Below are 1,153,433 nucleotides of genomic sequence, written 5' to 3' on the forward strand. Positions count from 1 at the left end.
GTCAACCCGATCTGGTACGGATCCCACACTGATGAGCAATACTCAAGTATAGGTCGAACGAGCGTTTTGTAATCCACCTCCTATGTTGACGGACTACATTTTCTAAGGACTCTCCCAATGACTCTCAACCTGGTACCCGCCTTACCAAAAAATTAATTTTATAAGACCATTCCACTTCAAATCATTCCGCACGCATACTCCCAGATATTTTACAGAAGTAACTGCTACCAGTGTTTGTTCCACTATCATATAATAATACAATAAAGGATCCGTCTTTCTAAGTATTCGCAATACATTACATTTGTCTATGTTAGGGGTAAGTAGCCACTCCCTGCACCAAGTGCCTATCCGCTGCAGATCCTCCTGCATTTCGCTACAATTTTCCAATGCTGCAACTTCTCTGTATACTACAGCATCATCCGCGAAAAGCCGCATGGGACTTCCGACACGATCTACTAGGTCATTTATATATATTGTGAAAAGCAATGTCCCATAACACTCCCCTGTGGCACGCCAGATGTTACTTTAACGTCTGTAGAGGTCTCTCCATTGATAACAACATGCTGTGTTCTGTTTGCTAAAAACTCTTCCATCCAGCCACACAGCTGGTCTGATATTTCGTAGGCTCCTACTTTGTTTATCAGGCGACAGTACGGAACTGTATCGAACGCCTTCCGGAAGTCAAGGAAAATAGCATCTACCTGGGAGCCTGTATCTAATATTTTCTGGGTCTCATGAACAAATAAAGAGAGTTGGGTCTCACACGATCGCTGATTCCGGAATCCATGTTGATTCCTACAGAGTAGATTCTGGGTTTCCAAAAACGACATGATACGCGAGCAAAAAAACATGTTATAAAATTCTACAACAGGTCGACGTCAGAGATATAAGTCTATAGTTTTGCGCATCTGCTCGATGACACTTCTTGAAGACTGGGACTACCTGTGCTCTTTTCCAATCATTTGGAACCTTCCGTTCCTCTAGAGACTTTCGGTACACGGTTGTTTGAAGGGGGGCAAGTTCTTTCGTGTACTCTGTGTACAAACGAATTGGTATCTCGTCAGGTCCAGTGGACTTTCCTCTGTTGAGTGATTCCAGTTGCTTTTCTATTCCTTGATACTTATTTCGATGTCAGACATTTTTTCGTTTGTGCGAGGATTTAGAGAAGGAACTGCAGTGCGGTCTTCCTCTGTGAAATAGCTTTGAAAAAAGGTGTTTAGTATTTCAGCTTTACGCGTGTCATCCTCTGTTTTCATGCCATCATCCCGGAGTGTCCGGATATGCTGTTTAGAGCCACTTACTGATTTAACGTAAGACCAGAACTTCCTAGGATTTTCTGCCAAGTCGGTACATAGAATTTTACTTTCGAATTCACTGAACGCTTTACTCATAGCCCTCCTTACGCTAACTGTGACATCGTTTAGCTTCTGTTTATCTGAGAGGTTTTGTCTGCGTTTAACCTTGGAGTAAAGCTGTCTCTGCTTCCGCAATAGTTTCCTAACTTTGTTGTTGAACCACGGTGGGTTTTTCCCGTCCCTCACAGTTTTACTCGGCACGTACCTGTCTAAAACGCATTTTACGATTGCCTTGCACTTTTTCCATGAGCACTCAACATTGTCAGTGTCAGAACAGAAATTTTCGTTTTGATCTGTTAGTTAGTCTCAAATCTGCCTTCTACTACTCTTGCTGAACAGATAAACCTTCGTCCCTTTTTTTATATTCCTATTAACTTCCATATTCAGGGATGCTGCAACGGCCTTATGATCACTGATTCCCTGTTCAGCAATTACAGAGTCGAAAAGTTAGGGTATGTTTGTTATCAGTAGGTCAAAGATGTTATCTCCACGAGTCGGTTCTCTGTTTAATTTGCTCGAGGTAATTTCCGGACAGTGCACTCAGTATAATGTCACTCGATCCTCTGTCCCTACCACCCGTCCTAAACATGTGAGTGTCCCAGTCTATATCTGGTAAATTGAAATCTCCACCTAAGACTATAACATTCTGAGAAAATTTATGTGAAATGTACTCCAAATTTTCTCTCAGTTGTACTGCCACTGATGCTGCTTAGTCTGGAGGTCGGTAAAAGGAGCCAATTATTAACCTAGCTCGGTTGTTGAGTGTAACCTCCACCCATAATAATTCACAGGAGCTATCCACTTATACTTCACTACAGGATAAACTACTACTAACAGCGACAAACACGCCAACACCGGTGGCATGCAATCTATCCTTTCTATACACCGTCTGTGCCTTTGTAAAAACTTCGGCAGAATTTATCTCTGGCTTCAGCCAGCTTTCTGTACCTATAACGATTTCAGCTTCGGTGCTTTCTATCAGCGCTTGAAGTTCCGGTACTTTACCAATGCAGCTTCGGCAGTTTAAAATTAAAATAACGATTGCTCCTTGGCCCTCGCATGTCCTGACTTTGCCCCACACCCTTTGAGGCTGTTGCCCTTTGTGTACTTGCCCGAGGCCATCTAACCTAAAAAACCGCCCAGTCCACGCCACACAACCCCTGCTACCCGTGTAGCCGCTTACTGCGTGTAGTAGACTCCTGACCTATCCAGCGGAACCCGAAACCCCACCTCCCTATGGCGCAAGTCGAGGAATCTGCAGCCCACACTGTCGCAGAACCGTCTCAGCCTCTGATTCAGACCCTCCACTCGGCTCTGTACCAAAGGTCCGCAGTCAGTCCTGTCGACGATGCCGCAGATGGTGAGCTCTGCTTTCATTCCGCTAGCGAGACTGGCAGACTTCACCAAATCAGATAGCCGCCGGAAGCCAGAGAGGATTTCCTCCGATCCATAGCGACACACATCATTGGTACGGACATGAGCGACCACCTGCAGATGGGTGCACCCTGTACCCTTCATGGCATCCGAAAGGACCCTTTCCACATCTGGAATGACTCCCCCCGGTATGCACACGGAGTGAACATTGGTTTTCTCCCCCTCACTTGCTGCTGTACTTCGTGGTATGATGACGATCTTCATAAACTGAAACCAGTTACCATGAATTAAATAATCCGTGATCAAGACTGATTACATCATAGAATTGAATTGAGGTCGCTGTTTTCCAACCATGTTATCGAAAATCATCGAATATACTACATATAGTCAATTTTATTAATATGAATTAGCCTATTCCTAAACTTATACATCAGTCTTGCGTGTACAGTACATGAAGAAATAAGTGTATATGACTGATGCACTCACATATGCCAACATTGGTAAAATTGTTTAATGATTCTCGCATCAAACAAAGCAGAGACTCACAAGGAAATTGGTCTCGCTGCCAGACCTCTTATCTATAAAAATAAATGGAAATATTACTTAAATTTATGTTATAAACCTAAGGCAATCCAGTTGGCCAGAAGCAAGAGGCTTTTACTGCGTCGCCTATATCGAATCTGTTATTTCTGGCCGGTCGCGGTGGCCGTGCGGTTCTGGCGCTGCAGTCCGGAACCGCGGGGCTGCTACGGTCGCAGGTTCGAATCCTGCCTCGGGCATGGGTGTGTGTGCTGTCCTTAGGTTAGTTAGATTTAAGTAGTTCTAAGTTCTAGGGGACTTATGACCTAAGATGTTGAGTCCCATAGTGCTCAGAGCCATTTGAACCATTTTTTTGTTATTTCTGGAAGCTAGGAGAAGGGCTCTTGGGTAGATACCCTATGGACGCTGAACGCTCGGACTTCCTTTAAAAGCCGGCCATTGTGGTCGTGCCGTTCTAGGCGCTTCAGTTTGGAACCGCGTGACCGCTACAGTCGCAGGTTCGAATCCTGCCTCGGGCATGGATGTGTGTGATGTCCTTAGGTTAGTTAGGTTTAAGTAGTTCTGATTTCTAACGGACTGGTGACTTCAGATGTTGAGTCCCATAGTGCTCAGAGCCTTCCTTTAACAGTCCGTCGTGGAGCACCTTGTCAAATGCTTTCCTGAATTCTAGGAATATGGAATAGTTCACAGGGTATCACGTGAGCAAAGAGCAGGTACAGTTTGGCACTAGAAATTCTTTCGCAATCAATGCTGATTTGTGGACAGAAGCTTCTCCTTCTCAAGGAAATTTAGTATATTCGATGATTTTTGATAACATGGTTGGAAAACAGCGACCTCAATTCAATTCCATGATGTAATCACTCTTGATCGCGGATTATTTAATTCATGGTAACTGGTTTCAGTTTATGAAGATCGTCACCAGATCATGAAGTCACGTTGAAAATTTAACATAAATTTTCTTCAAGGGGACATCAGGAACATTTAAACACATAATTAATGTACTAAAACGATGCTATCTGCAATAATAAAAATGTAAAACCGTCGTTTTTGTTTGTCGCTGAACACGGTAATCTCCAAACCTACTGGACGTACTTTCATGGGGTTTTCGTGCTAACGTGAGCATAGTTTGGGACACTGCAAGCCTACATTCTTCAGTTCATCAACATCGGATCACGGTAAAAATATATTGTTTTTTAAAGTTATACTATAACGTTCTTGTCTGTCTGTCTGAACACGCTGATTTTCAAGGCCACTAGATAGGTTTTCGTGTGGTTTTTCACTGGCAACTCCAGCGTAACTCGGGGCATAGTAGATGTCACATTTCATCAAAGTAGAGTCACGAAAAAGAATTTATACATACCATAAAAATGTATGTATGTATCCTCCTAGGCCACTGAACCGACTTCAACCAAATTTGCCACACGGGTTACGTATTGTCGAGAGAGAGTCGTTGTGGGGGTAAGAACAACCTAATTATCTAAGAGGTGTTGGAAGAGGTTCAAAAATAATTGTAGGGCGCGACACACGAATACCCACATTTTATTCTTCAGTTTTTGAAAAGGAGAGCACTTTGTTATTTGCAATATACTTTACAGATAATTTCAAACGTTTACGGGATTTTTTCTCGCTGACACCCGCCATATAATGATGAAAGGAAACCGGTTTGCCGCTTACTACATTTTCGATTTTCACTCCTACATCAGGCATGACGTTTTAATTTACTACTCATACACTACTAACTCTATTCGCGACACTGTTTGCGGACGGTATTTACATATACCACTGAATGTACCTGAAATATTACATCTATATGCGAATCAAAGTTCAAGAAATATGACTTCATATACACTTAATTTCGTGAAAAATTGACGCATCATTTGTGACTTTTACTTTTATTATTACTGACATGCTGAACCAATTTCCATAAACTTTTGTACGGTGATAGTTTGAACCATGAAGAAGAACGTAGTCTACATCAAAAGTGTTACGCCCATTAGAAAAACTATGTACCCTCTGACTTTTGAACTACATTATATTTGTGAAAATGCTTTTTTTTTGGGTTGATATGTGTGACATGATACGATTTAAAGAGATGAATGCAATGCTTACACGTACTTTAAGGTGTTTATTCCATACTTCTACACTGTTTGTCACATAATGTATACGTCGCGCAATGTATAGCTATTACCAGTACTACCCAGTCTTTGAGAATGAGAGAACTTAATGACTTAGTCTAAATTTACACATAATTTCAAACTTGTTTGAAGCTTTCTCTCGATAACACTCACCGCTAAATGTTGAAAAGAAAAAGGTTTATCCTATACTACATTTTCGCCGTTCATGCAGTATAACTGTTGCATCCAGCATGATGTTATAACGTTTAAATTTACTGCTTCTTTGCTGCTAACTCTATTCGCAACATACGTCGTAGACAGCATCCACATATGCTGCTGAGTGTACCTACAACATTATGTCACTGAATGACTCATAGTTCAGGAGGCAGGGAGGAAGGAGGAGATGGACAGAGAGAGGGCGAGGAAGAAACTGACCGAGATTGGGAGAAGAAGAGATGGACAGAGAGAGAGGGAAATAGCGGATACACAGAGAAAGGGTGGAATAGTAGATTGACAGAGAAAGGGGGCAATAGCAGATGGACAGAGAGAGGGGGGAATGGCAGAGAGAAGGAGGAATATCGGATGGACAGAATGAGGGGGAGGTGGTCAGAGAGAAGTGGGAGGAGATGGACTGAGAAGGGGGGACAGAGGAGATGGAGAGAGGCAAAGAGAAGATAGACCAGTAGAATTGAAATAAATACATGCCAAGGAAACGCCAGGTACTCAGCTAGTAGATAACAAAAGTTATCACAGACTACAAGAGATTTACACCCTTTAGTGATCTCCAAAGTCGGCGAGCGGGGCCAAACATGGTACAAAATTGATAGACTGCCAACTACCGTAAAAGAGCTACCACATATTATGGTGAAGCTTCGCCCATTGTCTGTCGCATGATCGCGGAAGGCTCCAATAAGAAGCATACATTGTTAATATATGCAAATGCATCAAAAAAAGTCATGTAAATAAGCGGGTTAAAATGCAACCCAAGACAAAAACGATGCATCACGAAGAAAGTATCCGAATGGGACATAAATTGGTAGATCGATATACATATACAGACAAAGAGAAGACTATAATTTCAGAGAAATTGGATGATTTATTCAACAGGAAGCACTTCAGAAATTGAGAAAGTCAGTAATATACATTGGTCCACCCCCTACACTTATGCAATCAATCATTCGATTTGGCACTGATTGGTAGAGTTTCTGGATGTCGTAAAGGATATCGTACCAAATTCTGTTCAACTGACACGTAAAGCCATAAAATTCCGAGATGGAAATGAAGGTGCTTAATGTTCTCTATCTGGGAGGCACATCTTGATGTCAAAGGTAAGATTTGGGAAACACGAAGACAAGCAGTAGAAACTCTAGCTATGTGCGACCAGGGATTATCCTGCTAAAATGTGAGCCCAAGGACATCGAAACGGTGCCCAGAATGACTTCAACGTACCGCTATGCTGCAAGGGTGCCGCAGATGCAAAAAAAACCTTCCTGCCATGAAAAGACATGGCACCCCACACCATCATCCCTGGTTGTCGAGCCTTGTGGCAGGCGACACTGGTTGGTATCCCACCACTGTGCCAGGCGCCTCCAAACTCGTTTTGGCCCTGAAATCTCGTTGTGTGGAGTAGACTACTCTTCAGTGCTGAATACCGCTGCGAACTGACCCGATGACATTGCGTCTGGAAACAACCCGAATAGTGGTGGGACACCAACCTGCCTGTCACCCGCCATGTGGCCCGACAACCACCCAGTGACAGTCTGGGGTGTCCGCCTCCGCTGCGTAGCCGCAGCGTTAGTGTTTACCGCGCAGGGGGCTCGGGTTCGATTCCCGCCGATGTGGCGTCAGCTAGGGAGGACTTGCAATACGGCGGCCGAACTCCCTCGCATGGGGCCTCCCGGCCAACAATGGCATACGATCATAACTTTTCAGCCTGGCGTGTGATTTATTTTCCGAAATGGACTTCTTTGGTTGTCATCGATATCGTTACATCTCAGCGGTACGTTGACGACATTCTACACCCAGTTTTGTTGCCCTTCATGGCAAGAAATGATGGGTTTTCATTTCAGCAAGGTAAAGACTGCCCGCACCCGGTGATAGTTTCTACTGGTTGCCTTCGTCCTTCTCAAACCCTACCTTGCCCAACAAAATCGCTGGATCTGTCCCCAATTGAGAACTTTTGGAGCGCTGTGGGCAGGTACCTGCGAGCAGCTCGGAATTCTGACGACCAAACGTGTCGGTAGAGCAGAGTTTGGTACGATATCCCTCAGGACGACATCCAGAAACTCTGTCATTCAAAGCTAAGCCCAATAACTGCTTGCACAAGGGCCAGAAGTGGACCAAACCGCTATTGACTTGCTCAATTTGTGAAGCTCTTTCTCTGGAATAAATAACTCAATTTCTCTAAAATTGTAAAAATTTATTTGTCTGTATATGTACACCACATATAACAATTTCTATCCCATTCGGATTAATCCTTGGTGGTATATCGTATTACTCGTCAAACACATTAAACACATTTATAAAAAAAAACTGAAAAAGAATAAGAAGGACGATGAAAAGCAATTAGTTACGGTAACCTGAAGTACGTCCTGCAGGCAATTCGTGAAAGTAACAGATCGTAAAAGCTTAGTAAAAGAGTGGAGGAAACTAGTCAATGCAACGGCGTATACAAACGACGCCATCAGGCGCCATGTACGCCAGCGGCCTAGAGATCATTAGCGAAGGACGCGCCAGGAGAGACGTCCGCCCAAAAACGTACCGACAATCGACGCTGTCAATCGCTGTGGAGATGAAAGCATCCAAGCAGGCCGACATAGCTTCAGTTTCCATAGAAATAGCTTGCCTGATACTCAAACATGTATGTGCTGTGTGGTTCTGATGTTGTCCATTCAACGATATGTCGCCACAAGACGCCATCAGTCACCAAGGGTACAGAAGGTAACGTAAATAGCAGTAATTAACTTAGCGTCATAACACAGTTCCATTTCAACCAGAACGACATGTCTTACATCCAGTTATCAGGGAGTGACATCTTACAATAAACTGGCAGTAACCTGACAAGAAAATAAAATTTAAAACTTAATTGTCTAATGTCAGATTCTTCAGTGTCAAGGAGTACAACAATAAGAAAAATGTGTGTGGTAAAAAATGTACTAGTTTAGAGAATAAAAAATCAAAATACATTAAAATATAGTAAGTGCCCCAAATGCTATATGAATACATCATCATGAGACTTTTTTCTGTTTCAGTAAAACAACAAAAGAACAAACAAGAAACAAAAAAGCTGTATTGTTCTAAATGAGTCGGTAAAGGGGAAATAAATGTATTTCCTTCTCAAATTTCTTCATGCAGCAAATTTGTGGGCTAGTACTTATGGCGAGCATAAGTTTCGATTTCGTCGAGGGTATCTAACAACTGCGAATATGTTCAAGAATTCTGTAACACACCACTGTCAATGATACTGGTCTGTAATTTTGAGGGTCCGTTCTTATACCCTTCTTATATACACGAGTCACCTGAGCTTTTTTCCAGCCTTGTTGGTCTCTGCACTTGGGGAGAGATTCGCGATAAATGCCATGGAATACTCTCTGTAAAACCAAACTGGGATTCCCTCCGGAAATGAGAATTGTCTTGTTTTCACCCCTTTCTGTTGCTTCTGCCCGCCCGGTATGCCTTTTACGTTCTCCTCCACATGGAAGTGGGCGCAACAGTCAAACTACGGTATACGAGAATTTGGACGACCTCTTGTGTGATGATTTCTTAAATGCGAAATTTAAGAACTTCAGCTTTATTTTCGATATTATCTGCTTCCACAATAGACTTGACAACAATTGTTGGATAGAAGCCTTCTACTTGCTTAGTGAAATTACGTAGCACCAGAAATTACACGGGTTCTAAAAAAGATCTTTGGTAATATACACTCCTGGAAATGGAAAAAAGAACACATTGACACCGGTGTGTCAGACCCACCATACTTGCTCCGGACACTGCGAGAGGGCTGTACAAGCAATGATCACACGCACGGCACAGCGGACACACCAGGAACCGCGGTGTTGGCCGTCGAATGGCGCTAGCTGCGCAGCATTTGTGCACCGCCGCCGTCAGTGTCAGCCAGTTTGCCGTAGCATACGGAGCTCCATCGCAGTCTTTAACACTGGTAGCATGCCGCGACAGCGTGGACGTGAACCGTATGTGCAGTTGACGAACTTTGAGCGAGGGCGTATAGTGGGCATGCGGGAGGCCGGGTGGACGTACCGCCGAATTGCTCAACACGTGGGGCGTGAGGTCTCCACAGTACATCGATGTTGTCGCCAGTGGTCGGCGGAAGGTGCACGTGCCCGTCGACCTGGGACCGGACCGTAGCGACGCACGGATGCACGCCAAGACCGTAGGATCCTACGCAGTGCCGTAGGGGACCGCACCGCCACTTCCCAGCAAATTAGCGACACTGTTGCTCCTGGGGTATCGGCGAGGACCATTCGCAACCGTCTCCATGAAGCTGGGCTACGGTCCCGCACACCGTTAGGCCGTCTTCCGCTCACGCCCCAACATCGTGCAGCCCGCCTCCAGTGGTGTCGCGACAGGCGTGAATGGAGGGACGAATGGAGACGTGTCGTCTTCAGCGATGAGAGTCGCTTCTGCCTTGGTGCCAATGATGGTCGTATGCGTGTTTGGCACCGTGCAGGTGAGCGCTACAATCAGGACTGCATACGACCGAGGCACACAGGGCCAACAGGTGTAAGTCAACTACCCTGGCCAGCAAGATCTCCGGATCTATCCCCCATTGAGCATGTTTGGGACTGGATGAAGCGTCGTCTCACGCGGTCTGCACGTCCAGCACGAACGCTGGTCCAACTGAGGCGCCAGGTGGAAATGGCATGGCAAGCCGTTCCACAGGACTACATCCAGCATCTCTACGATCGTCTCCATGGGAGAATAGCAGCCTGCATTGCTGCGAAAGGTGGATATACACTGTACTAGTGCCGACATTGTGCATGCTCTGTTGCCTGTGTCTATGTGCCTGTGGTTCTGTCAGTGTGATCATGTGATGTATCTGACCCCAGGAATGTGTCAATAAAGTTTCCCCTTTCTGGGACAATGAATTCACGGTGTTCTTATTTCAATTTCCAGGAGTGTATGATGATGGAAGTCGCTGTATGTTTCGCGCATGGATCTCTTTGTAGTCGCACGAATTTCTACCACCTTTGGCCTGGCGTCACTTGCACGTTCTTTTTAGAACCGAGAGTGTAACAATCTCTGCTTCCTCAGCATTTTCCGAGTTTTATGATTAAAAGCTATTTTTAGCTCTACTGACGTATGATAAAGTTTCAACACTGTCTATAATGCATGTGTCAGAAATTACGTTAACATATTAGATTTGATATCTTTTCGTTATTGTGTGAAACCTTCACGTGCTGCGACCAGGATCTGTTAGAGATATGATATAGAATTTGAGGAACACTGATATGTTCTCAGTGAATTTGGCCCAATGGTTTGTATGCAACTCCAGAAGTCGACAGCAGTGGTTACCGCAGGACTCAGACGTATAATCTACGGTTCACCAACATCCCAGATATTTCATTGGATGACGTATCAGGGGAACACATAGATCTGGTACAATGTGGCACCAGTCACTCTTCGAAGGCCATTTGCAGATTCCTCCTCACGCCGTTGATCTTTAACCTGGTTAGGTATGAAACTTGGTTTTTTGCATATAGGATAAGCAGTTACTCGACCCTAAATCACGCCTGATGCAGTGGCTGCTGTTCAGAACGATCTACAACATGTTGTGTACCATGGCGTTCCAGTCCATCTCTTTAAACTCTACGAGCTTCTGGTTTCTGTATGAAGTAAGAAAAAATTCGTGTGACTAGGGCGTCACATCGGGTAGACCGTTCGTCGAGTGCAAGTCTTTCGATTTGACGCCACTTCGGCGACTTGCGCGTTGATATGGATGAAATGATGATTACTAGGACAACACAACACCCAGTCACTGAGCGGAGAAAATCTCCGTCGAACCCGGGCCCTTAGGATTGACATTCTATCGCGCTGACCATTCAGCTGCCGGAGGCGGACTCTGTATAAAGTATCAAACTGCAAAACGTGTACGCTAGCAGACCAAACTGTTTCCAGTTGTTGACATTTACAAGTACACGAATGTTATAGAGCTCCAACGAAAGACATAAGGCTGTCTCAACATAAGATGTACACTCTTTGAAACTGAATATCACTTTAATTGAAGCATATGGAAATGAAAATTTTTGGCGTAACATACATTAATGTATGACTTAAGATGACATATGCTCAAAATGACCACTCTCCGCCACAATTCATCGTTGACAAAAACTTAGAACGGAGCGAAATACCTACAGCATGGTTTCAAATGGTAAAGCTTCCTACACTTATCCAATTTCCTCTTTTACATCATCCAGTGTTTTTTGAGCCCAAAAGAAGTCCAAATGGGATTACACCGCTGACTAACCTGGATTCTCCACTGCACTTTCTGTACGTCCTCCCCATCTCGAAAGGAACGTGCGACTAAGGAATTCCCTCACATAAAGTTGAAAGTGAGGTGGAGCCTCAACCTGTTGAAAGCAATGTACTTCATTGTCAACAATGTCTTTAAGACGTGGAGTTATCACTTGCCAAAACTCTAGATCCCACCTGTGAAATTCTCTTCAAAGAAGTACGGCCCTATAGACGACACCCCACACCAGGCGGATAATCCTGATTAAATTTAACACATCTTCTTTCAGTTACGTATGGGTTTTATTTAGCCCAGCGCACACAGTTGTGGTGGTTAATTTTCCCGTAACGTTTAAAGATCGCTTCATGCGGCCAAAGAATTAGCTCCTGCAAAGGTTGATCTTCTTCAAACACCCGTATGAGCCACTCACAAAACTCAGGAGCTTCCTTGTTCAGAGCACGTAGAAGTGTCGGAGTGTAAGGCTTCTGTCTCTGAGTCTTCAAAATTCTACGAACGGTGATTTTGATAATCCCAGTTTCATGCGATGGTTGTCCCACAGACTTACTCGAGGACGCCTGAGTCACTGCATTAACACTTTCACTGACTGCCGAATATCTCCTTCGGCTACGTGCATTCTTCACATCGTGCTCAGTTCCACCGACTTAAAATTTGTCTCAGATTCTTATAATTGTTTAGCGTCTTCCAGACTGAAATCGCCATTGTTGTCGTACTTCACTAATATTTTGTTTTCACGTGGTACCCACTGTCGCTCTTCAAGCGGATACGGCATCTTTATTTCCAGTTCAACTAACAAATGGAAGACGCTAGGTTTTTCACTGTCTTCTGAATTATTAGCCACAAAAATATTTCCTTCTGCTTTATTAAAGCAAGATTCTGTTTCACGGAGTGTATAGATCATTTTTGGACATTCTGTATGCTATGGACGCCAGATGGTCAATCACAGTCATGCAGACAAAATGGTTGGAGTCCGATGTTTAGATAACTTTTGGTGGTGCTGTTCTTACTCATCGTTTATTACCCTCAAGGCACGTGCAAGCCGGATTCAGGTAATTCTTCCCTGTTCGAACTTGTACTCTTTGGCATGTGAGGAGGAACCGTAACACCCGTTTTCAGATGAACGTTTAGTGTGTCGGTTCTTCAGGAAAAGAAATTTGTACGACAATGACCCTTGTGGTCACCAGAGGGGAATTTGTTATCACTTCTAAGCTCCCTCCTGAATTTTAGAACATTTATTGTTGTGGTTTATATGTATTTTCTAACATTATAATCTGTCTAAGATAAATGAGATTAAATTGTATTAGAAAGATTTACTACAGTTCTTGTGTATTACTCATTAACACCATGTCGTTGGATTTTATTTGCAGGCATCTGTGTTGTTAATTGTTGTTGTTGTCGTCATTGGAGTCAACAGGAAATTTCACAAACGGATGCAAGATTCTAAAATCCACACTTTTATTATAGTGAATTCTGTTAGAAACGTGTAGTCACTCAAGAACTGAATCTGAACAGCTGCATATAAAACGAATTGCATCCTCGCTGTACCTTGTGCTACGTATCTTCCGTCATGATGATGGGCCAATTGCTTTCTCCAGCTGACTAGATGCTTCACTCGTAGTAACAGAGAAAAGACTGGCTTTATTTTAAAACAGTTCTGTGCAGATTCTCAACCAATCTGACTGCAAAAGACCGCCGAAACCGCCGTCGCATCAACATACCTGCAAAATGTTCTGTGGTCAATGACAACCAAAAACAGCCAAGACATGTAATGACTGCTAAAGTCACTGTACTTCTATCGCACTTGTGGATGTTAAATCTGTAGTTTAGTAGATTCGCAGTCCATCATTGCTATAAATGTGTGAGAAATTTGTAATGAACAAAAGGGGTAGTTGTCCCCTCTCGCCACCAACTGACGACGCCTAAGGTTGTGGCAGTCTTCAGTTCGAAGAACAGTTAGATGAACATCTTGTTTGTTACCTAATTTCACAATAAGTAACACAACTAGGCAATTGAAATAAAGAATGAAAAAGCACCGTCTTGATCAGTATTGTTTTTATTAATGATTTCCGGTTTCTATCCAGGAGATCTCCTTCAGATATGGTGGCGCAGTTTACAGTTCGTCAACAGGGTTCAGAATGACATGAGTCATGCCATTCATACCACTGCTGACAAACTGCGCATTGTGCCGTCATATCTGAAGGAGTTCTGCTGAGCACATCTAAGCCAGTAATCATAAGAAAAGAGGTAATGACCTAGACTATTAAGGCTTCCGTGGCCACTTCCTCACGAACTGCCTGTTGGCTTCTGTCTGGTGTTCTTCGGCCGGCGTTCATCTGATGATTTTTCTGACGTTTCGCCAGCACAAATGTCTGGCATTGTCAAAGTTTAACCCTCCATTGTTGGTGGTGGACTAGAGCCGACCTCGCGGCTGCACACTATATGTATCTGGCGCATCACTGTCCAAGGGCTTCTCACCGGTCATTTCCGGTGCGGTTCTCTTGCTACCTGTGACGGTTGTTCGCTGCAGCACGAGAAGCAAGATTAGTTTACCCTCAGACTTTCTTCTTTCTGTTGCAGCTATTCTCGTGTTTATGTATTACTATAGTTTCTCTGAACAAGCGGGTGTGGTAGTTCTATACAGTCAGGACTTCCGTGTCGGCGAATTTTACCACGTGGTCGGCCTCACACAGCTCGTGCTCTGCCACAACCAATTTCTCCACCTGCCTCAACATGCAATGTCTCTTATGTTCTGTAATCCTAGTGTTGATTGATCGTCCAATTATTCCAACACAGAGTTCTGTGCATAAAATACGGTATATTCCCGACATTGCAAGTGGGTCCCGTCGGAAAAATCATCAGACGAACGTCAGCCGAAGAATTCGAGACAGAATCCAATAGGCAGTTTGTCAACAAGTGGCCACGAAAGCCTTAACAATTTTGTATTTTGCCTCTATGGGGAGGAGATTGTACCGACTCCTTGACCAACGACGGAAGAAGAAAGAACGATTGATGTCCTGTCTCGCCTTTCTGTCGCAGTGCCGGGATGAAGGTGCTACACCGAAGTTTTTGAAATGTAACCGCTTTTTCACCACTGCCCAAGCACACAGCATCTACGACAGAATGGAACGAGGTTTTCTTCATGAGCGGATTCGTATAATACGGAGAGACTTGGCAAGAATGGATGAGGAACTTTTGGACATTTTCTATCAACTGTGTAGAAGAATGCACCGAGACGACTGGGAAAAGATCGACGGCATCTTCCGCAGAAGCATGCAGAACGAACTACAGAGCTGCACTGCATTCGTACCCTTCCTTGTGACAGAGCAGATGAAATACACACTGAAACAGCTACGGTACTGTGTCGAACAAAACCAGCAACTTGTAACCTGGAGAAAGAAGAAGTAGAAGCTATTAAGATCCTTGTACCGACAAGAATACATTGATACTGCCTGCCGATAAGGGAAATCCGACCGTCGTAATGAAGACCGAAGACTATGAGCAGAAGATCCGAGAACTATTAGATCCGACTAAGCGCAGAACCGACGCGACGTATCGCACGGAATAGGAATCGGTTTATCAGGGCGTCTTCTTTCCCGGTGGACATTCAGGGCAACCTGCGCAACACAGAAGCCCTAAAACCTTGGCTGTGTAGATTACCTAAGATCCCTAAGAATAACGTTCCACTAAGACCTACACTCGTGGAAATGGAAAAAAGAACACATTGACACCGGTGTGTCAGACCCACCATACTTGCTCCGGACACTGCGAGAGGGCTGTACAAGCAATGATCACACGCACGGCACAGCGGACACACCAGGAACTGCGGTGTTGGCCGTCGAATGGCGCTAGCTGCGCGGCATTTGAGCATCGCCGCCGTCAGTGTCAGCCAGTTTGCCGTGGCATACGGATCTCCATCGCAGTCTTTAACACTGGTAGCATGCCGCGACAGCGTGGACGTGAACCGTATGTGCAGTTGACGGACTTTGAGCGAGGGCGTATAGTGGGCATGCGGGAGGCCGGATGGACGTACCGCCGAATTGCTCAACACGTGGGGCGTGAGGTCTCCACAGTACATCGATGTTGTCGCCAGTGGTCGGCGGAAGGTGCACGTGCCCGTCGACCTGGGACCGGACCGCAGGGAAGCACGGATGCACGCCAAGACCGTAGGATCCTACGCAGTGCCGTAGGGGACCGCACCGCCACTTCCCAGCAAATTAGGGACGCTGTTGCTACTGGGGTATCGGCGAGGACCATTCGCAACGGTCTCCATGAACCTGGGCTACGGTCCCGCACACCGTTAGGCCGTCTTCCGCTCACGCCCCAACATCGTGCAGCCCGCCTCCAGTGGTGTCGCGACAGGCGTGAATGGAGGGACGAATGGAGACGTGTCGTCCTCAGCGATGAGAGTCGCTTCTGCCTTGGTGCCAATGATGGTCGTATGCGTGTTTGGCGCCGTGCAGGTGAGCGCCACAATCAGGACTGCATACGACCGAGGCACACAGGGCCAACACCCGGCATCATGGTGTGGGGAGCGATCTCCTACACTGGCCGTACACCTCTGGTGATCGTCGAGGGGACACTGAATAGTGCACGGCACGTCCAAACCGTCATCGAACACATCGTTCTACCATTCCTAGACCGGCAAGGGAACTTGCTGTTCCAACAGGACAATGCACGTCCGCATGTATCCCGTGCCACCCAACGTGCTCTAGAAGGTGTAAGTCAACTACCCTGGCCAGCAAGATCTCTGGATCTGTCCCCCATTGAGCATGTTTGGGGCTGGATGAAGCGTCATCTTACGCGGTCTGCACGTCCAGCACTAATGCTGGTCCAACTGAGGCGCCAGGTGGAAATGACATGGCAAGCCGTTCCACAGGACTACATCCAGCATCTCTACGATCGTCTCCATGGGAGAATAGCAGCCTGCATTGGTGCGAAAGGTGGATATACACTGTACTAGTGCCGACATTGTGCATGCTCTGTTGCCTGTGTCTATGTGCCTGTGGTTCTGTCAGTGTGATCATGTGATGTATCTGACCCCAGGAATGTGTCAATAAAGTTTCCCCTTCCTGGGACAATGAATTCACGGTGTTCTTATTTCAATGTCCAGGAGTGTATTTTTAGCGCTCCTGGCTCACCGATGTATGAACTGGCAAAACATTTGCCCCTCTGCTCCAGCCGCTCGTCAGGAGGACTGACACTAACCTAAAGGACTGAGGACATTTCATCGAGATGCTGAAGAAACTAGAATTTTCACCAAACGACATCCTGGTCAGCTTTGATGTTCTTTCTTTGTTTTCGAAAGTGCCACTCAGTGACCCCCTCGAGCACATCGGTTCCAGCTTCCCGCAAGACGTCACAAAGTTTTTCGATGCATGTTTCACCCCGAGCTATTTCACGTGGAACTGCAACTTCTGCGAATAGTTGGCAGGGGCCGACATAGGTAGTCCTATTCGTCCAGTCATGTCCAACTTCTTGCCGCAACATTTCGAAGAACGGGCACTGGACTTGGCACCTTATAAACCCAAGGTGTGGTACAGATATGTCGATGATACCTTCGTTGTGTGAGCCAAGATGAAGGACGTTTCGGTGACTTACAAAGACACTTATGCAGCCTCCATGACAACATAAAATTTAACATGGAAGTAGAAAAGGACAAAAAACTACAAGTCCTAGATGTGCAAGTTACAAGGAATGGTGAAAACTTGGGGCACAGCGTGCATCGAAAACCGACATACACCGACAGATACCTGCACAAACTATGAAATCTCCACCGGAGCCAGAAAACAGGCATGGTTAATACACTCATAATGCACAAGGCGAATGTGTGAGCCGCAGCACTTCAGACGCTAAATACAGCACTTGGAAAGTGTTCTCAGGAGCAATGGTTACTCCGCAAGTTATATAAGAAGTACGACAGAACCAATCAGAAAAAGAAATGACGGGTACGGTCTTTCTGTCATACATTCTCAGAGTGACGGACCGAATCGGCCGTATACTGCGCAAACACGTCTTAATGACTAATTATAAAACGATAAAAAAGATCAAAGCGTGGTTCAGATCGCCAAAGGAGAAAAAGCACGCACTTGCAGTGTCAGTGCATACCATGCACATGCGGTATAGTTTGTGTATCACTGACTGGACGATGTCAACACCAGAATCACAGTACACAAGCGACATTGCAGGTTGGGGCAGGTGGAGAAATCGGCTGTGGCAGAGCGCTTTGCTGTGTACGACCGACCACGTAGTCCATTTCGCCGACACGGAAGTTCTGACTGTAGAGAACTATCACACCAGCTTATTCAGAGATCCTACAGAAGTAAATAAACATGAGAATAGCTTCAACAAGACACAAGAGAGCCTTAAGGTAAACGGATGCTGGTCTCCTGTGCTGCAGCGAACGACCGTCGTAGGTAGCAAGAGAACCGCACCGGAAATGACCATGGAGAAGTCTTTGGACGTTGGCGCGCCAGGTACATATAGTATGCTGCCCAAGAGCTCGGCTCCAGTTCACCACCAGCAGTTTGTCAGTGATCTACACTGCCGTTAACTCATTATGACAACTGATGTAATGGGTCCTCAGACATGACGTTAGTTCTGAAATACTGAAACAGCATTGGTATCTCAAAGTTACTTTAAGGATCACGTCTTATTTAGGATCAAAATAGAGTGATAACACTGTCCTAAAACCAGTAACATTTGAGAGTTATGATTTGGTTTTACTCGGGTGAGACTATTGCAGGACTGTAAATCCTAACAGGAAGGAAAAAAGTTGTGCTGTGTGTAGGAAGTTTAATGATCGTTATAAAGTTAATTTTATTGTTGATGATATTTGTCAATCATGTATGGTTAACAAACCTATTCACAAATTAACTATTGGCTGTTAAAATAAATTGTGTTCGCTCTGTGATATTGCTTTAATTAATTAAACCTTACTGGAGGCTAACAGTTCTCTATAGATATCGATATACATGCGACAGCACGCGCATCCAATAAGTTCGGAAACACCGCGCGTGAAAACGTGGTTTTCCGGTGCTCATATCTCAGTTTCTGTTGTTGGTAAAAAGATCTGGAGAACCGTTTTGCATAACCCTTGGGCTAGGGAACATTTGCATACCTTACAAGAGGTCGTCTCAGTATACTAAGTACAGGGTGAAACTATGAATATTACACACTTCCTACTGCTTAGACAAATGGAGAAAATCCGTTGTTTCTGTTTGCATGTGATGTGGTTTGCGATGGGCTTAATTGGACTTACGGAGGCACTGTTACTTCGTGGGCCGTTCATCAGAAAACCCCACAACAATTTTTTTATCATATTTTCACTGTTAGCAGCGGACCAAAGGCTATCCTAGCAGTCCAAGATGACTATGTGTATAAAATGGCTGAAATTTCTATGATATATTTCTAAGATTCCGACACCGAGCACAAAAGAAAATTCTCTTGATACCTTTATCCATTTCCAAGATACAGAGGTTCAAAATTATCCTTCATTTACACGTAAAAATCGGGATGAGACGAAATAATTACCATACTTCTACACGTAAAATCGGTATGAAGCGAAATATAAATAACAAAAAACTACAGTAAGCTGCTCAAAATTCATCGGTACTGTTTCCAAGCATTTATGTAGAGGAACTATCTCCCCGTTTTCAAAAGTCTTTGTCCACTAACAAGAAACACTGCAGAAACTTGTTTTTGGGGTAGCAAACTTAAGCCGCGGGCTCCGAGACCCCTATGCACAGCAAATACATGTATTGTTTTCGATGCGTTCCTAATATCCCTATCTCGAAGAGCATCTAAAAGTTTCTTCACATTTTTATCCGTTTCCGAGTTAGAGAGGCTCAAATTATCCTACATGTACACGAAAATAGGCACGTGATACCCTTTGTGAGGCGACAATGTAGTTTATAAAGTGACGTAGCACGGAGAAATATGTTGTAACGTCTATCCATTATCATCTGGGAATCCCATATTGTAATGTTAAACCACAAATAAATTTTTTTCCACGTAAAATCCGCTCTGAGGTACAAATTAGTTTTACATATTTCAGTTTCACATTACTAAATCGTTTAACTTATGATGATCAGCACATTTCATTACATATGAGTTACGTGTCCTGCTGCAGCAGGGAAATGAAGGTAACCAGAGGAAAGATGGTCCTCTCACAGTACAAGAAATGCGAACATGTACCCGTTTATTTGACAGACTGACTGAAAAGTGGGGTACTAGCTGCCTCATTGACTCTTCCTCAGCACCTTCAAAAATTTCCCTGCTTTTCTATGCTGAAACAGAAGAGGAGGAGGTGGAGATTAGTGTTTAACGTCCCGTCGACAACAAGGTCATTAGAGACGGAGCGCAAGCTCGGGTGAGGGAAGGATGGGGGAAGAAATCGGCCGTGCCCTTTCAAAGGAACCATTCCGGCATTTGCCTGAAGCGATTTAGGGAAATCACGGAAAACCTAAATCAAGATGGCCGGAGACGGGATTGAACCGTCGTCCTCCCGAATGCGAGTCCAGTGTGCTAACCACTGCTCCACATCGCTCGGTCTGAAATAAAAGAAGACAATGGTAATGGGTAAGAGGCGAAAGAGTAATTAATAGTGAAACATAGTACACTGTGGTTGTGCTATAGATAGGGTGTTTTCTACCACGGTTACTGACGTCACGAGGTGTACGGCGTACCTATAATGTGAAAGAAGGCACAAGTGCATCTTGAACTACGCGAAGGAAAACAAATTTTCAGAGTGCTGGATGAAGCATGACACTCAACATGTCAGTAAATGCTGTTGTAGTGCTTGGGGCAACTGCACTAAGTGAGCTCGCGTCGCCACAGCTGACTACACAGTGGCGACAAGCGGACGAACACATCGCGTCACACGGCCGGCCGGCCCCTGTGTGTGGGCCTAATTGCATTCCAGCCAGGCGACAAACGCCACCACAGCCCCAGGCAACAGGTAGCCAAGCACCCAGTACCCTGCATGGTAATACGACCGCAGTGACTACTTAGGTCACTGCAGCATGCATGCGTCTTGACGTTAGAGACTTGTGACATTGTAAGGTGTCAGGCAAATCCAACACCTTCCATGAAAACCCTGACGTGATAAGCAAATCCAGTAGTATGTCGCATAGCTCAGAAGAAATCGTGACATTAAATTAACCAAAGTAATACGAGTAACGAGTGAGCAAATGGATTACCACAGACTAACACAAAAATGCCTAAATGCATGTCATACCTTCCCACCGTGAGACAGACGCAGTTCCGAGGGGAGAAACGAGAACAGAAGCCGACAGCAGAACCGTGTTAAGCTGGAAGGCCCTACGATAAGGGACGAACACCCACGTCGCCAGCTAACCCCTAGGACCACACCCCAGCCGCAAGTTTTAGGGTGAGACTTTTTCGCGTGTCTGTTACGTCAGGATCACCCCCAAGCCCACGTTAAAAGATAGAGCCCTCCAGAAGAACAGTATAGATCTTACGATAACGCTAAAAGGACCACACCAGCTGCACGTTTAGCGTGAGACTTTTTCGCCTCTCTGTTACGTTGCAAACTTTAAAAACATTGGCCCACCACGAAAAGTATAACGTTTCTCATTGGATAGACAGAATTCTTGTAGGCGGAGCTTAAGGTTAACATTGAGACCCTAATTGTTCAGATGAAAACACAGCCAGATAATTTTCTTAAACCAACTTCGGTAAATTGTAATAAGGAGAAGTTAGGAGAGAGTTGCTTCCGAGACGGCGAGGTGAGCGGAGCTGTGCTGCCCCCTGACGAACACCGACAAGGTAATGAACGCACACGATGCCGCATAACAGAGCACTCAGAACTGCAGAAGACTCATCTGTTACACCCCCTTTATTCGTAATACTAGTGTGGATCGTTAATTAAAACTCATGGTGTTCACAGTTGCCACTTGAAGTAAAAATTTGAAACGCCATGATTTTTCTGTTATATAGTTATTGAGAAGCCACATCAGCCACTGTAATTTACGACAAGTTAGATAAGTAATTAAAGATAATTGAAGGTCACTGTAGACCATTTTGATTTAAACCTAGATTATAGATGTGATATGGCATAGGTCACCCTTCGATCCATTGTAGAACTTGGAAAACCATTCAGGGTATATTCGTTCACATTTTTGTTGAACGCAGTGCTTTTTACCATCCTGTATTAAAACATTTCCTTTTATCAATAGTGCAATTTATAAACAATGTTTTGTAAGTAGAATAAAATTTCCAATGGTAAACTTAACTGCTTTTTAGACATTATTTTACCAGCTAACGAAAAATAGGAAAGCCTTGAACCCCTCCCACTAAATTTAGTTAGTATTAAGATTCTTTTACAGGGAGTGCAGTGAAGCTGACGCTGAAATCATTAAGTATTTGGTTATATCATCGCTAGTCTCACTGAACTCTTCTGAATTCTACATGTCGTGTGCGGTCTGGCGTCTCCTTACCAGCAACAGGTCCCAGGTTCAAACTAGTCAATTCCCTAAAAAACACGCTCAGACCGTCGTTGCGCGAAAGTGGTAGGGAGACAAGATATAGAACAAACAGTCGCAGAAACCACGCAGAATGTTAGAGTATCCCTCCCAAACCATCCCAGGACGTCCGACCTCACTCAGTATCAAATTATCCTAGGGTGTCAGTTCTCACTCAGTACTCCGTGGGTTACCACGCATATCACTATAGTTGGACGCGACCTTCCACCTAGATTACCTTCTGCATCGTACGACACAAATATAGAAAAGCGTGTAGTAATACTCTCTGAAACAACTACTGCCAATAGTGGATTTGTGTAGAAATCCGTAACAAGACAAAAAAAATAGAAAGCTCTAACGAAGAACTACCTGAAAAAAGAATCAATATTACAGGTTGAGTTGATGAACTCATTGGTTCCATCACAATTCTCATATAACAGGCTGAATCGCCCGCCATGTTTTCTCCTACTCAACGGCTCGGGAAGGTTTACCTAGCGCGTGGTTAAATTATTCACGTAACTTTTCACGATATTTCTTAAAAAAATTTGAGGTACTGCATGTACAGAGTGAACGGAACAGTAAGTAAATCAAATAACAGAAAACTGATGTGTAAAGTTACACGGATGTAGAAACGTAGGGTTCAAACTTGCGTGCTACTTTGTAAATATTAAATTTACTGAGTTAAGAACTCGGTTCCGTGTCTTCAAATATGAGTGCTATGCACTAAAAATTAGTGACCTGTTACTGGTTTTTGCCCATATATAGGCACTTTCAAAACCGGTGTTTATCTTTTAATCATTTGTAGGTACTTTAGGAAATGGGGTATTCATTTTGGCCTACTTCATAATAGGTCAGAGCAACTCAGTGAAGAAGTTCAAAAATGAAAATTCCTGGCAGATTAAAACTGTGTGCCCGACCGAGACTCGAACTCGGGACCTTTGCCTTTCGCGGGCAAGTGCTCTACCATCTGAGCTACCGAAGCACGACTCACGCCCGCTACTCACAGCTTTACTTCTGCCAATATCCGTCTCCTACCTTCCAAACTTTACAGAAGCTCTCCTGCGAAACATGCAGAACTAGCACTCCTGAAAGAAAGGATATTGCGGAGACATGGCTTAGCCACAGCCTGGGGGATATTTCCAGAATGAGATTTTCACTCTGCAGCGGAGCGTGCGCTGATATGAAACTTCCTGGCAGATTAAAACTGTGTGCCCGACCGAGACTCGAACTCGGGACCTTTGCCTTTCGCGGGCAAGTGCTCTACCATCTGAGCTACCGAAGCACGACTCACGCCCGCTACTCACAGCTTTACTTCTGCCAATATCCGTCTCCTACCTTCCAAACTTTACAGAAGCTCTCCTGCGAAACATGCAGAACTAGCACTCCTGAAAGAAAGGATATTGCGGAGACATGGCTTAGCCACAGCCTGGGGGATATTTCCAGAATGAGATTTTCACTCTGCAGCGGAGCGTGCGCTGATATGAAACTTCCTGGCAGATTAAAACTGTGTGCCCGACCGAGACTCGAACTCGGGACCTTTGCCTTTCGCGTGCAAGTGCTCTACCATCTGAGCTACCGAAGCACGACTCACGCCCGGTACTCACAGCTTTACTTCTGCCAGTATCCGTCTCCTACCTTCCAAACTTTACAGAAGATCTCCTGCGAAACATGCAGAACTAGCACTCCTGAAAGAAAGGATATTGCGGGCACACAGTTTTAATCTGCCAGGAAGTTTCATATCAGCGCACGCTCCGCTGCAGAGTGAAAATCTCATTCTAGAAACATCCCCCAGGCTGTGGCTAAGCCATGTCTCCGCAATATCCTTTCTTTCAGGAGTGCTAGTTCTGCATGTTTCGCAGGAGAGCTTCTGTAAAGTTTGGAAGGTAGGAGACGGATACTGGCAGAAGTAAAGCTGTGAGTACCGGTCGTGAGTCGTGCTTCGGTAGCTCAGATGGTAGAGCACTTGCCCGCGAAAGGCAAAGGTCCTGAGTTCGGGTCTCGGTCGGGCACACAGTTTTAATCTGCCAGGGAGTTTCATATCAGCGCACACTCCGCTGCAGAGTGAAAATCTCATTCAGTTCAAAAATGGTTCAAATGGCTCTTAGCACTATGGGACTTAACAGCTGTGGTCATCTGTCCCCTAGAACTTAGTACTACTTTAACCTAACTAACCTAAGGACACCACACACATCCATGAGCGAGGCAGGATTCGAACCTGCGGCCGTAGCGGTCGCGCGGTTCCGGATTGCGTGCCTAGAACCGCGAGACCGCCGCGGCCGGCCCAGTGAAGAAGTGATAGAGAAGTATTAGGAAACAGTTTTGTATATCTGCCTTTTATGTGATTACAAGTAAGCGAATAATATATACTTACAACACACAACTGAAAGCCTGTTTCTGGTTCCCATTGGCCTCTGCGGCCATTTACGGCCAAAATTTTTCTTCGACATGGGTCACTTGGAAATCTAAACATACGAAAATCATTTTTGCAATGGGTAGTCTAGTAAACAGCTGAGCAGCCACCTATATTTACGACAAATTCTTCAGTAAATTACTTAGAAATTTCCACTCGCATCGTGACTCACATGTAAACAAGTACGAATATCCTATACTTTGGGGTAACATGGACTTTCAAAGGGACGACCGCTGCATTTCCTTGAAGCGATTTAGGAAAATCACGGAAAACCTAAATCAGGATGGCTGGACGTGGGTTTGAACCAGCTTACTCCTGAATGCGAGTCCAGCGTCCTAACCACTGCGCCACCTCGCTCGCTGCGGGAGGGTCAGATCCAGGTATAGGATTCCGTACTTACGTGTGATGTACACTTCAGATAAGTTCGGATGCATTCGACACATCAATATTTCTACTTATATTCTTTCGGAATACTATGGAAAGAAGTTGGGAGAGATTGCCACGTGTTTCCTCTCTTGCCACCCTAAACAGTAAACAAATAAGTTAATTGAACACCAGTTTCATGGAAAATAGGCTCGTGCCTTCTCGTAAGTCTGACGGTTGAAAGTAGTCTGTCCACATGTGACATTCATTAATCAGTGATTCACACCAATATTGATGAAGACGTCGAGAGTAAACAAATGTACTTTCTTTTACCGGGAGACGCTGATAATCCTCGTCAAGCGTGTATGGGCTCACAAGTATATTTATGATTTTGTGGATCATATCCTATGATGGAACTGAAACTGCGTCACATGTTTATTAGTATCTGCATTTTTCCTTTTTTACGCGTATGCAGTTAGGGATAAGCGATTGCCTGTACCACAGTGTATATCCCTTAATATTGTCCTACGGGTCTTGAGCGAAAATGCTCCAGAAGCGTTGAAGGTTATCTGAAATAGCGATTTATAGAAATTTAAACTATTATTTTAAAATAGATAACAGTTGCATCATTTCAGACAGTTCTTGCCTCAGTTGCTTGAGTAATTCCGTGATACATCCATATGCACTACGAGCAAGTCTGAATTTTAAAACCCTGACGTCATGTCTAGTAAATAGTCCAATCACAGCCTCAAAACACACTCGTCGAGAAATCCACAACAGTCAGTGCTGCTGAAAAGGAACTCTTACGTGCTTTTTGTTATTGACAGCGCAACATTAAAGGAATTTCGGCAAAACTGATCTGACGTAACTTTCCAATATTAAATCAGTGATTGAAGATGGGTTGAACGCGGGACGCATGTATACTATCTGAGAAAACAAGTGAGACACCCAGGTACGGTGGAAGTGGAGGAAACGAAATGATTATCTTGGGACAAAGGATTAGTCAATTAACTACGTCAAAACAATTTTTATAGTCTCACCGTGTCAAGTAATCGAACCGTTCTGGGTATCGGACTCGATCGCATTCAGTGTTTAAAATGTGAAGAAAAAAAGTCTTTAGCAATGGCGGCCGAAGATATCCTGTACAAGGAGTTACATTCATTCCGCCAAGGGCCAGGTGAAAAAGGTCGGAGGAGCGGACAAAATGGTGGAAGAATTATCAATGATCAGCGGCATGACGATGCAAAGGCATTGGAAAGTACTACTTTATAGCACAAATCACTTACATCTATAGAACATATGGACTGTAACTGAAAAAGTCACAATGATATCTCCACTGGCAAAAGGTTCCTGGTTAGTCCCAATTTGGGTCTGTGGAAAGGTACTACCAAGCGGGATATGATAATGAGAATATGATCAACCAAAGAAAGGGTAACATTCTACGAGTCGCAGCGTGGAATATCAGAATCTTGAACATAAAATATCTGAACATGGTAATGCTAAGACCCAGTCTAGACGTAGTGGGAATCAGTGGAGTGAACTGGAAAGAAAATAAAGATTTCTGGTCAAATGAATATAGTGTAATAACAACAGTAGCATAAAATTGTGGAAGGGGAGTAGTAAGGTAGGGCAGAGAGTGAGTTACTACGAAGATTTCAGTGACAGTGTTGTTCTCGAGTGAACACTAACGAAAGTACTTCACGTACACATGCCGACGTCACAAGCGGGAAATAAAGAGCATGATGGATTGGAAAACGGTAGTAATGGAGTAATAAAGGCTTGGTGGTAGCTATCAAAGAGGAGAGAAACTAGAGTCTTGCAATAAATTTCAGCAATCAGTAGTGAATATATGATAACGTAGATTTTCCCGGCGTATCAAATACTGTCAGTATCAGTAGTGAATATGCTTTTCAAGAATCTCAGGAGAAGGAGTTATATATGAAAAACATATACTCAGATTACAATTTAGCAATTTAGTAACGATGGAGAGTAGAGAGAAGTGTAAGAGTGTAACCCAGAAGAAAAACGGTTGAGAGAAATTTGATACTTGGAGTTCTCTAAGGCGACAATAATGGATACCACAGTAGACATGTCAGTGGGAGAGGAATTAACGTCTAGAAATAGGGCAATTACAGAAGTTGGACGGACAGATATAGGCATAAGTAAGTAATTGTGAAGAAACCTAAGACAGCAGAAGAAAATCTGCAATTGCTCGACGAAAGAAGGAAGTAGAAAGAGGTTGGGTGAAAGACAGGAGTAGACCAACATGCCGCCGATGACTGAAATCTTTAGCAACTGCAAGGATGCTTTAGCGAAATGGATGCCGGAAAAACTCTTAGAAATCGAGAAGGTTACGGTCGTCGGATAGGCTGCTTCATTACATAGAGAAGTCAACCTTCCGTGAAATTAAAGGCAAAGACGTCAATCAGTATTAAGAGTGTAAAACTAGTTCCAGTGTTAACCGCTGAAGAGACAGCTGGTAGATTGAAAGAGTACACTGAAGACCTCTTCGAAAGAAAAACGAAAGAGGATTTGAGTTCAACGCGTCCTCGCCAATGACGTTATTAGAGATGGAGCAGAAGCTCGGACTGAGAAGGAATGGGAAAGAAATCGGCCGTACTCTATTCAAAGGAATCATCCTGGCATTTGTCTGGAGCCATTCACGGAAAGGGCGAGACATCTAAACCAGGATGGTCGAACACCGAATTGAACAGTCGTCTCAAATGCGAATCCAGGCCAGTTCGAGGCGGTGGACTTAACTGGTGACCTGATGCAAGAAGAAATGGTAGTGGACATTGGGAGGAAATAATATTAGAGTTTAAATGAGCTTTGGAAGCCTTGTGGTTAAATAAGGCATAATATTCTTTCGGAATTTCTCAACTCGTTGTGGAAGGAGGGAAAGAATAGTCTAGTCAAACTGGAGCGTAGAATACATGACACGGAAGACATACCATAGTATTTCCCGAAAAATACTGATCACGAAAGTGGCAAGGGTAGATTAATGAGAGAACCATCTCACAGTCAGCTTAACGTTTCTTGCATTCGAGCTGCTGACGATGATTATATACACAACATTGGAAAAGAAAACTGAAGCTCTGGTGGACGTCTACCACTTCGGCTTTCGGAAAGGTAGAGACAGCAGAGAGGCTGTTGTGATATACCGCTTGACAATTGAAGCACCATTTACGATAAATCAATACACTATAGAAGGTTTTGTCGACCCTTTCTCTTCCTTCTTGCTCAATCTATACGTTGAATAGCCCATGGTGTTAAAGACGCCCTTTGTAGCACTGTATGTCATGTTAACGTCACGCTTCTTTACTTGCTTTGTCATTAAGAGAGCTAAGTATGGTAACAACATCGTTTTTCTTAGGAACATAAGAGGCTATCATCACATCTGGTTGAAAACCAAATAATGCGGAGTATGATTCATGTCTTGTAGGTATAATAAAATCGGCAGGAAGTTCACCGTCGGTTTTTTTTTAATATAGTACCGTCTAGTGTCAGATCTCTTGACAACAAATAATGAGCTAAATCGAGAGATGTAAAAAAATTATCACAGGTGATATTACGACCAGACTTTTCAAGTTCAGTCACCAGGGTTTTCCCACATTATGCTCAAGTCGCACGGCTCTGGTTACTTCCTCCTTCCCCAAAAACACTTTCAAAATGGTTCAAATGGCTCTGAGCACTATGGGACTTAACATCTGAGGTCATCAGTCCCCTAGAACTTAGAACGAATTAAACCTAACTAACCTAAGGACATCACACACATTCACGCCGAGGCAGGATTCGAACGTGCGACCGCAGCAGCAGTGCGGTTTCGGACTGAAGCGCCTAGAACCGCTCTGCCACTCCGGCCGCTAAAAACACTTTCATCTTCCAGCAGTAGCCTGTTACACTGTCACAAATTACCCAGAACTTTATCATGTATCTAGCGGGTTTTGACGAGATGTTCTGTCGAAATGGGCAGCGACCTCTAAATATGACCAACTGCTCATCCACTGTCACGTACGATCTTGGAATGTAGGCATCCTTAACGATAATTTCCTACACCTGAAAAACTTATCTGATTGGTTCCAATTTGTCTTGGTCTATGTTCACTTCCCGTTGCTCCATTTTCAACGAGCAATGCCCTCAGAACAATACTGAAGGGGTTGCGAGACATAATTTCATTGAATAGTGGTAGGCCACTTCCAACACTCCAAAGCTATATGATATCTTTATTTCTTGACACGTAAACTCCTGTCAGGATCAGAACACCCCATGTTATGCATCTCTATATCCACTTAGTTCTCGTAAATGATTCGATTTTTCTCGTTGGTCCACACATAAAGTTTGTCAGTAAGGGATACACGAAAGACCAATATAAACTAAGGTTCTTCATTATCACAGTTTATAATCGAGTAACTCATAGGTTCCTGGTGTTCTTTCAATGTGTCCTTTTTACTCTGCTTACCAGAAATTTCATCTTCAAGAGTTGTAGCCGTTTTTCATTCCCATTACAAGAAAACAATAAGTCCCACTGAATAGAGTTTGCACTAAATTGCTCTTCTCTATCTTCGCAAAGGGATTCTTCATGATACCCATCTTTTTGTAGGACTATAGGTATGTATCTCACCATCATCAACACTGTAAGACTCACATTCAATAGGTAGTTTTCAGAATCAGAAGACTGCCCCAAAAGTTCCCTGATCTCATCATCTGTAGCCCTCCCTCCGCAACATTTTCTCTTTGTATAACAGACAACTGTTATGAAACTTTGGACCAATATAAATATGTTTTCTGATCACGTGGAGGGCCATTGAACACTGAAAGAATAACAGCGCACGTCAGCAACGGCAAATGACGTAACAGACGCAGCGGAGACAGACTATTTGCTGAAAAATTGTTTCTAACCTCTCCGATACGCGGCTCGTTAGGGAGGGACAGGGCACCAACACTTTAACGCAAATACATAGGTAAATTTTTATAATTTTTGTAAAAAATCAAGACTAAATGACAAATTACGAACAGACATAACTTCAATAGAATAAAACATATTGTTACTAACAGAGCAGATATTAAACATCATCCGGCAGCTGTGAACGATCGATTCTAGGCTCTTCAGTCCGGTACAACCGCTACTGCTATGGTTGCAGGTTCGAATCCTGCCTCGGCCATGGATGTGTGTGATGTCCTTAGGTTAGTTAGGTTTAATTAGTTCTAAGTTCTAGGGGACTGATAACCTGAGATGTTAAGTCCCATAGTGTTTAGAGCCATTTGAGCCTTTAAACATCACGGACTGGTCTCTGAGGTCCGATGCTAGGTAAACGATTAAGAAATTCTGCTACCCTGGAATCACAGTAACCCATGACGGACGAAACAAGAACATAAAAAGTATACTAACAAAGGGAAAGAGAGCATTCCCGGCCAAACGAAGTGTATTGCACTAGAGCGCCAAAGAAACTGGTATATTCGTGCCTATTCAAATACAGAGATATGTGAACAGGCAGAATACGACACTGCGGTCGACAATGCCTGTATAAGACAAAATGTGTCTGGCGCAGTTGTTAGATAGGTTCCTGCTGCTACAGTGGCAGGTTATCAAGATTTAAGTGAGCTTGAACGTGGTGTTATAGTTGGCGCACGAGCGACGGGACACAGCATCTCCGAGATAGCGATGATGTGGGGATCTTCCCGTACGACCATTTCACGGTGTAACGTAAATATCAGGAATCTGCTAGAACATCAAATCTCGCACATCCGTGCTGCCGGAGAAGATCCTGCAAGAACGGGACCAATGACTACTGAAGACAATCATTCAGCGTGACACAAGTGCAACCCATCCGCAGATTGCTAGAGATTACAGTGCTGAACCATCAACATGTGTCAGCGTGCGAACGATTAAACGAATCATCATCGATATAGACTTTCGGAGACAAAGGCCTACTCGTCTGCACCACACAAAACCTTACGCCTGTCTGGGCCAGTCAACACCGACATTAGACTGTAGATGACCTGAAACATATTGCCTGGTCGGATGAGTCTCGTTTCAAATTTTATCGAGCTCATGGACGTGTACCAGTATGGAAAAAAGCTCACAAATCCATTGATCCTGCATGTCAGTATAGGGTTGTTGAAGCTGGTGGACATTCTGTAATGTGGGCGTGTGCAGTTGGCTTGATATCCCAGATAGATCTAGATACTACTGACAGGTTACACGTGCGTAAGCATCCTGTGTGATCACCTGCAACCCTTCTAGCCTCATGGGACTCCGCACACGTTCAAGTGTTCTGCTGTCACACGTTATATGTCCATACGCCAATATACTATTTAACACATGAACCAAAATTTTTATGACACTTTCGTCTGTCGAGGTTTCGCAGACATTATCGTTTTGTTAGCACTCATTCATAGAGAATGTCTAATTCCGCCGGTCGCTTTAATTCTATTGCTTCAATTTTTGGTAAAAAGAGGTTTAGTAATGTGCCTCTTTTTAAACGATGTCGTTTCGTCCGCGCATGATAACTTCTTTCTACTGGCATCTTTTGAAACTAAATTCCATAGACATAACTACTTTACTCAGTGTTTCTTTTCTAGCTTCGTATACCTCTTCTGTGCGACAAAAACTAGGAATTATTCGTAAAATTCGTGTTCTCCTAATATTATTCATAATATCGCAGAAATTTTTTCGCATTAATAGATGTAGCTAGACGACCAATAAGACAGACATTGCGTGAAGTTTGCTGCTTCTTATTCGCCGTAGATGCATCAGTTCCGATCTCAGTATCGTGTCCATTATACGGTGATATGCACACCATCCACTTATTAAACTTTAGCATTTTTCTTGCATTTTCCATCACCTTTAGCGTCTGCTCTATTATTTCTAACTCCTCGGAATCTGCAGTAAATTTAATTACGGTGCAGCATTCCGCCGCAACTGCCCGGGAAGGCATTTTCCGCGATGACTTTCCTTGTTTGCTCTGCGAGGCAGCTACACGCGAGACTACAATTCGGCTGTACCTAGTCACATGACCTGTTTAGTACCTACTAATGCCTTATCTGTGAATCGCTTTGGCGATAAACACAGGAATACGAATATCGCGTTCACTGAAGCACACTATAGGTAAAGCCTGGTGGGTTTAAGTCCTTTCGCTTTGATAACTGCTCAAACATTAGATATAGTTTGTTGCCAATATTCTTCGTTTGGACGAAGCACCATGAAGCTTCGGTGTCCTGACTCTTTAAGCTATAAACTAGTTTCGTGTTAGTTTAGTTCAATGTGTCGTTTGTGACTTCCAGAGATGCAGCAATGTTTGTATGTCATTTGTTTTCTGTACATGTCAAAACGGCAGCCCGTAAAAGAAAGACAGTGCAAAAAGGATAGTTACTTTTTTCTCTTTTTATTCCTAGAATATAACTAGTTGACTCTGTTAGCTGTAAAACTTTGTTGACGAACAGTGGGTTACCCAGAGCAGTTATACGTGTTACTTCTCCTTTTCCTGCCGTGGGTCCAGGACGCTAGTGATACAGTCATATGGAACGTTTCACAATTTCGTGTAGTACTAAAACTGCCGTTCATAAGGTTGAAACCTTCCCGTCTCCTCTGTTCTCCTTTTTTTCGCAACCTTCACTTTTACAATATCCTATGAAACCTTTCCTTAGGGTTTCTCTCTTGCTTAATAATAACAAATGAAATCTTCCCTTTGAAATTTAATCTCTTTCTCAGTCTTCGCATACAAATTTAATTGCTGCTTATTAAAAGTGATTTTCTCATTATTTCGACGAAACATAGAATGTGTCGTCGTCGTGGCCCTCAGTCATTATCTGCAATAACCCAAAACTGTTCCTTACCTTTTTTACTGTTACTGGATCGCCATCAGACTGCTACATCGAACTGTGACATGAATATACTTACTCTGGTTTACTATACTCTATTAACTGCTGGTAGGCTGTCATAATAAGTGACTGTATTTATTACCAAAGCTGACGTTATTCTTTAATAGCAATGCTGACGTTATTCTTTAATTAATTTGACTGAAGTTACGTAATTCATACTTACACTTTTTCTTGACAACAATAAAATTTTTGAAAGTTTTATGTTGATGGTTTTTGGGATGGATTATAATCAGTAATGCAACATTGCTGGCAAACATTTATTATATTGTGAAAACGCTCCAAATATTTACTGTTGGTAATGAAATGATTTTACAAACGTTCAACTGGGACTTAGTTTTTTACAATAATCTTACAACTAGCATTGCGCAAACATACCTTCAGTTATCTTGAGTTTGGCAAAGAAAATAATTCAATAATATTAGTTCCTCTTATGATAATAGTTAGTTGATGTCTCTGTACATCCGTTTATAACCTTTTGTAAATCATAGCTGGTGGCTGGCAGGCACACCGCTCCTCTCAACCTCTCGCTTCAGACCTGCTACTGACTCGCTTCAGTTCTCGCTTACTGCTGACTCCCTACGAATGTTAAAGTGCGATCTGTCCTGCCAACAATGCTTTCTGGTACAGACAATCCCTGCTACCATTACAAAATGTATCAATGCGCGGTCGTTCCCGCTCTTTTATTAAAATGTATCCATACGCTGTCTGTCACTCCTTTTTTAAAATTATATCAACGTGCGGTCTCTCTAGCGAACAGTACCTACGTGTAGACATTCCCTACTACCACAATTATTTCCAACATGACAAACATTAATTATTCCTGCTTAATCCCCTTAATAAAATATAAACATCTTTCATAAATTGTGGTTTCACAATAGACAATAGAAATATACACGTCTTAGAAGGTGGAGTTGTATAGAATGGTACCGACGAGGACATGGTTATCATTGTCATGAAGAATAGCTGCTACTAGCACTTCTATGGTCACGTTTCCGTCACGCTGGCAGTGAAAACTTGGAAGCGTCGGTTTTCCGTTTATACGCTGACCTTTCGCTCTGGCAAAAGGCCACTGCTGCCTACACGGGATCTGAATGGACTTCAGCGCCTCGCGGGACAGATGATGCAACACGTCTGTCACGTTTTCCAGTCGGGAGAGCGCCGCCCTTGTTGGCAGAGGCGCCTTCCCGGGCAACAGGTCCTCCAACTACCGGGCCGGCTCGGGGGTGAGGACCGTACAGGAGGCGCCGGTGGTATCTCCTTCCTTAGCCGACGCACGTCCGGCCGCACAGCGAACCGGATGTTTTCTGGGCAGTGGAGGCGGCCGCCGGCGAAAGGACGGCCCGCCGCGCCTCCTTTCATGTCCAACGGGGCGTGGCCGACGCGCGGCCGCTTCTCCGCCTGCCTCGCAGCCGACAGGAATGCACGCGGAAAACGACGGAGCCGACCTCTGCGTTCGTACCTGTGCGGTAGTTCGATCACATCAGATGAAATACGAACGAAAGAGTGGCTGTTGGTTAAGTAGGATGACTATCAACGCTACCAGAAAGCTATAGCAGACTGATGAGGAGTTCTAGCTGTCTATACAGCCATAGACAAACCTGACTACAGTGTGATACCCAGATGTCAGCCGATATGCCATTTTGAGGTTATGTTTCTTGGTTGTTACTTGATAAAAAGTGAACAGAAAGTTTACCACCAACATAATTTTTTTTTTTTTTCCATCACGGTGGAAACATAACGATAGGCGTCCAGAATGGGATTTTCACTCTGCTGTGGAGTGTGCGCTGACATGAAACTTTCTTGGCAGATTAAAACTGTGTGCCGGACCGAGACTCGAACTCGAGACCTTTGCCTTTCGCGGGCAAGTGCTCTACCAACTGAGATACCCAAGCACGAAGTTTCATATCAGCGCACACTGCGCTGCAGGGTGTCAGTTCTCACTCAGTACTCCGTGGGTTACCACGCATATCACTATAGTTGGACGCGACCTTCCACCTACATTACCTTCTGCATCGTACGACACAAATATAGAAGAGCGTGTAGTAATACTCTCTGAAACAACTACTGCCAATAGTGGATTTGTGTAGAAATCCGTAACAAGACAAAAAAATAAAAATAGAAAGCTCTAACGAAGAACTACCTGAAAAAAGAATCAATATTACAGGTTGAGTTGATGAACTCATTGGTTCCATCACAATTCTCATATAACAGGCTGAATCGCCCGCCATGTTTTCTCCTACTCTACGGCTCGGCAAGGTTTACCTAGCGCGTGGTTAAATTATTCACGTAACTTTTCACGATATTTCTTAAAAAAATTTGAGGTACTGCATGTACAGAGTGAACGGAACAGTAAGTAAATCATATAACAGAAAACTGATGTGTAAAGTTACACGGATGTAGAAACGTAGGGTTCAAACTTGCGTGCTACTTTGTAAATATTAAATTTACTGAGTTAAGAACTCGGTTCCGTGTCTTCAAATATGAGTGCTATGCACTAAAAGTCAGTGACCTGTTACTGGTTTTTGCCCATATATAGGCCCTTTCAAAACCGGTGTTTATCTTTTAATCATTTGTAGGTACTTTAGGAAATGGGGTATTTTTATTGTACTGAGGGAAAAAAGCATAGTTTCACAGTGAACGAATTTTTATTAATAGTTTCGTCTATCATTTAACAAGTATTCATTTTTGCCTACTTCATAATAGGTCAGAGCAACTCAGTGAAGAAGTTCAAAAATGAAAATTCCTGGCAAATTAAAACTGTGTGCTCGACCGAGACTCGAACTCGGGACCTTTGCCTTTAGCGGGCAAGTGCTCTACCATCTGAGCTACCGAAGCACGTCTCAGGCCCGGTGCTCACAGCTGTACTTCTGCCAGTATCCGTCTCCTACCTTCCAAACTTTACAGAAACTCTCCTGCGAAACATGCAGAACTAGCACTCCTGAAAGAAAGGATATTGCGGGCACACAGTTTTAATCTGCCAGGAGTGCTACTTCTGCATGTTTCACAGGAGAGCTTCTGTAAAGTTTGGAAGGTAGGAGACGGATACTGGCAGAAGTAAAGCTGTGAGTACCGGGCGTCAGTCGTGCTTCGGTAGCTCATATGGTAGAGCACTTGCCCGCGAAAGGCAAAGGTCGCGAGTTCGAGTCTCGGTCGGGCACACAGTTTTAATCTGCCAGGAAGTTTCATATCAGCGCACACTCCGCTGCAGGGTGAAAATCTCATTCTGTAAACATCCCCCAGGCTGTGGCTAAGCCATGTCTCCGCAATATCCTTTCTTTCAGGAGTGCTAGTTCTGCAAGGTTCGCAGGAGAGCTTCTGCAAAGTTTGGAAGGTAGGAGGCGAGATACTGGCAGAAGTAAAGCTTTGATGATACGGCGTGAGTCGTGCTTGGGTAGCTCATTTCATAGAGCACTTGCCTCCGAAAGGCAAAGGTCCCGAGTTCGAGTCCCGGTCCGGCACACAGTTTTAATCTACCAGAAAATTTCATAATGATAGTGGAGTTTTTGTTCTGTTTCTGGAACTTTATAAACACCCATCCTCTGTCTCGACAAGGAATTCACAAATTAAATGTAAGATTTAAATAGGTAGGATCGGTTGCTGACTGAATCGTTCAAACAGACCTACTTAGCTTATGATCTGGACAGGCGTAGGGAATTCTGCAAGTTGTACAAAAAACCGACAAGAAGCCTACCTCAAGTTTTACAAAAGCATTACTGGAGTGGCGAAGCAACTTGTAAGGTGAATGGCAGAGTAAATAGACACAACTGGTCACTGGTTATATTCAGCCATAATGGCTATGTTTGTGCACCGTGACTGTGCGGGATAATTATTTATTTCAAGTTTCTGCTATCAGTCACTTTTTGTATTATGCTTAATATAACATAATGCAACGCGTTTCGAACACGTTCTGCTCATCTTTAGGCGTTTATACATACATACATACATATAGAGAAATGTTACTTAAAATTAAAAAGTTTACACTAGATTAATCTAGAGCTCTTTGTCCATTATTTTTTACTGTAGCTACTCGTGTGGCATTTGGGGAGGGGGGGGAGGAGAAGGAGTGGGGCAGTGTATGGATAGAAATCGAAATAAATGATGTCTTCCGCTGGCTTTCTTCCTTGTGGTTGACTATGTATATCAAAGCAATTTCATCATCTTGTTGCTTCACTTGCTTCATGGCCGAGCGGTTCTATGCGCTATAGTCTGGAACCGCGCAACCGCAGCTTCGAATCCTGCCGCGGGCATGGATGTGTGTGATGTCCGTAGGTTAGTTAGGTTTAAGTAGTTCTAAGTTCTAGGGGACTCATGACCTCAGACGTTAAGTCCCATAGTGTTCAGAGCCAATTTGATCAGCTCAACCATTACACCAGTGGTGCAAGTGAAGCATCAAGATGATTAAATTGCTGTGATATACATAGTCAACCACAAGGAAGAAAACCAGCAGAAGACAACACTGATTTCTAGCCATACACTGCCCCCTCCTCCTCCCCCCTCCAAATACCACACCAGCAGCTACAGTAAAAAACAATGGACAAAGAGCTCTAGATTAATCTAGTTTAAGACATTTTAATGATAAGTAACATTTCTCTATGTGTATGTATGTATGTATGTATGTAGAAAACGCCTGAAGGTGAACAGAACATGTTCGAAACGCGCTGCATTACGTTAGATTAAGCATAAAATAAAAAGTGACTGGAAGCAGAAACTTGAAATAAATAATTATCCCACACAGTCACGGTGCACAAACATAGACATTATGGCTGAAAATAACCAGTGACTCAGTTTTGTCTTCTTTGGCAATTTATAGTTACAGTAAATAAATTTCCACCACTGCCACTATTTCTTTATTAAATGCTACCTGTTTCTGAGGATTTATCTTCTGGTTTCTTAACTTGGACAATTACAGGTTCATGGGATAAATTGGTAACGGATCCTCAATCTTACTAGTGCTTTTAAAAACAAGGCCCAAGTTACTTTAACACATGATACCATATTTGCACTATCGATATAAACGTTTCTGATAGTATATTACTGGCTACCTGGCTATCCTGTGATTGTAAACTACCAGCATTTAAATGTCTAAAGATGTAAAATGAATTCTCCCAAACAGAAAGCTGTAGAACTTAGTTCGTTAGAACCAATGACGAAACTGACGTTGGAGAGTCATTAGCAGTACTGACCTGATAACGTGGTCCCAGATTGGGAAGTAAACATTCCAAAATGAATCTTTCAGTCTGCAGCGGAAAGTGCGCTGTCACTGGACTTCCTAGTTTATAAAAACTGTGCGTCGGGCCAGGAATAGAACACGGAACCTTGCCAGTGGCCCTACCAATTAAGCTGCCCAGTTTCTCCTAACGAACCTGCCAGGACCTCTCCACACTTCAAAGAAGTTCTCCTGCATACATTGTGGGACTGCACAGACTGGGCTGTGCTTAACACGTCTCTCAGTAATGTTTTTTCTTCTAGGAGAGGCAGTCCTGAAACGTATGCCGCAGAACTTTGAAGTTTTGATAGTAGGAGAAAAGTACTGACAGGTGGAAATTTGTGGAGTGGTTCGTGAGTCATACCAGAGTATCCCAGCACAGCTCGCGCAATGAAGTTTCCTTGCTCGGAACGTGGTGTGGAATGTGGTTTTAATCTTAAACGAAGTTTCAGGTAAACATTAACCAGATAACACAGATGTCACGACAGTCGCTGACAACACCAGGTAATGAAGTAAGTCTTTTCTAAATGTCCAACGTCACAAGTTGTTTCAGCGACAAGAATTTCCATTCCAATTAACTTTTATGCCACCATCAAAAATACAGACAGAACTCATGTATAATCAAATGGCCCTACAGTAACAGGGCTCTAGATGATTAATTATGTGCCCGAACCCGCAGATAAAATAAGCAAGTACTAAGCTGGTAGAAGAACAGCGAACAGTTGAGAGTTACAGTTAAGACAAAAAAAATGGTTCAAATGCCTCTGAGCACTATGGGACTCAACTGCTGTGGTCATCAGTCCCCTAGAACTTAGAACTATTTAAACCTAACTAACCTAAAGACATCACACACATCCATGCCCGAGGCAGGATTCGAACCTGCGACCGTAGCAGTCTCACGGTTCCGGACTGCGCGCCTAGAACCGCGAGACCACCGCGGCCGGCACAGTTAAGACCGTAGAGACCATGCACCAACGCCGTGTAACTGTCATATCGTATCTATATTGTCAGTAGGAGTCTTTCAGACTTTGCCGGCCGTTGTGGCCGAGCGGTTCTAGGCTATTCAGTCCGCAACTCCGCTGCTGTTATGATCGCAGATTCGAATCCTGCCTCGGGCATGGATGTCTGTGATGTCCTTAGGTCAGTTTGGTTTAAGTACTTCTAAGTCTAGGGGACTGATGACCTTAGATGGTAAGTCCCATAGTGCTCTGAGCCATTTGAACCACTTTTTTTTCTTTCAGACATTGAAGGGAGAGCACCAAAAAGGGGAAATATCGAATGAAGACACTTCGTAATTACTGAACAATCCAAATGAAATTTTCTTTAGACGTTTTTCAAAAAGAGGATAAGAGATTAGCCTCTGATTTCGTTTAAATACTTCTGTTAATATTTTCTTAAACACGTCATACCACTTTTCTTCTTTCTACTGAATTTAGAGCATCCTTTGAAGATTCAACAGAACAGAAGCGATTCAGATGACTGTCTATACTAAATATATGGAGATCGAATACATACTATTATCCTATAACTGAGGTATGTACTACTAGATGATTGTTTCCTTCCTCTCATTTCTTCCGAGTACACGGGTCAGTTTTACACAAATATCAGAACTTTCCCGTATTGGTAATACTAAGACGTACGCATGTAGTGAACGCCGACAGTTTCTCAACACGTTATAGAAGAGTACACATCAAAAAAGTTTCTTTAATTAGCGTGTTCAACCTGTCAGCGGCCATGATGAGGACTTTGTACAGTGATGCATCACGGAAACACGGGATAACCTGCTTTAACGTACCGTTCAATGCACTGCAAGATGCTTACAACAATCGAAGGAACGACGTCAATACTGCAGAGTGTTTGAAACCGACCGTATGAGAAGAAGTCCATTAGCGTCATGCCTGGTGACGGAAGTGGCCATGGAACAAGAGTACCACAGCCCATCCATCATTGCCAAACTCTGCTTGAGTGTGATTCCTAGACTTCAAAGCGCTAGATCGTCCCAACACATATTCTAACGTATTCTGTCAAGTATGAGGGTACATGTCATGCTATTAATTTCATGGTTTCAGGATGTGTGGAGAGAACATGGCACAATTTCTTTTAAAGTAAACCTTAAAACGGTATTTCTTAGTCATCAAGGATGCTAACGATACCACTTTATTGTAAGAGCTACTACGTGAAGTGTATTTAACAAAGACGGTATAACGAAAATGAAAGCTCCTAAACTAACTGCAATAAGGTTATGTTTATAATACTTTTCCCGTCACGCTTGCTTCGGCTTAATTGCTTTTATCACGTGACCTGCGAAAATGATATTGCTAGGATTATCTTCAGGTAAATCGTGGCTATTTTATGTTTACACTTGCATAAGTACTTACCTCTAGTTGGAAGTGACGAAGTGACGATCATATTGCACCTATAGTAAATTTTTTATGTCACGTCGTCATAAATATATTTTTACAGTTTCTTTTACAGTTCTTTAGTACTTGTTTACAAAGTATATACAGTTTACTAGAGATTACCTTACGTATCGCTGTTTTCATTTTCCTTTAATTTTATTTGTGGTTTCCGTGTATTTTCTTTTCCAACAATTTCTGTATTGGCAAAACCGGACGAAATTTTAACTTTTAACACCAGACTTAGAAAACACACTAGAAAGAGTGACTGTGGCATGTCAACCTTCTGTTTACATCTGAGAACTCAACGCTACAAATCCGAGAAAATTGAAGCTACATTAGAAATATTACACAGAATACCGAAAGGACATTCTCGAAGAACTGGAAATATGTATTCGCACAAGTAAATATGAACACAGACTTCTAAGTGCACACAGACTTTAAACATAAATACTATCACGAAAAATTCACTCACATAATACAATACGAAAAGATATAGTCATATGCAAAACAAATCAGACACAGACCATCGGTTAAATTCAAAGGAAAATAAAAACTATCAAATGTAAAATCGTTTTTGATAATCTCTATAAATTTTAACATATAGTAGTGTAGAACCGTGAAAATAATAAACTTTCAAAATATCTGTCAAACCATATATTTTACATTTTGTAACTACCAACAACCTCCCTCCATGAAGCATGGACCTTGCCGTTGGTGGGGAGGCTTGCGTGCCTCAGCGATACAGATAGCCGTACCGTAGGTGCAACCACAACGGAGAGGTATCTGTTGAGAGGCCAGACAAACGTGTGGTTCCTGAAGAGGGGCAGCAGCCTTTTCAGTAGTTGCAAGGGCAACAGTCTGGATGATTGACTGATCTGGCCTTGTAACAATAACCAAAACGGCCTTGCTGTGCTGGTACTGCGAACGGCTGAAAGCAAGGGGAAACTACGGCCGTAATTTTTCCCGAGGGCATGCAGCTTTACTGTATGATTAAATGATGATGGCGTCCTCTTGGGTAAAATATTCCGGAGGTAAAATAGTCCCCCATTCGGATCTCCGGGCGGGGACTACTCAAGAGGATGTCGTTATCAGCAGAAATAAAACTGGCGTTCTACGGGATCGGAGGGTGGAATGTCAGATCCCTTAATCAGGCAGGTAGGTTAGAAAATTTAAAAAGGGAAATGGATAGGTTAAAGTTAGATATAGTGGGAATTAGTGAAGTTCGGTGGCAGGAGCAACAAGACTTCTGGTCAGGTGACTACAGGGTTATAAACACAAAATCAAATAGGGGTAATGCAGGAGTAGGTTTAGTAATGAATAGGAAAATAAGAATGCGGGTAAGCTACTACAAACAGCATAGTGAACGCATTATTGTGGCCAAGATAGATACGAAGCCCACACCTACTAAAGTAGTACAAGTTTATATGCCAACTAGCTCTGCAGATGACGAAGAAATTGAAGAAATTTATGATGAAATAAAAGAAATTAATCAGATAGTAAAGGGTGATGAAAATTTAATAGTCATGGGTGACTGGAATTCGGCAGTAGGAAAAGGGAGAGAAGGAAACGTAGTAGATGGATATGGACTGGGGCTAAGAAATGAAAGAGGAACCCGCCTGAAAGAATTTTGCACAGAGCACAACTTAATCATAGTTAATACTTGGTTTAAGAATCATGAAAGAAGGTTGTATACATGGAAGAACCCTGGAGATACTAAAAGGTATCAGATAGATTATATAATGGTAAGACAGAGATTTAGGAACCAGGTTTTAAATTGTAAGACATTTCCATGGGCAGATGTGGACTCTGACCACAATCTATTGGTTACTACCTGTAGATTAAAACTGAAGAAACTGCAAAAAGGAGGGAACTTAAGGAGATATGACCTGAATAAATTGAACGAACCAGAGGTTGTACAGAGTTTCAGGGAGAGCGTAAGGGAACAATTGACAGGAATGGGGGAAACAAATACAGTAGAAGAAGAATGGGTAGCTTTGAGGGATGAAGTAGTGAAGGCAGCAGGTAATCAAGTAGGTAAAAAGACGATGGCTAGTAGAAATACTTGGGTAACAGAAGAAATATTGAATTTAATTGATGAAAGGAGAAAATATAAAAACGCAGTAAATGAAGCACGCAAAAAGGAATACAAACATCTCAAAAATGAGAGCTACAGGAACTGCAAATTGGCTACGCAGGGATGGCTAGAGGACAAATGTAAGGATGTAGAGACTTATCTCACTAGGGGTACGATAGATACTGCCCACAGGAAAATTAAAGACACCTTTGGAGATAAGAGAACCACTTGTATGAACATCAAGAGCTCAGATGGAAACCCAGTTCTAAGCAAAGAAGGGAAAGCAGAAAGGTGTAAGAAGTATATAGAGGGTCTATACAAGGGCGATGTACTTGCGGACAATATTATGGAAATGGAAGAGGATGTGGATGAAGATGAAATGGGAGATACGATACTGCGTGAAGAGTTTGGCAGAGCACTGAAAGACCTGAGTCGAAACAAGGCCCCCGGAGTAGACAACATTCCATTGGAACTACTGACGGCCTTGGGAGAGCCGGTCTTGACAAAACTCTACCATGTGGTGAACAAGATGTATGAAACAGGCGAAATACCCGCAGACTTCAAGAAGAATATAATAATTCCAATCCCAAAGAAAGCAAGGGTTGAAAGATGTGAAAATTACCGAACAATCAGTTTAATAAGCCACAGCTGCAAAATACTAACAAGAATTCTTTACAGACGAATGGAAAAACTAGTAGAAGCTGACCTCGGGGAAGATCAGTTTTGATTCCGTAGAAATGTTGGAACACGTGAGGCAATACTGACCTTACGACTTATCTTAGAAGAAAGATTAAGGAAGGGCAAACCTACGTTTCTAGCATTCGTAGACTTAGAGAAAGCTTTTGACAATGTTGATTGGAATACTCTCTTTCAAATTCTAAAGGTGGCAGGGGTAAAATACAGGGAGCGAAAGACTATTTACAATTTGTACAGAAACCAGATGGCAGTTATAAGAGTCGGGGGACATGAAACGGAAGCAGTTGTTTGGAAGGAAGTAAGACAGGATGGTAGCCTCTCCCCGATGTTATTCAATCTGTATATTGAGCAAGCAGTGAAGGAAACAAAAGAATAATTCGAGGTAGGTATTAAAATCCAAGGAGAAGACATAAAAACTTTGAGGTTCGCCGATGACATCGTAATTCTGTCAGAGACAGCAAAGGACTTGGAAGAGCAGTTGACTGGAATGGATAGTGTCTTGAAAGGAGGATATAAGATGAACATCAACAAAAGCAAAACGAGGATAATGGAATGTAGTCCAATTAAGTCGGGTGCTGCTGAGGGTATTAGATTAGGAAATGAGACACTTAAAGTAGTAAACGAGTTTTGCTATTTGGGGAGCAAAATAACTGATGATGGTCGAAATAGAGAGGATATAAAATGTAGATTGGCATTGGGAAGGAAAGCGTTTCTGAAAAAGAGAAATTTGTTAACATCGAGTATTGATTTAAGTGTCAGGAAGTCATTTCTAAAAGTATTTGTATGGATTGTAGCCATGTATGGAAGTGAAACATGGACGATAAATAGTTTGGACAAGAAGAGAATAGAAGCTTTCGAAATGTGGTGCTACTGAAAAATGCTGAAGATTAGATGGGTAGATCACATAACTAATGAGGAAGTATTGAATAGGATTGGGGAGAAGAGAAGTTTGTGGCACAACTTGACCAGAAGAAGGGATCGGTTGGTAGGACATGTTCTGAGACATCAAGGGATCACAAATTTAGTATTGGAGGTCAGTGTGGAGGGTAGAAATCGTAGAGGGAGACCAAGAGATGAATTCACTAAGCAGATTCAGAAGGACGTAGGTTTCATTAGGTACTGGGAGATGAAGAATCTTGCACAGGATAGAGTAGCATGGAGAGCTGCATCAAATCAGTCTCAGCTACCAACAAATTGTACTTACCACGATCTGACAGAAAAAATGCACTGTAGATGCAATCTTATTTTCGTAAGTACAGTGTAAGTACAGTTCTAAGTACAGTGGAAAGAGAAAACAGCCACAATATACGTACAGATCGTCTTACGAATGTTCATTCGGGAGGACGACGGTTCAATCCCGCGTCCGGCCATCCCGATTTAGGTTTTCCGTTATTTCCCTAAATCGCTCCAGACAAATGCCGGGATGGTTCCTTTCGAAGGGCACGGCCGACTTCCTTATCCGTCCTTCCATAATCCGATGAGACCAATGACCTCGCTGTCTGGTCTCCTTCCCCAAACCAACCCAACTTTTGCGAATGTTATTCACCGGTCGTCTGATAATGGCAACCAAGGGAAAACAAGTCCGTCGTGTAAAGTATTAAATATATTACCTTACTGCAGCTAGTTTTGGAGCTAGAATGATATTTTAACTCTGCAGCAGAGTGTGCGCTGATATGAAACTTCCTGGCAGATTAAAACTGTTTGCCGGACCGAGACTCGAACTCGGGACCTTTACCCTACGTGGGCAAGTGCTCTGCCAAGCACGACTCACGCCCCATCCTCACAGCTTTACTTCGGCCAGTACCTCGTCTACTACCTTCCAAACTTTTCAGACGCCCTCCTGCAAACCTTGAAGGAAGGTAGCCGACGGGGTTCCTGGCAGAAGTAAAGCTGTGAGGACGGGGCGTGAGTCGTGCTTGGTAGATCACTTGCCCGCGAACGGCAAAGGTCCCGAGTTCGAGTCTCAGTCCGGCATACAGTTTTAATCTGCCAGAAAGTTTCAGTTTTGGAGCTTTCGTTTCCATTCTTATAATGACGTTTACATTTGTGCAGGCCCAACGGAACGTGAAAAATGGTATAGTTTAAATGACGCTTATATATACCACTTTGTCTGTCATTTAGATAATGTCAGGTATGAGCGATTATTTCCTACACTAATGCTTTTAGTCATTATTTAGATTAGCATATCGAAAATTGAGGATGCAACGCTACTGGATGTTTTTAGAAAAAAAGTTCTTTGGCATTTGCATTTGCAAGGAGTGTAGCACCAAATAATGAAACAGTTTTGATATATCGCAACAAATGACACTGGATACATTTGCTACTAATAAACGTCCATTACATCTTCTGGAATTCTTCGAACTAATATGTCTCCCTATGTGCTGGGGACCATAGAAATTTTTTGCGAAGATTTCTTTACTTTCTTTCTTTCTTTCTAGAGAAAGATCAGTTTGCCTCATTCTTCCCTTCGCTGGGTATTGCCATAATACAAAAAGAATAATGCGGAGGCATGGGGCACAACAAATTTTTTTGTCACTGTAGTAATGTAATCTGTAAAGTAATGATGACGCCACTAATATTCCTGCACAGTGGTCAATTTTATCCACAAATTATATACAAGGCAATAAAAATGATTTGAGCAGTAGAAATATATAAAATTTATGACTTTTAGTGTTCATTGTAAAACTAACCGTCCGCTTGCTATACTGAGAACTAAATTCATGGCGTTGTGGACGTGGCTATGTTCCAATGGAATTCACCTCGACACTGATTGTATCGAATCTTTTATCTATTGACACCAACCGCTATTGAAGCGAGGAGAACAGGCTGCTTCCTAACTTTATTGCAACCATGTTCTACTGGAGGATTGTTTGGCGAACGTGGAGACGAGGAATGCAGAATATGCACATCACTCCAGCACAGGTCGAAATAGAACTGAAGTTCTCATTTCAAGCTACATTTGCACACAGCTCGTTAGCGAGAGCTTTCGTGTTACCGTTGTACACTGCAGCATTGTCGTTCACGTACAATAGAACCCGACTTCAAAACATGAGTGCCACTGATCAATTATGCAGAACATAGAAACTCACTGTTGGAACGTTCACACCAGAGCCGTTTTCCGGTGCGAGCCAACAACGTGGGCAAAACCGTCCGCACACTTACATCTATGCGAATGAGATGGCCCTAGCTCTGCGTTCTCATAGCATGTGTTCGTGTATGACACACCTCTATCTCAGATAGAAATTATTAGGGTATGTCGAAACCCACCGCCAACAATGTACCTTTGGAAGCAAATGCCGTACACTGGCACTCCTCTGTTAGTCTTCACTTTGTATTTTTGGCTGCCCGACACGCAACCTCACCTGCCCTTTTCGATGATTAATCCATGACGGAATCAACCCACTGCAACTATACCTGGACGTACGGTCTTGGTTGATGCACGGGTGCCAATGAAATTGTGGCTCCATATAGTCAAAAGGTCGCGCCTTACCCATCTCCTTTCATGCTCCAGGCTAATTTAAGTGTAGATAGAACGGTCAAATAATCGAAGTCAAATGGCAAGAATCCGGGGCTTCGAGATTAATAGACTGCCAAGCTTCCTCTGAGCAAAATCAGACGCGACAATTTATTTCACACCAGCAGTTATATATAAGGCACACGCTGTTAACTTCATCATACTTGACTATTAGACAAAACACTCGTAAGGTAATTACTGAGTCGGTTGAAACCACCAACATAAATCAGATATTATTTAACATCAAAACGCTTTCCCCTAAAAGGACCTCTGTACCTCAGCGATTAATTAATTCAAAACTATTAACGGAAGGATTTCCAATAAGAAGAGTTAAATTACAGTCCACAATTGTGTTGTTGTTGTTGTTGTTGTCCTCAGTCCTGAGACTGGTTTGATGCAGCTCTCCATGCTACTCTATCCTGTGCAAGCTTCTTCATCTCCCAGTACCTACTGCAACCTACATCCTTCTGAATCTGCTTAGTGTAGTCATCTCTCGGTCTCCCTCTACGATTTTTACCCTCTACGCTGCCCTCCAATGCTAAATTTGTGATCCCTTGATGCCTCAAAACATGTTCTACCAACCGATCCCTTCTTCTAGTCAAGTTGTGCCACAAACTTCACTGCTCCCCAATCCTATTCAATACCTCCTCATTAGTTACGTGATCTATCCACCTTATCTTCAGTATTCTTCTGTAGCACCACATTTCGAAAGCTTCTATTCTCTTCTTGTCCAAACTAGTTATCGTCCATGTTTCACATCCATACATGGCTACACTCCAAACAAATACTTTCAGAAACGACTTCCTGATACATAAATCTATATTCGATGTTAACAAATTTCTCTTCTTCAGAAACGCTTTCCTTGCCATTGCCAGTCTACATTTTATATCCTCTCTACTTCGACCATCATCAGTTATTTTACTTCCTAAATAGCAAAACTCCTTTACTACTTTAAGTGTCTCATTTCCTAATATAATTCCCTCAGCATCACCCGATTTAATTTGACTACATTCCATTATCCTCGTTTTGCTTTTGTTGATGTTCATCTTATATCCTCCTTTCAAGACTGTCCATTCCGTTCAACTGCTCTTCCAAGTCCTTTGCCGTCTCTGACAGAATTACAACACAACTATGTTACAATACCATAACAGCACCCGCCTCAATAGTCGATTTCGGTATCGCAGTTTGTGCTGTTGCGATCGACCTGGCTACACGTCAGTCCCAATTCTGTCTATGTCAAGAAATTTCTCTGCCAGTATTTGGGTCGAAAAGCAGGAGAGGTGGTGATGTAAGGCTCCTGATCGACGCACTTTGCGCCAATGTCCTAATTTAAATACGTAGCATGCCTACAGTGATAGATGAAAAACGACTGTCGTAAGTCCATTGGATGGTAACGTTAAACTGGGCGGTCCTCTTGGTGCTACTCGTTAGGAATAGGCTATGTCCTGGTACCTGGTTTCACCTTCTAATCGTCTTCATCATCGTCGTTATCATCACCATCATAGAATGCAAACATTACACTCCACTCCACACACACACACACACACACACACACACACACACACACACATACACACATACAAACATACACAAACGCAAACGCAAACACAAACACGTGTAGTACTAAAAATTGTATTGGAGAATGTTGTAAATAAATGAATAATACGAGGGTTATTTGGAAAGTAAGGAACGATGGGTCGCGAAATGGAAACCACAGTGGCAATTTTCTACTCTGGACTGCAGCTCGTTGTCTGTGTAAAAATATTGTCTTGATAGCCAGCGGTTCATTTGGGCAGAGATGAACGTCATGGTAGCAAATTACGAGCTGTATTGTGGGTTATCAAACACCTATCGAAAACGCTGCAGGAGCAGTTTCATTGCCCCTGCAGAGTGCGGCCGAAAATTGTCGTGTAGAACGTGCCGCATGACAGTTAAGTTATGTGGACTGCATAGCTTCAGGCCCTCATATTTGGCGGGAGACGCTAATTTCTAGCCATCTTTAATTTCTCACAGTGAGCTCAGAACTGAAAAGAGCGACATGATGTGATCTACGGGCGTACTAGACACAGTGCCCAACACATCTGTGGAAATCTTCATCAGATTTTCACTGTATTTTCCATTTCGCGACCGATCGTTCCTTACTTTCCGAATAACCTTCGTAAATACCAAAAACTCTCATTATGGGCCTTGTTCAGAAGCTGGTACAAGAATCATTTACATTCGGCACAGGACTCAACAGCGCTCCCCAACACATTTAGGCAGGTACAATGAAAAAATTATATTTTAAAACTCTAAAACACAAAAGAACAATATTAACACACTGGTGATAATGCTTTCAAACAATTACATATAATACATATAATTTAAACGATGGCATCAGAGTTCCGTCTTTTCCCCAAAATCAGCAGCGTAAGTCAGTATATCATACTTGTGTTTCAGTAACTCAGTTGACTACAGGGCATCTATGGCCCAGTCGCACACACTTAAACCGACTACCAGCTAGTACCTAGGGAACCAAACCTGAGAATTTACTCTTAACTGTTGTCAAATAAATTCAATCCCAGTGAGCACCTATATCCACAAAAGACACCATAATAAATAATTTTACCACAGTCTACAGATGTCTTAACCAGTTCAAAACGAAGTTATGTCTGCTGCAATATCCCTCTCTGGGTCTGCTATTAATAGATGAAATTAAATAACAGAAGCCCACGAGTACCGCTTGTCATCAATGTGGAATTTTAAATGAAAGGGTCACATAAATTTAACATATTGTGTCAGCATTCTAAACATTGCATACAAAATTTTCGTCGACTCGTAGATCATGGGGCAGCACATTACGAACGAGAACTATCAAGACTTACCAACACAAGTAGTATGTTCATTCTCTTTAGTATAACTAAGCCCCGTTAAGAGATAACTCAGCCGTCGCAAGCGCATCACTATCTTGCGTTGCACGAGAGGGAATAGATCTCTTCTAAACAGGACGTTGCAAGGCCTCCCAGATATGGTCCATAATGTTCATGTCTGAGTAGTTTGGTGGCCAGCGGAAGTGCTTAAACTCAGAAGAGCGTTCCTGAAGCCTCTCTGTAGCACCTCTGGACGTTTGGGGTGGCGCATTGTCCTTCTGGAATTGCCCAAGTCCACAGAATGCACAATGCACACAAATGGATGAATGTGATCACACAGGATGCTTACAAACGTGTAAGCAATAAGAGTACTATCTGGACGTATCAGGGGTGCCATGTCATTCCAGCTGCACGCACCCCATAACATTGAAGAGCCTCCACAAGCTTGAACAGTCCTCTGCTGATATGCAAGGTCCATGGATTCATGAGATTGTGTCCATACCCGTACACGTCCTTCCGCTCGATACAATTTGAAACGAGACTCGTCCGACCAGGAAACATGTTTTCAGTCATCAACAGTCCAATGTCGGTGTTGACAGGCCCACCGCCAAGAGAAGCGCTTTGTGTCGTGCGTTCAGCAAGGGTACACGAGTGGGCCTTTGGCTCCGAAAGTCCATACCGATCATGTTTCGTGGAATGGTTCGCGCGCTGACACTTGTTGATTTCCCAGCACTGAAACCTGCGGCAATTTGCCGAAAGAGTTGCACTTCTATCACGTTGAAAAATTAGCTTCAGTAGTCGTTAATTCCGTTCCTGAACAATATTTCCGGCCACAGCGATATCGGAGATTTGATGTTTTACCGGATTCCTAATATTCACAGTACACTCGTGAAATGGTAGCACGGGAAAGTCTCCACTCCATCGCTACCTCGGAAATACTGTGTCCCATTTCTTGTGCCCAGACTGTAACACCACATTCAGTCTCACTTAAATCTTGATAAACTGCCATTGTTGCAGCAGTAGAACAGTAACCGATCTAGTAACTGCGCCAGACGCTTATTGTCTTATATAGGCGTTGTCAGTGGCAACGCCGTATTCTGCCTGTTTACAGAGCTCTGTATTTCAATACGCATACATATTCCAGTTTCTCTGACGCTTCAGTTTATATGTGCCTACCAGTCACAGACACAGCTCCAAAGTGAAAAGTCAGCCGCTACGCGAAGGTAGCATTGTCCCTGTACTTGGGCTATGTTGCCATGCTCACCGCTGACAGGTGACTACGTGGTCAATGTACTTTGAAAGCCTTTCCGGAACGCACCCGCGCACAGTCATAAAACTGGCTCATAAGGAACTCGTGTCCTGTCGCCATAGCAAAGAAAACTCCTTTCATCACAAGTCAAGGCACCGATTTTATCTTACAATGTATCTTTATCTTATGTACTACGTGATATGTAATATTTATATTACTGACACTGTACTTCCACACTATTCAAAATAAAAGGTCAAAACTAATTATATTCTTTTAATAACTAACTTGATGAAACATTAAATCAGGAATTTTTACTAGTTTGTCGTTTTGTGTATTTAAAAAGAATGGTTTTAGAAGTAATTTTTTCTCCTAGTAATTTAATTACATATGATATGCTGCAGCTTAAAATATTTAATATGTTCTTGAATAATCTGGTTCACTCTACTGGATGGACTACCGATATCTAAGTACGCAAAGACTTTGGTTACTGGAAACTGATACTAAAGATTTGCATGTCATTTTCTTCTCAATGATAACATGCCGAAACCTTCCAGTTCCGCAATCTTGTGGGGATTCCGACTGCCCTTTTAATCTTCCTTGGTTTTGTTTCTTTTCTTTTTTATAACTCCTTTCTCATGTCTTAGCAGTTTTTTCAGGTTCAGCGACACGTCGCTTTTCCACTTATAGCAGTAGATTTTCACGTTGTCCCCATGGCGTCCATCACACCAATCTGAAAAGGTGTCACGTCAACAAAAACCGTTTTTGGTAAGCGTTACTAAATGCAAACACTGAAGGTTTTATTCGGATTCTGTGATTTGCCACGTGACCTGCAGGATAAATTGTTTCCATTTGGCCAGAGACTACGCTGTGGATGTTTATCAATAGATATTCTGGGAAACAGAGTTTCCTATATTGTTTTCTTCACCTCACTGACATTTTCGCTGTTTCTCCTGATGACTAGACTATAATATTCGGTGAGGTTTTGTGTCTCTGATTTCATGAGTCTGCCTTGTGCACCAATTGCTTTGCCAACATGGAGCGTTTCCTGTCATGTCCCTGCAGTCTTGCCCCATTCACGTCTGCACATGTCCTATACATTCCATTTTTTACATTTTAGTTTTGCCACATGTTTTCGCAGCCGCAACACTATTGAAGCCTTTAGAGTCACCATCACCAAGCTAGTGAATGTATCGCACACAACGACCTACTAAAAATACAGACTGCCTTCTTTATTTTCATACCACGAATGAAAAGTTTTGTCGCATTTCTGTTTATTTTCGTTCATGACACAACATTGTAGGTGTTTTGTCACGCATTCATATTCCAGCACGTTGCTGTATCTACAGAGGTAACTGTTGTAACTCAATTCGGCTATGTATGGCCTATCTTCTGTCAGGAAACGTCCAATGCGAAAACAATACTAGCAGATTGACGAGTACCTACAGTTTTTTTGCTGTCTTCTGCACAGATGCTTCACTGACTTCTGTTAGGCTGTTATGAAAACTTTTATAATACTTCTCAAATTTGACGGGTGGCGGTGGGAAATTTACCATAGCACAGAATAAATGGGCTACTTTTCTTTCCTTCCTAAGGGATAAACAAGGGTATTCGCTTCATTATATTTTATGCATGTCACAGGAGATGTCATTCTACATTTCTACACTTTAAACACTTGTCATTCCACTAAAATTTTCACGGATACGCCTCTTCTCTAACTTATGTCGCCACTAAACGTAATGAATTTTTCACTTTTATAGTGTTTACATTTAGCAACAGACAAACTGAATTATGAAAGCTTGCATCTACTAATTGAAATATAACCATTATTTCCAGTATTTACAACAGTTAATTTTCAATAAGACATTTCAGCTTTCTAAAAAAATTTCTGTAAAAAATTCAGTCTTGAACACACCACGTATGCTTCAAGAACATAGGTGACCGGTTTCGGTCATATCACATGACCATCATTAGACCTGCAATTTAATTTGGAAAGTAATAGAAACCTTTCCAGATTGACAATAAAATGTTCTAAAATGCTTATAAGGATAAAATACAATAAGACTTGTTATACCCATGGCAACCTTCGAGGATGGTAGATGGATCACTCTTCTCAGCTTCTGTGATGTCAACTGGTGCCAGCAAGTGACGGGCATACGCTTAAATACGAAGATGCTCCGCCTACCTCTCCTACATCTACCTCACGTCAACCAATCAGTGTAAAACGGGTTCACAAAATCGTCAAATACAATATTTACAATATTTAAGTAGTTCCATGGTTGTAAAGAGATATTTTGTACATAACTATTTTTATGTTATTATTGTACTTATTTTACGTTTTGACGATTATGTGAACCCGTTTTACACTGATTGGTTGACGTGAGGTAGAGAGAGAAGAGGTAGACAGAGCATCTTCGTACTTAAGCGTATGCCCGTCACTTGCTGGCACCAGTTAACATCACAGCAGCTGAGAAGAGTGCTCCACCTACCATCTTGGATGGCTGTCATGGGTATAACAAGTCTTATTGTATTTTATCCTTATAAGCATTTTGTCATACTTTATTTTCAATCTAGTAAGGTATCTATTACTTTCTAAATTAAATTACAGGTCTAATGATGGTCATGTGATATGACCGAAATCGGTCACCTATGTTCTTGAAGCATACGTGGTGTGATCAAGACTGAATAATTGAAAGAAAAATTTTTAAAAGTTATTTGATCACTATTCCAAAATGTTTATTAAAATTTCAACTTTCGTTTTGAAGCACTACCAACGAACTTTGAGGACTCATCAATTTCTGTATTACGATTTATCACAGCACGCTAGAGTTCATAACAGTAAAACTTACGACTAAAATTAAAATTCTTATTTTTACCATTTTTCGACATAAAATGGTTGAAATATTCAATCATAGCAACAAATTTACAACTCTGACGCACGCAGTAAACATAAGTAAACACGAGTGATCTACTTGTATCGACAGAGGAATCGATTGCAATACATTCCTGCTTATAATACAGTCGATTCGTTCTTCAAAGATATTATACAAAGAAATTGCTATGGAAGTAGCGAACCCAAAATGTCATAACGAGACATTGTAGACAAGAATTTGTATTGGGCAGTAGTAGGAAAAAAAGGCATTCACGCGCCGCGTCTGTTTTAGAGAGGCAAAGCATTAAAAACGAAATAGTGAGGTACTATACATAAAGTATATAACCTTAGGATCAAGAAGAATCAAAGAATTTCATTTCTCCTTAAGCAGTAACAACTTGCAATGAAAAGCTTCTGGGTTCAAGTCCTTGTTCGACACAGGGTTTTAATCTGCAACAGATTTTGATGTCAGCGGAGATTCTGCTTCGGAGTGACAATTTACTCTAGAAAAAATATCTAGATAGTGACTAAGACCTTTCTCCGAAGCATCCTTTGTACCAGGAGTGCTAGTTCGATACACTACGCGGAACAAGGTCGGTTGAAGAAAAGTTGTGGACGCCAGGAGGCGGGTTGTGCCTCGACAACTCAACTGTAGAATATCTGTCCATGGATGGTAGAGGTTCCGGGTTGGAGTCCCGATGAGACACACAGTTTTAATCCGCTAGGGAGTGTCATTACTGGACATGATGGTAAGCCCGTTATATCCTATATCGAATATAGTGAAGAAGAGGCCCCACTTCAAGGAAATGTTTATCGTAGGTTACGCAGTGTGCCGCCTAGCCGAAGGAAGTTGTAGGTCGTTACACTCTGCTAGTATAAGAATAGTCTCAAGACGTCTACGTAGAACTATAGATCTATTTCAGCGAGGTCAATGTGTTGCAGAACTAAGAGCTGCCAAGTGCTGCAAGTAAATGACTAAGATGGAGACTTAATATTCGATGAGATATGTGACTGGACTGAAGAATTCCTAACAAACAGAACAACTTTCTTAATGAGATATTCTCACCAAGCGTTAATATTAAACTCTTATTATTTTGCTGTAGACGGTTTAAGGGGTGAGAGATACTATTCAACTGGACAGCAAGTTCACTTTCTAAAGAAATTTGTCTTAGCTATCTGTCTATCAGTAGTTTTCTTCTCATTACTCTTCGACGTGTGTCACAGAGGAAGATCTAGACGCAAGAAGATAATTTAATTTCTGGTTCAAACTGATGTAGCAGCTTACGTAATCATTTGAATATCGATATTGTTCAGATAGCGTTTGGTCTCTGAAGCAGCTGTTAACAGGGTACAACTGAGTCTTCTATTCCTGTTTCAGGTAGTGTGTACTAGGTACCTATATTACTTTTTGCCATTAGGATCGCCATCCAACACCTCATACCCCGTATGTATTAGTATCTTCGACGTCAAATCACTGTGACAGGACGGTGTTTACAAATAAAGCGATAGTATACTGGTGTCGGCCATGTGGACACCAATACTAGCCAGGAAAATCGCTTTAGCACCAGATCGGCGTGTTCAGGAACTGTGGGCTGCGTTCTACCAGTATCCTGGCGAGAGAAGACTCCAGAGAGCTCATTGAGTATGAACATACTTTATTCAGCAAGACTTCGCTACAAGGGGTTGGCGTCCCAGCGGCGCGTGTGATGTCGAAGCAAATGGTATGCTACCTCAGCATAACTCGCTGACGGCGTGCGTGTCTCCACGGCAGCGGATGTGCATACCAGACAGCGAGTGCATGTATTGGGTGTAGCGGAGAAGTAGTAACTAGTAAGCGGCCATATTTATGCAACGATGCCGACAGGCGCCCAGCAGGTGAAAAGTGCACGCTGGAGAGCCAGCAGGTGTCAACAGTTGGTCAGGCGTGCAGACCCCTGGCACCGAATCCAGGACCCTAAGATTCAAATGAAGTGTCAGGCCGTGTCACCCTAGACGTGGCCTCTGCTCGGCAGCACTGGCTTGAGACCCAGAACCATCAGAGCTAGCTAGGAGCTTGTAGACCAGCAGCTATCTGATGTCAGTGCTTGGTGAGGTGGAGGCTTCTCAGCCCCACATTGGACAGATAGCTGGCGTGGAGATTGTTATGGTGGCAGCCAAAGTTGTAAGTCGAGGATGCTGTCCAACTGCAAGTGCTGTTGATGGCTGAGAGGCGAGCATTTATAATCGGCCTAGACAGCTATGTTATGAAAGTACTCTGGCTGCGGTCACGTAGGTGGCTTCGTGTCACGGCATGTGGAAACCCAGTCCGCTGCTATGGAAGACTACTGTATTGCAGAGTGTTACCCAGCAGCAATCTGGCAACTAGCTGCAGGTTTCCACTGGCGATGATGCTAAACTATACGGTAAAAGCATTCAAGAGCATCTGTAAGAGAGCCTTTCTTACGAGAGGCAGGACTATATGTGCAGTAGGCACGGCTTCATAGCTGCGAAGGAACAACTTACACTTGCTAACGAATATCTGACAAATGTCATGGTCAACCGAAAATTAGTTCGGAATACCTGAACAATGACAGTAAAAGAAAAGGTAGCGCATGGAACGTGTTGGTTGCAGCGAAGTCTGTGCACGACCGCTCTGTATGCAATGCGCAGCTCATGCAGTACTATTTTTGACGAAGGTTCTTGTAGAAACGATTAGTGAGGCGTACAGTGTGGTACGCAACATGTCATCGCTAGTGCTTACGATCGTGAGAGCAGCTGGACAGCTCAAACCTGGTCAACGTGTCAACCTCTACCTGTACACGTGCCCTGACACAACAATTTCGCAGCCATTAAATACGTCTGATTTGTATGCTCGGAAACCTGTTAAATGCATCCCTCTTCAACCACTCCGTCGTCGAGAAAGAGTTCGTTGGTGTAGGGAGCATGTTAGCTGATGTCACCAACAGAGTGATGTTCTCCAAAGAATCCCGCTTCACTATGGCATTGGATTCTGCCACCAGTTACTATGAATAGAGAAGAGAACACGTTACATACCACAGAATGTTCAAGAACATCAGTATCGGTTAGTCAATATGGTATGGGCAGGTATTATGGAAAATGGCTGAACACTGCTGCGTAACTTTGCGCGAGGTACCATTACAGCACAGGGATACTGTAGGGAGATAACTGTGAATTATGTCTATATGTTCAAGAGTGCGTTAAGTCCCTAATTTCTGTTTATGGACGACAATGCCCCCCTCCCCCTTCCTACACACACACACACACACACACACACACACACACACACACACACACACACAGGACAGCTGAGGTTTCGGAAAAAACAGAAATTGAAGATATCGGAGGTGTATAAAGGCCCGCGTATTCCAATGACCTAAACCCTAAAGAACATGCCTGGGTTACCCATGGCACACCTGTTTCTCAACGAACATCTGCTCCCCGAAAAGTGCAACAAAATGAAAATCCCTCTAGACACTAGTTGGACAAGGACTCCTCAACTATATTCAAGCCAGAATACACAACAGGTGCAAAATGTGCATTAGTGCCTGAGGAAGACATGTTCCTTACTGGAAGACCGATATGAACATTTACTTTTGGAGTCCGATTTATGTCAAGCATGAACGGTATTTGCGTCTTGGTCTGCTTTCCCACTGGGTGAAATCTGGACCATCTTTCGTTATGAATGTAGCATTCCATCTCTATTACGTGTGTGCTGAGTTTCATGTCGTCCATCATTGCCTATGATTAATCCTGTCCAACAATATCTATGCTCCTTAGGAATTTTTAAGCAGCGTATCAAGAAGTATTTGAACGTCACATACACCAGTAACAGGTAATCATAAGATCACAGTTTCGGCATGATACCGGGCAAAATAGCAGCTATTTAATTTGACATACTTTATCTCTGTAATAACGCCATACGAATAGGTGTAGTTGCAGATACTGTGTCTTATCAAGGTACAATGCTACTTGGCTCTATTCCTTCGTACGTTTATCCTAGAAAACAATTTAATACAACGAAGTGTCATACATTCTCTTTGCAGTTGAGTCTCGATGTTATCCAGGACAGAAAGGAAGAATCCTTTTGTTATAATATGGCCTTAGGCAGCAGCGTAGTGCACATGACCGACTTACTGAATGTCTGAAAAAGACATCTTACTGAGATAGTACGGGCCATTATGTTAGGAGCAACAAGGAGAACTGTAACCCCAGCAAGAGTGACACCGCCGACGTGTTTGCTTCAGGCAGCGAAAGAGACAGAGACAGAAACTAGTATGATCTCGTAACGTTATAAGTGAACCACTATAACACTCCAGACAAGTAATGTCATTGAGTGCCATAACGATTTAAATGGGCACTAAAAGATGTCTTCTTTGCAAGATATCAGACATCAGCTAAGATGAAGTGACGGCGATTTTATCTAAAGATCCTCAGTAATTCATATTTACACCACTGCTAGAGATAACTGTGCTTTCGTCTTCTGGTGATTGTAAGAACACTGAAAATAAAAACGGGACTTGGTTGAGAAATGGTATTCTCTTCCTAACCGCTCATTTGTCCACACCGACGCTTCCAGTCTAAGAAATATCTGTTTACGTGCATCATGTCGGAAATGACGCAATGTGAAATTGAACGAACATATAAGGATTGTAGTGGCGAAGGCAAATGGTTGAGATTTGCTTTATTGCCAGAGATTTAGGAAAGTGTGATTCATCTGAAAGAAGATCGCATATGGAGCACTTGCGCGACCCACTCTTGAACATTGCTTCAGTGTTTGAGATCCCCAGCAGGTTTCATTAAAGGAAGACCAGTAGGTTCGATCAACAAGCGTGTTTAAGGAGATGCTTCGGGGACTGAAAAGGAAATCCCTAGAAGAAAGGCAACGTTTTTTTCCAGGAACGCTATTGAGAAAATTTAAAGAACCAGCATATGCAGCTGACTATAAAAGCATCCTACTGCCACCAAAGTTCTTTTCGCCTAAGGGCTACGAAAATAAATTAACAGAATCTGGGGCTTGTACTGAGGTATACACTCCTAGAGAGCCGTTTTCCCCTCGCTTTGTTTGCGAGTGGAACAGGAAGGGGCATGACAAGTAGTGGTACAAGCTACCCTCCTCCACACACCACGCACTAAGTACGTAGATGTACCGACGAGAGGGATATGGAAATCAAATCTGTCTTACGGAAACAATATGTGGCACACTGAATTTATAATCTCTTTTAAAGTATTTCATAATAACATTACACATAATTTTAAGTACTCCTTTGGTCACTAAATACAACAGTACATTGCAAACCACCACTTTTCATGAGCCAGCTAACTTCGATTGATCCATCTAGTGAAGGCTGACATCTGATCAGTAGCTTCTATGTATTTACCTCCTCGTTCTATAGGAACCAGATTCATCCGTAAACAGTACGTCATACAGGGAACGATGGTTTTCGTCCTGCTTGCTTGTCACCAGTTCTACAAACTGAACCCAACGATAGAGACTGCCTTCGGTGGAATGTTGTAAGATTTGCATTCAACAAACATGTCGTTAATATGTAGTCAAAATTCTTCTTATAGTTAATCTTACTGAACGATGCCAGTACAGCGTTTGCTCTTGCTTCATCCACAGCTGTTTTCGATCGTCCCGGCCTCGGTTTGTCTGTGACAGATCCATTTTCACACAATTTCTCGATATGTTTCACCACCACGTGGTAGGTAATACTTGGCTCGTCTGGGTGACGTTGGTCGAAATTCTCCGTGATAACACGGGTTTACTCACTTCTTATTACATTGATCTCTATGGATTTTACTTCTGTTTACGCCACCGTCTTTCACGTCACGTGTAAGGAAGAAACATCAGTCATAACGCGAGGATGTGTAATGCTCTGCTCAAATGAAATGCACCACTGTTTTTCTCACGCATCTCTCTCTCTCTCTCTCTCTCTCTCTCTCTCTCTCTCTCTCTCTCTCTCTTCCTCTTTGAGGCTCCACATGACCGCCTTTTATGCTACAATATTACTGTTACCAACACGTCTTCCTTTTACAAGTGTGGTTCCACATGGTTGGAGCACCCTGTATTAACCATCCGCACAATGGATAGCCTCAAAATACCGCGTATCTGTAGACGCATTCTGGGCTAACATAGCTAGTTCTGCTGAAAACTCAGTGCTGAGTTTGGAAACCAATTTATCTCTCGCTACAACAGCATTGGTCTTGCTTGCATCCAACAGAACTGTGACGTCACATCGTCTGAGAGCGCGAATAAAAGGATTCGCGCAGGAGATGTCAGAGATAGCGTCATCTATACTGCCACCAGTGACTTTGTTTTAAGTCAAAGATATTACTAGATTTGGCGCCCGAGGAAGGATTGAAGATAGCAGCTGATATAAACACTTTTTGTCGGATCAAAAACGACTGCTCCCTTAAAGTAACTTATTTTTACTATGCTGGACTCATCAAACGATACAGTATATATATCTTCGTTTCGACGAATCGTTCATGAATAAAATAATGTCTTCACATCGATATGAACTGCATCAGAGTACGTCTCCATTGGTTAGTCACCCTTCGACACATGTAACGTCGAGTAATCGTCGTACAGATAAGTAAAGCAAGGAATTTGGTTCACAGTTATCACTAACTGACACTAAAATTACAGTGTCATGATAAGTCATTCGTCATCGAACCGTAGATAAAGGATTGCTCAAGGCTTCTTCGTACTCTACGCTTCCATATATTTTTAAATATTGACAACAAGGGTGCTTGGGTTGGTAAGAACCTATCGATCCAGGAACCTTTGTGAGTGACTGTTTTCGTCCTTAAACTATTTACTTCCTGTATAGCAAGCTTCATAAAAGAAATTCATTTTCTCAGTAGGTTTCTGAGGGAGGTTTATTACAGTTGCATTCTTGTAAGCCAGTAGAAAATGTGTATGAAACCTGAGACGAAGAGACGAGACTGGTACTGCACATACGTGAACTTGCGAGATACGTTCACGATAGGAAAACAGTCGCACACTAATAGGTAATGAAAAATAAGTCTTTGATGCGACCAGTGTCGTATTAATTTGATTTTAATTTATTAACACACGTAAAATTTACGAACCCTTTAAGACTTGTAATGCCTGTGGGACTCAAGCGGTCCAGGTGCCAATTACACGTAATTTCATTTACAAAACTGTGTCTGAGTAAAGTGTAACTTGCAAATGATACTAGGTCGAAATCGGCCGTATAAATAAAATTACTACATAAGTGACAGATGTAACACATGATTTTAATAATCGCATCGTCAACAGTTTCAGATGACATAAAGTGTAACTCATGAACAACACAATAAAACACTGTATCTCTTTATAAGAGAGACAACCACGTGATTTGTTTCTGGAAGTTTTCGCAGCGGATGGAATATTCCATCATTTTTTTGGTCATGCTTCCAGAATAGTGTTAATTCTTATTCCGATATCACAGCTAATAGCCTTTCAGCCATTCTCAAGGTGCGTCACTTGCAAGCTTCATCTCACTTAACACTGTAGTGTATATTACTGTACACTTAAGTGTTGCGTAAAATGATTAAAAATCTTGCAGGAGACTAATCTCGAGAATGACTGAAAGGCTGTCAGCAGAAATATCGGAACAAGAAATAATGATATTCCGGATTCACGCCCGAAAAAGATGGAGTAGCTATCAAGTCGCTCGAGAATTTAGGCTGCTCGTTATTAAAAATTTGTCCACCATGGACTTTCAGTAAGCAGGTAGCCGCAGCTACTGTCTTCCCGTTCTGTACTGACTCAAATTATGATATTACGGACAGCAATCGTTTTAGGGCACTGACATCTTCTATCTGACAATCGCTTAGAGACGTTGGAAGAGAGTAGGTAAGATGGAGTGGCGCTGGGAGGAATGCAGGAAGGAAAAAGAGAGTGAGAGATGCAAGTTTGGAACAAATGTCAATTAGTGCTTAACGTTCCCTCTACTGCATTGGTACAAGTGAGGGAAATAAGAAGGAATATAACAAGTGTAGAGCGCTTTAACCAATATGATGTCCTATTGAAAATGTAATTCCAGTAATAACCCATAATCGCACTCACTGAAATAAGATACTCTTCGCTTTTATCTCTGTCGTCATAATGATTAAACTCGGGAAGCGTGCTTCGGCGATGGAGAACGTACACAATTTGGTAACTGCCACAAAATCCAGAACATGTATTGTTTGATTAATTTCGACTAATTTGGTAGACGCGACCATCTTCATATCTATGCCGATTAAGTATATAACAACGGAATTAAATAAAGTTGACCATTAAAAATCGAATAACAATGTAGTAACTCTGGAGCAAGACTTAGGTGAGAGTGGAGTTTGGCAGGGATTGTACAAGACTGGCTTATTAAATAATAGATAACAGTACCCAACATCATGCATAAATGGACACAGTAGGCGTTGTATTCACCCTCTTAAGACCATTAACTTCAGATACCAAATGCCATAAGAATCCAAAACAATTATTCGCCACATAATAATGAAATAATAGCATCTGCTAAAGGGGCAACCATATCATACAATACAATAAAACCTTATCCTCAAGTCGAAGTATATATATATATATATATATATATATATATATATATATATATATATATATATATATATATATATATGAAACAAGCCGGCCGGTGTGGCCGAGTGGTTTTAGGCGCTACAGTCTGCAACCGCGCGACCGCTACGGTCGCGGGTTCGAATCCTGCCTCGGGCATGGATGTGTGTGATGTCCTTAGATTAGGTAAGTTATTAAGTTCTAAGTTCTAGGGGACTGATGACCTTAGAAGTTAAGTTCCATAGTGCTCAGAGCCATTTGAACCATTTTTTTTATAAAAACAACATTGCTTCTTTCCACTGATGATCTTAATAGGCGGCACCAAAATAAAATAACAGCGCGTAGAGTAGCACACTGGACTAATCGACACCTCAGCTAAATCCCGAATTGACGACGCAATCAACACATACGCAGAATATACTGCAGAATCCACAAAGAAAGTTACAAGAAGTAATCATTAAAGCACAATTTCCTCGCAATGGTTTCGCGATATTGTCAAATTCTACAACAACAACATTACAATGAGACTGCATAATAGCCTCGCAAATAAATTGAGTACAAGCACGACAGAGTCTAAACTCGCACAGTCAAGCCTATACAAGCGGTTAGATCCAGGTACACAACCACCACATTGTATTTTGACAGTTGAGGTCAGTGACAACTACCAGTGCCTGGTGCTATATTTACATTACACTCAGTACACACTCCATTACGGAAACTCTACTGAGCGCATCCTCCGTCTCTATCAGTTGTCTTCTCTTCTGGATTCTGGAAGCGAAACCCCGTCTGCTGCCAAAGCTCTACGGGGCCTGCGTCACAGCCGGCTACATCTCACCTGTGCCTGTCGTAGGTATCACGTGACTGTACCTTACTTTCAGAGAGATGCATTCCAACAGCGGCGGCAGCATATCTGTTGCAAAATGTACATACTTGTAGCTATTAAAGTCATACCATTAAAAAACAGAAATCATTGATGCAATTTTTGAAAAGCACACACTGCAGGTTGCTTACCCAGGTGTCTCAGCCAGCGTGGAATTTCATCAGCGCATCAGTGCAAATTGTGAAGGGTGATTTCTCTATGGTTTGTAAACACTTCAACCGTAACCAAATATCGCATAGAAATGGCGCATCAATTCACAGTACTCTTAAGACCCAATTGGAGAACTGAAACTGATATTGAACATCATTGCCATGAAGCTATTCATGAAAAGAGATGAAAAAATGAAATGAAATGAAATATACTGTTTGCAGAAAACACCTTTGCCTGACACCTCTCTCGCTCACTCAGACTACGTCATAGTGACACGGTGATTGTGTGACACTGTTTCTAAATTGTTGATTGTATTTTCGTTATCAGTTGATGACGCATTTTATCCTTCATACTTTCAGTGTCTAAAAGTCTTTAAGTTGTTCGCAGAAAAGACATCGTTAGGACTTATTACCAGGATATCTTTCGGCATGCTGCTTTAACATTCGCCGTAAGCCTAAATCAGCATCACTTTTTCGTTTATCCAAATTGCTTATCGAGCAAGCTGTCTGGTCGCTACATCTTCAATCCACCGACTTACGGCCTTCAAAGTCACAAGTGAACGCACGGACCGTAAATGTGTTTTGTGTTTGTTTACGACTTGTACGGTAGGGAGGACGTCGTTGGCAGCTCTTCTGCTGACAGCGGCACACAGGGTGCGGCGCTGCTGACTTATTACTTCGTTATCTAGCTCCATTCGAATTATCTCTCTGAAGGGTCGTCGTCTGATCGTTTCAGTGATACAGAAAAAAGTATGTAGTTCCCCTAAAGAAAACAAAGTCGATGTCATATTTCTACAGCTACCAACGTTAAAAGTTATTCGATACGTCAGAAAATTACCAATATTGTTCTCTGTAACTGAGGGAAACTTCACTAGGCTATATACACTTTTTCGGAATATATTTGGGTGTATTCCAATTTCCTAAACCTGTTGAAAACCATTGCCGAAAGTTTAGCCCTTTTCAGTTAATAACTTACGCGTCAAACAAAATATGAAACTTAAATTCAATAAGGTGCTTATATTTTTTCCATAAAATTAAACTCAGTTCTTCATCTCTTTGGTCACACTTCTACTTGAGGACAAGTACACATTGAACATGACAGCAGTAAGAAAGCGACCGTGCCCTTTCCAAAGGAACGGTAGTGAAATTAACCTTGTGTGGTCTGAATAGACCACAGAAAACTTTAAACTAGTTGCAGAACTTTTAATGAAATCCGATTATTTCTGAGTGCAAGTTTGGGGCTTAAACTTTCAAGACACCTCGATCGGTACAGGCAACAAGTCACTAAGACTGCAGACTGCAGAGCTGTCTTCCACGAAAAGCTCACCGAGCCTTCTTCTTACAGGCGTCACACCAAGAGATCTTTTACTGCTTTGTCATACAGGTAAGGCCTCATATGTAATGGCAAAGTTGTTGCCTGCAGAGTGGCAAACATCAACTGTGAAGGTCTGTCGATGTTGGAGGTTACATACCATCTCGACTCCTACATTAAAGTGTCAGTGTATACAACAACCACCGCTTCATGGTGGTGTCATGGTGTCAGAGTTAGAGGTGCAATCCGACACACCGTATTTTTGAAGAAAAACGTCGGTCCATACGAGAACACACTCCTCCTTCAAACGACGTCTGCGCGTTCATGTGATCTGCATGGAGATGCAACAGCCAATTTTTTTTCCTTTGACATGCATTAAGAGCTGAGGGTTTTTTATGGTTTCGCATAACAAACTGCTCATCAACATTTACAGCAGCACACTAAAATAATGCACAAACAACTTTTAGACACCGCAGTTGATCCACATGGGGTTTTTACAGCGCACCCGATTCTCAAACCACTTTTAATCATTTGTCTATTATGCTCTTGATACGTAGTAAAAAGTGTTCTCTTTTCAGTCACTTGAATCGTCGGTACTGCGGTATACACAAACAGCGGAAAAACGTTGTAAAACTGGAAAAGAAAACGACGCACCACGATGGATTTATCCGAATGAGACTAAAATCGGTAGATGTACTGTACATTTACCGACAAACAGATGATCACAGTATTACAATAATTGGATGATTTGCTCAAGGGAAAGAGCACCACAAACTGAGCTAGTCAGTAACGCTTTGGTTCACCCCTACCCCTCATGCAAGCAAATATTCGGCTTGGCACTAATTACTATAGTTGTCGGATGTCCCCCTGAGAGATACCGTGCCAAATTCTGCCCAGATGGCGCGTTAGATGGTCAAACTCCAGAGTTGGTTGGAGGGCCGTGCTCATAACGCTCCAGGCCAGTGTCCAGAGCGCCTACAGACAAGTCTTTGTTGGTCATTGGCGCTCAGTTCCTCATCAGTGAGGACAATGCTGCTCCTGTCAATAAGATTCCAGGCCGAGGATTTGCGCTGCGGTTGGATATCAACCTGACTGTCGCCGGCCATACGGTCCGACAACTAGGAGTGATGATCTGGGATACCATTTTATCTCATAGTAGGACCACCTTGGATGCCATCCGCGGTGTCCTGACAGCATAGCGGTACGTCGACAACGTTCTGTTGCCCTTTATGGCAAGCCATCCAGTGTATACCTTCCAGCAACATAACGTCCGTCCGCCCACGGCGAGAGTCTCTACTGCTTGTCTTTTTGCTTGCCAAACCCTACCTTCGCCAGCAAGGCTATTGAATCTCTCCCCCCAGTTCAGAACGTTTGGGGCATTATGGGTAGGTCCTTCCAACAAGCACGGGTTTTGACCATCTAACGCGCCAGTTGGACAAAATTGGGCATTATCTCTCTCAAGAAGACACATAACAAATCTGTCAGTTAATGTCAAGCCGAATACCTGCTTGCATAAGGACTAGCGGTGGCCCATCGTACTTTTTGACTTGCTCAATTTGTGATGTTTTTCTCTTGAATGAATCATCCAATTATTGGGCAAACTGTAATTATTTGTTTTCCTGCGCATTTACTTCACATCCACCGACTTACGTCCCTTTAGAATAATTCCTTCGTGATGAAACTTTCGTCTCTCTCTCTGTCTCTCTGTCTCTCTCTTCTTTTAATGAGTGTATTGAACATAGGTGCGTTTAAATGGTCTTTCGCAAATCTCTTTTTCCTAGCTAGTTGCTTTTGCCATTTTTCTGTATTAATTCCTACCTTACAATACCCCTAAAATACTTCAACCGCATGCGTATCACACTCACAGTATATCCATATCTACATCATTATCCTAACAGAGAGGAGAAACTTAGCAGCTGCGTACTCGAGTCCACTTAGAATGGGATTTTCAGTCTAGATGCGTTTTCTGCTAAACAAATATCATGATTGTTTACAAAGAAAATGTATAGTAACATGATTTGTAATAATGCTGGGACGTAATGTTATAGGTCGCCACAACTTGACCTTCTAACGCAAACGTTGCTGTAGCGCCAGGGATTCATGGTGCAAGAATAAAGTTTGCACAACACACGGGTTAATCGACCTATACAGCTCATCAGTAGAAGAAGATAAAGTGACGGTAAAATCGGTTCGGAATGCAACCTCCTTTTGATTGTAAATAAAAAACTTGCATGGAAAAAGAAATTGCTATATACATCTTGAAATGATAGGTATTTGTTGTTTCTCAACACAGGAATTACTTACATTTAAGCATTATCATAGCGTTTTGCTAATTTATAAATTACTTCTTCATAAAGTTATGTCACTTGAATCGTAGACAATTGTTTCACAGCATTCTGAAGCTCATCGCCTTCATCGAAATGCTGCGACGAATGCCATTCCTTCAAGTGAGCGAATAGATGAAAATCACTTGGCGCCAAATCTGATCTTTATGGGGAACGATCAAAGAGTCTCGTTCTAATTGCTTCAAAGCCTCTTGAGTTTTTGGTGTACTGCGAGAACTAGCGTTGTTATGCGAAAACACAACACCGAATGTCGGCGTAAAACGACGTTTGCTTTGATTGGCCCGCTTCATTTTCTTCGAAATTTCACAGTAGACGCCTGAAATGATCGTCGTTCCACGTTCCGTAAATTCAACCAGCGAAACTCCCTCAGCCTCGCAGAAAACCATAACCATAACCTTCCTCGATGACAAAGTTTGACTTGCTTTCTTCGGCTTGCAAGGAGAACTGGTATTCCCACAAGCCTTCGTCAGTTACTTCATTTCGGGGTTTACAGGTACCACCACTATTTCACCAGTTACAGTTCTTTTCAAAAAAAATCTTCTACTTCGGCGTCGTAGCGTGAAAGGAAGTCTGAAGCAGAACCAATTCCTTTAGTTTTGTGAACCTCTGAGAGCAATTAACGGTACCCACCGTGCACCGAACATTGGCGGCCTATGTTATCAGTAACAGCCGTAAAGAAAACCGTCCGAGAAATTTGTGGGAGTTCTTTGGAAAGTTCAGAGATGACAAACCATCGATTTTCACGAGCTGTTTTATCAATTTTCTTAACGAGATCGGTACTTACAACTACGCCTCACTTCAACATGAATGTTGGTTCCATTATTTTTAAAAAAACGGACTCATTGACGCACAACACCTTCACTAATAACGTTTAAAATGTAGGATGATGGACACCTGTTGCTGAAATGTTTTGTGCTGCAATAAATGTCACTCGACTGCCCGCAGCTGGCATTTCGCGTGATTTCGTTTACATCTCTCGTGCTTTGACGTTATTACAAGCGAATGTGTGAAAGGACGAGGTTTGTATTTCCACAGCTGTAAGCTCACTCAATCGGAGAACATGCAGATGTCACAGTGGTAGCGCTCCGTGTGTAATTGAGAGGGTGAGTCAATAAATAAGTCGCTAACTGGGATAGAGACATTAGAGACGCGTGCACCTGTCTGAATTATATTTTCTTTTTCAACATGACTCCCTTGTAAGCTTAAACATTATCCCATCGTTCGACAAGGAGTTAAGAGCATAAAACTCGGAATTTTTGTGGTATCCTTGGCATCTATCGAGTGATCTCTCCCGATGTAGGAAGTACATTTGGTTCCTTAAATTGCTGCAACCCACAAGACCGATCTGTCTTTGGGGGTACAGAAATACCTATAGACGGGAAAACCTGCGCGGAGAGGACGCTTCTGTTTTTTGCAACTTTTTCTTGTTCTTTGCTCAACTCCTGCACCTCACTGGAGACAACTTTCAGTGGAATAAAGCTGTAACCATGTATGGGACGGGATTCGCTTTGAACGTCCCCTGCGGTCAGTCCCCCGACTAAAAAATCGTCTTGTTCTATTTTGGTACACACAGATAGCATGCCGACCATCTTGGTCTCAGGCGACAGCAGAGCATTAAGCACTGCCTGTGGAATACTTGTATTGGCTATTTTCCACGCGACATTTGCTGCCCCCTTTCAGATACTAAAGACGCTAAATTTAAATCGATATGCGGTATTTTGGTGTTTGCAACGTTTTTACTGACTCACCCTCGTACTACCGGCACACTAGAGTGGTGGTTAACTTTCAAACCGCCCTCGTATTATGATTTTATGTTTGTGGAATCCACACTCTCAACGTGTTTTGAGGATGAAAACGTGGTCCAGGTGGGCTGTATTCTAATTTTAACCTATGCGATTCACCATTTTCAGCTTTTGGTCATTTTCAGGTACTAATCTTAAGTTTCTCCCTTCATTTTAAGTTATAATATATCGCTGGTGCTTCTGGACAGAAAGACATCTTACTTCTGCGCATATGTCACCCAAGAACAATACACTGCTTTGCATTGTTACGTCTATTAGCCAACACAACAAGAAAGATGTTTCTATTTCTGTCAGCTAATACATCTAACCATGTCCAATAGTGTATTTTTTGTATGTTGTTGTTGTATTCAGTCCTGAGACTGGTTTGATACAGCTCTCCATGCTACTCTACCCTGTGCAAGCCTCTTCAGTTCCTACTGAAACTTACATCCTTCGGAATCGGCTTAGTGTATTCATTTCTTGGTTTCCCTCTACGATTTTTACCCTCCACGCTGCCCTCCAATACTAAATTGGTGATCCCTTGTTGCCTCAGAACATGTCCTACCAACAAATCCCTTCTTCTAGTGAAGTTGTGCCACAAGCTCCTCTTCTCGCCAGTTCTATTCAGTACCTCTCCTTTAGTTATGTGATCTACCCATCTGATCTGTAGCACCACATTTCGAAAGCTTCTATTCTCTTCTCCTCTAAACTACTTATCGGCCACGTTTCACTTCCATACAAGCTACACTTCATTCAAATACTTTCAGAAACGACTTCCTGACACTTAAATCTATACTCGGTGTTAATAAATTTCTCTTCATCAGACACGCTTTCCTCGCCATTGCCAGTCTACATTTTATATCCTCTCTACTTGGACCATCAACAGTTATTTTGCTCCCCAAATAGCAAAACTCCTTTATTACTTTAATGAGACCATTTCCTAATCCAGTTCCTGCAGCATCACCCGATTTAATTCGGCTACATTCCATTATCCTCGTTTTGCTTTTGTTGATGTTCATCTTATATCCTCCTTTCAAGACACTGTCCATTCCGTTCAAATGCTCTTTCAAGTCCTTTGCTGTCTCCGACATAATTACAATGTCATCGGCGAACCTTAAACTTTTTATTTAATCTCTATGGATTTTAATGCCTAATCCGAATTTTTCTTTTGTTTACTTTACTGCTTGCTCAATACACAGATTGAATAACATCGGGGAGAGGCTACAACACTGTCTCACTCCATTCCCAACCACTGCTTCTCTTTCGTGTCCCTCGACTCTTATAAATGCCATCTGCTTTCTGTACAAACTGTAAATAGCCTTTCGCTCCCTGTATTTCACCCCTACCACCTTCAGAATTTGAAAGAGAGTATTCCAGCCAACATTGTCAAAAGCTTTCTCCAAGTCTACAAATGCTAGAAACGTTGTAGGGTCAGTACTGCCTCATGTGTTCCAATATTTCTACGGAATCCAACCTGATCACCCCCGAGGTCGGCTTCTACCAGTTTTTCCATTCGTCTGTAAGGAATTCGTGTCAGTATTTTGCAGACGTGACTTATTAAACGGGTAGTTCGCTAATTTTCACATCTGTCAATAAATGCGTTGTTTGGGATTGGAATTGTTATATTCTTCTTGAAGTCTGAACGTATTTCGCCTGTCATATACATCTTGCTCACCAGATGGTATAGTTTTGTTAGGACTGGCTCTCCCAAGGATGTCAGTAGTTATAATCGAATATTGTCTACCCCCTGGGACTTGTTTCGACTCGGGTATTTTAGTGCTCTGTCGAACTGTTCAAATGGTTCTGAGCACTATGCGACTTAACTTCGGCGGTCATCAGTCGCCTAGAACTTAGAATTAATTAAACCTAACTAACCTAAGGACATTACACACATCCATGCCCGAGGCAGGATTTGAACCTGCGACCGTAGTGGTCGCTCTGTTCCAGACTGTAGCACCTAGAACCGTACGACCACTCCGGCCGCCTCGAACTCTTCACGTAGTATCATATCTCCCATTTCATCTTCATCTGCATCCTCTTACATTTCCATAATGTTGTCCTCAAGTACAACGTCCTTGTATAGACCCGCTATATACTCCTTCCACCTTTCTGCTTTCGCTTCTTTGCTTAGGACTGGGTTTCCATCTTGAGTTCTTGATATTCATACAAGTGGTTCTCTTTTCTCCAAAGGTGTCTTTAATTTTCCTGTGGGCAGTATCTATCGTACCCCTAGTGAGATAAGTCTCTACATCCTTACATTTGTCCTCTAGCCATCCCTGCGTAGCCAATTTGCAGTTCCTGTAGCTCTCATTTTTGAGATGTTTGTATTCCTTTTGGCCTGCTTCATTTACTGCGTTTTTAAATTTTCTCCTTCCATCAATTAAATTCAATATCTCTTCTGTTACCGAAGGATTCCTCACAGCCCTCGTCTTTTTACCTACTTGATCCGCTGCTGCCTTCACTACTTCATCTCTCAAATCTACCCATTCTTCTTCTACTGTATTTCTTTCCCCCCTTCCTGTCAACTGTTCCCTTATACTCTCCCTGAAAGTAAGTACAACCTCTTCCATAGTTATTTTATCCAGGTCCAATGTCCTTAAATTCCCACATTTTTGCAGTTTCTTCAGTTTTCATCTACAGTTCATAACCAATGGATTGTGGTCAGAGTCCATATCTGCTCCTGGAAATGTCTCGCAATTTAAAACCTGGTTCCTAAATCTCTGTCTTACCATTATATAATCTATCTGATACCTTTTAGTATCTCCAGGGTTCTTCCATGTATACAACCTTCTTTCATGATTCTTAAACCAAGTATTAGCTATGATCAAGTTATGCTCTGTGCAAAATTCTACCAAGCGGTTTCCTCTTTCATTTCTTTCCCCCAATCTATATTCACCTACTATGTTTTCTTCTCTCCCTTTTCCTACTATCGAACTCCAGTCACCCATGACTATTAAATTTTCGTCTCCTTCCACCATCTGAATAATTTCTTTTATCTCGTTAATCTCTTCGTCATCTGCAGAGTTAGTTAGCATATAGACTTGTACTACTTTAGTAAGAGTGGGCTTCATGTCTGTCTTGGCCACAATAATGCGTTCACTATACTGTTTATGGTAACTTACCCCCACTCCTGTTTTTTTTAAATTCATTATTAATCCTGCATTACTCATTTCTGATTTTGTATTTATAACCCTGTAATCACCTGACAAAGTCTAGTTCCTTCTGCCACCGAAATTCGCTAATTCCCACTATATCTAAATTTAACTTATCCATTTCCCTTTTTAAATTTTCTAACCTACCTGCCAGATTAAGGGCTCTGACATTCCACGCTCCGATATGTAGAGCGCCAGTTTTCTTTCTCCAGGTAACGACGTCCTCTTGATTAGTCCGTACCCGGGGATCCGAATGGTGGATCTCCGGAATATTTTACTCAAGAGGACGCCATCATCATTTAACCATACAGTAAAGCTGCATGCCCTCGGGAAACATTACGGCTGCTTTTTCCCCTTGTTTTCAGCCGTTCGCAGCACCAGCGCAGCAAGCCCGTTTGTGCTAGTCAGTCAATCATCCAAACTGTTGCCCTGAAAAGGCTGCTGCCCCTGTACAGGAACCACACGTTTGTCTGGCCTCTCAACAGATACCCCACCGTTGTGGTTGCACCTACGGTACAGCTATCTGTATCGCTGAGGCACGCAAGACTCTGCACCAACGGCAAGGTCCATGGTTCATGGGAAGGATTTTTTTGTATTTACATTTTTTGTATAATGTATATAAAATAATGCAATGTGGTTAACACACTTAACCATGTTCAATAGTGTATTGTTTTTATTCCCCATCGCACAAAAGCAAGGTGTCCTCCTGCCCAAATGCACCAGCAACATATTCCAATGTAAAATGAAACGGGAAGCTTCAGATACGTGCTTGAAAATGATCGAAGCTGAAAAGGACGAGTTGAATATATAATATAATAAATACCCTAATAGGCTGTACAAAGATATTCAGTTTTGAAATTCTAATCATCCTCAATGAATGAAAAACGAGTACATAGGATATTCAAGAGCAAACATCAAATGGAATACCTGCGTTTGTAAATATTTTTCATGGCAGTTTTTATGAAAGTGAAGGTATGAAATGACCATATTTTCATTCTCGTTTTATGAGCCAAGAAGTTTTAAATAATTGAGGAGTGTGCAATGAATCTTCAGACCTTAAGAAGCTGTCTGCCTCTCGGAACGAATACCGACCCTGAACTATTTTTCTGTCTTCTCCTCGGAAACTTAGAATACTTTAGTGCCGCACTCGTTTGGAAAGACTGAAGTGTTTTTCGTTTTTCCTTCTTCCGGGTTGCGATAGCTAGGTATGACATAGCCGCAAGTGAAGTCCAAGTGAGAAAGAACTAGTGGTCACCTGACATGTCATTCGCAGTATACATCTCGAAATAACTGTACAGCAATGTAGTAAAGAATGGTTCTCGTGTGCTTGCATATTTTAAAAGAAGCTTACTCAAGATAATTTCGTGAGGACATCGTTTTGATATGAACGTTTTAGTTGTGAGCCCCTCTCCTTGAGGATGTACGGATTTGCAAGAACTGCACATGCGTTTGAGGTGCGTCACTTCGGCAACAATCAGTCAATCGCCAATATTTGTACGTAGTCTGCGATTACGAATCACGAATGCCTAGAAATGTTGTGCGTAACAAAAACGCTTCCAAGTGTGGTATATTGTGCTAGATTTTTTCTGGTATCGACTTTGGAGAACATATTTGTGTTAATTGCATTTGTTAATTACAGACAATGCAGCTGAATGCAGCATTTAAAAACTATGAAGTATAAGTGTGGGCTATGTCAGTTCAGGATTTTAATTAAAATGAAACACAATTTTTTCTGTTTCCACAAAATTGCTCATTTTCGGCTATGGCTACGATAATGATAATTAACACTTACAAAATTACGTAATGTCTTACTCGGAAGTGTTTGTACCAAAGGAATTAACGATTACCATTACACACCGAGATTTACAATAACGCACCATTCTGTTACTTTTAATTTTGAGGTCAGTCTCTTGCTCATAAATTATTTTGAAACAAATTAGCTGACAGATTTTTCTATGCCAAAGTAGAGTTATTCACTAAAATCTGATAATGAACCAGTTTACTAGTTTCAGGTAAGTCAAGGCGTTCGTACCGTATGTATGAGATGGCAGAAAGTGACTGTCGTGTCAAAGACAATACACACCGAAAGAATACAGAGACCCGCTGCTACGTTCTAAAAGTAGGTGTAGCCCACACAAAAGTACTACAGAAATGCTTTAGTGGAAACGTAAACGGGAATCCTTGGAAGAATCACGTCGTCGTCCTCCCGAAACCCTGTTAGGTAAGTTGAGAGAATCCGTATTCGAAGAAGATAGTACTTTCACCAGCGTACATCTCGCCTAGCGGTCATGAGAATAGGACACGACAGATTAGCATGGAAACAGAGACATGTAGGGAGTCATTTGTCCTTCGCTTAAAATGCGAATGGAATAGGACCGAACATCGCTAATATAGGTAAAACGAACCTTCCAGCATGTACTGCTCAGTAGCTTGTGGAGTACGTATGCAGATGACGAAGACATAAGGGAGGGGCATGAATACCTGTCGACGAAAATTGTGATACATGACTATGATGCTAACACAACATGGGAAAGGTTTGCTCGATGTTGAACGCTGAATGAATTATCTATAATTAATTAAATTATTTGTTTAAACAATATAAACATGACCTCTTCTACGTACGATTATTGTCACCAACAAACAGTGTTCCCATTGTCACGATTACTGCACCCTGCTATTGCATAAACTGTGCGATAGACTTTATAGTGTATTGCTGAAATACACAGTTCTGATGACACAACGTAACGTTTGTCGAGAATGTCAACTATGGACCTCCTAACTAATTAATTAAGTAAGTTACATGTATATAATATTATACCTGAGATGGCAATTGCAAAGAAATAATTTCTAGCCATTAATATCGAGGCAACCATTGAGCGGTCTGTCCATGAAGAATGCATCCATCAATCTTGCAAAGATGAGTTCCTCTTCTGTAAAAAATTTTAAGCAGACGATTTATCCCAATAAGCTGTAATTGATTTTTGGTATGGTCCCAGCGTCAGATAAAAGTTGGAAGACATTTCTTGATGATCTAGATGTTAGAAGGATTTTGACGACGTTAGGGAACATTTTGTAAATATGTTACGCGTAAACAAATACCTTAGCCACGCCATAGCTGGTTGTTGCCAAAATGAATATTTCACTCTCCGGCGTAAGGTTCTGTATTTTATGATGTTCCAAGTGTTAGTCTTTCAAATTTGATAACATTTTGGAAAACGGGGGACATTTCACTGCTTGAACTCTGAGGGGTGAACCATTTTCAGAAGAAGTTCTGGATTCCTGACAGTTAGAGATTTGGGAGCATCTTACCAAAATAAGTTTCATGAACACCGAACTGTAGGATGGTGGCATGTGTTCTCCGATGAAACAACTATTAAGTAATTATATCATGCAGCAAAATCGGTGCGTTGCAAAATGGTTGCGTTACAAATAACTTGTATTCGTGGCTAGTCTCTAGTCACCTAATTATATGTAAGAAAACACTGAATACCGATGGATATAATCACATTGTATAGCTTTGTGTACAGTAGATGAACAGTTCGGAGACGATGATTGTCAACATGACAGTGCATCAAATGATTGCATGACACTGCAGCGTGTCAAAGCAGAATCTGTGAGGCAGTGGTGGCCTTCCCGACGACCTGATCCAAACCCAATCCTTTGGGATAGGTTAAACGTAGATATCATTCCAGACACCAGCGTCACTGCTATCTTGTTTTCTTTCAGGCACTGAGGAATAACAGGCCGCCACCCATCCACAGATATTCAGACACCTCGATGAAACTGTCCCCGGAAAAGTTCAAGCCGTCATATAGACGAAGGGTGGACGCATTTCGTATACATGTCCTCTAATAGTGTAAACAGTGTAGATACTGTGAACAAGTGATATGATTTCTTCTGGCAAATAATAACCAATAGCTTAATGTCCGTGTTTTCTGATGAACGGTTCATGAACTAGTGCCTTTCGTATCGGAATTAGTTCCACAAAATTGACCATCTGTGTTGAAATATATCCTTTTTGAAGTTTTTAGAGGCCAACAGGAAGTATGTCATAAATATATTATAAAAGTCAATTTCGTTTAAATTTCTTACAGAACTATTTTAAAAATGTCTAATTGTTGGCATTGTTTATGAGTTTAGCGTGAGATCCAGCTGTTGGACTAGAAAACAAGTCGAAAGAGATCAGAAGTTTAACGGTTGAACGGCTTATTCCATTGTCTAACGAGGAAATTGTAGCGTATTATTTCTTTGTTGCTCATGTACTCCTTTTCAGATGCCCTGTCCGGTTTCCATCTGCAGGGGACAGGGTTTTTGTTCGGCCTGAATATGATGGACTGGTTTTTCCTATTCCTTGTGAATGGATGGTCGTCGAAGCCGATTATGCTGATTTTAGGGATGCATGTTTCTCGACAGACACCGCTCAAACAGTTCTGAAAACCTAGCAGGAAACACCATTTTACAAAAGTTCTATTAGCAGGAAACGGCCAATAAAATTATCTACATTCTACTCATTATTCGAATTGGCTGGAAGGCCTGTTCAGATAGGCTGGAAGGCCTGATCTCGTGGCACAATTTTGAGCTCCTAAATTGAGAAGTCGGACGCCTGCCCTCATATGGGATGGCAGCCGTGCGCCACCTGGGGCAAAGTTGCTGTTACCGTGGTGTGGTGGTGGTGGTTAGTGTTTAACGTCCCGTCGACAACGAGGTCATTAGAGACGAAGCGCAAGCTCGGGTGAGGGAAGGATGGGGAAGGAAATCGGCCGTGCCCTTTCAAAGGAATCATCCCGGCATTTACCTGAAACGATTTAGGGAAATCACGGAAAACCTAAAGCAGGATGGCTGGAGACGGGATTGAACCGTCGTCCTCCCGAATACGAGTCTAGTGTGCTAACCACTGCGCCACCTCGCTCGGTACCGTGGTGTATTACAGAAGTTGTAAGAGGGTGTCCCTCGTCATCAACCAAGCTCTTTGGTTCAAATGGCTCTGAGCACTATGGGACTTAACTTATGAATTCATCAGTTCCCTACATCTTAAAACTACTTAAACCTAACTAACCTAAGGACATCACACACATCCATGCCCGAGTCAGAATGCGAACCTGCGACCGTAGCGGCCACACGGTTCCAGACTGTAGCGCCTAGAACCGCTCGGCCCCGCCGGACACCAAGCTCTTTCCTTCAACACTGAAAATTTAGGTATTCCAAAAGTGAGTTCCTACGTATGCGCGTGGATTACAGACTGAACATCCCGGTATTCCACGTGAATGTCTCTTTCAAGTGAGCGCGCACGCACAGCTTAGGCACAGCCCTTACATCAGATAGCAAAGCTAGTAGCAAGTAGCGATCAGAAACGACTTTCAGACTCCCCAGAGTGTGCTGTCACGTCACTTCCGAACTCACCATCTCCGTCAGCGCGTATATTGGACACGTAGGTCTATGCCGCTGTCCCATATTTACTTGCTTTTGTTATCTGGTGTTAGAGTGCTGCAGAGTTCAATGTTTGAGCGGTTACGGCTCGTCTGCTGAAGGTGTGGCCGACCCGCTAGTGTCCAGTCCCACACTCAGATTGGTCATGTACTCACTCCATGAGTGTTGTCTCTACTCTGGATACTCGAATAACCGATCATGACCTATCACAGCTGACATGTCACCTCGCCGCACCACAAAAACCAACGCCCCCTCCCCTCTATTTCTTTCTTTATTTCTTTCTTTCTCTCCCTCTTTCTTAACACATCGTCAAGTACGGTTTTAAACATGGCCGTTCTTAGGAGCCAGGTTATAGTTTCAACATGGAATCATAGAACCATCTGGTTGCACATAATTGGCATTTGCGTTGACCTAGGTTTCGACATCTACCAGGGATGTCTTCATCAGAATGACACAAAGATAAATCGTAGAATTACATTGCTAAAATGCAATGGTCAGATTTAGAGCATCTGTGCTCATGTCAAACGTGAAATAAATAAGTCTCCGACGATTGTCTGGGTGATGGTATATGCGACAATCATCGGTGAAGAGAAAGTGATACCAGTCCTGAGCGGTCCATTCGGCATGTTGTTGGGCCCATCTGTACCGCACTGCAAGGTGTCGTGGCTGCAAAGATGGTCCTCGCCATGGATGTCTGCGGTGGCTCTGAGCACTATGGGGCTTAACATCAGAAATCATCAGTGCCCTAGACGTAGAACTACTCAAACCTAACTAACCTAAGGACATCACAAACATCCATGCCTAAGACAGGATTCGAACCTGCTACCGTAACGGCAATGCAGCTCCGGACTGAAGAGCCTAGAACCGCTCGGCCATAGCTTCCACCTCGGGAGTGAAGTTGCGCATCATGCAGTGTATTGTGCACAGTTTCAGTATTAACCAGCGTATTGTGCACAGTTTCAGTCGTAACGTGTCATGTGGCTACACGAAAAGCATTATTTTATTTAACATGGTGGTGTTGCTGTCACGATTCCTCCGAGCCATAATCCGTAGATAGCGGTCATTCAGTGCAGTAGTAGCCCTTGGACGGCCTGAGCGAGGCATGTCATCGACAGTTCCTGTCTCTCTGTATCTGCTCCATGTCCGAACAACATCCCTTTGCTTCACTCCAAGACGCCTGGACACTTCCCTTGTTGAGAGCCCTTTCTGGCACGAAGTAACAATGCGGACGCAACTGAACCGCGATGTGAACCGTCTAGGCATGGTTGATCTACAGACAACACGAGCCGTGTACCTCCTTCCTGGTGGAATGACTGGAACCGATCGGCTGTCGAACCCTATCCATCTAATAGGCGCTGCTCATGCATGGTTTTTTTACATTTTTTTTTTTTGGGGGGGGGGGGGGTTGCTGACATCTCTGAACAGTCTAAGGGACCCAAGGGACTGGTTTCTGTGACACAATATCCACAGCCAACGTCTTTCTGCAGGAGTTCTGGGAACCGGAGTGATGCAAAACTTTTTTTGTTGTGAGTAAAATCTAAACCATTGCCCACTAGCAGCGCTTCCTATAGGGTTACATAAAAGATGTCACATAACTGCAGTCATCACTGGTAGATCCTTTTCATGTCTGCAAAATTACTTTAACACGTCATTATCATCTTAAACATGCATTAAAATATAAAGATCTATTTCATCTGCATCGGAGATCATGTAATTCTCCCAGTCCTTCAAACGGTCTCTCTTTCTGGGTGGCGATGACTATGTCTTGGAGGGCCTATGGTAATAAACATCAGAGGGAGAAGTGATAGAACTGCATGATAGGGCACTGATGATGAAGCCGAAAGAAATATATTTTACAAACATAGAACGTTATATGAATTAAAATACTTCCGTTTGGCTATAAGGCACTATGCACTAACTACACAAAACGATTACATTAACGATTCCATGAAGTACCTGCACAACTGACACACTGTTATCGCACACTGCTAAGAATCTCAAGCATACTGACATCACGGAAAGATGAGCAATGAAACGTAGCAGTTTAGCAGTTTTGTATTTCGAAGTAATTACAACCTTCTAACATACGAATGTCACGGTTTGATTTTTAAACCATTGTACTTCGTGTTTGCAAATACACGTCTGTCAGTACACATCAGCTAGGCTTTTTAGTTACAGATCGATCCTTCCGTCATCATAGTAAACAGTAGTTGTAACTACAATAATATTTATCTCACCTCACAGTTCATTGACTCCGCAGATTTGTTGTCAAACCAAAGAAGAATTGACGATTTTAGGCTTTTTTGTCGCCCACCCATTGTCAGCCTATCAACTACCTTAGCCTAGGATAATATCAAAGAAACGTTTACTTCGAACAACAGAACCTTTAAGACCCGCTCTCGACAAAGCAAAAGTTTCTCTAAGGAAATCCGTGCAACAAGACTGGATGCAACCTCGATAACACCTTCCGGCCCCCCACAAGGAGGAGTGGAGGAGTGGTGTGTTTGCAGGTCCCTTAACCGCACTGGAGGACGACAGTTCAATCCCGCGTCCGGCCATCCTGATTTAGGTTTTCCGTAATTTCCCTAAATCGCTCCAAGCAAATGCCGGGATGGTTCCTTTGAAATGGCACGGCCGACATCCTTCTCTAATCCGATGAGACCGATGACCTCGCTGTCTGGTCTAATTCCCCAAACAACCTAACCCAACCCTTAACCGCACAAAATCCTCCGTTAGTGGGGTGAAGTTCGTCTCTTAAACTATCGCCTTTCACATCGGAGGATAACAAGAATAAGTGTGGAGATGAACAATCTGTGCAGCACTTGTACTAGTGCCCTCATTGCCCATTTATCTCTTGACTGGAAGCCAAATGCTTGCCTAGGTCTACATCTACAACTACATCTACATCTACATGACTACTCTGCAATTCACATTTAAGTGCTTGGCAGAGGGTTCATCTAACCACAATCATACTATCTCTCTACTATTCCACTCCCGAACAGCGAGCGGGAAAAACGAACACCTAAACCTTTCTGTTCGAGCTCTGATTTCTCTTATTTTATTTTGATGATCATTCCTACCTATGTAGGTTGGGCTCAACAAAATATTTTCGCATTAGGAAGAGAAAGTTGGTGACTGAAATTTCGTAAAAAGGTCTCGCCGCGACGAAAAACGTCTATGATGTAATGACTTCCATCCCAACTCGATTATCATATCTGCCACACTCTCTCCCCTATAACGCGATAATACAAAACGAGCTGCCCTTTTTTGCACCCTTTCGATGTCCTCCGTCAATCCCACCTGGTAAGGATCCCACACCGCGCAGCAATATTCTAACAGAGGACGAACGAGTGTAGTGTAAGCTGTCTCTTTAGTGGACTTGTTGCATCTTCTAAGTGTCCTGCCAATGAAACGCAACCTTTGGCTCGCCTTCCCGACAATACTATCTATGTGGTCCTTCCGACTGCAGTTGTTCGTAATTTTAACACCCAGGTACTTAGTTGAATTGACAGCCTTGAGAATTGTACTATTTATCGAGTAATCGAATTCCAACGGATTTCTTTTGGAACTCATGTGGATCATCTCACACTTTTCGTTATTTAGCGTCAACTGCCACCTGACACACCATACAGCAATCTTTTCTAAATCGCTTTGCAGCTGATACTGGTCTTCGGATGACCTTACTAGACGGTAAATTACAGCATCATCTGCGAACAGTCTAAGAGAACTGCTCAGATTGTCACCCAGGTCATTTATATAGATCAGGAACAGTAGAGCTCCCAGGACGCTTCCCTGGGGAACACCTGATAACACTTCAGTTTTACTCGATGATTTGCCATCTATTACTACGAACTGCGACCTTCCTGACAGGAAATCACGAATCCAGTCGCACAACTGAGACGATACCCCATAGCTCCGCAGCTTGATTAGAAGTCGCTTGTGAGGAACGGTGTCAAAAGCTTTCCGGAAATCTAGAAATACGGAATCAACTTGAGATCCCCTGTCGATAGCGGCCATTACTTAGTGCGAATAAAGAGCTAGCTGCGTTGCACAAGAGCGATGTTTTCTGAAGCCATGCTGATTACGTGTCAATAGATCGTTCCCTTCGAGGTGATTCATAATGTTTGAATACAGTATATGCTCCAAAACCCTACTGCAAACAGTCAATGATATAGGTCTGTAGTTAAATGGATTACTCCCACTACCCTTCTTGAACACTGGTGCGACCTGCGCAATTTTCCAATCTGTAGGTACAGATCTATCGGTGAGCGAGCGGTTGTATATGAGTGCTAAGTAGGGAGCTATAGTATCAGCGTAATCTGAAAGGAACCTAATCGGTATACAATCTGGACCTGAAGACTTGCCCGTATCAAGCGATTTGAGTTGCTTCGCAACCCCTAAAGTATCTACTTCTAAGAAACTCATGCTAGCAGATGTTCGTGTTTCAAATTCTGGAATATTCCATTCGTCTTCCCTGGTGAAGGAATTTCGGAAAACTGCGTTCAATAACTCCGCTTTAGCGGCACAGTCGTCGATAACAATCTGGCGCAGTTTCGGACAAATATCATCTTATTCGCAAATTTGGTTGACGATATTACTGTATGTTGATTGTTTATGAATATGTGTGCGCTGTGTGTACTGTATGGGCGGGCTGAGATGAATCAATCAATAAATTACATAATCAGAAAAAGAAATTAATGGAGGACGGGTAAACGTGGATGGATTCCGGTAAGGGTCAGTCACGAGTGGACTAGTCCTCGAAGATGAACGGGTTTGATCGTCTCTAGTCGGCGTGCAGCTCGGCCTCTACAGCAGCAGCGGCAGCAGCAGCAGGCACTCGCAGCCCCACGGCACCCGGCTCGCTCCCTAGCTAGGCGCGCGCGGCTGCGGACGGCGTTGCAGAGCGCGTGTGGCGGGTTGCAGGCCTCCGCGGCGCGCGCCATGCGGCCCCGGGCCGGCCCCGGCCCCCGAGCTCCCGCCCCCGCCGCCGCCCGCGCCGCCCACGCCGCCTCCCAGCGGGGACCGCCCGTAGCAGCGGCCGAGCTGCAGCCGCCAAGACACCCACCGCACCCGGACACCGCGCAATAACACAGACATGTCCGACCCCGACAACAACTTCGACGATGAGGTAAGCGTCGTTCTACCCCCAGCTTTCTTGGGCCCGTATTACACTGATAAACATCTTTGACAATTCTTTTATAAAATCTAGGGTTTAGCTCTTTCATAACAATTATATAGTACCATCACCAAAGAACTGATAAAACGGCTTTTGTAAAAGACATTTTGCAAAGTTCGTTTACAGTGTAATACGAACCTAACAGGCTTGGACCGTTTCTCAGCAAAGACACATAGTTCTTCAAAATAATTGTCTGATAGAAATGGATTTTGATAAATAGGAATGTTTGAGTCGTTTAGAAAACATCAAAAGTTACCAACAATAAGACGAGCTACTTAGCTACGTAAGGATCCTAAACAATCATCCCCTTATCTGAGTTATATAGAAACAGAAAGAAGACAAATAATACATTTAATACATTTTATCAAGTTATTGGTGAGACAGGAACCATTGCTTCAGTACGCAATTTCCTATACGGCTATCATGTTGGAAATAGTCATTCTGATTTAGATTAGTTCTTGTAACGTCAAATGAGATATAAAATGCTATCATAGGGAATAAAAAATATATTCCCTATTATAGCAGAAAACACATCATTAAGTCCTGCTTCGTTACTACATAAAGACCATGTGAGGGAGTTATATTGTAACGCTCTAGGGGATTACTACTTCAGTAACTCCACTCTAAAATCCCAGTGATCGTATATCCACAGGAAAGAAATCAAGCACAAATTTTTCATACATTCCTTACCTATTGAAATGATACTATTTTATTTGAGCGAGAATCGAACCTACGGTACTCGTACCAAATCCTATTACTCCACAAAGTCAGCAGTTCTTTTAATTACCTTAATTAATGACGTAATCACTTCTACTTTCTCGTAAAAGGACTGTTAGGAGCATTCTTACAACAGAAACAGTATTCTACACTAGTGACCATTAAAATTGCCACACCTAGAATAAATGCAGATGATAAAAGAGTATTCATTGGACAAATATATTATACTAGAACTGACATGTGATTACATTTTCACATAATTTGGGTGCATAGATCCTAAGAAATCAGTACCCAGAACAAACACCTCTGGCCGTAATAACGGCCTTGATACGCCTGGGCATTGAGTCAAACAGAGCTTGGGTGGCTGCCCATGCAGCTTCAACTCGATACCACAGTTCATCAAGAGTAGTGACTGGCGTATTGTGACGAGCCAGTTGTTCGGCCACCATTGACCAGACGTTATCAGTTGGTGAGAGATCTGGAGAATCTGCTGGCCAGGGAAGCAGTCGAACATTTTCTGTATCCAGAAAGGCCGGTACAGGACCTGCAACATGCGGTCGTGCATTATCTTACTGAAATGTAGGGTTTCGCAGGGATCGAATGAAGCGTAGAGCCTCGGCTCCTAACACATTTGAAATGTAACGTCAACTGTTCAACGTGCCGTCCATGCGAACAAGAGGTGACTGACCCTCAGAATCACACCGGGTGATGAGCCAGTATGGTGATGACGAATACACGCTTCCAATGTGCGTTCATCGCGATGTCGCCAAACACGGATGCGACCATCATGATGCTGCAAACAAAAGCTGGATTCATCCGAAAAAATGATGTTTTGCCATTCGTGCACCCAGGTTCGTCGTTGAGTACACCAACGCAGGCACTCCTGTCTGTGATGCAGCGTCAAGGGTAACCGCTGCCATGGTCTCCGAACTGATAGTCCATGCTGCTGCAAACGTCATTGAACTGTTCGTGCAGATAGTTGTTGTCTTGCATACGTCCTCATCTTTTGACTCACGGATCGATACGTGGCTGCACGATCCGTTACAGCCATGCGGATAAGATGCGTGTCATCTCGACTGCTAGTGATACGAGGCCGTTGGGTCCAGCAGGGCGTTCCGTACTATTCTCCTGAACCCACCGATTGCGTATTCTGCTAACAGTCATTGGATGTCGACCAACGCGAGCAGCAATGTCGCGATACGATAAACTGCAATCGCGTTACGCTACAATCCGACCTTTATCAAAGTCGGAAACGTGATGGTACGCATTTCTCCTCCTTACACGAGGTATCACAACATTTCACCAGGCAACGCCGGTCAACTGCTGTTTGTGTATGAGAAATCGGTTGGAAACTTTCCTCATGCCAGCACATTGTAGTTGTCACCACAGGCGCTAACCTTGTGTGAATGCTCAGAAAAGCTAATCATTTGCATATGTCAGCATCTTCTTCCTGTCGGTTAAATTTCGCGTCTGTAGCACGTCATCTTCGTGGTGTAGCAACTTTAATCGCCAGTAGTGTAATAAAAGGAACAGTATTCTATCTAGGTGAATGACTTAGAATAAAACATGGTTCCTAAAACAAATTTAGTCTGATGCAATTATTGTTTGGACTTTATCAAATATTGTTCCATGTCTACATTTACAAACGTAAGTAAAAAGACTTGCACTAGCCTGCAAGCCAAAAATGTTAGACAATCATTTCATTTCATTTACAAAATTGAGCAATATATTCTCTGGCGATAGATTAAATGTCCACTGTACAACATCTTCTTAGGGTCGTAAATACCGTTTTGGGGGCAACCCAATAAATGCGATGATACATCGGTCAATAACAATCCACATCCCGGACGTAATTACTACGCTTTTCCAGAAATTGTACACTCACTGTTCACTCCGGATATAGCTTCGTTGAGAGCTACCCGCTCACTCCATGTGCCTCAAAGACTTCTCGCACCACATCGCTCCCTTCCTCCTTTTAGATCCCCGCCTAACACTTCTCGTTGCGGAGTTAATTACTGCAGTATTTCCATCTTCTACAAACCTACATTCCCTTAGCATGAACCTGTTATTTATTGCATGTCATACATAAAACGACACAGTTTCAGAAACGACATTTAAAAAATACTTCCGTGTTACATCAAATTATAGAACGAGAACAGATACTTAATTAGATTTCAGGTCAAGTAAGTTATATGATACAAATATTATAGTCTTGATAGTTACATGTTGCGGTAATCACGTAAAATATTAACAGAAACATACTTCTTTATTACTGTATCTGTACGAAACATTTCTATCACGGACGAATAACAATTTTTTCAAGAAAATATGGATACACCAAATGGCACTATTTGAGATGCAGTGACGACTAATCTATTGCAGAGTACTACAAGGCTACCCTCCTCACGTTCTAACAAAGTTTGACAGGAATGTTGTTTCAATTCCAAACTTTTGTAGCAATGAAAACTGATGAGCTTCCACTAGAGTCTCATCATTCACTCCCCAATCTGGCACGAGTTCATTGAATATCATAGCAATAACAAAGTAACGTTCAAAACAAACAATGAAGCGACATTATTTTATCAGGAGTAAGACGGAGGAGTGATGAAACTATTTAACTAATGGTTACATTACAGCCATTAAGACGTCTAACTCCCCAGCTGTAGTTACTCAGCACAGTGTCCCAAAAATAAGGCAGGAACTAAAGTATATTATTACAAAGTCCTACTGTATTTTACTACCAATTAAATAACATGTCGGTCGCATGGCCATCAGAAAACGCCATTGCGTATCACACACTTCTTCTGATTTCGACTACAAGAAGAATAAATAATTGTTATTAGAACCAAGTTATCAACGGTAAGAGAAGGAAACAAATTATTTACAACATAAACCATGTCATTACAGCATAGACGTTTTTCGTCGCGGCGAGACCTTTTTACGAAATTTCAGTCACCAACTTTCTCTTCCGAATGCGAAAATATTTTGTTGAGCCCAACCTACATAGGTAGGAATGATCATCAAAATAAAATAAGAGAAATCAGAGCTCGAACAGAAAGGTTTAGGTGTTCGTTTTTCCCGCTCGCTGTTCGGAAGTGGAATAGTAGAGAGATAGTATGATTGTGGTTCGATGAACCCTCTGCCAAGCACTTAAATGTGAATTGCAGAGTAGTCATGTAGATGTAACACACTAGGTTTTTCGCTCTCACATAATGTGTGATAACCATTAACTGAGCAGAACTTGCATATAGAAAACGTAATCAGCACACAACAAACGTCATACGTAATTAACTATGAGAGTACATAAGGTTTCACTTTTGAATGCTAGCAATAACTTCGAACTGTTAACGGTACTTCATACCAAATTTCGTAGGAAAGAAAATGTATTGTGAGATTGGTGTTGGTATAATCTTTTTCTAAACAATTACGTTCTTGTCGATTGACGAAGGACGCAAGATATTATCCTTTCAGCCTGTTTTTGCACAGTTAACGCTTTGCCTGAGAGTGTAAAATGGCTAGAGAGTTTTCGACGATGACATTAATGAATTGCACTGTGGAAGTTAAGTCAAGATTCGGATGCATCCAACACCAAAATTAGCAGTTGCGTGCAGGGTAAGTGTTGCTGAAAAGGCATTTGAAGAAATCTATAGCTCCTCAATTCAGTTCAAGAAATCGTAATGACATAATACTTCCCCTCGTAGTAATTTTATTGCTGAGAGTGTATCTTCCCGTGAATTTCAGGGACTGTGTTTTCCTTTTCTAAGGTACGTAACAAATAATTTGCCAGCAAAATATCAAATGAATCTTTGATGTATTGTTATTCCACTGTCACCACTTCCACTGAGAATGACTATGAAGGTTCCGTCGCCAGTGAAGAACGAAATTTCTGTTTGTTGGCTTTGTTAACTTTACGTTTTGTCTCTTATACTGTTTCTCAAAGATAGACAGTATAAACACCCACATTTGCGAAAATTGAGTTTATTTCAGTCTTGTCGACAGTAGCTACAGGTGGTAAACTCACATGGTATTTGGCAGACTGAAAGCTTCAGATCGATGGTACAATTAGAGGTAAGGGAAGGATAGGGTTTATATCACGAATATACTCTTCTTCATTTAACTCTTTACTGGTTAACAGGATGTAACTGATTCCAGATAATGTCCGCCCAGGCATCTAGGTTACTGACATAGTCATTAAGTGAGATGTACGTTGATGAAAGTAATATGTAACTATTTTTGTAGCGTACACTTCCAGAATATTGAAACCATGTCTTCCAGTAACGCATTTGCTTCTGTTAGCGTCATAGCAATTGATTCTTTAGCGCTGTGCAGGTGGCTAAACAAAGCTACGACGAACTGTGCAACTCTTCCTTCAGTTAATCAGGTTTCTAAGATCACGGGCACGAAAATACTGAAAGTCAGTAGTACGCTTGTTTTGTATATACCACCGTCTATGGGTGAATTAGAATTTCCTGTGAGCCTGTCAATAAGTTTATACTGGCACTGTGCTTCCCTAATGCATGATTTATATCATAATCTCAAATCAATGGCCACTGTGGTTGTATAGTATCAGATATTTGACGGTGAAACTCATTTCAGAGGATGAGCATTGATGGAACAATAGTTCCTATGCAGTGATTGAAACTGACTTACCTTGACTTATATCTTCCAACAGCACGGTAATGGATGGCGCCTTACCAAGAACAATGAACCGATTCCATCGCATAATGGAACAGTGAATCTGAAACAATATCCTGTTAGTGTTTAGTCGCTTTGATCCCGTATAACCAAGATCCGTGTCAAATTTAACGAGACGGAGGTGAAGCTTGAAAACAAGATCGCGCATTAATAAAACATGAAGACATAGTTGGAGACAAAAAAGTATACTCAGCATTAACAAGTATCTCACTTGTAAGGAATAGAAACTGCAGTTTCGTACGGCAAGAGAACCGCCATTGAAGAGTGCTATTACTTCAAACAATGGTACATTGTTTATAGTTACGTGTCACGCTGTTGTTGATGCCACCTATGAACTCTCGGCATTAAATATCGTTTCATTCGCTGAACTGCATGTTGCTGGAGTTATCCCTCCGCAAGCCAAACTGTAATTGACCATGTGCTGTCATTTTATAGGATAAAAATCGTCACTTACTACACTCTCAAATATATATAACACAACAAGTATGTGATTGCGAGGCCTGTGGCCTCATAGTTCAGTAGTGTATACTTGCCATACTACCCAAAACAAACATACAGTCTCTTCCGAAAGCATCCCGAATTTAGACCTTTCACCATATAAAATTATGTGTAGTTAAGGTTTACTGCTCCTGATAGTATTTGTAAACTGTGAATGTGTTAAGTTCATAGCAGGATTTCCCAGCAGCAATACATCTGAGCAGAACACCGATCATCCGGAATAGATAGAAGACGTCGTAAATATTTTTAAAAAAAGAAGAAACAGCTTAAAATTTGTTGGTTGGTTAAGTTATGTTTTCATTTATATTTTGAACCTTGCATGAAAGTCTTCATTAAAAGATTTATTCGTAGCCTTGTGATCTAATGCACAATGTTGGTTTATATTTTGGTAATACACTGAACTACTTTTATCTGGTCATCATTAATCCGAATATTTTGTAGTAACTGTATATTATTTTTTACTCCAGAAGTAACAGGGGCAACAATTGACAACTAGAATCACTAACATTAAATTCAGCCAAACATGATGCTCAGATTCCGCCAACGTGTCAGCTAACAAATTGACACTGAGACCTACAGCGCTTTACTGTTTCTGGTTGTTGCGAGTGTAAAATGACACAGATAATGATGACGTTCGGCTTGTGGGGCGCTGAACTGCGCGGTTATCAGCACCCGTACAAATTTTCAACCTTTGCTCAGTCCAATCTCGCCACGCGCATGAATGATGATGAAACGATGAGGACAACACGAACACCCAGTCACCTCGAGACATGTGAAACCCCACCGGGAATCGAACCCGTGACCCCGTGCTTAGGAAGCGAGAACGCAACCGGTAGACCACGACCTGCGGACTACAATAACAGTGAAGAGGAAGATGTTACTATCTATGAATGGAGTAGTACTGGTAAACGATTATTGTAGAAAAATATTGCAGCTAAATCTGGGGTCGAAGTGTTTGCAAAGATTCCAAGATACTGAGAAGCAAGTGTTATAGACGTAAACAACAGGCTGCGGAATGACAATGATTTCTGATGAGAAAGTTATTTGCATTTGGTCGTCTATAATGTCGGTAATGATAATGGATCAGCGGACGAAATTGGTTCTCAGTCTGAAGACAAAATGACACATTGAGAGACAACACTGCAGCTTGACAAAGCATTAGGTGCTGTAAGTGGAAACAAGTTCAGCTAAAGTGCTGCTGGTGAAATGGCTGCGTGATGGTGCTGCACATAAACGTCATACGAATCTAGCTCAAGAGAAACTTATAATTACATTGGCATTTAGACCTGACCGCCCTTTCTTTTTCAATATTTGGTCAATTTATGTGTGAAAATAAGTTTAATCTTTACCTGAAATAATTATATTGTTTGTGTTTGTAGCTTTTAACCACCTTTTATTTTTTCATACTTCACGGATTATGTGGGTTTTGTATTGACCTGATGATGTAGAGTTCCGCCTAGCACTGATAAACGAGATTCCTCCGTGAAACTTTGATTACTTTGAAATTGTGTAGTAAACGTCTTTCCAATGATGCGTTAACATTCTGGTAGGGGACAATAACTTATTCGCTGCCCTTGTCTGTTTTCATCTGTATTGTGGTCAAATATCCAGCTGTGATCCCGAACACAAAAAGCCTACTTTATCGTTAGCGGTCATCGTCCTGCAGGTAGCTCATGGCAGCGCTGGTCGCTGGGTGACGCAGCGTTTCGCATTGCAGCTATTCGCCCGCAGTGCAGCCTGCGCTTACGACACGTAATCGCCTCTCCGGAGCTTCCAGTAGTTACCTTCGCCACAAAGCACTGTCTCTCTGTGTTGCGCTCACCCTCATGGCTTAAAATACGTGTAAAGCGACCAGGAACACGTGTCCAGTGCGGACTGAAAAAATAAGTTAATACGTGACAGCATTCCATATTTTCGAAACAGCTTCTGCGAGCGCAGAGTGAAACTCATACGGCATTGGCTTCTGAATTTCTGCGCATGTATCGAAATTGTTCAACTGTAACAAACTTTAGGAAACAGAACGTAGCTTACAGGAGTACATCACAAGGGTGCCTGAGGTGATGCAAGGTTATTACATGTCAATGAACCTAAAGCAGCAAACATTACAAGTACCCTAGACGCCAGGGTTAATTTGTAGGGTGTAGAACGTACTGGTTTCCACAAATCCACTATTTGTACACTTTCAAAAAATGGCTCTGAGCACTATGGGACTTAACTTCTGAGTTCATCAGTCCCCTAGAACTTAGAACTACTTAAAGCTAACTAATCTAAGGACATCACACACATCCATGCCCGAGGCAGCATTCGAACCAGCGAGCGTAGCGGTCGCGCTGTTCCAGACTGTAGCGCCTAGAACTGCTCGGCTACTCCGGCCGGCTGTACACTTTACTGCACGCTTTAAATTCTATGAAAATAATGTCACAGATCAAACAACACTATAATAACTGTCTTCATTTTCGATAATTGCTTGTTTAATTTATCGTTCTTTATTCTCCACATTTTGAGACATGGCACTGCTTTCGCATCGTAAGTTGAGCTTGTCAGCCAAACGGGTATTCTCAAGACAGTTTCTGCGGCAGAATAAATTTGTAGCTAACCGCGCCCAAATTGTTGTATTATTTCCTACCGGTCAAGCTGAACTGATACAAAAGTCTACTTAAGACATGAAGGCAATATTTTGCTCGATATGCAGTTTCAAATGTCCAATAATAGCTTTCGGTAACGGCGGCGCTGCTGTCACTGGCCCAGATTTTAGTGATATGCCTCCCGTGTTCGGGAACCAACACTATATCTTACAGAAAATTTACAAAAGTTTTATCCATTAGCTTTCACAACTGTCGATGGACTCTATAACTGATTTGTTATAATATTTACCAATTAAGAGCGTTAAATAGTTCTTTTCATTCTGTGGTCCGCAGGCCACCAAAAACAAGGAAACACATTATTAAAAAAAGGCTTAAGCACTACGGCACTTAACATCTGAGGCCATCAGTCCCCTAGACTTAGAACTACTTAAACCTAACTAACCTAAGGACATCAGACACATCCATGCCCGAGGCAGGATTCGAACCTGCGGGGACGGATGACTATAGCAATCTGGTCCCTTTAATCTCCCAAACCAATCAATCGAACCTGCGACCACATAAGCAGCGCGATTCCGGACTGACGTGCCTAGAACCGCAGGGCCACAGCGGCCGGCAACACATTGTTCTGCAAGGTTGTTTTTCTACACTGTATTTTATTTTTTCCTGTTGCCCATTTTCGACACATGGTAATTTCCAAACTGTCACGTACATGTTATCGGAAGTAGTATGTTATCCGATATTAAACGGGGTCAAAACGGAGATCTGCTAGTACTAACGAATAGAGGATGTAAGTGCTGCTTGTTCCGCCCCATTTAAGATCTGGCAATGTATTATGTCCCAGCGGATGTAGATAACGGCTTTAAAGAGGCCATGCTGTCAAACTTGGCCACTAACTGAAAGTAAATTATGCTACAAAAATCAAGTCTCTGTTGAACCAAAACTTCCTTCAATAGCGTTGTCTTCGTTGCTGACAAATTGTCTGTAGACCCAGATCTGTTAAGCCGCATCTGTGTCGATGTATGTGGATCAGAGTAAATTGTTGTTAACCTTTTGGATTTTAACTGAAACAAACATTATGAAAATAATCCCGATTGCGACACCTACGTCAAATTTTGTTAAAGTCTCAAATTTTTCACGATTACCATCCCTTTCTCCAGGCAAATACGTACAGGTACTGAATGACGGATCTGTATTTGCGTTCTCTTTTTGCCGACGAACCACTAACCGGTCTGAATAACAAATCATAATGACGACTTATTTCTACATTGCCGAAAAAAATTGAACCACCTCAAGAATAATAATTTATTGACATCTGAGCTGACGAATAGTTCATCATTGAACTAGTGCATACAGATTCGTCAGATACAGTCTGAAAAGCTTGTAAAGGTGTCGCAAACTAGGTTTTTGGTCCATTTACGATATAATTAGCATTGAATTTTCCGATTAGGCCGTTGCGCGCGCTACATCAAGCGGGCCACTGGAGACGGTGTCGTCACACGAGTTCTTCATCTGGTTTCCTAAAACCGAACAAGAGGACGATACAGAGATTGGACTTGCGACGGTAGTAAGAATCTAACCCTAGCTTAAGGCTGAGCAGTCTCATGTGCTGTCATCACCTAGTGGACGCAATTGCATGTGGGAGTGCAGTGGCTTGATTGGCTAACTTCAGTGTCAATTAACTCTGAAACGACACCAAGTATCGAATTTTCCTCTTAACAATTGTTTCTAAGGATATCCTACTCTGCCCTACCTTGACATGGCTTTCAGGTTGTTTCTGACCATCTTCTAGAACAAATTCAGACCAAATGTAACTCACATATCCCAATGGAGCATGCTCAAATAGTCGCATCAACAGTATAACAAATTCAGACCAAATGAAATCCACATGACCCTATGACGCATGCCTGAACAGTCGCATCAGCTTACAGTGCAGTCCCTATCCCCTTCATCCTGGCAACTACACAGTCGTTTATTCTCGCATACAAACGATCATAAACGTGCCGAATGGCATCCTGCGATAGAGTGAGCCAAGCATCTTTCGCCTTAAGTTGCAATTCAGTAACGGTTCTTGCAGGCCCTCTACCAAGTATGCTCCCGCTTCATCAAGTCCTGTATGTGTTTAATTAGTGACAAGTCTGGTGATCGTGCTTGGAAACTCGGTTGTTGTACACTACGAAGAGAAAGTTGCCTCGCACCAACCGTATGTGAATGTGCGTTGTCCTGCTGAATAAGCTCATTCGCTTCATATGGAAGAAATGGCAGGAACTCGCTTTACAACGCGGAAACACCAAGTATGACAGCGAGTTGTAACTGACAGCTTTGCACTCCAAGAAGCCTGCAGTGTAGAGGGCGAATGAACCTCTGGAACGCTCTGGAAATGACGTGTCACCAGGTCTAAAAAATGTTCAAACGTGGGTGAATTCCTGAGGGACCAAACTGCTGAGGTCATCGTTCGCTAGACGTACACACTACTTAAACTAAATTGTGCAGAGGACAAAACACACACCCATGCCCGTAGGAGGACACGAACCTCCGGCGGGAGGGGCTGCGCAGTCCGTGACATTCATCAGGTCTACTCCATTCAAATAAATATACGTCCATCATACGGACAGAAACTGCTGTTACCGCTGTAGGCAACTTGTTAAATACTGCCTAGTCGTCGATTATGAGATGTCTTTATCAGAACGCTAGAGATCAATTCAAGCAGATCGTATTACTAAAAAGTAAGTGACAATACTTAACTTTGAGAATTACATAGATGTGTCGCAAGCAAAGGGGGACAGACAAAATAACAAGCTTCTTCAGTCAATACAGTTCCTAATACAAGCAAAGTAACACGGCTGACACCTCTATTCAGGTCGCTAGTCTCGAAGCTTCTCTTCGACTGGACCGCGAACAATCGGGCGCGGCTCTTACGTCTTCTTCGCTGCTGTCGCCTTGTCGTCCTGGAGAGGGGTTGGTCAGCATGAAATTGGCTGACGTCTTTTCACAGCCCACTCTGCTATATCGCTCCCGACTGCCTTGCCGGCGACTGACTTTAAGCAGTAACACAACCGAGTACAATTCTACTCTCCAGAAACTCTTTCACGACATCAAAGTAGTCATTCTAGGCAGTGTCATGGTGTCAGTCGTGGCCTGGCCAGAGATTCATATAATCTTAGTCCTTCTGCAAGTGGACGGGTCCCAATGGACCCTGATGACACATTGGGCGCAGCAGGCGCCTGGGTCTCGTCCCTGGATGACGTTCGGTCTGCAAACATTGCTCGCACTTTGAGTCTGTCTCGTCGTGCGAACTGTACTACGCGGACGTCCAGGACCTGGTCCACTGGTGTGGAAATATTGCACAGACCACAGATGTCATCATCTGTACAAGACAGATACATTGTGCCCAACATGTGCAGCAATCTATCGATGTGCCCCTGGAGAGCCAAAACAGAGGGTACATTGAAAGGCCACCTAAATCCCATCTGATGTCCGATGAGGTTGACAAATGAATCACTAGCGCTACGGCCCTTCAGTACGGACGCATTATACTCTGATGCCACTAACACACCCCTTGAGGGTGTTGCATTTTTCTCCAGCCATTGTATAACGAGACACTGCGTCAGGCTGGAATTTCTATACTTGTTTGATATAGATAAATCATGAAAGTTGTCTCTCAATACTTCTTCAGTGAAGTACAGCGTAAGAGCTGTTGACTGTCAGTTCTTCTGAATGATGCTGGGCTTTAGACTTAGATTTTATTTTTCCGTTGTAGCTACAGTTCTTAGGACTTCGAGGCGCTGATCGTTAAATATTGAGATATAGCTACAGAATCGTAATTCACTGTTTTTAACGTAAAGCTCTTATAACAAAGATTCTATTCACTGAACATAGTTTAACTCTTTCAAGTATCACGGAACTTATTTGTTTCCTTTGTGATTCTGAAAGCATAAGTGGCTACATTAATTTCGAACCGTCATTTATTTTGTTTCACTTACTGAAGAACTAGCAGGCATTTTGTTTTACTTACTAAACAAACATCCTTATTTAGTTTTGGAGAATTTGTCTGTGGAAATTTTGTTGAATAAACCTTTCCCATACCTAGGCTGCTTACCTGTACATACCGGAAACAATGCCACGAAAGGCATAAGCAGAGGGAAAACATGCTTACGTCCCTCCACCCTCCAGTCATCCCAGTCTTTTTTATGTAATCAATCAAAATTTGCTAAAATTTTACGCAATGAAACTAAGGGCCACTTATTCAATATTATAGAAGAGGTGGAAATGATGTAATGCCTTAAAATTATTTGTTACTTTACATCCTCCGATAGCCCACGAGCAACAAGCCGTTTGTGGTCCGCGTGCAACCTGTGCTGGAGTCACCTGGTGTGGAGCATTACAACCCCAGCTCCAGGATTTTAACCTCCTGCAGGCCTGGTTACCGCAGAGGACCAGAATAAATTTAGATTTAGAGCAGTACAGGATAGGTTGCACTCCTGCAAATGCTTTTAACACACTATTTTTTAACATTTAAGCTTAACAGCGCATCATTCTAGTTTGTGTATGGTTGGAGCTAACCAGGGGGATTCTATTGGTTGCTCTGTTTTCCCTGATCGTGTCCTCAAGATCCAACTGTCTGAAGACTTTACTCATAATTATGCGCGATCTTGCGGACAGTGGAACAGATGAAACATGGTCCTACTGCTAAATTCCTTGTCTGTTCCGGTTCCCTGAGTGTCTCTACTCTCTACAACGCTTGTACCCAACTGATATAGTCCAGAATATCCACGACGCCCTCTTCCAACTACAAAGGCTGGGGAAGGATCTGTCTTTTGCTGGGTACCAGGGCACAAGGGGAGCGAAAGGTCTGATTTAACAGCCAAGGAGACGTGTCGTGATCCTCAGTTAGATCAGTGTGTCATTCATCTGCATGCTGTAACCTCGCTGTTGATGTACAGGTTCCGTTGTCGACGGGAAGAAGAAGGCTGGAAGTAACGGACAATAAGCTGCGTCTAGTAAAGTCCACAACGGGGACGTGGCGTATTCCTTTCCAGCCACATAGAAGTTCATAAAATAAAATAAACTTCTACAAATCATACGACTGTTGGTAAATTATTGCATCAAGAATGCCTGATAGAAGGTTGTATGTCGGAAAGTACAGACCATCACTTGTACTTCTTCTCGCTAATGAGTTTCTGCTGATGGAGTTCTTTCACAGAGCCTGTTCCAAGCTTCCCTCCTTCTCACGCAGTCTATCATGTAGCTAGGCTTTGGCAGGTATTTTCTAATTATATTCGATATATGATAACAAAATTTCTATTCTCTCCGAAATTTCTTCTTTCATGTTTCGTTTCTTAGTTAATTTAGTTCATACTTACTTGGAAGCATCTACTTCTTCAGTAATTTTTGCATTTACAGTTGCATTCTTAATTTTTTCTTTCGTTTATCCTATTGATGACGTGTTGTTTGTACTTTAGTGTATTCGCATAAGTTCCAGGTGTTCCAGTTTTAATGAACAGCGATGTATTTGTCGAGAGACCTCATGTCGGACAGTTCACGGCATTGGCTGCAGCGCCGGGCTGGGCCGGGCCGGGCCGTGCTTTACGGCGTACGCCAACTGGAGAGGAACGCCGCACTCGGAGCGCACATTCTCGTGACACGGCCGGCGCTAGCGCTGCGCCGCGCCGGGTAATTGCCGGCAGTAGGGCGGCGCCAAATGGCAATTTCCGCCGCGTTACGCGCGTCACGCTGGCCACGAGCAGCACTCCCCCCCCCCCCCCCCCCGTCCCCATCCCCCGGCCATTCGTCCACATCCCTCCACTACTCCCCTCCCCCCCTCCAACCCCGTCGTCCTGTTTATAAATAGGGCCGGCAGATATTAAAACCCAAGCACGGCCGTCACGCAGCGCCGCCGCAGTGTCCTCGTAAAAGCGGCGCTTAAATCTTCGTCACCTCAACTGGGCCCGCCTCCGGGCGCGCCGCACGGGCTAATCTCCGCTACGCCGCAGCCGGCGCTCAGTGAGGCACTTCAGCAGCCGCCGTATCCGACACGGCACAGCCCGACGTGCGAGCCACGTTCCCCGGCCCTGACGGACTCGCAAGATGAGCCACCTGACAAGCGCTTTACGGCCAGGACGCTAGAACGGTCTTTTTCTGCTCTCACGTAAACACTTTACACAGATTTTTTCCTTCAGCCGTATGTATGATAAAGCCCATTACATTCATTCCAGTACCTACCACTTTCCTCTGTACAGAATGCTCCCCAGCTCTATAGCCGACGGGTAGTCATAAAGTTTTAATTACCACCTAGGAGAAATGAAGCATCCACCAGAAACTTCGTGGTCATACCAGTCTTTTTCTAAAACTCATCTTTAATGTAACACATTTTTCCAAGAACAGGTAGCGTGGAGGAGATCTTGACCGCAGCAGAGTGCATTTTTGCTCTACAGAAAGTATTCCACCTCAAAAATCACCACTTCATCGGTCTGGAAAAGCCTTCCCTCCAATGGTTTCTTCATCTGAGGAAAGAGGAACAATGTGAGTACCATGTCAGGAGAATACGGGGGTTCAAGCAAAATTCGATAGCCCAAACACAGAGCATTCCGTGACTGTGAACTGTTGATTGCAACCTCCATTAGTTAGGGAAAACGAAATTTCCCCTCACTAAATTTTATGAAACGAAGACTATTTAAATGCGACTGTGTTCTCTGCATCCCATCAACAACGAAAAGCTATAACACACAGGTTGTTAGACTGTTATATGGACAAACAAAAAGTGCTGGTAGAGGACAATTAAGAAAGCAAATAATCGTAATATTTGGATGATGATATTAATAGTGCTGTAACATCGACATGTCGATACTAGTGTATATGCCGTATCACTGAAATCATCAGTTTCCGGATATATCTTTATTAGGATTATTTGCTTCGTTCATAGTCCCCACTCGCCGGTTTTGTTTGTGCCTATAACACTGAACCACCCTGCCCACACTCCTTGGACAGCCTCCTGAAAACCATCGATCCAGCAGCCTCCCTTTATTCGTCAGAATAATCGGTAGTAGGCTCCTTTGACTGTTTAACCCTTACAAGACTAACCTCTTGGTACCATAACATGGCACTCCTAAAGAAACAATAGTCGTTGATTTGTACAAACAGCCAAGAGGTTGCAGAAAGATTTAATTTGATCTAGTTCTGACACCAAATAAGGGAGCCTTCATTAGAAAAAAACCGGAAACAGTTGAAAAACAGATTTATGATCAAAACTATCTACGAATATTGAAGAGCTTCTTAAAATCATATTTAAAGTTATATAAAAATTAAAGTTGTTGGAACTGACATAACAATTGTACTTGTCACTAAAAATTATAACTACACGACGTACCATACCGTAGGCTGCTAAGGGCTGTACAATATGCTGCGGCATGTGGGATAATTTTTACTGACAAGTACATTTGTTATGTCAGTTCCAATCGCTTTAAATTTTATATGGTTTTCGATATGATTTTAAGAAGTTATTTTGTATGACAAGAGCAATTTTCTTGCAAATCTGTTTTTCAAATATCACTACAGGTAATTGTTGTTTCGTTTTTTCTGATGAAGACAACCCATAGGCGGTGTCCAGACCAGAATAAGATAAATCTTGTTGCAACCGATTGGCTATATTATATAAATCATATTCTTGTACAGTTGCTGGCTCACAACCATGTTTAAAATTGTAATACCGACTTTTTCTTGTCGTTAGTGAATCCACATGTTTCCATAGCTTTACTCCTTCATCTAGCGATAGTAGTGATAAGCCTAGCACCCGCCCATAGCGAGTGTGATGATACAAAAGTCATCTAAAGTGCGTGACTAACCTGCAAACTTTCTGCTCCTGACGAAAACGAATTAACCGTAAGGTCATACACTTTTCAGATGGGCTACTCTACTTTGTTTAGGCACTTTCGGTGTAGTGCTGAGCTGTTGTGACACACGGATCTCTATTTGTACCTCTATTCCAAATATATACCTGCAAGCAAATACAGAGCCAGTTAAGATAATGGTCATTGATTGTTCAGTCTCAGTTAAAATTTTTTTATTTAGGTTACATCTTTCGATCATCAGGATATTACTTTAGAGTGGCAGTCTGATATGCTGTTTTGAGTAGAAAATAGGGGTTGCTGACGCAACTACTTTCGTCTGAAGATGAACCACAGTTATCGAAACAACAGGTGCAAATTAAACGAAACAGTACATGAGAATTACCTTAATTATATAAACAGCTGTTGGAACTCTCAGGCACGGTTATGTAGACTATTAGTAAATAAAGAGCCAATTATTTGAGTTTATTTTACTTTTCAATAACACTTTACAACTACGTCCCATATGCTGCTCGACAACAGGTAGTCCTGGTATAGAATTCTAAAACCCTGGTGTTTGATCGGCGAGGGGAGTGGAGATGGTGCCGTAAATATTTTGATGACTAGACTTCGTGCGAAGGTCCTGGATTAAATACCACATCTCTGCGCAATGTCTCACAGTGTGAAACTGTTCATGGGGTTACGTCTGTCTGTCTGGGAAGCTACCCTATTCGTTAAGCTATCGAGAAGAGTAGGTCGACAGCTTGCAGCACTCACACACACCCATTACAGTCACCTACAGGCAGCAGATGCACTTAAGACATAATCACTTCATTTCGAGAAGGGCGAGTACCACATTGTGAGAAGGAATGGAAACATTCCCAGTAAAGGGGCTGAATCAACTGTCCGGGATTCCCCAGCCAGCTTTATTTCAATGGAATCTTACGTCCACAGAGGCAAAGACCGAGAAAACAACTTTCAGCAGTACTTCCTCTATGCGTTTAACAAACTGCTCAAAAATTTGACCAATCATCTTGACGATTCTGATGCCCCAATTTAGATTTCTCGTTCTACAACTAATCAAATGAAGTACGAGAAACTGTGACGAATACGTGATAGAAAACTTAACTTGAATACGCAACACAAAGCCCAAAAACACCAATAACAAACCGAATATGGGTTCTGTACCAACTGTTCGTCTGTGATCAAGTGTAGTCTTAAATTGTCGGAGAGCAGGAAAATGATACCATAAATCTCATAAAACTAAAACAAACAATATTTACAGTGAAACAAAAATAAATACGTACCAAAATAAAGTTGTCTATACCACAGTGCAACTTTCTGTACTCAAAATCTGCTGCTGGTAAACTTTTAATACAATTTTGCTATATCTTTTGCTTTGCTACATGGTTGGATTCTCCTTGTCATCCTGTACGCACTAGACGTCACGGCTCAGACTGTTCCACTCTTCGATGGCATGCTTTCTGAAGGGTTTCTGCGAAAACGCGCTCCAAGTATGACGAGATTTCAAAACCGTTCTTTCCGTCTCCTGTCAGAAGATATCAACAGCAGTTCCATTCGTTTGACTTCTGTCTCCTGGAAGAATGTGTTGACAAGGTGGAGGAGCTGGCCGCGGTGGTCGTGCGGTTCTAGGCGCTCCAGTCAGGAGCGGCGCTGCTGCTACGGTCGCAGGTTCGAATCCTGCCTCGGGCATGGGTGTGTGTGATGTCCTTAGGTTAGAAATGTTGGCTTCAGGGCTGGAGAACAGGTCGGAATGTCACGCCCGATACTACACAGCCCACAAATTACGCTAGACAGCCATAAGAGGTACCCGACATCTGTAATTTACACCAGCCGAAAATGTGGTTCACAGCCTCTATACTGAATCCGTGCGTTGCTGCCTGCCCACCTGCACACACTAGTAGACTCCTCGTTGAATGTCAGGCCAACCCACGCACTTGTGATTGGTGAACGAAATCCGACGCTATATATCATGGCATCTCCTCCCACGTGTCCCCTTGCCCACCTCTTCCGAGTACCGTAGCACTACGCTGGTACATTTCTATTGTTCCTCGTAATTGACATCTACATGCCAAACTGATAGTGTGGAGCCTGTTGTGTATTGCCTGGATCGACAAAACTCCTGCAGTTGCCTCCACGTGACAGCACGAACTCTCTAGTAAATTTCTCGGGATATCTATGAGCATTAATTTGTAGGCATCCAAAACCTGCTGAAGTTATTGACCCCGAGAAACAATTACGATGCAAGTCTTCAAAGTAGAGCAGATAAATTGCGCTATGAGTTCTTGAATAGGTGATAAACATGTTTCTCACTAAAGGGGAGAAATATTGCATCAATAACATTTGTTTTCTTTGCTGATATGACACCTCTTCCAGCAACATATCCAACCCGTTGATCAGAAAGTTGAATGTTAGCATCATTTGTTTCCATGTGTTGCATGTAGTTTGCAGTCCGACATTACTTACTATATCCCCAAAAACGAATACAATGCTTTTTATACATCAGGAAAGAAACTGATCACAATATCATCGTATACGCTGAAAGACCAGAATGTGTGGCCTCTGTATTGCAACGGAATACCGTCACAATGAAACAGACAAATTATAAATGCAGATAAACTGCCTATATCGACTGTTTAGAGGGCTGCATACTAGGTGCAGCTGCAGGGCCGTAATTAGGTTCTGAGATTCAAATCAAGTCTTAATAACTCTAAGATCTCGACACATGCCAGATTAAAATGATTAACTTTCCAATAAAATGCGCATAAATTCTCGTAAAACTGACTTAGAAACTGTTCCAACACAATTTGCACAGAGTCACATAAAATACTGAAACATAAAGCCCTCTAGAACCTCAGTTTAATCAAGAATGTTTTGCTAACACTGTTGGAAGTTAACTCATTTACGTAGAAGACGCTGCAAACTTTCCTACTCGGAGCAGTTTGCAAATGGGAAGGAAACGAATCCAAGACCCACTAACCAATACAATTAATGAGACAACGCAAATTGGGTAGCAAATTTCTACAAAGTGTGAATTGGTCGGGGAGCGGAAAGCGCTAATGAGATTTGCAACACTTACTCGAAATTAGGCAAACGTATGTCAGACGGCCCCGATCGCCCCTAGATAAGGATCACCCTAGTCGGTGTCAGCAGACACGTACCTCAGGATCAGACATCTGTCTTCCTCCACGGTAGGACCACAAGTATCCGAAATTTGCCTCCTCCAAATATAAAACCTTATTTTTAGAAGACTCCGCTTGGAAAAGAGAACACAATGCCACTGCTAACGTTATCACCGACAAGTTGCTGTTTACGTGAATACTATAGATCCCTGCAGAATTTCCAGTCATTGACTTACAGAAAGAAACTTAACATGCAGAAGAGTGTTATCGGGTGCTGCCACGCTCCAAGCATTGGTTGTGCACTTTGGGCAGAGGCACGGGAAACCCTCATTTGACTGGATTACAAAATCCGGAGGGAAAAGCAACGAATTTTCTCACGGTGCATGAACATAGCCGTAGCGGCCAGTTCTTTGCATCTGCCTCTTCCAAAGTGAATTTTTCATGCTCAGTGATGCACTAGGGACATGCAGTGGCTTAGTGGAAATCTGCCTTCAAAGCTGAGAACAACATTTGCCGGCAAAGCTCGGAAAAGGAGCTTGCCGCACCCCACTTCCACAAATTGTGGTCTCATGTGAACTCACGTCCCTTCTCCAGGGCCTGTACAACTGACCCCTTCTGTAGCTGATCTCCTGCGGTCAAGCTGGACCACGGCACGATCACCTGGGCCCACTCGTTTCTAACAAGATAATTTGAAGCCTTGTTCCTGAGTTAGCAGCTCTTGTACCTTCCTCAAAAGCCACCAAGAAATAAGCAGAGAAATATTCAAACTCCGTGGTATCGACAATCCCTTTTGGTCCATCGCCAAGGACACCTCCACATACGTTGACTGAGAAATCGTATGAATGGCCTCTTCATGAGCACATTTTCATGAAGGAAATTCGTATTACAATCTCTTAAGAATTCAGCATCAACAGTCAATAAACTCATCGTTATATGTAATTTGTGTACACCACAGCTTATTGTCCACGTTTTCGTGAACAGCTTATTATACAATAGTACACATTAATACGACTGAAAGTGCACGGCAACACAAATCGAAGAACGCAGCTGACTGTAGGCTATCTAATGTGCTGCCTACTGGAGTTCTGTGTTACAGATGGATTTCAAAGCACCTTGTTGATGGAGGTACTGTTCGAAAACAAACGACTTTCAACCCCTCCTATTACAACCGTCCAGATGTCAGACGTTTGTTTATTCAGCTAGTTAGTTTCGATCGTTTGTCAAAGGTATTAGTCACTTTCCTCATACTCTGGGGACTGATATCTTTTACCCGGTCGGAACTGCACTACTAATTGGTCTACAGCCGTCAAAATAGACTCATCGTTTTGCGACCATGGTTCAACACCTACCTGCTGCCAAGGATAAATATGAGCATTAATGGATTGCTCTTGCCACGTGTACTTGGAGACATCACCCAACCTAAAATCATACGTCTTGTACTAGCTATAACTGTTAATCTGCTGACGACGTAAGCAGTGACGCATTGTTGTTTAGTACACTGTCCTCCGTCACCAATGAAAATGTCTTCATTTATTCCCGCTGTGCCCTGGATATTTACAGTGAAACGCAGAAGCGAGTTGAAGGATTCGACACTGAATTTGATGAGTACATAGATTAATTCAATACAGTCACAGCGCAACAAGTTAAATAGTTCGCAACCAGTCCGTGCCGAGTGAAAGCTGGCAAGAATCAAAACGTAACGATACAGATCAATCATAACAGCCAGAGATTCAAAGCCAAGTCGTTGTATGCAATAGTGAAATCCTCCAGCACAATCCGGCACATGTCCAATCCACAGGACGTCCCTCGTTCGATTCGGACAACGTTATTATTTACCGGTAACCCCAAGTGATATTGGAATGGCTGAAGCAGGTTCCTATCCACTGACTTGACCAGAGTTATGGGATACATTCTAATATCATGTCGGACCTCCTTTTGCCTGGTGTAATTCAGAAACGTAACTTAGCTTGGACTCAACAAGTTCTTGGAAATTCTCTGCAGCAGCATTGACCTATGCTGCCTCTGTAAACATCCATAACTCCGAAAGTGTTGCCGGTGCAGGATTTTGCGTACGACCCAACCTCTACATTATGTCGCACAAATATTTGATGGGATTCAGGTACGGCTAACTGTGTTGTCATCATCTGATCGAACTGTCCAGATTGTTCTTCAAACCAATCGCGGACAATTGTGGCCCAGTGATGTGGTGTATCGATGTTTGGAACATGAAGTCCATGAATGACTAACAGTGTCTATAAGTAGCCGAACATGACCACTTCCACTCAATGAACGGACCGATACATTCCATAGAAACACAGTCCACACCATTACGGAGCCACCACGAGCTTGTACAGTGCATTGTTGAGAACTTGGTTCCATGACTTCGTGGAGTGTGCGCCACACTCAGAGCGTACCATCAGCTCTTGCCAGCTGAAATCGGCTACAGGCGATGTCCTGCTGTTAGCAAATGCATTCGTGTCGGTTGTCTGCTGCCATAGCCCATTAACGCCAAATTTCGACGCACTGTCCTAACGGATAAGTTAGTCGTACGTCCCACATTGATTTCTGCTGTTATTTCGTGCAGTGCTGCTTGTCAGTTAGCACTGACAACTCGACACAAACGCCGCTGCTCCCAGTCGTTAAGTGAGGGTCGGAGGCCAGCGCGTTGTCCGTGGTGAGAGGTAATGCCAGAAATGTGGTAGTCTCAGTACACTCCCGCCATTGTTGATCTCGGAATACTGAATTCCCTAAAGATTTCCGAAATGGAATGTCGCAGGCATCTGGCTCCATCTCCCAGTCCACGTTCAATGTCCGTTGATTCCCATTTTGTGGCCACTGTCACGTCGGAGACTTTTTCACATGAGTCACCAGACTAGGAATGACAGCTGCGCCAACGCACTACCCTTTGGGGGAGGAGAACGTGCGATCGATGAATTCTCTTAGTTTTATTTATCCAGCTGGAGAGAGTTTGTCTTTTTCTCTCATTGTTCCTCTCTTCTTCCTCCGGTATTGATGCTGATCGAGTTGTACGAAGATATTGTGCTAAGTATACAAAATTGTGTAACTTATTTCATAATAAGCAATAACTCATGCTTAGAAGAATTGATAATACTGTTCCTTAGTAATTTTTTGCGTCGTCCCATTGCTTTTCTGTAAGCCCATTTAACCATTCTTGTTTAGCGAGGGAAGTGCAAGAGCGTTGCATACCCACTAAAAAGGTTGTGTTATTTAGGACGCAAACGTTTGAAACATCATGGACAGTTACAGTGTACAGTGGTGTGGGATTTCCGATGCGGCATATGTTTTACTACATCTTTTTAGAATGTATATTTTTACAAAACTTATTTTAATATGTTGATACTTTATAATTATGGTTGTTGTATAGATGACATGTGGCAGTGATGCTGTGCCGTCGAATGACATTTTTATTCCATTTACTGTTGTGTCAGCCGGCCGGGGTGGCTGAACGTTCTAGGCGTTACAGTCTGAAACCGCGCGACCGCTACGGCCGGAGATTCGAATCCTGCCTCGGGCATGGATGTGTGTGATGTCCTTAGGTTAGCTAGGTTTAAGTAGTTCTAAGTTCTAGGGGACTGATGACCACAGAAGCTCTCGTCTAGCGGGCGTGTTCCGTGTGCGCATTGTCCACATTTGAAAGGCTTTCATTCGCGAAATGTGATGCTTTCTGTAATTAATTTGTTTCGATACTGCAAAGAAACTGCATAATCTTCAAACATAGATCTTTTTTTTATACTGCCTACTTTCTCATTGAATTTGTTATCTGATGTAATGTATAAGCACAAACATTTCCGTTTTATCTTATACATTTTCTTTTACAAAATGTAAACAAAATTTCTTCATATTTTTGAGTATAAGGAATGTACTTATTTGAAATTATGTAAACTGACTGAAGCGGTGACATCTAACAGGCTTGGATGGAGGCACGTTTCTTGCCGCTGCACGGCAGTATAGCTGAGTCTCTCTTCATGTGCGGCATTTACGCGTCACTGGTGCTCTCTACAGACCAAAATGTTATCTGTTTGGCGAAGCCATAATGGCTAATATTTTAAATGCACCATGACATGTAATGGCGTGGTGTCTGTAATGCAACACGTTTTTATTTGGGTGAGGATACATTGTAACAGTTTTTTGAGAATACTTTCTGATTTATATTCGTATTGTTAGGAATGTTTTGTAAATTAGGCTGCTTTCATGTGCCTGTATTTTCTAGGTCCGAAGATGGTCATTAGCGACCAAAATTAATAAAGTGATTACAAATGAACACTGTGAACCACGACTGGATTTATGATAAAGCAAACAGTCCTCAGTAACCCACTACCTCTGTAAAGTACAGTGAAGAGTCAGTCTGGCTTAAAATTTCTCCATAGCAGCGCACCCATACCAGATGGAATACAGAGTAAAAAAAAAAAAAAAAAAAAAAAAAAAAAAAGTTTTATGCGAATATTGCAAGATTTCTGGTGCCAAAGCGCAAAATTGTTAAAAACATTGATATCTTTTACATTGGACTCGACAACAGGAGTGAACCTAATGGCAGTATTGCCTTCCACTTCACAGAGAAAGGAGCTGACGTCTGCGAGAATATTGCACGTCTGTCTTGGTACGTATTTCATAATACGTCTGTGCAGCGTCCCTTGAAAATCCTGAACCACAAAACCGCGTCGAGCGTTGAGTGGTACTGAAGGCAGGAAGAGCTTGTATTACTTTCCAAGGCTGTCGTATTTCATACTTCTCTGTGGAGCTGCTCTGCCTCATCTGTTCCAATAAAACTCTCTGACGAAAGATTTAGGAACTACCGAGAGAGAAGCCTGGAAGACAGAGACTTTTCGCTTTATCACAAAAGGCGGTTTCATATTGAGCGATGATATTGGCTGGAGGCTGCAAATCCAGCTTGCGTCCCCATTCCGCAAGAACTTTCTGTCTCCGAGTCTGAGATTAATTGTACTCGCTCTCCAGATGAGTGACACGTCATTTGCAATAAAGGGTCACCATGTTTTTCATTCGTCTAAATATGTCTGTGAAGTAATATTAAACATGTCAGTCAAAAATAATAATCAATAATAATTATATGCGTTGTGTCCGTCAGAAATGCCCGAAGGACACATAATTTATTCGTTTCGATGAACAATATATACACAACCTTCAGGGCGGACGCACATTTACATTCTATCTCCATGAAGTATCTAGAATTAGTAAGCATGGTTGGGGACTGCTGGCAGTGAGAATCAGCTGGGCAGAGTGCCGAAATAGTCCTCACAGCTGCGATAAACACTGTGTATGGGTGGCGCAGTTAACAAAACGACCTAGTAATCATGGTATCCCTTGTTCCTGTCCTCGTTCGCCACAGATTTTCACTCGTCTGATTCTGCATCCGTGTGCACCTTCCCTTTGGCTTCCTTTCTCCCCCCCCCCCTCTCTCACCAATTTACATAATAAAAAATAATACCATATCAGAAATTGGTGTATTTATGCTTCATAGTACCTCATCAATACCTCGTCATGAACACAGCTAAACAGAGAAATAATTTGGAGAAGAGCGAAAGAAGTATAATTCGAAAAATTTTGGGTCCCGAATATGAAAATACTCAATGAACTCCGTCTGAACAGGCCTCGGAAGGCCGAATGGTACCGACCGACCGTCGTGTTGTCGTCACCCTATAGACGTCACTCTATGCTATGCGAATACAGAGGGCCATGTGGTTAGCACACCGCTCTCCCACCCGTTGACAGCTTTCGTGACCGGAGACGCTACTTCTGTCAAATAGCTCCTCAGTCGGCCTCACAAGGGCTGACCAGGGGTATATGAACCTACCCTCACTGATTTAATTCATCTCGACGGGCTGTGTAGGACACTACTAGGACGTCAACGTATGTGAAAACTAAGAAACAACTCTCAACAGTTTTCGAGGGAACAGAGTTTGAACATTGTACACATGCGCATATACTTCGTATGGCTATTAGTAAGCAAGAATTTCGCAGCCAAGCGAGCAACCGCTTAGTTTCAAAAGAACGAGGTTTTTGGATCGAAGCTTGCTTCCGGTATCTTTTCTTTAGCTTTTTTTCCACATTATTCAACAACAGGTAGGAGTGATAAGCTGCTAAATTATATGATGACCAGGAACCAGTTACGAAAATAATGCATATTCGTTTTGCAGTACATGCACTGAGAAAACCACGCACAAAGAAATATTCAGCGTTCATTACAAGTACTGTATGTCGCAATAATTATTATTTCATAGGTTTTTATGATCAGTTTCATCCTGATTCACACAGTACGCCATAGGTTACACATTATAACTGCCACACACAATCTAAATAAAACGACTACTTTGAGTCGAGTGAAAGATAAAGGGAAGGAATGCATTTTACGATCAGCAGTGTGATGGTTACTAATTTATTACTGAATATGCAAAGTATACTGGCAAGAGTGCTCAGATGATGCAGTTCATATTCCCATCAAATTAAATTGATTTTTATATTGAGGCCGATCATTACTAACTTACAGTACTTACTTATTACTCACAAGTTTATTGCTTTAATGGGCCTCTTATTGTAGATTGAAGCTTTCCACATTTTGTACATCTGTGCTCCAAAAATTTATTCCATAGCTTACGACTGACTGTACACAGAAGTAGAATGTAATAAGAAGCATCTGGTTATCGACACTCGTTTATTCGTTTGATATAACAATTTCCCTGATAATCCATAAGATTTCTTGTATGAAACCACTGAAACCCTATCTCATCACTTGATGTTATGCCGTGTATCTTTCGGGCGACAGACTGTAGCAGCAATGCCCGTTCGGCCTTTTAAACAAGTGTATTACTCCCTGCGTATTCTGCCACAGATGCTGCTCGATAATGAAGATATTTTGACGTCAATGCTGAGTGTGAACTCCATGGTGAGGTTAAATTACAGGAATTTTAAAACATTTAATTTAATGCGTATAAATATTCAATTTACAATAGAAATTTAAAACCTGCGATGCCTTCCACTCTTGGATGTTTTGGTTCATTGCATGGATGATGGGTGCCACCGACCCCAATGGACTTAAATTTTTGTGTAAATAACTGCTTCCATCCTTCCCCGACAATGGGTGTTCTCATAATAGTGGTTCATGGAACAAATAACATTGCTGAAGAGGGCAGTCTGCAGGATGGTATTCAACACTTCAGAAGAACTTTAGGTACTCTCCACGGCGTATACGTTAGGCGCTGCGGATAAAACCAACGGTGGACTGAAATAATGAGGAAGATAAAATAGTGAGATTCGAATCTATGGCTACCCTGTTGGGAGTCCGTCGTCAAAAATATGTTGGGTCATCATGCAGACCAAAATGAAAATGAATTTTCGCCCTCCAACGAAGAGAGTAGCCATTGTGGGTTCCATTAAAGATGACTCGAAGCTCTGAAAGGTTTCAATTTTTCAATAATCTAGTTGCGATTGTGATCTTTCGTACATCGGATATATCGGACAGACAACGTGTACGGTCCATGAAAGATGCAAGGAACACCAAAGGTGTACCTGGCCCTTGCAACGCAATATATCAGCTGTGCCGGAGCACTTCAAACACATCACTCTATCAGGTAGTCCAACTTCTAAATTCTGGAATCTACTTTATCTGTCTGTGGTGAACAAAACAGTAGAAATTCTTCTGGTAACAGTGACATCGATTTCAGCTTGAACAGAGCTTTGAATCTGTCGCTTTCCTTAATAAGCTCTTTAGAACCTCGCTACACGGCAGCAACTAATGACACATATACATTCTAAGATGGATCGACCAGCTAACCACTGATTCAGTTTACGCGTATCTCTTGACGGCCTAACGATATCCTCAGCACTTCTGTATCTGTGACTCCTCAGACTTTTGGCTCATTCTGAGGTTGCGCCGAAGGTATACCGATGTATGTATCGGGTGATAAGAGTTTCAGTGGTTGAACGTCAGAAACATACTGGATTTTTCATTACGTCGAGGAAACTAGAAAATGCACATCAGTTTCCCTCCTCTCTCAGGCTGTCCTTTATTCTGATTAAATTGCAGTAAAAACTAATTACTAATCTCAGCATGAAGGACTCGCCTTTCTTTTCCACCGTCTCCATCACATATCTGCTAATTCCAGTCACATATATCACACCTTTATACATATGTTATTAACTTGTATTTTAACTTTCAAGAAAATTTGAAAGATTATCAAAGAGTAAGAAATTCACCACTGTGCAGACTAACGGTAATATTGTGGCATGACTCAAATCCAGAAATGTACCACCTATTCAGTTCGAAAGAGCCGCTACTATTGTCTTCCCGTGCATATAGGAACGCTAAATTTTTTTATCATGATGCGATCGGATGAGAAATTAAAACCACACTGAAAATCCTGTGAAGCCTGATGTGTCGCGCAGTGTCTTTACTATGCCCGTCGATCGCGTCACGCCGTCCTTTTCAGTTCCGAGCGCACAGTGAGCCCTTAAAGAACCACCAACAGTAGTTTTGTGCTAGGTGTCAAGTGCGTGCTGTCATTCGATTTGTTCATGATGAGGGGCTCTGCCTGATTTCACGCAGCACACATAACGTAACTGCTATGCATGACAGCAAAGTGCTGCGTTGGTGCAGGAATTTTGAATAATTTGCAGAATTTGAAGTGGAATACAATTTATAAAAACGAATCTCCCAGTAAACTTTAATTCAAAAGCCTAGGGACGCAACTGGGCTGGGTATGAGGGTATGATATGAGAAAGACGTGCACCGATCGCCCGAAAGAAATAAAAAAAAAATACATAACATTTGAAATGGAAGTATTAGTAAAGTTGCTCACTCAACTGATGTCCCTTCTCTAAATTAAAATAATCAAAGTTTGTTTTGGAAATCATTCTGACGAAAATATATTCCAATCACTTAGTGAATCTTAGCTGGCAAACAATTTTGTGTTGAGTACGTCTATGTATTTGTAAAGGAAGACATTCGGAACATTTGGAGTTAAACATTATAGAAATGTTATATATAGCGGACTCAACTTTAAATAATTCAACTTTATTGATACGTTCAAACAATAGACTCGTTTCATAGAATTGTTGAAACCGGTTCTCTTGAATTAAAAAAAAAGTATTTTGTGCGATCTGGGCTTGATCAACTTTAGTACTCTCATGATGAGAATATTAAACAAAATTTTCAATGCTAAGTTTGGTAAGACTGGGAGCGACCATAAACAAGTGAATGTGAGTCCAATGGCATACACAGTCTCTCGACTTCAATCAAAACAGCTACTAGCGTCAACTCTGCTGAGAGGGTCTTCTCAGATCGAAGGATTAATGCTTCTTGTCTCAGTTCAGTGGGCACAACGCCGTCATAGGTCACGTACATATCACACTCACTGTTATAAATTACTTACTGTAAAAATGAAACATAGCATTAAACAACTATATTGTCTGCTCTATTACGTGCAGTGTCATTTGATCGCCAAAGTTAGGAGCAAGAAGTGAAACATCCCCTTTGTAAAATTTATACAAGACTGTGCTTAAACTGAAACACAATATTTTTGGCGCAACGCAATCTGACTTCCAAAAATCCCTACGAAAGAATGGTCCTGACTAGCATTAACCTATACGTTTCACAAATCACTTACCTCACAAAAATCTTCGTTACTCAAGCTACTGCAATACAGCGAGCGCCACTACTGCCAGCTAAATAAAAGATTCAAACTACTGAAGGCACTAACTGCTGATAGGTATAGTTAGCAAATGAAATATTTTAATAGAGAACAAACAATGTATTTACCTCACTAGTCATAATATATATAGCAGTTCATGACACCAATTCTTACAAATTTCAAAACTCCGCCATCTCTCTCCCCACGTCCACCACCGCTGGTGGCTCACCTCCAACTGCGCAACGCTACGCGCCGCTAACAGCCAACTGCCCGACGCTATAATGGCAGACAACAATGCAAACCAGCCACAGACTGCACATGGCACAGCCAGTGATTTTCATACAGAGTGCTATGTGGCGGCGGCGTTACCAATAAAAAAACCTAAACAGCCTACTTACATAGCCCCCATGCTCTCCACAAAAAATTTTACAAATTGTTTTGGGCACTGGCCAATAATGATTTGAAATTTTTTTTCATAATTACAATAACAAAGATATCAAATGCACATACTTATTGATACAATGTTGGTCAAAAGCTAAAATTTTCTCACAGTCCATAAAGACTGTCCTGATCGTTCATCACAGTAAAATTGCAGTGTTTTCTCAAAGTCTGAGCAATAAAAGAAATTGCACTTGGAAGTAGTGGATTTCTAAGCAGTCTTGAAGAAGTAGTGTTGTCCTTCCAACGGAAAGACAGTGCTGACTCTTGGCATGCAGACAGGTAATGGGCCACAACAGAGGAAACCCACAGCAGAGTCAGTTGAAGTTTTGAACAATATTGGTAGGTACGTCGCCACAGAGTAGACCCACTGTAGTCCTGGTAGAGAGTATGGTAGTGGTGGGTCATCACAGGTGCAGACCCATTGTAATCCTTGTAGAGACTGCCAGCAGCCATCTGTTGCGACTGTGCAGGTTCACAATCACCATCGAAGAGTCTTTCGGAGAATATAGCAAGTCCATCAACCACCACTTGTGCACGCACAAAGTTTTTGGAATTGTCCTTAGAACCAGCAACGCTATTAACCAGTCCCTTGCTGAATTATCAACACATGTGTAAACACTAACAGTCCCTACTTCTCAATATTGTCCATATACTATGACCAACAGAAACGTGTGCAGTGAAATGATACTTAATTTGAAGAACTGGTGTCTATACAATTATAAATTTACAACGTAAAAATACAATTACAAAGGCACAAAATACATCATTAAAGAACATAACAATACAGATAACATTTGTAGTAAAACGGGCTTTACAAAAGAATAGAAATAAACATATACATCAGTGTTAGAGGAATTATGACATAAGTAAATACATAAAAGATCAGAATAACTTTTGAAACATCAACTTCACACATGAGCATTAAAAAAACAGAATAAATAATGTGTAAACATCTTTACCAAGTAAATAACATGTTATTAATGCAAATTATATTTGAGGATAACAGTATTCCTCATCATAGTGAATGTAGCTTAGTATTAGAAGAGAAAAAATTCTATGAAACAGCACACAGAGACAGGAAGAAAACAAATACACAAGGGTACACAAACACATAGTGGGATAACACAAAAGGAAAGGACAGGATTTGTTTTACTGCAGTACTTTGCAAACAAAACTTTCTTTACTTCTCGGAGATCTCCCTTTGTTCTTCATTATTTCCAAAAGTCCTATCTATACCTGCTTTATGTACTTTTCCCGTATAACCTCTCAGTGCATTTCTTGAAATTCATCACAACTCATTCTCTTATATAGGCTACCCCCTATTAAGCTAACTTAAATCTACTGAGCTCAGATGCTTAACTAAGGGACAAGGCAGCAGCAGCAGCAGCAGCAGCACAAAACAATTAATACAAACAGCAATGACAAAAAAACGCAAGTAAGCATAGCGAGCAGCAATAAATGTAATAATTTATATCTAAACATGACAAAGCAGAAGCAGAAAAAATATTACAGTAAAAATGATTAATACCTATGTCACATCTTAACACTAGAGTGATGCATCACGAGAACATACGCTAGCAGATAAATTACCAAATCGTAAAAAAATTATTTTTGCAATTCCCGTGAAGGGAAATGTCTATTTGTGCTCTCTTTTCCAAGAAAGTAAATCATAAAATGATTCTTTACTGGGTCTGTTGACAGAAAATAGTGATATTAGTACATCTATTAAATTTTATTTTAACCAATGCTGCAGTGCAGATAGAAACTGAATATTAAACAAAATGAGCAATCTCTCAGCTAGAAAGACAATAGATATAAAATGTTTCCAATCATTTCATTTCAGTAAATATCATAAATTAAGAACTCTACATTGTAATCATGTTTTCAAGTTTGAGGGTGCGGTATTTACGATGCTTTCTACAAAGGAATGTCAATAGCGAGGATAATGGCCTCTTTTTCACCTGTGTCTCTGACAGGCACACACTGGCTTTCTTTTGTCAGGTGGTTGTCGCGCAGCTGGGTGCCCACGACGCATTACGTGCAGGTGGTCACTTAACTGTCTTATCGAAATATTTACGACACCAGTTTCCGCTACGGTGGCAGTCTCATATAAAAAAAAAATTCACAGGTCAAGAATTTCCGTTACAAATCTGTAGAAATAAAATCCTATTGATATAACAGTGTCCAAAAAATTTTCGACGGCATTGTAATACATTCACGCATTTACATACATTTCATAACTCTTACAGTACGATTCTCGGTTTCCAACATCCTCTTTCACAAACTAGAGTCCCTAACCACTACTCATTATTCTTACCTTATTACACATATACATATTCGTCGACACTTCTTCAATATTTCATCATAAGAAATACGTAGCATAATCAAATTCCTCATATACGGTAGCATCATCTTATTGACCATAAACATACCGCAGCAGCATAATACATATAGTTATCGTAATAATAACATCATAACACCTCAGTCAACTCTCAAAATCGTCGTAGCTTCCTCCAATAATTTCAAAACCTAAAAAAATTCTCTGCTCATGTCAAAAGTGTCATCTGCCTCAAACGTACTTTAAAAATCATGATCCCATATCAAATACATCATTCATAGCTCTCATAGTATCACGATGGTTCTGAAAAAATATGAACAGTTCACAAAGTACAGACAAAATACAATTTCGTAAGTGTTAAGTTATCCAACTGTGTAATTACGTAAACATCTGTCACTGATGTAGTATAATAAATGTTTGTTTCTCTCAGTTAAATGATCAGATAGCTGTGTAATTTATGTGTTAGAGAAATATGGTACCGATGTGTAAAGTTGTATAAGCAAATACCATATTAGCTAGGGCTCCTTGAGCTTGCCAAACACATGGTACACAAAGTAAGCGTGTACCCCCCTGAGGATTAATGTAAGTATACCCTCAGGTGTTACAGATTACAGCAATGGAATGAAATGTATCACAAAAAACTTTCTTTTTAATTCAACAATATTAATAAATAAAAGGTTTAAGTACCAAATTAATCACTCAAATGCGTGCCCTATGTTGCTAAATGTGCGTTTTGCTGTAAGATAATTCTGTGGAATTGTCGTAGTTATCGTCCTCTGTAAGCAAAGTTCTGCTAAAGTAAATGTACTTACCTCATCATAAACGAAGGTGAAATGCTTTCCGTATAGATATCGTAGTTATTACGTACCTTACCATGATCAAGAAAGTACTATAATGTAACGTATTGTTGTGCTACGATAAAGGCTGTCTCATTGTAGCTATACCACAAAGTTACTACTAAAACATGTTTTCCTTTCCAGAAGAATTTAGAAAAAGTGTGCAGATATAAAACAGATACACCGCAAAAGCACAATGTAAATTGTGTCACACATTAGTAGCGTCGTGATATAATCGTGTAGCTATCAAAGATACCAAATGCTAAGTCATCTTTAATCTCACAGAAAGTACTTCAAATAAAGAATGTCTTTTCAACTGAACCAAAATGATGCATTAAAACCTCATTAACAGTATATGTTCTAAGTATGTAAGCCTTATAGTCGTTACGTAATCGTGCAACTAACAAGCAAGAATGTACAAACAACAACACTGTGTCGTCTGTTCACTATAACAATGCATTCGTAATTTCTATTTAAAAATGTTCCCTAGGTTCTAGACTGGATAGTTAACTTCAAAACATTGTTGCATGTTAACAGTTTCTCAGTGTGACAAAGCATACTAGAAATGTGAAGTGAAATGTTTTATGGCAAAGACAAAGTTAAAAAGCAGATTATATTTCAATAAACGGTTTTACATGTGAAATGTGGTGTAAACCTTTACTATTCCTAGTACGCAGAGTTTCAACTTCAACGCAATTATCATGTGGTATACGTCGGATTCTGTGAGGTCCATTGTAAACTAGAAAGAATTTGTGACTCAAGTGTTTCTTCTTATGTGACAATGAATAAGCTTTAATGAGAACTTTCTGACCAACATATAATTTCTTTGCATTTGCTTTACCGTGCAATTTTCTCCTTTTGACTGCAGCAGAATTTATATTTTTAATAGCCAAATCAATTATGTCTTTGTGTCGAAGTTTACGTGTATTCGGAAAAGGTACTAGCTCTCTGATTCTGTTCGGTGGTTCTTTATTCTTCAGTACAAGAACAGGTGGTAAAGCAGTGGAGTCATGAGACATTTCATTCAGCACGTTTTGAAATAAGTGTAAATATCTGTCCCAATGCTGATACTTTCTGTGACAATAAAGTCTGCAAAGCTTATTGATTTCTTTCATAATCCGTTCAGATGGGTTACAATGTGGTGAGTACAATGAAATAAAAACGGATTTAATTTTATGGTTAAGAAGCATGCGTGACCAAACAGCAGATCTGAATTGCGGTCCGTTATCTGAAATTACTTTACTAACGTGTCCAACTTCACGTAAGTAATTTTTAACAAGGGCGTTGGATACAGACCGTCCAGTGGCTTTACGTAACGGAGTGAAAGAAACAAATTTTGAAGTAAGTTCAACAGCGACTAGAACGTACGAAAATTCATTAGATGTTCTAACAAGCGGTCCCAAGAGATCAACAGCAGCAAATTCATGAAACATCCCCTTTGTAAAATTTATACAAGACTGTGCTTAAACTGAAACGCAATATTTTTGGCGCAACGCAATCTGACTTCCAAAAATCCCTACGAAAGAATGGCCCTGACTAGCATTAACCTATACGTTTCACAAATCACTTACCTCACAAAAATCTTCGTTACTCAAGCTACTGCAATACAGCGAGCGCCACTACTGCCAGCTAAATAAAAGATTCAAACTACTGAAGGCACTAACTACTGATAGGTATAGTTAGCAAATGAAAGATTTTAATAGAGAACAAACAATGTATTTACCTCGCTAGTCATAATATATATAGCAGTTCATGACACCAATTCTTACAAATTTCAAAACTCCGCCATCTCTCTCCCCACGTCCACCACCGCTGGTGGCTCACCTCCAACTGCGCAACGCTACGCGCCGCTAACAGCCAACTGCCCGACGCTATAATGGCAGACAACAATGCAAACCAGCCACAGACTGCACATGGCACAGCCAGTGATTTTCATACAGAGCGCTATGTGGCGGCGGCTTTACCAATAAAAAAACCTAAACAGCCTACTTACAGAAGAATCAACTCTTGCTCCAACGACCTATACCGTCTTAGGATTAGGAAATAGCGAAGAAAATGTGTACGCAGTGTACTGTGATTGGGAGTACTAATTCTACTGCATAAAGACGACGACTGTCTCACCTCAATTAATTATACGTATGTAGAAACAGCCGTTTCCAGTCACATTTCATTGTGCGTAAATGACAAACATGAATAAAAAAGTAAATATCTTTCCTGACAAAATAGAGTTTAATGTTTGAAATTCCTGTACAACAGTTAGAAATTCTTATAACAGAGTATAATTCCTTACGACTCGTGCATGGAAAACACATGTTTCAAAACACCATGGCAACACAATTTTGGGAACACTGTCTATACGAGTGAAATCAGAGGTCACCTAGCACGGAAAATTAATAGGATGATGTTCAATACTGGATTCCCTATATTCTTTTAATTATAGAATTTATAAAATTCATGGCCCCCCAACACAAATCCCCATTAGACAAACGTTGATAAACAGTTGCTATGACTGACTTACAAAATCAAAACGCTTGATTAAATATACAGGCCTCTGAGAGTTCATGTTATGTATTGGCAAAGAACGGGCGACCAATTAGGTAAGTGTGATATGGCGCCACACACTGGCAGAACTAAAAACTTTGTTGATAGCTTACCTTCGGACGGCTGTCGTTGATCCATTTTCTTATTGTTTTACAGGTTTTCTTAAGATTTTGCAGATTTGTGTCGGCTTATTTATCATGCTTGCTAGTCGTCTCGTCTTAGACTGATTCTATGTAACAGTGTGTATCGCTGCAGACATCCCTATATTGTAGAGAACTGCGTCACATCGTGATAAGTCCCTCTAAGACCAGTCAGCTGGGCAACACCCTCAGTGCCACCCACCCTCCCCCTTTCCCCACCCCTCTTTGTTGAGAACATTTGAACTCTATCCTTTTATCTTCATGCGACGGCAATTTGCTGTTTGAAGAATCGCTGGGCACGAAGGCTATGTCGCAATGCCCCAAGGTTTCGTACCGATACAGAGGAAAGTTGTCGTAGCCTTTGAGCGATATTTCACTCCTCCTGCGTCGCAATGGGAACGGTGAGGATGGGGTTGGGGTGGGGGGAGGGGGGGGACGTTGGGATAGAGGGTGACAGGGTTATAAAAAGTGACGTTTTCATTCTTTTGCGCAGTCTATATGGAATAGTGAGTAAACGTAACAAGTAACGTAGACGCTATTTGGTAGCTGTATAGGATCTGATCGTCAAGAAAAATTTCATCTGAACATGGCCAATCGATAGATATGTTTGGACTCTCTTCCACGCAGAATTAAGGCTTTACTAGTTTGTGCTCCGCATAAAATGATCTCTTTAGCGATGGGGCATTAAAATTACATCGTACTTATTTTTTGACAACGCTTCTATCAACGCGTAGATGAAAACTTTGTAGCGGACCGAACGGTAATAGGTTAGGTGTACTGCAGGTGGTAAATTAGACGTTTTATCTGAAAGCTACCGAAAATATTTGTGTCTGAAAATTATTTAACTTTACTTTTGCAAAGGCCAATGACTAAGACAAAAATTATAAATAAACTTACCAATTTTCTGTATTTTATTTCATTTTTATCCAGACACTTTCACATCGATATTTGCATAAGGTCGGCTACCCCACATAACTTTTAAGTTTCACATTCCACATTCAAAGGAGCCGACTTGAGTGCAATAAACTTGCTAGCTGCTAGCAAAAATTGGATAAGCGAGCATGTATTCCGACACAGGCGGCGCAAATTGAATCAGGCGGAAAGCGTATTACACCCCTCTAGAGCAGAGAGCGCAGACGTCGTGTAGTAGGTCCCAAGTGCTACTTCTGTAAAACCAGCCTTCTGATTAAATGGCGTACTTCAAGAAGCGCTCTGCAACTGTGAAAACGCTTCAAAATGACCTTAGAATCTTATCTACATTTAGATGTTCTTTTATATCAAACTGGCCATTATTCGACTTACGCTATGCATCTGCACATACTCTTGTCAAGAGTATTGTAGTACTTATGGGAGTGTCTGTGTGTGTGTGTGTGTGTGTGTGTGTGTGTGTGTGTGTGTGTGTGTAAAACCTTCTGGAAATAAACATTGCACTGGATACACCACGAAAGCGGAAAAAGAATTCTAAAATTCTTTCCTATGATCATAACTGTAATCCTTGTCACTGTAGCCAGAAATTTCAAGTACAGATGACACAGCACAACGTTATACTAAAAGCTTTTCTACATAATTTCTTAGACAAGACTTTAGGCAATGTCAATTTCGCGGTGTTAGCAGAGTAGACACCCTGTGATGTTTACATCGCGATGCGCGCGGCACAAGTAAACTATTTCTTCGTGACGATTTCCATGTTAGTGGCATATGCTGATAATGAAGAGAAGCACAATTTTCATAAACTACACATCTCGCCACTGCCGTATTTATTCTACTGCTTGGCTGACCACTGTCCACGCTGATGTATTCTGCATGGTGTTTGTGAAGGATCGTAGTTACTAATTATTCTTTATAAGTGAAAGGGAAAACAACAAGCATAAGTAAAAGCAAGTACGGACTTCTTAGACAGTGAAACAAATTATCCTGGTAACGAGGCGTACACATTGCGAATGGTGCTCAGTAAGGTTTAATGAAATTAATTTCAAGCACGCTTATCAACGTCTCCTCCGCGGACTCTATGTTGAAATGGGTGCTGAGTCTGACCACAAAAATTCACTATTATTCAAATCTGTTAATTGTCGACACCTAATAATCATAAAGCAAAATCTAAATTTCCAGCCATCAAGACCTGTCAGTGGGACAAAACACATGCAAGAGTGTTAGTCACACAGGGTGCAGACTAGTATCTTGGCTAGACGCCTGCAGTGCAATCAGTGCTCTCTATGTAGGATATACATCTACATCCACTATGCAAGCCGCGGTTTGTTCCTTGAAGTACTCTGCCCATTTGACTTTCTTTTTCACTCGCCAATGACGCTAGGGACAAACGACTGTGTCTATACCTCTGTACCTGTCCTAATTTCCATATCTTATCCCCGTGGTCCTTACTCGAAATGTACCTGGGAGGCAGTAGGATCGTTCTGCAGCCAGATTCAAATGACAGTTCTCTAAATTTTCTCTCTAATGTTTCGCGAAAATAACATTGTCTTCCCTCGAGATATTCGCGTCTGAATTCAAGAAGCATGTCCGTAATACTTCCGATAAGAAACATAGCAGCCCGCCTCGGAATTACTTCGATATCTTTCTTTAATGCGACCTGGTGAAGACTTCAAAAATCGATCATTACACAAAAATTGGTCGCAGTCGCATTCATTACCGGGAAACCTCCGTAGCTCAAAGTTATCCTAATAAGCCACGATAAGCCTAGATATTTAATCGATGTGACCTGCCATTCATCGCATGAACTAGAAGCTCTAAGTCATCTTGTATCCTCCGACAGTCACTCAAATATGACACTTCTCCATACACCCCAACGTCATTGACAAACAGGCACACATTACCCATAACACTATCCACCCGATCATTTATGGACACAGAGAACATGTGCGATCCCATCACGCTTCCCTAGGCCACTATGATGAACACTCGCTACCGAGGATAATGTACTGGGTTCTCTTACTTGAGCAGTCTCCGAGCCATTCGTGTATTTCAGAAGCTAATCCGTACGCTCGGACGATCTTTAACTGTCTGCAGTGGGCACAGTGTCAAACTCTTGCCGTAAATCCAAGAACATGGAACCGGCCTGTGGCCCTTCATCCTCGGGTCGCAGTGAAACACATGGTAGAAGAGCACGTGCAGACCCACATGAGCGACGCTCTCTAAATCCGAGATGATTTGTGGAAGGAAGCCCTTCAGTCTCAAGAACACTTGTTATATTGGAAAGCAGAATATCTCTAAGAACTCTGCTTCAAATTGATGTTAAGGATATTGGTCTGTAATTTTACTGGTACGTTCTTATACACAAGAATCACATCTGTTTTCTCGCAGTCGCCTAGAATTTTGCGGTGGGTGAGAGATTCGCAATAAATGAATGCAAAATAAGGGACCAGTTCTCCAAAGTAGCCCTTGTAAAATCTGGCTGGGATTCCATCCTGACCTGGAGACTTTTCTGTTTTCAGTTCTTTCAGTTGCCTCTCTGCGTCACCGATGCTTATTACTATGTCCTCCATAGGGGAGTCTGTGCGACAGTCCGACCACGGTATGTTTCCACCATCCTTCTGCATTAAAGAATTCTTAAATGTGCAATTTAGAACTTTATCTTCCATTTTTCTGTCCATTATTGGCACACCAGTCTTGTAATTTTACGTAGGACCAGACTTTTCTCGGGTTCTCCCCAAAGATCTTTCTCCGAGATTTGACGATGTAAAGTCTATGCCTCACGCATCAGTATTTTTTCAGAGGCACAAATTTCTTCTGATATTTGCCTTTTTATTCAACTGAGAGTGCAACAACATCTGCCTCCTCAGCTATTTCCGAATTTCGTTATTGAACTACTGTGGATCTTCCCTGTTAAAAAATGGGTCGATGTCGTCTGCTTTACGGAAGAACCTCTGTAGCTCAAAATTATCCTAATAAACCACATTATTCCCTTAAGCGGGATTTGAAATCCAAGCCGTAAATCACACTCTGTGAGAAATATGAACTGAGTAACTGACTAAGGAGGAGAAAGACCCACCGTGATTTAATAGTGAAATTCGGAAAATTCTGAGGAAAATAAAAGACTGTCCCAGTCCCGTTTCAAAAAGAAGGCGCGAAGAATGGTAGGCAAAACACGGAAGAAATTCGTGCGTCCGGACGACAAATCGATGCGCGAAGCATACTATAACTTCCACCGTCATACGTTAGCAAAAGATCTTTTTGCTCATGATTCCTCTACGTCCGTCATATTGGAACTTTATGGTATGAGATGGTAACGACTGCTTATCTGATCTTTCCAGCAAAAATGCTCTGCTCTCCTTCTTAATGGATTTATTAACTTTAAACCATCGGTGCTATGACGACGTCATTTATGTCCTCCAGTCGATCTTGTACACTAATAATGAACGGAAGTGGCCAGGTAGCCAAAGAACATTGGAACTTAATTAACACAAGACATCAAACTAGTTCGGTTCGAAGCAGCGTCAGAGTAACCCAATGAAAAGGTCGACCAGATATGTTATGAGAATGACACAATATACAATTTTACAAGGTGCGAGCCGTATTGTTTACGCTAGCCAGAACTACTGAGTTAAGCATACTGTTTCGTCCTGACAGGTATTACTTGACATAGCCCGTAGCTGATACACTCACAACTATTCAGCGGTCTGGCGATGCTACGCGAGACAGTAGTCTCCGAGTTGTGGTCCAAGAACGTGGCCAGTCTAAGGCACTGAATGTACCGCGAAACCCGCAGTTGGAAACTCTGACTGAGGAGCAGCGTAGCGGTCGGCATTTAGCCTCGAGAATTGTGAAGTGTGAACTTTCGGTATGGACTCGCTAGAGCTGCAGGGCAGTGTAGTATGACGTCGGGTGGCAAAAAAACCATGGAAATGCGGCGGTGGCACGTGACTAGTGGAAGCGAGATAGTACTCACGATTGCAGCGTTGCATACGGCGAACGTAGCGGCACCTAGCGACTGCTGGGGTGTGATGTGCCGCAGGGGTGTTCCTGGGGTCCTGGAAGCGCGAGAACTCGCGACACAACGCTGTAGGGTTGGTGGCTGGACACTAGGCGACAACCGAGGTTACAGCAATATCATTATCTCGATCACTAACCCCTGTTTTTATACTGACATTGTCGATAAGGTCAGACCTGTTTGTAAGTACAAAGTCTAAAATATTTACTTTGCTTGTGTATAGATCGATCATCTATTCACAACATACATAGCAGTGAATACAATCACTAAATGGTCTCATTTAGTTTACTAATTACCCTCCCTTTATTTTGATCATAGAGCTTAAAGAAAATCGTGGCTTGACTGCTAGAAACTTAGGTGGTATTTGTGTGAATTCCTAAAGGACCAAATTTCTTAGGTCATGGGTCAATTTAGGCTGAATTGAGCTGGTTGGATAGGGGTTAGGTACTGAGTCAACAAAAGTATGTATACCTCAGGAGTAGTTTACTATCAAAAAGCAATCGAAAATTTTCCATCAAATTTTTAATTGTGTGTTTGTGTGTGTGTGTGGGGGGGGGGGGGGGGGGGGGGTGGCTGGGTGGGTGTTCGAGCAGGGAAGGTCGGGAACAATCATATAAAACTTTTGGAAAGAAATGTTCGCCATTTGACTGTAAATTACAATATATTTATTTCATACAATAGCGGAAAGGTCGGGGAAGAAGGCCAGTGTTCACTCTGTCTGCTTGCCTGGAGGTCTCATCCGACATGTGGAGGAGGCCCTACCGGCGGCGATAGAGAGCACTCAGTGCACCCGACTGCAAATTGTTGCTCATGTCGGCACCAATGACTCCTGCCGTCTGGGTTCAGAGGTCATCCTCAATTCGTACATGGGGTTGGCGGAATTGGTGAAGACGGAAAGCCTCGCTCGCGGGGTGGAATCAGAGCTAACTATTTGTAGTATTGTTCCCAGAACCGATCGCGGTCCTCTGGTTTGGAGCCGAGTGGAAGGCTTAAACCAGAGGCTCAGACGATTCTGCGGAGATCTGGGGCGCAAATTTCTCTACCTCCGCTATCGGGTGGATAAATGTAGAGTCCCCCTGAATAGGTCAGGCGTGCACTACACGCCGGAAGCGGCTACAATGGTAGCGGAGTACGTATGGAGTGCACATGGGGGTTTTTTAGGTTAGAAACTTCCCTCCCTAGGCCTGACAAAACGCCTCCTGAGACGCAGCAAGGTAGGAGTAGGCAAAATGCAACAGGGAATGACAATATATAGTGCAAATTAGCTAAGTTCGGCGGCAGGAGGAACAAGACTTCTGGTCAGGTGAATACAGGGTTATAAATACAAAATCAAATAGGGGTAATGCCGGAGTAAGTTTAATAATAAATAAATAAAATAGGAGTGCGGGTAAGCTACTACAACAGCATAGTGAACATTTTAGTGTGGCCAATATAGACACGAAGCCCATGCCTACTACAGTAGTACAAGTTTATAATCCAACTAGCTCTGCAGATGACGAAGAAATTGAAGAAATGTATGATGAGATAAAAGAAATTATTCAGGTAGTGAAGGGAGACGAAAATTTGATAGTCATGGGTGACTGGAATTCGACAGTAGGAAAAGGGAGAAAGGAAACATAGTAGGTGAATATGGATTGCTGCTAAGAAATGAAAGAGGAAGCCGTCTGGTAGACTTTTGCACAGAGCATAACTTAATTATAGCTAACACATGGTTCAAGAATCATAAAAGAAGGTTGTATACATGGAAGAATCCTGGAGATACTAAAAGTTATCAGATAGATTATATAATGGTAAGACAGAGATTTAGGAACCAGGTTTTAAATTTTAGGACATTTCCGGGGGCAGATGTGGATTCTGACCACAATATATTGGTCATGAACTGTAGATTAAAACTGAAGAAATTGCAAAAAGGTGGGAACTCAAGGATATGGGACCTGGATAAACTGAAAGAACCAGAGAATGTACAGAGTTTCAGGGAGAGCATAAGGGAACAATTGACAGGAATGGGGGAAATAAATACAGTAGAAGAAGAATGGGTAGCGCTGAGGGATGAAGTACTGAAGGTAGCAGAGGATCAAGAAGGTAAAAAGACAAGGGCTAGTAGAAATCCTTGGGTAACAGAAGAAATATTGAATTTAATTGATGAAAGGAGAAAACATAAAAATGCAGTAAATGAAGCAGGCAAAAAGTAATACAAACGTCTCAAAAATGAGATCGACAGGAAGTGCAAAATGGCTAAGCAGGCATGGCTAGAGGACAAATGTAAAGATGTAGAGGCTTATCTCACTAGGGCTAATATACACTCCTGGAAATGGAAAAAAGAACACATTCACACCGGTGTGTCAGACGCACCACACTTGCTCCGGACACTGTGAGAGGGCTGTACAAGCAATGATCACACGCACGGCACAGCGGACACACCAGAAACCGCGGTGTTGGCCGTCGAATGGCGCTAGCTGCGCACCATTTGTGCAACGCCGCCGTCAGTGTCAGCCAGTTTGTCGTGGCATACGGAGCTCCATCGCAGTCTTTAACACTGGTAGCATGCCGCGACAGCGTGGACGTGAACCATATGTGCAGTTGACGGACTTTGAGCGTGGGCGTATAGTGGGCATGCGGGAGGCCGGGTGGACGTACCGCCGAATTGCTCAACACGTGGGGCGTGAGGTCTCCACAGTACATCGATGTTGTCGCCAGTTGTCGGCGGAAGGTGCACGTGCCCGTCGACCTGGGACCGGACCGCAGCGACGTACGGATGCACGCCAAGACCGTAGGATCCTACGCAGTGCCGTAGGAGACCACACCGCCACTTCCCAGCAAATTAGGGACACTGTTGCTCCTGGGGTATCGGCGAGGACCATTCGCAACCGTCGCCATGAAGCTGGGCTACGGTCCCGCTCACCGTTAGGCCGTCTTCCGCTCACGCCCCAACATCGTGCAGCCCGCCTCCAGTGGTGTCGCGACAGGCGTGAATGGAGGGACGAATGGGGACGTGTCGTCTTCAGCAATGAGAGTCGCTTCTGCCTTGGTGCCAATGATGGTCGTATGCGTGTTTGGCGCCGTGCAGGTGAGCGCCACAATCAGGACTGCATACGACCGAGGCACACAGGGCCAACACCCGGCATCATGGTGTGGGGAGCGATCTCCTACACTGGCCGTACACCTCTGGTGATCGTCGAGGGGACACTGAATAGTGCACGGTACATCCAAACCGTCATCGAACCCATCGTTCTACCATTCCTAGACCGGCAAGGGAACTTGCTGTTCCAACAGGACAATGCACGTCCGCATGTATCCCGTGCCACCCAACGTGCTCTAGAAGGTGTAAGTCAACTACCCTGGCCAGCAAGATCTTCGGATCTGTCCCCCATTGAGCACGTTTGGGACTGGATGAAGCGTCGTCTCACGCGGTCTGCACGTCCAGCACGAACGCTGGTCCAACTGAGGCGCCAGGTGGAAATGGCATGGCAAGCCGTTCCACAGGACTACATCCAGCATCTCTACGATCGTCTCTATGGGAGAATAGCAGCCTGAATTGCTGCGAAAAGTGGATATACACTGTACTAGTGCCGACATTGTGCATGCTCTGTTGCCTGTGTGTATGTGCCTGTGGTTCTGTCAGTGTGATCATGTGATGTATCTGACCCCAGGAATGTGTCAATAAAGTTTCCCCTTCCTGGGACAATGAATTACCGGTGTTCTTATTTCAATTTCCAGGAGTGTAGATACAACCTACAGGAAAATTAAAGAGACCTTTGGAGAAAAGAGAGCCAACTGTATGAATATCAAGAGCTCAGAGGTGAAAGCAGAAAGGTGGAAGAAGTATATAGAAGGTCTACACAAGGGCGATGTACTTAAGGACAATATTATGGTAATGGAAGAAGATCTAGATGAAGATAAAATGGGAGATACGGGACTGCGTGAACAGTTTGACAGAGCACTGGAAGACCTGAGGCGAAACAAGTCCCAGGGGGTAGACAATATTCGATTAGAACTACTTACTGCCTTGGGAGAGCCAGTCCTGACAAAACTCTACCATCTGGTGAGCAAAATGTATGAGACAGGCGAAATACCCTCAGACTTCAAGAAGAATATGATAATTCCAATCCCAAAGAAAGCAGGTGTCGACAGATGTGAAAATTACCGATCTATCAGTTTAATAAGTCACAGCTGCAAAATACTAACGCGAATTCTTTAAAGACGAATGTAAAAACTGGTAGAAGGCGACCTTGGTGAAGATCAGTTTGGATTCCGTAGAAATGTTGGAACACGTTAAGCAATACTGAACTTACGACTTATCTTAGAAGAAAGATTAAGGAAAGGCAAACCTACGTTTCTAGCATTTGTAGACTTAGAGAAAGCTTTTGACAATGTTGACTGGAATACGCTCTTTCAAATTTTAAAGGTGGAAGGGGTAAAATACAGGGAGCGAAAGGCTATTTACAATTTGTACAGAAACCACATGGCAGTTATAAGAGTCGAGGGGCATGCAATAGAAGCAGTGGTTGGGAAGGCAGTGAGACACGATTGTAGCCTCTCCCCGATGTTACTCAATCTGCATATTGAGCAAGCAGTAAGAAAAATTCGGAGTAGGTATTAATATCCAGGGAGAAGAAATAAAAACTTTGAGGTTCGCCGATCACATTGTAATTCTGTCAGAGACGGAAGAGGACTTAGAAGAGCAGTTGAAAGGAATGCACAGTGTCTTGAAAGGAGGATATAAGATGAACATCAACAAAAGCAAAACAATGACAATGGAATGTAGTCGAATTATGTTTGGTGATGCTGAGGGAATTAGATTAGGAAATGAGACACTTAAAGTAGTAAAGGAGTTTTGCTATTTAGGAAGTAAAATAACTGATGATGGTCGAAGTAGAGAGGATATAAAATGTAGACTGGCAATGGCAAGGAAAGCGTTTCTGAAGAAGAGAAATTTGTTAACATCGAATATAGATTTATGTATCAGGAAGTCGTTTCTGAAAGTATTTGTATGGAGTGTAGCCATGTATGGAAGTGAAACATGGACAATAAATAGTTTGGACAAAAAGAGAATAGAAGATTTTGAAATGTGGTGCTACAGAAGAATGTTGAAGATTAGGTAGGTAGATCACGTAAGTAATAAGGAGGTATTGAATAGGATTGGGGAGAAGAGAAGTTTGTGGCATAACTTGACTAGCAGAAGGGATCGGTTGGTAGGCATATCCTGAGGCATCAAGGGATCACAACGTTAGCATTGGAGGGCAGTGTGGAGGGTAAAAATCGTAGAGGGAGACCAAGAGATGAATACACTAAGCAGATTCAGAAGGATGTAGGTTGCAGTACGTACTGGGAGATGAAGGAGCTTGCACAGGGTAGATTAGCATGGAGAGCTGCATCAAACCAGTCTCAGGACTGAAGACCACAACAACAACAACAATAGTAAACTGCAGGAACGTCTATAGAAAGGTCCCAGAACTGCTATCATTAATAAACGGTCACAACGCCCATATAGTACTAGGGACAGAAGTTGGCTGAAACCATACGTAAACAGTAATGAAATCCTAAACTCAGATTGGAATGTATACCGCAGAGACAGGCTGGACAGTGAAGGGGGAGGCGTGTTTACAGTGATACGAGTGCAAGGAAATTGACGGAGATCCGAAATGTGAAATGATTTGGGTGAAGGTCACGGTTAAAGCACGCTCGTACATGGTAATTGGATGTCTCTATAGGCCCCCGGGCTCAGCTTCTGTTGTGGCTGAGCACGTGAAGGATAATTTGGAAAATATTTCGAGTAGATTTCCCCACCATGTTATAGTTCTGGGTGGTGATTTTAATTTGCTGGATACAGACTGGGAAACTCAAACGTTCATAACGGGTGGCAGGGACAGGGACAATGAATCCAGTGACATTTTTTTAAGCGCTTTATGTGAAAGCTACCTTGAGCAGTTAAGCAGAGAGCCTACTCGTGGCGAGAACATATTAGACCTTCTGGTGACAAACAGATCCGAACAATTTGAAACAGTTAACGCAGAACAGGGACTCAGCGATCATAAAGCGGTTACGGCACCGATGATATCAGCCGTAAATAGAAATATTAAAAAAGGTCGGAATATTTTTCTGTTTATCAAAAGAGACAAAAAGCAGATTTCAGAGTACCTGAAGTACAGATAGTGTTGAGGATCACTGGACAAACCTCAAAACCATCGTACAATATGATTTAGACGAGTATGTGCCAAGCAAGATCGTAAGAGATGGAAAAGAGCCACCGTGGTACAACAGCCGAGTTAGAAAACTGCTGCGGAAGCAAAGGGAACTTCACAGCAAACATAAACACAGCCAAAGCCTTGCAGACAAACAAAAATTACGCGAGGCGAAATGTAGTGTGAGGAGGGCTATGGGAGAGGCGTTCAATGAATTCGAAAGTAACGTTCTACGCACTGACTCTGCAGAAAATCCTAAGAAATTTTGGTCTTTTGTCAAAGCGGTAGGTGGATCAAAACAGAACGTCCAGACACTCTGTGACTAAAATGGTACTGAAACAGCAGGTGACAGACTAAAGGCCGAAATACTAAATGTATTTTTCCAAAGCTGTTTCACAGACGAAGACTGCACTGTAGTTCCTTCTCTAGATTGTCGCACACATGACAAAATGGTAGATATCGAAATAGACGACAGAGGGTTAGGGAAACAATTAAAATCGCTCAAAAGAGGAAAGGCCGTTGGACCTGATGGGATACCAGTTCGATTTTACACAGAGTACGCGAAGGAACTTGCCCCCCTTCTTGCAGCGGTGTACCGTAGGTCTCTAGAAGAGCGAAGCGTTCCAAAGGATTGGAAAAGGGCACAGGTCATCCTCGTTTTCAAGAAGGGACGTCGAACAGATGTGCAGAATTTATAGACCTATATCTCTAACTTAGACCAGCTGTAGAATTTTGGAACACGTAATACGTTCGAGTATAACGTCTTTTCTGGAGACTAGCAATCTATTCTCTAGGAATCAGCATTGGTTTCGAAAAAGATGGTCGTGTGAAAACCAGCTCGCGCTATTCGTCCACGAGACTCAGAGGGCCATAGACACGGGTTCACAGGTAGATGCCGTGTTTCTTGACTTCCGCAAAGCATTCGATACAGTTCCCCACAGTCGTTTAATGAAGAAAGTGAGGGCATATGGAATATCAGATCAATTGTGTGATTGGATTGAGGAGTTCCTAGGTAACAGAACTCAGCATGCCATTCTCAATGGAGAGAAGTCTCGGGAAGTAAGAGTGATTTCAGGTGTGCGCAGGGGAGTGTCATAGTACCGTTGCTATTCACAATATACATAATTGAGCTGGTGGATGACATCGGAAGTTCACTGAGGCATTTTGCAGATGATCCTGTGATGTATCGAGAAGTTGCAACAATGAAAAATTGTACTGAAATGTAGGAGGATCTGCAGCGAATTGACGCATGGTGCAGGGAATGGCAATTGAATCTCAATGTAGACAAGTGTAATGTGCTGCGAATATATAGAAAGATAGATCCCTTATCATTTGGCCACAAAATAGCAGGTCAGCAACTGGAAGCAGTTAATTCCACAAATTAACTGGGAGTACGCATTAGGAGTGATTTAAAATGGAATGATCATATTGAGTTGATCGCCGGTAAAGCAGATGCCAGACTGAGATTAATTGGAAGAATCCTAAGGAAATGCAATCCGAAAACAAAGGAAGTAGGTTACAGTACGCTTGTTCACCCACTGCTTGAATACTGCTCAGCAGTGTGGAATCCGTACCAGATAGTGTTGATAGAAGAGATAGAGAAGATCCAACGGAGAACAGCGCGCTTTGTTACAGAATCATTTAGTAATCGCGAAAGCGGTACGGAGATGATAGATAAATTCCAGTGGAAGACTCTGCAGGAGAGACGCTCAGCAGCTCGGTACGGGCTTTTGTTAAAGTTTCGAGAACATACCTTCACCGAAGAGTCAAGCAGTATATTGCTCCCTCCTACGTATATCTCGCGAAGAGACTATGAGGATAAAATCAGAAAGATTAGAACCCACACAGAAGCATACCGACAATCCTTTCCACGAACAATACTAGACTGGAATCGAAGGGAGAACTGATAGAGGTACTCATGGTGCCCTCCGCCACACACCGTCAGGTGGCTTGCGGAGTGTGGATGCAGACTTAGAAATAGATTTGGGCTTTATAACCATCCTCAAGTGCAAGCTGAAATGTCACAATATATCTGACCTGTCTAGATGACATGTTATCGTCTGTTGTTGTTGTGGTCATCAGTCCTGAGACTCGTCTAAGACAGCGTATTTCTGGCCTCATACACCAGTTGTTGTATTACAGGATATGTGCAGATAAGTAATAAAACTTTAGTAAAATACACAATTTAACACAGGGAGTACTGATGACTAGAAACTAAGCAGTTGAACCCAAGGCTCGCCACATCAATAAATAAAATCCTTAAAATTCATGGGTGCAAGATGAGAACGAAAGAAAAAAATGCCTCGCTTTTGCGGACTCAAAATAAAATCCTCTTCGTCTTCTCGTGAAAATAATATAAAGCACTATATCAAACAATACACAATTCCAATGAGAATTATTAATTTCCATGCAATGTTACCCGTTAACAGACAATTATAGGCCAAAAACTTGAACTGATCACACAAATAACTACACTTAGCTGCACGTCAGAATAAGGGGTCAGCCATCTCCCTCTGTTGTGTCTGTGTGATGAATGAGCTGTGTAAGGTGTGAGACGTGCGAGGTCCCTTGAAGGTGAATATGGCACATCAAAGTAGTGGTGACACACACTTTATGTATCGACATATACCAAGCCCACTATCACGATTCGTGAATTCTGAATATACAAAGAAGCACAGAAATGTCAAAGTCTTGTTTACCCTACACGTATGACACCATAGTGTACTGCTATCTGATAGGCCCAGAAACTCGCATGGTTTCCCTCTCTTTGCAGTCTCTTTAACATAGCGGTTAATGAAAGGGCCGCTCTCAGCATTTGGTATAGAGTTGACGCCTCTATGACGTCCCTTTGATCACTTGCGTCTATCTGCTGGCGTGGCATGTACTCATGACCTATAGATAGCGCTTTGCCACTGTAGGTATTTACATTAGCCGGATTATCTGGTTTCGAATTAAAAATCGTCGATAACATACATCGTACATATCGGTGCCACATTGGATGTGTCAAGCGCTCTGAAGGTCATGCGTGATCAGTTGAATCATAAACTACTCCTGTGTATGAAACAGAATGCAACAGACACAAAAAATTCAATGTGTCACGTTCTAACATTCATGGTGGTGTCTGTTTGTTCTATATCGTGTTCTGAGTGAAGCTTTATGCGCTGTTATGATGCATCGCGTGCGTTCATTACCTTGTCGTTGGTTAGGCAGGTTCAGGGGGGCAGCGGCCGGCGCAGCAGCCATCCAGTTCGCCGTCTCGGAACTAACCTCCCTTAACTTCTCCTTACTACCATTTTCCGAAGTTGGTTTAAAAAAAAAAAAACTATCGGGCTGGGTTTTCATCTGACCAATCAGGGTCTCAATGTTAACCTTAAGCTCCACCTACAAAAATTCTGTCCATCCAACGAGAAACGTTATACGTTTCGTGGTGGGGTGATATTATTAAAGTTTGCAACGTAACAGAGACGCGAGAAAGTCTCACGCTAAAACTTGCAGCTGGTGTGGTCCTTTTAGCGTTATCGTAAGATCTATAATGTTCTTCTGGAGGGCTCTATCTTTTAACATGGGCTGGGGTGGGGTGGTCCTAATGTAACAGAGACGCGAAAAACTCTCACGCAAAAACTTGTGGGTGGTGTGGCCCTTTTTGTGTTATCGTAAGATCTATACTGTTTTTCTGGAGAGCTCTAGCTTTTAACATGGGCTCGGGGGTGGTCCTTGACGTAACAGAGACGCGAAAAAGTCTCACACTAAAAATTGCAGTTGGCGTTGTCCTAGTGGTTAGCTGGCGACGTGGGTGTTCAGTCCGTCCCTTATCGTAGGGCCTTCTAGCTTAACACGGTTCTGCTCTCGGCTTCTGTTCTCGTTTCTCCCCTCGGAACTGCGTCTGTCTCACGGTGGGAAGGTATGACATGCATTTAGGCATTCTTGTGTTAGTCTGTGGTATTCCATTTGCTCACTCGTTACTCGTATTACTTTGGTTAATCTGATGTCACGATTTATTCGGAGCTATGTGACATACTACTGGATTTGCTTTTCATGTCAGGGTTTTCATGGAAGGTGTTGGATATGCCTGACACCTTACAACGTGACGGGGAAATCGTCAGAACATCTTCTGAGCGATATAATGACTTCAAATACCTGCCCTTCTCCCTTCTTCCCACGCACCCTTTAGTGCCCGCTAATAAGAGCTGTCAAAGTAGATGGGGGTGTGGTGTTTCTTGCGTTTAAGGTAAGAGGTATATTTTGAGTTCGTGTAGGGACTGGACGAGTAATGTATATACCAAGGTGACAAAAGTCGTGCGGTATCTACCAGTAACGTGCCAGACCTCTTTGTCATGGCATAGTGCAGCAGCTCGAAGAAGGACAGATTCAATAAGTCGTCGGAAGTCCCCTGCAGAAATACTGAACCATGCTGCCTGTTGCTGGTGCAAGACTTCGCGCACAGACCGCACCATCATGGAGCCATCACCACCTTGCACAGTGCCTCTCAGACAAACTGGCCTCAGCGGCTTCCTGGGGCCTGCTCCACACTCTTACCAACTGAGATCTAACCAGGCCACGGTTTCAAAGTCGCCTAGGGTCCAACTGGTATTGCAGGTGATGGGCCGTTGGCGAAGGTACTCGCGTAGGTCGTCTTCTGCCACAGCCCAAGTGACGCCAAATTTCACCGCACTGTCCTAACTGATCTGTTTGTCGTACGTCCCACATTGATTTCTGAGATTGTTTCACAAAATCTTTCTTTTCTGTTAACACTGGGTACATTACACAAACGCCGCTGCTCTCGGCCGTTAAGTGAAGGCCGTTTGCCATAGCGTTGACCACGATGAGAAGAAACGCCTGAAATTTGGTAGTCTCGTCACATACTCATAACTATGGACGTCGGAATACTGACTCCCCTAACGATTTTGGGAATGTAATGTCCCATGCGTCTAGCCCTAAGTATCATTCCACTATCAGAGTCTATTAATTCCGGTCGTGCTGTCATAATCATGTCGGAACGCTGCTCACTTCAATCACCTGAGCTCAAATGACAGCTCCCCCAGTGCACTGCCTTTTTACCTCTTGTGTACGCGATACTAACGCCAACCTCATATGTACATATCACTATTCCATGACTTTTGTTACCTCATGGTATATAGAACTGCGTACAGTATTCATCTTTTGTCCATTGTCGTATAGGGTAAGGCTGGTAATGAGAAGCGAGTGTGTGGTTTAGAGAGAGTAATTTCTGCATATCTATTTATATTTTCATTTTTCGTTCTCAACTCGTAACAACAGCGTGGGATGTTCTAGAACCTTGTTCTTTTTAGCAGAATATACCACCAGTGTGACAGTGGGACACATGGATTCCCCTGCGATATTTGGGAGAGAATTTACGAATCTGGTCTCTGCCAGTGAACAATGAAAACTTCCCGAAAACCTTGGTCGGCCTTAGGAATTAGAACTATTGTAAGTTATTTCTGAGACAATATTATCCTCAAGTCTCAAACAAACAAAAAATCTATGTACAGGGTGTTAAATTATCATGGGTGCGAAAAAACAGACAGCTAGAGGAGAGTGAATGAAGTAAATAACTCTAAGACACACAGGTTCGGAAACACATCATTTCCCTAACGCAACGCTTTACGACTGAGTCCATGCATCTTATAACAGAAATCTCTGAAGATCCAAATTTCAGATGTGCGCTTGAGGACAAACACATTACAGGAAAAGTTCAACATGGCCACCGTTAATAGGTAGGTGGGCTTCAGCAACTCTCATCATTCATATCTGCACATGTTAAAAAATTTCAGACGTCTTTCGTGTTCAGAGTGAACTGACAATCCGCAATGCGTTATCGGAGGTCATCGAGGATGAAACAGACCAAAGGTTTTTAGTATTGTCTAAAATAAACAAACAAAAATGCCTGTTGCTTTTAAGTCGAGTGAACTGGGAGGCCAATGTTTAGTGAAAGCTATTTAACAGGGGTCTTTCGAAATAAACGCAGCTTTCGAACTCTCAATCTTGTGACGTTGGCAAGACTGCACTTGTGCATAAGTCGTATCGGGGAAATCATTGTTTCCTGGACGAATTTTTATTTCAATTAACTGCTTGTTTGATTCTCCTCTTCCATCTGTTTTGTATTAACACGCATCCGGTATTATATATGTAATGAGTATGTATGTACGTATTTATGTCAGTTTATTGTGTGCTGTGTGTGTGTGTGTGTGTGTGTGTGTGTGTGTGTGTGTGTGTGTGTGTGTGTGTGTGTGTTTGTGTGACAGAAAAACTGGTAGGCGAGCACATTTCAAACAACCGATGATAGGATGATACATAGCAAATCAAAGAACGATATTGGGTCTGATTAGTTAACGTCACCCACTTTGCGGTAGACAACAGCTCCGTTACAAACTCCCAACCCCTGACATGCAAGACGTACGTTAAAACTAGTTTTATCACGGGTAGATAATGGCAAATGGATGCTATATTACGTCCATTTCTCCCTATTTAGGAGTTTCAGTTATGTGCAAAAGCACATCTCTATGATCTTTGGGGCTGTAACCGCATAAACAGTTCAGAAGCTATAGCTCCATAGGTTGTAGCTCTCAGAGATAGTTAACATAAAAGTTTTCTGCGTATGATACAGCTTCATACTTTAAATAACTATCGCTGATAAAATCAGCGTTTCGGTAACCATAATATTCAAGTTCCGGAGAACCGGGATCAGTTCCCCGTCCGAACACACAGCTTTAGAATTTCCGTTGTTTCCCTAAATCGTGAATCTCAGGTTAGCTACTTCGTAAGAGACACACCCGAATTTATTTCCGAAGATGAGCTTGTGACCTAGTGGTAATAATAAAACCCTCATTAACTTCCGATATTCAAGCCTACTGTGGGAACGTGATGCCAAAATACACTCCTGGAAATGGAAAAAAGAACACATTGACACAGGTGTGTCAGACCCACCATACTTGCTCCGGACACTGCGAGAGGGCTGTACAAGCAATGATCACACGCACGGCACAGCGGACACACCAGGAACCGCGGTGTTGGCCGTCGAATGGCGCTAGCTGCGCAGTATTTGTGCACCGCCGCCGTCAGTGTCAGCCAGTTTGCCGTGGCATGCGGAGATCCATCGCAGTCTTTAACACTGGTAGCATGCCGCGACAGCGTGGACGTGAACCGTATGTGCAGTTGACGGACTTTGAGCGAGGGCGTATAGTGGGCATGCGGGAGGCCTGGAGGACGTACCGCCGAATTGCTCAACACGTGGGGCGTGAGGTCTCCACAGTACATCGATGTTGTCGCCAGTGGTCGGCGGAAGGTGCACGTGCCCGTCGAGCTGGGATCGGACCGCAGCGACGCACGGATGGACGCCAAGACCGTAGGATCCTACGCAGTGCCGTAGGGGACCCCACCACCACTTCCCAGCAAATTAGGGACACTGTTGCTCCTGGGGTATCGGCAAGGACCATTCGCAACCGTCACCATGAAGCTGGACTACGGTCCCGCACACCGTTAGGCCGTCTTCCGCTCACGCCCCAACATCGTGCAGCCTGCCTCCAGTGGTGTCGCGACAGGCGTGAATGGAGGGACGAATGGAGACGTGTCGTCTTCAGCGACGAGAGTCGCTTCTGCCTTGGTGCCAATGATGGTCGTATGCGTGTTTGGCGCCGTGCAGGTGAGCGCCACAATCAGGAATGCATACGACCAAGGCACACAGGGCCAACACCCGGCATCATGGTGTGGGGAGCAATCTCCTACACTGGCCGTACACCTCTGGTGATCGTCGAGGGGACACTGAATAGTGCACGGTACATCCAAACCGTCATCGAACCCATCGTTCTACCATTCCTAGACCGGCAAGGGAACTTGCTGTTCCAACAGGACAATGCACATCCGCATGTATCCCGTGCCACCCAACGTGCTCTAGAAGGTGTACGTCAACTACCCTGGCCAGCAAGATCTCCGGATCTGTCCCCCATTGAGCATGTTTGGGACTGGATGAAGCGTCGTCTCACGCTGTCTGCACGTCCAGCACGAACGCTGGTCCAACTGAGGCGCCAGATGGAAATGGCATGGCAAGCCGTTCCACAGGACTACATCCAGCATCTCTACGATCGTCTCCATGGGAGAATAGCAGCCTGCATTGCTGCGAAAGTTGGATATACACTGTACTAGTGCTCACATTGTGCATGCTCTGTTGCCTGTGTCTATGTGCCTGTGGTTCTGTCAGTGTGATCATCTGATGTATCTGACCCCAGGAATGTGTCAATAAAGTTTCCCCTTCCTGGGACAATGAATTCACGGTGTTCTTATTTCAATTTCCAGGAGTGTATGTTCGAGGATAATGACTTTTCTGGAGACTAGAAATCTACTCTGTAGGAATTAGCATGGGTTTCGAAAAAGACGGTCGCGTGAAACGCAGCTCGCGCTATTCGTCCACGAGACTCAGAGGGCTATAGACACGGGTTCACAGGTAGATGCCGTGTTTGACTTCCGCAAGGAATTGACACAGGTCCCCACAGTCGTTTAATAAACAAAGTACGAGCATACGGACTATCGGACCAATTGTGAGATTGGATTGAGGAGTTCCTAGGTAACAGCACTCAGCATGCCGTTCTCAATGGAGAGAAGTCTCGCGAAGTAAGAGTGATTTCAGGTGTGCCGCAGGGGAGTGTCATAGAACCGTTGCTATTCACAATATACATAAATGAGCTGGTGGATGACATCGGAAGTTCACTGAGGCTTTTTGCAGATGATGCTGTAGTGTATCGAGAAGTTGCAACAATGAAAAATTGTACTGAAATGTAGGAGGATCTGCAGCGAATTGACGCATGGTGCAGGGAATGGCAATTGAATCTCAATGTAGACAAGTGTAATGTGCTGCGAGTACATAGAAAGATAGATTCCTTATCATTTAGCCACAAAATAGCAGGTCAGCAACTGGAAGCAGTTAATTCCATAAATTATCTGGGAGTACGCATTAGGAGTGATTTAAAATGGAATGATCATATTGAGTTGATCGCCGGTAAAGCAGATGCCAGACTGAGATTAATTGGAAGAATCCTAAGGAAATGCAATCCGAAAACAAAGGAAGTAGGTTACAGTACGCTTGTTCACCCACTGCTTGAATACTGCTCAGCAGTGTGGAATCCGTACCAGATAGTGTTGATAGAAGAGATAGAGAAGATCCAACGGAGAACAGCGCGCTTTGTTACAGAATCATTTAGTAATCGCGAAAGCGGTACGGAGATGATAGATAAATTCCAGTGGAAGACTCTGCAGGAGAGACGCTCAGCAGCTCGGTACGGGCTTTTGTTAAAGTTTAGAGAAGATACCTTCACCGAAGAGTCAAGCAGTATATTGCTCCCTCCTACGTATATCTCGCGAAGAGACTATGAGGATAAAATCAGAAAGATTAGAACCCACACAGAAGCATACCGACAATCCTTCTTTCCACGAACAATACTAGACTGGAATCGAAGGGAGAACCGATAGAGGTATTCAGGGTACCCTCCGCCACACACCGTCAGGTGGCTTGTGGAGTATGGATGTAGATGTAGATGTAGATGTAGACTATCGCAGTCCACTTCACCCCTCCGACGCCCCGCACCGAAGCCAGGGTTATAGTACGGTTCGGGCCCCGGTGGACCCCCCAGGGAATGTCTCACACCAGACGAGTGTAGCCCCTATGTTTGCGTGGCAGAGTCATGGTGGTATACGCGTACCTGGAGAACCTGTTCGCGGAGCAATCGCCGACATAGTGTAGCTGAGGCGGAATAAGTGGAACCAGCCCGCATTCGCCGAGGCAGATGGAAAACCTCCTGAAAACCATCCACAGGCTGACCGGCTCACCGGACCTCGACACAAATCCGCCGGGCGGATTCGTGCCGGGGACCAGACGCTTCTTACCGCCTGGAAAGCCGTGCGTCAAACCACACGGCCTTCCGGGGGGCTGAAGATAGGGTGCTCTGAGAAACTCTTTGTAGCTTTTTATTTTTAAGTAAGGTGTATTTGCGGGGTGTTTTACGAGCAATAGCAAATAATTTTAGGAGGTAGTAGTGTATATTAATCCGAAAAATAATTCCATATATCATGTGTCCAAATGCCGAAAAAGGAAGGGCCTTACTAAATACTCTGAATGAAATGGAAATTTTCGCATATGCAGTGAAACATAATGACATTATTTTGAACGAACACACCACTAAAAAAAAATACAGCTATGGTGAATATTGCACTAGTACTTTTGAACAGTTCAGAAATTTCTTTATTCTGTTAACAAAGGAAACAGTAATTATAGTAGTTACTTTATATACGGTATATAACAAATGGTGATTTTTGCATGTACAGCAGTTGCCACTGACAACTACAAATTCTCGTTTAAATTTCTTAGGCTGATTGATTATACATGGAAAGTTTGGTATTCCCGCTTTTTTGAGCTGAAAGGGAGAACCAGAATGTCAGTGACAGTGGAAAAGAGGACACAGTGCCAGTGGAAGAGAAAAGGGGGGTGGCAGTGTTGGTGGGAGAGAAGAAGAGATAGTGAGAGAGAAAGAGAGATGGATAAAGACAATGGCAGTGGGACCGAAAGAGAGACGAGATACCTACGGTTAGTGAGAGATAGTGGCAGTAAAAGGGAAGGAGATGGATTGAGATAGAAGCAGCGTGACGAAAAGAGAGAATAGTTAGTAGAAATGAAAAATAGGAATGAGTGGAGACCATATATAAGTTTGAGAGGTCTAGTCTTTTCCTGACCGCTGAACTTTAACATATAGGTATAAGAGAGGGCACATTTTGGACCGAAATTTTAAACACGTGGCCTTCTATGTGCAACAAAAGGGACATTTTTCCGCCGCTTCCCTTCTTTACCCTTTTACAGGAGACATTGCTGATTCCGTAAAACGAATTCTGCAAGTCAGTAAAGTTTATTTGTATACTTCAACATATTTATATACATTGACATCAGCAAACAACAAATAAGTACACATAATATAAAGACAACACAAAAAACTTTGCTTTATATTTCCTCCTCCCTTCTTTGCTCGTCGTTCGCAGTTCACTGAAAATGCCTGGATTATGATTTGTGTCTTAAAAGAGCAAAACAATTATTACAATTATTTCACTGATTTTGCAATCACTGCAGATTTAAATAATTTTTTCAGTCATTATATATTATTTTCTGGCGTTTTAGGACCCTTTTTAAGTCACTTTTTGGCATTGAGTACTACTTTGCTCATGTTTATATAGGACTAAAACACAGAGACAGAGCTTCATAGAGTTTTACTGGTGAAAAAGTGCTCACCAAAAAATAGGTTGGCGACCTCACCCTGAAACCCATACCGTATGTTTAATACGTCTGTGAAAACTAAATTAGCAACACAGACCGGATATTACGTGCATATTTTATATGAATAAGTATGGTAGCATTGAACCTCTGGATCTGGCAAGGAAAAACGTTTAAAAGTTCCCCGAGAACATCATCTTACGAATATACGGTACAGATTTCGACGCTTTGCCTTGAACGAATAATATATATTTGACTTCCTCATAATAGGTACTTTTCGTAACAGAAAATCTAAGTTTTTCGGTGTTTCCTCAGTAAACAACCATGAAAAAATGGTGCTTTCATGAGCCACCTAAGGCCACCGTAGACCGCACTGATTGGCTCAATTTGCCTGGTCTCGGGAAGTGTGTAATAATTGAATTTATACCCAGTGCGGCAAGACGGCTGCACCTATGAAATTTCTTCTGATAGGTATAGAAATGGTCACTAGGCCAAGGGCTATCAGAAACACTTGATTCCTTATCTCTGTGATCAATAGAAGCATAGATATACCTCCCTGAAAATTAGCATTTTCGAGTGCGGCATTTCGGAACATATGGGATTGGTGCACTATCGTGCACCTGATCGACATGATTATTACGGAACATGATCTTCGACATACGTTAAAAAAAGGTAGGAACGAGTACTATGCAAACCATGTTACGATAATTAGGAAAACCACATAAAACGCTATATAACGTACGTGTACCAAATAAGGCCCTACTAACATTTAGGAAATTCGTATTCAGCATGTGTAAGTAGTAAGATTTCGACATCGTACGTGCAACATCCTACAACTATATTCAGTTAAAAATAACTGAACATTGGAAGTTTATTTTATTAATATCATCACTTTAAAGGAAATGTTTAACTCTTGCAAGTGGGCCATGGTAGGAGACCCTGTTCCTAACACGGCCCGTAGCCACATATTTTTCATATTAACATTCTGGGGCATGTAAATGGTAGGAAATGTATTTGAATAAACTGCAAGAGTTGTAACGTAATTTTATTTTAGAAATAAGTGGAATGAGATAACACATAGAGTTTTATAATTACTTATTTTCACGAACCCTTCATACAGAAATGTTAATATTTACTGCTTATTAACTCTTCAGATTATTAAATTTAAGCAGCAATCAAAATTCTTCTGACAACAGTAAGTTTCGTTATCGTAATCGGAACAATAATTGTAATCATTACATTTTCCATGAAAAAATTAATAATGATTCGTGAAACTGGTTTACCTCATTTAAATAATTTTTTACGGGTGGGGCACACGAAATTTCACATTTTGTCTTTGGGTGTGAACCCTAAACATATTTCATACATTTTTGCAAAGTCTCATGTCGAAATTCTGTCTTCACAGCACACGCGACATAACTAGCCAACCTCTTACAACTCTTTCTTAGAGGCAGAGTTGCTGCTTGCTTCAGTGGAGCCTTTATTTTTGTATTTTTCTTTTGAATATTCTTTACTGACAGTGAAATTCTTTTGCAACGTGTATCTACCTTGCTTTCGTTGGTACCATTTTTCTTTTGAGTCTGCGTGAACAGTGCCTTTCATACCACTGGCGCCTTGTAATTTAATACCTTCTTCTGTAGTGTTTTTTTTTTCTTCAGCTTTGGGGTTTTGCAGAATTTCCTTGAAAGAACAATCGAGATGTTCAGCTGCGTCACTATCTTCAAGATTAAGTCATTACTGAATATGTCTCGCTTCTGATAAACTGTAATCAATGAACTGGCGTCTCTTTTTTCGGGAAGCCTTTGGAACTTATTGAGTCTCTGGCAGTTTTCTTGTTTCAGGGGCAATTGTCATATCCTGTCAGGTTACTCTGATAGACGAGAGGGAGCAAATGCAGTGTCTGGAATAGCTTCTGGGTCAAAAGGGTAAATTCTTGTTGCACTGACCTCAGACATGAAATTTACTGGGGATGCTGCTTCTGGCCACACCTTCCTCAAAATTTTTTCCAAACACAGGTCTATTAATTCCTGTGTTTTCTTCCCTCTCATGTGTAGAACAGTACAGCTAAACTTCGTCATCCCAGCAACACTCAAACAGCTTAAATACTAATTTATCCATGGGTTGTGTTGCTGAGCAAGCAGTAAAGTCTGATATTGTGCACTTCAGCAACGCCGCAAATTTCAGGATTTAAATGTGACGATGCTCCATCAAATATCAAAGTAACATCTTTTGCAGACTTAATGAGTATCACAGTATTCATTCAACCCTTATCTGTCATTCCTACTGCTGTCCCAGATGGCAGTCTTCCCATTCTGGCTTGCGTCGCTTTCCTTTGAAAAGTATCGTAGGAGGAATAGACTGTACAAGTCCATTCCCGCATGAGACATTGGTAACATTTGCCACATGTACTGGGGGAACAAAGTGCAAGCGTTTCTCAACTTTCTTCGATAAAACTTCAAGAGACTTGTGGCGTGATAGGCGACATCCCTTTTCGTCCATTTGTAGATAAGGTGGGGTTTGTCAAATAACTCCAATTCGGACAAGAACGTTTTCAGTTTCGGAAAATGATCATTTACAATAATCTTGTTTAGCTTTGCAGCTCTTCCTGGATTCGAGTGTTGTGCCATCCTTATTCCAATATCTGCATGTCTTTGTAGGAAGAACTTCAGCCACTTGCGTCCAGCCAATCTATTCATCCCATTACATGGATTCTGCTCACTATTCTTTTCACAATATACATATATATATCTTCTGACCACTTCTACTGTAATTAGATGATCAGCAAGTTGAAAACTTCTTTGGAAAATTTCTCTTTCCTGAGCTTCGTCGAAACAAGCTTTTGTCCCAAACTTCTGGTTGGTAGTCCAGAACTTATGTGGTTGCGTAACGTAGGTCGAAGAATCCCGTATGTTTTCGAAGCTCTGATAGGCATCCCTTCATCAACAGCTTCCATAGGTCGTTTTAAATTATCTGCATCCCATGTTGCTCTTTCTTTCTGTGACTCCATCTAAAAACAAAAATTTCCAGTTTGCCAAACGTTGCTGAATTAGGGCTGTAAAACTGTGATTATATACTTTTTAAAGTACTATACTTCAAATTTAGATAGTAAAAATTATTGACCTAAATGAGGATTCCCTGTTTCAAAGATTACCAAGAAGGAATTTAAAATGTTTTCTTTTGACATTTGTTGCGACGAGCGCCTAATAGCTCAGTAAAAATGAATAAAATAATTTAAATTTAATATAGAGATAGTAAATACATGTTACATGAGGTTTCCAAGGATACGCTAAAATTAAATATGCATTGTCGTTATGCACAGATCTATACAACAGGGTGCCTATCAAGGCCCACCCAGGCCTTGCTTGGAGTGCCATTGATGGGCCTCATTGGGAATAACCAGCTTAAAACCCTTGTGCGTTTATTGTTTAAAAAGAAACTTATTATTAGGAAAGTAATGCCACGATCCTAATACAGCACAATTTTGTGTCCATAAATACTTACTAGTAAAAATGCTTCATAACTGAAACGATTGCATTAGATGAAACATACCGTGAAAGTAATAGCTTGAACGCCGTAGCGCAACTGAATGTGAAATGGCCGCTACGAGAGCAGGTGCGGAAATAGTTGTTGCCTTGGCCACTGGATGTCACAAGTTATTACTGCCGAAGACATTTAGCACTGTTTCAAAGCTTTCTATGTTATAAAATGAGAGTGGGTCTTATTAGGAACTGGGCCTTCTTTGGTATTTCTTCGATACTGTAAATAATATAAGAAATATTTGTCTTTTGTAATACGAGTATCTACGATGATGAGCAAAAAGTCCAAAACTAGTCCAACAAAGTAAACTACGAACAAAAAGCAGCTTACATGAAAACAAAATCATTACTATGATATATCGGCAATTTTTCCAAGCTGAAGAGTGCCAAATTTACAACAAGACTGTTTGTCTGCTCCCATACAACCTTTGATCTGTCTTCTCTTCACTGTCCTCACGCGAGATGTTTGTCTGATCCATTCTCAATGGTGTTTTGAGAAAAGAATATTTTATTGCCTCCACGGATACTCTCTTAGGTTCATTTCCGTAATATTTTGATTTTGACCCAATCTACCGGTAACTAATTTAACAACTCGCTTCTGAATAGCTTTTATGTTTTTATTAGCCGTCCTGGTGGAGACCCCAAACACTCGAGCTGCACTTAAGAATGGGTCGCAAAAGTGTCCTAATATCCTGCCAACAGTTCTAGGTATACTGTTCCCTACAAATGGATCCGAAGTACTCGTTCATTTAAATATCGCTTTTCAGCGTTCACCTAGACATTAAATTAAATGTATCAAGCGTAAACCAACAGTACTGTTTCCTGTAGTTCATGACTCTCTGCCATACAATGCTATACTCCAAGCGTACATTCTCAGAAATCTATTTCCAAAATTAAAGCCTGTATTTGATATTAGTAGACTTTTTCCCAGGAATGCCCTCTTTGCCTGTGCTAGGCTGCTTTTTCGTCCTCCTTACTTCATTCGTAATTTGTTATTTTTCTCTCAACTTAGTTAAGCTCCTTAACAGTGTCTACATCATGAACATCAAATTTATGGCTGTTCTCGTTTCTGTTTATGCTCGTTACATTCATCTTTCCTCTGTTTACTCACAATCCTACTCTGTATTTATTTGACTATTCCGCTCAACTGATCCTGTACATCTTCTTCACCCTCACTGAGGATAGCCATCTCATCAGTGAACCTTATTATCGATATATTTCACCCTGAATTTCAATCGTATTCTTGAACATTTCTTTTTGTTTTTCATCTTTGCTTCTTCGACGCATAAACTGAAGATTGCATCCATGTGTTACCGCTCTTTAATCCGAACGCTTCATCTTTGATCATCCACTCTTATTGTTCTCCTGCTCGTTCTTATACATTTTGTATAGTACACGTCTTTGCCTATAGTTTACTGCTATTTTCATCAGAATTCCTAATACATTGCACCGTTTTACATTGTCGAACTCTGTTTTCAGGTCGACAAATCGTATGAAAGAGTCCTCATTTTTAAGTACCCCATCATCAGCAAACACTCCCTGACTACTGTCCACCAAGTCCGTGATATCACTCTGTTCTTGGAGAAGAGTATCAGTCCTATCACCTTAAATAAATTGTGATGTCTGCAATATCTGACACTCAAAGAACATACACAGGGGCTGGTCAATAATGTCCGAAAACAGCACGAAAAGCATGCTTGTCAGTAAATGCAGATGCTAGCCAAGCTGCAGGTGGCGCTGTCGCCCTTGACCACTAAAGGCACCTAAGTGCAATATTCTCTATACGTTGCACATGTAAGAGGTGACCAGAATAGTGTTTTGCGTTTAAGAAGGGTGAAATAGTTACTACGAAGCTGACAGTGATTAAAGGTTGTGAAATTTTGTAAATACCATTACAGTGTCTGATCTCAAATATCTGCTACTTCAGTTACCAGTTTCAATCATTACGATCATCCTCAAATTGACCTTCCTGAATTTAAAAGAGTGAGAAAATGTAGCTGTGAATGCATTATGTCGGTGCTAAATAAATTCGAATGTCGCCAAAGTATTTGTTTTTTTATGGAGGGTGCTTTTGTGCCCAAGGCAGTGAAATCTTTGGCATTTCAAAAGGCAAAGTATCGAATACGCTTAAACATAGTTCGGTGTAGTAATGTGTTGCGGGTTTAGTGTTTCCAGATTTTTGTGCAGTCCCTGTAAACGCACTGAAGAATGAATGTACCCACTCCACGCGCTAGATTTCCAAGACCATCTAATAAAAGAAAATCACCATCACACTGGCCAAAAAATAGACATGGCAACCTTATACCACCACAACAAAATAAAACTAATGCTCACACTACAGGAAGAATATTTCATACAGAAGGCCATAAATTAAAGTGAAACATGCAAAATGACAAAGAAAATAGCAGAAGAACAATATCATGATTAATTCATAACTAACAACAAAAAACAAATACAGAGAAACACACACACACACACACACACACACACACACACACACACACACACACACACACACGCGCGCGCGCGCGCGCGCGCGCACACACGCACGCACGCACACGTAAACACTCACACAATCGCACACAGTGCCTCACCACCCGCCAGTTTTCCCTACATGCCCAATCCGTTACCCCACTATCACCCCCTACAGCTCCCATGGTCCCTCACGCAACTCCACAGAATCTAAGCAAGCCCATGTGCAGTACGCTGCAGTATAGTTATGTGGACTGCACTGTTCAAATGTGAATATCTATTCTATACTGTGTATTACTTTCGCGTCAGTCGAAGACATGAGTATAAGACAAGGACACAAAAATGGATGCAAATGTACAAAACACAACAGTATATGTGTAAATAGTTAAATAATTTAGATAAGCTGGCAACAATCACTACAGATTTACTATTAAAATATGTTTAATTAAATAATTTTCATTACATTATGGCCATTGATGATGCCCAGCGTGATTAAGTGAAACATGTTTCATATAAACAAAGGAAACACTCTAAAGACGAATTTTTTTCTCATCGGTATGATGAAGCATAAGCCAGGAAGCGTCTACAGAAAAATTGCTGCACGGATTAACAGTGGCAGTTCTTAAGATGTTCTTCTCTAACAATATATGTGCTTTCTTTCAACCAACAAGCATGTTTGGGATTAGATGGCGAACACAGTGTCGACAGGTAAACTGGGGGTAACAAACATCCAGGACACGATCCTATAATACACCTGAGTAAAACACAAATCTGTGCTAGCTTTTCACTGAAGTTATGTGCTACATGAGATATGGCAGCATAAAATCTTTGGACCAAAGCCAGGCTGACGAGTGGAAGAGATGCCATATGAAGCCCGAACTATAATTAAAGCATAAACTCTGTTCGCATGTACATAGAAAATTCTTTTACATCGCTATGCTATTAGTTCTAAAACCATTTAGTCGTATATCATACACCCATGATATAGAACTAAGATAGTGCACAATAAAATCCAGGAGAAAAGCACTGAATGGTACAGCAACCGCCTCGTAGTGGCTCATTTACCGCAGTTACACTCCTATGAGACCCATTAAGCGCCAAAGCGCGAGCCTAACATCATCATCGAGAAAATGGTCTTCTAAAACTTTCATTAGCAGCTCTTACCGCTCCTCATCAGAGTTTATTGTCTCCCAAGTGAAAGAAGCATTATTCTGTATGTTTGCATTAACAGATTACTTGCCAGAATGTTATGTTTCGAGATACTGTGTCGATTCTTTTAATTTGTGACACCTTCTACAGCAATTTAATCATCGTATCGTTCCTCGTGTCATAAAAGTATAAAGTATTCTGTGTGCCTTTATCTATAGGCACAGTTTTCTATAGCAATGTGGGAAAAGTAGATATTTCTGACATATGTTCCAGGATTCTGAGGAAGAGGGAGAATGAATACATTGCAATGTAGCTGGAGCTAAAAAGAGAAGCTTATGTATTAAATATATTAACGGAAAATTTGCTGTAGGGAGATAATTTTATGAAACATTACGTAACTACTCTACCACCATAGCGGACTCTGAGTGAAGCAGAAATGTCGACAGATCAAATAGAAAACGGGTTGAACAGATACAAAACTGAAGTAGTAATGAGTTATGAAGATTGATACAGGATAGAAGAGAAAGAAGAAGAAGCGTGGGGTGGAGGAGGGATAAGAAGAAGAAAGAGGTGAAGGAGAAAAAGGAGAAGAAGAGAAAGAGGAGGAATCAGTCGAAGGAGGTGGTGCACGAGTAGAAGATGGGAATAAACAAATGTTATGATGTGAGTGTGTGGCTGTAATACAACGATCAGTCTTCTTTTTCTTTTTTTTTACGAAAGATGAAGGCAGTAGAGAGCAGCTGTAACGGTTCACTTGATAATGGAAGGAAGGCTTAAGATAAATAACTGTTTTGAGGGATTAGTTAACCTAGCTTGTTCGACAGTGTTAAGTGGTGCAAGGTGAATAAATTCCTTGAAAAATAGTTGGGAAAGACAGGTACCACAGATAAAGACAAAAACCGAGGGAAGCAGTAAAAACGAAAGACCATGGAAGAAGTACTCTTGTTAAAAATATGGTACTACGAGGATGAAGACTTTTCTTCTGCTGTTCAAGCCATACGTTGAAGAAGCAATAAGGATACGAGAGTGTGATGCAGAAATGGAATTAAAATCCTGGGTAACGTAGCTGTGGTCTCTGAAAGTGAGGAATAGAAACAGGATATGTTCAGTGTGTTGAACAGTCTACTGAGCACAGAATACAGACAGAAAATAAAACAAACAAAAAATACAGTCATAATCAGCGGCAAAATGTGATAACAGACAAACGTAGCATGAAAATTGCGATCACATGGTACACAAATTCAAGGTATTCTGCTGCAATAATATCAAAATAATGTACGGCTGATGACGCAAGGGGGATGAAAGAAGTCCACTAATATTTCGCACAGGTGTTAATTTCAGAAATAAAATATGAAAATGTACGTCAGAAGCGTAACATTGTAAGGAAATAATTCATGGACTTTGTGAAACCCGGACAGGAAGCGATTAGAAGCGTTTCTTATGGCCCTACTACAGTTCAGGTAGAATGATGAGAAATTAGTAGACCTTCCTTAGACTGGACGAGGAAAAAAATAGAGAAACACTAACAATAAGAAGAAGCTAGGTGATAGTCATATAGCGTTGTTGGTTGGTAGAATCGGATTGTTAGCAAAGAGCACCCTTCCTATGCTGTGTATAGCCGTTGTGTGTTAAAGCATCTGGTGAACACAGGTGTCTGTCAACGGACCAGAGAACGAATTACATGATACTAGGAGAAATCGCACAGGGAAAAACTGGTGGGAGAAGACATAGATGAAAATACACACAACAAATTAGTGAGAACATTTCGTTTTAGTGTTAGTCTGATTTGAAGAAACTGTGACAGAAGAAAAAATCGTTTCAGGTCACATCATATCAGGCAGCTTGTTCTTCTGAAACTGGAACTAAATATTTTGAAGGAAGAGAGATCCTTTTGTTTATATAGTTTTCGTTCTAGAAGCAGATGGCACTGTAGTGCCAGGAATTTTCAGCTATTTGACAGGCGAACTAGTAGTGGGGCAGTAGGAGTCCCGGTTGGATATACTAGACTAGTGATTTCCAGTAGCGTCATTTGCATAACAACCAAGGGAAACCTCCCATCAATACTGACCCCATCTGATCAAGATTTTTGGACACATCCCTTGGTTATGGCAAATGACGCAAATGAAAATCGCCAGGGTAGTGTACGCGACAGGCCTCTAATTTAACTCTGAAACAATAGGCACTCAGACAAAGAATTGAAAGCCTGATTTATGTGAAAGTGCGTATACACTATTTGAGGCGGCCGTGGTGGCCGAGCGGCTCTAGGCGCTACAGTTTGGAACCGCGTTACCGCTATGGTTGCTCTACCGACAGCATTACCTATTTGATAGTTACAATTTATATTATTTGTAGCCCGCCGCCATGGCCGAGCGATTCTAGGCGCTTCAGTCCGGGAACGCACGACTTCCCCGGTCGCAGGTTCGAATCCTGCCTCAGGCATGGATGTGTGTGATGTCTTTAGGTTAGTTAGGTTTAAGTGGCTGGCTCCGAGCACTATGGGACTTAACATCTTAGGTCATTAGTCCCCTAGAACTTAGAACTACTTAAACCTAAATAACCTAAGGACATCACATAACACCCAGCCATCACGAGGCAGAGAAAATCCCTGACCACGCCTGGAATCGAACCCGGGTACCCGGGCGTGAGAAGCGAGAACGTTACCGCACGATCACGAGATGCGTAGGTTTAAGTAGTTCTAAGTTCTAGGGGACTGATGACCTCTGCAGTTAAGTCCCATAGTGTTCAGATCCATTTGAACCATTTGAACACTATTTGATCAGAAGTATCCCGACACATATTAGTGGACATTAATAATTGGTGTGTCCACCGTTCATCTTTATGATGGTTCGAAAACCTCTGGGGACGCTTTCAACGAGATGCCTGAATGTCTGTTGAAGAATGGCCATCTATTCTTCCTCTCGACTTGAAACCAGAGAAGGTACTGATACCAGACGCTGGGACTGTGAGTGAAGTTGACGTTCTAGCTCATCCCATAAGTGTCCCACTGGGATGATGTCGAGACTCACGGCAAGCAGTGCATTTCAGGCACCTCATCGTCCAATAACCATTGCCTCACAGATGCTAATCTCCCGTTCACTAGACCTCGACCATACGCAATGCACAATGCTGTACAATATATTTGTGTCCCTCCGCATTTAGTGTTTCCTTAAGCTCAGTAGGTGGCCCGCACCTAACCGCGAAAAACACCCCATACCGTAACAACACGGTCTCTGTTACTCATTATTGGTACTACACATGATGGCAGGTAACGTTCTCCAGGCAATAGTCAAACCAAAACCCTCCCATGCGATTACCACGGGGTATAGCGTAATTCTTCACTCGAAATCAATTGTTTCCAGTCATCCATTAGTCAAGCCAAACCCAAAGCCTTCCATATGATTGCCAACATATTAGAGCGTAATTCAGCACTCAGTCATTGCAGTCGTCCATTATCTCAAGCGTAACGTAGCGATGACTACAGAAATGTATCGATTATGAGAAGGTGTTCCACTATTGGACTCCGTTGTATTTCCTCACAAAGTACAATGATTGTGCTGGTGGAGCGCGGAATTCGTTATTTCCACTGATTTCATGCAATTTTACAATCAACCTGCGTGATGTTCGACGGTGGCTTTGTGTCAGTACATAGGTCTCTACAGTTAAGTTACCAACAATCGAGTGTGCAGCAGTAGAAAGGCTGAAAACTCTTTGGTGGATTTACTGCTCAGTTGACATCCAATGACTACTCCACGTTCGAAGTCGCAGAGCTATCCTCACCGACCAGTTCTGGTGTTGCTGCTACACTAGTGACGATACTCCCTCTCCGTCCACTTTTGTATTGCCGGGACCGTCTCTCGTGGTATCGAGTGATTAATTCAACATTAAATTGGAGGTATCCAGGTACTTTTCATTAGCTAGTGCATTTACTTGCATATTAAGTAAAGTTGATGTATGCATCAGGGTCGTTATTGCAGTGTGCTGTGCAATAATTTTTTTTTTTTTTAATATTCTTCATTCTCTTTCACTAAACGTGATTGCTTGATAATTCACACAGTGAACAGTTTTTTAAATGCAGGCGCTAAAACTATTAAAATGAAACTGGATGAAATGTCCAATGGTCAGCTCTATCTGTATTTTTTCAGGTCACTTATAAATCCACTCGATTCTTAAGTTGCATCTTCTGGTGCAAATATATGTACAAACAGTTCTTTTTAAAATTTGGCAGTTATGTAAGGTATCGTAAAGTACTGAATGAGTAGACTTAAACACAGAAGTAAATATTATTTATCAAGCTAGTAAACTGGTGTGGATCACATACTTGCACTTAATAAATGCAACTTGTAAATTCATACCAAAAGGAAGTTAGTTAAAAACGCTATGTCACAGGTTACGGAATGCCGCAGATGGTAACAATTGGGATGGCTAAATAAAGTGTTCAGCCCTCATCAGTTGACGAAAAACCATCGTCAATTGATAAAAAGTCCATCCTTAATTATGAATGTCACGTTTTCAACGAAAGAATACAATTACGACTGAGAGCTGATCCTTAATTGGAAAACATTACCTCAAATGAAAAATAGATGTGGACCATTCCTATGGGACGTGGATCAGCTGCCAAAAACGGGACTGACCTGTCTTCAGTCGCGAGCTGTGCACTTTCCGATTGAAATACGCCCTTGTCAGTCTATGTCATGCAAGAAAACTACCCTCATATATGTTATTCAGGGAAGTAGTGGGCCCTGTAATGGCTGAAAAATAAAATAAAGTTAGTGATAGAATGTAGTAAACTTAATTCATTGAAATCTATTGAAAATTGTTTTAACTGTTATTGGGGGGGGGGGGGGGGTGTATGCTGCCGGCTAAACTCACCAAAAGCCGACACACTCCTGTGTATTTGCCACCAACATAGCAGCCACCCTAAAGGTAGAACGGGATATTCAAGTCACGATTCACAGGGACTTTGCAACCAAATATCAGGGGAGACGGTAGCAGGACAGAGAAAGTCTTGATTGGAAATATTTCGGATGGGATCTCCAGTTCCAGCATTTCCATTACAACGTACATAAAACCCTGGTAATAACTAGGGCGTGGAAATAATTATTAATTTAATTCTGGAATATTGCGTCCCATAAAAGAATAGGAAAGAATAGTGCGTGAATTTTTTTTGTGTGTGTAGAGTCGATGACTTGCTCAATGGGGGTAGCATGTCATAATGTGCAGCGGCAAGCAGACAAGAAGTTCAAATTTACAACCAGTGACGTATCTGTCTGCGTGATGTGTTGGGACGTAGGTCTGCTGGAGCTATTTGGTGCGTGGTATGACTCCATTGTAGGGTTAGGCATTACTTCCGTGTCGGAACGAAGCTGTCATTTGTGTAAACTCCTTACCCTCCCCCCCTCCCCACTCCCTCTGTTATTCACCTCCTAAGCATTCATACAAATCCCCTGTCAATATCCTTGCTGAGAATGAGACACGAGCAGCGCGAGACAAGGTGCATCGTTGCGATCTAAACGTTTCGCCTTAAACGGATTCTTCTAAAACAGTGATTTCTTGGGTGGATTCTCCAGGGATAGATGTAGAACTTTCCCACTGAGTACTCCCAATTTCTCGTTTCTTGTCATCAACAGGTAGCAGAACGTTGACAACCGTGCCAGTCACTCAGCTGCTGCTGATGGCCACATTCCAGTATCAGGGTGGTGGGGGTTGGGGGGGGAGGGGGTTCAAAATGTTTCAAATGGCTCTGAGCCCTATGGGACTCAACGGCTGTGGTCATTAGTCCCCTAGAACTTAGAACTACTTAAACCTAACTAACCTAAGGACATCAGACACATCCATCCTGCGACCGTAGCAGTCGTACGACGGGGGGGGGGGGGGGGGGGGGGGAGGGGAGTGGGGGTGCTGCGTCGTACTCTTAGTGAAAGTCGACCACCATTTATGTCATTTTCTCGGTGATACAAATAAAATTGGGAGATATCACTTAATTCTTATTTAATTTGTTGGAATCATAATACCTGCTCTCTTACGTGTCTAAATTAGGTCTAACTTTCCATTCAGCACACTGAAAATTCTGTACATAATGGTATAACGTTTCTTTAATATTGTAATATTAATATATTAATTGATACTATACGACTTAATAAAGAGTATTCATATATAATGACGATATAAATCGTCAGAAAGTATATGAAGCGAAGACACGTAATGAAACAAAACAAGAGAGTCTATTGTACGTATTACCTTGAACTGCGGGCAACAGCACCTAAATCTCTAAATTTTTATCTGACGGCAACAAACAATTCTGTCGCTGTAGAAAGTTCATTAAAACCAAAATGGGTTTCACGCCAGTTTCAGTGCAACCTCAGGTGATATAATTATATCTGCAATATTATTTAACCTTTTTCTGGAAGACACTACCCGTCCTTCCAATCACTGTTGAAATTAAAAACGCATAGAAGAGTTTATCAAATAGATGAAACGGGTTGTCACATAATATCAGGTGGAGAAGATGCGGGCTCGCGCATAAGGGACACTGAACTGGCGTGAATCGGTTATGGTTTTAATAAACTTTCTGCTGCAAGAGTGGTATCTGTTGCCTTTAGATAAATATATGATCTTCCTTGTTATATAATTACCTGTAGCTGATCTAATCTGTTGATTACTTACATTGTGGTACCTTCTGAGCAGGAGTATTAACAGACTATTAACTTATAAAATCTTTTCCCCAAATACCATCCTTCATCTATATATGAATTTGTGTGTTCTGCCCCATCGGTTTAAGGCAACTCGTAGCTCCAATGGTTGGGAAAGTGGTGACACTTATTTATGAACAGCCGAAATTAATGTAGAGTCCATTCTTGCTTGAAGATAGGGCCGATGACATTTGACCTTCATGGGCTATGCTGTAAACGGAAAAAACGCGAAATGTAAAAGCAATGAAAAAGGGAAGTTATTTAACATGTATTTAGTTTTCTTGAGTTATTTGCATAATTGAAGAAGGTCACGATGTTTATAAATGGAAATAATTTTTCAAAACATTACATTGTAAATTTTACAACCTATTAATTTTTCTGAAGACATATCTAATAAATTAGTTTCCTGGTAAGCTGTATATTTATTTCCTTTTTTTGTCTAGTAGAACTAAGTTACCGAAAACGCCAGGTATTCGGCTAACACTAATTACTAATAAACTCTTAACTGCTTGACGACTAACAGAACGCAATAATTTTGCCGTTTTCAAGAAGGAAGGACACTTTCCCTGATGCTATTCATGTGAGACTGGTTACTGTTTTAATATGTTTGTCAGTTATGCTAGTGATAAAATTTTCATTTGGTGTTCACGTTGTCCTGTTTTTCCATAAACCTTCGACGTGAAATATCACTTTCTAACAGATGTCGCACATAGCATATGATAGTTCCAACTTACCAACTTCTAGCAGATCTAAGTCTAAATTTACGTTACATAAGTCACATATTACTTAACTGGTATGTGTGTGTGTGTGTGTGTGTGTGTGTGTGTGTGTGTGTGTGTGTGTTTGTGTGTGTGTATGTGAGAGAGAGAGAGAGTGTGAGTGTATGAGGGTGAGTGTGAGTGTGAGTGTGTGTGGGTGTGCGTGTGCGTGTGTGTGTGTGTGTGTGTGTGTGTGTGTGTGTGTGTGTGTGTGTCAATCATTTTTCGAATGAGTCCCTTGCTAACAGGTCATTTACTACTTTGAAAAATTCGAAGATGTATTTGTGACTGTTTCTGTGAATGCAAGTACGTGTCCGCTTGTTATATTATTGGGGGAACCGAAGAGAAGTTGTAAGTGGCATACGAAGTCAAATTTTTCTGTTTTCTTTTACGTCATTTTTTAAAGAAATTCTTCTTAAGAGCACAGTATCACATGATCTTTCCGTGCAGGGGAACTGTCTTCAGAATCGTGAAAAGCGCAAGCCTCTATTAAAATGAAATCACACTATTCCCTCAGGTTTAGTACTAAAATCTTTGTTTCTGACCATCATTGTGCCTTACAGGTGTGCAGAGGAAAGTCGATTGGTAAGCAGTTATTCATAGGCCCACATGGAACATCCATCCCTTTAATTTTTAATGTACAAATTGCCTATGAGTACGTTAAGTTTACTGGATCCACATTTTTCTATGAATTATTTGTCTATTTATTCGCTTTCATTTCTTGTGTGGAATAGTGAACGCAATACTTTTTGCATTAGGAAAAGACTATTCTGCATTTTTCAACACTATAATACAATGCGATCGTATCGAATTTGAACTCTAAAGGAATTTTCATTAAATGTAGCCTGTGCGTAATGAATAAATACAGTTCTGTGACTATCTCTCAAGTATCCACATAACCTAACGTCACTCTTGCTCTGTGGATTTAATTTCGTGTACTAACCAATATCACTGAAGACTACGTTAGAACTATCCACCCACTGATCACATCGCATAACATCACCGAATAAATTCGTTGACCCTTGCTAAACGGTTTAAGCGCCACTAGATAACACCTAAACGTCCAGCAGTAATGAGCTGACTGTTCCCAACCTCCACAACCCTACTGCTCATGCGAGGTTTGCAGACGCTGAAGATTGGCAGAGTGCGAGCGGGCACCGGTCACCTAAGAGCTTCAGGTGTGAGATGCATGCAAACGCATCTCCATATGCCAACGCCGTACAGCAAGTAACCAGTCATAACAATATGAAGATATGTAAGATGATGAAACGATGGAGTACATAAAAAATATGGGCCGTAGAAAAGCGAACGAAAATAATAGTGAAATTTTTTTGCCTAATTCTCGTGGATAAACAGTGATCATTTAGCACACATGAATGGTTTCCATTCTCGCCTACAGCAAAAGAGTCCTGAGGGACTGAATTGTATAGCACAAAATATTGCTTTACACAATGGCAGAAGGGTTTCGGAGACAGGGATATTTGAGATGTCAAGTCGTGTAACGTGATGATGGAGTCACAAGTTTTAAAGCGTCCTTGTGGAACACTACGATGCCACTTGCCTGCCAATACGAAGTTTTCTCTAAAGTGGTCCAGTCCAGCAAGTTACATGTTGTTAGGGATTATGTCTTATTATTCAAAGGCCAGTCGTTCGAGTATCTTTATTTTTCTCGACTCAAGTCTTGTGCTTCTTCCAGTTCATTCATCTTCCTGGTAGATGAGTGAAGGTACGTTATGACCAGTGACCTAAGGAATTGATTAGGATGTAAATTGGTGCCTACAAAGAAATAATTATGTATGTAGTATGAGAATGGAGAAGGTAAACTTGGTGGGCTTTCCAAAGGAACAATGTTGGCGTTTGACTTGGAGTAGATCGGGGGATGATGCCCAACTTTATATTTGGAGGATGGAAACGTTAGATAGAACTGCGAGTTCAGATTTGAGATAAATTTTTGTTCATGGAGGAGCCTTTTGTGTGTACATGTCAGTTAGTAGTACGCTAGCATTACTAATTATGTACATTTTGACTTTTTTATTAACAGTGTAGATTATGCATCTCACCCTGAGCACTGGGGTTAAATGTCAGTTACATCGGAAGCAGACACTAGTGTTAGTTTTGTGAATTTCTGATTCAAGTAGCTAAATACATTACTCGAAAAGCACAGTTATATAAAATTACATATAAATGAATTCAGGAAACTAGCAAATAACATAATTTCTTCCAAGTGAAATAAGGATCTTTGGCACAGTTATTGCATACGTTTTCTTCGCCTGTACAGATTTCATGCAACTACTTTTTGCACATGGCACACTGAGTCTACCTGTGGTCCATTTTTAACGTAGCACACTGACCACAAAAGTAACTGTCATTTTGTGACTGCCTGTTTCGGTAATCCTTGACTGATTTTAGACCTAATCAGCTGTGGCATAGTTCTTGCCTCTTCGGTTAGACTTGTTCTGTGAGAACTTCGACCACTTTCATCTTTCTTCACCATACATCGTTTCAGAGTTGTGTGTGAGCTGCCATATTCTTAGGAAGCTCTAAAACAATTAATTCTCCCAGTCCACAGCCATTTGTAGTGTTTTTTGAGACCAGTGACCTCCTTATGTTCTTACATAAGTTCTACGCATTTCCTATGAACATAACGTCTATATACGTCAAGAATAAAATACGCCACCTGACCTCCAGCAAAACGGTGGAATCTCTTCCGACAATCGGGGTGAGATGCCACTTTTTATAAATAACACAATATGTCCACCACACGGAAACTGCGGCTGGCAATATACATCACTAAGTACCCTCTGTGCTCAAGATCCGTAACATTTTCATACCGTTGTAGGCACTTGAAAACATCTGTGCAGCATTAAGAAGCCGTGCACTTTGTGTGTTGGTTTAACAGCGGAGAAACAATAAACACACCGACATACGAAGCTGCCTTCCCGTCACACTACAGTTAGAACGGGCCCTACACTGTGGTGTCGACATTAGTCTTTGTATCGGAATGGCAGCATTAGGCATCTCGCCCCTATAGGCATATTCCCCCGATCCACTCTAATGGATTTTTTAGAAGCCAGAAAAACATAGCTCTGTGTTGCCACATATGATTTCGAAACTAATGGTAACCCACTGTTTTGTATAATGAAGGTTCCAATATGACAGCGATAGGATCATGAACTGCATTTTGTTTTTCACGAAAGAACGAGACACCATTCAGCAAACAGTCCTACTAAATTTTTCACACTGAAATTCTAGATCATGTATCTATTACCGCCTTCAACGCACGTCTTCAGTTTGCAGTCCGATTCCCTCAGACTTTGTTCATAAATTTATCGAAGTATGAAAATAGGATTCCTTCTCCGCTACACAGCATTGTAACTCATCATGTGAAAAGGTAACTGTCGTATGAAATTGTTGACAGGGATATACAATGGGCTGCCTTCAGCCGCCTGTCGAGATGGGTGTTCTTCTTCGGCGCATATTCATCCCCTTCCTTATGGATATTTGCGATTTATTTCATATGTGTATTTCTAGAACGTAGCTGGCGTTTGTATAGTGTAGTGTTGTGTGATGGTGGTGATGATGATGATATGATGATGATGATGATGATGATGGCGAGCGAAGGGAGGGAGTGAAACATAACGTCCCACTCCGACGGACATGTCACCATCAACAGTGTCACATACCTTCGCTTTATGAGACCTGTAGGGAAAATCAATCCAGGACATTGACAAAAAGACTGGACAGCTCACAATGACGCACCACGAAGGCAGATAGCTCTGACTGTGCTTCTCTATAGCCCATTGTTGTCTGTCACCGATATACATTGCTTATTATTACTGCAGCTAGCTATAATTGTAGTGCTATCGCGTACCTGTCACTGATACCCAACTGAACTCCATAATAAATGAAAGTAAGTAGGAATATGAATTGTAAGGGTACTTCTCTCTTACGAAGTCAAGTGGGACGCTGTACTAAAGTTTTCCATAATGACCTGTACCTTCTTATTCAAGACATGTTAGGCGAAATTCCCCATGTATATTCTGAGAAAATGAACAGATATGATTTCGAAAAGTGTGCCCTGTAATAATCATGTATAGAAATCTAAGAATTCTTCCAAACACATGAATTCATTAGTTGCTTCGCGTTTCTGTCTCTCTCTTTCTCTTTCTCTCTCTCTCTCTCTCTCTCTCTCTCTCTCTCTCTCTCTTTCTGTCTGTCTGTGTGTGTGTATGTTTGTGTGTGTTTGAGTGAGCGGAATGGGTGCTTGCTATTCATATGTTGCCACCATCTAACTGAAAATCACATCGATGCTGTATGATGTATGAATCTCACCCTGAGGTCTTCAGTAGAAGCCAGCCAAGAGTTTCTTTCCGCGCGGAGACCGGAGCAGCCGACGCAGCCATTGGATTCCTGAGGATGCCGGGGCGGGCACGTTCTCCTGTGGTGTTGCCAGCTGGCAGCTTCTCTCGCGCCTGATTTATCGCGGGATTCCGGCCAGCCGGTGATAAATCTCCGCAGGAAGCGGCCTCCCAACCTGGAGCCTGTGGTCGCCTCCTCTTCCCCCCTCCCTTCTGCCAAATGTCTGCAGCATCCATTAACACCCGCGGCCTGCCCCTGAACGTATGTCCAGGCCCATCCGTGGCGCGGAGCTGGCCAATACCGACAGCAATTTCCAAGCTCACCGCACTTTCCGGCCCAGTGGAGCCCGCGCCCCTGTCAACACTTGTTTCGCGCCGCTTTCATGTGCTGTGGCTGGCAGTAACTGGAGTTGGAATCACGAACAATGGCAGTCGAGTTTAGGCATGTTCTGCGCTCCTACGTCACGCATTCTCTGTTAGACAGTAAGCTTTGAGTAGTATAACTGAGCGCTCTGCTGTGAATATCATAGCCAATGTGTGTATCAAACGTGATCGTAGCCAACAGTTTTTGATGTAGCTGAGCTGCAGTCATACAGTACTTTTTAGAGGAACACAACGCCATTTAACTGTTCTGTTGTTTATTTAAATGCAACCCAGGTTTCGGCCTTTTGCAGCATTTTCAAGTATTTGATTTTATGTCTTTAACATTTATTTCAGGACACTTAACATGTTGGCAAGCTCAAAGTTAACCAAAAATTAAGTAAAATATTGGGTCCCCACGAAATTTCAGATGAAAAGTTAGTATCTTGTAACAGATCGGTAATAAACAAATACTTACCAACGTAAGAGTATTTTTACTAAATATGACGTGCTCTCAAGATTATTTACTAATCTGTTACAAGATGGTGTTCTACATCTGACATTTCGTGTGGCACCAATATTTTTCCTATTTTACGGCCAGCTTTTAGTGCGACAGTATGTGAAGTGTCCTGCAGTGCATCTTAAAGTCATAAAGTAATATACTTGAAACTGGCACAAAAGACCGAAACCTCGATTATACTTAAATAAACAATAAATCAGTCAAATGGTGGTGGTTTCCTTTAAAAAAATTATCGTTACAAGTTATTTAGTGAATTTTTATTATACTTATTGCGAGTAGTTACCGCTGATGGTCGTAGTAAGCGTATAATTCCATAGGGGGCAAGCAAATGAAAACCAGACAGTTGAAAAAAGTAAGTAAACAGTTTATTATTTCAAAAATGATTTCCGTAACTGTTAACATAGGGCCGGCCGGGTGGCCGAGCGGTTCTCGGCGCTACAGTCTGGAGCCGCGCGACCGTCACGGTCGCAGGTTCGAATCCTGCCTCGGGTATGTATGTGTGTGATGTCCTTAAGTTAGTTAGGTTTATGTAGTTCTAAGTTCTAGGGGACTGATGACCTTAGAAGTTAGGTCCCATAGTGCTCAGAGCCGTTTGAACCATTTGTTAACATAGGGTTTCGCAAAATAGGTGTTAAAAAGTATTTGTCTTCTGTCGCTTAATCGTATGCTGTAAATGAGTCTCGTCGTCATTTTTTTCTGTTGTAGCTCTTAAAATTGAGTAGTGTTCGTTTATTTCTACGACATTTTACACTAATTCTGGACGTATTGTAATGCTCAGGCATGCATTCAACAGCACGTTTCTTCCAAGAACAACACTATCCGTAACGATCACTTCTCCGTGACATTACAGTACTGAAATGAAGTTCAGTCCTGATGAGAAAATTTAAGCATATCTTGATATGGGTTTTTTATATCGTTCCTTGTTTTTCCAGGTATATGAAACGCTTTGAAAGGACTAGATCCCAACAAGACTCAGGGAAGGGTGACTCAGAACGATCAGCCTCAGCTGCACTCTGGACAGTGTGGCAGTAGTGTGAACCATATTCAGTGATGAGCCAAATCCATCAGAAAGACATTCAGCGCAGCAACTCAGGATGTCACGACTGTCCCTCCTGAGGATACAAAAAGAGAAACTTCACCTATTCCATTACAGAGTTCGATTGTGTCATCCTTTGAAGGACAGCGACATAGAGCATTGATATTCTTTTGGAAATGAGACGATTGCGGTATCTGGAAATGAAGCAGTTGTTAAGGATCAGGTTAAGTGATGAGGTACACTTCTATCTCCATAAATACGTGAACAATCAGAACTAATTCCACTGGGGTACACGTTCAACCTCCTGGATGTGGTATGCGATGGCCTCCGTGTAGTCGCGATCTCAACCCGTATGTTTATTTCTTTAGGATTGTCTTAAGGGCAAAGTCTTCGAAGATGTACATGCAGCACTCCAGGACCGGAGCACTGCAATTTCCAGAAATATCCGTGCAGTATAAAATGATGACAGTCAGTAATTCATCACGGAAATCAGTTCAAGACATTGCATATTCATTGCTGCAGATGGAAAGCAATTTGAACACCTTTTCTATTAAAAGTCAGGTTGTCTGCTACATCATAAATATGATAACAAGCATCTATCATCATTTATTATGCCGTAGTAAACAGAAACTTTATAACACCGATTTTGCGCCACCTTGTACGTTGATCCCACTGTAAGACTTGACGGTCATTGGTTTCACAGAAAAATGTTTTCACTTGCAACAGAAACGTCATTCTAACCAGTCGTGTATCGCTTCGTCCACAGCAATCTGACAGCCACGAATGACTTTCTTAAAGCCTCCCGAAATATGGAAATCGCACTAGGAAGAGATCTGAACTGTGTGGAAGATGTGTAAGGATTTTCCAGCGGAACTGGTGCAGCGTAGTGAAAAGTGGGTCGGCCCACTTGTTGCTAAAATAGTTTAGATTGCGCTGCAGAAGTTTCCTTGTCAAGCCCCCACACGTGCTCCACACAGTCCCGATCTCTCCCCATACGATTTCCGTATTTTTGACGCTCTGTAGAAAGATATTCGTAGCCGTCGAGTTGCTTCGGGTGTTGAGGTGTACACCATGTTTCCGTAGTCCATCACAACCACTCTTCCACGAAGGCATTGATCGTCTTGTTACTCGGTGTGATAAATGTATTAACAGCTATGGCGATTGCTTTTGAAATAACAGTTTACTTACTTTTCTTCACCTGCCTGGTTTTCATTTGACTGCCCCTTATAAATAAGCAAGCTGGAGACGTGATTTACAGGATACACGCTTTCTTCAAGCAACTGTCGCTTAAAACCGGCAACGCTCCAATCTCTGTCCACGCCTCAACCTTCGGAATTCGCCATCGTTCGTGATTTAGACTATAGTTTGTGTTTAAACTATGCACTTGAAAAAAGGTCCACAGCCACCACAAATTGTGTGATTAACAGTATTCTCTCCTAGAGCCTTCCAATGGACGATTTAAAATATTCCTTTATTTGGCTTTCATTACAATGTAGTTCCAGTTGAAGGGCCGTTTCCAAATGATAGTGTAGTATACCGAGAAACCAGACAAAAAATTAGATCAAGAAATGTGTGACAGATAGTTACTTACGGATGCATATTGATCAGAACTAAAGTGTTCATAAATATACTGAAAGTTTCTGCCAATCAACTCAAAGTCCGGTGAACAAAATTCCAAGGATTGGCCAAAAATAGATCCCTCTACTTGTAAACCTCATTACAATATTATTATGAGGCTGAACTAATCTCCACAGAGCGGTACGCTGCAAGTGTGTGCACGCTTACGTAGGGCACGACTATCTAAAGCTGAACTATAATGCAGCCGGCGAAAGAAGGTCCAGGACACCAGGCGAAAGTTGTAGTTTTCTACTGCGGAACGCAAACAACTGCAGGTTAGCGTCGCCTATAGAACAGCGACTTAAGTGGGGCGTTGCCATAGAAATGTCTACAAAATCATGTTACGTGATTGAGGAAGACACACGAACCAGCTGCGACAAGCCCATTACAGTAGCCAGAAACCTTCATTCGGCGACAGTGCCGTAGTAATAAGCATATGTTCATGTCACAAGACCAGAGTCATGCCACAGTGGTTTGACGAGCAAGGTGGTGAACTAACGTTGATGTGTTAGCCGCACAGTTCGTCCGCTCTGAGCTCAGCTGAATACGTCTGGGACACTGTCGGACGTCAGCCTCGCACCTATAAAACATCGCATAGCCTGTACGTAGCATCTGATGCCACGTTCCTCAAGAAACCTACCAAGGACTTTTCGTATCCATTCCACGAAGAACTGCTTCTGTGCTGTATTCCAAAGGTGGACCAACACGATATAAGCTGGTGGCTATAATGTTTTGGCTCATCACTGCATCACGTTCGTCGAGGAAGGTTTGTTTAACACTGCTTTATAGCATTTGTGTAATTTCTTTTCTGAGATGGTTATATCTGTGTTGCTCATTTAATGTTTAGCATAATTGTATATCCAGATACATTATGCTGCACCATCTAATTTAAACCTGGTACCTATACCATTCCACGTAGTCCGCTTATGACGAGTTTTCGTACCATCCATTACAAGAACTGATATTCCTAACTAGTCTGTAAATTCAAGTTCTGCTTTATATCAGTGAATAGTTTTTATCAGATTGCACTTCTTGTTAGAACGCGATATCTCTTTTTAAGTTGCGTATGAATCCGTAAGACACTGAATGGCGCCCTCACTCAGGATGGATCAAAATGGGCACCAACTCTAGAGCAGAATTTCACCCAGACTTCTACCAAGGATATGGCATAATCACAGTTTGCACGTTGTCTTTCCGTAAAACGTCTGATTTTTCTTCATTTGAAGGAATGGCCCTGTCTCCATATGGCTGGCGTCCAGTACTTTATCTCTTCACATCAACGTCGAGTTACTGAAATTCACAAGTGCCTGTAGCACCAAGTGCGACAACGATTGTAAAACTTCCTTTCGTCCAGTATGGTGAAAACATTTGCCAGAAATTGACGGTTTACTGAAAATTACGTGGGACAACATTCCTTGTAATTTGAACATCTGTGTACTTTATGCTCACCCCATGCACCAGGCTTGCGTGTCTCCGCGATAAAGATAATCGCACTGTAGTTGCAACCACAACGGATCTGTTGAGGGGCCAGACAAACGAGTCGTTCCTGAAGAGGAGCAGCAGCAGCCTTTTCAGTAGTTGGAGCGGCAACAATCTGGATGATTGGCTGAACTGGCCATGTAACATCAACAAAAACGGCTTTGCTCTGCTCGTACTGCGAACGACTGAAAGCAAGGGGAAACTACAGCCGTAGTTTCTCCCGAGGGGATGCAGCTCCACTGTGTGGTTAAATAATAATAGCATCCTCTTGGGTAAAATATTCCGGCGGTAAAATAGTTCTCCATTCGGATCTCCGAGCGGGGTCTACCCAGGAGGACGTCGTTATCAGGAGAAAGAAAACCGGTGTTCTATGGGTCGGAGCGCGGAATGTAGGATCCCTTAACCGGGGACGAAGGATAAAAATTTAAAAGAGCAATTGGATAAGTTTAAGTAGCATATAGTTGGAATTAGTGAAGTTCGATGGCAGGAGTAACAGGACTTCTGGTCCCGTGAATACAGCGTTATAAATACAAACTCAAATAGGGGTAATTTAAGAGAAGATTTAATGATTAATGAAGAAATAGTAACACGGATAGGCTACTATGAACAGCATAGTGAACGCTATACTGTAGCGAAGATAGACATGAAGCCCACACCCACCACAGTAGTACAAAGATATATGCCAACTAGCTCTGCAGCTGATGAAGAGATTAAAGAAATGTGTGATGAGATAAAAGAAATTATTCACATAGTTAAGGGACATGAACACGTAATAGTCATGGTGAACTGGAAATAGATAGCAGAAAATGGAAGAGAAGTAAAAGTCATAGGTGAATTTAACTGATGAAACGAGAAAATATAAAAATGCAGTCTATGACGCAAGCCAAAAGGAATACAAAAATCACAAAAACTAAATCGACACGAAGAGCAAAATGACTAAGCAGGAATGGTTAAAGAACAAATGTAAGAAGTAGGAATCAGATAGATACCTCCTACAGGAAAATAAAAAAGACCTCTTTCGAAGAAAGAGAACCACTGTATGAATGTTAAGAGCTCAGATGGAAAACCAGTCCTATGCAAGTCAGGAAAGTGGATAGATTACATAGAGGGTTTATAGAAGGGAAATATACTTGAGGAAAATATTATAGAAATGGATGAGGAAGTTGATGAAGATGAGATGGGAGATATGATAGTGTGTGAAGTATTTGAAAGAGCACTGAAAGATCTAAATCTAAACAAGGCTCTGGGAGTAGACAACATTCCGTTAGAACTCCTGACTGCCTTGGTAGAGCCAGAAATGATAAACCTCTTCCAACTGGTGAGAAAGATGTATGAGACAGATGAAATATTCTTAGACTTCAGGAAGAGTATAATAATACTAATTACAAAGAAATTAGGTGATGAAACATATGAAAATTGCCGAACTACGAGTTTAATAAGTCACCGTTACAAAATACTAACACGAATTCCTTACAGACGAATGTAAAAACTGGTAGAAGCCGATCTCGGGATGTTCAGTTTGGTTTCCGGAGAAATGTAGAAACGCGCGAGGCAGCACTAACCCTACGACTTCTGATAGAAGTACGGTTAAGGAAAGGCAAACCAACATTTAAAGCATTTGTAGACTTAAAGGAAGCTTTTGACAATGTTGACTGGGATACTCTCTTTCAGAATCTAAAAGTGATAGGGGTAAGATACAGGGAACGAAAAGCTGTTTACAATTTGTACGGAAACCAGATGACATTTATAAGAGCCGAGGGTCACGAAAGGTAAGCAGTGGTTTAGAAGGGAGTGAGACAGGTTTGTAGCCTATCCCTGATGTTATTCAGTCTTTATATTGAGCAAGCAGTAAAGGAAACAGAAGAAAAATCTGAAATAGTAGAGAAGAAATAAAAACTTTGAAGTTTCTCGATGACATTGTAATTCTGACAGAGACAGCAGAGAGCATGGAAGAACAGTTGAACGGAACGGGCACTGGCTTGAACAGAGGATATAAGATGAACATCAACAAAAGCCAAACGAGGATAATGGAATGTGGTGAAATTAAATCAGGCGATGCTGAGGGATTTAAATTAGGAAATAAGACACTTAAAATAGTAGATGAGATTTTATTTTGACAGCAAAATAACTGATTGTGGTCGAAGAAGAAAGGATATAAAATGTAGATTGGCGATAGCAAGAAAAGCCTTTCTGCAGAAGAAAAATTTTTTAACACCGAGTATAGATTTAAGTGTCAGGAAGACTTTAAAAAGTATTTGTCCGGTGTGCCGCCATATACGGAAGTAGAACATGGATGATAAACTGTTTAGACGAGAAGAGAAAAGAAGCTTTTGAAACGCCGTTCTACAGAAGATTGCTGAAGATTAGGTGGAAGATGATGTAACTAATAAGGAGGTACTGAACAGAATCGGGGAGGAGTTTGTGGTCTAACATAATTAACAGAAGGGATCTGTTGGTAGAACACGTTCTGAGGCATTAAGGGATCACCAATTTAGTAACGGAGGGAAGCCTTGAGGGGAAAATTCGTAGAGGGGGACCAAAAGATGAATACAGTAAGCAGATGCAGGTGCAGGTTGCACTAGTTACTCGGAGATGAAAAGGCTTACACAAGATAGAGTAGCATGGAGAGCTGCATCAGACCAGTCTTCCAACTGAAGACCACAACAACAACATACACTTTATTTGTCAGTAGTCTTCTAAAAATAGATTTTGTTGTGGACAGTATTGAAGTGACAAAAGAAATCACTTCCATGTTATTGATCACTGTTCCACATAATTAATGTATAGTCAAAGTATAGCTTGCAATGTCATTACAGAGTGTCTAAAAATGCACCTAATTTTAAACAGCTGTGAGAAAAAAAATGACATAAACCGGTCACTCCAATGGTTTACAGCTAGTGTTCAGACTGAGGTAGAATACATTCTTGATGTTATTAGGAAAAGTAGCGCAGATCAATTCCATGAGGTCTCTTGGAGGCCTATTTCTGAAAACGTATATACGTCGAAACTGGTAGTTATACAGGGCGGTCGTAAACAGCCTAAAAAGCATTTAAGGGTGCTGCAGGGTGGGTTCTGCTGAGAGTTAATTTATTAAAAAATCGATATTTTGCAACATTCCCGAATTATTTATCATTTAAGTTATCCAATCAAGCCGTTGCACACGCAGACACAAGTTGCCTGCAGAGACGGTGTCGTCAGACGTTCTCTCCGTTTGGGTTCCTAAAACCGTACAAGAAAGTGATACAAAATTTTAAAATGGGACTGTAGTAAGTATGGCTGAGAATCCTCGTGTGCTAACATCTAGGCTTTGAGAACAACTGATGCTAATTGTATCTGGCGGTAGGCTTTAATCTGCGTGCGCAACGTGCCGAGTATTTTCTTAACAGTTATTTCTCACCACAGCGTACATTGCAGTATCCTTACAAGCTTCTCATATTGTTTCTGGCCACTTGTATAAGTCAGGCTGGAAAGATATTAATTTTGTCAGTAGAGCGCTCCAAATGTTTGCTGTGAGGAGTAAAGTTTCTGACGTGTGGTTCCAATAGTGTAGGAGAGGCTAGAGTATCCATCGGTATAACAGGGGTATTGTAAACACATTTTAATGACTGCTGACAATCATTCTGTTGAGATCCAGGCTCTTATGAACTCTAAAGGATCTTTCGATTTGTTTTCGGCTGGAAAGATGATTTGGGCACGTTTGTGGAATGTACTAGGTAACATCTGACTTAATTTACTTGTATGAGGTGTGCAAATAATGTGACTGAATTGTTATTTTATTAGGTCACAGTGTAATGTAAATTAAAACTTTAATACGGTGCCTATCTTAATGCCCTGATTTCATAAAAACTCCTAGGCATACACATAGAATTCACTGCCATTATTTAACGTCAACTGTAGAGGATGGCATGACCACGTCATACCATCTGCACATCACCTACAGCTCTCCAAATCAAGTAGTGTATCCTTTTCAAGGTCTATTTACATCTTTTTCCAGTCTCTGCGCTATTCTATAAGTTTACCCCCAACGACCCTGTTTCGTATCAACGTTATTCCCTGGCGTCTTAACACACTTCCTATGGTCTCGCATCTTCCTCTGCCGATTCTGCGGAACAACATCTTCTTTCTTATCTTATCAGTGCCCACAGTTTCACCATCCTTCCGTACCACCACATCTCAGACCCTTCGATTATCTTCGTTTCCGTTTTCCTCTGCTCATGATTCACTTACATATAAAGTCTTGCTCGATACATACATTCTCATAAATTTCTTTCCTTTTGGGAGGAATGCTGTCATTGGCCGTGGTACTCTACTTACGTCGTCCTGGCTTCCTCCGCTAGGCGCTATAGTGTATGTAATGTACCACAGTTCCTTCATTTCATCTACTGGGCGGTGCCCAGATAAAATCTTGAGTATGTTGCTAATTTGCTTTCTGCTGCTTTTCAGTACTTTCGTTTTTATTTGCTTTACTCTCAGTCAACATTCTGCACTGAGCAGACTGTTCATTCCATCAGTAGCTCACGTAATTCTTCCTCACTTAAACTGAGATAATAGCAATAATATCAGGTAACTTCGATTCAGAGTTCCTTCATCTTCTCATGCTAGCTAGCATAAGTCTATCTGCGATTTTACTTTATAATGTGAAGAGAAACTTTGTCTTATTGTTTTGTTAGTGACATTTTGGTGATGGCTCAAGCCGATAAGCAGTAATTCGACAATTTATCAATTTACATACATAAATTTTTCGATCATATAATGAAAACATTTGCTCTGATTGTAATAAGATGGGGAGCTATTAATATCAATGGATGCTACTCTGTGAAGAAGGTAAAGCTGCCAGAGGGTGCAAGTAAGATGGGGCTCGACGTTCTAGCTGTTAGTGACATTCGGGGAAGGGGTGAGAAAGAAGAGGAAGTGGGAGAATACAAGGTCTACCTGTCAGGAGTCAAAGGAGGAATAGCACAATGGGGTGTAGGGCTTTACATCAGGAAAGAAATGGAACCCAGCGTAAATGCAATAAGGTATTTAAACGAACGACTGATGTGGATAGAAATGACAGTGTCTAGCAAGAAAATTAGGATTGTGTCAGTATATTCGCATTGTGAAAGGGCAGATCGAGATAAGATGGATAGTTTTTATGAGGCACTCAGTGATGTAGTTGTTAGAGTAAAGGACAAGGACAGTGTTCTGCTCATGGGTTATATTAACGCCAGGATTGGAAATCGTACTGAAGGGTATGAAAAGGTTATGGGTAAATTTGGAGAGGATATGGAGGCCAAGAGGAACGGGAAACAACTCTTGGATTTCTGTACCAATATGGGCTTAGTAATCACAAACTCCTTTTTTCAACATAAGAACATTAACCGGTATACTTAGGAAGGCAGGGGAACCAGATCTGTCATTGACTATATAATAACAGATCAGGAATTCAGGAAGGCTGTGAGGGACACACGTGTATTCAGGGGATTCTTTGATGACACTGATCATTAATTAATCTGCAGTGAAATTGGGATTGTGAGGCCGAAAGTGCAGGAGGTCAAGTCCTTTTGTAGGAGGATAAGAGTGGAGAAGTTTCACCGATCTCAGAAAGGCACCAGTTAGTTGAATGTAGTCAATTACAGTCACTGGAAAAGGAATGGACAAGGTACAGGGACGCAGTACTAGAAGTGGCTAAAGAATGTCTAGGAACAGTAGTGTGTAAAAGTAAGATGAAGCAAACAGTTTGGTGGAATGACTCAGTCAAGGTAGCATGTAAAAGGAAAAAGAAGACGTATCAAAAATGGCTACATACTAGAACTCAGGTAGACAGAGAAAGTTATGTTGAAGAAAGAAACAAAGCCAAACAGATAATTGCAGCATCCAAGAAGAAATCTCGGGAAGGCTTTGGAAACAGGTTGGAGACTCTGGGTCAAGCTGCTGGAAAACCATTCTGGAGTGTAATTAGCAGTCTTCGAAAGAGAGGTAAGAAGGAAATGACAAGTATTTTGGACAGATCAGGAAAACTGCTGGTGAATCCTGTGGATGCCTTGGGCAGATGGAGGGAATATTTTGAAGAGTTGCTCAATGTAGGTGAAAATACGATCAGTATTGCTTCAGATTTCGAGGCAGAATGGGATAGGAATGATGATGGAAATAGGATCACATTTGAGGAAGTGGAGAAAATGGTCAATAGATTGCAGTGCAATAAAGCAGCTAGGGTGGATGAAATTAAGTCGGAACTCATCAAATTCAGTGGAATGTCAGGTCTTAAATGGCTACACAGGATAATTGAATTGGCATGGGAGTCGGGACAGGTGCCATCAGACTGGACAAAAGCAGTAATCACACCAATCTTTAAACATGGAAACAGAAAAGATTGTAACAACTACAGAGGTATCTCTTTAATCAGCGTTGTGGGTAAAATCTTCTGAGGTATTGTTGAAAGGAAAGTGCGAGTATTAGTTGAGGACCAATTGGATTAAAATCAGTGTGGGTTTAGGCTTCTTAGAGGTTGTCAGGACCAGATCTTTAGCTTACGGCAAATAATGGAGAAGTGTTATGAGTGGAACAGGGAATTGTATCTATGCTTTATAGATCTAGAAAAGGCATATGACCGGGTTCCTAGGAGGAAGTTATTGTCTGTTCTGCGAGATTATGGAATAGGAGGCAAACGTTTGCAAGCAATTAAAGGTCTTTACATGGATAGTCAGGCAGCAGTTAGAGTTGACGGTAAATTGAGTTCATGGTTCACAATAGTTTCAGGGTTAAGACCAGGCTGCAACCTGTCTCCACTGCGAAAAAACCTGAGTTCCATGTTCTTTAGGGAGGATTATTTTCCTTCGCCATGGGGAACAGGAAGTAGTCATACAGGTCGAGGTCAGGTGAACAGTGTGGCCGCAGTAACACCCGCTCCCTTTCCATTATTCTGCAAGCTGTGTGTACGGTGCAGTTTTCGTAATGCAGAACAAGGCGACCACTATTCGATTTTGAGTGCGTGTCCTCAATGTGGTGATGATCTTCGGCAGACCTTAAGCCACATACCACTTAGCACTGACTGTGCTACGTGTGTCAAAGGTAACAGAAGTGAGATGACCCATCTTCATGAATAAAGTGGTCACCATCTTCCTTTTCTGAGATCCTGCTTCTCCGAACTTCGGTAGGTGGTTCCTCACCGGCAAACCTTAATAATGAAGACTGCCTCTTCGTTTCCTGTTAGTATTGGTTCACTCGTTTGTGTCACCAATGATGATATTGTGTCTTTAGACCGATCTTCGTTGCATTTTGCAATCATAAAACGACAAAAATCCATTCTTGTGTTTCATTGGGGCTTTAGCACTCAATGTGGTATTCAACTGGGATGTCTCCGAGCCCTAAATGATCAAAGCTTTCGATCCAATGATTACGTTCCCTTCAATGGCACAAAATGTGAGACGAGGATCATCTTCGATAGTTCTCCTCACAGCACTACCGGTGGTTGAACAGCACCGCACACGCTCCTAGGGCGACAAACATCGCTCTTTCAAGCTGTAACAACCCTCATAGTCGTTATAACCGTTTTATTCTTTTTTTTTGTGTCGTCTTCTGACTGGTTTAATACGGCCAGCAGCGGAGTGTTCAGCGTGACGGATTGCCGTCCTACGGGCCCGGGTTCGATTCCCGGATAGGTTGGGGATTTTGTCCACTCAGGAACTGGGTGCTGTGCTGTCTTCATCATCATTTCATTACCGCCCGGCGCTCAGGTTACACAACGTGGCGTCAAATGTAATAAGAACTGCACCAAGGCAGCCGGACCTGCCCTGCAAGGGGCATCCCGTACAATGACGCCAAACGCTCATTTCCATTTCCAATGCGGCCAGCCATGAATTCCGCTTTTGCACCATCCCTTTTATCTAAGAGTATCAGTTGCAACCTTCACCCTCAATTATTTACTGGATTTGCTAGATGTATTCCAATCTTCGTCTTCCTCTACAGTTTCTACTTGCTAAAGCTCTCTGTGATACCACAGAAGTTATTACCTATGTCTTAACAGATACCCTGACATTGGCGGTCCCTTATTTTTAACAGTGTTTTCCATAAGTTCCTTTCCTTGCCGGTTCAGCGGGGAACCTTCTCATTCCTTTCCTTATCAGTCCACCTAGTTTTCAACATTATTCCGCAGCGCCAAGTCTCAAACAATTCCATTCTCTTCCGTTTTTCCCACAGTCCACGTCTTATTACCATACAATGCTGTGCTCCGAGGGTACATTCCCAGTAACTTCTTCCTCAAATTATAACCTATGTTTGATACTAGCAGGCTCCTCTTGTCCAGGAATTCCCGTTGTGACTGTGCTAGCATACTTTTTACGTCCTCCTTGCATCGCTTGTCATGGGTTATTTTGCTGCCTAGGTAGCAGAATTCCTTAACTTCGTCTACCTCGTGAGCACCAATTCTCTCTCTTCTGGTTTCTGCTACTTCTCATTACTTTTGTCTTCCTTTGATGTATTCCCAGCCCTTATTCTGTACTCATTAGTCCGTTCATTCCATTCAGTACATCCCGTCCTCAGACCTGCTAAAACCTTTCAACACAGCCCTCAAGAAATTATCCGCTGTTCTGATACAAGTGATGGTTCGTTTGAGAAGTGGCTGGCACAAGCTGCGAAATTCGTGGCTCAGAAGGGGGAATGAAATCGGAAGAGGGAGCGAATCGACATGGACACCGACAGTGGCGACAGGTACAGCCCTTGTGGGGCTGGAGTTCATTCAAATGTAGAGTGACTGACAGATAGACAGGCAGCGGGGATTTCCTCCATGACAGTGGTAGTAGTAAAACCCAGGAGGAGCGCAGCCGGGACAGTGACAATAGCGCGCGCTGGGTCCCACTCGGGGTGTCCCTGCGGCTTCGCAGTGGCCGTACCGCGTATTGACCGCAACAGCGGACGCCGTCGAGAGGCTGCAGTCTGCGCTCCGACGCGCAGCTCAGCCGGCCCACCTGCCCACTGGCGACCGTGCCAGGATAGCGCAGGCGATGGACTTCGCCTGAGAGCAGCTGAGCCGAGGAAATGTAGGACAATGATAAGGTTAAAAAAAGGAGAGAATGAATTAAATTACAATAAGAGCCCTCTCTTTTGGGCTACAAAATATTTCCTATGTTATATCAAGTTTCATATTGCCAGCTGGCTAGTAAGTATCTCCTGGAAATTCATTACAATTTCTCTGTAGTTTTTAATGTTGAAAATTTCTTACATTTTGACATAACTGTGTTTCACTGATGGAATACTTAAGAGAATCTAACTTTTGACATCTAACAGCTCCCAATCTGCTCGATTACTGCGAAGTAAGTTTCCATCCATTGAGCAGTTGAACATACATGGTCATCTGACAGAGGGTGATTTCGTGATGATGTTATCAACTTTGAGGACTGATGGAGAATTACAAATATATCAAGCTGAGGTAAGGGATCCTGGTCCAGAAACGATCGAATCGAAAGTAATGAGCGAAAGTTTTCCTGACACCTTTGACTGTTGAATACATGCACTGGTATTTTCGTTGCTAGTACTGTACGTTAGGTGATTTTCAGAGGTTGTAGTATCGACCAAAGTCAACAACCTTGCTGCAGTGTTCACAGCAGTTCCCATCAGATCACTGAAGTCAAGCAGTGTTGGGTTTGGCTACCTCATGGATGGGTGACTGTCCAGGTCTGTTGAGCGCCTTTGGCAAGGGGGTTGCACTCAGCCTTTGTGAGGCCATTTGAGGAGCTAGAGCCGGCCGGGGTGGCCGAGCGGTTCTAGGCGCTACAGTCTGGAACTAAGCGACCACTACAATCGAAGGTTCGAATCCTGCCTCGGGCATGGATGTGTGTGATGTCCTTAGGTTAGTTGGGTTTAAGTAATTCTAAGTTCTAGTGGACTGATGACCTTAGAAGTTAAGTCCCATAGTGCTCAGAGCCACTTTTTTTGGAGCTAGCGGCTCCAGTCGCGAAAGCTGACAACAGCCAGTAGAGCAATGTGCTGACTACATGCCCCTCCATATCCATACACAGTGATGCCATATACAGTGGCACGGCGATCGATCGCTAGCGTTGAGACTTCCGATTCCTGTTCGGACATAGTACTGGTTTAGTATGGACCAAAACAAGAGTAAAACATGAGGTAGAAAATGAATAACTTAAGACCTATGGGCACTCGTTCAGTGGAAGAGATGTGTTCCACTTTATCAAAGATTAATAAGAACTCATTCTTCTTAACATATGTATTTCAGATATAATATTTGTTGAATTTAAATTTTTTTTTAGTTGCACGCTGCTACCACCCGTCAGAGTTGCCGAAACTGCAATCTTGGCAATAACAACACCGATACCTGTATTCCACTATCAGCGTCTCAGCGGTATCAAAGCGATTTTCGGTTCTAATTTTCGATTCAGTCATTTCTGACGAGGGTGCCTTTTTTTTACCACAAACTGATAACACTAGCTCTTCTCCATCACTCCTGGAAGTTTGTAACTGCATCACTGAATATCTTGTATGGGACGCACGCATCAGGCACATCATATCAGAATTATTTATTCAACTGTACCTTCACATTTTCGGTTGTAAACAGACCAGGAAATCATATAGAGCAGTGGAGCAGGATCACTGCACAAGAAGCTCGTACAATTGTGTGTGTGTGTGTGTGTGTGTGTGTGTGTGTGTGTGTGTGAGTGGTTTATGAAGTGGTGAAACATGAATACCCCGAGTTTCCTGCTGCTGTTTTGTGTTGGCTTGGTGGTGCCTCACCGGCTTTGATGACGGTGTACGCAAGAACTCCCTGCACAGCTTGGTCCTCCATCATTAAAGCATTTCCAAAACCTGCATAGGTTTATAACCACAGTATCATGACTTACTACTTATCATAGATGGAAAGATGCTCATATATTTATTAAATCAGACATACACTGCTGGCCATTACAATAGCTTCACCAAAAAGAAATGCAGATGATAAACGGGTATTCATTGGACAAATACACTCCTGGAAATTGAAATAAGAACTCCGTAAATTCATTGTCCCAGGAAGGGGAAACTTTATTGACACATTCCTGGGGTCAGATACATCACATGATCACACTGACAGAACCACAGGCACATAGACACAGGCAACAGAGCATGCACAATGTCGGCACTAGTACAGTGTATATCCACCTTTCGCAGCAATGCAGGCTGCTATTCTCCCATGGAGACGATCGTAGAGATGCTGGATGTAGTCCTGTGGAACGGCTTGCCATGCCATTTCCACCTGGCGCCTCAGTTGGACCAGCGTTCGTGCTGGACGTGCAGACCGCGTGAGACGACGCTTCATCCAGTCCCAAACATGCTCAATGGGGGACAGATCCGGAGATCTTGCTGGCCAGGGTAGTTGACTTACACCTTCTAGAGCACGTTAGGTGGCACGAGATACATGCGGACGTGCAAGTTTCCTTGCCGGTCTAGGAATGGTAGAACGATGGGTTCGATGACGGTTTGGATATACCGTGCACTATTCAGTGTCCCCTCGACGATCACCAGAGGTGTACGGCCAGTGTAGGAGATCGCTCCCCACACCATGATGCCGGGTGTTGGCCCTGTGTGCCTCGGTCGTATGCAGTCCTGATTGTGGCGCTCACCTGCACGGCGCCAAACACGCATACGACCATCATTGGCACCAAGGCAGAAGCGACTCTCATCGCTGAAGACGACACGTCTCCATTCGTCCCTCCATTCACGCCTGTCGCGACACCACTGGAGGCGGGCTGCACGATGTTGGGGCCTGAGCGGAAGACGGCCTAACGGTGTGCGGGACCGCAGCCCAGCTTCATGGAGACGGTTGCGAATGGTCCTCGCCGATACCCCAGGAGCAACAGAGTCCCTAATTTGCTGGGAAGTGGCGGTGCGGTCCCCTACGGCCTGCGTAGGATCCTACAGTCTTGGCGTGCATCCCTGCGTCGCTGCGGTCCGGTCCCAGGTCGACGGGCCCGTGCACCTTCCGCCAACCACTGGCGACAACATCGATGTACTGTGGAGACCTCACGCCCCACGTGTTGAGCAATTCGGCGGTACGTCCACCCGGCCTCCCGCATGCCCACTATACGCCCTCCCTCAAAGTCCGTCAACTGCACATACGGTTCACATCCACGCTGTCGTGGCATGCTACCAGTGTTAAAGACTGCGATGGAGCTCCGTATGCCACGGCAAACTGGCTGACACTGACGGCGGCGGTGCACAAATGCTGCGCAGCTAGCGCCATTCGACGGCCAACACCGCGGTTCCTGGTGTGTCCGCTGTGTCGTGCGTGTGATCATTGCTTGTACAGCCCTCTCGCAGTGTCCGGAGCAAGTATGGTGGGTCTGACACACGAGTGTCAATGTGTTCTTTTTTCCATTTCCAGGAGTGTATATTATAACAGAAATGACATGTGATTACATTTTCATGCAATTTGGGTGCATAGATCCCGAGAAATCAGTATCCAGAACAACCACCTCTGGCAGTAATAACGGCCTTGATACTCCTGGTCATTGAGTCAAACAGAGCTTGGGTGTAGTGTACGGCTGCAGCTGCCCATGCAGCTTCAACACGATTCTACAGTTCATCAAGAATATGACTAACGTTTTGTGACGAGCCAGTTGCTCGGCCACCATTGAACAGACGTTTTCAATTGGTGAGAGATCTGGAGAAAGTGCTGGCCAGGGCAGCACTCGAACATTTTCTGAATCCAGAAAGGCCCGTACAGGAGCTGCAATATGCGGTCGTGCATTATCCTGCTGAAATGTAGGTTTTTCGCAGGGATCGAATGAAGGGTAGAGCCATCTGAAATGTAACGTCCACTGTTCAGAGTGTCATCAATGCGAACAAGAAGTGACCGAGACGTGTAACCAATGGCACCCCATAACATCATGCCGGGTGATACGCCAGTTAGGCGATGACGGATACGCGCTTTCAATTTGCGATCACCGCGATGTCGCCAAACACGGATGCGACCATCATGATGCTGTAAACAGAACCTGGATTCATCTGAAAAATGACTTTTTGCCATTTGTGCTCTCAGGTTCGTCGTTGAGTACACCATCTCAGGCGCTCCTGTCTGTGATGCAGCGTCAAGGGTAACCGCAGCCATGGTCTCCGAACTGATTGTCCATGCTGCTGCAAACGTCGTCGAACTGTTCGTGCAGACGGTTGTTGTCTTGCAAACGTCCACATCTGTTGACTTAAGGATCGAGACGTGGCTGCCCGATGCGTTACAGCCATACGGATAACATGCCTGTCATCTCGACTGCTAGTGATAGGAGGCCGGTGGAATCCAGTACGGCGTTCCGTATTACCCTCGAGAACACACCGATTCCATATTCTGCTAACAGTCATTGGATCGCGACCAACGCGAGCAGCAGTGTCGCGATGCGATAAACCGCAATCGCGATTGGCTACAGTCCGAACTTTATCAATGTCGGAAACGTTATGGTACGCATTTCTCCTCCTTACAAGAGACATCACAGCAACGTTTCACCAGGCAACGCCGGTCAACTGCTGTTTGTGTATGAGAAATCGGTTGTAAACTCTCCTCATGTCAGCACGTTGTAGGTGTCACCATCGGCGCCAACCTTGTGTGAATGCTCTGAAAAGCTACTCATGCATATCAGAGCATCTTCTTCCTATCGGTAAAATTTTGCGTCTGTAGCACGTCGTCTTCGTTGTATAGCAATTTTAATGGCCAGTAGTGTATCATTTGTGAAGATGTCCTCAGCAAATGAAGGTTTGAATGTACACTGTTTTGTTTCATGTATATATACATCAGTAGAGCTACAGCGATTCACATATTGAATGACCAAGATCTGCAGTGTCAGAAAAAAATGGTTCAATTGGCTCTGAGCACTATGGGACTTATCATCTGAGGTAATCAGTTCCCTAGACTGCTTAAACCTAACTAACCTAAGGACATAACACACATCCATGCCCTAGGTAGGATTCAAACCTGCGAGCGTAGCAGCAGCGCGGTTCCGGACTGAAGCGTCTGGAACCACTCGGCCACAGCGGCCGGCGCAGTGTTAGAATATCGATACATATGTAAGAAAGTAAATCAGTAATGTCTGCGACTATGAATATAGTTTCTACACACCTAGCTGCAAAATAAAGCAGCGAAATCAGACTACCCAAAAAATATCCAGTCCCCGTAAATATTCCGAGGTGAGGTTTTCGCTGTTACGTTACAAGATATTTCGATAATCCTGGCGTACGTAACTCGTATGAAATGTTTACAACTGTCGAATTATGACCCCGATTTTCATAATGAAACGGTATATCTTTTTCCGCTAGGATTTTAATAATCATTCGGGCAGAGCTTCAAGAACGCAACGTCAGCGTAATTTGGTCACATAGTAACAAGATAACAACGACGAACACCACTGTCCCGCCGTTACGAGAACACGCCCCACCAGAAACATCTGATCCCACTGTAACACACAGCAAGAGCGCGCTTTCCAGTGCTGTAAAGAAAGAGGGAGGGAGAGTGATACAAAATTAATTCAGAAAATCAGATTACATATTCAAATTGCCGTCGAGTGGGCGAGTTTATTGATACCGACCGTGGACCTATCAAGTGAGTAATTAGAAGTTAATTAAATCATTCAATTTGAGCAACAAAACTATATATCTCTGACCAGAAAACCACACAGACATCAAGCCTTCCACTACCGAGTGGTGGGGGCAGAACACGTTTCCTGTTCACCGTTTTAATCAATACTAAATTCTCTCGTGATGGTGGGTAGTTTTCAAATTTGTAGCCGTCAGATTAAAATATGACGAGAGGGTACGCAGTCACGCAGAGATTCCAGCTCATCGCGCGCTTCGGTAACCTTCGAACAGCCGAGCCGCACCTGCTGTCAGGCAGACAATAAGTCGTAGCGCCTCCCACTCCAGTTATAATAGCTGTGGTAGCTCTTGGCCTACCACGGAAGTGGAGAGATGCCGTGTTTAAAAATGTCCTGGAAGATCATCCTTCAGACCCAGTCGTACACAGCTGCTTGAAAGATCCTAGCGCGTCGCTCCTTGAGTAGCAATAAGGCGGGAAATGTCGCCATCTTAATTCAGAGATGACTTTCCAACACACTGGAAGCAACATTCTATTAGTATCAAGTATCATAAATACCGATCGGTGGCTCACGCGACGTTGCGTGAAATGTCCCATGATCGCTTCCGGTTTCGAGAGTCTGTCGACTGTAAGCAGTTACAAAGCGCAGACCTTGTTTCCGCTTTGCAGTTCTGTTCCCATGATTTGTTTTGACTATGTTCGAGGTAATATTCCCCTAATCACTTTTTCCCTCTCTCACTCTCTGGGTATTAGCTCTCGATTTCATTTCTTTCACTGAACTTATTATGCGTTTGTCTGCTATACACCATAGCACGATGGAAGCTACTAATTTATGCCAATATTTTCAATTGAACTACTGTAAGTTCTGTTACAGGGTCACTTCATCTGTGTCCTGTTTCGTTGAAGTACATCTTCGATTTAACGTCTCCCAAATATATTTTACTGACTGTAGCTTCACTCTGTCCCCTTTTTATTAATTCTGTCAACTTATAGAGAACCAGCACCCTTCTCAGTACGAGAAGAATACGGGTGCCTACGCGATCAAGACACAAATGATCAGCAGGTGAATGACTGTCTCTCAGTTTGATAGGGAAAAGTTCTGAGGTCAGTTACCAATCGTCAGTCTCAGTTGCTACAGAATCGCTGACTGCGTCGACCACAATAAGATTCCATTGAGTCCAAGTGTTTAACAAGTCCCAAGTCGCTACACTCTTTTCAAATGGTTCAAATGGCTCTGAGTACTATGGGACTTAACATCTATGGTCATCAGTCCCCTAGAACTTAGAACTACTTAAACATAACCAACCTAAGGACATCACACAACACCCAGTCATCACGAGGCATAGAAAATCCCTGATTCCGCCTGGAATCGAACCCGGGAACCCGGGCGCGGGATGCGAGAACTCTACCACACGACCACGAGCTGCGTACCATACACTCTGTGTCAAATGTAAGTAAACATGTACCACAGGTAGAGTTCGCATTATTCTCATTAGAATCACGTCACGTTTTCAAAATGTTGTCCTGTAGCACTGATATCTTCAATAAAGTGATTCCAGACGTGCATTGCTGCATTTTAATTTCTTATGGACTGCACATGACCGTGTTATATGACATTTCAAGTAAGCCGAAGACGATATGAGTTGCCTGAACGACTAATCTAACGATATCCCAAATTTGGGCTAAGGCCTGTAATTGTATGTCCACTGCCGGAACGACATCCGTCATGTTGTCGTCACATGAATTTCGTTATGTCTAGTGGGATTTCTTCCAGTAGCTGTGGCAGTGTGTTTGTTTGGAACCTGGGGATCGCTGGTGGTTGTAGCAGTGTGGGACCTATCAAACATTTACTTCTGGAGCGGAGTTTCCCCCTTACGGAAAGTTACTTGAATCTGCACTCAAACTACTTCTACACCGCTAATTAATTAAATTCTGGCCCTATAGTGAATCTCAACTTGGCACTTCGATATAAACTGAAGAGCCAAAGAAACTGGTACACCTGCCTAATATCGTGTAGGGCCTCCGCGACCACGCAGAAGTGCCGTAACAAGACATGGCATTGACTCAACTGATGTCTGAAGTAGTGCTGGAGGGAAATGAGACCATGAATCCGGTGGGGAGGTCTATAAATCCGTAGGAGGAGTTAGGTGGACAGCCGAAGTGTTTAACCTCATAAGAGAGTTGCTGGAGGCACTCCGTAGCAATTCTGGACGTGTTCGGTGTCGCATTGTCCTGCTGTAATTGCCCAAGTCCGTCGGAATTGACAATGGACATGAATGGACGCAGGTGATCAAACAGGATGCTTACGTAAGCGTCACTTATCAGAGTGGTATCTGGATGTATCAGGGGTCCCGTATCACTCCAACTGCGCACTCCCTACACTATTGCAGAGCCTCCACCAGCTTGAACAGCCCCTGCTCACATGAAGGGTGCATGCGTTCCATACACGTACACGTCCATCAGCTCGACACGATTTGAAACGAGACTCGTCCGAGCAGGCAACATGTTTCCAGTCATCAACAGTCCAATGTCGGTGCTGACGGGCCCAGGCGAGGCGTAAAGCTGACGCTTGTTGATGAGCCAGCATCAAAATCTGATGCAGTTTGAGGAAGGGTTGCATTACTGCCACGCTGAACGATTCTCTTCAGTCCTCATTGGTCCCATTCTTGCAGGATCTTTTTCCAACCACGGCGAAGCCGGAGATCTGATGTTTTATCGGAAATGTGAAATGGCGGTATTGGAAAATCCCCATTTCACCGTTACCTCGGTGATGATGTGTCCCATCGCTCGCGTGCCGACTATAACACGACGCTCAAACTCAGTTCAATGTTGATAATCAGTCACTGCAGCAGCAGTAACCGATCTAGCAATTGCACCCAGATACACGTCTTTTATAGGCGTTGGCAACCGCAGCGCCGTATTCTGCCTTTTTACGTATCTCTGTATCTGAATACGCATGCCTATACCAATTTCTTTGGCGCTTCAGATTGAATCAATATCCATCATGTGAAATATTCCACAAATGAAATTAGAATTGCAAAATGAAATGACTAGAGGAGTTATTAACGGTAAATTGAGAGACGTTTTACTGTCCAAAAACATGTAAAAGTGGTGTTTTATCATCATCAAAATAAAGCAGAATTAGTTCAGATCAATGAATCACGTTCCTGGGGACTGAAGTTTTCAGATAGTAATGCTGACATGAAAATGGCTTATGTTAGAAGACTGTACACTGTATGACCTACTGTGAGTACTATAGGTAACGCTTTCTGACTGATTTTACTCCACAAGACGCTTATTGTGATCTGCAGAAGTTGTCAGATGCTGTACGTGCAACAACTGATCGACTGCTGCCGCTATATATGAAACATAGTACGGTGGGCGTTGAAAACAAAACTGCCGTATTCCCTAAATGCTCCAGCTGCGGGTATGTTTATCAAAAACGGTTGTCGTCCTGTGGACTTGCTGCTCAGCGCTGCAATGAACTGCAAATCTACATTAAGTGCCGCATGCATTCAGTCATAAACTACGTACTGTCTTCACCATGGACTCTCCGTCACGGCTTCTCGTCACTGACAACTCGCCTCTAACTCACCCACTCACCCACAAATAATTCCAGGTGGACTCCATCAGAAAAGTTGTGTCAACCAATAGCAGGGGGTAGTATCTCTACACGACTCTAGCATAAACAGACATTCCCGGTACATCACATCAGACGAAGTTTCTCTCCTAGTAGAGTTACATGCTGCCGAAAAGTTACATGTTCTTTTAGGTTGCTTTCCAACCAAAAAGCTAGCCAGTTACGCTCGTGGAACCAAAAAGGAGGAAAAATATTCTGTTTACGTAGGCAACACACTGTCGGCGACACTGCTTCGTGGATCCACATTTTACTTGGAAAGGGACCTTTCACAATGTCTGCAGTTACATATTTCCGAAGCCAGGCGTTAGGCAATCAGCCGGCAGTTTGAAAACAGTCGTGTTTTGGCATAAAACGTTTTGGCATTCGCCTCCCCAGCGTTGGTTGTGACCGTGTGGCTTGCTATAGACACCTGCCAGCTAGACTGCTCTTACAACAGCCATTCCCAGGTCACGTCCGGCCACGCTGTAGACTCTCCCTCTGGCGTGAGATCGACTTTGAGTGAAAGAGCCACCCAGCCCTTACCTGCTATGCGGTCGACCTGTCCTGCTGTGAACACTCGCTCATCTGTCGCCCTCCGAAACACCTCACGGTAACGCGCTTCCCTCTGCATGTAGCAGCAGCCAAACAGGCCAGTTAAGTAACAGTCAAATTAAGGAAGGACTTCTATCCCCTTGATTAACAAGAGCAATTAAATATCGACCCTCTGAGTAAGCAGTCACTATTAGATCAAACATACTTCATCAATTTCGTAATAAGCAAACCCTTAATGATCATAATTACGAAAGGGCAGTAGTTCAGATGGACCTGCCATCTCTCAATCTGTAGAAACATGCGATTACTCAGAGCACAACCATTAAAACGTGCAACAGTGGTATGATTATTGGAAAGCTCACCACACATTGCCAGCCCACACTCGTTGTTCATCTACCTCTCTTATGAGAAGCTTAAGGGACCACAGTCCCGGGCACAGACGTTCCAAGTGACCTCGACCAATCATCGTGCCATCCTCAGATAATGGTGTTTTCCGGATACAGTGTAGGGTCAGCATGCCACTCACAGGGCCGTTTTTGAGTTATCACTCCTGGTGCCACGGCTTATCATTCACGTAGCTGTCCATTTACCATCACAAGGTTGAGAGGACCCCGACCAACTCCTTCCACTAATGAAAAATCTCTGGCAGTACCGAAAATCGAACCAGTGTTTCCAGCATGAGAGTCAGCCGTACTGACGCATCAGCGACGGAGGCGGACACACTTCTCAGCCTGCGAAAATTTTCACCTAGCAGTAATACATATTGTGAAGCTTGACTTGCCTATGGTTTGCTTCATTCATAAACAAATTCTTGCACAGAAACGCCTCATTACTTTGCAGTTTCCACACGCACATTTCGGATATTTGTAACTGGGTTTGAGAGCCGTTGTCGTAACTGTTGACGGAGCGAAATGTGAAAAGGATGAAATGCAGCCGAATGCAGTATTCACATAAAACTTCTTGGATGATCGCACTCGAACATTCAAGCTACCTCACAGTGAGATAGGGATTTTGTGTTAGCGCTTTTAAAATGTTAGTTTCATTTCTCAAATCAGTTTTTTTCTTTCGCTGGCGTATTTAAGTCCCCACATTTCTAGGTGCATGAATTTTTCTTATTATTTTGTTGCGATAACAGATCGTGAGAGGCAGACAAGAAAATACTACCTTTCAGCCTACAACCATGCCACTGATGACTGCGTACATTCGCCTAAAACGAAAACGTTATCCGTTTCTCAAACTGCCTTATAGATTACTAAAGCCTGATAAGCTTCACGGGCAAGTTACAACAACAAAGCACAGTGAAGGGCACCTAATGCACAAGTGAACTCACGAACCATACACGAGTTACTTGCTTGCCCGAAGGTTTGTTTGAACACTACAGTGCCTTGCTAGACATGTCCTTATTGAAGATGGTGCTGCCTTGCCTTCCCTTGACATTTGAACTTATTTAACCGCCAGTTTTGGGAGAGCTACGCTTCAGCGTGGACGATGACCTAGGGTGTACCTCGGCATTTTTAACAATGCCAGACTTTACAAGAACCACAGATAAATTCCTAATACCAACTGGGTATCGAACCAGAGATCTCTCTATCCACACTCTCGCAGTTAACCAATATGACAGATGTACGTGAAACCCATCATCTCAGAATGAGACACTGGATAGCGGTGCTGATATCTTGTTACTATTTGATACGGTGCTATGTATTATGTGTCGTTGAAGTCCTCTTGGAACGTTCTTCCAGGTGCCGTATAAAAATAAGTCCATCTGTAAGTCACTGGATAGATCAGCGGAAAGAAAGGATGTTATAAGTACAAAAATTAAGGACAGTATAATTAAGTAATGTAGCATATTAATTACTCGTTGGAAATGAATGAAAGTGCCGGAACATTTTTCAGGAGGTCTTCCTGTCGTATGCAGAACCATGGACGTCACATAGCGTGATGCCAGCGTGACACGAGGCAGTTGAAGGAACGGGAAATGATAGTGTGTACCAGTCAGCGAGTAGTTCCTGTGCATTGTGTTGTTCTTCATTACAACTTGCCCTGAAGAAGTCATGTGGATGGCTTCAAGCGGGGAAGAATCATTGGGAAACTGGAAGCTTTGGGACTGGATCAGCAAGGAGAGTGGTTTCGCGCTCATCTCGATTCAGAACAGATCAGCCTGCGTAGTGATTCTGGACATATCCTGAAATGGTGAGAGCCGGACACACGTAATATACCCAGCAACGTTGTCGAACATGATCGTTTTCGTAGTATAGCTGTTTTGGTAGAGTGTTTACTGACATCCAAAACTTTTAACACAGTACACTCACCGATCAGCATCATTGTGACACTGTATTCGTTGCCCATTTACGTCTTTTCAGGGCTGCATTCGGCCTGCCGTTATGTTTCTGGATGACAGTGCGCAACCACATCGAAGAGCGCAGGTCTAACTTACATCCCAACGATAACGAGTGGTGGGGTGCAGTGGGGACACGTATTGCCGTACATCCCCATGCATTAACAATCTTCTAGCAGTTGCCAACCGCACTGTTGGAAAAATGGAACGTCCTATCATAAGAACTCCTGACTCGTCATCAGCACTCAGGTCCTGGTCTAGCGGCTAGCGTTACTGCCTCTGGATCACGGGATCACGGGTTCGATTCTCGGCCGGTTCGAGGATTTTCTCTACGCAGAGACTGGGTGTTTGTGTTGTCCTCATCATTATATCACCATCATCATTATCCATGATAGTGGCTCGATGACACTGTGAAAGGAATTGGACTGTTTAAAACTGGAACTTTGTACGAGCGCTGACAACCATGCAGTTGAGCGCCTCACAGATTGAACATCCTCATCATTACTAATCTTCCGGGCAGGATGGGAGCACGACGCAGAGTATTTGTTGCTGTCCGTAGTGATCACACAGCTTTCGTGATGTCTGGGAGATCACCATAAATCGCAGTGACTTCAGTGAAATTTTATCTTCGTACGAGATTTGCTCATAAAGCAATACACCGAATTTTTTCCTCTGGCGGTAACAATGCTAGGAATGCGAAGCGTTATAATTCTTTGAAGTCTTCCTAGTGAGCCAGCCAGGTTTTCATCACTTCCAACAGATAGCGTATCGGCAGGACAGTTTCAAAAATGGCATCTGTAGGTGATGTACGTTTCAAGCAAAGTGCAGTCATTGAATTTCTCACTGCAGAGAAAGAAGCGGTGGGGAATATTCACAAGTCTACGGATCATCTGCTGTCGACAGAAGTACAGTTAGTCGCTGGGCACGGAGGGTGAGGTCATCAGAAGGCGATTCGGCGGAGCTCCACTATTTGCAGCGGTCGGGGAGACCACTCACGGCTGTCACACCTGACATGTTGCAGCGAGCTGATGTTGTCATTCGCGAGGAGAGACGCATAACGACCCGGTATTTTGAACAACGATGAGGAGGTGATTCACACAGTGAAGCGCTGGCCCCGCCACCAGGACAAGCATTGCTACCGACAGGACATACGCGCCAATGTTTCGCGCTGGAGCAAGGCTATATAATGGGATGGAGATTACCTGGAAAAATATGGTGTGCAGATATAGCACCATTCTTTCGTGTGTGTATTTCTCATTATGCTCAATAAAGAATAGTTGAAGAAAAAGAAAGCATTGCTCTCTGCACAACCCTCGTATAAAAGTTAGTTTCCTTCACCTTCTGTACCAGACTGTAGCAGTTCCTTCTAAGTTTTCACCCCAGATGTACAGTAGGATAACACCGTGTGAGAATGAAGCCACAATCCGAATTGACGACCTGTTAACATGTAGTATGATTACAGAAAGTACGTTACGGTAAAGGAAAATTTATGCCACGTTGTGTGCATAATATTAGTTTCTTAATTACACAGTACAGTAAAATATAAGTAACGAACTTCAAATACCACGAGTGCTTTAATAAAGTTTGTAACTTCTGCTTTCATATCAGTCTAAATCGACGCCAAAGTGGAATAATGTCAAGCAGGCACAAAACAGCTGAGATGAAGAGTTTGCGGAGTGAGCGTATCTTCCCGTGTGTGGAATAAATAAATGCTGAGTACGATTAAAGCAGAAGGTGTCACAATACACAAGTAGTGACCTCTGAAGCACCGGCACCATGCTGAAGAACACCACGACGAACGTGTGTTCCTGAAATGATCGAAAAGTTTCCGCGTTTATGTTGGGCAATGGAAGCGAAAAACTGTACATGATTACAGAAATGTCGCAGACCTGCATGTGCCTGAATATTTAAAACGAATTTTTCTTAAATAATTGAAGAAACATCCTGATGTTCAGCTCAATGATCATATTTAACAAAGCTTCATTCGAGATGTAAACTTTTCTCGAAACTACCAAATTGTAATCTATGTCAGAATAAGCTAAATAAAACATCAATAAAGAATGAAACAAAAAAAATGATTTAAAATCCACTTTTGGGTGCAATTGCTACAAGAAACGCTTTGAAATCAATCGAAAATGGCAACAAAAAGTTTCGGTCGTCACCTACAGTAAAAATTTCGTGTAATTTCACCGACAGCATTACTGAGCGTGGTCATGGTGATAAAACTGGGCGTTAAAACCGGGCAGAGCAATGAAAATATAAGTACTAGCCAGTCTCGATTAAATTACCACGTCTGCTCAGCATGAAATTCTGTAATTCCGTTAGTGGTTCCTGTTTCTGCAGATACGCTAGCTTGTATGAGATCGGCGCTAATGAAGGCAATCCAATATGCATGAAGGGCTTTTATGGACTCACGAAAATGTACGCACTCTTCTCTATCGGCGCTTAAGCTACAATATCCCTCATCTATGGCGCTTCTGATGTTACGAGGATTATATCAGCTGCGCAAAGTTCAGTAACGACGAACAACGTAATTTCCATTCTGATCACGTACGTAAGGACCATGAAATATACAACGATGTGTTAACTGAAGTTACTGGAAAAAGCGATTCAGTTGCCACAAACTTTAGAAGCACTTCACTGTCAGCTGTATCTAATTAGGGAATTCCTTCCTCTTAAATATCGAGCAATTCATTGATAATATTGTAGACGACTAGTAAACGAACCGTGACAGCTGTAATTTGTCAGTTTCTGAAAATTAAATCTTCGTAGTACAGTTAATTGTTACATGTTCAGTTGAGCTGGATATTAAATTCGTTCAGGCACCTGTTCCATTGGCAGTTATCCTCACTTAGCTTTTATTTTCCAAGAAATGAGTGAACGTTTGGTACTTACCAGTCACACTAAATTCAACGTATCACGTCTTTCAAGTTATTGTACACAATTTTCATTCCACAAGATAACTTGTTTCAATGCCCATAGCATTCGAGATCAGACAGGTTAAACACACCTGAAAATAAGTTCCACATCAATGATCAATTATGATCGTCGGGGTATGCGTCGTCTCTACAACTAAATGAAGGCTTTTTGTTTGTTGCCATACGCGTTTCGCTTCATTTATGTGGAAAGCATAGTCAGTGGCCTGATATACATGTTTCTTTTTATACATACAACAAACGTATTATGTGATAGATATAATGTGCTGCTATGCAAGTATTTGTTGTGTTTCTATCTTGTTTTCAAGGTTAGAAGCAACGTTTGTAGCACAAGTTTCGTATTGTAAATGTATAGTTTGGTGTTACTTAAGATTCCCAGCTCTGTTAACACATGTGTGTGTTCCTGGAGATGTATTTGTTGTTCTTCATACTCCAGGTGGGCGATTTCTGGCGTTGTTTCATACACACTTGTAACATCACATGGTCCACTTTCACTTCCATTTGCTGATCAACATACACTCCTGGAAATGGAAAAAAGAACATATTGACACCGGTGTGTCAGACCCACCATACTTGCTCTGGAAACTGCGAGAGGGCTGTACAAGCAATGATCACACGCACGGCACAGCGGACACACCAGGAACCGCGGTGTTGGCCGTCGAATGGCGCTAGCTGCGCAGCATTTGTGCACCGCCGCCGTCAGTGTCAGCCAGTTTGCCGTGGCATACGGAGCTCCATCGCAGTCTTTAACACTGGTAGCATGCCGCGACAGCGTGGACGTGAACCGTATGTGCAGTTGACGGACTTTGAGCGAGGGCGTATAGTGGGCAAGCGGGAGGCCGGATGGACGTACCGCCGAATTGCTCAACACGTGGGGCGTGAGGTCTCCACAGTACATCGATGTTGTCGCCAGTGGTCGGCGGAAGGTGCACGGGCCCGTCGACCTGGGACCGGACCGCAGCGACGCAGGGATGCACGCCAAGACTGTAGGATCCTACGCAGGCCGTAGGGGACCGCACCGCCACTTCCCAGCAAATTAGGGACACTGTTGCTCCTGGGGTATCGCCAAGGACCATTCGCAACCGTCTCCATGAAGCTGGGCTACGGACCCGCACACCGTTAGGCCGTCTTCCGCTCACGCCCAAACATCGTGCAGCCCGCCTCCAGTGGTGTCGCGACAGGCGTGAATGGAGGGACGAATGGAGACGTGTCGTCTTCAGCGATGAGAGTCGCTTCTGCCTTCGTGCCAATGATGGTCGTATGCATGTTTGGCGCCGTGCAGATGAGCGCCACAATCAGGACTGCATACGACCGAGGCACACAGGGCCAACACCCGGCATCATGGTGTGGGGAGCGATCTCCTACACTGGCCGTACACCTCTGGTGATCGTCGAGGGGACACTGAATAGTGCACGGTACATCCAAACCGTCATCGAACCCATCGTTCTACCATTCCTAGACCGGCAAGGGAACTTGCTGTTCCAACAGGACAATGCACGACCGCATGTATCCCGTGCCACCCAACGTGCTCTAGAAGGTGTAAGTCAACTACCCTGGCCAGCAAGATATCCGGATCTGTCACCCATTGAGCATGTTTGGAACTGGATGAAGCGTCGTCTCATGCGGTCTGCACGTCCAGCACGAACGCTGGTCCAACTGAGGCGCCAGGTGGAAATGGCATGGCAAGCCGTTCCACAGGACTACATGCAGCATCTCTACGATCGTTTCCGTGGGAAAATAGCAGCCTGCATTGCTGCGAAAGGTGGATATACACTGTAGTAGTGCCGACATTGTGCATGCTCTGTTGCCTGTGTCTATGTGCCTGTGGTTCTGTCAGTGTGATCATGTGATGTATCTGACCCCAGGAATGTGTCAATAAAGTTTCCCCTTCCTGGGACAATGAATTCACGGTGTTCTTATTTCAATTTCCAGGAGTGTATGTGTGTTTTCGGTGTGTAGTGTTGAGAACTGTTGTTGCGTGTATTTTGTTTCTGTTGTGTCTGATATTTTACATTTGTTGTGTGTGTGTGTGTGTGTGTGTGTGTGTGTGTGTGTGTGTGTGTGTTCGTGCACGCGCGCACTCACGCGCGCGCGTGTCTGTATTCTGCTCTTTTTTATGATAATTGTGAGTGTGTGTGTGCGTATGTGTGTGTAATATGCTGTGTGCAAATTTATTATTATTCTTGTTTTTATTTAAAAAATATAAGTTTGTGTAAGTGGGTGTGGCTGTGTGTGTAAATAGCTGTGTGCAACTGTTTTTTTGTTTGTTTTTTGTTTAATATGAGTTCATGTGTCTCTGTGTGTGTGTGTGGGGGGGGGGGGGGGTGGCGAGAGAGAGAGAGAGAGAGAGACAGACAGAGACAGAGAGAGGGGGGGAGGGGGGAAGGAGGGGATTCATTAATTAGTTATCCTGGTTACATTTCGGTCTGTTATTGTTTTCGTGGCTAGCGTGATCAGGGAGTTATTGTTTGTATGGATTTGGTCATGGAGTACCTTCTTTTCCATTGCAATGGCTCTTTGTATGTGAGAGTTTTCTTGCAATGTCAGGAGCTTTTTGTTGTGATTGTTCACTCTGATAACTGTGATGTCACATTCCATGTTGGTTGGTTCATGTCCATGTCTCATGAGGTTTTCAGCGAAGGTAGAATGACATATTTCCAGCTGCTTATATGTTCTTTATATCTAGTTTTAAATTCCTGTTTGTAATCCCCAGAAGTACTGATTTACATTCCTGGCAATCTAGCTCGTATATGCTTGCTCCTTGGTGTTTATCGGGTTTTTCTGTTGTTTGTAAATGTGATTGGAGTGTGTTTCTTGTTCTATAAGCTATTCGTAATCCCTGTTTCTATAGTACCTTGGCTATCTTGTGTGTTGCTTTGTGTTTCTGTGTAAGAGTATACCATTTCTCCTGTTATTCATCTCATGAGTGTTATTGCTTTGTGTTTCCGTGTGTGCTGTAGTGTCTGTGGGGTTATGTGCTCTCTGCTTGTTTTGATTTTTCTTCAGGTGTGTTTTATTTTTTGAGTGAGTTTTTGTACTAAATGTGGGATGTAACCGTTGTTTGTGGCTATGAGTTGTATTGTTTGTAACCGTTTTTCATAATTTTATTTGCATAGTGGGATGTTATTTAGCCTGTATAACATGTGTCGTAGGGGTGCTAATTTTTGATTTTGTGGGTGGTTGGATGATTATGTCTGTGGCTGTTGGCTTTCTGAAGATGTCAATACTGTGTTTATTGTTCTCTCTTTTTGTTGTTATATCCAAGAAATGTATTTGCTATTGTGTTTCTTTTTCCATGGTAAATTGAATATTTTTACGTATGTGGCTTATATCTCTATGAACTTTATCAATTTTCTCTGTTGGTTCATCTACCATACAGATTATGTCGTCCACCTTTCTGTACCAGTGAACAATTTTGTACCCTTTCTTTGTGATGACTATATCAGAGATTGTGTTTTCTATGTGGCTGATTAATATGATTGCCAGAGTTCCTGAAATTGGGGATCCCGTTGGAAGCCCATCTTCTTGTAGGTAAAATTCCTTTTCAAATTTGAAGTAATTTTGGGATGTGACTGCTTTGAGGGTTTTTGTTATTTCATGAATATTGTCTGCAGGTAGTTTGTTGTATGTCAGTAAGTTTTCTTCTATTAGTTTTACTGTCTCTGTAGTGGGTATTGAGATGTACATGTTCTCCATGTCAAAAGAGATGGGTGATACTGTTTGTGGGATGCGTAAGTATTTTATTTATGTTATGAGTTCATCTTTGTTTTTCACCGTTCTGGTGCTTTTCATTTTATAATGTTGAATTATGATTTTGTTCGTGTGTTTTGCCACGTGGTATGATAGTTCACTCATGAAATTAGTATTTGGTGCTAGCCAGCCCCGTATAATGCACCAGTCATACGTAGAGAGCTAGAGCGTCACGTCTTAGCAGTAGAGACCAGGTTTCTTGGAGACGACGACTGTGCTAACACATATTGCTTCAGGGAACGGTTTATGAATCCCTGTCCTTCAGAATCTGAAGTCAATAACGTAGCGAGGCATCTGTTTAGCTTGTTATCATCTAACAGTAACAGCAGGGGTCCTTGTGTAGACAGAAAATTGGCTAAAATGAGCCCAAAGACTTCGCACGAGGAATGTTGGAAGCGGTCACATGAAAATATTTGTATTGTAACATGTCTAGAAGACAATTCAAGACATTTGTTACTTTTTCATAATACATGCTATATAATGGTTATTTTTATAATTTTTAATAAATTGAACCTCTCTGTGAATGGAACAATGTCGCAAGATACGCATTCAACACACTCAAAACTTGCTGCAAGGAAACAGAAAGGAAATTAAATTCTACACTCCTGGAAATTGAAATAAGAACACCGTGAATTCATTGTCCCAGGAAGGGGAAACTTTATTGACACATTCCTGGGGTCAGATACATCAGATGATCACACTGACAGAACCACAGGCACATAGACACAGGCAACAGAGCATGCACAATGTCGGCACTACTACAGTGTATATCCACCTTTCGCAGCAATGCACGCTGCTATTCTCCCACGGAAACGATCGTAGAGATGCTGCATGTAGTCCTGTGGAACGGCTTGCCATGCCATTTCCACCTGGCGCCTCAGTTGGACCAGCGTTCGTGCTGGACGTGCAGACCGCGTGAGACGACGCTTCATCCAGTCCCAAACATGCTCAATGGGGGACAGATCCGGAGATCTTGCTGGCCAGGGTAGTTGACTTACACCTTCTAGAGCACGTTGGGTGGCACAGGACACATGCGGACGTGCAAGTTCCCTTGCCTGTCTAGGAATGGTAGAACGATGGGTTCGATGACGGTTTGGATGTACCGTGCACTATTCAGTGTCCCCTCGACGATCACCAGAGGTGTACGGCCAGTGTAGGAGATCGCTCCCCACACCATGATGCCGGGTGTTGGCCCTGTGTGCCTCGGTCGTATGCAGTCCTGATTGTGGCGCTAACCTGCACGGCGCCAAACACGCATACGACCATCATTGGCACCAAGGCAGAAGCGACTCTCATCGCTGAAGACGACACGTCTCCATTCGTCCCTCCATTCACGCCTGTCGCGACGTCACTGGAGGCGGGCTGCACGATGTTGGGGCGTGAGCGAAAGACGGCCTAACGGTGTGCGGGACCGTAGACCAGCTTCATGTAGACGGTTGCGAATGGTCCTCGCCGTTACCCCAGGAGCAACAGTGTCCCTAATTTGCTGGGAAGTGGCGGTGCGGTACCCTGCGGCACTGCGTAGGATCCTACGGTCTTGGCGTGCATCCGTGCGTCGCTGCGGTCCGGACCCAGGTCGACGGGCACGTGCACCTTCCGCCGACCACTGGCGACAACATCGATGTACTGTGGAGACCTCACGCCCCACGTGTTGAGCAATTCGGCGGTACGTCCACCCGGCCTCCCGCATGCCCACTATAGGCCCTCGCTCAAAGTCCGTCAACTGCACATACGGTTCACGTCCACGCTGTCGCGGCATGCTACCAGTGTTAAAGACTGCGATGGAGCTCCGTATGCCACGCAAACTGGCTGACACTGACGGCGGCGGTGCACAAATGCTGCGCAGCTAGCGCCATTCGACGGCCAACACCGCGGTTCCTGGTGTGTCAGCTGTGCCGTGCGTGTGATCATTGCTTGTACAGCCTTCTCGTAGTGTCCGGAGCAAGTATGGTGGGTCTGACACACCGGTGTCAATGTGTTCTTTTTTCCATTTACAGGAGTGTAGAATGAAACTAATTATTAGAAGATTAATATTTTTATTAATTATTTCATTTGACAATTAACAATGAGGAGAGGAAGAGGAATTTCTTGGCTATGGTTATCAAACTGAAGGATCCCAGTAATCACTTGGAATGAAAATGGAAAACCCCAGAACAAAATATGATGGTACCAGCCCTCCGTGTGTAGCCGTATCCAACCAGTCCTCGAAATGAAGGACACAAAAACTAGATTAATAAGGAGTGTGACATTTATTCATGTTTTATTATCAAGTCGTCATGACACGAATTCTAATATGATTTTTTTTTTAATTTGTGGTCATGTCCTATGGGACCAAACTGCTGAGGTCATCGTCCCCAGGGTTAGACACTACTTAATGTAACTTAAACTACCTTACGCTAAGGACAATACACGTACCCATGCCCGAAGGAGGACTCGAACGTCGAACGGGAGAGCCGAGCGAACCGTGGCAAGGTGCCCCAAACGCGCGGTCTTATACAAAATAATGTGACACTCTACTAATGGTAGATATACATAATTTTCCTCGCATGTTGTTTATAGGGAAAGCAGGAAATTGAATTCTTGGAACAGTTAGCCAGTTATTATCAATAATTATCCATTAATAAGAGAATCTTCTTCATCAAAATTATATATTAATTTTAAAATCTACTTTACAGCTTTTACATAAACGCAGTCTTACACTGTAAGATCCTAGAAGCGTGCGGACGCGTCTAAGATGCATCAGTGAGAAAGGCCAACGAAAGAATCCTGACGTTATTCATGCAATGAGGAGATGGGATGAAAGAGAAAAAAGCCTTCGGGTTAACTTTCAAAACCTGCAACTTGTGTGAAACGTCTACTGCAGGATGCTACTTATGGTGCAGAATGCTACACAATCTTTCTGAACAGCTTTTTAGGAAGTGCTCGTAACATAAATACGGCTCATCGGCGAGTGTTCAGAGAAAAGTCGCTGCTACTCCTTTCGAAAAAGTTAACGTTAATAGTAACCAGCCTCCTAAATAATTATATGTCTACAGTCTTCATTACGTTAAACAGGTGTTTAAATGAACTTGAAATAAACAAGTGTTTTCCTTTTCATTGATGAAGATTGTGGACAATTTTCTTGTCGTGGAGGCACCCACTTTCAGCTTTTAATCGTCAGAATGAATCTCGCTTTTACCTCGCAAGTTACGATCACCAAAACGTGCGTCAATACTCAATCTCGCTACCCAGTGCAAGAGTTTTAACCCACGAATCCACGAACTGTAACACACGATAGTTAACATTGAATCGAAGTTTTGCTAACATCCAGAGTTAGTTCAAGCCCTGATATGGGAGCAAACTATTTCACGTGGGAAAATGGAAGCCAAATTATCAGCAGACAGGACGAAATGTCGTTGTCAACTAAGTACTTAGAGTCCGAATCGTATGTAAGTCGACACAGAAAAGCAAGGCGCAGTTGTCTACACAGTACTACCATCGCACGAAGGTGTAGGTTTCGTAGGCGTGTGCCGTGCACGTACCCTCCGCTCTTAGAGACCCGTCCATTGGGGTAGTCTGCCAGGCAGGATAGGTGTACTTGGCGCCCCCGTCCCCCCAACACTAACCGTCCAATGCCCAGAGTGCCACGCCCCACAAACGCAACCTCCAGTCTTGTTCTTCCACTTTGCTGCCCAGATATCGTTTAAACGATTCTCCTTCCGAATCGCAGTAAATTCTATCAGAGCTTCCCATCTGGGCTGTCCCAAGAAAGCGGTCTCCTTTATTTCTCTAATCAAATCACCACGAAAAGAAAGCTGAATATTAGAGTTAAGTTTGAAGCTGAAAACGTCAGCTCTGGACCGCCATTTACTCGTGTATCAAACATACGAAAGTTACTACAGGTGTGAATACACGTACTTGTACATGGCAGCTCTGAAAATCACACTTAAGAACCTGGCAGAGGGTTCATCGAACCACCTTCAGATAATTCTCTATCATTCCACTCTTGAACGGTGGGCGAAAAAGACGAGTGTCTATACCTTTCCGTGCAATCTTTGACTTCCCTTACTTTATTATGCCGATTGTTTCTCCATTTGCATGTTGGGGTAAAAAAAAATATTTTTGTATTCGGGGAAGAATTTGGTGATTGAAATTTCGTGATGAGATGCCACCGCAACTAGAAGCGCCTTTCTTTTAAAGATGCCGACCCCAAATACTGTATCATGTGCATGACACTGTCTGCCCTAGTTCTCAGTAGTACAAAACGTGCTGTCCTTCTTTCAGCTTTCTCGGTGTACTCCGTTAATCGAATCTGATAGGGATCCCACACTCCAAAAGAGAAAGGACAAGCCTGGTGTAGGCAGCATCTTTAGTAGATCTGTTGCATCATCTAAGTGTTCTATCAATAAATCACAGCCTTTGTTTCGCCTTCCCCACAACATTTTTTGTGTGTTCTTTCCTATTTATGTTGTGTGTAATTGTAATTCTTAGGTATTTAGTTGAATTTACGGTCTTTAGATTTGATTGATTCATCATGTAACAGAAGTCTTACGTATTATTTTTAACATTCATTTCGAGGACCTCACACTTTTCATTATTTGTGATCAAATGCCAATTTTCGCACCATACACATATCAAATCGTTTCCCAATTATTTTTTATCTTTGATGACTTCACTAGACGATAAATGAGAGGATCATCTTCAAACAACCTAATACGGCTGCTTAGATTACCTCCTAAACCTTTTATGTAAATAATGAGCAGCACAGGATCCACAACATAACGTTTTGGAGCCCCAGAAATCACTTCTGTTTTACTCAGTGACTTTCAGTCAGTTAATACGAGCTGTGACCTCTATGACAGGAAATCAAGAATCCAGTGGCATAACTCAGACTATGTTACATAAGCACTTAATTTGATTACAAGTTGCTTGCGAGGAACAGTGTAGAAAGCGTTCAGGAAATCTAAAAGAAAATACGGAATCAATTCCAAATCCGTTGTCGATAGCACTCAACACTTCGTGTGAATAAAGAGCTAGTTGCGTTCCTTGAGAACCATTTTTTTTCTAAATCCGTAGTGGCCATATGTCAATAGAGAGTTCTCCTGGAGGCAATTCGAAATATTTGAATACATTATATGTTCCAGAATCCTGCTGCATATTGACGTTAATGACAGGGACCTGTAATTTAGTGGATTATTTCTATCGCCTTTCTTGAATATTGGTGTGACGTGCAACTTTCCTGTCTTTGGTAACGAGATTGGTTGTTTATTATTATGAAGTATGCATCAGCGTTCTCTGAAAAGGCCTGTATAGGTATACAGCCTGAACGGGAAGGAAAGCTCTTGGTTTAAGTGACTTCACGACTCCGTGGATATATACTTCGAAGTTAATCGTATTGGTAGCTGTTCTTAATTCGAATTCTGGAATATTTACTACCTCCTGTGTGGTAAGGGAACATCGGAAGGCTATATTTAGTAACTCGGCTTTGGCAGCACTATCGCATAGAGAGGGCATTGATTGTGCCTTTCCGATAGCATACTTTATATACGACCACAATCTTTTAGGATTTTCTGACATGGTTCGAGACAAAGTCTCGTTGTCGGAACTATTATAATCATCTTGCATTCAAGTCCACGCTAGATTTCGAGTGTCTGTAAAATATCGCCAGTATTGGGGATTTTATGTATGTTTAAATTTGGCATGCTGTTTTCGTTGTTTCTGCAGTGCTTTTGGCCATTTTTGGGTAACATGGGGATCAGCTAAGTTGTTTTTTATTTATTTCGTATGAACATCAAAATTGCTGTCGATAGTATTTCTTTGAATTCATACCACATCTGGGGTACACTTACATTGATAATTAGGAAGAAGTAGAGTTTAACTTTCAGGAAGACATCAAGCGAAATTTTATCTTCTTTTTTGAACATATATGTTTTTCGTTTATTTTTAGTGGGTTTGGGAGTTACGATATTCAGTCTTGCTACGACAAACCTGAGTTCACTAATCCCTGTCTCCGTTTTGATGTTCGTTATTAGCGCAGGATTATTTGGTGCTAAGTGGTCAAGTGTGTTTTCATTACTCTTCACTATTCGATTGTGCTCATGGACTAATTGCTCAAAATAATACATAGTTCATCAGGGAAAATGATAGTAGAGTTGCTAGGTCGAAGTGGCAAGTCATGAACCGTAGCAAGTCGTCAATATCACAGTTATAGCCAACCTAAATGAGGTCGAAGAATATGAACCGCGTAGCACAAGCGGTACTGTCAGCAGAAGAGTCTGGAGGAGTGGAGGGAGGACTGGTGATGACTAAGTTTTCCGGGAGCGTCGGCGGCGGCTGCGCCTTATAACGGCTGGATACCGTCGCAAGGAGTGGCCCACCGTTCGTTGTGTGGCTAACGATACGCTGCCCTCTGATGGGAGACAGCCGAGTGTGCGTCGAGCCAGGTCACATTTGGCTGCACTGACGTTTAGCGACCGGCAATTGAGATCAAATGACCTTCCCGTTTATAAATGCCTGTTTCGTATATTGTACATGAATGGCTGAAATATGCGACGGAACTCAGTGGAAGTAAGCTATGCAGCTTGTCTGGACTCAAGTATGTAGTGTTTCTTAATGTTGTCGTCAGGGGAGGGATTGTAGCGTAAACTGTCATTGCAACCAAGAGCACACTGAAGGTACGGGCTTGTGATTTCAATTTCTGTATACTGGACGTCTAAGTAAGAAAGTACGTACTGTAGCGAGTCACTAGCCCAGACCTCCACCCACGAACTGAATCTCTCTCTGGTGATGTGCCAATATCGCCCATCGATCCCTTAGGTCTAAACGTGTTGCAACGGAAGTTAGTCAATTAGCAGGGAACGAAGAGTTGCCTCTCTTCAGAGCATGAGTTGATATATCGTCCAGTACGTGACTGCAATATGTAATATTTATTTTATGTAAAACCTTTCTGTGTATGGTGCCGTATTACAGTATAAAATAAATTAACAGATACTGAGTGAAAAAAAGGTTTAAGCTACGGTGACCTCCTGCTGGATTTACATGTGCAGTGCGTGTTGAAGGTTCACTTATATTTTGTCATGACTCCTCTAGTCAATACGGTACTAAGCCACAATTTACGAAAAATAATGTTACTCTAATGAGTCTCTTATGGTAAAAGGAAATGGAAGCTTTATTAGAATGCCCTCTTGGGTTGGAAGGAGTGGGGAATCACCCGTTGTCTATCGCCCTATTGAGTAGAGTTATAACTGGCAGTCATTGGAGAATGAAGGTAAATATTCTTGTTTTCTTCATGAGGGATACTGGATTCACCGGAATTACAATCATCTCAAGTTGTCAGTGCAATACGTTCCGCTCTGTTCGCTAATTCCTTGCTTTATCGTTTAATTAGAGTTATAGTGTTTTACAAAATGATTCCGACCGCTTCAGTCCGGAATCGCATTGCTGCTACGGTCGCAGGTTCGAATCCTGCCTCGGGCACGGATGTGTGTGATGTCCTTTGGTTAGTTAGGTTTAAGTAGTTCTAAGTCTAGGGTACTGATGACCTCACATGTTAAGTCCCATATTGCTTGGAGCCATTTCAACCATTTGTACAAAATGACGCGGCACGATATTCGTGAAATGTTAATGACAACCGACTCCAGCCGAGGAAGAACAACACTTTCATTAACAGCGATCAAAAAAGTTGTAGGAGTATCCACCATGACATTAATCATATCAGTGTGTATGGGGAAAAGAAGCAACGGCAGTATGAAGTACAGAGCTCTTTGTTCACGACGAAGCCAAGTAAACAGCTGTCGATCCCATCACCTGCTCTCCCTGAGGTTCGGTCTCATTCTCTTTCAAATGGACAAACAGTCGTTGAATGTGACTCGACAGTGGCATGTCTGTTCCACGCAGTTAGGAAACACGGCGGTTAGCTACTTCACAACGCAGCGTGAGGCGTAGACGAAGATCACATATCCTGCGCACACTGCAGTTTCGCCATCTGCACTGGTGTGCAGCACTTAGGGCAACAATAACTTTCACATGACATGTCACTGCCAAGTAAGTTCTATGAAACGTGAATTATACACAGAAAAAAGCTGCTACAGTATAGAACAGAAGACAACTGAAAAAATGAGGAATAAGTCGAATATAAATTGTAATTATATTCAAAGATAGTATTTACACTGAGGCCACCACGGTTCGACGGTTCGTGATCGTTCCCTGCACATTATAAGCACCGGGATGTGGTTCTTAATGGATTGTATCACCACAGATGGCAATGCATGCTGCGCAGCGTGCTCCCATACTGGCACAAGGCTTGTGTGGATTACTTGTGGGAAAGCATTTCATTCCTTCACCAGTGCGGTTGATAACTTCTAGATGAAGGTTTGAGCGTGTGTTACAGTGCGTCTTCACACGGCATCCCACGCGTGCTCATTGGGATTTAAAAAAGGTTCAAATGGCTCTGAGCATTATGGGACTTAACATTTATGGTCATCAGTCCCCTACAACGTAGAACTACCTAAACCTAACTAACCTAAAGACATCACATAGCACTCAGTCATCATTGGGACTCAAAGCCATTTCAGTCGCCGCTTATCCTCTTGACCCTAGAGGTCCTCTGGCTGCACAGTCCCGTGTGCTCACGCATTGTCATGCATAAAAATAGAGTCAGGGCCGAATGAACCCCTGAAACGACGCACATGGGTACAGCGTCACAGTAACGTTAACCAGTGGGTGTGTACATGCTCGAAGATTTGGAGGTAAGTAGATCCATGATACATCATACTTACCGACACCACAACACCCCTACCGAAACTCTCATGTTCGAGACCGTTCCACTGTATATTACCTCTCAAACAAGGCCCAAGGCAGGCACAAGGAATGCACCCAGAAAAACTGTCGAGCGAGATCGTTTTGTTAAGGTGTTGTAGTGTATGTTCGTGTGGGATGGGGTTTTGGGGATAGGCTCCATAATGTTGCATGGGCACACTGACTTCCATATCTTTTAGTACCATACACTCACAGCTCAAAGTTCTTGTGACACCGTACTGCTTCCCCATGAGCGTTCTTTCAGGGGTGCATTCGGCCCTGACTCCAATTTTGTATACGACAATGCGCGATCGCATCGAAGTGCGTGTGGGGAGGAGCTCCTGTATTCAGAAGATATTCGCTGAATTGACTGAGTTGCTTCCCATCTAGTCCTTCCGACAATTATTTCTCTTTCGGTCTCTACGCATTTTTCCGCAGCCATTTCGTCGTAGGTTTTCTGGACTTCCTATTTATTTAATTTCTCGGTGACTTGTACTTCTGTATTCCTGAATTCTCCTAAACATTTTTGTATTTCCCTCGTTCATCCATTAACTGTAGTGTTCCTTCTGTTACCCAAGGTTTCTTCGCAGGTACCTTCTAGATATCTATGTTTTCCTGTCCAACTTCTGTGATTGCCTTTTTAGAGATGACCAATCCTATTCATCTGTACTGCCTACTGAGATATTTCTCATTGCTGTGTCTATAGCCTTAGAGAACTTCAAGCGTACGTCGTCATTTCTTACTACATACATACTCCACTTCTTTCTAGATTGGTTTTTCCTGACTAATCTATAAAACTTCAGCCTACTCTCCAGAACTACTACATTGTCATCTCAGTCTATACCTGCTTCTGGGCACGCCTTACAATCCAGTATCTGATATCGGGAACTCTGCCTGATTATGATGTCATCTAAATGAAATCTCCGGTATCACAAGGCCATTTTCAGGTATAACTCCTCCTCTTGTGAATGTTGAAGAGTAATCACTATTACTGTGGTAGACAGAGATTGTAATACATCCATCAAGTTACTGAGGACGTATGTTGCAAGTGTTAGTCTAAGATGAAGATGTTGCACACAGGAGAGAAATTCGTGGCAGGTGACATCACACCTGTCAGAACACCGATAGCTCAGAGAAAAGGGGGGGGGGGGGGGGGGGAAAGAAAGCATACGCATCATGCGGAAGTTACTTCCCCCCTTAAGTTTTGCCACCCATATATGTGTTGCACTTTAGTTCCACGTGACCATACACGTCAAGCAAGTGGCTATGTCATCAGGGAAGTTAGTGTGTCCAGCAACTACCGACAAACTTTACGAAGTTTGTTATCTTCTCTCACACACCGCAGCCGTCTGAACACCACGCGGATTGGGAGAAACTCTAGTATGAACGACTAAGAAACACGCCTCGTTACAGTATACCAGTTTAATGCTAGCTCATTTTTTGTTTTGTGGGAGATGCATTTTTGGTTTCATCTGCTGAGATAAGATCGAATGCTGCATCTCTAATTCCATAATTTTCTGTTGTTTTGTGGTGTCACCGCCAGACACCACTCTTGCTAGGTGGTAGCCTTTAAATCGGCCGCGGTCCGGTAGTATACGTCGGACCCGTGTGTCACCACCATCAATGATTGCAGACCGAGCGCCGCCACACAGCATGTCTAGAGAGACTTCCCAGCACTCGCCCCAGTTGTACAGCCTACTTTGCTAGCGATGGTTCACTGCCTACTTACGTTCTCATTTGCCGAGAAGATAGTATAGCATAGCCTTCAGCTACGTCATTTGCTACGACCTAACAAGGCGCAATTATCAGTTACTATTGATATTGTGAACTATGTACTCTTAAGAGCGACGTTCATCATTAATGGATTTGAGTTAAGTATTCCACCAGCTACGTCCGTTGTTTCTAAATTCTAATTTCCTTGTCCTGTTCCAGACCTCACGCCAGCCTGCGTGAGATAAATCGCGTGCCTTTCGGCCTCCTCTAGTAACACGGTGTTGGCTCTCCTGCCAACCACAACATTTGCTAATCCAATGTGCTTTGCACGCGTGGGTTCGAATCCCATCCCCGTCGCCGATGTTGTGGTTGGCAGGAGAGCCAACACGTATACTACCGGATCGCGGCCGGTTTAAAGGCTACCGCTTAGCAAGTGTGGTGTCTGGCGGTGACACCACATGTTTAGCAATAAATCAAGCTGTACACAGTCGAAAGCCTTTGTTAAGGAGATGACTGTACATTGCGTGATTCAGCTGCCTCTGACTATGGATTTTGTGCAACCCACTCATCCTTCAAATACAACGTGCTAATTTTATACTCTTTTGCTCTCTAGGCTCAAATTGTTAGTCTTATAGAAATAATTAACAGGATTTTTCTGCGGAAATTTAATGTAGTTACTTTTTATAGTGGGATACGTTTTCACTCTAGGCCTATGTTTTCGAATTATTCATTAAAACATCCAGAAGTGACTATCAAACACGTTTTTCTTGGATAACTCCAAAATCGTGCCCCCCACCCCCCACCCCTCCCCAAGTGAACACGCATTGGAGCACAAAATTTAAATACATGAAGTTTCCTACAAAAGTAGCCTATTCATGTTTCCTGTAGGACTAATGGTTTCAGCATAATAAGCGAGAGAATACGAAAATCTCGCGTGTGGTATATGAAGGAGTTGCGGGTTGCATAAAACTTATAAGTAGAGGCAGCTGAATCACTCCGCATATTTATTAGCAACTTCTACTATACTGTTAAAGGCGAACTATATTGTTTACGAAACTGAAGAACAATTCTTAATCCGAACTGTGAATTTGTCAGAAATATGTGTTCATAAATATACAACAACTGTTTTTTGAGTTACTTTGTTGCCGTACGGTGTTCAACGCGAATTAATTATCGGACGCTGTGTGAGGAAGATGGTTGCTGTTTCAATTGCACCAGGGTGCGCTGCACTAAGCCAGCCAGGCCGCTGATGAGCTTGCTCCGTAAATACCGCGGCCGTAGCGCAATGACTCTGCTGCCAACCAAACGTCGTTAGGCGGCGGTCCGTTAGGACACTGGATGGAGCGGCGCGTCAGCCTATATGGCGCGACAATCAGCTTAGTCGCCAGGAAATGAGGCCGCCAACGACACACGCGCCGGGGACAGCCTTTTCCCTCGCGTGACAACGCTGCGCACAGCCCAGCACTGCAATACCCGCTCAGTCTCTGCGCACCTCGAAAATAGGTGGCTCATACAGTTCTGGTTCTTATAGGACCTGTCATTAGTTCACGTTAGTTTCCTACCTGGTACAGCAATCACAGATTTGCCAATCAGCACCCACAAAAGAGACTACTGATGAAGTCATCGGCTTCATAAGTCACATCAGTTTGCAATCGCTGCCCTTAACCATTTTAATTGGAGCGATTAAATACCTGAAGATACGTCCACTGGTATCCATACGTTTATGCACCATCAAGAGGTTCGAGTCTCTTCTTCTCCAGTTTCCTCAAAGTTCATGATTTAATTCCGTACAATGTTGTGCTTCTAATTTAGAATGTAACAAAAATAAATGGCTCTGAGCACTATGGGAGTCAACTGCTGTGGTCATTAGTCCTCTAGAACTTAGAACTACTTAAACCTAACTAACCTAAGGACATCACACACATCCATGCCCGAGGCAGGATTCGAACCTGCGACCGTAGCAGTCGCACGGTTCCGGACTGCGCGTCTAGAACCGCGAGACCTCCGCGGCCGGCTAGAATGTAACACATCCCTTCATAAAATTAACGTCTATGTTTGATACCACTAAATTTCTGTCAGCGAGGAATACTCTCTTCGCTTGTAACAGACTACAATGTTATTATAAATGACTGAAGCGATTTCGTAGATTTGCTGTAGCTATATTATCTGATATATTATATTACAAGTGTTCTATATGTGCGTTCTTACTGACTCTGCAGACATAAAGTCGATATCCAGTTCTTAACACGTTCAGCAAAGCGTTTACCTATCAATCTGTTCAAAAACACTGTTGGTACGAGCTCGTACTTCTAGTATGTTTGCTGGGAGACGAGGTCTCAATATTGAATCTTTCACGTTACTACCCATAAAAAATCTGCATCAAGTTTCGTCGACTATGACATGAATTTCTTCACTCACTGCACGCCGACAGGCCGTTTTGTTACTGCAGAGGCATCCTGAAGCTTTAAACTGCGAATAACAGCTCCGAACGAAGTTGATAGTTGGCGGATCTTCGTTGAAATGTCCTTGCGCTGTTGCGACAGACTGATGTTAATGCATTTCAAGCGCAACACATTCCTTGCCGCGCGGGATTAGCCGAGTGGTCTACGGCGCTTCAGTCATGGACTGTGCTGCTGGTCTCGACGGAGGTTCGAGTCCTCCCTCGGGCATGGGTGTGTGTGTTTGTCGTTAGGATAATTTAAGGTAAGTAGTGTGTCAGCTTAGGGACTGATGACCTTAGCAGTTAAGTCCCATAATATTCCACACACATTTGAACATTTTGAACATATTCCTTCTAGGTTCCTATTGCCATCTTGCCTAACTACTTAGTGCAGCGCTCTTCTGGCAGAGATCTCAAGTTCGGTTGCAACATTACAAAACTTTTTGAATTTTTATAAGTGTTGAATTTTGTGAAAATTTGTCTGTTGATGTAGCTATAGTAAATTTATGAAATCGCTTAAAACATTTATGATAATCTTGTAATTATAATTCCTCATTTCTTCGTCCCTTTGGTACTGTACTTACAAGGTATCAAAATTCCTTCACTTCATGTCCTACGTAGTCCCTAGTTTCATGTTTAGTTTATCAGTAAATTCATTCATGCTCCTCTTCATTACTTTCGTCTTTCTTTGATTTACGCTCGTTCCTTCTTCTCTATTCATTGTTCTGTTCTTTCCATTTGTGAAACAACAAACTTACCCAGGAATACCACAAGGCGATGCAACTGTTTAGGCAGCTGCACCAGGCAGCAAAAAAGGAGGCGTCAAGTAAGAATATTGCTGAAATTAACAATACAGCTTTATACAAAATCCGCAATTCCTGGTTTTAAAACATATTTATAACTAATAGAGACAAGAAGGATAACAAATCTATTTGAAGTAGGTATTCATATAAAATCAATCAGGCGATAGATTTAGCATCAATTGGTAACGAACAACACACTACTGTATCCAAAATATTCCTATCAATTACATGGCGTTTTAAAGGTTTAAGTTCCAATATTTCCATTGTTGAGTGAAGACAGTGTACTGAAGAATAGTACATCAGTATTCAATTCACCAGCAGGCTAATAATTGTAGCTCTTACGAGTAGTATGTTTTTAGGTTAGTTAGGACCTCCAAGTATGCACGGCACAAGCAACGCACTAATGTTTATTTTTCCCTGGCGTACAGGTCAAGTACTGATGAGTGAAGACGTGGACATAAAATGGAAAGGCTATAGTGACACACATGGTCCACTTCGTGGAGCAGTTATGACCGTGCACAAAATTATGTGGTGTTTTTGTGGGAAGACTGTTAGTTGCAGAGAATAAACAACTAAAACACCAAAGTGGGATCATATTAAATACCAATTATCATATTATCTGCACCTAAGGCCCGCCACAAATTCGTCTCCCTAACACCCAGTATTTTCAGTTCCTTCACAATTCTGTCTCGATTTAAACCAATAATGAAATTTCCAAGAGGTAAGAAGCTACACGATAATGGCTCTGAGCACTATGTGACTTAACATCTAAGGTTATCAGTCCCCTAGAACAAAGAACTACTTAAACCTAACTAACCAAAGGACATCACACACATCCATGCCCGAGGCTGGATTCGAACCTGAGACCGTAGCGGTCGCGCGGTTCCAGACTGAAGTGCCTAGAACCGCTCGGCCACTCTGGCCGGTACACAATAATGATTCATTGGAAACAGATCTACTGAAAATGGCGACAACTGTTAATAACGATGACGTTTTGAACGGTAGTTCTTCTTCCTCGTGAAGACCCAGGAATACAATATGAACCGCCTTGACGACCATTGGCAGAAGTCCAGAATAGGAAACCTCCGTTGGCAAAATGACATGCTCAGTTCCTATATCTCTCAACAGGCAAGCTTTGGTCACTGTCCTTCAAAATGAGATGCAGCGGCTCTATTTTTTGAAGTCAGACTCTCGCAGGGGTGTGGCACCGGCTAAATCATTAAATATATTTCCAGAAGGTTTTTCCCAACAGCTCTTACACAGGTGACAGTGACCAGGCCAAATACCTCACGAAATAAGCATCAAACGCAAAAACTACAAAGAACGAAACACGTCTAGCTTTAAGGGGGAAACCAGATGGCGCTATGGTTGGCCCGCTAGATGGCGCTGCCATAGGTCAAACAGATATCAACTCATCATCATCATCATCATCATCATCATCATCATCATCATCATCATCATCATCATTTTAGACTGATTATGCCTTTCAGCGTTCAGTCTGGAGCATAGCTTCCTTATAAAATTCCTCCACGGTCCCCTATTCAGTGCTAACATTGGTGCCTCTTCTGATGTTAAACCTATTACTTCAAACTCATTCTTAACTGAATCCAAGTACCTTTCCTTTGTCTGCCCCGTCTCCTCCTACCCTCTACTGCTGAACCCATGAGTCTCTTGGGTAACCTTGCTTCTCCCATGCGTGTAACATGACCCCAACATCTAAGCCTGTTCACCCTCACTGCTACATCTATAGAGTTCATTCCCAATTTTTCTTTGATTTCCTCATTGTGGACACCCGCCTGCCATTGTTCCCATCTACTAGTACCTGAAATCATCCTAGCTACTTTCATATCCGTAACCTCAACCTTGTTGATAAGATAATCTGAATCCACCCAGCTTTCGCTCCCATACAACAAAGTTGGTCGAAAGATTGAACGGTGCACAGATAACTTTGTCTTGGTACTGACTTCCTTCTTGCAGAAGAGAGTAGATCGTAGCTGAGCGCTCACTGCATTAGCTTTGCTACACCTCGCTTCTAGTTCTTTCGCTATGTTGCCATCCTGTGGGAATATGCATAGTAAGTACTTGAAAGAGTCCACCTGTTCTGACTTTGTTCCTCCTATCCGTTTCTATTCCTTTCTCACTGACATTACTTTCGTTTTGGAGATGCTAATCTTCATACCATAGTCCTTACATTTCTGATCTAGCTCTGAAATATTATTTTGTAAACTTTCAATCGAATCTGCCATCACAACTAAGTCATCCGCATATGCAAGACTGCTTATTGTGTGTTAACATATCATAATCTCACCCAGCCAGTCTATTGTTTTCAACATATGATACCGAGCGAGGTGGCGCAGTGGTTAGACACTGGACTCGCATTCGGGAGGACGACGGTTCAATCCCGCGTCCGGCCATCCTGATTTAGGTTTTCCGTGATTTCCCTAAATCCCTCCAGGCAAATGCCGGGATGGTTCCTTTGAAAGGGCACGGCCGACTTCCTTCCCCGTCCTTCTCTATTCCGATGAGACTGATGACCTCGATGTCTGGTCTCCTTCCCCAAAACAACGAACCAACCAACCAACATATGATCCATAAATAATAGGAACAACAGTGGAGACAGGTTGCAGCCTTGTCTTACCCTTGAAACTACTCTGAACCATGAACTCAGTTTACCGTCAACTCTAACTGCTGCTTGACTATCCATGTAAAGACCTTTAATTGCTGGCAAAAGTTTGCCTCCTATTCCATAATCTCGTAGAACAGACAATAACTTCCTCCTAGGAACCCGGTCATATGCCTTTTCTAGATCTATAAAACACAGATACAATTTCCTGTTCCACTCATAATACTTCTCCATTATTTGCCGTAAGCTAAAGATCTGGTCCTGACAACCTCTAAGAGGCCTAAACCCACACTGATATTCATCCAATTGGTCCTCAACTAATACTAGCACTTTCCTTTCAACAATACCTGAGAAGATTTTACCCACAACGCTGATTAAGGAGATACCTCTGTAGTTGTTACAATCTTTTCTGTTTCCATGTTTAAAGATTGGTGTGATTACTGCTTTTGTCCAGTCTGATGGCACCTGTCACGACTCCCATGCCAATTCAGTTATCCTGTGTAGCCAATTAAGACCTGACATTCCACTGAATTTGATGAGTTCCGACTTAATTTCATCCACCCTAGCTGCTTTATTGCACTGCAATCTATTGACCATTTTCTCCACTTCCTCAAATGTGATCCTATTTCCGTCATCATTCCTATCCCACTCTACCTCGAAATCTGAAACATTACTGATCGTATTTTCACCTACATTGAGCAACTCTTCAAAATATTCCCTCCATCTGCCCAAGGCATCCACAGGATTCACCAGCAGTTTTCCTGACCTGTCCAAAATACTTGTCATTTCCTTCTTACCTCTCTTTCGAAGACTGCTAATTACACTCCAGAATGGTTTTCCAGCAGCTTGACCCAGAGTCTCCAACCTGTTTCCAAAGTCTTTCCAAGATTTCTTCTTGGATGCTGCAATTATCTGTTTGGCTTTCTTTCTTTCTTCAACATAACTTTCTCTGTCTACCTGAGATCTAGTATGTAGCCATTTTTGATACGCCTTCTTTTTCCATTTACAGGCTGCCTTGACTGTGTCATTCCACCAAGCTGTTTGCTTCATCCTACTTTTACACACTACTGTTCCAAGACATTCTTTAGCCACTTCTAGTACTGTGTCCCTGTACCTTGTCCATTGCTTTTCCAATGACTGTAATTGACTACATTCAACTAACTGGTACCTTTCTAAGATCGCTGTTATGTACTTGTGCCTGATTTCCGTATCCTGAAGTTTCTCCACTCTTATCCTCCTACATTTGGACCTGACCTAGTGCACCTTCGGCCTCACAATCCCAATTTCACTGCAGATTAAATAATGATCAGTGTCGTCAAAGAATCCCCTGAATACATGTGTGTCCCTCACAGCGTTCCTGAATTCCTAATCTGTTATTATATAGTCAATGACAGATCTGGTTCCCCTGCCTTCCCAAGTATACCGGTGAATGTTCTTATGTTTAAAAAAAGGAGTTTGTGATTAGTAAGCCCATACGGGCACAGAAATACAAGAGTTGTTTCCCTTTCCTGTTGGCCTCCATATCCTCACTAAATTTACCCATAACCTTTTCATACCCTTCAGTCCGACTTCCATTCCTGGCGTTAAAATCACCCATGAGCAGAACACTGTCCTTGTCCTTTACTCTAACAACTATTCATTGAGTGCCTCATAAAAGCTATCCATCTTATCTTGATATGTCCCTTCACGATACGAATATACAGACACAATCCTAATTTTCTTGCTAGACACTGTCAAATCTATTCACATCAGTCTTTCGTTTACATATCTTATTGCAACTACGCTGGGTTCCATTTCTTTCCTGATGTAAAGCCCTACACCCCATTGTGCTATTCCTGCTTTGACCCCTGACAGGTAGACCTTGTATTCTCCCACTTCCTCTTCTTTCTCACTCCTTACCCGAATGTCACTAACAGCTAAAAGGTCCAGCCCCATCTTACTTTTGCAGCCTCTGCCAGCTCTGCCTTCTTCCCAGAGTAGCCCCCATAGATATTAATAGCTCCCCATCTCATTACCATTTGTTTACCAAGTCGTATATTAGGAGTCCCTGGTTTGTCATTTAAAGGTGGGACTCCGTCATCTCCAAAGGTCCGAGGCATTTTGCTCTGATTGTTGCCAGCATCATATTTAAAGTACCAGGGAAGCAGGTTGCTAGCCTTACTTGCCCCGAGTCCTATTGGGTATTACCCCTAACGGTTGAGGGACTAACTGGTGGATTTGGTAGTCTTTGCCGTATGAGCACAAAGGTGACCACGACTCAGAATATGTCCAAGATGCCCTGTCTTATTTCGCAGTAACTCATATCCCGACTGTCTGGACCACTTACTTGGCCACACATACGTTGCCCGTGGTTCATGAACTAGGACATGACTACAGGAACCCACACCATGAACCACACAGATATCAACTGCGTTTAAAAAAAATATTAACCCACATTCTCTATTACATATTCGTGTAGTACGTGAAGAAATATGAATGTTTTAGTTTGACCACTTTTTTCACTTTGTGATTAATGGCGCTGTAATAGTGACAAACGTATAAGTACGTGGTATCACGTAACATTCCGCCAGTGCGGACGGAAATTGCTTCGTGACACCGTTTACCAACTGCGGGAAAGGTCGATATCGTGTTGATGTATGGCTATTGTGATCAAAATGCCTAAAGGGCGTGTGCTATGTATGCTGCTCGGTATCCTGGACGACATCATCGAAGTGTCCGGACCGTTCACCGGATAGTTACGTCATTTAAGGAAACGGTAAGTGTTCAGCCACATGTGAAACGTCAACCATGACCTACAACAAATGATGATGCACAATTAGGTGTTACAGCTGCTGTCGCGGCTAATCCGCATATCAGTAGCAGACAAACTGCGCGAGAATCGGGAATCTCAAAAACGTCGGTGTTGAGAATGCAACATCAACATCGATTGAACCCGTACCATATTTCTATGCACCAGGAATTGCATGGCGACGACTTTGAACGTCGTGTACAGTTCTGCCACTGGGCACAAGAAAAATTATGTGACGATGTCAGAGTTTTTGCACCCCTTCTATTTAGCTACGAAGCGTCATTCACCAACAACGGTAACGTAAACCGGCATAATATGCACTATTGGGCAATGGTAAATCCACGATGGCTACTACAAGTGGAACATCAGTGTCTTTGGCGGGTTTATGTATGGTGCGGAATTATGTGAGGAAGGATAACTGGAACCAATTTTATCGATGGCTATCTAAATGGTACAATGTATGCTGATTTCCTACGTAATGTTCTACGGATGTTACTACAAGATGTTTCACTGCATGGCAGAATGGCGATGTACTTCCAACATGATAAATATTCGGCACATAGCTCGCATGCGCTTGAAGCGGGGTTGAATAGCACATTTCATGACAAGTGGATTGGTCGTCGAAGCACCATAACATGCTCGCACGTTCATCGGATCTGACGTCCCCGGATTTCTTTCTGTGGGAACGTTGAAGGATATTTGCTATCGTTTTCCACTGACAACTCCTGACAACATACGTCATCGCATTGTCAATGCATGTGCGAACATTAAGGAAGGCGAACTACTCGCTGTTGAGAGGAATGTCGTTACAAGTATTGCCAAATGCATTGAGGTTGACGGACATCATTTTGAGCATCTATTGCATTAATGTGGTATTTATAGGTTATCACGCTGTAACAGCGTGCGTTCTCAGAAATGATAAGTTCACAAAGGTACATGTATCACATTGCAATAACCGAAATAATATGTTCAAACGTACCTACGTTCTGTATTTTAATTTAAAAATCCTACCTGTTACCAACTGTACGTCTAAAATTGTGTGCCATGTGTTTGTGACTATTACAGCGCCATCTGTCACAAAGCGAAAAAAAGTGGTCGAACTAAAACATTCATATTTCTTTACGTACGACACGAATATGTAGTAAAAAATGGGGGTTCCTATTTTAAAAAACGCAGTTGATATCCGTTGGACCTATGGCAGCGCCATCTAGTGGGCCAACTTACCCCTTCAAGCTAGACAAGTTTCCTTCTTTGTTGTTGTTTCGTTTGACGCTTATTTCGTGAGATATTTGGGCCGGTCACTATCAATGCAGCCCTCTGTATATTTGAAAAATGTCATATAACCAGCTTGTGTTGCTGGCAAAATATTTTATTTGTGCGAGCAGTTTCAGTCGTCAGACTATCATCAAGTTAATAAATGTATTCACAGAATCACGTTAGGCGAAATATAAAATCTTTATCGTCAGATGATAGAACTATGAATAACATGCTGTTATCATATCGTATTAAAAGTTAGGTCGTCAGTCTACAAAAACTGCGAACTGCGTTAACGTCGAATACTGTTTCAACTTGAGTAAGTACACTCCATATCACAGTTTTATAGATTGACGACGTAATTTGTACTAATATGCCAAGAGCGTATGATTCATAGTTCTATAATCTGACGATAAACAAATTTAAATTTCGTCTAACTTGATGCTATGAACCCTTTTATGGACCTTATGATGCTCAGACGACTGGAACTGGTTGTATTAATAAATCGTTTTACCTGCGACTCAAGCCGGCTACATGACTTTTTCAAATAAGCCATAAAAATTCCAGCTGTCCTCACATCCTGCCCATTAAGTTTGAGCTTCGATACGGCCTTGCATCAGCTGCTTGAGCGTTTTGCTGCAGGCATTTACCACTTTGCAGTTAATAGCACTTAAGCTGTTTGTAATGTTGAACACAACACAGCAACGTCGCTCACGTATGCACAGCTTCTCGCTCGCCCGGACAGTGCCAACATCTCGCACTACGACCACAAACTATTGGCGATAGCTACGTCGAATGGTTCACCGGAACAACCCTCATCTGCTCTCTTGATCAGTAGTCTCTCTATCAAGATTGATCGCTGTTTTGTGTGCTTCACTAAGTTTTCATTACACGTGCTCAGTGAGCTTTATCATTGCGTCACTGATGGCCACTACTACCACTCCACCCGAACAGGCCATGACAGCCCAACGGTACCGACCGGTCGCCGTGTCATTCTCAGCCTACAGGCGTCACTGGATGCGGATATGGAAGGGCATGTGATCAGCACGCCTCTCTCCCGGCCGAATGTCAGTTTACGAGGCCGGAGCCGCTACTTCTCAGACAGGTAGCTCCTTAGTTTGCCTCACAAGGGCTCAGTGAACCCCGCTTGCCAACATCGGCGGGCACAACGGATTGTCGCTCAGTCACCAATCCAAGTGCTAGCCCAGCTCGACAGCACTTCGGTGATTTGACGAGAACTGGTGTTACCACTGCGGCAAGGCCGTTGGCGTCACTGATTGCTACTATCGGCTAACTCCGGTCTTTCTGGTTGATACGTTAACATTTTCGTTACTCAAGCTAACAGTTTACTGCGGCCGCCATCGATGGCGAAGACATAATACATTCTGCAGTGCTCTAAGGTGTATGGGAGCCTGTGGCCTACCTGCTTGAAGAGCTTGTCTTTCTACACACAACTCTTGAAAAATATGTCTTTCATCAAGTTTTCTTCAAGTCCCTAAGCCTTTCAGCATAACGCCCATTTCCCTGAATTACTTGACTTGCTATACTTCCAAAATATCTTAAACATGAAAGATGACATTGTCAAGTTCCTGGGATATTCTTCCGCATTTTAACGCCACTTGGAAAGCCCGTCCTGCTTCAGTTTACTCATACTCCTATATTATTACTTGAAATACACGAATATGCTAAAGTCGTGGGATAGCGATAAGCACACATGTATACAGATGGTACAAGTATCTCGTACAGAAGCTATAAAAGTGCAGAGTATTTGCGGAGCTCCATTTTTACTCAGGTGACTGGCGTGTAAAGGTCTCCGACGTAATCATGGCCGCACGACGGGAATGAACAGAATTCGAACGCGAAATGGTAGTTGGAGATAGAAGTGTGGGACAATCCATTTCGGAATTTGTTAGGGAATTTAATGTTCCGAGAGCCACAGTGTCAAGAGCGTGACGAGAAACCCAATTTTCAGGCATTAACTCTCGCCACGGACAACGCAGTGCCCGATGGCCTTCACTTAAAGACCTATAGTAGCGGCGTTTGCTTAGAGTTGTCAGTGCTAACAGTAAAACGCCATTGCGTGAAATAAGCACGGAAACGAATGTGAGACGTACAACGAACGCACCCGTTAGGACACTGCAGCGAAATTTTGGGTTCATGGGCAATGACAGCAGACGACTGACGTGACTGCCTTTGCTAACAGCACGACATCGCCTGCAGTACTTCTCCTGGACTCGTACCACATCGATTGTACCTTAGACCACTATACAACCGTGGACTGGTCAGATGAGTCTCGATTTCATCTGGTAAGAGCTGATGGTAGGGTCCGAGTGCGACGCAGACGTCACGAAGCCATGGACCTAAATTGTCAACAAGGCACTGGGCATTCTGGTGGTGGTTTCGTAATCGTGTAGGACGTGTTTACTATCAATGAACTGAGTCTTGTGGATCTTGGACTACGTGCAGACCATTTGCAATCATTCACGGACGTCATGTTCCCAAACAACGATGGAATTTTTATGGCTCACATTGTGCCACATCATCGGGCTACAATCGTTCGTGATTAGTTTGAATAACATTCTAGACAGTTCGAGCGAACGATTTGGCCACGCAGGTCGCCAGATATGAATCCCATCTACCATTTATGGGGCTTAATCCCGAGGTCAGTTTGTGGACAAAATCCTATAGAGCCAGCATGACTCTGTTTCTGCAGAGGACTTCTAAAGGTTTATTGAGTCCATAAATGTCGAGTTTCTGCATTACGCCGGACAAAAGGATGTGCGAAACGAAATTAAGAATATTTCATTACTTTCGTCCCGTCAGTGTAAACGAACAATTTATACCACATTTTCACATAAGACAGAACAGTAAGATAGAGTCGTCCACCGCCATTGACTTCTATTGCTCAGTACTGCTCTCGCACATTGATATTCAAGTTTATGGTCGCGAAACTTGCACTGCTTCTTCCACCGAAGTAGCTACCAAAGGCCGAATAGTATCGTGAATAAATTTAGTATTGAATCGGGAGCTTGTTATGCTTAAAACTTGATCCAGCGCTCGTTCTCAGCTCACGTAAGTAAGAAAAAAGGATTTCTTTGATAGTTAAAACTTTCACATACAGTTTAAGCGATATTTCAGAATTTCTAAAACGGTTTTAAAGAACAATAGATTTTCTCTGTGAATATATGGCTATATGTTGACCTTACATAAGGGTTGTGAACACGCTACCAGACAACAGAAGTGAAGCACCCAGAAGAAATGGTCGGATGTCAATGTAACTTCATACACGCACTTACCTCCGGAGGGTGAGCAGGTGATTAAAGATGAATTTGGCTGTGACATGTCGAACTGTCGGTAACAGTGTAATAGCGTTGTTCATGTTTAGCGTTGTCACAGGGGTGACAAGATATATAAAGGGTCTAAGCAGCATGACGTGGTGAGTCATCACTGACAAGGATACATAAATTCCACAAACTCGGGTATCCTACCGTTATCAGTTCTTGATGTAGATTGAAAATTCAAATTTTTGGGCCCTTCGGACGTGACAGTCGCCCGACGTCAGACTATGAAGACGTGGGAGGTAGGCATCGTCGTTGTCAAAGTTCCGATCGACCATCACAAGGGAGGATGCTGTAAAGTGAACCAGTCACACGATAACTGCCTTCACATATGCACCTGCCAATCGAAGACAGTAATGGACTCCATGCAACATTCCGTGGCAGTCTCCACCGCTAATGACGGTTTCACAGCAGCTGGACTAGGGAATTACAGTCACATAAGTGGAAATGAAAGACCAAGAATGAAGCGCTCGGATTAAAAAAAAAAAAAAATGTGCCAGACAGGGATACCGGCTTTCACCCGTACTGCACATCGAAGAAGCAACGACGAAAAGGGAAAAAAGGTTCAAGGGTGGCATTAAAATTCAAAGTGAAAGGGTATCATCCGCTGGTGACATTCCTATCCTCAGTGAAAGTGGAGAAGAATTAAAAGACCTGCTGAATGGAATAAACAGTCTAATGATTATAGAATATGGATTGAGTGTAAATCTAAGAAACACCAAAGTAATGATGAGTGGCGGAAATAAGAACAGTAAGAAACTTACCATAACAACTAGTGATCAAGAAATAGATGAAGTTAAGGAATTCTGCTACCTAGGCAGCAAAATAACACATGGTGTACGGAGCAAAGGGAACAAACTGTTGACTAGCTTTGGTAAAAATCGGATCCCTTGATAAGAGAAGTCTGCCAGTACCAAACATAGGCCTTAGTTTGAGGAAGACTGCTGCGTAGCACTATATGGTAGTGAAACATGGATTGTGGGAAAACCGGAGAAGAAGAGACTCGAACCATCTGAGAATGTGGTTTTGCAGAAGAATGCTGAAAATTAGGTACACTGACAAGCTAAGGAATGAGGAATTTCTCCGGAGGTCCGGCGAAGAATAGAATATATGAAAAACACAGGAGGAAGGGTTAGGTTGGCAGGACATCTGTTAAGACATCACGTAACGGTACTAGAGGGAGCTGTTGAGTGTAAAAACTGTAGAGGAAGTCATAGAATGGACTGCAGCCGGCAAATAAATGAGGACGTAATAGCGTGGCATTGGGTTCAAAGATGAATCGCGGTTCTGCTCGCCCTGGATGACCTTCGTCGATGAGTATCACGGCCACGTGGGCAGACGTCCCATTCTACGAGTGTTCTGAAGCGACATAGCGTTGTTCCTGCTGGTGTCATACGTGAGTGGCCATCGGATGTGACTTCAGGTCACAGCTAGTAGTGACTGAAGGGGATCTAACGGCCCGAGGGAACGTCACGAATATGATACACCATCTTTTGCTGCCTCTCATGAGACAATTTGGTGGTGCCACTTTTCAACAGGACAATGCTCGTCCACACTTGACACGTGTCTCTGCGAACTGTCTGCGTGATATTGAGGCAGTGCCGAGGCCAGCAGGTCCTTAGATCTGTTCCTAATAGAATATCTGTTGGTCCAGTGCTTGTCTGGATATAAGAATTCACCTACAACAGTTGTGAACAAGCTTGCCTCAGGAGGGAATACAACAGCTTTGTGACATACTTTCCAACCGAATAAGTGTACGCATCCAGGCCAGAGGGGGTGAAATTTCTTTTTGATAAGGGAGCTAATACTGCCAAATCCTTTTTAACTTTTGCTCGATACTGTAATCACTGAAATAACATCACATATCCGTTCGGCTCTTGTAGTTTCAGTTCGTTTTCTGCCAGCATTCTGGATGTTCCATTTTTTTATTCTTTGTCAGGCAGTGTATTATTTTTGCCAGTATGAAGTTGGGACTAGGTTTTTCTCTATCTAATCTTAGTGTGTTATTGACGTTTGGAGAGGCTATTGGTTCGTATCGTTCTAAGGAAGTGATTTAACCAAACTTGGAGACCACTGGTCTAGCAGCGTCTTGAAGTTACTAGAAAGATGATGGTTTTTTTAGGTGTGAGATCATTTCTTTCCAGTTAATTTAATTTTTTTTTAGACGGTTTAAACATGTGTAGAATAAATTATCCTTATCTCCTGTTACATGATGCCAATACTTACACCTAATTAAGAACTTTCCAAAGGATATTATTTCATATAACATCAATGTTGAAATTTCTCAAATAGCAATTAGAATCCCATGATATCTGAAAATATGTTGCGTTAGTCTTCATGACATTGTCTAAGTGTGACCCTCTCCAATGGAGACTAAGTAATAGTCCTTCTTCGAACATGAAATTTCGAAATGAAATATCCCGTTACGTCTTATTTCCAACTACATCTCCTGTGCTTTCCCAATCACTTTTACATCTGCAGAACACATCTTAAATCATCGAATGTCTCTTTCAACAGGCACAGAATATAGTCAGCCATCCCTCTTTCTTTGAACTATTTCTCTGTCCCTATATAAACGACACATAATGTTAGCTGCCGTAATTTCAGTACTTAGTTATTTCTGCATTCTGCATCATCAAGGTACACAGTCGACACAGACAAACAGGACGCGATTGCAGTTGGAGGATCACGCCTTGCCGTACAATAGCTTAAGGCATCTGTTGCTGTCGCAGTAGAGTAGCAGGTAGAATTCACCACGCTCCGATCTGGGTTGTTATGCACCGAACGCTCGACACCCACAGGAAGCCGTACTTGGTAGCGCGAGACGACGCTATCGGAAAAATAACAAGAAGAACCTCGCTACGGGAGCGCCTCCACAGGAGATCGCCGTTAAAGGTCTTCTCTCACGTTTGCAGAAGTTTTTGCCGAAGTCAGCATCTGGGAACAGGGCACAACGTGGCGAGTTTGAATGCATTCCAGTATCCTCCGCGAGTTCGCATGCTTTTCAGAAACCGTGTGGTTCCTATCTTGCCGTGAGCAACAATGGTAGATTTATAGTATGGGCTTTTATAGAATTTTGGACGCTGATTATGTATACCAGAATAAAAACTCTTCCGTTACATATTCTTCGTTTTGCTGTGATGTAACAAGAAATATTTTTAGACTCCCGAAAGTAGTCTTTGAGAAACTGGCTGGAAGTTTTGGAGAAGGTGGTGAAACGTTTATGCTCACATTCTTTTTTGACTTGAATTTTACCTTCGTGCAAGACTGATATTATTTTAAATGTTACTCGATTAAAAGTGTAGAAACATTCTTTATTCTGTGCTATGCTCTACATATTTTGATAAGACATAGCAATCGAATGAATAGTTCTTGTCACGGGCAGAATATACGTACATTGCATTCCACCCGAAATACAGTCCACGATTATGACTTATGAGAATCAACTTATAGCACTGACAAAATGAATTTCGTAAATGATCGTAAATGTTATTGAGGGTTAATACTTCATCCTTAGGTACATTTTATTAATGAAACAAGACCAGGTGACGTTATAGATACATTACGAAACACGCTTTATTTTTCAGTCCTATAGGGCTGTAGACACGTAGCAACTTCACTGATAGCCTTCGCTCTAACAGAGTGTGTTTCTATGTACTCTGTAGTTTTCAGGAAGCTCCACATACTCTCATCATCGTTATCATCGGCATCATCATCATCATCATCATAGCCTAGAAGTATTTGGAACAGAGACATGTATTTAGAACTGGGCGACAGTCAAAAGTATACTCTCGAGAGGTTGTTCTCAATAATTGTTTACAACGTAATTTGATTTTCTATCGGCTGAAGCCGCACTCATTTTGTTTTTCAGCGATCGTTCATATAATGATCAATTAATTACTGTACCTTACAATAACTTTAAATTAAGACGTTCCATAGGCGTGACAGGATATCCAGTGCATCAAAGAAAGATTTATTTTTGAAACAGCCACCAGACTGTCACAAAATCAGTATTCGTAATTTTTTTTTCCCAGGCGTGATAGTCTAAGACAGGTATTAGCGAATTATTTACTCTAACTTAGTGGCTCAATCCTCTGTGATTCAGCGATCTGAATAACAGAAGACAAATTGAAGATAATGATATTCATTGCTCATTGTCTTCGCTGTATGTGTACTATGAAGTGAGAGCTTTGAAAGCAATCCGAGCTTATTCAAGCATTACGTTTCCGTACAAAGATTCTTTATCAAAACTTTACCTGATAGTCCCTCAACAACAACACGGAGCCTGTAATCATAAATGTGGTACAACCAATATGTGAGACAAGTTAAGCTGCTAAACATCTTGATGTCACTAGTGACTGGAGAGGAAAGGGAAAAAAAATGAAGTCGTAACGTTCAAATATAGCTCTGAGGCCGTGAAGGAAACCAATGACCACAATATAATGACTCAGATTTTTTTTACTATTTTTTACCAAAATTGTGTTACACGTCTTATTTTCTCCATTAGCTAACGTATTTCAAAGACGAGGAAATGTATACGCAATTAGAGAACACGATTATACATCTGCTATAGAATTTTGGTTTGAGAATCATGAAAGAAGGTTGTATACATGGAAGAACCCTGGAGATACTAAAAGTTATCAGATAGATTATATAATGGTAAGACAGAGATTTAGGAACCAGGTTTTAAGTTGTAAGACATTTCCAGGGGCAGATGTGGACTCTGACCACAATCTATTGGTTATGACCTGTAGATTAAAACTGAAGAAACTGCAAAAAGGTGGGAATTTAAGGAGATGGGACCTGGATAAACTGAAAGAACCAGAGGTTGTACAGAGTTTCAGGGAGAGCGTAAGGGAACAATTGACAGGAATAGGGGAAAGAATTACAGTAGAAGAAGAATGGGTAGCTCTCAGGATTGAGGTAGTGAAGGCAGCAGAGGTTAAAGTAGGTAAAAAGACGAGGGCAACTAGAAATCCTTGGGTAACAGAAGAAATATTGAATTTAATTGATGAAAGGAGAAAATATAAAAATGCAGTAAATGCAAAAAGGCAAAAAGGAATACAAAAGTCTAAAAAATGAGATCGACAGGAAGTGTAAAATGGCTTAGCAGGGATGGCTAGAGGACAAATGTAAGGATGTAGAGGCTTATCTCACTAGGGGTAAGATAGATACTGCCTACAGGAAAATTAAATAGACCTTTGGAGAGAAGAGAACCACGTGTATGAATATCAAGACCTCAGATGGCAACCCAGTTCTAAGCAAAGAAGGGAAGGCAGAAAGGTGGAAGGAGTATATAGACGGTTTATACAAGGGCGATGTACTTGAGGACAATATTATGGAAATGGAAGAGGATGTAGATGAAGACTAAATGAAAGATACGATACTGCGTGAAGAGTTTGATAGAGCACTGAAAGACCTGAATCGAAACAAGGCCCCGGGAGTAGACAACATTCCATTAGAACTACTGACGGCCTTGGGAGGGCCAGTCATGACAAAACTCTACCCACTTGTGAGCAAGATGTATGAGACAGGCGAAATACTCTCAGTCTTCAAAAAGAATATAATAATTCCAATCCCAAAGAAAGCAGGTGCTGACAGATGTGAAAATTACGAAACTATCAGTTTAATAAATCACAGCTGCAAAATACTAACGCGAATTCTTTACAGACGAATGGAAAAACTGGTAGAAGCGGACCTCGGGGAGGATCAGTTTGGATTCCGTAGAAATGTTGGGACACGTGAGGCAATACTGACCTTACGACTTATCTTAGAAGAAAGATTAAGAAAAGGCAAACCTACGTTTCTAGCATTTGTAGACTTAGAGAAAGCTTTTGACAATGTTGACTGGAATACTCTCCTTCAAATTCTAAAGGTGGCAGGGGTAAAATACAGGGAGCGAAAGGCTATTTACAATTTTTACAGAAACCAGATGGCAGTTATAAGAGTCGAGGGACATGAAAGGGAAGCAGTGGTTGGGAAAGGAGTGAGACAGGGTTGTAGCCTGTCCCCGATGTTATTCAATCTGTATATTGAGCAAGCAGTAAAGAAAACAAAAGAAAAATGTGGAGTAGGTATTAAAATTCATGGAGAAGAAGTAAAGACTTTGAGGTTCGCCGATGACATTGTAATTCTGTCAGAGACGGCAAAGGACTTGGAAGAGCAGTTGAACGGAATGGACAGTGTCTTGAAAGGAGGATATAAGATGAACATCAACAAAAGCAAAACGAGGATAATGGAATGTAGTCAAATTAAATCGGGTGATGCTGAGGGAATTAGATTGGTAAATGAGACACTTAAAGTAGTAAAGGAGTTTTGCTATTTAGGAAGTAAAATAACTGATGATGGTCGAAGTAGAGAGGATATAAAATGTAGACTGGCAATGGCAAGGAAAGCGTTTCTGAAGAAGAGAAATTTGTTAACATCGAATATAGATTTATGTATCAGGAAGTCGTTTCTGAAAGTATTTTTTTGGAGTGTAGCCATGTATGGAAGTGAAACATGGACGATAACTAGTTTGGACAAGAAGAGAATAGAAGCTTTTGAAATGTGGTGCTACAGAAGAATACTGAAGATAAGGTGGATAGATCACGTAACTAATGAGGAGGTATTGAATAGGTTTGGGAGAAGAGAAGTTTGTGGCACAACTTGACTAGAAGAAGAGATCGGTTGGTAGGACATGTTTTGAGGCATCAAGGGATCACAAATTTAGCATTGGAGGGCGGCGTCGAAGGTAAAAATCGTAGAGGGAGACCAAGAGATGAATACATTAAGCAGATTCAGAAGGATGTAGGTTGCAGTAGGTACTGGGAGATGAAGAAGCTTGCACAGGATAGAGTAGCATGGAGAGCTGCATCAAACCAGTCTCAGGACTGAAGACAACAACAACAACATACAATTTCTGCAGGACCGGGACTCTGACCCTGATTTCTCGCTTGTCGCGACTGGCCACCTTAACCATAAACCCTTTCCTTCCTTAACAAACGATTACGATCAATGTAGGATGGTCTCCAGGCCAAAAATAATGAAATTTGACTATCTCAGAACAACATGAGGCATTTATTATTATAATAATTACTTTAAGCAAATGCTTCTTATGGTGAAACAGTGACTGTCTAAAAGATAAACGTCAATGTGCGATTAGCATAGTAACAAACAAAACTAAAATGGAACGAATAAAATTGCATCCGCACGCCGTCAACTTGTGGGCACATATACTCATGCACTCAGAATACTAAATTCAACAGGCGTGTTCCGGGCATGTCTTCTGCAAGGATATTCCATTTTGCCGGTAAACTGGCCCATATCCTGGTATTACACCCTCACATCCAAATCACCTTCTCATACACTGGACACCCCAGCTGCGGGTCGGGTGGTGGGTGTGTTGGTGGACAGGAGTTTCCTCCTGCCAAGTGATACGTCTTTTCAATTGGCGCCACATTGGTCGATCTGCCAGTTGATGATGATGAAATGATAATGAGGACAGCATAACGCCCAGTCCCTGAGTGGTGAAAATCACTGATCCAGCCGGGAATCGAACCCATGAACTGTTCAGTCTTCATAGGGACAGCAGCAGATGTCTGTGATGAGATTCCTCCCTCCAATGGGATGCGGGATTGTGGTTTTGTCACAGAATCGTCAATCAGGAAATGATCGTCATCATCTTGAGAGTATACAATTCAGGCGTCACGACGTGGCAACCCAACGTTTCAGACGTCTCTTCGGCGACCATTGCTAGCGCCCAAAATGGGGTTTATAGAGTCGAGGTGCATCCCTTCCCCACCAGAGGTTTCACCAGCGCACAGGACTGGTGATGCAGGAGGGGATAAAAGCGTAAGTGTGGTTCCGTCCGCAACACTCTGAAGTCCACGGGAGATGGCGATGGTTAAGTAGTAGGGGTCATGACGAACCATAGCAAGTGGTTGTTGTAGAGAATCTCAACAAATGGCGATGGGAGCAATATCAATGTGGCCGTGATTCAGTAGTCACCAGGTGGTTACTGTATGACTCTCCGTTGTAGTACAGCTGAAACGAAGGTTTTCGCGTCCCAGGTACGTCTTTAGCTGTCCGTCATAAATTGTAATGGCAAAACATCCGCAAAAATATAAGCAGGATGAAACATGTTTTGTTAGCTCGATGCGGATATTCCATATCCCGTTGATAACATGGTAAGTGATAAACTGATCCTGCCTTTCAGCTGTATGGCTAATCACCTTCCCATTAGGTAGAATGCAGATACCACCTACCTGAAGGGACCTACAAAGGCAGTTGAAATACATTAATTACCCCCTGTCCAAGTCCTACATGTTCCACAGTTACATCCCCGCTGTGTTCATCCAGATGACAGAATTGAAGAGCACATCTAGATGTATGTAGAATTCTATCACACACCTCGTCATTAATTAGTTTCACAAACACCACACTGCTCACTGTTGACAGGTGGATTCCAGTAAGCTCATTATAATCAACCTTTACATCATTTCTTATAAACTGTCTGATTTCAGTCGGCTTTGATCATGCATATTTGGTCGAAAAGCTGATCTTCAGTGTCGAATTCCGGTGGGCATAAGCCATTCTCCAAGAAATATAGCACCGAGCGAGGTGGCGCAGTGGTTAGAACAATGGACTCGCATTCGGGAGGACGACGGTTGAATCCCGTCTCCGGCCATCCTGATTTAGGTTTTTCGTGATTTCCCTAAATCGCATCAGGCCAATGCCGGGATGGTTCCTTTGAAAGGGCACGGCCGATTTCCTTCCCCATCCTTCCCTCACCCGAGCTTGCGCTCCGTCTCTAATGACCTCGTTGTCGACGGGACGTTAAACACTAATCTCCTCCTCGTCCAAGAAATATAGTGCGGCCAGACAGCTGAATCATGTAAACAAGTTCGTGCACAAGCTGCATGGCCAGGACATAAACGAGACATCCACATTGCCGAAGGCAGACTGAGCGTTTTAGCTGTATATGGACGCCTCCCTGACTTACCCAAACTTCCGGAAAACCCTGTGTCCATGTCCTATGCTCGCACACCTATTCGTTTGATTCCTACACAGGTTGCTATTCTCGTCGTATTTCCCTTGCTCTGCATGCAGTACAAATTTTGCAGTGTCTGTATTTTCCATTGTCTGAGTAGAATTGTACAAATATCCTTCGAATATGCACGCATGCAAAGGCAATCCCTTGTTATGAGAACGAAATCAAGGCTAAGCCGTGTCTGACATGAATTTTCATGAGCCACTATTCATTTCTGCTGCTGATGTATAATAGTATACGCATTTCTTCGATTTAATATTGCTGTAGATCGTCGGCTGTGTCTGTTCCTTCGGGAATTCATGAATATCCGAATGACTTAAAATGGCTCTGAGCACTATGGGACTGAACTTCTGAGGTCATCAGTCTCCTAGAACTTAGAACTTCTTAAACCTAAGTAACCTAAGGACATCACACACATCCATGCCCGAGGCAGGATTCGAACCTGCGATCGTAGCGGTCGCGCGGTTCCAGACTGTAGCGCCTAGAACCGCTCGGCCACCCCGGCCGGCCCCGAAGGACTTAGTATAGTACTAATCAGACACTGCAAAATGGTGATGTTGCAAGACCAGTAACATATTTCCATATTATGATCTCTCACTAGAGTATCTGAACAGAATTTATTTAAGGTAAGTTATATTATGGAATTTACACAATGATTGTAAAATGACCTATGTTCACTGCCACATACAGTTCTTTGGTTAATCACCGTTTACGTCCTCACTCACTTATGAACTGCCGTTACATCTCGTCTCTCTTCAGATGCATTTAACTCTAGAGAGTGCAGTTTATGTAGCTGCATGTTGCATCTGCGATGACTCGCTCTTTCGCCTTCTGTCAGCGCTTTGAAAAATATGAATCTTAACTGCACGGCAACCACCCATTTACAATTTATGGTCAAAGTCGACATTACAATGCTGGAAGAGGAGGGAGAACAGATGAAAAGAGTTACGTACTAAACCCAATATTTATGTTTTAATTTCAAGAATTTAATTAAAGTTGCCCGGATAAATTGTCTCTGTGGGATTATCCTCGACCAGTACCGCACCGTTCTACTGTGTTCCGATTATTAAACATGTCTCGTAACGGAGCTGATAACACATATCCCGATCACAATATTACTGTGAGCCCAGCGGATATAAGGTAATCCGTATTAGTGCATTCGTTCCATTGCACTGTTTGTACAGAAACATGCACAGCGGGTATTTGCTACATTTCATATTCGAAAGGTCGCTCAGTCGGAAAAGTTACTCCTAATAAAATAAGCTTATTTTCTGTTAACTTGCATTATTTTACAAATAACATTTTCCGTCTGAACACTTATGAAATGCATTTATCCACGGTCGCGTCGCCGGCCCACTATGACATTTTACTTTGAAGTGCGTCTGTACATCGACATCTCTTTTAACAGGACATTGTTCTTGCGTCAACCTGGTTTACATGTTGCATATGCATAATGAGATAAGAGAGGATGACTCGTGTCTTATTATGCATATAGAATCCCTAAACATGGCGGACACAAGGAAAGTAGCCACTCAAAAGGAACGATAATCCCCTGGTGTACATCGTGATGAATTGTCACTTGACAAAGGCATAATGGGCCGACGTCTCTATCGTTAATAAAATTAATTTATTTAATAACAGTGCATACGGAAAATGACGCCATTAATAGATATCAGAAAGGCCACAATCTCCTGTTCTTTTCAGTGCTATACGACAGCATCTGGAGGAAGAATGTGAGCATCCTGGCACAAATAAATTACTTCTGGAGATTGTTACTGTCTTATCTATGGCGCACAGCTTTGGCCTCTGTTGTACGTTGTGCCATAACATATCTTCCTCAGCAACTATTAAATAGTAATTATTCCGTGAGCCGAATTTTCCCTCGGTGCTTAGCAGTACATGACAACAATATTAACAAGGAAACAGTTCCGAATGATAAACAAAATTATCTATATTTGGTAACGAACCGGCTTTCGACTTCTTAAGACTCAAAACACGAGCGATGGATCGCTTCGTAGATAGCACGCGTGTGGGAAAATCGCATGGATCGTCGCTGATTGCTGGTCGCTTTGCATTTACAGACAATCTAATGAATCGCATGCGATTCGGGCAGCAGTATGGTTGACCATCTGGTTGTCAGCCGTGTGTGGCAATATGGCTGCGATTCATTTCTCTAAGATTGTCCAGCTTTGTTTCCTTTTACTTTGACCACGTTGACCAAGATCTAACTACTCTAAGACGCGAAATGGGGGCTGTAGTTGGCATTTATAAGAAGAAGTACTACAAAATACATCTCAGGTTCTGTAGTGATTAGCATTTTGTAGCTTATGCTGAACAACTAGAACTGATGGGAGGTTCATGGTAATAGTCATTATACAATGGGCTCCATCTAATTATTTTGAACTATTTATGAAACAATTACATGTGAAACTTCTAAACAGAATGCCGCATAGCTACAGTATTGTTAAGTGGACATTTGAATTTAAGTATTCAAGCCAGTCTATTATACTGCTACACCAAAGACCCGTGTCAACCAAATTCTCCCATCTACAGTTCTTTACAAGTGTTATGGTAATCAGCAGTGTTACTATGGATAACATTTCTAACGACACGTCGAGACTCCAAAACAAATTGTGTACTATGCTTCCTTGAAGTTAAAATGTCTATAAACATAATAAATTTAAATGCCAATGTTTTAGACTTATTTTTTTGCAAGTATTTGTGGAGATACAAATACGGATCAGCTGCGACTGCTACTAACCATATCTGATCCTCTGCCACAGCAAAACGTATCGACTCAGTGGCGTTCGTGATAATGGTCGAAATTGCTGGGCTAATCGCTCGCGTGTGGCAGGGTTGCTGCAATCTTTCTCTTGTGTGTCGGGCCCCTTAGGGTATAATCAGCAGACAACGGAATACTGTAAAGGCAGATAAAATGACGGACGAGCTACATAGATATTGTTTACACAAAAGATACAAAGTGACATATAGCAGGGAAGTGTTACATCGCTTATGTCACGTAGAAATAGTTACATTAACGAAAAAGGAAATAAACGTTTGTGTGGAGATAATTTAACGATTTACGAAAAATAAACTTGAATTTAAAATTTTAACGTATTATTTGTAATTAAAATTTAATTTAAAAGGGGGGGGGGGGAATAAGGAAAAAGAATTTGGTCATTTAATTGTAAGGTAGCATTGTGTTCTTTTGTCTGTTGATTAGATATGTGGCAGACAGAAATCCAGCATGGAAAAACATCAAACAAAGCAAAATGTACGAGGTACGATAAAAATCACGGTGAATTATTTTATTAGAAACAAAGTAATAAGCTTACATGTAATTTGATTTAATCTTATTCAAAATGCTGACAATGGCTAGCAATGCATTTATCCCAACGCTGAATCCATAACTGGAAGTATTTTTGGAAGGCATCTGCTGGAGGAGCGTTCAGGTGCTTCTTTGTGTCCCTCTCAACGACAGGCTTGGTGATAAAACGTTTTCCTTTAAGCACGGTTTTAATTTTTGGGAACATCCAGAAGTCTCATGATACTAATTGTTGAGAGTAAGTTGTATTTGTACCGAGAGGAACGATTTTTCTGGCTGGAAGCTAACGAATCAAAAGGGAGCTGTGCCCTGTCGTGTTGTGACTAAGAAGAAAGTCATTGGCCTATTTTTCTAGTCTCTTTCTTCGTACAGCGTTCTGCAAACGCTGCAGTAGGCTCTCGTAAAATTCGGCGTCCCTTTGTAACGAACTCTGATCGCACTCTGCTCTCAGTATTGAAAAAAAAGCAATGAGCATAACTATAATATTCGCTTTTGACTGGCATAGCTTTTTAGGAAGAGGAGATTCAATGATTTTCCATTGACCCGTGGACTCAAGTTTCATCTCCAGTTACAATTTTGGACATGGAAGAGCGAATCGGACGATCCTTAAACTCTTCAACACTCAAAAGTTAGGGATTAAGTTTTGCACTTAGTAGTCTCATTTGAAAATTATCGGTTGTAATGCTTTGCACGGGCCTGTAGGAAATGCTAAGTTCTTCCGTAAGCTCTAGAATAGTTATACATCTATCTGAGCGAATAGCGTTTGCAGCTTTTTGTCCATTTTCGTCTGTTTTTGAGGTTATTGGACGTCCCGAACGTTACTTGTCTTTTACCGGTTCGATTCCGCTTTTAAATCACTCATACCAGTTGTAAACAGTCTTCAAGAGTTACAGCATTATCACCATAAAACAATTTCAACATTTCATGAGATTCTTTGACAGTTTTTTTGCAGCTTCATATAGATAGATAATAATGTTCACGCGTTCTTCGAAATCTACGAAGCGCGACAGATACGGTAAACACAATCCCACTGGAGGCTGAATGACACGTCAGAACGTTTCCAGAATAAGATTTTCACTCTACAGTGGAGTGTGTGCTGATATAAAACTTCCTAGCAGATTAAAACTGTGTGCCCGGCCGAGACTCGAACTCGAGACCTTGGATTTCGCGGGCAAGGTCCAGAGTTCGAGTCTCGGTGGGGCATACAGTTTTAATCTGCCAGAAAATTTCACGTCACAACGTGTTCCAACTTGATGATGCCTTTCTCAACGGATCAGACTGTCGGACAAATATACAGGGTGTTCGGAAATTCCCATTACAAACTTCTATGACTTTTAGAGGTGAGTGAGTACATAACGTTTTGAATACGAGCCCGTGTCGGGAAACGTACCGTTTCCGTGCAACGCAACAGCCGTTTTGAAAAATGTCTGCTAGGAAGGTATGCAAACACGCTGGACATGGTAGCGGTTCCTTACCTCGGCTCGGACGATGTCATTTGACGTCTACCATACCTCTCTGATCTGGTTAGAGCCTCATTCATGGGTCTGTGAGTGTTAGAGTTGCATGGTTAAGTACATTTTTGCAGAATAGACCGACATGATCTTTCCATATGGTGAAGCTCACGGTAATTGATGAGCTGCTCGTCGGCTTTATCAAAATCATTCTCCACAACGTCCAACTCCATCGTATACCCTCTCCGCCACAATTACGCAACGGCCCCGAGAAGGAATTCCTTCACCGTCAGCAGACGTAACTATAGTGCATCAAGTAGACGCCGCACATCCGAATGTGAAGAGGCCGTAATTCATCACGTTAAAGAGAACCTGCCAAAGAAAACAACAGCAATTTCTTTGGCTATTAATGAGAGCCACTCTAAAATTCCTAAAAATTTGACACGGGAATTTTCCAACACCCTGTACCTCAAATGGCTGTAGCGTCAGTAGTTGCTGCCTGCTAAAAAAAAAAAAAAAAAAAAAAGAGAGAGAGAAAATCATTCACAGTATTTTTTGTCACACCTCGTGTACAAGTTGCAAAACACTGACGAAGGCTCCTTCAACGTTGTACTTGCGGAAGGATTAATAACAGATTCTTTACCTCGTATCGGAACCCGCTCTTTAACACCAGAACTTCATGTGAGACACACCTAAGCAACTCAAAGTTTCCCATAAATTAACCACCTTAAACTTCGCGACGCTAAGTGAAAAAGTAATTATGAAAGAACTGCACGGTCGCTGTGAATGATAAACAAAATCGTATTGCAAGTGTGCTTCTTCTGCACACAGCAAATTATGTGGAAAAACTACGTCGTGCCGTAAACAGCTAACTGTACCATCAAACTCCAAACTAGACCCTCTAATCTCGCCAAGCACAGGTTTCTTCAAACTACCGACTATAACTTGTCATGGGGCGGGTTGTATGTAGGCTGACAGGTTAGCTCAGCTGAAACTCAAAGAGCACGTCCTGTACACCTTTCAGACTGACGCCGAGAACAATCACGTACTTCACAATCGATATGTAGGCACAGAAATGTATCTTCGCAGTAGACCGGGTTATAGATCCAAAATACTCTTGAAAATGAGATGATGGCAAAGTAGGGACTTCAGTGATCAAACCATTACAAAATTGACCAACGCAAACACATAGTTGGCCTACGAAGAGTGTATATCGTCACTGGAATTTATCGCGGGGCAGTGTCGAATATAACAAACAGCGTAGTATCAGGACGGTTTTGTTCCAATTATAAACGACTTATGAGCTTCTTTGACCGTTTTGATGGTCATGTCGCTGCTTTCGGTCGATTCTATGGCCAAAAGAGTGAGATCGTAGCTGCTAAGTTTATTCTTGTTTGCCATTCAACTGGTAGGGACCAACGGATAGTAATTCTTAAATATACAATAAATTTCATTACAGTGAATTTTTTGCATAAAATATACTCTAACTCACGAGGGATCTATTTCAGAAAAACTGGATGATTTATTCAAGAGAGTGACTTAGATAATTGAGGAAGTCAATAATAAGTTGCTCCAACTCTGGCCCTTAGTAAGCAGTTATTCAGCTTGTCATTGATTGACATAGTTCTTGGATGTCCTCCTGAGAAACATCTTACCAAATTCTGTACAACTGGCGCGCCGGATCACCAAAATAACGAAATGGTTGGTAGACCCTGCCAACAATGCTCCAAACGTTCTCAGTTGCCGTAGGATCCAGCGACCTTGCTGATGCAGGAAGACAAGCAGTAGAAATTCTCACCGCATGCGGGCGGGCATTATCTTGCCGTAATGTAAGATCAGGCTGGCTTGCCATGAAAGGCAACATAATACTGTTGTGGTCTTCAGTCATGGGACTGGTTTGCTGCAACTCTCCATGCTACTCTATACTGTGCAAGCTTCTTCATCTCCAATACCTACTGCAAACTATATACTTCTGAATCTGCTTAGTGTATTAATCTCTTGGTATCCCTCTATTATTTTTACCCTCCACGCTGCCCTCCAATACTAAATTGGTGATCCCTTGATACCTCAGAACATGTCCTACCAACCGGTACCTTCTTCTAGTCGTGCCACAAACTCCCCTTCTCCCCAGTCCTGTTCAGTACCTTCTCATTAGTTTTGTGATCTACCCATGCAATCATCAGCATTCTTCCATAGCACCACACTTCGAAAGCTTCTATTCTCTTCTTGTCCAAACTATTTATCCTCCATGTTTCACTTCCATACATGGCTAAACTGCATATAAACACTTTCAGAAACGACTTCATGACACTTAAATTTATACTCGATGTTAACAAATTTCTCTTATTCAGAAACGCTTTCCTTTGCATTGACAGTCTACATTTTATATCCTCTCTACTTCGACCATCATCAGTTATTTTTCTCCCCAAACAGCAAAACTCATTTACTACTTTAAGTGTCTCACTTCCTAATCTAATTCACTCAGCATCACCCGACTTCATTCACATACATTCTATTATCCTCGTTTTGCTTTTGTTGATGTTCATCTTATATCCTTCTTTCAAGACACTGGCCATTCCGTTCAAGTTCTCTTCCAAGTCCATTGCTGTCTCTGACAGAATTACAATGTCATCGGCGAACCTCAAAGTTTTTATCTCTTCTCAATGGATTTTAATACATATTCCGAATTTTTCTTTTATTTTCTTTACTGCTTGCTCAATATACAGATTGAATAACATCGGGGAGATGCTACAACCCTGTCTCACTCCTTTCCCAAGCACTGCTTCCCTTTCATGTCCCTCGACTCTTATAACTGCCATCTGGTTTCTGTACAAATTGTAAATAGCCTTTCGCTCTCTGTATTTTACTCCTGCCACCTTCAGAATTTGAAAGAGAGTATTCTAGTCAATATTGGCAAAAGCTTGCTCTAAGTCTACAGATACTAGAAACGTAGGTTTGCCTTTCTTTAACCTTTCTTCTAAGACAAGGCGTAAGGTCAGTATTGCCTCACGTTCCAACATTTCTACGGAATCCAAACTGATCTTCCCGAAGTCTGCTTCTACCAGTTTTTCCATTCACCTGTAAAGAATTGGTTGTTAGTATTTTGCAGCTGTGACTTACTAAACTAATAGTTCGGTAATTTTCACATTTGTCAACACCTGCTTTCTTTGAGATTGGAATTATTGTATTCTTCCTGAAGTCTGAGGTTATTTCGCCTGTGTCGTACATCTTACTCACCAGATGGTGGAGTTTTCTCAGGACTGGCTCTCCCAAGGCCGTCAGTAGTTCTAATGGAATGTCCATCCTCTTCCATTTCGCCGGCCAGAGTGGCCGGGCGGTTCTAGCCGCTTCAGTCTGGAACCGCGCGACCGCTACTGTCGCAGATTCGAATCCTGCCTCGGGCATGGACGTATGTGATGTCCTTAGGTTAGTTAGGTTTAAGTACTTCTAAGTTCTAGGGGACTGACGACCTCAGATGTTAAGTCCCACAGTGCTCAGAGCTACTTGAACCATTTTGAACCTCTTCCATTTCCATAATGTTGTCCTCGAGGATACCGCCCTTTTAGAGACCCTCTATAGACTCCTTCCACCTTTCTGCTTTCCCTTCTTTGCTTAGAACTAGGTTCCCATCTGAGCTCTTGATATTCATACAAGTGGTAGTTCTCTTTTCTCCAAAGGTCTGAAAGGCAACATAACAGGGCATAAAATATTGTCGACGTACTGCTATGCCATAAGAGTCCCGCAGATGACAACCAAAACGAAAATAAATGGCACCCCATACCATCAGCCTTAGTTATTTGGATGTATGGTGGTCTGGTATCCCATCTCTGTCTGGAAGATCTCCTGACTCGTCCTCGCTGGTCATCACAATTCTACTCCATTCAATGAAATTCCAAGCCGAAGACGTGTCAGGAGACACCTGGGCAGCGGTAGGCTGCCAGCCTGACTGTCACCCACCATACGGCGTGATAACTGGGAATGATGTTCAGGGGTGCTATTCTTTTCGCAACAGGACCCCTCTGGTTGTCATCCGGACATCCTAACAGCACAGCAGTACGTCGACGATATTCTCCGCCCTCTTTTGTGGCCCTTCATGTCAAGCTATCCTGGACTTATATTTTAGCATGATAATGCCCATCCTTATACGGATAGAGTTTTTACTGCTTGTCTTCAAATTTGCCAAACGATATCGTAGCCCAAAAGGTGGTAAAAAGAATTTGGCACGATATCCTTCAGGAGCACGTCTAAGAACTCTATCAATGAATGCCAAGCAGAATAACTGCTTGCATAAAGGCCAGAGATGGTCCAACGCGTTATTGACTTCTCCAATTTGAGAAGCTGTTTCTCTTGAATATATTGTCCAGTTTTTTCTGGAATTAGACTAATTCGTTTTTCTGTACATGTACATCTACCGGATTCCGTCGTATTCGGATAATTCGTTCGTGGTGCTTCGTTTGCTTTTGTCTTACAGTGTAGTTATGCATTGTCTCAGGAATGAATGTGAATAGCTTTTAACTGCCTGCGTTCTACTCATAAATATATGCTATATATAGAACCTTAACCTGAGATCTATTAGTTTTCACAAGGCACTCTATAAGATACCTTTATAGTGCCTATTGACACTTGTGACGCGTTTTCATGTCATTATGTGAGTGAACAAAAATACGAGTAGTTTGTGGGAAGCCTTGATTTGAATTGTGCAGTCAGTTTCATACATAATTTCCTTAAAAGTTGCATACTGCGGAAATATGACTCATATTTATCATCTGGCTTCTGTCATTACTTGTAAGAAGTGGATAAAGCACTCGTCTCCTTGCATGTCATCCATTTTTACACTGTGACAGTTTTCATTGTTTCATAATCATTGTGCCACACAGTGCCATGTTGTAATCTTATTATTCCAGTAGGGTAACCGTTGTCACATAATAATCATAGCGAATGACATCCGATAATCACTGAAGGGAATAGCGGTTAAGGCTCTCTCAGTGTCATCATGACTGCTATCAGTGCTTGCCGCCTCAACGTCTGAAAAGCTGGCAATCACTAATTGAATTTAGGACGTTATTTTAAAGCGGTTGTGAATTTATGTAATTTGCTCACGCCTATACAAGCGCTAAGTTTTAACCACGTTTATGGCGTCGTCAATGCGTGCTTCACTAGCCTTACTATTTTCCTTCTTGTTTCATTTAGTTTGAAATGTATTACGTTTTTATGTCCTGAAGACCCATAAGATTCACATAAACGCTGTCGCTATGTTTAGAAATGTGTGTCTGCCACCCTCACCATATCTCCGCCCCCACTCCCCCCCCCCCCCCATCCGTACCCCAATGCTCACAAAGGGGCGATTCTGTGCCACGTGTATGCCGCCAGCAGTGCCAGTGCTAATGATCTTACTCTTTGTCGTCTTTCTTAGATGTGAAAGTTTCATGTAACTTGAAATTTATTACGTTCATGAGTACTCGGATATATATATATATATATATATTCCACTCTAATGAGAGGAATCATGTACTATAACTAGGACGTTTAATTCATGCTTATTTATAATATAGTTGATTTTAATCACAGTAACGAGTTGCACACATGGCACTTGTATATTAAGTGTCGGTTATGATCTCAGTTTGCAGTTTTACTATGTAATTTCAATTTGATTTTAATAACTGGTTACGAATTTTACAGAGGCATCAATTTGCACCGATGAAAGCGGGTGGTATTTGTGACAGTTTAATGATTACGTTTCTGTATTACACTGGGTTTTATGGAGTAGTGCCCAGCTAAGCGTATATCGATAGCGCTTTGACTCGCTGAATAAGGTTTGGTTGCTTTTATTTATATTAGGGATTGAAAACCCATGACGTCAAGATCGAACATGAAATCTTCTTTATTTTGATAGATTGCTAGTTTCGGCTATCAATCCATCCATCTTCAGACCAAAAAACATTCTCTATTAGTGTTGGTGCCGTAACGGTTTCACACATCGTTGAAAACTTTCTGAAAATGACAACATTCATATATGACACAATTAAAAACAGCTTTTCGTCGTTCTAGGGCATCTGTAAAGCTGATGTCAACCATGGTATGTATTGATGATTCAATTTATGAAGCACTAGACGATGTGTGAATCCACAATGACACCAGCACTAATCAAGAATGTTTTATGGTCTGAACATGGCTAGATTGTTAGCCGAAACTAGTCTTCATTCAAATGAAGCTTTCACGCTCGATTTTGACTAATTCGTTTCCAGGCCCAAATATAAATAAAAGAATTAAAACAGATCGCTTATCTCCTGTTTGACAATGTAAACAAGCTTGAAGAACTGTTTAATATTGAAATGTATCTGACCATAGAGTTTACGTTAAGTGCACACTCCATTTTATGTATGACGGCGGTGCTAGTCACAGCCAGAAATATTCCGATTCTGCCCCTTGCTACATAATGTTATTCCTCAAGTTGAATTTGAATCTGTAATTTTTTTTCATTTAAGGTACTGCGGCCAGTTGCCATACCACGGCTGTGAAACTGTTCGCATCAGTTGAGGGAAACGCGTCAATAAATGTAAGGTACATGAGAGTAGTAAATTAATTTAATTGCAATAAATTACAATACTTTAGCTTCACTCACGTATGCCCACTCTCTGTCGACCGGCAGCAGTGTCTCCCTCTGCCATACTGTGCGTCATTCCGATGCAGTCTAGAGGGCATGGTACCATGGTACCAGCACACCCCTCTCGCAGCCGCTGTCAGCATTCCAGGCCTTATAGCTGCTATTTTTTGCTGAAGTATCAATTATATAAGCCTTACATGGCTAACTAATCCCGGCTCCAGTTTTCCCACTAGAGCAACGGGAATTGAACCAGGCTTCTCCGCACGACACGCTCATTTCTCATATTTGGAGGCGGCCCACCATTCTTTAGCTTTCTACGTAAGATCAACATCACTGTTAAAAGCAAGTCGTAACTCCACGCCTATGTGCTCCACTCGCATTAGTACACTGACGGAAAAAAATTGCAAGAGCAAAAAATCAAGTAATGTACGGTAATGAAATTTCGGGAGTAGATCTGTCCAGATATTTAAGTGATTGGCATTGCAAGATCACTGATTAACGAAAGCGCAAGGTAAGTCATAGCAAATGTGAAACGCCCTTACATTAATAGCTGATGTAATAGCGCGACTGTTGCATGCGAGCGTCCAAACATGGATGCATTGTGCTCTACAGGTGTCGGATGTCAGTGTGTGGGATGACGTTGGATGTCTGTTGCACTCGGTCTCTCAGTACAGGGACGACTAATGCTGTTTGTGACTAATGCTGGAGTTTTTGTACGATGATGTCCCATGTCTGCTCGATTTGAGATAGATCTGGTAATCGAGCAAGTCAACGCAATATGTCGACGCTCTGCAGAGCATATTGGGTTACAACATCGTCACGTGTGGAAACACCCCCTGGAATGCTGTTCAGGAATGGGACCACAACGGGTCGAATTACCAATTTGACGTACAAATTTGCAGTCAGGACGTGCGAGATAACAACGAGAGTGCTCCTACTGTCACACAAAATCACACCCCAGACCACAACTCTTGTGCGGAACACGGTTTTCTTGCGACTGTACATTCTCGTGATCACCGCTGCCAACAATCATGTACAGTGGCTACATTCATGTCAAGTCTTTCATCATTGTCGCAGAAGGAACGACCAGCTTCTTGTAGCCCTGTCACACGACCTCGTTCAAACTCAGTGAGGTGTTGATAATGGCGCCTCTGTCGCCGTAAAGGCATTCTTGACTAACATCAACTCACCGCGTCTAATCTCAAAGCTGACTAGCACTCACGACCTTTATGTAAAGAAAACTTAATTTTATTCCTCATAGTACCATGTAGAAACACGCCTACCAACTATCGTTAATGTCGCACAACTCCTTCTTGGTGTTACCACTTTTTTCCGCTAGTGTCTTATCGATTTTGCCGGCCGCGGTGGCCGTGCGGTTCTGGCGCTGCAGTCCGGAACCGCGGGGCTGCTACGCTCGTCGGTTCTAATCCTGCCTCTGGCATGGGTGTGTGTGATGTCCTTAGGTTAGTTAGGTTTACGTAGTTCTACGTTCTAGGGGACTTATGACCTAAGATGTTGAGTCCCATAGCGCTCATAGCCATTTGAACCATCTTATCCATTTTTCAGTACTACAAAAATAATTAATAGCTCCAGTCATAATCTGATGCTATGATAATCTCAGTTTCTTTGTGTTATGATGACGACGAACGAGTCGTCGCCAATGTTGGCTGGTGGCCAATGCTAAATAGAAACATATAAATCACAGCAGGTTTGTCTGTAACGTCGATAAGGTGCTCGCTGCAGAGTCTTTATCTAAAATAATTGGAAGTCCTTGGTAAAAAATAATATACACTACTGGCCATTAAAATTGCTACACTATGAAGATGACGTGCTGCAGAAGCGAAATTTAACCGACAGGAAGAAGATGGTCTGATATGCAAATGATTAGCTTTTCAGAGCATTCACAAAAGGTTGGCGCCGGTGGCGACAACTACAACGTGCTGATATGAGGAAAGTATCCAACCAATTTCTCATACACAAACAGCAGTTCACCGGCGTTGCCTAGCGAAACGTTGTTGTAATGCCTCGTGTAAGGGGTAGAAATGCGTACCATCACGTTCCGACTTTCATAAAGGTCGGGTTGTAGTCTATCACGATTGCGGTTTATCGTATCGCGACATTGCTGCTCGCGTTGGTCGAGATCCAATGACTGTTAGCAGAATATGGAATCGGTTGGTTCAGGAGGGTAATACGGAACGCCGTGCTGGATCCCAACGGCCTACTATGAATAGCAATCGAGATGACAGGCATCTTATCCGTATGGCTGTAACGCATCGCGCAGCCACGTCTCGATCGCTGAATTAACAGATGGGGACGTTTGCAAGACAACAACCATCTGCACGAACAGTTCGACGACGTTTGCAGCAGCATGGACTATCAACTCAGAGACCATGGCAGCGGTTACCCATGACGCTGTATCACAGACAGGAGCGTCTGCGATGGGCTACTCAACGACGAACGTGGGTGCACGAATGGCAGAACGTCATTTTTTCGGATGAATCCAGGTTCTGTTTACAGCATGATGATGGTCGCTTCCGTGTTTGGCGACGTCGCAGTGAACGCACATTGGAAGCGTGTATTCGTAATCGCCATACTACCGTATCACCCGGCGTGATGGTATGGGCTGCAATTCGTTACACGTCACCAGCACCTCTTGTTCCCATTGATGCCACTGTGAACAGTGGACGTTACATTTCAGATGTGTTACGACCCGTGGCTCTACCCTTAATAAGATCCCTGCAAAACCCTACATTTTAGCAGGATAATGCACGACCGCATGTTGCAGGTCCTGCACAGGCCTTTCTGGATACAGAAAATGTTCGACTGCTGCCCCGGCCAGCACATTCTCCAGATCTCTCACCAATTGAAAACGCCTGGTCAATGGTGGCCGAGCAAGTGGCGCGTCACAATACGCCAGTCATTACTCTTGATGAACTGTGGTATCGTGTTGAAGCTGCATGGGCAGCTGTACCTGTACACGCCATCCAAGCTGTGTTCGACTCAATGCCCAGGCGTACCAATGCCGTATTACGGCCAGAGGTGGTTGTTCTGGGTACTGATTTTTCAGGATCTATGCACCCAAATTGCATGAAAATGTAATCACATGTCAGTTCTAGTACAATATGTCTCTCCAATGAATACCCGTTAATCATCTGCATTTCTTCTTTGTGTAGCAATTTTAACGACCAGTAGTGTATATTGTACTTAACTGGTTGTACAGGATTCTTCTTGGCTGCATACATACAATTATAAACAGACAGCTAGTGAGTCCTCACTTACGCCATACGTCACTACTCGCCTTGTTAGAGGTTGCTTCCTATCATCTGAAGGCTATACTATTTTACTACTAGACGTCCGGACATTTATAACCTCCGTTATTATAAAACAGAGCAGAGTATCGCAGAAGGCATCCCACAGATTCTTCCACACGTCTTTCGTTACAACTTTTGTAAGCAAGAATACTGCGGTATCATTCATTTCGAAGTGCTGCCAACCAGGGCATCATTTATGAAGTGAATCACATACATTAAAGAAAGGACGTCAAGATTTCATTTCCCGTCGATGACAAAGGTCATTGGAGCCGGAGTAATGATCAAACACAACAACAATGGAAGAGGCTATGGGCAGTATCTTTTTTAGTGAAGAACACCGAAAACCACTGGAGACTTGGTTCCGATTGGTAGGAGATGGTTTGAAACCTGCTACTCCCGCATACGACACAGTAACTTCAGTACTTCTCCACCTCGCTCTGTTTCGAGACAAAGACCTTTGGTACCCCAGGTATTAGTTTTAAAATATGCAGTCACAACGTAATTCCAACATCACAGTATGTGATCCTCCGACTGATTTGTAGTTGAGGTTCTTCAGGTAGAACTCCATTATGAATGAACTGGAGTGTGTGAGTGGCATAACGCTCCAAAGGTATTATACTATTCCAAAAAGTAACGTACAATTGGTAGGTGGAAAGACGTGTGAATTGCTTACGTACAGAAGGTATTATCTGAAGATGTCCCCTGTATTTTTAAGCCGAGTAAGCGGATTTACTACCAGACTTCGCACTACAAAAGCAGCTGAACAAGAAAGAAATATGAAAGGGAAACTTCACAAACAAGCTAGCCGGTAGGTCCACGGGCCGGACGCGTGTAATTCCACTAGAGGCGCTCTCTATTGTAGTCCAGAGAACAAAAGACAAAGAGGTGCCGGCTCACAATTCTAAATGGCTCGCGGCCAACGTGCTCTGTTCCCAACTGAAATATGGCCACGAAGGATATTACGACACCAAATTGAAGTTTATTAGCTCTTCTGAGATTGCTATGCAAATGAACACCACAAAAATTAAAACAACTAATCAAAGGGGAACAATAATTGCTTTTAGTTTTTTAATAGTTATTTTTTTTCGAAACTGAAACTGCAAGAGCAGTCCAGTTTCGAGGCATGACCTGTAGAAATGAAGAAATAAGCTGTACATATACGCAACAATTGCATTCGAGCATTTTGTTGCTGTGGTGAATAAGTCGGACTGTAACACGCCCAAGTATCATGATTTACTTATACCCTGATTTCCTTAAATCGTTTTATGCGAACACTAAGGCCGTTCCTTAATTGAGTCAGGGACCTGTTCCTTCGTACACCATTTTTCACCTGACTCAATGGACTGAGCCTAATTTGCCTCACGTCGAACAGACTTCGTACTTTCACCTTAATCAACTTCCTGTACGCTGAGATGTATTTTCACACCGCCACATCTCGTCAAAATACTGTTTTGAGTAACGAAAGAGGCCAAGATTAATTTATATGTCAATGTATAATATTTAACTATGCATTTCAATGATGTATTTTGACGATTTACAAGGAGAAATGAATCCAGCGCCACTGTCGCGCCTAAGAAGCTATAGACTAATTCAGCGCGCATGTAAAAATATCCATATTAAATACAGAATCTGAAGACGTTTGAATATTTAAAAAAAAAAAATGAAGAGTGCAACCCATCGTCCACTGCCGGATGATATCACTCTCTTCTTATTTCCTGTGTAATACGGACGCACCATTACATAGGCGTCATTATAAGAGTTGTAATTTGTTAAGACTTTGAGATAAATAATTTTGTTGCATGTGGGACTAGCATGTGTGAAAGTCACAGAGCGGTTAATGGATGGACATTTCTACGTGATTTCTAAACTTTTCAAACCACTCAAGCATTTGTGTTTACTTAATCATTTTTCTATGTGCCAAGTTTTTTTTTTTTTTTTTTTTTTTTTTTTTTTTTACGGAGCTAACTTTGTCCGACGTGTTATTGTGCGAGAACAGTCGAGGCAGACGTTTAACATTCTGCTTTTATTCCCCCTTATCCTTCAAACTCAGTTTTAAACTGGTTCTTAGCTATATATTCAGTGCGAGTGACGTCCGGTAATTTCTTAGTTAACTTTACTTCTCCAACCGCATTTCGCTCGCACAAAGCCCCGCTGTTCCATAATGGAACGCTGCACTTTTTAAACGGGAAAGGGAGCCACGCAAGTATATGTTGCTTCCCCTCCTCAATCTGATACTTTATAATAATAATAATAATAATAATAATAATAATAATAATATTTCCTTACATCAGAACGCACATCTCCGATATAGTGAGAAGTAGTCTTTCAAACACACAAAATATCAAGATGAGGATAAACATTGTTAAAAATGGTTCAAATGGCTCTGAGCACTATGGGACTTAAATTCTGAGGTCATCAGTTCCCTAGAACTTAGAACTACTTAAACCTACCTAACCTAAGGATATCACACACATCCATGCCCGAGGCAGGATTCGAACATGCGTCAGTAGCGGTTGCGCAGTTCCCGACTGAAGCGCCTAGAACCGCTCGGCCACTTCGGCCGACCTAAACGTTGTTATTTTCTACCTATCGGTTAAGGAAGAATCGAAGGTTCTGTGTGTCCTTACAGCATACACAGAGCAGGAATTACATGGTGTTACCTGGTTTCTTGCAAATTGACTGCGAGGGCACATAAAAATTGTGCGGACCCAGGAATAAAATCCGAATACATGTCTTTCATGACAGTCAGCTGTCAATTGCACTATCCCAGACCGACGTGCATCTCCACACCCTCTAGGCTCGACATAACCGTTCATTGCATATACAATTACGTGCAAAACGTGAGGACGAAATTAACTTTCCTATGATATGTCGATTCCAAGTAACATAACCCGATGAAACTTCGGCCACACGTAAAATGAACAGCTAAAGTATAGCACTGAAGGTAACGAAAAGAAATACGCGACAAGACGAACAGGAATGATACTTACTTTCAAAGACTATAATTATACTGAAGTAATCGCCATTTATGATGATCCTTCTCTAAACAGGATGTGATCACCGGATGCAGCAATGCATCTGATGCTGGCCACGAGGCTGATAAAGAGTTCTCGTGGTAGGGCGTTCCGTTTCTCCACTAGTGCCATTCCAAACTCATGGGTAGACGTTGCTGCATATGGACGTGCTGTAGCCCTTCTTCCCAACGCATCCCATACGTTCCCTATGGAATTCAAGTCGAAGGAACGGGTAGGGCAATCTCTTCGCAGAATATGATCTTGTTCCAAGAACTCCTATACCTGAGCTTTTCGATGTTGTCGCGCATTGTTACCCATAAAAATGACGTCAGGGTCGAATGCACCCCTGAAAAGACGCACATAGGGGAGGCGTATGGCGACGTAGTTCAGTTGACCAATTAGTGTACAGTGTTCAAAGATGTCGAGGTTAGTACGCGCATGCTATATTGTGCCCCACATCACAACACCTGTATCATTAAAATTATAATTTTCTCGCCAGATGATGGTGCGTCCAGAATCACTACTCAGACTGAATCTACTCTCACACGAGTTAGTTAGTTACCTAGCTAGTTGTTTACGTGTTCCACTGATCAATAGCCCGAAAAGACGGTTATGATGTGGAACGTGTCAAATACACAAGAAATGCGCACAAGAAACAAGTTTATATTGCATTATAGCGTTATACCTAAATATTTCTATTATCTATCCCATTCCCTTAAGTGGCACAAAATGCATATATTATATCTCCAGATTTATTTACTCATATTCAAGAATTCATCTATGGTACAGAAGGAGTTGTCAAGGAGGTATGATTTCAATTTGTTTTTGAAACTATTACTGCTGTCTGTCAGACATCTATTTCGTCTGGTAATTTACCAAAAATTTTTATATCAGCAGAATTTAGCCCTTTCTGTGCCAAAGATAGGTTAAGTAAAGGATAGTATAGGTCGTTCTTTTTTCTGGTATTGTAATCATGAATGTCGCTGTTGATTTTAAATTGGTCGACGTTGTTGAGAAAAAATTCATTACTGAATAAATGTACTGTGAAGTAGTTGTAAGAATTCCTAACCTTTTAAACAGGTGCCTACAAGATGTGCAACTTTTGAGCAGTGAATACCTTTTGCCTAAGTGTTGAGTTGCCCCAGAATATTATTCTGTATGAAATCAGAGAGTGGAAATATGCAAAGTGTGTTAGCTTACTAATTTCTACATCCTCAAAATTGGCAACGTACCGGTTGTCGGACAGAGATCCACACCCATACAGTCATTGTTCACTGTGGAGCGTGACCTGTGTGCCTTGCAGTACTGTTAAATGTGGTTGCAATGGCACACGCTGTGTAACGTGGCTCCCTTCTTGCTTGTTGCACAGTGTACCGATCATCTATTGACCATGTTCGACAACATTCTCTCCCCTGGGAAACACTGTCTGTGGTTCGGAACGCTCCCCGTGCATGTGAAACAATGCTATGAGCATTACCAAACTACTAAGCTAGGCTCGTAGCACTTCGTCTTTCTTCCAGTTTCCCGATGATCCTTGACTCAAATGTTGTCTCTGGACTTTGGTATGATGAAGAACACCACCACATTGTACCACAACTGCTCACTGAGTAATTCACACCGTTTTCTTCCTTTCCCTCAGCTGCCTCATGTTGCACAACTGAAGGACAGACCTCTGACGTTGTACCCTCGCCCTTCCGTTGATTTCCAACGAGTTGTTAATATTTTACGCTTCTTCATCTACCTCGTCCTTAAGAATTATAGAAAAGATAGGGTGGCACAGTCATGGTACCGCAGAACATGAACACTGTTAGCACTAAAAAATAAATCGGCGATAGCGAAACACAAGCGCGACTGTGGACAGCCTATCTTGTTCCCTTAAGCCTGTGTGCTGGAGAAAGAGTCATGGACACACCAACGCAAAATTCGAGATGTAATTGAAATTATTAAGCCGCCAGGAAACATCAGTAGAGAGGACGGCTACAATCTTCCTGCGTCCTGGCTGCCTGCCATCCTTTTCCAACGGGGGACGAGCCGTCATGGAGCATAAGCCTCGCCTGGTACTGATACGACAGCCTAAGGAATGGCTATGGTCGGGAGGGTGGACTGTCAGTGCATTTCCACGCACACCAGGCAGAAAACAGGCTCAACAGAAACGAAGTGATGATTTACAGACTGTCGCCGATTGCTGGCAAGCCGGCTAGCCCACGAATAGCTCTTTTCCTATCCTCTGCACTTCGTCATGTCTATCCTATTATATTTTAGGGCCAACGAAGTTTCACAAATGACGTATTGTCACCGAGCGTCTGTAATAAATAGAGCAACTCTCCCCCACCAAAACCAGTCTTGCCTGAGGAAGGCCGTTGTAATTCGGTCGAAAAGTTCGTTTAACAGTTTATAATTAAAGTATTTTATACAACGACGTGGTGCCACACCCTGAAGAATTTTAGTCATAATGACGTCAGCAGTGACCGCCTATGTAGTTTTGACAGTGTGTTCTAAGTTTGAAAGTATTTCACAACTCTATTAGGAAGATAGTACACTCCTGGAAATGGAAAAAAGAACACATTGACACCGGTGTGTCAGACCCACCATACTTGCTCCGGACACTGCGAGAGGGCTGTGCAAGCAATGATCACACCCACGGCACAGCGGACACACCAGGAACGGCGGTGTTGGCCGTCGAATGGCGCTAGCTGCGCAGCATTTGTGCATTTGTGTCAGCCAGTTTGCCGTGGCATACGGAGCTCCATCGCACTCTTTAACACTGGTAGCATGCCGCGACAGCGTGGACGTGAACCGTATGTGCAGTTGACGGACTTTGAGCGAGGGCGTATAGTGGGCATGCGGGAGGCCGGGTGGACGTACCGCCGAATTGCTCAACACGTGGGGCGTGAGGTCTCCACAGTACATCGATGTTGTCACCAGTGGGCGGCGGAAGGTGCACGTGCCCGTCGACCTGGGACCAGACCGCAGCGACGCACGGATGCACGCCAAGACCGTAGGATCCTACGCAATGCCGTAGGGGATAGCACCGCCACTTCCCAGCAAATTAGGGACACTGTTGCTCCTGGGGTATCGGCGAGGACCATTCGCAACCGCCTCCATGAAGCTGGGCTACGGTCCCGCACACCGTTAGGCCGTCTTCCGCTCACGCCCCAACATCGTGCAGCCCGCCTCCAGTGGTGTCGCGACAGGCGTGAATGGAGGGACGAATGGAGACGTGTCGTCTTCAGCGATGAGAGTTGCTTCTGCCTTGGTGCCAATGATGGTCGTATGCGTGTTTGGCGCCGTGCAGGTGAGCGCCACAATCAGGACTGCATACGACCGAGGCACACAGGGCCAACACCCGGCATCATGGTGTGGGGAGCGATCTCCTACACTGGCCGTACACCTCTGGTGATCGTCGAGGGGACACTGAATAGTGCACGGTACATCCAAACCGTCATCGAACCCATCGTTCTACCATTCGTAGACCGGCAAGGGAACTTGCTGTTCCAACAGGACAATGCACGTCCGCATGTATCCCGTGCCACCCAACGTGCTCTAGAAGGTGTAAGTCAACTACCCTGGCCAGCAAGATCTCCGGATCTGTCCCCCATTGAGCATGGTTGGGACTGGATGTAGCGTCGTCTCACGCGGTCTGCACGTCCAGCACGAACGCTGGTCCAACTGAGGCGCCAGGTGGAAATGGCATGGCAAGCCGTTCCACAGGACTACATCCAGCATCTCTACGATCGTCTCCATGGGAGAATAGCAGCCTGCATTGCTGCGAAAGTTGGATATACACTGTACTAGTGCCGACATTGTGTATGCCTGTGTCTATGTGCCTGTGGTTCTGTCAGTGTGATCATGTGATGTATCTGACCCCAGGAATGTGTCAATAAAGTTTCCCCTTCCTGGGACAATGAATTCACGGTGTTCTTATTTCAATTTCCAGGAGTGTTTTTTAATTACCAAACTTAGTAGTTATTAAAACCAGCCGTTACTTTCATTTGGTATTCTGTGATACCAAAATGTTCATCGTGCATCTAAGACTACAAAAAAAGGCATGTGTGAATCAACAAGAGACGTGTTGTTGGACTACATATCCAATGTTTGTTAACTGTAGCGTAGATTAACTGATGTAACCACAACAGATAATTTCAAGAAATGTGTATGAAACGTTATAGTACTGTTGAAAATGCAAATCAGCTAAATAAGCAAAATTATATCATGCACTTATTTATGCAAGCAAAGTAATCAAAAATAAACAAAATCCGTTTATGGCATTATTTGTCTACATTTTCCTGAGATGGCGAAATGTTAGGAAAATTTTCTATTACAAATTTTGATTCGTAAAGTTAGTGCAAAACAACATTTGTGTATATGTTATTCCCACCCTGGAAGTAATTTACTGAAGGAGATGCAGTAATTAACTATCTACATTCATTGCGAATTTTAAACATAATTCAAGTAAATTCAGGTTTTCTCAACAATCTTCTAACTTAGTTTTCTCACTCACTTTAAAAACTTAGACACTAAATATTTATGAATACTCTGCCCTGTTACGCTATTTGATGACTTCAATTATTTTTTCGTTATCTACTGGATATAATGAAATAATAATACATTCTTGTATAGTGTGCAGATATGACACCTACATGATCACACCATATATGTACCTTGCTGCTCCTAGTGTACATCGTTAGTAACTTTGTGAAAGGAAGTTAAATTCCCTATTAATACTACCAAAAAAGAAAATCAACACAAACATAATACTACGGTATGGTAGGACGCTGTACTTGAATCATTGTGTACGTAGGCATTCCTTCTTGATGTTTCAATACAATGAATGATTTTAGAATCACTCGGATGAATGTGCACTAGAAACTGCCATAAGCGTTTTCAAACAAATTCTGCTTTCTTTAAATTTTGATGTGTGGTTTGAAGTAGTGCTTTCTGCAGCATTTCTAAATTTTACGACTTATTAATATTTCAGTGTTGTGTGATACATAAAAGCTACTTGGAGGATGATGCTAGTTCTTCAGTTACAGAGATTTTTTGCGGTTAAAGTTTTGTATACTTTTCTACAGAAATCTTGTTACATAATAAGTGAACAGTAGAGTCAAACTTCATCAACCATGCATGATCTTGTACAGGAGAAGGGCTTCTACCATGGATCACATGATATTTCGAACCGAATTTAGTTGCTTTCATGTTTTAAAAATTTTCCCTTCTTGGAAATGTAAATTTGTGTAGCATCTACTTCAAAATGTTTTTAACTTGTGACTGGTTTTGATAAAGCGTCTTCTTCATTTGGTGTCACTTATCGGTTCTTGGAGTGCAGCAGAACATAGATGTGACACAGAAAGTTGTATACAGCATGCACAACATTTTCTCAATTGTAACACTTTGAGATCTGAATAGAATATCAATTTGTAGGTACATAGACACTTTGTAACTCGGAACTGTTTTCCATATTTTGAAAAACTTACTTCTCAAGAGTAATTTCTGTAATATCAAAAGAAGGCAGCAGAACACATAAAGTAGTGCTACCATTTCATAATGGAATCAAAAAATACGTTAAATTTATATTACAGGGAAAAGTTGGAAATGTGCTCCACAGTACAACACTCTCTTCTACATATGCATCCATTTTATGCAATTACACTTGACAAATACGTATACAGCACAGTTCTCACAGACCCACATGGAAATGAGCCCATTTTCTTACAAAAGAAAAAATGTATTAACTTTTCAAAAGCAGTAGGTATACTAATAAGTATATGTGGAATCGTAAAAGTATATCTCAAAGAAGATCAATCGAAACTGTTTGTGAATGTGTATTAACTTAAAAATTTAAGCATTGTGTTTAACAGACATACTGAACAACAGCAACTGCAGGTGATGCCAGAATAAATCCTTTTGGTTATACATTTAGAAAAATGTACTATACTAGTATGTGATGCTAAAAATAAGAGAATCAGTCGGTCTGACCTTGGTGTATAATGAACTGGAGCGCACAAGACAAAATTAAATATCATGAAATGTATCGATCAACGTCTGACTATAAGAAACATGTTCTTGTACTTCATTTTATTGAAATAAATAAATGTTAAACTATGTCAGCTTCTCCCTTGTCACAAACAGATGCTATCACAGATTCATGAGATAATTTTTTTATAAACGTTAAGGACATGCTGATAGCTTTTTGGAGGAATGTAAGACATGGTTCAGTCTAAATATGGATTAAAAGTATAAAACCATAAAGTTCACGAAGTGTAAGCTCTTGAAACCTTAATTCAAATATGTCTACGAGTATGAGTATGATTGTAACTTGGCTTCGTATTTGGTTGTAGGTTATTTCTAATTAATATCACCAAAAGAAATATATTCATATAATTATAATTACTATATATGTGGGAAATGTTAATTATTTACCCAACATGATGAATCTATATCACATCAACTGAAATTTAAATAAGATAAATAACTGTACCAACCTCACCAGGTTGTATAGAAACTTGGTGCAATGAAGACCCTAAGAGTGACAGATTAACAAATCCATAATGTTTATTAACTTCAACTTCTAGTACCAAAACAAATTAATAACTATTACGAAGACGATGAAGTCCCTAATGAATGTTGATTTGAATATGACAAACAAAATTTATCACAGACATGTAAAAAATGTATTAGTTCCTAAAAGTTGTTGGAATAACTATGAATCCACTGCAAGGCCGATAAATTTAATAAAATTGATATCATTAATTTAATTATTTACATATAGGAGAGTATCCAAATTAAGAGACCCTAAATCATTCACTGAAATTAAAGTTTTTGAATTATCTTCAAAAAGAAAGTGTGATTTTAGAACCTAATATCTGACGTGATCAAATTGTTTTTCAGCTGTTGTTAATAGACTTGTTGGTAGACAGCCTGACGATAGTGAGTTTAGAATAGCCTCACAAACTGAAATACGTGAAAATGTCTCAGGAAATTATGTAAGCGCTGGGACATTCAGAGGCGACAAGTGGAAACGTCTGCCAGACTGAGACTCGAACCATGGATCCTTCTGCTTACTAGGCAGCTGTTAAGACAATGTTTATTTCAAATGTCTGGACTTTTTTTCCACAGGCTCCCCGACCAACTCATATTCTCAGCTATCGTCACTTATCCAAGGTCCCCGTCCGGCCGGCCGGAATGGCCGTGCGGTTTTAGGCGCTACAGTCTGGAGCCGAGCGGCCGCTGCGGTCGCAGGTTCGAATGCTGCCTTGGGCATGGACGTGTGTGCTGTCCTTAGGTTAGTTAGGTTTAAGTAGTTCTAAGTTCTAGGGGACTGATGACCTCAGATGTTAAGTCCCATAGTGCCTAGAGCCATTTTTTGTCCCCGTCCGTGTCCTCCACGAAAGCTAATTTTAGATTCTTGCTGGAGGTCACTGTAAATGTGCATCTGCGCAGAAAGTTGTGGTTTCATTGCCCAACAAGGTGAATCGACTATATGAATGCATGGCGTCTGTTCTTTCAGATATTTCTCAAAGAGCAGACACCACCCATTTACATAGATGTCAGGAAATTACAGTTAAACTTAACGTTGAGTGAGTGTACAGGTATCAGTTTCAAATTAGTTAAACAAAGATGGAATGACAGCTTAAGAGGAAACACCTTACTGGTGAAACTTACGTGTTTGAAATGCCGCACGCAAATCTTTCAACAAAGTCTGCGTAAAGTCGTTACTTTTGAAGAGATTTGTAACGTGTCAGTCACCACACATGCATTCAGCATTAATGGGAGACGAAGTAAGAACTTATTACTTACGATGGACTTGTGTATAGACATCTGAATTCTCTCTCTGTATATCTGTTGTTCGTAACGCCTTTCTGCATCACATGTTGTTGTTGCGGTCTTCAGTACAGAGACTGATTTGATGCAGCTCTTCATGCTACTCTACCATGTGCAAGCTTCTTCGTCTCCCAGTACCTGCTGCAACCTACATCCTTCTGAATCTGTTCTGCACATTCATCTCTTGGTCTCCCTCTGCGATTTTAACCCTCCACGGTGCCCTCCAATACTAAATTGGTGATCCCTGAATGCTTCAGAATATGCCCTACTTCTAGTCAAGTTGTGCCACAAATTTCTCTTCTCTCCAATTCGATTCAGTACCTCCTCATTAGTTATGTCATCTACCCATCTAATCTTCAGCATTCTTCTGTAACACCACAATTCGAAAGCTTCTATTCTGTTCTTGTCTAAACTATTTATCCTCCACGTTTCACTTCATACATGCTTACACTCCATACAAATACTTTCAGAATCGACTTCCTGACTCTTCAATCTATACTCGATGTTAACAAATTTCTCTTCTTCAGAAACGCTTTGCTTGCCATTGACTGTGTACATTTTATATCCTATCACAAATAGCAAAACACATTTACTACTTTAAGTGTCTCATTTCCTATCCTAATTCCCGCAGCATCACCCGATTTAATTCGACTACATTCCATTACCCTCGTTTTGCTTTTGTTGATGTTCATCTTGTATCCTCCTTTCAAGACACTGTCCATTCCGTTCAGCTCCCCTTCCAGGTCCTTCGCTGCCTCTGACAGAATCACAATGTAATCGTCGATACTGAAAGATTTTATTTCTTTTCCATGGATTTTAATTCCTTCTCCGAATTTTTCTTTTGTCTACTTTACTGCTTGCTCAATATACAGATTGAATAAAATCGGGGATAGGCTACAACCCTGTCTCACTCCCTTCCCAACCACTGCTTCCTTTCATGTCCCTCGACTCTTATAACTGCCATCTGGTTCCTGTACCAATTCTAAATAGCCTTTCTCTCCCTGTATTTTACCACTGCCCCCTTCAGAATTTGAAGGAGAGTATTCCAGTCAACATTGTCAGAAGCTTTCTCTAAGTTTAGAAATGCTAGAAACGTAGGTTTTCTTTCTTGAACCTATTTTCTAAGATAAGTCGTAGGGTCAGTATTGCCTCATGTTATCCAACATTTCTAAGGAATCCAAATTGATCTTCCTCGAGGTCGGCTCCTACCAGTTTTTCCATTCGTCTGAAAAGAATTCGTATTAGTATTTGGCAGCCGTGGTTTATTAAATTGATAGTTGGGTTATTTTCACATTTGTCAACACCTGCTTTCCTTGGGATTGGGATGATTATACTCTTCTTGAAGTCTGAGGGTATTTCACCTGTCTCATTCATCTTGGTCACCAGATTGTATGTAATCTGCAGCTCTCAGGTAGGCCGGCCGGAGTGGCCGAGCGGTTCTAGGCGCTACAGTCTGAAACCGCGAGACCGCTACGGTCGCAGGTTCGAATCTTGCCTCGGGCATGGATGTGTATGATATCCTTAGGTTAGTTACATTTAAGTAGTTCTAAGTTCTAGGGGACGGATGACCAGAGCAGTTAAGTCTCATAGTGCTCAGAGCCATTTGAACCATTTTTTGAAGCTCTCAGGTAGGGCAGCAATGCAGTACTGTGGTGTTGTACTGTAAGCCACAATGGTGGTTACATTACAATGAGCTGCAAAAGGGCAGCGTTTCCTGTTCTTCCCTTTCCGGGTGCACAGAGATTTTCCTGAGTACACACATTAAAACAAAAGAGAAAGAAGGCATAAAAGCACTGCAACAAGCAGGTCACAGCTCCGAACTACATTTGTGCTAAGTCCATTATGTTAGCTGTTCTTTTATCGACACTGCTTTCGTCCGCTGTCGTGGAAAGTGCCACACAAAGGAGAGGAGACTGCGCCGTGCCAGAGACAATGCGCGCTCGGAAGCAGCGTCCAGAAACGCCGGCCTTATCGCCGACAGCGCCGGCCGGCCGGGCCGCATTGTGTCTGCCGGACAGATAGCGGCGCGGTCTTCCCCAGGGAGCGCCCGAGTGGGTGGCGCCCGGCGCTGCGGAAACGCCCACGCCGGCCGAAACCAGGGCCTGGGGCTCTACTTGTTACACCGCATGCTCCAGGGAGCTGTCAGGTAACATAGGACATCCCAGATACCTTAATGAAGACACGTAGCGTGAGCCAGCTAAAGGGGTCCTCATACGTTCAACAACATTCTCAAATCGGCAACATATTGATCGTTTCTACATCTACATCTACATATATACTCTGCTAGCCACTAAGCGGTGAGTGGCGGAGGGCACAATTCGCGCCAAAGTCATATTTCCACCCCTCTGTTCCACTCGCGGATCGTGCGAGGGAAATACGAAAGTCTGAACGCCTCAGTACGAGCTCTTATTTCCCTTATCTTTGAATGATGATCATTACGCGATTTGAAAGTTGGTGGTAATAATATATGCTCTGCATCCTCGGTGAAGATTGGATTTCGGAATTTAGTGAGCAGCCCCTTCTGTTTAGCGAGTCGTCTATTTGCAAGTGTGTCCCACTTCAAACTTTCTATGAGATTTGTAACGCTCTCGTGATGACTAAATGTACGTCACGAATCTTGCCGCCCTTTTTTGGACCTTCTCAAACTCTTGAATCAGACCGAACTGGTAATTGTCCCACACAGATGAACAATACTCCAAGAATGGACGAACTAACGTATTGTAAGTTATTTCCATTGTTGAAGAACTGCATCGCTTCAAGATCCTACCAATAAACCGCAATCTATAGTTCGCCTTACCCGTTACTTGTGTATTCTGATCATTCCATTCGAGATCATTTCGAATAGGCACACCCAGATACTTGACTGATGTTACCGCTTCCAAAGACTGATCATCTATTTTATACTCATACATTATTAGTGATTTTCGCTTTGTTGTACGCAGTAGGTTACACTTACTAATATTGAGAAATAACTGCCAGTCATTACGCCACGCATTTGTGTTCTTCAAATCCTCATTGATTTTCGTGTCATACTACTTTCCTGTAGACTACAGCATCACCGGCAGTCTAAGGCCGCTGTCAATACCATCAACCAGCCCGTTTATGTAAATCGTAAAAAGCAGAGGACCTATCACGCTGCCCTGGGGCACACCTGAAGTTACTCTTGTTTCTGTTGAAGTTACCACGTTCAGGACGACGTACTGCTCCTTGTCTGTTAGAAAACTTTCTATCCAACCGCATATGTCATCGGATAGACCGTAAATGTGCACTTTTTGTAGCAAGTGACAGTGCGGAACTGAGTCGAATGCCTTTCGAAATATTGCAGCAACCTGGGAGCCGGTATCTAGAGCCTGTTGTATATTATGCACAAAGAGGTCCAGCTGTGTCTAGCGTGACCGCTATTTCCTAAAACCCTTCTGGTTTCTGCAGATGAGCTTCTCAGTGTCTAGAAAGGTCATTATGTCTGAACACAAAACATGTTCCATGATTCTACAACAAATCGATGTCAGTGAAATTGGCCGGCAATTATGTGCATATGATTTTCTACCCTTTTTATAGATTGCTATGACCTGGGACTTCTTCAAGTCCCATGGAACTTTCCGCCGTTCCAATGATCTCTGATAGATGATGGTTAAGAATGGTGCTATATTTGTAGAATAGTCAATATAAAATCTTACGGGTATATCGTCTGAGCCAGATGCCTTTCTGGAGTCCAAGGATTTTAACTGTTTTACAATCCCAGATACACTAAACACTGTCTCAGCCATCCTTTCGTTTGTTCGATGATTGAAAGGGGGGATGGTGCTGAAGACCTGTATCGTAAGCGAGTTTTTGAAAGCTAGATTTCAGAGCGAGTACTGTCAATTCTAGAAATAGAGGGTGGGTATACAAAGATCTGACGAAAGCAGTGGGATACCTCCTAATTTCGTGTCGGTCCTCTTTTGTAGGCCATGGTGTAACAACTCGACATGGCATGGACTCAACAAGTCGTTGGGAGACCCCTGCAGAAATATTGAGGCATGCTTCCTTTGTAACTGCCCATAATTATGAAGGTGCTGCTGGAGCAGAAGTTTGTGCACTAACTGACCTCTTGATTATGTCCGTAAATGTTCGATAGTATTCCTGTCGGGAGATCTGTGTGGTCAAATTACCCGCTCAAATTGTCCAGAATGTTCTTGAAACCAATCGCGGACAATTATGAGCTGAAAACATGGTGGATTATAATTCACAAAAACTACATTGTTGTTTGGAAACATGAAGTCTATTAATGGCTAATAGTCTTTAAGTAGCAGAACGTAATTAGGACCCTGTCCGTACCACGTAAACACAGCCCACACCATTACGGAGGCACCAGCGTCTTGCATTGTGCCCTGTTGACAATTAGGATCCATAGCTTCATAGGGTCTGCACCGTAATCGAACCCTACCAACAGCTCTTACTAACTGAAATTGGGACTCATCTGACTAGGACACGGTTTCCTTTCGTTTAGGGTCCAACCGATACGTTTACGAGCCCAGGAGATGCGCTGCAGGCGATGTCGTGCTGTTAGCAATCTCACTCGTGTCGATCGTCTGCTGTCATAGCCCATTAGCGCCAAATTTCGTCGCTCTGTCCTAACTGATACGTTAGTCGCGCGTCCCACATTGACTTCACATAATGTCACTTGTCTATTAGCACTAACAACTCTCTGCAAACGCCGCTGATTTCGTCGTTAAATGGAGGCTGTTGGCCACTGCATTGCCCGTGGTGAGAGGTACTGCTTGGTATTCTCGACACACTCTTGATACATTTTGTCTCAAAATGCTGAATTCCCTAACACTTTCCGAAATGGAACGTCCCGTGCATCAAGCTCCAACTAACATTCCGCGTTCGAAGTCTGTTAGTTCCCTTTATCCAGTCATCATCACGTCGCAAATCTCTTCACATGGATCACCAGAGTACAAATGACAGCTCCGCCAATGCACTGCCCTTTTATACTTCACGTACGCTATATTACCGTATATGTGCCTCTCACTATCCAACGGCTTATGTTGCCTCGGTGTAATTAATGTGCACTCACTCACGAAGGTCCAGCTGTAACAATAGTATGGCAGTAACGCATTAATGCGTAACTGATTTACGCTGGAAAAAAGTAGTTCCAATTTTTACACCAGTTGCAAATCGGGCGCTGCGCAGCATCTCGTCGACCTCTCAAGTGCTCATAGCGAACAGACTGCTGATAATAATAAAATCATTATTTGCTTTTCTCATTTGTTTGACTTTTTCTGTCCATGTCCTGTTCATAATTCATTACATATGGGAACTTTTCTATATTTATTTCTTGCATTCGTAGTGCCAGATATGTACTAGTGGCTAAAACTGGAACTAATTTTTTTTTCAGCATAAATCGGTTGTGCAACGCACTATCATATCTACCAAGCCTCGCTACTATACAGTAGTTACAGCTCACACTGAACGTTTGTTACGAACTGCACTTTGCCGGCCAGTGTGGCCGAGCTGTTCTAGGCGCTCCAGTCTGGAACCGCGCAACCACTACGATCGCGGGTTCGAATCCTGCCTCGGCCATGGATGTGTGTGATGTCCTTAGGTTAGTTAGGTTTAAATAGTTCTAAGTTCTAGGGTACTGATGACCTCAGATGTTAAGTCCCATAGCTCTCAGAGCCATGTTTTGAACTGCACTTTTATTGTAACCACGTGGTATTAACCAGCAGTACTGTTGGCCCTCAAAATAATGTCACTATTGTCGATACACACGGAACGTGTGAAGTTTGACAATTTTGTCCATTCATATGTTGACAAAGGTTCATGAACCAGCCACATGGAATTAGTGCGAAATCTTTACGTTTTCACTTCGCCTTTATGGGTATCATGTCTCAGATTCAGTTTTCCAGATAGCCTTTTAACACAAAACGGTTTAACAAGTCTATGCAAGGACAATCGTTCTGACACAAATTAGGATGTTCAACGAAAGATTCTGTATGACTCGGCTTAATTCATTAAGTATATAGCGTTTAGGACAAAGGCTTCCACTTCAAAAAATCCTATATACCTACAATAACTAGTAAGAGATCAGCGAAATGCCTCTTAGTTTCATTAAAAAAATTTACAAACCGTAAAAAAATAATTTGGGTTAATTACCTAAACATACCCTTTCCTGGCGGATATAATTGTTTGACAGGTTTCCACAAATTTTACTAATTGTGTTTGCTGATACTGCAGAGCTATACTTCAAGCATTTGAATGACTTGATGGCACCATAAATCTTAATCTTTATCTCTCTTCGGCAGCGACTGATCTCCTTCAACGTACCTTCTTCTGTATTTTATAATGTATCAACCTTAATAATTCGTCGTACGATCCAGGAGTGATAAAAAATATTTTATGGAATGTTTCGGCCACGTTGTTCTGATTTCATCCAGTAAATTGATATGCGAGAAGTCCTTGTCAGCCATTTTGTGATCAGTCACTTATTTAGTTGTTTTCTAGTATTACAGGTAGTGTCATTGCGGCCCACGCTTTTTTGGTTTCCGACCTCTTAACGTTGTAAAATCTCGTTTCCAACTGACAGTATTGACAACAATATTGATGGTTTATGGATATCTTCTATATATTGACCGTTTAACAAATTAGAACCGTCAATAAGCACTGAACGTGAATAGGTCCCATGAGACACGTCACCTCTAATATATCCAATTATCGAGGCATTGTTTTCGCTAAGTTGTAGCGGACAATGTGACGAATCTTCTTATGTACGCAAGTAATTTTGTACGTTAAAAATACTATAAGGTTTTTTTTTTTTGGATTTGGAAAGAGCCTTCGAAGAAGACTGTATGAACATAACATGTGTGCATCTTGATGAAAAATTTAGAAAATAATATAGACGCAAACCACTGTCCCGCCGTCAAAAGAAAATGTTCGAAAAATATGCCCCCTACTGTATCAAAAGTAATCAGTAGTAAAACACTTGATCATAAACATCAACATACCACTGTTAATAATGCTATTTATCGGGAACAAACAACATCGTTGCTGGTTTCGGACAGACAGATCTATTGTCAGAACACCACAAATTCCGTTCAGTAATTTTTGATGTGGCACAAGTTTCTTAGGATGATGTTGTCCTAAAGCAAAAAATAAAAAAGCGATAATTTTATTGTTACTGAAAAAATATGTAAGGGAAGCTATTATTTTACAGTAACTAAAAATTATGTAACAGGAGCGCTTACTTTATTGTAATTAGACGTAACAGCTGAGTTACATTCATCTGACTTACAATGAAAATGCTGTGTTTTTTTATTGGACAGTTGACTGCTCTAGAAATGCATATTTTGCCGAAAGGCTTGTAAGACTTAACGCTTTGACGAACTTTGAAGACGATAACAGAGTAGTTGACCTCGCATGCCACTAAATACAGACCGTTTAACAGCTTCACCAACGAACTTTGAGGGCTAAGATATCACACAATGACGATAATTTTATGTTGGGAAACATATCCTTGTTGGTCAACCGTTTATGAGCTATGCTCGTTGTCAGGACGCGCACCACGACCTAGTGACCTGCTGCGCAGCTCCAGGCGAGGTTTTTGTCTGGAGTCGCACCGGTCCTCCAACTCAGCCTGTGTTACAATACTGTATCTTCAGTGGCCTGGTTACCTGTGCTGCATTCAGCTTTTGCCGTTGTCTTACTGTACCTACACTAGCATATGTTTTCTTGCTATTAGTATCCAATGAAGCATGGAGTATAGATCCAATGAGCTAAGTGACATGATTATGTGTTACGCTCAGGCGAGGGGAAATGGTACTGAATCTCTTCGCAACTACGTAAATTGGTTCCCTAACTGAAGACGTTACAGTATCTTTGCTGCAAATCGCGGACACTTACGACAAACAGGGGTTTGCATCCTCAGCATATTGGTGGTAGGAGTGACGTGAGGACAACAGATTTTGAGCGTGAAGTGATCTGTAGATTTAGCAATAAACCTTAAAGCAGCATATGCGTGCTGTGGGAAACCATCACATATCTATTTGGAGAGTACTCCAGGAATACAACCCACACACGTACCTTTTTCGAAGTGTGAATGTGTTAGGACTAAATGATTACCCACATCATAATCCGATTGTGCTGTGGTTCGTACACCAGAGAGTGAATTATGCTGCCTCCCACTCACATATTTTATTTGCAAATCAGGCCTCCTTAACACGTGACGGATATCTGAACAGCAGGAACAGTAACATCAGTGAGTACGAGAACTCGTACGCAGTTGCTGTTAGATCGTACCAACGAAGGTTCTCCATAAGCATGTAGGTGGGAATTGGGGATCATCATCTTCTAGGGCCTGTAATGCTGCCACCGAAGTTGACCTGAGCACCTTACTTACAGTTATTGGAGAACACACTTCTGGAACTGCTGGACAAACTATTACTTGCTGTGTGAAGAGGTCCCTGGTTCCAGCACGATAGAACTCCAGCACACTTCATTGTTGATACATGAACAGTTTACTGGCGATTTTGGGGAACGCTGGTTACGATGAGGAGGTCCTGTTAGCTGGACAGAGCGTCCGCCTGACTCGACACCCCTTGATCACTCTGTTTGCGTACACGTCAAAGTATGGTTTACGTTACTCTAATTGCCGCTAGATCTGTGCTGAAAACCATAACCAATGATGTATTCCATCGAATCCGGCAGAATCTTGACATGCACTCCAGAATTGGACGGGCACTGGTATGGAGGTGTGCAGCATTTATTTAGGCACGTGGCGGATTGGTTGAACCATAATGTAAATTACTGTCAGAATATGCCTAACAATAAGGAACGATACTTTTGCGCCGTTGTAGTTATTCATTATTATAAACTTCTGGACGCGTTGAAGCCTGTATGTTCCTTAATAACACAAATGATCACTTTTGTGTGACCTGTCTTCCTTCAAAATTCGTCGGTGAGGTCCTGAAACACCCTTCATTTCGTATATTTATATACAAAGATGATTTACAAAGACAAGGGTGCCAAAGGAAACGTCTGTCAAACAAGTTACAGAACTATATTAAGGTTATGACAGAAAATACGTAGGACATAAATGTTATAGTAAAGACAATATGCACTGAATGAGCTTTAATTGTAACTAACGTGAACAAGTAAAGGAACATACTTCATCGCAATATAGCGGAAATAAAGGTACAATTACATTATGCGAAAGACAGAGGCAAGTATGTTAGAAACTTGTGTTTTTTTTGCATCTGTCTTCTGACTGGTTTGATGCAGCCCGCCACAAATTCCTCTCCTGTGGTAAACTCTTCATTTCAGAGTATGACTTCTTGCCACCTACATCGTCAATTATTTGCTGGATTTATTCCAATCTTTGTCTTCCTCTACAGATTTTGCCCTCTACAGCTCCCTCTAGGACAATGGAAGTCATTCTCTCATGTCTTAACAGATGTTCTATCATCCTGTCCCTTCTCCTTATCAGTGTTTCTTTCGCACATGTTCCTGTCCTCTCCGATTCTGCGCAGAACATCCTCATTCATTACGTTATCAGTCCACCTAATTTTCAACATTCGTCTGTAGCACCACACCTCAAATGCCTCAATTCTCTTGTGTTCCGGTTTTCCCAGAGTCATCTTTCACTACCATGCAATGATGTACTCCAGACGTACATTCTCAGAAATGTCTTCCTCAAATTAAGGCCGATATTCGATACTAGCAGACTTCTCTTTGTCAGGAATTCCATTTTTGTTAGTCTGCTTTTGATGTCTTCCTTCCCCCGACCGTCATTGGTTATTTTATTGCCTAGGTAGCAGAATTCCTTAACTTCAGCTACTCTATGATCATCAACCCTGATGTAAAGTTTCTCGCTGATCTCATTTATGCTACTTCTCATCACTTTAACCTTTCTTCGATTTACCCTCAATCCATACTCTGTACTCATTAGACTGTTAATTCCGATTAGCAGATCATGTAATTCTTCTTCACTTTCCCTCAAGATAGCAATGTCATCAGCGAATCGTATCATTGATATCCTTTCACCTTGAATTTCAAGTCCACTCTTCAATCTTTCTTTTATTTCCATAATTGCTTCCTCGATCCACAGTTTGAACAATAGGAGTGAAAGGCTACTTGCTTGTCTTACACCAGCTTTAATGCCTTCACTTCGTTCTTTGTCGTCCACTCTTGTTCTTCCCTCTTGGCTGTTGTACATATTGTATATGACCCGTCTCTCCCTATAGCTTGCCCCTACCTCTTTCAGAATTTCGAACATCTTGCACTATTTTACACTGTCGAACGCTTTTTCTAGGTCGACAAATCCTATGAACGTCTCTTGATTTTCCTTTGTCTTGCTTCCATTATTAAACGCAACGTCAGAATTTCCTCTCTCGCGCCTTTACCTTTCCTAAAGCCAAACTGATCATCATCTACTGCATCCTCAATTTTCTTTTCCATTCTCCTGTGTACTATTCTTGTAAGTAAGTTGGATGCATGAGCTTTTAAGCTGATTGTGAGGCAATTCTCGCACTTGTCAGCTCTTGCTGTCTTCGTAATTGTGCGGTTGACATTTTTCCGAAAGTAATATGATATGTCGCCAGACTCATACATTCTACACAGCAACGTGAATAGTCGTTTTGTTGCCACTCCCCCAATGATTTTAGAAATTCTGATGGAATGTTATCTATTTCTTCTGCCATATTTGATCTTAAGCCCTCCGAAGCTCTTTCAAATTCTGATTCTAATACTGGATCCCCTATCTCTCCTTAATCAACTCATGTTCCTTCTTCTATGACATCAGATAAATCTTCCCCCTTATAGTGGCTTTCAATGTATTCTTTCTACCTCCGCTCTCTCGTCTGAATTTAACAATGGAATTCCCATTGCGCTCTTAATGTTATCACTCGTGCTTTTAATGTCACCGAAGGTTGTTTTGACTTTCCTGTGTGCTGAGTCTGTCCTTCCATCAATCATTTCTTTTTCGATGCCTTCACATTTTTCCTGCAGTCATTTCGTCTTAGCTTCCGTGCACTTCCTATTTATTTATTTCCTCAGCGACTTCTATTTATGTATTCCTGAGTTTCTCGGAACATTTTTATACTTCCTCCTTTCATAGATCAACTGAAGTATTTCTTCTGTTGCCCATGGTTTCTTCGCAGATACCTTCTTTGTACCTATGTTTTCCTTCCCAACTTCGGTGATAGCCCTTTTTAGAGACGTCAGTTCCTCTTCTACTGCACTGCCTACTGAGCTATTCCTCATTGCTGTATCTATTGCCTTAGAGAACTTCAATAGTATCTCGTCATTCCTTAGTACTTCATTATCCCACTTCTTTGCGTATTGATTCTTCCTGACTACTGTCTTAAACATCAGCCTAGTCTTCATGACTACTATATTGTGATCTGAGTCTATATCTGCTCCGGGGTATTCCTTACCATCCAGTATCTTGGAACGTCTCCTTAGAAAAATTAATGAATTACTCTACTGGTTAACCCCTTGCGTTATTTGAACATACTCAGACGTTTCGCTCTTTACTTATTCTGATCAACACTAAACTGACACACAAAAATTTTAGCGCAACGCAATATGACTTTCAATAATCCCTACAAAAGTATAGCCCTGACTTACATTAACCTATACCTTTCACAAATCACTTACCTCACAAAAATCTTCGTTACTCGAACTACTGCAATACAGCGAGCGCCACTACTGCCAGCTAAATAAAAGATTCAAACTACTGAAGGCACTAACTACTGATAGGAATAGTTAGCAAATGAACGATTTTGATAGAGAACAAACAATATATTTACCAAATAGTGTTCAAAAGTCATAATATATATAGCAGTTCATGACATCCAGTCTTACAAATGTACTGTCTCTGATGGACACACGTCCAGATGATCCGCTCTCGAAACTCCGCCATTTCTCTCCCCACATCCACCACTGCTGGCGGCTCACCTCCAACTGCGCAACGCTACGCGCTGTTAACAGCCAACTGCTCAACGCTACAAAAGCGACTATCGCCACAATGTAAACCAGCCACAGGCTGCACACAGCACAGCCAGTGATTATCATACAGATCGCTACGTGGCGTTACCAATTAAAAACCTATACAACCTACTTACAATCTGATTTCGGAATCTTTGTGTGGCCATTATGTAATCTGATTGAAATCTTCCCGTATCACCCGGCCTTTTCCAAGTATACCTAGTCCTCTAGTGATTCTTAAGCAGAGTATTCGCCATTACTAGCTAAAACTTGTTACGTAACTCAATTAGTCTCTCCCCTCTCTCATTCGTTGTCCCAAGTCCATATTCTCCTGTAACCGTTTCTTCTACTCCTTCCCCTACAACTTCATTCCAGTCTCCCATGACTATTAGATTTTCATCCTCCTTTGGCTACTGTATTACCCTCTCAATATCCCCATATACTTTCTCTATCTCATCATCTTCAGCTTGCGACGTCAGCATGTATACTTGAACTATCGTTGTCGGTGCAGGTTTGGAGTTTATTCTGATAAGAACAACCCTGTCACTGAACTGTTCACTGTAACACTCTCTCTGCACTAACTTCGAACTCATAACGAATACTACACCCGTTATACCATTTTCTGCTGCTATTGATATTACCCTACACTCATCTGACAAGAAATCCTTGTCTTCTTTCCACTTCAAATCACTGACCCCTACTATATCTAGATTGAGCCTTTGCATTACCCATTTCATAGTTTCTAGTTTCCCTACCACGTTCAAGCTTCTGACATTCCACACCCCTACTCGTAGAATGTTATCCTTACGCTGATCATTCAATCTTTTTCTCATGGTAACCTCCCCCTTGGCAGTCCCCTCCCAGAGATCCGAATGGGGGACTATTCCGGAATCTTTTGCCAATGGAGAGATCATCATGACACTTCTTCACTACAGGCCACGTGTCCTGTGGATACATGACAGAGGCCATCGAAAAGGTTCAAAGAAGGGCAGCTCGTGTTGTATTACTACGACATAGGAGAGAGAATGCCACGAATATGATACATGAAATGGGGGTGGCATCAAAGGCGTTGCGGGCTGTCGAATTATTTTTACTTTTTGTCCATCGTAGCAATAAGGCGAAGGTCATTTAATTTTTAGTTCTGGACCTCCGTTTCTCTACAGCGTATTTTATAGACCTTTCTCCACGTCCCTGTTTTTAGCTGTCTTCTCTTCCGTTGATTTGGATTGAATTTAGTCGTTTTTAACTCCTCTTTGTCTTCGTGTTCTACAGTTTTAACATGGGCGCGTATGATCCTAGTTCTTTTTGCACTCTAAAACAAAACAAAACAAACATAACAAAGGAGTTTTCCGTTGCGACAGATTCTGCTCGTGAAATTTCAATCACAAACTCTCTTCCCCGATTGCAAAAATATTGTGTTGGAGACCACGTACATAGAAATAAATGATCATCGCGATAAAATAAGAGAATTCAGAGCTCTCACAGTAAGATTCAAAAGCGCGTTCTTTCCGCGTGTCGTCCGAAAGTGGAATGGCAGAGAAACAGCTTCAAGGTAGTCCGACGAACCCTCTTCCAGGCACTTAATTGCGAATTGCAGAGTAATCGCGTAATGTAGACGCAGATGAAGTTAATCACATGAACTACACTCCTGGAAATGGAAAAAAGAACACATTGACACCGATGTGTCAGACCCACCATACTTGCTCCGGACACTGCGAGAGGGCTGTACAAGCAATGATCACACGCACGGCACAGTGGACACACCAGGAACCGCGGTGTTGGCCGTCGAATGGCGCTAGCTGCGCAGCATTTGTGCACCGCCGCCGTCAGTGTCAGCCAGTTTGCCGTGGCATACGGAGCTCCATCGCACTCTTTAACACTGGTAGCATGCCGCGACAGCGTGGACGTGAACCGTATGTGCAGTTGACGGACTTTGAGCGAGGGCGTATAGTGGGCATGCGGGAGGCCGGGTGGACGTACCGCCGAATTGCTCAACACGTGGGGCGTGAGGTCTCCACAGTACATCGATGTTGTCGCCAGTGGTCGGCGGAAGGTGCACGTGCCCGTCGACCTGGGACAGGACCGCAGCGACGCACGGATGCACGCCAAGACCGTAGCATCCTACGCAGTGCCGTAGGGGAACGCACCGCCACTTCCCAGCAAATTAGGGACACTGTTGATCCTGGGGTATCGGCGAGGACCATTCGCAACCGTCTCCATGAAGCTGGGCTACGGTCCCGCACACCGTTAGGCCGTCTTCCGCTCACGCCCCAACATCGTGCAGCCCGCCTCCAGTGGTGTCGCGACAGGGGTGAATGGAGGGACGAATGGAGACGTGTCGTCTTCAGCGATGAGAGTCGCTTCTGCCTTGGTGCCAATGATGGTCTTATGCATGTTTGGCTCCGTGCAGGTGAGCGCCACAATCAGGACTGCATACGACCGAGGCACACAGGGCCAACACCCGGCATCATGGTGTGGGGAGCGATCTCCTACACTGGCCGTACACCTCTGGTGATCGTCGAGGGGACACTGAATAGTGCACGGTACATCCAAACCATCACCGAACCCATCGTTCTACCATTCGTAGACCGGCAAGGGAACTTGCTGTTCCAACAGGACAATGCACGTCCGCATGTATCCCGTGCCACCCAACGTGCCTTAGAAGGTGTAAGTCAACTACCCTGGCCAGCAAGATCTCCGGATCTGTCCCCCATTGAGCATGTTTGGGACTGGATGAAGCGTCGTCTCACGTGGTCTGCATGTCCAGCACGAACGCTGGTCCAACTGAGGCGCCAGGTGGAAATGGTATGGCAAGCCGTTCCACAGGACTACATCTAGCATCTCTACGATCGTCTCCATGGGAGAATAGCAGCCTGCATTGCTGCGAAAGGTGGATATACACTGTACTAGTGCCGACATTGTGCATGCTCTGTTGCCTGTGTCTATGTGCCTGTGGTTCTGTCAGTGTGATCATGTGATGTATCTGACCTCAGGAATGTGTCAATAAAGTTTCCCCTTCCTGGGACAATGAATTCACGGTGTTCTTATTTCAATTTCCAGTAGTGTATAAGTGCAAACTGCTTTACGTGTTGCTATGAAACTACAAGGAAAGCAACTCCACTAGAAGGCTGTAATGTACAAAAATGGCATTTTCTTGCAACGAAAATATATTTTTTGGTTTACAAAAATAATAACAACAAATAATACAACCAAATAAGCACATTAGCCTAAAAGTGAACGTTTAATGTCTTATTCATAGTTTTACTTTAAGTACAGAAGACATTAACTAAAGTAAACATTTTCTAGTACGACTATAGATAGGCTTCTACTTTACCTATACCAGTTTTTGTATGTTTATGTAACAGGTAATGCTTTCTGTAATTCAATTAAAGTATAAATAAGAAGTTAAATGTACGCTTATACACTAGTGTGCTTACTTGATTGTAAAATGTACAAGCCTGAAGGAAAAGCCGTCCGTACAGCAACACAGTCACTCTGCTGGCTAGACTGGTTTCACTCCACGTGGCTCCCACCGTCGCACTGACCTGCGTACAGAAGCGAGCTAGGCTGCGCACTCGTAGGCCAGCTTATGAACGGCCACACAACCGCCAGAACAGGGAATGTGATGGCCCTCACGATGTGACGAGTGCAGCAGGTGCCGTGTCATCTTACAGACGGAACCACCGCCTATAGAGACTACGTGAGCAATGACAGCGCCGCTCTACCAGGCTGCTGTTAGTGGAGTCACTAACTTGCAACTTCTCACATACGATAAGTGCCTACAAAATCAATTTTTAAGACCTAAAGGTGACAGCGACGTTGACCGAAATCCATTGTTTTAAATAAAGAAATATTTATGCGATATTGGCTTCAGAATGTTTTTAACAGTTATGTTGATGCAATGAAGGAGCAGGCTGTCATGTAAAAATATTTTTGATACCGTTTGGTCTTTTATTTTATTTTAAAATTGTTCTTATTTTCATAGGAAAAACACCTCCGCCAATCATCGTACATATTGCGACAGTGCCTAACAGTTACTGCTGAGTAGTTGCTGTCTTAAGCAACAGTCCCAAATGTGCAATCTATTTGCGTCATTACCTGTAGGTACTTGCGCTATGCACAACTCTGTGTAAAAAGAACATCTCGATGAAGTCATAGGGTGGTGCTGCGCACGTGTGCTTTCATGCCCCACAGTTAATTCGTGGCAAATAGTAACCAGTAGCTGTGATCGTGTATACAAATAGTGTAGGGACTGGCTGTAATTGCGAGTTAATAAAGTTTACAGAAATGCAAAATAAAAGTTAAATGAAGAATTTAATAACAAGGGTTCTATTGTAACGTCTGTAATTGATTTCGAACACAAAGAATTATGTCTGGATGATGTTTATTCAATAAAGGACATCTCAACTAAACGAGAAATGCTCCCATAATATTCAGTTAAAATACAGAGAGAAAATACCATTATCAATTGCAGTTATTTTGATAGCGTTATGAGAGTGGTATTCATCAAACATAAACGAAAAGTAAATCCGTTTTGTAACCACACGACAGTAAATTTTCAACAGCTCAAAATAGTTCAGATTACAAACTGACAGTTCATATTAAAAATTAACTGTTGCAAATTAACACACATGGTACAAATAATAATAACTCATGCTCTTTCTATCTTCAGTCCTGTAATTCAAGCAGAGAAAGTTAGAGTTCTACTCTAGTGCACATTCAGACCTCTCGAAGTATGAAGTCCTTTGAGAAGTTAAAGGATTATAACGGAAATTCACCGCCCGGAATCAAACATGTATATGACTTAATCATGTACAATATGTGATCAAAAGTATCTGGACACTTGGCTGAAAATCACTTACAACTTCGTGGCGCCCTCCATCGGTAATGCTGGAATTCAATATAGTGTTGGCCCGCCCTTAGCCGTGATGACAGTTTCCACTCTCGCAAGCCTACGTTCAATCAGGTGCCGGAAAGTTTCTTGGGGAATGGCAGCCCATTCTTCAGGGAGTGCTGGACTGCGGAAAGGTCTCGATGTCGGTCCGTGAGGCATGGCATGAAGTCGGCGTTCAAAAATATCCCAAAGGTGTTCTATAGGTTTCAGGTCAGTACTCTGTGCAATCGCCATCCCCGAACTGCTCTTCAACAGTGGGAAGCAAGAAGGTGCTTAAAACATCATGGTAGGCCTGTGACGTGATAGTACAACGCAAAACAACAAGGCGTGCAAGCCCCCTCCAAGAAAAACAAAACTACACCATAACACCACTTCCTCAGAATTTTACCGTTATCACTACACCCGCCTGGCAGATTATGTTCACCGGATATTCGCCATACCCATATTCTGCCATCAGATGGCCACCTTGTGTACCGTGATTCGTCACTCCGCACAACGTTTTTCCACTGTTCAATCTTCCAATGTTTCGCTCTTTACACCAAGCGAGGCGTCATTTGGCATTTATCACGTGATGTGTGGCTTATGAACAGCCGCTCTACCATAAAATCCAAGTTTTCTCACCTCCCGCCTAACTTTCATAGTATTTGCAGTGGATGCTGATGCAGTTTGGAATTCCTGTGTGATGGTTTGGATAGATGTCTGCCTATTACACATTATGACCCTCTTCAACTGTTGTCAGTCAACAGACGAGGTCGGCCTGAAGGCTTTTGTGCTGAGGGTGTCCCTTCACGTTTGCACGTCACTGTCACATCGGAAACAGTGGTCCTACGGATGTTTAGGGGTGTGGAAATCTCGCACAAGTGACACCCAATCACCTGACCATGTTCGAAGTTCGTGAGTTCTCTGGAGCGCCCCATTCTGCTCTCTTACGATGACTACTGAGGTCACTGATATGGAATACCTGGCAGTAGGTGACGGTACAATGCACCTAATATGAAAAAGATAGGTCTGCCTTCTTCCAGAACTCGCTTCAAAGTGTCTCATAACCTTACCTTGAACTCTTCTCTCGAAAAACCCCAGTCTCCACTTGACTTCCATAGTGTTCTGCTACTGTCTGCTTTTCCATTGGCTGAAGGCCATCCCGAACCGAAAATACGTTGTTCTTACATGCGGCAGACAGGATCTGACTGAACTTTGACTACTTTCCCGTACTAAACTGATACGGTACAACAATATGTAATTAAAGGAAATGTTTTAAGCATTTGCTCACACTCAGACCACTCATATTAAATGTAAGTAATAGTTGGTTCGTAAATAAAGAAGTCAGCATTCATGTGCCAAGTGTGCTCACGATAAACGACAACAGATTGTTAATAAATTTTGTGTAAGCAATATTTATGACTTTCTTACAAAAAAGTCTTTTGAGTCTCTATCCAACCAAGGGGATCACTAGTACATGTGACTGACCACTTTTAAATTAGCCCAGTTTCTTAACCGCACTTGCAATCAGTATTTAGTATAAAGTCACTGGCAAAAATGGTAAACTGTTCTTTAAACAACTACACACGTATGGCAGATGGGGTATCGAGGCTGTGTTCATTTTCTGTGTAAATGTGGAGGATATGATGTTCCGTCAAACATTCTCATAATGAAAAAGATATAAACGCCTTCATTAATCAACAACAACAAAATGGATACAGATACGTATCTTTCAGGGATGACAATTGTAGTGTAATAAGATACAGTTTGTTGAAATCGCAAGATGTGATTAAAATATGTTAATTCAGAGGTTCAGAGGTTTAGTGTGTTAATGTTTACTCCCAGTGAAACATTAACTTCTGTAGCTTTAAAAGTATTGAAATTATTGTTGAGTCACTGGATTTGTATCGCTTTTTTGTTTTTTTGTTGGTTTTTTTTTGGGGGGGGGGGGGGTGTTCGTCAGTGTATTCAGATTTGCTTTAGTGTTTGATCTGAATTACTGCAGACTCTCAAAGATATCTTTCATGTTGTCTGACACTCCACCACGTCTTGGATCATAGTCTCCTGCACATATGTCTTCCAGGCGACAGCAGTCAAAATTTCTTGTGGTGGGATTTTCCCTGTTTCCAGCGACGCCGCTGGTCTTTGTACCTGGACGCACTCGTACCTGCCACGTAGCTGGCAGCTGGAACTGAAGTGGCGTACGCTGAGCCCTCTAGCATTCAGCCATACAACAAATTTATCTCTCCTCTATTCCAAGCCTATGTGGACGAATAACTCGGCACATACTTATATCATTACAACATGCAGTTTCATAATACATCAGTAAATATTTTTATGCAATGTTTTATGATCGATCGTCAGATTTTGGCCGTTATTTGATATATGGAGATGAGGACACTTGCTACTTTTTTTAACTCATAAGGAGACCACCTGGCAACTGGATTTTCCAATTTTTTTTATGTTTATGGTACTTGAAGTTGAGAATTCAAATTTCTGTCAACCACAGAATTTCGATGTATCTCTCAAAAACTCTCGAGAGAATCAGCTTATAAGTTCTCCAAGTGTGTTTAATAACCTAGTATGAGGTCGTCGTTTCCAAGGGGCAGTGTTGTTTTGTGGCAGAGTGCTTGCCTCCCACGTGGGAGGCCCAGGTTCGATTCAGGGTCAGCATGGATATTTGAACAAGGTCCAGATTTTCTCGAAGAGTCAAATACATTAAAATGTAACTATTTAATTTTTGATGTTGTTTTCTAATTTAAACAATCTATGTTAAAATGTTCTATAAAAGATAGGTAATTAAAATTTTTATTTGCAGAAAAAGTGGATTTTTGGGTGCGATTGGCAGTTAGAAATAAGAATCTGCGGATTTTTCATTCAAATGACAGATGTGTGTTAACCAGCTTATATTTGATGTATTTTGCATTTAAATGTCGTAAATAGTCGAAGTGAAAGGAAAAATTAAAGATATCAACTAAATGGAAACGAGACTTGAACCAGCTATGTAGTGATAAACAGATTCGAGCACTGCCAATTTTTTCCTTATTTACGTATTGTATGCTTCACGGAAATGCTCTTAGAGCATGCTCATTGTCTAAAAATCATTGTCAGACGAGGACCGAACCCAGGTTTCCCATATCGGAAGCAAACATTTTCCCATACAACCACATTCCCTATCGAAATATGGGCCTTACTGTGGGTTGTTAAATACTCTCGGAAACCAAGGTGAATTTCCTCGAGAATGTTAGAGTGTTACATCGAACTGCTGTGGCTGACTGATATAAGAGTTTTGAACTTCAAGTACCACAACCACAACAAAATTACAAGACTGCATTTCTCGTGTTGTCTTCTTGAAGCCTGCATACAAGAAAGTGGTGCAAAGCTATTCGGCGACCATAACAGACTAGAATAAATTACCATTAAGAGCACTGACTGGTAGAACAAGCAAAAACGCCGGCTGACCGATTGTTAGCTCTCGAATGAAATTGCATATCATTAAGGTTTCAGTGGTGCACTGATGAGCTTGGATAAAGGAGTGAGGCCCTCCGTTTCCGAATGAACCTTTGAGATTCGTGGATTAGATTGAAGTGTTCACGGTGCATCCACAAGAAGGACAGAGAGAATACATTTCAGAGTTTTTGCCGAGAAAAACCAATCTGGCAGAGGAATGAGGAAAAGCTTCGCTTTGCATACTCATTACTTCCTTGATACGGTTTCAGAGGATCTAGCGGATTACTTGCGTCCGCTCCTAACAGCAAATGCACACGTATCATCAGAGCTTGAGAGAAATGTGCTGCTATGAAATTGTTAGTGGGGAGGCCTTCAATGGTTGCTCAAATTAACCACGCAACGGAAGGTAATAGAAAGTTGGACGGCTTCTTAGTTGCATAAGCCGCTTCGTTACCGTACAACAGCAAGAGAAAAATGAAAAAAAAATATTGAAAAATAGTGGAGAATGTTGATGATGTAAATCATATTATGCTGAACACTTTTCAAGGAATGTGTTCTCGAGGAAGTGAATCCGATCTGCAGGAAATGTTATAATCAATGTGTCAGAATACAGCAATTCAAGGTGGATACGAATAACGGTGGGAAAAGTCATGGGGGACGGAATAACAACGTTGTTGATACTGTTGTCGTTGGTAATGTTTTTTTCATAAACTTGTGGTAAGATCTACCGAGGTCTTCAGTCCCTAAGCTTAAACACTAATTGAACTAACTTAAGCGAAGGACAACACACACACCCATGCCCGAGTGAGGACTACCTCCGACGGGGATAGCCGCGCTAACCGTGACAAGACGCCCAAGGCCACGCGGCCATCCCGTGCGTCTCTCTTTGGTCCGAAGACCCGAAGACTTGTGTGATGCAGCTTTCCGCACTGCAATGTATCCTGTGCGAGCCTCCTCATATCTTCATAACCACTGAAAACTGCATCCATTTGTTTATCGTAATTCAAAAAATGGTTCAAATGGCTCTGAGCACTATGGGACTCAACTGCAATGGTCATTAGTCCCCTAGAACTTAAAACTACTTAAACCTAACTAACCTAAGGACATCAAACACATCCATGCCCGAGGCAGGATTCGAACCTGCGACCGTAGCAGTCACACGGTTCCGGACTGCGCGCCTAGAACCGCGAGACCACCGCGGCCGGCTGATCGTAATTGGATAGGACAAAAATATCAAAACACGAAATAAGTGCATGCTTGAATATTAATGCAGATGCTACACAAGCCTGAAGGTTGCGCTGTCGTATTTGACAACGAACTACACCTGTGCAACATTATCAACACGTTGCAACTGTGAATCGTTGTAAGAAGTGTTCTGTGTAGCTGTGAGGGCATTACGTCGTAGCTAAGTGAATTTGAATATGGGCAAATTGTTGGTTCTCGTATGATATGCACTTCCGTAGTCAAGAGAGCCAAAGTACTTGGTAATTCAAGAGGTACCTTATCGAAAATTTATACCGCGTGCAGGGAAAGGTGGAAAACATCATCCACGTGGATGAAAGTGTATGTTGAGTGATTGCGAAGACGGTCATTGAGACAATTGTGACAGTAAATAAAAGGACAACAGTGGCAAAAGTTACTTCAGAATTGATGTTGAGCTCCGATCCGTGCGACCACCGAAACAACAGGAAGGCAGCTCCATCATCTAACACTTGCTGGGCGAGCTGGAATTGCAGAACCACTTCATCGCTGTTCCATAACAGGAAAACGTGGTGCCGAAGCCATGAAATCCGGAAGCAACGGGTTGCTACGGAGCAACGGAAGAATGTCGTTTGGTTCAAATGGCTCTGAGCACTAAGGGACTTAACATCTGTGGTCATCAGTCCCCTAGAACTTAGAACTAGTTAAACCTAACTAACGTAAGGACAGCACACACATCCATGCCCGAGGCAGGATTCGAACCTGCGACCGTAGCGGTCACGCGGTTCCAGACTGAAGCGCCTAGAACCGCACGGCCACACCGGCCGGCTATGTCGTTTGGTCGACTGAGTCTTGTTCCACACTGTTTCCAGCTTCTGGCCGAGTTTACGCCTCAAGAGTGAGTCATGAAGTGGATTTGGTGATGATTTGTTCAGCAATATCGTCGTGTAGCATGGGTCGAATTTCTGCCGAGGGTTATGCAACCGTTTTGGCTAATCAGATCGATTCCACATTATAGTGTTTTCCAATGGTGATGCTGTGTACGAAGACAACAGAACCCTGTTCACACAGTTCGCACCAGCCAGGACTTGTACCGTGAGCACGAAGATAAAATGCTGCATCTTCCCTGGCCGCTAAAGTCACCACATCTCAGTATTATTTATCCTTTGTGGTCTATCTTGGAGAGATGGGTGCGTGATCGCTTTTCATTAATTGTAGAGACCTGAACTTGCCACTGTTTTGCAGAAATATTTGTATATTATTCCTGTGAAAAACATATTTATCAGTTTTGAAACGACTTGAAGCTGATTTGAGTGCCAACAGGTTTCCTACACAGTACTGGTCGTAGTAATAACGTGTACTTTTGATGTTTCCATATTCATGTCCAACATCTGTAGTCAAGCCTACATACAATTTTTACAAGTTTCATCCCTCCCACTATAATTTTTGTCCCTCCCTCTCTTCTATTACTAAATTGAAAGTTTCTCGTTGTCTCATGATATGTCTAATCAACCAGTTTTCTTCAAGCTGTACCACAAATTTATTAAATTGCAGTTGTTTCAAAAAGAAAAAAATACGTTTTGCATGCTGCACATCAAAATTTTTATTTATGTCAACCTGGTTGCCAATGAGAAAAAGCAATTTGATTAGATGCAGTGAATTAGAAGTTACCTGTAAGTACCTTTCCATATCGCAAAAAAAAAACGTTAAGGAACTGTTTTTAATCTATAACCTAGATGTGAAACCGTAACCTATGTGTAAAAAGGACAAATCATGTAATATTTCAGGACATGTACTGAATATGTCTTGTATAAGAGGGGGAACCGCGTCTGGGTGCATAAAAAAATTACGATGCGCAACATGCAGAATGCTTTTCCTTAGAAACAACTGCAATTTATATACAGCTGCTGCCAAAATGGACACTACAAGAAACAAATTTATTACATTTTTTTTCGATCCAATACCCCTTCATTATTCCGCCTCAGCATCTGAGTGGTGTTAATAGCTGCCATCAAGATGATACTTGGTGAGGGGACTGGTACGTGATGCCGAATAGCTACTTTAATGAGAAGTAGGGGTTTTACCGTCTGGAAAGTCGGCAAAACGGCGGGGAGAGCGGTGTACCGACCATATGCTCCTACAAACTGCATCCGTCTCACGGCAGAGGATGACACATTGGCCAGTCAACAGCTCTTGGGCACACAAAGACCTCCTCGTTAGTAATTCGATCCACCCATCTAATTTACAAGATTGGTCTGTGGCACTATATTTCAGAATTATCGTCAACGTTATCACGCTAAACTACAGACACATGCGTTAACCCTTAAATTTATATTCGATGTTAACAAAATTCTTTTTCTCACAAAGTCATCTCACAAATTCTGTCTGCATTTTATATCTATCAAAATTTCAAGGAGAAGATTGCAGTAAACATAGTCAATCGATTTCTCTAAACAAACAAAAGCTGTACATGTAAGTTTCCCTTTCGTAAGTCGGTATTACCTGCCGTATTCCTAAATTTCTCGGGAACACAACCCGAGGACGGCTTCCGCCACTTTTTCCATTCTTCTGTAAATTATCCCTATTTTGCAGCCATGACTTACTAATCTACTGGCTGTACATTATTCATTCGTGTTATCATTTAAGTCTATGTAATAGCAAATACTACTTTGTTCTTGAAGTCAGAGGGTATTACTGCAGTCTCGAATACCCTGCATATCCGACGCCGTACCTGACTGGTCAGAGGATCGGGATTCAATTTCCGATACTTCCAGAGAATTTCCGTTAGTGGGAGTTCACGCAGCCTCTTGATGACTGCTGAGCAGCTGCTTCAATTGAAAGCAATGGCTCCCAGATCTGCGAAGCAAACGATGGCCGGGAGAAAGTTGTGCTTGCCACATGCCGGTCGATACCCCATCCGATGTCTCCTTTGGCAAAGCGTGATACGGCTGCCGATTGGTAATGAATGGTCCGTCAGAGCTCGATAGTGAAGCTAGCAGCAACAGTACATATATTTCATATCAGATGGAATACTTTTTCGCAAATGATCTCCCAAAGATGTCAAAAACTCTAACGAAAATTTGTTTCGAGTCGAGTGTTTGCCCGCATCTCGTGGTCGTGCGGTAGCGTTCTCGCTTCCCACGCCCGGGTTCTCGGGTTCGATTCCTGGCGGGGTCAGGGATTTTCTCTGCCTCGTGATGGCTGGGTGTTGTGTGATGACCTTAGGCTAGTTAGGTTTAAGTAGTTCTAAGTTCTAGGGGACTGGTGACCACAGATGTTAAGTCCCATAGTACTCAGAGCCATTTTCGAAAGTTTAATACTCTGTCAAATGCTTCTCGTAGTATCATAAATTCCATCTCATCTTCATCTATTTCCTTTTTTATTTCGGTAACGTTGTTCCCTCGTATGTTGTACGCTGTGGCGCCGTTAGAAGTAGGCCGCCTCCCCTTTGAATGCGAGGGGAATATTTCGACTTCTGAAATAGAGTAAATAGCTACAAAAATTTACAGTTTTATGCAATAATAGATTGTTAGCATTCTTCTTCCACCAAATCAGTTTATTTCATCGGTGAATTTAGACGTTTCTCTTTGCGGTCTGTAAAATGACTTTCTCGTTAGAAGAAAGAATTGAAACTGTGGAAGCGTATGTGAAAACAGGTTCGATTAAGGAAACTCCAAAATTTTTCAGGGTCAAGAATCCGGATAGAGGACTACCAGAAAAGAGGGCAATACAGAGACAGTTTAAAAACTGGTGCACCTGTGAATGTGTGCATAACATAAACCGACAAAATATTCCTTCAGTTCGCAAACCAGAAGTTATTGCAGATATTCACCGAAGAATTATTCAGAGCTGAAAGGAGTCTACATACGCATGTAACTAGGAGGAGCAGCCAGCGGATATTTAAACGTCTTAATTTGAAGCCCTATAGTGCGATGGTTGTGCAGCAATAACGACAGGATGATTGAAACCTGTAGATTACTGCCAGTGGCTTGTGAGTAACATCAACGATGGTTTGTTAGACGCTTCCCATTACATCATGAGCGATGAAGCTTGGTTTTATTTTTCGAATCATGTGAATTCACAGAACATGGGGTGAGAGCCCTAACATTGTGCGTCAGCAACCACTCCATGATCAAAAAATCTGCGTTTAGTTCAGTGTAACAGGAACGCGCATCATTGGACAGATATTTTTACACTGCCCGCAACACGATTGCATATGTGGAAATTTTTGATACATTTTGTGCTCATCTCACTAAATATGAAAGACAATACTGCTTCTTCCAGCAAGGTAGGCAACATGCCACATGTCTAATTTATCAGCTGAGAAGTTGCTCCACCGATATCCCAATTTTACGCCGAGGATATGTGAATATGCTTGGACGTGCACTGCTGTACATTAATGTGGCAGAGGTTGTCTTTCAACATCTTCTACGAAAGTATTTTTCACTGTGTTTTTCATTGTGAATAAACGGTAAGTCTATTTCAGCTCTTCGTTTCTGCAGTTTAATTGCATTTCCTCAATACGTACACGGGCTACTTTTATCCACGCCCCTGAACATTTCTTTCACATTTTAGTTTTCCCTTCCTTACTTAGTCCAAATGGCTCCAAGCACTATTATGGACTTAATATCTAGGGTCATGAGTCCCCTAGACTTAGAATTACTTAAACCTAACTAACCTAAGTACATCACAGACATCCATGCCCGAGGAAGGATTCGAACCTGCTATCGCAGCAGCAACGCCGTTCCGGGCTGAAGCGCCTAGAACCGCTCGACCAATCCGCTCGGCTCTTTCTTACTTAGTACTCCATACAGTCTGAATTCTTGGCATTCATACAGATGTTTAACTTTTACGAACCGGTATAATTTTCCTATAATCAACAATTTGAACTGTCTCCTCTTGCTCTTTCTACTTCAATATTTCGTACTACTCCTTCTCAGTCTCATTGTTTGGCTCCGTTGCTGCATTTTTATTATTTCTCCTTTCATCAGTTAAATTTAATATCTCGTGAGTTATTCAAGTAGTTGTACTGGACCTTGTTGCAATATTCTCTCATGGATCTCTAACGTTTCAAACGAATCCCAGACATGTGAGTAAAGTCAGTGAGAAACTGGTACTGAACATATTGTATTTGCACCTTTCTGTCCTATTCCACTAACGTGTGAGACGAAGAAAACGTTTCTACATCCTTCGGTACACAGTGCAGTTTCCTTTGTATAATGCTAGTGGTAATTCTGAATACTTACATTTACGAGCTCCACGACAATGAATAGCTTCTGGTTTCGTTGTGGGTACATTACGCGGTAAGGAAGGTACTCACATGGAGCAGAAACGAATGGGAAATCGTTCTAGTGACGATACTGGACGAAGGTGTGGAAATACACTAACATAATTGACTTCAACAATCGGCAGATGGATATGTTGCCCTAGCGGCAGTGTGAACGAGCATCTCGAAAACGGCTGTTCGCGTGCTACTGCCGTGAGCATCTATGGAAATTGGTTGAAGGCAGATACGGCATGACCATTTCAGATCACAGAACGCGCAGGTCAAAGGTTAACTCACTATGTGAAGCATGATATGCGGCGATCTATGAAAGATCTGACGGTGGAGTACATTGTTAGCGCAGACACAAGTATTTCGCAGCACACAGTTCGGTTCACACTTGAAGCTCTGCTGCAGAAGACCCGTACATGTTGCCATTTGACTCGACTTTATCATATGTTGGGACTGCAGTGGGTACGGTATCATCGAGACAGAACCATTTAACTATGGAAACGCCTCATCTGGTGGGGTAAGCCACGTTTCTTGCTACAGTAGGTCGATGGTAGCGTTAGGATACGCAGTCTAGTCGAACAGCTGATCTAAACGTGCTAGGCATGGGGCACTGGGGCAGTATTATGACATGGATGGGGAATACTCACCTTCGCTGCCACAGGACCTGTGGTAGTATTTGAAAGGACCGTGACAGCTCTAGAACACATGAACATTATTGCAGACCACCTGCATCCGTTCGTGCCCGATGTCATCCCTATGTAGCATCTCCCAGCAGCAGGATGCACGAGGCCAATATCAAGCTACAGTTGTGTGAGGATCATAATATTGAACTAATGTCAATGTATTGACCATCTAGTTCACCTGAGATTAATCTTAAGGGGAGCACCTAGGGTGCCATAGGGACCAGTTTTGTCCCTACAAACCATCGGCCCGTAAGTTTTGGGAAGTACGTGAACTGTGTGAGGACATTTGTCGTCACGTATATCCGTCACATATCAGTAACTTGGCGAATCCATGCAATGTAGAATTTCTGCTGTATTGTGTTCCAAAGTTGGAAGACCACGCCTTTACGTATGTAAAAAATGATAATGCCTTATGGCATAGTTAACTGAGCTACTCGACGGACTGGGTTCAGAGGCGTGTCGAAAAGCGTTTTCTTCTCCATGCCTCTTTCCTTCCTGATATGTGGGAGTTGTGTCTTATGTGTATGTATGGATCGAAAGTGAGAGTAATGGAGACGTGTATAAAGTAGCGTTTTTCTGTGTTGCATTTTGATGGTGAGAGAAGCAGTGCCACTACACATTCCTCTCGAATAATAGTAAGTAGGCTGCTGGGCCTGACGTCTCCATCCGACGGACAAATCACTTTCAACAGTGCCACAGGCCTCCACTTCATGATACACTACGGAGATGTTTAGAATTTAATTCAAGACATAGTGCGTAGACTGGTGATCAAGAGCTTTACGCCACCAACTCTCGTCGTCCTGCCGGCCAAATATTATCAGTGAAAATTTCATCCACCACCAGCATTGGAACCTGTTCACCTGGGGGTCGAACGCCACCGCAGTCGTGCATTAGCGACCTACAGAGACGAGTACTAAGCAGGTTCCCTTAATGTTTCGGCTGATCAGAGTAAGAACAGAGTTGTTGCATAGTTTTCCTCGAACATTGTTATTCTGTAATTACTGGGGGCTTTACTAGAAAAATTGTTTTTCTTTAAAAATGTCCCCATTGGGTTTCATGCGTATTTTCATTTCACTTCGGTGTGTGCTACATTAACCTTTTACGTTACTACATTCCTTCGACATTGCTATTACGCTCACTTGATAAGAATAAACGTTGGAAAAACACTTATAGAACAAGTAGTTCCTGCTTCTATAGGGCAAGCCGTTTGCATGACAGAGGCATAGAAATGCCCAGTTTCCTAAAAATGTCTAACTCTTCCATTCGTCTTTCCTGTTAAGAATTTCACAGTGCCAAACGGTACGAAATTCAGGATCCTACGTGCCATCACGACCTCCTTGATAATTGTAAGATTTGTGATTAATGTTCTATCTGTATAAGGACGGTTTCATTGTCCTCGTTAGCAGCATTGCCTTGAATTTCTTCGCGTTTGAATAGAGCACCATTTCAACGTACATAGTGGGGATGTTCTCGGTCCTCCATTTGCTTAATTCATAAAACAGTTATATTTTTCTATGTGCTACAGAATCATCAATGAATTAATTGAAAGTGCTGCTTGAGCTATTTGAGAAATCATTTATTTACAATGGTGCATCAAGTTTCTTCACACTGCATGTGATGGTATCTTTGTTATAAATCGCTTATCGTCACAGTATCAAATGCTATCAGAAATCTAGTAAGGCGGCGCTGACTGTTAACTGTAGTGTGTCCGTCCGACACTGCTCGACACAGCCGAACTGAGTAAAGCTGCCAACGGATCGCTGAAAGGCGTATGTGTTATTCCTTCGATCAGAGGTCGACATTGCGTTGCTACGCTGTACCCATCATAGCTCTCATTTTGCTTGCACAATCAACCCTATATTTGTGTTCTGTAATAAACGAACTTTAATTTACCTGAAATTGTTCCCATACAACGCTGTTAAAATTGCATAAAAAGTTGCTTCATTTCTGAGCAAAAATTAATTTGCCAAGTAATTAAAACATATAGATTATGTGGTCTACTTGGAGGTTTTGGACGTGGCAATGTCTGTCTGAGGTGAAAGAAATTAAAATATTTTCAGAAAATATTGTATTTATTTTTCATCAAAACCTTTTGTTATTTAAATTGAATTCCAACACTTAAACATAATTTTAATTAATTCACGTTCTTGAAACACAGGATTCAATACAGAACTGTGGTCAGGAAAACACGATACACAAGTTCTGTGTCATATTGTAACAAACGCAGCTACATGAAAGAATATGTAACTGTTTGTTTCGATGTTCTGCATTTTATACATTTGGTTGCTGTTTCTGGTACTGTAATATTTCACTCTAAACCGATATCAGCATATTAGCTTTTGGACGCTCAAGATAATTTTTTGCTGTAACTTGTGTTCTTCTATCTTTCTTTTATGTTATCTACAAACTCAGGTCTTTGCTTCATTGTATACGATGATAGAAATTCATCTACAGTCTTATTATGTGTGGCTTCATTTTCGGCGTAGTGTTATTTACTACATCTTCATATTATGTTAAATAATTTGACTGGCTATTTTCTGAATCACTCATGGTGAAATTACTACTACCATAACTCAATGAACCCTGAAAACTGACATAGAAACTCTTTATAGATAAATGTAGCTATGAAAAGAACATTTGAAAAAGTCAATTTCTTCTCACAGTAGTGGGTCTTCTTCATTTTGGTGAACTCGTCACATCCGTTCAGACGTAAGCTTGTTGCACATATTGACTCCAAAACTATGTAATAATTGCTCAATAGATTATTTTTAACAGTGCGGCATCAAAATGTCACAAACTTGTTATGCAATCATTCGTGGTGGCTCATAAACGTTGAAAAATCGGGTATTCCTAAGAACGCCAAGTGTTCGGCTCATCCTCATCTCAGTGGCACCGATTATGAATAAAGGAGTCATATAGCAAAACCCTAAAAGAATAAAACATAAAAGAATGCCACGTATGACAGCAGTAATTCACTAGAAACAACATACATGCAATGCCTTAGAATATGGGGCTGTCCCGGGAGAAACATAATTTCTCCGAAAACTGTAACAATAAAAGTTATTTTTAACTAACTGAATAACCCCTGTTTTTTGCCAAGTTTCACAAATTTTATTATGGTTACTTGACAACCTAGGTTAGGGTTAAAAGGCTATTTTCAAGCACATTACCTATTTAAAAGATGATAAAGCAAAGTTAAATACGACGACAAGGCAAAGATAAACACCTCAGCTTCTTAACTTATCGATCCTTGTCTTAATGTAAAGTTACTTCAACGACCAAAAAAATGGGTCTGAGCACTATGGGACTTGACTTCTGAGGTCACCAGTTTCCCAGAACTTAGAACTACTCAAACCTAACTAACCTAAGGACATCACACACATCCATGCCCGAGGCAGGATTCGAAACTGCGAACGTAGCGGTCGCGCGGTTCCAGACTGTAGCGCCTAGAACCCCTCGGCCACCCTGGCCGGCTTCAGTGACCACTCTTTTGACAAATTGCATATGGAATTAAACGATTCAGCAATTACACTAACATGAGTAAACATAAATAAGAATAAAGTTACGCAACAGACTACAACTTTTTATCTACTGATGGATTCAGGCCCAATGTTTTACTTCTGTCTAGGAGTTGGGACATCATCTAAAACAGGTGATTTGTAGGATTAAGTTTACTTATTTAGTAATAGGTGTGGGCTATACATTCTAAAAACACTGTTTGTTTAGTTAACTTACAATATTTCACCAACAACTCACAGCTGATGCAATTAAAATGGTTATTTTTAATAAAAAATGGTCATGTTATAACATGATTGAAGTCGGTGGGACAACATACTTCTGCCATTGTCTTAGAATTGGGTAGACGCGACTTCCATCACATAGCGTGTACCTACTCAGTTAAACTTTGTTCAACATAATACTGGCCACCTTTATTTAAAAAACTTAATTATTTATTTTCCACGTACCTCTATTGAGTAACTGCTCTCTGTATCAATGTTTCTACTTAAGACTTTTTATATACGAACTATTTCAGATGTTTAGTTTCGTACAGAGATTTACTGAATTCCGCAGCTTACTCGTTTTCAGTCTGTATTAAAAGCTCAAAGTTCACAGCCCGCATGTGGCAGCTACTAGAGCTTCATCACGTTTCATTACGCTCAGCATTTTACTAGCTGAAAATTAAAGTGAGTAAATAAATCTAAACACACGGCATCCTGTGGCAACTCTTTTCACACACTTAGTACACTTTCTCGATGATATGGTATGTAAGCTCGCAGGAAAAAAGTTTTATTCATCCACATAAAAGAACACAATTGTCGCCGTTGAGTACTGTAGATGATATAGGAGCTGATAGCAGGCGTCTGAGCGTTCACCGCTGGCGTAAGCCATAGCAGTAGTGTGATGTGAACACTCAGGTGATAAAAGTCATGGAATATCTACTAGTATGTGTCGGACCTCTTTTTTCTCGCGCGTAGTGCTTCATCTCGAAGTGGCATAGCCTCAACAAGTCGTTGGAGGTCCCCTGCAGAAATATTGAGCATGCTGCCTCTATAGCCGACCATAATTGGAAAATTTTGCCAGTGCATGATTTTCTCCACGAACTGACCTCACGATTACGTCCCATAAATGTTCGATTGGATTCTCTTCTGGCGATCTGGATGAACAAATCATTCGACCGTATTGACCAGAATGTTCTTCATACTAATCTCCAGCAGCTGTGGACCAGCCCAAGGGGGCACTGTCGTCGATAACATCAACTCAACTAACAACTGCTAGAAGTCTCCACGTAGCCGAGCATAACCATTTCCAGTCAATGATCGATTCATTTGGACCAGAGGACCCTGTACATTCCATATAAACACAGTCCACATCAATATGGAGCCACCACCAGATATACAGTGCCTTGTAGATAACTCCATGCCTTCGTGAGGTTTGCATCACTCTCAAACCCTACTATCAGGTTTTACCAATAGAAATGGGGTTCTCATCAGAGCAGGCTTCGGTATTCCAGACGTCTAGGGTCTAACCGATGTGGTAACGAGCCCAAGAGAGAAGCTGCCGGCGATGTTGTGCTGTCAGCAAAGACACTAGCGACGGACGTCTTCTGCCATAGCCAATTAACGAGACGTTTCAACATATTGTCTTTTCAGATACGTTAGTCCGATATTCCACATTGATGTTTGCGGTTATATCACTCAGTGTTGCTTGTCTGTTAGCACTGATACCTCTTCACAAGCGCTGCTGCGCTCGGTTGTTAAATGAAGGCCAAAGACTGCAGAGTTGTCCGCAGTCAGAGGTAATGCCTGAAATTTGGTATTCTCGGCCACTCTTGGCACAGTGGATCTCGGAATACTGAATTCGCTAGCGATTTCTGAAACGGTACGTCCCATGCGTTTAGATCCAACTACCGTTCCGCTACAAAAGTCGTTAATTTCCTTCACGTGGCCATAATCACGTCGGAATCATTTTCACGTGAATCACCTGACTACAAATGACAGTTTCGCCAATTCACTGCCCTTTTATACCTCGTGAACGCGATACTGCTGCCATCTGTACATGTGCCTATCGATATCCCAAAGGTTTTGTCTCTGCTTAGGCTGTCATCATTTATTTTGCTGCTCAAATAGCAAAATTCATTTACCTCTTTAAGTGCGTCGTTCCGTAATCTAATATCCATATCATTACCTGATTTAATTCGACTACATTCCATTATCCTTGTTTTTCTTTTCTTGATGTTCATCTCATGTCCTCCTTTCAAGACACTTTCCGTCCCATTCAACTGCTCTTCCAAATACTATGCCGTCTGTGACAGAATTACGATGTCATCGGTAAACTTCAGAGTTTTTATTTCTTTTTCCTGCACTGTCATTCCTACCCCACATTTTTGTTTTGTTTCCTGCACTGCTTGTTCAGTATACAGATTGAGGTTACAATTCTGTCTCAGTCCCTTCTCAACCACTGCTACCCTTTCATGCCCTCGACACTTATAACTGCCTTTTGGTTTCTGCACATGTCGCAAACAAACTTTCGTCGCCTGTATTTTATCCCTGATACTTCCAGAATTTCAAAGAGAGTATTCCAGTCAACATTGTCGCAAGTTTTTTCGAAGTCTACAAATGCTATGAATATTGGTTTACATTTCCTTAACCTATGTTGTAAGGTTAGTGATTGAGTCAGTATTGCCTCTTGTTTTCCTACATTTCTCCTGAATCGGACCTCATCCTCCCCGAGGGCAGCTTTTACCAGTTTTTCCATTCTGCTGTAAAGAATTCGTGTTAGTGTTTTGCATCCTTGACTTATTAAAGCGACCGTCCGGTAACGTGGTGATATCTAAGCATCAAGAAATGGCTTAAAGTCTATATCGTATATCTGAAGAAACTTGTGAACTCCCTTTCTCGTTGTTTTCCGGCCATCGTCAATACCAGACTGGTGTTACACAACATTAGTTTGATGAATGGGGGGGGGGGGGGGGGGGGCAAGGTTTCGTTCGGTGTGCTTACTAGCACAGAGAAATGAGGACCGGCAACTCGAAGGATTTACACGAGTATCTGGAACAGAGACTGACAGTCGTGTCTCATACATACCCACTATACCCCGATGCTAAACCGCGGACTTTGAGAAGAGCTTTCGCTGGGCGGTGTAGCCGACGCCAGAACGACGTTCTTTGATGTGCGAGGGCGGCTCGTTAGCTGGCCGCGAAATGTGTGTGGCGTGGTGTGGTGTGGTGTGTGACGGGCGGCCCGCATGTTCCGCCTGCCTCAGCCCGCGCCGCTCTGCCCCAGTTGAGCGCCACCAGGCTAATTGTCGGCGAACCGCGAGTCCGCCGGCCCGGCTTTCCTGCGGCACTCCGGCAGCTCTACGGCGCCTCTCAAAGCGGAACTTCGTAACGAGTTGTCTGCCCTAGCCAGTTGGCGCCCGAAAAAGGAAGAGCGGGGTGAATGCGCAGGGGCGGGAACTATTTTTTGCGAAGTTCAATTACTTTTGTTCCGTGGGTGGATGCCACACTAGAAACTTTGCCGTGAGGTGTCTACAAGAGAGTGATTTAGCAGCTTCATTCTGCATCTGGAACCTCTTCACAGCAATCAGAACTACACTGTCATTCATTAACACACAAATTATGTGATTCATATAAATATTTGTTTTTTGAGTTTCACAATTAGCAGGAATTCACATGTACACCGGTTTATCTTGTAAATTCCTTTGGTATGAATGTTTCCTAAACCTGAATCTGTGGCCACGATTACTGAATCGCAGATGGTCAAAATGGCTCTGAGCACTATGGAACTCAACATCTGAGGTCATGAGTCCCCTAGAACTTAGAACTACTTAAACCTAACTAATCTAAGCACATCACACACATCCATGCCCGAGGCAGGATTCGAACCGGCGACTGTAGTGGTCGCTCTGTTCCAGACTGAAGCGCCTAGAACAGCTCGGTCATAGTGGCCAGCTCGCAGATGGCGTTCTCGCCCCAGAGTGTAGGTTGTAATGAAACTTCTCAATAGAACCCATTCTTTACAAAGTATCGAAGTAGACGACACAGCGCAAATTAAAGTAATGACTAATACGACACACTATTAATATTATCGTTTTCTGTTACCATTAAAAAAGATAGAATAAAATTGTTCCCTTTTGTTAATGAAATACTAGGTATGTTTCACTTTGGCGAACAAATCTCGATAATGTTATAGTATTGACCTATATCTTTGCGAGTGAATTTCTATATATCGAAGGAGCTGTAAACAATGACGATGATGATTTTTCGTCTGTGCGGTGCTCAACTGTGTGGTTATCAGCACCTGTAGAAATTCCCAATATTTTCACTGTCCAGCCTCGCCATTTTCCTGAATGATAACGAAATGATGATGAAAATACAAAGACCCAGTCTCCAGGTGAAAAGAATCCCCGACGAGACCGGAAATCGAACCTGGGAACCAGAGGCAGCAACGCTAACCAGTAGAAGACGAGCTACAGACTAACTGCAAACAAGGAACAAGGAGTAGGAGTCTGAATGTGTGAGGTCATCAGATTTGGAGACTGATCTGTCTAATGTTTATTTTGCAGCATAAGTTTAATAAGACAATTGATGAAGAAGGAGATGCAAGCAATATCAGAATTATTTTGTCAAGCTGATGCAAGAAATTTAAGAATTATTTTGCCAACGCTAGGAACGTGCCGTTTTACTTACACACACACACACACACACACACACACACACACACACACACACATACACACACAGGTTTTTCCACGTACAAGAAATTCATCAATCAGCTGTAAGAAAGAGGTACTGAGAACTTATGTATATGAAGATAGTATCTGTTCTTTCGGACATGTACGAAAGAACAGATATCATAGTTAGGGCTCACGGGCCATTTGACCATCTTCTTCTGCTGTGCAGATGCACAAACAGTGCCCCAACTCTTAAGGGAATCGGTAAAAAGCCGCGAGTAATGAGTATAATGCCCAGGGGCACTATGAATATAGTGCGGGACAATAATTTGAGACTGTTGCCCTCACGGGAGGCGTGCCAGAGATAATTCCCTGCAGTCGCACTATTCTCTGTGTCCTCCGTGGCTCAGATGGAGCCGGCACGGTGGCTCAGCGTGTTCGGTGACAGAGCTAGTTGGCCTCTGTACTAAATAACTGAGTAGAAGGATCAACAAATAAACTTGACCGGATGTCAATACACAACGATCATCAAAGAACAAAAAAAGAGGGATAGAGCATGTGCCATGTAAGCAGAATATCTCGGGTTCGAGTCGCGGTCAGGGTACACATTTTCAACTGTCCCCGTTCACTTATCTCAACGACTATACGCAGCTAGGGGTATTAATTGTATTGTAATACTGAGAACTTACCCTCCTCGCACAATAATTAACTGGATGCTTATCGACAGAAGCTAAATATAGGCACTTAATTTATGTCTTTTGTTGATTCGATTATAGAGGAGGGTGTCTTAGGAAGCACGACTCGAAATTACACTAACGGCCAAAAGTATCCTTACACCCCAATGCTGCGTGGGGTAGCCGCGCGGTCTAGGAGGCCTTGCCACGGTTCGCGCGGCTGTCCCGTCGGAGGTTCGAGTTCTCTCTCGGACATGGGTGTACGATATGTCCCTAGCGTTCGTCGGTTTAAGTTAGATTAGGTAGTATGTAAGGCTAGGGACCAATGACCTCAACAGTTTGGTCGCATAGCAACTTATCACAAATTCGCACACCAACTGATCTCTAGATGTCGCGACAGGCGCACACATCGTTATAAAAGGCGGGAGAGAGTACTGGGTTGTAAGTAGACAAAAAGTAACAGGAGAATGGGTCGCCAGGAGTACTCACTAGCTCCAAAAGGCGACTAGTCATTGGATGTCACCCTGTGTAACAAATCGATCAGAGCATTTCAGCCATTCTACCCAAGTGGTTTGTGATGTGATTGTGAAGCGGACTACCCACCGCAGACGAAAGAACAAAACCAAGCGGATCTCGTGTAGTGACTGACAAAAACTGCCAGCGTTTGCGAGGATGGTTGTAAAAAAAACGCATCAGATCAGCAGAAGGAATCGTTCGTGAGCTCCAGTATTCTGCGAGCAGTCCAGCTACCATAACGACCGTGCTTATAGGGTTTAAAGGAATGAAGTACAATGGCAGCGCTTCTCCTCATAAGCCACACGATTCTGTAGAGAGTACCGTGTGCCGCTCTAGGTAGTGTAAAGAGGAACGCTACTGGATAGTGGATGGCTGAGAACGAATTATTTGGAGTTATGAATCACGCTACACCCTGTGGCAATCCGATGGAAGAGTTTGGGTTTAGTGACTGCCTGGAAAACACTACTTGTCTTCATGTGTGATGCCCAAAGCGAAGTACGGAGGCTGTGGTTTTACGAGATGGTGTTTTTCGTAGTTGGTGTGTAATCTCCTCAATACTTTAAAAAAAACTCTAAATGCCGAAGGATACTAGCGAAGTTCATATCATCTTCTGTGCAATGGCTTGTGGACAACAACATTCCTAAAATAGTCTGACCTATCAACAGTACCAATGGAATACCTTTCAGAAGAGTTAGAACGTCGATTTAGATCCAGATCCCAGCGTCCAAAATCAGTAGTCTGTTTCGGAATTTAATTTGGAAATTTGTTCTATGGAACCAAACTGCGAAGATCATTGGTTCCTAGGCTTACACACTACTTAATCTAACTTAAAGTAACTTACGCTAAGGACCTCACACACACATCCATTCCCAAGTGAGGACTCGAACCTCCGACAGGGGGAGCCTCGCGAACCGTGGCAAGGCGCCCTAGACCGCACGGTTATCCCTGTTTCCTTTCTTGGGGAAAAATGAGGTGCCTTTGCTCCACAGTCATTGAGACACAGTGTTAAAAGCGTTCCCAGCAGAGTTCAAGCTGTGATAAAGGGTGTGTGTGGAGATTACGGGCGCTCAACTGTGAGATTATAAGCGCCCTGTCATGAAGGCGAAGGGCGGACATATCCCATACTAATGCTCACTCATAGATGTCAGATTAGATATCTATTTGGTACAGTACATGCAGATTGCCCATAGCTGAACAGACGGCATATTGGAGGGACGGTAGAAGTGGTAGGGATTCCTTTGCGTATGGCAACTGCGAGTTATGGAAGGTAAAAAAAAAATAAAAAAGGAAAAAAAAAGATGTTCAAATGTGTGTGAATTCCTAAGGCACCCAACTGATAAGGTGTTCGGTCCCTAGTCTTACACACTACTTAAACTACACACACACCCATGCCCGAAGGAGGACTCGAAACCCGGTGGGTGCGGCCGAGCAATCCGTGACATGGTGCCTCGCAGGCACTGCAGTTTGGCACTGAAGCCTATTGTTATGAACAGCGTAGCATACAGGAACTAATATTAGGAATGTAATCCAAACCAATGCGTTTCCTGAGTCACGCTCCTATCATCTAGCTGTCTAAGATAATCGTAGACAAAATACACTTCAAAGCACTAAAGGGCAACATATAAAAAAACTTTCAGATTCCCCAATCCGCTTGTCCATATTGCCGCACATCCTCCAAAGCATTGCTTCCGTAAGGCGGTGAACACCTGTCACGTCAGAAGTCTTTCCATCGACCACCAGTTAGAAAAAATATTTTCATCTCTGACAGACTACACTGACCCTTCATCCATTGCATAACATTCCAAAGATGTTAGAAAAGGAATGGAGAGACACCATTTTAATAGTTATCTGTGTCAAATCGTCTACATTTATCGTACTAACGCTAGCCTTATAAGATATCTAAAAACCACCGAAGAAGGCACTACCATTCTTGCAAGATTCTATTTACGTACATTATTAACTGAACCTGGTGGATTACTACACATAGAGGCAAGAAGAAATGGAAATAGGAAGTACTAAGTGATAAGAAGATTGGCACTGGACTATATTTTGGCAAAATTTCACAGAAACTGGGCAATATTTTTCAGCCATTCAAACGTTCCGTTGGATTTCACAGCAAACAACTTGATCAGATATAGTTTAAAGTACGAAGCTGGAAACATTATAAGTAAATCTAAGCAAGCAGGCGTTAATAAAATACAGTGCACATAACGTGAAGTATATAGGAAAAAGAGTTAGTAAATTTTCGAACATAATTATAATGAGCATACCGCTGCTTTTAGACTGGACAATTATTGCAGACTGGTAGTTGCCAAACATATACATGAAACTAGCCACCGCCTGAAAGGATAGAAAAGGTCTTAGAGGTGATACATGAGGATAAAGACATACAAACTGGCGAGAATGGTAATACCTTCTTCACAGAATAGGTCTTTTTTATGGTTGGCGTTAATACGACAATTGTGAGCAATTGTGCGCAGATAACCATTAGTATAGTGCCTCTTTCCTCTTGTGAACATCTTTTGGATGTTATGGAACGGCCGACAGCTCAGTGCAGTCCGTCAGAGCCGTATATACGTTTACGATCCAGCGTGCACTCAGAGGTATCAGACATGATTGGTGTTCATCGACTTACGAAAGTAACGCTTTGGTAGATGTCTGTTAATATGAATAAGCGGATTAGGGACTCCGGGGCTACCTGTTTCAAAATAAAATGGAGACTTCTTTGCTTTTGTATTTTGACCTACAATGCTTTCGAAGTGTAATTTGTCTAGTACTGACTTAGGCAGCTAGATGACAGGAACTTCACTCTCGAAACGGGTTTGCAGTCGATTTATGTCCCTAACATTAAAATATTTAAGGCTATCAACAACCGCTAACAGCTACTTCCGGTCCTTAAGATGGACAATATTAGAAAGCTAAAGCATTTTCACAATCAGACCTTGTACGCTATAGCCGATGACTTTTCAGACGATCGTGCCAACAACCTGATCAAAGTACAGAGTACGAAAATAAGAACGTACAGAACTCAGATGACCGCTTCTAATGGACGAAGCATACAGCTCAACAAGCGATAGCAAACTATAGTGCACGCCTCTTCCAAACAATAAGGTGGACGCCCAGCGCTGAGAAAGAGAATACATTTCTCGGTGTGTGGCAAGTTAATTTCTGCGAGAAAGAAAGAATAGCAGTTTGTAATTAAGGTTTACGAGTCATCTGATAGATATTTTACAGACGATGTAGCACGAAGGCAACTGTGTTAAGGCTGTAACAAAAATGTTGAAATGCTGTAGAGTGTGTCTCGAGGAACAACTTTTAATTGGGAAAAACTGTCTAGAGCATCATCCAGTGACGCTACGGGCCAACAACTTGGGCTATCCACTCCTTCGGCTGCAAACACGAGTTACTATGCAGACACGTGCTACATCATCTAGCATCCTTTCGTCAGCGTGTAAAACTAATTTTTATAACGAGGGTGTGTCATGTGCAGCATCGTTCCAGAGACAGATTATGTGCTCACTTTGTTGGAGACGAATTACTGTCAATTTTTTATTTGTCGATTGTTCCATGTTAGGTGCGAGATGGTGGATGAAACATAGTATATGTCACCCGTAAAGATGGCCATCAGTAAGCTTCCCACCGTCTCCTTGGTGGGGGCGAAGTTCACACATGAGTTGAGGAGCGATATCAGTTCCTTTTTTCATACATTGTGGTTCACCAAACTATTGAATCATAGGTCATAGCAGTAACCTTACTTCATACTTATTGTACTTTCAACCAGTTCATACACATTAACCGTTTGACACAGCTACTAACAAACTATTATTATGCTGTTAGAGTGTATATTACACAATTTAAACATTTTCCTAGAATCAAAATGCAGTTCGTGGCCACTCACGGTGTGAAGTTGCAGTCGATGATAATGCTCAGCGTTTACTTGTTTTTATTGTTTACGCAAGTTGTAGTATATTAAGGCGGCGTGCTGAAAAGTAATGCCTCCAAACATTTTGTGTAAAAATTCTTAAAGATTTTTAAATAAAACAAACTTTGTTAACATTCTACACCTTTATTATTAATGTCTACAAACTTATTTCTGAACGCAATCACCCTGGCGAAGGACACATTTCTCCCAACGAGAGATCGGTTTTTTGATACCGTCGCTGTACAATGTTTGACTTTGTTGACGGAGCCACAACCTCACCTCCACTTGCATAGCTTAGTCAGTATCAAAGAGTTGTCCTTGAAGATGTTCTTTAAGTCTTGGAAACAGATGGAAATCAGATGGGATCAAATCGGAACTGTATGGTGGATGATCGATGCAAGTGAACCCGAGTCGTCGGATTATTGCAGATGTCGCTGCGGTCGTGTGTAGTCAGGAACTGTATTGCTAAAGGAGAGGGTGCTTTACGTGTGGATGAGCTCTTCCTATTCGTGCTTTCAGTTTTTTGAGGGTCTCACTGTATTTGCAGAGTTTATGGTAGTGCCTTCAGGTATGAATTCCAAATGCACCACACCTTAATCAACCCAGAACATTGTGAGCAAGACTTTGCCTGCTGCTAGCATGGTCTTGAACTATATTGTCGTCGTTCATCCATTACAGCGGAGCTCTTGTGATGCTGCCTTGCTTTCAGGATCAAAATAGTTAACCCAGTTTTCACCACCTGTCACAATATTGTTAAGGAACCCATCACCTTCAGCTCAGAAAGCAAAATAAATTCTTGACAGACGCCAAATAACCTCTATTTAAAGTCAGGAGTGAACACTCGGGGCACCCATCGTGCACACAGTATTCTGCACCGCATTTCTGTAATGATGGCCTGTACACGCCACACTTACCCGAGAGCCTTGTTTGTGTTGTTCGATGCTTTTCAAAAGAGTTCATTAACAAAATTCTGAGTAGTCTCATTGGTTGCCGTACGCAGCCATACAGTCCGAAAACTGTCACACGTTGGCGTTAGCACCACGAATCCTTCATTACGAGCACGAACAACCCGACGCCGCACATTGATAATGTCGATACAATAATCACAGACTTCATTCTTCTGTGGGCTTCAACTGGAGGCACGTTTTCTGCGGTTAGAAACTTAACTGCAGCGCGCTGTGTTTCATACCTCGACGTAGTTACATAACACAATACGATGTTGCACGTTACAATTCGGAGCCCTCTAGTGGCAGAGGGTTGCAACTTGTGTCAGCGAAACGTGAAAGACGATGAAGTAATACGCATGACATGTAACACCTCAGCATGTATTGCGAACACAATAAAAATTTAGAGGAATTACCTTCCAGCAAATGCTCGTAACTGTTAGTTTCTAGGTTAATTTACAACCGGTAGTGTTTTATTTGAAACGCAGAAAAAACCTACGGTATTCTCGCACCTTCACACGCGTTGAGGGATTTGATGGAAGATAAATGATAGTGCCGATTAGAACCATTTTTTAAATCCTCAACCTTCATATTCTTGATCATTATATTAGGAAGTGGTAGGGAATGACGATATATCGTGCTGTGCTGAGATTTTACCCGATCGTGTTAAACATGATTGATTGTATAAACGTTTCAGCTCAGCTCATTCAGAAATCAATATTCCAAACCGGTCGCCTCCGAGACGCAGTCAGTTCTAATAATGGATTCCAAATGATTCTCTAGCGATCATTACAATACTTCCCATACAGTTACAGATAGTAGCGGTCTTTCAGACCTTATCTGATCAAGCAACTGAGGCGGCATTTATCCGATTACTCCATATGTGCACTAAGCTCCAGCATTTGTAGTTGATGAAGAATTGACGAAAGTTTCCAGCATACTTCCGTTTCGCAAAAGGACAAGCTACCAGATTAACAATAATGACTTTACGATTCGTAACCGGTATAGAACAGAGAAGATTATGAATGTATTCCCAGTATTTGGGATTTTAGTGAAGTCTTTTAACAAGACGTTCACGTTTTTGGAACTACAAGTAATTAAACCAGAAGATCAAAGAGACAAGTTTAGTCTTGAGAAGAATCTACATTAAGATCGGAAACAATTTCAGCTGTCTACCTTCCCCCATCTCGTGGTCTTGCGGTAGAGTTCTCGCTTCCCACGCCCGGGTTCCCGGGTTCGATTCCCGGCGGGGTCAGGGATTTTCTCTGCCTCGTGATGGCTGGGTGTTGTGTGATGTCCTTAGGTTAGTTAGGTTTAAGTAGTTCTACGTTCTAGGGGAATGACGACATAAGATGTTAAGTTCCATAGTGCCCAGAGCCATTCGAACCATTTTTTTAGCTGTCTAGCTTGTATACAGTACGTGGAATAAATACTGAAAGAACCTAAAGATAATTGGACAGTAGTAGACTGAAATGAAATGAAATGATCGTATGGCATTATTGGCCGGGAGACTCCATTCAGAGGAATTCGGCCGCGGTATTGCAAGTCCTCTTTATGTGACACCACATCGGCCACTTGCGAGTCAGTGATGAAGATTTCTAGCTCTTTGAATAAGTGTCTGCACGATGATCTTGGATGAGCTCCAGCAATTATTCTAATTACACGCTTTTGTGCAATGAACAATCTTTTACTCAATGATGAGTTACCCCAGAATATGATGCCATACGAAAGCAGAGAATGAAAATAGGCGTGGTAAGCTAATTTAATCAGATGTATATCGCGAAAATTTGCAATGACCCTAATAGCATAAGTAGCTGAACTCAAACGTTTCAGCAGATCCTCAGTGCGTTTTATCCAGTTCAACCCCTCATTGACTGATTATGCCTTTCAGCGTTCAGCCTGGAGCATACAACTACAAATTTTGAATATTCTACGTTAGTTATCGATTTCTGATCGAAATCTATATTTATTAATGGGGTCATTCCATTTACTGTGTGGAACTGTATATACTGTGTCTTGTCAAAGTTTAATAAGAGCCCATTTGCAGAGAACCACTTAATGATTTTCTGAAATACATCGATTACAATTTCACCAGTTGTATCATCGGCAAAAAGGACCAGCTTTGCCTCTTCTTGAATATAAAATGGCAAGTCATTAATTTATATTAAGAACAGCAGAGGACCCAAGACCGAACCTTGCGGCACCCCCATTCTTGATTGTTCCCCAGTTTGAGAAATCACCAGTTTTTTGTATACTATGTGAACTGCTTCTTTCAACTTTCTGCACTCCTCCAGTTACGTATGATTTAAACCATTTGAGCACTGTCACATTCATACCATAGTACTTGAGCTTATGCGATCGTCGCATGTCCCACACTGCTTTCTGCTGTACTTTCACGCATTTTTCCTTGTCAGTTAGCAGTGACAACTCTAGACAACCGCCGCTGCTCCCAGTCGTTAAGTGAAGGCTGTCAGCCACAGCATTTTCCGTGGCGAGAAGTAGCGCCTGAAACTAGGTTTTCTCGGCATAGTCTTGACAATGTGAATTTCAGAATACTGAATATTAGTGGAAGCTCTTTTATTTGTCTGACAATTTTCAGGAAGTCTTGGCCGCAAATGTGAGTAAAACTGCGGATTTGATAAATGTACTGAACCTGTGCAATATCGATATAATCATATTATTCGTAAATCTGTCCCTGACCATTGATCTTGATCACAGAGGTTACTTGTACTTTGTCAGAGCAGCGTTAGTGTGTGCTAGACAGTCTGGCTATGTACTTGCTTTGAGAAGATTGGAAGCTGAATGACGTGCAGTGGAGCACCGTTATTTGAGAAGTATTTTGTACTAATTTATTCCAAGGAAAAATTTTGTGGAACTGAAGTGGTATTAATTTTTTTAGATATACTTGTGTGTAGATCTCTTTTTCAGAATATTGAGTATGATTAAATTTTACTTTCAGAAGTTTAGTAGTGGGGCATATCGATTTGTTTTATAATCGAAATAACTGTGAAGGAAAGTAATTGCACAAAGGAAAACTATTGAATAAATTTTTCTGTCTTGTCTACTTGCGAGAACGTTATATTATTGTTAATGAAGCATAGGTATGCTGCATTCTCATTTATCAATCGTTAAGTTTAGTTTCTCACTTTTCAGTCTTTACCTATATGAGTGTGTTTCGTAAACTCGCATTGCACATCGTGAGTTGTGTGCTGAAGGAAAATTTTTATGAAAAGTGATAAGATACCGCCTTGCATTGCACATCGTAAGTACGGTAACTGAAATTTGAGTTTTGGCAGTTTCTTAATCATCTTAATACTAACACGTTTCAGGACAGACGAGCGTTCCGTGTTCACTTGTAGGCCAGTGAATTTAATTACCATCAAGATCCATGTACATTGTAGGACACAGTGATCGTCAGAGTGTTTTGTGAGAATATTAGTACTTGTTCTGAGGATTAATAGCAGAAAAAGATTTCAGTAATGTGCTATCATCTGAATTTTCAAGTAGTTTTGTCGCACTGTCGTATGCGTTAATTATTATCTTTATTTTCTCTGTAATTACAAAAACAATTCTGGTGTAGCGATTGTTCACAACATTAAGATAAAAATTGGCTATATTTAGGGACAATATGCAGTCAGCATATGTTAATTCTTTGTAAACGGAGTCCTCTGTCAAAGGCGAACTGTCTGATGTACTGGCTAGCATGGATTTCGCATCATGTAGCGAGTTCGTCATATACTTACGTTAAAAATTTAATTTTGACAGTTATGTTGCCCTCCACTGAGATTTCCATATTTTGGCATCAAAATAAGCTTTATACATTTATCAGATAGCAAAGAGACGCATGCAAACTCGAGTTTAGAAGATTAATATTAAACTTTCAAATTCAGAAATTAAATGTCCGATGCATCTAGCTTCAACTACCAGCTACGCGTTCAAAGTGCGCAAATTCCTGACGTGTGCCCATAACCAAGTCGGAAACCTTTTCACTTCCGTCGCTCTAACACAAGGCAGCTCCGCCAAGTACTGCCCTTGTTTACTTCGTTTACGCGATACTACCACCACTTTCGCTTGACCAACGTCAGCTTAGTGTATTCTGACGAATGTAGCTTCAAAGATATATCATTATTTGACACGTAATTTAGGAGATATGTAATCAAATATTGAGATACATGAAAAACTAATACATCATGAAGTTCATATCTATCTATTCGCAACGCACTTAATTCACATACGTCGCTGAATGCACCTACAGAAACATATTATTTTCGAACACATAGTACAGGAAATATGACGTCAAATACTGAGATCCGTGAAAACAGCCGCAGCATGCATGGCGTTTTAAATGATTCAAATGGCTCTAAGCACTATGGGACTTAACATATGAGGCAGTCAGTCCCCTAGACTTATAATTACTTAAACCGAACTAACCTAAGAACATTACACACAAACATGCCCGAGGCAGGATTCGAACCTGCGACCGTGACAGCAGCGTGGTTCCGGACTGGAGCACCGAGAAGCGCACGGCCACGCCGGCCGACAAGGCGTTTTAAGTTATTGCTTCTTTACTACAGACTCTATTCACAACCCATTACTCCGACAGTAGCCACATATGATTTCAAAAGCCATCCAGTAGTATATCAGTGCACAGCACATACGTGTTATGGAGATGCTTTGGGAACTGAAATGGGAATCCTTGGCGGGAGGGGGACGTTCTTTTCGAGAAACACTACTAAGAACATTTAGAGATGCTGACTGCAGAACATTGCTATTGCAACCAACATACTCTGCGTGCGAAGACCACGGAGATAGGATACTAGAAATTAGGGCTCATACGAAGGCATATAGACAGTCGTTTTGACAATGGAACTGGAAAGGAAATGACTAGTAGTGGTACAGAGTACCATTTGATACACCTCTCATGGTTTCATGCGCCGTATCTTTGTGGATGTACACTCCTGGAAATTGAAATAAGAACACCGTGAATTCATTGTCCCAGGAAGGGGAAACTTTATTGACACATTCCTAGGGTCAGATACATCACATGATCACACTGACAGAACCACAGGCACATACACAGGCAACAGAGCATGCACAATGTCGGCACTAGTACAGTGTATATCCACCTTTCGCAGCAATACAGGCTGCTATTCTCCCATGGAGACGATCATAGAGATGCTCGATGTAGTCCTGTGGAACGCCTTGCCATGCCATTTCCACCTGGCGCCTCAGTTGGACCAGCGTTCGTGCTGGACGTGCAGACCACGTGAGACGACGCTTCATCCAGTCCCAAACTTGCTCAATGGGGGACAGATCCGGAGACCTTGCTGGCCAGGGTAGTTGACTTACACCTTCTAGAGCACGTTGGGTGGCACGGGATACACGCGGACGTGCATTGTCCTGTTGGAACAGCAAGTTCCCTTTCCGGTCTAGGAATGGTAGAACGATGGGTTCGGTGACGGTTTGGATGTACCGTGCACTATTCAGTGTCCCCTCGACGATCACCAGAGGTGTACGGCCAGTGTAGGAGATCGCTCCCCACACCATGATGCCGGGTGTTGGCCCTGTGTGCCTCGGTCGTATGCAGTCCTGATTGTGGCGCTCACCTGCACGGCGCCAAACACGCATATGACCATCATTGGCACCAAGGCAGAAGCGATTCTCATCGCTGAAGACGACACGTCTCCATTCGTCCCTCCATTCACGCCTGTCGCGACACTACTGGAGGCGGGCTGCACGATGTTGGGGCGTGAGCGGAAGACGGCCTAACGGTGTTCGGGACCGTAGCCCAGCTTCATGGAGACGGTTGCGAATGGTCCTCGCCGATACCCCAGGAGCAACAGCGTCCCTAATTTGCTGGGAAGTGGCGGTGCGGTCCCCTACGACACTGCGTAGAATCCTACGGTCTTGGCGTGCATCCGTGCGTCGCTGCGGTCCGGTCCCAGGTCGACGGGCACGTGCACCTTCCGCCGACCACTGGCGACAACATCGATGTACTGTGGAGACCTCACGCCCCACGTGTTGAGCAATTCGGCGGTACGTCCACCCGGCCTCCCGCATGCCCACTATACGCCCTCGCTCAAAGTCCGTCAACTGCACATACGGTTCACGTCCACGCTGTCGCGGCATGCTACCAGTGTTAAAGAATGCGATGGAGCTCCGTATGCCACGGCAAACTGGATGACACTGACGGCGGCGGTGCACAAATACTGCGCAGCTAGCGCCATTTGACGGCCAACACCGCGGTTCCTGGTGTGTCCGCTGTGCCGTGCGTGTGATCATTGCTTGTACAGCCCTCTCGCAGTGTCCGGAGCAAGTATGGTGGGTCTGACACACCGGTGTCAATGTGTTCTTTTTTCCATTTCCAGGAGTGTATATGTAGGCGTAGATCTAGGGAGTTCAAAGGATATGACGTTATAAACATTGAGTTTTGTGAAAACGAAACTACAAAGCGAAACTGGATAGATATAATGTGAAATACGTGTACAACCACGTGTCAAATATATCTGACGTGTGCGTGCTTTGGCAAAGCAAAACGGTGGAAAAGTATCTGATCCTAAACCGCAGGACCGATTTTAACGAAATCAGATACACATGTTAAATACGATCCAGAAGGAAATACACTACTCGCCATTAAAATTGCTACACCAAAAAGAAATGCAGATGATAAAGGGCTATTCATTGGACAAATATATCATACCAGTACTAACATGTGATTACATTTTCACGCAATTTGGATGCATTGATCCTGAGAAATCAGTACCCAGAACAACTAACTACCTCTGGCCGTAGTAACTGCCTTGATACGCCTGTGCATTGAGTCAAACAGAGCTTGTATGGCTTGTACAGGTTCAGCTGCCCATGTAGCTACAACACGATCGCACAGTTCATCAAGAGTAGTGACTGGAGTATTGTGACGAGCCAGTTGCTAGGCCACCATTGACCAGACGTTTTGAATTGGTGAGAGATCTGGAGAATGTGCTGGCCAGGGCAACATTCGAACATATTCTGTATCCAGAATGGCCCGTACAGGACCTGCAACATGCGGTCGTGCATTATCCTCATGAAATGTTGGTTTTCATAGGGATCGAATGGAGGGTAGAGCCACGGGTCGTAACACATCTCAAATGTAACGTCCACTGTTCAAAGTGCCGTCAATGCGAACAAGAGGTGACCGAGACGTGTAACCAATAGCACTCATACCATCACGCCGGGTGATACGCCAGTATGGCGATGACGAATACACACTTCCAATGTGCGTTCACCGCGATGTGGCCAAACACGGATGCGACCAAAATGATACTGTAAACAGAACCTGGATTCATTCGAAAAAATGACGTTTTGCCATTCGTGCACCCAGGTTCGTCATGGAGTACACCATCGCAGGCGCTCCTGTCTGTGATGCAGCGTCAAGGGTAACCGCAGCCATGGTCTCCGAGCTGATAGTCCATTCTGCTGCAAACGTCGTCGAACTGTTCGTGCAAATGGTTGTTGACTTGCAAACGTCCTCATCTGTTGACTCAGGGATCAAGACGTGGCTGCACGATCCGTTACAGCCATGCGGATGCCTGTCATCTCGACTGCTAGTGATACGAGACCGTTGGGATCCAACACGACGTTCCGAGTTACCCTCCTTACCCCACCAATTACGTACTCTGCTAACAGTCATTGGATCTCGACAAACGGGAGCAGCAATGTCACGATACGATAAACCGCAATCACGATAGGCTACAATCCGACCTGTATCAAAGTCGGAAACGTGATGGTACGCATTTCTTTTCCTTACATGAGGTATCGCAACACCGTTTCACCAGGCAACGACGGTCAACTGCTGTTTCTGTATAAGAAATCGGTTGGAAACTTACCTCATGTCAGCACGTTGTAGGTGTCGCCAACGGCGCCAACCTTGTGTAAATGCTCTGAAAAGCTAATCATTTGCATATCACAGCATCGTCTGCCTGTCGGTTAACTTTCGTGTCTGTAGCACGTCGTCTTTGGGTGTAGAAATTTTAATGGCCAGTAGTGTACTATGGGGGTAAGAACCACAAGACTCAAACATGTGGAGACAGGAGGAGGGAGAAGGAAATGGACAGAAGCGAGAGAGAAGGCGGAGATGGAAGCAGACAGGAAAGAAGAGAAGTTAGATGCACATGGGGAGGTTGACACTGTCAGAGAGAGGGGCTGAGAGAAGTACAGGAGAGGATGAACAAAAGAGCAGGAGGAGGAAATGGTTAGAGAAAGGGAAGAGAAGGAAGTGTTGGGAGATAGTGGTGAGGAGGAGGTGGTCACTAAAAGGAGGGAAGAGGAGTTAGTAAAGAGAGGGGGTGGAAGAGATAGACAGAAGGGCAATGGCCTGATGGACTGAGAGAGGGGGAGGAGCAGATGGACAGAGAGATGGGGCGGAGGAGGTCGACAAAGAAAGACGCAGTAGCAGGTAGACAAAGGGTGAGTGTTACGGAGGTGGACCGAGAGACAGGTGGGGGAGATAGAGTGGTGATGAAGGTTGAGATGAACAGAGAGAGGGGGGAAGGAGGAGATGGGCTAATAAAAGTGAAATTCGATGCTATCTACATAATGTCAATGGAAGGGTTTTTCGAAAAGGAAAAGATATGGAAAGCCGCAAATAGTTTACTGGGACACATTCTATAGTATCCAAGAATAGTTAACTTCGCTCTTTAAGAAACAGTAGAGGAGCGGGCAGACGTAAAGTGATAATAGCAACATAACTGTTGGAAGAATAATGCCTTTGATAAAGAGGTAAAGAAAATAAGAGGTTAGTGTTAACCAGGAGCAGTAAACCAGGGAAGCAGTGTGTCGTTGTGTTAATAGGGTGAGGGCCGAGAAAAAGTTCTGAGAGGCAGCTGGGAGAGGCTGGTGGGAACGAAAGCAACGGACAGCCAGCCTATGACGCGGATTCCCGGAAGTGCGGATGGAGGCTAACGTCAATTACGTCCTCTTTCAGGCGACAGTTCCGCATCTTCCCTTCCTGCGAGGCCTCACAAAGCTGCGCGAAGGCCAGACGTAGCGAACCTCAACCCTCCCCCTTGCTCCATTGACCACGGCCATTACTGACCTCCGAGACGCCACTAAAGACGTCACTTGAAAGAACACCAGCGGATAGGAACCACTTACGCGTCTCTCTCCCTCCCCCCCCCCCCTCTCTCTCTCTCTCTCTCTCTCTCTCTCACACACACACACACACACACACACAAGCACAACACACACGTGCACGCGCACACACTATCTAAGTTTACAAGTGCACCGTGTGCATCAAGTAATATTAAGTACAACCACTGCAGCACTGCTCATCGTTCACAAATAATTTAACACTTCTCAAGTTTCGTGTCATAATGATCATAATATTGTTTTTGTTGCTGAGCAACAGTCATACAGTATATTTTTATGGGAACACACAGCAATTTGACTGTTTCATAATTTATTTAAATACAGCTCAGGTCAAATGACGGTGGGTTCCTTTGAAAAATTAAAAACTAATCAATATTTGTTTAAAATACATGAAAAATGCAGACAGCCCCTTGAACACAAGGAAAATTGAACATAATTCTTTTTAGCTAGATCGCTTAAGGACATTATAGTAATTACATGAGGCAAGAATATACATTTCCCAACTTCGAATGCTGCTGTCATTATTTCTAAGTTTCAGGATTAAAATGTATTCTAATTTCATAATATTCATTATTAACACAGGCTCCTTTTTTTCATTTCGTGCCCTGTCGATTTGGATGATTCACTAAATTATTTCTATTGTTTCCAGTACCACTTTTATGCTGAAAATGTTGCATATTTTATGCTTTACATAGCGGTACTCACAAAGTCTCCTTTTTAAATTATGTTTTAGGAATTCGCGTAAAAGGTTACTGCAGGAAACCGTTAAATCCCGTGGCTAAGGCCGCTAGCTCAGGTCTGTAGAATGGTGCTCGACTTGGCGGCAGCTGGTTCGGATCCTCGTGATAAAAGAAAATTTCACCATGAGAAATTGGCCAGTATGGACAACAGAAGTATGATGCGGTCACCAGACTTTCCACTAATCTCCTGGATTAAATTTGATACGTCTCATGGTGTGAGCACACGTGAAATAACTGATGTGATCCGCCCGTCGGTTGGGGACATTAAACTTGGCGCTCCCTTGGTGCTATTTATACCACACTATACTTATCTCCATTACTCAGTTTTACTCGATGCATGTATTTAAAGTACAATGTGAAAATGAATAGCCACGCAGGGAGAAAAACCTTGCCGATTAATGGTTGAACCGTCCCATTGCTTTGATGTATCAGACAATATGACATCACGACACTTTCTGCACTACAGTAATAAGAATTATTCCTTGTTCTAAAATTTAAAACCAATATTTGGCCAGTCAATTTGTGTAGCCTACTATTTAGTTGGAAAATGTATCCTTTTTTTTCATAACTGGACTACTTTAGGGTAATTCCTTTTCTGATGAATTTACTAAAATGATTAAGAATACAAAGCCGAACTACTTTTTTGAGTCAACGGTATTCAGGCTGGCTTGATACTTTAAATCCTCACCTGTGCCAACCTTCCCATCAGAGAAGAGCAATTCCAATTACACCCTCAGTTATTTGTTGGATATATTCCTGGGATCTCTGACGTCCTTTACAATTTTTACCCTCGACAGTTTCCTCTAGTACTACGGAAAACAGAATTAATATCCGGCGTTCCCCAAGGAAGTGTTATAGGCCCTGTATTGTTCTTGATCTATACTAACGACATGGGTGACAATCTGAATAGCCATTTTAGATTGTTTGCGGATGATGCTGTCATTTACCTTATTGTAAAGTCATCAGATAATCAAAACGACTTGCAAAATGATTTAGATATCTGTATGGTGTGAAAAGTGGCAATTCACCCTGAATAAAGAAAAATGTGAAGTTATTCACATGAGTACTAAAAGAAATCAGCTACATTTCGATTACGCGAAGTCACACAACTCTGAAGGCTGTAAATTCAAGTAAATACTTAGTGATTAGAATAACAAATAACTGAAATTGGAACGATCACATAGATAATGTTGTGGGTAGAGCAAACCAAAGCCTGCCATTCATTGGCAGAACACTTAGAAGGTGCAACAGGTCTGCTAAAGAGACTGCTTACACCACGCTTGTCCGCCATATTCTGGAGTATTGCTGTGCGGTGTGGCATCCGCATCAGGTGGGACTGACGGATGACATCGAAAAAGCACAAAGAAGGCAGCTCGTTTTGTATTATAGCGAAATACGCGAGATAGTGCCACAGACGTGATACGTGCATTGGAGTGGCAATCATTAAAACAAAGGCGTTTTTTGTTACGACGGGATGTTCTCATGAAATTTCAATCACCAGTTTTCTCCTCCGATTGCGAAAACAGTCTGTTGCCGCCAATCTAGATAGGGAAAATGAAAATCATGATAAAATAAGAGTAATTCGGGCTCGCAAAGAAAAATTTAAGTGCTGGTTTTTCCCGCGTGCCGTTCGAGAGTGGAACGGTAGAGAGACAGCTTGAAGGTGGTTCATTGAACCCCTCTGTCAGGCACTTTATTGTGAATAGCAGAGTAATCAAGTAGATGTAGATGTAGATGGAAGTTACTTTCTAATGTCTTTACAGATATCCTATCATCATATCCTCTATTTTGTCAGTGTTTTGCTTATAATTACGTTCTCACCGATTTTGCGGAGAACCTCCTCATTCCGTAACCTATCAGTCGACCTAATTATCAACAATATTCTATAGCACAACATCTGAATTCGACGATTCTCCTCCGTTCCAGATTTACTCACAGTCCATGTTTAACTACCATACAATGATTGCTCCAAATGTGCATTCTCAAAAATTTCTTCCGCAAATTAAGGTCAATATTAGTAGACTTGTCTTGACCAGGAATGCGTTTTTTGCCAGTGGTAGATTGCTTCTTATGTTCTCTTTACTCCGTTTTTACGGGTTATTTTGCTGAAGAGAGAGAATTCTTTACTCCGTCTGCTTCGTGATAACCAATGTAAAGTTCTCGCTGTTCTCATTACTGCTGCTTCTCTGTACTTTCGCCTTTCTTCGACTTAGATTAAATCCATACACTGTACTCATTAGACGGCTCATCCCATTCAACACCTGCTGTAATTCCTCTTCACTATCACTGAGGAAAGCATTGTCGTCAGAGAGTCTTATCGTTAATATTCTTTCACCCTGAATTTCCAGTCCACTCTTGAACCTTTCCTTCATTTCCGTCATTTTTCTTCGATGTATAAATTGAAAAGATTTTACATCCTTTTTAATCCGTGCACTTCGTTCTTGTTCTTCCAGTTTTACTGTTACCTCTTGGTTCTTGTACATATCGTACGTTGGTGGTCTTTGCATGTAGCTAACCTCTATTTTTCTCAAAATTTCGAACATCTTGTACCAATTTACATTGTCGAATGCTTTTCTTAGACCAATGAATACGACGAACGTATGTTGATTTCTTTTCAGTCTTGTTTCCATTATCAACCGCAAACTGCCTTTACCTATCCCCAAGCCAAACTGATCGTCTAATAACAAGTCTTTAATTTTATTTTGCCACTTTTCTGTATATTATTCCTGTCAGTAAGTTAGACGAATGAGCTGTTAAGGCGATGTGCGATAACTTTCGGGTTTGCCACTTGTTGCTATCTTCGGAATTGTGTGGATGTCGTCTTTCGGAAAGCCTGTTGGTATATGGCCAGCCTGATATACTATGTAACTAACCGTGAAAGGTCGTTTTGTTGCCATTTCGGCAAATGATTTTAGAAATTCCGAAGCAATGTTAGCTATTCCTTCGGCCTTAAGTAGTCCAGAGTTCTTTTAATTATTATTCTAATACTGGGTCCCTTATCTCTTCCCTGCGGTTCCTGTTTCTTCTTCTATCACGTCACCACACAAGTTCTCTCCCCCCTTAGATTCCTTCAATGTACTCTTTCCACCTATCCTCTCCCTCCTCTGCTTTTAACAGTGGAATTCCCATTCCGGTCTTAATGTTATCGCTGTGGCTTTTCATTTCACAGCAGGATGTTTTGACTTTTCTGTCTGCTGGGTCAGTCCTTCAGCCAATCAATCCTTTTCCAATTTCTTCAAATTTTTCATGCAGCTATTTCGCTTTAAGTTCCCTGCACCTCCAATTGATTTCATTCCTAACTGACTTTGTACTCTCGATGATTGAGAAATGCGCACGTAACACATCTAAAATTGATAAAAGATGGTGCATTATTCTTCTACATTAAATTGTGATGATTTCTGTTTCTTTATTCTGTGGAGATAAAAAGATATTGAAATAGTTTGACACATATTTTTATTTGGCAAACACTTCCACAATATCAACCTTTGGAAGACGCTCGGAGCACAATTTTAGCTGATATTGATGATAGTAATTCATTAATTTGGGCTAATTTAGTATGTTTCAAAGACTCAAAACTTGTACCATACCGTCTGTATTATTTACTTATTAAATAAATCATAGTGTCGTGCCCTGTTTAGATCGCAAATTTACATTACGTAATGAAAATGGAAACAAAGGAGCCATGAATAGGTTTACACGAACACTAGGCGTCCAGAAACAATGTTGTGCTGCGGTGTATTCAGCTTTCACCTGGAGAATAAAACTGCGGAGTTGCGGCGTAGCGCCTGCAGTCTCTTGTTTATGCAGCCCAGCGCGCTCAGTTGTGTCAAGGGCTGCTTAAGCATGCGGCGTTATGCCTCTCGTTGGTACTCGAGTTTTTCCGACGTCGGCCTTAATAACGGATCCTGCGTCTCCCTCCGTATCTAGGTCACAGGCCAGGCATGTTCCTCACACTGTAGTAATGGAGAAAGGTGTCATTTCAAACTAAAGTTCTTGATCTTATAACACGTATCGTTCATTTTATCATTTACTAGCTGACAAACTCGTCAGTGAACGTTTATTCACTTTACCAATTTTCTATTAGAAACGAAACCAAAAAATTGACGGTATTCCTAGCGTAATATCCTAGACAGTTTCTGGAAGCTGGGCGCAACTGCTTCACGTATCTACAACGCGTTTTTGTAAACGTTATTATGTCAAGTCTCTCCGTAAAACTATATATTCGACTATAGCCGTTTCCGCAGTCAAAATCGATGCCAGGTGCCAAAGATTTCCTTAAGATGACTCGACTGTAGGAGTGTCATAGTGTTCCAGAATGACAACAGTCTTGGTAGCGAAATTATTTAATATCGGTGACGCGTATTATCGTTTTCGAGCATCCTCAGATTTTGACTAAGAAATCAATTAATTATAAAGATACGGACGAAGGGGGCATGGTCCTATCATGAATGATTACACATTGTAAAGTGAACCAAAATCAACAGAAACTTACTTAAAAGGTGCTGGATATATAACCTATCTATCATAAAGCCACGTTAAATGGAAAATGGACGCAACAGTAAACAGATATGTAACCCATCTGTCATGAAAACATAAAAAAAACGCTAGGTGGATCTAGTTAAAAGAACGTAAAACCGGTAGTATACCATCAATTAGGTACAGGAATGCTGCGGAAAAATTTCAGCAAATGTTGCATGTCACCTTGAGCACATCAGATTACTCCACAATAGGGCCACCCCCGTGTAAATCAGAAAAAATAGGTAAGATGAGGACATATAAATAGCAAGTCGAAATACATCACTATAACTGTCATTCTCAGTAACAAAGCTGGGTTCAGAAGTCCTTGCAAAGCGTATGCATACAACACAAACAACACAAATATCCAGGCACCCGTATGTATTGCAAACTAGGCAAGGACCTACTTTTAGTTATTAAAATAAAAAGTACAAATCAAAGAATATAAATAGGTAAGCCACCTACAATAAAAAATGGTAGTCACCTAAGAAGCTGTGACCATAATGGGGAGCTTAACTACTTAGACTTGTAACATCAGCTTGCTGGGAGTGTTATTCGGTTCGACATTCGTCGTTCCGTTGTACCAGCTTCCCAGTACCCTCGTTATAGAAGGCAGCCGCCTGTGCTCTCCTCCAATTCCATACGCCAGTATACACCTCGTTGTCTGTGCCAAAATGTTGTTTTCATAGCCAGTGGTTCGTGCTGGCAGAGATGACTGGCAAGGGCAGCCAATTACGGGCTGTATTGTGGATGATCAAATACTTTTCTTCGAAAACGCTGCAGGAGCGTCTTCATTGAACCTGCAGAGTGCGGGCAAGATGAAAAACGAAACGCATGGCAGCTATGTTATGTGGGCTGCATAACATCCTGCGAAACCTCACCTTGCCCTCAAACTTGGCGGAACACTTCATTTTTCTAGTCGTCTTTTTGTACTCACTGTCCTCTCAGAACTGAAAAGAGCGACGTGACGCGATCGACGGGCATTCTAGAGACACTGCTCAACAAACCTGTGCAAAGCTTCCATTTCGCGCCCCATCGGACCTAACTTCCCGAATATCCCTCGTAATTCGAAACTGATTGCAGTAGCACCTTGCCACCATGGAATGGAATAATTTTTAGTTTCTTTGCAGTGAAGAATAAATGTATTACAATTTCATGCATGCTGCGGCATTTTTTGACACATGACGTCTTACCTTTTGAACTATGTGTCATACAATGATGTATTTGTGTAAGTACATTCAGCGGCATATTTGAGTACTGTCTGCGAAACGCATTGCAAATGTGGTTAGTAACAAAGAAGTAATAGCTTTAAACTTCATTCACAATACGGTAGCTTTTGCACATCGCAGTGTTCATGAGTCATATCGCATGAACTATGTGTGGTATCGTGATATAATTTTGTAGCTGTATTTCGCTGCATATGTAAATAATGTTTGAGAAATTTATTGCGAACTGCGTTAAAAGCACAAATGTACTAATAATAAATTTAAACGTTGTACATGATGCGGCCGTCCTTCACGCTTCTCATTGTTAATGACATCACATCTGATGAACAATTACACGTATGTGGTTCTTACCCAGATAGCGATTGTTGCCAGATAGTGAGGGATATATACACAGAGGATGGTCAAAAACGGTCAGGTAGTTAAGGTGGAGATGTGTAACAAACACACACACACACACACACACACACACACACACACAAACACACTATTTTATAATATGTATGGATACTATTGGTTCTTCTACATATTGTATATGACCCGTCTCTCCCTATTGCTTATCCCTCCTTTTTTCAGTATCTCGAACAGCTTGCACCATTTTATATTGTCGAACGCTTTTTCCAGGTCGACAAATCCTATGAACGTGTCTTGATTTTTCTTTAGCCTTGCTTCCATTATTAGCCGTAACGTCAGAATTGCCTCTCTCGTGCCTTTACTTTTTCTAAAGCCAAACTGATCGTCACCTAGCGCATTCTCAATTTTCTTTTCCTTCTGTATATTATTCTTGTAAGCAGCTTCGATGCATGAGCTGTTAAGCCGAATGTGCGATAATTCTCGCACTTGTCAGCTCTTGCCGTCTACGGAATTGTGTGGATGATGCTTTTCCGAAAGTCAGATGGTATGTCGCCAGACTCATATATTCTACACACCAACGTGAATAGTCGTTTTGTTGCCACTTCCCCTAATGATTTTAGAAATTCCGATGGAATGTTATCTATCCCTTCTGCCTTATTTGACCGTAAGTCCTCCAAAGCTCTTTTAAATTCCGATTCTAATACTGGATCCCCTATCTCTTCTAAACCAACTCCTGTTTCTTCTTCTATCACATCAGACAAATCTTCACCCTCATAGAGGCTTTCAGTGTAATCTTCCCACCTATCTGCCCTCTCCTTTGCATTTAACAGTGGGATTCCCGTTGCACTCTTAATGTTACCACCGTTGCTTTTAATGTCACCAAAGGTTGTTTTGACTTTCCTGTATGCTGAGTCTGTCCTTCCTACAACCATATCTTTTTCGATGTCTTCACATTTTTCCTGCAGCCATTTCGTCTTAGCTTCCCTGCACTTCCTACTTATTTCATTCCTCAGCGACTTGTATTTTTGTATTCTTTATTTTCCCGGAACATGTTTGTACTTCCTCCTTTCATCAATCAACTGAAGTTTTTCTTCTGTTACCCATGGTTTCTTCGCAGCTACCTTCTTTGTACCTATGTTTTCCTTCCCAACTTCTGTGATGGCCCTTTTTAGAGATGTCCATTCCTCTTCAACTGTGCTGCCTACTGCGCTATTCCTTATTGCTGTATCTATAGCGTTAGAGAACTTCAAACGTATCTCGTCATTCCTTAGAAAATCCGTATCCCACTTCTTTGCGTATTGATTCTTCCTGACTAATGTCTTGAACTTTAGCCTACTCTTCATCACTACTATATTGTGATCTGAGTTTATATCTGCTCCTGGGTACGCCATACAATCCAATATCTGATTTCCGTATCTCTGTATGACCATGATGTTTGTTGTTGTGGTCTTCAGTCCTGAGGCTGGTTTGATGCAGCTCTCCATGCTACTCTATCCTGTGCAAGCTTCTTCATCTCCCAGTACTTGCTGCAACCTACATCCTTCTGAATCTGCTTAGTGTATTCATCTCTTGGTCTCCCTCTACGATTTTTACCCTCCACGCTGCCCTCCAATGCTAAATTTGTGATCCCTTGATGCCTCAAAACATGTCCTACCAACCAGTCCCTTCTTTTTGTCAAGTTGTGCCACAAACTCCTCTTTTCCCCAATTCTATTCAATACTTCCTCATTAGTTATGTGATCTACCCATCTAATCTTCAGCATTCTTCTGTAGCACTACATTTCGAAAGCTTCTATTCTCTTCCTGTCCAAACTAGTTATTGTCCATGTTTCACTTCCATACATGGCTACACTCCATACAAATACTTTCAGAAACGACTTCCTGACGCTTAAGTCTATACTCGATGTTAACAAATTTCTCTTCTTCAGAAACGCTTTCCTTGCCATTGCCAGTCTACATTTTATATCCTCTCTACTTCGACCATCATCAGTTATTTTACTCCCTAAATAGCAAAACTCCTTTACTACTTTATGTGTCTCATTTCCTAATCTAATTCCCTCAGCATCACACGATTTAATCTGACTACATTCCATTATCCTCGTTTTGCTTTTGTTGATGTTCATCTTATATCCTCCTTTTAAGACACTGTCCATTCCGTTCAACTGCTCTTCCAAGTCCTTTGCTGTCTCTGACAGAATTACAATGTCATCGGCGAACCTCAAAGTTTTTATTTTTTCTCCGTGAATTTTAATACCTACTCCAAATTTTTTCTTTTGTTTCCTTTACTGCTTGCTCAATATACAGATTGAATAACATCGGGGAGAGGCTACAACCCTGTCTCACTCCCTTCCCAACCACTGCTTCCCTTTCATGTCCCTCGACTCTTATAACTGCCATCTGGTTTCTGTACAAATTGTAAATAGCCTTACGCTCCCTGTATTTTACCCCTGCCACCTTCAGAATTTGAAAGAGAGTATTCCAGTCAACATTGTCAAAAGCTTTCTCTAAGTCTACAAATGCTAGAAACGTAGGTTTGCCTTTTCTTAATCTTTCTTCTAAGATAAGTCGTAAGGTCAGTATTGCCTCACGTGTTCCAACATTACTGCGGAATCCAAACTGATCTTCCGCAAGGTCCGCTTCTACCAGTTTTTCCATTCGTCTGTAAGGAATTCGTGTTAGTATTTTGCAGCTGTGACTTATTAAACTGATAGTTCGGTAATTTTCAAATCTGTCAACACCTGCTTTCTTTGGGATTGGAATTATTATATTCTTCTTGAAGTCTGAAGGTATTTCGCCTGTCTCATAAATCTTGCTCACCAGATGGTAGAGTTTTGTCATGACTGGCTCTCGCAAGGCCGTCAGTAGTTCTAATGGAATGTTGTCTACTCCCGGGGCCTTGTTTCGACTTAGGTCTTTCAGTGCTCTGTCAAACTCTTCCCGAAGTATTGTATCTCCCATTTCTTCTTCATCTGCATCCTCTTCCATTTCCAGTACATCGCCCTTGTATAAACCTTCTATATACTCCTTCTACATTTCGCCTTCCCTTCTTCGCTTAGAACTGGGTTTCCATCTGAGCTCTTGATATTCATACAAGTCGCTCTCTTTTCTCCAAAGGTCTCTTATTTTCCTGTAGGCAGTATCTATCTTACCCCTAGTGAGATAAGCCTCTACATCCTTACATTTGTCCTCTAGCCATCCCTGCTTAGCCATTTTGCACTTCCTGTCGATCTCATTTTTGAGACGTTTGTATTCCTTTTTGCCTACTTCGTTTACTGCATTTTTATATTTTCTCCTTTCATCAATTAAATTCAATATTTCTTCTGTTACCCACGGATTTCTATTAGCCATCGTCTTTTTACCTACTTTATCTTCTGCTGCCTTCACTACTTCATCCCTGAGAGCTACCCATTCTTCTTCTACTGTATTTCTTTCCTCCGTTCCTGTCAATTGTTACCTTATGCTCTCCCTGAAACTCTCTACAACCTCTGGTTCTTTCAGTTTATCCAGGTCCCATCTCCTTAAATTAGCACCTTTTTGTAGTTTCTTCAGTTTTAATCTACAGTTCATAACCAATAGATTGTGGTCAGAGTCCACATCTGTTCCTGGAAATGTCTTACAATTTAAAACCTGATTCCTAAATCTCTGTCGTACCATTATATAATCTATCTGATACCTTTTAGTATCTCCAGGATTCTTCCATGTATACAACCTTCTTTTATGATTCTTGAACCAAGTATTAGCTATGATTAAGTTATGCTCTGTGCAAAATTCTACCAGACGGCTTCCTCTTTCATTTCTTCCCCCCAATCCATATTCCCCTACTATGTTTCCTTCTCTCCCTTTTCCTACTGACGAATTCCAGTCACCCATGACTATTAAATTTTCGTCTACCATGATGTAATCTAATTGAAATCTTCCCGTATATCCCGGCCATTTCCCAGTATACCTCCTCCGCTTGTGATTATTGAACAGGGTATTCGCTATTACTAGCTGAAACTTGTTACAGAACTCAATTAGTCTTTCTCCTCTTTCATTCCTTGTCCCAAGCCCATATTCTCCTGTAACCTTTTCTTCTACTCCTTCCCCTACAACTGCATTCCAGTCGCCCATGACTATTAGATTTTCGTCCCCCTTTACATACTGCATTACAATTTCAATATCCTCAGAAACTTTCTCTATCTGTTCATCTTCAGCTTTCGACGTCGGCATGTTTACCTGAACTATCGTTGTCGGTGTTGGTCTGCTGTCGATTCTGATTAGAACAACCCGGTCACAGAACTGTTCACAGTAACAAACCCTCTGCCCTACCTTCCTACTCATAACGAATCCTACACCTGTTATACCATTTTCTGCTGCTGCTGATATTAACCGATACTCATCCGACCAGAAATCCTTGACTTCCTTCCATTTCACTTTACTGACCCCAATTATATCTAGATTGAGCCTTTGCATTTCCCTTCTCAGATCTTCTAGTTTCAGAATAATAAGAGTGGACGATCAAGAACGAAGTGCTCGTATTAAGAAGGGTGTAAGGCAAGGCTGTAGCCTTTCACCCCTACTCTTCAATCTGTACATCGAGGAAGCAATGATGGAAATAAAAGAAAGGTTCAGGAGTGGAATTAAAATACAAGGTGAAGGGATATCAATGATACGATTCGCTGATGACACTGCTATCCTGAGTGAAAGTGAAGAAGACTTAAATGATCCTCTGAACGGAATGAACAGTCTAATGAGTACACAGTATGGTTTGAGAGTAAATCGGAGAAAGACGAAGGTTGAGTAGTTGTAGAAATGAGAACAGCGAGAAACTTAACATCAGAATTGATGGTCACGAAGTCAATGAAGTTAAGGAATTCTGCTACCTAGGCAGTAAAATAACCAATGACGGACGGAGCAAGGAAGACATCAAAAGCAGACTCGCTATGGCAAAAAAGGCATTTCTGGCCAAGAGAAGTCTACTAATATCAAATACTGGCCTTAATTTGAGGAAGAAATTTCTGAGGATGTACGTCTGTAGTACAGCATTGTATGGTAGTGAAACATGGACTGTGGGAAAACCGGAACAGAAGAGAATCGAAGCATTTGAGATGTGGTGCTATAGACGAATGTTGAAAATTAGGTGGACTGGTAAGGTAAGGAATGAGGAGGTTCTACCCAGAATCGGAGAGGAAAAGAATATGTGGAAAACACTGATAAGGAGAAGGGACAGGATGATAGGACATCTGCTAAGACATGAGGAAATGACTTCCATTGTACTAGAGGGAACTGTAGAGGGCAAAAACTGTAGAGGAAGACAAAGATTGGAATAAATCCAGCAAATAATTGACGTGTAGGTTACAAGTGCTACTCTGAGATGAAGAGGTTAGCACAGGAAAGGAATTCGTGGCGGTCCGCATCAAACCAGTCAGTAGACTGACGACAAAAAAAAAATTTAAAAAAATGGATACTATTTTCCCGCCTCATCTCTGTTGATCCTTTATACACTCCTGGAAATTGAAATAAGAACACCGTGAATTCATTGTCCCAGGAAGGGGAAACTTTATTGACACATTCCTGGGATCAGATACATCACATGATCACACTGACAGAACCACAGGCACATAGACACAGGCAACAGAGCATGCACAATGTCGGCACTAGTACAGTGTATATCCACCTTTCGCAGCACTGCAGGCTGCTATTCTCCCATGGAGACGATCGTAGAGATGCTGGATGTAGTCCTGTGGAACGGCTTGCCATGCCATTTCCACCTGGCGCCTCAGTTGGACCAGCGTTCGTGCTGGACGTGCAGACCGCGTGAGACGACGCTTCATCCAGTCCCAAACATGCTCAATGGGGGACAGATCCGGAGATCTTGCTGGCCAGGGTAGTTGACTTACACCTTCTAGAGCACGTTGGGTGGCACGGGATACATGCGGACGTGCATTGTCCTGTTGGAACAGCAAGTTCCCTTGCCGGTCTAGGAATGGTAGAACGATGGGTTCGATGACGGTTTGGATGTACCGTGTACTATTCAGTGTCCCCTCGACGATCACCAGAGGTGTACGGCCAGTGTAGGAGATCGCTCCCCACACCATGATGCCGGGTGTTGGCCCTGTGTGCCTCGGTCGTATGCAGTCCTGATTGTGGCGCTCACCTGCACGGCGCCAAACACGCATACGACCATCATTGGCACCAAGGCAGAAGCGACTCTCGTCGCTGAAGACGAGGGAATTCGTCCCTCCATTCATGCTTGTCGCGACACCACTGGAGGCGGGCTGCACGATGTTGGGGCGTGAGCGGAAGACGGCCTAACGGTATGCGGGACCGTAGCCCAGCTTCATGGAGACGGTTGCGAATGGTCCTCGCCGATACCCCAGGAGCAACAGTGTTCCTAATTTGCTGGGAAGTGGCGGTGCGGTCCCCTACGGCACTGCGTAGGATCCTACGGTCTTGGCGTGCATTCGTGCGTCGCTGCGGTCGGGTCTCAGGTCGACGGGCACGTGCACCTTCCGACGACCACTGGCGACAACATCGATGTACTGTGGAGACCTCATGCCCCACGTGTTGAGCAATTCGGCGGTACGTCCACCCAGCCTCCCGCATGCCCACTATACGCCCTCGCTCAAAGTCCGTCACCTGCACATACGGTTCACGTCCACGCTGTCGCGGCATGCTACCAGTGTTAAAGACTGCGATGGAGCTCCGTATGCCACGGCAAACTGGCTGACACTGACGGTGGCGGTGCACAAATGCTGCGCAGCTAGCGCCATTCGACGGCCAATACCGTGGTTCCTGGTGTGTCCGCTGTGCCGTGCGTGTGATCATTGCTTGTACAGCCCTCTAGCAGTGTCCGGAGCAAGTATGGTGGGTCTGACACACCGGTGTCAATGTGTTCTTTTTTCCATTTCCAGGAGTGTATTCTGAATCAAGTACTGTAAGTCGCCGTTGCTTAGGAAATGGTTGTTTGAAATGCATTTTATATTCGCTTACACGCGAATAACTCACGCTCTTGTATTTATTCGCTAATTGCGCACAGTTATTTCCTTAATAACCAATCGAGATTCGGTGTAGAGATTGCGTACAAGGACGATCGAATCAAGTGCCTCTTGTATTCCGTGAGCATTTACATGCACTCAGTAAGAAAGAATTTATAATGTTAACTACGGTGGTACGTGGTACCACAAGTTCTGCCAATCAGACTTCTCTGCTAAAACGTATGATTAAATAAGGAAGGCAAAGTTCTGTCGCACTACTGATGCAACTGTCCAGTAACATTTTAAGTAATGAAACATCAGCTTCATGTACCAGTTTTGCTACGTGTGCGACCCAGGTGACATTGAAGAATTAAAAAGATAAATCATCATTATTTTATCCCATACTGGAAGAAGTTTCCAGTCAGTTATGATTTCATTGGTATCTTCATCTGTCAATTTCTCTCCTTTCCCGTTGTGTTGACACTGTTTCAAGTAGACCACCTTCAATCAACCCTTGTACATCTTGTCACTAACCGAGACCGGTAGGCTGAAATCAGGCTTCACTCTGTTTAGAAATTTAGTTCTTTCGTTGTGTCATTATTTAGGATGTAATCAAAGATTATTAACAGTTTTACAACCCTCATTTATTTCAGCTAACTTAATTTTACTCTCACGATTCTCGCGAATGTATTAGTATCATACAGAAATGTTTTATAGGTGTAGCACGCCATTTATTTAATTTCAATGGTACCTCAGTAATTTCAATATTACACGTATATCTTTAAGGTGAATGGTTTGTAGTGCATCTTCTAGTCCGCGTAGCATAACTGATAGATTTTACTTTTATGCTTGCTTTTGGATTTAGGGCTCTCTGAAGATATACCTGAAACTAGAGTATTGACGTTCATGATGATTATCATCATTATTGTGATGATCACATTGCTTGACGAACGACATGTTGGTCTTACAAAGATCCATCAGTATGGTTAACATAAACCATAAAAGTTTCGACATTAAATTAATCATACTAGTTCTCTAAAAATCAAGATCAGAGTCACACACACAAACAAACACACACACCCAAACACACACAAACAAACACACACACCCACACACAAACAAACAAACTTACACCCACACCCACACACAAACAAACAAACAAACACACACCCACACACCCACACACAAAGAAACAAACACACACCTACACCCACATCCACACACAAACAAACAAACACACACCCACATCCACACCCACACACAAACAAACAAACACCCACCCACACACACAAACAAACAAACAAACAAACAAACACACACACACACATCCACACCCACCCACACACACACACACACACACACACACACACACACACACACACACACACACACACACACACACACACACACACACACACACACACACACACACACACACACACACACACACACACACACACACACATTAAAATCAATACAACCTTTATTTCTCAGGCTATTAATGAAGACAAAGCCAATGAAAGATATAAAACAGTAGACCAGAAACTGTTGGTTGTCATCACTAGACTAATAAACAATGAACCATCTACTGGCCACAAACAATCCAGAGCTGATAGAGAGCATCATGACTGATACAGGGATTAGTGATCACAAGGTCATTGTAGCTAGGCTCAATACCATTTCTTCCAAATCCATCAGAAACAAACGCAAAATAATTTTATTTAAAAAAGCGGATAAAGTGCCACTAGAAGCCTTCCTAAAAGACAATTTCCATTCCTTCCGAACTGACTATGCGAATGTAGACGACATGTGGCTCAAATTTAAAGATTTAGTAGCAACAGCAATTGAGATATTCATACCTCATAAATTGGTAAGAGATGGAACGGATCCCCCGTGGTACACAAAAAAGGTCCGAACGCTGTTGCAGAGACAACGGAAAAAGCATGCGAAGTTCAGAAGAACGCGAAGTCCCGAAGATGGGCTAAAATTTACAGACGCGCGAAATTTGGCACGTACTTCGATGCGCGATGCCTTTAATAGGTTCCACAACGAAACATTATCTCGAAATTTGGTAGAAAATCCGAAGAAATTCTGGTCGTATGTAAAGTAGACAAGTGGCAAGACGCACTCAATACCTTAGCTGCGCAGTGCCGATGGTACTGTTATCGACGACTGTGCCGCTAAAGCGGAGTTATTGAACGCAGCTTTCCGAAATTCCTTCACCAGGGAAGACGAATGGAACATTCCAGAATTTGAAACACGAACATCTGCTACCATGAGTTTCTTAGAAGTAGATACCTTAGGGGTTGCGAAGCAAGTCTTCAGGTCCAGATTGTGTACCGATTAGGTTCCTTTCAGATTACGCTGATACTATAGCTCCCTACTTAGCACTCATATACAACCGCTCGCTCACCGATAGATCTGTACCTACAGATTGGAAAATTGCGCAGGTCGCACCAGTGTTCAAGAAGGGTAGTAGGAGTAATCCATTTAACTACAGACCTATATCATTGACGTCGGTTTGCAGTAGGGTTTTGGAGCATATACTGTATTCAAACATTATGAATCACCTCGAAGGGAACGATCTATTGACACGTAATCAGCATGGCTTCAGAAAACATCGCTCTTGTGCAACGCAGCTAGCTCTTTATTCGCACAAAGTAATGGCCGCTATCGACAGGGGATCTCAAGTTGATTCCGTATTTCTAGATTTCCGGAAAGCTTTTGACACCGTTCCTCATAAGCGACTTCTAATCAAGCTGCGGAGCTATGGGGTATCGTCTCAGTTGTGCGACTGGATTCGTGATTCCCTGTCAGGAAGGTCGCAGTTCGTAGTAATAGACGGCAAATCATCGAGTAAAACTGAAGTGATATCAAGTGTTCCCCAGGGAAGCGTCCTGGGACCTCTACTGTTCCTGATCTATATAAATGACCTGGGTGACAATCTGAGCAGTTCTCTTAGACTGTTCGCAGATGATGCTGTAATTTACCGTCTAGTAAGGTCATCCGAAGACCAGTATCAGCTGCAAAGCTATTTAGAAAAGATTGCTGTATGGTGTGTCAGGTGGCAGTTGACGCTAAATAACGAAAAGAGTGAGATGATCCACATGAGTTCCAAAAGAAATCCGTTGGAATTCGATTACTCGATAAATAGTACAATTCTCAAGGCTGTCAATTCAACTAAGTACCTGGGTGTTAAAATTACGAACAACTTCAGTTGGAAGGACCACATAGATAATATTGTCGGGAAGGCGAGCCAAAGGTTGCGTTTCATTGGCAGGACACTTAGAAGATGCAACAAGTCCACTAAAGAGACAGCTTACACTACACTCGTTCGTCCTCTGTTAGTATATTGCTGCGCGGTGTGGGATCCTTACCAGGTGGGATTGACGGAGGACATCGAAAGGGTGCAAAAAAGGGCAGCTCGTTTTGTATTATCGCGTTATAGGGGAGAGAGTGTGGCAGATATGATACACGAGTTGGGATGGAAGTCATTACAGCATAGACGTTTTTCATCGCGGCGAGACCTTTTTACGAAATTTCAGTCACCAACTTTCTCTTCCGAATGCGAAAATATTTTGTTGAGCCCAACCTACATAGGTAGGAATGATCATCAAAATAAAATAAGAGAAATCAGAGCTCGAACAGAAAGGTTTAGGTGTTCGTTTTTCGCGCTCGCTGTTCGGGAGTGGAATAGTAGAGAGATAGTATGATTGTGGTTCGATGAACCCTCTGCCAAGCACTTAAATGTGAATTGCAGAGTAGTCATGTAGATGTAGATGTAGATGTAGATGTACTCTGTAACACAATAAAACCTTCGGCCTAAAAGTTCAGGGTGTAGTGTGGACAATTCACAAAATTATAAAACTTGGTTCGCACTCGTCTCTTCATTGCCAACAAATACTGCCACTCTGTCATCATAACATAAAACGCAAGAAAGTTTCCAAGAATCTGCAGAGATGTTACGGAGATAACAGGTTAGCTGGTCAGAACTTGGAAAGACTATTAGTAAAATTCCAACTAGAGTGTATTTATTAATAGATACTGTCTATCTTAGGGCGTAGCTCATCGTCTATTGCCAGCCTATTTATAGAATGACATTCATATGCACTGTCTTTCCTAACATGAAATTGTATAGTTACGATGAGTATTTTAATCACAGCTGATAATGAGAGAGAAGGGTAATTGTGAACTTCGGTAGCGGTCCTAATCCTCGTGAATTACACAAAGAGGCCATCCAGTTCAAATGGCCACTCTGACAAACGGGTCATCATCAGTATTGTCATTCAATGAGTACCCGTGGAATTCAACACGACGTTGGGCTGAAGTGGCAAAGTACGAAGCTCAAGACCCCCCTTCCCCAATACAGGAAATTATACTTGCAGATTAAAATTTCCCCAAAACGTACGAATCGAATTCAATCTCATAATGGTAGGTTACTGCAGTGAGCTATGCAGGATAAATATAGTATTAAATAAACAAAGTATTATGTATTAGTCTTAAAGCATTTACTGTCACCTCGTAAATATCAAGTTATGTACAGTAATTATTTTGCGGCTGGTTTGCATGTAAATCTCCTCATTGCTGGTAGACATCGAGGTCCCCATGTTATATTATCGTAGCACGCCGCTACAGAACTCAAAACTACGCGGCATATACCACTGATAAAGTTGAGTAACATTCCATAATTCTTACTGCACTTAAAGCGGGACAAAGGTGCGACAACCCAGGATGAGTTGGCAGATATGTACGAAAATGATGTTACATCAAATGGCCCATTATGCGAGTTAGTTAAGTATCACAGGTTTTTCCATCGTCGTCTACCAAGTATGAATGGCGAAGAACGAAGTGGCAGACCACTTTTCGCTGAATAACCGGGAATCTCGAGACAAGTGCAAGCTCTGTTGCTCGAAGACAGCGTATCACAAGCGAAATACTATGGAAACAGTAAAAATTAATCATGGATTACTTTTCAGTATTTTAAAAACATTTTGAACATTACAAAGGTCACCATCCTCTAGGTTCCACGAATGCGCATATCCATTCTAAAATTTCACCGATCCCAAGCAGCAGTGCAAATGTTGCAGCTGTGCCTAACTAATCAAAAGGATTTTCTTTGCCGACGGAACACCAAGCAGGAATGCTGCATACACCACTATGGCCTCGACACAAAGGAAGATAGCATGCAATGTAAACATTACCGAGAACACAGGAGATCTATCCGTGATGGGAGAAGGTGATGCTGGATGTTTTTGGGACTGCCACGGTGTGATGCTAGCAGATTATGTTCGCAAGGTGCCAACAGTCACAGGAGCATACCACACAAATCTTAGTTTCTGAACGAAGAGTTGCGGCAAGCTGTCCGAGGAGGTACATTTGCTCCACGACAGAGTCCAGCTCATTCATCACATGACACAGTCACACATGCTGCTTTGCCCACATGTCATATTTTGTCTCACCTTCCATATTCTACTAACAAGGCACCAAATGAGATTAACGCATTCTGCGGATGAAGAAACCGTTGTGGATCGGGAGTTCTCAGAATGCGACGAACTGATTTCCGAGATGGAACGTCTCCTGAACAGCCTATCTAGAAAGTTCTGCAAAAGAGTCCCCCCACCACGTCACCTCTCGTTGGGAAAATAAGTTTCGGATTTAAGGATTATTATGCAGAGAATCACGATTAGAATTATCAATTTTGTCGAGATAATAGTTAAAGCTTGACGATTACACTCATAAAACCCCGCATTATCAAACAATGTTTAATGCGCATCAAGAGTCGTGACATTGGTAGAATTATTAAATTTGTATACAATACTGTGACAACATTCTCCTACATTTCACCGAAGAAAGTAACATCAGACGATTGTTAAGTCGTACTGTGACGGAATTCACACCACCATATTCAAATACCTCTCAGCGTCATTTAGATACAAGTACAAAATGATTTCACATAAAACGTTGAAAACCCTGAACATTATGGTAGGGAAATGTATGTTATTGATCTCATGGAATTACAATTTCCTTGTCAACTTTATCTTCCATAATGGTAGAAGCTATGCCAATACCGGAGAGCATCGGCGATACTGACGATTTAATAAGAGGAAAATGGACTGAAGGCGTGAATTGTGATTTGTGTTAGTAATGGCATTGGCCTAAGGTAGTCCATACAGGTATGTTGGCTGTACTGCTGGTGCAATCGTCAGCTGTACTGTCACAGTGATCTAATGGCTAGTAAATCTGCCAAGTAAGCAGATCATCTCTGTTCAAGCCCTGGCTATGGCACAAGTTTTAATTGAGTTCTCTGACTACTATCATTATCGAAAATGTATACTAACTACAACTAGGCGATGTTTCAAGTGGGGCTAATGAGGTCATGACACAGCTGCCCCACTGTGCCCCCCCCCACCCCCACCCCCACCCCTCTCCCACAAAGTATAAAGAGCAATCAAATGAAGTATAGACAGATGGACAAAGTAAGAAAACTGTTCATTATTTCAAAATTTATCACCACAACTGTTAATACATTTATGCCGCTCTGAGGCTATGTTGACAATGTCTTCATGCACCATTATCCGCAGTTGACTACGGTTCCTTAATTGTACCCATGCGTACGTCTCTTCGTGCAAAGCAATTTGACGGCGAAGAATTTGTTCACGGCTACAAAGCCACGGAAGTCGAATGAGTAGATATGGGCTTGTGTGGAAGATGTGTAATGGCTTCACAGCAAAACTTCCGCAGTACAGTCGATAAAAAAACGCTGGCAGCATGTGGAACCGTTTTCATTTAACTGTCCCTTATATTTCGTGTGTTAGGGGTATCAAATTCCAAATTTCATAGCTGACTTTTGTGAAGTAAAGTAGCCTGAAACCTTAGAGTATCTAAAAAGGCAAGGAATGCCGGAAATTACAAGGATACTTTTCTTTTGCTTGCGTAAGAGGCTGCTCAGGAGAATATTTTTTTGCCCTCACCACTTGCAACCAATATTGTAACCGGAAAGGCACACATTCAGAGGCTGAGAATGCTGTTTTCCTACAACTACCCGAAAATATTTGTGAATCCAGAGGTAGAGGCGGAAAACAACAGGAAACCGAGATAGAATGGAAAATACCTTCGACAAAGGAAAAAATAACAGAAAGTCTGTCTTCGGAAACGAGTGAATGAAAATTCTTGGTGAAATACTGACAATTGAGAGTGTGCGATCATGTTTGATATAGTGGAATTCATAACGTTCACCACGTGTCCAAGAAGTTTGTACACTGATTTCATTCCTCGTCCGTATTCGACGTCAGCTCTGTAATTTCTGTGGCAGCTTGAACTGACTAAACAGCAGATGTCCATTCGACCAGTCATTTGTCAACAGACGCCGTTACGTAGTGGACGTGCGGCCGTAGTGTGTCAATGTTGTGCTCAAATCACAATGGAGAAAGGAAATCAGCATCTCTAAATCAAGTAATTAAGACATAATACAGAGTGGTTTGAAGAAGAGAAAAGCTATGGGCCAGGTTTGTACCGCATAACTTGACACCCTAGCAAAAAAGAACGACGCAAGAACGCCCGCAACGACTTCTTCGTAATGCAAAACGCGGCCAGATTTTTCTGGTGAAAATCGTACTGGTGAGGGGATATAGTGTTATCATGAAGAATCTACCATAAAGCGACAAAGTGCAGCAAATCACATGAAGGCCCATCTCTTGGATGGGATAACCGGCATTCAAGCTAAAGTGAAGCGCTATTTGAACAATATCCCACAGAAGGACTTTTCTGACAGTTTAACACAGCTGTATGAACTGTATGAATGTTCTCTGCGCTGCACGCAACAGGGTGTTGGAGGGGGGGGGGGGGAGGGAGGGTGGGAGGGAGGCTACGTGGATCACCTGAACCATTAAAACCACTTTCTTAACTTTTTGTCTCTTTTATCAATCCAGACTGGAAACTTTAAGAGCTGTCGGTTAGTCCAAGTTGTGGGTATTTGTTGCCATTGTAGTTGTTAAATTAACTGCAAGAAAAATGCGTTTCTAATATTCAAACTACACCTTTCAAATGTTGTGTTTCTCTACATTTCAATTTCTTGGATTTTATGCTCAAGTTGTGTGCTAAACATGGATGTGAATCAATTATTATTATACTAAGACAGTTTATAAATATTATTGTTCTAATTCTGAAGATCGTAAGCATCTGTGGCATGTTAGTAATAATTCTTGCGAGTTGCTCAACGATTTGGTGTATCTTTCCGTTAGGCGCCACTTCGGAGTCTTTTGAGCCCTTAACCTTCTCCGAGTGGTTCTAGAGGCTACAGTCTGGAACCGCGCGGCCGCCACGGTCGCAGGTTCGAATCCTGCCTCGGGCATGGATGTGTGTGATGTCTTTAGGTTAGTTAGGTTTAAGTAGTTCTAAATTCTAGGAGACTGATGACCTCAGAAGTTAAGTCCCATAGTGCACACAGCCATTTGAATCATTTGAACCTTAACCTTCTACTGTAATACCATTGGGGAAAGGGGACCTACGGTTTAACGTGGAATCTGAACCAAATATTTTTCCTGGCGAATCTTCACATCGTTGTGATATGAAAGCCAGGTTAAAGGCAGAATGAAACCTTGTGTGGTCCGAACAAGATTCGACATCTTTATTTTTGTTTTCCAACACGCGTCTTACCATTAGGTCACCAGGTGCGCCTGGAGAACGTCAAAAGTAAGTGTGATGCCAGCTTAGAGTGGTGCATAGGTTTGTAGCGTTTCACCATAAGATTAATAAACATAACCGTTACACATAACAAATACCTTAGTCATCAATAATGTATTCGCCTTCACTATTTCCAACTGTTTACCAACGCCGGGGTAAGTTCTCATTCTTGACCGCAGAAATCACGTTGTTCTGATGGGAAAAACTCATCGAGCCATGTCCAAAGCGCGTTTTCATCCGGAACGAAAGTTGCTTGAAGATTATTCAGCAGAGCACGAAAAAGACGACAGTCTAAGTGTACAAGATCATCGGAACGAGGAGGGTGCGGAATGACTTCCCAGCCCCACTCCTGTGTATTATTTTTTTGTAAGTCTAGCAGAATGCGGGAAGTTGTTACCGCGGAGTCTTCCTGGTCGTTGTTCTTGTACAGCGTCCTCAAGACATCTCAGTTTTCGATATTAAATGTCAGCAGTGATGTTTACACCTCGAAGAAACAATTCGTAGTACAGAACCGTAATATCGTTTTTTTGTGGATGCGTGCAGGTCTATGTAAGGGAGTTGCTGCTTTGTTTGGGCTCAATCATTTCATCCCTACCCCATTTCTCGTCACCAATAGCGATACAGGATACGAATGGTTGGTGTTGTTCACGAGCCAATTGATGCTGAGCAAGCAGAGATGCACATATGACTACCCACTGATATTTGTGATTTTGTCTTAGAACATGTGGTACCCATGTGAACCTAATCAATTGGATGCAAATGTCGTACGATGGTGGAGTGATCTCAGTTCGTCACATTTGCCAGGTCTCGAGCACACTAACTTGGATTATAGTGAATTAATGCGTTTATACGATGTTCAAACCGTGAAAGTCGTGCCGAACGCTGGGAATAATTGATGTCGGAACGATCCACCTTGAAACGAGCAAACCATTTTCTTCCCATGCTTTGTCCAGTTTCATTATCCCCATACACAGTGCAAATGTTTCTGTCACCCCTCCATTGAACGCGAAATAATATATCGAAAATGTAACGATTTCCCCGCTTTGCACCCCATTTTATAGCATCCACAGCTCCAGTCACTACCTCCAAATGACAAAATTAGAATATTTAATCTCAGATAGCAACAATGAACTACAAATAAAAAGTGAAATCGATAAATAAACCAATAGCAAGAGGAATATCATCATGAAAAAACACCTCCTACAAACTTAAGCACCAATCTAATATTTCGGGTGGTGGGGAGGACGCAGTAAGGGACTGTGACAAAATACAGATCCAAACTCTGGATCCGCGTCTGGGTGCGTCGTTAATTGTTCGCGAGTAAGTGGTCGACAGACTGCAACGCTGTGGCGGCTATCACTCTGCTTGATGTCGACAGCATAACCGGTGTGCGCCGTTGCAACAAGTCACTCGCCGCGCGGGCCGTTTGTCGCAGCACGGCACGTAAACACGCACACAACTTGTTGTGACGGCGCGGCGGCCGCGGAAGTGCCAGATGAGGCCGTGGGCGTCTGCGAGCCCGTCATCACTCCCCGGGGGAATCTCCGCGTCTGCTCGCAGGAAGCACCCCGCCGCTCCGGCGGAAAATTTACGACCGGCCGTAACTCTACTTTACTTAAAACAATTCCGGCGTACTTTACGCTGAGGCAGGGTGTGCCAGTGTGGAAGTACTCGCTCCCGCTGGGAAAGAATTTCGCAGCAACACAAAAGCAGTATTCTGTCCTTTTTTATCTTTTCAGAAATCTGCTACCACGTAAAATGTACAGATGGACTACTACTACTCAATATTTTAGTTCTATTTAGCGGCTAATTAACTCAGTGATAAATCGTGCACCGACGGTATAATTTCTAAGAAGTTTAATAATGACAGTATTCAATACTTGCTACGTATGCCATCGATTACAGTAAAAAATCCAATAGAAAATTCAAAACGAATTATTTCTTAACATATGGCGGAAGATTATTCACATTACACATCACATGTCTGTTTTGCCATTGGCCACTGTGGCCGAGCGGCTCTAGGCGCTTCAGTCCGGAACCGTGCTGCTGCTACGGTCACAGTTCGAATCCTGCCACGGGCATGGATGTGAGGTGATGTCCTTAGGTTATATAGGTTTAAGTAGTTCTAACTCTAGGGGACTGATGACATCAGATTTTAAATCTTATAGTGCTTGGAGATATTTGAACCATTTTTAGGTTTTCCTTATGCTATGTGAGAATGAGGCTTTCTTGGGCTCTGCAAAAGTTTCTTATGGAGGTGATCTAGTCTTAGAAATCAAATTACCGAGTAATAAAACTGGATTAAACGAGATGCGGGCTTATAAGGTGATTAATATGAGAAGAACCAATTCTGTTCCAAGTTGTTCTCATGTTCTACCTGCTTATCTGCTAGCTGAGATATTGTACAGGTGAAAAAAAATTCTTAAATATTCACTTATTAATAATTGTGTCGTTAATAAGATGAGAGAATGAGAGTCCAGGAGAATAATTGCCATCACCAGTCCACGTAAAAATGATCATCATGAAAATGTCCACAATCTGAATATTACATAGATTTACGACACATAGCTTACAAAAGCTCTCTCGCAACATTTTTCACAAACAATATCGTGTAGTGTCGAATAGATATGCCTACAATATGACCTAGTATATGCATTTCGTAATTGTCAGTCGCTATATCTTAAACGTATTTAGTAGTTTTCGGTATGTGACTTGAAGTGCCAAGTCACAATCCAGATAATGATATACACATTCCCCATCTCAACTCTGACCCCTACCTCCCCCTCTCCCGAGCCAACCGCCTACGGCTTCAGCATAGGAATAATCTTCTAAACCAAAAGTAAACAATCTTATACTATTCCAGAGTCCACCAGATTTTAATGTAATTTTGTTTGGGTTTATGCAGCTGTCGAACTCGTAACTGTAGGGAACTTTTTCTTTTCCCCCTTTGCTGTATGTGGTACCAAACAATCGAGATGACTGACAAAACTACAAGCTTATGTCGTGCCCTTCGAAACTTGAAGCGAAAGTTTGCAAACAGCAGGTTTAGCAACACATGCCTTTGCCTAGTTGCTTGCGAGAACTGTCAATACAAGAAAACAGCGCAGCAGTTAATTATCTGAATAAAAATGCTATAAACCATTGATGTTAGGAATCCTCGTAGTAGGTTTCGGATATTTCGTCCAGTCACGAATCCCGAGGACAGAACACCATTTATATTTAATTATATTATGTGATATCTTTGTGTAACGGTATCGAAGGTATCACCAACTCAGCGGCTAATTTAAAAATTAGAAGATGCTTAATGAATATTCGGGAATTGAACATTGTTTATTTTGTCTTTGTATTCTGAAGTTTGTGCAGTCACTAAAGCCCGTTTTTTCTGAATTTATCAGTTTCGTTTCATTATTCCTTGAATGCGTCTTGAGCTGAAGTGTCCTCAACTGCAGATTTTTGGTTTTGCGCTTGCATACTTTTGTTATTAACATGTTACTTGGTCTCTCTTCCGTTCTCTTCTTTCTTCAAAGCATTTCTCTGTTCTTTCTAAAGTAATCTTGTGAAAATCTTGTTCCGTCTCGAATAATTTCTTCCTCCTCGTACACTTCATCAGCTCTCAATATCTCCTCCATACAACTTCTGTAGAGCAGAAGACTATTCGACATTATAAAATTTTGGTATTATATTCGCAACTTACATTCTGCATGAAAATTAACTTATGAGGAGAACACGACAAGTGCAATAACCCGATTTCCCAGAAACTTCGCCAAGGAAACAAAGTAAGTGAATACGTATCTCAGCTTAACCGTAGATACTTGACTGTATCTGCGGAAACGACAGTCAAAGTTTTCGACGTAATTAGATACCTTTTAGCAGGCGATATTCTTAACCGAAATGGTGCCACAGTTGCTAGCGTCGCGGCCTCTCACTTTTGCGTCTTGTGTTCGAGAACCGGTTATTGTTTTTATTTATTTCATTTATTCATTAATTTCGTTTATCTACCCATAACCGTAGAGGGTTACTACAAGCACGTTTCTTATCAAGTTTGGACGTTATATCAACTGTAAAACTACAGCTGGTTTTCGCAATAAATGTCATAGATTTACCATGTGATATGTGTGTGTGTGTGTTTGTGTGTGTGTGTGTGTGTGTGTGTGTGTGTGTGTGTGTGTGTGTGTGTGTATGTGTGTATGTGGCTGGGTGGTTGGGTGGTTGGGAGGGAGTATGTACGTGGTACTTTCAGGGCTTACAATCTTTTTAAATTCTCATATTCTTATGTTTAAGTCTGGTATCAATTATTATATTAATTATTACAGTTTATTCTTGCGTCTTTTCTTCAGGAATGTTTGATGCATTCACTTGGATGGTACCGATCACAGAAACATTTTAAACGTAGAAATTCCGAACACCACGAACGTCCTGGAAAATATAGGGTAGAATTCTTCTCCGGCATGGATAGATAAACGAGAAACAAAAATAGAAATAATAATTCGGTTTCGAACACGGGGCACAAAATTGTGAAGCAGCGACACTAACTACTGTGCTACAACTCATGTTTAGTGACGCTAGCTAAATCGTACATAACATATCTCGAAAACTTTGTCCATTATTTTCTCAGAATGGTAAAGTTTCTACAGATAATCCGACATACGTGTGCGCTTATACTGAGTCCTCTTCCACAGAGTGAAATTTCTGTGATAACGTGTAATGGCCATTGCCGCATTGTCCTCGTTTGTATTGCCACATCTCTTCTTTTACGACCGAACAGTTATACCAGTTTCGTTCATCGAGGAAACACGACTCCAGGTTCATTTATAAAATTGACTGTAAGTTTTACACAGATGTTGACATTGCTTGACCATGGAAAACAGCGAAGAGGAACCTAGTCATGATAGGAGAAACACTTCAAAACATCACGTAGGTATCTCTGATCGGAACTGCACACTTCACATGTGAGGCTTAAACGCATCCTTGGCCAGTCGGTGCATTCGATCTCCAGTTTCTGTGCTGTTCTTCTTTTCTGCCGCTGTTAGCAATGACTTTTTGTGAGATATCTTGATCGAAACATTCATAGTATTCAGAGATTCGCAGTATTCGCTATGAAACCGGTTTAGATGGGCCTCCATTCACGTCACAATCAATTTCTTTGATTTTGAAACCTATTGTTTGGCTATAAGTGACAGTCGTCTCCGGTCCTTGTGCGTTAGGATGCTTTTACGATCATTGGTATTGCGCCGTGTTACATGTCTACGATTCTTATACCACCTGTTGTACACTTGTTGGACTGGCCGTGTTGATAGACCAACAAATCGGTCAGCTTCGTTCACGGTGTGGACATAGGCACGTCCAAAGACGATGGCTTCTCTCCGTGACGCTTCCACATCGATCCATGTTGCTTCGTTGTTCCCATAAAACAGGCAGTCACCGCTGCGGGATCACATGATGAACGTGTAGTTCTAGTTTGACACCAATTTTAATGAACTGATAACCATGCAGTTTAATTCTTTTAATCCACAAACCAACCAGCGTACCAAAACATTTTTATCAGTCTTCTTGATACTTTTGATGCAATTTATCGCGAATTCATCTCAGAATACCACATCCACTGCACAGAGTACAGCTCGCCAAATCGATTGTTGTTCTGCTCTAAGTGGTGAATTATACTTTCTACGGTGAGTTATTTTGGAAGTAACATACATGAATGTAACGCAAAGAGAATACATAGTCTCACGGAAATGGCTCTGTCGGAAACTATCGCCAGGGCTCGTACCCGTCTGATGTCATATTCAGTTTTTCTAAAAATTGCTGGTAACGTTTTTAGGGCATAAGATACATTTAACGAATTTTTCTACTGCGTAGCCTCAATTAATACAACGACTTCGGGTTAAACTGCCTGAAATCGGTGTCCACATCCTTGGTCAACATTTTTATGAAGATAAAAGGATAAGATACAATATGTTTTTCTGTTGCTGAGTTAGGGGAACCAGATTAATACCGATATCTGAAGAAAACTTTTGTGTTTTGGAATATGTCAGTGTCATGGAAAAATTCATGGCACACTGTGTGATCCAGGACTGTTAGACGCATAGCCGTATCAGAAAAATAGAAAAATATTGAATACTTTCGACCTATGTAAATACTTACTTAAACGTCCAGCCTGTCGGTATTGCCTCGAACACCGAGGTAATGCCAGTATCCTTACAGGGTAGTACCTGCGGTATGAAATATAAACAGAATAAAATTCCCTTTCTAAGAAAGCGACACATTTGCTAGTATAATCTTAACAAATGCCAAAATACGTTACTCAAAATGTTTTTCGAAAACAGTTTCCAAGATGGAAAAAATAATCAACATCAGCTTTATTGAAACATGGGTATGCGTTTTTACATGTTACTGGTGGTATTCTTTAGCTTATTTCAGGATCTTAGTTTTTAAAAACAGAAACTGTGTGTGTCTTCTCTGATCATTTTGGTGATTTTATTAAAATTTTGGCTAACTTCTGGTTTCTGGACAAAATCATAAGCAGTTCACCACAGCTTAACAAGGGGAATACGATAGAATAATTGGGTCAATTTAGTCACTTGCTTGACTATATACTATTGTAATAAATAAATAAAAACAGAACTTCTCCCTAAGCAAGGTTTCGTGTCTGAATTTGATTTTAATCCATAATAAAGCTCACTTTTTTTTTAAGTTCCTGTGATACACTATTCAGTTATCTCCCTGACTTCACTAAGTTTAACGTCCTTTTTTTCATTTTCTTTTTTTTTAAGATTTCCTCCATCCGTTTATCCCTAACTGCTATTCTTTATCTGTCCTCGTCATTGGATAGAAGATCTTATTTAAGTGTAACCTACTTTATTCTGCCGGCCGCTGTGGCCGAGCGTTTCTAGGCGCTTCAGTCCGGAATCGCGCTGCTGCTACGGTCGCAGGTTGGAATCCTGCCTAGGGCATGGCTATGTGTGATGTCCTTAGGTTAGTTAGGTTTAAGTAGTTTCTAAGTCTATGGGACTGATGACCTCAGGTGCTAAGTCCCATAGTGCTTAGAGCCACATGAACCATTTCTACTTTATTCTGAGATTATGGTACCTTGTCGATATTGCCTAGTATTCGTCTTTCGATACTACCCCACTCACACATCATGGCCGATACCAGTCTTTAATTCCTTGGCTAATGTTCGAAAACTTACAAAACCCATGCTAGAAGACGCACTAGAAAATATACTATCTACCTTCATTCTAGTTTTTACAGTAAAAAATACCGAAACGCTTACCTCCGTTTACGCATAAACTACAGATGACATCAGAATTCAAGAAGAATTAATTTTAGGGCCACAAAAAGACTACCGTTTACAAGAATTCCTGGTCTCTGCACACTATTTCAGATATCTTCCGCTACGCTGCAGTCCTAACACCCAAACCTTCATATGTCAGTCAGTCAGATTGGTAGCAAACGTTACATATTGAAGACTATCAACCAGAATGACGTAGATTGTGCTGTGTCGTATCGTCTGGGAGAACATTCGTAAACAGTACGTAATGAGTAATACAAGACCTAAGGAAAAACACGACTGTGAGCATTTCCCTTTCAGACCTCCCGTGGAGAAGTTGGCAGAGCGTTAGTTTCTCGTACCAAGGGTCCAGTGTTCGAGCTCTTGTCGTGCAAGTTTTTGTACTGTAGTACGTGTGAAACTGTTTTTTAGGACAACATGTTTCTGGCATGTAAAAGGACCGGTTGGAGTGTATAGCAATGTACCATTGAAAGCCCTCTTCCGCTTCGTTTATTTGAAAGCGGCAAACCTATAGATTGCGTTTGCAGTTTCACAGAATAAACGTAACCAATCGTAACGTAAGAGTAGAGAAACAATTGCATCAGGCGTGTTGCAGTATTAATAGTAATAACAGTAACAATAATGCTAATAATAATAAAAATGGCATAATAAAAATTGTAACAGTACAGTACAAAAACATGTATGACCACGGCTGGAGTCCAGGACTCTTGCTATGAAAAACTAAACGCTATATTGACGATACCAAACTACACAAACTGTACCAGAGTTTTGGTTGATACTCTGTCGATATATAACGTTTGGTACCGAAATAACTGTCTTTTTGGCTGTCTTGCATACAGTGGGTTGGGCGTGAGGAAACGATGTTGGCGGTATAGCCTGATACGTTGGTGTTCCCCTCCGCTGACCTACCATTGTACCCGCAGCAACTATAAAGGTACAAAAGCAAACAGAAATTCAAAGCTGATTAACGTCCATACTGAGTCTCCTTCAATTTATACATATAGGAGCGTTTTTCTGAATTCAATCATACTTCTGTTGTAGATAATCCAAGTTAAAGAAACGCTGAAATGGGAATAAGGGACTAAAACATCAAGAAACAGCACAGTAGTGTACTATGTTATAGATTGTTGATGTTGGTCCGAGGTTCTTGAATACCAATGGAATATAAATGTAATTTCTCATTTTTCGTAAATGCCTGAACGTAGATATTCCACTTCGCGCCAAATACAGCAATCAGAATAATAGCTGGAAATCGATGGCCCTGCACCGAAAGCTCTGAATATCTTCTTATTTGCTGGAAATTTTATGTATGGTATATATCTGCAGTGCAAAAGAGTTTCTTGTAATTCAATATCTTACAAATTACGTAACGATAATGCGAATACTACTCAAGTCTTTTGGATCACCAAAGATGACCAAAGAAAAAGAAACTGTAGCTCATCAAGAAAATGTGTCTGCCCACTATGTACTTTGGCTAAGAGAGAACTGACGGGGGTCAAGCGAAAAGTAGACCTCCTATTTTCCAGCCTCTGAACTATTTACTCTTACATATAAAGAAATTCGTTGTAGGAAACATTTTGAGTGCGATGGAAAGATTATGCTACCGTTGATACGTATTTTACGGAATAATCTCGGACAAATTTCTTCACGTAACAAGGTGGCAAAGTGTAAAAATTTTTAGTTTTATCCCTAAAATAGTCTTTCTTTACTGGACATCTTTACTTTGACCTTCCACTCATGTTCACTTTAGAGCAACAAAAACGTGACGCCTCCGTTCCAACAAAACTATGTGATTTCGAGTTTAGTGGTTTCAATGGAAAAAGGATTGAACGTAGCACTCACTGTATTAAACATGAAGATCCTGATAAATAGCTTATAAATATTCATCCGTTTCTTCCCAATCTAAGTCCCACTTTACGTGTTTTCGTAACAACAATTCTGTAACATGAATTTCTAAAACGACTCAACAAAATGTTTTAGCACGTCAGTGTATTTTTAAGTTTATACTTAGTTATCATTAAAATGTTATTCTTCAAATAAAAAAAGATCTAAGTGAGGTTACGACGTAGTATTATGTAAATTTATCCCCGCACAACTATGAATGTTGTGGACAGTAATTAGATGTGCAGTTTGTAACTCAAACCTTTCATCTTTTTGTGTAACCTGACCGTTTTTCCTCATTTGTTACTTATTTTTTACTTCACAGTTTATTCCTCTTCATTCCCCCGTCATCGTTATTACTAAAGGCATGTATTTAATTTGCGCTTTCATCAGCTTCCTTTGGAAACTCACACACGATGCATTTTTGAAAACGCCGACTAATAAGTTGCCCATTTAGCTCATTTTGTGCATTATTGCTACGAAATGGTTGCTATTCACATACCTATACTCATATATTGGTATATGTAGTAAATTTTAGAACGTTAGTTAGGTTTAGTCAACGGCCTTGTCGCAGTTGTAACGCCTGTTCCCGTCATATCACCGAACTTAAGCGTTGTCGGACTTGGCTGGCACTTGGATGGGTCTCCACCCTGGTCTGCCGAGTGCTGTCGACAAGCAGAGTGCACTCAGCCCTTGTGAGGCCAATTGAGGATTTACTTGACTGAGAAGTAGCGGCACCGGTCACGAAAACTGATGACGGCGAGGAGAGCGGTGTGCTGACCACATGCACCTCCGTATCCGAATCCGGTGGCGCTTAAGGGCTGAGGGAGACACGGCGGCCGGACGGTACCGTTGGGCCTTCAGAGCCTGTTCGGATGGTGTTTGTTTTAGTTAGGTTTAGTCTGAACCATTTGCTAAAAGTTCTCCTCTTGCAACGTTACTCCGTCAACATACCAAAATACCTACATATAGGATGTCAATCTCATACATTCTATTAATGTGTCAAGTTTTCTCTAATTTACGCCCAGAAGGTACTTTGCCTCTGCCACTCCTATGCCTGCACGGCGTTCACACACACGGTGACGCCAATAGAGCGCACGCACCTTTATGGCTGTCTGTAAACTCTGGCTGAAGCGTCATTTTGAAATGAGTGTCTCTAATCCGAATCTCGTCAGCTGCGAAGTGATTGGCGTAGCTCGGTTTTTTCTTGTAAAGACAAACACATCGGTCTAGGTTTTAACTAAATCAAAACTGTTCATTGGAACAGTGAGACGAATCGTACAAATGTGCACGATTTGCTTGTGTTTACAACTGGTTGAACGGGTTTTCATGATGAAGAAAGGAGTGGGCGTCCCTCAGTCGTGACTGACCAGATAGTGAACAAGGTCGAAGAAATGACTGGTGGAGACTGTCATTGGACTAGATTAACACAATTTTTCCAGAAATTTTCAAAGCGTTTCTGCAAGAAATCATTACTAAAACTATGTTCCGGAACTGTGTGCGAGGTAGGTAACAAAATAACTCACAGATCAACAAAAAAGTCAATAGAATCACATCATCAAGGAAATTCCTAGGGCACTTAGATCCGTAAGGTGAGAAAGTCCGTGATTCGGTTGTTACTGGGGAGGTTACATGGGTGCCTACATACCCCTAAAAGAAAAAGACAGTCAATGCAGTGGCGACATCCCACCTCACAATCAGCGAAAAAACTCAAAACAGCTGTTATACAGCCAGAAACCATTACCTCTATCTTCTCATTGAATTTCTGCCCCACGGGGGAACCCTGAATGCTGCGCGGTACTATGAACCCCGAACAAAAAACGAAAGGTGGCAGTGAATAAAAGAAGAGAAATATTAACGAAGGCAGCCAACGCCACAGTGAAACTCTTGGATTCATGTGACTGGGGCACAGACAACCACACACCTCGCTGCCCTGACCATCGGATTTTCATCAAACCACCTCTCTGAAGTTGTCTAATGGTAAAAAAAAGATTTTGTGCCACCGAGGAGGTCCATAATGGTATCAAACAGTAGGCCAGAGAAATAGTTCAAATGGCTCTGAGCACTATAGGATTTATCAAAATGGTTCTAATGGCTCTGAGCACTATGGGCCTCAACTGCTGTGGTCATTAGTCCCCTAGAACTTAGAACTACTTAAACCTAACTAACCCAAGGACGTCACACACATCCATGCCCGAGGCAGGTTCGAAGCTGCGACCGCAGCAGTCGCGCGGTTCAGGACTGAAGCGCCTAGAACCGCTAGGCCACCGCGGCCGGCCAGTAGGCCAGAGAGAAACCGGAATTTTAACTGATATGTGACTAGTGTACCAACCATCGACTCACAAAGTGCATCGAGAACCAGGGCAACTACGTCGGAAACTGTATTGGACGCACACGTATGTGTGTAAGTCGTTCTTAAAAATTTAGATCTTTGAACTCTTCAATTCCGGACGCCTCTCACTTATTCCAAGAACGAATGCAAATCGTCCTTTTCGTCGAAAGATGTTCACTTGTATTTACTTTTTATTTTTGCTTATACATGGTCCCTCTGCGAAGGAGTTTATGTTTGATTTTGAACCCAGTACAGTTCCACATCTGATGGGAAAATTTTTTTTGTAACATCCTAATACCAAATAATTCCTATTCCAGGGGAATAACTTATACGGAAGCTACGGTTTGGAACGTCTGCGAAGTTTGGAGGGCTCTCTCAATATTCTGGGGTACTTGTCTTATTCTTCCGTCTCAATGGAAGAAATAATTCAAGTCCGCTCTTCAATTCGCCACATTGAACACAACCCCTTCGCAGCCGCTAAGTTTGTTTCAACTTAAGACAAACACGACTAATTATCATTGTAGCAAAAGCGGACTTGTCACAAAATAAGTGACAGATTACTCTCCTTGTTAAGGCGTCAGTTTTGTTTCTCTTCTGTTAAAGTAAACATTAATTGCTACAGATGTATCGTTGACATCCATTTCAATTTCTGAACTTTGCAGTCGTTTAACTTTTGTGGCGAGCATAAACGAAGAGGGGTGTGGCGTAGGAACGTCCTAGAAGGAAGAAGTAGGTCTTTGTTGATCGAATAAACTGTCCGAAAACTTTGGATTCTAAATTCCTTACTTTGTTTCTTCCGTAAGTGTATATTACAGTTGCCACCCGTTTGCAAGAAAACTACATGTGGTGCTGATTAAACGCTCCCTCACGTTCCTATTTCAACATTTCACGTCTCACTAGGCTTTAACGAGGTGTTAAACACGGCCGCCGTCGTATCGTAGTCTGTGTGTCTCATTACAATGCTACGCATATTACTGTGCTGCTCAGTAGCAGCATTTCTTTGTTACAATTAACAACCCGAAATGCCGTGTGATTTCCTTTACACAACGATTCCATCTATACAATTTCGTGCTATTATAGAAAACGTGTATAATTTTGTGAGGCAGTATTACAAATTCATGGATGAGTTTCTTTTATGTTGGTAACTAGATTTGGGGGATGGGGAGGGTAGAGAATGTCTATAATACAGCAGTCCAAACTTAGTGACACTATCCCCTATCAACTGTGCAACATTCCATCTGTTTAATTTATCAAACGTGCCTCTTCACGCATTACAGAACTAATCATTATTGTGGGTGCACCCCCTATAATTAAAAGCAGTTGTTTTCAAAGTCTGATATGTTACTTACCCTTTGTTGACCGGAAAGCAACACAGTAACTTAGCATTTGACGCTGTACGGCATATTGTCTTTCTCTTCTTCTTCTTCTTCTTCTTCTTCTTCCACTTCTTCTTCCTCTTCCTCTTCCTTTGAGAACTGAGGCAATACGTCTGTTCCGACTTCACATAATTAACTCCATAGTTTTCTCAGCCGTCTTACATACCTTCTTCTTGAAGATTGTACTTGTTCACAACTGCTGGAATTCTGTCTTCATCTACCCGCTTGAGGTGTTGTCTCCATTCCTTCTTGAATTCTGTAATCTTTTCATTTCAATTACAAATCCCAGTTCTTCATTTTCATGTGGTTTCTCCTTGAGTAACCTTTAACAGTTCTTAAAAATCTCATTTTAACTGGTTGCACGTCATTTTACCTCCATTCTCTCAACCCATAAGGCAACATACGCACTGCACTGTTCTGTACAGTTTCAGTTTTGTGGCTTTGGTAAATTTCTTTTTAAAATTTTGTTCGTAGTTCCACGTCATGTTGTAAGGTGTTGGTTATCTTTTTTATGTCTTTCCATATCTGTAGACTTATTTCACTGCCTACATAATTGGAATTGGAGGGTTGGCCGCGCGGTTAGAGGTGCCATGTTACGGATTGCGTGGCCCCTCCCGCCGGAGGTTCGAGTCCTCTCTCGGGCATTGGTGTGTGTCTTGTTCTTAGCACAAGTTAGTTTAAGTAGCTTGTACGTCTAGGGACCGATGTCCTCAGATGTTTGATCCCTTAGGAATTCACGCATATATCAACATTTATTTATTTATGCCATTACTTTTGTTTTAGTAGCAGATATTTTTGGATTGTAATGTTGTCTTCCTGACTCATATAACTTATACACAGAGTGTTGTATGTCTGCCTCTATGTTTTGTAATAAACTTACATCTTCTGCATACTGCATAGCATTTAGATGGTAGTTACCTTTTGCAGTTTCTTATGTTTTTAGTATAAATGATAAATACAGTTGATGACACGCTACATTCCTGCCTAAGACCATGAATTATTTTTGTGTTATCTTATCTAAAGTGCCTGTATTTATGATAATTTTCATCTCTTTACGTGTGTTCGTGACTACATGTATAAATGCCTAAGATGTTCTCGCTTGTCCATTTTAGTCCATAGTCTCTTTCTGGTGATCGAGTCAAAGGCTTTTTAGAAGTCAATGATAGCAACATGTGTTTCTAAACTGAGTAATAGTGGTTTTCCTAAAATTCTGTTGATGCTAAAAATATATAACCTCACGAGAGTCCTCTCCTAAACGAACTTTGCTGTTCTCCAGAACGTGTATCTGTTACTATTTTCAACTGATTTTTTTATTATTTATATGTAAGAATTATAAAACGTATTTGTGAGACTTATACTCCTGTAATTGCTATCGCTTTTCTTTGGCCCTTTATAAAAACAGAAATTACTTCGACGCTTCTTCAGTCATTACGGATTTTTTAATTTCATCACCATTCATTAAATAAATCTAGCAGTCTTAGTTCGCACAGCATCTCTCCACACTTTATAAGTTCAGCAGTTATTTCAGCTGGACCACAAATTTTGCCATTTTTTCAAACTTATCAAAATCTGATGAACCTCATGTAAGGCTGTTGAATCAACTTTCATGTTATAGCTAGGTGTTGTGTTTTCTGTATATATTGCAGCGGTTTCACATTACCATTAACTTTTATAACGTTGTATCCACTGTTCCTCAATAATTGGATAATTCTAGCATTATCTCTTTCCTTTTTCTCATTGATTTAAGTTCTTTGATATTTTGTTGGCAAAGTTCTGTTTTCTAAGTAGATTATGTTCGATATTTGTAATTAATTTTTTTGAAAGAGATTTGATATGCTTTTCTTATTATCTTCATAGCATAGTTTCACTTTTCCTTATACTTCTTCGTTTCTCGTGTTTTCTTTTGTAGAAGGAGTTCATAAACATTTTGATTTTGCTTCCCAGCCTCTTCAATTTCTGTATTTCATGCTTTTAACTCTCTTCTTCTTCTTAACATTTAGTAATGGCAATTGCTTCAAATGCTCAATTGAATATATGTAAGGAAAAAGACATTCTTAATTATACGTAGATGGCACGAAATTAAACCAGTAATAGATCATCGTGAACTTTAAAATGACGAACCAGGTCAAGAAGCAAAGATGCAGAGAGAAACAGATATACAAGGGGATGTAAGTGCAGTTATTTTTATTGGTTTCTAAGGAAAATATTCTGATTAGACCAGTATTTACTTCATTTACAGACTAATAATAATAGATATTAGGAGTAGAGTGTTGTTAGGTTGCTTAGTACCTCCAAGTTCTTATCTCAAAATAAAATCATTAATGCTTAGTTTCCCCTGGGCAGCAGGTCAGGTGTTCAAGTGCAGACACGTGGTCGCAATATGGTTAGTCTATGCCACTTAGTGATGTAGTTACGACTGTGCAGAAAAACGTAAGGTAGTAAGTTATGTGACGTGTAAGCGGGAAGACGTTTACTGCCTTAGCGTAGTAACCAAACTGGGAGCCGACTACTTTTCTTTATTTTTGTTTGTTTGTTTTACACATAAATAGAACCGAACAGCATTCAGTGTTAATCCACTGTGTATTTTATATCCTTAAACAGCATAACCTGTATGTTATAAGTAATGAAAGTTAGCTGATCACATGCCTCCTGCGCCTTTGTGTAATGAAAGAAGTTACTTTTAACTCAAGTAGAGTGTCCATACGGAAACATAAAAAGATAAATGTAATTATCGTTGTTATTTTGCACTCAGTAAAACATTTTTCATCATCATGAAAGGAAACAGTTTTCTGTTACTGTTGACAAATGCGAAAGTTATTTATCAAGAAAAGGAGCATGTTTTATTTGAGTTCGACGAAGTATTGAAGCGATGCTCTGTTTTTGTTTTGTGGTGTCCTTTTTAGTTTGCCTTCTTGTTGATGAAATTACATTCCCTAAAGCTACACGATAAATCTGTATTGTTTTACTTTTATTACGGCATTCCTCTGTTTCACTATACAAATCAACAATTTTCGAATAAAAGCCGAATTAAATATTGACAATTTCAGTTTTGGTATAAATACTGTTTATTTGTAAGTAACAGCGAATAGAATATCTATATTGGTCAAAAATGTTCCGCAGGTTACCTGGCCGCTTATATATCCTCATTCAGTTTTTGAACAGTTCACTGCTTCTGGCTTTTACAGGAATCTAGTAGGAGACTGACTTTTCTCTTCTTTTTTCTCACAGCAGTAGAAGGTGTAAATTTCTCTTTACTTCTGGGCAAAAAAGGTGTTGAGTGCTAGATCTATTGGTCCTGCTAAGGTGTTGGTTTCTCTATTGCATAAATTTAATGTTACATATTATTCCAGTTGACTTTACATTTTTGTTAGGACACTGACCGTATACGCAGCGAAAGCGATAGCTATGAGGTAACCTTCGATAGGTTCGCAAGACACCTAACGTACAGGTAACGAGAGTACGACGGTAACGGATCAAAGCTGCTAGTAAAACAGCCGCAGTCCACTCTTACTTACGGTAGTTTACGGTAGCCTACGGTAGTTTACAACTCTGCCCACAGGACATGAAAGCCCATTGGTCCTACTACAGTTCCACCAAACGGCCAGCAGCGCCCGCAGAGCAGCGCGGGCACTTTGCGCGATTGGCTGCAAAGCAGCTGCGCTCACACACGGGGCGGTATTACCTGGCGGCGCGATGTCACGTGACGTGCCTCTGACCCGGAGTGGGAATAGTCGTACGCGCCACCGCCCTGTCCCGGAACGGCAGCGTGGCTATAAATAGAGGCTGCTGGCTGCTGTCCGGTGACGGGTGATCGATGGCTCAGAGCCGATCCTAGCGTGCAGTGCGTGCGGGGCCGTGGGACAGCTCGTGGGAGGGGGCAGCCGCCAGACACTGCATGTCAATTAGCAGCTGTCTCGCACAGCGGGCCTTCAGACGGTGACCGGAGCACCGCGCATAGGCATCGAAAGCGTCGTCTCGCTATTACCCCTCCCGTTTTGCGAATAACTAACACAAATGAGTGGAAGCACTGCCGGATCAATGAATGTGGCGAAAAAGTTGAACTGCACAAAATATTAGGGTAAGGTTAGCACGTGAAATGAAATGATCGTATGGAAGTTACAGCCGAGAGTCCCCAACTCGGCCGCTAAGTTGCAAGTCTTTTTAGTTGACCTCGCACTGGGTGACTTACGTGTCGATGATGATGACAGCACAGCACTCAATCCCTGAGCGGGGCCAGCCGGGGTGGCCGAGCGGTTCTAGGCGCTACAGTCTGGAACAGCCCGAACGCTACGGTCGCAGGTTCGAATCCTGCCTCGGGCATGGATGTGTGTGATGTCCTTAGGCTAGTTATGTTTAAGCAGTTCTAAGTTCTAGGGGACTGATGACCTCAGAAGTTAAGTCCCAAAGTGCTCAGAGCCATTTGAACCAACCCCGAGCGGGAAAATCTCCGATCCCCCCGGGTACGAACCCGTGCCCGCAGCATGACAGTCAGTCGCGCTGTTTACTCAGTTAATGGGGGCGGACTGTTTAGCAGTTCAGACGGGATATGGAAGGCAGTGAGGAAAACATTTACAATCTGACAGAGATACAGGTTCCCTGATGCATACGCCGAGAGGATAGTTACGCCGACGATAATAGAAAACATTTTTATCTCCTCGTGAATGCAGAGTGGTTTTGGTTAAAACGCAAGTTACAGGGTAGTTTGTATTATGTAAGGCTGTTTATTGTATTGCTGACGTTGAGATGAAACTGGAGAAATATTTAGCGTTATGCAAATGTATAGCCTAGAAAATGGCACTTAGACTCGCAAATACTGGGACTATTTTATTCGCCAAAAGATACACGACTGAATTTATTATACTGTATCGTGGGAATGAGTCTGACATAAAATACGTCGCGAAGAAGACTGCACGAAAGGAAAGACTAGTGGTGGGTGATTTCGGGGAAGATCTGTTTCGGTTCTAAACGGTTGTATGAATACGGGAGACAATACGGAACCTACGGCTTATCCAGGAAAGTCGATTAAAGAAAAGCCAATCTAAGTTTATAGCATTTCTAGAGTTACAGAAAGATTCTGATAATACTGAATGGATTGATGAAAGAAACAAGGGTTGAAAACCGGCGTACAACGTTTTCTTCAACTTGTGCAGATACCAGACTGCAAGGTCAAGAGTGGAAGGATATGACGGAGAAGTTCTTGAGAAGGGATTGAGATAGGATTGTAAAGTATCTATGATGTTATACAGTCTCCACATAGAGCAAGCAATTAAGGGACACATGGAGAAATTTAAGAAGGAAATTAAACTTTAAATATAAGAAATAGAGCTGTGAGGTTTGCCGATGACGTAATTCCACCAGGGACGGCAAAGGACGTGGAAGATCAGCTGAACGAAATGAATGGTCTTGGAAAGGTGTTATAAGATCAATGCCAACAAAAGTACGGACAGTAAAAAAAATTTTCGAATGAAATCAGGTGATATTGAGGGCATTAAATTAGATGTGACACTAAAATTATCAGATTATTTTTGCTGTATGGGCAGCAGATAACAGACCATTGTCGTTGTGGGGAGTGGGGGGGGGGGGGGGATATCATAAGCAGATGGGAAAAAGAAAAATCTTTATCAGAAAAAGATAAATTTCTTAAAAGTGAATATAATATTAAGTTTTATGAATTCCTATCTCAAAATATTTGTCTAGGTCTTAGCGTTTTACGAAACTGAAACGTGGACGATAAACAGTGCTCTCAAGAATAGAACATGAGCTTTTGAAAATTGACGCTACAAATGAATGTGGGAGATTAGATGGATATATCAAACAACTAACGAGGAGACACGGAATCTAATTCTAGAGAAAACAGGGTTGTGGCACAAAATGACCAAAACCGGGGAACGGTTGATAGGACACAACCTTATTCATAAAGAAATCGTCTATGTTGGAAACGGGAGGGCATGGGGTATAAAATAAGGCGCTGTCGAACAGAATTAAATACCTAAATTACTGTGTAATCAAGCGATGGTTTAACCTCGTTATGTTACAATGAACGAATTAAATATGTTATTAACAGCAGCTTTGATGTGAAAAGAATAAAATAAAATTTACTGCGCAACACAAAAGCAATAAAGCTGAGCTCATATACTCGCCCTACAACTTTCCCGCAACATACAAATACCACTATCAAGAAAATTAAATAACATGATTCCCTGGCATTAAATATAGTTGTCACTAATGTACAGTACCAAAATTTTGGAACAATAAGCATGTATGCTCCCAGAATTGCATTTAGTTATTCGAAATACACTGACGCACCCAACGCACGATGGCGTAATATTATTAATAAAACAGCCTCTTAAAGGTGTGCACCTGTTGTCAAAACTGAATACCGTGCTGACTGCGCTTCTCATCCAGTCAGAACATAGGGCATATGTAATAGGTTCGCATATACGTCTTATAGCGGCGTTTTGTATATCTGCGCAAAACTAAAAGTTACTTATTTATAACAAGAGACATCAGAATCTTCGAAGCATGTAAAATGCACTAAATGAATGGGAGAATATGTGACTACTAGTTTAAAATTATGACACAAAAATTTGTAGGGAAGAATGTGGAGCAAACGCTACATTTATAGGTACAGTTCCACTGACAATGTTGTCGTAGATCGAGAAATTGCAACTGGAACACATTTTTATTTAAGGAGAGAACAATACAGGGCTTTTGTAATTGAGAGCCAGATCTTATTTAGCAGGCCGTTTCCTTGATTTGGGAATACCTCACTTCGTTGAAAGCTTCCAATATACCTTGTCAACGATCGAGAACGATTAAGGTATTTGTTATTGGTGCTTTGAAAAAAATTTGTGTCCATATGGTTGCGCTCAATGATAAGACTCCTGTACTGTTTCAGCTATCGTTGTGTGTTTCATATCGTAGGACTGCAGTTCTAGACCGAGTACAATCTGAATAAGCGACACTGACGCAGACTTTCGCCACTTTAGAGGCCCCCATGAAGAGCGAGTGATTGTAAGACAGTGAAGCTTTGAGGAAAAATTCGGAAGTACATGGGGAAGAGAAATAAACGATTGAATGAAGTACGTTTTAATTTCTATATGAGGATACAACGATTGTTAATTGCATACCATGTTTATTTTCCAATTCAAAAGTTGCTCAGTGTGACATCCTTCTGCATGACAGCCTGAAAGCGCACTAAAGAATATTCCATTGCTGCCCAAAACGACGATGAGGCGTTGGGAATTTCCAAATCGCCAGTTAATTTGGATTTCCGAATAATATTCTTCAGCCTCAGTGAGGAAGGAGGATCTCTCCGTACTCCTCTACTGTTTCGATACACGCGAAGAACAGCAGCAATATTGCTATTATTTTGATAAAACAGATTTACAAGTTAAGCCCTTCTCACCTTGTCCAGACCCATGTTGACTGTCTGCAACTGGAATTCACATTCATGCTTGTGTTTCAGCCCTTCGTCGCCATACCAGTAGCGAAGCTTAACTACATATCATGACAGTAACATTACTAAGGCCGAAGTCCTAGGGCGCCCAGTCTAAACATCTTTCCTACCTACAATGTTGAGAACCCATAGGGTAAACAGTGTTCTGTCTACAATGGCAGTGGCGGAAGTTTAATTATAATCACACGGCCTAACCATCAAAACAAGATCCTACTCTGTGGCACCAGAGAAACAGTTTCAGTCAATAATTCATACGACAAAGCAATAATTCACTACAAAGCACAGCCTCCGAAATGCTATACCCCGCTATCGTGCAAACACGTTGTTTTATCAGTGAGCAACAGATTTGCGTACACATCACACGCGAAATCAGTCATAGATCATCCACAAATAAAAATGCATCGCACAAATGCACTGATAAGCCACTACATTAGCCGGCCGCGGTGGTCTCGCGGTTCTAGGCGCGCAGTCCGGAACCGTGCGACTCCTACGGCCGCAGGTTCGAATCCTGCCTCGGGCATGGATGTGTGTGATGTCCTTAGGTTAGCTAGGTTTAAGTAGTTCTAAGTTCTAGGGGACTAATGACAACAGCAGTTGAGTCCCATAGTGCTCAGAGCCACTACATTATGACCAATAATCTACTGTCGTAATGTACCCGTACAGGCGATAGCAGCGACATCTGGCGAGACACACGCAAAGTGCTTGTAGTATGAGTGAGCATGATATCCGTGTGTAGACTGGGGAAGGGACGCAGTCTATCTGAGTTTGACCGAAGGCAGATTGTGATGGCCCGGAGACTCGGCAGGAACATTTAGGAAATGGCACGACTTGTCGTGTGTTCGAGGAGAGCTCTGGTGTGTGTCTTCAACACATAGCGAACCCAAGCTAGAACAACGTCCAGACGTGCGCTTAGGCGGCTTCCCCTTACGAGATAAATTCAAGTTCTAAGGCCTCCGATTTGTTTTCTAATTAACTGCTCGCCCGAAATCAATGAAACTGGCGATACTTCTCGACGTAATCGCCCTGCAGATGTACACATTTTTCACAACGCTGACGCCATGATTCCATGGCAGCAGCGAAGGTTTCTTTAGGAGTCTGTTTTGACCACTGGAAAATCGCTGAGGCCATAGCAGCATGGCTGGTGAATGTGCGGCCACGGTGAGTGTCTTTCATTGTTGGAAAAAGCCAGGTCAGGTGAGTAGGGAGCATGAGGAACCACTTCAAAATTGTTATCACGAAGAAACTGTTGCGTAACGTTAGTCGATGTGCGGGTGCGTTGTCTTGGTGAAACAGCACACGGGCAGCCCTTCCTGGACGTTTTTGTTGCAGTACAGGGAGGAATTTGTTCTTCAAAACATTTTCGTAGGATGCACCTGTTACCGTAGTGCCCTTTGGAACGCAATGGGTAAGGATTACGCCCTCGCTGTCCCAAAACATGAAAACCATCATTTTTTCAGCACTGGCGGTTACCCGAAATTTTTTTGGTGGCGGTGAATCTGTGTGCTTCCATTGAGCTGAGTGGCGCTTTGTTTCTGGATTGAAAAATGACATCCACGTCTCATCCATTGTCACAACCGACGAAAAGAAAGTCCCATTCGTGCTGTCGTTGCGCGTCAATATTGCTTGGCAACATGCCACACGGGCAGCCATGTGGTCGTCCGTCAGCATTCGTGGCACCCACCTGGATGACACTTTTCGCATTTTCAGGTCGTCATGCAGGATTGTGTGCACAGAACCCACAGAAATGCCAACTCTGGAGGCGATCTGTTCAACAGTCATTCGGCGATCCCCCAAAACAATTCTCTCCACTTTCTCGATCATGTCGTCAGACCAGCTTGTGCGAGCCCGAGGTTGTTTCGGTTTGTTGTCACACGAAGTTCTGCCTTCATTAAACTGTCGCACCCACGAATGCACTTTCGACACATCCATAACTCCATCACCACATGTATCCTTCAACTGTCGATAAATTTCAATTGGTTTCACACCACACAAATTCAGAAAACGAATGATTGCACTCTGTTCAAGTAAGGAAAACGTCGCCATTTTAAGTATTTAAAACAGTTCTCATTCTCGCCGCTGGCGGTAAAATTCCATCTACCGGACGGTGCTGCCATCTGTGGGATGTATTGACAATGAACGCGGCCTCATTTTAAAACAATGCGCATATTTCTATCTCTTTCCAGTCCGGAGAAAAAAAATCGGAGGCCTTAGAACTTAAATCACCCCTTATACAGACGGCGGACTTCGTAGGCCATCCGGTCTGGAGAAACAGGACAGTGGTTGAACTGTGGAAGAACTAACATCAGCCTTTAATACTGGACGGTGTATGAGTGTGTCTGAATACACAGTGTATCGATCACTCCCAACGGTGGCTCTCCGCAGCCCATGACGTGCATGTTTATATCACCTACTCGGCAATTACGACTGAAGTGGGCACATGACCTTAGTCACTGGACGTTGGCGCAGTTGCAGAGCGTCGCATGATCTCATGAATTCCGATACTTACTTCATCATACCGACTGGAGGGTGCGAATCTATCGCTTTCCAGGGGAACAGCTCTTTGACTCCTGTACTGTGACACAGAGATGAGCTGGCAGTGGTTCCATTATGCTCTGTGGAAAATTTACGTAGGCATCATGGGTCCAGTGGAGCTCGTGCAAGGCACCATGACGGCCAAGGAGTATCGCACACTGTTTGCAGACCACGTTCACGCCTTCATGACGATCGTGCTTCGTGACAGCAGTGGCATTTTTCATCAAAACAATGCGCCATGTCACTTGGCCACGAGTGTGATAGAGCGGTTCGTGGACCACAGTGGCGCTTTCCAGGTGATGCGCTGGCCCCACAACTCTCCAGAGATTATTGGACACATCTTGAATGTGACTGGACATGGAGTCAAAGCCCATCGCCCCCTCCATGGAATTTATGGGAATTAGGTGATATATGTGTGCAGATATAGTGCCAACTTCCTCTAGGGACCTACCAAGGCCTCATTGCTTCCATGTCACGACGCGTCGTCGCTGTTATTCGTGCCAAAGGCGGACATACCGGTTATTAGATTGGGGGCCATAATGTTCTGTCCGATCAATGCATTAACTCAAATGTGTTATTTGTGTCTTTACGCACGGGAACCCAACCCACCAGCCATTCTGTTACGTCAACAATCAGCATATCACACTCGTCGCAATCATTCCATTCGAATGTACACACTCAATAGTCGAAGAATATTATGGCGAAGATACATAGAGAAAACATCTATTTTCTTGTGATATGTAGATGTATTGTTATTTATTATTAAACATATCGAAATAATAATAATAGACTCCGTAAAGGTATACCTTTACGGGGGGGGGGGGGAATTGTAGAGAAGATCAAGCTCGAAAACGGCAAAATTTCATGTCGATGGAGATTTCAAAAGGTAAGCAGATATGAAGGGAGCTGCACAGGATAGACTAGCGTGTGGTGCTGCATATAAAGTCAGTCTTCGAACTGAAGACCACGACACATCAAAAAACGAGTTGTAAGCAATTAGACACGCAGTTTCCAGCAGAGGAACAAAGTGATGAATGCATAAAGCTTCCTATATTTAAGGGGGAGTATCGATAAGTAACGCACAATAATTTTTACTACGCTGGCATTGCAGCTGGAACTTCGAAATTTCACGAGAATATAGTCTGAAGTTTGCTGTACAGAGATTATTTCGTTTTCACGTGCGGCTCTAGCAAGAGAAGCCTGAAGTATAAAACAAACTTGGCTCTCATGTTGCTGTCGTCACCTTGTGAATAGCAGCGAAATGTGGTTCGTTATTTGTGGGACAAAGGGCGTAAACAAAGTGAAATTCACAGGGACAAGCGGCACATGAATGGGGACGACTATATGGACGTAGAAATGTCTCCAAACGGTGTGTGAAACGGCGTGCGAGCCTTAGTGGTTCGCAACTTGCGGGCGGTCGGTAACAGTCGCAACCCCACAGAATGCGGAACCATCGACGTAGCAATTTTGAACGAGCGACGTGTGCAGCTGTGAACCATAACGAAGCAGTTCAACATCTGCTGTCATATGTTGTATGATATTGTTCATGACGAGATGAAATTTTGTAAAATTAGCAGTCACGGAGTACCTAAGAACGTGACAGGCAACCACAGGGGTCAGCGAATCATGACAAGCTTGGATTACTTAACGCGTTACGCCGCAGAAGGGAACTGCTTACTGAAAGGAAATATCACTAATGGTGAGTCGTGGACGTACCACTATACTCCAGAAACAAAGCAGGCACCTATGGAGTAGAAACATCCTGCTCCCTCAGTACGAAAAAAAATTCAAAGTGACTCAATGTGCTACGAAACTGCTTCTGACCGTGTTCTGGTATGTGTAAGGTGCGTTATAGGTAGCCGGCCACTGTGGGCGAGCGAGCGGTTCTGGGCGCTTCTGTCCAGAACCGTGCTACTGCTACGGTTGCAGATTCGAATCCTGCTTCGGGAATTGTTGAGTTTGATGTCCTTACGTTAGTTAGGTTTAAGTAGTTCTAATTCTACGGGACTGATGACCTCAGATGTTAAGTCACATAGTACTCAGAGCCATTTTGTTATTGGTGGACTTCGCTGAACGGGGGACCATGGTGAATGCTGCAGTCTACCTTAAACCTTTGCTTAAGTTGCGCCGTGCCCTTCAAGAGAAATACCACAACATTAATGCAGACGGTGGCAATCTTCCTTATGAATTTTATTTTAGAGATTCTTACTAGGTTCCCTTTCAGCAGAAGGTACGTTGTTTCTTGAAGTGCTGGAGACAATTTCACACTTCGACTCCAGCCACCAAGTTCGTGGAGCGCCACATTACATTTGTCTTCTATAATTCTTCTGGAGACAGCACTTGCAACAAACAGCACGCCATCCGCATATGCCACAAGTCCGCTTACGTTACCGCTGTCATGTAACTTTTGTACCATGGGCTCCAGATACCAGCGGACAGCTCTTTATTACTGTCTTCGTTATCTTCTTTTCTGTACATGTTAAAGAAGCATGTCGACCTTGACAGAAATCTCTCAGGCAGTTGTACAGCGCTATTGGACACTCCAAATCCCTAAGGCGACCAAAGAAAGACGGCCACCTGTTTATTAAAAGCGCCAGCTATATCGATTATCATCCCCAGAGTGCACGTGGAATGGGTATCTGTGGCTAGCGAAATCGTCTTATTAATTGCGTCTCCATTTGGCTTACCTCTTCTAGACCCATGCTGGTGAGGTCTCATCCCGAGTAGCAGTCAATGATTTTGTAAGTTTTTTCATAATAGCTTTTCAGATATCTTTGGGGAACGTTCAAAAGACGTAAGTGTACGAATAGGTGTTAACTTTATGGGAAAGGCTTCTCGGACGAAATTAACGATTGAATAAAGTGTTACCAGTCGTTACTTTCATTTGGACACGAAATATTCGACTGAAGTATTGACGAAAGATTTCCAAATTGATACTTTTACTTCAAATGATTTAACTTTTTTATACATGCACTACATGACTCAGGTGATAGATTTTGTGATTCAAAGGTTTATTAAGCTAGTAAATATTTTATCATATGGGATTAGAAAACAAACCACATAATGTTATTTTTTACATTCTTGCAAATAGTACGCTTAATTCTGGTATGTTCATTGGCATACTCGGCGACTTACATTACTTGTCACAACTTTCTACTTCCATTGATAAGTACGGACTTCAAATTTTCTACCATGTAATAACGAGGTATGTGGTATTTTGCTTCACGGAAGTAGGTAAAGCCAATCGAAATACCCTACTACAGAGATGTGCCAGTGAGTGTGCTATGAAGGAGGAGAGGGCAGGGCGACAAGATTGGAGAAGGGGGAGGGGTTGCAAACTGTGGAAGAGAGAGGACATCGGAAAAGAAGAAAGACATTTCTTCCAGTCATTCATTCTTGTGAGTCTGCTGCCTGACAGTCAATTATGAATATATGAAGTATTCAATTATAGTCCCTCTCCGTTAATTTAGCATGTGTCTATATTGTCAATTTATTTCTACCACCTCTAGTATACTGTTTTGTGTTTGAAGATTGTCTATAGCAGACCGTGAGGTTTTAACACTGCGTAACTGCTCGTCAATGAAGAAGATGAAAATTTCAAGTCGTAAGAAGGTAACAACTAACAGTTGTTTGATGTTTTTTTTTTCTTCTGAGCCACTTTTCTCGTAAAACAAATAACTGTATAGTTCATCCGCTTCTGGGTGATAAACTGTAGCACATGTAACTTCCCGAAACATCAGTCAAGGCCTTGGAAAGCAGCGAAACCCGTTCGACTTAAATGGAAAAATAAGATATGACAGAACGCGACATTTTACAAATATTATTATTATTATTATTATTAGTCGTAAAGCTCCCATGTGGAAGACGCTAAGTAAACTTGGTTCACTTCCCGTTCTTCTTTAATATTGTACATTACAATCGCAGCAAATGCATGATCAAAAGACTGTTTGGGCAATAAAGCGAATGTCGCATTCTATAGAAATCTGCAGTAGATGAATACAGAAATGTTGCTTCCGTTGCTGATGTGAGAATGGCGGTTGGAAACAATGAACGTTAAAATATGTAGAAAAGGCTTTGAAGATCTTTTGTAGGTTCTGTACGACATGCGATGAATAAACAGCAGTATAGCAGACATGAAACCAGTAAAACACACACTTTAGCAAGATTTGGCGAGGGCGTATAGTGGGCATGCGGGAGGCCGGGTGGACGTACCGCCGAATTGCTCAACACGTGGGGCGTGAGGTCTCCACAGTACATCGATGTTGTCGCCAGTGGTCGGCGGAAGGTGCACGTGCCCGTCGACCTGGAACCGGACCGCAGCGACGCACGGATGCACGCCAAGACCATAGGATCCTACGCACTGCCGTAGGGGACAGCACCGCCACTTCCCAGCAAATTAGGGACACTGTTGCTCCTGGGGTATCGGCGAGGACCATTCGCAACCGTCTCCATGAAGCTGGGCTACGGTTCCGCACACCGTTAGGCCGTCTTCCGCTCACGCCCCAACATCGTGCAACCCGCCTCCAGTGGTGTCGCGACAGGCGTGAATGGAGGGACGAATGGAGACGTGTCGTCTTCAGCGATGAGAGTCGCTTCTGCCTTGGTGCCAATGATGGTCATATGCGTGTTTGGCGCCGTGCAGGTGAGTGCCACAATCAGGACTGCATACGACCGAGGCACACAGGGCCAACACCCAGCATCATGGTGTGGGGAGCGATCTCCTACACTGGCCGTACACTTCTGGTGATCGTCGAGGGGACACTGAATAGTGCACGGTACATCAAAACCGTCATCGAACCCATCGTTCTATCATTCCTAGACCGGCAAGGGAACTTGCTGTTCCAACAGGACAATGCACGTCCGCATGTATCCCGTGCCACCCAAAGTGCTCTAGAAGGTGTAAGTCAACTACCCTGGCCAGCAAGATCTCCGGATCTGTCCCCCATTGAGCATGTTTGGGTTTGGATGAAGCGTCGTCTCACGCGGTCAGCACGTCCAGCACGAACGCTGGTCCAACTGAGGCGCCAGGTGGAAATGGCATGGCAAGCCGTTCCACAGGACTACATCCAGCATCTCTACAATCGTCTCCATGGGAGAATAGCAGCCTGCATTGCTGCGAAAGGTGGATATACACTGTACTAGTGCCAACATTGTGCATGCTCTGTTGCCTGTGTCTATGTGCCTGTGGTTCTGTCAGTGTGATCATGTGATGTATCTGACCCCAGGAATGTGTCAATAAAGTTTCCCCTTCCTGGGACAATGAATTCACGGCGTTCTTATTTCAATTTCCAGGAGTGTATTTGACAAACTGTTCCGTAAACACCTCGAAAACACATGTAAGACTGAGAGTCCTTTATATCTTTATAAATTATCCTTGTAATTCTCTCTAGACTGCAATGAATTCTTCATACCTCGCATTTTCTTTAACGCCAGTGAACTTAGGGAACTGAACTGTCTTTGTGAGAATGTTTTCCTTCTACAAAATGATTTTCTTTTTAAATGCATCCCCATCAAATCAGAAAGATGTTACCTTACAAAGTATTACTGTAAGCAGTGTGATGTCAAGTCCACGTACAACAAGAAGGCTGAATTCCAATCTGGGTACTGGAATTTTTGTTCCTACACTCCTTACTCCTTCACAAATTCAACAGTAGCGATTTTAAATTGAAAAATTCTTCTACGCTCGCCCCTTGAATTAATCTACGTACTTTGCAGTAACATATCAAGTCTCCATGTTATTTGTATAGTTCCATTGAAAACTGCTGCAACTGACAATGGGATAAAGCGTGCGACTTCATAAATTTTAATATTCGTACCATCAATTTTTTTTATGTGCTCCACGACCACAAATTTAGGAAAAAATTCTTTTTTATATACTAAACACTGAAACCTCTCTATCGATATTTGTAATTTTTTGCTCTTCATTGTCAACTAAATTTTTAAAAACTTTCTGCAAGTTTTTTTATGTCATTTCATAGTGGATGTGCACTACCTGTCACTTACGCGAATTGAGAATTCTCATCCCTCTCTTCTGTCATTACCATTTATTTTAAAAGGCTCCAACGATAGACTGACTCTTTTGTGCAAACAGTTACTGTATCAATGACCGTCCTTCACACCGGGAACAAACAACCAAGTTTAAATAGCGCCGACAGCACGATTCTGCCGAACTGAAGAGAATTTTGCTGACCGAAAAATGCCGCAGCGGAATGAATAACGAAATGTCGCCCTGATCCGGGTACTTTCGAGAAGGACTCTCGAAAGTGGCCTGCCCATCCCTAAGGCCTCTTATCGCGGTGCCGCTCTGCCCGAATTCGCCACAATATATACTTTCCGGAATGTAATGTCGTGGTCCAAGAACTTTTCTCCTCCTTACGTTTCGTCCAGGACTGCGCTGGACTTCCTCAGAGGCGCTGCTCCGCTGAGTCTTGCCGACTGATTGGTCGGGTGTCTGAGAGCGACTTATATATTGTGAGAAAGGGGGCGTGGTTCAGGTGACACGTGATGAGCAGTGATAATCCATAGCAAAGATAAGGTTGACTATCGATTACCACCTTGTCAAAGATAAAAATTGTTAGCAATTTTGTAGAGCCACTGTCCATATATCGCTAAGTTTCATAGCCTCCTCTTTCCTATTAAAATTATCGTGATGCTTATAAATTTCAATAGCTGCTCTATTTAGCCGTGGATCGTAATTTAACGTTGTGGGTAAAACTTCGGTATCCGAAAACTTCACTTGGTGGTAGCCTGGTTGAAGAGCATGTTCCGCTACAGCTGATTTTTCTATTTTTCCAAGTCGACAAAGACTTTTATGCGCTTTCAGTCGCGTATTTACGCTTCTTTTGGTAGTACCAATATAAACTTTACCACAGGTACATGGAATTTTATACATACCACATGTCGACAGGGCAGCGCGTTTATCCTTCACAGATCGTAGTACTTGACTTATTTTCTTTGTTGGTTTAAATATCGGTTTCATGTCATGTTTTTGTAAAATATTACCGATCCGATCTGTTACTTTTTTAATAAAAGGGAGAACTAATGTATTTTTCTGTCGTTGTGGTTTATTCTTATCTTTTGGTCTTCTGTTCCTTGGCCGCAAAAGTCTATTTATCTCTTTTCTTGAGTAGCCGTTTTTTTCAAAAGCCTGCTTCAGATGTTTCACTTCAGCATCCAAATGTTCAGGTGTACATATCCGTTCCGCTCGATCGACAAGACTTTTTATGACACCCCTTTTTTGCTGTGGATGATGATTAGAATTTTTATGTAAATATCTGTCCGTATATGTTGCCTTCCGAAAAACTTTATATTCCAAGCTTCTATCGGACCGTCTCATAACTAAGACATCCAAGAAAGATATTCTGTTAGCCTTTTCTATTTCCATGGTAAACTGTATTTTTGGATGAATTTTATTTACATAATCAAAGAAATCGTCCAAGGCCTTTCTGCCATGGGACCAAACCACAGATGTGTCATCTCCATATCGATACCAACGATTGGTTTGTTATTAGCTTTGTCTGGAGCTGATTGTTCAAATTTCTCCATGTAAAGATTGGCAATCGCAGGGCCTAATGGATGCCCATTGCTTGATGAGTCACCCGGTCGTGAAAGGCTTCATTCTACAATAGTGAACGTTACCTGTCAGTTTCTGAGCAGAGGTCAACGGAGTAAACAGCAGAGATCAAGCAGTTATAAAGGCTAACTCACACCTGTTTTGCCTCAGATGGAATGTAATTTAGTTAAGTAATACGTATCCATTGCAAATAAAAGAGAAAATTAGCAACCATAAATGTCTTACGATTTTAAATATTGAAAACAAATTAATACTAACCTATTACTGCTGTGACATCCAAATAACATACTAAAACGACACATACATTGCTCACATAATGTGGCAAGCCACAGAAGTCCTGAATACTGTCTGATGGTCTTAACGGCGATGTCAGACGACAATGACGTGAGCAAAAGGTCTCTGCCTTACGGGATCTGGTAAGGATGAACGCCAGCGTTTCCGGGGTGATGCACATTGATAACAGTTGAATGGAGATGTCTTCTACGAATATTACCGTTTCCGTAGGGACAAATGAACATTGCTTATCTGTGTCGTGACCATTGAACTAAATGATCAGCATCCACACATGTGGTATAAGTGTGTTGTATTACTCAAGAAGTGAGTTGCGTATTTCAATCACCACTGATACGTGACTCTCGGTCTTGTTGGTGCCAAAATGATTACTCCATGGCGGTGTGTGCTACAACTGTACAAACGTAAGTACGATCTACTTACTAAACTAAAATCTAAGACAGAGATATACACAAACAAGGGTGGAGGGGAGGGAAGAGATGTAAAAGAGTGGTTTCTGTTGCTAGTGCTTGAAAATTAATCATATAACTGTTTTTCACGGAGGTCAGCGTGTTCGTTTAGTAAGTTAACCTCATTATTTTTATAATTGCTGTAATTTCTGTTTCTTCTGGAGTCCCTAATGGACACATTCATCGCACCCCCCAGCCCCCACCCCTCGGCCAAAACGTTGATTTCTGCATATATTTCTTGCTGTTTTGCTTGTCTGTTAGCACTGAGAACTCTAGGCAAACGCCACTGCTCTCGGTCGTTAAGTGAAGAAGTTGTAAGAAGTAATGGATGAAATTTGGTATTATAGACACACTCTTGACACTTGATATTTCTGAAATGGAATGTCCCATGCGTGTTGCTCCAACTGCCATCCCGCGTTCAAAGACTGTTAATTCCCTGCATGATCACGTTGGAAACCTTTTCACATGAATCATCTGAATACAAAGGACAGATCCGCCAATGCATTGCCCTTTATACTTTGTGCACGCAATGCTACCGCCATCTGCATATGCACATATCGCCATCTCATGCCTTTTAATGGCTGCACTTCGAACTCAACCACTTTACTAATTAGGAAAATAAAAAAAGATTGGAAACTGGTATGGAATGCTGTAAATGTATTATTTAACGTATCATATAAGCCACAGCAACTATCGCTGTAGAGAAAACTGGCCCACTGGGGTAATAAAAAAACTCTAAAAGCCATGAAAGTATTTCCCGACATATAAAATAAGAAAACAAGGAATTCCACAACTGTTGCTACGTAAGAACCAAAAACAGACACGAAAACTCCAGAACCTTCGACACAGGTAGCTTTTGAGTATGAAGTAATTAGATTCAATAAAATTATTCGGACCTTGGAAATTCTTTGAAGTATAAATATATGTGAATCGTTAGACTTCGTGCAAAATTATTATCTGATAAGGAAAGTGCTTACCATAATAAGAACAGAAAGTAATTAATTTCAAGAAACCGAACCGAAAAGAGATAATTTTATTAAAAAAATAAAACCAGGTACTTAAAAAAAGATTATACTAACAGGTTTGGGCTGTTAATTTATTAGGCATGTGTTTAATTTTTTTCTGTTTCTAGTTTCTTCCTTGCTTTACAGGCACACTTTGCCCGTGTTTTGCTGTTTGACCATTGACTGAGAATTGTTTTATGTAATATGTCCAATTATGTTCACTGTAACGTAAGCTGCTTATAACAACGAAGATTTAATCATAATTCTACGTTTAATTAAAAAACCTTACAGAAAAAATAAGACAAAAGTAGTTTGCAACAGGCTTCCTAACGATTAAAAAGTAGAATGGAACGTCGTGTAATGTGCAAGTCATTTTTACACATGTAACTTCAGGTATATCGTTCGTATGTAGGAAAACCTGTGTTTATTTTCTCTTTTTTTATGCCAGTTAAACTGTAATTAGGTGATTTCATTCACGAGTTTTTTCTCTATTTTCATTTATCTTACGGTCACTCGTTTCTCTTGATATTTTATTACCAGTGGGACCGGCTTGGAACCCTAAAGAATTCTGTTCCATAAATTACGCAAAAAGAAAATTGAAAACAATTGTCACAGTGAATATGGCTTTAATAAATGGAATACTTTTTCGTCGCTAGGGGCGCTAATGTGTCTTCAACAGCATCCACAGCGTTATTGAAAAGACAACGGACGAATTTCACAACAAAATTGCCCATTACGAAGGAAGAGTGTTTCACCGAGAGGATAGTGTACCTAGAAACGCGTTTTCTGTCAGAGTTTCGATCTATTCATCGATCTTAAGATTCACGTAAAGTAGCCAGAGACTGCTATAAGCAGTTTCTTACATTTTCTACTGTTTTTGCTGTTGTGAGACATAAAGCTATGTTTTGTGCAGCTCTGTAAATATGAAATCACCGTATGACATTTTAAACGTGTTTTGAAAATAGTTTTGTTCCTTCAGTCGAAAAAGCTAATAGTGAGTAACATTCTATATATTTTTGAAGCTAGTTACATAACGTACAGACGTTTTAAGCCACATATCGTCAATCGAGCACCATCATGTACCTTGAAAGAGGTCCCTTTAACGAGGAACACTTAATATCTACAAATGAAGTGAGTTTCTTTAATGTCCTAAAATTAACAAAATTTGTGTTAGCCGTCAATAGGTACTATCTCAAAATGTTATTAACCTGCAACTAGTTTTCCATAATATTGCGTAATATGGTTTCACTTACCATTTATTGTATGTAGTAGGATAATAGTGTAATACAAAGACTATTAAATGCAGTGCTGACAAGAATTTTCGATTGCAAAACTCTTAAACTTGAATGCAACATTTATTCCTAGGTAAATGGCCACGTTGTACCTTGGTACAGCTTTTCACATTTGAAAACTTTTACTTCCCCAGAGCACTTCTTTTTTAATTTCAGAAAAAGTTTGTAGCTCACATAAAGCGGTTGCTGTCATTTAAGAACTAATTAGGAAAATATATTAAACTTGTACTATGGAACTGGCTGGAGGCTCAAGTATGAAAACTGTTCCAAGGTTGTCTCTCCCTACGAATAATTTGCAGAGAACTGACGTAGTCTTTTCAACCTCTTGAGAAGACATAGGACGCTGTTTCAACGGATCTATAGGACGTAAGAAGCTCGAAATACGTCCTTAAAATTCTGATATATGTCTTAAAATTTCCTCCAAATATTCAGTTGAAAAATATATGATCCATGCGATAGTATTTAATGTGTTCAACAGATTTAGATACTCCGACTGTGCACACAGTATCTTTTTTACGGCTGCAATTCACCAGAGGCAGACTGTGCGTTTTAGTCACTTCATAATTCCTCGATGTGGCTCATCGGTTCGGCGTGTTTTAATGATATCCGACCCGGTAACCAGTTCTGATGCGGGGCGAGATTTGATTTCTGCCAGCGGAGTGACATTTCCAAACAAGGTTATATCATTACCGAACGCCGGATAATCGCAGGTATGGGGCATATAACGACTTTTACGTTCCATGGCGTGCAGATTCGTTTACGCGTTTAGATCTGCAAACGAGTTGGCGTTTATGATAAACTTCGAAAATGATACGTATTTTTGTAATCACATCTTTTGGATTCGAATCATCACAGTAAAATAGGCACAACTATATACTGCCCAGTTCCTCCAAACGTTATTTTTAAATTACGCCAGTAGCTGTAAATTACTATTTCTGATTCTGCTTAAGTGACTAAGTTTACTGTGATAATTTCGGAGATTGTCGATCAAAATGTTAGGAGCATATGTATAGTATATCAGATTTGCTTCACCCTATCAGTGATGACCAAGTGTTCGTAACTCTTAAGGTATACATTTTAAATCCCCTATTTACTAGACTTTTTTTTTCTTAAATAGGGGTACATATTTTCGTCTAAAAATACAAAAACGTTACAGGCATAAAATAACACACTTTTTTCCACATATATGTCCACAAAATAGCTCAACTAGCAGTGAAAGCTAAAATATCATTATGTCGATATTACAGAGAGGTAGTTTTTAAATTTCTTCCAACAGTCCTCGATTTTGTTTAAAATACGGACTTCGTTAATGCTTCTCTTTATTTAGATGACCATATGTCGACCGGAGTTGACTTTTTAGCTGTTTCTGATAATATTTTTTTCTTTCCCAAGCTTAACCTAGAACGTTAATCTGTGTGATGCAGCGCGCCGATTTCTTGGACATACTGCACAAGTGAGGGCCAGAATATCGTGACAGTTCACTAAATGAATAGCGTTAATGGATTACTCTCATATGGGTTTTGGTTTACTGCGGATCCAAATATTACTATCAATGATAATAATAATAACACAGAATTGTATTTTGTCCGTCGGAGAGCAGATATTGTTAAACTTCACGCATTTTGCTTTTTAATCTGAACAGTAACTTCAGTGGTCGTTCTGAAAATTTTAATTAACTCTTTTCATTCTATCTTTCACAAAATCAGCAAAACGAATCACCTTTCGACAGACGTTTGTATACTGTACATAAAATAAGGTAAAGAAAACTAAAGCAATTTTAGTAAAAATCTGCCGTGAATGGTCTAAAATAGAATGAATGTGTAATTATTATTCTGAGTAATAATTATAAATATCATTAGTAATTATATACAGAAAAGAGACTATAAATTTCATCTTATTTCATGTAAGAATACAGTCAGGAGCCTCTTTTTTCGACGAAATGATAAACAAATATACTTTATTGATAGGTGTGTCTTGTTTGTAAGGTTTTTTAAGAACTATAGTTCCATCGACCAACAAACTTTACTAGTACAGTCCACTTTAAAATCGATGCATTTCGAAATTTTAGTATGAAGCCTGTACTTCGATTATTAAGAAGTTGTTCTTGTGGAAACCGCCAGGATTAGTATGAATATCATACAGCTTTTATAGCTGTATGGTTGAGCTCAGATCTAGCTGCTTTCTCCGCCACAAATTCTTCTCCTGTGCCAACGTTTTCACCTCAGAATAGCATTTGCAAACTCCGTCCTCAATTATTCCCTTGATGTTTGATACTAGTTGACTTCTCCTGCCAAGGAATGCCTCTTAGCCAGTCCAGGTCTTCTGTTCATGTCGTCTCTGCTCCGTCCATCATGAGTTATTTTGTTGCCTTCATAGCAGAAGACCCCTAATTTTGATGTTAATTATATCATTCTTCTCAATTTTACTGCTTCTCGTTATTTTCGTCTTTGTTCGATTTACTCTCAGCGTCTATTCTGTACTCATTAGACTGTTCATTCCATTCAACAAATCCTTCTTCAATTTCACTGAGGATAGAAGTGTCATCAGATAATCTTACCATTGATATCCTTTCACCTTGAATTTTAATTTCACTCTTGAACCTTTCTTTTATTTCCACCATTCCTTCTTCGATGTATAAATTGAACAGTAGGGGCGAAAGACTACCTACCTATATTATACCCTTTCTGATTTGAGCACTTGGTTCTTTTTTTTTCCCTCATATTATTCCCTCTTGGAGATTGTGCAAGTTGTATATTACGCTTCCCACCATACAGCTTACCCCTATTTTCCTCAGAATTTCGACCATCTCGTACCATTTGACACTGCTCGCTCTTATTAAACAGAATTCTTATATTCTTTGCAGATTGTAAAAATTGTTGACAATTTGTAACAAGTTTCCTTTCTTCCTGGCGTAATCACCTCTATGGCACACTCATTTTCAAGTAAAGGAACTTAACTGTTAAGGCCCACGGACCCTTAAGGATAGGTAAGGATTTTATAAAAGGGTTTAAAATTGTAACCTGGAATAAATTCCTGTTAAGCTCAGTTTTGACTAACAAATTTTTGATCAGATATATGCAACTGGTTTGTTTCAACGTGTGGCTGCTAACGTTACTATCTGAAAGAGGCTACATCTACCTTATGCCATTCCTGTATTATAAAAGTTTTTATTTGTGTTGCCCTGTCTGGAAAAGGGCTCACCAAATTAGAGGTCGTGAAAGTACTTCGATTACTTGATGCAAAGAGGGATAGGAAAGCAGAAAATGAATTTACCGAAATGGAAATTATTTTTGCTGGCTTTTTCATAAATTCAGTATTACATGTTCCATGGGTTCTGGCGGAGTTAGTCACCTGAACGAACAGAGGCATTCAGCGAGGCGTATAATGGGGTCCAGCAGGTGTCATCAGTCGCGTCTGTGCCGCCCACACGGCCTAACTTTGCTCCCGCTTCCGTCTGCTCAAATGTTCCTGCGTCCAACGTCAGCAGCCGGAGGTGAACACCGGCTCTTTGAAATGCAAATCTTCTCCAAAACTTCTGCATGCAGCTTCACATTGAGGGAAGTTCTGGGGAAGGTTAATTTTACGTATATATTCAGGCTAAGTTACACACCGATAGCGCTTCTTCACTAAAAGAACGAGGGAATCTTATTTGTTACAGTATTACGTGAAGTGACCTCGGAATGCACGTGATGAGAAACATGTATATGTTGCACATGCGGGACTAAACAGTAGGATTATCCCTGTATTTACCGAGTCACGTCAAGAACAGAACAAAGGTAAAGGTTCCCTTCTGCTTCAGCAAAGCGCTCACAGGAGCGTTGACGTACAGTTTGAACATGCGAGCGTTATAATTATCATAATTATTTAAATCTGACCTAGAAACTTAAAGACGTTTACTGGCACCGACAGGTGTTTTCTAAACCGAAATAATTCTGCAGAACGGAACAGTCAGCATGTTTTACGTCTCCTGGGACATGTTAGAAGTCTTCTGGTTCAATTTTTTACTAAAATAATGTTAAAGGTCCTTCAGAAATAAGACTTTGATTCAATTTATGTTAGTATGCTGAAGAGTATGTACATTAGTCACAGTACTTCATAATGATTTTGAAAACTCGTAACTAAATCCAGTATATCACGAAACTACCATCCTCAGCTGCCCTAGGGGTGTGTTACGATATCGGAAATGGAAAAAAGACGAAGCAACAGGCCCTCTTTTTTGGTGACTGTATTGTATTTTTGGCCTGTAGTGCAATAAATGTCAACATCAAAGAACATAACTACACAGAATAAGTTTTAAATGAAGCATCAGACTTATAAAACTTTGACAGTATTGGAAGGGAGACATTGACTTACAGTGCGAAAGCCTTGAAAATCTACTCGGAAGTCAATGGAGATGTTACTTATGGAAATTACTGAGAGACATGGTATGATAAGTCTATCTACCCATCTAATCTTGAGCATTCGTTTATAGCACCATATTTGAATAGCTTATTCCTGACCAGACTGTGTAGACAAATACTAAACAATTACATATTTATTCCACGAGGTTTTTTTTCCTTCCCTTTCATAAAACATTTTATCACTATTACCGGTCAACATGTTATATCTTCTCTATTTCTTCCATCTCATTGTCAGTTACATTGCCACCAAAAACAACTTCATTTTCAACTTCCAGTGTCTCGTTTGGTAAGCACCTTAACAGTTCTGACTATAGCGGAATTCAAATGCAAGTGGCCAAGAAACGTAAACAGGCGAATGGATGGATAATGGCCCAAGCAAATACCTTTGTAGGGACAACAATGGGTGTAAGGAAAGTGGTAAGAGAATGTATGTGTTTCATGTAAGGTGTTTTTCTCTGTAACTTACAAAATAATATGTGAAGTAAACATTTATTTAGATACGTAAACGTAATAAATCTACTGTTTCCTCAGTGAACACAGCTTATAGTTATTTTCTAGAATGTTACAGTGAATACTTACAATTCTTTTTAAATAAAACATTTCTTTTCTAACTTGTAGCTGTAGTATTTAAACCCAATTTTATCAGCCCGGGAACTAGGTGTTTGTGTTGTCCTCATTATTCCATCATCATTCATTCAAGAGGCGAGATTGGACTGTGTTCAGATTGGGAATGTATGCGGGAGCTGATGACCGCGCAGTTGAGCACCTCACAAGCCAAACATCATCATCGTCATCATCATCAAATAATTTAAATGAAATTATTATTAATTTTAGTTGGGGAGCTAGAAACGTTCACTGTTGTAGAAGGAGCTCTCCCTATCCTATAATATATTCAGTCATCAATTTTCTGAGTAGTCCTTGCTCACAGTCCACCTCTGGGAAGTGAATATCACGGTTTTCTATTTGTCCAGGCGTTTGTATGTAGCTTGCCTTACATTAAGTCGCTGGTATCATGCAGCGACAAGCTTCCTCGATACGCTGAAGTCATATTCGGTTATCGTGTAGACTTTATCCTTACACTGCCTTATGGAACGCAGTGTGAAATGTACAAAGAAAGGGGATTTTGACTGCCACAAATGATGAAATGGAAGAAACATAGGTACGAATACGAGTACATTGATACGTTGCTGATGTTCGGCGAATGCCGATATGATGCCAATGCAGCAGCCACGCCTCATACAGTCAGATACCCTGCTGGAACCTTGTAAAGAATATGTGAAAAGAAACGATCTGGAGACAGGCATACCTGACGAAATAATCGAGTGAAATCGTTTAACATAACAAGGATTCAGCCTAGGACGAAATAAATATGTGTAACAGAGGAGAAAATGAAACGTGTAGGTGTCATGAAATTGCTTAGTGGTGAGGTGTGAGAAAGTTGTTTTTGTACACAGATCAAAAAAGTTTTGCATCACCTCGGTTCCGAGAGTTCCGAAACCTGTACAGAGAAATGGAATAGAGATCAACATAAATATCATTTCCTCCCTTTTTATTGATCATGAAATCCACACAATGCATGTTATACCACCATACAGTGAGAGCTTCAGAGGTGGTGGTCCAGATAGCTGCACACACCGGTAACTCTGATCCCTAGTAGCACGTTTTCTTGCTCTGATGCATGCTTGTATTCGTCGCGGTATACTATCCACATTTTCATCAAGGCACTGTTAGTCCAGATCGTGCCATTCCTCAACGGCGATTCGGCGTAGATCCCTCAGAGTGGTTGGTAGGTTACGTCGTCCATAAACAGTCCTTTTCAATCTATCCCAGGCATGTTCCAGAGGGTTCATGCCTGGAAAACATGCTGGCCACTTTAGTCGAGCGGTGTCGTTGTGCTCAAGTAAGTCATTCATAAGATGTGCACGAAGGAGGGCGCGAATTGTCGTCCATAAAGACGAATGCCTTGCCAATATGTTGCCGATATGGTTGCACTAACGGTCGGAGGATGACATTCACGTATCGTACAGCCGCTACGGCGCTTTCCATGACTGCCAGCGGCGTATGTTGGCCCCACATAATGCCACCTCCAAACAGCAGGTAACCTCCACCTTGCTGCACTCGCTGGCCAGTGTGTCTAAGGAGTTCAGCCTGACCGGGTTGCATCCGAACTCGTCTCCCACGATTGTCTGGGTGAAGGCATATGCGACACTCATCGGTAAAGAGAACGTTATGGCAATCCTGAACGGTCCATTCGGCATGTTGTTGGGCTCATCTTTACCGCGCTGAATGGTGTCGTGGTTGCAAAGATGGCCCTCGCTATGGATGTCGGAAGTGAAGTTGCGCATCATGTAGCCTACTATGGACAGTTTGAGTCGTAACACGACGCCCTGTGGCTGTACGAAAAGCATTATTCAACATGGTGGCATTACTGTCAGGGTTCGTCCGAGCCATAATCCGTAAGCAGCGGTCATCCACTGCAGTAGTAGCCCTTAGGCGGCCTGAACGAGGCATGTCATCGACACTTCCTGTCACTCTGAATTTCCTCCATGTCCGAACAACATCGCTTTGGTTCACTCCGAGACACGTGGACAGTTCCCTTGTTGAGAGTTCTTTCTGCCACAAAGCAACAATGCGGACACGATTGAACCGCGTTGCTGACCATCTATAGACAACACAACCGTGAACCTCGTTCCTGGTGGAGTGACTGCGACTGATCGGCTGTCGGAACCCCTCCATCTAATAGGCGCTGCTCATGCATGGTTGTTTACATCTTTGGGCGGGTTTAGTGACATCTCTAAACAGTTAAAGGGATTGTGTCTGTAATACTGTGTCCACAGTCAACGTCTATCTTCAAGAGTACCGGGGTGAAGCAAAACTTCTTTAGATGTGTATATGTATGGATTAAACTTCGGACGTAGAAAGACGGAGAGGCTTCGTCCCACCGCTGCCCTCAGTGGTTCATAGCCCTACAACAGGCTACAGCAGTCCACCCAGCCCACCGCCACCCCACACTGAACCCAGGGTCACATCTACATCTACATCTACATTTATACTCCGCAAGCCACCCAACGGTGTGTGCCGGAGGGCACTTTACGTGCCACTGTTATTACCTCCCTTTCCTGTTCCAGTCTCGTATGGTTCGCGGGAAGAACGACTGCCAGAAAGCCCCCGTGCGCTCTCGAATCTCTAATTTTACATTCGTAATCTCCTCGAGAGTTATAAGTAGGGGGCAGCAATATACTCAATACCTCATCCAGAAACGCTCCCTCTCGAAACTTCGACAGCAAGCTACACCGCGATGCAGAGCGCCTCTCTTGCAGAATCTGCCACTTGAGTTTTCTAAACATCTCCGTAACGCTATCACGCTTACCAGATAACCCTGTGACGAAACGCGCCACTCTTCCTTGGATCTTCTCTATCTCCTCTGTCAACCCGACCTGGTACGGATCCCACACTGATGAGCAATACTCAAGTACAGGTCGAACGAGTGTTTTCCAAGCCACCTCGTTCGTTGATGGACTACATTTTCTAAGGACTCTCCCAATGATGCTGAACCTGGCACCCGCCTTACCAACAATTTATTTTATATGATCATTCCACTTCAAATCGTTCCGCACGCATACTCCCAGATATTTTACAGAAGTAAATGCTACCAGTGTTTGTTCCGCTATCATACAATCTTACAATAAGGAATCCTTCTTTCTATGTATTCGCAATACATTACATTTGTCTATGTTATGGGTCAGTTGCCAGTCCCTGCACCAAGTTCCTATCCGCTGCAACTTTTCTGTATACTACAGCATCATCCGCGAAAAGCCGCATGGTCCTTCCGACACTATCTACTAGGTCATTTATGTATATTGTGAAAAGTAATGGTTCCATAACACTCCCCTGTGGCACAACAGAGGTTACTTTAACGTCTGTAGACGTCTCTCCATTGAGAACAACATTCTGTGCTCTGTTTGCTAAAAACTCTTCAATCCAGCCACACAGCTGGTCTGATATTCCGTAGGCTCTTACTTTGTTTATCAGGCGACAGTGCGGAACTGTATCGAACGCCTTCCGGAAGTCAAGGAAAATGACATCTACCTGGGAGCCTGTATCTAATATTTTCTGGGTCTCATGAACAAATAAAGCGAGTTGGGTCTCACACGATAGCTGTTTCCGGAATCTATGTTGGTTCCTAAAGAGCAGTTTCTGGGTTTCCAGAAATCACATGATACGCGAGCAAAAAACATGCTCTAAAATTCAACAGATCGATGTACGTCTATAGTTTTGCTCATCTGCCCGACGACCCTTCTTGAATACTGGGACTACCTGTGCTCTTTTCCAATCGTTTGGAACCTTCCGTTCCTCTAGAGACTTGCGATGCACGGCTGTTAGAAGAGGGGCAAGTTCTTTCACGTACACTGTGTAGAATCGAACTGGTATCCCGTCAAGTCCAGTGGACTTTCCTCTGTTGAGTGATTTCAGTTGCTTTTCTATTCCTTGGACACTTACTTCAATGTCAGACATTTTTTCGTTTGTGCGAGGATTTAGAGAAGGATATGTAGTGCGGTCTTCCTCTGTGAACAGGGTTATTGTGCGGTTTCGCCACCAGAGGACTCCTATCGCCCCCCTCCCTCCCGCCCCACAGGAACGTCTCACACCAGACGAGTGTAACCTCAGACCTGTGAAACATATTTAATTCTAATAAAACATTATTAGAGTTTAATTATTTTTTAATTATTTTTCCCAGGGCTTACAAGCCGTCATTCTACTGCACCAGCCTTACCTACGTATTGGACTCTAGCTGTCCTCTGTCCAGTCGGCTCAGCAGTTGCCCGTTCAGGCGAGGTTTTGCTGGCGAGCAGGTGCAGCCTTCGCCCACCACGAAGCGGCCTCAGCCTGGCTGCTGGAGGTTTCCCGTCCCACACTACACTCTGTGGTGACCCTTGATCACCCATCCGTGATATTCCTGGTCGTGGTAATCGTGTGGTCAGTTTCTCCATCAGTATATGGTAGGCAGTGAGCAGCATGAAATTCATTAGGTGAAGCCCATCACGTCGAGTCCATCTTCAGCTAATTCTGAAGAATCTAGGAGATACAATCGCTAGAGTATTCTAATGATAGAACGAGTGATATTACTGGGAATACCATCAAGCCAATGCTCATCTCCTAACGAGAGCTGGAGAGCTGGATTGTTTAAAGTGAGGCTGTAACACGAGGCTTGTTCACAATGTCCGCATGTGTCCTCACTCTGTTGTATTCACTTGACAGGTAGTTTTATGTCAGTTTCTCGCTGTGCACTCTTATGAAAGAGATGGAGTTTCTTGCAGCAAGTCTGGCAAGCTAACGAATACGCTTGCCTTAATTCCTTTGGTTTTTTGTCGCAACTCCTTTTTACTGAAAGCCTGTCATCTTCCAGCAGACTGTGTCGTAATGTGACATATTGTCTTGCTTTCTTCTTCTGCCTCTGTCTCTGGCATGACGTGAATTCACCAGTGACAGTGTGAATGAGTTTTAATAAAATTTTCTAGTTTCTACCTCTTATTATTCTATGCCATAACAATACCAACCAAACATATTCACACATGCATAAATAAGTAAATATGCACAAATCTGCTAGGGTGAGCTTAATAGAGGGTTGTAACGAAAAACATTGATTTTTTCTTCCTCTTTCCTATCCATCTTGATCTGTATGCGTACTCCATAGTCTTTCGTTCTCTCTCCCCATTTACTTCACATGTGCTTGAGCAGATAGACAGGAAAAAGTATGCAGATGAACAGCTCTTTTACAATTGAGGAAATGATGCCGCACGTGTCACTCTTCCTGATCCCAGCTGTTCGATGCTTCGACCAAAGTCTTTTACAGCTCTCATACTTGCAGCTGCTTAAGGATGTTCCCAAAGCGTGATGTTAAAGAACTTCCTAAAGAACGTTACCACCTTACAGATATAGCAGCAATGAAACAAGAGCAGACTCTAAAACAAAGTATATGCTAGATAAGGGACCATGGTCCCAACCTGGAGAAAGATAAAAACGTGATATTCACATAATAACTACTCAGCGAATGAATGACTGAATATATTCTAGAATAAGGCGATCTCCCTCTACAACAATCTAACAGCTTTCTAGATTGTAGGTGATGACGTAGGCCCCTTTATCCTTAGGGCGGGTAAGTTCCCGCAGAGTTTCATGAGCGACCAGGCGGCATAAGATAGACAAGGCAACGAAAAATCATTCAGTTAATTATGTAATCATCTAAAATCCGTTGAATGAACGTGTTTCCGTAGGTTTTGCTGTCGACGAGACAGCGGTAAACCTATCAACCAATGTCCGGACTGAAAACTAAAGCAAGCGAGGAGGCTATGAACTACCGCCTTATATGCACACACAGTACATTTTTGTTGCTGATACGGTTTGCCGCGATATCTGAGTGGTCAGCGCGACGGACTGTTATGCCAAGGGGCCCAGGTTCGATTCCCTGCTGGGTCGAAGACTTCCTCCGCTCAAGCACTGGGTGTTGTGTTCTCTCATCGCCACCTCATCCCCATCGACACGCAAATTGCCGAAGTGGTGTCAACTCAAAAGACTTGCACCATGCGACAGGTCAACACGACGGGAGGCCCTAGCCACACATTTCCATTTCTTGCAGATACGCATAGGTTTCACTCGGTGGTGATGTGTATCGGCTGTGTGGCGTAGCGCGATGGTCCGCGGAGTTAAGATAACTCTGTGTCTCGGACGGTGCAGTGGTTACCTCACCTGCCTAGTAAGCAGGAGATCCCGGGTTCGAATCCCGACTCGGTACACATTTTCGCTCGTCAGCGCTGGTTATGCTTAATGTCCTGGTGCAGCTGACAGCAGTGATCCCTTCAAGTTACGTATAGTACATTTTCATTTGGCACTAACTCTGGAATCATAAAGTGTTATTGCCGATGTACTGTCAACACGGCAATCAATTCAGTTTGTAATCTTATTAAAACATACAGAAATATAAAGCTGTATACAATGCTCTTGATCCACGAACTAAGTCTGGAACTAAATGTTGTTACATCCTACAGGTCGGTCAATAATCTTACTGTATGAGTGAGAGCGGCTTATAATTTTTTAGAAAAATTATTACTGAGGTAACTTACAATCCGTAAGACGACCCCTATTGTTCCTACTTTATCAACGACATCATTAATTAAAAATCCTCTCATAGCCACTTCAAAACGTTCTCATTACCATCAAACCTAATGTTAAAATCTCCCCCTTCTGTACGAGTGTGCATTAGCAATCAGTGATGCTATACTGGGAACGTCTGAAGGATTCCTTTAATGAACTCTGCCCGAGTCGTTAGAAACATAAAAGTTACTGAGAGCCATTGAGATACGCTTTAGTCAGTCTTGCTTTGATACCTCGGTGTGATGTCACGCCCTCATTCTACAGCAATAGAAGATAAGGGATAGTGCAAATCGAAGATGCTTCTTCATTTCTGAAACACTAATTATATTGTTTTGCTTCTTGTGTCAATGATAACAGCGCTACTAAAAGGCTTACAGCAGCCAAATAACAGCAATCGCAGTAACGGAAGCACGAAAGGAAAGGATGAAAGACAGTGCCGGAGAGCAACGTCGATAGGATCACGTTTGATACGATGTGCCCATGCTGAAAGGTATTCAGTCTTCCTGAGAGGTCTTTCTTCTTTCTTTTCTTTTCTTTTCTTTTCTTGGTTAACTAGTCTTCAGGCTGGTTTGATGCGGCCCGCCACGCATTCTTCTCTTGTGTAACTACCTCTTCCTCTCAGAGTAATACCTGCATCCAACTTCCTGTATTACGAGTATTTCTTGGATGTATTTAAGACTCTCTCTTTCCATACAGTTTTTATCATCTACAGCTGCCTCTGGTACCATAGAAGGTAATCTCAGATGCCTTAATGTCCTTCTTGCCCTTCTGTTTGTTAGTATTTCCCGCTTGTTCCTTTCTTCGCCGACACTGCAGACAACTTACTCGTTCCTTATGTTATCATCTACATCATTTTCAAAATCCTTCCCTAGCATCACATAGAAAACGATTCCATTTCCTTATTTCTCGATTTTCCCACAATCCATGATTCACTACCATACATCGCTGTTCTCCTGTCGTACATTCTTTAATATTCCTTCCTCAAATTTAGGCCGATGTTTGATAATAGAGAACTTCTTTAGGCCACGAACGCCCTTCTGTGCTAGTCTGCTTTTCATGTCCTTCTTGAGTCATCCCTCACATGCTAGCTTGCTTCCAAGGTAGAAGAATTGCCTAACTTCGTTTCACTCTTGCCGCTTTACTCTCAATCCATATTGTATACTCATTAGAATGTTCATTCTATTCAGCAATTCCTGCCCTTCTACAATTTCAGTAAGGATAGCAATTTCATCAGCGAATCTTATCAATGACACCGTTTTAATATCAATTTTGCCGATTTAATTTAATTCTGTCGCAGTTTCTTTGATGTATGAATTGAACAGTGGAGGCGAAAGACTGTATCTTGATCTTCAATTGTTATTGTTCCTTCATGGTTCTGGCATAAAATTGTATATTACCCGAATTTGCTAATAGCTTACACTGGAGTAAGAATTTCAAATATCCTGCACAATTTTACACGGGCGAACAGTTTTTATAGGTCGACAAATTCGTTGAACGTGTATTGATATTTTTTTTACGTTTTGGTCATTTATCAAGCGCGACATCAAAACTGCCTCCCTTATGCCTATACCTTCTCTACAGCCAGCTTAATCGTCATCTATATAATCTCACCTTCCTTTTTCATTCTTTTTTACCGTATATTATTCTTGTCAATAACTTGGAACTGACAGTGCAATAATTCTCTCTCTTACCTTCTCTTGCTGTCTTTGGAATTGTATAGATGATATTTTTTTATAAAGCCTGATAGTATGTCTCCCCTCTCATACACTCAACACACACACATTTGAACAGTCGTTTTGTAGCCACTTCCCTCAATGATTTAATAAAATTCCGAAGGAAAAATTATCTATCCCTTCTCTCCTGTTTGGTCTTCCAGAGCTTCGTAAGCAACCAGAAAAGAGAAAGGACTTACTATATTTGTGAAATGGGGTAGTTATTAAACATTGAAAACTAAATAATACGGAAACATGTCTCGTCATACATAAAATTGGAATAATTGTCACACTGCATATTCGTACTATTTTTTTCAATGTAAGTGCCGAAAATCTTAAAGTATATGAGTTCTGAGCACCACACACCACTATGGAACTTCTCTGTATAACGATTCCAAAGAAGCGGAAATCGTTAATATTACTAAATCTCCGCGTAGGGGTCACTGACTTGTAATAACGAAGCTTGATCGAAACCATCATCAAACAGGCTTACAGTCCAGCGTAGCCGTTTAATGTTGCTCTAAAGCAGTATATGTATGGGGAGAATGGTGAAATACGATAATTGTGTACGGTTAAATGTGACAATTGGAGAGCTAGAAGAACACTGATTTTTCGGCTTATATGGACTAGGTCATCGAAAATAAATGAATGGATAACAAAGCTGTAGTATACGAAATAATAAACGGGTAAGCACTCTAATCTTTCAGAAAAATATCCATAAAGGAACGATAGTTCGTTTCACAGTAAAGGCAATCTTAATGTACGCCCGGAAAAAAAAAATTAGATCCACAAGAAAACTGCGTCTGATCTGTTTGACGTCGCTGGTAGTGTAAAACCTACCTCCTGTAAATCAACTTAACACAAGTTCTATTTCCCTAAGTTTTAATATTTCGTTATGTAATCTGCTGGTGAAATAACTGGCGTTATATTTTTTGAAGATTAAGTTTTCTTCATCAGGAAACAAATATTAGCCGTCAAGAAGCTACACTTCAGTAAAAGTAATTGTAAGATGAGTGAACTACATCATGGCTGAAAATGTAGAAGCCATTTACTGAAATGTAAAGGATACGTATTTACGTCGATAGTAGCTATGTCATATTCCTTTAATAATTAAGACATAAAGTAATAAACTAAAAGGGAGACCATATAATGATATGAGACACTGATTTTTCTTTTTTTAAATAACTGTGAAATAAATTCCGAATTGCCTTTGAGATCTACCATGGTGATATACAAATTCGTTAACAACAGTTCAGTAGAAATGAGGTAACGTAAGGAGTACGAAAGTCGTTTTAGATCTACCAGCGTAGAGAAGAAGGCTGCTTATGCTCAAAAGAAGAAATTCAAGGCACAAACAGGGCACACACATGTTACATGGGCCAGACCGGATAGCTCTCGAATCATCATAAACCTCTCATCACGGCCGACAGCGCCGCAACGACGACTGTACAGCGTGGCCACGAAGTCTCGTTACCCCCTATAACAAGCAACATAAGCACCGAAACTTAAACGAAAAACATGCACAACAGTTGTTTAGAGGAGTTTGCTTGGCATGTAAACTATTACCTCTCCAAAGTATTAGGCTGTACGCCGTCATTCACATGACGATGTATAATGTGCTGCCTGGTTGTGTACGATATTTGTCGGAGCATTGCTGGTGCAACTTGAATGAAACCTTGTCACACAGCATCTTTCCGACCGTCATAGAAGACTCAGAATTGATCACGATGCAGTCAGGGTCTCATTACAAAATTCTCTGTAAGTGCAGTTATGCCTGTTATAAACCTACCCGTGCTGACATGGTAAATATTACGAACTCATTCCAATAGAAGATGACATCTTCATACAAGTTTTTTAGCAAACTTCATTAGGCCCTGTGCAGTTCCGCTCACGCTGTTGGCTCCGATACGTGGATGATACTTTTGTCATTTTGCTGCACGGAGAAGCAGACCTGTGTAAGATCTATCAGCGTATTAAAAATTTTCATAAGAACAATCAGTTTACACGAGTACAGAAAGCAATGGTGCATTTCCGTTCCTGACTGGGAACCGATTCCCTCCATTATCCACCTCAGAACTATTCCATTCTACAAGCGCTGACCACCCAAGGCCACGGCATTATCAATGCAAACGTCGTACACACCAACGGCCATTTGGCCGATGAAGTACGAAACGTGATTCATCTGAAAAGACCACCAGTCGTGTAAATTTTAGCCTTCGTCGCCGATGAACAACAGTTGTATGAACCAGGCACCTCCAACGTCTGCTGAACGGTCGTTGAGGGGACACTGTTCGTAGCCCCTTGGTGCATCTGGGCGGCCAGTTGCTGAACGGTTGCACGTCTATTCAGCCATAACCGTCTCTGCAGCCGTCGCTTACCTCTGTCATCCACGACCCATGATGCACCACATCTGCCTCGCCACCTGTTTTGGATAGCGCCATTTGGCCATGCACATTATAATTTAACCATGGCAGCACGCGAACATTTTACAAACTTAGCCTTTTCGTAAATTTTTCCACATTTGGCTCGAAACCCAGTGGCTCTGCCCGTTTGAACGTCAGACAACTCACTTCTTCTTCGCATTACAACAACGACTGCACTTTGTTCCGTGTACCCCCGACACGCTTTATCTATCCTCCACTGCCGCTACTACTACCTGCCACCCGTGAATGGTTACGGCATATTGACGTCGAACAGACACGGTGACTAGATTAATGTGACAGAATCGTGTAGTATTCTAGCTTTTTAGTGTTTTATATATAAAATGACACGGCAATACCCCCAGAATAATATTAATGAGACTTGGATGTTTATGTGACTATATTATATCATAACGGCAGTCCAATTTATAGATAACCTTTCACTCAGTGGATTTTATCCATTATAACTTCAGAATTATAGAGGATGTATTACAGGCAACTTTGTCGTAAGCTCTTTATAAATATATAAAAGCTGTAAATTCATTAGCTCTTACCTATCTGGTAAGACACGTCGTAGGATCAGTATTACGTCATGTGTTCCTCAGTTTTTTAGAAACCGAAATTTGTCTTCCCCTACTGATCGAGTATTACCAGTCTTTCCACACTGCTGTTGATAGTTCATGTTAGATTTAGAACCCATGTCTTATTAAAACAATGATTCGGCAGTACACACGCTTGCCAGCTACTGTTCTTTTTGGTATTTGCATTATTACATTCTCCTTGAAGTGTTATTCGGTCTGTCTTACACAGTCTCCATACCAGGTTGAAGTAGAGCACTTTTGTCATAGTTGGTTCCCAACGAACTTAAAAGTGTGAAGGAAATGTCGTTTGCTTTTGATGCCTCTTATCGTATTTGATATTTGAGTCCCCTCTTCTCCGCATTTTGCTATACTGGTTTGCCGTCAGAGCTCTTGGTGTTTATACAGCTGCTTCTATTTGGCCCAGATGTCTCTTTAATTCTGTTTTATGTAGGTTAACTTCTTCAAAATTCAATTGTCTTGAAACATCTTCATTATTATCGTCTTCACTTTCAGATATCAAAACAGGCGCCTCGTCCTGTTTGGTGTGTCATCCACATTCATCTCTTTTTGGATCTCCCCAGACCTCTTTCTTCATGTGTGATTGTTTGCTGTGGAAATTGCCACTCTGATATTCATTCCACATGGTCCAGCTGTTTATTTTCATCTGTTCGACCGTTGATTGATTAGACTCTCGAATATTGTCTTTTTTATTTTATTTTATTTTATTTTCTACACCTTTCACAGCTCTTACGAATACTATTCCAGGTGTTTGAACTTTATTGCTGATGTTTAGTAACAGTACAGGTGTCACTGTCAAACTGAACGAAAGGAACTCCCACTGACTTACAAAATTTAATTTTAGTTCATTTCACCGTCTTTTTTTTCTTAAGGTTCCAATTACAGCGCCACGATAGCGCAATTATTCACATTTTTAACAATACCTTTTTCTTATAAATAATGTATTACACTTCTAGAAATAGGTAAAGGTTCTAATTCTTTTATCTTCTCATAAATGACAATGCTTTATCGTACATGTTCGTATTATCTAAAATCCATAGTTTTTGTTTTATAAATGGAGACACTAATATATTTTGGCTACAGTAAGCACAGCTTGCGCATGACGGTTTGTAATTTATCTTCATCACCGTATTTAATTAATTTCTCGTCAGCGAATAAACGCTTGCTATCGTTCCCTATATCACAGGGAGGGTAAAATAAAAATTTACTCTTCTATTTTTGAGCTAATTTTTATTTTTTCGTTTCTGTATACGTATCTTCCAAATCAATTATGGTATACCAGTGACACCATCTTTCTTCCAATGTGCTCCAGAGAAATAGTCTACCTTTTCTTTTAAACGCCTTAATGTGGTCTATAAATGCTATATCGCCTTCATTACTTTACTTTTCTTTCTGTGGGTTGACTGGGTGTTGTGTGATGTCCTTAGATTAGTTAGGTGACTGATGACCATAGCTGTTAAGTCCCATTGTGCTCAGAGCCGTTTGAACCATTTGTCTGTGGGTTGTCCTGTAAAGATTACGTTGAAACATGTAACGTAAAATGACTGTGCCACGTTATCTTCAAGTTGTTAAGCCTCGTTACTTCAAGGAATATGTTGACTGGCAGACGACATTTGGAAAAAATACTTGAGGGACAAATATGGAACAGATCACCTCTATTAAACTTTTGACTATTAGTTAAGAATTTAAATTAATAGCTAGGCTCATTTCACGGACAGCTGAAGGAATTACAATTCGACAACGATATCTTTATGATTCTGAGAAAATGAAGAGCTGTCATCCATGTTCCTGGAAGTTATCGCCCAGCATTAACTTATTTAAGAAATTATCTAAGATGGTGGAAAACTTCTTCGTTCTTAGACAGGCGATGACTGTGGCGTAGAGGGATTTCCTGGGGATTTCCCTTTAAAAATTAGCTTGATGTTTCCAAACAAGTAAAACTGCACTGCCACCCAATCTGTGACTCGTGTCTGCCAACCTCGGAAAGCAGACTAATCCCCGCTGTCCCTCGGCAGTTCCGTTGGCTTCTGGACGAGACGGACGGGATGACATCTTACGTCACTCCTCCAGGTCCGAAATAATAACAGAAGATTTGATTCCCATTTTATTCCCCTTCATTGTCTGTAATGGCTCCGATCACATTCGGCACATCAAATACTTCTTACGTCAGTTATTTCGTCACTGAAGATTGAGCTAGACGACGAAGCTTCCTTCAGAACAACGATGGACAGCACACAACAGCCTTTGGTTTTCTGTAATAGCCGGATTCGCTGTCACGCACGTGCTCCACTGGTGTTGCTACAGAGAGTGTATGGAAGGTTTTGGCTGTCATGTCTGAAGCCCTACAGATGAAATATCCATGGTTTTGTATCCCGCCTGGAAGGCGGCGCGTGGGTAGGAGCAGAAAAAGGTGAAAATCTCTCGGTACTGCAGTGTGAATTAAAATCACCTTTACTTTAGCAACAAGAGTAAAACATAACTTTGCCCTGAGGTGTGAAGTTGAAGCGAAATGTCCCGGCCGTCCTCTCTTGATCAAATGGGCAGAATCAGGAACGGAGCTCGTAGATCTCTTCCGCTCCATCTAGAGTGCGCTGTCGTCGGTGTCTGCCGTAGTGCCAACTTTAGAACTTGTATTTATGCAGTGACATCGTTGCTATCGATACCACACATGGGGTAATATTGCTGTCCGTTACTAACCCGTGGTCATGGTAACTTTGTCTGCGCAATCCATAGTCAACAATGATTCCGGTATCTTTGTGGGTACTTTCCCTGAGAACTGTTTCATTTCTTCTGTATGCGTACTCATTCTGCTAAGTAAAATCCTGATTTAGTAATTCAATCTCCTGTAATATCTACAATTGATCAACAATGTTATTGATTCGTAAGTATTCTACAGTGCCAAAATTGAATGTCGTATCTGATTCGATGGTTCTCAACCCTTTGTACCCCCGGATGGATTCAAAGTATTCAGTATTATCTGACTAACGGGGTGAGGTTACCGCGTCTTTTTTCTTGCATGCGAGTGTATTGTCAGTTTTGCGGAAGAAAATAATTAAATAGGTGCCAAAAACATGGTCCCTTGCCCAATCGATTGCGAAATCTTGATCGACACCGAGAAAAACAATCTGAATTCTTCATTTTAAGAAGATCAGACTAGTTTTCTCGTTCTCACAACAAAGAAAAAGTGTCTTCAGCAGCACATGGCAGCACAAAATTCTTGACCTAAGTTCAGAAAGAAGAAATACCGGTTTTGCGAGTTCTCGGTCCAGAGAGTGAGTTCCCCACCCGGTTGGTGTCAGCCACGGAAACATGCCAGCAGTGTCTAAGATTTACGGCTGACGAGTGCTGAGACGGACTTTAATAAAACCCGAGAGACTGCGTTATTGGTTCTGCTGCAGACAGCTGGCAGAGGCGGGCGTGTCGCCGTCCCAGCCGTGTGGGAGGGAGCGGTTTCAGTCTCGGAAACGGTACAGCTACCTCCAAGACAGGCAACCCAGATATCGTACCAAAGAGGCTGCTGCGAAACCGCTCTGTCGCCACTATATGTGGTTACACCTATTCCTCCAGAGGTACAGTTGGTTGTGAGACAGACCGAAACGCCGGCATCTGGTGTTTATGACGATATTGGCCCATTTATATCCTGTTGCATAGTGCGGGCAGTTCGTCATATTTTTCTTTTGTTGAGCTGTTTGCCCTACAGTAATAAATGTCGAAACTGGAAGTCCAATATTAGCAGCAATCGGACACTGAAGTATATTCAGTGGAGAACAGTGAAAATTTGTGGTCGATGAATTTCCCGCCTTACGCAAGCTGCCACCTTAATCGACTAGGCTATCCGAGCACGCTTCCCGTCCGATCTCGGACATGTCCGAAAGAACAGACATCGCACGTATAAGTACAGTGACACGCTCATTTCCCACAAGGACTGTGAGATAGGTTATCTGAGACGGATTTTTGAAACTTAAGGCTCCACTACAGAGCACAATGTGCTACAAAAGTGATTGCTTACCAAATGCGTGTTCACCTGAATGTGGAATACTGCATGAATGAGTCGGGCTCATACCACGTCCGACTAAATCGAGTGCTGTAGAATAAATTCAAAGGTGAATGGGGCAAATGTACGAGAGCAAGTGTTACTTTCATTTGGGGCCACTGACTATACGGGCCATGGGAGGACTTTAATTTCATACACATTCTCGTCAAACAGCGTTTCTAAGTAACGTGTATTGTGAGCGTGGCAAACTTGTACCTCTCTGGCCTCCTCTAAAAAAGAATTATATTCATGATAAAAAGAATTTCTGTACCGCCACACAAAGATATGTTACAATTCGGTACCAGCTTGAAGCAAGGCACAATGTGTAATGGGGCAGGTGCACCTGGAACTATTTATCGTTAAATCTGAATACTGTTTATCCATTCGCTGCTATTCTACTCGAATCTAATGGCTGAGGGTTCTAGACGTTCCAGCAGAATTGTGTCTTCATTTCAAGTGTTTGTTCGTTAATATCGTACTGTGAGTTATTGAACAGCTAAGACTGTCACACGGTCACCTAATCCCAGTTACAGATTTACCCTATCCAACGGGTTCCAGGTGGAATAAAAATTTAATTTTCCCTATTTCATATAGTTGCAGATAGAATTTAACAGCATGATATGCTCTCATAGTATACTCATTAAGAGGCATAAACTTACGGTAAGAATTTAAGACACTAAGACATGTTAAGACAGAATGTATGTACGTGTCTCGAGCCAGCGTAACGCACGGAATTCTTCCAATATTTGAGAAGGAGAGCATTTGGCGACTTCCAATAAAGTTTACACACAATATCAAGCGTTTTCGAATTTTTCTCTCTCGCTGATATCCCCACAAAACAATGAGAGCAAATGCGTGTATCGCTTATTATATTTTCGCTGTTCATCGAATTGACCTTGAGCGTCAGACATGACGTTTCCATTTATAGCTTTTTTATTACTAAATGAATTCGCAAAGCATTTTGCAGACAGCATCCACGTATACCACTGAATGTACCTGCAATTATATCATCGTACGACACATAGTTCAAGAGATAATCTAGCTCCTCTTAAAATGGACGTCAAATTACCCGGACTACATTCGTCCAGTGTTTGATAGTAAAACACTTAGCAACTTCCAACAAACTTTAAACGCAGTTTCAAACATTTTATAAGCTTTTGCTCTAATTCAAATTAAAACAGACGCTTTCAAATTATGCACAAGAATATATTAAAGGGTTATCACTTTTTTGGTATACCTGTTTCGATCTTGACTTGTTCATAAGCCTAAGGGATCATATCATGAAACTAATAAAAACAACACACTTAGTGTTTTGCGTCTCCAGCCATAAAGATTTTTCGTGCATAACGTCAAGTATTAAAATCATTAACTATTTTGTAAATTGATCAGACGTTGGAGATGTTCAGTACGTTGTAGTTGGATTCTGGTTAATGTGTAAGACCATTATCAATGTGAATACAGGATGTATTCGCACGTTTCTGAACGTTACTTGCCTGACATGAAGACCATATACACAAACCTGATGCAAATTCCATTCTCTTAGCCAAGTACAGGATGCGCGAAAAGTCTCGTTCCCGTGTAACCCTTGTTTAGTATCAGACGTTATTAAGCAGGTTGGTAGCTTTGTTACTTCTTGTCAGTTGTTTGAACCAGTTGTGGGAATTCATGTTCATGTGTTTTCGCAGTCTCAGTCGCGTTATCAATTGCAGATATGAGCGGTCATATTTACACTATTGGAGAGCGCTTACTGACAATTGTGCAGGTGTACGAACGTCAATATATAGGACATACCCACGAACCTACTATGCTCTCATAGTAGGAGGAGAGTTGATACTCCTACGTGGTGCGTCCCAGGTGGCGGATAGGGAAGTCCTCACCGGTTTACTGGCGGACTTGAGTGAAATATGCCGTTAACAACCGTAGTTGTAAATCAGAGCTTGCTCCAACTAAGGTTGGCAACCTTAGACAGTCAAAAATGGAAAGGTCTTTTAGGAAAAAAATTCAACCGTCCTGCTCAAAAAGGCAGGAAAAGGCTACAACGGATTCGGTGGGTAGTCAACTAGAAGACAGCAACGAATCGGAGCGCTTGCAACCATCGAAATACACACTAAACCACAAAAAGAAGATTAAGTATGAGCAAATAAATTATATAGCAACACACAACATAAACTCACTACTTCAGACCGGAAAACTCAATGAGCTCACAGATGAACTAAATAAACAAAAAAATTAAATAACAGGGATCCAAGAAATGAGAAATACCACTGAGGACCCATTCAAATCACAAGGATACAGAATTTATAATGGGAAACCAGGACTGAGGGCAATGAAACAATGTCCCCTGTTAGGAACAGGGTTTTTAGTAAACATAAAAATAATAGATTCAGTAACGGATTTCGAAGCAGTATCACCAAGAATTGTGACTCTAAGCTTTAAAACAATGAATAAAACCTATACAATAATAAATGCTCAGCTCCAACAAATGAAAAAATTGTCTAACAAAAACAAAGGAAGAGGTAGATAAATTTTGGGACCTTCTAGAACAAAGTGTGAACAGAGTAAATAAAAAGAATATAAAAATCTAATTGGGAGATTTCAATGCTCAGTTGGGAAAAGAAAGGAAATATAAAGATATGATTGGAAAATGGAGGCCACATAAATTTACAAACAAAAACGGTCAAAGACTTGTAGAACTCTGCAGAGAACACAACCTTATATCTAAATCAACTTAAAACATGGAAACATCCAGACTGGAGGAAGGGCGAGTGGCAGCTAGATCATGTATGTATGGACAAAAATTTTCATAAGGAGATCCACAATGTTAAAGTACTGAGATGAGTAGACACAGGCTCAGACCATTATATGGTTAAAATTAAAATCAAATTCACTCCATTAAAGAAGAGGACCGGAAAAACTAATAAAATAAAAAGGAGGTTTGACCCACATCAGCTAATTAAAAAAATAAGTACCAACAAATAACACAAACCATCAAATTAACAGATGATCTAGAACAACTAGTGCCTAATCTTAAGAAAGAAGCAGAGAATCTAGCTCCCTTGAACCCACGAAGGAAACATGCATGGTGGACATCAGAATGTGACAAATTCCATGAAGATAGACACCAAGCATGGTTAAAGCTTCAAACACACAAAACTGAAGAAAATGCCCCCAACCTATAAAATGAAAGAAAAAGTTCACTCGAAATATTAGAAGAATCAAGAGAGGACTTCATAAAGATATTACACAGTCTGTAGAAGCTAATTGTCATAAAACCAACTCCAGGAACTACTACGAAATCTTTGGGAAACAACTACAACAATATGAGGCCCCTACACTAATACTGAAAGATGAAGATAGAAGAATGACACACAGTAACAAGGAAAATGCAGAAATCATGGCAAAAGCATTTAACAAACTTCTGAATTGCGAGGAACCCAAAGAACCCTTACAAATCAACATAAACACCCCAATAAAAACCAAACCTAACAGACTAGACCCTCCAACTTTCCAACAAGTAGAAAAAATTCTTAAAGAACAAAAAAACTATAAGGCATATGGAGCAGATCAGGTTTTCGTTGAAATGTGGAAATATACAAGTGACACAGTCAAGAACTCCTTACACATGGCTCTAACAAACATTTCGGTAACAAAACAATTTTCTCAAACACTGGATCGCAGCTATGATCCACCCACTACACAAAAAGGGAGATAAGGGCAACCCAGACAACTACAGAGGAATCTCTCTCCTAGATTGCACATACAAAATTCTATCCAAGACCCTATATGAAAGAATCAAGGATAAATTAGAACAGGAGTTAGGGGAATATCAGGGAGGTTGCAGACCATGGAGAAGCTGTGCAGAACAGATAATTAGTTTAAAACTGATTATGACATACTACAAGAAACGGAACAAACCTCTGGCAATAACATTTGTAGATTTTAAGAAGGCATATGACTCTCTCCACAGATCTTCAGTATTGAAAATTTTAAGAAATCTAGGACTCCATCGAAAACTAATAAAACTAATACAACTCACTCTAACCAACTCCAAATCAAAAGTGATGTTTAGAGGAGAACTTTCGGAACCATTCCTCATAAAAACAGGCTTAAGACAAGGTGACTGCCTATCACCATTTCTTTTCAACTGTGCACTGGATTACATAATGAGAGAATGGGACAATGACAATCCAAAGTGGATAAGAATTGAAAGTTCAAAAGATGATATTAGCTTAAACTACTTGGGATTCGCTGATGATCATGTTCTCCTAGCCAACACCGTTCAAGAAGCCAGGCAACAAGTGAAATCACTACAAGAAATAGCAGAGAAAGTAGGCCTTAGAATATCATTTGAAAAAACGGAGATTATGCTAACTGATCCACCACTTGCAAACAGAATTACAATAGGAGAACAGGAAAAACTGTTGATAAATTTAAATATTTAGGCGAAATAATAACATACAATCTAAATGAGAAGCCATCATGGCAGAATAGAATAAAAAAACTGAACTATTCAAATTACATTAACAAAACTACATACAAGAAAAAAAGCCTATCTATAGATGCAAAATTAAAACACTATAAAACAGTTACATAACCAGAAATAACGTATGCAGCTGAAACTATCTTCAAAACAACTAATACAGCAGAAATTGACAGAATAGTAAAAATAGAAAGAAGAATAATTAGGACATGTACAAATAAACAGTATAAAATAAACTGACATTGGAGAATAGCATCAAATGAAACAGTATGTGAGAAAATACACTCCTGGAAATTGAAATAAGAACACCGTGAATTCATTGTCCCAGGAAGGGGAAACTTTATTGACACATTCCTGGGGTCAGATACATCACATGATCACACTGACAGAACCACAGGCACATAGACACAGGCAACAGAGCATGCACAATGTCGGCACTAGTACAGTGTATATCCACCTTTCGCAGCAATGCAGGCTGCTATTCTCCCATGGAGACGATCGTAGAGATGCTGGATGTAGTCCTGTGGAACGGCTTGCCATGCCATTTCCACCTGGCGCCCCAGTTGGACCAGCGTTCGTGCTGGACATGCAGACCGCATGAGACGACGCTTCATCATGTCCCAAACATGCTCAATGGGGGACAGATCCGGAGATCTTGCTGGCCAGGGTAGTTGACTTACACCTTCTAGAGCACGTTGGGTGGCACGGGATACATGCGGACGTGCATTGTCCTGTTGGAACAGCAAGTTCCCTTGCCGGTCTAGGAATGGTACAACGATGGGTTCGATGACGGTTTGGATGTACCGTGCACTATTCAGTGTCCCCTCGACGATCACCAGAGGTGTACGGCCAGTGTAGGAGATCGCTCCCCACACCATGATGCCGGGTGTTGGCCTTGTGTGCCTCGGTATTATGCAATCTGATTGTGGCACTCACCTGCACGGCGCCAAACACGCATACGACCATCATTGGCACCAAGGCAGAAGCGACTCTCATCGCTGAAGACGACACGTCTCCATTCGCCCCTCCATTCACGCCTGTCGCGACACCACTGGAGGCGGGCTGCACGATGTTGGGGCGTGAGCGGAAGACGGCCTAACGGTGTGCGGGACCGTAGCCCAGCTTCATGGAGACGGTTGCGAATGGTCCTCGCCGATACCCCAGGAGCAACAGTGTCCCTAATTTGCTGGGAAGTGGCGGTGCGGCCCCTACGGCACTGCGTAGGATCCTACGGTCTTGGCGCGCATCCGTGCGTCGCTGCGGTCCGGTCCCAATTCGACGGGCACGTGCACCTTCCGCCGACCACTGGCGACAACATCGATGTACTGTGGAGACCTCACGCCCCACGTGTTGAGCAATTCGGCGGTACGTCCACCTGGCCTCCCGCATGCCCACTATACGCCCTCGCTCAAAGTCCGTCAACTGCACATACGGTTCACGTCCACGCTGTCGCGGCATGCTACCAGTGTTAAAGACTGCGATGGAGCTCCGTATTCCACGGCAAACTGGCTGACACTGACGGCGGCGGTGCACAAATGGTGCGCAGCTAGCGCCATTCGACGGCCAACACTGCGGTTCCTGGTGTGTCCGCTGTGCCGTGCGTGTGATCATTGCTTGTACAACCCTCTCGCAGTGTCCGGAGCAAGTATGGTGGGTCTGACACACCGGTGTCAATGTGTTCTTTTTTCCATTTCCAGGAGTGTATTAACTAAATTTCCAAATACAGTGATATGTGCCAAGATTATCATTTGAGAAATTTACCTTGGCTCATTTGACAGAAATATTATCGTTCGGGACAAAGATAATAGCCACCACGCTGTCGAGTTAGAAAGGATGCGTCTAACGTAATGATATGGGCGATGGGCGGAGATGACATCAGGAACATCTGCTTGGACAGTACGTTTTTCTTGAAGAGATTCTGAATGGCCCAAATTATTTATACATGTTAGAAGCATGGTTAAGACTTCAGCTTGAGGAAAGGGGCCTCACAGAACGCATATTGCTGCAGCAAGACGGAGCGCTTCCTCACTACGTTCCTCAAGAGCCCGAGTTCCTAAATGAATGCTTTCCAGGAGCGTAATAAAATGAAATACGTGCAGGAGTCGTACTGACGTTATTTGTTGTACTGCAAGCAGTTTGCTGACTCAGTACACCATCTTCAGTCCTGTACTCGTACACAGTAGTGGCAGCAACATCAACTTACCAACTGTGCAAATACAAAGAGAGATTAAAAATAGAATAGGAATCAAGAACGACACTATATAATTAAAGCCACAGTTATCATTTGATAAAACCCAACACATACATCCACTGTTACATATCTAAAATCTTCCTGGCAGATTAAAACTGGTTTTAGAAGTTGTGCAGAAGTTGGTGTAAGCTATTGTCTTACAACTTCACACATTTTTTCGACATTACCCGGTAGTCAGTGTTGGTTCCAGACAGATATTTCATTTTTTATTTTACGATATAAGAATTATTTTCACATAAGCAGGCCACATATGACATTATTCGGTACAGTACAAGGTATATATATATATATATATATTGGTTTTTGACAGCTTTGTCTGGAAACAATTAGAGGATTAATTACACATTTCTAGGTATAATAAGGTTTTTCGTCGATATCTAATTCCTCAGTATAACGCTTGGTACATATGAAATTTTTTCACCTTTGATGTTACTGTTAACTTACAATTCGATCTACGGGTACTATATGTTATGTGGATGTATATTATTAGTTTCTGACATCTGCACAAGTTACATAGCAGTTCTTCTTTGATATTTGTTTCATGACAGTATATGATATATGGAGGCATTCTTACATGAATGTTGTTTTCCTGGAATAATATCTTGTGTGGTTTTTTCAAGTGTTCTGTATATGTTATGACATAGAATGTATTCTACATTTGGTCTTTTGACACATTTTGGACATTCAGTTTTTGTATATGACATAAGTAGGCCACTCTACAGTTTGCACCTTAACATTTGATAACTGTGACATGACATAAATATATTTACACTGTGATTTCCGTATCTTTAGCTATATTGACATTCAGATTTTGTTGATGCTGTCCTTTTGCAAGGACTGCTTGCACACCTATGCGTATTTCTTTTGTTTACGTATTTCTTATGATGTAGTTTCTTTCACACATCTATCATTTTCTACAGTTATTTTTGTAGATCGGTAGGTTACTTCAGGATTTTGCAGTTTAATGTTTCATATAACTGACCAGTTTATAATCATGCTATATTTAATTAATGATTTTATTAATAAATAGTACATTTTTACAGCGTATAGAGTGGAAATTCGTTGTGTTGTACTACATATAATTGTATTTTGGATATCAGAATGAGATTTTCACTCTGCAGCGGAGTGTGCGCTGATATGAAACTTCCTGGCAGATTAAAACTGTGTGCCCGACCGAGACTCGAACTCGCGACCTTTGCCTTTCGCGAGCAAGTGCTCTACCATCTGAGCTCTACCATCAGGCTGTGGCTAAGCCATGTCTCCGCAATATCCTTTCTTTCAGGAGTGCTAGTTCTGCAAGGTTCGCAGGAGAGCTTCTGTAAAGTTTGGAAGGTTGGAGACGAGATACTGGCAGAAGTAAAGCTGTGAGTACTGGGCGTGAGTCGTGCTTCGGAAGCTGTTATATAGTATTCTTCTTGATCTTATTCTTTTTTTAATCTGTCTTTTTATTTGCGTAGTTGGTAAGCTGATGATGCTATCATTACTGTTTATGCATAGAGATCTGAAAATGGTGTACTGATTCACCGTCACTAGTTGCAATACAATAAAATAACATCAAAACGACGATTGTAAGTTCAAATGGCTGTGAGCACTATGGGACTTAACCTCTAAGGTCATTAGTCCCTTAGAACTTAGAACTACTTCAACCTAACTAACGTAAGGACATCACACACATCCATGCCCGAGGCAAGATTCGAACCTGCGACCGTAGCGGTCACGCGGTTCTTGACTGTAGCGCGTAGAACCGCTCGGCTACTCCGGCCGGCTGACGGCTGTGAGTGTTTCATTTTATTACGTAAGTGAACGGCCGAAGTCCCGCAGACCACCAGGCCAGTCACTAGTATGGGCATACAAAGACTTTCCAGGAGAGTGAATAGCCAACTCCCTTGAAATGGCCACCAAGAAGCTCTGACCTCACTCATTATGGGGAGTCATTAAGGCGCATGTATTTGCCCGTCTTTTATGCTACAAACAAAGAACTGCGCAGTGCTGTTGAGGCTGAATTTCGCACTAAAGCACTGAACTTGCTCAAAAATATGTCAAGAAGAACATGGAGGCGTATGGAAATGTGTTTACAGCATGATGAGGAACATACCGATATACGAGTACATTACACTTAAAACGTAATTAAGTACTCGTGGTAAAACAAATCAAATCAATTAGCATTCGGTACTAGACTGGACTTCTTGCCCACCCCATACGTTGTAGGCAGTAGGTACCTATTAAAAAGTGGCAGTATTATTCTGTCAGGTGATTAACTAACAGTGTTTTTCAATAGCCTTGAGTTGTATTTTGCAACAAACTGTGCTTCATCGCATCCAACCTTCTCCTTCTCTGGAAAACTAATATGTACAGCCTCCTAGTAGTACAGTTACTGGTCACACTCTAGAAACGTCGGCATTGTTATCTTATAACTACATCTGTAACACAGTATATATGCGAGCACGTCAATTATAATGAAGCTGCTTTGGGAGAAACAGTTTGAATTACGGCATATGGAGAGGCTAATCTACGCAATAAACGAATAGTGTTCAACTAAAGAACTCAAAAACTCATATGTTTCTTGTCAGCGAGCGCTACACCTTAAACCGAATTAATATAGAAACCACTATGAACAAGGACGCGTTAAGCGAAATAATTATCTTGCTCTCATCACTTGCCTACTCATATGGACCGGATCCACCACTGGAATCTCAACTGATTAAAATTCCTTCAAATGCGCGAACTCGTTATAGAAGCAAATTAACAGCTGCTCTCGCACGCTGTCTTCTCTGGAAGGTTCAGTGAAGACTGTACAATAGCTATATAACGATGAAATTATTTTCGACTCCTGTAACATCTAATTGTCGTTCTATCTGTGGCAAAAAAATACTGATTATAGTACGGATATTTACCAGCACTTACTAACGGTTACAATATCTATGCCAGGTTGCCTGTTACTGACCTGTTAAAACATGTCGGAAACAGTGATTTGTGTGTAAAAACTTCTTTGTTATCTTCAATGTGAAATAACTAATAGCCATTATCGTATGTGTTTCTCCAGCAGGGAATATAAGTTCATAAACATGAAACATATACCGTTATTGATTTCATATGTCCGCCCCGGTAGCTGAGTGGTCAGCACGACAGACTGTCAATCCAAAGGGCCCGGGTTCGATTCCCGGCTGGGTTGGAGATTTTCTCCACTCAGGGACTGGGTGTTGTGTTGCACTAATCATCGTCACTTCATCCCCATCGACGCGCAAGTCGCCAAAGTGGCGTCAAATCGAAAGACTTGCACCAGGCGAACGGTCTACCCGACGGGAGGCCCTCGTCACACGACATTTCATTTCATTGATTTCATATGACTTATTCTGAAAGGTAGGATGCATAACTTCGAAAAGGTATAGTTTGAAGAATGACTTGACACAGGAGCCGGCCGGAGTCGCCGAGCGGCTCTAGGCGCTACAGTCTGGAACCGCGCGACCGCTACGGTCGCAGGTTCGAATCCTGCCTCGGACATGGACGTGTCTGATGCCCTTAGGTTAGTTAGGTTTAAGTAGTTCTAATTTCTAGGGGACTGATGACCTCGGAAGTTAATTCCCATAGTGCTCAGAGTCATTTGAACCATTTGAACTTGACACAGGAATGCAATTGCTGAGCACCAAAAACTACTGGAGTCCGCTATATAAAAAATGGAATCGCTGAAAGTAAACCCTTTGGGGTAAGGCCTGCCCTTTCCAGAAGTTTCGTAACCTTCGTCGTAGTTTCCCTGTTCTTTTTGGATTGCGCGTGTTGTCAGAATTGATTCTACATCAGTACTATAAAAGAGTAGGTCATACAATAGTGTACTGTATTTTCCACACGTGTGAAATTATTTTACTTTTAACTACTTGATGAAGTTGACCAGAATGGCAGCTGACGTCCGTCCACTAGTCACCAACAGAAATCATATGGTAAATATTAACAGCAATATTTCCAGCATGCAGACAGTCGACGTTCGTTCTATACCAGCCACAAAATGATGCAGTCGTATTTTGCAAACGAAACGGTTTATAAGTCGGCGTGCACTTGGTACTGATTTGGAATCTTCTTCAAATATGTTACAAGAATAGTCTTATCGTAAAAGGAGTTAAAGAAGAAATTCGAAACTTACAATAGTCATGTATCATAATAATAATTGATCCTCAATGACTATCCTGCTTAAATACCTAGTGTATTACCTCTGATGTGTGTATTATCTTCTCAAGGACAGAACCACGCTGTTTCACAACACTTAAAGAGAAGAAAGGTGATTTACGTCTCAGCATTGTCATGATAGCACGATAGCGCTAAATGTTGGGCGACTTATGTTTGTTGGCTACAGAAAGAGGCTAGATACGCTACATGGGGAACTGAATTGAGACGTCTTGCACTCGCCTGAGGAAGAAAGACTGCCGTAAATGGGGAACTCATTCCGCGGCAACCGATAGGTAACGATCATCTGAATAGCAGACGACAGGAAACTGTTGCTGTATTAATAGCTGGAAATGTTACTTCCTTTGTTGCTGTTGGTCTGAATGAAAATTTAATGACAGGAAACGGGGAAAATATTGTGCTCGCACTTGTCCTGCTTATCTCCAACACACAGCGCTTACCACCGGATACCGGAAAATTAGACACCACTCCCATCAGATAAAGAATAATGAGGAAAATGTACATTTTAAAATGATCTTTCCGCCATGATAAACACTGTGCTCCTTGCACACGGAATGCAAATATTACTTGAATGAATGAACTGTTCGAAGGTCGTGTTGTATAAAGAGTCATTTTTGTTAGTAAATGTCAGTGTCGGTATTCAGTAAATTAATTAGTGAAATTTATCTGGTCATACTGCAGAATTCTACGGCCACAGTAATTTTGAGACCTACTTGAACCGAAGCATTGTAATTATCTCTCCAGCTTCTGTTGGACATTCTATTTTCTGAATTTTCCGTTGAATAAACTTTACACCAAATTAGCTTTTTGCTGCCGCAAACGAACTACAAAGTAGTTTAACATATTGAAAAATATGATGAACGGCCTATATGACGGATTTGTATCACTACGACAGGTCTTATGTGATCAGTGCTCCTGGTATGAAGGTTTTTTTTTTTTCTTTTCTTTCTGTAGGGCCAGCAGCATAATGTATGTCAGATAGTGACATCGTTATTAGAAAGATGCACCAGGATAGTCGCTTATAATAATTAATCTCTATTAATGATAGATTGTTTCGACATACATTGTCATTGTCAAGTACTTGCGAGTACAATTTTGGTGAGAATTCCCATAAATGTGAATGTTATCTACATTATAGTGGCTATATTGTACCCACGTCTCGAATGAGGTCCATATTGGATGTTAGTGAAGTGTCTTGAAACTTCAGTCTTTTGAGTAGATGCTAAATGGCGTAAACATGTTGAAAATAATACGTTAATTATGGTTTGACACATCTACTTTTACGACGTTATATGTTTACAAAGATTATGCAATTGAACACATAGATTATTTTACTAACAAAATTTTGTCATGATTATCTTTTATTGTTGCATACATTTTTTGCAATTTATCGTGTTTTAAAAGTTCAGTAAGTATTTTTGTCCAAATTCTGTATGCTGGTTTAATATTTCTTTTATTTCTCGCGTGTATATAGATTTTCAATTCTTCAACAATGTTCATTGCAAAACCTTTTGGTATTGCGCAAGGAATTTGGGGATACAGAGGAGTCTTCGACACGAGTCGTTGGCCTCGGTGAGTGACGTAAAACACACGTGACAAACTTCGTAATTTTTATGTCCTATGTGACGTCATATCCATGTGGATTTCTTCAACGTTATAGACAGAAACAGTGAGTAAAAATAAACAATGTCGCAAAGCAAACATTTCTGATTACGAATACTGTAATGGAAGACATAAATTTGAGAACGAATAAGGGATAGATCAGGTGCTATCGCAAAAACACACACTAACACTATAATGGACGTTAGAACAAAAAATATGAAATGGAAAGAAATGATTCTGGTAAAAAGGGAAAGTATTCGCAAAAATACTTCAATTGTGTATTTTCGAATACTTTCCATTTTTACCGGAATCATTTCTTTCCACTTCCTATTTTATGCTCTGACATCCGCCACAGTGGCAGAGTGTGTTTTTACGATAGCGCCTACTCGTTTCCTTTTTCGTTCACAAAACTATTTCATTCATTAGAATATTCTTAGTCGAAAGCGTTTGTTTTGCTCTGTTGTTTTTTTTCTCACTCTTTCTCTTATGATCATTTAATTACGAACTAACAGATACTGTAGATGAGGTTTTGGACACTAAACTGAATCATAACCGAGAACTATAACTGCAGGCATCTGTCGAAAACGCCAGAAACTACAAAAATAAAAACATACATTAATTTTCTCCAAATACAGTCCATGTAACTGAAAAAAAAACATGCTACTATACGAAAAAGTCAATACCACCACACGAAAAAGAAAATAGTTCATATGGCTCTGAGCGCTATGGGACTTAACTTCTGAGGTCATCAGTCCCCTGGAACTTAGAACTACTTAAACCTAACTAACCTAAGGACATCACACACACCTATGCCCGAGGCAGGGTTCGAACCTGCGACCGTAGCGGTCGCGCGGTTCCAAGTGTAGCGCCTAGAACCGCTCAGCCACGCCGGCCGGTCCACACGAAAAAGTAAACTAGAAATAAACTTACAGACTCAGCTACTTTTCTAAAATCTGCTACTGTTGACTATGGCTCCCATGATTCTCGGATATAATATTTCCTTCCCGAATAACCTCAACTCATATTACACTCAGAAACAGCGAAATATTTCGTATAAATAAATCCTCGTCAATCGAATCATATTCGGAACTAAGCCAAACAAGCATCACAACGAACAAACTAATAACGTTAAATCGTCAGTAAGTTGATAGCAAATGAGAACAATACTTATTCTTATTAATACCAGCTGCAGGTTATTGCTCGTAACTGAACCGTACAGTCCAGATATCGGCAATGTTGTAAATACAAGTAGGATATCACTAAGAGCATCATACATCACGACATACGATATAGATCAACCAGGCACCGTACCTTCGTATTGTCATTCGTTTCCTTTGATACCTAAATCAAGTTTTCCCATTACACCTAACACAGATCTCCTGCTAGACTACAGATGAGTCTCTTACCAAATGTAGTTTTCTTGACTTCGACGAGAAAACTGTTGAATTACAACCTAAGGTAGACCTCACGCTACGCTACAGATCAGCCTGTCACCAAAGAAACTTTTTCCGCAATCACATCCGTTGGCTTCGCCAACTCGCAACCAGACTGTTGCATTTCAACTTAACCTAGATCTCAAGTTACGCTACAGAGCATTGTGTCATCAGAGACACCTTTTTCACTGCAATGTTTGTTGGCTTTGTCAACTCATTTCCCAATCGTCAATTCCATCCTAGCCTAGATCACCTGCTAAACCAGTCCATTATCCTGACATTAAGTTGTTCTATTAACTCACGAGGTAACCATTCTCTCCGAATTTTTTAACTTATTCAGTAATTCCAAAAAATACATCTTTCTTTTCATTCCACGTCCTCCTCGACATCTAAAATTTCGCTAACACTAACGTCAAACAATTGCCAGCATCAGCACAATGCGAGCACCATCACACAGCAAGTCACTGCTAGAAAAAACTAGTATAGAAATGAAAACTACAACAATAGTGCATGCACCAATAGGTTGACTTCCAAGAAAGCGAGGCTATCTATGAAGTATTAAAATAAACCATGCTAATACTTCAGAACCAAACAAGAAACAAAATGAATGAAACAAAAGTAACTGCAAACATTAAAATAACAAATGATAAATGGACCACCATTCACAAACAGAAACATAACTCTCTTCCTTTGGAAATACAGCCTCCGCACACCTTCCAAAAAAAAACACCGGTTTTGAGGAACATCCTTCGTCGAGACATACTCATTTAAATGACAATGTAGTACTCAAAATGCGCCTTTTCCCTCGCCTAACAATACTTTTCATTGGCCACCCTCACAGTCTTCATTTTCGTTTGTATCAGCCTCCAATTTTTGTCCCTAAAATCAACGGAATGATTCACAGACAAATGCATCTACCCAATTTCGTCTAGTCCCTTGTAACTAGCCCACCCATGTGACATTGTGATTGACCCATCTGCTACATAACTTTTTACTAACTGAAACATAGGGCAAGCTGTTATGTCTTTCATTACCTTAAAAATCATGTCTGGAGAAGAGTGATTCTCTGAAACAACTGCTCCCCCTACTTTATTTCTTTTTTTGCAAATTGTAATTATTAAATTTCTGTAATAGCCCCCGGCTTGCCATTGTTGCCCTTCTCATAACAAAATCCGATCAAACTTCCCGCAAAACGAATACCAGTCAATAAAATTTTTACGGCCTGTTTCTGTCTCATGAGCATTAATATAAATAGGAGGTCTGAAACAAAAAAGTAAGAAAGTAATAAAATACTTTTCATAGGAAGCCTTGATTTCCCAAAAGACGTCCCTCCAACGGATAGATCGACACATACGATCTTTCGTACATTGCCCCATAAACAAATCGTTCTGTGTTTCTGGGAAAATATCAAGTGGTTGCCACAAACACTACCAAGCAATAAAATTGTACTATCTGGTAACACTGATGATATTCACTTTTTCCCTCAATTCATCAGATAATTTCACAATAGTGAAACAAACGTGAGGAATATGTTGTTCCCTATTCCCATTATTTTCCAAACCCTCAAAATGAGAAGCAGAACTTGGTTCCGCATTTGCCTCATATTTCGCGATGATACTAATTCTTGAAAAGCAATTTTGAATCTCGCACAAAGATTAACAAATTAATTTCTGTATAAACCAAAGACATTACGACTGATAGACTGCAAGGCAGTTATGTAAGGCTACACAGAAATTCTTTTGAAAGTGCTTACCAGAAGGTAACGTCACAGCATCCATTACGTCGCAGGTCAGAGCGGAAGAAAAGTTTCGAACATTCCTCTAGACCAGGACTTCGAGTGTATTTCCAATTGTATAAGAAGTATGGTTTTGAATTTTCAAATTTATATAGAAGGCCGACTGATTGTTCTTGCTGTCTCTAATACGTTTCTTATATCTGACGTTATAATTTGTTCCTGTTTGGCCAAGTTATTACAGCTGCCACAAGTGATTTGACATGTACCTGAATTATCACACTCGGATGTTGGAAGTTTGTTATTGATTTCAAAGGCTAGTTGAATATTTGCGGCTGCCAGAAGCACACTAATTTTGTTGGATAGTCTACCAAGGTAGACGGCTGGTACGTATCTTATTCTTTTAGTTATGCTATGTTTCTCAAGTCAGGTATATCTCGTTACGTATTGTTTTCTGCTTCGGTGTTTTACACTTCTAGTATACTTTTGTGAGAATGTTGGGGTCAAAGTCATTTGTATGGGCTATATAATGGTCTTTAACTTCTAGTTTTTCTAACAGTAGGTTACTGAATCTGTTAGTTAGTGAATGGAATAACTATAGTTTATGTGACATTAGGTGATAGAAATAGGAATTTATAATGTTGTCACAATTGGTGTCCTTCCTATAGATATCAAATATTACATGATTATTATTTTTCCCAGTTGTAAGACCTGGATATTTAATGATATTGTTTTCCTCAATTTCCGTAGTAAAACTAACTGTAGGGTGTTGTTGGTTGTTGGTGGGTATTTTGGATGTCTGTGTGGCTGACATCAACCAAAATGAGGGTATCAACTACGTACCTAAAATACTATACAATATGGTTGAGGACAAGTCAATTTGAATTAAAGAATTCTCGTTCCGGACAATTTAGGAAGATTTTGGCTAATATGCCTCTTACACTATTACCCATGCTTACTCCATCATAATAACGTTATTACTGTATTTGCGAGTCTTCACTGAATAATATTCAACTTTACTGTACAACGTCCTTAGAATCTTTGGATAAATTTTAGGCTGTCAAAAGAAGGTGTCACATACGAAAGAGTTTCATCGCTATACATTAAAACTTTGCATAACAATGATTTTCTTCTAGAAATTTTGCGACATTGACTATTTGTAGTAAACTACGAGTGGTTCAAATGAAAATAACCTCTAACTCTCAAATGTTTTTGAACTTGGAAAAACATTAAAATTATATTTCGAACTAATTTTACTGAAAATACGAATGCTACGCCCTGCATTTCTAGAGTACATGTGTTAGTCCTTAAATGTTTCTGTGCCATTGGCTGAACTTATGCAACTGAACTGAGGTAATATATGCTCCGTTACTTTATTTTCTCGCCATTTCGTGCTAGCCTGCTCCGTGACTGCGCATTTAAATTGCTCTTCACTCTGGCATTTCGTGTTCGTTTCCAACTTCGGGGTGCCCGTGAAAGGGAAGCAATTACAGCTGTGGCGCGGGTCGGCCTCTTTTATACATGACGGGATCGGCGGCACAGCCAGTCTAGGAACAAGCTACAGAAAATGAAAAGAAGGGAGACGGAGTCCGAAATTAGATAAATAACGGCCGAGTGCATTATCCACTGATAAGTGGCTAATATGGTTGATTATACAAGCTATGTAAAATGCTTCATTTTACGTGAAATAATAAAATCAGACTTACAAATGTTTTGTTTATGTAATATCTATATTTTCCTTTGGTCTAGGGCAACAGTACAGTCAAAGTTTGGGGGTAAGAAGTTTCTGTATGTATTTAGAATTTCATGCGTTAGCTTTTGGCATTTTAAATAGCGTAGAGATGTTAAAAATTCATCTGACTGAATGTGATCACCACTGCGTTGGACCATTAGCCTATTATACATCTGCTATTAGTATTGATGATTCTTTAGTTATGAGGCACTTTGTTGCCGCACGTAGCACCTCATGTGTTTTCAAATCTTTCCAGTCCTTCCAGTCTACATACAGACCACAATTTTTTCTCTATATTCTTACTTTTCTCTCTTACAAATCTTCCTCTTCATTTTTCATCTACTTGTGAGTTAAACATTCATAAATCATTACTGCTTAGTAATTATTTACAAAATTGCTATGTAATATTCTTCATGCAGTGCTGTACACGTTTGTAATGTGTTATTTACAGGTATTTGCGGAAAGGTCTGTTATCTAAAAAAATTGGTTACTTTAAGAATTCTGTTATATTTATGACAACTACTTGTGGTATATCTAAATTTCTTTATCAAGTCTAACTCGAAACACAATTTTATATAAACCTCTAGTTTTTGGTATCTTATACTGTGAAATATTAATAACTACAATTAAAAATTGACTATCACTGACTACTGATGGATTTCGACACATCCATATGCTTCTTTTATCAGATTCAGTCTGATGTCATGGGTTTTGTCCTTAGATTTGTAAAAATAAAAGCTGTTTCTCTACCTCTAATCTATTTCTTTTCCCGTCCCGTACTTTACGTTCATCATCATTGTCATCGTCTTCTTTTTCATCTTCTTTTTCTTCCTCTCTTCCCTAAAGTTAAAATATTTAACATGCTAACTTCACAGTTACTCACAGCACCACAGTCGTAGCTGCTACACGCTTTCAAAAATCTCTATACTCCTGAAAAACTCTGAGAGGCTGTGAAAGAAGCATAAATGCTTTTTACAATACTTAAGCTGCTTCAGGTGTCCGTTCACCTTTGCAGGAAGAACATCATCTTCTGAATGTTCCATCAATATTTCAGGATCTGTCTTTTAAGACTAATGAGCTGCCAAACCTAAATACGAAAATCAGCCATATGAAATAGGTGTGATACTTAATAAAGTCTATACACAAAGTGGCGACATTTGATAAGGCGTAGTCTGGGTTTATACCAGCAGAGTTTACCAGTTAAATCGTGAAAATTTTTCTCTTAAGGCAATGGTCAACACTGAATCTCAACCTAACATATAAACAGTACCAAACGTAGGACTGGAGGATGAAGGAAGCAATGATCTACCCATACCACCCATACGTGAAAACAAAGAATTAGCATCAATATGATAAGTGGCTGAAAAATTTAGATCTACTGCACCATCGGCGTTGAAATCTCTCCAAAGAAGCCACTGAAAGAAAAAGTTGAGGAGATATCCCTAACTTCCTCTACATCTAGCAACTGTGAGGCTTCTAAGTAAAGAAAAACGTAAACTCAGGAGGAAAGTAACACTTCATAGGTTTGACGGTTAAACCACACAAAAAGTTCGAGTACTAAACAGGAAAAATGTGAAGATCGAAAAAAAAAACACAAAATTAAGAAGAACGAAGCAGGTTCTGCTGTGAGAAAACATAGAAATTACAAGAGGAAACTGAATTTTCACTGTGTCACTCTGAATGCCATTATTAACATTTAAAATATCACCATTTCTAAAAAAAAGAAATGCACTGTGCTTGATTTTTATAGGTACAAGAGAAAAGGGTGAGTAGATGACAATGAAACAAGCACATAATCCTAAGAAACATAGGTCGGCAAGCTAATTCTTTCCACGATACGACGTTCCTGACACCTTATAACAGAGGCCATGAGGATCTATAGCGCAGACAGTCACTTTAGGAGAAACACATTACGAAATGCTCCACAAGGTCAACGTTCAAGTGAAGGCAGGCCTCAATACGTCTTCTCCTCAGTGCATATACACGTTCAAAACTCGCACTGACGACCATCCACAATGCGTAACATAATAAAACTATCAAACGTCGCCACGCACGAAAAGTCAGGATACCAGGCAGGCAACGGTATTGGAGAGCCATGTCCGATACATCTGTTGTCGAAAATTCGTGCTACGTATTTCTGAACAGATACATGAAGGTGTACCAGTGTATTATTTTACACATACAACATACACATCCTGTTACCATTTTGTGAATGAGAAATAGTGTTTCACGGACTGACTACATTTGAGTTTAATAAGACTATGTTAAACTACATGTAAATTTTAATGGATTTAGCTATTCAGAATGCGTTATGTCTATATGTAGAGGGAGATTGCTCTAAATTATGTATTGTGGTGCCGGCAGATCTCGGAAGAGGAGCATATTTCGATAACGCCAATGTAAATATCGTACTGACAGTGATACGTAATTTGATTAACGGGTGCTGACAACGAATAAAATGTCAGTAACAAGCAGCGTATAGGGAAGGGAACTCTACAAGAGACATTCGTCCATAGCGAAATATAATAGACAAAATTTAACGAAATGGAATATCTGGATAGTGTAGCGGCCCAACAGCCAATCCTATGAATTAAACTCCTGGAAATGGAAAAAAGAACACATTGACACCGGTGTGTCAGACCCACCATACTTGCTCCGGACATTGCGAGAGGGCTGTACAAGCAATGATCACACGCACGGCACAGCGGACACACCAGGAACCGCGGTGTTGGCCGTCGAATAGCGCTAGCTGCGCAGCATTTGTGCACCGCCGCCGTCAGTGTCAGCCGGTTTGCCGTGGCATACGGAGCTCCATCGCAGTCTTTAACACTGGTAGCATGCCGCGACAGCGTGGACGTGAACCGTATGTGCAGTTGACGGACTTTGAGCGAGGGCGTATAGTGGGCATGCGGGAGGCCGGGTGGACGTACCGCCGAATTGCTCAACACGTGGGGCGTGAGGTCTCCACAGTACATTGATCTTGTCGCCAGTGGTCGGCGGAAGGTGCACGTGCCCGTCGACCTGGGACCGGACCGCAGCGACGCACGGATGCACGCCAAGACCGTAGGATCCAACGTAGTGCCGTAGGGGACCGCACCGCCACTTCCCAGCAACTGTTGCTCCTGCGGTATCGCCGAGGACCATTCGCAACCGTCTCCATGAAACTGGGCTACGGTCCCGCACACCGTTAGGCCGTCTTCCGCTCACGCCCCAACATCGTGCAGCCCGCCTCCAGTGGTGTCGCGAAAGGCGTGAATGGAGGGACGAATGGAGACGTGTCGTCTTCAGCGATGAGAGTCGCTTCTGCCTTGGTGCCAATGATGGTCGTATGCGTGTTTGGCGCCGTGCAGGTGAGCGCCACAATCAGACTGCATACAACCGAGGCACACAGGGCCAACACCCGGCATCATGGTGTGGGGAGCGATCTCCTACACTGGCCGTACACCTCTGGTGATCGTCGAGGGGACACTGAATAGTGGACGGTACATCCAAACCGTCATCGAACCCATCGTTCTACCATTCCTAGACCGGCAAGGGAACTTGCTGTTCCAACAAGACAATGCACGTCCGCATGTATCCCGTGCCACCCAACGTGCTCTAGAAGGTGTAAGTCAACTACCCTGGCCAGCAAGATCTCCGGATCTGTCCCCCGCAGAGCATGTTTGGGACTGTGTGAAGCGTCGTCTCACGCGGTCTGCACGTCCAGCACGAACGCTGGTCCAACTGAGGTGCCATGTGGAAATGGCATGGCAAGCTGTTCCACAGGACTACATCCAGCACCTCTACGATCGTCTCCATTGGAAAATAGCAGCCTGCATTGCTGCGAAAGGTGGATATACACTGTACTAGTGCGGACATTGTGCATGCTCTGTTGCCTGTGTCTATGTGCCTGTGGTTCTGTCAGTGTGATCATGTGATGTATCTGACTCCAGGAATGTGTCAATAAAGTTTCTCCTTCCTGGGACTATGAATTCACGGTGTTCTTATTTCAATTTCCAGGAGTGTATGTTGGATCCAGAGACACTGTGCAGTGAGACTGGCCAATATGCTAAATGTTTTACTTTTTAATACACCTCTGCAAGTAATCCCTAAGCGGAAATATTGTTAGTTTTTACTTTCATATGTATGCGACAACACTAGTTTCAAATTTTTCATAGATATATGAAAATAGTATATATAAACAAGGAATATGAAACAAAAAATCGACATACTGTACAGTATTATATGGATTGTGATTGTGTGCCAATATGGTACACTATGACATCAAAAGTATCCTGACACCTGGCTGAAAATGACTTGCAAGTTTGTGGTCCCTCCATCGGAAATGCTGGAATTCAAGATGGTGTTGGCCCACCCTTAGCTTTGATGACAGCTTCCACACTCGCAGCCATACGTTCAATCAGGTGCTGGAAGAAAGGTTTCTTGGAGAATGGCAGCCCATTCTTCACAGAGTGCACCACTGAGGAGAGGTATTGATATCGGTCGGTGAGGCCTGGTACGAAGTCGGCGTACCTAAACATCCCAAAGGTGTTCTTTAGGATTCAGGTCCGGGCTCTCTGCAGGCTAGTCCATTACAGGGATGCTATTTTCGTGTAACCACTCCGTCACAGGCCGTGCATTATAAGCAGGTGCTCGATCGTGCTGAAAGATGCAATCGCTATCCCCGAATTGCTTCTCATCAGTGGGTAGAAAGAAGGTGCTTAAAACATTTATGTACACCTGTGATATGATAGTACCACCCAAAACAACAAGGGGTGGAAGCCCCTCCATGAGAAACATGAGCACACCACAACACCACCGCCTCCTAATTTTACTGTTGGCATTACACACGCTGGCAGATGACGCTCACAGGTAATTCACCATACCCACATCCAGCCATCGGATCGCCACATTGTGTACCGTGATTCGTCACTCCACACAACTATTTTCCACTGTTCCATCGTCCAATGCTTACGCTCCGTCCACCAAGCGAGGCGTCATTTGGCATTTACCCGAGTGATGTGTGCCTTACGAGCAGTAGCTTGACTATGAAATCCAAGTTTTCTTAGCTCCAGCCTAAGTGCCATAGTACTTGCAGTGGATCCTGATGCAGTTTGGAATTCCTGTGTGATGGTTTGGATAGATGTCTGCCTATTACACGTCAACTGTCGGCGGTCTCTGTCAGTCAACAGACGAGGTCAGCCTGTACGCTTTGTGCTGTATGTGTCCCTTCACGTTTCCACTTCAGTATCACAGCATAAGCAGTGGACCTTGGGATGTTTAAAAGTGTGAAAATCTCGCGTATAGACGTATGACAAAAGTGATACCGAATCACCTGACCACGTTGGAAGTCCGTGAGTTCCGTGGAACACCCCATTGTGCTCTGTCACGATGTCTAATGACTACTGCGGTCGCTGATATGGAGAACCTGGCAGTAGGCGGCAGCACAATGCACCCAACATGAAATAAGTATATTTTTGGGATGTCCGGATAATTCTGATCACATAGTGTAGTTGTTGTACTGTGTGGGTATAATTTAAGTGCAGCTACTCACAGAGGTCCAGTTGTGGGCTGTAACTATCGAGTGGCAGCGAAACTTGATAGATACCCTAGTGCGTTAATGCTGCACCGATTCGCACTGGAAAAAAATTGGTTACAATTTTGGCCACCAGGTGCAAATCCGGCGCACTGTTTGTACGACGATATGATATCCACACAGTCATTTGACAAGCAGCAATGTGAATGAATAGTATGGCTATCGGGAAGAGAGATTGTGCGCTCTTAGTAAAATTGTTTAATTTGAACGGCGGCAATTACAGTGCTGCGTTGAGAAAGTATCACCCACTGGAGGGCCCGAGGACAGACCCGATGTCATTAAATGGTATCAAGAAGATAACAATGAAAGTCGAAAACACGAGTGAGCTCGTTGTGGCACCTGGAAGAAGAGGACGTCCTATCCGAGTGGAAGCTACTGACAAGGTGGTTGTTCCTGTATCTGACCACGCAGCATTGGCGCTGGCAGGGTGCTAGGGCTCGTTCAGTTTCACTAGAATTGTCCACAACACGGTCAACAACACGAAAAGTTGTGCGTTCTGCTTTACAGTGGTATCCGTATAAGATCCAGACTGTGCAGAACACGAGACACCTCATGATCCGTAGGAACTTTCTGAATTTGGGCTTTGATTTCTGACAAGGACTGTACGTGGCAGGACAATATTTTATGGAAGGAGTAGTTACATTTTACCCTTGAAGATGTAGTTAATACGAGAGCAACTGTGGGGAAACCACTATTTTCAGAAGATTGGGTAACCTCTCTTGTCCTTCACTCAGTGAAAGATCTTCTTAATGCAACCTACCAAATGGCCCAAATGACTCATAGCACTATAGGACTTAACATCGGAGGTCATCAGTCCCCTAGAACTTAGAACTGCTTAAACCTAACTAACATAAGGACATCACACACATCCATGCCCGAGGAAGGATTCGAACCTGCGACCGTCGTAGCAGCGCGGTTCCAGACTGAAGCTCCTAGAACCACTCGGCCACACCGGACGGCCTACAACCTACCACGAACGTGTTATCTACATTGGTTTTACAGAGGCAAGATCACCTGATCTGAATCCATGTGACTTTTGGCTCTGTAGATATCTAAAAGAACTCATTTATCAGTGAGGCCAGATCACCTGATCTGAATCCATGTGACATTTGGCTCTGGAGGTGTCTAAAAGAACGCATTTACCAGTGAGACGTTCAGTCTCTACGGATCTGAAAGCTAGTATGCAGCAGCACGTTGCTCAAATTTCACCGGAACTGCTGCGAGCAACTATTGATCACGTCATTTTCAGGATGCAGCATCTCGTCAACGACTCCAGTGCTCTTGTTCAACAAAATGAATATGCGGCGGTTAACGATAAAATCAGTATTGTATTTTTATCAGTAATTTGACCTTTCGTATCGACCTCTCGTTGCTAATGCATTAGACATGGAAACATTTATGTACTCTTTTCTTGCATTCGCAGTGTCAGATTTGCACCTGGTGGCCAAAATATGAACCAATTTCTCCCAGCGTAAATCGCTGGAAATTCTGAGGTTTTTGATGTCGGTGAAGAGGAGTGTGGATTTGATGATATGATGCAGGATCCAGATTGGCGCAAGTAAGTGGATGTGGAAAGCGAAACGGTGTGCATGGCGTTCGAGGGATTGGAGGTCTAAACATTCATGGTGGTGTCTGTTTGTTCTATATCGTTTCTCCCTACCACTTTCGCGCAACGACGCTGTGAGCGTGTTTTTTAGAGAATTAACTAGTTTGAACCTGGGACCTGTTGCTGGTAAGGAGACGCCAGACCACACTTGACATGTTGAATTCAGAAGAGTTCAGTGAGACTAGCGATGATATTACCAAATACTTAATGATATCAGCGTCAGCTCCAGTGCACTCCCTGTAAAAGAATCTTAATACTAACTAAATTTAGTGGAAAGGGTTTTTAGTTAGATGGTAAAATAACGTCGAAAAAGCAGTTAAGTTTACCACTGGAAATTTTATTCTACTCACAAAGCATCGTTTATAAATTGCACTATTGATAAAAGGAAATGTTTTAATACAGGATAGTAAAAACCAACTGCGTTGAACAAAAATGTGAACGAATATTCCCTAAATGGGTTTCCAAGTTCTACAATCGATCGAAGGATGACCTATGCCATATCACATCTATAATCTAGGTTTAATTTAAGTTTCACAAAAGAGAAAACTATCAAAATGGTCTACAGTGACCCTCAATTATCTTTAATAACTTATCTAACTTGTCGTAAATTACAGTGGCTGATGTGGCTTCTCAATAACTATATAAAAGAAAAATCATCGCGTTTCAGATCTGTTCTTCAAGTGGCAAATGTGAACACCATGAGTTTTAATTAACGATCACCATTAGTATTACGCAAAAAAGGGGTGTAACAGATGAGACTTCTGCAGTTCTGAGTGAAGCTTTATGCGCTCAAATATGCGGCATCGCGTGCGTTCATTACCTTGTCGGTGTTTAGGCAGCGTCAGGGCGGCAGCGGCCGGCGCAGCAGCCATCCAACTCGCCGTCTCGGAACCAACCTCCTAACTTCTCCTTACTACAATTTACCGAAGTTAGTTTAAAAAAAACTATCTGGCTATGTTTTCATCTGACCAATCAGGGTCTCAATGTTAACCTTAAGCTCCGCCTACAAAAATTCTGTCTATCCAATGAGAAACGTTATAATTTTCGTGGTGGGGCAATGTTTTTTAAAGTTTGCAACGTAACAGAGACGCTAAAAAGTCTCACGCTAAAACCTGCAGCTGGTGTGGTCCTTTTAGCGTTATCTTGAGATCTATACTGTTCTTCTGGAGGGGTCTATCTTTTAACATGGACTGGAGGATTGTCCTAATGTAACAGACACGCGAAAAAGTCTCACGCTAAAACTTGCGGGTGGTAGTGGCCCTTTTTATGTTATCGTAAGATCTATACTGCTTTTCTGGAGGGCTCTAGCTTTTAACATGGGCTGGGGGTGGTCCTTGACATACCTGAGACGCGAAACAGTCTCACGCTAAAACGTGCGGGTGGTAGTTGTACAGGTAGGCTGGGCCGTCCGTTCCTTATCGTAGGGCCTTCTAGCTCAACACGGTTCTGCTCTCGGCTTCTGTCCTCGTTTCTCCCCTCGAAACTGCGTCTGCCTCACGGTGAGAAGGCACGACATGCATTTAGGCATTCTTGTGTTAGTCTGTGGTATTCCATTTGCTCACTCGTTACTCGTATTACTTTGGTTAATTTAATGTCACGATTTATTCGGAGCTATGTGACATACTAGTAGATTTGCTTATTATGTGAGGGTTTTCATGTAAGGTGTTGGATTTGCCTGACACCTTACAGAGGGACTTACAGAACTTTGGTGGGGCAGAGACCCAAGCAACATTGGCACAGCAGAGGAGTGGTCGGATCAGGATTTTATAGTTGTAGAGAGTAGTGGAGGGGTTTAATGGCCATGCACGACCTGTTAATAGTTTTAGTACTTTTTGTCTATCGTGAGCTTCCTGTTGGATGGTTAGTAGGAGCGGTTTCCATGTTAGTTGTTGGTCAAGGGCGAGTGAAAGATAGTTTAATGTGTTGGAAACTGGATAGGACAGATGTAGATGATAAGGTAGAAGCCACGATGGTTGAAGGTGCTGGTGGTTTGTGCTATAACTGTTGCCTTGGCTTGGGATGTGCTGATCTTGAGGAGCCATTGCTTACACCAGGAGGTAGCCTGACTGAGGTGGATTTGGAGGGATTGTTGGGATTTCCAGAGTGGAGGGTAGAGGACGAGGAAAGCAGTGTCATCAGCAAAGTAGCAAATTGATTCATTTGGCAATTAACGTCAACCAATCTTTCTCTTAATACAGACCACCTGGTACAACTGAAGTTCGAGGGAAGTTTGTCTCAAAGGGAATGAACTGATGTAGCTATATGTGGGGTTGCGGTCGGCTGGCCAGGTGCCAACCAGCCCAGCAGACAGGTGTCACAAAATAAACTGTTTAGGAGCTGACGTGTAAACTAAAGAACCATTTGATGCAGACGTGACTCAGTACAGGAATTAAACGCGAGGGGCGCTGCAGTAGCCGGCCTTGTCATGAGTAATCAATTGAGACAAGAAATTCGGTTGAGTGAAAGGTGCTTCACACTTTCAGGTACACCCAGACTCCTCTACAGGATGATAAAACTCGCCTCCAGTTTGGGCGTGCTTCTATTTTTCACTCGTCATAGCATGTTTAGTGGGTGGTAACTGACGTTGTGCCCGTGCCAATTAGAGAGGGCAATCCTGTACGAGACACGCCTAGTGAGCTGCCTTGGTGGTAGACGCAGTGCCTACCAGTCCACTCCACACATGAAGTGGTCAGCGGCGGTGCAGGCAGTACCGGTACGCCAAGCAGTGGTCGCTTCGCCACGCGCGGGCAGCCATCCACGGAGAGGGCAACGCGTCGCACCGGTCGTTTCCGAAGCACTGTTCGCGCCCGGGAATGGCCCATCGCTGCTGATTAAAACGTGTCCGCCGAATTACTCCTGCGCTGCTCTCCGTCGTCCTTTTTCTACGGTTGGCCGTTTCGCAGTAAGGGAGTTGGCAGAACAGCCAGCCTGCCAGCAGACGTTTTCAATGCACAGCCCCACATAACTTCACGCATAAAAAGGCTCCACACATCAAAAGGAGGGTGACGTATTGAACGTCAGGTGGTCAGGGAACGTCAGAGAAATCGAAACTGCGTTTCATTGCGTATCGGCGACAGTAACTTTCAGAACTGTGTGTTTCTAAGCTGACAAAGAGAGGTCTCCAGCGGTGCGATCGACTTTTTGAAACCAACTGAATGGTGATGTAGGTTAATATCCCAGCTATCACACTCTGCAGCCATTCACCCTGGTTACTGACGAAAACAAAATTCAGAATTTTGCGTAAAGCTCAACAGCATTAAAGTAATAAGTAATAGCATGAGATTGACTGGTTAAGTGTTATAATGGATGTGGTAAGGCAAAAGACAGTGATTCGAATATTTTTGTTCTTAAATTTTTATCGAAATTATTTTGATCTTTGTTTTTATTCAGTTAATCGGTTTAAAAGTAACTTTTATTATTATTCCTTTGTCACATCGTTTTATTCATCACATTGACTTTTTCGTTTGATCTCATTTTACTTCCTATCATTGTCTTTCTGCTTGAAACCTTTGTGCGACGTTAATTAATTTTATGTGTTAATATTGATTTCATTTCTTTCCTTTTATCATCCAATTTTTGTCCATGTCATTGCATTATTATTTATATTCCTCATTTTGCTTGAATTTCGTTTTACTTATAATCTCTTGTTTGAAAAAAAGTGCACGTCTTATAACGAGAAATACATTTTTGACTCTATTGCTCAGTCAATATAAGTAGACTACTTAATCTTTTTTTACGATATATCGACATTTTCAAACATTTAAATATTCTAATAGACGAATATTATTAAATTCACATTCACAAAAATTCCATGTAGACAAATGATGATAAAAAGAAAAAATGAGTACAAATGAAGAAATTAATAAGATGATTAAAATGTGACTAACGATCAGAAACCAATTAACTGAAAACAATAATGATCAAAATCATTTCAATATAGATTCAAAAACGAGAAATTCAGAGCATTGATGAGATTTGTACCCACAACCTTCACTGTATGTAGTTTTTACTCTAGCCACCAGCCACAGAATGAGCCATCGGGAGCCTCCTCATTTGCCGCTATTGGGCATCATGTCAAATTCAATTTTTTTTTCGTAGATTACTCGCAAACGACAGCTCGCCAGGGTGAATGGATGCAGGTGTGATACCTGGGCTCTTAACCTACATCACTATATAGATGGTTTTAAAAGGTCGATCTCGCCGCTGGAGGGAGAGGTCTCCTTGTGAAAATGGCACTGCTCATTCTTGGCTAAGGAAGGCTAAAACTTATATTCAAACGAGGCACTTTTTCCTTCTTAAAAAGAAATCGCTTTGACTGTTAGCTTTGCTTTAGACATCAATATTGCAGTTTGTAAATGTCCTCAGCTAGAGTTTAACATTATAAAGAGGAAATACCTATGTGTGTCAGAGGAAGTTTGAATTATTAGGCATATGCACAGGCAAAAAATATTCCGCTTGAAGACTACGGCCGGCAGAAGTGACCGAGCGCTTCTAGGTGCTACAATCTGGAACCGCGCGACCGCTACGGTCCCAGTTTCGAATCCGGCCTCGAGCATGGATGTGTGTGATGTACTTAGGTTAGTTAGGTTTAAGTAGTTGTACGTTCTAGGTGACTGATGGCCTCAGGACTTAAGTCCCATAGTGCTCAGAGCCATTTGAACCATTTTTGAGGACTACGCTATAACGTGTCTTGTATTTGACCTAACTAAAAACAAGCTGGCGCCCAGTGGTGGAAATGTCCTTGAAAACTGTGGCCGAGCGGTTATAGGCGCTTCAGTCTGGAACCGCGCGACCGCTACGGTCGCAGGTTCGAATCCTGCCTCGAGCATGGTTGTGTGTGATGTCCTTAGGTTAGTTAAGTTTAAATAGTTCTAAGTCCAAGGGACAGATGACCTCAGATGTTAAGTCCCATAGTGCTCAGAGCCATTTGAACTTACAATCCAAGGAAACATCTTCGCAAAAGTCCCATGAGATTCAAACTGCCAAGTTGACTCAATAGGACAAACTAGTTAGTCACTTTCGGACCGTATTCACGTTGCAGATTAACGACAATGGGCTGGTACACTGGCAAGCTTGAGTGTGGTTTTGTAGGTGGTTTCCAACACACGTTGGAGATAACGATGCGACTGCCTCGCAAAACTGCCTCAGAAAATAAGACACACAGACAGTTAAGCTACGATAACGCACAGAAAGAAGTGCACAAATGTTCAAATGTCAGTTACTGTCTAGTCTGTGTGATCTTTGGCGCGTTGAAGACCCTCAGTTTTGTTTACCGCGTTTAGTAATAGTCCCTTCCAAGGTAACGTGTGGTTGTAATCAAGGTACACCTACTCCCAGAGGTCCAGTATGGGCTGTAAGTACCTGATGGCAGCGAAACGTGGTAGATAATCAAATACGTTAATGCGGAACCGATTTATGCTGCAAAAATCGTAGTTCCAATTTGGCCACTAAGTGAAAATCTGGCGCTATGTGTGCAAGAAAGACGTAGTGAAATGTTTCCACATGTAATGAATGACGAATGGGACGTGGCCAAAAAAGCTCAAACAAATGAGACAGACATAATGATTTCATTATTAACCGCCGCTTGTGGAACGTTTTCAGTATGAGCACCTAAGATGTCGACGAGATGCTGGATACTTAAAACAACCTGGTCAACAGTCACCCGCTGCAGTTCCAGTGGAATCTGAGAAGCGTGTTCCTGGATACTGCCGTGCAAATCAGGTGGAGAATGAACGCTCCGTGGTAAACGCGTTTAGATATCCCCAGTGTCACATGGATTCAGATCAGGTTATCTAACAGGCCGTGCATCTGGAGAACCTCTGAAAACAACACGTTCAAGGAAGGTTGCATGAAGCAGTACTTTCAGTAGGAGGGCAACGTGAGGTGTTGCCCCATCTTGCATTAAAACAGTGGTCGCCACAAAGCTGGCCTCTTCCAGAGGAGGAGCAGCATGCCGTGTAGGGATGTCTCTAACACGTACAGACGTCATGGTAAAGTTGAGAGGCACTCTGGGTGTATTTTTTTAAAAAAGGAGTAGACCGAATTAAGGGCTTGTGAATAAGCACCTAACAGTCACATATGGCGATTACAGTGGCTCTTCGTACACAACACTCGGTTTAATGGTACTCCATTCGGCATTTCCATGTATTCACTGCACTGTGTAGCGTAACAAGTGCCTCGTTACTCCACCGAACATTCCCCGGCCACAAGTCATCAACTTTGGCCTATGTCAGAAACTGAAGAGCGGATTCACATCATTGTTGCGGATAGTGAGGGTTAAGTTGCTACACCGTCTGAACCTTGTGCGGGTACCAGATTGAAACAAACCGCAAAAGTTCGGTGCTGTCGAGTATGCGAAGGACAAATCTCGTGCGACCGCATGAGCACTAGCGAAGCCTGGGACATGTGCTGCATTGTCAGTTACAGCAACAACAAACTCGTCAACAACTTACACCGGAATAGCACGCCTTGCTCTTCCAGGTGTCACACCAAGCGCACTCGGTTTTTCGATATTCAGTCGATGTTAATTCCCATAGTTTTTACACCATGTAATGACATCGGGCCTCTCCTTAGATCTTTCAGTCGACGATACTTTCTCAATGCAGCACTCTGATTGCTGCAGTTCGCATACAAAAGTTTCACTAACAGCACACGGTTTCTCTTCTAGTTGTTACGATTTCTGCACCACTTGTTAGCAGCAAACACAGTGGCCGCGCCAAAGACTGAGACGGCGTGGATTTTTTTTTTTTTTTTTTTTTTGTGTCATCAGTCTACTGACTGGTTTGATGCGGCCCGCCACGAATTCCTTTCCTGTGCTAACCTCTTCATCTCAGAGTAGCACTTGCAACTTACGTCCTCAATTATTTGCTTGACGTATTCCAATCTCTGTCTTCCTCTACAGTTTTTGCCCGCTACAGCTCCCTCTAGTACCATGGAAGTCATTCCCTCATGTCTTAGGAGATGTCCTATCATCCTGTCCCTTCTCCTTAACAGTGTTTTCCACATATTCCTTTCCTCTCCGATTCTGCGTAGAACCTCCTCATTCCTCGCCTTATCAGTCCACCTAATTTTCAACATTCGTCTATAGCACCACATCTCAAATGCTTCGATTCTCTTCTGTTCCGGTTTTCCCACAGTCCATCTTTCACTACCATACAATGCTGTACTCCAGACGTACATCCTCAGAAATTTCTTCCTCAAATTAAGGCCGGTATTTGATATTAGTAGGCTTCTCTTGGCCAGAAATGCCTTTTTTTGCCATAGCGAGTGTGCTTTTGATGTCTTCCTTGCCCCGTCAGTCATTGGTTATTTTACTGCCTAGGTAGCAGAATTCCTTAACTTCATTGACTTCGTGACCATCAATCCTGATGTAAAGTTTCTCGCTGTTCTCATTTCTACTACTTCTCATTACCTTCGTCTTTCTCCGATTTACTCTCAAACCATACTGTGTACTCATTATACTTCATTCCGTTCAGCCGATCATTTAATTCTTCTTCACTTTCACTCAGGATAGCAATGTCATCAGCGAATCCTCTGCCCTACCTTCCTATTCATAACGAATCCTACACCAGTTATACCATTTTCTGCTGCTGTTGATATTACCCGATACTCATCTGACCAGAAATCCTTGTCTTCCTTCCACTTCACTTCACTGACCCCTACTATATCCAGATTGAGCCTTTGCATTTCTCTTTTCAGATTTTCTTGTTTCCCTACCACGTTCAAGCTTCTGACATTCCACGCCCCGACTCGTAGAACATTATCCTTTCGTTGATTATTCAGTCTTTTTCTCATGGTAACCTCCTCCTTGGCAGTCCCCTCCCGGAGATCCGAATGGGGGACTATTCCGGAATCTTTTGCCAATGGAAAGATCATCATGACACTTCTTCAACTACAGGCCACATGTCCTGTGGATACACGTTACGTGTCTTTAATGCAGTGGTTTCCATTGCCTTCTGAATCCTCATGTCGTTGATCATTGCTGATTCTTCCGCCTTTAGGGGCAATTTCCCACCCCAAGGACAAGAGAGTGCCCTGAACCTCTATCCGCTCCTCCGCCCTCTTTGACAAGGCGTTTTACAATTATTTATTGAACTTCCTTTACAATTTCTCTCTCGTCGTCAGTGCCAACCCCGCGGGATCCCTCCGCCTGTCTGTGTAGGTTCTCCGACAATTTTCTCGTTTCCCTACCACGTTCAAGCTTCTGACATTCCACGCACCGACTCGTAGAACATTATCCTTTCGTTGATTATTCAATCTTTTTCTCATGGTAACCTCCTCCTTGGCAGTCCCCTCCCGGAGATCCGAATGGGGGACTATTCCGGAATCTTTTGCCAATGGAAAGATCATCATGACACTTCTTCAACTACAGGCCACATGTCCTGTTGATACACCTTACGTGTCTTTAACGCAGTGGTTTGCATTGCCTTCTGCATCCTCATGTCGTTGATCATTGCTGATTCTTCCGCCTTTAGGGGCAATTTCCCACCCCAAGGACAAGAGAGTGCCCTGAACCTCTATCCGCTCCTCCGCCCTCTTTGACAAGGCGTTTTACAATTATTTATTGAACTTCCTTTACAATTTCTCCCTCGTCGTCAGTGCCAACCCCGCGGGATCCCTCCGCCTGGCTGTGTAGGTTCTCCGACAATGCGCGCAACGTGCGCCGCCGATCGCACTCAGGAGCCTCAGGCCACCAGTGCTCCGCTGAAGCCAGGATGCCCTGTGGTTGAGATGAACTCGTCGCCGTCCGACGCCCCAGTACGGCACACCCACAGAGCAGCCTCGCTGCGAGGTGAGGTCAGCTGCCGACGCCTGCTGCACCTGCGGCTGGGAAGCCGTTAGTCGTGATGTCCGTGAGGACCTGTCATGGACGGACCACGCGCCTTGGGGCCGGGTTGCCGTGAAGTCCGGGCGTCAGTTCCCGGCGGCGCCTGTGACCGAGACCGCGCTGCAGTCGGTCCTGCTGGAAGTTCTCGCTGTAGTCAGCCATGGTGCTGACCGAACTCGGACCGACCTCTAGAGCCGAAGTTGACATCTGGCGGCGAACGGATGACTCCTGCGAGCTGGAACAGACTTCCGGAATCGTCACCTACGAAAACTGAACATTCGGACACGGACCACGTCCTTCCTCAGATCCGAACTGCTTCCTAATGGCTTCTGTCCGTTGCTGCCTGCACTCCACTATTTATATCCGGCAGGAGGACGTTTTTAACCTCGGTGGTAGCTTTTTGTTATTACTCCCGCAGTATATTGCAGCGTAACTTAGCATGCTGGCCCCACTTCCCCTAACTCAGCACTCTCCAGGCTTCGCTCAGCGCTCGGTCTGTGTGCGTCCTTGCGTCAACGTGTTGGTAGACTGCTGCTGTCAGCAAGGCTATCTGTCCTGTCTACTTCGCAACGCCTCAGTCGCCGGCGTGTCTCTGTTTTGCTATTCTCCACTGCATGAAGCAACGCTTACTACATGTCGCCGCAATATAGCTATCTATAGTGTTCACTCACGTTATGGCTTGTCAAATGACAACGAGGATGTCAATCGTCATATGAACAGTGTACAGCTCCAGATTTTCACCTAGTGTCCAAATTTGGAACGAATTTTTTTTTTCAACGTAAATCGGTTGCACGTTAACTGACTAGTATAATTATGAAATTTCGATTCAAAAGAGAACGTTTTTCTATGTGGCACGTTCGACTGTTACGAAGGACTGTATAAGATGATGACCTGCAGCTTCGGCATAAGTTTTTAGCGGTACAGCTCAGCACAAGGAGGAGCGTTCTCCTGAAGATAACAGACAGCTGGATCGCCGAAATATTGAATAAAGTAGATTTTAGGGTCCGCGAGGAAACCCAAGGAGACCTTCAAGACTTATTAGACCGGAAAAGCCTAGAACGTCTTTAATGCGATTCTGTCTGTTTTGATTATTCTATAGTTGACCGTCTGGTTTTGAACCTTCTTTGCTTTTTGCGTTTAATTTGAATGAGAAATCGCTGTGATTGAACTTAACATATACATGGATGGACATGAGAAATGAAAGGTTGCAATAAATTTTTCATCTGTGAGTATTACTTTGCGTGTGAAATATTCTGTTGCAGATTAAAAAAATGAATTTCTTTGAATATTCCAAAATAATTATTCAGGTTTTACTTTTATTCCAGTACTAAAGTCGTTTGTGCAAGAAAGAAAATATTATTGTCCATCGAACGTAGCAAACATTTTCAAGTTGCAGTGGATTTTTGTTTTACTGTATAGATCCCGACTAGCTTTGAAGCATAAGACTATCGTTATTGTATGAAAATGTTTTCTTTTTTATATTGCTAAGCTCTCATGAAAATTATCCACTTTCAAATACACTTTACGATGTGTTCAGAATTTATCACTTTCTTGAACGAAAATTTACAATTTACAAAAGCTGCAGCTTGTATACAACTGTGAATGCACAAGATAAAATCTACTATCTCTTTTTATTCTGCGTCTGCAATGTGTGAAAAGAAACACTTTATTATTTTCGTTCACTTCTACCTGTACCCTTTTTAGGATGTGGTCGTTATAGCGATCATATATTTAAATCTGCCGCTGCTGCAGACTGCTGGCTCGCGGCGCATCTCCGCACCGCCAGCGATATGCAATAAAATTCTGACATTTCTTAAATAGAAAGGGTAATGTCCGGTGCGAACTTTGCAGTAATTGTGAGAAACTGATTTTACTAGATAAATATATTTTAACAGAAACAATTAAAATCTTTAGACACCTTTTACAATCCCAGCTACAAATGGCGTCGATCGGCGACTTACGAGAAATGAAGACTACGTAAGAGCGAAATGCAACGTCACGGGTTCCTCTCCCATTCAGTCCATGCGGAAGGCAAGCGATTCTATTACAATATATTGCTTATTTATATCTTAACTAATTCTTGTACAGTCTTTGTCATTTTCAATACATATCGTTTCTTCTGTGGCGATTTTCACATCCTCCGCTACAGTCAGTATTTCACATTCTTTGAATAATCATTTATAGTAACAAAATTTATAATTCTATTTTTCCTCACAATATTAAGTGTTCTTTTGAAATTCAATTAACAGAAACACATATAATTTTTTTTTTTTGTTTCAGTGAGTACTATACCGGGTGATCAAAAGGTCAGTATAAATTTGGAAACTTAATAAACCACGGAATAATGTAGAGAGAAAGGTAAAAATTGACACACATGCTTGGAATGACATGAGTTGTTATTAGAACCAAAAAAATACAAACGTTCAAAAAATGTCCAACAGATGGCGCTTCATCTGATCAGAATTAACATTTCACTATGCACTTGAGAATGGCCATAAATCCGAAAACATGACTGTGCAAAATAAATGAACAATTACCAGTCAAATAGCGGAAATTTCTTTCTGAAAAAAAAGACGAGAAAATGCCTCGCCTAAATTGTAAAAGACGTGACGCACTGTACGCAGTGCTTCCTGTAAGGAGTGAGCAAAGACGAGACAGGCCTGCACGCAGCAATCGTGGAGCTTGGCACGCCGTGGCCGACCCCGGTTTAGTAACATCAATTGGGCTACATGCAGCGTGCCCACGGGCGACGAGGTGCTTGCACTGTACACGCGTGTGCCGGCGCCACTGGAGCGCGTGTCGGATCGAATGCCAGGGTCGCCGTTCACGGAGCACGCGCAGAAGACAATGGCAGAAGACCTCACTATCTATACTCCTGGAAATGGAAAAAAGAACACATTGACACCGGTGTGTCAGACCCACCATACTTTCTCCGGACACTGCGAGAGGGCTGTACAAGCAATGATCACACGCACGGCACAGCGGACACACCAGGAACCGCGGTGTTGGCCGTCGAATGGCGCTAGCTGCGCAGCATTTGGGTACCGCCGCCGTCAGTGTCAGCCAGTTTGCCGTGGCATACGGAGCTACATCGCAGTCTTTAACACTGGTAGCATGCCGCGACAGCGTGGACGTGAACCGTATGTGCAGTTGACGGACTTTGAGCGAGGGCGTATAGTGGGCATGCGGGAGGCCGGGTGGACGTACTGCCGAATTGCTCAACACATGGGGCGTGAGGTCTCCACAGTACATCGATGTTGTCGCCAGTGGTCGGCGGAAGGTGCACGTGCCCGTCGACCTGGGACCGGACCGCAGCGACGCACGGATGCACGCCAAGACCGTAGGATCCTACGCAGTGTCGTAGGGGACCGCACCGCCACCTCCCAGCAAATTAGGGACACTGTTGCTCCTGGGGTATCGGCGAGGACCATTCGCAACCGTCTCCATGAAGCTGGGCTACGGTCCCGCACACCGTTAGGCCGTCTTCCGCTCACGCCCCAACATCGTGCAGCCCGCCTCCAGTGGTGTCGCGACAGGCGTGAATGGAGGGACGAATGGAGACGTGTCGTCTTCAGCGATGAGAGTCGCTTCTGCCTTGGTGCCAATGATGGTCGTATGCGTGTTTGGCGCCGTGCAGGTGAGCGCCACAATCAGGACTGCATACGACCGAGGCACACAGGGCCAACACCCGGCATCATGGTGTGGGGAGCGATCTCCTACACTGGCCGTACACCTCTGGTGATCGTCGAGGGGACACTGAATAGTGCACGGTACATCCAAACCGTCATCGAACCCATCGTTCTACCATTCTTAGACCGGCAAGGGAACTTGCTGTTCCAACAGGACAATGCACGTCCGCATGTATTCCGTGCCACCCAACGTGCTCTAGAAGGTGTAAGTCAACTACCCTGGCCAGCAAGATCTCCGGATCTGTCCGCCATTGAGCATGTTTGGGACTGGATGAAGCGTCGTCTCACGCGGTCTGCACGTCCAGCACGAACGCTGGTCCAACTGAGGCGCCAGGTGGAAATGGCATGGCAAGCCGTTCCACAGGACTACATCCAGAATCTCTACGATCGTCTCCATGGGAGAACAGCAGCCTGCATTGCTGCGAAAGGTGGATATACACTGTACTAGTGCCGACATTGTGCATGCTGTGTTGCCTGTGTCTATCTGCCTGTGGTTCTGTCAGTGTGATCATGTGATGTATCTGACCCCCAGGAATGTGTCAATAAAGTTTCCCCTTCCTGGGACAATGAGTTCACGGTGTTCTTATTTCAATTTCCAGGAGTGTATATTATTCCGTTATTTAATGAGTTTTCAAATTTATACTGACTTTTTGATCACCCGGTACATCGAAATGTTCTTTTAACTTTCACTTTGGACGCGTGCTGCCAGAGAACGTTACAAGTCACACTGCAGTTCTTGTTATGTGAATGGGCACTGATACAATGCTGATTCGCTGTGTAGTTAATCTATGAATGTATTATTTGTTGACATTTCTAGTCCTCAGTAGCTACTGGACGGTCGAGTATGCCAGACGCCCAAAGTCATGGTCCACTAATTCCTTCGAACACCGTATTTTGTCCGGATAACTAGCTCCTTTCCCCTTATGGTGTGCTGTAGCATAGGTGCGGAAGTAGAGTGCTACTGCGACAGTGAGAGTCCTCTGTGTCAGGAGCTGGTGTCGGCGAACCCGAACCAGCGCAACTGGCGCGGCATCCTGATCGCGCTGCTGGTGATCGTCGTGGTGCTGGCGCTGATCGTGACGTCGGTGGTGGTGCTGACGCCGCCCGACGAGGGCCCGCGCGTGCGCGGCCGCCGCTTCCGGCTCGCCGACATCCTGGGCCACGAGTTCGCCGCGCTGCGCTTCAACGGATCCTGGGTGTCGGGTGAGTGCCGGCCGCTCCGCGCTCCTCCACTCTCTGACACCCTCCCGCTCTAAACGTCAACAATTCCTATTTCTGCAGTGTCCTTGTACTGATGCTGAGAGCAGTCACTTCTTTCACATATTCTCCTAGCAATTAAACTTTGAGCCACTGAAACACGTTTGCCTTACACGTTTTCAAAAGGTGACGGAATAAACTTTCGTACTTTCTCTTCAGCATGAAAAAACCGTTTTCTCCTCATATTACACGCGACGGTTTCTCATTTCTATACTCTATTCCACAGGTGCTCTAACTCTCCACTCCTGAGACCTACTACATGCAGTTTCGTCCATTTAGAGTTCTACTGGCATAAACATTCATGGAGGCTTAAGCACAAAACAACACCGTAGCCAAAATTAACCATTATACACTACTCGCCGTTAAAATTGCTACACCAACAAGAAATGCAGATGATAAACGGGTATTCGTTGGACGAATATATTTTACTACAACTGGCATGTGATTACATTTTCACACAGTTTGGGTGCATAGATCCTGAGAAATCAGTACGCAGAACACCCATTTCTGGCCGCAGTAACCGCCTTGATACGCCTGGGCATTGAGTCAAACAGAGCTTGGATGGCGTGTACTGGTACAGCTGGCCACGCAGCTTCAACACGATACCACAGTTCATCAAGGGCAGTGACTGGCGTATTGTGACGAGCCAGTTGCCCGGCCACAACTAGCCAGACATTTTCAATAGCTGAGAGATCTGGATAATGTGCTCGCCAGGGCAGCAGTCGAACATTTTCTCTATCCAGAACGGCCAGTACAGGATCTGCAACATGCTGTCGTGCTTTATACTGCTGAAATGGACGGTCTCGCAGAGATCGAATGAAGGGTAGAGCCAAGGGTCGTAACACATCTGAAATGTAACTCCACTGTTGAAAGTGCCGTCAATGCGAACAAGAGGTGACCGAGACGTGTAACCAATGGCATTCCATACCATCACGCCGGATGATACGACAGTATGGCGATGACGAATACATGCTTCCAATGTGCGTTCACCGCGATGTCGCCAAACACGGATGCGACCATCATGATGCTGTAAACAGAACCTGGATTCATCCGAAAAATGACGTTTTGTCATTTGTGAACCCAGGTTCGCCGTTGAGTACACCATCGCAGGCGCTCCTGTCTGTGATTCAGCGTCAAAGGTAACCGCAGCCGTGGTCTTCGAGCTGATAGTCCATGCTGCTGCAAACGTCGTCGAACTGTTCGTGCAAATGGTTGTTGTCTTGCAAACGTCCCCATCTGTTGACTCAAGGATCGAGACGAGGCTGCACGATCCGTTACAGCGATGCGGATAAGATGCTTGTCATCTATACTGCTAGTGATACGAGGCCGTTGGTATCCATCACGGCGTTCCGTATTACCCCCCTGAACCCACCGATTCCATATTCTACTAATAGTCATTGGATCTCGACGAACGCGAGCAGCAATGTCGCGATACGATAAACCGCAATCGCGATAGGCTACAATCCGACCTTTATCAAAGTTGGAAATGCGATGGTGCGCATTTATCCCCCTTACACAAGGCATCACAACAACATTTCACCAGGCAACGCCGGTCAACTGCTGTTTGTGTTTGACAAATCGGTTGGAAACTTTCCTCCTGTCAGCTCGTTGTAGGTGTCGCCACAGGCGCCAACCTTGTGTGAATGCTCTGAAAAGCTAATCATTTGCATATCACAGCATCTTCTTCGTGTCGGTTAAATTCCGCGTCTGTAGCACGTCATCTTCGTGGTTTAGTAATTTTAATAGCCAGTAGTGTAATTTCTAATTTCTAAAAACTCATAAAAACTGCAGGCCTACTACTCAATTTTCAAGATATTGCACGAGTGTACAAAATTAAAATGCACACTATGACAAATTTTGAGAAACATTTGGTGTGATATGTGGCTCTGCATATTGCTGAGCAGTTTTGATTGTGATAGTTTCCGAAATGAGTGATGGTGCAGTTATTTGACGTAATAGAAACAGCAATCGCAGTTTTGATAACACGGAATCTATAATTGAGTATCAATTCATCATGCACTTAACTGTTTTGTGGAAGCTCGAAAACAAACGTTTGTGTTGCGTTCTGCAGGCAGAGCCTGTTCTCGCCACAGAAATGTATCCATAGATCAGCCAGACCGTGCTATTAATTACACTGAATGGACCGTTACTTACCATAGTCTCTTCCGAAGAATTATTCTCTATATTTTGCAAGTTCGTATTTTCAAAAATGACAAACGAGCACTAATAGATTTTACTCTCTTAAAGATTAATGTTGGAAATATTGATTTCAAGCTGCTTTTTCTATTCGAATATACTGCAGTTAGTTTCTGTTGCCAAGACAACCAGAGATGCTCGTTCGTATTACGAAACAGACAAGCACACAATAGAATGAAGCTAATCTCTGACTTGTGTAGTGTAACTGTCAAAATATTTGTCTTTTTACTATTAACTCTCAATAAACTTTTAAAACTGTCAAGAATTTTCAGGTTAACTTCAACTATTACCACTGTTTTCTAAAAAACTCATTCATAGTCATGAGATCAAATTAACGACATCTTTCAAAAAAACTGAGCAATCCTATGATTTTTCAATGTTCCTTGGTTGCGTATTATTTTTCCGTTTCTCTCTCCTTTTCAGCTGATGAGGATCTTCATACAGTTTTGATAACCCACTTCAAGCATGCACACTTCCAAAATAAAAATCTTCAACAGCAGCTTTTTTTCTTTTCACAGTAATTATCTTCTTTAGTGGTTTTCTGATAATTCTTTACAATGCACATAGTATGGCATACATTTCCATCTACAGACTGACTTCCTGGAACACAGGCATGAACAGAACAAAATTACAGTTGTAACAAGTCCTTTTTCGTATTATCAATGTTACGATTTATTCTGTGTCGATTCTGCTGGCCCAACAACGCCGTCCACTGACGAGACTTGGTTGCGGCTCGGAGCGTTCAGCGACCAGCTTCTGAAGCTGCCGTTGCCGTTCTGCTACCAGTCCGCCGTCGTTGTTTCAGCGAAACATAAGAACACAAAAAACACTACAAGCGATACATCCTTTACATAATTTTAACCTATTCCGTTTACGAATATTAGCCACGAAACTCGTAATGCTAATTCATATATTACATTATTCTTACCGCAAGATCATACATAGAACATCGTTCTTGAACGAAGACAGTGCTGATCGTCAAAAGATGTGCGATATTCACCAAAGGAGTGTAGGGGACTGGGTGTCCCCTTCCTTCCCGTTATTTGTACTGACCTGCATTTGTCGTAAGCAATCATATTCACTTGTTTAGCCACGTACTGGAGTAGATGAATCGTAATATTTGTAGTTTTTCGATTGTCTTAATTTGCGAGTAATCTTTTCATGACCATTTATTTAAAAAAAAAAGGAAAAAAAAGAAAAAGGAGTGCTGTGGGACTCCCATCCTGCTTCGCCTATTCGCCTGAAGAAGCCGTTAATGCAGCTGCTACTCTGTTGGAGTTTCTGGACAACAGGGGTTTGGATTCAACACAAGATTAGGAATGCAACAATTCTATTGAGACATGCGGTTCAGTTCCTTTAAATACCACGGCCGCGTTTTGAAGCATGGGTCCATGCGCACATGTACATTTTTAGGAAGAGAAGCTACGAGTGAAAACAAGCTGCTGTTGGTGAAGTTAACTACTAGCTCTTTCTGAACACTGAAGTGGGGTAACAATGTCAATAATTTACCTCCAGGATGATCATGACCAGCTGACGCATAGATTATTCTTGCGACTGGTGTATCCATCAGTGATTGATTTTGGTGCCATGTGTGTAACTATTCGTCATATTTTGGGAGAAACGAAGGTTATCGTCTAATATGCTGTAGACGATAAAGCACTGTAGTTGGTCAAAGACTGGAAAGGAAATGGGTATGAGGCAATCTAAGGAAATTTCGATTAACCAAAATCGTGGAGGCAAATCAGGATATACAACCCACCGCTTCTTGACACATGTCCAGTGTCGTTATCAATACCCCACCACGGTCGTTTTCGAAGAGTGCACACAGTCTGCTCAAGTTATGGCAATAAAATAAAAAAATTCAAAAAAAACAACAAAAAACGTCAAATTTCTTGTACAAACTGAATGAGACGGCTGCAACGTCCAGTCCAGCACACGCTGTGCATATTAATTCCTCCCCTTCCGTGTGTTAACATAAGTAACTAGTAACTGTACCATTTACACAGGAAATCTAAGACGTGCCTATTTGTATTCTGAATCATCAAGGAAAACAATGAGATTCTGTTCTTCTCTACCCTTCGATGTCTTCTGAAGAAGTCCTTGTGACTGTGCAGACGTAGCATTGAGATAGCGGCTCAGTTGTTCCGAAGTATGGCTGTGAAATTTAGCAGTAAGTTGACTAAGGGCTCTCTACGCTATCAGACGAGTTTGCTAAGTTAGTTGGGATGGAAACAGCTTTTTATTAAATTGTCACAACACATAAAGCCACATGCTGCTAATAACACCTATAAAGTCACAAGTAGTACGGTTTACGCACGTAGCACTTACAATCCTAGTACATAAAATACATTGCAGAAGTCATATTCATAGATTAGTACACACATTCCACATTTTATTCTTCTCTCGAATGCTCACAGAGTCGCGGTTATTTAAGATCATTCATTAATGCCCACTACCGACTTATGTATTCGAGAATTCATACTAGATCGACTCTAGCACGAATTGCCTAGCTCGGCGTGCCTTTTTGGCAGAAGGTGACGATTCAGAGAATTATTCGTCTGCTTATCGTTATTCTGTCATTACAGAAACCCGTTATTAAAATGAAATTTGAACTGACTGGATGATACTTTACTATTGAGAGCGTGGTTAGCATGATAGGCAATTAAATCTGATTAATATGATTCAAATGGCTCTGAGCACTATGCGACTTAACTTCTGAGGCCATCAGCCCCCTAGAACTTAGAACCACTTAAACCTAACTAACCTAAGGACATCACGCACATCCATGCCCGAGGCAGGATTCGAACCTGCGAACCTAGCGATCGCGCAGTTCCAGACTGTAGCGCCTAGAACTGCTCAGCCACTCCGGCCGGCTCTGATTTATACTTTAAGAAATATTAATGAACGAAAACTGGAAATATGGCGTGCTGGCTCCTGCTATGGCCGTCAATCTGACCATAAGTTTACCAAACTGGCGCAATTTCTCACAGAATCGGTAACCTCTGTACCATCTGTTGTCTGGATCTTACTACACTTCTTACAACACACATTGGCAAATGTAATCACATCCGAAATATGAATTGAAGCGTCGGGTAGAATATTACTGCTACAGCAGCCACAAATATTATAGTATTGGAGCGAGATGCTTTCGGCGGGTCCTTGACTTATATTTTGAGTAATAGCACTGCAGATGTAGAACAGTCTTCAAGCTTCTATTCCCATCTACGAAAACTATTACACAATAATTTTTAAATTTTTATTGATATAGGTTCCTTATGTTTCCTTTGCCAGCAGTTTCCCAATTAGGTATTTTACTTTTTCATTGTTTTTGTAATATTCCATTTTTTAGGCAATTTATTTGTTATGAGATTTTAAATTTTGAATCTGAGTGGTAGTAGCATTCTCCTGTTAGCACTTATTTCTGATTGTCACAACAACAACAGTTTAAAATTTATCTGTAACCTTATTTTTAGTACGTAAATTGGAAATAACGCATTGGCCTTTTTTAAATTACATATTAAACGTAAAATTAATTGCCTCCATAAACAGAGTGATAGCATTAATTGAATGTATGGTCCTATAGGTGAAAGTCTGACTTTGAGTCTGTGAAATTATTTGAAAATAAAATAAAAGAACTAAGTAGAAAAGAACATCAATTTGCGTTTCTGAAAAATATGTAACCTTTCTCGTGTGTACATCTTCTGGGCGAATAGAAATCGGAGACTTATAATCAAATGAGTTACATGAAAATTTAAGATTCTTTGGAACTCTTTTTTTCTTTCGTTCTTCTGTGGTCTCAAAGTTATAACCCACGATCTGTACAGAAAATTGCACTTCAGAATATCGTGAATACGGTAACCATTGAAACTGCCCCACTCCCCCTCCACAGGCTTTATTTGGTATCTCCGAGCACAGTCTAAGAAAAATTCATTTAATCATATGACCAGAATAATAATTGCATAATATTTGGCACTTACAGTTATTTCACTGGAATGTAGCTCTATAATAGCATTCGAGTTTCATGAATGTGAACTTTTGAGTGACCCATATGTAAATTTCTGCCTATCTCTCAAGATTCAGTTTCTTTGTTACTGGTAAGCACTTCGATCTACCATTAGTTGTATGCGAAGACTAGAAAGCCATTTTTCACCGTGACTGTACTGTTTATGCTGTTCAGGGAATTTAAATCACTTGCAGTGACGGCACATTATCGGAAATCGATAATACCGAATTCAGATAGGGAGCTCCCAACCAGCAATGGAGAATACGTTCCACTTCCAGTCTGCATCGGCTGTTGAAGACTGACTATGTGGCTTATGTCGTTATTGGTTTTCTCTCTCTCTCTCTCTCTCTCTCTCTCTCTCTATTTATCTATCTGTCTATTTGCGTATATGTTGGAAGACTAGAAAGATGGGAGAGAGATGTTTAAAATTTAGCGAATTAAAAACTGTAACGGAAATCATTCAGAATATCTAATCTCAATTGTTTTTAGTTTATGATGGGTCCGCATTGTTTGGAAAATTGTTTCTTCTTAAATAAAGTAAAATACTCTTCCACTGACGTCTTAATTCATAGCGTCTTTATCCAGAAACGAGCGAAAAAAATAAAGCAAAATAAAGTCCTACACCGGAATGGCATTCCTCTTGCTCTAACAAGTCGGGAGCATTGGAGTTCATCAGGCATGCAAAGTTGCGTGCAAGTGAGAACTTTTAACTGATGTCCTTACATCTAAGTAACCGTCGCATTCCACGAGATATACTGCTGAATCCTCGTAACAAGTTGTGAGAAAACAAGAGAAAAGTTGCAGTGGCACGATTTTACATGATGATGAACAGCTGGGAAGATGTTATCATCTGATTAATTACAGAGACTCTGCGATTCCTTGACTGCCTTGAAATAACTAGTTGGGAAGGCAAAATAGGTTTTAGAGCACATCTTTTGGAAAAATAACTCGTATTCGTTCAATCGCAACCCGGTGATAAATACGGCCAGCCTTAAGTGTTTCAGCAGCATTGTCTCTCTCTGTCTCGTGTGTCATTTCAAATCTTCTCATTTGTGCTAAGTAAATGGGCAAACTTTATCGTCTGAAGACGTTTTACGGAATACAGAACCTCGTGGTAAGAGCTACGGAACTTCATTTGATTTGTTCAGACTGTGTAAATTCAGACATGATTTATTCTGAATTGTCGAGGACATCTTGTATAGACGCATAGCAAATTCTTATCATGCAACATGAAAATATAAAAACAGAGTCCCAAAAGTACAATTTCACGTACACGTTTGGTACAAATAGCCTAATTTTCATATTAATCTTTTGTCTAGAAGGTGAATGACACAATCACATTACCTTTCAGATTTCCACAAGTAACAGAAATTTCACTGTTCGGGAGAATGACGACAATAACACTCTTTCCTGCATTAATTTTGGAATTTGAGACACTGAGGCAGTTGATGACATCTGTGTATTTCGACAGTTTCCTAGCAACAGAGTTATATCAGCGTAAAGGGAAACTCCCCCCTCCCCCCCCCCCCTCCTGCCACCCTAATGTCAGCATTTTTGATCCTATTGACATCCTCTCCAGGAATTATTTACTGAAACCATAATTGGATGGAGCTATCACACACGATACTATCAAACGCTTTCAGGATGGTGGAAAAAATGCACCTTTCAATGCGTATAATCTCTCGCTTTACATACATGCTCAAGAAGATGATCTTCGAAAGAGACAGCCTACACGTCGCTTGTCCGTCTTCATTTGGAGTACTGTAGCGCGATGTGAAATCCTTACCAGATTCAATGAACGGAGCACATCGAGAAAGTTCAAAGGATAGCACGTTTTGTAGTATCGCGAAATAGGGGAGAGAGTGTCCCAGACATTGCCAGATTTGAGGTGGAAATCATTAAAATGAAGTCGATTTTCGTTTCTGTGGGATATTCTCAGGAGCTCGGAAAATGGAGCAAAATTCATTTTTGCGCAGTTTCCTCACAGCCAAGAAGTACGCCCTGTAGAGCGCGAAGAAAATAATTTGGCCCCTAGCTGCACATACAGCGCTGTAAGGGAGGGGACAAGAGTGATCGCTGGGACTGTGTTGCGAACGGCCAGCGCGTATTGGGTGACATGTAGTTCGATAGCTGAAGTCTATGCACAAATGTATATATCGCGTTATTTGTAAGGTACACATAATTACTGTGTGGACGATAGCATTAACTGGTTATGTCAACACGACCAAAAATTCGACATACATGTGAATTCAAAGTTTCCAGCTAGTGTATCAAGAGCGAATTAGTCACATAAATGATCAACCAAAGCAAGATAATAATGAAAAGATGTAACATGCGGATAACGTCACTTACTACGACTCTGACAATTAAAGTGAATAACCAACTTTGATTCCATGAGGAATTTTTGTGCACACTAGCCGTAGGCTGTAAGGAATTAGATGCACACTGCAATCAGTAACAATCCCATTAGTTGTTATTACACTTGCGTATCTAGATTTCGGCTATAAATGGCCGTCTTCAGTGCGTATGAGTTACAGAAACTCGATGCGGTACATGTCACCATACTATGTTACAGCTGTATGGGAGCAGGAATCTCTGCTTCTACAGCAGTAATAACGTATGGTGAGATATACTGCCGCGAGCATGTTGGACTGTAATTCAGATGCACTGGAAATGGCTGTTAGTATGGAATCAAGATAGGCAAGAATAATTAAAAACTAATGGGATTACAAGTGATTGTTGCGTGCTTCTACTTCCTTAAATGGATAACAACTGCAACATCGTCATTATGTTTCAGTTCTCTGATAACTTGTTCGTCAATAGTACCAAAGCGCAAACTTTACTTCCATGTGTTTACAAATCAGTCAAATCTTGGAAGGTTTTTGAAACTAGGCTTTTCTCCTCCTTTTTTAGTACCTGTATTGCGCTGCTGGTATAGCTAACCCTCTCACGCACAGTTTCTAGCTTTTTTGGTTGCCTCTTCCAATAAACATTGATAGCAGTGAATATAATCACGCGTCTTTGATTTTCTTGTTGTACGAAAACTGCTGTGTCATGCTATTTACACTGCCTGTCAAAAAAAGTGAAACACACAGAGGAGTAGGAGGAATAGAAGTAAAACTTCACTACAAAGTCGAGTGAAATTTACCTCGGACTTGGCAGTATTAATCCTGTTAACAGTATGAATTTACATCCCATCTTGCCTGGATGAATGCACTGATTCGTTTGGGAAAAGTGCCACATAGCCGTTGCACCCTTTCTTGAGGCAAGCTCGCTCGTAATTGGTTGTAATCGGACGAGCGTTATCCTGTTGAATAATGGCACCGCAGTACTGTGGCTCGAAAGATAATACATGAAGACGCAGTATGCCCATGACGTAGCATTGTGCCATCAGAGTTCCATCATTTCTATCAGCCGTAGCATGATGTCATATCCACTCGCTCCGCACAACACGACTCAACGAGTAATACCATTATGACCCTCCAAATTATTGGAAGAATAGGATCTCTCCCAATGACACCACCATACTCACAGATGATGATCATCTAGGTTAGTGAAGAACCATGATTCAACATTGAAACAAATGCTGTTCCATCCATGAGTACTCCATGATTGTCACATAAGTCACCATTCCAAACGTAGTTATTCGCGTTTTTGTGTTCACGACAGCCTACCCAGCAGGCAATAATTCTCCAGTCCAGTACATGTTCTCAGATAGCAAGCACAGATGTAAACGAGACACAGTGTTCCCTCCCCCTGCCGATTTGGTGGTTAGAATAGACTTGAGGTATTCCTTCCTGTCGTAAGACGCGATTAAAAGGAGTCTCCTACTTCTTGGCCTTCAGTATCATTGTCTCCTTTCGGGTTTGACCTCCACGCTTTCCAAATTTTTCCTAAGTGTGGTCAATTTAGGACAGCAGACTTTACATGTTTCACCATATATCCATCGCGAGATTAGACCTTCTGTGCCTCTTATTGTCACAGTGCTTCAATTCCACCCGCAATCCACCTATTCGGGAGAGCATCTTACGGAGTGCGTCATCTACTTCTGTTGTACAATGTCCTGTTGCATTGCCATGACAATACTGGACCTCTCCGCACCCAATATCCAGCATGGAAGTCAGTCTATCGTGGTGGGGCTGTCATGGGCCCACTCGGTTGTAGTCCCCTGGCAATACAGGGATCACACTGCTGATTCTGACCTTCAAAAACCCGATGTATGCCAAGGAGTAGATTCCAATCTTGTTGAGGCATCACAACTTGCCAGGTGAACGTTGTTGTGGGTGGATGACGCCCGTGGGGAAAGTCCTTGATTGGAGTGGCTGGCATCAGGGCAGATGACTCGCAATGAAGCGGTCCGCCTTTTGCTGGGGACCGAATAACCCCTAACAGTCTCTAAGAAATGAAAGGTTAAATGAATTGCAGAGAAGTATGACCCAAAATCGTTCCCCTCTAGCTTCACCATGGGAGGAACGTTGGGTTACACAAAGGAGAGAGCCGTGCCCGCTTTGTTATTTAGTGTGCATCAGAATTGATGGGGACTACTTTATTGCTTCAAATCCTGTATTTTTCGTAGAAAACCAGTAGGGTAAGTTTGGGGAAGTGGCGGCGCTGTCCAAAATGCGCCATGGGTCAGTCCTGATTCAAATAGCATCCCCAGTCCAGTCATAGCTCTTACTCGCCTGTTTTGGTCACTCTCCATACTAGCCACAACATGGTCCAGGTGATTATTTTTCATCGAGTATTTTTCATCGAGTCCTGATGCAGCCCGACGACGAGCTACGCACCAATATAGAATGACGGGGTGTTCAGATCATCTCGCGCGTCTATATGGGACCTAAGGATAACAGGGTTTCTACCAGTGCCTTCATCTTCGCCTTTGAGGGTAATTGGCGACCTGAAAAGTCAAGGTGATGGTCTACCAGTGTGACTAAAACCATATGTCTAACCCCCAATGAGGTGCTTTAAGTGCTGGAAATTAGGGCACACATCTTTCCTATGCACTTCCAGTGCCACAGATCGAGAGTGCACACGTCCACTGCATCTGAATACTCCATGTGCTCCTCCTCTCACCTGTTTAAATTGTAGAGACCACTACTATCCCTGCTCATTGGACTGGATGCTACTCCAAAGCGAGAGAAAAATTATGGAGTAGAAGAACCCGGATAGGCTGACTTGCCAGGAGGCTAAAAAGAAATATCACCACTCACACCACATTTGCTTCATATCTTCATACGCTGCAGCTACAACAATATTTCCCTCAGTGTAGACGGTATTTCCCCCAGCTAAGCCTCCTACAGTGGGCCTTCACAGCTGTCCAACTACTCCCCTCACCTACTTTGGGAGAAATCCGACCCCCCGCTCAGACACTGGAGATATTGGACCCCACCTCAAGCCAGAGAAGTAACAGCCTACTATGGCTCCTCTCACACAGACACCAACCAGTAGCTGAAGGAGCCAAAATCTGCTGGTCAAAGGGCTTCATGGTCTTCCTCTGTACCTGAAGCTGCCTCAAAGGAGCCTTCCCAGAAAGTCCCTATGGAGCAGAGAGAGGGAAAACAGTCCAAAAAGAAGACAGTTAAGATCCTTCAGGCTCTAGTGTCCCTCGCACCATCACCACAGCCACCACCACTATCACGCCACTGCTCCTTGATAGTTCTGTGTCTGTGGATGAAGTGAGGATTTTAATGTCCCCCAAGGACTTTGATCTCGCTGACGCCTCGGCTGTAATGGATATGGGTTCCACTACTCACCTGGTAGCAGCAGGTGCCACTGAGGCGTAAACTGCCTCCTTGGTTTCATCATGCCGTACATGGCCACAGATAGCATCATCCTCCAGTGGAATTGCGGCGGTTTCCCCCCGACCTGGCTTAGTTATGACAACTCATAAGCATTACACCCTGATTTTTGCATTGCCCTTCAGGAAACGTGGCTTTCTGCAATGTGTACCCCTGCCTTTCCTGGCTACCATGGGTATTACAACAATCGCAATGACTGTAACAGGTTAAGCCCCTTCAGCTGTGGCTGTCAGGGTAATGACAATGCAGGAAGTTACCTTCTGCAATATCAACCTTCCTCCATATGTGACATACCACAACATGCATTGGCTGCATTAATTTCTCAACTCTCCCAACCTTTCCTGCTTTTGGGAAATCCATAATCCTTTCTGTGGTGGAACCAGGACTACTGGATTTGGTAAAGGTTTCCAGAATCTACTAACTCAACTGAACCTTTGCCTGCTAAATACAGGTACCTCCACTTATTTCAGTGTGGTACATGGCACATACTCGGCCATTGATATCTCAGTTTGCAATCCTGGCCTACTATCATCTATCCACAGGAGAAGTCACACAACTTGTGTGGTAGTGGCCACTTTCTGCTCTTTCTGTCACTCCCTCGGTGTCATTCACTTGAACTCTTGCTCAAATGGACCCTTACCAAGGATTACTGGGACACTTTCACCTACTACCATTGGATCTCCATCACAAGGCAACATCGGTAAGGTGATCCAAATCATTACTGCTACTATTGTGTCTGCAGCTGAATGGGCAATCCCTTTTCCTAAGGTTGCTCTCGGCAGAAGACACTGCCCTGGTGGCCATTAGAGATCGTTGGTAGGCCCTATAACATCGTAAGCGGCAACCATCAATGGAAAACCTTATTGTTTTCAGCTCCCTGCCCACGTTCACCATTTAATCAAACAATGGAAGTGGAAGTGTTGAGAACAATACGTCTCCACCATCAGTGTATGAACCTCTCCTTCACAGGTTTGGACAAGACTAGATGGATATCAGACCCATGCAGGTAAACCTGGGATTTCCACACATGGAGCTGTTTACACCGACTCAGACGCAATCGCAGTGCATTTTGCCGTGCATTATACTTGAACCTCTGCTTCTGAGAATCACCAGCCTAAAACAACGGGTAGAACGACAACACCTATATTTTACTACAAGAAACCCTGAGCTGTATAACGCTTCATTTAGTGAGTAGGAGTTTCTCAGTGCTTTTGTAGATTGTCTTGGCATACCGCCTGGGCCACATGCAACCTTCACCAATGATTAAACATCTGTCAGCTGATTACAAACGCCACCTCCCTGTCATCTTCGGCTAAATCTGGAGCAATGGTGAATTCCCGCAGGAATGGCTAGACAGTATCATCGTTCAAGTGCTAAAAGTAGGTAAAAACTCGCTAGTTACGGATGGCTATCGCCCTATGAGCCTCACCAACGTTCCGTGCTTGCTGCATGACCATATGGTGAGTTAGCGGTTGCGTTGGCTCCTTGAGTGTCAGGGCCTTATTGCTCCATCCCAGAGCGGGTTTCGCCAAGGTTGCTCTACCGCTGAGAACTTTGTATACCAGCAGTCTGCTATCTGAAATTCCTTTTCCAGCCGTCATCACCTTATTGCCGTCTTTTTTGACCTGACAAAAACATATGATACCATCTGGCGCCACCATATCCTCGCTACTCTGCACGAATGCGGAGATTTTTATACAGAACTTTTTGCCACTCTGCACATTCAGGGTTCGAATCGGTGCTTCAAACAGTTTCCCCCATATCCAAGAGAAAAGGGTCTTGCACGGCTCTGGGCCGTGCATCCCACTCTTTTTAACTACCATTAATGGTCCCACTGTAGCAGTGGCGTCACGCTTCTTATATTCAGACAACTTTGGTATTTCGTTTTGCTTATCTACAGTTGGTGTAGCTAGCCGCCTTGAAGAGGTCTTTTACCCCTCCTGGCTCACTCCCTACTGTGTTAGGCGACAGTGCCTCAACGGCTGATGTAGTTTTACAATTTCCTCGACAGGTTTTTTTTTATCACTTAGTCCATGGGTTGGAATACTCAATCCAGTGGTGATATTGTGACCTTCTCTACCAGGCCTTCGCTCTCCCTCCAATTTAACTCTTCCTGTTTGCTCCTGCGTTGTTCGTCTTTGCACTATCGGTGCTTCTCTAGCCTTGTGTTTTCAGGCTGAAGGTTTTCTGTGTTGTAGAGTGAGTGGATCATCCTATTTTTATTGTTGTGATCAGCCAGTCCAGACCATCTGTTGTCTTATTTTAATACTGTCTACAAATTTATTTTTCCTACTGGTGTAAGTTATCTCCTATTGGCTTGCTTCTTTCATTTCCTCTTTCACTGTGGTTCCATGTTAGTTATACGCCAGTTTTACTTTCCCAGACTCTTTTTGGGAATGGTTTTAATCCGAATCCTGTTTGAATGATAAAAAAGGGACTGATGACTCTCCAGTTTGGTCCCTTTACTCTCCAAACCAACCAACCAACAATGTTCTTGGTGTATAAGACAGTGACCCTCGCTTTTGTCTTTCGATGGTCCGCCGTAGTCGATCAGAACTTTGTCAATGAGTATACCTGCCCTCATGTTCCCATACGATCCAGAATCAGGCAAACGTCACCTCTGAAAGCTCCACAAATATGGATATTCTATGTTTCGTGCAGCTGGCCAATTTGAGTCCCACAATGAGGCCTTTTTGAACTCTGTAAGGTTCTGAGAACACTGTCACATTAAGGTACACAGAGTGTTTATGAACATTTGAATTATCGCTCAAAATCTGACGCTGCTCACGCCCCTTAAATAGCCTACGAGGCCTGGTAAAAACACTGAGCTCAAACAACACTAATGACCTTGTTGACCTTTCTACCTGTCACAGAAAATTGCAGTTCTATTCACGTAAATTCCTTCCAGTGGTGTGTACGTTTACGAAGTTACATTGACATCCGACCATGCATTTTGGGTGCTTCACGCTTACTGTTGGGCAGTGTATTAGAGAGCGAAGTGTGCAGGTCTGCAGACGGTAGTCAACTGGGGCGCCGCCCCCTCGAGACAAAGGGATCAGATAGTCCAGCGCTCACGACTGGAATTCTTTTCCTCACTGACGCCACATTATTTTGCTCGACTTATAGCTTACTCTCATCACTTACAGCCGAGTGAGTTCATCATTTATTGTGCCCATCAAGAAGTTTCTAACACTCAGGATTTGACTTTCCGTTTGCACATTCATCTGGAATGGTTTGTCTGTCTTCTGAATTTTTCTTAACGTCCTTGAATTGTTACTGTAGTTGCCAGGTGCTCTCTGCTTGTCTTCCCGGCATAAGCCACTGGGCTCTTGTAATCTGTGATTCGCCTAGCCTTCCGGAACACTAGGTAATCGGCTGTCGATAAGTTGGAATTTGTAGCCACTCTCTCAGCATGCAGCGTTCGGTGACTTCACAGTACATCACAGATGTCTGGAGGCGCGTTCCACGCAACAGGGTCGGCTTTCAGTGAGGAGCTCGTCTCATTAGCGCTGGTGCGGAGTACGTTTGTGAGAGTACTAAAAGGCGACTATCTTTAAAACTAGGTAAATACGAGATAATACCCTGCGTAAAGACATGAACAAAGATTTTGATCGTTTGTAATAACTTCTGTTTTCAAGGCGTGGATTCGTGGGCAGTAGTGTCTTCTGAAACGCAAGTAAGGTGTTATCCGATGATAGCCCACTAAGCCGATAAATTATTCGTACTAAGCAAATATTAGTACTAACAAAACACAATTTGTGTGCTTTTTCACCATTGAATGTAAAATGGTTTTTCCTGGTTTGACGGACACTTCTTTTGGAGCGAAATCCTATAGATAACACGAATGGAAGATAAGACGGATGGAAGACAGACAATCTTTAGAGGAATTTAGGAAAATGCAGTGAATCCATCAAGGAAATCACGTACAAGATAATTTTATATTGCTCTAGTACATCGTGCTTTATCAAGTAAACCGGACAGCAGATGAAAGAAATTTGTGATACATAAGAGGTCGGTTGAAAGACTGAAGAGAGGAATATTAGGGTTAACGTCCCGTCGACTATCAGATCTTTGAGACGGATCAAAGACCCTTTTGGGGAAAACATAGGAAGTAACTCAAAGGTACCATCCAAGCATTTCCCTTAAGCCATTAAGAGAAATACCGAAAAACGTAGATTTGGATGGCCGAAAGGGGATTTGAGGTGATATCTTCCAAAATGTGCTTAGTGCAGTAGAGCCCACCCAAGAAAAATGAGAAAAGTAAATTAAATGGGAATTATTGGAAGAAAGACACCTTTGTTCTCAATGAACCCTTCTGGAGCAGCGGTGTATAAAAGTGAAATTTCCAACAATTATACAGCTTTAACGTCAAATGTGCAACTATTCTACAGCCTACACTGTACATGTCGTGCAGGTATCATGAAATAAGATAACGGGAGTTACGCTCAGCACAGACATACATTGACCATCATTGTGCATGTCATTCTAAGATCGAGCAGAGCATGAAACTGTGTGCTAATATTGTACCTTCGTATCAGTGGTGCGCAGTGACGAGCGGATCATATACGTAGTCATGCATTAGAGAATAGAATACGTACAGGGAACACTAACTCCTGACAACCTTCCCATTTATTTGCGTCGCTCCTTTCAACTTACTGTAATCTCCTAACATAAACTTTCGCTCAGGATGCATTGTTGAAGGTTATCACCTGTTTATTTTCATGTAGGGCTAGGTAAAATGTCTTCTCGTGTCGCGTTCACATGGCCGAAACCTGATTTTCCCTCAGATTTTCAATGAAGGTGGTTCATGTGGTTGATGATATTTTCCTAGGTGAGCAGTAATATTAGAACTGCTCGCAGCTGATGGTTCAACCTACTGTTTCTTGATATTTGGAAATGAGCCTGGCGTATAAGTCGTGAATTATGGTTAAGACAAGAACTTAATTAACATCTTCACAACATCCTAAAACTCACAATTTAGCAACTAAACAAATTGTTAAAGAACGGTTTCCATTAATCTGAATAATCCATACCTACTATAAAAATGAATGTACAGCATGTATCTGTGTGTTTATGGGTATCTTCGACATCTCCTGCGAAACCACTGGACCGATTTGAACCAGACGTGGTACTCATATTCCTTACTCTCAGGAAACAATCGCTGTGGGGCTAAGAAACTTCTACCTACAAAGACGTGGGGGTGAGAGTGGGAAAGATGCGTATACCACAACGCCCGTATTCCCGGACTACATTACTTCATTATTTGAGAATGAAAACACTTAGCGAATTGCCAGCAGTTTTGCACATGATTTCAGACCTTAACCAGGTTTTTCCTCGCTACCAACCACTGCAAAATGATAAAAGGAAATATGTTTATCTCTTACGACCTACTTGTTATAGTTCAGAAGATATGTAGTAGCAAACAATGCGATGCGTGAAAAACTGCCGCATCATGCATGAAGTTTTAAAGCAATTATTCTTTATTACTTAGACATTCCTACAGTCGAATCAAGTCAAGGAAATCACTGATATCTGCCAGCGCTTTTGACAGCTTTCGGCTGCAGAGCTCGAATGGCTGTAGCTGAAAACGATAGCCATATATAAGGATACGAAGTCACGTTGCCACTGGGACGTTTACAAAATGGCACGAAGCAGTTGGCCATGCCGCTAGAAATATTATTTAAAGTGCAGTTCTGACTTAAATATTGCCGGTACAGAGAAATTGTATTTTGCATACTACGTTTCTCAATTTAGTTACTGTCCGTAACACTTGTGCAGCACGTATATTTCTTTGTATGACTGATAATTTCAAAAGGTGTTTTCACGAATACATGGAAATGAAATTCTTTTGATACTGCACTACAAAAACAGGTCATTTTTTGTTTTAATTTTTAATAGAAAATTGGCAGATTTAACACCCGAACAGTGCTGGGTTTGACAACTAGTATCACATGAAAGACAGTTTTCTGTGTCATATTACGGGAGGAGCCCGCAAATTTTTCATAAAAATAAATTCTTCGATCTGAGGATGGGCACAGGGTGTATAAAGTATTTTTTTTTTTCGTCTTCTGACTGGTCTGATGCAGCCCACCACCCGTTCCAACTTCTGAATCTCAAAACAGCACCTGCAACCAACGACCTTAGTTCTTATTTCATACTTCCAATCTCTGTGTCCCCCTGTAGTTTCTGTTTTTGCGGCTGCCTCTATTACCATGGACATATTCCCTGATATCTTGACACACTTCGTATCATCTGCGATGTTGCCTAACATCCTACCTGTCCTAGTGCGTTTCCAAAGCCTTTATCAGTTCTGCGAAAATTATCATCATTTGTTATCTTATTAGTCCACCCATTTTTTCGCATGAAGCCCCATCTCATACGCTTCGAGTCTCTTTTCTTTCGATTTTCATATCCTCCAACTAGAAAAAAGTGGGCCATTCATTAAAGAAAACTGTGTTTTGTTTCAGTATCCCTCCCTCACTACCCTTCATATAGTGTGAAATCTGTGATGCACTCATGGACATCTTCACGGCGGTGGAAGCACCGGAATCATTTGTGGATTGTAGTTAGTTAATCAAGCAGTCAGTTAGAAAACCCCTGCCTATTAAGAAATTCTACAGCTGCGATCGTGATGAACTAATACTGATAATAAATCGTCACATCAAAACAGGTATACATGTCGAAAGATAGAGACTGTATATCGCACCGTATTGTACGTGAATAGATCTATGTATTCACTGTGGTGACAAGAGTCATGGGATAGCACTATGGACACATACAGATGACGGTGGTATCGCGTACACAAAGTATAAAAAGTCAGTGCATTGGTGAAGCTGTCATTTGTACTCTGGTGATGGATGTGAAGAGATTTCCGATGTGATTGTGGCCTCACTATGGGAATTAACAGGCTTTGAACCCCTGACTTGTAGTTGGAGGGAGACACGTGGGACATTCCATTTCGGAAATCGCTAGGGCATTCAATATTCCGAGATCAACAGAGTGAAGAGTGTGCCGAGAATACCAAATTCTGTACTACCTCTCACCATAGACAACGCAGTGGTGGACGGCCTTCACTTAATGTCGTCTTTGTAGAGTTGTCAGTGACTGACACTGCGTGAAATATCCGCAGAAATCAGTGTGGGACGGACGACGAACTGTCTGTTAGGAGAATGAGGCGAAATCTGGCGTTAATAGGCAATCGCAACAGATGACGATCGACGCTACTGCCTTTGCTAACAGCACGCATCGCCTGCAGCACCTCTCCTGGGCTCGCGACCGTATCGTTTGGAACCTAAACCACTGGAAAACGGTGGCCTGGTCGGATGAATCCCGATTTCACAGGACGGTTCGAGTGTGTCGCAGACCCCAAGAAACCATGGCACTGTGCTAGCTGGTGGTGGCTCCATAATAGTTTGGGCTGTGTTTACAAGGAATGGACTCTTGTCCAACTAAAGAGACCATTGCTTGCAAATGATTATGTTCGGCTACTTGTTCTAAAAAGAAAAAAAAACAATGGGATTTGAATGGATGACAATGTCCCATGTCACCTGGCAACAAATATTCCCGATTGGTTTGTTCTTCTGGACAATTCGAGCGAATGGTTTGACCTCCCATACCACTCGATATGAATCCCATGGAACATTTATTGGACGTAATAGAGAGGTCTGTTTGTACACAAGCTCCTGTACCCGCAACACTTTAGCAATTATGGACGGCTACAGAGGCAGCATAGCTCAATATTCCTGCAGGAGACTTCCAACGACGTGTTGAGTCCATGCCGCGTCGATTTCCTGCACTATGCCGGGACAAAGGGGGTCCGACACGGTATTACGGAGTATGCATAGGCTTTTGTCACCTCACTGTATACTCCGCAAGCTCCTTAGTTAAAAACAGTCTTGGTTGCAATTTTAGTTTTTTTTTATTTATTTATCAACTACCCGTTTCACCCTATTTAGGCATCTTCAGGCTGATCTTAATTTGGTATTTCCTTGGACAATCCATTATACAATTTAGCTAAAGGGCATCGTCGAGTACATCAGGCCATCATCGCCTTCGTTAACCTCAGTAGATACTTTCTAGATGGACGTGAGTGACTTCAAGACCTGCATAACGCGTTCGCGTACACAGGAGCAAGTAATAGAATAAGATGGGGCTTGAGTGTTGCGGTGCTTGTGGTACCACTATCTTAGCCACCCTATACCTAACCATTTCTCGGAATCATTTCTAAATAGGACGAGGGACGAATGATCGTCAGTAAAGCTCCGTACCCGCTCTAGTTCCTCTGATTTTCTGGTCGTGGGTATTTCGTGACATGTGTATGCGAAAAAGCAATGTGTTGATAGATTCTTCTTTGTAATTACGCTCTCGAAACTGAGACAACAATACTTTCCGCGAGAGACAACGTCTCTTTTGTAGCGTCTGCCATGACTTTGTTGAGCATCTGCATCACGCTCTCTGCCCGATTCAATCATCCGGTCGTGAAACGCCCCGCTCTACTGTATATCTTCACTACTTCGCTATAAATCAATTTTGGTAAGGGTCTCAGACTGAAGAGCAATACTCGAGAATCGGTCGAATAAGCGTTTGGTAAGCCTTTTCCTCCGCGGATAAATTACGGTTTCAAAATAGTCTTCCAAATAAAACCTGTCTAGTATCATTTTCTTCTACTACTTGTTTTCTGGATCTAGATGATTACTCCTATGCATTTTACGGCATTTACTGTTTGCTGTGATTTGTTGCCAGTAGTGTACTCAAATAGTAGTGATTCGCTCCAGCTGTTTACGAGCAATATCTTACAATTTCATAGGTTCAGCGTCAGAAGCCAGTCCCTGAACCATAGACGTTCTATGCAGGTTTTCATGCAGTTCATCGTCCATATAGATAGCAATACCGTCCTCTAATAGTCCGGCGGAGCCCAAAACGTTATTAATTAATCATCAACATAATTTGTGAACTTCAACTGTCCTGTCTCGCTTCTGTGATATACTCCGAAATTACAATTGTATCTGACAATTTCTTCCCATAAGAGCTTTAAGTTGAGTTCTGTACTGTGCCATATAATCAGATGAAGTATTTGCTCTTAGTTTTGGGCTTCAATTACCATACAGACTAAGTATGGCTTCTCATTATTTTCTCTGCGTCGGTGGCGACAAGCTTTTTCCTCTCTGGTTCTGCCATTGATAGTTCCAAGCGGTTTCCACGCACGATGTTAGTTGTACGATGCGATCTCGGAATCTCTCAAGCCATCACGCATAAAAGTTTGGCACACTTTTGTCCTACCCATGCCATCCAGGAGAACGATGTATGCGTCCCCTCTGCACATATTATGTTGTGTCAGTTTTCTTCAGAAATGATTTGAGAACTATTCAAAATGTGTAACCTCAATTATGTACACTTGTGTTAAACGACTTAACTTCTAATTTATCGCTTCTCTTCCTGTCACAAATTTCATGTAGCACAAGATCATCCAACAGCCTTTTTACTGTCCAAAAAATATTTATTGACTGCTGTGAAGAAAAATTTAACTGCGATAATTTTAATATTTTCCTGTTCTATATTGTGAATGTTCGAAGCTACACTGGTACATCCAGAGGCTCTAGCAACTTATCTGTAGAAAAGACGTTTTTCAGAACCGGCTGTTAATGAAAATTAATTTATCAGCACCTCTAGGCGCTTTGAAAAATGACATTTTCAAGTATCTGTGAGGTATGGAGTACTGGATGCTTAAATTTACTTTCTGTGAAAGCCGTTTCGCAGTGGCTGCGACAAGCGTTACGTAGCACAGCCGAGCGGGGCTGTAGTAAGCTCCCCCTCCGTTAACCACGTGATCAGAAACAGAAAGCGACCGCTGCGTGCTTCCGTCACGCGATCGTTACAAAAGCCGCACCGCGCGTGCGCCACGCACCACAACACCGGAACACAGCCGCTTCCGAGTCTCGTCGCATCCCATCGCCCACGTCCGCTCTACTCGGCCAACGCTGTAAGCGACGAGTTCAGTCTGGCCAAATGTGTCTTCAGTTTTGCATTCCATTTTTATTGGATACAGGGGGTGGGGGCCAGTGTACCTCTCACATATACGATGCGACCCGCCAAGACTTCCTCTTCTGTCCCTACCTCTTCGTCTTACCTTAGCACTTTCTCAGATAGCTGCTGTGTATATTCGATACTTCCTCTTTCTCTTCGATTCTGTTTCTCCACTGCTTCCTCTAGCACCATGGAAGTTATTCCCTGATGCTTTAACACGTTTCCTGTTACCTCGTTTTAAAATGTACCTTTACAAAGAAAACCCCATAGGAAGTGCCTCAAGTTAATCCTCGTTGGTTGGATGGCTGAATGATATTTGGAGGGAGGGGGGAGGGGACAAAACAGTGGGGTTTCGGCCCCATCGGATTAGGGATCGATGGAAAAGGAAGTCGGTCGTGCCCTTTCAAAGGAATCATCCTATCATTTTCCTTAAGCAATTTAGCAAAAACACGATGGCGGGACGCGGCTTTGAACCTTCGTCCTCCCGAATGCGAGTCCAGTGTGCTGAACACTGCCCACCTCGCTCGGAACCAATTTAAACCTCCTATCACTGAAAATATGACGAAAAAGTTATTAGTGTCAGGGGTATTGAGAAACTGCTGAAATCATTAGAATTGAACAAAGTTCCAGGGCCCTATAGAATCCCTATCAGATTATATACTGCATTTGCGTCTGAATTAGCCTTTCTTCTAACTGTAATCTATTGTATATACCTCGAACAAAAAACCGTGCCCATTTCTTGGAAAAGAACGCAGATCGCACCAGTCTACCACAAGTGTAGTAGTTGTCATCCACGAAACTACCGCCCATTATCCTTGACATCGATTTGTTGTAGAATCTTAGAACATCTTCTGAGCTCAAACTTTATGAAGTTTCTCGAACAGTATGACCTCCTGCATGACAATCACCATGGATTCCGAAAATTTCAGTCATGTGAAACTCTACTCACACTTTTCTCACATGACATACAGAAAGCTCTGGATCGAGCCAGGCAGGTAGATGCAGTATTTCCGCGTCACCGAAAATCATTTGACTGAGTACCACAACTATGATCAATGTATGGTAAGCTGTTTATGGTTGCCTAGGGAACCAGAATTCTCCCTAGGCGTGCATCTCTTGCTCCTAAGCAAATAGAATGCTACAAATGTCTTTCTTCGGGGCTCCAGAAATATGGAAATCGCATGGGGAGAGATAGGGACTTTATGGAAGCTTTGTAAGCTCTTCCCAGCGAAACTTCTGCAGCGCATTCGAAACAATCTTGACAAAGTGCGTAGGCCTTATCCTGGACTAGAATGATGAAGTCCATCAACGTTCCTGGGACTCCTGACTTGATGTCTTGCATCAGTGTTTGCAAAGTGTCACGTGCCGCACTCGATAACCGAATCGCGCCATGAACTCCAGAAGCCCAGGAATGTTGACGGACGCCTCATTCTATTGCACGATAATGCCCGTGCATGTATTGCCAAGACTGTTTCGACTCGCTGGACAAGTTTCGCTGGGAAGCCCTTACACACACCTCATACAGTTCAGATATCTCATCATGCGATTTCCATATTTTTGGAGCCACGAAGAAAGGCGCTCATGGATGCTGATTTGCTTACAACGAAGAGATGCACGTCTGGATACAGTCATAGGAGGCAAAGGTAAATATTTTTCCACAAAGGCGTTGAAATGTCTCACATCCGTAAAAAGAGTAAATAGTTATGGTGATTATTTTTAAAATAATAAACCTTTCCTCGACTGTCTTGTTTTCATTTGACTGCACTTGTTGTTGTTGTGGTCTTCAGTCCTGAGACTGGTTTGATGCAGCTCTTCATGCTACTCTATCCCGTGCAAGCTTCTTCATCTCCCAGTACCTACTGCACCCCACATCCTTCTGAATCTGCTTTGTGTATTCATCTCTTGGTCTCCCTCTACGATTTTTACCCTCCACACTGCCCTCATGCCTCAGAACATGTCCTACCAAAAGATCCATTCTTCTAGTCCAGTTGTGCCACAAACTGCTCTTCTCCCCAATTCTATTTAATACCTCCTCATTAGTTATGTGATCTACCCATCTAATATTCAGCGTTCTTCTATAGCACCACATTTCGAAAGCTTCTATTCTCTTCTTGTCCAAACTATTTATTTTGCTCCCAAAATAGTAAAACTCATTTACTACTTTAAGCCTCTCATTTCCTAATCTAATTCCCGCAGCATCACCCGATTTAATTTGACTACATTCCATTATCCTCATTTTTCTTTTGTTGATGTTCATCTTATACCCTCCTTTCAAGACACTATCCATTCCGTTCAACTGCTCTTGCAAGTCCTTTGCTGTCTCTGATAGAATTACAATGTCATCAGCGAACCTCAAAGTTTTTATTTCTTCTCCATGGATTTTAATACCACACCAAAGTTTTCTTTTGTTTTCTTTACTGCTTGCTCAATATACAGATTGAATAACATCTGGGAGAGGCTACAACCCTGTCTCACTCCCTTCCCAAACACTTATGTCCCTTACTCTTATAACTGCCATCTGGTTTCTGTACAAATTGTAAATAGCCTTTCGCTCCCTGCCACCTTCAGAATTTGAAAGAGAGTATTCCAGTCAACATTGTCAAAAGCTTTCTCTAAGTCCACAAATACTAGAAACCTAAGTTTGCCTTTCCTTAACCTTTTTTCTAAGGTAAGTCGTAGGGTCAATATTGCCTCACGTGTTCTGACATTTCTGCAGCCCTTAAGATTTACAAAGTTTTAAAAAGACTATCCCTGATACGCACAATCAGCGATGCATTTCGTTCCGAAGACAAGCTATTAAGCAGGTGGTCATAATGTTTTGGCTCATCCGTGTATACCCTGCAGATTTTGATAAGCCCTCACTCTAAGTTTGATAATTTCAGCTGATTCTCAACGCCACTGACAAGAATATCTACATCACTCCTCCTTGCAGGGAAGTGAGAAGAACGCTGGGGCAGTACTCCTGGGTCGTCTTTTTCCTTTCTGCTTCGAATCAGATAACCACACAGCTAGAGACTGCTCTGGGTTCTGACTGCGCGGCCATCTCCCACGCATCTACACCGTCACCTAGTCCACACCGCCCGCGGCAACCTCATCTTTCTGAGCCTCCAGCCACTAGCGATGCCTGGGCCCCTCTGCAGGTGTTCTGTGAACTCACCCCCCTCCCTCGGCCCCTGTCTCCCAGAGGCTTTTGCCTCGCTTATCAGCCATCTGGGTCCCACGGCACAGATGGTAAGGCCAGTAACGACATTCTGTTTCCTCTGCTTCCTTCCTCACTCCCTTCCTCACTTCCTTCCTTTATGCCTTCTCCCAAACCTCCGTGCCTCCTTGGACTCGCACAATCCCTTACACCGCTCTTTATTTCCCTCAAGCCGCTACACCTGTGCCGCTCCCGGCGTATCGACAGCTTCCAAGACCCACGGCAAGGGCCTCGCCTTCCCCTCCACCTCTCTGTTCACGAAGTTCTCACTGAAGACTGGTCCTTTCACTCCGACGAACAACGATTCTATAAATATTTCCGATAGGCACTGTAGTCATATGTTTCTTTATTTCACTACGTAACAATTCTGATTTCACAAAAATTGCAGCCGGCCGTTGTGGCCGAGCTTTTCTAGGCGCTTCAGTCCGGAACCGTGCTGCTGCTACGGTGCCAGGTTCGAATCCTGCCTCGGGCATGGATGTGTGTGACGTCTTTAGGTTAGTTAGGTCTAAGTAGCTCTAAGTATGTGGGACTGATGAGCTCAGATTTTAAGTCCCATAGTGCTCAGAGCCATTTTTGAACAAAAATTGCATCTTTCCTCCCCTGGTCTATGCAGTACCTTTAAGTAAATATTATATGTAGTTACCGCTTAATTAATTCAAACAACAAGTTTAATGTGATTCTTGAGTTTCTCCCGGCGTATTTGATAATCAAAATATCCACGGGTGTACTGCCGGTCCATAGTGTCCAACGGGCACAATATTTCGGCGATCAAACATGTCGCCATCATCAGGTGAACTGACGGACTGAGCTTCTGTGAACGTGCCGGCACGGAGATCCGTACGCTATGGCTGCTCAGGGGGAACTGGGTTCGGTCGCGGCGGCGGCCGATTTAAATACCCTCCGCCCGCGGATCGCTCCCTCCGCCGTCCGCGCCCCGCGCCACGGTAGCGCGGTGGAACAGATTGCGACGGCGTCTGACATGACGTCGATGTGATGGCTCTGTCCGCCGTGCTCGTCGCAACTATGCGTTTGCTCGATTTACTCTTGATTAACCCAATCGCTGGTTCCCAAGCCTTGCTAAGATTATAGCCACAGTCACGGTTTATGAGGTCGTCATTGGTGCGAATTTCGATGGCCTCTCTAACAACGCTGTCCCAGTATCTCGACGTCTGTACCATAGCGTGATTTTCCGACAAACAATGTTCAGCGACCGCCGACTTGCTCGGATACATCAGTCGAGTGTGCCTCTGGTGTTCACGGCATCGATCCTCGACGGTACGCATCGTCTGACCAATATACGACTTGCCACATTGACACGGAATCTGGTACACGCCGGCCTTCCCCAAACCGAGGTCATCTTTGGCGCTCCCCACCAGTGCACGAGTTTTATTCGGAGGACAAAACGCAGTTCCGACCCGGTGTTTCTTCGGAGTGCGGGCGATTTTCCCCGAGAGTGCGCCTGTGTATGGAATAAATGCAGTGCCTACCTCCTCCCTCGTGGCTTCATCCATCTCAACAGGTTGTGCTGCAGTGGTTGGGTGGAGAGCACGTTGGATCTGCCACTCTGAGTACCCATTTTTTCGAAACACAGTTCTCAGATGTTCCAATTCCTGGGGTAGACTCTCTGTGTCAGAGATAGTGCGCGCCCTATGTACTAGAGTTTTAAGTACCCCATTCCTCTGTGAAGGGTGGTGGCAGCTGTCTGCGTGCAAATACAGATCAGTGTGTGTTGTCTTTCGATACACCCCATGACCTAGGGTGCCGTCAGCCTTTCTCCTGACCAAGACGTCAAGGAAAGGTAATTTACCCTCCGTTTCAGTCTCCATAGTGAATTTGATGTTGGGGTGTATGGAGTTTAGATGTGTAAGGAAGTCAAGGAGTTCGTCCATACCATGTGGCCAGATGACGAACGTGTCGTCCACGTAACGGAAAAAGCAAGTAGGTTTCCATTCGGATGATGACAGGGCTTCCTCCTCGAAGTTCTCCATGTACAAATTCGTTACTACCGGTGAGAGTGGGCAACCCATGGCGACTCCCTCCGTTTGTTCGTAGTATTCTCCATTAAAAAGAAAATACGTGGAAGTCAAGACATGTCTAAAAAGTTCAGTGGTATTCTCGTCAAACCTCTGACCAATCAACTCTAGCGACTCTCGCAGGGGTACCCTCGTAAACAAGGAAACGACGTCAAAACTCACCATGATATCTGACTCATCCAACCTGAAGCTATCAAGGCGTTTTAACAAAATCCACGGAATTAAGGATGTGATGAGAGCATTTACCCACATAAGGACTTAATATTTCCGTCAGGTATTTGGCCAACAAATATGTAGGTGCCCTGATGTTGCTGACAATGGGTCCTAATGGTACCCCCTCTTTGTGAACCTTCGGGAGTCCATATAGTCTAGGTGGTACCGGACCTTGGGGTAACAATTTCTTAGCGTCACCCTCCGGTAAATCTGCGTCCTTGAGAAGAACCCTCGTCTTGTTCTCCACCTTCTTTGTAGGGTCACCGCTGATCTTCCGGTAGGAATCGTCATTTAGCAGGCCGCCGCCGCGACCGAACCCAGTTCCCCCTGAGCAGCCATAGCGTACGGATCTCCGTGCCGGCACGTTCACAGGAGCTCAGTCCGTCAGTTCACCTGATGATGGCGACATGTTTGATCGCCGAAATATTGTGCCCGTTGGACACTATAGACCGGCAGTACACCCGTGGATATTTTGATTAACAAGTTTAATGACACCAATCAGTATTTCTTTTATTTCCACTAAGTATTTCATTAAAAAAATGGCTCTCAGCGCTATTGGACTTAACTTCTGAGGTTATCAGTCCCCTAGAACTTAGAACTATTTAAACCTAACTAACCTAAGGACAACACACACATCCATGCCTGAGGCAGGATTCGAACCTGCGACCGTAGCGGTCGCGCGGCTCCAGACTGTAGCGCCTAGAACCGCTCAGCCACTTCGACCGGCCTAAGTATTTCATAGGTTTAAATCTTTACCACATCAGCAGTAGGATTACAGCCTCTTCCGCCCTCACTAAACGAATCAGTTCCTTTGTCTTCCTGTATCTCTCTTTTCCGTATGTTCGGTAGCCTGTTATAAGTATGACTATTGTTTCCGCCCTCAGCCACCCCCACCTTTCCACAGCCCTCCAGTTCTTTCAATATGATTATATAATTTTGTTGTCCTGTATTCCATTCTTTCATTCATGCATTATATATTTATTGCTTTCCCTGATCTCTCTGAGCACAATCTTTTACTTTTCCCTAAAAATTTCATTTCTGCTGACCGAATCCGTCCATGGTCTTCCTTAGTTATTCTCCAGGACTCATGTCTGTACGTGAGCTTACATGGCATCCTAATGGCTGAGACTGGGATACATGTCTAAATGATTTTCGATTTAGCATTGTTTTAGAACGTACAGCGTGCTCTCGGTGCTCTCCTTTAGAAGAACTCATAAATCACCCGGCATCTTTTGTAAAAGTATTCTGTTTCTAGCAAAGAGTGGAGAATGTAAATGTGTGTTTCTAGAAATTAATTTTATGTTTGAGTTAGCTTCACTTTTTCACTAGGTAACGTTGTCGTCATTATATACAACACATTATATAAAAAAGGAGAGACACTGCTCGCCTGTAGCATTCCTGTGTTAATTGTTATTTGTACTAAACTCTCTTTGATACTTTATTTAAAATTTCCTTATTTAAATACAATTTTCTAACAATGCCATCAGCTTTTTTTGTCTTATTTGCGTTCGCTATACTTCATTCGATATTCTGACTCCTTTTCTTCTCCAAAATTTCTCTTTCTTCCCTATTGCAGCAGTCACCGCTTAGATCACACATATTATACGCTTCTAAATTCTGTATTTGTGTTATTTTCCCTCTGTCATAACAGACTTCTTAAACTGCCTTGTTGTAGATAGTAGACTTTGGAAACTTCATCTATGACTTTATATCTCGTAATACTTTCTTTCTTCCGTCTAATATTCAGATTTAACATGGCAATCATCAGGAAAAGAACTGACGACGTCACTACTTCTATGTAATCTAACGTACTTTATTACGCCATGTACTAGCCGTGCAAGTTTTCTGTTTACTATGACGTAGACAAAAATCTATCTAGAGTTCCTTGTATCCATTGCGAATTACTGAATATCTTTCTTTCTAAAGAAACTGTTGATAATTTTCATTTCATTAAATGCTACAAAGTCAGGCAATTCGTGCCTATTGTTATGTATTACCTGCAACCCAAATATTCCTGTTGTGGATTTATCTTAATTAATTCTTCATATCTGTCTCACCCCCTCCATGATTACCAATAATTAGTTATTTACATGTTCCCATGGTAAGCTGTGTAACGGGCTTGCTGAGCGGTAACACCGGTTCCCTTCAGATCACTGAAGCTGAGCACTCTCGGATTTGGCTACACTTGGGTGGCTCAGTGTCTGGATTTGCCGAACGCTGTTGACAAGTGGCATGCTCTTTTGAGGCCAACTGAGAAGCTACTTGATTGAGGAGTAGCAGCTCCGGTCACGAAACCTGCCAACGGCACAGAGCGGCATGCTGACCTTATGCCCCTCCATATCAGCGTCCATCGATTAAAATCACCTGAGGATGACACCGTGAACCCACAAAACGCAACTGATCCACCCACGTAACAACAGTTTGTACTCTCTACCATCTTAAGAGATTTTTTTCCGACAATTTTCCCACTGGTTTGATACTGCCAGACACAAATTTTTTCCTCGTGCGCCCTCTTCATACCCTACACTCTTCCTCGTCAATCCAAAAAGTTTCGAGACTGGATTGAGAAAGAAAACAATATGCAACTTCAGATGGTGGTTTTAATGTTTCAGGTATTCTATATAGTCCGGCTCCACTTGAGAACGGTGCACAGGATCTCAGAAAAAAGCAACGTGTAACTATTAGCAAAGTCTGTCTTTAAGCGTCACATTATCCAGGAAGTAGGTTATTCCGTCAAAGGGTTGACCCTCCATGGGAATTTAAGGTTTTTTGGCGGCTTCTTGTTGACGACACCACGTCTCGTCACTCATCATTGCCTTTTTATGGAAAACAATTGTAGGCATTTTACATTTCAGTCAAGTTGCGGCAGGTGTCGAAGCAACGCTGTTTTTGTACGGCAGAGGAGATGTGCGCGACAAACCTTGCTAACACTTTTCTATTCTTGAAAGTATTATGAAGGACACACTGCACTCTTGACTTAGAGATGTTGATCCACTGAGATTTGTGACAAAAGAACGTTGCAATACTACAGCCGCACGTCTACACTGCCAACTGACAACTAACTGGTCGAATGTACATCTATTGTTTGCAGCTGTCAGTTCAAGCTGCCAAAACACAGATGGGTCCAAAGAAACGTATCCACTGTTTAAAAATCCATAACTTGCAAACTAATGGACGGAGTTGTCTAGTTTTTGGTGAAAGTGTAGCTGAAAGTCCAACTTAAAGAAATAACTGTAGGTGTTCGAAATGGCCATCATTGATATCCACACACATACGATGCCGCCGAACTGCAGCTCGAACTACTGACTGCAACGTGTTCAGTTGGATATTTGCACATGAATGTACGATGGATTCTCGAAGTTCATCCAATGTGCGTGGCTTTTGTGGATAAACGACGTCCTTTAGTGTTCCCCACAGGTAAAAGCCCAAAGGAGTTAGGTCTGGGGAACGTGGTGGATACTCCACAGCACCTCTACGGCCTATCCATCTTCCTGGTACATTTTCGTTGAGATACGCCCTAACAAGATTTTGGTAGTGGGCTCGGGCACCATCTTGTTGAAAGTAAACTCTTCCATCTCCATACAAGTCTTGGATGGAGGTAAAATGGATGTCTGAAGCTTCTGAAGGTACACCTCACCGGTAACTGTGACGTCAAAGAAGAATGGCCCAATCAAGCCCCGGTAAGACAACCCACACCACACATTTATTCCTGGCAAATTTACGGCTTTGTCTACTTGGACGTTCGGATTTTCGGCAGCCCAGTAGATGCAACTGTGGCGATTTACTGTACCGGTGAGTTTGAAGTGTGCCTCATCAGACCACAAAATCGTCTCTGCAATCTCTTCATCGTTGCGCACCATGTCAGTAAGCCACTCGCAGTACTCCATTCTACGATCTAGGTCGTCCTCGTTCATTACGCGTAGCAATCGTAGAATGTATCACTTCCACTTTGCTGTCTTCAAAATTCGCCGAACACTTGAGCGACTCACATGAGTTTCACGGGCACACTGTCTCACAGACTTCTGTGGTGAGCGAGTGAATTGTTGTAACACAGGACGGGAGTTAGCTGGACTGTTACTGTTACAGTTCGTCCAGATCATTGTTTGTGTACATCTTTAACACAGCCTTCGGCTTCAAATTTGTCTCGAATGCGACGAATCGTTAAACGTGTCGGTGGCTCTGCTTGATACTCATTTCGCCATTGCCATTGAACCTCATTAATGTTTTTGTACATAAAATACCACTCCAAAACTGACTTCCTTTCATCGAATGTAAGCCTTGTGACAGCCATGTTTACTCGAGTAACTAGGTGCAACTGAGAACAGAACACTGACTACCTGGCAACTGTCATCTGCCAAAACAAAACAACGCAATTCAACGCTTGTGTGGCGATTGCCGGAACTACAAACTATTACACTACCAAAGATGAGACAACTACGTCAATTAGTTTCCTAGTTATGGACTTTTAAACAGTGGATACATTTGTTGGACCTCTCTGTAGTTACTAAGCTGACGTCATTTATACGTCAGAAGTAAATTCGGCCACTGAACTTTTTCAGACTGATGGTGTATGTCCTCCGTTATTTGTTGGATGTACTGCTATCTCCGTCTGCCCGTCAGTTTGTACCCTCAGCGGTTCCCTCTAGTAGCATGAAACACAGTATTTGATGTCTCAACATATCCTGTCATCCAGTCTCGTACCACTTTTAACGATACGTTACTTTTTATTCACCGATTCTGTAGAGATCCTCCTCACTCATTATGATATTATTCCACGTAATTTTCGATATCCTTCTATAGCACCAAATAACAAATGTTTCGATTGTCGTTTTTTCTATTCAGCCCATGATCCATGATTCAGTATCATATAATGTTGTGCTCCAGTCGTACATGCTCAGGAAATTCTTCCTCAAATTGATTTGACACTACAGACTTGATTTTTTTTTTCAGGAATGCCCTCTTTGCTTATGCTAGTCTACTTTTATGTCCTCCGTGGTTCATCAATCAAGTGTCATTTAGCTTATCTTAAGACCATAATGTTATTCATAAGTACCTAGTGGGTTTCTGAAGACGACTCCATTAAACCTACAAGCATGCAAAAATATATACAAGTGGATGGAGTATCCCTCCAACACTTTAACTTACATTACAGGTGCTCAATATGGGCAATGTCTGTGAGATGACAAATGTCAGTAAGTGCATGAAATTCATTGAAGCCACTGCAGATTACCAAGGAAGGAGGAACGTTACCATCCTTGTTTATTGGGTTGTTTATGTGCAGACATCAACTACCCCGACGTTCAAATATAGCACTGATGATTTGTTTATACGTTCTGACACGTGTGGCCCCTATAGGTGAGCTCTACATCTACGCCATGGCGAGTATTAAGAATAGAAACTGGGATAAATTTCTTATATACAGCATTTTCCAGTTGAAAGCCTGCAAACCCATAGTTATAACCAGAATTGTTCTCTCTCTCTTTTTCTCACTCCCTCACTCTCTCATTCTCACTCCCTCACTCCTTTCTAACCAATATCTCGCCCTCCGAATCACACTGTTTTCCTACAGCGCATTCCCCGTTAATTTCTGACCGACTTGATATCAAGCGCCTACTACCTCTACACAGGTTGATTAAGCCAAGCTGCTCACACCAAATAATCCTGAACCTTTTAAGGTATCGTAAATCTTTTTTCACCCAAATTAAATAACAGGCAGTCCTCAGCAAACTACATATAGTCTCTTTTCAAAGTGAAATTAAAGACACAGAAACCAGTATCAACTTTGCTTTTCCAAATGAAACCGTAATAATACCTGCTGTTAGCATTTTTAGGGCAAAAGAGACAAATTCAACGATGTTTCGCTCTTCAAAATCGATTAGCAGTTTGAGAGGAATTACAATATTCAGAACTCAGTAGTTATCTGTTTTGAGCATCAAGCTGATTGCTGCCTTAACGGAAGTTAGTGCTGTTATACAAAATTGTAGTGTCAGGCTCACTGCGGCCACACACTGTGTAATCCTGAAGCCTGACTAAAAATGACTAGAATAATGACACCCTCGATCAATGCAGAATAATTTATTTTTACAAGTCGATCCCTCTGCTCAAAGGACACCTTGATGGAATGTTGGTTTTCCCATGTATCACTTTTCCTAGAAAACCCAAGAGTGCTTCACTTGTCGGGAGATATTCATCTCTGATTTCTCGTGAGAAGCTCAGAGGTAGTTTGTTATTAAAACTTTTTGCTTCTGCTATTGTGGAGGAGGAAAGGCAGAAACAGGATGTCGCTCCACGTAGAGTGAAAATTTGTCACTCTTGCAAGGTGGGAGAGTATCTCGTCGCGCTATCTAAAACAGGAAACAGTAAATGGGCATTCAGGACGCCGTTTTCTAGAAATTCAGACAAGGGAAAACAAACCATTGGACAGCGTCAACCTATTTGGTAGTGAAGTGGAAGTTTGGAGCTTAGTTTTTCGGCATTGTACAAAAAGTCTTGTGTAATTGTTTCAAAATCGTTGGATTGGACGGCCCATTCCCCGGATTAGACTACTGGATACTCTTTTCTTATAGAAAGGCTGGAAGATGCTGTCTACAAGGACATACCAGCTACATCCAACGACATGCAACGACGTGTTACTGCAACTTGCTCTGACGTCTCCACTGAAATACTAGCAGTCGTTCCATACGCACCTGGAAACATGTACTACACTGCTGGTGGTCATTTTGAACGCAACCTATGATGGTCAGTTGTCTATCTACTGGTCAGAACCCATATTTGGTTATTTGATTTGTGGAGCGCTCAACTGCGCGGTTATCAGCGACAACCCACATAACTAGTGTATACACTTCTGCTGTACTTTACTGTGTATTACCCCTAGAATTTTACCAGGGTCAAAATTGGAACTATTCAAAATACGATATCTCATAAATGACTCGCACTAGAATTCAGCAGCAAACACCACTGACATTCTAATTTACCCTACTTTTGTTTGTTAACGTCATAAGGCACCATTCCGGTTAAAAAGTGTATATTTGCACAAAAAATAGACTTTGTAAGTATTATTACAATCTGTAGACTGGCTAATAATACGAGCCCCTGACTATCAAACCATTCTGTGAAAACCACACATCAATAGCACTTTCCATTTCTGCAGTATCTGCGGTGCAAGCTTTAGATGATTCACCCTGCATACGGCTTTCGATGAGCATTTTCTCATAATTCAACAAAGTGGAAACAGAATTACATCTGAACACGTTCCAGAGGTATATGACATAACCAGCATAGCTGACTAGCCCTGTAGCATTGAAAGAAATTCTAATTCTTTAGCCTCTCTCTCCCTCTCCTACATGAACAGTAGTATTATCAATCTGCCTATTTATCTCTCTCCCTCCCTTCTGTTCTCCCTCTCTTTCTCTGTCACACACACTCATATACAGACACATGTACACACAAACCCTCACCCTCAGGAAGCAGCTAACACTGTGCAGAGCCACTCCGCCACGAGTCGCCACTGAGGCTAAGCAGACGGGAAAGCCAGCGGCCGAAATTGCGCCCTCTGGTAGCGGCGCTAATCGATGACGGTAGCGGCTGTCCGGCGCGGGAAGTACGTCGTCCACTCCGTGCCGCAGCAGTGGCGTCGTGCGGTTGCCTGTAATTAGGAGCGACCCCTAGCTGGCTAGCCTTACCGCACGACTGCACTGCGCTGCGGCCGGGCATGTTTCCGCCTGGCCAGTTTAATCCATAAGTCATCCAGAGTTTTTTTGACTTCATGTTGTACCAATGGCCAAAGGTACTGCCAGTGTTTTCACACTTACCAGAGTCATATAACAGTACTAATATTTTTACGATATACAGATATCCTGTCTATGGAGACCACGAAATTTTTGGATATCTACACAGTGGACTGTAGGTGTGCAAGTACCCTCCTAAAACAACAGTAGATTGGAAAACACACATGGCAGCTATTTATGATGCCAGCATCTTGGATGAAACTCTTAATTTTCAAATGGAAAGAAGATCATATCACCCGACAGAAAGAGAGCTAGACACGAAAAATGTTGCTTTCCTTTATCTGAACATTACTTTCTTCAGTCTCAAATTATCCCACGAGAAGTAATTAATTATGATAGAAATGCAAATATAGTATGTCCTTGTCAGATGGTATTACACATGGGTTAGAATCTGCACCTGTCGAAAAAGGAAGATCTTCATCCACGTAGATAGGCTCCTTTTCTTGTGGATATCTTAGAGTTGTGTGGTAAATGAATTTGTAGAGAGGGATTAACTTTAATGGGAGTACGTATAGTGTTGTACGAGGATGATTATGATGATGATGGTTATGAGAGAAGCAAAAGGGTGAGACCTGGTGCTAGCACTAAGAGATAACCTGAGTTTATCGTCCCTATCCGACAGATTTATCATCAACAGTGTCATATGCCTTCACACCACCAGACACTGTGGAGACGTTTGAAATTTAATCCATGACATTGACGCAAGGCTTAGGACACCACCATGTCATCTCTCTCTTTTTCTGTCATCAGTCTTTCGACTGTTTTGTTGCAGCACGCCACGAATTCCTCTCCTATGCCAATCTTCTCACCTTTGGATAGCACTTGCGACCTATTTTCTCAACTATTTTCTCGATTTATTACAATCTCTTTCTTCCTCTACAATTTTACTCCTTTCAGCTTCCTCTAGAACCACAGAGTTACTTTTTCCCTGGTGTCTTAGCAGATGTTTTGTCATCCCGTCCCTTCTTCTTGTCAGTGTTTCTCATACATTACACTGCTCGCCGATTCTGCAAAGTATCTCCTCATTTCTTACCTTATGAGTCCACCTAGTTTCAATATTTTTCTTTAGCACGACATCTCATATGTTTTGACTCTCTTCTGTTTTTACGCAGTCCATTTTTCATTACCACACAACGTACATTCTCAGAAATATCTTCCTAAAGTTAAGATATTTGTTTGATACTAGCAAATTCCTCTTGTCCATTAATGCCCTTTTTAATGAGGCTAGTCTGATTTTTATGTTTTTCTTGTTTCATCAGTCATGGGTTATTTTGCTGCCTAGGTAGCAGACTTCATTAACTTCATCTACTTCCTGACCACCAATCAGGATGCTGGGTTTCCCGATTTTCTCGGTTTTGTTCGTCCTCATTACTTTCGTCTTTCTTCTATTTGCTCCCAGTCCGTATTCTGTAACAATTAAACTATTCACTCCATTTAAAAGAACCTGTAATTCTTCTTTATTTTCACTCGAGACAGCGATGTCATCATCGAATCTGTCATTGATATCTTTTCACTTTGAATTTTAATCCAATCCTCGAAACTCTCTCTTATTTTTGTCGTTGCTTCTTGGACGCATGGACTGAACAGTGGAGAGCGATAAATCAAACCCCTACCTTAGACTCTTTTTTATCCGACCACTTTGATCTTGGCATTCCAGTCTTATTGTTCCCGCTTGGTTCTTGTACATATTGTATGTTACCCTTCCTTCTCTACAGCTTACCGCAGTTTTTTCTCAGCATTTGGAACATCTTGCACCATTGTACAACGTAGAACGCTTTTTATAGGTCGACAAATCCTATGAACATCTCTTTATTTTTCTTCATTATTGCTTCCAACATCAAGCGGAACTCTCGAACTACCTCTCTGACGCCTTTTCGTCTCCTGATTGTCATATGACAGATCCTCAATTCTTCTGTATATTATTCATGCCAGGAACTTTAATGTATAAGCTGTTAAGCTGCTTGTGCGACAATTTTCGCACTTGTCGGCACTTGCACTTTTCGGAAGTAAGTGTATGATATTTTTCCGTAAGTCTGATGGTATATCGTCAACTTCAATAGTAATTTTGTTGCCACTTCTTCCAATGATTTTTCAAAATTCTGATGGAATACTATTTATCCCTTCTGTCTTATTTGAGCTTAGCTCTGTCAATGCTCTTTTAAATTCTGACTCTATTACTGGCTCCCCTATATCTTCTGTGTCGACTCTCGATTCTCCTGTCATCGGGCAATTCCTCTCCCTCATAGAGGCCTTCAGTCTAAATTTTCCACCTATTAACCTCCCTTTGTCGGCCAGATACTGGAAGAGAAAATTTTATCCACCACTACGTTCGAACTGACTTAACATCGGATCGAGGGCTACTCCTTTGGCATATGTTAGCGACCTCGGCTGGCTGTGCGGTTGAATGCTGTTATAGACACAAAATAATATGTTCGATATGCTACACAGCACGTTGGACGGTTGTATTTATCTGCTCCATCCATTCCTCAGAGACTTTAACCAGCACAGGTAGCGGACTCTGAGGACATGCAACAACTTTTCACACCATGAAGTGGGCAAGGGTCCTTTTCCCTACAGTATACACAACTACGATCACAAGTCCCCAGAGAGATGAGGCTGTTTGTGTTAAAACCAGGAAACTTGGCGGCCGCTCCGCGGGCCTCTACGATCCATCCATTTCCAGGGAAATTGGATATCCAGGCATACCAGGACAATTAGACGCAAAAAGGTGAGATACAATCGTGCTAAAAGATAGCTGGAAATGCCTCTCTCGAGACAGCATCGCTGGTGGTACGTCTTTGTCTACTGTCTGCACATAATGGGCTTGTGTTAATGCACCCAACGATAAGAGAATCCCACGTGTCATATGAAACCATCACTTTCGATGTGCTAACTGCCTTCGATGGACAGGTCTAGTGGCTTCTGAAAATCATTTGTGATTCTGTTTCTTTACCTCTCCGTTCACATAGAAAATAGCTTCGTCTGTGAACTGTACACTGTAGAGCAAACGACGGTTTTCATCCAGCTAGGGTGCCTCCCACTTTGCAAACTGAACCCCAGGATTGGGCTCGTGCTGGATGAGCTGTTGTAACATTTGCATTTTGTAAGGGTGCCAATTATGCGTGCCGAAATTCCTCATTATTGATTTACCGCTGACTCCGAATCGTTGCAAAATGCGGCAAGAATTGAGCTGTGTTCTATCATCGAGCTTCCGGTACATCTGCGACACAGCAGTTTAACGGAATTTCGCGAGACGTTTCACCACCGCACTGTGGGGTGGTCTGTCTGGCTGGCGTTGATTGACGTCCTTTGTGATGAGACACCTGTTCCTCTCTCTTAATATCAGAATGAGCAATGATTTTCGCTTGTGTTAACGGCACCAACTTTCGCATGGCCTGTAACGGAAAACCATCACTCATAACCTCAAGAATGGATAAAGCTCAAATGAACAGCAAGCTCAGATCAACAGCACCATTGTTTTTGCCTATCTCGTTGACATGTCGCATTATCTCCTTTCCATTTGAAAATTACAAATTATTTCCGAGATGGAGGCTTCCAAAATGGCCACAACTTTGGTAACAGAGCGCCATAGTACACCCCCTCCCCCATCCGACATAATATATTATTTAACATAGTTAATCATTAACGGTTTCGGAAAGCACGAATCATCTTCAGATATGGAAGTCTAAGATACAACTGTAAGTGCAACATACCGAAGCTACAACGTGGAATTTTATATCCGAGAAAGCCTCCATTGAATTTAAAATGGGTACGCTTAACTGTGTCCATTCAAACAATTTATTAACATACTTATTACACTATTAGGTGAATATCACTGGTTAAAGTCTCATGGTATACAATTTTAGTAGCACCATCCCCCTGAAGCAACGTTACCATCTTTTTTTCTAGTCATCGTTAGACGAAATGTCGATCTGTGTTGCAAGGCATGTGCTATAAACGGTGGATGGGACCAGCACCTAATAGCTAGAAGCTGCCACCATCTGGATCAAACAGTCTGATTCGCAGAACTCCTTCCTTCTGCGAAAAGAAGAGTCTATCTGCCGAGTTAATCTACCTGTGCAAACCTATCTGCAAATTCGATTACGTGGCTATGGGAATGAATTTAATTCCTCAGACGAAAAGGAAAAAGAAGAAACGAACGAAAAACACTCTAAGACTCTATCTCTTACTGTATGCAGGCCAGCACTTCGATTAATTTCGTAGAACCTGCGGCGGCGCGGATCTTTCCGTCCCATTAGGACGAACCTGTACCTACCTGTGAACATTGTCTCAGCATATCATCAGGGAAGCCGAGCCAAACCTACTGTACTTCGACGTGAACCACGCTGCAATTAAAGTCAGTAATATACTTTTCGGGAGAAAATTGTCACACGAAATGAAAGGTTGAAAATTTTGCCCTAAATTAATATATTCTGAAACTTAGGTGAACAAGTATCACTGCCAAGCCCGTGCTAGTCTTAACACAGTCACTCACAACCCCTTTCACTCACGTTACCAAGTTCATGTTGTTGCTTTTGCCGAAAACGTAATAGATACAAAAAATACTGATTGTTTTTTATTGAGAATGCTCGCCAAATATTAAGTCTGTCGCTAGCAAATGCAGTCACAGTTTTTAGCCACAGACCTGCTCAATACGCCACGCGGAATTTATGTCTTTTCTCGTCTCAAAATTCACTTAAAAATTCTGAGATTTCTACACACCCATTAGAATAATTCTGCCGTTACATTACAACACTTTTGATGTATGAAACACTGCGAGATCCGGCAACTTATCATTTCGATCGCAACTGCTGCTACACACGTCCGAATTGTTTCATGGCTAGGCTCCGACTCTTCTGTAGAATACTCTAAGTCTTGTCTACCAGCAGAGAAAGGCGTGCGAAGAATATTGCTTTACCATTAGTCAGTTTACTCAACAGCCAATAGCAAAACATCATTCTCCGGCGTCAGTCTATGCTTTTCATGAATAACCAATCGCAAAATAGTAAACCTAACGACTGCACTTCTTACCGACGTAATTATCTAATGTGCTGAAGTTTTGCTTATGCATAAAGTTATTTACTATTGTTATTTATACTTGAATTAACTTTCCCTTTACCATAAACTTGCTTTACAAATCTATTATACAAAAATCCCCTTTGTCCACATCCATACTTCTTCGAAATGTTTTCACACTAAATCCCACTACATAACTCGTTAAACAGTTATCTTGATATTAACCTTAAACCACACTCGCGCATCATTCAAATTGCTAAAACACATTTATAACATTTTACATACACAAAAGACATAATAACACTTTATGAAAACACTAGAACAGTTCATGAAAAACATTCTATTACTTTAGTGCAAACTAAAATCACAGTCCCCCTAGCCAATATTGTCCTCTATCGGCTGATACATAAACTACGCGCGCGTCCAGTCTCGCGTCACCATCTGTCACTATCCAGCTCTATTCACAGCTCCCACTTAACCGCCTCCAAGGCGAGATTGTTATACGGCGCTACGCCTCAAACCGACAAATGCAAGGTCATGTTTATGCGTAGTTGGTGCTTCAGGGCCTCACCCACAATCTAAGGAACGTCAGCTCACATAAGAAATGCGATTTCCTTGTTGAGCAACACATTCTAATTAACGGGCTGTCTGAGTTTTAAGAATGTTACTGACATAGAGAAACAGAATGAAAACAACGGTTGAACATCAGTTATACATTATTACAGGCAAGATCAAATAAATTAACGAGAGATGTTCAATTTCCGCTGAACATCCTTACATGTTGGTCACTCGGCAGTGGTGACTAACTCGCGACGATTTCCTCTACTCTTCATCTCAGAGTAGCGCTTACACCCATAGTCCTCAATTATTTGTTAGATGAATCAGAGTCTGCGGCAAAGTTTCACCCTCTGCAGCTTCCCCTCGTTATTCCTGATATATTTACACTATCCTAACTATCGTATGTCTGTCTCTGTAGCTAAGAGGTTAGCGTGCCTGACAGGTATATGGACGATCTACTTCGTCAGGCCCTTCAAGAATAAGCCTGACATTAGACCATAGAACAACAGTTGTGGAAACCTCTCACCATATGTTTGCAGCTTAAAGTGGTGCACCTTAGGAAATCGTTTTCAATTTTGTTCCAAGTGAATTTCGTCAACATATTTTAATGGAAATTGTTGTTGAAGGTGTGTATAATGTATTTCGTATGTTGTGTTAAATACTTTATTTTTCATGAGTATAAACGTTGACATCAAAATTGACATTTTTATTGCTATTATGCATCAATTTTTTTGAAACTGAACTATACAGTAGTATTGTCAAGTTTGATGGCTTACATTACTTTAAGATGTGTTTTAGGGTACCGTATTCAGATTATTTTTCGAGATCTGGTACTACAAGGCACCACTGCGTTTCTACAAATTAGGGCGCTATAGAGTTAGGGAAATTAAGCTGATTTCATTGTCTAATAGTAAACTGAAGCTAACTATGTTTGAGTCAGTTTCAGGTACAAATGATAAACGTACCAGTTTTTAAAAGTAGGTGTTAAATATTTCAATGGGAAATCTTCGGTGTTTTTTACAAGCAATTTCATTTGGAACACAGCGAGAAAGTTGAAAATATGGAGTAAATGTTCTCTACCAAGATAAAAGAAACATTAAAGTGTAACGCACACATCATAATCTGAGTTCTTTCACGTGAATTTGTTGTTAATCTAAAAGTGTTGCGAAAATGTTAGGAATTTTCCTTGACATTGTATCCCTACGTTAACTCATTCAGTTCACGGTCCCCTCACTGTCGAGTGGGCACCACTGCGCAAGAATCGCGAAACGAAGACATGAAAAAGTCGAGAAAGTTATTCGCTGGAAACTTCTAAAGAAAATGCGAGTTCCGCTGAGCGTCATTACATCTTTAATACCCCGCCGCAGTGACAGATGTTCTAAATTGGTCGCTTGTTTCATCAGTTAATTTCAAGTTTGGAATTAAAACCACCAAATAAATGTAAGCATTTTCGTTGGAGGCTGTACAGTTATTGTTATCGTATTATGCCCACGCATTAGGAAGGAAGAGAGATAGATGTTTAACGCCCCGTTGACATCGAGGTCATTAGAGAAGTTCGGAATGTTTCAGTGATGAGGAAGGATTTCAGCTGTGCCCTTCCAAACGAAACAGTTCCGGCATTTGCCTGGAGCGATTCAGGGAAATCATGGAAATCTTGAATCATGATGGCCGGATGCGGATTTGAACCGCCGACTTTCCGAATGTGAAACCCAATGTGCCGACCACTGCTTAATCTCGCTCTGTCACATTTAGTAGCTCAATATTCATTGAATAACTTCGACGTTAGCGAGGTTACAACAGATGTTTGTACCTACAACGAGTGTAGTTAATTGATGATTTATCATACAACAAATTGTAATATATCATATTTCAAGTAAATTGTAGAACACAACGAATAAAATATTTTCCCGACAATAACAACATTTCGAACCATTAATGAACCTATTTTTTTCGAATTAATGAATTTTCGGTGGAAAATAAGTTTTGAATCTTGAGAACATAACATCAAAATAATAATGAGCAATGCTCAAAACCCGTAAATAACAATTTCTATTTAAATTCAAATCTTTCTTATTTCCTTAGGCCTTTTCCACGAAATGGGACATTGTACAGCGTTTAGAAGTCACTAAACCAAAAAATTATTAATGTAGAGTAATGAAATTTTGGGAATACATTTCTCTAGGTAACATATGTATGTGGTTAACACTGAAAGATTCTAGGTTCATGTAACCGTGAGATATAACATTGCAAATCAGGAATTTTGGTACATTAATAACCGGTGTAACCGTCACAATGCTGAATGCAAGTACGGAGACATGCATGTCTTATGTTTTACAAGTGCCGGATGTCAGTTTGTGGAATAGAGTTCCATGCTTGTTGCACGCGGTCGTTCAATACAGCGACGATTAATGCTGGTTGTCGATGTCGCTAAAGTTGTTATCTGATCATGTCCCATTTGTTCTTGATTGAAGACAGATTTGGATTGAGCAGACCAAGACAACGTCTCAACACTCTGTAGGGTATGTTGGGTTGCAATAATGGCATTTGGGTGGGCGTTATCCTGTTGGAAAACACTCCTTAGAACTATGTTCATGAACGATAACACAACAGACTGATTCACGAGACGGGTACAAATTTGCGTCTTGGTGCGTGGGACCCAGCTTTCATCAGAAAATGCCCTCCAATGAGCCCTCACTTGACTCCACTGAAGTCGCAAATCGCGGTGGTTCGGAGCCGGTGTAATGCACGTTAGAGGGCATCCGGCTCGGTCCTGTGCTTGAAGTAACCGATTTCTAACAGTTCGTTATGTCACTGTGGTGCCAACTGCTGCTCAAATTGCTGCTGCAAGCGCAGTATGGTGCGGTAGAGTCGTCCGCCGAACATGATGGTCTTCCTTTTCGGTAGTGCCACGTGGCCGTCTGGAGTTCGGTCTTCTTGCGACTGCGCATTCTCGTGAGCAACTCACGTACAGTGGCTACAATCCTGCCAAGACTTTGTTCAATATCGGCGAAGAAACATCCAGTTTCTTGTAGGCCTGTTACATGACCCCATTCGATCTCAGTGAGGTGTTAACTGCACCAGTGTAGCCTTAAAGACATTCTTTACTGACATCTACTCACCATGTCCAGTCTCAAAGGTAACGTAATGCTCGAGACCTTTAAAGCGTATCAATAAATTAAACCTGGTATGCATCCTCATAGTGTCGCTACTAGCTCCACTCATATGTTACTAGGATGAGATCTGAATATACATCATATTTCAAACGTTGAAACACGCCTAGCAACGTAGGTTTATGTCGCACAGCTGCTTCTTGGTTTTGCAACTCTTTTCCGTCATTGTATGTGTGCTAACCTGCTTCAGTTAAACACGTAGGTAGGTGTACGGGTCCTAGAAGATCATTCTGAACCATTTCAGCCAACACAAATACAACTGAATATCTTTTTTCGTTCCTCCTGAACGTTAAAATTAAAAGCACAATATTGCACATTTTCTAAAGTATTAATTTAATTCGTTAACCGGGTTTAGGCTTGAAAGGTAACCATCAGGCTCTCTTTGAAGATTTTTGTCAGTTATAATCTTGCAAGTGTGGAGTTCTCATAGTGAAGAGTGACGGAAGAATCTGTTAACTTGGTTCTCAAAGTCTTATGTCAAAGTATCAAAATAACCTTCACGGATAACGTGGCCCCACTTGTTATTTACATGTTGTGTCTATAAGACATTTTTAGGAGGAAACGCAGCACAACTCCCATTTGAAACAATCTCGTCGTCCCAGTGCTCGCCTCTTACTTAGGTGGTAAGTATGTACAAAGTATTCAGGAAAAACCACACGTTTACACTGCTAGTGGCTAAAAGTACGTTACTAGGCGTGCTGTAGCACCCTCAAAATCTGGAGTCTTCTTATCACGCCTTCTTCGTCTTTGAAAAACAGAATGAGCACTCCCTGTTTCTCTAGGGTGCAGATTAACAACACGCAAAGTGCTGTTAAGTGGGCGTCTACACTTATGACAGATCAAAGTGGGAAATGGATAACGCAGAGTTCATGTGGTAGGTGCATCATTCAGATGATTTTCTGTTTTCAAAACCGGCACACATTTTAAGTCATTATCCTTTCAACTTAGTTAAAGCTATTTTATCCTATGTTGTTATGCTTTTTTCATCTCGGCACAACACACTCTGTAATCAAAATTTTGCGTATTATTGTCTTCGTCTCTGCCTACTGTTTTTCCATCTATTGCTTCTACCAGTGTCAAGATAACTATTCTTGGATTGAACAGCAGATGTCCCACTTACTTGACGAAATAATTCCTGGGTGAACGGCAGATGTCAGTTTCCAAGGGGCACAAGGTTTCGTCAAGTAACCAAGTTGCCACCGTCAATTGCTGCCTAGAGCTCGTGACGAAACATGCAACTCTTCATTGAGTCTTCTCTATCAGTCCTACCTGATAGCGATGCCATATAGATGAACAGTACTCACGAATTGGGTAAACAAGTGCCTTATAAGCCACTTCTTATGTTGATGAGTTACATTTCCTTAAGATTCTTCCGATGATTCTGATGAATCCGAGTCTGATGTCTGCTTTTCCCACTACCTGTTTTATATAGTCATTCCACTTAGGTCGCTCTGGATAGTTGTGCCTAGATATTTTACGGCAGACACTGCCTCCAGCTGTTTGTCATCAATAGTGTACCTCTACAGTAGTCGATTACTGTTTCTATCTGTGCACAGTGTGTTACATTTATTTACGTTAGGGACAACTGCCAGAGTCTGCACCATTCATCAACTCTCTGCAAGTCGTTCTGCAAATTATTGCTATCTTCTGGTGTTGCTACTTTGATATAAACAACTGTATCATCTGCGAATAGCCTCAAAGAGCATCCAATGCATACTACTACATCATTTATATATATTGTGATTAGCAGCGGTCCTATCACACTTCCCTGTGGCTGCCTAGAGACCAGCACAGCACTTTTACACCTCCCTCTCCTCTGTCCCACTGACATGCCCCCCTCTGCGGCGCTCGCGCCCATAGTTCTCTACCCTTCTCCTCTCGCTAACGTATTGCTCTGTCCATCACTCACGCCCCAGGTACGTGTGTTGGCACCACATCTGCCTGTCACCGAAGATGTGACCATCTGATCATGACAGCTTGTCCGCTTGCAGATATACACTGAGGCGACAAAAGTCTTGGGATACCTCCCAATAACGCGTCGGGCCTACTTTCCCCCAGCTCAGTACAGCAGCACAAAGTCGCAAGGACTCATCAACTTGTTGGAAGTCAGCTACAGAAATACTGAGCCATTTTGCCTCTATAGCCGCCCATAATTGAGAAAGTGTTGCAGGTGCAGGACTTTGTACACGAACCGATCTCTCAGTTATGCCCAATAAGTGGTCGATGGGATTCATGTCGGGCAACATGGATGACCGAATCCTTCGCTAGAATTGTACGGAATGTTCTTCAAACCAATCGTGAACAGTTATGGCCCGGTGACTTGTTTGGGAACATGAAGTTCCATGAATGTGTGCAAATGGTCTCCAAGTAGGCAAGCATAACCAACTCCACTCAATGATGGTTCAGTTGGACCATAGGACGCATTCCATTCCATGTAAACACAACCAACATTATTATGGAGCCAATAACAGCTTCTACAGCGCCTCGTTGATGAGTTTTGTCCGTGATTTGGTTCTGTGTGTGCCATACTCGAACCATACTATCAGTTCTTTGCAAGTTAAAGCGAGATTTATCTGAGCAGGCTATTGTTTTTCAGTCGTCTAGGCTCCAACCGATATGGTTACGAGCCTAGGAGAAGCGCTGCAGGCGATGTCGTGCTGTTAGCAAATGCACTTAGGTCTGTCGTCTGCTGCTATAACCCAGTAACGCTAAATATTCAGCACTGTTTTAATGGATACGTTCGTCGTGGGTTCCACTTGATTTCTGCGTTTATTTACCCGCTGTGTTGCTTGGTTGTTATCACTGGCAACACTACGCAAACACCGCTGCTCTCAGTCGTTCAGTGAAAGCCGTCGGTAACTTCGTTGTACGTGGTGGGAGGTAATGCATGAAATTTGATACTCTCGGCACACTCTTTACGCAGTGGAACACGGAATATTGAAATCCGAAACGATTTACGAAATGCAATATCGCATGTGTCTCGTTTTAACTACCTTTCGGCGTTGAAAGTCTGTTAATTCCCGTCGTGTGGCCATAATCACGTTGGACGCCTTTTCAGATAAATCAACTGAATAAAATGACAGGTCTGCCAGTGCATTATCCTTTTATGCCTTGTGCACGCCGTACTGTCGTCGTCTATGTAAGTGCACATTGTTATCCCATGACTTTTTGTCTCCTCAGTGTATTGTACCTGATAGACAGTGACATTCAACTGTTCACCGGTGAGCTGTTTCCTCGTGAAGTACCGTAGGGGAGCTAACCATTCACGTCACCCTGTACGGTTATTCCAAAAACTACTTCCCTCAGACTTTCGCTTTATTAATGCTACTTTAGTGCTTTACAAGTCCACAAATTGTTTCGAATGGTTCCAGTTTATTCTTCTCTAGGTTTCGGATGAAAATCCGACGGTCTGACCTCTAGAAAATGCTGTGATTCGGGCTTACATTTCCAAAGACTTTTTCCTCTTCGCCAGGCGACGTCTGAATCCAGTAGTACTCTTTTACTGAAGACAACTTTCTATTGCAATTGTTTTCCTCCGCTGCATTCTCCTTGAACAGGACGTGCTTCAAATTTTCTTTTTTTAATTCTATGAATACTTGCCCTGTATTACTGCTAGTATGTAGGTATTGAATCTCTTAGTTTTAATTGATCCTTATATACCCACCTCTACATTTAATATTTGTCGTTTCATTGATGAGTTATCCACTTTCGTTTAATGAATCGAGACTGCTGAGATAAAACGTGATTGCAGCGTGGTGGTACACGTCTCAACACAGCTTAGCAGCCTTCCTGCGTAGCATGGATTCGACATGTCGTCGTGGGTTTTCGGACCCGGATGTGTAAAATGGCTCTGAGCACTATGGACTTAACTGCTGTCCTCATCAGTCCCCTAGAACTTAGAACTACTTAAACCTAACTAACCTAAGGACATCACACACATCCATGCCTGAGGCAGGATTCGAACCTGCGACCGTAGCGGTACCGCGGTTCCAGACTGTAGCGCCTTGAACCGCTCGGCCACCACGGCCGGCCGGATGTGTAATCACAGATCACAGAATTCCCGTAAATTTTGGTGCTGTGGTTTGTGGATATGGTATCGCGCTCTTTGTGTTCAGTCCAGTTCAGACCCTGTGAATTTGGTGACCAAGACATCAACTTGAGTCCATTATTAGCCTTTCAAACAACTGCAGCGCGAGTTTCTAGCAGCTGTCCGCTTGAATGACGACGATTCAAGACACGACCATCTGTCTGCTGCGACAAGAAACGTGATTCTCCCGACATGACTCGTTTCCGTTGGTCAACGGTTCAGTCTCGATGATCCCGTGTCCACTGCAATTTCAGTCGTTCTGAATCAGTATAGGAATACATATGGGGCGTCGGCTGCGGAGCCGCATATTCAACAACAGCGCTACACGGCATCTTCCGGAACACTTGAGCTTGTACCAGCATTGCACTCGGTCGACAGATCCGGTGCATATCTTCGCCTATTCTGCTTCAGAGCCTCTGACCACCAATTTCTGTGCTGAGGCATGGACGTCCACCACCTTGCCGCCTACGGGTGGTTTCTCGATTCGACAACCACTTTCCTCCCTCGTTCACGACAGTAGCGCGTGGAGAGCCAACCGCGTTCTGCCGTTCCCGAAATACTCGTTCGCGAAAGCCGGGCTATAACAATCTGCCCTTTATCAAACTAACTTATGTCAGTACATTTCCCCAATTACGGCCACTATTTTCGCTGGAATCTTTTTTCATTCACCCCTGTTCCGATTACACAATTTCCTTACGGTGTCACGTGTCCGCAGGGTCCTCAGGCGGCATTCATCCTCACCTTCGGCAGTGGCCATAGTGTTTTAGGTCATCAGTGTTTCACTGTTACTGAGGTACAGCTGCAGCATAAGTAGACACCTTCAATAATAACGGCTAAGCAGCGGTTCGGTAGCCCAGAGACCAGATCATCGGCTTCAATGTGGTGAATCACGACATTAAACTTGCAACATGGAAGGATCCTAACATTCCTTGTCAATTAATAAATGACGCAATTAGCGAATCGTCAGGTAAGGTGATCTCACACTTCCCACAGACTTTACGATCAGCTAATTTCGTCATTTATTCATAGACAAGAAATATTCGATCACGTCTATGTTGCAACTTTAATGTCATGGTTGACCATATTCAACGAGATGATGTGGCTTGTAGGCTACGATAGCCGATCCTTAAATTACTTACCAAAACAGCAAATTTGGAAATTTGTGATAAGGTCCTGTGGGACCAAACTGCTGAGGTCATCGGTCCCTAGGTCTACACACTACTACTTACTCTAAATTAAGCTAATTTACGCTGAGGACAACGCACACAACCATGCACGAGAGAGGACTCGAGTCTCCGACGGGGAGGAACCGCGCGAACCGTGCAGGACGCCTGAGACCACGCGGCTACCCCACGTGGCTAACACGAAAACAATCAAGGCTTTCACCACCGGATGTTTCAGCTGCCTAGAATTCTTCCGGGTTATATGGCCGTGGTCCAAAGCTTTGGACGAAACGTCAGGGATAGAAGAGTTCCATGGACCACTTGAAAATAGCCTAACGTCTTGAGGCAGTTTATACTCCAGTTGATTTTTCGATGTATAAGGAAAAATGAGACGACGGGCAAATAATTCTGAAAATTTCCATAGTGAATTTCCACTCCACAGTGAAGTGTGTGCTGGTATGAAAATTGTACCAAATTAAAGCCGTTTGGGGATTGGGGCTCCAACCTGGGACCACAGCCTTCCGCGGGTAAACGCTTTGGAAGGCAGGAGGTGCAATGGTGGAAATAAAGCTGTGAAGACGGGTCGTGAGTTGTGCACGAGTAGCTCAGTTTTTCGACACACAGTTTTAATCTGGCAGGAAATTTCATATACAAAAAGATCATGTGTAATGATTAGAGGAGTTTCTTGGTTCAAAACAAAACATGCTGGTCGCAAAACGCACGAAAAGCTACAATAGCGAACCAAGCGAAAGACTTCGTCCTGGCTTGGTCTGTGTCCACAGTTGGCGAATGTATCGAGATACTGTGACGTATATGTATTTTACATAGGGATAAGGTATTAGGGAAGATGAGTAATATACAATATGTACAAGAACCAAGAGATCACATTAACGGTGGAAAACCAAGAACGAAGGGTTCGGGTTAAAAAGGGTGTAAGACAGGTATGTAGTCTTTCGCCCCTACTGTACAACCTGTACGTCGAAGAAGCAATAACGGAAATGGAAGAAAGAATCAAGAGTGTGATTAAAATTCAAAGTGAAAGGATGTCAATAATAATATTCTCTGATGACAGTGCCATCCTCTGTGAAAGTGAAGAAGAAATAAAAACATATGAAATTATCGTATGGCATTGATGGCCAGGAGGCCCCACCCCTAGAAGTTCGGCCGCCGAGTGCGAGTCTTGCACTCGACGCCACGTTGGTTGAGTCACGTGCCGGTGATAAGGACGAAATGATGGTGGGGACAACACAACACACAGTCCACGAACGAAGAAAATCTCCAACCCGGCCGGTAATTGAACGCGCACCCGCTGCATGGGAGACAAGCAGGCTACCAGTATTTTCCTTTTTTTATTATTTTTAAATGGATCCTACGACCTCCACCAGAAACATCCGAGTCGTCTTCGCCGAATGAATATGATAGGGATTCCCTCTAAAACGTTTTCTCGGAAGATCAAACATGTGACGTGAATCATTGTCAAGCCAGTCAGCTAAGCAGGCGGACAGAAGAAGTACAGTTTCTGTTGAATGTAATGAACAGTCAAATGAGTACAGAATATGGATTGTAGGTAAATCACAGAAAGACGAAAGTAATAAAAAGTAGCGGAAATTAGCAAGAAATTTAACATGAAAATGAGGGGCCACATAGCAGACGAAGTTAAAGAATTCTGCTACCTAGGCAGCAAAATAGCCAATAGAAGTCCACTAGTATCAAACATAGACGTTGATTTGAGGAAGAAATTTCTAGGAATGTACGTTTCAAACACAGCATTGTATGGTAGTGAAATATGAACTGTCGGACACCGGAATAGAAGAGAATCGAGCATTTGGGATGTGGGGTTTCAGAAGGATGTTGAAAATCAGATGGAATGGTAATGTAAGGAATGAGAAGGTTCTCTGCAGAATCAGCGAGGAGCGGAATGTAATAGAAAACACTGGTTAGAAGAAGGCGCAACGTGATATGACACCTGTTAAGACCATAGAGAATGGTCTCTGTGATACTAGACAGAGCTGCAGACGGTAAAAATTGTAGAGGAAGATAGAGCTTGGAATACATCCAGCAAATAATTGAAGATACAGGTTGCAATTGCTACTCTGAGATGAAAATGTTGGCACAGGAGAAAAATTCGTGAAGGGCTGCATCAGACCATTCAGCACACCGGTGACTCAAAAACGAAAACACACATTTCCGTGTAGGTATAGGCCGCAAGCTATCGGCGCGAATCAGCAAGTTTCCCATGCAGCTGCTTTCTGACCCACGCGCAGCTGCTTGTTTCCACCGCACACATTTTCCAATTTAGTTCCTATAAATAAAACAAAATTGTTAATGATCAACTAAAACATTGCCCAAGCAGAGATCGATGAGATAGTTTCGCATGCAAATTATCTGCACCTTCTCCAGGCAATATTCATGAATGCATCCAGGCCACCGTATGCATGCTGAACCGGAACTACGCCGACAAAATTTCGGACGTTGTTCAGGAATATTCACTGAGTATTTTGGTATAAGTGATCAGTGGTCTACTTCATGTATTACCTTTAATATCTTAACAGCAGGAAAAAACAGTGAAAAAAACCTGTAATATATAATGAGTAAAAAGTAAAACACCAAATAGGAGTAATAAAACAACACCGAAGCGGTGCAGAGTGAGCCTGATCTGGATGACATAGTAGGCATTTTTGACTGTGCGGTTTTTTTGTGTTTTTTGGGGGGGGGGGGCGCTCAACGGCGAGGTCATAAGCGCCCGTACAAAGTCCCAATTTTTACAGAATCCAATCTAGCCACTGTCATGAATGATGATGATGATGATGATGATGATTAAATGATGGGGACAACACAAACACTCAGTCATCGGGCAGAGAAAACCCCCAAATTGGCCGGGAATCGAACCCAGTCACAACATTTCGAGTTTCATAAACAAAAAGGATATTCCGGACGCAAAGAAGGCCAGAATCGGTGGTAATGTTATGTGTCTTTCTTACTGAATTGCTGATACAGATTTTACCTGACATTGCAGCCATCATCAGTGCTATAAATATAAAGAATACAAGAATCCGACATAGAAACAGCAAATTGATCAAGCGCCTTGTCCATAATTACCTATTTTTGTGAGTAGGCATGTACACTGCAAGTAATTGTAACGACACACATTCCAATCTAACTCAGGAATTGATAAGCATTAGTCCAATTGAAGCTGCTGTTTCCAGAACCATATGGCTAACCTCGGTTTACGTCTTATTGGAAAATCAACGCCTTCTGTTTATAGCCCATATTTAACAGAATGTGGTAAGCTTAATTATTTTTGTACATAAAATACAGGAATTCAAACATTAACTATAATGAAATACAATTTTGCTTGGGGAAACACAAATTGAAAGGTCATTTTAACAAGCAATATATTACGTCATACAGGACAACCAATGCCCTTTACTTTTTTGCCCATTTGTAAAAGAATGGGTTAAGCTAAAAATACACTCCTGGAAATGGAAAAAAGAACACATTGACACCGGTGTGTCAGACCCACCATACTTGCTCCGGACACAGCGAGAGGGCTGTACAAGCAATGATCACACGCTCGGCACAGCGGACACACCAGGAACCGCGGTGTTGGCCGTCGAATGGCGCTAGCTGCGCAGCATTTGTGCACCGCCGCCGTCAGTGTCAGCCAGTTTGCCGTGGCATACGGAGCTCCATCGCAGTCATTAACACTGGTAGCATGCCGCGACAGCGTGGACGTGAACCGTATGCGCAGTTGACGGACTTTGAGCGAGGGTGTATAGTGTATATGTGGGAGGGTAGCTGGACGTACCGCCGAATTGCTCAACACGTGGGGCGTGAGGTCTCCACAGTACATCGATGTTGTCGCCAGTGGTCGGCGGAAGGTGCACGTGCCCGTCGACCTGGGACCGGACCGCAGCGACGTACGGATGCGCGCCAAGACCGTAGGATGCTACGCAGTGCCGTAGGGGACCGCACCGCCACTTCCCAGCAAATTAGGGACACTGTTGCTCCTGGGGTATCGGCGAGGACCATTCGCTACCGTCTCCATGAAGCTGGGCTACGGTCCCGCACACCGTTAGGCCGTCTTCCGCTCACGCCCCAACATCGTGCAGCCCGCCTCCAGTGGTGTCGCGACAGGCGTGAATGGAGGAACGAATGGAGACGTGTCGTCTTCAGCGATGAGAGTCGCTTCTGCCTTGGTGCCAATGATGGTCGTATGCGTGTTTGGCGCTGTACAGGTGAGCGCCACAATCAGGACTGCATACGACCGAGGCACACAGGGCCAACACCCGGCATCATGGTGTGGGGAGCGATCTTCTACACTGGCCGTACACCTCTGGTGATCGTCGAGGGGACACTGAATAGTGCACGGTACATCCAAACCGTCATCGAACCCATCGTTCTACCATTCCTAGACCGGCAAGGGAACTTGCTGTTCCAACAGGACAATGCACGTCCGCATGTATCCCGTGCCACCCAACGTGCTCTAGAAGGTGTAAGTCAACTACCCTAGCCAGCAAGAATTCGGATCTGTCCCCCATTGCGCATGTTTGGGACTGGATGAACCGTCGTCTCACGCGGTCAGCACGTCCAGCACGAACGCTGGTCCAACTGAGGCGACAGGTGGAAATGGCATGGCAAGCCGTTCCACAGGACTACATCCAGCATCTCTACGATCGTCTCCATGGGATAATAGCAGCCTGCATTGCTGCGAAAGGTGGATATAGACTGTACTAGTGCCGACATTGTGCATGCTCTGTTGCCTCTGTCTATGTGCCTGTGGTTCTGTCAGTGTGATCATGTGATGTATCTGACCCCAGGAATGTGTCAATAAAGTTTCCCCTTCCTGGGACAATGAATTCACGGTGTTCGTATTTCAATTTCCAGGAGTGTATATGTACATAAAACACACGGAAATCATGTAGTTATTATAATAAAACACAATTTTGTCTGGAAGCATAGAAAATCAAAATATCATTAGGAAAATCATTTTTATTATATCATACTGGACTTGGCTCGGGAAACAGCGTCCTCTGCTGGACTAATGCTTGTACAAAATCACCCTGAGCACTATGGGACTTAACTTCTGAGGTCATCAGTCCCCTAGAACTTAGAACTAATTAAACCTAACTAACCTAAGTACATCACACACAGCCATGCCCGAGGTAGTATTCGAACCAGCGACCGTAGCGGTCGCGCAGTTCCAGACTGTAGCGCCTAGAACCCCTCGGCCACACCGGCCGTCTAATGATTGTACATGCCTGAGTTTGATTTGAATATGTGTCGCCATGATTACGTTCAGCCTACATAGCTGTTTATAACGGTATGTAATCGTGGAATTGTAATTGTATACGACTGTAACATGACGTTTGATCAGTGTGCTTTTTCTGTTTATGAATGTTGTGTTGTTTGTATTTATTGTGGCTGTACTATCAGTTTAAATCTAGAACTTCAATACGATAAAAAGACATGTGACATCACGAGCAATGCTGATATTCCTTCTGTGATGGCGGCACAATCATTCCCATGGAATCGAACATGAGAAGTGATATTTGATGCAGATTCGGAGTGCAGATGGGCCCATGAAAATTTGTTTGCAAGGTGCCAGCTAGTCACCATGGGGCCGAGAGATGATTAGAAAATTAAACTGGTCACTGTGGAGCTGAAATCCGCAAAGGAGTTAGGAAGGAAACACCCTGGGAGTCTGTGCCACAAAGAGCTTGTGGCTTGTGGCCGACGCACCCGGTCCGTGGACAGTGGTCAACACGTGGTCCCTCTCCCACGCTCCCTACTGGCTAGACACAGGGGATGTGTAGTGAACCGGATGTTAGCAGATCACGTTCCACAGGAGCATACAAACTCTGTCGAAGTGACGGTCCAATTTGCCACGCAGACCTCAATGGGTTACAGTGGACTTTAAACGAAAATATTAAAATGATATATTGGAAATAACACTATGTGATCAAAAGTACCCGGACACATCTAAAAACATACGTTCACATTATGTGCATTATGTTATCACCTACTGCCAAGTAATCCATATAAGCGACCTCAGTAGTCATTAGATATCGTGAGAGATTAGAATGGGTTGCTTTGCGTAACTCACGAACTTCGAACGTGGTCTGGTGATTGCATGTCACTTGTGTCATACGTCTGTACACGAGATTTCATGGTCGAGCGGCTGCTCACAAGCCACACATCACGCCGCTAAATTCCAAAAGACGCCTCGCTTGGTGTAAGGAACGTAAACATTGGACGATTGAACAGTGGAGAAACGTTGTGTGGAATGACGAATCACGGAACACCATAAGGTTATCAGATGGCAGGCTGTTGGTATGGAGAAATCCCGGTGAACGTCATCTGCCAGCGTGTGTAGGGCCAACACTAAAATTCGGAGGCGGTGGTGTTACAGTATGGTAGTGTTTTTCATGGAGGGGCACAGCAGAGGCCCACATTGATGTTTCAAGCATCTTCTTGTTTCCCGCTATTGAAGAGCAATTCGGGGATGGCGATTGCATCTTTCTAAACGATCGAGCACCTGTTAATAATGCACGCCCTGTGGTGGAATTTTTACACGGAAATAACATCCCTGTAATGTATTGGCCTGCACAAAGTCCTGGCCTGAACCCTAAAGAACACCTTTGGGATGTTTTGGAACGCCGACTTCGTGTCACGCCTCACCGACCCCTCTTCAGTGCAGCCCTCTGTGAAGAATAGGCTACCATTTCCCAAAAATCCTTCCAGCACCTGTTTGATCGTACGCCTGCGAGAATGGAAGTTGTCAACAAGGCTAAGGGTGGGCAAACACCGTATTGAATTCCAACATTACCGATGGAGGGCGCCACGAATTTGTAAGTCATTTTCATCCAGGTGTCCGGATACTTTTGATCACATAGTGTCTAACTAGCTGGGTGGCTTGTACAACGCACAGGCGAATCACGTCCACTGTAATGTGGTTGCCTTCGCTGCTCTTTGAGCTCAGCGTAGTGTCGTTATACTGTTCTTAAATGGGTTTCAGTGAACCCATATACTACTCAACTACGATAACTGTTGCACCTGGACTCCCGTGGCCGTTATCTGAAACACACGATGACGTTACAGTAAACTTGTGTGTGATGATCAGGGAAAACTAAGGGCACTGTCAAAGCGTTCAGGTACTTGCGCATATAATGTCAAGTTGTTTGGCGTATCCTCGTGAAATATCGTCAGTAATGCTGCTCTCTGTTACCAATAATCATGAGAAACCTGGAGAGATGGACACGGAGAAAGATATTCCAAAAGTGGACTAATTTAGGCGAGAAAGACCTTAAATTTAAATTTGTATAATTGTACCAGGAAGAAAAAGCAGTATTAGGTAATGATCTCTCTACAGAAAGCAATCTTGCGGGCAGCAGGAATGGTAGAAAAATCAGATAGTACAGTGAATTATGTTCTCAAAGACTTTATGAAAGTGGAAAATATCTGGTAAAAAGTTAAAACTCTGTGAAAATGAAGGAGTTCCACAATAGTAGTTCCTCTATATGATTTCGATAAAGCATTTATCTGAAGAAAGTTTTTGGAGACATAGAAGTAGAAAAAGAAATCTTAATGAGAAAGCTGCTTACAGTGTATCCTTAAAAACTGAGGTAAATTTTAAGGGAGAGTGGAAACATTTAGGAAAATTTTGAAATGGATGAGATTTCGTTTCAGAAAATATAAAAATAAGAGAAACCTCGTAACAGAACTGCCCGACAACGTTGTAAAGTGTGCCGAATACTTGAGCGCAATCAGAAATAATGAAAAGAACCAAAATAAATTTGTAGCGTTCATGAACGAAACGTGTATGCATGGAAAATTTATAACAGCAGCGCAGGATGAAGAGCTGTTGTCACCAATACTGGAGAAGCAATGGGTTCAATAGACGACGTAGAGTTAACTTATGATTCGAAATATAAATGCCAATTTTACCACTATGACATGAACGGGGATAATGATTACAAATGGCTAAAAGAGAAACTGACTCTTAACATTCCTGCTGGTAGTATTGTTGTTTTCGATAAACTGCCGTATCATACAGGACAGACAAATAAAGCTCCCACTATTGAAACTCGTAACTGAGTAGCTCATTCAGAACGAAAATCAGATTTGAACCGAGCTTCATAAGAAACGAGTATTTACAAGTGTACCTCATTATATGCCAAATTCTGTTTTCAAGCGGGTGCAGTTTTCACAGAATAAGCGATATACCGTTCTGAGATTCCCACCATACCACAGTGATCTCAATCCTACAGAGCTGATGAAAAGAGAAAAGAACGTTTCTTTCATTAACCACCCTAAAACAAATATCCAAAGAGTCTTTATAAATGATTACACAACGTGAATCGTTAAAAGTTTGTGAACATGTGAAAATAATCTAAAATGAATGTCAGGGCAGAGATTGGTTAATGGGGGATGCGCAATAATATAATAATCAATGTTGGTCTAGAGAGTGCAGATTAATATGCAGGAGTCGATGACGACAGCGATATGTTTCAAATGGCTCTTAGCACTGTGGGACTTAACTACTGAGGTCATCAGTCCCCTAGAACTTAGAACTACTTAAACCTAACTAACCTAAGGACAACACATACATCCATGCCCGAGGCAGGATTCGAACCAGCGACCGTAGCGGTCGCGCGGCTTCAGACTGTAGCGCCTAGAACCGCATGGCCACTCCGGCCGGCGGACCGATATGAAAGCTAATAGGAATGGGGGATTTGGAAAGAATTCCATTGAAACAGAGTGGATAAAATCTCGGTGTTTATCCCTTGTGTGATGGACTATCCACTTCATTACACTAATCACAAAGTTTAGTGCAGTTTTCATCGCGTACCTGTAGTTGTACCGTTCTTGCTTTGCTCCGCAACTCTGATTACGCGCTGACTAACGACAAGCTGACTGAAGTGGCATTACTGCTAGATGCTTTAATATGGTGGTCAACACGACGTGCGCGTGTGTCACTTAGTCGGCAGTAAACTTATTCACACTGTTGTGCAACTGTTTACACTGTTAATTTACAAATAACACCGCCGAAAAATTCAATCGAGGCAGAACCGAACGATGGTGGACGCTAGCTTGAAAGGGACGAAAAAAGTGGGCATTATGGTTGTCAACAGCAACTATCGTGAGTGGTATAGCAAGTTGCTTTTCAACAAAGACAAACGGCACGTGCTGTCGACATTTAAACTATCGTGTAGTTATTTTTAAGTGCAGCACAGACACAAAGATAATTGGGAGTAAGGAATTAAAACAAATGGAATCACTTCGTCCCTTATTCCAAGATCCTCACACTCAAGTAACATTGAACACCTCCACAATTTTCTCGGCGGAGCTCGGATTGGGCTAGTATCTACATCACTGTGTAGTTTTCTGTGTACAAATTATCTGTCGATTTAGTAGTCTGCTATATTACATTAAATACTTTGTATTATTAGTGAGACCTTCTTTTCTTCTATTAACTTCCGACATTCTGTGTACTAAGTATGCTTCGTTGCCTTCTGCATTAAGTTTTAGTTTATCTTCAAATTTTAAGGAAGTATTGCCAAGAAAGAAGAATGTTTTTCATTATGATTTTTTATCAGAGGCTCTCAAAATTCTTGTATTTCAATACAACGAAAGGTCCTGATATTAACCCAAGATCGTTCTAAATATCGTTAGTGTCGTACCAGAGTTGCACACTACTCGTGTGCCTTATTCAAAGCGTTTAATGTTCCAATAGTCTATCTAAATGTAATAATCGCCGAAAATTAAATTTCCTTTTCTGTAATTTAGTGACAGAATGGTTGTGTTGAGTGGAAGTGTAAGCTTATAATTTTAGAGAAATAAAAGAAATGGAGTGAAGCCAAATTATGCGCTAAGTATTTCGCATTTTACTGACAGGTTAAACTTATGATACAGAGCGACTGGAGCACATAATGCCTGTGATTGTTCCTGTTACTAGTGTACATCAGCAGTCTAAGAACAACGAGAAATTTTTCCAGCACAGAACGAGCAACGTAAAACCAATAAAGGAAACGAAAGCTAGCAGAAAGATCGCCAACTTTTGTTCACGGCGCAAGTAAGTAATTGATGAAAACAGAAATGCCACACGACTGGTAATGTACTCATCCAGTTACTTCGTGATAGTTGCAGAGTCAGAATAAGACTAAAACCAGGGCCTATAGAAGATCTAAGCGTTCCATCACTTATAACAGGAAATAAGAAGATGGGACTCTCATTGGCCAAGGGTCATCGTGAGTCTTGGGGAGAAGGTGCACTGACTGAGTTTCGTTACTGTTGTGTAATTATTTGTATATAATTGACTCCGTAAACTTTCAAGTTCTGTGGAAGATTTTAGCTCTTCATGATTTTCCACAGAAATTTATTGCCATCTTGAAATTGCTCTAGACAGATATTACAGCAACAATGTAAGGCCTCTGTTGCTGAGTCATTCCATACCAATACCGGTGTTAAACATGGATATGTGATTGCACCTAAGCTATTTTCTATTTATGTTGCCACTGTCGTACGGTTATTCGAAGATGAATAAGTTAACGTGCAGAATGAATGGGAAACTGTTCAATCTGAGCTATCTACATTCATGCTCATAAATTAAGGATAATGTTCATACATAGTGAAACAATGCTCTGGTGGGCGGTTTGCGGGTTTAATCACGTCGGGGTATGACCATTCGGTACATATGACCTGCGGTCGTCGCACGGTGGTATCTCACTATCAGTGCCCGCATACAGTCACGGAATACTGTAGTTAGCCTTGCTCGGCACCTTACCGCAGCCACTGAAACAGACGACCGAACAGACGACTGAACAGACATGATTTATTCGCCCAGAGACCTGCAAGGTGCATTCCACTGACTCCTGGTCACAGGAGAGCCCTTAATGCCTGGTGTCAAGAACACAGTTCATGTCATTGGAACAGTGGTCCCAAGTTATGTTCACTGACGCATCCAGGTATAGTACGAACAGTGATTCTCGCCGGTTTCTCATCTGGCGTGAACCAGGAACCAGATACCAACCCCTTAATGTCCTTGAAAGGGACCTGTACGTAGATCGTGGTTAGATGCTGTGGGGTGCGATTATGACTGGCGCCCGTACACCCCTACATGTCTTTGACAGCGGAACTGTAAGAGGTCAGGTGTATTGCGAAGTCATTTTGCACCGGTATGTCCGCATTTTCAGGGGTGCAGTGGGTCCCACCTTCCTCCTGATGGATGATAACGCACGGCCCTACCGAGCTGCTATCGTGGAGGATACCTTGAAACAGAAGACATCAGGCGAATGGAGTGGCCTGCCTGTTCTCCATACCTAAACCCCATCGCACACATGCGGGATGCTCTCCGTCGACGTATCACCGCATGTCTTCAAACCCCTACGACACTTCAGGAGCTCCGACAGGCACTGGTGCAAGAATGGCAAGCTTTACCTCAGCAGCTGCTCGAGTAGCTGATCCAGAGTATGCCAACCCGTTTTACGGCCTGTGTACGTGTGCATGCTCATCATATCCCACATTGATGTCCGGGTACATGCACAGGAAACAGAAGAGTTTTCTAGCACATGTGTTTCGGGACGGTTTTATTAATTTATCACCAATACCGCGGAATTAGAGATCTGTGTGGTGTGTGTTCTCTATGTGCCTATGCTATTTGCAACAGTTTTGTGTAGTACCACGTTGTTTGGCACCACATTCTGCAATTATCGTTAATTTATGAGCATGAGTGTAGAAGCAAGTTCTCTAACATTTTCTGCAGAGTTAGCTGAGTTGCAGTATGCTGATGATAATTCAGTTTTAACTCATTCCGAGAAGCATCTAGTGTTCACCCTGAATGCCTTCTCCAGAGCATACAAAAAGATTGGTCTCAAACTGAATACCGGAAAACCACAGATACTTCAAAGACCAGCGCCTCGGGAAGGGCAAAGAAGTATCAGAGTTGCCATCAACGGACTGGGTCGTCAAGTAGTTGACACCCTTCATTACCTAGGCAGCATTCTCTCACCAAGGACAAATATAGATTCAGAAACTCTTTACAGATTTAGCCGTGCTGAAGCTTTCTTAGCCCCACTAAGATCTCGAGTACTTGACAACTACGATTTCAATCCTGCAACAAAAATCTTCTTGTACTATTCAGCTATAATTTCCACCCTGCTGATTTTGGATCCTGGACGTGTTGCGGACGGCACTTTAAAAAGCTAGAATGACATTTTCAGCTATGTCTGAGGGGGATTCAGAACATAAAATGGCAAGATAGACGCATAAATCCTTGAAGAGGAACGTACAGCCAGTATAGAAACGATGAGCAGGCCACACAGTCATCATACCCAATAATCACATTCTTAAACAAATGTTTTGCTCTGAGTTAACAGTGGGCATGTGATGTATAGAAGGCCAGAGGCCAGGATTTAAAGTTGTCACTACGGCTAACATGAACATGTGCCACATTTAGGTTAACAACTGATAGATCTCAGCCCTCTACTGTTCACCTCTGATATCATCAGTTCATTGCCGGGCATTTCTTTGTGTATCATAATGACTTATAGGAAGAAGCGTAAAAAATTAAACGAAACGCTGAGACGAAGGACAGAAGGTTGTAAGTAGGCTGTTTAGGTTTTCTTACTGGTAACGCCACGTAGTGCTCTGTATGAAGATCACTGGCTGTGCTGTGTGCAGTCTGTGGCTGGTTTGCATTGTTGTCTGCCATTGTAGTGTTGGGCAGTTGGCAGTTGGCAGTTGGGCAGCGGCGCGTAGCACTGCTGTATATATTATGACTTTTGATGATATTAAGGTAAATACATTGTTTGTTCTCTATTAAAATCTTTCATTTGCTAACTATGCCTATCATTGGTTAGTGCCTTCAGTAGTTTGAATTTTTTATTTAGCTGGCAGTAGTGGCGCTCGCTGTATTGTAGTAGTTCGAGTAAACAAGATTTTTGTGAGGTAAGTGATTTGTGAAACGCATAGGTTAATGTTAGTCAGGGCCATTCATTTTTAGGGATTTTTGAAAGTCAGATTGCGTTGCGCTAAAAATATTGTGTGTCAGTTTAAGCACAGTAATTCATTAATTTTTCTAAGGGGACGTTTCAAGGTGCTCCACCTGGCACCCGCTGTCATCTCTGTGGCAAACTGGACAAGTCTCGCATTGGATTACGCAGTCACCTCCGGCCTCACAGACGACTGGAAGACAAACGTACTCGACCACGAGTGTTTGCTATGAATTATATGAGACAGTGAGCGAGCGTAGCAAATTGCTTGCTATATATTTTTATTCTGTTTTACACATCCTAAGTGGCTAATATGAGCTATAATTTTCAATTCAAAGTTTCCCGTTATGGAAGACCATTTTTCTGTGTGTTTCGATTACAGTGAAGCTATCACTGCAAAGTAGCAGTTCTCACAATGTTTGAATCCAGCAAATCCCAAAGAGGAGCTGATATAAAAGGCTGTGTGGTAGTAGGAGGCGTTTTCGGCGTCACAAAACGAAAGCGGCGTGTTTACGACTACATTCATTTTTTCGAAGGAAAAAATCACTCAGGAGCATCATCAGAATCTTTTTATTATCACTCCGAAAAAACTTAGGATACGTACATAGTAAATTCCTTGTTTATCTGCTAGCAGCACGCTTGTGAAGTCGTCAGAACAAACCAATAGCTTCCGACTACACGCCAGCATTACGGAAATGCTTCGGGAACTCAAATGGGAATCCCTAGAGGGAAGGCGACGCTCTTGTCGAGGAACGCTATAGAGAAAATTCAGAGAATCGACATTTGAAGTTGACTGTAGAACGATTCTATTGTCGCTAACATAAATACTGCTTAAGGACCACAAAGATAAGAGGAATTAGGGCTCCTCTGAGGCATACAGATAGTCGTTTTCCCCTCGCTCTGCTTCTGAGTCGAATAGGAAAGGAAATAACTAGTAGTGGTACGAAGTACCCTCCACCAAGCACCGTATAGTGGCTTGTGGATCTTATATGTAGATGTAGACGCAGACTGGTAAATCCTGTAGTTCCATCTTGTGTAAATGGAATGAGACTGCGGCTGATCGAAGACTCGAAGAAAATGAGGCACCTATTCTGGTAACTAAATAAAATTACGCCTGTTGCTATCTATTTTCCTCAAGTCATTTCTTAGCTGCTTCAGCGGGGTGCTACTGTACTCATGCTCGGAGATAACAATGTGTACCAGGACTGCAGACATGTACCTGAAAACAAACAAACAATTATATAACTTTATTTTTTTCAGATGAGAATTAAAACTTAATGATCAACGTAGCAATTACTATAGCCACTCTTTGTTTATTCTTATGCTGCTTTTCCGGCAAGAAATTACATAACTGTTCCACACAAACCGCGCCTCGGCACTGACAGCACCTTAGTTAGCTCACTCCGTTGAGTCATGCGCGGTATTCTCTCGTAATTGGGCCTTATTACATCACATTACATGGAGTGCGAGATAACGGTGGTGTGCGCATACGCCGTAGCACCCACGCCGCAGATGCCCTGCGAAGCGCGACGCGCTGCTTCACAAAGAGGACGTTAATTAAAACTTGTAAAGTTGATTTAATATTTCTTGGGGAGGCATAAACAGGGGGCTCCAAAATTTATTGAAATTATGCAGGCCCTCAAAGTTCCAGCGCCGAGCTTGTATAGGCAGCGCAGAGCACAGTCATTCAGGCGGTATCAAAGTCTTCCCACACCCCCACATTCCCCCAACTCGGATGCCATTCTGCCGCAGCGCTCTTTTAGCGTGTCGCCTACGCTTAAAAGCGGATCAGCCTTTATCTATACACCACGACACTCTCTTCACGATAACCGCCAGCGACTTTCAGCGTTCGCTTCCCCAGTCCCAACACCTCATCTGCTCACGTAATTCAGCACCTTTCAAGGGGATTACTGACATAGTCAGCACTATTTCTTCCACAGCTTCTCTCCCTCCTTGCATCTGCACATTAAGATAATCATTTATTTGGAGACGTTGTGAAAATGTCAGTCTCGGGCTCTTCGAAAGAATATAATGAAGGCAAATTACCGTTGATTGCCTCGTATACTCAACTTGACGTACCCCTCATTCTCACTCGATGTCAGATTGTGCCATCTCATTTATTTCCTCAGATGATTAGTTCTTGTAGACCATCCCTTACATCAGAGCAGGAACTGTTATGCAGGGTGGTGAAATTAAAATTGGCCCGAAAATTGCGCTCTTTTGACATTAAGTAACAGCTCTTCCATGTGCTGATCAAGCTTTTTCGTTGCATAATGACACGCTGTCTGTTAGTTTACATGCGCCACCAACCTCAACCAAGCATGTTCCAAGAACACGAAAAGAAATCCAAATTTCCCGATTCCATTTCATCTAGAAACCAGTAGTAGAATTTAACATGTGCAGTCTACCCTGGGAGTCTTCAGTGGAGCACAAGAAAAAATTCTAAGCATGGCGGCGACCGTTTGCTACTGTCTACTTTTCACTGAACTAAATCTTAAAGACACTCCCAAATACAAACACTAACAAATAAAAGCTGAAATATGTTTATAGCTTTTTGTTTTTCTTGTTGTTAACTTTTGTAGTAATGATATTATAAATGAAAAGGTTGTAAACAGTTAAACAAAAATGGTTCAGATGGCTCTCAGCACTATGGGACTTAACTTCTGAGGTCATCAGTCCCCTAGAACTTAGAACTACTTAAACCTAACTAATCTAAGGACATCACACACATCCATGCCAGAGGCAAGATTCGAAACTTCGACCGTAACGATCGTGCGGTTCCAGACTGTAGCGCCGGCAAAGAGTTAAACACTTTTTGTTTTATTATATGTGTCTTTTATTCACAGTGTAAGCTAGTAATCTATGTTCTTTGGCTTGAAAGGCATTGCGATTCCAATCGCGTAAAATCTCTGGACTGTTTACGTTGTTAGTCCGTGTTTTTGTGACATCTAAAGATGAAAATCTATATTTATGACGAGCCTCCGAGTTCTTTCTGCTTTAACATAATGTAAGTAGCTTTATTATTGTTCAAAATGTGTGATCCTAGTTTCACAATACGGCGTTAAGTGCTGATTATGCTATTTTAACAGGGAAATTAAACTCAAAACAGACAATAGGTTAGATCCAGAAACAAAAATGTAATGTAACCCAGTGACCCACCTGAAGATGAATGAGGGTGTAAGCCCTCGAAAAGAATTGTGGGAGAAAAAGCAAGTATGTTTTGATAATCTCCTGACACAACGAATGCCTCTTACACATCTAATTGGCGTTGATTGCTTTTTTCTTTTATTTTAGTTTTCCCGCTGGCTACCTTTCAACTGAGGACATTTTTCTGGTGTTCGGATGTTTCCGCCCTGTCGGGTTTCTACAGATGTCGTAGCATCCCACGTATCTGTCGTCATCGGTTTCTATCTCCCCAGGCTCCTTGTCTTCTATTCTCTCTTTCTCTTCGCCTCATTTGTCCCTGCTAAACGGGCAACTGTCAATCGCCCTCCACTCCTTCTTCCACGATGATGGTACATCAAAATCTTCTTTGGGCATTTATCATCTATCATTCCCATTGTATGTTCATACCAGACAAGCTACCGTTCTTCTATTAAATTTTTCATGCTTTCTGGAGTAGAGGTCATTTCTCTAATGGTTTTATTTCTTGCATGGTCTCGCCGAGATAATTTGCAGGATCTACTAAGACAGTTAATTTGTACAAATCTTAATAAACTTTTAGTTTTTATAGTAAGCTCGCAACACTCACACTCTAAAATACTTCTGTGCATCATCTTCTGTACTTTCCTATTTATCTTAAAAGACCTTAAGAGAGGGTTTATCTTCTGGATTGGTGCTTTGTTACGGTCTACCGTTGTTGCATTTTCCAATTACTTGTCCCGTCTTCCGACAGGATGTTACTCAAATATTAACATTTTTCGCATGCATTGATGGGATAGCACTCTACAATTAAGTTGCCACATTTTTACCATTGATGGGTATTCATTCATTTGAAAATTTACTTTCAGTCCCTAATTATCATAATCTATTATGTCAGAATACTCATATATTTTCAATTTCGATGAGGATAATTTCGTAACGATTTCCTTGCTGTGAAATGTCATATTTTCATGGCTTAATAATTGATCCATAGAAGTTCGAGAATTTAGCCGTACCTGCGAGCGGACAGCGTTTATCACCCTGTGCAAACTAATACCATTTGAACACACAGAGCATACATAACTGTTGATAACTGATATCTACAGAAAGACATTTTAAAAAGATAATGTCTTCCCTCTATGGCAGGGTTTGAGATTCAAACCGAATTTGACAAGGAAAAGTTCCTATCGTTCGTAGGGAATCTGTGGTCTACAGCAGCTCATATCCTCTCTAAACATAAAGTCATGCTTATTTTTCTACCAGCATCCTCGTAGGCTCTTGGAAAAATAACTTGATTCTATGGAAAGCAGGCGTGTATAAGATTCCCCTTTTAGTGTGGTTTGTCATATACCGAAAATATTTTACTTTCACTTCACGAACGTTGCGTGGAACATTGACGCTACACCCACCTGCTACAACCTGATGAATCTCCTCAGTGAAGCCAATGAAATAAATTTAGAGAGTGATATAATTAATCGTGACGACGGATTCAGACTTCATAAAACTTGGTGCCAACAAGAGTGTATTCTCGTAGAGAGCTTTGCTGTTCCCCTATCGGTCAGAGTTTGTGACACCACATTCTTTAAAGAGGGCGTCACTGTAAAGTATATCTCTGCCACTCGTGGGGCATGTCTTCCATTACGATGTTCCGCATGCGCATGCCCAGTTGGCTTGCCGTTCGAGTACATATGGTTGACGAGAGCATTGTATTTTCAGTCATTACGGCTTGCTGCGAAGGCAGTTGAACCGTTTGCATCCAAAATATTAGCATAAGACATAGTTTGGTTACCGCCGAGTTCCGGAGTTTTGAGGAAAGATATCTTTGCTGTTTAGATTGCGTCTTGACAAAGGGCCAGGAACATTTTACTGTGTGTGTGTGTGTGTGTGTGTGTGTGTGTGTGTGTGTGTGTGTGTGTGTGTGTAGGACGACATCCGGCTTTGACGTTTCCAAAGAGTGACGTCTAAAGAGATAGATCTTCACAATATATGGCCTATGTTCAAAAACGAGGAAGAAAGGAAACACGCCCTAGCTAGCTGAATGACAGTGGCTGAGAGAGTTTACGGCCTGTCTGACGTTCTTCGGCACCAGTCAGTAGTCAGCTCGTAATTCCTCTCGCACGTTCCCTATAGGCTACAGTATTCGATTACGTGGGGCGTATTTACGTTGTCAGTAGTTCAGCGAAACAAACGTCTACCAAGACAAAGGTCTTACTCAACAAGTAGGACACAATGAATTATAAGTGAACAATGCAAGACAATGAAACAACTTCAATAAGAACATTAACAGTAACAGTAATATGATAAGTTCGGGTTACTGGGCCATGAATCTACAACGTTAATACACAGTTTGTAACTCTTATTTGTCCATGAATCACTATAAAATGCTATTAAGGCCAAAACATACTTTGTATATAGCACAATATGCGGCGTTCAAGCATACAATATTTCATTACTGTCTCCTCCATTGCTGAAACTGTACAGAAGTTAAAGCCTAATGAGCCGAGTTACGTCTTTATAACTGGAGTACACGGACCAGAAGAGTCTGCGATTATTGTAATCTGACGCTGAATGAATTGAAGTAAGTGGACCTGTTAGTAAACGTAAAAACACACAAAAAATTACAAGAATTCATTTGATCTACACCATAGTAGAATTTCTTCGAATCATCGATAACTCCTACGTACTTGCACAAATGTTTGTAGGTGAGGTCTCGCGTAATTTGGTAAAAAACTACTCCTATTATTCAGTAGTAATCGGTTTTTCAAAAAGGCATGGTACCACACCCAAAATACTTTTATGTCAACTGACTCTCACCACGGAAACATACGCAGTGACAGCCCCCCATTGAGCATGTTTGGGACTGGATGAAGCGTCGTCTCACGCGGTCTGCACGTCCAGCACGAACGCTGGTCCAACTGAGGCGCCAGGTGGAAATGGCATGGCAAGCCGTTCCACAGGACTACATCCAGCATCTCTACGATCGTCTCCATGGGAGAATAGCAGCGTGCATTGCTGCGATAGGTGGATATACACTGTACTAGTGCCGACATTGTGCATGCTCTGTTGCCTGTGTCTATGTGCCTGTGGTTCTGTCAGTGTGATCATGTGATGTATCTGACCCCAGGAATGTGTCAATAAAGTTTCCTCTTCCTGGGACAATGAATTCACGGTTTTCTTATTTCAATTTCCAGGAGTGTATTTCTGTATCTCAACACGCATGCCTACACCAGTTTATTTCGTGCTTTAGTGTATATTCAATGATTGCGCTTAACATACCGAAACTTTAGGAAGTTCTTAGAGTGGTTACAATAAGGTCACTGAGAAAAAAGAAAGAGCGCTGTTTTTGTTTCGGCTTCCTGTTGTACTATCGCCTTTTTATCATCGGAGCTCCAGCTGAGAGAATGTCAGCGTTCTAGATACATCTGTATTTTTGTGATGAAGGTTGTTTATAGTATTTGTTGTGTCGGCTCTGTTATTAATTCAAACAACTGCATTGTCTTTCAATCATGGATGCTGTTTCTCCACTTGTTACGGGCAGACAAAGGCGAGGTTTGTTGCGACCTTTCGTTAATTATTTTACAGTTAAGAGCCCGAACCCACCTGAGATATTCATTCCTATCGTTTCTCGGCTGTACGCAATATTGTGCAATTAAAACTTCGCCGCTCTGATCGCTTTCCGTTTCCGAATTTGGTAAAAAACTACTCCTATTATTCAGTAGTAATCGGTTTTTCAAAAAGGCATGGTACCACACCCAAAATACTTTTATGTCAACTGACTCTCACCACGGAAACATACGCAGTGACAGCCTTTTTAATGATTGATTAGAAGAGGAATTAAATTTTGGGATGACACAGCTTTTATTAAGGAACAAGTAATACCAGAAAAAAATAGCAACACGTGAATAGATGTTTGACAAGTGACTGAAAATTAGTGAAGTTAATTATATTTTTGGGTCAGGTAAAACTATTTTTAATGGGTTGTGAGAAACTTCTTTGCGTTTTTATTTATTTTTTATTTTTTTAAGCTCTTCTTTTGTTGCCGTAAAGTAAATTGCTTGTTAATGACATGTGAAAACCATATTTTGATTTATAAACATTTACAACACTTGATTTTTTAGTAATGACATGCGAAAAACCTAATTTTGGCTTATAAAAATTTACAGCACAATATTCACTCACATCCATCGAGTTCATCTTATACCTCATTAGCATGTCTTATTAAAGCGCAACTGCCATCACTTTCACACAATAACTAATGACTATCTTGTCTCATATTCAGTATTATTTTAAATTTGTTTCTTTTATCCCAGGCCATCCAAGATACTGTTAGATCTGACCCATTTAACTCATTTTCCGCCGGCCCCAAAAAACCCGACGTGCAACGCACTTTGATAATGATATTTCTAGGTTCCATTATCATACTGACTTACGCTACAGTAATGGTAACGTTTATAACGCATGCGGCAAACCTGAGGATAATTCGCCGGCCGGTGTGGCCGAGCGGTTCTAGGCGCGTCAGTCTGGAACCGTGAGATCGCTACGGTCACAGGTTCGAATCCTGCCTCGGGCATGGCTGTGTGTGATGTACTTAGGTTAGTTAGGTTTAAGTTCTAGGAGACTGATGACCTCAGATGTTAAGTCCCATAGTGCTCAGGGCCATTTGAACCATTTGAGGATAATTCGTTATCGATGATGGAAACTGGAAAGAGCTCAAAAAAATCCTTCAAAAAATCCACAACAGTTAGAGAGATAAGACTGAATGTTGAAGGAAAATTCCATTTTTGTTCATTGGTGCCAACTACTTGAAGTGAAATTACGAACTGTATATTTTGTAGCAATCAGTTACGGCTCCCTAGGCTAGGTAGCTCAATTGACCTTAACAATAGCAACAGTAACAGTTTAACAGCAACAATACAAATACATGAGAAAGAGAAAAAACAGCAGATAGAGATGTATTAATATATAAGGAAACGAATAGAACTCAAAATATCTAAGGATGTAGAGTTTAAAACGAAAATATGCGAGATGGCATTAGAGTTGTTTATAACATACGATCAGTGTCCATCAGGTTGATGTAACACTCATTCAAACGAAATGTAGGCATTAACTGCCATTGGGCCTTGTAATACGTGAATGGGGAAAGTTAAAACTTGTGCCATACCGCGACTCGAACCCGGAATTTTCCCTTTCCTCGCAAACGGTCATCTTGACTACCAGTACCATCCGGACATCCTCCGAGACCGATTAAAATTTCCAACTTATCCAGACACTGCCGACGCCTGCCCTTATCCATTACCCTCATTACTCGCAGCATATTGCTTCTGCCGTAAGAGGTCGAGCGTCTAGTGCATCCGAACGAAAGGGATCATTGGGCCACCTCGCCCGAGATACATACAGGGTGGTCCATTGATCGTGACCGAGCCAAATACCTCACGAAATAAGCGTCAAACGAAAAAACTACAATGAACGAAACTTATAGCTTGCCCCCCTTCTAACAGCCGTTTACCGCAAGTCTCTAGAGGAACGGAAGGTTCCAAATGATTGGAAAAGAGCACAGGTGGTCCCAGTCTTCAAGAAGGGTCGTCGAGCAGAGGCGCAAAACTATAGACCTATATCTCTGACGTCGATCTGTTGCAGAATTTTGGAGCATGTTTTTTGCTCGAGTATCATGTCGTTTTTGGAAACCCAGAATCTACTCTGTAGGAATCAACATGGATTCCGGAAACAGCGATCGTGTGAGACCCAACTCGCTTTATTTGTGCATGAGACCCAGAAAATATTAGATACAGGCTCTCAGGTAGATGCTATTTTTCTATACTTCCGGAAGGCGTTCGATACAGTTCCGCACTGTCGCCTGATAAACAAAGTAAGACCCTACGGAATATCAGACCAGCTGTGTGGCTGGATTGAAGAGTTTTTAGCAAACAGAACACAGCATGTTGTTATCAATGGAGATACGTCTAATGACGTTAAAGTAACCTCTGGTGTTCCACAGGGGAGTGTTATGGGACCATTGCTTTTCACAATATATATATAAATGACCTAGTAGATCGTGTCGGAAGTTCCATGCGGCTCTTCGCGTATGATGCTGTAGTATACAGAGAAGTTGCAGCATTAGAAAATTGTAGCGAAATGCAGGAAGATCTGCAGCGGATAGGCACTTGGTGCGGGAGTGGCAACTGACCCTTAACATAGACAAATGTAATGTATTGCGAATACATAGAAAGAAGGACCCTTTATTGTATGATTATATGATAGCGGAACAAACACTGGTAGCAGTTACTTCTGTAAGATATCTGGGAGTATGCGTGCGGAACGATTTGAAGTGGAATGATCATATAAAATTAATTGTTGGTATGGCGGGTACCAGGTTGAGATTCATTGGGAAAGTCCTTAGAAAATGTAGTCCATCAACAAAGGAGGCGCCTTACAAAACACTCGTTCGACCTATACTTGAGTACTGCTCATCAGTGTGGGATCCGTACCAGATCGGGTTGACGGAGGAGATGGAGAAGATCCAAAGAAGAGAATTTCGTCAAAGGGTTATTTGGTAACCGTGGCAGCGTTACGGAGATGTTTAACAAACTCAAGTGGCAAACTCTGCAAGAGAGGCGCTCTGCATTGCGGTGTAGCTTGCTCGCCACGTTTCGAGAACGTGCGTTTCTCGATGAGGTATCGAATATATTGCTTCCCCCTACTTATACTTCCCGAGGAGATCACGAATGTAAAATTAGAGAGATCAGAGCGCGCACGGAGGCTTTCAGACAGTCGTTCTTCCCGCGAACCATACGAGATTGGAACAGGAAAGAGAGGTAATGACAGTGGCACGTAAAGTGCCCTCGGCCACACACCGTTGGGTGGCTTGTGGAGTATAAATGTAGATGTAGATGTAGAAGGGGGAAACCAGATGGCGCTATGGTTGGCCCGCTAGATGGCGCTGCCATAGGTCAAACGGATGTCAACTGCGGTATTTTTAAATAGGAACCCCCAGTTTTTATTACATATTCGTGGAGTACGTAAAGAAATATGAATCTTTTAGTTGGACCACTTTTTTCGCTTTGTGATAGATAGTACTGTAATAGTCACAAACATATGGCTCACAATTTTAGACAAACTGTTGGTAACATGTAGGTTTTTTAAATTAAAATACAGAACGTAGGTACGTTTGAACATTTTATTTCGGTTGTTCCAATGTGATACATGTACCTTTGTGAACTTATCATTTCTGAGAACGCATGCTGTTACAGCGTGATCACCTGTAAATACCACATTAATGCAATAAATGCTCAAAATGATGTCCGTCAACCTCGATGCACTTGGCAATACGTGTAACGACATTCCTCTCAACAGCGAGTAGTTCGCCGTCCGTAATGTTCGTAAATGCACTGACAATGCGATGACGCATGGTTGTCGGTGAATCACGATGGCAAATATCCTTCAACTTTCCCCACAGAAAGAAATCCGGGGACGTCAGATCCGGTGAATGTGCGGGCCATGCTATGGTGCTTCGATGACCAATCCACCTCTCATGACATATGCTATTCAATACCGCATCAACCGCACGCGAGCTATGTGCCGGACATCCATCATATTGGAAGTACATCGCCATTCTGTCATGCAGCGAAACATCTTGTAGTAAAATCGGTAGAACATTACGTAGGAAATCAGCATACATTGCACAATTTAGATTGCCATCGATAAAATGGGTACCAATTATCCTTCCTCCCATAATACCGCACCATACATTAACCCACCAAGGTCGCTGATGTTCCACTTGACGCAGCCATCGTGGATTTTCCGTTGCCCAATAGTGCATATTATGCCGGTTTACGCTACCGCTGTTGGTGAATGACGCTTCGTCGCTAAATAGAACGCGTGCAAAAAATTTGTCATCGACCCGTAATTTATCTTGTGCCCAGGTGGCAGAACTGTGCATGACGTTCAAAGTCGTCGCCATGCAATTCCTGGTGCATAGAAATTTGGTAAGGGTGCAGTCGATGTTGATGTAGCACACTCAACACCGACGTTTATGAGATTCTCGATTCTTTCGCAATTTGTCAGCTACTGATGTGCGGTTTAGCCGTGACAGCAGCTAAAACACCTACTTGGCCATCATCCTTTGTTGCAGGTCGCGGTTGACGATTCACATGTGGCTGAATACTTCCTGTTTCCTTAAATAACGTAAGTATCCGGAGAACGGTCCGGACACTTGGATGATGTCGTCCAGGATACCGAGCAGCATACATAGCACACGCCCGTTGGGTATTTTGATCACAATAGCCATACATCAACACGATATCGACCATTTCCACAATTGGTAAACGGTCCATTTTAACACGGGTAATGTACCACGAAACAAATACCGTCCTCACTGGTGGAATGTTACGTGATACCACGTACTTATACGTTTGTGACTACTACAGCGCCATCTATCACAAAGCGAAAAAATTGGTCCGACTAAAATATTCATATTTCTTTACGTACTACACGAATATGTAATAAAATGGGGGTTCCTATTAAAAAACAAAATAACGCAGTTGATATCCGTTTAGCCTATGGCAGCGCCATCTAGCGGGCCAACAATAGCGCCATCTGGTTTCCCCCTTCAAGCTAGACAAGTTTCGTTCTGTGCAGTTTTTTCGTTTGATGCTTATTTCGTGAGTATTTGTCCCGGTCACGATCAATGGACCTCCCTGTATATATTCTTTCAGACATGTCTGGAGAACAGTCACCAATTATTGATATAGGATACCCAGGTTCTGTTTACTGATCTGGAACCTTGTAAGATTGCTTCCTTATGAGAATGGAAATCAAAGATAGCTGACTGCTGCAAAAATGGTTCAAACGGCTCTGATCACTATGGGACGTGACATCTAAGGTCATCAGTCCCCCAGAACTTCGAACCACTTAAACGTAACTAACCTAAGGATGTCACACACATCCATGTCCGTGGCAGGATGCGAACCGGCGACCGTAGCGGTCGCACGGTTCCAGACTGAATAGCCTAGAACCACTCGGCCACACCGGCCGGTGATTGCTGCAAAACATCTACTTGTTTCTTCGTAGCCAGTAACTGTTTCCCATTAGCTGTTATTTTGTGAAAACTGTAACATCAAGATAAGAGTTACAGAGCTACGTGCAGCTGCACAAAGAAATAGTTTGCGACTTCAAGAATCGCAATGGTACTGATCTGCCCTGGGTAGGTAGCTAACGCGTGCCATTGATGTTATCCACGTCCAAGGGGTATCCGGTTTTAATTTTTCGTATCTAAACTTACGCTAAACAAGGACTAAGAGGGGTGGACTTAAGTTCCGATTATGCACATCGTGAGTCAGTATCCGAATATTGTCACAGTGCTGTTTGTCTTGTATATACGAACAACCGTCCCTCGTGTTTTGCAACTGTTTATATGTGTTTAACCAAACGCGTTTCATGTATTTTTTGACGTGTCTTCGAAGGAAATCAATGATGTAATTATTTTCTTGAGTATTAATATTTTGTTTTGAGAAACGTATTGTTTCTTACAAGCACTTTTACAAGATCTTAATCTTCATAGTATTTTGCAAGTAGAATAAATTGAGCACTTTTCATTATGCCTACTATGCATTCATCACAGTGCCTGATGAAGTGTGGTATCGCTGATGATAAACAATCTGTCGTTAAACCCTTTGGAAAGCTTGAGACGGTCAACTTCTGTGCCGGTATTACATTACAGATTTTATAATTAAAAACGTAAGCCGAACAGAACATTCTAGATGAACACCTGAGTTTATTGTACTCAATACACACATCTTGTTGTTGTTGTTGTGGTCTTCAGTCCTGAGACTGGTTTGATGCAGCTCTCCATGCTACTCTGTCCTGTGCAATCTTCTTCATCTCCCAGTACCTACTGCAACCTACATCCTTCTGAATCTGCTTAGTGTAATCATCTCTTGGTCTCCCTCTACGATTTTTATCCTGCACGCTGCCCTCCAATGCTAAATTTGTGATCCCTTGATGCCTCAAAACATGTCCTACCAACCGATCCCTTCTTCTAGTCAAGTTGTGCCACAAACTTCTCTTCTTCCCAATTCTATTCAATACCTCCTCATTAGTTACATGATCTATCCACCTTATCTTCAGCATTCTTCTGTAACACCACATTTCGAAAGCTTCTATTCTCTTCTTGTCCAAACTATTTATCGTCCATGTTTCATTTCCATCCATGGCTACACTCCATACAAATACTTTCAGAAACAACTTACTGATACATAAATCTATACTCGATGTTAACAAATTTCTCTTCTTTAGAAACGCTTTCCTTGCCATTGCCAGTCTACATTTTATATCCTCTCTACTTCGACCATCATCAGTTATTTTACTTCCTAAATAGCAAAACTCGTTTACTACTTTAAGTGTCTCATTTACTCATCTAATTCCCTCAGCATCACCCGATTTAATTTGACTACATTCCATTATCCTCGTTTTGGTTTTGTTCATGTTCATCTTATATCCTCCTTTCAAGACACTAACCATTCCGTTCAACTGCTCTTCCAAGTCTTTCGCCGTCTCTGACAGAATTACAATGTCATCGGCAAACCTCAAAGTTTTTACTTCTTCTCCATGAATTTTAATACCTACTCCGAATTTTTCTTTTGTTTCCTTTACTGCTTGCTCAATATACAGATTGAATAACATCGGGGAGAGGCTACAACCCTGTCTCACTCCTTTCCCAACCACTGCTTTTCTTTCATGCCCCTCCACTCTTATGACTGCCATCTGGTTTCTGTACAAATTGTAAATAGCCTTTCTCTCGCTGTACTTTACCCCTGACACACATATAAAACACTTATTTCCCCAGGAATAAGCATGCAACGAGAAATGTTTTCCAATAAGGTTACGAGAGTCTCCCAACCATTGAAGTCAAACTTCTTTTTCTTGCAATGCCGTATAAAGCGATAGGACAAGAAAATTTTGTTGGTTTTCAGATTCGTTTTGAACCCTAATCAGGTACAACACTGTAATGATCATTGTCGTCCATATGAGTATTATCAGATACACATTTAGCACTCAATTGACGCACAAACACTTTCACTAAGCTCCTAGCATAAGTATAATTGTAGAATTATTTCATTGATCCTAATGCATAATGACGACTACGAGATTGAGTTTCACTGTTTGACAGTTATTAGAAAACTTTCAGGCGTTTCTATTGTTTGGAGCCCTCTGTTGTGTAGTATTTCGCATTTTCTTTTCCTTTTCTTTTTCATACATGAGCACAGTTTAACGAATTTAGTTTTTTTTTCCTAGCTATTTTGTTGCTGAACCTTTTAATGGTTCATATTAGTCGAAACTGGGATGAGAAATTGATGACAATCAGAGAATTTTTTCCCAGTAAATTTCATAGAGAAACCATCGCCTAAAATTCGCTACTAGTCTCTGACTTCACTATGCCAACTGTCTCATGTTCCACCTGCTTCCTTCAACACTTAAAATCCAAGACGCTAAAAATAAAAACAATAAGTAAAGAATTAAATACACTATTTTACTGGTTACATTGAAGACTATGTCTGTACTGATCATCAATACACGTTCTTATATACGCTGCTGGCCTTTAAAATTGCTACACCACGAAGATGAAGTGCTGCAGACGCGAAATTTGACCGACAGGATGAAGAATCTGTGATATGCTAATGATTAGCTTTTCAGAGCGTTCACACAAGGTTGGCGCCGGTGACGACACCTACAACGTGCTGACATGAGGAAAGTTTCCAACCGATTTCTCATACACAAAAAGCAGTTGACCGGCGTTGCCTGGTGAAACGTTGTTGTGATGCCTCGTGTAAGGAGGAGAAATCCGTACCAACACGTTTCCGACTATGAAAAAGCTCGGATTGTATCCTATCACGACTGCAGTTTATCGTATCGCGACATTGCTGTTCGCGTTGGTCGAGACCCAATGACTGTTAGCAGAGTATGGAATCGATGGGTTCAGGAGGGTAATCCAGAACACCGTGCCGGATCCCAACGGCCTCCTATCACTAGCAGTCGAGATGCTCCCTGCCGCCGTTGGATAAGCAGCTGCAGCAGCAAGTCGTATAACCCTAGCTTACTTATTTGTTACATAGTTTAATTAATTTCTTTGCGTGTTTTTGGGTACTTGCATTGTTTAATTCGTATATTTCGGGCGTATTATAGTACTTGACAGTTGTAGCATCGCGCTTTAGTGTTTACTTCGTAGATTCTTATTTAAATTGCGTGTGAGTTTTGTATAGGAGGTGCAATTTCGAGTTTTAGTTACTGTAATCGTAAATTCAGCAGATTGTAGCGCAGTCGTTAGGCATTTGTACAGGTTAGTTGATACATTCTTTGCGTGTTCCGCTTGCGTTATCTAGGCACCGACTCGTGTTTCAGTAACTGTTGTTAAACATCGATTAGAATGGACAGGGACTGCGATTGCTGTGTTCGGATGAGGGCTGACTTGGCATCCCTTCGCTCACAGCTGCAATCGGCGCTGACTTCGGTCGCGCAGCTTGAGGCTGTTGCCAATGGGCACCACTGTGGGGAGCCGGACTCGGGTATGACGGGGATGTCAACCTCATCCCGTCTGTCCCCAGATCGGTCTGCCGCTGTGGTTGCCCCGGTTGCTGCCCGCAGTGGGGCTGAGCCCTCGCCTGTGGTTGATTGGGAGGTCGTTCCAAGGCGTGGCAGGCAGCGAAAGGCGTCCCCGGAAGCTGACCAGAAAGCCTCCCCGGTGCGTCTGACAAACCGGTTTCAGGCACTGTCTCTGGCTGAGCCAGATGCAGCTGCCTGCCCTGTTTCAGAGGATCATTCTCAGCCTTCAAGGTCCGGGCAATCGCAGAGGTTGGGCTTACTGGTAGTTGGGAGCTCCAATGTTAGGCGCGTAATGGGGCCCCTTAGGGATATGGCGGCTAAGGAGGGGAAGAAATCCAGTGTGCACTCCGTGTGCATTCCGGGAGGAGTCATTCCTGATGTGGAAAGGGTCCTTCCGGATGCCATGAAGAGCACAGGGTGCAGCCAGCTGCAGGTGGTGGCACATGTCGGCACTAATGACGTGTGTCGCTTTGGTGAAGGCTGCCGGTCTTGCTTACGAGATGAAGGCAGAGCTCACCATCTGCAGCATCGTTGACAGAACCGACTGCGGACCTTTGGTGCAGAGCCGGGTGGAGGGTCTGAATCAGAGGCTCAGACGGTTTTGCGACCGTATTGGCTGCAGATTCCTTGACTTGCGCCATAGGGTGGTGGGGTTTCGGGTTCCGCTGAATAGGTCAGGAGTTCACTACACTCAGCTGGCGGCTACACGGGTAGCGGAGGCTGTGTGGCGTGGACTGGGCGGTTTTTTAGGTTAGAAGGCCTCGGGAAAGTGCGGGATGGGCTGCAATGTCAAAGGGTGCTTGGCAATTACAGGACGTGCTTGGATCAAGGAACAGTCGGAATTATAGTTCTAAACTATTGTAGTTGCGCTGGAAAAGTCCCTGAGTTTCAAGCGCTAATAGAAAGCACAGAAGCTGATATCGTTATAGGTACAGAAAGCTGGCTAAAGCCTGAAATAAGTTCTGCAGAAATTTTTACGAAGTCTCAGACGGTGTTCAGGAAAGACAGATTAGGCAGAATTGGTGGTGGAGTGTTGGTGTCTGTCAGTAGTGGTTTATCTTGTAGTGAAGTCGAAGTAGATACTCTGTGCGAATTGGTGTGGGTGGAGGTTATACTTAACAGCCGAATTAAGTTAATAATTGGCTCCTTCTACCGACCCCCAGACTCCGATGATACAGTTGCGGAACAGTTCAGAGAAAGTTTGAGTCTCGTAACAAATAAATACCCCACTCATACGGTTATAGTTGGTGGGGACTTCAACCTACCCTCGGTATGTTGGCAAAAATACTTGTTCAAAACCGGTGGTAGGCACAAAACGTCTTCCGAGATCGTCCTAAATGCATTCTCCGAAAATTATTTAGAGCAGTTAGTCCACGAACCCACGCGAATTGTAAATGGTTGCGAAACACACTTGACCTCTTGGCCACAAACAATCCAGAGCTGATAGAGAGCATCATGACTGATACAGGGATTAGTGATCACAAGGTCATTGTAGCTAGGCTCAATACCATTTCTTCCAAATCCATCAGAAACAAACGCAAAATAATTTTATTTAAAAAAGCGGATAAAGTACCACTAGAAGCCTTCCTAAAAGACAATTTCCATTCCTTCCGAACTGACTATGCGAATGTAGACGAGATGTGGCTCAAATTCAAAGATATAGTAGCAACAGCAATTGAGATATTCATACCTCATAAATTGGTAAGAGATGGAACGGATCCCCCGTGGTACACAAAAAAGGTCCGAACGCTGTTGCAGAGGCAACGGAAAAAGCATGCGAAGTTCAGAAGAACGCGAAATCCTGAAGATGGGCTAAAATTTACAGACGCGCGAAATTTGGCACGTACTTCGATGCGAGATGCCTTTAATAGGTTCCACAACGAAACATTGTCTCGAAATTTGGTAGAAAATCAGAAGAAATTCTGGTCGTATGTAAAGTACACAAGCGGCAAGACGCAGTCAATACCTTCGCTGCGCAGTGCCGATGGTACTGTTATCGACGACTGCGCCGCTAAAGCGGAGTTATTGAACGCAGTTTTCCGAAATTCCTTCACCAGGGAAGACGAATGGAATATTCCAGAATTTGAAACACGAACATCTGCTAGCATGAGTTTCTTAGAAGTAGATACCTTAGGGGTTGCGAAGCAACTCAAATCGCTTGATACGGGCAAGTCTTCAGGTCCAGATTGTATACCGATTAGGTTCCTTTCAGATTACGCTGATACTATAGCTCCCTACTTAGCACTCATATACAACCGCTCGCTCACCGATAGATCTGTACCTACAGATTGGAAAATTGCGCAGGTCGCACCAGTGTTCAAGAAGGGTAGTAGGAGTAATCCATTTAACTACAGACCTATATCATTGACGTCGGTTTGCAGTAGGATTTTGGAACATATACTGTATTCAAACATTATGAATCACCTCGAAGGGAACGATCTATTGACACGTAATCAGCATGGCTTCAGAAAACATCGCTCTTGTGCAACGCAGCTAGCTCTTTATTCGCACAAAGTAATGGCCGCTATCGACAGGGGATCTCAAGTTGATTCCGTATTTCTAGATTTCCGGAAAGCTTTTGACACCGTTCCTCACAAGCGACTTCTAATCAAGCTGCGGAGCTATGGGGTATCGTCTCAGTTGTGCGACTGGATTCGTGATTTCCTGTCAGGAAGGTCGCAGTTCGTAGTAATAGACGGCAAATCATCGAGTAAAACTGAAGTGATATCAGGTGTTCCCCAGGGAAGCGTCCTGGGACCTCTACTGTTCCTGATCTATATAAATGACCTGGGTGACAATCTGAGCAGTTCTCTTAGGTTGTTCGCAGATGATGCTGTAATTTACCGTCTAGTAAGGTCATCCGAAGACCAGTATCAGCTGCAAAGCGATTTAGAAAAGATTGCTGTATGGTGTGTCAGGTGGCAGTTGACGCTAAATAACGAAAAGTGTGAGATGATCCACATGAGTTCCAAAAGAAATCCGTTGGAATTCGATTACTCGATAAATAGTACAATTCTCAAGGCTGTCAATTCAACTAAGTACCTGTGTGTTAAAATTACAAACAACTTCAGTTGGAAGGACCACATAGATAATATTGTCGGGAAGGCGAGCCAAAGGTTGCGTTTCATTGGCAGGACACTTAGAAGATGCAACAAGTCCACTAAAGAGACAGCTTACACTACACTCGTTCGTCCTCTGTTAGAATATTGCTGCGCGGTGTGGGATCCTTACCAGGTGGGATTGACGGAGGACATCGAGAGGGTGCAAAGAAGGGCAGCTCGTTTTGTATTATCGCGTTATAGGGGAGAGAGTGTGGCAGATATGATACACGAGTTGGGATGGAAGTCATTACAGCATAGACGTTTTTCTTCGCGGCGAGACCTTTTTACGAAATTTCAGTCACCAACTTTCTCTTCCGAATGCGAAAATATTTTGTTGAGCCCAACCTACATAGGTAGGAATGATCATCAAAATAAAATAAGAGAAATCAGAGCTCGAACAGAAAGGTTTAGGTGTTCGTTTTTCCCGCTCGCTGTTCGGGAGTGGAATAGTAGAGAGATAGTATGATTGTGGTTCGATGAACCCTCTGCCAAGCACTTAAATGTGAATTGCAGAGTAGTCATGTAGATGTAGATCTTATCCGCATGGCAGTAACGGATCGTGCAGCCACGTCTCGATCCCTGAGTCAACAGATAGGGAAGTTTGCAAGACAACAACCGTCTGCACGAACAGTTCGACGACGTTTGCAGCAACATGGACTATCAGCTCGGAGACCATGGCTGCGGTTACCTTTGACGCTGCAACACAGACAGGAGCGCCAGCGATGGTGTACTCAACGGCGAACCTGGGAGCACGAATGGCAAAATGTCATTTTCTCGGATGAATCCACCTTCTGTTTACAGCATGATGATGGTCGCATCCGTGTTTGGCAACATCGCGGTGAACGCACATTGGAAGCGTGTATTCGTCATCGCCATACTGTCGTATCACCCGGCGTGATGGTATGGAGTGCCATTGGTTACACGTGTCGGTCACCTCTTGTTCGCATTGACGGCACTTTGAACAGTGGACGTTACATTTCAGATGTCACGACCCGTATCTCTACCCTTCATTCGATCCCTACGAAATCCTACATTTTAGCAGGATAATGCATGACCGCATGTTGCAGGTCCTGGGGCCTTTCTGGATATAGAAAATGTTCGACTGCTGTCCTGGCCACCATATTCTCCAGATATCTCACCAATTGAAAACGTCTGTCAATGGTGGCCGAATAGCTGGCTCGTCACAATACGCTAGTCACTACTCTTGATGAAGTGTGGTATCATGTTGAAGCTTCATGGGCAGCTGTACCTGCACACGCCATCCAAGCTCTGTTTGACTCAATGCCCAGGCATATCAAGGCAGTTATTATGGCCAGAGGTGGTGGTTCTGGGCACTGATTTCTCAGGATCTTTGCACCCAAATTGCTTGAAAATGTAATCACATGTCAGTTCTAATGTAATATGTTCGTCCAATGAATACCCGTTTATCGTCTGCATTTCTTCGTGGTGTAGCAATTTTAATGGCCAGTCGTGTATCTTGACCTCACATAACCTCCAGCCACTGGCGGAGAATATCGTTTTGATCCTTTATGGATAACTCTCTTCCTGCATCCTTTTAGGATATTAATTAACGTGTTCCACACCAAAATATCTTGAAACTGATCAGTTAGTTAATACAAGCTGTTACAAAAACGTGACTGCGCCTCCCTTTGAGTCACTCAGTGTAGAGGGTGAGGCAGGATTTTACCCTACCCCGATGTCAATCAATCTGTCTATTGAGCAAATAGTTAAAAAAGAAAAAAGATTGAGAACGAATTAAAACCCTGGGAGAAGCAATAAAAAACTTCAAGGTTGGTTAATGAAATTATAATTCTATCAGAAGCGGCAGAGGACTTACAAGAACAATAGAACGATATAGATAGAGTCTTCAACAGAGGTCATGAGTACCACCAATTAAAAAATAAGTGGAGGGGAATGTAGTCGAATGAAGTCAGGCAATGCTGAGGGAAGTAGACTACCAAATGCAACACCAGATATTGCTGAGTACATATGTAACTCGTGTAATAGAATCGCAGATGATGGCCAAAGTGGACAGGCTATAAATGCAAGAAAAGTATTTTTGAAAAATAGGAATAATTTGTTATAATTGAATCTAAATTTAACTGTTAGGAAAGTTTTTTTCTGAAAGCATTAGTATGGGGTGTAGCCTCGTACGGGAGCGAAACATGGACGATTAGCTATTCACACAAGAAGAGAATAAAACTCTTGGAATTCAGGATTGAAGAATAAAGCTGAAGATTTGATGAACGGATCGCGTAAGAGCAGTTACTGAATAGAACTGGAGAGACAAGTAATTTATGGTACAACTATACCAAAGAAAGGGTACGGTTGATACGATAAAGTGTGCGGCATCAAGGATCTATCGATATATGTAGGGAAGTGTGTGTGTGTGTGTGTGTGTGTGTGTGTTTGTGTGTGTGTGTCTCTGATGGGTGGGAGGCTGTGGTGGGGTGGGGGGATTAATTGTGGAGGAAGATCAAGCGATGAATATAGCATGTATGGTCAGATTGATGTAGGTTTCAGTAGTTATTCGAATATACAGAGGATTCCACTTGAAGCATAGAGAGCTGCATCGAAGCAACGTGAAGACGGGGTAAAGCTAAGCGCCGGCATGCCTGGCAGAATGTTAGAGCAGAGAGGGCTGTGAAACGACGTCAGTCAATTGCATAATGACGGACCCCTCTTCAGGACGATAACGCGACGGCAGCGCCCTCTACACGAAGAGGACTTAAGTGCAGCGGCGCCTGGCCGCGGCCCGAGTTCACCGAGTACTACAGACGCGTCAAAACAAGCGACCTTGGGAGAAACAGAAACTGTCTTACTTCACTTGTATTAGGAACTGTTGTACTGGAAGACATTGATTATATTGCATGTCACATATGCAAATTCTCGAAGTTAAGGATTTTCTTTTATCTTATTGTGATAAAAGCTGATTAATACGATTTACTTGAGCTGTTATCTAGCGATCCGAGAAAGCAGGTTTCCTAGGCACCCCATATTTGACGAGTAGGCAGGATACAACCAAGATCACAAAAACATCAAATTGAAGACACCTTCGCCGTTGGGTAACTCTTTAGCAACCTTGTTGACGACCGAGTTCTATTAGGATGGCGCGGTTATATTGCATAGAGTGGCCCGCCTTAATGCAGCGTTCGGATAGAGCTGTTTCGTAGGGCTCTATGAGACGAGTGTATTTGTAAGATTTACAGACAGCGACAGGCGGCTAGCACTGGTCACTACGTCAATTGTCTAGTTTCCAGGCGGATGATGTTTAGAGGATGACCTATATTTCCTAACACCTGTTTGAAAATAAGCTTCCGAGGCTCTTAGCACGATGTAGTACCATACAGTAAGGACTATGAACGTTAACAGGAAATGGCCAAAGTAAATGCCAAAATTCTGCTCTGGAGGCCGACTGACCAAAATGTTTGCTTGTTAAAATACACAGTCGACTCACAATGATGCGATCACCGCTTATATTCGACGTAATCCCCTCTCAGACGGCACGTGAGAGCACTCTTAGTGGAGGGTATATATAGCGTGTTGGCGGTACATGGGAAATAATGCAGTCATTGGATAACGCGGATACATAGCAATTTATCTGCTGTAAAAAAGAGCATGGTCATTGGCTTTCGGGCAAGGGCGTAAGCATTTCCAAAACGGTTGACGTGCCGCCGTGGATAAAGTATACTGTGCATCGCAAAATGGCGCTATCCTAAAGCGGCGCCAGGGCCACTGTGGTGCATCAGGGGCCACAGATGACAGGGGCGAACTACGGTTGTGGGGATGTGTACGGGCAAATAGACGTACAACTGTTGAACAACTGAACGTCCACATGAAACAAAAGGCTACCAACAGTGTCTCCTCAACGACCGTTCAGCGAACGTTTGTGCATATGGACTTGTGCAGCAGGTGCTCGGGTCATGCACCCATGCTGACAGCTGTTCATACGTCAAATGGACGTCTACCTAGCGACTACGGCTGGCCTTTTCAAATGAATCGCTTTTTATGCTCCTTCAGACAAATGAGGCAGATGGATATTGGTGTGTACGACGTGGAACGTCGAACGTATAAACACACTGAAAACATCGTCGGAAGGATCCAGGCTAGAGGGCTTTTCATTGGTGATTTATGGTAGGCACAGTGGATCAACACAAGTACGCATCTACACTTGGGGACCATGTCTATCTCAGCATGCAGTTTGTTTTTCTTTGCAACGTGACACACAGCTCGCAGTGGACATGTGTTGTTCGAAGAGCACAACGATGAGTTTATCGTACTCCTCTGGCAACCCAACTCCCTGGATTAAAACCCAATCGACAACATGAGAGACCTCCTCGTTCGGGCTGTTCGCGACACGGATCGTCAACCGAGAAACCTTGCGCACCTGGCCACGGCACTGGAGTCAGCTCCACATCCCTGTCGGAACCTTCCAGAACGTCGTTGGCTCTCTTTCTGTACGCCTCGCAACTGCGTGCACTGCAAAAAGTGGTTACTGACGCTTTTGGCAGGTACTCACGTTACTGTGAGAGGACAGTGTAATTTCATGGAGTGGTTTGGTAGCTCGTAATGCAGAACTCAGACAGCAGCACTCGTGAGTGTAGGATGTGAGTCATAAGCCATGCGGGCCTGAAGTTTGAAACTCTTTTGTGCATGAAGTCGGGAGTGAATGATTCTAAGGAATCGGTGCAGCTGTTTTCGTTTTTTGTCGTAAATGGAGTGACTGTTTTAACCAGCACAGCTAGATGGATTGAGATCTTATAACATGGAGACCTCACCTAGCTGGAGATAGTTGCTTGATAACAACGAGGCGGATTTACGAGGTTTTATGAAGGACAATGGATTCCATTTTTCCCAGTGAAACCTTGCAGTGATTTGTGTGTGTCGTTCTCCCTTTTAACCTTAGGGTATATTCCAATTTGTTTATGGAGAAGATGATATAAAGAAATTGGAGACGGTGGAGTGACTCTTTTCAGGGCTCGTTCTAAAATATAGTTGTCTGATCTGAGAATCGTTTGAAAGTAATTGGACTGCTACAAGTCACTGTTTTGTGATGACCAGGAATCGACTATTTTAAACCAGTCTCACGGATAAAAGCGAAGCCGATGACCCTTATTTAGTGCGAAAATAAATGTGTAGTAAAGCTTAGAAGTTATCCGAGCCCGCCAACAATAGTTTCGGATGCAGTCTACGGGGCAATGCTTTGCGTGGTTTGTCTCGCGCACCGCACAACGCGCAGAGTGTGTAGAGTCTGACCGTGGCCGTGAATGGGACTTCGCCCGACGCTACGAAACTTCGAGGCGTTCCGTGTTGTTCTTGTCGTTGTCGTTTTTCCTCACCTCGTTCGCAGGAGGCTCATGTCGTTTGTCCAGATTCACTCTGGATCGAAACACACTACATTATTTCCACAGAACTGTACTGAGCAGGCAAGTTACACTCCTGGAAATTGAAATAAAAACACCGTGAATTCATTGTCCCAGGAAGGGGAAACTTTATTGACACATTCCTGGGGTCAGATACATCACATGATCACACTGACAGAACCACAGGCACATAGACACAGGCAACAGAGCATGCACAATGTCGGCACTAGTACAGTGTATATCCACCTTTCGCAGCAATGCAGGCTGCTATTCTCCCATGGGGACGACCGTAGAGATGCTGGATGTAGTCCTGTGGAACGGCTTGCCATGCCATTTCCACCTGGCGCCTCGGTTGGACCAGCGTTCGCGCTGGACGTGCACACCGCGTGAGACGACGCTTCGTCCAGTCCCAAACATGCTCAATGGGGGACAGATCCGGAGATCTTGCTGGCTAGGGTAGTTGACTTACACCTTCTAGAGCACGTTGGGTGGCACGGGATACATGCGAACGTGCATTGTCCTGTTGGAACAGCAAGTTCCCTTGCCGGTCTAGGAATGGTAGAACGATGGGTTCGATGACGGTTTGGATGTACCGTGCACTATTCAGTTTCCCCTCGACGATCACCAGAGGTGTACGGCCAGTGTAGGAGATCGCTCCCCACACCATGATGCCGGGTGTTGGCCCTGTGTGACTCAGTCGTATGCAGTCCTGATTGTGGCGCTCACCTGCACGGCGCCAAACACGCATACGACCACCATTGGCACCAAGCCAGAAGCGACTCTCATCGCTGAAGACGACACGTCTCCATTCGTCCCTCCATTCACGGCTGTCGCGACACCACTGGAGGCGTGCTGCACGATGTTGGGGCGTGAGCGGAAGACGGCCTAACGGTGTGCGGGACCGTAGCCCAGCTTCATGGAGACGGTGGCGAATGGTCCTCGCCGATACCCCAGGAGCAACAGTGTCCCTAATTTGCTGGGAAGTGGCGGTGCGGTCCCCTACGGCACTGCGTAGGATCCTACGGTCTTGGCGTGCATCCGTGCGTCGCTGCGGTCCGGTCCCAGGTCGACGGGTACGTGCACCTTCCGCCGACCACTGGCGACAACATCGATGTACTGTGGAGACCTCACGCCCCACGTATTGAGCAATTCATCAGTACGTCCACCCGGCCTCCCGCATGCCCACTATACGCCCTCGCTCAAAGTCCGTCAACTGCACGTACGGTTCACGTCCACGCTGTCGCGGCATACTACCAGTGTTAAAGACTGCGATGGAGCTCCGTATGCCACGGCAAACTGGCTGACACTGACGGCGGCGGTGCACAAATGCTGCGCAGCTAGCGCCATTCGACGGCCAACACCGCGGTTCCTGGTGTGTCCGCTGTGCCGTGCGTGTGATCATTGTTGTACAGCCCTCTAGCAGTGTCCGGAGCAAGTATGGTGGGTCTGACACACTGGTGTCAATGTGTTCTTTTTTCCATTTCCAGGAGTGTATATGGGTTGGTTATATCCCGGCCGATTTTGAGAGATGGGTGTTGTGTACAGCTTCGTACACAGCGGTAAGGAGAGGTGGGATACATACAGGTGCGGCAACTGCCATTGCGGAAAGCTGGACAGGAACAGAAGTGATTAGTGAAAAAATAATATAGCATACAGAAGATTTCTCCCAATGTACGAAGAATCTTTACAAATGAGGCAACGAGAACTGCAGTCCAGCGGTTTCAATGTCAGCAAGGTTGAAGACCGCTGCACTAGGCATGAACTATGATGTCGGTGTGATGAGGCTCCAAACACGAGTGGGCTGTGTGGATGCCGCCGGCCAACCTATATCGTGGTGGCAGAGGGCGCTCATTGTACATAGCTGTTGGCCACATGGCTCAGTGGGCAAGCGCTATTGGGTCCTCCAGATCCAGCGCGACCACTATCGGCGTTGGATGGAAACTTCAAATTTCGTTGCCAGCTGTGTTACGCCGGTATGGTAATATCGGTACATGACAGCTCAACAGGCATGCAGGAGGGTTGCACCATTGATCTTACGGGTCACTGAGCTTTGGTGTAATGCTCCCACCGAAATAGCACTGTTTCATTAATCCTCTTCACTTCTGAAATTCCAACCGACATAACGGCGTAATTCGAAACAAAGATAATCCACAAAACACGTCGGAAAGCAAAAATTACTTTTCATCTCTGGGCATAGGTAATCAGCTGTTTCTCTACGAATGTCGATCCAGCCCACTTGTCAAGCAACTGCACGAAAGATAAACTTAAAATTGTCAACAACAAAAAAATTGTGGAATGCAAGGGTATAGGATCATCATAGAGGGAAGAAGATTTTGCAGCTGAAATATCAGAAGAGCAAAACAGTTTCTTAATTTTTGTGCCAAAACAAATGGTTCAAATGGCTCTGAGCACTATGGGACTTAACATCTGTGGTCATCAGTCCCCTAGAACTTAGAACTACTTAAACCTATCTAACCTAAGGACATCACACACATCCATGCCCAAGGCAGGATTCGAACCTGCGACCGTAGCAGTCGTGCGGTTCCGGACTGAGCGCCTAGAACCGCGAGACCACCGCGGCCGGCAATTTTTGTGCCCCAGAACTTAATGGACGAAGAAATATATCATGGGAACGCGAGACAGAACGCTACAAATTAAGGAGAATGATACAAATTGAAACGAAAAGTATAAGTATACCTGTAAATAATGCGAGATGACATCACAAAGTTGTTTGGGCTCACATGCGGTTCCTCTTCGTCGAAATGTCTTGGCTCAAAATCGTCTAGGGGTTGAAGGGCAGGTGTAGCATTAGACGGCCTAAATTAGACGCTTTTGACCCTTGAGTTAAAATCTCTGGCTGATGGAAAGTTGTCAAATACAGAGTTAACATAACATATAACAACAGTAATAATAATATTGGGAACTAAATTAACGACTCACAAATCATGCAGGCCGCACAGTTGTTTGAATAATGTTTATTCAGAAAGCAAACTAATAGCGTTGAATAATGTTTATTCAGAAAGCAAACCAATAGCGTTTAAGTGGTAGTATTTAGAGCTACTGTTACACTCCATTTGACACAGTCAGTTCATTCACAATCTCATCGCTGAACACAATACTGCACCTCGTTTCACTTCCTAGCTGCCTAAAGACAGACGTCCGCTTTCGCGCCTGCATCCGAACCGTACCCTTTGGTGTCTCCAGCGGAACTGGCCGCTTTCGCGTCTGTACCAGCACTGCACCTTTGGTGTCTCGGGCAGAACTGCCCTCTGCCAGTCTCCGCCCGTGTTTCCCGCGCACCGACCACCTTCGCTCAACTGACTAGCGCAGTTACCTTTCCTGAAGCCGTCCATCAGATTGGCTACAGCTTATTCTACATTACTTTACATTTTAATCAAAGCTTGACCAATTTCACGTTGTAAATGAAGTAGCAATAATATCCATTACACAATACACGTTAAATTCTTTTCCGTAAAACCAATACAATTTGCTTCTTAACTTTGAATGTCACGGACAGTAGCCTTGCAGCAATGTGCTTTCTGATGAATAAGTAAAGAACAAAAGTAACTATTATGCACTAAAATTTACAACAAATATTCTATTACCTAATGATTCAATAAGGTGTCATGCTGTCATCGTTCAATATGTTTTGCGTAGAGCAAATGATGATCTGATGCTTAACTGAAAACATCGATAATTTAAATTTACTATGGTATATCTTTTAAACAAATAAAGTTAGAGAGTTGATATTTACTACGTTTGTCATTTTAATGATGCGCTTCTATATGGAATGTCGATCGTTAGGATCGACCAAAGCGTTCAGATTTTAGCATTTAGGTCTTTGTTACAAAACTTGTTAATTTCACTATAACAGTAAATCCTAAACTATTATACATATGATCAATATTCAAGTTTTATTGGGATCACCGTGAAAATTTATGGAGAATAGATTAAAGATACTGTGACTTCATTCCCTGCATTACTACAGTATTAAATAGTTTTCATAAATGTTTCCGATCTCAGGTCCGCCATATCTAATACTCCTACGTCTCCTTGGCTACTGCGTTTCCCTATGACGTAGGTTCTCGTCTGTCTGATTCGCACACTACGGCGCCTAAGCCTCAGTACGTGATAGAGGTCTGAGTTTCCCCATCTGATGATGAATCTGCGCCCTTTGTGGCACTCAGTCCTGGACGACAGTGTTCGTTTCACAATTCCTGAAGGCTGACTCTTTCGGCCATATACTTAAATGAGAGCGAAATGCTCGTTAACTCACAATCAGCATTTTATTTATTGCAGTATTATGTCAGCACATAACTTAATAATTTACACAGTAGAATTTCACAGGAGGCCGTTTTCAGGGCTTACAAGTGAAACTCCCCATCTCACATCCCTCAGACCTGTAGTTCAATTCTTTTATCTTGGTGGTTGGCGCATGCCCGCCCAGATGCGGGAGACTGCTCCGTTGCCAGCTGTAGGCGCCAAGAGAAGCAGCGCCATAGTGTAGTATAGTTCGCAAACTTACGTTTAGTGGGGGGGGGGGGGGGGGGGGGAGCGCGCAGTTTATGAAGTAAAGACACCACGTCCGCATTAATCCTTTCGCTGCTACAGAGACGTACTCCCCGCATTCCGCAATGTTGTTATCATTGCACTGCTCGCCTGTGCAGACACATGGTGTTTCGACTGCTTGGACATACTTTATCTTTCGATTTCACGAAATCTATTTTGCCGAAAAATTAGTTTTTTTACAGATCTTCTTGACTGATACCTTCCCCCCATAAATGACTTAATTTTGTTCCGATGTTCAACGCAGTTATTGTGCAGCATAGATGTAGTAAACCGTTGGACGACATTTTGAATAGTTTGCAGAGGTAAAAGTCCATAGCGTATACTTTCCGTATGGTCGATTTTAGTTACCACTAGAAATTTCAAAAAATTACATTCAAACAAATAAAATTCATGAAGTAAGACACTTCGATATTGTATTCAAAATATAGAAAATATTAAGCACCGCACAAGGTTTGAACTCAGAACATTTCACTTAGCAGCCATACACTATAACCATTACGCTAACACAACTCGTCACTCAATATATATCCTGGAGGATTTTAAAATCTCACGCAAAATACAGACATACACTGTTTGTATGATTATGAATTACTCACGTTTCGTCGAAGTACAATAGGAAATAAACAATTACCGCTGTTCTTTATTGCGAAAAAGCGGTTAGTGAGAGGGATACAAACACCTTTCCGTGCTATCGCCTCAATTAGGAGGCTTATTGCTTGTTTGGTTTAATTAATTAATAGAATACGAAGCAATTGGTATAAAGAATGCTTTTTCCAAACTCTCTATAAAGGAAAGTCTGCTATCAAGACATTGCTTTTGCTCAATTACTTTATTTATGACTAAACATTTCTAAAAGTGAAGACACGCGTCCGTGCATTGCACTACAGTCGAGTTCTGGCAACGTCGTTCTCTGTTTATTGGGTGACTGTTTTGTGGCGTCAGAACGAACCTAAACTCGGCCGCCGCCATAAATGACGCGCACTATAGTGGTAAGATGGCCCAGTGGATAGTCCGTCAAGAACTGAGCACTGATCAAGCATGAAAACAGGAAAAAGGTGTACTGGACTGTGAAAAAAGACGCAAAATAGAAACAGTGAGCGGTCCATGTGCAACGTCCAGTGATTGTGAGTAGCAGTGGGGCCGTGTTTCTGTGATCAAGGTGTGAGACTGCGGAAGAGGAGATCCGCATTCAAAGCTGCCTCGAGCCACCCCCTTTTCCTTTTCTTTTTCACCAAATTACGAACGATGTGTCCGGTCATTGATGTTTCTGTTCGCTGTATTCAGATCTTTATCTGTGCCGAGGTGTAACGTCTGTTTGCAGCAGCGAGCTGTAAAGAAGGGACCTCCAGACGTACGTACCTCCTATTTGTCCTACACGGGTTCCACATATTATGAGTCTTGCGTTTCGTTTTGGAAGTTTTGACTTTTGAATTTCTTTGTTGTAACATAGTTAACACCCCTTTATTTGTTGTTTGTTTTCATTTCTACGAGAGGTCTATGCGGCATCTCGCCTGTTCTCACTACTCATCAATTTCACTTGCAACAGTAATAGATTCTTACCACATGATTCGCATTCTGTAACCAAAATATAGTATCACAACTACCAAGACTATAGAAGAATGACAGATAAAACTAATGACCGGACCGAAAGTTCATAATCTTGTGAAAAAAAAAGACACGAATGAGATCTGAACACGGATCTCGCACTTACCGATCCAACATCGTGACCTCTCGACCACGTCGCCGTCGTTTTTGCAATTCTCTCGGTGTTGTACATCCTGACCTTGGACTGTTCTCTGATTCTATTTTGCTTTTTCACAGTTCAGTACACCTTCCTCCTCTTCTTATGCTCGATTTGCGTTCAGTTTTTGACGGGCTATCCAGTGGGCCGTTTCACGACTAAATCTGAGAAGCGTTCGGTGGAGAGCCCCCCTTGTTTGAAACGATTACCGATACCGTCCTCTTTTGCTTTTAAGTTAACTGTGCATTCATTTCACCATGACACAGTGAAACAAGGTTTTTCCTTATAATTTTCCGATATGCATTTAAAACGAATTGGTGATGTTATAGGTTATTATAAATAAAGAAATACATTCTTAGTTGAAACTTCGTGGCAGATTAAAACCTGTGTGCCGGGCCGAGACTCGAACTCGGGACCTTTGCCTTTTGCGGGCAAGTGCTCTACCAACTGAGCTACCTAAGCACGACTCACGCCCCGTCCTTACAGCTTTACTTCTCCCAGTACCTGTCTCCTACCTTCCAAACTTTACAGAAGCTCTCCTGTGAACTTTACAGAAGGTCCCGAGTTCGAGTCTCAGCCCGGCACACAATTTTAATCTGCCAGGAAGTTTCATATCAGTGCACACTCCGCTGCAGAGTGAAAATCTCATTCTGGAAACATTCTTGGTTCTTAAAATGTTTAGCCTTGAATTCCTTTCTATAAAGCCCATAGCGCATATAATCCTCGCAATTTTCTGCTCGTTTCGATTTGAAGGGTATAGTATTTTTGCTCACCGTTGCATTTGCTAACTTCTTACATTGTTAAACTGAAATCCTAAAAGATATTTCTGAATTCTATGAAATGTAATGCACTCTTAGTTGGGCCTAAACGTAAGTTTCCTATGTTCATCAGTATGCATTTTTAGCCTTATGCATATGTGCAAGACTGCTTGATAATTCTCTCCTTTCATTTTAACTGCTCTGTAAATACTCACTCCATTATGAACAAGTCTGGAGGCCTCTTTTTGTGAATCTTCAGGAAGTAACTGTATGACCATAGTCTTTTCACGACTACGACCCATTCACCACAAAAAAAAAGAACAGGTGACTTATCGTCCTCAAGTTTAGAACGTACGTACCTAGACATGTTTCAGTTTTGTGAGGTAGCGTTTGACTGCCTCATTGACTCACATTTGACTGTGCCCCAGGTGTTAGGTAAATCAAAATTATGTTGTAACACAATAACAAAGAGAGGAGGGCTAATGCCACCGAGCTTTTTTGTCTTTTACGTTACTTTTGGTTTAAAATAAATAACACAATTTTATAAACCTACCAGTAAGCAACAGACTAAAACATAAGGATGCGGCACAAATTTAGTTTCCACTACTAAAACAAACACTCAGAATAAATGAAACGCTGCGCTATGGCAGGTATATTGACACTGGGTCCACAGCAGGCCAAAAAGACCAGCCATAGCCACTAGCGGCACTACCACTCAAATCTCTTCTTTTCTTTTATTGCATTGTTTCACTAAGCCCAAACATCCACTACTCTTAATTCCAGTTTTTCAGACTAACTTGTTGTACGAAAACCATGGAGAACTGCACTACAAATATTTGCAGCTCTAAAAACGAGACTGTTGATTACGAGATGCCTGAGGAGACGGCACGAAGTAGCGAAACGTCGCAGCCTGTTGCAGACATGTGGCGACCGTGCAGTGTCGCGGAGCCTCCTAAGGCCCTGCTCGGTGGCGGCAACGCTGATGCCCCGCTATCGGATGTCGATACCGCATTTCGCTGAGTGCTCTTGTGACGATGGCTGGCGCTCCACATCAAGGATTAAATAGCGCGTTATTAAGCACGGCGCGCTCCCAGAGTAAACGAATAAATCACGGCCCACCGCCGGGCGCTTCGTCTCGCGCACACCTGCCGCCCGGCGTCTCCTGCCGCCTCTTCGCGCACCGAGATTTATCGACATCCGGAATATCGATTCCTCCAGGCACCCGGACCTTCCCGCTCTCAGTCTGCTACCGGCGCTTATACCGCTGTTATAGACAATTTCCGTTTTCCATTTCCTGTCTTGCGGCTCTTTGCCCATAAATCATAATTGCCAAAAGTAGATTCTGTTTTCCAAGGTTTGCCTATAGACTTTCAACAACGTACCTCTCGTCGTCGAATAATAACCAGCTGTCGACTACGTGGAAGTATCCCTTTAATTTCATGTAATTAAGAGTCGTGAAGTGCTTCCGAGTGTTCCAATCGAATTGTTGCCCCTCCCCTTCCCCCTCCCCCCTACCCCTCTCATGGACACAACCAGGGTGTGAAGTACTGTCGATTTCGCGCCACTGTTTAAGGGTCCTACATTCGCACCACCACAGACCAATTAACCAACTTCGTGAGCAGCGTACACAGGTCGCGAACGAATTTACTCTTCGAGTACAGCGCCGTCCCATCTGGTGTGACAGAAGAAGATAACCGAAGTAAAAAGTCGAAGTTTTAAGTTTCGCATTTAAGAAACCGTTCATGCAGCAGAATCGTACAAACATAACGTCGTTTGGCCATCGCACAGACTCCCGTATGGAGGACGTGGTAATAAACATCGCTGGTGTAGAGAGCAAGTGTAGTGTACAACTGAAAGAGTTGAAAGCAAGAAAGTCGCCTCGTCGTGGTGGAATCTCAGATCGGTTTTATAAAGAGTACTCTGCAGCACGGCCCTTCACCTAGCTTGCATTTATCGCGAATCTCTCGTCCAGCGCAAAGTCCCAAGCGACTGGATGTGTATAAGAAGGCTAAAAGAACTGACCCGCAAAATTACAAAAAAATGGTTCAAATATGTCTAAGCACTAGGTCATCAGTCCCCAAGACTTAGAACTACTTAAACCTAACTGACCTAAGGACATCACACACATCCATGCCCGAGGCAGGATTCGAACCTGTCACCCTAACAGCAGCACGGTTCCACACCGAAGCGCCTAGAACCGCTCGGTCACAAGGGCCGGCGCGCAAAATTACAGATGAGCATCCTTAACACTGGTTTGCTGCAGAATTCTAGAACATATTTTGAGTTCAAATACAATAAATTTCCTACAGGCCGAAAAGCATATGTCCCTGAACCAGCACGGTTTTAGAGAGTATCGATCGTACGAAAATCCATTTCCCATATTCTCACGAGATCCTGCGAACCACGGATAAAGGGCAACAGGCGGATTCCATATTCCTAGATTTCCGTAAAGCGTTTGACACGATACCATATCGCTCACTGTTAACGAAAGTACTAGCATATGCAATAGGTTCCCGTATATATCAGTGGTTCACTCAACGGGGAGTCTTCATCAGAGACAATGGTACCGTCAGAAGTGAACCAGAGAAATGTGACACGACCGCTGTTATTTTCTATATACATAAATTATCTGGCGAATAGGGTAGGCAGAAGTCTGGGGTTGTTTGTTGATGATACTGTGATGTATAGCAAGGTATTGTTGTTGAGTGACTGTAGGAGGATATAAGCTGACTTAAAGTAAGTTTGGTGTCATAATATCAGTTTTCACTAAATATAGAAAAACATAAGTTAATGCAGATGAGCAGGAAGAAGCAGTCCTGTGATGTTCATATAGTGTATTAGTAGTGTGGTGCTCGACACAAAATGGTTCAAATGGCTCTGAGCACTATAGGACTTAACTGCTGTGGTCATCAGTCCCCTAGAACTTACAACTACTTAAACCTAACTAGCCTAAGGACATCACACACATCCACGCCCGAGGCAGGATTCGAACCTGCGACTGTAGCAGTCGCACGGTTGCTCAACACAGTCACGTCCTTAAATATATGGGTGTAACGCTGCCAAGCACATTATGGACTGCAGTAGCGAAGGCGAATGCTCGACTCCGTTTATTTTTTTTATTTTTTTTGTCGGCGTCTACCAATTTTTCCGGATGTTGAGAAATCAGTAGGCAGATAAGCGATTCTTTGCTTTTGTTTCTCCGTATCAGTCTCAACTTCTGTCTCAAGAATTCTCGATTTGTAGCTGCAACGACCGCTCCGTTTGACATAAAGCGCATGAAAGGGCATGGTGGTTCTAGGCGCTGCAGTCCGGAACCGCGCGGCTGCTACGGTCGCAGGTTCGAATCCTGCCGCGGGCATGGATGTGTGTGATGTCCTTAGGTTAGTTAGGTTTAAGTAGTTCTAAGTTCTAGGGGACCTCAGATTTTAAGTCCCATAGTGCTCAGAGCCATCTGAAGCATTTGAAGGGCGGAGTGGTCGTCGTGAAACCAATCCCGTTATAAATAGAGGCGTGAAGCCAACAATAGTTCACAGTATAGTTAAGAGTCCCGGCTGCGACTAAACAAAGTGGCTCGCAGTATCTGAAGAGACGATTAGATTGGTAGTCGACATTTTGTGAATAAAATGGAGTCAACATTCTCGGCTGAAGGTCTGAAGGCACACCATTGATTATTCATCGTGAGTTTACCTTAGAGATCACAATTTTTTACTTTTAGAAACCGAAACGTAATGTCGTCGATGAATTTTCAAAAGAAACGAAAGTAACTTCGGAGGTTTTCCAAGGAAGCGTAACAGGACCTCTCTGGTACGCACTTACACACTTCGCTGACGATACCGTTGTTCTCAGTAAAGTATCCTCTTTGGACGATGAGAACGGAATGCAAAGACACAAGGACATGATATTTAAGACGGTATCGCTAATGACAGCTCCCTTTAAAATCGTTGTAAACTGACAGTGCTTACAATAAGAAGAAAGAACCCGATAGTATCTGATCAGAAGTTTACTGAACATCGTCTAGAGTCGTTTAAATGTCAAGTCAGTATCAGGGAAGATGAATGGAAGACTTAGATTTGCGGAAAGGTTTCCGGAAAAGTGCAGTGCATCCACATGTAAACTACATCAAAACTCGGCTGACGAGTTCTGGACAAGAGCTCCAGCTGTTGGAATCCTCACGTGGACATGACTGTATACATCCTAATGAATCCGGAGACAGTATGAGAGTACTGGAGTTCATACTACAAGTGAAAATGTTTAGAGAACTGAGAAGCGTATGTTTGAAACAATCGCGACCTTCTTCTCGCCGTTAGCTACGTACAGGGAACCGATATTACAATACGATCTTACGACAGTCCTGCAGCGACCACCGTACACCTTGCGTAATGATTGTACGTGCAATAACTTTTCTTAACTCAATACTCTGGTACAATACGACAAAATTCGCATATATAGGTATAAAGCGCCTTCGTCAGACACTGAATGTAGCTCTATCTTGCAGGGCATAACTTCTTTTCCATCTTCGCTTCCCGCGTTGTTGGACTATAGGACGAGGAATAGACAACAACCACGGCGCCAATCCTCACTCAATGGAATGCTAGAGCACAACGGCAAACGTGTCTATTCATACGTTAACTGCACTGAGATCAAAGTCCCGAACAGTCATACAGATCATAGATAACTGGAAACGTTTTGAGAGTTTTTATAATCTGCCATTTCAGTGTCATAATTAAGAGGTACATTTCATGAAAACGAGGTGACAGAGCTTTTATTTTCTTGAACTATAGAAAAAAATTCCTCATAAGTTGTTCGTAAGCATTCGTTATGCACTTATCAGGTATATAATTTTCTCTAGATACGTAGTAAGACTATCACTAACACTTTTAGAAGAATTTGACGTGAACGTGATTTACAGTAATTTGAAACTACACTTCGGTGGTGCTGATGCTCGAAATCTATGAACCGCTTGCACCCCAAGTTAAGCCTGAAAACAATAAATTATACAGTGTTTCACTTATTCCTGTAATAGCACATAACTGTGGAATCCCCGCATCTCGTGATCGTGCGGTAGCGTTCTCGCTTCCCGCGCCCGCGTTCCCGGGTTCGATTCCCGGCGAGGTCAGTGATTTTCTCTGCCTCGTCATGGCTGGGTGTTGTGTGTTGTCCTTAGGTTAGTTAGGTTTAAGTAGTTCTAGGGGACTGATGACCGTAGATGTTAAGTCCGATAGAGCTCAGGGCCATTTGAACCATTTTTTTAACTGTGGAATTTTCAGTTGATTGTTATGAGAGTTTGTTTTACATTCCCCTCTTTGGATTTTCGAATTGTTTAAAATGGTTCTAATAAAACCGACGATCGTTTTACTTACGAACTTTCCTTCTTGCATTTTAACACTTTTCCAGTATTTTAGCGTGTATCACCTTTATCTGGTAACATAATTTCATCTTTCATTTCTGATTGAAGTAACTAAAACGGTAACATTACAAGAACTTACTTGAGCTGACGCAGTTCGCGGCAAATCTCGCAGAGCAGTTGCAGTAAATTGAATCGAAACTCGGTCCCCAGTAAAATGATTCCCTTCACGATATATCCGGCGGGCCGTTGTGCGCCAGACGATTCTGTTGAAATTTCGCAAGGGAATATTCCGAGATCACATAACGAACCGTCCTAACATTCAAGTTAATCTATTCAAGGCAATCACAAGGGATACGAAGTCGGAACGGAAGTACGGGATGCAGTTACACTCGCAACGTTAAGGCAGCTTACCGTAGACAGTGAGCACTCGCAGAGGGGAGAATGTCGTAAGTGGGACGACGTCTTACTTGGTTCAAATCGTTGGTCTATATATGTTCAAACTTCTGCACTGTAAACTTTTTTACGTAATACTGTAATCGTACTGGCTACTGGTTTCGTCGTTCAGATGTAGTTTAAGGAGATCGGTGCAATCTTAATCACAAGATACAAGCCAAGCCATGTCAAGTATTTGATTTCTTCCTTTCTTTTTGCTTATCTTGGCTGTAATATAGCGTACACAGAAAATAAAATGAATTATTTCAGTAATATCTGTGGAACAAACAGCATATATACGGCAAATAAAACTCTCAAATATAAGCGATTAAAGTTTTTAAGACTGTTGCTGTTCCGTTACCGTTACATGGAAGAGAATCATGGGTGGTAAATGAGAAGTATGAACTGCATATCCAGAACATGAAGATGACGTTTATAAGAAGTGCCAAGTGATGTACAAGAACAAATAAAATCACAAATTTATTAAACATATACTGCGTAAAAGACGAGTTAGAAAAAATTAAAGGAAGTGAATTTAGCATGTACAAATATTATGTCTTGATATGATACCAGTAAAAAAAATTAAATAAAAACAAGACTTTAAGAGAGCACAGAAAAAAAATGCGAACCACAACAGGCAGTAAACCAAATGGTTGAAATTGCTCTGAGCACTATTGGACTTCACATCTGAGGGGCCACGCGGGATTAGCCGAGCGGTCTTGGGCGCTGTAGTCCTGGACTGTACGGCTGATCCTGGTGGAGGTTCGAGTCCTCCCTCGGGAGTGGGTTTGTGTGTTTGTCCTTAGGATAATTTAGGTTAAATAGTGTGTAAGCTTAGGGACTGATGACCTTAGCAGTTAAGTCCCATAAGATTTTACACACATTTGAACATTTCTTTTTATTGAATATCTGAGGTCATCAGTCCCTTAGAACTTAGAACTACTTAAACCTAACTAATCTAAGGACATCACACACATCCATGCCCAAGGCAGGATTCGAACCTGCGACCGTAGCTGGCCTAGAATCGCTCGGCCGGCGTCAGTAAACCGTATGAAACGAAAAGCGACAAAGTACAGAATGCATCTTTCACAGTGCTTGGTAACTAACTCAGCTACAGCACTTGGACTGTAGGCTGTAGTTTTAGGCACAATTTTCTACATATTATTTCGCCTCTTGTGACGGAAAAAGTCACCAAAAGCTATTGCTTAATGTCTTCGAAGACTCCGATTTCTACGAAAATGAATGAAAAGCAGAATTTCTATAACCTAAAGCAACAAACGACGTGTAAAGCATTTAGAATGGTCTATGTATGCCGGCCTGTGTGGCCGAGCGGTTGTAGGCGCTACAGTCTGGAACCGCGCGACCGCTACGGTCGCAGGTTCGAATCCTGCCTCGGGCATGGATTTGTGTGATGTCCTTAGGTTAGCTAGGTTTAAGTAGTTCTACGTTCTAGGGGACTGATGACCTCAGATGTTAAGTCCCTTAGTGCTCAGAGCCATTTGAACCATTTGGTCTATGTATCAAGTCAACGGCTGCTTATCCAGTGCCTGGGTTTAATGATGGAGTTTCTCCCCTTCGTATCTCATAAACCAACGGTCTATGTACTGCTCTGTACGTGAAGACGTCTGGTCTTATACGACTTTTAGCTGTCATTAATCGTGGAGGATAAACCGTGTAGCAGTGAAATGGGAGAGAAATTAAGGAAATCGATTCGAATTCGTAAACGCTGTGATTAAATATTTTGTTGATCGCTAATAGAACTAAAAGCGGAGGAAATAAACCGCCTAGCACACAGATTCCCGTCAGAAAAGGAGCGATGTGGGTGGCAAAGGCAGCACATGGTCATGCAAACCCTCCCACGATACGAGTGGTTACTAACACGGTACAGTGCCTCCATGCTGACTGTGGAGAGTAACAAGGTGGGCTATGTAGCGCCACCAATGGACAATGCCTCAGCGCGACCGCCAGTACAAAGTACAATTTCCTCTCAAGTAAGTCTTCACAGGTCTACAGGCCAGTTTCAGGTCTTGATATTATACTCTTTTCTCTTCCGTTCCCTCACAGATTCAGTTCGTTGCTTTGTCCTCTCCTCTGAGAGTTCTGAATCTATTTCATGTGATTCTGCCTTGGAATCATTAGATCTGCAACATTTTCATTCTGTGACTGCCACTACCTATACTTACTTCTTTCTTCATGCTGTGTCAATGAAAATCGTTTTAGATCTGTTGAATTCAGCATGTAGCTGACTTATTGCGCAAGAGATATTTCAGGATATGTTTAGTTAATTTCTTGTCATCAGCTCTGTATAAATGACCAAGGAATGTCAGTCTTCTGTTTCCTATTTTTTTTCTGCTACATTTTCTGCATTCCGATATCGTCGAGTATTAATTTTTTAATTTCCATGAATTTGCCGCTTTCTGTTCAGCCAGTATTTTCCTTATAATTCTGCTCTCAAATGTTTGCAGTTAACCCACATTGTAACTTCATGTTCATTTATTTACTTTTACCTGTTACTCCTACCCGTAAGTGTGTGGTGAGTTGTTGCAGCAGTTAAATCTTGCAAGCATCTTGAGTCGGGAATCGTATTTGAGAGTATTTGAGGGTATTTGAGATTTCCATCTCCAGCCTTCACCTGTTACCAAACGAACATTTCCATTAAACCTTGGTATGGAATGAGAGACAGAAACTACTTTTAATATTGTCACGTCGTAGTCAGAATCCAATCTAAATGCGAAAGGAGGGCTGTCAATGAAATACAAAAGTTATAAGGGCATCACAAGGCTATCGAATTTTTGTAACTTCTTGTATTTATGCTGCATGAAGTTCACTACTCAAACATGAATCCTCCGAAATACTTCGACGTAAATCACAAAAATAATGGGTAAAATCGAGTTTGAAGTTTTCTAGTCGGCATTAAAACGCTAGTTCGAACTTTCTCGACAGGCTGCTGTGCGGCAATCCATGATGCGATGTGTGGACGCGTGCGCTGCATCCGATAGAGGCCGCTTTGAACATGTGTTGTGACCTGGATTCGATGTAGCTCTATACTGTGTTCCAGGACGATTTGTTCTCGTTGCAAACACACCGTCCGTTTCCGGAAACGTGTTCAAAGGATCTTTTGTCTACCATTTGCAGTCAGGAATCCGTTCCTGCAGTTTATCGCTTTTATTATTGTTCCCCCTATGTACACTACTGGCCATTAAAGTTGCTACACCAAGAAGAAATGCAGATGATAAACGGGAATTCATTGGACAAATATATTACACTAGAACTGACATGTGATTACATTTTCTCGCAATTAGGGTGCATACATCCTGAGAAATCAGTACCCAGAACAACCACCTCTGGCCTTAATAACGGCCTTGATACCCCTGGGCATTGAGTGAAACAGAGATTGGATGGCGTGTACAGGTACAGCTGACCATGCAGCTTCAACACGATACCACAGCTCATCAACAGTAGTTACTGACGTATTGAGACGAGCCAGTTGCTCGGCCACCATTGACCAGACGTTTTCAGTTGGTGAGAGATCTGGAGAATATGCTGACCACGGCAGAAGTTGAACATTTTCTGTATCCAGAAAGGCCCGTGCAGCACATGCAACATGCTGAATTGTAGGGTTTCGCAGGGATCAAATGGCTCGGAGTACTATGGAACTTAACTTCTGAGGTCATTAGTCCCCTAGAACTTAGAACTATTGAAACCTACCTAACCAGTCGCGCGGCTGCAGTCGCATGGATCGAATAAAGGGTATAGCCACGGGTCGTAAAACATCTGAAATGTAACGTCCACTGTTCAAAGTGCCGTCAATGCTCACAAGAGGTGACCGAGACGTGTAACCAATGGCATCCCATACCATCACGCCGGGTGATACGTCAATATAGCGATGACGAATACACGCTTCCATTGTGCTTTGACCGCCATGTCACCAAACACGGATGCGACCATCATGATGCTGTAAACAGAATCTGGATTCATCCGAAAAAATGACGTTTTGCCATTCGTGCACCCAGGTTCGTCGTTGAGAACACCATCGCAGGCGCTCCTGTCTGTGATGCAGCGTCAAGGGTAACCGCGGCCATGGTCTCCGAGCTGATAGTAGATGCTGCTGAAAACATCGTCGAACCGGTTCTGCAGATGGCTGTTTTGTAAGCGTCCCCATCTGTTGACTCAGGGTTCGAGACGTTGCTGCATGACTCGTTAAATGCCTGTCACCTCGACTGCTAGTGATACGAGGCCGTTGGGATCGAGCACGGCGTTCCGTATTACTCTCCTGAACCCATCGATTCCATATGCTGCTAACTGTCATTGGATCTCGACCAACGCGAGCAGCAATGTCGCGATACGATAAACCGCAATTGCAATAGGCTACAATCCGACCTTTATCAAAGTCGTAAACGTGATGGTACGCATTTCTCCCCCTTACACAAGCCACCACAACAACGTTTTGTCAGGCAACGCCGGTCAACTACTGCCAGTATATGAGAAATCGGTTGGAAATGTTCCTCATGTCAGCACGTTGTAGGTGTCGCCACCGGCGCCAACGTTGTGTGAATGCTCTGGAAAGCTAATAAATTGCATATCACAGCATCTACTACTTGTCGATTAAATTTCGCGTCTGTAACACGTCATCTTCGTGGTTTAGCAATTTTAATGGCCAGAAGTGTATCTGGTCACCAGTGACGGATTTAATATAGTGAATGAAGGACAATTGACAATTGCTGGCTTGACTAAAGAAAGAACTCACTGGCGACGTCGACAGCGTGTGACAACGTGCACAGTAAAACACCTGTTAGACTCTGGCACGCGAGCCGGCGCGTGCGCATCGACTGCCGCAGTGCTGTAGCCCAGCCGCGATGGGGCGGCCAGAGTGGAGAGGGGCGTGCAGCGCAACACTTGTTCATGCAAATGCGGCGCTGCCAAACACCGCGCCCGGATCGGCCGGCTTCTTGAATTATTCATGGCGCGCGCGCCGGACGCGCTCCCACCGCTAACAATTGCGCCGGAAATTGGCGAACGCCGCCCGTACAGGCCGTATCGGAAAGGACGCACTAGGCAACGAGCTATACGCGAGCACTTCGGGCTCTTCCGATTGCGGGGAACTTGGTTCAAAAGCAGTGAGCCACGTAACAAATCTGAGAAGGGATTCCTCTCATTGGCTAAGGTTTGGCACACATTGTATCAGATTGTCGGTTCCAGTGCGTAACCCTCAATGTTTACATTGCTTCATTTATAACTTGTCCCACCCAATCTCGCGGGGTTACGTTGACTCATTAAAGTACATCTACATCTGCATCTACATCTACATGATTACTCTGCAGTTTACAGTTAAGTGCTTGATGGGGTTCATCTGACGACCTTTCAACTATTTCTCTACCGTACCACTCTCAAACAGCGCCGGGGGACAACGAACACGTAAATCTTTTCGTATGCTTATATGGATATGGTGTCTGTTCTTTCGGACGTGTGAGCTTTGATTCCTCTTGTTTTTATCATGATGATCATTCCTTCCCATGTCGATGGGCGTCAAAGACATATTATCACACTCTGAGGACAAAGCTGGTGGTCCAAATTTCACGAAAAGATACTGCCGCAACATGACTGAAAGAACAGACACCTTATCCATAAGTGTATAGTGGATAGTGTATAGTGTATAAATGTATAGTTCTGGTAACACCGGCCATGACCTCTTCGTGTGCGGATGCACACAGATTCCCCGAACTCTTACGGGACTTGGTAAGAATATCTTCCACGAGTAATGAGTGCGTTGGGGTAGGACACCACGAATGTAGTGTGTGTACATACAAGGTGAGAATGTGGGTCTCGCAGGAGGCGTGCGCGAGTTAGTCCCTGCAGTTGCCCTATCCTCTGTGTCCTCGATGTCTCACATAGATGCCGGCACGGTAGCTCAGCGTGTTCGGTCAGAGGGCTGCGTGCTCTCTGTAACAAAAAAATATCCACGATCAACTTAAACAGTTGTCTTGTGACGTCCGCCGAGACCAAACGCAACGCAACAAACAATATCGAACAAAATGATTTTTAAAAAATGGATAGAGCGTCTGCCATGCAAACAGGAGATCCCGGGTTCGAGTCTCGATCGGGGCACACATTTTCACCTGTCTCCGTTGATATATATATATCAACGCCCGTCAGCAGCTGAAGGTGTTAATATAATTCCAATTTAAATCTTTTCGTGTGAGCTTTGATTCCTCTTATTTTATTATGATGATCATTCCTTCCCATGTCGCTGGGCGTCAAAAACCTATTTTCACACTCTGAGTACAAAGCTGGTGGCCCAAATTTTAGGAAAAGATCCTGCTGCAACGTTAATCGCCTTTGCTTTAATGATTGCCACTCCCAATTCGCGAATCATATCCGAGTTAGTCTCTCCCCTGTTTCGCGATAATACAAAACGAGCTGCCTTTCTTTGATTTTTTTCGACGTCCTCCGTCAGTCCTATCTGTGTGGATCCCACACTGCACAGCAATACTCCAGAAGATGGCGGACAAGCGTCGTGTAAACAGTCTCTTTAGTAAACCTGTTGCATTTTCTAAGAGTTCTGCCGATCAATCGCAGTCTTTGTTTGCTTTCCCCAAAACATTATCTGTGTGATCGTTTCGATTTGTTATTCTTAATTCTAATACCAAACCATTTAATTGCATTTATAGCCATTAGATTATTGTCTTTTTTCCTGCAACCTAATTTAGCGGATTTCTTTTAGTACTCATGTGGCTAACTCCATACTTTTCATTATTTAGAGTTAACTGCCCTATTTCGCACCATGCAGATATATTGTCTAAATGGTTTTGCAATTTGTTTGGATCTTGTGATGACTTTATAACAGTAAGTGTATTGTTAATGCACACTTCCTAGGGTGATGACCAAAAGCTCCACGTATCGAACACTATTCAGCTAATAACCATCCTGAGTTTCCAAAACACTGAATCAGAAAACTGGCTGTACGTTGTCTAGAAATAACAGCGATTTTCTTTTATATTTTTGTGAACCAAGCAAATGTGGATCACGTATTTCATATTGTAATCACCTTCCTCGATGAATTAGTCGCTCTTGTAAGCCGTCTATATTATAAAACTGAATCTAGCGGATGCTGCAATACCACAGAATGTTGCGGTGATGTAAATTCCCTTTTTTTTTCTCTGAATGTGACCCACACAAAAACTATTAGAACACTATTTGCCTTTACTTCACGAATAATTTAACAAATAGAAACGTATTGAACACATAAGTGAAATCCGGCATCTAGATTACCTAAAACTGTGTAACGAATAAGAAATGGCCTTGTCAAAGGGATCAGAAGAGCGGTCGTAGGTTCAGGCACTCTCTTTCCCTTGGGGTGTAAAACTTCCCCTAAAGGCTGAAGAATCAGCAATTATCAACTGCATGAGACTGCAGAAGGAAATCGAAAACACTGCATTAAAGGCACATGTTTCGCCTAATTGAAAGAACTGTCCTGATGATCTCGCCATTGGCAAAGGTTGCGAATTCCTATCGGATCTCCAAGAGTTGACTTCCAAGGCGGAGGTGGCCATGAGAAGAAGACTGAATAACCAACGTTCAGCAAGTTAGAGTGTGGAATATAATGAGTTTGAACACGGCAGGGAAACTACAACATCTGGAAAGAGACATGTAAACAAATGCAGATATAGAGGGGTCAATGAAGTAAAACTGGAAGAGGACGCGGTTTTCTGGTCACATGAGTATAGGGAAGCTATCAGTTAGATTACATCATATCAGTTGGATTACATTAAGGTCAGGTAGATACTCTGAAATCGGATTTTAGGATGTAAAGCGGACGCGAGATCAGATATAAACTTAGATCACAATTTAGAACAGGATGAAGTTTAAAACACTAGTCGTAAAGACTCACTGCGCAAAGAAATGGGGTCCGGAAGCACTAAAGAATGAAGAGATACTCTAAGATCTCCAAAGCTATAGTTACTGTGATAAGGAATAGCTTAGTAGACAATTAATTTGAAGAGGAGTAGATATCTCTAAAAACCGCCATCACAGAAGTTGTAAAGGGTAACATAAGTTCTGGGAAAGTAACAGCGAAGAAACCACGGATGACAGAAGCAATATATCAGATGATAGCCAAAAGAAGTAGTACAAGAATGTTTAGGGGAATAACAGAAGCAATACATCAGATGATAGCCGAAAGAAGGAAGTAGAAGAATTTTTAGGGAAATTCAGGAATACGATAATAAGGTCACTATGGAATTAAATAAATAGGAACTGCAGGGAAGCTAAGGAAAAGAGGCTATATGAAAAATGTGAAGAAATAGAAAAAGGAACGACTGTCGGAAGCACTGATTCTGCGCACAGAAAAGTCGAAACGAAACTAAAAGTAAGTTTGGTAACATTAAGAGTGCAACTGCAATTCCACTGTTAAATGCAGAGAAGAGAACGAATTAGTGGAAGGAGTGCACTGGAGGCCTCTAAGATGATATGAACTTGTCTGATGACATAGCAGAAGAAAGCGGGCTCCATAGGGAAGAGAGACGGGATCCAATATTAGATTGAGAATTTACAAAGACTTTGGAAGACCTAAGTTCAAATAATGCAGGAGGGATGGATAACATTCCAACGTAATTTGTACAGAAAGTGGCACATAACGACTATCCAGGGTGGTGTGGCGCTGCTTCGCGAGCGGGTAGGTGCGCCGGTCTTCAGCGCAGTCCTCTGGGGGCCGAACCGCACAATAACCCTGGGATCGGTGTGGGCGGTGGTGGGCTGAGTGGACTGCTGTAGCCTGATGTTGGGTTGTGAACCACTGAGGGCTACGGCAGGATGAAGCCTCTCCGCCGTTTCTTGTCCTCCGTTCAATACACACACACACATACACACACACACAGGGTGGTGTGCCAGAATGTAAGAGGCTGGCGATGTACCATCAGATTTTCGGAAGAACATCATCCACAAAGTTCCAAGGATTGCAGGAGCCGAAAAATTCGAGAATTATAGCACAAACAGCTTAGCAGCTGACAAGAATCGTATACGAAACAAAGGGAAAGAAAACATAAGGTCTGACAGATGACTATCTGTTTGGCTTCTGGGAAGCTAAAGCAACAGAGAGGCAATTCTGACAGGCCATTTGATAATGGAAGCAAGACTTAATAAAAATCAGGACACCTTGATAGTATTTGTCGATCATGAAAAAGCTTTAGAAAGTATAAAATGGTGCAAGAACTTCGAAATTTTGAGAAAAATATGGGTAAGCCATATGGAAGGATGCGTGAAATATAATACGTATAAGAATCAAGAGGGAACAATAAGAGTGGAAGACGAAGTACGAAGTGATCGGATTAAAAAGGGTGTAAAACAGGATGTAGCCTTTCGGCGGTACTGTTATCTCTATACTGTATATCGAAGAAGCAATGGGGAAAATAAAAGATACGGAATGAACAGTCTAAAGAATACAGAATATGGATTTGAAAGTTAATTGAAGAAAGACGAAAGTAACGACAAATAGCAGAAATGAGAACAGCGAGAAACATAACATTTATTTATTTATATAATTGCATGGCTAGTGCCCCCCGTCGGGCAGACCGTTCGCCGGGTGCCGATAGTTTAATTTTACGCCACTTTGGCGATGTGCCGTCGATGACGATGATAGGAGGATGATGAGGACAACACAACACCCAGTCCGTGGGCGGAGAAAATTAGGCTACCCAGCCGAGACTCGAACCCGGGCCCAGAGGATTGACATCCTTACCCTGACCGTCCAGCTACCGTGGGTGGACAACTTAACATCAAATTTGTTGATTATGAAGAAGATGAAGTTACGGAATTCTGTTACCTAGGTAACAAAATATCCCATAACGGAGGGAGCAAGGAGGATATAAAAAGCAGACTACCGCTTGCTAAAGGGGCATTCCTTGCCAAGGTAAGTCAGCTAGTATAAAGCACAGACTTTAACATGAGGAAGAAATTTCTGAGAATGTAGGTTTGAAGCACAGGAATCTATAGTAGTGAAGCATGGAGTGTCGAAAAACCGGAACTAAAGAGAGACTAAGCATTTCAGACGGGGTACTGCAGACGAATGTTGAAAATTAGGTGGGCTGATAAGGTAAGGAATGAGGATGTAGTCTGCAGAATCGGAAAGGCAGGAAATGTATTGAGAAGTTTGAGAAGAAGAAGGAACAAGATGATAGGACATGTGTTAAGACGTCAGGGAATAAGTTCCACGGTACTAGGGAAAGCTGTAGAAGGTAAAAACTGTACAGGTTGGAATGCATCCAACAAATAATTGTGTACGTGGATTGTCAGTGCTACTCTGACACGAACGGGTTTGCACATGAGAGAATTCGTGATTGTGAAACATGAGTACTTTTTCTATCATTAAACTTCTGCTTTGAGCATGCTAGGCTCAACACTTCATAACACTTTTCTATCAAGATCTTAACTATACAGAATTTTCGTAGAAACTGCATGGAACCTGGAATATTGACTACTGGTTCGAAGATTTCGACAGAAACCTACGTTCTGGAATCTGGAAGAAGTCTACTGAAAATGCTGAACGCAAACTCATGCTCTCTAAATGTCTGTATCACCTTAAAAACAGTTCCCATTGGAGAGATAGACAGCTGAAGGCCAAAGATCAGAGTAGGATCCCCTTAATGAATAATATGTAAGTCTGTTGCCATACTTCAACTTGACAATAATCAACATGTTATTGTTGTTGTTGTTGTTGTCGTTGTGGACCTCAGTCCGAAGACAGGTTTGATGCCACTCTTCATGCTTCTCTGTCTTGTGCATGCCTCCTCATCTCCGTATAACTACTGCAACTTACATCCTTCTGAATATGCTTCCTGTATATATCTCTTGCTCAGTTTCTACAATTTGCACTCCCCACACTTTCCTCCAGTGCTAAATTGGTGATTCCTTGATGTCTCAGAGAGTGTTTTATCAACCGATCTCTTTTTCTAGTCAGGTTATGGCACATGCTTGTATTCTCCCCAATTCAGAACCTCCGACTTAGTTCCGTGATCTACCCATCTATCCTTCAGCACTGTTCTGTAAGCATTTTTTCAAAATCTTCTATTCTCTTCTTGTCTAAAATGTTTATCGTCCATGTGTCACTTCCCAGAAAAGTCTTCCTAAGACTTACATCAATATTCGATGTTAACAAATTTCTTTTCTTCAGAATTGCTTTCCTTGCTATTGCAGTCTAACTCCATTTCTCTCTACTTCGACCATCATCAGTTAGTTTGCTGCTCAAATAGCAAAGCTCATCTACTTTCAGAGTCTTGCTTCCTAATCTAATTCCCTCAGCATCACCTGATTTAATAGGACTGCATTCCTTTACCCTTGTTTTGCTTTTTTCGATGTTCATCTTATTTTCTCCTTTCAAGACACTGTCCATTCCATTCAGCGTCTCCTTCAAGTCCTTTGCTGTCTCTAACAGAATTACAATGTCATCGGCAAACCCCAAAGTTTTCATTTCTTCTTAATGAGTTTTAATGCCTACAACAGATTTTTCTTTTGTTTCCTATAGTGTTAGCTCATTGTACAGATTGAAGAACACTGATGATAGTCTACAATCCCCTCTAGCTTCCTTTTCAACCACTGCTTTCCTTTCATACCCCACAACTCTTATAACTGCCGTCTGGTTTGTGTAAAAGTTACGATAGTGTTTCGCTCTCTATGTTTTACCACTGCTACCTTCAGAATTTCAAAGAGTGTGTTCCACTCAACATTGTCGAAAACTTTCACTGTGTCCACATATACTATAAATTTAAGTCTGCCTTATCTTCTAAGAGAAGTCGTAGGTTAAGTATTGCCTGACGTGTTCCTACATTTCTCTGGAATCCAAACAGATTTTCCCCATGGTCAGCTTCTACCGATTTTTCCATTATTCTGTACAGAATTTCTGTTATTATTTCGCACATGAATTATTAAAATGATAGTTCGGTAGTATTCAAATCTGTCAGCAATTGCTTTATTTGAAATTCGAATTATTACATTCATAGGACGAAGGCTTTCACGACCGGATGACATAACTGCTGGTAAACCTTTCGGGACGTAAAGTCATGGGTCAAGAAACTCTACCGCTCATCACGTGTTACTTTGACCCCTTTCCTCCAGTATTTACGTCGCTTTCGGACGGCCGACCGGTCAGCCGGCAAGACTAAGCAGAGGAGCGCCTCTGAGGATGTCCAGCGCAGTCCTGGACGAAACGTGAGGAACAGAAGAGTTTCTTGGACTACGACTATACATCCCGGAAAGCTTACCAGCAATTATGACATCGAAGTAAAAATCTTCTGCGTTATTGGGCCGCGTCATATTTTACTTGAAAGAATCTACGTTTCGACCCCTCTGCTGGGATCTTCCTCAGGATCTTCTGGTGTCCAATGCTGCTAGAACACTGTCAAGACGAGTGTCGCGTCGTCTTATAGAGGGTAGTTTTCCCTCGTTCCTGCTGAAGAAGTGATGGTATTGGTTAAAATTCATATGGCTACCAATGGTGGGCCATAGTCATAGGCTAATATTCCCGCTCTGATCCAGAAGAAGGGGCATTGTTCGCTAATCCCCTGTGGATACCATTGGCGGCTCATCGTCATTGGATAGAAAGGCAGTATTCCACACTTACACTGGAGAAGAGTTACTGGTTGAAATTTCTGCTACTGCTATTGGTTGGTCATCATTGGTTATATTCGAAGCGGACAGAGCAAGAGAGGGGGAATGTTTACCCAAAATATTGTCCGCAGAGTTGATTTGCAGCGCGTTGTTTATGTCATTCGCACACCGCGGCCGCGTATTCACTTCCTTAATGGCGGGGATGTTTGTTTTCTTGTCCAGTACACGTACGTTGTTAGATACACAGTTGTCATGATGTTAGCTACTGCCGATTTTGCACTTTGTTTTAGCAGCATGTGCCGTTCGTGTTCCTCAATGCGTTCCTTAAAAGTTCTTCCCGTTTCGCCTATATACAATTTGCCGCAGTCACATGTCACTTGATAGACGCCTGCATTGAGCTCAACATTCATCTTCCCGGTTCCTAATTGCCGCTTTGAGTTCTTTCAGAGTCTCACAGTACCTGTCAGCGTTAATTGTGACTTAGCTAGTACACGGCAACATTAACGCTGACAGGTACTGTGAGACTGAAAAAACTCAAACGGGTAATTCAGAAATGGAAAGATGAATGTTGAACAAGGGTGTACACAATGTCCATGACAACGCTCGCCCACACATCGCTCGGCAAACCGTTGCCCTCCTGCAACAGTTTCAGTGGAACATAATCACCCACCCACCCTGTAGTCCTGACTTGGGGCCCAGTGACTATCACCAGTTCTCTAGGTTAAAAGAACATTTGGCCGGAAAGCGATTCAGCTCCGACGACGAGGTGAAAGGAGAGGTTCATAACTTTCTGAACAGCATGGCGGCAAGCTGGTATGACATGTGCATACAAAAACTGCCGCAGCGTCTACAAAAATGCATCGACAGAAATGGTGATTATGTAGAAAAATAGCTAAATGTTCAAGCTGTAAAGTGATGTAAATCATTGTAGAAATAAACTGGTCTATGTACTTATAAAAAAAGTGGAGACCTTACTTTTGGGATTACCCTCGTAGCATTCATCCGTAATATTTTTCCCGATCACAACTCAACAACGCGTTTCGAGAGACAATGTTTTCATCGTAAGGTTATAAAAGGAAAAAAAATAGTGGTTGAAAGCTGCCAATTATTACTGTGTAACTCAAAAATATAATTACGCCAGTACAGAATAAGGAAGCAACGCTCTCACCAGAACTCATTTAAGTTGCAGTTTAGAAAAGCCTATGTCAAAAAAACCTTACTTTTATCTGAGCTTTCCCTTTGTCATCAGCATGCAGCGCGTTGTAAAACAGTACCACGCTCGCTGCAGGCATGGAATTAGGCGTATAAATTGCTTTCCTACAGAAACTCGGAGGCAAGCCACCTTATTGGTTGATAAGGCTCTGCGCACAAAGTATTGGTTGCACATACACCCATGCGCTGCACTATACAACGAAAGATAGTGTTTCCTTGGCTGATGAGAGAATGGAATAGCCATGCAAGAGACTAGCAACTTGAATATCGAGACATGTTATGAAAGACGTTTCTAAGAAACGACTTTCACGCTCTATGGGAAAACTGAGAATTGTGTTGAAAGAAAAACAGTTTACTAAGAATAAACGTTTACTTCTTTGGTCACTGATGGCTGTTTCTTTTTCCTTTATACAGAAGGTAACACGTTCGTTGAATTTGTTCGTAAGACATTCATTATTCCAATTTTCCCTTGCTGCACGATGTTCTCTGTATTCATCGAAGATTATATGGTAACTTTCAGAACTTGACTGATTTTGGTCCTCCATTACTTGTTAATCGTCAGTAAACAGCAGCATTAGTAACTACGAACCTACATAAGGATTTCATTAGTGTCTATTAATTGAAAAATGTCTACAAATTACTTGTTCTCTCAAACCCGATTGAACGTGATGTTGCTGCTCGAGCTTTCATAGAGATCGAAATATAAATTTCCTATTGTCTCTTCCCTTAGAAGGAAATACGGTATTAAAATGAATAGTCTTTCTCGAACTTCGTTCATAGTAATGGAATTCCACAACAGTAGGAAGAATACGACCAGAGAACAAGCTACCAAATGTTGCTAGAAATTTAAGACATATAGTCACAAGCAGGCAGAACTAGTTTCTCTACCCCGGTAAAATGACGTTTTAGAAAGATTTACAACTGCAGAGTTTTGTAAAAAAACATCAGCAGCATCCACAAATAACTGTCAGCGACAGTTACGGGTATCGGATAACCAGCGCAGTTACGTTTTCCTGCTATGAATGAATGATTCCCCAGGGCCTAAAACGCTAATAGTGCCCGATCAAATCCGTCGGAATACCAGAAACTATAGTTACATAGAAGATATAATGGTGATTATTTGGTGCTGTTTGCATAGTGCTATGATGTGCTCGCTGCCCGGATTGCAGCTAGACTATCACCATACTACATTTAGGAAAGAATCCTAATCCCTCATCAACGTCACGTTAAATACAATCTGCCGGCGCTGTTTTTTCCTGTGGGACGTTTGCAAAAAGTTGGTCTCGGCATGTAAGCTAATGAAAGTGGACGTTTACTGCTCAAGAAGAAGTCTGATGCCACATTGCGTGTTGCACGCAAGAACTGCTGGAATGTTTTCAGATGAAATGTTTTCACGCATGCAAGGAACAACGCAGTTCTCATTTGTTACCTTAATTAAGGAAAAGAACTTTGTAGACAATTATGATATCCAAAACGCTTTCATAAAGTAGTTAACACAACAGCTGGAAACCTCTTTAATTTTTACTAGATTAGTTTCACTGCAGACGTATGGAACATACACGAGCAGCGCAATATATGTAAATGTGGAAAGAGATGTTGCAATCAAATTCGAAATCAGTACGAAGAAACTCCAACAGAGTTCTTCATTGTTTGTTTGATTTTCGTGATTTTTAGGAACATATAAGATCAATTAATGTGATAGAATTACATTTACCTGGAGACGTATGAGTCTCAACGTTATCTTTCGTAAGGCTAGAAGCCGAAGTAATGAAATAAAACCTGTGCTAAAGCTGAGACTTGAACCCAGGTCTCCTGCTTACTGGACACCAAGGCATTGTGGCTTCCACAGCTCCACAGTCTACTCTAGTGCAATGCCGTCTATAAACACAAATTCGAGTTGAAGCATTGAGCCAAATTTCCGCTTTTCAAATCATCTGTTATTTACGTGACATACCACCGCAAGTATAATCTGTTAACGCACTCCAACATCTTGTGGGTCAGTAACTTATAAGAGCGGCAAGTTCATCGACGGCGACATGTCAGCTAATACTGGAGTACAGTGACAGACACAACTGTGGTGGCATACCACACTCATGAGGCAGTAGTTAAAACGGAGTCGATAGCAAATAAACAAAAACCGAACACAGCTGAGTGGAGAAAAAATGAGTACAGCCTTTATTCTCCAACACAGAAAAAAATTAACGACTTCTGTCCCAAATTTCCAGCACTGAGCGAGCAACAACAAATTTGTTTCATTTGAAAGTTTACCGTCCACCTCCTTGCCTACGGACGCCAGATGAAAGTTGATGTCGTCAAGCCCTGAATCAAAATTGCGTAACGGATAACCGGGGAGGGGAGCTTGAGAGCGCTACCTAGAGAGCGTGCCGTTTCTGTACGATACTAGGCAAGGGGCTTACACGCTGATGTGTGGGTCCCTGCATTCTATATCTTTTATTTTAAATGAATTCCTTTAACTTGACTTCTTTGTGATTTTTAAGGTATGTTAAAGATTGATGACAATTTATTACGCATGTATTTTGAATATTATCACTCGATTTTACAGCGATTGCAGCAATTGTTCCAGTTTACAGATATTATAATTTTACAACTTATAGCTCGGGTATATTATATACTAATGTGCACGCACATTTCTACGGGAAAGACGGAATTGCGTTGGCCAAATGTCTACCACCAAAATCTCCCAATATTTTACATAGGACATTCACTATGTGACGAGGATAACGGGCAAACTAAGGACCAGAAACTTTAACACAGGGGGTCAAATTTCCGGAATTAAACGAGCACCTTCATTTCCTTACCAATCCGAAGCTGGAAATAAAGGAACTAGTACAAATATTCAAATACCTCTCTTCGATGCGTGAACATTGAGACAGACGCACTGAGGGCACGTCTGCTCACTTACCAATCTTCTGTAACACTCCTGGAATATGGCGGGCACACGGAGGTCTTCCTGGTGCCCGGAGGGAGGGGGGGGGGGGGAGGGGTGGTCGAACCACTTGGCTGTGACCAACCTCTCCACCCCAGATCTTGTGACACTGGAAAGTCTTTGACTTTTACCTCCCTGTGCTGTCTCTCTGATCCCCTACCCAGGAGTAAGTTTGGCACTGCTATACTACAGAACTACATCCCATCAAAGATTCGGCAACGCTTTACGGAAAGGTGTGAGGAGGATTAGGAAAGTTCGTGTACAGATTCCCATTCACGTACAAGAAATGCATAATGCATGACACATATAAATACGCATTATGAAGCCTGACACATTTCTTTCCTCCCGTCCACGTGGGTTCTGTTGCACCCGTGGCCGTCGTGTAATAACATTGGCTGCGGAGCCGCCTCTGTTTCTATTTCCCGGTGCGAGCGAGCAGCGAAACCTGCTGCTTATTGAGCGGAAACTACTGTACCGTTTCACAGTGATCTATCATTCAAGGGATTTTTCTAGTGAAAATTCAGTTTACGAGTGTTAAAATTAGTCTTCTATCCTTATTGGGTACTCTTCCATATTTTCTTCCAGCCCTTCGTAGATGATAGAGAATGTATCTTAATCAAGAGCAAAACATGTAATCCAATTACACTAGAAGCCGGAACGCCAGCATAACTATATCTTGTTAATAGAAGCCGCTAAAGTCGTATCAAAATGAGTCGTAAATTTGCTGAGCTGCCACTTCTCGGTAAGTAACGGTAAGGACCGGCCACAGCGTTGAATGTACCGTTGACGATATTTCGCCGCGCGATGGCGCCGAAGCGCGCGGCAACCGTTGGCCACCGTCCAAGGCACGGAAATCACCACTTGCCGACCCGACAGCCCTTAATACCGTGCCACCCGCCCACGCTGCCCCTGGAGCCACAACCCCTTCCACGCCCACCGCTCTTCACCCTCCTCATCCGATTTAGCCCCTGGGACCTGCAGTTTCTGGCCGTCACCCAGATCATAAGTTAGACGCCTGTTTACTTTGAGACACATTACGACGCTGGCCCTATCGCTAACGTCAGCTTAAGTTGAAGATTTAGTAGATAAATTATTACTCTGATGATACTGCGCTCCACCTTCGACCCTGTATACGTCCAGCCAGCCCCTCTTTTTTTTGCTACTAGTCTGCATCGAAAGAGGATCTGTAACGGTGAGTAGTCGATCGTAAAACAACTTATCTGGCTTTCTGCGTTGTGCCAACACAGAGTATAGGGACGTCTCGTAAACATGTTGAGTACTTGGCGCAAAAACGATCCTTTGTCACGAGTTAAAAATGTGTGCCTAGCTAGAGCCATCTGAAGAATACTTTGCTGAGTCAAAGTTCGGAGGAAATAGATGTAACAGATTAAAACTTTAACCTGATTCCCATCGTACATTTATCTTATTTCTGTGAAAGTAATACAGTTTTTTTTCTGTCTTATGGGTCTTAACTGCTAAGGACATCAGTCCCTAAGCTTACACACTACTTAACCTAAATTATCCTAAGGATAAACACACACACCCATGCCAGAGGGAGGACTCGAACCTCCGCCGGGACCAGCCGCACAGGACATGACTGCAGCGCCCTAGACCGCTCGGCTAATCCCGCGCGGCACTAATACAGTTGATATGCAGGCTGTACCACTACTGATTCGTTTATTTCAGAAACGAGTGAAGCACCAAATTTGTCAATTTAGGGAAAACAAAAACCCGTCCAGCCTAAGAGCTGATGTTTTGGAACGGACTTCCGTATTTTTTTAACTGTTTATATTCTTACCCGTTTTACCAAACAAAAATTATTTTGAGAATTCTATCATTCAAGTAAACAGCACGAAACATTGTTTTACTAAACTGGTCTGCGCAGTAAACGAGCGGAGTAAACCTATTTTAATGATATACTTATAGAGTTTTTAGGATTTTGTAATAAAATGTGTATATACTAGAAAGAGGACTATATTTTTAGTTAGCTTTATGCTACATTGTTAATACAATGTAATTAAAAAGACAGAATATTTGTCTATGCAGACTCACCACGGTAGGTGCTAATCAATGGTCTTAAACAAACTTCAGATCACATTCAGCTTATTTAGCAGGCCATTGTAAAATGTCATAAAAGTGTTTATAGCCCATCAAACAAGGATTTAGGGCGTTTAGATTCTGCGGCTTCTTGGTATTTACGAGAACCTTAAACGGTAACGAAGAAACTAGGACTCAGACCTAAGCTTGAATGGAGAGTCGTCAGCAAACAATTATATCCGGCTGCAATGTAACACTCTATTTAAGCTTGTGAACGAAAGAATACAGCTTCACATAACCTTGAATGATAATTTTATAGTACATCAATTATGCACTGGAGTGCAAAATTTAAGGAATTGAGTAACTTCCGCATGATGTGTTACTGCCAAGTAACAGCTGGACATAGAGCGGTTTTACATCACGGCACAATTTAATGTGCATTCACATTTGCTCACAATGGCCAAAAAGTTAAACAAATCATTAGTCTTGCCAACAACAAAAAACATAACTTATATCTGCATGCCTTTATAAAACCTCTTCGATACATACAAAAAACATACATAAAAACATGTAAAATTATGTCCTAGCTATTAACCGTTTCAAATAGCCATAATGCAAGAAGTGCTCTAAACCTTAATACAGTCGAAAGGTAACCAAAGCAATTACGTTGTGGCCATCAAAATAAACTTCGAATCATGATAGGTCTTTTATACAGGGTACTCGGGAATTACCATTAAGAACGCCTAGGACTTGCAGAGAGGAGTGAGTACATAACATTTTGAACAGACGGTGTCAGTTCGGATGTTTAACTTAAGAACATCTCTTGAGGAATTAAATGACACGTGACGCACCACAATTATTATTTAACCATTCGAAAGGAAACATAATGAAACAACTATTTATCACTTAAGCACGTTTGTCTGTATTAACCCGTAAGCGTTGCGTTATGTAAGTACAGAATGCTGGGTTCTTTTGTTGTTTTGTAATAATGGAAACACTTTACGTTTCCGTCTTAACACGAAAAAGCGCTTATGCGAAAAATCTATGTTTAGGTATGTTTCCCTTAGAGCCTTTACCTAACAGTTGTACTGCGTTGAGCCTAATTCAACACCAAAACATAAGTAGACGAATTAAACATCCGAACTGAAGCCGTCGTAGAATGGAAACGGTAAGTTTTCGGACATGGGCTCCTGTTCAAACTATTATGTAGTCACTCCCCATCTACAAGGCCACGACGTTTATAACGGGGCTTCCCGAATGTTCCGTATGCGTGGCACCATCTGAACACATTCTCAGGACTACCAGCACACAAAAAATTTTAAAGAAACAAGTAGAGACTCCCTCCATAACTCAAGAAACATCAGATTCTTTTTACATCACTTAAAGACATGCGTAATAAGCAACGGAAAATCAAATTAAAATAAGGAAATGGACAGGGGAAAAGCTTGCCATTTTAAACAAATCCCTTGCTTGCACTAGATCCAGTTACACCAATATATATATATATATATATATATATATATATATATATATATATATATATATATATAGAGAGAGAGAGAGAGAGAGAGAGAGAGAGAGAGAGAGAGATATCAACAAGACATGAATTAGCAGTATGAGAAGACACTAACGTGGTGCGATACTGGACACAAATGTCTAAAAAGACAGCGACAAAACAGTGTCACCCATACATCCATGAACCAGATTGCCTCCTTAGCAGTGACACAATAGCTATCACAGAACGCCGCTTAAACACTGTCAGTACACGTCACACTGCTGTACCATCACGCAACAGTAAAGAGGACAACAAACAAATAGTCTCTCCCAGAAGAGATGGTCTGTGAACCATAACAACAGATCGTGGTTTCACTCAGGCGATCAGAGATGAGCCGGTTATTTGTCTCCTTGCAACAATAGCACATGATTCGTAAGGAGTTCTTGTGGTAGGGTCTTTCATTCGCCACTAGTGCGGTTGATAGCTACACTCATGCTCATAAATTAAGGATATTTTCAGAATGTGGTCCCACACAACGTGGCACTACACAAAACTGGTTCTCATAGCATAGGCACATAAGTAACACATAAGACACACATAAGTTGATGAAACCATCCCGAAACACATGTGCTACAAAACGCCACTGTTTCTTGCTCATGTACCCCGACATCAATATGGGATATGATCACCATGCACACGTACACAGGCCGCACAACGGGTTGGCATACTCTGTATCAGGTGGTCGAGCAGTTGTATGGCCTCCCATTCTTGCACCAGTGCCTGGCGGTACTCCTGATGTGTCCTAGGGGTTTGAAGACGTGCAGCGATATGTCGACCGAGAGCATCTCATACGAGCTCGACTGTGTTTACGTCTGGAGAACAGGCAGGTTACTCCATTCGCCTGATATTTTCTGTTTCAAGGTACTTCTGCACGATGGCAGCTCGTTGGGCCGTGCCTTATCATTCATCAGGAGGAAGGTGGGACCCACTGAACCCCTGAAAAGGCGGACATATTGGTGTGAAATGACATCCCGATACACAGGGAGCACGTGCACCGATCATAATCCCACACCACACCATCAAACCACGACCTCCACACAGGTCCCTCTCAAGTAAATGAAGGGGTTCGTATCTGGTTCCTTGTTCACGCCAGATGAAAACCCGGCGAGAATCACTGTTCAAACTATAATTGGACCAGTCTGTAAACATAACCAGGGACCACTGTTCCAAGGACCATGTACTGTGTTCTTGACACCAAACTTTACGGGCTCTCCAGTGACCACGGGTCAGTGGAATGCATCTTGAGGGTCTCCGGGCGAATAATCCATGTCTGTTCAGTCGTCTGTAGACTGTGTGTCTGGAGACTTCTGTTCCAGTGGCTGCAGTGAAGTTCCGAGCAAGGCTACCTGCTGTACTACGTGGCCGTCTGCGGGCTCTGATGGTGACATATCGGTCTTCTTCTGATGTTCTACACCGTGTACGTCCCGTACTGTAGCGCCTAGACACGTTTCCTGTCTGCTGGAATCGTTGCCATAATCTTGAGATCACACTCTGTGGCACACGGAGTGCCCGTGTAAATGCCTGCTGTGTTTGGCCAGCCTCCAGACGCCCCAGTGTTCTACCTCTCATACCGTCATCAATGTGTGTTCTTTGAGCCATTTTCAACACACAGTCACCATTAGCACGTCTAAAAACGTCTGCACACTTACTCGCTGTAAGAATGATTTCTTTCAAAACTGCCTTCACTAGGCCACCACTTCCTTTTTTTTTAATCTTTGATGGATCTTTTTCTCCCCACCTTCAGTAATCTCAACCAAAGTCTGAATATACGTATCTAGAGAAATTTATCATCAAGAGAATCAGAATATTTGCATGTTTAATTCATGTTGTCCTCGACAACGTTTAAATAACATTTTGCTTTGGACTTGAAACTGAGAGCTCTGGGCTTGGTTTCCTGAGGTATTTCCCTGTATGAGTAGAAAACATAACACATACCATTGTATGACATACCGATACCACCCCACGGGCGTCAAGCAGTTGGTGACGGAATTGCAAGTTTCGGTACGAAGAAAATAGTTGTCACTCGGGATCTGGCGGGCCCATTGGCGTGAACCTGCTGAGACACGCCTCCTGGGGCTTTATACCACGAGCGCCCTCTGCCGCCGCAATATAGGACGGCCGGCAACACACACACACACACACACACACACACACACACACACACACACACACACCCGCACGCACACACGCACACAGCCCACTTGCACTTGGAGCCTATTCGGTACGACACCATTGTTTGTACTTTAGTGCAAAGAACCTCATCATCTTCGCTATTGTAATAGCTAGACTTATTTCTTCCTGCATTATTTCCAATGAGTCTTCATATGCTTCAAGAGATACAAGGAAAGTAATTTTTCTGTTTACATTGCGCTAATCATTTGTGCTCCTGTCCAGCTTTCCTATGACAGTCTGTAGCTCACCTGTCCTTAGCATTGTGGAAGAAGCCGCAGAAAACATTTTCAAGTAAACATGTGTCCACTAACGAGCCGTTTCATAGATAACTGAAAATGTGTGGGTACGGGTCACCCCTGACCTCAGTATGAAGGACTGACCCACCTAGTACAAATTTATTTGAAATGTAGCCTTTTGGATTAAGTCTATATCTAACTAGGTTCAAATTTCACACGCAGGCCATATTTGGGGAATAATATAGATGCACCATGGAACTTCAGGACATTTTGTGCCAGTAGCTAGTATTATCCAAGATGAATGGGTCGAGCAGGACCTTTATCTTAGCCTCCGATACAACCAGAAAGCAGTCCTCTTTTCTATTTACTTACTTTTTTTTGTAAGGTCATCCCATAATTGAAATGAACAGCACTTTCGTAGATACGGTTGAATAACTGGAGCAGCGAACTGTCAGTCTTGACAAAATTTGCCAGATGATCGCAGTATGTTCAGGAAAATTCGCAACGGTAAATTGTAGCATGTGACGAGTTGAAGGAGCTTTGTTAATTCTTGTTAACGCAATCTACAGGGAAAATTTAGCCCTATTAAATGGAGCTTCAAGGAAAGGAAGGAAGATTAAAGTCTCGTCGACAGCACGGTCATTAGAGATGAAACACAAGCTCAGACAACTAATGGACGAGGAAAGAAATCGTCTGTGTCCGTTTCAGAGGAACTATTCTAGAATTTACCTCGAAGAGTCACGGGAAACCTTAGCTTGGGATGTCTGGAAGGGGATTTGAACCGTCGTTCTCCGGAATGTGAGTCCTATGCGCTAACCACAGGGCCTTTTGACCGGTCTTAACATAACAGTTTACATTTACATGTGTACTGAGTAGAAACCATGTTAACTGCTTTCTGCTTCTGTTACGGTATACATTCAATGGACTCATTTTCCGCTATTAATTACATCACGTGGACGGGTGCTGTTCCCACATACCTCAACGGAGGAACTCTGGTAGTTGTGTTCGGAAATCATAGACGGAGTATCAGTGGCTGAAAAAGACGGGATGAGGCTTGAAGTTGGGCTCAGAATGTCCAATTGTTAACGCGTCTGCTTGTGAAGAAGAAGAAACCAGGATCCGAATCTTGATCCGGTGCAAATATTGGTCACTTCATTAAAGATAAGGGTCCTCTCGTCGGAGCTTAATCGCATGGCCCGACTAACATCGGCAGGTGTCATAAAAGTTTCTTCCATAGAACGATTGAGAATGTGGCAAAATTTAGACAGCTCTTATAATTGCATGTAAGGTTCCAACTCACAAACGCGAAACTGACACTCCAATAGAGTGTCTTTCTTCTAGTTTTCACGCACATCATCGTGAGAGCCGTCACACTCTCTGTTATCCAATAATGATATTAGCCATCAGTCGAAAAGTCTAGTGTCAATTATTTACTTGAGTCAACAGTGCTGCAGTAGTTTAGATATGACAACATATTGCGTATACACTGTTACTAAATGTATTCATTTATTTACGATCCCCATTTTGGCTACTGTACTCTTTTCAAGTTTCAGATCACTGTAAAGTGCGTCAGTGCTTATTCATTATTCTCAAGAGCACCTTACCACCTGCCAGACATGTTTACCTGTTTTATGTGTATTCAGTGCCGTCAATACATATCACACCAGTTCGTATAACAGTTCCTATATAACTCACTTCATATTGCATACTCATTCAACACAGTGTGTGCAGCAGATGTAAAATTTTTAGAATACAAGGGCACAAATATTCAGTACCTAGTGCACAGGCGCGATCAAGTATGCGGTATGGATGCAGGGTGATCCCCGAGAGGTCATAATTCAGTTGGACATGCTTGCCTCCACTGGGCTACGTTGATTCGTAGAACAGAAGAATCCAACACCATTATACGCCTCTCTCACCTGATTTACTGATTTTCGACCAGTTTTCAGATTGATTTGTAATCTTAAAATATTAAAGTATGGCGCAAATTTATCCTACTAACTCAAGCTATTAAGCTGACGATGAATCAGTACGGTTTCCGAAAGCATCGCTCGTGCGATATTCACCTTGCTCTTTTCTCACATAATATCCTGTGAACCGTGGATGAAGTGCGACAGGTAGATTCCATATTCCTCGAGTTCAGAAAAGTATTTGACACAGTGCCCCAGTGAGGGACCTTAAGGAAGGTACGAGCATAGGTTCACAGACATGTGAGTGGCTCGATGATTTTTTAAGTAACAGACCCAGGACGTTCTCCTCGACGGTGAGTGTCCGTCAAGGACAAGGCTACCTCCAGGAGTACCCCAGGGAAGTGTAATAGGACCGCTTTTATTCCATATATACACAAATGATCTCGCGGAGGGGGTGAGCTGTAATCTGCTGCTATTTGTGAATGATGTGGTGAACGATGTTCGGTTTGTGGGGCGCTCAACTGCGCGTTCATCAGCGCTCATACAAAACCCCAATTTTTACACAGTCCATTCTAGCCACTGTCTTGAATGATGATGATGATGATGATAATGTTGATGATGATGACTATGAAATGTTGAGGACAACACAAACACTCAGTCCCTGGGCAGAGACAATTCCAAACCCGGCCGGTAATCGAAGCCGGGAGACCGTGATCCAGAGGCAGCAACGCTAGCCATTAGACTACGAGCTGCGGACGTGATGATGTGGTGGAGCGCGGGAAGGTTTCACCGTTGAGTGACTAAGTGGACACAAGATCACCCAGACAAAATTTGTAGTTCGTGTAATGAATGGTAGCTAGTTCCAAAGTAAAAAAAAATGTAAAAAAGCGTGAGTAGGAGAAACAAACCTGTAATGTTCCAATACAGCATTAGAAGTGTCCTGCTTGACACAATGACGTCATTTAAATATCTAGGCATGACGTTACAAAGCGATATGAAATGAAACGGAGGAAGGTGATGGTCGACTTTGTTTATTGGGAGAATTTTAGGAAACTGTGGTTAATTTATAAACAAGACCACATCTAGAACACTAGAGCGACCCTTTGTTGAGTTCTGCTAGAGCGTTTGAGATCTACGCCAGGTCGGGTTGAAGGAGAACATCGAAGCAGTTCAGTCATGGGTGGCTACATTTCTTACCAGTATGTTCGAACAACAGGCATGTACTACGAAGATACTTCTGGAACTAAAATGCGAATGTCTGGGAAGGGAGGGGTGGAGAGAAGTGAACGTTCTTCTCGAGAAAATTTAGAAAACCGGCATTTGAAGCTGACTGCAAAACGATTCTAATGCCACCAACGTACGTTTCGCGTACGGACCACGAAGATAAGAGAAGAGAAATTAGGGCTCTTACGGAGTCATATAGATAGTCGTTTTTCCCTCTCTCCGTTTGCGAGTGGAACAGGAGAAGATATGACTAGTAGTGCTACATGGTACTCTCAGCCACGCACCGTAAGGAGGCTTGCGGGATGTCATATGTAGATACAGATGTAGATCACGGTGCATTTGAGCATCACAGCTCATCTAAACGGATGGTCCAGAATTTCCCCACTTGACAATGACGCTTGTCGTCCAAGCTTGAACATTTTATTATGTGACCGTCTTGTCTTCAGTATAAACAATTAATACACTTAAAATTACGTAACTGATTATAAACCAAAAGTACCACTGTAGCTCATTTGTGAACTAGAGCGATTGATTTCAATAAAGATTAACTTTTTAGACTTATCTAGAATATTGGCAGCAGCCAATTGAAAGTAAGTCAGAAACGATAACAAAACAGTAAACAAAATGCACGTTGATTCCACGAAGAATACTGTAGACCAGAAGTAGTGATCTGAAGCTATCTTTCGCATCAACTAACACTGGAAGTACCGAGACCTAAATTAGGTTTGTTCCATTTTTTCACGTTTCCGTTTGTGCAGTTCATGACGATTAACACCGAAATTAGGATTCCTCTTTGTGTTCTATAACGAAGTGAACATTGGTGTGCCGCGCCTGTTCTCACATACCCTAAGTTCTACATCTACATCTACATCCATACTCCGCAAGCCACCTGACGGTGTGTGGCGGAGGGTACCCTGAGTACCTCTATCGGTTCTCCCTTCTATTCCAGTCTCGTATTGTACGTGGAAAGAAGGATTGTCGGTATGCTTCTGTGTGGGCTCTAATCTCTCTGATTTTATCCTCATGGTCTCTTCGCGAGATATACGTAGGAGGGAGCAATATACTGCTTGACTCTTCGGTGAAGGTATGTTCTCGAAACTTTAACAAAAGCCCGTACCGAGCTACTGAGCGTCTCTCCTGCAGAGTCTTCCACTGGAGTTTATCTATCATCTCCGTAACGCTTTCGCGATTACCATGTTAATGTTGTATTGTGAGGGTGAAAAAATGCGTGAATATTTTCGAGATAAGACAGACCTTCCCTACTTCTGTTTTGGGAAATGTCAGCTTTCAAGGGTCACTGTACCCACATCTTAATTTCGCGAAAAACTTCTTGAGTCCACTTTGTTGTTACAAGTCTTCTCTGTTTACTGGTGTAATCTCGTCGTGTTCCGGCTGGTTGTTTCATTGCAGTGGCATCGAGCATAACAATCTGTTCTCGGCTTACCACCGTAATTATTGCAACAGTGAAAACGCGGCTATGAAGCTTCAACTTTTCTTACCAGAGTAATACTGTCATTGATGAACAATCGACATACTAATCTGACATCTGAAGATGACAGCGCGTTTCTGTCGAAACTAGTAGTTGGAATAAATCTCTTAAAATCAAGTGACCTTGGTTTTCGCAAAAAATGTATATAACAGGAAAGGTCTCATCATGGAGGAAATTACCCATCATCTTCGTACAGATGTCCGGAATGGTCATCTGCGTCAGCATTTTGTTCATGAGATTGTCCTATAAAATCCTACTGTAAGGGTTTTGCAGGTCCTGGAAACTAGCTGCTGTCAACATGGAGGATTTAAAGTACTTGCTAATGTGTTTTGTGGCCTTAAGAACTTGCTGTTCGGCTGCCAGTTGGGAAGTGAAACGGAACTGTTCTACATAGATAGTCCCAGCTGCCGCCAGAGGTTGGGAAATGCGGTGGAGGATCTCAAAATTCCAGGACCTTTGGTATGGTATTCAAATGGCCTGTTGCTGGTAGGGAGTGTAGGATCCTTTGAAGGCTTCAGGGTTGAAATCAGTTTTGTTTGCTTCCACTGTGGAGGGGAAAGGCCAGTAGTCAGATAGCGATTTATAATGTGATGAGTAAGGCCAACGGCTTGTGCAGAAACTTCAGAGGTGCTCATTTAAGATGCCATCTAATCCGGTAGTCAACTGCCCACATTTACACCCGAGGACCAATTGGGTTTCCACCACAGACATAAACTGAGGACAGTAAGAGGAGGTCTATATCTGAAAGCAGCAAAAGCCATCATAATATTGTGTTCATCCTGGAGTTTATCAGGAGTGAGGTCCTGGATGAGCAGTTAATTTTGGGTTTCAAATGTACCGGCCACAGTTTCAAACACATGGATGAAACCATAAGTTAATCCGTTCGCCATACAGCTGGGATAGTTAGTCCTCACTCTGGAGCACCTAAGGGCTCAGAAAACTGCTCATTCTGACTTATGTTGGAGGAGACAGATGGACATCTTGTCCTCCCATTATTCCAATTCCCAACTGACGATGGTATGGTGATGACAGAAATCATGCTTGAGGCACTTCATTTGATGCTTGTCCCAAGGGTCACGAAACAGCTTCCACTCCTGGAATAGCAATTCTGGATTTTTTATTCACGCAATAGGAGAGGCAAGTCATCAAGTGGGGTTAAAGCACTAAGTACAATGGGAATAAAGGCGTTCATAGTCATTTAGTTCTTTTGGTTAGGTAATCGACAGTGCTAACAAGATTGGCAGGCACTGGCTGGTCGAGGTTGTGCCAGGTTGTGTTGTGGATAGCCTCATGACTGTGAATGAACGTCTTATGTAGGAACACTGCTGCGACCCCACTTTGGTGATGGAGCTGGTCTGTGCAATAGCAAGTCATGTCGCATAGAAGAAAATGATCCGCCTGTTCAGGGAGGTATTTTGTAGCAAGTGTAAAATCTCTACAGGGTGGTCATAGAGGAAGACGTTCAGTTCAGTCTTTATTTGTTTAATGCAATTTGTATAAAAAAACACAGACAACTAGACACCAAAGACATTCGTGTTTGTACATCAGGCGATTCACCATTATAACAAAATCTGACTGAGCTCTTCAGTCAGGCTAATGACCTTCGTGAACCTGTTCTCTGGTCAATGGATTTTTTGAGCTGTTTAAAGAATGACTGCCTTGATATGGGGCTGCACGAATAACGGGATGACCTGGAGGATCTTTTGCACGTCATTCCAAAACAAAGCATCTATCTCCACAACTGATGGGATACCCCAGGTGTGTTCCTTACCTCTTCAACGGGTAGTGGTGGTGTCTGTTGTGATAGATGGAGAAGGTGTAGTAATGGAGGGTTGGGACACTTTGGCAGGTGGGCCTGACCAGATTACACATGGCCTTTCTGTTTAGTGGACATTGGCATTCGTCACAGGAAATGGATGAGCAGGAGCAGGCTTAGCTACAGTGCCAAAGGCGGTCACGGGGATTGAGCCGAGGGAGTCCCTGTGCCACAGAAGTGTTTGATGCTTGAGCTCCCACAGATTGATGATCTTTGGATTGGCCCTGGAATATGGAGAAATGGGTGCAGTCATGCAGTGGCGGGGGTGGGTGATTCGACCTCGATTTCGTTTTTAGAGGGCGGAAGACTTTATTACCTTGTGACAATTAGGACAACCCTTCCAAGAGGCCAGATAGTGGAGTTGGCTTTCCTGAGGCTGGGATTTTGCAGTCCTCCAATGCATGCTGTCCAGCACAATGCAAGAGCAGTGAGCAGTACATGTTGGTCCACTATAGACTTTGACATTTACGAAGTATTGATGGACGCTAGCAGAATTCACATGATTCAATATACACCTAGGTGCGCAGGAGATATCTGATATGGTGGATATGTTCGACACCGCCTGTCCTAATAAGGGAGGCCCCGTGGTATGGTTAACAGATTAACTACCGGGTATCAGCGTCCTTCTTGTTGTACTGGTGAACCAAAGAGCCCAGAAACTTGAGACGCATCAGGCCATCCCTGACGTCTGTTTCCATAATTTGGAGGATATGTCTTCGACTACAATTTTCGGTCTCTATCGTCAGAAGCTTGATGTGTGTAGTACTACACGGCTGTTGACTTACGAAGTTTAAGATGATTACGTAATCGTCCTTTGAATCGAACAGGTACTTGAGGTGATCGTTCTGGTAAACTGCCCACAATTCGCGTATAATAAGGCATTACAGTTTAGTGATCAGATTAGTGTAATTCGTCGGATTGCAAATCTCGATAGGAGGTATCTTCTTCTTTGGCGGACACATTTCCTGGTCCATGGCATCAACAGGTCCTTATTGGGAGTCATCCGAATCAGAACTACAGCCAATGTGATAGGCAGAAGCGAATGACCATTTGGATGTTCAGCCAGGGAGGGGAGGGGAGCGGACAGGAAGACTAAGATGATGCAGACGAAACACAGTCGACGGTGCGTGTTTTGTTGCTTCAGTGTCTGCTGTCGACATGGCATGATACTTGTTGGGTAAGGTAAATCGCAAGGCGGTCATGGGAATAGTTGGATGAGATGGAAGAATGGTCCCTTACGTTCGGCTGTGGACAAGGCTTCTGTCAGAAGTTACTGTTGACTTGTGGCGGGAGTCAAAGTGCACTTGGTCCTTAGTCTGTTGAGTGGTGTCGGTATCGGCGCCCCTGGCATCAAGCCGGGTGGGTCGTCGGTATTCAGGCGTCACATTACAGCGCTGGAGGGCGAGGGGGAGGGGGGGGGGGGGGCAGAAGATTCGCCTAGCTGCAGAGTCCTGTCCCAGGCCCTATCCATAATGAGCCTCGGTCCAACTGATGCAACCAGGTCATGTCCGACAAATTCCTTAGTTCATACCTCTTATACATCCCATGTAGTCTTAGACACTTACAAGAAACAACAGCTCCCTAAAAGGCAGATGGCTCCAACACTAGGACTAGCAACGCTGAGCGGAATTCGCGTCTAGTACGAACGACGCCGACCTACACGCAAATAAACGCTGTCAGAGCTCCAACCTGACTGAACTCACCTGCTTCAAGTCGAAAAGTGCCTTTGATAGACAGCAGGTGGAAGGATATTAAATTTCATTTAAGCAGATTTTTCGAGAAAATACGGTATGGCTTCCACCGCTCAATGCTCTCCCACCCTTCAAAACAATACGCTTTCACGCAAATATTATTACGATTAGTGGAGAATAGAAAAAAATCTGTGTGATGTGCCTGAATGACAAGCCCCAAGCGGTGGTCTCGCGGTTCTAGGCGCGCAGTCCGGAACCGTGCGTGCGACTGCTACGGTCGCAGGTTCGAATCCTGCCTCGGGCATGGATGTGTGTGATGTCCTTAGGTTAGTTAGGTTTAAGTAGTTCTAAGTTCTAGGGGACTAATGACCACAGCAGTTGAGTCCCATAGTGCTCAGAGCCATTTTGAACAAGCCCCAAAATCTGTTGTTCATGAGACATTAGCGACAACCAATAACCCCACAACCCCTGATTCTTTAAAGAATCGAGCCCCCGTGAACAAAACGCCATATCTCCTGAAGTGTGTGCCGTACGAAGATATAATTTTGTATGCTCATTCAGTGGTATACGTGGATACTGTCTGCAAAACGAACTGCAAATAAAGGTGGGAGTAAAGAAGTAATAAATCAAAACATTGGGTTTGCTGCGGAAGTTTACTGTGTAAACAGCGAAAATATAGTAACGATTAAACTATTTTTCCTGTATCATCATATGCGGGAAGAGTAAATGAGGAAAAGCTTTGCAAATGTTTGTAATTATATTTAAAGTTTGTCAGAAGTCTACGTGCTCTCATTCTCCAATACTATAAAAATATATTCTGGGTGATTTGCGAGCCGTGAGTGAAGCTGTCTCAAGATATATACATGGTCTCCAACTGTAATACTTGACTTATTGCGTTAAACATGAAATATAAGATTATAGTTGCTAACGAGTAAATTCTGATAGCATGTTAATTCTTAAAATCGGTCAGTAACTATGAGAAATATTGAAAATCAAATTTTTGTTGTCCCCTGGAACGTGTTAGATAGGCAGCCAGCGACTGAGACTGCGATACGGTTTAGCGGTAATATAGACGAAGGATTGAGTCAGGCCTGGAGATGTGTTCAGGTAGCCTAATGGTTGAGACAACTGTTCGCGGAAAGCAGGGAATCTGGATTCGAGTTCCGATATGGTACAAATTTCAACTATCAAACATACGCAATAGTGTTAAGATACGTTCTACTTCAGTTACGTTCATTCGCACAAACCACAAATGAAACGAGGAGCCGGGGAAAGGAGCCTGGTACACAGCCCACCCTCCACCACGCACTGTACAGAGGCTTGCAGAATACTTATTTAGATATATAAAGGTATATTATATGGAACAATACTAAGGTAGTTTTCGTCAGTTCAAAAATGTGTGAAATCTTATGGGACTTAACTGCTAAGGTCATCAGTCCCTAAACTTACACACTACTTAACCTAAATTATCCTAAGGACAAACACACACACACCCGTACTCGAGGGAGGACTCGAACCTCCGCCGGGATCAGCTGCAGCGCCTAAGACCGCTAGGCTAATCCCACGCCGCTTTCGTAAGTATTCCAACTGCTAAAGTATACTGGTGTGCAAAACGGAAGGACGAAAGTAACTCTCGTATGATGTTCACTGCCAAATAACATAGCTCGATTAAAATAGGGTCATAAATAGAAACAACTGTTACAGTACAATGCAGTAGAGGGAGTAACTGAAAGAAATTCGCTATGAGACGACCAGTCATGTCTATTCAAAGACAATAACTGTACTGTAGCAACATGATTTATGTTGTTCTCCTGGACATTAAAAATTGTGAAACATGGTTCTTAACATGGTGTGTGATCAACACGCATGGTAATGTCAGCTCTGCAAAGTGCTCCTATGCTGGTGACAAGGTTACAAGGTTGGTATGAGGTTCTTGTCACACAGCGTTCCATTCTTCCACCAGTGCGATTGACAACTGCTGGATGATTGTTGGTGTCATGTGCAAGTGTTCAAATACGTCTCTCGGTGTGCAAAACGGAATCCGCACCGCCGAATTAACCACTGAAAAGATGAACATTGATGGCCCAGATGTTACGGTATTGAGATGCGCAACATAGCGTGAGCTCTCTCTCTCTCTCTTTCTCTCTCTCTCTCTCTCTCTCTCTCTCTCTCTCTCTCTCTCTCTTTCTCTCTCTCTTTTTCCGCCAAGAATTCATCGTCCCCTTTACCAACCTTTTATCTCTTTTCATGACAGAGTAGCAGAATAGCACTTGCAACCTACGTCCTCATTTTTTTCTGGATGTGTTCCAGTCTCTGTCGTCCTCTACAGCTTTTACTTTGTGTTATTCCGTGATGTCTTACAGAGATATCTTCTCAGCTTGCCCATTCTCATTGTTAGTGTCTTTTATACATTACTTTCATCACCGATTCTGCGGAGAACCTCTTCATTCCTTATATTATCAGTCCAGCTGATTTTCACCATCCTTCTGCAGCTCCACATCTCAAATGCTGCGATTCTGTTCTATTCCGATTTTCGGACAGATCATATTTCACGGTGCTTCAAACGTACATTCTCAGAAATTTCTTCCTCGAATTAACATGTATGTTTGATACTAGTGGAGTCTTCCGGGCCAGGAATGACCTCTTTGGCAGTGCTAGTGCACTTTTATCGCATCCTTACTCCGTCCATCTTGCGTTATTTTGCTGCCTAGGAAGCGTGGACGTAGTGACTACCAAATCTCAGAGGTAAACGTTATTGTGATAGTGTACTTATTCCCCATGTGCCTCATTTCAGGCTTGTATTCGGCCCTAACTACGTGTTTATGGATACCAATGCGCGTTCGCATCGAACAGTGCTGATGGAGGAGCTCTTGGAGGTAGTGGATGTTCGGTAAACCCACCGAGCGTGTGTGGAATGCGTTGGGGAGAGGTTCTGTAGCACGTCCACATGCACAAACAACCATCGAGCAGCTAACAAACATACGGACTTCTTTCTGATCGTGTAGTCAGTATAGAAGCACATTTCAGAGGATACATTGCCGTCTGCGGTGTTGAGAGGCCCTATTAAGCATTGTGTCGCACTTTCCTGAGCATACATTGCCTTCCATGTTAATGATATACCCTATTAAGGATCATGTCCCGTCTTTTGTAATGTCCAGGGGATTATCACTAATTACAGTGGCTTCAGTGTAATTATTATCTTTGAATAAAAGTGAAGCATCTCTGCTAGCAGAATAGAAATAAGGAAAACACAAGTCTGAAAGCAATTTATTGGGCTCACCAAAACGAAAAAATAATACAATATCCGAAAGAACAACCGACTCGATCCCAATTGCGGATCGACACAATTAAAAAACAACAACAAATAATAATAATAATAATAAAGACGCGACTCTTCACGGGGAGCGAACACAAACGGTTCTACAACGTCCAGAAGTTCGACGACTATACCAAGAGATCGGCCAACTGGAAGAGACAGATCTGTACCCTTCCGAGTGCCGTGTCGAACTGCCTTTTGCCGGCAGTGCGCCCCCTTATAAAGCTCGTTGACGGATGTACCTGCGGGAACTATTTGCGAACACGTGCTCAGTGTAGCAAAGTAGATCTTAGGCTAGCTGCGACCTCCGGTGAAGCTGTTCTGCAGGCTCCGCAAACTTGTAGCGGTCCCTGGCGGGCGTTGGTGGAGAGCTGGTGGTGTGTTGTGTTGTGGCCGCCAGTAAGTCTTTGTTTTGACAACACAGACGACGTAGGTTTTCCTGCTGAATATACACTCTGTAATTCAGGCATCTCGTGATGGTTCGATGTAAAGTGGGATGCCGAAGCAGTAGGCGCAACGATGTCAGAAGTCTGCGGCCACAGCAAAAAATTATCATTGCAGTTCGCCTCATTCGGTATTTCTTTTTCTTCTGTTTCATAGGGTAGAAGTTTTCTCTCTGCATGGGCGAGTTCTATCGAGCTGTGGTATTTGGCTGTGCCACATCATGCGAAAATTACTTGGTCCTTAAGTTTTGCATAACACGGCCTAGTGGCGTGTTAGAAACGCTGTCGATGCAGATCAACACCGCCTCGAGCAAGAAGGTGCCATTCCCTGGAGCACAGCTGGAGAGCTTGTAACGACCGTAAACTGCCTGCGTTCTCTCGAGGGCGGCAATAACAATTCCGCGTGGGTGATGGGTGCCTCCTGTGGGTTTACCACCGTGACAGCGCGCCCTGCCGTTAACGGCGTGAGCCTACTGCTGCCCTCGCCAGTGGCCACTTCGACCCCTTCCACCTCTAGTAGCCCCTGGTCGCAGCTGGACCCGCTCTACCGAGGCCGCCCTCCGGCCCCCTAATTTCGGTCTCCGACTGCCACGTGTGTGGCAACCCTCATAAAGCTGTAATGTCTCATTTCCGCCTCTAACACAACGGCCTGCGCATATGACATTTTGCGAGATTTTTTTCTGCCGCCCCGGAATACCCTAACTAAGCAGGACTGCAACGTTGCCCTTCACGATGTATTCCAGAGACATAGAACATAACGTTGTCAGCTCTCTAACCAAATAATTGGCTGGTGTTGTCCAGAATGTTCTTCAAATCAGTCACTAGTGGCCTGATGTTACGGTGCTGTCATCCACAAAAATTCCATCGTTGTTTTGAATATAAAGTCCACGAATGGGTGAAAATGATCTCCGTGTAACTGAACATAACCAGGACCCTCTCCATTCCATGTAAAGACATCCGACGCCACTACGGATCGACCACCAAGTTGCAAAATGCCTTGTTCACAGCTTGGGTTCATCGCCTTGTGGGGGTCTGTTCTACACTCTAAAGCGACCATCAGCTCTTAACAACTGAAATTATGACTCCGCTGACCCTGGCAATGTTTTCCAGTTGCCTACGTTCCAACCGAAATGGTCACGAGTCGAGGAGATGCGTTGCAGACAATGTGCTGTTAGCAGGGGCACTCGCATCAGTTAGTTGCTGCTATAGCACTTTAACGACAAAATTTTGCCTCACTGTCCTAACGGATACCTTCGTCGTACGTCTCACATTGATTTCTGGAGTCCTTCACGCAGTATTGCTTGTCTGTTAACAGTGACAACTCTACGCGAACGGCACTGCTCTCGCTCGTTAAGTGAAAGCCGTCGGCCACTGAATTGTCCCTGGTGACAGTTAGTGCTTGAAAACCCGGTATTCTCGGCACACTCTTTGACACTGTAACTCTCTAAATATCAAATCCTGTAGCGCTTTCCGAAATGGCATGTCGCATGCGTCTACCTCCAAGTACCATTCCGCGTTTAAAGTCTCTAGGGTTGATTTCCTAGTCTGTGCAGTACAGAGCTTACAGATCGCTATTTCTTTTATGTTCTCTAGAGTTCGTTGATATGTCATTGAGATGTCGCTTAATGTCTAGCTACGAACACAAAAATGTGTAGTTGCTAATATAGGCCTATAATCTCCACAAATATGCACATCTGCTGATTATACATGATCTAGTACATTCAGTCGTGACGAAGGAACGGAGTCATACAACATGCTACCATATTTCGTCTGTATCCTAATTAACAGTCTGGACGGATGTAAGCAGATTCTAGGGATGGTTTCCTAGTCTGTGCAGTACAGAGCTTACAGATCGCTATTTCTCTTATGTTCTCTGGAGTTCGTTGATATGTCATTGAGATGTCGCTTAATGTCTAGCTACGAACACAAAAATGTGTAGTTGCTAATATAGTGCCGGCCGCGGTGGCCGAGTGGTTCTACGCGCTTCAGTGACTTCTACGGTCGCAGGTTCGAATCCTGCCTCGGGCATGGATGTATGTGGTGTCCTTAGGTTGATTAGGTTTAAGTAGTTCTAAGTTCTGGGGGACTGATGACCTCGGATGCTAAATCCCATCGTGCTCAGAGCCAATTTGCTAATGTAATATGGTTATTAAATAGGAAGCAAATTGCTTCTGTTTCCACCCTGTGTCTAGAAAAGAATGCTAGGTGGCACTTGTCAGACACTACATCCATTCCTATCTCAATTAACCCAGTTGCCACAATGTTAACACCCGGTTCAAGTATTTCAAGTCAGGGTTCTAATCTGCCGCAATGTTAACACCTCGTTACAAGTGGTTCAAAACAGGTCTTGTACTTGTCACATACAGATGTTGGACAAAAATATGAAAACACGACATTAAATTCGCGGATGAACATAAACGCCGATGCTAGCACAAGCGGCACCGGTGCAATGTTCTAGAAAATTGCAGGTGTGAGGCGTAATCAGGACGGTGGTGAGTGCGTTATGTCGGACCACAGTGAATTCGAACTTGGCAAATTGTTTGTTGCCGCATGTTGGGTGTTGCCGTAAGCAGGGGAGCAGTGTTTCAAGAGGCACCGTACCGAAGATTTATACTTCATGTATGGAAAGTGGAAAAACATGAGCTGCTAAGTCACACCGGGGACGAAAGTGTGTTTTGAGGGAACGTGATTAATGGTGATTGAATAATGTGCCGTAGTATCTACACTAGGTGTACCTCTGGCTCGTTGCATGGAGACCAGAGGACGCTTCGCAGCGAGAGCTCGTAAACTGCGGCGGATGGGATATAAGCCCGTCCTCGGCTGCCTATTAGGGTGACTAGCTCGCAGCAGTGGCAGTTGTACTTTCGTGCTAATTCAAAACGTTTGAGCGGTCCGCGTTGTCCGAACGCTGTTGAACTGGGGCCGCCTCGCCTTTATAGTGTTATCGGTGCCACCATGCCGGTTGGGAACTTAACTGTACTTCCGTGTTGGATGACATTCTGGGGGTCTATTAAGTGCCATGAAGTACGCGTTAGACTTCTGTAAGCGGGGTCACAAGGTACTAGTGAAACGAAAAAGGGAATACTGCCTTCTGGGATCGCTCGCGATCTTGCATCAACCAGTATTAAGTGAAACGGTTGCCTTCATGGTTAAGTCTGAAGCCAAATAATTACCGCTGCTGTCGTCGGTGGGGAGGATCCGAGTACTATTCCTGTTTCCAACTCAGACTTTTTATGTTGTAGGGAGGTATGGTATGGTGTCCAGTCAGCCCTTAAAGGCTAAATGGGGGACTACTTTAATAAAGACGTAGCGGCGTAATTAAAATTTATCTACCAACAATAACGGCTGGAAGGGCCGGTGACATGCCGATCTGATGTCTTCCCACTTTGTATAGTTTCGTTGGCAGCAGTCGGCCAGCCAGAACAGGCGTAACGCTTAGTCTGCGAAACGTGTTTACGTTATGTTTAACTTTCTTGATCACGCTGTGGTTGGGGGTGGTACGCTAGCTTACGAAGGAGCTAGTAGCTGGCACCGTAATGAGCAATGTGGAAGCCTAGGTGCAAGATTCACTGTGATGAACTCCACTCGCAAAACGTCAGAGGGGAGAAAAATTAAAACGGTAATGAACAGGTCGAATATCACTGTGAGGCCCCTAATGTGAGTCCTTTTTGATTAGAGCTACATCCTAAACACTTTTCACTGAAATTTAACGCCAGCGTGAAGCATAAATTACAGATCAAGCGTCCAGAATAAGTGACCGCGTGTCGCAACTTGCAAAAGTGTCTCGCTCCAACGCCAGCGGACGAGTGTAGAGTCGGCAGAAGCGTCTCATCGAAGAACTCGAAAAAAGAGTGACTAGAAAAATTCTGTCTCTCGACTCCTGGCACTCCCGTGGATCAAGCAAGCGCGTCATATCTTCGCCCAGTCAAAGACGGAGGCTGCTTGTCATCTTATAAAACAAGAGGAAATTGTCATTTTGGTCGCCATTCTCCTCGGGCATGCCCGAGAAAACAGAGTGCCCAAAACTGGCGTTGGCCAGTCAACGTCCGTAACCAGTGGTCGTCGAGAGGAAAATTCCCTTCCCTTGCAAACATTTGAACTAGCCGGCCACGCCATTTATAGCGAAAAATAAAGCGTTTCTTAGACGTTTATGCAACGGCTATCCGCGACGCCAAGCTGTCGCCGATCTACCACGTAGGAGTGTACGTTACACACGTAATGTCAAGATAAGGGACCATACTATTGCCGTTAAGGGTTTAGATGAAGACACCGCATTCCAAAGTCGCTTTTGTCCAGAAATTTTCACATACAGCGGACAAAGACGAGACACCACAGAGCAACGGCGCCCACACAATGGAGAGGGCCAGAGGCGGCACTCCAGAGTTCTCACTCCAGAAGACTACGAAAGCAACCGACAAAAAAATGACATACAAGCCCTAATGTTACTAAATGGTGTAACGTTTATTACATCAGTGAAAGCAGTATTTCTCTCATGTTGCAATTAAGAGATACACCAAACTCCACAGAAAAGGGCGCGATGATGGTACTAGCAATTTGTTACTTCGCTATTATTTTTGCATATAAATGAAAGTAATGTTAAATAGTAGCTGAAACTGATTAGTCATGAAATGAGCGAACATGTTTCACCCATCCCTACTTTCTGCGGCTCCTCTGAATTGCTAGTCAGTCGCATATGCAAGTATGCCAGTCTGGCGTTTGTTTGATTCTGCCTTCATACTGATAATTTTAATACTCATCAGCGTAAATAAATGTCTTGCAAGTAACTACACTGAAAAACTCCATATCGTTTAACTACTCAATTGTAATTCAGCCCGTGTAAGTATTTCTATATCAGGACATATAATTCCTGATAACCTACCTCAGTCCAAAAAGAAAAAGATAGATGGTTAGAGTTCTACGTCCCGTCAACAACGAGGTCTTTGGAGACGGAGCATAAGGTCGGCCTGTGGAAAGATAGTGAAGAAAAAGGAGCGTTCTTTTGTAAAGGAACCATCCAAGAACTTGCGTTAAGGCGATTGAGAGAAATCACAGAAAGCCAAAATTTGGATCATGGGAGAGTTTGGACCGCCGTCACCCCTAATGCGAATCAAAGGGTGCAAAAAAGGGCAGCTCGTTTTGTATTATCACGTTATAGGGGAGAGAGTGTGGCTGATATGATACACGAGTTGGGATGGAAGTCATTACAGCATAGACGTTTTTCGTCGCGGCGAGACCTTTTTACGAAATTTCAGTCACCTACTTTCTCTTCCGAATGCGAAAATATTTTGTTGAGCCCAACATACATAGGTAGAAATGATCATCAAAATAAAATAAGAGAAATCAGAGCTCGAACAGAAAGGTTTAGGTGTTCGTTTTTCCCGCTCGCTGTTCGGGAGTGGAATAGTAGAGAGATAGTATGATTGTGGTTCGATGAACCCTCTGCCAAGCACTTAAATGTGAACTGCAGAGTAGTCATGTAGATGTAGAAGTAGTTTTTTCCTCCTTCCTCTACTTCAGTCCTTCCTTTCGCTCGCAGAAGACGGCTCTTCTGGTCTCGCTTCTTCGTCACCTACTTAAATTGTATGTTGGCCGAGAGTACAAAATTCTTCTAAACTGACAATGCTTCGCTTAGAAGTGACAACAGATTAAAATTGTAATGTAATGATATTCTCGGCTTGTAAATGACTTTCTTCAAAATAAAACCAACTCTGTATTCCTGGAGAGACTGTGTAGTTAACGATGGTTCAAAAATGGTTCAAATTGCTCTGAGAACTATGCGACTCAACTTCTGAGGTCATTAGTCCCCTAGAACTTAGAACTAATTAAACCCAACTAACTTAAGGACATCACACACATCCATCCCCGAGGCAGGATTCGAACCTGCGACCGTAGCGGCCTCCCGGTTCCAGATTGCAGCGCCCAGAACCGCACGGCCACTTCGGCCGGCAGTTGACGATGGCACTAAATGAAAAAGTCTCAGCATCAGCTTAAAAGCCGTCGGATTTCCGTCTGTTCTCAAACCTGAATATCTTCCTTGCTGGTTAGCACTTCTCGTCCAATCAAAAACCCATTGCCGGCTTTAGATGGCTACTTTGCAGCACTTCCGGAGGAACGCTACAGAGAGGGGGTAATGGCATTGTGTCACCGCTGAACGAAATGTACTAATGTTAGAGAACGTTATGTTGAAAAATAAAACTTCTTTGGAAGCATAAATTGTCGTTTTCACTATCAGGCCAAGAACGTTCACTCGTAATAAATGTCCTTGAGACAGAGAAGATTCTGTCCACGAATCAGCACGATTTTAGAAAGCATCGCTGGTGCGAAACTCAGCTTGCCCTTTCCTTACACGATGTACTGTGAAGTATGGATGAAGGGCACAGGCCGATGCCATATCCATAGATTCCCGAAAAGTATTTGACACCGTCCTCCACTAAATACTGTTAGGGAAGGTTGGACCATGTTAGTGGCTTAAAACTAGTATCTTCGTTGACGCGATTATTCATCAGAGACAAGGACATCGCCAGGAGTGTCCCAGGGATATATGATGCGATCACTGTTATTTTCTACGTACATAAATAACCTGGCACACAGGGTGAGCATCAAACTGTGGCTGTTTGCTGACGATTCTGTGGTGTACGGAAGTGTGTCGACGTTGAGTGATTGTAGGGAGATACAAGATCACTTAGCCAAAATTTCTAATTGGTGTGATAAATAGCAGCTAGCACAAAATGTAGCAGAATGAAAGTCAATGGAGATGAATAGGAAAAAGTAACAGGTAATTTACAAGCAAAGCATTAGTAGTGTACTGCTTGACGGAGACACGTCGGTCAGATATCAGTGTGTAACGTTGCAAAGCGATATGAAATGGAACGAGCATGTAAGCATTGTAGTCCGAAGGCGAGCTGCCGAATCCACTTTATCGAGAGAGTTTTAGGAAGGTGTGGTTCATCTATAATGGAGTCCGCATACAGGACACTAGTATGACCCATTCTTGATTACTGATAGCGTATTTGGGATCCGCCCTTAGTCGGATTAAGGGAAACGCCGAAGCAGTTCAGAGTTGGCTACTAGATTCATTATCGGAAGGTTCGAACAACACGCAAGTATTATGCAGATACTTCGCTTACCAAAGTGTGGGAATTTCCGGAGGGAATGCGACTTTTCTTTAGGGGACACTGTTAAGAAAATGTAGAGAACCGGTATTTCAAGCTGACTGCACAACAATTCTACATTTGCCGAGGTACATTTCACATTAAGGTCAGTACATTTCGTGTAAATTTCACGAAGATAAGAGAAATTAGGTCTCCTCTGGAGGCATATAGATAGTCGTTTTCCCTCGCTCTATTTGTGAGTGAGACAGAAAAGGAAGTAACTAGTAGTGGCACAGGATACTCTCCATTATGCAGAGTACTGTGGCTTGCGCAGTCTGTGCGTAGATATAGACTTCTTCTTTAAACTCTGGCAGATTTAACTCGATTCACTTATTTCTGGTAACCTATGAACAAGTAAATTTTGAAATTATTGTTTGTATTTATGGAATTACTTCAATTTAAAATTCTGCGCTACCGCATGAACTGTATAGTTTCAAGATTTGCGGCAATGTTTCAAATTTTATAGTTTTCGAAAGATCTGAGCAGCCGGGTACAATTTTTTTCCCCCCCGTGCTGGGCACAGTGAGACAGTCTGCATCGAGAACCTGATGAATGGTGGCTGTGGTTGCAAACGTTCTGTCAATAACTGCTATGTTAGTTTCTGATGTATCATCTTAGTACCATATGTGCAAGCAAAAGTACCTGTTAGCGTGTCTACCAGTTGGTAGTGATAACAGCGTAGGCCAAGTTTTAGTGGAATCTTTTACAATTTTTCTCCCATTAGAACTTACTTGCTGAAAATGTCATACAACGACGGATCTTATGTCTGACGTGAATATGTTGCTGTTGCTGCTGTTAAACTTTTCGGGGTATAAGGTCGCGCTTCACGAAACTCTTCTCTTCCTAACGTTTCGTCCAGCGTAGTTCTGGACGAAACGGTAGGAACAGAAGAGTTTCGCCGACCACGACCTTATGCGCCGGAAGAATTACCAGCAGCTGTGTCGTCTGATCGTAAAACCCTTCATTCTATATTGCTGCTTATGTTATTCCTTGTATTTTTCCAATTTTTGCCTCCATATTTGAGCTAAATAGAATTTTGTAGTGGTTCTCTAGTCGGTCAGAGCAGCATCTTGAAATTATTGTAACAGTGAGGAGCTTCTTGTAAGTAACTGAATTTCGTATGGTATTTGCGGACACGTGCTGCATGAAGATTAATGTACCCCAAGTTAACTGGCGCCATTTCGTCTTTGGGGCTAGGATAGTGAACAGGTCATTGGCTGTTTCTATGAGATCACTGCGCAACATTTCGGAGGTTCGCTTCAGAGATATTTCAGTACACTGTGACGGACATTCATGACACCTTCAATGCCGTCAGTGTGAGCCAACGTCTACATCTGAAATGGAACACTGAAACTATTGTCAGTTCATATATATACCAGTAAATGACAGTCAAAATTTTATGTATGATGTCAAATGGAATAGGTGGCACCGCTGCCATGTGGTACGTTTTGCTGAGAATATAGGCATTTATAAACAGCACTCTGCAGACCACTTAGTGGCAGTTCCTATGCTCTTTCAGCGTGGCTCTTGAAGCATTTAGCTTGTACTCCCAATTTAACTAATCCATGTTCTGCGGATTCAGTGTTAAGGTTCAAAAATGGTTCAAATGGCTCTGAGCACTATCGTAATTCACATCTGAGGTCATCAGTCCCCTAGACCTTAGAACTAGTTAAACCTAACAAACCTAAGGACATCACACATATCCATGCCTGAGGCAGGATTCAAACCTGCGACCGTAGTGGTTGCGCGGTTCCAGACTGAAGCGCCCAGAACCGCTCGGTCACAGGGGCCGGCTAGTGTTAAGGTGATTCCTAGCTTGTTTATCTTATTGGTCCTCTGTAACCAGGATGTTTCCATATTGCCGTTGGATGCCATGGACATAATCTCGTATTTATGCTCGTTCAACATCCCATTACCTTCCCACCGCAGGAATTGGTATAGCTCATAATATCCTATAACAGTTACACCATTTTGATTAGTGTTTTTAAGAACGCTGTCATCTGCATACGCTTTTGTAGCTGAAAACTTCTATTACTTTTAAATTTAGGACTAGATTTAAAAGTAGTGGTTCCACAGCAGTGCTAGATAAAGTCACAGTCTACAGCCTTGTCAAACAGACAGGTTGGTGGACACAAGGATTGTTAACTGACCATTGGTCTTTGTTCTGAAGTGCATCCCGACTACGTATTTCTATATCAAAGATGAGAACCGAGCATTAAAACTCATTTACACATCAGACTTGTGGTAATATGGTTTTATTTCAGGATGTTGATACAACTCTGTCCACGTCAAATATACTGATGACCAAAACATTATCATCAAATGTTTAATAGCATGTCTATCTATCGCTGGAATGCAATACAGTAGCGATCTGCATGACGTGGTTTCGAAATGTCTTTGGTCGGTTTGCGGGGCTACACGACACCAGATATCTACTCACAGGTCACGTAACTCTCGTAAATTTGTGGGGGCGGAGCTGACGCCGCACAGCGTCGCAGATGTGTCCGTTAGTTTCAGATCAGGTGAATTTGATGAGGAAGGTATCATCGTCAGTTCACGTAGTCCACAGATGCCAATGTGTTTTCAGTTACTACCAGAGGTCACATGGAAGCACGGATGAATGTCCTCTATAACACAGTGCTGCCCCCACCCGCCTCTGTTCGTGGCGTGGTGCATGTTTCTAGCAGACGTTCGCCTGGACGGCGTAGTATGTAGGCATACCCATCGACCTGGTTTAACAAAAACGTGATCTATCTGTCTAGGTAACACGTTTCCGTGGATCGATTGCTCAATCTCGATTATCCGTTGCGCAATGCAATCGTAATTGACAAAGTCGTTAGTTCATCTTGCTAACAGGTAGTGGTCGTCTGCTGATAAACTCACATACGAGTACAACAACGGGCGTTGAATGGTGAGCAGCAGAAGATTTGTTGCAGCATTTCCAGATGCTCATTCCCCATCGCCTCACCATATGAATGTGTCCTTTGCTAAAGTCGCTTGTATTTTTGTACTAGGCTTGTTTTTAAGTGAGGTCCGTTTCGTCGGAGACACTAGTAGTTCCCGCGCATACCGCAACGAGCGCATGCGTCGTGTACCGCCATGCCTCGGGAACAGCTGTGCTCAGTTTCAGCTCTGTAGCTAAGCTCTACGGTTCAGTTGTGTGCTTTCAAAAAATTTAAGACTGTCAACTAGCCCGCCACATGTTAGGTTCGCTCAGTGATACGGTTTTTGTCAGCAGGGAACCTCTCTGCTGCAGAAATTCATCGACAGATTCGCGAAGTGTATGGTGATACTGTCTTGAGTGAAAGCAAAGTGCGTAAGTGGGTACGGAAATTCAAAGATAGGCACGACAACGTCCATGATGAGGAATACTCCAGTCGCCCTTCTTTGATTACAGACGATTTTGTGACTTCAGTTGAAGCGAAGATTGGTGAGAACAGGCGCTTCACAATAACAAGTCTCTCAAACGAATTTCCTGACGTGTCGAGATCAGTGCTTTACAACATTGCTTCTGAACACTTTAAGTTTAGGAAACTGTGCTCCCGTTGGGACCCAAAACTCCCAACAGAGGACCAAAAAAACAAAGATTTGAGTGGGTGATGAAGTTCTTGACTCGTTATCATGAAGAAGGTGACGGCTTCTTGAGTCATATTGTAACTGGAGATGAAACATGGGTTTCGCACATCACGCCTGAGTCGAAGCAACAGAGCATGGAATCGAGACACACACACTCGCCTGTAAAGGTGAAGGCCAAACACACTGTCCCAATCATGGCGTCGGTGTTTTGGGATGGGCACGGTGTTTTGTTGGTCGACTTCATATAACGAGAAACCACTATCAATGCAGAAGCATACTGCCAAACCCTGAGAAAGCTACGGAGAGCGATTCAAAACAAAAGATGTGGGATGCTGACAAAGGGAATTGCCCTGCTCCATGATAATGCAAGACCTCACACTGCAGGTGGGACTCGTGATTTATTGGACAGTTTTGGCTGGGAAGTTTCAGTTTTGGCTGGGAAGTTTCACACTGCCCACCCTACAGTCCTTATCTTGCAGCGAGCGATTACTATCTGTTCCTCCACCTTAAACAACACCTTAGTGACAACCGTTGCAATGATGACGGTGACTTGAAAACGGCAGTAAACTCTTGGTAATCAGAGTAGGCGGCTAGTGTTTATTAAGAGGGTATTTTAAAATTGGTTGAGAAGTATGATGCGTGTTTCAACAAACTTAGCAACTATGTCGAAAAATAGAGTGAATTATGTATTTTCTGAAAATAAATGTACTTTTTTTAAATAACCTTCTGTTGTGTACTTATGTTCAAATGGACCTTACTTCCACATTTGTAGCCTGTACTGTAGGTATAATGACTATTCAATCATCTCTACTCCGCTTGTGTGTTTTCCTTAGCACATCAGGTGTCCAATACCGCCACCAAACGGTATTCAAACCCATGGTAGGCACTGGTCATAATGTTGTGAATCATCAGGGTACGTTTCAGATCAAAAGAATCTTTTCATGTGAAGATTAATCCCTTCAGCGGCCTCCGATAAGCATATAGAGATATAGCATTTGCGAGTGTTTAAAGGTCAACAGCCCCAAAACCGACCTGGAATATGTGCTGAGCGACTGGCTGAAGTCTGATGACAAGACGAAGTTAATTACCAAATTCATATCAGTTCAGCCCTTGCCATACTTTTAAAGCGTCACTCAAGTATTTATGAGTCAAACTGTACACCAAACACTGACAGGCCTGTTCACACCACACGCATTTATTTCTTGGTTGTCGAGCAAAGTGCCGCAATGGTGTGACAGTGCATCTATATTCGACGCCGGTTCTAAACTCCCTCAAGCGATCCACATTTAGGCAATACGTGGTTTCGATGCATCGCTGAAAGCAAATATCAGAACAGTTCCATCGATAAAGACACGACCGAGTTTCTTCGCCATTTTTCCTTGACCGTAACTATGTAGAAGACCGCATTGTCGACGGAACGTTAAACTCTAACCTCCCATGAATTTTCTCCTTGCCCTTCGAAGTGTCGTTCCATTTTTAAGTTTTCGTACCTGAATCGGTAAAAGCGGTACCCTCACAGGATCACTTTGTTATCCGCCTGTCTGTTAAGGGGAGACGGAAGACAGTTTTTATCCCTGTTCTGCCAATGGTATTTTACCCTTAGAATAGGTACACTTTCAAAAGAACTATAAGTGATAAAACAATAAAATCTTTACTGCGTATATATAATATATACGCCTCAAGTTTCAAGTAAAATGAACATAATACCTCTTATGGTTTTGAAGGAAAAAATATTATTCTTTCACTTGTAAAATTTAATTTCTCTGTACATTAATCATTATAAAACAGTTTCTGAGTGTTTGGTGGTTCTCGATTTACTTGTAATAACTTATTATCATCTGCAGTACAAATTGACCAAATTTCATGTGCTAACTTCATTACTTTATCAAATAATGGTACCTGAAAATTAAAAAAAAATTGTTTTGAGAAAAATCCATTTAAAGTTTAATATTGCATTTCTAGTATAGGTATTGACGAGAATTACTTACCACTAATACTTTCCTGCACAATATTGTGCATCATCTGAATCATACTGATCTGTTCTTTTCTTGGTCCCTCTTCTTTTCTGTCTGGCTTCTTTCATACATTTTAAATTACCAATATCTGCTTAGTAGTTTCTGTCTCTCCGTCTGTTTGCACCAAGTATTTTGCTGTATTTCCACTAGATTTTATGCCCAAGAGTTCCAAAACATCCAGTTTCCTAATTACGCCATCACTGAAGCATAAAGTAGCATCATAAACACCATATTTGAGGGTTGTAAGCTGAAAAAATACAGTTTCTGGTAACCGGTTCCAAATGACAGAATTCACATATTCATTTAAATTTTGGGTTTTCTCTTGAAGAAATTTCTTTACCAAGATATCTTTACAAACGTCTTTAAATATGGGTTTAATTTCCTTCATTACTGATGAAAATATGTAATAACATACAACTAGTAAAAGAATGCTTTGCATTATCTCTGCATCGCGCAAAAAGGAAGGCGTGGCATTTAAATGTCAGATTGCACAGTGCGTCAGGAAAACCATCATATCTCAAGAAAAAAAAATTGTCGTATTTATATGACACAAAAACTGTTTCACATAGGAAATACCAGGAGTTTCAAATATGCTAAAACCTAAAAATCGAATTTTTGAAGCCCACTTTCGTTCCGTCTATCCTTAAGACAACTTTTTCTTAGGAATGCGTAACGGTACCAATCTGTAATTTGTGTCAAATACTAAGATCTACCGTACCTTTGTGCCGCAAAATATTTAAGCTTATAAATCAAAACAGTTAAAAGATACAGCCTATTAAGTCACATATTTTGATACTCGCAAGCTCTGTCATCAAAACATGTAAGAATACTTCCCTTTGAACTCGAAGAATGAAATTTGGCAAAAAGAAAGGCTCCACAGTACGAGAAAGGAGAAAATCGGGGTATCGTTACTTTGTAATTATATATATTTTGGGGATTTGTTGTCCATCTGTGTGTACGTCTGTTAAGACCCCTTTTCTCTAGATAGGTTAGAGGTATCAAGTTGGATATTATTTCAGACACTAAGGCCTACACTCACTTGGCGGTGTAAAATATTAAAACTTCTAATTCAATGCCTGAAACACATCTCAGCAAGCAGTTTGAAACTAACTTCTTCCACAAAAACGAAAATATGCAGAATATTAGCGTCTAACTGTTCTTTAATTCCGTTCTTACGTACCAAGGAAACGTTGGTTGTCTGCTTTCTTGCAGTCTGTTTGTTCTTATTTGTCTGTGATTATGGCCAGGACGTGGTCTGTACATACCCAGTTAAACGCAAACTACACACCGCCAAATGAAAATGCCTTGGCAGTCTCGTTACAGTGAGATAGCCGTTGCTGATAGTAGCGTAAATGCGAGCTCGAAAACAAGCAGAGAGCACAGACTACGTCTATTGACCTCTTAGGGTCAGCTATCAGATCTTGCTTGCTTGCACGCGACCGTTGCGTTAACTGAGACCGCCGCACTGGGGGCATAAAATTATGGTCGCCCTTCCTTCACGTGGCACGACCCTGCCTGGCGACCTCAGATAAAGCTCTTCCTAATTATCTCGGGCTATAAAAACGGCACTTACGAACTGCAAAGGGCACAAGCGCGCATTGCAGCACAGTGTAATCACTCACAAGTGTCTTAGGTAATGGGAAGCGGAGCAAAAGGGAAAAATTTATAGCATAAACGTTATTAATTCCTTCACAGCTAGTTTTCATGTTGGTAGCTGCATATTGTGCTGAAATTATATTAATGACAATGTTATAAACTGCGTCAATAAAAAAAACTGAAACCGTCAAATATTCCTTAATTTATCCATTGCTGTCAGTGTTCCTTCCATGACAGCATTAGACCTACTTTCGTAAAAAAAGATTAACTGCATTCAGTCACCACCGTGATTTTATTTTAGTGTACGATGCTTATCGGGCCTTTGGGGTTCATCTTCAAGTGCTTTCATAGCCTACATCGATTTTTTTCAGATTTAAGGTAATTCTGGTCCTAGTAAGATAACAATGGTACAAAGCAAATATACCACTGTGATCTTACCAGGGCCAGAATACATTTTGTAAAATAAGATTGTAATCTTGCAAAGACAAGAATTTACCTAAATCAGAAAAAAATCGGTGTAGACTGTGAAGGCACCAGAAGATGAGCCCCCAGGGTTCAAAATGCGTCGTACATTGAAATAAAATCATGATTATGACTGATGGTGCTCAAATGTTTAGTGAAATTATTTGTCTGAATTAAGAAATAAAATAGATAAAACATTTGTTGTACCTTTGAATCAAGCTCGAAATCACTTATAGCAAATGAGATGCTGATTGAGAGTTTACAGTTCAATGTTTAAGTTATAATCTTAGCATTTTAAAGAGTACTTGAGGATATTTGTGTGGTTTACTATGTACAAGCTCTGTCCAGGAAGTAACCAGCCTAACATAGAAAACACAAAAATTTTGGAAAAAAATTGTTATTTCTCTTCTTAATCTCCTTCCACCTCGATAAATTTTTCCAGAGATGTTCAGTAGCTTCGGTAGCCTGCGTATAGTGTGCAGAACCTAGTCTACAAACTTGAATGTGTTACGCAAACCTCTGCTGAAAGCAGCAACACACCGTCGACATATTGTGCCCAACATATGAACCAATCCGTCGCTATGTCCATCTAGCTTCAGACACGCCTATGATGGGACTCGGTACAATTGGTTGAAATTATTCAACACTTGTTGGTGGGGCATGGTTGTACCCTAGAATGAATGTTGCCAACACTGTTCACTTCCGAACACGGCACCGTTACTGTCTACAGAGTCAAAACACAGTGTGTACAGACAGGCCTCCGAAGCGCCACCCACAAAATATTTAAATTATACTCTGGTCCAAAGAACGTAGTTCCTGAGGGTTTAGCAATTTTTTTCAGCAGTGTAGAAATGGGTCTAGTGCGTGCAGGGACACGCCCCAGCACATTCGGCCACCACCAGAACCACGGATTTACTTCGTTGGTCATGTACAGCCTCTGTTTCATCTTGGGGGTGAACCCTGTCTTGCAGGATCTACATGTGGACTGCACGAGAGCTCAGTATCCCTTGGGACCGTGTCGTTATGGCACGTTGCTGCTAATCGGTTGAGTGCTCACGATCTCTAAACGTGGTGGAACTGTGTCGTTACTCATCTACAGCACCTTTGTGCTCCTTACCGCTTCCAAGTTCTTGGACTTCCTCATGGTAGGCACTTGTTACCCATCGTCTAGGAGTGAAATTGAGTTATTATTGTAAAGTGTGTATTACACTTACTGACAGTTACATCACGCTTAAGAAGCACATAACTATAGGTACTCGTAAAATTTTCCTAGAAAAGTACGTCGCGAAATGTAAACCACAGTGAAAATCCTATGAAGTTTTACACAGGTGTGTTGGGCAGTGTCTCTAGTACGCCTGTCGATCGCGTTACGTCGTTCATTTAGTTCTGAGCACACAGGGAGTATAAAGATACCTAGAACAATAGTGTCTCCCGCCAAGTACTAGGGGCTGGTGAGAAATTTCGCCTGAAGCTATGTAGCCAACATTACATTACTGTCGTGCGTTTTCTTCTTCAACACTCTTCTCTTAAAGACAATTCACAAGACAATTCAATCAACGCCAATGAAGATCTTTCTATATCGTTTTTAATTGTTTGATTACCCACAATACAGCCCGTAATTGTCTCCCCCTGAGTTTCATCTCTGCTCACATGAATCGCTGGCTATGAAGACAACACTGGCACAGACAACGAGCTGTAGGCCAGCGTAGAGAAATGACGGAGAGCACTGGCGGTTGCCTTCTATAACGAGGGTATTGGAAAGTTGGTACAACGCTACGACAAACGTCTAACTCGGATCGGCGACTATGGAGATAAGTAGCTGGAAGTTGTAGCTAACTGTTGTAAATAAAACAGTTTTGATTTTCACTGTGATTTCCATTTCGCAACCTATCGTTCCTTACTTTCCGAATAGCCCTCGTATGTCCAATAACTAGCATGTTGAATGTCAAACTATACGACATACAAAAAATACAGGATATTGCGAAGATTCTGAAGAGTAGCATCACAACAGAAATCAAAAAGTATTTTCCACCAACTGAACGTGTAAACACATTAGCCATATCAATGTTGCTAGAACCTAAATTAAAGAACATGCACTATCAAGACGCATTAGCTTGTTAGAAGACAGCCAAAAGCATCTGGGATGTCCTTGAAGCTGTTCAGGTGACTCAATGGGGTTGAACAGTACGTTGATACAACACAACAAAACGGAGTAATTAAATTAGTTTTACAGAACGTACATTATAAAATAGCACAAGCAAATTACAATCCTCAGACAGGAACAGAAACAGACCTACCACCACAACTGAGTTGTTATCTGAAAGACTGCCTTCTGTACCTTAACCAAGTCTCCCGACTGGTCTGATGCGGCCGGCTACGTATTCCTCTCCAGTGACAAAACTCTTTATTTTGTAGAACCACTTAGAACCTACGCCCTCAATTATTTGCTGGTTGTATTCAAATCTCACTCTGACTCTATAATTTTTATCCTTTACAGCTGCCTCTAGTACCATGGAAGTTAGTCCGTGATGTCTTAACTGGTGTCGCACTATCCTCTTCCTTCTTGTCAGTGTTCTCCATATATTCTTTTTATCACCGATTCTGCGCGGAACTTCCGCATTCCTGACCTTATCAGTCCACCTAATTATCAACATTCTTCGGTAGCATCACATCTCAAATTCTTAGAGTCTCTTCTTTTCCGGTTTTCGTGCAGTCCATTCAATGCTGTGCTCCAAACGTACATTCTCAGAAATTTCTTCCTCAAATTAAGGCCTATATTTCATACTGGTATATTTCTCTTGGCCAGGAACGCCCTTCTTGCCGGAGCTAGTCTGCTTTTGATGTCCTCCTTCTCTGTGGAGTTATTTTGCTACCTAGGAAGCAGTTTTCTTTAACTTCACCTAGTTTGTGACCATCAATCCTCATGCTTAGTTTCTCGTTGTTCTCATTTCTGATACTTCTCACTATTTTCGTATTTCTTAGATTTACTCTGAATCTATATTTTGTATTCATTAGACTGTCCGTCTCATTCAGCAAAACCTGTAATTCTTCTTCACTTTCACGAAGGATAGCAATGTCATCTGCAAATCTTATCACTGATATCCTTTAACCTTGAATTTTAATCTCACTCTGAAACCTTTCTTTTGTTTCCATCAGTGCTCCTTCAATGCATGGATTGAACAGTAGAGGAGAAAGACTACATCCCTGTCTTACATCTCTTTCAATCCGTGGTGTTCTTCCACCCTTATTGTTTCCTCTTGGCTCTTGCACATGTTGTATATTACCTTTCTCTCACTGTAGATTACCTTCCGTTTTCTCAGAATATGGTCCATATTTCACCATTGTGCATTGTCGAACGCTTTTCCCAGTTCAACAAATCCTTTGAAGGTGTCTTGATTTTTCTTGACTTTTGCTTCTGTTGTCAACCGCAACGTCATAATTGCGTCTATGGTGCCTTTGCCACTCCTAAAGCCAAACTGATCGTCACCTAGCACATCCTCAATTCTCTTTTCCATTCTTCTTTATATTATTTTCCTCAACAACTTGGATGCATGAGCTGTAAGGCTGACTGTGCGATAATTGTCGCAGCTGTCGGCTCTTGCAGCCTTCAGAATTGTGTGGAAGATATTTTTCCAAACGTTCGATTGTACATAGCCAAACTCATACATTCTACACACCAACGTGGTCGTTTTGTTGCCATTTTCTCCAAAAATTTTAGAAATTCTAATGGAATGTTACCTATTCCTTCAGCCTTATTTGATTTTAAGTCTTCCACAGCTCTTGTAAATTAAGATTCTAATACTGGATCCCCTATTTCTTCTATATCGACATCTATTTCTTGTTCTATCACGTCATCAGACGAGTCTTCCTCCTCATATAGGTCTTCAGTGCATTCTTTCCACCTATCTGCTCTCTCCCCTGCATTTGACAGTGGTATTCCCACTGCACTCCTAATATAATGCAATTGCTTTCAGTTACAGCGAACGTTGTTTTGACCCTCCTTATGACGAGTCAGTCCTTGGGGAAATCATTTCGTTTTCGGTTTCTTCAGATCTTTCATGTAGCCTTTCCTCTCCTGCACTTTCTATTTATTTGATTCCTCAGTGATTTCTATTTCTTTATTCTCGAGTATCCCTGAACAATTTTTTTCCTTCCTTCTTTCATCCAGCAACTGAGATATATCTTTGCCCCTGTATTTTTCCTGCAAAATTCTGTGATTGCCCTGTTTAGAGACGTCCATTCCTCTTCCACTGTACTGCCTACTGAGCTATTCCTTGTTGCAGTCTCTGTAGCCTTAGAGAATTTAAAGTGTAACTTTTCATCCTTTAGCACTTATTTATCCCACTTCTTTGCACATTGATTCTTCCTTGATTCTTCCTAACTAGCCTCTTAAACATCATCCTATTTTTCATCACTACTGAATTGTGATCTGAGCCACTACCTGCTTCTTGGTAGGCCTTAAAATCCAGTATCTGATATCGGAATCTCGCCCTGCCATGACGTAATCTAACGGAGACCCTCCGTATCTCCCGCCTTTCGAAGTATGTCTCCTCCTCGTGTGACTGCATTCGGGAGGACGACGGTTCAATCCCGCGTCCGGCCATCCTGATTTAGGTTTTCCGTGATTTCCCTAAATCGCTCCAGGCAAACGCCGGGATGGTTGCTTTTGAAAAGTCCCCTTAGAAAAATTATACACGACTGTGCTTAAATTGACACACAATATTTTTAGTGCAACGCAATCTGACTTTTAAAAAATCCTACGAAAGAATGGCCCTGTCTAACATTAACCTATATCTTTCACAAATCACTTACCTCACCAAAAATCTTCGTTACTCGAACTACTGCAATACAGCGAGCGCCACTACGGCCAGCTAAATAAAAGATTCAAACTACGGAAGGCACTAACTACTGATAGGCATAGTTAGAAAATGAAAGATTTTAATAGAGAACAAACAGTGTATTTACCTTAATAGTCATAATATATATAGCAGTTCATGACATCCAGTCTTACACATTTCAAAACTCCGCCATCTCTTTTCCAACGTCCACCACTGCTGGCGGCTCACCTCTAACTGTGCAACGCTACGCGCTGTTAACATCCAGCCGCCCAACACTACAATGGCAAGTATTACAACAATGCCAACCAGCCACAGACTGCACACAGAATAGCCAGTGATTTTCATACACAGGTGGTGTTACAAATAAAAAAACCTAAACAGCCTACTTACATAGCCCCCACGCTCCCCACAAAAAATTTTACAAATTGTTTGGGGCACTGGCCAATACAGATTTGAAATTTTTTTTCATAATTACAATAACAAAGAAATGAAATGCACACTCTTATCGATACAATGTTGGATAAAAACTAAAATTTTCTCACAGTCCATAAAGACAGTCCTGATCGTTCATCACAGTAAAATAGCAGTGTTTTTGGTCAAAGTCTGAGCAGTAAAAGAAAATGCACACGGAAGTAGTGGATTTCCATGCAGTCTTGAAGAAGTAATGTTATCCTTTCAACGGAAAGACAGTGATGACTCTTGACATGCAGACAGGTAATGGGCCACAACAGAGCAAACCCACAGCAGAGTCAGTTGAAGTTGAAGACTATTGGTAGGTAGGTCATCACAGAGCAGACCTACGGTAGTCCTAGTAGAGATTATGGTATTGGTGGGCTACCAGAGGTGCAGACCCACTGCAGTCGTAGAAATAATGGTATTGGTGAGTCATCAATGGTGTAGACCCACTGTAGTCCTTGTAGAGATTACAGTATTGGTGGGCCACCAGAGGTGCAGACCCACTGCAGTCCTTGTAGAGATGGCCAGCAGCCATCTGTTGCAACTGTGCAGGTGCACAATCACCCTTGAAGAGTCTTGCAGAGAATGCAGCAAGTCCATAAACCACCAGCTGTCCACTCACAAATAATTTGTTTGAAATGTCCTTAGAACCAGCAATGCTGTTATCCAGTTCCTTGCTGAATTATTAACACACCTGCAAACACTATCAGTGCCTACTTCTCACATATTGTCCATATACTATGACCAACAGAAACGTGTGCAGTGAAATGTAATTTACAAGTTACTTAATTTGATGAACTGGTGTCAATTACAATTTTATAACATGAGAATACAATAACAAAGGTACAAAATACATCATTGAAGAACATAATAGTACAGATAACATTTGCAGTAATACAGGCTTTACAAAAGAATCGAAACAACAAATACATCAGTGTTACAAACATTATGACATAAATACATACATAAAAGATCAGAATAATTATTGTAACATCAACTTCACACATGAGCATTAAAACAGAACAGAATAAATAATGTCTAAACATCTTTACAAAGAAAATAACATATTATCAGAAAAATTCTATAACGGAAATCTTATTACCTAAACACATAAAGACAGGACAAACACAGATTCATATAGCGTAATAACACAAAATACAGGACAGGGTTTGTTTTCAGTGTGACATTTGGTACTGCAGTCCAACCCAAAACGTCATTCTGTAGATCTTTCGTCTTATTTCAACATTTGTTTCCACCAAAAATACCCTATCCAAGCATTCTTTCTGTATTTTGTTCATATCCTCTTTCAAAAATAGTTTTCCTCCACTGTACACTACTTTTTTGGCCAAATCATTTTCTTATAGCTTCTCAATGCATTTCTTCCAGTTCATCACAATTCGTTCTCTTTTATAGCCTACCCCATCTTAAGCTAACTTAAATGTACTGAGATCATATGCTAAACTAAGGGACGAGGCAATGCAGCAGCACAAAACAATTAATACAAACAGAAATGAAAAAAAAATGGAAGATGTCAAAGGAAACAGCAGTATTACAACTAATATAAGGCAAACAAGAAAAATAAATCCGTAGTAAAACTGACTTAGCAGAGTAATACATAGTCAAATTCAGTAACATTATGCCTGGCAAACAGCAGCAGCAAATGCTATAACTTATATCTAAACATGACAAAGCTGCAGAAAAAATATTACAGTAAAAATGTTTAATACCTGTGTCACATCTTAACACTAGGGTGACGCATCATGAGAACTTGCGCTAGCAGATAAGTTACCAAATTGTAAAAAAAATTATTTATCCAGTTCCTGTGAAGGGAAATGTTTATTTATGTGCCCTTGTTTTCTTGGAAGTAGATCATAAATTTATTATTGACTGGATCTGTAGGCATAAAATAACTATATTAGTACATCTATTAAATTTTATTTTAACCAATGCTGCAGTGCAGCTAGAAACTAGATATTAAACAAAATGAGCAAATAAATACATAAAGCAAGCCATATGGCATTTCTCTCAACTAGAAAGACAATAGCCTTGAAATGTTTCTCATCGTTTCATTAGGCATTTCAGTAAGTATCATAAATTAAGAGCTCCACAGTATATACATATGTTTTCAAGTTTGAGAGTGTCGTATTTGCGATGCTTTCTACAAAGGAATGTCAATAGCGAGGATAATGGCCTCTTTTTTTTTTCTCCATCTGTGCCACTGAAAGGCACACACTAATGCTTTTTTTCCAGGCGCCTGTCGCGCAGCTGGGTGCCCATGACGCATTACGTGCAGGTGGTCACTTACCTTTCTTACTGAATTATTTACGACAGCAGTTTCCGCTACAGTGACAGTCTCATATAAAAATATTTTCACAGGTTGAGAATTTGCGTTACAAATGTGTAGAAAATAAAATCCTATAAAAATAACAGTGTCCAAACACTTTTCATCGGCATTGTAATACATTCACGCATTTACATACATTTCATAACTCTTAAAGTACGATTCTCGGTTTCCAACATCCTTTTTCACAACCCAGAGTCCCTAACCACTACTCATTATTCCTTACCTTATTATACATATACATATTCGTAGACACTTCTTCAATATTTCATCATAATAAATACGTAGCATAATGAAATTCCTCATATAGAATCAGCTTATTGATCATAAACATACCGCAACAGCATAATACATATCGTCATCATAACATCATAAAACCTCAGCCAAATCTCAAAATCGTCGTGGCTTCCTTTAATAATTTCAGAACCTAAAAGAAAATTCTCTGCTCATTTCAATAGTGTCGTCTACCTCAAACGTAGCTTAAAAATCATGACCTCATACCAAATGCGACAGTCAAAGCTCTCATAGTATCACAATGGTTCCGAAAAAATAGGAACAGTTCACAAAGTGCAGACAAAATACAATTTCATAAGTATGAAGTTATCCAATTGTGTAATCACGTAAACATCTGTCACTGATGTAGTAAAAAAAAAATGTTTGTCTCTCAGTTAAATGATCAGATTGCTGTGTAATTCTGTGTTAGAGAAATATGGTACCGATGTGTGAAGTTGTGTAAGCAAATACCATATTAGCTAGGGCTCCTTGTGCTTGCCAAACACATGGTACACAAAGTAAGCGTGTACCCCCTGAGGATTAATGTAATTATATCCTCAAGTGTTACAAATTACAGCAATGGAATGAAATGTATCACAGAAAACCTTTGTATCATTGTAGTTCAAATATCTTTAAAAATAAATGTTTTAAGTACAAAATTAATCACTCACATGCGTGTACTGTAGCCCTAAAGTGTGCGTCTTGTTGTAAGGCAATCTCTTTGGAAGTGTCGTAGTTATCGTCCTCCGAAAGCTAAGTTCTGCAGAAGTCAATGTACTTACCTCATGATAAACAAAAGTGAAATGCTTTGCGTATAGATATCTGAGTTATTACGCTTATTGCCGTAATGAAGAAAGTATTGTGCTGTAACATATTGTTGTGCTACAGAAAAGGCTGTCTCATTGTAGCTATACCACAAAAGTTACTACTAGAACACGTTTTCCTTTCCAGAAGAATTTAGGAAAACTGTGCAGATATAAAACAGAAACACTGCAAAAGCACAATGTAAATTGTGTCACACATTAGTAGCGTCGTGATATAATCGTGTAGCTATCAAAGAAACCAAATGCTAAGTCATCTTTAATCTCACAGAAAGTACTTCAAACAAAGAATGTCTTTTCAACTAAATCAAAATGTTGCATTAAAATCTCATTAACAGTATATGTTCTAAGTATGTAACCCTTATAGTCGTTACGTAATCGTGCAACCAACAAGCAAGAATGTAAAAACAACAACACTGTGTCGTCTGTTCACTATAACAATGCATTCGTAATTTATGTTTAAATATGATCCCTAGATTCTAGACTGGATAGTGAACTTCAAAACATTGTTGCATGTTAACTGTTTCTAAGTCTGACAAAGCATACTAGTAACGTGAAGTGAGAAGTTTTATGGCAGAGACTAAGTTATAAGGCAGATTATATTTCAATAAACGGTTTTACATGTGAAATATGGTTTAAACCTTTACTCCTCCTAGTATGCAGAGTTTCAACTTCAAAGCAATTATCATGTGGTATACATCGGTAAAGAATACTGGAGTTTTTCTCAAGGTTAGCGTCTATGTTTTTCGTTAAGCCAGCCGGCGCACGCGGCTGCCTGGGGTGCGAGTCATTGTCTGCCTCTTTGTTGGCGCGCGTCGTTATTGGGATTAGGAGACCTAACTTCTACAAATTCACCTTGTTGAGAAGGCCCTGCTCTATTTGAATCCCGCCAGTTCTGCTGCAATTCAGGTCTGTCGTTACGATCATATCGTCTGTCGTAATGTCGGTAGATTCCATAGTTTCCTTTTTGTCGGTGACGTGGTGGAGAATTTCTCCCGGAATCGTAACTGCGCGCTGGACCGTTGCGTCTTAAATTATTCTGTCTCCCGTGATAATAATAGTTCTGGTTGCCATATTGACTGTTTCTATGATTGTCTGTGTAATATTCATTACTACGGAAATGCGATCTTTCTCTGTAACTATTACTCTGCCACTGGTTGTCATATGGGTGGTGTCTGTTTTGGTCTCGATTTGTGTTTTGAGAATGGCCTTGTCGTGTCCAGTTATTGTTTCTTTCATCGCGGAATTGCGACGGATGTGACCTGTAGTGATTGTTTTCATGTTTTCGCATCCCGCGACTGTCTGTGTCAGTTTCTAATTCTTGTAAGAGTCCCTGAAAAGCTTCAATATCGTCTTTGCAACGCCCTGCCAAAATAATATTCCTTAAATGTTGCGGCAATTTCATTAAGCAAATGGGGATGAGTTCTGAATGGCTGTATGGGTTTGAAAGATATTGATTCTTATGCAACATGTCTTCAAAATATTTGACAAGACTGGAAAATTCAGATTGTTCAAAGTGTTTCATCATCATGATGCTATGTTCTACTCGGTCTTGTGTAGCTTGAGACCAATATGCTGAGAGAAAGGCATGATAAAATTCTTCTTCACTGTGACAATCGTGAATGACCGATCGCATTCTTACAGCTGGTTCATTCTCCAAGTAGCCACACATAAATTCTAAACTGTGCTCTAATGACCAGTTTGGAGGAAAACAATGAGAGAATTGATGGAGCCACGCTTGTGGATGAATGTCGTTGCCAGAATTCTTAAATGTTTTGAATTTATGGGCACTAATGAACAGCTTATAGTCAAAATCATCGTGTCGGCGTGTAGCATATCGGTCATTGTTACGTCGTGTCGGCGGTTCCATCTCAAAATTCGGTGTACCTTGCTAATATCTTTCATAATTTCCGATGTGTCCTGTGTTATTATTTTGTGGATGTTCCGTATTCCTATGTCCCTCTTCCCGTACTGGAGCGCGAGTGTCCTCTGAAATATGTAATTCTTGTATTACCTGCGTCAACTGATCTTGTACTTCTCGCATTTCTCTTTTGTACTGTGTGTTGATTTGCTTTTGATTCTGTTTGAATTTTCTAATTGGTTCATACTCTTCAGTGTCAGTGAAGGCTACAGGTTTTGTGTCATTCAGATCATCATCTAGCTTTGTAGACAAGTTAGTGAACTGATCTGAAAGTTCGGCTACTTTATCCGATAGTGAAATTATTTCCTCTATGTGTTTTTCTCAACAGAGTTTCAGAGTTTCCATTTGTGTTGAAATCGTATCTACTGTGTCCTTTAAGTTTTCCTGAGTTTTTGCAAGTTGCGTAACCGAATCGGTAGATGCAACTCAGTGAAGTTTAGCTTGCAAGGTCTCATGATTTTCATGAACAATAGTTTCAGTTCTTTTATGGCTGCTTCGTGATTCTGTAATGCATTTTCATGCAGCGAAAAAATAGGTTGAAAACGCTCACAAATTTGTGTTTTTACGTCATTACATACTTTTTGACATTTCGATGCAATGTTATTCAACTCATTAGTTAAATCTTCATGTGTTTGTTCAAGTGCGGTGTCTAACTGTTGAAGCTTTTGTTCCATTGTGTCTAACTTTTGAAGATTTTGTTCCATTGTGTCTAACTTTTGAAGATTTTGTCCTATTTGTTTCTGATTCTGTTCCATTTGTTGCATTAATTGCAATAATAATGTATTAGTGTATGGCATCTGTTTCTCTATGCTTTTTGTCAGTGCATTGTCACCGGCAACATTCACATTTTGACAGGCAGAAAATGTGTCTTGACTCATTTGAGAAAACGGCGAGGATCCAAAACCTAAGTCTACGGTATTTGCAATATTGTGTTCTGTCATTTCGGATTCCTGGGGCGAGCTGTTGCCGACCGATCGATCGATAATGCTTCCCTGTTCACTACCTGTTTCACTGTCTACACCATTATTTGACGCCCGCTCCATTTCCCTATGCATAGTTACCAAATTACAACTTTGAATGTCTGTTAATTCATTACACAGTGGTACTGGTAAGCTACGCTCGTCGTCACTATTATTTCTCAGTTTACTTTGGAGCCTAGTGTTTCGTTTGTCACACGCCATTATTGTCACAATATTTCACACGATAACACATAAAAGCACAATTTGAAGAGCAAAAATAAGAGAACACATTAACATAGCACTAAAACTAATATCTAGTTAATTGCAAGCGCAGCTGCGAAATACTTCGTGCAAAACTACATGCATGCCACAACTGTTTTAGTGTACAACAATGAAAGACTGCAACTACAAAGGAAATTCTCTCTATCATTACGCGCTAGCAATAAACAAAAGCTACACTAATTACACAAACTACAAGAAAAAATCAGAAGATTCAGGTGAGGTATCCTCGGCTAAGGGTCGACATATGAAATGTCCCCTTGGAAAAATTATACAAGACTGTGCTTAAACTGACACACAATATTTTTAGCGCAACGCAATCTGACTTTTAAAAAATCCTACGAAAGAATGGCCCTGACTAACGTTAACCTATACCTTTCACAAATCACTTACCTCACAAAAAATCTTCGTTACTCGAACTACCGCAATACAGCGAGCACCACTGCTGCCAGCTAAATAAAAGATTCAAACTACGAAACGCACTAACTACTGATAGGCATAGTTAGCAAATGAAAGATTTTAATAGAGAACAAACAATGTATTTACCTTAATAGTCATAATATATATGGCAGTTCATGACATCCAGTCTTACAAATTTCAAAACTCCGCCATCTCTCTTCCCACGTCCACCACTGCTGGCGGCTCACCTCCAACTGCGCAACGCTACGCGCTGTTAACATACAGCCGCCCAACACCACAATGGCGAGTATTACAACAATGCCAACCAACCACAGACTGCACACAGCACAGCCAGTGATTTTCATACAGAGATGGTGTTACAAATAAAAAAACCTAAACAGCCTACTTACACTTTCAAAGGACACGGCCGACTTCCTTCCCTGTCATTCCCTAATCCGATTGAGACCTTTGACATCGCTGTCTGGTCTCCTTCCCCGAAACAACCAACCAACCTCTTTTGATTCCTGAATGGAGTATTCGCTATTACTAGCTCAGCTTTATTGCAGAGCTCAATGTTTCTACTCTCTCACCCCTTCAACCAAGCCCAAATTCTCACTTCCTTCTACTCTTACCCTGCAACCGCATTCCAACCCCACAGGACTATTAGATTTTCATCAACCATTACGTGCTGAATTATCGTTTCAAAATCCTCACATATTCTCTCCATCTCTTCATCTTTAGGTTGCGACGTCGGCATGTACACCTTAACTATCATTGACGGCGATCGTTTTCTATTGATTCCGATGAGAATTATGGTGCTACTGAACTCTTCACTGTAACTCTCCCTCTGCCCTATCTTTCTATTCATATCGAATCCCATTCCCGTTTATAATTTTCTGCCGCTGTTGATATTACTCTATACCCATCTGGTCAGAAATCCTTATCTCCTTTAAAGTATCACTTCACTGGCCCCACTATGTCTAGATTGAGCTTTAGAATTTCCCTTTTCAGATTTTAGAGCTTCCCTACCACGATCAAACTTCTGATATTCCACGTCCCGATGTGTAGAACGTTATCCTGTCGTTTGTTATTCAGTTTTTCTCTAATGTTCACCTCCCCCTTGGCAGTCCCCCCTTAGAGACCCATATGGATGACTAGTTTGGGACCTTTTGCCAGTGGAGAGATCATCATGACTTTTTTCAAGTATAGGCCGCATGCCCTATGATATACATTATGTGTCTTTAACGCATTGGTTTCCACTACCATCTTGACTCTAATGCCGTTGATGATTTCTGATTCTTCCGCCCTTAGGGGCAGTTTCCCACACCAAGGGTAAGAGAATGTCCTGAACCTGTGTTCTCTCCTCTGAGCTCATTTACAAGGCCATTGGCTGAATGGGGGATAACTTTTCACGATGGAAGTCTTCGGCCGCCATCACTAATGATTTTTGTTCCAAATTTAACTCGTGGTGGAGTTCGAATCGGGGACTGAGGATGTTTTGATTGCTAATCCAAGACGCTACCTCTAGCCCATGACATGAAATCAAAAAATTACAAAATTTGCTTTGAAATATTTAAACCATATAGCCGCATCATCAGTTTCTGAACCACTGTCCTCCAAAGGAACAATGCAACAGATTATCGAGAAAACGTCTCTAGAAAACATGGTTTGTTCTGTACAAAAAAAAATTTTGGAATTCGTAATGTTAATTACTGCCAACTGTCTTGCCGCAGTGGTAACACCGGTTCCCGTCAGATCACCAAAGTAAAGCGCTGTCGGGCTGGGCTAGCACTTGGATGGGGATCACCATTCGGAACCGTCGAGTATAGTTGGCAAGTGTATTTCACTCAGTCCTTGTGAGATCAATTAAAGAGCTACTTGACTGAGAAGTTGCGGCACCGGTCGCGAAAGCTGACAACGGGCAGGAGAGTGGTGTGCTCATCCCATGCCCTTCGGTATCTGCATCTGGTTGAGGATAACGCTGCGGCCGGTCGGTACCGTTGGGCCTTGAAGGGCTGTTAGGACGGTGTTTGTTTTTTGAATGTGAAATTACTGCAGCATTTTATGATTTGTAAAGGTGACATTAGATGCCTTTGTACGTTCCTCTTTATCTCGTTCTATACATTCATGAATTAACATCAATGTTAGAAACACCTGAACTTGTACCTGCCTTTGCTTCTCTCCTGCCCTTCCTAATTATTCAGACGTACTAGAAATATTTATAGGTCTAAATCCTACTGTAGCGTGAGCTCTTTCCTGAAACTACATTAAGGTTAAGGAGGAGGAGGAGGAGGAGGAGGAGATTAGTGTTTAACGCCCCACCGACAACGAGGTCGTTATAGACGGAGCACAAGCTCGGATTAGGGAAGGACAGGGAACGAAATCGACCGTGCCCTTTCAAAGGAACCATCCCGGCGTTTGCCTGTAGTGATCTAGCGAAATCAAGAAAAACCTAAATTAGGATGGCCGGACGCGGGATTGAACCATCGTCCTCCCGAATGCGAGTCCAGTGTGCTAACCACTGCGCCACCTAGCTCGGTCTTAAGGATAACGGCAGTGTCCTTATCATGTTGTCCAAACCCTACTAAAGACGTATTTTCGCAATTTCAGTCGTGTCTCCAGTGGAGCGCCTATGTTCCAACATTCACAACTTTCATTTAAAGCAAGTCGTATTTGGATAGCTTAGTGGATAGTCGTATTTGCCAGAAAATGGCATACTTTCACGTCAGTTTTGAGTACTGGTGGTTCGACACACATCTTTTTAGGTCAAGACATTTCACCCCAGCAATAGTTCTTCAGCGTAAAATCTTATTTTATACGTAGTGTACACTCGCGTATCATTTCCTAGCGTAGAATCTAACATTCACTATCCGTATCGATTCATTAAAGATTACTAAATCTTAGGAAGCTCAAGACTTCCCTTGTATTCATAGGACTCATCATTGCTCACGAAATAGTTCTTTATCAAACACTAGCTGCACTACCGTCTGTTTCCAGGGATTATTTTGCCGATAGTGTATTCGAACAGCAGTGGATCTCTTCGCCTGTCTGCGCACAGCACGTTATATTTATTTAAGTTCAGGTCTTCTTTTAAGACGTTGAGGGGCAATTACCAATCACTGCGTCAATTATCGATTCTTTGCAGAGTCATCCTGCAGTTCGCAACAGCCTTCTTGGCTTCCTAACCTTCATATCCGCGAATAGCCTCCAACTTATCCACTACTAACGTCCGCGAATAGCCTCCAACTTATCCACTACTACATGACAAACCAGGCGTTATCCGGTTATTCGTTTTGTCAGTTTCCTATGAGAAAAAAAACTGTATTTGCTGAGAATTGGCCGTGTCGAAAAAATCTCATTTCAATTTGCTCACGAAAACACCTTTGAAATTATGAAATAGTTGTACAAAAAACGTACAAGCGTATAAGTATATCCTAAATAAGAAATATGATACTGTACAGTTTCTGTAGGCTGGGCGCAGTTGGAACGCATGTCTACAAAGCGATTTTGTAAACATCCCTAAGACGTCACCTCTTCATAGCTCTAGAGACAACTACCGTATTCACACTCGGGCGTTTGCGCTGCGCAGTTGAAATCGTTGTCAGGTATCAGCGATTTCCTTAAACCGACTCGACTGTAGGAGTGTCTTAGTAGTAAAGAGTAAATGTATTATAACTTCATTCATGATTTGACATTTTTTTTCACATATCTCTGTGTTTATGAAATCACATCTATTGAACTATTTGACGAATAAATATATAGTTAGGTATGTACGTTCAGCGGAATATGTGAATACTATCAGCGAAATATGTCGGGAGTAAGTTAGTAGCACAGAAGCAATGAACTTATACGTCCGCCTCGATAGGTGAGTGGTCATCGTGGCGGATTGTTGACCGAGTGTGACCGGGTTCAATGTGCGACCGGGTTGAAGAATTTTCTCCCCTGGAGCACTGGGTGTTGTGTTGTCCTCTCGTGCGTATCGTTACAGGTGGCCTTCCGATTTTGAGATCGCTGTATAAGCACGTCCTCAAGGCCAATAAATTAAAAAAAAATTATGTCATGCATGTAGCGGCAGATTTTCACGCATCTCAGTCTGTGTGACACCATATCTCCTGATCTATATGCCGTACTATAACATAAAATTGTAGGTACATTCAGCGGCATATCTGGATGTTGTCTGCGAAATGTGTTGCGAATAGAAGTAGCATATAAGACGTGATAAATTTAAACGTCATTTACAACGCGGCAGGTTTTCACACATCCCGGTGTTTGTGACGAACTATGGTAGGTAGATGGTTCTTACCCCGATAAAAATTGTTGCCAGGCAGTAAGGGATGTGTTACCAAATTTAGCTGAAATCGGCCCAGTGGTTCAGAAGGAGATGTGGATCTTACATACATATTTTTTTACAATAAATACGGGTATATATAATGTAAACTGCAAAGCAGTAGACTTCTAACACATCCTTCGGGTATTCCCCAGAGTTTTTTCCCTTAATAACGGTGTGTTGAATTCTGTTTTCAAGGAAGTATTGTATTCAATCACAAAACTGCTCCGATACTCCCTAATATCGTGTACAATTGACTAAACGACAGTGCAGAACTTTGTTGAATGCATCACAGAAGTCTAGCAGTACAACGTCAACCTGAGAACCTTGCACTGACAGTACATACATTAAACCTTTTTATTTTCTTGCTTAATAAGTAAACTTGAACACTATCATACAATTTTTTCTACTACAGTTGCTAGGACTGGAGAAAGAAATCTTGTGGCTCCGTTTCGTTAATATTCTCTCTCTCCCTCTCTCCTTCCTAATAAAATATTTAATTATTAAATGATTTAATTAAATAATGTAGTTCACATCAACATATTTAAAACTCGGCAATTTATTTTACAAACATAGTACAAAGACGTGAGCGCCTCTGTCCAAGTATTTGCTGAATTTCACAGCTACCAGGAGAACAGGTCTGGATTCGTTCATCTATTTTCAGACAGGTTAAAATGAGACCCCGGGAGATCATCTGTGGAAAAAGATAAAAATATTGAACGTCTGATGTGTTGAAATGCGATGTGGGCTGAGATTAGGAATGTCAGTCTCCTGTTCAAACAGTCTCGTGCTCAAGTGTGAATTCATCCCAACAGAATGAGAACAATAACTTAGCAAACGGCCTTCGGAGAGCCAGTCATGACAAAACTCTACCATATGGTGAGCAAGATGTATGAGACAAGCGAAATACCCTCAGACTTCTAGAAGAATATAATAATTCCAATCCCAAAGAAAGCAGGTGTTGACAGATGTGAAAATTACCGAACTTCCAGTTTAATAAGTCACAGCAAAATACTAACGCGAATTCTTTACAGGCGAATGAAAAAACTAGTAGAAGACGACCTCGGGGGTGATCAGGTTGGATTCCGTAGAAATGTTGGAACACGTGAGGCAACATTGACATTACGCCTTATCTTAGAAGAAAGCTTAAGGAAAGGAAAACCCACCTTTCTAGCATTTGTAGACTTAGAGGAAGCTTTTGACAATGTTGACTGGAATACTCTCTTCCAAATTCTAAAGGTGGCAGGGGTAAAATACAGGGAGCGAAACGCTATTTACAATTTGTTCAGAAACCAGATGGCAGTTATAAGAGCCGAGGGGCATGAAAGGGAAGCAGCGGTGGGGAAGAGAGTGAGACAGGGTTTTAGCCTCTCCCCGATGTTATTCAATCTGTATATTGAAGAAGCAGTAAAGGAAGCAAAGGAAAAATTCGGAGTAGGTATTAAAATCTATTGAGGGGAAATAAAATCTTTGAGGTTCGCCGATGACATTGTAATTCTGTCGGAGACAGCAAAGGACTTGGAAGAGCAGTTGAACGGAATGGACAGCGTCTTGAAAGGAGGATATAAGATGAACGTCAACAAAAGCAAAACGAGGATAATGGAATGTAGGCGAATTAAGTCGGGTGATGCTGAGAGAATTAGATTAGGAAATGAGACACTTCAAGTAGTGAAGGAGTTTTGCTATTTTCGGAGCAAAATAACTGATGATGGTCGAAGTAGAGAAGATATAAAATGTAGATTGGCAAGGGCAAGGAAAGCGTTTCTGAAGAAGAGGAATTTGTTAACATCAAGTATAGTTTGAAGTGTCAGGAAGTCGTTTCTGGAAGTATTTGTATGAAGTGTAGCCATGTATGGAAGTGAAACATGGACGATAAATAGTTTGGACAAGAAGAGAATAGAAGGTTTCGAAATGTGGTGCTACAGAAGAATGCTGTAGATTAGATGGGTAGATCACGTAACTAATGAGGAGGTATTGAATAGAATAGGAGAGAAGAGGAGTTTGTGGCACAAGAAGAAGGGACCGGTTGGTAGGGCATATTCTGAGGCATCAAGAGATCACAAATTTAGCATTGGAGGGCAAAAATCGTAGAGGGAGTGCAAGAGATAAATACACTAAGCAGATTGAGAAGGATATAGGTTGCAGATGAAGAAACTAGAATAGCATGGATAGCTGCATCAAACCAGTCTCAGGACTGAAGACCACAACAACAGCAACAACAACTTAGACATCTCCAACTGAGCAAGTTCGACGTCTATTGAGTTGCTTTTGGTTGAAACTTTCTTTTTTCTGTCACAACAAGACAGCAAGACATACGTCGGAAAGGTGTTTCCTGTCATGTGTGCAAAACTCCTCTGCCTGAGTGGCATTTCGCCTACTTTCAATTACAATAAACGAAAAATAACTATACTACATTTTTTAACCAAGGACTGCCTTTACTGCAGAAAATATATCGTTTAGAAACACTACAGCAGTGTAGTACATGTACACATACTGTGTATCTCACATTCTCCACAGTTCTCACTTCTACCATCTCTTCCGTGGTTTAAATTGCACTCACAAAAGCCATCAACTGAAGAAGGTTCACTAAACGACCAGTGTGCATTAATTTTTTGTTTGTATTTCTTTACTATTAAATCCAGCAAAAGGAGGTACCTGCAATGAACACTTATAAACGAGAGTCGAAGCATATTTGTGTTACGTTTTATGTAACGGCATGATTATGTAAATAGTACACTGAGGTAAGTTTTTGAACTGGTTCTGTAGAGAGTCAGTTGATAACCAAATAAAACATATAAGGTGCTATTAAAAACAACGTGCTGCTGTTCGTTTTTCTTAAAAAGTAAATTTGCACGAAAGGCAGTCATGCTGGATTATCTTCTCCCTGGTATCTGAACAAAATTTAAATGATACATTTTCATTTTTCTTCTCGACCAAAGTTATCTGGAGTAGCCAAGATAAGTGAAACACCCTGTATAAAATGCTCAGAAGTGACTAGGATGCGCCCAAGATTATTTGCTTACTTCGGTCATCCAGGTGGCTATTCGGAGAACATTTCACATCTTGTAATATAATGTCGTTCCCTGTTTAAACATTACGCCAGTCTTTATCTCTTTCCTACTACTCTTCATCGTCTTCGCTCTGTTTATCCTTAATCCATAAACCATATACACTGAGGTGACAAAAGCTATGGAATATCTCCTAATGTCGTATTGGACCTCTTTCTGACTGGTGTAGTGCAGCAACCCTTGCGTGATAGGTTGTCAATATGTCGTTGGAAGTCCCCTGCAGAAATACTGAGCCATGCTATAGTCGTCCACAATTGAGAAATACTTGGAAGCGCAGGACTTTGTGCACGAACGGACCTCTCGATTATGTAACGTTAATGTTCGGCGGGCTTCATGTCCCGAAATCTGGGTGGCCAAATTATTCGCTCGAATAGTCTAGAATGTTCTTCAAACCAGTCACGAACAAATGTGGCCACTGTGGCATGTCTCACTGACATACATAAAAATTCATCGTTGTTTGGCTGCAGTTGTCTCCAAATAACCAAACACAGACATTTCCACTCAATAATCGGTTCACCTGGACCAGAGGACCCAGTCCATTCCATTTAAGCGCAGCCCACACCACTATAGAGCCACCAGTAGCTTGCACAGTTCCTTGTTGGGTCCATGACTCAATGGGGTCTGCGCCATACTCGAACGCTACTATCAGCTCTTAGCAAGTCAATCGGGACTTATCTGACCAGGAAACGGTTTTCCAATCGTCTAGGATCAACCGATATGGTCACGAATCTAGGAGAGGAGATGCAGGCCATGCCGTGCTGTTATTAGTCACTCGCGTCCGTCTTCTGGCATAGCCCATTAACGCCAAATTTCACTGCACTGTCCTAACGGATATATCCATAGTAAATTCCACATTTATTCCTTCGGTTATTTCAGGTGATGTTGCTGGTCTGTTAGCATTGACAATTCTACGCAAACGCTGCTGTTTTCGGTAGTTAAGTGATGGTCGTCGTCCACTGCGTTGGCCGTGGTGAGAGGTAATGCATGGAATTTTGTATTCTCGGCACCCTCTTGAGACTCTGGATCTCGTAATACGGAATTCTCTAGTGGTTTCCAGAATGGAATGTCCTATGCGTCTAGCTCCACCTACCATTCAGCGTTCGAAGTCTGTTAATCCCCGTCGTGCGGCCGCAATCCCCTCGGAAACCTTTTCGCATGGATCACCTGAGTACAAATAACAGCGCCGCCAATGTGCTGGCCTTTTGTACCTTTTGCATGCGATATTACCGACATCTGTATATGTGCATATCGCTATCCCATTACATTTTCTCACCTCAATGTATTAAGCATTCCGTTCATTGCTATTAACATGTCTTTCAATCTTTGTGTACATATAGCCAAAAGCGATGATAAGTCATATTTTCTTCGTCTATTTTCCAGGAATAGTCGACTGTTCACACCACCTTACAATTTCGACGGTTTTAAGTCCGCAAATGCTGTCGTTATAGGTTACGCGTCTTATAATTTTGAACTTGATCTCAAATGCAGTGTTTCGAAGAGACTCAGTTTACATTTTGTTACAGGGGACGAACTTGTGTTCCGGGACCAATGGGGAGGCATCAGCCTGTTCAATGCTGCCAACCTTACCAGCCGAAGCATTATGTCCAACCAAACCTTCGTAAGTACTCCAATATTTTTGATAATCTTTGTCGAGAAATAACTGAATAATTTTATACATCCAACAACATTTTCATTACATAATATTAATTTTGTACCTGCATTGTACGAAATTGATATTTAGTTAAATTCTTTTACCAAAATGAAGAAGACTGTAGCAAAAAAGTCTACGGCGACCACAACCTCTCCATTGGACTTCAAACGTTACCCAGACAAGTTCTTTAGGTGTGAGAACGGGACTAGTTCAACAAGTGCCAAATGGAGTGACTCGAATACGCCAGCCAACAATTCGTATTTCGAATCCCTCATTTTCACCATTGTTATGGTACCTTTACACTGTCCTGAGGGAAGTGTATAAAGGAGAAACTGACATATTGTTAAGGAATGAGTCCGTGACTGATTCAGTTAATACATGGTGTTACTGCCAAATATTAACTTTGTTCAAAGTTTACTTGTTGTAATCATCATTGCTCATTCTAGATTCAGGAAGCATCGTGCTGTAACAGCTATAACTACAGATCGTCGACACCCAGCCTGTGTTGTACCTATAAAAATGGAGGATTATTTGCTTTTACTTCCTTTCTAGGCAGTTCTCTTGAATTTTTAGTTCCGTGAGTCCAGGACTTCGAAGTACCCAAGAGCTGTCTGTATTGGCATTCCTTGGGTACTCACTAAGAAAATCACTTTTGCAGGCCAGATACATATGGTATGTCATTTTGAGCATGTGAAATCTTTTTTATCCAGGGACATAAAGTTTCACACACAAGTTTGAGTTTAGTTTCACTTTTGTGTCTTTTGTTGGATAAACATCTCATTCAGACTGGTACACATACTGTGATCATTCGTACCTTAGTATGTGAGTCAGTTGTTTTTCTCTGCGTATAACTGTACTCCCGCAAATGCATAACATAATGTACCACCTAATGTTTTATGCACAGTCATAACAGCACTACTAATTGGACTACGCCTTTCAGTATAGATTCATTGTTTTGTTTCTACGTGACCACACTTTAACACCTGGCCCGCTGCCTGGGGAAAAATAAACCTTAACGGCTTGCTTTTGCCATGTATGTTTGGAGGTACTAACCAACCTAAAACCATACTGCTCCTAATACCTACAGTTATTAGTCTGCAAATGAAGAAAATATTGGTGTAATGTTGTTCAGCACGCTGTCCTCAATAACCAATAAAAGTATCTGCGTTTGTATGCCTTGTCTATCTGTAGCCAGTAATTGATGATTAGATTCCGTACTGTTGCCAATTAGGGAAATGTTCACTGCTACGTTTTACGCGCTATTCCAAATATATCAGATATTTTCTATGAGGTTAGCCGTTTCAGACCCACTGGCTGCAATTGTTTAAATTAACGTTTACTGTATATTAGCTGCAACAGAAGTATTTTTCCCCAATTTAAACCTGAGGTATATATTTGCGAATGTTCAGAATTTTCATTAGGTGCAAGTGCTGCCAACTGTTTGGTACCACTATGAAAATATCAACACGTCAATGGAGCACTGCGCAGCACCTCGTACACACCTGAATACACGGTTGTGGTTGGTTCGCTATATTTCCACTGCATAATTGAATATTGTTGTTCTTAGCATAAGTTAGTTTACGAAGTGTGTAAGACTAGGGACCGATGACCTCAGAATTTTGGTCCCTTAAAAGTTCACACACATTTGAACATTTGTAAACACAACTGTCAGCTTCGAAGACAGGAATGTCCACAGCATACTCATCTTGAAGGTGTAGAAGAAAGAGCGATACTTGGTCATCAAGTATGTTGAAATGATAACCGGTGTTCACTATTATGGTAACCTGAATCACTGGGCCTAAGCCATTGTACAAAAACCACCACCAAAACATCGCAGCACCACTTCCGCCCTGATCTAGCGTAGTCCCCAACTGTCTGAACACAGTATACGCTCCATGTCAGTTACTGACCAATTTCCGTGTGCTCTGGTTCACTGAAGACGTGCAACATTACATGCCACTGGGAGCAATAGCCTTCTGCAGGGTAGTGAACACCGGGGCAGGTTGGCCCACTTTTATTTCTAGATTTTTTTCAGCTTGTATTACGAAAGTTTGCATTGAACTTTTTATTTGGAGACATTGGTACATTGTTTCACCACCTTGAAAATTCAGTAGTTATGACGTATCACTGATTGTCTATTCATAAAAAAAAATACTCAGTGCAATAACACCACTTGGGCCAACCTACCCCACCCATTGGATAAGTGCGCCCATCAGTTGGGCAAGTTAGCTCGTACGATTTTTATCATTTAATTAGTTACGACAACGGTTATTTAACTGAAAATATATCGGCTTAATATACAAAGATTATTTTAATATAAATTTCGACAGTTTGTGACTTAAGCTACAATCGTACATGGTGTTATCATTGTTAGAACAACAGTTTGACGGAAAAGAATGTCCACAACTTTTATCAGACTTCCGAATGTTCTATAGGATCTTCACAGTTCAAACATTTTAAAAAGAGTTCTTTCACTTCACTTGTAGCACGTGACATGTTTGCTCCCCACTTGCAGCTTGTCCATTATATCCTTTCATCACGTTAATTGCTGTGAGAAAGTAGTTTAAGACCCCTAAGACTTCGGACATCCTCATCTTCTCCTTCTTGAAGAACCTTCTTAGGAATGCTTACTCCCTTACTGCGTTTCGTATGAGGAGTTTTATCGTGTTATTCAATTTGACCATGCCAAAAATTTTAGAAAATAGATTTCTACGTAGAACATCATATTTCTGTTAAGAGAGTTTCCTTTTCTGATTGTGGAGGGGTTGTTGTTCGCATTGTAACGTATCTTTCACTCCAGTGTCTATCAGAATTGCTGAAGTTTTTTATCTTAGTTTTCTGTCTTTTTTTTTTTTTAGCTGCCGTTTGTCAAATGGCCGGACTTCTTCAGGCATTGATAGTATGGTTGGTCATCTAAAGTGATGTTCAACTGAGTAGGAGTTGCTTTGACACCATAGGCCTAGCACTGTCTTTTTGGCAACTGAAGGCCAGCTTCAGCAATGAAACCACAAACCGCAGCATTACGCTCTGGTTTATCTGTTATGTACGAAGATGTCGGTGAAAATCAAGAAAATAAACAGAAATAAAAACCAAAATCACTGTCCATTGCACCCAATCGCCAAATTGGATTTATCTTAATTCGCTTAAGAAAAAGTTTTAAACATTTATCGCTGCAAACAGTATCAAATCAATCCTGAAATTATGGACTTTAATCGTTGTATTTTCTTGTTTAGTCACAGAATTTTCTTCAAATACACAAGAAAATATATTGAGTAAGCGTAATTTTGTTTCAATAACAAGAAAACATAAAACCTCGATACGTCAACTGCACTAACTTGTTTGTGGAAAGACGACGGTATTGTTGCTACCAAGCTCCTTGGTCGGTTGCGTAATTTGACGGCAATTTAACGAAATAGTATCAGCTGGCCATCGTGACCCTAGGAGCAAAGTGCTCCTGTCTCGCTTACCTGACGCTTAATGTACATTACATGTTCGTTAGGAAACTGCAGTCACTGACAGAGCAAGTTCGTGTCAGGTTTGAAAATCAGTTGTCACTGGTACGGCGCGATACTTGTTTCCGGTACCTTTCGACGATCATATGCCTACGAGCGGCACGTGTTTCTTTGTAGACACTTTGGACAGTCCACGTTTATAGACTAATAAATCGAGCAGCTTCATTTGCTCTATGGTCATGGGCGACCGCAGGAATTTAGCCAAGAGAGACAAGGTTCCAATAGCCAGATTTTTATACAACTTCTTAGTTGAGTGCGGGAAAGCGTTGTGCACCAAGAAACAAATTTTACAGAAGACACAAAGATTATTGTATCTTAAATGGTTGATAGTTTTTCAGTCTCTATTTTTTAAGGTAGATTACGAGTGTAACTTAAAGGTAAACATATTTCATAAATGTATACAAAGTACATTTTTTGTGTTATTAATATTAATATGGGTGTAAAAAACGTTCGAAAACAGCCATGAAATTGGTCGGTAGAACCAACTCTCAATAGTTTAGGAGTCTAGCAAAATGTTCTTCATCTCCCTGGCTTGGCACGTTATTATGACAACTGGATTAAAGAACTCATAACGCACTGTTATTCAGCGTATGCTTCAAGAACCATACAGTTTAAGAACGTCCAAACAGTTTTAGGTTCTGATACTTCCATCTCATCGAGTGCAATTTCTTTTTTTCTGTATGTGGACCTGCAGATGGAGTCTAGTTTAACACACCTGCAAAGTAGCACAATGGAGTTCTTCGCGTTATACTACAAGTTGAGACCTTAGTTTATCTCGGCGCTTACAATCTTTTAATAAATTTCAACAGCTTCCTTAATAATACTACCCCAACAGCTGGAAATGCATGCCAGAATCTCCGAGTTATTATATCCCACAATATGACCGGTAGCAAGACAATGTTCTGCAACGGTGGATTTGCTAGTCTATTATAAGAGGGTGTGCTGCTTATGCTCAGTACAGTGGTCCTCCACAATCCTGATAGTCTGACCATTATATGACATGCCACAACTGAGAGGAATTGTTTACAATGTGTGTGTGTCTGTGTGTGCGTGTGTCTGTCTTATCTTCACTGAGTTTCTCTGAAAATCGAGGCTTTAAAGTCGCTTGCACAGAACATACTTGCTCCCGTTTTGCCTCTAAATTGGCAGGACGTCCTCCTTTCGAAATATCGGTGGTTGTCGGCGACCTCACCCGGCTACATTCCCTAAGCTATTTGAGTACACTACTATTGCTCTTTCCTGTAAAACTGAAGCAGCTTGGTTTGACAGCTCAAATGCAAGTTCACTGTTGAGATTAAGATGTGCCAAAGTGAATGGGCTGGTTTTGTGGGAATTATTGACGGGTTTCGGGCAGGTATAACGCATCCAAGCTTATTTTGTGGTAACTGCTGTAACTCCTTCACTGCTGTAGAAAGAAGTGACAGACAGAGATCGGGTACTGTACTTCTACAAAGTTCTGTAGAGACTCACATCTCACAATACTGAAAAACAACGCCGAAACCACCAACACAACAAGAAAACGGAATAGTATCTCCTGACAATCAAACGATGTAGTATTCACCAAACGCATCGTGTTACCATTGAATACAACTGGGGAGTATAAGAGATAATCATTTCTAGAAATACATGTGAATTTTGGAATTAATAAAAATTCTACCTCAGACGCCATGCCCTTGCCCCTGCTTGGGGACGTCTAAGGCTATGATCATGGCAACGCCAGAAGATGATAATTGCTTTCTGCCACTTCTCCACATCGATCCATCTTACTGTACTGATACCGTACAACCGAATGGTTCTTATGCACCACTTAACTACCATGGCTTATGTCGGCGGTGATGGACCACATGAGCACCTGGTACCAGTTCTATACTGCACACATCACTGGCAGGCGACCAGAGTGCTCTTTTAAGGGGCTGAATAACATTTTGCCTAATAAGATTATGATTTTTGTTTTCAGTCATCGGTCTTCTGACTGGTTTGATGCAGCCCGCCACGAATTTCCCTCGTATGCCAATCAAGGCCTCAGCTATCAGCTGGATGTATTCCAATCTCTGTCTTCCTCTGCAGTTTTTACCCTCTACAGCTCCCTGTAGTACCATGGAAGTTATTCCGTGATGTCTTAACAGATATCCTATGATTCTGTCCCTTCTTCTTGTGTTTTTCATATGTTCCGCTCCTCTCCGATTCTGAGCAGAACTGCATCATTCCTTACCTTACCAGTCCACCTAATTTTAAACATTCTTCTGTAACACCACATCTCAACTGCTTCGAGTCTCCTCTGCTGCGTTTTTTCCACGGTCTATGTTTTACTGTGCTCCAAATGTACATTCTCAGATATTTCTGTCATTAGTTAAGACCTATGTTTGATGCAAGTACACTTCTCTTGGCCAGGAATGACATTTTTGACAGTGCTGATCTGTTGTTATGTTCTCCTTGCTCCGTCTGCCATGTGTTATTTTTCTCGCTAGGTAACAGAATTCCTTAACTTTATTCACTTCTTGACCATCATTCCTGACGTTAAATTTCTCGCAGTTCTCATTCTGTTACTTCTCATTACTTTCGTTTTTCTTCAATTTTCTCTCAGCCCACGTTCTATAGTCATTAGGCTGTTCACTTCATTCAACAACTCCTGTAATTCTTCTTTACTTTCACTGAGGACAGCAATATCATCAGCGAATCTTATCATTGATATCCTTACACATTCAATTTTAAGTCCACTCCAGAACTCTTCTTTTATTTTCGTCATTGCCTATTCGATGAATAGATTGAACAGTAACGACGAATACCTGCATCCCTGTCTTACTTTATATTCGGAGAACATCGTACTTGGTCTTTCAATCTTATTATTATCTCTTGGCTCTTCTACATCTTGTATATTACCCGTCTCCCTCTGTGTCTTACCCTATTTTCCTCGGAATCTCGAACATCTTGCACTATTTCACATTGTCTAACGCTTTTCCTCGGTCGACAAATCCTAGGAAAACGTCTTGATTTTCTTTAGTCCTGTTTCCACTACCTTATGAAAATTAAGAAGTACTTGAAAAGAGGTGAGTAGTCGTCAGAAACCACGGAAACGCCAGTGACAATATTAATTGACGAAGAATCCAGTTTAATCTCTTCATCATCCTTAACTTAGTTCCAGCATTACCATGCACTTCCAGCAGTACGTAGGTCCTCCTCTGAGAATAGTATTTGGTCTGTTTGGAAACGTCCTACAGGGACAAACATTCTGTATTGACTTACAAAAGAAGTTAACCACACCGGAGCGGAGTAGGAAAAATTACTAGTTGAAACGTTATGTAATATTATTTCAATGATACCAAAATTGAGTCAGATATGCAAAGAACTTGGTAGTATGAGCACACCTATCAGTATAATGTCGTACCCTGTCTGGCCTAGAAGCCTGCACCTATTCTGTTGGTAAGGATACCATCAAGCAGTTGTAGCCGCTTCTAAAGCAAGCTGTTGCACAACTGTAACATTTTCTTGATATCCTTGATACTGTCACTGAGACGGAGTTGACGTCCTAACTGCTCCCACACATTGTAACTATCTGTTTCTGAAACGTATGTGAAAGAGCAGCTGCCGAACTCTCGTAAAAAGAGTTGTTGCTTAAATATCGAAATAAATCGCCGATTACAGATATTATTTGAATAGCTTGTTTGTGAAAGCGACAACTCACGATTGATAAAGTATTTAGGAAGGAGTAAAAACATTCTACAAAGTTATTAACACCTTCATGGCAAATTTGCTTCCACTATGTGGGACTATTCGCTTTCTGGAACTCATAAGGCTAGTATTACCTACTTTGAAAAACATTTGAAGCTCCTTCAGAGATTTTTATCACCGGGAGTAATTCTCGACCAACAATAAGTGACGAAGCAAATATATTTTAAGACACATATTTAGGTTGTATTAAGGAAGAACTTACAATTAATTAACGACAGTGCTTCAAGGTCAATAAATGTAATGTGAAGTAAATTTGTTTATCTTGGGCGTGCGATTACACAGAAAAATCAATTGTTATGGTACATAATCATGTTATGAAGTACATTTCAATTTTAAGTTAGAAACTTGTTCTTTCTTTTGAACTTAAACCACTCAACATATTTAATACACGCCTTTTAACTTGGGGGGGGGGTCACAAAGCTACCTTAAATAAGTACGAAAACGACTAAAAACATGTTAAAAAGATGATTGACCACTTCTTCACAAAACAGTCGTATGTAAAAACAAAAATGAATACAAAGTATGTTACAGAAGATGATTGGTCTAGTCACTTACCAGCTGTCTTCACTTCTGTAGTGGTCACGAGTTTAACTGTTTATAAAAGACTTGATACTTTGGATCTCTAATATACTTAAGTAGTTTCTCAATATCATATTTCTTCTTCTTGTTTATGCCATCTTTCCCCACACTTGCTTCTGTTGGAGGTGGCCTAAATGTTCTTGTTAGGAACATATATTCTGGCTTTTACCAGTATAAAGGTGTGGACATCGAGTTCTGATGTAGGACTTAGCAAATGCTTAACCTTTCTTTCTTGAGCTGTACTCATAGTAGATAAACTGCTGGGGAACAAATGATACTGTGTCCTACTTTCCAGAGCCTCTTCTCAATGTTTGAGTCGGAATGATGGCATTTTTGTATAAAGGTTCCACCATATTTTAAAATCCAAAATGCAATTCATTTTGTTGCATAAACTTTAAAGTGTCCGAGGCAGCTAGATTCGGTGGTAAGTAACATACACTGAACCACAATAAACATTTGGTGGTATATTCGTAACTTTCTTTCTGAGACAACTAAGTCAAGGTCACATACTAGATAAGAGCGCCCTCTAAAGGGGAAATAATGGTAGATTTTGTCAAATGTGCCATTGGTTTTTAAAAGCAATAACACTAAGACTACTATTTCGGCCTCTGCACGCATCAGTGAAAAATTGCAGTCCTCTTATGATTTCGGCGACAAAGTACTCAGTATAATGTAACAGAGGAGTGCTCCCCTCATTAGCATCTTTCTTACCATGGCCTTCATGATAACAATGGAACATACATTCATCTGTTTTCATGTTGTGCTTCTCAAAATTAAAAGTCCCTAGCATATAAAAAAGTAATCAAGCTTACCTTTTTTTCAGATTCCTTGGTTTTTCTTCATTATTTGAAGGTTCAGACTCTTAGTTATTCACTTTATCATATAAGTGCAAGAGTTAATCAAAGTTTTCAACAAAAATTACCACATGGTTCCGCATGATTCCAGATCTGATACAAGTTTATTTCTAAAATGTGACAACTCCTGGAGTTCTCCTTCATCACAAACAACTGCAGAGTTGAACCCACTGTCTACAAGTAGCAATGAGACGATGGCCTCCCCTTTTAGTCTCAGTCGATACATCTATGTCCCAAGAAATCGTAACGGACAAAATCTGATTTTCAGTCTTTGCCGAGATACCCCATTTTAGTAATCAGCGTTTCAATTGTGAATCGCTGGAGCACATAGTCAGCCCACTGTGTACTCTTTCCCATTTCTACTGCCACTGCACGTAGCGCGGCCTTAATAACACGTTCATTTGAGTAAACAGTTATGCTGTGAATAAGTGTGGGAAAGCTGGCCCGGAAGCCTCAGACCTCAGACAAGGTAAAAAAAAAAAAAAAAAAAAAAAAAAAAAAGGTGCCAATTTTGGCCATTAACCAGAGGGATGCTCTACAGTTTCGACAGCCTAGTCCCAGAGGCCCCTAGCATTATACTGCTCCCCTTCCTTCGGCACTACTTAGCTACATTTTGCCAACCGTAAGGGACACCGCACATTGGCATCACCTAGGGAAGCATCAGGGACGTCTCTCGGAGGTCACCCCTCTTGTCTTGGCACAGAAGCCAGGTCGTGCGGACCAGGCTCAAAATTCGAAGCACGATTGTTTAAAATCACCAGCATCCTGTTGTTCTCTCTTTTTCTTTGTCGCAGCTTTTCGCGGACGTTAATCGAGTTACGTGAAAGTCTGCGGTTCGTCTCCGCCGCAGGTGCGTCGACATGTAAGCTGCTTCCAGGAGTTGAACCTTTCCGTCACAACTCTCACTGCGGCACTCCCAGTCGTTTTCCTCGGTTTAGGCCCTTCATAGAAGAATCACCAGGGTGATTAGTTACAGTCGTGATATGTTCTGCTTCTAATATTTCCTATTTTGCGACGTGTATGCGTATGTGTGTGTGTGTGTGTGTGTGTGTGTGTGTGTGTGTGTGTGTGAGAGAGAGAGAGAGAGAGAGAGAGGGAGGGAGAGAGAGAGAGAGAGAGAGAGAGAAGAGAGAGAAGGAGAGAGAGACAGACAGACAGACAGACAGACAGAGTTCCTTCTAACGTTTTTTTATTTTTTCATAACACTTTTGGTCAACAGTTATAAGATAAGATAAAGATAGTGAACATGTTGATGGTAATCCAAAGCTGCACTTTTGTCAAAAGTCTGTAATAAACTTCAGGCAACTGTTTCTGAATGAAAATTTAACCTCACTACCGTGTTCAGTAACGTTGGTAAGGAGAATGTACCTGATATCTGCACATGTTCAACAACGGTTAAATAATTAGAAGACACGGATCCCTCGTGCAAGTAGGCTAGTAAGTCTGCACTGTCAGGCCAAAGGAGCAAACATTTAATCAAACCAGTTACCTGTGGACTGCTTTCAAATGTAGAGCACTTTTCCACTTACCAGCTACCAAATGGAATCGATTCCTTCCTCCACCCAACTACACCCTACTGCAAAATATTCTAAAGCGGACAATTCTGACGATCTTTCTGGCCACGTTAGTACTTCATTATCACGATCACGATTCATAGAGATATGTGCATACGCGGACGAGCATTGTCCTATTGAAAAACGGCGCGACAACAGTGTTGTATCAGAAGTAACACATGAGGACACAGGATGTCTGTGGCGTACCTTTGCGCCAACACAGTGTCTCCAGTGACTATCAGCCGTGATCTGACGTCATATGCCATGGCCCATCACATCATAACATAAGGGGTAACACCACTGTGCCTCTTCGAAACACTGCAAGAATTGGAACTCTCCACAGGGCGTCACCATACTCGCCGGCGATTTTCATTCATTGTACTGCAGACCTGCGGGATTTCGCTGAACACAATAAAACGCCGTCAGCAGTCCATGGTTCTCGGTCACGCCACCAATCGAAACACAGCCGTTCGTGTTGTGGTCTTAGCGGCAGTCTATGTATGGGATCATAATGTCCTGTTCCTGCTGCTAGTCATACGATCGTGTGAGATGAAACAAAATGTTGCAAGAACTTCAGTACTTGTAGAATAGCTGGCGCACATTTGGTTACGATGTACTTGGTGCACAAAAGGGCGAGCTTCCTTTGTTTGGTGAGTTGTGGACAATGGATACCGTGACGATGAGTACGCGTGCCCTCACCTTCCCACGTACTCCAACGTCTCTCACATCCAAATGCCCACAAATCTTGATATTGCACGATTCAACGAGCTGACCTTGTGAAGATCCACAATTAGGCCGTTTTAAACTATGCCAGATGCTGAAAACGCTTTCCCACGTAAGTAAATGGTATCTCCGTGTCCTTCACGGTGATCACTCAACGTCTGACGCTTTTTCTTTTGATGCCCTTTGTACACATTACCAGGCCTGGTATCGACATTAGTAGCAATGCTGCTGTGTGAATGTCGTGGAGGCGTATTCCGACGTTGTACCTTATGTGATTGATGTTGGTGTTGTCTGTGGAATACGTCAAGTATTTTCTGCATCAGAATTGCCTAAGATGATTCTTTATTTCGCTGTGTTTCACTACATCATTCGTAGAGGGAATACGTCAAGGTGGCGGGCATATCGACAATTCCCAATATAGGGTTACAAGCCACACGAAGAATGTCGCACTTATCGCTCATACACGAAAGTCCTTTCTCAAAGTGTCTCTGTAAGGACAGTGGTCTGAACGCTCTATCATCAGTCACCAAACGACCTTCAGTCACCAAAACAGTCGTATGTAAAAACAAAAATGAATACAAAGTATGTTACAGAAGATGATTGGTCTAGTCACTTACCTCGTTGTACTTTGTATTTTTTTATTCATCCGATTATTGCGCTTGTGGATGAAACGACTGGGGTATATCTTCATTAAGTGCATCGCTAATCATCGGGCATTGAATCCTTAGGTGAGAAAGAAGAAGGAAGAAATATAGAAATCTTCCCGCATGCCGAAAGTATTGAGAAAGTTTTAAAAGTGTTGAGGGTTGAGTGAGTCACTGGTACCCCACTTTTTATTCATAGTGCTCTGAACAGGGGCGTGTTCGCCTTTTTGTGCTGCGATAGGAGCATTTTCCGCTGGTAGCAGAATACGGGATGTTCTTTTGCGACTTGCACAAATATTTCACTACGAGTTGAGACTTTATCCGCTCTGACTGTAGTAGTTTTCACTCTCTTCTTTTGCCTTTCACATAATGTACTCCTGTTAGCCTAGTATCGTTCTCGAGAATAATTTCCCTACTTTATTCGGCAAACAAAGACGGAAACGTCCTCTATCCCCCTCCCTCCACAGCGACGATAGTTTCATTTCCGACGCGAGCGGGAAAGATCTAGAGCGAAAGTTTTCGCCTATTCTCTGGCGGCGGCGATGGATTCGGCAGGAGGAATTCATTTCCAGTGTAGAGCGATACAAGGAGAGAGCTGGGCGGGGAGTTTCCTCGGGCTGGGGCGGTGCTGTGGCCCGGCTGCCGATATTAAAAGCGGCCGCTTTCATTTCCTAGTCGAGAGGCGCGCGCCGGCCTCGGCGGGCTTTTGTGCAGTGTCGGCTGGAGAGCCCGCCGCGAATGCAGCTGCTGCCGCTGCCGTGGCGGCCACGGCCGGAGCAATACGGCGAGGATGCCTCGCTGAGCAGCCGAGCGTCCGCCCGCCAGAGGGATGCCGAGGAGTAATTTACACTTGCTGCTGCATACTACACAATGGCAGCTATTGTTAATAACAGACCGAGAAACCGAGTAGCTACACTTGGAGGCTGCTCGCGGGAGATACTACTGCATCGGATATACGCAACGTCATAAAACTGCAGCGAAATGAAGGAAGACCACCAGAGGTTCGACGTACGTTGAAGAGACTGGCAGCTGGCGCTCAACCTAAATAGCTCTAGCATTCAAACAAATTTCGGGCGTGGAGCCTGAATCAGCTATCATTAAACGAAATATCTTGGCGAGGTATAGGGACAAATACTTCCATATTGTAGCCTCACGCAGAAGATAAACATATGGAGTTTCTACATCACCTAGGCTCCACTCATGGCACCAATTGGTTTACTTTGGAAATAGATAAAGTTGGTTACTACCTTTCTTGCATGTCTTGATTACACGAAAGGATGATGGCTCTCTGGGGCATTCACTGTGCTGTATGCCCCCTCATACTGAATTGTATATGCAAGTGTCAAGTCGACATCACCCGTCGCAAACTGTGAGTGTGCTTGAAACATTCGAGCTCGCACTATCTCAGATCAAGGTACTTAGTCGGAAGAGCTGGCCCACATAAAGACAATGTTCCGAAAAATGGATATTCCACTTAGCAGATTTACAGGACACTGTCATTTAAAACCAAGAATCAAAAAGTGAATAAAGAAGAGAACAAGCTGACAAAATCTTAATCTTTTCTTTCTCTTGTGTGCAACATTTCGTTAAAAGTAACAACAATTCTATGTAGATTTCAGGTGAAAGTGATGTTCATTCCACGCTCTAAGATTGCAGATCTTTTGGGATCAGTGAAAGACGACTTGCTATTGCAGAAGGCCGCAATTTACAAAATACCTTGTCAGTATGGTATGGCTTACATGCACTTTGAAAAAAACGCTGCCCTGAACGTCAACGTTGCACACACCTTCTACAGCCAAGCAAGTCTGCTATTGCTTAACACTTTATCTCCACTGGACGTGCAATGGAGCATGACACAACTACGACTTTGACCGCAGTAACATCTTTTTGGGGCTCCGTTACTAAGGAATTCTTGGAAATACACCTGGCAGTAAAACTGATGAATGATGATAGTGGCTAACAGCTGGACGGTGTATATACTAAGATGGTATCTGTTCTTTCGGACATGTCCGAAAGAACAGATGCCGTCTTCGTATATACACTCCTGGAAATGGAAAAAGGAACACATTGACACCTGTGTGTCAAACCCACCATACTTGCTCCGGACACTGCGAGAGGGCTGTACAAGCAATTATCACACGCGCGGCACAGCGGACACAACAGGAACCGTGGTGTTGGGCGTCGAATGGCGCTAGCTGCGCATCATTTGTGCACCGCTGCCGTCAGTGTCAGCCAGTTTGCCCTGGCATACGGAGCTCCATCGCAGTCTTTAACACGGGTAGCACGCCGCGACAGCGTGGACGTGAACCGTATGTGCAGTTGACGGACTTTGAGCGAGGGCGTATAGTGGGCATGCGGGAGGCCGGGTGGACGTACCGCCGAATTGCTCAACACGTGGGGCGTGAGGTCTCCACAGTACATCGATGTTGTCGCCAGTGGTCGGCGGAAGGTGCACGTGCCCGTCGACCTGGGACCGGACCGCAGCGACGCACGGATGCACGCCAAGACCGTAGGATCCTATGCAGTGCCGTAGGGGACCGCACCGCCACTTCCCAGCAAATTAGGGACACTGTTGCTCCTGGGGTATCGGCGAGGACCATTCGCAACCGTCTCCATGAAGCTAGGCTACGGTCCCGCGCAACGATGGGCCGTCTTCCGCTCACGCCCCAACATCGTGCAGCCCGCCTCCAGTGGTATCGCGACAGGCGTAAATGGAGGGACGAATGGAGACGTGTCGTCTTCAGCGATGAGAGTCGCTTCTGCCTTGGTGCCAATGATGGTCGTATGCGTGTTTGGCGCCGTGCAGGTGAGCGCCACAATCAGGACTGCATACGACCGAGGCACACAGGGCCAACAACCGGCATCATGGTGTGGGGAGCGATCTCCTACACTGGGCGTACACCTCTGGTGATCGTCGAGGGGACACTGAATAGTGCACGGTACATCCAAACCGTCATCGAACCCATCGTTCTACCATTCCTAGACCGGAAAGGGAACTTGCTGTTCCAACAGGACAATGCACGTCCGCATGTATCCCGTGCCACCCAACGTGCTCTAGAAGGTATAAGTCAACTACCCTGGCCAGCAGGATCTCCGGATCTGTCCCCCATTGAGCATGTTTGGGACTGGATGAAGCGTCGTCTCACGCGGTCTGCACGTCCAGCACGAACGCTGGTCCAACTGAGGCGCCAGGTGGAAATGGCATGGCAAGCCGTTCCACAGGACTACATACAGCATCTCTACGATCGTCTCCATGGGAGAATAGCAGCCTGCATTGCTGCGAAAGGTGGATATACACTGTACTAGTGCCGACATTGTGCATGCTCTGTTGCCTGTGTCTATGTGCCTGTGGTTCTGTCAGTGTGATCATGTGATGTATGTGACCCCAGGAATGTGTCAATAAAGTTTCCCCTTCCTGGGACAATGAATTCACGGTGTTCGTATTTCAATTTCGAGGAGTGTATATACTTAAGGCTCACCTGCCGCTTGACCATCTTCTTCTTCTGTGCGAATGCACAAACAGTGCCGAACTCTTACGGGAATCGGCAAGTAAAGAGTATAATGGGCGGGGGCACTATGAATGTAGTGCGGAGCAATACGTTGAGAATGTGGGTTTCGCGAGAGGCGTGCCAGAGATAAATCCCTGCAGTCGTGCTGTCCTGTGTCCTCGGTGGCTCAGGTGGATAGGGCGTCTGCCACGTAAGCAGGAGATTCCGGGTTCGAGTCTCGGTCGGGGCACACATTTTCCTCTGTCCCCGTTGACGTATGTCAACGCCTGTAAGCAACCCAGGGTGTTAATTTCATTGTAATTTCAGCTGGACAGTGCATGGAACTCCATCATGTCCGCTGTTGGTTCTAAACGAAGACTACAGAATGCGCCAACAGCGGCGACGAGCGGTAATGCTGGATACAGCAGAGTTCCGAGGTTCCACCAGCGAGGGCGCTTTCGCCAGGAAGTGTGGTCCGTCTGTCAACTTGATATCGACGCATGGAGCGGATCACTCGCAGAAGGCTATATATTGCGGAACGGAGCAAGTCATCGTCGTCCCCCCTTTTTCCTATGTCCTCCCGCTCCATCGGTTCCCCCCTCCCATTACCTTTTCTTCTTCTCATCCATTTCTCCCCCTCTCTCTCCTGTCTGGGTCCCCCCTCCCCCATGATCTACCTTGGTGTCTACTTTATAGTGCAGTGTTTAAGTGATGTGTCAAAGTTGTGTGTCCTGCATTTTTTCTGTCTTACGAGTTGTAAACAGACACTATCCTGTCATTAGGTGTGTTTTTAAGCCTTGCGAACAGAAACCACGCTGTCACCGTGTTCTTTTAATCGTGCCTGTCTAGTTACTATGTGTATTAATCAGCATCACCAACCCTTTGTTTTTATCTTCTAACTTCCGCTACTTTTTGCCCTGTTACTGTTTTACATCTGAGTCGATATGGATTCTCTGCAAATCACATTTAAGTGCTTGGCAGAAGGTTCATCGAATTGCCTTCGCAATTCTCTATTATTCCAATCTCGTATAGCGCTCGGAAAGAACGAACAACTATATCTTTCCGTACGAGCTCTGATTTCCCTTACTTTATCGTGGTGATCGTTCCTCCCTATGTAGGTCGGCGTCAACAAAATATTTTCGTATTCGGAGGAGAAAGTTGGTGATTGGAATTTCGTGAGAAGATTCCGTCGCAACGAAAAACGCCTTTCCTTTAATCATTTTTAGCCCAAATCCTGTATCATTTTTGTGACACTCTCTCCCACATGTCGCGATAATACGAAATGAGCTGCCTTTCTTTGACCTTTTTCGATGTACTCTTTTAGTCCTATCTCATCCCACACCGCGCAGCAGTATTCTAAAAGAGGACGGACAAGCGTAGTGTAGACAGTGTCCTTAGCAGGTCTGTTACATTTTCTAAGTGTCCTGCCAATAAAAGGCAGTCTTTGGTTAGTCTTCTCCCACCACATTTTTTATGTGTTTCTTCGAATTTAAGTTGTTCGTAAATGTAATACCTAGTTATATAGTTGAATTTACGGCTTTTAGATTAGACTGATTTATCGTGTAACCGAAGTTTAACTCGTTCCTTTTAGCACTCATTTTTTATGTGTTTCTTCGAATTTAAGTTGTTCGTAAATGTAATACCTAGTTATATAGTTGAATTTACGGCTTTTAGATTAGACTGATTTATCGTGTAACCGAAGTTTAACGCGTTCCTTTTAGCACTCATGTGGATGACCTCACACCTTTCGTTATTTAGGGACAATTGCCACTTTTCTCACCATTCAGATATTTCTTCTAAATCGTTATGCAGTTTTTTTATCTTCTGATGACTTTATTAGTCGATAAACGACAGCGTCATCTGCAAACAACCGAAGACGGCTGCTCAGATTGTCTCTCAAATCGTTTATATACATAAGGAACAGCAAAGGGCCTATAACACTACCTTGGGGAACGCCAGAAATCACTTCTGAATTACTCGATGACTTTCCGTCAATTACCATGAACTGTGACCGCTCTGACAGGAAATCACAAATCCAGTCACATAACTGAGACGATATTCCATAAGCACGCAATTTCACTACGAGCCGCTTGGTGGTACAGTGTCAAAAGCCTTCCAGAAATATGTAATCGTTCTTAAATCTCTTGTCAACATCACTCAACACTTCATGTGAATAAAGAGCTAGTTGTGTTTCACAGAAACGATGTTTTCTAAACTCATGTAGACTGTGTGCCAATAAACCGTTTTCTTGGAGGTAATTCATAATGTTCGAACACAATATATGTTGTAATAGTTGCTGCATATCGACGTTAGCGATATGGGCCTGTAATTTAATGGATTACTGGTACTACCTTTCTTCAACAGTGGTGTTACCTGTGCAGCTTTCCAGTCTCTGGGTACGGATCTTTCGTCGAGCGAACGGTTTTATATGATTGTTAAGTATGGAGCTAATGCATCACACATACTCCGAAAGGAACCTAATTGGTATACAGTCTGGACTAGAAGACTTGCTTTTTTTAGGTGATTTAAGTTGCTTCACTACTCTGAGGATATTTACTTCTACGTCACTCAGTTTGGCAGCTGTTGTCGATTCGAATTCTGGAATATTTACTTAGTCTTCTTTTGTGAAAGCATTTCGGAAGCCTGTGTTTAGTAACTCTGCTTTGGCAGTACTGTGTTCAATAGTATCTCCATTGCTATCGCGCAGAAAGGGCACTGATTGTTTCCTGCCGCTAACATACTTCACATACGACCAGAATCTCTTTGGATTTTTTGCCAGGTTTCATGACAAAGTTTCGTTATGGAAACTGTTATAGACATCTCGCATTGAGATTGAACCATTCGCCGTTTTATCACCTGTTTTTGTTGTTTATTTCTCTACTCATCGTGTTTTTAAATTCTTCTGTACGCTGCAGAGCGGCATATTAAGCTGCTGCTAGCCCACACACACACCCCTCTGGTAGGGGTGGGGGGGGGGGGGGCGAGGGGGGTGAGTGAAATCAAAATTCAATAAAGAAAAAAAAACGTCCTCGTTCGTCTTTGATGTTTCATCTAAAAACAGTCGGCAACCCGCCGTGGTCGCGTGTGTCCTGTTTCACCCGCTGGGAAACGCTCTGCGAACAGAGCTGTTTACTTCTGCGTCGCCGTATTTGGTTGAGTGTTTGATTTGGTGGAGAGGCCAAACAGTGAGGTCATCGATCCCTTCAAAAAATTCGCATTAGGGAAGGATGTAGGGCAATCATCAACAAGTTAAATCACAAAGGCCAGACGCGGTTTTGAACCGTCGTGCTACCGAATGCGAGTCCGGTGAGCTAACCACTGCTCCACCTCACTCGTTGCGGTATTTGTGTTGTACAGCGTCCATCAATATACTACCCCGTGGAGCACTCTTACAGCCTAGCGACACTTAAAGTTACATTCCAAACTAAACATGCACGACTACGCACTTATGAAATTCAACAATTCATTTGCGAAGAGCTACACCAGGACCCACAAGTAGGGATAGGTGTTCACTTTTCTATCACCAGCCGCTTCATCTACATTAAAGTGACAACGGAAGAAGCAAACACATACGTAGTTCGACAGCACGCACAAGGACTGAAATTCGAATACTCTAATGGATGTATTGTGGAGGTGACGGTATATCACGCTGGTTTTGGTCTTCAAACAATTCGGGTGTTCGAGCTCCCTTTCGAGATGCTCCAAAAGGTGGTAGCTGAAGCCTTCCACCAGCCGGTGTGACCGAGCGTTTCTAGGCGCTTTAGCCTGTAACCGCGTGACTGCTACAGTCGCAGGTTCGAATCCTGCCTCGGACATGGATGTGTGTGATCTCCTTAGGTTAGTTGGATTTAAGTAGTTCTAAGTTCTGTGAGACTGATGACCTCAGATGTTAAGTCCCATAGTGCTCAGAGCCATTTGAAGCCTTCCGACCCTACGGCAATGTTGTGAGCCATATCGCGGAAAATGTAGACGTTCACGACATGCCACATGTTCAATGATGTCCGACAGATCATGACCGGACTGCCCAAACACGTATCATCCTATCTGTTGATAGGGGTGGTGTGCAAGCCATCGTTGTGTATGATGGGCAACTGTGGATATTGCAAGATGTCGATAAGAGTTCTATGTTAGGTCTGATTGCAGCAGTCACCATTTCTTCCACATCCCAATCAGTGATGCAGCTTCCAAAGTGACGAACACTTCCTTACCAGACACTTACGCTTAGGCTGTGTGCAGCCCAGGCATGACACTTCAGGATGCACCTGTTCTCCTGCTGGCTCTCCTCCCTCAGGAACGATGATGTGGACAACACCTCACCTGTACTAGGTCCTGTGAGGGCAACGAGACCAACAACTCACCAGAGTTAGAACTGTTGGATCTCTGAAATGGACATCGAACTGAGGATGGTACTTACTTTTGCTCTCCTTCAGACGGGCATGACGTCAGACGACGAAGAACCATATTTCACCACAGAACAGCCCCTCCAAAAATGGAAGAAGCGAAGTCGAATGCCCTCCAACAGCACACTCCTCCATACAGCATCATGGGTGGTGGACAAGATACCAATTAGTGATCTCCATATGCATACCCCAACAACAGGAGTAGCCACTCCCGATTTCCCATTTGTGGTGCATCCTTTACATCACTTGCGATCCTGCCCAACAGCCCCATAGGAGAGGTTCCCCATATCTCACCATGGCACCATCGCCACCCATAGCCCTCAATGGCCGCGACATTCAACAACCACCACAGTTTCGATCCCCTGGGATGACAATGTCGATGATGGAGCAGATCGTGATGCTGGCTCATCCATTGGGGAGTGCCCCATGGTGGCACCCTATCCAGCTTCCACCCAGTGATTTTGGCCACAATGGGGCTGCATTGGATGTTTCATGCCAGCTGGACATCTCCACAGGATCCTCCATGCCAACAGGAGGAGCACATCCACAACACTACATCATGTTGATGAATTTGGGCACTATTTAGGCTCCAAATAAACTCTCATTGTTTAGAAACACTATTTACTTCCAAGAAGTACTTGTCGCTGATTTCTACATTCCCACCAGCTTCACAGCCCACATCTCCCAATGCCTCTGACAATGGTAGCGGAGTGGCCATCCTACTCTGAACAGCACTCTGCAGTGAAGATTTAGCATTCCTTCTCAATGATAGGACTGTGAACCTCACGCTACTTGGCTTCCACATCCTAAATGCATGTGTACAGTCTGGCCCCAGCTGACATCACGAACGACTTACCTTCATTGCTAACCAGATAAAGCTGGTTTTTAGGGTACCCTGTATGACCTGGTTGTCTGTGGGTACTGCAACTCCACAGGAGGACCTAATGATCAACTCCCTTGACGTTTCCTTTGTGCAGCATTATCTGTCATCATCGACTGACTTCAGCTCATCAACACATGCGTGAAGGTTCATGGCACCCATGTTGGTTTTTCATATTATAAGTCACATTCGTCCAGTCGCCTCGACCGTATCTACCTCATACACTCCCTAGCTGGCGACTGTCGATATACTGAAGTTTGGCCTCTGGTTCTTTCTGACTACAATGCTTTCATCTGTGTCTCCCTCACCCACCAACTGGTGTGGCACTGTCTTGGCCTGTAGAAATTAAACGTTGATCACCTGTCTGCACCTGATTTCTGATGCATCATTGAGGATGCATGGACCCTCTGCTGTTGAAGTCATCCCACCTAGACATCCACTGTGTCCTGGTGTCTACCTATTATGAAACCAGCTCTAGTAGAGCACAGATGGTCTAAGGCAGAAATGTGAAGGCTTGGTAAGTGAGCAATATGGACTTTTATTACGCATTCCTACATGGCTGTTCTTCGATGGAATTTTCTCCCATCTGTTAGGTGTTAATGCATCATGCTAAAATGCGCGTGACTTCACTCATATGACGACACTTGGAAAAGACCCTTGTCTGGCTCCACGTTCATGACCATATGCCTCATAAAATACCATCGATGTACAACCTCCTCACAGAGCGCTGACGTCATCAATGAACTCTCATACACAACCTCACTGATGAGGAAAGTTGACGATATACTATGCAGAGCACCATTGGTCACACTTTCGATTGGCATTTCACGCAGCTGTAGGCTGCTATCCCATTCCACCCAACATTGATTGAGGAGGTGCTGGCATTCACCATAGACACCATAACGGATGACATGGCTCAAAAAATTCAGGAAAACATAACCACAGATAAAGTCCTAGACGCTATTAAGGTAGGAGCCACCAATATGTCCTCTGGACCTGAGGCCTTCCTCTAGAATTTTACAAGTGTTTCAATTATCTGTTGGTACATACTCGGACATTGGTCTGTCATGAAATTCTCTTCCCAAGAGTGATGATCCTAGCTACTTCCTCAGAAATATGTTGGCACCATGACTGAAGAAGGCAGCACAATACATCACATGCCTTGATCAGACTTCCATGGACGATGACAACAATGTCCATATGTCCTTTTACCATTACAGGAACATAATTGTAGGCGCCAGGTCGCGACATCTGCCTGGTGCAGTGGCACTTGACCATGTCCACTGCATCTTTTTGAAAATGGTACTCCAACACATGAGCTTTCTGGCTCATACAGTAACAGTGGTAATGAGCCGAATATTGGACATATCCGTTGGCTCTGTGCGTAAAATCTTACGAAACATCCTTCTTTGCTATCCATTCAAAATGACCCAAGTGAACGAGTTGCTTCGTGTTGACCTGTCAACAAAAGAAACCTTTCCTTTATAATTTCTTGATCGCATGGAAATGGACAATTATTGGTCGTGGAATATTTTGTGGACAGACGAAGCACAATTCCATCTGACAGGATATGCCAATATACAGGATTGTCGAATATAATCAACGGAAAATTCACACCCAAATCAACTAATACCACTTCATCTTGAAAAGGTCACTGTATGGTGTGGGTTTGCGGCATCATTTATCATAGGTGCTTCTAGTCCTTTTACCTGTACCGTCATTGGTAAGCGCTAAGAGTGTCTTTTGCGGAACCACGTCGTTCCATCTCTCCAACAGCATGGATGTGTGAATGGGGTCATTTTTAAGCAATATGGCGCCCCTCTGCATATTGCAAATCCAGTTAAGCAGCTGCTGAAGCGCCATTTCCGAAATGCTAGAATTATCAGCCGCCATTTCCCTACAGCCTGGCAGTCTCGAACACCTGATCTTAATCAGTGTTACATCTGGCTGTGGGGCTATTTGAAAGATGTTGTGTTCAGTGTTCCGATTGCAAACTTACCTGCGTTGAAGGCACGCATTGCGAAACACATTCTCAACGTGACCCCAGAAACGCTTCGATCAGTTGTGGAACAAGCTGTCGATTTCAAGCTGTCGATTTCAAGCTGTCGCAAAAAAAAAAAAAAAAAAAAAAAAAAAAAAAAAAAAAAAAAAAAAACCGGTGGACAGCATATTGCGCCAGTAACGCGGAAATTAACAATCCGATTTGGTTTTGATTGCTGCTTTTTATGCGGTTTTTGCCCACAGGACAATTAAAAACCGACGTGATTGATGCTTTTTATGCTGATTTTGGCCTCAGGATAGTTAAGAACCGAGTTTTCGCATCCGATGTGATATGGCCTTGCAGCGGTGGATCGGCTTACATAACTAATAGTATCACATCTGTATACCCATATTCACCGAGTAGTGTAGTTTTTTTAACGTCAGACATACACCTCAGGCAGAGTTGTATGATTCATTTGGCATTTGTAGTTGACCATTATTAAATTTTGAAGCCTACAGTGCTACATTTCTACATTTTGTAACTATTTATTTTTCTTCTGCCATACGTTTTCTCCCTTCTCCTATAATGTTGCTTTGCAATTTGACATAATTCTAACCAGTGGTGTTATTTCTACAGTGGTTTGCCAGTTTAACTTTAATTATAATCACCCTACATATATTAAAAAATAAGTAAAAAATAATAAAAGAAGTCTCTACACAAGTACTTCTCTGTGTCTCCACTCCCCCTACTCTCTTCTTTCCCTACCCCACTTTAGTATTACATTAGTTGTCTTGGGGATACGTATAGACAGGCACCAACGCCTGGAGAGGTACAGTGCTCATTTTTCTTAGGACACAAGTGGCAGTGGCTAGTACATCTTTTTTCTTTCTTACTTTCTTTTTTTTAGTTCAACTTTCCTGTCTACAGAGGATTAAAAAACAGGCAAGAAAGTGATTGATTTCATAAAAGTGACGTTCATAGATCGCATATAGTTCCCTGTACTTTCACTTTTTTCCTTCCTTTTCAAACTGCTTACTACATTCCAGCCTTGGTCTCCCTCTACTATTTTTGCCTGCATAATTTCATCCTTTAGCAAAATGATTTCTTGATGCCTCATGACGTTTTCTATGAACTGAATGCTTGATTTAATCAAATTTCCTCCATGAATTGCGACATATTCGTAATAAGGTACCATTTTTATTCTGAAAACATTTATTTTATTATAAATACAGCCACGCAGCACAAAAGTTTATTAACATGATTAAGAAAGTTTTGTGACCCTTCGCTAGGTGTATAATAAAATAAATTTCCTTTCTCCCCAGTTCGTTTCAGTATATCTTCATTATTTATCCTGAAACGTCCCCTTAGAAAAATTTATACAAGACTGTGCTTAAACTGACACACAATATTTTTAGCACAACGCAATCTGACTTTCAATAATCCCTACAAAAGAATGGCCATGACTAACATTAACCTATACCTTTCACAAATCACTTACCTCACAAAAAATCTTCGTTACTCGAACTACTGCAATACAGCGAGCGCCACTACTGCCAGCTAAATAAAAGATTCAAACTACAGAAGGCACTAACTACTGATAGGTATAGTTAGCAAATGAAAGATTTTAATAGAGAACAAACAGTGTATTTACCTTAATAGTCAAAATATATATGATAGTTCATGACATCCAGTCTTACAAATTTCAAAACTCCGCCATCTCTCTCCCCACGTCCACCACTGCTGGCGGCTCACCTCCAACTGCACAACGCTACGCGCTGTTAGCATCCAGCTGCCGCTGCCCAACACTACAATGGCGAGTATTACAACAATGCCAACCAGCCACAGACTGCACACGGCACAGCCAGTGATTTTCATACAGAGCGCTACGTGGCGGCGGCGTTACCAATAAAAAAAACTTAAACAGCCTACTTACATAGCCCCCATGCTCCCCACAAAAAAATTTACAAATTGTTTTGGGCAGTGGCCAATACAGATTTTAAAATTTTTTTTCATAATTACAATAACAAAGAAATGAAATGCACACACTTATCGATACAATGTTGGTCAAAAGCTAAAATTTTCTCACAGTCCACAAAGACAGTCCTGATCATTCATCAAAGAAAAATTGCAGTGTTTTTTCTCAAAGTCTGAGTAGTAAAAGAAAATGCACACGGAAGTAGTGGATTTCCATGCAGTCTTGAACAAGTAGTGTTGTCCTTCCAACGGAAAGACAGTGCTGACTCTTGACATGCAGACAGGTAATGGGCCACACCAGAGCAAACCCACAGCAAAGCCAGTTGAAGTTCTGAAGAATATTGGTAGATAGGTCAACACAGAGTAGACCCATTGTAGTCCTCGTAGAGATTACGGTATTGGTGGGCCACCAGAGGTGCAGACCCACTGCAGTCCTTGTAGAAATAATGGTATTGGTGAGTCATCAAAGGTGTAGACCCACTGTAGTCCTTGTAGAGATTATGGTATTGGTGGGCCACCAGAGGTGCAGACCCACTGCAGTCCATGTAGAGATGGCCAGCAGCCATATGTTGCAACTGTGCAGGTGCACAATCACCCTTGAAGAGTCTTGCAGAGAATGCAGCAAGTCCATAAACCACCAGCTGTCCGCTCACAAATAATTTGTTTGAAATGACCTTAGAACCAGCAATGCTGTTATCCAGTTCCTTGCTGAATTATTAACACACGTGCAAACACTATCAGTCCCTACTTCTCACATATTGTCCATATACTATGACCAACAGAAATGTGTGCAGTGAAATGTAATTTACAAGTTACTTAATTTGATGAACTGGTGTCAATTACAATTTTATAACATAAGAATACAATAAGAAAGGTACAAAATACATCTTTAAAGAACATAACAATACAGATAACATTTGCAGTAGTACAGGCTTTACAAAAGAATCGAAATAGCAAATACATCAGTGTTACAAAACTTACGACATAAGTACAAACATAAAAGATCAGAATAACTTTTGAAACATCAACTTCACACATGAGCATTAAAACAAAACACAATAAATAATGTCTGAACATATTTACAAAGAAAATAACATAGTATTTGAAAAATTCTACAACATAAATCTTATTAGCTAAACACATAAAGACAGGAAAAACACAAATACACAAGGCTACATAAACACATAGAGGGATAATACGAAAGGAAAGGACAGGGTTTTGCATAGAGATCTCCCTTAATTCATCACTATTCCCAAAAAGTCCTATCTAAACCTGCTTTCTGTATTCTGTTCACATCCTCTTTCAAAAATAGTTTTTCTCCACTGTACACTACTTTTTGGCCAAACCATTTTCTTAAAGCTTCTCAATGCTCTTCTTCCAATTCATCATAGTTAGTTTCTTATATAGTCTACCCCCTCTTAAGCTAACTTAAATCTACTGAGCTCAGATGCTAAACTAAGGGACGAGGCAATGCAGCAGCACAAAACAATTAAGACAAACAGCAATGATAAAAAATGAAAATTGGCAAAAACAGGCAGCAATATTACAACTAATATAAGGCAATGCGCAGAAAACAAGAAAAAATAAATCCGTAGTAAAACTGGCTTAACCTAGTAATACAAAGTGACATTCAGTAGCACTATGAATGGCAAACAGCCGCAGCAAATGCTATAGCTTATACCTAAACATGACAAAGCTCAAGCAGAAAAATGTTACACTAAAGACAAGAATGCAGATAAGGACAATGTCTATTCACATCTTAATGTCTATGCAATTAAAGTGGTGCACCACAAAAACTTATTGTAAAAAAATATTACCGTGTACTTGAAAAGAAAATTTTGTATTCAGTTACTGTGATTAATCCCTTCTTGTTGTTCTTTCTATTCAAAGTGCTCCTTTTTCGAAGAATATGGATTATTATTTAATAGATCTGTTGGCAGAAAGTGTTCACATTAGCTAATGCATTTAATTTTATTTTATAAAATCAATGATGCAACACAGCTGGAAAACAGATATCAAATGAAATAAGCAACTATGGACAAAGCATAAAAATATCATTCAATAGTCATGTGACATTTCATAAGTTAGTAGAATTCTCTCAACTCTCGTAGAAAGACGTTTGTTATAACCAGGTGTCAGATGTAAGTATCTTTCTCAGTAATGAGCATGTCGTATTTGCGGTGCTTTCTACAAAGGAATGTCAATAGCGAGGATAATGGCCTCCCCCCTTTTTTTTTACCTGTGCCTCTGAAAGGCACACACTAATGGCTTTCTTTTGTCAGGTGGTTGTCGCACAGCTGGGTGCCCACGACGCATTACGTGCAGGTGGTCACTTAACTGTCTTATCGAAATATTTACGACACCAGATTCCGCTACAGTGGCAGTCTCATATAAAAATATTTCACAGGTCAAGCATTTGCGTTACAAATATGTAGAAACAGAATGCTGTAAATATAACAGTGTCCAAAAATTTTTGCCGACCTTGTGATACATTCACGCGTATACACACATTTCATAACTCTTAAAGTATGATTCTTGGTTTCCAACAACCTTTTTCACAAACCAGAGTCCCTAACCACTACTCATTATTCCTTACCTTATTCGTCAACACTTCTTCAATATTTCATCATAACAGATACGTAGCATAATCAAATAACTCTTATACCATCAGCTTATTGATCATAAACATACCGCAACAGCATAATACACATTTTCATCGTCATAATAACATCATAAAACCTCAGCCAAATCTCAAAATCGTCGTGGCTTCCTATTTCAAAACCTAAAAAAAATCTGTGCTCATGTCAAAAGTGTCATCTACCTCAAACGTACTTTAAAAATCGTGATCCCATACCAAATACATGATTCATAGCTCTCATAGTATCACAATGGTTCTGAAAAAATATGAACAGTTCACAAAGTACAGACAAACACAATTTCATAAGTGTGAAGTTATCCAACTGTGTAATTACGTAAACATCTGTCACTGATGTAGTAAAAAAAAAGTTTGTCTTTCAGTTAAATTATCAGATAGCTGTGTAATTTATGTGTTAGAGAAATATGGTACCGATGTGCAGAGTTGTATAAGCAAATACCATATTAGCTAGGGCTCCTTGTGCTTGCCAAACACATGATACACAAAGTAAGCGTGTACCCCCCTGAGGATTAATGTAATTATATCCTCAGGTGTTACAGATTACAGCAATGGAATGAAATGTATCACGGAAAACCTTTCTATCATTGTACTTCAAATATCTTTAAAAATAAATGTTTTAAGTACAAAATTAATCACTCAAATACGTGTACTGTAGCGATAAACTGTGCGTCTTATTGTAAGATAATTATGTGGAAGTGTCGTAGTTATCGTCCTCTGTAAGCAAAGTTCTGCTGAAGTCAATGTACTTACCTCGTAATAAACGAAGTGAATTGCTTTGCGTATAAATATCTTACAATCCTATCTGCCGATCAGACCTTCAGCATTATTCTGTAGCACCACATTTCAAAGCGTTCTATTTACTTCTTGCATGTCCTGTTCATCGTTCATGTTTCACTTCGTTCAAGGCTACTCTCGAGACAACTATCTTCAAGAAAGACTTGCTAGTAGTATTTCAATTCCTTATTAGCAAGTATTACGCACTGCACCGAAATACACAGATGGATTCATAATTATTCGGTTACATTACACCGACGGAAAAGATTGCAACATAGAGGAAACTTGGTAGGCGTGGTTGTACGTCTGAAAGACGATGCCTGTTCAAATTTCGTGACAGTCGTATACAAGTAGCACTAGTATTGTCACCATGAGGATGCAAAAGATGTGTGCTTTCAATAAACGCTGTCATGATCGTGAGCGATACTAGCGTTTGAGACTGGACGTGGTGAGTCGGTGTCAGTCAGGAACGTCTTTAAGGCGAAGAAGACGCCATTATCAATGAGGTCATGTAATAGGTCACAAGAAGATAGGGCTCTTGACGCTCACGTGACACTACCAAGAGTGAAGACGATGGTGTTCGGCGTATGACACGGGGGCATCGTACTGCATCTGCAGCAGCAATTTCAGCAGAAGTAGGCACAAGAGTGGCACAAGGAACCGTTACAAACCTCTTACTTCAAGGATCGCTCCGAGCAAGATGCCTTGAAGGGTGCAGACCACTGACCACACGCCACCGCCATTTGTGACTTGAACGGAGTCAAGCTAGAGCTCATTGGAAGGCAGGGTTCTGCCTCTTTGCCAGTGATGGCCATGCGTTGGTTAGAAGGAGGCCAGCTGAGGGCTTGCAACGAACCTGACGGCGTCCCAGACACATTGGATCTACACTTGGGGTTATGGTAAGGGATGCGATTCAGTAAGACCCCAGGACCACTATTGTGATTATCACCTTGACTGCAAACCGTATGTCAATCTGGTGATTCGACCTGTTGTGCTGCCATTCATAAATAGGGTTCCAGGTGGTGTTTTCCAACAGGATAATGCTCGTCCACAGACCATTGTTATAAGCCAACATGCTCTACAGAATGTCAACATGTTGTCTTGACCTGCTCCATCAGCAAATCTGTCTCCAACTGAGCACATAAGGGACATCACCGCACGACAACCTACATTAAAAGTTCTTGTGTTGACTTACCATTTGCAACAGGCTTGGAACGTCATCCCACAAACTGACATCCGGCACCTATAAAATACTACAAGTATGCACGATGACGTGCTTACATTCAACGTTCTGGCGGTTGCACTGGTTATCAATGTAGTGGCCTTTCGAATTTGCAGTGACTTATCTCGCACTTACATTAACCTGCTATTTTGCAATGTTAATCTCTTAACTATATCCCCTATACTAATGTATTTCCGAAATATCATTACTCTACATTTATAATTTTTTGGTGTTGCCATTTTTTTCCGTCAGTGTATTTTTAATAAATCACTGGAATCACTAACGGCCACAGACTGTCTAGGAGTAACCTTCTAGAGAAAAATAAAATGCGATAGTAATGTAAAATTACTTGCAGGAAAACCAGGTACCAGATCGAGATTGCACTGATCAGATAGTACCTTTTACTTCAACATACCTTCCGTCTCATAAAAAAAGCCTTTATTCATTCAGCTGTCCATAGAGCAATTTCTGTTTCCTTCTTCAATAAAAATCATGAAGCAGAAATAAATTTGATCAAAACTATTGCAGTTTATAATGGCTATGAACCCAACATATTAACATTTAAATAATAAAACGGAGAACAGAAACACCACTCTGTGAGTTTCCATCAATGAGCGAAATGAAAAGGAAAATGTTATTTCCACACCATTTCTTGAACCTCTGTCTTACAGAATACAGCTTCTTCTGCAAAACAAATATCGCGGCAAAGTAGCTTTTTCCATCAATAATTCTCTGAAAAAATAATCTTATTCACAATCTGGATTAAACACTGTCTCATTCGCAAAAGTCAGGAGTTTATAAAATCGTCTGTGACTCTTGTCCAGCCTATTCCATAGGATAAACAGGGCGACCTACAGCTGTAAGATTTATATAACATATTCTGGGGAAAAAGGGTGTTAATGGTCATAATTCATCCTTTGCCGACCACTTGTTAATCACAGGCCACAAAATGAAGGAAATGAAAGATGTCAGTATCCTACACTCCTATACAAAAAGGTCTCCGACTCGATAGCCTTGAAGAGCTGGAAATTTTCAAACACCTGTCGCTTAAAGGCGGTTTTATTCTTAACAAACAATTGCAATTGCGTAATAAAAAATTCTATCAAGTTTTAGAGCCATTATTTAGAACTGCCTGGGTTTTGGAATTTTCTTCACAGTAGCGTCGGGAATGTCGGTTTCCCTTATTCAATTGTCGTTGTCACACTTCTACTTTATCTAAAACTACATGCAAAAATGCTGATTTACTATTTTTGAACTTTCATATTACCTTTTATCTGGGTAATATATGTCACTAATATATACCTACAGCAATGTAATTTTGCTCTTCACGTAGATTTTTATACGTTTGTCGTTGTTTTGTTACCGCACTCATAAATTAAGGATAATGCTGATACATGGTGAAACAACGTTCTGGTGGGCGGTTTGCGGATTTAAATCACCTCGGGGTATGACCATGCGGTGCATTTAACCTGCGGTCGTCGCACGGTGGCGCTGGCAGCAGTCCACATATGCAGAGGTGGATTAGTGCATGTCAGAGTATGGCGCAGCGAGTAAGTGTGCAGACGTTTTCAGACGTGCTAATGGTGACTGTGTGTTGGAAATGGCTCAAAGAACACATATTGATGACGGTATTAGAGGTAGAATACTAGGGCGACTGGAGGCTGGTCAAACACAGCTGGTCGTAGCATGGGCGCTCCGTGTGCCACAAAGTGTGATCTTAAGATTATGGCAACGATTACGACAGAGAGGAAACGTGTCCAGGCGCTACAGTACGAGACGTCCACAGCGTACAGCATCACAAGAAGGCCGATATCTCACTATTAGTGCCCGCAGACGGCCACGTAGTACTACAGGTAGCCTTGCTCAGGACCTTACCACAGCCACTGGAACAGCTCTTTACAGACACACAGTCTACAGACGACTGAACAGACATGGTTTATTCGCCCGGAGACCTGCAAGGTGGATTCCACTTACCCCTGGTCACAGGAGAGACCGTAAAGCCTGGTGTCAAGAACACAGCACATGGTCATTGGAACAGTGGTCCCAGGTTATGTTCACGGACGAGTCCAGGTATAGTCTGAACAGTGATTCTCGCCTGGTTTTTATCTGGTGTGCAACAGGAACCAGATACGAACCCCTTAAAGTCCTTGAAGACCTGTATGGAGGTCTTTGTTTGATGGTGTGGTTTGATGGACTGGTGCACGTACACCCCTGCATATTGAAACGTCCCCTTAGAAAAATTATACGTGACTGTGCTTAAACTGACACACAATATTTTTAGCGCAACACAACCTGACTTTCAAAAATCCCTACAAAAGAATGGCCCTGACTAACATTAACCTATACGTTTCACAAATCACTTACCTCACAAAAATCTTGGTTACTCGAACTACTGCAATACAGCGAGCGCCACTACTGCCAGCTAAATAAAAGATTCAAACTACGGAAGGCACTAACTACTGATAGGCATAGTTAGCAAATGAAAGATTTTAATAGAGAACAAACAATGTATTTACCTTAATAGTCATAATAGATATATCAATTCATGACACCAATTCTTACAAATTTCAAAACTCTGCCATCTCTCTCCCCACGTCCACCACTGCTGGCGGCTCACCTCCAACTGCGCAACGTTACGCGCTGTTAGCATCCAGCTGCCGCTGCCCAACACTACAATGGCAGACAACAATGCAAACCAGTCACAGACTGCACACGGCACAGCCAGTGATTTTCATACAGAGCGCTACGTGGCGTTGGCGTTACCAATAAGAAAACCTAAACAGCCTACTTACAATATCTTTTACAGAGAAACTGTAACAAGTCAGGTGTATCGGGACGTCATTTTGCACCACTATGTCCGCCTTTTCAGGGGTGCAGTGGGTCCCACCTTCCTCCTGATGGATGATAACGCACGCCCCCACCGAGCTGCCACCCTGGAGGAGTACCTTTAAACAGAACATATCAGGTGAATGGAGGGGTCTGCCTGTTCTTCAGACCTAAACCCCATCGAGCACGTCTGGGATGCTCTCGGGTCGACGTATCGCTGCAGGTCTTAAAACCCCTAGGACACTTGAGGAGCTCCGACAGGCACTGGTGCAAGAATGGGAGGCTGTACCCCAGCGGCTGCTCGACCACCTGATCCAGAGTATGCCAACCCGTTGTGCGGCCTGTGTATGTGTGCATGGTGATCACATCCCATATTGATGTCGGGGTACATGCGCAGGAAACAGTGGTGTTTTGTAGCGAGTGTGTTTCGGGACGGTTTTCTCAACTTATCACCAATACCGTGGACTTACAAATCTGTGACGTGTGTGTTCCTTATGTGAATATGCTATTAGCGCTAGTCTTATGTAGTGCCACGTTGTGTGGCGTCACATTCTGCAACTATCCTTAATTTATGAGCGTGAGTGTAGATAGGACTACTAATCCTCGTGTCCATCTAACGGCAGTGTCAGCTTACATGCCGTTTTGTCTGACTCCTCTCGCTTGTGCCGCTGCCTGCAACTCTGATTGTATTACTTTGTGGTAACAGTCTGTAATTTTTATTATGACATATATTCTTGACTCATGGAACAAAATCGTGTCATTTGACGATAGCACTTTTGCTGAAAATTTGAAAGTTGTCATGTGAGTTCATGGAAGTACATTTTTCTGGTTTTTAGTTGAGAATTTTCACATATATGAATACTTCATGTATACTACATGTACCTTATAAATTTTTCTGGGTACCATTTACCATTCTGATGAAGATATTCTTAGAGCTATCGAAACCTAGTGAATGTGTTTTCAAAGAAAGTTGTGTGCAACCAGTTGGCTGACTGTTACATTGTATATATCTGCAACACGGTTCCTAAGCGCACAGAAACATTTTTAAAATATTTGTAGATTTTATTTAAATGAAATAATTGCGTGACTAATACAAATATTGTGGTTGTTACGTTCAAACATCAACACCAAAAGCTGACGTCACGTAACGATCACAGATTGCTGTACTTATGGCGGGCTGCCTCAAAATCAGTTATCTCAAGACCAAGATACGGTTGTCCTCTACGTGTCGCTGTCCTTTTAATCAATCTGCTACGTTACACGTTATCTTCTCTTAAGTTCTGTCTTACCTGTCATATCCTGGCGGTAGCTTAAGCCGGAACGTGTTACGGTGTCTAGTTTGTAAAATAAAGAGATGGAGCAATATTTTAGTAGTGATGCAACAATCGTATCCTCGTACAATATTTGTGTTATTTACTGACAACATGTAACTTGTTGCGGAGAGAAATGGCTATCAAAACACTCACTCGACATCGTCTTAAATAAAGCTTGTGAGTCTTGGACCGCTAACAGGTACGTTCAATAGAGGACATCGACAAGAACGAAGAACGGTGCGTTTCATTCCGAGTTCGTTTAATAACTACGAAAGCATGACGGCTACGGTCATCGAGCTGCAATGGCTGACACTACAAGAGAGACGATGTACTTCACGAATGACTGATAGTTAAAAATTCTCCAGCAAACCTTTCAATAAGAGTCGGTCAAAACATTGCTTCCTCCGACATACACCTCGCAAAAAGACCATGATTGGATAATCAGAGACGTGGAAGCTCAGGCAGTCGGTTAGCCGATGCACTATTTAAGAAAGGAACAGGAATTCTGTATCCTCAGCTGTATGCCGTAAAGTAGCTTCAGAAGTTTAGAGATAGAGATCTACGACTAGCGATCGCCATCATCGGCGCTATATGTGATGCTGCAGCATGAACTTTGTGTTCTTTATGTTGTTACTGAATCTAAAGTTCCTTTGCTGCCGGCGTAACTAACCACTTTCATAACGCACGGATTTAGGCTGTTGAATGGTGAGCCCACCATAAGTGTCTAGAGAATGCAGCCTGTTTCTGTCACAAGACCAAATTCAGACAGGCCATTTTTGAGCAAAACAAAAGCGTTAGCGCAATGATGAATGATACAAATATATTCGAAACAGCACTGTCTGCTTTGCCCCATGTGTTTTATACGTTCTATTTTACTGTGTTGCTGTTATCATTTGTTTCAATTACGCTCTTATGCAGCTAGTGGATTTGTTTAGTAGGCCTAGTTTCCTTTGTACGCAATGCTCTTTTATGGTATTAATTCGTGTTTTCCACCGGCTGCGGCAAATATTACATGTTACCTTAAACAAAATATTTTGAAAGAAGGTATCAATGGTCGCAAACAAATATCAAGCTACAGAAGGTCTTCAGTGAGCAATGTGTGAGAGAATGAGTTTCTTACAGGTTAAAACTGTGTTCTGGACAGACACTAGCCCGGAACCATCTTTCTTGGGCAAATGTTGTGCATATGTGCTGCCTGGGCACAACTTTCAACCTGTCATCACAGCTCTAAATCGGCCAGTGGAGAGCTGTTTTCGCAAAGTATGCAGAAGACCTTCGTTCTCTGAGACTCGAAATGAACCGTTAATTTACTTTCATTATCTTTTCTTAGAGAATTTATTTTATTTACTAGTGATTCATCAAGAACATTAACACATTTAATCACACTAGATGAGCGTGGAAGTAGTTGCCAGGGAGTAACTGATGAAAATGAAATTACCTTTAACAAGTGGGAATTTTATTCATAAAAGCCTTTTCAAAAACCTATTTAAAATTCATAAGCAGAAAAGCACCCTCGAAATATCAAGTTACAATTTTATTTGGAGGCAGAAAGAACAATGTTGACAGTATGAGGCTTCGGGCTGAGAAGCTTGTCGCTCCCTTTCAACATGGCCGTAGTCACGACCACTCACAACAACCTCTGAAAGACTACACTGCTGCAATCTGCAACACACCAGCTTACTTTAAACTTAAAATTTTAACAACTCACACAAACACATTAACTATGCACCCCGTAAGAGGGATTGAAATGGTACAACACTCAAATTATTTGCCACCGAAAGTGCAATTTGTTTTTAAAAGGACTCCTACGGCGGAAGGGTGGCAACTTTATAAAAATGAATATTTAAATAAAACCCATGAAATTCAGACATACATAAAATATACAACATGCTCTACATTACACATATACCGACTCGCAAGATGATAGGCAAGATAAAAACATTTCAGGAATTCGGCCTTTACACCTTAATTCTATAAATTCAGCTATTAACGTACGGCAGACCGACAGACAGACAGACACTTACTGCCTAACAAATGCGGACGAGAGACAAACGAGCAAGCTGGGGACGAGAGGCTGAACAAGAAAACAAGTAGAATTTAACAAGTAACTGAAACAACATATCATGAATCACTGAACTTCTAATAACTGCGATGTCCGGCGAAGATCTGGCGCAGCACCCCCAAAACGCTCTCCCGAAACGTCCGCTGCCGGCCGCTTCAACGGACGCAGGAAGGCGCGCCGACCTCCCGTCTCACGGTGTCGCAGCTCGCGCCGGAAGGACCGATGTCGTGGGTTGACTCCTGCTGCTCTCGTGTTGGCCGCGAAGCCACTACGCCTCGCTATACGGCGCGGCAGACTGGACTGACGTGGCGACCTCACATGCGCCCACGCACCAGGCGGACAAGTCATTTTGTGTCCCAGTGCGCGATCGACCAACCGAACGGTACAACAACCGCCAATGCCCATTACCTGAGCAAACTCGAGCAGACTGGCGGCCTAACACATACTAGCACTCCGGACGACAGACAGACACTAACCGCCTCACCAATGCGGACGAGAGACAGACCCAGGCTAACTTGGCTGACCAACTGACCAGACTCGCGCAGACTGACAGACTGACCCAGTGGCGAGTTTTTTTTTCCTTTATTGTAATTTTAAAACCTGTACAACAGGCAGGCTGTCAGCAGCGTTCTATGCTGCTCTTCAGCCATGGGATACAAAATGAGGAAAAAAAAACAGAAAGATTACACATAGGTTACAGAACGGTGGCAAGGAAACAGTTGACACAGAAAGGCAAACACGGAGCCGTTCACACTCGACGATAGTCAACACTTGAAACTGTTGACATGACGCACAAACATGGAAGACGGTTATGGCACAGGTGAACGATGGAGTGCGACGGTAAACACTGAACACTAAACACTACGGCACACACGGGACATTGATGGCGATGATCTCCGGCGCGCGAAAGTCCACGTAGTGTGTGACAGTCCGGGGACCTGCCAAGAGGGGAAGAAGGGCGGGGAGGAGGGGGGGTGGAGAAGGGAGAACAAAGACGCCAGTGGCTGAGGAGATGGGAGGAGGAGTAGAGGGACAGGGGAGGGGAAGCCTGGGGGAGGAGTAGGGAGAAAGGGATGAGGGAGGGAGGGTGCCCAAAGGAACAGAGACAAGAAGAGGGAAGGAGGATCAAAGTTGGTAGGAGGGGTATATGGAGGGAAAGAGGACATCATCAGGGAGGGGGATCTGGCGGAAGCCACCTTGGGAGAGGGTAAGGAGGGTAGAGAGATGGAGTCCGGGTGGGACGTGGGAATACAGGCGCGGCAGCGGGCGGGGGCGGGAGAGGATGGGCGAGACCCCCACTGGCGAGCTCATAGCGCCCTTTAAATGCACCTTTCACATCAGAGGGAGACACCAAAGCTGCGAGTGTCACAGCGGCGCCACCGCCAGAAACGGAAGGCGGCTGCTTTACACTACGCACTGCGGTGTGCTCTTCAAAACAGCGAATTTTACTACGGCTCAAGGATGTATCCAAAAGATATTTCTGAAAGCATACCTGTGATAGCAGGTCATTGGTCGTGGGCACACAAAACATTCGCCAGAGCATTTACGAGCGACAGGCAAAGGTTTAGAGTTCCATATTCGGTCGGGCTCACAATTTTAATCTGCAGTGATGTTTCCATGTGTGAAATTTAGTTTGTAAATAACTGAACCATATACAACCGACTGCGATGTTCCACCACAGTTTACCACTGTTTAGAATCCATAATGGTTGTCGAAGACATACAGCTGCTTGTTACATGAACTGGAAGACGTGATTTTAAAGTATTGTGCAGCAAGATGTACTGCCAGGAGAGCCGATCGAATGTATGGGGAAAAGTATTTGCAACAGGCTACTGCGAGTTAACATCCCAAATATGTTCGGGCTCACATGCGCTTCCATTTCGTCGAAATGTCATGGCTCAAACTCGTCTAAGGATTGAACCGCACGTGTCGCATTACACGCCCTAAATTAGACACTTGTGACGCTTTGGTTAAATTGCCTGGCTGATGGCAAGTTTGCGAAATACAAAATTAATATAGCATATAATAACAGTAATAATAATAGCGGGAACAATATTAACGACCCATAAATGATGTAGGCCACACAGCTGCGATTTTGTTAGAATAATGTTTATTCAGAAAGCAAACTAATAGCGAAAGTGGTCGAATTTTTAGTTACTGTTACTCTCGAGAGCATATCCATTTGACACAGTTCGATCATTCATAATCTCACTGCGAAATACAAGTATCTATGCGAAAAGTTCACAGCAGGCGCGAGGCTGCTCACCGCTCAGAGACTAAGTCCCGCGATACCGTACAATACAATATTTTCTAATTCATTTCACTTCATAGCTACCTAAAGACCGACCATCCGCTTTCGCGACTGCATCTGTACTGTACCCTTTGGTGTCTCCAGCCGAACTGCTCGCTTTCGTGTCTAGACCAGAACTGTCCGCCTTCGCGTCTGCCCGTCTCCGACTGCGTTTCCCGCATGCCTTATATCCTCGTGCTCAACTGACTAGCTCAGTTCCCTTTCCTGAAGCCGTCCATCTGACTGGCTCCATATTATTCCACATTGCTTTACATTTAAACATATTTAAATAATCAAAGCTTGACTACTTCACGTTCTAAATAAAGTAACAATAATGTTCATTACATAATAAACGTTAAATTCTTTTTCATACAACGAATACAATTTCCTTCTTAACTTTGAATCTCACGGCCAGTAGTCTTCCACCAATGTGCTTTCTGAGAAATAAATAAAGAACAAAAGTAACTAATATGCACTAAACTTTACAACGAGTATACTATTACCTAATGATTCAATAAGGTGCTTAACTGAAAATACTAGTAATTTACATTTACTATATCTTTAAACAAATGAGGTTACAGAGTTGATATTTACAACAGTTGTCGATTTAATGATGAGATTCCATATGAAATGTCGATCGTTAAGATCGGCCAAAGCGTTCAGATTTTAGAATTCAGGCATTTCTTACAAAACTTGTTAAGATCACTTTAACAGTAAATCCTAAACTATTACCGGTATGGTCAATACTCAAGTTTTATTGGAATCACCATGAAAATTTATTAATGATGGTAGATTAAAATTACTGTGGCTTTATTCCCTGCACTACTACAGAATTAATTAGTTTTCACAAATGTTTCCCTTTATGGCCGATATTAGGTCCGCGATATTTAACACTGCTACGTCTCCTTGGCCACAAAAGGCTTCTACTTGGTTTCCCTATGAAGTAGGTTCTCGTCTGTCTCACTCCCACACTACAGCGCTTAGGCCTCAATAGACAATAGCCGCCTGTGAGTTTCCCCACCTCGTGGTGAATCTGCGCTCTTCGTGTCCTGAACGACAGGGTTCGTTTCACAATTCCTGAAGGGTGACTCTTTCGGCCACATGCTTAAATGAGAGCGAATTTCTCGGTAACTCACACTACACTCTAAATGAATAAAATTAAACGATATGGATACGAACTAGTCACAAACTGGGTTGCTGTGAGAGTTGAAGCGCTTGAGATTCGACCTGTTTTATAGACAAATCTGATGGTAAGTTATGGGTGTATGGCGTTGCATCGTGACGGAGAACTTTTACCAATAAGCATCCTTCAACTCGCCAGTGAAATGCTGACTTTGTAAAATAGTGTGTGGAGAATACTGGTCCAGCAACGAACCCTAGGTTGCTGGAGGGGGGAACCGTTCCTCATCATTGAAAAACAGAGCAGGTCATTTCAGTTTTCAAGATGATTCGTTGAACAGACGTACAAAATATGTAAACTATAAGCCTGTATCCATGACGTCAGTCTGTTGTAGATTTTTGGAACATACTTTATGCCCATGTATTGTGACATTTCTGGAGAATCAATCTATAGTAATGAACAGGGGCTCCCATGTGAAACATACCTCGCTGTATTCCTCCAAGAACAAGGACAGTAATGGATACCAATACCCAGGCTGATTCCGTATCCGTTGAGTTCTGGAAGGCGTTCGATACAGTTTTGCCCTGTCGCCTGATGCAAAAAATTCTAGTGTACGGAATTTCAGACCAGCTGTGTTACTGAACTGAAGTATTTCTAGCAAACAGAACACAGCATGTCATTTTCAACCTGCGAGAAACCTTCAGACATAAAAATAACGTGCGACGTACGCCAAGGAAGCGTTTTTGGACCACTTCTTTTCTCATAATATTCAAAAAATTTAGTGGATAACGGCGCAAATTCCTTGACCTTTTTGCCGTTGGTCCCGTTGTATACAAAGAAGTCGCAACACTAGAAAGTTCTACTGAAATGGAGGAAGACCTGGAGAGGACCGACGCTCGATGAAGGGACTGGGGCCGGCTGGAGTGGCCGTGCGGTTCTAGGTGCTACGATCTGGAGCCGAACGACCGCTGCGGTAGCAGGTTCAAATCCTGCCTCGGGCATGGATGTGTGTGATGTCCTTAGGTTAGTTGGGTTTAATTAGTTCTAAGTTCTAGGTGACTGATGACCACAGAAGTTAAGTCCCATAGTGCTCAGAGCCATTTGAACCAAGGGACTGGGAGTTTACCGTCAACATAAACAAATGTAACGTATTGAGCATTAGTAGACAGAAAGAACCTTTACTGTATGATTATATAAACACGTTATATGACTGCAAAACGGTCACTGGAAGCAGTCAGGTCCATCAAATATCTACAAGTATGCGTACGGAGCAATTTACAGTGGAACGACCACATTAAGCTAACTTATGTCAGACTGATATTAATTGGAAGAATACCCAGAAAATGTAGTCCACCATCAAAGGGGATAGCGTACAAAATCTTCGTTCGACCAAAACTTAACTATTTCTCATTCGTCTGGGATCTGTACCAGATGGGACTAATAGAGGAAACAGAAAACATCCAACGAATATCTATGCATTTCTTTACAGTTTCATTTAGTAAGCACAAAAGCGGCACGGGCACGCCTTGCCAACACCAGTGGCAGACGTTGTAAGAGACACGTTCTGTATCGCCGTATGGTTTGCTATTAAAGTTCGAAGAACCTACGTTCCTAGAAGGGTCCACCATACATTACCTCTCCCACTTATATCTCGCAAAAAGACAATGAACGTAAAATCAGAGAGATTCGGGTTCACACAGAGACATACAAGCATCAATCCTCGCGCGAACGATTGACGACGGAAACAGGGAAAAGCGGGAAGTGACAATGACACACAAATATCCTCTGCCACAGACCGTAATGTGGCTTGCAGAGTGGAGATGTAGATGTATATGCAGATGTACACGTACAGGTGTTGGACAAATACACGGTAACACCGGGAGAAATGCATGCTTGAACATGCACTGATCAGCAAGGCGATAGCAGCGGCACCTGGTGAACAATGCCTGCTAGCCAGACACACGCACGTTGCATGTGGTATGAGTGAGCGTGCTGTCCGTGTGTAGATGGGGAAGACGCGCGGTCTATCTGAGTTTTGCCGAGGGCAGAGTGTGGTGGCCCAGAGGCTCGGTACGAGCATTTCGCAAGCTGTACGACTTGTTCGAGGAGTCCTGTGGAAAGAGTCTTCAACACGTGGTGGAACCAATGTGAAACCACTTCCAGACGTCTTGAGGTTGGCCAGCCAGCCATCATTGCAGGCGTCGGACGACTTAGGCTGGGGAGACTGTTAAAACAGAGCAGTCGGAGAACTGTGGCTGTGCTGGGAAGGCTGCAAGTGTGTCTGAACAAACAGTGCACCGAATACTCCTAAATGAGGGGTCTCCACAGTCTACGACCCATACATGTGCTTATGTTTACACCACGACATCTTCAACTACGACTGTAATGGGCACTCGGCCATCGGCACTGGACGTTGGCGCAGTGGCAGAGCGTTGCATGGCCTGATGAATACAAATACCGTCTTCATCATGCAGATGGGAGGGCGCAAATCTTTCGTCTTCCAGGGGAACAGCTCCTTGACACCTGTAGTGAGGGACAGAGAGAAGCTGGCGACGGCTCCGTTATGCTCTAGGGAATATTCACAAAGGCGTCTATGGGTCCAGTAGAGTACATGCCAGGCACCTCGACGGCCAAGGAGTTGCAGACCAAACGGCGCTTCATGACGACCATGTTTCCCAACGCCAGTGGCATTTTTCAACAAGATAATACGCCAAGTATAAGGACAGGAGTGTAATCGAGTGGTTTCAGGTGAATTCCAGTTGATGTGCCGGCCCCTATTCGCCACATCTGAACCCGATTGAACACATCTCGGATTTGAATGAACGTGACGCGAGAGCTCACCACCCCCCCCCCCCCCCCCCCCTCCCTTCCTCTTCCCCCGAAATTTATGGGAATTCGGTGACTTTTTTGTGCAGATGTCGTGCCAGCTCCCTCCAGCGACCTACTAATGCCTCATTGCTTCCGTGCAACGGCGAGTCGCCGCTGTTGCCAGTCCCAAATGTGGACATACCGGCTATTACGTAGGTGATAATAATGTTCTGGCTGTCAGTGTATATGCAGATGCTAGCTAAGCTTGCAGGTAGCACTTCGGTATTTTGCCACGAACGACACCTGATCAATGTCCATAATGTATTACAGGTGGTCAGAACAGTGATCTGTTTAGCTGTGAGTGCACTATGTCTGAGTTAAGTGACCTCGAACGTGGCCATATCGTTGGTGCTCCTATAGTGGGTGCTTTCGCAACTAAGGGACCCGAACTGTCTGATGTTTCAAGAAGCGCCGTATCGATTATTTACACCGCATATAGTGAAAACCGAGAAAAATCATCCAATAATTAGCAACGCAGACGAAAATATACGTTGAGTGATCACGACAGACGGTAATTGAAGGGGGTTGTGACGGAAACTAAGAGGCTGGCAGCTGCAAAAGTCACTGCAGAGCTGATTGTTGCTCTAATGAAACACGGCACCGCCAAAAATAACAAGGGAAGTGCACAATAATCAGGGAACTGGAGGACGAACTGGAATTCCAAAACCAGTTATCAGTGATTCAAATCCCACTAAAGGGAATGCGCGGTGCCGAAGTTATAAGACCTGGCCTATGGAGCAATGGAAAAAAGTCATTGGGTCGGATGAGTCTTGTTTGACACGATTTTCCACTTGTGGCCCGAGTTTATGTCCAAGAGTGAAAGATGGCGGTGGATCAATAATAATGTGTCCAGCAAATAAATTGTGGTATTCCACGGGCACCATGGTTTCTGTGCAAGTTAGTACTACCATAAAGGCTGGTCAGGCCCATCCCACAGCACAATGCTTGCTCCCCAATGGTGATACTGTGTTCCAAGACGAAAGAGCACCCGTCCACACAGCTCGCATCGTCCAGGACTGGTTCTATGAGCACGAGAATGTAGTGCCACATCTACCCTGGCCACCACAGTCAACAGATTGCGCTGTCCCCGCCCCACTGATGAGTTTTGTTATTTGCGTAGTTCGGCTCGGTCTTAATGTTGATTAAATTCGTCGAGTGAAAGAGAGGACGGTGCAGCTGATGAAGAAAATGTCGCCTGTGGCGATCATTCATCAGTAACTGACGCTGTCTGACTGATTCTCTTATTCAGAACTCCTTTTTTACAATAGTTACAGCGATTTATTTCTGATTCCTATGTACAGTCGGCTCTTGAGGTACCGCTTTCGCTGTTATACACAAAGTTCCTCATTATACATTCTTCTTTTTCTTTTTTTTTCTCCGAAGTCCAACAACCGCCTCGGAGTATCGCGCCGCCGCGACTCTGAACCTCCATGGAGCGACGTCATCAGCCGCACTGTGTTTTCTACATGGCGGCCCCCTATTTGCCGCATCAACCAAAGACCGCACCGGTTGCTGGCTCGGTGTTTGAATTATCTGCACATATAAAAGCCAAATGCTTCCGCAGTATTTATGCACATTATTAACAAATCCTAACCTGCAACTCAATTTTATCATTTAATTAGAATTTGCGCTAGGCCAGGGGCGATAGATGGCGCATGCAACAGACCACTTTTCGTCTGTTACATCACAAGATCACAGTAATACTGAGTCTTTGTGGTCTGCTTTAGAGAGAATAGTGCGTTATAGCTATCCACCTCTGTCATCATTACCTGAGCTTGCTACTGTTTTGAAAAATAGTATAAGAAAGCCATAAAGGACCTGTACTTACCCATAACGGTTTTCCCACGCCCCGTTAGGCATGGTAATGTGTTGAGTTTATACTGTTTCCATAATTTTGTTCTCCCCGTGCCTAGCTACTATAGGCCCTTTTAAACAAACAACTTTATCAAGCACAAATGCAGACTTCAGTTCTGTTAGTACATTATGTGATAATGAATACACTAAGGGTGGCGAGCACCAAATTAGTATAAATTACTCTTGAAGTAACTCTTACTTCTTCAGTCTGGACTTCTTATTTCATCACTTCCGAAGCAATATATTCTTTTAGTAACTGTTGGAGAGCTCTATTTCTATTTACTGCTTTAGTTGTAAGTAAAGTAGTCACACCTTTTCACTAAAGAAGTAAGCCATTTATTAACTCCTCACAGGAACATAGAAATCTCAAAGGACAGATTAAGTTTTCAGAAACATAAGAGAAAACATACCCGAAAGTGAAACAGGGCGGTTTGCTCAAATAACGAAAAAGTACATAACTACTATTGTTTCTAAAATGAGCGATCTCAACTTGCTAAAATGCAAGAAGTATGTTTGGAAAAGAAAACATATGTTGAATATAACACAGAAGCTGTTACACAAAGACTACAAGGTCAGCTTAAAGTAATTTGGAGGGACGTGAAAGCGAAGCAGGCTCCAAGAGACGTTGGTAGCCGCCTGAGATGGAGACGCTTGGTTCATTGCGTCACGATACTCAGCAGTAAGCATAATAACTTGTGAAGTTGATAATGGTGACTGAGTGTACATTCTCTGAAGTTTTTCTGTGTTCTTTTTATTTGTCTTTGACACGGTGGAATTGATGTTTTTAATAGTTCCTGTATGTCACCTTTTCATTTCGTTTCCTGTTACAAACCTTAGTATTTTCTCAGTATTGTCCCTTATATTCAAGATTACTGGTGTTCTCTCTTTGTCTTCTTTTGTGACTACAGTATTGTGTGTCTTTCGGCTGTGTTTGGTAACTAATTCAAAATCAAGATCCGTTAATCTGAATAACCAATTCAACATTGCATAATTTGTTAACACTTAATTCTTTTTCCTATAAAAAATAGCAGCATAAGTACGTCACGCCATATATCAAGCCTAACACTTCCTTTTCGGTGGTAGGATAGACACTTTGATGCATGAGCGACTGGATGTTCCTTACCCTGTGCTTGTTGCCTTAAAGCACAATCTACTGCATAATTGCTAGTATCGAGTGGTAAAATAAATTCTTTCCAATAATCCGGAAATACCGATATAGGACTAAATAATTATTTTAATTTTTCATATGTGCTACTGCACTTCATTGTCCAATGGAACATCACGGTTCTTCTTAACTAATGTGTAAGAGGTTTTGCTATTTCTGGACACCCCAACGCAAATTTCCTGAAGTAATTTGTTAACTCCAAGAGCGACTGCCAGTTTTTGCTTGTCTGAGGTGTTGGGAAAGTCTATATAACGTTCGATAATCTTGGATCTGTTCTTACCAAATCTTTTCTAATTACATGTCACCAGAAGTTCACTTCTAGTAGTGCAAGATACCACTTCCCTATACTTACGGTAAAGTGTGCTGAGCACTATCTCTTAAATATTTTCGTTCATCGCTGCACATGCTCCTTCCTACCTTTTGCAAACACAGTAATCTCAGCTAGATACACCACATACTTTTTCTGCTTTAATACCCTCCACTCTTCTCCCAGAAACTGTCGCAACGTGGCTGGTTGATTTTTGAGACACTGACTGACAGTGGCAATGACGCCAAGGAACCGTAAATGCACTTTCTAGTCTGTTCCGTAGTAGTGCTTTCAATTTATGGTATCAACTTCTTGCATCTATAGTAGGTATGTACTTGATCTGTCTTAAGTTACCAAGGGTTTCTATTGCATTCACTACTGGATAGGCATTTGTAATTGTAAGACTGTTGAGGTATCTGTAATCACAGCAGCATCAATTGTTCTTCATACAATCCGAAGTTTAATTCATTACAACCATCACAATTATTAATTCAGAAGGCTTTTAGTATAAATTAAAATGGCTGCAAAAGCTTACATTAAAAATTGGACATCTGTGCATCGTCGCAGAAGTGTTGATCATCAGAAAGTACTATGTACATTACAGTACTTGCTGTATTTGACCAACAACAGCACCTGTGCAGTATTCTCAGTGCTTTGCTAACAAATGCCTAAGAGTTTTGGCTATTTCTGTGTAGTTGTGAGTGCGGTATGTAGGAGGTAAGTGAATTCTAATGTGAATAAATTTTTTGTGCTCATGGGATGGGTGCTTCCCTAACTAAGCGAGCCGAACAATTTGTTGTTTGTAGAGTGTGATATACCTTTTGCATTTCTTACATTTATGTTTTCATCCTATTTAAAAGCAAAGAGAAAAGATGAGCTGGTAGTAGCCCAGCGTAGAGCCTGTGCCTACCGTCAGGTATTTTTGACTTTCAGATGTTAAAAGACAGAGCAGTTTTTGTTCTTGTACGAGTTGTTGGAAGGAAGGTTTCGCTCAGTGAGTGAACGAGTGAGAACCGCCATTTTTAGCGAGTAATTGCAGACCGCCATTGTGTGTATTTTCTATGTGTATCGAACAGAAATATAGTAGTGTTTTATTAACAAAATATTTGTGAGAGTTATTATTATTTCAAGTAGTAATGCAATAAGAAGAACGGAAGCCCACCTGTGTGCTTCGGAAAATTTACGAAGATCCGAATATAACAACACGGCCACAGTCAAGGAGACGGCGATCGGACATAATATTAATAATTGGTACGCATAAAATACTATGAAGACGATTTATTTATATAAATATAAACTAAAATGATTCCTTTCCCGTTACAGGCAATGCCTAGCTTATTGTGCTTGTCCTTCATGCCAAAGAATTAAACTCTTTAATTCATCCATTTAAAAAAAAGACACACATTCCAACATTTTATTATCATTCATTCCCTATCCTATTATATTATCATTTTATTATATTATAAGAGGCACGATATCGAAGATTTATACTGCAGGAGGGAAAGCGGAAGAACATTATCCTCTAAGTCACAATGCAGAAGAAAGTTCTTGTTTAGTGATCACGTCATCAAAATACAGGCAATGAAGAGGATTGTGACAAAAAATAAGAGGACGACCGCTACGAAAGTCATTGTAGAAGTGAATGACGCACCTGCGAAACCTGTTAGTTCAAAAAAAGCACGAAGGAAACTTTATAAGCAGGGATTTGCATTGAGAGCCGAAATTCCACAACCGCTGATCAGTGATGCAAATGCACGTAACACTAAATCGTGGTGCCGAAGCCATAAAACGTGGACTATGAAGTCAGTTGTTCGTATGTGTCTTGTTTCACACTGTTCCCAACCTTTGGATAAGTTTAAATCCCAAGAGTGAAACATGGTGTGACTTTAGCTATGATCTCAACAGACGTATCGAGGTGTTCCATGGGCCCGATGGATGGTCTTCAAAATCGCATTACAGGCAAGGATAATGTGACGATTTTGGCTCATCAGATCCATACCATTCTGGAAACATCCCCCAGTCTGTGGTTAAGCCATATCTCTGCAGTATCCTTTCTTCCTTGAACACTAGTCTTGCAAGTTTCACAGGAGAACTTCTGTAAAGTTGGTAAGGAAGGAGACAAGGCATTGGCGGAAGTGAAGCTGTGAGAAAGTGTTGTGATTCATACTTGTTAGCTCAGTCGGCATAAGTAAAAGGCCCCAAGTTCTAATTTTAGTCTGCCAAGACTTTTCAATATTGCATCTGTCTGACTCCATTGCCTCATGACCTTCAGTATGATATGTGAGAAAACTGTGACCTGAGTTTCTCCTGTTCGACGTTTTCGGAACTCATACAGTTTGACAAAGAGGACGTCATTCCGTTCCAAATACCTCATTACTTTTGAGTTAAGAATATCTTCTAAGATTCTAAAAGTAACGTATCTCAAAGATATTAAGCCTTAGTTTTGTGGTGCACTTCTAATAACCTTATTGTAGATGAAGATCAGTGTGACGAGTGCTTTCTTCCAACGACTGGCCATCGACTTTTGCTCTAGGGATCTAACGTACAATATGATAAAATGAGAGGCTTACTCAGTCACAAGCTTGTTATAGAATCTGTTAGGAATTCCAGGTCTTGAAGCTCTGTTCAGTTTTAACGATTTAGGTATTTCTCAAGATCACTGACTCTAATATCTACAATACACATCTTTCCAGCGGTGAAATCATTAAATAGGAGCAACGCTCCTGGATTTTTCGGGACACAATTTTCGTTATTGCCCTGTGGAAAACATGAGCCGTAAAAGATGATTCAAATGGCTCTGTGCACTATGGGACCTAACATCTATGGTCATCAGTCCCCTAGAACTTGGAACTACTTAAACCTAAGTAACCTAAGGACATCACACAACACCCAGCCATCACGAGGCAGAGAAAATCCCTGATCCCGCCGGGAATCGAACCCAGAACCCGGGCGTGGGAAGCGAGAACGCTACCGCACGACCACGAGATGCGGGCTATAAAAGATGTTCTTCAACAGAACAGGGTATTATCACGAACTAACGTACATAACAAGAAAGAAAAAAATATTAAGACGGCAATGCATAACTGTTTTTCACATGAGAACAACAGAGTACGCATCATAAAAGAAGGGAAAGCAAGATTTAAAAGGTAAAGCAACCAGTATGTAAGAAGGCATTTCATAGAACTTTGTGTTGACAATTGGTGGTGCTCTAGCTCTTATTCCGACAGCAGGATCTTTTGTTTACAATGGTGGTCATTTGCATGACATCACCGACGCGGCTCGGGCATGACGTCACAACGCCTCAATCTGGCCGTAGGAGGAGCAGGTATGCTGTGACGGATTGGACTGGCAGTTTCCAGGAATACTGGGTGCAAATTTCAGTTTTCTGGTTAGGTGCAAATCTCACTGGTTGCAGTTTTCATATATCCTAGATGAGTAGAATACGAGAAGCTAGTGTTTGTACATTTTGTGCTATAAGTTTACCACTTAATAAAATCGTTAAATTTTCTTCTTCAATAAATACAAAACGGGAGTTTCGAATTTTAGCATACAACGACCTACTTACCATTGACGTGAGCAATCTAGCACCTACGTATGTAAGGCATTTCTGGTAGAGCCCCATTTGTCAGAATAAGAGATCCACAACGTTTTGAAAATTAGATGCGTGTCTTTAAAATTCATGTGTAATGTGACCATGTCATATTACGAGGGTTATTCGGAAGCCAAGGAACGATCGGTGCCGAAATGGAAACCACTGTGAAAATCCGATGAAGTTTTGCACAGGTATGTTGGGCTGTGTTTCTAGTATGCCCGTCGATCGCGTTTCGTCGTTCATTTTAGTTCTGGACACACAGGGAGCACGTAAAGATACCTATAACAATAGTGTCTCCCGCCAAGTACGAGGGCCTGGTCAGAAATTTCGCCTGAAGCTATGCAGTCAACATTACATAACTGTCGTGCGTTTTCTTCTTCAAGACAATTCTCAGCCGTATTCTGATTGGGCAATGAAGATGGTCCAGCACCATTGTCAATTGGAAATGTTTAATTACCCCAATACAGCCCGCAATTGTCCCCCTCTGAGTTTCATCTCCGCTCACATGAACCGCTGGCTATGAAGACAACATTTTGGCACAGACAACGAGGCCAGCGTAGAAAATTGGCGGCAAGCACTGACGGCTGCCTTCTATTACCGAGAGTATTGGAAAGTTGGTACAACTTTATGATAAACGTCCAAGTTGGATCAGCGACTATGGAGATAAGTAGCTTGGAGGTGTAGTTAGCCGTTGGAAATAAAACAGTTTTGATTTTCGCTGTGGTTTCCATCGTTCCATACTTTCCGAATAGCCCTCGTATGATACGGACCACTGATGTAGTCAAGGATGATATTATTAATTCAGATGGCTTTTAGTATAAATTAAAATTGCTGCAAAAGCTTACATTCAAAACTGGACATCTGTGCATCGTCGCAGAAGTGTTGATCATCATTCTGCTGCAAAGTCCGACAAATCAGTTGTGCTGATAACATCAGAATACATTCCTTGGACATGGAGGATCTCACTGATGAAGTACCCGACAGCTATGGCTACTACTGACTAAAATCGTCTTAGTATTTAATACAGAATGCAATGTTTGTTCAAGTCCAGTATCGTTGACTGACGGCTGAACAACAGTAGACTCACTGCAAGGGTATCGGTACAGTCCTCTCCAGCACCACAGTGTGATGACAGTACAAACTGCAGTGCCTTCAAGTACTGTAGGCTTCCAGCCAATGGTTGGTCACCTTCCGTGAAGAAACACCCTTTATTTCGACGAGCAACTTGAGAAGCATTTTAATGATAAAAGTCCCACATCACGTGCCTCACCACGATAGTTTGTCTACCTATGGCGTGTGATTTTGTTGATCTGAATCACAGGTTGTTTGAGGGTCCTTAATCCTGCGTCCATGCAATTTGAAGATGTACACGTCATCTTATCACACCAGATATACGTTCTCACAAGAAATAATCTCTCCACAGTAGCTTAACTGGATGATGTATCTTCAGCACAGTCCACGCCTAACTAACCGCCAATACCGGAGATCTTCGAAAGAATCTGTAAAATTCCTCCTTACTCTCGTGTCTCACGACATAGAATTTGATTTTAGTATCAACTAAGCCTAGCATGTTCTTTGAGGGATAGGAAGTTGAAGCCTGAAAACTTTTGGAGCCATTTAGAGGAGTCGAGACCCTGAAACACTTTTCAAATTTTCTCCTCTACTCACCCATGTCATAGAAGTACAATGTACTTTCTTACTCCATATTTAAATGGTGACATTCACTTGTGTGCTGAAGTCTTATTCTGAAATTACAAAAATTGCTCCAGAGAAGCATGGTTTTCTTTCCAAATGCGAAAAAAATGTTCCAAGCCACAATATAGTCATGTACCTAGGAACAACTTTCAGTTTAAAAGCAGTGCAATCGAGAAAATCTTATCAGTACTGTTATTAATGGTCTACCTGTTACCTTATTACTCTACTACACACAAACAATCAGCAAGTGAAATCAAATAAAATACAAGTATTGTAAAAACACCAAGAACAAGTGAAATGCTTTTTGAAACACACGCTATTTAGTTTTCATCCAGCCTAGAAGGCGGTACGTGGGTCGGCTCCTGAAAACTGAAAGGTTGGACGAATCATCAAAGCGAGTAGGAGCAGGAAAAGGTGAAAATCTCTCGTCACTGTAGTTTGAATTAAAATCACCTTTACTTTAGCAAGAAGATGAATACATAACTATGCACTGAGGTGCGAAGCCTTATACCCATCGTAAGTAGTGCAAAGTCTCTAGATAAAGCGAAGTATCGAAGCCGTCTGCTCTTGATGAAATGGGCTGAATCTGGAGCGGAGCTCCTGGAGATCCACAGCGCCGGCTAGAGGCCGCTGTCGTCGGTGTCTGTCGTAGTGCCAACTTAAGAACTTGCACCTACGATACTACACTCCTGGAAATTGAAATAAGAACACCGTGAATTCATTGTCCCAGGAAGGCGAAACTTTATTGACACATTCCTGGGGTCAGATACATCACATGATCACACTGACAGAACCACAGGCACATAGACACAGGCAAAAGAGCATGCACAATGTCGGCACTAGTACAGTGTATATCCACCTTTCGCAGCAATGCAGGCTGCTATTCTCCCATGGAGACGATCGTAGAGATGCTGGATGTAGTCCTGTGGAACGGCTTGCCATGCCATTTCCACCTGGCGCCTCAGTTGGACCAGCGTTCGTGCTGGACGTGCAAACAGCGTGAGACGACGCTTCATCCAGTCCCAAACATGCTCAATGGGGGACAGATCCGGAGATCTTGCTGGCCATAGTAGTTGACTTACACCTTCTAGAGCTCGTTGGGTGGCACGGGATACATGCGGACGTGCATTGTCCTGTTGGAACAGCAAGTTCCCTTGCCGGTCTAAGAATGGTAGAACGATGGGTTCGATGACGGTTTGGATGTACCGTGCACTATTCAGTGCCCCTCGACGATCACCAGAGGTGTACGGCCAGTGTAGGAGATCGCTCCCCACACCATGATGCCGGGTGTTGTCCCTGTGTGCCTCGGTCGTATGCAGTCCTGATTGTGGCGCTCACCTGCACGGCACCAAACACGCATACGACCATCATTGGCACCAAGGCAGAAACGACTCTCATCGCTGAAGACGACACGTCTCCATTCGTCCCTCCATTCACGCCTGTCGCGACACCACTGGAGGCGGGCTGCACGATGTTGGGGCGTGAGCGGAAGACGGCCTAACGGTGTGCGGGACCGTAGCCCAGCTTCATGGAGACGGTTGCGAATGTTCCTCGCCGATACCCCAGGAGCAACAGTGTACCTAATTTGCTGGGAAGTGGCGCTGCGGTCCCCTACGACACTGCGTAGGATCCTACGGTCTTGGCGTGCATCCGTGCGTCGCTGCGGTCCGGTCCCAGGTCGACGGGCACGTGCACCTTCCGCCGACCACTGGCGACAACATCGATGTACTGTGGAGACCTCACGCCCCACGTGTTGAGCAGTTCGGCGGTACGTCCACCCGGCCTCCCGCATGCCCACTATACGCCCTCGCTCAAAGTCCGTCAACTGCACATACGGTTCACGTCCACGCTGTCGCGGCATGCTACCAGTGTTAAAGACTGCGATGGAGCTCCGTGTGCCACGGCAAACTGGCTGACACTGACGGCGGCGGTGCACAAATGCTGCGCAGCTAGCGCCATTCGACGGCCAACACCGCGGTTCCTGGTGTGTCCGCTGTGCCGTGCGTGTGATCATTGCTTGTACAGCTCTCTCGCAGTGTCCGGAGCAAGTATGGTGGGTCTGACACACCGGTGTCAATGTGTTCTTTTTTCCATTTGCAGGAGTGTACATTTACCACTAGTACAAGATTCCATTTTCAACACGGGTAACACTGTTGACATTTAAGAAAGTCAGTTAATTTTCAAATATCATACGTTCCACTTTAAAAGACGTTTTTCCATTTCAAGGTACAAGATGGTCGTCGACAAACGAAGTATGGCTTAACAGCCCACGTTTTATATAACTAGTTTTAAAAATATATAGAATTTAGTTCACTGAAGGCAGTAACTGAAGAATTATCTTCCAAACAGAGCTATGTATTATGAGCACTTAAATGTATAATATATCTACATACGCTGTACAAAAGAAAACCACCTGTCTCACTACGGCATAAACAGTGGAAAAGGCCGGAAACTGCTCGTAGTGGTGTCTAGCGAGCATTCATTCGTGTGGTTATAAAACTGGTCACTGGACTGAGGTATTCACCAGAAAAAATCACTTGTGCCTAGGTACAATATCCTCATGGTGCTACACTCTCCACTAATAAAAATATCTCTCTATGTTACAGAAGAAATCACATTTAAGAAAACGGAAAACTTGATCTAAAATTCAAGAAAAATTTCCAAACGCAATGAAACATAACGCTTCACAAATTCCGAACATTGTCCCTTGTCAGTTCACATATACATAGGTACAAATTGTTAGGTTTGGGAAGCCCACCGAAAAAACAAGAAAACAAGGAGCCTTTTGCGGTCAAACGACCAAGACACTTTATGTGGAAGTTTGTAGATGAACAGCAGAGTAATCGACAAGTTGTCGGTAAAGCTACCTCGTGTCGAATGTGACCACTGCACATTTAAACTTCATTTTTACGTGCGCTTCTCCTGAGCCGGTACGAGATGCGAAACGATACATAAGGACAGTTGCGATACGGTACAGAAGCAACCTTCATCGGTTGATGGTGTAGAAATATAGTAGAAGTGATTTAATTGCTACAGCTGGGTCTACAGCAACAGAATAGTGATACTATTGTCTGTCGTATCACTTGGCGTTACGCGAAGTGGTAATTACTACACGCAAATATATAGTATCATACAATACACGGTAAGGGAAATTTCAAGGCATCTGATGTGTTTCAAGAAACATTGCTTCATGTAGATAAAGCGAAGCTGTTTTCGTTTCTGTAGTCAGTTTCCCAGTAAAACTCTTACTTTCCGCAAGAAAAATTAAAACCACTGTTTCGGGATTTGTGTGTTTTCTCCGTTCTATATGAGGAAATTATTGGGCAAAAAATTAATTTTTGGATGTTATAGTCTGACAACTCGATAATGATTTGGTTTCTTTTTCGTTATTCCCCATACTTATTCGATACTCTGAAATTAAGTAAAAAAATGCATATTTTGAAAAATTTGCCATTAAAATATAGTCGTTGTCCAGGTTATGTTGGGTGCATTTTAGGTCATACATTACTGTATACTAATGTAACTAAAATATCTAAATTGTTTGTTTTTTTTCAAAATGTGTCCAAAGGTCTGTGAAATCTTATGGAACTTAACTGCTAAGGTCATCAGTCCCTAAGCTTACACACTACTTACCCTAAATTATCCTGAGGACAAACCCACACACCAATGCCCGAGGAAGGACTCAAACCTCCGCCGGGACCAGCCGCACAGTCCATGACTACAGCGCCTTAGACCGCTTGGCTAAATTATTTTTAGCACTGTAACAAGAGCCATACTTCTTTCTAGCGTCGAGTTAATACTTGATATTTCTGGAAGTTGTCCATGAGGAGATTAGTACTGGACCATCACATGCTAGACTATTGCAGCCGGCTTCCTGCTTTGTCTTGTCACTTGTCGTATTGCTGCTGTATATAACTTTAATCCATCCAGATATTCGCCTCTGGCAGTGAGACGCATGAAAAGTAGCCTGAAGCATTTAAACATGTTTGTAAACTTTGTATTTCATGGATTGCGTCTTCAATTGCCCTTAAACTCCACTGATAACCACTACGATTATTCTCCGGAGGGATGAACAAACCATAACAGCACGAAGTAGATACGCACGAATGAAGGACAAATATATCAGAAAGTGTTGACAATTTTTCGATTTTCAATTCGCAAATAACTAAAATTCAAAACTTGAGGCAGAAAGGAAAATCAGTGTCTAAGGTGCAGTAAGACCAGCGAAAGAGGCACATTGCATAGATGGGCAATAAATGAAATTAGCACAGCTCCTCATCGGAACCTTACGTTTCAACAGAATCGTTATAACTGTGAGCAATTATATATCACCGAAGCCATCTATAAACTTAAATGTAGGAGTGGTTTTATTTCTGGTTACACAGGTTATTTTAGGAAATAATTAGTTGCCACATAAATATTCATGGTTTTTTGGAAATTGGAAATTTGTGGTAAGTTCCTATGGGACCAAACAGCTGAGATCAGCGGTCCCTAGACTTACACACTACTTAGTCCAACTTAAACGAACTTACGCTAAGGACAACACACACATTCCTGTCCGCCTGTCCGTGGGAGGACTCGAACCTCCGACGGGGTGAGCAGCGCGAACCCGGAGAGGCGCCTTAGACCACGCGGCAGTGGCTTGAGATACACGACACATGTGACTGAATATTGTTACAATAATAACAAACTAAGGAATTGCAGCAGATACTGAACAAACTGAAGAAAATAAAAAAGCAAAGTATCTTAGAACTGATGCTTAGAAATCAGTAGAGACAGAAAGAAGGACTGATCAGTTACTAATAAGACTTTTCTAGGTGTAAACAACGGTCACGAAAGTTATTTAATGATGTCATCGTGACTAAAAATTAGTATCAAGTAGCAGTACAGAAAACTGTTTTTCCACGAATCGTTTTCCTGCAACAGCGTAATTCAAATAAGGAGCTTGTTAATTTCTAGATGTGGATTGACGCATACGTATATGAATATCATGCCGAGAGGCACTGGTAAGGTGCTTCATTGCTTTGTGTGTTTGCGTGTGTGTAAGCTTTTGACACTTCTAAGTCATCCGAACAAAAGCAAATACAAAAGTTGCTACTGACACGGGAGAACCGTTCCTGAGATATTATGTAATGGTATGTTAAGTTAATAGAGCACGTGTCTACAAGTCGAAAAAAGGTGAACTTATGTAATTTTATACGGCATCAGAGTATTTATTGCTGAAAAATACACTAGTGTGCGAAAGTTAAAGACGGAATTAACTTCGCATGATGTGTTACTTGGCAATGCCTAGTGCTAAGTAACGTAGCTCGATGGAAGTTAGTCCATACAGAGAAGCTTTTTCCAAAGACGGTTCACAGAGGAAGACTGCACTGTAGTTCCTTCTCTGGATTTTCGCACAGTTGACAAAAAGGTAGATACCTAAACAGATGACAGAGGGATAGAAAAACAATTAAAATCGCTCAAACCAGGAAAGACTGCTGGACCTGATGGGATACCAGTTCGATTTTACACAGAGTACGCGATGGAACTTGCCCCTCTTCTTGCAGCGGCGTACCGTAGATCTCTAGAAGAGCGTAGCGTTCCAAAAGATTGGAAAAGGGCACAGGTCATCCCCGTTTTCAAGAAGAGACGTCAAACAGATGTGCACAACAACAGACCTATATCTATATTTTGGAACACGTATGACTTTTCTGGAGATTAGAAATCTTCAACATGGGTTTTGAAAAAGACTATCGTGTGAAACTCAGCTCGCACTACTCGTCCACGAGACTCAGAGGGCCAGAGACACGGGTTTCCAGGTAGATGCCGTGTTTCTTGACTTCCGCAACGCGTTCCATACAGTTCCCCACAGTCGTTTAAAGTACAAAGTAAGAGCATATGGACTATCAAACCAATTGTGTGATTGGGTTGAAGAGTTCCTAGATAACAGAACGCAGCATGTCTTTCTCAATGGAGAGATGTCTTTCGAAGAAAGAGTGATTTCAGGTGGGCCGTAGGGGAGCATGGTAGGACCGTTGCTATTCAAAATATGCATAAATGACCTTGTGGCTAACATCGGAAGTTCACTGAGGCTTTTATCGGATGATGCTGTAGTATATCGAGAGGTTGTAACAATGGATAATTGTGTTGAAATGCAGGAGGATCTGCAACGAATTGACGCATGGTGCAGGGATTGGCAATTGAATCTCAATATAGACAAGTGTAATGAGCTGCGAATGCATAGAAAGAAAGGTGCTTTATCATTTAGCTTCAATACAGCAGATCAGCAACTGGAAGCAGTTAATTCCTTAAATTATCTGGCAGTAGGCATTACGAGTGATTTAAAATGGAATGACCATATGAAATTAATCGTCGGTAAAGCAGATGCCAGACTGAGATTCATTGAAAGAATCCTAAGGAAATGCAGTCCGAAAACAAAAGGAGTAGGTTGCAGTACACTTGGTCGCCCACTGCTTGAATACTGCTGTCTGGTGGGGGATCCGTACCAGATAGGGCTGACAGAAGAGATAGAGAAGACCCAACGGAGAGCAGCGCGCTTCGTTACAGGATCATTTAGTAATCTCGAAAGCCTTGCAGAGATGATAGATAAACTTCAGTGGAAGACTCTGCAGGAGAGAAACTTCGTAGCTCGGTACAGGCTTTTCTTAAAATTTCGAGAACATACCTTCACCTACGAGTCAAGTAGTATATTGCACCCTCCTACATATATCTCGCAAAGAGGCCATGATGATAAAATCAGAGAGATTAGAACCCACACAGAGGTATACCGACAACCTTTCTTTCCACGATCAATATGAGACTGGAATAGTAGGGAGAACCGACGGAGGTACTCAGGTTACCCTCCACCACACACCGTCAGGTGGTTTGCGGATTATGGATGTAGAAGTACATGTAGAAGGAACTGCTATATTAAAAGATAACTAAACGAAACGCGGAGTAATACGAAGAGAAATAACACTTTTATTCAAGGACAATAATTTCACTGAAATAACCGCGATTTATGATGGTCCGCTCGAAATTAAGAAAGGTTAGACATTGTTATTCATATGGCGTGCGTTCAACACGAACGGCAGTTCATGCTCTGCAACATGCTCCCATGCTGGCCACAGGACTGGTGAGGAATTCTTGAGACAGAGCACTCAATTTCTGTTCCAGCGCCTTTGACAGCGGCTGCACGGCCCTGGGTGCATTCCACACGCGCTCAGTCTAATTCATGTCGGGGGAATACAGCCGGGCACTGTCATCCGTAAAAAAGATGTCAGAGCACCACTGAAAACGTTCACATGGGGAAAGAGTACAGCGTCACAATAGCACCTGTGAGTGTAACATGTTCAAAGACTTCGTGATCCGCACGCCCACACAACATTCCGTCTCCACCACCGTAACATCTGCACTACCAAAACGATCATTTCCGATATTTCTGGGTGCATAGCGTGTTACTTCGTTACGCCATATGAGGTTAATTCCAGCATTGTGAGACACGTTCGTTTGATGGTTCATATGTTATGATGTCGGGAGACATCCAAGCCTTTGAACATAATGCACTCACTGGCCAACGTTAGTGTGGCACTGTATTCTTGCCCAAGTGGTGCATCGGCCCTGACCTCCTTTCTATGGACAACACAACGTGATCGCATCGGTTGGCGCACGTGGGGGAGCTCTTGGATCGAGGGTCTATTCGAGAAATGTACGGTCCTCCCCGTTCAACCGACTTACACTACTGACTATTAAAATTGCTACACCACGAAGATGACGTGCTACTGGCGCGAAATTTAACCGACAGGAAGAATATGCTGTGATATGCAAATGATTAGCTTTTCAGAGCATTCACACAAGGTTGGCACCACCTGCAACGTGCTGACATGAGGAAAGTTTCCAACCGATTTCTCATACACAAACAGCAGTTGACCGACGTGGGCTGGTGAAACGTTGTTGTGATGCCTCCTGTAAGGAGGAGAAATGCGTACTATCACGTTTCCGACTTTGATAGAGGTCGGATTGTAGCCTATTGTGAATACGGTTTATCGTGTCGCGACACTGCTCCTCGTGTTGGTCGAGATCCAATGACTGTTAGCAGAATATGGAATCGGTGGGTTCAGGAGGGTAAGACAGAACGCCGTGCTGGATCCCAACGGCCTCCTATCACTAGCAGTCGAGATGACATGCATCTTATACGCATGGCTGTAACGGATCGTGCAGCCACTTCTCGATCCCTGAGTCAACAGATGGGGACGTTTGCAAGACAACAACCATCTGCACGAACAGTTCGACGACGTTTGCAGCAGCATTGACTATCAGCTCGGAGATCATGGCTGCAGTTACCCTTGACGCTGCATCACAGACAGGAGCGCCTGCGATGGTGTACTCAACGACGAACTTGGGTGCACGAATGGCAAAACGTAATTTTTTCGGATGAATCCAGGTTCTGTTTACAGTATCATGATGGTCGCATCCGCGTTTGGCGACATCGCAGTGAACGCACGTTGGAAGCGTGTATTTGTCATCGCCATACTGGCGTATCACCCAGCGTTATGGTATGAGCTGCCATTGGTTACACATCTCGGTCACCTCTTGTTCGCATTTACGGCACATTGAACAGTGGATGTTACATTTAAGATGTATTACGACCCGTGGCTCTACCCTTCATTCGATCCCTGCGAAACTCTACATTTCAGCAGGATAATGCACGACCGCATGTTGCAGGTCCGGTAAGGGCCTATATGGATACAGAAAATATTCGCCTGCTGCTCTGCCCAGCACATTCTCAAGATCTCTCACCAATTGAAAATGTCTGGTGAATGGTGCCCGAGGAACTGACTCGTCACAATACTCCAGTCACTACTCTTGATGAACTGTGATATCGAGTTGAAGCTGCATGGGCAGCTGTACCTGTACACGCCATCAAAGCTCTGTTTGACTCAATGCCCAGGTGTATCAAGGCCGTTATTACTGCCAGAGGAGGTTGTTCTGGGTACTGATTTCTCAGGATCTATGCACCCAAATTGCATGAAAATGTAATCACATGTCAGTCCTAGCATAATGAGGACCCGCCTATCATCTGCATTTCTTCTTTGTGTAGCAATTTTAGTGGCCAGTAGTGTAGGTCCCATCGAGCACGAATGTGTGTGCGTGTGAGAGGGGATGGAGGGGGTGATACCTACAGTAGCACGTCCGTGTGCACCACCGACCATCCAGCAATTGTCACTTCCCTGGAGGAGGAACGGCACGCCCTACGACAAGAACTACTTACCAACTTTGTGACCATCAGAGGATAACGTTGTAAAGCATGCATTCCCGTCCGTCGTCGTCACGCAGCCTATTAAGGACCGTCTCCTGCTTTTTGCAAAGTACGGGTGGCAACTCTGAGTCGCTGTTCGTCTCACTGCGTATTTATTTCAGTTACTCTTTGTGTTATACGGCAGCAGCTCTTCCTCGGTATGGTGTAAGTTTCATAGAACTATTTTACTTGGCAGTGCCACACCATGAGAAAGTTGTTTTCGTCCTTGAGTTGTGGGCACTTATGTAGTTGAGTTGTGGCACTCCTAGATTATGTCATTACTGGCTGAGAAAGTTTGAAAACAAAATGTCCCTGTTGTTGATATGTATGATTGAGGATTTTCTTATCTAAAGATGTTCTGTACGATAAGTTTCCCACAGTAAGTACGACATACTTACAATTGTTATGAGATAGAGCTTTTAACAACAAAATAAGCTTTTCTCTCATGTTAATTCGCAGATAAATCTGTGTTCTAACACTCTGCAATCCTCCGTAGCATATTCACGACTGCACATTTGACTTATGTAAGAAAATCACTAAACAACGAAATTGCCTGGCAACTACCTTCCGTTTCCTTTCTTCATTTTCTTTTTAAGTCATCTTTCAACAGTTTTAGTGCTGTCCGTTTGTTCCCACCTTGGCCTGACTTAGCAATTCTGCATATCCTCTACTCCCAACAACCTCAGTGATCTTTTGTACACATTCTAAGGTTTGTCTGCCCCACATGTTCCCTCCTCTATTGTCCCGTCCAGTGCCGTGCAGAGTATTTTTCGACTTACTTCTTTCCTCGCCTATCCTTCCCGCTACTTCACGGTTTCGTTACTTTTTTTGTTTACATAACTTATAAAATGTAGCACAATATTTTATGATCGTGATTTACAACATTATAATTACATGTGCTTTTTCTGTCAAACAAACTTGAAAGCCTACTTCAGTTTAATTGAGTAGACTAGTATGTACTTAATATTGACTAAACTTCCAGGGGGATGGTCGTAATACAAGTTCAACACTGCCATATTTTTACCTCTGCTTCTCAATTATTCTCTACCTCAAAAAACCTATACTTCAAAATTTTATCTTTCTCATTCCCAAATTAATCTTTAATTTCCTTTGTGCATCAGTGATAAGTAAAGGAAATTTCTGTTAAATTTTTACTTACAAACACGCAATTTCTAATTTTAATCATTTCAATTGTGATTTAACAAAATTATTTCGTCATTAATTTTAATATTTTAATTATGTTTTACAAACCTGCCACCCAAATCATCAAAGCATACCATTCAAATTAATTGTTCATCTGTGTGGGATCCGTAGCAGATAGAGAAAGTAGAGAAGATCCAAATAAGATCAGCGAGTTTCGTTACAGATTCAATTAGTAAGCATGAAAGCATCACAGAGAAGGTCAGCAAACTCTTACGGCAGACTCTGCAAGAGAAGCGTTCTGCATGACGGTGTGGTTTATTGTTAAAGCTCCGAAGGTGTGTTCCTCGAAGGATCAACAATTGTAATGTTTCCTTCTACATGAATTTCGCATGAGTAGTGTAAATCCAAGAACACCTTGTCGAAGCCTACTCAAAGAATTGGGCATATTAACCAAAGCTTCTCAGTATATTTATACCTTAATGAAGTTTTTTGTAAATAATACTTCTCTTTCTCCAACTAACTGCTTAGTACACAGTATCAATACTAGGAATAAGAACAGTATACATAAAGATTTAAAATCACTTGCTCTTGTCCAGTATTCAGCAACGCATATTTTCAATAAGTTACCAGCAACCACTAAGAGTTACGTTTCAGACAAGGCACAATTTAAAGATAATTTAAAAGAATTTTTGGTGGCCAACCCCTTCTATTCCATCCATGAGTTTCTCAACAAGTGCAGTTGACCATTCTAATGAAATTTTATTATACTTTAATTTTTGACAATACTTGGTTGTAACAGCCAAGTAACTACCTACTGTGTGGCTGATGGATCTATGGAAAGCAGATGTAAGTCTTAATTTTAAATCTTGTACATAATCTGACTGTTCTTGACTTAGGATCACTGAAATGAATAATTTACTTTAATCACTAAAGTTTGGAAGGTAGGAGACGAGGTACTGACAGATGTTCTGCTGTAAGGACGGGGCGTGAGTCGTGCTTGGGTAGCTCAGTTGGCAGAGTACTTGCCCGCGAAAGGCAAAGGTCCCGAGTTCGAGTCTCGGTCCGGCACACAGTTTTAATCTGCTAGGAAGTTTCAATTTACTTTAATGTTTGACAATATATGGTTGTAATAGCCAAGAAACTAGCAAATGTCTGAATGATGGTTTTATTTAAAACAGATGTAAGTATTAAACCTGTAAATTTTACAAGTTTAAATTTAATACATGTACATAATTTTACTGTTTATTGGCTGAGGATCATTAAAATTAATGAAACTCAAGTTTCTCTAATTACATTTTTGTAATGTGTTTATCTGACATGTTCCACACCTTGGAGGATTCCCTATTGAATGAATAATTAGTCTAACCTAATCTAAAAGGAACACGAAGATAATATTAGAGAGCAGGCTTAGCCGCAGTCGTTCTTCCCGCGAACCATACGCAACTGCAACAGGGAAGAGCAGAAGTGACGGTCGTGCAGAAAGTGCCCTCCGTCACACACCTCTACACTGCAATGTGGCTTGCAGAGTATAGCTGTAGGTGTAGATATAGATGTAGATGTAGAATAGTACACGACGACTAACAGCTGGGAATCTGTTCCTACTACTTTTACGTAGCTTTAAAATATAGTACTGTAAAAATATTGGTGAATTAAAAATGTGGTGTTACAAGGAAGTCCTTCTAATCATATTCCAGAGTCTGGGGCACAACTATTACAATTCACGTTAGTTTAAAGTACGGTAGTGCCAGTAAACACTGTAAAGATAAAGAGACTCTACTACAGGCGTGCTTCACGTCGAAACTTTTGCGCAATACTCTACTGCCGGATGAAGGAAGATAAGGGTTTAAAGTCCCGTCGACAACGAGGTCCTTCGAGTCAGTATTACAGGACGAAGCCAATACCTTATGAGCATTAACAGGCACTTTTGTAGCTCTCAAATGGATCAACGTTCAGGAATAACTGGCTCAATGGATTCTCACAGTCCAACAGTTCCGCATCTCGTAGACTCATGCCGTGACAAACTCACCTCATACCCTGAGAGAAAAGACATTAATCCAGTCTACTTCAAAAGGGAAAAGTAATGGCTATGGGAAAGGTAACCAACAGATTACGAAAGATTACGTGGAGTGTGAAAAAAATACAATTTGGAATAAACTTACATGGACGTAAAATGCAAATGCAGTGAGGGTTCCAATATCAGTGTAAACATACGCATGCAGAAAACTAAAGAAACACAACGTGTGACCACTTGTTACAAAAAATGCTAATATCGCGAACGCTTATAACTATTATAATTATAAAACACATCGAGAATGAGTACGAGAGAATATAAAGAAGGAACAGCGCAAACAAGAGCGTCGATGAGGGCCAGAACACGTGCCGTTACACCATTTGTTCGTTACGCCCATGATGATTTACGAAAAGCCGCGAATCTAAATTCTAAAACTGTGATACGTCCAGAATGTGGCTTCAGCTGTTACAGATAAATGAAGTAATAGGAACAATCAAAAGCCAAAGTGACGCAGCATGTGAAGGTTGTTGTGTGTGGACGGGTTACTCCTGTAACCAAAATTGCAGATCTGAAGATGGTGCTAGAGGAACCGAAAACGGTTATGTGAATAAACATAAACATTTTTGTAATCAAGACGGATTACAATTAACATTGTATAACCAGTGATTGCGGTTTCCCATCAAATAATATGTCTGTTTTGGCAAAGTCAGCAGCATACGTAATAATCAACAATGGTCGCAGGAAAATCCACACGCTACACTCAAAACTAATTTCCAAGTTCATTTCCTGATCAAAGTTTGGTGCGGCATAGTCGGTAACTTAGTGAACGGTCATTTTAGAAGAGCGAATGACGGGAGAGAATTACTTGCATTTCCTGGAAAATTCGTTTGTTTAAGATGAAGAGGACGTCCCTATAGCCACACAGAGTGCAGTGTACTTGCAGAATGAAGGAGACCCTCCACATTTTATCAGAAGTGTGAGGGAAATCTCTGCCCACTTACCCCAGTCGCTGAACTGTACGAGGTAGTAAAATTAATTTGACGCCAAGATCTATACATCTTACGCTATACTACATTTGTATATGGAGGTGGATGAAATCTGAGGTGTACAAACGAATAGTGAATATGCGAGATGAACTGCTGGGCGGCATCATGGTCGCTGCCACCTGCATTAGGGAAAGGGCAGAGGCACTCAGACAAGCGACACAACATGTTCTGGCAAGGGTGTTGCGGTGGACGGTAGGAAATTCGAACGTCTGTTGTGAGCAACACCTGCAACGGGAGTTGTGCGACAATGTGTAGAAGTCAATGTGTTTAAAACATGTATTTTTAAACCGATACTTTGTAAAACGCATGTTGTAATGTTTACTAACTGTTGTACGTGTGTAGTTAAGTAAACCTGACAATATATTCCATATAACAGAAAATAAATAATAATGCGCATTAAATGTGTTGTATCTCTGTAGGGCATATGTCCATGTCAAGCTTTTTGCTTAAAATGATCGATCATTTCATATCAATGAATGCTTAATATTTCTCCTGGCGCACTCCGTACGTCAAGAGAAGCGAAAGAGCTGCAATTTTAGCGACGAACTCACCTTGTGTTTGGATCTGGACTGCGGTAATGACACTATCTGTCTATCTCGCCCTGCCACATAATTACAAAAATTACTCTTACTTGCAGTTAGAGTTACACAACCTAAAACTAAAAAATATCAGGTGTCAAGTAGAGCATAGGAGATAACAACATGCGACTGTTTTTTATAATGCTAATACATGGCATCTGTTATCTTGTTGCAGAAGCGGCTCAATCCAGTGCGGTTTTCCATGTCTCCAGACCATCGCTACATCCTGCTGGCCCACAATGTACAAAAGGTATGGTCCACGATGGCGGCCCATACTCCGTTTTCAAGCAACCGGTATTTGCCTTTTGTTGCTATAAATTACCAGCAAATCTGTTTCTTTACCTATATTTTTCCTTTTTCATAATCTCCAATGCACCTCCACAGCTACTTATAACTGACATAGAAACACCTACTCTAAAAACTATTTCTCATTACAATTCTTATCTAAAAATCACAGTATTTAGTGACTAGCATATATTTTACATGTAATGTCAGTGTCAAATGTTGCCATATTCTGCTTGTGTGGGCTGTGAAACGTGGTGAACTAAGCGCGCTGTCAAGATATCGTGACTGCTTCACTCCGTTGTGGCTCACAGATATTAACTAAAAGTAAAATGAAAAAAATGTTTTCATAACCAAGATAACAGCAATTAAATTTCTTACTGAATACCGGTTTCAACTGTTCGGCCTGTCATCCTCTTATCTGTAACACAATGCATTTACGCCGAATACTACAACTACCATCATGATTTGTAAGAAAAATTTTGTTAGATAGTAGAAATAAGGAAGGGAAAGTTATACATTTTCATGCACTGAATTTTTTTAAAATAATAAATCGTATTCAGTTATGAGTTTATCACTCATTCCATGTGGTCACTATCATAGAGAATATACATTACAGCTCGTTATACATAGGTTTGTCAAAAGTAAAACCATATACAGATAAAAAGTACAGATTGGCATGTTCACACATCATTGAGGCTTCTCAGTTCTTAAAATGTGCGATCCATGGTAAAATTGCACATTTGTATAAATGTTTACGTCTGGATGACATGTTGTGTACTTTATGAATACTTCTCAGTCTAAGTAAACCCTGCAGCTGGGTAACAGTGAGGCACAGACAAAACATGCACGTAGTTGGAGTCACTAGATAGTCTTTACGTACGTATTTTATAGCCAGACTGTAAATAATTGTCTTGTTACATTTAACATTAAAATTTCTTGTAAATAGTCCTTTAATACTACAACTTTCGAAAAACTGTAATGTCTTTTTGTATAGTAAATATTGTTATATTTTTGCAATGTAGGCCTACTCCAAAAGTTCTTATTAGGAAATTCTTTGCGGATGCGTTTTTTATTTATTTCGTCACAACAAGCAGTTTTTTCTGTAACAGGCTTGATACCTCTGTAAGTTGTCTAACATATGAAATGAGTACTGAAAGAAGGTGGGAGGAGGGAGGGCGGCAATGGGGAGGCATGTGCATATACGTTGGAGAAAATGGCAGTGTCAAAAAGTAATTAACATAGAGTAATTAAATTTCGGGAACATATTTCTCTCGATAACAAAGTGAAGTGATTAACATTGCGATATCACAGGTTAATGTAAGCTCGAGGAAAGCCACTGCCAGCAGACATGTAGGCTAACGTGGCTACATTCCTGCCAAGTCGTTCGGCAGTATCGCAGAAGGAACATCCAGCTTCTCGTTGCCTTTTCACACTACCTCATTGAAACTCAGTGAGGTGTTCATAATGGTGTCTTCGTCACCTAAATGCATTCATGACTAATATTAACTCACCACATCCAATCTCAAAGGTAACTGAGCCTCAGACCGTTATTATGTGTATTTAAAGCAAACCTATTTTCATTCTCGTTATGACGCTGCTAGAGCCACTCCTATGCGAATAGTGTGAACTTTGAATAGACATCATTTTTCAGATATAGAAACACATCTACCAACTTTTGGTTAAATCGCACAACACTTTCTTGAGGCGCCTCGTTATTGAAGTATGTAGTTTCAGCACATAACATTAATGTACAGTGTGTGAATAAAAATACATTTTACAAACTTTAAAGCGTGGAAGTATAGCTATTCAAGAAGGCAATGAATAACGACATGGAAAGAACATGCTATACAGTAACACTGATGAAAAAATAAGAAATGCAGTTCAAAATGCAAGGTATGTACATACCTTTTGACTGGAAACGCATGAACTCAAGTTACTACAGACAGTCAAATGTAAAACTCTGCTTTAGAGGAATGTGAGACGTGAATATGTTACAGACTACCATAGATGAATACGTTATACACACAGACACATCAAAGTAAATGCCAAATAAGTTAAAATACATCACATACAATACACAAACATGAAGAGCATATTATTTTGTAATACAGATAAGAATAGCAGCTCATTTTACAGTAAAAACATACCAGTACAATAAAGTAAGACAAAAAATACAAGCAAACATTTTCCCTGAAGAATATGTTGGGTAACTCTTATACAGTAATAACAATGCATGACTTCATAAAAAAGGGATGCACAACTGTAACATGATGGCAATGTTCTGTTGTTTTATATGTGAACAATAATTTATAAAATGGCGAAGCACTTATATGTAGACGTTCGAGATGGGAATGTATAATTTCAGGAAGAAAATATATCATGCAGTGATACATTTAAAATCCATTCTCAATATTAACTTTCCTACAACAAGGCAGTGTTGGATTCGACACGTCTTGTTTGCTTTCGTTTGCACAGGAAACAGTGCTAATCTAAGATAGTATTTGTTATGTATGTGAACCAAATTAATTTTATTTAGAAGGCAAAAACAGTTTTTTACCCAACTATCGTATATGATCCACGCATGTGTTGTGTGTCCTGGCATTCAGTCTTGTGACAGAAAGGTTAAGAACCATGTAGGTTGGTTCACAAAAAATAAACTATTAAAAAAAATACAAGCTGTGCAGTAACACAGGACAAAGCAAACTGCAGACAGCACGAAGTGCAGGCTATACAATATGATAGAGGAAAATCAGCAGTGCACTTCAAAATAAAGGTGCTAATGACATGCAAAATGTATAAGTAACACGACATCAATAAGATTGTACCACGTTGTATCACAAGATATACTGAAGCAGTGTATGACATAAATAAATGCTTATACAATTTTTACTAAAAGGCATTCATATTTATGTGTAAGTTGCAAGATTCACTAAGGCCAAATATAACAGTTTTATGTCTTGAGTAACATTTCTTGTGCTTATATGACATGTGGTGCAGTATCTCAGTTTCTTTTATTTTTCCTTGAACTGTAATTCAATAGTTTGTCCAAATTCTACAACAGCATAGATTTTATTGTTCTGTGACTATGCCTAATAGGCTTTCTATATGATTTCCCTTTTCCTAAAATGCATTCTTTTTTATTCATCTTTGTAATCGAGTAACAAATGCCATATAACTTTACAATTCTTTGAATAATATTTCATTCCATGTAACGATTTTATGTCATTATTTTTCACTTATATCTCCGTTTGTTACATCTGTACCATTTATTTCTACAGAACATACTGTACACTTACTAAGCTACAGTGATGTCTTTATTCTCGCGAGAATTTATGTCACACTGCATCTGAAACGGAATATCATATAGCAATGTACATATTTCATTTATATTGTCTTTACATTATTACAACATTTAGTTTCTGTTTACATTATACAATCCTTTGAAACTGAATATCATATACACATATGTTAAGTAGTTCATCCTTAAATATTTTACAAAACCCATCACATATAAACATTTTGAAATACATATGTATTTTTCTTATCTGTGTTGTAGAAACCATACTTTTCATTCACATAGGTAATGTCACTAGTACGTACATGTGTGACTCTTTAAGCGCATTGTTGATGTTCTTCTACCACACTGTAAAGCATGCACTTCATGCTCTTGAATTTTTCTTTCCTTCTGCGTTACTGCACAGCATATCCTTCTGTTCATTATGGTGTATTTTATGTGAACCAACTTACGTGGCTGCTAATTGCTTAACTGAGAGTTAATTTGAACTGTGTCACTATCTGGCATATTTCCTCATTGAAATTACATACTGCCATCTTGAACAGCTATGTAACAGTGCTTTGTCATTCTGAAAATCATTGTTCACATGTAGACAGTAGAGTGATGGCATCATGTTATAGTTATATATCCCTTTTCTATGTATTCATATTGCAGTCATTAGTGTACAAAAATTACCTAAGGGATTTTGCAGTGAAAATGTAAACCTACATGTTTTGTCTCTCATGACTGCATTTGTAAGTTTTACTTTAAAATGCACTTCTATTGTTATCTTCATTAAAAAGTAGTACACTCTTCATATTTGTATGTTGTATCACACACACACACACACACACACACACACACACACACACACACACACAGTAACACTTGTGAGTGAATGTCTTTCCTCTCAAAAGTATATTCATACGTCTCATTGTTTCTCCACTGAAAGATATATTCATAATTCTCATTTTGAACTAAACTCCTCGTTTTCTTCAATAACATCAGTATATAACATGCAGTTGTACATTTCTTTCTTAAACAGATATTCTTTGATGTAGTACTATATGTATTGTTATCTGCCGATTTTACATACTGAAAGAAGCCATTTTCAGTGTCCATTTTATGTATATATGCAATCTACCACTACCACCAACACCACCACCACCACCACCACCACCACCACCACCACCACCATCGCATCCTACTAAAAGATACACTGCAATTTCTGGATTTTAGTGTACCTGTTATATATATATATATATATATATATATATATATATATATATATATATATATATATATATATATATTGTCCCATTTATCTCTTCCACCCTAAATAACTGTTTGTCCAGATCCAAATTACAAAATGTTTCAAGCAAATGTTCTTTAGCCGTCAGAGGAACCTCAATCAAAATGATTGCCTTAGTTGTAGCTTTGTTTTTTACAAAGATATGAACAGCATTATGACTTTTTAGATGGCGCCCTGTATTATTTATTCGATAATTCATTTCTTCTCCTAAACGCCCATTCAAAAATGTATCACAGTGTACCATTCACTGAAACATAACGGTTTTAATTACGTAACACAACACTGACTTTGAGACCGGGATCACAAACTCGTCCACTTGCTGAAGTTGTCAGAAAACAAATGAAAACCAAGTAAAAACATAACACAAAATTGACTTTGACTCTGCTGTACCAGTTTCCAGGAGTAGAACATTCAAAGGTGCTCAAAGTGGTGACCCTGGACACGGATACACTGGTGCACTCGTTGAATGAAATAATTATTTACTGCTTCCAGTGCTGCCTGCTGTAGAGAATTACAAGCAAGCACGATACGTTCCTGCATGTCTTCTGGAGTTGTTGGATTATCATGATGGACAACTTCTTTAATGCATCCCCAAGGAAAAAAGTCCAGAGGATTTAAATCAGGAGACCTAGCAGGCCAAGTAACATTTCCTCCTCGACCAATCCGTCTGGCAGGATACCTTCGGTTCAGAACACGACGTGCACGCAAGGCATTATGTGCTGGACATCCATCATGTTGATACCACATAAGCATTCTGGTTCTTAGCGGCACTTCATCCAGAAGAGAAGAAAGAATTCGTCTGAGGAAGTTGGCATACGCTGTGCTGTTTAGACTACCACTGATGCAATAAGGGCCAGTAATTGTAGTACCAAGCATCACACATCACACGTTAGTTCTCCATTGACGCTGATGTCTAAGCCATCGCTGGCGGTCCCTGGCCCAATAATGCATGTACCTTGTATTTACCTGTTCTTTGTTTGAGTAGGAACATTTATCGGTTAATAGAACATTGGAGAAGAAGTTCGGGATGGCGAGGATTTGCTGCTGTGCCCCCTGACAGAACTGTACACGATTCTGGAAATCATTCCCAATATGTAGGTGTACACGGTATGGATGGAACTGGTGACGTTTAAGAATACGATGTACACTGGTTTTTGGAATGCCAATCTCGTGTTCAAGCCGTCATATGCTCATATGTGGATTTGTAACAACGGAAGCGAGAACAGTAACTTCGACAGTTTCGTCTGTGCAGGTGCTACGGCGATAGCGTTGTCGTAGTTGTAAACTTCCCATTTCCTGAAGGGTCGCAACAAGACGAGAAACATCCGTCGGGAAGATGGGTTCTTGTCAGGATATCGCTCTCTGTAAAGTTCCGCTGCCTGCATAGCATTTCGCCTACCTTCAACAACAACAACAACAACAATAGCAGAAACATTATGTCGATGCAGTTTGTATGAAGGACAGCCTTTACTGTATGCCTACTCTACACAATAGTATTTAAAAGGACTAAACTACAGTACTAAATTTATCCATACATAAGAAAACACTATTGCAATTACTGTTCTGCTAACTTACATACCCCACAGATGAGTAGCATTTCTACCGACTCTTCTTTTGTGTACATTCTACTCACACAAATCTTCACCTGACGATGGTTGACGGTATGACGGGTGTGCATTCTACTTACGTTTACATTTGTCCTCTGTCAACGTCAGCACGTGGATGTGTTCCATTACCCCGAGTACCTGAACTAAGCGCTGGGAGTGTCAACGTCAATGTTGTGTTATGTAATTAATAACGTTGTGTTCATTAAATGGTACACTGTGAAACATTTCTGAATAAGTTTTTAGGAGGGGATATAATTTACCGAATAAAAAATACAGGGTGCCATTTAAAAAAGTGATAACGCTATTCATATCTTTGTAAAAAAAAAAAAAACAAAGATAAAACGAAGGCAATCATTCTGATTGATGTCCCCTTTACAGATGAAGAACATTTGCTTGAAAAATTTTGTAATTTGCATCTGGACAAACAATTATTTAGGGTGGTCAAGATAAATGGGACACCCTGTATATACAGGATGAGTCACCTAACATTACCGCTGGATATATTTCGTAAACCACATCAAATACTGACGAATCGATACCACAGACCGAACGTGAGGAGAGGGGCTAGTGTCATTGTTTAATACAAACCATAAAAAAATGCACGGAAGTATGTTTTTTAACACAAAATTACGTTTTTTTAATGTAACCCCGTTAGTTTTGTAGGTACATCTGAACATATAAACAGATACGTAATCACTGCCGTTTGTTACATTGTAAAATGTTAATTACATCCGGAGATATTGTAACCTAAAGTTGACGCTTGAATACCACCCCTCCGCTGTTCGATCGTGTGTATCGGAGAGCACCGAATTACGTAAGGATCCAAAGGGAATGATGATGGACCTTAGATACAGAAGACACATTACGTCCCCATGCTAACACCTTTTTGTTGGTCTTTTTCACTGACGCACATGTACATTACCATGAGGGGTGAGGTACACGTACACATGTGGTTTCCGTTTTCAGTTACGGAGTGGAATAAAGTGTGTCCCGACATGTCAGGCCAATAGATGTTCAATGTGGTGGCCATCATTTGCTGCACACAATTGCAATCTCTGGCGTAATGAATGTCGTACACGCCGCAGTACATCTGGTGTAATGTCGCCGCAGCCTGCCTCAATACGTTGTTACATATCCTCTGGGGTTGTAGGCACATCACGGTACCCATTCTCCTTTGACGTACCCCACAGAAAGAAGTCCAGAGGTGTAAGATCAGGAGAACGGACTGGCCAATTTATGCGTCCTCCACATCCTATGAAACGCCCGTCGAACATCCTGTCAAGGGTCAACCTAGTGTTAATTGCGGAATGTGCAGGTGCACCATCATGCTGATACCAAATACGTCGACGCGTTTCCAGTGGGACATTTTCGAGCAACGTTGGCAGATCATTCTGTAGGAACGCGATGGATGTTGCAGCTGTTTGGGCCCCTGCAATGAAGTGAGGACCAATAAGGTGGTCGCCAATGATTCCGCACCATACATTTACAGTCCACGGTCGCTGTCGCTCTACCTGTCTGAGCCAGCGAGGATTGTCCACGGACCAGTAATGCATGTTCCGTAGATTCACTGTCCCGTGGTTTGTGAAACCCGCTTCATCGGTAAACAGGTAGAACTGCAACGCATCCTCTGTTGGTGCCAATTGACATAACTGCACTCTATAATTAAAGTCAACACCATGTAATTGCTGATGTAGTGACACATGAAACGGGTGAAATCGGTGACGATGCAGTATGCGCATGACACTACTTTGACTCAGTGCACCGGCTCTCGCAGTGTCCCGTGTACTCATATATGGGATCATGGCAACAGCAGCTAACACACCAACTGCACCCGCTTCTCCTGTGACGGGCCTGTTACGGACCCGTTTGCGTTCTACGACCATACCTGTTGCATACAGTTGGCGGTAGATGTTTTGCAATGTGCGGCACGTTGGATGCACTCTGTCCGGGTACCGTTCTGCATACACCCTGCAGGCTTCAGCTGCATTTCGTCGACACTCGCCATAGATGAGTATCATCTCCGCCTTTTCAGAGTTCGAATACACCATGGTCACAGTTCCTACAACACTACACTATCACAGACGTCTGGTAACACGGTGTACTACAGTTGGTCTGCGTGCCGAGACGAATGCAGAATAACAACAGCAGCAAGCGCTATATGCAGACACTGCGACAGCTAGACCAAACCACAACAGTGCACTACAGCCACACTCGTAAACACGGTCGTCATCGTAAACATGTCCCTGCAGATGCTGCTCGCCGGTCGTGGCCCGTGTTTGTCACAACACGCAACTGAACGTCGGAGGTTTCAAGCGTCGACTTTAGGTTACAATATCTCCGGATGTAATTAACATTTTACAGTGCAACAAACGGCACTGATTACGTATTTGTCTATATCTTCAGATGTGCTAACAAAACTAACGTGGTTTTATTTTTAAAAAACGTAGGTTTATGTTAAAAAACATACTTCCGTGCATTTTTGTATGGTTTGTATTAAACAATCCCACCAAGCCCTCTCCTCACGTTCAGTCTGTGGAATCGGTTCGTCAGTATTTGATGTGGTTTACGAAATATATCCAGCGGTAACGTTAGGTGACTCACCCTGTATACACCTCTCTCCCCACAGCGGTCCCCCTTCTCCCGCGTTCTTTCAGAATTCACGTCATACGCTATATATCTTATTAACACATCAAGGATGTTACAAAACAAGCTGCTTGCGATGACAAAATAATTAAAAGAACCTACCTGTGAAGCATGTCTTAACAAGAACTTTTAGAGTACATTGTAAAAATATAAAAAATATCTTTTATATAAAAAAGCCCTAAAGTTTTTCGAATTTTATAGTATTAAAGGACTATTAACAAACATTTGTAATTTTTAATGTAAAAGGAAAAAGGAAAATTATTTCCAGTGTGGCTACAAGGTACCTACGTAAGAATCATCTAGTGACTGCAACTGTATTCATGCCTTGTCTCTGCCTCGCTGTTATCCACCTGCAGGGTAAACTTAGACTGAGATGTATTCATGAAGTATGCAACATGTCATGTTAATGTAAACATTCGTACGAATGTGGACTTTTACTACAGATCGTGCATTTTAAGATTTGAGAAGCTTCAGTGGCGTGCTACAGGTGTGACTATGCTCATTAGTAGGTGCTTTTTATCTGTATATGAATTTTTTTGGCGAACCTATGTATAATGCGCTCTGTGTTCTCCACCATAATAACCATATGGCAACGGTGATAAAAACATAATGAAACACGATTTATAACAAAAAAATCGAAGTTATTATAATTTACCATTTTCATTTCCTTATTTGTGATATCTCACAAAAAATTTTCATACAAATTACCATGGTAGTTGTATTCTGAGTAAATGCGTTATCTTACAGATAAGAGAATGACATCTCAACTGTCGAGAAAAGTCCTATATAAGAAATGTTAGTTAACGCGACCTTGACTATAAAAAGTTTATTCAGGTTAAATATAAATCGTTCCTTCCATTTCCCCAGTAGAACAAGCTTCGAATAAAAGTAACTTACCGAAATACAATATCTGTTAACAAACGCTCTTAGTACAACTTGAAGGCTTGCATAGCTCTGACTTAGAGCACGGAACAGGACCACCACGTCATCCAGGAGGTATTAACAAAAACTGCAAACCCACACCATGGAGATTAGTGACTGGGATTCCTAGCCAGGTAAAAGTTTTAAAGAACTTCATGGTTGCCTTTCACTCACGAAAAAGATAACCATGGTGTCCTTGAAAGATCACTAACTATATGAGTGACTTGTTAATAACTGTTTAAAGCATACTGGCTAGCTGTTACCGCAACATACGAAACACAGAAAGGTACGCACAGATTATCGAGTGCGGCAATAAATAAATATAAAATATAAACTTTCTGAATTTCTCGACAGAAAACAACAATCTGCGAATGGGCCGATGAACAGGCCAACTCGGTCTACAAAATGAAAAAACAAGCAACTGCCGCAAAAAATAAAAAGTATAAGTAGATAACCACTCGTAAAAAGTATTTTCCTTCCACCGGTATTGTAGTTTCTATTAATAGTAAAAAAAGTGTTTATTTCAAACTTATCCAACATACTCTGATGAGCCAAAACATTATGATTGTGCCAAATGGCATTGCGGGTACGTGACGCAGTAAGGACAGTATTTCATCAGAGGAGGGACGAATAGGAAAACATTCTAGTTTAGGTCCGCAAATGGCATACAAGATACGTCGTACATGTCTGACAGAGACACACACACACACGCACGCACTCTAGCGCTCGCGAGCGCGCGCAATCATGCACGCACGCACATGCACACGCATACGCACACAAGCACGTGTGTGTGTGTGTGTGTGTGTGTGTGTGTGTGTGTGTGTGTGTGTGTGTGTGTGGAGGCGTGACTACCTTCATAATTTCAGTGTGAGTGCAAAACAGGTCCAGAGCCTCTTGCCGGAATACACGACTCACTGTGGGCAAGTAGGTAAATGGAGAGTGGAAGCTAGTATCGTGCGACAAGTTTAGAATTTGGGTGAGAAGATAAGCGTGTCCGGATGACCGAGGCTATTAAGGCATTTGGTCGTGTTCCCCGGGAGATCAGGTGTCGAGTCCTGATCCATCACAAATTTTCTACTTTTAGTATCCAGTTACTTCGATGCCCGATTACGGCTCCTGTCGGTCTTTCCTCCGAAAAAACGTCAGATTGTAATAGCGCGGCGAAATTGGGCATCTGTTCACTTGGTGTTGTCTTGGGCATCTATGGAAAGTGGTTGGTGGACGGTGAAATAACGAGTAGGTGAGAAGGTGTTGAACTCTTCACGTCTCATCATATGACGCGGATATCGGAGGCTTACCCGCTCTATAAACCAGCACAGACGATGATCTATGGAAGAATGCCGACGGAGTAAATCAGTGGTGCAGATACAAATGTTTCGAAGCACACATTCTGCGAGCATTATGAAACATTGGGATCTGCAGCAGACGAATACTAGATGTTCGCATTAGATCTAACGATATCGACAATTACAAACGCAGGAGGAGGGGATCATTGATATGGGGCCGTGAGTATATGAAAACATGTGTCCTGCTGACATGGTTCACGTCGCTATAATGATTCCCGATTCATCATTGCTCCGTATATGCACTGATGTGACAAAATCCATGGGATACCACGCAATATAGTGCTGGGTACCCTTTTTCTCGAAACAGAGCAGCATCTCAAAGTGGCATGGACTCAGCAAGACGTTGGAATTCCCCTGCAGAAATATTGAGCCATGCTACCTCTATATCCCCCATTATTGCGAGAGTGTTGGCACTGCAGGGTGTTGTACACGAACTACGTCCCATGAATTTTCGATGAGGTTCGTGTCCGGCGATCTGGGTCGCCGAATGATTCGCTCGAACTGTCCAGAATGAACCAATTGTGGTGAAAAACTGTGACACTGTGACATGAGGAATTGTCATCCATATAAATTCCTTCACTTTCTGCCTGCAAATGGTCTCCAAGTAGCCGAACATAATCATTTTCAGTGAATGATTAGTTCAGTTGGACCAAAAGACACAGTCCATTCGATGTAAACACAGCCCCGATGTAAACACACAACACCAGCTTACACAATGCCTCTCGGGACTCGTCTCACCAGGCCACGTTTCTAATCGTCTAGTCTCCAACCGATATGGTCAAGAGCCAGGCAGAGGCGCTGCAGGCGACGTTGTGCCGAGAGCAAAGGTACCCGTATCGGTCGTTCGCTGCCATAGCCCATTAACGCCAAATTTTGGCGCACTGTCCTAAGGGATACGTTCGTCCCACATTGGTTCCTGTGTTTATTTCACATAGTGTTGCTTGTCCGTTTGCTCTATGCTGCACTCGGTCGTTAAGCAAAGGCAATCGGTCACTGCGGCGTCCGTGCTTAGAAGTAGTGCCTACTGGTATTCTCGACACACTCTTGACACTGTGGGTCTCGGAATACTGAATTCCCTAACGTTTTCCGAAATGAAATATCCCATGCCTCTAGCTCCACCTACCATTCCGTGTTTAGTGTCTGTGAAAGACCGTCGTACGGCCACAGTAACGTAGGAAACCTTTTCAGATGGATCAACCAGCTACAAATGACACACCGCTAAAGCACTACCCTTTTACACATTGTGTACGGTATACTACCTCCTTCTGTATATGTGTCTATCGCTATCCCATGACATTTGTCACCTCAGTGTGCACTTGTACTTTTCTTACCACGTCAGTTGGCCGCGAAGCCACCAGGCGGTGTTCAATCTCGCGGCGTCGCGGTGGGCACAGTCATAACGTTTTGGCTCGTCAGACTATGTATTAATTACAGTTCCTAAACTACTACTTTAAATCCACCCTGCGGGTTCGGGGGTAAGAATAGGCCCGCGGTATTCCTGCCTGTCGTAAGAGGCGACTAAAAGGAGTCTCAACCTTCTTGGCCTTATATGATGGTCTGCTCTCGGATTTGACCTCCATATTTCTAAATTCTCCGAAGAGCGAGCCAACTGAGGAAGGGCGCCTTAGATGGTGCACTGTACCTGTAGTGCATTGAGACCTTTAGCCGGCTTTCTCGTCGTTGCAATGGTGTCCCGCTCGTTTTCCATCTCTTGCGCGAGGATACGTCCCTGGGTGCGATTACCACGCTGCACTGTGCAGTGTTGCTTTTCGCTGCGACGACGACCTCATACATTTTTGCACCTAAGATCCAGCACGGTAGCCAGTCCGTTGTGGTGGGGCCGCCATGTACCCTGTTGGTTGTAGCCCCCTGACAACACAGGGATCGCTCTACTGATACCTGCGCCGTTTATTCCCCATGTATGCCAAGGAGTAGATGCCCATCCCCCTGGGGCATCAGGACTCCCTGCAATGGCCATCCTGCCAGGTGGCTCTTGCTGTGGCTGGGTGGCGCCCACGGGGAGGGCCCTTGGTCGGAGTAGGTGGCATCAGAGCGGATGTCCCGCAATGAAGCGTGGTGGCCAGCCACCAGCAGTATCTAAGCGTTCAAGGGCTCATTTTAAAGCTACCGTTTATGACCCCAAATCGTTCCCATCCCTGGTCACACCCTGGGAGGAACGAAAGGCAATGAATGATAGTGACATGTATTCGCCCAGGTATCTCATCTGTACCAGAGCTGATGGGGAATCCTTTGTATCCATGAAGCCTCAGTTCTTTGTAGAGCATTTGGAGGACAAGTTTGGGGGGAGGTGGAGGGCTTGTCTAAAATGCGCTCGGGGTCAGTTTTGATAAAAACAGCATCCTCTGCCCAGTCACGCAGGTTGCTTGCTTGTGACAAGTTGGGGGACGTTAACGTTACCATCACAGCACATAAGAGTTTAAATATGGTCCAGGGTGTTATTTTCCATAGGGACCTACTTCTGCAGTCTGATGACGAGCTGCGCGCCAACTTAGAGAGTAGAGGTGTTCATTTCGTCCGGCGCGTTCATCGGGGTCCGAGGGACAACCAGGTTGCTACCAGTGCCTTCATCTTGGCCTTCGAGGGTGATACATTACCGGAGAAGGTCAAGGTGATGGTCTACCGTTGTGACGTCAAGCCCTATATACCTCCCCCGATGTGGTGCTTTAAGTGCTGGAAGTTCGGCCATATGTCTTCCCGCTGTACTTCCAGCCTCACATGTCGAGATTGCAGACGCCTGTCTCATCCCGATACTCCATGTGCTCCGCCTCCCATCTGTGTCAACTGTGGAGAGCCTCATTCACCTTGCTCGCCAGACTGCAGGATCTTACAGAAAGAACGCAAAATCATGGAATATAAGACCCTGGATCGACTGACTTACACTGAGGCTAAGCAGAAATTTGAACGGCTACACCGTGTGCGCATGATGTCATCTTATGCCTCCACTGTCACTCCTGCTCCAGCTCCTTTAGCTGCACCACAGACAGTGAGCTCTCAGCGTCAGAGGACCTCACCTGCCCCCTTGACGATGGGGACCCCTTCTCTTGCTGTTGCTCCCACACCATCTACCTCGGGAGCAGCACCCACTAAACCACTGGGAACACCAGTCCCCACTTCTAAGCTGGAGAAGCGTAAGTCTTCTTCGGCTTCCCTTGGGTCACTCCCTTCCCAGGTTCCTACCAGCGGCACAGCAGACACCAACCAGTGGCTGAAGAAGCCACAGGTCGCTGGTCGTCGAGCTTCGCGATCATCTTCGGTTCTGGAGACTGACACCAACCAGCCCTCTCAACGACGGCAACCGAAGGAACAGCGAGAGAAAACGACACTGAAGCCTCGTAAGACCAAGGCGCCTGCGATGGCTCCTACTCCACCGCTACCTACAAGCTCTGCGTCTGAGGATCAGGTGGAGATTCTTGCGTCCGCTGAGGACCTCGATCTCGCCGGTCCCTCAGACGCAATGAATAGCACTTGCACAGGTGCGCCATCGGAGGCAGCAGGTGACCCAGCAGCGTAATCTGCCTTCCCAGTCCCGTCACGTCTTTCTCAGCCATGGACAACACCATCCTCCAGTGGAACTGCAGCGGTTTCTTCCACCATCTAGCTGAGCTCCGCCAACTTATCAGCCTTCACCCTTTCCTCTGCATTGCTCTGCAGGAAACTTGTTTCCCGGCAATGCGAACCCCCGCCCTCCGTGGCTATCGGGGTTATTATAAGAACCGGGCAGCTTATGAAAGGGTGTCTGGTGCGTCTGCATATATGTCCTGAACTCTCTTCATAGCGAGTCTGTCTCTCTACAAACACCTTTAGAGGCTGTCGCTGTTCGGCGGGTGTGGACGCCACTGGCTGTTACCGTCTGCAGTCTTTACCTTCCACCGGATGGTGATGTCGCGCAGCTTATCCTGGCTGCTCTGATAGCCCAATTGCCGCCACCTTTCTTGTTACTGGGCGACTTTAATGCCCATAACCATCTGTTGGGTGGGTCAGTGGCAGCAGGTCGAGGCGCCATCGTTGAGCATTTATTGGCGCAGCTCGATCTCTCGATATTAAATGATGGTGCCTTCACACACTTCAGTGTGGCGCATGGCACATACCCCGCCATTGACCTTTCGATCTGTATTCCTAGCCTCTTACCGTCTGTCCAATGGAGAGTGCATGACGACCTGTGTGGTAGTGACCACTTTCCGATCTTACTGTCACTGCCACAGCGTCCGTCTTCTGGGTGCCCTAGCAGATGGGCTCTGAATAAGGCTGACTGGGACTTGTTCTCCTCCACTGCCTTTATTGAGCCTCTCTCTAACGATGACATTGATGCAGTGGTTCAATCGGTCACCACCAGCATTGTCACTGCCGCCGAATCTGTCATTCCCCGTTCTTCTGGGTCCCCTCGGGGACGGACTGTGCCTTGGTGGTCGCCTGAGATCGCTGAAGCGATTAAAGCTCGCCGTCGGGCGCTCCAGCGTCACAAGCGACATCCCTCAATCGAACACCGTATCGCCTTCATACGGCTCGTGCGCGAGCCCGCCGCATTATCCGCCAACGCAAGCAGGAGTGCTGGGAGCGGTATGTGTCCACAATTGGCCTCCATGTCACTCCATCGCAGGTCTACCCCTAAGATTCGACGCTTCTATGGCTATCGGACCCCTGTCAGCGTCCCTGCGCTCTCACTGAATGGAGCAGTTTGTACTGACTCCGACGTCATTGCAAACCGCTTGGCAGAGCACTTTGCTCTGAATTCCGCTTCTGCCAACTACCCCTAGGGCTTCCGCTCCATTAAAGAGCGGATAGAACGTCGGAGTCTTTCTTTTCACACCCACCATCCTGAATTCTACAATGTTCCATTCAATGAGTGGGAAATTCGCAGTGCCCTCGCCGATTGTCCTGATACCGCTCCTGGGCCAGATAGCATCCACTCTCAGATGCTGAAACCCCTTTCAGTGGACTGCCAGCGACGCCTCCTCGACCATGTTGTCCCCATTATGAACATTCTGCAACCGGGTTGAACCCTTTGGAGGTGGACAGCTACCATCCAATTAGCCTCACCAACGTTCTTTGCAAGTTGCTTGAACAGATGGTGAGTCGGCGCTTGAATTGGGTACTGGAGCCTCGGGGCCTTCTGTCTCCGACTGAAGGTGGGTTCCGTAAAGGCCACTCCGCCGCCGACAATCTGGTGAGCCTGGAGTCGGCCATCCGTACTGCCTTTGCCCGCCATCAGCATCTGGTCGCTGTCTTTTTCGACATGCAGAAGGCGTATGATACGACATGGCATCATCACATCCTTTCTACGCTTCATGGATGGGGTCTTCGGGGCCCTCTGCCAATCTATATCCGCAATTTTTCGTACCTTCCGCTTGCACGTCGCGGCCCCATATAGTTCCTCCCAAGTCCAGGAGAACGGTGTGCCACAGGGTTCTGTTCTAAGTGTCTGTCTGATTTTAATAGCGATTAACGGGCTCGCTGCGGCCGTGGGAAATTCTGTCTCCGCTTCCCTGTGCTGACGACTTCTGCCTTTACTACAGCTCTATTGGCATTGCAGCTGCTGAACGTCAGCTACAGGGCGCAATCTGCAAGGCGCAGTCTTGGGCTGTAGCGCATGGTTTTCAGTTTTCGGCAGCCAGGACCTGCGTTATGCATTTCTGCCGGCGACGCTCTGTTCACCCGGAGCCGCGGCTTTATCGTGACGGCGAGCTTCTTACAGCAGTGGAGTTACATAGGTTTTTGGGGGTGGTTTTTGATGCCCGGTTGAATTGGCTGCCTCATATTTGGCAGCTTAAACAGGCATGTTAGTGGCATCTAAATGCTCTGCGATGCCTGAGCCACACCAAGTGGGGCGCCGACCGATCTACTCTCTTACGGCTTTACCAGGCGTTAATCCAGTCCCGTCTGGACTATGGGAGTCTGGAGTATGGCTCAGCATCCCCATCTGCGTTGCGGGTTCTGGACTCAATCCTCCACAGCGGGATATGCCTTGCCACTGGTGCCTTCCGGACCAGCCCTGTGGACAGCATACTTGTGGAGACAGGTGTCCCTCCACTGCGGTTACGACGCCAACAATTACTGGCTGCTTATGCTGCCCATGTTTTTAGCTTGCCCGGGCATCCAAATTATCGTGTCATGTTCCCGCAGTCAGTCGTCCGTCTGCCAGAACGTCGGCCCCGGTCGGGTTGTCCGATCGCCGCACGCGTCAAACAGCTTCTCTACGGGCTTGGGTGTTTCCCTGTTTCACCTCCTTTCCGGGAACCACTGCGTACACCCCCGAGGTGTGTGCCTCGCCCTTGCCTTCGGCTCGACTTGGCACAGGGCCCGAAGGACTCAGTCCCTCCGGAGGTCTTCCGACGCCGCTTTTATTCCATCCTGGCCATGTATCAGGGCTCTGGCGTTGTCTACACCGACGGTTCGATGGTTGCTGGTCGTGTCGGTTATGCACTAACTCTAGGGGACCATTCTGAACAACGTTCGTTGCCGGCTGTCTGCAGGGTTTACACTGCTGAGCTGGTCGCCATCTTTCGTGCCCTAGAGTATATCCGCTCCTGCTCAGGTGAGTCCTTCGTTATCTGTAGCGATTCCCTGAACGGTTTACGAGCTCTCGACCAGTGTTTCCCTCGTTCTCGTCTGGTGATGGCTATCCAGGAGTCCCTGCATACTCTTGCCCGTTGCGGCAGATCTTTGGTCTTTGTTTGGACCCCAGGCCATGTTGGGATACCCGGCAATGAAACTGTTGACCGCCTGGCGAAAGAGGCCACCAGTGCACCATCTCTGGAGATTGGTCTCCCGGCGACTGATTTGCGGGCACTATTACGCCGCAAAGTTTTCGATTTATGGGACACTGATTGGCGCAACCTGCCCGTGCCAAACAAAATCCGCCGTATCAAGGAGACGACTACTGTGTGGCGGTCATCCATGCGAGCCAACCGCAGCGACTCAGTCGTCCTTTGTCGGCTCCGCGTTGGCCACACCCGACTGACGCACAGTTATTTACTGTGTCGTGAGGATCCCCCTCTTTGTCGTTGTGGGGCGTCCTTGACGGTGGTCCATATTCTGTTGGAGTGCGCCCTTTTAACTGTGCTCAGGCAGACTTTTGCGCTGCCTGATACGCTATCTGACGACTCTTCCATAGCGGACATAGTTCTGCGTTTTATTCGGGCAGGGGGATTTTATCGCTTAATGTAAGTGTGTGTGTTTTTGTGTTGATTCTGGCCTATGGCCTACGATTTGTCTGATTTTTTTTTTCATGTGTTTCTCGGTGGTTGGCTTTTCCCTTTTTGTTTGTGTGGTCGGTGAACCACCGTCACACTCTGTGTGATTTTAGTTCGTCTTGTCTGGTCTTTGTCTACTTTTCTCTTGTTCTGTGTCGTCTGTCTTATTGTCTGTTGATCGTTTTTATTCTCTGTTGGTGTTTTTAGTATTTGGAAAAAGGGATCGATGACCGTAGCAGTCTGGTCCCTTTAACCCTCACAAATCAACCAACCAACTACTTTAAATCCCAATGCCAGTGAAGAAGTGGTCACTTTTTGTATGTTTTTGAATCTAATTCTGTATAACTAAGGAAGAAAGGAACATTAGTATTTAAAGGTCCTTTGTCGCTATAGCTGGGTAGATGAAGGATGGGGAAGGAGAAGGCCGAGCTCTCTCAAAGAAAATATCCCTCCGTTCAGCTTCAGAGATTTAGGGAAATCACGGAAGATCTTACTCTTAGCTGCTGGACAGACCATTAAACAGCTGACCTCCTAATACAAGTTCAGCGTTTTACCAATGCACCACCTCGATTTTTCTCTGTGTCACAACTGTGTAACTGAATATCAGGTTAACTAGCGTAATACATCTCATGCAAAAAGAAAATAACCAATGAAACATCAGTAAATGAAAATATTACAAAGGCAGTTTGCTAAGCTTTGCATGATTCAGTAGACGTTCTTACCATTTATCAATAACAGCTTCATCCACGAATAAAACTCTTAAGAACCATGTAGCAAAATCACTCCAAGTATGCTCAGTATTAAGCAAAAATAGCGGTTACTAATAATTGGCAAAAATAACTCATACCGACGAATAACTTTAACTGTGACGACAGAAATTGTGAAACAACCGTTTCAGCCGTTTGTACAGTTGTCACAGTGTGAGGTGGTGCAGTGGTAAGACGCTGCTGGACTAACATCGGCAGAAAAGTGTCGCGTCATCCAGATGTAAGTTTTCCATGGTTTCCTTAAATCGCTTAGCGTAAACATCGAACTGGTTGCCTTACAACTGACACCGCCGATTTTTTTCCCACCCTTCACCAATCAGAGCGGTGTTCCCTCTCTAAGGATACCGTTGTTGACGGCATATCGAAGAGCAGTGGACCTTCTTTTTTCTATTTGTCGTACAGAATTACGCACGCTTCAAAAAGATTTTTGCATCACTCCGGTTTTCACAGTTCCTGGAGACAGACGTTGACTGTGGATATTGTATCACAGACACAGTCCCTTTGACTGTTCAGAGATATCACAAAACCCGCCAAAGACACAAACAACAATGTATGAACAAAGCATATTAGACGGAGGGGATCCGACAACCGATCATTTTCAGTCATTCCACCAAGAAGGAGGTTCACGTTTCGTGTTGTCTGTAGTTTAACCATGCCTAGACAGTCAATACTGCGGTTCGATCGCGTCCGCATTGTTACTTTGTGTCAGGAAGGGCTCTCAACAAGTGAAGTGCCCAGGAGCCTCGGAGTGAAACAAAGTGATGATGTTTGGGCATGGCGGAGAATACAGAGAGACAGGAATTCTCGATGACATGCCTCGCTCAGGCCGCCTAAGGGCTACTACTGCAGTGGATGGCCGCTACCTACGTATTATGGCTCGGAGGAACCCTGACAGCATGACAGCAACGCTACCATGTTGAATAATGATTTTCGTGCAGCCACAAGACGTTTTACGACTCTAACTGTGAGCAATAGGCTGCATGAGTGCAACTTCACTCCCGACGTCCGTGGCTAGGTCCATCTTTGTATCCACGACATCATGCAGCGCGGTTCAGATGGGCTCAACAACATGCCGAATGGACCGCTCAGGATTGGCATCACGTTCTCTTCACCGATGAGTGTTGCATATGCCTTCAACCAGACAGTCGTCAGAGACGTGTTTGGAGGCAACCCGGTCAGGCTGAACGCCTTAGACACACTGTCCAGCGAGTGCAGCAAGGTGCAGCTGCCCTTATGTTTTGGGGTGGCACTATGTGGGGCCGAAGTACGGCGTTGGTGGTCATGGACGGCCCCGTAACGGCTGTACGATTCGTGAATATCATCCTCCGACAGATGGTGCAACCATATCGGCAGCATATTAGCGAGGCATTCGTCTTCATGGACGAAGATTCGAACGCCCATCGTGCAAATCTTGTGAATGACTTCCTTCAGGATAACGACATCGATCGACTAGAGCGGCCAGCATGTTCTCCAGACATGAACCCTAACGAACATGCATGGGATAGATTGAAAATGACTCTTTATGGACGATGTCACCCACTATCCACTCTGAGGGATCTACACCGAATCTCCGTTGAGGAATGGGAACACCTGGACCAACAGTGCATTGATGAACTTGTGGATAGTATGCCATGACGAATACAGGCATCCTTCAATGCAAGAGGACGTGCTACTAGGTATTAGAGGTACCAGTGTGTAGAGCAATCTGGACCACCACCTGAGGAGGTCTGGCTGTGTGGTTGTACAACATGCAATATGTGGTTTTTATGAGCAATTCAAAGGGCGGAAATGATGTTTATGTTGATTTCTATTCCAATGTTCTGTACAGGTTCCGTAACTTTTTTTTTGATGTATGTACAAAACGTTACCTTTAATCGTCTAAGGCGACCGCGAGTACATTTATTGTTCATACCGTTTTTATTTTCCGATGCAGTCACAATTATATTTTCAAATAAATTGTTCCCACCGTCTCAAACGGCCTTCTCCATGTTCATGTTCTGTGCAGAAGAACGACGTATGGTCCTCCTGCGAACACATGAATCTGAGTACAACCTGTTGAATCGGTCGAATCTGGTTATCAGGAAACATATTGTAGACTATTATGGGAAATAATAATTTTAGCAAAGAATTATATTTAAATAGCTATCGAGGTGATGTTTGTTAACAGCACGTTACATATTGAAAACTCAAGCAGTGATGGCTGACAGTCAACGACGCCAAGCCAAACAGATTGACACGGCATCTGTGTTAGTTTCAAACTGTGTGCGTCTTTGGATACGAGTAACATTGCCGCTCTAACGTAACTTGAAATTTACAGAACCATATTGCCTCGATAGGGGGGATAACCGTGAAAAATCTAAGATAAAACACAGACGTAAGCTTAATAAATAAAAGGCCAAGCGCTTACAAATGAACGTTCCTTTTAGAGTCAGTGCAGACTTTGGGAGTGAGTTGTGACGGCTTAAGGTTAGTGAAACTTGTCTTCATAGAGATTTATTGATGTGACACATAGGCGTGTACAAAAAAAATTGGGAATAACGAGTCACTATTAGCAGCTCGTAACCAGATCTTTCTGCTCATAAATGTAACGAAGTTAATGCAGATCTCAGAGACCACCTAAACACTGGTAAAGCACATTGATCCTTGCAAAGTAAAGAAGTTACGATACAAATTAATTAAATTCCAAATTGAAAATGTGGACTGTTGTAGTCTTCAGTTCACACACTCTGCGTATTAAAATACTCTATTCGAATTATTTCATCTCTGGATAACTTCTCCAGCCGACAACCATTTGAACATGTTTACTGTGCCTGTGGATATGTCAGATCAACTGATCCCTTCTCTTAATCAAGTTACATCACAGTGTGATTTTATTCAGCCACTATTCTCAGCACCATTATCGTCATCTGATTGAAAGTAATTGAGTCATACTTGCTATGGTGAGCCATTGACATTATGTGCCATGATTCATTGTTGATAATAACGCTTAAAGATTCATAGCACATGACTCGGGCTCGTCTTAGGTAGACAGCGACGCATGTTCGACCAGATAATGCTATCGAAACTAGATTCTGAATGCGCTACAGTCGTAATGGAGTTTCGCAATGGAAGTTACTTTCGATTTCAAAACCCGAGAGGTTACTACTAAAGCTTTGCCTGATTATAATGTAGGGAAGGTATACTAAAAAAACAGTTTGTGTCTTTTTGTTTATTTACACACATTGCCTTATATTTGTGCTGAGGTTACGCTGGCAGTCCTTGCACCAGTCTTATGCGAGGCTGCTTTTATTTTTGACAAACCTATGTATAATGTGCTCTGTGTTCTCCACCATAATAACCACATGGCAACGGTGATAAAATCATAATGAAACACGTTTTACAACAAAAAAATTTGGTGGTATTATAATTTACCATTTCCATTTCCTTATTTGTAATATCTCACAAAAAATTTCATACGTATTACGATGGTAGTTGTATTCCGAGTTTTTGCAATGCACGATTGATGGAGGAGCTTCGCTGAGAGGTGAACAATGTGGTTAGTATGAATCAGAGGCGGGCAAACTGAAACATCTGACTGTTTCGAAACAAATGAAACACTCAAAGTTAATATTTCGAACAATATGTGTTTTTTGATGGCATAGGCGTATATATTTTATCATCTTCAGTTGACACATGAATCTGAAGAGTCGCGAGAGTAGCACCTATATTGCAGAAAGTACGAAGTTTTTAGTAAGGTGCCTTGGCAGGTTCGTATTTCCTCCACCAAATACATTCCTTAAGGGAAAGTATTGAAGTCTGTTCGTCTATCTTGGCTCCTTTGGATGAAGCACTTGTCTTGAGGTAAATCCTGTAATTTTTGTGCTGGAGACTTCTTGCACACGCTGTTCGTCTTGACAAACAGGCAGTGGTACAGCGTAACCTTAAATAGCTGCATTGATATCGACCGAGTTTCAATTTAATTAACTTTAGGATTAGGATACGTACGCCACAAATGTCTAGTTAAAGAAGAAGTGGAATTACGTTTGAACGACAACACTGCCTAGCAAAACTTACGCTTCATAAAACTATCCTGCACGGATTTTCGTAACACTTTGGCTTAAGAAACCAACGACACTGGTTGAATGGGAGCAAACTGCAGAAATAACGGAGATAAAGTGATTCCTACATTCCATTAGAAATTCACAATTGTTATTATCCATCCTGCAATGAGGTATACAAGCTAATTTCTACAGACACTAAAGGAGTCATTGTGAGTAATAGGCTACACAATTAACACACTTACATACGTGGCTCCCACTACTGTACATATTTAAGGCTTACATGTATTTCAATCTTAAGGAATCTTCATCTGTTAAATGAGCAACTGGCAGAAATGTGACGATGACATGGCTGTTTCATTATTGCTCTCAATAAATTATGGAAAAAAAATTCTGACACCGAAGTCGAGATTTCATTTATTGACTCACTTTCTTAGTATGAAAACTGCCACTCTAAGTCTAATGATGTTTATTAAAAACTGTAGTTTTACTTGCGTTTTTTTAAACATGATTACTGTTCGTGAACACATGACCCTATGATACAAGAGGTATCGGCAGTTTAATTCAATATTTTTCACTTTCTTTACAAGTATGTCATTCCGAAGTATGAGAGTCACTTCGAAACGAAGTTTTCTTTTTGGTGCTACATGCCGACTTGTCAAAAAGATTTTGGCACCCTTGAAACTGTTTCATGCAGCGGTATGTTAAATGTGTCAGTATCTCTGCTGAATCCTAACCCTGTGCCGATCGTTGTGGCCGAGCGGTTCTAGGCGCTTCAGTCTGGAACTGCGCGACCGCTACGGTCGCAGATTCGAATCCTGCCTTGGGCATGGATGTGTGTGAAGTCCTTAGGTTAATTAGGTTTAAGTAGTTCTAAGTTCTAGGGGACTGATGACCTCAGAAGTTAAGTCCCATAGTGCTCAGAGCCATTTGAACCTAACCCTGTCCGGGACCGAACAGAATGAAACCGCATTGTTTCGATAAAATTGGTCTGCTCCGAGCATAAGTTGACAGAAAACGCACTATTTTGAAACAGCTTAACATGACAGAACATTACAGTTTCGACTTCGAATCGAATGCGAGACCGAGAGGAATATAACAACACTATTGCCATACAGAGGAACATGGCAGTTTCGAGACACTCAAACAGTTCCGCGTATCGATACGTTGTTTACAAACATACAAACAGCGGCCAGCTGTAGTGTGAATAAATAAAACTATACTGCTATCTGTTTTCCGAGCGCAAGTAGCCATAGATAATTTGGTTACGCTATGGATGCACGGGAAAATCAAATACTTTTTTTATGGTTTGGCGAAGACGTGACGTACGTTACCTCGTTGAGTACGGTAGATGCAAGCCTCACAAGGTAATTCGGTTTATTATTTCGTAGCTGTATTCATGAAACTGGAAGGTCTTGCCATTAATCTTAGCTTTTCTAAATATATTTTGAATTGTTCTGGTTTCTAGACTCGCACAGTGCTCATAATGCCGTAAACTGCTGGTTATTATTAACGTTATTGGTCCCGTTCGCGTAATTATTTGTTGGAATTAATTATAGTCAAAAGAATAGCTTTTCAAGTAATCATCTGACACGCCAACAATTCCAGTAATACTTCTTTCCTGCAGTCTATGAGGATGATGTGGTTAAGGAACTACTACTTCACTTGTACTGTCCATTCAAACACAGCTATGACGTTCATTATTATTGCCTACATGCCCAGCGTACACCAACAACTCTCGACACAGACCGCTTGGCAATAAGATTTCTGGTCAAATGCACGACAGTCACTTGCTGAGTGATTATAATATTCCGGCTTCATGCGTAATGACTGCGAGAAACTAACGCATTACAACAATTGCTACATTGATATTCTTAAATCCGAAAATAAACAGCAGTTTATTTCTTACATGTAAATATGAGTACATGATATCTAAGATTCTCTACACACTGTTTGTTTTACTCACTGTAATTTACTGAACGTCCGCACCCTACTGCCAGCTGCGTCGTAATTCCAAAACAAAAACAAAACAAACGTCTCTTGTCTACTTTGCTAACGCTATCAAATAACAACACTTATTACGAAAAAGAAAATGTGTCCCGCTTATGGTAATGGTACTGTGGGAGCACGTAGACGAATAGTTGTGTGTGCACAGTACAGAGGCAGAGGCAAAGACTCTAGTGTGCACATAATCATTTACTCTTTGCTTTGTGTTTGTTTTTGTCTTAGATGTTCTATGTTAACGTCTGGCTGACTGCTTCACAATAAAGTTGAACATTAAGAATACGATAACAGAACGGAGCTACGTAGTGACTACAGTACTAACTATTATTTTCACTAACATACAAACGTTAATAAACTATAAATTGTTTAGAGGAAATGACGCACCTGGGCACAGCTGCAATAGGAACACATCCGCTTCTCAACTATTAGAAATGGAAATTGGGCAAAGCAGATGCCCTTTTCACTTCTATTACAATATGAAGTCTACGTCCGGGTAAATTTTCACCTCGACTCCTGTTGGAGTATTTTAGAGACTCTCAATTATTCTTTTCAACAATGCACAGCTCTCCACTTGGTATTCTCGAAACTTTTAGAGGAGGAATGACTAGGCGGCTACTTAACTGTCTGACATACTGTTCAAGATATAGTTTGGATTTCTGAAGGGGTCCGATATTGATAAAAGGGCATTTATACATACACAGAGAAAATAATTCATGAGGTAATAAAATTCAGGCTGCTGGTGTAACACTGTCGTTGCAGTTAAATTTCTTACCCCGCGTCTCGTAGACGTTGCTCCAGTTGATTTCTTCTCCGTCAGTCGCGATCTCTAACACTTGTGCAATATAGATAGCGCATGATAATGTGGCAAGTGGGTGGGTTTAATGCCATGTATAATGAGAATCGTAAAATGTTAGGATACCTATTAATTTTATTTTATTTGTCGACTGGCGAAATTAGTAAAACGATTTCTGGAGTCAGCCTGTCGTTAATATTCAGAACAAGATTTCCGGTCATTAATCATTAGTTCCCTAGCACCGCAAAAGTCTTAAAATGCTTCACTCGATCTTAGAATTCAAGAATATGATTTCCGAGTCAGCTATAACAATTATTCGTTATTGACGCCTAGATGTACTTAACTCACTAGTTCGCGTCTTGCCATATCGAAAACCGATCTTAGACTGCCTTGGATTAATACAACATCGCACAAGTACGTCATCCGAAGCAACTTTTTAACAAACTGTTCCGTCTCTTCATGAGGTAATACTATACAGAGACTCATGTAGTTCCCCCTTGGAAACCGATGGTAGGCTAGTAGCGAGCTATCATAGCAGTTTGGCGCATGAGCTCTCAGGGAACACTTGTGTGTCCCATCGTTTCAATCATGAGTACATGAATCAAAAATTGCAGCGAAATGCAGGAAAATCTGCAGCGGATAGGCACTTGGTGCAGGGAGTGGCAACTGACCCTTAACATAGACAAATGTAATGTATGCGAGTACATAGAAAGAAGAATCCTTTATTGTATGATTATATATAGCGGAACAAACACTGGTAGCAGTTACTTCTGTAAGATATCTGGGAGTATGCGTGGGGAACGATTTGAAGTGGAACGATCACATAAAATTAATTGTTGGTAAGGCGAGTGCGAGGTTGAGATTCATTGGGAGAGTCCTTAGAAAATGTAGTCCATCAACAAAGGAGGTGTCTTACAAAACACTCGTTCGACCTATACTTGAGTATTGCTCATCAGTGTGGGATCCGTACCAGGGCAGGTTGACAGAGGAGATAGAGAAGATCCAAAGAAGAGTGGCGCGTATCGTCACAGGGTTATTTGCTAAGCGTGATAGAGTTACGAGATGTTTAGCAAACTGAAGTGGCATACTCTGCAAGAGAGGCGCTCTGCAACGCGGTGTAGCTTGCTGTCTAGGTTTCGAGAGGGTGCGTTCCTGGATGAGGTATCGAATATATTGCTTCCCCCTACTTATATCTCCCGAGGAGATCACGAATGTAAAATTAGAGAGATTCGAGCGCGCACGGAGGCTTTCCGGCAGTCGTTCTTCCCGCGAACCATACGCGACTGAAACAAGAAAGGGAGGTAATGAGAGTGGCACGTAAAGTGCCCTCCGCCACACACCGTTGGGCGACTTGCGGAGTATAAATGTAGATGTAGATGTAGACAGTAATTACAATTTTAATTATCATTTTCTGATGAATTTGAGTGATACTGAAATTATTATTGACTAGTTTTCAGTGCAAGTAACGCCATCACCACGGCTGTGGTTGTACATTAATATCTAAACGGCAAATGTAAACAATAAGAGGTTCACTTCTTGGTGCCCGGCGTGGTAGGTGAATCCCCACTGTGTCCCTCCGCCCCAGTACGCTACGGCTTTTGCTGTCCCGGTAGTTCTCCTGCCACGTGACCATCTGACGGGTCGTTTGATAAGTCTACCTTTTGATCCTACCTGCTTGCTAGCCCCCCTGTAATAAAATCTTCCTATGCTGTGCATTGGAACACAGCAAGAAAAACGTTATGAACGTGGAGCAGAGATGTGGCCTAAACGCCACACAATTATTTTCTGTGATTTGTAAGTAAATCTGAATAACGTGGACTCACTGGTAATGCTTGAAGTCATACCTCGCAAACAGAGACCAGTGAATTAGGCTAAGTCATCATCTGATTGGGAAGTAATTGCTTGTGGTGTCGCACAACGGCCCAGCTTAGTGCCGCTCATCACTTACATTGCCAGATGCAGAGTTTGTTTTGTCTGTAGATGAAACCACTATTGCAGTAGACAGCAAGACAAGTATAGTTGTAAAAAGGGCTGATAATAACATTTCAGTAGAACAAAAAATCAGTCCAGCATGCTGATAGTTCGTTAACAACATTTTCTTGGGAAATAATAAATTATATATATAACTAACTCGCTGTCAGAAACTAACTAGTGGAGCTCAGAAAATAGTTACACTAACACATTCGAAATTACGTTAAAATATTATGTGCTACATTCATGCCAATTTGTGTGAAACACTTCGTCTGTTCTTGTATCTAGATAAAGGACTCAAAGAATACAGAAATTAATAAAAGTTTAGTACATTCAGTGTACGCGTTAAGTACGAAGAAGCACAGTTTGACGAGACTGACAGCGTTAAATTCCTGGGATTAGAACTTGACGATAAATTCAGTCGGGAGGGGCATTCCTCATAATTACTGACAGGCCTAATCAACTCTATTTGTAATGCGAATGTTATTAAATATAGATTACACAAAAATAAAATAACTGACATACTTCGCTTACTTTCATTCCTTGACATCATAATGAGATTAATTTTTTGGTGAGTCTTCAAGTAAAACAAAGGTCATTCTTTCTGGTGTTAAGTTGATGGACATACTGCAGAAGCCTGTTAAAGGAACTGTGAGTACTGAAGTACTGCCTTTCAGTTACATATTTCTTAATGAAACTTCTTGTAAGTAATATATACTTTATCCAACAAACAGCTCAGTAACAAAATCAGTACTGGAAACAAAAACAAGCTACATAAAAAGCCACTTACTTTAGTACAATAACGTGTCCGTTATTCAGGAATACATTTTTTCAGTAACTTTCCAGCAATCATAAACAGTTTAGCTACATATGAAGTTCAGTTTAGGAAGAGTCTCAAAATCTTACTCGTGACCAACGCCTTCTACTCCGCAGACGAATTTCTAAAAGGAGACAGTCTATGTAGTGAATGTGCTATCACTATCATTGTTATTATTGTATTTTTTAAATTGGTATCACATAAAAAACAGACATATATCATATCCACGAGGACCTCCTGAATATGTGTTCATGGAACGAAAAATTCGTCTAATCTAAACATGCAGTTTACGCCCCAGCGAGCAGATGTTTCTGAGGTTGTGCACTCTGTGCGTCTTTTATTTTTTTGCGAAAAATATTTTAACGTACAACAATACAAATATGAATATATATATTGCACCAATTGTTAAGAACGAAACTAAAATCCATCAATCTGTTGATGCTGCATAAACATTATCCTGTACTTGCTGGTACGAGAGCATTTCAACAAGTAAGTTATACGTTATAATGGCAGGCCAAGTAACTACTATTGACTGCTGCACTGCACTTCAAAGTAACGCAGATACCTGGCACCAATCTTCAACATAAACACTACGTCTCTGTAAACAGTGGTAGGAACGTTCCACCAACTGCTAAATTTCTCGACGATATACGTTTATCTGCTCGCTTGTCACGTAGCCATTCCAGAACACATGAGTGGTCTGGAGCTTTGAAAAATATCGATACAATGTTAATCGATATGTTCCCGAAATTTATCGCTACAAATATACGATTTATTTCGTCGCAATTTACAGATATATCGATATCGAAAAGTCACTGTGAAGTGCCGATATTTTTATTCTATATTATATCTTTTTCGTAATTTTCGGTTAATACTTGAAATTGGTCATTTGGACTTATAGTAGAGCATAATTTTACTTTCACTGTGTGAGAGAGTGTTACTACTTTTTGAGCTTGCATTACGTCCAGTATTTCTCTTTGACTGTGTGAAGTAAGTATAGATGGAACAAACCAGAAGTCTGATAGCACTTGAGGCCTGGCGTCTTATGTCGCTCCTTTCTAGAGCCTGTGTATCGGGAGAATGACTCATGTGTGCACAGTGACAAATGGTCTGATGCTGGTTCAGTCGAGTACGTAGCTCTAATTTTCATCTGCTAGAGGACAGTGGTGCACAGAGACATTCAAGAAACGAGTCAAGAGATTGTTTTTGTGAATTGTTCTGTTTATTCCTTGAAGGATTTTTTGTTTATTTATGTTTGTACAGTTTTGCATATGCTTTTAGTAGAGTGAATTATGCGTGAATGTGGTCTAAAGTAAATGCGTAGATCATTGTTCTACAGATGAATGCTGTACGAACTAGTGTGAGAAAGTTTATGTGAGTGTGAATGAAGACGGTGGAGAATTTTGTTTAATAACATGTTAAGTAAGTTTATGGTAAAAGGAAAGCTAATCCGAGTGCAAATTAAAATAGTTAATAACGCAAAGTAACAAAGTATCAGAATGATAAATATTTATTTCGGGAAAAAGTACAATTCGAAAGTGTGTCATTTGTTGATTGGTTAGTCATGAAAAGCGCGGACTAAAGCGAAAGAATAATGTTTCTCTATTCGCCTTAAAGAAAACTGAGCAATCAGAATGGAATATTCTTCGCGCGACTTTTCTCTTGGATATACAAAATGCTTACAACAGTATAAAAGAAGTCGGAGCCCAGCCTTTCAGTGGTACGGTCGTGTGTATTATGAGCTCCCAAGGAAGTTATAATTTGCCGGTTTTAGTACTGCTACGTGCTTCAAAAGTGTTTTAAAGTGAAGACATATTAATTCCGGTGTGTTTTTTAGAAACTACGGATTTTTTAGGTAATTTTGTGTATAAGAAAAAACAGTAATTCATTGTGGCATATTGAGCAGATAGGTGACTAAAAACTTGAGTGCGTTAGACGTCGGTAAAATTAACAGTGTGGCTAGTATTTTCATTTAAGAACAATCCCTCCTTAATAGCTGTTCAGATTTCGGGAAATACGTTACCATAAACTTGCTACCGTGAATGAAAGGGTTTGTGCATGACTGTACTAAGATTAGCACGGGCTTGGCGGTGAACGTGTACATTATCAAGGTTCATAATATACCGAAGTTTTGTCAGTATTTCCACCTTTCATTCAAAATTAAGACTCTCTCCCAATTCTTGGAACAGTTACGTCGTACGCAGCCTGGGGCGAGTTGCAGTACGGTAGGTTTCTGCTCGGCTTTGCTACCGGCGATCTGCTGCAGCGATTTCACAGACAGGTGCAAGTAATGGACGAAAGGAGCCGCCCCGCCGCACACTAGGAGGGGGGGGGGGGGGGTGGAATAACAAGATTTCGGTTGCGAAGAAGCAACACACCAGTTGCGTCAAAAAACAATTTTTAACGCATCTTGTATGCTATTTTTTCACATCGACGTTTTTCAAAAGAAGTTGCTGAAAATGATGAACAAAAATCTAAATGACAGGATTGTTCTTTGCGCTGGGCGGAGACGTATGAGGGGAAACGTTGAAGTAATGGGCGAGACTGTACCGTTTAACTTCACCACGCAATTGTGACACTTGTGCTATGTCATTGGCGTTTGCAGAAATGAAAAAAAAAGAGAAGTCGATATAAAGTATTCCGGACAAATTCAATATGTGACGAAACCGAACGACGGTCAAATCGGACATCTTTTATTGTACTGGTTACATGCGGTTATCATTGTTACCAAAGTGCTTATCGTCAAGTGTGAACGTGCATTGCTATCCTTTCAATTCTTGCTCTAAGGAGGATAAGTAGGCTGCTAGCTTGTTGATGTTCAGGGTATCTAACAATAAATGAATACTTAAATATACAGCTCTGAAACCGGCATAATATTTACAATGTGCAGCCGATACTTTTATTGGGAGGGACGTCAATATTTTTTTCCATCGATGCTTTGTATATATCGATAGTTACCTGATATTACAACAGTCAATATTGTCATTCCTTTAAATATCGGTGTATCGAACTCCCGATATTTTAAAAAATATCAACAGTCTTCGTGTGAATGTCCTCATCGCTGGGAAACGTCTTTCCCCCCTCCCCAAGCCCCCCACCCACCTCCCAGATGTCGTTTCAGCTTGCCGTAAACAGTGAAATCGCATTATGCTGGATTTTAACTTCCCGATCAGCATCGCCCACCACCCACGTCTGTGGGACCTTGGTCCAATTGTCGACATCATTTCACGGCTGGACGTGGCATCGCATTTGGTCCGCATGTCTCCAGAATTTCACTGTGAATCTGAGTGAAATTTAAACGTACTGCCCGCAAAAACTGTACTGTCTTGCGTACTTCACCCTGGAGTACCTTCCCAGCTGCGCCTTGTCAGTCCCGTACTTTGACGTACCGCAACAGAACAGTGTCTGCGGGAAACCCGGAATATGTTTTCACTCCAGACAATGCGCCACTCTCCTTGCACAATGGTCCTAGCGTGGGACAGCATGACTGCCTTACTTTCTGAAGTCCCTACGTGAAGGTGTAACTCTTCCATAGGACTGAAATGCAAGGTTATTAAAAAGGAGCAGGTTACGAGAATTTACGTCTTTCAAACCACAAAAGATGGAATATAACTCCTACGCTCCTACACAGAGAAAGTTTAAAACTTTTGAGAAGTTAATTCGAAGCTTCAAGGGCGCTTGTTTGTAGAAAATGGTGATACAACAGGGATGACTGATGCCTTTTTCTTCTCCTGGAGCCACAGTCATTCAAATTTTCGAAAAGGTATTTCCATCATTTAGCTATGTCTATTTTACTATCGAAACTTCAGCCGTAGGACGTTTTCAGGTGCTATAATGCCAGCAATCTTCCGACTAGTGTTAAATATAAATCGTCGTCGAAAAATGCTCATCGGGCTTTATAAAAAAAAAATCAAAAGGTTGGGAACTAACACGTCTTCCAAATGTAGTGAAGCTCGATGCAATTATTGGGCTTTCGGAACACAGATGTAAACTACATTTCATTGAGTCTAAACATCAAACACTTTAAAATGGTCTAAGGCCGAAATCTTGCTAGTGAAATAAACACATTTTTACAGTCAAAGAGCAGAAACAGAAATTAATGTTTGTTGTGTTGCAGTTAGCAGAATTAGTCCCTTCTTCATCAGCAGCGTGAATTTCGCAGACAAAGAGATTTCTGAGTGGAATCGAAAATCCGTTGAAGATGTCTCTCCAAGATGAAAAACACAGGTCTTCTACGCACATCGGATGTAAATGTCAAGCGTATCGGTACAGCTTATGAAACTTGCCCTATAATTCCCACAAAACGAGAATACAAAGAACTTCAAATCCCTCAACTAAAGGTACGGCGAGTCTGGAACACCGTTTGCATCAAAAGACGTACAAATCACAGTTATTGCAAGTGATGCGTCCTGATGAGCGCACCAAGCACTACGAATTTTGTACTAAAATTCTAGAGGACATTATGCACGACAATTTTTCCAAACTATTAATTTTTTCGGATGATTCCAATTTAATTTTCTTGGTGCATGGAGTCGGCATAATGTTAGATTTTGTGGGTATGGAAGTTCTGTGTCAGTGATTCATTATGAAATAGACTCGCAGACAGTTACTATCTTCTGTGTCGTTTCTGTAAACAAACTTTACGAGCCATTCTTTTTCGTTGAGAACACTGTCGCAGGATTCTCGAGCTAGACCTTCTAGAAAACTGGCTTTCTTCTCAATATCAAACTAAGTCACGTAACATCATCTTCACTCAAGTTGTCGCATAGCCTCAAATATCCAACTAAACCCGAAGTTCCAGAACGAAATCCGAAGTTAACTAAATAACATCATGTTTTTCGTGTTAACGCATAGTGCTCACACTGAACGCATAACCGTCTTAACCTTGAAATCTGAATAATTTCCTGTTCAGGAAAGTTTTAATTATGCTGCTACCCAATTTAGTTCGTAAGAAATAAATTTTTGATATCCTGTTCCGTCTTTTTGAATAATCGCCTACGTCATCTAAAAAATAAATGGAAATGTACAGTTACATGCTGATAACCTGTATATGTTACTGCATTTGGTATTCGTTTACTACTATACTGCAGTCTGTTTGCTAACAAGTCTGTCTTTCAGTTAGCTTTCTAATAAGATAGTAATCAACTAAACTGCTAATTAGTTGAAAATGCAGAAGCCAAGAAACACAGCAAGAGCCTGGGTCTGTTTATGGACAGTCTTCGAACGAAAAGAACAGATTGGGTTCTACACGACCTATATTTTCGTCGCAATGTTCCTTATGAACTGTTCAGTCTTCAATCAAGTCGTCATAAACGAGCATATCACAATTCCCCTTGCAATAAATAACTATATTTGATACTACTACGAAATTATATAAATCATTGGTCCAACACTTTTCCATCGGGAGGTAAAGTCCCACATTTTAAAAAGTGAGATCATCTGGGTACTTTTTTGCATCGAATGCACCAGAAATCTATCATAAACTGACACATGTGAAATTGTACACATTCATTAGTCTACTATACATATTTTCTTTATTATTATTATTATGAATACTGTTATTATTATTTAATGTTGTTCATGCGCCATTCTGAATGTAATGATTACTTATTGGGGATGCCTGGTTGACGGCCCGGCGGCCCCAGTCTTGCCAAGTGGAATAAATGATAAGTAAATAAACATGTTGCTGCTATAAGAAAGATCACATCCTATGTGTAACAGTTACCGTTCGTAGTTGGTGCACTTAATTCTGTCATGTGTTGTCAGTGTTAGGTGATCCCATATTCAGTTATAATTTACACACAGTTTTTGAGTCAATGTGATGATCAAAAGGAAGAATTTTTAGTATGATTTTCACTTTTACATAATAATTTTCCGTCTAGGGGTAAGATGTTTCTTGGTGGACTGAAAGAATGATTTTAATTAATAATTTTACGTTGTTTTTCGTGTTGTTACAGTTGTCCATCTTCACAATATATTATCAATTTCTGAGTAAAATACCCTCTATTACGACGAACAAGTACTGAATGACTGGTTGTCCTACGTGTGTGCTCGGTGGCCAGGTAGAAACATCTTCTAGTTGGTATAACTCTTGAACTTATCCTCAGTTCTTATTTTATAAATTAAAACAGACTTTTTTTTTCTTTTCGCAGCTCTTCCGCTACTCCTACCTTGCGCAGTATACGATCTATGACGTCGCCACCATGTAAGTATACTTCACAACAGTTACTGCGTTAGCTTCTATTACGTTGTTTAATTTTATACGCTCCTCAAATTATTTATTTATTTATTTGCGTATCCTTCGTCTAGAGACTACAATCACCACTAGGCAAATTGGATTCAACAAAGAGCACGCCTGCTCATAAACGGTATACTGCCACTACCGTGATTGCAGTTTTGAGTTTACCAGTGTCGTTACTTGGTTATGTCATAACTAACCAGATGTGACTCGTTGGAAATTTAACTTAAATACCCCGAGGCTTTTCCAGAATTACCACTCACTCCACACGGCCTCGAACACTCCATTTCGAACAATTTTCATCTTTCATTTCTCAAACAATCTTTCCCACAGCTTTCAACCGCTTCTTCTCTCCACCACACAATGATAGATTTCCACAAATTAGGTACAAAGTAAAGTTTTGACTATAACCTCCAACTCAAGATATGATGGCCACTATTTGTTTTGCTATCATATCCAATACTGGAGACACACATTTTCACCTCAATTACACAGTGATTTATTCTGGTCAAAGCTGAACTGAGAAAGAAGTACAAAAAAAAAAAATTCGAGTAAAAAAATGGCTCTGAGCACTATGAGACTTAACATCTATAGTCATCAGTCCCCTAGAACTTAGAACTACTTAAACCTAACTAACATAAGGACAACACAAAACACCCAGCCATCACGAGGCAGAGAAAATCCCTGACCCCGCCGGGAATCGAACCCGGGAACCCGGGCGCGGGAAGCGAGAACGCTACCGCACGACCACGAGATGCGGGCAAATTTCGACTCAGGAGAGTGGTGTCCGAATTTTTTGGGGCAGTTTATATTCCTCATAAGACACTGTGCAGAGGTTTGGAAGGTACATTGTTCAAATATTAACGACCTTCTCTTGTATACCATTCACTAATCGACCAGCACGGATAGCCGAGAGCGCTAACACGCCCGCTTCCATGGCACGAGCAGGCTACCCCTTAGAGGATCGGATAATAACTGTGCATTTTTCTTATCTCCTCGGTACAAGTTATAATATATTTCTTCTGCTTTTCAGAGTCCTTCGCGAGAACTGTAAATTAGTTACACAACTTCCCTGAAATTTCAGTTCGCTAAATTTTCCAAACAAGGTGCAGCGTGACCAACGTCGAGTTTATAAAATTATGGGTCTCTTGTGGAGACTTATTGCTGTTGACGCTCGTCTCAGGATCTTTGGCGGACTATCAGTTTGTGGTTTTTCTTACGAGCACGGATCATCAAAGATTCGCCCTCTGAAGTCCGCCTCCAGCAATAGACGGTGACCGTTGCAATACCGGCCAGTTATTCATCATAATAATTCACCAAATCACCGCCGCCCGAAAATACCGGGACGAGAGCCAATAGCCAAAAGCTCAACGTCGCCTTCCTCCCAAAAAGTCCCATTTAAGGTTCCTAATTATCTCAGTTGCACTTTCTTAATGATCTTATCTGTCCCATTACCTTTTTTTGATGTTGTTCAAAGTCTGCATCATGTCCACTTACTGACGACACTAAAGCCTAGAGTACTTTACATTAGGTCACACTAGTGTCTTGAATAGGTTTTCCTACTTGGATGTACCGCACTTTTCCACAACCATCCCAACTTGCGTTTCACTCCCATGTAACCGATTAGCCGAGTACGTTCTGTGCACGCTAGCGTAGCATTTTGTATGTCTGTCTCTGTCTCTCTCTCTCTCTCTCTCTCTCTCTCCCTCCCTCCCTCCCTCTCTGGCTCTGGCTCTGTCTGTTTTTCTCTCTCTCTCTTTTGCTTTGTCTCTCTTTTTCTTTGTCTCTCTTGTATCGGGAAGCACTAAGCTACTGCTGTTACCAGAACTTTCATTAACATCTGGCCTCGTTTTGTAAGAGACACATAACGAGGAGGAGGAGTACCTACGACTGTGCAAAACAATTAGCGCACACTGCCATTTATCATAGACTTTGATACTTCCGCAGAGATGTCGAAATGAGGAAGCAAGTAAATTAATGTAACATTCGTCTCAGTCTTAGCCACCACGCATGCAGGGTCCACCGTCTGGGATGTTTTCCAAACTTTATCAAGGCCCTAATATTAAATTTCGCAGTAGTTGGATCCCACAAATACGGTCCGACTGCACGTTAACGGAATATATTTTCCGTAGACACTCATTATGCATAAAATCTTATTAGGAATTGGCTTGAAATACGCAGTTTTCAAGGGAGCATTTAGAGGAAGTAGAAGTTTATGACGAAAGAAAACATTTGAAAGGCAACTTTGATTAAGATTGTGAATTTGTTAGAGTGATGGATAACCCACATACGATAGATATCCTAAAATTAGACTAACAATATAATTTATATAATCCTTCATTTGTAGAAGTGAGTCTTAAATGAAATTACAATGCAACACCAGTGCGAATGACCTCGAAGGTAATGACATGAAAGCCGGGAATCCGTGCACAACTGGAGAATAATCTTGCGTTAATAGTAAAACAGACACACACAAAATAGCAACAGAAAGTAAGAAAACTAACCACTACTGAAGCACACCGGAGCATGAGGCCGTGATGCAGAGGGTCTTAAATCCAAGTCAAAAGCTTTGACACTAAATTTAATAAATTTCGCAACTTCCGTTAATGCTGAAAATAGTTACATAAATTAGGATTCATTCTGCATGTAATTATTCATCCAGCTGATTAATAGGCCTTACGCACATATTACCTTCATTGTGTGCATATCTGGCAGTCGAGAAGTGCAAAAACCTCTGCTCCAGTAATGAAGGAACAAAATGAAATACGGCGATCAAACACGAGATTCCAAGATTACGAGCTAATCGCTGAAGGCTATAACTCAGACTGAACAGATACAAACTTCTTGTTCTGCATGAGGATCATTACTCGAAATCATCAACCTGCTTATACCAAGGAATCAAATACATATCAGCCATCGTTACGCGCACTTAAGCGACTTCTAATCAAGCTGCGGAGCTATGGGGTATCGTCTCAGTTGTGCGACTGGATTCGTGATTTCCTGTCAGGAAGGTCGCAGTTCGTAGTAATAGACGGCAAATCATCGAGTAAAACTGAAGTGATATCAGGTGTTCCCCAGGGAAGCGTCCTGGGACCTCTACTGTTCCTGATCTATATAAATGACCTGGGTGACAATCTGAGCAGTTCTCTTAGGTTGTTCGCGGATGATGCTGTAATTTACCGTCTAGTAAGGTCATCCGAAGACCAGTATCAGCTGCAAAGCGATTTAGAAAAGATTGCTGTATGGTGTGTCAGGTGGCAGTTGACGCTAAATAACGAAAAGTGTGAGATGATCCACATGAGTTCCAAAAGAAATCCGTTGGAATTCGATTAATCGATAAATAGTACAATTCTCAAGGCTGTCAATTCAACTAAGTACCTGGGTGTTAAAATTACGAACAACTTCAGTTGGAAGGACCACATAGATAATATTGTCGGGAAGGCGAGCCAAAGGTTGCGTTTCATTGGCAGGACACTTAGAAGATGCAACAAGTCCACTAAAGAGACAGCTTACACTACACTCGTTCGTCCTCTGTTAGAATATTGCTGCGCGGTGTGGGATCCTTACCAGGTGGGATTGACGGAGGACATCGAGAGGGTGCAAAGAAGGGCAGCTCGTTTTGTATTATCGCGTTATAGAGGAGAGATTGTGGCAGATATGATACACGAGTTGGGATGGAAGTCATTACAGCATAGACGTTTTTCGTCGCGGCGAGAGCTTTTTACGAAATTTCAGTCACCAACTTTCTCTTCCGAATGCGAAAATATTTTGTTGAGCCCAACCTACATAGGTAGGAATGATCATCAAAATAAAATAAGAGAAATCAGAGCTCGAACAGAAAGGTTTAGGTGTTCGTTTTTCCCGCTCGCTGTTCGGGAGTGGAATAGTAGAGAGATAGTATGATTGTGGTTCGATGAACCCTCTGCCAAGCACTTAAATGTGAATTGCAGATTAGTCATGTAGATGTAGATGTAAACTAGGTTACAAGTGTTTCTCAAGTGTAGGAAGCTAGTGCTCATAGCAGGTGGCCCAGTTTCGCATGAACAAAGCATAAATCTGATTCAAACATAACCCACGACAACTTATCAAAAAGAACTTCCCGATTCGAATAGGAAAATACTCACTAATGCTTAATGAAGTAAATGAAGCAGTTTCCTAGCCAAAACGAGTATATATTCTCATTACCGAGAACAGGAAGAAATAATGAATAGAAAAACATCACGCTTACTGCATCAGCGTCCGGCCGAAGAGTGAGGATCCTGAGGTGCCAACTAGTGGCCGATGCATGCCGTGGGGACCAGCTGCTTGAAAAAGAAAATAAGAAGACGAAGAAGAAAGAGAGGGTATCCAAAGGCTCCTGGATACGGAAGAGCGGAAACTCTGTAGTTTGCAGAGAATGAAACTTTGTCAAATGTCCTAAATGCGCAGCGAATGACGGTTGGCTCAAAAGGGTGCTGGTGATTACATAAAATAAATATTGTCTCACCATACGCATTATCTTCCAAATGGACTCCATGGAAAACCATCTCTGCAGCACATACACGAGACTTCAAAACCAACCTCTACAAAAAAATATGAAAGTTGGTTTTGACAGCCACCTTCCACTCTTTCCCTGTCTCTGCATCTCTCCGTTTAACTATGTCTCTCTCTGTCTCTCTCTCTCCCTCCCTCTCTCTCTCTCTCTCTCTCTCTCTCTCTCTCTCTCTCTCACACACACACACACACACACACACTCACTCACTCTCCCCTCTTTCTCTATCTATCCTTGTCGGTGTTTGTGTACCAGTAAGTTGCAGTCTAATGAAAATGATAAAAATGGGAGAAAAATAAGTAAACTGTTTATTAATCCAAACGTAAGCACCAAATCTGTTAACTCATTTATCCCACTGTGAAACGAGACCGTCAATGCCCTCATAGAAAAAGGTTTGCGCTTGTCTACGGAAACATGATTGTACCCAGACGTGCACTTCTTCGTCCGCAGCAAATCAACAGCAACGAATGTCTTTCTTCCGAACTCAAAAAATATGGGGACCGCAAGGGGAGAGATCGTGATTTTAATGCGAATGTGTGAAGGATTTTCAGAGAAATTTATGCTGTGTAGTCGAAACAACTATAGTAACATGTTGCGGGGCATTATGCTGTAACAGAATAATGCCGTACGTTAACATTCCCGGGCGTTCGACCTTGATGGTGCACTTCAATTCTTGCGAACGTCCAACTATCGCTGCGTGTTAATTGTGGCGATCACTCCTCATGCCCTTTTCACCCTTTTGAAGACCTGAAAAAAAGGCACTGGTGGCCGGCGATTTGCGCATGTGGGTACAATGGTTGTTCCGTGGACAACGCCAAACGTTTTACCACGAACATAATGAGTGTCTTGTCTCACAGTGGGGCATAATAATTAACAGTTATGGTGATTATTCTTTAAATAATAAACAGTTTAACTACTTTTTTCCATCTCCCCTTTATACATTTGCAGTTATGATCGCTGTGAAGCAGGTGGCAGAGGTTAGTTCCCGTTGCACTATTTGTTGGGGTTTCTCCCCATTCCAGTTGTATATGGAGCGCGGGAAGAATGAGTTCTTAAATGCCTCTGTGCGTAATGCATGTAGTGTAATTTTGTCGCCGGCCGATGTGTCCGAGCGGTTCTAGGCGCTTCAGTCTGGAACCGCGCGACCGCTACGCCCACAGGTTCGAATCCTGCCTCGAGCATGGATGTGTATGATGTCCTTGGGTTAATTAGGTTTAAGTAGTTATAAGTTCTAGGAGACTGATGATCTCAGATGTTAAGTCCTGTAGTGCTCAGAGCCATTTGAACGATTTGATCTAATTTTGTCTTCAGCGTCCATACGGGGGCATTAGGTAAAGGTTTGCCATATACAGGATGTTAGGAAATTCCTGTTGCAAACTTCTACGACTTGTAGAGGGGAATGAGTACATAATATTTTGAATATGAATCCACGTCTGGAAATGTACAGTTTCCGTTATACGATGATTTCGGTTCAGATCATTAACTCATGCACTTACGCTTGAGAAATTGAATTAGGCGCGACACGGTGCAGTTATTAGATAACAATTCGAAAGGAAACATGACGAAACATCCATTTACGACATAAGCATATGTTTTGTATCACCACTTAAACATTACGTGCCTACACTGTTCCAGAACAAAAAAGGACCCAGCATAGTGTACGTACAGAACAGTATAGATGCATTACAACAGCGGCTCGATATGTCGACCACCAAAGTTGGTACAGACATGTTCTGGCCCAAACACTCCATCCCACCTTGGGTCTCCTCAGTTTCTGGTGCTTCGGCCAGAACTTGTGCCAGTACATCTTCCTCTGTCTCTGCAGGAGTATCGTAAATTTAACTTTCCCTCAGCACACGAGGGCGCGTCACACATCTGGATTGAAACTGTCGTAAAACGAAACAGTGCGTTTCCCGACCTGGTTTCCTATTCAAATGTTATGTACTCGCTCGCCTCTACAGGTACTAGAAGCTAGTAAAGATAATTTCCGAGCACCCTGTATTTACTGATGAAATCTTCTCTGGCTTCCATCCGGGTAGATGCGTCGAAAATCCGCGACGTTTCGATGAGTGTCATTACCATCATCTTCTGGTGAAGTGTCGATGGACTGCGGTCGTCATCTCTATATAGCTGGTCAGCGGCGCGCAGCGGCCGTCCATCCCCACCCCTCCTACCGGCGCTGGGCCGATGGTGGGGGTGGTGGGAGGGTGGAGGGGGACTTCGTGGGGCCGAGCGACGCCGGCCGTCTGCAACGTTAGTCTAGCTTAGACACTATACCGTGCGAATGTGGGCTCCAGTACTTTGGTCAAACACACCGCTGCATCTCATAACGCTGCCAGGAACACACTAGATGCGTAAGGCTGGGGCACAAGGACAAATCGGCCGTGGCAGAACACAGCCTCGATGAGGGACATACCTTCCAATTTGAAAAAAATTTGCCGAGCCAGTGGCTTCTGGGAGAGCGTCATCAAGGAATTAGCCGAAATAAGATTACATGACAATTTCGTCAACAGGGACGAGGACTACCATTTATGTTCGGCGTGGAACCCTGCAGTAGTAGCTATACGCCGGGACCGTGCTTAGCTGCTAACGCTTCGGGATTCTAAGCTAGACTAACGCGGCAGACGGGCGGCGTCGCCACGCCCCGCGCGATCCCCACCACCCCCATCATCCCCCCACCACCGGCTCAGTGCCAGTAGGACGGGTGGGGATGGACGGCCGCTGCTCGCCGCTGACCAGCTATACACAGATGACGACCGCACTCCATCGACACTTCGCCAGAAGATGATGACAATGACACTCATCGAAACGTCACGGATTTTCGACGCAGCTACCCGGATGGAAACCCGATAAGATTTCATCAGCAGTATACACCGGGAAAGCCTACAATCACAGACTTAGTAAGTCTGACAACTGTCATCTACCTTTCCACGTCTAGAAATTCAGCTCTTCACTATCTCAGTAACGCTATCTTTTTGGACAAAAGTGTAGCCATTCATGATGCCCATCTTTTATACGGTCAACATCCACTCTTAGGCCTATTTGATACGAGCACCAGACGTCTACTATATCCTAGACTGGTCTCGACTGCGCAGTACAAGTATTTTGTAAGCAGATTCCTTCCTAGATTGACGTCATTTTCCTCCCAAATGATCTGATGACAGCCACCTGTTTTATCTAAAGCTGAGCCTATGTGAAAATAATATTTAATTTTCCCACACTAGATTGACTGATTCCAATTGTAACTGACTGATGTTAATCGTAGGATACTGCTTTTGGGCGTTTTGTAAAGTGCACGTCTTTACATTTAAAGTAACTTGTCATTTCAGCATAGTTTTTAAATCTCACCAACATTTGTCTAGAGACCAGCGCAGCTACAGATTCTACGAGTAGATCGTGATACGTGAGTACAAGCCCTACCTCTCGCCGCAGGGACGTGTTCCCGCTGTCACCGACGTCGCCCGCCGAGGAGTCGCAGCAGCAGCGCTTCCTGCTGCACGCTGCGTGGGCGCCGCGCGGTCACGCACTCGTCATCGTCTACGACTACGACGTCTACTACCGGCCCCACCCGCGCTCCGGCCAGTCCTACCGCGTCACCAACACCGCCGTGCCCGGCGTCCTCAGCAACGGCGTGCCCGACTGGCTCTACGAGGGTGAGTCGCCACTTTGCAACTACAGTGCGCCAACTGTAAGTTGCCCGATCACTTCCACACGAACTACAGTGCGCTAACTGTAAGTTGGTCGATCAACTCTGCAGATCTGGGTCGACTCATGTCTGAAGGCTTCTGCTGGTGGTCATTTGTTTTTCGTTGCAGCCAATGTTACCTAGATGACAGTACAGTGTAAGGTCATTTTTTTTCTGCGATGTCACTGTTTTGTTCCCTTTGCTTGTGATATGTGTGCGTAAACGTTGACGTCGCGATCTCTATTATACGTGTAAAAATGTGAAACTATTTCCGTTTAGAAGAAGTTTCGTGAAGAAACACAGGTTAATAAGCCTGCGCTGGGGTAAGAGGGCGGGGATTTTTTTCCCGGCACGGCTCCTCAACTTGTAGCGGGGGCAAGGGCTTGTTTTCTCCGCTCCCCACAAGCTCTTTTGCAATTGGCCAAATTAATGTTAACTCTTCGTTACTGTAGTCAACTACACTCCTGGAAATTGAAATAAGAACACCGTGAATTCATTGTCCCAGGAAGGGGAAACTTTATTGACACATTCCTGGGGTCAGATACATCACATGATCACACTGACAGAACCACAGGCACATAGACACAGGCAACAGAGCATGCACAATGTCGGCACTAGTACATTGTATATCCACCTTTCGCAGCAATGCAGGCTGCTGTTCTCCCATGGAGACGATCGTAGAGATGCTGGATGTAGTCCTGTGGAACGGCTTGCCATGCCTCCACCTGACGCCTCAGTTGGACCACCGTTCGTGCTGGACGTGCAGACCGCGTGAGACGACGCTTCATCCAGTCCCAAACATGGTCAATGGGGGACAGATCCGGAGATCTTGATGGCCAGGGTAGTTGACTTACACCTTCTAGAGCACGTTGGGTGGCACAGGATACATGCGGACGTGCATTGTCCTGTTGGAATAGCAAGTTCCCTTGAAAGGAATGGTAGAACGATGGGTTCGATGACGGTTTGGATGTACCGTGCACTATTCAGTGTCCCATCGACGTTCACCAGAGGTGTACGGCCAGTGTAGGAGATCGCTCCCCACACCATGATGCCGGGTGTTGGCCCTGTGTGCCTCGGTCGTATGCAGTCCTGATTGTGGCGCTCACCTGCACGGCGCCAAACACGAATACGACCATCATTGGCACCAAGGCAGAAGCGACTCTCATCGCTCAAGACGACACGTCTCCATTCGTCCCTCCATTCACACCTGTCGCGACACCACTGGAGGCGGGCTGCACGATGTTGGGGCGTGAGCGGAAGACGGCCTAACGGTGTGCGGGACCGTAGCCCAGCTTCATGGAGACGGTTGCGAATGGTCCTCGCCGATACCCCAGGAGCAACAGTGTCCCTAATTTGCTGGGAAGTGGCGGTGCGGTCCCCTACGGCACTGCGTACGATCCTACGGTCTTGGCGTGCATCCGTGCGTCGCTGCGGTCCGGTCCCAGGTCGACGGGCACGTGCACCTTCCGTCGACCACTGGCGACAACATCGATGTACTGTGGAGACCTCACATCTCACGTGTTGAGCAATTCGGCGGTACGTCCACCCGGCCTCCCGCATCCCCACTATACGCCCTCGCTCAAAGTCCGTCAACTGCACATACGGGGTCACGTCCACGCTGTCGCGGCATGCTACCAATGTTAAAGACTGCGATGGAGCTCCGTATGCCACGGCTAACTGGCTGACACTGACGGCGACGGTGCACAAATGCTGCGCAGCTAGCACCATTCGACGGCCAACACCGCGGTTCCTGGTGTGTCCGCTGTGCCGTGCGTGTGATCATTGCTTGTACAGCCCTCTCGCAGTGTCCGGAGCAAGTATGGTGCGTCTGACACACCGGTGTCAATGTGTTCTTTTTTCCATTTCCAGGAGTGTAGATTAATATTATTAGCGTGATGGGATTTCTGTAATACAATGTCAATTTTTTTTATTCGGAAACAGAGAGAAATTACGCTTATCCATTACGGATATTTTAGAACCGTGACTGTATATTGAATGTAAATAAGTTATACACAACTGCAAACCAGTCACTTTTTTGAATAATAATGCTTTATTCCATGAAACGGTTTTCGAACTTTTTCAGGTTCATCTTCAGTGGTTTCGGGAGGATCAGGGAAGTTACATCATTACTGGTAGTAGCATAATGCTGGGTGCTGTCGCAAACCAGTTTCGTTAGAAATATTGGTAGAAAAACTATTAATGAACTTTGACAACATGTATCAGTTACAAAAAGTTTTGATTTTTCCATGACAGTATTATTTTCTTAAGGTTCAGAAAAGTTTTGTAATAAAATAAGGCAAATAACAAGAACACTTATATTGTCCTTATTTTAGTTGACACTTTTAGTTTGCTTACAAGTTACTTCAGCAGCAAATGATACTCCTCCAATGTCTTCTTCATGGTTGAAACACCTGTCACGCGTTGGAACACTGTGTTCTAAGGACAAACATTCACTGCTCATAAGGGACCGTTGTTTATTTTGCGTTTCTTTCCATCTAGAGTATATCACTCACCTACTTCGTGATGAAGTTTTTTATGGGAAGTTTCATTGGCATTTGCGTTATATCTTCTTTCCATCCTCAACTGCAGCTTCAGACAAAAATTCCTTACACTAGTTACATTTCCCAACTTTTCCGGGATGTTAACACTTAAAAACTACTTAATGAACGACTTAGTTATCACTAATCGACTAATACACTACTTCTAACAGAATTTACGTAACAATTTCAGTTGATCAAAACTGGCTCTGAGCACTGTGGGACTTAAACTTCTCAGGTCATCAGTCCCCTAAAACTTAGAAGTACTTAAACCTAACTAACCTAAGGACATCACACTCATCCATGCACGAGGCAGGATTGGAACCTGCGACCGTAGCAGTCTCGCGGTTCCAGACTGTAGTGCCTAGAACTGCTCGTCCACCCCGGCCGGCTTCAGTTTATCATTTTCGAGAAAAGAGAAAGATTTCACTACCATGGTGGGGTTTGATAAACCGCAGCGATGAAAGACGCTTTTGTGTTCCTCCACAAATGCAGATAAACTGTTGGTAACTACAATAACTCCATCTACTATTTGTAAAACTAAACTACCGGAGTCTCAGATTATGCGTCATCTCATGACAACAACGAGAAATATGTTGACTGCGTTGTGTGAAATAACACTACAGTAAGTAAGAGTCAACACACTGCAGCCGGCTACTGAGCATACACAGTAATACCTCGCGATAGTGGCTTGTAACTATACCGGGCCGCGAGTAGCCATTTGGGGTAGCCGGCCTGTGTGGCCGAGCGGTTCTAGGCGCTATAGTCTGGAACAGCGCGACCGCTACGGTCGCAGGTTCGAATCCTGCCTCGGGCATGGATGTGTGTGATGTCCTTAGGTTAGTTAGGTTCAAGTAGTTCTAAGTCCTAGGGGACTGATGACCTCAGCAGTTAAGTCCCATAGTGCTCAGAGACATTTGAACCATTTGAACCATTTGGGGTTTCCACAATTGGAAAGGCGAAACGACCTGGTGCGCAGATGCGATGTGAGACGAGAATGGAAAAGACAGGAGTGACCGCAATGTTATCTTGCGTGGAGAGTCGTCGACATTTCCGCTGTGTCAGAGGAAAGAGTATTGGGACCCTTGCCGTTCGTGTATTCTACTGATTACCAAAGAGACAGTATTAATAGTAACTTTCTATTTTTTGCAAATGAATACTTCTCTGCAATGAAGTACTCTCTGACAAAAACTGCACAAACTTTCAGTGAGATTTTGATAAAATTTCAGAGTGCCGCTAAGATTGCCCACTTGCTTTAAATGTTCAAAAATTTAAAACTGTGCAATTCTCAAAACGAAAAACCTTAGTAATGTATGACGATAGTACCGAAGAGTGCAGTTTTATTTGGCCACGAGCGGCACCTGTGCAATGTTCTCAATACGTTGCAAGTGTCAGTCATTGATCTGGGTAGTTGTGAGTGCATTATGTCGAAGCTCAGAGAATCCTAACGTAGTCATATTGTTGGTGCTCGTACAGTGGGTGCTCCCGAAGTGTTGGATGTTTGAGGAAACACTGTATCCAAGGTCCATAGCGCAAACAGAGAAAGCAGTAATGCATCATCCACTAACCCAAAACGCGGACAAATCGTGGCAGACGTTCAGTGAAAAGGACTGCGATAAAACATAAAATAACAGTTGCAAAAGTCACTGTAGAACAGAATGTCACATTCGCGAACGCTGTCAGCACATAAACATCACGAACGGAACCAAAACCACTCATCACTGATTTAAGTGAACTATGAAATGTGGAATAATGAGCAATAGAAGAAAGTCATTTGATCGGAGAGGTCTTGCTTCACACTGTTTATAACTTCTGGCTGAGTTTACGACCCATGTGTGAAATCTGGACGGGGAGGGGGGGGGGGAGGAGTTTCGTGACCACTCCACAGTAGACTTCTTTCGTTAGGGCTTTATGAAAGCCGAAGCCGAGATTTATTTCTCCCTTGATGACTAGAATTCGGAATTAGTTGTAAGGATTCTTGCTCCTGCATCGCAAATATAAAACGCACCATGCATTTTGCAGCTAGCACGTAACTCCCTGATACGTCGTCGCCGGCTCTGCGCTAAGGTTAATTTGCTCATTTTAAACATTTGTTGTAATGTAATAGTGACCAGGACAATAAAACAATGAGTAACGTTTAGCATCGTTTTATTCTCATCACACACAATAACATCCAGCGTAACTTCACAAAATATATTTGTTACTGTCTCCGACATTGGCGTGTCTCTCGGCATCGCCTTCGATGCCACCAGCCTGGTAATCCATCTACTCTCAGCGGATTATCTTCAGCTCGACCCCTGCGTTCAGGCTGGTTTTCGCAGTATCTGGCTCAGCTCTCACAGGGCCTCGTGGTAACCAGACAGCGTACTCAGAAGAAAAATTGTAACATTCCGTCGAGCGCGTATTTCAGCCCGTTCGTAGCAGGCTAGAGCCTGTTCCGTGTTTGTCAGTCAGCGACTGATGTGTCATCACCGTTTGGATACCGCCTCGAATCGGACGTCGCCTTCGCCACCCGAAAGGCTGAGTTCCCGCGACATGTGCTCCGAGCCTTGCTGTTTTTCGCGGTGCACAAGTCTTGCTGTTTGTGAGACAGACACTTGAATACGTATTTTGTTTTGAAGGGAGACTTTTCAGTGGCCAAGAGATCGTAATCTGTGCTCTCAAGAATCTATATTCGTTTGTAACGAACTTTTCCTTCACATTACTACGAAGAATTTCTGGCTAACGTCTATTTTCTTTTGGTGTAGTGCATCAGAAACAGAAGACTGTTTGTGTTCGAAATTTACTTATTCAAATAAACGAAGTCTTGTGGAAGTGTTCCGTGTGAGCAATACTTCAGTTGTTATCCCTGTTAGTTTGGGACTGAATTTGTGAGAACCCTATATATACTGGGTGATTTTTTTCGAGCTCGTACAAACGCTAGGCATTGATCTATGAGAGTATACGGAATAAAAAACGTCTAATGTACTTACGTCCGGAAATTCATAGTTTCCATGCTAGAGTCTATTTATTAATTTATACAATGTTACAGAGACTGCGGTCTAACACACACTGTACCATGCAGCCACAGGTACAGTATGTTTTGAAACTGGTTTCCATGTGCCTTAACGCATACGAGTACGCGCCGCAGCATGTTCTGTCTCACACGTTCACATCGGCCAGGCGGCATCCGAACAGTGTGAAAGTCACCATGAATGCGCTACTCCAGTGTCTCCACGTCTGGAATGGGCTCTATATAAACTATACTTTTGAAATGGCCCCATAACCAAAATCGCACACCTTGAGATCCGGTGAACCATCAGGCCATGCAACGGGATCCCGTCTTCCGATCGATCGACCAGGGAAGACACGATTGAGATGCGTCTGGGCGTTAACGGCGAAGTGGACTGGAGCACCGCCATGTAGCAGCCTCATAACCCTCTAACCCTTCAAATCTCAATCGCACTTTTTCTAGCAGGGCAGGCAAAGTCACCCGCAAGAAACGTCGATACTTCCGGCCTGTAGGGCGACGTGGAAGGAAAACTGGTCCCAAAATAGGGTCGCCAATAATCTCGACCCACACATTCAAGCTGCACCGATACTGATGATTAGCTGTCATCATACCATGGGGGTTCTGCATCCTATCACACAGATGAATGTTATGAAAGTTGAAGATACCATTCCACGTAAAGGTGGCCCCATCTGTGAATATGATAGATGATACAAATCCCGGAATCGTGGTTTCTTGGTGAAGAAACAAGTGATAAAACTGCTCCCGATGTGGAAAGCCTATCGCCAGTAAGCCCTACACAAGTTGTAAGTGATAAGGTTTGTAACAGTTGTCATGGAGAATATTCCACACGGTCGTCTGGCTTACCCTGCACTGGCGTGCCAACTGCCAGGTACTAACACGGCGGTCGACTTACACAGCGTTAATCATATTTTCCTCCAGGCCTGGTGTTCAAAAATTTTGGGTACGTCCTTCATGATTTCCTGCTTCCTGAAGCGACCCTGTCCAGAAAACGGCAAAACGCTGTTGCAAACATTGATTGCTGTGGTTGTTGTCGGCGGGGATAGGTCTCCTGATACAACCTTGCTGCCCGCCGCCCATTGCCATTTGCATTTCCGTAAGTAAACACCATGTCGGCAAGCTCTCTATTCCAAAACGGAACCATTTCGTACAACGCAGTATCACATCCGCTACAAGGTGAGTCAGCAAGAGAACTGGATCGGACGCACCGGTACCAATTACTGTGGGAGGAAAAGTTGCTAGGGCATAATGTACACTCCTGGAAATTGAAATAAGAACACCGTGAATTCATTGTCCCAGAAGCGGAAACTTTATTGACACATTCCTGGGGTCAGATACATCACATGATCACACTGACAGAACCACAGGCACATAGACACAGGCAACAGAGCATGCACAATGTCGGCACTAGTACATTGTATATCCACCTTTCGCAGCAATGCAGGCTGCTGTTCTCCCATGGAGACGATCGTAGAGATGCTGGATGTAGTCCTGTGGAACGGCTTGCCATACCATTTCCACCTGCCGCCTCAGTTGGACCAGCGTTCGAGTTGGACGTGCAGAGCGCGTGAGACGACGCTTCATCCAGTCCCAAACATGCTCAGTGGGGGAAAGATCCGGAGATCTTGCTGGCCAGGGTAGTTGACTTACACCTTCTAGAGCACGTTGGGTGGCACGGGATACGTGCGGACTTGCATTGTCCTGTTGGAACAGCAAGTTCCCTTGCCGGTCTAGGAATGGTAGAACAATGGGTTCGATGACGGTTTGGATGTACCGTGCACTATTCAGTGTCCCCTCGACGATCACCAAGGTGTACAGCCAGTGTAGGAGATCGCTCCCCACACCATGATGCCGGGTGTTGGCCCTGTGTGCATCGGTCGTATGCAGTCCTGATTGTGGCGCTCACCAGCACGGCGCCAAACCCCAGGAGCAACAGTGTCCCTAATTTGCTGGCAAGTGGCGGTGCGGTCCTCTACGGCACTGCGTACGATCCTACGGTCTTCGCGTGCATCCGTGCGTCGCTGCGGTCCGGTCCCAGGTCGACGGGCACGTGCACCTTCCGCCGACCACTGGCGACAACATCGATGTACTGTGGAGACCTCACGCCCCACGTGTTGAGCAATTCGGCGGTACGTCCACCCGGCCTCCCGCATGCCCACTATACGCCCTCGCTCAAAGTCCGTCAATTGCACATACGGTTCACGTCCACGCTGTCGCGGCATGCTACCAGTGTTAAAGACTGCGATGGAGCACCGTACGCCACGGCAAACTGGCTGACACTGACGGCGGCGGTGCACAAATGCTGCGCAGCTAGCGCCATTCGACGGCCAACACCGCGGTTCCTGGTGTGTCCGCTGTGCCGTGCGTGTGATAATTGCTTGTACAGCCCTCTCGCAGTGTCCGGAGCAAGTATGGTGGGTCTGACACACGGGTGTCAATGTGTTCTTTTTTCCATTTCCAGGACTGTATACGACTTATGAGGAACAGTACCACCTTCTAGGTGGAAACTGTGCATACCGTAACTGTGGCTGCATAGTACAACGTGTATTAGACAGCAGTCTCTGGAACAAAGTAAGTTTATTAGGCCTTTTTTTGTTCCATATCAAAAAAAAATGGTTCAAATGGCTCTGAGCACTATGGGACTTAACATCTTAGGTCATCACTCCCCTAGAACTTAGAACTACTTAAACCTAACTAACCTAAGGACATCAGACACATCCATGCCCGAGGCAGGATTCGAACCTGCGACCGTAGCAGTCCTGCGGTTCCGGACTGAAGCGCCTAGGACCGCACGGCCACCGCGGCCGGCGTGCCGTATCCTCTCGTCGATCAGTCCCTAGGATTTGTACACACCCTGCATACTGAAAACAGTAAAGGTCCTGTCACACTTCCTATGGGTACTCGTGATATTTTCTTTACATCAGTCGACTTTTTTTCTTTTAAGAGCTACGTATTAAGTTCTGTCTGTGAGGAAGTCCTCGATCTAGTCACTAATCCGTTCCGATACTCGGTAAGCTCTTTATTTTTTATTATTTCTTCCACTAAACGGCAGTGCGGGGCAGTGTCAAACGGTATCAACCTGATGAAAGCTGATCTCTATGGCGCCGTGAAACTCATAGACAAACACAGCGAGCTAAGTTTCGGAAGATCCCTGTTTGCGATAAGACGTTGGTTTTTACAGAGGAGGTTTTCTTTAATCAAAATCGCCATAATACGTGGGCGCAGAAGGTGCTTCATAATTCCACAGCAGATTGACGTCATCGATGGAAGACCTATGTTTACGTACATCTGTCCTCTGACCCCGCTTGAAAAAGTGAATGACCTACGCTGTAATTGAGTGTTCACCGAAATTCACCTTGCGGGACGGCAACTAACGTGTTCCGCTTGGTGAAGCGGACGCCCAACTTTTTCTTTCGTAGGGAAGGCTTTACAAACTAAACACTCTACAGACTCTCCACTACCTACACTGTGGAGTAAAAATTGAAGTTCGTGCGGTGAATGTACCTCGGCTGCAGGATGTTTGAACAGGTATTCCCCTGTTAATATTGCAAGGTCCCACATTGCTCCGGTAGTGCAGTGTTCCTTAAACCTTTCGTCGCAGCAGGGAACGTGCTTCTGATCTACTCAGGGGAAGCCAAATGCTCCGGCTGCATATCATTCAGTGGAACAGACGAACAACCATGGAACGTCGCTATACGAAAGGGCACATAAAAACAAAATAAATAATTGTACTAGGCATTTTGTGACTGTGTAATGGCTGTAAACCTGTTGTAAAGGGAGAAAGCAATTTTCTGAATCACTGTAACAGATTTACAGAATAAGCAAAGCACGAGCCACAGCGACTCAGAGTATAGACTTAAACCGTTATTACGAACCACAACGAGTTGCACTCTGTTGGTGAGTGCAGTGACGACAGGAGGTAATTTTTCGTCAAGGACGCAAGAAAGTTAAAGTCAGTAGAAATATGGGTAACAAGTACAACCTAAGACGGACAAGAGGATATTTAAAAAGTACACACCTAATTATCGATACAATTTCCTCTTATACAACAATTAAGAATAGTAAGTTCAAAATCTGCTCATGTAATAAAACGGAACACCTGCAGCGTTCTTTCGATGTTATTTGTTATACAGCTACCAGATTCGCTGATTGAACATCACCTTCAGGCCTTGACTGCCACTGAGCGGATTAATTCGAAGCCCATCAGTGGCCAACATCTACGCACTGGTTTACGTAGACTGTAACAACGTTCTTGATGGTTGGAGACACAATATCGTTGTCACAGTCTATGGAAACCAGTGCGTAGATGTAGGCCACAGACCCCTCAGCGTCAGTTAAGGCCTAAAATGGTGTATTAGTCTCCGAAACTGATAGTTATATAAAAATAACATCGAAAGGAGTGGTGCAGGTGTTTCATTTTATTACGAAAGTTAACTGCCGGAGTCTCTCAAACCATCAATCAAAAGGATGGACTTACGGAAACAAAATCGACTCGGTATTCAATTTCTTCTTACACGACAATTAACAACGGTATGCTCAAAATCTACTCGTAGATACGTCCATAACTCAAAGCTACAGTAAGTCGATTTAATGTGAAACTTAACATCCCATGAAGTTAAACAATACCCTAGGCTCAAGATAAAGAGTGTGACAATAATCCAAATTGTGATTTTTGCCATCCCCCCAGCCACAAGTTCAAATTCAAGCTACTAAAAGCGACAACAAATGAAGCTAATAAGAAAATTCGGTGCAAAACGACAACCAACGTGATGTCAGTTGTGAGCACGAATACCTGCAAATGCGAAATGGCGTTCAACATTTATAGTACACTCCAGGAAATGGAAAAAAGAACACATTGACACCGGTGTGTCAGACCCACCATACTTGCTCCGGACACTGCGAGAGGGCTGTACAAGCAATGATGACACGCTCGGCACAGCGGACACACCAGGAACCGCGGTGTTGGCCGTCGAATGGCGCTAGCTCCGCAGCATTTGTGCACCGCCGCCGTCAGTGTCAGCCAGTTTGCCGTGGCATACGGAGCTCCATCGCAGTCTTTAACACTGGTAGCATGCCGCGACAGCGTGGACGTGAACCGTATGTGCAGTTGACGGACTTTGAGCGAGGGCGTATAGTGGGCATGCGGGAGGCCGGGTGGACGTACCGCCGAATTGCTCAACACGTGGGGCGTGAGGTCTCCACAGTACATCGATGTTGTCGCCAGTGGTCGGCGGAAGGTGCACGTGCCCGTCGACCTGGGACCGGACCGCAGCGACGCACGGATGCACGTCAAGACCGTAGGATCCTACGCAGTGCCGTAGGGGACCGCACCGCCACTTCCCAGCAAATTAGGGACACTGTTGCTCCTGGGGTATCGGCGAGGACCATTCGCAACCGTCTCCATGAAGCTGGGCTACGGTCCCGCACACCGTTAGGCCGTCTTCCGCTCACGCCCCAACATCGTGCAGCCCGCATCCAGTGGTGTCGCGACAGGCGTGAATGGAGGGACGAATGGAGACGTGTCGTCTTCACCGATGAGAGTCGCTTCTGCCTTGGTGCCAATGATGGTCGTATGCGTGTTTGGCGCCGTGCAGGTGAGCGCCACAATCAGGACTGCATACGACCGAGGCACACAGGGCCAACACCAAGCATCATGGTGTGGGGAGCGATCTCCTACACTGGCCGTACACCTCTGGTGATCGTCGAGGGGACACTGAATAGTGCACGGTACATCCAAACCGTCATCGAACCCATCGTTCTACCATTCCTAGACCGGCAAGGGAACTTGCTGTTCCAACAGGACAATGCACGTCCGCATGTATCTCGTGCCACCCAACGTGCTCTAGAAGGTGTAAGTCAACTACCCTGGCCAGCAAGATCTCCGGATCTGTCCCCCATTGAGCATGTTTGGGACTGGATGAAGCGTCGTCTCACGCGGTCTGCACGTCCAGCACGAAAGCTGGTCCAACTGATGCGTCAGGTGGAGGCATGGCAAGCCGTTCCACATTACTTCATCCAGCATCTCTACGATCGTCTCCATGGGAGAACAGCAGCCTGCTCTGTTGCCTGTGTCTATGTGCCTGTGGTTCTGTCAGTGTGATCATGTGATGTATCTGACCCCAGGAAGGTGTCAATTAAGTTTCCCCTTCCTGGGACAATGAATTCACGGTGTTCTTATTTCAGTTTCCAGGAGTGTATATGAATTTAGCTCGGAATATTAGAAAATTTTCAGATTACCCATACGAATCAAATAACCCATGAAAAAATGGAACGAAACAATATATATCGTTTTCTTGTACATTTAAGGACAATATATATCACAGAGCAAAAGTAAATTTATGTCTGAGAGAACCTAGAATTGTTACAAATGCTTTACATTTAGTAGAAACGAGACATTTATTATTATTTTAGATTATATTAAAAGTGGTCTGACTATTAATTTCCCTATTCAAAATTTTCTAAAATACAATATCGTCGAGAGTGGAGTCGCACACTTCAAATTGATATCAATGCGCAGTCATTGCTACTGACAAGGGAACCGACAGATCTGTCAATAACCGAATCTCATCCCTGGACGCATATTATGGGGCGCGTTTCACACGTACCCAAATCGAAATAATATCATGCAGTGGGTTATATTTTTTGACACGTACGCTTAAAAAGACAATTCTCGGGATATTTCGTACGAACTTTTAAGTTACTGACAGCAAAAAAACACAGCTTCTAGTTTCTTCAGTACAGGCCATATACTTGACAGACCAGGTTCATTCAGTTCAAACAGAGACAACCAAAGAAAAAAAATTAATCCGCCGTTTGCATTTTATGGAACGCAAATTCCTGTACAGGCAAATGAAGGTTGCAAAGTGCTGGCGAATTCTCACTGCGCTAATTTTGCTTTTTGTATAAGAAAGAATTAGGAACAAATTGTTTTGCTAGTTTACCGACGTTCGTAGGTACGTTTCATCCCTCTGCCTTGAATCTGAAACATTAATAAATAAAAAGAAAGAAAGGGCAAGTTCGGATCTCTCTGTTGTTTTAGACGTCTCTTTATATTCTACTCTTTTGTTACAGTTGTTGTTTTTATATAGTTTATGTCGATGCTATGCATTGACCAGATTTTTTAACGTAGTTTTGCTGCTTAAGGTTTTCAAGTACGCTAGTCAGACTCTGTATTACATACCAGGTACAGCATGAGTCGCACATCTGAGCAATCTGGCTGATGAAAGTACTATTCTCGGATTTGCCGCCGGATCATATTATGCAAATCGCACAATATTTCGTCGATATTGATAATCGCCTAGTGACGTCGAAATTTATCAGGCAAGGAAAATCAACATGCGTGTGCGCAGTTGGAGGAAAGCGGCGCTCAGTGTGTGCCCTCTTCGGGGAGCCACTGAAGACCTTCCTCGCGTACGCTGTGGGCAATGACTGTGCAATTGTGCGCTCTTGTGGTTAAAAGCTGAACTAAATCTCCGGAATGGGCTGCGTCAAGTCTTAAGTTGTTATTTCTCCTGTTTTAACTCAATTTCAGCCATTTCTGTATTCCAAGAGGCGCTTAATTGAAAACCTGCATCCCAGATGATAAGACTGCCCCCGTACGGATATGTATTGCCTTCTTGAGAGCATAGTCCAGGATAGGGGCGCTATGTGCACAACACTCTTCAAATTTCGAGCGTCTTCCCGTACAAATGTATTGCCTGCTCCTGCCCTGATAAATTTCGACACGCTGTGCGATTATCATCAGTCGCGTCTTTTAGCAATTACAAGAACAGTTACCATCACCTGAAGATGAGAAGCTGTATCGACGAAATACTCTCGATTTCACGCAACATGATCCTGCAACAAACCCGAGAAGTGTATTTGCAACAGACCCTTCGGGAATGCCTGGAAAATCGCATCTGGTACCTTTACGGGGAGGAGATACCAAACGACATAAATGAGTTTAACAAGTTACGTAATAAGAGAGGCAGATTTCTATGCATTATGGCCTCTATAGTAAGACGTCGTAACAAGCAAACTGTTCGATAACTGCAGCTAAAAGATCTCTTTGAAACTCTCAACAGTATCTTGGGATTGGGTTGATATTGTCACCTGAATGCTGGTTGATTAGTGTAAGCAACGAGGTAAGCCGAATAAGAAGTATACTCCTCTCGAGGCCCAATCGCAAGAAGGGAATACACCACGTCGACGCACCGTGATTAATTTCACGGATATTATCCTGGACGACTCAGCGGTTTCGGTGATCGAGAAAAGTCTGAACTGTGTATCAATACCTGGGACAGCTCCATTTAGAAATGTGATAGATGGGACATTTTGAAACTTCCCAGTGACGTTGATGAAAAAATTAGGACTGGTAGCTGCCAAATTGTGACCCGAGCCCTACAGAAAACGTTTAATATCAATAAAGACAGGTTCTGCGAGACTTTAGAATGGGCGAAAATGTCGTCATTTTACCTGCCAACGAGGGGGACATCACAGTCCTCTCTCACGTGCTGAACGCAACAGTAAGATAGAGGCACTGCTCGACGATCCTGTTTATCGCAAGCTAAGAGAGGGTTCGACTGGCAAGATTCTGGCAAAAAACTGATCTTCTGAAGAAGAGTTCTCTTTCGAGTATACTCATTAAGGGCCTGCGCTAACAGGCTCCAGTTCCTCCTAGACTTTATGGCCTACTGAAGATCGGTAAGGATATGTCTCCGGTTCTGTCTAATAGTGAGCAACAGTGCAGCCCAAAACATAATTCGTTGCTAAATATCTTATTTTACTGTTGGGACCCACCGTAGGCAAATGTAACTAAAAGACGCAGAATTCAGATGGCCAAGTAAAACGCAATTAGAGTTTTACAAAAAAGGCTAACGGAACGAGGAACAGCTAGACAAGGTTTACAGAAAACATCTTTCGCCCTTTAGTTTACACATTGTATTTAAACAAGACCCAAAAATTTTCAATTAAGAAAGCATTCTCAGTGTTTTAAAAAATATAATTTAAATAAAAGACACATAGTATAACTCACACTCCAACTCAAGCGCTTGAGAAAGGTTCACAATTAGCCAATTCTTAGTGGAAATATTAACCTTCAGAATTTACACTTCTCTCTCAGTTAAAAGCATCAGGAACTTTTTTTAAAAAAAGGTATTAATCATTTAAGAAGAAAGACAATTTAAGACACACTGCCAACATCTACTTTCAAGGAAAGCTTCGAATTATGTATGTTTGCTTTAAAATATTAAGGTCTACATGATTTCACCATACTTAGAGCAATGAAATTCAAGGAATATACAAGGGTTGGAACTTTAATAGTGGCAACTATTTATTTACAACTCGTACAATATAGATACGTGTTTCAAAGTTTTACTGACCTTCAAAGTAATCGACAGCATTGTGTATAACCCGTTGCCAGCGATGTGGAAGTCGTAGGGTACTCTTAGCAGTACTCTTGACAGTTCGAGCGGCGCGGTCTATTGCCTGACGAATTTGCAGCAGTTCTGAAGCGAATGTCGTGAATAGTTTCCTTCAGTTTAGAAATCGAGATAAACTCACGAGTGCTTAAGTCAGGGGAGTGCAGTAGGTGGTATAGCACTTAGCAGCCCCATCAGTCAAACAAATCAGTAACATCTTGCACTGTACGTGCTTGAGCATTGTCCTGCAAAATGATGGTCAGGTCCTGCAGAAAGTGTCATCACTTCTGTCTCTAAGCTGGTAGTAGGTTATGTTTCAAAAATGAACAGCATAGAGACAGTGCCTGGAAGGTGTAGCTAAATGTACAAAGAAAAAAGTTTTGATTTTCTCTGTGGTTTCCATTTCACGACCGTTCCTTACTTTCCGAACAACCCTCGTATTAAGTCTTCTCGTCGTCCACCTAATGACAGAAGTGTTATATCCAGACCAAAATTCCAACGAAAGCAGTTAATTCATTTCTGCAACTGGTAAGAAGAGGTCTGAGGCATAATCTCAATGTTATTCTCTCCCATTTTTTTCAAATTTTCCTGTATCAGTTACCAGATTTTTGCAACTAAACAACCCTTTTTGTTATTTGGTCCTAATATGCATTGAAGTTCATGAAGGCAGATATGAATCTGTGGAAACTCTAACCCACTGACCGCACAAACAACTCTGTCCATCGAAATGATAAATTGTTGTTTGTACATTGATCTTGCATCAAACCTGACTGTGTTTACTCACATCATTTTAAGTAATGACAATAATCTTCATCTTTACGTGAGCTAAGAATTTATCTATAGTATTATTTGACTTCTCTACACGTATACGATAGTGGAAGTCACATAATTATGTTCACTTAAAGTAAAATTTCACAAACCGTGTAACCATAGGACAGTCTCGTAGATCTCCCTCAGTAACGGTGCACTGACTATTGTAAATAGCCTGATTAAGTTTTTTTATTGGTAACGCCGCCGCCACGTAGCGCTCTGTATGAAAATCACTGGCTGTGCCGTGTGCAGTCAGTGGCTGGTTGGCATTGTTGTAATACTCGCCATTGTAGTGTTGAGCAGCGGCAGCTGGATGCTAACAGCGCGTAGCGTTGCGCAGTTGGAGGCGAGCCGCCAGCAGTGGTGGACTTGGGTAGAGAGATGGCGGAGTTTTGAAATTTGTAAGAATTGGTGTCATGAAGTGATATATATATTATGACTACTAAGGTAAATACATTGTTTGTTCTCTATTAAAATCTTTCATTTGCTTACTATACCTATCAGTAGTTGGTGCCTTCCGTAGTTTGAATCTTTTATTTAGCTGGCAGTAGTGATGCTCGCTGTATTGCAGTAGCTTGAGTAACGAAGATTTTTGTGAGGTAAGTGATTTGTGAAACGTATAGGTTAATGTTAGCCAGAGCCATTCTTTCGTAGGGATTTTGGAAAGTCAGATTGCGTTGCACTAAAAACTATTGTGTGTCAGTTTAAGCACATTCGTGTATAATTGTTCAAAGAGGACGTTTCACATAGACCAGTCGTGTATAATTTTTCCAAGGGGACGTTTCACTATCACCAGCAGCTCTAAATCTTCCGGATAGTTATTCTTTCGTACTTCACTGAGTTTCATTTTGACGCATTTCGTACTACGTAAATCTTTCCTCCATTTATACAATTTACGTTCAGATTTTGCGAAATAAAACTGGCTTTGTACATTGTTTAACATTCTTTACGTTTTTTCTCTCTCTAGTTTAACGAAAAAAATTACAGACATTTCTTGTCACTGAAAGAGATTAGTGACCATGGTTTTTTTGGACTTGGAAAGTATTGTATTTTTTATCAGGTTCGCACAACAATCATCGTACGAACTACGGTTCACGGAATTGTCAGTGTTATTCCCTGTTTCTTCTCACCTTTACACAATTTCTAGCAAAATGTCGATACAATTCAAATGAATTTCAAATAAATGTACTAATACATATGTAACTCTTCGAGAAAAGTAGGTGAGTTCGATGCCATAACACGTTTTTCATATTTGTCTTTGCAAGGTTGAAAACATTAATTGGACCCCCACATTTCTGTGAAACTCTGGAACTTGCACAAGGAAAGCTGCTTTTAGCAAGAATGTATGTATAAAATACAAAATGGTTCATATGGCTCTGAGCACTATGGGACTTAACGTCGGAGGACATCGGTCCCCTAGACTTAGAACTACTTAAACCTAACTAACCTAAAGACATCACACACATCCATGCTAGAGGCAGGATTCGAAACTGCAACCGTAGCAGGAGCGCGGTTCCGGACTGAAGCACCTAGAACAGGTCTGCCACAACGGCCGGCTATGGAGAAAATACAAATAAAGTAATTCAGCTTCATCGCTACTGTTAACAATTAGTAATAGCGCAAAGGGAAATGATAATTATTATGGATGTTAAATGAGTTACGAGTTCTAGTGACTGTGAACAATTGTTGGCAAACTACAATGAAAAATGAAATCCAGTACACAAATAACGATGACGTTGCGCAGTGTTATCTGTTTACCAATGAGCTGACATCAAAGAATATCCGCTTGCCATGTTTTTCATGAACTATCTGTTATAACTACAGTAGGAGTGTACAGTTCTCGAGCCGCGTGACCGGCTAAGAATTTGTCAATTTTCAGCATTTTTTAAAACCCTTGCAGTGTGTCTTAGCATTCAAAATTTTGTCATTTTATTTCTTTCAGTGTCTTCTTCGTGTATAAAAAAAATTCAGGGCAGATTTCGACATATCGGATTGGACCAATCCCTTGTTATACAAATACGGGAACGTCATACCATGCTGCTTCAAATCTATTCAATAGTTCGTTAATTGTTGTAGCTGGTAAACTGTAGCGTAGTAGTCTTTCTGCAACCCATGACAAATGTTTTCAGTGAGTGAGACCTGGATAAGGTGCTAGCTGGGAGGTACAGTTTACCTTTTTAGCATAGCATGTTACAGATCATATCACCAATGACTTTCAGAGATGGAAAGCGCCCCAAAATATAATCCAAATTTTAAAGGAACATGGTCGCACAATGGATAATGTCTTATCAAGTGAAAATTGATAGAAATGGCGCAATTAAGCATAGAAGTGTGGCTAACACACCTCACAAGGATATATTAACGAAAGAATCCATCACAATACAAAAGGAAACTAACGATTTACAAAACATTCTAGTTTATTGCCAAGACACATCAAAATGAATTATCCAGTGAATCCAGAATACAAACATTTAACCACTGGACATGGGATTGGACATAAGAACTATAATGCTTGGGAAACTGAGGGATGCATAAGTGAACGACATACAATTGTTAGGCAGAAAAGGTTAGTGGTTTAAAGAAAAGTCCTGAAAAAACATGAATGCCAACTCATTCGCCTAAAAGCATGGGTGCAACTACGTGGCTGCGAAAATCAGATCTGCAAAAGGAAATTCTGAGATCCATTCACTGACTTCATGCTCGCCTCTTCTCAGTGGCTGCAACACCACTGCGTGCTTACCACTCTTAAGCTGAAAGAGGATGAAAGATAACTACAGTAGTAACTAAAAATGACAAGTTCGACTCAACGTCTGGATTCTGCTCTAAGTTCGAGGAATCTCTCTCTGCAGACATTTGCAACGCTCTGGAGCAAGTATCTTCATCAGGTGCCAAAGAAGAAGAGTGTTCTCCTCAGTCCCCCTGAAGCACGTGCGTTCTTACTTTTCTCTGTGAAACTCAAAGCTTGTTCGGCCAGCGTTGAAATCTAGCCGCCCAGTTGCAAAAGACTTTGCAAGTTCCTAAAAATTATATGTTACTAAACAAGTTTAATAATTTCCTACTCTTGCAACTTTTCTCGTGGTGAACGAATAAGATGTATTTGTCCTGTGATACAGGGAAGGAGACAGAAAATGTCTCCCACGACGTGATAGATTTTCAGTTAGGGACAACTAAAAGATGTGCATGTACGCACATGAAATTCGCTCCCACTACCGAAATAATTATTATAAGCCAACCAGGGAACCTCTTCTGATAATCTGAACAAACATTCCAGCAGGCCAGCTGCTCTCACGTTTAATGGGCTTATGTTTTCTCCTGTCGTTCAGATTTATATCTTGGCTAAAAAGGATTTCTTTCTCTTCTTGCATTCCCGCGCCCGGGTTCCCGGGTTCGATTTCCGGCGGGGTCAGGGATTTTCTCTGCCTCGTGATGGCTGGGTCGTTGTGTGTTGTCCTTAGGTTAGTTAGGTTTAAGTAGTTCTAAGTTCTAGGGGACTGGTGACCATAGATGTTAAGTCCCATAGTGCTCAGAGCCATTTGAACCATTTTTTTTTTCTCTTCTTGCACAATCCAGTTTTATGGCAAACAACCAAGACTCATCGACATTCGTAATGGGGTGGGATAGGTGAATGTCCTCGTCTGCTCTATACCTATGAAGAAAATGGCTTTCAACAGAAAACACTTTACGACTTTTCCAGTCTCCTAAGCGAACTTCCTTCCACGAGCCAGTGAAAATCCCCAAGGCAGCCGAAATAACAAAACTCCCGCCCGTTACCAAGAGGAAAGGAAATACAGTAATAACTAGAAATGCAACCACTGACAGCAGTGGATATTGCTTGAAGTTTACATGCAGCATTAGTGATTTGACTTGACTGATTATTGGGATCAGCATATTTATTTATAAAACACGTTAGAGGACAGTTTGGAAATAAATTGCCTCAAAGTATAGCCAAGGCAACAGGCGAACAACCTGTATACCAAGGTAAATCGCCCTTCTGTTGTAACAATGGAAGCCATAACATTGTTGCCTTGTCCTCTGACATTGTAGATCCTTAGCTTTCCCATGCCTAACTTTAAGTCGTGCTTGACACGATACAGCACGGCTGAGTGAACAGTACACCTGTCATCCCAGATGCTATTTACGTGAGACAACTGAGACCCTGCAGGGGGTTTAGTATGGTCCTCCTAAACGCTTACTCCATGTATTCATAACAGTCGTACGATTCCGACCAATATAGGTGGTAGTATTGTTTATGATAAGCTGCAGTCTCGAATTTTAATATGTGTTAGTAACCATTCCTCCACCTTAGAAGACGCATAACACAATCTTCTGACAGAAAAACCGCATTCAATAAAACTTCGGAATAAGAAACTTACTGCGCAGTATTTCCTTACACATTAGAAAGTAGATGTTATTCATATCTACTCTGTCCAATTGTGCTAAAGTGTTTCTTATCAAAACTAGAAATTCGCATCATTCCAGTTCACTGAGCGAGATGGTGTAGTGGTTTGAACATTGTATTCGCATTTTGGCCCTTAAGACCATCAAGATCTAGTTTTTCAGTGATTTCCGTAAATCTCCCCAGGCTTTGAAAAGGTCACTAGCAGTTCCTCTCTCCATGTATCCATAATCTGAGCTTGTGATCCATATGTAATGACTGCACTGTCGACTAATCTTCCGTCTTTCCGTCACGCCAGTATCACATTTGATGAATGCGTTCTTGACTTGACTGATTATTGGGATCAACATATTTAGTTATAAAACACGTTAGAGGACAGTTTGGAAATAAATTGCCACAAAGCATAGCCAAGGCATCAGGCGAACATGCTACCGTACGGCACACTGTCTCCGTATGACCAGTCGTCAGGATACAGAATTGTGATGACTGGAAAGCACGAACTGCCGAGAATGACGTCTCATTCCGTTGAGAAAGGCCATCGTCGGCGAATATGACGGCAGTGTGGGCAGACGTCCCGTTCATCCAATGTTTAGAGAGCCACAACGGTATTATTCCTGCAGTCATGATACGGGAAGTATTCAGGTATTACTTCAGGTCAGGGCTGTTAGTGGATAAGGGATCTCTGACGGCACAACGGTACGTTTCCGACATCCTGCGACCTCATTTTTCATCTCTCAAGTGACAGTATCGTAGAGCCACTTTTCAACAGGACAACAGTCGTCCACACATTGAACATGCATCTATGAACTGTGTGCGTGACGATGAGTAATACTGAAGCCAGCAAGACTCCCAGATCTGTCCTCGACAGAGAGTATGTGGCACCACCTTGCATAACAATTCCGCTCCACTGCCGCTATCCAGGATATCAAGAACCAGTTATAACAACTGTTGGCCAGTTTTCCTTCAGAGGATACGATGGCTATACGATACCCCTCCCAGTCGAATCAGTGCATTCAGGACAGAGGGAGTGTAGTATCATAGTAACAAGTGGGTTCATACCCCCAAGTTCTTTATAAGTTTGACTCTATTTTGTAATCACTGAAATAACTTCACATATCTACCGAAACTGTGAAGTTTCACTTTCTTTCCTACGCCCCTAATGGGCTACTCTATTTTTTTGTCAGGCAAAACCAAAAACTGATGACGTATCCAAGTCAACCAATATATGAACCATTCAGAGACGTTTTCTTGTATGACAGCTATTCAAAAATGGTTCAAATGGCTCTGAGCACTATGGGACTTAACTTCTGAGGTCATCAGTCACCTAGAACTTAGAACTACTTAAACCTGACTAACCTAAGGACATCACACACATCCATGCCCGAGGCAGGATTCGAACCTGCGACCGTAGCCGTCGTGCGGTTCCAGACTGTAGTGCCTGCAACCGCTCGGCCACCTCGGCCGGCACAGCTATTAAAAGATTAAGATGATATACCACATGACTCCATCAGGAAATTGAACCGCATTTAATTCTTTTTAGTGATACGAATCTTGTAGATTCTGCAATAGTTTTACCTTTCTTTGTCTGATAACGCGGCGAGAGATCAGTTCAATGAATGTGGAATAAAAGTAAGAAAGTTGTTCCAAAACCAAATGTAATTTCCTCGTTACTCCCTAATCTAACATCCAAATTCTTAATTAAAGTCGAAGCAGATATAAGTTTTAAACTGGTAATTTAAACATAATAGCTAACGTAAATTTTGATTTATTTATCTCTTAAGCAAAGTGTAAATTAAAGATATTTTATTTGTGCATTAACTGATCTGCTGTTATTATTTTATCGTTGTGGCAAGGCATGTCGAGTGAAATAAAGGCCAAAATAGCTATTTAGAGTTTGCTTGAGCCATTGTAGAAATACCTAGATGCTGAAATAACAGCAGGAGAGAAAGATATTGAATTTCTTTTGCATGGCTCCTTTTGGTAAAGACGAGATAATGTTGTGTAGACAAATAGTGCTAAATACTTCTTTGTCGTCTGGACTTATAACCAATTTCTGGTATGTTTATTAAATGTAGGAAACTAAGGCGCAGAAACGATTAGAAACTCACCAAATAGCGGAACAGCTGTGCAACCTAACAATCCTGCAGGTGAATGGGACAAAAAACCTGACGATCAACAAGGGAGGTTACCTGTGTAACTCTGCCCTTCTCAGGCCGTCACCTTCAGATAGGCTGACAGCTGAACTGCGCTGCAGTCTGTCCCATTTGCCGGCCGGAGTGTCCGAGCGGTTCTAGGCGGTACAGGCTGGAACCGCGTGACCGCTACGGCCCTGCCTCGGGCATGGATGTTTGTGATGTCCTTAGGTTAGTTAGATTTAAGTAGTTCTAAGTTCTAGGGGACTGATGACCTCAGCAGTTAAGTCCCATAGTGCTCAGAGCCATTTGAACCATTTTGTCCCAGTTGCTGGCTTCATTGCTAACGGGAAAGATCTTTGTTTTGCGTTCGTGTTCCTTGCGCGTGACACTTTCCATAGTAGCTTGATAGCAGAATATCTAGGACAGACAAGTCTGAGTCTTCAGTAAGTTTATTCACGTACATGAATACTTGGCGGTATGAACCCACTTGTCACTATGACACTGCACTCCCTGTGTCCTGAATGCAGTGATTCGACTGGGCGGGGTATCATACAGCAGTTGTTCCCTCTCGAGGAAAACTGACCAACAGTTGTTGAACTGGTTCTTGATACCATACATAACGGCAGTGGAACGGAGTTGATATCCAAGCTGGTGCCCAATACTCTCTGCCGAGGTCAGATCTTGGAGTCTTGCTGGCCTCAGTATTACCTAAGCGTCACGCAGACAGTTCATAGATACAAGTTCCATGTGTGGACTACCATTGTTCTGTTGAAAAGTGGCACTACGATACTGTCAGTTGAGGTAACAAATGAGGTCGCAGGGTGTCGAAGACGTACCGATGTGCTGTCAGGGATCCCTCGTCTACTAACAGCCCTGACCTGAAGTAGTACCCGATGACTTCCCATACCATGACTCCAGAAGTATCACCGCTGTGCCTCTCTTAAACAATGAACGAATCGTACTTCTACCCACATTGCCCCCACAACCACCGATTATGGTCATTCGGGGTAGTGCAGGGCCGCTCAGCAGATTGAGACGTCGTTCTCTGCAGTCCATGCTTTCCAGTCATCACAATTCTGTATCCTGACAATTGGTCAAATGATGATACATCCTGATCCCGCTTCCGAAATCTTTCAGGTGCTAACAACGCTCACTAACACGAGTATGTGACATTTCGGTGTCCTTCACTGCGATCACTGATCGATCTCTACGTGACGTTTTGCAATCCATTTATAAACATTACGTAACCAGCTAACAATACTAAACACGAACAAAACTAAAGCACTCTAGTACCTGTTGTATCTGTCACAGATAACTGCTACTTTGCTCATTTACATACCTGATAGTAGAGTTAATGTGTGGAAATCACGTTGACATCAAACCATGTCTTCTGGATTCTTCACTTTTATTGTCAAGCACTGTAATAATTCCATTTTCAGATGTTCAGAACAGTCTTCGTTCATGATTATGGCCTTCTTATTGTGTGTGTGCTTACCGGCCTTGAAGTCCACAAAACGACCTCATCCACTAAACAACATAGTTCATGCAGTATAGTGTTTTTTTTTTTTTCAGGAAAACCTTGCAGCACAGCTTTGTAATGAATAATCGTAACATTTTAATCTCTTTCTGAGCCCAACATGTCCCTCGTTGAGAGGGGATAACGATTCAGGTTTTCAGACAATCAAACGAGGATTTACGCTGGATAAAATAGAAACTAACCATTATCGTAATGGTCTCAATGCCAGATAATAGCAAATATATAGTGTGTGTTGCAGGAGTATATGAACAAAACAGTAGTGTGCACTAGGAATGAACTGAATTAGGTTATAATTTTCTTAAACATTGGACTTGCATTCGAGAGAACGAAGGCTCTAATGTCCATACGGCCACCGTGATGTAGGTTTCACCGAGGTTTCCCCCAAATTACTGCCGATTACCTATCCTATCTTTCCAAATTAGTCTTGTAAGTATGTAAATGGTTTTGTATATTATTTATGGTTTTAGTTCTTAAATTGTAATATTGCTGGCATATCTACTATCCTTGTGAAATTTCTCCGAGGATGAATAAAACTACTGCTCTTGTTACTACCACTGCTGCCAGCCTCTGAGAGTACTTTTCAGCACTTTCTATTTAAAGGGGAAGGAAAATATTTGTGGCATTTCCCGTCAAATATTATTGCATATACACCTTAGTTAACAAAAATGTGAACAAATTTATTTCATCAGAAACTCATATGGATAAATCACACACATCTTTAACATAAATATCACATGTTGACCTTCCCGTATAAGGGGCGATCAAAAGTTTCCTATCGAAGGCCGTGCAGTCCAGAATCACTTTGCCAATCAGGCAAAGTTGGAGTGAGCACTGACGCAATAATCTCACAGACGCACTGAATTGAAGATACCCGTTTGGTGTAACACTGTGTTCTGCTGCGTGAAGAAATGCGTAACCGCCTGATGCACACCTTCGTCCGACAGCCTCCAAAGCCTTTTTACACAGGACTTGATAATCGTATGAGCAGAGAACAATGGCTCAGGTGCTACACACATGAAGTGAAGTGACTTCTGCGTTACGACATTCGCGATATGGAGGCGTGCGTTATGAAGCAGCAGCTTCCCTTGGCGCACCATTCTACAACGGTGGCTTTCGATAGACATGCTACCCCATACACCTTCTTCATTTCCCGACAGGTATCTACCGGTGTTCGTCCTTCGGCAGCCAAGAAGAGAATAACAGCACGTTCGTCCTGTTTGGACGGTTTAGGTATTAACGTCGTTATACTTCACGTTTTCTCATTTATACACTACAGGCCATTAAAATTGCTACACCAAGAAGAAATGCAGATTGTAAAGGAACTGAAAATATTGTGATTTAATCGCAGAGGTGCTGAAAAATTGTTCCAGTGACACACCAGAGAAATATCTGGTAAACCTTTTATCTTTGAGAGACATAGGAACAATTTCGCCCTTCGTTTTTTATTTCTTGTATGAACGACTACTTTTTGTTCTGATGGGCTGGTGGGATGTCGTACTGTCTAATTACTAGTGTGTGTGTGTGTGTGTGGTAAATGAAAGAGTTAAAAGACGCAAGATGTGTTTTATATTATTTTCATCGCACAACAAGCCTTATTCCCATGCCTATGGAGTATTTATGTTAAGCAGAGAAGGCGAGTTTTAGATGAAACCGAAGATCTTCAAAACGGCGCTGCTCAACAATAGAGGTGCGTGATTGTGCTCTCTACTTTCCTTTCGTGGCCGCTAAAATTACTTCCGATTCGTTTTGCCGAGACATTCAGAACCTGCAATCTTCTGTTTCTTATGAAAATACTAGTCCGATGCAAAAGAAATACTCTTAGATTTAAATAATTGCCATTCTTTTACCCAGGCCACGGGGAATGATAGAACGTACGTGCCTCTACTCTGAATGTACGTTCGCAATCTCCGAGTGTGTTACGACGAAATTATTTCACAATGAAAATTTCTCATCAGACCGCAAGCACTCGCACGCGAATGTACGTACCCTCTGAATGTATCTAGTCAGTCACGCGCGTTGTTCAAAAGCTTTACTTTTAATATTCAGTGGATTACATTTCCGAAATTAATTTTTGTTTATGCTGCAAATCGTACTTCACGCGAAGTATTTATTACGTAAGTTTCAGGCTCAATTTAATAAAAAAAAAAGATTCCGAATAATAGAAATAAAGAATAACAATCAAACAAATCAAACCTAAATAAACAGAAAGAGGGAACGTTACAAGATGATAAACGAGTATTCATTGGACAAATATATTAAGCTAGAACTGACATGTGATTACATTTTCACGCAATTTAAGTGCATAGATCCTGAGAAATCAGTACCGAGAACAACCAATTCTGGATTTAATAACGGCCTTGATACGCCTGGGTGTTGAGTCAAACAGAGCTTGGATGGCGTGTACAGGTACAGCTGCCCACACAGCTTCAACACGATACCACAGTTCATCAAGAGTAGTCACTGGTGTATTGTGACGAGCCAGTTGCTTTGCTACCATTGACCAGACGTTTTCAATTGGTGAGAGATCTGAAGAATGTGTTGGCCACGTCAGCAATAGAACATTTTCTGTACCCAGAAAGGCCCGTACAGGACCTGCAACATGCGGTCGTGCATTAACCTCCTGAAATGTAGGGTTTCGCAGGGATCGAATGAAGGGTAGAGACACGGATCGTAACACATCTGAAATGTAACGTCCACTGCTCAAAGTGCCGACAGTGTAAACAAGAGGTGACCGAGACGTATAACCAATGGCACCCCATACCATCACGCCGGGTGATACGCCAGTATGGCTATGACGAATACACGCTTCCAATGTGCGTTTATCGCCATGTCGCCAAACACGGATGCGATAATCATGATTCTGTAAACAGAACCTGGATTCAACCGAAAAAATGAGGTTTTGCCATTCGTGCACCCTGGTTCGTCGTTGAGTACACTATAGCAGGCGCTCCTGTCTGTGATGCAGCGTCAAGGATAACCGCAGCCATTATCTCCGAGCTGATAGTCCATGTTGCTGCAAACGTCGTCTAACTGATCGTGCAGATGGTTGTTGTGTTGCACACGTCCCCATCTCTTGACTCACGGTTCGAGACGTGGCTGCACGATCCGTTACAGCCATGTGGATAAGATGCCTGACATCTCGACTGCTAGTGATACGAGGCCCTTGGGATCCATCACGGCGTTCCGTATTACCCTCCTCAGCCCACCGAATCCATATTCTGCTGACAGTCATTGGATTCATTGGATCTCGACCAACGCGTGAAGCAATGTCGCGATACGACAAACGGAAATCACGGTAAGCTACAATCCGACCTTTATCAAAGTCGGAAACGTGATGGTACGCATTTCTCCTCCTTACGCGAGGCATCGCAACAACGTTTCTCCAGGCAACGCCGGTCAACTGCTGTTTCTGTATGAGAAATCGGTTGGAAACTTTCCTCATGTCAGCACGTTGTAGGTGTCGCCACCGGCGCCAACCTTGTGTGAGTGCTATGAAAAGCTAATCATCTGCATATCACAGCATCTTCTTCCTGCCGGTTAAATTTCGCGTCTGTAGCACGTCATCTTCGTGGTGTAGCAATTTTAATGGCCAGTAATGTAGGTATCGTGTGTTTCTGCTCTGCGAAGGATCTAGGATCAGTTCCTGGTGCTACCTGAAATTTTTCCGTTGTTGGGAGTGCGTTGTTGGGAGTGCATTATGATGAACTGAGACTTATGAAATGAGCTGAGGAGCTGCTTGAATGGAGAGTGGTGTCCCGTAGGCTGACAGACTAACATCGTCTGAGATAGCGGTCTGATGACACCATGCACTCCCACATTTATGCTATTCGCAGCCTCGGATGACATGGCTTCTGGTCATGACCACGTGGAGGTCTCGGCTTGATAGCGGGGAACTTCTCTTGAAATTGCTACTACTAATGTAACTTCTCGCAGGGGTGGTGGTTGGAGGGAGCAGAAAGAGCTACCGTAGGCGATGCCTGCCTCGGCACCTGTACTTTTATACAGTGTTACTGCGAACGGTATTGCTTGCTAACTGAAGTTACCATTGCACGGACACCAGTTAACACCAGTTGAGTTATACTGACTTTTAAGCTTCCAGAACACTTCGGTGAAGTGCCAGACTACATTTAGCGTATAGAACGTAGCCTTGGGATATATAACACACACCCAGGAACATTCAAATGGCGCTCACAGTAGGAACAAAGATGCAAAGGAGAAACTTTGCAAATAATTACAGAGAGGTCCAATATGAAACTGACCCAAGTTTGGTGTCAGTGTGCATATCCACAGACACCGCTATGTCGTTCCAATAGGGCAGGAGACCCTATTTAAAAGAATCATAATTGACGACTGATACATGTGACGATCACATCCCGACTCGAGGAAGACGTTAGTAAGCGCAGAAAGCCAGGTGGACGTGTTATATGATATTTCTCAGAGTTACGTTAGATTGACAGAGGCCTAATCATCAACACGAAAACGGCAGGCTGTTCAATAAACCGCCTGGCTTGCCATGTCGATCGTCCAAAGTGTTCCGTGAGACGATGTTGGGATCAGTGGACGCTAGATGGCACTCACTTGCGACGTACCGCTTTTGGAGCGACCAGAAATACGAGGAGACGAAAGGTTGGAATGATCATGGAGCAAGTGATCAAGGACCCTACAGAGACTAGCTGTACAAGACAAGCAGGCGTGCGGTTACCAGTTCTTCCATAAAGCATCTCTAGACGCCTAGCTCATGCGAATTTGCAATCCAGGCACCCTTGTTGCGTACTGCCGTTAACATCGAGACATGGGCGATTCCGTATACTGTGGTGCCAAGCCAGGATGACGTGGTGTTTAGCGATGAATCCTGATTCGTTTTGGGACGGTTGAAAACAGCGTAGGAGTGTGGAGGCAGCCTGCTGACCATTACTGTTCCATCATGTGCCACACCTCCCGCACAGATGGCGTGTGGTTTGGGGGGGGGGGGAGGGCGGTGGGGGTAGGGAGGTAGGCATAGCCCTCTTAACGGGCCAGCGTAATGTTGATGACATTCTCCGACACCATGTGGAACTTTCCTTCATGGAGCTCCACGGTCACTTTTCCAGGAAGATAATGCTTGTCCGTACACAGCTCAAGTTGCTCCAGACTTCCTACGCCACGTTCTGCCTCTTACACAGCTTACTTGCTCCCCATAGTTGCCCCGTATGTATGGGACCAGGTGAAACGCCAGTCGCCACCGTGTCACCGTGTTGCTACTCAAAATTCGTGGGCCAGTCTACCTCAGAAAATCATCAGACGTCAACTCGATGCCGGACCGTGTTGCAGCATGCAACGCAGCAAAAGGTGGGCCACTGTATTTGTCCACTGATTCTCGCTGTATTTGTTACTTGTCTTTATTTTGGGATGAAGTGAATCTCTCATCTGTATCACTACGTCTAAAAAATTTCATTTCAATCTCTGTATCACTACGTCTAAAAAATGTCATTTCAATCCGATGCTCGCCTCTTGATGCACTATCATCAGTGTTAATGAATGTATTTTGACTTAAAATGTAGTGGAGTACTTGTCTCCACTGCCTGTGGCTACGGCCTGGGTCTGAGCAGCGCTTTTGCGTTTGTACAGAGGAGGTGCTGGGCAGCAACGAAGCGCTGTGGATGTCCAACGACGGCCACCTGCTGCTGTTCGCCACGTTCAACGACACGCTCGTGGAGGAACAGCGCTTCCCCTGGTTCGGCACGCAGGACGACGGGAAGCTGTACCCCGAGATTCGTAGCCTGCGCTACCCCAAGGTAACCTGTCGTCCCATATCGCATTAGATCACTCACTCACACACACAAATCACACCACACACACACACACACACATACACACACACACACACACACACACACACACACACACACACACAATACTGTTCATTCTGTAGGCCCACAGTGAGTATATCCCCAAGTTTTGTGAACTACTGCTGAAACAAACATACATAATGTACATCGTGAAGAAAAAATCATGCACTCCGACTTCACAGTATTAGTCTTCCATAGCAGCAAATGTAGACACCAAAATGTCTGTATCAACATTTCGTTATTCGAATATTTTTAGCAAAAAGAGAATGCCAAATAGTGGCAATTTGGCAACCCAGAAATGTCATTTACTATAAGTATCTGCATTCAAAACATTTTAAACAGCACTAACCAGTTAGTAGCATGGGTAATGAGTAGGTTAAGACACTTGAAGTGGAGGACTCGGCTCCAGTAATAAGTTTATTTCTTATTATTATTTTTAATTTCAGTCTGCATAATAAGGTATTTCGCTTCTTAACCATTATACAGTAATAACAGTACATACTGTACAGCAGATGTCCAGCTCTCCAGAGACGCCAGTGCTCTCTTTGATGGGATTACTAGTATACTTTCCGGTGACCTTATTACTTCTTGACTATTATTATTTTAAAGAGATCCGCTTTGGTTGAACAAATGGTTTATGCAAATCATGACCGGTTTCGGGACGTGATGCCATGCAGCTGCCGACGGTGGTGGGTTTCCGCCTGAGATGTAATGATTTATAGCTCTTCCACTGACTGGCCCGATAGCACGTTGTACATTATCAAAAATGACAATATTAAGCACCTGAAGATGGGATTTCAACATCCTGAAACCATTAATACAAATGTAGGGGATTTCTTAAAATTAATTAATCATGCCTCTCAGTTCCGAAAGTCCTACATCTTCACTAGTTACACAGTACTGTGCCATTAATTTTATCCTTCAAAAAAGAGCGGAATGCTAAATGTATGTACCATGTTTTATGTGAAGCACCAGCTACAGGAGTGGCCTGTGTTCACAGCCCGGAACGCCTAATCCTGTGGTGACGCTGTCAGTGGCTGACTTAGCGGACCCGAAGAACATCCGCACCAGGGACCTGAAGCCACCGAGTGCGCTCAACCACACAAAGTAAGCACGCTGCGTCTTGGCCTCCACACTCACGGTAGGCTCTGAAGTGGGTTGATTTACAATGCATCCTATTTCAATGGAAATACGAAATCGTCATTAGCCGTTTCTCGTCTTCTGATTCATAAAGACATCTTTCACAGCCCTCTGCAGAGTATGAATTGACGTTTTATGCATTAAAGTATCTCACGCCTGCATCTTGATATTATTAATCCATTTTAGATATGATCTCATTGGACAAATAATTATTTGCCTCTACCGGCCGGCCGCGGTGGTGTCGCGGTTCTCGGCGCGCAGTCCGGAACCGTGCGACTGCTACGGTCGCAGGTTCGAATCCTGCCTCGGGCATGGATGTGTGTGATGTCCTTAGGTTAGTTAGGTTTAAGTAGTTCTAAGTTCTAGGGGACTGATGACCACAGCAGTTGAGTCCCATAGTGCTCAGATCCATTTGAACCATTTTGCCTCTAGCGAAATCATTATAAACATTATTTAATGCCCTGTAATTCCATCCCTGGACTTGATAACTACATGTATTCGGTTAGAAAGTGAGTCGAAAGGTCCTGCAGGTGGGTCACAGCGAGGTTAAGCTACTCGTTGCTCAGCTTCACCATACTGTGGGGATGCTGATGTCGGCGGTTTACCTGCTGTTCTAACATGCCCCACAGAATTTATTTGGGGTTCAAGTCAGGTGATTTTGGAGGACAATTGAAATATATAGGATGGTGGAGTATTCAGAAAATCATTCGCACTCTCTTCCAGCCCGATGAACTTAGGAGTTGTCGTCTTTATATGCCTATGTGACAAATGGCCTCTTGCGAGATGACCAACTAGAAATGTTCATTGCATCCACTTCCCATAGCAATTTTCTCTCGCTAACAGATGGAGACGGGCTTTCATTCACTGCCTGCAGCAATTTCTGTTGGGCTTGGTAGCGATTTTGATTCACAAGCCGTGAAACGTGTCTCCTTTTTCTCTATCAGGATCTTTCTCCGAACACAATTCTGACGTGGCCACGTGTGTTACTCCACTGCTTGTAGGGACGTTGGACAGTCTGCGGCGAAATACCAGCAAATGCAGCAACTTCACACACCATATGGCCATGGGTACGGCCAATACGATTGCCTCTTTTTGCCATTCTGTCACGTCATCAGATTTACCCATGCTTACGTATAACGTCCTCTTGAAACATGAATATCTAACTCGTCGCTAATGCCTTTTGCTGACATAGAGGCAGCGCGCACGGTTGAAATCATGACTCGATCGCGACGCCACATGTAAATACTTAACGATTCGCCTGTGACTAATTTTTTGTACGGTGAGCTTAGGATCTCTTTTATAACAAAACAAATTCAGCAAATTATTTAGGATATCCCTCTTCCGTAACATGATAATTTTGTACCTCAAACAGAAAGAAACAATAATTGGACTAAAACTGCAGTGTTTTCGTCCAGCTCAAAGTGAAGGAAGCCAATTTTTGTGACGGAGCAAATGAGCGTAGCAAGCCTATAGCAGATTTTGATTTCTTGCACGTTTCCAAGTGGCGTCATCGTGGCGCAACGTTTCAATGGATTCTGTGTCCGTCATCTTCGTCTGTTCAACACTCAGGCGCCTCCGGATGCTGATACGTGCCAGGGGTAGAGAGAAGAGCGATTGACCACACGACTAACGACACCAGGTACCTCGCGGACTGGTCATAAAGGGTCATCGTAGAATTCGCAGTGGGACCGAGAACACTCCATCAGCCTGCCAGAGATTCCTTTCTGTTACACTGGGCAATGGCCGCGCCTACTCGAGGGTAACCTACCTCAGCCCGTGGTCGGAACTTTAACAATATTTTACTAGCGCCGTTGACTCTTCACAGGTTCCCAACAGCTATCCTGGCTTCCGCAGACGTGTCTCCGTTCGGTCCTGTATAGCACTTAGTAATCACCTAACTCGTGGTGAGGTACTGAACTCGGTAGCGTCGCCAGTACTGGTAAGTACTAGGCGAAGTGGAGCAGCGGTTATACGATGTATAGCCATTCAGATTTAGGTGTCTCGCTGCTTCCCTCAACCTTTTAAATTCGATAGAGGATGATTCCTCACAAAAGGACACAGGTGATTTCCTTCAGTACGCCTAACAAATCCGAGCTTATGAACGGACACAAGCGATTTCCTTCAGTACGCTTACCAAATCGGACCTTATGCTCCGTTTCTAATACCTCTTCGCCGACGAGATTTCGATCTTCCTTCCTTCTTCTTTAATGTTGACGGCAGAAGAGCAACGATATAAATTACTTCCGCATGTAGAAAATTAGCAGAATAATCATAGTTCATGCACACTTGTATTACACTTAACTTTCAGAAGAAATTCTGTGAGTAAATAATCTTCAATGAAATAAGATTGTCAATAAAGTGGAAAATCCTTTACAGTAAAATGCAGCCATGTTTTCCCACTAGAATTCTTGAATCATCAGTAATCCTAAAATTGACGCAATCGTGATCTCATTGACTTTCTTGGCGAGTTAAACTAATACCAAATTTTCATCTTCACTCCTTTTCGATGCGCGAACTCGAACTGAATCGGAAGAGTTAACCTTTGATCTAAACAGCTTTACTACGTAGCATTTGGTGTTTTGCAGAGATTCTGCATGTATCCATTTCAGTGCTACTGAAGGATACCACATACACACTTGTTTGCTTTTCTCTTTCAGGGAGCTGTACTTCACGGCTGTGACGTGGGTGAGTGTCACCGAGGTGTCCGTCGTGTGGATGAATCGGCCGCAGAACCTCTCCATCGTCACCGTCTGCAAGAATCCGCTCTGGATTTGCCAAGAGGTCAGTAGCCGCCTAGAAATAGTGGGTAGTTTTAGTGCCTCGGATCTACACATTCTGACGACAGCTGAACGTGTATTTGAGATTCTTCAAAGGAAACTTCATCCCGGGCAACGCGATGAGCTGGAATTTCCGTGTTATGCCATATCAAATAATTAAGCACACCGTATATACAGGGTGTTACAAAAAGGTACGGCCAAACATTCAGGAAACATTCCTCACACACAAGTAAAGAAAAGACGTGGACATGTGGACATGTGTCCGGAAACGCTTAATTTCCATGTTAGAGCTCATTTTAGTTTCGTCAGTATGTACTGTACTACCTTGATTCACCGCCAGTTGGCCCAATTGAAGGAAGGTAATGATGACTTCGGTGCTTGTGTTGGGATGCGACTCATTGCCCTACAGTACTAACATCAAGCACATCAGTACGTAGCATCAACAGGTTAGTGTTCATCACGAACCTGGTTTTGCAGTCAGTGCAATGTTTACAAATGCGGAGTTGGCAGATGCCCATTTGATGTATGGATTAGCACGGGGCAATAGCCGTGCCGCGGTACGTTTGTATCGAGACAGTTTTCCAGAACGAAGGTGTCCCAACAGGAAGACGTTAGAAGCAATTGGTCGGCGTCTTAGGGAGCACGGAATATTCCAGCCTATGACTCGCGACTGGGGAAGACCTAGAACGACGAGGACACCTGCAATGGACGAGGCACTTCTTCGTGCAGTTGACGATAACCCTAATGTCAGCGTCAGAGAGGTTGCTGTTGTACAAGGTAACGTTGACCACGTCACTGTATGGAGAGTGCTACGGGAGAACCAGTTGTTTCCGTACCATATACAGCGAGTGCAGGCACTATCAGCAGCTGATTGGCCTCCACGGGTACACTTCTGCGAATGGTCCATCCAACAATGTGTCAATCCTCATTTCAGTGCAAATGTTCTCTTACGGATGAGGCTTCATTCCAATGTAATCAAAGTGTAAATTTTCACAATCAGCATGTGTGGGCTGACGAGAATCCGAACGCAATTGTGCAATCACGTCATCAACACAGATTTTCTGTGAACGTTTGGGCAGGTATTGTAGGTGATGTCTTCATTGGGTCCTATGTTCTTCCACCTACGCTCAATGGAGCACGTTATCATGATTTCATACGGGATACTCTACCTGTGCTGCTAGAACATGTGCCTTTACAAGTACGACACAACATGTGGTCCATGCACGATGAAGCTCCGGCACATTTCAGTCGAAGTGTTCGTACGCTTCTCAACAACAGATTCGGAGACCGATGGATTGGTAGAGGTGGATCAATTCCATGGCCTCCATGCTCTCCTGACCTCAGCCCTCTTGACTTTCATTTATGGGGGAATTTGAAAGATCTTGTCTACGCAACCCTTGTACCAAATGTAGAGACTCTTCGTGCTCGTATTGTGGGCGGCTGTGATACAATACGCCATTCTCCAGGGCTACATCAGGGCATCAGGGATTCCATGCGACGGAGAGTGGATGCATGTATCCTCGCTAACGGAGGACATTTTGAACATTTCCTATAACAAAGTGTTTGAAGTCACGCTGGTACGTTCTGTTGCTGTGTGTTTCCATTCCATGATTAATGTGATTTGAAGAGAAGTAATAAAATGAGCTCTAACATGGAAAGTAAGCGTTTCCGGACACATGTCCACATAACATATTTTCTTTCTGTGTGTGTGAGGAATGTTTCCTGAAAGTTTGGCCGTACCTTTTTGTAACACCCTGTATACATAACTATAATACTCACGAGAAAAACTGCGCATAAAAGGAAGTGCATATGAGAAACATTATTAATTGTTTACAGCCCACAACACGTAAAATTAGCTGCCTACACATCTATACCGAGATATGTCCTTGTGTTCTTGTATCCTTGTGAGACTTTCGTGGCAAAGACGTCTGCTGCCATGATGTCAACATCATTCTTGCATGTCGAATAATGCTGACGCTACATAAGAATTGGTAACATGAAACATGAGACTTTTCACAGTTGGAACTTCAGAATATATCAAGCAAGTCATCGTCTTAAGACCCTGACACAGACTATGAGGATCCCAAAAATTTGCTCGGAAAATATTTCAGAGTGCTACAGTCTTGTACTGCCAATAAATTAACGTATTTTCAATCCATTGGTTACTACCACGGTTTTCGCGAAGTTTACGTTTGTTGTAAGGCAAAGGCTAAAACTGAAAATCCTTCCCATATATTCCGAACTGATGTTCTCACCTACGTGAGCCAATTTAAACTCGTTGGGATTTGACTGAATAAAAATTAGAGGTCTACAATCACCGAGATCTCAAACAATCTGTTTCAACCGTTCTGCGAGAAGGACATGTACATAAAAGGTGGAGGTTGTTTCCACTAGTTCTAACAAAGGCTGTCTGCACAACCTCTCACCAATAGGTACCGGTTTTGCGTAGACGAGTGGTGTTACTGTTCTGCTTGATTCCGAAATTACCATGATTTAGTGATTTTTGCACAAAAAACCCTGTCACTCGACTAAACTAAATGGTATACCCTAAACAACATCTTATTTCTAAACAAGCACTGTCAGCTGTCTTTACACAATTTTGTATTCCATTGTTGCTTGGTTTTAGCCAATCATCAGTGAGTCAGAGAGAGGATAACAATAGAGAAAGAGTACACCGTTAGATTTCCTGCTAATAGTGCATGGCCGCTGGCCGAACCTGTATCACCGCCGGGGAATCTGACAGAGAATAAGACAAAAACTAATATTTCACTAGATTCCCTCCCGATAGCCCAGGCGCCCGTTGTTGTGGATTGGCGCATCAGCAGAGGATACGATCAATGAACTTCTAATATCATGAGAGGCCATCTGACCGTTGACCAGGCCTAACCAATCATCAGACAACCTGACAGAGGCCAAGAACAGAGGAAAAAAATCCTCTGTTACATAACGCACGCTTCCACCGCCAGTAGTTGCGTTCTTTCCTGATATTTGTTTTATTTGCATTAGAACGTTGTCCATGTCATACTTCACTGCCCTAAGTTCCGCCTGCTGTTGCTGGAGACATAATCGGAAGCTAGGTAGACTCAAATAGCAGTTTCAGACTTAAAAAGACCTTAGTAAGTGGATCTGCTGAAACGTTCCCACAAAATGGTCGTTTCGTGACTTCATCGGACCATCACCTAGATAGCGGTGTCGCGCCAACGTGTGTTACGGGGCTTGCCAATGAGTAGAATTGGCACTGTTTGCCTTATTTACCACTAAGAACCTCAAATGGTTAATTTCAATTATATCTCTTTTCTCTTAAAGTTATAACAAAATAATAAGCAACCCGTTGCACAAAAGAAATTTAATTTCTTTACAAGTTTCTGGCTCTTAGAGCCCTTCTTCGGAAGGTTGTACCTATCGTATTATTTGCCAGTGTCAAAATAAGATATATACAGCTGTCATTCTTGAACCAGGTGACCATGAAATTTTGCTGTATGCATCTTATTGTTGATACTCGCAATTAATGGGATAGGTATGCTTCTGAAGAAGGGCACGAAGTACCCGAAACAGCTAATGCAATTAAATATCTTTGATGCAGATGGTTGCTTATTGTTTCGTTCTACGAGCGTCGTTCAATAAGCAATGCCTCACTTTAAAAAAAAATAAAAAAAAGCCACTAACATACATAGACAAATGTCCTTGTTAGTGCTTCGCATGTGATGTTTGTTTTGCCCACCGGTGAAGTTTCGAACCGTGGCAGAGCCGTAGTACAGCGTCTAAATAACGTGAACATACGACTGACGTCATAAGCAGCGTGCAGTTTTTGGATTCTTTTGTGCAGAAAAAAACCGTGATGAACATGCATAAGCGTTTTTGTGCAGTGTATGGCGATGCTGCGGTTGATAGGAGTACATTTGGGCGATGGATAAAGAAAGTTACAGCCTCAGGAAATGCAGAAACAGAGCTCCATGGTCAGCCACGCTCGGTATGTCCTGTCACAGCCACTGCTCCAGACATACTGAATCGTGCGAATGCCATTATTCGTGCCGACCGGTGCATCAGAACTCGACAAGAGGCTCTACAGTTTGAAGATGACGAGAACGTCTGTCATGAAGTGAAAACATGGCTACGCCTACAGGGCAAGAACTCTTACAAGTAGGGAACGATGTAGAAAAATAGGACATGGACAAGGCAGGTTTATGTATATTGTCACCAAATTCTGACTCTTAACAATAAATATGTTCCGAGAAGAAAAGTGTGGGGCATTACTTATTGAACGATCCTCTTATACGATTGTAGTTGCTAGGATGGCATAATTGTTCTCTTTTTTTTAATTTTGAATTTCTATCGCCTCTACGCATATCGAAACGCAGTAATGGTTGGATCGGTATAAAACTGTAGTATTGTAAGAACGAATTTGGTGGTTCCCTGGTCCCAGTGCTTTGATCTGATGCTGCCGATTTATGCATGTTCCCCAGACGGCAATTGTACTATTGTTCCTTAAGCTAGCTGTTAATGCTTCTTTTTTTTAGTCAGTTTATAACTTTCTACCGGGCCGGAACTCGAATCTTTAACCATTCGTGGGCAAATTCCATAGTGACTGAGGTTTGCACGCAGGACTCACGACTCATCCTCGTAGTTTCACTCCCTCCAGAACCCCTGTCCTACCTTCGTCGATGACACTGTAATTCTGTGAGAGACAGCAAAGGACGTGGAAGAGCAGCTTAACGGAATGGACAGTGTCTTGAAAGGAGGATATAAGATGAACATCAACAAAAGCAAAACGACAGTAATAGAATGTAATCGAATTAAATCGGGTGATCCTGAAGGAATCAGATTAGGAAATGACTCTTTAAGTAGTAAATGAGTTTTACTATTTGGGGAGCAAAATAACTGATGATGGTCGAAGAAGGGAGGATATAAAATGTAGACTGGCAATGGCAAGGAAAGTGTTTCTGAAGAAGAGACATTTGTTAACATCGAGAATAGATTTAGGCGTCAGGAAGTCGTTTCTGAAAGTATTGGTATGGAGTGTTGCCATTTATGGAAGTGAAACGTGGACGATAAATAGTTTGGACAATAAGAGAATAGAAACCTTCGAAATGTGTTGTCACATAAGCACATAAGAATGCTGAAGATTAGATGGGTAGATCACATAACTAATCAGGAAGTACTGAATCGGATTGGGGAGAAGAGAAGTTTGTGGCACAACTTGACTAGAAGAAGGGACCGGTTGGTAGGATACCTTCTGAGGCATCAAGGTATCACCAATTTAGTATTGGAGGGCAGCGGGGACGGTAAAAATCGTAGAGGGAGACCCAGAGATGGATACACTAAGCAGACTCAGAAGGATGTAGGTTGCAGTAGATGCTGGAGATGAAGAAGTTTGCACAGGATAGAGTAGCATGGAGAGCTGCATCAAACCAGTCTCGCTATTTCCCTCGACCGTTTAAATTCGACAGAGGATGATTCCTTATAAAAGGACAGAGGTGATTTCGATCCTGGACCTGACGGGATACCAATTCGATTCTACTCAGAATACGCGAAAGAAATTGTCCCCCTTCTAACAGCCGAGTACCGCAAGTCTCTAGAGGAACGGAAGGTTCCAAATGATTGGAAAAGGGCACATGTAGCCCAGTCTTCAAGAAGAGTCGTTGAGCAGATGCGCAACACTGTAGACCTATATCTCTGACATCGATCTGTTGTAGAAATTTAGAACATGTTTTTTGCTCACGTATCATGTCATTTCTGGAAACCCACAATCTACTCTGTAGGAACCAACATGGATTCCGGAAACAGCGATCGTGTGAGACCCAACTCACTTTATTTGTTCATGAGTTGCAGAAAATATCAGATACAGGCTCCCAGGTAGATGCTATTTTCCTTGACTTCCGGAAGGCGTTCGATACAATTCCGCACTGTTGCCTGATAAAGTAAGAGCCTAAGGAATATCGGACCAGCTGTGTTGCTGGATTAAAGGGTTCTTAGCAAACAGAACACAGCATGGTGTTCTCAATGGAGAGACGTCTACAGACGTTACAGTAACCTCTGGCGTGCCACAGGGGAGTGTTATGGGACCAATGCTTTTCACAATATATGTAAATGACCTAGTAGATAGTGTCGGAAGTTCCATGCGGCTTTTTGCGGATGATGCTGTAGTATACAGAGAAGTTGCAGCATTAAAAAATTGCAGCGAAATGCAGGAAGATCTGCAGCGTATAGGCACTTGGTGCAGGGAGTGGCAACTGACCCTTAACATAGACAAATGTAATGAATTGCGAATACATAGAAAGAAGGATCCTTTATTGTATGACTATTTGATAGCGAAACAAATACTGGTAGCAGTTACTTCTGTAAAATATCTCGGAATATGCCTGCGGAACGATTGTTGTGGATTGGTCGTATAAAATTAATTGTTGGTAAGGCTGGTGCCCGGTTGAGATTTATTGGAGTCCTTACAAAATGTAGTCCATCAACAAAGGAGGTGGCTCACACAACACTCGTTCGACCTATACTTGAATATTGCTCATCATTGTGACATCCGTACCAGGTCGGGTTGACTGAGGAGATAGAGAAGGTCCAAAGAAGGGGGGCGCGTATCATCACAAGATTATTTGCTAAGCGTGATAGCGTTACGAGATGTTTAGCAAACTGAAGTGGCATACTCTGCAAGAGAGGCGCTCTGCAACGCGGTGTAGCTTGCTGTCCAGGTTTCGATAGGGTGCGTTTCTGGATGAAGTATCGAATGTATTGCTTCCCCCTACTTATACCTCCCGAGGCAATCACGAATGTAAAATTAGGGAGATTCGAGCGCGCACGGAGGCTTTCCGGCAATCGTTCTTCCCGCGAACCATACGCGACTGGAACAGGAAAGGGAGGTAATGAGAGTGGCACGTAAAGTGCCCTCCGCCACACACCGTTGGGTGGCTTGCGGAGTATAAATGTAGATGCAGATGTAGATGAAGAACACAACAACAACAACCACCTTCTAAATAGCTCTGTCTTCGTGCCTAGAGAGCTAAGTCGGTAAATGTATTGCCCGTGAAAGAAATGGTGCAGATTTTAAAATTGTGCACACTTCGCTGCAGAGTGGAATTCTAATCTGGAATCCACTGTTAGAATCTGACGGTAGCTCATTTGACCACTGTCTGAGCTAAGTCCTTCATCGTCGTGTCTGAATGAGGACGAGAACAGAGAAACCACCATGTTTCGATATTACTTTTTTTTTAACATAGTTGACAGGCGCTTCTTTGGATATGATCTGTGGTTCAGGATGTTTGTGCTTGTTTAAGTGGCCATCGCTGAAGGGAGGTGACGGGTCTGTTGGTTTGCGGCACAGACGCACCGGGTGAGCGGCGAGGGCCGCGGCTGGGTGGACACGCAGGACGCGCCGCTGTTCGCGCCGGACGGCCTCAGCTACGTGGCGGTGGCGCCCGTCATGGACGGCCCGGCGGGCCACTTCCGGCACGTCGTGCTCGTCAACATCCCGCGCAAGAGGCTGCTGCCGCTCACGCACGGCCGCTTCGACGTCTCCCGGCTGCTCGCCTGGGACCACGCCCAGAAGCTCGTGTGAGTAAGCCGCGGCTGACATTCGCCGCCAGCCACACCCGGAAGCTCGTGTGACAACATCCTACATATAAACTATCTATATGTCCTAACTACAGCCGGCCGCGGTGGCCGAGCGGTACTACACGCTTCAGTCCGGAACCGCACGACTGCTACCGTCGCAGGTTCGAATCCTGCCTGGGGCATGGGTGTGTGTGATGTCCTTAGGTTAGTTAGGTTTCAGTAGTTCTAAGTTCTAGGGGACTGATGACCTCAGATATTAAGTCCCATAGTACTCAAACCCATTTGAACCATTTGAACCATCCTAACTACAGAGTTTCCTTGTGAAATAAATTAATTGTTAAGGGCCATCGATAGCTGGTGGAATGAGAAATGCCATGGGTTTTGGAACTACATAATTGAAGTCTATACACGTTTATTTCTTACTGAGGAGTACTTTTTTATAAGTTGTTGATCTCACTTTGCCTCAGTTACTCACTTCATAAACCCAATAAACCACTGTTTCAGAATTTTCTCGCAATTGCAAAATGGTTCAAATGGCTCTGAGCACTATGGGACTTAACATCTGAGGTCACCAGTCCCCTAGAACTTAGAACTACTTAAACCTAACTAACCTAAGTACGTTACACACATCCATGGCCGAGGCAGGATTCGAACCTGCGACTGTAGCGGTCGCGCGGTACCAGACTATAGCTCCTAGAACCGCTCTGCCACACTGTGCGGCTCGCAATTGCAGCTGCACAACATGTTAGTGAGGTGAGACTGTGTAAACTCCGCTGAGTTTTGGTAAAATGGTTCAAAATGTTCAAATGTGTCTAAAGTTTTATGAGACTTAACTGCTAAGGTCATCAGTCCCTAAGCTTACACACTACTTAACCAAAATTAACGCACACACCCATGCCCGAGGGAGTACTCGAACCTCCACCGGGATCAGCCGCACAGTCCATGTCTGCAGCGCCTTAGACCGCTGAGCTAATACCGTGCGGCAGTAAAATGGTTCAAATGGCTCTGAGCACTTTGAGAATTAACATCTCAGGTCATCAGTTCCCTAGAACTCAGAACTACTGAAACGTAACTAACCTAAGGACATCACACACATCCATGCTCGAGGGAGGATTCGAACCTGCCATCGTCTCGGTCGAGCAGACTAATGCGCCTTGAAGCGCTCAGCCACAACGGCCCGCGATTTTCCGTAACAGAAGCAAGTTTTAACAAGGCAACAAGATAAATTTGTAGTTTTTACTCAAAATTCCCCACTTCGGACTCTTCTCTGAAGGTTACAAATGGTTCACAAACCAGGCGAAAATAAACTGCTGTATTTTCAGTGGAATTCTTTGAGATACTAACCAAAGAAGAGAAGACAGACCTTTTTGAATGGTCACCATGCAATTGTGGGTGTGGAGGGGCCCCACTTAATATTTACCAAATATGCGAGTGTAGGCTTCAGTTTAGAACGGCACTTTCCCCTCCGGCGCTCAGCATTTCCCCTACAGTGATCTGAGTGAGCCCCCACCACTGCCATTCTCCCCACGCTTTCCCAGCTGACTGCGCATCGAGTGGCCATGGCATTTTGCACGCACTATTCGTTTCTGTCTGACACTACCACTCACTAGCCGATACACTCCTCTCATTTTCCATCTGTTGAATGACAGTTTCATTACATGTATATTCGTAGCTGCATCTAGAAACCTTTTCAATCACATGTCGCCAAAAAGCCATAGCTTGGACACCGGCTGCGGTGGCCGAGCGGTTAGGGCGCTTCAGTCCCGAACCGCGTGACTCCTAAGGTCGCAGGTTCGAATTCTGGACGTGTATGTTGTCCTTAGGTTAGTTAGGTTTAAGTAGTTCTAAGTTCTAGGGGACTGATGACCTCAGATGTTAAGTCTCATCGTGCTTAGAGCCATGGACACTGTAAAGCAAGCCCGCATCTCGTGGTCGTGCGGTAGCGTTGTCGCTTCCCGCGCCGGGTTCCCGTGTTCGATTCCCGGTGGGGTCAGGGATCTTCTCTGCCTCGTGATGGCTGGGTGTTGTGTGATGTCCTTAGATTAGTTAGGTTTAAGTACTTCTAAGTTCTAGGGGACTGATGACCGTCGGTGTTAAGTCCCATTGTGCTCAGAGCCATTTGAACCATTTGAACTGTAAAGCAACCTTCAATCGGAATTTGGCATTTATCGAGCAACAGGCTGGTGTTTTCTTCAACATGCTGATCGTTGCTCAGAAATGACCCATTCGTATGGTACATGTGTAGCAACGTGCTCAAACTCTACTGTGGTGTCCACCATTGGCACCTGACGGAAACATATGACATGCTCGAATCACACAAGAATTCTCGATGTTTGTCGGATGTAAGCTACATGTTCACTTTGTCAACACACTAGGAGAGCTTCCACGTCACTATATTTATTTTCTTTGTCCTTTCCACGTTTTCCACGCACTGTTCTTCGTTAATTCTTCCATTGGTACAATTGTTGTCTGAAAGGGGTAATGCATCTATAGATACACCTAATTACTCTCATATATTACCGAACGAGGTGATGCAGTGGTTAGCACACTGGACTCGCATTCGGGAGGACGACGGTCTGAACCCGCGTCAGGCCATCCAGATATAGGTTTCTTGTGATTTCCCTAAATCACTGCAGGCAAATGCTCGGATGATTCCTTTGAAACGGTACGGCCGATTTAGTTCCCCATCCTTGAAACAATCTGAGCTTGTGGTCTGTCACTGATAACCGCAATGTGGACGCTACGTTAAATCCAATTTCCCTTCGTTCCTTCTTCCTGCATTTTTTCAGTCTATTAGCGATATGAAAGACTAAACCATAAAGGCAGCAAGATTCCTCGTTCAGCAGCATACTGAATGTGTCCTAAGACAGGGGAGTTGTGGCTGTTCACAGGCAGGTTTCTTTCAGGACTAGCGGCGCTGCCCACATGACTCACCGTTTATGTCTTTTGTGCCCGGCCACAGTTATTTTCCTGCTAGAGCTTTGCAGGGTCTCTGATCGCTACCACTTTCGATACCCACGTTAGGCGTGGATACTAAAGTGTCGAAGCAACCTTGGTGATCGCTTTATTGGAATGAAAGATGACCTACATGTGACGTAGTGGCGTTGTTACATATTGTCGCTCGACACTGGAGTGCGCATCCAGTAATATCTAACAAGCTACATATTGCTCTACACATTTGGAAAGACTTCACAATGTGCGTTTTCCATACACTGACGTCAGAAACCCTTACCATAACATGTTCACTTTCGAATTTACGACTCCTTTGAGAACGGCTTAACAGTTTCGGTTCCATTTTGATCCAAAACTGGTCAACAGCCACACCGAAAACATGGAGATTGCTCGTATTACGTCTTTTCGCGGAACACAGAAACAAACATGTTAAGTTTTTGTTTTGCAAATTAAAACGCCGTACTTTCCATACGCGTTTCGCCTTCTACATTAAGGGCATCTTCATTGGATTTTTTCTGCAGTAAGACATTTTTTATTTTTTCTGTGGTTAAAAACTATTCACACCATAGTTGTTACAGTAGTAAAATGTTACTTGTAGTTACTTGTTTCTCCTGCCAAGATCTGAAATTCCACTTAACTGGTCATATGTCAGAGCACGCACGTCCTCTTCATATATTCGCCACTCAATCGTCACACATTCGTTTCGAGATCTTTTGGATTCTTGGTTTTCGCACTTGTCTTTAGCATTCACATTACAAATGACATTTCACTGCTGTTCGGCAAGAGCTTTAGATTTACAATACGAAAACTCAGGATTTTTATATTAACTCTGTCGGTTTCTTGTCGTGTTTGCGTGTGTAAGCATTACCAACCTACTGTCGGCTCCTTCCTCCTATTCATTTCTTCATTTACTTCGTATGTCTATTCTTTTAAGCAATTAAGTATTGTGTGGCAGCTGTGCCATAGAGATATTAAGACTCTGATAGGATGGATTTGTGTGTACTGTGGGAGACGAGAGGGAGAGAAGGAGGGGAGAGGCGGGGGGGGGGGGGGGGGAGATGGCAAGGTTGAGAATGTTGAATATCGATTCAGGCAGTGTGTAAGAGGTATGGGGTAGGTATTCTAGATGTTCAGACGAATGGATCTTGGTTGAACTGTACTTGCAGCAGACAATGGCTACATCTATAAACGTGTGAAAACGTGTAGATTACCAGTGACACTGTTATTTTGACAGAAGAGGACAAAATACTTGGAAAAGGTCAGTATCTTGAAAAGAGACAGTAAGACAAATCTCAATGATAATAAAAGAAAGGTAGTGAAGAATAATCAAGTAATAGTGTGGCAATTAGATTAGGAAATGAGATGTGAATTGTAGTAGATATTTCTACTTGCACAGCAATTTAATTGACGATGTAGAAGTAAATATGAGCTAAAAATGTACATTGGCAATAACAAAAGAGATTTTTTAAGCGGATAAATATGTTAATATTGAAAATAAAGCTAAGCTTAGAAATGTTTTCTGTTGGCATATGTGAGATGTACAGCTTTACATGGATATCAAACATGGGTGATATATAGCACACAGATCAAGTGAATTGAAGCGTATGAAATCTAATATTAAAGAAGAAAAGGTACTTATCGAACAGGGGATAAAATATCTTTGTGGCATAACTTGACTAAAAGAAGGGATAGTTTGACATAACACTTTGAGACGTCGAGGAATAGGTTGTTTGGTGACTGACGGAAATGAGGGAAGTAAGAACTATAGACGGAGATTAGAGCTTCAATACAGTAAGCTATGCAGATGTGATGACATCTGGTTCCTACTACTCCATAGATGAACAACTTCTTCACCTTACCCATCTTATTGCCCATCAACGACATAAAGGAAAATCTAGCTTGTTATCTCCCTTGATTTCCTTAAAGCTTTTGTCTAAAAGAGAGCATCTGTAACGCTCTTCAAAATACAAACCTATGCACAACCAATAAACTATGTCTGTCTTATAGCGCCTTTTCCCCACCACCATCATGCATAGTTCACAATCAGCCGCATTTGCTCCTGAATCTATCAACGGACTACTGGTGGGCGTTAAGCCTCCGTTCTGCCTCCCAACCTTTACACCCTGTGCTCAACAGACATGCCTAAAGTTTCACTCCCCCCCTCCTTACCTACAGCAATATGCAAACGACTCTGCCTACCTACTTTCTCATCACATCCCCCAACTCCTCGAAGAATCTCTCCAGATCGAGTGGCATAATACGTAGAAACTTCACGTAAATCCACAGATAAGCCAAACCACTATCTTTACCCGCACCACTCGGCGTTTCCGTCATCCAGATTTCCACATCCTCATCTACGACCAATCTACTCCACTCATTAGTACAGTAAAGTATTTGGTACAGAGCGTTAAGGAAAACTAAATACACACTTATTTCCTGCACATAAAATACCCTGAAACAACCTAAGAGCCAGTCGGAGTGGCCGAGAGGTTCTAGGCGCTACAGTCTGGAACCGCGCGACCGCTACGGTCGCGGGTTAGAATCCTGCCTCGGGCATGGATGTGTGTGATGTCATTAGGTTAGTTAGGTTTAAGTAGTTCTAAGTTCTAGGGGACTGATGACCTCAGCAGTTAAGTCCCATAGTGCTCAGAGCCATTTGAACCATTTTTTGAACAACCTAATACTACAAAAACTGCTAAAAGGTCGCATTTATGGTCTACATCCATTTAAAATTCTCATCTATAAATCCATCGTCCGCCCTATCCTAATTTGCGTCCTAAATTCTAATAGTCCTTTCAAATTCAAGAAAGAAATGCAGTTCATTTACCGTCTGATGGCTCTGAGCACTATGGGACTCAACTGCTGTGGTCATTAGTCCCCTAGAACTTAGAACTACTTAAACCTAACTAACCTAAGCACATCACACACATCCATGCCCGAGCAGGATTCGAACCTGCGACCGTAGCAGTCGCACGGTTCCGGACTGCGCGCCTAGTACCGCGAGACCACCGCGGCCGGCGCATCTACCGTCTGACATCCACCTACCTTCACCAGATCGCACCCTATATTAGCTCATTCGTTTCTCACAGGTATTGTCTTCTTGGAGTTCCAAGAAACTCAATACATTGACCTAAAAACTGAGTATCATATCCAGTAATCGTCAGTCCAGCTACAATGCTAAGCCATTTCATCCATACCCTGCCTTTGACGAACATCCATGTCTTGTCCATCGTCTTAAGCCGGAACCAATTCCAACCACCCAACAGTTATATCCGTCGCGAGATACACCCTTCATTCCAACCCTAGTCAGTCACTCTACACTTCGCCCCATTCTTCCGTTATCTCCCAGTTCCATGCTCCCACTCAGTAACTCTTAATGGTTTCCTGTGGTTCTACCTCCATCACGAACATGATCATTTTTATGCATAATAAGTCTCTTCTTTATTCCACAGCAGCACCAGCAACATCTCTGATAACCTCGTAAACTTTTGAATATATTCATCAAAATTTTTTAATCCTAAAAGTTTTTAAAGTTAATATATATTTCTTATGTATTATGAAACTAAAAGTAGTTTTTGACGTGTGAAAACTTTGGCTGAAGAGCTGTTCTATCCACTGCGAGTCCCCTTCCTCTCCCCCCCCCCCTTCCCATGAGGAATTGGAACAATAATAATGAAATAGCCGTCTTCGGCGGCTCACTTGTAGATGTGCGACAGGTATGCAGATGAAATATCGAACCTGGAAGACAACGACGACTGGGTACACTCCCGAAATATCTAGTGTTCAGTGCACCTGTAAAATTCCAAGATTCATAGTGAACTGATCGTAATTCAAAACAGTTTAATGGGATGGGTAGAGGCATATGGTCGCATCTTTTGAAACCTAAAACCTTCCAGCACTGATCTTTAAGTAGATCATGCCCCTCACTCCGCACCCACCCATACACAAACACACAAAAACCATTCCGCACCTCCCATCCAACGATGTACGCCATAAATAAGTGAATTCCGATTGCCTAACTTAACTTACGACCCATTCTTTCTTGCTTTCTTTCTTTCGCTTACACCAAAGTCCCGCAGCGATCGCAGGGTCGGAGTGGGTACAACGGATGTGGCAATGTTAGTGTTAGCGATGGCCAGATGCCCTTCCTGCCGTCATCCCATACACCCGAGGACGGAATCAATGTACCTTAAGTGTCTGTGTCTAGCGCAAATCGTGAAATAGTGCGGACGTGTTTCAAATGTCTGCGACTAGTGTAACTGAGGCGGAACGTAGGGATCAGCCCGGTATTCACCTAGCGGGATGTGGGAAACCACCTAGAAACCACATCCAGGATGGCCGGCACTCCGGCCCTCGTCGTTAATCCGCTGGGCGGATTCAATCCGGGGCCAGCGCGCCTACCCGAGTCCAGGAAGCAGCGCGTTAGCGCGCTCGGCTACCCTGGCGGGTCAACTTAACTTACGACCCATAAAAGATTTAAAATATGGATGAGTGTAGGGTTCGAACCCTCTCGACATCGAGGTCATTAGGAGAGTCAAACAAGCTTGGAGTAGATGGTGAAGCAGATCGGCTGTTACCTTTCATAAGGAAACATTCCAGCATTAGAACTCTCCTGGCAAATTAAAAGTATCTACCAGACTCAAAACCGGGAACTTAGTCTTTTCTCGGCAAGTGCTCTACCAACTGAGCTATCCATACGCGACTCACGACTCGTCCTCAGAGCTTTACTTCCGGCAATACATCATCTCCTACCTTCCAAATGTCACAGAAGTTCTCCTGCATGCCTTGAGGGAAGTAAGTTTGGAAGGTAGGAGGTAAAGCACTGGCGGCAGTAAAGCAGTCGTGAAACGTGGTTTGGTAGTTCATTTGGTAAAGCACTTGCTCGCGAAAGGTAAATGTCCCAGGTTCGAGTCCCAATCCGACTCAGTTTTAATCTGCGAGGAGGTTTCATATCAGCACACACTCCGCTGCAGAGCGCAAGATTCACTCTGGATTCCGGCATTCATTTCAAATGATTTAGGGGAAAACAGCACAAATTACAATAGGATAGCCGGATGTAATTTGAATCCCTTTCCTTCCATTATGGATGAACTTCATCGAATCGGCCAGTCATCACAACCAAAGGAACAACTGAACGCCGTTTAGTAATTTGGCAAATCTCTTCATATTGAGAATAGTTCTACACTAAATGTTATCAAAATGTGCAGCATCAAGATAAACCATGGCCGCAGTCTGTTGTTTCCTGTACAAACGAGATCACCCGTCAAAAGATGCAGTGACACATCGCAAGCTTAGAGTTTCCTGTCCTTTCACAATGTTGCAGTCAGTGCTAAGCTAAGGGAAGCTCGCTTAGCGGCTGGCTACAGAAATATCAAAGTGTCTCAGCAGAGCGCAGATCCATGTGCGTCAGCCGCTATCTGACCTTTCCGTGGAACGAGCGCGGGTGGAATTTTAGTGGGGTTTAATAGCACTGCCTGTCGTCGTGACAGCAAAGAGGCTATCAGGAGCAAGATACACAGTGGTTTGCAGTAGGAGGAAAGACTGGTTCCATTTAGAGTCGGCAAAGCCTAATGCCAAAGTCTGGTCCCCCAATCTTCAAAGACGGTTCCTGAAACATGTTACTACAATAAACGTCTATTTTCTACGCTTTCACTGTTAAAACATCGGTAAGGAAATCTGAGATGGTTGTCGTTGTTAATAGGCTGTTGCTTTTAAATATGTACCACTGTACAAAAGTTATTCATTTAACGCCACTCAAAGATATGGTTCACAAGCTGACTGTGACAGACTAACCCGTCGGAGGCCTGGGACGGCGAGGCTAAATGAGGTCCGCAGCCTGCTATATTTGTAGTGCATATCTTGTAAAAAAATGAATAATATAGATGTAATGGCAGTCAAACAAATCAAATACTTATAATGTGTGTACTCGGTGCTGTTATAGCTATAAAATACATACTTACTGACGTAGATGAAAAACTTGGAATACGAATCAATCATCAGTACTGCAGTCATCAAGTGGAATGCAAACAAATAATAAAGAAATAATCAGAAAATTACCTTTGAGTTTTTGAAAGAAAGTTTGTACCATTATTATACAAATTACTTTAGTAACCTCATCACGAGGTAGTAGCTTTAATGACATTATTATAGCACATGTTTTCATACAGCAGCTTACTAAAATCCTCAGTACCGTTGTTGAAACCTGTTTCATTTGAAACTTTTCTTTCAAGTGACAAAATGGACAAACTGGCAAGATGAGCTTGATTCACTGTAGAACGAAGGTAATTTTTCATTAGGTTCCATTTGGTAAAACTTCCATCGCAAGGTTCGATTTAGACACAAATGGTCAGGACGTATTGCATTATAAGTGATGTGTAGGGTAATGATTCAATGAAGTCCCATTTAATAATAAATTGGACGATTTATTGGTCTGTCCATCTAGCAGCAACGTTCACACTTGTATCGATTGCACGTAGATGCTTATGACGCGTTTTTATTTCTTGCAGCACCTGGTCTTTATCAAATTGATCGAAAATTTCTACCAAACTCTCCAGTGCTACAGCTAGAGAGTATTGGAACCTTCAAACTTAAGTTTAGTTTCAACAATTTGGAAAATTTCGGTGATTTCCTTCATGGCTGTGTATGATTGTGACAGTTCTTGTATTAACTGGTATACACTGAAACATTGATCGATGAATTTCTTCTTGCACAGATAGTCCAGTTACGAACTAGATCACACGGCACTGTCGTTTCTCTCGTAGGTTAATGTTCATGTCCATAACACTCCAGTTTTAGTGCCAAAAGTAACAGCCCTGACTAAAATTATAGTTTTTTCCGTCACTAAAAACTTATTAGGGTCCCTTTATTGGCAAGTTCTTTATTCAAAATCATTTTTGGAAACCGTAGATATTGTTGGGCTAAATTTACTGCCTCCAGTATCGAGTGCCAAACTTTATGTGGGTCAAAAAGGCAAAGTCAATAGCTGGAAGGAGCAAGCTTGATACAGATCTAGCATAAAGGTTTGGCTTGGGTGGATCTTGTATATCTTCCGAAATGTTCATAATTGTTTCCACGTTTTCTCTTATGACGTTAACTGAATTGTAACTGGCACTCCAGTAAGTATCACACAATCGTTGTAAGTGCCCGAATAGAGCTTTTGAGTTGAATTCTCGAATTTTCCGTTGTACTGCCTCATGTACACCTGACACAGATGCATTTTCATAACCTTTAGCCGTGCGCAGTGCCATATCCAGCCCCTATTTTCCCAGATTCTGTTGAATATCTTCTGACTGTACTCTGCAGTCTTTCCGAACTCCTAAGAAGGATTCTCAAACTAATACAATGTTGTCTTGTATATGCACTTTTCTAATTATTTGACTCGTTTGGTCAGTTCTGTTTTCATCAGGAGTGCTGTCAAAAATTATTCAGTAATACTCGTGTTAAGCCTTTTTTATATCTGTAATAACTTTTTCTTAACATGTCCACGACAAAAAAGAAATTAATTCAGCTTTTATCCTTTTGACAAACAAGAAGGTACTCTCTTGTGTTAATAATCAATACACAGTCTACAGTTTGAGCTATGTAAATGTAAATGTCGTGTGACTAGGGCGTCCCATCTGGTAGACCGTTCGCCAGGTGCAAGTCTTTCGATTTGACGCCACTTCGGCGACTTGCGCGTCGACAGGGATGAAATGATGATGGTTAGGACAATGCAATACGCAGTCCCTGAGAGGAGAAAACTTCCGACTCAACTGGGAAGCCGGCCGGTGTGGCCGAGCGGTTCTAGGTGCTTCAGTATGAGTCCGCGAGACCACTACGGTGGCAGGTTCGAATCCTGCCTCGGGCATAGATGTGTGTGATGTTCTTAGGTTAGTTAGGTTTAAGTAGTTCCAAGTTCTAGGGGACTGATGACCCTCAGATGTTAAGTACCATAGTGCTCAGAGACATTTTTTCAGCCGGGAATCGAACCTGGGATTGACAGTTGGGTGCAAGGAATTCCGGATGTGCTGTTCCGTCGGCACTATTACAGTAAAGTGCCTTAAGCCTGTGTTGGCTCCCAGGGTACCCAGCGAGCGATGTGAAGCAGTGGTTAGCACACTGGACTCGAGTTTGGGAGGACGACGGTTCAGACACACTTACGGCCATCCTGATTTAGGTCTCCTGCTTCAGGCAAATGTCAGCAAGTTGCTTTTGAAAGGACACGGCCGACTGCCTTCCCCGTCCTTTTCAAATCTAGTGGGGCCGATGATCTCGCTGTTCGGTCCCCTCCCGCAAATGAACCGACCAACCGACTCGTCGGATGCCCGCCTGCCGGCAGGTACTACCTGGGCGTGCCCGAGGGCCGGCCGGGCCAGCTGCACCTGTACCGCATCACGTCGGAGGTGCCGGCGGTGGGCGAGCCCATGGGGCTGCCGACGTGCCTCACGTGCCAGCCGGAGACGCCGTCCGACCACCCGTTCGCCGCCTTCTACGCGTCCATGGCGAGCGGCCGCCAGGTGCACGACGCGCCGCCCGAGCAGGACGACGACGGCGCCGACGCCTGGGACGACGACGACGCCGAGAGCACCACGCAGACGCCGACGCCCGTCAAGAAGAAGAAGAAGTCGGGTACGCACGCTCTGCTCTCTGACGCCGCCACAGCGCCGATGACTTTCTTGTTTCGACACACTCGTGGCAAATGTACTGCCCTGACCTTTTGATTCTGTATTGGGTATAACCTGTTACGATTGTCATTTTTGTTTACCTGTCAGCGGAGAAATTGTGTATCTCGTGCGTGCTATCTGCTATGCAGTTTGAACCTGAGTGACAAAAGTAACGTTTCCAGAATGAGATTTTCACTCTGCAGCGGAGTGTACGCTGATATCAAACTTCCTGGCAGATTAAAACTGTGTCCGGACCGAGAGTCGAACTCGGGACCTTTGTCTTTCGCGGGAAAGAGCTCTAAAAACTGAGCTACCCAAGCACGACTCACGCCCCGTCCTCAGAGCTTTACTTCTGCCAGTACCTCGTCTCCTACCTTCCAAACTTTACAGAAGCTCTCCTGCGAACCTTGCAGGAGAGCTTCTGTAAAGTTTGGAAGGTAGGAGACGAGGTACTGGCAAAAGTAAAACTGTGAGGACCGGGCGTGAGTCATGCTTGGGTAGCTCAGTTGGTAGAGCACTTGCCCGCTAAAGGCAAAGGTCCCGAGTTCGACTCTCGGTCCGGACACAGTTTTAATCTGCCAGGAAGTTTCAAAAGTGACGTCCCTTCCCTCCTTCTTCACTCGCCGGGACGAGACGCGACTCGTAACGATGTTCGTCCCCGTCGGGTGACGTGGAACAGCGCCTGTAACTCTCGTAAGAACACAACTCCTCCCGTGGTTTAAAAATATTCTGTTATCTGTGCGCAACACTCTTCTCGCTTTGTACGAAGTGGTAAAGTGCAATTTTATTTTGATGCTCGGTTAGTTCCTTGATGAAATGAAATCTTGATTCTTGATTTCATCATTACGGCCGTTTTGCACATCATACATGGCGAGGATGGAATTAGCTGTCTGCTATTCCGTTGCTATGCCGTTCCTACGTTCAGTTATTAACAACGGTCCGACGTAACTCCAGAGATAACTTATGTTGGAGTAAATGTTTTTTTTTTCCTTTTTTTAATACGCCGCAATACTGGTTTAAAGTAATGACTCTTCACTGTCCATTATTCATGTACTCGCTTAGTCGCTTAAAACGTTTAAAGAGTTAGGCGAAACTTAACATTTCCCTTTGGACTCAGATTTTATTGTTCTTTCTGTAATTAACTGTTTGTACCTACAACACACGCACACCGATATGTAATTCAAGATTAAATTCTGTTCAGTTCAGTAATCGCGACGCTGACGACAACTTTTGACTAATCGGCGTACTTGTCTTTCTTCGTGTCTTCGTTCTATTGTGTCCTACACAAGACTACGAATTGTTTTTCTGTCTGTGATCCATTGCTCTCTAGGTTTATAACTGTCCATCAGTACGAAGGCTAAGTCCGGTAAACCAATATCACTCAATCGAAGTCTAACACTCGTCTTACTATACCGCCGCTTTGAGAACGGTAAAGATTAACTTTCATCAGTGGAATGACTGAGCAGTACTTCAGTCTCTACCTCACGAATTATCAAACTTCCAAAACAGAAACAATCTAATAGCGGTTGCGTCCAGACAAGTATCGCAAAAGTACTCTAGAGTGACTTAAGAACAGCTAACTGAACATTTTCATATGCGAGTTGCACTGTAGTCGCATTGAATTTCCTTTTCGATGCGGCTGCAACTCTCTTCCATGGTAAATGTTGTCTTTTACTGAATAAATTTCTTGGATTTAACCTTCGTTCATATGACTTTGAATTCATTCTATAGATTCATTAATAAAAACTTCTTGGCTGAATTGCCGTGGTCCATATATAAAACTTCTTCTTCTTCCTGACGTTTCGTTCCCTACTGCGGACAACATCATCCGAGGTGAGTCGGCGACTGGCTGCTAGGCGCTGGAGGTCCGGCTCATATAGAGCGCTTAGATGAAGCCACCACTGATCACGTGCTTTCGACTTTAAAACTATCTAGCAGCCAGTCGCAGACTCACCTCGGAAGATGTTGCCCACAGTAGGCAACGAAACGCCAGAAAGGTGAAGAAGTTTTATATATGGACCACGGCAATTCACCCCGGAAGTTTTAATTAATGAAGACGCCGGCCGTGAAAGCTTAAATGTTATGATTATTCTATAGATCTTTGATAAAAAATCTATGAAAATCCTTTCCTTTTATCTCCCCTTTTTGTGTGCTATTCTCAGTATCTGAATGATATAGGTGTTAATCAAAATATTACCAGTATAGATTTTATCGTCAATACTTGCCGTCATTGTCAACATGACTCACTTCCCTACTTTAAGTTACCACAAAGTTTGTTAGTTGCGGTTTTCTGTCCGTGGGGAGTTACAGGCTATAGACACCATCTTTCTTACAATAAAAAATAATCAAATAAAATAAAATAAGCAAATAAAAATCGAAATACAGCTAAAGAATTAAATAGAAATACAGTAACAAAATTAAGATTCTAGCTGCTGTATCTGTGCTAGTAGAGACAAAATACGAACCATGTTCCTCAATCTGTTTTTGTTGGGAAAATACAATAAACAAGACTCTGCTCACGCCGACAGACTAATCGAAACAAAACACAGTTTCAGCGAGAAACAAAATACGGATCCCAATTCGGATTTTCTAACAGAAGAATAACAAAATAGAACGTTTTCTTCGCAGATCTATCGCTCGAGAAATTTCACTAAAGAAAAGACGGAAACGAAACCACTAAATAGCGGTCAACACAGTATTACCACAAAGCTGCCAAGGGAAACCAGACCACCCTTACACGACACTCTTGCGTCATATTACGGAGCTACTACTCCTGCCGATCCGGAACTGCCACCAGACGAGTCGCCTGGTTGTTGCGACTAGGATATCAGATCCCTAAAAGTCCGGGCAGCGTATCATACTGCCTTCTGGCCGGTGGGGATCCGATTTATAAGACAGTTTGGCGGCTGGAACTTCTGGGGCAATTTTCGACCACCTGAGTGGCGTAGGAAAATAGTCCGCTTGTTGATCGTGACCTTTGGCGCTGCTGACGATCCGCGGTGCTCAGGTGACAGGCCTTGGAGACCGTTGGCTGAGACACGAGGCTGTGTTTTCGTCTCCTGCAGCGCCCTCGTTCGTACAGTACACATCTGCATCTGCTTTTGTTTCACTCGCTGTGATGAAGGCATCCCGCATCCCTGTTCCCTCATGCGGGATGCCGAAGTCGCATGCGGACGGGTTGGACGCTGCACTAGCGATGGGAAAATGTATTGATTCCCCTAAAATCGCTCCAGGCCAATGCCGTGAAGATTTCTTTGAAAGGGCACGGCCATTTTCCTCTCCCATCTTTCTCGAATCTGAACTTCTGATCCGCTTCTAGTGATCTCCTTGTCGACGGGAGTTAAACACTGATCTTTCTTCCTTTTTAGTGTTCCGTGCCTCAGCCAGTAAAAACGGAACCCTAATAGGATCACTTTGTTGCCCATCTGTCTCTTTGTCTGTCTATCTGTCTTTCTGTCCGACAGTCAAGAACCATTTTTCTCAGGGACGGGTAAACTTATGAAGTTGAAATTTATGTCATCTACTGAGGTCTTTAGTGCCTATGAGGTCTAAGAAACTTAAGCCTCCAAGTCAGTGCAGTCAAAGGATATGGCCATTTATGCCAGATATTTTGGTACTTGCAAACTCATCAAATTAAAATATATAATGAAAAAGTACACAAAAAATATAAACTTAAAACAATCTACAGAGTTCTGGAAATGCCGCCACTAGCATCGATATCGGTAACAGGCAAAAATCGTCGAGATTCTCAATTACCGGAATAGATGGAATATCTATACACGTAAATTATTTTATAAGGAGCCCTCAGACCATGAGTCCTGCTCGCACTTCGCCATTAAAAAACAGTTGCTTATTTCATTAAGGAAACAACTGTTATTTATAGATGGCCACACATTTTTCAGCACTTTTTTGCCATCATCAGTGGATGCTATTACTCAGTTCTGAAAATTTAAACAACTTGTAAGCGATAATTATTCTAACAAAATTAGGGTCAAAAACACATTATGTTCTTTGCAGTTGTTACCCTATTTTTTTACATTGTTAGGTTCTTTAGATCCCTCTCTATAGTACTGTTACTGGTAACTTGTCAGCTGCAAGCAACCTATGTTAGTGTGCGTTTGGATAGCGAGTAATCAAATCGCTTTAGCTATAAACGTAAATTTGTTGTACGAAAATATTTCATCACCGTATTTTAAAATTTTTTGCAGTCAGCTTTGAAATATCCGTTCTCACCTGTTGTGGAAACACCCGCACAAAGACGATACATTAATTGGAGAACTTCAGTCGCAAGTTACATTTTTCAGTTAGCTAACGACAGTATTTATAGCAGTTTTTCTGGTCCCTGTTGATGTTTAGTTGTTTTCATATCAATTTGACACCAAACCCATAATCTCTCTCTCTCTCTCTCTCTCTCTCTCTCTCTCTCTCTCTCTCTCTCTTTCTCTCTCTCTCTCTCTCTCTCTCTCTCTGTGTGTGTGTGTGTGTGTGTATTCCTTTTTGTTTGTTTATGCCGTCTTTTTTGCTTCGCACCTTAAATGTGTTAAATACTGTGCCATTGCGTTGTGTAGTCGTTTACGGCCTGTTTTTCTTCTGGTAATGCCTTCTATATGTTTTAGTTTTCTCCAATTGTATAAATGTAGGATAGATTTGGCTGGATTTTAAAATTTTTAAATATGTTTCTATTTTATCTGGACGATGGCTGATGGCTATTAACTAGTCAGCAACTGTGCTGTAGGAGCTGTTAATTTTTATATCTCTGATGTGTTTTGAATAACTAGTTTTAAAGTTCTTGCATTTGTGTCTTTTATATACTTACTGACAAAAGTTGCATGCAAGTTTGTATGTGCCTCATTTGTTGAATTTCAATCGTGAATGTTTCCTGTCTACTGAATATTTTCTGTGATGTACCGACTGTTTTGTGTCCTGTTTGAACTTCCGGTTTCTTTAAAAAGTAGTCAACTCTGTGAAATTCTTTACACTTGTAGGTGAGTAGGTGCCATTTTCTTTTGTGTGAGGGCTTTTGCTGTTTTGTGTCCTGTGCATCATCATTGTGTAAACCCATCACTTTCTGGTTTTGGTGTGTGTTCACCCCAGGTAATTGACTAACAGATCAACAGAGAGTGCAAAACTGCCGCAATGTCGGATAACGCAAAGAAAGTAATAAGGCCCTGTGACTCTTGATTGAACTGCGGTGGTAGTGTTGACATTAATTGATTCAGAATTGATCCCTTTTAATTAAAAAGAGTTCACATTGATATTATATTCAGTTATTGAACACCAGATGCAAATGTTGAACATAAAATTAATTCAGAAAGTGACTTGGGATTTCAACTACTTGATTGAAAACAGATGCAGTCGATTAGCACAGATTTATTTTAACTCACGACCTTCAATCATCACATTACATGACTCTCCTAACAGGCAGTGGTAATAAATTGCGTTTGCGTGGAGTAAAGCATGATAAATCAAAAGTAATTCCTATCGACTGACCCAGGCATAATGCGAAGTGCGAGAAGAATTCTACAATACATGGCCCATGAAACCCTCATGGAAACTTTGCCGATGTGATCAAACAAATTAATCAGTGCCAGAGAAGGGTGGAATATTACCGAATACAGCATGGCGGAGCGGTGTCATTGTGCGGACGTCGGTCGATCTCATGATGCTGCAAGGCTGCGCTCATCTATTCATTCCTAGCTATCTTGCTCAGTACATAGCTGAACCAAAACTTCCTATCTCTAAGCTCAGTCGTTCCATTTGCTAAGTCCTAAACTGCTGAGATGCTCACTCTTTCTCAGGCAAGCTGAGTAAAGAACGCCACGTCTGCACACTAGACAAGCTGGGAACAGAAGACCTCTATGGGGACTTCTCCCAGTATGCTCTTCGCCTCGGTTTCCCCTCCAGCAAAATCACTTACGCCAATTGCAGCGCAAGTCAATTTAATTATGTGTCGCTTCCCAGTGCCGACCAATGCCTGCTCTGGGAAGTGAATAAATTCCCACAAAATTTCCCTTCCTCTCAACTTCTGCTATTTAGCTCCTCCCAGGCCACCCATCAAGGTTAGCATCTGCAGAAACACCAATTTTTCTGGAATTCTGACTCCCAGGAAAGTACTTCAAATTCCTTGGTCCTATGTTCCTGTCGGAGGCCGGCGTATTTCATTCTGTTGCTCTTCACCTGATTTACTTCAGACTCTGCGGACCGTGAATTCAGCGTCAAGTTGCTGTAGTCACATATTTTGACCTCTGTTGACCGCTCCACCGCAGCTTTACGCTGCTTTCTCGCATGTTTCACTGAAAACGGGACGATGGACATTTATCAACAGGCGTACAAGTTCCCAGTACACCAGCATGGGGTCAACCACCCACTCACTGTCACTTATCTTAAGGCAGCTGGAGGCCGTGCCCCGTTACCGCTTTCTCAGAGCTTGAGCCACCCTAAGCTGGCTATTGTCGCTTCCCTTCGGCGCTCCCCAGCAACACGCCGCACTCATTTCTGGGATAAACTAGCCTCCACTAAATCGACGCATTTCCACGAAGTTTTCATGCCATGTGAATTACTTTAAAACCATAACCCAACAATGATTATTCCAATATGTTCATACTATACCATCTACAAGATTCATTGTGCCTTGTCAGTCATTTTGTTCAGCCCTACTGCTCGCTCAACGTGAGTTAGGTGAGCTTTAATGACTTCATGTAAGCGGCATAGTTTTTGCCATCTTACAATTCTCTGTGTGTTGAATAATTCTGTGTTCTTGTGCACGTTCTTTTGTGCATGTGGCTTGATTTCCCTGGTCGTTAACATATTTTGTGGTTTAATTTCTCTATAACATGGGTGTCATGACTATTCTCCACTGCTACTGGCTTTATTCTGTTCATTCCTGCGTATAGTTCTCTTTATTTATGGAAGTTCTGTTTATTTCTGTGTAGCATCAATCGGGAGCTTGCTTCTCTTCCTTCTCAGTGTGTCAGTGGGGTTTGACTGTCTGTGAATGGTGATGCGTCTGGTTATGGTTGTAGGTTTCTTGTATGATATGAGATCATGTGTGTAGTGTATTCTCTGTATGGTCAGATCAAGTAAATTTAGTATGTTTCTAATGTGAGGTGAAGTGAATTTTTAGACGTAAATAATTTATTTCCTATTGTATCTGTTGTGTGTGTGTGTGTGTGTGTGTGTGTGTGTGTGTGTGTGTGTGTGTGTGTGTGTGTGTGTGTGTGTGTGTGGGTGGGTGGGTGGGATGGGGTCTGGAGGATCATCAGATGGACGTATTATTTCATTGAAATAATGGTTCCAGTAGACAATAATGGAAACACGGTCCTGCAGAACACAACGATATAGAAAAGAAGATAATAACCGCAACAGACATAAACAGTTAGTAGGTCTAATTTTGCTAGGAAAATTATTATTTAAAACATACACTCCTGGAAATTGAAATAAGAACACAGTCCCAGGAAGGGGAAACTTTATTGACACACTCCTGGGGTCAGATACATCACATGATCACACTGACAGAACCACAGGCACGTAGACACAGGCAACAGAGCATGCACAACGTCGGCACTAGTACAGTGTATATCCACCTTTCGCAGCAATGCAGGCTGATATTCTCCCATGGAGACGATCGTAGAGATGCTGGATGTAGTCCTGTGGAACGGCTTGCCATGCCATTTCAACATGGCGCCTCAGTTGGACCAGCGTTCGTGCTGGACGTGCAGACCGCGTGAGACGACGCTTCATCCAGTCCCAAACATGCTCCATGGGGGACAGATCCGGAGATCTTGCTGGCCAGGGTAGTTGACGTACACCTTCTAGAGCACGTTGGGTGGCAAGGGATACATGCGGACGTGCATTGTCCTGTTGGAACAGCAAGTTCCCTTGCCGGTCTAGGAATGGTAGAACGATGGGTTCGATGACGGTTTGGATGTACCGTGCACTATTCAGTGTCCCCTCGACGATCACCAGAGGTGTACGGCCAGTGTAGGAGATCACTCCCCACACCATGATGCCGGGTGTTGGCCCTGTGTGCCTCGGTCGTATGCAGTCCTGATTGTGGCGCTCACCTTCACGGCGCCAAACACGCATACGACCATCATTGGCACCAAGGCAGAAGCGACTCTCATCGCTGAAGACGACACGTCTCCATTCGTCCCTCCATTCACGTCTGTCGCGACACAACTGGAGGCGGGCTGCACGATGTTGGGGCGTGAGCGGAAGACGGCCTAACGGTGTGCGGGACCGTAGCCCAGCTTCATGGAGACGGTTGCGAATGGTCCACGCCGATACCCCAGGAACAACAGTGTCCCTAATTTGCTGGGAAGTGGCGGTGCGGTCCCCTACGGCACTGCGTAGGATCCTACGGTCTTGGCGTGCATCCGTGCGTCGCTGCGGTCCGGTCCCAGGTCGACGGGCACGTGCACCTTCCGCCGACCACTGGCGACAACATCGATGTACTGTGGAGACCTCACGCCCCACGTGCTGAGCAATTCGGCGGTACGTCCACCCGGCCTCCCGCATGCCCACTATACGCCCTCGCTCAAAGTCCGTCAACTGCACATACGGTTCACGTCCACGCTGTCGCGGCATTCTACCAGTGTTAAAGACTGCGATGGAGCTCCGTGTGCCACGGCAAACTGGCTGACACTGACGGCGGCGGTGCTCAAATGCTGCGCAGCTAGCGCCATTCGACAGCCAACACCGCGGTTCCTGGTGTGTCTGCTGTGCCGTGCGTGTGATCATTGCTTGTACAGCCCTCTCGCAGTGTCCGGAGCAAGTATGGTGGGTCTGACACACCGGTGTCAATGTGTTATTTTTTCCATTTCCAGGAGTGTATTTGTGTTATATGGTATTGTGTAGATGTACCCACTGATGGCGACAGGGGCTGAAACATGTTTGGGAAAGTGTAAACAATAGTATTCCCCATAATAGATTGACTTAATATCCAGTATTGTTCGCCTAAAATCACAACTACTGCTAGAGCTTCAAAAACCATATGATGGATAAGTACAAAATACTTAGGAATCCGTAAATAGTGCCTTTTTAATTTATCCTTTGTATCTTTTATCTACATTCAGATGAAAACAGCGAAGTGACTGACATTTTTGCATAGAAAGGTGAGGGAGATTTGTTGTCAGGTCGCTTGCACCCGCAAACACAGCATGTCGTACGTCTCCGGTAGCGACAAGTGTGTATTCAGTACATTCGTACGTTCATCGTTTAAGTGCAACCTGGAGGTGCTCTTGCAGGATCCTAGTAATCTTCTAACTTTTCTAAGCAAATTCACTGTTCGCTTCACTCATTCCGTAAGAGAGCGCTAAGATGTAGTGAATATAAGAACAAATCACAACAGTTCCGCTACAGACATCAGTTGTCGTCCACAACTGACTGGTAAACAATAACTCAGGTAGCAGAGCAGTATGACAACTGTGCAGAGGACTCGAAGTGTGAACAATCACCGGCACTGATCGGTTGTTGCTGTTCCAGTTCTTTTACAAACAGTTAGCTGCCAGTCAGTTTATTATTCAGATTCAGGTGTACGTGCTAAATAACATCGAAAATCACTACATCAGTTTTTCTGACTGTTCAAACAATTTTTATTTAGAGAGTTTAGTTATTTACTTTGCTATTTATGCGCAGTGGGGGCTTTTTTTTCTTTTTTTGTACAGTCTAAGTGAATTTCCGCTCTTAAATATTCGGTCTCTATCGCGGGAGAGTACCAGGTCGTCGTGCAATCCTTGTGATGTTTCATGAAAACACAGAAAACAACAAAATAGAGATTAAAGAGACATAAAATCGCAAAATTCAGTATTATAATGAGAGATAACGCGGTGAGAATAGGTTAGCTTCCGGTGCTGAAAGTCGACGCTAGATCTCCCTTCCCCTACGCATGTGCAGTCTGCAGCATGTTCAGGATTTAAAATTTCCGAACTCGCTACGCTTAACTGAGCACTGCTGTCACTGAGAAACTCACCCACTCGAGACATGACTCGCGCCTGACTTATACGCAAGCACATGTAGCTCACCAACCACAAGGAGTCGATTTTGAGCAGAAAACTGTGTAAGCTCCCCACTATATATTTCTCTATGACATTTTGCCCAGCGTCACTTCCCACTCTACAAAAAATGTACGTACTACCAAACTATGCCCCCCCAACTGTTATCCAACTTAAACTCATATGCTAACCTTTGACTAACGAGAACCTAATTTGAACTGAACTGCGGGGGCCTGAATACAACTTGTCTTTATACTAAATGAGCAACTGAAGAAAAACAATTATCTGGCTCTAATCAAAATTCCTATTTACCTCCCGTTTTCATAACATTGTTGCAAATGTCTCGAAAGCACAACAGCAGACACCAAGCAGACCGCGATTAAGCTAGATTTCTACACTGGAGCGCCAAAGAAACTGCTACAGAAATGCATATTCAAATATAGAGATATGTAAACAGGCAGAATACGGCGCTGCAGTCGGCAATGCCAATTGAAGACAACAAGTGTCTTTGGCATTAGTTAAATCGGCTACTGCTGCTACAATGGGAGGTTATCAAGATTTAAGTGAAATTGAACGTGGTGTTATATTCGGTGCACGAGCGATGGGACACAGCATCTCCAAGGAAGCGATGAAGTGCGGATTTTCCCTTACGACCATTTCACGAGTGTACCTTGAACATCAAAAATCCGGTAAAACATCAAATCCACATCACTGCGGCCAGAAAAAGACCCTACAAGAGTGAGACCAACGACAACTGAAGAGAATCGTTCAACGTGACAGAAGTGCAACCCTTCCACACATTGCTGCAGATTTCAGTGCTGGGACATCAACAAGTGTCAGCGTGCGAACCATTCAAAGAAACATCATCGATATTGGCTTCCGGAGTCGAAGGTCCACTTGTGTACCCTTGATGACTGCACGACACAAAGTTTTACGCCTCGCCTGGGCCCATCAACACCGACACTGGACTGATGATGACTGCAAACATGTTGCCTGGCGGTACGAGTCTCGATTCAAATTGTATCGAGCGTTTGGACGTGTACTGGTGTGAAGACAACGTCATGAATCCATGGACACTGCATGTCAGCAGGGGACTTCCAAGCTGGTGGAGACTCTGTAATGGTATGGGCGTGATAGTTTGAGTGATGTGGGAACCCTGATACGTCTAGGTACGACTCTGACAGGTGACACGTACGTAAGCAACCTGTCTGATCATCTGGATACGTTAATGTCCATTGTACATTGCGACGAACTTGCGTATTTCCAGCAGGGCAGTGAGACACCCTACACGTCCAGAATTGCTACAGAATGACTGCAGGAACACTCTTCTGAGTTTGAACACTTTCGCAGCCCACCAAACTCCACAGACATGAACATTATGTGCTGTTCAGAAGAGATCTCCACCCCCGTGCACTCTTACACATTTATGGACAGCCCTGCAGAATTGATAGTGTCACTTCCCTCCAGCATTATTTCAGACATTATTCGAGTCCATGCCACGTGGTGTGGAGCCACTTCTGTGGGAGCACTACACGATATTAGGTAGGTGTATCAGTTTCTTTGGCTCTTCAGTGTATTTATAAACAACTATTCAAACTGTTGCAGACCACATGGTGTAAAGTGAGAATGCGGAATTATAAATCTTCTTTAAACAGTGGGGTGAGGAGAGCAACTCTTCCTATGGAATCATATTCCAATACAACCATTTTAAATTGAAGTATGTATTCAAAACGACAGAGTAAAGTTTGGTGTGATATTCATGCATAAGTTTGGTCTGAAAACAAGACTATGTTTAACAAAGTGAACAACTATTTGAAAAGGGTGCAATGTTAACAGAGAATTTCTATAAAAAACAAAACAGGTTAATCAGTTGATATTTTAATGTATGACTCAGGGAAGTGGGGTGGTTTTTGTCTTAGCTCTAGTCAAGTTAAGTAGTTGATATTTATTCTAACAAATTACCTGTGCAGTGCTGCAGTTTTACCTCCAACTTCTTCTCTTCATAAATAATAAAATTATTCAAAATTATATGCTCTTCGCCTACCAATATACAGTCATATTTGTCCTTGCTGTCCTTTACAATAAATCATTTTTCATCTAACAGATACAAGTCAGCACAGCACAACTGAATACGTCCATCACCTGCAATATTTTAACTAAGACTGGGTCAGACTGCGCAAAGGAAAGGACTGTGCCACAACAATACCAAAGATTGTTTAACAGTAACATAACTTGGTTTCTCTGTCTCCGAAGCGCACATCGATAACTTACAAAAATCAAAATGACATGACTACCTTACAAACGCTCATATAAAACAGGCTTCACTCTCACTATTTGCCTCCTTTCCCTTGTTTCCTACTTCCCTCCCAACACCTCCAGAACTGCCAGTCACATCACCCCTTTCTTTGTTTCCGTCCCTCTACACATATCCATTGTATACCTCTCCTCCCTCCCCCCTTTCCATACGCTTACAAATAACGTTTCTCTCACTGTCTCATTGATGATGTGTGAAGAGTGATTTGACATCGCCACTACCTTTCCCCACCAACAATACACCCATCTGGATGCGGAAACATGGCTTCGTTGTCACGAGTGTTACTTACTGTATTACACTATTCCGTCAGCAACATAGTTTATACCTACGATTTGCGGATGTGTTATGGTATCTAAAAGTCAATTACAGGATGTTGTTGTTGCGGTCTTCAGCCCTGAGACTGGTTTGATGCAGCTCTCCATGCTACTCTATCCTGTGCAAGCTTCTTCATCTCCCAGTACGTACTGCAACCTACATCCTTCTGAATCTGCTTAGTGTATTCATCTCTTGGTCTCCCTCTACGATTTTTACCCTCTACACTGCCCTCTAATACTAAATTGGTGATCCCTTGATGCCTCAGAACATGTCCTACCAACCGATCCCTTCTTCTGGTCAAGTTGTGCCACAAACTTTTCTTCTCTCCAATCCTATTCAATACTTCCTCATTAGTTATGTGATCTACGCATCTAATCTTCAGCATTCTTCTGTAGCACCACATTTCGAAAGCTTCTATTCTCTTCTTGTCCAAACTAATTATCGTCCATGTTTCACTTCCATACATGGCTACACTCCATACAAATACTTTCAGAAACGTCTTCCGGACACTTAAATCTATACTCGATATTAAAAAATTTCTCTCCTTCAGAAACGCTTTCCTTGGCATTGCGTCTACATTTTATATCCTCTCTACTTCGACCATCATCAGTTATTTTGCTCCCCAAATAGCAAAACTCCTTTACTACTTTAAGTGTCTCATTCCCTAATCTAGTTCCCTCAGCAGCACCCGACTTAATTCGACTACATTCCATTATCCTCGTTTTGCTTTTGTTGATGTTCATCTTATATCCTCCTTTCAAGACACTATACATTCCGTTCAACTGATCTTACAAGTCCTTTGCTGTCTCTGACAGAATTACGGTGTTATCGGCGAACCTCAACATTTTTATTTCTTCTCCATGGACTTTAATACCTACTCCGAATTTTTCTTTTGTTTCCTTCACTGCTTGCTCAATATACAGATTGAATAACATCGGGTAAAGACTACAACCCTGTCTCACTTCCTTTCCAACCACTGCTTCTCTTTCATGTCCCTCGACTCTTATAACTGCCATCTGGTCTCTGTACAAATTGTAAATAGCCTTTCGCTCCCTGTATTTTAGCCCTGCCACCTTCAGAATTTGAAAGAGAGTATTCCAGTCAACATTGACAAAAGCTTTCTCTAAGTCTACAAATGCTAGAAACGTAGGTTTGCCTTTCCTTAATCTTTCTTCTAAGATAAGTCGTACGGTCAGTATTGCCTCACGTGTTCCAACATTTCTACAGAATCCAAACTGATCTTCCCCGAGGTCGGCTTCTACTAGTTCTTCCATTCGTCTGTAAAGAACTCGCGTTAGTATTTTGCAGCTGTGACTTATTAAACTGATAGTTCGGTAATTTTCACATCTGTCAATACCTGCTTTCTTTGGGATTGGAATTATTATATTCTTCTTGAAGTCTGAGGGTATTTCGTCTGTCTCATACATCTTGCTCAGCAGATGGTAGAGTTTTGTCAGGGCTGGGTCTCCCAAGGCCGTCAGTAGTTCCAATGGAATGTTGTCTACTCCGGGGGCCTTGTTTCAACTCAGGTCTTTCAGTGCTCTGTCAAACTCTTCACGCAGTATCGTATCTCCCATTTCATCTTCATCTACATCCTCTTCCATTTCCATAATATTGTCCTCAAGTACATCGCCCTTGTATAGACCCTCTATATACTCCTTCCACCTTTCTGCTTTCCCTTCTTTGCTTAGAACTGGGTTTCCATTTGAGCTCTTGATGTTCATACAAGTGGTTCTCTTTTCTCCAAAGGTCTCTTTAATTTTCCTGTAGGCAGTATCTATCTTACCCCTAGTGAGATAAGCCACTACATCCTTAAATTTGTCCTCTAGCCATCCCTGCTTAGCCATTTTCACTTCCTGTCGATCTCATTTTTGAGACTTTTGTATTCCTTTTTGCCTGCTTCGTTTACTGCATTTTTATATTTTCTCCTTTCATCAATTAAATTCAATATTTCTTCTGTTACCCAAGGATTTCTACTAGCCTTCATCTTTTTACCTACTTGATCCTCTGCTGCCTTCACTACTTGATCCCTCAAAGCTACCCATTCTTCTTCTACCGTATTTCTTTCCCCCATTCCTGTCAATTGCTCCCTTATGCTCTCCCTGAAACTCTGTACAACCTCTGATTATTTTAGCTTATCCAGGTCCCATCTCCTTAAATTCCTACATTTTTGCAGTTTCTTTAGTTTTATTCTACAGATCATAAACATTAGATTGTGGTCAGAGTCCACTTCTGCCCCTGGAAATGTCTTACAGTTTAAAACCTGGTTCCTAAATCTCCGTCTTATCATTATGTAATCTATCTGAAACCTGTCAGTATCTCCAGGCTTCTGCCATGTATACAGTCTTCTTTTATGGTTCTTGAACCAAGTGTTAGCTATGATTAAGTTGTGCTCTGTGCAAAATTCTACCAGGTGGCTTCCTCTTTCATTTCTTTGCCCCAGTCCATATTCACCTACTACGTTTCCTTCTCTCCCTTTTCCTACTACCGAATTCAAGTCACCCATGACTATTAAATTTTCGTCACCCTTCACTATCTGAATAATTTCTTTTATTTGATTCTACATTTCTTCAATTTCCTCGTCATCTGCAGAGCTAGTTGGCATATAAACTTGTACTACTGTAGTAGGTGTGGGCTTCGTATCTATCCTGGCCACAATAACGCGTTCACTATGCTGTTTGTAGTAGCTTATCCGCATTCCTATTTTCCTATTCATTATTAAACCTACTCCTGCATTACCCCTATTTGATTTTGTGTTTATAACCCTGTAGTCATCTGACCAAAAGTCTTGTTCCTCCTGCCACTGAACTTCACTAATTCCCACTATATCTATCTTTATCCTATCTATTTCCCTTTTTAAACTTTCTGACCTATCTGCCCGATTAAGGGATCTGACCTTCCAAACTCAGATCCGTAGAACGCCAGTTTTCTTTCTCCTGATAACGACATCCTCTTGAGTAGTCCCCGCCCGGAGATCCGAATGGGGGACTATTTTACCTCCATAATATTTTACCCAAGAGGACGCCATCATCATTTAATCATACAGTAAAGCTGCATGCCCTCGGGAATGATTACGGCCGTAGTTTCCTCTTGCTTCCAGCCGTTTGCAGTACCATTAGAGCAAGGGTGTTTTGGTTATTGTTACAAGGCCAGATCAGTCAATTATCCAGACTGTTGCCCCTGCAACTACTGAAAAGGCTGCTGCCCCTCTTCAGGAACCACTCGTTTGTCTGGCCTCTGAACAGATACCCCTCCGTTGTGGTTGCACCTACGGTACGGCTATCTGTATCGCTGAGGCACGCAAGCCTCCCCACCAACGGCAAGGTCCATAGCCAGATATATACAGATTGCGTGTTAAGTAGAGCTGCGCTCTACCAAAACTACAGTTTGGCAGTTTTGGTAGTTTTGGTATAGTACGTAAATGACGTAGTAAATGGTAGGACTACCGCTAGCTTTAGTAGCATTGGTAGTTAAAGAACCACAAATGAAAGTGTGATAGTGAAACTGGGAGTCGACGACTTCTGTTTTTTGTTTGACTGTTTGTGTGTTTACTTGTTTACACCTAGCAAGAACCACAAATCGATCTCTGTTAGTCCATTGCGTACTTTTCATTATGACAAAGATATTTTTCATGTTATAAGTAATAAAAATAAGTTTATTATGTAATTTCTGCGCTTTTGTGTAACCAAAGCAATTACTTTTGATACAAGTACAGTTTACACAAACATAAAAAATCTGTGCAGTTATAGTTGTTATCTTGTACTCAGTAGAACGTTCTTCATCTTGATGAAAGGCAAGAGTTTCGTGTTATTATTGGCAAATGGGGAAGATGTTTATGAACAAGTGATACATGTTTAATATAAGTCGAGGAAATTGCTGTTTTTCTTTTTTCTTTATTTTCCCTTTTTTTGAGGAAATGGCGTTTTCTAGCGCTAAATGATAAATCTGAATCTTTTTTTTATTTTTACTACAACACATCTCTGTTAAGCCCTAAATATCAACAAATTTCGAATGAAACCTAAATCAAGCCCTGAAAATTTCAATTTTGTTTCTTTTTAAGTAAAAACCACTAGGATAACTATGTAGAACAGAATGGTTCCGTAGGCTGTGCGGCCCTTTACATATCCTCACTCAATTAGTAGACGGTTCACTGCTTTTGGTTTCTCGGGGAATCTAATAACACATATACCACCTACGCAAAAATATGGTCTAGATGGGGTAACGCCCAACAGGTAAGCAACACATTTAAAGTACAGGTAAGTCGGTTACGATCTTAACCGACCAAGGCTATTAGAAAACTACCGCCGTAGTCTACGCTTATGTATGGTATCCTAAAGCAGTTTTACAACTCAAGTTTTAAGTACCTAAGTTTCTGTTACGGTAAAAATAACCTCTTCCTCAGGTTGCCCTCATTAACATTGAGGTTTTTTCTCATATGTTAGCCTTGTACACGCAAAATGCTTCCAACTTCTTCTATGTCGCAGTACTTCACACACTCCTCAAAACTTTTAGGCCAGTCAGACAAGAATTATAGTTTACATCCGAGCAGGCTTTTTCAGTATCACTATACCTCCACGACTGGTCCATTTGCTTCAGGCCACCTTTATTATTGAACAGGCTTATGCTGTACTTACAGTCAGGCTGTGTAAGTTGGATAAACACATAATTTCACTTAGGGAACTATCTTTTTCATGTCATTTGACATCAAATTACCAGACGTCGTTACCGACGAATCTTTTCGTCCCATTTCACCTTCCTAACACTGTACCGTGTACTGAGTTTATGGTCAGCGAGAAGTCAGAAATTCAATAGCACCACAGGAAACCTAAAACACAGTAAAGTACCCTCCGCCATGCACTGAATACTGCTTTCAGTGTACCTCTGTAGATACTGATGACATTGGTATAGAACCGAAAATTTACTGTTGGACTGTAGCACAAAAAATTAAATGCACGCGTGGCGCTTCTTACGTTTGAATGACGGTAAATATGTTGCACCCTAGGCGCCCGGGCAATAAACTGATGTGAATTAGCGTCGTCTAACAGACCAATGTAACATATTGGCTGTAGTTGTAATTCATGAATTTTGAAACCTTTAATGTACATATTGGTAAATATATTTTCTTCTTTGCATTATGTACACTTGATTTTGGTGTTTATTTTTTTTATTGTAATGGAAAATTGATCATAAGATGAAGGAGGAACATTGAAGTAATGCGCTGTACCTTAACGTTTGTTCCGTTTTCGAGTGAAACAATGAAGGATGGAGCTAACAGTGGTAAGAAACTCTCTCTGCTTTGGGGAGCATAATCACCTGTCGAAGTGCATGTAATATTGAAGCAGACTGTACCACTTTTATATTCCTCTTATGTGGAAGATATTAAGAGAGTCATATGCTTCTATGGACCTCTGTCACAGATGCACTTATTCTCTGCGTTACGTAATACTCTTACTCTCCCGTATGAAAAATGAGATCTTCCTGTTTTCCTTCCGCTCTTGCCTTCCGGGCGACGTCGTGTGGGTCACAGCTCGAGAGATAACCACAGGAATCCTCGATGCCGCTGTAACAACTTCGCAAGCTCTGGACACACGACCCCCTCTGCCGTGTATGGCACTCACAGAACTTCGTGAACCCAATAACCGCAACGTTAGCACAGCATCAGAGCCCGTTAAGCAGTGGGCTCGCTCACGCCCGCTTTCGACAGTCGCCTCGTCTCCGGGGAAAGTGCCACCCATCAAAAGTTCAGCCTCTGCGTTTCGGCAACTTCCACTTCTCTTATGTGTCACATTTACTGAGCGTTACTCAAACAGTCCATTATCCAATCCAGCATGTACATGAGATCAGTTAGCAGTCTTATTGCAGCCCTTTATACTGATTTATTTTCGACTTCAGACCAGCTTACAATGGATTTCACCTAATGCTCTTTGCTCCTGTTAACTGCTATCAATGAAACTGTAACAACTTTGTGTTTTTAACGTTGTAATGGGTAATCATTGTACCACTTGTATAACGTGGTAAATACTAATGTTTTCATTCTCGCTACCACTAGCAACCTGCCTTTCCTTGACAAGGGCAGCGCTGTGTATAGTATGACAGGACGATTTGTTTATAACACGCAGTGATACACAGAAACTTTCTTCGTGAGACATTCTGTCTACTAGTAAAAACTGTATCAAAATCCCTATAGAACTTATAGTTCCTCAGATTAGAAATCACATACAGGTAGAAAAATGTGACGAGAGACTTTAATTTATAATATTTTAGAAACGTAAACCCCGTCTTCATAAATCAGTCTATCGATAAGTGAAAACAGTATCACAATCCCTACAGGGGTTCCTGCATTATAAAAATGTATTTTATAATATATGTAGATTCTAATCAAGCTTCAATGTTATCTGGAGTTGCGGCGGCAGTTAACTGCTTTTCCAGACAGGTCCTGCCTCCTTCGTAGCTGACCAGTTAGTAGCTCCCACCACACAGATGTCATTCTAAACGCCTGTTAACTGTGGATCAGACAAGAATACATTACATCTACATCTACATCTACATGACTACTCTGCAATTCACATTTAAGTGCTTGGCAGAGGGTTCATCGAACCACAATCATACTATCTCTCTACTATTCCACTCCCGAACAGCGAGCGGGAAAAACGAACACCTAAACCTTTCTGTTCGAGCTCTGATTTCTCTTATTTTATTTTGATGATCATTCCTACCTATGTAGGTTGGGCTCAACAAAATATTTTCGCATTCGGAAGAGAAAGTTGGTGACTGAAATTTCGTAAAAAGGTCTCGCCGCGACGAAAAACGTCTATGCTGTAATGACTTCCATCCCAACTCGTGTATCATATCTGCCACACTCTCTCCCCTATAACGCGATAATACAAAACGAGCTGCCCTTCTTTGCACACTCTCGATGTCCTCCGTCAATCCCACCTGGTAAGGATCCCACACCGCGCAGCAATATTCTAACAGAGGACGAACGAGTGTAGTGTAAGCTGTCTCTTTAGTGGACTTGTTGCATCTTCTAAGTGTCCTGCCAATGAAACGCAACCTTTGGCTCGCCTTCCCGACAATATTATCTATGTGGTCCTTCCAACTGAAGTTATTCGTAATTTTAACACCCAGGTACTTAGTTGAATTGACAGCCTTGAGAATTGTACTTTTTATCGAGTAATCGAATTCCAACGGATTTCTTTTGGAACTCATGTGGATCATCTCACACTTTTCGTTATTTAGCGTCAACTGCCACCTGACACACCATACAGCAATCTTTTCTAAATCGCTTTGCAACTGATACTGGTCTTCGGATGACCTTACTAGACGGTAAATTACAGCATCATCTGCGAACAGTCTAAGAGAACTGCTCAGATTGTCACCCAGGTCATTTATGTAGATCAGGAACAGTAGAGGTCCCAGGACGCTTCCCTGGGGAACACCTGATATCACTTCAGTTTTACTCGATGATTTGCCGTCTATTACTACGAACTGCGACCTTCCTGACAGGAAATCACGAATCCAGTCGCACAACTGAGACGATACCCCATAGCTCCGCAGCTTGATTAGAAGTCGCTTGTGAGGAACGGTGTCAAAAGCTTTCCGGAAATCTAGAAATACGGAATCAACTTGAGATCCCCTGTCGATAGCGGCCATTACTTCGTGCGAATATAGAGCTAGCTGCGTTGCACAAGAGCGATGTTTTCTGAAGCCATGCTGATTACGTGTCAATAGATCGTTCCCTTCGAGGTGATTCATAATGTTTGAATACAGTATATGCTCCAAAACCCTACTGCAAACCGACGTCAATGATATAGGTCTGTAGTTAAATGGATTACTCCTACTACCCTTCTTGAACACTGGTGCGACCTGCGCAATTTTCCAATCTGTAGGCACAGATCTATCGGTGAGCGAGCGGTTGTATATGAGTGCTAAGTATGGAGCTATAGTATCAGCGTAATCTGAAAGGAACCTAATCGGTATACAATCTGGACCTGAAGACTTACCCGTATCAAGCGATTTGAGTTGCTTCGCAACCCCTAAGGTATCTACTTCTAAGAAACTCATGCTAGCAGATGTTCGTGTTTCAAATTCTGGAATATTCCATTCGTCTTCCCTGGTGAAGGAATTTCGGAAAACTGCGTTCAATAACTCCGCTTTAGCGGCACAGTAGTCGATAACAGTACCATCGGCACTGCGCAGCGAAGGTATTGACTGCGTCTTGCCGCTTGTGTACTTTACATACGACCAGAATTTCTTCGGATTTTCTACCAAATTTCGAGACAATGTTTCGTTGTGGAACCTATTAAAGGCATCTCGCATCGAAGTACGTGCCAAATTTCGCGCGTCTGTAAATTTTAGCCCATCTTCAGGATTTCGCGTTCTTCTGAACTTCGCATGCTTTTTCCGTTGCCTCTGCAACAGCGTTCGGACCTTTTTTGTGTACCACGGGGGATCCGTTCCATCTCTTACCAATTTATGAGGTATGAATATCTCAATTGCTGTTGCTACTATATCTTTGAATTTGAGCCACATCTCGTCTACATTCGCATAGTCAGTTCGGAAGGAATGGAAATTGTCTTTTAGGAAGGCTTCTAGTGGCACTTTATCCGCTTTTTTAAATAAAATTATTTTGCGTTTGTTTCTGATGGATTTGGAAGAAATGGTGTTGAGCCTAGCTACAATGACCTTGTGATCACTAATCCCTGTATCAGTCATGATGCATTACATTAAAATCTAGTTACTGAGATGAGCCATGTCATATAGCCAGCTAAAAGCGACCGGGACATTAATTTATAACATGGTCTAGAAGTAGTATTGTGTGTTCAAATGTGTGTGAAGTCTTATGGGACTTAACTGCAAGGTCATCAGTCCCTAAGCTTACACACCACTTAACCTAAATTATCCTAAGGACAAAAACACACACACACACATACCCATGCCCGAGGAAGGACTCGAACCTCCGCCGGGAGAAGTAGTATTACGTTCATTCAGTAATATAGTTGTTGTTCCGGTTATTAGACCTAAAGCTGATTCGATACAGATCTCGATTTCTGCAGTTTGCTAGTTATCCTCCTCATCTGAGCATAGCTGCTGCACGTCACCGACATTCAGACTTGTATACTCATTGTAGGCCCGTCTCTACGATTCTTTCCTCCCACCAATCCTCAAACTACAGTTTTCAGCAATTATTGTCCATATTGCTCGCCAATACGAAGATGTGCACCAAACCTAGTTTTTGGTTAATCTATCTGTCTCAAGTTTTCTTTTTAAGATTTTTTTTAAACAGATAACCCATTTAACTTGTGCAATATTTGCTGCTACGTCTTTCTTGCAACTTCCTTCTTCATCTCCTCTAGTTCCGAGGCAGCAGAATTTGATCATAGCTTCAAGATTCCCTTGTCTATGTTTATTCCAGCTTGTCAACCTAAGTGTGCATCATAACTTTATTTTTCTTTCTTTTTTTAAAAAATGTGCGTATACAGCCACCGTCGAACATACTTTTAATTTCATTAAGCACCTGACAAAACTCCAGTTACTTTCAGTGACTACTCCAGTGTCACCAGCGAACCACAGAATGTAGATTTCCTGTCCATGGCAAACAACTGCCCCCATCAAAATAGTCCTTCATACCTTCAATGCCTCTTCAGTGTACAAATTATTAATGGTCACAATACACAACTCTGCATTACACTTTTCGTGAGTTTACACTCACGTATCTTTCCGTCAGACACCTTCGCTTAAAGAGACTTGTAGCTGATTCTACACTCCCTAGGAAAGGAAAATATTTTATTCCAGTCTACATTATCAAAAGCCTCTATCAAATCTACGGATTCAATGTACGTTTACTTATTTCTCTTGAATCTGTACTCTACTATTAATCGTTGTTCTAGAATTGCTTCGCAACTGCCTTTTGTTTCCCTAATATCAAATTGGTCCTCTCAGAATCTACTTTCGGTTTTTTGCCATACTTCAGTAAATAAATTTCGTTGGTATTTATGATGCATGTGATTCTCGACTGATTATAAAATAATTTCTACATCCCTCTGTCCAAATATGATGTAACTTCCCCCGATTTATTAATTTCATTTACCGGTTTACGTACTTGTTGCACTTCGGCCTAACCCCAGCGAGAGATCCACTGGCACTTTATCAATAAGCTGAGCATTTGTGCGTATCAGTTTCGTGCCTAGCTTTTTGAAATTCAGAAGTAAATACTGCGTCCACCGCATCATATCCTCATTTACAATTTACTTAGTTTTGCATGGCCAACTATAAAGTATTTTTTCCAACTTCTCGGAGTTTTTTCTTCCATCTCAATCACCTTTAAAGTTTCAAATAATTTTCATCCTTGTTTTGTTTTTTCTACAGTTACAGTTTATTAGACTGTATGCAGTACCTCCTTTTAATAAGTCATCAGTTTGCTGAATGGTTTGATGCAGCCCGCCACGAAACTCTCTGCTCTCCATGTAAGAGTATCACTTACAACCTACGTCCTCAATTTTCTGCTGGATGTATTTCAATCTCTGGCTTCCTCTACAGTTTTTATTCCCCAGCGCCATGGAAGTTATTCCGTGATGTCTTAACACATGTCCTATATTCATGTCTCTTCTTCCTGTCAGTGTTTACGATGTATTGCTTTCCTCTCCGATTCTGTGCAGAACCTCCTCATTCCGGTTTCCCACTATCCCGTCGCACTATCGTACTATGCTATGCTCCAAACGTACGTTCTCAAACATTTCTTCCTAAAATTAAGGCCTATGTTTGATGCTAGTAGACTTCTCTTGGCCAGGAATGTCCTTTTTGCCAGTGTTAGTCTGCTTTTTATGTCGCCCTTGCTCCGTCCGTCATGGGTTTTTTGCTGCCTAGGTAGCAGTATTCCTTAACCTCATCTACTTCATGACCATCAGTCCCGATGTTAAGTTTCTCACTGTTGTAATTTCTAATACTTCTCATTACTTTTGTCTTTCTTCGATTTTCAGTAATTAGATTCTTCATTCCGACGTCATAATAGCCTCTCTGGTGCTTTTACATCCCCTAAAGTCAAACTGATAGTCATCTAATACATCATAAATTTTATTACCATTTTTCTGTTTCTTATTCCTGTCAGTCTCTCGGATGTATGAGCTGTTAAAGTGATAGTGAGACAATTGTCCCAATTTTCAGTTCTTGCACTCTTCGTAATTATGTGATGGTATATCACCAGACTCATACATTCTACACGCCAAAGAGAATGGTAGTTTTGTTGCCACTTTCTTCCATGATTTTAGAAATTTTGATAGGACGTTATCTATTGCTGGTGCCTCATTTGATCTTAGGCCTTCCAAAGCTCTTTTAAATTGTAATTCTAAGACAGGATCCCTTATTTCTTCTATACTGACTTCCGTTTCTTCTTCTACCGCATAATCAAAGAAATATTCCCCCATATAGAGGCCTTCAGTGTACACCTTCCACCTACCCGCTCTCTCCTCTGCATTTAACAGTGGAAACAGTGTTGAAATCGTCTTGGCAAGAAAGGTCAGTTGTCGGCGGAGCCAACTCCAATGTCTGTATCCGCAGGCGACCAACCAATGACATAATGTACCCCCTTTCACGGCAACGATTGCCTTGGTGTGTCTTACCAAGGCCAATGCGAAAAAGTCGAACGTTTGTGGGGATAAAGTTATGCACGACTTTCCACGACGAGGACGCTACTTCCATCGGAAAAATCGGTAGGCTAACATTGGACCAAACACCGAAATCTGTCTCAGGAAACAGGAGCTCCTTAGAGAAATCGCGATTTGGAAGCATCCATCGACCTAACAGCATTCTGACAGAGAGATGCGATTGGGAAAAAATGTCAACCCTCAAATAACTTACATCAAGAAAAATTTCAAAAATATGCCTTCCTTTTGTGATTTATTGTACGAATATTTATTGGAGGGAATAAGCTCATAGGTCGCAGATGGGCAAAAAAGCGAGCTTTAAGTGACTGAGAGACGTGAACACACGTGTAAAACAGTGCGTCGAAGAAATAAAACACACGACGTGGCCCGAACATCAGCGAGGCCGAAACCTTCCAGTCTCGCCACAACCTCTTAACGCACCCGAAAAATAGTGCTTCGTCAGATAAACTTGCCCGATTATCGTTGTAGCTTTTGGGACATCATCGAAGGTGCTCACGTAAGACGACAAAATGTATCCATAACGCTGTTGGGCACCGGTATGTCGTCATGAGTACGAAGAAGTACCATAACGTCAACGACATATGCGCGAACACTGAACCTTTCTCCCAGCCTCCGAATCGAGAGGCTATGGACCTCGCTAAATGATCCAGAAATAACACGAATAACAACATATAGAGGGGAGGACTCGCCTGCAGGACACCGAGACAGACTGTTATGGGATGAGTAAGACGAGCGTTCTTGTCAATAGACACTTGAATTCCAGTAATGAAAGAAGTGTAGGCCCATCGTGCGGCATCATTAAAACTGTTGTGGTTGGCAGGAGAGCCAAAACCGTATTAATAAAGGAGGCCGAAATGTATGCGTCTCAGCTCACGCAGGCTGGCGTGAGGTCTGGAACATGACAAGGGAATTAGAACTGAGAAAAACGGACGTAGCTTTTGGAATACTTAACTTCAATCCATTCATGGAGAACTTCGCTCTTTATGGTACACGATTCACAATATCAAAAGTACGGATACTGGCGCCTTGCTAGGTCGTAGCAAATACCGTAATTGATGGCTATGCTAACTATCCTCTCGGCAAATGAGAGTGTAGAAGTCTGTGAACCATCGCTAGCAAAGTCTGCTGTACAACTGGGGCGAATGCTAGGAAGTCTCTCTAGACTTGCCGTGTGGCGGCGCTCGGTCTGCAATCACTGATAGTGGCGACACGCGGGTCTGACGTATACCACCGGACCGCGGCCGATTTAAAGGCTACCACCTAGCAAGTGTGGTGTCTGGCGGTGACACCACAAAAACCAATTGCTTTCAACACTCATAACTGAAAATCATGACTAACTTGTCCAACGTATGATCAAAATCAGTTACAAGTAAAGCTCCCGACACAGGAAAAGTGGAAGCAATCAAGATGAGATTAGGAAATTCAGCAACGGGAGACAGGAAAGTAGGATCCAGAAGACAACTTTGATAACGCCCCTCAATGTTAACAAGCAAAACGACGAGCGGCTGTTGATCACCCGCACTACGACTTTATAATCAAAATTGAGTAGCGTTTTCGGTCGGACCTGATCCAAGGACAGACATCCTGCCTTTTAGGGAATTCATTTTTTCCGCCCTTAAAAGAGGGCGGAATGTGTATCCCTTGCAGCGCTTCATTCACGACAGATTTTATCGTATTTCCTATCAGAGGTTGGTTAAAATCGAACATAAAACTCTTTGGGGAGCCCACCCACATCCGGAAATTTGCGGAAAGAGAGTAGACTACAATATCTAATACCTCATCAAGGTGAAAAGCTGCCAAAAACTCCTCATAGAGAGCTGGTGTAGCAATATTATCAAGGAGGGAAATAAAATCAGCAGACTGTATACCGTCTGTGGCACTCCAGTGTAAAGATCGAAAAAAAAAAATCGGGAAAGTTCATTCATTATATCAGGTTGCGATGGCCACTCACGATAATCCATAGAACGAATGATAGTGAGACACGTCCTTTGAGATCGGATTCGAATCCGAATTAGACGATACAGAGATGCCAACTCATCCTGGAGAATCGAACGTGGTTGGAGAGCGAACGAAGACCATATATTTGCAGTCTTTTGAGTTGCAGGGGTTCCGCCTTTACGTGGTGAAATCCCATAATTATTAATGTGACGTCTCGAGCAGTACCATAAATATCACTAACGACAGAATAATAAAATTCCCGAGTCCTCCTCTTTTCAGGTATATGAGTGCACCCCGAAGTCGAGATACGGCAATGGAAGCACACCGTTCCATAACTGAGGGATAATAGACTTGGCAACGGATTTCCCGCCCCCAAAACGGCAGCAGTGATATCATCCACAGAGGGGTCCGCGAGATGTAAAATATTTAGCTTCCAAATACGGCGAGAAAAATGTACCCGCTGCGGAGCGTGGTTAAATGTAATTGTAAAGCACAGTGGTCACTGAAGTTGGCAGGGATTACATCAATTGAAAAGAACTGGCTACATAGGAAAGCAGAAAAATAAAAAATGGTCTAGTAGATTACTAGAAAAAGCTGTAAAATACTTGAAACACACAGTTGAAATCTACTCTCATCTAAATGTTTCGCAGATTTTGACGAAATAAACAATTGGCATCTTCCTTATAAAAGCATGAGCGGTCATATTTAAGATCAGATCCAGATGGAGCAGAAAGAATATTAAAGCGAGATCATCGTGTAGCGTTTCAAAGGCTGTCAACGGAACTATCTGGCGCAATATTAAAATACATAGAATACCCAGGGAGGCAGTAGTAGTATGCTATTCTGCCTTACAGCAGGCCTGGTCATGGATTAAGCCTCTTCCACTTTTGTACGTCCATAGCCAGTCTTTTCATTTCTGAATATTTGTCTCCTTTTATATTTTCCAGCATTTGATATCTTCTTTTCCTCTTCCCCCTTGTCCTTCACCATTCCTTCTATTCCTTCCTTCAATAAACAGTCCCTCCTCAAGCAATGTCCAATCCAGTTCCGTTTCCTCTTTCTGATACCTTTCAGCACGTTTCTTTCTTCTCCAACTCTTCTTAATACTTCTTCATTCCTTACTCGGTTTTCGCACTTCACTTTTCCCATTCTTTTCCATATCCAGATCTCTATTGCCTCCAGTCCTCTTTCATCTTCCTTCCTCAATTAACATTCGGCAAGTCTTTTCTTCAGATATTTGTTTAGTGGCCCACAAAGTATTATCTCTTTCCTCTTGAATCCTTCTTTTGCCATTGCAATTCTTTTCCTAATTTCTGTTGAGCAATACATATCATCCATTATTACACTTCACAAGTTACTGAAATTATTCACTTGCTCCACTTCCTCTCCCCCTATTTTCATACGGCATTTTCTCCCCTTTCCTCCAATTACCATGCTTTTCGTTTTCTTCTTGTTAATCTTCATCCCATATTCTTCTAATTTTGTGTTTAGATCATTTTTCCTCTCCCAACTCTCGTGCACTCCCTTCCATCACAACCGTATCGTCTGTAAATCTTATGCACCCCACTCTCCGACCTATTATATAAACTCCTCTCCTTCCATCAGAACTTTCACTAATAATTTCCTCTGGATATATATTGAACAGTCTTGGTGATAAACAACAACAGTGTCTTACACCTCTTCCCATTTCTGTTTCTTCACTCATCACACCTCCTATTCTTACTCTTGCTCTGTGGTTCAAATATAAATTTCTGATTAGCCGTCTATCCTTCCAGTCAACTCCATGTTTCCTTAGGATTGCCATCAGTTTGTCCCATCTGGCACAGTCAAAAGCCTTTTCAAGATCAATGAACACAACATACACCTTCCTTTTCTTCTACATGTACCTCTCCCCTATCACTCTCATAGAGATAAAACACATGTAATAACGCGGGTTGCAAACACACTTCATTAGCTTGGGAATCATAAATAAATTGCAACGGAGCAATCCATAACTGAGAGCTTATCCTATTAACATTTAGGGTGAGAAATATATACGCCTGCATTATCTAACACGTGTAAAGCACCAAAAAAGAACTAGGAAAAAATGTACGCATCACGTCACGCTCTCCACAGCACCGCCATACGGCGGACACGAAGGTCCCGGGTTTGAATCCTCTCCACTGGAAGGTGAAGGTTCCATGCTATGCTTTTTCTTCGTCGAGAAGCTGCACGCTCAGGTTGGAAACATTGATTCACGCCACTCCATGACAACATAACTTCTTGATGTCGGAATGTATGTGCCCCATCAAGGCCCACTGCGTGGAGGGAGGCGTTCCCGCTCCACTCAAATGAATACGAGAAACACAACCGGGAGCGATGAACATCATCATCAGATAAAGAACTGACAGGTAATGCAGCGTCTGAAGCTGAATGCTTCACCCGACTATTCGCAATAGAATCCACAGTAATCTGTTGCTCCAACGTATCACACTAAGGAAGGGATGGCGGTTCACTAGACCACAGGAAAGACATAGCAGCAGACGATTTCTGCGTTAAATCGTCGTAAGCCATCAAAACAGACGTTCCTACGGATGGAGGAGAAGGCACAGGTGCAACATTCATTTTAATGGAGGGACGAATGGAGACGTGTCGTCTTCAGCGATGAGAGTCGCTTCTGCCTTGGTGCCAATGATGGTCGTATGCGTGTTTGGCGCCGTGCAGGTGAGCGCCACAATCAGGACTGCATACGACCGAGGCACACAGGGCCAACACCCGGCATCATGGTGTGGGGAGCGATCTCCTACACTGGCCGTACACCTCTGGTGATCGTCGAGGGGACACTGAATAGTGCACGGTACATCCAAACCGTCATCGAACCCATCGTTCTACCATTCCTAGACCGGCAAGGGAACTTGCTGTTCCAACAGGACAATGCACGCCCGCATGTATCCCGTGCCACCCAACGTGCTCTAGAAGGTGTAAGTCAACTAACCTGGCCAGCAAGATCTCCGGATCTGTCCCCCATTGAGCATGTTTGGGACTGGATGAAGCGTCGTCTCACGCGGTCTCCACGTCCAGCACGAACGCTGGTCCAGCTGAGGCACCAGGTGGAAATGGCATGGCAAGCCGTTCCACAGGACTACATCCAGCATCTCTACGATCGTCTCCATGGGAGAATAGCAGCCTGCATTGCTGCGAAAGGTGGATATACACTGTACTAGTGTCGACATTGTGCATGCTCTGTTGCCTGTGTCTATGTGCCTGTGGTTCTGTCAGTGTGATCATGTGATGTATCTGACCCCAGGAATGTGTCAATAAAGTTTCCCCTTCCTGGGTCAATGAATTCACGGTGTTCTTATTTCAATTTCCAGGAGTGTATCAACAGACTCAGCCTGGTCATCCCTGGCGATACAGGAACCTAACCATTGTCAGTATTCAAAGCATCTCCAATGGAAGAAACACGCTCTACCATCACCTCGGAGAGGCGAGAATCGTGAGGGATGACTTGAAAGTCTTCACCATCCTGAGTCGGCCGGCGCCTCAACGTCAACAGGGGCCGCATCTGAACGTGCCGATAACGGCGTAAAGAAGAGAGGAGTTGGGGTAATGTCTCCCTAACGTCCACTAAAGCTGGAGAGATACTGACAGCTGGCTGGGAAGACAGTAATTCAGCTAATGTCAACGGACAATGTTTTTCATAGCGCAACTTTAAAACAGTAACGCGGCGCGGACAGTTGGGTTTGAGTTGGCCACTTTCATTACAAAGAAAGCAGCGTCTTTCTTACCCTGCAAACGTATCATGAATATGATAACCTCAAACATTCAAGCGTGAAGGAATATTCTTTTGAATACACATTTCTGCTGTTCGGGTACCATTCTCACACTGAAAGCAATGTTGGGCAGACCAGCGTTCACGCCGAATATGCCGAACGACTCAGGAAGGAAGCAACGCCGTCTTAAAAAATAAATCTGCTACTTCGGATACTCTAACTGGAATATATCTGATCACCATATTTGCAAGAAGGACTGGATTAACGGAAATATCACGATGTCAAAAAATCGTTGAGAACCAACCCGAGACCGAAGCCGATCTTCTTGCAAGGGACCTTAAAACTTCACAAAAAGTGCATACAGTTCAGAATCAGAATTACCTGATCACATGTAACTTGAATCGTATCAATCACCCAATCGGTAATGTCTAGAAAGCCCGGTTTCACATGAGGCGTTCTCTTGTTACAACTGTGACGAACGGTACCCCTACGAGGAGTAGGGAGACTCGACAGACATTCCGCGAGCAGAGAGCGCCGCCACCAGAGAACGAACCGACAACGAACTCCAGTAGGCAAGAGCGATGTGACAAGGGCCGATACACACGCAACACTGAGTACACAAAAGTTCGACACAAGTGGAGCTCCTAGACAGGCGGAAGCAGGAACAACCTGCTAGCTCGACGATCAAGGCGGAACTGATTCCTCTAGACCACGTGTCTAGACCTATGTACATTACCTTGTAGCATATTTGAATCTTATGACATCTTACCTCTATGCATTCTTCTTTAGCTTTTCTTCATCTCTATACTGTTTCACTACTGGTATACCTGCAGCCTAGCAATTCAGTTCCATCATTTTTATATGAAATAGAGGATGAGGAAAAATGGGAAAGGGTGGGCGGAAACCCGTGGCTTTCGGCCGTACGGGGCATTGTGGTAATTCGGTGGAGAACGTTAAACGTTCGTGCTGGACCAGAACTCTGATCTGGATTTACTACTTCTCATGAGCGGTTGCCCTAACCGCTTCGGCCATTCTGATAAGGTACCTGCCTGACTAAAATTTCCTACTTATCGCACGTTGCAGTGTTGCGTCTATCATTCACTAACTCCTTACTCGCAAATTATTGATTCTGCACTGAGACAAACGTCTAGATATATATAAATGTGTATATTATTATTATTATTATTATTGTTACTATTATTATTATTATTATTGGTGCGTTGCCCTTAAAGAGCGCAGCTAGACTAAACTACATGGCTAATTCTTTTGCTTCCCTCTTTGTTGCCCGAACTTCCCTCATTCGCTCGCTGTGTTTCTGTTTCCGGTCCTCTGTCCAAGCTTCTTGTCGGCTTCGTGTCTTCGGCTTCATCTTGGTTGCCTTTTTGGTTGCCCATATTTCTTTCATCTTCCGGCTGTGATCTTTCTTGCGTTCTTCAGTCCATTTTACACCTGTTCGTTTGTCACAGTGTATCTCAAATAGATTACTATTCTTAATGATGATTCTGAATTTTATTCTGTCGTTTATTGTGTCTGGTGTAGTGTTGAGTTGGTTCAGTTTTCTACCTCTGCCAGTCAGTTGTTTTTTCTAGTGGTTGCCCAGTCAAAGATCTTTTTGGTCATTCTGTGTGACGGCATTCTGTGTAGGTGTCCATAGAATTGTAGTCTGCGTTTTATAATCTTTTCTGTGATTGTCTCCGTATGTTTGTATAGTTCCTCCGTAGGGTTCTTGATCCATATTCCATTGTTGTTAGTTGCGCCAAATATTTTCCTACGTATTTTCCGTTTTACTTTTTCTAATTCTCTGATACGTGTATGCCCTAGGATTAGTGTGGTCTCTGCTGCATGCAGTACTTCAGGGAGCACCAACGTGTCGTGGTAGCGTAGTTTGGCTTTTTGTGAGATAGACTTATTGTTGTAATGATTCCACACTACTTTGTATGCCCTCCCCAGTACAGTTTTTCTTTCTTCATTTGAGTCTCTGTTATGTCATGTACATATATGAGTGGTGTATGTTCTGTCGGACAAGCCCGTCAGAAAAGATATATACAGTTCCAACATTTTCATTTTTTCATCGTTGTTCATAATCTCCAGTATCTCATCCGTTCCCATAGCCGTCTCTTCTCTGCCCTTTTAGAACCTAGCACTATTTCCGCTTTAATTACTACACCGTGCACAGAACTGCTTTCAGTCTATGTCCCTATCGTTCCACTCTCGAGTAGCAAGATGGAAAACCAATGCTGCAATCTTTCCGTGAGAGCTTTGACATCTCTTATTTTATCCTCATGTTCATTTCTGTCTACGTAGGTGAGAAGCAGCAAACTCTTTTGGCATTCTAATGAAAAAATTGGTTATTGACTTCTGGACAATCATACCCCTCCAATTCTGGCATTCAGTGACACCTCAGCCAGAAGACGAACCAGTACTTAGTCGCTAATTCAATGTCCTAATGTGCGACACTGTCATGAAATTTATTGCTGTTTAATTTAGCTTTAGCTTTTAACCTACTTTTTTGTATTATCCTTGCGATACTATGCATGATTTTACTTCACAATTCCCGCCCACGCAAAAGCCATAAAGACACAATCTGTTTGCCAGCCATTAGAATACTATTGTTGGCGATTCCCTGAATAACCTCCAACAGCAATCGACTATCACCGACACAGTCCATTGTGCTTTAACCTTTCTTCCGTCCCTGAAATTTCTCGATTAAATCTTTTCAGGACACCTCTGTCACAGCAACACAATTATCGAGAATGAAGGTCGAGTCAGAATATAAGAAGTGCACAATAAAAGGCAAAACAGTGCAAAATATTTTCTCCCAAGCCGTTTTCGTTTTTCTGCCTTCATATTGTGATGGAATCCGGCTGATATTCGAGAAACAAAATTGCTAACCAAGTTTTATGATTAACAATAGGGTCATCTTTCATCATTTAGTTGTGTTAGACAAAAGTCTAAACATATTGCACAATCACCTGATTTCTACCGCAGTGGTTGTTTTCAAGTGATGAATATGTGCAGGTAAGTCAGAAATATGCGCATAATGTCCTGGTTACATTTATACCTTCACACAAATGAATGAGTCATTACTTGAACGGAGTCTCGTCAACGTCATGCCTAAGTGACAGTGTGCGGAAATGAGCAACTAAACTTCATTATTTTTGCTAGCAGCTGATACATTTACACTAATGGACAAAACACTATGGCCACTGTTCCGAATAAATTGAATGCAGCCTTAGTAGACGTTGCGGGCACGTTATGCGGCAACATAAATATATAAACGAAGTAGAAAGGAATAGAGAGGTAATCTAGTGACGATATGCATCGCAGCGGTCAAATGCATTGATATAAGCGATTTCATCCAAACAAGTATTATTATGGCCCTACGCCTGGCAACAAATATCTCGGTCGGCTGTGTGAGCATCGAAGGAAAATGATTGAAGGACGGTGAAAACACAAGCAGGCGACACAGTGTGTTGCACGTCCACGCTTCAGCACCAGTATGTGGAGGTCGGGGGCCAGCTCTTGAGTCAGGTTAGGCGGTGATCTGTAGCAGATCTGAAGACAGAGTACAACGCTGCTGCAGGTTAAACTGTCTTGGAGCGCAACAATAAGAACAGATTGTTGAATATGGGGCTCAAGAGCTGATGACTGTTTCGAGTTTCCTTGTTAACCCAGCGGCATCGTCAATCACAACAGCAGTGAGCGCGGGATAGTCAAGATTGGGTTGTGGATCAATGGAAAAGTATTGGATGGATCACCAGATCGGTGGTCATCTCTGGACGTGTACGGGTACGTCATCATCCAGGCGACCGGCTGATCTGCTCGTAACATGCACCGCGACACAACGACAGGACGATGGGGCAATATTATGCAATGGGCGACATTCGATTCGGTTGCCAAGTAACCTGTCGCATTAATCGAAGGCACCATGGCAGCCATGGACTACGTGAACATTATTGCAGACTGTCTGCACCCCTTTATCTTGACGTCTTCCCCGACGACAGTGGCATCTTTCAGCAACGTAATTATTCGTTTCTCAAGGACAGAATTATTTTACAGTGGTTTCAGGAGCATCCTAATAAAATAGCATTGATGTATAAGCTACCAAATTCACCAGACCTGAAACCGATGGAACACATCTGACACTCCGTCGGGCTCCAGCTACGTGTTTGCAAACCACCTACTCTTTACGGTAATTGCGTGGCCTGTGCGTAGCCGTCTGCTGATGCATGGAAACCAAGCATGCAATTGTCGAATCCATGGTACGCAGAATCGCTGCCGCAGTGCGTTCCAAAGGTGGAGAAATACTCTGTTAATTGGGTGGTATTCATGTTTTAGCTCGTCAATGAATCTAAAAATGGACGCTACTGGCCATTAAAATTGCTACACCACGAAGATGGCGTGCTGCAGACGCGAAATTTAACAGCCAGGAAGAAGATGCTGTGATATACAAATGATTAGCTTTTCAGAGCATTCACACAAGGTTGGCGCCGGCGGTGACACCCACAACGTGCTGACATGAACGTTTCCTACCTATTTTTCATACACAAACAGCAGTTCACCGGCGTTGCCAGGTGAAACGTTGTTGTGATGCCTCGTGTAAGGAGGGGACATGCGTACCATCGCGTTTCCGACTTTCATAAAGGTCTGTTTGTAGCCTATCGCGATTGCGGTTTATCGCATCGCGATATTGCTGCTCGCGTTTCTCGAGATCTAATGACTGTTTGCATCCCAGCGTCCTCGAATCACTACCATTTCAGATGACAGCCATCTTACCCGCATGGGTGTAACGGATCGTGCAGCCACGTCTCGATCCCTGAGTCAACAGATGGGGACGTTTCCAAGACAACAACCACCTGTACGAACAGTTAGACGACGTTTACAGCAGGATGAACTATCAGCTCTGAGACCATGGCTGCGGTTACCCTGGACGCTGCATCACAGACAGGAGCGCCTGCAATGGCTTACTTAACGACGAATCTGGGTGCACGAATGGGAAAACGTCATTTCTTTTTTGGATGAATCCAGGTTCTGTTTACAGTATCATGATGGTCGCATCCGTGTTTGGCGACATCGTGGTGAACGCACATTGGAAGTGTGTATTCATCATCGCCATACTGCCGTATCACCCGGCGTGGTGGTACGGGGTGTCAACAGTAGACGTTACATTTCCGATGTGTTACGACCCGTGGCTCTACCCTTCATTCGATCCCTGCGAAACCCTATATTTCAGCAGGATAATGCTCGACGCATGTTGCAGGACCTGTACGGGTATTTCTGGATACAGAAAATGTTCGACTTCTGCCCTGGCCAGCACATTCTTCGGATGTCTCACCAATTGAAAACGTTTGGTCAATGGTGGCCGAGCAACTGGCTCGTCACAATACGCCAGTCACTACTGTTGATGAACTGTGGTATGGTGTTGAGGCTGCATGGGCAGCTGTACCTGTACACGCCATCCAGGCTCTGCTTGACTCAATGCCCAGGCGTATCAAGGCCGTTATTACGGCCAGAGGTGGTTGTTCTGGGTACTGATTTCTCAGGATCTATGCACCCAAATTGCGTAAAATGTAAACAGGTGTCAGTTCCAGTACAATATATTTGTCTAATGAATACCCTTTTATCATCTGCATTTCTTCTTGGTGTAGCAATTTTAATGGCCAGTAGTGTAGATGTAATTGTACTTCTTGCGGATTTCTCTAAATTATCTGTAGTTTCTGGATGCTTGAAACTAGAATCAGAAGTCCAAATCAACTGACTGTGTGAAATCTAGTGGATATAGCTAGATTAAGGTAGCGGTCAATAGTTACGTAAAGGACTTGCACTTCGAAGAGATTTGTAAGTTACATTACCTGAAATCGTATTAAGAAGTTTATTCTTTGCATCCACCACAATACAACCACTGCTTGATTTTGGCTTCTCTGACATATGCTCGAAGATGACAAAAGTCATAGGGTACTGCCTAACATCGTGTCGGACCTCTTTTTGCCCGGTGTATTGGAACAGCTCAACGAGGCATGGATGTAAGTCTCTGGAAGCCCTCTACAGAAATATTGAGCTGCGATACCTCTACAGCCGTCCATAATTGTGAATGTGTTGCCGGTGCAGGATTTTTTTCACGAACTGACCTCTCGATTACGTCCCGTAAATGTTCGACGGAATCCATGTCGGGTGGTTTGTGGCCAAATCATTCGGTCGAATTGCCCAGAATAATCAACCAATCGCGATCAGTTGGCCAGGTGACATGGCGCATTGTCATGGGAACACGAAGTCCATGAATGGCTCCAAATACTCTGCGCCAGCCCCTGTGGCCGAGCGGTTGTAGGCACTTCAGTCCGGAACCGCGCTGCTGCTACGGCTGCAGGTTCGAATCCTGCCACGGGCATGGATGTGTGTGATGTCCTTAGGTTAGTTAGGTTTAAGTAGTTCTAAGTTCTAGGGGACTGACGACCACTGGTATTGAGTCCCATAGTGCTTAGAGCCATTTTGAATAGTTTTAAGGTTCTCTTCCTTCAATTTGGTTGGAGTGGATGGAAGTAAATAATTGCGATCACTAATATAACTTGAACCAGGCATTACATTCTCTCACGCGTTTCGAACAGCCTCATCTTCATTTCTGGGCTTTCGTGGTTTCCTTTCCTTAGTAGAATGGAATACATATAAAATGCCATTACACGCACTAACGAGATTATTTCCAGGTACAGTACGGGATTTTCACAATATTGCACCCAGTTTATATGAGGTGATAGTTCAGTTATTTTCGGTATAGTACTGTCTTCTAATTAACATCTATTCGCTTAAGTTTCTTGATAACGACTCTTCAGAATGAGCATCGCAAAGAAAATTATTTGCTCTAGTTCGAAAATTGTCTCTGCGAATCGCAGCTATCGGCTTTTGATTAAATGGATAGTTAGTTAAAGGTAGCTTAAACGAACACAAACATTCTTATCATATCACCTTACTCAAAATTCCTAATACTGAGTAGACGCAATGCAAGAGTAGTATTACGAAGTAAGAAATAAGACAGAAGGGATAGGTAACATTCCATCAGAATTTCCAAAATCATTATCGGAAGTAGCAAGAAAAAGACTAATCACGATTTTGTGTAGAATGTATTAGTGTAGGAAGTATCATCTGACTTCCGTGAAAATATCGGCCACACAGTTCCCAATATTGCAAGAACCAAGTGCGAGAATTATCGCGCAGCAGCCGAACAGCTCGTGCATCCAACTTTCTGACAAGAATAAAACACAGAAGAATAGAAAAGAAAATTGAGAGTCTGTTAAAGGACGATAGGTTTCGCTTTATAAAATATAAAGGCACCACAGATGTTCGAAATTCTGAGGGAAACAGGGATAAGCAATTGGGAGAGAAGGATAATATTCAACATGTACAAGAACCAAGGGGGAATTATAAGAGCCCCCTACAACGAAGTGCTCGGATTAAAATGGGTATAAGAAAATGATGTAGTCTTTCGCCTCTATTGTTCAATCTATACATCGAAAGAGCAATAAAAGGAAGGTTCAAAAGATGAATAAAATTTCTAGGAGAAAGGATATCAATGATAAGATTCGCTGATGACATTGCTATCCTCGGTGAAAGTGAAGAAGAGTTACAGAATCTGCTGAATGGAATGAAAGAATACAGAATATAGACTGAGAGTATAGTTAAATCGAACAAAGATGAAAGTAATGACAGTAGCAGAAATGAGAACAGTGAGAAACTTAAGATCAGGACTGGTGATCACGAAGTAGATGAAGTTACGGAATTTTGCTACGTAGGCAGCGGAATAACACATGATGAACGTAATAAGGGGGACATAAAAAGCAGACCCACACCGGCATAAATGGCATTCTTGGGCAAGAAAAGTCTACTAGCATCGAACATAGGTATTAATTTGAGGAAAGAATTTCTGAGAATGGACATTTAGAGCGCGGCATTTTTCGGTTGTGAGGCATAGAGTGCGGGAAAACCGTAACAGAAGAGAATCGAAGTACTTGAGATAAGGCGCTACAGATGACTGTTGAAAATTATGTGGACTTATAAGGTCAGGAATAAAGCAGAATGTATGGAAGGCACTGACAAGAGGAAAGGATAGGATGGTAGGACATATGTTAAGACGTGACGGAATCGCTTCCATGGTACTAGAGGGAGCTGTTGAATGCAAAAATTGCAGACGAGGGCAGAGATAGGAATACTTACACCAAATAAGTGAGAACGTAGGTTGCAGGTGCTACTCCAGAGATGAAGCTGTTGGCACAGCTGATTAGTTTCTCGTGGACTGCACTAAATAATCCAGAAGACTGATGACTGAAAAGAAAAAAACAGGAATAATTAATCTGTGAAATGTACTCGTAGTATTGTTTCTGTCTCTTGCTTCCATTCCTCCTGTTGCAGTTGGAAGCAGCACACGAATGAACCATATTTGGACAGCATTGCTATACAATTGGTGTCTCAGAAGATATGCTACTCTAGTGTCAGTGACTAGTCTAGCTATCTTTATTTTTATTAGGTCTATGAGAAAGGTTGTCTGTTTGCGCAGGTACGCTAATGGTCGTTCCTGCAAGCATCAGTGCTCTAGCAGTCGCAATTAATATTTGAAATTCTCTTCTTTCGAACAATGCATAAATTGTTCATATCGACACCGGTTTCCAAAATTAAAGCAAGAAACGGAAATTTTGCAGCGTTGCGTTTATTTTGCCACAAATCATTATAAACAGTTGGTAGTGAAGTAGAAACAATGTAAAGAATACAGAACTTCAACAACTGCGAGATGCATGATGGTAGACAAAAATGTTCTTCGTTTTTCTCAACTTCACAGATATGCACACACATTCCAACAATTGGTTAATGTGCTCAGTATGGGGTGTGATCACCTCTGGTGGCATTACAGGCCCGAAAGCGACGGGGCACGCTGAGAATGATGTCGTCAGTCTCATGTTAAGGCAATAACGCCCATTCTTCCTGCAGAGCTGCTTGAAGTCTTGGAGAGCCGTTGGTGGACGCTGACGTGATGCAAGCCGTCTCCCTAGTGCACTCCAGACTTGCTCTATGTGACTCAAATCGAGCAGACCACGCCATGCATGAAGTATCTTACCTTTCCAAGAAAATGTCAACCACCCGTGCTCTGTGAGGTCGAGCATCATCGTCCACCAAGGCTGGGCCAAAAGCACCTCGCAACAACCGCAAATGAGTTTCCAAGTACTCGTCACTATACTTGACAGCAGTTAAGCCTTGCCGAAGCACCCGTAAAATTGCATGACGATGTGTTGGAGTGGTCAACATAATCCCTGCCCACACGACTAGAGATCCTCCTAGATATCGGTCTCTTTCCGTAATATTTGCTTCCCGATTTCGTTTTCCACGTTCCCTCAACATGCGAACCCATGAAGAATCACTCTCCACATTAAATCGGGACTCATCTGTGAAAACAGCACTGGCCCACTGTTCAACCGCCCAAGTGGCATGTCGATGACTTCACTCTACACGTTCCCTTCTATGAAGACCCGTCAGAGGTAGACATACAGAAGGCCTCCGACAGCAAAGGCGACTCTGTCGAAGCCTTCTGCACTCCGTTTGCTTCGATACAACACGCCTAGTGGTTGCTGCGAGTGCATATACCGGTTGCTGTGCGTTACTGAGGTGGTACCGTCGTGCACTTACAGGAAGATAACGGTCCTCTCTTCTGAAATCATACATGGTCGACCCTGCCCTTGTCTTCGGAATACAGTTCGGTCTCTATAAACTTTCACGACAGCTGAGAAACAACAGAACGATTCACTTTAAACCATAAAGATAAATCAGATTTTGACTGTCCTGCTTCTATTCTTCCTATGGCCCTCCACTTCAGGGAGTCCGTGCCATACTGCAACGTCTGTGACAGTGTACACAGCGATTATGGATGTGGGGCCATCTGGAAAACACTACCTCGTTTTATAGGTACCCTGACGTCATCGTTGGCATGATTGTCTGTTGACCAGAATGCCATCTTCCGTAGAGAACACGATGGTACGAACATTCGATTAACAGTTTGTATGATTATATCATGAATTAGGCACAGGACGGGAAAACAGTAGTTTATTGCTTTAATTTTGTGCAGCAGTGTAATTAATATTTCGTGAAATAGAAATTAACTTTCGGTAAGGATAGAAGCTGAAGCAATGAATTAAAATTTTTGCCACAGCCGGGTCTTGTATCCAGGTCGTCTACTTACTATGCAGATGTGCTGACTACTGCGCCGTAGTAGCACTGTATGTACGACGGTTGCTCGGAGTACCCTAGTTTAATGCTCCAGGACTATCTAAGTTACATGAAAGCTCGAAATTTAGTGCGGACGTCAATGCGAGATGCTTTTAATAGTTTCCACAGTGAAACACTGTCTCAAAATATGGTAGAAAACCCAAAGAAATTCCGGTCTTTGACTGTGTGCTCCTATACCATCACTGCACGAACGCGATGGAAATGGTACCGATGATAATGCCACTAAAGTTGAGTTACTAAATACAGTTCTCGTGTGATTCCTTCACGAAGAAGACGAAGTAAATATTCCTGAACTCGAAACCAGTACAGCTCTTAACATGACTGACTTAAAAGTAGATATCTTAGGTGTTGTGAAGCAACTCAAATTACTCAAGGATGGCAAGTCTTCCGGTTGAGATGGTATACCAATCAGGTTCCTTTCAGAGTATGCTGACACAATAGCGCCTTTCTCAACAATCATACACAGCCGTTCACTTGCCGAAAGGTCTGTTCTTAAAGACTGGAAAGTAGCACAGGTCAACCAGTATTCAAGAAAGGAAATAGAAGTAACCCATTGAATTGCAGACCCATATCACTGGCCTCAATTTTCAGTAGTATTTTGGACCATATACTGTTCTCGAACATTATGATTCACCTTGAAGAAAAGGACTTACTGATACATAACCAACACGGATTCACAAAAGATCGTTCTTATACAAATCAGCTACCTTTTTATTCCCATGAAGTAATGAGTGCTGTCGACAAGAGCTGTCTGATCGATATTCCATATTCCTAGATTTCCAGAAGGCTTTTGATACCGTTCCACACAATCGACTATTAATCAAACTGCGTGCACATGGAGTATCGTCTCAGCTGTGAGACTGGATTCGTGATTTCCTCTCAGAGAGGTCACAGTTCATAGTGATAGACTGTAAATCATCAAGTAGAACAGAAGTCGTCTCTGGCGTTCCGTAAGGTAGTGTCATAGGCCCTCTGCTGTTGCTGATTTACATTAATGATCTACGTGTTAATCTGAGCAACCCCCTTGGATTGTTTGGAGATGACGCTGTAGTTTACCGTCTAGTAAGATCATCAGACGATCAATTCCAATTACAAAATGATCTAGAGACAATTTCTGTATAGTGTGAAAAGCGGCAATTGGCACTGCACAAAGAAAAGTGCGAGGTCATCCATATGGCTGCTAAAAGAAATCCGATACATTTTGGGTATACGATAAAACGCACAACTCTAATGGCTGTCAGTTCGACTAAAGACCTAGGAATTACAATTAAGAGCACTTAAATTGCAAAGACCACATGGACAATATTGTGGGGAAAGCGAAACAGAGACTATGCATTGTTGGTAGAACACTTAGAAGATGCGACAAACCCACTAAAGAGACAGCCTACATTACACTTGTCCGTCGTCTGTTGGAATATTGCTGCGCGGTGAGGGAAGGTTACCAGGTAAGATTGACGGAGGACATCGAAAAAGTGCAAAGAAGGGCAGCTCGTTTCGTGTTATCTCGCAATAGGGGTGAGAGCGTCACTGATATGATACGCGAGTTGGGGTGGCAGTCACTGGAGCAAGGGCGGTTTTCTTTGTGGAGAGATCTACTTACGAAGTTCCAATCACCAACTTTCTTTCCCGAATGCGAAAATATTTTGTTGACACCCACCTACGTCGGGAGAAATGATCATCATAATAAAATAAGAGAAATCAGAGCTCGAACGGAAAGCTTTACGTGTTCCTTTCTCCCACGCCCCATTCGAAAGTGGAATGGTAGAGAAGTAGTATGAAAAGGTTCGATAAACCCTCTGCCAGGCAATTAAGTGTGAATTGCAGAGTAAGCATGTAGATGTAGACGCAGATGCAATAACAAATTCCATCTCACACCTTCAGCCCATTTTCCCCTTCTTAAATCGTTAGTATTTTCGAAGAATGAGAACATGACGTTTTAAGGAGAGAAAATGGTTTGAAGATGGGAACTGAAGTTTGTGTTAGAGAAGGCATTGGGGTAGGGTAGTCCACGCAGTTGGGGCAGCCACAATACCACTGAGGGGTAGTGATTAGTACATCAGCTGAGTAAGCAGGAGACCCAGCTTGAAGTTCTGGCTGTGGCACAAATTTTAATTCATTGTTTCAGCTTCTGGCTTTATCTCCAGAAAACTGTAATTTCCTCAGAAATTAATGTGACTGGGTCCATCTCTTTCAAAACTCTGTGCATGTTGGCTGTAGCGGGGTGCGTTTATGAAGCGCGCTGCAGCGGGCGGGAGCGCTAAGACAGCGGTGTGCGCAGGACAGCCGGGCGGCCGGACGTGATGGAGCTGCTGCTGCGGCCGTGCCTGTTCCACAACGCCGTCTTCAGCCCGAGCGTGGCCTTCTTCGCGCTCGAGTGCCTGGGCCCCGGCGTGCCCACGGTGCGGCTGTACGCCACCCGCGGGCCGCGCCTGCTGCTGCACATGCAGAACAACACGCGGCTGCTCGAACGCGCCGCCAAGATGGCGCTGCCGCAGGTCAAGACCTTCGCCGTGCAGATCTCGGGCGGCTACTTCGCCCAGGTGCGCCTCCACCTGCCGCCCGGCCTGCGCGAGGAGGAGATCACCAGCTACCCGCTCGTCGTCCAAGTGTGAGTATCCCAGACACTTCAGTTTCGCTCGCCACTTACCGGAGAATAGTTCTCGCGCGTGTGGTCAGTTCCTTATGTCCAACACATCAGGCACAGAATGTGTTGTGCCAGAGCCAATGTAGCCCCTGAGGGCGAGCAATCCACATTGCACCACAAAGGACGGGGTTGTCTATGTCCAAGGCGTACCAAAAGCACCATGGTAAACACTGGCTATTTACATACAAGATAATGTAAACAGTCGTTCGAAGCACTACTTCCTGCAGGGGGAGATCGAGCCACGGCGTGCAGGAAGTATCACTGCATCAAAACCTTATTGGCTGGAGACAGCTATTTAGGGGCTAGAACCAGCCCCAAAGTTCCAAGACCCAGGCGATCATTGTAGGCAAAACCACCCTTCCTTCCATCTCCTCGACTTCTATATCACCATTTATGGCCATCCTATCACCCTCACTACCACCCTCAAGTATCCTGACGTCACTCTTGACCGTCGCCTCTCCTGGACCCCCCATCTCCGGACTATCCAAGCCAGGACACACACCCGACTCCGTCTCCTCGAGCTCATTTCTGGCCATACGTGGGGTCTGGACCCCTCCACCATCCTCCACACCTATCAGTCCCTTATCCGCCCTATCCTCTGCTATGTTCATCCTGCCTGCATCTCCGCCCCTCCTACCTTTTACAAATCCCTTCAAATCCTAGAACGCCATGCACTCTGCCTCGCCTTTCGCATCTGCCTCTCATCCCCATTCCCACACCTCCTCCTTTTCCTCGAATGGATATGAATCCTCTACATCTCCCATAAACTTGATCCCCCTCACCCACCTGTCTCTCCCATCCTCTCCCACCCCCATCTGCTGCTGCACCTGTATTCCCACATCCCACCTGCTCTCCATCTCTCCACTCTTCATACCCTCACCCAAGGTGGCTTCCAACAACTCCCCCTCCCTGATGATGCCCTCCTCCCCTCCATCTACCCCTCCTACTAACTTCGATCCTCCCCTTACACTACCTGTGTTTTTTCCTAAGGGTGCCATCTCTCCCCTCTCTCCCTTCACTCCCTCCTCCCTTCCTCCCTCCCTCCTCTCCCCCAGGCTTCCCCTACCCCCCTTACCCTCTTTCCTTCCCCTTCTATCTCCTTTGCCACTGGCATCTACTCCCTCCCCTCTCCCTCCTCCCCCACTTTTCACCTATTGGCAGGTCCGCGGTCTCGTACACGTAAAGTGAACATTCGCGCGCCGGAGATCATCGCTAGTCGTTTGTGTGAGCCATCATGTTACTGATTCCGTGTTTCATCATTTGTGCTCCTTCGTTCACGTGTGCCGTCTCTGTTAGTGTCCGTTACACCTGTGAATGACTTCATGTCTTTAAGTTTGTGTGTCTACTGTTGTCTATCCACCGTGTTGTTTCGTTTTTCGATGTCTCAACTTCTAATAAATGTATTATCTGTGGCCGTAGAGCGGCGCACTATTACCGCTGCCGGCCTACCTTTGTATGAAGTGACAAAATAACAATGATGTAAAAAAAAAAACCAAGTTCAATTCACTCTGGATGCCGACCTCGTAGACTTCGACCGCTGAAGATTACGCCTTCGTCTCTGAATGGGACTTTTACTACTGTGTTTGTGTAACCACGAACCTTTGTGGAAAATTAGAAGTGAACTTCTGTTTGCCTCAGTTGGGAGACTTTTACTGGCATCGTTACTGTTACTTTTCTTTCGTTGTTCAGTCATCAACCTTGTAAACTTTCATAAATAAAAGTTGTGTTTGTGAAAAATTGCGAATTGTCAGTCACAACAATATGGAGTACGCCCGAGAATTATTCTTTCGTAATAATCCATAGCTGGTCTACCACGCACAAATCTGCAAGTGAGGTTTCATGCGGGTTATCCACTTGAGCAAGAAGGTGATCGTAAGCTGATGTTAGTTCCCGACAGACAAATACACTACGTGATCAAAAGTATCCATACACCTATTAGTGAACTTCAATACGGGATGTGGGCACACTTCGACTTTATGACAGCTTTAACTCTCCTGGGTAGTCTTTCGTGGAGATGTGTAGGACAGAAATATCATGGCCCTGAATGCGAAAGCATGTCATTAATGCCTCATGATGGAGGTCTAGTGCGGATTGTAATTATACTATGACAGCGAAACTTAGTATATATGGAAATGAGCGAGGGCGGAACGGATTTCCGCTGACAAAAATTTATACTAATTTTGGCTACCAAGTGCAAGTATGGCTCTGTACACTGTTCGTATGACGGTGTGAAGCCCATGCTGTCATTTTACAAGCAATAAAGGTTAATAAAGAAATCGACATTATGCGAATTTCATTTATTTGACCTTTTCTGCCCACGCCCTGTGCCTAATCCATTAAATATAGAAACATTTCTACACGTCTTTCTTTCATTCACAGTAGCAGATGTCCGTCTGGTGGACCAAATTGGTACTCTCATTTTTTCTAGCTTAAATCGGTCCCACATTAACGCATTAGCACATTTACTAAATTCCGCTGCCATAAGGAATTGCAACCTACACTGGACCTCTGTGAGTAGCTGCACTTTAATTACGTAAATGTTGTGTGACTAGAGCCTCCCGTCGGGTAGACCGTTCGACGGGTGCAAGTCTTTCGGTTTGACGCCAATACGGCGACTTGTGCGTCGATGGAGAAGAAATGATGATGATTAGAATAACACAACATCCAGTCCCTGAGAGGATAAAATCTCCGACCCAGACAAAAATCGAACCCGGGCCCTTAGGATTGATCTTTTTTCTTTGTCTCATTTTGTTCGCTTTTGTTCATTGCATCTTCTCGGGGCGGACGTCGTAAGACATCCATTTTTAAGTTTGTTGTTGATCGATTAACTCAGTTTTTTTTATTACAGAGGGCTGCTAATCCTCTGACCGAACACGCTGAGCTACCGTGCCGCCGAAAATTGTTCTATATTATTCATTGAATCTCTTCAAGGCGGACGTCCGATGATACCCGTTCAGTTTTTTCAATGGTCAGATCGGGAGCTTTGCAAATTCTACTTATAACCACTTGTTATAAGACAGGAGATGAGATACGGTACTGATCTTACCATTTCTTTTTTTAAATTTGTGGTGGTCTGTGAGCACTGTTTTAACACTTTCAACGCTGCCCTGTTTACACGCGGCACTTGGTTGTGAACTGGCATATTTAATGGATGTTTGAAATTAGATTGCAAAGAACAGAAAAATTATAGGAATATGGTTCTTGCATTATTTAAAAGGAAAAAGTAAGAGCTGTACATGGATTTGAGTTTATTTTACAATATAAAATACAAATTGGTGTTATAATTTAAATAGAAAACACAGAAATGTCGTGGACAAAAAAGTTTTACATGATTTCTCTCTTGAGTAATGCCATTATACTGTATCTAAATTTAAAAAAAAATATCGATGGAATGTCTAACTGCAGGTACCTGTAAACTAGAGTATTTTAATAGTTCAGGTGTAGTTAGCCTTTGTATGAAAGTCCTAGAAACACTGTGGGACGTAAAGGCCAAGCGCCACAGTCCTTGCACCATCATCTACTTTCCTCACCGATGCGCTGACCCGTATATTTCTTCTCCCTGTCTGAACATACTTTGCAATACCTAGTAGTATTCACCTTGTTTGCAGTGGGTGGGACCTTCTCCGGGAAGTGCCTTGCAAATGTCCTCTCAATTTGTGAGGATGAAGCGGCTTGTTGCTGAAAAATATTTCCGCCCTTCTGAGCCAATTTCTCCCCCACTTTGTGAATAAAGTATACTAGGGATACATTCTTCCTAGTCTTCTCTTTGTATAAAATAAAACTGTTGACATTTGACACGATAAACAAATGGCAAAACAGCTTTTTCCACCACTTCAAAGTTTTTCGGGCAAACGGATAATAGCTGGAGAACTGATCTGCTCTGTCAATCCCAGCTTTATTCTTAGTGTTATAAGTAATAACGTCTGGCTTTACAATTTCTGCTGTTCCACCTTTGGCCCTCACTTGAATACTAGTGCTGGTAGACTTATGCTTTGTGGAAAGACAAAAAACATCTCGTTTTGACTTCCACTTCACTGCCAAGAGATGGCGTTTCCTTTGAAAAACTATCTGACCTTTTTTTTTAGTTTTAGTGTTTTGAATATTCATGGCAAACCATTCCTGTTTTTTTATTACAGTTCCCAGTCCAAGAGTTTTATTTTCCCACAACATGTCTGAAAGAGATGGACTGGTGTAGCACCTATCCATATAAATGCGATGTTCTTTGCCAAAGTACTGTGAACACAACCGTTTTACATGGCCCTGGATACTATTGTCAACATTCCCTGCACAACCTGTATATACATCACAGTTTAGCATATAACCAGTTGATGAATCGCAGACAGGACACAGTTGTAGCCCATATTTATTGGGTTTGTTTTTCTTGTATACTCTGAAGCCTATTCTACCACAAAAGGGACACATTGCCTCATCTATTGTTAAATTCATGCCTGGATGAAAACTACTTTTGCTTTTATTCACAAAGAAATCGAGAAAAGGCCTCACTTTGTGAGTGGATCATGCTTTTCTTCGCCTCTGCTAATGAACGTACATTGTCATTCAAATGTAACATCGACAATATAGCGCAACATCGATGGCGACTCAACAATTTACTCGCAAATCCTGTCTGCAAAAACGGGTCTGTTGACCAATAATCACCGATTTTCGACAATTTGACGACGCACATATGCAAAATAATACTGAAAAACCAGTAAATCTCTTGCAGTTTTACTGCAGACCACTTATGCCAACTACACTTTATTTTCAGGCCACCTTTGCGTTTAATTTTCGTAATAACGTTACCAGCGTACCGATTCGTTTCACTTTTGATGAGCCGAATAATGTCGTCATCAAAGAAATAACTAAAATATTGAAGCTCCTCAGTGGCACCTGAAAAATGCGATACTACGCCGTCTTCTTCCTGGAACTCTGGTAGTGCTGGCTGATCGTCTAGTCCTGACTAATTTTGCTCATTGTGCTCAGTGAGCCACACACGACCAGGTACAAAAGATGGTGACTGATGGTCTGTACCAGTCTCTGAATTGAAAACAAAATAATGCTAAGATTGGTACTAAGAGGTACTAAATTCAAGTGAAGTAATGAACACTACACACAATATAGAATGCGGTAATGAACTCTTCACTTTATAAACGATTGAGACACATACATACCTGAATCATGACTTGTACTTTCGTCTGGAGAGTACGAATCCTCTTTGTCAGAATCGTCAATTTCAGATCCTGCATCTCCATATAGATTATACAAGATCTCGGCCGCCGTCAACTCGCTGCGCGCCATTTTCACGATCATAAAACACGTGTGAATGTTCTGCAGATAACATCGTCTTTGCAGCGCTCACAACCGCTACCAGGATGAGATAGCGATAAATGCTGGCCTCTTGCGGAAGAAGAATGAACTACTTCCACATTAGTTGACGAAACTGCTTCGGAGACCCGCTAAACGCGCTTACGGAACCAAATAAAGGCTCGCCCGTACGGTACACGGGCGCCGTCGCCAATGTCGGGGCGGCCGCGCCCGTATGGCGTACAAGCACCGTTCTGTAAGTGTAAAACACTGACCAAGTGTAGACAACACATACTACCACTTATGTCCCATTTGGAAACCCTCCCCCCCCCCCCCCACCCCACTGGCTCATCCTCTTCAATTCCAATTCAGATAACTGGGAACACGTTGAAAGTATTAGAGCTCAACATTATACTCACTTCACAGATATATCACAGTAATACTCAGCTAATACACTGATATTACTATCATTGTCATTACTGTTATTATTATTATTTTTATCATATATTTGTCTAACGCCTTTGAAATCAAAACGAAATTTCGCTAGTCTTGGTCAGCTGTGTATTAGCAAAAATAATACAAGAATAAAACAAAGAATTAAGAGTTTGTACACTGCTTAAGCCTTTAAGGTTTGTGAAAGAACAACGGTCATAATACCTGCCACGCTTATAATGTTCATAAGATTATTCGCTTCTTTAGCCGTGCCAGATTAGGGCTTTTAGGCGTTCTCATATATCCGATTTGCCACCTTATTGTTTACTCTCCAGAACATACAAATTTTTATGTGGTAGCGACGGACAATACATGGGAGAGTATAGATGTTTTATATTACTTCTCGTTGTGATATTTACATTGTTCACTCACATTCCTATGACCACCAGTAATTAACCATAACGATCGCCATTTACAGTACACAGTGCTGCTAGTCTCCATGGATATAATTCCAAATGGTTCAAATGGCTCTGAGCAAAAAATGGTTCAAATGGCTCTGAGCAAAAAATGGTTCAAATGGCTCTGAGCACTATGCGACTTAACTTCTGAAGTCATCAGTCGCCTAGAACTTAGAACTAATTAAACCTAACTAACCTAAGGACTGCTTCCTTTTCATGCCCCTCGACTCTTATGACTGCCATCTGGTTTCTGTACAAATTATAAATAGCCTTTCGCTCCCTGTGTTTTACCCCTGCCACCTTTAGAATTTGAAAAAGAGTATTCCAGTCAACATTGTCAAAAGCTTTCTCTAAGTCTACAAATGCTAGAAACGTAGGTTTGCCTTTTCTTAATCTTTCTTCTAAGATAAGTCGTAAGGTCAGTATTGCCTCACGTGTTCCAACATTTCGACGGAATCCAAACTGATCCTCCCCGAGGTCTGCATCTACCAGTTTTTCCATTCGTCTGTAAAGAATTCGCGTTAGTATTTTGCAGCCGTGGCTTATTAAACTGATAGTTCGGTAATTTTCACATCTGTCAGCACCTGCTTTCTTTGGGATTGGAATTATTATATTCTTCTTGAAGTCTGAGGGTATTTCGCCTGTCTCATACATCTTGCTCACCAGGGAAGGGAGTGAGACAGGGTTGTAGCCTCTCCCCGATGTTATTCAATCTGTATATTGAGCAAGCAGTAAAGGAAACAAAAGAAAAATTTGGAGTAGGTATTAAAATTCATGGAGACGAAGTAAAAACTTTGAGGTTCGCCGATGACATTGTAATTCTGTCAGAGACGGCAAAGGACTTGGAAGAGCAGTTGAACGGAATGGACAGTGTCTTGAAAGGAGGATATAAGATGAACATTAACAAAAGCAAAACGAGGATAATGGAATGTAGTCAAATTAAATCGGGTGATGCTGAGGGAATTAGATTAGGAAATGAGACACTTAAAGTAGTAAAGGAGTTTTGCTATTTAGGAAGTAAAATAACTGATGATGGTCGAAGTAGAGAGGATATAAAATGTAGCCTGGCAATAGCAAGGAAAGCGTTTCTGAAGAAGAGAAATTTGTTAACATCGAATATAGATTTATGTATCAGGAAGTCGTTTCTGAAAGTATTTGTTTGGAGTGTAGCCATGTATGGAAGTGAAACATGGACGATAACTAGTTTGGACAAGAAGAGAATAGAAGCTTTCGAAATGTGGTGCTACGGAAGAATACTGAAGATAAGGTGGATAGAGCACGTAACTAATGAGGAGGTATTGAATAGGATTGGGGAGAAGAGAAGTCTGTGGCACAACTTGACTAGAACAAGGGATCGGTTGGTAGGACATGTTTTGAGGCATCAAGGGATCACAAATTTAGCATTGGAGGGCAGCGTGGAGGGTAAAAATCGTAGAGGGAGACCGAGAGATGAGTACACTAAGCAGATTCAGAAGGATGTAGGTTGCAGTAGGTACTGGGAGATGAAGCAGCTTGCACAGGATAGAGTAGCATGGAGAGCTGCATCAAACCAGTCTCAGGACTGAAGACAACAACAACAACAACCTAAGGACATCACACACATCCATGCCCGAGGCAGGATTCGAACCTGCGACCGTAGCGGTCGCTCGGTTCCAGACTGTAGAGCCTAAAACTTCACGGCCACTCCGGCCGGCTATAATTCCATCTCGTGCTGCTGAACAGCTGTTTACTCTGTTTACAGCACCTGATGAGGAGTTTGTGGCGAAGAATGCACCCTCCGAAGACGATACCCTCAAGGTTTTCCCCCTTTTCCTAGAGATGTTCCGTTAGTTTTACATCCGCGAATTTTTGAGGTTAGGACCAGTGAACTTCCATTTTAGGGTTGGATTCGAAAACATATCAGTCAAGACTGCTTTCCACCTAGGTTAGTGTCTTAGATCATACAATGTCACCCTGGAGCACGTGCAAGTGCGACAAACACTAAATACACGGCACAATTTGAAGTCAAGCACAATGAAAAGCGTTATATCTGTATCAATATACATACTCCAGAAACCATTATACGATGAATAGCCGGGAGGTGGGCGGGGGTTTGGAGGCAGGTTACTTTGCCTTCGAGGTCCGTACGTGATATGTACAGTATAACGTCTGCATTCTGTCGAAAATGTCGGTTCTCTAATCTTTCCCAATAGTATTTCTCGAAAAGAAAATTTGCTTCTCTTGTACATGACATTTACAGTATAACGTCTGCATTCTGTCGAAAATGTCGGTTCTCTAAACTTTCCCAAAAGTATTTCTATAAAAGAAAATCTGCTTCTCTTCAGAGATTCTCATTTGATTTCACCGACAATTAACCTATCGCTCGTGTATTGATTGAACCGTTATCTATCAGTATGCTGCTTTCCTCTACCACCCAAGCAGGAAAATCAATAACTGATGTCAAATTGAAAGGATCAGGTAATACTTCAAGGTCAAGTTTTCTACCTGACTCTTTCAAAAAAATCTACTTTGAAATCCCCAAAACAATTTTTTTTCCTTTGTCTGACAGACAGCAAAACAAAGAATCCAAGGTTTTCAAAAATATTTGAAAATTTGCCAATGGGGACCTACGTATGGATACACCTATAAAAGTACCATTATTTAGTTTAAGCTCACATGCACATGCTTCTATGTGTTGCTCTACGCTAAATATTTTAGTTTTAAAATTTTTCACACTGTTATTGATGTTAACATATATGACAAGTCGTCGTCTCTCCATAGTGTCTCTACGTACGTGTGCTGAAAGCTTATATCCACCTACATTTGCCAGTTCCATACCTGTGACTATATGATGTCCAGACAGGCGTAGTACATCTATTCCACCCTCTGTTTGTAAATCTTCTAAACAAACAAGAAGCTCTTCTATTTTGTTTTTAATCCCCTGATATTCTGATGCAATATATTAACATTATTTTTGGCTGTGCTTTTATGTGAATCTTGTGACATACTAACATTATTTTCCACTGTGCTGTTATGGGAATCTTGGTATATTTTCGCATTTCTAGTACCTGCCTGTCTGAATTTCTCATTAAGCTTCATTTCAATTAATGTAGGATGATTGGACACTGGTCTTAGCCTAAAAAGGACTCCCATGAGGTTCAGTGTCCCCCCTTAAAGATTTTGCTTATCATCCCAGCCAGTTTACCCTTCCCTTTCCTACTGAGATGCAGGCCATGTCCTGTGAAGTTCCACCTACCAATACCATCAACAGGAGCCAAACCTGTGCCTGACAAAGTACCACTTGAAGCAGCTGATCTAGCTCCATGTTGACCCTCCTGAGAGAGCTGTTCAATTGGGGCCGGTCATACTGCATGTGTGCATAAACCAAGCCAACATTTGTATGGTTCGTTGCAGATGCTATTTTTACCAGGTCACACTCAATATTGTAACCTGATCCCTATCAATACTGTTTCCCGTTCCACTCACTACCACAACATGATCCTGCTTTGTATAACCCTTGCACAATGATCCTACATCCTCTATCACTTAGCTAAGACATGCACTGGGCTTGAAAATACTTGTGACCTGGTACTTGTCACCTCATTCTTCCTGCAGGATGTGACCCACACCTCTTCCATGACTACTACCTAACAACAGAACTTTCCACCTACTTTCTACTTTTTTTTGCGACAGCTGGTTTCCTAGTGAAAGACCATTGTGTGCAGACTACATTTACATCTACTTGAGCCTCTTCCTTAGCTGACTGAGGTAGCAGGGCAAATCTATTGTTTGTGCCAACTATGAAAGTGTCTGATATTTTTCTCTTTCTGTGGCCCTTGTTCCTTGCTATCACTTCCCACCTGTCTTCACCCTCCTCTCCCCTTAACCTCATCAGTTCCTTCCTAGCACTATCAAATGGTTCAAATGGCTCCGAGCACTATGGGACGCAACAGCCATTGTCATCAGTCCCCTGGAACTCAGAACTACTTAAACCTAACTAACCTAAGGACTTCACGCAACACCCAGCAATCACGAGGCAGACAAAATCCCTGACCCCGCCGGGAATCCAACACGGAAACCCGGGCGCGGGAAGCGAGAACGCTACCGCCCGACCACGAGCTGCGGACCCTAGCACTATCCAGTTCACCCTGAAGGGCTCTAATCGTCCGTTCCTGTTCCGCTATTTTCCTATCCCAGATGTTATTCAATCTGCACCTTGAACAAGCAGTAAGGGAAACCAAAGAAAAATTTGGGGTAGAAATTAAAATTCAGGGTGTTGTTGTTGTTGTGGTCTTCAGTCCTGAGACTGGTTTGATGCAGCTCTCCATGCTACTCTATCCTGTGCAAGCTTCTTCATCTCCCAGTACCTACGGTTCTAGGCGCTACAGTCTGGAACCGCGCGACCGCTATGGTCGCAGGTTCGAATCCTGCCTCGGGCATGGATGTGTGCGCTGTCCTTAGGTTAGTTAGGTTTAACTAGTTCTAAGTTCTAGGGGAATGATAACCTCAGCAGTTAAGTCCCATAGTGCTCAGAGCCATTTGAACCATTTGAACCCAGTACCTACTGCAACCTACATCCTTCTGAATCTGCTTAGTGTAGTCATCTCTTGGTCTCCCTCTACGATTTTTACCCTCCACGCTGCCCTCTAATACTAAATTGGTGATCCCTTGATACCTCAGAACATGTCCTACCAACCGGTCCCTTCTTCGGGTCAAGTTGTGCCACAAACTTATCTTCTTCCCAATCCGATTCAATACTTCCTCATTAGTTATGTGATCTACCCATCTAGTCTTCAGCATTCTTCTGTAGCATCACATTTCGAAAGCTTCTATTCTCTTCTTGTTAAAACTATTTATCGTCCATGATTCAGTTCCATACATGGCTACACTCCATACAAATACTTTCAGAAATGACTTCCTGATACATAAATCTATATTCGATGTTAACATCTTTCTCTTCTTCAGAAACGCTTTCTTTGCCACTGCCAGTCTACATTTTATATCCTCTCTACTTCGACCATCATCAGTTATTTTACTTCCTAAATAGCAAAACTCCTTTACTACTTTAAGTGTCTCATTTCCTAATCTAATTCCCTCAGCATCACCCGATTTAATTTGACTGCATTCCATTATCCTCGTTTTGCTTTTGTTGATGTTCATCTTATATCCTCCTTTCAAGACACTGTCCATTCCGTTCAACAGCTCTTCCGAGTCCTTTGCCGTCTCTGACAGAATTACAATGTCATCGGCGAACCTCAAAGTTTTTACTAATTCTCCAAGAATTTTAATACCTACTCCAATTTTTTTCTTTTGTTTCCTTTACTGCTTGCTCAATATACAGATTGAATAACATCGGGGACAGGCTACAACCCTGTCTCACTCCTTTCCCAACCACTGCTTCCCTTTCATGCCCCTCGACTCTTATGACTGCCATCTGGTTTCTGTACAAATTGTAAATAGCCTTTCGCTCCCTGTATTTTACCCCTGCCACCTTCAGAATTTGAAAGAGAGTATTCCAGTCAACATTGTTAAAAGCTTTCTCTAAGTCTACAAATGCTAGAAACGGAGGTTTCCTTTCCTTAATCTTTCTTCTAAGATAAGTCGTAAGGTCAGTATTGCCTCACGTGTTCAAATATTTCTACGGAATCCAAACTGATCTTCCCCGAGGTCGGCTTCTACTAGTTTTTCCATTCGTCTGTAAAAATTCGCGTTAGTATTTTGCAGCTGTGACTTATTAAACTGACACTTCGGTAATTTTCACATCTGTCAACACCTGCTTTCTTTGGGATTGGAATTATTATGTTCTTCTTGAAGTCTGAGGGTATTTCGCCTGTCTCATACATCTTACTCACCAGATGGTCGAATTATGTCAGGAGTGCCTCTCCCAAGGCTGTCAGTAGATCCAATGGAATGTTGTCTACTCCGGGGGCCTTGTTTCGACTCAGGTCTTTCAGTGCTCTGTCAAACTCTTCACGCAGTATCGTATGTCTCATTTCATCTTCATCTACATCCTTTTCCATTTCCATAATATTGTCCTCAAGTACATCACCCTTGTATAGACCCTCTATATACTCCTTCCACCTTTTTGCTTTCCCTTCTTTGCTTAGAACTGGGTTTCCATCTGAGCTCTTGATGTTCATACAAGTGGTTCTCTTATCTCCAAAGGTCTCTTTAATTTTCCTGTAGGCAGTATCTATCTTACCCCTAGTGAGATAAGTCTCTACATCCTTACATTTTTCCTCTAGCCATGCCTACTTACCCATTTTGCACTTCCTGTCGATCTTATTTTTGAGACGTCTGTGTTCCTTTTTGGCCTGCTTCACTTACTGCATTTTCATATTTTCTCCTATCATCAATTAAATTCAATATTTCTTCTGTTACCCAAGGATTTCTACTAGCCCTCATCTTTTTACCTACTTGAGCCTCTGCTGCCTTCACTACTTCATCCCTCGAAGCTACCCATTCTTCTTCTACTGTATTTCTTTCCCCCATTCCTGTCAATTGCTCCCTTATGCTCTCCCTGAAACTCTGTACAACCTCTGGTTCTTTTAGTTTATCCAGGTCCCATGTCCTTAAATTCCCACCTTTTTTGCAGTTTCTTCAGTTTTAATCTACAGGTCATAACCAATAGATTGTGGTCAGAGTCCACATCTGCCTCTGGAAATGTCTTACATTTTAAAACCTGGTTCCTAAATCTCTGTCTTACCATGATATAATCTATCTGAAACCTGTCAGTATCTCCAGGCTTCTTCCATGTATACAGCCTTCTTTTATGATTCTTGAACCAAATGTTAGCTATGATTAAGTTGTGCTCTGTGCAAAATTCTACTAGGCGGCTTCCTCTTTCATTTCTTTGCCCCAGTCCATATTCACCTACTACGTTTCCTTCTCTCTCTTTTCCTACTACCGAATTCCAGTCACCCATGACTATTAAATTTTCGTCACCCTTCACTATCTGAATAATTTCTTTTATTTCATCATACATTTCTTCAATTTCTTCGTCATCTGCAGAGCTAGTTGGCATATAAACTTGTACTACTGTAGTAGGTGTGGGCTTCGTATCTATCTTGGCCACAATATGCGTTCACTATTCTGTTTGTAGTAGCTTACCTGCATTCCTATTTTCCTATTCATTATTAAACCTACTCCTGCCTTACCCCTATTTGGTTTTGTGTTGATAACCCTGTATTCACCTGACCAAAAGTCTTGTTCCTCCTGCCACCGAACTTCACTAATTCCCATTATATCTAAGTTTAACCTACCCATTTCCCTTTTTAAATTTTTAACCTACCTGCCCGATTAAGGGATGTGACATTCCACGCTCCGATCCGTAGAACGCCAGTTTTCTTTCTCCTGATAACGACATCCTCTTGAGTAGTCCCCGCCCGGAGATCCGAATGGGGGACTATTTTACCTCCGGAATATTTTACCCAAGAGGATGCCATCATCATTTAATCATACAGTAAAGCTGCATGTCCTCGGGAAAAATTACGGCCGTAGGTTCCCCTTGCTTTCAGCTGTTCGCAGTACCTGCACAGCAAGGCCATTTTGGTTATTGTTACAAGGCCAGATCAGTCAATCATCCAGACTGTTGCCCCTGCAACTACTGAAAAGGCTGCTGCCCCTCTTCAGGAAACACACGTTTGTCTGGCCTCTCCATATACCCCTCCGTTATGGTTGCACCTACGGTACGGCTATCTGTATCGCTGAGGCTCGCAAGCCTCCCCACCAACGGCAAGGTCCATGGTTCATGGGGGGAATTCAGGGAGAAGAACTAAAAATTTGAGTTTCAAATGACATTGTAATTCTGTCAGGACTTGGAAGATCAGTTGAACAGAATGGACACGTCTCGAATAGAGGGTATAAAATGAACAAAAAAAGCAAAACAAGAATAAAGGAAAGTATTCGAATTAAAACAAGTGGTGCTGAGGTAATTAGATTAGGAAACTAGAGACTTAAAGCAGTAGATAATTTTTGCTATTTGGGCAGCAAAGTAAATGATGATGTGTTCTGGAGAAATGGAGGAACACGAGAGAAGATATAAAGTGTAGCCTGGCAATGGTAAGAAACGCATTCAGAATAAGAGGAATTTGTTAACATAGAATGTAAATTAATCGTTACCAATTGTTTTCTGGAGGTATTTCTATCAAGTGTAGTCATGTGTGGAAGTGATACATGGACTATAAACAGTTCAGACAAGAAGAGAATAGGGAATTTAGAAAGTGGTGCCACGGAAGAATGTTGAAGATTAGATGAGTAGGGCATGTAACTAACTTACTGAATAGAATTGCTGTAAAAAAGCAATTTGTAGAAATACCTGGCTATAAGAAGGGATCGGTTGATAGGATACATCTGAGGTGTCAAGGGCTCACCGTATTCAAAAATGGCTCCGAGCACTATGGGACGCAACAGCCATTGTCATCAGTCCCCTGGAACTCAGAACTACTTAAACCTAACTAACCTAAGGACTTCACCCAACACCCAGTCATCACGAGGCAGAGAAAATCCCTGACCCCGTCGGGAATCGAAACCGGGAACGCGGGCGCGGGAAGCGAGAACGCTACCGCACGACCACGAGCTGCGAACGGCTCACCGTATTGGAGGGAATTTAGTTGGAGCAGCTATTCGGAGATCGTGACAGAGTATCATGGAGTCTTGTGACAAGATCACAACAACAACAACAACAACAACGCAGAGAACATTAATGGAGCTGTCACACTTTCCAGTTGCAGTCCCGACGACATCCTTGTACTCACTAACTTCTACAAGCGTAGTACAGTGATCTTCACTGCTTTGTATTAATTCCCTTACTCTTGAAAATACTTCATTCAGACAGGCTACTGCTGACTGAACGTGTGTAAATACAGAAACGGCGCGTCGCATTGCAGGTACGGCGGCCCGGGCACGCAGCTGGTGACGGAGCGCTGGAAGCTGGACTGGAGCACGTTCCTGGCCAGCAACCGCGACTTCATCGTGGCGCAGATCGACGGCCGCGGCTCAGGCGGGCAGGGCTACCAACTGCTGCACGAGGTCTACCTGAGGCTCGGTTCCGTCGAGGTCGACGACCAGATTGAAGTCACTGAGTGAGTCCGCACGCCTTTACTGGTGCCACACAAACTTAATATCTCCGTTCCAGTACCAGTATCCAGAATATCTGGGACCACCTGCAACAGTTGTTGGCCAGCTTGCCACAGGATAGAATACATCAGCTTAATGACACCTTGAAAGTCTACCCCTTGTTTGTTAAGCTGATTAATTTTCATGTAAGAAGTATCTCCCTTTGATATAAGCGGACGCAGTGCTCCATGGATCCCATTTCTACCGCTGTGTGTTTAATTCTTTCAATTAGCCTGATAAATTGAGGTATGAGTAATCAAACCCGCTAGACAATTTAGTATTCTAATTTAAAAATGAAGCAACGGATAACGCAACATCGGTGAATGGCCATGGAACAATGCGTGCACATTAGGATCGGTAAGACTTTCTTTTTTCGATACTATGAATTCAGTTAGTCGCATGAAGTGCATAACGCATACACTGATATGCCTGGATTGAAAATTCATAGAATATAGCCAGTGGTATGGATGAAGGATACTACATAAAGCTAAGAGAGAATTTCAATTATCATTCTGATTTATTTCGATAATATTTAAGAAAACTATTGCTCTCTGTGACAAAACATTTAAGAAAACTATTACTCTCTGTGACAAAACATTTAAGGAAACTATTACTTCTTGTGATAAAACATACATGAAATCTATTTTATTTATAAAATCTACAACTCTCAGTGACAAAACGTACATCAAGCACTCACTATCTCTTGCATCTCGTCATGCCGGAAACATAGACAACACTTCGTCGCCAGTTACATCTACTAATGATTAAAATGGGAAAAATGAATGTTATTGTATGGTGGGCTCTTAACACCATTTAGTTATTGTCACACCTATTTAACGCGCGGAGTTACTACACATACAGTGCCATGCGGATAAGTTCATGTTGAAACCGCGTATTATGCAACGTGAGCAAACCAGCCCAGGCTTCATGACTCCACATTATTCATACTATGATTAATGAATGGCAAATCCTGTGACTACCGTTATCAAATTAGACAACAAAGAAACGTGTAAAATAAACCGTTGAATCATGAAAAATTTATATTGGTTATATCCAGAACGAAACTATGCAACAAAAAAACATTAATTAACTTATCCACTGTTGACCTAAGAAACAAGAACCGTTGGTTCATGCCCTCAATCACCTCGGCACCTAAGTCCGCTAGTGGAAACACATTAATCTGAAAAATTTCTACAAATAAAATATCGCTGAACGTTTCCCGGTATTAATTCACATCCGAACATGCTTCATAATCAATGTTGCCCCAAAAATCCTACATTATGAATAACTTTTCTCGCCATCAATGACGAGCGCCGCACCCCTGCGTCCGTCTCGTTCAATCGGCGGCCCTAGAGTTTCTTAACATGCCGCGTTCCAGGACCAACCGCCAACTGTTCAAAACAACGGGTGGTGGGGGTAGGAGCTCAGTGAGAACAAACCCCACAAACTCTGCCCTGCTCATCCCCACTCTCTTTGGAATCACGAACTCTGCCGAATCTGCTCACGTTGTTATTTTAGATGCTAAACGCACAGTCCTTCCTCACTTTGCGTCCAAGAAGCACAACGTGACTGTTTCCATGAAGGATCGCACTATGCTGGTAACGCTCTTTTACAAGAAGAGTAACTGTGCGCGAGTAGCCCTGCAGAAGTTCCAAACAATGAAGGTTATGAAAAAAGTCATAAGTTCCAGGTACTTTCGAAGTGCAGTGTGGCAGATGTAGGAAGGCAGTTGATCCAAAATCTATCGAACATGTGGCAACAGCGTTGCAGGATGGGTCGAGCGGTGTTGTGCAGTGCACGGGGAATCGCCCGAACATTGGACATGCCTGCGAGCACAGTGCATAAAATCCGGCGAAACATCCTGCATTGCTGCCCGTATGAAGTCACGCATGTTACGGAGTTGTTTCCTGCTGACCTGCCAGCGAGACAAGCGCTCGCTCTGAATTTCTTGCCCACATGGAAGTGGACAATGAAAAGCCATGGAACATTCTGTGGACAGACCAAATACATTTCCATTCCCAAGAACATGACAATACCCAGAATTGCGGAAATATGGGCAACGGAAAATCTGCACATACATAAATCGTTACCACTAAATTCTACGAAGGTGACTGTGTTGTGCGTGCTGAAGGCATCGTTTATCGTAGGGACGTATTTTAACGAGGAGACGAGTCCAGCTGGTCCTGTTTACCTGTACTGTCATTAGTACAAGCTATGCGAGTCTTTTGCGCGCCAACGGCATTCCAACCCGTTAATACCGTGGATATGTGGATAAGATCATATTTATGCAAGATGGCGCTCCTCAGCACAGACAGTGAAACGGCTCATGCCGAGGTATTTCGTAAATGTTGGAACTATGAGCCGATTTTTCCCTACAGCCTGGCCTTCCAGGTCACCTGATCTTCATCTGTGTGACTTCTCGCTGTGGGGTTATCTGAAAGTTGCCGTGTTCAGTGCTACAATTACGAACGTAGCTGAACTGGAGCATGCAATGCGCAATACATTCTTAACGTGGTCGTGGGACATTCCGATCCGTTGACGCACATGCTGTTTCTCGATTTCAACTTGTGGCCGAAAATGGTGGACAACATATTGAGCATATCTAGCAGAGGTCTTACAACTACTGAAAAGCGATGCCATTTTGCTTGTTATGCAGTTTTAGACCTTAAGACAATTAAACCCGACATTTTACTTCTTATGAAAACTTTGGCCCCAGGACATTTAAAAACTGATTTTTCGCATTCGATGTGGTACTACCTTGTCGTAGTGGATGTGGTTACCTAAATAACATTACCACAAGTGTTGACTGCCAAACTTGTGCAGTCATGCACACTGAAAAATGGTTCAAATGGCTCTGAGCACTAAGGGACTTAACATCTGAAGTCATCATTCCCCTAGAACTTAGAACTACTTAAACCTAACTAACCTAATGACAGCACACACATCCATGCCTGAGTCATGATTGGAACCTTCGACCGTAGCGGTCGCGCGATTCCAGAGTGAAGCGCCTAGGACCGCTCGGCCACATGGGCCGGCTCATACACACTGAACAGTATGGATGGTGTCATGTGCAAGGTAAACCATAGCTGTGGAATTGCGATTTACCTGTCATTTGTAGCCGACCCCATTTACGTTAAGACACTTACAGCACCATCTGTTGGTTAATATTCGTACATTTTTTGTTTCATGACATTTGTCCCTGCCTCAGTTTGCGTCCATTCTGAGCTGAGGTCCTCTCTCTACAGCGATTTGAAACTGGGACTAGAACAGTGGACACAATTTACACTCTCAACCAGTGAATTTTTCTTTCGTTTCCTCCACCACCTGTGGGTACTTCATTTATTTGTCAAGCAGTGTATTAATACGTCGTCTGTGTTACAATCTGAAATATTCTGGCACCTTTCTCTGTCATATTCTGTTTAATCGTTTCGGACGAAAATTTCTAACGAACGAGGTGGCACAGTGGTCAAGTGGTTAGCATAGTGGACCCGCATTCTGGAGGACGTCGGCTCAAACTCGCATCCTCCCATCCTGATTTAGATTTTCCGTGATTTTCCTAAATCGCTTCAGGCAAGTGCCAGAATGGGTCGTTTCCCCATCCTTCCCTCATCCGATGGGGCAGATGATCTCGCTGTTAGGTCCCTTCCCCCAAATCAACCAACCAACGAAAATCTCTTCTTGTTGGAAGGCAGTGTTGAGCGTAGCGATGTGATCGTGTGTGCGTGCCGGCAGGTACCTGCGCGATTCGCTGCACTTCGTGGACAAGCGGCGCGTCGCCGTGTGGGGCTGGAGCTACGGCGGCTTCGTGGCGGCCATGGCGCTCGCCAGGGACCGCGAGCGGGACGTCTTCCACTGCGGCATCTCCGTGGCGCCCGTCACCACGTGGAAGCTCTACGGTGAGTCTGCGCCACGTCTCGACGCCACTGCGTCTCTCTCTGCCTCGCTACCATTTGCGTTAATATACATCTTCCTTTTCTTCTTCTGTCAAGTAAACAGAACGATCAAAACGCTATTCCAGTGGACCCTCCCAAAGAAGAAAAAGTCGTCATCTTCGACCTAACAGTGTACAACCTTCTGCCAAGTTCCTAATACGTTTCGGGCCCAGGACAAACAAGAACAGATTTTTCGTATCCGATGTGAACGACCTCCCTGTGGTGGATGGCCTTACCTAACTAACATTACCACAACTGTTGAACAGTACAGATGGTGTCATTTGAAAGGTAACAGGCAGAATCCATGTTTCTAGATTTTCAGAAAGCATTTGACACGGTGCCCCAGTTCAGGCTGTTAACGAAGGTACGAGCATAGGGAATAGCTTCCCAGTTATGTGAGTGGCTTTAAGACTTCGTAAGTAATAGAACCCATTACGGCGAGTCTTCATCAGAGACAGGGGTATTGTCAGCACTGCTACAGGGAAGTCTGATATGACCGCTATAATTTTTTATAGACATAAATGATTTGGTGCACAGGGTGAGAGCAATCTGCGGTTGTTTGCTGATGATGCAGTAGTGTACGGTTGAAGCTGTACGTGTTGAAGCTGTGTAACTGTAGAAGAATAAAAGATGACTTAGACAACATTTCTAGTCGGTGTGATCTGGGGCAGCTAGTTCTAAAAGTATAAAAAAATGTAAGTTAACGGAGATGAGTAGGAAGAACAAACCTGTAATGTTGGGATACAGTATTACTAGTGCCCTGCTTGACACAGTGAAGTCATTCAAATATCTGGGCGTATCGTTGCAAAGCGATATGAGGCGGAACGAGCGTGTGAGAGCTTTGGTAGGGAAGGTGGATGCTCGACTTCGGTTTTTGGGAGAATTTTAGAAGAGAGCACTTCACCTCTAAAGGAGACCGCATACAGAACGCTGGTGCGATCTATTCTTGAGTACTGCTAGAGTTTTTCGGATGCCTACCAGGTTGGATTAAATGAAGACCTTTAAGCAATTCAGATGTGGGCTGCTATATTTGTTACCGGTAGGTTCGAACTACACGTAACTGTTACGGGGCTGCTTCGGGAACTCAAATGAGAATCCTTGGAGGGAAGGCGATATCCTTTTCGAGAAAGACTATTTAGAAGATTTAGAGAACCGCTATTTGAAGCTGACTATCAGACGATTCTATTGCCTCCAACTTACATTGCTCGTAAGGACCATGCAGATAAGATACAAGAAGTTAAGGCTCATACGGAGGCATATAGACACTAGTTTTTCCTTCGCTCTGTTTGCGAGTAGAACAGGAAAGGATATCACAAGTAGTGGTACAGGATACCCTCCACCACGTAGTGTACAGTGCCTTGCCGAGCATTTATGTAGATGTAAAAGGCTGTGACATCTTTATGGAAGGAACTCGGAAGTGTTTATTTGTGAGACTCTCGTTACTTTTCAGTACTTCCACAACAAAAGATACACGTCGGACAGACTGAATGGCCGTGTACTGTTCTAGATGGCCTCACAGATTGTCAGTGGAACTCATAGCCTCGGACTTTGCGAGTATTTTGAGATATAAATGTTCCTGCCAAGAAGTCCCAATTTTCACCAGTGTTTCAGAAGACAAAGTTCATAAGATAACACTCTTTGTTAGATAAACTACAAAACTTTACTCTGTGGCACTATGACGTAACAGTATTCATTGAAGGAAATAGCTAAGACAAAACTTCCCCCAGCTTTCACTTCATCTTATACGTAGTTTTCATGAGATCTACGATAAACGCAACTTAGCGTGTTATTCGTGTAAGTTTTAATGTCAATCATTTGATCGTAAAATACGTTTGTTGTCCTCCACAGTCAACTGGGGGGTATACCATCTCTCACTGTATTAGTTTAATTCTTTTGGCAGAAGTAAACACTAGTTTCTTGCCTGCAGCTGTGCTTTAATGAGCTTAATGAGCAGTACCAATAATGAGATCAGTGATACATGCAACCTTACAATTGAAAACCGTGAAATAAAGAAATTCTGCTACCATAGGGGTAAAATGATAAGTGACAGACAGGCAAGTATGACATAAAAGGCAGGCAAAAACAAAGAAAAACGACGTTCCTGGTCTGGAACATTTACTAGTGTCATTACTATTTTAAGGAAAGGATTTATGAAAGTGTACGTTTAAAGCAAAGTATTAACAGCGTACGTTTACGGCAAAGCACTGGCTCTTGGAAAAAGCAGAAAAGATTATAATCTGGGCTATTTAGGATAAACAGCAGCGGCAAGTATCTTGACAGCGGAATACAAATATCTATACGTATATTTTCCATTTCACAGAGTTTATTATAAACGATTTGAATACTAAGGTGCAAAAAGCATGGAGTTCTCCAAATATAGTATAAGACCTCCTTTCGCCAAGCGTAGTGCACTATCTCGAAGTGCCATGGAGTCAACAAGTCGTTGGAAGTTCACTGCAGTGATACTGAATAATTCTGCCTCTATAGCCTCCATCATTTGCGAAAGGGTTGCCGGAATAGGATTTTGTGCTCGAATTGATGTCCCGATTACGTCCCATAAAAGTCCGATGGGACTCTTGTTGGGACATCTGGGTGCCCCAATCAATCGCTCGAACTGTCCAATATATTCTTTAAACCAGTTGCGAACAAATGTGACCTGGTGGCATGGGACACTGTCACCCATAAAAATTTCATCGTTGGTTGGTAACATGACACTTTCGGTCATGGTAATGGTTGGCTTACAGTAGCTATTGTACGAGGTGGGTCTGGTACTCCATCTGTACCAGGACTAGAAAGTTTTGTGGACAGAGATATAATTGCCTATCGTACTTATCATATGGCTGAACTTGCTAATAAAGACTTTGGTAAATCCGCATATATGTCGCCCTCTGCACTTGTGTTGTATAGTCGTAATAAGAGGAAAGTGTCTGTAAATGAATCTGTATTTATTTGGATTAAGGGTAAAGGTGTATGTGAGTATGTTAAGTTTGTTGGTGATTGTACTTTGTATTTTCATAAATAAATTGATCTACAAGACCAATTGATCTGTTCCGTATGGGACACTTTCGGTCATGGTAATGGTTGGCTTACAGTAGCTATTGTACGAGGTGGGTCTGGTACTCCATCTGTACCAGGACTAGAAAGTTTTGTGGACAGAGATATAATTGCCTATCGTACTTATAATATGGCTGAACTTGCTAATAAAGACTTTGGTAAATCGGCATATATGTCGCCCTCTGCACTTGTGTTGTATAGTCGTAATAAGAGGAAAGTGTCTGTAAATGAATCTGTATTTATTTGGATTAAGGGTAAAGGTGTATGTGAGTATGTTAAGTTTGTTGGTGACTGTACTTTGTATTTTCATAAATACCGTGCTGGCTTAAAAAGGATCTCTAAATAGCCGAACATAACCATTTCCATTAACAATCAGTTCAGTTGGACCAGAGGACACAATCCATTGTAAATAAACACACCATTATGGAGCCACCACCAGCTTGCACAGAATTTTGTAGCAACTTCGGTCAATGGCTTCTTGGTATCTGCGCTAGACTCGAACCCTACCGTCAGGCCACAGATTTGCAGTCGCCTAGGATCCAGCCGATAAGGTCATGAACCCACGACAGACGCTGCAGATGGTGTTGTGCTGTTAGCAAAGACGCTAGCGTCGGTCGTCTGCTGCCGTAACCCATTAAGGCAAAATTTCGCCACCCTGACCTAACGGACAAGTTCCTCGTATGATCCACATTGATACACTATGTGATCAAAACCATCCAGTCACCAGGCTGAAAAGAACTTAGAAGTTCCTGGCACTCTCCATCGGTAATGCTGGAATTCAGTATTGTGTTGGCCCATCCCCTAGCCTTGATGACAGCTTCCACTCTCGCAGGCATACGTTCAATCAGGTGCTGGAAGATTTCTCGATGAATGTCAGCCTATCCTTCAAGGACTGCTGCACTGTGGAGAAGTATCGATATCGGTCGTGAGGCCTGGCACGAAGTCGGCTTTCCAAACGATCCCAAATCTTCCATAGGATTCAGATCAGGATACTGTGCGGTTCAGACCTTTACAGGGATGTTATTGTCGTGGAACCACTCCGCCACAGGCCGTGGATTATGAACAGGTGTCCGATCGTGTTGAAAAATACAAACGCCATCCCCGAATTGCTCTTCACCAGTGGGAAGCAAGAAGGTGCTTAAAACTTCATTGTAGGCCTGTGCTGTGATATTGGCACGCAAAACAACAAGGGGTGCAAGCTATTACCATGAAAAACACGACCACACCATAACACCACCGCCTATTTTATTGTTGGCTCTCCACACGCTGGCAGATGACGTTCACCGGGGATTCGCCATACCCACACCCTGCCATCGGATCGCCACATTGTGTGCCGTGATTAAAAACTCCTCACAACGTTTATCCACTGTTCAATCGTCCAGTGTACACGCTCCTTGCACCAAGCGAGGCGTCATTTGGCATTTACCGGCGTCATTTGTGGCTTATGAGCAGCAGCTCGACCATGAAATCCAAGTTTTCTCACCTCCCGCTAAACTGTCATTGTGATTTTAGTGGATCCTGATGCAGTGTGGAATTCCTGTGTGATGGTGTGGATAGGTGTCTGCCTATTACACGTTACGACCCTCTTCAATTGTCGGCGGTCCCTGTCAGTCAACAGACGTGGTCGGCCTGTACGCTTTTGTGCTGTAGGTGTCCTTTCACGTTTCCTCTTCACTATCACATCGGAAGCAGTGGACCTAGGGATGTTTAAGGGTGTGGAAATGTCACGTACAGACATATCACACAAGTGACACCCAGTCACCTGACCACGTTCGAAGTCCGAAGTTCTGCGGAACGCCCCATTCTGCTCTCTCACGATGTCTAATGACTACTGAGGTCGCTGATATGGAGGTGGCAGCACAAGGTACCTTATATGAAAAACGTATGTTTTTGGGGTTTTCAGGATACTTTTGGTCACATAGTGTATCTACGGTTATTGCACGCAGTGTGGCTTATCTGTTAGCACTGACAACGCTGCGCAAACGCCGCTGTTCTCTGTCGTTAGGCGAAGGCCGCCAGTCTCTTCGTTGTCCGTGATAAGAAATAATTGAATTTTGTATCACTAGCACATTCATGTCACTGTGGATCTCGGAACACTGAATTCCATTTTCCAAATGGAATGTCCCATGCGTCTAGCTGCAACCATCACTTTTCGTTCGAAGTCTGTTAACTCCTGTCGTGCGGCCAGACTTAGGTCGGAAACATTTTCACATGCATCACCTGAGTGCAATGGACAGCTCAGACAATGCACTGCCCTTTTATACTTTGTGCACGCGGTACTACCGACATCTGCATTTGTGTATTATGCTGTTCCATGATTTTTTTCATCTGAGTGTAATGTTATGCAGGGTTTGCTGGACTTATTTAGCAAAACTATGGAGTCGGAACAGGCAAACAAGGAGCTAATTTTTCTAGATGAATGTAAGAATTGAAAGTCAAGACATGAAAAGTGGAAGTGTAATATTAGGAAAGGAAAGATATGGAAAGGGCAGACGTACTTTAGTTGTTCACGTAACGTAACTGATGAGAAAAAAATCGTTATTCCAGTATGAGAATGCAAGCTCCGGAAATTTTACCTGAAGTTCACAAAAAATGATCAAGTGGGTATTCTATTAAAATTTCTGAGTTTAACAACAAAAGTGAACAAGAACTTCACCTATAGCGGCTCTTGGAAGCTTTTGAAATAAAACGCCCTTCTGATCATACTGAACATTCGAAACAAAGTATAGCAAGCTTCAAGTTCTATGTACTCCATTACTCAAACGGTATAGGAATTTGTAAAAAAGCTTTCACAAACCTCCACTGTACATCACAGAAAACAGTTTTCAGATCAGATTCACTATTAATCTCAGGCTCCAAACCAGAAAACGACACAGATTTCAAGAAAAAGTCCCATGCACTTTCTGGAGATACCTGTAAAGATATTTATGAACACATCAGTTCATTCACACTGTGGAGGAAAAGAAATAAAATATCTGCGCTTAGAATTAAATGTGAAGATGATGTACAAACTCTTTAAAACCTCTCATCCCGTAACAACAGTTAAATATTTATCCATTTATCACACTTCAAAAATAATTTTAATTTGTAGTTTGGAACACCAAATTGATGCCTCCAGCACATGTGGGGAGTGGAAGACTAAACTGAAATTAGCTCACCTGTCCGAGTCCGTTAAGTGGGAGGCACAGGGAGAACTGTTACAGTCTCAAATGAAGAAGCTGGTATTTCTACAAGGAGCCACGCAAGTGTAGACGACTACGTACCAGGGACGACTGGGGACTCACGTTCGACTTCATGCAGAACGTGCCTGTGCCATGAATCTCAGTGCAACAAATGTTTTACTTCAATCATTCACCTGAGATCGTTTTATATGCAAGAAAACTGATGGACAACAGTTCTGTTATTGACTTGTAGACCAAAAGAGATGCAAAGGGAGGTGCTGCTGAAATGTGTACGTTCCTGTACTGTTAAATGGGAAGTAATTTTCCTGCAACCTCCAAGCCGGCCGCTGTGCCAGAGGGATCTGGGCGCTTCAATCCGGAACAACGCTGCTGCTACGGTCGCCGGTTCGAATCCTGCCTCGGGCATGGATGTGTGTGATGTCCTTAGGTTAGTTAGGTTTAAGTAGTTCTAAGTCTAGGGGACTGATGACCTCCGATGTTAAGTCCCATAGTGCTCGGAGCCATTTGAACAATTTTGCAAATTCCAAATTTTACATGTGTATTCTAAATGTGCCCTGGACAAAACAGGAATTATGCTATCATAAGTTTCTGTTTAGGTCTGACTAAATCAGAAAAGTTTCAAGATACTGTTCTTTACTTTTCTATCAGAGGGTATAGATCAAAAATGACTCTGAGCACCATGGGACTTAACATCTATGGTCATCAGTCCCCTAGAACTTACAACTACTTAAACCTAACTAACCTAAGGACATGACACAACACCCAGCCATCACGAGGCAGAGAAAATCCCTGACACCGCCGGGAATCGAACCCAGGAACCCGGGCGTGGGAAGCGAGAACGCTACCGCACGACCACGAGATGCGGGCACAGGGTATAGATGCTTGATTGTTGTAGAACATTCGGCAAAAAATGCGCTCTAAAGAAGCATGACAGAGTTTATATCCCTATGAAGTATATGTACAAAATAGCTAATATAAACAAATAGACAATGCAGTATTTATAGTACAAGAAGATGAAATCTTTGAGTTCAATAATTGGTGGATATATTTAAAAAAAAATGTCTGTCCAATGAATTCTATTTCTGCCCTGTACCAAGACGCCAAAAACTGTTTCTTACACCAACATCGTTTAAACATTTCGAATGCTGAAGGAAACACATTGGAACTGTACGGGCTTAGCCATTCATAAACAGCTTCTTGCACCATACGTTTCAACTAAAGCAACCAGGTACATGCCCTGAGCCAGAAACTCTGTTTGGCCCTCTCCAACGTTGCTATAACCGACTCTGCTGGTGCCGTAACAGCTCAATCAGCAAGGATCTAAAATGGACGAATATCGGAAACCATTCGTATAGTTGGAAATATTTGTGCGGTGGTAGAATGGAGTGGCACAAACACCATATTAGGAATGCTGGCCAGTGAAGGAAGGATGTTTGGGTGTAGGTGCATTTGAAAGTCATGTTTGTACGTTTCCCTTGAACAACTCGAAAAAGAATCGCAGTACAAAATTTAACTACATTAAATTTCCTTTAAGAATGTCTTGTTCATTTTTGCCGAAGGACAGAGCAAGTGAGAGAATATAAATATCAAAAGAATGGTTCAAATTGCTCTGAGCACTAAGGGACTTAACATCTATGGTCATCAGTCCCCTAGAACTTAGAACTACTTAAACCTAACTAACCTAAGGACATCACACAACACCCAGTCATCACGAGGCATATAAAAATCTTGCACGTGGTTTTTGAAGACCAGATATAGCATTGCGGGTTACATATAACCACCTCGGTAGGGGTATCTGAATAGCCTGCAAGTCATTTTCGGTTGCTACTAATGGTACTGCCTGGTTTCGCTGTTGCAAGCCTGAGAACTCACTTGCGCCGGCTGCCACGTTAGCCGTACCTCACACGTTGTTGTTGTTGTTGTCGTCGGTCTGCAGACTCGGCGTACACGGAGCGCTACATGGGCCTGCCCAACGAGACGGGCAACTACAAGGGCTACGAGGAGGCGGACGTGAGCCGGCGCGCCGAGCTGCTGCGCGACAAGATGTTCTACCTGGTGCACGGCACCGCCGACGACAACGTCCACTTCCAACAGAGCATGGCGCTGGCCAAGGCGCTCGCCAACAAGGGCGTCCTCTTCCGGCAGCAGGTGGGTCCAGCTGCACGTGCCGCTCGCGTCAGCACCCCAAGTACACTGCCTGAGCGAGAGTATCTGGACACTTAACAGTGGAAACTCATACGGACTGTGTCCACCCACCAAATTTGACGACTTCAACTCTGAGGGGGACAGTTTCAATTATGTTTCTGAATGTCTGAAGAGGAATCGTAGCCCATTATTCATCGAGAGCTACAGAGAGACTCTCATTCGGGCGGGCGACGGTTCAAACTCGCGTCCGGCCATCCAGATCTAGGTTTTCTGTCATTTCCCTAAATCGCTTCAGGCAAATGCCGGGACGGTTCCTTTCAAAGTGCACGACCCACTTCCTTCTCTATCCTTCCCTAACCCGATGGTACCTTGCTGTTTGGACCCCTGCCCCAAACCAACCAATCCACCATCTAGAGCCGAAACAAGAAATGGTACTGATATACGACAGTAGGGCCTGGAGCCAAGTCGACCATCTGACGTATCCCAAAAGTGTTGCACTGCATTAAAATAGGGACTATGGGCAGACCAGTCCACGTGAGGAATGTTATTGTCCACAAACCGTTGCTTCATAGATGCTGCTTTATGACAGGATACCTTCTCATGCTGATACACACAAGCATCGAATTTTTCCTCTACTGCACACAATACACAATGCTGTAAAAATTTTCTCAAATACTTTCGCATTTAGCGATAACTTAAGCACAATTACAGAACTGCGCTCTGGTCACGAAACTACCTCCATACCATAGTACCATTTCTTCCTACTTCACTAATGACACTGCACATGATGGCAGATATTGTTCTCCAGGCATGTGCCTAACCTAAGCCCTTCCATCGGTTCATCACTTGAGATCAAGTTTGCAATCATCCACTGTCCAATAGCGTCGCTCCTTACACCAGATGAAGTGTTGCTTAGCATTGACGGTAGAAGTGCATGGTTTATGAGCATTGCACACTTTCACTTTTAACTCTCTTTGCACAGCATTGTGCTAGTTGGACTGTTGGTACTACTTTGGATCTCACGAGTTATTCTTTCCGCTGATTTCATGTGATTTTTTGTAAGGATGTTCAGGAATGCTCGACCGCCTTCATCCATCAGGAGGTCAACCTGGTCTTGGTTTAGAAATGGTTGTTCCTTCACTTTCCACTTCACTATCACGTCACCAGCCAATGAGCTGGGTGGCTGAAGATGGGTGAAAATACCCCTGATGGATCTGTTACTGAGATGACGTCCAACGACTACTCCTTATGCGAAGTGAAGCTGTTGTTGCAGCTTGTCATCTGACAACATAAAACTCTTTGCCTCCTTTTATACTGGCGGGACCGTCTCTCGTGAGTTGTGAACACAGGAGTGTATACAGGTGCCCAGACACTTTTATTAGATAGTGTATTTGTATACTGTCCGACAAGTCCAATCGAGTTTATCAGGAAGCAGCAGATTCAAGTTAAATCTGTAGATAAAGAAGGAATGAACTGTGCAGAATATAGCCCTGAAACGAAGTTTTCAGCGAATGATTGCACATTATGTTGTATATTTAAACCTCTTAACTCACTTATCAATGGAGATATTGAAGCAAGAATAGTTTTATTTCTCCCTTTTGAAAATGGAAATACAGGATTTTAAAGGAAGCCATAAGTCTTAAATAGACGAGTAAAATGATAAATAAATGGTAGCTGATACTAGCATTGGAATGTTACGCAAAATTATCTGAGGAATGTGCTAAAATTGAAAGGCATGGTGACAAAACAATTACTGCGGTATAAACACCGTAGAGTAGGACTCTCGTGCTACTCTGCTTCTAACAAGCCTTTCAGATGTTCTCTTGTCTCCCTAAAAGCAGTCAGTTGAACATGATTACGTTCAGACATATCAAATAGTTTTCCGAAACCCTTCAGATACACTAGAAATTGGAAAATATGGTGTAGGTATAATGGGTCCCACAAAAGGTTCGAATTGTGTGAACTTTTAATTATGATGTATTTAGATGGTGAGTAGGGAATAAGCCAAGTTTTAGACCTCGAGAATCCAATACTAGTTTAAGGGCTCCCGAAAAAACTCAAAATTTTACAAGTTTTGTCACATTTCTCCCTATAACTTTTTCCATTTAGAAATGGAGTGGTAAGATGCTGGGCCTTAATAAAAACCATAGCAATTCAAACAAATTTATTTAAAAGATATTAAAAGCCAGAGTGAGGAAACAGATTTGACCTTCTATAGTAAAACATATTCGCTATGGACAATATGAAACAATAATCTTGACCAGAACTAATTCAATTAAAAACAACTCCAATCAAAAGCCGTTATTAAACTGATTATTAAAAACTTTAAGCTATTTAAATAAATTCTACAGATAATGATAGAGCATGAATTTTAAAAGCATCAATCTTCACTGTTGTTGTTGTTGTTGATGTGGTCTTCTGTCCTGAGACTGGTTTGCTGCAGCTTTCCATGCTACTCTATCCTGTGCAAGCTGCTTCATCTCCCAGTACGTACTGCATCCTTCTGAATCGGCTTAATATATTCATATTCATCTCTTGGTCTCCCTCTACGATTTTTACCCTCCACGCTGCCCTAAAGTACTAAATTGGTGATCCCTTGATACCTCAGATATACAAAACAATTATTGTCTTCACTACTTACAAGATTTTCTTTTTTAAAAAAAGACAAATTCAGGTTTATAATTTTAATATATAGAACAGACCTGCAAGCTCTCATGTACAATGGTAAGACCCAGTAACAGTCCGTTCACAGCAAACCAGCTTTGTTTTGCTATGGCGTACACCACGGCATCCCTGTAAGCGGTTATAGTTTCAAGTCTTTTTTAGTACAATAAATAAGCAACCTGTAACACACCATATGTACAATTACAGGTAACACACAACCACAATAAAATAACACTGCCTTACTTCAACAGCCGGAAATACTTAAAACGTGAAGAAAATCTTTGAATTACTTCACAGCTGCCGTAGCTGAATGAGCCACCAACTTTAACGCACATTGCTTGAAATAATTTTCCAATAGCTCAGAATATTTTACAGGACAGAATCAAGAACTACTGACTAATATGTACTGTAACTTAATAGCATCAAATAATAGTCAGTGACTTGGTTCAGAATTACACAGCAACGGTTAGTAATGACAACGCTTTTTTAGGTGTAAGGCAGCAGAACACATTTTATTTGATATTAAACATGTTATAACTACGCCTTATACACTGAAAAGCCGAAGACTACAGATGCACTTGCCTAATGTCGTGTAGGGCCTCCGCTAGCAAGCAGAAGTGTCACAAAACGACGTGGCATGGACTCAACTACTGTCTGAAGTAGTGCTGGAGGGAATTGACACCATGAATCCTGCAGGGCTGTCCATAAATCGGTAAGAGTTCGAGGGGGTGGAGATCTCTTCTGAACAGCATGTTGCAGGGCACCCCAGGTATGGTTAATAATGTCCACGTCTGGGGAGTTTGGTGGGCAGCGGAAGTGTTTAAACTCAGAAGAGTGTTCCTGGAACCACTCTGTAGCAATTGTGGACGTATGGGTTGTCGCATTGTACTACTGGAATTTTCCTTGTTCGTCGGAATGCGCATTGCACATGAACGAATGCAGATGACCAGACAGGATGCTTACGTACGTGTTGTCAGAGTCGTATGTAGATGTATCAGATGTCCCATATCGCTCCAACTACACACGTTCCACACCATTACAGAGCCTCCACCAGTTTGAACATACCCCTGCTGACATGCAGGGTCCGTGGATTCATGAGATTGTTCCATACCCGTACACGTCTATCAGCTCGATACAATTTGAAACGAGAATCCCGCACAACATGTTGCGGAAGGTTGTACTTCTGTCACATTGAACGATTCTCCTCAGTCGCCGTTGGTCCCGTTCTTGCAGGATCTTTTTCCGGCCACAGCGATGTCGGAGATTTGCTGTTTTACCGGATTCCTGGTCGTATGGGAAAATCCCCACTTCATCGCTACCTCCGAGATACTGCGTCCCATAGCTCGTGCGCCGGCTATAACACCACGTTCAAACTCACTCAGATTTTGATAACCTACCATTGTAGCTACAGTAACCGACCTAACAACTGCGCCAGACACTTGTTGTCTTATACAGTCGTTGCCGACCGCAGCGCCATATTCTGCCTGTTTACATATCTCTGTATTTGGATACGCATGCCCATACTCTTTGGCACTTCAGTGCGTAGTGCTGCACTCTCAGTGAGCCCTTAGTAAATCACAATATAACAGATTGGAAACCAGAATATCCATACTGATAGACTGCCTAGAATAAAGCGAATAACTTCTTGAAATTACGTAGAAAGACAGATACTAGCCCTTCTAACACCAACGCATTTCGCTCGAAGTAAGTTGGTCAAAACTATAGTATGAAGCACAGCGAGAACGAGCACAGCCTTGAATATGTGGTGCACCCGCCTTGTTGCCCTCGCAACGGCTCCTCCCAAGTCACGCCACCGCAAAGGTAAATCTGTCTGCTCTGCCTCTCGCAAGCGAACCCTCTGGAAGAATCACGCCTCATGACAGGACACTGAGTCCTTCTTGCTGCTACCAAGTGCTTTCCACGCTGCACTGGCCTCCCCTCCACCAAGGCCAAGGGCAGAAATACAGCTGAGCGTTCTTGCCGAGAACAAAGTGCCCACACCGCTTCTAGACCAAAGCATCACTGCTAGTTACCACCCTTAGAGCACTGTCGCCAGAGGACACTACCCTGCGCATGTGCGCCTGCAAATCCCCACTTTCAACTTGTCCCCTGGTGACAACCAACGAAGATCTACCTGTCGATAAAGAGTAGAAATCTCGTACTTGGCACAAACGAATAATTTTCTACAGTTAGCACTTAACAAATGTATCTTTACATCACATATCTAAATGTAGTGCTTCAAAGGAAATGCGTTGCAATCTGCCTCCATACATCTTTATGTAGAAAGCACACATCGTTAATTACTACACATTTGTGCATTGCAAGGGCCACGTCCTCCTGTATCGAATGAACTCTGCTTACAACGCTGACTCTGTATCCTTGTGGATGCCGTCGTCAGTGAAGAGTCGCAGTGGAAAGGTTGAAAGATCAGATTTGAACATTTATGACAGATTAATATGAGACTACCTCTTAATGCAAACTAATTGGAAAAGAGTAGGAGAATTAACTATATTTTATTTCGTCTGCTATTTTCAGGGAACATCCAACCAAGACTAGAGTCACAATTTTTTTCTATCGACAGTGGATTTACAGGGAACCATGGTTAAACGGAATGTTCCCAAACGTACCTCAGTAAACATTTTTGTTTATGGAAATGTTAGGTGCATAGCATGCTTAAAGCCCATCAAGACATAAAACTATCCGTTATGCAGTTATCATCAGACAGCTATCCATAACTCTTCGTCATTCTCATCAGTACCTGTTTTATAGTGATACACTGTTAGGTCCCCGATCATAATTCTGCAGTAGGTCGTATAATGCAGTGTTCATTAGAAACGAAGTAGTCAAATTTCTGAAGATACATTTTGACATTTATGCTGATCGGGTTCTTGTTGTCCAAATGTGCACTGCTAGCACAGTTCAAATGACCTTCTGAATGGGAGTATGAAATCATTTACACTCCTGGAAATTGAAATAAGAACACGGTGAATTCATTGTCCCAGGAAGGGGAAACTTTATTGACATATTCCTGGGGTCAGATACATCACATGATCACACTGACAGAACCACAGGCACATAGACACAGGCAACAGAGCATGCACAATGTCGGCACTAGTACAGTGTATATCCACCTTTCGCAGCAATGCAGGCTGCTATTCTCCCGTGGAGACGATCGTAGAGATGCTGGATGTAGTCCTGTGGAACGGCTTGCCATGCCATTTCCACCTTGCGCCTCAGTTGGACCAGCGTTCGTGCTGAACGTGCACACCGCGTGAGACGACGCTTCATCCAGTCCCAAACATGCTCAATGGGGGACAGATCCGGAGATCTTGCTGGCCAGGGTAGTTGACTTACACCTTCTAGAGCACGTTGGGTAGCACGGGATACATGCGGACGTGCATTGTCCTGTTGGAACAGCAAGTTCCCTTGCCGGTCTAGGAATGGTAGAACGATGGGTTCGATGACGGTTTGGATGTACCGTGCACTATTCAGTGTCCCCTCGACGATCACCAGAGGTGTACGGCCAGTGTAGGAGATCGCTCCCCACACCATGATGCCGGGTGTTGGCCCTGTGTGCCTCGGTCGTATGCAGTCCTGATTGTGGCGCTCAGTTGCACGGCGCCAAACACGCATACGACCATCATTGGCACCAAGGCAGAAGCGACTGTCATCGCTGAAGACGACACGTCTCCATTCGTCCCTCCATTCACGCCTGTCGCGACACCACTGGAGGCGGGCTGCACGATGTTGGGGCGTGAGCTGAAGACGGCCTAACGGTGTGCGGGACCGTAGCCCAGCTTCATGGAGACGGTTGCGAATGGTCCTCGCCGATACCCCAGGAGCAACAGTGTCCCTAATTTGCTGGGAAGTGGCGGTGCGGTCCCCTACGGCACTGCGTAGGATCCTACGGTCTTGGCGTGCATCCGTGCGTCGCTGCGGTCCGGTCCCAGGTCGACGGGCACCTTCCGCCGACCACTGGCGACAACATCGATGTACTGTGGAGACCTCACGCCCCACGTGTTGAGCAATTCGGCGGTACGTCCACCCGGCTTCCCGCATGCCCACTATACGCCCTCGCTCAAAGTCCGTCAACTGCACATACGGTTCACGTCCACGCTGCCGCGGCATGCTACCAGTGTTAAAGACTGCGATGGAGCTCCTTATGCCACGGCAAACTGGCTGACACTGACGGCGGCGGTGCACAAATGCCGCGCAGCTAGCGCCATTCGAAGGCCTACACCGCGGTTCGTGGTGTGTCCGCTGTGCCGTGCGTGTGATCATTGCTTGTACAGCCCTCTCGCAGTGTCCGGAGAAAGTATGGTGGGTCTGACACACCGGTGTCAATGTGTTCTTTTTTCCATTTCCAGGAGTGTATTTACTTGCCATGTGCAGAATCCATTCTAAAATCTGTTCACCGTTAGTGAAGTATTTCGTTAGGATAAAAATGCTGAATTACTGAATCCATGGCACAACAAGGGCACCAGAATACCATATGAAGTCCCATTTTTAACAACAGCTGAGGCAGTGGTGGAATATGGAGGGGGCCAAAATTTGCTGTCCATGGACAATCTTGTTAAGAATATGGAGTAAAAAGACGTTTAATATGCAAAAATTGTAGAAAATTAGCGCTCTACAAGAAAAGTCTAAGTGCGTGGAACGCAAGAGGAAAAAGAAGCAAAACACTGAAAAAGTGCCAAAATTTCTCTCTTTTTTTCTGTCTACCTCCCCGCTCCCCACCGTCAGAGTGCTCCAAAACATTTTTGAAAAGACAGGAAGGAGTGAAACCGGTCTCTTTTTAGGCATAGTTTGCTTATCTCCAGTTTTATGTAGCAAGTAGGTGTTACTACAGCATTTGTAAATGTAACCGACATGTTCCTCAAGTCACTGATTGATTACAAATATAGTCATAGTAATTCTATCAAGTCAGGACAGGATTTTAATATTCAGCAGGAAACATTATCATAGCAAGCAGAATTACTGATTTATAGTGACGTGATGAATTTTCTAGTCTCCCTAGGGATTTTATTTCTGTTGACTGTGCAGTCGGTGATGTGGGAATATAGAACGATCGGTGATGTGGAAATAAAGAACGATAGAAATTTAGCATACGCGCTGTTTGCTTTCTAAATTTGTCCCCAACGTCCCGCAATTTCTCTCTAAACACTCTGATCTACTCATCGCCTATGATTCTGTCAGTCAGTAGTTTTCTTCCGTGATCTATTCCCCAATGGTCAGTAAATATTGTTGTTAATTTTTTTGCCATGTCGGCCTTATAAATAATAACTATAAGTTTTACAGGTAAATCACAGTACGGCGTTGTGTCTAAAACGAAACTGTCAATAGCAGTTGCACTATATTCTTCAGTCCTCATAAGGAATTTAAGTGCACCAAGTAATCCAAAGCTGCACATCAGTACGTCCAGATGCCATCTATCACTATTGTCTGACAGCAAATCAAGTTTAAAGTCTTCACAAATAAAGATTCTCCAAATAAATAACTTTCTCTGTGACTTAAGTTGCGAGAACGGATTGATGTTTGCTTCAGGAGCCAATGATCCTAGCTGGTGCAGATGGAAGCAAATCAAAGACCTTAACGAGTAAAAAATAATATACTTGGAAACGCCAAAGAAACTGGTATAAGTATGCGTATTCAAATACAGAGATATGTAAACAGGCAGAATACGGCGCTGCCCTCGGAGACACCTATAACAGACAAGTGTCTCGAGCATTTGTTAGATCGGTCACTGCTGCTAGAATGACATGTTATCCAGATTGAGCTCTAATGTGGAGTTATAGTCGGAGATCCTGCAAGAACGGGACCAACGACGACTGAAGAGAATCGTTCAACGTGGCAGAAGTGCAACCTTTCCGCAAATTGCTGTAGATTTCAATGCTGAGCCATTAGCAAGTGTCAGCGTGCGAACCATTTAATGAAACATGGTCAATATGGGCTTTTGGAACCGAAGGCCGACTCGTGTACCCTTGATGACAGCACGATACAAAGCTTTACGCCTCGCCTGGACCCGTCAACATCGACATTGGACTGTTGATGAATGAAAACATGTTTCCTGCTCGGACGAGTCTCGTTTCAAATGGATGGACGTGTACGGGTATGGCGACAACCGCATGAATCCATGGACCCTCCATGTCAGTAAGGGAATGTTCAGGCTGATGGAGGCTCTGTAATGATGTGGGGCGTGTGCAGTTGGAGTGATATGGAACCACTGACACGTCTAGATACGATTCTGGCAGGTGACACGTACATAAACATCCTGTCTGATCATCTGCATAAATTTATGTCCATTGTGCATTCCGACGGACTTGGACAATTCCAGCAGGGCAATGCAACAGTCCACACGTCCAGAACTTGCTACAGCATAGCTCCAGGAACACTCTTCTGAGTTTAAATACTTCTGTTGTCCTACAAACTCCCCAGACATGATCATTATTGAGCATATCTGGGATGCCTTGCAACGTGCTGTTCAGAAAAGTACTCTTACCGATTTATGGACAGCCCTGCAGGATTCATGGTGTCAACTCCTTTCCAGCACTACTTCAGACACTAGTCGAGACCATGCCACATTGTGTTACGGCACTTCCGCGTGCTTGCGGGGCCCCTACACGATATTAGGCACGTGTACCAGTTGCTTTGGCTCCTCAGTGTTGATATGGTGTGCCAAACTCTTTCAATCAAATGTGTAGCTGTGATGCATCATGTCATGACAATGTCCGCTGACGTTTCCTGGCGACAACAGGTGTCCTTTAGTATTCCTAGGAACAGCCAGGTTTCACCTAACTAGTAAGGTCTACTAATCACGTGTGCTGCATACCACCTACCCCAACAAATTGGTAGACTAATTTTCTACCAGAAAAGGTTAAGTGTACGTTAATTTTCGCATGCTGAAAAATTAGAAGTATCGATCTGTTTCACTCGGTGTACTAAGGTTAAGGTCGCATAAATATTTCTTTATTTACAACCAACCTATGTCGACATACTTTGCTGTCATTCAGAAATTTATATTATAATATATGTTCATTTTGACAACTCGGGGTGATGTCCAGCTCAAAAAGTACACGGTCTGTAACATAAATTTTTGAATCCTGAAGATAAAGCAAAGTATTTTGAAGCCAGTTGTTTTAAAGAAAGAAATATTTATCCAACCTTGGCTTTAAAAAGTTTTATTAACTGTGAGCGTCTCCAAGCGGGTGCTGGGCCTACCCGTTTTCATACATAGCAGATGACTGGATTATAGTCAACACTCTAGGTATGTGTATCCTGCAGAGTGCCTACTCCATACCGCCTTTCAGAGCATAACCAATACACAAGGGTGTCTATCGTTGCTGTGAAGTATCAGCGAACATTTATCTCTTACAAAATTTGTTCCCCTAACGTGATTTATCACCCACAGACGTTGGATATGAGGACTTTGACACTCTCTCTCTCTCTCTCTCTCTCTCTCTCTCTCTCTCTCTCTCTCTCTACTTATGCGAGTGCCATTCAATAACTAACGCAACACATTTTTTTCTGAGCGCAGGCTGGTTTTACTCAGGATTCCAGTACACCACATTCTTCCCCACTCTTTTGGCTGCAAAATCCAATTGTTCAACAAAATCTCTGTACAGTGGGACGGCCTTAAGCCACCTTACTTTGAGGACTTGTGTTTCTGCGCTTCACGACTTTACTGGTGGACGTCGAAGCGAACGTCTTACAGCATGAATAACCTCCCACCAACCACACACTGCTTCCAACGAAGTGCATCCTTTGTTGGACCAAACATATGGTCGGAAGGCGCGGAATTCCCGCTGGAGAGTGGATGAGGAAGAACAGTTCAATGAGAGTTTGTTAGCTCTCTCTGATGCGCAGACTTGTCTTGAAGAAGGAGAGATTAATTTGTATTTTTGTGGTGACGAATACACTAAAGTCGTTTCTTCAGTTCCCTGAGAGTAGCACAATAAACTTTAGAGCTGATCGTTGCACCACGAGGGAGGACGTAAAACAGAATAAGCCTTTTGATTCCCAGAATGTCACCATGACTTGACAGGCTGACTACACGCCTTTGAACTTTTTCTTCGGAGGAGAGGTGGTGTGCGATTCGAAGGGATAAACATGATTCATCGTCTGTGACAATGTTCAACGAAAAGTTGTTGGTCCTTAATTGCACTTTATAATCTACCGTTAGGGTGAATCACAAAAAAAAACTTGCACCGCACATACTGTGGAAATGGAAAATTGGCGGTTTTCTCAGAATGGATTGCTAGTCAGGGTCTCGAATTGTTCGCCAATAAATAGATTGTAATAATATTTAGAAACTGTATTTCTTGTGCAAACACACACTATTTCAAATAGAAAAATGCCTGCTGAGCTAACAAACTATAATGAAGCGCCAAAGAAACTGGTATAGGCATGCGTATTGAAATAGAGATATCTACATCTACATCTACATCCATACTCCGCAAGCCACCTGACGGTGTGTGGCGGAGGGTACCCTGAGTACCTCTATAGGTTCTCCCTTCTATTCCAGTCTCGTATTGTTCGTGGAAAGAAGGATTCTCGGTATGCTTCTGTGTGGGCTCTAATCTCTCTGATTTCATCCTCATGGTCTCTTCGCGAAATATAGTAGGAAGGAGCAATTTACTGCTTTACTCCTCAGTGAAGGTATGTTCTCGAAACTTTAACAAAAGCCCGTACCGAGCTACTTAGCGTCTCTCCTGCAGAGTCTTCCACTGGAGTTTATCTATCATCTCCGTAACGCTTTCGCGATTACTAAATGATCCTGTAACGAAGCGCGTTGCCCTCCGTTGGATCTTCTCTATCCCTTCTATCAACACCATCTGGTACGGATCTAACACGGGTGAGCAGCATTCAAGCAGTGGGCGAACAAGCGTACTGTAATCTACTTCCATTGTTTTTGGATTGCATTTCCTTAGGATTCTTCCAATGAATCTCAGTCTGGCATCTGCTTTACCCACGATCAACTTTATATGATCATTCCATTTTAAATCACTTCTAATGCGTACCCCCAAATAATTTATGGAATTAACTGCTTCCAGTTGCTGACCTGCTATATTGTAGCTAAATGATAAGGGATCTTTCTCTCTATGTATTCACAGCACATTACACTTGTTTACATTGAGATTCAATTGCCATTCCCTGCATCATGCGTCAATTCGCTGCAGATCCTCCTGCATTTCAGTACAATTTTCCATTGTTACAACCTCTCGATACGCCACAGCATCATCTGCAAAAAGCCTCAGTGAACTTCCGATGACATCGACAAGGTCATTTATGTATACTGTGAATAACAACGGTCCTATGGCACTCCCCTGCGGCACACCTGAAATCACTCTTACTTCGGAAGACTTCTCTCCATTCAGAATGACATGCTGCGTTCTGTTATCTAGCAGCTCTTCAATCCAATCACACAGTTGGTCTGATAGTCCATATGCTATTACTTTGTTCATTAAACGACTGTGGGGAACTGTATCGAACGCCTTGCTGAAGTCAAGAAACACGTCATCTACCGTGTCTATGGCCCTCTGAGTCTCGTGGACGAATAGCGCGAGCTGGGTTTCACACGACCGTCTTTTTCGAAATCCATGCTGATTCCTACAGAGTAGATTTCTAGTCTCCAGAAAAGTAATTATACCCGAACATAATACGTGTTCCAAAATTCTACAACTTATCGACGTTATACATATAGGTCTATAGTTCTGCACATCTGTTCGACGTCCCTTCTTGAAAGCGGGGATGACCTGTGCCCTTTTCCAATCCTATGGAACGTTACGCTCTTCTAGAGACCCATGGTACACCGCTGCAAGAAGGGGGGGGGGGGGGGGGGGCACGTTCCTTCGAGTACTCTGTGTAAAATCGAACTGGTATCCCATCAGGTCCAGCGGCCTTTCCTCTTTTGAGAGATTTTAATTGTTTCTCTATCCCTCTGTCGTCTATTTCGATATCTACCATTTTGTCAACTGCGAGCCAATCTAGAGAAGGAACTACTGCAGTCTTCCTCTGTGAAACAGCTTTGGAAAAAGACATTTAGTATTTCGGCCTTTAGTCTGTCATCCTCTGTTTCAGTATCATTTTGATCACAGAGTGTCTGGACATTTTGTTTTGATCCACCTACCGCTTTGACATAAGACCAAAATTTCTTAGGATTTTCTGCCAAGTCAGTACATAGAACTTTACTTTCGAATTCATTGAATGCCTCTCGCATAGCCCTCCTCACACTACATTTCGCTTCGCGTATTTTTTGTTTGTTTGCAAGGCTTTGGCTATTTTTATGTTTGCTGTGAAGTTCCCTTTGCTTCCGCAGCAGTTTCCTAACTCGATTGTTGTACCACGGTGGCTCTTTTCCATCTCTTGCGATCTTGCTTGGCACATACTCATCTAACGCATATTGTACGATGGTTTTGAACTTTGTCCACTGATCCTCAACACTATCTGTACTTTAGACAAAACTTTTGTGTTGCGCCGTCAGGTACTCTGTAATCTTCTTTTTGTCACTTTTTCTGAACAGAAAAATCTTCCTATCTTTTTTAATATTTCTATTTACGGCTGAAATCATCGATGCAGTAACCGCTTTATGATCGCTGATTCCCTGTTCTGCGTTAACTGTTTTAAATAGTTCGGGTCTGTTTGTCATCAGAAGGTCTAATATGTTATCGCCACGAGTCGGTTCTCTGTTTAACTGCTCAAAGTAGTTTTCAGATAAAGCACTTTAAAAAATTTCACTGGATTCTTTGTCCCTGCCCCCGTTATGAACGTTTGAGTCTCCCAGTCTATATCCGGTAAATTAAAATCTCCACCCAAAATTATAACATGGTGAGGAAATCTACTCGAAATATTTTCCAAATTATCCTTCAGGTGCTCAGCCACAACAGCTGCTGAGCCAGGGAGCCTATAGAGACACCCAGTTACCATGTCTGAGCCTGCTTTAACCGTGACCTTCACCCAAATTATTTCACATTTCGGATCTCCGTCAATTTCCTTCGATACTATTGCACTTCTTATCGCTATAAACACGCCCTTCACTGTCCAGCCTGTCTCTGCGGTATACATTCCAATTTGAGTTTAGAATTTCATTACTGTTTACGTCTGGTTTCAGCCAACTTTCTGTCCCTAGTACTGTATGGGCGTTGTGGCCGTTTGTTAATGAGAGATATATGTAAAGAAGCAGAACACAGCACTGCAGTCAGCAACGCCTATATAAGACAAGAGCCTGGCGCACTTCTTACATAGGTTACTGCTGCTACAATGGCAGATTATCAAGATTTAAGCGAGTTTCAACGTGATGTTGTAGTCGGAACACGAGCGATGGGACTCGGTATCTCCGGCGTAGCGATGAAGCACGGATTTTCCCGTAAGACCATTTCCCGGATGTACCGTGAATATCAGGGATCCGTTAAAACAACAAACGGCCGACATCGCTGCGGCTAGAAAAAGATCCTGCACGAACGGGACCCACAACGACTGAAGAGAATCGTTCAACGTGGCAGAACTGCAACTCGTCCGCATATTGGTGCAGATTTCAGTGCTGCGCCATCAACGAGTGCCAGCGTGCGAACTATTCAACGAAACATCATCGATATGGGCTTTCGGAGCTGAAGGTCTACTCGTGTACCCTTGACGACTGCACGACGCAAAGCTTTACGCGTCGACTGGACCCGTCAACACCGAAATTGGACCGTTGATGACTGGGAACATTTTGCCTCGTCGGACGAGTCTCGTTCGAAATTGTATCAAGCTGAGGGATGTGTACGGGTATGGAGACAACCTCATAAATCCATGGACTCTGCATGTCAGCAGGGGGATTTTGAAGCTAGTGGAGGGTCTGTAATCGAGTGGTGCGTGTGCAGATGGAGTGATATGGAAACCCCGACACGTCTAGGTACGACTCTGACAGGTGACATGTACGTAAGCATCCTGTCCAATCACCTTCATCCATTCATGTCCATTGTGCATTTCGAGGCACTTGGCCAACTTCAGCAGCACAATGCGACCTCCCACACATCCAGAATTGCTACAGAGTAGCTCCAGGAACACTCTTCTGAGTTTAAACACCTCCGTTGGCCTCCAAACTCCCCAGATCATATCAGGGATGCCTTGCAACGTGCTGTTCTGAAGAGAAATGTACCCCCTCATTACTCTTACGAATTTATGGAGAGCCCAGATGAATTCGTGGTGTCAACTCCCTTCAGCACTGATTGAGACGTTAGTCGAGAGCATGCCACGTCGTGTTGCGGCGGTTCTGTGTGCTTACGGGGGCCCTACACGATATTAGACAGTTATTCCAGTTTCTTTGGCTCATCATTTTAAAAGCAGGTTAAATTAAAACATCGGTGGTGTTTTTAGCAGGATCTAGTGCGAACCGTTTACAAGTTACCATATTCTGAAAAGTTTCCACACAGACATATGTTTGTGCCATTCAACTGGTGAAGTTTCTAGATACGATGTTGTTATGTTCGCTTACATTATGCTTATGAGTTTCTTGAGTGCGTTGCAATTTGCTTGTCAGTTAGTGTGTGACAGTCCATGCAGTAGGTCGTTGGTGGATGATGGGATTTACCCATGCTGAAAAAGCCGACATGCTCATGGTATATGGAGAGTGTAGGAAGAATGCAGTTCTTCTTGTAGGGCGTATGCGGCAAGATATACCAGTAATAATCAAACATCTCGGCAGCTGTTTATCAACCTCTTCAACCATTTTCGTCAAAGTGGTAGTTTAACAACTGTGTAACGTAACAGAAGGAAAAAAGTGACGACAGAAGGGGAAATTAATGCTCTTGCTGCTTTTGCAGATGATCCGCACGTTAGCTCCCGCGAAATCACAAGAGGATGTGGCAGAGTCAGGCAAGTGTCCAACGCACTGTTCATCGACGCAATTTCCCTCCCTATCACATCTCTCTCATTCCAGGTGTATCACGTGTTTTGTTTAGTGATGAAACCACATTTACCAATCATGGCCAGGCAAACCGCCGAAACATGCACTACTAGTCTGTTGACAATCCTGATCGGCTTCATCAGGAGGGATGTCAGCATCCATGTAGTGTAAACGTGTGGTGTGGGGATGGATGGTGAACCGTTACATCACAAGCCCCTTTTTTTATAGAAGGAACAATGAATGTGCACAAGAATCGCCGCCTCCTAACAGATTGTCTGCCACGGTTGCTAGAAGAAGTTCCTCTGCAGACTAGGAGGTACCTGTGGTACCAACGCGATGTCTGTCCAGCCCATAGTGCATGAAGGACTGCAGCATGTCATTACAAACCGTTTCAAAACTGTTGGATTGGACACAGAGAACCTTTACCTTGGCCGGTCCACTCCCCAGATTCGACGTCCTTAGATTTTTTATCTGTAGGCAAAGCTTACAGACGCTGTCTACAAGATCATCCCACCTACACCCGATGATATGCAGCGATCTATTACTGCAGCCTGCTCGGACATCTCTGGTGTAAGGCTAGCAACTGTGTAGCAGTTGTTCCATGCTGGACTGGAAGCGTGCACTGCCGATGAACGCAGCATTTTATGGTGTGTGCCACCACAGGTATTGTAGAAGTGTAGCTGTGAGAACTTTACAAAATACGATATCTCTTAAACGGCTTACATTAGAATCCTGCACCAAAGACCACTGGCATGCTCATTTACCCTGATCTTAGTTTGTTAATGTCAGTAGTCATTGTTCCAATTAAAAAAGTATATGTTTCCACTGAAACTTCCCTTTTAGGTTTTATTATTGTTTTTGTATAGGCTAACAATACGAGAGCCTGAGTACAGATTCACTCTATGAATACCGCGCATCAATAGCACTTTCCATTTCCGCGATATTTGTGGTACAAGTTTCAGGTGATTCATTCTACGTATATACAGATATATTATAAACAGGATTACCCCAGGTAGACCTTCCACCCCCCCCCCCCCCCCAAAGTAGCAACCAAGCATTCGGATTCTGAGCAGCTTGGACTCATACGCAGAGCAAGTCTAAGTGTTCTGGTAACCTTCCAAACTTCCAGGAAAAGCACACACTGCATTGGCACTTTCAACATTCAACCACTCATTCGAGCAGAAACATTACACCATCTCACAAAAGAATTCATGAAACAGAATATTCAAATTCCCTCCCAACAAGAAACACGATTCATAGATTCAGACACAATAGACTGTAATAATTACAGAATATTCAAAAGTGGAACAAACAGGAAAATTGCAAAGTGGTAGCAACATTTGGTATGACCTTTGTTTTAGACAAAAGTTTTTGGACTCAATGAAATATGTGAAACTCATGAACAACCGACTTGTTTCCTTAAGAATCTAACACTCAAACCACAACTACATCTGTATTAATGTACATGCACCAACAAACGGTCACAATAAAAAAGATCCCAAGAAGGGTTCTGGGAAGAACGTGTAACAGAGATGGTCAAAATTCCAAAAGATAATGTGAAAATTCTACTCGATGATTTTAACTCCTAGATTGGCAGGGAACGTAAGTACAAGAAGACTGTGAGAAACGATCCCGCTCACAAGTTCACCAACAAGAGTGGCACGCAGCTCGTTGAGTTATGCTAACAAAACAGTTTAAAGTTATATTAACTTCACTCCTGAAAAGGCCCGTAAAACAAAAAAACAGGACAATGACCTATATATCATGTAGGGGAAATTCAGACTGACCATGGGGCAGTACCGTACGACTGCCAAAAAGAAATTCACGATGTGCACGTACACATAGGTTCAACCATTGTTTCGGATCATTATTTAACAATAATCAAAATTAAATTCTCACCCAAAAGGAAGTTCAACAGGAAAACACCGGTGATCCCAAAATTTCCTCTATACAAAATCAAGGCCTCTAAAATAACAGAAAAGTGTGAAGAATAACTTGCAGGTGACTGAGAGAAATTTCAAATAAAAGTCATCAAAACAGTGGAAGACCTCATCCTTCTCTACAAGCGATCAACGAAAGTTACATCACTTAAGAACTCAACACTTTGAAAAAAAAAAGTACAGACCAAATTGGTCGGAAATATGTAAACAAGCATTCTCGGAAAGAATGAAAGGCTATTGGAATAACAAGAAGAACCAAAAGAAAAGTTGATTGAGTTACATGATTAACGTGTTCCATTTATTGGGAGAATTCGCTAATTTTACATCTATAGTCTGTGTTATTGTTTGTGGTGCATTGTAGTTTTTCTCACCTTCCGTTTATTAATTAATCGCTTTATTTCAATGTGACAAGAGTTTAATTCATTGTCGATTTCTTCCCAGGTGTACCCCGACGAGAGCCACACCCTCGGTGGCGTTAAACGCCATTTGTACCGCTCGATGGCTAACTTCCTGGACGACTGCTTCCGGAAGCAAGTACCACCAGACCTGAAGGCTGGTCTGAGGAATGGAGGCACCTCTGGCGACTGAGCGTTCAGCCACAGCACCACGCAACATGTTCAGACGCACAACCCCCTGGAACAGCAGTCGCTGGATGGCGTCCACTGAGGAGGCGAAGTCCACCGATCGCAAAGTAGTTCTTTTTCTTCCGGTACTATGTGCCATTATTCTGCCTTGCTCCTTAGAGTCGTTTCGTATTTTTGCGGTAACAGAAGGACTCAGAACGGCCGTTTTACCTGTTACTTCACTGATAAGCCTATCTGTTGGTTCAGTATTCATGTTACCAGTAATATGACGAGACAGTGTAGTCGTAGTGTTGTAGGTGAACTGTCACCATGTGATAGCGACATCCAAATAATCTCGAACTTTCATTTGATATGCAACTGTTTTTTGTAATACCCGGTGCACTGGAATAAGCATGAGACTTATTTCACTTGATCTGTAATGAGAAATTAGGCAAACTAATGTAATCTTAATAATTATTAATAATTACAGCACTGTAGAAACAAAATTTGATAAAAATGAAAGCTATTTTCCGAAATAAACGAGAAAACCGTAAGTGGCAAACATTTTAAGGTAATTCCACCAGAATCAATGTTTTTATAAGAGATTATTTTTACTAGCTTTCACTCGGGTATCCTTTAGAGTCAATAATTATAAAATATTTAACTCTCAGATGGAATAGCGTTCACCATTGTTAGTAAACAAAATATATGGGTACTTTGTGCAGGAAATATGAGGATTTTTCCATCAATTTGAATACAGTCGAACGTCTGTGTTAAGAGTTCTTCCCATGGAACAAAATTTCAGGAAAATGTAGAGCAATATTTAAGGCCTCATCCATCTCCTTCCCTTCTTTGTAATGGAAAGAATTGCTAAAAAAATAATAAGACTACATTGACACCCAATCTGCAGAAAATGAGGGATCAGAACAGAGGTATTCTGCGTTATTGTTCTTCAGAATATGCCAATCCTTGATTTAGTTATCTAAAGAAGTCAGAGTGATATCACTCTTATGGAAAATGATGTATTTAGGGTTCTTTTCTTACCAATATTTAAATCAGATGGTAGCCAGATTCAATAAATAAACGGTAACTAATTCATTTTAAAAAGTTTCTTTGTTCAATAGTAGCTTTCCTGTTTCTCATCAGAAATCACTTTTTTATTGATTCAAGGATAATATCTATATTCATAAAAAAAATTGTTCACGGAAGTGTCATCCTGTGTTGACTAATATTATTGTCCATTCAGGTATAGTTCCTTTGATGCCTTCGTATGAATTTTTCTTTATTGAGTGAGTGAATGAGTGTGTCAGACATATAGACTTTCATTCATCTATAAGTACTAGCGCTAGTTGTCTCAGCAAGAAGCAACACAATCATCAATTTTTTGTTTGTTTTGTTAATCGTGACCTTCATCATTACAAAATTTAACCGCAAGATACCGCCAATTACATTAGATGATGTATATTTTCATTTAAGTACATTCTTAAAATGGCACTTTTTAAAAACATTATGTACTACTCGTTGTAAGTGATGTTATGGTATCAAAGGTATAATGAATGGGCCAATAGTGCACAATGATCTTTTCACTTTCGTGTAATAACTTCTCAAACTTTTTTAAAAATGTATTATAAATCTTTATTGAATAGTGTCTTTATAATCAATCAACAGATTTCTGTCGATTTGACTTTCAAAACTTTTCCCTTAGTCCAAATGCATATTGCATGACACACATAAAAATGGATGTAAAGTATAAACAATTTACTGTGTAATTTGGAAAGAGCATGTACCAATATGATTCAACACAGTAACAAACGGACCCAGGTTCAGAAACAAAATGTTGATCATTATTTTTTGATAATTATTTTATTAATCTGTGCTCCTATTCGATATAATTATAGAATTATTTTTCTACATGCACCTTCTGTTCTGAAATGAGCCAAAAATTGTGTTAACATTTATCAGAATAAGAAATGATTTTCTGATTTTTCAGCTAGTCATATTAGTAAATATTTGTGTGGGCTATTCGTCTTGATATAAACTTCTCTTCAAGCAGGTACTTCGTTCATCCATTTGTAATACACTATAGCTATAGAATGGATACACACTGCATATAGTACAGCTGTGTAGTTTATTCAAATGGTCATATGCAATAGATGAGGGAAACTTCTTGTCATGGAGATCTCTATGTTGCTCTGAGACTTACTGTCCAAGTAAGAACAAATACCCTCAGACATCTTGTAACAACAAACAACCATAAAATATAACCCTGATCAAACTAAAATTTAGAATTGTTGATGGAGACCTAAAATTATAATATTTACATACTGGGTAATTAGAAAGTAATATCAGTCCAAAGAAAACTCAATTTTAGAATTGTGGATTTATTCAGTTACAGCAGTAGAGAGTAAAATAAACATGGTGGGATGTGGAAGGAGAAATCAGGATACTGCTCAGGATCCACACTAAAAGAGAGGAGAGGATACAATAAGAATTAAACACGCAGGCTGTAACTCACTGGGATGCATTTAATTCATAATGCAGCAACATGTTAAATTAACTCAAAGACCTATAAATTTACACAGGGTAAGATGAGGAGAAATACAGATAATTTAACAAAGAGAATTTAAAGATGCATGTGCATGTACAAAAAAGAAAATTTATAGAATCATAATGTGTTAACAAAAACGCAAATTTTAAGGGGGGTAGGACGTCAAACGGGCCGACTTGGAGCAGGAGAGGCACCACAGGACATTTTAATTTCCACTGTCTATACGTTTACAATTAAATTCATAAAACTTTGTCACCATGACCAGGAAGAATTCAGGATTCACACTTGTAGGAGCGGAAGTTCAAAAACATAACAAAATAATTTTTTTACATGTGAAATTTCATCATTTTTTCCACTTACTATTGGTTGCATTTGTTGCTATAGTTACACTTTTCTTCATAAGTAAGAGAGACTGTTCAATGAATTTTGCACAGCATACAAACCATACGCACAGGTGTCTGAAACTCTAGAATCTCTTTAATTTAAGAAAAATAAACGAGCTGTTACGTTTTAAGCTTTATGTTTAGAAAAAATCAAATTTTGTAGTTTATTATCTCCATTTTCACCACAGTTTTTAATAGATTTAAAAAATTCTAGAGTTTCATACACCTGTAAGTATGGTTTGTATGCTGTGCAAAATTCATCAAAGAATCTCTCTTACTTGTTAAGAAAAATGTACCTATAGCAACAAATGCAGCCAACAGTAAGTGGAAAAATAATGAAATTTCATATCTAAAAAAATTTATTTTGTTATATTTTTGCACTTCCACTGCTGTGAGTGTGAATCCTGAATCCTTCCTGGTCATGTTGACAAAGTTTTATGAATTTATATGTAAAAGTATAGACAGTAGAAAATAAAATGTTCTGTGGTGCCTCTCCTGCTCCAAGTCGGCCCGTTTGACATCCTACCCCTCTTAATAATTTTTAACAACATGAGGAGCATTCTGCTAGCAGATATCATGTAACAGCGTTAAGTTATAAATGAAAAACATGATCCTGTCTTTAAGAGTGGGTTTGAAACAGCATATAAGTGAAATGAAGCAAAATATTTTTCTCTCGTCTCTGGTTCTTAGCTGAATGTGAATTGTAACAGCTTTCAGATGAAACCATTCTTTTCATCTCAGAATACTATCGACACATTTCTTTATTCTGCACTGTATCATTTACATCATTTATCACCTGCATCTAGGTTTATGATCACAGTTCTTCACAATCCCACTTTTCTACAACTGTTACAGTTTTCCTTCCTTCAAAGCAGCTCATAGAGACTAAAAATGACACAAACCATTCCTAGACTATTGTCCATGTTAGAGCTTATATACCAGTTATTAACTACACGCAGTCTTTCCATGACTATTGCAACAATTAACACAAATAACAGATTTACATATTTACATTGTGCTTACACCCTACACATTGTGAATAATCAAACTCACGTTTTACTTGCAAGAATGTAACACCATCTTCCTTTTAATATGTAGTGTGTTATTGTTTTTCCTAACTCATACCCTGAAAAACGTAGACAACAGTATTCCACTTTTTGTCACTACTGACACAGGATTCAAGTAGCAGAGGTGTGTTTGTTTAATTGCTAAAAAGTATTTTCATTTGGGATTTCTAACAGCTTATTTTACATGCCATTAACTTGCTCAAGAATTACCGTTTGTCGTCCAAGCTGGGATCCAAGACATCAACTTGCTAACAGCAGTTTTATTCAAATATTTTGTAGGTTTTTGTAATATTTCTTCATAGGCAGTTTCTCCTTGACCTGCATTAGACATTATTCCCTCATACTTTTCATAACACATTATAATTTCTCATTTTTGTGTGTGTATCAGTTATATTCTTAGAATACAAACAGGAAGACGTTAGACCCTGTGATCGTCCGATTGCAGTGAGATTATATACACTAAGGCGCTATTACTCTATAGTTACTCTTGTAGAATGTTTTAGGAAATTACGATTCTGTTCTAAAAAGATCGAGCACAGCACTTGTGATGCAAGACCCAGTGTATACTAAATGAAATCATTAGCACTTTCTAAAATAAGGAAATTATACTTGTATATACCTCTTTTGAGTTTCTGAGAAATCAAAGAATACGTAATTTGAATCCTTTGTAGATATAATCAAGGAGGAAAGCTTTTGCTTGCTGATTGCAGCCCAGGTGCTACAAGGATAGGGTTCAAATCACACTCGACACCCTTGTACAACAATCTTTACTCTTTGTCTACTGGCATCACGAACCATAGATCCTACTTGCAACCTCTACTGAGGTTTGAAGCTCTTCATGGCAAAAATATTTTGCTCGTGAGTGGAGGCTGGGGAAATCATCAGAACTATGGATGAACAGATCCAGTCGACATTTATGGCAAAAATACACCGTGTACAATATTTTTCTCGCTCTTTATGAAGAAGCATCCACTAAATTGAAAACTGATGTTTTCAAATTGCACCGCCAACAAGTTTTGAAACCTTTTGTTACAATTTTTTTATTATGAGTTGATTCGTCGAATGGAGAATGCGATACAAGTGTATGAACATGCCTAACTGTACATCTCTGTACAAGATATGTGATGTTTATTTCTGTCAAGTAAGTTAATACCTTCATTACAAAACTGTAAAACTGCCACATCTTTGTCGAAAACCATCGAAGTCTGCACCGCTGAGCTGATTGTATAAAGACTCATATCATTTTACATAATCAGTCAAAATGTCCAATAAACAGATAAGTAAATAAATAATTTTTAATAAATCGTATGGATGGTACATACCTAATTTAAATTCTAAGAATTTTTTTTTAATAAACATAGAATAAATTTGTTTTGCATTGTGCAATGGGAAATACCGAGAAATACGAGGGGTTGGAACTTTAATAGTTGCAACTATTTATTTACAGTTCGTACAAAATAGATACGTGTTTCAAAGTTTTAGTGACTTTCAAAGTATATAACCCATTGCCAGTGTTGTGAAAGTCGTAGGATACTCTTAGTAGTGCCAGTTGTTTTGACTGTTTGAGCAGCGCCATCTATTGCAGGACGAATTTGTAACAGTTCTTAAGCAAATGCTGTGAAGTGTTTCCTTTAGTTTAGAAATCGAGTTTAACTTACAAAGGACTTAAGTCAGGGGAGTGCAGTAGCTGGTACAGCAGTTAGCAGCCCATCAGTCAAACCAATCAGTAGCAGCTTGCACTGTGTGTGCTTGAGCATTGTCCTGCAAAATGATGGTCAGGTCGTGCACAAAGTGTCATCACTTTTGTCTCTATGTTGTTCACTTTTGAGACACAACCTATGACCAGCTTAGAGACAAAGGTGATGACATTTTGTGCAGGACCTGACCCTAATTTGTAGGACAATGCTCAAGGATGTACAGTGCAAGCTGTTCCTAATTTGTTTGGCTAATGGGGGTGCTAAGGGCTATACCACCTACTGGACTCCCCTGACTTAAGCCCTCGTGAGTTCATCTCAATTTATAAACTGAAGGAGACACTTCACAACAATTCGCTTCAGAACTGTTACAAATTCGTCGGGAAACTGACCGCGGCACTCGAACTGTCAACACAACTGGCACTGTTAAGAGTATCCTACAACATCCACATCTCTAGCAACGGGTTATACACAATGCTGGAGACTACCCTGAAGGTCAGTAAAACTTTGAAACCTGGATCTATTTTGTACGAACTGCAAATAAATGGCTGCCACTAAAAAAGTTCCAACCATTTGATGCGCATGTTGAAAAATACTTTCATCCGTTGTGCTGGATGAAAAGGTTTTCTCATTTTTCCAATATCCATGATTACTTACATTCAACGCATTATTAAGGCATACCACAATAGGGAGAAATGAGTTTTCATTTAATAGAGAGAGAGAGAGAGAGAGAGAGAGAGAGAGAGAGAGAGAGAGAGAGAGATAGAGATGGTGGCAGGAAAGATCATCGTTAATTTCGTAAAGAGAAAACTTAGTCAGCGCTGTGGATCAAACAAGTGCTGTCAATGTACACAGGTTCACCTTCTGAACATTAGTTTCCATTGTTAACAATATTTTTTTCATTTCCAGCAACACTACATTAATTTCGCGACAGCTTTCATTCACCTCCTGACGAGTTAAAACTGTGCAAGACGTGGGATTTAAAGTCAAGCCATGGGCTTCAGAACTTAACACGGACTCCCAAAATGCATTGTGCTGTAATAGTATAAATCAGGATCTGACGCAATACTTTCTTGTTTAGAGCATTGTTGCACTGTTTCAGATCTTCAACGAACATTATTTATGAGAGAGGAAATTAAGTCAGAGTCTTTATTTTTCACCTTTTTACCTTAAACCATACGACCTTTTGGCTATGGCTGTTTTCACGCAAACCTGAGCCAATTACCTTGCACCCATTCGATGTACGATTGTTCACAATCCATACATCGTTTTTCTGTCCATTATGTCAGCATTCAGCACCATCAAAAAGTATGCAGTTAATCCATTTCATTTGCATTTACATAAAAGTGTTCAGAGTTGAAAAGAGATATTAACTGAAACTGTGTCTCATTGTCAAAATATGAGTATTAATTCTGTTGCACTTATTCTGGTTCTGAATACATTGTTTTCGTACCTAAGGAATATATTTACCTGTTAAAGAGATGATAGGAAAGAAAATGTAGAAGACATGTGCAGATTTAAAATGTTTGTTGAAAATATTTTAGAAAGAGAAATGTTAGTCCATCTGAGGAACAAAAGTGAATTTCAACCTTTTGTTAGATATTTAATATTTTCCATTTATTTTCTTGGAAAATAGCTTTCATTTTTACAAATACTAGAATACATTTTGATTCAGATCCTTCTTTATTAATTTGTAGTTACATAATAGAATGTGCCAAAGTGCCAGCTCATGGGAAGTTCCAAGATTTGTATGTTAATGTGAAAATCAGAGTAAGTTAATACTTGACTGTTATGCCATAAACTATGTTTTTTGTTGCATAACATCTCTCAATTTCATCAGATTGTGGCAGTATTATGAAAAGAAGTTTTTAAAATACTGCATCAGCTGTTGATTTCATGATGGAAACAAAACCCTCACAATTTTATTTATTCATATGTATAATATCCTGCTCTCTAAAGAGAAGTAAAAGTCAATCTCAGAAAGTTACTGAAAATAAGATAGAACTGGATATTTGTCACTGAGAAAATTAAATGGTTCTGAAACTAAAGGGTCCAATTTCTGTAAAAATGTAAGTTAAATCATTAAAATGTCAGTTTAAGTAAACCTATAAACCGAAAGATGTGGTACATGGTTGCACAATAAGTATCACATTTTAAAGAAAATTAATTTTATTGGAATAATACATCAATTAATAATTATCTATAACTTGCTCTAAGTATTTGTGACATTTGAATTAAATATGTGGAAATAGTAAAACAAAACTGATTAAATCTTTTGCAGTAAACTGTTTTACTATATAAATGAACTGTGCTACAAGAATCAATTGTGGTTTGAACGCTTTTAGATATTTAGATCGCTCAGATGGAAGATTTTGAATGAGATTTGTATCCACTAAGCATCCTAAGCCATTGATAGCCTTTTAGAAGCCAAAAGATTTAAACTGTAGAGCCAAGAAATCATTTCTACACTCCCATTCCTTGACTGTGCTACTACAGATAGTGACAATAGCTCTTTCATCAATACTATTCCAGAAGTGGCTTCTTGACATAAGAATATTTGCTTGAATTTTATGAATCACTTTTATTTCACTTCAAAAATTTAAAGCTAATATCAGACACTAACCTGAACACTGTATTAGAAAAAAATGTAAAAATTTACTGTATCGCAAAAGACATAAGCTATTTATAAAATAATTAGCGTATTCCTCCTGTGAATACTCTAGTGTTCAGTACCATTTTCCATGTATGCCACAACACATCAGACTATTTACACAGAATTAGTGTTGTCTGTAGCCAAGCTACATTCAAAAACATTTGAAACTATGAGTTTATGACATAAATCCTGAAATTGACAGTCTTGTCAAATATTATTTCATTTTAACAGATAACAGCTTTTGACTTCACAGCAATCATCATTCATGATTCCACTTCTTCTGTGTTGCTGCCTTACAAGATCTTTGATGACTGTTAACTCCAAAGCAGTTATCTGTTCAAATAAAATAAAATGTGACCAAAACTGTGAATTTTACGATTTATTTAGATATCAAGGTCACTGGTCTTTTCCAGTATGATCTCATTTCATATAATTTTTTACAAACATGAAATAAATTATGTTTATTTCATGGATCATAATCAAAGTACTGTCCCAATGCACACCGCCATATTAGTGTACTGTACCTGAAGAGTATGCATAATGAAATGATTTTTTCAGTCCAAAACAAGAAATTTCTGTAATTCACTCCAGCTTCAAGCTAATCTTTGATAAGGTCTATCAATCATACCGTTTATCTTTGTATCAAGGGATGTGAGATATATATTTTTTCATATTTATTTCATAATTAAATCTCAATAGTCAGCAAAAACGTGACGTTTTTGTAACTAATAATGAACTAATGATTTCGAGAAATCATGTAGTACTGTATGTTAAATATTCACTTTAAACATGAATAGGAATAGAAATATGTGTTGTGTGAAGTTAATACAGGGTGACATTTATGGATGGTGTGGATTATTGTCAGACCCTTGGCACATGGAAAAGTAATTCCTACTTTTTGTTTAATGAATCCATTAGTAAGGACCTGAGAGTCCAGTTTAGGACAGGAATATAAATAGCCTTTTAGAGAGACCATTAAGAAAATTCGTTTTTGATGACTGTGTTCATAAACTGTTTGCTAGCTCAAATAACATGTCCTATGGAAGAGGGAGACTTTGACAGGTAGGTTAAATTTTAATAGCAATATATCAAAATCTAACATTAAAGGTAATGAAAGCAGTTCTTGATTAGACAATATATGCTACATACATCACGCCGACTTGTTATTCTGTTAGTCTGTGATATAATGAGAATTCGCTTTATCATTACAATTTTTGAACGATCATATCAACGAACTGAGAATGATATTAAATCTGCTTGTTGATTAGACAAATATTTCGGTTTCCTTTTGTATTTTAACACTGCTGCTAAAATCAAATATCAATGCTTGCCTAATAAACAATTACTTTAATCTTGATTTTCATGACTTCAACCGAATGGTAGTGCAAATTGTGGATTAACTGTAAGCATATTTACTGTAATAATTAAAATATGGCTGATAAAAGTCCACTCAAAGTAAAAAAAAACGGTATATCATGGTGACTCTTTCAGTATTTTGCAGTATTCAGGTGTACAAATCATTATTTCCTCTTATTAGTTCAAAATCACAAGCATCTGCATATCAGAACTTCCATAGATGAACAATATGCTGTTCATTTTTATAATTGTAGGCAGAGGTTTTAACTAGTGTCTGCAAGTGACACATAGTTATAGAATTAGTCCATAACATTTTAAAGATTGTAAAGGTACTCATGTCTTTCAGAATTTTAAACTGTTATGTAGTTTAATAGTTGACACTAATGTTCAACAAAAATGAGAGTAACTTGTGCTCAGCACTTGATATTTCTTAACATTCCCTTCCATATTTTTAATAAATAAGTACCATAAGCATTTGTTTGTAAGTTACTGACTTGCTTGCCTGTTCGATTGTGAACTGTCTTTCATATGTAGTTTCACAGTTTCCCAAAATCTTTGTCTAGGAGTTAGATTTTCTGTTGGTAGCAAGGTACAAAACATTGTGTTTTTATTGAAATTAGGTTAGCTGCATATATTATTATGTTGATTTTAGCATCTGGTATTTCTGTGAATAGTTTTGTTTCCATACATTTTGCAATACTTCACATATAAATACAATTAACTGAGAGACTGCTGTATATGAAAACTGGATTTTGAAGTGCATATAGGAAACAAATATTACTAAAGTGTATAGATGTGACAAGTTGTTAAAGAGATAATGACTTATTTCTTTACTGTAAGTACTGAAGAATAATAGCTTACCTGTACAGTATTCTAGACATCACCCTTCATATGAAATTGTTATCTCATCTTGTTATAACTATTTGTTGTACCTTTCCTGTCACTTTTATTCTTGCAACTGTTGCTGTAATTCACACAACTCGAACTGATAGAAAGTACTTCAGGATTTTTTATCTAGATACAAAGTCTGATTAAATTTCGTAGATGAACTTGGCTTTCTTGTATTTTTCTATCCTATGTTATTCTATCTGTTACATAATAATAATAACATCTTTTGAAACAAATAGCTGAACATACATCTTCATAGCAAATGTATTACATTCATTTACTTCATAAATAATTTTTAGAATTTTTTTACAAGGTTTAGTGCTAGCAGAGAAGTTTTCAGCTATTACACTGTAATAATTTTATTAAATACCCAAACATTCCTTTTCGTGAGCATCATGAATAATGATGTTACTGATATATAACTATTTCTTTGGCATGATTGATATGCATACATTCAAAATATGAAGGTCAATAGCTTTATGGTCTGGGTAATATTGAGAAGGAGACAAAAGACAGTATGAAACAGCTTTTGTTGCAGAATGAGCCTCCCAAGCTTGTTATTTTCCTTTAACACATTCAACTTTGTAAAAAGAGTGTTACATACTAGTCTTCAGTCAGTATTAGTCATTATGGTATAGTACTTAGCCTACTCTTTTCTCCTAACATTGATGATGCAAAACCATTCTGAACTTAAGATTAAAACACAAATGTAGCATTCTAGTTCCTAACTTTTAACTGTATTCATCCCCTCAAACATTTGCTTTCTTTTCCTCTGCTTTTGCACACCGTAGTCATGATTCAAACTAATGTCTTACGTTTTCATGAACAAGAGATATACTATCGTTTCTTTGTTGATATTTCTGCGATGTTATTTGGCTAAGGCCCCACAACATTTGTTGTCATTGTGCAGATGCAGCATGTTGTTATCATTCTTTGTTAACCTACAACAATATCTTACAATTTCTCGAACATTCTGGGTTTTAGTTTGTAATTTCAACATTTCTCCTTTTTGTCTTACAAAATAAACATAAAACATATGTGTAATGTTTCCAGACAGTCCTCTTTGGATATGTCCAGCCAACCACGGCTTGACAAATGCTATGTAACAACAATATACTGTGTTAGAATAGTACCATTAAAATGGAAACTAGAATGTGAAAATACTATATGCACATCTGAAGGCTGCTCCATTGCTCCTGACGATTCAGGAACGATTATGCATAGTGAATACAAACAAACAAATAAAAGAAGCCTACACTCAAAGCAGAAATGTATAAAGAGAAAAGTTGCCATCGCCATGCATGTCAATGAATTATGGAAGAATTTTCCCACAGCAAACATCAGTGCCCATACATTTCAAACAACCTCTGCAAGGCTTAGCAGTTTTGTATGGATGTTAGCAGTAATAGCAGCAGTACTGATAGTAGTAGTAGTTTTAGTAGTAGTAATATTTGTGTACCCAAAGGTACATTTTAGTAGAAGAGTAATTAAATCAGCACAGGGCTTAATAAAGTAAAACATATTAATGTAAATATAATTCCACACATTACTGGTTTGACATGAGTTTATCTGTGTACAAAGTATTTTTGTGTAAGAATTCTTAAAAAAAAACATATTACCAGCCATAATCAAAAGTAATTTATGGTTTTCATTCACATCTCATCACCAGTCACTACATACACAGTGGACATACTCTACCTCATATACTTTCTCCATATCAAATGAGACACACGCCTGAAGAAGATGAAAGGGTCTCAGTATTACCAATCAAAGATGTGCAACACAACATATTTCCATTTGCAGGGACTATCCTACCGAATTATTAATTTGTGTACCACTTTACCAACCTCTAGTTGTGGTATCTAAATAATACATGATTATATAATATTATAATTCAAAACCATTTTTACTGTCTTCTTAAAAATGGCGATTACAGTTATCTCTCATATCTCTGCAAACAGTTCCTTCTATAATTTTATGTCCTTATACAACATACTTCTGTGATTTTCCTGCTTATTTTTTTCTTTATAAATGTAAGTAAAATATGGTTCATGTTGCGTGATGGTAATTAGATCTCTTAGTATAATGTTTAAACTTTTCACACAACTGAATAAGTACTCACACTAAACAGTTAGTTCCTAAAAATGTTCAGTATAACTCTACAATGAGACTTACTACTCTCTTCTATAACCATTTTTCAGTAGTTTGAAACTTCTATCTTTATTTAGCGCATTTTGTTCTCTACAAAGGATATCAGGAATAAGAGATACAGATAGCATGCCACTGTAAGATACTAGCTGTACTGACAAGTGACAGGGCTCTGAGGGAATAATATTCTGATTATATTCTCTTGGCTGTCGTCTACAACTTACTTACAGCTGTAGTCACTGAATCACTGTCAAATGCGTGACAGACCTTTTATTGTACCAAGTATGAAGATTTCTTGCCGTTAAATCACGGAACAACGTTGTTCCAGCTTCTATTTGATGAATTTTATATGCACGATACCTGTGGGATAAATACATACAATTCTGACTGTGCTTTGTCTATCATCGTCGTTCTCTTTTTCTGTGACTTGGTATGGGCACCATAGTCTTGAGCAGTATTCAGGTATTTAATTTAAATGTGTTTTGTATGTTATCTCTTTTGTAGGCGAATTCCACATTCACAGTGTCTTAGTGTTGAATCGTAGTCTGTAATTTTCTATACTTGCAACTGATAAATGTTTTCATTCCATATCTTATAGCTATACAATGTCACAACCAAATATTTGTATAACATGACTGATTGTAATTCGAGCTCATTGATTTCTTAATATTGTGTGGGGGAGTAGGTAACAATAATACGGTGTTTATTCTCTTGTTTTGTAAGTTGAAATGTTTTGTAGTCTTTTGATGTTTTTAGATACCACACACAGTGTATTATGATCAGTGTTCACACGCACAGGGTATTGGTTCTTGAAATAATTTATGTTTCCTATCGTGCTCAGCAGTCTAAACAGTTCAGAGAAGAATTCTACTTTTTATTCCCATTTACGAAAGTCAATTGCTCTCCTTACAAATGGGAAATAATCTCGAACACTTGCCATGCAGTTTGTATTATGTAGCATCCTGCACACGAAACAGAACATAGAGAGCGAATCACACGTTTTCACGTAAATTCACAATCCAACAAAGTTCATTTTTACATAGTTTCGCCAGTTATGAGCGATATATGATTCGACTGAAACACGATAATTTCGCCGTTATTAACGCCATCCAAGGGGTAAGCGGATCCGAAGAGATTCACAGAGGACTAGGTCACATTCCAATATGGTTGACAGTGATCGAACAACCACAAAATGCAAACAGCTCGCTTTTTATATATGTTCAGTGTGGATGGCGAAGGGAAACACTTGCTCTAAGACTGCTTCCAGCTTGGGCAACAGCGCTTAGCCAGCTCCCTTTATGGTTGCAAAATTATTTACATCGTTGTTAATTGAAGACTGACAGCAATATCAATTTTCTGTAAATATCAGTGCACTTTTGTTTATTTTCTAACAAAATACTTGGTCTTAAATTTTGATCCAGAATTTTCCTAAACTGTACATTTTAATATTTATGATATTGTACTGAAATTTGGTACAGCTATGGTACAACATGTAATGAATATACTGCTGTCATCTTGGCTTTGGAGTTTAACAATAAAAATTAGTCAGTATAGCTCATTTTACAACATTTAGACACCACAAAATTGGTTTTCCTTTAATAATTCATAAAGTAGATATTTCCATGGAAGCTTCTATTATATGCTCTTTTTATGATGAACTAATCCTAACTCTGTAGCTTCAATAATACATGCTTCTAATATTTCAAAAGAAATCAGCCAATTCAAAAAGTAAAATAGGTAGCTTCCTGAAACATCTGCGAGTACTATGTACTTTTATGATAAACTGCATCAAATTCCAGGAGTAGAACTTCGTAGCACAAATACTACATACCTCTTAGAATTTTACAAAAAATGAATTTTTGAAGTACCTAGTTAATGAGCCATATTTAGATTCACAATATTTAACATTCTCATACTCTTACACAATCCGACCTAGTTTCGAAACAATATTTTCACATTTATTTTTATGTAAGTATATGGTAGTTTCCTTGTTAGCTGCTCACTACATACCTCAGGTGCTCTGTTGGACTGACCTTGGCTGAGCAGCTGGGGGAAATCAATACTTTACGTGCTTCACTAGCGCCAGCTCGATTTCCCCACAAATCATACTGCACTTTCCGGTTTCATAAAGGGTCAACTTTCTAAATCTCTTCATCAGTAGCTAGTTACCAGCCTTTGGAGCAGGTTCGTACTATTTTGCGATCTAACTGGATATTGCTTCCTAGGTACATCTGCACCTACATAAGCATTTCACACGCCACTGTATGGGGAATGACGGAAGGTAGTCATACCACTACTAGTCATCTCCTTTCCTATTCCCCTCGGACTATCTACATGCTTCCATAATAACCCTAATTTCTCTTCTCTTATCTTAGAGTTTCTTACATGAAATGCGGCAGTGGAGTCGTCCTGCAGTCAAATACCGTTCGTCCAAATTTTCTCAACGCAGTTCCTTGAAAAGAAAGTCACCTTTCCTCAACGAGTTCCTCAGGTATCTTCATAACACTTGCATGTTGATCGAATCTAGCAGCTCATCTCTGAATTGCTTCGATGTATTCTTCTAATACGACATGATGAGAATCCCAAACACTCAAGCAGTCTCTTTTACAGATGAGCCATAGTTTAACAAAATTCTCTCAATAAACCAAAGTCGACCATTCACCTTCCCGATGACAATCGTTACATGGTCGTTCCATTTCATATCCCTTTGCCACGTTATGCATCGGTATTTAATCGATGTGACCGTGTCAAGCAATGTACTAGTAATGCTGTGTCCGAACATTGCAGGATAGTTCTTCCTACTCGACAGCAATAATTTACATTTTCCAACGTTTGGAAATAGCTGTTATTCATCACACCGACCACAGATTATGTCTAAGTCATCTTGCGTCCTCCTATTGCCACTCAGTGACGACCTGTTATGGAACACGACAGCATCATCCTGTCGATCAGGTCACCTACGCACACAGTGAATAATACCGGTCCTATCACATTTCCTTAGGGAACCCCTGACAATACCCTTGTCATTCATGAACAGTCGCCGTCGAGGACAAGGTATTAGTTTCTTTTAATAAAAAATGGTTCAAATGGCTCTGAGCACTATAGGAATTAACATCTATGGTCATCAGCCTCCTAGAACTTAAAACTACTTAAACCTAACTAACCTAAGGACATCACACAACACCCAGTCATTATCTATTAATAAAGAAGCCTTTCACTCATTCGTGTATCTGGAACATTACGTAAGCTTGTGCCTTCGGTAATAGTATGAAGTGGGGCACCGGAAATCTGGGAATATGGAGTTTGCTTGTTGTGCTTCGCCCATGGTTCGCAGAATATCGTACGAGAAAAGCGAAAATTGAGTTTCACATGAGCGATGCCTTCTAAAGCCATGTTTATATGTGGACAGGAGCTTTGTGTCTCAGAGAAACTAACTGCATTCGAACTGAGAATATGTTCAAGAACTCTGCAGAAAACTGTGTTAAGAATATTTCTCTGTAATTTGTGGGTCAGTTCTCTTATCCAGGAGTCACCTGGAGTTGCTTGGGTGAGAGATTCGCGATAAATAAAACCTGAGTTAGAGGACAATGCTGTAGAGTAATCTTTCTAAAACTCAGATGGAATTCCACGGCTACTTATTTGTTTTCAGCTCTTTCAGCTGCTTCTCCAAGCCAGAGATGCCAATTAGTTACAAACGCAAATATCTGCTAACTTTTCCCTGTCGTCATTAGAAAATTCTCTTCCGAACTGAGTGTGGAACAATATTTGCTTCGTCAGCATTTACCTAATTTTCTCATTAAACGAAAGAGGCTATTTTCCTTCCTTAATCGACTTGCTTGTTACATATTTATCCAGAATTCTGTTTACAATCGGTTTAAACTATGCTCATGATTGCGCTACGTCTGTCATACTGGAACTACATCATGAACATTGTCTAAGTGGGATGCCAACAACTGCTTATCCGCTCTTTCCAACAAAAATATTCATCTGGAGATTTCTTGATTCATTTATTAAATTTAGTAACCATAGTCGCTATGATGACATCATGATCACTAATTCGTTTCTCTATAATGGCACCGTCTATTACGTTAGGCCAGTTTGAAGCTAAAAGGGTTAAAATATACCCATTACGTGTGGGTTCCCGAACTAGATACTCAAGCAAGTTTTTATAAAAATGGCTCTGAGCACTATGGGACTTAACATCTATGGTCATCAGTCCCTTGAAACTTACAACTACTTAGACCTAGCTAACCTAAGGACATTACACAACACCCAGTCATCACGAGGCAGAGAAAATTCCTGATCCCGCCGGGAATCGAACCCGAGAACCCGGGCGCGGGAAGCGAGAACGCTACCGCACGACCACGAACTGCGGACCAAGCCAGTTTAAGAAAAACGTGTTCAGAAGTACTTCACAGGACTGCCTGTTTGTACCCGCCAGTAAATCCATAGCCTTCTCGATCTGTACCTGGTGAGTTAAAATCGTTTCTTACTAATACTGCACGATCGGCGTATTTTTGGGCTGTTGAGAGTACGCTCTCTTTGAATTACGGCGGTGACCGGTAAAAAGATCCAACAATTAATTTGATTTCACCCAGATCTGTTATATGCGTCCATATAACTTCACAGTCACACTCACATTCGACGTCAATAGAGATATTTTGTGGCTGCAATGAACAGTCCCTCTCCTATGATGTTTAGTCTATGTTCCGGATATACGTTCGATGACTCGCCCAGTATTTCAGAGCTATCCACTTTGTGTTTCAGCCATATCTCGGTCCAAAGAGTAATTTCGACATGACAGATTCCATGTAGATCAGTAAATTAGGGAACTTTGTTATGTATCGCCGGCCGCTGTGGCCGTGCGGTTCTAGGCACTTCAGTCCGGAACCGCGTGACTGCTACGGTCGCAGGTTCGAATCCTGCCTTGGGCATGGATGTGTGTTTTGTCCTTAAGTTAGTTAGGTTTAAGTAGTTCTAAGTTCTAGGGGACTGATGACCTCAGATGTTAAGTCCCATAGTGCTCAGAACCATTTGAACCATTTGTTATGTATCGCAATAGAGGGAACTACCTTCTAGCCTGAAAAATACGTGTGCAGTCCACAAGTACTCTTCTACCAGAGTTGCTAGTCCCTTGTGTGGAGCAGGCCAGATCTGTCAAAGGGAGTCCTGATATTCTCCACCTGACAAGCAAGGTCGAGATATCTGCCGCTAAGACGTCACATAGTCTTTGAAGCTTCTAGCTGAGATCCTCCATCCGATTTCAAACCAAGAGACCCTGATACACTCTGGGAACAATGCTGCAATTTGCGAGCTCTGCTTTCACCCTGCGCGTGAGGCAAGCAGTCTTCACCACTTGTTCCACCTGAACATATGAACTGAAGATGGTCTCACGACCCAAGTGGCAGACGTCACTGGTGCAGACGTGAGCCACATCTTCCAAACAACTGCATCGTTCACGCACGATAGCCACAGGTAAGGCCCTATCCACATCTTGGATAGCCCCCCCCCCCCCTCCCCACTCTCTTTCAGCAGTGCATACTGGACTTCTTTCGGTCCAGATTGCCATTTCCCTTAGGAGCTCCATAAAGCGCCTAAGACAAGAGCTCACAGTAACTAGTAAATCTCTCCCCCTCTCCCCCCATGTGTGTGCTCCTACCCTGCTGAAGGCGTCAGTTCCACCTGCCCACCTTCCAACTACCTGTCCACATACATGGTGGACGTGCGAGGCCAGACGACCAGCCTTCACAATGACCCTCCGACTCGAGCGAAGTGAATGCGTTATCACTTGTCACTCAACCTTTGGCGAGGACGCATCCACCGCGTTGTGTATACGAGAAGATGCGTCAACAGCAGAGCCTTGGATGAAACAAGCGACACCCGCAGTGTCCCATGCGAAGTGTCGGATTCTCCGCCACTGCTGCACCCCTCAGACAGCAATCTGAAGACAGCTGACTATATCCAAAAGTACCTTCAGCTGTTAGCGAACAGGAGCCAGATCTTCCTCCATCCGCACACAACATGCACACATCCTAACCATATCAGCACAACTAACTTCAAAGAAAATGACAACTATGCGTCAGTCGGCCAGAATTTACACTTTGCAGTTACAAAAACGGGAGATTAAAAGAAAACCACGCACTAAATTTAAGAAACAAAACTATGAAAAAACCACAGAAGAAGGTAAATGCGTCACTTGCTGCTTTACTGGTGCGTAGCAGGCGACAGATTGAACCTGACTAACTGATTAAGTTGAAAAATAAAAGAAGTGAAAACAACAAGACTAAACAAATTAATGACAACTGCGCTACATGTTGTATGCTCTGCAAACAAAGTGAGATTGCATATAATAAATTACTATGATTTATATTACACATGATGAACAACAATCCTGTTAGACTCCTCAGGGATACACCGGACTTTAATTCACTGTCTGTAATTGACTTTCCACCCAGGACAATGTATCTGTCAGTACACTGTGTATCTTGTGGCAAATCTGCTTTAATATCCCATAGGGATATGCCTCATATGCCCTCATTAGCTTTTAGAAAGTCTAGAAACACTGAATCATCTTGAGTTCCACACGTTCATTTCCATGTAAGAGGTTATTTTGTTCCAGGTAGACCATTGCCAGCCGCTCTGGCCGAGCGGTTCTAGACGCTTCAGTCTGGAATCGCGCTGTTGCTACGGTCGCAGGTTCGAAACTTGCCTCGGGCGTGGATGTGAGTGATGTCCTTAAGTTAGTTAGGTTTACGTAGTTCTAAGTCTAGGCGACTGATGACCTCAGAAGTTAAGTCCCATAGTGCTTAGAGCCATCTGAACCATTTGAAGGTAGATCATTAAGTATGAACTCAGATAACGTTTTAGTATTCTGATTCAAAAAAACGAACACTCTGTTGCAATAATGCAATTGTTTTATTAATTCCAATCACGCGTTTCACGCGGTTAGCGCCTCATCAGACTGGAACAGTAGGAAAATAATTACAGCCCAGACACTTGAAACTAGCGAGGAGCTGGTCTAATATTGCTGAAAGGTGAGTGCATTTTAACAGCTTTAATACTTGTTTGAACACAGAAAGCGCTAAGTCTAGGGTTCGGTTCTCATGTAAAATTATGGTGAAAAACACTCTTATCATAAACAACTAATTAACGTAGGGAAACCTTAAAAAGGCATAAAGAAATCGACAGCAAAAAATATTTAGTGGAATTGGTGGAGTGGGGGGGGGGGAAGGGGCAAATAATATAAAAGTAATAAATAAGAATGGATTGGACAGGTAATAAAACACACTACAGCAAACAAGAGTCAGTGCAGCGGCAATTATACGTTTACAACCATCAAACTGAATGAGGAGTAACTGCAGTGCCCTCGCCGACCGCAATCATAGAAGTAGTGCACCACGGTTACGGAGAGGAAGTTGTATGAGTTGAGGGGCAGCCAGATGGCGAGCATCGGGAATGTGAATGACGTGTTAGGGAATGGGAAGGACGGGGTGGGGGGCGGAGGGAAAAGGAGGGAGGTTGGATATACAGGGAACCTTATGCATTAATGTGAAAGGTAAGGAAAGAGGGGAGGTTAAAGAGGAAGTGGTGTAACGGGACATGGGGGGGGGGCGGGGGGGGGGGGGGAGTAATACGGCAATAAAGGAAAGGGAAACTTCAGGTACTGTAGAGGAAATTTTTGACCTCAGAGGACTGGAAAGAGTTTTTCAAATTTACTCATGGTTCATCGGTATTACGCCCATCGCTCGCTGGGTTCACGTATTTTAGTTGTAATTTTTCGTTGTTGATACGCTAGCAACATTAAAAGTGTAATTAGAATTAGTAAAATAACTGGCTGTCTTTGTTACTTGTGGACAATTCGAGTGACCAAATCTTGCCATGTCTCGAATTTGTAAAGGGGTCACCGGCCGGAGTGGCAATGCGGTTCTAGGAGCTACAGTCTGGAGCCGAGCGACCGCTACGGTCACAGGTTCGAATCCTGCCTCGGGCGTGGATGTGTGTGATGTCCTTAGATTAGTTAGGTTCAATTATTTCTAAGTTCTAGGCGACTGATGACCCGAGAAGTTAAGTCGCATAGTGCTCAGAGCCATTTTTGTAAAGGGGTCGTTGCCTGACTCTGGTGATTTAAGCTTGCTTTGGTACTGATACACTCACTGCCTTCCTTGATCCATTGCTTGGAAAACAATCATTAAAGGGGCAGCCCGGATTGTTGTTACATTTTATTCCGGTTCAATTAATCTATTTCGCAACGTGAAGCGCTGAGGGGGGGGGGGGGGGGGAGGACAATAAGCAATTCAGGAACCCAGCCAACCGATAGCATCTTCACCACTACCAGGACTTCCATATGAGATATTAAATTTCATTAATTTCTGATTTCACATTGCCGTATTTTGATGATGACTTTTACTGTATACGCGACATAGCGTGGAATTAGTGAAATTACAATTCTGTATACATAAGATTGCCATTTATATATCAGTTTTAATTGGTCACGTGCCCCTACTCTAAATTCTGCACAAATTAATATTCATTAACTTACAGGGACATGGCGCAAACTACCTCTAATACAAACATCAAAAAAAGTTTTGCATCACCCCAGTTTCCAGAACTGCTGAAGATAGGCGTTGACTTTCGATATTATACCACACACACAGTCCCTTTGACTGTTCAGAGATGTCACTAAACCTGCCCAAAGACGTAAACAGCCTTGCATGAGCAGCGCCTATTACATGGAGGGGGTCCAACAGCCGACCAGTTCCAGTCATTCCACCAGGAAGGAGGTACATGGCTCGTGTTGTTTGTAGTTCAACCATGCCTAGACAGTCAATAGCGCGGTTCGATCGTGTCCGCATTTTTACCTTGTGCCAAGAAGCGCTCTCAACAAAGGCAAGTATCCAAGCGTCTCGGAGTGAACCACGGCGGTGTTGTGTGGAGATGGAGGAGATACAGAGAGAGAAAAACTGTCGAAGACATGCCACGCTCAGGCCGCCCAAGGGTGCAGTGGATGACTGCTGCCTACAGATTATAGCGCTGAGGAATCCTCACAGCCACGCCACCATGTTGAATAATGCTCTTCGTGCACCATGATACCATGCAGCGCGGTACAAATGGCGCCAACAATGGACCGCTCAGGATTAGCATTCTGGTACCGCACACCACGGAATTTGAATCCCCGCCAGATGTCATGGACACTGAAGACCCGTAGAGGTCTCTGCACCATCGCGCAGCAAGCTGTAGCCGCACGCGCTTTTTTTCTTTATTGTTATTTCAACACCTTACACAAAAGGTGGGCCGACAGCGGCAATATTACACCGCTCTTCAGCCACAGATAGAACAAATAGACACAAGGAAAACACAGAAACAGAAAACATAATGGTGGACAAAAAGCAGTGGACGCCAGAGTTAAAAAAACTTGGAGCTGTTCACAGGTGGGGCATAATAAAAAATAACATTCAGCACTTGTACACGGACACTGATGACTGAAACGACACATGTGAACAATGGAGCGTAGGCGGTGAAAACACTAAAGCACTAATACAACGGCACACAGAAAGAACCGATGACGATGATCTCTAACACACGAATGTTCACTTGATGTGTGCGATTCTGAGGACCTGTCAAAAGGGGAAAAGGTGATGGAGGTGGGAGAGGGCGGGGGTGGTATAAGCCAGTGGCAGAGCAGATGGGAGGGGGAGGAAAGAAGATACGAAGATAGGGGAAGCCCGGGGGAAGGAGGGAGGAGGAGGGGGAGGAAGGGAGGAGGGAGAGAAGGGAGAAAGGGTGCCCTAAGGAAACACAGGGTGGGGAAGGCAATGATCAAAGTATCAAAGTTAATAGGAGGGGTAGACGGAGGGCATGAGGGCATCATCAGGGAGGGGGAGTTTGTGGAAGCCACCTTGCGCAAGGGTATGTAGAGTCGAGAAATGGAGAGCAGGTGAGATGTGGAAATACAGGCATGGCAGCGGATGGGGGTGGGAGAGTATTGGAGAGACAAGCAGTTGAGGGGCATCAAGTTTTTGGGAGATGTAGAGGATTCGTATTCGTTCGAGAAAAAGAAAGAGGTGCGGGTATGGAACAAGGTCATATAGAATCCACGTGGGGGAGGGGAGAAGGATGCGATAGGCGAGGCGGAGTGCATGGCGTTCTAGGATTTGAACGGATTTGTAAAAGGTAGGATGGGTGGAGATCTATGCAGGGTGGGCGTAGCAGAGGATAGAGCGGATGAGGGACTTATAGGTGTGGAGGATGGTGGACGGGTCCAGACCCCATATATGGCCAGAAACGAGCTTGAGGAGGCGGAGGCGGCAGTGTGCCTTGGAGTGGATTGTCCGGAGATGGGGGGTCAAGGAGAGGCAACGGTCAAGGATGACTCCAAAGTACTTGAGGGCGGGGGTGAGGGTGATAGGGTGGCCATAAATGGTGATATAGAAGTCGAGGAGACGGAAGGAAGGGGTGTTTGTGCTTACAATGATTGCCTGGGTCTTGGAAGGATTGATCTTGAGCAACCACTGGTTGCACCAAGTGGTGAAACGGTCAAGATCGGGTTGGAGAAGGTGTTGAGAGCGTTGGAGGGTGGGGACGAGGGCAAGAAAGGCGGGGTCATCTGCATAATGGAGAAGGTGGACGGGTGGTGGAGGCCGCAGCATATCTGCCGTATATACAGAAGATAGAGAAGAGGGGAGAGGATAGAACCTTGAGGCACACCGGCGGAGGGGTAAAAGGTGTAGGAATCTGTGTTATGGACGGTGACAAAGGAAGGACGTTGGGAAAGAAAGGACCCGATCAGATGGACGTAGTTGAGAGGAAAGGTGAAAGTTTGGAGCTTGACGGGAATGCCATACACGGTCGTAAGCACGCTCAAGGTCGAGGGAGAGGAAGATGTAGGACCGACGAGAGTTGAGCTGTTCAGAGAGGAAATGAGTAAGGTGTAGGAGAAGGTCATCAGCAGAGACGGATGGTCGAAAGCCACACTGGGTAGCAGGACTGAGGTAAGGCTGATGGGGTGGTAGGAGGAGACAGCGGATGGCGGTCTGTCGAGTTTGAGGAACATCAGGATACGGGAGGTTTTCCACTGGTTGGGATAGTAGCCAGTGGACAAGACCACGTTATATAGCCTGGCCAGGGCGGAGAGGAAGGAGAAGGGAGCTTCACAGAGGTGGCGATAGGTAACACGTTCGTGACCGGTAGCGGTCTTGCGTTTCGTGTGGAGTATAATGATGATACTCAGAGTGATGACGGGGGCATTAAGTTCATTGTGTGTAATTTTGTCCAAGTACTGCAAGCCAGGAGCGAGTGGAGGGACAGAGGTGTCAGTCCGATCGTGGACATCCGGGAAGAAGGAGTAATCGAACTGGGGATCGTCAGGGAGGGTAAATCGGCCTCCGCCCCCTGGCCTGCATTTAGTGTGAGGGTGCCACAGTGGAACACGTAGTTGCAGCGGCCAACAGCGGAGCCCTCGATAGAGTATTTAAGCGCCTGCCTCTTACTCAATCAGAAAGTTTAATCTTGCGTACATCTTTGGACACATCGCCTCGCGTTAGACAGCCTACTTACTTCATGTTCAGTGTACGAGTGGACGTGGTTGTTAGGTTTCCTTGTGACTCCGTTGTTTCGATCTTGTTGTAGTTCGTTCTGTCCTTCGTCGGTCGTGTCCATCCTCTACCGATTAGGTTCCTTTCAGATTACGCTGATACTATAGCTCCCTACTTAGCACTCATATACAACCGCTCGCTCACCGATAGATCTGTACCTACAGATTGGAAAATTGCGTAGGTCGCACCAGTGTTCAAGAAGGGTAGTAGGAGTAATCCATTTAACTACATCCCTATATCATTGACGTCGGTTTGCAGTAGGGTTTTGGAGAATATACTGTATTCAAACATTATGAATCACCTCGAAGGGAACGATCTATTGACACGTAATCAGCATGGCTTCAGAAAACATCGCTCTTGTGCAACGCAGCTAGCTCTTTATTCGCACGAAGTAATGGCCGCTATCGACAGGGGATCTCAAGTTGATTCCGTATTTCTAGATTTCCGGAAAGCTTTTGACACCGTTCCTCACAAGCGACTTCTAATCAAGCTGCGGAGCTATGGGGTTTCGTCTCAGTTGTGCTACTGGATTCGTGATTTCCTGTCAGGAAGGTCGCAGTTCGTAGTAATAGACGGCAAATCATCGAGTAAAACTGAAGTGATATCAGGTGTTCCCCAGGGAAGCGTCCTGGGACCTCTACTGTTCCTGATCTATATAAATGACCTGGGTGACAATCTGAGCAGTTCTCTTAGACTGTTCGCAGATGATGCTGTAATTTACCGTCTAGTAAGGTCATCCGAAGACCAGTATCAGTTGCAAAGCGATTTAGAAAAGATTGCTGTATGGTGTGTCAGGTGGCAGTTGACGCTAAATAACGAAAAGTGTGAGATGATCCACATGAGTTCCAAAAGAAATCTGTTGGAATTCGATTACTCGATAAATGGTACAATTCTCAAGGCTGTCAATTCAACTAAGTACCTGGGTGTTAAAATTACGAACAACTTCAGTTGGAAGGACCACATAGATAATATTGTCGGGAAGGCGAGCCAAAGGTTGCGTTTCGTTGGCAGGACACTTAGAAGATGCAACAAGTCCACTAAAGAGACAGCTTACACTACACTCGTTCGTCCTCTGTTAGAATATTGCTGCGCGGTGTGGGATCCTTACCAGGTGGGATTGACGGAGGACATCGAAAGGGTGCAAAAAAGGGCAGCTCGTTTTGTATTATCACGTTATAGGGGAGAGAGTGTGGCATATATGATACACGAGTTGGGATGGAAGTCATTACAGCATAGACGTTTTTCGTCGCGGCGAGACCTTTTTACGAAATTTCAGTCACCAACTTTCTCTTCCGAATGCGAAAATATTTTGTTGAGCCCAACCTACATAGGTAGGAATGATCATCAAAATCAAATAAGAGAAATCAGAGCTCGAACAGAAACGTTTAGGTGTTCGTTTTTCCCACTCGCTGTTCGGGAGTGGAATAGTAGAGAGATAGTATGATTGTGGTTCGATGAACCCTCTGCCAAGCACTTAAATGTGAATTGCAGAGTAGTCATGTAGATGTAGATGTAGATGTACCGTTGTTTTGTTGTTCGCGGGCCGCTCCATTAGTCCCGCCGCGCTTTCCGTAACTTCAACCCCGTGACCGTTCCGGTCGCAGTTACAACAAGCATCACATTCTCCCCACCGATGAGCGTTGCATGTGCCTTTGACCAGACAATCGTCGGAGACGTATTTTGAGGCAACCCGGTCAGGGTGAACGCCTTAGACACACTGCCCAGCAAGTGAATCAAGGTGGAGGTTCCCTGTTGTTTTGGGGTGGCTTTATGTGGGGCTGATGTACGCCGCTGATGGTCATGGAAGGCGCCGTAATAGCTGTACGACACGTGAATGCCATTCTCTGACTGATAGTGCAACCATATCAGCAGCATGGACGACAATTCGCGCCCCCATCTTGCGCATCTTGTGAAGGCTTCCTTCAGTATAATGACATCACTCGACTAGAGTGGCCCACATGTTCTCCAGACATGAACGCTATCGAACACACTTGGGATAGATTGAAAAGAGCTGTTTATGAATGACGTGACCCACCAACCACTCTGAGGGATCCACGCCGAATGGCCGTTGAGGGATGTGACAATCTGGACAAACGGTGCCTTGATAAACTTGTAGATAGTATGCCACGACGGATACAGGCATGCATCAATGCAAGAGGACGTGCTTCTGGGTATTAGAGGTACCAATGTGTACAGCAATCTGAACCACCTCCTCTGAAAGTCTCGCTGTATGGTGGTACAAGATGCAGTGTGTGGTTTTCATGAGCAATAAAAATGGCGGAAATGATGTTTATGTTGATCTCTATTCCAATTTTCTGTAGAGGTTCCGAAACTCTCGGAACCGAGATGATGCAAAGCTCTTTTTGGCGTGTGTGACAGGGACGGGGGTGGGGTGGAATGTTTCGTTGTGTTCTTGAGATTAACGTTCTCATACTACATCCTCATACTCATGCCACCCATGGACTGAATAAGAATTACTATTTTATCACAATCAGTTCAAAACGAATTTCGGGGTCGCTCTCTGTTTTTGGCGGCGACATAGCAAAGTAGTATGAGATCTCATAGTGTGTGTGTGTGGGGGGGGGGGGGGGGGGGGGGAATCAGGTGGTATATGCACAGTTAATATACGAAAATGAATTACATCCTATTAAATCTTTGATAGTTCTTGGAAAATATCAATCTCCACACGAGACACGTGCAATCCCTACCCTATATTTCCTCAATAACGGTCGTTAGCTAATCATTGTAGACGCAAGTCCTCATGGGATCTTGTATACCAATCGTTCCAAATTATTCACCAGCTATAGTCGTTCTTGGATTTTATATTTTAATATCACACACAAAACCTAACTGAATTTAATTTAGGGTTACGCTGCCATTGCTCAGAAAAGTACTGCCCATATGGCACCGTGGAGAGACAAACCAAGAAATAAAAAATAAATCAAACCAGCTAACTTTACACGCATACTTCACTAAATATTTCACGCTATTCAGACGCCCAGTTCCTAAATTGAAAGTACAATAAGGAAATGATTACTCTTTTGTCACACGGTTACGACCACATGGTTGAAAGTTGCAGAAAGGGAAAAAATAAAAATCTTACAGATTCTGGAATTTAATAAAATGAACTAAAAAATTACTGTGGCTGCTGTAGGCACCACAGGATTAAAAACTTAATACTAGATTACAAAGCTCTCCAAGTTCAAGTTAGAATCCTGAATTCCAACTATCCAACATACTCGGAAAACAATCAAAAAATGTGGTCGTAATGTAAACCTAACTTGACGATGCTGGAAAAGAACGGGTTCGTGACCTAACCTATGATACACCTCATCCTGATTTAACATAAGACCAGAACTTCTTAGAATTTTCTGTGAAGTTGGTAGATAAAGTTTTATTTTCGTATTCTGTAATCCTTCATGCATGGCCCTCCTTACGGTAATCTTGTCTTCGTTGAGGTTTTATCTGTCTGTGGGGATTTCTCTGCATTTATATTTGCAGTGAAGATCACATTTCTTCGAAGCAGCTTCCCAGAACGGTTATCAAACCACGGTGGGTCTTTTCCGTCCCTCACATCATGATCATACTTGCCCAGAGCGTATAGTACAATGCTCCTGCACTTTGTCCATTTATTCTCAACATTGTCAGTGCTGGAGTTGAACTTTTCATGATAACCTGTCAGGTAATTTGAAATCTGTCTTAATCGAAATGTATTCGCAGTTGGGAATACAAAGATCCATTAGCTGTGTAAGGGAACGACCACAATGAAAATTTGTGCCGACTGGGACTCTTAACTCCCATTTTCCACTTTAAGCAAGCGGTCGCCTTAGCTGCTTTGGCTATCCTTGCACGACTCACGGCAAGACCCAAAGTACCATATGGCGTCGTTCCTGCGTCACAAACTGTAGTGGTACACATGTTGCGTAACTCACGTACAGGTAAGGATATTCTGACTGGAAGTTGCTGTCTATATCTGTGGATGAATACGATATTGCGGTGTCTGTGTCGTCAAATGTTCCTTCAGAGATGAATGCATGGTAGAGATGTACGAAACATGGGCACCCCGAGCCTCAGCGTGGATAAAAATAGGAGAGATTCCAGGCAAAACGATGGGAAACGGAACTGCTGCTATGGTCAGCAGTCGCGCATAGCCACTGTTAAATGGACTAAAGGGAGGGCAGTAGCCTGTGAATAAAAAAAATGACGCAATGATTTATTGCACGGAAATCGAAAAGGAACTGAATTTTTTAATAGATACAGAAGCACGTATCAGTCTGCTCAAGGATCAATAAATAACCACAGAAATACCAGTAAAGAAGAAGAGATATAGAAGTTAAAGCGGGAACGAATGGTCAGTGAACAGACTGGGTACAGCGACACTGAAGTTAAGAGTAAGCGGAAGGCGTGAAGCGATCTTACACTCCATGCGTCAAGAAATGGAACATATGTCCCATGTAACGGTCTGGTAGGTAGTAACACCTTACAAAAACAGGCAGTTCTCATTGATTATATCCAGAGACGAATAATAGTGAGCGGATATGACTCCGGTATTGAAAGTACCGGAAGAGGTGGTATCACCAGTACAGTGGGAACCTCCACACTATACGATGAAGACACGGCCACGAAAGAGATATCAGGAAGATAAGATTAGTATAAATTAGTTTCGTGAGGGGGACAAATGGCATACGAATGTAAAAGTCAGCATGATAGCAAAGGAAATAACGGCATAAAGCAAAATTCCAGTGACGAAGAATCACTTAGAATGATACCCATCAAAGAAAGAGAAGTTGTTATCCAACGGAAACAATAGCACTCAGAGGGGGAAAGTTCTTGAGAAAACGACTGGAAAGACAGGACGTGAATAAGGAAGGCCGAGAGCTAATAGTGCCAAAGCAAGAAGTACACTCCTGGAAATGGAAAAAAGAACACATTGACACCGGTGTGTCAGACCCACCATCCTTGCTCCGGACACTGCGAGACGGCTGTACAAGCAATGATCACACGCACGGCACAGCGGACACACCAGGAACCGCGGTGTTGGCCGTCGAATGGCGCTAGCTGCGCAGCATTTGTGCACCGCCGCCGTCAGTGTCAGCCAGTTTGCCGTGGCATACGGAGCTCCATCACAGTCTTTAACACTGGTAGCATGCCGCGACAGCGTGGACGTGAACCGTATGTGCAGTTGACGGACTTTGAGCGAGGGCGTATAGTGGGCCTGCGGGAGGCCGGGTGGACGTACCGCCGAATTGCTCAACATGTGGGGCGTGAGGTCTCCACAGTACATCGATGTTGTCGCCAGTGGTCGGCGGAAGGTGCACGTGCCCGTCGACCTGGGACCGGACCGCAGCGACGCACGGATGCACGCCAAGACCGTAGGATCCTACGTAGTGCCGTAGGGGACCGCACCGCCACTTCCCAGCAAATTAGGGACACTGTTGCTCCTGGGGTATCGGCGAGGACCATTCGCAACCGTCTCTATGAAGCTGGGCTACGGTCCCTCAAACCGTTAGGCTGGCTTCCGCTCACGCCCCAACATCGTGCAGCCCGCCTCCAGTGGTGTCGCGACAGGCGTGAATGGAGGGACGAATGGAGACGTGTCGTCTTCAGCGATGAGAGTCGCTTCTGCCTTGGTGCCAATGATGGTCGTATGCGTGTTTGGCGCCGTGCAGGTGAGCGCCACAATCAGGACTGCATACGACCGAGGCACACAGGGCCAACACCCGGCATCATGGTGTGGGGAGCGATCTCCTACACTGGCCGTACACCCCTGGTGATCGTCGAGGGGACACTGAATAGTGCATGGTACATCTAAACCGTCATCGAACCCATCGTTCTACCATTCCTAGACCGGCAAGGGAACTTGCTGTTCCAACAGGACAATGTACGTCCGCATGTCTCCCGCGCCACCCAACGTGCTCTAGAAGGTGTAAGTCAACTACCCTGGCCAGCAAGATCTCCGGATCTGTCCCCCATTGAGCATGTTTGGGACTGGATGAAGCGTCGTCTCACGCGGTCTGCACGTCCAGCACGAACGCTGGTCCAACTGAGGCGCCAGGTGGAAATGGAATGGCAAGCCGTTCCACAGGACTACATCCAGCATCTCTACGATCGTCTCCATGGGAGAATAGCAGCCTGCATTGCTGCGAAAGGTGGATATACACTGTACTAGTGCCGACATTGTGCATGCTCTGTTGCCTGTGTCTATGTGCCTGTGGTTCTGTCAGTGTGATCATGTGATGTATCTGACCCCAGGAATGTGTCAATAAAGTTTCCCCTTCCTGGGACAATGAATTCACGGTGTTCTTATTTCAATTTCCAGAAGTGTATTAAAGGATGTATACGGTCCAGAAGGTTATAGTACGAAATACTCAAGGTAATTGTGGCATTAGTATGGTGAATTTGATTGGGGTAGAGTGTGATGTTAGTGCAGCGTGATTAATTATTGAATCTTTATGCGATGAAGCCACAGTAAGGGAAGTAATAGAAACGTCGAAGCAGGCACCAGAGTACAAGCATTGTGTAGCACTGTTCACAGATTTTTTATGAATGTAACACTTAAATGAGGAGGAGAAAAATGTGGTAGAAAAACTGTGTAGTGAACACTGTTATGTGCTTCATTTAAAAGCCGACAGTTAATTTTTTAGTGACACAATAAGACACAGGCTTCCGAAATTGCCAGTGTATACAGACAAGGTTATAAATGTCAATCCATTTTGGATACCGGAATCCCAGAAGGAGATATTACGCAAAGACACACAAAAAATTTTCACTGAATGTATTATTGTTGAGTTTTTTAGTCTGTAGAATGCACCAGTATTGCTGAAAATAGATGCCAGTAGGAAATTAAAATACAGGTTGGTGAATGATTATTCGTGAAATAAATGACATTTCTGTACGGGGGTGGGGGGGAGCCTTCTCAATTCTAAATGCGTCGGAAGTTCTGGACCAGCTGGGAAAAGCAAAGTATTTTTCCACATTGGGTTTGGCCAGCGGATACCACCAGGTATTAATGGACGCCCAGGTCAGGGGGGAAACTGCATTCTGTTCTAATTATCAGCACTTTTAGTACAAGAGGGTGCCGATGTGATTAAAAGGGGCACCTGGTACATTTCAGAGACTAATGATCGTTGCACTGCCAGGTTTAAAGAGAATAAAGTGCTTAGTATATTTGGACAACATTATCTGTTATAGATGTTCTTTTCGAGAGCATAATGATAAATTATGAGAGCTTTTGGGCGGACTCGGGGAACACAGGCATACAAGTGTGATTTTTACGGAAGGAAGTAATATTTTTGGAAAACAGAATAACTGTACAGCACACCAACGCGAGTGGAACGTAGAGAAGGTAAATAGATTACCAGTGCCGAAGGCAAAGATAGAATTAACAAGATGAGGAGTTTAGTAGGATACTACAGAAAGTTTCTAAAAGATTTGAGTAAAATTATAACACCTTTGAATAAGTTACTAAAGACCACCGAAGACTATGAGTGGGGACGCCAACAAAAAGCGGAGTTCGAAGAACTGAAAGAGAAATTAAAAAGTCCTCCCATACTACAGTACCCTTACTTTGAGAACGATTGTATTATAGAGATGGACGCGATTGAAATTGCACTTGGTGTGATTTTATCGTGAGACAAGATCACAAGCGACTAACTAACAGCGCACGCAACTAGGTCACTGAATAAAGCAGACAGAAACTATTCAGCCACCGAACTGAAGTGTTTAGCATTAGTGTGGGCAACGAACAATTACAATATGTGTTCACAACAGTAACAGGTCACAACCCGTTAACGTGGGGCTTTACTGTAAAAGACCCACTCGCTCCCCCCCCCCCCCCCTCCCCACGTTTACTCAAATGGATACTGAAACTGTAAGAGTATTCATAAGAAATTATCTATAAGTCAGGGAGACTGAATGCCAATGCAGATGCATTTAGTAGAAGGCAACAAAGATATGAAGAGGCACACAAGTAAGAAAAAACCAAGAGCCCAGAAGATAGGTAACAGAAACTAATAAATTACGACAAGTCCAGACAGAGCTAAGCGGCAACAGAAGGCCATTCGATGCACATCAAGGAATTCACTGAAAACTGGATCAGCTCGTAGAAGGGAATGAAAAGCGATGTCGAGGACTGCATCAGAGCGTGTAATAAATGTCAACGAACTAAATTTACATACAGCCAAACTAAAATGCCATTAGTTATTATGGAGAAAGTAGAAACCGTTGTTGGCAAATACAATATGGACATAGTTGGTTAATTACATGTAACTACAAAAGACGAAATCTATATTTGAACTTTCCAGGATCATTTGGCCAAGATTACAGTAGCAGTCCCATTACAGAGACAAGATATGGATCCAGTAGTGGAAAAGTTCATAGAAGAAGTTATATTAAGATACGGAATTCCTTCGATATGTTGACAGACCAAAGTTTTATTTTTTAAATCAATTGCTTAAGAGAGAATGTACATAATTAAGAATAAAGAAGATACAGACACTTTCAGACGAATGGAGCGTTAGAAACACACACTTTCAGACGAATGGAGCATTAGAAAGGACACACTGAATGTCAGTGCAGTATTTGACGCATTTCATAAATGAACACCATAGAAACTGGGATAAGGGGGTTTTCTATACTACTTTTGTTTTCAATACGACACCACACGAGTGTTACAAAAAGAGGTAGGCAAAATAGGATCTAGTTATTATGAATACGTATATCAGTTCAAAGCTAGCATGCAAGAAGCGCATCGAGTAACGAGGGATAAAATAAAAGCGCATCGAGCATCGAGGGATAAAATAAAAGGGGCCAAAGGAGTGACGCAAAGGAATATTACACACACATCTGAGGTAGAGAATATAATGTTATCGCATGATGAGGCAGTAACACGTGTGAGATCAAATCATACGAAGCAATAAAAACATTATTGCCTAATGTTGTAATAAAAACGAATCGGAGAGATGACAATAGATTGAAACATTATTTGTAAGATTAAGTTAAAAATGTAGTGTAAAAACATCAGGATTTCGCTTACAGACGCCTCATGGCGCCACCAACCGCAGTGATGTGGATTCTGATTATGACCGGAAGATGGAAGAACTACAGCTGTCAAGTGCACCGAGAGATGGTAACCCATGTGAATCTGAAGACACTAGACGAAAAACTTCACGTCGTGAGAAGATTAGGTCTAAATGCGACACAACAGTGTAAAGCTAGACTATAATAACTAAACATTAGCACGCTAGCTTTGAAATGATATATATAATCATCATAACTATATCCTACTCTGCTTGCTTCTTTTTGTAAGACTCCTGTTAAGTTTACTGTTCTCCCAAAAATTAATTTAAAAGGCGTATATCCTGTGCTGCTATGTAATATATTGTGTAATGGGACTGCACACAATGTAGAACGATTGCAAGAAACCAGGCCGCTAATACATCAGATAAAAAAGATCAGTAAGTAGAGAGAAAAGAGGAATTCTCAGCTTAGTAGTAAAAATCAGTAAAATTTTATTTGGAACTTTGGACGAGGTAGACGCACGGTGTACATGCTGCTAATCATAAAATCCATGTGGATAATATGGCGTCTAGATCATTTTATTGGATTGAATTATCCAAAAGAACAAGTGATTGTAGTCAAAGCCATGGTGTCAGGTTTGAATAACAGGAACCACAAATTAGCAGTTGCCCTAAAACGGAATGGCTAAAGTGGAATAATTCATTACCTATTCGCTGAGGATAGTAGTTCATGGTCTAAAGAGGATTGCCGCATTCATGACAATCGATGAACAACTCTTGCAATTACAGATCCTATTTAATGAATTAAGTATGGGTTATCAACAAGTAGCAAGCTCGATCATTCAAGCTCAGAAGGGCATTCTTGCCTTCACATAGTAAACCGAGTTGAAATAGTCGTAAGACTAATTCAAAATAAATTGTGTAATTAGTATTCAACTAGTTGAAAATAAGGGTTTTTACTTGTGTAAAAGGTTACTATTACCAATTAAACTGGCTTCTGGTGTAGACCAATATGCTTATATATAACGAGAAAAGAATAGTTGATAACACGCAGCTGTAAGGAACTATACACTAAGAAACAGCAGATCAATTAGCTCGTAAAGAAATGGTCAAACAAAGGAGAAACGTTTAGAAAAACAATTGGGTTGTTTCCAGTGTGCAACCAATTAAGATTATGAACTGATATTGTTGAAAGACAATAACATACTTCGTAACTGTGTTCAGAGAATTATTTCATTAGAAGGAATCTTATGGACTAGTTTAAGTACTAGTGAGTTGGCTATATGTAAACTTAAGTACGCAGACATGATCATTTTGTGTAGCATGTATCCGTCTACGGATGTTGAATGGAATGGAACAGAAAAAATTAAATTTCAGAAAACTTTTAAGGACATGTATTACATATTTGCATTAAATCGGACCAAGTAATCTAACCGAACTGTACCATGACAGAAGTAATAATAAATGTAGATACGAAATTAAATCACTATGACGAAATGCAGACAAAAACCAGTGCTTCAGAAATACATTTTGAATAAACTCCGAATCAAATCCTTTCCAATTTAGATGACTTAAGAGTAGTGAGTAAATGATAGACAAAGAACATCTTGGATTAAATTCAGAAAAGAAGGCCCATCCTTACTAATTCCATTGTTACCTACATGAGCATGATTTTAATTGTTTCTGTTATTATATTTGTACGCTGTGTAAAATGTAATTGTTGTAGTATTTGTACAAACAACTACACTCCTGGAAATGGAAAAAAGAACACATTGACACCGGTGTGTCAGACCCACCATCCTTGCTCCGGACACTGCGAGACGGCTGTACAAGCAATGATCACACGCACGGCACAGCGGACACACCAGGAACCGCGGTGTTGGCCGTCGAATGGCGCTAGCTGCGCAGCATTTGTGCACCGCCGCCGTCAGTGTCAGCCAGTTTGCCGTGGCATACGGAGCTCCATCACAGTCTTTAACACTGGTAGCATGCCGCGACAGCGTGGACGTGAACCGTATGTGCAGTTGACGGACTTTGAGCGAGGGCGTATAGTGGGCCTGCGGGAGGCCGGGTGGACGTACCGCCGAATTGCTCAACACGTGGGGCGTGAGGTCTCCACAGTACATCGATGTTGTCGCCAGTGGTCGGCGGAAGGTGCACGTCCCCGTCGACCTGGGACCGGACCGCACCGACGCACGGATGCACGCCAAGACCGTAGGATCCTACGCAGTGCCGTAGGGGACCGCACCGCCACTTCCCAGCAAATTAGGGACACTGTTGCTCCTGGGGTATCGGCGAGGACCATTCGCAACCGTCTCTATGAAGCTGGGCTACGGTCCCTCAAACCGTTAGGCTGGCTTCCGCTCACGCCCCAACATCGTGCAGCCCGCCTCCAGTGGTGTCGCGACAGGCGTGAATGGAGGGACGAATGGAGACGTGTCGTCTTCAGCGATGAGAGTCGCTTCTGCCTTGGTGCCAATGATGGTCGTATGCGTGATTGGCGCCGTACAGAAAAGCGCCACAATCACGACTGCATACGACCGAGGCACACAGGGCCAACTCCCGGCATCATGGTGTGGGGAGCGATCTCCTACACTGGCCGTACGCCTCTGGTGATCGTCGAGGGGACACTGAATAGTGCACGGTACATCCAAACCCTCATCGAACCCATCGTTCTACCATTCCTAGACCGGCAAGGGAACTTGCTGTTCCAACAGGACAATGCATGTCCGCATGTATCCCGTGCCACCCAACGGGCTCTAGAAGGTATAAGTCAACTACCCTGGCCAGCAAGATCTCCGGATCTGTCCCCCATTGAGCATGTTTGGGACTGGATGAAGCGTCGTCTCACGCGGTCTGCACGTCCAGCACGAACGCTGGTCCAACTGAGGCGCCAGGTGGAAATGGCATGGCAAGCCGTTCCACAGGACTACATCCAGCATCTCTACGATCGTCTCCATGGGAGAATAGCAGCCTGCATTGCTGCGAAAGGTGGATATACACTGTACTAGTGCCGACATTGTGCATGCTCTGTTGCCTGTGTCTATGTGCCTGTGGTTCTGTCAGTGTGATCATGTGATGTATCTGACCCCAGGAATGTGTCAATAAAGTTTCCCCTTCCTGGGACAATGAATTCACGGTGTTCTTATTTCAATTTCCAGGAGTGTATTTCATGAGTCTTGAGGTGGAAACTGTTGGTCTATTTGTGTAAAGACGACAGTAGTGCAACCCCCAAAACAAACAGAAGATCCATAAGATCAGTAAACAGAGAAGAGGAAATGGTCATATATTAAAGACATCCTAGAAACTCAAATGAGAAAGTGGCAATAGCCAACAGATGTTAAATTTTTTTCTTTCAGGTGTAGTATAAGAAAAAATTTATGTAAAAACTTCCTAACTATATTTTAAATATATTAACGGCACTCTGAATACTGTACATTGACGTACTTTCAGGGGGAGAAATCATGACCTTGGAAAAGGTTAATAAATTTTATTACATCTTAGGTAAGAACGAGAGAAGCGAGTTGGGTTTCGTGTGCAAGATGGCCCACGCGCGTGACAGAGTGAAGCCAAACAGAAGATGGGGGGCAGATAATACTTTTCAAAGCAGATGGATACTATTTGATATTTACTGGCTGATCAAACACGCCAACAAGTAGTACACTTGACACCTCGCCACCGGAGCCGATGTCAAGATCAATAATAGAAAACTTTCCAACACACCCCGAATACGATTTAGAGAAGTAATGAAACACTAGGGCAATCATATGCCGGATGAAAGCCCAAGGGAATCTTCCAGAAAGCCGCGCGGAGTAGCCGCGCGGTCAGAGGCGCCATGTTACGGATCGTGCGGTCCCTCCCGCCAGAGGTTCGAGTCCAATGGGATGGGTGTATGTGTTGTTCTTAGCGTAAGTTAGCTTAAGTGGTGTGTAAGTCTAGGGGTCGATGACCTTAGTAGTTTGGTCTCTTAGGAACTGACACACATTTTTTGTTCCAGAAAGAGTCTGGAGAGCGATATAAAAAGTCATACAGCAGAGATTAGGTTCAGTATTCTGTTTCAGTACTGAGCATCCAGAGATCAGTGACACACTGTAGCAGCATCTGACGGAGCAGTAAACACCTCATCTACGAGAAGACGGCGATAAACTGTGGTGGACACACAGTAACTGCAAGCTAAGTAGCTTTTTACAGTATTCATTATAATAGTGCTGAGCGGAGATTATCTGTCTCTGTCTCAAAGAGTTACAATAGTAGAATTGCTGTGAGCAGCAGGAACCAGTTGCTGCTTGGTATTTGTCTCATGTGCATTAGGTTAAGTGGGTTGTAAGTGCTAGGGACGTAGTTAACAGTGTTGACGACTGATTAGTTAGAACAACTGGCTGGTAGTTAGCAGACCGAGTGACAGTCATCCACTTTTCACTGACAGAGATCCTATCTAGTAATTATCAAAAGCATTTGACATAATGATAAGGAGTTTTGGTCTGACACCTCACTAAGAAAATGTGTTTTTTAGTACAATAAACTGATTAAAGAAAGAATAATAACATGTTACTTCAGCAAACCATTCCTGCCAACTCCACTACAGTTACCAACCTTCTCCAAACTTATCCTCTCCAACCAAGGGGATTTCTCCCTCTCATCTTCATTATAAAGACTGATAACAAAGCAATCTAAACCCGCAACGTCGTTAATGTCCTCAGTGCGCCACGTAGATGTAGGGAAGTTGAGCTAGGATGTAACTACGCACAGTTTGGCGACACCGCGCATAACTGGCACTCGGCCTGCAACCACCCAGAAATATTCACGCAGCTCGCGACCAGCGCACAAAGCTGTGATTACCACGCAAGTCGCCTTTCTTCAAGTGTCGACAGTTCACCATACACTTCATCAACATGGAATAATGGCAGGTTCTATATCCTGGCTCACCTCAGACAGCACTACTACTAAATCGATTCATTCTGAGACATTTGTGCGATACCCACTACCTCAACCACCACAACCGACAATGAAACAGCCATGCAGCTTCACACAGTGAACAATTCTGCAACCATGGTTTATGGCTCCGAAACATGCATGTCAGATCTCGCAATCGGAAAGACTTCTACATGGAATTTGCAAATTCATAAGTTGGCGAATCTGTCCTCAGACCAGATGTCCTGTGCTGTTACGGGCTGTTAGTGGCTTTATCCAGTTGCACTCTAATTCAGTGCGACATTGGTCGTGTAGTCTCTAGCAACATCAGCCACATTTTTCCTCTGAATCAACACAACATCACTGCACCTCCTTCAAATGACAAACAAGTACTGAAACAAATCAACATTACCGTCATTTCCTCGGCTGTGTCACAACGTTCGAACAAATCCAACAAAACGAGTTTCGTTACGTCGAAACCGGATTAGATTATCTACACCTTCAAGAGGATAATAAGACACTGTGACTGGCAATGTCGCGCGGGATTAGCCGAGCAGTCTCAGGCGCTGTGGTCATGGGCTTTGCGGCAAGTCCCGGCGGAGGTTCGAGTTCTCCCTCGTGCATGGGTGTGTATATTTGTCCTTAGGGTAGTTTAGGTTAAGTTGTGTGTAAGCTTGGGGACTGATGACCTTACCAGTTAAGTCCCGTAAGATTTCACACACATTTGAACATTTTTTTGACTTGGGATGCAAACACCGTCCGATGTACTCGCCACAACACAACACCATCCCCATCCCCAAAAACTCCAGTTATCGATGATGACTTCACCACACAGACTCAACATAGCCACGGCTGCCTCCACCTGCCTCATAGGAAGTACCACCACCTATGCAACCCTCATGTACCAACAAGATCAATAATGCGCTTTTCGCCTCCCATCCCACCACATCCAATCCACATCTGCAGTCACCCATGAATTTTTCGTAAGTTTCTTTCACTCAGTCTGCCATCACAAACGATACTGAGCACCACACCCTTACCACGCTGGAGCTCCCAGTTCGACGCAGACCACGCCAGCCTCTACCGGTTAAACTAGGCACAGCGAAAGCAACGGTCAATGAACTACGGTCTATGAGCTTCACTTTTCGGACTCAATATGAAGAAAGAGATTACTTTCTGCTTATGTGGTGACTACAGAATCCCTAACTCACGCACTATCATTGATAGTTACCTGACTCGCAATGTACAAGACCTTACTCACTGCCTTGCCGGTGCATTTATATTTCTGTACAGGACAGTGACAAGCTTATTATCCAACACTGATGCAACCAGAAAATATTCGGAAGACAGTAACGTTGCGAGGTTTGGCTTATTTTGATATCTTGTTATGCAGCACGGCCTCAAAAATACAGCCCAGACGTGGGAACGATTTCTAGACGTTATCCTATTCAACTGCTCTACTGTTGTGCTTACCTGGATGACATCCTCATCTTCTCGCAAGATAATGACGCTCATGATGTGCATCTCAAAAACGTTGCGAGGTTTGGCTTATTTTAATATCTTGTTATGCAGCACGGCCTCAAAAATACAGCCCAGACGTGGGAACGATTTCTAGACGTTATCCTATTCAACTGCTCTACTGTTGTGCTTACCTGGATGACATCCTCATCTTCTCGCAAGATAATGACGCTCATGATGTGCATCTCAAAAAAGTTTTCTATGTTCTTCCCAAGAACGGTGTCATTATCAATCCAAAGGAATATGGCTGCCAAGGAAGGGAAGGAATCCAGCGTGCACTCGTTGTTCGTACTGGGAGGAGACAGTTCAGCTCTGAATAGGCTGCTTCCGATGCCATGAAGAGCACAGGGTGCAGCCAGCTGCAGGTGGTGGCGCATGTCGGTACTAACAATGTGCCACTTTGGATCAAAAGAGATTCTCTCTGGTTTAGAGTCGCTAGCGGAAGTGGTACAGACTAACAGTCGTGATCGCAAGATGAAGGCGCAGCACACACTCAGTAGCATCGTCGACAGAACTGACAGGGATTCTCTGGTACAGAGCTGACCATCCGCTCCGGGTCAGTCTCAGGCGGGTCTGTGACCAAGTAGGCCCCACACTCTTTGACTTGCGTCATAGGCTTTTGGTTTTCCCGGCTCTGTTTTCCCGGCTACATATCTACAGAGACTGCAGAGAATGCACATGTACGTGTATACCTTGTCACAGAAGCGAAGTGAGACGATATACATATCCACTACCTGGGCATACCAATAAGAAGGTTTAGAAACATCCAATCGACTTTTTGGAAACCCGAAGGTCATCTGTGTATGCTATCAGTTACTGACTGTATCACACGATAGGTAGAAGCTGTTCGTCCACACGACATGTCAGCAGAATTAACAGCCTGAATTTCTCACTACGGATGCTCTGTGTCCATTACCACCAACCAGGGCCGACAGTTCCACCTAAAGAGCAATGGTGTGGTTTAACAGTGGCATGGTGCGCTAAGGTTCAAAAAGGTTCAAATGGCTTTGAGCACTATGGGACTTTACATCTGAGGTCATCAGTCCCCTAGAACTTAGAACTACTTAAACCCAACTAACCTAAGGACATCACACACGTCCATCCCCGAGGCAGGATTCGAACCTGCGACCGTAGCGGTCGCCGGATCCAGACTGTAGCGCCTAGAACCCCTCGGTCACTAAGGCCGACTGTGCCCTAAAGGCTGCTCTAATCTGTCGTGAAGCTTACTGAACTGAAGCATTGCCGTCCCTCCTTCTAGGCATACCGTACACAAGAAAGATATCAATGCATCCATCACCGCATTCTTGTAGGGCGAATCACTCGCCCTTCTGGTTGAATTCGTACATCTGTTACCACAGGGGGACACCACTTAACTTCCCGCACTCGTAGCGAGGCCTAAAGAACACACAGCTCTCCTCGAAATTAAGCCTCCACAACCCCAGGGCGCACAGAAGATTTTCAACCACGGTGCTCTCGCGGATTGCGTCCACTTCATGTCTCTGAATATTGACCATTTATCGCGCGATACACTGTACAGAGAGTAAATGCAACGATACTGCTTCTCCGATAATTCTCCTGATTTTATTTTTAAACCATGGTGGAACTTTTCCGTTTCATGTGCTCCTGCAGTAGCACATTTTCTGCTCGTACTCTGTCATATTGTTCTTTCAGTTTTTTGGACTTGGCGGACAGTAACAATGGTCATTATAAACTGAAGATCATAATAATAATTTTATTGCATGAAAAATAGAAATTACTTATATCAGTGCGATAAAATCATGGGGTAAAATGAAACCATAGACTTGGTAGTTGCTACTGATGCCTCATTAATAGAATTGTCTCGCAAATAGTGGAGGGCCCGCTTTCTGGATAGTGGTGATAAGATTTTATCTTTTATTTTTGTAACATGGTGTAAGAGCCAAAACAGATGGTACTGCATTGGATAAACTGTGCCTCTGGTCATACGTTTGATACATTTATTTCTCTTCAAAGTAAATATGTCATAGATAACTGGCTGCATTCGAAAAGCACTTGTCTTGTTTCATATTTACAACCCGTCTTTTGTCAGTTCCCCGTCTTTTAAAGAAACCTGTGATCACTGAAAATCGGATCGCTTTCCTGCATTTATCTTAAGTGCATTTACAGATCCAGTAAGGTGACTGGCTTTTAAGTAAACGTTAAAAAATGTGTCGTACTTAAGTTTTTCTAATATGCTTATACCTGATATGACATACCTGTCGTTTTATCACTTGGATTTGTGCTGCTGAATGCTGAACACACTGCAAGAATAATTAATATTTTATTACTCAAATCTTCCAGAAAAATTAAATATTTAACTGACAGCAGAACAGATAACATACCGAGCACAAACCACAGAATGGCGGCTCGTAACGGTTCATCTAAATAAGCGATGGTTACCGGAAAGAGTGCTGTAACTAGTGTGTTAGCCGTAGTGACTCGATGAAAGTCGAAGAGAGGTGATAACCACGAGAGTTCCAGGATTACAACAACATGTGCTGATTTTATGCAGAACTGGCCGAGTCGCTAGTCGTCAAGATAGTCGTATAATTTTCATGATGGCCGAACGTGGCATTCACATGGAGGGTTTAAAGATTTTCCTATCAAAGACACAAGCGATTCGCCAGAGAGAAAACGAATATTTCCCACAGTTCGAGAAGTTTTTGTGTTTTCGTGGAGAAACAATGTGCGCAGAGTAAATGCGAGTTGTAACGCACTATTCCTCTTCTGTGTCTTTGTTTCCGTTCATTGTTAAGGTTTATGAAGGTGAAAATAATAAACAAATTATATGGAAGTCGGACCCAACTTTCCTACTCGTTACTACTAAAAACTTCTTAAATTTAGGTTACACGATGAATCATATAAATTTAAAGGTTCTCAATTCAACTAACCGTATAGGGATTAGGATTAGAGCTATACAAACTGAAATCGTCGCTTTTAAAATGTAACACATGATTAAGTAATTTGTCTTTATTACTGGTACGAGACTGTATTGATGGAAGACACTAAATTAATCCAAAGAAGAGTAGCTCATCCCATACTATGATGATAATAGGTGGGGGAAGGAGGGGGCGAAGGGTGTCACAGATATACTAAGTAAATTATTGAGGCAAAGATTAAAACAAAGGTGATTTTCACAAAATTTCAGTCAATAACTTCCTCCTTAAATTGCCAAAATACACATATCACAAAAAGTTTTGCATCACCTCGGTTCCCAGAGTTCCGGAATCGGTACAGAAAACTGGGACAGAGATCAACATAAACATAATTTCCGCCTTTTTTATTGTTCATGTAAACCACACATTGCATGTTGTACCACCATACAGCGAGACCTTCAGAGGTGGTGGTCCAGATTGCTATACACACCGATACCTGTAATATCCAGTTGCACGTCCTCTTGCATTGATGCATGCCTGTAATAGTGGCATACTATCCACAAGCTCATCAAGGTACTGTTGGTCCAGATTGTCCCACTCCTTAACGGCGACTGGGCGTAGATACCCCAGAGTGGTTGGTGAGTCACGACGTCCATAAACAGCCCTTTTCAATCTATCCCAGGCATGTTCCCTAGGGTTCATGTCTGGAGAACATGTTGGCCACTCTAATCGAGTGATGTAGTTATCCTGAAGAAAGCCATTCACAAGATGTGCACGATGGGGGCGTGAATTGTCGTCCATGAAGACGAATGCCTCGCCAATATGCTGCCGATATGGTTGTACTATCGGTCGGAGGATGGCATTCACGTATCGTACAGCCGTTACGGCGTCTTCCATGACCAAAGGCGGCGTACGTCTGCCCCACATAATGCCACCCCAAAACAGCAGAGAACCTCCACCAAGCTGATCTCACTGGAAAATGTGCCTAAGACGTTAAGCCTGACCGAGTTGCTCCAAACACGTCTCCTACGATTGTTTGGTTGAAGGCATATGCGACACTCATCGGTGAAGAGAACGTGATGCCAATCCTGATCGGTCCATTCGGCATGTTGTTGGGTCCATCTGTAACGAACTGCATGGTGCCGTGGTTTCAAAGATGGACCTCGCCATGGACGTCGGGAGCATCCTGCAGCCTATTGCGCACAGTTTGAATCGTAACACGACGTCCTGTGGCTGCACGAAAAGCATTATTCAACATGGTGGCATTGCTGTCAGGGTTCCTCCGAACCATAATCCGTAGGCAGCGGTCACCCACTGCAGTAGTAGCCCTTGGGCGGCCTGAGCGAGGCATGCCATCGACACTTCCTGTGTCTCTGTATTTCCTCCGTGTCCGAACAACATCGCTTTGTTTCAGCCCGAGACGCGTGGACACTTCCCTTGTTGAGAGAACTTCCCTGGCACAAAAGTAACAATGCGGACGCGATCGAACCGCTGTACTGACAGTCTAGGCATGCTAGAGCTAAAGACAACACGAGCCGTGTACCTCCTTCCTGGTGGAATGACTGGAACTGATCGGCTGCTGGACCCCCTCCGTGCAATAGGCGCTGCTCATGCATGGTTGTTGACATCTTTGGACGGGTTTAGTGACATCTCTAAACAGTCAAAAGGACTGTGTCTGTGATACAATGTCCACAGTCAACGTATATCTTCACGAGTTCTGGGAACTAGAGTGAGTCAAAACTCTTTTAATGTATGTATTTTGTTCACTTTCACCTACAGGAATAAGTATTGTTATGAAATAAGCAAAACTAGAGCACATGCAGAAAGATTCAGTCGTTCATTTAATGTACATGCCATTCAAGAGTGGAAAGGCAGAGAAGTGATATGAATACGGTTCTATTACGGACCCCGCCTTCGTTTACGGTCTCTGGACTCAAGTCAGAGAAGCTCTCCCCGACCCCCATTGTACAGTCACGTGCTACATTATAACTACATGGTTATTTCTTAACCAAACTCTTTTTAAAGTGTAATTTAACCTGAAAATACAAGGTATAATTAGAGTATCTATTTTATAAGTCCAAACTAAACTGTATTTATAAAATTATTTGAACTAAAAATTACCAGAGCAATTATTATTTTAACACCTTAAGATAAAATTAATGTAGTTCAAAAACTGAAATTAGGACCTATTCATGGACACTGGCTACAAAAGCAGAATATTTAGTAATACCCTTCCAAGCTTTCTTCTGACGAAAATGATTACTTACGTTGAAACAGTCAAGAGTCTTGGCAAATTCATTCTCAACTACTAAAATTGCCAAATGGTTAAGACAACCTTATAATATTGCGCTCATTTGCCAAGTTTTTAAAGAATTCCACAGTTTATTAAAACAAGTTTCAACGGTAGACACTATTATTGGAAGCACACAAAGAAACCTAATTGTAGAACACAGATTGAAAAACATTGCTTGAAAGTTTTTCTCCTATCTGGAGTTCAGAAGTTTCATCGGATCTTTTCCTGATTGGAAGAGTGTACTATAGATGATCTTCACGTGTAGAAATTCTTCAGCTAAGGTGTCTGAATCTTGTAAGTTTGAAAGATACTTCGAGACGACAGTATTGATTATAACTTGCAGTTCATCATTTTCTAGGTTCATGAAATCCAAAAGTGGTGAAAGCAGATCACAAATTTGTTCACAGCTCGCAAATCTTGTTATTAGATCTTTCAAGGTTTGAACTCATTATATGCTTTCAGCTGAAGCTGTACAGGCGTCTTTTCATCTGCATTGAGTTTCCCTTTGCTAACAAACTCTGGTGAAGTGCACACTGCCTCGACATGTCATAGTTCTGAGCACGACAATCCAAAAGTGGGTCCAAGAGTTTCTAATGTGGACAATGCACAATGCTTCATTAGTTATGGCCTCGCTAGTTCTCCCGCTGATTTTCATAAATTCAATGAATCTCTTATAAACTTATAATGAATGTTTTCCTGTATTTCGAAATATTCTTGTCCTGGTGGGAAATGTTAGGAGCTTCATGAACAATTACTTCATAGGAGGTAGACTCTTTGATGTAAAACGGTTTTCAATATCATTTCCCCACATAGAGAAACAAATTCATTCTGCGAGTGCCATAATAGTGAATGTGACCTACCATACTTTTGTTCATTAGTTGGTTTTCTTTTAATTTGTTTAGATGTTGACGAGTTACTTCGTAATGTTTTCCAATACCAGTACTCTTATAGAAGAAAAAGAAGAAGATCCATTGGGAACATCACTAGTCTGAGCATTTGCCGTTTGGAAAGCTAAATCTCTACTACTTGATAATGAAGTTGTGTCCAGAATTCTTTGTAACATGGCTTTATATTTTGTTCCTTCACAGGTAATCATCTGTTCAAGATTACTGTCGACACCATGTCCTTTCAATAATGTTTCAAGAGTTTTCCTTTATACGTAGTATTTTCCATGCTCAGAGCTTTCTTCATCCATACTCAACAACCTGTAGAGTCTTTTGTAGGGTGCTTTTTGTGGAAGAAGACCTTTCTTTTCCACGTTTACTCTGATTTGATTTAGAAATGCTGCAAGATAAACAATGAACATTGTTTTTCGACTCTCTGTAGGTTGACTATTCATGTGAAAACTTTCACTTTTTCAGTTATTGCCCGTTTTCGTGTACAGCACAGTCTAATAGAAACGTCTTGCTGAAAGGTGAATTGTGAAAGACTTTCTAAAGGTCTGAAAAGTTGAGAAACCAGGGTAAGACGATGATATTTCCTGTTGCATTTCATCAGCCATTACTGCTGTCCAGATACCAGGATTCCAAAATATGATTGTTTCTGCCTTCAGTATTCATAGTATGATCTAGATTAACACATTTTTCATTGTCTTGTTGAATCTCTGTCGTTCTTTGTTTCTTCTGCTTCAATTGCCTGTTCATAAGCTGATTTATTTTACATCTTTTTGGTGGCAAACTGCCTGAACAACAGAGTAAGAGGGTTGACTGTCTGGGGCTGTTGTGGGTTATGACACGTAGTGACGTTCAATTTCTTGTAACCCTTCTCTTTTCAAGCCATTTCAAAAATTTTGTAATAGTCCGACTCTTAGATACGTTTTCTTATTTCTCTTTCTTCAGCTTTCTTTTAAATCTCCAGATTTACGTTTATAGCTCAATATATTAACTTCTTGCTATGTTATGTAATCTGCAATGAAACAATACAATTCAGCTAAAGTACACTGAGGATATAAAAATCATGGGGTATGATATGCACACATACAGATGTAGACAGTGTCGGATACACAAGGCATAAAAGAAAGTGCGTTGGCGGAGCTGTCATTTGTACTCAGGTCATTCAAGTGAAACGTTCCCCGACGTGATTATGGCCGCACGACGGGAATTAACAAAATGGTTTAAATGGCTCTGAGCACTATGGAACTTAACATCTATGGTCATCAGTCCCCTAGAACTTAGAACTACTTAAACCTAACTAACCTAAGTACATCACACATATCCATTCCCGAGCAAGATTCGAACCTGCGACCGTAGCAGTCGCGCGGCTCCGGACTGAGCGCCTGGAACCGCTAGACCACCGCGGCCGGCGGGAATTAACAGACTGTGAAAGCGGAGAGATATTCTATTTCGAAAATCGTTAGGGAATTCTATATTCCGACACCCACAGTTTCAAGAGTCTGCTCTGAGCGTAGAATTGTCGGTGCTAAAGATAAGCAACACTGCATCAAAGAACCGAAGAAATCAAGATAGGACGTACGACTGGCGTAATCCTTAGGACAATGCGGTGAAATTTGCCTTTAGTGGACTATGGGAGCAGAAGACCGATGCCAGTGCCTTTGCTAACTGCGCGATACCGCCTACAGCGCCTCTCCTGGGCTCGTCACCATATCGGTTGGGCCCTAAACGAGTGGAAAACATTGGCCTGGTCAGATGAGCCGTCATTTCAATTGGTAAGAGCTGATGGTAGGTTTCGAGTGTGGCGCAGGCCTACGAAGCCATGGATGGTTCTAATGGCTCTAATCATTATGGGACTTAACGTCTATGGTCATCAGTCCCCTAGAACTTAGAATTACTTAAACCTAACTAACCTAAGGACATCACACAACGCCCAGCCATCACGAGGCAGAGAAAATCCCTGACCCCGCCGGGAATCGAACCCGGGAACGCGGGCGTGGGAAGCGAGACGCTACCGCACGACCACGAGATGCGGGTGAAGCCATGGACCCAAGTTGTCAACATGGCACTGTGGCAGCTGGTGGTGGCTCCATAAGCGGCTGTGTTTACATGGAATGGACTGCGTCCTCTGGTCCAACTGAACCGATTATTGACTGGAAATGTCATGTTCGGCTATGTTGAGACTATCTGCGGCCATTGAAGGATTTTATTTTCTCAAACAATGATGCAATTCTTACTGAGGACAATGCGCCATCTCACAGGAGCACAGTTGTTCGCGGTTGATTTGAAGAACATTTTGGGCAGTTTGAGCGAATGATTTGGCCAGCCATATAGTCCAGCATGAATCCCATCGATCATTTACAGGACGTAATCGAGAGGTCAGTTCGTGCACAAAATCCTGTACCGACAGTACTTTCGCAATTATGAACGTCTGCAGAGGCAGCACGACTAAATATTTATGCAGGGAGCTTCCAACGGCTTGTTGACTACATGCCACGTCGATTTGCTACACTACACCGGGCAAAAGAAGGTCCGACATGATATTAGAAGTTATCCCATGACTTTTGGTATTTCAATGTATATTTCCTTAAAATGTAAATCTTCATTTCTCAAAGTCGATTATTAGTAAAAGTATCTTGTTCAAGAATATTTTCACACATACAAAATCGTAGCAAAAAAATCACTTTTATACAGGATAACTTAGTGTGAAACTTAACCAAATAAATGTTATCACTTTCCGCAGGAGATAGGAAAAATAACAGTATTCAGCCCACGTCACACAGACAGATAGATGGCAACTGACGAGCGATGGAATGCATATGTTTCTAGAGCATAGAGGAGTAGTGAGTAGGTATCAGGTACTTGCGTTCATGCAGTACATGCAGTGGCAATAACCACGAGCACCAATTTTATTAAACGTTTTTGATAAACGGATTGCTGGCCGGGTGCGGCCGAGCGGTTCTAGGCGCTACAGTCTGGAACCGCGCGACCGCTACGGTCGCCGGTTCGAATCCTGTCTCGGGCATGGATGTGTGTGATGTCCTTAGGTTAGTTAGGCTTAAGTAGTTCTAAGTTCTAGGGGACTGATGACCTCACATGTTGAGTCCCATAGTGCTCAAAGCCATTTGGACCATTTTGATAAACGGTTTCTCATAAATATCTGTATTAAAATTGAGGCTATAAATAGCTGTAGAATCTTCTAAAATTCCACTGGGTAAAAAGATATTCAAAATCCTTTTTCTTGTTTGTATTAAATTATAATAAATATGAAATTAAATTGCGTCGGACAGGACCCTGGGCCCTGGGGCCCACCTAGCCCTACCCTTGTGGAGACAATTCATACCTCGTAACTGCAGCTAGTTTCTGTTCTGGAGTAATGGAAGTCATAGAAAACTTAAGAAAGTGGTTTCAACGGTTCAGATGTTACTCAAAGTTTGCTCCCACTCGATTACAATGCGCAGAACGTTCATACAGTCACGTGAAACAGTCAGAAATGTTTTTCTTTGAGATGTTGTTCAAGTAGCGCGTCACATTGGCTTGAATGCTGATATAAAAACTTGTCACCTGCGATGATTTTCTTAATAAAAGAATTCTCCGCTTTTCGCATTTCAGTTAAGACTGACAGGCGTCCTTGCGTCATCCTTTTTTTTCGGGAGTTTTCAGGTGCTGTACAAACTTTGCACAAAGTTTACTCTTCTTCAAAACATTCTGGGGAATGTCTCGGACAGTTCATTCAGAGATGTTGCAACATCACGACTTGTAACACAACAGCGACACACTACCGCCGCACGTCCGCTACATGGCACTGCTTGCTCACATATATTGTTTATAATTGTTCAAGTTGTCGCCATAGTTACTGCACTAATGTCGTTTATATGCCGCGAATAACATCAGTGTCGGAAATTTTGGGACAGACAGCGAAAGTTGCACTGCATTCAGTTGTTTTATTTTAATATGTAAGATTTATGAAAATCATCAGTACCAAAAGCGTTGTTGAAATCAACTAGCGTCAAAATTGATGTTTGACATTTCATGACATGTTTGATATCGTCTTTCACTTTGATTAATATAATTGCTGCACTCTGTTTTCGGAAACCTTACTGATGCATATTTATGGTGGATGTTTTAACTATTAAGATAATCATGAGCAATGTAGCTCCTGCAGGTAATGTGCTGATAGCCTACAGCAACCTGCTGAGTTTGGTTTCCTACTGTTGGGTATTGGTTGAATCATGCTTTCCTTCCACTCACTACGGTAACGCTAACAAAAAAACAAGTTGAATGTCTTTGCAAACGTTTTTAAGCGTACCTATTCTAAATGTAAACACAGAGGTGAGTAGTTCGGTATTACCATCTAACGGGAGTAAAACCAAAATTACTGTTATTTCTTATGTAATGTGGGTATCTGTTCTTTTAAAGTAAGTAACATTGTGGAATAACATTTGGTGCAGTTATATATATTTCGATGTTCAGTGATGAACTGTGTATAAAGACTATCTACATCTATGTCTACATGATCAGTCTACAATTCACAATTAAGTGACTGGCAGAGGGTTCATCGACCACCTTCAAGCGTTTTCTCTACCGTTCCACTCTCGAATGGCACGTGGGAAAAACGAGCAATTAGATCTTGCCATGCGAGCTCTGATTCTCTTATTCTATCATAATGATCATTTCCCTCTGTGTAGGTGGGCGCCAACAGAATATTTTTGCTGTCAGATGAGAAAGCTGGTGATTGAACTTCAGGCGAATATTTCGCCGCACCTAAATACGCCTTTGTTTTAATTATTTCCATCCCAAATCACGTATTATGTCCGTCTCCTCTATTCCACCATAACGCAAAACGAGCTACCCCTCTTCGAACTTTTTCAGTGTCCTCTGTCAGTGCGATCTGGTGTCGATCCCATACCACACAGCAATACAGAGGGCGGACAAGCGTGGTGTAAGCAGTCTTTTTAGTAGACCTGTTGTGCTTTCTAAGTTAGAAGAACGCGTGTGCTCTGTAGGGTGTATTGTAATTCGTTTTCTGAGTAAACTATGAACAGTGCTAAAAAGAGAGTGAAGACGCTGCTTTAACGACGTGTGAGAGCAACGTATTGCTGCAGGTCAAACGATTTGAAAATGCTTACCACCAGACGCTGCTACAGACGAGATGTGTCATCCAGGGCTGAACTAGTTATTTCGTTTGTAACACGTGGTGCGGCGGGTTAAAATAAGTGGTTCGCCGTCTTTTTTCGAGAGCCTGGCAACTCTTTTTGTGGTCATTCAGAAAGCGTTGGAGAACATAATAACCATAGTTTCCAGTCTGCAAGTCCACATTCTTCTCCAGCCCTCTGAAAGAAATGTTTCTATTCTCTATTTACTTAGCGGGATCCGGACTATGATTATAAATGAAGATCTAAACTTCTAATTGATGCACATATTTAGTAAAGTTTCTCACGCACAATATGAGGTATTGACTATATTCATACTGACAGTAAATCTCTCTATCCTAAACGGCACAATAAGCAGTTCAGAGGCGACCTCTACGGTAAGTTCCTACCAAACTTACTACTCAAGTTAAATGCTCGCCACAAAAGTGGAAAATAACTGTCACCACTTGCCAAGTGGATATGTAAATATCACGGACCGCACACTAACAGTTGCTTTTGCTAAATCTAAGCGATCCAGGACGGTGTACAGTCCTAGGGAGTTCGCTACTTATTATTACTGAAAATACGCGTTGTGTCACAGTCTGTGTCTGACGACATCCGAGGCAGCACCCACTCTGGCGTTTGACATACGCGGATCTTCCAGTGGCTGGGTGCAAAATGAAACCTAGTGTTGCCTCTCGGGCTGTATTTATATATATGTAGCGCAGCGGACGGCCAAGGGAACACCTGCTGTCATTCGCCTTATACACACGGCAGCAGTCTCTAAACGGCCGCTTTCTCGTACACAAAATACTTAATAACGCAGTTATGAATTAATTTCGAATCTTCTTAATTTTTGCACGCATGTAGGTAAGTTGGTTGAAATCACAGAAAAAGTTTCAAGCTCTCTTACAAAAAAAAACTTTGCCTTCTAGAATTTTTTGAACGGAACTGACAGTAGATAAATACCTCTAAACTATTGGTTCAAATGGCTCTGAGAACTATGGGACTTAACATCTGAGGTCATCAGTCCCCTAGAACTTAGAGCTACTTAAACCTAACTAGCCTAAGGACATCACACACATCCATGCCCGAAGCAGGATTCGAACCTGCGACCGTAGCGTTCGCGCGGTTCCGGACTGAAGCACCTAGAACCGCTCGTCCACATCGGCCGGCCCTCTGAACTAAAACTTTAAGAGACCTTGTATTGGTTGTTATTAACATTACGGTCCTAAAACTTGTTATAGCTGTATTATTTAATAAGATTTATGATGTGCTGTAAACAAAATTTTCTAGCATTAAAATTACTGATACTTTATCTACTACAAAGAAGGATGTTCTAGTTCCCAATTTAGTTTTCATTAAATTACTCGAAAACTATTAGAGGTAGCTTAATGTCGTCACGTAGTCATTATTTTTAGGTTGAACTGAAATTTTCACATTTCTAAAATGGTTCAAATGGCTCTGAGCACTATGGGACTCAACTGCTGTGGTCATTAGTCCCCTAGAACTTAGAACTACTTAAACCTAACTAACCTAAGGACATCACACACATCCATGCCCGAGGCAGGATTCGAACCTGCGACCGTAGCATCACATTTCTAAGTCCAATATTTAGCGCCTTCAAGTTTTCTTAAAAACGTGGATTCTGATTACAATTTTTATTTTATCATTTTGAGACTTGCACCAGTTAATTTTGTCATACATCTACACATTATGACCAATTTCTGGCTCTCTAGCTTTATTATGTAGCGCCACTTTTTTTTTCTTAAAACGCTGTATTTAGGAAAACTTTTGATTTAATCAATCTGACACTTGACATTTAAAACAATATTACATTAAAGGACATGTTGACAAAGTTTGAAAAGCAATTTTAACTTTTCATTTTATTTTTAATTATGGTGAAATACTTGTGTGCTACGCACAGACGCGTTAAGGTGACGTGGCGCTACTAGCAGTGAACTGGGGTAAGTCACACTCGCTCGCCTCTGTATCTCACAAACGATACAGCGCTTGTTTCGCTACAAACACTATTCAAGTGGAAGTTTCGAAGCTTCATTCGAACACGCACTGGGTGCCAAGCGCTGTATAAAAAACGATATAAAGTAAGATTCACAGCTTAGTCATGGTTATGAAATTCGGACTTCGGCGCGACCGTAATTCCAGTACTGATCGTCTTGGCAGGAAATTGAGGACTAATTAGAGTAACGGGCCATGAACAGTAGACTATCATCTCGCCTGCATAGATATCGTCAGTGCCAGGTGGGCAGAATGCAAATAATTGCCGGTTTCACCATGACTAACGAATGCGCTGATGTGTGCCAACCTTACTGGAACTGTTAGAACATCCAGAGTGTCACCACATATGAACTACGCTAAGCACAAGCGTTAACAGCGTAAAACGCTATTTTTTATTAAGTACACTGTGGTTAATATTACATCGCAAGGCACAGATGATTATACGTATATGTACAGTGTTTCACTCTGTTTTCTTTATGAACTTCCGATTAGAAGAGACTGTGTTCGTCCTTAAGAACCCTCTTTCCAGAAATCATGCTATTTTAATACTCGTGATCTGTGTTGTACGACTATTTATATGTATCGTGTCTGCTGCACACCTCAACCTTTGCACGCAAGTAGACCACACTGCTGCCTCAACGTAACTGACATCTGTTGTTTTGGCAGCAGCTTGGCATATCCCCTGACCAGCAACACTTCCTAAATATTGTGTAAGATGTTAGATATGGAACTGGGGCGTTCTTCTCACAGTCTGGGCGATTTTTTGTGAGATATGGGCAATGACGGGATGTTGCCACAAGGCACTAATGTCATTAGGCAGCATGAGAAATAAAAACTTTACCCCCAAGTCGCCCCCGAAAAGTATTATTGCAATTATTTACGTGCGTAACTAATGTATTACATGGTTCTTCAAAACATACTCAATTTTTATAGAAATGACAGTACCAATTTTAAATGTACAAACTAATGTATTTTTAAGTTAGATGTACACTATGTGAACAAAAGTATCCGTACACCTGGCTGAAAATGACTTAAAAGTTCGTGGCGCCCTCTGTCGGTAATGCTGGAATTCAATATGGTGTTGGCCCACCCTTAGCCTTGATGACAGCTTCCACTCTCGCAGTCAGGTGTTGGAAATTTTCTTGAGGAATGGCAGCGCATTCTTCACAGAGTTCTGCACTGAGGACAGGTATCGACGTCGGTCGGTGAGGCCTGGAACGAAGTCGACTGTCAAAACACCCCAAAGGTATTCTATAGGATTCAGATCACGACTCTGTGCAGGCCAGTCCATTACAGGGATGTTATTGTCGTGTGACCACTCCGCCACAGGCCGTGCATTATGAACAGGTGCCGGCCGGTGTGGCCGAGCGGTTCTAGGCGCTTCAGTCTGGAACCGCGTTACCGGTACGGTCGCAGGTTCGAATCCTGCCTCGGGCATGGGACGTGTGTGATGTCCTTAAGTTACTTAGGTTTAAGTAGTTCTAAGTTCTAGGCGACTGATGACCTCAGATTTTAGGTCCCATAGTGCCCAGAGCCATTTGAACCATTTATGAACAGGTGGTCTATCACGTTAAAAGATGCAACAGCCAGCCCCGAATTGCTCTTCAACAGTGGGAAGCAAGAAGGTGCTTAAAACATCATTGTAGGCCTGTGCTCTGATAGTGGGACGCAAAACTACAATGGGTGCAACCCCCCCAGCCCCCATGAAAAACACCACCACATCATAACACCAGTGCCTGTTGGCACTACACACGATGGCAGATGAAGTTCACCGAGTATTCGCCATACCCATACCCTGTCATCGGATTGCCACATTGTGTACCGTGATTCGTCGCTCCACGCAACATTTTCCCACTGTTCAATCGTCCAATGTTTACGCTCCTTACATCAAGCGAGGCGTCGTTTGGCATTTACCGGCGTGATGTGTGGCTTATGAGCAGCCGCTCGACCATGAAATCCGAGTTTTCTCACCTCCCGCATAACTGTCATAGTACTTGCAGTGGATTCTGATGCAGTTTCGGAATTCCTGTGTGATGGTCTGGACGGTTGTCTGCCTATTGCGCATTACGACCCTCTTCAACTGTCGGCGGTCTCTGTCAGTGTCCCTTCACGTTTCCACTTCACTATCACATCGGAAACAGTGGACCTAGGGATGTTTAGGAGTATGGAAATATCGCCTACAGACGTATAAGATAAGTGACACCCAATCAACTTACCACGTTCGAAGTCAGTAGAGTTCCGCGGAGCGCTCCATTCTGATCTCTCATGATTTCTAATCACTACTGAGGTCGCCGATATGTAGTACCTGGCAGTAGGTAGCATCACAGTAGCACAATGTACCTAATATGAAAATCGTATGTTTTTGAGGGTGTCCGGATACTTTTCATCACGTAGTGTGTATAAATGGTTCAAATGGCTCTGAGCATTATGGGACTAAACTGCTGTGGTCAGCAGTCCCCTAGAACTTAGAACTACTTAAACCTAACTAACCTAAGGACATCACACACATCCATGCCCGAGGCAGGATTCGAACCTGCGACCATAGCAGTCGCACGGTTCCGGACTGCGCGCCTAGAACCGCGAGACCACCGCGGCCGGCTGTATATAAATATTTATGATTGTTCCACACTATGTAAGACTTAGTGTCATGTCATGTAAATATTTTTGTCTGTACGTACGTTGCTTACCCGGTCTGTGTATGTACTATTAGATACACCAAGCAAATTTTCTCTCTTGCTACAGTGCTGTTACCTATATGTAGTGCCTTCATTTCGCCTGCAGGACTGTCACTCAAGTTCGAAGGAGAGGATGAGAGTCAAACACTCAGACGCGGTCAAGAGACATTTTTGCCCTATCAGCGAAGCTCGCAACCATTGTTTGGGTTGATTCTGTTGATTATGTCTAGCTGGGGTTCAGACGTCTCCGTTTGTGTCGTTGCTAGGCTGTATATACTGAGTGGAGCGATCACTAGTAATAAAATTTTTAAGATTGTTCCAAAGTATTTACTGAGTATTTTGGTGTAAGGATCCCGTCATTGTCGGTGGATTGTAGCAGAGAAATTACATTTCGATTTATTTCTAATCCCCATTATCGCTGTACCTTTATTGCGCGCGAATAAATGTCGTCAGCAGCGCAAATAATGGCGGTATCAGCCGTGTGTCTTGTTTGGAAACGATCTTGTTCCATTCGCTCGTTGTATTTGCTGTTGACAACGATATTTCCCACCTTACATTCAGCACTGCTCTGTTCCGTCTCAGATTTGTTTCCTCAGATGTGTTAGTTTCCGTTTAACAGTGTACATAGTATTAAAGATAGCCTTACTGATGGAAAATTGGCAGATATGCACCTCGTATATGAGTTCTCCGAATGCAGAGAGAATGGCACAATGAAGTTACGCTGTGCTATTTCCGCTGCGACAGCAACCACGGCATAGTAGTTTTTTTATGTGAGGGTTGTTACGATACGTTCTGCATTGTGTTGTACGTCTTGGTGATTGCATTTTACAGGCTTTATGATGGCTGTGAAGGAATTTTTCAAAGAAATGATGTAAATGATGTAACAAACAGAATAAATACTCAGAAAATAGCCTACGAAATTTCATAGCTGTATATCGTGTTTGTCCAGTTGACATGCTAACCAACTCTCAGACATGCTTGTTTATGTACAGGTCAGGTACAGAGGTTGGCGACAAGACGATTTGAGTGGTCACAGGACAGGCCACATTGGTGCACACTAATCATACAGACTGTAAGTAGGCTGTTTAGGTTTTGATGTTGGTAACGCCACGTAGCGCTCTGTATGAAAATCACTGCCTATGCTGTGTGCAGTCTGTGGCTGTTTGGACTAATTGTTGAAATATTCGCTTGTGTAGTGTTGGGCAGTTGGATGTGAACAGCTGGTAGCGTTGCGCAGTTGGAGGTGAGCAGCCAGCAGTGGTGGATGTGTGGAGAGAGATGGCGGAGTTTTGAAAACGGATGATCTGGACGTGTGTCCGTTAGAAAAAGGAAATTTGATATATATATATATATATATATATATATATATATATATATATATATATATATATATATATGTGTGTGTGTGTGTGTGTGTGTGTAACTTCTGAACACTATTAAGGTAAATACATTGTTTGTTCTATATCAAAATCTTTCATTTGCTAACTATGCCTATCAGTAGTTAGTGCCTTCAGTATTTAGAATGTTTCATTTAGCTGGCAGTATTGGCGCTCGCTGCATTGCAGTAGTGCGAGTAACGAAGATTTTTGGGAGGTAAGTGATTCATGAAGAGTATAGGTTATTGCTAGCCGGGGCTATTCTTTTGTAGGGATTATTAAAAGTCAGATTGACTTGCGCTAAAATATTGTGTGTCAGTTTAGAAATGATCAGAATAAGTAAAGAGAAAACGGTCTCAGTACATTCAGTTTTACTCAGCTTTTTCTATATCAAGTAACGTAGAAGTTTTACGAGCACTGTCTTTATTTTCATTCAAAGGGGAAGTATCAAGACAACTGGGTGACCTCGCTTCGTGTTGTGTACACGACACCGTCATTTGCCTGTGGAGCCCTGAAAGTAGGTGCTGTGGCGTGAAGGTCTAGGTACTCCACGAGACACTGAGATAGGGCTGTGCTGCCGTGGTGGTTACCCTACCAAGGGAAATTCCGAGACATCGACGTGACATTCGGTAAGGTCGTGAGGTGCTCTACAGCTATTTTGCTGGTTTGAGTTTACTTAATGTATAAGAAATTCTTGTCTTTGTCAAAACATTTCAAACAATAGCGTTTCCCATATTGCGGTGAAAGATTGGAATCGGACGTATTCTGTATAAAAAGACGCAAGATTAGTATCAAACGTTCTGTTGATTACTGGGTCATAACAGATACTCGGATTGGGGAAAGAGGAACAGTGATATCAGCCGTGTCCTCTTCCAATGATCTGTGTGGAGGAAATCTCGGAAATACTAAATCTGGATTACCGGACGGGGTTTTGAACCACAGGTGATTCCATTGTCTCCATAAACGCGCCAGCTCTTTCTGTTTTCTAAGGAGGCTAGATTGAGTCTGTCGATGTAGCAAAGTGACTAGAAACTAAGTAGTCCGATTCAAAGCTCCTGCCTAACCAGAACATCTATGTAATGAACGAGACCGTAAAATATTTCCCTAGTAAAACTGCCCAAGAATTCGCCAACAAATCCTCATCATCTCTCTGTAAGATTGGATCTAATTTCTTCATTAATTTTGTCATAATTTAGTGATTAAATGCTGTATTAGCAGGCGTTGTACATGCTGGAAACTATACGTTTACAGGATCTGGAACCAAGACTGGCCTGTCAATGGTGATATTTCTCCACATACTGCACTGTAAATTCTTGTGGAGCTTTTGTCCTGAGTTCCAAAAGTTGCAGAAAACAGTAAAATTCAGGAACAACGTTCTACTTAAGTCCTTCTATTAAGACTAATTTCTTCTCACATCAAAACAGTTCTGATCGGATCGGTAGCTACAGGTTCATAGTAAACTTGTGTGTAGACATTCAATCGAAATTTCCCATGATTGGCACTACAAACACGTTTACACGAAGGTACAAAAAATTGTCATTCTTTGATTGGTTTATAACCACGATTAATTAAGATTTGTCAAATACAGAAGGCCTTACGGTAATCTGTGATGTGACGTATGATTAGCGTTCTTAGTAGAAAATGACTGCTCCTAACCTTGATTTTTTTTCTTTTTTTTTTTTTATAATACGTCTCAGCGTTCCTCACCTCCGGTTTTCCAAATAAATTGGTGTCTACCAGGTCATCATCTTCCTCGCTCCGAGTCCTGAGGCAGAACACACGGAAAATCTTTCGGAACATCTGCAAAGAGAAAATAAAACATCACGTTACGTGTTGACCAGAGTTTGTACATTAATCTAATACAACGGCAGCGAATCCATTGTGGTTTGCTGGATAATCAGAAAATATGGAATGAGATTAGGACGAGGGTTCTACGACGACTTCCTCTACTAATCAATATGCAAATATGGAAATGAAGACCTAGAAAGGTCCAAATTTCTGATAATGTAGGATTTTTGCGAAATGAAAATACTAGTTCAGAAATAATTTACTAAGTCCGACCAAAGTAACAGTTTTAGGCAACAAAATGATAAATTACACTCACCTTATTTTGAGAAGGAGGTCAATGATTCAGGCCAAGTGGGATTATAGGGATTTATAATGGCGAGTATAAGAGAAACACTAACAGTTTTCGCATTAGTGTTATGCTGAACGCATCATGTGAGGAGTGAGGGGCTACACTGTGCTTTTGCCGCGTGAGATTAGCCGAGCGGTCTACGGCGCTGCAGTCATAAACTGTGCGGCTGGTCCCGGCGGAGGTTCGAGTCCTCCCTCGGGCATGGGTGTGTGTGTTTGTCCTTAGGATAATTTAGGTTAAGTAGTGTGTGAGCTTAGGGACTGATGACCTTAGAGGTTAAGTCCCATAAGATTTCACACACATTTGCACACCCACCCCACTGTGCGTTTCGAAACGTTGTGCGAACAATACACGTCATATCACGGAACAGAAGGCAGTGTTATAGGTAACCCAGGTGGAACGTTTCTCTTTTTCTTTCTCTGTTCTTGACCTCGACTGATACAGGTACAGCCTACGCTTCACACCACTGAGCGTTATTCGGCCTATTTGTAACCTCTGTACAGATTTCCACACAGTCTTCGCCTTACCAGTTTAAAGCCATTCCACATGGAAGTTGGCTACCAGTAATTTTCCTGTAAAATGCACCCAAAGAAAGAAAGCTGCCTGTGCCAACCGTATCGAATGTCCAACAACCCGGCAGCTTTTCTTAATGAATTATCACACGCCGGGGCAGGTATCTTGTCTTATGAACGAGGAGGAATAGCTGAGCGAGGTTCAGTGAGTATAAGCCACTTGTACTTTATACGGTGCAGAATTCATCGGAAAAGGAAATGGTGGTTTAGTGACACATCATATCCAATTCGACCACCGACGAGAGGGTGTTCACAGTTTCCCTCTCTGCTGTTTGGTGCTTTGAGTAGTATGCTTAAGTCGGAACAATTGTATGCGCACTAGTAATTGAGGTTTCTTACATTTAATTCTTAACTTGAAGGTTGGTTGCAAAAACCAATGATTATTTTATTTGAAGATGCTGGAATTATGGAATGATATTAATGTCGCATAGAGTAGTTGCAACATTTGTGACGGAATAAGAAGAAATAAAGATCGGTAACGTGAGTCTTTCGATTGCTGCCTCTACAATGTGGATCAGTAAAACTAGTTTCACTTTAAGTGACACAGATAGCATGCGTTACTGACATAGACGGTGAGGTGGGTCTCAACACACTCTTCTTGAAAATGCCTGTATTTGTGCTTCGCTTATAACTCTGTATCTTTGTTGCAGCGTCCACTGAATGATTCGTGATTTGCGATCAAGGTTATAAAAAGATTTCGGAGGACAGCAGCACTAGCGCTCGTAAGAATAAACGTGCAGCCGCAACCAAATATGCAAACTAGGACATAGGAATCGGTATTCGGTGACCTCCCTCCCAGGTTACCTTGTAAAGTACGTGAAAGATAACGAAAATTCTTTCACTACACCCATACCTTGCGTTTGTATTAACTAATATTACGCAGTGCCGAATGTTCCGCAAAATTGAAAGTAACATCGAGGGCAAGGAAGCGTAGCTGGAACTGTTCTCAGTGTGCACAAACGATTTATTAAACAGGATCTCAAGCAGTTCAAGATCATTCGCTGACGACGGTTTTGTGTACGGGAGACTACTGTTTTCGACGATCCTACAGAATTACAGGAAACTTCGAGAATCTGAATGGTAGCTCCCTTTAAATATGGATAAATGTAAGGCAATGCACACCATAAAGAGAAATAACCGCTCAGCATCTGATTATAAGATTAGTTGCGAATATCTTGAGCACTTCACGTCACATCATATAAATATGTAGGGTAACAGTAATAAGTAATATGAAATTGGCCCATCACTTAAGACGAGTGTTAGAGGAAGCAACTGGAGGACTTTGATTTTTTAGAAGCGTTTTGGAAAAATGTGAGGCATCTATAAAAGTAATCACCTACAGGACACTAATTATTTATGGTTTATGATACGAGTAGCGATGTTATTCCAGTGTTTGTTGTTAAACCTACTCCAGAAGAGCACCAGAGATTAAATGAATTCAGAGTCGCTCTGCTAGGATCTTTAACACTTCAGCATAGCCCATACAAAAGTGTGATAAAAGTGTGCGATCAACGTAAATGGACATCCTTGGTAAAACGACAATACAATTTTCACGAAACCTTGTTCTGTAATTTTAGATAATTCATGAGAGTTTATGCCATCGCCAGCTCATATCAGTGGTAGCAATCATGGAAATAAGATACGAGAGTTTAGCACACGAGCAGAAGGATGTACGTACAGATTTTTTCACGCTCTCAGCATGTGAATGAAATAGGACATTGATTCGATAATATTGATACGATATACCGTCCTTTATGTACTGTGTACGGACTTGCGGAATTTGCATGTAAACGTAGTTACAGATATTTTCTTTATGAGTAGACGTAGTCTATCAGTTGAGTTAACAACGAAAGGGCGCAAAAACGGTACATGGAGCCAATGCTGCGAGGAGTTGTCCTCGGACAAGTTGGGGTAACCATATACAGACCAACGCGGTACAAGAAGTGGCTTATCAAGCATTGGCGACAATTTACAGACACAACAAATAATCTCTCTAGGGTCAACTCTACCAAACCTCGTACTTCCGGACTTAGCTCCGTGAATAATTCCAACATCGTCCTAAGGACTGTTGCCTGCACCGTTTGGCACAGATACATGACTTGCATATTACGGAATAATCTCTTTGTTTAGAAACTAGCCATCTATGTCATCCGTCTTGCAGTTGGTGTCCCACTCGCGGCATTGCAGGGAAGATCCCATGTACGCTGTCTGACCCAAAAAGAGGAGAACGCAGAAAGGAAAGAAGAAACGGTTGAAGGGTGTGAGATGTTATTTCAGTGATTACAGCGTCGAATCAGATTAGCAAAGCCGCGCGGGATTAGCCGAGCGGTCTAAGGCGCTGCAGTGATGGACTGTGTGGCTGGCCCCGGCGGAGGTTTGAGTCTTCCCTCCGGCATGGGTGTGTGTGTTTGTCCTTAGGACAATTTAGGTTAAGTAGCGTGTAAGCTTAGGGACTGATGACCTTATCAGTTACGTCCCGTAAGATTTGACACACATTTGAACATTTTTGAACAAATTAGCAAAGAACTTAATAGTGTGGGCCCAGTGATCACTATTAAGTCGGCCCCTCTCTGGTCTGGATACGTGCACTGATGTTTTGTAAAGGTGCCGAAAGGAAGTTGTATCTTCTCTTGATTCAAGCTGGCCACGACTATTCTAAGTTGTCCTTGGTATCCTACATGTTAGTACTGGGACAGGGTTGACGTTCGACCTGGGCCCACACATGATCTGTCGAATAAAAAAAAATGGCTCTGAGCACTATGGGACTTAACATCTGAGGTCATCAGTCCCCTATAACTTACAACTACTTAAACCTAACTAACCTAAGGACATCACACACATCCATGTCCGAGGCAGGATTCGAACCAGCGACCGTAGCGGTGGCGCGGTTCCAGACTGCAGCGCCTAGAACCTCTCGGCCACACCGGCCGGCGTCGAAGACATCACGCAGACATTTCATAGAGACACATGCCGTGTGGACAAGTAACGTATTGTTGAAAAATGTCACCACGGTACTGTCGCATGAGAGGAATCACATAAGGAAGCAGGATGTCCTTGATGTACTTGTAACGTGCTGATAACGCTGTCTCACATTAGCGCGAGGCACCTTCACAGTGATCACTCCACGTCTGACGATGTTTACGCTCCTTATATACACCGCCAGGCCTAGTAACAACATTAAACACGAAAAACACTACTACATAGTCACCGATGGTGTGTGCATGTAGGAAGTTACACTAAAATCCGACCATGTCTTCTAGGTGCTTTTTTTGTCGAACAGTCTGTTATGGGGTCAGTTACTTTGAGACTAAGTCTGGAATAAAAGGAGCAATAGCCGTCCATCAGAACAATCCTCCACTGGTTCTCAGAAAGATTCTCGGAGCACTTTCCTGTGGATTGGTAAGACTTGTCCCTCACATTCGATATAATCTCTAACGGGTGAAGGTAACCACCACATAGAATGGCCAAGGATGAAGCACATATTTTTAATATAGCACGTTTCTTAAATCAAACTGAAAAGTGTGAAATAATTGTTCGTAGTCCTTAGGGACTCCTAACATCATCGTATACACCTGAAAATTTGTGAATGTGAATTTTTCATATATATGAAAAAAATAGTAAACTTTAAAACCAAAAATGTGGAGCGCAAGCAACATTTAACAGTGACGAGGTAAAATAAGCATGCATAAGTTATGTATTGCACGTACCCCACGTTTTAATTTTAAATATTAAAATTATTTTCATAGTTATTAGCAGCTAACCACTACAAAGTTTCAAGACTATCTGTATGGGATTAGAATTCTGTAAGGGACGAGTAGTATTATTTTATAGTTTTTAGTCCGATTCAAACATGTGGTTTGTGTAAAACAAGTTTTTATTTAAATAATTATTTTCTGCCTCGTTGTCTTGTGTAAGTGAAATTTTCCTATGGATTGAATACATTTTGATGAGACTAAAATAGAGACTTGTAATTGTTCAGGTTTATTTCAGTTCCTCTTGATCTGAGTCAAATAATTTATTGCTTCCTTCTACATATAAATCTCCATAAGACCGAGACGGTAAAAATTTGATACTGGAGCTAACGCAGAGGCTTAACCAGCAATCGTTCTTTGCACCGCACATTCGTGACAGGAACGAGAAAAGAAGGAGATGGCTGTGGTACAAAAAGTACCCTCCGCTACACACCAAGCGCTAATTTTCAAGAATGATTGCCTATCGAAGTCGCGGGGCTCAAACGGTACATATCGATCTAATTCGATCATGTGACCCCGGTGGCGGGCGTTGTGATCGTCATTTTTATCTGTTTTCCGTCGGTTCCTTACTTGCTCTAAATTACATACCTCCGCGAATTATTTGTGAGTTGCTAGGGAAACCCAGACGATTTATGTCGTTAGTGAGTGGGATGTCTGGTGTTCTTGACGTTTCTTCGGTGGATTCTCTCACACGGAAGAATCTAATTCCATGTTTATGCAGCGTAGAAAATTATTCGACGATTTGTAGCAAATATGGAGTACTACCGGGCGAGGGAAGAAGACACTGTGTAGACAGTGGTGGTGCGAAATACGTACAACTTCGCAAGAACAGATTGGACGCTGAAATACTGTTAAATTTAGTTGCGGACAGTGCGAAAAACGAACGAGTATCACGAAGAATACATGGTTCGTCTCTTCCAAATTATCCATCCACACCACCGTAATGGACTTTCACATGATGACAACACCGACGACGAGTAAGGTAAGTCGTGTCCTTTGCAAATACAAGTATTTTTGCAACGCTCTTCTTTTGACGTTGCTGTAGTGACCAACGTAAACATACTCATAATACACGCCAGAGCCGTATGATCGATTTACGGTCACACGTTCGATATGTATCGTTTGGACCCCGTGACTTCGATAGGCAATCATTCTTGGAAATTACCCACCAAGCAAACAAGCAGGTTAGTACTGCATTGTCACCCATTTTTGGTGCTATGTTGAAAGTTTCAAATCTCTAGCTAGTCGGGTAATGGCACTGGTAAACAAGCACTCTCATCTACACATCAGACAAAACGGAATTGTCACAGTCGGGAACATCAAAAGGTGTAACCCATGTACCACGATTTCACAACACTTCTCCCCTAGCTTAAACATAAATTCGGATCACTGTAAGGGACCGATTTCTACTCCTGAACATCTAAATAAAGCTAGGTATGTCTAACTCGGCAAGTGAGCTCACAGCATTCAGCAGCGAACATCAACAGCAAAGGATTTTAGTGCGAATAAATGATTGCTGAGAAAGGATGTTGACTGGTCACTTACGGTTCCGTACAGCTTCCCAGAAAACACTGTCTTTGTATGTTCTTCTATCTGAAGACAGCTCACGACAAGCATTTCAGATATTCAGTTAATAAGCTTCTCTAGAACAAGAAGAAGCACTATAGCACAGAAAATCACTCAATAGAAGTCACCGATGCACAGAGAACAACGCCATTCACGATCGCAATGTTGCTGGGCAACAACTCGCGTCATGTCGTGCGATGCTTCATTGTTGATTAATTCGTCTGGAAGCTAAGCTAACGAGTGATGATCGATTCTTCCTACACCACAGCGCTTTACCGACCATACGTAATACGTTACTAGTCTCTTATGGCCACAGTTGCCCAGAACAATTTTAGTGTAATAATACAAGTACCTTTAACAAAGGCATTTGTGACTTTCAGCGCTGAACACGTTAGAATACAATTTAAAATTTCACCACTAGATTTATCATTTTCGTATACAGCAAAAAAAGGAATTATGTGTCTTTGAAAACGTTTTTAAATGAGGCTGACGTACTGATATAAATTTTTACATATGAGAGCAGCTACAAGCAAGTACCTGAAGAATTTGTGCAGTAAATTTGCTTGAAAAGCAAACTATCGGCCTACCGCATTACTCATACTTTTTGACGACTACAACACTTCACTTTCGATAGAGTGGTATCTTAAATCATTCTGTAGTAAGCTGTGAAGTGGTGGTAAGGACTACATATGAATTTGAACGGATTCGAAGTATCCACATTTTCTGAAATTTGAAAAACACCGAACTTTTAGTTAGACAAAATGTGTGTATCAGACAAATACCACGCAATTTTTGATGTTTAAGAGCCGACACACTGAGTAAATTTGTGGTTCGGTTTTGTGTTCAGATGGATGGAATCGGTCTTGCGTCAAAAGAGACTAAGAAATACATGCGATGGTGACCAGGAACCAATGTAGTTCACAGTGACACTTTCTAAACGGTGGCGAATTAACTAAGTACGAATTCGTGCAGAAGGTGAAAAGGTGAAGCTCCAGCTCAAATCATGTTAAAATGAGTAAGCGGTAATAAATATTAGGTCCCCAAAGCGAATTAACCGCCTTATTAAAGATCATGTGCAGACGAGGTTGATCAATTACAAGAATGACAAATACACATGGTGGTAAGAACGTGTTACAGACAAGAGAGTTTGCGTACAATTCCTATGTCAGTGACGCATGTGAAATATGCGGAAAACAGGAAGAAAATGGGGTAATTTTTTAATATTGGCGGGAATGTTGCGTATATTTGATGTAAATTAGAGGAAAAGTACGTTTACATTTCGGATGCTGTACCAGCACCAAAAATATGAGTAAATGAAAGCATACTTTTGAAATTAACGACAGAAGAACTACAGACTTTGTTGGAATTACAAAGAAGGACCCTGAACGTACAATAGTGTCCAAAACATATAATTACCAACACTCAGAATTCAAAAATATGCATGTGTAGGAAAAAAAAATGAAATCTAAGTTCCTCCCACTGAGTCACAACAGATAATACGTTGTATGGTCATCAGAGTGGCTCTCATCTAAAGGTAATTTGGTGAAAGGTGAAGTTTTTCTCTTCCCACACCATTCTTTAGTTCCGGTCAACAAAGGACCAGTCTGTTCAGTGGTACACTTCTGGACATTGATTAATTCCGTTTAAAAGTGGTACACTTCTCATCACCACCATATCTCCATTTTACTGCCAGAAAAATTTAAGAATGACGCAAGAAGGTCATCACAGCACGTTTTAAATAATTCTGGACCTACCTTTCCGATTAAAGCTTTCCGCAGTTTTCTGAAAACGTGAAAATTTTAAGGTTAACTATGTTTTATTTATTCGTGAACAAAAACACTATTCTATGTACAGCTCCTCAAAACGTGCTGTGAACGAACATATAATGAAAATTATTTATTCCTGAGAAAGGATTTCGTAGCAGTTGGGTGGTTTTCTACCTTTTGCAGCAACGATTTGAGAAACAAATTGTTACTTAATACCACGTTATGTGTGAATGTTCTTATAATCTTGGATGAGCTTGTATTCTCTTTCTGCACTGAAATGTGTTCTGATTTTTTACAATTCCACTTTTGTAAGCAAGGCATTCTTTCGTTTGCTGGTATGGCAAATGTCACGAAGAAAGCTATTGTGCGAAGAGGTACGAAAGACGAAACCTTGATGTTTGCAAAAGACGATAATTCTCATCAACGTAAATTGCACTTTTGCGGTTAATTTGGTTTTCTACCTGTTCCTGCGGTATGACTGTTGTTCTATTTGTCATAATTGTTATTGGAACTTCATAATCAAATAAGGATAGTCATAGATTCAGTAACTATGTAGCTGACAAGTAACCCCTTGAGTGCGAGGCCGCATAAGGCCAATGATGTTCGCGGCATTAGAAAAAAAAAATGGTTCAAATGGCTCTGAGTACTATGGGACTCAACAACTGTGGTCATCAGTCCCCTATAACTTAGAACTACTTAAACCTAACTAAACTAAGGACATCACACACATCCATGGCCGAGGCAGGATTCGAACCTGCGACCGTAGCAGTTGCGCGGATCCGGACTGAGCGCCTAGAACCGCTCGGCCATCGTTGCGGCATTAGACGCCCTGCGTATTGTCTATCACGCAACCACAATATTGGCTGCTAATGACAACCGGGGGAGGGACTGGAGGTATCCAGTAGTGAGTCCAGCATGAAGCTACTGAGCATAGTCGAACTGCTTAGTCGACCAGTAACTCACAACAGAGCTAGCAGTGTTGATACAAAGCAGTGCAATGGCAATTATAATTAACGCGAACGTTGCACCATGTCGAGAGCAACACTCGCGCTCGACTGTTAGGACAAATTACGTGAAATGTACAGTGATGACGATACGTGCTTAACAAGTGCAAGTGATATTGAAACAGGTGTCATGCAGTTCGTCATCCTCGTATAGGGAGCTGTTAAGTCCCGTCTCCAGCGAAAAGTAGTAAAGGACAATCGTTTTCCAAGGAGCGGGTACTAAACGTAATTACTTACATGGAAGGTCAACCGCAGCGTATTAAAAAAAGAACAGATTTCGAATAAGTTTGCAGCGATAAGACCGTGTAACTATGGATATTCAAGGGAAGGCAAGGCGCACTTATTACAAAACTAGTGTTTGCGCATTTCAAGAATGCTCGGTACTATTTTACAGGGTGTGCAGTGATAGTGATCTACTACATTAAGCACATCAAACTGCACGTGACCTTGATTACAGAGATTTCAAGAGAAGCAGTGGATGGTTGCATAACTTCAAACAGTGCTACAGATCTGGAAGACGTAAGATAACGAAATTTCAAACGAAGCGTCAACTTCACGATTCAGAGCAAACTGCAGAAACTGCCGAAAATTTATAGATGAAATAAAAAAAATTACCCCATTGTTCAGTAAGGCTTTTTTTTTCAACTCTGACCAGCCAGGATCTGAAGGGGAAATGGATATGAAAGGAATATTGGATATTAGAGGCATCAAGAGAGTTGTATCAAGATCAACTGACATCAATGCATTAACGCATTCGTGTACAATTATGGCAACTGTAAATCTGGATAGTTAAATTTCTTGAAAAATTATTTATTGCGCTGCCATTAGTTGCAAATGTTCTGCCCCTTACGATTCTTTTTCGTGTGCGTCACCTTACAATGGCAGTAGGAAATATTTACATCCCAGCAAGCAAGAATGGAAAAATGGGCGTAAAAGAACTACAAGTATGGTACGAACACTTCTTTTGGCCAGTAGCTGGTCAAAATAACTTGCTTTTGCTTCATTTCTGATCTGCGTATCATAATCATGCTCCTTTATTCCAAACTATCCCTCCTGAAAAGTCTGTTACACTGCAGTTCATACCACCTGAAATCACTGCACAAATTCAGCGTTTCTTTGTTTGTTTTCTCCGTGCCTGTAAAACATACTAGCGCACTATCTGCAGCTACGCCTTAAAGTAAGTCCATTTCGCAATAAGCTCCACGGCGGACTGTTCCGCATTAGCTTGCATGTTGTCATTTTCCATCACTTCTCATCACCCCATTACACCAACATGATTGTATATGCCTTCTGTAAGAGTGGATACCATTCTGAACGTCCTGCACGGTTTCTAACGCCCAATGAGTTACCTTAGATCTTGATGTTGCGATACTTCATGATACCTGTAGAGCGCCATATTTCAGTAGATTTTTATAACGGTTTTTCTTGAATGTCGACGATGTCCACTTTTTGAAGCATAATACAAACATCCCATAGAACGTTCAACTCTGCACTCCAGACACTCCTTTTCTGTCGCCCTCCTGACGCATATGGTGAGTCGTTAGCAGCTAACATTTTTCCTGTCATAATTGTTAGCGCAACACTTTCATTTGTGCTCAGGAGGTTCCTTGCGAGATAGCTGAAAAATCTGTTGTAATAACCGTACGGATTTCCAGATAATTATTGTGATAGTAAATAAAAATGTTTGTGATTGCTTCTGATGACGGAAGAAAAGTATAAGATCTACGTAAATAGTTATTCTCCCAGTGAAATAGCTGAAATTTATCTTGAAAGAGGTATATCTTGGAAATGAAATATGCTTTTCACAACTGTCTGACGTGGCTTACAGCTCGTGGCATATGAAAAGATATCCTGTTCTTCGGAATACCGCGACTTAACTCGTGAAGTTCTTGCTAATCATCTCAATGTTATTTCTGGGTGGATTAGTTGTATTCACTAAACCTAAGAATAGTAAAACGGAGATAATCAAACACTTCATGCCTACCTGTCATATATTACCAGCAAATTTCGCACAAGATACTCTAAACCTTTCGAAAATCATTATGTCTGGATCTAGCTCAAAAATAAGACGATGAGAAGGGAGGTAGGACCGATATTTTATTACCCTCGTGTGGTCGACCTGTGTAGTTTACCGTTGTGTCAGACCATACTGCGTGAGCGTTGCATTTTACATCCAGCTTCTCCACTGTTTTGTAAATATTGAAGACTTGCTCTTCTCCAGGAGATATTCTGGTTTCGGGGACTCTCAGCAATAACTAGATGCCTTGAAAATTTTATATTATTGTGACTTTCAACTGTTCCATAACCTGCGCACAGTGGGAGCAGCTTTCCATCACAGTGCAGCTAACAAAATTGATGAATGATAATGCATAATTCTATCTATTCGTAAGACCTTTTCATAGCGGACGTTTCCATTCAAGCCTCCTTCAATGTTCTTACTTCCTTGCATTTTAGTTTTTCGTCACCATTAACTACAGAAGATGGTCGTCCGTTTTGGTGAGAAAATGTTAGAGAAATCTTATCCTCTTCTCTGTTTCATAAGTTCCAAGGTATTAGAATGTCGAAGAGATGATCCAGCACACTCGCAAAAAGATATCTATTTTCCTTTACCCTTGATGTTGGGTGGATGGATGGATATGTTGGTATGAGTGCACGACAGCAAAGTCTTCAGCGCCCGCGTGAAAACCGTTTGCGACGAGCGTCGGTAAAATATATGAAACAGGAGTATAAAACAGCACAGAAAGGAAAAGTAATAAAACGTGGAAAACTATGCGTGTACTCATATGGAATCACGATACGAAGTATCATGACAATATTAAAATATCAAGTAAACACGAAGAAAGTGATAGACTGAGTTAAAACCATATAGTAGCTGGATGTGGCTGGCTGACAGCAAGAATACAAAAGGAAGGAGCCAGCCGCTCTGCAACACACTAAAACCTCCAGTGTAAAAGCTGAGGCTAGAGTTTAGACGCATCACAAAACTTTAAAACATTAGTCACACACGTCTCAGAGTGTGGATCCCCGCCGATATTTACATTTGTCCTTGCATCACATTATAAAATGCACTCTATTAAAATATGAAGTCATAGATTTGCATCACAAAACAGGGTCCTCGCACCGTCATAAAAGGCCATGTGTAAGAGCACTGTAAGGTGGCAGAATAAATGAAGGTCAATTTCTTACCTTACATAAGAGTTTCATACTTCGTAACAGGAAGGTGAATATGACACCTAACTTACTTCGACGGTAATGAGCAGATTTGCCTATAAGTATGTAATGCAAAAGGGATGACACTCGATCAACAGTATCAACACACCGCTCCTTTATAATGCATGTCAATGAGCAGAAGGTGAAACAAGCAGCGAGAGGAAACATTTTTTGTGAAAGCAGGCACGGGCAGAAGTAAGGTCTGCACCATAAGAGGCACGACAAAAACCTCTTAGGGGGCGACCCGCAGTGGGAGTCAGTGACTGGACAGGTGATACATACTGGAGAGCAAGTAATGACCCACCAGTAGGAGGACAGAAAGAAGCTTTAGAAAACTCCGTTTCTGAATTCCAAACGGATATGAACAAAACCAGCGATGCAGTTGATCACATGAACAGCGAGGGTACACATGTGATGTAAGCATGTAACTTCTAGTTAAAATTTACCATTGTTATGTTTAGGATTATTTCACTTTCTGAGGACGAGATGTGTTCGTTTGACAACTGTCGTATCATTGTCACATTGTAAACTGTGTAAATGCGTGTATTTCTGTGATAAGATTGCAACATTATACCAAAAATATTTATAGCTTACATAGTAGTTGTTCTGTCTCAAAACCTTACTGGGCAGTGCCCAACATGTAGACGTGTGACGGTCACTTCATCCCGCCTGAGCAACCAGCAGGAGAAACACCACAGCCTTATAGTTGACTTCATCAGTAGCAGCTTACTGTCCGTTACTGCCAGCTATTCCTCATCAAACAATTACATGATCTTCCTGTGTAGTGCAGAAACGACAGCCTGCACAGGAATGGGACACTGTGCCACATCCAGTCCTCTGCAGGCCTCCTTGGCAGCCGATCGGCCTGTTCATTTCCCCACATCCCCACATGCCCTGGCGCCCAGCAGAATGACACCTGTTTTCCCTGCCGTTGTAGCAAGTATAGTAGGTCATATATCTAGGGCCAACTTCTTATTTGGGTACAGGTTCTGTAGAGATTGTAAAGCATGAAGGGAATCGGAGCAGATGAGAAACCGTTTGTACTGAATACGATGCATCTGCTCCAGTGCCTTCAGTGGCGCACGGAGCTCCACTGAGAAAACGGTACATTAATCACGAAGGCGAATCCTGCTGACATTGTCGGGGACCACTTCAGAGCAGCTGAGGAAATTCTCTTGTTGCGAGTCATCAGTGTAAACTACTATGAAACAGTGATGCATACCTAAGATGATAAAAAACAGATTGAAAAGTAAACTCTGGCGCACTATCTTTCTTAAAATCGGTCAAGTTTAAAATAGGTCTGGGCCAAGAATACAGAAGGCTGGTTCTCTGGAGGAGCCAAGGTGGAAATCTTCTCCAGCCTCTATGTAGAACGTTAAGACCGGACAAATCCATCTCTAAAAGGCAGTTATTCTCGCAAACACCAAAGGGCCTCGTTGCTCGTTGCCGGTTACGAAAAACTCTTTCTATTGGAGGACGAGCAACGGTATGGCAAGCAGGTGCGTATGGTGTGGACATTGTTTTATATGCCTGGTGCACCACAAGTAGCTGTCACCTGATGTGAAGTGGTGCTTCACAAGCCACTGCACAAGGCTCCTTGTCTGTAGTTGTAGCTAAATATTACTGTCAAACTTCCCTTTGAATGATTTGTAGACGTCACGTCTCGGTCATGTTTTCTGGAAGATAGTGTTGCTTTTTGCCTAATATCGCTAACCTATTGAATTACTAATGCTCTATTTTCCCTTGCTGTGTGTATAATGAGTGTTAGGTGTTAGAAGTAAAAGCTTCCAGCTAGCAGCTGCGTGTCCAATTTTACTCGAATGATTTGTCTGGAAGCGCAACCAACAAGAGAGATGTAACCGAAATAAGCTTATGCCATTTTATAAGGTCAGTAAGACGAGGTCACAGAAGTCACCTCGCACCTGTAAGACAACATTTTAAACATTTATTGATAAATCAAGCATGAAAGACACTTTCATCGTTGGATACAATATAAGTGCTCCAATCTTTAACGTTACAAACATACAGACGTTCTTAGATAAAATAAATATTAACATTGTTGTTGTTGTCTTCAGTCCTGAGACTGGTTTGATGCAGCTCTCCATACTACTCTATCCTGTGCAATCTGCTTCATCTCCCAGTACCTACTGCAACCTACATCCTTCTGAATCTGCTTAGTGTATTCATCTCTTGGTCTCCCTCTACGATTTTTACCCTCCACGCTGCCCTCCAATGCTAAATTTGTGATCCCTTGATGCCTCAAAACATGTCCTACCAACCGATCCCTTCTTCTAGTCAAGTTGTGCCACAAACTTCTCTTCTCCCCAATCCTATTCAATACCTCCTCATTAGTTACGTGATCTACCCATCTAATCTTCAGCATTCTTCTATAGGTTTAATTATAATAGTGTCAATTCATCCAACAACATTTATGTAAAATCGCAGAGCTTATTTGTTTTGTAAAAAAAACCGCCTTTTCTTCCTGCACTGTAATTTGTTTCTCCCAGGCACGTTTCTCAATTTTTTTACTCTATGACGCTTCAGTGGGATCTAGAGGGATACAATTTTGCATTGATACATGCTATTTTTAGATCATACATAGAAGTAAATTACAGTGCAGCAAGAAATATTTCTGTGCTTGCTGCGAAAGATGGCCACGCAAATAAACTTGTTTGCAAAGCATAATTAGTACTGAAAAAAAACTAATGTGTTCTAAAGCAACAGGAAATCTCATGCTACTGGAAATGAAGTTCATAAGCAAATTAAGTCAATGAAAATTAACATTTACATCCACAACTAAAGTCAATGAATGATTTCAAATTAAGTAACTAAAAATATTATCAGAAAATAAAGTTCTTGGATCCTGGAGGGCGTTTACAGTTCTAAGACTGAGCTAAGATTTGCGCAGATAGTTCTTCGTTTTTGGAACAAAGTAAAGGATGTAGGAATTTCAGTTTTAGAACGTGAAAAAATAAAGGCAGCCCCTCTGGTTACTTCCATCTCAGACACCTACACTGTCAGATTAAATGTAATACCCAAAAATAATTTATGTGCAGTAATGAAAATTCAAGGATACATTTTTCTAAGTAACATATTTAAGTGATTCATATTGCAGGATCACATGTTAATATAAGAGCGAGATGAGGCATGGCAAATGTGAAGTGTTGGTACATTAATAACCGATGTATCCGCGGAATGTTCAATGCAGCCATGCAGACATGTATGCATTGTGTTGTACAGGTATCGGATGTCAGTTTTTGGGATGGAGATCCATCACTGTTGCACTTGATCGGTCAATACAAGGACTGTTGATGTTGTTTGCTGCTGCAGATGGAGGTGTCGTCCGATAATGTCCCATATGTGTTCGACTGGAGACAGATCGGATGATCGAGCAGGCAAAGGATACATGTAGAGCATATTGGGTTACAACAGCGACATGAAGCTGAGCACTGTCCTGTTGAAAAACACCCCCTGGAATGCTGTTCATGAATGGCAGTACCACAGGTAGAATCATCAGACTGACGTCCATTTTCGCAGTGAGATTGCGTGGGATGACCACGAGAGTATTCCTGCTGTCATACGAACTCGCACTCTATACCATAACTCCAGGTGTACTTCCAGTGTGTTTTTGGGTTCAGGCCCTCAACTGGCCTCCCAACCACCAAATTTTGGCGTCGAGCTAGAACGATATTCCATTCGTAAAACACAACAGACCTCCAGCGTGTCCTCTAATGAGTTCTCACTTGACCCCAATGAAGTTGCTAATGGTGGGGATTTGGAATCAGGGAAATACACGGTACAGGACGTCTGGCTCGAAGCTGTCCTTGAAGTGACCGATTTGTAACACTTTGGTGTCAACTCCTGCTTAAATTGCTGCTGCAGAGGCAGTACGATGCGACAGAGCCATACGAAGACGATGGTCTTCACTCTCGCCAGTGCTACATGATTGGCTGGAGCCCCGTCATCTTGCAACCGTACGTTCTAGTGACCACCAACGTTGCCAGCAATCATGCACAGTGGTTATATTCTTGTCAAATCTTTCTGTAATACCTCAGGAGCATCCAGCTTCTCCTTGCCATATTGCACGACCTCGTTCAGATTCAGTGAGATGTTAACAATGATGTCTTTGTTGCCTTTAAGGCATTCTTGACTTACACCAACTCAGCATTTCTCGTCTCAAAGGTAACTAACGCTCACTGTCGTTACAGAGTGTATTTAAAGCAAACGTGCTTTGTATCCTCATAGTGACATAACTAATGGCAGAGTGGCATTTTATGCTACAGGCGCGAAATTTGAAACACATCATCTTTCAGATGAAGAAGCAGGTCTACCAACTTAGACACGTATGTTTCACAACTCCTTTGTTGGTATTGCGATTTTTTTCCATCATTGTTTTTTGTAGCGACGTGGCGAGCTGTCTACAGAGCAGCTGGATAGCGCTGTTCGCAATAGAAGGCATTCAACATTTACATCCACATCTACAGTGAAGCGCCAAAGAAACTGTATAGGCTCGCGTACCCAAATACAGAGATATATGTAAACGGGCAGCACACTGCGCTGCGGTTGGCAACGCTATATAAGACAAAAAGTGTCTGACGCAGTTGTGAGATCGGTTACTGCTGCTACAATGGCAGGTTATCAAGATTTAAGTGAGTTTGAACATTGTGTTATAGTCGGTGCACGAGCGATTGGACAAAGCATCTCGAAGGTAGCGATGAAGTGGGTATTTTCCTGTACGATCATTTCAAGAGTGTACCGTGAGTATCAGGAATCCTGTGAAAGATCAAATCTCCGACATCGCTGCGGCTAGAAAACGATCCTGCAAGAACGAAGCCAATGACGACTGAAGAGAATCGTTCAGCGTGGGAGAAGCGCAACCCTTCCGCATATTGCTGCAGATTTCAATGCTGGGCCATCAACAAGTGTCAGCGTGAGAACCAGTCAACGAAACATCATCGATATGGGCTTTCGGAGCCGAAGGCCCACCCATGTACCCTTGATGACTGTACGACACAGTGTTTACGCCTCACCTGGACCCGTCAGTACTGACATTGGGTTGTAGATGGCTGGAAACAAATTGCTTGGTCGGACGAGTCTCGTTCAAATTGTATCGAGCGGATGGACGTGTACGGCTATGGAGACAGCCTCATGAATCTATGGACCCTGGATATCAGGAGAGGACGGTTCAAGCTAGTGGAGGCTCTGCAATGGTGTGGGGCATGTGTAGTTGGAGTGATATGGGACACTTCCACTGAGCACCGAACTCCACAGACATAAACATTATTGATCATATCTGGGATGCCCTGCAGCGTGCTGTTCAGAAGAGATCTCCATCCCCTCGTACTCTTACAGATTTATGGACAGCACTGCAGGATTCATGGTGTTAGTTCCCCCCAGCACTACTTCAGACATTAGTCGAGTCCATGCCACGTCGTATTTCCGCATTTCTGCGTGCTCGTGGGGGCCCTGCTCTATTTTAGGCAGGTGTACCAGTTTCTTTGGCTCTTCTGTGCATATCGTTACTTTCGAAACCACTTTTCATTGTGTGGTGGAGAGAATCTATGGTATCAAGACAATTTACACCCTTTTCTATTCCTGACAAAAGTAGAGTGGAGGTATGAAAAACGTCACTGTTGTAAGAATGGTATAAATGTTCCATAAGTTTCAATTCCGCTAACATCAGTGGCTATTTGATGGGATGAACGTTATTTGCTTCATAAAATTTATTAATAACCATAGGTCGAGATTAACAGACATTATGATCCACGGGACACTGTCACCACAGACGAGATCGCTTAACACGTCTATCTGATGACGTTCGACTCTGAAGTAGTTAGATCGAATATGGGTGGTGATATAAATTTTTCCCACTAATATTTGGTAAAAAGGTTTCGTGACGAATTCCTGAACTAAATTCCAAACGTACTCGTCACGTCCCACTGAGTGGTAATATGTGATGCTGTTATTGGTGATCAGTTCTTCCGGTGGAAATGTTAAGCGCGGCGGCCACCTTGGTGCTCCACAGAAGAAGTGTGTTGCACAAACGTGACACCACACGAAAAACATGCCCATTATAGTCAGCTACAGCCATCAGACTCAGTTAAGAGGCAACTCTCAAACACTGCTCAGAAAAAGGCCAGTGTGCCCAAAGGGGAAAAGCCTTTTCCGATTGTGCAGGTGAACCTATCCCAGAAGATCTCAGGCATGGATCGAGGGTATTGAGCGGGGGTCTCTTTCTTCTACTGGTTCCCCTCCACTCTCCCCTCATTATATATTGCTATCACCTCTCCTTCCCCTCTCCCCAACACATATAGCTGTAACGTATTACAGAAGCCTGCGACTTCAATAGCAATAACAGTAAAAAACATATTTTTTTCTATCATAATACAATCTTGTTTAGATCAGTGCCTACTACACTGCTTTAATATAACTTCACAGGAACTGCAGTTCATCGAAGTAAATAGTTTGAAATTTATTCACCCAAACCATATAGATCTATTTGTGTCACGCAACTGATTTAAGAACTACAATAGTAACACACCTTCACGTTTTTCACAGCATTATATCTCTGAGGCAAGCGACTGCGATAAGTTGTCGTCGTTGATTAATGCAGGAGGATACAAGATGACTTACACAGAATTTCTAGTTGGTGTGGTGAATGGCAACTTGCTCCAAATGTAGAAAAATATAAGTTAAAGCCCATGAGTAGGAAAAGTAGTCCCGTAACATTCGAATGCCGAATTAACAGTGTACTTCATGAAAACGTCACGTCGATTAAACATGTAGGCGTAACATTGCTAAGCTATGTGAAATGGAATAAACACAAATGGGCGGTTTCAGGGAAGACCAATGGTAGACTTCGGTTAATTGAGAGAATTTATGATAGTGTACCTCATCTGTGGAGGAGAAAACTAGTACTAGCTATTTCTACGTACAGCTCGAGTGTTGGGAATCCCAACCAGGTTGGAGTGAAGGAAGACATCGAAAGATATCAGAAGCGTGCTGCCAGATTTGTCACTGATCAACACGAGAGTATCACAGATATCTTCGCTGAATTCAAGTGGGAATCCCTGGGGGAAGAAGAAGTTTCTTCGGGAAACATTATTAAGAAAATTTATAGAACCAGCATTTCAGGTGGACTGCAGAACGATTCCACTGCCACCAACGTACGTTTCGTGTAAGGACCATGAAAATAAGAGAATTCAGAGGCACATTGACAGTCGCTTTCCCTCAACTCTATTTGCGAGCGGAACAGGAAAGGACATGACTTATAATGGTACAAGGTACACTCCGTACCTTGCAATGGCTTGCGGAATATGTGTACAGATACAGATACTATTGTGCGTTAAACATAGCGCCATGTCGAAGACTCTCGCTAATAGTCTGGCAACCTTCCGGGCAGCTCCATCACGCTCGTAGCCACATATGCAACTGCACCCCTCAGTATCGCAAAGTACGTCACGGTGCCATCAAGACCGGCCGCCATGAGACGGAACCGGCGCCAAAGGAAGGAACCTACTCGCGTCCGCACGCCACATGACAGGGAAATAAGTCCAAAGGTATTACGCCGCAGGCAGCTACAGAAGCCGGCGTTTGACAGCACTATCCAGTTCAGGCTTCGAAAGTCTCTGCTGGTCCAAGCGAAGGGTGCCACCAAAAAGATCTGTATTCGAAATCCATCGTTAGGGAGAAACACCGCTGTCGGAGGTCGTCATCATCTCTTCTTACGGAAGTTCACGCCTGCTGATATCCAGAAACGTTAGCTGCTGCAGCAGCGCAGTGTGTTCGTCATTAGTGACGTCATTCTGAATTGGATGTTCTGGCAGCGGCCCTAGACTTTATCTTATTGAACGTCACCCAGATCAGGCATCATCCTCGGACTGAGACTTATACGCCACGAACTTAGCATTCAGCCAGTGATCATTGCCGAACGTATCGTCCAGCAGTGCTTTCGGACTTGGCTCTATGCACAGTTTAGTTCCTACCGAAACATCCCGCCAGTGTTTTCACTGTTAACCTAGTCTCCGACAACTGCCGTCGGTGCTTAGTGCCACTATGACCTTATTGTGATTGGTAGTTTTTTTCAGTATCTGTGCCCATACTTCTGCATCTACTGTGTTACTCTTAATATTGCATCCTTGTCATTTATTCCCATAATGTCGAAGCAGACGTTTTTGCTCAATAAACTTGCTATATCCTTGATATTGGTATATTCTGTCTCGGAGTATGACACTATGTGTACGAGTTATTTGTAATTTTCTAGTATCTGGCCGCTAGCTTATCAACGTGGGAAAGCTCTGAGACAAGCGAATGGTCTCAACGCGAAGGTGTCGTCATTGAGTGACGATAAGGACAAGAGATACGTGACAGAAAATATAGTTCACACGCAAGAGAGACTCTTCATTTTTAAGTAGCTTTTCTTCTTAGAAACTCAGATGAGATACTTGGACACTGATATGATTTCCCCCCCCCCCCCCCCCCTTTATCTGCAGATCCGTGCCCTCGCCGTCTCCTAGCCAGCAACACCACTCTCTTTCTTTAGCGTCCATTTAAAGGAAGCCACTTACAGTTCTGTCTCTTAAAGGTTTCGCGAGTGGCTGCAGTGTCTCATTTCTGTAGCCTCAGGGTGTTCCTCCTCATACTAATTCAGGTGTACGCCCACGCTTGATGTCTTCCCACAAAAATATCTAACGACTATCAGTGTGCTCTCTCTGTAATATTCCTACGCTTAGAGGATATAGCGCTTTTTCTCCTAGACAAATGTATCACAACAATAATAGTGAAACATGAAACGAGGTTGATCTCTGAATAACACACGCCCCCATCATAGATTCCACAGTTTTGTTGCTGCTGGCTGCACATTTGCGTCGTTTCACCACTGCCGTGATCGGGACACGCACTGCGGTAGAACTGGCGCCTCACTAGAGCGTTCCGTAAGGCAGTGACAGCAAAACGTAAAGTAAGGGGCCGAGGAAACAGATCAAATCACTCTTATTCTTTAGTAGGTCATACAGCAGGGGCTGTTCTATGCGAGGAGAACGTAAGCTGACAGATACTACTCACCCTGGCCATCAATGAGCCGTACAGCCAGAAAGTTGCTAATGGACAACTCCTCAAAGGCATCACCACTCGAATTGACGAGCTGGATAGATCTTACTTACTTGTTAGACAGCACCTTCCTGAACTGAGAGGCACTCAAACCACTAACCACACCGGCAGATGAAATATATTTCGCATCACGAGGAAAGGAATGGCACGCATAAATCACCGTCATGCCGCACTACACGACAGAAAATTAATATGTCATCTACAGTAACCAGCAGTGTCTTAGAACCATGCTGTTTCCATCTGTGGGTTTTACACTTTCCATTACGAATGAGACCGAGCGAGGTGGCGCACTGGTTAGCACACTGTACTCGCATTCGGGAGGACGACGGTTCAATCCCGTCTCCAGCCATCCTGATTTAGGTTTTCCGTGATTTCCCTAAATCGTTTTAGGCAAATGCCGGGATGGTTCCTTTGAAAGTGCACGGCCGATTTCCTTCCCAATCCTTCCCTAACCCGAGCTTGCGCTCCGTCTCTAATGACCTCGTTGTCGACGGGACGTTAAACACTAACCACCACCAGTACGAATGAGAAAGGGGCCGGTGAGTACAGTCAGACGAAAGTAGTTCCCAATCGCGACATGCACCCTTGGGTGATGTCTGTGAGCTAGAAACATATGAATTACCAAGGTTAATGATTTACCCTGCAGCTGTGTAGTCTATAAAGTTAAGAGATAACTCAAATAGCATAGCGTCCAGTGGCGAGAATAAGTAATCGCTCTCAAGGTAAGAAATATCTTAAATAGCATAACCTCCAGTGGCGAGAACAAGAAATCTGAATGTTGTTCCATAAAATCACGGGAGAACTGCCGTATGTCAGTAACGTCCTGCCACGATATTTTGGCGCAGAGTCTTCTGGCCATCTTCAGGTGAGTGCCACTGTAATAGTACAGGCGAGTACGCGCTGAGCTCACCTGAAGATGGCCAGAAGACTTTGCACCGAAGTATCGTGGAAGGACATTACTGACATCCGGCAGTTCTCCCGTGTTTTTGTGGAACAATCAGTAGCCCGGGAAAGCTTTAAACATCACAATCTGAATGTTAATGCAATTCCTACTTCACGACTGCTAAAACTGGTACTATGACTTTTAGTGCCCAAAACATGAAACAACTAACGTCAGTTGACTGTGAAACGTTTATAACATCTATGCCAGCAGACCCTCACCCTAAACAGTGACTTGCAGCATATAAACTACCACTTGGCATCAGGTAGTGAAAATATGAAAGAAAGCATACTCGTAAACATATGGTATTTCAGTATTAACTATGTAATAATTTTCATTCAGAAAATATTCAACTTTATTTTCATAAAACTATAATATGTAGCGGTCGTGTCGGGGTACAACTACTGGAGACGTGGAGAGGCTATCTTCCAGTCACAAGGGTAGTGTGGATGCGTCTCACACGAGTGTTGTAGGTTACACAGCAAAGGGGAAGATCGGAAAGCAGTCAGCAAGATGCCAACAGCTAAGAAATAACAATCCCGGCAGGTTCCGAAAATAGAAGAAGCATTTATGCCGCAACAATTCCTTTGTGCTTATGAGAGAAGAAGTAATTACTGTGACTTACAGAAATTAGACGAAGAGACAAAACCCCAGAGATGTCCTTGGATACTGTACAGTAAATTAACTTCAGTTCCTAATGAGACAGTGTAAAATTGTAGCAAGTGCAGCAGCGAAGGAAAAGTGACAAAACCAATCACTGAAGCACCCAGAAGGGGGAGGAGAAAACTACATGAAACTTTAGGAGGTGGTAATATATGCTGTTATTATGGTAATTAAGAAAAGCCAGGGTCCAGTTGGAAGGGCTGTCAAAAAGCCTCTAAGATCTTCTCCTGGCGAAAGCTGCCCAACAACTACTGTAGCTGGTACTTGATATCGTGGATGCTGGTACTGGAACGGAATTGACGTCAGAACTGGTCCAACTCGTCTTCTACTGTGGACGTGTCGGGGGATATTGATGGCCACGGGATACCTTAGCACCACACAGACAGTTCATGGACACACATGTCGTGTGTGAACGAGCTTTGCCCTGTTGAGAAGGGGCACCACGATACCTTCACATGAGAGGTAAGACCTGAGGATGCAGGATACTTAGAAATCACCGTTGAATCGTCCCCTCGGTCACTAAAAGCCACACCCGATCGCGCCCCACCCCATGACACCGGGACTAACGCTCTCGAAAACATTGGAAGAACGGGACACCTCCCCGCCACCATACTTGCAGACGCTGATCCTCTGGGATAGTGCAGATCAATAATTCAACGCTGATCACAATGGTATGCCATTTATCAGCAGTACAAGCTTCCTGGTTGCGGCAGTACTCCAAATGCAGCCATTTGTGTTGTGATGTTAAAGGCAGCCTACGCTTGGGATAGTAATGTCCTATACCAGCTTCTGTCAGTCACTGGCCAGTGATGCCACTAAACATGAACAGCACTATAATGAACTATGGTGACCATTCTAACAGTGACAGGGAATTGCACATCTTACCGTTTATATACCCGTTGATGGTGTGTAGTGTACGAAGTTACAGAGACAGCCAACCATGTCTTCTGGTTGTAGTAGTGTAGGAATAGATGGAAGAGGTCGCCAAAGCTGTAGACGAAAAACTGTGTGCCTGCTTCACTGGGGTGACGTACTGTTCCGTCGTCGGTCAGCAGAACAATGTCACAGTGGGAATAGCGCCCGTCAGTCTGGTGACCTGACATTGTGGAACAAGAGACCATACTCAGACGAAGAACATTCACTGAGTATGCTAATAACGCAGAAATCGCCAGCCAGTACCTTCGATAGCCGAAGTTGTGACGTATTACAGATTCGACAGCGTTTCCCAATGACAATAAAGGAAAAGAGCGGCGAATGAAGTCATAGTTGCCCAACGCTGACGCCTACCCACTCTAGCCTATTATGATGCCTGGGGTGAAAGTATTGCCACAGGAGAAACATTGGCCAGCTGACCCAAATATATATCACCAAAATCAGACCCACATTCTCAGATTGTGTTCAGTACTATCCTTGTGTGCCCAGTACTCCCACTTACAAAGTCAACATCAGCCGATAACTACAAGAATGAAATTCATTCTAGAAACATCCCCCAGGCTTTGGCTAAGCCATGTCTCCGCAATATCCTTTCTTTCAGGAGTGCTAGTTTTGCATGGTTCTCAGGAGAGCTCCTGTAAAGTTTGGAAGGCAGGAGACGAGGTACTGGCGGAATTGAAGCTGTGAGGACGGGGCGTGAGTCGTGCTTGGGTAGCTCAGTCGATAGAGCGCTTACCCGCGAAAGGCAAAGGTCCCGAGATCGAGTCTCGGTCCGGCACACAGTTTTAATCTGCCAGGAAGTTTCAAGAATAAGACTGCTTGTAATCAAAGATAGTGCAACCAGCTGCCGTACCTAGACTTTACTGCTATAAGCTGCAGGCCTGTGCCTGAGTTAAAGTCAGCGTGCAGTCAACTTGGTGCCATTGCATCTTCGAGCTGCCCGCTACAAGGGCTATTTTCCACTCATGGCCATTTTCCTGGTGGGCCATGGTCTCGAACTTGGGCCACCTAGCAGCCCAGCTGCTCTGTCGCTGTCCACCGGCCTCTACGTACCTACATTGATGTTGTCCAATGCAAAGAGAGAGCGCCCTCATTTGTTTCCAGCTAAGCTGGAAGCCTTGAGTTAGCACTGCCTGATCCGATGTGTTGTACGGTAGCAGACAAAAAGGCAGGGTTATTCTATCTCACCCATCGCTGAAGCCAAAGCCATTCATTTTACGTCACAGAGGGCACTGACAATCTGCCCAGCTAAGATTCCGTCCCTGTACTTGACATGAATAAGCGGTTTTATTATCCAGCGGTATTTATTGATGATCTGCCGTCTGATTCCCGTCGCCACCACCACCACTACACCCACCTTTACGAGGCGGAACGGCGCTCCATCCTGACATACCAGCAGCCCAATCCACGTATCACCATAGTGGTCACGCTCACATCTATAGAGGATAGGCATGTGCCGCTGTAGGGAAAGTAAAGGAATCTTTCGACAAAACGTATGTATCCATATATAGAGCACAGGTGACATATCAGTACTGTGCAAAAAAAGTTAAAGCTGAAAGGTAGAAACCGTCTATAAAAGGACAATACGAAGAAAAGAATTTTACAGACAATACTAAGAAAAGGTATGAAGAAGTTGAAGGAGCGATGGGTGATGCGATATTACAAGATGAATTTTACAGGTCCCTGAAATAGCTAATACGAAATAAGACACGTAATCTTCATGATATTCCCTAAGAATTATTAAGATTCTGAGGATAATCAATCAACACAAAAATGTTCCTCCTGGTTTGAAAGATGCATGAAATGCTCTTAAAAGGATGAAATAATGAAACTAGCAAACAGTGCAAGTGCTGACCGGTGTAAGCATTGATGGACTGAGTTTAAGAAGTCGTGCTTGTAAAATACTGTCGATGGATGTGAAAGGCAGGCACTCATTTCAGCCTACTCATTGTGTACATAGAGCAGTCAACAACAACAACAAAAAAAACAGCAAATCAGGAAAACGAAGTAAAATGCAGGGAAAATAAACACTCACTTTGAGGTTGGTCAGTGGTATGTATGCATTAGCTGCTACAGACAGAAGTCAACTTGAAAGATAAATTGAACTGATTTCATTGTTTCTTGAATAAAGGTTATAAGACGATCGTCAACAAAAATAAAGCAAAGCTAATGGAATGCATTCAAATTAATTCTGGTGGTACCAGGGAGTTAGCTTATGAAATGATATGCTGAAAGCAGCAGATGAGTACAGTTATTTACACAACAAAATCATGTCAGCAGAAAAGAGGTTATAAAAAGTAGACCATCCATTGTAAGAAAAGCTTTTCTGAAAAAGAAAAATATATTAGCATATTTCCCCAGGGAAGCGTCCTGGGACCTCTACTGTTCCTGATCTATATAAATGACCTGGGTGACAATCTGAGCAGTTCTCTTAGGTTGTTCGCAGATGATGCTGTAATTTACCGTCTAGTAAGGTCATCCGAAGACCAGTATCAGCTGCAAAGCGATTTAGAAAAGATTGCTGTATGGTGTGTCAGGTGGCAGTTGACGCTAAATAACGAAAAGTGTGAGATGATCCACATGAGTTCCAAACGAAATCCGTTGGAATTCGATTACTCGATAAATAGTACAATTCTCAAGGCTGTCAATTCAACTAAGTACCTGGGTGTTAAAATTACAAACAACTTCAGTTGGAAGGACCACATAGATAATATTGTCGGGAAGGCGAGCCAAAGGTTGCGTTTCATTGGCAGGACACTTAGAAGATGCAACAAGTCCACTAAAGAGACAGCTTACACTACACTCGTTCGTCCTCTGTTAGAATATTGCTGCGCGGTGTGGGATCCTTACCAGGTGGGATTGACGGAGGACATCGAAAGGGTGCAAAGAAGGGCAGCTCGTTTTGTATTATCGCGTTATAGGGGAGAGAGTGTGGCAGATATGATACACGAGTTGGGATGGAAGTCATTACAGCATAGACGTTTTTCGTCGCGGCGAGACCTTTTTACGAAATTTCAGTCACCAACTTTCTCTTCCGAATGCGAAAATATTTTGTTGAGCCCAACCTACATAGGTAGGAATGATCATCAAAATAAAATAAGAGAAATCAGAGCTCGAACAGAAAGGTTTAGGTGTTCGTTTTTCCCGCTCGCTGTTCGGGAGTGGAATAGTAGAGAGATAGTATGATTGTGGTTCGATGAACCCTCTGCCAAGCACTTAAATGTGAATTGCAGAGTAGTCATGTAGATGTAGATGTAGATTAGCATCGAAGAGAAACCTAAGTGTTATGAAGTCTGTCCTGGATAGCAGCCGTAGACGGAAGTGATGAGTGGACCGAAAATGTTCAGATAGGTAGAAATTAGAAGTTTTTGAAATATAATTGTCGAGAAGAATGAAGACCATCAGATAGGTAGATTCAACAATTAATGAAAAAATACTAATTAGAATCGGGAGGAAACGAAGTTTACAATTCAACAAGACTTCAAGATGTGATAGATTGATAGCATACAGTCGGAGGAATATGTGATGTGGTAAAAATAGTGAAGGAATATCAAGCCGTGTAGACACTAAGCAGGTTTGATGTATCCAAGATACAGTAGGTAAGCAAAGATGAAACAACATGTAGACAACAGACAACTGTGGAGCACTGCAGCCATCTATTGTGAGTACTGAAGATAACAATAACAACATAGTGAACTATGATCATTGTTAATGTAAATATAGAGACCTGTATTTGCTGGCATTTAGCTGCCAACTACGGGTGTCCTTCGAACGTTGGTGCACCGGGCACATGTTGTATCTGATGCAGACAGCCTTGCAAGGGGGAAGAACACCTACAACCAGTGACCGAAAACAACAGACATTCTCAACATCATATTAGCATAGCTTTAAGGGAGAAGGAATGTGACCACTTACAACAGCAAGAGGAGGAGTGGTTTAAGTGTAGGACTTTCCTTGCATGCGTCAGGAACATTTTATTGAAATTAGGCAGAACTGTAAGAAAACATCATGTCATAATAATCCTTTGCTCACTTACAAAGGCTAGTGCTCTTCTTGGTTTGGGAAAGGATGGTCTGCGACTGCGAAAGCTGGAATCTACAGAACACCTTGCCATTGTGGCAAAGCCTACATTTGTCAGACGACACGCATGGTTCATGAAAGATGCACTGAACGTGATAGTGACACTCGTCTTTTGCAGCTCAGTAATTATCTGTATCTGAGCACTTTATCGTCACAGGATATTCCATGGATTACTCTGCCACAAAAATCTTGATGTCAAAGAGATCAGTCTGGAATTCAGCTATTAAGGAATCGCTGGAAATACATTTACTGCAAGATCTTATTAATCATGATGGCGGGTATCAACTGGATATGGCATGGGACCCCGTGAATTCCTTACTTCCTTCAGGAAAAAAAATGACCAAGAACAAGTCCAGTGACATTTAATTTTATTAATTTTGACACATGAATTTTAACTCTGTGAGTTAAAGCACTCCATAGATGGAATGGTATTCGAAGAGAGTGTGCAACTAGGCAGAGGTCACTCTGCACTTGTGTCTTCATGCCTATTTTTATACAAAGTTAGTGATATGAACTTGCAACTTCCAGTGCAAAACACTCACCTGAAGATGACTGAATAGTTGTCAGCCAAAATACTGTGTCAGCAACTCAATGTTATCTGGATGCAGCCTCAAAACTTTCTGGTTAGCATTTTTTCTAAATGATTTACAAAAAATAGATGGAGTATATAAAAGACCAAGTGAAGAAGTCTTTTTTGTTGATGATAAAATATATATAACAAATTTGTAAACTTAACTAATAATCCAAGAATATCCCAAGCAACTATCTAGAACATAACTACACAAATATTTTCAAATAAATGGTGTAGTCAACACATGACCAGTTAAAACATGTTTATTTTTTAATAATTTTTTCTATACAGAGATGGATAAAGTAGTTTCCAAAATAAAACTGACTATTTTGTGGCTTTCCTATAGGACTTTAATGCAATTCAGTTTATTGTCGTCCATTTTATTATATACATGATATTGAAATTGTCATATGGAAAGACAGAGAGGGGTGAGACAGAGAGAGAGAGAGAGAGAAGAGAGAGAGAGAGAGAGAGAGAGAGAGAGAGAGAGAGAGAGAGCATGATTTATATTTTTAACAATTAAGGGAAATAACATTTTCTTAATTACACTTTATGATTTTCTTAATTACACTTTACATATTTTGTCTTCTTTTTAGATGCAAGTTGGAAAAAAACAAGGATTAATTAAAAAAAATTAAAAGATGAGAACTATCTGTTTATATAGGAAAGAAATTCATCAACATTATAGAAACTTTGACCTAATAGTAGTCTCTTTAATTTTTTTAATATAAGTTTTGTATGATTTTTATTTCTTTTAGCAAGACATTGAACATTATTTTGGGTAGATACATTTCCGTACACTATTTTGGTGCACGTATTTTGAATGTATGTTTATATAGAAATCATGCCTGTTTCTGGTTTGATAGTTGTGTACTTCACTGTTCAGGTATGAGAATTCTTTATTTGACTTGAGGACACATACTGATTCAGCGATTAATAAACTGGGGGGGGGGGGGGGTCAAAATTTTCAACTCCTCAAAGAATCCTCTACATAGATCTCTGTAGGAAACAACCTTCAGAATAGAAATAGGTCTCTTTTGGGGCTTAAAGCGGTTTTTGTGAAACCTGTATTCCTCCAAAATATCATACCATACCACATTACTGTGTATGTATGGGTAATAGACACATAGTACTGTTTCAAAATTGCACTTTTCTGTACGTTTCCTCTTATATAACACTATTTATTGCGTTTTTTATTCAACAGTTCACCATGTTTTCCCATCTGAAGTTATTGCCCAGCCACACATCTAAAAATTTGTAAAAGAAGTTAGTTCTGTTAGACATTACCCAATATTTTTTGCTTTGTTTCTCATGTGCCTAAAATTAATGCAAGTGGTTTTTTGTCATTTATAATTAAGTAATTGTCCCTGAACCATTCAGTTGCCTCATTCCTTGTTGCTGTTATTTTTTTCTTTAGGTCAGTTTCACTAATTCCCTTGATCAAAAGGCTCAAAGCATCTGCAAATGTACTGATTCTGTTCTTATTAAATGGTGTATAATGTATTAATAACATCAACTAATTCAGTTATTATTTTGTTTGCATCATGTTTTATGAACTTATCAGGAATACCATCACATCCACAGGACATTTTTTCAGCTTATTAATCCCATTTCTTACTTATGAAAGTGTGACTAGGTACAAAAACATTATCTTTTAATTTGTGGGGACTTTTGACTTTCTAACTTTTGAGTCCCCCCCGTTCTTGATAAGATTTTGAGCACTGTTAATGTAGTAGTCATTGAACATATTGGCAACATATAGAGGGTCTTAAACAACTTTTCCTTCCTTTTTATGATAAGATTACTGTTTGTCGCTTTGGATTTACCTATGATATGGTTTATGACCTTCCAAACTGATTTCGTTTTATTACTGCCTTTTCTGATAAGACACTCCTGGAAATGGAAAAAAGAACACATTGACACCGGTGTGTCAGACCCACCATACTTGCTCCGGACACTGCGAGAGGGCTGTACAAGCAATGATCACACGCATGGCATAGGGGACACACCAGGAACCGCGGTGTTGGCCGTCGAATGGCGCTAGCTGCGCAGCATTTGTGCACCGCCGCCGTCAGTGTCAGCCAGTTTGCCGTGGCATACGGAGCTCCATCGCAGTCTTTAACACTGGTAGCATGCCGCGACAGCATGGACGTGAACCGTATGTGCAGTTGACGGACTTTGAGCGAGGGCGTATAGTGGGCATGCGGGAGGCCGGGTGGACGTACCGCCGAATTGCTCAACGCGTGGGGCGTGAGGTCTTCACAGTACATCGATGTTGTAGCCAGTGGTCGGCGGAAGGTGCCCGTCGACCTGGGACCGGACCGCAGCGACGCACGGATGCACGCCAAACCGTAGGATCCTACGCAGTGCCGTAGGGGACCGCACCGCCACTTCCCATCAAATTAGGGGCACTGTTGCTCCTGGGGTATCGGCGAGGACCATTCGCAACCGTCTCCATGAAGCTGGGCTACGGTCCCGCACACCGTTAGGCCGTCTTCCGCTCACGCCCCAACATCGTGCAGCCCGCCTCCAGTGGTGTCGCGACAGGCGTGTATAGAGGGACGAATGGAGACGTGTCGTCTTCAGCGATGACAGTCGCTTCTGCCTTGGTGCCAATGATGGTCGTATGTGAGTTTGGCGCAGTGCAGGTGAGCGCCACAATCAGGACTGCATACGACCGAGGCACACAGGGCCAACACCCGGCATCATGGTGTGGGGAGCGATCTCCTACACTGCCCGTACACCTCTGGTGATCGTCGAGGGGACACTGAATAGTGCATGGTACATCCAAACCGTCATCGAACCCATCGTTCTACCATTCCTAGACCGGCAAGGGAACTTGCTGTTCCAACAGGATAATGCACGTCCGCATGTATCCCGTGCCACCCAACGTGCTCTAGAAGGTGTAAGTCAACTACCCTGGCCAGCAAGATCTCCGGATCTGTCCCCCATTGAGCATGTTTGGGACTGGATGAAGCGTCGTCTCACGCGGTCTGCACGTCCAGCACGAACGCTGGTCCAACTGAGGCACCAGGTGGAAATGGCATGGCAAGCCGTTCCACAGGACTAAATCCAGTATCTCTAAGATCGTCTCCATGGGAGAATAGCAGCGTGCATTGCTGCGAAAGGTGGATATACACTGTACTAGTGCCGACATTGTGCATGCTCTGTTGCCTGTGTCTATGTGCCTGTGGTTCTGTCAGTGTGATCATGTGATGTATCTGACCGCAGGAATGTGTCAATAAAGTTTCCCCTTCCTGGGACAATGAATTCACGGTGTTCTTATTTCAATTTCCAGGAGTGTACAATCATTATTCAGTTTTATAGCTGCATGAATAACTTTTCTGTAGACTTTTCTGTGGCATCTAATATACAGCTTTAATGCTGATTTTTGCTTTGAATGAGTTGCCAGATTTCTAAGAGTACCTGCAGATTTCGTAATTCCCACAGTTAATCATGAATTAGATTTGAGAGAAATTTTCACTTATCTAAGGGAGAAAGCTACATCAAATCAACATTTATAATCAGAGAAAAGACTCATATTTAGAGTCTACAGCTTTGCTTGAGTCTCTGTCCCATTCAAAACTATGCAACATGCTAAAATTAATGAGGCTACTTTTATTAACGTGTCTTGTTGCTATATAGTTTCCACTGCTATGATTTTTCCTAACCATACTTTTTTTTTAGTAAGAGTTTGATTGCCATGTGTTCAGAGAAACCAGTATCTGTTACTTCAACATCATAACTGCAGGTCTGTGCGTTAATAAACACCTGATGAGTTGTTATCTCACATCCATCTCCATGGCTGGTGATGTCAGTTACTGTGGCTTTTAAATTATATGTGGATTATATGTGGTGAAGAGACTAGTGTGCATTATTATTACTTCTAAATATGACGCTGAAATCACCCACTACAGCAGTTGATTTTAACATATGTCTCAATTCTTTCATTACATCCTCAAGATCTTTTAAAACTAAAGGAATATTCAAATGGTTCAAATGGCTCTAAGCACTATGGGACTTAACATCTGAGGTCATCAGTCCCCTAGACTTAGACCTAATTAACCCAAGGACATCATACACATCCATGCCCGAGGCAGGATTCGAACCTGAGACTGTAGCATCAGTGCGAATCTGGACTGAAGTGCCTAGAACCACTCGGCCACAGCGGCCGGCAAAAGAATATTTCCAGAAGGTGACCTATGTACATACAGACAATCATCAAAGCACAGTCAGCCAGATCACAGGCACAGTATTGAAATTCTTTCTCTTTACATTTTACATTGCTTAACTTGACAGAGTTTCAGGGAGAGCATAAGGGAACAATTGACAGGAATGAGGAAAGAAATACAGTAGAAGAACAATGGGTAGCTTTGAGGGATGAAGTAGTGAAGGCAGCAGAGTATTAAGTAGTTAAAAAGACGAGGGCTAGTAGATAACTTGGGTAACAGAAGAAATATTGAATTTAATTGATGAAAGGAGAAAATATAAAAATGCAATAAATGAAGCAGGCAAAAAGGAATACAAACGTCTCAAAAATGAGATCGATAGGAAGTGCAAAATGGCAAAGCAGGGATGGCTAGAGGACAAATGTAAGGATGTAGAGGCACAGATCATTAGGGGTAAGATAGATACTGCCCACAGGAAAATTAAAGAGACCTTTGGAGATAAGAGAACCACTTGTATGAACATCAAGAGTTCAGATGGAAACCCAGTTCTAAGCAAAGAAGGGAAAGCAAAAAGGTGGAAGGAGTATATAGAGGGTCTATACAAGGGCGATGTACTTGAGGACAATATTATGGAAATGGAAGAGGATGTAGATGAAGAAGAAATGACAGATACGATACTGCGTGAAGAGTTTGACAGAGCACTGAAAGACCTGAGTCAAAACAAGGCCCCCAGTGTAGACAACATTCCATTGGAACTACTAACGGCCTTGGGAGAGCCAGTCCTGACAAAACTCTACCATCTGGTGAGCAAGATGTACGAAATAGACTTCAAGAAGAATATATCAGTTCCAATCCCAAAGAAAGCAGGTGTTGACAGATGTGAAAATTACCGAACTATCAGTTCAATAAGCCACAGCTGCAAAATACTAACACGAATTCTTTACATACGAATGGAAAAACTAGTAGAAGCTGACCTCGGGGAAGATCAGTTTGGATTCTGTAGAAGTACTGGAACACATGAGGCAATACTGACCTTACGACTTATCTTAGAAGAAAGATTAAGGAAAGGCAAACCTACGTTTCTAGCATTTGTTGACTTAGAGAAAGCTTTTGACAATGTTGATTGGAATACTCTCTTTCAAATTCTAAAGGTGGCAGGGGTAAAATACAGGGAGCGAAAGCCTATTTACAATTTCTACAGAAACCAGATGGCAGTTATAAGAGTCGAGGGACATGAAAGGGACGCAGTGCTTATTAAGGGAGTGAGCAGGATTGTAACCTCTCACCGATGTTATTCAATCTGTATATTGAGCAAGCACTGAAGGAGACAAAAGAAAAATTCGGAGTAGGTATTAAAATTCATGGAGAAGAAATAAAAACTTTGAGGTTCGCCGATGATATTGTAATTCTGTCAGAGAGAGCAAAGAACTTGGAAGAGCAGTTGAATGGAATGGATAGTGTCTTGAAAGGGGGATATAAGATGAACATCAACAAAAGCAAAACGAGGATAATGGAATGTAGTCGAATTAAGTTTGGTGATGCTGAGGAAATTAGATTAGGGAATGAGACACTTAAAGTAGTAAAGGAGTTTTGCTATTTGGAGAGCAAAATAACAGATGGTGGTTGAAGTAGAGAGGATATAAAATGTAGACTGGCAATTGCAAGGAAAGTATTTCTGAAGAAGAGAATTTGTTAACATAGATTTAAGTGTCAGGAAGTCTTTTATGAAAGTATTTGTATGGAGTGTAGCCATGTATGGAAGTGAAACATGGACGATAAATAGTTTGGACAAGAAGAGAATAGAAATTTTCGAAATGTGGTGCTACAGAAGAATGCTGAAGATTAGATGGATAGATCGTATAACTAATGAGGAAGTACTGAATAGGTTTGGGGAGAAGAGAAGTTTGTGGCACAACTTGACCAGAGGAAGGGATCGGTTGGTAGGACATGTTCTGAGGCATCATGGGATCACCAATTTAGTATTGGAGGGCAGTGTAGAGGGTAAAAATCGTAGAGGGAGACCAAGAGATAAATACACCAAGCAGATTCAGAAGGATGTAGGTTGCAGTAGGTACTGCGAGATGAAGAAGCTTGTACAGGGTAGAGTAGCATGGAGAACTGCATCAAACCAGTCTCAGGACTGAAGACCACAACAACAACAACAACTTTACTTCTTTAGAATTAAGATTGTCTCTAACATAAATACATACACCTCCACATCTGTACTTTTCTCTGCTAAAACTGCTTATGATTTTAAATTTGGGAAGGGCTGCTGTACATATTTGAGAGTTTTGTAAGCATTGTTCACTGATACATACAATAGATACTTGGTTAAAACTGTCACTTAACAAACCTGTCAGTTCACACAAATTTGCATAAATCTTGTACATTTTGATCTGTTGTTTTTTTTAAGACTGTTGCAGTAGTTCCTGCAGTATTCATGGCTGATACTGTTGGTCGTGCTGCAGATGAAGCTGATTGTTAAATTGATTGTTCTTCTGCTGTTGTTTGTGCTGTTACTGGACTAATTAGTAGCCCAGAGATTATTACTGCTTCTGCTGCTGTTAGTTCTGATGAAGCAGTTACTGAAGGTGCTTGTGGTGTTGGTTGGTTTTCTGCTGTCGTTGCTAAGAGTATTACGGTGATTCCTGGTGTTCTTATTGCTGACGCTGTCGGTGGTACTGTAGATGAAACTGGTTGTGGTGTTGTTTGGGCTTCTGCTGTTGTCTGAGCTGTTACTGGATTGGCTACTGTTGCTGGAGTACCAACTATGGCAATGGTCTCTTTATTCCTTTTTTATCTAGCAATTGTACAATTGGAGTGAGTTCCCACTTGCATGCCAATGTAAACCATGTTTAGTAAAGTCTTGTGTGGTGAGGAATGCTTTACATTTTTTTTTAACTGTCTGTTTGCCTTAGCAATTTCTACATTCACACAAGACAACTCTGATGCATTCTTATTGCAACTCAGGGTTTCTTTCAAATTATTTCTGGCTTTAATTAATTCATTTTTATATGCATCATTGGCACCCCCATTTATTACAGTTCATCAACTAGAATTAGACATTTTTGCATCTTTTATGTTTCTTGCTACTTCAGCATTGGTGCGCCTGGTTTTACAGAAGGAGTAGCATTAATTCCATTTTCAATATGTAAAATGGACATATCCATGACTGTCTGAATATAATTCACTTTTGAATTTGGTGGTTGGCGATTTTAGGTCTTTCCACAAATGTTTGTTTACATTGTTTATAGTCGCTTCAGTAAAATTTTTTTGTTAAGGCAATGAATCGGATGCGTCTCAGTATGCACTAATGTTTTTTTTTTTTACGTTATTCATGATGCACAATCTTCTTTGGCTGATTTTGTCAATATTCATGTTTGAAATACCTTTTAGTGGCTTTTTTAAGGACATGTAAATTTGCTCATATGTCTCTATATCACATTGAAGAGAGGTTGATACACTTCCTATCACTTCAGTGACATAGATTTCTACTGCAGGTTGATGGTCATTGAACGTACATACTCCAAATTCACAAAACGAATTATGAAAATTTATAACACTGGAGCACTCTGTGTGATACCATTTCCGAAAAACGGAACATATCCTTATTCTGTTTTCAACTATTTCGGTACATAATACACACTTTACCTATGCTACAAAACTAATTTTCATTGAGTGGTTCATCAGCACTTCTATTCTCAATGGTATTTGTGTATATTAATGGGCTCTATTTGTTCAAGTTTGACACTTCCTGAAAATATAACGAATTTACAAAATAGAAGTTAGAGATGGTGCAACTGATTTATCTTTATTTTCTATTGACTGCAATAAATCATTCCAGAGGTAATAATACATTAAAAGAAACATTACAAAAACAAGATAATATAAATTTTACACTGCCCAATTAAATTTTTGTGAATAAATAGAAGCTGCCCAATCCAAAATGTACAAACATTGCAAAACTGAGAAGTCAATTGATAATTTTACTTTACAGAAATTCACAAAAGGTCGTTGTGTAGAAAATGTGTAAATGGATACTGGTACCACACAAGAGTATGTAATCTCCTTCCTCCTTACAAAATTGTTGTTGTTGTCACTCCCATTTTGATGGTAAAGTTTCTTTTCCAAAAATATGAGAGGAGTAAGATTTACAATAAACTTTTTACTTGTGTAGTTATCTCCAGTTCTTCACGTCTAGGGGCTGATTCTTGAAGCTGAAATTTTTATGTTTTGGGATCTAATGGTTCCAACTGACATAATTATATCTGAAGAATGCCTGTGCCATATTTTTTGTTTTCACAAATATTTTATTCTCTCACATTTTTCTATATTACACTGATTTCTGAATTTTCACATTAACAAATCTGAAATTACATTGTTCTTCCCAAATATAAAAACAGTACTGGTCACATCAGAGGCATACCCACTACCGCTTCACTCTGTAATAATAACAATAAAACTTTGAACATAACTGCTAAGGTTCAGTGACCATGTCAGAATTATATTAGAACAAATAAGCCCTCAGTCACAAATATTAAGTCAAAATTGACCAGGTTTTGACGCCACGATGAGCGCCATCTTCAGAATTAAAACTAACTGTTCTAAAACATATTAGGTATATAATACATCAATAAAATTAAAAAGTTTGTACTGACTGGTAAGAGATTCAGCAATTACAAGCCACATTAAAAAAAAAAATCGAAGCCGGAAAGGTGGCGTCATGAATAGTACTTGAGTGAACAAGGGTTGCAACAAGACTGAAGTGCCCACGTTAGAAAGTGTGGGCAAGTAAACGTGGTGTTGCTACGAGCGCCATCCAGTAGCCGCAGAAACAACTAGGCTACTGTACATTCAAAATTAGACACTCAGAATTGTGATGCAGCTGTTACAGGCATAACGTAAGCACTAACAATAATAGGATGAAGTTACATATTTATCTGCTTTAAACAGCGATACATTTTGTAACGTAAAAAACGTTAGTTGTGACATACAAGAAAACGGCAAAGATGTAACAGGGAAACAACATTTCGGTAAACTGAATGAGGAAATCTGAATCAAAGATCAAGCAATGGCTTTATACAGTCGAAAAAGTATTTATTTCGCAGGTGCAGCTGTTCGTTGAGAATGAGGCCATCATGACGAGAGAGATGTTTGAAAATCTCCAATTCCTCTAAAACATCTAACCTACACCCCTTCTTTTCAGTATGCAGAATATTGTTATTATCACCTATGGCTTTAGGTACGTGTCCCGTAATTAAGAGATGATCGGCAAAGGATGAATTTAGGGGACTGGTGCCGTTCTTTCTCAAAAGATGTTCTATGTATCTGATGGTGAAAGCACGTCCAGTTTGCCCTACATAATAGGAGTAGGTATCACCGATGATCTTACAAACGCCAGAGCTTTCTGTAGGGGAGCGAATGGATTTCAAATTATGAATGAAGTTTCTCTCCAGATTATTATTAGTAGAGAAGCCAACATTGTAGTTGTATTTGTAGTGTAGCTTGCGCTGAATCTAGTAGGAAATGGATCCTATGAAAGGAAAGAGAAAAACGTTTTTTTTTAGGTTAATTTCAGTGCTTGAGGTGTTGAGTGTGGTAGTTCTTGCAGTTTTCTTTTTTTAGGATATCGTCCACTATGTTAGGCGTATAATCATTATTGACTGCTATGGTTTTAAGTAAATTAATCTTCTCATTAAAATTTTCTGTTGAAAGTGGTATAGAGGTGGCTCGGTGGATGGCAGAGTGAAAAAAGGCCATTTTTTGTGGATGAAAAGAGGAAGCAGGAACGGTTTGTTCAGCATACTTTTCTTTTCGAAAAATATTGAAAGTGATGTTATTGTCTTCTATTGTAAGCGTCAAGTCTAAATAATGTAATTGACGGTTTTTGTTTTCGAGTTCAATAGTGAAAGAAATTTTTTCAGGGCGGTCGTTAAAAAGTTTAAATATATGATCGGTTCTATCGGCGTGTCCGTTACAGATGACTGGAATATTATCAACGTATCTTTTGTAAGAAAGGGTACCTAGTGAAGCGGTTGAGACACGGTTAAACAGCTCTTTTTTTTCGGTAATCCATTCATCTGATAGATCTTTTTTTAAATTGACGTAAATTTTCTTCCACAACGGTAAGTGTCTCATGTACCATGACATTGGTATAAAGATTTTTAATATCTAAGGAAAAGAGTTTGGTGTCTGAACTGCATACTAAGTTTTTAATATTTTCGACCAAAACGTGGCTGTTAAACGGAATAATTATTTTCAAAAACGAAAGATTTTTTCAAAGTTTCGTGTAGAAATAAGGCCAAATCGTAACATGCGCTATTCATGCTATTGGGGATTGGTCGTATTGGATGATTAAGTTTATGAATTTTGAACTGGGACCGAAGTTTAGGGGTCTGAAGGTTCATATTGATGGGTAGTGTCTTTTGGAAAGGTTTTATAAGAAATTTTGCATTGTTAATGGCTGACCTCAATTCTTTCTGTAATTTAGTAGTTGGATCATCATGCAGCTCCGATATGTTGTTTTCACTGAAGAAATTTTCTGTTTTAGTAATATACTCAGAAATATAACCAATGACTAGACAACAACCTTTGTCGGATTTAGTTATTAAAGCATTTGCTGTTTTAAGTATATTTATAATGGAAGTTACTAAAATTCTGTCGTTATGCGTAGCATTAGGCAAACTAGCTGTATTTTTCTCTATCATGCAGGTTACATTATACGCAATTCTGACTTGAGAAGCACTATCTATCTTATTATAATCGAGACCGATTTTTAAATCAACAAGCATATTTTCTCTCACATTTCTGTCTGACAGGTTAGGCCTGACATTGTATTTTAGTCCTTTTTCTAACAGGACTTTTTCATTCTGAGTAAATACGATGTTGGTTTTATTTAAAATTCTTTCATGAAAGACGTGACTGCTTTTTTGAAACGTGTTCTGAGGGCATTTTTCATTAGAAAGCAGACAAAAAAGATTGCAGAGCTTCTTCTCGTGTTTCTACATTATACCTATTTTACAAATCTCTAGATGTTCGTTAATTTGCGTCCTCATGTCGTCAATATTAAAATTATAGTTAACACGATGAGTGTTTGTAATATTTAAGTAGAAATGTTATGCTTCTTCGTTCAGACAGTCTTTATGAACATGACCAATTCGAATATTTGCCCTTTGGAAAACTAAACCTCTAATACTTAAGAATAAAGTTGTGTCCAGAATTCTTTGTAACATTGCTTTCCATCTTGTTGCTTCACAAACACAAATACCTATTGCTGGTTCCTGTTGACATCATGTCCTTTGAATGATGTTGGAAGAGTTTTCCATTATAGTTATGTTAGTGTTATTAATGATCGGATCTTTTGTAAGGTGTCTTTTTTGTGGATTAAACCATTCTTTTCAAAATTTACTCTGATTTCATTTAAAAATGCTTCAAAGTAACCAGTGTATACTGTTTTTTCAGTCACTCCATGTTAACATTTTACTGGAAAATTTTTACTTGTTCTGTAACTGGTTGTTTTCAAGTACAGCATTGTCTCATAGGAACTTCCCCTGAAAGTCCAGTTGTAAAAGACTTTCATGTGGTCTGGAAAGCTTAAAAATCAGTGTAAAACAATACTATTCCCTGTCACATTTCATCACTCATCACTAGAGGCCAAGTACCAAGATCAACCTTGTAAGTGCTGCCGACATTATTCTTACTATGATGTAGATAAGCACATTCATCATTACTTTCTTGCCATATGGGAAGAGAATTTCTGTCACTTTTTGTTTCCTCTGCTTCAACTAGCCATCTGGTTTCTGTATAAATTATAAATAGCCTTTTGCTCCCTGTATTTTACCCTTGCCACCTTTAGAATTTGAAAGAGAGTATTCCAATCAACATTGTCAAAAGCTTTCTCTAAGTCTACAAATGCTAGAAACATAGGTTTGCCTTGCGTTAATCTTTCTCCTAAGATAAGCTGTAAGGTCAGTATTGCCTCACATGTTCAAACATTTCTACAGAATCCAAATTGATCTTTCCCAAGATCAGCTTCTACCAGTTTTTCCATTTGTCTGTAAAGAATTCGCGTCAGTATTTTGCAGCTGTGACTTATTAAACTGATAGTTCGGTAATTTTCACATCTGTCAACACCTGCTTTCTTTGGAATTGGAATTATTACATTCTTCTTGAAGTCTGAGGGTATTTCACCTGTCTCATACATATTGCTCACCAGATGGTAGAGTTTTGTCAGGACTGGCTCTGCCAAGACCATCAGTAGTTCTAATGGGATGTTGTCTACTCCTGAGGCCTTGTTTCGACTCAGGTCTTCCAGTGCTCTGTCGAACTCTTCACGCAGTATTGTATTGCCCATTTCATCTTCATCTACATCCTCTTCCATTTTCATGATATTATCCTCAAGTACATCGCCCTTGTATAGACCCTCTATATACTCCTTCCACCTTTCTGCTTTCCCTTCTTTACTTGGAACTGGGTTTCCATTTGAGCTCTTGATATTCATACAAGTGGTTCTCTTTTCTCCAAAGGTCTCTTTAATTTTCCTGTAGGCAGTATCTATCTTACCCCTAGTGAGATAAGCCTCTACATCCTTACATTTGTCCTCTATCCATCCCTGCTTAGCCATTTTGCACTTCCTGTCGATCTCATTTTTGGAGACGTTTGTGTTCCTTTTTGCCTGCTTCATTTACTATTTTTTTGTGTGTTTTCTCCTTTCATCAATTAAATTCAGTATTTCTTCTGTTACTCAAGGATTTCTACCAGCCCTCGTCTTTTTACCTACTTGATCCTCTGCTGCCTTCACTACTTCATCCCTCATAGATATCCATTCTTCTTCTATTGTATTTGTTTCCCCCATTCCTGTCAATTGTTCCCTTATGCTCTCCCTGAAACTCTGTACAACCTCTGGTTCTTTCAGTTTATCCAGGTCCCATCTCCTTAAATTCTGACCTTTTTGCAGTTTCTTCAGTTTTAATCTACAGGTCATAACCAATAGATTGTGGTCAGAGACCACATCTGATCCTGGAAATGTCTTACAATTTAAAACTTGGTTCCTAAATCTCTGTCTTACCATTGTATAACCTATCTGATACCTTCTAGTATAGCCAGGATTCTTCCGTGTATACAACCTTCTTTTATGATTTGTGAACCAAGTGTCATCTGTGATTAAGTTATGCTCTGTGCAGAATTCTACCAGACAGCATCCTCTTTAATTTTTTACCCCCAATCCATATTCATCTACTATGTTTCCTTCTCTCCCTTTTCCTACTCTTGATTTCCAGTCAACCATGACTATTAAATTTTCATCTCCCTTCACTACCTGAATGATTTCTTTTATCTCATCATACATTTCAGCAATTTCTTCATCATCTGCAGAGCTAGGTGGTATATAAATTTGTACTACTGTAGTAGGCATGAGCTTTGTGTCTATCTTGGCCACAATAATGCATTCACTATGCTGTTTGTAGTAGCTTACCCGCACTCCTATATTTTTTTTTTTTTTTTTTAAATTCATTACTAAAGCTACTCCTGCATTACCCCTACTTGATTTTGTATTTATAACCTGTATTCACCTGACCAAAAGTCTTGTTCCTCCTGCCACCAAACTGCACTAGTTCCCACTATTTCTAACTTTAATCTGTCCATTTCCGTTTTTAAATTTTCTAACTTACCTGCCCAATTAAGGGATCTGACATTCCACACTTTGTTCCGTAGAATGCCAGTTTTCTTTCTCCTGATAACGATGCCCTCTTGAGTAGTCCCTGGGCAGATATCCATATGGGGGATTATTTTACCTCCGGACTATTTTACCCAAGAGGAGGCCATCATCATTTAACCATGCAACCAAGGAAAAATTAGATATAGATTTAGACAGTTGAATATGGAAGCATATTATGAGTCACTGTATTACTACACCCTATACACATGTTGATAATGTTTCTGTGAAAAACAAACCACAGCTGGACATCCAATGATAGTAAGCTCCCATGATCAGCACTAACTTATTGTTAGCTGCAACAAGCAGAACTTGTTCTTTGTTGGTGATGCAGAATACAGCTAAGTGAAAAATCTGTGCAATTCACACATTTATTTATCTATAAAATCCAACTTTAGAATTTTCCCTTATGTGAGATCATGTGTACAAGATCTGTGTGCAATTTGACAGTCTAGAGTCACATATTTTATTGTTCATGTTAATATCATTTGTATTGTGATACACTGTGAAATTTGAGAGCGACATTAAGCTAGTAAGCTTAAACTTGGCCAGACTGAGATTTTCACTCTGCAGCGGAGTGTGCGCTGATATTAAACTTCCTGGCAGATTAAAACTGTGTGCCCGACCGAGACTCGAACTCGGGACCTTTGCCTTTCGCGGGCAAGTGCTCTACCAACTGAGCTACCGAAGCACGACTCACGCCCGGTACTCACAGCTTTACTTCTGCCAGTATCCGTCTCCTACCTTCCAAACTTTACAGAAGCTCTTCTGCGAAACATACAGAACTAGCACTCCTGAAAGAAAGGATACTGTAGAGACATGGCTTAGCCACAGCCTGGGGGATGTTTCCAGAATGAGATTTTCACTCTGCAGCGGAGTGTGCGCTGATATGAAACTTCCTGGCAGATTAAAACTGTGTGCCCGACCGAGACTCGAACTCGGGACCTTTGCCTTTCGCGGGCAAGTGCTCTACCAACTGAGCTACCGAAGCACGACTCACGCCCGGTACTCACAGCTTTACTTCTGCCAGTATCCGTCTCCTACCTTCCAAACTTTACAGAAGCTCTTCTGCGAAACATACAGAACTAGCACTCCTGAAAGAAAGGATACTGTAGAGACATGGCTTAGCCACAGCCTGGGGGATGTTTCCAGAATGAGATTTTCACTCTGCAGCGGAGTGTGCGCTGATATGAAACTTCCTGGCAGATTAAAACTGTGTGCCCGACCGAGACTCGAACTCGGGACCTTTGCCTTTCGCGGGCAAGTGCTCTACCAACTGAGCTACCGAAGCACGACTCACGCCCGGTACTCACAGCTTTACTTCTGCCAGTATCCGTCTCCTACCTTCCAAACTTTACAGAAGCTCTTCTGCGAAACATGCAGAACTAGCACTCCTGAAAGAAAGGATACTGTAGAGACATGGCTTAGCCACAGCCTGGGGGATGTTTCCAGAATGAGATTTTCACTCTGCAGCGGAGTGTGCGCTGATATGAAACTTCCTGGCAAGCTTAAACTTATTTATGCTCTGTTAAAATTTTTTGAGGACAGGAGGCCTATCCCCATTCAAAATAGTCATCATTCAAGTTCATTTTATACTTATGTAAGAAATTTGTTATTTTTGAGAATTTTTGTACATTTAGAAAACTATATTTTTGTAACTTGCCAGTACAAGAGTTTTGGATGTGTATCTTATTTTACAGCAAATCATAGTTATGGTTCACAGCTGGTGCCAAAGAGCAGACCACCTCTAAATTTCATTGTACATTAATGCGAATAGATGTACATTTTTTATAATTTTTGGAAACTACCATTCTTCTGTCAATAATCTAATTTGTAGTAAATCGACATATGTGATTTATATACTGTAGTAGATATTCTGACTAACATAATGAGTTGCATCTAGTTTTCCTCTAAAGGGGATAGCCTTATACATTATCTACATTTATCATAAATTAACTTTGTTCTCAAGCTTGCTAACAAGTATAGTTAACGTCAAAAATGTTGGAAACTAGTCATTTTTACCACATGTTTTTCTGAGCCTTGATCTCATTTTGTTTATTCACTCCAATTCTTATAGGGAATTAGCAGCCTCTTAGTTCAAGAGTTTAAAAAATAATCAGCTGGCCTAATTTAAAGTTATTTGTTCACTGTCCTGTAATACATCATACCAGTTACAATGCATCCACACTCTGAATGCTGTTCTCGAATGCAGACTGAGTTGGCTTACATTCATAAGGAAATCTCCCTGACTACTGTCAAATGACTGGCAGGTGGTGTGAATCATTGTGTTGGAAGAGCTCCCAAGAATTATATACCTATGGTACAGGTATCAAGCGTACCTGCTCCTGTTGATCCTGTCTCCTCTGCAGAAAGTATGGTATCAACCATCACCTATCCACTTGACTGTGAGTGTCATTTCAGTGGTAGAGCTAGGTGTCCTGCAGAGGATGCAAAATGATATGGGAGGACTCAGGGTGTTTTACTGATCCCCCTTACCCACAAACTTGAAGGGCTCTGTTACATTGAAACTGAGCTAGTGGAATTCACTGCACCTGTTTTGGGAAAACCTGTGTTGTCATGTGTCAAAAGGAGACAAACACAAATGATCAGGGGTCAATTAATCATAGTCAGTTAAAATGTATGGCAAATAATGGTACCTATTAGGGAAATGGCAGCCAGAGACAGGAAAGGACACCACCTGCTCTCAGTGTGTGTGCCTGGAGGCCTCATTCAGTATTCTGGCACCCATTGAAGGAAAAGTGTGTACCCAGCTGCAGATTGTGACACATGTTGGAACAAATTATGCCTATTGTCTGAGCTCCAAGGTCATACTTGAGTCATTTCAACATCTGGCAGAGAAGGTTGAGAAGACCAGCCTTGCACATGGAGTTCCAATGAAGCTCACAATTTGCAAAATTGCCTCCAGCATTGATCATGGCCATTTGGTTCTGAGTCAAGTGGAAGGACTGGTCCACAGGCTTTGAAGGCTGAGTGACAAGCTAGGCTGAGACTTCCAGACTTACACCATAGGGTTCAGAAATGTAGGGTTCCCCTAAACAGATCAGGCATGCACTACACATAAGAAGCTGCTATTCAGGTAGCTGATTGTGTGAAGGGTTTACACAAGAGTTTTTTAGATTAGGCAACTCTCCATCCAACCAAAATAAAAATAGCTATAGGAAACTCAGAAGTACTACTGAAAAAAATGCCTCCCATAGGTGAGAGTATTAAAATCCTAATGGTAGACTGCTGAAGCATTCACAACAAAGTGTTGAAGTTTTAGGCACTCCTGAAAAACAGTGAAGCTTACATAACACTAGATGCAGAAAGCTGGTTGAAACCTAAAATTGATAGCAGCGAGATTTGTGAGGATAATTTAAGGTTGTATCAAAAGGATAGGCAAATGGGAAATGGAGGTGGTGTAATTGTCATAGTAGACAAGAAACTCAAAACCACTGATATAAAAATTGGAGCTGCGTGGAAGACTGTTTGGACAAGACTCAATATGGAGGGTGGGCATAAAATGATAACTGGATGCTTCTATCATCCATCAAACTCACCTCATGTTGTAACTGAAGACTTTAGTGAAACTTCATTTCACATGTATGGAAATTTCCCAAATGTACTGTGATCATCTGCAGAGATCTTAATCATCCAATAATCAGTTGAGAAAATTAAAGCATTATTAGTGGTGGACATGATAACACATTGTGTGAAACACTATTGAATACCTTCTTTGGAAATTGCATTGAACAAATAGTTCAGAACATCACTCATGATGGAAATACACTGAATCTAATGGCAACAAATCAACCTGATCTCTTTAAGGATGTACATATTCAAAATGGTATTCATTGACCATGATGCAGTTGTGGTAACACTGATTACCAAAATATAAAACCCAATTAAAACAAGCAGAAAGATATACATGTTCAGTAAATTAGACAAAACTTGGTAATATCATATCTCAGTGAGAGACTTGAATCAGAACAGGGGAGGAGCATGTAGAGGGACTAAGGGCTAAGGCTCAAGTTTAAAAGAATAATTGACCATGCACTGGATAGCTGTGTACTCAGTAGAACTGTTCATAATGGGAGAGACCCCACTGTCCCATGATATACAGTCACTGTAAAGAAACTTCTGAGAAAACATAGATTACTGCATAATAGGCATAAAAGAAAGTAGAGGGCTATAGATAGAGAATTTTTGAATGAAACACATTTGGTTGTCAAGAGGACAATGTGTGAAGCCTTCAGTGACTACCGCAGCAAAATATTGTCAAATGATCTTCCACAAAACCGAAAGAAATTTTGCTCAGTCCCTAGCGAATGAGACAGGAACTGAAATTAAGGGCAAAAAGCAATAGCTGAAATGCTATTTTCAAATGTTCCTGTACAAACCCAGGAGTGGTGCCCCAATTTAATTCCTGAATCACTGAAAAGCTCAGTGAAATAAGTGGTGTTGAGAAACAGCTAAAATTGTCAAAACTGAACAAATCTTTATGGCCTGATGAATCCTTATCAGATTCTATATTGTATTTTCAGGTAAGTTAGCCTCTCTTCTAACTATAACCTGTCACAGATATGTTGAACAAAAAACCATGCCCAGTTTTTGGAAAAATCCGCATGTCTCACCTGTTTACAAGAAGGGTAGTAGAAGCAATCTACAAAATTACCATCCAATATCTTTGACATCAATTTAATGTAGAATCTGAGAACATATTCTGAGTTCAAACACAATGAGGTATCTCAAACCAAATGACCTCCTCCATGCCAACCACATTGGATTCTGAAAACATTGTTCTTGTGAAATCCAACTTGCACTTTTTTCATACGAAATACTGAAAGCCTTGTATCAGATACTTGCAAGTATTTATTGATTCCCAAACAGCATTTGACTCAATACCATGCTGATGCTTATTGTTAAAAGTGTGATTATATGTGGTATCAAGTGAAATTTGTGACTGGATTGAGGACTTTTTGGTAGGGAGGATGCAGCATGTTATTTTGGATGGAGAATTGTCATCAGATATAGAAGAGGCTCCAGGTGTGCCCCATGGAAGTGTGTTGCAACCCTTGCTGGTCATGTTGTATTTTGATGACCTCACAGACAATATTTACACTAACCTCAAACTTTTTGTGGATGATGCCGTTATCTATGAGGGTTGGGACTTTTAGTGGCAACTATTTATTCACAACCAATACAAAAGAGCTACATGTTTGCACCTGTTACTGTCCTTCAAACTAGTTACCAGCATTGTGTAGAACTTGTAGCCAGTGATGTGGAAGGTGTAGTATACCGTTAGCAGAGCCTATTCTGTTGCTGGTGCTAGTGGAGTGGTCTGTTGCCTGTCAAATCTCTGGAGCAGTTCTGAAGCAAATACCACGAAGTAGTTCCTTCATTAACTTACAAGGACTAAAGTCTGGGGAGTACGGTGAATGGCACAGTACTTCCCAGTCCCACTGACCAAACAGTGCAGCCATAGTTCACGCTGTGTATTCCCGTGCATTGTCATGCAAAATGGTGCATGGGTGGCACAGAAAGTGTCACCGCTTCTTTTGCAAAGCTGGTTACAGGTGATGCTCCAAAAATGAACAGTAATACTGTGCATTGATGGTCTGCCACGGAGGAACATAATGCATTAGGATAACACCATCACAGTCGTATACAAGAATCAGCATAACTTTCGCCATACCTGGACTGTGACACATTTTCAATTTTCGGGGTGACCCATAATGACACCATTTGTTGGATTGGCGTTTCAGATTCAGCTCATACGATGTGGTCCATGTCTCATCCAGTGTTATGAAATGGTATAAGAAAGCCTCTCCTTTGCACTCATAGTGCTCCAAGTGCATCTGAGCAGCATTGTAATGCATCCATTTCCGCATGCCCAGTTGTTCCTTCAGGAAGTGAAGGATGGTTTCATGGGTGAGCTCACAAATCATATGGTGCCAATCACTGTCCACTAATGTGGCATTAGCGTGCACTTCTTCATCAGAGATGCTAGAATGACCTGCATATCTGCACAGTTTGCCGACCTTCTTTGAAGGCTTTTACCAAACATGCCGTAGTTATGTTAAGGCATTGCTGATTTCCTGCATGCCTCCTGAAGACCCTGATGACCCTGTCATGCTGTACCACCTCTGGCACATTCAATCCTGATCCAACTCTGTTGTTCCTGTTTAGGAAACATAGTGACATCATTACGTCAGTCCACTCGCACACAAGTAACTGTGTTTCCCTCGATTGTGCACATGGGATAGGTGAGTCCATTTGCTCAGAGGTAAGATAGGAATGTCAACAATGTGCACTATCAGTGACAATAGTAGATTCCATTGCATAGTGTCTCCACAGCAGTGTTGCCACTATTTAAGTTTCAACTTATGTATAATGAGGTACTGTCTGAAGGAAGCTGTATAAACATTATCAGATCTTGATAAGATTTGAAAATGATGCAGAGATTGGCAACTTACTTTAAATGTTCAAAACTATAAAACTGTACCCTTCACAAAATGAAAAATAACGTAGCATTGTATGCCTATAATATCAATGAATCACTGCTGGACCAGCCATCTCATACAAATTACTCGGTGTAACACTTTGTAGTGTATAATATGGAATGATCACATAGGCACAGTTGTGGACAGAGTTAAAAGTACACTTTGGATTATTGGTGCATTAGTGGGAAAATGTAATCAGTCTACAAAGGAGATTGCTTACAAAACACTCTGGTGACCAATTCTAGAATATTGCTCTAGTGTATGGGATTCATATCAACTACGAATGACAAGGAATACTGGACGTATACAGAAAAGGGCAGCATGAATGGTAACAGGTTTGTGTGACCCATTGGAGAGTGTCACTGAGATGTTGAAAGAACTGGACTGACAGACTCTTGAAGGTAGATGTAAACTATCCTGAGAAAGTCTACTAACAAAGTATCAAGACCCAGCATTAAATAGTGACTCCAGGAATGTACTACAACCCCCTACATGTCACTCACATGGAGGATAAGATTAGAATAATTACAATATGCATGGAGAGATTCAAACAATCATTCTTTCTGTGCTTCATACATGAATGGGACATGAAGAAACCATAGTAACTAGTGTAATGGGATGTATCCTCTGCCAGGCACATCATGGTGGTTTGCAGAGTATATATGTAGATGTAGAAGTAGATGTAATAGCTTTGATAAGTAAACTTTGCGACTGAGAAATTGCTGTGGGCAGATGGAGGAGGAGGGACTGGGAAAGGGGAGGGGGGGGGGGGGGGAAGGCAATGCTGCTGACCGTTGACTTACAACTAGCCGTAGTAGCCATAATGTTGTTAAACCTCTCTTTGTGGAAGGTGATAAGAACAATGTCAATTCTACCAATCTATTTCACAGCTAACATCGTTTTCAACCTGTTTTTTGGAAGGTGATGTACTGTCTTTTCTTTTTTTTATTTTGGGTCATCAGTCTTTTGTGAGTTATTCAATGTGGTCCACAAAGAATTCTCTCTGAGCAGCAACTACAGCCTAAGTCCAATTATTTTCTGGATGTATACCAATCTCTGTCTTCTTCTATAGGCTTTACTCTCTACACCTCCCTCTAGTACCATAGAAGGTATTCCCTGCTGTGTTAACAGATATCCTATCATCATTTCCCTTTTTCTTTTCATATATTCCTTTACTTACCAATTCTGTAGTGAATCTCCTCAATCCTTAAAGTATCAGGCCACCTAATTTTGAACTTTCTTTGTCTAACACCCCATGACAAATACTTCTATTCTCTTATTTTCCAGTTTTACTACAGCCCATGTTTCACTGCCATACAGTGCTGTGCTTCAGACATAGATTCTCAGAAATTTCTTCCTCAAATTAAGACCTATATTTGATACTAGTAGACTTCTTTTGGCCAGGTACGCCATTTTTGTTAGTGTTAGACTGCTTTTTATATCCTGCTGTCTTCATGCAATAAGGGTTATTTTGCTGTCTATGTTGCAGTATTCCTTAACTTCATCTACTATGTGATACCAATTATGGTGTTAAGTTTCTTACTGTTATCACTTCTGTTACTTCTCTTTACTTGCCTCTTTCTTGTATCTACTCTGAATCCATTAGACTGTTCATTCAATTCAACAAATCCTGCAAGTTTTCTTAACTTTCATGAGGATAGCAATACCCTTCTACTTTGAATTTTAATCTCACTTTTGAACTTTTCTTTTGTTTATGTCAGTACTTCTTCAGCTATAGGCTGCACAGCATGGGCAAAAAGCTACATCCCTCCTTAAATGCCATTTTGTATCTGTACACTTTGTTCTAGGTCTTCCTTCGTTGTTTCCTCTTGGTTCTTACACATATTGTATATTACCCATCTTTCCTTGTAGCTTACCCCTACTTTTCTCAGGATCTTGAAAATCTTACGCCATTTTACATTGTCAAATGCTTCAACCAGGTCAATAAATCCTTGATTTTTTATTCATTCTTCCTTTCAATCAACTGCAATATCAGCATTACTTCTCTAAGTCTTTACTTTTCCCAAGACCAAACTTCCCTCATGTGGCACATTGTCAATTTTCTCTTCCATTCTACAGTATATCTCTCTTGTTAGCAACTTCAATGCATGATTTGTTAGGCTGATTGTGCAATAATTCTCACACTTGTTGGTTCTTTCTCTCTTCAGAATTATGAGGATGGTGTTTTTCCTGAAGTCTGATGGTGTGTTGTCACTCTCATACATTCTACACATAATCATGAACAGTCATTTTTTTGCCACTTCCAAAAATGATTTTAGAAATTCTGATGGAATGTTATCCATCACTTCTCCCTTATTTGAATTTAAGCCTTTAAAAGCTCTTCTGAATTCTGATTCTAATACTGGATCCCCCTATCTTTCCCATATTGAATCTATTTTTTCTTTTGTCATGTCATCAGGTAGGTCATTCCCCTCATAGAGGCCCTCAGTGTACTCATTTCAACAATCCGCTTTCTGTTAAATATCCTGAATCCATCCTCCTGGAATTTTTTGTTTTCTCATAACTGTTTCACCATAGCTTCCCTGCAATTCTTATTTATTTAATTCCTAAGTTACGGTACTTGTATTTCTGTGTCCCTGAACTTCACTGAACAGTTTTGTACTTTCTTGTTTTATGCATCAACTGAAGTATTTCTTCTATTACCCATGGTTTCATCACAGTTATCTTCCTTGTGTTTATGTTTTCCTCTCCAACTTCTGTAACTGCACTTTTTAGAGATGTCCATTCCTCTTCAACTGAACTACCTACTGAGATATTCATTGCCATTGTATCTATATCCCCAGACAACTTCAAGCATATCTCTTCATTCCTTGGTCATTCTGTACTCCTCTTCTTTGTGCACTGATTCTTCCAGACTAGTCTCTTAAACTTCAACCTACTCTTTACCATTACTAAATTCTGATCTGAGTCTATATATGCCCCAGGGTATGCATTACAATCAAATATCTGATTTTGGAATCAAATGATGTAATCTAACTGAAATCTCCCTACATCTCCCAGCCTTTTCCAAGTATACTTCCTCCTCTTGTGATTCTTGAACATAGTAATCACTATTACCATCTGAAATTTATTGCAGAACTCAATTAGTCTTTCTCCTCTCTCATTCCTATTACCATGGCCATGTTCTCGCATAATCCTTTCTTCTACTTCTTCCCCTACACCTTATATTCCAGTTCCCCACAGCTATTAGATTTTCATCCCTTTATACACTGAATTACTCATTCAATATCCTTTCACTGTCTCTTCAACTTCTGCTTGTGATGTTGGCTCAGATACCTGAACTATGTATTAACAATACAGGAAAAAGTAGATTGACACATACCATAACGATTACACATTAAGTTGCAGACAGGCCCATGCTGCCTGAGTTGGTGGTCATGTGAGCATGACATGTGCTTCCTTGCACAAATGAATGATGTGTGTTTATCTTTCTCTGATGAAGGCTGCTGCGAAAAACCTTTTGTGTAAGAGTCTTTTAATTGTGCCTGTCTGCAAATTAATGTGTAATCTGTACCATAAGTAGCAACTGATTTTTTTTCCACATTGTTGATATTCCTGGAGTTTCAATTGTTTGAACTATAGTGTTCCATTTTCTACTACTGTTGATATTGCACTACAGTTTTTTAAGAAAATGTTTACTGGAGATTTACTGTGACTGTGAATTTGTAATCAGACAATGTTTAGAGAAAAACTGCATGAAGAAAATTAATATTCTGTAAACCCCAAGAACCTCTTTTACTTCCAGAAACTTTAAAAGCACACATCTGTATGAAGAGTTTCTGAACCCTTTTAAACTCCTGGTAATAAAATCCTTTGATAGTGGAAAACAGTAAAACAATCTGAAACTAATTTGATAAATAATGACACAGTGTACCGTAATTTTGCTTACCAGCAACAGTTAAACCCAGATAAATTTGCACCTAATCATGAATGAATGGGAATATGACTTTAAGTGACATGTAAACAAAGATTGTGTACCTTAACAAGTGTCAGACTCAGTTTTTTCACAAACTGTAGTGAGTACCCTCCAATACAGATTTTCACAATATCTCCCCATGAACTATGATTACTGTTACAATACATGTTGTATAACCTTCCAGTTTTCCTCATGTAATGCTCTGCCAGATTTTGTGCCAGGTGGTAAGCTGGCCTATATTATCACTGCTATTCCCTGGTCAGTAAACTGGGATCTGTTGTCAGAAAGCCTTGCCTTCAGTTTACCATATATTTAAAATAGTCCTTTTCAAGTTTAGTCAGTTGCTTTAAACAGAGGATACAACCTTATGAATTTAGAAAATACTTCCAATACTTCAAAAATAAGGCAAAACCTCCTCTCATCTTTAGCCATGGTCTGTAGAGATCCACAGCTAATAGCTCCATCAAATCATTAGCTTTTACACTTTGTATAGAAAGCTGGCACATCTGATTTGTAACCTTGGCTCTCTGACACTTATCACATGTCTTAATCTAGTTATTTACTCTCTTTAGCTTATTGTCAATAGCTAAATGCTCCCTTATTTTCTGTATACACTTCTTTGCACCTATATGTCCAAAACTCAGATGAATATAGTCAATTATTTCATCAATGCAGTCACTAGGCCAGCACACCTTCCAGTCCTCTGAATTTTCATTAGTTTGCCTAAATAAGATCCCACTATTCACCTTATAGTATTTTGGCAATTTATCGTTACAATTTGGCATATCTCTTGATCATTTTCCAGATCTCATCATGGTTTTGATACCTCCTCATATACTTACATATAATCTCTATTTTCTTTTCCCCTTGAACCCCTTTAATATAAAATAATTTATCATGTTATTCATTTATCTCTTGTCTCATTACCCCATTTTCCCCTAAAGGCAATCTGAACAAAACATCTCAAACTTTATTTTGAGTAACCTTAACATACTTGATTTCAAACTCAAACTGTTGCATGAACACTACCCACCTTGAATGAAATGTTCACTCTACAGCAGAGTGTGCGCTGATATGAAACTCTACCAACTGAGCTACACAAGCACATCTCATGCCCTGTCCTCACAGCATTAATTCAGCCAGTACCTCGTCTCCTACCTAGAGCACTTGCCTGCAAAAGGCAAAGATCCCGAGTTCGAGTCTCAGTTCGGCACACAGCTTTAATCTGCCAGGAAGTTTCACTACCTACCTTGTCAACCAAGTATGCATCAACCTAAACTTCTTGAAAAATATCAAAGCCCTATGATCAGCATATATATTTCCCCACAGATAATCCCTGAACTTTTTAAACCCCCAAACTACTGCCAAAGCCTCTTTATCTGTCAAACTATAATTTTTTGCATACTTAGTTAATGACCAGCTCACAAATGCAATTGTTCTATGATCTTCCTTCCCACTTTCTCCAAAATCCTGAAATAGTTCTACTCCAATACCATATCCACTAGAATCAGTCACCAAAAAAAAGGTCTATTAAGGTCAGGATGATGCAAACCCCTATCCTCTTTCAAAGCTCTTTAAGCTGGTTAACAGATTCCTGACACTCGCTGGTCCAAGTAAACGGCACTTAAGGGCTTAATAACATATTTAAACATGGATTGTTAAATACTTGTCCTGATGCAGAATTTCCATACAAGTTACAAAAACTGAGAAATGATTTCAATTGTTTTCGATTCTTTGATCTTCTCAGGGTCAACTCTGACACCTGAAGTGGCAAGATTATACCTAAGAACTTTATTTCCTTTCCCACAGACTCAGATTTCTTAAGTCTAAGGGCCATGCCCCCTTTTCTCAAAGCTCGAAATACATTATTCAATAAACTACAGTGTTCCTCCCACAATACAGTAACAATTAACAAATTGCCTACATATACAGTTATTTTAGAACTCAGTTTTGGTCCTAAGACCTGTTCCACTGCCCGAATGAACAGTGACACACTAATATTCAAAGCAAATGGTACAACAGTATATTGGCAACATTTCCCATTTACTAGAAATGCTGTATACTTCCTATACTCCTCTACAAGAGGGACTTTCCTGTACCCGACTGTCAGATCAAGGCTGGTCATGTAGTGCATTTTATAATATTTTTGCAACATCCCATCATTATTCTCTGGGCAATCAGTCTCTTTACTATGTTATCCAGAGCCCTAGCATCAATGACCACCCTTACACTACCATTTTTCTTACACACAACTATAAAGGGACTATCGTATTCACCCTTACTCCATTCTATAAGCCCACAGTCTACCATCCTCTCAATTTCTTTATATACCACTTCCCTCAAAGCAAATTGTGTAGAAAACAATTTTCTTGTAAAAGGTTCATGTGGTTTCACATCTAGTTTACCTTCAAAGTTCTTAACTTTACCCGGTCTGAAAGTACCTCTCTATTTACCTGCAAGACTTCCCTTAACTCTTCTTTCTGTTGCTTACTTAACCCTTCTACCTTGTCCATCTGGTTTTTTAGTTCTTTTAGTATCTCTCTTTCCTCTCTGCTACCCCCATAATCCAAGAAAAATCCTAAATCGCCCATATCAACTACTACTGCTATCACTCTCATTTTTAACTGGCCGATTAAATCATTACTACCCACTATCATTCCTTCAAAATTCACACTTTTTTCTTATCCTTCACTATTAGAAGTGATAAAACTGTCCCCACAATATACTTCTGCTTTACGCTCTATTAACCAGTCCATGCCCAGCATAATTTCCACATTGAGCCCAGGAACCACAAAAAAATTATATACTAAGCTTATGCCCCCAAGTTCAAATGCTAAAGTGATCTGTCATTTGACAGCTTTGCTCAATTTGTCTGTAGCACCCACTATTTTTGACCCCAACACAGATATGTCCATTATCTCATTACCCTACTTTATAGCATTACAGATTTCCTCAGCTACACCACTTATTTCACTCCGTGTCCAAAAGAGCCTGTTTCTCCCTACTATAGGCTCTTATTTTCACAAATGGTTGTCCTGCTTTAATATCCCCCACATCTTCATCCTCATGTAACAAATCTCTTTCAATATTGTCATATCCCCACTTCCTATAACCTATTTCTTAGCTTCCTTCTTCTTTTACCCCCTTCTGATTGCACATAAACTCTCTTCCTCCTTGCTACAAGTTGCCACACCCTTACCCTTGCCAATAAGAAACACATTACTTGCCCTTTCTCTCTCTAATGATTCTTATGCAAATTATTTTGAAAAGAAAAATATTCTCCAGTAACTCTTCTTCTCCCTCCTCACTATCACCACTTTCGCTGCTTGTTTCTTCCTCCTTACTTCCACTACTTTCCAATTGTATCACTTTATTTTCTTCCTCCTTGTCTACTTGTTCTCTTTCATGTTCTTTAACATCTTCATACATATGGGAAAACACCTCCGTTATGAACCTCCTGATTCTATATTATTCCTACACATAACTTTGAGCCCTATCTCTTCAATCACAAAGCTCTGACTTTTACAACCCCTATCACCATGATTATCATTACTACTGCTGCTGATTACAAAACATCTAGCATCATTGTGGCAACTGGCAACATTGGGAGGCCTGGACACTTGACCCACCTCAGCATGGGCCCTCACTGTTGCAAGGTACCATTTCTCATATTAAAACTTCGTCTGCAATCATTACCTCTATTACTACCTCTAAAATTTCCTCAACCTCTTCCTCCTCTAACTCTCACATTTCCTTGATTCACTCTGTTGGTCTGTTCCCTGTTCTTTTGGTAACTCCAAGAATTTCTATTTTCATTAAATGGACAATTTGTCTGCTTTCTATCTACATCTCTCTCTCTATTGAGAAAGCCTTACAGATTATTATTATTCACAGGTAATCCACATCTACTATCGGGAGGCAACTTCCCCATCAATGCCTCTATTGTATTTCGATCACTCCAAGTACTATCCAAATGTATCAACCTATTGATCCATCTCTCACTATTTCAGTTACCATACCATGGTGCTTTCTTAAATGCCCCTATGACATCACTCTCTTTCTCCTTTGACCAGTGCTCTGCTAGGAAAGCGAGCACAAAATCCTCAAAAGTTTCATATTTATCCACTGCATCTGCCCCCCGCCCCCCTCCCCATAGTCTAAACTCTCACCTTCCAAATAAGCACTGGCCCTCCTTAATTTATCTTTCTCAAACCACTCTACAGTAAACTGACTTCTTAAACTATTCATAAAAGCCACTGGATTGACATTGCCATTGGGATTAAACATTATATTATTAAAATTACTACCATCTCTCACAAGTACTACCACATATGGAGCTGTGTAATTTCTATCTTCTACCTTTCTTTCCAAAGTTCCTACTATCTTCTCAATCAGAGAAGTGGACCCTTTTATTTCTTCCATTTCTGCTTGAGCTTTCTTGCTATGCTCCTGCAACATTCTCTTACAATACTCTTTAACTTCTGTCTTTCTATTATCATGCACTTCAGCTTGTGCTACTATATTTATATCAAAGCATTCCACCCTTCTATTTACCTCCTCCCTGAATGTCTTTTGCTTTTCCACCAACTCAAATTCTGTTTCTTTAAATATCTCTAATATCATTTTTAAATTTGTCAAAATCTTTGTCTACACCTGACTTTATCTTAGAAATCTTCTTATCTATCCCTTCATCTAGTTCCCTTTTAAAATCCTTAAACCCTTGTTGAAATTTCATATTTGAATTCCTCAGTTCTTCTCCCATATCCTTTTGAGATTTATTGACCACTTCTACCTCCTTACTAACAACTTCCATCTTTCTACTCAATCCTTCTTGTACATCCTTCATTTCTTCTTGTATACTTCTTTCATTTCTGCTAACAGAGCAGCAAGCATATTTTCTATCTGAACTGTCTCCCCCACTTCTCTCTCAACACCTGGTTGTGTCTTACTTACTATATATTTTTCCACCTTTTCCATAGCAGGATACTGTTCTTTATTTTCCCCTTGCTCATCAGCCCACACCTTAAAACTGGCTACCCATTCATGCTCTTTGATAGTCATCTTTTCTATTATTTGATCCAAACCCAAACAAAGCACTCCCACTAATTTTGAAACTTCGATCGAGAGATTGCAAATTCTTTAAGACAGCATCAAAATACCCTGTCCTGGCACTCCATGGTCGATATATGCGAAGAAAATGGTTCCTGGAGATTTACTGTGACAGTGAATTTGTAATCAGACAATGTTCAAAGGAAAACTACATGAAGAAAATTAATATTGTGTAAACCATACAAGCCCATTTTAATTCCAGAAACTTCAAAAGCATACCTCTGTATGAGGTGCAAATACACATTCAATCAGGCACTTCCAAAAGACACATGATACACATGCAATGACTAATGCATATACTCTGAAGAACAAAAACAAATAAATGAGTGCAATAACTACTGTTAGGAGTGGGGTCAGCAATCACTGAAAGTGACAATTTTTACAATACACTAGTTCTATTCATAGAGAGAAATATTAAGAGATAGTCTTGGAATTAAAATATCCTCTTTCCTTACATCCTGTTTGGGCTGGTGGTGGTAAAGTGGAGTAGCATCCACCCCCCCCCCCCCCCACACCCCCCCACACCACCCCGCCCCATGAACCATGGACCTTGCTTTTGGTGGAGAGGTTTGCATGCCTCAGCGATACAGATAGCCGTACTGTAGGTGCAACCACAATGGAGAGGTATCTGTTGAGAGGCCAGACAAATGTGTGGTTCCTGATGAGGGGCAGCAGCCTTTGCAGCAGTTTCAGGGGCAACAGTCTGGATGATTAACTGATCTGGCCTTGTAACACTAACCAAAACAGCACTGCTGTGCTGGTACTGCGAACGGCTGAAAGCGAGGGGAAACTACAGCCATAATTTTTCCCAAGGGCATGCAGCTTTACTGTATGGTTAAATGATGATGGCGTCCTCTTGGGTAAAATATTCCAGAGGTAAAATAGTCCCCCATTTGGATCTCTGGGTGGGGACTACTCAGAAGAACGTCATTATCAGGAGAAAGAAAACTGGCATTCTATGGATCGGAGTGTGGAATGTCAGATCCCTTAATCGGACAGCTATGTTAGAAAATTTAAAAAGGGAAATGGATAGGTTAAAGATAGATATAGTGGGAATTAGTGAAGTTCAGTGGCAGGAGGAACAAGACTTTTGGTCAGGTGAATACAGGGTTATAAATAAAAAATCAAATAGGGGTAATGCAGGAGTAGGTTTAATAATGAATAGGAAAATAGGAATGCGGGTAAGCTACTACAAGCAGCATAATGAATGCATTATTGTGGCCAAGATAGATACAAAAGCCCATGCCTACCACAGTAGTACAAGTTTATATGATAACTAGCTCCACAGATGACGAAGAGATTGATGAAATGTATGATGAGATAAAATAAATTATTCAGATAGTGAAAGGAGACGAAAATTTAATAGTCATGGATGACTGGAATTTGATACTAGGAGAAAGGAGAGAAGGAAATGTAGTAGGTGATTATGGATTGGGAGGAAGATATGAAAGAGGAAGCTGCCTGGTAGAATTTTGCACAGAGCATAATTTAGTCATAGCTAGCACTTAGTTCAAGAATCATGAAAGAAGGTTATATACATGGAAGAATCCTGGAGATACTAGAAGGTATCAGATAGATTATATAATGGTAAGACAGAGATTTAGGAACCAGGTTTTAAAATGTAAGACATTTCCAGGGACAGATGTGGAAGCTGACCACAATCTATTAGTTATGAACTGTAGATTAAAACTGAAGAAACTGCAAAAAGGTGAGAATTTAAGTAGATGGGACCTGGATAAACTGAAAGAACCAGAGTTTGTAGACAGCTTCAGGGAGAGCATTAGGGAATGATTGACAAGAATGGGGGAAAGAAATACAGTAGAAGAAGAATGGGTAGCTTTGAGAGATGAAATGTGAAGGTAACAGAGGATCAAGTAGGTAAAAAGATGAGGACTAATAGAAATCCTTGGGTAACAGAAGAGATATTGAATTTAATTGAGGAAAGGAGAAAATATAAAAGTGCAGTAAATGAAGCAGGTGAAAAGGAATACAAGTGTCTCAAAAATGAGATCGACAGCAATTGAAAAATGGCTAAGCAGGGATGGCTAGAGGACAATTGTAATGATGTAGAGGCACATATCATTAGGGGTAAGATAGATACTGCATACAGCAAAATTAAAGAGACCTTTGGAGAAAAGAGGTCCACTTGTATGAATATCAAGAGCTCAGATGGAAACCCAGTTCTAAGCAAAGAAGGGAAAACAAAAAGGTGGAAGGAGTATATAGAGGGTCTACACAAGGGTGATGTTTTTGAGGACAACATTATAGAAACGGAAGAGAGTGTAGATGAAGATGAAATAGGAGATATGATACTGCATGAAGAGCTTGACAGAGCACTGAAAGATCTAAGTCAAAGCAAGGCCCTGGGAGTAGACAACATTCCGTTAGAACTACTGACAGCCTTGGGAGAGCCAGTCCTAACAAAACTCTACCATCTAGTGAGCCAGATGTATGAGACAGGCAAAATATCCTCAGACTTCAAGAAGAATATAATCATACCAATCCCTAGGATAGCAGGTGTTGCCAGATGAGAAAATTACCAAACTATCAGTTTAATAAGTTATGACTGCAAAATATTAACACAAATTCTTTACATACTATCAAATTCCAGCCATCCATGACTATTAAATTTTCGTCTCCCTTCACTATCTGAATAATTTCTTTTATCTCATCGTACATTTCATCAGTCTCTTCATCATCGGGGTAGATCAGTTTAGATTCCGTAGAAATGTTGGAACACGTGAGGCAATATTAACACTAAGACTTATCTTGTAAAATATATTAAGGAAAGGTAAACCTATGTTTCTAGCATTTGTAGACTTAAAGAATACTGGAATACTCCCTTTCAAATTCTGAAGGTGGCAGGGGTAAAACACAGGGAGCAAAAGACTATTTACAATTTGTACAGAAACCCGATAGCAGTTATAAGGGTCGTAGGGCACGAAGGAAAGCACTGGTTGGGAAGGGAGGGAGACGGGGTTGTAGCCTATCCCAAATGTTATTCAATCTGTATATTGAGCAAGCAGTAAAGGAAACAAAAAAAATTGCTGTTGGAATTAAAATCCATGGAGAGGAAATAAAAACTTTGAAGTTCACCGATGACATTGTAATTCCGTCAGTTACAGCAAAGGACCTGGAAGAGCAGCTGAACGGAATGGACCATGTCTTGAAAAGAGGATATAAGATGAACATCAACAAAAGCAAAAGGAGAATAATAGAATGTAGTCTAATGAGATGCTTAAAGTAGTGAATCAGTTTTGCTATTTGCGGAGCAAAATAACTGGTGATGGTGAAAGTAGAGAGGATATAAAATGTAGACTGGCAATGGCAATGAAATTGTTTCTGAAGAAGAGAAATTTGTCAACATTGAGTACAGATTTAAGTGCCAGGAGGTCATATCTGAAAGTATTTGTATGGAGTGTAGCCATGTATGGAAGTGAAACATGGATGATAAACAGTTTAGACAAGAAGAGAATAGAAGCTTTGGAAATGTGGTGCTACAGAAGAGTGCTGAAGATTAGATGGGTAGACCACATAACTAATGAGGAGGTATTGAACAGAATTTGAGAGAAGAGAAATTTGTTGCACAACTTGACTAAAAGAAGGGATCGGTTGGTAGAGCATATTCTGAAACATCAAGGGATCACCAGTGTTTTATTGGATCGCAGCATGGAGGATAAAAATCGTAGAGTGAGACCAAGAGATGAATACACTAAACAGACTCAGAAGGATGTAGGTTGCAGTAGGTACTGGGACATGAAGAAGCTTGCACAGGATAGAGTAGCTTGGAGAGCTGCATCAAACCAGTCTCCGTACTGAAGACCACTACAACAACAGCATCCATTTGTTGTAGACCAGAACAAAGTAAATGCTAATGCAGCACCTGAAGTTCATATTAGTGCAAGTGTAAATTTCAACACACAACAGTTTGGCACAGTCCACATGATGCATTTAAATTAACATTCCACTTGCTGTACTTACAAGGCTAGACAGTCCATCTACTGTTAATATTCATGGTTCATAATAATACTATTCCTGTAAAACAGTCACTTACGTAGCAACACAGTTCACAGTTTCCACATTAGCAATTAGTGTTTCAGCACATGTTGAATATTATAGTCAGGAAAATGAGCGTTATTAAATTCACAGGTTATGCAATGCAGTTCAATTCTAAACTGACAACAATACTGTCTGTTCACATGTGCCTTGTCACTGCCACAGGCATCATTCTGCAAAAACCAACGGTGTTTGCATAATACAGCATCTTTTTAGAATATCCTTCATAAAGTCAAATTTCAAACCACTCAAACAAAAAAATGTCCAGTAATAATATTGCATTAAAATGCACACCATTGCTACACACAGTAGTCAGTACTTGCTTCCATACCACCATGCTTTCGCACCAAGTCCTACAGTCTGCTCCACACTGTTCAACATAACAACTATTGATACCTCTCTTGCTCCACAATTCTTACAACACTTCTGTCTAATGCATTCTGTTTCACACAATACATTTAATAAAACTATTCAAAATATCACCAGAAAGAAAATCAAGTCTTTATATAATGAACTCGTACAGAAATTAGCACAGCATATATAGTCACACCCTTCATGTTCTACACTATATAACCAAATGAAAAATATTCTACGTCATCAGAAATATATAAATGGAGGACAAGGTAGTAAAGGAAAGGAAAAAAAATTATATCTCATTATTAGCCAAGACATCACAAGTTGTCCAACCAGAAATCTTTGTCTTCTTACCATCTCACTTCAGTGACACCCACTGCATCTATATTAAGCTTTAGCACTTCTTTTTTCAGATGTTATAACTTCCCTACCCCACACAAACTTCTGACATTACTTGCCCTGTCTAAATCTTCTCCTCATTGTTATCTCCCTCTTGGCAGTCCCAGCCCAGAGATCTGAATGCGGGGACCAGTCTGAAATATTTTGCCGATGGAGAGATCATCATGACATTTTATCATTTACAGGCCACATGTCATGTGAATATACATTACCATAAGTGCCTTTAATGTAGAGGTTTTCATTTCTTCTCACCTTAGCATCAAAAATATCCTCAGAAGATCACAGTTCAAGTTCCGTAACAGTTGCTCTATTGAGAATGCCATTTACATGTTCACTCAGCAAATTTTACAACCATTATATAATAAAATGGCTCTTCTTGGTATTTTCTGCAACCCATCAAAGGCATTTGACTGTGTGAATCAGTATTCTCCTAGATAAATTGAAGTTTTATGGGACTGATGCTTTAGCCAACTAATGAATAATGTCACATTTAACCAAAAGAATACAGAAAACTGCACTTAGGAATTCAACCAATATAGCCTGAGGATGTCATTCTCACTGGAGAGAAATCACATATGGGGTTTTCCAAGGTTCAAATTTAGTCCCAACAATGTTCCTCATACATGTAAATGATCTTACCTGTTATATACAACAACAAGAGTTATTTTCTTTTGCAGATGACATTAGTATTATAATCAGTCCAAGCATACATGCAGAAACGGAAGAAATGGCATACAATGTTCTTAAAAGTATCATTGACTGCTTTTTAAACAAGGGCATAACACATTCAGTTCCACATATCTAGGGTACTACACCAATGATAAGTGCTATATGTGGTGAGGAAATAATGATCAGGGTGGAAACTTCAAAATTCTAAGATGTCTATACATTTTGGAACTCCTAAGATAACTTAGTTCAGCCACATTTACACTTAATGACTTAAGGGCAGATTCAACATGCACACCTCCCTTCCTCCCTCCCCCCCCCCCCCCCCTCCCCCTTGCTTTTGGGGCTGCCCCCGTTGCCACCCATGCACCCACACCACACCATCCAGTCAGCCCTCATGCTTTTCATTAATTCTTTCATCACTCAATTCAAATGAATTGAGTTATTGAGTAGGCTTACTTTCCTGTGTACCATGTGCACCCATGTCATCATATTTTATATGTTTCTGTCTGGCACATAGATAGCTAACACATACCTATGAGAAAAGTCGTGGCCATTCTAATGATCTCAATATGTTATTCTGTCTGGAATTGATTTGAGAAAAGTAACCAACATTCTACTTTTTTCTTGTACAAAGAACCTTCAATACATAGCATTATAGATATGGACTATTCACTGAATAGGTAGCTTGTTTACATTCAGAAGAAGAAATATTAAGACTGAAGAATGAATAAGTAAAAAGTCCTTATTGTAGAAAGCGCAAGTGTGAAGATAAGTCAAGAGTGAGAGTGATCAGTTGACTGTCAAGTGTTAAATAGTAATTCATAGTATTCAATCGTATATTCATTTGGCAGTATGCAGGAGATAAGGCAGTACATAAACAGAAATTATCAACCAGATTTGGGAAACTGAAAGAATCCCACATGGCTGGAATTTTGCTCTAATTCACCCCCTTCACAAGAAAGGTGACATAACAGATATAAATAACTATCATGGTATCTCTCTCATACCAACAACCTATAAGATTCTGTCAAAAGCTCTGCAAAATAGGACAGAAGAACAGCTAGACCCACAGCTGGGAGAGTATCAAGGAAGTTTCAGGAAAGGCAATCATGCATCGAACAGATAATGAACCTCAGATCCATCCTTTCATACCTGAAGCATAGCAATAAAAATTTTGTTGTGACCTCTGTGGATTTCAAAACGACATACAACTCAATTGATCATAAAACCCTGATCAGAATTCTAGAAGAACTTGGCGTAGACAAGAAGACCAAAGTGATAATCCAGCAACCACTAACCAACACAACCTCAAAACTGATATTTTGAGGAGAAACATCAGATGCTTTTGAAATGAAGACTGGAGTGAGGCAAGGAGGTGGGCTCACACCTCTGTTCTTCAACTGTGCCCTTGAGAAGGTGATTTGTAAGTGGTGCAAAGAACTGGAAAACCAATGAATTTAAAATGGTGTCAGGCTGGGTTACAAGAAACAAAATCTTGAAATCAATTGTCTCACTTTTGCAGATGATCTTGCAACTTTTTCTGGTTCCAGGTAACAACTGAGAGATTAATGAGCTTAAAGTACAAGCACAGAAGGCTGGCATCCAAATTTCATGTAAGAGAAGCGAGTACACCTAATGAACATAAATTCACTACTAAGGGAGCTTGTAGTGGGTCAAGGCAAAATTAAGCAAGTTGAAAAGTTTAAATATCTTGGAGAATAAGTAAAAGCCACCTTATCAGAGAAAGAAGCTTTTGTATCTCACATGAACAAAATAGAAACGGCATTCCATTTAACCAAAAAGATCTACAACTAAAGATTGGTATTGTTTAATGCAAAGTTAAGGTATAACTGCAGTGTTATCCATCCTGAGATCTTATACTCTTCTGATCATGCCTAGTAATGAACAAAAACGTCTAATAAAAAAACTGGAGGCCAAGGAAAGGAAGATTTTGAGAAAGGTCTTAGGTCCCATCAAAGAGAATGGGGAATATAGAAGACATCATAATAAGGAACTGCATTCCCACAGAGAGAAGATAACCGAAACCATCTGGAAAAGAAGAACTATGTTTTATGGACATATGACCAAATGATCCCTGGAAGACTCACCAATCATATGATCACGTACTTTCAGGAGAAGAAAACAAAATGGGTCTAGTTCACTGAGGCGGAGAAAGATCTTAAAGAAGTGAGGTTCACCCATGATGACATCTTGGAGCGTGCTCCACCCAAGGAGAAACTTATGGCATGACAGGGTTTCCGAGAAAAGCCAAAATTAGAAACAGGAAAGGCTTGTACACAGGAGAGGAAGGATCAACACCAAGAATGAATGTGGGAGCACTGGGCAAACATCAGAACAAGTAAAGCAAGACAATTGAAATAATGTGGTCCAAAGATGGCCTATATGAAATGAATGAATTAATTAATTAATAGTAATTTCTCAGTAAAAATATTGTTATGAGACTTGAAACAATATTTTTACTAATAACCAACAACAGTTTCCCATACCTAACTCATAATACGAGCTAGCTACTGGAAACTATTGAAACATATCTCTCCAGAAATATTGACTTTCAAGAAGATTCCTAAAAACACATTGTTACTATATAGACCCTCTATCGAACACACTAGAAAGGAATGGAATAAAAGTTTCACACACATAAACTGTCTGCTGACATCATCATTGGAAACTCACCCCTGTCTTACACATCATAAGGTACGTATTTGCTTGTTGTTTACACAGTAGGTACTTGTTCACAGTCCATAAAAGTCTGGAAGCAAACATTCTGGCAGTGAATGTTCTTGAAACAACCAAGCCACATATATAAGGGACGCAGAATCGCTGCCAGGTTAATAGGGAAAAGATAGGGGGATCCACTATTAGAATCAGAATTCAGAAGAGCTTAGGAAGGCTTAAAATGAAATGAGGGAGAAGGGATATCCTTGCACTAACTTGGAACTGATAAAAAGTGAACAACTGCAATTATTGGCTATTGGGATCAAATGGCTCTGAGCACTATGGGACTTAACATCAATGGTCATCAGTTGCCTAGAACTTAGAACTACTTAAACCTAACTAACCTAAGGACATCACACACATCCATGCCTGAGGCAGGATTCGAACCTGCAACCGTAGCAGTCGCGTGGCTCCGGACTGAGCACCTAGAACTGCTAGACCACCGCCGCCAGCTATTGGCTATTACCACAGACTTAAATCAGTCTTGTGCTTATTGATTTAGAAATATGCAGAGTGTGACTGTGTGTTTTTTAGTGCTGAGTGTGCTAGTGTTTGCTTTTTCAGTGCAAATAAAGTGTTTATTCAAGAATAATTGGCATCTAATTTATCTACATCATAACAATATAATAAAATGGATCATTATGTGATAAGAAAAAGAAAAGCAGGAACATCTGAAGACTCTGGTCGCCATTCAATCACAAAAACGCCATCAGATGTACAAGTAGAGCCCAGCACTTCATCAAAACTTACACAATGAAGTTTATCGACTGATTCCTCTAATCCCACAGATATTGGCAATTATTTGGATGTATTAGCATCAAGAAATATTAGTGATGATATGAAACACAAGCTTCTCACAGCTCCAAGGAAACCTGAAAAAGTTTATATCTTTCCTACTTCCGAGCACAACAAGAGGGTACGGGTTGAATGCAGACGAGTGCACAATAATCACTTTGAACAGTAGCCATGGCTAAAAAGGGACTTCTTTGCATTAACTGTTCAAGTATTGTGAAGAATAAAATGGTTGGAGGAAAGAAGTCCATTATCACCAAGAAACTTGTGACTGAACTACTAATCAAATTTGCCAAACTTACTTTTAAAGATGGTGACATTGAGACTCACTGTCAGCTTTCAATGAAGCATCAAGAGATGCTAAATTACTCTTGGTGACATGAGATAACCTCTGCAGGGGCATAGAGATGATAGGAGTCTATTAGAAAATGAAAATGATTGTGAAAGTATAGTGATTAATGAGGGAAACTATAGAGCTCTTCTAAGATTTAGAACTGACATTGAAGACTTGCAGCTAAAACATCACCTTGTGACCACTAAAGTGAACGCCACTTACATAAGTAAAACAACATGTAACAAACTTATTTCATGCTGTGAAAAAGTGATGTTATTGAGAATACTGTAGGAAATCAAAGATTCTCGTTATTACAGCATAATATTCGATCAGACTTCAGAGATAGATACGTTGATGGTGATGGCAAATTACACTAAAGATCTTTGCGTTTTGTTGACATTCATATAGTCAATGATTGTAGTGGAAACATTGACAATGAATCTCAAGAGAGTTAGGATGAAGAGCATAGCATTACTGGTGAAGTATTAGGTACTACAGTTCTAAGGAGAATGGAAAGAATGTCACTGGAGAACTGTGTGGGTATAGGCTGTCATGGTTGCTCAGTTAATATTTCAGAATTGACAGGACCTGTGGCTGCAAAAAAAAAGAAAGCTATCAATGCACAAGTAGCACCGTGTCGAAGTCATCAGCTCAACCTCTCTGTCTGTCGCAGTTGCTGTGTTAAAAGTGTGAGAAACTCACTTGGTACATTGAAGAAGTAGTATTGTTCTTCACAGCATCTAGCAAGTGATTCACAACATTGAAGAGTCACTTAAAACACTCACTGCAGTCATATTGCAAATGAGATGGATTGAGTGATATGATTCTGTTATTCAATTTGTAGCTGATCTTGGAACAGTCTGCAAATTTCTTAAAAAAGTACAGTGTTGGACAGATAGAACAATGGCTGCCAAAGCCAATATTCTTCTTCAAGCTGTCTCTGACTGCAAGTTTATTATCACTCCATTTACACTGAGTGACACTATGAGTATAGCATATCCAGTTAGCAAAATCATACAAGACCCTAGCTTGGATGTAGTGATGGCAAAAGCAAAATTAGATTCAATCTAAAAGGTGTACAACAGCATGAGAGCTAATGCTGATAGTCAGTTTGCTCGTATTGTTGGAAAGGTGAACACAGTGATGGAAGAGTTAGGCTTGGAGATGAGTGTTCCTCATCTTACAGGCAGACAAAGATACAGAGAAAACTGCAATCACAATGATGATGCTATGACATATTGGAAAATAATTGTGTTTATTCCAACACTGGACCATGTTAGGACTGACATGAGAGAACGTTTTTGCTGAAGACAATATTTATAATTTATAATTCAACATACTTTTGCCCTCACAACTACTGAAATACAATAGTAATTATCTGGCACATAAATTGAATCAGTGTTCAACTGAACTACCATTCTTGAAGAAACTACCATTCTTGTGACTAAAAAGAGACTAATGGGAGAGATTCTTCGACACAAGCAAAAGAGCATAAACACCCTTAATGATCAGATTCTGTTATACAAGTGTTCTCTCTTTGTCCTCGGTCTGACTATCCCCCTTTGCACACGCTGTACAAAATATTTGCTTGTCTCCTGCATCAATTGCTATGGTAGAAAGAAGTGTTTCAATACTGCAGTATACAAAGACATGGCTGAGGTCGACAGTGGAGGAGGATCGAGTAAATCGCTAAGCTCTGTGGAACATTGACTCTGACATTGATTGACCTATTGCCAGGAAGAGTATGTGCATAGAATTCATCATTTCAGGAAGAGTACCACGACTGTAACTTTTTTTAATAATAAGATTGCATTGTGTTGTACATTTGTATAATCATTTCAAATAAAACTTTCTTAAATTTTGCATGTGATTTGATTTTTTTTTTATTACAGTAAATGTAAAGGAAGCTCAAGATATCTTTAGTGCCCTCTCCTTGAGACTTTTCTGTATGTACCACTGTTTGCACTCAGAATCATTGCGAATCTTGAGGAGAGAAAAATCAGTAAGTTGGCATATTTTGCCTATCTACATTTGATAATGTCATAGTGTAATCAATTCAGCCATCACCTTTAACAAAGAAAGTCTTCATTATTAAAAAAATGTGCTGCAAGAATAATATGTGGGCTCACCCATGATCTTCTCATGGACATCTGTTTAAGGAGAAGGGTATTCTGACTATTGCTTCATAGTATTTTTATTCCCTTATCAAGTTTGATGTAAATAATCCACTACAGTTCAAAAAGAATAATGATGTACACACTTAAAATACCAGAAGATAAATTTACATTTATTACTCCACATTAAGGTTGTCTCTAGCTTTTGTGCACAATGCACCAACAAAAACTTTTTATTACTTTCCCAGTGATGCAAAATGTCTGACAGACAGCAAAGTAAAATGTGAAAATAATCTGAAAAAATTTCTCCTTGACATATCCTTCTATTCCATAGAAGACCTCACAAGGAGTATGCAAACCATGTTCCAATTAAAGTGAATTCTTCTGTAAATTGGCTGTGCAAGTTACACTTACTAGAAACATTCACATGTGGACCATTCTGTGATTTGTGTCACACAGCCATGCCTTTGTGAGATTGTGCCACTTTTTTTGTAATCATAAGTCAGTTAAAATACAATTTTCACTAACAGTGTAAATACCTGCTGATTACTAGTGGTTGGTTCAAATCGTATTTAGTCTTCTATAGTGTGTCTTTCAAATTGTTTTGTGTCCAACATTAACACTATATGAAGCTGTTTAGTTACTTTGCTCAGTTGGTTATACTGACGATGAGTGCGTGTTTCCTGTCAATGTCATACATTCAATAATGACAGTAGCCTTCTAGTTGTGAATTGTTGTTAGTGAACAGCTTTTTTCATTTATGGAGAAAGAAATTGCTGTAGAAGATAATTCAAGAGGGAGACAAAAGAGGGAAAGGAAACTGAACATGTCCATCAACATAAATCACCATACAGTGAAACAAAGAAAACTGATGTGACTAATTGCTACAGAAACATTTTAGGAATGATTGAAGGAGCTTTGTAGATTTAGATTTCTGTGCTAATATAATTGATTCAATTCCTGTGGTAACTGGCAATGAGGAAGATGTTAGGACCATATGTCAACTTGTGATTGCTTGTAAGGAGAAGTTCACCTGAACTAAGTACTAAGAGAAACCAATAGAATGGCCATTCTGAACATTTTCTGAATCAAAATATTTACCCAAAAGATTTAGATTTTGGATTAACAGTTTTGTTCAACAACAACACAAGCAAGCAGTTAAATAATGTGGTATATCACAAAGATTTATAGCTGAAAGACATTGTGAATTGTATATGAAAATGGTTAATGTGAATATTTTATATTGCAATAGGAAGGTTTTCAGTAATAACATATTAGTTTGATATGAATCCTATTAAATTCATACATAATGTGAAGGACAAACAAACAATTTAAAATTGGAGATGGTAAAATAGTCTATATTAAAACTGAGTGAAAGTCCAAATGTGCAATAGCTGTTTATCATGTTTTCACAGTATGACATCCAGTTTCATACCCTGGAAGTATTTCTTCACGTCATATAAAACTACTACTTCATGGGACACAAAATCCAAGGTACAAGTGTGCGTAAAGACATGTCACTCCTTGGTAAAAACTTGGATGAAAATGCAGAAAATTCTATTAAACCAACAAAATCTAAAAAACAAAATATAAGAAACATAAAAAATATATAAAACAAAACATCTAAAATGGTGCTAAGTAATTCTAGCAAGTTAACATAAAAATCAAACCCTATCACTCTTTTAAACAGTCCACATTAATGTGGAGAATATTCAGACAATATGATGGGCCTTAGCAAAATTAGACCAGAGCTGACAAAGACAAATTCATGTACGAAAACTATGCTCTCAAAATAGGCTAAAAATGCCTTGGGAGTAGTAGGGGATGGTGACAAGGAATGGGGAAGGTGTATGGATGGGAGACATGGCTGGGGATGGGGAAGGTGGCTGGGGACTGTTTAACAAATGATTGGAGTCACTTTCTATGTTAACTTGGTCTAGCATTACTTTTCATTATTTTATATATTTTGTTTTTTATATTTATTATATTTCTTATATTTTTATAGTTCCACTGATTTAATTTTTTTTCCATCAAGGACTATAACTTGAAGGTTCTATTATCTTGTAGATGGAACCAGTTAGTTCAGTTTCCTTAGCTATAAGTAATTTTAATTGTACCTTACTTCTCATAAGTGTAATGGTTAATATTTTCTATTTCTTGTATTGGATTGTTATTTAACACTGAGTTACTTGATTTGTAACATCCAATCTGCATATCCTTTTAATTTGGTTCATACTACTAGATGTTGCAATCATCAACTTGCAGTGGGTGGCACAGGCTTAGTTCCATAGTATTCAGTGTGTGGCCACTGCTGTAACATGTAGTTCTATTTGGGACATGCCTATATATTTTAGTATGTTGATAACTCCCAAGGATTGTGTGTCTTTTAATTATTTGCTTCTCTCATGAATTTGACAATGTTTTTATCCTATAATACATGAATTGTCATGTGCTGTCTGGGCTCATCTTTTGACTGTGTTTTGGAGATGTATTAGTGATCATGCATGGTTCAGATCAGATGGCCATCTACTGTTTCATCCAAGGTTTTACCGAAGGGTGACATGTTTTTACATACACTTGTACTTTGGAATTTATGGCCCATGAAGTATTAGTTTTATGTGACCTAAAGAGATACCTCTGGGGTATGAAACCTGTTGTCATACTGTGAAAACTTGATAAATAGCTATTGCAGATTTGGACTTCCACTCAGTTTTATTATAGACTATTTTACTATCTCTGATTTTAAATTGTTTCATAGTCCTTCACATTATGTACAAGATTTTTAGCCTGACATATATGGTTATCTGTTGCTATCAAAGACAGTTGACAACAAGAAGAATGTTATGACCATGCTTTTCATTGGAATGACTACTGTGAAAATTGCATTTTGCATTAAAAGATAATTTTCTTCTATAATAATAGCAGAAATAATTCATTAGTTATGCATTTGCCTAGTTAATCATTTTTTATTTGTATTTTTTACAAATTATTGGCTCACAGCCAAACATGTTTTCCTTAAATTTGAAGAACACAACTGCAAACTCATTTTACATTTTTCGTGTTTCTAGAAGTAAGTGGCACAAACAATAACTCCATATTTTACAATTTCTGAAAAATTTCCCGGGTTAGGAGTAATAAGTTTCTTGCTTATCCCATAAAATTTTGTTTTTTGGATTTGAAACACTGCTCCTCATATATGTTTCAACAGCTGTGCTGGCACAGGGGAGCTGCTGACTAGCTTAGATTTGGCTGAGCTATGTCACAGCAGGTAAACATAAATTTTGTGGAAATTCAGTTAGGAAGATAGGCTTAATAAAGTGTGTAAGTGAACTAATAATGCAACACTTTTCTAGTGGAACATTGTGGAATATTCCCACTTCAGTTCTGATTGGTGGTAGTGATATAAGCAGCCTTCAAAATGGCGATGCGCTCAAAGCAGAGAGCTGCCATTGAGTTTCTATTCGTGGAAAACCAGAGAATTGCAGATACCCATGGATGCTTGCTGCATGTCTATGGAGGCCACACACAGCTGCAACTCCTGCAGTGTTGAAACACATGGACACTCCCATTCAAGATAATCAACAGATCACTATCAAACACCTAGCTGCACAAAGGAACATCTCTGTTGGTTGCCCTAACACACACCCCACCTAATTGACACCATAAACAGCAATGGAGGATCATCTATGCAGAATCGCTTGCACATTATGAGGCTGGTCATGCAAATTTTTTATAGCACATCATCACAGGTCATGAAACATGGGTTCATCATTTTGAAGTGGAAACAAAACGGCAGAGCATGGAAAGGCACCATGCCAACTTTCCGCTGAAAAGTGTTCAAAGCTGTACCCTCAGTTGGTAAAGTCATGGCAACAGTCTTCTACTCTACAGCAGTTATTCTATTTGATGTCCTCCATCATGGTGCAATGAACAACTGTGAAGTGTATTGTGTTACTCTCAGAAACTTGAAGAAATGATTTCAGCATATTCATTGCCATAAAAATGCAAACAAACTTCTCTTTCTCTGTGACAACACAAGGCCTCACACAAGTCTGTACACACACAAGGAGCTCACAAGACTTCAATGGATTGTTCTTCCTCAACCATGCTACAGCCTAGATGTCACACCTTCCAACATCCATCTCTTTGCCCCAATGAAGGAGGCACTCTGCAAGAACCAGAACATGGATGTCAAGAAGGCAATTAATGGACCAAGATGTAGGCTCCAATATTGTATCGTGCAGCATACAAGTCCTCCCAGTAAGGTGAAATAAGGCTGTCACACTGAATGGTGATTGTGTTGAAAAACAGGGTTTTTTAGCCAAAAGAATGACAAATAAAATGGTTTATTGAAATCCTGAATAAAATAAACCTGCTTTCAAAAAGATAATTTGCTGCATTACTTATTGAAAGCCCATCATACATTCTGTTTCAGTTTTATTTAAAAAATTTCCAATTCAGTTATTGCAAATTGGATGCCATGGTCCTTAAATAGGAAGAACTCAATGTACAAAACTAGGAACTGTTAATCATAATATGACATGTCATGTTGAGAAGAAAAGCAACTTTCAAACAATCTCCATCTTCTACTGGAAAAGCTTGCAAATTAATAATCTTGACTGCATCAACTTCATTATAATTTACTGTATAATAATATAATATTTTGAGCAGAGATGTTAAAGTACTTTCTTAGAACAGACAATCCATACATTGCTTCCTGTTAAATATATCTTGTGACAAACCTATGGAGGTAAAGTTACAGACAATTGATCTCACACTGTGGCTCATCAACACACATTCTAGCCACAGACCATTTGCCACTGGAACAGAAGAGGAGGCCAATGGCAATGGTAAATAATGTGCACTCTGCGATACCCCATATACGTACAATATGTATATGTGTGAGTGTTTTCCAACAAGGGAGAGGGGGGTTGCACACACTAGCACACATGCTTGACTCCCACAACAATTTATAGACGGGCATTAAAGACAGTACCTACTTACAGCTTCTGAAACTACACTTACCTTTTGTTTATGTATTTTTATTGCTGCATTTGTGTCCATAGTACTGGGAGCTGAGTCTCTTGGCAGTGGGTACTGTCTTGTCCATGTCTGTTTATGTCTATTGTGTGTATATTATCTGTTAACTGGACATGTGAGTTATAGTTCCATATCTGAATGTGCACATTGTGATATAAATCAGGAATTCCTTACATTATTTGTACAGTTTTGTTTCATTAACTTGATATTTCAGGAACAACAGGAAATGCACTCAACTGCTACAATAATAATCCCTCAGAACTGCATCTTCAGAAGAGTGATTTTGTGATGTAGCAAGGATACTAGGTCTTCTTTAAACACATAACATTATATAAATTATATATAAAAATTTATTTGTCAATATGAAATTAAATATATTTACATTGCATTTTGGAACTTAAATGAACTGTCTGTACAATTCAAACTCAATAGGAAACCTTTAAAGTACATTCTTTTGACACATGCATTTCATTGCTGTACAAAGTATGTTGCTACCAGAAAGTATGACCTTCAGTAGCTGGAATTCATGTCAACAACAGATAGCCTTAACTTTGACAACAAATGCAGTACCATTCTGAATTTTAAGTGTGTTATAGGGAATCTTAAACCACTCCTCTCTCTTTCAGTTGTATGTTGACAGGTTTCGCATCTTGTTTTCTCTGTTTAGGGTCTTTAAATCTTCCACACATTTTTGTATGAGTCTTAAGATGTTTGTTTATCAGGAAATTTGAAGGGAGTGACAGAATGTCAGATTTTTCCCAAAACAGGTCTCTAAATAGGCACGCCAAACATCAGTAAAAAGTTTTAAAGGATTAGAAGAAACAGCTAACTGGCAGTGAAAATGCAGCATCAAGGAGAATGAGTTGCAGTTCTTTGAAGTCAGTATAATTTTCTGTGATCTGCTGATCTTTTCTAACAGTTTCTGTACTTTAGTACAGTATATTTCTAAACCACTCATGTACAGCTCTGTATTCATTATCTGCTTTGCAAATACACTGGGTAGCAGTAAGTATGTAATTTTCAGTTAGGAATCCTAGAATCTGTTTCAGATATAAGTGATGCAACTCTTCATTGCCTTTACTTATAAATTGTAAAATGTATGACTTTATCCTCACTGTTCACATTATTAAGTAACACAACTACAGCAGAAAATGTTATAAGTTACTGTTGATGCAGAGCTGTCATAGTTACTGAGAGAAATTTGACAAATTGTATTTACAACTGAGACATATCAGAGGTGACACTGTTCTCTTACTAAAAGTCATGCACCAAAACATCTGTTGACATTTCTTCTTAGAGACCTCAACTGTCAAATATGTTTCTTTTAAAAAACGTTATTTAATGGAAGGTAGTATACTGAATTCAAAGTCCAACTCAACACACTTGACACTTACATGCATGCTTAAGACTGTCAATGTTTTATAATTGTTTCTGCAAGTAACACTTGATTTAAAAAAATCTTGCTGAATCTCACAATCAAGACTGTAATCATTGTTCATGTTTATTCCATAGAGTAAGTCACAGGAATGATGATAACAATTTCAGCCAGTCAGTCATCTCTTTTGCTGGCTCCAAGGATGAAATAATCTTGAAGCAATTATCAATGTCATTGGCATGCTTTATGATTTTGAGACATGATATGCATCCATCCGCCATTTCTTATCTTCAACATTGTTTTCGCTGGATTTTCTCTGTCGTTTGAGCCAGAGGTAAGCTGTGGTGAGGCAGGAAGTGACCAGTACTGTTAACAGCAAGACAGAAACCACGAGGAACGCAGGCATTGACATACAAATGCCATCTGAATCTGTAAATAAATAAGAAAACATTATTTGGACTCATTTCATAATAACTTCCAAATGCTAAGATATACTGCAGGCTTATCCTTTATCTGTTCATAGGTCGATCTCTTGTACCACACACTACCTATTACAATGTAGTGTGAAGTACGGAGAACGAAGGCGATCCCAAAGGAGTCAAAGTCAGTTACATCATCATTTACATCTACAAACCACCATACAGTGCATTGCAGAGGTTACCTTGTAACATCCATCTGTGTCTCCCTCTACAGATTTTACCCTCTACATTCCCCCTTATACTATGGAAGTTATTAGTTGATGTCTTAACAGATATCCTATCATTCTGTCCCTTCTTTTTGCCAGCATCTTCCACATATTCCTTTCCTAGGTGATTCTGCATTCCTTATCTTATCAGTACACATAATTCTTCTATAGCACCACATCTCTTCTGGTTTTCCTACAGTACGTATCTCACTGCCATACAATACTGTGCTCCAAATGTACATTCTCAGAAGTGTCTTCCTCAGATTAAGACCTATGTTTGATACTAGTACACTTTACTTGGTCAGGAATGTCCTGTTTGCGAGTACTAGACTGCCTTTTATGTCCTCCTTGCTCCAACTGTAATGGGCTATTTTGCTGCCTTGGTCAAAGAATGCCTGAACTTCATTTACTTTGTGATCACCAATTATGATGATAAGTTTCTCACTGTTCTCATTTCTGCTGCTTCTCATTACTTTTGTCTTTATTTGGTTTACTCTCAATTCATATTCTGTACTCATTTGACTGTTCATTCCATTCAGTAGATCCTTTAATCCTTCTTCACTTTTGCTGAGGATATTAGTATCATCAGAGAATGTTATTATTGATATTTTTTCACATTGAATTTTAATTACGTCCTTGAACCTTGCATATATTTGCATAATCGCTTCTTCAATGTTCAGATTGAACAGTAGGGGCAAAAGTATACATCCCTGCCTTTCACCCTTTTTAATCTGAGCACGTTATTTGTGGTCTTCCACTCTTATCAGCCCCTCTTGATTTCTGTACATATCATATTTCATCCATCTTCTCCACCAATTTATTTCAGAATTTGAGCATCTTACAGTACTCTATTTTACATTGTAAAACTATTTTTCTAGATCAGAAACTAAATGAAGATGCTACACCTCCTTCCCTGGTGCACTGTACTATGTAGAGATTCCAAATGTATCCGAGATTATATTTTTTGAATTAACAAGAACTTTGTTCTAGGATGAAGTGTACTTTCCTTGTCTGATTTTCTATTGTATTCTGATTTCCATGTTTGTTACATATATTTAATCAAACTGTACTAGTTTGATTATTTCTAGAACATTATTCAATGTGCTTCCCAAGTGGATATCTTACAAGATAGTTAAATAGGAAAATAAGAGAAATAGTGTAAGGGAATTACAGTAGTTGTAAATGGAGAATTGATAATCAGATTAAGTAATGGTAATTAAGATTAAAGTAGATATAGTTGTTCTAACTACTACATACATAATGAGGTCAGCATATACTGTATTTGAGAGTTTGCTGTTTTATGGTACTCTTTACAATTGAAAGTTTTTTATCTACCTTTACTGATATTTAGAACTCACTACATTTATCTGAAAGAATGGAGATAAATAATCAGAAAATTAAAATGTTTTACAAAATCAAACAATGTTAAATCCAAGAAGACACACAAAATTGATAATAAATAACTGTAAAGAGTACAAAAAAATAATTTATTGAGTATTTATCTGTGATTATTGTGGTAAATTTTAATAAGTATCTTAAATATACTTACATGAACCAATATTTATAACTGTTGAACGAGATCCAGTAAGAGCATCCAAGTCATCAATGTCTTCAGGAGCAATCACCCTGAATGAACGAAAAACCTTGAGTGGCTCCCCATCTGTAGAATTATCAGTCCACACGTCTCGCCTTCTACGAGATATGGGGTTTAGACTCTGTTTGGGAAAAATTTCAAATTACCAACTTTTCCATCATTTGTTATTGAATTTTAAATAGATATCTCATCACTTTTAATGTAGTAATATACTTACTAAAGGAAGAGTCATACAGTTGTTTCTGACATACTTTACCAACATCCAAAATAGCACACAAATGTTCCTGAAAGTAAGTTCTACAAATACTTTTTGCATTGCTGTAGTTTTCAAATGAGCTTGTGTACAGTAGTCATGTTCCCTTGTGCACTTACACTGTGTGTAAGTGGCATGTAATGAAAACTGAACTGAAATGCTAGAAACTGAATTACAGATATTTGAAGTTTATGGTTGGTATATCAAAGTGTATTGTTCAGTTTGTGTATCAGCAGTCTTGAAACATGAAAACATGGAAGGAATTAGACAACTTTAAAAGAAATTAATCTCATCTGATAAACAAAAATTGTTGTATAGTCTTATATCTTAAAATACGGTTTTTGAAAGCAAAAATTTGGGCATCACTACAAAAATACATCCCTGCTTTGAAATAATGCTAACCAATTATATTTTTATTGTAGATCTGAGGATCTTTCCGAATGGCTTCATTTTCTCCATATACTTCTGTTCTCTTCAGCAGTCTAACAGTGAGCAGCAGAGTGTACCACTGTCACTTCCTTTACTGTTCCAGTTGTACATGGGGAGCACGATGGTTTTGCACCCTTCTATTTTTACCATTATGGGCTTTTTACAAGTTATATGTAGAAGAAAACAATAATTTGCTTGAATAGAAATGTACAATCTCAAAATTTTATCAGTAAACTCTGTCGTGATTCACATTCCTTGCCAATAGTACCTGTCTCCGTAATTTGATGATTATCTCTAAGAAGTGCTTACAAAATGAAACCACAAAAAAAGTGTTGCTTCTTTTTTGTTATCTCCTCTATTAATCTTACCAGGTAAGTGTCCCAGACCAAGGGGTGTTTCTCAAGTGTCAGTCAAATAAGGGTTTTACTACATTAACTGCATTTTCTGTGACTGCTTACCAAACATGACAACTATATTAATGAGAAAAACACTTCCTAATGTTCTGCAGACTTATCTTTAGTAGGTCATTACCACCTTTCAGCTTCTCATGCCATCTTCAGGTGAGAACTAAATGTCACAAAGACAGATAAACATGACGTGCAACTTACACAGATATTATTTTTACAGAAGACATAAAAATGACAAATTGTTTGTGTAGGAAAATACTATAGTAATTACATTAACTAAAAAAAGGGGGAGTAAACAAAGTTTATGTGGAGGCAACAAATTACAAGAAATAAAATGAATTTACAGTTTGAATCCAATATTTGTAATGAAAATTTAACAAGGGGAAATGGAAACTGAGATTCATCTTTCAACACTAGGCTGCATTATGTGTTTGGTGATTTCCGTTGCTTCCAGTAAGGTTATCTTCCTGCTTTTTTTTCTTTCTTTTGTTTTTCTTTTTGGAATGGAAAACTTCACATTTTACATCATATGGTTTGTTTTCTGTTACAAGATGATCAGCAAAGGTCAAATCTTTCTTCGTTACTTGTCAGCTTCTCTCATGTTCATGTAGCCTAAATAACACAGCTCTGCCTGACTGACTAATATACCATTTTTGACTCTGCTTCAAAGTGATTTTATAGATGGCACTCTGTGCCAAGGGTTGCATTTTGTCTTTACTAGTGAATAAAAATTTTGATATGTTGCTGGTATTATAAAATGCAGATCTGTTGTTACAATATTAACTTTTTTGCTAGGTTGTCTGAAATGCTGTCAAAATATGTAATTTTGCTTCTGGTTGTGAAACTATCAAGTGATAGTGGTGTAATTTTATTCATTTTCTTTTTTGATAGAATATTGTCAATCAGGGCAGAGCTATAGCCACTGCTAGTAGCAATTTGTTTGATGGTTTGTAGTTCTGTTTGAAAGGCTGATTTGGATAAGGGAACAGACATGAGGCAATGTTGTGCTGAACAGAAAGCTACATGTTTGTAGTTGTGTGCAAGCTTTGAGCTTGCAGGGATTACTGTATCAGTAGCTATGTTTTTTCTGTAAATGCTAAATACATTTGCTTCTAGTAATATCTGTATTAAGGTCCAAGAAATTAATAAAAGAGCCTCCCAGTAAGCTGAATTTTCTTATGTTGTGAGTTTAGCTGCTGCAGTAATGTATCTAACTGTCCAGTGATACCAAGCCATAAACACAACACATCATTGTCATATCTGTACCAGTACTTGATTTTACAAATCATTGGTTCCTTCTGTAAGAAATTTTGTTCAAAACTGTTCATGAAAATTTTGGGTAGTATAGTACTAATAGGTGAACCGATGGGTAGGCCGTCACACTGATTATAATACTTGTTTTGAAACTGGAAGTTATTTTGTTTTGCATGCATCTGAGTAGCATAAATTGTGTTATGTAATTCAAGAGGATTTACTTCTGATTGTCCAAAAGAGCTGTTAATATGATTATGGATTCATCAGTAGGAGCATTTGTAAATAAGCGAGTGGTATCAAATGATACTATTTAGAACTGGGTGAGATTTGCATATCTTTAATTTGGTCAAGAGCCATAGAATTTTTGATACCAAACTTAGGTTTACAACCAGTTTTTCTTTTAATGACATGATCAAGCTCTTTTGTTAGTAGTTAACATGGAGCAGAAAAGGATGACATTACTGACCATATTGGAACAATATCTTTAGCTTATTTTATTTTATTAGCTATGTCCTTTATAAGTGGACTACAGACTTCATGAAGATTCTTCCACTGACTCTCGTTCTGGTAACTGTGTTTTGTATGATTAGTTTATAAGGTCATCCCACGTGCATATCCTTAGATATTTCCGCTATTTCCAGTGAATATTCAACAATTTTATAAACAATAATAATGGGTATTTCTGTTTGTTTATGTTCAATGCATTACATCTGCTTGTGTCTGAGATCCACTGCCAATCCCTGCACCAAACGTTGATATTCTGCAGGTCTTTCTGCATTTTGCTACAAGTTTCTAGTGTTGCTTCACTATACAAGTCCTATACAAATCATTGATACTGATTCAGATTTCATCTTTGATCAATGACCAATTTATAATCAATCTTAAAACATCAATGATTTTAACCTTTGAACTGTTGTACTGGTTGACTGAGACAACCAGAGTTAATTGTTTTGCTCCTAATTGTAGTTACTCATTGTTGGACTATTGGCAGTTCCATCTATGTTAGTCATCTTTATTGCTGCTGGATTTGTAGTGAGAAGTCGTTGGCAATAATTGCTGCTCATTTTTGTCTGTCCTCTGTTTGCTGTACAGAGTCAACCATGCAACTGATAATGTAAGTAAAAATTTTTGTATTTATTACTATACCATCATTTTTAAGGGTTAAAATCTTTCATTATCAAATAAGTTTCATTTTTGTTTGTACTCTTAGGGTTCATTTCAGAAAAGGGTTATCAGAGGAGGAATTTGAAAAAGCTACTAAATTACAATTCCAATGGCAGCAAGCCAAGCATTCTGCATTTGACCAGTCCAATTCACAATAGTGAATCAGGATCCTTTAAAGGGAAATGAACATGTACATCTTGAAGAGCAGGAAAAGCAATGTTATGAAGTAGAAGATATTGATGGTGATGATTTTGATTTTATCTGTGGCTCTTTTGTTGGCAAAGATGATAAAACTAAGTGGTCCAAGGAAAGTGTTATCACCAAAACAGCAAAAATGTCCTAAAAACTATAATAAAAATCCTTCCTGTTCTAAGAGGTGTGCTAAGGATATTACAGAGGAAGTGACAGTGTTAAATATGATTACTGATGAGGATATGTTTGATTTACCAAGTGTTGTGGTGTGCTAAGTAATGACTGATATGATTGTCAATTATTAATACAACATTTTCTATTGTTTAACGTATTTGAACCATATTTGACCAGGTATTTGTAGTTTTTTGCAGGTCCAGTTTGATTGAAGACCAACGTCTTGTGTGACATCATTGTGATCCACGTCATCATGCTGATGATTGAATGAAAAGTGTTTATTGTTGAGCATGTGGTCTGCAATGGGGACATGTTTACCTCAGCAGTAGAGGTGTATTTGCAGCAAGGTTCCAAGAAATGAAGATGCCTAACTGCAATGCTGTACAGAAGCTCGTCACCAAGTTTCGAATGACTAGAAGCATACAAATGCTCGAAAATCAGGCAGGCTATCCACATCCAAAGAGAAGGTGGCGAAGGTGCAAGGCATGATTCTGCAAAGTCCAAAGAAATCAGTCAGATGACAGCTCAGCAGGCCTACATTTCCATGGATTCGACTCACAAGATTCTCCAGAAGTTACTTTACATGTATCTGTATAAAATGTCAGTTGTGAATTAATGGAGAGACACCAATTGTCCTATGCAATGTAAACTTTTGCAACTGGTTTCTGTCCTTCCTGCAGCACAATGATGGGGGGGGGGGGGGGGGGATTCGTGACACAAGTTTTTCATGTATGAGGCATGGTCCCCATCTCTCTGATTATGTGAATAGCCAGAATAGTCATGTGTGAACTTAGGAGAATCTGTATGAATTTAATATGTCCCCAGTGCAAGATCAAAAGGTTGGTGCCTTCTGCTCCATGACTTGGAAACACATCATTGGATCGATCTTCTTTCAGGACACCATAAATGCAGAACAGTACAGCACCTGCATTCTGGAGCCCTTCCCAGGTGAACTGAATGAGGACAAAATTGAAAAAACCTGGTTCCAACAGGATGTGATGAGTGCACATACCACCCACAAGGTGATGAACTTTTAAAGAACATCTTCAGTGACCGCATAATCTCTTGAGGACACTGGCCTCTGCATTCACCCAATTTGGCTTCACTGGATTACTTTCCATGGGGTATATTGAAGGGACACTCCCAGTGTTCTGCATAATGTGCAGGCAGGAATGTGGGCAGTCTTCAAGTTCAAGGGGATCACTTCCAGCATCTCTTATACAAAGCTAATCCCAAAAGCAAGGTCTCCTATTTGTTTATAAGTACATAGACCTGTTTATTTCTACAATGGTTTACATCAGTTTACAGCTTCAACATTTAGCTATTTTTCGACATAATCATTATTTCTGTTGATGAATTTTTGTAGACACGGTGGCAGTTTTTGTATGCCCATATCATACCAGCTTGTGCTATGCTGTTCAGAAAGTTATGATCCTCTTCTTTTACCTCTTTGTTGGAGCTGAATTGCTGGGACCACAATAAATTCTGACAGGTACTATGAGACTCTGAAAAAACTCAAATGGGCTATTCAGAACTGGAGAAGAGGAATGTTGAGCAAGGGCATGCACATTCCCCATGACAACACTCGCCCACACATTGCTTGGCAAACCATTGCTCCCCTGCAACAGTTTCAGTGGAACATTATCACCCACCCACCCTGTAGTCCTGACTTGGCACCCAGTGACTATCACCTGTTCCCTAGTTTAAAAGAACATTTGGCTGGAAAGTCATTCAGCTCTGATGACAAGGTGAAAGAAGAAGCTCATAACTTTCTGAACAGAATGGCAGTGAGCTGGTATGACACGGGCATACAAAAACTGCCACAGCATCTACAAAAGCGCATTGACAGAAATGGTTATTATGTCGAAAAATAGCTAAATGTTCTAGCTGTAAACTGATGTAAACCATTGTATAAATAAACAGGTCTACGTACTTATAAAAAATAGGCAACCTTACTTTTGAGATTACCTTCGTAACTTCCATGACTTTAATACAGCAAGTTATGAACTGTATACTTACTTATTGAACACCCTGTACTTTTGGAATACAGTAACTTGCATATTAAAAACTTGATATCACAAACCAATTATTCTAGATAGGGGGATGTAAAGGAGACTTCAAGGGAAGGGATCTGTGTTCTTATTGGAGTCCTTATTTTGATTGCTTGAGGGAGGAAGTAAAACAAATGTTGAAGAATTTTCGAGTAATGATGGCACGGAATGTCATACAAAGTTCCTTATTTCTCTTCAGAAGCATGAGATTTGATGATAATGCGACAAAAACACAAAGATGTAGGGAAGATAAATTTGCAACAATCAGGTCTATCTTTAGATAAATTTGTTAGAAATTGCATGGAAAGCTATTATTTGAGAAAGTTTGCAACCACAGGTGAGATGATAACACCTTTTAGGCATAGATATTCTCTTGTTCAATACATACAAAACAAACCAGCCAACTATGGTTTCAAATTCTTTGCTATTTGCAATGCTAAAATTTAGTATACCACATCAGTTGTGTAAAATTATGTAACACAACAAAATGGCCATTAAAAGATATCAAATGAACCATATGATTTTGTGCACTAACTGGCAGAAACTATGAATGGACCCAATGGGAATATTAATTAGTATACTAGTTACTCACCTGCAATCTCGCTTTTGCAGAAACAAATCACTAGCATTGGGGAAAAGGGAAAAATAACTGGAGACCCTCTGGAATTCCTACTTCTGAAATTCAAGAATACTGGGTTCTCACTGTTTGGGTGCTAGAAAGATATTACAATTGTGTCATATGTGCCCAAAAAAGTTTTCTTCTGCTTAGCACCATGCACAGTGAAGGCACGAGTGGTGAAGGAACCAATAAACCACACATTATCGTGGACTACAACATGGGAAAGAGAGCATCTAACACAGTCAACAAGATGTGCAGTAATTGCGCTGTGGCTCATGTAACTATAAGATGGGCAACGGCTGTTTAATTTTCTTTACTAGATATCACTGATATCAATGCCCAAATATTGTTTCAGCTGAATGCAGAAAATCCAAGAAACCAAAGAGAAAATTAAAAAGATAAAATCTATACTGGTGTCAGTTAAAGAAGAACATCTGTAATCCTATGTCACCAAAAAGAAGTCATGGATGACTGAAGATATACTTAGAATGATGGACAGAAGAAGGAAAGTGAAAAGTAATCCTGATGAATATAAGAATATCAACAAGGAGATCAGGAAACTGATACAAAAAGCTAAGGAAAGAGAAATACAGGAACAGTGCAATGAAATAGTGAAATTACAATTGAAGCATGATAGTTTCAATATTCATTAAAAAAAAGTCAGGAAATTACAGAAAAATGACAGTAAAAAGGTAATGGACAGCGCAAGTCACAAATGTCAAGGTTCAAAAAATGGTTCAAATGGCTCTGAGCACTATGGGACTTAACATCTGTGGTCATCAGTCCCCTAGAACTTAGAACTACTTAAACATAACTAACCTAAGGACATCACACACATCTATGCCCAAGGCAGGATTCGAACCTGCGACCATAGCGGTCATGCGGCTCCAGACTGAAGCACCGAGAACTGCACGGCCACACCAGCCGGCACAAATGTTAAGGTACTGTGAAGAATGAAGAAAGAGAAAGAAGTACTGGTCCCTGTGAAAGAAAGGAAGATCCATTACCTGGGATACATCATGCAGAAAAACAACAGATACCATCTCCCCCAGACCATCCTGCAAGCAAAAATACCAGGGAGGTGAAGCATTGGCTGGAGAAGAATATCCTGACTTAAGAACATCAGAATGTTGACCTCTAAAACATCTACAGAGCTATTTAGAGCTGCAAGTGACAGGAAAAGAACTGCCAAGATGGTTGCCAACATCTGGAATGGATAGGAACCAGAAGAAGAAGAGGAGAATACAACACACAAGTGCTGCAGAAGTAATCTGCAATGTAAAATAAATGTAGGCCTAGTGTGATGTGAGATTATTATATGTGTTAGAAATTTGTTGTAAAATAAAAGAGTATGATATTTTTATTAAATTTTATCTCCCTTTTAAGAACAAATAAAGTTCAAACATTAAACAATATGTCTATATATAGAAAAAACCAAATAAAGTAAATTGATTTTCAATACCAACTATATTAAGGCAGTGTTTTTCATGCCTCTAAACAATGTGATGGTTGGTTGGAAGAATCAACCACAGGACCACAGATTCTGCAAAAACTGATACAACAACTCGAGGGTTAAGACTGGTGTTAAATTATGCATTTATAGAACAATGTAATAAAGTGTCTTCATTTTCTACTAACATCTCTGTTCTCATCAAGCTATCTTAATGTTAGCAACTGTATCACTGTCACTTCTTTATATTCCTGTTTGTGTTGCAAATGGTGCATAGGAGGACCACGCATTTTATATTTCTGTATTTTTTGCTTCATGGGCTTTTTGTAAGCTATATGTAGGACAATGCAGTATATTGTTGGGCTCTTCTTGAAATGTGCACACTCAGAATTTAACAGAAGTTTTTATCACCAGAGGAGACCATTGACCTTTATATTGAGTTAGGTTTTAAAAGTCAGTGTCTTGCTGAAATAATGTTTTATTGAAACTGAGTATTCGTTTCACCTTTTGTGCTATCATGAGACCTAAAAAATTAGCTGTGACATGAAGGCACATATTTTATATATCTGTACTGGCTAAGTACGTTCATGTTTCCACTAAATTTTTAGACCTGATGACAGTTGAAAAAATTGAAATCATCATCACTTTTATTGAAATATTATGTGACTAAAAGGCTGACTTTTATAATCTAACGTTATAGTTGTTATGTTTAAATATCACCTTAGTACTGTAACACGATGAAGAAATTTACACACAGCCTTCTCCAAGCTTTTTTCAAGAGAGCAAACCACTATAGCTCCTGAGGCTGGGATCTATAAAAGACCAATTTATCATATTTTTTCCACCTTTAACAATTATGTTCACCCAAATTATTTTGTATTACAAATCTGTACTAATCTCATCACCTATAATCATATAATTTACTTGCCTCAACTACCAACCATCTTTGAACTTGCAATTAAAATTCAAAATTTTGTCACTAACCACTTCTGATTCCAACCAGATTTTTATTTCCAATATTTCTGTGTATGCTCATTACTAGCATTTATAAGTGAGACAGTTCTTGGACCATATGGATGCTCCTGCAGTTAAATACGGTATTAACATTTTATTTTTCTGACATGTTATGATAAATGAATCTTTCTCTGATCTGCAAATAACATATTAAAATTTCTTTCTCTGATATACAGTGACAAAAGCTTACATTGGTAGTTAATGGTGTCAATGTTTGTCCATCCCTAAAATCAGAAAGTAATTTATAAGGCTGTTAAGGGGGTTTTCTCCATTAAAAATTCACATATTTGTGCTACATGTATTATGCCATCCAGACAGCTGCTTCCTGATTTATTAAAAGGGCTTCTACAATGACTCATTTTTGGACTACAATTCTCCTCCTGCCTTCCTCCATTGCCCCCTCCCCCCAAAATTTTGTATCTGGGAGTTATTTCTTCATCTTAAAGCACCAAAATTTATATGTATAAGCTTATATTAGTTGGATGATAACTATGTCTTCCTTTCTAAGTCTCTTCATGTGCCCTTTAGACTCATAAACATCCATTACTTTGTAATTCAAAAGAAAAGTCATAAATCATGGGTTGCTTCTGACATTCTTCCTGAATATTATATGTCTCCTAATACAGAATTTCAAATATCTTTTCTAGCCGTTTACTAGCTGCTGAACTTGACTATTCTTTCATTTCCTATCTCTATGTGTTATTCATTGGCTGGGATACTGAGAAAACTGAATCAGTCAATGAAGGAAATTGCTTGCAAAGCACTTGTGTGACCATTCATGGAATATTACTTAAGTGTGTGCACCCAATACCAAAAACTAAACGTTTTTTAAGTGGTATTTTATATCTCCATTTCACAAAATGGTTCCAAAGTAGTCACTTAGTGTCATCTTTCCTCACTGATCATATCTTCTAAAAATTAAATGGCTGTCTATATTCAATGGTTGAAAATTATTGTTAATTACATGGGAAGTAACTGTATTCATTATGAAGTTGAATGACATGTTGTAGTGTGTCCTAAACAGCCCTCTCTTGGTACAGGTATAGGTACTGGTAATTATTTTCTTTGAGAAATACTAATTCATATGAATATTAAACTACCAGTTGGAGATAAACAGCAGCAATTTAGTCTAGCTGGGAAGGCAGTAGTATTTTTGTTTCAGATCAAGGGCTTACTTAGTAACTGACTACATCACATGAAGCCAACACATGTTAAAAATGTTAAAGCTGTATACTGATATGTTACCAATATTATTAATAAAATGTGCAGATTTAATTTCTAAATATTGATTCTCTTTAAACACGTGACTTGAATGGTTCAAGTAACAATATGTTTCCCACATTTGTGGAATTTACAAAACATTATGAACAAATGAATGAATTATTTAACCTGCATTACTCCCTCTAATGTTCTAAGTTCATCTCCACTTCACCAGTGTAAAATTAATTTTGTTATAATTGTGTTTTTTGTGCCTGTCTTTCTATTCTCCAAGTCAGAACAATAATGTCTTGCCATGTCCCTGGTCAGGTTCATTTGAGTGTTTGTGTTGCTGTATGTGTGAATATGTGCACTTAACTAGAGAAAGAGCAAGAGGTTCAAAACTAGTACAAAATGTACTGTTTTCTGTTGCATATTTTTAAGTGCCACACATCAGTCAGCTAAAGCTGAGCAATTACCTTATCTTATTTTAATGTATTTTCCATGTCAGATTTATATCATATCAGTTTTTAAATATGTGTTATAATTTTAAAACATGTTTTCCTATGAAAAAACTAGTTCTTACCTGTCCTGGAGTAGGACATCCTTCACACTCTACTTTGCACAGCTCAACATTACACTCAAAGATGAGATCCATTATATCTGGGAATTTGAATGCCTGTAATGTAAATAGTGGGAATGCATTTTATGTCAATCATTGCATTATAGACCTGTGAGAGTAAAGGAATTTTAATAAAAAATTATGTGTTATGTACTAACTTGAAAATATGCGTATGCAATCACTGAAGCAGAACTAGATCCTGTGTCTTTAGTCTTCTGGAAGGCACCAATTAATTTAGGTTTCAAGATACAGCCTCTTTCATCTGTCAGTTCTACAACATTGTCACTATTTGCATCCCTTGCAACACATTGCTGCACCTTTTAAACAAGACAAAGGAACTCAGTAAATTATTCTTATTAACTATATTATCTTTCAGTATTATTTTTAACATACTATGAGCAATATAATATAGAATTGTGTGACACTATATACCATGTATGGTAACGTGTGTATGAATCAATCATACACTGCAAAAATACATTCCATATGATGTTATCAATGAAGTTGAATTAGTACTGCCCATATAAGGCACCTGTATTACAGGCAACTTTGACTAATAGTAGATTTTGATACCTATCCTGACAAGCTTTGTGATTCTAATCCTTTTTTAAGCTAAGTTGTGTCTGAAACCATATGTCTGGCGTAATAATAATAATAATAATAATAATAATAATAATAAAACACCTGTGAGATTGGCATATTGTATGGGAAAATACATTTAAATTTAATTATTTTCCATGTTTTCTGTAAAATTTTGGAAATTCATTTTTAATTTTTATTTTAAAGATTAATTATCCTATAATACCGGGAGCAAAAGGCTATTCACAATTTGTACAGAAATCAGATGGCAGTTATAAGAGACGAGGAGCATGAAAGGGAAGCAGCAGTTGGGAAGGGAGTGAAACAGGGTTGTAGCCTCTCCCCGATGTTATTCAATCTGTATATTGAGCAAGCAGTAAAGAAAACAAAAGAAAAGTTTGGAGTAGGAATTAAAATCCACAGAGAAGAAATAAAAACAATGACATTGTAATTCTGCCAGAGACAGAAAAGGACTTGGAAGAGCAGTTTAACGGAATTGACAGTGTCTTGAAAGTAGGATATAAGATGAACATCAACAAAAGCAAAATGAAGATAAGGGAATGTACTCAAATTAAGTTGGGTGATGCTGAGGAAATTAGATTAGGGAATGAGACACTTAAAGTAGTAAAGGAGTTTTGCTATTTGGAGAGCAAAATAACAGATGGTGGTTGAAGTAGAGAGGATATAAAATGTAGACTCGCAATGGCAAAGAAAGCGCTCCTGAAGAAGAGAAATTTGTTAACATCCAGTATAGATTTAAGTGTCAGAAAGTCATTGTATGGACTGTAGCCATGTATGGAAGTGAAACATGGATGATAAATAGTTTGGACAAGAAGGGAATAGAAGCTTTTGAAATGTGGGGATACAGAAGAATGCTGAAGGTTAGATGGGTAGATCACATAACTAATGAAGAGGTATTGAATAGTATTGGGGAGAAGAAGGGACCAGTTGGTAGGACATGTTCTGAGGCAACAAAGGATCACAAATTTAGCATTGGAGGGCTGTGTGGAGGGTAAAAATTGTAGAGGGAGACGAAGAGATGAATTCACTAAGCAGATTCAGAAGGATGTAGGTTGTAGTAGGTACTGGGAGATGAAGAAGCTTGCACAGGATAGAGTAGATGGAGAGCTGCATCAGTCTCTGGACTGAAGACCACAATAACAACCACAATTATTCTATAAATGCCATTTCTTTCATTTGGCTGTAATTGACACTGACTTTGAATTATGCAATATTTGGTTACAAAATTTTCTAATAATATATTACTAGCCGTTAAAATAAGAACTGTTATAATTTTTTTCATAAAACCCAATAGAGATCAACATTTTCATGCTGTAATATATATCATTGGTATCTTGCACCAAAGAGTTTCCCAGTGTTTGTTTCACTTTCATGTAGGACAGTCCTTACTTGCAAGTGGAGTAAGGCAGTCTTTGTTTTAAAAGTAGCATAGTATCTTTGATCTGGATACTGTAAATTGAGTGTCCACCATGTACATCTTTTTATTGACATTTGTGAGTTTTAACTGAAGATGTGTCTCAAACATATTACAAATCAGTTTATCGTGATGAAGAAATGCAAATACATCATCAACAATATATTTAATAAAAACTTTCTAGTTAGGGAAATGTAGTATTAGACCATCCATACCTGCCTAGCTTTTGTTTCCAGTTGTATTGCCTGCAACAAACTATAATAATATTTGCTGTTTTAAGGTCTAGAGCAGAGCAAAAGAGTGTTAGATATGCTGTGTTCAGTAATAGCCTACAGAATTTGATTTTAGTGTTTCTTTTTTATTCTACAAAAAATCATTGCAGGACAAAGTACAATATGTTTAATTTGTAATGTTTATCTATGAAACTCTTATAGGCAACTGTGTATGGAATTGAGAAAAGTTCACAGTTGTTAAAGAATAGAAAGGTAAATATGGAGCAGACACTGTCATTGTTTCTACACATGACCTAATTGTGTAACACTTATTACACTGTTAAGTTGCACTGTTGTCATTCTAACCAGCACAGGTTCCTCGTCTGAAACTCAGCCATGAAGTAACTAACTCGTGACCAAAAATTGGTCCCTTATATATCATCAGAACAATAGGTGCTGAAACTATGCATTGTCTGAAGTTTAATTTAGAGAAATTACAATTAAAACTTAACTCATTATATTAACTGAATATATTGAAATATTCATTCCTTTTAACAGTTTCTCCTACTATGAGGGTTAAGCCAAATTATTTATTTAAATCATGAAATTAACAAATATAGTTATGCATACAACACTTTTGACAAAACTATTAATTACTATGGAATTAATTAAGGGCTGGCTTTCTTAACATGTTTTTGAATATAGCCAAATAGATACTTTAATATTACTAGCATTTTGTCTTCCAAATGTTTACAGTTATTGCAGAATTTATATTTGTTTGTAAGTCAACAATAGAATTTAATTTAAGAAACAAATACTGATTTCATGCTATAATGAAAGATACTAACTAGTAATAGAATAAATTAGAAAATCAATTGGGTACATACGTAAAACTGTGCACAAAATTAGAACTGATGTTATATTCTTTAAAACTGATGGCCAATCTTTCTCTTTTTGAAAATGCAGATTCTATTCATGTATGTTAACCATAATTAGTAAAAATGAATTTAAGGAGGCAGATGGCAAAACAAGAGGGGAATTAAAATTCTCCCAACTTGTTTTGTCACAAACTGAGGAGGCATTGTGAAGTTTTGTCCTTTCATACTTTAGGTTATCACTTGTTTCCTTCTTCTTCAAATATTGAATTTTCCTCCCATTGAGTAGAATGAAAGTTTAGCTGTTGTATTATGTCAAATCAGTAGTAACATATTGATACTAAAGGGGTTTGTTGAATGACTTGTGTTGTTGTCAGAGTGGCTAACTTTTAGCTGGCATCTCTGTGGCTGCAGGATATTGATCACACAGCAAAACTGATGCAAATTTAAACAAGCAGGAAACCCAATTTGCTAAAATTTTCCTAAATATTCTCCCAAAGTATGAGATCCTTTAAATTATGACATATCTGCTTGGATCACCTGTGTCTTAAAGTCAATCTTCACCTTCTTTTAAACGTTACAAAACACTTATTGAATCAGGTTTGAATATTATATGGCAGCAATTTTGATTACTAATAGTCTCTTGATCATCAGTAGTTTGCTGTGTATTGTGTATACTGGGAAATCATGTGAGCTTTATTTGGTGTGTAATTAATAGCAGCAGGTAGTAACATGAAATATTTTCTGAATACTTATGATTTTGAAAATGGAAATAAATCACATTAATGTTTAAGTTAAGATACGGTTTGTAGGATTCCACAGCTAAGGCAAAAAGTTTTTGATACAGCACAAGTCTTAAATAAATTATCATGTGGTATTCATATCCTTAGATGAATCAAGTACTGATTTTGATTAACATTTTCACCGAAGATAATACTGTTAATTCTTTTTTTAAAAATTTGTATTTGAATTCAATAACTTTTGATGAAATCACCAAAATCATATCATAATAAAAAAGAAAGAAATTGTACATTTATACTTACTCTTATATCAAATCCAGGATCACCTTCAACATAAACAACAAGTGTCATTGTTTCCCCAATTTTCACAAGACCGCTTGCTGGTGGAGCAAATGGCCCTTTACCAACCTGCATAATTACATATCATTATTCATTACCACCCAGGATGTGACTGATACAATATCATAAAAATAATGTGCACATTTTTATAGTAGTATAATATTGCTGTAAAGTAAAATTCTGGATTTAAAAATACAATAATTTTTAGTACATCATTGTAGTTCTCAGTATGTGTTCCACATTATATCATTTTCAAGTCTTCTTCCTGGTGTTGCTTCAGCTATATTGCCATAAAGAAAACTCCAGATGTGGGGCCAAATTATCAGGGGATGCTAATAAGAATAGTTTGACTTTGTATGAGTACACACCTGTATAGTAATTGACAACATCAGTAAACGCATTCCAGTTTGTCTTATTACGATAGCCAACAAGATATATTTTGGATGAAATGCTGAATTACTGAAGTTACTAAAAAACTTGAGATTACTGGTTCATGAGCTATCAAACCTATCTAGTGTCGGGAATATTAAAACCCGAATTGAGTAATGATTTGTTATTAAAAATAATTACAGACAGTAACAAGTAAGGTGAATGTGTTATTAACCTCACTCAAGATGAAGTCTTGAAAAACAACTTCAATTTAAAAGGCTATCAAGAATTTCTTCTTGCCACTAGAAAATCAATCTGGGGGAGAGTGTTGTGTCTTGGAACACATTTCAGACATTTGTCTCTAGCCAGCTTTGTAATAGGTGTTCAATATATTTTCTTACACTGTTTTCAAACAACACTTTTCAGTTTTTATGTGCTGCAGAATTTTTCTGAAATTATGAAAGCTACTTTGGCAAAGTAAGGGTTTTCAGAATGTGAAAAAATGTTCCAAGTTACAAAATGTTCATTTTCTGTTGAAATTTAAAAGTAAATCAATTAAGAAAATCTTTTCAATATTGTGTTTAATAGTCTAATGGCTACATTATGACTGTACTACTCACCAGTAACCAGTTACTGTAATCAAAAGATGTAAACATATTATCAAAAACCACTTACAAGTTAAATAAATTTTGAAACACAAGTTACTGCATACAAATACAAATCCGTAACTTTCAATACAGGTAAGGTTGTTGAGACATTACAGAAACTCAGTTTGTTTGGAAATACTACACATTCCATGCTGGAAAACCTTCTCACATCGCAAGATATGGGATGGTATATTACCAACGAAGTATGGCTTCAACTTTCACAAATTATATAATTAGTTCTTAAAATATGTATATAGAATTTTACTCACCATAAAAGTTCTGTAACTAAAAAATTAACAACATCTTCCAAATTTCGTTTTTTTCCTAGTCCTTAAATGTGTAGAACTTAGAAATACTGCACAAAACACAACATCATGCCTCACAACAACAGAAAAAATATGAAATGATGAAAATCCTGCTTGGCAGTTCCTCATGCACATTCCTTTATGTAATTCTAAAACCAGTCATTAGATTGAAACACTGACAGGAAAAATCATGTGTTCCTAGATACACTATTCTCAAGGTACAACACTCTCCCCTACTCAACATGGCAGAATTTATACCGAATAGGTGACAGTTAGTTACATGAAGTTAATGACTACTACAGTTTGTCCTAACTTGTCACAAAGTATACTTTCATCTTCAGTGGCTTCATTAATTTTGTTATTATTATACACTATCAGCTGTCTGGAATAGTACATAACACTTCTTTCTGGTTTCATCACTGTTTATTCTAATTTTGTAGTGAATATAAGAGAGCATCATGTCTGGTACTCATTCCCACAACACTCTTTTCCTTTTGAAAGTAATAGACTTCTTCATGTCTTGAATGATACAATGGCTACACCATTAATTTTAAAGAATTTCCATGTGTTAAAAGTAAGTAAAGTAGAAAAACTGAAAACCACATTGGCAGTGGGAGAAACATTGGTTACCACTGAAATGTGAGATTGTAATTCCTGGATGGTGCACCCAACAAATAACATATTTTTTATAACTACAGTTCTTTAAGAATTGCACATCAGGAATACATAAACGTTTATACTGTTTTACTTGTCAATTATTCTATCACATCTATACTTTAATGGATGAAAAACTCTGTTGTGCTCACAGCCATCACAATAAACATTTTCACAGTAAGCTATGATTGTCATTAATTTGTGGTTTAAGATTTTATCAATCTATTTTAGATGTGAACAGAGAGTAAAACTATCATCCCTATTTATGTTTATTGTACAATTTGACTATCTTTTTGTTTGACTGCTAAATTTTCTTTTATGTATTGAAATACTTAGTTTTGGTGTCTGTTGAATTACTTAACTTGTAAGCGAAGTCTTATTGGTATTGACTTTGAAAGTTATTATTATAATAGCATTGTGTAATAAGTGTAGTAACAAATAAATAAATAAATGGTTTTCATGGCAAGTGTTGTATGTTCAAGTGCCATGTTATGAAGAATTAGTAACAACAATTTTAATGTCACAAGTAACTGTTAAAACTGACCTGAATTTCAAGACGTGCTTTCCCTGTGTCTCCACTAAATGTCACAGTCTCCTGATTGAGCATGTCAACATTTAGATTCACATTTAAGGACTGTTTAATAGAGCCTTCCCACAAGCATCTCACTCTTCGTGCTGTGTCCCATACCTGTTAGGTGCAGATTTTTAAAACTTGTGATTATGGAAACAGTTACCAACACCATAGCAAAAACTTAATTTTCCAAATAAAAAACAGTTTTCTGGAGTATTACTTTCTCTGTGGTGATAACTGTTGCTGTAGCATAGTTAAAGTTAATACAAATGCATGTATTTGAATATTCACAACAAGAATAAATTTTATATTGTAAATTGCACTCACTTCTTGGATTCCTGGTTCATTTTGAAGAACCAGCACATTCTCTAAGTATGCCTGGCCCCCTTCCTTGAAGTTATCTATAAATTGTGTGCCACATTCATCATTTAGTTTAACAGTGAAAGAATATTTTGTCTGACCACTGTTTGGTGCCACATAACGGCAGTCAGGATTGCGGTAATAGTTCTGAAACAAAGAGCAACATTATTGGACAGTGTCCTTCTGAGAAGATCATTAAACCATAACTTATCACTTCAGGAAAAACTCTTAATATTATGCACACATAATTTTATTTGCTCCCTTAGTCTTCTTTGTTGTTACACATTGCATAGCTTCAAAAAAAAAAAAAAAAAAAAAAAAAAAAAAAAAAAAAAAAAAAAAAAAAAGTTTCATTCAAGGAAATACAAAAATGTTCAAGAAAATACAGGAACAGAGAAATAGCATTCACTTAGGAATGAGTTAAATAGGAAGCGCATGGAAGCTTTGGTGAATTGGCTACATGAAAAATGTGAAGAAATGAAAAAGGAAATGTTTGTTGGAAGAATAATTTGACATATAGGAAACTCATACAATTTCTGGTAAAATTAAAAGGAAGATCAATAACATTAAAAGTGCAACGGGAATTCCATTGATAAATACAGCTAAAAGAAAAAACAGGAGTTGATAGGAATCTAATACTATAGTCAGAATTGAAAATAACAATGGAAGACTTGAGATCAAATAAGGCAGAAGGGAGAGACAATATTCATTCGGAATTTCTTAAATCACTTGGGCAAGTGGCAACAAAACAACTGTCCATATAAATGTGTATAATGTATGAGAGTGGCAAAATACCATGAGACTTTCAGAAAAAAAAAAACATCATCCATACAATTCTGAAGAGAGGAAGAACCAACAAGTGTGAGAGTTCTCACAGAATCATATTAATCGCTCATGCATCCAAGTTGCTGCATTGCTTGTGCAGCTTGCAAGAAGTTTCAAATTTAAGTCAGTCAGAGACCTCATCCAAGTGGCTAATGTAATTAAGGCAATTGCTCATGAGGAGCAGTAAATCCAGGTCAGTGTCCCAATATGGGACAAGTTTTCAACTTCTGCAATTACATTACCACATGCCGTGTGTGGCTGGATCCTGAATTCTGAATTCCCATCGATACCTTCTCTTTCTTTTCCCATTATTTATTTGATATATATGTGTGTACCAGCCACATCAACATAAATGGTGTGTGTTCTGTCAGACATGTTTGGTTCTCAGGAACAGTTGCCTTAACTGCTTTAGTCATCCAGACACAGTCTCTGACTGAACAGACATTACTCAGGTATATACTTGTCACTTGGCACATCCCTTTGTATTTTGCTCTCCATCTTCATCTTGTGTGTCCTCTACCCAGTCATTCACTTCACATTCCCAATGCACTATGGGCACCATTGAAAAATTCTTCGGCATTTCATTGAAAAGTCAGAACTCCAAGAACAAGAAAAGGACAATTTAGAGAATTATTAGGTATGAAACAAATAAGCTTAGCAAGCCAACTGATATTGATCTCCCAGATGGCAGTAGCAGCAAGGCAGATTATACCAAATTAGAATCATTGGCTGCTAAATTCAATGAATTCTTAAAATAAGCTGAAAACAAGGGCTCAAAAAATTATGTGCTGAAAGCAGGCCCAATAAACTTACTTAGGCAAGTATGCACATTTCACCAACAGACATCAGTTTTGCTAACATATTTCTTAGAGATATCACACAAAAATTATTAGCACACTTAAAAGTAGTACATCTTCTGGCTATGATCCTATCACAGCTACAGTATTAAAATCTTTGCTGATTTCATAACACGTCTCTTGAGTTACTTTTGTAATCAGTCACTCAGTCAAGGAGTATTTCCTGAAAGACTGAATGAGGCAAGAGTAGTATCAGAGCAAAAAATGGGAGATAAATAACTGACCTGCAAATACAGTGTTCTCAAACTGTCTTGAGAAAGTACCTTACAACAGAATACCAAACTATCTTTCTGAGAATGACCTGTTAACAACCGTTTGGCTTCTGTAAAGGCTTCTCTACTAAAAATCTGAAAATTCAATGTATTATTTCACAAACTCAATTCTAGAATAACTAAACAATGAAAATTACCCTGTTAGCATTTTCTATTATCTGTGGATAGTAAAATTCTGAGGGAAACTAAAATGGTACAGCATTCAATATCTTCCCCTTGCATGGATGGAGTCATATCTTAACAAAAGAAAACATAGAATCATATTAGCAAATGATACAACAGGAATAAGATTAAATTCATAGTGAGGAAACCATAAGTGTGGTGTATTGCAAGGTTTGGCAGTTGGGTCTCTCAGACTTCTGGTCTACATAAACAGATTACTGGGGTCTTTGCAGAACACTCCAAAAACCTTATTGTTTACTGATGACACAAGTATATTGACAAAAGTCCAAACACATCCATACCAGATACAGGCAAGAGAATAATGGAGTGGGTTGAAAACTGCTTCACAGCCAGCACCTTAACCCTTAATCTTACAAACACTCATATTTCACAATTCAGGAAAAAAATAGTTACAAGTACCAAAAGTATAAAACAATGGGTATACATGAAACTCTGTGTGTAAAGTTCCTGGATATCCAGGTGGATGATAAGCTGACATGGCATGGGCATGTGAATAAGTTAACTAAAAAGCTCAGATCTGTTTGTTCTGCACTCAAACTGTATGATTAAATGATGATGGTGTCCTCTTGGGTAAAATATTTTGGAGGTAAAATAGTCCCCCATTTGGATCTGCAGGCAGGGACTACTCAACAGGACATTGTTATCAGGAGATAGAAAACTTGCGTTCTACAGATAGGAGTGTGGAATGTCAGATCCCTTAATCGGCCAGGTAGGTTAGAAAAAACAAAAAGGGAAATGGATAGGCTAAACTTAGATATAGTGGGAATTAGTGGAGTTCTGTGGCAAGAGGAACAAGACTTTCAGTCAGGGGAATACAGGGTTATAAATACAAAATCGAATAGGGGTAATGCAGGAGTAGGTTTAATAATGAATAAAAAAATTGGAGTGCGGGTAAGCTACTATAAGCAGCATAGTGAATTCATTATTGTGGCCAAGATAGACATGAAGTCCACGCCTACTACAGTAGTACAAGTTTATATGCCAACTAGCTCTGCATATGATGAAGAAATTGATGAAATGTATGATGAGATAGAAGAAATTATTCAGGTAGTTAAGAGAGATGAAAATTTAATAGTCATGGGTGACTGGAATTCAACAGTAGGAAAAGGAAGAGAAGGGAAGGTAGCAGGAGAATATGGATTAGGGCTAAGAAATGATAGAGGAAGCCGCCTGGTAGAATTTTGCACAGAGCATAACTTAATCGTAGCTAACACTTGGTTCAAGAACCATGAAAGAAGGTTGTGTACATGGAAGAACCCTGGAGTTACTAGAAGGTTTTAGATAGATTATATAATGGTAAGACAGAGATTTAGGAACCAGGTTTTAAATTGTAAGACATTTCCAGGAGCAGATGTGGACTCTGACCTAAATCTATTGGTTAGGAGCTGTAGATTAAAACTGAAAAAACTGCAAAAAAGGTGGAAATTTAAGGAGATGGGACCTGGATAAACTGAAAGAACCAGAGGTTGTTCAGAGATTCAGGGAGAGCATAAGGGAACAATCGACAGGAATGGGGGAAAGAAATACAGTAGAAGAAGAATGGGTAGCTTTGAGGGACAAAATAGTGAAGGCAGCAGAGGATCAAGTAAGTAAAAAGACAAGGGCTAGTAGAATTCCTTGGCTAACAGAAGAGATACAGAATTAATTGATGAAAGGAGAAAATACAAAAATGCAGAAAATGAAGCAGGTAAACAGGAATACAAACGTCTCAAAAATGAGATCGACAGGAAGTGCAAAATGGCTAAGCAGGGATGGCTAGAGGACAAATATAAGGATGTAGAGGCTTATCTCACTAGGGGTAAGATAGATACTGCCTACAGGAAAATTAAAGAGACCTTTGGAGAAAAGAGAAACACTTGCATGAATATGAAGAACTTAGACGGAAACCCAATTTTCAGCAAAGAAGGGAAACTAGAAAGGTGGAAGAAGTATGTAGAGGATCTATACAGGGGCAATGTTCTTGAGGACAATATTATGGAAATGATACTGCATGAAGAGTTTGACAGAGCACTGAAAGACCTAAGTCGAAACAAGGCCCTGGGAGTAGACAACATTCCATTAGAACAACTCACAGCCTTGGGAGACCCAGTCCTGACAAAACTCTATTGTCTGGTGAGCAAGATGTATGAGACAGGTGAAATTCCCTCAGACTTCAAGAAGAATATAATAATTAAAATCCCAAAGAAAGCAGGTGCTGACAGATGTCAAAATTACCAAACTATCAGTTTAATAAGTCACAGCTGCAAAATACTAACGCGAATTCTTTACAGTCAAATGGAAAAACTGGTAGAAGTTGACCTCGGGGAAGATCAGTTTGGATTCCGTAGAAATGTTGGAACACGTGAGGCAATACTGACCCTACGACTGATCTTAGAAGCTAGATTAAGCAAAGGCAAACCTATTTTTCTAGCATTTGTAGACTTAGAGAAAGCTTTTGGTGACGTTGACTGGAATACTCTCTTTCAAATTCTGAATGTGGCAGGGATAAAATACAGGTATCGAAACGCTATTTACAATTTGTTACAGAAAGCAGATGGCAGTTATAAGAGTCGAGGGACATAAAGGGAAGCAGCAGTTGGGAAGGGAGTGAGACAGGGTTGTAACCTCACCCAAATACTATTCAATCTGTATATTAAGCAAGCAGCAATGGCAAGGAAAGTGTTTCTGAAGAAGAGAAATTTGTTAACATCGAGTATCGATTTAAGTGTCAGGAAGTCGTTTCTGAAAGTATTTGTTTGGAGTGTAGCCATGTATGGAAGTGAAATATGGACAATAAATAGTTTAGACAAGAAGAGAATAGAAGCTTTCAGTTGAATGCCTGATTACTGGAAATAATGAAGGAGCAATATGGAATCACTAACCTCAGAAGAATGATTGTTTATCATAAGAAAGTTTTATGAGAATAACTGCAGTAATGTCACTGTTCAATGGGCATGTCTGTTAAAGTTTGGAAAGAAAAAGACACCGACTGAAGTGCTTACCACACAGTAAGTTACACCACTCAAAAGTCACTGTGATTTTGAAGCCATCAGATGGTCCATGTTCTGCTCCACAACTCACACTGATTTTCATTGTTGACATGTTGATAGCCAGACTTGAATCTACTGGGAATACTTGGGATGCAAGAAGCAAGGCATCGGGACAAAAGTCCAGTCACTACCAATGACAACAGGGAGCAAGTCTGTATGTTTTTTTAGGGTCAGCTGACCACATAGCCTCAACAGGCATCCCAACAATTAAGCACACCCAAAATAACATTACAAAGGCTCACAAAAGTGGTGGGGCATGTCCCAACAAAATCCAAATTTGCCAGCCACTCAAGAAGAGGAACACCATGTGATGGAGAAATTGCACAAACCACATGATTGTGGAACTTGAAAATGGTGCCATCGGTATACACAAAATATGGTTCAGTGATGAGCCCTATTTTCAGATGAATGGTTACATGAACAAACGAAATTGGTGCCACTAGTGTACAGAAACTCCTCATTACAGTGTCCAGTATTCATTATGGTATTGTCACAGGAGTGAAGTATCAGGACTTGCTGGAGCAGCACTTTGGCCCAGAGGCAGGCTGTCTCAACATGACTTGCCAGTACTGGTGCATGCAGGATAGAGCTCAACACCATAGAATTGCTAACATCTTCACATGCTTTGAAGTAATGTTTGGTGAACATATGATTGCACTGGATGCATAGAAATTCATGAGCCACAGGAAAGAATGGCCCCCATGTAGTCCAGACCTCAATCCTTGTGTCTTCCTCATACAGGAATCCCCCAGGTCACCAGGTCACTGGAGGACCCAAAATCTGTCATCAGAACCGAGATTGATGCACTTGAATCCATTACACTCCAGTGTGTTATGACAGAGTTTTGAAACTGACTGTATACCACTCTAGCTGGAGGTGAAAAACATTTTGAACATCTTGTGCAGCAAATGTTATTCATAGCTGTATTCAGTAAAATAGGGTTCGTGTTCTTGCATGCTGTCTTTTTTCCACAATTAACACTTACTTTCTATCAAGGTTTTTGTGCCAATCTGTACTTCATGAGGATTAAGATGTAGTAAGATGGAATGGTCCCACTTGCTGTGAGTCTATCACTTAAATATTTTTTTTTTATTTTCCTTTCTGTTTTTTATTACACATAAAATTCACATACGGTATCATAAGTACTTAAAATTGCTAAATTCTTATTGACACAATAATACACTCAACTTTATTATTTGTGGCATAATTTACAGTCTGATGATATCAACAGTGTAAGTAATCCTTGCAGAAACAATTTATTTAAAGAATAGAAATGAAGTATGGCACTTTAGTGGGTGTCACAAAGAATAAACTGAAATGAGTTTTTTCACCCCTATTCTTGATGGTCTATGTGTATTTATGGGTTGTGATTTTAATTTTAATGTTGTTAATGATGCTATTTTCAATCATGGTACTGGTTGGTTTACTGTTATTCTCGTAAGAGCTGATAGTAGTGCTCCTGCTGCTTTTGCTTTGGTGAGTTATGTTCTCTTAACATGAACCACATGCATGTCAAAATTAGACCTCACTGAAAACTGTTTTTTGGTTGATATAGCTTTTAAGATAACCCTCAGTTTCCTCTTTTTGATAAAAATGTCACTTTTTCAAAAAACTCCATGATTTAAAATTCATTATGATACAGCATTATGGCACTGAAGAATTTTTGAATCTTAGAAGGTAGTCTTGTCAAAACTCTACTGTCACAGCTTTTCAGCCCAAATTTCCTTTCCAAAAATGTATTTGTTGGCAGAAATAACATTTTAGTATGTTAATTACTGAAACAATGAAATATCACTATCCATAAAATTCTTGACAGGCTTTGTAAATCCTCATACATACTAAAGCTTCAGTGCCATGAAATAGTATATATCATTTTGCTACATTTTTGTTATATAGCTTATACTTTATCAAGGTATCTTCACTACCCAATTGTATTACACTTATTCTTTTATGTTAATATTAAAAATGTGGCAGTCCTCTATGTTCTCATTTTATAATATCTGTTCTGGCATCTTTATATAGGTTACATGTACAAAATTGTAGTAAGTCAGTTACTAGCCATCAATGAGTGCACATGCTTTGTTGAGTGTTCATCAGTATTATCAAGTCAGTCAGCATATACACTGATAGTTGGTGGGAACTGCTGCTGTGTTAAGTTTTGTTTGAGCTCATAGTTACTTTCAAATTAATTTTTCAGTTTTATGTAACTGGGACTCCTCCATTTTCCTCAATGTGAAATTGTTAAATGTGAATTTTTCTCACACACAAGATAAACAAAACAGTGCTGCACAGATTGTGCAGTAAGCAATTTTTAAGAATTATGTCAAATTTCATGACGTTAATTTTACAGTAATCAAGAAAAGGTACACTATCGGTATATGTCATAAAATCACTCAATGGCAAATTTCATTTATAGTTTGTATTTCAATTTTTAGTGCCATCCATATCTGTAGTCTTCATTATCTACCTTGTCTTCATCGAGTATTCTTTTCCCCTGCCTCCTCTGCCCAGCAAACTTTTGAAAATTTTCTTCACTTCATCAGCCTTTCTGAGTATCTTTACCATGAATGCACCTGGGTGGAAGCCTAATCTCTGCAGACACTTAATACTTCCTGCATTTCCACTTTTAAACACTAGACAGTCATCACACACAGCTATCTTCACAACATTTGACGGTAAAAAATACTATTTTTGGACAACACATCCATGTAATGTGATTGCTGCTCTCATTCATGTCTCATATTTTTCCATTTATACATTTTTTCAGCAGTTAAGTATTGATTACATATCTGAAAGCTAGCTTTATAACATATAAAACAGCAAATGGCAAACCATGCTACTGGCTGTGCAGCTTTCCACTGACTTTCTACTGACATCTGTGTAAAGTTTACTGAAAAATATCACCCACACCACTCGCTGCATTGATTTCACATTATGTACATTGTCCCTGATGGCTTTTCTATATTCTGTTTGTAATGTATGATTTTCAATGCCTATCAATCTGTTAGCAGTTCTCAGTGGCTTCCCTTATTTTAATTTACGTGCTTTAAATCCTTTCACAGCCTTTTAGATACATCTACAGGTCATTTCTATTGTGTATCCAAAAAACCAGCATGAAAATGTTATGATATAAAAAGTGTGGATCACAACACAGATAAAGGAGGTGTAGCATGTGCAGACAGCCAAAGAAAATTTATTAAAGGATATTTCTAGGCAGATTTCTGTTACGAAACTTTGAGACATCATTCTTAAAGTATCACTCTAATAAATTAAGCAGTTTAAAAAATATCTAATCTTTTTGCTATTTTCTGCCCTTAAAGGCTGGAGCAACCTAAGTCTCTGTTGCAACCACGTGAAACCCTCAGTTGCTCCAGCGACACAGGCATCGAAACTGACGGTAGCAAATAAAAAATAGAAACTTTGAACTAAGATTACAAATTTTTCTTTACAAAGAAGTATTCAGGCATAATGCTCTAGATTAATTCATACAACACCTCAATGTAACAGTTTGTGGGGATATGAAATGAGATAGTGACTCTGACTCAGTTTTAGGTGTCACACTTGGCAGACTTCAGTTCACTGGTAAGCTACAGGAAAAATGCACTCTCCAAGGAAGATTCCATACTAAATACTTGTGTGACCATCCCTAGAATATTTCCCAGGTGTATGGGGCTTGCAACAGAGAGGATTAGCAGGGTGTGCTGAATATACACAAGGAAGAACAGCATGGGATGGTAACATGAAAGGCATTCATCCACCCCTTAAAGTAACCATACAGAATCCGTTCTTAACAATGCTGATGATGTGCCAATGCGAGACAAAGGCACAAGAAGAAGAAGAAGAAGAAGAAGAAGAAGAAGAAGAAGAAGTAGAAATCTTAATAGCATGGATTCCGAAAACTCGCACTCTTCTCGTATGACAGACTGAAATCTTTGGATCATAGCAGACAGGTAGATGTAGTATTTCTTGATTTCAGAAAAGCATTTGAAGTAGTTCTATGGGTATTATCAAAAGTACGATCGCATGGGGTACCAACTGAAATTTGTGATTGGATTGAGGATTTTTTGGTACAAGGGATAAAGCAATTTACCTTGGATGAAGAAACATCAACAATAACTTCAGGTGTGCCCCAGGGAAGTTTGTTGAGTCCCTTGCTGCACATGTTTTATATTAATGACCTTTTAGATAACACTGGTAGTAAGACTTTTTGCAGATGATGCAGTTGTCTATTATCAAGTACTGTCTGAAATAAGCTGGATAAATATTCAGCCAGATCTTGATAATGTATTTGAGTGGCACAAAGATTGGGAACTTGCTTTGAATATTCAGAAATGTAAAATTTTACAGTTCATAAAACAAAGAAAGGTAGTAAACTGGACTATAGTATCAAGGAGGCACTGCTGAAATAGATCAACTCACACGAATACCTAAGTGTAGCATTTCGTTATTGGTAGAATAGTGGGGAAATGTAATCAGTCTATGAAGGTGATGGCTTAAAAATCATAATTGCAACCCATCCTAGAATACTGCTCAAGTGTGGGGAACCCATACGAAATAGGACTAACAGGGACTGTTGAATGTAGACAGAGATGGGCAAGTTGTTTGATCCATGGGACAGTGACGCAGAGATACTAAAGAAACAGAACTGGCAGGCTCTTGAGGAAAGATGCAAGCTATCCAGAGGAAGTTTACTAACCAAGTTTCAGGAGCCAGCTTTAGTTGAGGCTTTAGAAATATAATGCAGGTATCATTCTCGTAGTGATAGTGGAGATAAGATCATATTAATAACAGCACAATGGAGGCATTTAAACAATCTTTCTTGGCGCACTTAATGGAACGAAAGACCTTAATAACTGGTAAAGCGGTACATACTCTCTGCTACGCACTTGACAGTGGTTTGCAGATTACACAGGGTGTTACAAAAAGGTACGGCCAAACTTTCAGGAAACGTTCCTCACACACAAATAAAGAAAAGTTGTTATGTGGACATGTGTCCGGAAACGCTTAATTTCCATGTTAGAGCTCTTTTTAGTTTCGTCAGTATGTACTGTACTTCCTCGATTCAAGGCCAGTTGGCCCAATTGAAGGAAGGTAATATTGACTTTGGTGCTTGTGTTGACATGCGACATTTCTGTGAACGTTTGGGCAGGCATTGTTGGTGATGTCTTGATTGGGCCCCATGTTCTCCCACCTACGCTCAATGGAGCACGTTATCATGATTTCATAAGGGATACTGTACCTGTGCTGCTAGAACATGTGCCTCTACAAGTACGACACATTCGGTGACCGATGGATTGGTAGAGGCGACCAATTCCATGACCTCCATGCTCTCCTGACCTCAACTCTCTTGACTTTCATTTATGGGGGCATTTGAAAGCTCTTGTCTACGCAACCCCAGTACCAAATGTACAGACTCTTCGTGCTCGTACTGCGGACAGCTGTGATACAATACGCCATTCTCCAGGGCTGCATCAGCGCATCAGGGATTCCATGCGACAGAGGGTGGATGCATGTATACACGTTAACGCAGGACATTTTGAACATTTCCTGTAACAACGTGTTTGAAGTCACGTTAGCACGTTTTGTTGCTGTGTGTTTCCATTCCATAATTAATGTGATTTGAAGAGAAGTAATAAAATGAGCTCTAACACGGAAAGTAGGCGTTTCCTGACACGTGTCCACATAACATATTTTCTTTCTTTGTGAGTGAGGAATGTTTCCTGGTTGTTTGGCCGTACCTTTTTGTAATACCCTGTAGAGGTAGATGTAGGTATGGTGCAATGGAAAGTGCTCTCTGCTATGCGCTTCACTGTGGTTTGCAGAGTATATACAGTGATCTACACATGTCTGAAATCACATTTTTCATTTATCTTTAATCGAAAAACACTGAATCCAGAGAAAGTCTGCTAACCAAGTTTCAGGAGCCAGCTTTAGTTGATGGCTCTAGAAATATACTGTGGCCCGCTAGGTATCACTACCGTATTGATAGTGGGGATAAGATTATATTAATAACAACACGGTGGAGGTATTTAAACAATGCACTTTCTAGGTGTTTTCAACAATTTTTGTAATTTTGCGACGCATTGCACAGTGTTCACGTTAGCTTACGGCCACACCAGCGTGCTTCTCACGAGCGTTTACGCCGGAATTCAAGTAACACGTGGGGCAGTCTCAGTGTTGGCACACGGGCGCTTTTCTCACGCAGCGGGAAGCCCAAGAAAATCCCATCAGTAGTGGGAAGGTGCGAGTTGTGACAACATATACTCTGGGCATTTACTGTTAGTATCAACCATGAGCGGAATTTCGTTAAAAAAGATTGCCGCACTTGCGTTGTGTACTGCGATAGTTGTCCAATGGCGTCGGTTATTCTACACTCCTGGAAATTGAAATAAGAACACCGTGAATTCATTGTCCCAGGAGGGGAAACTTTATTGACACATTCCTGGGGTCAGATACATCACATGATCACACTGACAGAACCACAGGCACATAGACACAGGCAACAGACCATGCACAATGTCGGCACTAGTACAGTGTATATCCACCTTTCGCAGCAATGCAGGCTGCTATTCTCCCATGGAGACGATCGTAGAGATGCTGAATGTAGTCCTGTGGAACGGCTTGCCATGCCATTTCCACCTGGCGCCTCAGTTGGACCAGCGTTCGTGCTGGACGTGCAGACCGCGTGAGACGACGCTTCATCCAGGCCCAAACATGCTCAATGGGGGACAGATCCGGAGATCTTCCTGGCCAGGGTAGTTGACTTACACCTTCTAGAGCACGTTGGGTGGCACGGGATACATGCGGACGTGCATTGTCCTGTTGGAACAGCAAGTTCCCTTGCCGGTCTAGGAATGGTAGAACGATGGGTTCGATGACGGTTTGGATGTACCGTGCACTATTCAGTGTCCCCTCGACGATCACCAGAGGCGTACGGCCAGTGTAGGAGATCGCTCCCCACACCATGATGCCGGGTGTTGGCCCTGTGTGCCTCGGTCGTATGCAGTCCTGTTTGTGGCGCTCACCTGCACGGCGCCAAACACGCATACGACCATCATTGGCACCAAGGCAGAAGCGACTCTCATCGCTGAAGACGACACGTCTCCATTCGTCCCTCCATTCACGCCTGTCGCGACACCACTGGAGGCGGGCTGCACGATGTTGGGGCGTGAGCGGAAGACGGCCTAACGGTGTGCGGGACCGTAGCCCAGCTTCATGGAGACGGTTGAGAATGGTCCTCGCCGATACCCCAGGAGCAACAGTGTCCCTAATTTGCTGGGAAGTGGCGGTGCGGTCCCCTACGGCACTGCGTAGGATCCTACGGTCTTGGCGTGCATCCGTGCGTCGCTGCGATCCGGTCCCAGGTCGACGGGCACGTGCACCTTCCGCCGACCACTGGCGACAACATCGATGTACTGTGGAGACCTCACGCCCCACGTGTTGAGCAATTCGGCGGTACGTCCACCCGGCCTCCCGCATGCCCACTATACGCCCTCGCTCAAAGTCCGTCAACTCCACATACGGTTCACGTCCACGCTGTCGCGGCATGCTACCAGTGTTAAAGACTGCGATGGAGCTCCGTATGCCACGGCAAACTGGCTGACACTGACGGCGACGGTGCACAAATGCTACGCAGCTAGCGCCATTGGACGGCCAACACCGCGGTTCCTGGTGTGTCCGCTGTGCCGTGCGTGTGATCATTGCTTGTACAGCCCTCTTGCAGTGTCCCGAGCAAGTATGGTAGGTCTGACACACCGGTGTCAATGTGTTCTTTTTTTCCATTTCCAGGAGTGTATAAAAACAAGTGCAATTTTTAATTAATGATCGACCTTTATGTAGAGAGGTTCACCGCCAACTCCATGTGAATATCAATAATTAATTAAAATTTGCGCGTGTTTTTACACATTACAGCAAAGACAACACGATAATGCAGCACCTCAAGCACGGGAAACACTACGAATTATTGGCATAGAAGACAGAACACGCACTTGAAAATGGGGAGAAGTTCCCGGAATGCGTCGTGTAAAATACAATAAAAAGGAAAGCTGCAGGCTTTCACCAGCCATGTCTAATGTATCAAATCAAATTTTACAGGTGTCTACGGACTGGTAATTCCATGAGTTCTCTACACTTGCGTTTCTCCTCAACCGATCTACAACTGCTGTTATTATTAAAAACACATGCATGTTCAAATGGCAGACCACCGACAACAGGAGCGTGGAAGAATATCAGCGACCAGTATGAGAAAATAGCAAACTTCCTTCACTGTGTGAGACTCACAAGAATCGTCAAACCATGAAGATGAGGTAACAAATATTATAATTAGAAAATGAAATTTTCTATTTTGCTAATAACCATAGCAAACAGCAATTATTGTTTCAGATGCATAGACGTTTGGTCATCAAGGAGACTTCATAATTTTGGCGACAGCATGATAAATTTTGACGATCACTGATAAGTGTAATGGAAAGTATTCCTGCAAATGGAACGAAAGCAACTAACACCAGCATAACTATCAGAGATCACTTTGCTGATAACTTCGGTTCCTTTCAAGGATCTGCACCATGGTAAGATCGTTACGTTAACTTCCTCAAATGAGAACTAGTTCTTTTAGTCTAAAAATTGGCTTCTTGATATTTTATTCATGAATATATTTCAGTGTACACTGTTTATTAATATTAATGAAATGTTTGATGTCAGTGCTCAACAATGTCATCCATTCCAACCCACTTTTCTCCCTTAACGGCCGCTGTAGCTGCTCTCCACGATTTTCTATCGCTGTTTTTGTACTCTTCGCCCCGTGTGTTGTACACCCGTGGGTGTTTCTGCATTTCCATAATCGTTACGTCGCTCTCCAGGCGCTCCATTCTGACACTTTGAAAGATACAACAAGACGGCTACAGTGACAGTAATGCCTGTCTGAAAAATGAATAGCAAACTACCGAGTCCCCAGTGCCTCTATCTAGCTGTTCATAAGTTAACACCTGCTCACAGACTGTTCAACAAAGCTATATCGACATTTCCGCAGCGGGCCTGTCAAATCAGTGGCGACACATTGCACAGACACGTCTGCATTCACTCCGTCTTCAGGCCACGAGTGGCCTACCGGGACAATCCGACCGCCTTGTCATCCTCAAATGGTTCAAATGGCTCTGAGCACTATGGGACTTAACTTCTGAGGTCATCAGTCCCCTAGAACTTAGAACTACTTAAACCTAACTAACCTAAGGACATCAAACACATCCATGCCCGAGGCGGGATTCGAACCTGCGACTGTAGCGGTCGCGTGGTTCTAGAGTGAAGCGCCTAGAACCGCTCGGCCACTCCAGCCGCCTGTCATACTCAGTGGAGGATGCGGAAAGGACGGGCGTGGGGTCAGCACACTGCTCTCCCAGTCGTTGTGATAGTATTGTTGACTGAAGACATTACTAATCGGTCGAGTAGCTCCTCAGTTGGCATCACGAGGCTGAGTGCACCCCGAAAAACTGCAACAGCGTATGGCGGCCTGGGTGGTCACCCATCCGAGTGCCGACCACGCCCGACAGCGTTTAACTTCTGTGATCTCACCGGAATCGGTGTATCCACTGCGGCAAGGCCGTCGCCCGCAGACGCGTCTGAAGAGTGTTAATTATTCACTAAATGCTTTACACTATACGAAATACATTGATCAGCCAAAACATTACGACCACCAGCTTAAACGCAAGTTTGTCCGTTTTTTGAATGGAACACGTCACTGACTTAGCTTATCAGTGATCTGATAGTTTGTAAGTAGGTTTGTGGAGGTATGTGAAATCGGATGTCTTCGCACATGTCATGTAATTCGCGTAAATAACGGGCCGTTCGTCTGCGTAAGCGGTGATGGCGCCGGATAGCGACCCAGATGTGCTCCATAGGATTTACATTTGGTGAATTTGGTAGCCGAGCCATAAACGTGAGCTCACTATAATGTTCCTCAAATCTCTGCAGTACGGTTCTGGCTCCGATGTACCGACAATTATACTGCTGAAAGACTACATCGCAGTCGCGGAAGACATCAAGCATGAAAGGATACAGGTGGTTCGGAGCTGTCAGCGTGTCTTCAATTACTACCACAAGTCCCATGCAAGCGCAGGAGAATGTCTCCAAAACTGTAAGCCTAAGTCCGTTACACGCTGCACGTTTCGGGCCACCATTCGCCTCGATGACGGCTTTTGTGGAGACGATCATCGACCTAGGGTAGCAAATATGTGATTTACCCGAAGAGTCGACGTGTTTCCATTGATCGACAGTCGAATTTAGATATTGCCGTGCCCACTGCAATCGTAATTTACAATGTCAATGCGTCAATATGTAAACAAGTACGGGTGGTCTGCAGAAGAGCTCCCTGTGCAATAATGTACGATGAACGAACGGTGTGCTTCGGAACACTTGTGCGTGCACCATCATCGTGCTCTTTTGGCAGAGATGCCACAGGTCACCATCTATCCTACTTTGCAGAGCAGACAAACCTCCGAACCCCATGTTCTGTGTAGAGTCGTGGACGTGTATTTGGCGCCTAGTGGTAGTTTCACTGCCCATCTACCTTTTTCCGTAGATGCTCAAGACAGTAGCACGTGAACATTCGACAAGCTTTGCCGCTTTCGAGGTATTTATTTACAGACTCTGCGTAATAATAATTTGCCCTTTGTAAGTCAATTTATCAGTGGATTTTCCCCATTTGCAGCCCATATCTTGGCTACGGCGATCCCCCGCCCCTCTCTACTCCGTTTACGTACTTTTGTTATCGCATCACGCATCCGAAATGCCACCAGGCAGCATTGAACGTCGCGGTGGGCAGTGGTCATAATGTTTTGGCTTATCAGTGTACAGTAACTACTAACGAATGCAAATAACCCAAGAAATGCACACAAACAGAATTTAGGTAGATCACCGGAAGCTGCACTGCGCTGCTGTGTATGTAACAGATTGGTACATGTCGTTCTTCCTTGAAGATCACTCCCCCAAGCGGATCATAAAAACGCAGTACGTTCCTCACACATGTGGCCAGCCCCAGAGTGAAAAACGAGCAGATCGAATGCACCCCCGCCTGTTCGCACGGCGTCAACACTGAAGTCTGCGAGCGTGCAGCTTGCGAAAAGGCGTCATATGGCCAGGACCATTCAGTAGTGGCTTATACACTCAGATGACGAAAGTCATGAGGTAGCGATATGCACATAAACAGATAGCAGTAGTACTGCATACAGAAGCCACGAAATGACAATACATGATTACGTCCGCACGACGCGAATTAATGAACTTTGAGCGCGGAATGGTAGTTGTAGCTAGATGCATGGGATATTCCATTTCGAAATTGGTTAGGGAATTTAGTATTTCGAGATCCAGAACGTGAAGGGTGTGCCGAGAACACCACGTTTCAACCATTATCTTTCACCGCGGACAACGCCGTAGCCGAAGACCTTCAATTTAACGACCGAGAGCAGCGGCATATGCATAGAGTTGTCACTGCTAGCAGACAAGCAGCAGTGGGTGAAATAACGGCAAAAATCAATGTGGGACATACGGCGAATGTATATATGAGGACAGTGCGTCAAAAGTTGGTGTTAATGGGCTACGGCATAAAATGGCTAGTGGGAGGACAGGAAATAGCGCCAGAGTAGGGAGCTGTGACACTACATCTAGTCTGGGGGCATCGCTGGAAGACATTTTAGGTAGTGACCCTATTAGGGTCACTGCAAATTTTGGCGATATACATCTGAGTAAATTGGCTTACCACGCCTATTTTCATTCTCTGCTTTCGTATGGCATCATCTACTGGGGTAACTCATCATTGAGTAAAAGAGTGTTAATTGCACAAAAGCGTGTAATCAGAATAATGGCTGGAGCTCATCCAAGATCATCCTGCAGACTCTTATTTAAAGAGCTAGAGATCTTCACTGTAGCCTCACAATATATATATATATATTCACTTATGAAATTTGTTATTAACAATCCGAATGAATTCAAAAGTATATGGCTACAACACGAGGAGAAAGGATGATCTTCATTGCTGAAGGTTAAATCTAACTTTGGCTCAGAAGGGGGTAAATTATGCTGCCACAAAAGTCTTTGTTCACTTACCTAATAGCACCAAAAGTCTGGCAGATAGCGATAGAGCATTTAAAAGGAAATTGAAAGTTCTTAATGGCAACTGCTTCTACTCATTAGATGAATGTTTGGATATACACTCCTGGAAATGGAAAAAAGAACACATTGACACCGGTGTGTCAGACTCACCATACTTGCTCCGGACACTGCGAGAGGGCTGTACAAGCAATGATCACACGCACGGCACAGCGGACACACCAGGAACCGCGGTGTTGGCCGTCGAATGGCGCTAGCTGCGTAGCATTTGTGCACCGCCGCCGTCAGTGTCAGCCAGTTTGCCGTGGCATACGGAGCTCCATCGCAGTCTTTAACACTGGTAGCATGCCGCGACAGCGTGGACGTGAACCGTATGTGCAGTTGACGCACTTTGAGCGAGGGCGAATAGTGGGCATGCGGGAGGCCAGGTGGACGTACGCCGAATTGCTCAACACGTGGGGCGTGAGGTCTCCACAGTACATCGATGTTGTCGCCAGTGGTCGGCGGAAGGTGCACGTGCCCGTCGACCTGGGACCGAACCGCAGCGACGCACGGATGCACGCCAAGACCATAGGATCCTACGCAGTGCCGTGGGGGACCGCACCGCCACTTCCCAGCAAATTAGGGACACTGTTGCTCCTGGGGTATCGGCGAGGACCATTCGCAACCGTCTCCATGAAGCTGGGCTACGATCCCGCACACCGTTAGGCCGTCATCCGCTCACGCCCCAACATCGTGCAGCCCGCCTCCAGTGGTGTCGCGACAGGCGTGAATGGAGGGACGAATGGAGACGTGTCGTCTTCAGCGATGAGAGTCGCTTCTGCCTTGGTGCCAATGATGGTCGTATGCGTGTTTGGCGCCGTGCAGGTGAGCGCCACAATCAGGACTGCATACGACTGAGGCACACAGGGCCAACACCCGGCATCATGGTGTGGGGAGCGATCTCCTATACTGGCCGTACACCTCTGGTGATCGTCGAGGGGACACTGAATAGTGCACGGTACATCCAAACCGTCATCGAACCCATCGTTCTACCATTCCTAGACCGGCTGTTCCAACAGGACAATGCACGTCCGCATGTATCCCGTGCCACCCAACGTGCTCTAGAAGGTGTAAGTCAACTACCCTGGCCAGCAAGATCTCCGGATCTGTCCCCCATTGAGCATGTTTGGGACTGGATGAAGCGTCGTCTCACGCGGTCTGCACGTCCAGCACGAACGCTGGTCCAACTGAGGCGCCAGGTGGAAATGGCATGGCAAGCCGTTCCACAGGACTACATCCAGCATCTCTACGATCGTCTCCATGGGAGAATATCAGCCTGCATTGCTGCGAAAGGTGGATATACACTGTACTAGTGCCGTCATTGTGCATGCTCTGTTGCCTGTGTCTATGTGCCTGTGGTTCTGTCAGTGTGATCATGTGATGTATCTGACCCCAGGAATGTGTCAATAAAGTTTCCCCTTCCTGGGACAATGAATTCACGGTGTTCTTATTTCAATTTCCAGGAGTGTAGTAAGTGTGTAATTTCCTCAACCCCCACAAAAAATATTAAGTGTCATGTAATATTTTGTGTAATGTAATATCTCGTATAGACACTTTTTATTAACCTGACACGTTCCACATCATTACGAAATGTCGTATTCATGATCTATGGAACAAGTATTAATCTAATCTAATCCTAATGTAATCAGACTACCGACTCGAGTGCCTTAGCACGATACGCCTTCAATGCTTCTCTTGGTCTCGTGACATAACCGGTTGGACCTAAGACAAATGAAGAGCCTTGGCTTGGTCAGGTGAGTCTAGATTTCAGTTGGTAAGAGCTGGTGGTAGAGTTGGTGTGTGGTGCAAACCCCATGAAGCCATGGACCGAAGTTGTCAACAAGATACTGTGCAACCTGGTGCAACCTGGTAACGGTGTGGACTCTCTCTATATGGCATGGACTGGGTCCTCTGGCGCAAGTAAACCGATCATTGACTGGAAACGGTCATGTTCGGCTGCTTGGACCACTGCTGGACTCCGTGTTCTAAAAAAATGACTGACTTTTTATGGATGTCAATGCGCTATGTCACTGGACCACAATCGTTCACAAATGATTTGAAGAACATTCTGGACAACTCGTGCGAATGATCTGGCCACCCAGATTGCCCAACATGAATCCCATCCAGCATTTATTTTACATAATCCAGAGGTCAGTTTATGTGCAAAATCCTGCACAGACAACACTTTCGCAATTGTCGACGGCTATAGAGGCAGCATGGCTCAGTATTTCTGCAGGGGACCTCCAGCGAATAGCTGAATCCGTGCCACGTCGGGTTGCTGCACTACGCCGGGGAAAATGAGATGTGACACGGTATTAGGACGTAGCCCTTAACTTTCGTCACTACGGTGTAATGTTGACGTGAATTCCCGCTCAAACGCACGTGAAAAACAAGCCAGTGTGCCTGGAGCGTCAAAGAGGTGTTCGCTATTTGAAATCGGTAGCCCGTTTCTTAACTGCTGAAAGTGAATTAGCAGACTCTTTACAAACTGTGTGGAGGTAATATTTACCTTTTATCCAACGTTTGTAATTGTATGACGTCAAAGATAAAGATCCGTATTACATGTTACACAGACATATTGGCTGACAAAAAAAAAAAAAAAAAAAAAAAAGTGACGCACTCAGAAGACATGGTCGATTTCCATCCAACTTAGTATAGTAGTTCTCTGTGACAGGTAACGCTCCCACCTCAGTACACTTGTGTTGTTCGTTCTAAGTGTAGTTACTAAGCGTTGCAGGGGATTGAAGGGACTTCAGCTGTTGGGTGACCACTGTGAGGAAGACGGAAATGCATAATACCGGTATGAGACAGCGTTATCAGTTGGGGGTCTCATTGAGGGTCTCTTTTTGGCCGACTGGTCGAATAGTACGCTATCCAGATTTGTGGGGCATTCGGAGATGGCAGTGGCTCTATGTTGGACTGGATTGGAACGTAAGAGCAGGTAAATTGATCGTGAAGCTTCCGGTCGACCACGTCTCGCCATCACATGGTCTGATTGCGGTACTGTGCACTAAGCGTTCATAGTGCCTTCACATCTGCGTCTGCCATCCGAGAACGACTTCCTGCGACATTATGTATGATCAGCACAATTGGTCGAAAATCCGCAGCTGCCATATTATCGAATTACCGTGCATTGCTTAGGCTGCCGTTAACACATCACAAACGGCAGCATTTGGAATGGGTCCGTGACCAGGAAGTGTGAACTGCTAATGCATGGGATCGCACTGTATTCACCGATAATTTGCAATTCTGCACTGTCCTTCATTATCATCGTCAACGGGTATGGTGGCAACCTGGAGAGAGGTCGCGTCGCTCTGTTGTGTTGGAAAAGTATAGTGGTGCCACTCGTGGAATCATAGTGTGGAGAGCCATCGGGTATGACTTCAGATCGAGGCTGGCAGTGACTAAGGCAACTGCCACACAACGCCACGTCATAGACGTCCTGTGTCCTGGGTCCATCGGGTATGACTTCAGATTGAGGCTGGCAGTGACTAAGGCAAATGGTGTGGAGAGCCATCGGGTATGACTTCAGATCGAGGCTGGCAGTGACTAGGGCAACTGCCGGCACAACGCCACGTCATAGACGTCCTGTGTCCTGGGTGTTATCTCTCATGGGGTAGTATAATGCTCGTCTACACATGGCACGTGTCTCTGTGAACTATCTGCGTGTTACTGAGATACTCCAATGGCCAATAGGATTCCCAGATCTACTCCCTATAGAACACGTATGGGGCCAACTGAAACACCATGAAATTCTCAGTGCCAGAAAATCTGGGGCATCAAGGAGCAGTTGCAACAGCTGCACGCCAGATTGCCTCAGGAAAGGAGACAATGGCTTTATTACACAATTTCCAACCGAATCTGTCCATCATGGTTAAATGGGGGCGCAACACCATACTGATAAGTGGTCTCTCACGGGCAAAGTCTTTGTAAATTTAACGCGATTTTCTAATCATTGAAATAACATGACATATCCTCTCAGCGCATGAAGATTCATTTTGTTCCCCGACCTCCACCTCCTTTCTGTGTGCAACACTTTTTCTGTCATATCTGAATAAACTGAAACCTTCAGGCACGGATTACTGAATAATTAATAAATATTTACTTATTTCAGTAATCCGTGACTGAAGGTATTAGTTTATTCAGATATGTTTTCAGCAGTCCATTTTGTGAACTTCCAAACTTGCGTTAGTAAATGAACCTGCAGTTATATAGGGTACTCAGTTTTGTAATTTCTTTATTTTCCATCTCAATTCCCCTGACAGCTTAGGTTAAAGGTGATTGATTTCGAAGTTTCCCGTTAATTATCGACCCATTTCGTTAGCGTATGTCGGCGTTATTCCACAGAGCAGGCACTTACCGATGAATTTAATGAAGACACAGGTCTTATTCAGAGGTAACTTCTTCTACACCTTCTACACGCAGAGTAAAGATTTGTCGAATTCCGACACTGCGGCGGTAATAGGTAACTTAGTGTGAAATAGGCCCTAATTTTGAGGCACAGAATTTTCGAAGACGAACATTTATTTATAGCTTAAAATGTACGAATATTATTGTTAACGGTTCGATAATGAACGGGATATTTTGAAACTAGTCACCATCAACCCTGATTATCAATGCATCTGAGACGGAAAAAAATAAAGGAGTAATAAAATCAATTTTTGATTAATGTTTCTTTATGTCATGGCATTTTGCGTTTTCAGTTGCTTTTGGTTTTATATTGGTTTCAGCAATGTGGTGTATTTTTTGCAATTCCTGCCTGCAAAAGGTTTGTACCATGTGATGTAGTCCCTTACGTAACTAAATCTTGTTAGCGAAGGTTTTGTAGATCTCGGTACATGCCGCATATGGTAGGCTGTGTCAGGAACTAGGTTGGCGCCAGAAAGCAATATAGTCTGCTGCTTTCTTTGATGCTTTTGCCATCTCGTTCTTTTTCTCTATGTGGAAACTACCGAGTGACAAGTCTACAAGGCTTCCCCCTTTTTAAAAATTCACGAATATTGAATGAATTCCTGTTCCACCATAAATCGTCCAAAACTGAATATTTTGATTGTACGCTATTGAAAAAAAATGGTTCAAATTGCTCTGAGCACTATGGGACTTAACATCTGAGGTCATCAGTCCCCTAGAACTTAGAACTACTTAAACCTAACTAATCTAAGGACATCACACACATCCATGTCCGAGACAGGATTCGAACCTGCGACCGTAGCGATCGCTCGGTTCCAGACTGAAGCGCCTAGAACAGCACGGCCACACCGGCCGGCACGCTATTGCAGTTCGTCTCTAACAGCGAATACATACAAGACGACTCGCCTTTCCAGAAACTGTATAAGCAAACCTGTCAGAAAATATAAGCTCACGAGGGCAGAAACGTAATAATTGTCATAATTTTCTAGGCTATTAACTGACTCTTTACCATGAAAATCCATTTGACCTCGGCTCTGTAACTCGACAAATTTTAATAACTGTAGGTTATCAACCAGAGCAAGTTGACATTTGGCTTTCATTTCGCGGAACATATACAAACATAACAAAAATAAAATTTAATTTAGGTCTGTATCAACACCGCATCAGTCCAATACGAGATTTTTTTTCTTACTCTCATATGGCACATCACTGTACAATAAATGTATTCAGATGTTTACATACCTTTGAATATATAACGCCATTGAAGGGCCTGTTGAACTCAATGTTGATGGTCATCTCCTCCTTTGAACACACTACATCAATGGAATGTATGTGTGGAGGATGGGCCTCATCTTCAGTTGATCCAGTTGGGATTTCCGTGGATCCTGTACCTGTGTCTCCAATCACGTCAGCGCCGCCTGTTGGACTAACAGTGGGCACTTCGGCACCGTCAGTTGGAATAACGGTAGGCATCTCATCACCACCTGTGGGACCAACGCCAGGTCCTGTCTCGCCTTCAGCAGTGGGAACGACTTCCCCTCCACCTGTGACCTCCCCACCACCAGTACCAGGACCACTGGGCACCAAATTTTCTTCCGGTGCTGGTGTCGTCGTCGTCGTCGTCGTCGTCGTCGTCGTCGTCGTTACAGGAGGTATGTATGGCGGAAACGCCTCCGTTGATGGAGGCAGATAAACGCCCGATGGTTGACTCGTCTGTGGTCCCTCATTGAATGGGGGCTGAGGAGCGGGTAACTGAGGATACTGACCGTTGTTCTGTCCACCAAACGGGTAGAATGGTCTAGACGGTGGTGGTGTGGCCGTTGGGTTTGGCTGGAATGGTCGAGGCCGCTCTGAGCCAGGGACTGGAACTGGTAGATATGTACGTGCTGGTTCTGACTGAGACAAGGTGGAGTCTTGAACTGCAACAAGCAACAGGTTTATCAGTCAGTAAACACAGGTAATAAGTGGAACTTGATGTGTAACACACTTATTCTCACCAAATGTACTGGATAGACCAAAAGTAAAATAAAAACTGAACGATCAATAACTCAAAAGTTATCGTGAGTGGCGTGATGCAGCTTTCACAGAAATTCATTGAAATACGTGTCAATTCTTTCTCAATAATGAAAGAATGTCTTACCAAATTAGTGGCATTTTTGAATGACAAGTTCCAGGGCTAATAGGGACTCCCTGTTAAAAGTACTGTAAGATCTACATCTACATCTACTTCCTTACTCCGCAAGCCACCTGACGGTGTGTGGCGGAGGGTACTTTGAGTACCTCTATCGGTTCTTCCCTCTATTCCAGTCTCGTATTGTTCGTGGAAAGAAAGATTGTTGGTATGCCTCTGTGTAGACTTGTAAGTAGGCTGTTTAGGTTTTTTTATTGGTAACGCCGCCGCCACATAGCGCTCTGTATGAAAATCACTGGCTGTGCCGTGTGCACTCTGTGGCTGGTTTGCATTGTTGTTTGCCATTGTAGTGTTGGGCAGCGCGTAGCGTTTTGCAGTTCGAGGTGAGCCGCCAGCAGTGGTGGACGTGGGGAGAGTGATGGCGGAGTTTTGAAATTTGTAAGACTGGATGTCATGAACTGCTATATATATATATTTACTATTAAGGTAAATACATTGTTTGTTCTGTATTAAAATCTTTCATTTGCTAACTGTGCCTATCAGTAGTTAGTACCTTCAGTAGTTTGAATCTTTTATTTAGCTGGCAGTAGTGGCGATCGCTGTATTGCAGTAGCTTGAGTAACGAAGATTTTTGTGAGGTAAGTGATTTGTGAAACGTATAGGTTAATGTTAGTCAGGGCCATTCTTTCGTAGGGATTTTAGGAAGTCAGATTGCGTTGCGCTAAAAATATTGTGTGTCAGTTTAAGCACAGTCTTGTATAATTTTTCTTAGGGGACGTTTCAGACTCTAATCTCTCTGATTTTATCCTCATGGTCTCTTCGCCAGATATACGTAGGAAGGAGCAATATACTACTGCTTCACTCCTCGGTGAAGGTATGTTCTCGAAACTTCAACAAAAGCCCGTACCGAGCTACTGAGCGTCTCTCCTGCAGAGTCTTCCACTGGAGTTTATCATCTCCGTAACGCTTTCGCGATTACTAAAGGATCCTGTAACGAAGCACGCTGCTTTGCATTGGATCTTCTCTATCTCTTCTATCAACCCTATCTAGTACGGTTCCCACACTGGTGAGCAATATTCAAGCAGTGGGCGAACAAGTGTACTGTAACCTACTTCCTTTGTTTTCGGATTGCATTTCGTTAGGATTCTTCCAATGAATCTCATTCTAGCATCCGCTTTACCGACGATCAACTTTATATGATCACTCCATTTTAAATCACTCCTAATACCTACTCCCAGATAATTCACGGAATTAACTGCTTCCAGTTGCTGACCTGCTATATTGTAGCTAAATGACAAAGGATATTTCTTTCGAAGCACTTCATTCACTTACACAAATGTAACCAATTGTGGTACTGAACTGTAGAACACCATTTTACAGGCTGCTGTTCAAAATGTAAGTTCCCTTATGATAAAATTTTCGCTGTTAAAAATACCGTGTTCCTTCAGCTAATTTCATCATTTTGAATCTGATATTTTAACTAGCCCTGATGATTCACTTTTTCCCTACACTCTTTCTTTCTGTGTTTCTTGGTGTTATTCCGTGTCCTCCAACACTCGGCATGTTAGTCTGTAGACGTATGATAGATAATCCCCGGTCCTTCATTGCAATTGCGTCCACCCTTTATAATGTGAACCCTCATACAAGTTAACGTCCTGATCTTTTCCATCAAGCAAGTGATTTGGACTGATTACTTAGAAAAGAGATACTTTTTTTTTTCTTTAACTGCAGAAAATCTAGATTCTGGAATCAAAGAAGGCGTTCAGTTCAAATATTTGAGAGTGCTAAAACGGCATTAATTTATACAGAAAAACAGGTCAAAGAAAAAAAAAGCAATAAAACAGAAAGATTCTGACTTTTTATTTAGCAAAGTAGCGAAAACGGCGAAGCATAAATATGAAGTTCTATAGTTGAATTTACTGCCACGTAAGGTGCTTTGGCTCAGACTCTGAAAATGGATTTCTGGAGAAGAAGATATGGTGGTTCTGGGTTGGACGAACTGTGGAGCATCTGCATCTACATGATTACTCTGCAATTCACATTTAAGTTCTTGGCAGAGGGTTCATCGAACCACAATCATACTATCTCCCTACCATTCCACCCCGAAGAGCGCGCGGGAAAAACGAACACCTAAACCTTTCTGTTCGAGCTCTGATTTCTCTTATTTTATTTTGATGGTCATTCCTACCTATGTACGTTGGGCTCAACAAAATATTTTCGCATTCGGAAGAGAAAGTTGGTGACTGAAATTTCGTAAATAGATCTCGCAGCGACGAAAAACGTCTTTGCTTTAATAACTTCCATCCCAACACGCGTATCGTATCAGCCACACTCTCTCCCCTATTACGTGATAATACAAAACGAGCTGCCCTTTTCTGCACCCTTTCGATGTCCTCCGTCAATCCCACCTGGTAAGGATCCCACACCGCGCAGCAATATTCTAACACAGGACGAACGAGTGTAGTGGTAATACAAAACGAGCTGACCTTTTCTGCACCCTTTCGATGTCCTCCGTCAATCCCACCTGGTAAGGATCCCACACCGCGCAGCAATATTCTAACAGAGGACGAACGAGTGTAGTGTAAGCTGTCTCTTTAGTGGACTTGTGAAGGAACTTCGGAAAACTGTGTTCAATAACTCCGCTTTAGCGGCACAGTCGTCGGTAACAGTACCATCGGCACTGCGCAGCGAAGGTATTGACTGCGTCTTGCCGCTTGTGTACTTTACATACAAACAGAATTTCTTCGGATTTTCTACCATATTTTGAGACAATGTTTCGTTGTGGAACCTATTAGAGGCATCTCGCATTGAAGTCCGTGCGAAATTTCGCGCGTCTGTAAATTTTAGCCAATCTTCGGGATTTCGCGTTCTTCTGAACTTCGCATGCTTTTTCCGTTGCCTCTGCAACAGTGTTCGTACCTGTTTTGTGTACCATGGGGGATCAGTTCCATCTCTTACGAATTTATGAGGTATGAATCTCTCAATTTCTGTTGCTATTATAACTTTGAATTTGAGCCACATCTCGTCTACATTTGCATATTCAGTTCGGAAGGAATGGAGATGGTCTCTTAGGAAGGCTTCTAGTGACACTTTATCCGCTTTTTTAAATCAAATTATTTTGCGTTTGTTTCTGGTGGATTTGGAAGAAACGGTATTGAGCCTAGCTACAACGACCTTGTGATCACTAATCCCTGTATCAGTCATGATGCTCTCTGTTATCTCTGGATTGTTTGTGGCTAAGTGGAGCAGTATAGTAAAGGAATATTTGGAAATCGAAAAACAGATATTTGGCACAGCATTTTCTGTGATTTGTGTTTCTAGGAGATGCCAAAGAAAGCCAAGGGAGGTGTGGAAACGGATTCATGTAAGTAAACGCAAATGAGGACGCTTATGTCCAGAAGATGTCATTTTCAATTTCGTCATGCTGAGCGCGAGTTAACAGCAGCCAGGCTACCGTTCTTCATATCTTGTTCTGAGACAGTTAAACTACGTAAAAAAAATTCTTATTAATTTAGAAAGTAATGATGTGTGTAACAAGATATTGGTTATTTTTATGGTATTGTTTTAACAGTGATGAAATATGACAATATACTTATGTACGAAACGTAAGGAAAAAAGTAACTTCCGCATGAAGTTTTACTTCCAAGTAACAACGCTCGGTGAAATTTGGACCATAAATACGAGAGTCGTTCAATAAGTAATGCAACACATTTCTTTCTCGCCCAATTTCGGTTGAAAAAATGCGGAATTTTTTGTGGGACATCGTGGAATATTCCCGTTTCAGTCTACATAGTTCCATGAAGTTCCCGTAGGTGGCAGCACTATACGTATCCTTTAAAAAAGCTTCTGTAACCGGAGTTTCTTCAGCCGGAAAGACGGAGCATCGGTGATACTCATAGGCGCTTGCAGATTTTCTACAGAGACTTGTCAGTGAACAAAAGCACTGTGAGTAGCTGACCGAGGCGTCTTCTCATCATCCCAACAACGTCGCGCAAGTCCGTCAGATCTAACGCGTGCCGGCCGGCCGCACACAGCTGTCGCTCCTGCAATGTTGGAACGTGCGGACACTCTCAGTGAAGGGCGAAAGATGAAGAATAAAGAATGCGCTCTGCTGGATGCTGTACATGGATGATGGAGAGGTTATTAATGCAGCAAGACGTGGGTTCCGGAGCTGACCAGTAGAGTGGTAATACTCAGGCGTAGTACAGGCCCTCACAGTACGGTGACGTAAGGCTGTCGCATTGAACGGAAATCGTGTTGAAGAATAGGGTTTTGTAGCCAAAAGAGTGGGAAATAATATGTTGTATTGGAATCTTGAACAAAACCAATCTTTCAGAAAAAAAAATGGGTTGCATTACTTATTGAACACCCTTTGTAAAAAGAACTGGTACAGTGTAGTACAGGAGGTACCTAAAAGAAATATGCAATAAGATGAACAGAAACGACACTTTTATTCAGATACAATAATTACACTGAAATCATCATGGTTTATGATATCCCCTGGCCCTCATAAAACGCAGGATATTGTTCTTAATAGAGTGTATGATCACTAGGGATGGCAACGTGCTTCCACATTATTTGTAAGGCGCTCTTACGGTGTGGCGTTCCATCCCGCCACCGGCCACTGGTCGCTGGTGCATGTGAATATGCTGCAATACGTCTCCATAATGCATCCCGCACTTGATGGGTAGGATTTAAGTCGGGGAAACGGGCAGACCAGTCCATATGTCGAGTACCCTCACGTTCCAAGAGTTCCCCTTCTACGTGGTCACGCATTATCATCATTAAAAATGGAGTCAGGCCAGAATACACACCTGAAAAGACGTACGGTTTACTACGACGGATCAGATTTCCATTTTTAAAGATTTGGAGATCACTGTGCCCAAGCAACATTATACCTCCCCACCTGGACAACCAAAACGATCATATTCGACAACGTTCCTGAATTCATTATGTGTTTTCACCTCTCCAGATGTTCGCCTCCGGTAGCTGAGTGGCTAGCGCGACAGAATGGCAATCCCAAGGACCAGGGTTCGATTTATGGCTGGGTCGGAGATTTTCTCCGCTCAGGGACTGGGTGTTGTCTTGTCCTAATTATCATCATCTCCTCCCCATCGGTGCGCAAGTCACCGAAGTGGCGTCAAATCGAAAGACTTGTAACCGGGGGAGACTTGCACCCGGCGAAATGTCTACTAGACGGGAGGCCCTAGACACATGACAAAGACCTCTCCACATGTCTCGTTGGTCAACTACCTACACTCTTGGGACCATAGCAACCGGTGTCGGCGATGTGTGAGTGTCAACGGCACACTACGTACTGGCCGTCGGCCAAAGAGGTCACCCCACGCAGTCCAGTTGCCATTGTGGAGAGTGAGATTGCATGCCTTGCGGTCCTGTTAAATTTGGTTGTAATTGCACGCGCTGTTTGATACGGGTGTCTTTTTGCCTGTTGCCCAATGTAGCGATCACCTGCTGTAGTTAACTTCTCTCCTGGGGTTCGGAACGCTCCCCATGCTCCATGAGGAATATCAGACACCTGGGCTACACCCGTCATACTTCGTTCCTCTTCCAGCTTCTCCTGTGGAATTATCCAACTATTGTCTCCCGGCCACGCTGTAGTGAAGAAACCACCACAGTGCGCCGTAACTACTCGCTGACGCTGTCCTTTCCTATTCCTTCAACTACCTCATCTTGCGGGACCAGCTCGATTTGGCGCTACAGTTAGGCTGACCTCTCGCAGTATGAAGTACAACTTTCTACGCGTGACTGGAAGACGCCGCACTTTCATTCATTTCCACCAAGTACCGTACCGTACTTGATCTATTTCGTTCATATGTTTGTAGGCCGTGTACTTCGTACCGAGCGAAGTGAAGCAGTGGTTACCACTGCAATTGTATTTCGGACGACGATGGTGAAAATTCCAGTGAGGTTATCCAGATTTAGGTTTCTCGCTATTTCTCTAAATCGTTTAAGGTAAATGCCGGGATAGTTCCTCTGAAAAGGACATCGCCGATGTCTTCCTCCATCCTTTTCTCAATCCGAACTCTCCAATGACATTATCGTTGACGGCCCGTTGAGCTGTCTTTTTAAGTTTCCGTGCCTCAGTCGGTAGAAACGAAACCCGTATAGTCAGTCTGCCTATCCGACATTCAAAACCCTTTTTCTCAGGAACTGATGGACGTATCAAGTTGAAATTTATGTCAGTTATTAAGGTATGCGGTACCTTGGAGATGAAGGAAAAGTGAAGCTTCTCAGTCAATGCACTCAGAAGAGATGGCCATTTATGTGACATATTTTGATAAGGGCAAACTCACTCAAAAAAACCTATAGAGTACTTTTCGTTGGTCTATGATCATGAAATTTCCCAAGAAGAAATGTTCCATGTTGCAAACAAACCTAAAAATCCTAAAACTGTTAACTCCGTAAATGTATCACACAAAAAAAGTTTTGTCATTTGTTATTAGGCGGTCTGTCTGTCCGTCGGTCTGTTGAGATCCCTTTTTTACGGGAACGGTTAGACGTATCAAGTTGACATTTATGTCACACACTAAGGTGTATGATACTTTTGTGGTATAACAAACATTGGCTTCTATGCCTTTGCAGTCAAAAGATAGGCCATTTATGTCATTTATTTGGATGAAAACTCACTCATTAAAACCTAAAGGGCACTTCCTCTTGCCGTACAATCGCTAAAATTGACAAGAAGAAAGGTTTCGCAGTACAAGTAAAGAAAAAGGAGCAGAAAATTGTTAATATGTAATTATGTCACACGAAAAACATATTTTTTCTGCCATTTCTTATCTAACTTAAACTTGGTTTTAAAAAAATCAAAATCCAGTGAAGCTGTCTTGATCGAAACGGATGTTTATTTTGGTTAGCAACCGGTTTATGTCTATAATTTAGACAATCTTCAGGCCTTGGGCACTATGATGGCGGCTGGTGGCGGTTGGCGGAGTAAGGTCCATAAGAACATGGACGTAAAACCAAAATAAACATTAGTTGGTATCAAGACTGTTAATGTGAAGTTTAATATTTTACACTAATCGCTGTTCTCTCTGCATCTAAGGAACGCTTTCTAAAATTTGAAATTAAATCATTCTTGAAAGCCTTGGAAACACTGGGACGAATATCCTGCCAGTAACAATGTCGATAACAGGCAAAAGTCATAGAGATCCTCTATTCCCGGAATGGATGAACTGTCTGTATACGTGATTAAATTTTTACGGAACCCGCAGTGTGCGAGTCCCGCTCGCACCTGGCAAACGTGTTTGTTCTTCTTCATAATTAGGAGGTAAAGTATTCGAGTGCTGATATGGGACTGGAGAATGTTTTGTATGTAAAATTATACAGAGTGTAACTTCCTGGCAGATTAAAACTGTGCAGGAGGAATGCCCCGAAAGGCGAGGTTTGGGTTTCCAGTCTCCATGAGGCACATATTTTTAAGCTGCCGGGAAGTTTCAAACATCCAACAACCCGCTGTGGAGTGAAAGTTTCCTACTGATAAATGGGATGCGAGGGCGGTAAATGACTGATGTATAGGCAGCATGTTCTCGGAGAGTGGTTAGAATTTGCTACTAGGCAGGAAGATTTGAGTTCGAGCCTTCATGTGGGATTTAGGAGTATAGAGTCGGTTCCATTTGATTCAATGGGTAGGCCTCAGTGCTGAAGTGATTATTTAATGACCTTTGGAGGTCATTAGGATACAGAAAGGAAGTGGAGATCAGAGAAAAATCGGACGTGACAGGAACCTGGGTTTCTCGAGGATGTGGAGGATGATAGGGTTTCCAGGCATAGGTTTGCAGGAGATGAGGGATAATGAAAGAAAATCTAGATATTCTGCCTGAAAAACAATGTGAAGCCTCGAGAAGAGGAGGAGGAAACAAAATAGAACTTCGCGGTTGGGATGGTATGATATCTCAATGATTACAAAATTCTGTCAAACCTTCAAAGAACTACGTAGTGTGAGTCCATTTATCTGCATGACGGTGCACCCCTCTTACCTGGATTCGTACACTGATTCGGTTGGGAACAGTGCCACAAAATCGCTGTGTCCTCTCCTGAAGCAAGCTGGCCCACAACCTTTGTAACTGATCTTTGACATCTCAGTACTGACACTGGGACGAACTTGACGTCTGAAGTGGTCCCACACATGTTCTATCGGGGACATATGTGGCAATCTTGCTGCCCACAGCAGTACCTCAGCATCACGCAGACTGTTCATAGCGTCACGAGCCATGTGTAAATGAGCATTCTGCAATTGGAAAATGGGATCATGATACTGTCATATGACAGGTAACACAATGAGGACATGCACTACCAGCCGTGACCTGAAGTCGGAACAATAGTCACCACAACATAGGTGGCTGCATTCGTAGCAGTGCTGTGATCGGGAAACGAGGACTGTTGTTGAACTGCACTGACACGCCCGTAATTTTGTCCGGCTAATAGTAGCCTAAGACCAATGGTGCGGGATGACAAATTATTGCATGGAGTCCATCACTTGTTCTCGGAGGGCCAGCGCGGATGTGAAGGGGGTTACGATGTGCTTGGTAACAATAGTGCGGTCCTCCCCTGTGGTGGTCAGACACGGTCGATTGGAACCTTGAGGCTGAGCATGCATGCTCTCATGCCGCCATGTATTCCAACACTGTATGTCACTCCAGAATGCCTCAAAAATCTGGATACTGGACCGTTCGAACAACAGGCCAAATGGAGACCTACGATGAGGCTCCTTCCGAACTCTGTCACGTGCTGTTAGGCGCTGACTCACGCGAGCAAGTGGCATGTCCGTGTCCTTCACAATGATCGCTCTACATCTGAAGCTTCTGGTGCCCCTTGTATAACTTATTAGACCTCGTACGCACACTAAACACGAACAGCACTAAAGCACTCTGGTGGCCGTTCAACCTGTCACAGAGAGCTGCAACTTTAATCATTTACATACCCGCCACTGGTGCGTACGTACACTAAGTTCCATTCACGTCTGTCCGAATCTTCTGTGTGGTTCACTTTTTTTGCCTGGTAGTGTATACGAGCAAATGAGAGAGAGTAAGCATGGATAGCACTCATAGTATCATGTGAAAATGGAATGAAAACTATAAAAAGGTCACCCTCCTATCTATCGACGACGTACGAAATGTGGTAAACGTCAAAGGTGCTAGTAATTTGTATGGCTGGTTGATTGGTTGATTGGTTTGTTGGTTGGTTGAACTAGGGGCGGGGACCAAACAGCGAGATCATCGGTCCCATTGGAGTAGGGAAGGATGGGGAAGGAACTCGTCCGTGCCCTTTCAAAGGAACCGTCGCGGCAAATGCCTGAAGCTATTTAGGAAAATCACGAAAATTCTAAATCAGGATGGCCGAGCGCGGGTTTGAACCGTACCTGCTTTTTTTTAGAAAACAAATGGATAAAACAACAGACGTAAAAAAGTTATTTCTGTATTTTTCTTTTACTCATGCTTCTGTAAACAGTAACATACAACTTCCTGATTTACGACACACTGTTGGAAATATGACAGGTGTTTGGTTACACTATATTTCTTAATTAATTGAAGTCATTCACGTAAACAGGAGCGAGCGTAAAATCTGCTGTGGAGTAGTCGATAAGTACTTTGGAGAGTCTAGCCCATGATTTGCAATATTAAGAGAAGTATGTGGCAGCTAGAAGACTCAAAATGCTTTTCCGAAGTTCGTCATAAGCCATATTACTATCAGATCTGCACTTCTTGATGAAAATATGATTTATAAAATGTTTTTTATCTCTCTCACAACAATCCTAAATGCGACGCATGACTGAATTTTGAACATTATAATGGTACAGGTCAGCTTTGAATTTTGGAAACCAAACTGGAAGGCAGATTTTCAGTTGCTACGCACTTCCGTTTCCTGACCAACTCGTCCACCTGTATTAATCTGCCTTTCTACCGCTAAGCCTGTGGGTACATGGCCACGAATGTACACAATGTGACGAGTTTTAATGTGGAATGTATACGTATGCGGAACATATCCGGGTGTCAACGGATGTATCAAGGCATTCAAATCTGCTGCTACTTCAGCGCCTACATCATAAGTTCCTGCTGAAAGGTGCGTAACTCATCTTCCTCTGTCTCGTTTATCTCACTAACTTTCATCGTCTTCCCCCCCCCCCCCCCCCCCCCCTCTATCAACACGTATCATATTTTCTTCTGACGACACATTTGATGGTACTACGTTCTGGGAAAATGTCAAAACAATTCTGTATTTGATTCTTGTAATGACTCATATACCATCGAATAGAAAATATCCCCGATGATTTCACTGTAGGTTTTAGTTTGCGGCATTATGTTCAATGTAAACATATATGGTTTGTTAATATTTAATGTTCAGCTTTCAACCTAGCATGTACACACAGGCTACCCGAGTGAAATAAATTATACACTGTCCGCATTAATGTGACCACGTCTTAAAAGCCTAAATAAGCACCTTCTGGAGCGTGGACCGCTGAGGAATGTGCAGGAAGAGAGTCAACGAGGTTCTGGAAGGTAGTGATACGGATGTGGAGCTATGCCGTGACCAGCTGTGCAAGGTTTCTCGGTTGAGGATCCATGGCGCAAAGAGCACGATCGAAATGGTCCCATAGATTCTCGGTGGATTTAAACCCGGGAAGTCTGTTCACCATGAGAGTATGGTAAACTCGTCCTGGCGTTCTGCAAAATACACGGGCACACTGCGAGCTCTGTGACACTTTGCATTGACCTGTTGGTAGATGCCTGGTGTCGATGAAAAACACACTGCATGTAATGGTGGATATGGTCCCCAAGGATGGATAAACAGTTACGTTGATCCATTGAGCCTTTCAGGATGACGACATGACGCAGAGAACGCCACGGAAACATTCTCCAGACAACAACGCTCCCTCCTCCGGCCTGGATCTACTGCTTTCAGATGTTTCACGCCATACATGTCGATGGTCATCTGTCCAACCAAGCATGAAGGGCCACCTGTCACCACTCAGTGGTCGTCCAGTTCAGGTACTGGCATGCAAATTCCAGCCTTCATGCGATGAACATCAATGAGCACGGACACATGAAACAGGTGCCTTCTGCAGAGGCCTATATGTAGCAACTTTCCCTCAACAGTCGTTGAGGAATCACTATTAGTATCTCTTTGGTTCATCTGGGAGCTTAGTTGCCCAACAGTTGCAGGTGTGTTCGCCTGTGCACATCTTCGCAACCGTCCTTAACCCATCTCACCTGTGGACCATGGTGTAACACAGTTGCTTCTGTACCGATTTTGAACAGTGCCATTTTATCTTGCACAGTATACTTTAACCATCATGGCATACGAACAGTGTACAAAGTTAGCCATTTGGGAAATGCTTCCATCCTTGGCCCGAATGCCAACGATCATGCCTTTTTTCTACATTATGACAACAACTGCCATGTTTTCCGCGTCCCCTGGCACACTTTGTATACCCTCCACTGCTTGCGCCGCCACCTGCCTTCTATGAGTGGTTACTTTACATTGACGTAGAACGTAGGCCGTGGTCACATGACTGTAACTGGACAATGCATAATATCTTTAGAGACGAATTTCTATTGTGAATTTAGTATGTTGTTGAATCAGCAACTAACTGAGTGAAATTCTAGTGTTGTCTCATGTAATAATACCAAGTGGATTACAGGACTGTCCATAAATTACTTACTTACTGTTTTTGGATACAGAGAAAACTTTTGTTTGACCTGTATTAAGAAAAATCACATAAAGTCAATAAAAGTACGGTAAGTAAAAAATGGGAAAATAACTCAGAGGGGTGCTACGTAATCTTACCTCCTCTTCTTGCAGGATTGGTATATCTTCCTTGCAGCCAATCAATTATCGTCCGAACGGTGAGATCTGTTTGGGCTTGGCGCGACAGTCGACTGCCTGCAAACAAAGAAAATGAAAAGTTGTTCCTGAATCAAAAGCAAGCATTTTCCATAAGACAACGTTAAACAAAACAGATGAACGTCAGAACAAAGTAGTTACGCGTGGTTCCAGTTCACTAAATTCAGTCTTAAACGCATCTACTGTATCTCAGAGCATTTATTTTTCGATAAATCGTGGTGATCTGTGTATCGAATAGGGGTAAGCTCTTCGTGCTATTCACGAGGAGTGGAATGTGTACCAGCACTGTGTTCCACGGTCTCCAACAATTTTACTTGCGTAATTAGCTCTATAGTAGCACACTGCACATGTATTACTCGACCAAGCGAACTGTGGCTGCTTGGAAGAACAGCATTTCGTTTTGCAACCGCTTGACATGCAATACGTCCGAAACATCCCTGATTCTTCTTCTTTTACATTCTTACCATGGAGAAGGACTATAAAAGCTTATAATTGTTATTCTATTAGTATTATAGGTGAACATCGTGCATCAGTTTTCTTTCACAGAACTATACTTCAAAGTGCTGTCTTCAACTCCAAGCACACATTCCTCTTGTTCGAGCTACAAACGGCAGACACATTAGGCATGTGAAAGAACATATATACACCAGTACTTCAGTTCATGCTACGTGTAATCATTGTAAAGTGAAGCATGGTAAGGAGCTCATGCTCCATGATTTCCAGTTCACTTCATGGTCCCCCCAAAAAAATGAGGTGTTTTTATTTTGTTAGATACATTTCCCATTATTCTTAAGATATGATAACTTTCACTCAAAACTATGTAGTGACTATGAAAACTGAATGCAAGATAAGCTACAGAGAGAGTTTTATGCTACGACGAATACCATTAGAATATAGCTTATTTGTAAAAGGGGTTCTCTTGTGATATATTGTCAGGTGCTCCTGAAATGTATGAAAACGATGTGTTTTGACAAAGAAAGTACTCTGAATCTTGAAAATGACAGGAACATTAAATATCTGTTCTGTCCTAAAAAATACCGGCCAAGTAAAGTGCAATAAGAAGTTACTAAAATGTTATATGTGCATCTCTAATGACCTCATTGTCAACGAGAATTTAAACTCTGATATTCCTTCCTTTCTTGTTTCTCCTGCATGATACCTCCTTAAAGACTTTCAAAAACTCTTGGATAAAGGAAACTAGTTGGTTCTCGCCTTCGTCGTTGTATGAAGTACTTTCAGTAATGGGTAAACCTATTGAAAATTATCTGAAAAATGATTGCATGTAATACATGATATACCGTCCTTCATAAGTCTCATTCATAATTCATTTTAACCATGTGAGTGTCTACTATTCAGCGATGCAGTGATTGATTCAACTGTCTAGAATCTATAGGCTATAATATTTGAAGTAAGTGAGGTTCTTACCGTCTCCAGAACTTTGTTTCGATAAATCATTTCGGAAGAAAAGCGCCTGGCCGTCAACCTCATATGAAAATCCGAGGATGAACTGAAACATAAAAATCACATTGAAGACAGAACAGCAAACTCTTCATATTTAATTAACATAATACCATGGGTATGATTAAATGTCAACAATGTGTTCTGTTGAATAATTTACCGGACAGGCTGCATTTGAGTGTCACTTACCGCAGCACGTAGTGTACACGTTCAGTGAAAAGTTGAGCAGTAGGATTTATACATTGAAGGAATTATGTAACTTACGTTAGGCACGTATAGGTGACTGTATCAATCTAAAAAATAATACCAAGAATCTTCGACTCTACGTTACGACGGTACGACTGGAGCGTGAATGGCCAGGATGGGAGGACGGGGGGAGGGGGGATGGGGTGCACCATTTTCACATTTTCTTGTACTACAACAACACACTTCTAAAACCACTGTACTACATTACGAAGGTATACCGTATGACTTTAAAACAGCCCATAAATTTTAATGTCTTAAATATGAATGAATCAGTTATGAGATACGAACCAATAATAAGAGAAGTCCTTGGAGCTTGGTGGTTGGACTACAACACCTGAAATCACAACAACAAAAATTGTATTAGCACACTTTAAGTAGAGCTCCACTAGGGAAGTGAAATACGTTATCAATGAAAAAAATAATGTACAGGTATATATTCTCGTGTTATACAGCATTAATAATAGTTTAGTGAAGAAGCACTTGCTCAATCTGGACAAAGTCAGAGACGTGCCAGTAGTGTAGAAATATCTCAACACATCTCGGGAATGATTCAAAGAAAACTAGTGAAAAAAAACCAGAGTGAGTACCACAGGATTCGGAGCGTGGCGAAGAATTCCACGCACACCATTGTTGGAAAGATGTTAGCAAATGGAAAATAATTTGTAGGCTGACTGTTTGGGGACTGACCAAATGCCTTCGAATCTAGAATCATTGTGCGAAGAGCAGTCGTAGGGAACTCAGTGCGGCCTGTTCATTCATAAAACACACCGATGACTGTTCTGCAGCGTTCTCTAGTAAACACAATAAGTGCTAACAGGTTAACTAACCAGATTTTGTAAATGAACTGAAGAATTTCTAGTTAACAGAACGCATTGCGTTAGTCTTAATCTGAGACCTCCGAAACGAAATTATTATGTGGTTTACCGCAAGCAAATTATATACAGGATGTTCCAAAGTCTGTACATCAAACCTCTGGCGGTGATAATTTGCGTCACGGGGAATCATTTTTGTTAGAGACAAAATATTTGCTGACACTTTCCGCGGACACTAGGCGTCTTTTATAACTGGTATGCACGTGAGAAGCGGCAGAATGTAGGCCTCCGCAGTATGTGTATGCAGTGTGTGTTGCCTATAACGCAGTCATTTGATAATGATGTTTGGTTTGTGGGGCACTTAACTCCGTGGTTATCAGCACCCGTACAAATTCCCAGCCTATACTCAGTTCAATCTTGGCACTTTCAGGAATGATGATGAAATGATGAGGAGAACACAAAAACCAGTCATCTCGGGGCAGGTGAAAATCCCTAACCCCGCCGAGAATCAAAGCCTTGACCCCGTACTCGGGAAGCGAGAACGCGACTGCGAGACCACGAGCTGCGGACCCCAGTCATCTGCTCCGCGTGAAAGGGAATAGGCCGAGTTCATGATTTGCTACTTTATCCGCTTGGGGCACTCATTCACAAGGGTTTCTTGTAAAAAAATCATTGTAAGTTTACGGGGGTAAGTAGTATGCAGATGCAGCACACATGGTTAGTAGATACAGCTACTTTGGCGATATCCCGTCATCTGAGAGCCGGAGAATTCAGTAAGAAAACAGCTAGTGTCACCTAGAAGCTTTGTTGTACATTTCGTCTCTAACAAAAGTTGTTTTCCATGATATGTTCTGTCGTCTCTAAAGGTTGATGTAAAGACTTCGTAACACAACGTATACAGGCCAATAGTAGTTTTGAAAGCAGAGTTGCTAATACTCAGCTGGCTCTTTATGAACATCCTCTGCAGCATCGTTCAGGCTTCGCCTCGTCGGAAAGATACCGCAGCTATCAAAATCTTAAAGTCCGCAATCGCAGTGGAACGGTCAACGATGGCCCCCGCCGATGATCAACATTGGCGGATCTTTTCAAATCGGTACTCTAGTAAGTGCGCTCTATAAGTGCAATCCATCTCATCGCCGCGCGGACAGCAGTCGGTGAAACGTGTATCAGTTTGTTTTCTTCGATCGAATCGGCTGGCGTTCCCTTTGAAATTTTTAAGTTTAGTGCAAGATGAGGATGAGAAAGGTGGCAACCAGGATATGAGTCGGAATCGGTCTACTATTCGCGCAAACCATGTTGGCTCCTGGCTGATGGGAGCAGTCGTAAATGGGAAAGTCCTTTACGGTCGCTTCCATTACCTTCCGCGCCGATTGTCAACTTGGTTTTGGCGAGTAGTACATAGTCTGAAATTTTTACTTCATTGGAGACCATCAGTTTCGAAAAATTAAAACTTTAATAATAATTAGTTTAACGTTACGTGTATGTTCCGTGGCTGTCTCGCCGTCTCAGCTACATGCCTACACTTCAGATGCAACATGTCATGCAAGAAAAACCTGTATCGGAAATTTTAGCTCTACATTACATCGTCAAAAAATTCTGCGTTCTAGTGAGAAATGTTCAAATGGCTTTGAGCACTATGGGATTTAACAGCTATGGTCATCAGTCCCCTAGAACGTTGAACCACTTAAACCTAACTAACCTAAGGACGTCACACAACACCCAGTCATCCTGAGGCAGAGAAAATCCCTGACGCCGCCGGTAATCGAACCCGGGAATCCGGGAGCGGCAAGCGAGAACGCTACCGCATGACCACGAGCTGCGGACGTGAGAAATGTGACGTATGTCAGTTTTAGTACTTAAAATTACTGTAATGGATCTGTGGCTGTGGTAGGTAGGCATTAATTGTCTGCAAATTAGTATTATTGCTTACTGCTGTTTTTATCCCAGTACGGTGGTGATTCTTTTATATCAGGTGGTCTTCAAATGTAGCGTATGTGTTTCCATTCTTCAGTGCTTTAGGTATTGGAAGTCTCTCGTTCTAAAATTTGTATTTATCTTTCAAACATAAATACTGAATAACAGTCACTAAAGTTTAATTGAAGTATGTCTGTTTTGCTAAACTTATTTTAAGTTGTCAGAATGTTTGTAATCTTGCTTTTCAAAGTCATCACGAATCTGCAATACAACATATCCTTCTTCACCTCACACATTCTTAAAACTTCTCTCCTTACTCCAGTGACCGAGGACAGAGTGTACAGTGCCGGCTGCATTCTTTCCGCGATATATGCACTGAGGTGACAAAAATCATTTGATAGTAATACGCAGATAAGCAGACTATTGTAGTATCGCGTACAAGAGATATAAAAGGGCAGTGAATTGGTGGAGCTGCCTTTTGTACTTAGGTGATTCACGTGAAAACATTCCCGTTCCCGACGTGATTATGGGTGCACGACGGAATTAACAGACTTCGAACGCGGAGTGGTAGTTGGAGCTAGATGCATGGAACATTCCATTTCAGAAATCGTTGGGAATTCAGTATGCTGTGATCCGCAGTGCCAAGGGGATGGGACTTCAGAATGCTGTGATCCGCAATGCCAAGAAGATGCCGAGAATACTACATTTCAGACATTACCTCTCACCACGGACAAATCAGTTGCCGACAGCCATTACTCAGTTACCGAGAGCAGCGGCGTTAGCTTAGAGTTGTCAGCGATAACATATAAGCAACACTGCGTGAAATAACCGCAGAGATCAATAAGGACTTTGGACGAACGTATCCGTTAGGACAGTGTGGCCAAATTTGGTGCCAGCCGGTGTGGCCCAGCGGTTCTAGGCTCTTCAGTCTGAAACCGCGCGACCGCTACGGTCGCAGGTTCGAATCCTGCCTCGGGCATGGATGTGTGTGATGTCAAAAATGTTCAAATGTGTGTGAAATCTTATGGGACTTAACTGCTAAGGTCATCAGTCCCTAAGCTTACACACTATTTAACCTAAATTATACTAAGGACAAACACACACACCCATGCCCGAGGGAGGATTCGAACCTGTGCCGGGACTGTGTGATGTCCTTAGGCTAGTTAGGGTTAAGTAGTTCTGAGTTCTAGGGGAGTGATGACCCCAGATGTTAAGTCCCATGATGCTCAGAGCCATTTGAACCATTTTCTTTTTTTTAAATATGGTGTTGATAGGCTGTGGCAGTTGCTGACCAACGCATATGTCTTTGTCAACAGCACGATATCGCCTGCAGCGCCTCTTTTGGGCTCTTTACGACATCGGTTGGACCCTAGATGACTGGAAAACCGTGGCCTAGTCAGATAAATCCCGATATCAGTTGGTAAGAGCTGATGATAGAGTTCGATTGTGGCGCAAGCCCAGATAGCCATCGAACCAAGTTGTCAACAAGGCTCCGTGCACGCTGGCGGTGGCTCCATAATAGTGTGGGCCTTGTTTGCATGGATTTGACTGGGTTCTGTGGTCCAACTGAACCGATCGCTGACTGAATATGGTCATGTTCGGCTGCTTGCAGTCCATTTGCAGCCATTCATGGCCTCCGTGTTCACAAACAACGATGGGATTTTTGTGGATGACAATATGCCATGTCACCGGGGCACAAATGTTCGCGATCAGTTTGAAGAACATGCTGCCCAGATCGCGCAACATGTATCACATCTAACATTTATGGGACATGATCGAGAGGTCATTTCTTGCCCAAAATTCTGCACCGGAAACACTTTCGCAATTATGGCTGCTCTAGAGGCAGTATTTCTGCATGGTGCTTCCAACGACTTGTTGAATCCATGACACATCTAGTTGCTGCACTATTTCGGGCGATATTAGAAGCTATCCTATGACGTTTGTCACCTCAGTGTATAGGGTATAATAGGCTGCTAGCCTCCTCGGTCCATAAAAACCTGACGGAGGATATCGCAATCACTTGGTCGAGCAGTCGACCGATGTTTCGGTTAACCTGTGGCGCGACATCTGAACACTGTAGTCGGTGTCACTATGAACGCAGCCTAAGACGCGCGCCATCCGGGAAGGGTAGGGAGCGGAAAGCAGGGGCCTGCGTGACGGCCCACCCACACAGCTGCTGCCCTGGAGGGGGCGTGGCGAAACCTCGGTCCAGCCGCCAAGTGTCCGCACAAGCCAAGCCAAGCCGCGCAATCTCCTGCCCGCACAATGGGTTCCAATTAAAAGCGACGCAACTTCCTTCTTTCTCCCCGCTGTTGCTGGTGTTCTCACTGCCCGAGCAGGCAAACATTTCATTAACCTGCGCGGAATTGGCTGGAGACCACGTGGTCACGTAACGGTTCCTGGCAAAAGAAGGCAGAAAAAAATGGCGAAAGGACGGTCACGCACCCTTGCACGCCAAGGGAACGACGGGAGACCGCAACCGCCGCTGTGCCGCTGGACTATACCACTTTTCAGGCTGAACATTAATAAAACCGACAAATTGCATGGACGGATTCCTGGACGGAAGCGGAGGAGCAAAGGTTCTATGAACATGTGTCCGGAAATGGACGGTGTGGGTGCAACGACAGTAAATCGTCCCGAAACAGACCTGCACGTCACAACAGATGTTCGAAGTTGCCTCCCTGGGATTTCAAATGATACGGATTGAGCGTTTGTCATGCAAGTCGCGGAGTGGTAGTTGGAGCTAGATGCATGGAACATTCCATTTCGTAAATCGTTGGGAATTCAGTATGCTGTGATCCGCATGCCAAGAGTATGCCGAGAATACTAAATGACATTACTCAGCCATCATTTAGCGCCCGAGAGCAGCGGCGTTTGTATAGAGCTGTCAGTGACAACGGATAAGCAGCACTGCGTGAAATCATCAATCAAAAATGGTTCAAATGGCTCGGAGCACTAAGTCATCAGTCCCCTAGAACTTAGAACTACTTAAACCTAACTAACCTAAGGACATCACACACATCTATGCCCGAGGCAGGATTCGAACCTGCGACTGCCGGATCACTTGCCTGGAGCTTCTACTCGGATTCGTCCCAACATTCTGTAGAATACTATCCACCAAATCTGGTGTACTCACAATCCGTCTGTTTGAGAGGACTCATGGTCACATAGACGCTCAAAAAGGGCCTGAAATGTTGTGTGATGTGGTTGGTGTCTGTGAAGGTACTTGTTTCGGTATAGCCGTGTTATCTCTCGACCGTTTCCATCTGATTGGCCTACACAAACACCACCTCAGCTTGTTCCCGACATGAATAATGGACGATTCAGCTGCTTACAGTACACAGTGTCAATCACACCGCCAGCAACACTCAAGGAACACACGGAACGTGGTCAAAGAAACTGTCATTCGTCAGCGCCATCTGTCGTGGCAACGATACATTTCCGGACATACGTTCATAGGACTCTTCCTTCTCCACATCCAATTAGAAAACCGCCCCTTCAGTCGGTCGGTTTCAATAACGATCAGCCTGTATGCAAGCTGTAGTCATTCTGTTTTAATTATCACCTCGAAAAACTCGATCTGCGACCTTGAAACTTGCAGATGATGGTAGTCCTATTCGACAAATCCGATCTTCAACGCGACTTTTTTTCCCGTCGGATAACTAGGCAGAGGCCACGGCAGTAGTAGTCTACATTTTTGCTGTTGAGGAAACGTTTACCCACAAAAATCACCTCGTCATCATTCTGGAAATGCCTGCCATAACACAATCTCATAGCCCAAAGAAGCAGCATGGATAAGTGAAATTGCGTAGAATGAGCTGGGTCGTTGTCGAGCAGCAAAAATACCGTTTGACAGCTTCCCGCGCCGCCTATTCTACATCTACATCTACATCTACATCTACATGATTACTCTGCAATTCACATTTAAGTGCTTGGCAGAGGGTTCATCGAACCACAATCATACAATCTCCCTACCATTCCACTCCCGAAGAGCGCGCGGGAAAAACGAACACCTAAACCTTTCTGTTCGAGCTCTGCTTTCTCTTATTATATTTTGATGATAATTCCTACCTATGTAGATTGGGCTCAAAAAAATATTTTCGCATTCGGAAGAGAAAGTTGGTGACTGAAATTTCGTAAATAGACCTCGCCGCGACGAAAAACGTCTTTGTTTTAGTGGCTTCCATCCCAACTCGCGCATCATATCTGCCACACTCTCTTCCCTATTACGTGATAATACAAAACGAGCTGCCCTTTTCTGCACCCTTTCGATGTCCTCCGTCAATCCCACCTGGTAAGGATCCCACACCGCGCAGCAATATTCTAACAGAGGACGAACGAGTGTAGTGTAAGCTGTCTCTTTAGTGGACTTGTTGCATCTTCTAAGTGTTCTGCCAATGAAACGCAACCTTTGGTTCGCCTTCCCCGCAATATTATCTAAGTGGTCTTTCCTCTCCTTGACTGCCTCCACTAACTCCGTCACGATCCTTCGTTAGTAAGCTCTTGTGGCGGTTTGGCGGTACACAATCTTCATCTCCATCTACAGCACACTAAGCAAGCCACTTAATGGTGTGTGACGAAGGGTAATTCTGATACCGCTAACTGATCGTACCTACCCTATTCCACTGGCGAATGGCACTCTGGAAGAATGATTGTCGGTAAACTTCTGTATTGCTCTAATTTCTCTTTGTGATCATTACGCGAGATGTTTGGACTGTTCGGAAATACCAGTGGATAACATCGAGGACTTGTAGAGAGGACTGGGAAAGTACTATTTTGAACTGAAAACCATCTCCGTCAACATATCGTTTCCGTTAACATATTGTTAAAGCGACCACTTCTGTCAAGTAATTTATTAGCGTCACCCATTACATCACTTGTTTTACCGTTCAAGTCCTTAATAACCAAAGAAACAAAAAGGAAACATGATACAGTAAGTCGTCTTCCAATTCGGGTATGCGGTTCTCCTTGGAGCACCACAGTCACGCCTGCTGACGGCGAAGGTGCATCTTTCTCGAAGTCGTTGCGTAATTGTGGCGAAAACGGCAGGCTACGAAATCAGACATTGAGGATAACGATCTTGATAAAGGTGACGAGCAGCTCTTCCACTACCTTGAGCTTCGGTATGCAGGGGGATCATGTCGGTGTGTTCCGAAAACGTGTACATAACTGTGTTTCTCTAACACTCACATACATACACACACACACACACACACACACACACACACACACACACACACACACACACACACACACACACACACACTTGGATGGTGCTCGAACCAGGTCAGAGAGGTAGGATGGACGTCAAATGACATCAGCCGATCCGACGTAAGCACCCTCCACCATGACTATCTTGTTGCATACCCACTTAACAAAGCTGTTTTCAAACGGCTATAGCACGGAAAGGGTACGTTTCCTCTGCAAGTCCTACAAGTTTTTAAAGGGAGTTTCCGAACAAGTGGGAGGAAATAATATGTTGTTCGACTCTTGCAGGAAAGCGTTCTTTCGAAATTCCTCCGTGACGCGCAGTGCCTCTGTTATAACGTCTGTCACTGGAGTTTGTTGAGCAGCTCTGTATCACTCTCGGAACAACTGAACGATCCCATGACGAAACGTCAAGCTCTTCGTTTGGTTTTCTCTATGTCTTCAATCAGCCTAATCTGGCCGCTTCGTCTTTAGTCGTTCAGACTGCTTTGGCAATGGAAGTGGACGCTCCACCTAACCTCTGCATCGTGTGATGCAGCGCTTTTACCACTAACTTGTCATGGAGCTACTGCCGGTGCGAGAATATTTTTCCATTCAAGCGACTTATCATTTGGCACCCTTCACCTCCACTTCTCCCCCTTTCCCCTTGTACACTTTCACTCCTTTGGAGAAGGAGATTAGTGTTGAAAGTGCCGTCGACAACCAGGTCAGTAGAGACGTAGCACCAGCTCGGATTAAGGAAGGGTGGAGAAGTGATGTGGCAGTCTCCTTTCGGAGGAACCACCCCTCCATATACCTTGAGTGATTAGAGAAATCACGGCAAACGTAAATCAAAATGGCCGGATGCGGGTTTGATCTGTAGACCTCCCGAATGCGAGTCCATTGTGCTAATCACTGCTCTACCCCGTTCGGTCTACTAATTTATTGTGCTGCGCACTGATTGCAAATCTTGCACTTGGGCGCCCCGCTCAGCTTCGATCTCCAAGCAGGTGCTACTAATTTTGATATGTCCAGTACAGAAATCTTACAGTTGGGACGCGTCTGGCGACTCTGTCAGCTTCTCACCCCAGGTGGCAGCTTGTGTCGCTTGTACCTCGAAACCGGCCATGCAGACATACGATGGACTATTGTTAGGCCAAATTTCCACTAACTCAACTCGCCATGGATTTTCACTATCAGCTGCACGGACATTTAAAACAATTTTAAAGTACCGTCCATTTTTCAGAATTTCTTGTACATATTTTTCAAACACACTAAACATCACCAGAACATACCACGAAGGCCCAACGGTACCGACCGGCCGGCGCGTCACCCTCAGTCCACAGGCATCACTAGATGCAGATATGGAGGGGCCTGATGTCAGCACACCGCTCTCCCAGCTGTATGTCAGGTTACGAGACCGTAGCAGCTACTTCTCAATCAAGTATCTCCTCAGTTTGCCTCTCAATGACTGTGTGCACTCCACTTGCCAGAGCAATTGGCAGACCGCATATTCATTCATCCAAGTGCTCGCCCAGTACAACAGCGCTTAACTTCGGTGATCTGACGGCAACGGGTGATACCACTGCAGCAAGACCGTTCGCATATATTTTTTACACTATGACTAATTTCGATGTCCCTGGATCATCTTCAGATATATGCAGCTGGGTCATGTCTGTATCAGAACCCCACGTCAGAGTACTGTATTCCGATATGTGGCTCCGATTCAGTCACGACGGGGTATGATGCAACTACATAGAACTAAAGATGATCAATGGAGATCCAAACTACTCGTAATGTAATAAACATGTACATCAGAGACTGAAAAATAAACGTTAAATTAAAATTATTCTAAATCATAATGGATTTTTGGAACTTTTGCCTCTAAATTCAGAAAACGAATACCGCTAGATATTCCACTTCTTCAGGTCGACTAGAGGCCACTTTCTTTAGGTGTATCTTGTGGTCTACAGTTCGTTGTTTGTGCCCAAATGTTGTCTCCATTGCTGGCGGTTCATGTCAACAGAGATGAATATCACAGGGAACCATGCCCGTCCTGTATGGTAGGTGATCAAACACTTCCCATCGAAAATGCTCCAGGGGTGTCCTCATTGTTGCCAATAATTGGCATGGTGAAGTAAATGCATGACAGGTACGTTATGTGGGGTTGCATGAAATCAGGCGAAACCTCTTAGCGGGCACCCATACTTGGGGTGAGGCACTGTTATTCCAGGAATCTTTACATGCTCCTGTGTCGCTGAGAACTGAAAAGAGCTACGTGAGGCAATCGGCAGGCATACCAGAAACACTGCCCAACACATCTGTACAGAGCTTTAGAGGATTTTCATGTAGTTTCCATTTCACGACCATTGGGCCTTAACTGCTAAGGTCATCAGTCCCTAAACTTACACACTACTTAATCTAAATTATCCTAAGGACAAACACACACACCCATGCCCGAGGGAGGGCTCGAACCTCTGCCGGGACCAGCCGCACAGTCCATGACTGCAGCGCCCATAGACCGCTCGGCTAAACCCGCGCGGCAGGACTTAATCAAAAATTTTACATTTCTAATACATTTGTTCTACCTAGGACAATACTTCGCACTGGAGTCACTGATAACTCGCATCTACACATTCACATTCATCTGGCAAACAGCTCTTTGTTGTCCTACGTTTAAAAGAAAGTTCTTACATCTCTTATCGTATACTTTTAGAGGGTGAATTTTCGTCACTAATTATGATACACCTCGTAGCGTCCATGGCGTCGCCTTCAGCATGGTACCTCAGGCGGCCGCTTGTATTGCTTAGACCTTAGGTCGGCGCTGTTTTTGCGAATCACTGTTGATAAAGTTTAGAGAATCGGAATGTGCGACAAACTGTACAACGATCCTACCAGTACCAGCATACATCTCGCTAAGAACTTTGAAGGGCAAGTAAGATAAAATTAGGGCTCCTACGGAAGCATGTAGACGGTTGTTTTTCCCTCGCTCCATTTTCGAGTGGGACAGAAAAGAGAGTCACCAGCAGCGGTACAAGGCATCCACTGCCATGACCGTATGGTGATTTGCCGAGTATTTATGGAGGGGAAGATGTGATTATAGATGTAGGGCGGAATAGGGTGGAGGAGGAGAAGAAAAAGGTAGAGGGTTGGGCAGACCTCACTCCATTGGTTTCTAACAGCTACAGCATACATTTATTAGTCTATATTCCACTGATTTAAATTCTGGACAAAATTTATATTCCTGGTATCAAACAGTAGTTCCTTAGCTAATTGTATATTCTAAGACTGGATGAGAAAGAATCGGTAGAAAGCACGAGGTATTCGACTTCAACTCCTGACCAAGCTCTCATATGTAAATCCCATCTCATTAGGTGCCACTAACTTTTCAATCTCTTCACTTTTTCTTTTGGATGGAATTCATGTCTCTTCACTAAATATATTTTTAAAATTCTGTAGATGTGCATTGCTTTCTTTTCGGGTATTGTGATCTACATCTACATCTACATCCATACTCCGCAAGCCACCTGACGGTGTGTGGCGGAGGGTACCCTGAGTACCTCTATCGGTTCTCCCTTCTATTCCAGTCTCGTATTGTACGTGGAAAGAAGGATTGTCGGTATGCTTCTGTGTGGGCTCTAATCTCTCTGATTTTATCCTCATGGTCTCTTCGCGAGATATACGTAGGAGGGAGCAATATACTGCTTGACTCTTCGGTGAAGGTATGTTCTCGAAACTTTAACAAAAGCCCGTACCGAGCTACTGAGCGTCTCTCCTGCAGAGTCTTCCACTGGAGTTTATCTATCATCTCCGTAACGCTTTCGCAATTACTAAATGATCCTGTAACGAAGCGCGCTGCTCTCCGTTGGATCTTCTCTATCTCTTCTATCAACCCTACCTGGTGCGGATCCTACACTGCTGAGCAGTATTCAAGCATTGGGCGAACAAGCGTACTGTAACCTACTTCCTTTGTTGTCGGATTGCATTTCCTTAAGATTCTTCCAATGAATCTCAGTCTGGCATCTGCTTTACCGACGATCAACTTTATATGATCATTCCATTTTAAATCACTCCTAATGAGTACTCCCAGATAATTTATGGAATTAACTACTTCCAGTTGCTGATCTGCTATTTTGTAGCTAAATGATATGGGACCTATCTTTCTATGTATTCGCATCACATTACACTTGTCTACATTGAGATTCAATTGCCATTCCGTGCACCATGCGTCAATTCGCTGCAGATCCTCCTGCATTTCAGTACAATTTTCCATTGTTGCAACCTCTCGATACACCACAGCATCATCTGCAAAAAGCCTCAGTGAACTTCCGATGTCATCCACCAGGTCATTTATGTATATTGTGAATAGCAACGGTCCTATGACACTCCCCTGCGGCACACCTGAAATCACTCTTACTTCGGAAGACTTCTCTCCATTGAGAATGACATGCTGCGTTCTGTTATCTAGGAACTCCTCAATCCAATCACACAATTGATCTGATAGTCCGTATGCTCTTACTTTGTTCATTAAACGACTGTGGGGAACTGTGTCAAACGCCTTGCGGAAGTCAAGAAACACGGCATCTACCTGTGAACCCGTGTCTAAGGCCCTCTGAGTATCGTGGACGAATAGCGAGAGCTGGGTTTCACACGACCGTCTTTTTCGAAACCCATGCTGATTCCTACAGAGTAGATTTCTAGTCTCTAGAAAAGACATTATACTCGAACATAATACGTGTTCCAAAATTCTACAACTGATCGACGTTAGAGATATAGGTCTATAGTTCTGCACATCTGTTTGACGTCCCTTCTTGAAAACGGGGATGACCTGTGCCCTTTTCCAATCCTTTGGAACGCTTCGCTCTTCTAGAGACCTACGGTACACCGCTGCAAGAAGGGGGGCAAGTTCCTTCGCGTACTCTGTGTAAAATCGAACTGGTATTCCATCAGGACCAGCGGCCTTTCCTCTTTTGAGCGATTTTAATTGTTTCTCTATCCCTCTGTCGTCTATTTCGATATCTACCATTTTGTCAACTGTGCGACAATCTAGAGAAGGAACTACAGTGCAGTCTTCCTGCAACTCCACTGCGCAGTTGGCAAGGATAGTAAAAGGTGGACTTGTAGATACCACAACATAAAGTCTTTGCTAATTTTATTCTGTGTATTGAGCTCGACAGTAAGTATGTCTCGTTGACAGACGTGTGAACAATATAAGCAGATGTCAGCATTTGAGAGAAAGTGAAACTGTGGTCGTTTACGAACTGTGTGTAAGATGAACGTCGTTTAGCATTTACGAGAACTTAGATTATTTTAGAGATGTAATGGCTGACCCCAAACATGATGGTGCGTCAGTGTACCACGTGCGAAACTCTGCAACTACTCCAACAGCCAAGATAGGCAGGTAGCATAAACAGCAGGAGCGTTACAAATGGCAGAGACAGATTGTCGTCCTGCAAATTGACAAGACCTAATACACTCTTAAGAAAGAAAAAACGATGAACCACCAAGAAAATACGCAAACTGGTCGCAAAGGGATATTCGTACAGGTATTGGCTGAAAAAGGCAAAACTGTAAACTTTGGCGTTCGATGATGAATGTATGGGGCTACATTGCAACTCCACTGCGCAGTTGGCAAGGATAGTAAAAGGTGGACTTGTAGATACCACAACATAAAGTCTTTGCTAATTTTATTCTGTGTATTGAGCTCGACAGTAAGTATGTCTCGTTGACAGACGTGTGAACAATATAAGCAGATGTCAGCATTTGAGAGAGAACGTGTAGCTGCGCTAGAAGAAGCCGGTTGGAGTAATAGGAAAACCGCTCGACATCTGAATAGAAGCGATGTCACCATTCGCCGATGTTGGCAGGAATGGTGAACCAAGGCTGAATAGAGCGACAAGAAAGAAGTGGTCGACCTAGAGAGACGACAGAACATGAGAATTAAGCAATCGTTACACTCAGGGCCTTACATTCATCATTGTCAGCGTTCCGAGGTGCAGCTGGTGTTTCAGTGACAACAGGGACCATTAATAGGCGGCTCACAGAAAAAGGACCGAGCTCACGGCGTCCCTTGTCCGACTACCATTGACTTCTGTACACTAGAAATCCAATTTTCAGTAGTATCGGGCACATTCTGCCTGTAATCTCGTTGACTGGAGCAGAATTATTTTCAGTAATGAGTCTCGCATCAAGTCGGGCACCGATGACCAGTGACGACGTGTCTGGAAACGCCCGGATAGTGGTTGACTACAATCTGACTGTCACCCCGCCCTCTCCCCCCCCCCCCCCCCCCCATACGCTGGACCCTATTGGTTGCCATCAGTGGTACACTTACAGCACAACAGCACATCGACGATATTCTATTCCCCGTTTTGTTGCCCTTCATGTCAAGCCATCGTAGACTTACATTTCAGCAAGATAATGCCCGCCGGGACAGGACGAGAGCTTCTGCTGCATGTTTTCGTGCTTGCCAAATCCTACCTTGGCCAGCAAGGTCACCAAACCTCTCCCCAACTGAGCATTATTGACAGGGCCGTCCAACCAGCTCGCGATTTTGACAATATAATGTGCCAGTTGGTCAGAATTTAGCTCCATATCCCTCAAGAGGACATCCAATAACCCTAGCAATCAATGATAAGCCGAAGAACTGCTTGCATAGGGCCAGAGGAGGCTCAGCGCTTTATTTACTTTCTCAATTTGTAAAGGTCTTCCTCTTGAATTAATCGTTCAATTTTTCTGAAATTGTAATCCTTTGTTTGTTTCTACATTTATGTCACATCTGCCGATTTCAGTCCCATTCTGATAGCTCGTAAAATGATTATATCAGGACTTAATATTTGATTGCACCGATGGGATGACCTGCGAGAAAGCCGGCTATGTACGTGAGAGATACATACTGTTCCAGTGTGAGCAAAGGTTTTTAATTCTCTCTATCAGTCCTCAGAAATTACGGTTCCTTTTCAGGATTTATGGATAATTTCCATAAAAATACCTTATATTTAAATTATTTACTTGTTGTGAGGTTACAGAGAGATGTTTGTGCAATGTTTTTGTGAGACGAAATGGCCAGAAATATGTGGTACTAGCGAAGGAAATGTTTAACATCATATTGTTGGCGGCTTTACTGTAGACAAAGAGAAACGTTGGATACATCAAAGACAGAGAAAGAAATAGACCATGTTCTTTCAAAGGAATGAAAGTGTCATTCACCCTAATCCATTTAGAGAAACCACTGGAAACCTAAATCTGGATGCCGTAACGGAAGTCGAGCATCGCTCCTACCGAATGCATGTCCCATGTTCAGACACGTTACGATGCCAGTGGCGTGAAGTTATGTTAGAAGATAGCCAGGACTGAATAGCACTGGCAGAGACACAATGACTTTGTAGTGACTTATATTAATTTTAGGTCTTCCAGATTTTGCAGCACCACTGTGTTATCGGGGATCTCAATCATAACACTACCTTTCATGTAGGATATTAAGTAGGGGAATTATGTCAAAAACACACAGATTCTGTACTTATAAGATATGTCTACTAGATTCCCAGGCGTTAACTTGGTTACAAACTGAATAACAAGGGAACGGCTTCTAAAAGAAGTTTGTTATTTTCTTATACATCCGTAGAAACAATGTTTTGCTACTCATTCGTTATTGACTGTAACTCGCATTCTGATGATATATGACAGTAAAACTGCATTGCGATTCACTGAAAGCGAGCAATGTCCCAGAACAAGGTTGTACTAATAGCATTGTCAAACAAAGTAAATAGCTGCCTATTTTCCATCACTACCCTGAATGTCTGATACTTTGCTTAAATGAAAGTTACTTAGCTTAATGAGCTACATTCTAACGATATTCGTCTCAGGCTGAAACTTCCATCATTTTCCTTGTATTCGTTCCCACGGTAACTATCCCCTTTAGGGTGTACAATTTCACATCTAAAGAATAACTATGACGTAGCTAGTAACTTAAATAATCCATAATTTTTGTGGGTCTGTACCGCAAACATTGAAACAGAAAGCGAAGAAGGATACTGAAACTAGATTTTGAAGTTGACCGTTCATCGACGAGGAGGTCACTGGAAACGGAGCACAACCCAAAGAAATGGAATTATCGATGGCCAGACATTCTTTTCACAGTATCACGTAAGGTCTTCTTCCTGTTCTGTTGGTCAGTGGAGCGACCGAGATAGATGGTGCTACCGTAAGTAAGACTCGCATTCGGGAGGACGGTGGTTCAAATCCACATCCGGCCATTCAGATTTAGGTTTCCCGTGATTCCCTTACGAGTACATCGCTCGAGGGAAATGCCGGGATGGTTCCTTAGAAAGAGTCATCCTTCACAAAAATAATATGAGCTTGTGCTTGGCGTCCAATAATCTCGATTTCTACGAGACGTTAAACCCTAGTCTTCCTTCCTTCAGCGCCGAGTACGTGGTCGCTAGCTATCGCTCCTGAGAAGCGCGCGAGTCTTGTCCCGGGACGTTCCACCGCTATTTTAAAAGTGGGGTCATTGCATTGTTCGCTGTATTCTTGTAGAGAAACGTTCAGATATAACGTCCAAGTAAAAAAAATTATTGTTATCGAAAGTCGGCTAGTCTTATTTCTGTGAAGTTAGAAAATATCTCAGCTGCTGTTTATATCAGATTCGTATTACGAAACTCAAGTGCAGCAGCTGCGAAAAGGAAGTCGTTGCATATTTTGACTATAATGTAGGACTGATTTTGGTGAATAGTTTGTTCAAATGTTCAAATGTGTGTGAATTCCTAAGGGATCAAACTGCTGAAGCCATCGCTCCCTAGACTTAAACACTACTTAAACTAACTTATGCTAAGAACAACACACACACCCATGCCCGAGGGAATCCGTGATATGGTGCCTCAAAACGCGCAGCCACTCCACGTGTCTGTGAAAAGTTTAATCACATGTTTGCCTAAATCGAAGGATTTTACTACTGAGAATGTTCAGAAAACTTTACGTACCTACAAACAGTGCCGATCGGAGGCCAATAATTGAGTTCCTTAAATGCAAGATATCAGGAGGAAGTTAATTACTTTCGTCATAGGAGATCTTTCTCGTATTCAAAAATATGAACTTGCAACTACCGTTCAAAAATAAATGAAATTATTGAGTAAAATTTACTGAGCTTCCGTAACTAAGAAGATAACTGTTATATTCGGCTTACCATCAACCGCGATCAGATTAATAACTGAATAAAAACGTGACACCTGAGTGCACAGTCTTCTGGTGTAAGTATGATGTGTTTCTGCTCAATGTCTTGGAGCTTAAGGCAACTGTTGATGATCGCTACAAGACGACACATATCAGGCTTGAAGCCCGAATTCTCAAAGTCAAGTCGGAGAAGAAGACAAACTTTCGTTTCAGTACCATAATCCCAGCCTCGAGAATAGTTTTGGAACTGTGGAACTCAGTGTCAAATTTGGATGGACTGGCCTACCACATACACTGTAGAGTCTTAAATAACTACTTCAGACATAGGATGGAGTGCGAAGTCAGTATTTTCAGATACTGCCGTCAAAGCTGTGACATGGTTACTAACCTAAACTAATTCAGGAGTGCAGCATGCAGGCACTTGTTCATCGTTGGCAAATGAATAGTGGTGTTTACGTGGAAAAACGACAGTATGCAACTGAAATTTTAACTGTGTTATTTTGTTTCCTGCATATGTTGTCTTTGCAAAAATTGATAAGTGTCATTAGTGTGGGAATGACCAACGTAAGTATATAGTGGCAGAAGATTCAGTTACTCTGTTTAACTGAACACTGATAATGAACCACTGCGAATGCTTCAAAATATGTTTAGGCTCCACTGTATGACACATGGCTGGAGTGGCCAGCAGCCCCGAACGAAAGCGACGCGCCGCCGGCTCCTGCGGTCACCGTGCCAGAGAAAGTCCACAGTCCCCCCCCCCCCCCCCCCTCCCTGCGTGCCCCCTTCCCCTCCAACCACCGCTACGAGCTACTCCTTCACTCTCGCGCCATCGCCTTAACTCGGCAGACGCGCCGCATTGCGTAACGCTACTGGAAGAAAGTGCGTTACCCGTCCAGGGACGAGTACGAGCACTTTCCAGTCGACCACACTGCTCTTTACTAGTAATTACACGTAAATTACTTTCTCCTCCGGGCTAGTGCAGGCAGTGGCCTACATGTCTCGCAGATGTCAACCGGTTTCTTTTCTTAGCAAAGGGCGACAATGAAGAGTCCTTCCTTATTCCTATGCAGACATATTTCAGTCTGTATGTAGATATTAATCACAATACAAATATAGCGTGGTTTCACGTTGAATAGCGCTGAAAACACCTTACACACTTCAGTAGAGTATTGAAGTACGTGTTATTTCGTGTTGCTAGGATCATGGATATAAACCACAAAACCACTGAACAGAAGTGCATTGAATTTCTGAGGATACTTATGTATTGATTCACTTTCAGATCAAACACAACTTACATGTAAACAGCAATTCTTGATAGGTGTCGTGAACGAAGCATAGGAAGTTCATCAAAGTGGCAAAAAATTTGTTCGAGGACCAAGAATCGAAACGGGATTTTCTGCACCCTAGCTTGATTCCTGGTGCTGGCACAAATTTTCATGTGTCACTTTACACATACGAGGCGTATTCGGTAAGTCAGATTAGGCCCGAAATGGAAACAGTGTGACAATCCGATGGAACTTTGCGCAGATGAGTTGGGCAGTGTCTTTAGCGTGCCTGTCGATCGCCTCACATCGATATTTTCAGGTCAGAGCCTGAAGTGATCACGTAGAAATGCCTAAAACAACAGCGTCTCCCGCCAAATATGTAGGTCTGGTGAGATATTTCGCCTGAAGCTATGCAGCCCACATAACATAAATGTCATGCATTTCTTTCTTCAAGACAATTTTCAGCCGCACTCGGCAGGGGCAATAAAGACGCTCCTGCAGCGTTTTCGACGAAAGTTATCACCCGCAATATAGCCCTCCGTTGTTCATCTCTGCTCACTTGAATCTCTGGCTACGAAGACAACATTTTTGCACAAACAACGACAGACAGACCAGGGTAGAGAATTAGTGGAAAAGCATAGGTGGCTGCTTTCTGTGAGGATGGTACTGGAAAGTTTGTACAATGCCACAACAAATGTTTAAGTCGGAGCGGCGACTACTTAGAGAGGTAGCTGGAAGGTGTGGTTAACTGCTGCGAAGAAATTTTTGTTTTATTTTCACTGTGGTTTTCATTTCGTGACAGATCGAACTTTAGTTTCCGAGTAGCCCTCTTATATCAGTATGGTCCGTCTGTAACTGGAGAGATTCATAGTAGCCTTATTAACGTTTACACAAACTGTTCAAAGAAAAAATGCTACAAATCAAGGCGTCAGGCATCGATATAGCCTCTCATTGCCACTCTTTAACATCTATACTGAGGATTATGTGATATGATATAATGATAAAATAAAAATCTGAAAATAGCCACTACTAAAACTTAAGCTGTGGCTCACAACTTCCAGTCTGATGAATATTGTTACTGAACGCAAGGAACTGTAACATGCCTCCAGTTTTAGATACTTAAAGCGTGGTATCAACCTGAATAACGATTATGATGTACACAATAAAATCAAATAAAATCAACTAATAGGGACACTATAAATAAAACCTTAAGAAACAAGACGAGGAAAGGCAAGAAATTAAAATTTCACATAACAGTGACTGTGTCTTTCTTGCTCAATAAAAGTGTAACTTGAACTGAAAGATGCAATATACAGTATACAGTCGGCAGAAATAAGATTTCTAAGATCTTATATTGAAATCAGTCCGTACGACAAGAATGAGGAATAATTAACTTAAAGGACAAAATGGAGGAATGTAGGGAGAAATGGAGGAAACATCTTAAACATATTCAACACGGCTCTGGACGAAACGTCAGGATAAATCAGTTTTATGGACACAAACGCACAGGCTGCAAAACTGAAACAAGTAAGTAATCCAGTCGTGAAATCCTTTATTGTTTGAGTGTTATCGGCGTCCTCCACTATGCTACGTAGAACTACATTGAAGAGCCAAAGAAACTGGTACACCTGCCTAATATCGTGTAGGGCCCCCACGAGTGCGCCGAGCCGCAACACGACTTGGCATGCACTCGACTAATGCCTGAGTACTACTGCAGGGAACTGACGCAATGAATCCTCCATGGCTGTCCATAAATCCGTAAGAGTTCGAGGAGATGGAGATATCTTTGACCAGCACGTTGCAAGGCAACCCAGTTATCCAAAATGAGTTTTTCACTCTGCAGCGGAGTGTGCGCTGATATGAAACTTCCTGGCAGATTAAAACTGTGTGACGGGCCGAGACTCGAACTCGGGACCTTTGCCTTTCGCGGGCAAGTGCTCTACCAACTGAGCTACCCAAGCACGACACACGCCCCGTCCTCAGAGCTTTAGTTCTGCCAGTATCTCGTCTCCTACCTTCCTAACTTTACAGAAGCTCTCCTGCAAACCTTGCAGGACTAGCACTCCTGAAAGAAAGGATATTGCGGAGACATGGCTTAGCCACGGCCTGGGGGATGTTTCCAGAAAAAGTTTGGAAGGTAGGAGACAAGATACTGTCAGAAGTAAAGGTGTGAGGACGGGGCGTGTGCGTGCTTGGGTAGCTCAGTTGGTAGAGCACTTACAGGCGAAAGGCAAAGGTTCCGAGTTCGAGTCTCGGTCCGGCACACATTTCAATCTGCCAGGAAGTTTTATCGAAGATATGCTCAATAATGTTCATGTCTGGGGATTTTGGTGGCAGCGGAAGCATTTAAACTCAGAAGAGAGACCCAGGAACACTCTGTACCAATCCTGGACGTTTGGGGTGTCGCATTGTGCTGCTGGAATTGCCGAAGTCCATCGAATGAATAGAGGTGACCAGACAGGATGCTTACGTACATGTCACCTGTCAGAGTCGTATCTAGACGTATGAGGAGTCCCATATCACTCCAATAGCACGTGCCCCACACTATTACAGGGCCTCCACCAGCTTGAACACTCCCCTGCGGACATGCAGGGTTCATGGATTCATATGAATATACACAAATCATAAAAACAAAACTAAACAGGAACTTCAAAGAAGGAACCAACCATCAACAACTATTTAATAAACAAAGAGGGATCAGAAAAACAGTTATAAATAAATACTTTAGCATAAAGACAAACCAAAAGAATTTAAAAAAATCATTAGCATGAGACCGAATTATTGAAACCAAAATAGAAAGACCTAAAGCCCCTTCACAAACAGTAAAAGCTAAACTCCATACCCACTCACGTCCATCCGCTCGATACAATTTGAAACGTGACTTGGCCAACCAGACAACAACAGTCCAATGTCGGTGGTGACGGGCTCAGGCGAGGCGTAAAGCTCTGTGTCGTGCAGTGAGCGAGGGTAGTCGAAAGGGCTCCGAAAGCCCATATGGGTGGCTTTTCGTCGAACGGTTCGCACGCTGACACTTGTTGATGACGCAGATTGGAATATGCAACAGTTTGCTGAAGGGTTGCATTTGTGTCACGTTGAGTGATTCTGTTTAATCGTCGTTCGTCCCATTTTTGCAGAATATTTTTCCGGCCGCAGAGATGAAGGAGATTTGATGTCTTACCGGATTCCTGATATTCATTGTACACCCGTAATATGGTCGTAATGGAAAATCCAAACTTCATCGCTACCTCGGAGACGCTGTGCGCCAACTATAAGACCATGTCGAAACTCACTTAAATCTTGATAACCTGCCATTGTAGTAACACTGGCAGGTCTAAGAACTGCACCAGACACTTGTTGTCTTATATAGGCGTTGCTGACCGCAGCGACGTATTCTGCCTGTTTACATATCTCTGTGTTCGAATACTCATGCCTATACCGGTTTCCTTGGCCCTTCAACGTATGGATGTCGAGCTTTAGCACTGGAAGCACTTTTTCTAGCGTCTTCGTCTCAAGGACGCAGGACGCCGACGCCAGCTCGCGGCGCCGTTAGAGCCGCTGCCCTGCTGGCGCGTCTGTGGTCTGATGACGCGCTGTCCCTCCCTCGCCTGCTCGTGTTTTGCGGTTGCGGCCGGAAAGGGCAGCGCCCTCTCGACACCGCGCCTGCCGCGCTTCACCTGTCGCCTGCGGCCGCATTAATTACTCTCCCTGGCTCGGCTCGGAGCCGCACGGCGAATTACCGCAGCCGCAGCCGGTGCACTCCCGCTCAATGAACGGTGCGTGGAGCGGTGAAATCTGGCGCGTGACGGCGAGCAAATAACAGCGAAGGCTACTGTTCCCTTCTAAGGAAGTGTGAAAGGTCATTGCGGCATCAAGTGGTACAATTAGGGAGAGCAGTGCATCAACTCGACACTGTAAAGGCTCAGCTAGTGCACCTCTGATATCAAGCAAGTTAGCATATACGAAGGTGATCCCAAAAGTAAGGTCTTCTATTTTTTTGTAAGTACAGAACTCTGTTTGGGTGGCAGTTGGTCACACTGTTATGAAGAATACTTCACGCGCTGTGTGTAAACTTGCGCACGCCGCTATGAGGCCTCAGTCTTGGCTTGGCAGCCGTTGAGAATAGAGTTCCCGTTGGATGTTACCGCCAAGTGCAAATTGGGCGCAGTTATTCGGTTTTTGAACCCAATGGGCACTGCGCCGATTGAAATCCATCGCCAACTGACGGAAGTGTATGGTGAGTCATGCATGGATGTCAAAAAAGTTCGTAAGTGTTGTAGAGAGTTTGCTGCTGGTCGGACCGAAATTCACGACGAACAAAGGAGCGGGAGACCGCCAATTTCTGAGGAGACAGTGTTGAAGGTTGAGAAAAGCATGCGTGAAGATCAGCGGATCACACTGGATGCGGGAGAAGTTGCAGCATTAGAAAATTGTAGTGAAATGCAGGAAGATCTGCAGCGGATAGGCACTTGGTGCAGGGTGTGGCAACTGACCCTTAACATAGACAAATCTAATGTATTGCGAATACATAGAAAGAAGGATCCTTTATTGTATAATTATATGATAGCGGAACAAACACTGGTAGGAGTTACTTCTGTAAAATGTCTGGGAGTATGCGTAAGGAACGATTTGAAGTGGAATGATCATATAAAATTAATTGTTGGTAAGGCGGGTACCAGGTTGAGATTCATTGGGAGAGTCCTTAGAAAATGTAGTCCATCAACAAAGGAGGTGGCTTACAAAACACTCGTTCGACCTATACTTGGGTATTGTTCATCAGTGTGGGATCCGTACCAGGTCGGGTTGACAAAGGAGATAGAGAAGATCCAAAGAAGAGCGGCGCGTTTCGTCACAAGGTTATTTGGTAAGCATGATAGCGTTACGGAGATGTTTAGCAAACTCAAGTGGCAGACTCTGCAAGAGAGGCGCTCTGCATCGCGGTGTAGCTTGCTGTCCAGGTTTCGAGATGGTGCGTTTCTGGATGAGGCGTCGAATATATTGCTTCCCCCTACTTATACCTCCCGAGGAGATCACGAATGTAAAATTAGAGAGATTAAAGCGCGTACGGAGGCTTTCCGGCAGTCGTTCTCCCCGCGAATTTACGCGACTGGAACAGGAAAGGGAGATAATGACAGTGGCACGTAAAGTGCCCTCCGCTGCACACCGTTGGGTGGCTTGCGGAGTATAAATGTAGATGTAGATGTAGATCTCTGCACGTTGGTTCCTGAGGTTTCCGGAAGCACCGCTCACAGAATTTAACGGAAACGTTGAACTACCGGAAGGTGTCCGCAAGATGGGTGCTACGCGTGCTGACTGAGGACGACATGCGGCAACGAGTTGATGCTTCCAGCACATTTCTTCACTGCCTTGCAGCCGAACAGGACAACATTCTGGACTCAATTGTCACGGGTGACAAAACCTGAGCATACCACTTTACACCTGATACCAAGCAACAGTCACGCCAGTGGCGGCATCCTTCTACCCCAAAGCCACGGAAATTCAAACGCCGCTAAAGTCATGACAACCGTTTTTTGAGATCGGAAAGGTGTATTGTTGGTCGACTTTATGCCCACTGGGACCACAATTAACGCTGACAGACACTGTAAGACTCTAAAAAAACGGTCAGTTCAGAACCGGAGAACAGGAATGTTGAGTAAGGGCGTACACATTCTCCATAACCACGCTCGCCCATACATCGGTCGGCAAACCATTACTCTCCTGCAACAGTTTCAGTGGAACATAGTCACCCACCCACCCTATAGTCCTGACTAGGCGCCCAGTGACTGTCACCTGTCCTCTAAGTTAAAAGAACATTCTGCCGGAAAGCAATACAACTCCGACTACGAGGTTAAGGAAGAGGTTCATAACCTTCTGAACAGCATGACGGCGAGTTGGTATGACATGGGCATACAAAAAGCGCCACAGCGTCTACAAAAATGCATCACATAAATGGTGATTACGTCGAAAAATAGCTGAATGTTCAAGCTGTGAATTGATGTAAACCATTGTAGAAATAAACAGGTCTATGTGCTTATAAAAAAATAGATCTTACTATTGAGATTACCCTGGTATTACGTACAAGGCAAGCCTTTATTCACAGTGAAAGCTCTTTATTTTTGCTTCTCCCGACTACAGGGATGCAGTGCAGGTTGACAGCAGGACAGGCTGCCAGCAACGTAAAAGAAGCTTCCAAAATAGAAGTTTTATTGCCCACATTGTAGTTCACATACATCTCGATTACTAGTTTTAGCAAAGTTACATTGCCGTCTTCAGATCTGTTAGTGTTAGCAGCACGTTTCAAGGTTTCAACAATTACAATACATTTCCGACCCACGCGATAGGAGATTATAACAGGTTTCTTGAATTATACGCCCAGTTGTTGAATCCCTGTAAAACATTTGTAACTCTTGCAGATCTGAATATGACATAACTTTGCTGAAACGTATAATCTTCTAAAACTGAAATAAAAAAAATTCTTATTCTATACCACTTTTTTGTAGGACTCTATCATTCACAGTTTGCTTGACGACTACATTCCGATGTAAGCTTAATTGTATGATCTTCTGAAGATGGTAAATTAATTTGCCGAAACTAGTCAAGAAGTTAATACAATTTGTGCATCTGAAAACTGATTATTTGTATTCTTAATCAGGATCTGTATCAACTGCGATTAGGGCAATAAAACGTTTCCTCTGGAAGCTTTTTTACACTGATGCAGAGATCGCTCTCCTTCTGGTCAAGTCAGGTGATTACAGACTATTTGCAGACGAAGCTAGTTTTGGGATTGTCACCGTTTCTGTGCACATGTAGTTTGTGCATAGTCAAAGACTGTCTCAGACCACACAGTACTGTTATTTGTAATGACACTCATTTAAATTTGGAAACATCTCCCAAGTAAGACGCGTGGCCTACTTTATTCTGATGACAATGATATGCGGGAAAAAAAAACTTGAAGCACAAGAAGCTTTGCGCAAGCATGATTGCTTAACAATCGAGTACGAATCATGGCGAATAAACTCTGATTGAAACAACTGGTTGGAATATAAGGCGCATCCTTAATTTCGTAGTGGGGTAGGAGGCAGAGGGAGGAAGAAAGAAGGTCACTTCAGAAAAATTCCTGTCATGTTATCTTCACTGACAACTCTTTGTATGTGAGTGGCGGTATTTGCTTCATGACTGTCAGTATGTTCGTCATTGTCTTCCCATAGTGTGTTTCCTTTCTGTCAAAAGGGGTGATGGAAATTCAGCTGGTCATGGACCATTTGACGTTTGGTGATACTGCGCACCGTGAAGAGAGAGTCCACTCACAGCTAAGGCTCACTGATGGCTTTTTAATTTTTCCTGCTGGAATGAGTGTTGAACCATATATAGGTTGACTCTTACACTGAAGTTTACAGCAACCAGCCACTTCTGTTGCTGTAATCTTCTGTGTAAGAGTCAACCTATATTTTGTTCACAGCCACGGGCTCAAAATGTCACTTTTTGACAAAACAGCACTGTTGAAACGTTCTACAATTCAGTTACGTAGTGTTTTCCGAGACAATCTCTAAACGTATAGTTTACGACATTAGCTGCAGTTTACCCACCCGGTTAGCCTTGAGTGTTAACACAACCGTTACCGGACGGGCAGGTATGCAGGCCTCAGATCGATTCCGCCAGGCGTATTAATGACGAGCGGTCGGTATGCCAGCCATCATGGATGTTGTTTTTAGGCGGTTTCCCACATCTCATTAGTTGAGTAGTGTGCTTGTTCCCGTGACCCGTCTCAGATACAAGCTACGCAACTTCCTCATACTTGCACACAGAATTTGCTCTAAACGCAGACAGACTGGGCTCACTGCTTCTGTCCTAGGAGCTGAGTAGAAGACAGCTGATCTCGCTACCTGGTCTCCTTATACAGTTACTCAGCATCAACACATGTAGTTGAAAAGTCACATCACCAGATATAAGAGTAAGGCTGTCTACAATTCAGCACCGAAGGAACAAAAGGTAGAGTTGAAGCTTCTGTTACGCGAAAATATTCGGGCCTTTATGGTGGTGGCTCAGGAGGGCCACTTCCTAATTTTGCATAACTGACTTTGGGGGAAGAAGAAGTGCGGCCAGTATTTGCGCCAACCTGGTATTCGTCATCTGACTTTCGATATGCTGTCTATAGCATTGCCATGTCAGCAATTAGCTACACATCGATTAATACGGTTCCCACAGCAAGGAACGATTTTCCAACATGGGTAGAACGTGATTTGTCCACAGTGGCTGGCGACAGTTAAAAAGAGTAGACGAAGTTGACCACTATTTTGCAGTTCATTGCAATAGAATTCGAGGCTATGGCATTAGATCGTGTGCGAGAACGTCCCTGTATAATCAATAACCAGTCAATTTTCTGACGAAATGCAACTTGAGTGGGATCTGTAGCTCACACTGACACACAGTGATCAAAGATTAAAAATTTCATTTACGACGGAAACGTCTGCTTCAACGATAATAACAAACTCATAATTACAGCGTCTCACAGGTATGAAGACTTGAGAGTATGGTGATTCCAGAGTCCGACCACTAACACGATTACGACCCTCATAAACAAATATACTTGTACGGAAAATATTGCAAGTCTCATTAAGCTGTCCTGAATCACACCAGCAGACGGGCATAAAAGTCTGTCCTGGATAGAATCTGATTGCGCCAAAGGAACAACGATGAAGGCTGACTACGGCGGTGCCGGTCCCTACGATGGAATTCGAGTTCGTCCTAACACAATAAGGTGAGCAGCGTGGAAGCCTCTGCTAGCACTGTTATCGCCACGTGTTGTCCGTCAGTTACTGTGACAGGGCGAGTTGCTGACGCTAAGGTGTGCAGGGGCAGTGTAGGCTGCACGCGTACCCAATTTGCCCGAAGGATTGCCGCTCGCTTTAAGATATCCGGTATAGCAGGAACGATACATCAATTTCAACCATTTCAAAAAGTTGCTGATCAGGCAATGGAACAAAATTATTTTGTATCCATGTTTCATTTCTGTCACTGAATTATCCAGGGTAGCACCGCAGTGCCGAACATTCTGCACTGGTGTTGTTCATGGATGAGGCCCCATTCAACAGTATTAGTGTTCTCAACTACAGCAAAGCCAGTGTCCTGAGAGGGGAAATTCGATGCGCCACGCTCATCGCAGATCACCAGCAGTGGTTCCGTGTCGCCTTTTCCACTGTGTCCAAATAGCGATTAAATGTGTACACTGCGCTACCTGAACACTGTGATTCACCGCTTTGTTGTCGCGCACTGGCGAGTAGTCCATTTGTGACGTTGCGAGCTCTGATTGGTGGATCTAAGTTCCAAGATGTGAAGTGTAGACTAACTAGACATTTTAATCTGGTTATATAGAAGCAGGATTGCCTGCAGTGCGGTATCGAATATGGGCTCTTGTTCCAGAGTGTCGTGTTTAGTATCTGTGTCGAGTTACCAAGTCCCAAGTTTTTCATAGGTTCCCTTGAGGTAAATGCTGAGCTGTTTACTTTATTCCAACTGGCGCGCTGGACCATATCATCATCCACGTCTGTACTCTGCAAACCGCAGTACGGCGTGTAGCTTTGGGTACAGAGCACACCAGTCTAATGTTTCTCCTATACTTACTCAGTTGGACGTATCATAGACGAGAAACAAAGACGTCGGTACCTTTCAGTATGAAGCAGTATTTCTTTAATTTTAGCTCCATTATTAGACAGGTATGTTATCAGAGAGGTATGTTGGAGAAAACAGTATATGCCTGTAGTCGTACTGAAATGTGGTCCTCGGAATTTTTCGAGTAAACCTCTCAACGATGCACGGAGTCTTTCAGGTAACGACTGCCAATTGATAATTTATATTACACTGTTACGCTGACTAAACCAGCTAGCGACAAGTCATGCTGCTCAGATTAGAATTTTTTCCTGGCTCTTCCGATATTCAAGTATGGTAAGCGCCCCAGACAGACGGACAATGTTCAAATATTGGTTTAAAGTGGTTTCTGGAAGCCACCGCGTTTCTTTCAATAAACCTGTCTGGTCTCTGCCAACCACAGCTAAATTTACGCATTCTTTCCGACATAAATCCCTCGGACAGTAACTCTCATAAATTTGAAGACTGTGACTTACCAGTGACGGATCTCCAATAGCACTCGCTTTACGTTAAATTCATTTGTATGCACAGCTAGCTGCCAATCTTAGCACCCAGTTTTATCGTCTGAAAATCTGTCTGCTGCACTTTATAATAAGTTTTACATGAAGTCACCCCCCCCCCCCCCCCCTTAGAAGTCTTTGTCCTTTAAAAAGAGACTTATAGGGTTGCAGACGTTATTCACCAGGTCAGTTACACGTATCGTGAGTAGCACAACAGCCTGAACTGTGCTGTGTTTCGCTTAAAGTCCTTTACTTCCTGCATGTGCATACACTAACGTGAACTCAGGTTTACATTTTTGAACAGTTTCGTTCTTAGAATTTTTGGCATAGTGCCACTTAGAAATAATACGACGCCTACGCAGACTAACTACTCATGTGAACTTGAAATTGATCCCATGATGGTTCTTATACAACCACAAACGGTAAACATCAGTAAAACTGAAAATTGATACAAATTTAGAATGGAACTTCTTATTTATAACTATTTTCTTACTTTAATTTTCATTGTAAACAGTTACATTCAACATTAATTGGTACGTTTGGGATACAGACATTAATCGTGCCAAAACAAATATGATCACCATCGACCTTCATAGTTGTTGGTTCTAGGTAAAGATTATTGCGAGACTGTTACGGTTGTAAACGTTGGGAACAGCGCAACAGGCACCTACTGACATGTTACATTCACAAGCGAGGGCAGACGGGAGGTTGGATGAATGATAAAACCCTGGGTGTCCCATGCAGGATTCAGAAAATTCACTCCTCACTTAACCAATCGAGGACGCAACGGTGATTGCATTTTTTTGCAAAGTAATGTACAAGGAAAGTCTGCCACTAAGAACAAATCAGAAAAGGCTGTTAGAGGTATACGGGAAGTACACATAAGCATAATATACATGATAAATTGCACACAAAATTTGTTCTATATTAACTGAGTAAGTAAGAAACTTTAAGAATTTAGAAGCAAGTGACCTCAGAATTATGTGAAGCAAAATTTTGAAAACGTTATGACTAAAATGTATGTGGAATTAAAAATTTCTGCGTGATTAAAAAGACTTGAGGGACCGTTCCAGAGAATAAAGAAAAAATAAGCAGTGTGTATATTGCCGTCCTTAAGGTATAGTGGAATTCTGTATACCTCGAGTGTTAAATATATTCATTGCTATTTTGATCAGTACAACTAAGTACATCCAAAACACTGTAGTACCGATAACAGAACTTTCTCAATGAGCACAACAATGCAGATATAGATACTTAAATGTCACTGGTTGAGATTGCATGCTGTTCAAAGAATGACTTCCATCTTTTCCCTCAATTAATAAAGCTGTGTGTTACGAGAAGGTGCATTTAAAATATTCGGTGACTGGATCATTACAATATTACAAGTATTAGAAACAAATACAAGGACATTCGGTTAGAAACAAGAATCTAAATGTGCTAAGCAGTGAAAAACACAAAGCTGAAGAATATGTCGGCCTAGGCCTGTATAACATGTCATTGTGTAACAGTGCAATGCATTTCCTTGATATTCGGTTACAAATTTAGAAAACTTTTAGGGTGGTGCATGAGATGTACCATGCATACCGATGCATGAGATGTACCAAGCAAGCCTGACGGTTGGAAAATATATTAACATCGCTTTCGAACGAGTTGGAAAATGGAAGGTAACTGTTAGTCCCGATCGACTATCAACATTCATTCCATCAATCCCTGTAGCTTCACCTCAACTTCGCCTCCTACCGTAAACAGCGGTGCCTTCGGATCAGCCACAGGACAACCCAGTCAAAAACAATTCGAGCATTCCGTCCCAGAGACCCTTCCCTCAAATCCACAATCCTTCAATCCACCGAACTAAAGTTCTAAGATACCTTGTTCGTACACTATCAAAAACTAACCTGGAATCCGCATCTAGCAACCATCCGAAAGAATACCCAGATCAGACTAACACCTCGATCGTCATTCATAGATACAAAAATCCTCATCCGCTACATTCTCACTAACACACACTATGCATGGTCCTCGTTTCTCGCCACCAAATACTACAACGACGTGCACTCTATCTCGTTTTTCGCATCCGATCGCCTTTTCCCACACTAATACTGAGACAGCTCAAGAACCATACACCTTCTAAAACAACCTCTTGTATCTCCCATAATCTTCTCTCCTTCTTCAAACACTCCATCTTCTTACTCGCCGTAAAATTTAAACATTTCTCCATCCCAGACTAAGAACCCATCCACATGACATATCCTTCCTATAACCCAGAATCTATGTTACTCCTTGCACCACAAATAAATGCTGCAAGTTATACACCCCCCCCCCCCCCGCTCCCTCCTAGACTAGCTGCATTCCCATCAGCCTCCTAAACGAACATCCCATCCTTTAATTCATTCTTATACGCAGCTACGCAATCCAACACTATCCTCTCCAACTCGACAACCTTACTCAACAGTCATACTTTGTATTACCAGGAGCCGGCCGGAGTGGCCGTGCGGTTCTAGGTGCTACAGTCTGGAGCCGAGCGGCCGCTACGGTCGCAGGTTCGAATCCTGCCTCGGGTATGGATGTGTGTGATGTCCTTAGGTTAGTTAGGTTTAATTAGTTCTAAGTTCTAGGCGACTGATGACCTCAAAAGTTAAGTCTCATAGTGCTCAGAGCCATTTGAACCATTTTTTAATACCAGGAGCCCTTCCCCTTACCATCCCCCAACCCCTCATCATCTCCATAAAACATATTGTCGGCGTTATGTAACTAATTCAACATTACGTCCATTAAATGACCACCTGTCAACAAGCATAACGACGGATAATGTGGAATAAGTATGATAAATAGGGCTCAAAATAGATTACTGTCTATGAAACTGCCGTGAAAGAAACTTACAATCACAATGTTCATTACGGCATTCACAATAATTACGGTAAACTGCAAATCTCTTCGTGGTCTTAAGCAGAGGGCAATTGCTTGAGATGCGATGAACATTTTTGACTGACACCGTAACTTTATGCAATCATCATCACAAGAATGAGATCGTGTGATCCCAGTTCCACTTGGAGAGGCGTAGACGGTCATAGCTCAGTTGTCTCCATCACATTTGGACGGACAAGCAAAAACATGTAGCACCAATTGTCCTGATCGCTCGCCAAAGGAAAATTCCTCAATAGTTTACACAATATTATAAACATTCCTAAAACTGTTCTGTGGTCAGTGGAATTTATCTTAAATTCAAGCAGATATATTTTGCTTGTATCTAATTTTTGTTATTGTTCACAATAGCATACCTCTAACTTTTCCGACAGACCTTGTACAAAATGTCTTTACTAGTGAAATACATGTCTTTGAAATTAAAAATGATCATGACATCGTGTGTGAAGTTTAAACGAAAATGTAACAATTTATTTGAAATATTTGGAATATAGCAGTCAGATGATATAACATGGTTCAAATGAACGATGGAAGTTATGGAGATCGAATACTCTGGCTGAAGGGCCTGCAGCAGTGTAAAGAAAGCTTGGAAAGAAAACACAGCCTTAAAAAATTTGAAGTGTAGAATGCAGTCTGCCTATGATGTGAAAGAGTGAATGTTTTGAAGAGTTTTTCCGGATCTAAGTTTTGGCAACTGTAGCAGGAGAAGGAGAAAGAAAAGGTGTTACTGGTATGCTCAACTTTCACAGAGTACATATGAAATTTCATAGACTTGCGGCTTATCTCAGTGACGCGTGAGATCGGTCTATTTTCTTTGCAATTGTGTCCTACCATCCAAGTCGGGCTGAACGGTAATAATATAAACGTTTTCTAGATCGAATACATTGTCTGTATTAATTTGATCTTGCGGCACATTCTCCAGGTACTAATAGAACATAAATCGTGGATTAGAAGTGCTGAGGCAAGTTTCTGGCTAGGCGGTTGTTGGAAGCTACTTGCTCAGAATTATGATCCACGATATATGTTAAATATTCTTTTCGATACATTGTTTCTTGACTTCCAAAACAAAACGGTACTACCCCAACGCTTATTAACGAAAGTTGATAGCGTGCCCCAGGGGAAGTGTGTTACAACCGTTGCTGATTGTACTGTATATTAAGTACCTGGCAGATAATAGAGGTCTGTTAATAGTGACGTCAAAGTTTTTTCTGCTGATGCAGCTATTATAATTAAGTAACGTCTGAAAAAAAGGCTGAAAAATATTGCCAGATGTTGACAGAAAGATATCATAATGCACAGTAGAAAAGTAAGTACTCTCTTCGAAGCACTTCACATTGGTTTGAAGAGTATAGACGTCGATGTATATGCAAAGACAATAACAACAGGAGTGCTACCACTCGGACTGCCGTATTTGCATCAGGACTGTAGTTTGCTTTCGTCGGCGAACACGACGACCGCTACTAAGTAGCCAGAGAGGCTACGCCCTGCGGCAAGAGTGACAAGGTTCCTTGTACGGCAGCTCTCTCTCACCACAACATTCGCGAGAGGGCCATTAATAACTCGAGGGAGTCTGTGACGTAACGAGATACGTTACGGCGGTGCATGAAACTGAAAGCGCGTGACGGACAGGTCCGTCGTGGCATTAGCCGTAGAGGAACCCAGCTTCTGCCCTGTTGCAACATAACCGCCTTTGCAGAGGCGTGGCGAATGAGGGCGTGTAAAGTACTGGCTCTAGCAGGTCTTACTCTGCCATTTCAGGTGAGATCAAAACTACGTCACGGTGTCGATCTTTGTGAAATCACTCTAACGCTGGTCTGGAACAGTCTAAAGTTTTTCCCTGTAATTGCGACCGGGTACTTTCGATCGTAGCGCACCTCTTAAACGTCCGTTCCGGTGGCGGATGACATGTCGACACAATAATAGCTTACATATCCCTGTACTTGCAGTAACTGACCTATCTGTACCTTCACTTAAATATAGTCCGCAAAGGGTGGCAAAAGTGTATGGTGGTGAGTACTTCCACCCAATATCAAAGATTTATCCAATGCGATTCGGTCATTACGCTCGAAAAAATATTAATCCCTAGTCTGTTTTACACTAGTCTCGTGATCATCTAATTAGAGTATCGGGACACTCTGTGTAGTGTGAAATTGAGCACTAGATGGCAAGAGAAGAGGAATAAGGTGTTGTCAGTGCAGAAGGAGCTACAGCGGAATTGGTCGATCAGGAGAGCTCAGTAGTTTCGAGCTTGGAGTAGTCAATGGATGTTATCTGGTAACAAATCCATCAGGGACACTGCAACTCTTGTGAAGTTTGCCAAGGCGACTGTTGTTGGTGTAACTGTGAAGTGTAAACACGAAGGAACAATCAAAGATAAACCAAGACCAGGCAGACATCACCTACTGGCGGACAGAGGCCGTCGAGCATTGAGGAGGTTAATTGTAAGAAATCGCATGAAATCAATTAAAGGAAACACTTGTGAGTTTGTAACACAAAAAAATGCAGATAAACTAACTTCTCCACCATCCAAAAATTTTAACTGTTTAATATCCGCAGATACCTTGTACTGCACTTCAAATTCTGCATCTGAAGGGTTTATTACAAATGGTTCACATGGCTCTAAGCACTACGGGACTAAACATCTGAGGTCATCAGTCCCCTAGACGTAGAATTATAAACACAACTAACCTAAGGACATCACACACATCCATGCCCGAGGCAGGGTTGAATTTGCGACCGTAGCAGCAGCATGGTTGCGGACTGAAGCGCCTAGAACCACTCGGCCACAGCTGCAGCTGTAAGCTTTATTGCAGAAAGTATATTTAAATTGTAACGGATGTAACCATGTATTTATTTGTGAATGGATATAACTGATTTTAATTACACTGAAGAGCCAAAGAAACTGATACCCCTACCTAATATAGTGTAGGGCCCACGCGAGCATGCACAAGTACCCCAAAACGGCGTGGTATGAACTCGAATAATGTCTCAAGTAGTGCTGGAGGGAACTGACATCATGGATCTTTCATGACTGTCCATGAATCCGCAAGAGTACGAAGGGGTGAATACCTCTTCTGAACAGCACATTGCACAGCATCCCATATATCCTCAATAATGGTCATGCCTGGGGAGTTTGGTGACCAGTGGAAATGTTCAAACTCACAAGACTGTTCCTAAAACCTCTCTGTCGCAATTCTGGACGTGTGGGGTGTCGCACTGTCCTGTCCTGCTGTAATTTCCCAAGTCCGTCGAAATGCACAGTGGACATGAACGGATGCAGTTGATGAGACAGGTTGCGTACGTATGTGTCACCTGACAGAGTCGTACCTAGACGTATCACAGGTCCCATATATCTCCACCTGCACACGCCCCACACCATTACAGAGCCTCCACCATCTTTAACAGTTCCCAGCTGACACGCAGGGTCGATGGATTCATGAGGTTGTCTTCATACCCGTAAGCTTCCATCCGCTCTTTACAATCTGAAACGAGACTTTCCTATCAGGCAACATGTTTCCAGTCACCAACAGCCCAATGTCGGTATTGAGTGGCCCAGGTGAGGAATCAAGTTTTGTGTTGTGCTTTCATCTAGGTTAGATGAATGGGCCTTTGGCTCCGAAAGCCCATATGGATGATGCTGTGGTGTATCGAGAGGTTGCAACAATGGAAAATTGTACTGAAATGCAGGAGGATCTGCAGCGAATTGACGCATGGTGCACGGAATGGCAATTGAATCTCAATGTAGACAAGTGTAATGTGATGCGAATACATAGAAAGATAGGTCCCTTATCATTTAGCTACAAAATAGCAGGTCAGCAACTGGAAGCAGTTAATTCCATAAATTATCTGGGGGTACGCATTAGGAGTGATTTAAAATGGAATGATCATATAAAGTTGATCGTCGGTAAAGCAGATGCCAGACTGAGATTCATTGGAAGAATCCTAAGGAAATGCAATCCGACAACAAAGGAAGTAGGTTACAGTACGCTTGTTCGCCCAATGCTTGAATACTGCTCAGCAGTGTGGGATCCGCACCAGGTAGGGTTGATAGAAGAGATAGAGAAGATCCAACGGAGAGCAGCGCGCTTCGTTACAGGATCATTTAGTAATTGCGAAAGCGTTACGGAGATGATAGATAAACTCCAGTGGAAGACTCTGCAGGAGAGACGCTCAGTAGCTCGGTACGGGCTTTTGTTGAAGTTTCGAGAACATACCTTCACCGAAGAGTCAAGCAGTATATTGCTCCCTCCTACGTATATCTCGCGAAGAGACCATGAGGATAAAATCAGAGAGATTAGAGCCCACACAGAAGCATACCGACAGTCCTTCTTTCCACGTACAATACGAGACTGGAATAGAAGGGAGAACCGATAGAGGTACTCAGGGTACCCTCCGCCACACACCGTCAGGTGGCTTGCGGAGTACGGATGTAGATGTAGATGTAGATGGATGATGTTTCGTTGAATTGTTCCCACGCTGACACTTCTTGATAGACCAGAATTGAAATCTGCAGCAATTTGAGGAAGGATTGCACTTCTGTTACGTTGAAAGATTCTCTTCAGTCGCCGTTGGTTCCGTTCTTGCAGGAGATTTTTCCGGCCGCAGCGATGTCGGAGATTTCATGTTGATATTTGGCACACTCGTGAAATGGTCGTAAGGAAAAATCCTCGCTTCATCCCTACCTCGGAGGTGCTGGCTCGTGCACCGACTACAACACCACGTTCAAACTCACTCTAAATCTTGATAACCTGACACTGTAGCAGCAGTAACCGTTCTAACAAGTGCGCCAGAGACTTGTCTTATGTGGGCGTTGCTGTCCGAGCGCCGTATTCTGCCTGTTTACATGTCTCTGTATTTGAATACGCAAGCCTTTACCGGTAACTTTGGCGCTTCACTGTATAAAGTAAATATTGTAAATTGCTCGTAATAGCCAAGGGAACATTGTTTAAATGTACTGATGGCAATGACGAAATGGCAGTAGCTGTTCCGTTGTTTATCTTTACGTATGGAGAGTCTCTGTCGTGCTGCGAGTAGAGAGGAGGCAGAACAGCCAGAGTGAAAGGGTGTGATGTGTTTGTAGGGCGCTCCCACGGACGCGATGTGCAGCTGTGATCGCGCCATTGTAGGCACACCTTATTCGTTAACCCGCGAGTATTGAGAGCACGGTCGGAGTGGACAGGCGGAGGAACCTGCAAATCTAGCCACTGCCTGTACCATAATTATCCGTGTTTCTAGAGACGACTCGTGGTTCTCAGCCAGCAGTAGCAGCTCAACATTGTCGTCGACTACATTCTTCGTTGTCCGCAGAGATACAGCATCGTAAGCCTGTTAACTGACAGAGTATAACTAGTGTTGTAGAGGTATTTCCCAGTGACATTTCTTTCATAAACTTTGACTAACTTTCTGAATAATAACTTGCAATAGTCCTACAAGAGGACACCTGTGACGACATTATCCTCAAACATTATTACCAAGCAAAGGCCTTTTCCTTTCCATGCTATCACAGAGTGTCGTAAAAATGTAATAATTGATTAACTATTTACTTCCAGTTTTGTTTGTTTGCTAATGACCGACTTTCAGTCTAAATTTTTCTTTCTCAGTAACTGTTCATTCTTGTATTGCATAATAGAGGGTTAACTAATTTGAAAGTTTGAGCATTAACTTCACTCACTTAAAGTAACATAAAAGCTCGCTGCCAAAACTAATAACTAAAAATTCAGCAGAAATTGAGAGTGCACAATTTCATTTATTCTGTATTTAGCTTAGCTAGTGACTTCTGCTGGCTTGGTATGTACTTCATTGTTCCTATGTTAAAAGTAAATCAGCTGCTCATTCACTTAAAGTTAATTCAACTCAGTCGTTCAGTAATTAAAAGTAAACTGCTTACCTTTTTCCAAACTTTGCACTGCGTTCCGCTGAGCTTACTGAAATCAAAGTTTTCGTAACACAGTTTCAGTTAGAGTCAGTGATTTACTAACCAGCAACTTCTTTTAACTTTGCTTACACAATTTAGTATTTCTGAATAAGTAACAGCAAACTCAGGCCTTTCTGATTCATTTATTTTCTCGTGTTGTGGAAAAGCGTGATATCTTTCTGTTGCCACCCCACTGATTATTTGCTTAATTTTCTTTGTCATTATTTTTCTTAAGATTCTAGATATTCACTGCCCTGGTAGCTGGCGACTGTTTAATTACCCTTTTTTTGCTAATCAGTATTTTTTTATCTACATATACATCATACTCCGCAAGCCACCTAATAGTGTGTGGCGGCGGGTACTTTCGGTACCATTATCTGATTCCTAGAACCCTGTTCCACACGCGATGAGTGCGTGGGAAGAATGATTTTTGGTAAGCCTCAGTATTGGCTCTAATTTCTCGAATTTTCTCCTCGTGGTCAATACGCGAGATGTATGAGGGTGGATGTAATATGTTGTCCGGAACCTCCTGGAAAGTGCTGTCCCGAAATTTCAATAGTAAATCTCTCCGTGATGCACAACGCCTCTCTTGTAACGTATGCCAGTGGGGTTTGTTTAGCATCTCTGTATCGCTCTCTCGTCAGCTAAACGATGCCGTGATGAAACGCGCCACTCTTCGTTGGATCTCTATCTCCTCTCAGTCCTACCTGACAGGGATCCCAGATAGATGAATAATACTCAAGAATCGGGCGAACAAGCGCCTTATAAGCCACTTCTTTCGTGGATGAGTTACATTTCCTTATGATTCTTCCGATGAATCTGAGTTTAGTGTTTGCTTTTCCCACTATCTGCTATATGTGGTCATGCCACTTAAGGTCGCTCTGGATAGTTACGCCTAGGTATTTTACGGCAAACGCTGTTTCTAGCAGTTTGTCATGAAGTAGCGTAGATGCACAGTAGTGGATTTCTTTTCCTATGTATGCGCGATATGTTACATTGATTTACGTTCAGGGTCAACTGTCAGAGCCTGCACCATTCATCAATTCTCTTACTATTTTCTGGCGTTGCTACTTTGGTACAGACAACTGCATCATCTGCGAATAGCCTTACAGAGCATTCGTCGTTTTCTATTAGATCATTTATATATATCGTTTACAGCAACGGTCCTAACAGTATTTTTTTGTATTAAACATGTTGCGTAGTACCCTTTCCCACGTGTGCGGTTCGTGAGCGATTGCACTATATTCCACCCATTTCAAAATTATTATCAGTATGTATATTAGGCTTAGAATAGATTCTTCCTTCTGAAGAGTCTGTTGTACACTTTCCTCCTACTAAGCGGTATTATTTTCCTTCGGTAACCGCAGCCTTACTTACTGTAAAATATCATTAGGCATACGCCATCACGTGAATTATATCGCAGTGCAGCAGAAAGCGGGAGCTTACAAGTTCCAAAGTACTATCAGCAATCCAGCTAGGACAACACCGCAATGAGTGTGCGTAGTGAGTTAAAATAATGGGGTGCAACAGTCGATCAGCTCCTCGCAAGCCACACGTTTCTGTAGTTAGTTGTAAGCGATGCTTGAGGTGATGTAAACAGTGACGCCAGTGGACAGTGGATGGCTGGAAAGGAGTGCTCTGAAGTGACGAATCACGCATTGTCCTGTGGCAATCCGTTGGAAGTGTTTGGGGGTTGACGTATGCCTGGAAAATGTTGTGTGTAGTGCCAACAGTAAAACAGAGAGTTGGTGGTGTTAAGATGTGGGTGTGTTTTTCGTGGTTAGGGTGTGGTACCCTTATTGCGCTAATGCAGGCGCTGAAGTGCAGGATATGAACAAAGTTTACTGCATTGTGTACTGCTATACACTGGAGGAGCAGCTCGGAGACGATGATGGTATCAGCATAACAATGTGCCCTATCATAAAGCAGTACCTGTGAGACAGTGGTTTGTGGACAAAAACATTCCTGAAATGGACCAGCCATTCCAGCGTCCAGACATGAACCTTTGCAGTGAGTGAGAGCTTCCCTCTGGATCCAGCTCCCAACATCGTTAACTTCTATGGTCTCGGCTCTTGAGGAAAACGGGTTGCCGTTCCTCCACAGACATTCAGACCCCTCACCGAAATTGTCCCCAGCAGAGCGCCAGCTGTCGCAAAGGCGAAGGGTGACACATCCCATATTAATGTCCAGTAGTGGGCGTTCGATGGACTTTTGATCGGACAGTGCATTGCACTGTGGCGGCAAACTTGTCGTACAGTTCCTATGATATACATTCTCAAAATTTACACAACAGGGTCTCGTGAGAACTGCAACATCCTTCTTGCAAAGATTACCATCTACAATCTGTGAGCATATTTGTGACCCATTCTACGGGCTCTACAGATATATTACAATATAATCAAATAATACGCAACAAGTTGCATAAAACAAATTTATTTTCTTCGCCAGCTTCGGGCACTTAGTGTCCTTCTTCAGACGGATATGCCTATCGCATTATTTGCGAGTGTCACCAATAAAGTGCATATAGCACAATGCCATGGTCCTAAAAATATATGCAAGAGAAATAAGGAATATAAATGGATTCAGTGTTGTATTACTTATTGCTCCCGCATATAATTTTACGGCCATGCCATTGTACTGTATGCACATTATCACTGACACTCGCAAATAATGCGATAGGCACAACCTTCTGAAGAAGGGCATTAAGTTCCCGGAACCGGCAAGGAAATTAAATTTCTTTTATGCAGCTGGTTGCTCATTATTTCATTACATGCAACTACAGTTGCTGAAGGTAGAGAAAATACTATAATAGACTGTTATTCGGAAAGTAAGGAAAGATCGGTCGCGAAATGGAAAATGCAGTGAAAATCTGATGAAGTTTGGCACAGATGCGTTGGGCACTGTGTCTAGTAAGACAGTCGATCGCATCATGTCGCTCTTTTCAGTTCTGAGCTCACAGTGAGAACGTAAATATGGCTAGAACTTAGCGTCTCCCGAAAAGTACCAGGACCTGGCGAAAGATTTCGCCTGAAGCTATGCAATCCACATAACATAACTGTCATGCGGCTCATTCTACACGATAATTCTCTGCCGCACTCTTCAGGGGCATTGAAGATGCACCTGCAGCGTTCTCGATGGGAAATGTTTGATCACCCACAATACAGTCCGTAATTGGATACACCTCAGGTTCATCTCTGTTCAAATGAACCGCTGGCTATGGAGACAATATTTTGACACAGACAACGATCTGCAATACAGAGTAGAAAATTGTCGAAAGCACTGTCGCAAGCGGCTGTTTTCTATAACGAGAGAATTGAAAAATTGGTACAAACCTACGACAGACGTCTAAGCTTGAGCGACGACTAGAAGTAGCTGGAAGGTGTAGCTAAAGGCTGCAAATAAAACAGTTTTGATTTTCGCTGTGGTTTCCATTTCGCGACCTACTATTCCTTACTTTCCGAATAGCCTTATATATTACAGTCCTAGCAATATATCTCTGATTTCGTTTGACGTCTGTTCTCAGTTGTACGTGATTGAGTTACTAAATGTTGGAATAATAGTCTAGAATTTGCAGCACTAGAGCATTGCGACATACTCTGTAGAAATACTGCTCTTTCCCAGAATACTACAAACAAATTTAAGTCTACTACTCGATCGACTACAGCTGAATTTAAATGTTCGCCCCATTTCATAATGCTTTACCACCTACCCCAAAAATTTGAACGATATGACGCACTGTGGACGTTCGCCGATACTACCGCGTCCTCCCTGTTTGTCATAACCTGTGTCTTGCAATTACCCATTTCTAAACACAGCTGCCATTACCACTTACCCTAACTTATCGAAACCGCTCATGTGTCCTAATGAGTTTAAAAGTCGTATCAAGCTTCCTTGAGGCGCGGCTTGTTTCACCTTCACCACTATCGAATATTCACCATCGGTATGACGCACAGGATTCTATTGGTGAAAAGTATTTCTACGTAACGTTGCATATCTGCGACGGTATTTCATATAATCTATCTAGTTTATTAGTCAACATTTTGCTAAGGGGTCGTACGCCTCTTTGAAGTGTATAATGTATACTTCACGTTCAAGTGCATCTACTGTTTGGGAGATATCGGGTATGAATTAAGCAAACTGTAATCTCGGGCGATTGTCTTCGCCAATTAGAGTTCAACGTCCCATCAATGATAACGTTAATGACGGAACACAGGAGCAGATTGAATATGAATGGGGCAGAACATCGATCGTGGGCCTTTCAGATGAACCTATCGTATCTCACATGGTTTGATTTACTGAAACAATGGTACATATGGAGCGTCGGAAGGGGTTCTGAATCCAGGCCTCCTTGTGATAACGCAGTACCCTAATTTCTTTGTGGCAGATAGCTGAATAAAATGTCACAGATAAACATAATGAGCGCATTCCTTTTATGGTCTGATATTACATGTTGTTAAAAATTTCTGTAACTGTTGAGGATGGGCGTTCATGGCTGCAGACTTCATGCAACACTGGTACGTAGCATTGAACTTTTTAGGCATCAACGTTAGCTACTAAGCCACACGAGCCACACACGCTTATTTCCAACGGCAATTGCTGTAGTCAGTAAGACATGTGAGTAGCTTTAATGGCGAAGAGATCTCCAAAATTTTCTTTAATATAAGGTAAAGGAAACATATAATACAGACATAATTGGACACACGTACATTCCTCCACGGCCCACAAAAATCGGAAAGCAATTTTAATTGAAGCTAATGCATACATGATACTAACAAAATCGTGAGAAGTTATAAAAGTGTCTGTCACCGCTAGGACGACACGCCTAATTTCACTTGTATCGAATGACGTACCTTGCGACTTGGAACAATGGCTAAGACCCGAGACTCGTATTCGGGTGTAGTGGTGTCCAAATCCCCAAACGACCATCGAGCTTTCGATTTTTTATGGTTTCCCTAAGTCGGTTAAGCCAGTACCGCGACTACCGTCATCTATTACTTCGTTTCTCCTGACCTTGTCTTCAACAGCACACTAAACCCTTTCTTTTCATTGAACATTCGCTGTAAATAGTCTCGCACAATGAGTGCTTCTTCACACGCTTCTTATATCGTACCATTTAAATCCATATCTGACTCCATTAACGTTTTTTCAAATGTATTCTGAAAAGTACCAGCAGTCAGTCGTGACGGTGAACCTATGGCCCTACGTCGAACATATTTTCAATGCTCACTAGCATCTTTAGATTTGGTCTATGGACATGGCTTCTGTCCATAAAAGTGTTCCTCCAAGTACCTTCCACAATAAGTCGACGTTGTTCAGTACCTTTTGAAAGCTGTTGTATAATAGTGGTTAAAGAAAGTAGTTAACTACTCGCTGTTCTCTGAACAGAATCATCATCGTTTGCCATTTGAAATTAATTACAGATTTACTTTCACCTTCAGATTCATTACAAGTAACCTGTTTAACAGACACTGTTTGTGTTTCAAATAGCTCACCAGTAAATGCAACCTGATCCTTGTGTTGTTCAAAGCTTATCTTAAATGACAGTGCCGTGACTCTTGTGCTAACACCATCACCTTCTCCAGGTTGTGAGCATCCGAAGCTATGTAAACACTGTCACTTCTTTTTTGTAGTTTAGAGAAGCTGTCGACCTTATACAAGTATCCGAATACGGATGACAGAGATAATGAAATACACGTGACCTCTTCTGCAGTTTATAATGAATTTTTTTTCTGTGTTATAATTTGTGTTCTGCCTAGGGGATTTTAAATAAGTAGTCTATATGTGAGGAAATAGAAACTCTTCTAGCCATATCCTTTTGTTTCACATTACGCTGACTCGTCCAAAGGAGAGCGAAAGCGTAAAGGTGAACTACACAGTAATAGCCATCCCTCTCTCTCCGTTTCCGTCTAACACGATATCTTCATCAGTGTTTGCTCAGAGGAAGACCTGTAACGCTAGAGAAAATATGCCTTAATTTAATTAAGTGCTCTAGTAAAGCCTACTCGTCATCAGTAGAAGCATATGAGTTACGTGAAGACAGTCTCACTTTCCATTATCAATATCACATTAAGTGACTTATTATCAGTTCTGGTATTTCCGTCTATGCCATGAACCAGAAAGTTTTGATGTTATTGCTATCTAGCCTATATATAAACCAGTAACCACTGATTTTTTAAAACTGGAACTATCACGCATAAAACGGCTTCAAACTTCTGATTACTTTACAGATGAGTTACCGTGTCAAGTATTTGACGTTTAGCATGTAACTGAGAAAAAGCTTGGAAATGATGTGAAATTATGTTTAAAGTGTGTTATAAGTCGGTAAGTTCTCTAATTCGAAAACACTGTGTAAGTTTAGTCTTGGTAATTTGAGCCTTCATTACAGCAAAAGCTAGTTTTTGATGCAGCTCAATGTTTATGGCGTCATATCTCCTGAACTGTTTGTCATATTACGACATTATTTTGCAGGTAGGTTGACTGGTACATATGACTGTAGTCTTCAAAATTTATTGCGAGCAGAGTTAGTAGTGAAGAAGTAATAAATTATAGCGTCATGTCTAAGCTGACGTATTACTGCATGAACAGCGAAAATGTAGTAAACTTATTTCCTTTCATCATTTTATGGAAGGGGAGGGGAGGAGACAGCAAGAAAAAGTTTCGTAAAGGTTTGAAATTAAGTTCGTCGGAAGTTGCTAAGTTCTAACATTTACAAATTCTGGATGGATATAGACTGGGTATTTGTGCGCCCCGAGTTACACAGTCTCAAGACATGTGTGTACTTTCCAACTGTAATGCTTGTCTTACAGTTTAAGCCTGGAACATCAGATTATAGCCTCTTAATGAGTAAGTTTTTAAATTCGTTCCCTAATTATTTGAGATATTGAAAATCAAAGTTTTGTTGCCCCGGGAAGCCGTTTTACAGGCATCTTGAAAATAGTGTTGGGTTACCACGCTCTAGGTTAGTTGCTTAGTATTGCAAATGACAGGAAAAACTCTAAAAAAATGTAACATGCAGATACTGAATTCATCCATCATATGTAGCGTTACAGTTTAACCTATAAAGGACGTTCCAGAACTGCCATTTTGCAGTGGAGTGAGCTCATTTATCGAACTTTCTGAGAAACTGAAACTGTACGGAACAGGGTCTTGACACCTCGACCTTGCCTTCCGCAGTCGCTGTCTTACCGACTGGGTAATCCAGGTGCGACACTCACGACCCTCCCTAATGCCTTCCATTAGAAACCTCTCCTTTATAACTTGCTGGAGGAAGATATTCCGGAGAGCTGGTATGGGGGTTGTTTCCATAACAAATCCATGACAGTTTTCTAAAGTCGAATTTGCAATTTCTTTTGGCCATGTTACCTTCATATGTCGCCAAGAAACACTGTTTACCTGTAATACGTTAGCAAACAGGCAAGGTAACTTCACTGGAACTTGTCATTTCTAGAGTGCATGCAGACGTTATCCATTTTACGACGAAGTATTAAGCATCGAAATATATTTTATGAAGAAACTGCATTGAATTCTGACTCATTATTATGTGAATTACACACTGAAAGCCAAATCATTACATCTACATCCATACTCCGCAAGCCACCTGACGGTGTGTGGCGGAGGGTACCTTGAGTACCTCTATCGGTTCTCCCTTCTATTCCAGTCTCGTATTGTTCGCGGAAAGAGGGATTGTCGGTTGCCTTTGTGTGGGCTCTAATCTCTTTGATTTTATCGGCATGGTCTCTTCGCGAGATATACGCAGGAGGGAGCAATTTACTGCTTGACTCTTCGGTAAAGGTATGTTCTCGAAACTTCAACAAAAGCCCGTACCGAGCTACTGAGGTCTCTCCTGCAGAGTCTTCCACCGGAGTTTATCTATCATCTCCGTAACGCTTTCACGATTACTAAATGATCCTGTAACGAAGCGCGCTGCTCTCCGTTGGATCTTCTCTATATTTTCTATCAACCGTATCTGGTACGGATCCCACACTGATGAGCAGTATTCAAGCAGTGAGCGAAAAAGTGTACTGTAAACTACTTCCTTTGTTTTCGGGCTGCATTTCCTCACCTCTGCTTAATAGACCTTAGTAGTTTTCGGAAATATGTGGGACTAGGTCACTCAATTATCGGCCGGTGATTAGCGGATGCGGAACTGGAACCTGATAGTATCCCAGATATGTTCCATCGGGTTCAAATCAGGCGAGTTTTATGCCCAAGGCATCAACGCGAGACCACTAACATGCTGCTGAAGGCAATGTCGCACTTTCGGGCATTGTGACAAGGACAGTTATCCTAATGTAAGATGCCACTGCTGTCGCCGAAGACATGAAGCAAGAAAGTATACAAATGCGACTTAAAAATGTTCAACTAGTCCTCAGTGCTTTCGGTTACTAAGTCAGGTCCCACGGAAGGCTACGTGAATGACCAGACAGCATAATAATGCACCCATTGTCCTGTGTGCGTGATGTGGTCAATCTGTCAAGCAGTTGTACGCCTAGATGACGGTGTAGCCGGACGTGATTATTGAACTGGTGTAGGAAGAAATGTGATTCATCCATCCAGGCAACACGTTTCCGTTGGTCCACGATCCAGTCTCGTTGATCAGCTGACCAATGCAGTCATAAATGATGATGTCGTTGAGGAAACATTGGAACATGTAGAGGTCGTCTGCTGCGGAGGGCCGACCGGTTGCTCTGAAACTCTTTCGGCTGCAACAACATTGTACCCTGTCGACAAATCAGCCACAGATCGCCAACCATCCTGCTTTACAGAACGAGCACGCCTCCGACCTCTTAAGTCCTGTCGTTACTCGTGGACGTCCACCATCTTGTCTCCTCGTTGTCTGACCGTCCTTCAAGCACTTTCTATAGATCCTCACGACAATAGCACACCAACAGCCGACTAGAATCACCATTTCCGAGAGGTTCTTTCCCAGCTGCCAGCCCGAAATCATCCGCTGTTTGTCATCGCTTATCTCAATAGATTGCCCCATTTCTTGACCCCTATCGTCGCTATAATGAGTACTGATCCGTCTCTGTTTCGCTTATATAATTTGCTCGCCGCGTCTCGTGTCCGTAATGCCATCACACGGTTTTCAGTGTAGTGGTAGGCAGTTATGATAACGTTTCAGTTCATCAGTGTATGTATGTATGTATTATATGCCTATAACTATTACACACCGTTTGTCTTAAAAGTAACGTATTTCAACATAAAAAGGTGACGTAATAATTGGCAGATCACAGTTTATAAGAATGTGAGATGAGATCCTATGTTACCCTATTAAAAACTGAAAATACCTATGCTGTACGGAGGGAAAAGACTATTCTTAACTACCTAATCAGAAATCGGGAAAGACTGGTAGAACATTCCCCGGAGTATCCAGTATTTCAGCTGCTACTACACTATAAACGAAATTAAAGGATCCCTTTTTCTAAATCCCGTAGTTGTCTCACGTTGGGACGCTTGTTTGAAATTTGACTCAAAGACAGCGACAAACTTCCTCTGTAATGGTGAAAAGCGTGGTGCCCCGCGACGTAACCTTCGGGATCTGCAAAGCTTTAAAAAGCAGAGTGTCGACACATACGGCAAAAAAAAGGCTATAGGTCAGAGGTTAATGTGAGTTGTAAGGTTGGTTGACTGTGCCACATTGGCATCAGATTTCACCACAATTCTGCCTAATGCCACCGTGGACGTTTCACACGCAGTTAAGGTGATCACAGCCCCTTCTACCCAGATTTCACTCCTTCTTTTGACGTCTCTGTAATGGACGTCATGACCGCGCCATCTAGTATTGAAATGAGTGATCGAGGAAAACGGTTCAGACAGACTGCCGCTCAGAATCGGTATGAAAAGGCCTTAGAGGGTGGCATAAGAGCGTCAATCAAATCACCTCTTTCCCTTGGACCTTGATTCCCACATATTTCGTTGTCGAAAACGACAGTTTGCTTTGCGATGAGCAATACGAAGTCGTTCTTGACAACCCTTGAAACTGCTGACGCTTTCGGACGTTTCAACCTTTCCTTGATGACAATGTGGGCTGCATTCCCATTTGATGTGATCGAACACTTTGGAGTTCACTGCGACTTCGGTTTTTGCTCTCGTATATAGTATGTAGACATTCGGGTTCTGTAACGCAAAGAGTACTTAGGCTCTTCTGCTTCCTGTTTTGCGTCCTCCTGTGGCGTGATTACGGGTAAGTGCCCCACTAACACGTGCGTGAAAAGATTTCAGTACCGTAACACCACTGCTTCCACACACGCACCTTCTTTGAGCACATTACAAATACACTTAGAAATTTCAACACCAGTTGAGTCTGCCGGCTGCTGTGACGCCTAGGGGTTAGGCAACCTATTCGACAACCCTTTGGTAATGTTTGTCCACCTTCGAGTTCTAGAGTAGTCCCCAGGCTGAAATGGTGTCGAAGTTTCTGACAGGTGCATCTTTAATGTGCTCAACAAAGTTGCGTGGGTGATACCTGGGGCATTGCCGAACTGTGGTCTTTTTAGAGGAACCTTTTGCTGTTTTATTCACGCACATGTTAATTCGTACTCTCCGGTAATCACGCCACAGGAGTGCGCAAAACAGGAGAGCAGAAATAGCGTAAGAATCCTTTTCTGCTTCGTATCAAGTCCAAATTTCATAAAATGGTTTTGAACAGGCCTTAGTGATTCCACCCTGTACATTACATCAAAAATTGAAGTTCAGTGGGGATGCAGCCTCACGAGGTCCTTACAGAAGGGTTGAAACGCCCGAGGGCGTCAGCAGTTTCAAATGCTGTCAAGAACGTCTTCCTGCTGCCCATCGCAAAGCAAGCTATCGTTTTCGACGATGAAATGTTTGGGAATCAACGCCCAAGGAAAAGGGTTGGTTTCATTGACACACTTTGTGCCACACCCTATGGTCTTTCGATTCTAAGCGGCAGTGTCTATGAATTGTTTTCCTCAGCCACCCATTTCAATGCTGGGAGGTCCAGTTTTGACCTCCATTGCAGAGGCATCAAAAGAAGGAGTGAAATGTGGGTAGGAGGGGCTGTGACGATGTTCCCATCGTATGACACGTCCACAGTGGCATTGGGCGGAATGGTGGTGAAATTTGATGCCAATGTGACATTGTTAATCCACCTTAAAACTTACATTAACTTCTAGGATGTGGCCTTTTTTTCGCCTGTGTTGACACCTTGCTGTTTAAAACTTGAATCGCAAGGCGCAACGCTTTTCCAACTCTACAGAGGAAGGTTGTAGGAACCTTTAAACCGAATTTCAAACTTATACGTCAAAATGGGAAGCAGCTACGGCGTTTCGAAAAAGTGATCCTTTAATTCTGTTGCGCAGTGTTGAAACAGCGAGCGAGAGTTTAGTACGCGACAAGTACTGTTGCGTGCTGTTGGATACGTGGAATACCATACGCCGAGATTCGTGCAAGTGAGGAGAAAATACGCAGAGATGGAAGACTGTGTCATCAGTAAAAGGTCGGAAAACGTCCGATGATGAGCCGTTCCAGAGATCACGTACGTGTGAGCGTGAGCTTTCGCCACTCTCGTGCACTCCAGGAAGTGCTTCCCGCTCAGGGGACAAACTGTCTGTGGAGACGCCGCTTGCTCCGGAGGATTTTCTCTTTGGAAAGCGCCAGCGGGTCGAGGGCGCACGACCTTGACCTCTTGGCGCACGCCGCGGTAACTCGAAGCCGCAGAACCCGTCTGGTTACCAGCTGACGTGATTCACGCCCAGCCACTTCCTCAAGGCTAGACACGGGTTATGTACACTTCACTCTCGGCCTCATGAATGAAGGAGGGGGCTTATAGCCTTTAAGCGCCGTCTGTATACTTTCAATACAGAAATGAGTACAAACTGCGTGCTAAACAGACAACCTTTGTAGCGTTTCTACAACGGCAAGCGACACAGCGAAATTTACTCTAGGTGTTACGTGTGTAATGCGGCCATTTCAAAGACATAGGCTTCGGATTTCGTATCTACGTGTGCGGCCCCTAAGTTCTCTCAAGCTCTGCCAAAACGCTTTGCCCCCAGTTCAACAAGTACAGAGCTTCTCCAAATTAATACGCACTCAATAGACATTTAAAACATACAGGAACTTAATGCACATCATACACTATATTCATGACATTGTATCAACATGGGGACGATCAGCGAACATGTGGACTCCGCAGGACCTTCAAGAAGCCAAGATCGCTAGTAAAGAAATTATTAGAATCCGATAACCAGTTTCGGCAAGACTACGCCGCCATCTTGATCTTATGCTTTATAACATTACGTCATCTGTTTCATTGCTACTGTAAGAGCTGTTACAAAACGTATATGTAAGTCAGTGTCAGACTCAGACGTACGTGGTCTAATGCGACTCACAGTACTGATGAAAGAGGTGATGTATTGTTATAAAGCATAAAATCCAAAGATGTCAACATAGTGTTACCGAAACCGACCTAAATCTAATGAATGCTTTAATTGCTACCTTGGCGTTTGCAAGGTTCTTCAAATATTCACATCATTCTACTTCCTCTATGCCAAAACCTGCCGACTTCCTGTGCTTACAATTAGCAAAGAATTTCAGAACGCTGTTGTACAGAAGAATGAAGAGATCGATGGATCCAAGCTAGTCCCAAAATTATACTTCTGTGGACGAACCTGACAAGCATTTTGAATATGTAGACTTGGATTCAATAGTAATAGACGGCAAGTCATCGAGTAAAACAGAAGCAATATCCCCAAGGTAGTGTTATAGACCCTCTATTGTTCCTGATCTATACGAACGGCGTAGGAGACATTATGAGTAGCCGTCTTAGATTGTTTGCAGGTGATGTTGTCATTTACCGTCTTGTAAAGTCATCAGATGATCAAAACGACTTGTAAAATGATTTAGATAAGATAACTGTGTGGTGCGAAAAGTGACAGTTGACCCTGAGTAAAGAAAAGTGTGAAGTTATTCACATGAGTACTAAAAGAAATCAGCTAAATTTCGATTACGTGATAAGTCACAGAAATTTAAAGGCTGTAAATTCAACTAACTACTTAGGGATTACAATTACAAATAACCTAAACTGGAACGATCATATAGATATTATTGTGGGAAGAGCAAAACAAAGACTGCGATTCATTGGCAGAACATTTAGAAGGTGCAATAGGTCTACCGAAGAGACTGATTACACCACGCTTGTCCACCCTATTCTGGAGTATTGCTGTGCGGTGTGGGATCCACATCAAGTAGGATTGACGAATGACATCGAAAAAGTACAAAGAAGGGGAGCTCGTTTTGCATTATCGTGAAATAGGGGAGATAGTGTCACTGACATGACACGTGAATTGGAGTGGCAATCATTAAAACAAAGGCGTTTTTCGTTGCGACGAGATCTTCTCATGAAATTTCAATCACCAGTTTTCCCTTCCGATTGCGAAAACATGGGGAGAAATGATCATCACGATAAAATAAGAGAAATCAGGGCTCGCACAGAAAAATTTAAGTGCCCGTTTTTCCCGCGTGCCGTTCGAGAGTGGAACGGTAGAGAGACAGCCTGAAGGTGGTTCATTGAACCCTCTGCCAGGCACTTTATTGTGAATAGTAGAGTAATCACCTAGACGTAGATGGATTCACAGAAGTGAATCAAAATCCAACGCGCTCTGAATTCCACTATCGTTAGCCTTGGTGTTACAGAAATGAACACTTTGTAGAGTTTACGGTATACGGACTGTTTCTAGATGAGGATTAGATTTCAGAGGAAGTGATAAATAATGCACTGACATACTTAACATTCAAGTTATCTACTCACATAACATACACCGCCTCAAAGCAAGTGTGGAAACTTGAAGTAAGACATCACTATATAACTTATATCAAACTGACACTGTATGCTTTTCAAGTTTCATAAATACTCTAAGAAAAAAAAGAAAAGGAACACTGCGAAGGAGTTATGAAAATCGATCATAAACTGATGTTCATATAGGTATCAACGGAAAATGCAGAACTGTGTCGCGGCCGGTGGATGAATGTGTGACGTAGAGCAGTTCCACCTCGCAGCTGGTAAGGATTGTCAACAGGAGTCATGTCGATACCAGGGCATAAAGTCTTCATGACTTTCGTTCCGTGGGCTCAACTGGGCAGTAAATATGCCTCGCAAACAACGCACATGAAAAGTAAACGCAGGTGTCAGCATTTTATAGAGAATTTTCAGTTACGTTCAAAAAAGTCAGCTGGAATTGAGCCGTCAGTCGATCGCTAGATCATTGTAGCGACGCACGACCTTTGGTGGTTCTCCGCGCGAGAGGCTTTGACCACCACCAAGAAGGACAGTCAGAATTTGTGATTCGAGTTGAAAAGAGCACTTACGGGGTGCGAGGCCTGTTTACCTCCGCTGCCTGGAGCCGATAGTAAACGGCTTTTGCAGAGCATAGACGCCATCGCGTGATGGCGGCGTGTTGGGTTGCCTGTGGCGGCGATAGGACTATGGAAACTTGCCTGTGCCAAGCGTGTGGAGATTCGGAGAGCCACTTCGCTATCGATTCATCAAATATTTTGGTAAAACTCTTTCTGTGGCTTCTACGCCTTGTTTTGTCAAAGTTGCAATGGTGCGACTAGTTTCTCTTTCTCGGAAGGTCTGCTGTGTTTGTTGTTCATGTGGGTTCGCTCCAAAAGAACTGAAGTTTACCATAATGGATGGAATTCTGTTTCATTACAGACGTTAGTCGCAATTGTTTGTGAAATGCGTGGAAGTTGCGTGGTCTATGTTACAGAGGTAGTGGAGTTACGTTATCAGAACTGCCTGTTTAAATTTGCTCATATGAGGATTGGAACTCTAATGGTGGCAACTGTTTATTTACAGCTCGTACAAAATAGATACGTGTTTTAAAGTTTTACTGATCTTCAAAGTAGTCACGAGCATTGTGTATAATCCATTGCTACCGATGTGGAAGTCGTAGGATACTCTTAGCAGTGCCACTAGTGTTGACAGTTCAAGCGGTGCGGTCTATTGCCCGAGGAAATTGTAGCAGTTGTGAAGCGAATGCCAGGCTTCACCGACCCACATTGATACCTCTCGTCAGTGCAGCACTCTGTGAAGAATGGGCTGCCATTCCCCAAGAAACCTCCCAACACCTGACTGAACGTATGCCTGCGAGAGTGCAAGCTGTTGTCGAGACTAAGGGCGGGATAACACCATATTGAATTCCACCATTACCCATGGAGGCCGCCATGAAGTCATTTGCAGCCAGGTGTCCGGATACTTTTGATCGCATAGTGTATGTGTTAGGAGATGAAGGTTTATGTGAAAACATCACATGGACGCAAAAGGCATGATAAACGACAGCCTACGATTCCAGCTACCGGAATCGCATTTTGGTCATAAGTGCATTCCCAAAGGACCACGCTTCTAAGGCCTTAATCTGCTTGAAAAGCTTAGAAGGTTTTACGATTTGCGAACAACATAAAAATTTGATTTAAAAAAAAGTGTCTGTACAGACCATAGTCAAAAACGCGAGCGAAGAAGCTGATGCTCAGCTAGTGTTCAATAAAACATTCGAATAACTGAACGTTTATGTTTACGACAATGATGACTCCTGTACGTATACGCCTGTTTGTATCTAGGTCCCTGCAGGAAACTACTTGAATAGCGAAATTAATAAGAAGGGGAGTCTGCAGACTCTACCTACAGTAGGCCTGTAATTTTTAAGCGTGCCTGGTCACCCCCAAATGATAACAGCTTTATAAAAGAGGCGACATGATTGTGAATTCTTTTCACTGTTTATAGTGTACAATTACGTTACTTGCTTCCCATTCATATGCCGTTCAAAAGCACGAAATACGGAACAGATTCAGTCACTTTCGAAAAAAAGGAAGAATTGTTCACAGGGATGCTGGCGTAATTGTTCCCATTGTTAGGTTGGAGGGACGCAAGTGTTACAAATCGCCGAGCCAGTACTCACTTTGCTTTCCATTTTGTGCTCCATGCTTCCCCTCTCGCTTGCTGGGTAAACGCTGGGCGGTCCCTAGCTGCGTGGGACAATAGGTACAGTCGCTCGTTAACTGTCATAAACCACGATCAGCTTCGGCACTAAGCACACCGGCTGTTGGTGTGCTATTAGTTCCCAACACTAAAGCGCTTTCACCGTCGAACTGCGGGAGGAACGAAGGCGGCATTTCCCCTCTTTCAAAAGGTAGGGAGAACGTGCCGTGGCAACAGGGGCATCCCGTAACACATTTGATCCTGACACTTGCCGCAATCGCCGGCACTTAACAAGTGAACCACTGTTTTTCAAACACGCTCTAGCTCGCGTAGGCGGTGTCAGTTACACACGGCGACCTTCTCCGCAGCGCTGGACAATTCGTTTCACTTTATTCCTTTGGATGACACTACATTCCACAACATGTTACAAAGTCGTGTTATTATTGTTATATTATTGTATACAGGGTGGTCTATTGATAGTGACCGGGCCAAATATCTTACGAAATAAGCGTCAAACGAAAAACTACAAAGAACGAAACTCGTCTAGCTTGAAGGGGGAAATCAGATGGCGCTATGGTTGGCCCGCTAGATGGCGCTGCCATAGGTAAAACTGCTTTTTTTAAATAGGAAACCCCATTTTTAATTTTATATTGCTGTAGTACGTAAGGAAATATGACTGTTTTAGTTGCACCACATTTTTCGCTTTGTGATAGATGGCGCTGTAATAGTCACAAACGTATAAGTACGTGGTATCACGTAACATTCCGCCAGCGGGGACGGTATCTGCTTCGTGATACATTACGCGTGTTAAAATGGACCGTTTACCAATTGCAGAAAAGGTCGATATCTTGTTGATGTGTGGCTATTGTGATCAAAATGTCCAATGGGCGTGTGCTATATATGCTGTTCGGTATCCTGGACGACATAATCCAAGTGTCTGGACTGTTCGTCCGATAGTTACGTTATTTAAGGAAACAGGAAGCGTTCAGCCACATGTGAAACGTCAAACACGACCTGTAACAAATGATGATGCCCAAGTAGGTGTTTTAGTTGCTGTCGCGGCTAATCCGCACATCAGTAGCAGACAAATTGATCGAGAATCGGGAATCTCAAAAACTTCGGTGTTGAGAATGCTACATTAACATCGATTGCACCGGTACCATATTTCTATGCATCAGGAATTGCATGGCGACGACTTTGAACGTCGTGTCACTTCTGCCACTGGGCACAGGAGGAATTTCGGGACGATCACAGATTTTTTGCACGCGTTCTATTTAGCGACGAAGCGTCATTCACCGACAGCGGTAACGTAAACCGGCAAAATATGCACTATTGGGCAACGGAAAATCCTTGATAGCTGCGACAGTTGGAACATCAGCGATCTTGGCGGGTTAATGTATGGTGCGGCATTATGGGAGGAAGAATAATTGACCTCCATTTTATTGATGGCAATTTAAATGGTGTGATGTATGCTGATTTCATACGTAATGTTCTACTGATGTTACTACAAGATGCTTCACTGCATGACATAATGGCGATGTACTTCCAACATGATGGATGTCCGGCACATAGCCCGCGTGCGGTTTAAGCGATATTGAATAGCATATTTCATGACAGGTGGATTGGTCGTCTAAGCACCATACCATGGACCTCACGTTCATCGGATCTGACATCTCTGGATTTCTTTCTGTGGGGAAAGTTCAAGGATATTTCCTATCGTGATCCACCGTCAACGCCTGACAACATGCGTCAGCGCATTTTCAATGCATGTGCGAACATTATGGAAGGCGAACTACTCGCTGTTGAGAGGAATGTCGTTACACGTATTGCAAAATGCATTGAGGTTGACGGACATCATTTTGAGCATTTATTGCATTAATGTGTTATTTACAGGTAATCACGCTGTAACAGAATGCGTTCTCAGAAATGATAAGTTCACAAAGGTACATGTATGAGATTAGAACAACCGAAATAAAATGTTCAAACGTACCTACGTTCTGTACTTTAATTTAAATAACATGCCTGTTACCAACTGTTCGTCTAAAATTGTGAGCCTTGTGTTTGTGACTAATACAACGTCATCTACCACAAAGCGAAAAAAGTGGTCCAACTAAAACATTCATATTTCTTTACGTACTACACGAATATGTAATAAAAATGGGGTTTCATATTTTAAAAAACGCAGTTGAGATCCGTTTGACCTATGGCAGCGCCATCTAGTGGGCCAACCATAGCGCCACATAGTTTCCCCCTTCAAGCTAGACGAGTTTCGTTCTTTGTAGTTTTTCCGTTTGACGCTTATTTCGTGAGATATTTGACACGGTCACGATCAATGGACCACCCTTTATGTACCATTCACTTACATTTCTAGATTTGGGGATGATTGGAAAGACCTGAAAATACGATGATAAGAAAGTACACTTCTCTTCATTACTTTTCCTGGTCTTTATACCGTATTTTCATGGGCAGGCGTGTTAACAGTCGGTGCGGGAATCGCCTAGTAAACCATATCCATGCTGGTCAGCCCTGTCGGTAATCCGCGGGCCGGGGTCTTTCCGTATCCTGGAAGCGGCGTGCTAACGTGCGCGTGTATCCGATCGGCAATAAGAGAGTACTCTGTTAGCCATTAAAACTGCAATAACAATGAAGAACACAAGTAATGTTTTACGTAGTTTTCACACACTGTTTATTACTGAGAATACACGGTTTAATTTGTAGGTGATTTGGGGCTATACAGTACACGATAGCTACAACATTTCTAATTCGGCTGTTCGAATACGAAGGCGTGATGAAAAGTAATGCTTCCCGATTATTTTATGTGAAAATTCTGAAGGCTTTTTAAATAAAATGAACGTTATCTTCTACAGTTTTTTCTTTGTGTCTGTTGACACCGTCATAATAGAATGTTTGACTTTGTTGACAGAGCCACAACCTCACCTCTGATTGCACCGCTTCATCACTAACAAAGTGAAGTCCTCGAAATTTTGGAAACTTGAAAATCGTATGGGACTGTATGGAGGATGATCGATAGTGAATACTAGGTATGGGATTTTTGCAGACGTCGCAGCGCTCGTGTGTGATCTGGTACCGTCATGCTTAAGAAGGGGATGTTCCATGTGTGGACGAACTCCTCGATGTCGAAATTCAATTTCAGCAAGCTGTTTCTCAAAGACTGCCATGTACATAAGAAGGGGATTTCCTAGTGGCTCTTATCAGCAGAAAGAGCACATGAATCAGCAGGCCGAAGTGGACAGACCTCGCTTACCGCCAGAAAATGAAAGCTTTCTTGGCGATGAAGAAAGAGAAGACCTGTGTAAAGAGTCAAAATGAGCCCTGTGATCCTGAGTAGGCCTAAACTAAAAGAGGGAGAAGAATAGGACATACAGAGTGATTCTGTGTCGTTGTTACAAACTTCCAGGGATTATGGAGAATGGAATATGCATCAAAAAATTCTAATAAACATGGACTGTAAAATGCATACCTTAATAGCTATGGGCATTTCATCTCTGTTATTGTGAAACAGACCTTTTCTACTGCAAGCTCTTTGCTTTTCATATTTTTAAAGGTGTTAGTATGGACCAAAACAAGAAAGAATAAGCAGTGAGTACACGCTCTAAAGTGCATACCGAAAAACCTACGAGAACTTTTTCATTTTTGTTACTGTGAAAAACACTTCTTCTATCAGTCAAGTGTTTGTAGCTCTCAAGGTTTGCATTTTAAAGCCCATGTCTACTAGACGATGTTTTCACATTTTGCTCCATTCTACCGCTTACCAAAAAATGGAGTTTACAGTAGAATACATTTATTTCATAGTATCTAAGACGAAGTAGTCCTTATAGTTCTTAAGGTATGCATTTAAGAGCCCATATTTACTCCATCATCCCAAAACTAAGCGAGCTAGGTGGTGCAGCGGTTAGCACACTGGACTTGCATTTGGGAGGATGACGATTCAAACCTCGTTAGGTTTTCCGTGATTTCCCTAAATCGCTTCAGTAAACGTCGCGATGGTTCCTTTGAAAGGGCATGGCCAATTTCATTCCCCATCCTTCCCTAACGCAAGCTTGTGTTCCGTCTCTATGACATCGTTGTCGACGGGACGTTAACCTCTAATCTCCTTTTCTCTCCCTCCTCATCCAGGAAGTTAGTAACATTATCACGAAATCATCTTGTATATGGTCCACAGTTTGTATACCAGTAACTACTTTAAAAAATCAGTCGCACAGTTAATCTAAAATCTATTGAATAAGAAGTTGATGAATCAGAAAGGTTTAATATAACTGGAAACTGGCATTAAGAGAGATGTGAAAACTACTGCATACTAGTTAACCTAGGAAACAATGAATTTCAAGTAGGAAAGTCGTAAAAAGATAAAAGTACTAATATATAGTACAGATTCTTGAGAACATGCAGTAAATTAGACACAAAAATATTTAAAAAAACACAATGTAGTAAATGTGAGGGTCAGTGCCAAATACTTTAAATAAATTATGACATTTGCAAGCTAAGGGAATCAGATAATTTTCGTGTATGAACATTGCGATATTTTATTGAACATTTCTACATTCTCGTTATCAAGAAGGAAGTGTGGCACAGAAGGAAATGAAATTTAGTGAACTGCTACAATTCATAATGCACGTTGAACATTTCTTAAATTTCATAATACTTATATGCCTAGAAAAAACATATTATAAACGCACTGAAATCGTTGCTTCGTTAACGACTTTCACAAAATGATTTAGAATGTTTTTTGTGCTGGTAGACTGTCTGCATAAAACGTTATCAGCGAGTAAGTGGAATTTACCTTTACTCGTTAGTCATGTACGAAATAGCGCGACATGATAAAATTTTTAAGTACATTATCTATGGAATAATTGTGAGCAAAGCTGACAGTCTGTTTTCACGAAACGGAGTGGAAAAACCAATCTCAGTGTCTTAAGTTAGAAAATAGGAGGGCTATCCAGAAAGGAAGTTGCGATCGTCTGTAAAATGGGCACTACTGTAAAAATCAAAAATGTTTTATTTGCAACAGCTAGCCACAACTTCCAGCTAATTATCTAAATAATTGCCGCTCCGGCATTTGTTGTGGCGTTGTACCAATTTTCAATACCCTTGTCATAGAAGGCAGCCGCGAGTGCTTTCCACTAATTCTCTACGCAGGTCTACAGCTCGTTGTCTGTACCAAAATGTTGTTGTCATAGTCAGCGGTCAGGGGGTCAACTGAGGTCTGTATTGTGGGTGATCAAACACTTCCCACTGAAAACGCTGTAGGAGGAACTTCATTACACCTGCAGAGTGCAGCTGAGAATTGTCATGAAGAAGTAACGGCATGACAGTTCTGTTACGTGGGCTGCATAGCTTCAGGCGAAATTTCTCACCAGGCCCTCGTACTTGGCGGGAGACACTATTTACGTGCGCTCTATGCGCTCAGAACTGAAAAGAGCGATGTGACGCTTTACAGTTGTTTCCGTTTCGTGACCGATCTGAACTTACTTTCTCTATAGTCCTCGTATATAACTCTTTGTTGCCCGTAAAATCATTCATAGCTCTCACGCAAGCTATTAAATACGCTAGTGGGCCAGGCTTAAAGAAGAAAGTGACTTTCATGTGATGTATCATTGCCAAATAACATATCTCGGTGAAACGTGGATCATATATAGAGAAAATTGGTAGGACAGGACGGTACAGTACAGAAGGTAAGTGCAAGAAATACGCAATAAGCGATCATAAACGACACTTTTATTCAAAGGAAATAATTACAGTGATGTCCCCTGGATACTACAAAAGCGATATATGGTACTTAATGGCGTGTGTGATCACCATGGACACCAAGACAAGCTCTGCAACGTGCCCCCATGCTGGCCCCAAGGTTAGGAAAGAGTTCTTGTGGTAGGTTGACAACTACTAAATGGTCGTTGATGGATGTTGACGCGCTGCAGTGCATCTTCCCAATACATCCTACACTTGCTCGATGGGATCTAAATAGGGAGAATGGCCAGGCCAGTGTATTCGCCGAATAGCTTCTTGTTCCTAGAACTGCGCTGTTTGGTGCGGTAGCGCTTTGTCATCCATGAAAATGAAGTCAGTTCCGAATGCGCCACTGACAAGGCGCACGCGGTAAAGGAGTATAGTGTCACAGTAAAGTTGACCGATGACTATACCGTGTTCAAATATTTGGAGTCAATATACCCATGCAACATTTGCCTCTCTACACCATAACATGTGGACCACCAAACCGATTATGTTCGACAATGTTCCTGCGAGCACTACGGTTTCCCACCTCTAACCATATGAGAGTGCGTTCAGAATCACTACTCAGAATGAATCTGCTTTCATCCTAGAAGAACGCAAGACTCCACTCCTCGTCGGCGCGGTCCTTAAAGTCTTGCCTCTATCCCAAAAGGTGCCACGGGCGTGCGGGCGTCAACGCAACATAGCGTACTGGCCTTCGTGTCAGAGAGACCACACATGCAAACATCGTGCCACTGTAGAGAGTAGTATTGCGTACCTTGCAGTCCTATTAAATGTGGTTGCAATTACACCCGCTTTTTGACGTGGACCCGTCCTTGCCTGTTGCACAATGTACCGCTCATCCGCTGTTAATCTCCATCGATCATTTCTCCTTGGAGAAGCAGTGCCTGTGGTTCGAAAGCAACACGTGCACGTGATATTGCAACGAAGAACATCACAACACTGCAGCATAACTGCTAGCTGATTGGCAGACATGCTATGCGACGTTCGCCTTTCTGTGCACAGCTGGCAGACGTCTACCAAGATGCTCCCACACTTTCACTCGTTTCCACCGAGTAGTTATTATGCCACTTGATCTGTCTCGTTCTAAAGCTTTGCAGAGCAGTGTTACTTCAGTATTGAGAGCACCGACTTCGCGAGTACTACAATAAATGTATTTGCGTAATGAGAAAATGATGACACACTCAGGCTCATATCCTTTCTAAGGTCATCTGAAGATGGTGTAATGTGGAACCAGTTACGGTCTTGTGGAGTACCTGCAATAGACTTACTACACTGAGACAGTGTAGTGTACTGCAGAAAAATGCGATTACCTACAATTATTCACGTCTTACCCTCAGAAGTGATGCATGTACAAGCGTAAACTAAATGCAAGTAAAAGCTGACGAGCCGAGCGCCACGATGCCTGGAGCCCTGTCGGGAGCGAAAGAACAGCTTTCACTCGTGATTGAATTACTGGCACCCCGGAAAATCTTCTACCTATTCAGTGTCGTATCTAATTAATAGGAAACAAAGGGTGTCGCAGCGAAATACCTGTTCAGTAAGTAGTCAGTCTTCATCTGATTGGGAATTAATTACGTGAGGGTCCCTCAAGGTTCCATCTTGGGTCCATTGCTTTTTCTTGTGTACATTAATGACCTCTCGTCTGTTACGTAGCCTGAGGCTAAGTTTGTTTTTTGCAGATAATACAAGCGATGTAATAAGTAGCAAGTCTAGTACAGATTTACAAATGACTGCTAACCAAATTTTCACTCACAAATAAATGGTTTAAAGCTATTTCACTATCATTAAACTTTAAAAACATCCACATTATGTAGTTTAGAACCTGTAAGAGATTTCCTCGCAGCACGTGTATAACGTATGAGGACACGCAGATCGAAGAGGTTGGCAGTGTTAAATTTCTAGGATTACAAATCGATAATAAATTCAGTTGGGAAGGACATACCACACAATTATTGAAGCACCTAAACAAGTCTGCATTTGCAGTGGGAATGATATCAGATGTACGAGACGTAAATATAAAAAAACTAGCATACTTCGCTTACTTTCATTCCGTTATGTCATACGGCGTCATATTCTGTGGTAACTCGTCAAATCGAGCAAAAGCATTTAGCGTGAAAAAGTGTGTTTATAACACTCATTCGTGGTGTAAATTCAATAACATCATGTAGCAACCTATTTAGGGAACTTTATCTTCTAACCACTGCTTCTCAGTACGTTTATTCCTTAATGAAATTTGTTGCAAGTAATGTATCTCTATTACCAACCAATAGCTCAATGCATAGTATGAATACCAGGAATAAGAACAATCTACATAAATACCCAAAAAGGGGTCCAATATTCAGAAACACACATTTTCAGTAAATTGCCAGCAATAATTAAAAACGTGATTTCATGAAAAAAGCAGTTTAAACAGAGCTTGAAGGACTTTATGATAGGCAACTCCTTTTACTCTATAAATGAATATCTTAACATTATGTAAATATTAGCAGTTCTAGTATACTGTAATGTATTACTATTTTGACAATCTCCTGTCAATTGATCAGGGTACTGAGTATTATATGCAAATGTTTTATGTTTGTCCTAAACCCAAGAGAATCTTCTCATTTTTGGGTCTATGGAACGAAACCTAAATCCTATCAAATCTAATCTAATGCGATCAGCAGACAAGTGCTCGTGCCGTACTTTTATCTATTTTGTAGGTCCTAGACTCAGTAATGCACACCAGGAGCAGTGGATGGTTTCAAAACATGTGACGTACTCTTAGAGAACAGTAAGCATTTAGTAAGATCACACAACAGTCGGCCAGCAGTCTGAAATATCAGACTGCTTCTTTACAGTCTTTTGTTAAGTAATTCGCGCACAGCAAAGACGATGTGTATAAAACAAATATTTTGTCACATGCTAGCTCACTGTTATATTAACATTTGTAATACTCGTATCATCAGAAATAAAAATTGTAATTAGCACTTAGCTTCTAGATCATAATAGCCTGCTAAATTTGAACGGAAAGAGCGGAAAATGCTTAATGAAATGGACCACCACCCCACAATTTCGTTTGCAACATAGAAATGACAAATATGTGAAAACACCAACCCGTCCGGATAGCCATGCATGTTAAGGACCCCGCTTCGGGGACGGAGTGGTACACTGGTCCCGGGTGGAGTCCGTCGGCAGATTAATGACGATGGATCGGGGCGCCGGCCTGCCTGGATGTGGTTGATTTCCCACGTTACACTTGGTGAGTAGCGGGCTGGTTCCCTTGTTCCGCTAAGCAAGCACTTAGAACGCTTTCTCACACTTGGACACAAAATTCACCCTATACGCAAACAGATCAGGTACACTATTTCTGACTTTCGCCTTTGGTCGCCTTACTTAATCTGTATCAACATAGAAGTGAAAATACCGGGTGTTCAGAAGGTCACTATACAGTACTGTGTTGCAGTGTGCTAAGTAATACTGATTTGATTGTCAGTTATTAATACAAAATTTTCATTTGTTTAACTTATTTGAACCATAAAGCCGGCCGGGGTGGCCGAGCGGTTCTAGGCGCTACGGTCTGGAACCGCGCGACCGCCACGGTCGCAGCTCCGAATCATGCCTCGGCCATGGATATGTGTGACGTCCTTAGGTTAGTTAGGTTTAAGTAGTTCTAAGTTCTCGGGGACTGATGACCTTAGAAGTTAAGTCCCATAGTGCTCAGAGCCATTTGAACCACATATGACCAGGTATTTCTATTTGTTCGCAGGGCCGGTATGATTGAAGACCAACGTCTTGTGTGACATCATTGTGATCCAGCTCATCATGCTGACGATTGAACAAAGAGTGTCTCTTGTGGAGCATGTATTTTTCAATGGACACAAGTTCCACCTCAGCAATAGAAGCTGCATTTGCAGCAAAGTTCCCAGGAGTGAAGATGCCTAACCACAATACTGTACCAAGTTTCTAAACACCGCAAGCGTTCATATTGCTCCAAAATCAGGCAGGCCATCCACATCCACATCCGAAGTGAAGGGGTCGGAGGTGCAAGATATACTGCTGCAAAGTCCAAAGAAATCGGTTAGACGACTAGCTCAGCAGGCCTAAGCGTCTGTGGGTTCCGCTCACAAGATTCTCATGACGTCACTGTCCATGCATCCGTACAAAATATTGATCCGGCATGAACTGAGAGACACCTATCGCCCGGCGCATCTTAACTTTTGCAACTGGTTTCTGTCCTTCCTGCACGACAATTTCACGGATGAGGCATGGCTTCATCTCTCCAGTTACGTGAATAGCCTAAATAGTCGTGTCTGGACTACGGATAATCCGCATAAATGAAAGGTCCACTACATGATCAAAAAGTTTGATGTTTCGTGCGCCGTCACAAGTAAACGCATCATTGGGTCGATCTTCTTTCAGGACACCACAGATGCTAAGCGGTACTGCACCTGCATTCTTTAGTCCTTCAAATGGTTCAAATGGCTCTGAGCACTATGGGACTTAACTGCTGAGGTCATCAGTCCCATAAGACTTAGAGCTACTTAAACCTAACTAACCTAAGACATCACACACATCCATGCCCGAGGCAGGATTCGAACCTGCACCGTAGCGGTCACGTGGTTCCAGACTGCAGCGCCACACCGGCCGGCTTCTTTAGTCCTTCCTAGGTGAACTGAGTGAGGACGAAATTAACAATGCCTGGTTTCAACAGAATGGGGCGATCGCACGTACCGTCCACAAGGCGATGGCCTTCGTAGAAAATATGTAATATGGTAATTCTGTCCTTACCTACGTTTGCTCAGTAGCTGTTTGCTGCTAATGTCTTAAAATTACCATAATTGACAGCTGCATTTAGCAGTGTAGGCTTATAGGGAAGTGAAATGTGGACGATCAACAATAGAAACAAGAAGAGTTTTCAATTGTAGTGCTACAGGAGAATGATGACGATTAGATGGATCCATCGGATTACTAATGAGGACGTACTGACTAGAAATGGAGCTAAACGAAATTTATGGCCCCGATCGAATATAAGAAGGCACGCATTGACGGGACACAACCTAAGGCACGAAGAAAAGGTCATTTTGGTAATGGAGGGAAGTGTGAGGGGTAAAAATTGTAGAGGGAGACCAATTTTTGACCGTAGTACGTAGGTAGGTCCAAATGAGTGTAGACTGTAGAAATGATGCAGAGCTGAAGAAACTTGCACAGGATAGGCTAGCGTGGAGGGCTCTAACAAACCAGGCTTCGTATATAACACAACACCAACAAATACTAACAGAAACTGTTCAGTTGTTCTTGCTGCTTGCTGAGCTGTTTAAGCGACATCCGAAGACAACACGTGAACATGAGGCAGCAGTGGATTGACCGCTACTTGCATTAGAGTTTTTCCCCACGATGTGACGGGTGCGCCGAAGTCGCATAAGGATTTCGAAGCATTTCATGCGGTCCAGAGGGCAATTATTGTTTTGGTCGTGACACCCTTAGCAAAACTAGTCTTCGTTCAAGAAAATACACTTCATAACGGGAGGTGAGGAACAGGAACTGATCAGTTCTCCGAGTCTAGCACGATCCTGTATTGAAACCGCACTTGCGTTGCTGATGCCCATGTAAGGCAGGGACATCAGTTTTGCTGTCGAGTGCACAGTGGGTCGATTGCTAAAGGGAAAGCACATCTAACTGTGTAATTCGTAATGAAACATAAGAAGTTCGACGCGTAGGTACTGTGACGCTATAAGGCGTGTGCAATAGGTGCTTAAAATCCTGTTGTATTGTGCTCGCGTGTGCGGATTCCGTACGCTGTGGAAACCAGCGGACAGAGAAATGCTTTGTACTGCTCAGACACAATAACCCCCTCACCCTGCACCTTGCCGTATCGAACAGTGGATACACCAGCAGTCAGCTTGCAGCTTTTACATCTAAATCTACATCGACATACATACTCCGCCGCTCACCGCACGGTGCATGGCGGAGGGTACGCTGTACCAATAGTAGTCGTTTCCTTTCCTGTTCCACTCGCAGACAGCGCGGGAAAAACGACTGCCTATATGTATCCGTATGAGCCCTAATTTCTCGTATCCCACCTTCGTGATCCCTATGCGAAATGTATGTAGGTGGCATTAGTATCGTTCTACAGTCATCTTCAAATGCCGGTTCTCAAAACTTTCTCAAAAGTGTTCTTTGAAAAAAAGTCTTCTTCCCTCCCGGGATTCCCACTTGAGTTCCCGAAGCACATCCGTAACACTTGCATTCAGACCGAACCTACCTGCAACAAATTTAGATCTTACCTCTGAACTACTTCGATGTGTTATTTCAATTCCACCTGATGCTGAGCCCACACACTCGATCAGTACTCAAAAATAGGCCACACTGGAGTCCCATACGCGGTCTCCTTTGCCGATGAACCACACTCTCCTAAAATTCTCCCAACAGACCGAAGTCGACCAGACGCCTTCCCTAACACAATGCTCACTTGCTCGTTCCATTTCATACAGCTACGCAACGTTACGCCCAGATATTTAAACGACATGTCTGTGTCAAGCCGGACACTACTAATGCTGTATCCGAACATTACAGCTTTGTTTTTCCTACCCATCAGCATTAACTTACATTTTTCTACTTTTACAGGCAGCTGCCATTCATCACATCAATTATAAATTTTGTCTGGGTTATCTCGTATCACCGACAGTCACTTATCTTCGACACCTTCCTGTACACCACAGCATCATCAGCGAAAACCGCAGATTGCTGTCCACCCTGTCGGCCAGATGATTTATGTATACAGAAAACAGAAACGGTCCTATCACAGTTTTCTGGGGCACCCCTTATGTTATCCTTGTCTCCAATGAACGCTCGCCGTCGAGGACTACATACTGGTTTCTATTACTTAAGAAGTCTTCGAGCCAGTCTCAAATCTGGGAGCCTGTTCCGTGTGCTCGTACCTTCGTTAACAGTCTGCAGTGGGGCACCGTATCGAATGTTTTTGAGAAATCTATAAAAACGCCGTGGTCGATACCGGGTTCCAAACACGGAATACACAAAACTAAGTGAGGATACATTTTAATGGAATTGACACACCCTTATCTACAATACAACTCTGATTATCTTTTCGGAAGCACTATTTATATCTTACGGTAATTACGCCATGGTAAAAAATGCAGCACAAATGTCACAATAAAGGGTGTCCAGACAGTCGCTTCAAAACACGGCATACTCTACCCGGCGGTAACACAGGCGTATTTTCTTGCATGCAAACAATAGTAAAGGTGCGGAATGACATCATCAAGTAGACTGTTCCAAGCCCCTTGCCCTTTTGGTTGCAATTCGGCAATGGTTCTTGCAGACTCTGGAGAACGAGTGAGATCCCGCCTCACCATGGCCCACACCACCAGTTCCATTGTCGACAGATTTGGTGTTCTTGCTAACCAGGGCAATTGTTGTACACCATTGCGAGGACGTAGCGTTGCAGCCGTATGTGGATGGGCATTATCCTGTTGAAAAAGCACGGCACCTTTCTGTCGAAAAAATTGGCAGCGGCAGGGGATAACAACCTGTGCAATGTAGCCAGCACTGGTTATTTTACCCTAATAATCACTAAATATGACCGAAAGTGGCAACTGATGGCCCCCCACACCGTGAATGCTGGGGTAGGACCTGTGCCCTGCGGGACAGGCCCCTCACCAAGTCTGTGCCGTACTCGTGTGCATCCGTCACTCGCATACACACAGAACTTACTCTCATCACTGAAGACAACAGAGTGCTGGTCGACTCTCCATTCGAGTTTTTCACGACACCAGAGTAGCCGTGCTTTGTCGTGTCAGTGGTAGACTGGCCAGAGGAACACGTTATTTTAGTCCTGCAGCAACCAGACGGTTGCCTGTGGTCCTTGCTGTCACATCAAGTGCTGCGTGTGCTTCTCCTCTGCATGATGTTCGGTGGGCCACCGCTGCTCTCACAGCGCGTAAGTCTTGATGTGCATCTGTACTATACGGACATCCAGAACCTGGTCTGTTGGGCGTGGGAATGTATCGCAGGTCACTTTTGAAAGCAGCGACACACCGCCGATATATTGTGCCCCGTTTGTGGAACAACCCGTCGATATGTCCACCCAGCTTCCCACAGGACCATAATGCGACATCGTTTAAATCACCGAAGTTGTTGAAAAGGAGCACGTTCTCACCGGAGGGGCACGGTTGAACGCTAGATTGAATGCTTCAAACACTGTTCACCTTCAAACTTAGTACGATTACTTCCTGCAGGGTCAAAACAGAGGGCCATCTGATAGCCGATGACCGTGACAAATGAATAAGGACCACTGTAACCGCTCTATATCCACGAAGTATACCCTGCTGCCACGGGACACAGTCCTTAAGCGTGTTACATTTCCTTCCGGCTGTGCATTTGCACGAAAATCGCTAGGCCACGAATTTCTCCTTCATAGGAAAAACCAACGTCGATGGGCAGAGGTAACTGATACACAACATCTCACCTCCGATATGCATTACCGTAATCAAAACCATCTGCGAACTCGCAAGTGTTGAGGCCGATGGCTTGCTCTTGAATGCTCAAGACAAGGTGCTTTCGCATTCGGTATCGTCTTCTGACCAGCTCGCACAACCCTATTTGTGTCATGAAGTCAGGAGTCGGTACCTCCTTCTACGCCATTTTATCTCTTACTGTGATTTTACATCAACTGCAGTTCTGAAAAAGTAATTTATCTTTCAATACGGCTTAGTGGGAGACTCTCTTTGTTCTATGTCTTGAATTTAGGAAGCAGTCGTTATGTTAAACGGAGATTACTTTGTTTCAATGCCGGACTGTGATGCGCTGGCACAGTTTTTGGTGGATCCCCCTGTTTTTGTGGCGCAAGGTCGGCTGGGGTGGCGACCCCACCCCACGGTGACCATCGGTTTTTCTTGCACTGCATCCCTGTGGTCAGCATTCCTACGGGTAACGTACAAAGAGCTATTCGAACTCATCATGTACCTGCCTCTCCACCACTTTCCACTTCTGCATCAGTGCTTACACCATTTTTGAGCGTAATCACAGGAGGCAACATTAAATTAGTTCAAATTCTCTTCCATTAGGAAAGTGGAATGCGCTCAACAACTTTGACATGGCTTTTGTAATGGCAGAGAACAGCAGACAGACGTCGTTTCTGTTCCAGCTTTACTAAGGCAGAGCTAGTTTTCGGTTAGTAACTAGTCATTATCAGTACAGTAATTCAGTTGTCATACGTCCCCTAGTACGTCTAAATCTGTTCTTCTGGCACCAGTCATAGTTCGTTAAAGACTACTGTGTAATGAAGGTAAACGTTGCAAAGAACACGTCGGTTGGCTGTGGGGCTCTCCAAATGCTACTTTTATGGCGCCACACAGCCAGCCGACGTGTCCTCGGCAAAACCTATCCTCATTACACAATATTCTTTAATGAACAGTGACAGGAGCCAGAACAACACGTGTAGACGTACAAGAGTGTGTATAACAACTCTGAAATACTCCAGAGATAGTGGCTAGTTACTGGCCGAAATCTGAATCTGCTTCATTAAAGCTAGAACAGAAACAACGACTGATAGCTGCTCTCTACCATTTTGAAATTAAACTTGTTTCCTCCTTAAATATGTGATGCATTTTATTGTAGTACATATAGAAATGTCTTCCGGCAACGATCTACTCCCACCAGTTGCTCATCAATAATCGAAACAGTAGATACGTTTAAATTATTAACATTGTTGTAGTATTCGAAACGTTACAACGTCCGATGATTATATTAGCAGAGATAACTGAAACTGAAATATTCATTTCGGGTTATATGAAATAACACAATCTCGGTCAGAGACTTCTGACATGTGGGAAAACTAAGAGTGCAGGCTGTTTAATTAACAATGGAGAAATCTACATTGTTTAATTATTTAATTTGTTAGGAGAGTGTTTCTGATGTAAAGGAACTACGTTTGAAGAATCATTATGAATTTCTGCATATGTACAAGTATCTTTCTCTTATAGGTAATCCCCATCGCCTACAAATTTTATCTTAAAGGTGAATCTGATCCCATAAGAAAAAAATGTGTAAATTGAAAATAACATAAAACGTGGATGCTTTTCGACCCAGCTTCCTTGCCGTTTCTATTGAAGAGATGGACAGAAAAATATTATCGACAATCGAAAATGTTAGTTTGTTTCCTAGATCAATGACTATAAGAATGAGAGATATATATGATAAATTGAAATCTATTCCTATAGAGATAGCTATTACTGCCTGCGGCCGAAAAAAAAATGCACGTATGATGAGTCTGTAAATCTTAAAGGCGCGCACTGAGACGTAATCTAGAGGAGAAAATTTCACGCAGATCTAAAAACATTACCGTTAATACAACTGCGCCAACGTCGTCTATTTTGTTTACATGCAAGCGGCGTAAATATATTCTACTATCGCACGTATTGAATGTGCTGATATTTCCCGAATAGTGACTGTCATTTTCGCTGTTTGCATGGTTATGGAGTTGGTAACTGCTGGAAATGCAATCCGACAACAAAGGAAGTAGGTTACAGTACGCTTGTTCGCCCAATGCTTGAATACTGCTCAGCAGTGTGGGATCCGCACCAGGTAGGGTTGATAGAAGAGATAGAGAAGATCCAACGGAGAGCAGCGCGCTTCGTTACAGGATCATTTAGTAATTGCGAAAGCGTTACGGAGATGATAGATAAACTCCAGTGGAAGACTCTGTAGGAGAGACGCTCAGTAGCTCGGTACGGGCTTTTGTTAAAGTTTCGAGAACATACCTTCACCGAAGAGTCAAGCAGTATATTGCTCCCTCCTACGTATATCTCGCGAAGAGACCATGAGGATAAAATCAGAGAGATTAGAGCCCACACAGAAGCATACCGACAATCCTTCTTTCCACGTACAATACGAGACTGGAATAGAAGGGAGAACCGATAGAGGTACTCAGGGTACCCTCCGCCACACACCGTCAGGTGGCCTGCGGAGTATGGATGTAGATGTAGATGTAGAGACAAATGTTTCGTTAATTATGACACTATGCATGCGACTGGTGAAGCGTTTTTTTCGTCTGGATCCAATTTTGTGTTATTGGGAAGAAATATCATGAAGAGAGTTTTCTTGTCTGTTTCTTGACTTGACATCTACATGCACTTTCCTCAAGAATTTCCACCTCTGACAAGCAGGCATCGCATTCATTTGTCAGCGAGAAATGACAAATGCCTTCACGGCAAGTGTTAAGAAAGTAATACACTGAAGAGCCAAAGAAACTGGTACACCTCCCTAACGGACCGAGCGAGGTGGCGCACACTGGACTCGCATTCGGGAGGACGACGGTTCAATCCCGTCTCCGGCCAACCTGATTTAGGTTTTCCGTGTTTTCCCTAAATCGTTTCTGGCAAATGCCGGGATGGTTCCTTTGAAAGGGCACAGCCGATTTCCTTCCTAATCCTTCCCTAACCTGAGCTTGCGCTTCGTCTCTAATGACCTCGTTCTCGACGGGACGTTAAACACTAACCACCACCAACCACCACCACCTCCCTAACTTCGTGTAAGGTTCCCGTGAGCACGATGAAGTGCCGCAACACGACGTGGCATGGACTCGACAAATGTCTGAAGTAGTATTAGAGGGAATGACACCATGAATCCTGCAGAGCTCACCGTAAATCCGGAAGAGTACGAAGGAGGGGTAGGGGTGGGGGGGATATTTCTTCTAACGGCACATTGAAAGGCATCCAAGATAAGCTCAATAATGTTCATGTCTGGGAAGTTTGGTGGCCAGCGGACGTGTTTAAGCTCAGACGAGTGTTCCTGGAGCCACTCTGTAGCTATTCTGGACGTGTGGGGTGTCGCATTGCCCTGTGTGGAATTCCCCAAGCACGTCGAAATTCACAATGGACATGAACGGATGCAGGTGATCATACAGCATGCTAAAGTACGTGTCACCTGTCAGAGTCGTATCTAGACTTACTAGGGGTCCCATATCACTCCAAATGCACGCGCCCCACGCCATTAAAGAGTCTCCACCGGCTTGAAGAGTCTCCTGCTGACATGCGGGGTCCATGGATTCACGAGATTGTCTCCACACTCGTACAAGTCCACATGCACGATAAAATTTGAAACGAGGTCCAGACGTGGCGTAAGGCCTTATGTCGTGCCATCATCAAGGATGCACAAGTGGTACTTTGGCTCGGAAAGCCCATATCGATAATATTTCGTTGAATGGTTCGCATGCTGACACTTGTTGATGGCCCAGCATTGAAATCTGCAACAATTTGCGGAAGGGTTGCACTTCTGTCACGTTGAAGGATTCCCTTCAGTCGTCGTTTGTCCTGTTCTTGCAGGATCTTTTTTCGGCCACAGCGATGTCGGAGACTTGATGTATTACCAGGTTCTTGATAGTCACGCTGCACTCATGAAATGGTCGTAGGGGAAAATCACCACTCCATCGCTACCTCGGAGATGCTAAGTTCCATCGCTCGTGCGCCGATTATAGCAATACGTTCAAACTCACTTAAATCTTGATAACCTATCATTATAATAGCAGTAACCGATCTAACAACTGCGCCTCACACTTGTTGTCTTATAGAGGCGTTGGCGATCGCAGCGCCGTATTCTGCCTGTTTACATATCTCTGTATTTGAAAACGCATGCCCATACCAATTTCTTTGGAGCTTCAGTGTGTAAGGTTGTGTGTGGTGTTAAAGATACATATAATGCCTGACAGAAAAAGTGAAGCACGAGAGAATGAGGAAAAGAAATGAAACTTCAAGAGTGTATGTGATGTCACTCCAGCGCTCACAAAACTGAGTCATATTTGGCTCAAAATGGTTCAAATGGCTCTGAGCGTTATGGGACTTAACATCGGAGGTCATCAGTCCCCTAGAACTTAGAACAACTTAAACCTAACTAATCTAAGAACATCACACACATCCATGCCCGAGGTAGGATTCAAACCTGCGATCGTAGCGGTCGCGTGGTTCCAGACTGAAGAGCCTAGAACCGCTCGGCCACAACGGCCGGCCTGAGTCAAATTCACAAAGAATTTAGCTGCGTGGCGATGCACCCACTCAGGTCTGGATACATGCACTGATTCAATTGGGAAGTGTGTCACACAGCCATTGTATCCTGTCCTGAAGCATAACTGTTGTAACTCGTCCTGGACGTCTCGGACATTGGCACAGGGGCAGAACTGACTTCAGAGCTGCTCCCACACTTCCATGAGTGAATGATCTGGGGATCTCGCTGGCCACGGGAGTACCTCAACATCACACAGACAATTCGCAGACACACGTACCATATACGGACTAGTCTTGATCTGTAGAGAACTGGTACCGCGTTACTGTCGCATGAGAGGCAACACAGGAGAACGCAGCCTGTCCGTGACGTACCGTTCTGCCTTTAGCGTTCTCTCAGTCACTACCTAGAGTGACCTGAAGTCATACCAGATGGCTTCCCACACTATGACACCACGAGTAACGCAGCTGTGCCTCTCCAAAACATTGGAAGCATTGGACTTACACATAGGTCGCCACCCTGCTCGCCGATTATGGTTAGCTGCGGTAGAACAGAATCGCGATTCATCGTTAAACTCAGTGCGACGCCAATCATCAGTCCATGCTTTCCTGTCACGATACCAAATGCAGCCATTAGCATTCTGCTTTTGAACTTCAGGCTGTCATAGGACAGTAATTCCCAAGTCTGGTTGAAGGTAGTCTCTGACCAATGGTGCTCGATGAGACAGAATGTTACAGGGAGTTCGTTAATCGTTCTCAGATGGCAGAGCATCGACGACGAAGTTGCTTGCCGTCACATTTCCATGCAGTCCAACATCGGGCCACTGTCACATGCGAATGACACACAAATCTGGATATTGCACTATTCGACCAGCTGGCCAGATGGTATCCACCATGAGGAATTTCCTTTCAGGGGCTGACGACGTTGTCTCACACGAGTGTGCAACATCTCTGTGCCCTACACAATGATCATTCAACATATGACGCTGATCACAGCCCTCATATACCGTAGCAGGCCTTGTAACAAGACTGAACACGAACAACACTAATGCATACTGGTGGACATTCTACTTGTCACAGAGAATTGCAACTCTAGTCATTTACACAAAGTTGTAGGGGCTATCAAAGAGTCGAGGCATGTGATAAGTGCTTGGAAATTAGCTAATAGCACTGACAACCGCACTGACAATTACAGCCTACTTTGAACATGTTTTCTTTCTTAAAGCACATTGACTCCTACAAGATCAAAAAGCTAAAAATTTTCCGTTTGAGGACGTTGCTGCAGGGTATATGCAGCGTAGTGCGACACCGGTTCTGGTATATAAGCACCGACATGTAGGCAAGTGATTAGTGTGGCATTCGCGTCCTCCCAATGTTTCTGCGCTTAAATGCGTAAACGTGAACTATGGAGACGTTTTTACCAAATGGTCCAAATAAGACGAACGTGCTGTTATTGTCTTCTTGACTGCTGCAGGAAACACTGGTAGATATACATCGGAGAATGAAGAATGGATGTGGGGCAGCATGTCCATGCAAAACCACCAGTTGTGGAATTGTGGGGCAAGCTCCGTGATGGGATGCTGCTGTTTCATGATAACACACGTCCTTTATGGCAAATGTCGTTACGTAGAATTTACGCCAACTCAAGTGGGAGATATTCCGAGCACCAGCCCTGTAATTCTGATCTCGCCTCAAGGGCTCATCAAACCTTTGGTCCTTTAAAAAGAGTTTAAGGGTCGACTGTTCCTGTCGGACTGGAATGTGGAGTAGTTATCTAGGAATTTTTTCACGCAGAAAGGCACGTGTTTCACCAACTGTTATTTTCAACCTGGTAAGTCGGGAGGTGATTACCTCAATGCTCTCGGCGACTTTCCCTGATTGGCATACGGATTCTGGACGGTACGCCCTTCGAGCGGGAACTTTTTGATCCCCCCTCATACATTACCACCGATGGCGTGTACGCGTACAAATACTGTGACATTGGACTATGTCTTCTGGTGCTTCACTTTCTTTGTCATGCAGTATACTTTAGTTCATGCTTATTCAACTACAACTATGAATGAAGTATTCATATTGATCATTGTGCACTATGCACTGCCATTTTGTGCCTAGACAATAAACTCTAGTAGAAGGGGAACATTTTTTTCCGTTGGCGAGCACAAGTGACAAAGGCAGCTGCGGAACGGAAAGGAGCGAGGGGAAGGACTGTTGCCCTTCTCTCACTCACGGCTACCTGTCATACCTTTTTTTCCGTTGCTAGCTAGAAGAGTATAGCCCATTTTCTTTTCTTTTTTTATGAAAAAATGCCTAGGCTGAAGGGGTGATGGGCAGTTTCCAGTCGCAGACAGGGTTCAAAGACTGATAGAGGACACTGTCCGGTCAACTGCTTAGATCTCACTCTGCTCCCCTCCAGATAGCTTACTGAAGGAATCTTCGTCCCGTCGACAATTAGATCATTAGAAAACAAAAGTTCTAACTGTCCAGAGACAAGACAGGTAGTTGTTACTTTTTAAAAGAAATCCATGCCTACGTAATGTAGGGAACATACGAAAAATCGAAAAGTTGATAGATAAATAACCCTAGTTGAAGGCATGTCTGGCTGAAAGTCCCTCAAGAGAAACGACAGTCGCGTGGTGCAAGCCTTTCAGTTGGACGCCACCTTGTCGGCTTGCGTGATCCTAATTGCGACTGAGGAAAGTGGATCTATGTTTGATCAGGGTGGATTTAAACCCTGTTTATGCCTTTAAAAAAAATGGTTCAAATGGCTCTGAGCACAATGGGACTCAACTGCTGTGGTCATTAGTCCCCTAGAACTTAGAACTACTTAAACCTAACTAACCTAAGGACATCACACACATCCATGCCCGAGGCAGGATTCGAACCTGCGACCGTAGCAGTCACACGGCTCCGGACTGCGCGCCTAGAACCGCGAGACCACCGTGGCCGGCTATGCCTTTTTCCGTCCGAAGAAGAAAGAAAAATACGAGGACGCTGTGGTTTTGAGGAAAAAGCGTTCTGCAGCAGGTCTTGAATATTCGGTATCTGATTTATGTACTTCTTTGTTTAAGAAACCAATGTCACAAGCAGTAACAGGCTGCAGTAATACCAATGGAACGAGTGTCTACTGAAAGACAGCCATACTGATAGAAATCGCTTCGAGTTAACGAGCGATGCCGGAGGAAAGACGCCGAGAATAGCTGTAGACGGCGGCAGCGGACGTGTGAACCATCGCTCCCGTCACTTTCGTCGGCCATCACAATAGGCTGTGTGGCTTTCCCAGCGGGAATACGGCTGCCGGCGAGCGAGCGAGCGAGCGCGCCGCTGCTGCCGCCTGGGAGTCGCACCAGAGAAAGTGACTGCCGCTCTTCCCTCTCCGTCGCCCAGCCAATGTTTACATGCCGCCGAGTACCTGTGCCAGGTGAAAATGAAACGACACGACGGCTGCGTCTCCGGCCGACGGGCTCTGCTTCCGGTGGCCAGATGTACGTACGGAGCACTCTAGCTGTAGAGGGCTCGATTCATATGTAAATCACCTGTCGCTGCTCTCACGGAGTGGTCGAGGCGTGACTGAACTGTCTGAGGCAGCAGTGATTTGTAGCACGAATAACTGATTTAACTACACCTAAAAGATTGGCGGTATGGCTTCGGATAGGTGAAGCAAGTGGGTCTCTAATCTCCTATTGTGGACACAGAAAGGAGAGCTAGTTAAGGCACAGGGGGCAGTCAACTGAAAACGAGACATATAGTAAGAAAGTGAGTGAACTTTTAGTTATTTTAAAAGTGATCGCCATAACTGTTAATATATTCATCGTACTGTGAGACAAGATGGTCAATTCCTTCATGGAAAATTATTTGTGGTTGCCTGCGGAACCATGATTGCACCTAGGCGTACATCTCTTCGTACAAAGCAAATTCGCTTTCTTTGAGGGTCCAAAAATAGGGAAATCGCATCGGGAGAGGTAGGGACTGGGTGGAGGATGTATGAGGGCTTCCCAGCGAAACTTATGCAGCTTAGTCGAAACAGCCTTGGCAACATGTTGGCGGGCCTACTTTCGACTACGCCCCAGAAATTTCGCTGCAATGCCCTACACATCCTCCATACAGTCTCGATCCCCTGCCATGCGATTTCCAAATGTTTGGCGTCCTCAAGGAAGACACTCGTTTCCGCTGATTTGCTTCGGACGAAGAGGTGTGTTTGTATGTGGGTGTACTGAACCGGCGACCTAGAAACTATGGAGGGGCTCCGTCCCACTGTAGCTCTCAGTGGTCCACAAACCCACAACAGGCCACAGCAGTCCACCCACCCCACCGCCGCCCAACACCGAACCCACGGTTATTGTGCAGTTCGACCCCCCACCCCCCACGCTCGCCCCGTCTCATACCAGACGAGTGTAGCCCCAAATGTTTGCGTGGCAGAGTAATTAAGGTATACGCGTATGTGGAGACAGTGTTTGCGCAGCAATCGCCGACATAGTGTAACTAAGGCGGAATAAGGGAATCAGCCCGCATTCGCCGAGGCAGATGGAAAACCGCCTTAAAAACCATCCATAGGCTGGCCGGCACACCGGACCTCGACACTAATCCGCCGGGAAGCAGCGCGTTAGATCGCGCGGCTAGCCGGGTGGGCTGGACGAAGATGATGATGATGATGTTTGTCTTGTGGAGCGCTCAACTGGGCAGTTATCAGCGCCCGTTCAAATTCCCAACCTTAGCTCAGTCCAGTCTCGCCACGTTCATGAATGATGATGAAATGATGAGGACAATACAAACACCCGGTCATCTTGAGGCAGGTGGAAATCTCTCGCCCCGCCGGGAATTGAACGCGGGATCCCGTGCTCGGGAAGCAAAAACGCCACCAAGAGACCTCGAGCTGCGGACCTGGACGAAGTATAATGTCTTTTCTGGAGACTAGAAATCTACTCTGTAGGAATCAGCATGGGTTTCGAAAAAGACGATCGTGTGAAACCCAGCTCGCGCTATTCGTCCACGAGACTCAGAGGGCCTTAGACACGGGTTCACAGGTAGATGCCGTGTTTCTTGACTTCCGCAAGGCGTTTGACACAGTTCCCCACAGTCGTTTAATGAACAAAGTAAGAGCATACGGACTATCAGATCAATTGTGTGATTGGATTGAGGAGTTCCTAGATAACAGAACGCAGCACGTCATTCTCAATGGAGAGAAGTCTTCCGAAGTAAGAGTGATTTCAGGTGTGCGGCAGGGGAGTGTCATAGGACCGTTGCTATTCACAATATACATAAATGACCTGGTGGATGACATCGGAAGTTCACTGAGGCTTTTTGCAGATGATGCTGTGGTGTATCGAAAGGTTGCAACAATGGAAAATTGTACTGAAATGCAGGAGGATCTGCAGCGAATTGACGCATGGTGCACGGAATGGCAATTGAATCTCAATGTAGCGAAGTGTAATGTGATGCGAATACATAGAAAGATAGGTCCCTTATCATTTAGCTACAAAATAGCAGGTCAGCAACTGGAAGCAGTTAATTCCATAAATTATTTGGGAGTACGCATTAGGAGTGATTTAAAATGGAATGATCATATGAAGTTGATCGTCGGTAAAGCAGATGCCAGACTGAGATTCATTGGAAGAATCCTAAGGAAATGCAATCCGACAACAAAGGAAGTAGGTTACAGTACGCTTGTTCGCCCAATGCTTGAATACTGCTCAGCAGTGTGGGATCCGCACCAGGTAGGGTTGATAGAAGAGATAGAGAAGATCCAACGGAGAGCAGCGCGCTTCGTTACAGGATCATTTAGTAATTGCGAAAGCGTTACGGAGATGATAGATAAACTCCAGTGGAAGACTCTGCAGGAGAGACGCTCAGTAGCTCGGTACGGGCTTTTGTTAAAGTTTCGAGAACATACCTTCACCGAAGAGTCAAGCAGTATATTGCTCCCTCCTACGTATATCTCGCGAAGAGACCATGAGGATAAAATCAGAGAGATTAGAGCCCACACAGAAGCATACCGACAATCCTTCTTTCCACGTACAATACGAGACTGGAATAGAAGGGAGAACCGATAGAGGTACTCAGGGTACCCTCCGCCACACACCGTCAGGTGGCTTGCGGAGTACGGATGTAGATGTAGATGTAGATGTAGAAGAGGTACACTCATCGGTACAATCATAATTCCGAAGAGAACCGAAAACCTTTTTTTCAGTGAAGACACTGACTGTAAGTGAATTAACAGTTATGGCGATTACTTTTCAAATAATAAACAGCTCGCTTACTTTTCTCCATCTGTCATGTTTGATTTCCCTTCATAATCTCACGGAACAAAAACCAGCCGGTCATGTAAGCCCGCACCGCTTACGTTCAGAATTCATGGCATTGAAACAGTGCGTGTGTGTGCCATTCGGCTGTATGGAATCAGACCAGTATGACGGGTCAGCGTGGAGACATAACAGAAAAACAGGAAGGAGTTATCGCGTTGGCGTGCCAGTAGACACACTTGTGAATGAAGTTGTCCGATTTGTTGTGTCAATGCAAAACACCTAAAAAAAGTCAAATGGCTCTGAGCACTATGGGACTTAACATCTGAGGTCATCAGTCCCCTAGAACTTAGAACTACTTAAACCTAACTAACCTAAGGACATAACACCCATCCATGCCCGAGGCAGGATTCGAACCTGCGACCGTAGCGGTCGCGCGGTTCCAGGCTGTAGCGCCTAGAACCGCTCGGCCATTCCGACCGGCCAAAACGCCTAGCCTCTAACTTGTGTACAAGGAATGGTGTACCAGTGACAGCAATGTCCAGATCATAAAAAGATCAGTATTACTAAATCGCTCTCCCGGAACCCGATGTTAGTTGCAGATGCCCTACCAGGGGCCACAACAATTGGATTTTCACTATTTAATAAATTTATTTGTCTTGCTTAAAAATTTTAAATGCTGTCGTAATCTGCTCTTTAAGAGGTTTAATATTACAATCAGATTGCAATCCATACTATCCCTCTGTTCGCAGCCAACGTTGAATGTGGAGAATGGAGAAAAGAGCAGTAATCGACAAAGAAATCAGTAGTTTTATTAGAACAGATCGAGATTTCAACTGTGCTTAAGTGCATACAACAACAGGTTATATTAGTCCAAAGTGTCACGTAAGAGACAATATTGGCCAGTGTAGAACATGTTAGACTCCTGGATGTCCTGCTCGAACCAGTATGTTTATTACGTGACATTTTGGAAATAATATCACCTGTTGTTATATGCACTGGAGATGACTATGTAATAGTTGAAATATAGATCTAACGTAATAAAATGATGGATTTCGCGATCGATCACTGTTATTTTCTCCATTGCGTATAATATACGTAAAAGATTTAACTCAACAAATCAGTGACGACGAACAAATATGCGGACTATATTCATCCGTGCAGATGTACTCTTCGTCCGACTTCCTGCGGGAATCAGAGTGAGGCTGCTAGCAATGACGGTAATGAACAGGAGGCGCTGAGTATGTAGTGTGCCACAAGTTGGGAATTTGGGTTTCCCGTGAAGCGTGCTCGGCTAGCCCGAATGTTTGTTGCCACAACGAGTTTGGCTGCCCTCTGTAATAAATAAATAACAAACAACAAAAAACTGAGTGAGGTATTCTACCAAGAACTTAAAGGGGTGTCAGTGACGTCCGTTCAGACCAAATGATGAGAACAATGACTCGAAAGAAAGTTGGTTAAGGCGACCACTCACGTAAATGAGGAAATCAGAGATCGCGTCCTGGTAAGGCACAAATTTCGACTTGTCGTCACTGACTGATTGATTGATTTATTTTGTTATTGCGGCTAATGTCGTAATTTCAATTTCGTCAAATTATACACTTTTTCTCGCTGCCGATCGCCTTAGAATGTAATGGAAATGAAACAAGTTTATCGCTCACTACTTATATGCTGTTCATACAAACTGTAGCATCACGCGTGTCGCTTCTACTTATTATTTCTTTACTCCCGATTCTATTCACAACACAGTTTGCAGACAGTATCCACACTCACTGAAGAGCTGCGGCTTTGCCTCTTTCCAAATGGCGCGACGCGCCGAGTGAACCAAGGCATTTGACCCGCAGTGTTTGGAGAGTGCAGTTCACATCGTACGTGATTCTGTGGCGGTTTGGGGCACTTTTAGTGCCGTGACTTGAGCTCGCTCATTCAGTTCACCGTGAACACGATCCACGATGTTTTTTTCGTCATTCTCGGTGACCTTACGTTTCCCTTTCTTCTACATCCTCAGGATGAGTGCGCAATGGCCACTCTAGTTTTCCACGGTGCCAAAACACTTGGTCACAGGGCTGCTCACATATAATCTCGCTTTGACGAACACTCTGGTGCCCTACCGTATGTCAGCTGGTTCGGTAAATAAGACTACTGGACATTAAAATTGCTACACCAAGAAGAAATGCAGATGATAAACGGGTATTCGTTGGACAAGTATATTACACGAGAACTGACTTGTGATTACATTTTCAGGCAATGTTGGTGCATAGATCCTGAAAAATCAGTACCCAGAACCACCTCTGGCGGTAATAATGGCCTTGATACGCTTCGGCATTGAGTCAAACAGAGCTTGAATGGCGTGTACAGGTACAGCTGCCCAAGTAACTTCAACACGATACCACGCTTCATGAAGAGTGGTGACTAGCGTATAGTGACGAACCAGTTGCTCGGCCACCACTGACCAGAAGTTTTCAGTTGGTGAGAGATCTGGAGAATTTGCTAGCCAGGGCAGCAGTCGACCATTTTCTGTATCCAGAAAGGCCCGTACAGAACCTGCAACGTGCGGTCGTGCATTATCCTGCTGAAATGTAGATTTTCGCAGGGAGCGAATGAGGGGTAGAGAGTCGTAACACATCTGAAATGAAACGTCCACTGTTCAAAGAGTCGTCAATGCGAACAAGAGGTGACCGGGAAGTGTAACCAATGGCACCCCATACTATCACGCCGGGTGATACCCCAGTATGGCGATGACAAATACACGCTTCCAATGTGTGTTCACCGCGATGACGCTGAACACGGATGCGACCATCATGATGCTGTAAACAGAACATGGATTTATCCGAAAAAGTGACGTTTTGCCATTCGTGCACGCAGGTTCGTCTTTGAGTACACCATCGCAGGCGCTCCTGTCTGTGATGCAGCGTCAAGGGTAACCTCAGCCATGGTCTCCGAGCTGATACTCCATGCTGCTGCAAACGTCGTCGAACTGTTCGTGCAGATGGTTGTTGTCTTGAAAACGTCCCCATCTGTTGGCTCAGGGATCGAGACGTGACTGCACGATCCGTTACAGCCATGCGGATTAGATGCCTGTCATCTCGACTGTTAGTGATACGAGGCCGTTGGGATCCAGCACGGCGTTCCGTATTACCCTCCTGAACCCACCTATTCCATATTCTGCTAACAGTCAATGGATATCGACCAACGAGAGCAGCAATGTCGCGATACGATAAACAACAATCTCGATAGGCTACAATCCGACCTTTATCAAAGTCAGAAATGTGATGATACGTATTTCTCCTCCGTACTCGAGGCATCACAACAACGTTTCACCAGACAACGCCAGTCAACTGCTGTTTGTGTTTGAGAAATCGGTTGGAAACTTTCCTCATGTCAGCACGTCGTAGGTGCCGAGACAGGCACCAACCTTGTGTGAATGCTCTGAAAAACTAATCATTTGCATATCACAGCATCTCCTTGCTGTCAGTTAAATTTCGCGTCTGTAGCATGTCATCTTCGTGGTGTAGCAATTTTAATGGCCAGTAGTGTATAAGATCTTATTGCCACAGAAAATGCCAGAGACTACTTGGAACGGTTGGTGAAACGTAGAAATCAATATCACGCGATTTGTTTATCTAAGGGGTTTAATGATCACTTTTACTGAATAAGAGGAAGAAAAATGTGCAACATCTTGTTCTCCGAACTGCGCCTACTATCAAAGCTGGATTCAGAGCTACACGGTAACACTGTGATATCTCCTGGGGATCAGTAATTTTGTGTGGTGAGCTTATCTTCTTATGCGTAGTGGCGAGAGAAATTGTAAAAATCCTGTAGCTATCGAACTCCGACGTGTGCGATACCCTATTTTCTTTCTTGCACCAGGTATCTTCATACAGACAACCACCATTCAAATACCAGTTTCGTAATGAGAAACTCTCTACGTAATCTTTCCTTATACACAGAACGCAGACGGCGTTACTCAAGCTTACCTTAATTCCAACCAACTTTGGGCAGTCGTTATGAAAAACTAACAATTTGGATATATAAGAATGCATATCACTTATCGCTGTTTTGATGTTTGTTACAAGCGACCAGCATGTTGCAGTTTTAATGATCAGCAGTGTGCCTATGAATATATTCATTAGTTTAGGGACGTCCTCGAAAATAGTGGACACAAGTAGCTAATTATACTCAAAAAATGCTTTGGATTTTGTGAAATTTTGAAAATACTTTGAATTCTGAAAAACTAATGATATACACAGGTGTTAAAAAAGTCATGCGATAGCGATATGTACATATACAGATGATGATAGAATCGCGTACACGAGGTATAAAAGGGCAATGCACTGGTGGAGCTGTCTTTTGAACTCAGGTGATTCATGTGAAGAAGTTTTTGAGGTGATCATGGCCGCACGATTGGAATTAACAGACATTGAACGCGGAGAGGTAGCCAAAACTAGACGCATGGGACATTCCTTTTCGGAAATTATTATGGAATTCAACGTTCCGAAATCCACAGCGTCTAGAGTGAGCCAAGAATACCATATTTCTGGCCTTTCCTCCCACTATGGATAGCACAGTGGCCGACGGCTTTTGCTTAACGAGCGACAGCACCGGAGTTAGCGTAGGGTTGCCAAAACTAAGAAAAAAAAAAAAATGGTTCAAATGGCTCTGAGCACTATGCGACTTAACTTCTGAGATCATCAGTCGCCTAGAACTTAGAACTAATTAAACCTAACTAACCTACGGACATCACACACATCCATGCCCGAGGCAGGATTCGAACCTGCGACCGTAGCGGTCGCTCGGCTCCAGATTGTAGCGCCTAGAACCGCACGGTCGCTCCGGCCGGCGCCAGAGCTAAGAGACAAGTAACACTGCGCACTGCGTGAAATAACTGCAGAAATCAATATGGGACGTGTCCGTTAGCACAGATCGGAGAAATTTGACGTTAATGGACTATGGCAGCAGACGAAGCAGAGGACCGAGCCGAGTGCCTTTGCTATCGGCACGACACAGCCTGCAGCGCCTCTCCTGAGCTCATGACCATATCGGTAAGACCATAGGCGACTGGAGAACAGTGGCCTCGTCAGATGAATCCCAAGTTCTGTCGGTAAAAGCTTACGGTAAGATTCGAGTGCGGCGCAAACTCCACGAAGCCATGGACCCAAGTTTTCAACAAGCCACTGTGCAGGTGGGCGATGGCTCCATTATGGTGTGGGCTGTATTTACGTGGAATGGACTGGATTCTCTGATTCAACTAAACCGATCATTGATTGGGAATGGTTATCTTCGACTGCTTGTAGACTATTTGCAGCCATTCATGGACTTCATGATCCCAAAAAGCGATGGAATTTTTATGGAGGACCGTGTGCCCAGTGGGGGTACGACTGTTCACGATTGCGAGCGAATGATTTAGCTATCCAGATCCCCCGACATGAATTACGAGTACTCTGCAGAAACTTCGCTGGGAAGCCCTTACAATCTTCTATACAGTTCCGATCTCCACCCACACGATTTCTATATTTTTGAAGCCCTGGAGTAAGATATTCGTGCCCATTGATTTGCTTCGGACGAAGAAGTGAACGACAGGGTGAGTCATGGTTCCGCAGACAACAGCAAACATTTTTCAATGAAGACAACGGCCATATCGTCTCACAGTGGGATAAATATATTAACAGTTATGGAAATTATTTTTGAAATAATAAATAGTTCACTTAATTATTTTCCTATCTGTGTCTTTTTCATTTGTCTCCCCCTTAAGGTTATGCGTCAGTGATATATAAGAGCCTAAGATATTTTGTCCCAGGGAAACAAAGCGAAGACCTCCAGCTACTTAAAGGACAAATGACAATTAAAACCAGTGTTATACTCAAGGAAAGTAAGGCTGCATTCCGTATTAGGAGTTGCTCCAAAGTCATCCACTATGTTCCATGGGAACGACCTTGTGGATGCGCAAAGGTAGGCTGGAATGCTGCAAGAACGCAAGGTGACTTCCTTCCTCCTATACATAAAAGACTTGACAGATGACATGTAACATCAGTGAATACTAACCAGAGCTGACGTCGCAACGACAGACAATTACGTTATATAAAATGTACTATATCGGGATTAGCGAGAGGTTTTCGGATAAGAAAAGGTTAAATTAAACTCTAGATGACTAAGCTGTGCACTTGTCAGATTCTTCGGAAAAAATTAATGGAGTTTAACGCTTCCATTGAGGTGATCGCCTAAGAACCGCTGGTACGGCCGATTTTTGAGTGCTTTTCGTCAGTGTGTAGTCGTCAACAAGAAGAGTGGAAGAGATGAAAAATTCTCGCAGAGCTACTCTATTCATCACTTATATGTGCAGTCAGCGCGAGTACGTCACAGATATTCCCCACAGAGATGCTACAGAAACGGTTTACTTCTAAAATTCCTACATTTTACGTAATGGCAAGAGCCAAGAACCGTATAGCTTATACTTTCGGACTTCCGCAGACGTGGCGACGATCGTTCTTTCCACATATCACATACCATTCGGAACTGGATTAGAAAAGAGAAAATGGGGGGTGAGGGGTTCAGGGAGGGGTCAGGGAGAAGGTGAAGCGAAGGGTCTGGTTCAAATGGCTCTGAGCACTATGGGACTTAACATCTGAGGTCATCAGTCCCCTAGAACTTAGAACTACTTAAACCTAACTAACCTAAGGACATCACACACATCCATGCCCGAGGCAGGATTCGAACCTGCGACCAGCAGCAGCAGCGCGGTGGAGGACTGAAGCGCTTAGAACCGCTCTACCACAACGGCCGGCGTGAAGGGTCTGTTACACTACATATTCTCCGCCACAAAGAGTACTGTGGTTTCCGCAGTACTTACGAGGATACGTTGATGAAGTGGGCACACGTTAGTTATTTTTAACCTATCATCTCCGAATAATTGCAGCATAACCCACAAGGATCTAAAGTAGTTCGCACTGTATGAAGACAAATGCAAAATAATGCATATAAATTGTACGCGTTACTAGAAATATACATTTAAAGCATTGACAATAAACCTTTGGAGACTAAACATCTAAGAGCAATTCTACGAAACATTACGAAGGTTAGAAAAAAGTGTAGGGCGTGAGAGTGTATATGGAGTAAGTCTCAGGAGAGTAGCGCCTCTTCAAGAGAAACGCTTTAAAACTTCCGAGTCCTAATTTTGTGCACTGCTTTAGTATTCGGAATTTTCATCAGATGCGAAGGAAAAATTGAGAGATAATGTTGTAGATACAAGGTTTCTGAAAACTGAACTGATGAGTTATTGTAACTGTCTGCCCACTGATTCCCATTTAGCTGGAACACTTGACCTCACCTGCTAATTTCCTGTTGTCTTTACCATGCCGTCAAAAGCCTTTGTTTCGTCTAGTATGCGTTTCTGGTAGCTAAAAAGAATATTTATAGGCGACAGCAGGGGAAATATAGAGAGCAGACGACAGACAGACTGGTATAAATTTAAATACATTGATCGAAAAACTCATTGGAATGGGAGATAGCTTGTTACAATATAAAAACAGTTATTCCGTCCGTAATTAAACGAAATCTGGCACGAAAATGTCTTGCCGCAGTTCAAGACAAATAAAGCAAGGAGCTTGTGTATAACTCGGTCAGCTCATGTCTAGAGAGAAAGTGTACTGGGGCTACATTAAAATGATTACTGGTATGTTGGTATGTTGGGGCTTATGGGCGCTCCCAGAAGAACCTACGTGACTGGGGCCCATGAGGGGCAGCACCAATTACCTATAGCGAAAGCACGTCGACCTTTATGACACCTACCAATCCGAATGCCAACGGCTGCATCACTATGGAATCATAACCGAAATACTCGCGGCAGTATTACCAATCAAAGCTGCGTATACACTGGCTGCGCTTTTCATAGCTGTCGCAAAATGCAGGAAGCATGCACACGGACCTGAAAATGGGGGGGGGGGGCAACACTCGCCATAGCAAGGACAACAACGTGCTGCAACCATAAACTGCGACCGATTGATATGGCGACCTCCTTTCTCGACACTTGTTAACGCCCGACGCAGCACCACAGTGGTCTATGCGTCCGCCGGCAGGAAGGATGCCCCATGGCCAACCAAACCAGAGTGGCAGTTACTGATTGCTCCGGCCACCGAAGCCAAACTTCATGTAGCTGGGTGCACTAAAGAGGGGGCCATTCCGAGAAAGGCGGTACTCTAGTTCCGCGAAGTAGCCGTGGCTTGGATTTCCAAGTAAAAGTTCGGCCACCCTATTCCGCCCCCACGAGAAGACAGCCTTCTAATTAGGCAAGCCGACGGTAGTCTCTAATTGCTGGAGATAATTGGTGTGATACCATTTATTCCACAATTAATTCCACCGCCTTTCGTAATAATAGTTAGATCAACCTCCGTCATTCGTAGTTTTGTGAACAATCCGAATCTGCGATCATAAATGTGAATTAACTTTTATTTAAACATTCTCTCTCTGTTAGGAAGCTGCACGGGGTGCAGTCGGTTCTTCGGCAAGATCGGTAGAGAAAAGTTTCTACTGTAAAATATTAGGAATATTATGAGACTTTCAGTTAAAATGTCTATTGCAGACATGCTCAGTTAAATTAAATGGGCATGAAAGATTGGTTGTTCTTGTGAAATTTGATTTTTCAGTACCTTTAGGGTCTACATTTTCAGACATTATTAAATAATTCTAGAGGCTTGATCGTACATGTCGTATGCGCATATGTTGACAATATGAGGTAGACTGTGCAAACAAAGATATACGGAAAGTCAGATGAGAAGGATGCACGATCAACAATTCTCTTAATAATTTGCAACGTGTACTTTGCTTGTGTGTGTGTGTGTGTGTGTGTGTGTGTGTGTGTGCGCGCGCGCGCGCGCGCTCTAATCTACATTTAACTGATTTGGCTCCTGGACCTACCAATTTCATTAAGGTTTTTCCAACTGATTGAAGCAAATCTACGATGTTTCACGTACGATGCAAGCACCGTGTCAGGTGTTGTATGGGAACGGGTACTGTGAAGGAGCCTCCAATTGTCGCATAGGCCGTGGACCGTTCCTTATACTGTGGCAGGAAACCGTGCGACTTAAGAGCGGCGTACGAGGGAACTCGGAGAAAATCGTTGCGCATTTAAAACTGGAGTGTCAGTGGAACCTGCTGACAGAGCCGTGGTCAAACTAAAACGGAAAGCTTACATAGCAATGGTAGAGCATCGATTGTCCAGTTTAGCTGCTGTTGCTCGACGTTATTGTTGGAACTGACTGTTGTAATCTGTGCTTGATGGAGACAGTGACCTAGGAAATTTTTCGCGATGAAGCATGGCTGTTTTTACCAGGGCGTGTAAACTCGTGTAACAGCAGACGCTGGAGTTCTGAAAATGGTCATCAGCCATATCAAAAGCATCGTGCATCACGATGAAAGAGCACAAACAATCAATGCATCTCTGACAGTGATACGAGAACGTACCTATTGTCAAAAAATCTCACAACAGTATCATAGCATTCTCCTGCATGAAATACCATGGGTATTTTTTTTATGTGTTAGTTCTCCGAAAAGAAGATTATAGTATATTGTTCACATACCTGTCAGACGTTAATACTTTCGCCCAATAATAATGCTTTCACAAAGCGCACAACATGTTGCTGTAACTGATGAGGTTTTCATGAACTCCAACACTGATAATTGTTTGAGTTCAAGTAGCCCAATAAGAGCAATCAAATTAAACTTTTTGTTTCCAGAAACTTTTCAGTCTCAAATATGTATGATTTACATATGCAAACTGAAGCGACCAACAAACATTTGTACCAAGGGCGTGTTTCGAAACCAGGTCTTCTTCTCATTTGGTCGATGTGGTAGTCAGTATGCCACACTGGCACTTTGGCTTTGCACAACAGCACAGACTTCCCTAGCACACCTCCCTCCTCAACCCAAATTCCCATTCACACCTCAGCCCACTTGGTACACCTTATAAATTCGAACAGTACAGCATAGGCTCTCCAACTGTGTTGGAATTGCACTTCAGCATCGAACAAAACGGGAGCTCCTGCCTCACACCAACGCCAGAAACCTTTTCAAGTCTCAGACATCTATGATGTACGAGGGCTATCCAAAAAGTACATTACGTTTAGGAATTAAAAATAAATAAAGTAATGGATTTTTTTATTACATACAGATGATAGCCACACTTAAATACTACTTTTCTACATAGTTGCCATTTAAATTAAGGCACCTATCATAGCGATGAACAAGCTTGGAAATACCTTCGTCGTAAAATCCGGACGCCTGCGCCTTCAACCACGTGGTTACCTCTTCTTGAAGCTGAGCGTCGTCATCAAAAAGCTGCATAGCCAACCACTTCTTCATTGCTGGCAATAAGTGGAAGTCGCTCGGTGCCAGGTCGGGACCGTACCGTGGATGAGGAAACAACTCCCACTTAAGAGATTCGAGAACTTCACGAGTGGCATTTGCCGTGTGGGCCCGGGCGTTGTCGTGAATCAGCAATATCTTTGAGCCCAACTTTCCCCTACGCTTGTTTTGTATTGCTCTTCTGAGGTTGTGCAGAGTTTGGCAATACCTTTGAGAATTTATTGTAGTGCCTCTTTCCAGGAAATCCACAAAAATCACACCTTTTCTGTCCCAAAAGAAGAGGTAACCACGTGGTTTGATGCGCAGGCGGTCGAATTTTACGACGAAGGAATTTCCAAGCTCGTCCATCGCTACGATAAGTGCCTTAATTTAAATGGCAACTATGTAGAAAAGTAGTATTTAAGTGTGGCTTTCAATTGTATATAATAAAAAATTCCAATACTTTATTTATTTTTAATTCCAAAACGTAATGTACTTTTTGGATAACCCTCGTATATATGCAGAAGGAAGCAATGAATGAAAACTTCTACCAAGGCCGGGATTCGAACCTGGGTCAACTGCTCACCAGTCAGATGCGCTTAGCACTATGCCCCTCTAGCACAGTGGCTCTGCAGGACTGTACGCTTTGGGGAAAGAGATCTGATAGCGTAGTCCATGCACTTTTACGAGCCACTGTGTCAGGTTGGTGTAGTGGTTAGCGCATATGCCTGGTGAGCAGAGACCTGGGTTCTAATCCAAACCTTGGTACAAATTTTTGTTCGCCGTTTCAGTCTGCAAATAAACATCACCGAAAACAGAAGTTACATTTCTTCAGGAGAAAGAGCATTTCAAGATCTAGCTCCTCACTACTCGCAGACTGCAATAGTCAGCTGCAGCACTGACACTCAGCATCATCATCTGAATTAGTCAGTCTACCCCTACTGTTTACTTATAAGGCTTCAGTGTGTGTACAGTTGTGTGGGCAGATGCGACTGACACACCAATCAAAACTGCTACATGGCACAACATCTTCGCGTACTTTCCAAGACCACTCCTAACTCGTCCAGCTTATTGTCGGTTACAACCAAGAAACCAGCTAACATAACCCGAGGACTGGGCCACAGCCTATACAGTGATCAGAGACTTCGTTGCGGTTGCTGGTTCCAGCGCAATGTCAGACACAGAGGGTCATACGTGGAACACCTATATGTAGAATGTCACCTTCAAAATACCCATAAAAATTTCCTTCTCACATCTCTGGGAAAATAAAGCACACAACGCGTTGTCCCTTTGGTCTTGGTATAGTGGTGCAACCTTGCAAAACTCAAGCGTACGATCGATACCCACCATGTGGGTTATAAATCTGCTGATGCTTTCAAACTAATGGTTGAACCAGTAGTACAAATGTGTGTAACGGATGCGTCTGAAGCAAACTGGAACTGTGTTCACAGCATATTAAAGCCTTCACGTATCCTACAGATTTGCTCCCTACCTCAGCCTCTCATCTCTGCCAGTCGATGATGATCGTTGCACAACCTACGAAAAAGATTTTTCACGTGTGGACAACAGCTGCAGTACAGAGATGTGTAGCGTGAAACTTGCATCATCCCAGCCTCTGCGCCCCTGGCCTACCTTGAGGTAACGGTTGCATCGGAGTACGTCATATCTTACTCTCTGCTGTTACTGGTCGAGCGTGTTCTTTCAGCAGCACGACCTGGGTGCCCCTTTCCTTTCGTAAACCATTAACCTCGGCTGCTGGAGCGTCGGTGACGGACGGAGTATAAGAAGTCTGCGATAGATGCTCGTCCTCCGGAGAGGATCTCTCCCACTTCTATAGCCAGTGATTGCTGAAAGTAAAAGTCGAGACTTTCGTCTGTAGAGGTTATACTGCAGATTCCTCATCCGTTGTAAAGCAGTCTAAAGCGTTTTCCGAAGCTACTTATTTATTCATCGTACAAGTAGTATTGTTTCATTTCGTGTGCCAGTAGGACTACAGACATAAGATGTTCATGCGGAAACGGCAACGAGTGTTTGTAAAGTTGGAGATTACCAGAGAAACACGATCAACCAAAACGTGCATCACCTTGCAAGAGAAAGCAACTAAGTTGAATTTGGGGAAGTCGATTATCAGCACTTTAAGGGCTGTTAAAATGATGTTGTCATTCAGAATTAAGCAATTCTCTGTAAAATTAAAGTATTTGGTAATTTGACAGTATCTTGAGATTAATAAACTATTTGTTTTCCAGCTTATTATATACTCCCGTGAGCATGAAGATCACTATGGACTGAAATCAATATTATTCTGTTAAAAGAAACTACTGAATTACTCGGTCGACAAATGCAACCTAAAATAAATGATTGGGTCAGAGTTTCCAGAGCGTTCCCTGTAAAGCAACCTTCCTTCGCAAGGATACCAAGCGATATTTCAACAGGTGCCGCATTCCGTAGCTGGTAACACGCATTCTATCGACCCTAGGTGAAAAGGTGAGCTGTATTGGTGTCGCTTCACAGATACACGTATTACAGAGTAGTGAAGTTTCGCAAGCCCATGAATCTCTTGTATAATGTCCAGTGTAGAAAGACGGTGTTACGTCAGAATACTGGGCCCTGGAAAGCTCCCTGACTGTGAATACACCTGTAAGTATCAATGGGTTTTGAATTTAAAATCGACGGTGACGACGACGACGACGACAGAAGCAGCAACTGCTAGAAGCAGACATTGGCGTCCTGTTTTGAGAATAGGGGCGGTTCAGATAGAACAGGAAAGCCATTCTTAAATCTGAGTCATGATCAAAGAATGCCCTCGTTCTCACGGGACTAATATGGGAGGCCACCAGATCAATAAAACCAAAGCAAAAAAATAATCAAAACTAACCCATCTCCTCCAAAAGCGACCCAGCTCCGATCATTGCGATATGTGGCGTTTTTCGCTGTGGATAAGTGTTGTCGCTAATGTGTGTTGAAAAATTATTTTCCATTTCGTGCTTCTGCTGAGAGCTGCTGCGACTCACCTCGAGTTTCCACCTATAATTCAGAGAAAGAGTAGCTCAGATCACAACACACACGAGTGTGATGGAGCTCGATACAGGGTAAGCATAATCGATTACTGATGATGGAAGAAATCTTCCTGGAGGATGTTGGGCGACAAGGGAAGCTGCAGGTTTAAAGTTCCTGGTTTGCAACGTCAAGGATTAGATCCCAAACTTCTCCTCGGTTTACTTGTGACACTATTGATGGAGACTCACCTCCCGTCACCTAGGGCCGTTACCCACAGTGCAGTCCTGGATTCTATTCAAACCAGTAGACTGTATACTGGTTCGGGATTTTACCATATTCTTTCCTTTTGTTTCATAATCATTGACAGCAAAATCAACACAAGGGTACACTATACAATCATCCACACGATATGCTAATACAGGGTGAAAATAATTAATAGCAGAAACTGACTCAGGGTAAAGTATACAATAATAGAAGCTAAAACGTTCTAGTACACATGGGTCCGCACGCTAGGCATATGTGAATGTTGACTTCAGCATGAAATATTGTCCTAGTTAGTCCAAAAGTATTTGAAAAGTACACTTCTGAATTAAATACGCATCTGACTGGGCTCAAAGTTCACGCAAGACTTACTTCAACAAAAGATACTGCTTCAACATACACATGTTACAATTCACTGTACACTAGTCCTTGTCAAATAAGGTGTTTCATCTGTCGTTGCAGTACTGAACTCTTCTTTGCTGTGAGTTACGAATTGTTTCAAACACCTGCTGAGTGTGTTGTATATCTACATAAGAGGCTGTACAATTTGCTGATTCAGTTCTTCACCCTTATCAACAGGAGTGCTTTCAAGATGACTTCAGGCAGGAAAATCCAGAGGAGTGCGGTCACGTGACCTTGGAGGCCAAAATGTAGTTCCAGCCCAACCTATCCATCTTGTGATTTGATCCCTTATAAATGGTTTTTGAATGGTTTTTTTTATAAACAAACCTCTCCATTTTGGCACACACAAGCGCGTTAGATGGTACCGTGACACAGTCTCGGCCGCGTGGTTTAAGGCGTCATGTCACGGATTGCGCGGCCCCTCCCGCCGGAGGTTCGAGTCCTCCCTCGACGATGTGTATGTGTAGTTCTTACCATAAGTTAGTTTAAGTACTGTGTAAGTCTCTGAACCGATCATCTCAGCAGTCTGATCCCTTAGAATTTTACACACATTTGAACATTTTTGCTACATTTTCCGAGATGGTCCATAGGGTCAATTTGAGCCCAATCAAACGAGGACTTACTAAAAAGGTTTGCTGGGATGTTTTGACTGTTTAACAACAAAGTTCGTCAAACAGTCTTGAAATTAAGATGTTATTTTATTTTATTTTCGCTACCGTTTTGGTAATTCATTATACCATCTTCAGGCCCTACAGCTCTCGAAAATAATCGATACTGGCATACTAGGGCCATATGCTTCTGGACGCTGTGAATTCGTAGCTCTACTTCCTTCGAAAACGACTGCCGTCCTGAACATTGCATAATTAATTGCCGAAACTGGTAGCGAAAATTGAATAACATCTCAATTGACGGCTGTTTCGAGAATTTGATTGTTAAATACTTGATCAGCCTCTGTCGCATGCCCACAGTGGATCAACAGAGACAGTTTTTATTGCCTTCACTGTTAATCACACACCTGGTTAAACGTGGGTGTTAAACACCGCTTCTGGGATGAGGAGATTCGCCGGACACAGATCGAATACGCTAGGGGGATTAATGACGATCGTCATGGTGCCAGCCAGCATGGATGTGGTTTTTGGGTGGTTTCCTACATCCCACTAAGTGAATACCGGGCTGGTTCCCAAGTCCCACCTCAGTTACATGATTCGCGAACATTTAGAACGCTTTCGCTTACATTCACTTGAACAGCACTACACGCAAACAGTTGGGGTCCACATATTCCGTCCCGGAGTGTTACGGGGTGGCGACAGGAAGGGCATCCAGCCACACCTAAGTACGCCACATTCGTTAATAATCATACGGAAGCAACGCCGGTACAAAGAAAAGAAGAGGTTTTCTTTGTTAATCACGATTCATCCTATACACAGTTGATACTTTATAATATATAGGTGACAGCCAACCGCGAACCATCTCTAATAAGTGAAAATAAGCGTTGATATCGGTCCGCTCGTATATGTGTTACAGAGATCAACAAAGTTTGTTTCCAAGTCATACATCCTTTTATTGCCGTCCATTGTATAACTACTGTATGACATGATTTACTCACTGTTCGTCAAGTTTCCCTCTTGGATTCGACTTAAGGACGCGTTACGGGCAGCTATTATGTAATGTACTGTTCAGTGTTCTTGAAAGTGTATGATTTCTCAAAATCGTCGGCAGCATGGCTGTAGAAAACTGAAGATTCCAGGAATTTTTATGCTGGAATGTTGGCTCACTTGCAACGGCACTATCAGAGTGGAGACGACACCGTGGATAAGCCACTAAACTCGCAGAAAGTGTCTTGAAATGAGGATATGAGATGAACATCAACAAAAGCAAAACGAGGATAATGTAATGTAGTCAAATTAAGTCGGATGATTCTGAGGGAATTAGATTAGGAAATGAGACACTTAAAGTAGTAAAGGATTTTTGCTATTTGGGGAGCAAAATAACGGATGATGGTCGAAGTAGAGAGGATATAAAATGTTGACTGGCAATGGCAAGGAAAGCGTTTCTGAAGAAGAGAAATTTGTTAACATTGAGTATAGATTTAAGTGTCAGGAAGTCGTTCTGAAAGTATTTGTATGGAGCGTAGCCACGTATGGAAGTGAAACATGGACGATAAATAGTTTGGACAAGAAGAGAATAGAAGCTTTCGAAATGTGGTGCTACAGAAGAATGCTGAAGATTAGATAGGTCATATAACTAAAGAGGAGGTACTGAATAGAACGGAGGAGAAGAGGAGTTTGTGAAACATCTTGACTAGAAAAAGGGATCGGTTAGTAGGACATGTTCTGAGGCATCAAGGGATCATCAATTTAGTATTGGAGGGAAGCGTGGAGGATAAAAATCGTCGAGGGAGACCAAGAGATGAATACACAAAAACAGATTCTGAAGGATGTAGATTGCAGTAGGCACTGGGATATGAAGAAGCTTGCAGAGGATAGAGTAGCTTGGAGAGCTGCATCAAACCAGTCTCAGGACTGAAGACCACAACAACAACAAGTAGTTCTAAGTTCTAGGGAAACTGATGACGTCAGAATTTAAGTCCCATAGTGGTCAGAGTCATTTTTTCATCCAGAATTATTCAGCTTTTCGTGGTTCCAGTAAACTGACTGACGCGAACGCTGGTATGGTTCCCTCTAACGGGTTACTGAATTCCGTTACTACCCATGCCCAAATCCCGGCTTGAGCTCCGTTTCTGACGAATTCGCCTTCGATGAGACTTTAAAACTAGTTGCCCATTTTGAAACCGCATTACACTGCGCAACCCTCCTATTCTCGCAAGAAAACCTGATATTCTGTAGTGAGATATCTCTGCTGTAACGAATCCGCGCGACCATTCGGCGAGGAACTGACCTCGACACATACTCACTCGTTCAGCCCAAGACATGGCATGGCGAATACATCACTGGCAGTGCAGATATTACCTGGATAGAACATCTGCTTGGTTGGGTATTTTTTTTCCTCTGGAGGTTATCGCAGAACATTACGTTGGAGTACGGCAAAGCATACTGATATATGTACTTGTGATACATGGTGATGTAGCAAGTACTCTTAACTGTAGTTGAGGAAGTTACGAGGTAGTTCAGACATGACGTGTAGGCGAGAAGCCCATAAGAAAGAGGGACTGATCTGTTCCTGTGAGCGAATACGTTTGTTTTGTGGTTAGAGGACAAAGGTGTGGCGAAAGATTACATTTTCCGCTAAATCTAAACTTTTTTGTACGTCGTCTTTTCGAAGAATGTAAAAGAATTAAAAAAAACACTTCGTCATTTCCGCTCTTAGTATGGACGATGATACCGAGCTCAGCTTTAAATATTTAATGTGTTGGCATCACAGCAACAAATATCTGACGATGCTTATGCCTAATGTAAAGTGTTCAATATAAAAAAAACAGACGTATACGAGCAATAGCGGCTTATTTGCACGTTAATTTCTATCTATCGTTATGTTCTCTGCAGTCAATTCTTCGGTTTCCCGCCTTCAAAGAAGAGCAATTGTCAGAAACATTGAGCTTACCGCAGGGGAGTGTGATAACACCGATATTATGCTCGATGAATGTGAATGACATCCTATATACACCTCTCTTAAGCAATTCATTGAGGACTCCATAGTGTAATTAAATGGAGGAATTTCTGCAGATAATGTTAGGAGTAAACAATATCAACTAATCAAAGACGTAAATAAACATCACGTAAGATGAAGCAAATACTATAAACAGCAGATATTATTCGTCCATATTTACGTCAATGAATCACTGGAATCTGTCACAACCATTAAACAGAGTTCTGCAGAGATATTTAAAATGGATTGAGTGAATAAACTCAATCATTAGAATGTAAAAGACTGAGATTCACTATAATAATCCACTGACATTGAAATTCAATTAAGGAGGGAAGCGTTTAACAGCCCCCACTTTATTTAGTATTTTATACAGTCAGTTCCACAAGCAAGTGTACGCCATAACTTTAAATTTAACGTCCGCAGTGACATCTCTGGTAGTGATCTCGCATCTGAACTCAACGTCCTTTTGCGCAGTTTACAGATAACCGGTGTGACAGCTGAATGTTTTGTTTTGTCTATCGAAGTTTTGGGTATTTGCTCTTATTTACAGCCAGTTTAAATGCTGAAAAATGTGCAATATTTATCAGAAATACCTTCTGAGGTCCGTTAAGAAGCTGTTTGGTTCGAACGAGGCAAACTGGGTGACTCGAGAGGATAATGATCTGAAATATCGCAGCCGTCTCTGTACTGGGTGGACACAAGACAATGCGGTCTTCACGATGGATTGGCCTGCGATGTCTTCGGATACAAACCCGATCGAAATGTTTGGTTGTATATTAAGATGAAGCTTAAAAGAAAGCCGATATATACTTTGAAGCAGCTGTCATAAAATATCAGGACCATATGTAGATCATTACCGACTGAACATGCTATAAATCTCGTGAAAAGCATGCCAAAACAGGTGCGAAGCTATAATCGACGATGGCGGCGATTTGATTAACTATTAGGTAATTGCTCAGTTAGCAATAACATTTATTTTCATGTAGACTTATATTTATGTCTTTTATTTCATACAGATAAAGACGTGCACTTCTTTGTGGAACTGACTATACGTCAGTCTAGATACCTTAGAAGTTGAACTACCAGGATAGGTAGAGAACATTCAGTAAAGAGATTCGCGAACCGTTTCGCGTTTGTTGAGTTACCACAAGAGCGTAACAGAACGGTTTAACAGACGGCTGAAAGATATGCTACGATTGCTACAAGTTACGCATCATGAGCGTGTTTACTCTTAAAATGCTGAACTCGTACGTTGCAAGGAGAATGAAGAAACAACTGTTTCTTCTCACATACATCTAACGTAATGAGCGTGACGCTGCAATTAGCGGCTTTAAAGGAAGCGTACCGACATTCTTTGCACACACCATCCACAAATAGTAAGAGTGAGAGGTGAAATAATACAAGAGCAGTAGATATTTTCTTTCTCACTGGCTAGATTGTTATTTACAGACTGCCAAAACAGGATATTTCTGAGGTTAGAGACGATACTATACGATCAAAACAATTTGCGTGAACTGATGTACCTTCTAGTTCTGACCTGTATGTATTAGAAAGGTTAGAGTAGGTTTAAATCACTATGATGCCAGGAGTAGTTACAAATGCATAATATTGTAACATTATTTAGTCTAATTTACTTCCCATTAGAAAGCACTGTCTTCTGTTTTAGAACACGAAATACGATCCCAAACAAAGTATATCCAATATAGTAATGTTTACAGCAGTGTTCGGCACCTTTTTGTTATTTCCTCTGCCTTGGTGTTGTATATTAACGAGAGGACATTGTCCAACAAATTAAACGCTCTTCAAACAGTAACCACAGAAGAAACCCGTAAACACAGACGTCTCATGAACTTGAAAATAATAGTAACAGACAAACACTGCAATAGGTAGGAAATAATGATTACGTAGAGTTGACAAAATTACCACAAGATGTGAAATGATGAAGGACAGGATCAAGTGACTGGCCTGATCCTGTCCTCAAAGAGATATCTTGCATCGAGAATCGATGGAAATTTTTCTTTGCAAACACGAAATACTTCTCTTACAAGAGGAATTTCCCCTGGTGAGAAGCTAGTTACAGAGCAATGTAGTTATTTTCACTTCTATTTTACTTATTTTTCAGCTTCCCTGGGACCATGGGAAACAAAGCTCCTTGGTCCTGGATGAAGTCAGTACATAGCTTACATTATAAACAATAAATATTACATGATAGAAATGTAAGAGTTTGCACGATTAAATAACACAGTACAGACAAAATTTCTCAACTACAGCGAAGAACTCCTGTACTAAATAGTGTGCCACAAGGAAAGGTTTCAAATTAGGTTTTTAGTTCCACTGGAAGCCTAATGAAAGTGAAACCTGCTGAATACTGTAGTCCAACGCTTAGGGAAGTGTTATCCAAGTGCACTTGGTTTTTCCGACTAGCCCTTACTGAAAGAACGTCGCAGTTCCTTCTGAATCAGTCAGCATCAAATTTCATGGGATGGAGTGTACGACAGCGACTGCAAAGTTAGAATTCTGTCACTTAAGCAATGGCGTATATGAAGTTCCCGAGCTGACACAACAAATCAAATCTGTATGACGGTCCCTTTCTGGGTTAAAAACATTATTGTTGATGGCATGGAGATATGATACATAGGCGGTAATACTATGAAAGTAGGCAAAGTAAAGAAGGCTTCACATTTCCTTGTCATAGGCGAGGGAGATAATTGGTATAGTGAAGGCGACAGCTTTCGTCTTCTGCAGAGTATCTTACAGGTGATGTCTCAAAAGAAAGCTTATCATATTCCCATAGTCCTAAGAATTTAAAAAGGACGTCTTCTCTTGCTCTTTGACAGTAAAGTTTTGGTTTTACAAGTGCTCTGTGTCAAGTATTCTATGGATTATGTTTTGTTACAGGTAAATGTTGATCTGTTCTCCGAAAGGTGAGAGCTGATTTTGAGAGAGAGAGAGAGAGAAGGGGGGAGGAGAGGGGGAGAGAGAAAAGCAATGGACCCAGAACAGAACCGTATGTCACCCTCCAACTTTGCATGTTCCTAGTCATATGCGAAGCCCTACCCCATTTGTTGAGATCGATGGAAAAATTACAAAACGTTACCTGTTCTCCGAGAACCACGTGCTGATGTTATCAACTACCCAATGAGTTAGATCATTTACGTTACGTTCTACTTGTGTCATTTGTAAATAGAAACGTTTTTAACTGTCACGTTTACTTGCGGATCACTGTTATGTATCAAAAAAGCAACGGATCTAGAACAGAGCCCGATGGCACCCCGAATTTTCCGCAATCCCACTCAGGTTCAACTCGCCTTCCTGTTTCCACAATGTCAACTTCTTGGCAGATTAAAACTGTGTGCCGGACCGAGATTCCAACTCGGCATCATTGCCTGTAGAGAGCAATTGCTCTACCGATGAGCTACCCAAGGACGACTCACGACCCGTCCTCACACCTTCACTACCGCCAGTACCTCATCTCCTTTCTTCCAAACTTCACGAATGTTTCGCAGGAGAGCTTCGATGAAGATAAGAGATGATGTACTGGCGGCACTTAAGCTGTGAAGACGAGTTGTAAGTCGTATTTGGATCGCTCAGACGGTAGAGCACATGCCCGCGAAAGGTAAAAGTCCCTAGTTCGAGACTCAGTTCGGCTCACAATCGGCCAAGAAGTTTCGCCTTTCTGTTTGTTGACACTAGTTTAGCTACAGCAACAATGGTCGTCGGTCTCAGTGGGTTTGTAAGTCGTATTTTTCTCCGAGTGGTCCTCAGTACAAATACCACCTCATGATTTACGACTGTTTCTTTTGAATCATCCTGTATCGACGAGCGGGAGAGAAGCAAGTGAATAAGTGAAAGGTGAAAGCGAGGGCAACGTCTGGCAAGCGACAGATGCGGTGTCAGCTGAGCTTACAGGTCTCGGAGCTGTGCTGCAGGTGACGTTCGAGAGACTGACCTGGCAGACATGATTCGCGGCTCCGGGGTGCGATGTGGCGGCGGTGTCGTACTCGCACGCGCGCGCCTGTCTACCAGTATTTATACGAACCGTGCGGTGGCCAGGCCAGCGGGCACGAGGCTGTGCTGGGGGGAGGAGAGGCGCCGCAACATCTCTCCAGCATCCGCGCCGGCAGGTGGGGGGGAGCAGCAGCCACGAGATGAGTGCAGCACAGTGCTCCGGCGACGCTGCCTCAGCGTTCCTCACGTTCACACGGAACCAGTGGCACGAAGCCATCTATACATGTCATAAGTCGCATTCCATAGACCCATGGAGAGTGCTCTGTGGGATGTGGAAAGAAGTCAAAGATACATATTTACTTTAAGGGGGAACGATCATCGAATTGACCGAAAATGACGATTTTCAATTTAGTAGTAGTAGTAGTAGTAGTTTTATTCATCCGTAGATCTCTTTTTACAAGGATATAGGACATGTCAAAGTATTTACAAGCTTAGATCAATTTACAATAAGCTAATTCGTATACACATATATTTACAGACTTCTAGTTAGAGACAATCATTAGATTTTACTCCTGGTATACAATAATTTATTTACAAATAAACTCATTAAATAATGTAATGCCACACTATTCACTCATATTTCACTATCAGTCACTGCACACACTATACACACATTGTTTCATAACACTTCACTCACTACATACACACACACACACACACACACACACACACAGGTGATCCTTGGGCCATTTTCTGTACTGCAAGTTCCCATTTGCTATCCTGAAAAACTGAGTCAGCATCCCTTCATAATGAGTGAGATGCTGAGCTCAGAAAGAGGAAGAGGTGTTAGTATTGTGCTATGCATAGCTTGAGGGGAGAGTGTCTCTAGAAAGGAAAAAAGAAGAAAAATAATAAAGTGAAGGTGTTATGTGGAATACTGGATGTTTTATAATCATCATTATTATTATTATTTGTTTGTATAACATTTTTTTATCAAACCCCTACTCTGCTTTATCTAAGTAATCCTTCAGTGTATAAAATGTATTGCATAACAGGTACTTTTTAGCTGCCTTCTTAAATAAGTGTATTTTTGAAATTTCTTTAATCTCTTTTGGTAATTTATTGTACAGTTTTATTCCTTGGTAGAAAATGCTGTTTTGAGTTTTATGTTTATTTTTTCTTGGTAAATGTAAGTTGAGTCTATCTCTTGTTGCATGGTCATGGACAGAGCTGTTTGTGCAGTAATTGCCAATGTTACTTTTGATGTGTACAACTGACTGGTAAATGTGTTCACATGGAGCAGTTAAAATTCCCAGTGTTTTGAACAGATCTTTACAATGAGCTCGACTACTATTTCTGGTTATTATTCTTATGGCTCTTTCCTGGAGTTTGAAAATTGTGTTCATATTTTGTGGATTTGTTCCCCAAAAAAGAATGCCATAGCTAAGAATTGAGTGTACATATGAATAATATGTAACTAAAAGACACTGCATGTTACACACAGATGATAGAATTCTAAGGGCATAACATGCTGATGACATTCTGTTTGCAAGTACCTTTGTGTGTTCGCACCACTTGAGCTGAGAGTCAATATTCATTCCTAGAAATTTTGCATTTGTTACACAGTCTATAGAGGTGCCATCTACATTTAATTTAACATTGTCATTTTTCCTCTTCAAACTGAAGTTCATGGCATTAGTTTTCTTTATGTTTAATGTCAATTTGTTGCTTATTGACCAATCGTAAACTTCCTTGAGAGTTTCATTTGCTTTCTCGGTAAGGAGTTCTCTTGTTCTCTCAGTGACTATAATATTGCTGTCATCAGCGAAGAGAATTTTCTCACCATGAGTAACACTACTGGGAAAGTTATTGATGTATATCAGGAATAGTATTGGTCCTAATATGCTACCTTGTGGAACCCCTATATTAATATGTTTTGGTTCTGATAAGTATTTTACTAAATGTTTAGATCTATTTGAAGTATGTGTTATCTCTACTCTTTGTACCCTATCTGTTAGGTATGATCGAAACCAGTCATTAATTTTTCTTTTTTTTATTTACTAGTAGAAGTCAAGGACAGTAACTGCCCAAAGTTTCAGTGATGAAACCGCGTCCGAAGTGGCTGCAAACTAGTTAAATATCTGATGCGACCTCCATACCAGGTCCTCTTTTTGAAGCTTCATTGCAGTACTAGCTCAGTGAATAACGATTCCACGGATTACTTCCAAGCAGGCTTGTACGGGGTGCGTTTAGAAGGCTGTCATATACACTCTTTGGTTTTCAAGTCACCTGTGACTGTGTTCTGTAACTCAGAAACAATAACAAACCAGCTGTTTGTTTATGAAAAATCACTTCTTGTTTTTCCTTGTGCTACTCACGGAGATTTACGCAAGTGTTTGAGTGTGAAGCAGTTCCTGTACAGGAATGTAGGGAGGATGAAGGTATTAGAGAGAATGAGCCTTAAGATAGGAAATTTCACTCAACAGGTGAAAGCTAAAAGAAAGAAGACTGAAGACAAGAAACCAGAAGATAAGTCTTGAAGGGAAAGAGGACCCTGACTATGAATTGGTGGCGTTCTGGCGAGGTGACATGAGAAAAAAAAATGTTAGGCTGAATTTTAAATTGAATTCCCTGAAAATTATGATTTTTTAAAAGTTGGTGTACCTTTTTCTCATAATCTATGAAGGCTAGATTTGCGAAATTTTGTACACTTATTACTGTAAACCCAAATAAATGTTGTCTCAAGAGTATTTCGAAATTCTCATTGTAAGCTGAGATATAGGGCAAAGTCCTTGGAATTTTGCACAAATTTTATGTCATTCTAATTGAATTTTAATAATTTTGTATGTTATACATATAGAATTATAATTAAAAACTATTAAAATTCTTCTGTTCGATAAATCAAAGAAAACTCACGAGAGAAGCTAACTTTATGGAGAGAGATTAAATTGAGAACACATTGTAGAAATAGCTTGAATAGTTTGAGAAAAATGTACATATATTATTTTTTGAAAATAAAACTTATGGATTCCATAAAAATGTTATGTACAGGATGGTCCATTTATCGTGACCGGGCCAAATATCTCATGAAATAAGTGTCAAACTAAAAAACTACAAAGAACGAAACTTGTATAGCTCGAATGGGGAAACTAGATGGCGCTATGGTTGGCCCTATAGATGGCGCTGTCATAGGTCAAACGGATATCAACTGCGTTTTTGTAAATAGGAACCCCCATTTTTTATTACATATCCGTGTAGTTCGTAAAGAAATATGAATGTTTTAAGTTTTCTGGGTTTGGTACCGTGTCATAATGTAAAAACTACTGCTGCTATAGACCCAGAAGGAGGCCGCTGCAATCGTAGCCGAAACGTTGGTTTTTCTGTAGCAGCAGTAGTTTTTACATTATGACGCGGTACCAAACCCAGAAAACTTTTATGTCGACTGCCTCTGGCCGCGGAAGAGTACGCAATTATGAATGATTTAGTTGGGCCACTTTTTTCGCTTTGTGATAGATGGCGCTGTAATAGTCACAAATATATGGCTCACAATTTTAGACGAACAGTTGGTAACTGGTAGGTTTTTTAAATTAAAGTACAGAACGTACGTACGTTTCAACACTTTATTTCGGTTTTTCCAATGTGATACATGTACCTTTGTGAACTTATCATTTCTGAGAACGCATGCTGTTACAGTGTGATTACCTGTAAATACCACATTAATGCAATAAATGCTCAAAATCATGTCCGTCAACCTCAATGCATTTGGCAGTACGTGTAACGACATTCCTCTCAACAGCGAGTAGTTCGCCTTCCGTAATATTCGCACATGCATTGACAACGCGCTGACGCATGTTGTCAGGCGTTGTCGGTGGATCACGATAGCAAATATCCTTCAACTTTCCCCACAGAAAGAAATCCGGGGACGTCAGATCCGGTGAACGTGCTTCGACGACCAATCCACCTGTCATGAAATATGCTATTCAGTACCGCTTCAACCGCACGCGAGCTATGTGCCGGACATCCATAATGTTCTGTCATGCAGTGAAACATCTTGTAGTAACATCGGTAGCACATTACATAGGAAATCAGCATACAGTGCACGATTTAGATTGCCATCGATAAAATGGGGGCCAATTATCAAATAGTTCAAATGGCTCTGAGCACTATGGGACTTAACATCTATGGTCATCAGTCCCCTAGAACTTACAACTACTTAAACCTAACTAACCTAAGTACATCACACAACACCCAGCCATCACGAGGCAGAGAAAATGCCTAACCCCGCCGGGAATCGAACCCGGGAAACCGGGCACGGGAAGCGAGAACGCGACCGCACGAGCACGAGATGCGGGCGGCCAGTTATCCTTCCTCCCATAATGTCGCACCATACATTAACCCACCAAAGTCGCTGATGTTCCACTTGTCGCACGCATCGTGGATTTTTCGTTGCCCAATAATGTATTATTATGCTGGTTTACGTTACCGCTGTTGCTGAATGGCGGTTCGTCGCTAAATAGAACGTGTGCAAAAGATCTGCCATCGTCCCATAATTTCTCTTGTGCCCAGTGGTAGAAATGTAGACGACGTTCAAATTCGTCTCCATGCATTTCCTGGTGCATAAAAATAAGGTCAGGGTGCAATCGATGTTGATGTAGCATTCTCAACACCGACGTTTTTGAGATTCCCGATTCTCGAGCAATTTGTCTGCTACTGATGTGCGGATTAACCACGACAGCAGCTAAAACACCTATTTGGGCATTATTATTTGTTGCAGGGCGTGACCGACGTTTCACATGTGGCTGAACACTTCCTATTTCCTAAAATAACGTAATTATCCGGCGAACGGTCCGGACACTTGGATGATGCCGTCCAGGATACCGAGCACCATACATAGCACACGCTCGTTGGACATTTTGATCACAATAGCCACACATCAACACGATATCGACCTTGTCCGCAATTGGTAAACGGTCCATTTTAGCACAGGTAATGTATCACGAAGCAAATACCGTCTCCACTGGCGGAATGTTACGTGATACCACGTACTTTTACGTTTGTGACTATTACAGCGCCATATATCACAAAGCGAAAAAAGTGGTCCAACTAAAACATTCGTATTTCTTTAAGTACTACAGGAATATGTAATAAAAATGGGGTTCCTATTTTTAAAAAACGCAGTTGATATCCGTTTGACCTATGGCACCGCCATCTAGCAGGCCATCCATAGCGCCATCTGGTTTCCCCGTTCAAGCTAGACGAGTTTCGTTCTTTGTAATTTATTCGTTGAATGCTTACTTCGTGAGATATTTGGACCAGTCACTGTCAATGGACCACCCTGTATGTGTGTAATGCGGCGAACTTAACAGTAAATGTGTTGATTTCATGTAAAGCAAGGTACGAAATTTCATTGTCGTACCTTCAAAATTGTGAATTTGAAACATCTTTTAAATAGTGTCAGTTTTTTGTGAACATCCCCCTTCCACCCTTATTTCGAGCGCAACACTAAGGAATGACGTTACATTAATAAGGACTATTGTTTTGATACACTTTTCAGACTTTCGCCTCTGGACAGCCCCGTAATAGACGTTTAATACATTTACTTATTCCATGTTTAAGTGATGGTATTCGCTTTTTGCGTGGTATAGTCCAAAAATACAGAAGTTCCTTCGGAAAATTAATGTTTTTCCAAATCCAAATTCGAAAATATGTTCCAGAGTCAACATGGTTCTACTCCTAGAAGGGCCAATCGGGCGCGATCGACCGCCATGTCATCCTCTGCGGTGTGGAGCAGCATCTGGTCAGCACATGTAAGAAGAACAGTGATGTCTATAACTACTAGAGGGGAAAATGACCTTTAATGTCCATTTATAAAGCTGTCAGTGGCTCAGAGAAGAGTTCAGTATGCAGCAATAAAAAAATTTTATCATTTTCCCAACAACATAAAGTGTATAACAGGCAGCGAAGTAATTTAAAATCATTTCTCCTGGACAACTTCTTCTATCCAGTGGAAGATTTTTTTTTTAAAAAGAATGCTTTAAAGTGTAGTTTTATGAGTAGGAATAAAATGATAATATGTTCATTAATGTTAACACTAATTATGTACACATACCTTGTATAATGACTCGTTCCACACCATGTAGATAAATGAATCGTTCAAATGATCTACGGGACGTGTAACTAAATAGCACATCGCTGTTGCTGTCGCTACCGGATTTCATGATCTCGGAACCGCTACTAATCCGTCGACTATTACTTCAGTTGGCCATACGAGACTGAGACACCCCGTACCAGTCCCTAACCAAGAAATAATCTTTGTCGTTACCGGGAATCGAACCCGGGTCCCTGCGCTGAAAACTCAGCTGTGATGGCAGACAACGTGGTTATGTATCTAGGACCAAAGAGTCACTTGAAATTTAAAAGCTTCGTGGTCGACGAAAGCTTATCTATACTGTATTTAATAGTCTATCTGTAACGTTAACACTGAATTTCGCGCCACTAATACTTAACCGAACTAAAATCAAGCTGAAGTATTATAAAAAAACCAGTTGAAAGTTAAGTTGATTTTGAAATAGTAGCTATTGGAGAGCAACATAAATTTCCATTTAGAGGAGAGGTAAAATTGTTAAGACATTAAAGAACCTTAGTTCATTTGCAAGTATCATACTTTTAATAGAAAAAAACTTCTGTTTCGAAGTAAACGGTGGTGCAAGACAGCGAAGTATGGCTTAACTATCCATGTGTTATATAGTTCCAGAATTCTAGCATTTTATAACTGCGTACGTTTCCGCAGCTAGAGTCAATTCTGTACCCAAATAATTAACAATATATTCCAAACACCTTTAATACATTTTACAGAACTTAAATAAGTAGCACGTGAAGCACTTGCAAATGCTGTGCAAAACACTATATCTTGTCTAATAACCACAAAAACTACAGAAATTGGTGGAAACTGTTGATGGCGGTCTCGAGCACAAGAACGACCGGGACATTTCAATCTACCTAGAAGGACCAACCCGTTATTTTGACGGGTACAGCTTCATTTGCCGTTTTTTGAAAAAAATAAACACGTTTTAAAATACATCAGTTTATTTTAGACGAGTTACATAGTTTACGAGGATACTTTTTTCTGTAGACTTGCACGGTACAATGAACATTTTATACCTAAAATTTAATCAAAACATTATGTAACACAATGTGGAATGGATAACGTTGCGAAAAAAAGAGAATCATGTGTTTAAACACAAATATCTGAAAAGCACAATTTATTCTAGAGGAAACATTTATAACCCTGCTAACACTGCTTTTACTCATTCAAAACCACCTGCTGCGTCGTGACACCTCACACAGGTGTATTCAGCATTGCCTAAACATGGTTCGCAAACGTACTTACCACACCTTATACATAAATGCTTCTTGCGTCTATTCTTGCCTCTACTCTCTGCAATTTGACAAGTCTCCCAAATGTTGCAATGAATGTTGTGATACCGTATTAGGAAGAGTATTTTGTATCCCTGTGGCCTTATATGCTGAAGCCAACTCTTCTGCCAGTTTGTACATAAACTGACATCTGCTTACTTTTTCTCCTGTTACTTCCTTATAGAGTAACTAAACGTTTATAGCTGCTAAGACCAAGATTTTGAAAAAAAACCTGCATGGGCCGTCTGCGGCATCCATACTTCACAGTGTCAAGCAGAGCCATTTGATCGATTACGTCAACGCCATACTTGGTGTTATTGTACGAGGGTTGGAACTTAAATAGTGGCAACTATTTATTCACAACCGATACAAAAGAGTTACATGTTTGCACCTGTTACTGTCCTTCAAAGTAGTCACTAGCGTTGTGTAGAAGCCGTTGCCAGCGATGTGGGAGGCGTATTATACCGTTAGCAAAGTCTATTTTGTTGATGGCGCGAATGGAGCGGTCTACTGCATGTCGAACCTCTAGAACAATTTTGAAGCGAATGTCACGAAGTGGTTCCTTCATCTCAATTCAAAATCACAAGTACTTAAGTCCGGGGAGTATGGAGGAAGGTACAGTACTTCTCAGTCCCATCGGCCGAGCAGAAGAGCCACAGCTTGCGCTGTATGCGCCCGCGCATTGTCGTGCAAAATGATGGGTGGGTTCCGCAGAAAATGCCGCCGCTTCTTTCGCAAAGTTGGTCGCAGGTGATGATCCAAAAACGAACAGTAATACTGTGTACTGACGGTCTGCCGTGGAGGAACGTAATGCCTTAGGGTAACACCGTCACAGGGGTACACGAGAATCACCATAACTTTCTCTGTACTGGGGCTCTGACGCACTTTCGACTTTCTCGGCGACCCATAATGACGCCATTCGTTGGATTGGCGTTTCAGTTTTGGCTCGTACGATGTGGCCCGTGTCTCATCCAGTGTTACGATACGACGTAAGAAAGCCTCTCCTTCGCGCTCATAGGCCTCCAGGTGCGTCTGAGCAGCGTCGTAACGCATCCATTTCTGCATTTCCGTCAAGTCATGCGGAACCCATCGTGATGCAATTTTTCGCACGCCCAGGTATTCGTGGGCGAGCTTACGAATCGTATGGCCCCGATCACTGTGCACTAACGCGGCAACAGCATGCACTTCTTCTTCTTCAGAGAGGCTAGGACGACCTGAATGTCTGCCACATTTTGCCGACCTTCGTTGAAGGCTTTTACCCAAAGTGCCACTGTTCTGTACGGCAATGCCGATTCCCTGCACGCCTCTTGAAGACCTCTGGCACATTGAATCTTGGTCCAACTCCGTTGCTCCTGTTTAGAAAACATAGTGACACCGTTACGTTAGGCCACTCGCTCATAAGTGACTGTGTTTCCCTCGATTGTACGCACGCTGGTGAAGTGGGACGGGTGAGTCCATTTGGTTGGAGGTAAGTAAGGTAGGTACGTCAACAACGTGTGCTATCAGCGACAATAGTAGATTCCATTGCTTAGTGTCTCCACAGCAGTGCTGCCACTATTTAAGTTCCAACCTACGTAGTAGGCCACTGACTCTGGTAGCTTTTTAGGATGTTGTTCATTGATAGTTACTGTGTCACGCATTGAACTCAAACACATTTTTCTTTTTTTCCCCTGACAGGGTGTTAGAGTCATGTCACCTGACTTATACAGAATAGTTGTGTGCAAAGGTGCTACAGCAGGTTTTGCAGTTCGAGGTATTTCCCTCCTACATTTCTTAACTGTGCCTACAATGCTTGCACTCTTACGTTTCAAATTTTCTGCAAGGCATTTCGTTGTGAAAAAATTGTCGCAGATTGTGTTTGTTTTTCGGAAACAAAGGGCTGCATAAGACACTTTACAACATGCTCTGCAAGGGGAACACCTATGGGACGTTGCTCATCTTTGCTTAGGTAAGGAAACCCATTCGACAGATACTTAGAATTCGTATCAGCTGCAAGCCAAAACTTTATTCCAAATTTGTCTGGTTTATTGCTCATGTTTTGAATGAAACAGCATCTAGCCTTCCATGGAAACAGTTTCTCAACCGCAGTGATATTTAACACAGCAAGGAATTGGCAATGAAAGGATTCCCCACATGGATAGCAAGTGCGAACCGATCTGTCTTGTCAAATCGCATAAAACCGCATAATTTCGGCGAACTTATTTCTGCTCATCGGGTTCCGAAATAATGCTGGTCCATATGTTTTCGACCATAAAAACTTCAACGGAAAGTTTTTTGCTCCATATACGCCTCGTAAATACATAAATGATATTGCGGCGTTTATTGCCTTGACGCTAATGGTTCAATCATCATCATGTAGCTCTTGGCCATGCTCTTTTTCTGTACACTTCATTACATTTCGAAGCAGGCTGTCATCAATTAGCAATCTCCATGCACTAGAACATATACCTTTCCTGACAAACTTCTTCCCATAGCCTATAGGTCCCGGCGTTACCTTCAAGATGATCTGCTGTGGACGTCTTCCAGGAACAGCTTTCATAGGTGTAACAGTGCTTGTTGTTCCGTCATTAGCTGTCTCACTACACCCAATGGAAGGATTTTCTTCCATCTGAATTTTTCCTTTCACTCTGCCACGAATGCCTCTAGTGCTGTTAGCTGGAGGTAAACGCACACTGTTGTTTGACGTACCTGAATGTTCTGTATATAATAGAATAATTTACTTACAACAAAAACAGTGAATTTTAAATTCTAATACAGCAAAATGGAAAACACATGCTTGCTGAAATATAAAATAATAATACAACGGCTACACAAACGTACCTGCTATGGGTAAAGCAACATTAGTTTGCAAACTTATCGGCTTGCCCTTGTCCAGTAGTTGCAACATCGCTGCCTGAAAAGTCGCTGATTTCATTAATGGGAGGGATATATCCCTCATCATCAATAGCGCCTACAGCGTCATCTTCTCATAATTCATTAGCTTCACAGACATCACGAGGGTCTTCTCCTTCGGATTCACCAACTGACATTGCCATGAAATACTTTAAAATTTCTTCAACAGACAAACCTCGTCTTTGAACCGCCATTACGAAAAAACTGAAATGTGGACAACACAAGCTGCGCCACTTGAGCAACAAAATTTCATTGCTCATCGACAATTGGCCTACAGAAGACAATAATCAAATTAGGGTGGTAAAAAACAATAGCTTTGGACATAACCGAAAGCTATAGTTCACATTTCGTTTCCTGTCAAAATTACGGACTTCTGTCCTTGTAGCAGGGGTTGTTTGGGACACTTCGCAGAATGGTCCTCCTTAGTAAATTCCTTGCAGACGTCTACCTAATAAATATTTATGAAAAGTCATAGGTAATGGGACCAGTAGCAGCATCCATTTAGGAGAAATAAGTCTATAGAAGTAAAATACCAGTTAAAATGACGGGCGCGGTACTTCTAATGCTAGTACGTACATCTATATGTGACTCAGCAATCAGTCACCGGAACCAAGTACCAACCAAAAAGCGAGGTGTGTTCCTAGGTACACCATCATCTAGGTACAACACCGTCCCTTACTAATTATAGTTATAAAATGATCTCCTTCTTCCTTCCAAGTGTTAGGCCTCTCAGCTTCTTACAGTCTTCTCTAAAAGGTCTGCTGTCTTTTCATTGGTTGACCTAGCGAACTTGAGGTGGTAGTGCAGCATGGATTTTGGGATTTACTTTGAGCTTATTCTTTATAGATGTTTCCTCCATTTGTTTTCGTAGTTCTGTTATCGCGTAACTTTCTGAAAAGCGAATGGAATAAATTATTCTGTTTAATTTCGAATGAAATGTTTTGTTAAAAAATCTCTCCTATGTTAGTTAAAATGCACGGCAAATTTTTCTCAGGGCGCTGTCGCCACAAATATCATACGTATTCTAACGTGAAGACATCCGTCTTACTCACGATGGATATAAATAATATATTTCTTTAATGTCACGCGATAAGAAAATTAAACACAACACTCAATTAATTATTTATTTTTCTCTGTGAAGCTTGATGCTCCAGTATAGCCGCCTATGTGCAATAGCAGCGTATAAAGTTGAAATAACTGTTTTTAATAAAACTGTACCTCTGGTCTAAAATGAAATGGAAAATATTATAAGACGCCGCTTTCTGTTTATTGAGATTAAATACTTTCAATACTGTCAGAATTAAATGACTATTAAGAACGTTTTTATCATTTTCACACCAATGGCGTCGTTTCAACAATTCACTTACAAAAATGGCCAGAGCAACATTTAATTAATTAAATAAGGGGCAGGGAAGGTACTTTCTTGCTACTAACAAAAACACGTGCTACATTGGATACTGATGTATTTATTTAACAAAAATTATAATTACACTACATATAGTTGAATTACTTACAGACCGTGATCTATATGCGACCTTCAGCTAGAACGTCAGAACCAAGAAGACGAAAGAGACGCAGAGCACAAAGAAAAAAAAGTTCTTTCCTTATATACTACGAGACAAAGATCATGCTTATTACAATTCTAGGAGCGCATATGACGCTTTCGTTGTCGCTGAATATCGATTACTAGATTATATGTTCGTTTTTTCAAGAACCAATGCTATACTGTACATAATGTTTGCTGGGTTCCATTTTAAATTCCTTCGAAACATATACTGTTTGTGATCCCATTTGTCATAACCAGCTGTTCGTCTCGAGAATTTCATTTCTTAGGCTGTTAGTCTTTACGCATCCTTTGTCCTGATTGTTCAGTCTTAGGTCTCACTAAGGCATTATAAAACCGATTTGGTGTTCTACTCGACTGGGGAAGGTTTAGTTACATCTGCCCTACAGGCAGTCCTCTACTTCGTGCCATTGTTCGTGTCCCATGACATGGAAGAGAGTTTGCACTGATGGAAGACATTCAGATAATTCCATAATATTTTTACTTTACATGAGGAAATAATATAATTCAAATAATGAAAATCTTAAGCCAAGCTACAAAATATTCCCAATGATTTTATATGTCGCGATTATCGTTCAGTCTGTTTTAAACTAAAGAATAGTTAATATTTGAAGAGGGGGGTATGACTAACGGTCATTAGTGCACTTACTTTTAATTTTAATTCGTTAGGTTATGTGGGACCATGTAATCAAAAGTTACGTGGTCATGGAATGTCTACTATTGGCGCCCGTATAAATTTAGCCTTAGAGGAAGGGTAGAGGAGACTCAGGACTAATACTGCCATTTTTATATTGAAATTAGAGCACCTAAAACCTGTACCACCTTTATTTCGTGTACCATTTACGGTATCTAAACGAGATTTTCGGCGAATAAGAGAACACAGAAAAAGATGCTGACGCAATTGTTTTGTTAATTAACGGTACAGTTTTCAACGGCTGTTGAAAGCTTTTTAAACTACGAGAACAGTGATACAACGCTTGTTAAAGTTAATGTTGAAACGTTTTCGCTGAAGTATCTCAGAAATGAGTTAAAACTGGAATCGGGGGCTGGAATCGGATTTCTTGGCTTAAACACATGCAAGTTGTGGTCTCGCACCAGGCTTCGTCGTACTATTAGACATCCCACTGTTCTCTTGTTTCCGCAGAAATTGTTCATTTGAAAGTGACTACTCATACACACTTTAAATAGTTTTCGCAAGTCCTTTATGATATGGTAGAAGTTAGGAATAATCTCCAGTAACAACAATTATAACTAAACTTGCTGTCCTTGTTGTATAAAGAATTTTTGTTTAATCTCAGTAGTGTAGTCCTATCTTAATCCTCCGAATCTGGCATCTGACCTCCACATGGAGGATTTCACACCGCAACAGCCGATTATAGGTGCCTAGCCTTCCAGTTTTAGTTCGTGTCTCGTGTATTTTTCTGGAAAGTTTCAGCGCCAAGGGTAAAAACCATTGAATCACTGTTCGTCTTATCAGAAGCTCTGAATTTCTTAAAAAAGTACATCGTTCGATTTAAAAACATATATTATTTTTGCAATCTGGTTTCGCATGACAGAGTGGATCAGGTTATAGGTTGTGGAAAGGGGCCAAGATCAGTTACTGTTAGTTGCACAAAACACACCAACTTTATTTTTCTAAAAACACTCAATCACACAAGCTCCTAAAAGGATTCAAAACAATACAGCTGAAGGCCCGAACACAAGTCATTAAAATTACATTAAGGAATACACACGGCTGAAGGCCTTAGTTAAAAAAAGACCAAAATTTACATAAATACTCGGTTGAAGGGCACACACTGGACATAAAAAGAACTGAAGGCTTAAGGCCTGAACAAAATGAAAATTTGAATTAGAGCAAAATCTCCCTTTTTAAAATAAGTTTTAAAAAATTAAATCTTGAAACCTTAGTTTACGTCGGCTGAAGGCCTTATTTTACAGTTAAATCAAACCAAATTAATAGGCAGCTGAAGGTCTCGGACAGTACTTGAGATAAAAGAAAATCACAATCTAAAAACAACAGAATAGTGGTGCTCAGAAGTGTTCCAAGGGTCGGCCTGAGGAGGTAACTCTAACATACGTTTGGGTGAGACAGGCAGCAAAGAAAAAGATTAGGTAATCAGATGGTAACGCGACACAGGGCCGGCCGGAGTGGCCCAGCGGTTCTAGGCGCTACAGTCTGGAACCGCGCGACCGCTACGGTCGCAGGTTCGAATCCTGCCTCGGGCATGGCTGTGTGTGGCGTCCTTAGGTTAGTTAGGTTTAAGTAGTTCTAAGTTCTAGGGGGCTGATAACCACAGCAGTTAAGTCCCATAGTGCTCAGAGCCATTTGAACGCGACCCAGGGACGGCTGAAGGTCCGACCAACATGTTAATCAATCCCCTTCCGCCCGACCAACGGCACGACAACGAAAAACATCAGCGAGTACAAAGATACCAGCAGCACTACGTCTTCAGAATTGGCGTTTAAATATAGCCAAGGCACAATAACCACTCAGAAACATGAACTAACACCAAGGCTGTCGAACTACACGCCATGCCGACAGCATCAACACGGCGAGGAAACACTCGCTGCTCTGTCCCAACCGACCGACTGCCTACTCCAGTACGCAGACGGCATTGATAACTGCTCAGTGCAAATCACAGAAGCTACACACAGTTTAACGTAAACGCTTGCACCAAGAACTGAGACAATCCTAAAACTAATAACTGTGGAACAACAAGGAGAAACCACAAGTTGACACACACAGAGTTTCCATAAGCGGTCGGCGAACCCACTCAAGTTATGTGTGTCTGCAACGGTCGGGTGAGTCATGACTGTCCGGAGCTCACAGCAGCTCCATCCCGACTCCTCGATGAACGTTCGGAACTCGGAGACACGATGACTCGGACACACTGGCTAGGACCCATGCAGAGGGAACACTTGCCCATTGGCCAACTGACAACTCAGCACAAGGGAGGAACCGACCCATGTCCGGCAAGATGACGAACTGACGAGGCCCAGAAACGGCCAAAAGACCAAATACACGTTGCGAGATGAGATGACCGACGGAACGACCAACCAATGGTCGTTTCCGCTCCAGTCTCCTTCCGTCGCACAGTGCTCGTGTGTCGGTCGGCGAGTATTGGCTGTCCGGACCTCCCCGGTGCTCCTACCCGACTGAACTCCAGACACACGACGACCCGGAAATACTAACGGTCGCTGCAAGGATAATACGACCGTGCTCTTATCGATAAGCGCTGCTGCTGCCACTCACGGGCAGGCTAGCCAGCAACTTAGTGACGCCAGTACATCGAATAAGAAACGAGGCGACAGTCCCGTACAGACAAGATGACAAGCAATAAACCGCATGAGCACGAGCCGCGTACGGCTCAATTTTCCATATCTGGTTTGTACTAGAATTGATTGGATTACATGCGCAACAAAATGACGTGACTTCATAGGTACGGGTAATATCACTATTTGTCAGAAGCTTCGATTCAATATCTTGAACGGTTCACGGGATAAAGGGGTGCAAATTTTGTGCACCTCTATAACTGAGTCTGGTGAGTTTGGATACGTGTCATCCAACATGAACTAAGCGTTATAAGAGCAACTGCTCCAAGGGTCCTGCACAATAGACATCTTTGCTTAAGTGTGAATGTAAGAAAGGCACGTTTAATTAATAAAGGATTCAAAGTAAGGTCCGAAGAATTCCATCTTCGGTGTCAACAAGTACTGAGAAAATGTGAAACAAGCTAGTAGCTTCTGGGGCGCGTATTTCAAAAATGGCTCTGAGCACTATGGGACTCAACATCTGTGGTCATCAGTCAACTAGAGCTTAGAACTACCTAAACCTAACTAATCTAAGGACATCACAGACATCCATGCCCGAGGCAGGATTCGAACCTGCGACCTTAGCGGCCACGCAGTTCCAGACTGAAGTGCGCGTATTTCGTTCCTTTGTGAGCTGCAGTGTAGTCGCTGCTTTGTAGAACACAAATGAAGGCGGTAAAATGACGATCTTCTGTACCATGCCGAATTCCATTACTGCCCCATTCGACATTCTGCTGTCAAGTTGACTACGACGTGTGGCTCGGTTGTTGGGGTAATCATATTCTCCGTACTGCACAGAGTTAAATCACACAATCGGATATATTGCACGCCCTGTATCCTACAGGCTGAACTCGTATTATATCCGCACTCTATGAAGACTCTCGGGAGATGGCTGATGGGATTGTTTGAATCCATAAAAATCAAATGACGTCGACTGGTATTAACGTACACTCCTGGAAATGGAAAAAAGAACACATTGACACCGGTGTGTCAGACCCACCATACTTCCTCCGGACACTGCGGGAGCGCTGTACAAGCAATGATCACACGCACGGCACAGCGGACACACCAGGAACCGCGGTGTTGGCCGTCGAATGGCGCTAGCTGCGCAGCATTTGTGCACCGCCGCCGTCAGTGTCAGCCAGTTTGCCGTGGCATACGGAGCTCCATCGCAGTCTTTAACACTGGTAGCATGCCGCGACAGCGTGGACGTGAACCGTATGTGCAGTTGACGGACTTTGAGCGAGGGCGTATAGTGGGCTTGCGGGAGGCCGGGTGGACGTACCGCCGAATTGCTCAACACGTGGGGCGTGAGGTCTCCACAGTACATCGATGATGTCGCCAGTGGTCGGGGGAAGGTGCACGTGCCCGTCGACCAGGGACCGGACCGCAGCGACGCACGGATGCACGCCAAGACCGTAGGATCCTACGCAGTGCCGTAGGGGACCGCACCGCCACATCCCAGCAAATTAGGGACACTGTTGCTCCTGGGGTATCGGCGAGGACCATTCGCAACCGTCTCCATGAAGCTGGGCTACGGTCCCGCACACCGTTAGGCCGTTTTCCGCTCACGCCCCAACATCGTGCAGCCCGCCTCCAGTGGTGTCGCGACAGGCGTGAATGGAGGGACGAATGGAGACGTGTCGTCTTCAGCGATGAGAATCGCTTCTGCCTTGGTGCCAATGATGGTCGTGTGCGTGTTTGGCGCCGTGCAGGTGAGCGCCACAATCAGGACTGCATACGACCGAGGCACACAGGACCAACACCCGGCATCATGGTGTGGGGAGCGATCTCCTACACTGGCCGTACACCTCTGGTGATCGTCGAGGGGACACTGAATAGTGCACGGTACATCCAAACCGTCATCGAACCCATCGTTCTACCATTCCTAGACCGGCAAGGGAACTTGCTTTTCCAACAGGACAATGCACGTCCGCATGTATCCCGTGCCACCCAACGTGCTCTAGAAGGTGTAAGTCAACTACCCTGGCCAGCAAGATCTCCGGATCTGTCCCCCATTGAGCATGTTTGGGACTGGATGAAGCGTCGTCTCACGCGGTCTGCACGTCCAGCACGAACGCTGGTCCAACTGAGGCGCCAGGTGGAAATGGCATGGTAAGCCGTTCCACAGGACTACATCCAGCATCTCTACGATCGTCTCCATGGGAGAATAGCAGCCTGCATTGCTGCGAAAGGTGGATATACACTGTACTAGTGCCGACATTGTGCATGCTCTGTTGCCTGTGTCTATGTGCCTGTGGTTCTGTCAGTGTGATCATGTGATGTATCTGACCCCAGGAATGTGTCAATAAAGTTTCCCCTTCCTGGGACAATGAATTCACGGTGTTCTTATTTCAATTTCCAGGAGTGTATTTCTGAACGCTGCAAACATGATATAGCAAGCAACATTGTTCAGTACGTCTAAATATAATAACTGGTATTTTGAGTTAATTATCGTTGACTTGTAGTTCACAATTTACTGCTTGTACCCAGCCAGGCTTTGATGTGGCTCGGCCTGCTTAAATTGAAAATAAATAAACGAGAAGACACACGTTTCTGATACGTATGTTAAATGAATATACGTCCTGCATTTCTTCTCTCTCCTCTCTCTGCCTATCTTTCCCTCCCCTTTCTTTGTCCATCTCTTCCTCCTTCCTCCTCCGTCCACCTCCTCCTCACCTATTTCTCAGACCATTTTCTCGTCCCCTATCCTCTCTCCATCTCCTCCTGCTCCCTCTCTCTGCCTGTCTTCTCCTTGACGTTTTCTATGCATATTTCTCCTACTCTTCCGTCGATCTCCTCTTCCCCCCCCCCCTCTCTCTGACCTTGAGCCTTGCTTATTGTTATTGCAAATTCAGATTCTGTGGTAGTATTCTAATCGTAAACCCATAACCCATAAAAATAACATTCCTTTTTGCTAACTTCGTTTCACTACCGTGTATCAAATTGTCCCATTTATCTTGACCACTCCAGACAATTGTTTATCCAGATGTAAATTAGCAAATTACAAAATGTTTCAAGCAAATGTTCTTGAGCCGTTAGGGGGACATGAATCAGCATGATTGCCTTCGTTGTAGCTTTGCTTTTTACAAAGGTATGAACAGTGGTATGACTTTTTTAAATGCCACACCTCTGTATTTTTTATTCGGTAATTCATTTACTCTCCTAAAGACCTATTCAAATATTTATCAAAGTGTACCATTCACTGAAACACAACGTTATTATTTACGTAACACAACACTGACGTTGACACTCCCAGCGCTTAGTTCAGGTACTCAGTGTAATGGAACACATCCACGTGCTGACGTTGACAGAGGACAATTGTAAACATAAGTAGAATGCACGCCCGTCATTCCGTCAACCATCGTCAGTTGAAGAATTGTGTGAGTAGAATGTATACCAACGAGGAGATGGTAGAAATGCTACTCGTCTATCGGAAATGTAAGTTAACAGAACAGTAATAGCAATACTGTTTTCTGATTTACGGGTACATTTAGTACAGTAGTTTAGTCCTTTTAAATAATATTGTGTAGAGCAGGCATACAGTAAAGATTGTTCTTCCTAAAAATTGCATCGGCATAACGTTTCCTATATTGTTGCTCTTAAAGGGAGGCGACATGCTACACAGGTAGCGGAACTGTACAGAGAGCGATATCCTGACAAGAACCCACCTGCCCGACGGATGTATTCTCGTCTTGTTGCTTCAGGAAACCGGAAGTTTCAACCCACGACAACGGAATCGTCGTAACATTCGCACAAATGAAGCTGCAGAAGTTACAGTTCCTGCTTCCATTGCCATGAATCCACATGTAAGCACACGACAGCTTGAACACGAGATTGGCATTTCTAAAACCAGTTTACATCGTATTCTTACGCTTCCAACCTTACCATGTACACCTACAACAAGAATTGTAATGATTACCAGAATCGTGTACAGTTCTGCCATTAGGCACAGCAGCAAATCCTCGCCAACCCGAAGTTCTTCTCCATTGTTCTATTTACCGATGAATGTTCCTTCTCAAACAAAGGACAGGCAACTACAAGGAACATGCGTTACTGGTCCAGCGACAACCCACGATGGCATAGACAGGTGGAACATCAGCGTCAATGGAGAGTTAACGTCTGGTGTGGGATGTTTGGTACTAAATTTATTGGCCCTTATTTCATTAATGGTAGTCTAAACGGCACAGCGTATGCCAACTTCCTCAGATGAATTCTTCCTCCTCTTCTGGATGAAGTGCCGCTAAGAAGCAGAATGCTTATGTGGTATCAATACGATGGATGTCCAGCACATAATGTCTTGCGTGCACGTCGTGTTCTGAACCGAAGGTATCCTGCCAGATGCATTGGTCGAGGAGGAACAGTTACTTGGCCTGATAGGTCTCAAAATGGTTCAAATGGCTCTGAGCACTATGGGACTTAACATCCATGGTCATCAGTCCCCTAGAACTTAGAACTACTTAAACCTAACTAACCGAAGGACATCACACAACATCCAATCATCACGAGGCAGAGAAAATCTCTGACCCCACCGGGAATCGAATCCGGAAACCCGGGCGCGGGAAGCGAGAACGCTACCGCACGACCACGAGCTGTGGACCATGATAGGTCTCCTGATTTAAATCCCCTGGACTTTTTCCTTTGGGGATACATTAAAGACGTTGTCTACAGCGATATTCCGACAACTCCGGAGGACATGCAGGAACGTATCGTGCTTGCTTGTAATTCTCTTCAGCAGGCACCACTGGAAGCAGTAAATAATTATTTCATTCAACGAGTGCACCAGTGTATCGGAGTCCAGGGTCATTACTTTGATCGCCATTGAATGTTCTACTGCTGGGCAATGGTACAGGAGAGTCGAAGTAATTTTGTGTTATGTTTTTACTTGGTTTTCATTTGTTTTCTGACAACTGCAGCAAGTGGACGAGTTTGTGATACCGGGCTCAAAGTCAATGTTGGGTTATGTAATCACTTTGATACACTTTAGAATAGGTCTTTAGGCGAGTAAATGAATTACCGAATTAAAAATACAGGGTGCTATATAAAAAAGACCTACCGCTGTTCATATCTTTGTAAAAAAACAAACCTACAACGAAGGTAATCATGCTGATTGATACCCCCCTGACGGCTAAAGAACATTTGCTTGAAATATTTTGTAATTTGCTTCTGGACAAACAGATATTTAGGGTGGTCTAGATAAATGGGACACTTTTGAGTTTGAGATTTTTTTGTAAGAATGTTTTCATGTTTTCCTTTTATATACACATCAAAAAAAGTTTTACATCACCTCGGTTCCGAGAGTTCCGGAACCTGTACATAAAATAGAGATTAACATAAACATCGTTTCCGCTCCTTTTGTTATTCATGAAAACCACACACTGCATGTTGTACCACCATACAGCGAGACCTTCAGAGCCGGTGGTCCAGATTGCTGTACACACCGGTACCTCTAGTACCCTGTAGCACGTCCTCTTACACTGATGCGTGCCTGTATTCGTCGTGGCCTATTATCCAGATGTTAATCAGTGCACTGTTGGTCCAGATTGTCCCACTCCTCAACGGCGATTCGGTGTAGATCCGTCAGAGTGGTTGGTGGGTCACATCGTCCATAAACAGCCCTTTTCAATCTATCCCAGAGATGTCCGATAGGGTTAATGTCTGGAGAACATGCTGGCCTGGCCGCTTTAGTCCAGCGGTGTCGTTATCCTGAAGGAAGTTATTTACAATATGTGCACGATGGGGGCGCGAATTGTCGTCCATGAAGACGAATGCCTCCCCAATATGCTACCGATATGGTTGCACTATCGGTCGGAGGATAGCATTCACGTATCGTATAGCCGTTACGGCGCCTTCCATGACCAACAGCGGCGTACGTCGGCCCCACATAATGCCACCCCAAAACAGCAGGAACCTCCACCTTGCTGCGCTCGCTGGACAGTGTGTCTAAGGTGTTCAGCCTGACCGGCTTGCCTCCAAACACATCTCTGACGATTGTCTGGTTGAAGGCATATGCGACATCTACAGGGTGTTTCAAAAATGACCGGTATATTTGAAACGACAATAAAAACTAAACGAGGAGCGATAGAAATACACCGTTTGTTGCAATATGCTTGGGACAACAGTACATTTTCAGGCGGACAAACTTTCGAAATTACAGTAGTTACAATTTTCAACAACAGATGGCGCTGCAAGTGATGTGAAAGGTATAGAAGACAACGCAGTCTGTGGGTGCGCCATTCTGTACGTCGTCTTTCTGCTGTAAGCGTGTGCTGTTCACAACGTGCAAGTGTGCTGTGGACAACATGGTTTATTCCTTAGAACAGAGGATTTTTCTGGCGTTGGAATTACACCGTGTAGAACACAGTGTTGTTGCAACAAGACGAAGTTTTCAACGGAGGTTTAATGTAACCAAAAGCGATACAATAAAAGATCTGTTTGAAAAATTTCAACGGACTGGGAACGTGACGGATGAACGTGCTGGAAAGGTAGGGCGACCGCGTACGGCAACCACAAATGGCAACGCGCAGCTAGTGCAGCAGGTGATCCAACAGCGGCCTCGGGTTTCCGTTCGCCGTGTTGCAGCTGCGGTCCAAACGACGCCAACGTCCACGTATCGTCTCATGCGCCAAAGTTTACACCTCTATCCATACAAAATTCAAACGCGACAACCCCTCAGCGCCGCTACCATTGCTGCACGAGAGACATTCGCTAACGATATAGTGCACAGGATTGATGACGGCGATATGCATGTGGGCAGCATTTGGTTTACTGACGAAGCTTATTTTTACCTGGACGGCTTCGTCAATAAACAGAACTGGCGCATATGGGGAACCGAAAAGCCCCATGTTGCAGTCCCATCGTCCCTGCATCCTCAAAAAGTACTGGTCTGGGCCGCCATTTCTTCCAAAGGAATCATTGGCCCATTTTTCAGATCCGAAACGATTACTGCATCACGCTATCTGGACATTCTTCGTGAATTTGTGGCGGTACAAACTGCCTTAGACGACACTGCGAACACCTCGTGGTTTATGCAAGATGGTGCCCGGCCACATCGCACGGGCGACGTCTTTAATTTCCTGAATGAATATTTCGATGATCGTGTGATTACTTTGGGCTATCAGAAACATACAGGAGGCGGCGTGGATTGGCCTCCCTATTCGCCAGACATGAACCCCTGTGACCTCTTTCTGTGGGGACACTTGAAAGACCAGGTGTACCGCCAGAATCCAGAAACAATTGAACAACTGAAGCAGTACATCTTATCTGCATGTGAAGCCATTCCGCCAGACACGTTGTCAAAGGTTTCGGGTAATTTCATTCAGAGACTACGCCATATTATTGCTACGCATGGTGAATATGTGGAAAATATCGTACTACAGAGTTTCCCAGGCCGCAGCGCCATATGTTGTTGACAATTGTAACTACTGTAATTTCGAAAGTTTGTCTGCCTGAAAATGTACTGTATTTCTATCGCTGCTCGTTTAGTTTGTATTGCCGTTTCAAATATACCGGTCATTTTTGAAACACCCTGTATGAAGAGAACGTGATGCCAATCCTGAACGGTCCATTAGACATGTTGTTGGGCCCATCTGTACCGTGCAGCATGGTGTGGTTGCAAAGATGGCCCCGCCAAGGACGTCGGGAATGAAGTTGCGCATCATGCAGGCTATTGCGCATAGTTTGACTCGTAACACGACGTCCTGTGACACAAAAAGCATTATTTAACATGGTGGCATTGCTGTCAGGGTTCCTCCGAGACAGAATCCGTAGGTAGAGGTAATTCACTGCAGTAGTAGCCCTTGGGCGGCCGGAGTGAGGCATGTCATCGATAGTTCCTGTGTCTCTGTATATCCTCCAAGTCGGAACAACATCGCTTGGGTTCACTCCGAGACGCTTGGAGACTTCCCTTGTTGAGAGCCCTCCCTGGCACAAAGTAACAATACGGACGTGATCAAACAGCGGTATTGACCATCCACGCACGGTCGAACTGCAGAAAACACGAGCCGTGTAGCTCCTTCCTGGTAGAATGACTGGAATTGATCGGCTGTCGGACCCCCCTCCGTCTAGTAGGCGCTGCACGTTTGTTTACATCTTTGGGCGGGTTTAGTGACGTCTCTGAACAGTGAGAGGGACTGTGTCTGTGGTACAGTATCTACAGTCAACGTCTATCCACAAGAGTTCTGGAAACAGGAGTTATGCAAAACATTTTTGAAGTGTATATATATACTAGTCTACATGTGTCTAAACGTGTATTACAGTAACGTAAAAAATTTGAAGTTACTCGCAAAGGTACAGTTTCAGATTTTTGGTAACAACGTTTTCCTTTTATATATTACACATATATATGTTAAATGAATAAAAAATATACATATGTTAATGAATTAGGTACATAAAACACGCCTGTGTTAGAATGCAACATACTGTCAGAATGACATTTGCTTCATTTACATTTCTGGGTTAAGTGTTGAACCCTGCCGTTTTTGCTTTATTGTCATGTCATTTCTCTGCCCTTCTATGGTCATTGGGGTGGGCTGCCAGCGGATACAAGTCGTCGCTCTTCAGCCGTTTGGGAGTAATAAGTAGAAAAGATATAAAACTGGACACGGTGGTTGACTAAATGAATCTTTGACGTAAGAAACAGTCTTCCTTCAGTTGCATAATTTAAAATATAAAAGGCAGGTTTGTTGATTAAGTCTAGGCGCTCAGTCCCGAACCGCGCGACTGATACGGTCGCAGGTTCGAATCCTGCCTCGGGCATGGATGTGTGTGATGTCCTTAGGTTAGTTAGGTTTAAGTAGTTCTACGTTCTAGAGGACTGATGACTACAGATGTTAAGTCCCATAGTGCTCAGAGCCATTTGAGCCATTTTTTTGTTGATTAAGTAAGAGATTGACACAGATGAAATGGCAAATGAATGTTTCACGAAAGTTAAAAGACAAATGGACATCTGTATAAGTTAAAAAGTAAAAAGCCGGTGTGTTGTCTGATTGACATAGAGACATACTTGAATGAAATGATGAGTGGGCGTAGACTCCCAGGAATAAGGGTATCATGGGAACCTAACAAAAATGGTTCAAATGGCTCTGAGCACTATGGGACTTAACATCTGAGGTCATCAGTCCTCTAGACTTAGAACTACGTAAACCTAACTAACCTAAGGATATCACACACGCCGGCCAGAGTGGCCGAGCAGTTCTAGGCGCTACAGTCTGGAACGGCGCGGCCGCTACGGTCGCAGGTCCGAATCCTGCCTCGGGCATGGATGCGTGTGATGTCCTTAGGTTAGTTAGGTTGAAGTAGTTCTAAGATATGGGGGACTGATGAGCTCAGAAGTTAAATCCCATAGTGCTCAGAGCCATTTGAACATCACACACATCCATGCCCGAGGCAGGATTCGAACCTGCGACCGTACCAGCAGCGCGGTTCCGGACTGAAGCACCTAGGCCCGCTCGGTCACAGCGGCCGGCAGCACTAACAGTAGCGGTAGTGGGTAAGAGGATGATTTCATGGGCGTATGTTTGGAATGGGAATGTTGGAGAGTAAAGAGGGAAGGGAAACAGATTAAAGTTTCATTGGGAGAGAATGTGGAGCGTGTGGAGGTGTAGCTTTGAGGGAATGTGGTGGTAGAGGCGCGGCAGAGAAGTTGGAGCAGTGAGCAGGGGGGAGACTGGAGGGTGGGTGGTGTCGAGTCTACGGATAATGTAGGATATTCGGAGGTGTTCAAGATGGAAAAGGAGTTAGGGGAATTTTATGAGTTGGTAGAGGATGACTGAGAGAGAAGGTAGGCGGATTCGAAAATCTAGGCAGAGTGCATGGCGTACGAGGACCTGTAGGGCGTGGCATAACAGAGGATGGTTCAGATCAGGGCCTTATAGGTGTGGAGGATCATGAAAGGGTGCAATTCCCATGTTCGGTCGGTTAGTAGTTTTAGTAATTTTAGTCTGTTTTGCACTCTCTGTGGAATGGTTAGTACATGCGGCTTCCGTGTTAGTCGGTGATCCACTGTTAATCCGATGTATTTCAGTGTGTTTGTTCACTTTGAAGTCTGCAGTTATGAGCACTGTTAATTGGGTGAAATAAACTGACACTGTCAAGCCACACATATAGTAGAAAAACTAAGGTAGCTGACGAATATTTAAGTCCACGAATAGCTCGGAATCAAAGCAAGTGTCATCAGCTGATATCGGCCTGGGAAGTGAAAGCTTGAACAGGAGAGCACATGAGAGAATTGCCCGCACGGCACGGAGGGCGCACGGTTACAGCCGGTCGACGGTCACGGCATCCCGCCAGGTAACGCGGCGTGTGTTTCGGGGTTGCGGCTTCTTCCCAGACCGCCGCTTGCGGGGACAGCTTGTAGATCTCGGCGCCACCCGTGGTGAGAGCTACAAGTAGTGATCGATCTCCGAGAGCTGTGTTAGCTCCACGTCGCTGTCGGAGTCTATTACTGCCATAAGTAAGATCGCCCTGCAGATAATATCGCCAAACTATGTATGAGTGGTTAATTATGGGGTGTTTGTCGTGTTCTCTGCCATCTGCCGAAAGAGAAAACATACCCTTATCCAAAACAAAAACTGCCCTATGATAAGCAAACTATTTGTCTTCCGTTAATATGCAGCCTTCTAATATTTCTACGGCCGCGCGAGATAGCTGTGCGGTCTATGGGGCGTCTTGTCACGGTTCACGTGGCTCCCCCCGTCGCAGGTTCGAGTCCACCCTCTGGCATGGGTGTGTGCGTTGTCCTTAGCGTAATTTAGTCTAAGTTAGATTAAGTAGTGCGTAAGTCTAGGAACCGATGACCTCAGCAGTTTGGTCCCATAGTCCTTACCACAATTTCCAAATATTTCTACGTCACAAACACTGCACACAGGTGTGTACTGCCACTGTAGAAGGAATCCATGTTTCAAACGGCAGTTCCCACTCCAAAGGCTGCAACAAATTACGTCACAACCGGGAAGATAATTTCACTGACCTAAGATTCTTATGCCTCGATTCTAGCCTTTATTCCAACTATACATCCTTCAGACTTTGCTGAAACAGCGAGGTGCTGCCGTTCAGAGATGACACTGTGTCACAGCACATCTCATACTGATATACTTATCTGCAACATATGGCAACTATCTTCGCTGCTGACTTGTTTTAAGTATGCCCCAGAAATACGAGCATACGAGGAATGTGTGAGAGTTTATATTCTCCACATGACTTCACATCATATCCAATTCTGTATTATGGTCTCTAATTTCCTCTTGTAAGCGTTTCGTGCAATAACATTTAGGGACTGCAAGTGAGCACCCATTACAGTAAACCAGCTTAGACACATTAATGTGTATATTAATGTATACGTTAATGAATACGTTAATGTATACATGTATGTACATATGTATGACAACTCCGCCAATGCACTGCCCTCTTGTGCTCGTACTTTG

At 42.3% G+C, this 1,153,433-nt stretch overlaps 2 protein-coding genes across 3 annotated transcripts; one reads left to right on the forward strand and one right to left on the reverse strand.

The window, feature by feature from the left end:
• Nucleotides 1-82,499: 82,499 nt before the first annotated feature.
• Nucleotides 82,500-835,323, forward strand: LOC126278155 (dipeptidyl aminopeptidase-like protein 6). Of its 2 annotated transcripts, none has more exons than XM_049978055.1 (16): nucleotides 82,500-82,616; nucleotides 415,632-415,845; nucleotides 585,837-585,931; nucleotides 650,259-650,333; nucleotides 685,224-685,276; nucleotides 693,273-693,493; nucleotides 722,956-723,122; nucleotides 724,177-724,283; nucleotides 726,974-727,097; nucleotides 734,418-734,647; nucleotides 745,917-746,206; nucleotides 788,759-789,083; nucleotides 804,178-804,372; nucleotides 808,139-808,302; nucleotides 816,511-816,722; nucleotides 834,648-835,323. In XM_049978055.1, exons 1-16 carry the CDS (start codon nucleotides 82,584-82,586, stop codon nucleotides 834,792-834,794), a joined length of 2,652 nt encoding a protein of 883 aa, XP_049834012.1. In that variant the 5' UTR covers nucleotides 82,500-82,583; the 3' UTR covers nucleotides 834,795-835,323. The 2 variants fall into 2 exon arrangements, with proteins under 2 accessions (XP_049834012.1, XP_049834013.1); XM_049978056.1 differs by having other exon boundaries at nucleotides 415,635-415,845.
• Nucleotides 835,324-969,245: 133,922 nt separating this feature from the next.
• LOC126278156 (uncharacterized) lies at nucleotides 969,246-1,126,875 on the reverse strand. Its single transcript, XM_049978057.1, has 12 exons — nucleotides 1,126,828-1,126,875; nucleotides 1,027,320-1,027,365; nucleotides 1,026,753-1,026,834; nucleotides 1,025,271-1,025,366; nucleotides 1,012,574-1,013,250; nucleotides 989,582-989,761; nucleotides 989,228-989,371; nucleotides 986,673-986,777; nucleotides 982,687-982,845; nucleotides 982,493-982,585; nucleotides 971,658-971,823; nucleotides 969,246-969,852 (listed from the first exon to the last, which is right to left on the reverse strand). The coding sequence occupies exons 1-12, from the start codon at nucleotides 1,126,836-1,126,838 to the stop codon at nucleotides 969,668-969,670; spliced, it is 1,944 nt and encodes a 647-aa protein (XP_049834014.1). The 5' UTR covers nucleotides 1,126,839-1,126,875; the 3' UTR covers nucleotides 969,246-969,667.
• Nucleotides 1,126,876-1,153,433: the final 26,558 nt, after the last annotated feature.

The sequence above is a fragment of the Schistocerca gregaria genome, chromosome 6 (assembly GCF_023897955.1).
Source record: "Schistocerca gregaria isolate iqSchGreg1 chromosome 6, iqSchGreg1.2, whole genome shotgun sequence".
Taxonomy (NCBI): Eukaryota; Metazoa; Arthropoda; class Insecta; order Orthoptera; family Acrididae; genus Schistocerca; species Schistocerca gregaria.

Bases quoted from the DNA above. Each gene is read 5' to 3' on its own strand.
- LOC126278155 (XM_049978055.1), top strand. From the start codon at position 82,584: ATGTCCGACCCCGACAACAACTTCGACGATGAG. The intron at 727,098-734,417 runs GTCAGTAGCCGC...TTTGCGGCACAG, and splicing joins CGCTCTGGATTTGCCAAGAG to ACGCACCGGGTGAGCGGCGA. The intron at 789,084-804,177 runs GTGAGTATCCCA...GTCGCATTGCAG, and splicing joins TACCCGCTCGTCGTCCAAGT to GTACGGCGGCCCGGGCACGC.
- LOC126278156 (XM_049978057.1), bottom strand. The intron at 989,372-989,581 runs GTGAGTGCAATT...TGCACCTAACAG, and splicing joins ATGAACCAGGAATCCAAGAA to GTATGGGACACAGCACGAAG. The intron at 969,853-971,657 runs GTAAGTATATTT...ATTTATTTACAG, and splicing joins AGTTATAAATATTGGTTCAT to ATTCAGATGGCATTTGTATG.